Below are 1,153,433 nucleotides of genomic sequence, written 5' to 3'. Positions count from 1 at the left end.
GCCAGTGGCTTTTGGGACCGCCTGATGAAGAAAGCCATTGAAATAAGACTAGAGAATAAGAATTTCAACAAAGGGACGAAGGTCTCACTTTGAGTAAGAACTGGAATTCGATTTTAAACAAGCTGGGATAGCGGAAAACTGATAGGTTGAGGACTAACTATTCAGGAAGGATGGACAACAGGAGCTGAGAATATATACCACCAGACTAGACATCAGATGGTAGAGTTTGTCATCGAAATGTCGGCTAAAATCGACACCTGGACCCAGCCGGAAGCCCATGAGTTTATGCCTCAATGGTTATGTTACATGTTTATTGCCAGGATTCAGACAGGTCAAGTTCTCCTGGTCCAAAGGACAAAGAAGGGGTGGGGTGGGGTGGTGGTCAGTCAACTGATAGAATAGCTTCTGAATTATTACAGTAACAGGTGCAAGTTGGAATTGGTAAATAAGATCAGACAATTGAATATGTTTCAAATGTTGGTGTGTTATGAACTATTTCAATTCATGGACCATTGAGAAAAGGGAGCTGTACTTTTGGAATGGGTTTCACTTGATTCAAGCTGAGACAAGTATTCTGGCAAATTGAGTAGCTGGAGCTATGAATAAGGCATTAAATCAAATGACTCAACAGGTTCTGGTGAGGTGCAAATCAGAAAGTTTAAGAGAAAAAACAGAGCTGGGTAGTAAGTTTAGCAAAGATTACTAGAGCATGCCATGAAGGAATATTGCATATGTAAGAGCACACCTTTAGTTAGAGTCACAACAGGAAACAACGTTACATGAACAATGTAGAGGACTCTCGAGCTGATGGTAAGCAGTGATAGGTGAATTAATGGCACAGGTGAAGATACCTGTAAATGGGAATGCTCTACAGAGATTTGACTATGAAGTGATTAAGATTTAGTTAAATATTCCAGGTAATTTAATGTTTAGAAGAGATAGGCAAAATGGTAAAAGAGACAGGGCAGTCTGAGTATTTAGGAATGCGACAGAGAAACAGCAAGTGGCAGAAAAAATTGGTGGCTGTTGTCTATAGGCTTCAAAAGAATCAAGGTAACAGAGAACATTGAATAAGTCAAGAAATTGAAGGTGCATGCAACAAGGGTAATATGAGAACCTTGGGGTCTTTAATCTTTATGTATACTGGGAAGCTGTATTTGCAGTATTTCATTTAACCACCAAAGAAGTTAATTCATGGCTTGTAGTAATTGCTAACATTTTAAAAACTAATTATTAATTCCAAAATTGTGGGTATCTAAGATTAAAAAAAGTGGATGTATGATTTACCTGTGACTGTCATGAAAAGTTAAATGCCAGATTAAAGGGAAAAGAATAAGGAAAGTGAGATTTGTCATATTAAAAGCAATGAACCAGGGAAAATATCGGAATATAACAAAGGGTAACTAGCCAAATCATTGATAAGGAAAGAGAAATTATAGAGTAGTATATAGTATGAAACAAAAATAAACTATATTAACATTTACAGCAAAAGAGGTCTCTCTGAAGTTTGAGGAGCAACATCTCATATTCCACAAACACGAGGAATTCTGCAGATGCTGGAAATTCAAGCAACACACATCAAAGTTGCTGGTGAACACAGCAGGCCAGGCAGCATCTCTAGGAAGAAGTACAGTCGACGTTTCGGGCCAAGACCCTTCGTCATGAAGAGTCTTGGCCCGAAACGTTGACTGTACCTCTTCCTAGTGATGCTGCCTGGCCTGCTGCGTTCACCAGCAACTTTGATCTCATATTCCATCTGGGTAGCCTCAAACCTGATGTATGAGCATCAACTTCTCTAATGTCCAGCAATTGTCCCCCCCTTTACCCCTTTCTCCTTTTCCATTCCCCATTCTGGATCCCCTCTTACCCCTTCTTTCCTCCTATCACCTCCCTCTGGTTCCCCTCTTCCTTCCCTTTCTCCCATGGCCCACTCTCCTCTGTTATCAAATTCTATCTTCTTCGGCCCTCGACTTTTTCCGCCTCTCACCAACCCCCGCCCCCAGCTATTTACTTCATCCTCCCTCCCCCACCCACCTACCTTCCCCTCTCACCCAGCTTCACCTATCACCTGCCAGCTTGTACTCTTTCCTCCCTACTCACCTTATTCTGGCTTCTTCCCCTTTCCTCTCCAGTTGTGATGACAGGTCTTGCCATGAAACATCAACTCTTTATTCTCCTCCACGGATGCTGCCTGACCTGAAGAGTTCCTCCAGCACTTTGTGTTTTACTCTGGATTTCCAGCATCTGCAAAATCTCTTATGCTTATCTACAGGAAAAGATTAACGAATGTTCATGTTGGTCCTTACAGACTCAGTCCAGAAAAGGCTGCAGTAGAAAAATTAGATGAATGGCCTGTATTTATCTTCACAGCGGGCACAGCAAAGCTCCCAGAAATAGTAGCAACAACAGCTCTAGACTGAAATTGAGAAATCAATGAGACTGAAAGATAATAAATCTGCAGGACCTGACTACAAGCTTTGAAAGAGATGCCTAAGGAGATTTTGAACATATTAATTGCATCTTCCAACATTCTAAAGTAGCTCTACACATTGGAAGGGAGCGAATATAATTTACCATTTAAGCAAGGACAGAGGGAGGTGGGGGAAGGGGAGAAGTCATCACCAAACCATGGTGACTGTTGTCTCCCAATGAGGAAGTTGAGGATCCAGTTGCAGAGGGAGGTGTAATGTATGGATATATTCCTTTTAGAGTAATGACTCCTCTTAGCACTATGTATGGACTGCACAGAGGAGGGCACAGGTTTAAGATGTTTGGAGGTAGGTACAGAGGGGATATCAGGGGTAAGTTTTTTTACGCAGAGAGCGGTGAGTGCGTGGAATGGGCTGCCGGCGATGGTGGTGGAGGCAGATACGATAGGATCTTTTAAGAGACTCCTGGACAGGTATATAGAGCTCAGAAAAGTAGAGGGCTATGGGTAACCCTAGGTAATTTCTCAGATAAGGACATGTCCGGCACAGCTTTGTGGGCCGAAGGGCCTGTATTGTGCTGTAGGTTTTCTATGTTTCTGTGTTTCTAACCTCATCTCCTGTGTGCGTGGTTTTGTTTTAATTGATATGTAGTTGCACAGACAGAGGAAATTGGCAACAAGTACGAACCTGAATGTCAGAGAATATCACCAACTGCACCGACAGTTACCGGACAGTTACGGGATGAAACAGTGAGAGGAAAGAGTTAAATAGTACGGAGAAAGCCATCTTAGATGCTCACAAAGGGATGCATGGGTAACAGTGCACAGTAGAAATATAGAAACATAGAAACATAGAAAACCTACAACACAATACAGGCCCTTCGGCCCACAAAGTTGTGCCGAGCATGTCCCTACCTTAGAAATTACTAGGCTTACCCATAGTCCTCTATTTTTCTAAGCTCCATGTACCTATCCAAAAGTCTCTTAAAAGACCCTATCATATCCACCTCCACCACCATTGCCGGCAGCCCATTCCACGCACTCACCACTCTCTGCGTAAAAAAACTTACCCCTGACATCTTCCCTGTACCTACTCCCCAGCACCTTAAACCTGTGTCCTCTTGTGGCAACCATTTCAGCCCTGGGAAAAAGCCTCTGGCTATCCACACGATCAACGTCTCTCATCATCTTATACACCTCTATCAGGTCACCTCTCATCCAACGAGAAAAGACCAAGTTCACTCAACCTGTTTTCATAAGGCATGCTCTCCAATCCAGGCAACGTCCTTGTAAATCTCTTATGCACCCTTTCTATGGCTTCCACATCCTTCCTGTAGTGAGGCAACCAGAACTGAGCACAGTACTCCAAGTGGGGTCTGACCAGCGTCCTATATAGCTGCAACTTACCTCTCGGCTCTTAAACTCAATCCCACGATTGATGAAGGCCAATGCACTGTATGCCTTCTTAACCACACAGTCAACCTGCGCAGCAGCTTTGAGTGTCCTATGGACTCGGACCCCAAGATCCCTCTGATCCTCCACACTGCCAAGAGTCTTACCATTAATACTATATTCTGCCATCATATTTGACCTACCAAAATGAACCACCTCACACTTATCTGGGTTGAACTCCATCCGCCACTTCTCATCCCAGTTTTGCATCCTATCAATGTTCCGCTGTAACCTCTGACAGCACTCTACACTATCTACAACACCTCTAACCTTTGTGTCATCAGCAATCTTACTAACCCATCCCTCCACTTCCTCATCCAGGTCATTTATAAAAAGAGTAAGGGTTCCAGAATAGATCCCTGAGGCACACCACTGGTCACCAACCTCCATGCAGAATATGACCCGTTTACAACCACTCTTTGCAATGTCCCCTTGGATCCCATGCCTCCTTACTTTCTCAATAAGCCTTGCATGGGGTACTTATCAAATGCCTTGCTGAAATCCATATACACTACACCTACTGCTCTTCCTTCATCAATGTGTTTAGTCAAATCCTCAAAAAATTCAATCTGGCTCGTAAGGCACAACTTGCCCTTGACAAAGCCATGCTGACTATTCCTAATCATATTATACCTCTCCAAATGTTCATAAATCCTGCCTCTCAGGATCTTTTCCATTAACTTACCAACCACTGAAGTAAGACTCATTGGTCTATAATTTCCTGAGCTATCTTTACTCCCTTCCTTGAATAAAGGAACAACATTCGCAACCCTCCAATCCTCTGGAACCTCTCCTGTCCCTATTGATGATTCAAAGATAATCACCGGAGGTTCAGCAATCTCCTCCCTCATCTCCCACAGTAGCCTGGGGTAACATCTCATCTGGTCCCGGCGACTTATCCAACTTGATGCTTTCCAAAAGCTCCAGCACATCCTAAACACAAAATACTCTGCTGATACTGGGGTCAAAGCAACTCTCACAACACGCTAGAGGAACTCAGCAGGGTGGGTAGCATCCGTGGAAATGATCAGTCAACGTTTTGGGCCGGAACCCTTCGTCAGGACTGTAGAGGGAAGGGGCAGAGGCCCTATAAAGAAGGTGGGGGGAGGGTGGGAAGGAGAAGGCTGGTAGGATCCAGGTGAAAAACCAGTAAGAGGAAAGATAAAGGGGTGGGGGAGGGGAACCAGGGAGGGGATAGGCAAGAAAAGTGAAGAAGGAATAGGGGAAAACACAATGGGTAGTAGAAGGAGACGGAACCATGAGGGAGGTGATAGGCAGCCGGGGGAGGGGGCAGAGTGTAATAGGGATAGGGGAAGGGAGGGGGAGGGAATTACCGGAAGTTGGAGAACTCTGTGTTCAAACCAAGGGGCTGGAGACTACCTGAATCGTGCAAAATGCCAAAAATGTTATTGATGTGGAAAATCCTCCCATGGTGCAAATGACAGTTGATTCAAAGTAAAAATTTGCAGAAAGTGTCACGGACGAGGTCACATAGAGAGAGTGTGCAAGTCAGACCAAAAGCACAACCGAAGAGCAAGATCACCTGAGTGAAGAGTTTTGTGCACAAAACTAAGCAAATGCATAAAGTGACTGAATGTGAAACAGAATCAGGCAACACAAAGTCTGACAAGGGTGAGTTGTCATGCCTGGAGCTTCATAGCATTACTGAAGCAGATTACAAAATCATCTGGATCACAATAGTTGTGTCTGGTGTAAAATTGAAAATTAATTTGGATACAGGATCAGCTTTGTCCATAATTCCAGAGGCTGACGACAATAGACTACTTACTAAGGTACCATTAGAGAAAACCTCAGTGATGCTAAAGATTTACACAGGTGAAAAAGTGCCTTCCCAAGTCAAACTGATTGTGAATGTGACATATGGTGGCCAAACACAGCAGTTAGAGCTTTATGTGTTGAAAAGTGGAGGGCAAGCACTTTTCAATCTGCATGGTTGAGAAAAATCCATTAGTAGACTGGCACAGAATCAAAGTTCTCAATGTGCCACCAACAGGCAACTGCAGCCCAAATGGTAACACTAGCCAGAGACTGTCACTGCTGCTTAATGCCAATGAGAAGGTGTCTGAGAAAGGTATTGGTAAATTCAAAGGCATGAAGGCCAGAATTGAAATGGATGAGGCAGCAAAACCAAGAATCCATAAAGCACGTCCAATGCGTTATGCATTATGTCCTAAAGTGGATGCTGAATTTCAGAGCTTGGAGACATCTGAAATTCTCTGCAAGGTGGAATGGAGTGGTTGGGCCTCGCCGGAAGTCCTGGTGATCAAGAAAGAGAAGGTTGCAGCTGCTCACATATGTGGAGATTTCAAAGTTAGCAACAATCTGGTGCTGTGCAGTGTGCATTACGAAGAATACAGTTTTGCGTCTTTAGCAGGCAGGGAGAGGTTTTCAAAGATTAACTTGTCACAAGCAAATGGAGATTGAGGAGTCAAGCAGGAAGTTCCTCACAATCAACACTTACAAGGGACTGTTCCAGTATAATCATCTCGTCTTTGGTGTCACATCAGCTCCAGCAGCTTGGCAAACAGCAATGGACCAAGTGTTCCAAGATATCCCAGGAGCATAATGTTACCTTGTTGACATCATTGTGACAGGCAACAATGATGATGAGCACCTCCAGAACCTTGATAAAGTGCCTACAGGCTGAGTGAATACCGTCTGCATGCAAAGAGTGAGAAATGTGACTTTTCAAGAACTAAATCTCATATTGTGGACATGTCATTGACAAGCATGGCTTACATAAGTCACAAGGGAAGAATGAAGCAGTGCTACAGGCACTCAAACTGGAAAATGTGTCACAACTCAGGTCATATTTGGACCTTGTAAACTACTACCACTGGTTTCTCTCAAACATTGCTACAGTGCTGCATCCATTGAACACGCTGTTACAGACAGGAGCAATGTGAAAGAGCACTCAAGGAAATAAAGACTAATAATATCCGATGGACTGCTCACCCATTATGACTCATCCCTGCCTATCAGAGTGGTGTGTGATATGTTGCCTTATAGCATTGGGGCTGTTTTGTCACACACTATGAAAGATGGATCTGAATGTCTGATTGTGTTTGCTTCAAGATCACTGACGAGCACAGAATGCAACTACGCACAGATCAGTCAAGAGGATCTTAGTCTAGTATAGGGAATAAAGAGGTTCCACCACTGTCTCTACAGAAAAAAAGTTTACGCTAGTGACAGATCACCAGCTCCTTGCGTCCGTTTCCAATCCTAGGAAGGGAATTCCAGTGATGACTGTTACTCCGTTACAATGTTGGCCACTAGGAGCTTACTCTTATGTCATAGAGTTCAAGGGGAGGGTACCAAACAACACAGCAATGCTGGTGTCTTGTCATGTCTTCCACTGTGGGAACTGAAGAAGGGACTTCTTCATACTGTGAACCCAGCAGAAGTGTTCTACACAGACACGAGGAAATCTGCAGATGCTGGAAATTTAAGCAACACACACAAAATGCTGGTGGAACGCAGCAGGCCAGGCAGCATCTATAGGAAGAGGTACAGTCGACGTTTCGGGTGTACTGTACCTCTTCCTATAGATGCTGCCTGGCCTGCGGCGTTCCACCAGCATTTTGTGTGTGTTCTACACAGCACTGGTGGGCCAGTTGCCGGTAACAAATTCCAAAATACAAAGGGAAACAAGGAATAACCGGACATTATCAGAAGTCTGGAATTTAGGAAAATGTTGGGGGATCTCATTTAAACTACCGAATGTTGAAAAGACTTGATAGGGTGGATGTGGAGAGGATGTTTTCCATGGTGGAGGTATCCAGAACAAGAAGGCATAGCCTCAAAATTGAGGGGCAACTTTTAGAACAGAGGTTAGGAGGAATTTTTTTAGCCAGAGGGTAGTGAATCTGCACAGACTGTGGTGAAAGCCACATCCATGGGTATATTTAAGGTGGAAGTTGATCGTTTCCTGATCGGTCAGGGCATCAAAGGATACAGTGAGAAGGCAGGTGTATAGGATCCTGGATCAGCCATGATGGAATGGCGGAGTGGACTCGATTGGCTGAATAGAATAATTCTGCTCCTGTATCTTATGGTCTTATGATCTATGACATCACCATGCAAGGATGGCCAGATCATGATAATCCTATGTTTCCAGAGTTCTCAGTGAGACGAGACCAACTACGTGTGGTGGCTGGGAATAGATAGGCAGGTCAAAGACTTGGACAAGAGTTGTTCGGGGCACCAAAAAGTTCAAGATGCTCACACACAGGCACCGTTGCACCCGTGGAAGAGGCCATCTTCACCATGGCAAAGAGTACATATTGACTTTGCTGGGCCATTCATGGACTCTATGTTTCTGATTGCTGTGGATGCTTTTTCAAAGTGACTAGAGGTTATACCAATGAAGTCAACCACCTCAGCAAAGACTGTCACTGCCCTGATAACTATCTTCACCAGAAACGGCTTACCTGAACAAATTGTGAGTGACAACGGACCACAATACATGTCAGAAGAATTCAGACTGTTCATGAAGAAAACTGGCATCAGACATTTCAAGCCATCTCCTCACTACCTAGCAACCAATGAGTAAGTTGAAAGGTTTATACAAACCTTCAAGAAGTCTGTTAATGCGATGGACAAGGAGGACATTTCTCTACAGCACAAGGTGGAAAATTTCCTTTTTGTGTATTGGAACTCTGTTCATGCGATGACAAATCAAACACCTGCAATACTGTTCATGAGCAAGAATCTGAGATGTTGCCTAGACCTCTGAAACCAAATCTACGAAGAGAAGTACAGAATAAACAGTTCAACCAGTTGCCCAGTGAGTCAACAAGGAGCTTTGAGGTTGGACAGGAAGTCCTAGTGCCTGATGACTGAGAAGACAAATGGACACTCAGTAGGATAGCTGGGCTAATGATGTACATAGTGGATGTTGGAGATCTGACGTGGAGATATCATGAGGACCAGATACTGGATGCTCAACTGAAGAACACACCTGAGTCGACTGTATCCCGAAAGACAGACATATTACAGCCACTAGACTTACCTCTCAATGAATATCATGTCACTGACAGCAATGTGACACAGGAAACTGAGAATATTGTCTTAGACAAGACACCTACCAAACCTGATGCCACTCCAGAGGCCCAGAGGCACTATTCCGAAAGAAATAGAATGCCATCCAAAAGACTGAATCTTTAGTATAGTGAAGTTAGTTGTCTACCATTTTTGTGAAAGCATGTCTACTATAAGCCTACTGACTCTCACAGCTATCTGGACTATTCCTCTTCTCACCCTGTCTCTTGCAAAAACGCCATCCCCTTCTCGCAATTCCTCCGTCTCTGCCGCATCTGCTCTCAGGATGAGGCTTTTCATTCTAGGACGAGGGAGATGTCTTCCTTTTTTAAAGAAAGGGGCTTCCCTTCCTCCACTATCAACTCTGCTCTTAAATGCATCTCCCCCATTTCACGTACATCTGCTCTCACTCCATCCTCCCGCCACCCCACTAGGAATAGGGTTCCCCTGGTCCTCACCTACCACCCCACCAGCCTCCGGGTCCAACATATTATTCTCCGTAACTTCCGCCACCTCCAACGGGATCCCACCACTAAGCACATCTTTCCCTCCCCCCCTCTCTCTGCATTCCACAGGGATCGCTCCCTACACAACTCCCTTGTCCATTCATCCCCCCCATCCCTCCCCACTGATCTCCCTCCTGGCACTTATCCGTGTAAGCGGAACAAGTGCTACACATGCCCTTACACTTCCTCCCTTACCACCATTCAGGGCCCCAAACAGTCCTTCCAGGTGAGGCAACACTTCACCTGTGAGTCGACGGGGGTGATATACTGCGTCCGGTGTTCCCGATGTGGCCTTTTATATATTGGCGAGACCCGACGCAGACTGGGAGACCGCTTTGCTGAACATCTACGCTCTGTCCGCCAGAGAAAGCAGGATCTCCCAGTGGCCACACATTTTAATTCCACATCCCATTCCCATTCTGACATGTCTATCCATGGCCTCCTCTACTGTAAAGATGAAGCCACACTCAGGTTGGAGGAACAACACCTTATATTCCGACTGGGTAGCCTCCAACCTGATGGCATGAACATCGACTTCTCTAACTTCCGCTAGGTCCCACCTCCCCCTCGTACTCCATCTGTTACTTATTTTTATGCACACATTCTTTCTCTCACTCTCCTTTTTCTCCCTCTGTCCCTCTGAATATACCTCTTGCCTATCCTCTGGGTCCCCCGCCCCCCCCCCTGTCTTTCTTCCCGGACCTCCTGTCCCATGATCCTCTCGTATCCCCTTTTGCCAATCACCTGTCCAGCTCTTGGCTCCATCCCTCCCCCTCCTGTCTTCTCCTATCATTTTGGATCTCCCCCTCCCCCTCCTACTTTCAAATCCCTTACTCACTCTTCCTTCAGTTAGTCCTGACGAAGGGTCTCGGCCTGAAACGTCGACTGCACCTCTTCCTACAGATGCTGCCTGGCCTGCTGCATTCACCAGCAACTTTGATGTGTGTTGCTTGAATTTCCAGCATCTGCAGAATTCCTGTTGTTTGTGAAAGCATGTTTATTTGGAATATGGTTTATGAAAGGGAAATTGAATGTTTTGTATATTTACAGTTTATGTTGCAGTAATCTAAAAAGGGAGGAAGTGTTATGTACGGATCTATTTCTTTTAGAGCAATGACTCCCCTCCGCACTACGTATGAACCGCTGGTCTATGCGTGCGCATTAATCTGTTGTCTGCATGCGCATTGCTCTCTCTCTCTCCCTCTCCCTGCAATGTGAATACACCAGTTAAAGTGTGCTTTTATTTTAATTGATATGAAGTTGCACAGACACAACAAGAGGTAGGGAGGAACGTACATCAAATTTGCTGGTGAACGCAGCAGGCCAGGCAGCATCTCTAGGAAGAGGTACAGTCGACGTTTCAGGCCGAGACCCTGCCGAGAGATGCTGCCTGGCCAGCTGCGTTCACCGGCAACTTTGATGTGTGTTGCTTGAATTTCCAGCATCTGCAGAATTCTTGTTGTTTGCGTTTTTAAAGGGGTAGAGAGGCCTAGGTTTAGAAACTAGGTTATTAATACTGAGGGAATGATACCATTTAATGCCCAGCTGTAATCAATAAACAGCGGCTGAATGCATATTTTGCTGTTGTCTAGGTGCTCCGCAGCAGAGTGCAGAGAGATTGTATCACTATAGACATGTAACATGCTGTAAAGTTTCACCGCTAATGTAATGGCTTCTCTGTAATGTTCCACTGCTGAGGTAATGGTTTCTCTGTAGCAGCAATGTTTGGGTTGTGACTAGAGATAACGGGGCACATTAGCCAATGAGTGGAATGTTGTTCTTTCTTGTGTGTCTGGGAGCCAGGAATTCACTATCTTTTGCCGAGGAGAGATGAGGAGAGAAGACTCAAAGTTGGTAGACCTCGGACGGAGTGGACTTGGAGCGAGGGTCCGAAGGTCAGCGATGATCGGAGGAGGTCGATGGTGGACAAACGGCCTTATCAATGAGCTCCAACATTGCACATTGGACAGTTTCATGAGAATGGGCCCTTTTTCTTTTTTTTTGTTTTCTTTACTAACCATATAGTCAAATTAAGAATTATAAAGCTCAATCGTTTAATGGCATATTGTGTACTGTTTGTTATTTCATAGTACTGATTTGTAACAGGGGACACATCGCACAGCATCCACCCAAACGAGATTTCTTCAGTTTGGCCGGGCCGGGGACCTATCATCCCCTATACTAAGCTGCTAGCCGAAGCAAGAGTTACAGCCACATTGTGGTGATAGATGAATTACAGTGGGTCCAGGTTCTTGCTCAAGCAGGAGTTAATTTAAGCCATGACCAACTGCTTAAAGCACGTCATCATTGTAGATGTGAGTACTACCAGTTAATAGTCTTGAGGGCAGGTCACTTTGATCTTCTTGGGCACTGGAGACATAATAATAGGTTTGGGCAGTCAGCAGGAATTTGTGAGGGAAAAATAACTTTCTCAACCTGTTTTTTTGAAGTTGTAACTAGCATAGTTGATGAAGGGAAATACGCTGACACGCTGTATTTAGAATTTCAGAAGGATTTTAATACTGCGGAAGAGATTAGTAAACAATATTAGGGCAATGGAGTTTGGAATTATATACTGGCTTGAGTTGAGGATTGGTTGATAGGCGGAAAACAGAGAGTAGAAATAAACAGGCCCTTCTTAGGTTGGGAGACTATGAAATAAGTGTGCTGTAGGACTTGCTGGTTATGATCTATATATTATATATCACTGGGATGAAGCAATCAAATATAATCCATTCAGATTTGTTGATGATATAAAGCTAGATGATTCTCCGAAGGATGCAGAGCAGCATTAGGGGATATAGATAGGTTAAGTGAATGGACAAAAATATGGCAGAAGGTCTATAATGTGAAGAAATGTGAGATCATCCACTTCAGCAAAACAAAAAGAGTGAAGTATTTTTTTTAAATGGTGAGAGGTTAAAGTTGGCTATATTCACAGGAAACTGTGGAATATTTAGCAGGAATTTCTGGACAGCGAAGTTTCTTTGAGGCATTGCCTCTCTTTCTATGTCACAGTCCAGCAAATTTAGGAGTGATCCGGACTACTGATTGTCCTTATGGTTCTGCTAATAAATATTTCACCGCAGCAAGGATATGAACTAATTGCAAATGGCACTAAGAGTTGCCAAATCATTTTATTCATCTTTAGCAGAAAAGTCTGGGGCTAAACAACACGGAAATGATGACTGTGTATGGGAAGTAAAGGGCCTGTTGTGAGATGGAACAGCTCATTACTGTGCCTTAACAACTTGTCACGTTGATGGCACAGAAAATACCCAAAGGAGATGGAAGGCTGAGCTGAGAAGGTCTGTCTCAGGCTGTGTAGTCCCTGAACCAGATGGTAGTAACAGGTGGCACAGCTCTGATCTTGGCTCTGTGATGGTCTTGGACCCAGTGAGAACATTTTCCAATATCGTTGCCAGGTAACCTAACAACGCTTGCATATATGATTTGTGGCAACTTCGTAGGTATGGGCAATTAGAATGTTCAACCTTTCATCAGTTTAATTCCTGTTTTCAATTCACTAAATTATAACCCTTAATTAGCGTTGTTTGCTAAGAAGAAACTGAATTGTTCAGTAAAGTATTCACCTAAACGCTGCTTGCCATTAGAGCAACTGTGAAAAGATAACTTCATATTGCTCAGTACTCATTCAAAGCAAGATTTGTGGATCCAGGTCTTAAGCTATAGACTTATACTCATAGCACTTGCAAGTGGGAACATGATGTGCCAGGTATCTCCCAGAGCTTTCTATTCAGATGTCATGCATTGGCAATATTGGGTTTGTTAGAATAAAGAATTGCATAATATTCAGCATAAATCTTACAACAATCTTAGTTTCAACCAAAAGTAAAATTGTCAAATAGCTTGCAAGATTTTAGTGAGCATTTTTGCATTATAGAAAGGTGCCTCCTACATTGTTAAAAACACCCAGAAACACAATTCCAGTGTACAGAGTTATGATGGAGCTTGCCAATGACAGTGGAGATGGCAACAGTGTATTATGCTTAATTCGCTTCTCACACGTGCATCTGCCAGCTCAGATAAATGCATTTCAGAGAATAGATGCAGATGGTTAGCCTCTGGACAGAAGTACCCTGCAAAGCAGAGGCAAAGCGAAGACCAGGTGGCAGCTTCCTGGGAGAAACTGCAGAAAGCACAAATACTTCGGAAATTTATATTTCAGATATTTATAAATTGTAATGTGTGTGTTTTCATTAAACTGTAAAAAGTCATCAGCTTGAAATGTTAATTCTGTTTTTCTCTTCCCTCAGCTGCCACTTGACCTGCTGTGCTTTCCCAACAATCTAGTAATTAATTATTAGTTATTTAGAACAACTCCCTCCAATGGATTACATTCATGTTGCAAGTTGCAAAACATGCACTGTGACATTTTCAGCTTATGGGCACTCTGGGGCCAGGCTGTAAAAATAATTTATTAATGGGTCCGTTATACCACAGCCTTGAAATCCTTCTTATACAGGTCCCTCAAATGTTGGGATGTGGGAGCAGAAGTGAAGGGACAGATGATGCATTTTCTTTGCATTGCTCTTAGACTACAGCAGCTTGAGAAGGTGCCCACTGTTCAGCATAACTACAGCTCCTAGAAAGTAAATATAGGAAAACTTATGATTTTTCTGTTTGCAGTTAGTGAGCTATTAAAATATAACTATCTCTCTATATCTTTGACCAGTCTCTTCTCTGAGTATCCAGAATGGCATAGTGCCATGGTGGAGAGTGGGTACTGGTGGCTTGGTCTGGCTGGGATTGCTTTGTTTTAATGAGTGCCTTCGCTAAAGACCTGCTTCCAGATTTTAGACAGATGTGCGCCAGGCATCTGCATGCCTGCTAGAAATCTGGAAGGGAAGTTCTTGCAATTAATAAGTATTCCTGACTGTTCTGGAGATGGTCGGAACAATATTTGTCTGGAGATCATGTTTAGTAGATGTTATGCCCTACCTGATGAGATTACAGATCCCTGAAAGTTGCCTCACAGGTGGTTAGGGTAGTTAAGAAAGCTTATGGGGTGTTAGCTTTCATAAGTCGAGGGATAGAGTTTAAGAGTCGCGATGTAATGATGCAGCTCTATAAAACTCTGGTTAGGCCACACTTGGAGTATTGTGTCCAGTTCTGGTCACCTCACTGTAGGAAGGATGTGGAAGCATTGGAAAGGGTACAGAGGAGATTTACCAGGATGCTGCCTGGTTTAGAAAGTATGCATTATGATCAGAGATTAAGGGAGCTAGGGCTTTACTCTTTGGAGAGAAGGAGGATGAGAGGAGACATGATAGAGGTGTACAAGATAATAAGACGAATAGATAGAGTGGATAGCCAGCGCCTCTTCCACAGGGCACCACTGCTCAATACAAGAGGACATGGCTTTAAGGTAAGGGGTGGGAAATTCAAGGGGGATATTAGAGGAAGGTTGTTTACTCAGAGAGTGGTTGGTGCGTGGAATGCACTGACTGAGTCAGTGGTGGAGGCAGATACACTAGTGAAGTTTAAGAGACTACTAGACAGGTATATGGAGGAATCTAAGGTGGGGGCTTATATGGGAGGCAGGGTTTGAGGGTCGGCACAACATTGTGGGCTGAAGGGCCTGTACTGTGCTGTACTATTCTATGTTCTATGTTCTATTAGTTATTTTATTTCTAATTACCAGATCTGACTGCTCACTTGTAAGTTCATGGCTGTTGTTGATTATTTATCGCATTGTTAAGCATTTGGCTTTCATCATCAGGTTGGCCATTTTATATGGTTTGTACGTTTCATTTAGTGGCTAGCAGTTAGAAGCACTTTGTCAGAAGTCAAAGGGTTTCACTCAATATTTGAATCTACCTTTTGTGAGAATGCCAAGAAGAACTGTCTTTTTACATCAGCTCCTTGTGTAACGTAACATGTTGGTGAATAACAAAATCACCACCAAACTGCAGCTACACCAGGACTGTAGTTATTTATCTGCCTAGCTTCGGAAAACAGGGAAACCCTTGAGTGAGGGCAGAATAGCAAGTATTCTGTGAGATTCACAGAACTCTTGAACCAAAGGGGATAACTTCACTCAACTTCACTTATGCCATCATTGAAATGTTCCCACAACCAATGGACTCACTTTCAAGGAATCTTCATTTCATGTTCTCGATATTTATTGGTTATCTATTTATCATTATTACTTATTTCTTTTTGTATTTGCACACTTTGTTGTCTTCTGCACTCTGTTTGAATGACCAACCTGGGCGGTCTTTCATTGATTTTGTTATTCCGTAGATTTATTGAGTATGCCAACGCGAAAACGAATCTCGGGGCTGCATATAATGACATATTTGTACTTTGATAATAAACATACTTTGAACTTTGAGTCCATTACTATCCTTTATGCTTCCCTCTCACCAATCATCGTGGCTTCTCCCTCTGCTTGTCCAATCCCACTGCTGGTCCGTGCACTGTTTTCCATCTGCTGTTAGTGCCCTCTCTCTGCTGTCACAGTCCCAGCAATGCTGCCTCTGGAGTGAAGCAAAGGCTGGCAGCTGCTGGTGCAGGTGGTGACCCACTTGCTACCCATCCGCAGTCCAGTCTAAGGAACTGTTGACATCAGGCCTAATAAGATAGAGAAAAAGTTTAAAGAACAGCAAAAAAGCTCTCAGAAAAGGAATAAAACATTCACATTAGCAGTTAAATAATCACCAAACACATACTGGCAATTATTTACTTCCAAGTTTGGTTTATTCAACACAATTATTGCTGTAATTGTCTTACTTTTGCTGCTGGGATTCAGAAAGCCTTGCAAACTTATGGACCCATAATGTGTGTGTTGAAATTTCACGCTAGATGGACAATGCATCGGTAACTGGCAGCTTCTCACACACAACCTAATATGCTGAAGGTGGTGAAGTTGAAACAGTTTCTTGATGTAATATCATTTTTCTAGTCTCCTCCACTGAACTCCTATCACATTCTCCAAGCTCTCTCTCTCTTACGCACGCACACACACACACACACACACACACACACACACACACACACGCACACACACACTTCTGAGGTTTAAAATTAAACGCATTGAAACACTGACACATCCTAAAGTCATGAAATGAACTGTGTATGTTCATGTTCTCTAGCACTAACAACTTTGGTTCTTTCTGTGCTGTGATTTAAGTGTTAGTAGCAGGGATAGAAAGCCAGAAATTCAAAAACAGATGGTCATCCACCAAAGCCAATGAATGCATGGAATAAAATGCAACAATGGAAGTAAAATGGGTTCTGTTATTTTCCCAAATAAGCAATATTTTTGGATCTAAATAGTCTACTTAAATTGATTGGACGCTTAGTATTAATATATCCAGTTTAATCATTGGGCAGAGCCATTGTCAAATATTGAAAGTTAATCAGGGGTCTTGTGCAAATTTTGCTTACATAATTGGGATTATGAGAGCGAGGTTTTTATTTGTTTCAATATCAGCCACTAAAATCAAATAGGGCCACTTGCAAAACTTACCCCAAGATCTCTGCTGGGCAACGTGAATTCTAAAGGTGGGACTCAAGCAATGCTTTATCATTTGGCAATGAATTAAATTTAAATAATTATTCCAATTTGATCAACGCGTGTATGGATGGTGCAGCATAAACTTTGGTCCTAAACTGGCCATTGAAAAATCAGATATCTTGCGTATCTATTATTAAAGTTGGGCCTTTCACAATTTATGTGACTGCCAATCAATGAATAACAAAGCTGCCTCCAGAACTATAGAAAATCAGAGCTTTTGAAGAATTCCTTTTCTCTGAGGGCTACTCATGTGATATGTGATAGCCACATCAAGAACACTTCATTAACATAGTCTTTAAATCTGGACTAACAGCTTGTAATGAGGTTTGATTATTCATTACAGATTACGTGACCATCTCAACATTTCAGACTTTAGCCTGCAAACTGGTAAGTAGAGGTATCAATACACCAGATAAAATTAAGAAGCAAACAGGGCTTCGAAGTTAATAGAGTTTTATATATCTGTAAAGGCTAAGACAGAATTTGTGTCATTATCAATTAAAATCTAATGACTTCTCAAAGTAGATTGCAGTAGAGAACATTTTAACAATTAACAAATCAGCATGCCCTTTGCTGTTAAATGTTCAATTTTCAATTAGCATATTGCCCTTCTCCATAGTTGATGTACTCAGGTTAATACACCAAGACTTTATTAACTTGCATTATTGTAGCCAATTTACACTTAACAGTCATTAATACAGTATAACTAAAGAGTAGATTAAAAAATACTGCAATGCACATCAAGCTTTATTTCTTTTGTTATGAATAACTAGCCTATTGGTGGGGGAATTTAACATGTGCAATGTCATCTTACACCTGCAATACTGCTAACCAGAGCCCACAATTCTGACCTGCAGGAGCAATCCTAATAAGTAAGTTTAACCTGTTGGGTAGAGATGAGTAGACCATTAAAAATTGCAGGAAACCTGCTTGTCACTGTTCCATTCTGTTCCACTGTCCAGGTTATGCTCAGTTCAACCTCCCTGATCCTGTGACCCTCAACCAACATCCTCCTGTGGCCAGATGCACCACTTGCATCTCTCTGGTTCTAATAATCTTGAGGACTCCTCTGGCCATTTGGTGAAGCTAGTAGCTACCAGGCATCAGGCAGAGCATCCTGTGATGCTTGCCCCATGCTGTCCTGAAGGCCTTTGACAGATTATTTAACTCCGAAATACATCAATAATTAAAGACACTGAAAAACAGTTCAACTTTATTTAAATAGTACTGTAAAGAAGTACGTAAATATTTCAAATAACTAGAAATAATTTAAAACATGAAGATAAAGAAAGATTAAGAAATATTCAATAGTTCTTAACATTTTGTTCAAGACTGGAGGATCATCCCAAAGATTGGAATACCACTTCTTACACCAACCGTCCTTGTTATACCTGAGCCCGTTGGTGCTGGAGCCCAGCAGTGAAGTGGGAGGCCAGATCCCCTCTGACATCTGAGTGTCAAACAAGGCACAGGGGTTAGAGACACACTGAGGATCTGTTGGGTAGAGGCGTGGTGAGTGTTGTTTTGGCTTTTTGTAAAATAGACAATGCTTTACAACGAAGAAGTTCTTCTCAGAAGAATCAAATATCTAGCTTGCTGCTGAGGGACAGCCTGCTTCCAAGCCAATGATAGTTCCATCCTGTCACCGAACGGAATGGTGCTTTCAATTTTTATCAGCTGGGAAAACACACAGGGCTGCCCTCACACCTCTGCCTTCCTGGCTTCTGCTCCAAGCTACAATTTTGCATGTGCTCATTTTAATGTTCAGTAGTAAGTGACAGCAAGAGCCCAATGACCTGAGAGATGGTGGAGCTTCACAATAATAAAGTACACACTCTCATTCTCTCTAGGAGCTTACTATGTGTTCATAAACATGGTAACTCTTGCCATTTGAAAAGGTCAAGGCATTATCTCCAAAAGATATGGGGTGAAAATAGATTTTTTTTGTCATCCCCAAGATCAGTAACACTAACAAAGAGAGCATTTTGTGCTCCAGAACTTCCTCACAGTGTCATCTTACCAAAGCCTGTTGTTTGCACACTTACCCTCCGTGTGCCATCATTCATCCCTTGTTAGTCTCACGCTTACAGAACTGAAAGATTCAGGAAACTTTGAAATTCTCAGTTTGCACAACAAGTATCAAACAGTGAATCTCATTGTCACTCTTGGATGTAGGAGTATTCAATGCTCATAATTTATCTTATGTTGAATAAAGCACACTTCACTCCTGCGAGATCACTTGATCACCAGAGGACCTGTAGAAGGTCTCTCACTATGACAAGCTAGCAAGCAAGTGGATGAACATGCAGAACACTGTAAACAACATCTTGTTATTGGATTTAAAGTCATTGATGAGTTGTTTTCCCATATAATAATCTCACAGAACTCTGATGCTTTCTTTATCTCAGAACAGATTAAGGAGAGAAAACCTCCTGTCTGATTTTCTCCACATGTCCTAAACAGCTTTCCTTGAAGTGATCAGTGAATGTTGCCACCAAAACAGTACGTTTGTTTATTCAGGCCGAGCTGCTCCATCATGTTATGAATTCTGGAAGCATTGCAATATCTGCATTCCTACTTGTTAACTATTATTGAAAATCAGTAATGTGCATACCAGTAAAAGCCTGATGACACTGTGAAATAGTGGAGTGCATCACATTAATAAAAAATTATATCAGGCAAAACAATTGAGGTTTTAATGATGTCTGTATTCATGGAATCTGGCTTCTATGTGAGTGGAATCATGATTGAACTCATATACTGGTGTTTTCCTCGGAATTCGACATTTCGTTTATACACAGTTTATTGTGGTAAAGTGCTATCAAGGTTTCCTGGGAAAAGCACAACTCTGACAAATTTACACTGACTATTATATTGACACTACAAACTGATTTGCTGATCTCCTGAGGTAGAGCTGCTGTTTTAAACCAGATCATTGGTGAAGATTTATATTGTGGTCTAACAGGTCTAACCTCATTATTGGAAATTTTCAAATGGCTATAATTTGTTTTGAGATTAGGACTACTATGGATTTCTTTCTCAGTGATCAATGCTTTGGGTTGCAATTATCCCTGCTGGTGCAAATACTTAAATCCTCCATTTATTAAAGCTTACAGGGGGCAATATAGAGATAACTGAGAAGACATCTGGTAATTCATGCAAATCAGTAAGAAACCACTATTAATCACATTAATGTAGTTATTACAGTCCTGCTCGTCTTTAGGTACTGGAATTGTTTTATTTTAAAACCTTACACTTCGTGAACTACTAACCTAGAATTCTGCTCTGATCAGCAACAGTTCAAAAATAAATGGGTGTAAGGAACTCCTTTTTCAGCAGAAATACATGCAATCCATTGTTGATCAATCTCCTGGTAAATTTCTCATTTCAATGCAGTGACCAGCTGTTGTTCACATTAGATATGGCCTCTACCGTTCCTGGGCTCCAATCTACCAAGGTAGATCTGACCATTTAAAAAATATTAAACCTATGTGCAAGTAATAAAAATTAATTAGATCTACGACTCTCTGCCACATGTCAAACACCACACTTTCTGTTGAGAAGTTTACAAGACATTACAACAAACAGAACTTCAAAGGAAGCTACCCAGGCAGAGGCCTCAGAAATACTGACACTTTAATTTTCTTAAGCTGCCAGGACAGAATTTTGTAAACTACAATTACCATTTAATATCATTTAATATGAAATCTAAATCAGCAATTTCTATGCTAAAAACTCTAAGCCACATAAGAATTTAACATGATATTGAGCTTTCTAACATAAAAGGAATGTGAGGTCAACTTACAGAAGTGATAATAACAATAAGCCTAAGAACAAAAGGACAAGATCTAAGACAAGGTCATCTGGCTCCTTTTGGCTTTGCTGTCATTTAAGTGATTATAACTGATCACTTATCTCATTAGCATTTTCTGTGCCAACTCTAAAGGACCTGTTTCTATGCCAGAGTGCTCTATGATATGATCCTATGTGTCAATTACCTTAATAATGAAGAATTTATTGACATCTGTCTTATATATAATCAGTAGCTGAGCCTCTATAACCAAGAGATTCCTTGATCTCTGGGAGAAGAAATTCCTTCTTTTCTATATTGAGCAGTCAACCCCTCCAACTGAGTCTGTGACACCTGGGACCCAGATACTTGAATTAGTGGGAAAATCATCTCCACATTCACCGTAAGGAGTTTGGGGACACGAGAGAGTGCAGAAGATAGCAACTGGAGCAATAAAAAGGTCTGCTGGAGGAACACAGCAGCATCTGTGGGACGGAAGAAAATGTTGACATCTCAGGTCAAAACCTAGCAACAGACCTGAACCAGAGTTTCGATCCAGAATGCAACAGTTCCTTTCAACTCACAGATGCTGCTCAAGCGGGGAGTTCTTCCACTAAGTTGTTTGTTGCCCCCAAGAACTTTGTGCATTTTAATGAAATCACTTCAAATTCTTCCAAACTCAAGAAAGTGCACTCTTGGTCTTCTTATTTACTCCTCATATCACAGACCTGCCATTTCAGGTATGCAGTTGGTGAAACTTTTCAGTTCTTTCCCAACTGCAACTATATTTTCTTAGATAGAGAGTCCAGACCTGAATACAATACTTCCAGGTGAATACACCCCAAGACCATATGCAATTGGAACAAGACGCCTCTGCTCTTGTCATAGATTCATAGAAAACACAGTGCAAAATCTGGCCCTTCAGCCAATCTAGTCCATGCCGATCCATTTAAGCAGCCTACTTCCATTGACCTGCACTGGGACTATAGCCCCCATACTCCTACTATCCATGTACTCATCCAAACTTCTCTTAAATGTTGAAATTGAGCTCACATACACCACATGTGCTAGCAGGTCATTCCACACTCTCATGACCCTCTGAGTGAAGAAATTTCCCCTCATATTCCCCTTAAACTTTTCAACTTTCACCCTTAACCCATGACCTCTATTTGTAGTCCCACCCAGCCTTAGTGGAAAAAGCCAGCTTCAACATAATAGTCCAACTTCTGTACTCAGTACTTTGATTTATGAAGGCCAATGTGTCAAAGGCTTCCTTATGACCCTATCTACCTTGAACACCAATCATACCATTATTTTTCAAGTATACTATTACAGGCAATCCCTGCATTATAGAAGGAGGTCTTATTTCTAGAAAACAGTCCATATCCCAATTTTCTCTATCATGAAGCCACATCACCTGCACCTGTGTCAAGAAACAAGAGCTGAAAAAAAGTAAATTTTTTGTTTATTTACTTAATTTTATTCACGTGAGGTCTGTCAGAGAAAATCGCATTTCTTATATCAAATTTCTGGGTAGTGAGTTATAAATTCTGTAAGGCCAAACTTTTATAACAGAAGTATCTGTAATACAGGGATTAATACCTGCATTTACAGATTACAGCATTTTCTTCATTGCGGGTATTAGACAAATTGGTCTCTCTTTCCCTGGTTTCTCACTTCTTCCTTTCTTGAGTAATGGATATATACTTATTACCTTTCAATTTTGGGAACTGAAGCAGATTCTGTGAAATTTGAAGATGCCAGCCAGTGCATCCAGTGTGTCTACAGACAGATTCCAAGGATGGCAGTCCTCAGCCCTGTCAATTTTTCATCATTTGCTCCCATTAATTTCTCCAATTCTAGTTTTGTCACTAGCGCTAATTTCATTGTGCGCCTCATTTACTCTGGTCTTGCAAACTTCCACAATTTCAGGAATATACACTTAAAAGAATTGACTATTGCTCAACAACAGAATAAGAATCAAGTTTAATATCACTGGCCTATGTTGTGAAATTTGTTAACTTTGCTGAGAGATCTGAGAGATTGAGTCACCTGGGACTGTACTCACTGGAATTCAGCAGAATGAGAGGTGATCTTATAGAAACATATAAAATTATGAAATGGATAGGTAAAATAGAGGCAAGAGCGTTGTTTCCACTAGCAGGTGAGACGATGGTGGGAGAAAGAAGGGAGGAGAAGATGGCGGCACGACGCAGCGTGCGCGGCCTCTCCGGTGAAATGATATCATATTTGTAAGTAGGATACTGTGCACAATTTGGATTTGATAGAGACAGACGTGAGAAGCACAGAGGAACATCTGGAGTAACTTCTGGAATGCCTGGTTCGCTGCCGCTGCTACTGTATGATCAAGAATCTCCGGAGGGAAGGCCCCAAATCCTCGGCTTTACTTATCGCTGGCAGCCGGAGCTGGGGTCGAAGCGCTCAGCAGAGATGGTGCTCGGTGCTCGGTGTCGGAGGGCTGGTCGGAGGCTCGAGGTTTTCGGACGGACTGAGAGTCAGACTGTGGTCGGGTGCTTCCAGGGAGCTGCATCGGCAAGTTTGCGGCGCTGGAAGCTCATGGCAGGGAGAGTTTCTTCCCTCTAACGTCTGTGTGAGATGTTGGGACTTTTGAGAGACTTTGAGAATTTTTTTTTACCGTGCCGATGGTCTGTTCTTCTATCAAATTACGGTATTGCTTGCACTGTTGTAACTATATGTTATAATTATGTGGGTTTTGTCAGTTTCTCAGTCTTGGTCTGCCTTGTGTTTCTGTGATATCACACTGGAGGAACATTGTATCATTTCTTAATGCATGCATTACTAAATGACAATAAAAGAGGACTGTGTGTCCTCATAATCTAATCTATAGAACTAGGGGACATACCCTCAAGATCTGGGGGAGTAGATTTAGGTTTAGGATGGAGATGAGGACAAACTGCTTTTCCCAGAGAATGGTGAATCTGGGGAATTCTCTGTCCAATGAAGGGAGTGGAGGCTACCTCAGTAAATAAATTTAAGACAAGGTTGGGTAGAGTTTTGCATAGTAGGGGAATTAACGGTTATGAGGAAAAGGCAGGTTGACAGAGATGAGTCTATGTCCAGATCAGCCATGATCTTATTGAATGGTGGAGCAGGCTCAATGGGCCAGATGGCCTACTCCTGCTCTTATTTCTTACGTCCTTGTGCTGCAGCAGCACAAAGCAAGGCATGATAGTACATGCAGTACCATGCTCCTTGAAGATGTTTTCGATACAACGGAGGCTAGTACCCATGATGGAGCTGACTAATTCTACAACTTTCTGCAACTTACTTCGATCTTGTGCAGTAGCCTTCCAACCCACCGGATGGTGATGCAGCCAGTCAGAATGCTCTAAACAGCACATTTGTAGAAGTTTTCGAGTATTTTGGGTGACAAATCAAATCTCCTCATGCTCTGAATCAAATATAGCTGCTGTCTTGCCTTCTTTATAGCTGCATCAATATGTTGTGACCAGGTTAGGTCCTCAGAGATATTGACATCCAGGAGCTTGAAATTGCTCACTCTCTCTATTTCTGATCCCTCTGTTAAGATTGGTTTGTGTTCCCTCATCTTACCCTTTCTGAGGTCTACAATCAGCTCTTTGGTCTTGTTAACATGAAGTGCAAGGTTGTTGCTATGACATCACTCAAGGAGCTGGTATATCTTGCTCCTGTATGCCTGCTAGTCACCATCTGAAAGTCTGCCAACAATGGTTGCATCATCAGCAAAATTTTAAATGACATTTGAGCGATGCCTAGCCACACAGTCATGGGTGCAGAGACAGTAGAGCAGTAGACTAAGCACACATCCTTGTGGTGCGCCAGTGTTGATTGTCAGTGAGGTGGAGATGTTATTACCAATCTGTAGAGATTGTGGTCTTCCACTTAGGAATTCGAGAATCCAGTTGCAGAAGGAGGTACAGAGACCCAGGTTCTGTAGCTTTTTGATCAGAACTGTAAGAATGATGATATTAAACGCAGAGCTATAGCCAATAAACATTATTACTAATTGCAACACTTGCGTGAATAAGATAATTAATATAACAATGAATATAACAAAGGGTCTCAGGCCTGAAATGTTTACTGGGCAGATGCAACACTTGAAGCTTCACAGTTAGAGATAAAATAAGGAGATTTCAGCATCAAATTCCACAGCCTTTTTCTTTCATATTGCACCACAGTTTTCACAAAAAAAGGCAACGTGAAGCTACATTGCAAATACTGTGTAATTTGCATTAATTTTCCTTGATGATAATCACAATATTACTATGATTAACGATTGCATTTTATTGTATATACTTAACTTAAGATGGCAACTGATATAGGCTTTGTACTTCAAATTATATTTTCAAAAAAAATCTATCTATTGTTTGAGCAAGGTATGACTACGCAACCACGTGGACGTCAGCGAGTTAGACCGGCGGGATGAATTTAAAAGAAGATAGTTTTTTCCTCAGGATTTGATTGAGGCATGACTGCACAAGTGCGTGGACGTCAGCGCGTTAGACCGGCGGGATGAATTTAAAAGAAGACAGTTTTTTCCTCAGGATCTGATCGAGGCATGACTGCACAAGTGCGTGGACGTCAGCGTGTTAGACCGGCAGGAAGGGTTTAAAAAGAAGACAGCTTTACAAAGCAGGCGACAGAGTAGAGGAAGACAGAGTAGGAGGGCTATGGTTCAACGGAGCTTTGGCGATAATGGGCTGAGGCAAGGTAAGCTACTTATGAGGAATAGGAAGAATGTCTGTGAGGCCGGTGTCCTGTACTGGGTGTCAGATGTGGGATGTCCGGGAAATTCCCTGTCTCCCAGATGGCCACATCTGCGCCAGGTGCATCGAGCTGCTGCTTCTTAGGGACCGGGTTAAGGAACTGGAGATGCAGCTCGATGACTTTCGTCTGGTCAGGGAAAGTGAGGAGATGATAGAGAGGAGCTATAGGCAGGTAGTCAGACCGGGGCCTTGGGAGACAGATAAGTGGGTAACAGTCAGGAGAGAGAAGGGCAGGAGTCAGATACTAGAGAATACCCCTATGGCTGGCCCCCTTAACAGTAAGTACTCCTGTTTGAGTACTGTTGGAGGGGACAGCCTACCTGGGGGAAGCAACAGTGGCCGCGTCTCTGACACAGAGTCTGGCCCTGTGGCTCAGAAGGGTAAGGAAAGGAAGAGGATAGCAGCAGTGATAGGGGACTCTGTAGTTATGGGGTCAGACAGGTGTTTCTGTGGATGCAGGAAAGAAACATGGGTGGTAGTTTGCCTCCCAGGTGCCAGGGTCCTGGGTGTTTCTGATTGCGTCCACGATATCCTGAAGTGGGAAGGAGAACAGCCAGGGGTTGTGGTACATATTGGTACCAACGACATAGGTAGGAAATGGGAGTAGGTCCTGAAAACAGACTACAGGGAGTTAGGAAGGAAGTTGAGAATCTTGGGATTACTGCCTGTGCCACGCGACAGTGAGTAAAGGAATAGAGTGAGGTGGAGGATAAATGCGTGGCTGAGGGATTGGAGCAGGGGACAGGGATTCAGATTTCTGGATCATTGGGATCTCTTTTGGGGCAGGAGTGACCTGTATAAAAAGGACGGGTTGCACTTGAATCCGACGGGGCCCAATATCCTGGCAGGGAGGTTTGCTAAGGCTATCGGGGAGAGTTTAAACTAGAATTGCTGGTGGGGGGAGGGTGGGAACTGAACTGAAGAGACGGAGGAAGTGGTGGTTGGCTCACAAATAGGAAAAGCTTGTAGGCAGTGCGAAAGGGAGGACAGGCAAGTGATAAAGAAGGGATGTGCTCAGACTGATGGTTTGAGATGTGTCTATTTTAATGCAAGAAGCATCATGAACAAAGCAGATGAGCTTAGAATGTGGATCAATACGTGGAGCTATGATGTTGTGACCATTACAGAGACTTGGATGGCTCAGGGGCAGGAATGGTTACTTAGAGTGCCAGGCTTTAGATGTTCCAGAAAGGACAGGGAGGGAGGCAAAAGAAGTGGATGCATGGCACTGCTAATCAGAGATAGTGTCACGGCTGCAGAAAAGGAGGAAGTCATGGAGGGATTGTCTACTGAGTCTCTGTGGGTGGAAGTTAGAAACAGGAAGGGGTTTTTTTTATAGACCGTCCAATAGTAACAGGAACATCAAGGAGCAGATAGGGAGACAAATTCTGGAAAGGTGTAATAATAACAGGGTCGTCGTGGTAGAGGATTCTAATTTCCCCAATACAGGTGTCCCCTGCTTTTCGAACGTTCACTTTACGAAACCTCACTGTTACGAAAGACCTACATTAGTTACCTGTTTTCGCTAACAGAAGGTGTTTTCACTGTTACGAAAAAAGGCAGCGCACAAAAAGATCAGCACTCGATAAAAAGCAGCACGCGCCCCGAGCAGCCGCTCTCCCCCAGATTCGGAACGGCATTCTCGCCGGCATTGCTTAAACACGTGCCTGTGAGCAGCCATTAGCAAGATGAGTTCTAAGGTATCGGAAAAGCTTGAAAGAGCTCGTAAGGGTGTTACACTTAGCATAAAACTAGATATAATTAAGCGTTTTGATCATGGTGAATGAAATAAGGACAAAGTGAGTTTGGCTTGTCGAAGTTGACGAAGATGATTTTGAAGAGGTTTTGGCATCCCATGACCAAGAACTGATAGATGGAGAGCTGATGCAATTAGAAGAGGAAAGGATAACAATCAAAACCGAATGCAGTAGCGAACAGACCGAAAGTGAAGTCGTCCAGGTACTGAACGTGAGGCAACTGCGTGAAATTTTCACTGCAATGATAAAGTACGACTTCAATTTTGAAAGGGTACGTCAATTTAGGGCATATTTTCAGGATGGTTTGAGTCCTTACAAAGAACTGTATGATAGAAAAATGCGTGAGGCTAAGCAGTCAAATAAGCCTTCCACATCAGCCACAGCAGACGACAAACCTCGACCTTCGACATCAAGGCAGGCAGACATAGAAGAAAATGACCTGCCTACCCTCATGGAAACAGACAATGAGATGACACCTCAGTGTCCCACCACCACAACCCCCAGGCCGCGGACACATACATTGCCGTGGAGAATGCAGCGGTAGCCGGAACGCACCCAGCACATCTTTAAGAAAAAAGCCAAAATAAACAAGCTAATTAATTAGGTGCCACCCGGCATGTAAATGTCCGCCCAGATCAGACACGATGCAATCGGCAATCGCCTCTGATCTGGGCCGACATTTACATGCCGGGCGGCACCTAATTAATTAGCTTGTTTGTTTCGGCTTTTTTCTTAAAGATGTGCTGAGTGTGTCCCAGCTACTGCTGTACCACTGCATTCTTCATGGATCGGTATCGGTTCACTGCCCGGAGGGTGGGGGCCACTGCACCACCCTAACCTCCGACGACTCAGCCTAACACACCATCATCAGGGTGCTCGGCGCTGTCTTCCCGATTTCCGTAAGTGATACTACACTGTACATACATTATTTCTACTTTATATAGACTGTGTATTTTTACGTGTTATTTGGTATGATTTGGCAGCTTCATAGCTTAAAGGTTACTGGAGAGCGCTTGCACCGTGTTTTTGCCAAAGGTGCTTGCGCTGTGTTTCTGCCGAGAGTGCTTGCGTGAGATTTTCGCTATGGAGAACAATGCAGGCAACTATTGTGGAAAAGTATTTCTGCTTTATATAGGCTGTGGATTCATCGTATCATTCTTGCTTTTACTATATGTTGCTTGTTATTTTAGGTTTTATGTGTTATTTGGCATGATTTGGTAGGTTATTTTTGGGTCTGCGAAAGCTCACAAACTTTTCCCATATAAATTAATGGTAATTGCTTCTTTGCTTTACGACATTCTGGCTTACGAACTGTTTCATAGGAACGCTCTACCTTCGGATGGCAGGGGAAATCTGTATTGATTGGCATCTTCCTAGAGCGAGGGGTTTAGATGGGGTGGAGTTTGTTCGGTGTGTTCAGGAAGGTTTCCTGACACAATATGTAGATAGGCCTACAAGAGGAGAGGCTGTACTTGAACTGGTATTGGGAAATGAACCTGGTCAGGTGTCAGGTCTGTCAGTGGGAGAACATTTTGGAGATAGTGATCACAATTCTATCTCCTTTACCATAGCATTGGAGAGGGATAGGAACAGACAAGTTAGGAAAGCGGTTAATTGGAGTAAGGGGAAATATGAAGCTAGCAGGCAGAAACTTGGAAGCATAATTTGGGAACAGATGTTCTCAGGGAAATGTACGGCAGAAATGTGGCAAACATTCAGGGGATATTTGCGTGGCGTTCTGCATCGGTACATTCCAATGAAACAGGGAAAGGATGGTAGGGTACAGGAACTGTGGTGTACAAAGGCTGTTGAAAATCTAGTCAAGAAGAAAAGAAAAGCTTACAAAAACTGCAAAAAACTAGGCAATGATAGAGATCTAGAAGATTATAAGGATAGCGGGAAGGAGCTTAAGAATGAAATTAGGAGAGCCAGAAGGGGGCATGAGAAGGCCTTAGTGAGCAGGATTAAGGAAAACCCCAAGGCATTCTACAAGTACGTGAAGAGCAAAAGGGTAAGATGTGAGAGAATAGGACCAATCAAGTGTGACAGTGGAAAAATGTGTATGGAACCGGATGAGTTAGCAGAGATACTTTTTAGATTATGAGAACACTCAGTCCTCTTTTATTGTCATTTAGAAATGCATACATGCATTAAGAAATGATACAATGTTCCTCCAGAGTGATATCACAGAAAACAGGACAAACCAAAGACTAACACTGACAGAACCACATAATTATAACATATAGTTACAGCAGTGCAAAACAATACCATAATTTGATAAAGAACAGACCATGGGCATGGTAAAAAGAAGTCTCAAGTCCCGATCAACTTCCGAGTCCCCGATAGCAGGCAGCAAAAGGGAGAAACTTCCTGCCATAAACCTTTAAGGCACCGACAACTGCCGATGCCTTGGAAGCAGCCGACCACAGCCGACACCAAGTCCGTCCATCCGAAAACTTCGAGCCTCCGACTAGCCCCTCCCATACAGCCTCCCGAGCGCCATCCTCTGCCAAGCGCCTTCGACCTAGCCCCAGCCGCCAAAACAAGCAAAGCCGAGGATTCGGGGCCTTCTGCTCTGGAGATTCCGGTTACCACACAGTAGCAGCGGCAGCGAAGCGGGCATTTCAGAAGTTTCTCCACATATTCCCCTGTACTCTCACATCTGTCTCCATCAAATCAGAATTGTGCACGGTCCCCTACTTGACAAATTACAGATATCATTCACCGGAGAGACTGTGTCGCGCCGCCATCTTCTCCTCCTCCTTTACTTCTGTATTCACCACGGAAAAGGATTTTGGCGATTGTAGGGATGACTTACAGCAGACTGTGAAGCTTGAGCAAATAGGCGTTAAGAAAGAAAATGTACTGGAGCTTTTAGAAAGCATCAAGTCGGATAAGTCACTGGGACTGGACGAGATATCCTCCAGGCTACTGTGGGAGGCGAGGGAGGAGATTGCTGATCCTCTGGCAATGATCTTTGCATCACCAACGGGGACTGGTAAAGTTCCAGAGGATTGGAAGGTTGCCGATGTTGTCTCCAAGTTCAAGAAAGGGAGTAGAGATAGTCTAGGAAATTATAGACAAGTGAGTCTTACTTGAGTCTTACTTCAGTGGTTGGTAAGTTGATAGATCCTGTGAGGCAGGATTTATGAACATCTGGAGAGGCATAATATGATTAAGAACAGTCAGCATGGCTTTGTCAAAAGCAGGTCGTGCCTTACGAGCCTGATTGAATTTTTTGAGGATGTGACTTAACACATTGATGAAGGTAGAGCAGTAGGTGGAGTGTATATGGATTTCTGCAAGGCATTTGATAAGGTGCCCCATGCAAGGATTATTGAGAAAGTAAGGGGCATGGGATCCAAGGGGACCTTGCTTTGTAGATTCAGAATTGGCTTGCTCACAGAAGGCAAAGAGTGGTTGTAGATGGGTCATATTCTGCATGGAGGTCAGTGACCGGTGGTGTGCCTCAGGGATCTGGTCTGGAACCCCTTCTGTTCATGATTTTTATAAATGACCTGGATGAGGAAGTGGAGGGACGGGTTATTAAATTTGGTGATAGCACAAAGGTTGGAGGTGCCGTGGATAGTGTGGAGGGCTGTCAGAGGTTACAGCGGGACATCGATAGGATGCAAAACTGGGCTGAGGAGTTGCAGATGGAGTTCAACCCAGGTCAATGTGATGTGGTTCATTTTGGTAGGTCAAATATGATGGCAGAATATAGTATTAATGGTAAGACTCTCGGCAGTGTGGAGGGTCAGAGGGATCTTGGGGTCCGAGTCCATAGGACACTCAAAGTTGCTGTGCAGGTTGACTCTGTGGTTAAGAAGGCATACAGTGCATTGGCCTTTATCAACTGTGGGATTGAGTTTGAGAGCTGAGAGTTAATGTTACAGCTTTGTAGGACCCTGATCAGACCCCACTTGGAGTACTGTGCTCAGTTCTGGTCACCTCACTACAGGAAGGATGTGGAAACTATAGAAAGGATGCAGAGGAGATTTACAAGGATGTTGCCTGGATTGAGGAGCATGTCCTATGAGAATAAATTGAGTGAACTTGGCCTTTTCTCCCTGGAGTGACGGAGGATGAGAGGTGATCTGATAGAGGTGTATAAGATGATGAGAGTCATTGATCATGAGGATAGCCAGAGGCTTTTTCTCAGGGCTGAAATGGCTAACACGAGTTGGTACAGTTTTAAAATGCTTGGAAGTAGGTACAGAGGAGATGTCAGGGGTAAGTTTTTTACGCAGAGAGTAGCGAGTGTATGGAATGGGCTGCCAGCAATGGTGGTGAAGGCGGATACGATAGGGCCTTTTAAGAGGCTCCTGGATAGATACATGGAGCTTAGAAAAATAGAGGGTTATGGGTAACCCTAGGTAATTTCTAAAGTACGTACATGTTTGGCACAGCATCGTGGGCCAAAGGGCCTGTATTGTGCTGTAGGTTTTCTATGTCTTTATGCTTCATTAAAATTAGATTTTCTCCATTTTCTTTTATTTTCTTTTGGTATCTTTCACTTTATCATGCAGCCTGATTAACATTCTTCCGTGTTCTTCACAGCCTTGTCTGTTCCAGTCCGTTTCCCTTGTGGTTCCTTTGGTATATTTTCACAGTTTGTTTTTCACTGATCCTCTGAGTTTGCTTTATGTTTGCAGAGCCTGTTTTTTGAATCCTCCTAAGTCTCCGCCACCCACGCACAGTTTGCTTTTCTGCATGGCAAGTTTCATTCCCCATATTCCAGGATAATACAGAGGAGATGAGAAGCAGCTTCAGTGGAGGAGCCTCTAAACTTGTCTATCCAGCTCAGAAATTATGCCACATATTTATTTCCACAGAAATGAAAGTGATGGTTTAGGAATTGGGATCAGTGTTACGGGTGAAAAGGAAGTATTTCTGTAATGGACAGGCAGCCAGTACAGTTAGACTGATATCCAAAAGGCAGATCGAAAATTTATTCCTATAAGTGTTATTCAAGTTAATGATAAAGCACCACAGGAAATGTAATTCACTACCAAATGCAGTATATTGCTTAGGAAGAGAAATGCAACCACCAGTCTCCTGATCTACAACATTAGTTTAATGTAAAGTTTGTGCATCTTTACACATGTTTAGACATATTATGCATCAACGGCTCTGCAATAGTTGTATTTGAGTACATTTATATTGTAGGTTGGAGGCAAGGAATCAGAAGTGAAATTTCAAAACCAAGAAATTTTGGTCAAATGTTACTACTGATATTTTTTCCACTTGTTAAATGCAATTGCATTTGGGTCCACTTTATGCTTTTTATGACTTTCTTTGATGCCAGAAGGTAAATTCAAGGTGATTTTTTTATGATCTGCCTGCCATGTCTCAGTATAAACACTATTTAGTGGTGAAGTGTCATGTATTGTGCTTTCTCACAGTTGCATTGCTAAAAAAAAAACAGCGATACACAATTTATTTCAGTAACAAAAATGAATGGTGATGTTGGTAATATTGTGTGGAAGGGAGTTGGGGGAGGGCTGAGAAAAATGTCTCTGATTTTAAAATAATACAAATTATGTATAAAGTAAAAAATGGACAGCTACCACAAAGTATCCAAAGGTTGTTTAAAATGAGAGAAAGTCAACATGATTTGAGAGGAACGTGTATATTTCTAAAACAAAGGACAAGAACAAATGTAAAAAAAAATCATTGTATTTCAGTCAGAGAGGTGAATCTATGGAACAGTTGTGGTGAGAATGTAAAAACATGCACCACACTTAACAAGTTTAAAAATTATTTTAAAAAAATTTAATGAACAAATATAAAATACATGATTTGAAATGAATGGGAGTAATGTAAATAAATGATACTTGGAATTGGATTTTGTTTTAAAAGATTATGAAATTTTTTGTTTTGATTTGATGATTGACACCAGATATGTTGTTGTCTAAGTAAGAGAGATTGGTGTAATAAGCTGTAGCTTCAGCCTACACCCTTTCGGTCTGTTTTAAAGAATATCAATGTTTTTTTTTGTTGTAATTTTGTCTAATGAAATCATCGTTGAAAATGGTGCTTTTTGTTATGTTTGTACTGACCGAAATAAATTTCATTCATTCATTCATGTCATCGAATTATTATTGTTCAGGGCTCTGAGTCTGGTGAAGTAGGTATGCAGAAAGATAAATACGTTAAAATATGGGTTTAAAAATGTCAAAAAATTGCAAAAGAAGAAGTAACACAATGACCCAGACTGGTATTTTCCAGTTAGCAGTGAAAGGATGTTGCCTGAAAATGACCTTGAAGAAACCTGAAAAAAAAGAAACAAGAATAAGTGGGCTTGTTTTCTAACATGAGTGGCTGCCTAGGGCGGTCTACAGGGGATCTGTGAGATCTAACATCTCAGATGGCTAGAAGCTGGTCAAATAAACTGAAGAATCCGGACAGACAAAATATCAAGTAAGAAACAATATTTTTAAAAACATATTAAGCATTTGCAAATAAAATTTCAAACGTATAGTATTTTAAAATTAAGTCACAGAGTTATAGAATCATAGAGCACTACAGCACTACAGCAGAGAAACAGGTCCTTTGGCCCATCTAGTCCTGCTGAACTATTACTCTGTCTAATCCCATTGACCTACACCTAGACCATAGCTCTCCATACTCCTCCCATCCATGTACAGATCCATACTTCTCTTAAGTGTTGAAATCGAAAGCAGAAAAATAACATAAGCAAGCTTAAAAAAATCATTTCACTGTTCTGAAATTCATTCAACTGTTAGATGTTGAGCTGGTGCAATGACAGAAAATATTATATTCAGAGAGATTGCTACTATTACACCTCTTTTTCAAGAACACTTAATAGTTTCTGTGTTTCTCACAGCAAAAAATAGTGCAGATAAAGATTTTATGTCAAATCACTGATTTAGAGCTGACTGCAGCTTCAAAGAGTGCAACAGGTTATCACTGACAGTGACTTCTGGTTTTCTGCTTTTACTGCCAGAAGCTGCCGTCAGTCTCGAAGAATAAAGACAATATGTGCTGACAGTTTTGCAGTCATTACATTCACAATCATGGATTTATAGAAAATTTACAGCACAGAATGAAGTTATTCAATCCACTGTGCCCGTGCCAGTAGGAAAAAAATCTATTACACCTGATCCAATATTCCAGCACAGGGTCAGTAGTCTTGCAGGTCATAACTCTTCAAACACACATTCAAATACTTAATGAGGTTTCTATCTCACTAATCCTTTCAGCCTGTGAGTTTGAGAACCCTGCTACCTTACATGTAAAAGCTTATCCTCATTTCCCTTAAATCTTTCAGCCAGTTACTTTAAATCAAAGCTCCCAGTCTTTGACCACTCTGTGAAGGGAAAGAATTTTTCCTAAGTACTCTGTCGGGTCCTCGTCATTTTATGAAACCTATTTATACTCCTCAGTTCCAAGCAAATCTTCCCACACGATAAGCATATTCAGTCATGCCAATGTCCTTGTAAATATGGTGATGTCAGAAGCAGAAAGATGGGTGGCAGAGGCACACATTTAAGAAACTTTTAGGCACATGGATAATAGAAAGCGGAGCACTTTGTAAGAGGGAATGGTTAGATTAATCTTAGAATAAGTTAAAAGGATGCCACAACATAATGGGTCGAAGGGCTTGTATTCTATGTTCCAAATGTACTCTCTCATCTTGAGGTCCTCGGCTGGTCGGGGTGGACTATGGATGTTGGGTCCCAGCTGTCTACGTGATACCAAGCCAGCGCAGTATGATATGGAGAGTTCCCCCTCTCTACACAGCTGATGAATCCAAAGGAACGGCAGAGACTGATATAGTCTGGCACCAGCAGCGTTGGAGGAGTTGCCAGTCAGTGTTCAACTCGACGGTTTTGTGGACTCCAGCTCTGGACTTTTGCTTGGGGTTCACTCATGAAGCCTTCCTCATGAGTGGGTATAGCCACAGGGCAGTGGAGGTTTGAGATCAGAGTTTTCCTTCTCCTAAATGAGTGGCCAACTGCGTCTGACGAGCTCCATCTGCCCAAAGCGACTGAGTTTCAGGTTCCAGGAATTCGCCTTTGCCCCTTCTCCTGTCAGTAGAAATGGTTCTAAGCCACACATGAAGGCCAGGAGCTAGACTTGGTTGTCAGAGGCTATTTGAGATGAACACCATAGGGAGCATCCCCCCACACCCCCCTCCTGTCCCCTGTCTATAACAACCTTAAGGACCCACTCTTTTCTACAGCCACATCTTTCATCTACTGTGGTGACCAGATCTATGCAATGCTCTCATATCACCAGCTCTTAGAAAATGAAGCATTCCTTGGCTGCCTGTGGCAAGATCTAGACAACGTTCACTATTGGCTAGTAAAGGACAAATAACATTCACTGTCCACTCCTACATGTCACTCCATGGACTCCTCTTGTGTCAAGATGAGGCCACCCTCAGGGTGGAGGCTCAACACCTTATACTCTGTCCAGGTACCGTCTATACTTGTTGGCATGAATTTCTCTTTCCGGTAAACAAATTCCATCGACCCCCCCCCCCCCACCCATTCCTCTATTCCCCTTTCTGACCTACTACTTCTTCTCACCTGCCTATTATTTCCCACTGGGTCCCCTCCTCCTTCCCTCTACTATCAAATTCTTTCTTCTCTAGCCTTTGACCTTTCCCACCCACCTGGCGTCACCTATCACCTACCCCTCTCCCTACTTTTTTATTCTGACCTCGTTCCCCTTCTTTCTCAGTCCCGGTGAAGAGTTTCGGCCCAAAATGTTGATTGTTTATTCCTTTCCATGGATGCTGCCTGTTTTGTGTGGGTTGCTTCACTTCTCAAATCCATGACACACTGTAATGTAGTGGTCAGTGCTGCATTCACACAGCTGCAGGGACCCAGGTTCCATTCTGACTGTGGGTGTTGTGTGGGTGGAGTTTTCATGTTCTTTCATGAATGCATGGGCTTCCCCTGTGCACTCCAGTTTCTTCCCACAATCAAAAACTTGGTAGTTGGAAATTAATTTGCTACTGTATTATAACCCCGAGCAGGTACTAGGTATGTGAGCGAAGCAAGGTTACTGGTGAATGAATGGTGGAAAAAGGATTTTGGAAATTGCTCGGAAAGCTGATGACTTGACAGGCCAAAAGGCCTTCTCCTATAATGTAAGTTGACACGAGATTATGAAAAATATGAGACAAGGGTTTGGAAATCTATGATGACATTCTTCTCAAGGGTAGCTTGACATGGCCAATAACTGCTGGTCTTGCCGGTAACACCCACATCCAGAAAGTAAGCAAAAAGAATTCAGCAGCAGCACTAAAACAAATCTTCATCACACAAGTTCTTAAAATCATATTACATGGAAACCTCAGAAAGAAATGAATTGCAAAGTAATATGTACTTTTTGTGTATTTTAAGAATTATGGTAAAGCAGCCTGCAGTTATAGAGAGTTATATAGGTCACGTTGAGACAGGCTGTTTTAACTGAGATGGGATTTTAGGCGAGTGGGACATAGATTGGTACTGTGTGTGTGTGTGTGTGTGTGTGTGTGTGTGTGTGTGTGTGTGTGTGTGTGTGTGTGTGTGTAGCGTTCACTGGTTCAGGATATTCAACAGCCAGGACCTGGCAGATCACCTGAAATCATCTGAGAAAGGACCTGCGTATTCTCATTCAAGGATTCAGGAAAGGATTGCAGAAGTTGAAAGTGATGTCCTGGCCAGGGAGAGCAGATAGTCGCTCTCTCTAGGTCCATAAGATCAAAATTCCCTTACTTTGGGATGCCTCTTTTGCCTGGAAACTCGTTGCAAAGTTGGGTCAGCCTTTAGAGAAGCAAATAAAAGACAACAGTTCCATTCCTGAGTAAAGATATTGGCACAGTAGGAACTCAAGTGATCTAAATTTTTGAGGAAATGCCCACTCAAGACGGGCACCTCACCTACCACCGAATCCAGTAGGTGGTTTTAGGCAAGTGTGTGAAAGGATAAAATGGGGGAACATCCTCAATCCTAGCAGATAACTGGCATGGTTTTTGCTTTCCTCCCTCCTGGCACTTATCTTTGTAAGCGGAACATGTACTACACCTGCCCTTAAGCCTCCTCCCTCACTACCATTCAGGGCCCCAAACAGTCCTTCCAGGTGAGGCGACAGTTCACCGGTGAGTCTGTTGGGGTCATCTACTGTATTGGGTGTTCCTGGTGTGGCCTCCTGCATATCAGTGAGACCCAATGTAGTTTGGGACACTGCTTCACCGAGCACCCTCGCTCTGTCCACCAGAAAAGGCAGGATCTCCCAGTACTCACTCATTTTAGTTCCACTTCCCTTTCCCATTTGGACATGTCAATCCACTGCCTCCTCTACTGTTGTGATGAGGCTACACGCAGGTCGGAGGGGCAACATCTTATATTCCATCAGGGTAGCCTCCAACCTGATGGCATGAACATTGATTTCTCAAACTTCTGGTAATGCACCCCCCACCTCACCATTTCCAATTCCCATTTCTCTCTTTCACCTTATCTCCTTACCTGCCCATCAGCTCCCTCTGGTGCTCCTCCCCCTCTTCTTTCTTCATGGTCTTCTATCCTCTCCTAGCGGATTCCTCCTTCTCCAGCCATGTATCTTTTTCAGCAATGAATTTCCCAGCTTCCTCCTTGGTTGAATTAGACTTCAGCAGTGGGTGTACTCTCCCTGGCCAGGGCACAGTCCTCACTCTCATGGTCTCTTCCTGAAGTTGTGAGCGCATACAGTGACAAACACACACTATGGCTGCTTGGAAGGATTCTGTGACAAGGAGGATGAGAGTTAATATCACTTTAACTTCATGAAGAGAGAGGCCAGGCATGTGAGTATGGCAGAAGTACTTCATACAAAATGTCATATATTTAAGTCATGACACCTGAGCAGTGCAGTGACCAGTATCCTAATTTCTACAGACAATGCATCTGTTAGGTACAGAGCTTGTTTGCCAAACTGTGTTATCAAACTTCAAACTGATAACTGTGTGCCATTTACACATTATAGAATTAAAGAAGGGCTCCTGTTTATGACCAGAAGCTAAACAATGAACATTATTTGGAAGCTTAACTGTACTGTTTGATTGTGACAAGTGGTAGTTGCTGTGTTTCGAAAGATGAGCTTCCTGAAACCATGAGGCCTTCCGGCCCAGGAAGCAAATCTCCATCACATTTGCCTTTACTAGTCAAGACGCAGAGTCTGAGGATTATGGAGTTATGATGAAGGTATACAGAACTCTAGTTAGGTTGCATCTGGAGCGCTGCACTCAGTTCTAGTTGTCCCAATGTAGGAAGCTCACTGAAACTTGGAAGAAGGTGCAGAAGAGGTTTACCAGGATGCTGCCTGGATTAGATGGCATGCACTTTAAGGAGAGATTAGACAAATTTAGGTTGTTTTTTCTGCTGTGTTGGAGGATGAGAGAGGATATAACTGAAATGTATGATATTATGAGTGCCATAGATAGAGTAGACGTTTTCCAGGGTTGAAATATCTAAAACTATAGGGCATGTATTAAAGGTAAGAGGAGTTAAGTTTAAAGAAGATGCAAAGGGTAAGGTTTTTTTTTAATACAGAAATTGGTGGATGCCTGGAATGTTCTGCCAGGGTATGATAGAGACAAATATGATCAAATATGATCGAACAGGGTACTGATTGCGGATGATTAGCCATCATCACAGGTAATGGTGGTGCTGGCTTGAAGGGCTGAATGGCCTACTCCTGCACCTATTGTCTATTGTCTATAAGTGTTTAAGATACTCATAAATGAGGAGTGAATGGAAGATTTGGACATTGTGTAGACAGAATTGATCAGTTTATAGTTAGGCATTTAATTGCTATTTTAATTAGTTTGGCACAACGTTGTGGGGCTAAACTCCAGGTTCCTGTTCTGTGTTTGAATGTGGTGACAGAAGGACTATTCACTGTTTGCCTCCTGCTCCAACGTTCCCAACCTTCTCTGGTTTAAGCCCTCTCTGTGGACTAGTCTTGCAGCTCTGCAGAGAAGTTTCCCAATGTTAGGACAGTGTCCGTTTAAACAGCTAGAAAAACACCTAGCAAAGTGTGTTTCTGGTCTGATGATGCTTGCAGTATGAAATATTTAATGTTTTATTTATGTTGGTATGAATGCAAACAGGTTTTGAGTGAATAATGACTTCATCACCTGATGTTGGAAAAAAATTCAAACATCCTAACATTGATTATGCACCTTGTATATCATCCAGAAATAATCACTGGCACAAATTACTCCAAGTAAAGTTGAATTTTGGGCTATTATTACCAGAAAAAGTAACCGCGATATAGTGGAATGCCGAAGCCATGTGTCTTCTTCAGTAGGTACTGAATACCACCCCTAACTTGATGTTGAACTCAATGGTGGAATTGTGCTTTTTGCTTCAAAGTCTAAGTCATTAATATGATAGTGAACAATATGGCTCTCGCACTGACTCTAGCGGCATCCACTTTCTATCCGCTGCCATTTGGAATATTTACCTTTACCTTTACACCTCATCTTCTGCCTCACAACTAATTTGTTACATTGTTGCATTGACCCTTGACTTCACATTACTTAGTATTATTTACTAACTCTTAGTCTGGTGCCTTTTTAGAAATGTACATGCGATATGGACATCGTGTAAGTAGGAGGGATTAGTTTTTGTTTTATTTTAATATACTTTGAAGCTAGTTCAGTACAACATTGTGGACTGAGGGGCCTGCTCCTCTACTGTGCTGTTCTATGCCCTATGTTTGATGTATATATGATAGCTCTTCCAAGATTTCAGTGATATTTGTCTAGCAAGATTTTCCCATTTGAAATTCCGAGTCAACTATTCATTAATGTACTGTTAGTTTCTGGCCAATTTCTCTTTTTTGCCTTTGAAAGAGGTTCCAGACATCGGATGTTACATTGGCTGGTTTGAAATTCCCTGGGCAAGTTTCCTCTCTCTTCTTAAGCACAGATATAACCTCAGTTATCTCTCAGATGGAGCACATTTCATAAATTAATTTTTATTAAATACGTGAAATGCTTCTACCTCTTTTCTAAATTGTTCTAAAATGAGGAAACATTATCTCTACTCTCAGCTTCTAGTGCCGACCTCCTGTAGGTTCTCCCTGGTAAATACAGATGCAAAGTCATCATTTGATATATTACATACTATTAATTATTTAATGTGCCTGCCATTTCAGTATTGCTGTTTGAGATTTTATCATGTTTTATTTTGTTTATGTGTCTGTACAATAGGCACAGAGAGGACATTTTGTATTATATTAATAAAACAGTTCTTTGAATGGTTTAGGAACAGAATTCGGCAGTAAGGCGAAGAAGCGAAAAAAAAATAGCTCTTTATCTTGGGAACGAGGTAAAATAACAATGGGATAATATAACCTGCTCCGTCTCTCACCAGCATGCAACGTATCGTTTTTGTAGTCTTGCCTTCAGAAAGGATTGACTAGTGTGAACAATGGCAGCACAGGACAATAGGAAGAAAGTTAACTACACCATATTAGATCAATATTAAAGCCAAGATCATTTTACTGCTAATTGAAATAGAGCTTAGGCAATACACTGTAAGAATAAGATTCTAGCGCTTCAGGCACCATCATTTAATTCTGAGTCCTGTGACAGCTGAACGTGCTGCAGTGTGGATAAAAGTCATTTGGTAAAACTGTAGCTGTCATCTTTTCAATGTAATTGCCTCACAGTTTTGCAATTACACGATTTTCAGTTATTGCCCTTTCCCAATGGAAAATAAAAGAAGGCGGCTTTCTTAGGCCTTCAGCTTTTGACACTGGAGGGATATATATTTCAGTAGGGGAAATAAACCGAAACAATTTCTGGTGTGACCACAAACAGGTTTAACATTTAATTAAACAGGACCATCATGCTAATTGAATTGTGTTAAAAAGAACATCCTAAAAGGAGACATGTTTCTTACAAGCTCTGCTAAATGTAAAATCACCTGAATGTTGAATCATGTTAATGACAACAATCTCATAATATTTGCAATTAGTAAATAATATGAATGCAATGAAGTAATTGTCGCTTCTGTTTGAATAGAGAGTCAATTAAAGATTCCAATTAATTGGCGTGCATTCTAAATGAAGTAATTAAACTTCAATTCAACAATAATAAGTGTAGCCTAATATGTTTTACAAATACATTTATCAATGTGAGGGCACTCAACAAAACTGATTTTTGTCAGCCGGAGGAAGCTTTAAAAGTTTGTGTAAATTCTACTCATCTGGACTGGTGTAAGTAACACTGCAGTAATATTCTGGGATGAGGAATTTACTTCAAAAATTATTCAAATTGCGGACTTAATCTAGGCACACATGCATTAGAATAACGAGTTCCCAGTCAAATTTATGAGTTAGAATTGCAGAACAAGAACTCAGAGAGGATTTTGGACAGCTTGAAAAGCATCTCACCCACCAAAAGCTATTTCCCTGGGCTGAAAACGAAGATGTCGATAGCATGGAGACAGCCAGCAAACTGTAAGGGATCACTTGACTCTCTTTTATCTACAGTATTTAAAATGAACTGCTTATGAGAGAACCAGCCAGGACTACAGCTTCCCACTTTATAGAAAGATTAGTGATGTCATCGGGATCTGCTCCTGAAGCTTTCTTTGGGAAGTAGAGTTCACCAAACTCAAATGATTGTGTCAAACCATAGACATATTCAATAGAAAATTAAGACTCTGGGACCCCATTTGCCTTGCTATACACTGCACACATACTCTGCCCAACACCAAATAGCAATACAACTGAAGCAGAATTGAAACAAAGGTTTTTCTGAGATTTGTGTAATCTAGACAAGCAGAACTAAACTAAATGATTCCATTTCTAGCTGTGATTAATACCTGCTGTCAAAGACATTTATTTAATTCTGCCAAAGAGTATTGAGATAGTTAATGGCTATTGTATCAAGCGGAATTCTAAGCCAAGCTAGCCATTCAGATACTGCAGGGTCTGGTCCCTCAATGGGCTCACCACTACATGCAGTGGAGGAATTAGAATCAGATTTAATATCACCAACATATGTCGTGAAATTTGCTGACTTTGTGCCAGCTGTACAATGCAATATATAATAATCGAGAAAAAAACTGTGAATCACAGTGTGTATATATATATATGAAGTAGCTAAATTAAATATGTTGTGCAAACGTAGAAATAACGTGTTCATGGGTTCAATGTCCATTCAGAAATCGGATGGCAGAGGGGAAGAAGCTGTTCCTGAATCACTGAGTGTGTGCCTTCAGGCTTCTGTATCTCCTACCTGATGGTAACAGTGAGAACAGGGCATGACCTGGGCGATGGAGGTTCTTCATGATGGACACTGCCTTTTTGAGACATCGCTCCTTGAAGATGTTCTGGAGGCAGCGGAGGCTAGTGCTCATGATGGAGCTGAGTAAATTTACAATTCTCTGCATCTAACTTCAATCATGTGTAGCAGCCCCCCCATACCAGACAGTGATGCAGCCAGTTAGAATGCTCTCCATGGTACATCTGTAGAAATTTTCAAGTGTTTTTGGTGACATACCAAGTCTTCTCAAACTCCTAATAAAATATAGCCACTGTTGTGCCTCCTTTGTAGCTGCATCGACATGTTGGGTCCGGGAACTTGAAATTGCTCACTCTTTCCACTTCTGATCCCTCGATGACGACTGGTGCGTGTTCTTTCGTCTTGCCCTTTCTGAAGTCCAACATCAGTTCTTTGGTCTTAGTGATGTTGAGTGCGAGGTTGCTGCTGTGACACCACTCAACTAGCTGATATATCTTGATCCTCCACACCCTCTCATCTCCATTTGAAATTCTGCTAACAATGGTTGTATTGTCAGCAACTTTATAGGTGACATTTGTGCTGTGCCTAGCCCCACAGTCATGGGTATAGAGAAAGTAGAACGGTGGCTAAGCACACATTTCTGATGTGCACCAGTATTGATTGTCAACGAGGAGATGTTATTTCCAATCTGCATAGATTGTGGTGTTCCGATTAGGAGGTCCAGGACCCAGGGGCAGAGGGAGGTACAGAGGCCTGGGTTCTGGAGCTTTCCGATCAGAACTGTGGGAATTATTGCAGTCAATGAAAAGCATCCTGACATAGGTCTTGGCATTGTCCAGGTGATCCAAGGTGGTGTGTAGAGCCAATGAGTCACTGTAGATGTTGTTAAAGCACCTCACCCTGCTCTTCTTGGGTACTGGTATAATTATTGCCCTTTTGAAACAGGTGGGAACTTCTGACTGTAGCAAGGAGAGATTGAAAATGTCTTTGAACACTCTGTCAGTTGGTTAGCATAGGTTTTCAGAACTCTACCAGGTACTCCATCGGGACCTGACGCTTTGCAAGGGTTCAACCTCTTGAAAGACAGTCTGGCATTGGCCTCTGGGACAGAGATCATAGGGTGCTGTGGCAATCCACATAGCTGTGAGCTTATTCTCCCTTTTGCTGCATGCATAAGAGGCGTTGAACTCATCTGGGAGTGAAGCATCACAGCCATTCGCGATGTTAGATTTCGCTTTGTAGGAAGTAATGCCCTGCAAACCCTGCCAGAATTGACGTGCATTCGATTTTGCCTCCAATCTTATTCAGAATTGTTCCTAAGCTCTTGAAATAGCCCTCCACAAGTCGTACCTGGGTTTCTTGTACAAACCTGTGTCACCAGACTTGAATGTCACAGATCTATCCCTCAGCAGACTACAAATCTCCTGCCTCGTCCATGGCTTTTGATTGGGTATGTACAGTAAGTTCTCACAGGCACACACTCACTTGTACAAGTTTTAATGAAGTCAGGGACTCATTCAGACTTGAAGATGAATCTCTAAATGCAGACCAGTCCACTGATTCAAAGCATTCCTGTAGGCACTCCTGTGCTTCCCTTGTCCATACCTTCTTGTTCCTCACTACTGGTGCTGCAACCTTCAGTCTTTTCCTATACTCGAGGAGTAGAAGGACAGCCAGGTGATCAGAATTTCCAAAGTGAGGACGTGGGATAGCACGGTAAGCCCTCTTGATGGTGGTGCAGCACTGGTCCAGTGTGTTGTTTCTTCTGGTAATACAAGTGACTTGTTAGTCATAATTATTTCGAGACTTTTTCAAGCTGGCCTGGTTAAAATCCCACATAATGATGGGGAAGGCATCAGGATGTGCTGTTTCATGCCTATTGATTACATTGCTCGGTTCGTCCAGAGTCTGTTTTATACTGGCCTGTGATGGGATGTACCAAGATGTTTGCTGAAATATCCCACGGCAGATAAAATGGACGACACTTGATGGCAAGGTGTTCCGGGTCGGGTGAGCAGGACTGAGACAGAACCGTAACATTTGTGCGCCACAAAGAGTTGTTCATGAAGCAAACTCCACCTCCTCTGCCCTTGAAAGACTCAGCAGTCTTAGTGGTGTATTGTGAACCCATCAATCTGCTTAGCTGCAAACGGAATGGAAAGGGTTAACCAAGAGTCCGTGAGGAAAAAAAACTGGTTCTAATGTCTCTCTGGTACAGTACTCTAGCTCTGAGATCTTCAGCTTTATTTGCCAGAGATAGTATGTTTTCCAGCAAGATGCTCAGAGATTCTCTGAAGAGAGGGTCAAGGTTTATTCATATTGCCCTTTCTTTCCCCCCACCCCCACCATCTCAAAGCCAAGCTAAAATTGCAGTACAATCACCTTTTTAATTAATTTTTATTGCGTCACTAATCATCTGGAGATGTAACTGTTACATGAACTTCACGTTAATTTTTATTCAATCTCAAGTGAATGTTTGTAATTATCTGCTATATTTTAATGTATTTTTATGAAAATTTATCCTACTTTTCAGTTTTAGTTTGTTAGTATTTCTTTAATTATTTAACTTTCTTTTAATGGTTTTTATTTATATATTATTAAAGGTTGTTAGAAGACCTCCCCACTGACCTCGCTCCTTCCCACTTTTTCCATTTTCCATTCCAGTTCTTTTTCCCTTCTCTTTTCCTCACCTGCCCATCACCTCCATCTGGTGCCCTTCCTCAATCCCTTTCTTCCACGGTCCACTGTCCTCTCCTATCAGATTTCTTCTTCTTCAGTTTTTTACCTCTTCCACCTATCATCTTCCATGTTCTTACTTCATCCGCCCCCTCTCCCACCCTCCCACCTTCCCTCTCACCTGGTCTCACTTATCATCTGCCGTCTTGTACTCTTCCTTCTCCCATCCACCTCTTCTTCTGGCTTCTGCCCCCTTCGTTTTCAGTCCCGATGAAGGGTCTTGACCTGAAACACTGACTGTTTATTCCCCTCCATAGATGCTGCCTGGCATGCTGAGTTCCTCCGACATTTTGCGTGTGTTGCTCCAGAAGGCCTTTTGCAGTCTTTATCAACCAGTAATCTACCAAAGGCTGGCAGGACATCTAGTGTACACCTGTTCTCCTCACTGATGCATTTTGGATGTGGAAGACCAACTCCTCTGCCCCTTTACACCTAAAAAATAAGTGTGCGTGGCAGGGTCTGCAGAGGGTGCATGCAGGCAGTGGCCAGTTTCAGGACAATCAAGTTCGTGGAATGCTTATCAAGTATTGAGATACAGAAACATAAATCTGCCTCATCCATGCCCCACTACTGTCTTCTGTCACACTCAATCATCTTCAGCCCTTTGTCTATCCCACCTATCACCTCCTACGTTGTGACATCAATACCACTCCTCTCTGCCCCACCCCCTAACTTGGATCCACCTATCACCTGCCAGCTTTTGCTCCACCCCTCCCCTATCTTTTTAAACCAAGTATCTCCAGTCCTGATGAACGTTTTCGATCCAGAAAGTGAACTGTCCATTTCCCTGCTCAGACACTGGCTGTACAGCTGAGTTCCTCCAACACTTTTTGTGTTTCTGCCTGCCACACAGGAAGCTAGACAGCAAAATCTCAAAGGGCTTTAAAAATTACACCAGCCTGAGCCTTTGACTGGAGCACGTTACACGCCTTAAACCCAGCCTGGTTCAAAAGCCACTCAGAAAATATCAATCGGCCTGATTTATAGCTTAGTTTTCAAATTAAACCTTCGTAGAATATACAATCATGGTAGTGCTTCACATGGCTTAGCCTTTCACATGCAAACTTGCCTGCTCAATATTGCATGTTCCAAGCAAGACTATGCAATTCTTCAAAAAATAATCTCCAATCAGAGGAAGTTTCAATGTGTTCGCTTGATGCTAGAACGCCATTTAAACCCTTCGTGAGTGTGATGTTATTAAGTGTCTTAATATAATAAGTTGTCACATTTTTAAATTTATAAGGACTAATATTGTGTATGAATATATCAGATTCCCCTGTTCACATGCTAGAAATTTAATGCAACACCTCAAGAGATGTCAAATTAATTTTCTACAAACATTCCTTCTATAAGGTGATCCCTTGTAGTCATCTGGAATAACCAATTTATATAATGGGTAACTCTTTTATTCCCCAAACTGTCTAATAAGATTTGCAAGAAATATCCTATCCAAAGCAGTGATGAAAGCAAGTTCTTTCTTTTAATCATATATGCACACTTCCTTTTTATATCACATCTTTACTACCTGCCACTCCAAGCCCAGGAGATCTACAGGGTAATCAAATATCTGCCTGACTCTCATCAAGTTTCTTATCTTTTGATGACAGGTCCTGTTGCTGCATCAATTTCTCTTTAATTATTAGCTAACCAGAGTTTCTTATGAGGACAAATTGAATTTTATTTAAAGAAGTGCAAAGTAGCCATGTTAAACTCAGGGAATCATGCATTTGACTGTTTTCACAAAAGTAAACCCAAGAGCTCTCCAGAATTATATATAGTAAATGAACTAAGTTTTACCACATGACCCACTAACAATTTTTTCAAAGTGAAGTCATAGATCTCATTCCATATTAACTCTGAAAACTGATCATTTAACTGAACCAGCTGTGCAGGTACTTCAGTGTAGTACCAAAGTGCTGCTGTCTTCCAGATCAAAGATTGTTTGGCTCAAGGGATTCATAACTTTGATTTTAGCAATGCATCTTGTTTTGGAGATTGTGCACGATTCATAGAATCAGTGGGAGCCTAAGTTTTGGAAATATCTTAAATATGAATGCCCCTGATTGTTGTCTCACTGTTGTTTTACAGCGGAAAGAAGTACCATGCACCAAAGGGTCATTAGACTTTTATTATTAATTTTGTGATACAATGCAGAGTAGGCACATCCAACCATGCTGCCCTTGCAATCACCAACAAACTGAATAACACTAACCTATCAAGAGACAATTTACAATGACCAATTAGCTTATACGGTACAGTACGTCTATGGCCTGTGGGAGGAAAATGGAGAACCCAGAGAAAACCCACACATTCCATAGGGAGGATGTACAGAGACTCACTGCAGAAGGGCAATGGAATTCAACTCCAAACTCCGGAATGCCCGAGCTGTAGTAGTGTTGAGCTAACCTCTATGATACTGTGGCGCCTTGTGTATGACTATTTTCTACTTTACTCCTTATTCACCCCAACTTTTCATTCTGGCTCCTGCCGATTTTCTTTCCAGCCCTGGTGAAGGGTCTCAGCTTAAATATCAACTGTTTATTCCCCTCCGTAGATGCTGCTTGACCTGCTGAGTTCCTCTAGCATTTTGTTTGTGTTGCTCTCTGTTTCACTTGGTGCTTCTGCCAATTCAACAAACATTTAAACCTAATTACATTTTGTGAAAGCCACTAAAATATTTTGCTGGCTTTCTCAGCTTTACCATTTGATTGTGGAGCCCATCCAACTCTCCAAACTTAGAACATAGAAACATAGAAACATAGAAAACCTACAGCACAATACAGGCCCTTTGGCCCATAGAGTTGTACCGAACATGTCCCTACCTTAGAAATTACTCTATTTTACCAAGCTCCATGTACCTATCTAAAAGTCTCTTAAAAGACCCTATCATATCCACCTCTACCACCGTTGCCGGCAGCCCATTCCACACACTCGCCACTTTCTGTGGAAAAAACTTACCCCTGACATCCCCTCTGCACTTACTCCCCAGCACCTTAAACCTGTGTCCTCTTGTGGCAACCATTTCAGCCCTGGGAAAAAGCTTCTGCCTATCTACACGATCAATGCCTCTCATCACCTTATACACCTCTATCAGGTCACCTCTCATCCTCCGTCGCTCCAAGGAGAAAAGGCCAAGTTCACTCAACCTATTCTCATGAGGCATGTTCCCCAATCCAGGCAACATCCTTGTAAGTCTCCTCTGCACGCTTTCTATGGCTTCCACATCCTTCCTGTAGTGAGGCAACCAGAACTAAGCACAGTACTCCAAGTGGGGTCTGACCAGTGTCCTACATAGCTGCAACATTACCTCTCTGCTCCTAAATTCAATTCCACGATTGATGAAGGCCAATACACTCTATGCCTTCTTAACCACAGAGTCAACCTGCGCAGCTGCTTTGAGTGTCCTGTGGACTTCTCTGAACTTTAAACTTCTCTAAAATTAAATCTTATTTTCTGTCTTTCCCACTCTGCCGGCAGGGTTTGGACTAAAAATGTTAACACTGTTTCTCTTTCCACAGATGCTGCCTGGTCTGCTACGTGTTTACAAATTTTTCTGTTTCTATTTCAGATTTCCAACATCCAATTTTTTAATAAGATTTTAATCAGCAGAACCTGGTTAGCACAATGCTCTACAGTGCCAGCAACCCAGGTTCAATTCCTGCTACTGTCTGTAAGGAGTTTGTACGTTCTCCCCATGACTGCGTGGGTTTCCTCAGGGTGCTCCGGTTTCCTCCCACAGTCCAAAGATGTTCCAGTTGGTAGGTGAATTAGTCATTGTAAATTGTCCCATGATTAGGCTTGGATTAAGCTGTGGGATTGCTGGGCGGTGCGGTCAAAGGGATGGTAGGGCACATTCTGTGCTGTATCTCAATAAATAAAAAGCCTCCTCTTTCTGGAAGCCCTTCCATCAGTTCAAGCATTGTCTTTTGGAAACTCTCTGCACAGAACTGATCCCAAAATACATATGCTTTTAGTGGTATTGAAACAAGATGTGCATTGAAAGTAGTTAAATATGACAATTGTTCCCCTAAACACTGCTGTCAGAACCTATGAATATCAAGCTCCTAAAATCATAAAAAATTAGCACGATGTTACCTTGCCTTCTATGGCTAGCAAGGAAATTGCTCTCAGTTAGTGGCTGCTGGGTCTAAATGTAAATGCAGGTCTGAGCAGTCACTGATTGTTGGAGCCAGGGTATGTCATTGTAGAGCCTCTTCTACTTTACCTCTTGAAGCCACTGGAATCTGCCTTGGGACATGTTACACTGGATCCACAGCTTCATCAAATCTGATTCACTCAGGTGCTTAAGTTGTCCAATTCCTTCAATAAACATCTGAGGATACTTCTGTATTAAACACTCTGAATTACTTACAGTTACTTACTGCATTTCCACTCAGTGGCCACTTTATTAGATACACCTGCACACTTGCTTGTCAATGCAAATATCTAATCAGCCAAGCATGTGGCAGCAACTCAATGCATAAAAGCATGCAGACATGGTCAGGAGGTTCAGTTGTTGTGCAGATAAAGCATCAGAATGAGGATAAATGTAATCCAATTGACTTTGAGCATGGAATGATTGTTGGTGCCAGACAGGGTGGTTTGAGTATCTTAGAAACTGCTGACGTCCTGGGATTTTCACACACAACTCTCTCTCGAATTTACAGAGAATGGTGTGGAAAGAAAAAATAAAATAGACACAGTGTGTAGCAGTTCTGTGGGGGGGGGGGGTAAACACCTTGTTACTGAGAGAGGTCAGTCGAGAATGGCCAGACTGGTTCAAGCTGCCAGGAAGGTGGCAGCAACTCAGATAACCACGGGTTACAACAGTGGTGCAGAAGAGCTTCTCTGAATGCGCAGCACGCCGATCCTTGAAGTGGATGGGCTGGAGCAGCAGAAGACCTCAGACATACAGAAATAAACACAGTGGCCATTTTATTAGGTACTTCCTGAACATGTCCTCCCTGCCACAGAACTACGGTCCTGTTATCCAAAATCTTATATTTATGTTAGCTATGCTGAATCAAGGGTCATACAGACCCCCAACAGAAAGACTGACTTTGCCATAAATTATAATTACAAATCTAAAAGGTACAATTTTGGAAGTTTAAAATCTTTGTTTGTTTTCTTGTTAAAGAGAGATTTAATTGCATCATATCATGTTTCAATATCTACTTTAAGTCTGACTCTAGGTATAACACTTCATCAACAAGCAATAAAGCAGTGGCCTCATTTTCTATTACACTATTGTGTCTGGTTCCTCGTCAATTATTCTGTCTGTCTCTTCAGGAGCATCTGATTCTTTTCCATGATTTTTCTTTGCAAAATGAGTGTTCCTTCTGCACATGTTACATATATTCAAAAGCAGGGCACAATTCTCCCTGGTGGTACACCTGATCCCTCCCACGTTTTCCAACACACTTGTGCCACTGGGTTCTTTAGTCCTAGATTAAAGCTTTTTCCTGCCACTCATAAAGATTTCCTTGAGTTTATCCTTAACTTTAAAATTAACATCTGTCCTTTTTGCCAAATGACAAATCACCTCCATGGGCATGAGTTTCTCAAAGAAACCTTTCTCTCACTCTTGAGACTATAATCCAAACACAGGGCTGCCTCTGAGCATTTCTTCTGGACCAACTTCTAGAACCTCACAACTATTAGTAAGTTTTCATGCCACTGTTCAATCCCGGTCATGTGATCCATCAACATCTTGCCTTCTGTTAAATATACCAAACCAAGGGTATGTCTTTTCTCATGATGACACTGCTCAGAAAATTTCCTCACCTCAAGTACAGTTTTATATCACCCTCTTTGCCTGAGTGCATCCAAGCAGAATAACTTTCATCCATTTTTCTACTTCTGTTCTGATGAGAGGGATTGCTGCCCACATGCTGCATTGCTGAAGTTCTCATTGAAAACCAAGAGTTTAAGTTTGAAAATTGTTTTTTGAATACTCATATCTTTCATATTTTGATTCTTTAAGCTCCTCTGTGAAATATTATCAACCCAATAGCTTGCTTGGCTACTCGATCCTTGTTGCCTTCAGGCTGGAAACCCCTGGCTAACTAGACCACAGGGATAATGCATACCCTGCTGATAATAGAAATGACTGCTGCAAGGAGACCTGCAGGAAGTCTGGCCCACTTCGCCAAGCTTCTGTGAGATGGGTCAGGTTGTAGAAGTGATTTTTTTCTTCGTAATGGTCTGCTGTTAGTGGATTCGACTGTAGTTCCTGGTCGTTCCTTTCTCTGTTACTATTTTGCTATTTTGGGCAAATTTGAAACCAGGCGGCCTGCAGATAATGAATGCTGAGCTGAAATAAATATGAATTCTTTCCATTTTATGTTTCATTTTCTGTGTTTTCACTCATTCTTTCTTGTTGCCATTTGCACGATCTGTTTTTTTCTGCGTGGGGGGTTGATGTTTTCCTTGCCGCTTACACAATTTGTTTTCTGTGCGTGGCGGGTGGTTGTTGATGCTTTCTCCTTGAGGGGGTTCCATTGTTTTCTTTGCTTCTTGGCTGTCTGTGCAGAAGATGAATCTCGGGGTTGTATATTGGATACATACTTTGAGAATAAATGCACTTTGAATCCTTTGAGGTAAATGTTAGGAAGATTTTTGTTTGGGGGGAATGAGTGAGAGAGTGAGGCATTTGTCAATCCGGGTCAACCATGGATACTGCATCCAGGCTGTCTAGATACGCAAGCTTGGGCAGTGTGATATGGAGAGCAAGCTGTTGCCAATGTAGCAAGCTTCCCCCTTTCATGTATCTGATGAAAACCATAAGACCATAAGACATAGGAGCAGATTTAGGCCATTCTGCCCATTGAGTCTGCTCTGATCCCAGATCCCACTCAACCCCATACACCTGCCTTCTCATCTGTCCTTTGATGCCCTGACCGATCAGGAAACGATCAACTTTGGCCTTAAATATATCCATGGATTTGGCCTCCACTGCAGTCTGTAGTAGAGCATTCCACAGATTCACTACTTGCTGGATAAAAATATTTCCTCCTTACCTCCATTCTAAAAGGTCCCCTCAATTTTGAGGCTGTACCCTCTAGTTCTGGATACCCCCATCATAAGAAACATCCTCTCCACATCCACCCTATCTAGTCCTTTCAACATTCAGTAGGCTTCAATGAGATCCACCCTGCATTCGTCTAAATTCCAGTGAGTACAGGCCCAAAGCTGCCAAACACTCCTCATATGTTAACTCCTTCAACCCCAGAATCATCTTCATAAACCTTCTCTGGGCTCTCTCCAATGACAACACATCCTTTCTAAGATATGGTGTCCAAAACTGTTGACAATACTCTAAATGTGGCTGACCAGTGTCTTATAAAGCCTCAGCATTATCTCTGCTTTTATATTCTATTCCCCTTGAAATAAATGCCAACATTGCATTTGCCTTCTTTTCCACTGACTCAACCCGTAAATTAACCTCTGGGAGTCTTACACGAGGACTCCTACTTCCCTCTGCACCTCTGATGTTTGAACCTTCTCCCCATTTAGTCCGCATCATTGTTCCTTTTACTAATATGTATTATCATACATTTCCCAACATTGTCTTCCATCTGCCACTTTTTTGCCCATTCTTCCAAATTGTCTAAGCCCTGCTGCAATGGCATTGCTTCCTCAGCACCCTACCCCTCCACCTATCTTCATATCATCTGCAAACTTTGCCACAAAGCCATCAATTCCATTATCCAAATAATTGACAAACAAATTGAAAAGCAGCAGTCCCAATACTGACACCTGAAGAATACCACTAGTCACCGGCAACCAACCAGAAATTCCTCTAATGCATGCCAGTATCTTTCCTGTAATAACCTAAGATTTTATCTTGTTATGCAGCCTCATGTCTGTCACCTTATAAAACACCTTCTGAAAATCCAAGTAAATGACATCCACTACTTCTCTTTTGTCCACCCTACTTGTTACTTCCTCAAAGAACTGTAACAGATTCGTCAGGCAAGTTTTCCCTTTACAGATACCATGCTGACTTTGACTTATTTTATCATTAAGTCTCCAAGAACCGCAAAACCTCATCCTTAATAATAGACTCCAACACGTTCCCAACCACTGAGGTTAGGCTAACTGGCCTATCATTTTCTTTCTTTTGTCTTCCCCCCTTCTTAAAGAGTGGAGTGACATTTGCAATCTGCCAGTCCTCTGGGACCATGTCATAATCAAGTGAATCTTGAAAAGATCATGACCAATGCATCCGTTATCTCTTCAGCAACCTCTCTCAGGACTCTGGGATGTAGTCCATCTGGCCCAGGTGACTTATCCACCTTAGGTCCTTTGAGTTTGCCAAGCACTTTTTCCTTTGTAATAGCAAGGGCACTCACTTCTGCTCCCTGCTCTCATAGACCACTGGCATACTACTAGTGTCTTCCACAATGAAGACAGATGAAAAATATCCATTAAGTTCATTTGCCATTTCTTCGTCCCCCCCATTGCTACCTCATCACCATCATTTTCCAGTGGTCCAATATCAACTCTCACCTCCCTGTTACTCTTCTTATAACTGAAAAAACTTTTGGTATGCTGCTTTATGTTATTGGCTAATCTGCCCTCATATTTCATCTTTTTCCTTCTTATAGCTTTTTTTAGTTGCCTTTTGTTAGATTTTAAAAGCTTCTCAATCATCCATTTTCCCACTCACTTTTGCTACCTTATGTGCCCTTTCCCTGGCTCTTATGCAGTCCTTAACTTCCCTTGTCAGCCATGGTTGCCTACCCCTGGCATTTGAGAACTTCTTCCTCTGTGGGATGTATCTATCCTGCGCCTTGTGAGCTATTCCCAGAAACTACAGCCATCTCTTCTCCTCTGTCACCCCTGCCAGTATCTTCCTCCAATCCACCTGGGCAAGCTCTCCTCTCATGCTTCTGTAATTCCCTTTATTCCATTGTGATACAGACACATGTAAGTTATGCTTCTCCCTCTCAGATTTCAGTATGAATTTAATCATATTATGATCACTGCCTCCTAAGGATTCCTTTACATTAAACTCCCTAATAGGATCTGGGTTATTATACAACACTCATTCTAAGATAACCTTTCCCTGAGTAGACTCAAGCACAAGCTGCTCTAAAAAGCCACCTCATAGGCATTCAACAAGAGAGGCAAATTCCCTCTCTTGCGATCTGACACCAACCTGATTTTTCCAATCCCCTTGTATATTGAAGTCCCCACTAGAATTGTGCCATTACCCTTAATACACGCCTTTTCCAGCTCCCTTTGCAGTCTCAACCCCACATCCTGGCTACTATTTGGAGGCCTATATATATGATTACCCTTGCAATTTCTTAACTCCACCCACAAAGATTCAACATTCTCTGACCCTGTGTCACCTCTTTCTAAAGATGTAATTCTATCTCTTACCAACAGAGCCACACCACCACCTATGCCTTCCTGCCTGCCCTTTTGATACAAAGTATATCCTTTGATGTTAAGCTCCCAACCATAGCCTTCTTTCAGCCACGACTCAGTGATACCCACAGTGTCATACCGACCATTCCCTAGTTGTGCCTCAAGTTCGTCCACATTATTCCGAATGCTAAGCGCATTTAAATACAGCACCTTCAGTCCTGCATTCTTCGCCCTTTTGAATTTTGCCTCTGTCATAAAATTTAACTCTATGCTCTGTCTGCATTTGTATCCAATCATTGGTTTGTCCTTTCTTACCTTCATGTTACACCCATCATCTACTTGCAAACCTGCTGGCTCATCCTCAGCTCTATCATACTGATCCCATCCCCCTGCCATATTAGTTTAAACCACTCCCAACAGCTCTAATAAACATCCTGCAAGAATATAGGTCATCCTCGGATTCAAGTGCAACCCGTCCCTTTTGTACAGGTCCCACATGCCCCAGAAGAGGCCCCAGTTATCCAGGAATCTGAATCCCTGCCCCATGCTCCAATTCTTCACACACATTTATCTGCCACCTCGTTTTCTTCCTATCCTCACTGTCGCATGGCATGGGCAGCAAACCTGAGATCACTACCCCGAACCCAAAGGAACAGCAGAGACCAAGGCAGTTTGGCACCAGCAGCATCGCAGGAGTTTTCAGTCATCCGTGAACTCAACATAACCTTAGGGCTCCAGCTCTGGATTTTTCCCTCTGGGTTTACTCCCGAAGCCTTCCCCCTGTGTGAGTATAGCCAAAAGACAGTGGAGATTTGATATCAGAGTTTTCCTATTCCGAGATGAGCTGCCAGCCACGGATGACGAGCCCCATCCACTCAAAGCGACTGGTTTTAAGGCACCAATGACCTGCCTTTGCCCTTCTCCTATCAGCAGAACCGGTTCCACCAGGCTTATTAGCTAAGCCACATGTGAAGGCCAGGAGCTATTCTTGGTTGTCAGAGGCTATTTGAGGTGCATGTCATTAGGAGCATTTAATAGGTAGTGGGAGCTTGACCCACTACCACCCCTGGCTATAACAACCTAAGGAACCAGGATGGGAGATTGAAATGTCCTTTACTTCTCCAGGAATAATCATTTTTGAGTGGTTAAATGGAGAAAGCCATTAAGCACTTACAAGTATTTTTTTATCTGCAGAATTGAAAATAACGCGATGATCTCAGTCTATACTTTGCTCACAGACTACAGTGGAAAATTAACTCTTAAATGTTGTCTGAAATAAAGATAGATGACCATGTCCACACCCTTACCTGATTCCTGCATGCAGTCAGCAATACCTACAGTGCTCAGTGACTGCATACGTCAGTGTGGGCCCACTACTGTTGGTACCTGGCACTATTTAAAGTCAATATTCACCCAACCGCGCCAGCTTCCGGGGTTTAGATGCTCTAACTCTATGGAATATGGACAGCTGGCATGGCCTTTTTAAGACAGTCCTGCTAATTGGCAGCCACGTTTTGGTGCCAGGATTTCAATATTTAAGCAGCACCTGAAAGGAGGTTCAATCGTCATCTCTACTTGGATTATCATCTTGCATCTGGTATAGTATTCTGTTCTCGTTTCAGTCTCCCATCATGTCTCAATTCCAGCGTCAGCTATTTCAGCACATGGGTCCAATCATCCTCGCCTAGGTACAGTAAGTCACAGTATGACTGAGTCAAACATGGACCCAGGAGGATATCAGAGTCTCTCGCCCACTGTGGTCAGCCACAACAAGAGGATTCCTAGACAGGGCCTGGAGATACAAGACCTCCAGATGGCCGTGAGCCAACTTTTGTAAAGAGGATACCAGTGTCGCTCAGTTGAGGCTGCTGGTTGCTTTGTGGAGCCAGTACATCTTCCATTCCCGGAGAGTTTCGACGGTGACCTGGGTTCTTGCTGCGGCTTCCTCACTCAAAGCCCATTGGTGCTCAAACTCCAGCTGTTCTGGTTCCCTTCAGAGCACAGAAAGGTAGCCTTCATTATTTCTCTCCTGACTGGGAGAGCCCTGGCCTGGGTCTTTGCATATTGGGAATGAAGGTAGGAGATTTGCTGGGATTTAGAGGAGTTTATGACCACCATGAAGAGGGTGTTCCATTATCTCCCCAGGGCAAGCCGAGCCTCAGACTGCCTGATGAAGATGCGTCAGGGCAGATGGTCAGCGGACGACTACGCTATTGAATTTTGGACTTTGTCCCAAAAGAGTGGCTGGAATGAGGAAGCTTTGGCCCATCTATGTTGCCACAGTTTCTGAGACAAATTAAAGCAGGCCCTCACCTTGGGAGAGCCTGCGGAGGACTTAGAGGTTCCGATTGACCAGTCCATCTGCCTTGATAATCATCTGGCAGAGTGTAAGTGGGACTGCTTCAAGAGGTTGAAGTGGGCTAGCCCAAACCCGGCTTCAACACTTCGTAGTTCCACTCCCTGGTCTCGGACAATGACCCGCCTATCTTCTGCTCAGGACCCTGTCGAGCCCATGCAAACGAGCTGCACAGATTCTCCACTGATGAGAGATCCCAGTGTTGGAATCAAGGTGGCTGCTATCACCACGGGGAAGCAGGTAATCTGTGGCCCGAGTGTTCAAAGCTGCTGCCGATGGGAAAACTGCTAAGACCATCCATCTAGTGAAGGCGGAGATCTCCTGGGGTGAGAACCGAAGAGAGGTGAACGCTTTTATGGACTCTGGGGCAGCTGGTGTTTTCCTGGACTTGGGGATGTCCGTCGACTCAGCATACCACTGCAGGAGTTGAGCCAGTCCATACCGGCAAATATGCTGGATGACCGTCCACTGGGTTCCGGGCAGATCCAGCTGCAGACAATGGTTTTGCAGATATGGATTGAGGATCATGTGGAGGACATTAGTTTATATATCATCGATTCACCTCTCATACTCCTAATCCTCAAGCACCCTTGGTTGTCCCAGCATAACCCTTCTGTGAACCGGAAAGAAGGGACGATCATTTTTTGGTCCAGTCGCTGCAAGAGGGTATGTTATTGGCATGGTGTTCCGACCCCCAGACTCTCCTGAGACCGACAACCAAAGAGATGGAAGACCAGTTTGGTGTAACAAGAAATCTCTTGGAGAACCAACCCTGCCCTCAGACAAGCCGACTTCGGTCAACAGGACTATGCGAGTCGCGATCCTGTCTAGTTTGGGGTGCACTGGAACTAGAGAAAGGGGATCTCTAGTTCATGAGCAAACCAAGGAGGAGCCCAAGCAGTTTGGGACTCTAGCAGTTAACTACTACTACTACTACTTTGACTCAGGCCTAGGGGGCCGGCGTCAGGCACGATGACGGACTCTCCACTTCTCCCTCTCCCTCATCAGTGTGTTCAGTTCATCTACATTAGCCGTGCCACTGTCTTCTAGGAGCGTGTTGACCATAGTCCTGTGAGGGCCCCCAGGGTTCATCCTCCCATGCTTGGGCTCCCATATGATGACTAGGCTGGCAGGTAGCTCGGGGTGGTGTAGACAGTGCCCCGCTAGTTGCAGTCTTCTCACCTCGATTTTAGTAGTGAGCAGTTAAGCCTAGGATATTCAGCCAGTAGGTCCTGACTAAAAGAAAGACTCCTAAATGCCGTCCCTTGGAGCCTAGTCCCAGGGGCGCAAGGGCCATTTGTAATGCCTTGTTGCCGTCATCCGAGGATATGGCCAAGGAATTGGACTCAGATTTGGCCACTGTTTCAACAAAAGTCTAGTGAACTTATGGAGGAGACTCTGTGGTCTGTCGAATCACCCCTGCCACCTAAGGAGCTTCAGGAGTCGTCCTCAAAAAAAGGTTTGGAGTTAATTGCAACCCAAACTGGCCGAAGTCCCTTTTGTCTACAAGAATTTGGAAGAGGTCTCAACTCTTCCACCACACTGACCCTACAACTGTGCAAAAGATCTACTACCCAATACTTGTTCTCCGCTGGGTCAATTGTACACACTCTTAACCCTGGAGGAGTACATAAAAAAAGCCCTTACCATGGGATTCATTTGGTCCTCCACTTCACCAGCCAGTGTAGGTTTCTTCTTCATACAGAAAAACAACAGGAGCCTGTGGCCATGCATAGATTACAGAGAGTTGAATCATATAATGACCAAGAATTGTTCTCCCTTTCCGCTCATGAACACTGCTGCTGAGATGCTCCATAAGGCAAGAGTGTTCACGAAGGTAGACTTGTGGAGTGTGTACAACCTGCTTCACATAAGGACGATGAGTGGAAAACTGCATTCAACATGCCGACGGGGCACTATGAGTACCTGGTCATGCACTTCGGCCTTGAAAATGCTCTAGCATTTTTCCAGGCCTTTAAGCTGGGACATTCTCCACAAGTACGCCTTTGTCTACTTGGATAATAGCCTCATTTTCTCGAAGCCCTTGGAGGAGCACATCACTCACATTCAGGGACATTTTAAAGAGGCTTCTAGACCATGGACTTTGTGTTTCATTTTTGGGTTTTATCATCTCTAATGGCAATCTCAAGATGGACCCTACTAAGGCCCAGGGAGTCAGAGACTGGCCACAACCATCCAATGTGAAACAAGTCCAATGATTCCTTCTACTGGAAGTTTATCAGGAATTTCAGCTCTGCAGTAGCTTCACTAACAGCTCTCACTAAGAAATCTATGGGCCCTCTTGTTTGGACTACTAAAGCAACGGCTGCTCTTGGAGAGCTCAAACAGTAGTTCATGACAGCTCTGATTTTGGTTTCACCCATCCCGGACCTTCCCTTCATCATGGAGGTGGACAACTTGTTATCTCAAAGGACACCTTCGGACAATAAACTGCACCCATGTGCGTTCTTCTCCAGGCGGCTATCCCCGGCGGAGGTGAACTATGACATCGGGAATGGAGAGCTGATCACTGTCAAGTTGGCTTTGGAAGAATGGCATAACTGGCTTGAGGGGGCCAAGAACACTGCTATTGTTTGGACAGAGCACAAGAATCTGGTTTATATTCAGGAGGGCAAGAGACTGAATTCCAGGCAGGCAAGGTGGTCTTTTTCCTTCAACTGCTTTACTTTCATCCTGACCTATCGACCAGGGTCAAAAGAACAGAAACCAGATGCCTTGTTCCACCACGAGGAATTCTGCAGATGCTGGAAATTCAAGCAACACACATCAAAGTTGCTGGTGGACGCAGCAGGCCAGGCAGTATCTCTAGGAAGAGGTACAGTCGGCGTTTCAAGCCGAGACCCTTCGTCAGGACTAACTGAAGGAAGAGCTAGTAAGAGATTAGAAAGTGGGAGGGGGAGGGGGAGATCCAAAATGATAGGAGAAGACAGGAGGGGGAGGAATGGAGCAAAGAGCTGGACAGGTGATTGGAAAAAGAGATATGAGAGGATCATGGGAAAGGAGGCCCAGGGAGAAAGACAAAAGGCGGGGGGGAACCAAGAGGATGGGCATTATCAAAAATTCAACCCACCCTGGACATTCTTCTTGTCCTGCCCACTACCATCAGGCAGAAGGTATAAAAGTTTGAAACCACAGTACATACCTTCAGGTTCAAGGACAGCTTCTACCCCACTCTTATCAGACTAACAAATGTTTCTCAAGATGATAAGATGGACTCTTGACCTCACAATTTATCTCACTGTGACCTTGTACCTTACTGTTTACCTGTAACGCACTCTCTCTGTGCTGTAACACTTTACTCTACACTCCCGATTGTTTTATTACGTACTACCTCATTGCACCACTGGAATGATCTGTACAGATCAGAATTAAATTTATTATCACTGAAATCTTTTGTTTTTCCAGCAGCACTGCAATGCAATAGATAAAAATACTGTAGTTTACCATAAGAAATATGAAAGAATAAATAAGTAGTACAAAAGAAAGCAAAATAGTCGGGTAGTATTAATGGGTTCATGGACCGTTCGGAAATCTGATGGCGGAAGGGAAGAAGCAGTTCCTAAAACATTGATTAGGTGTCTTTAAGCTCCTGGACCACCTTCCTGAGGATAGCAATGAGAAGAGGGCATGTCCTGGGTTGTCGGGATCCTTAAAGATGGATGCTGACTTTTTGAGTCATTGCGTACACCACCACCTCCATGGTGGGGAGGCTAGTGTTCACGATAGGGCTGGCTGAATTTACAACCCTTCCCAGCATTTTCCGATCCTGTGCATTGGCACCTCCACACCAGACAATGATGCAACGAGTTCGAATGCTCTCCACACTATATCTCCCCAAACTTGAAATGAAATATAGCCATTAGCATCCCTTCTTCATAATTGCATCAATATGTTGAGACCAGGATGGATCTTCAGAGCTGTTGACACCCAGGGATTTGAAACTGCTCCCCCATTTCACTGCTGATCCCTTGATGAGGGTGGTGTGTGTTCTCCCAACTTCCCCTTCCTGAAGTCCACAAGCAATGGAATGCAAGGCAATTTCTTCACAAAATAATAAACAAATTTACCAATTTAAATTTTCAGCTGCTCCATTACTACATTGCTCTCAGCATCCTTTAGTCAATTTTTGGGACACTGACGTTACTTTTCAGGTCCCATTATCAACTTCTTTTTGATATTCCCAGGAAGTAGGTACTATGCTAAAACTTCAAAGAAAATCAGTTTGGAATTTAAGTAGCTACTCTTAACAAATAAGCTATTGAACTGACAAGGGAAGGTATTTATTGTAGGACTAGTGGTCAGCCTTCCCACGTGATTTCTTCCTTTTTTCCACTATGCAGAATGTGGGTATCTATAAAATGTGATCTGGAATTGGATCCTAATCATAACTTCCAGAAACTAGAATTTCATTTCCAATTCAATCATGAATTGTATTTCTTAGAATGTGAGGTTTGACAATAATGTGCATTTATAATGCAGACTTAAATTTGCTAATACTAATTATGCAAAATGATATTGGCTGTAAATTTTGGTTTCCTAGTGAAATTCAGTTCCATTGGCTGCCATTGAACACAGTGTTGAAAATGGATTACTAGCATTTAGAACTGAGGATAAATTTCAATGCAAATGACTTGATTAGATTCCAGAAGCTCATACAAATTTATTGTGAAAAGAAATGACATTTCAAATTCCAGTTCACTTTAAGCAAAACATCAGAAGTGAAAAGTAATAAACTGTGATCTTGTGTCATTTTGCTTTTTTTTAAGAAGAGCGAATCAGTGGTTTCAATGTGTTTTACAAACATTATTCTTATTCTTGGTACAGTATCAGTTATTGAAATGGAACCTGTTTGTTGTTAACTGCAAAAGGAAAAGAAGGAAGGAGTGGATTTGCTGTTATAGAGAACTTCTCATCTCTCCAAAATATAAAGAATCACTCTGCTGCCAGAGATGATGTGATACAAAAAGCACAACAGTTGATTTGCATCTGACAAGGTCACTAAAACAGTATTGAAATGCATAGCTATATGATCTATTTGAGTTATATTGGATGATAGGTAAGTATTGTCTAGGAGATTGAAAGTGAACAGCATGACGAGATATTGTCACATTTGCCCATAAGGGAAAATAGGCTCACACCTCCGTAGTGTGGTTTAGAAACCATTTCTTTCTGATTAGGATCTGGGAGTGACATTTAGCAAGCTGTGTTCAAATCCCTTAATCTCATCTGCAGACCAAATATGCAACAGATAGAAGGTGCAGTATAACAAATATACAGATATACAGAAGCGTATCACTGAGAAATCACTAGGATGCCACTACAGGTAATTTTCCTTTCCTTGTGTGCTATCCAGATTATTATTTCCAGTAAAATTAAAAAAAGCATCTTATATAGAATCACTGTAACTTAGTTAAGAGACTAGACACTTTTCAGAAAGTGATGAAGACTATTGAAGGCCACCACATCATTCTGAACTATACTATTGACTTGTGCAGCAACTTTAAGGGTTTAGTGGATTTGGACCCCAAAATCCATCTGTTTCTCCCCACTGCAAGGAATCTTGCCTTTAAGCTTGTACTCTGCCTTCAAGTTCAATCTTCCAATGTGTATCACTTCATACTTCTCTGGATTAAACTTCATCTGCCACTTCTCAGCTCAACTCTGCAACCTCTCAAAGTCCCTTAACGCCACCAACCTTATGTCATCTGCAAACTTACTAACTCATCCTCTTCCTCATCTAAGTCATTTATAACAATCACAAAGAGCAGGGCTCTCAGAACAGATCCCTGTAGAACACCACTAATCAAGTAACTGCAGGCAGAATAAGCTCCATCTATTACCTCCCTTTTGACCCTGTGGACAAGGCAATTCTGAATCCTTGCCGTCAAACTTTCATGGATCCCATGCCTCCTGATTTTCTGAACGAACCTACCATGTGGAACCTTGCTGAATACCTTCGCCACATCCTTCGCTTTACCTTCATCAAATTGTTTGTCACTACCTTGAAGAATTCAGAAAGGTTTATGAGGTATATCCTGCCCCTCACAAATTCATGGTGCCCTTCCCTAAGCATACTATGATTTGCCAAATGCTCATAATTCTTGTCCCTAAGAATTCATTCCAAGAGTTTGTCCACCACTGATATAAGACTCACTGATATTTAATTCTCAGCTGTCTCTTTACTTTCTTCCCATAGTAACTTGGGTATATCCTGAGTGGCCCTGGCGACTTATCCATCCTAGTGAATTACAAAAGTTCCAACCCATCCTCTTTCTGAACTTTGACATGTTCTAGCACATCAACCTCTTCTACAACAAGGTGCCCCTCCCTGGTGAAAACTGAAGCAAACTAGAACATAAGAAATAGGAGCAGGAGTCGGCCATCTGGCCCATCAAGCATGCTCTGCCATTCAATAAGATCATGGCTGATCTGACCATGGACTCATTTCCACCTACCTGCCTTTTCCCCATAACCCTTAATTCCTCTACTATGCAAAAATCTATCCAACCTTATCTTAAATATATTTACTGAGGTAGTCTCCACTGTTTCACTGGGCAGGGAATTCCACAGATTCACCACTCTCTGGGAAAAGCGGTTCCTCCTCATCTCTGTCCTAAATCTACTCCCCCAAATCTTGAGGCTACGTCCCCTAGTTCTAGTCTCACCTACCAGTGGAAACAACTTTCCTGCCTCTATCTTCTCTATCCCTTTCATAATTTTATATGTTTCTATAAGATTTTCTCTCATTCTGCTGAATTCCATAGAGTACAGTCCCAGGCGACTCAATCTGTCCTCGTAGTCTAACACCCTCATCTCTGGAATCAACCTGGTGAATCTCCTCTGCACCGCTTCCAAAGCCAGTATATCTTTCCTCAAGTAAGGAGACTGGAACTGTACACAGGCTCATCAGTACCCTGTACAGTTGCAGCATAACCTCCCTGCTCTTAAATTCAATCCCTCTAGCAATGAAGGCAAACATCCCATTTGCTTTCTTGATAGCCCGCTGCACCAGCAAACCAACCTTCTGTGATTCATGCACAAGCACTCCCAAGTCCCTCTGCACAGCAGCATGCTGCAATTTTTTACTATTTAAATAATAATCTGCTCTTTCATTTTCCCTTCCAAAATAGATGACCTCGCATTTACCAACATTGTACTCCACCTGCCAGGCCCTTGCCCATTCACTTAATCTACCTATATCTCCCTGCAGATTCTCTGTATCTTCTGCACAATTGCTTTTCCATTCAATGTAGTATCATCAGCAAACCTAGATACACTACATTTGGTCCCCTCTTCCAGATTGTTAATGTATATCATGAACAGTTGCAGACCCATCACTGACCCCTGCAGCACATCGCTCACCACTGATTGCCAACCAGCATAACACCCATGTATCTGACTCTCTGCTTTCTATTAGTTAATGACTCCTCTATCCATGCTAATACATCACCCCATCTCTATGCGTCCTTATGTTACGGATAAGTCTTTTATGTACTACCTTATCAAGCACCTTCTGGAAATCCAAGTAAATAATGTCCATCAGTTCCTCTCTATCCACTGCGCTCATTATATCCTCAAAGAACTCCAGTAAGTTTATCAAACAGGACCTGACTTTGCTGAATCCATGCTGCATCTGCCTGATGGATCCATTCCTTTCCAAATGCCTCGCTATTTCTTCTTTAATGATAACTTCAAGCATTTTCCCAACTACAGATGTTAAACTAACTGGCCTAGAGTTACTTGCCTTTTGCCTATATCCTTTTTTGAACAGTGGCATGACATTTGCCATCTTCCAATCCATTGGGACCTGCCCAAAGTCCAGTGAATTTTGGTAAATTATCTCCAAAACCTCTACTATAACTTCTGCCATTTCTTTCTGTACCCTATGATGCATTCTATCAGGAGTTGGGGACTTGTCTATCTTCAGGCCCACAACTACTAACTAAGGACTTCCTTTACCTCCTCCAACTCTAGAAATATACTTCCTCTTTTATTCCTGATTGATTGTACCCTCACTCCAGTCAATATCCTGTTCTTCATCCGTGTTTAGAGCTTTGTGGCTTTCCTCAGTCTCACTGATCAGGGCCTTCTCATAGCCTCTTCAGGCTCTCTTAACTCCATTCATAATCTCCTTCCTGGATACTTTGTAACTCTCAGGAGCCCTGTCTGAGTTTTCTTTCTAAGCTTTAAGTATGCTTTCTTCTTCCTCTTGACTAAATGCTCCACTTGTCAAAAACAGGTTCCTTCACCCTACCGTCCTTTTCCTGCCTCAGTGGGATAAACCTATCCAAAATGCTATACAAGTGCTTCCTAAACAACATCTACTTTTCCTTGAGAACATCTGTCCCCAATTTACGCACTCAAGTTCCTGCCTAATAGCATCATAATTAGACCTCCACCAAATAAATACTTTCCCATATCGTCTGCTCCTATCCTTGTCCAAGTGGTTACTGTCTATGAAAAGTTCATCCACTGGGAAATCTGTCACCAGATCAGAGTAACATAGTAACATATTGATTTACTCAATTGGCCCTGCCCTCTACCTACAGAAATAATCCCCTCTTTTTTTTTGTCCCTGGTAACAGGTTACACTTTTCATCCACTTTATTTGCATTCTTGTAAACATTTTTCTACTATTTTTGATACTTTTACAATAATACATTTCCATCATTTTCATATTTTCTCCAAGCTGTTACACTGTAATAGTATTCCTTAAGAATTTCAAATACAGCAACTTTTGATCATTGAACCAAACTATGCAATTAGTTTGTACCTTGTTCCTCTTTTCAACAAGATTTACTCTACATGTTACATGAGTGGGAGACAAGCTCTCCTTCACTTAAACCTGTTTATAATTTGCAGGCAGGGCTCAAAGTCTTGCCGGTCTCTCATTGTAAATGGCTGAGTGACCATGCAGCATGCCCCAAGGTGCTTCATTAGTGTAAAACCAGCAAGGTATAGATCCTACCTGGGCACTTGGTTGCAAACCTCCTGCAGAAAGCCTTGGCATTATGGGCTGGCTCTGATGACCAGCTGGCTCATGGGTGCATCAAGGGAAATGGAAGAAGCAACGTGAAGGACTGAAATAAAGCTAGCAGTCCATTAGCAGCCCACCTGATCTTCCTCTCCCTTTCACAGATATCAACTGAAAAAATACCAATTTTGGGTAGACTTTGAGACTGCCAAAGACTGAAATGAATTGGAAGTCTATTTGTTTCAGGTTTTTTTTTGTCTCTGATGTCTATCAGAACCAGTAGAACCTGATTTGAATTTTGCCACCCAATAGAGGCAGAAAATTAAAGGTTCTTGGTGAATATCTCATTTATTTATTAAAGGAATCTTTTTTGTTATTCTTGTCGACCCATTATCAACAACAATTGCACACTCCAAAGACATATTAGCAAGCTTGTTGACATTAACATTATGACTCACTAACTGCTTGAAAAGCATTAAAGTAGTTTTATTGTAGTTGCATCATAATGTTCACTCGTTTCTCTTCATTAATACACCACTTTCTCTGGATGTGCATGATAAAAATATTGCAATCATATGACTCAAGAACAAAGTGGGTGTAAATCCTGTTTTATGAAAGAGCGAAGTTTATCTTTTTAAAACACAAATTGGTCACTTCATTCATTCAAGAGGGGGATAACGCTAGAACTTCCCCTATTTTACAATTTGGTTTTCTTTTCTATCATTTTAAATTACGTTTGATCGGTATAATACCACTCATTTTACATTATCATCAATGTTCAGTACAATCTCCAATGAAACTAACTTGTACACCTTTTCTACTTTGTATTTAGCATTTACTTTAATTCACAATTGAGGCCGAAACATTGACTGTACTCTTTTCCATAAATTGTGCATGGCCTGATGAGCTACTCCAGCACTTTGTGTGTGTTGCTCAAGTTGTCTTCTTGTTATTTTCCCCATTTCAAATATTCTACAATTGGAGGCCATGGCTTTAGTTGACAAGAATCAAAGTTCTGGAGGTACCTTCTTCACGATTTCCTTCAGCTGGTTATTGAAAAATCTACCTATTTGAACAAGCTGACATTGCTCTACTCCAATATCTCCAAAACAATGTTGTTTGCTAAGTTTCCGAGAAATGTCTTGAGACATTTTATTATCTCAAAGGTTCTGCATAATCAGAACCAGAATCACTTTTTTTGCCAGTGAAGCATGCCAGAATTGATTGTGGTTCAGTACCAAGCATAAAACATGGGACAACACAATAACAACCAACAATTTACAAGACAAAAGTGCAAACAGCCATGAGTAATCAACAATGAGCAGAACGGTCACGTGCACAAATATCAATAATCAAATTTAAATAAATATGAACAGCCTCAATAATGACCAACAGAACAAGGAAAGCACTAAAGGTCATATAAAGATATTGTTCAGGGATAATTAGGGTATTACATCTGAGTGACTTTTGTTGAAAAGCTGGATAGCTACAGGAAAGGAGCTTTGGAGATGACGTGTAGTCCTGGTGGTGATGGACATGCAGCATCTCCCTGATGGCAGTTTGGTGAATGGGGTGACTGCTAGGGTGGGTGGAGTCAGTAGTAATTTTTTTTTTAGCTCTTTTCTTCACTTTGGTGATGAACAGGTATTCAAATGTTGTTAGCCGACAGCCAAAGATCCTCTCTGCTGAGTGAACCACTCACTGCAACTTGGACTTGGAGAAGGAGGCGGCGGTGGGAAACCAAACAGTGACAGAGGTGGTCGCTGCATTCTCAATGATGGCTGAGTAAAAATTCATCAAGGCACACCCCAAGATGTTAAATTTCTTCAGCTGCCGTAGGAAGAAAAATGCCTGCTGGGCTTTCCTAGTGATGAGCGTAACATGCTTGTTGCACTTCAGTATATTGGTAATGGTAATCCCCAGGAATTTGACTGACTTGAACACAGACACAGTCTGACCATTAATTTTCAAGGGGCGGGGCAAGTAAGGGATTGTCAGCAGAAGTCAATCCTCATTTCCACTCTGTCTTGATAGCCTTAATCTCCAAGTTGTTACAAGCACACCATGGTGCATGACAGTCTACCCCTCTTTGATAGCTGGCCACATCATTATTAGAGATGAGACCATCTATAGTCATGTCTCATTTGTGAACTTCAGCATTTTTAATGGAAGCTTGTACAGATGCTGACTCCTAGTAGCCAGTGTTCTGACTTCAGTGATGAGTATGTGAATGGAAAGATTGCTTTGTATACTGAAATATGAAATCAGGATTATAACAGGAAAAGAAGAGAGGGAGACTGAAGATTGAGGAATTATCATTTAAAAGGATTTACCAGCTATTTGGCTTTTACATTACAGCTTAAATACTTTATACCCTTGACAAGGAGCATCATTTGAACAATGACTTGGGATTACCCGCCAATTACATTGCTTATACTCCAAAAGTTCCCATCAAATAATACACTACAGTGCCCTTTGGAGCTTTTTGCTTGATTTCCCTGGCACAGTGTGCTCTACAAATCCAACTTTATCCATAGGGTCACTGCTGATGAGAGCATACAGATAAATACATCTTCCCATAACTATATGTGCCTACCAATGACATCTGTAATTCCAGGAGTTTTGTGAATTGTGGTTATAAATTATTGTGATCTGCTGTCAAAATGGTCAGTTGATATAAACGCATTATGCTGAGGTTATTGAGAGAGTTTAATACACTAATTGTATGCATAGAGCTGTACAGAATATGTTTGACCATATCAGTATTACATCATGCACAAAATATGATTATGCATTTTTTTACCACTCACAGTGAATTTATAACACCACTGAGCAAACTGGTATTGCTTATGTTAACTAAATGACAGATGACAACATTGTCATATAAGATCAGGAGTACAGGAAATTTTATCATTGAAAAGCAATTCTAATGAAGTGTTGAGAAATTCTATTTATTCATTTACTTATTGAAGTACAGTGTGGAATAGGCCCGTCGAGGCCCGCTGCCCAGCCTCTCCTAATTTAACCCTAGCTTAATCACGGGACATTTTACAATGACCAATTAACCTACTGAGTGATATACCTTTGGACTGTGGGAGGAAACCAGAGCACCAGGGGAAAACCCATGCATTCCACGGGGAGGACTTACAGAGACTCCTTACAGATAACGTTGGAATTGAGCTCCAAACTCCATCGCCCCAAGCTGTAATAGCGTCACGCTAACTGCTACGTTGCCATGGCGCCCACATTCTAATGATGCGATGATGAACTCTAATCGATGTGTGTTCAGTTGGCAATTGGAGGAAGATTTTCATCCATTCTTGTAGGCTGCAACTAATGTTAAATCTGTTCGAGCAGCATGCAGATAAAAGTATTCAGATTTTCTTTGTCAATATATGTGCTTAATTAGTCACTGATCCAGCAGCAGGTGGAAAAATATAGAGAGAACTCTCCTGGCGAGAGTGGAACCCTGTGAATTAATGGAATTGAAAGCAATAGGGATAATTAAATAAAATTGTCAAACATAGATATAAAAATTCCGAAAGTGTTTAAAACGCTCAAAGGTGAATCAGACAACTAATGGGCTAGTTTGCCTGATCTGCTGCTTGCTGGCCATTTTCTAGGTAATTACTGCTCCAAGGAATGCCATTCTTTTGCTTCTCATTATTCCTGCGAAAGTCCCGATGGACTCAGCTTGAGTGGCACGCGCAGCATGATGCCGATGTCATTGAGGCACATTAAAGATCCTGTGACTGGTTTTTTCACAGGCTGATGACATCAGTCTTAAAGGTACACCCCCCAAGGCTATCCAATTGAAGCAACAGCAGCCACAACAAAACGCATAAAGTAAGCAGATAAAATCTCCAAGTTGAGCCAATAATAAATTATTTGGTTTATGTTTAAATACCTTTGAACAGATTTCTAATGAGGAAGAGTGCCAGATATAAAATTATGCGATTCTCAAACATATTACAAGGCAATCAAAGACATAATTTTTGACCATTTAAGAACAAAACAATCCTGCAGATTAATCCCAGCAATTTCTGTTTTTATTTCAGTATTTGCAATATTTTTATTCTAATTTATATATATCCCTGGAAGAAGGTAAATGCAAAAATAACGCTAATGTCCAGACCCAAATAATAAAGATAAGAAGATCCTGAGAGTTGCCAATTTTCTTTTCATCAACTGTCATCTTTCTGACTTTGTTATGATTGCTCATCTACCAGCTTGGTATTTCTCAAAAGTGGGCACATTTGACTATTTTAACATTTATTTATGTTGTTTTTCCATGTCCACAGTTTAGATTATGAGGACACTCAGTCCTTATTTATTGTCATTTAGTAATGCATGCATTAAGAAATGATACAATGTTCCTCCAGAATGATATCACAGAAACACAAGACAAACCAAGACAAAAACTAACAAAAACCACATAGTTATAACATATAGTTAAAAACAGTGCAAAGCAATACCGTAATTTGATAAGAGCAGACCATGGGCACGGTAAAAAAAAGTCTCAAATTCCCGATAGCCCCATCATCTCATGCAGACGGTAGAAGGGAGAAACTCTCCCTGCCATGAACCTCCAGCACCGCAAATTTGCCGATGCAGCATCCTGGAAGCACCCGACCACAGCCGACTCTGAGTCTGTCCGAAAACTTCGAGCCTCCGACCAGTCCTCCAACACCGAGCACCGAGCACCATCTCTGCCGAGCGCTTCGACCCCAGCCCCAGCCACCAAGCAACAGGCAAAGCCGAGGACTCGGGGCCTTGCCCTCCGGAGATTCTGGATTGCACAATAGCAGTGGCGGCGAAACAGGCATTTCAGAAGTTTCACCAGATGTTCCTCCATGCTTCTCACGCTTGTCTCCATCAAATCAGGATTGTGCTCGAATTGGGGTGTTCAAATTAAAATGTGTGGCCACTGGCCAGAGAACACCTATGCTCTGTCCGCCAGAGAAAGCAGGATCTCCCAGTGGCCACACATTTTAATTCCACATCCCATTCCTATTCTGACATGTCTATCCACGGCCTCCTCTACTGTAAAGATGAAGCCACACTCAGGTTGGAGAAACAACACCTTATGTTCCGTCTGGGTAGCCTCCATCCTGATGGCATGAACATCGACTTCTCTAACTTCCGCTAATGCCCCACCTCCCCCTCGTACCCCATCCATTATTTATTTATATACACACATTCTTTCTCTCTCTCTCTCTCTCCTTTTTCTCCCTCTGTCCCTCTGATTATACCCCTTGCCCATCCTCTGGGTTTTCCCCCCTCCCCCCTTTCCTTCTCCCTGGGCCTCCTGTCCCATGATCCTCTCATATCCCCTTTGCCAATCACCTGTCCAGCTCTTGGCTCCATCCCTCTCCCTCCTGTCTTCTCCTATCATTTTGGATCTCCCCCTCCCCCTCCCACTTTCAAATCTCTTACTAACTCTTCCTTCAGTTAGTCCTGACGAAGGGTCTCGGCCCGAAACATCGACTGTACCTCTTCCTAGAGATGCTGCCTAGCCTGCTGCATTCACCAGCAACTTTGATGTGTGTTGTTTATTAAATTCAATTTGGGTTCTTATTGCACTTAAGTAAATAAGTAAATAAAATTAAGTTTCAATTGTTCATGGATAGTGTGCAGGTTGAATTAATAAGACTATATGACCACAAGATATATAAGCGCAATTAGGCCATTTGGCCCATTGGGTCTGCTCTGCCATTTCATCATGGCTGATCCATTTTCTCTCTCAGCCCCAATCTCCTGCCCTGACTAATCAAGAACTTATCAACCTCTGTCTTAAATACTTTATACTTTATTGTCACCAAACAATTGATACTAGTACATACAATCATCACAGCGATATTTGATTCTGTGCTTCTCACTCCCTGGATTACAAATCAATAGCAAATATTAAAAATTTAGATTATAAATCATAAATAGAAAATTGAAAAATGGAAAGTAAGGTAGTGCAAAAAATACCCGAGAGGCAGGTCTGGATATTTGGAGGCTACGGCCGAGATCCGGGTCAGGATCCGTTCAGCAGTCTTATCATAGTTGGAAAGAAGCTGTTCCCAAATCTGTCCGAACGAGTCTTCAAGCTCCTGAACCTTCTCCCGGAGGGAAGAGGAACGAAATGTCTGTTGGCTGGGTGGGTCGTGTCCTTGATAATCTGGCAGCACTGCTCCGACAGCATGCGGTTTAAAGTGAGTCCAAGGATGGAAGATCGGTTTGTGTGATGTGCTGCGCTGTGTTCACGATCTTCTGCAGCTTCTTCTGGTCTTGGACAGGACAACTTCCATACCAGGTTGTGATGCATAGGAGAAGAATGCTTTCTACGGTGCATCTGTAAAAATTAGTGAGGATTTTAGGAGACAGGACAAATTTCTTTAGATTTCTCAGGAACTAAAGGCACTGGTGGGCTTTCTTGGCAGTGGACTCTGCTTGGTTGGACCAAGTCAGGTCATTTGTGATATTGACCCCAAGGAACTGAAAGCTTTTGACCTGTTCCACTTGCACACCACTGATGTAAATTGGGTCATGCGGTCCGCTACCCAAATATACCCAATGACCTGGCCTCCACAGCCACCCGTGGCAATGCATTCCACAGATTCACCAAGGAGTATGAAGAGGTCATTCATGACATTTTCATGGTCAGGCCGCTCATTGTTTAAGGCTTAATTTGTTTGTGGTTCACAAGGTATTAAAGGCAACAAATAGATTAGGAAGGCACTATTTCTGTTGGTTGGGAAGTCTGGAACTAGAGAAATATTGTCTAAAAATTAATGGTGGGTCTAGGGCCTTGGCAGCACTTCAGGAACAACTTCTGCAGACAGAAAACTGTAGACATTTTGAAATTGCTGGTTAGAATCAATGTTACTTTTACATTCAAAATTGATGGATATTTGTTAATTCACAATCTGAAGATATGGAGAAAAGACAATTTGTGTGGAATCAGTTCACAGATTAGTCACAAGCTCATGGTGGAATGCACCTGACAGATTAAAGGTCATGCATTCATTCCGACATTCTTGTGTTCTACGTTATGTGTTCCACGGTGTATTAGCCACAAACATAGAAATAAACAATACCCGTTACAAGGTCATACGTAAGCAGGAAATCAACATTAGTTGGTTATAAAAATGATGTAAATTAGTTGTAGTTTACTGATCTAGATGAATGCAGGAACAGTCACCAGAATCACTCTTAGACCTGTAAATACCAGAGCCAACACAGAAATAACATCCATGTTATTCCTGCTCCTGAGTGCACTGATTCACTGAGATCAGTGTTAGTGGAGATCATGCCTCGGTGCGAGGGCAATGTGATTCCACTGGGATTGCTGAGGTAGAGTAATCCAATCCAGTAAGGGACTGGATTGACCAATGACCAGGGCAGTAGGAAGGTTGCTGGATCAATGATTGGTGTGAGCTGACTCTGAGGCAACCCCCATCTGACCTAAGACACAGGTAAATGTAGATACGCAGCCAATATAACTCAAGGTCTTCAGGAGAGAAATATCAGGCAAGGATGTGCATTTAACACTGATCAGACCTATCATTTCTCATGTCAGTCTCAGGCAGAAATGAGAGAAGTTGATGTGCTGAATGGCCTTTAATCCTAAGTTGGGTGCTACTATGTCATTTCTTTTGAGATTTCAGATTTGACTTTGAAGACGAATGAAACAACATTGCATATCATCAGCTACTGTATGAATGCAGCTATTTTATATTGTTAATGCATGGAATCATAATCACGCAGCATAGAATCACACCCTATCCATGTTGACCATCACAGACCTCACAAAGCAATCCCTGTATCTAACGAAAAAGATATTAATTTTTGACTTAGAAGCATATGATGGAAATATGTACCTTAGAACCATAGAACCATAGAAACTACAGCACAGAAACAGGCCTTTTGGCCCTTCTTGGCTGTGCTGAACCATTTTCTGCCTAGTCCCACTGACCTGCACACGGACCATATCCCTCCATACACCTCCCATCCATGTATCTGTCCAATTTATTCTTAAATGTTAAAAAAGAACCTGCATTTACCATCTCGTCTAGCAGCTCATTCTATACTCCCAGCACTCTCTGTGTGAAGAAGCCCCCCCTAATGTTCCCCTTAAACTTTTCCCCCCTCACCCTTAACCCATGTCCTCTGGTTTTTTTCTCCCCTTGCCTCAGTGGAAAAAGCCTGCTTGCATTCACTCTATCTATACCCATCATAATTTTATATACCTCTATCAAATCTCCCCTCATTCTTCTACGTTCATGAAAGTTGAAAGCAGTCTTCAAAAGCCCATTAAAATATCATATGGAACTTATCCAAGTTATTTCTATAAGAAGATGGCATGAACATAGTTTGATGAATGAGTTATACAATCTTAATGGCACTTGGAATCTTACCACTCATACTTTACCCTTCATCTGGAAAGATTAGTCTTCAGAGAAACAAAAATCTCTCTTAGCTGAGGGCACCCTAGTAAATAAAGCACTCTTGTATGTGATGCATCACAGACTTACTTTGATTGCCTTCACAGGTAGCATCCGTGATATATTACATTCTCTTTCTGCACCTTTTTTATTCTTGAAGTAATTAAAGCAAAGGTTACCAGTACCGAACTGCGCCATGTAATCTTCATTTTTCAGCTAACCTGACTTTGGTATTCAGGCTCAGAAAAGACTCAGTTTATTTCTTCTTCATTCAGCCTGAAATATTTATTATTTGCTCAAACTTTCAATTAAACTCAGAAATCTGAAATTAAGAGCATATCACTTTCCATTCCAAAGTCAAAACAGTCATAAGTCATCTGTCATAACAGCTATTCAGTTAGTCATTGATCGTAGCAGAACTGTTAGCAACTGGGCCCGTTACCCTTCTGATGTGGAATCTCAGGAGACTGATGTCTGTAATGGCCTTTCGGATGAAGAGGTAATGCAAACCAATCACCACAATGATAAATATGCTTCTTCCTCAGGCAGTGTCATAGCTGGAGAGAGAACATGTGAACCAATCCCTAAGCAGGAACTAGACCAATAACAGAGGGCATAAAGTGGACAGAATGCCCTTGAAAGCTATCGCCAGTTAATGATATAAAATTAATTATTGTAGGTGTATGAATCCAAGCTCAAACTAAAATCCAGGAAATCTCAGGAGCACAGATTGTCTCTGTGGAGGGAGAAGCAGACTTAATATTTCAGATTGATGACATTTCAGTGACTACATTCTTCAGCTGAGGGAAAGATATTCTTCCAATTTGTCTTAGACAACACCTCTAAGGGTTTTGTAAACTTCAGTGAGATCAACTCTCAATCTTCTAAAATCTAAAGAGTAGAGGCTTTCTCGTCTCAATCTCTCCTCACATGACAAACTTGATAACCATAGCAACCAGTCTGGTGATTTTTCATGGTACCACCTCCATAACAAGCATTTTTTTTGGGTGAAGATAAAAAGTTGTTTGCAGCTGTCCAGGTGTAACGTCAACAAGGCCCTATATAACTGTTGTAAGATATTTTTATTCCTCTTCTGAAATCCTTTGACAAATCTGGCAACCTTTTGTTCAATATTTTCACTTGATTTGATTTATTACTCTTCCAATTTTTTTTTGAAGTTTTAGATCTGATCAGAAAGTCTTTCCTTTTTTTTGGTCATATCCTCAGAATGGACTGCCCAGTCCCCCTTTTCTTTCCCTTTTATTGTATAGTGTAGTGAGTTTTTTTTTCTTCTTCTTCTTCATTTAAAAATTTAAAGTTTTTTTTTCTCTCTCCATGAATTGATAAGAGGAGAATTAGCTGTCTTCTTGTTTATTGTATACTACAAATTAGCTTAATACTATGTATGATTTTGATAATGTCTATTTCACTTCCTGTTTGTATTGTTATTGATATATATGTTTGTATATATGCTCTTTTAAAATCAATAAAAAGATTAATAAAGAAAGAAGTTTACTTAACCATCAGGTGTATCTGCATGTTTACTTTCCAATGACATTTGTACAAGGACAACCAGAACATCAGCACTTCCCAATCTCTCACTGTTTTTCCATATTTTACCCCATCTGCTGCTTTGTCTCCCACTCACACAGCGTGTAACCTCTTTGTAACCTCATCGCTACTCACATTCCTACTTAGATTCATGTCAAACATAAAAATGTCAAATTTACTCGCCTCAGCCAAGTCACTGATATAGATAGTCAATATTTGGGACTCAAGTATTGATTACTGCAATTTGGCACAATGCTCCCTGCCAACCTGAGAGGAATCCATTTATTCTTATTCTTTATTTTCTACAAGTTTAGCAGCCATCAGTCCATCCTAGATTACTGACTCCAATTCTGTGAACTATGCCATTGTTCAATAATTTCATTTGTGGGATCTCAAAGGCTTTCCAAAAATCCAAATAGATGTTATCCACTGGATTTTTAAGATGCTGAAGATGGTGCCAATAAGTGGCAACTCTTTGTGTGCAGCTCCAATGGGAATGATCAAATATTCACATTTAGGACTACGGCAGCTGAAATCCAGTCACAGCCATGGGTACTTCAGTAAGCCACACCTTTTTAATACATTTTTAAAATATCTATTGATACTCAAAACTAGTGATATCGGTGGATCTCGGATGGCAAATTCAGGTCTCGAGTGCAATTCCTCTTTAACAAAATAGAAGCGGGGATATCGTGCATTTTACAGGTACTATTGAAACATACATACTTTAGACCCCACTCCTGACTATCCAGCTGCTGAATATACAGTCTCTGGAAAATACAATTGGAGATCTCAGAGCAAGATTGCAGCAGTAGAGGGAGATCAGGTATTGCTGTGTACTTTGCTTCACGGAAGCATGGCTTACTTCTGCCATTTCTGCTGCAGCACTGGAGGCCAATGGCTTTACCATTCACTGTAAAGACAGCTGAATCTTTTAAAGACATAGGAGGTGGAGTATGCTTTATAATTAACTCACTGTGATGCACTGATGTGATGATTCTGTCTCAGTCCTGCTCAACTAACCTGGAACACCTAGTGGACAAACGTTGTCCATTTTATCTGCCAAGGGAGTTTTCCACCATCATCCTCATAGCAAAGTACATTCCCTCTCAGGCCAACACTAAGCAGAGCACCATGATCAGCAGTCATGATACAGCACACTCAAATGCCTTTCCTATCATTGCAGGGAATTTCAACCTGGCCAGCTTAAGGAAGTCTCTAAACAACTACTAACAACATATCACCAGTAGAACCAGAAGAGCCAACATACTCGACCACTGTTGCACCACTATCAACTTACTGTGCCATCCCTCACCCACACTTTGGAAAGTCCAGTCACCTGTCTGTACTTCTACTCTTGGCATATAGACAGAAACTAAAGACTGCAGTACCAGTGGTGAGGACCAAAAAGGTATGATTAATGGAGGTGGAAGAACGCTTACAGGACTGCTTTGAGCTGGTGGTCTGGACAATATTGAAAGACTCATCTTTGAATCTTAGTGAATATATCACAGTTGTCACTGACTTCCTCAAGATTATGTGGGTGAATGTGTGCCTTTGAGAACAACCTGGATATATTCAAGCCAAAAACTGTGAATGAACCAGGAGATTTGTAGTCTGCTGAGGGTTAGGTCTAAGGCACTTAAGTTCAGTGATCCAACACTGAAGAAGAAGCCCAGAACGACCTACGGAAAGCTGTTTCATGAGCAAAAACAATTTTTGTTGAAGTTGGAGATGGAATTGGATGCATGTCAAATCTGACAAGGTTTGCAGGCCATTACTTCCTACAAGGCCAAATCTAACATCATGAATGGCTGTGATGCTTCACTTCCAGATGAGCTCAAAGACTTTCATACTGTAGGTTTTTGTAAATGAAATTAAGTGAGGCGTTTTATGTTTAATGAAACATATAACTCATTTTATTAAACTCTGAAACCTACACTTAAAAGCACGTTAAAAATCCTTATGTAACAACGTCATCACGTTTGACCAGCCTGTTAAATCAAAAACCCAACTCAATGTCGGTGGTTGTGAATTATGTACATCTCTCCCCAGTATGTTACTCTACACAGGTTCCTCCCCACCCCACCGACAGAATTCACGAAAACCGGCAATGTGAGCCTGTCTGGAGCTCAGATTAAAGTTATTTCTCCCAATCCAAAACGCAGTACGGGCCATCGTAAGGGGGCCAAAAGGGATGTTGGTGTGCGTCATGACGGACGAAAACAAATGAGGCAGAACGTAAGTCACAGGAACCCAAGAGAGCTGTACAACATGATGGGAGGTAGAAATAGGTGAAAAATAATTGAATTTACAGAGGAGGGTAGAATGCTGTTGAGAGGCTGACCAGCTGGTTGTGGCGTCGGGAATGAAATCACTTGGTACTCGTAACGGCTGCCTGTATACCAGCTCAGCCACAGATGACTGCAGGTTCGCTTTTGCAGCTGTTCTGAGCCCCAGCAGGACCCACGGAGAATGATCATGCCAACACTCATTGGTCAGGGAAGCTCCCAGAGCAGCCTTTAAGGAGCTGTGAATCCACTCGCATAGGCCATTGGACTGCGGGTGATACGCCGTAGTGTGATGTAGCCTAATGCCAAGGTTCTGAGCCATCACAGCCAAGAAGTCTGAAATGAATTGGGGAACCTAATTAGAGGAAACATCAGATGGGCTGCCAAACTGAGCAACCCAAGTGCTGATGAATGCTCGAGCCATGTCTGCAGCCGTCATTGATAGCAGAGGGACAAACTCTGGCCACCTGGTGGTATGGTCCACATGGTAAGAAGATGCATGAAACCATGGGGAGGGGGGTAAGGTGGGGTAAGAAGAGCACAAGGTCCACCTTGGCATAGACAAACCATCGCTCTGGAACTTTAAAAAGTGCCAAAGGTGCCTGAACATGTTAGTTAACTTTTGCCCACTGGCATTCCATACAAGCCCCAGTCCAATCACTCATGTCCTTTCAAAGGCCATGCTTTAGTGCAACCAGTTTCTGTGAGGCCTTCCAACCTGGATGCGAGAGGCCATGTATGGAGTCAAAAACAGTCTGTCTCCAGTTTGGAGGCATGATGGGGTGAGGGTGACCGGTTGAGACATCACACAGGAGAGAAACCCCAACTTCGTCGAAATTAATGTCGACCAACCGCAAGTCCATGACTGCTGTTCAGTAAGCCTGGACCACTGGGTCAGTAATTAGGTTGGTTGCCATGCTGGGATAGTCATGCCCTATGTGTATGGTGTCAACAGCTGGCTGTGACAGGCAGTCAGCCACGGCATTATATTTCCCCTTGATATGTTGTACATCCGTGGTGAACTCGGATACGTAGGCCAGATGGCATTGCTGCTGTGCAGACCAAGGGTCTGATATTTTGGCCATCGTGTGAATGAGGGGGTTTGGTCAACAAATGCTGTGAAATGGGCTTCCCTCTAGAAGAAAATGAAAATGGCAGACAGCCAGGTAGAGACTGAGAAGCTTGCAGTCAAACATGCTGTGCTTCCTTTCGGGGATGGACTACCGGCTGAAGAAGGCGAGCGGCTGTCACATGGCTCCGATCAACTGTTCGTGTACAGCACCCACAACGTAGACTGAGGCATCAGTAGTAATAGCTGGGGAGTGGGTGAGCCAGTTGGGTCGTGTTGGAAAGAGCTCGTTTGGTATCACCAAATGCCCTGGGCATGTCTGATGACCAGTCAAGCACGTGATTAGGCTATTACCTTTAAGCGCTCTGAACAGGAGAGGCATAAGTTCAGCAGATCGCGGAATGAAGTGGTGATAGAAATTTACCATACCTAAAAACTCCTGTAGTTTGTTTGTAGTGCAGAGTAGTGGGAAATCCATAACAGCGGCTACTTTTGATGTAAAGGGCTTCGTGCTTTCTGCAGAGAAGCAATGGCCGAGAGAGTCAATGGCTGACAATCCAAACCGGCATTTAGCAGGGTTAATAATCAACCCATATTGGCTTGTGCGCTTGAAAGGTATGCGGAGATGAGATATGTGTTCAGATTTGGATGCACTGGCGACAAGTATGTCATCCAGTTAAACAAAAAGAAAATCTAGGCCTGAATTAAAATATAGTCCATCAGCCATTGGAGAGTCTGTGCTGCAGTTCCTCGTCCAAACGGCATGTGCAGAAACTCAGAGGTCAAATGGGGTTACCACAGCTGTTTTGGGGAAATCTCCGAGCACAGGGGGATCTGATGGTAGCCCCTAACTAGATTGACTTTGGAAAAATTTAACTTTTCAGCCAAATGAGCTAGAAAGTCTTGGCAGGTCAGGCAACCGGGTAACGATCGGGGATGGTGGCCTTGTTAAGTCATCAGTAATCACCACATGGGCGACAACCACCATTGGACTTAGGGACCATATGAAAGGGTGAAGCCCAGGGGGAGAGATCTCTGCGGAAAACTGGATGGGTGGGGGTAAAGATACGTTTATTACTAGAATCTCTTTGGAGATGGCGGAAGTTACAGAGCATGATGTATTGGATGAGGAAGGTGATGGAGTGGTCAGTAAGGACAAGAGGAACTCTATCACTGTTATCACTGTTATGGTGGTGGGAAGATGGGGTGAGTGCAGATGTTTGGGAAATGACTGAGCTGCAGGTGAGAGCAGCTTCAACAGTGGAGCGAAGGAAGCCCCATTCTTTGAGGAAGAAGGACATCTCTGATGTCCTGGAAAGAAAAGCCGTATCCTGGGAACAGATGTCATGGAGATGAAGGAAGTGAGAAAAGGGAGTAAAATTTTACAGGAGATAGAGTGGGAAGATGTATAGTCAAGATAACTGTGGGAATCAGTAGGTTTATAAAAGATAAGAGTTGTCAGCTTACCTGAAAAATGGTGACCCTATGATCTATGTCTTGGAGGGTGAACTTTTGAAAGCCGTCACACTCTGCTGGTGTACCTGGTAGGGCATTGAAAACCTCTGTCAACCAACTGGCATGAGTGTTCAAGGATACCTTCAATCGCTCACTACTGCAGTCGGAGCTTCTCAAATGCTTGAAAAAGGTGACAATTATATCGGAGCCCAGGAGGAGCACTGTGATGAAGAGCGATGAGAGATTAGATAACAGTACTTCATACATACATACTTCATACTTCATACTACATACTTCAGGCTGCAGTTTATTGATTGCAGTTGAGCATTCAACACAATCATACCCTCAGTACTAATCAATAAGCTCCAAAACCAGGATCCCACAGACAGTGAACATTGGAAATAACATTTCCTCCCATTAGACAGTCAACACTGGCTCAGCTCAAGTATGCCCTTCTCTACTCTCTCTATACCCATGACTGTCCGGCTAAATTTGCTGATGACATAACTGTTGTTGACAGAGTTTTAGATGGTGACGAGGAGATGTACAGGAGCGAGAAAGATCAGCTGGTTGAGTGGTGACCAAGGAATGTAGACTTCAGGAAGAGAAAACAAACACCAGTCCTCATCAAGGTATCAACAGTAGGAAAGGTGAGATGTTTCAAGTTCCTGGGCGTCAGCATCTCTGAAGATCTATCCTGGGCCCAACATATTGATGCAGAGAAAGCACAACGACAGCTATATTTCATTAGGAGTTTGAGGAGACGGTATGTCACTAAAGACTTGCAAATTTCTACGGGTGCATCATGAAACTGTGGAGAGCATTCTAACTGGTTGTATCACCATCTGACACGGAGGAGCCAGTGCCCGGGATCAGAAAGAGCCACAGGAAGTCGTGAACTCAGCCAGCTCCATCATAGGCACCAGCCTCCCCAGCATTGAGGACACCTTCAAAAAAGCAGTGACTCATCAGAATGGCATCCCTCATTAAGGGCCCCCATCACCTAGGGCATGCCCTCACTTCATTGGTACCATCAAGGAGGAGGTACAGGAGCAGCTTCTTCCTCTTTCATCAGATTTCTGAATGGTCAATGAACACATCAACACCACCTCACTATTCAACACAAATGCTGGAAGAACTCGGCAGGTCAGGCAGCATCTATGGAAATGAATAAACAGTCAACCTTTGAGCTTGAGACCCATCTTCAGAACTGAGAAGGCAGGGGGATCACAGCAAAATAAAAAGGTAGGGTGAAGGGAGGACGGTTAGCTGGAAGGTAATACATGAAGCCAGGTGGGTGGGAAAGGTCATGGGCTGGAGATGAAAGAATTTGATAGGAGAGGAGAGTGGACAATAGGAGAAAGGGAAGGAGGAGGCGACACAGGGCAAAGTGATAGGTGGGTGAGAAGAGGTGAAACATCTGATTGAGGAATAGAAATCAAGGTGAGGGAGAATTTTTTTTCGAGATGGAGAAATTGATATTCATGCCATCAGGTTGGAGGCTATCCAGACAGAATATAAGGTGTTGCTCCTCAGTCCTGAGAGTTAGGGACAGGGTTAGGAATCCAATTCCGATTCTTCTTCTAACATGTCGGTCTATGGCCTCCTCGTGTGCCAAGACAAGGCCATGGACCGACATGTTAGAACAGGAATTGTAATCAGAACTAAAATGTTCGGCCACCGGGGAGTTCTGTTTGTGGCAGATGGAGCGGAGATGCTCAACAAAGCGGTCCTCTAATTTACAACGGGTCTCACCAATGTAGAGGAAGTCACATCAGGAGCACCGGACGCATTAACAACCTTGGCAATTTCCCAGGTGAAGTGTTGCCTCATCTGAGAAGGTGAGACATTGAGAAGGCTGGGTGAAGTTAAGACAGCACTAAACGGTGACTCCTTTGCTACCATCTTCGGAAACAACTTTATTTCTATTTTTGATATCTCTTTTTTTTTCCTTTTCAGGGTATGGGGGTTCTTTTGAAGCCCCTGACCTGGACACTCTGACTTTGGATCTTTGTGGGAATGGGAACCCCCACTCAGGGCCTCAAGACAAGCAGATCTTTGGTATCCCAAGGATGCGGCCTGGAAGACGAGTGTGCCCTCATGGTTCCGGGATTTCCTGGCTCTGAGGCTGTGCCAATTCTAGGCCAGTGCTCCTGAATGAAGCATCGCGGGGGAACACAGAACATCAGGAGCAGCAGGTCGGCTGCTGGGGGTTGTGTGTCCAGAGAGCAGCGCCTTTTTGGTGCCAACTCTCCAGGCGCGGAGCTCAGTAAAAGTGATGCAACAGACTTTTAACATCATAAATCAGAGTTGTTTGTTATGTCTCCCCTCTCGCTGTGAAATGGGAACACCTCTTTTTCCCTTATTAGGGAAAGAGAGAGCCTGTGGTATGTCAAATATCGGGTGAACGAGTAGTTTTTGGAGTACTGCAAGTCCGTCTCTTTATTGATGTTTGCTGCATGCTTGAGTGCTTGGTGGAGGGTGCTGATGCTTTTTTTGCTGGTGGAAGTGGGGGAGTCATTGTCTTGTTGCTGCTTGTACGTGGGAGGAGTTTTGGGGTTCTACCGTTTTAACTGTCATTCATTCTTTGGGGCACTCCTCTATTTTCGTGGATGTCAGTGAAGAAAAAGGATTTCAGGATGTATATTGTGTAGATTTCTCTGACATTAGATGCACCTATTAAAACCTGGAAAGACTAATTGAGACCCTGAGTGGAGGTAAGGGAGGAGGTGTATGGGCCGGTGTGGTACTTGGACTACTTGTAGGGATAAGTGAGCGAGTGAAATTACTGGAAGGGATGAAAGGATAAGAGAATCACAGAGGAAGTGATCTCTGCAGAAAGCTGGGTGGGTGGAGGTAAAGATATGTTTATTAGTAGAATCCCTTTGGAGATGGCGGAAGTTACAGAGGTAAGAACAAAAGGAACTCTTGTGGGAAGATGGGGTGAGCTCAGATTTTCAGGAAATGGAGGAGATGCAGGTGAGAGCAGCATCAACAGTGGAGTAAGGGAAACCCCGTTCTTTGAAGAAGAAGGACATCTCTGATGTCTTGGAATGAAAAGCCACATCCTAGAAACGATCTGGTGGAGGTGAACGAACTGAAAGAGGAAATAACATTTTTACAGGAGACAGGGTAGGAAGAGGTATAGCCAAGATGACTGTGAGAATAAAAGATATGGGTTGGCAGCTTGTCTCCAGAGATGGAGACACAGAGGTTGAGAAAGGGGAAGGAGGTGTCAGAGATGGACCAAGTTAATTTAAGGGCAGGGTGGAAGCTTGAGGCAAAGTTGAGAAAATTTATCAACTTAGCATGGGTGCATGAAACAGCACCAACGCAGGCATCGATGTAGCAGAGGAAAAGTTGGGGAGTATTACCAGGGAAGGCTTCAAACATGGACTGTTCTACGTAGCCAGCAAAATGCAGCATTAGCTGGGTCCCATGGCTACCCCTCAAGTTTGGAGAAAGTGGGAGGAGCCAAAGAAAAAGTTGTTGTGGGCCTCACTATATATTTTTGCTCCCTTTTGCACTACTTCATTAATTTAAATTTTAATATCTATCTCTTGTTGTAATTTATAGTTTGTTTTCATTATTATGTATTGCAATGCACTGCTGCCACAAAAAATACATTTCATGACCAATGCCAATGATATAAAACCTGATTCTGATTCTGACTGCATACCTCCTCAAAGAACTCCAGTAGGTTAGTCAAAAATAATTTCATTGGTATGAATCTATATTGATTTTCTCAATCATATTCACTTAGTGTATAATCGTATTCTGAGTGTATTTTTATGGCCTTCTGCTGCTGTAGCCCATCCACTTTCAGGTTTGACGTGTTGTGCATTCAGAGATGCTCTTCTGCACATCGCTGTTGTAACGCAAGGTTACTTGAGTTACTCTCACCTTCCCGCTAGCTTGAACCAGTCTGGCCATCCTCCTCTGACATCTCTCATTAACAAGGCATTTTCAGCAGCAGAACTGCTGCTCACAGAATTTTTTTTTGTTTTTTCACCATTCTCTGTAAACCCTAGAGATTGTTGTGTGTGAAAATTCCAGGAGATCAGCAGTTTCTCAAAACCACCCCATCTGGCACCAGCAATCATTCCATGATGAAAGTCACTCAAATCATATTTCTTTTCCATTCTGATGTTTGGTCTGAACAACTGAACCTCTTGACCATGTCTGCATGCTTTTATGCATTGAGTTGCTGCTGCATGATTGGCTGATTAGGCATTTGTATTAAAGAACAGGAATGCATGGAAGGCAGATACACAATATACTCTTAGCAGGTGTGTTGATCATTATAACTCTTCAGAGAGAACTTGTGCCTCCCTTTTAACAGTGTTTCTTCTTGTAATCACATTGACTTGGTTTCCCTGGGGTCAGGAAACTTGAGAGAATGGATGAAAGATGGGTTTGATTGATAGAGTAGGTAGTGTAATGAGCTCTTCAGGCCTGTGCAGGGAACTGGAGAGCACTGGGCTCTGAGGTTTTTTGGGCACTGAATTGGTTAATTGTTGTCTAACGAAAGTCGATAATTGCTTTGAGTTCCTTGTGTCTTTTCTTGAGCAACTCATTCTTTATAATGCAGTCTCCTGGTGTTTTCTGCTTAAACTTGTGAAGTTTATTTTGATAGATTTAGGGATCCTGTGCTACTTGTATTATTTAAGTGGATGCCTGATTAGTGCTAATAGTAGGGTCCTAGTTTTGAGAATATTACATCTCATGCCAAGCCACTCATGTTCTGGTGGAATTCTTATGAATAAATTCTGGTCACCCTCTTTACATTGGACTATGTCTTTCTTCTGCACGCGAGTTACCGACAATGTCAGCGCACATCGTGGTAGAAGGACCTCACCAAGTAATGGACCCAGTGGAGGTTGAACAGTAGCATTTTGACATTGGTTGGCTTTAGGTGAGAATGTCACCTATCCTCAAATCCACATTTCGAGTTTCTCCAGTCCATGTTCCGAGTCTATGTTCTGAGTCCATGTTCTGAATTTATCACAAGTTCATGTTCCAAACTTTTATAGTCTATGTTCTAAGCTTTTTTTCTGGGTCATAAGGCTTTTTATGGGCTATCAAAATTCTTAAGATTGTCCAGGTTTCCCATGGCTCTTCAGGTTTCCAAGGTTTATTTCAATATTGTCTCTGTCTCTAAGTTCCTTGTCTCTCTTAAGATCCCTAGGTCCTTCTCAAGCTCCTTACATGACTCCTTGCCAATTCATCCATCCCCACTGATCTCCCTCCTGGTATTTATCCTTACAGGTGAAAAAGGGCTACACCTGCCCCTCCACCTCCTCCCTCACTACCATTCAGACCCCCAAACAGTCCTTGCAGGTGAGGCAACACTTCACCTGTGAGTCTGTTTGGGTCATATAATGTATCCAGTGCTCCTGGCGTGGCCTCCTGTATATCAACGAGACCAAACATAGATTGGGAGAGTGCTTCGCTGAGTACTTACACTCCATCTGCCAGAAAAGCAAGCTTTCACTGTGTCCACCCATTTCAATTCTGCTTTCCATTCCCATTCCAATATGTCAATCCATACTCCCCTCTACTGTTGTGATGAGGCCACACTCAGGTTGGAGGAGAAACACCTTATGGGTAGCCACCAAGCTGATGGTATGAACGTCAATTTCTCAAACTTCCGATAATTGCTCCCCCTCCCCACCTTCACCATTCCGCATTCCCTTTTCCCTTTCTCACCTTATCTCCTTACCTGCCCATCGCCTCTCTCTGGTGCTCCTCGCCCTTTTCTTTCTTCCATGGGCTTCTGTCCTCTCTTATCAGATTCCCCCTTCTCCAACCCTTTACCTCTTTCACCAATCAACTTACCAGCTCTTCTCTTCACCTCCTCCCCCTCTGCTGGTTTCACCTATCACCTACTTCCTTGTACTTCTTCCTCCCCTCCCCCCACCTCTGACTTCTGATCTCTTTTCTCCAGTTTGGCTGAAGGGTCTAGGCCCAAAATGTTGACTCTTTTCCATAGACGCTGCCTGGCCTATTGAGTTTCTCCAGCATTTTGTGTGTGTTGCCGTCAATGTTAAACTCTTTTTCCATCTTTCCCTACATCCATGACCTCCCACTTACTTGCGATCATTACCGCACCTTTAGAAGTGAACTTCCCAGTCCAGCCACGTCCACCTCCCCATGTAACATCACAGTCCCTATCCCAATCATTATGAATCATGGTTAATGCCTTTACTGGGGGCTTCCCAGCATCTGAGTGAATGATCACCTTAAAACAAAAGCACACGGAGCTGAAGCTTCCAGAGATATCAGAGGATTTGCAACCAATGATAGGTGCTAGAGCAGTGTGTGTTAACAGTAGCCTACAGACACCAATAACAGGTTTTCAAGGTGCAAGTGCCTGATAGGCTGAAATCAAAGCAGTACACCAGGAAACCAGTCAGCCACCAGCAGCAACTCTGCAGATTAAATAGTGCTCTTACAAAACATGACCTCTTTAATCTGATAACAGATCAAATGTAGACCACAATAATTTACTGGACTTCTGTCTTTATATGTCATTCTAATTCAAAAGCATTTTAACTGGTTTACAACACAGAGCATACAATTTAACCACAAGATTAGCTGCAAACACAAATCCTTTAAAAGGGCTTTATTTCACCTCTCTGATTTTGTTTCTTTCTGTCTCAGAGATTTCATGCAAATGATGTTTTTCAATCCATGAATACCTTTTGGAAGCACTTGTCCTAGCATTTCAGTAAAGTGAACTGGCATCCCAGCATGAACTATTGTGATTATGAAGTCCTGACTCTTTAAACTGAATCTGACTTTTTCTACATTTTTTATCTACACACAAGCTGAAGGAGGCAGGCAGGAAGGGCATTGGTGGGATTACTTGAAAACAATTAGGAGATGAAAAGCCCATTGGGTTGAATACCTCACCATTTGAGATCAACACAGATAGCCAGATTGAACCTGGCCATTTGGTTCTCAATGTACAGATATGTGGTTTTGAAATAGGGTGGTCCATCACAGAACCACAACCAGCAGTCCCAACATTGCTGTCCTTGATGTCACTGTGATGAAGAAGTCAGCGAATTATCTTTGATGTCGTAGAGCACCAACTCCCTGGTAGCAATTTATAGACCTTGCCAAAAATCAGAGCAGCTAGGGAAATATGAATTACTGTGCTTTAGATTCTCCAGGCTACCATTTCCCTTGATATTTGTGAATTGAACTCTATTTTGTACATGACAGGTAATAAAGCAATTTCCACATTTCCTGCGTTCACGAACTTTCTTCATCTCTCTAGACGGGTCAACTGCCAGGATCTAAAAATGTCACTATCATAACTTTGAACAACCTTGTAGAAGTAATTGGTTTGTGTCACTGCCCTTCAATGAATTACCCCATGAATGTGAACGGAATGACTACCACTGCACTCAACACTATATCAATTGTCATTTAGGATAGACCTTAAAATAGCTACTGTATTGGGAGAGATTTTCTTGTTCCTGTGACTTGATGCATTTCTTTGCCTGAATGTAGCAAAATGCATCCATTGTTTTTTTTTTGTTGCTTTTACGGCTCCCAGGAACACAAGGTGACAAAATAAAGATGTTAAGTAATGACATTCTGAAACGAAATAAGATCTAGTTAAATACGTTCCAATACTCTGTTTCAGTTTTACTTTGTACTGCACTTGCTTATTTCTACTTCATTGTATGGTATGGGTGACAAAATCCAGCAAAGTTCGATACCGAAAAATAGCACTATTATGTAGAGGTTAGACACTCAAAGTGCACATGTTATAGAAAGACTGATGCTATTGTTGGTATCCATCATTAAGAACCCTCGCTCTCCAGGACACTCTCCCTTCTTATTCCTACCATCAGGGAGGAGGCACAGGAGCCTGAGGACATACACTCAACATTTTAGTGTCACCTTCCCCTCTGCCATTCAGTTTCTGAACGGATGATAAACCATATAACCATAAAACAATTACAGCACAGAAAAAGGCCACCTCGACCCTTCTAGTCCATGCTGAATGCTTACTCCCACCTAGTCCCACCGACCTGCACTCAGCCCATAACCCTCCATACAGTTCCTGTCCATATACCTATCCAATTTAACTTTAAATGACAATATCGAACCGGCCTCAACCACTTCTACTGCAAGCTCGTTCCACACAGCTACCACTCTCTGAGTAAAGAAGCTCCCCCTCATGAACACTTGAACAATTTCTGCTCTCTTTTGCACTATATTTTCCTTATTGTTAATTGTAGCATTTTTATGCATGTACTTGCTGCTGCCACAGAACAACAAATTTCACAATATGTATCAGTGATATTAAATGTGAATCTGATTGTGATTTGGAATAAGAATGATCTTTTAAAGCAACACACTCAAAAAGCTGGAGAGATTCAGCTGGTATGGCAGCATCTATGCAAATTAATAAACAAATGACGTTTCAAGCCACAACCCTTTTTCAGGATTGGAAAGGAAGGAGGAAGACATCAGAATAAAAAGGTGTGGGGAGGGAAGGGGGATAGTTAGAAGGTGATAGGTGAAGCCAAGTGGGTAGACAAAGTAAAAGGCTGAAGAAAAAGGAAATTATTTTTCATTTGCTTTTACTTTATTGCTTTATAGTTTCAATTTCTTGCTAATGTGATTTTTTCTGCTCTACATTTTAAAACAATGGTAATTAAACATTGCACTAAAAGTTCTGATCTTTGATATAATAAAATATGGTAAGGATCATACTTGTTGGATTAGCTGCAAAACTATGTTATCACATAACATGAATGTGATCAAAATTTGCATTGATGCAAAGCAAGCACAACATGAACACATTAAGCTTCAAACCACGTCATCTGCTGACAACACTGGTAAAACCTGTTGAAATATTCAATGATGTTTGGGTCACAAAAACTTTTTTAAAATAAGGTCTTGAAATGGAAAAGTTTGATGGCATGGAATTAGAAATCTAAAATGTTCCAACAGTACGACAGGACGACATCGTTTATCCTTGTGTGGAATATAATTATTAGTTTTAAGGAAATAAAAAAAATCCTGGAGATCAGAGCCAACAAAGGAACTCTCACCAAACCTGTCCCCTCATAATTAAAGCTAGTTTAGAAATTATGATGAGAAGATAACCATTCACCGGATAACACTCTTTCTAGCCACTGTATTTTCAAAGTCCCAGGAAGGCAAATAAAGAACAAATAATACTGGTACTTTAAGCATTTTTCTGTGAAAGAAAATAACACTGATATTACCAGGGGCAACCAAGCAGATAGAATTCATTATCTAATGCATATCATTGGAAACAAAAGAGAGTAGAACCTTGTTCATTTGTTTGATACTCATGAGAGGAAATACTTGATCCAATTAATTCCTACTTAAATATTCTTACTAATGTTATTAACAAAGCCAGGAAGATATGATAATAACCCAGAATGTAAAATGAAATGTTACATCTACATTTGAAAAACAATATATGTTAGTGAAAATAAGCATCAGCACAGTCACCTTACCCTGTTTACAAGAGGAGCGGAAGAGATACAGGTATGTTTTATTGAATTTAACATTTGATAAATAATAACTGAGACTAGTTAGTTAGTTCCTCTCCACTCCCTGTGGCACATCAAGCAGCAACCTTGCAGTTGCTTTAGCATTAGCCTGTGTTTTTTGTGAGGTTGAGCTGCTAGCTCAACGCTCAACTCAGCATGGGTGGAAAGTATGCAAGGAGCAGACCAGATTTGAAACTGGGACTACTCACCTCAAAGTCCAGTGCAGATCCACTACACTACCAGCTGGCAAATAATTGGAACTATTGATTTGATATTTTCTGCATTGTCATTTTGTATGAAAAGCTGCAGAAGCAGTAAATGTGGCTTTATCGAAGTTCAAAGTAAATTTATTATCGAAGTACATATATATCACTATTTTACTACCTTGAAGTTCACAGGGTAGTGAGATTTCTTGCAAACAATCACAGTAAATACAAAGAAACACAATGAATCATTGAAAAACTGCACATAACAAGACTGACAAATAACCAATGTGTGAAAGACAACAAGCTATACAAATACATAAAAAAGAAAAGAAATAAGTAAGCAATAAATATCCAGAACATGAGATGAAGAGTCCTTGAAAGTGAGTTCATAGGTTGTGCGACCAGTTCAGTGTTGGGGTGAGTGAAGTTGAGTAAAGTTATCCCCTCTGGTTCAAGAGCCTGATGGTTGAGGAGTAATAACTGTTCCTGAACCTGCTATTATGGATCCTGAGCCTCCTGTACCTCATTCCTGATGTTAGCAGCAGGAAGAAAGCGTGGCCTGGAAAATGGAGCTACTTGATGATGTATGTTTCTTTGTGCTCCTTGTAGATGTGCTCGGTGGTGGGGAGTGCTTTACCTGTGATGGACTGGGTCATATCCATTGCTTTCTGTAGGCTTTTCTGGTCAAGGGAATTGGTGTTTCCATACCATGCATGATGCAACCAGTCAGTTGCACATCTATTAAGAGCTGGTCGATGTTTAGATGACAAACTGAATCAATGGTTCAATGGTTCCATTTAATATCAGAGAATGTATACAACATACAACCTGAAATTCTTATTCTCTGCAGACAGAAACAGAAGAAAAACTCCAAGGAATGAACAACAGAGAAAACGCAAGAACCCAAAGCCCCCACCCCCTTCCACACACAATTAGTGGCAAACACCATTAACCCTCCCCCTCCCCTCTCCCCACTTATTCTAGCAAAAAACATCAGCACTCCCACCATCAGGAATGGCAGCAAACTCTCACTCACCATTGAGAGAGAGGGGAGATCACCTTGGTGCAGAGGCCTCCGACAGCCACACTCGCTGTCTCAATGTTCTGGCTGCCTGGGACACTTCAGTTCGTGACACCGGCAAGAAATCAGGTCCACAGGGCCGCACTATGGCCGCATCCTGAAGGCACCCATCTTCCAGGCCAGTCCTAGAGATCTCGAAAGCGCAGCCAATCAGCGAGCTCCATGAACGGAAGCACACCGCTGTGCAGAACCGCAGTTTGCGTGCACCTGTAGATCATGGATTCTGACTTGAAAAAAATCAGAGACATTAGAAAAAGAAGAATTGAAGCTGTTCCACTGACAGGCTGGGCGAAGTCACCCTCTAGCACCATCTTTGGCTCTACCTTGCTGTATCACATAAACTTCTAAGAACGTAGGGGCAATGCCATGCATTCTTTGCTGTGGCACTTACATGCTAGATCGAGGAAAGATCTTCAGAAATGAAACTACTGAAGAATTTAAAGTTGCTGACCCTCTCAGCTCTGATCCCTGAAGAGGACTTGCTAATGGACATACAGTTATCTCCTCCTGTAGTTAACAATCAGCTCCTTGTTCTGGCTGATATTGAGTGAGAGGTGGTTGTTGTGGCACCATTCAGCTAGAGTTTCAGTCTCCCTCCAATATGCTGATTCATCACCACCTTTAATTCAGCCAACGACAGTGGTGTTGGACATGGGAAAGCCAGTGGATGTGATGTATCTGGACTTTCAGAAAGTCTTTGATAAGGTCCCACATAGGAGGTTAGTGGGCAAAATTAGAGCACATGGTATTGGGGGTAGGGTACTGACATGGATAGAAAATTGGTTGGTAGACAGGAAACAAAGAGTAGGGATTAATGGGTCCTTTTCAGAATGGCAGGCAGTGACTAGTGGGGTACTGCAAGGCTCGGTGCTGGGACCACAGCTATTTACATGTACATTAATGATTTAGATGAAGGGATTAAAAGTAACATTAGAAAATTTGCAGATGACAGAAAGCTAAGTGGCAGTGTGAAATGTGAGGAGGATGTTATGAGAATGCAGGGTGACTTGGACAGGATGGGTGAGTGGGCAGATGCATGGCAGATGTGGATAAGTGTGAGGTTACCCACTTTGGTGGAAAGAACAGTAAGGCAGATTACTATCTGAATGGTGTCAAGTTAGGAAAAGGGGAAGTACAATGAGATCTAGGCGTCCTTGTTCATCAGTCACTGAAAGTAAGCATGCAGGTACAGCAGGCAGTGAAGAAAGCTAATGGCATGTTGGCGTTCATAACAAGGGGAATTGAGTAGAAGAGCAAAGAGGTCCTTCTGCAGTTGTACAGAGCCCTGGTGAGACCACACCTGGAGTATTGTGTACAGTTTTGGTCTCCAAATTTGAGGAAGGACATTCTAACTATTGAGGGAGTGCAGTGTAGGTTCACAGGGTTAATTCCTGGGATGGCTGGACTGTCATATGTTGAAAGACTGGAGCGACTGGGCTTGGATACACTGGAATTTAGAAGGATGAGAGGGGATCTGATTGAATCATATAAGATTATTAAGGGATTGGACACGCTAGAGGCAGGAAACATGTTCCCGATGTTGGGGGAGTCCAGAACCAGAGGCCACAGTTTAAGAATAAGGGGTAGACCATTTAGAACAGAGTTGAGGAAAAACTTTTTCACACAGAGGGTTTGGGTTTTGTGGAATGCTTTGCCTCAGAAGGCAGCGGAGGCCAATTCTCTGGATTCTTTCAAGAAAGAGTTAGATAGAGCTCTTAAAGATAGCGGAGTGAAGGGATATGGGGAGAAGGCAGGAAAAGGATACTGATTGTTGATAATCAGCCATGATCACAGTGAATGGTAGTGCTAGCTCGAAGGGCTGAATGGCCTACTCCTGCACCTATTTTCTATTGTCTATTGTGTTATCTGAAAACAGAAGTATGACATTGGAGCTGTGCTTGGCTGTTGGCCATGGAGGTTTTAAAATATGGAACAAAAAGTCAAGCTCAGATAGGTCAGGGACAGTGGAAGCAGAAAAGCCAATTGCCTTTTCTTGCCACAAGGTCAAAGGAATGGAGGCCACAATTTTGTGAAGCTGTGTTGCACCCTCCATCTTGTAAACTGGTTTTTGCTCGGCTTGATCAGTATTTTAAAGTAGACAAAATGATGTTCCAGGTAATATGCTGGACCAGAGATCATTTCCAAGTAAGAAGTTATTTGTGAGGTGTTCTTTGGTTAGATATAATATGCAGGTTTATGAATGGTGGGGTTTGTGTCTGTCATGAGTGATTCAAGCCGGTTACTCGTTTGGTAACTGATTTAAAACAAACAGCTATAAATTACCAGTTGTCACTTGTGGAAGAAGGGCAAAAAATGGATGCTGGCTTGGACCATAGCCAATATGAAGGTGTTAAGGTCAGTCAGATGACACATAGCTAATAACACTGAGAAGCAACTTTTGAACGAGTAAGGAATGAATATAAAAAGCAGATATTTTGAATACAAGATAGTGAAAACTTTGAGGATTCACTATGGCAAGAGAGAACCCCCATGCCAGGGGCTGAGAGAAGGAGGATTGATCGTCTGGCCAATGAGAGGTCCCCTATATCAGCATTGTAAATTGGAAAACGGGTCATAGTGAGTATTGGTGCAGAAGGAACAGTAAAATTCATATTCTAAATTGTTGGCCTGAGGTCAACATAGTTACATCATTCATTATGCAGAGGCAATAAATTGCGAGTTTCATTTAATTAAGAATTACATAGTGAATTTCATAATCAAATTCCATTGACGAATGGTCAACATAGCCCCACAGTTATAAAGATAAAGTGGGTAGAGCAGGAGGCTAAGCACACAGCCTTGTGTTGCACTTGCGCTGATAATGATTGTGATGAAGATATTGTTGCCAATATGAACTGACTGGGGTCTGCAAGTGAGGAAATCGAAGATGTAGTTGCAAAAGGAGGTAAAGAAGCCAAGGTCTTGTAACATATTGATTAGTTTTGAGAGGATTATAGTATTAAAAATGCAGAGCTATAGTCGATGAAGAACATCTAGATATTTGCATCTTCATTGAACAGATGTTCTAGGGTTGAGTGAAGAGCCAATGAAGTGGCAGCTGCTGTTGACCTGTTGTGCTGGTAGGCAAACTGGAGCAAATCCAAGTTGTTCTCCAGGCTGGAGCTGAAATGCTTCCTCACAGAACTCTCAAAGCACTTCATCACACTGTATGTGTGAGTGCTACTGGATGATAATTACTGAGGTAGGTTACCATGTTCTTCTTGGGATCCAGTATTGAAGCCTGCTTAAAGCAGGTGGGTACCTTAGACTGCCTAAATGAGAGGTTAAAGTTATCGGTAAACACACCAGCCAATTGATCAGCACAGGTATTCAGTACTCGCCCAGGCACCCCATCTGAGCCAGATGCTTTCCATGACTTCACCCGCCTTAAGAATGCTCTCAGGAACTAAAATCATAGCACTGTCAGGGGCCATGGAAGTTCACGAAGGCACCTCCATGTTTTGTTGGTCAAATTGAGTATAAGAAAATTGATATGAACAATAATAAATATTTTACCTTGCTAATCATTGACCCAGTTAAACTGTTCAGTGCTGTCATGATGAGGAATGCACAAAATCAGTTTGGGAACCATCCCAGAAAGGACTAACAATGCAAACATAAAAAGAGATTTTTTTGATTTTGACAGGGAAATTCACGATCTTGAAGCTTCGTGAGTTTTCAGTGGTGGTGATTACACATGTCTGACAGGAGGAAAGCTTCTGCTGGCCACAAGGCAATAGGAGCAAATTAGGACAATTGGTCCATCAAATCTGCTCCACCATTTAATCAGATGCACCATCTTCTCCCCTGTAACCATTAACCTCCTTACCAACCAAGAACTTATCAACCACTGCCTTGAATACACCCAAATAATTGGCCTCTGTATTTGTACATAATACGGTGTGGTAGCAGAGGTTGAACTGAGGTCACAGATCCTGTAGCTATGCACAACTACTGCTCCACAGTATTGGTGGACAAATCAATGTCAGGAACCATAGACCTTCTTTAGCTTTACTTGCCTTTACCAGCACCAACAACTAACCACACATACCAACTATAAAAGAACAAGTCGATATGCAGCTGCTCTGAATGTTCTCCATCTGTTGCAGAAAGTGCTTTGCAACCTAGACGTAAGTCTTCCTGCTGCAGTGGGACTGGGAGTTGGATCTTCTATATGAAAGTGTGAAGGGGGCCCATCTCATAAACAATATGGGTAAATATGCTGCTTGACACTGCACGTGTGGAAAGATGGCCATAAATCAACAACACGGGAATTTATACAAATGTCTGGGGCCATGCACTGGAGACAATTAATCTGAGTTCTAACTGGCATGGATATCAACAAATCTAATACTTCTGCCTGAAAGAAGTGATGTAGGCTCGAGCAGAAGACAGCTTGGAGCCTTGAATTAAGCAAGTATTCAAAACAGAGAATCAGAAGGATTAAAAGAAAGCAAAAGGAACAATTTATAACTTGGGCTATTGGGACCAGACAGATTATTATTCAGTTTGCTAAAAATGCCAAGATTGTATTCATCTAACAAACTCTAATGCAAATGTTAGTTAATTATTATAGTATACGAATAACTTATTTTCCAGTCCCCCGATTCTCCTTCAGAAAATACTTCCTACTACCCTTATAATCTGAACACTCAACAAACACAGCTACAGTATTAGACACAGTAGTTTTCAGCAGAAGATATTTGAGGGTACAGTATATTATAATACTGTATTAAAAATACTCTACCCTCCAAAAATATCACTTTTGGACAATATTAAACAGTATCTCCTTCTTATATCAAAAACACATTGATTACCATTTTATTATTTTGATCTACTAAGAAAATTCTGGGATTGCAAGGTTTTGAAACATGTATTTTCCAATGATGTAACAATAGTGAAAAGAAGCTTCAGTTTTTAATGGACTCCTGCTCTTTTCCTGCCATATACTTCCTTTTCAATACTGGTTCATTGGTTGAACTTCCAACCAATATTCCAATTTTTTTTCTTCACTATTCACTCACATTAATAATTCCAAAGTAATTCCAATTCTAAGCCAAAGGTATTATCTCAAATTCCATTTCCACTCTTTCCCCACTCTGTTTGTTTGATTCTTTCCTGGTTACAGTGATGTTTGCTTCTTCCAAAAAGCAATTCCTTAACTGTGCAATGCTCGAAGCTCTCTTCAAATGTCTGATCCACCTCCTCCCCGCCACTACCATTGTCCAATCCATCTATAACTCTATAGTCAGATTCTCTTCCCCACGAGGCCGAGGTGATTTATTTGTCTAAAACTGCCTCACTCATGATATCAAAACCTTACTTCCCCTTGAGACATTTAATTACCCTGTTGACTGAGTCTTCTTCACTTCCACCATGATGATCATCCTTCTCTTGGCTTGTCTGACTACCCTCTCCAAGTTTCTTTTTTTCAAGTGATTTGTAGTTCAATTTTTTTTTTGTAATTCATGTTGTTTCAGTTAACATTTTTTTGGAAAACTGTATAGCTTTTCACTTTCTTGTTTCTCAATGCTGCTGAATCTGAATGCGAAAGGCATTCTGAAACAAATGAATTTCTGACAGCTTTAGCAGCCAGCAAAGACGGAGGAGGGTTGTGCTGGCGGACAATACTCTCAGAAGAACTGGGTGGAAGGACCCACAGCTGATCAGGTGTTTGTCAATGGACTTCAGGAGGCATCAGACATGTAAAATAGGCCCTCAGCGTATTGACTGGGTAAGATCCTGAGAGCACTGATTGTACAGAGACATGTCCAGCAATATTCAGACCATATCTTTCAGAATACATGTAGTAGCGAATGTAGGAGGTGCTGCTGAATATTATAGAATAACTACGTGCAAATATGCACATCTGATACACTTCATGGAAATCTGAAAAACCTTCCTTCCGTAAAAGGTAAATCTTTGAGTCGTTAATGAACTCTGCACTCTGGCATGACACTTATAATTATTAGCAACTAAGGGATTAATAATTAATCATTAACTAGAGTCAGTGTCGTGTAGCATAGAAACAGGCCTTTTGGTCTACCAAGTCTGCACCAGTTATCAAGTACCCATTTGCAATAATCCTACGCTTATTCCACTTTATTCTCCCCATGTTCCTATCAACTCCACCCAGATGCCCACTGAGGTAGTCGAAGGCTGAATGCCTGTGTGTCTACGTCTGTATTTGAGTCTGATTCCGGGTCCACTGGAGGCGGGATGCTGAAGAACACGGATTGTCTTGGGGGTGAGAGGACTGTGTAACTGCATGGGGGGGGGAACAGGGGCTTGTCTTGCTGTTGTTTTATTCCTTGTTGTGTTCTGTTTTGTTGTATTTTGCGTTGTTCTGCAAAGCGTTTTTGGCACTAGAATGTGTGGCGACACTTGTGGGCTGCTCCCAGCACACTGCGTGTGTTGGTTGTGAACACAATGACACTTTTCACTGTATGTTGTACAAGTGATAGTCAACTTGAAACTTGAATCTTGTCTCTACCACTCACCTACACGCTAGTCAGTTAATCTACCATAAGACTATATGACTATAAAACATGGAAGAAAGAGAACTTATAAAAAATTAAAAGGTCCTTGGTGTCCTTTGCTTTCTCGGTTACTATCTGCATTCTTTGTTATTGCTGAGCAAAAACTGATATGTCTCCATAGGCTTTCCTGTTCCAGCCTACCTGGACGCAGTCAATAAAATGTCAGTAATTTAAAATTAGTTTCAACTTTTCTAATTCTAGGGGGGAGAAAAATCACTGAAAATGTTTTGTTTAATTTGCAGTAAATGAGTTTTTAACAACATTCCAAGGCCTTATTACCGTTGTAAATCATGACAACTTTTCACCCTTAAAAATTAGATTTAACATATGCAGTGTTATCCTTTGGCAATGGGAATGGGTTGAGAATCCACTCTGTTTACTCAGTGTGAATACAGAGTAAAGGTTGATCCATGAGTTTTGAACTGAATTCCAAGTGGATATTTCACATGAGTATCAAATCCTTTACGTCAAAGGAGTGTGATGTTCTTATTAACAGGGAGTAGCTGTTGAATACCATACAAAATCCAGCAGGATAAAAAGGTTGTAGATCTTGAAGGTACATTTTTTATTGCATCAAATGGTAGAGATCTCTGAATCAGTGTCAGTAGCATACAGAGTGCTTGATTGAGAAAGTCTCAAACACCTTGTTCCACATTAATGAAGGGCACGATGATTGAGCAGCTGTGGAAGTAGTTTTAAACTGCCATCAATTTCACAAACAATCTTAGCACTTCATCTTTGTACTGTAACAGGGTAGGGATACCAAAGCAGGAAATCTTGCTGAAATATTTTAAGGTCTTGGTGAGACCATAATGATCACACTATTTGCTGTTTTGATCTCTGTGCTTGAAGAAGAATAGGGTAGCTTCGGAGTCAGTATAGTTTCATCAGATTGATCCTGAAGATCAAGGTGTTAGTCTATGATAACAGATTGAATGAGATAGGCATATACCTATTGGGAGCTGAGAAGAATGAATAAGAGGTGATCTGATTGAGGCTTGTAAGTTTCTGATGGACATCAATCTGTTTCCTCCACCAAGTGAATGTAGAACAGGGGGACATACAGTTATTTCAAGGTAAGGGGTTGGACATTTAATACTATAATGAATAGAAATTTCAGTTTGTGGAGCATTGTAAGTCGTTTGTTTTCTTGATCTCAGAGGACTCAGTTATCTCAGCTATTTACCGCATTCAAGACTGAAATTGACAATATTTTCGACACTAGTTAAATGAGATGATGTGGGATTCAGGCAGAAAGTGGATTAGACACAGGATCAATCACAGCCTCATAGGATTGTGAAGAAGGTCAAGAGGTCATAAGACAGAATGCTACTTCTGTTTCTTATGTTCTTAAGTCCATTCCAGTTATTGACTAAAATATAAACAATTGAACAGCTACATTACCAGATAAAATTAACAATAGCCTGGTGACCTACATGGCTGATGGCCAGAAGCTGAACAATCAAGCTATCAGTATTCAAATGAACAAGACAACCAGGCTTCCTGTCAAAGCTCAAGCAAGAATTAAACATACGCAGTAGCTGATCTTTGACTGATGAAGGTAAAATAAAAAGGAATTTAACACTTCAGCAATCCCTTTGATGGAACTTCGGATGGCAAATGCATTTTGCTACATTTTACATATTTAGTGTCAGGTTGTGACATGGAAATGTGCAATTCACATTTGTGTTTCATTCAGACTGGAAATTATGTATTGCTGCGACACCAATTGTAGAATAACAATCTTTTAAAAACTATAGTGGAAAAAATAATAATGTGCATTGGAGCATGCAATGGTTAATGTAAAGGATAGTGACTTGCTAAATTACATTTTCATATATGATAATAAAGAAAGGAATTTTTGCTTTCCTTGAGATTTTCTTCAGCTCTCTCTTTTTGACTTAATCCATCATTTTTCATATGCCAATTGCCTTCTTTACAGAGGAAATTTTAATTAAATATTATTGTGGGCCATTCTGATCAATCAGAATGAAAACCCACTGTGGTCTTAACGAGTATACTAAACTTGTGATTTAATTGCAATATTTAAGACTGCCTGAGGATTTCAAGTGAATGATCTTCAAAACACAGTGGTTCTTACAAAGACTTCCCATGAATTTTGTAACCTCATAGATTAAAAATTAATAAATTTACTCCACAGAAAGAGAACGATGTTTGCAGTAATGTGATCCTAATCTTATTCTCATTACATGCCACTTATTCTGAATCTGCACAGGTTTACATTTGATTCAATAATGCAGTTTTTTTTCAGGCAGGGGACATTCTGTGGCATTAAATAAACCATTTCTCAATGGTTCAACCAGAACAGAAAGCTGTGCTGATTTCAGCAGTTGACCTTAAGGGGAAAGGGTAAGAATTTGGCTTTCTAGAGGGAAACAGTTTTAATACTTTATGGCTTATAGCATACATTCTTCTTCCTATTAAGGATAAATACATCAATGCCATGAAAAACAGCAGAACAATGTTACAAGTTGTCCCACTCTTTTCAACAATTCTTTACAAAATTCCACAATGGGCCACATTGTGTATTTCACTGTTGAATTCCGTAATTAATTGTTGTGAAGAAAATGCACAATTTGTGAGAGATAACCCATTCTTCTCAGAGTCTGGCGATAACAGCATTTTCTAAGGGATAAATTGATCAGTAATTAAACAAGATTCAAGTCGAAATCAGGTTCACAACATCCAACATTTAAATCTCCCATTGTCACAAGCTTTGACAGAATCACATGTAGCTGCTCACATATGGAGGAAATCAACAATTAGAGCCAATGGAAGCTACACAAAAGGCTGCTTATTTCATCCTGAAAGCTGGTGGGAGAAGTCATCTTCTTGCAAAGAAGAGCATTCCACACAAAGTGCTGATAGATCACGCTGTGAAAAGTATGCATTTGCCCTGGGTGCCCCCAGGAAAGCCACGGTATAACCTTGCAAATAGTGCTAGGGATTGAGAAGACTTGAGAGCAACCTTGTGCATCCTTACAGCTCGAAGCTATCTGTATATAATTAAGTCACACAAACGGTAATAAGAATGAAGCAAAGAGAATGAGGCAGTGTATAAAAATAAAGTAAACTAGAACTGCAAACAAAACCAAAAGCATGCAAACTTTTTTTTTTGAGTACAAAGGAATTTAGCTTGAAGCATGCAAGGCAGGGAGCCCTCATTTGTCTTGGTGGAGCTACACCTGCAGACTTGGAATGATATAGATAGCACAGCAAGTAATTTGCTTCTCCAGAGGATCTGCTTAACAGATTCATGAGAAATATGAATGACATTAATCTTTTGAATTGGATGTCCCATATATTATTAATGTAAGAAGTCATTAAAAGATTTCTTATTCAAATCAGGAAGACTTATCTAAGTGGGCAGACTTGTGACAGTTGCATCAATAAGCCTTATTTCCAAATAAAGCTTATTTCCCAACTGTCCTGTAAAATCAGAATGTCAGATTGGGCATTTGCAGACTGAGCCCCGTTAGTTTCATGCAGTATCCATGTTGTCTGTTATCAGAATGGGGCATTCATTAAATCTGTACTATTTATTACAATACTTTTTGTGACCTCAGCTGTACCACTTAATAACTTCAGCAATTTTAGCCTGTTGTGCAATATTGCAAACCAAGGAATTTATTTAAAGAAGATAAAAGATTTTAAAATGAGAGGTGAAACCCAGCTACTAAAACTATGCACTTAATGGAAGATATTACTGATGGAGGGAGTGAGCACTTACAGCAGTCATTGGTGAAAGATTGAATATCCTTCACAATTGAGAGATACTGTGAGCAGTGGGAGAGATTGTGACAAAAGCATTGACTAAGAATATAGAGAAAATAAAGTCAATTTTATTCAACCAATATTGATAAGGCAAGAAGACTATTGCAATGCTTCTCTGACTCAGCCATACCACTCACTAACCTCTGAAATTTTGGCTATTTCCATTCCCTCACTGTTGGGGTGAAAAGCAAAATCACTTGCACCACCCATTCTTCAGGGTAAACAGAAGGACATTTAGTTCAGTTGATCTTACACCTGCAAGTGGGAGAAGGTGTTTCACACATTCATCCTGACTGTACAAAGTACAGCAGTTAAGTACATAACCAGCATCATGGTCTCCTGTTCTACATTCCTCTCAAGTGAACAACATTGGACTGTGCTGTACAGGAGTCCAGGACAACCTCAATCTTTCTTATTCACTGTCAAGGGACACATTCGCACCATACCCCTTATTTTAATTGTGTTCCAACGAACATCCAAAAGTCTCTGAGTTCCTCCTTCCGGGTTTGGAGATAGTTTATACAGTCCTCACTCTTTCTACTCATCATTCTGTTTATTTAGACCCTTTACAACTCAATACTAATGATCTAAAGACCAGTGAAGCACATGCTTTCACTGTCTTTATTCATGACATATTAATCTACTACTTGTGAAAACTCCCCAGTCTTTACTATCCATCCTCTATAATCTTCCTCCACCGCTCTTGGCCGTCTTGCCATTAGTGCACCATGCCTCATTTCCACATCCTGCGTAACTACTGCCCACAACTCACATTTTGTGTACCATCAACTATGCTACCACATCAACCACTTTGCATTTTTACCCTAAGTGCGCCTTTTATAATTTTCTATTGGACATTGGAAGTTTTGAGAGAGGACTTCAATCGGGTCCAGTGCCCGAGTACAAAAGGCAGCAGTGGGTCACTACAGTGAAAAAGAGCTTTGACCAGCAGCCAATTGGCATTTGGGATTGATTAGCAAGAGGAAATTAAAGGAAGGCAGGCACAAGCACAACGGCCATTGTTATAGCTGCTGTCATTGGAGTGGATAGAGTCAGAGTGGTGATCTTAAGGCTTTAGCTCTTTGAGGCTTCAATGAAGAGAGGCTTCAGTCAGAGAAAGCAAAAGAAAAGCAAAGCGCTAGGTTAGGTTTATTTTCTGCTTCCCTTCTTTATATCTGCTCAGCTAGGACGGTCGAGATGATAGGCAGGATAGCAGGATGCTCCTCTTGTGGGATGTGGGAAGCCAGGGAGATCTCCAGTGTCCCTGATGACTACAACTGCAAGAAGTGCATCCAGCTGCAGCTTCTAACAATCCACATTAAGGAGTTGGAACTGGAACTGGATGGACTCTGGATCATTCCGGAGATTGAGGAGGTGATAGATAGGGCATATAGAGAGGTAGTTACATTCAAGGTGCAGGATACAGGAAACTGGGTGGTAGTCAGGAAGGAGAAAGGGGTTATGCCAATGCAGAGTACCCATGTGGTAGAGCCCCTTAACAACAGGTATACCACTTTCGATACTGTCGGGGGGGTGAGTTAATAGGGGAAAATCACAGTGGTTGGGATGCTGGCGCTGAGCCTGTCTCTGTAACTCAGGAGGGAAGTGGGGGGGGGGGAGAAGTGGGACACTGTGGTGATAGGGACTTCGTTAGTTAAGGGGAATGGACACAAAGTTCTGTGGGCTAGAACGCGATGCCCAGAAACATTGCCTCTTGGGTGCCAGGGTACAGGATATCTTAGATCGAGTCCTCAGATTTCTTAAGCGGGAGTGTGCACAGCCAGAGGTTGTGGTCTATGTAGGTACCAAGGGCATGGGCAGGAAAAGTGACGAAGTTCTGCTTAGGGAGATCAGGAAGAGAGGTTCTACATTAAAGGGCAAGACCCCCAGGGTTGTGATCTCAGGACTGCCACACATGCCACCTGCTAGTGAGGCCAGAACGAGGAGGTTATACAGTTTAATTCATGGCTAAGGAGTTGGTGTAGGAGGGAGGGCAATAGATTTTTGGGTCATTGGGTTCTCTTCCATGAAAGATGAGATCTGCACAGAAGGGACGGTTTGCACCTGAACTGGAGTGGGAGTCATATCCTAGCAGGAAGGTTTGTCAATGCTGCACGGTGGGGTTTAAACTAGGGTTGCAGGGGGATGGGAACCAGAGTGCCAGAACAGTTAGTGGTGAGGTTGTGGAGGCAGATTTTGGTAACATCTCAGACAAGGTTAGGAATCAAAAAGTTGAACATGGTGTGACTAGTGTCCTGAGCTGTGTATATTTCAATGCAGTAAGTATCGTAGGTAAGGTAGATGATAGTGCTGAAGATGAGGTAACTGGTTTACAGACATGCAATGTATAGTGAGGACAGGCTGTTGATAGGACAAAATTGAAGTCACCAGGATGCGTTGCAATGCAAAAAGTGAACAAAATCAAAAAGGGTGAATACAGGACTGAAGGTGTTACATTTGGAATAAGGTAGGAATATGTGGAAGATGTGGAATAAGGTAGATGAACTTGCAGCACAGTTGCAGATTAGAAGGTATGATGTTGTAAGTATCACTGAATCATGGCTGAATGAAGATTATAGCTGGGAGCTTAATGTCAAGGATACACATTGTATCAAAAGGACAGGCAGGAAGGCAGAAAGGGCGGCATTGCTCAGTTGGTAAAAAATGATATCAAATCATTAGAAAGAGGTGACATAGGGTCAGAAGGTGTTAAATCATAGTGGACAGAGCTAAGGAACTGCAAAGATAAAAATAACTTCATAGAAGATATATACAGACCCCCAAGCAGTAGTAAGGATGTGGTCTACAAATTTCAGCAGGAGATAGAAAATGCATGCCAAAAGGGCAATGTTACAATAGTTAAGGTAGATTTCAATATGCAGGTAGATTGGGAAAATCAGGTTGGTGCTGGATTCCAGGAAAGGGGGAGTTTCTAGAGTGCCTACAAGATGGCTTTTTAGAGCAGCTCATGGCTGAGTCCATTCGGGGATCAGTTATTCTGGATTGGGTGTTCGACCAATGGATCAGAACTGGTTAGAGAGCTTGAGAAAAAAGAACCCTTAGGGGTAAGTGATCATAATATGATCAAATTCATCCTGAAATTTGAGAAGGAGAAGCTAAAGTCAGATGTATCAGTATGATAGTGGAGTCAAGGGAGTTACAGAGGCATGAGAGAGGATGTAGCCGGAATTGATTGGAAAAGCACACCGGCAGGCATGATGACAGGGCAGCAATGGCAGCGATTTCCGGAAGAAATTCAGCAGGCACAGCACCTTCCGAAGAGGAAGGCGTATTCTAAAGGAAAGATGATATAACAGTGGCTAACAAGATTCTAGTATGGATAAAGTAGTAGTTAATTGGCAGGAGGCAAAGACTGGGAATAAAGGGAACGTTTTTTTGTTGGCTGCCAGTGACTAATGGTATTCCACAAGGTTTGTGTTAGGGCCAATTCTTTGTAAGTTATATATCAATGATTTGGATGATGGAATTGATGGCATTGTTGCAACATCTGCAGATCATATGAAATTAGGTGGAGGGGCTGGTAGTTTTGAAGAGGCTACAGAAGGACTTAGACTGCTTAAGAGAATGGGCAAAGAAATGGCAGATGGAATACAGAGTTGGGAAGTGTATGGTCATGCATTTTATTGGAAGAAATTAAAGGGTTGACTATTTTCTATATGGAGAGAAAATACAAAAAACTGAGGTGCAAAGGGACTAAGGAACTTTTGTGCAGGATTTTAGAAAGGTTAATTTACAGGTTGAGCCTGTGATGAGGAAGTCAAGTGCAATGCCGGCATTCATTTCAAGAGGACTAGAATGTAAAAGCAAGGATGTAATATTGAGCCTTTATAAAGCACTGGTGAGTCCTCAGTTGGTGTATTGTGAGCAGTTTTGATCCCCTTATCTTAGAAGGGATGTGCTGAAACTGAAGAGGGTTCAAAGGAAGTTCACAGAAACGATTCTAGAAATGAATGGCTTGTCATATGAAGAGTGTTTGATGACTCTGGGCCTGTATTCACTAGAATACAGAAGAATGAGGGGTGACCTCATTGAAATCTATTGAATGGTGAAAAGACTTGATAGAGTGGTTGTGGAGAAGATGTTTCCTATGGTGGGAGAGTCAAAGACTGGAGGACACAGCCTCAGAATAGAAGGCTGTCATTTTAGAAAGGAGATGAGGAGGTATTTCTTTAGCCGGAGAGTGATGAATCTGTGGAATTCTTTGCCACAGGCAGCTGAGGAGGTCAAGTCTTTATGTCTATTTAAGGCAGAGGTTGATAGATTCTTGATTGGTTAGAGCATGAAGGGATACGTGTTATGGGGAGACAGCAGGAGGTAGGGCTGAGAAGAAAATGAATTAACCATGATAAAATAGAAAAGCAGACTCAATGGGCAAATGGCCTAATTCTACTCCAGCAGCTTATGGTCTTATATATCTCTGCTGATCACCCCTGCCAGAGGTGTCTGAAGAGACTGTGGTGGCATTGGTCATGATCTTTCAGGAATCATGAATTCTGGAATGTTTCTGGAGGACTGGAAAGTTACAAATGCCACTCTACTCTTTAAGAAGAAGGGGAGACAAAAGAAAGGGAATTAAAGGCCAGTGAGCCTGATTTCAGTGACTGGGAGGATGTTGGAGTACATTATTAAGGACTAGGTTTCAGGGTACTTGGAAGAACATGATAAAGTAGGCCAAAGTTAGCATGGTTTCCTTAAGGAGAAATATTGGTTGACAATTCTGTTGGAATTCTTTGAAGAAGTGTGAGGCAGGATAGATCCAGGACCATCAGTGGAGTCAGTGGATGTTGCTTACTTGGATTTTCAGAAGCTCTTTGACAAGGTCTCACACATGAATCTACTAAACAAAATAAGAGCTCATGGCATTACCAGAAAGATACTAGCATGGATAGAAGATTGGCTGTTTGGCAGGAGGCAAAGAGTGGAAGGGAGTGGAAGGAAAGAGTGTTTGCAAGTAATTAGCTGTGTTCCACAGGGGTCTGTGTTGGGACTGCTTCTTTTCACATTATATGTCAATGATTTGGATGATGGAATTGATCGCTTTGTGGCCAAGTTTGCCGGTGTTATAAAGAAAGGGGGAGGGGCAGGTAATGTTGAGGAAGCAGGGAGTCTGCAGAAAGCTTAGACAAATTAGGAGAATGGGCAAAGAAGTGGCAGATGGAATATAGGGTCGGGAAGTGTATAGTCATGCACTTTGTTAGAAGGATAAAGGTGTAAACTATTTTCTAAACAGGCTGAAAATTCAGAAATCAGAGGTGCAAAGGGACTTGGGAGTCCTTGTGCAAGATTCTCGAAATGTTAGCTTATAGGTTGTGCTGGTAGTGAGGAAGGAAAATGCAATGTTACCATTGACTAGAAAATAAAAGCAAGAATGCAATGCTGAGGAATTATAAGGCAATGATCAGAACACACGAAGTATTGTAAGCCTTTATTTGGGGACTTTATCTAAGAAAAGATGTGCTGGCATTGGAGACGGTCCACAGGAGTTTCTTGAAATTGATTGGGGGAATGAAAGGGTTAATGTATGAGGAGCATTTGATGGCTCTGGGTTTGTACTTGCTGAAGTTTAGAAGAGTGATGGGGATTTGATTGAACCCAACAAATATTGAAAGGCTTAGTTAGAGCTGATGAGTCCTACAGAGGTGAACTTAGGGCCAGAGGGCACAGCCTCAGAAGAGATGTCTCTTTAGACCAGAGATGAGGAAGAATTTCTTTAACCAGGGTGATGAATCTGTGGAATTAATTGCCACAGATGGCTGTAGAGGCCAAGTCATTGGGTATACTTAAAGCGGTATTGATTGGTTCTTGATTAGTAAGGGTGTCAAAGGTTATGGGGCAAAGGCAAGAGAATGGCATTGAGAGGGATAATAAATCAGCCTTGGTGGATTGGCAGAGCAGATTCAATGGAACAATTAGCCTAATTCTGCTTCTATGACTTAAGGTCTTAAGGCTTATATCTAATCTCTTCTCAAAACTAATGTCCTACAATCCAGGCAACGTCCTGTTGAAGCTCACATGCACTTCTTTCAGCAGAATCAAATCCTTCATGAAGCATATGGTGACCACAACTGTACATAATGCGCTTAGCGCAGCCTAACCAGTGTTTTGTAAGGTCGCAACATAATGCCCCAGCTTTTAGATACAGTCCCTCGAACTATGAATGCAAGTTTGTCTTTTGCCTTCTTCACCCGTGTTTCCACTTTTAGGGACCTATGAACTTGAACACCAAAATCTCTATATTCATCAACATTCTTTAGTGCCTACCACTTATTGTACATGTCCTGCTGGAACTTGTCAGGATTATATTTTATCTGCCAATGTTCCATTGTAGTGTGATTAGCCAGCCTTCCTCACTATCCACAACAGCAGCAGTTTTCCTGTCATCTGCCATTTTACTAAACATACCTCCTACATTATATCCAAGTTGTTAATATACAGTATATCACAAACAACAAGGGTCCCAGTAATAATCCTTCTAGTTTACTACTGGTCATAGACATCCCATCAGAAAAGCACACTTCCACCACTGTTCTCTGCCTCCAATTACAAAACTAATTTTGGACTCAATTAACCAGCTCTGCTTGGATTCTGTGTGCCTTAACCTCAGAATAAGAATCAGACTCAGGTTTAATATCACCTGCATATGTTGTGAAATTTGTTAACTTCGCAGAAGCAGTACAATGAACTACATGATAGATATAGAAAAAAATGAATTACATTAAGTACATATATGTATATTAAATAGTTAAGTTAACAATAGTGTGAAAACTGAAATAATTTTAAAAAGTGAGGTTGTGTTCATGGGTTCAATGTCCATTTAGAAAATGGATGGCAGAGGGGAAGAACCTGTTCCTGAATCGCTTAGTGTGTGCCTTCAGGCTTCTGTACCTTCTTCCTGACAGTAACAACGAGAAGAGGGCATGCCCTGGGTGATGTGGGTCCTTAATTATGGATCACTCCTTGAAGATATTTTGGATGCTACGGAACCTTCTGACCTGTCTAGCATGCGGGACCTTGTCAAATGCTTTAGCATGGTCCATGCAGGCAATATCTACCACCCTGCCTTCATCAGTCTCCTTTGTTAATTCCAATCTCTTCCTTAACTCCTGCACAAAGACTATTCTGATCAGCTCCTGCTTTTCAAAGTGTACATAAACATTATCCCCTAGGATTTTCTCCAATACTTCCTCTCGCACTGACATACAGTAAGGCTCCCCAGTCTGGAGTTACCTGTCTTATCTCTGCTGCACTCCTTAAATAAAGAACAGCATTAGCTCTCATCTAGTTGCCTGGCACCTCATCCATGGCAAAAGATGAACCAAAAATGTCCATCAGGTCCCTTGCTATCTACTCATTTGCTTCTCATAGCAACCTGAGATGGATCTGGGGATTCATCAGTGTTTATACATGCAATGAGATCCAAAACATCCTCTATTTTATCACTGATCTCCTCCAAATTATCCAAGTAACCCTCCCTGAACTCGCTACCTTCCACATCCTTCTCTTTGGTGAATACAGATTACAAGTATTCATTTAGGACCTAATCCACACCACTTCAATCCACATATAGATTATCCCTTTGGAGATGCCAGAAATGGCTGGGAGTGAAAATGGAACACATTCACTACTTCAGCAAGTTAGAAACTACTAAGAATTTGAAGGTAACAAGCATTATCTTAAATAATATAATGAAAATGCAGATTTGGAAGATACAATTGTAGAAAGCATTGAATGAAGGTAGTCAATTATCTGCACTGGGTGTCTGCACTGATTTTGTTCATTTACAGTCAACCAAAAGAACCGGGCAGCATACATGGAAAGAATTTCTTTGTCTGTAACTATTAGGAGCTAATACACAGTTTTATAATACTGTAGCAGTGTTGGTAGTGTTCTAATTTGTTCTGTATTTCATTTAAGTACATAATTTGTGAACTATAGATAGACTTTTTATAATACTTTCTAAAATATTTCCATAGAATTTTGGCTAATTAGGTCAGCCACTTAATTGGGCCAAAGCGTACTGGTGCTGATGTGTCCTAATTAACCAGAATCCACTGTATTTTCCTGCAAGTAACAACTAGGGAACTGTACATCCTTCTGGATGGATGGGCTGAATGAACTTAATCATCTATATCTGTCCTGTGATAGCAGAACTGGATATGAGTGTTTGCTCCTAAAATAACTGATTTACAGTCCTGACCTATAAAAGATAATAAATAGCTGCCAGTGAACTGCAACACCATAATTCAATCAAACTGCACTGATAACATTTTATCCATGAGAGAGAGGCTTGTATCATCTCTGAATGTCAGCATAGCCCCTGAGGTTGAGTTTACTTCTGCCTATTATGGTGAAACATATTGTATAAACCGTACTGGAGCATAAATCAATTAGTCCGATCTAATTGATGAATGTCTTAACTTTGCCCCATCCCTCAATGTGCTTTTGTCAAATTCACATAAGACCAACAGTGCAATGAACATAAAAAGTTCTGAGGAAAGTGATAGGTGACAATAATACTCATCAACCACTGGGCTGTAAAATGAAAAATCTCAACCTATTCATCCCTCTCAATATGTGAAGGCCATTGGGAAAAAAAACATCAAAGTGCCTACAACTGGTATGCATAATGCTGCTTACTTTTCAATGCTGCAAGTAAGAAATTCAAATATTTCCTGAGTACATTATAATGATTTGTGGATCACTCTAGAAATGTATTACTAATTGAGTTTGCATCAATGGAAATATTTCTGCACCGGATTGTATATGCAAAGGTGTACTTCCTTACGCAATGCTCTCTTCAAGTGCTTCCCAACAAATTAGGTCATGGTCTTCTGAAGTCCATTTGTTGTAGACATGAAGTACAACCATATATCAGCAGCACTGCTCCTTGAGCAGGTCCTATCCCAACCCAGGACCCGCAATCAGGCAGGTTTCTGAAGCTAGCTCTTTCTCTTTGAGTTGCACATACATGGGTGTGAGCCTCAACCATTATCTGATCTGACTTTTGATCTCCCCACTCTAGCCCTGATGCCCTGATGACACTCTAAGTCCCAGTTTGACCTCTGAATATTGAGCCTCCCCCTCACCACCCTACACCGATTTGATTGCAGTGTCAATGCAGAGGAGATGTGAATAACAGCCACCTGGTAGTGCATGACACCTTGAGCATTGAGCACTGCTGGACCTCTTTACATGTTGACCACTCAGCCAGAAGCAACAAACTTTGGGACAAGAGAGTGATCTTAATCCTGATGTATGTTAATCTTCACCTCAGAAGCTAAATAGCAGGATGCAAAAAAAAAAATCCATTGGTACAGGCATGCTTCCTGATAGCCTTTAACAGAACCATTTAAAAAGTAGCCCATCTGGTACTTATCATATTGGTACATGTGGGAGTTGTCGTATATAGCTGAGCACCACATTTCTTGGACTAGTAAAGAAACAACACTTCAAAAACTATTTCTTTGGCTATAACACATTCTGGGTCATCCTAGAAAAGATATAAAAGGCAGTATCCCTTTTTTCTAAGTATTCGCCCCGTGCCATTACACCAATTTTACATATTTACATGATGCATATTGACAACTGGCATTCTCAAGGGAGAAATGAATAGCACGGACGCAATCTGGCCCTCAGTGATTAGCAGTATGTATTAATGTGCATCCTGCTGTGTACATCCCTTGTACCCAGCAATGGCCTGAGAAATGAATTGTCAGAAGTGAAGCCTAGTTCCTTAGGAAAGTTTGTCCTAGATGTTTGTTGGTGCTGTGATTATTCTTTGTAGTTGCCCTTATGCATTATACAATGTGACTTTAGTGGACTGATATTACAAAGTATGAACAGAACTTTGATATTTAGCTATGGATTGTCAAATGTATCATTTGTGAAAGGAAGCATTAGACTTGAAAGGAATTCTTTAAATTGCATTGAAAGCAATATTTCTTTTTCAAGTAAATCTTTTCAATTGATAAACTGCTTAGTTCCCATCAGAGCTATAATGTATTTGTGAAATGTTAATTCATTGGAGTCTAAACTCTTTCAAGCAGCCACCACTCTCAAAAGTGACACCCATGCTATCGTTCAGAAATAATTAAGAGCGATAATGATGTGAGTTGTGCATTTATTTAATTAGCTACAGGAAGTAATATCCTGCCATTTCACACAGATGCCTTCATCTGAATTGCTAAAATAATTAATTACCTAAATGAAAAATAAGAACAGGAAGAATTAAATCAGTATATCACATGTTCTTTTTGAGGTGACACTGTAAGGCTTTTTTAAAGTGAAGGTAACTGTATGTCCAAAGTGTTAATACAAAGACTAGGATGTTGCTAAAGATCTGTGTTTGAATCTAACTACTCCACTGAAGAATGATCTTAGAAACATATATATAGTTGGCACAATGAGGCGCATATTTATGTCTGAAAGCTGCTACACGCCTGGCTCTGTGTCACACTGCGTGTGTCAGCACAGCCCCGGTGCAGTGTTCTGTGGGGTGCCTGGCTCCAGGCACTTCAGCATTAACCAGCACAGTCCTGAGCTGCCTCAGTATGAGGAGCCAGCTGCACTCACTTTGATAGCTGGTGAGCTCTTGTCATTCAGAGATGAGGGGCAAGGTCAAAACTGACAACCTGATTGGGGCCACTGAATCTTTTGCAAGTATCTTTGATACTCACCAACATTAAGGAATACTCACAACATCTAAAGTGTTTAAAATGTAAATAAATTATTTGTTTTAAATTTTAAAAACTATAAAGGAAATCTGCACACTAAACATCAATCATGATGAATGAAACTTACATCAATAAATACTGAACTACATAACTTTCTCCCTGGGATCCAAGTCTTCCATCTATTTCCATAAGGATTCTAGTGCTTATTGTCAGATTTAACAGCACACAAGCTTGATTTCCGAGTCTGAGAACTGGGAGCTGTGGGAGATTGAGTTGCCTTCTGAATTTTATTGGAGTACCCTGGAACAAAAGGGGGCCAACCACTGCTGGTTGGGTCTTCTCCCATCGCACACAGGAAAATGGAACTTGTACTGAGACCTGGGCAGGTTGCAGCATCAGCAATGACGTTGTTCCATTGTACCAGGCAACACACACAAAATGCTGGAGGAACTCAGCGGGTCAGGCATCACCTATGCAAAAAAGTACAGTCGACAGGGTCTCAGCCGGAAATGTCGACTGCATTTTTTTCCCATTGATGCTGCCTGGCCTGCTGAGTTTCTCCAGCATTTTGTGTGTTTTGCTTCGATTTCCAGCATCTGCAGATTTTCTTTTGTTTTTGATTGGATTTTCCATTGTACCAGGTTGGGATTTAATTTTCCTTCTGTTTTACAACAGGAAGAGAAGACATCAATATCACTAGACAGGTGGAATCTGCTCAGTTACAATTATCTGGACTTATAATGTGACAATACCTATTTATATGGTATTGATATGGGCTTATCTATAAGCTTCAAGACCTAGGTCAGAGAAGATGATTTTCATGAACAGAGAGAAGGCATGATGGCCAAAATTATATTATTAGTGGTGGATCTTTCACCATAACAAAGTCTAAGCAGCAACCATTAAAGAGAACAGTGGAAGCCACCAACAGAAAGGAATTACTTAAATTTACTTTTAATGTGAGATCCTCTTCCTTGATCTACAACCGAACCAAGGATATTGGTAGTACCTCCCGAAACCCGAGTCCCCTCTCAAAATCATGTTTAGTTAATGAAACTAAATTTTAAACTTGCTTTGAATTTAGTAAGCTGAGAAAGCAGAGCAGATCATAGCCCTTCGGTCTAGGTCCAACAGCAGTGTTCAGAATTCAGTGGATCAACTCTGTAGTTGTGGATCCAGAGACCGAAGCATCAGATGCATGTTCTGCAGTCCTGAAATGCTGCTGTGTTGTGATGGATATTCAATATCCAGGGCCACGGTGCTTATTTTTTTTGTCAAGCTCTGCTTTCTAATAAGCAGTTGACACTTGTAGAGATCGGAGAGTTGTTCTTGAGTGAGTTAAACTTCCAAGTGGTTAAGTCGTTCATCTAGTGATTTGAAGGTTGCTAGTTTGAGACTTGGCTGAGGCAGGGTGTGTGTCCTCGAGCAAGGCACTTAACCACACATTGCTCTGTGACGACACCAGTGCCAAGCTGTATGGGTCCTAATGTCCTTCCCTTGGACAACATCAGTGGTGTGGAGAGGGGAGACTTGCAGCATGGGCAACTGCTGGTCTTCCATACAACCTTGCCCAGGCCTGCGCCTTGGAAACCTTCCAAGGTGAAAATCTATGGTCTCATGAGACTAATGGATGCCTAAAAAAAAAATCTTCCAACCAATATTCATTCTTCAGCCTCTTATCATAAACAAGAGCCAGTTTTCGGTTCCTAATGTAAATGGAAAGCAATAATCAGTCTGAAGTTAAAAGGACAGCTTTGCAAGCAAGCAGCACTGTCTCTAGAACACAGACTGGTGACCCACAGCATGAGACTAATGGCCCAAAGATGTTGTGAGGACAATGGAGTTAAGTTAATTGGCCTGCATCAAACCAGACCAACTGTTATTTAGTTCACAGAAGCTTGAAGACCAGATTGAAACTATCACTTAGCACATCAAATAACTGATCTATTAATAGTTGGAAGGCTTAGGTGCTCAGAGAGTTAGCTTCACAGTTTAAATTGTGGGTGGTTGGGAACTCTATCTCCAGAAGCTTTTAGACCATTTGTGTAAAAAGATATCTGAAAAAATATCACATGTGTGTGAATTCACCCAAGTGGCAAAAAAATACCAGTATAAATGTTAGAGAGCAGTCAGACTTGTTTGGAATAATTAAGGGTTTTAAATTTATAAATCTTTTATAAAATAGAAAACCACTGTGCGTTGTAAATGCGTTTTCAGAATTTTATTTGGATTTAAACATGTATCACTAAAAATAAATGAACTGTGTTTAAACTACTTTGTTAGCTGGAAGTACCTCCTCCTTGGTAGTGAGCTGGGTATTGGTAATAGTGAGTATTGGTAGCTAAACTTGCCATGGAGGATTGGTAATAGTGGGTATTGGTAGCTAAACTTGCCATGGAGGATAAACAGGGAAGTGAACCAGCTCTTGAAGAGTAGGTGGTTACAGTATAACCTCCCTTTAATGGGGGTATCCATAGCTATCTGTAGCAGATAGGGCTTAAGATCTTCATCTGAGTTTAGAAGCTCGCAGTCCGCAAACCCAATACCGTGGCAATGTCAGCAGGGCTACTTTTGGCTGAGATATAAGAATTCTGTAATTAGGCTCCTGAACCAGCGGGGATAACTTCACTCATCTCAACTCTGAACTGATTCCTCAATCTACAGACCGACATGCTCACAGTTTTAATTCTTTTCTTTTGTATTTGCAGTATTTGTCTCCTTTTACACATTGGTCATTTGTCAGTCTTCGTTTCAGGATAGTTTTTCATAAACTTAATTGCATTTCTTTGTTTTCCTCTAAATGACTGTAGGAAAATGAATCTCAAGGTAGTATATGGTGATGTATTCATAGTTTGATGATAAATTTATGTTGACTTTGACCTTGACCAAGCCTGGTTTTGCAGGGTGGGCGAATGTATCCATTCACACGGAGCATGGTGTGATGCTCCCACTGCTGAATCATTACCCAGCACACTTCTTTGTTGCAACAACACCTTTCTTCCTTGTAGTACTGGCTCCTCATTGCATCAATTGTGCCATTGTCCTGAATCTATGAAAAAAGTACTTCCTGCCTTTGTGAAACTTCTTTAAATTCTGCTTTTGGAATGTCCCTTCCTGAGCTGAATTTGAGATTCCGATTTATTCTCCTTCATTTATTTTTATCACATGTACATCGAAGCATACAGCAAAATTCATCATCTGCGTTAACAACCTACACAACTTAAGGATGTGCCAGGGAAACCCGCAAGGGTCGCAAAACATTCTGGTGACACGCTCAGCAGAACAACACATGCAAGAACAACAACAACAGCAAAACGAGCCCCCTTCCTGCCTCCCACCCACCCACCCACTCACACACGGAGGCAGGCTTCCAATGCTGGCCTGCTTCAGGGTCTCCAGTCCCCAGTGGACTCACAGACACTGGGCCTCCAGCTTTCCCTGTGGACTTGTAGACTCACAAATATTGAGCCTCTGACCAGTGGTCAAGCTGATGCAGGGCTTCAACCATCAGGACACAACCTGGTTTCACTGACCTTGTTCTTTGCCCTTCAAGCTTCAATTTTCAGTATTGACCCCTGGATTTGCTGATGATAGGATCCTGAACTCTGGTCTCATAAGGATCTCCAACCCTGGGACTCGCCAACCTTGGGGGCCACCAGCCCTCAGTACCCCTGCCTGAACAGACCCCTGATCCTGTGGCCTGCTGACCTTGGGGGTCTCATCAACCTAGGGGATGTGGTCACTAGTCCTTGTCCACAGAGCTTGATGACCTAGGTTATTGACTTTGGGGACTGCTGGTTTTTGTCCACAGTGCTTGTCAAACCAACATCCATCCATAAGTATCAGTGGCCTTCGTCCACAGAGTGCTCCAGCTTGTACTCCAACCTGACCTCTAACTCCTCCTTAGTGCTGTCCTGAAACCCTAACTTGAAACCTAATTCTCTGCGCTGTTCTCACAAACCTATCCCTATGAATCTAAAAACATATAAAAATGTGTTACGCAGCTCCCCATTGAGACTACAGTCAGATGCTACTTAGAGGCGGTTCTGGCATGTATTATATAATGGGTGTGCTGCATTAAAACCATAGATACAAACCACCAACGTTTCTAACTTGAAATTGCATTCTGCCAGGTTAACTTGGAATGAGCGTGATTTAATACTTGGGTCGTACTCACTGGGCACCAAGGGAGCGTAGCAGTTAGAGAGACGCTACTACAGCCTGAGGTTCAACCTCAGCATCCTTTTTAAGGAGTTTGTATGTCCTCCCTGTGGTTTCCTCTGGGAGCTCCGGTTTCTTCCCACAGTCCAAAGAGGCACCAGTTAGTAGGTTAATTGATCATTGTAAGTTGCCCCACAATTAGGCTAGTGCTAAATCAGGTGTGGTTGCTGGCAGTGCTGTTCAAAGGGCCGGAAAGGCCAATTCTGCACTGTCTCTCTAAATAAATAAGTATACACTGAGTTATAGAACTGGCTATAAGGAGGAGTGTATATTGATTTTATATTAGAAATACAGGTGTGTTTATGGGCTAGTTGGGCTCATCAGCTCATATAAGAAAAGGAAAACTTTGATCTCAAACCTTTGCTGTCTTGCAGCAATACTCACTCATGGGGAAGGCTTTGGGAGTAAGCTCTGGGGGAAAAATCGGGAGCTGGAGTACCTAAGACAGTCCTACATTGTGCTAATTGCTAACTGGGATCCCTTGTGATGCTGCTGGTGCCAAAGTGAATCAGTCTGTGCCGTTCCTTTGGTCCATCAGTTGTGTGGGGAGGGGGAGCTTGCTACATGAGCAACAGCTTGCTCTCCATATTGTACTGTCCAGGCTTGCAGATCTAGACAGCCAGGACACAATATCCATGGTTGACCCTGGCCAACGGAGGCTTAACAGTTGTGATTAATACAAAATTGAAAAGATTACCAGAAGTAATCATTGTGGTATGTTGATCACAACCTTTAACAGCAAAAAGGGTTAACAAGCAGCATTAAAGGATACATAAATTGAATCATGGAATATTAAAGCACAGAAACACTGATGGCCCAGCAAACTACACTCTGCTTGAGCATTCAGGAAAGCTCTTCACCTTCAGAGCCTAATCAGTAATCTTATAGATTGGATTACTCACCATTGTAGAACATCAGGATTCAATGGACAGGCAACCTACACTGTCAGATTATCACTCAAACGTTTAGTCAAATTTCACTGACTTGCTTAGTGTCCATACGACTTAACAGTCTTTTAGTGTCTCAACTTTCTTCCACCATCCATTGGGATGATGCTGATTCATAGTCAGAAATTGTGATGCAGAGCAGTATTGTACTGACAGAGGAATTTTTTTAAATTCAGAGTTTTAGATGGATAAATTTAACACACTTTTAATACAGAAGTCCTATTATAATCCTTACAAAGTTACCTTCGCTGACAATAGATTTCTATTAAGATTTCTAAATGAGATGGCAATCTCCCAAGAGGTTTCCATAGCTTTAGAGAATTTCTATTCCAGGTTTTTTTTACAATTTACTCAGTGAATTGTCTGTGCTGCTTTAGCTTCAATCATTTTTGTGTCTCTGCCACTGTTTGCTGTGTGGTTCACACAGCTCAATGCAAATCTTATTCCCATTGCTTTATGCCTTACCCAATTCTGCATGTCATACATTTACTTCTTTCTGCTTAACCCTCTGTTACGTTGCTTTTCATGGCTCCCATCGAGTGATTTCCATATAACCCATTTAGCTCATTGCACAATGCATCCATTTCTATAAGCTCGATGCAATTACTATGTGTTCGTCGTGCTCCTGTATGCCTCGCTCAGTTTGAGATGTGGTACATCCATTTCCCCATGCTTCAATATCTAGGTCTGTTTTGCATGCATCAAGTCCCAGTTTTGTAATCCAGGCCAAGTTCTCAATTTGATACCAGCAGACTACAAGAATTTACCAAGATTTAGTAACTGAATGGAACAATTCCATCTTTGCTATTTAGCTGCTCAAAAAAATGTTAAAGATGCTTTCTTTGATGTATGTGTGTGTGTGTGTGTGTGTGTGTGTGTGTGTGTGTGTGTGTGCGCGCGCGCGCGTGCGCGCACGCCAAGTCTATAAGTTTTCTCTTATTAATCTTTTTTTTTAGTTTAATTGTGGGGACACAATGAATTTATTACCTTATCAAATTCTGCTTGGTTTGCTTCAAAAACTATTTATTATTTAAACACAACCCTGCAATATCTACAAAATTTTATGAAAATGATTAAATGTTCAAACTGTTTCATTGTATTCTATATTGTGAATGCAATTAAGATATTTATGCACAAAATAGCAGCAAGGATTGATGTAAAACAATGGAGGAAACTAGTTAAACACAGTAGGGAACAGAAAGCTGATGCTGATGTGTGTCCTGAGATAGTATAAGGAGAATTCAATAATGTATGGAAAACATTAAAAATATACCTTCTGCCAGGGGTCCCCAACCTTTTTGCACCGCGAACCGGTTTAATATTGACAATATTCTTGTGAACTGGCCAACGGAGGTGGAGTGGGGGAGGGGGGTGTTCAAGTAGGTTTGCCAACTTTCTCACTCCCAAATAAGGGGCAAAAGTAGCAGTCAAATACGGGACACTTGTGTTTACCCCGAGAAAGACTACCATGAACACGAAGCCTTGCGCGGGCACCTGTATGCACATGTGTGACGTGCGCATACATGACGTGCGCGTGTGTGTACGTGCCGATTTTTTTTTCTACAAATCGGCTTTGGCTTAATCTTCCTGATTCTGTTAAGTGAAACTACACTGTACATACATTATTTCTACTTTACATAGGCTGTGTATTTATCATATCATTCCTGCTTTAACTATGTTAGTGTTATTTTACATTTTATGTGTTATTTGGTATGACTTGGTAGGTTATTTTTTTTGGTCCGGGAATGCTCAAAATTTTCCCATAAAAATTAATGGTAATTGCTTCTTCGCTTTACATCATTTTGGCATGAAAGGTTTCATAGGAATGCTCTACCTTAGCAGGAGAAATATGGGACAAGGGCGGTCCTGTATGGGACAAACCAATTTAGCCCCATATATGCAAATGCGAAGGAGTACTGACAAAGGGTCTCGGCCCAAAACGTCGACTGTATCTCTTCCTAGAGATACTGCCTGGCCTGCTGCGTTCACCAGCAACTTTTATGTGTGTTACTTAGCCCAATATACAGGATGTCCTGGCTAATACAGGACAGTTGGCAACCCTATGTTCAAGTTCAACAGTGCGTGACAGGGAATGAGGAAAGGCACAGCTGACTCATATCGTTTCATATTGCCAAATCATATCGTTTCCTCGCAGCCCGGTAGCACATGCTTTGCAGCCCGGTGGTTGGGGACCACTGCCTTATGCTCTCCAAAAGGCTCACTATGCATTATGAATGCTAGTGGAGTCTCCAAAATGCAACAGAATTGTAATTCTGGTGGTTGTAGAGGTTTACCTTGCTGTTGATAGACATAATCTGGAAGGACTCTTAAGCAAGGCTATTAATTATATCTTGAGTTCTGATGTTCTTCCCAGACAATGAGCTGCCTTAAATATATTTTAAGACTGACAGCCCACAACACACAATTATTTTGGGCAATTAAGAGGCAAGGAGTGGCAGAGAGGGGTCATGGCATCTCAATGCTTCCTTTGTCCATTAATTTGCCCCCAAGCCTCACATCAAAATTTCTTGATCAAACTCCATTCAACATTAATGGTATTCTCCTTTCCCAATCTACTCTCCTCCTTTGGGATCCGCTTCCACTCCCACAGGTCTAACAACCTTGAATTTTCATCCAACATCCTTTCCATGTCCCAACTCTAGTCTTGAGTAAACACATCTCAAACTTCTGCAAACTTTTCCCTTCTCACTTGATCTTTCTCACTGTTAATCTCCTTCTACCACCACTAATCAATGTTCCATTGTGTGATAGAACAAGGCCCAGAGGCCATCACTAAAACTAAGCTGTGCTACCCACATTGCTGCTCTTGTCATAAGGGGGACATTGGGAGCAGACCCAAATGCAAGACACAGACACTGAAGTGCTAGGAACAGGACTTGACTAAAGAGCTGGGACAAGAACACAGACTTGGGCTAGGAAACTGGCTAGGCAAGCAGGACCTGGACGAGGAACAAGGAACTTGGAACCTGGACAAGGACTCTGAGCCAGAGACTGGACAGGGACCTGGAACCTGGGTCTTGACTCAGGCTCAGATGCTGGATCTAGGCGAGGATAAGACATGGCTACAGGACTGGACCTAGCTAGGTTACAGGACTGGACAAAGAACTCCTGCACAGGACGAGAACTCAAAGCCGTGGCTTGGACAGGATGAGGCACATGGACAGGAGGAGACATATGGACACGAGCCTTGGACTTGAGAGACAGGAACATAGAACACAGAGCCGGGACCCCTCCTTGGGAACAGGACGTAGGGCCAGGACTCATACACAGAATGCTGAACACAACAAGAAGTTCCCAGGTAGCCGCAAACAGCCAGACCTACCTCGCAAAGGCGTGGACACAGAGACGGTTCCCAACACAAGGTAACAGCAAACAGACAGACCTATCTAGTGAAGACATGGACACAGAAACAGTTCCAAACAACAAAAGTGTTCCTATCTAGACACAGCAAGGCTCCGGTCTTGCTCTAGCAGTAGAACTTGACAGCAAGAATAGGCAAGGCTTCAGGAGGAAAGGGCAGAGAAGGGATTCAGACAGGGGGTTTTGACAGGAACAATCCAGCAGTCAAGCCCTGGTCTCTGGAGTTATTTATGTGTCTGCCCAAATGAGAATCATGTGCCTCAATTAGAGCACCCTACAGAACAATGTAAAACTGGAAAACCTGAAATATGGATTGACGGACCGGACCGTGAACCAGAATGCGGACTTCACGGACCAGAACATGACAATTCTATCATGCAATTTTCTATGCATTAGAATTTCTGAACCACTTCTATTCTAAACACCATGCTTGTACATCATAGACCCCTCATTGCCCTTGAATGTTCTCATCTCCCAACAATGGACAGGGATTCAGGCCCAGCAGTGCCACTAGCTCTAGCAGTGATGCAAATCACATGCCAGTCCTGCTCATTTACTGAAAGACCTGGAAGCAAGAAAGGCAAAGCCCAATTGGCGTTACTCTGTGAGGGACAAATTTCTCTTCCCTTCTATCTTGTCACCCCTGTCCTCTTCCTACCAACTCTGTGTTTGATGATGGCCAAGTGCAGAAGGAGGGACACATAGGCAGAATAAACAGTTCACCGAGTTTTAATAATAAATAAAAAACAATAAATACCAGGCCAGCAGGTCCACTAACTAAAACTCTCAAACTAATATCTAACTGCAGCTCAGAAGCAGTAACTTAATACTAAGCTGACATCTCTCCTTTACAGCATCAATCTTTTTTTCCCAGAACATGGACTAATGTAAGCAGGGAGCATTTTCCCTATGCTTTGGTCAAGACTCAACAAGACTGAAACGAAAGGAAGGGAGTTAAATACCATCACAAACAATCCCTAATTGGCTGGAACAAGAGTGATTATCGATCCCCTTTAGCTGCCTGCCTGTGAGGGCACCCAGACTCTGCAACAGAGGACATGGTTGTGCCACTCCAACTTTTCTTCATCTTCCTTGCCTCCTTTCCGTCTGTTTTCCTCCTTCTCATCTCTTAGTGTTAAACAGCTGTGAGCATTTCAGAAATTATTTATTATCAAAATGTATTAAATGGATCAACAACACAGTTAAGTAATTGCAACTGCGGAGAGTTTATAGTGTGAATTTGTACCCAAAGGTGTCCCATTGTCAAACCAAACACAATTGTTTTGTCAGATTCCTGATACTTGATTGGTTGGGTACATTATTCCTTGAGTTTGCTCACTACATTTTAGCTTTTCCTGTTACCTGAAGTCTGCAATGTTTCTTTGATTATTATTTTCACATCTTCACAGTCATAAGTCTCAGAAAAAAGCATTATACTGAAAACAAGAAAGTGAAATTCACTTCATAGTGACTCAGCTTCCACAAATCCGACTGAAACTGCATCAGGAAAGCTGCATTCTCTTGCATTTCACAGCCCACAAACATTTTGTTTGAGTCTACGTCCAACATGGAATCTAAATTAAAAGTGCTCCTTCCAAATTCCGAGTGGGACTTTTCCCATCAAAAAACATAGACAAGACAATCCCCTTTCTAACATTTAACCCTAGCACACAACAGCTACAGTGATGATAAAAAAGATTCACAAGATCTGGTGGTGAGAGTTATACAGTTATTTCCAGAGACATCGCTTTGAGAAACCCAGATAACTATAAAATACTCCAGTTGTGCATACAGGGATTTTCAGGCATATTTCAATTTCAAATGATTAAACTTTTGTCTTCTTTTTATCATTCATTGTTTGTTGGTTATATTGTAGCTTGAAATAATGCATTAGGTTAAAAGTTGGTCACCTCCAGAAAATATTAACAAATACAATTTAATGTTAGTTTATGCTGTTCTTCAGGTGTTTGCTGATGATATAGGATATATCTTTGATCTTTTTAGTAGCCTCGGAGTGAAAGAGAAAGCCACAAAGGGTTACTAATGTGTTGAACAATGATAGAAGCAATTTGAAATACCCTAGTTGGAATCTCTTTGCTTAAAGAAATCAATTCCTTTTTAGAGAATTATTTATGATACCTGGGTGGTGGGGTGGAGATACATTTCTACCAAAGGAGTTGTAAGGTGCTCCTTTGCTCTCTTAGCTAGCAGGTTACCCTTGCGCAAGTTGTAGCAAATACTTAGCCTTCCGATCAGGGTCACATGAAGCCAAGAGAGCAGGTGGTGGATGGCTGTATGAGTAGCTGTTGGATATCACAATTCCTGGCTTTGCGACCACTGATGCCAAGCAGACAAGCTCTGAAGAGTATTGATAATGCCTGGGGTCAACCATCTGACAGAAACACTGCCCAGAAGACAACAATGGCAAACCACTTTTGTTGAAAATTTTGCCAAGAACAATCATGGTTATGTGACAATGATTGCCTACATCATACAACACATAATGATGATGATGATGATTTAGGATACTATATCATACCACGGCTGTGCTGGATTAGGTGTTGTGCAATGATCTGGAGGTGATAAGAGAGCTTAAGGTTAAGGAACCCTTGGGAACAGTGATCACCATATGATCAAATTCACTTTGAAACTTGAGAAGGAGAGACTCAATTCCAATGTGTTGGTATTTCAGTGGAATAAAGGAAATTACAAAGGCATGAGAGGGGAACTAGCCAAAGTTGACTGGAAAGGGACACTAGCAGGAAGGACAGCAGAGCAGGAATGGCTGGAGTTTCTGTGAAAAATGAGGGAAGTGCAAGACAGATATATTCCAAATAAGAAGAGATTTTCAAAGGGAAGAAGGACACTACAGTGGCTAACAAGTGAAGTCAGAGCCAAAGTAAAAGCAAAAGAGAGGGCATACAAGGAAACCAAAGTTAGTGGGAAGGTAGGGGATTGGGAAGCTTTTACAAACTTGCAGAAGGAAACTAAGAAGGTTATTAGGAAGGAAAAGATGAATTATGAAAGGAAGCTGGCGACTAAGATCAAAGAAGATACTAAACGCTTTTTTAAGTATATAAAGGGTAAAAGACAGTTGAGGGTAGATATAGGATCAATAGAAAATGAAACTGGAGATATTGTAACGAGAGACACAGAGATGGCAGTGGAACTGAATGCATATTTTGCATCAGTCTTCACAGTGGAAGACATCTGCAATATACCGGACATTCAAGAGTATCAGGGAAGTGAAGTATGTGCAGTGCAAATTACCACTGAGAAGGTGCTCAAGAAGCTTAATGGTCTGAGGGTGGATAAATCTCCAGGACCTGATGATTCTAGGAATGAAAGGGTTACTGTATGAGGAACATCTTGCAGCTCTTGGACCGTATTCACTGGAGTTCAGGAGAATGGGGGGGGGGGATCTCATAGAAATATTCCAAGTGTTAAAAGGCCTGAACAGAATAGATATTGCAAAGTTATTTCCCATGGTAGGGGAGTCTAGGACAAGAGGGCATGACTTCAGGATTGAAGGACGTCCATTTAGAACAGAGATACGGAGAAATTACTTTAGTCAGAGGGTGGTAAATCTATGGAACTTGTTGCCACGAGTGGCTGTGGAGGCCAAGTGATTGGGTCCATTTAAGGCAGAGATAGATAGGTTCTTGATTAGCCAGGGTATCAAGGTATGGGGAGAAAGCAGGAGAGTGGGGATGAATGGAGGAATTGGATCCCCCCATGACTCAATGGGCTGAATGGCCTACTTCTGCTTCTATATCTAATGGTCCTATGGTCATAACAACATAGAAATAACATTAATCATAAGGGTTAGCCTACAAAGCTATTAGCTTTTTGTAAAACTTTATTTAGTGTGTCAGTTTCGATATGGAAAGACAATCATTACTTTAGTACCTGGGGAAAAAAACTAAAGAAAGATATTTGTTTCACTGATTTTATGTCTGAATTTGTTGCAGAGCAATAAACACATTCGTAACAACATTATAAACACAAGAAAGTCTGCCAATGCTGTAAATCCATAGCAACACACAGAAAATGTGGGAGGAACTCAGCAGGTCAGGCAGCATCTATGGAAATAAATAGGTAATCAATGTTTCGGGCCGAGACCCTTCTTCAGGACTGTTAACAACATTAACAGCTTTTCTACTGCTTCTTTGAGATGATGATATGTTCCTAGGTTCTTCACAATACTATTATCAAATGACACCTTACTGAACCAAATAAGTAGATACAAGGGTATATGAAAGCTTGTTTAAAATAGTAAATTTTTAAGAGCATTTAGCAGAAGGCAAAAAGTTGGAGTAACTTTATTATTGGGAAGGGAACTCAAGACCTTGGCAACTGAAAACATGCCTGCTAGCCATGTAGGGATTAAATACAATGATAATCAAGAGGATTGTACAGATGGAAGTGATTACAGAGAGAACAAGGGTCAAGGAAATCTGATAATAACAATGAGAATTTTAAAATCAAGGTGTTAGTACTTATTCAGCAAGCACACTGATGAAAGGTGAACTAGATTTATGAATTTGGGACATTCCAGGAAGAATTTTGAATTGTTTCAAATATATCTAGGAGGAAAGAAAAGAGCCCAGGCAAGAGTACTGGAATATGTACAAACCTGCAAAAAATTACAGGCAGAATCAGGTGAACACATTTTTTTTTGTAATTCAAATTTTTATTATTACTTATTCTTATTTTACAAAGCAGCACAGCATATCATAGAGCAGATACAGTATAGCATATTTACACAGCCATCCCATGACAGACATCTGGGTTTTTCCCAGTTTTGCAATATAATTCTTGCAACTGTGATGAGACCCACCTTTAAAATAGTAAATGTGTCATTGTTTGCATTAGGTATCATTGTCCTATCACCCAAGAGACAAAGCCATGGGCCCAAGGGCAGTGTGGAACCCTTATCATAAACACAAGAAATTCTGCAGATGCTGGAAATCCAGAGTGCAATTTCTGGATCTATCTCCTTTAGAGCAATACTACCCCTTAGCACCACACATGGACTGATAACCTACCTATACACATTGATCTGTTGACTAAGTATGTGTATCGATCTCACTCCTTCTCTCTCTCTCTCTGCAATGAGAATACGCCCATTACCCTCATCTCCCATGTACGTGATTTTATTTTAATTGATACATAGTTGCACAGACACAACAAATCGGCGACGAGTATGAACCTGAAAGTCAGTGACTATCAGTAATGGCACCAACAGTTGTAGGATGAAAGAATTCGGAGGAAGAGACAGTGAGAGGAAATAGTCAAACAGTACGGAGAAGAGCATCATGGGTGCGAACAAAAGGAAGCATGAATGGTGGTGGCATCCGTTAGTCTCGTGAGACCATGGATCTGCGCCTGGAAGGTCTTGCTTCAGTCTGTGTTAGAGCAGCGTCTGTTGTGGCTGTAGAGGCCCACACGGGAGTGACAGTCTCTGCTGCAGCGACTGCACTTGAAGGCACTGTCCTCCTGTGTTGTCTTGGTGCTGTTTTCTTCAGTAGCAAGCCTCAGCTTCTCTTCTCCTCTTTTTAGACCTCTGCGTAGTTCCAGCCTCCAGTGAGAGCGATCGCTTGCGATGTCCTCCCACCTCTTGACGTTCATTTGCAGTGACATCATGTCTCTCTTGCAAATGTCTTTGAAACGAAGATGGGGCCGCCCTTGTGCTCTCTTGCCGGAGGCCAGTTCCCCGTACAACAGGTCTCTCGGGATCCTCCCGTCTGACATGCGGTTTACGTGGCCCAGCCAGCGTAGACCGCGTTGTTGGAGCAGTGTGAAGAGGCTGTGTATCTGGGCGCAGGCCAGGACCTCATTGTTGGTGACTCGGTCAGTCCACGTGATATCCAAGATGCGTCTCAGGCTACGAAGGTGGAAGGCGTTGAGACGCCGCTCTTGCCTGTAGTAGAGGCTCCAAGTCTCGCTGCCGTAAAGCAGTGTGCTGAGGACGCAGGCCCTGTAGACTGCAACTTTGGTGTGCGTCGTCAGCTTTCTGTTCTCCCAGACTCTCTTTGTCAGCCTGGCAAATATTGATCTCGGGGTTTAGGGAGAGGCTGTCCGTGATGGTGGAGCCAAGGTATGTAAACTCGTGAACTACCTCCAGCTCGTAGTTGTTGATGGTAATGGCAGGGGGGTGCTCAACGCCTTGGCCCAACACGTTGGTTTTCTTCAGGCTGATGGTCAAGCTGAAGTCCTGGCAGGCTCTTGAGAAGCTGTCCATGAGGCATTGCAGTTGCTCTTCAGAGTGTGTTGCCAGTGCCGCATTGTCTGCAAACAACATGTCCCTGATGAGTACTTCACGAACCTTGGTCTTTGCCCTCAGCCGGGACAGACCGAACAGCCTCCCGTCCGATCTGGTGTGGAGGTAGACACCATCAGCTGATGTTGCAAAGGCGTGCTTCAGCATAACTGCGAAGAAGATGCCAAACAGGGTGGGGGATAGCACTCAGCCCTGCTTCACACCGCTGCAGATGTTGAAGGCCTCCGAAGAAGAGCTGTCGAACTGAACGATGCCCTTCATGTCTGTGTGAAATGACTGAACTATCCTGAGGAGACTCGGGGGACAACCAATCCTGGACAGGATTTTGAACAGGCCGTCTCTGCTCACAAGGTTGAAGGCCTTCGTAAGGTCAATGAAAGCGACATAGAGTGGTTGTTTTTGCTCTCTGCATTTCTTTTGTAGCTGTCAAAGGGAGAAGATCATGTCGATTGTGGAGCATTCCGACCTGAAACCGCACTGAGACTCGGGATATACCCTTTCAGCTATTTTCTGCAGTCTGTTCAGGCCCACACGGGTGAAGACCTTCCCAGTGATGCTCAGCAAGGAGATTCCCCTGTAGCTGTTACAATCACTTCTGTTCCCTTTGTTCTTATGTATGGTGACAATGTTGCAGTCTCTCATGTCTTGTGGCACTGCTCCCTCTGTCCAGCACTGGCACAGTAGTTAACAGTCACAAAATGCTGGAGGAACTCAGCAGGCCAGGCAGCAACTTTGGAAAACAGTACAGTCAATGTTTTGGGCCTGGCCTGCTGAGTTCCTCCAGCATTTTGTGTGTGTTGCTTGGATTTCCAGCATATGCAGATTTTTTCTTGTTCATGAGGAACAGTGCAGAGTGAAAAGCAGACAGCTAGTAAAGTTAAAGTGAAAATAATGTGACAATGGTCGGTAAAGTTGATGAATTTGATAATGCTAATGCTAATGAGGACTGAGAATCATATATCGAGACGGTTGAACTGTACTGTAACACAAACGATGTGGATGAGGTAAAGAAAGCCACTACGCTTCTCAGCTTAATGAGTGTTAAAACATACAGGCTTTTACGGGCAGTAACTCCTGAAAAGCCAGCAAGCAGGACATTGGATGAGATTGTTACTAAATCATTTGAGCCCTAAACTGCTGGTAATAGCTGGGAGATTTAGATTTAACAAAAGAAATGTCAAAGGATGAAAACACTTCTGAATACAGTCGGCCCTCCTTATCCGTGAGGGATTGGTTCCGGGATCCTTCACGGATACCAAAAAACACAGATGCTCAAGTCCCTTATTCACCTGTCTCAATGCAGTGGATCTTGGGACCCAGCGGAACCCCAGACCTTGTTTAATCTGTCTCAGTGTGGTGGACATTAGGACCCGGCGGCGGAGCTCTGATTCCGCAGTGTTTCTGTTCACGAAAATAATCACGATCACGATTGAAAATAAAGTGGAAATAATAAAGCGATCGGAAAGAGGTGAAATGCCATCAGTCATTGGAAAAGCGTTAGGCTACAGTCGATCAACGATCAGAACAATTTTAAAGGATCAAGTGAGAAAGGCCCTGCCCCGATGAAAGCTACAATTATTACTAAGCAACGCAATGGTTTAATTATTGGGTTTTGGGGTTTTGGGTATTTGATCCTCCACATCAATCCGACACGGATGGAGAGCGCTTGGGAGCGATCTGTCACTGGATCAAACTCGGGAACTCCCAAGCCCGGTGCCGAAACATCCGTTTCTTAAGTGTTTTATATGCATAGAAAGGTGAAATATATATTATATACTAAGACAAACGTTTGACTAACTGACGCTAAATAATACTGGATGTACCTTTTCTGACTTACTTAGTAAGAGAACTTCTGTTTTTTTTGTCGATCCCGATCCACAATAACCTAAGAACATCCTCCAGTATACTTTAAATCATCTCTAGGTTACTTATAATACCTAATACAATGTAAATGCCTTGTAAAATAGCTGTATACTGCATTGTTTAGGGAATAATGACATGAAAAAAAAGTTTGAATCACACAACACAGAGTCTAACAGAGGTGAGCTGTCAAGCCTAGAACTTCACAGGATTATTGAAGCAGGGATCACAAAATCATTTGGATGACAATAGGTGTATCTCGTGTAAAACTGAAAATGGAGCTGGATACAGGGTCAGCTTTGTCTATAATTTCAGAGGCTGACTACAACAGATTATTTTTAAAACGGCCATTAGAATCAGAATCAGAATCTGGTTTATTATCACCGGCATGTGTGGTGAAATTTATTAACTTAGCAGCAGCAGTTTAATGCAACACATAATATAGAAGAATGAATGAATGAATAAACAAACAAACAAATAAATTGCAGTATATGTATATTGGAGATGAAAAATCGTGCAAAAAAACAGAAATAATATTTATTGAAAAAGTGAGGTAGTGTTCACAGGTTCATTGTCCATTTTGGAATTGGGTGACAGAGGGGAAGAAACTGTTTCTGAATCGCTGAGTGTGTTCCTTCAGCTTCTGTACCACCTACCTGATGATAACAATGAGAAAACTACTTCCCTAAGTGCTGGAGGTGGGGGGTCCTTAAAAATGGACACTGCCTTTCTGAGACACCGCTACTTGAAGATGTCTTGGGTACTTTGTATGTTAGTACCCAAGATGGAGCCAACTAAATTTACAATCCTCTGCGGCTTCTTTTGGTCCAATGCAGTAGGCCCCTCCATACCAGACAGTGAAGCAGCCCATCAGAATGCTCTCCACGGTGCATCTATAGAAGTTTTTGAGTGTTTTTGTTGACACACCAAATCCCTTCAAAGTCCTAATGAAGTATAGCCACTTATAGCTGCGTCGCTATGTTGGGACCAGGTTAGATCTTGAGATCTTGACACCCAGGAACCTGAAACTGCTCGCACTCTCTATTTTTGATCTCTTTATGAGTTCCTTTGTCTTGAAGTTCACAATCAGCTCTTTTGTCTTATTGATGCTGAGCGCAAGGTTGTTGCTGCGACATCACTTCACTAGTTGGTACATCTCATTCCTCACAATCAACACTCACAAGGGAATGTTCCAGTATAATCGTCTTGTCTTTGGAGTTGCTTCAGTCCCAGGAATCTGGCAACGAGCAATGGACCAAGTGCTCCAAGATATCTCAGGAACATAATGTTACCTTGATGACAACATTGTGACTGGCAGGAATGATGAAGAGCATCTCTAGAACCTTGGTAAAGTACTTATCAGGCTGAGTAAGTATGGTCTGGGTGCAAAGGAAGAGAAATTAGAGTTTTTCAAGAATAAAATCTCATATTGTGGACATGTCATTGACATAAGCCACAAGAGAAGTTTGAAGCAATGCCGTAGGCATCGTAATTGGAAAATATGTCACAACTCAGGTCATACCTGGTCCTTGCAAACTACTACCAGCACTTTCTCCCAAACATTGCGGCAATGCTACACCCATTGAACACACTGTTACAAACAGGAGCAAAGTGGGAATGGTCAGAAAAATATAAAAGAGCATTCAAGGGAACATCAGATGAACTGCTCACCCATTATGACCCATCTCTGCTCATCAGAGTGAGATGCGATGTGTCCTGTTATAGCATTGGAGCCATTTTGTCACACATTCAAAGTCTGTGTCTTTGCTGTTGCTTTGCTCACGCTTGAGTGCTCATTGGCAGGTGCCAATGCTTTTTTTTTTGCCTGTGGGAGGAGGGGGATTGTTGCTTGCTGCCACTTATGCACGGGAGGGGGGAGCTGCGGGGGGGACTTTGGGTTCTAACATTTGACTGTCATTCATTTCTTGGGGCACTCCTCTGTTTTCGTGGATGGTTGCGAAGAAAAAGCATTTCAGTATGTATATTTCTCTGACATTTAGTTGTAGCTTTGAACCTTTGAACATTATGAAAGGTGGATCTTAACACTTGATTGTATTTGCTTCAAGAACATTGATAAGTGCAGATCGACCAAGAGACCAAGAGTTTAGCATGGGGAATAAAGAAGTTCAACCACTACCTCTACGGACAAAAGTTTACTCGAGTGACAGAGCACCAGCCCCTTGTGTCCGTTTTCAATCCTAGGAAGGGAATTTCAGTGATTCTGCTATCCAGTTACAACGTTGGGCACTTTTCCTAGGAGACCACTCTTATGAAATAGAGTTCATGGGTACCACAAAACACAGCACTGCTGACAGCTTGTAACGTCTTCCACTGCTGGCAACTGAGGAAGAAAAGTCTTTATGCTGTGACCCAGTAGAAGTGTTTCGCACAGAATTGGTGGACCATTCTCCGATAACAGATTCTGAAATACAGAGTGAAACAAGGAATAACCTGACATTGTCAAGAGTCTATGAAATCACCATGCAAGGATGGCCAGCTCATGGTGTTCCTCTGTCTCCAGAGTTCTCAGTGAGACGAGACCAAATGTCTATATGTCAAAGAACGCCGATGTGTGGATCTCATGTGTGGTTCCCTCTAAACGTACACCAGAGCGTCAGAGAATTTGCATGAAGGACACCTGGGTACCGTCAAGATGAAAAGTCTCACCAGAGCTAAGTGTGGTGGCTGAGAATAGATAAGGAGATTGAGGACTTAACCAAAAACTGGAATGCAAAAAAAAGTTCAAAATGCGCCCCCACAGGCACTGTTACACCTGTGGGATTGGCTATTCTCACCATGGCAAAAAGTACATATTGACTTTGCTGGGCCATTTATGGACTACAAGTGTCTGATTGTTGTGGATGCTCATTCGAAGTGGCTGGAGGTTATACTGTCACATACCCCGTGACGGGTTAAAGAACCAGCAGAAATGGAAAACACTTTGGAGTCCAGTATTGCTATTAACTAATGGTATTTATTAGGAACTACGCAATGCAGTAATATAAATGCAGATAAATCAAACAGGTAGCAATGAATATATATACATGTGTGGAACTATATGAAAATCAAGCTTCTTCAAGTCTAGGGCTAAACAGATAGTCTGACGATGATGAGTAAAGTTCAGTTCAGTTCGTGGTATTGAGTTGAGTAGTGATGGAGAGAGAGAGGGAGAGATTTGAGTCTTCAGGTGAGCTGACACTGTCGATCTTCCTGTTGTCCTCTGAGATCCTTTGGAAGTCACCAACTGTGACCACAACAAAGGGGACCGTTCTTCTGTGGTGGAATTATCAACCCAGGTGAGGGTTGGACACACAAATAACTCCCCACCGGTCACACCCTGTTCACACTGCGAGAGCCACTGATCAATCCACCTGATCAATTCCTCCAAAACCCACTTTTTCTGTGGGCACAACAAAGCTCATTCAGTGTCCAAAACCATGTGTCTTGGTCTATCATCTGACCTTCTATTTATCTCACCATGCTGAATACCAACTGTCACTCAAACAGCTCCTCCCTTCTCTGTCTGTAAGAATTTCCGAGCAGACAGCATCCTTGTAGAAATGTAAACATACTGTGTGCAGTCTTCGCCTCTCTCTCTCTCTTAAAAAAAGATGTCGGTATTGAATAACTCTCTCTCTCTCTTTTCAAAAGCACAGTTCATAGGGGTAATCAAGCACAGTTCATAGGGGTAATTCGGGACCCTGTCACAATACCAATGTTGTCAACCATATCAGGAAACACTGTTTCCTCATAAGGTGGACAATTTCCTTTTTGTCTATCGGATGAGAAATCAAACACCACATCTCACATAGACCTCCTAAAACCAGATGTATGGTGGGAAGTACAGTATAAAGAGTTCAGCCAGTTGCCAAGTGAATCAGCAAGGAGCTTCGAGGTTGGGATGGAAGTCCTAGTGCGTGATTACCAGGAAGACAAATGGACACCTGGGAGAATAGCTAACAAGAATTGGACCATTGATGTACACAGTGGTTGTTGGAGATCATACATAGAGACATCATGTAGACCAGATACTGGATACTCAGCTGAAGAACGTACCTAAGTTGATTACATCCAACAAGACAGGCACATTACAGCCATCGGATTTACCTCTCCATGATGAGTATGTCACTGACAGCAGCATGACACCTGCAACAGAGAAAGTTGTCTTCAACAAGACACCTACCAAACCTGCTGCCACTCCACAGGCCCAAAGGTGCTATACTGAAACAGAGCACCACCCAAAAGACTGAATCTTTCATATAGTGAAGTTAGTTACAATAACATGTCTATTGTAAAAGCATGTTTATTTGAATATGGTTAAAGGGAAATTGAATGTTTTGCTATATATATAGTTTTATGTTACATTCATCTAAAGAGGGGGAAGTGTAATGTATGAATCTATTTCTTTTAGTGCAATGACTCTCCTTAGCACAATGTATGGACTGATAACTTACCTCTGCACACTGATCTGTTGTCTACGCATTGGCATTCTCTCTCTCTCCCTGCAATGTGTATACACTTGTTAACCTCATCTCCCGCATGCATGCCTTTGTTTTAATTGATATGTAGTTGCACAGACACAACATAAAGCAACAAACACAAAATGCCAGAGGAACTCAGTAGTCAGGCAGCGTCTATGGAAATGAATAACCAGTCAACGTTTCTGGACAAGACCTTTCACCAGGACTGGAAAGGAAGCAGGAAGAAGCCACAATGAAAAAGTGAGGTAGAGGGGAAGGAGTGGGGGGATGGAACAAGAGGGTAGGGGGAGGAGGAAAATGATCAGAAATCGTTATTCAATCCATTAGGGTCTAGGGTACCAAGACAGAATATGAGAGCGGCTTAATTGTGGCAGTAGAAGAGGCCATAGGCTGACATGTCAGAATAGGGATGGGGATTGCAGGGTTTCAGCCTGAAACATTCACTATTTATTCATTTCCATTGATGTTGCCAGGTCTGCAGTGTTCCTGCAGCATTTTGAATGTGTTGTTCTTTAAAATATTCCCTCTTTAAGACTCTAAGATGTTTTCAACAAAATACACCTAAGAACAGTGACTATAAGATCTTAGTGTTACATTTGAAAAAAACTGCAGATGTTTTGAAGCTAATTATATTTAGAATATAAACCTTAACGCAGAAAAGAAAATTGTTTAATTTGGCCAAAAGGTGATGATATACCAAAATATAGAAATATGAAATGTTGAATCCTATTTTGTTACAAGATGCTAGCTATCCAACCTAGACACTAAGTTGTATAAGTTTCTATGTAAAGGAATCAATTTTTATTAGATTGTTGAGGTAATTTCCTTAACAGAAATGAATGTTTACTAGCTGGGAACTAATAAATTACTTGCACACATCAGTCACCTCCATACGAGTATAATGCTTGTATAGAGGTATAGAGAGGTTTCACTGCTATTGTAATGGTCTTTCTGTAGAAGCGCAAACACGAGGAAATCTGCAGATGCTGGAATTTCAAGCAACACACATAAAAGTTGCTGGTGAACGCAGCAGGCCAGGCAGCATCTCTAGGAAGAGGTACAGTCGACGTTTCGGGCCGAGACCCTTCGTCAGGACTAACTAAAAGAAGAGCTAGTAAGAGATTTGAAAGTTGGAGGGGGAGGGGGAGATCTGAAATGATAGGAGAAGACAGGAGGTGGAGGGATGGAGCCAAGAGCTGGACAGGTGATTGGCAAAAGGGACATGAGAGGATCATGGGTCAGGAGGCCTAGGGAGAAAGAAAAGGGGGGAGGGAAGCCCAGAGGGTGGGCAAGGGGTAAAGTCAGAGAGACAGAGGGAGAAAAAGGAGAGAGAGAAAAAGAATGTGTGTATATAAATAAATAACGGATGGGGTACAAGGGGGAGGTAGGGCATTAGCGGAAGTTTGAGAAGTCAATGTTCATGCCATCAGGTTGGAGGCTACCCAGACGGAATATAAGATGTTGTTCCTCCAACCTGAGTGTGGCTTTATCTTTACAGTAGAGGAGGCCGTGGATAGACATATCAGAATGGGAATGGGATGTGGAATTAATATGTGTGGACACTGGGAGATCCTGCTTTCTCTGGCGGACGGAGCGTAGGTGTTCAGCGAAACGATCTCCCAGTCTGCGTCAGGTCTCGCCAATATATAGAAGGCCCGATCGGGAGCACCAGGCGCAGTATATCACTCCAGCCGACTCACAGGTGAAGTGTCGCCTCACTTGGCAGGACTGTCTGGGGCCCTGAGCAGTGTCTGGGTTATGGTTAGAGGTAACAAATGTTTTTAATGTGAACTTGTTCAGAGTAAGATGAAGAGAGAAGATGCTAGAGAGATCCGGTTGTAGGATATGACCTGGTGGGGAGATCATGATTCGATAGAGCCGGGCAGCGAGATTGACAGAGGATCGGTGAATTGAACTCCAACTGGTGCACGTTCGACTGTTTAGTTATAATGGGCCTGTCAAGATTCTCCATCGGAACCACCTTCTACCTCTGGGACAAGAGGTACATATTGACCCAGAGCCTGACCTGGACCCCACACCCAATAAGAGGACTCTTCAGTGTCTCCACTACTGAGAGAATGGCCCTGATTGGAGTTGAGGAACCAGATTCTATACTGGGTCATGTCTCCTCCAGACCGGCCTTAGCGTTACCAGCTGGTTCAACCCGAGAAGTAGCGGAAGATTGTATTGAAGTCACTTCATGATGATTACAGCCATCTGGGGGTTGAAAGGACCTATGGATTGCTCAGAGATCGTTTATACTGGCCCCGAATGAAACCGGAGGTTGAAGAGTACGGCAAGTCGTGTATTCAATGTATAAGGAGGAAAACGCTGCCTACGAGGGCTGCTCCGTTATCCCCCTTGCAGAGTGCGGAGCCACTTGATCTGGTGTGTATGGATTTACTATCAACAGAGCCATCTCAGTCTGAGGGGTTTGGCAGGACCGGAGAATGTCTGCCCTAGACTTATGCAGCCAAGGGAACCAGCGAGGTTTCATAAGGAATACAAAAGCTTCCATATATATATATTCTTAGAGTTGTACACAAATTCATTAACTAGTGATTGTGGAGTGATAGTTAAATGTGAAATGTAACTCCTCTCTGTATGTCTGTGAATATTAGAACTGACATGAAGGTTTGATAGGATTAAAGAATTTGTCCACATGGAATAAAATAATATTTAAAGTATGCAGAATATCATCTTCTCTAAGATACATGGAGAACACTTGTACATCAGAAATGTTAGCTTAATGTACTTTGCCCCCATGTTAACCCTGGATGAATTAAAAGAACAGAAATACTGCTGTGCAATTGGTACACATCTTTAACATGCTGAAACATTGAATTCCACATAGACTGACTCAAAAGCGGTTTGATTTGCATTGGACATGGTACAGTACTTCAGAAGAATAAGGCTATTGTTCAAACTCTCCTGAAAGGGTCACTGCCTGCATAGCACAATGGCCTTGAGCCGTGAGTTTCCAAGTGAGGTCAAGTCAGATAATTGTCCATATTTCAGAAGTCTCAGCATCTGAGCTGTACTGGGGGTTCAGACCTCACTGACAAGCCTGGTTATTTACAGAAAGTGTATTTGAGAGAGCCAAAAATATGATTTAGAAAGTAAGCTTCTGCAATCGAGAATTCTACAAGGATTTTAAATTACAGAGGATTAAATGAGATTAATCATTAATGGAACAGTTGTGAACTTGCTTCACTCAAAGGGTTCTGACATCATTGGCAGAAGCTTGTACAGAAATACAAGTGGAAAAAAATCTTAAGACTGTAAGGTATGTATTCACTCTTAATCTGATGTGACAACGAAATCTGTCTGTAGAAGCCCAGAGGTCACACATGGTCTATTATACAAGGTGTCATTCAATGACAAAGAACACCTTGGTCAGGCTTGGTAAAGGCAGAAGATAATAACCATTATCTTTCATAGCCCTGGGTCACGCCAAAGCACTACACACCCAATGAAATACGTCTGAAGCACAGCTGTGAATACAAGAACCGTGTAGGCAGTGCTTTACTTGACAGCAAGCTCTCCAGATCAATACAGTATGAGGCCCAGGGGATTTGCACCTGGTGGCTGCTACAGTGGTGGACGACTGGGACCTGATATTATGCAGCAGACCCACTTCATTGCAAAATTGCAACTAACTTTCCAGCGGGCAAGTATGTTATAGGAAACCCATAAAGAAAGTGATGTCCATCTGGAAAGATGACTAACAAAGATTAGGTTGCAGCAACACACAGCTCGAATCACATCATCAAGTTCACCGATGACTCGACCGTGGTGGGTCTCATCAACGAGAACGATGAATCAGCATACAGAGAGGAGGTGCAGCGGCTAACAGACTGGTGCAGAGCCAACAACCTGTCTCTGAATGTGAACAAAACAAAAGAGATGGTTGTTGACATCAGGAGAGAACAGAACGACCACCCTCCGCTGAACATCGAAGACTCCTCCGTTGAGATCGTTAAGACCACCAAATTTCTTGGTGTCCACCTGGCAGAGACTCTCACCTGGTCCCTCAACACCAGCTCCATAGCAAAGAAAGCCCAGCAGCGTCTCTACTTTCTGCAAAGGCTGAGAAAAGTCCATCTCCCACCCCTCATCCTCACCACGTTCTACAGAGGTTGTACTGAGAGCATCCTGAGCAGCTGCATCACGGCCTGGTTCGGAAATTGCACCATCTCGGATCGCAAGACCCTGCAGCGGATAGTGAGGTCAGCTGAGAAGATCATCAGGGTCTCTCTTCCCGCCATTACAGACATTTACACCACACGCTGCATCCTCAAAGCAAACAGCATTGTGAAGGACCCCACATACCCCTCACACAAACTCTTCTCCCTCCTGCCATCTGGCAAAAGGTACCGAAGCATTCGGGCTGTCACGACCAGACTGTGCAACAGTTCTTCCCCCAAGCCATCAGACTCCTCAATACTCAGAGTCTAGACTGACATCTACATCATTTATTATTATATTGTAATTTGTCCTCCACTGTGCCTATTGTCTTGTTCATTAATTATTGTACTTCCCTGCACTGTTTTGTGCATTTTATGTAGTCCTGTGCAGGTCTGTAGTCTAGCACAGTTTTTATGTTGTTTTATGTAGTCTGGTGTAGCCTTGTGCTGTCTCACATAGTCTAGTGTAGTTTTGTGTTGTTTCATGTAGCACCAGGGACCTGGAGGAACGTTGTTTCGCTTTTACTGTGTACTGTACCAGCAGCTAATGGTCAAAATGACAATAAACATGACTTGTCTATTACTACTACCAGTTAACAAAGAAACATATCAGTGCTTTCTTTAGGTCTGAGAATCTTCTTAAATCCACAGGCTGCATTTAGCAAAATCCCTGATGCTAATCAGCTTCAATTTATTATAAATAAAATATACTTGAGTGTATATGATATTAATGTTAGTAATTAATACAAATAGGATAAATGGAACAGATTTTTATTCATCTTATTCAAAGTTTGATGACAAATTGAAACAGGAATGTCAAATGAATGAATTATTTAGATCCTTATCCAGCAGTATTGATCTTAATATAAGGCATCATATGCTTTGGAGAATGGACCAATTGAATATACTAATCAGTATTAGAATGAAACATTTACAACATGCTCCTTAACTACAAAAATACTGTTTCTCTCATTATTAGTCAACTGTAACAACATAATGAAAATTGACAAGCTGAGAGAAGAGCATGGAGACCACGAATACCAAGCTTTTGCATCGGAGACTCAATTATTATAAACAGACGTGGTTGTTAAAAGTAACAACATATTTCTGAGAGCCAGAGAGCTCATGTATTTTGTTTACGCAATAACCCTATGGAGGTCACATTCCATTTAGATCAGGATCACCTTAATTGAAAGTGATCTAACCACATTTGTTCAGAGTGCTGACCATATTGTATGCAGGTGGTCAAGCAACATTAAATTACCAGCCCAACATTTCTAATGAGATTCTATTGTTGAAGGAATTGGTAGAACATTCCTAAAAAGCACATAAGCTGCTGACTGATTTAGAAATGAGTGCTTGACTTTGGAATCTATCCTGTGACTGCGCATTAACAGAAACTGCAATTTTAAATTGAAATCATAAATAAAACTTCAAAGTTTAGCAATGTTGTTAAAAACAGTTCAGCATTTTGATGTAAGCAACACAGGGGTAAAAATTGTATTGTCTGCTCTATTCCACTGTCATTATCATGGTTCACTTCAGTTAGATTTTAGTAGGTTGAAACTATTATTTTAATTTGTATTCCATAATACTGTATCACACAGGAGAAATGGGACATATCATGCCGAGGGATGAGACAATGCTTGACTCAGCCTTGTGTCAATCAGTAGGGTTTCTGCTGTGATGCTGTGTTCCTGTGATCTTGCATCTTCTAGGATCTGCAATACAGACAGTATCCACCTGAGTCAGAGCTCTTGTTTTTGTTAAACTGTGATCGAGAATCCCAAGCACCCAGGTTTAGGTGTGGGGAAAGATCTGAGCTATCCCAAGCTTAGTGTCAGCTGAACTGGAGTTAGATTCAACCTATCCCAAGATCTGATATCAAATCTCCTGGACCTAATGTGGGCAATCCCAGGTGGAGCAGACTCGACAGGCCAAATGGCCTAAATCTGCTCCTTTGTCTCATATCTTATGGTGTAGTCCCAAGTGTCCTGAGTTCAAAACAGGCAATCCCAAAGACAGCCATGAGTGCGCTGGGCTCAGACCTAGGCTACTTAAGATATTGTCCAAGGTGTCAGGGAACAGACTCCTGCTATCTGGGATTACTCTGGGTGTCTGGGCTAAGACCTGGGTTATCCCAAGTGTGCCACATCATAAGCTGTACCTGCTTCTGCAATGATCCAAGGCTTGGATTTTAAAGATACCATGTCATTATATGAACTAAAGTAGTGTTCCCAGAACACAGGCCAGTGCGGCTTTCACCTGGAATCATTGGGCTCACATTTTGTATGGACTGCGTTTTTCTGGTCTCTGTTTGAGTGTTATTCTTCATGCTGTTATTAGATGGCTGAGGTATAGAAATGTAATGATGGGTAAGAGAGAAAAACAGCAACGATGTAGCCAACACTTTGTAGTGGTTTATAAGTATTTGAATATCTTTTGGTAGAAGGGAGAGTAAGTTCAATAGATGCCCTCACTGAGTTAAACCCCAGATTACTTACTTAAACCCATCACCCCAGCTGGGGCATAGACCACCCAGAGTCTTGTCCTGGGCCAGACCTTCATGTTATCTTCAGGTGCAGCCTTTCTTATTGGTGTATCCTTCCTTGCCCAGGCAATTAGGTTTTTGGAGCTTCTCTTGGCATTTCTGTAGCATTGGGTTCATGAGGTTACTAGCCTCATGCCCAGCCCTTCTCTGTTCACAGCCAGGTTTGGGACTGTCCATGGTAGATTTTAAACACCAAATTCCAACCTCTTAATAGGTGCTGAGCCTAGGTGCAGGGGTCTCTTTGGCTCCCAAGATCATTCTTGCCAGCATGTCTGCCAGTGAGGATCAGAAGACCTTGGACAGTGCAGGCCTTACTGATCAGCTGGAACAAGACACCCCATCAGTAGGTTTTACCCTAAAAGCTCCCACAGACTGCTCAATAATGTAACTGAAATTAACAAAGCCACAGATCATTGGTAGCTGGCCATGTAGCCAAGATGTTCCAGTAAGCAGAGACAATATCATCTTCAGTTGAGTAACTGAGCAGTTTCAGGGCCAATGTCATAATGCGCTAAAAGCTTCTCGTAATTTTAAGTGGTGCAGATAACTGGTTGACACGTCATGATAACAAAGTACTAAAATACTTCAGATTAGTGTTAGATTTAATTATTCTACATTACAAATTACCTCTATATATATTACACTGGGATATACAGAAGGCTTTGCTTGAATGTTCTGCATTGAAGCATACTCTGAGGATGGGTGTGATTTGGAGTCCTCCAACGTTTTTCTGATCTCTCTGTCACCCCTTTCCTGTTGTAAGCAAGGAGGTCAGTGGCTGGATAAACCGAGCACAGGTTCAGGCATTTGCATTGGCACTTTATCATTTCCAGTCAATAAGCAACTCTTTACTTATTCCACAAGTAGAACCATAAATTGAAACCCTCTAATCTGAGGAAAGACATTCCCGCCATAGAGGGAGTACAAAGAAGGTTCACCAGATTGATTCCTGGGATGGCAGGACTTTCATATGATGAAAGACTGGATTGACTAGGCTTATACTCGCTGGAGTTTAGAAGATTGAGGGGGGGATCTTATTGAAACATATAAAATCCTAAAGGGATTGGACTGGCTAGATGCAGGAAGATTGTTCCCGATGTTGGGGAAGTCCAGAACGAGGGGCCACAGTTTGAGGATAAAGGGGAAGCCTTTTAGGACCGAGATTAGGAAAAACTTCTTCACACAGAGAGTGGTGAATCTGTGGAATTCTCTGCCACAGGAAACAGTTGAGGCCAGTTCATTGGCTATATTTAAGAGGGAGTTAGATATGGCCCTTGTGGCTAAAGGGATCAGGGGGTATGGAGAGAAGGCAGGTACAGGGTTCTGAGTTGGATGATCAGCCATGATCATACTGAATGACAGTTCAGGCTCGAAAGGCCAAATGGCACCTATTTTCTATGTTTCTATGTTTAATTCTTCTATAAATAAACCATTTATTTAGTAGATTGATTTATTTATTTGTCCAAGAAGGACAACTACTATATAATGACACTGCTTAAGGGAGTCTTTTAAAAGCTGTTCGTTTGTAATATCACCAGTTCTGAGGAGAATTTCAGACTCAAAATATCCGTTGTTTTACAGACGCTCCTGTCCAGCTTTTTCCATTCAGGGGTTTCAGCATGAAATTAGTTTTAGTAATGCGCAATAAATATTTCCTTTCAATAATGCTTTATTGATTCTGACTTCACAGCAAACAAGATCTCTATCCTCCTGCAGGATTAGAAGACGGGGCGGGGGGAGAGGGGAGGGGGGCTTAGGTTATAATTTAAAATGATCTACAAGCTCGATTGGAGCAGAAATATAGCATAATCAAATGTGCAGGCTTGCAGGCTGCAAACCCAAAATGCAGAATCAATTTCTTGTAAACTGTTATATCCTAACAAAGCTGACTTGCTGTGAGGTTATTATTTTTCATTGTAAAAGTATTCAATTCCAGTTGGTGTACCTTGGCCATTTAATTCTTTAGAAATTGCAATGTCACTATTACGAATTTTGCATGTGGTAGCAGGTTAATTCTCTTTGCAAGGCAATTATCAGCTTCAGCATAGAATGCGTCCTTGCCTTTCCCCCAAATACAATAATGAATTGTACCTGACCTTTCTGCATGTTAGTGCTCGATTGAATAAAACCCAAGTCTCAATCATTCACCGGATACTGACGGTGTTAGTCCACATTTAGGCCGTGCAGCTGTAGTAACAGCATGATCTGGAATCTTGCCCAGTTCAGGAACTGAAGGATGAACCAAGTTAAATATCCTCTTTAGCAAAGTAACAGTGGGCAATAAGTCTCATCTTTTGCCTTGAACAGCTGTGGAAGTGTTGTCAGTCCTGATTAAAATTTTCAAGCTGAGTTTCTTGTAATTAGGCCATTTCAGAAATATTTTGAAAGATGAAGTTCTTGCCCAACATGAATGATTTGAATAGTCCTCTTCAGACAGGATATTCTTGACATACAGGAAGTGTAGTAATGCTTCACTGGACTAGTTCCTGGGATGACAGGGTTGTTATATGAGGAGAAATTGGGTTATTTCAGCAGATATTCATGGGAGTTTAGAAGAATAAGAGGCAATCTCATTGAAATGTAGAAAATTCTGTTCTGGATGGACACGGTGGATGAGGGGCTGATGTCTAGCTTGAGTGACAGATGTGGGGGGGATAATAATAAGAGCTCATTCTCAGTTCACAGGGTAATACACTAGATATTAGATACGAAGATGAGGTGGTGGTGGGGGGAGGAAGATACATTTATAGAAGCAAAAAGCATCAAGATGTATGGGAAGAGAGAGGGAATATGGAATTGGTCAAGATTGCATTGAATAGCAGAGCAGCCATAGTTAGAATGACTAACTCCTGCTACTATTTTCAATGCTTCCATTCTTCACCTCTTAATCTGTTCACCTGTAGTGCTGTGTTGTGGTGTCAATAGCACGTCGAACCATTTTAGACACCTTGTGCACTCTTTGAAATGTTTGCGCCTATTTTTGATGAAAGTCCTGACCACGAGAATATCATACCAGGCAATTTCCGTCATAAAATTAAATGGAATCCACATTTTTGATTTACTGACAAAAGACAGATCAAATCTAATCTTCACACACAGTTAAGTGAGAAGTAAATCATGCAGAAAGCCTGGATCTGTTGTTTTTATTATTTTCATTTTCATTTATTTCCTTATACTCATCTGTCAGTGCGGCCCTACTGCAGTCAGTCAGTACTGACAGACATGAAAATCTGCATGTGTTGTCCCAATCATGCTACAGGGCCTTATTTTTAGGCTGTTCCTTAACAAACTGTTTAATTTTGGAGGAGGAGAAGATGGCGGCGCGATGGCAGTGCGCGCGGCCTCTCCGGTGATGAATATCTGTTATCTGTCAAGTAGGGGTCCATGCACAATTCTGATTTGATGGAAACAGACGTGAGAGTATGGAGGAACATCTGGAAAACTTCTGAAATGTCCGCTTCGCTGCCGCTGCTACTGTGTGGTAACCGGAATCTCCGGAGCAGAAGGCCCCAAAATCCTCGGCTTTGCTTGTTTCAGCAGCCGGGGCGAGGTTGAAGGCACTCGGGAGGCTGTATCGGAGGGGCTGGTCGGAGGCTTGAAGTTTTCGGATGGACGGACACAGTGTCGGCTGTGGTCGGCTGCTTCCAAGGCATCGGCAAGTTGACAGTGCCTGGAGGTTTATGGCAGGGAGTTTCTCCGTTTTGCCGCCTGATATCGGGGACTCAGAAGTCGATCAACTCGGGGACTTTTGAGATTTTTTTTACCGTGCCCGTGGTTTGTTCTTCATCAAACTATGGTATTGCTTTGCACTGCTGTAACTATATGTTATAATTACATGGTTCTGTCAGTGTTAGTCTTTGGTTTGTCCTGTTTTTTGTGATGTCACTCCGGAGAAACATTGCATCATTTCTTAATGCATGTATGCATTTCTAAATGACAATAAAAGAGGACTGAGTGTTCTCATAATCTAATCTAATAATAAAAAAATTCTCCTCTGCTTTGATTTCTCCCTCCACTTCCTGATACCATCTTTTCGCAATTTATCCTCTCCAGTTTTGATCCACTTTCGCCACAGTTTTCCAGCCTTTCCATTTCAACCTGTCTGGCTGAGGGAATGAGGGAAAACCATGACAGATACTTCTTGAAGCAAAGATGTCCCAATTTAGTGATTTTTATTTTAGTGATGGCCAATTTGGCACTTGGGTGAAACATTTCAAACATTCATTACACCAACAATCAGGGAAATACAATTTCAAACCATCTCAGGTCTTGCCTCAAAACTTTGATTGCACTCTTTTCCATAGATGCTCAACATAGATGCTAATATCCTCCAGCATTTTATGTGTGCTGCTTGGTTTTCCAGCATCTGCAGATTTTCTCTTGTTTGTGTTGGTTACTGGTGCCAAATGGGTGCAGAAGTTCCAGTCACTACATGTACTCTCTTCCTGCTATTCAGAAACATCCTGGTCAAGCTCAAATAGAGATGGAGAATAAGGACAACTATAGGAGAGTAACACACCTGGTTATCGCTGGTGATCAAAGGGAAATTAATATCTTTTTGTGGTTTTCTTTACTGGGCTTTAGAATTGGTGGCTGGAACTAGTTTCTTAAAAATAAACTTGTATTGTGGGCGAAGTTAATTAAAATAATGACGGTCATGTGACTGCTGATCATGAAACTGCCCTTTTTGTAGTGTGGGGTGGTTGGAATCAGAAGCATTTGTTTGGTGGAGGCCCATGCAACAATTGTCAGTAAAGAGGGCATCAAGCTTTATCATCACAATAGCCTCTGAGATCATCTTCAGATCCAGGGTCCACACCATGGAACAGGATGAGACGTGCTCATATTTCTTCTTCCAAGAGGTTCGCAGAGGAAGCTCTGCCATCCACAGTGTTGTGTCTGTGCACAACTACATATCAATTAAGGTGATACATGGGTTTAGTTGGTGTCTTCACATGGCAGTGAGAGCAAGAGAGAGAGTAATGTGTATGCATAGACAACAGATCAATGTGCAGTGCTGAGGTGGCCATTGTTCTAAAAGAAATAGATCTATACATTACACTTCCTCCCCCTTTAGATTAATGCAACATAAAACTGTAAGTGTACAAAACATTCAATTTCCCTTTCATAAATCCACATTCCAAATAAACATGCTTTCAGAATAACAGTCCATAACTAACCTCGCTATACTAAAAGTTCAGTCTTTTGGGTGGCGCTATCTTTCTTTCAGGATAGTGCCTCTGCACCTGTGGTGTAGCATCAGGTTTGTCAGGGGTCTTGTCAACGATAACATTCTCGCCATGTCTCTGGACCTGAGGAGCGGCATCAGGTTTTGTAGATGTCTTGTCTAAGACAACGTTCTCAGTTTCCTATGTCACATTGCTGTCAGCGACATGATCATCACTGAGAGGTAAGTCCAGTGACTGTAATGTGTTTATTCTTGTTGGATGCAATTGATTCAGGTGTGTTCTTCAGTTGAGCATCCTGCATCTGGTCCACATGACATCTCCATGTCTGATCTCCAACATTCCCTGTGAACATCAGTGGTCCACTTCTTGTAGCTATCCTACCAGATGTCCACTTTTCTTCTCGGTAATCATGTGCTAGGACATCGTGTTCAATCTTGAAGCTCCTCGCTGCTTCACTTGGCAACTGGCTGAACTAATTATTCAGAACTGCCCTCCATAGATCTGATTTCCAGAGGTCTATGTGAGATCTCAGATTCCTGTTCATGAACAGAATTGCAGGTGTTTGATTTGTCGTCACATGAACAGCGCTCCGATACATAAAAAGGAAGTTGTCCACCTTGTGTTGTAGAGAAATGTCCTCCTCATCCATTGCTTTAATGGATAATCCTTTCAGTTCACCTATTCATCGCTGAGTGGTGAGGAGCTGACTTGAAATGTCTGATGCCATTTTCCTTCATGAACAGTCAGAATTCTTCTGACGTATATTGTGGTCTGTTGTCACTCACAATTTGTTCAGGTAAGCCAGTTCTGGTGAAGCTAGTCCTCAGAATTTCATTGGTATAACCTGCAGCCACTTTGAATGAGCATCCACAGCAATCAGGAACAAGACGTCCATGAATGGCTCAGCCAAGTCATATGTACTCTTTCCCATTGTGAAGAAGGCCACTCCCACAGGTGTAACGGTGTCTTGGGGGGGGGGGTGCATTTTGAACTTCTTGGCATCCCAAGCAGCTTTTGGCCAAGTCACCAATCTGTTCAGCCATTCCCTTCTCAAACACCTTCTCCTTAGCATTAAACAGCTGTGACGGTCTCTGGTTAGTGCCACCATTTGGGCTGCAGTTGCTTGTTGATGCCACACTGAGAGCTTTGATTGAGTGCCAGTGTAACTGGATTTTTCTCAATTATTCACATCCGAAAAGTGCTGGCCTTTCAGTTTTCAATACATAAAGCTCTAACTGCTTTGTTTGGACTCCATGCATCATATTTACCTTCAGTTTGCCTTTGGGAGACACTTTTTTACCTGTGTAGGTCTTTAGCATCACTGAGATCTTCTCTAATGGTATCTTAGGAAACGGTCTGTTGTAATCAGCCTCTGGAATTATGGACAAAGCTGACACTCTATCCAGCTCCATTTTCACTTTTACACCGGACACATCTATTGTGATCCAAATGATTTTGTGATCTGCTTCAGTTATACTATGCAGTTCTCAGCATGACATTTCACCTTTGTCAGACTCCATGTTGTCTGATTCCGTTTTACATTCGGTAACTTTTTACATTTGTTTAGTATTGTGTTTGAGACTTTTCACTCGATTGTGCCTTTTATCTGCCTTGCACGCTCTCTCTTTGTCTCCTTGCCAATGACACCTTCTGCACACTTTTTTATGAGTGTATTTAAGGTGGAGGTTATTAGATTTTTGATTAGTCGGGGCATGAAGGGATATGGGGAGAAGGCAGGAGATTGGGTCTGAGAGGGAAAATTGATCAGCTATGATGAAATGGCGGAGCAGACTCAATGGGCCAAATGGCCTAATTCTGTTCCCATATCTTATGGTCTTATAGAAATAATGGTCATTTGCATCATGGAAGGATTTGCCACATTGATAACATTTTTGGCTTTTTGCATCATTCAGGGATATGTTGTGCATTTCGCATTCTTACCTCCTTTTCTGTAGTTCTGCTGCATGCTTTTCTGCAGTCTCTAACCATATTGAGGTTAGGTATCTTTCTGATAATCTTTCTGATAATAGTCTCTTTTGAGTGGTTTGACTATGCATGCCACATACAAGCCTGTCCCTTAATGCATCAGAAAGTCCATCTCTAAAGTCACGAACACGAGGAATTCTGCAGATGCTGGAAATTCAAGCAACACACATCAAAGTTGCTGGTGAATGCAGCAGGCCAGGCAGCATCTCTAGGAAGAGGTACAGTCGATGTTTCGGGCCGAGACCCTTCGTCAGGACCCATCTCTAAAGTCACAGTTTACAAGGATGTTGCCTGAATTGGGGAGCCTGCTTTAGGTTGAATGAACTTGGCCTTTTCTCCTTGGAGCAACAGAGGATGAGAGGTGACCTGATAGAGATGTATAAGATAATGAGAGGCATTGATCGTGTGGATAGTCAGAGGCTTTTTCCCAGGGTTGAAATGGCTATCACGGAGGGCACAGTTTTAAGGTGCTTGGAAATAGGTACAGTGGAGATGTCAGGGGTAAGTTTTTTATGCAGAGAGTGGTAAGTGCACGGAATGGGCTGCCGGTGATGGTGGTGGAGGCAGATATGATGGGGTCTTTTAAGAGACTCCTGGATAGGTACATGGAGCTTAGAAAAATAGAGGGCTATGGGTAACCCTAGATAATTTCTGAAGTAAGTACATGTTCAGCACAGCGTTGTGAGCCGAAGGGCCTGTATTGTGCTGTAGTTTTTCTATGTTTCTACTGGGAAAGTTTGCACAGATTTGCAATTTTTTCAGAAATGCTTTCACCTTTTGACTGGCTCCTTTTGTAAAATCTAAATCTCTCAGCTATTGCCAGTGGTTTAGGGCTCAAGTGATTTTGTTAAATTGTAACAATTTCATCAGACATCACCTACTGGTTTTTCAGGGGTTACTAGGTTGCATAAGCGACTGTACATCCTTGTATCCATTAACCTAAGAAGTGAAGGGGATTTCTTTTGCTCGTTCACGTTGTTTGTGTTATAATACAGTTCAACCCTCTCAATATTTGACTCCCTGCCTTCATTAGCACTATCAAATTCGTCAACTTTCCAGAGTGAAGCCATAGCTACGTTATTTTCACTTTAAATTCAGCACATCTTTCACTGTTACTCACGTGTTCTTTAGCGTTTGTGATGGCCTTTTCTATACTGCTTAACTCTCACTGTTTCATCCCGTAATCATGCCGTAACTGCTGGTGCAGTTCGTGATACATTCTGACATTCAAGTTCATACTCGATGCCAATTTGTTGTGTCTGTGCTCAACTACACATATATTAAATAAAAGCAAGCATGCAGAGGATGGCTTTAACTGGTCACGTTGCAGCAAGAGAGGGAAGGGGGAAGGGAAGAGGGGGAGAAGGAATGGGAGAGGGAACAATGAACATGCGTAGGCAACAGCACATGCACAGACAACAGATCAATACGTAGTGCTAAGGGGGGGAGAGGGGTCATTGCTCTAAAAGAAATAGATCCATACATTACGCACAGCTTTAAGGAAGAAGACGGCTCAGTACTTTCCTCACAGAGAGACGTATTGAGGGTCTGTGGGTCCTGCTATGCCAGTCTGTATGACAGAAAGGCCACAGACACCACAACCTCCAGAACTTCCTGACATCTACAAGTAGGTGTTAGATGACAGTGAGCAGGAGAATCTGGAGAAACTGACCCTGGAAGGGCTGACTGGCTCCATCTATTCCTTTGACTCTAATAAAGCTCCCAGAAGCAGCGGCTCGCTGACTGAGTTGTACTCGGCTCTGAATGGGACCAGACCTGCTGAAAGTGTACAATGCTATGCTTCTTGCAGGCAGCATGTCAAATCCCATGAGGAAGAGCACCATTACCCTCATCTACAAGCAGGAGAGGGAAAGGGATGACATTAAGAATTGGAGACCCATTCCCCTCTTGAAAGTAGACTATAAGATCCTGAGACAGGCCATTGCCAACAGGGTCAAGTCTGTTCTAGATCAGCCGATCCATCCAGAGCAAACCTGTGCTATATCTGGCAGGGAGATCTTTGACAGACTCATGCTACTGAGGGACATCATTGCCTATGTGCAGGACAACAGGATGGTCTGCCTGGTCATCTTGGACCAGAAGAAAACCTTTGTTGGGATATAAAACATGTGATAGGTGTACTCTCCAAAATGGGATTTGGAGAAGGAATCAGAAATTGGATTCAACTGCTCTACATGGATGTCTGTCATTCAGTCCGAATCAATGGGTGGGAAAGAGGTAGCTTCCCTATCATGTCTGGAGTCAGGTAGGATTGCCCTCTTTATTCTCTCTTGTTTGTGTGCTGTAAAGAACCTTTGTCTGAAGACATCTAGATGAGGTCAGGTCACTCGTCTGAGTGCTACTGGTACCATGTAACCCAGTACTACCTGTTGCATGGTCGGGTGGTTGGCGACTAAACCGGCTCCCCCACCAGGCTTGCCTGATGAGGAGGGTGGCTAGACACCCTGCAGGATGAAAAACAAGACCTGTCAAAGGGTGGATGAACACTCTCGTAGGGTCAACGGCCATCTAGCAAACACCTGCCATGAAGTGCAGAAAGGACATCCCTTGCATCGAAGCTTGGTCTGGCCATTCACTGAAACAGAACTTCCTCCAGGTCTCTTGGACCCCACCATGCTGCTAGATCTGGGAGGGGATGTCAAGAGGGTGGGTCTGGACCTGTGCAACCTCCTACTCACCTAAAATCCACTCATGCACACGCTGTTCCTTCTGAGGAGTGGGGTACCAACCCACTAACTGACTGAAAGGAACCATCATCATCCTATGGGATGGATGGAGAGAGAGGGAGAGGGAGAGAGGGGGAGAGAGGGGGAGAGAGGGGGAGAGAGGGTGAGAGAGGGTGAGAGAGGGGGAGGGGGAGGAGAGAGGGAGGGGGAGAGGGAGAGAGAGAGGGAGAGGGAAGGGGAGGGAGGGAGGGAGAGAGAGAGATAGAGAAAAAAGAAAGAAAGAAAGAAAGGAAGAAAGAAAGAGAAAGATATGTATATATATACACTGCCAGGGAGTGGAGGGACCTAAGTGAAAACCTTCCTGTAAATGGACAACGTCATCATTTTTCTGCTCAGATGAGGTTGATCAGTATCTAGAACCAGCCTGAGCTGGCATCAGGAACTAGGGTTAACCGCACAAAGAGCAAGGCCATGCTCGTCAGTAACTGGGTCGACCAATCCAGTGTTCCCTTTACCATCGGAGCCGGTTACCTGCAGGTGCTGTGGATCTGGTTCGGAGGGATAGAGGCCTGCAACAGGAATTGGCTGGAGCTGACTGGGGAGGTAAAACAGAAAATAAGACTGTGGGGAGGGTGATCCCTGTCGGTAATTGGGAAGAAACTAGTCACCAGTTCTGAGATGGTCTCAGGGCTGCTGTACTTGTGTAAGTGTGGTCTATCGCCTGCTGCTCCAGCATGGAATTCACTCAAGCTGTCATTTTTTGTGCAGGGATGGGGGATTTGAGGGTCTTTCTGCTTGTTCTGTTTTGTTCACATTTTGTGCAGGATGAAGGATTTGGGGTTGATGTGCCTGCTCAGTTTTGTTCATATCTTTTGTTGTGGGAGGTGGGATTAGGGGGTTGATAATCATGCTGCCTTTCTTTTCAATTTTCTTTCTTGGTTTCATGGCTACCCAGAGAATTGAAGAATTTCAGAGTTGTATACTTTGATAATAAATGAACCTTTGAACCTTCAGGTTCATCTGGGGAGCGGGTAAGACAGGTCACAGTGCACAAGTCCTTGGACAATGGAGGCAAAAAATACCCAATGTTGCCCTCACCCTGATGATCACCTGTGTGTTTGCTATGCGTGGAACCTAAGTATGTGGACACCAAGTACCACTGCATTCTGAGGTCCTGCCTATCCCTGGTGTTGCGAAGGATAGGTCTGGCTCCATTGCCAAGTAATGTCCCAATCAGCCGGACAGTGCCACATTACCTATCCCTTGTGAGAAAATTCTTCCAGACCAGCACCTTTAACTGCAAGACCATCAGGAAGTGATCAGACACTGCAGGAGAAAGACTTGATGGACGCAATGGGGGTGACTTCCCAGTGAGACGGTCCAGATCATCTGGTAGAATGCCTTATCACCAGGCCTCACCAACAGGCACCAAGATCCTGCCTGGCTGGCAATTGATGGGCCCTCCCATTCAGAATTTTCCTACATGTCAGCGCATCACGCTTACAGCCCACTGCCTGTGGGATGACTGTCGTGGGGAAGAGAGAGTAGCTCACCTCTTTGCAGATTGTAGGTTTGCGAGGAAGGTGTGGAGAAAGATGAAAAGGCCTGTGCTGCTTTTCATACAGAGCAACTGTGACAGGGGTTCTCTGATCTACTGGCTGTACATCAGGTACTACTGGCAGATCATTAATTCGGCGAAAGGCGCTCTTTGGTCAGTCTGAAACTTTTTGGTCCACCAGCACATTGAGATGTCTGTGAAAGAATGCTGCCGACTGGCACATTCCAGGCTGCAGGAGTACCTGCTGAGGGATGCACTAATGCTTGGTGCAACCACTGCAAGGGCTCAGTGGGGAAGGACCACAGTATAGGGTCCATCTCCTGCTGGAGTGTGAGGGGCCAACCAGGGGGTGGAAGTCTCTCAATTAATGTAATACTTAATATAAAACCCCAGAGTTCTACATGAGTGGCAGCAGCATTGACCATCTATGGAAAGACATGGAACAGTTTATTCTTGTAATTTTTAAAATTGTGAATAAAGTTTATTTTGTTAAAAATTAGCCTCTGATGTGTGAGTGTCTAATTGCATACCAATCAGACACTTTTCCATTTGACTATCTCATAGGAACCCAGGCAATCTTTGGTAAAAATTTGAAAATTAATTTACAATACTGTTGGGACATAAAATACTCTGGATCATTAGAGAGGCAATTCCATTTCGTGGAATTCACTTCCTTTACTCATTTGAAGGCTCTGTAATAGAAAATAAAAACTGGGGAATTGGGGTTTACATTTAATCCATTGCTTAATTTTAGAAAGTTAAAGTTTGACTGCTGAGATCTATAAATTTTTTGAAGTGTTATTTGCTGTACTTTCTAGACGATTTGTGCAGTCACTGAAGGGCCATCCAGAGATTCTTACATGAACTGCAGGAGGCCTCATTAAAATTGCAAACAAACAGTTGCCTTGAGTTCTCAATAAACTTCCTGATTTTCCACAGGCATTTCCTGTACAGATAGTGATTGAGAGACACCCCCTCCAAAATCATCTTCTATTACATCCATCTGGGGTGAGGATTTATTTCATGTAATTTCTAATATAACTGGAGAGGAATATCTGAAAATCCTTTTTATTATTATCATTTATTTTTCATTTTTAGCTAAAGCACACAGGCTTCACTACGCAGCCTCGGAGGAGCAAAGCTTTTAAGTACATACTAGTGACATGCCTCTCCTTCCAACAATCTTGAGGCAGTCCAGTCAATCTTTGTTAAAGCTAGGACAATGAATTTACAGATCTTTGGGATAAAGTGTGCATCAGGTGAATTGAGAGGGAACTCCTCTTCTCACAAAGTTATTTCCTTACCTCACTTGATAACTTGTGCAAAAAATTGTGAAGACACTGATTTACATTTACACTATAAATTGGAATAGACAGAGTGTGATTTCCAAAGATAGAAAATCCTAGACAAACGCTGCAAATTTCATAAATGAACTATTTTTTCTAGTTCTAGCTTTTACGTATAAAAATTTTAATGCCTTGTATGATCATAATAGTTCAGATGGTGTTCCATGATTCCAGACTCCCACTATTTCTTTTAAATCAAAATGGTTGCCTATTAAAGTTTGGTTCATATCTCTCTGGAAATTCAATGGGAACTTTCCAGAGGGATTCACCCTTGTCATGTTCCATGATTTCTACCTCAGTCATCCTTGGGATGACTTGTTTCTCTCTGCAGTGCTTCTTTTGGAGTACGGAAAAGGAAAAATGGATCAAATTGTTCCAGGACCTTTGATCATTTGGCACAACTGATAAGACATGGTTTTAATATTAGTATCAGAATCAGGTTGGTTATCACCGACATGTGTCATGATGTGTTAACATAGCAGCAATAGCTGTACAATGCAATACATGATAATAGAGAAAGAAAAAGAATAAATAAATCAATTACAGTAAGTATATACATGTATATTAAATAGTTAGATTAAAAATAGTGCAAAACAGAAATAATATATATTAAAAGTTAGGTAGTGTTGTAATCCAATCACAAACATGAGAAAATCTGCAGATGCTAGAAATCCGAGCAACACAAACAAAATGCTGGAGGAACTCAGCAGGCCAGGCTGTGTCTATGGAAAAGAGTACAGTTGATGTTTTGGGGCCTGAAACGTCCACAGATGCTGCCTGGCCTGCTGAGTTCCTGCAGCATTTCGTGTGCGTTGCAGTGAGGTAATGTTCATGGGTTGAATGTCCATGTAGTAATCATGTGGCAGAGGGGAAGAAGCTGTTTTTGAATCACTGAGTGTGTGCCTTCAGGCTCCTGTACCTCCTTCCTGATGGTAAAACAATGAGAAGAAGGCATGTCCTCGGTGATGAGGGTCCATAATAATGAACGCCGCCTTTCTGAGGCACCGCTCCTTGAAGTTGGTCGTGGGGGGGGGGGTTAGAATATGGGCCAATAATAGACACATGTGAGAGAAAATGTTATAATAAAGTAAGTGTGAGATTGGAATGAATCTGGGAGTTGACCTCCCTTCATGTCATGAAGGTACTGTATTTAAGTATGTAAGTTTAGAACAAACTGCTCAGCTACAAAGCCCAAGGACGTTAAGCTCGTGAGACCTTCATATCAAAGGCTGATACCTTCACACAATCATTTTACTGGGTATTGCATGTTTAGCAACTTTGCCATATGGAATCCAGTATAATTATAGAACCAAAGGAAAGTTCAGAAGCAGTCTATTCAGCAAATGTGCTCTTCAAAAGATCTCTCCAATTAGTCCTACACTTCTGTTCCTTCCCTTGTTGCCGTGCCAATCTTTCTGATTGCCTTTTGAAAGTTGCTATTGGTATTTAATGCGATCAATTATGCTTCCATTTATCTGCACTGTATGGAGGAGTATCGTCCTGCATGTCCATCAGCCAGTGCTTCCTGTTTGGCTGCACTTACAAAGAAGCTTCTAGCTGTCTCTGATGGCAACTCGATGAAGAAATGAGTCTGATAACCTGTCTGGTTCAATACATAGGTGGATACTGCACACTATCATCTGCTGTGACGTATCCTGCAGATAATGGAGGTAAGAAGCTGCAACCTGCAGAGACCATAATGGTCAGTACTGCCCTGAATGCATGAGCCCTTTATTGAAGCATTACTGAAGGCTGACTGTGTAATGGAATTATACAGAACCATCCAGGAAAATTATCCTCACAAGCATTCAAAGCAGTACCATCCAGTCTTCTTCATTGAGGAGACAATGTGCTGAGACACACTGCTACTTGTTTCTGAACAATTTCCGGCTCCAGCTAACCCCTTTCCTTTTACTTTGGCCAATCACGAGTCTACTAGTGTAATCCAGTGTCTACTCAACTTTATCAAATAAATTCACCCCTTTCCGGCTTTTTCCCCTTTATATGACATATCTTCTAATGTTTCCATCTCTAGACCCTTCTGAGATTGCACAGTAATTATGAATAATAATGCAAACAAGAGTAGACTAAGATAGTTGAATACTCATGGCACTTGAAACTCAAGTGGGTAGTAAATAAATTCAGCATAAATTAGAATCAAACACTAAACCACTAAAATCAACATATGTTCAAAGGAATCCCTCTGTTACCTTTAGACGAGAATAAATTCCTTTTGTTGACTCCTTTGAGGGAACTACATATTTGATATGAAAATGTACATCCAATTGTTAATATAATATTTGTTTCTAATATTCTAATTAGCTTCATGCAGTGTGATCAAAATATATAGTAATTAAACAAAATAAATTTGTTATCTATTGTACTCCCTGTCAAATTTTAAATATCAAAAATAAGGTTATATAAATTGAAGCATCTTGAACTAAGTGCTCTGGATTGAGAAGCACCAGTTTGATAGGTGCCTATTAGATTTTCTGTTGGATTTTCACTAAGCATGTTTTCTGATAATCCTTGTACTATTTCAGAACGTTTCTCTGAGCTTCCACCGCAACCTATTAATCAAGGCACCAAATTAAACCACCTTTTTTCTTAATGAACACGTTGTGACTAGTGCAGGTAGATGATTAAATACCTGAGCCTACAGAGCAGAGAGGACATTGTGCTGCACAGCTGTTGGTTCTTCCAAGGATTCATCAGGATGCTAAAAATAACACTGAATGGGAAAACAACACTTTCTAAGCAGTTGAACTTGCTAGACCCTGATTTAAATGGCAAATTTATATAAATGACCTTTTTATTAGTATCTTTTGTGGATTATCTTCATCTTTAACAGTGTGTTCCTCTTGGCTGTTCACTTTGTAATTAAACTGGACTAATTTTTATGAGCCAAATAATCAAATTTGCTTTAATCTGATGGCCCATATAACGTGATAATATGTCAAGAAAAACAAGTCTATCTTCCGAATTGCCCTCCAATGCATTTTCAGTGTGTTTTAAAAAATGTTTCTTTTTCTCTTCTCCATCTTGGTTTACGGCAGTTGGCACTCAGCTGACAAGTAATGCTGTAGTTAACTCCACTCCACCAAAAGCTACAGAATTTCACATGGGTCACTTCCATAGTCAAATGTGGAAATTCAACAGTTACTTCACCAAAGCAAAGACCTAAACCCAGCAAAGCAGTCAAACTTTGCCTATTCTGGTTTAAATACTCTTTTAACATAAGTAGTCATTACGGCCAGTTAACCCCTCAGGTACCAAAAAAGCACCCATGACCAGTATAGAATCTTGCCACACACATCAAAGTTGCTGGTGAAAGCAGCAGGCCAGGCAGCACCTCTAGGAAGAGGTACAGTTGACGTTTCAGGCTGAGACCCTTCGTCAGAACTCGGCCTGAAACGTCGACTGTACCTCTTCCTAGAGATGCTGCCTGGCCTGCTGCGTTCACCAGCAACTTTGATGTGTGTTGCTTAAATTTCCAGCATCTGCAGAATTCCTGTTGTTATAGAATCTTGCCAACTACTCTTGTTTCTACAGGGCAGCAAGATTAGCCTTCTCCGTCCAGATTAGAGGTATGCAGTCAATAGGAACTGCAGATGGTGAGCCTAGGAAAGCACTGAACTGAGGATGCTTCTGCTTGTTATGCCACAGTCAGCATAACAAATACATGTTCCATTAGTTGTTTTAATTATAGATACAAGTCGACTCCTCTAGACCTATTTTGTAGATATTCCAACAAAATTGGATCACCTAGCTCACTGAATCACCTGGCAGCTCGAGATCATTTGGCTCACTGGATACAAAGAGTGAGCAACTGACCGACCTCAATTTCTAGTATATGTGATGCACCCCTTCAGTGCATTGAAACTGGATAGAACCCAGAGTAATAACTAAAAAACTGCAGACACAGCAAATCTGAAATAAATGTGAAAAATTCTGCAAAAACTCAGCAGGTTAGATATCATCTGTGGAAAGAGAAACAGTTAACATTTCAGACTAAGTGCCTTTCATCAGGATTTAGGAAGAGAGAATACTGACAAAGGAGCTTAATGGCTACATTATTTCTCCCTATCACTGAAATTCCTCTTGTTTCACTCATGTTCTTCCCTCACCTCCTTTGGTACCTCGAACTGACTGTTCACTTTTCTTCCTCAGTTCTAATGAACGGTCCTTAACCTGAACCATTATTATTTTTTTTCTTTTTCCACAATTGCTTGCTGACCTGCTGAGTCTTTTCGGCATTTTCTGTTTTGATTTAGACTCACACATCATATTCAGTAAAACTGAAATAAAATTCAGTAAACTTGGGAAATTTTCCCTATCATGTCCACTACTATAGACTCCTTCTTGTCTGTGTTCCTTCTGATCATCTTTTGAACTGAATAGCATAGAGATGCAATTCATCATAGCTGTACTGTTAAATATAAAGCAATCAATTAAGATCAGGTTGAAAGATATTTTGTCAAGGTTGGCTTTCTACTAGCCTTTATGGCAGTTTGCTTGCAGGTTCATAGTATTAATGAAGGTTAGAGACATTGTTATTTAAAAGATTTGCATTAGACTGTCTACCTACATTTCAAAATGTTGCAGCAAGTACACAAGATGGAAATACTTACTGTAGTTCAAGATACAATGGATGCTTTTGCACAGGACTACACTGTGTAGGGGGAAGTTTCTTGGGGTGTGGTGGGGTAGGGTAGGTGGTTAGAAATGTTCCTGATTTTCAGCAAAACAAAGCTACAGGTAAATTTTCTTTAGTTAATTTGGAGGTAGTAATACAGTTATTAAAATTTTTGTATCCAATAATTACAATTAGCAATATGGCAGTGGACATTGGTAACTTGTGATTGGTTTGAAGCTTACAGGTGCAGTAACTGCAGGGCTTGTTTGGAGATTACTGCATATCTGAAGAACATACACAATGGATAAAGTGATGAATAAATTTGTACTTGATACCTTAGCGTAGCAGTTAGCATGATGCTATTACAGCACTAGGCATTCCAGAGTTTGGAGTTCACTTCCAGCGCTGTTCTGTAAAGAGTCTCTATAAATCCTCCTGTGGAATGGTGGGTTTCCTCTGAGGGAGTCCTCTGGTTTCTTCCCACAGTGCAAAGATGTACTGGGTATGTTAATTGGTCATTGTAAATTGTCCGTTGATTAGGTTACGGTTAATTGGGTTTGTCGGGAGTCGCTGGGGCAGTGCGTCATAGGGCCGGAAAGACCGGCTCTGTGCTGTATCACTAAATAGAGAAAGAAATAAAAAGTAAAGGCTGGATTTGGCTCTGAGCAACAAATATCATTCATTATACTTAAATTTACCCTGAGTCTTTCTGTCATTTTTGAATCACATATCAACTTTGAATCAGAAAATATAGGCACAACAAATTCAGTTCTACAAAGACAAATAGAGGGAGGGAATGAAAGATGTGATGAAAAGATAAAATAGACAGAAACAGATGGGCTGTTCAATTTGCACATAAATAACAGTGAAGTTGATACCTTGCCATTATTTTCACTGCATATTCAAGACAAATGAAACTGCTGCATTTTGTGTTGTAGGATTCTTTACAATAAATTTCAACATGATTTCATTGGAGGCTACATAATTATTAGATGCTGGATAGTAGCTTAATGCTAAATTAATAAAGATCACAATTTTAAAAATATCTGTAATTAATAAATAAAGATAATTTTGTTATTAAATGTGGCTCACTATATATTTTCGCTCTCCGCTTTTTTGGTATTCCCTGTTTCTTCTCCTTCGCTCCTCCACTGATAGCTGCTGCCTAGCTATAACTTCTTAAAATACATAAAACGAAGGTCAGAATTTAATGGCATTACTATGAAATTGTGCAAAATTACTATGAATTTAATGCTGTTTAATTTGGTGAAATTTTATAAAATGATTATGAAATGGTGCAACTATATTCATTTATGGTTTTAGTCATTGGGGATACATATAGTAAGGAAATATTGTAGGCCTGTGTGTGGAAGAAATAAAGGGGAAATTATGTATATTAAAAATAAAGAGGTTAATGAAACATTACAAGCCGTATTACAATTTATTGTGATCATAAATTATATTCAAGCCTCCATTGAGGATGATTTGGATGTTTTTTTTCAACACCATCAAACTATGTGTCACCACAGTTAGACAGAAAACCTGACGGTGTTGACGTCTGACAATGGTGACAAAATCACATTTTTTACATGACATGCATAAGTTGTATACAGGAGCCATCTCGTTTTCCCTCTGTTGCTAGCTGCCTCTGGCCTCTACTTAAAATGCATAAAGTTATGTCATAATTTAAAATAATTCTTCCTATACAAAAGAGACAGTGTTGACACGTCATGGTTGCGACAGTAGCAACATCAATAAATATGTAAAAATTATTGAAAAAATAGCAAACTTACAGGAGCTTGTTTGACCTTGTTGCATTTAGCAGATGTGGAGGGTGGAAAGGGGGTCCTCAGGAATATTGTTGAACATGTGGTTGCCTGATTTTATTGCTTTTTTTATAAATATCTGATGGTGTTGACTAAAACTTGGGACACATTTTGAGCAACCACAAAATAAGGGAAAATATTGTTGAAAATTCACTGCTTTTAGTTTTAAAGAGGTTTTTCACTCTACTCTTTCATATGGCATATATATAATATATTTTAAATGATTTTTTTCCACACTTTTTTATTAAGTTCAAATGATAATCTCTTGTCTGAGGACAACAGATTTTGTGGGTACTGGGCTATAATTTATAAAATTAAAAACAAACTTATGAAAAAATTTTGCATTTGTGCAAAAGATCCTCAGATTATTTAAAATAAGAAAATGTTATTCATTTTCAATGGAATTGGCACTTTTCTTAGTGGGACATGTTTTCGCCAAAGTCTCAAGAATCAGTGAACCAATAGTTGACTGTTTATTTCTGGCTGCTTATTAAATGTGATTCAGTAAAAATATGTGAAATATTTTTACAATGCAGAATTATAGCTAATACACTCTTGATCATAAATATCCTGAATAACTTAATTTCATAAAATGAATACATTTTCTATGTACGTATTACAAAAATATGTAAAAAGGAAATTCATGAATTTATAAAGAAAAATCCATGATATTTGGTCAATTCTAACTGCTTAGTTACCAATTATGTAGTTTGTAGCATAGACACTCTTGGGTCTTAAAATTAGTCAGCTCCATCTTGGGTACTAGCTTCCGTAGTATCCAAGACATCTTCACGGACCAGTTCCTCAGACAGGTGGCATCCATTATTAAGGACTCCCATCACCCAAGACTCTTATAGAGTGTCTATATAATAGTGTACATATATAGAATTATATAAATATAAAAATCTGTGCGGATTGGTGATAACATGTCCTCCTCATTGAGGCTCAACAAGGGTGTGTGCTTAGCTCACTGCTCTACTCCCTCTATATCTATGACCGTGTGGCTAGGTACAGGTCAAATACCATCTATGAATTTGCTGATGATACTATTGTTAGTAGAATCTCAGACAGAGATGAGAGGGTGTACAGGAGTGAGATGTTAAAGCCAGTTGAGTGGTGTTGCAGCAGCAGCCTTACACTCAGTGATAGTAAGATGAAAGAGCTGACTGTGGGCTTCAGAAAAGGTAAGATGAGGGAACACAAACCAATCCTCAGAGGGATCAGAAGTGGAGAGAGTGAGCAATTTCAAATTCCTGGGTGTCAAAATCTTTTAGGATCTAAGCTGGTCCCAACATATTGATGCAGCTATAAAGAAGGCAAGACAGTGGCTATATATTAGCAATTTGAAGAGATATAGTTTGTCACCTAAAACACTCAAAAACTTTTATAGATGTACCATGGAGAGCATTCTGACAGGTTGTATTACCATCTGGTATTGGGGGGGGGGGGGGCTACTGCACAGGACCGAAAGAAGCTACAGAAAGTTGTAAAATTAGTCAGCTCCATCTTGGGCTAGCTTCCATAGTATCCAAGACATCTTCACGGACCAGTTCCTCAGACAGGCGGCGTCCATTATTAAGGACTCCTATCACCCAAGACATGCCCTCTTCTTATTGTTACTGTCAGAAAGGAGGTACAGAAGCCTGAAGGCACACACTCAGCGATTCAGGAACAGCTTCTTCCCCTCTGTCATACGATTCCTAAATGGACAATGAACCCATGAACACTACCTCACCTTTTAAAATATATTATTTCTGTTTTGCACTATTTTTAATCCAACTATTTCATACACATATATATACCTACTGTAACTGATTTGCTTATTTGTTCTTTCTTTTTGTATTATCATGTATTGTATTATGCTGCTGCAGCTAAGTTAACAAATTTCACAACACATATCAGTGATAATAAACCTGATTCTGATGGAGAAGAAACTAAAGCAGCCAAATGACGCACAGCAAGCTCCCTCCAACGGCAACCTAATCAATTGCCTTTTATATGTTCATTGAAGAAATATATTTCCCAGCAGACTTTGACAGTGACATGACATCTTTTATTTCCTCCTTTAAGTGTAGATGGGGTTTGGCTCACAACAGAATGCTTTTTATTTCCACTTAACTGATACATAGTATCAACAAAGCATTGCACTTTCTTATTTTCTCAGCTTACTAATCAAACAATGTTATTTTAAGAGCCTCTTATCAGCAGCATAACAGGACTATAAGACATAGGAGCAGAATTAGGCCAATTAGTCCATTGAGTCTGCTCCACCAATCAAATTATGGCTGATCCTTTTCTCTCCTCCTCACCCCACTCCCAGCCTTCTCCCCGTAACATTTGATGTCATGTCCAATCAAGAACCTATCAAGCTCTGCCTTAAATACACCCAACGACCTGGCCTCCACAGCTACCTGTGGTAACAAATTTCAGAAATTCACCACCCTCTAGCTAGAGAATTTCCTCCACACCTCTGTTTTAGATGGATACCCCTCTATGCTGAGGCTGTGATCTCTTGGCATAGACTCTCCCACCATGGGAAACATCCTTTCCACATCTATTCTGTCTATGCCTTTCAACATTCAACAGTTTTCAATGAGATTCCCCCCTCATCCTTCTAAATTCCAGCAAGTACAGACCCAGAGCTATCAAATGTTCCTCATATTCCTCATACCCTTTCATTCCTGGAATTATCCTCACCAACCTCCTCTGAACCCTCTCCTGTCACCAGGTTCAGATATGGCCCAAGTGCGGTGTGAGGGACGCTGAAGTGGGTCGGTAGTTCACAAAAGTTTAATGTGAACAGTGCTAGAGGGAAAATAAAACAATACACGTTAGGCCAAAGAGGGCCGTTAACTAAAACTCTCAAATGGGAAATGAAGCCTACATTGCGGTTGAAAATAATATCTTTAATGAGTACCGCTGGTCTTCAGAGTCAGTTGACTCAACAGTCCAATTTCTCAGCAAGGCCGATGCAAACAAAAGCGAGGCATTTCTCTGCTCAGTCCAAGACTTGACAAGCACTACGATGACAAATATGGGGTTAAATACTATCATGATTAAATAATAATTAGCTGATATGTGCAAATTCACAAGCGTAATTGCCATATCTATTGTGCGCCGAATCCGTGATTGTGACATCTCCAAATGCCAGCACATTCTTTCTTAGACAAGAAGACAAAAACTGTTCACAATACTCAAGGTGAGGCCTCACGAGTGTCCTATAAAGACTCAGTATCACATCCCTGCTCTTGTATTCCAGACCTTTAGAAATGAATGCTAACATTGAATTTGCCTTCCTCACCGCCCACTCGAACTGCAGGTTAACCTTTTGGGTGGTCTGCACAAGTCCCCTTGTATCTCATGTTTTTTTGATTTTCTCCCTGTTTAGAAAATAGTCTGTCTGAACAAGAGAAATTCTGCAGATGCTGGAAATCTGAGCAAAACTCACAAAATGCTGAAGGAACTCAGCAGACCAGGCAGCATCTATGGAAAAAAATTCTGTTTTGGGTCGGAACCCTTCGGCAGGACTGGAGAGATAAAGCTGAAGAGTAGGTTTAAGAGGTGGGGGGAGGGGAGAGAGACACACCAGGTGACAGGTGAATCTGGCAGGGGGAGGGATGAAGTAGAGAGCTGGGAAGTTGATTGGTGAAAGAGACAGAAGGCCATGGAAGAAAGAAAAAGGGGAGGGAGCAGAGCACCAGAGGGAGTTGATGGGTGGGCAAGGAGGTAAGGGGAGAGAGGGAAAAGGGGATTGGAAATGGTGAAGGGGACATGGTGGGGGTTATTACCGGAAGTTTGAGAAATTGAGAAAGTTGAGAAAATAGTCTGCATGTTTATCTCTATTACCAAACTGCATGACCATGCATTTTCTAACATTGTATTTCATTTGCCACTCTCTTGCCCATTCTCCAAAATCTGTCCTTCTGCAGCCTACCTGTTCCCACAACACTACCTGCCCCTCCACTAATCTTCGTATCATCTGCAAACTTGGCAACAAAGCCACCTACTCCATCATCTAAATCATTGATATACAGCATCAAAAGAAGTGGTCCCAACGCCGACCCCTGCGGAACACCACTAGTCACTGGCAGCCAATCAGAAAGGATCCTTTTATTCCCACTCACTGCCTCCTACCAATCAGCCAATGCTTTAACCATGCCAGTAGCTTTTCTGTAATACCATGGACTCTTAACTTGGTAAGTAACCTCACGAGTGGCACCTGGTCAAAGGCCTTCGGAAAGTCTAAAATTTCAACATCCATTGCACCCCCTTTATCTATCCTACGTGTAATCTCCTCAAAGAATTCCAACAGGTTCATCAGGCAGGATTTTCCCTTAAGGAAGCCGTTACTGACTTTGTCCTACCGTGTCCTGTGTCCCCAAGTACTCTGTCACCTTATCCTTAATAATTGATTCCAACATCTTCCCAACCACTGAGGTCAGGCTAACTGGTCTATAATTTCCTTTCTGCTGCCTTCCTCCTTTCTTAAAGAGTGGAGTGACATTTGCAATTTTCCAGTCCTCTGGCACCATGCCAGAGTCCAATAATTTTTGAAATATCATTACTAATGCCTCCACAATCTCTATCGCTACCTCTTTCAGAACCCGAGGGTGCATTTCATCCCGTCCAGATGACTTATGTACCCTTATGCTTTTTGAGCATCTTCTCCCTTGTAATCGTAACTACACTCACTTCCCTTCCCTCATACCCTTCAAAACCTGTCACAGTGCTAGTGTCTTCCACAGTGAAGGCTGATGCAAAATACTCATTCAGTTTATCTGCCATCTCCTTGTCTCCTGTTATTATTTTTCCAGCCTCATTTTGTAGCGGTCCTATATCCATTCTCATCTCTCTTTTTTTTACATTCTTGGAAAAGCTTTTACTATCCACTTTGATATTTTTTGCTAGTTTACTTTCATATTTCATCTTTTCCCTCCTAATGATTCTTTTAGTTGCTCTCTGTAGGGTTTTAAAAGCTTCCCAATCCTCTGCCTTCCCATTAATTTTTGCTTTGTTGTATGCCCTCTCTTTTACTTTTACATTAGTTTTGACTTCCCTTGTCAACTATGGTTGTACTATTTTGTCTTTTGAGTATTCCTGCACGTTCCCCATTTTTCCCAGAAACTCATGCCATTACTGCTGTGCTGTCATAATGTCTGGAGCACCCTGTATTAACAAATATTATTTAATGCATCGTACATTTTATTCAAGCAACAGACATCAAAGTTGCTGGTGAACGCAGCAGGCCAGGCAGCATCTCTAGGAAGAGGTACAGTCGACGTTTCAGGCCGAGACGTTTCGTCAGGTTCTCGGCCTGAAACGTCGACTGTACCTCTTCCTAGAGATGCTGCCTGGCCTGCTGCGTTCACCAGCAACATTGATGTGTGTTGCTTGAATTTCCAGCATCTGCAGAATTCCTGTTGTGTACATTTTATTCAGTAACCTATGCTGCAGCAGTAACATTAATGTTAGTGGAAGATTTTACATTCACATTTTGGAAATCCCACCAAGATTTGAGATTTGAAAGGCTATGTAACAGTTCAGTCTTCAAGGCATAAAATAACCTCCAGGCTTCATAATGTCAAAAGATTCTGCTCACAGAGGGTCATTAATGGCTAGCAATATCTTTGTATATTTCTGCGCCTTCCTGAAGGGAAGTCATTAGCATGCTGTTTGGGAATCAGTGTAACATTTGGCTTTCTTGTTTCCCTTATCAACAGAAGTGCCTTATAGAAACAGCAAGCAGTAGCAAGATGATCCTTCACCCCTGTGACTATTGGGATTAAAAAAAAATAAAATGCTTCTCTTTGGCTTTCTAGTCATTTTCAGGTTTTCAAGTTGAACCAGGAGGAAGTCTTATTATTAAATATCTCTCTGAAAGCTTCCTTAATCCAAAAAACTTTCCCAGGATACTCATTAAGCCTAATTAACGCAAATTATATCCATTGATGTTACCAGAATTAAATGTCATACTAAAAATTCAATCTCGTAAATGCTTGTTGACATCCATATTCAAGTTAAATTAAGTCATTTAAAGTCCTATACATTCATGGACTTGCATTCTTCTGCAATGATGCCATGTTACACACAACAATTTTATTTATGTAACACTTACATTTTTTAGCAAGCTGCAAGTTAATATTTTCTGAAACACTCTCAAACCAATTAGTTTTTTTTTCTTGGAGGACATTGGTTTATAATCAATGCTTAGAATAAACAGTCATTGACTCTGTTGAAATTAATTTCAGTTTCAGTACAGTGAATGGATTGCAACAGTGAGCAAGTAATTTTGTATTTTTTATTAGGTAATTCTACTTCAAACACTGTTTTGTAAACTCATTTCTGTGTTAAACTCACAAAGGCAATGCACGCTTATCAAAATGAAAATGGCAAAACCTTGCCTGAAGGTTGTATATTTTTGCATTTTGCATTAGATAACAATTATAGTGGGTAATATAATGAAGAGTTATGTAAAAAAGTTGTGTGCTTTATATTTAACTTCCAAGGTCTTTCATATAGGCATAGTCATTTACAAATGATATTTTAGAGCTGACTGCATCATGGCATGATGATAAATTATTGAAATGAAGTTAAAAGCATTCTTTTTTATTCATGATATTTTGATATGATTCAAAATGTTGCTTTATAATCAGAAGGGTTGCCTTTACATTCAGTACAGTTATTAGCTTCATTGTCAAATTTGTTCTCTGGGTCCATCACCCTCCATGAAAAGTAAATTGGTACACATCAAGAAATTAAATTTCTTAATTTAAATGATAATAGGCAAGTCAAATAGTCTATTCATTCAACTGCTATTGATGCTCCAAAGTTTTTGAATCACGTAGGCCACAACATTAAGAATGCACTAATATAATAATAATATAATGCGCAAAGTTCATTGTTAATGTAACTTCCTCAAAGGTACGGCAGATGGAGGCAGCGAGGGAGTGAAGACGTTGGAAATGTCGAGTGGGCTAAGTGTACTTGGAGAAGGAGATGCGGACAGTAATATGCCAGACTATTCATTCGATTGCAATGTACTGTTATGTACACTGTGTCAGTGAGTGCTGCACACTGAGTAAAACAGAAGCAACACAGGTGTGTAGTTTCTAAAACCTGCCTGGTTCTAAAACCTGTCAGGTTACCTGAACATGGAAATTAATATGTTGAAAAGCTGATAAATTATTGCACAGGACATGACCGAAGATAAAATGTTCCAGATTTGAGAAGTACAGAAACCTGACTGAAACTAGTCCAAAAGGAGCAAAAAGCTGGTGTAAGGCAGTTTCTCAGAATGATTAAAACTCAGTATTGTGTCCTAGAGATTTTGCCTGGGACCATTTCAATTGATTGAACATTAGTACTTTACATATAGTAATTGAAATTCACAGTGTTAGTCATAGTCATACTTTACTAATCCCGGGGGAAATTGGTTTTGCCTCAACAATATTTACCTGTGATGAAGCTATGTTTTGTATTATTTTCAATAAAGTAGCATGTTAGCAATAAATATACTATACATATATAAAATTTGTGTATGTATGGGGCCTCCCAAACTTCTGAATATAATTGTTTACGGTTCCAGTGACTGTGGGTTTAGGCCACAACTGTCATAGGTACAGAGTCACTGAGTAATACAACACAAAAACAGGTCCTTTGATCTAATCACAAATAAGAGAAAATCTCCAGATGCCGGAAATCCAAGCAACACACACACAAAATGCTGGAGGAACTCAGCAGACCAGGCAGCATCTATGGTTTTGGGCCGAGACCCTTCAGCAGGGCTGGAGCAAAAAAGATGAGGAATTCAGAGTTAGAAGGTGGGTGGAGGGGAGGGAGAAACACGAGGTGACAGGTGAAACCAGGAGGGGGAGTGATGAAGTAAAGAGTTGGGAAGTTGATTGGTGAAGGAGATACAGGGCTGGAAAAGGGGGAGTTTAATAAGAGAAGGCACAAGGCCAGGGAAGAAAGAAAAGGGGGGAACAGCACCAGAGGAAGGCAATGGGCAGGCAAGGAGATAAGATGAGAGAGGGAAAAGGGGATGGGGAATGGTGAAAGGTGGGGGGGGGGGGTGGAATTACTGGAAGCTAGAGAAATCTATGTTCATGCCGTCAGGTTGGTGGCAACCCAGACGGAATATAAAGTGTTTTTCCTCCAGCCTAAGCATGGCCTCATCATGACAGTGGAGGAGGCCATGGATGGACGTATCAGAATGGGAAAGGGAAATAGAATTAAAATCGGTGGCCACTGGGAGATCCCACATTTTCTGGTGAACAGAGTGGTCAATGAAGTGGGGTCTCCCAATCTACGTCAGGTCTCACTGGTATACAAGAGGCTATACTGGGAGCACCGGATACAGTAGATATCCCCAGCAGACTCACAGGTGAAGTGTTGCCTCACCTGGAAGGACTGCTTGGGGTCCTGAATGGTAATGAGGGAGGAGGTGTAGGGGCAGGTGTAACACTTGCAAGGATAAGTGCCAGGAGGGAGACCAATGGGGAAGGAAAGATGTGCTTGGCGGCACAGGACTCTGTTAGAGATGGCGGAAGTTTCAGCGCATTATGTGCTGAACGCAGAGGATGGTGGGGTGGTAGGTGAGGACAAGAAGAACCCTATCCCTGGTGGGGTGACTGAAGGCTGGAGTGAGGGCAGGCGTGCAGGAAATGGAAGAGATTTGGTTGAGGGCAGCATTGATGGTGGAGGTAGGGAAGCCCCTTTCTTTGAAGAAGGAGGACATATCCTTCATTCTGGAATGAAAAGCCTCAGCCAGAGATAGAGACAGAAAGATTGAGAAAGAGGAGGGAGATGTTAGAAATGGACCAGGTAAACTTGAGGGTGGGGTGGAAGTTGAAGGCAAAGTTGAGGAAGTTGATAAGCTCAGCATGGTGGCCAAGTTACACACAAGAGGACCAGGTATGATCTCTGGAAAGCCATCTCACATCCGAAGTGGCAATTCTAGACCAAATTTGAATCACTGAAGGTTGCTTGATAGCTCTGGCAGGGCATCTCTCACAAAGTGAAACTAAGCAACATAGGTGGACACAAAGCTTCACTTCCAGATGAGCTCAATGCTTTCTGTGCTTGCTTTGACCATCAAAATGTGAAGGAAACTCTCACAGGACCCGATGACCCGGTGATTTCAGTCTCTAAGGCCGACATGAAGACATCTTTCACGAGGGTGAAAGCATCCAGCCCAGATGGGGTACCTGGCCAAATGCAAACACCTGTGCTGATCAATTGGCTGGAGTGTTTACCAGCATCGTTAACCTCTCACTTCAGCAGTAGGAGATACCCATCTGCTTCAATTATACTGAAGACAGAGAAGAACATGGTATCCTGCCTCAATGACTCTTGTCCAGCAGCACTTAACATCCCAGTAAAATACGCCGTAGTTAGCATGGTTTCCTCAAGGGAAAATCTTCGGAATTCTTTGAAGAAGTAACAAGCAGGATAGACAAAGGAGAAGTGGTTGATGTTATACACTTGGATTTTCAGAAGGCCTCTGACAAGGTGCCACTTATAAGGCTGCTTAACAAGCTACGAGCCCATGGTATTCTAGCATGGATAAAACAATGGCTGATTAGCAGGAGGCAAAGAGTGGGAAAAAGGGAGCCTTTTCTGACTGTCTGCCAGTGACTAGTGGTGCTCTACAGGAGTCTGTGTTGGGGTCAATTCTTTTTACGTTATATGTCACTGACTTGGATGATGGAATTGATGGCTTTGTTGCAAAGTTTGCAAATGATATGAAGATAGGTGGAGGGGCAGGTAGGTTTGAGGAAGTGGAGAGGCTACCGAAGGACTTAGACAGATTAGGAAATGGGCAAAGAGGTGGCATATGGAATACAGTGTCGTGAAGAGTAGGGTCATGCACTTTGGTAGAAGAAATGAAAGAGTTGACTATTTTCTAAGTGGAAAGAAAATACATAATTCTGAGATGCAAAGGAACTTCTGAGTCTTTGTGCAGGATTCCCTAAAGATTAATTTGCAGGTTGAATCTGTGGTGAGGAAGGCAAATACAATGTTAGCATTCATTTCAAGAGGACTAGAATATAAAAGCAAGGATGTAACGTTAAGACTTTATAAAGCACTCGTGAGGACTCTCTTGGAGTATTGTGAGCAGCGTTGGGCCTCTTATCTTAGAAAGAATGTGCTGAAACTGGAGAGGGTTCAAAGGAGGTTCATGAATATGATGCCATGACTGAGTGGCTTGTCATATGAAGAGTATTTGACTGCTCTGGGCCTGTATGCACCAGAATGCAGAAGAATGAGGGGTGACTTAATAGAAACCTATCAAATGGTGAAAGGCCTTGATAAAGTGGACGTGGAGAGGATGTTTCCTATGGTAGGAGATCCTAAGAAGAGAGGTCACAACCTCAGAATAGAGTGTCATCCTTTTAGAACAGATATGAGGAGGACTTTTTTTAGCCAGTGAGTGGTGAATCTGTGGAATTCTTTGCCACAGGCAGCTGTGGAAGCCGTCTTTATGTATAATTAAGGCAGAGATTGATAGACTTTTGATTGGACAGGGTATGAAGGGATACGGGGAGATAGCAGGAGATTGAGGCTGAGAGGAAAATTGGATCAGTCATGATGAAATGGTGAAGCAGGTTCAAAGGTCCAAATGACCGAATTCTGCTCATATTTCTTATGGTCTTACGGTCATTGAAAGGTTGGTGATGAAGCATATCAACTCCTGCCTGAGAGGTAACCTGGATTGCTCCAATTTGTCTACTGGCACAACAAGTCCACAGCAGATGTCATTTCATTGGCTCTTCACTGAACCCTGGAACATCTGGACAGCAAAGCCGCATACATCAGGACGCTCTTTACAGATTACAACTTGGCATTCAACACTAGCAAAGCAGCATCCATCATCAAGGAATTTCACCATCCGGGCATACTATCTTCTTGTTGCTGCCATCAGAAAGAAGATACAGGAGCCTCAGGACCCACACCACCAAGTTCAGGAACAGTTATTACCCCTCAACCATCAGGCTATTGAACAAGAGGGGATAATTTCACTCACCCCAACAAAGTATTAACTTTCAAGGACTCTTCATCTCATGTTCTCAATATTTATTGCTTATTTATTTATCTTTGGTACTTGCACAGTTTGTTGCCGTTTGCACATTGGTGTTTGTCTGTCCTGTTGGGTGCGGTCTTTCATTGATTCTATTGTATTTATTTAATTTACTGTGGATGCCCACAAGAAAATGAATCTCAGGGTTGTACATGCTGTCACTTATGTAATCCTCATAAATCTTCTCCTCACTCTTTCCAGCTTAATTGCATCTTTCCTATGGCAGAGTGACCAAAACCTAACACAATACTCTACGTACAGTCCAAATCTCTTTCGGCTTTTATCCGGTTGTCAACTCAATGTGGTATTTAATCACCTTTTGACTCAGTATATCAGTTGAGTGCCAATTAACATTACATTCTGTTTTCGAACCGCTTCTGTAGTAATTGCTTTAACCTCCTTGGTTCATGAGGGAAAAAAAGCCAATAAAATCTTCAAGCTAATTTAAGGTGCCAATCTTCTGAAATTCAGTATTTTAAAAAAATTTGATTAACAGAGAATTTTACTGCCCTTTAAAATTTAAAGTCATTGATCGATCGTTGTAAATATACAACAAAGTCCGGAACTGAAGACAATTAAAAGACCATCTGCCCTGTCAGATTAAGTTTTGTAGGGAAAATGGGAAAATGTTTTTTCTTCAATCTTCAACAGCATACAGTTAAAATTTAATAATGATTGTACACATATGACTTAGCACAACAATGCAGCTTTCTTATCCGCTACTATCTTGCAGCTCAATATCCTGGTATCTGTTGAAGATAAAGCTGATATGCCAATTATCCTGTTAAGGATGATGAATGTTTTATTCCTTGTAAGCACTTGTTCTTAAAATTACAAGGACACAGGCAGTCACTTGGAAGTTTTGGCATGACTGTATTCAAATGAGCACCTGTTTTGCAGAGGTTCATTTTTAAAAATCTGAAGATCATACTATTATCTTATGTCCTTTATGGTGCATATCACTTCCAACTGCCACTTGTTTACTCTAACAGTTAGCCAGCAAGCACTGAAAGTCTATCCCTGGACATTGTGAGTCATGTGTGTGTTGGTGTTGAGGTGGTACTCATATGTATGTTGGTGGTGTGGGGAGTGTTGGTGTTTGTTTATGTGGTGGGTGTTGCTGGTGTGAAGGGTTTATGTCAGTGGTGTGTATATTGTTTCTTTCATGTCTGCGCATTCACTGCTGTAGGTGTATATTGCATTTTATGTGGCTTGAGGGTTTCAGTTACACTCCCCACCACAACCCACTGCACTCCACTTGGGGTGATGTACAGCTGCACGACCCCTAAGGTTCCACCAGCATTGTGATTTACGTTATTCCGTGAGGCCAAGTGAGCTACCAGCATGACAAGGGCATATCTGGGCCAAAGTTCAGGTTCAAGTATAGCTTATCGTCATCCAGCCGTACAGATGCAAACTGCCAAATGAAACAACCTTCCTCCTGATTTAGGTGCAGAACACTGTACATATTACTCACACAAATAGCATATAAGGTAATATTATCACAGATAAATTAACAAATAATAAGGTGCATATACAATACACGTTAAAAAGTAAAGAGTATAATGCTACTGGTGCTTCATACATGATGAGACCTGGGTGGTGGCAGGGAGATCAGTAGCCTTACCGTCTGGGGGAAGAAACTTTCCCATCCTAATTGTTCTTGTCCGAATGCTGTGCTATCTCCCGCTTGATGGTTGGGGATCAAAGACAGATGGGAGGGATCATTGACAATGCTAACCCAGATATAAAACTGGACTAATGTGTTCTCACCTCTGGTAACAAAGTCAACATGCTGATAAAACTTAGGCAGGACTGTTTTTAAGTTAGCATGGTTGAAGTCACCGGCAACAATAAAGAAAGCATTGAGGTGTGTGATTAAAGTAAGTCTGATACTCATGATCTCCAAATGCCTTTTCACTTTTCCAAATCTTTGATAATCATGGACACTTAGAAATATATGGAGAAATGGAAAAATTGAAACAATTGAAAAATATTTGTAATAATGGAATCTGCACTTGAAAACAAATTAATGAAAATCATTAATATACGAAATTAAGGAAACACCACTTACCTTTGCAATTTTCAATTAAGCTTGGAGAACACAGTCCAAATTAATGGGCCATGCCAAATATACTAGCCATTCGGAATGCCACAGTGGTTAGCGCAATGATATTATAGCTGGGGATGTCCGGGAGTTTGGATTTCAATTCCGAGCCATTCTGTAAGGAGTCTGTGTATGTCCTCCCTGCAGAATGCATGGGTTTCCTCCAGCTGCTCCAGTTTCCTCTCACAGACCTAAGACATACAAGGTAGGTTAACTGATCATTGTAAATTGTCCTGTAATTAGGTTAAGGTTAATTGAGATTGTCGCTCCAAATGTCACTCCACTCTTTAAGAAGGGAGGAAGACAAAAGAAAGGAAACTATAGGCCAGTTAGCCTAACTTCGGTGGTTGGGAAAGTGTTGGAGTCTATTATTAAGCTTGAGGTTTTGGGGTACTTGGAGACTAATGATAAAATAAGTCAAAGTCAGCATGGTTTCTGCCAAGGGAAATCTTGCCTGGCAAATCTGTTAGAATTCTTCAAGGAATTAACAAGCAGGGTGGACAAAGGAAAGGCAGTGGATGTCATTTACATAGATTTTCAGAAGGCATTTGATAAGGTGCCTCACATGAGGCTGCTAAACAAGATAAAATCATATGGTGTTACAGGAAATATACTGGCATGGATAGAGGAATGGCTGACGGGCAGGAGGCAGTGAGTGGGGATAAGGGGCCCTTTTCTGGTTGACTGCCCGTGACTAGTGGTGTTCTTTGCCGGGGGGGGGGGGGGGTCGGTGGTCAGTGTTGGGACTGCTACTTTTTACATTGTCAGTGATTTAGGTAGTGGAATTGATGGCTTTGTGGCAAAATGATACAAAGATAGGTGGAGGGGTAGGTAGTGCTGAAGAAGTAATGCGATTGCAGCAGAATTTAGACAAATTGGAAGAATGGGCAAAAAGGTGGCAGATGGAATACAGTGTTGTGAAATGTATGATGATTTATTTTGGTAAAAGGAACAAAAGTGCAGGACTTCCAGAAGGTTAGTTTGCAGGTTGAGTCCGTGTTAAAGAAGGCAAATGCAATGTTGGCATTCATTTCAAGGGGAATAGAATATATAAACAAGAAGATAATGCTGATGCTTTATAAGACACTAGTCAGACCACATTCGGAGTATTGTCAACAATTTTGGGCCCATTATCTCAGAAATAATGTGTTGTCATTGGAGAGAGCCCAGAGGAGGTTCACAAGGATAATTCAGGGAATGAAGGGACTAACATATGAGGAGCATTTGGCAACTTTGGCTCTGTACTCACTGGAATTTAGAAGAATATGTGGGGATCCCATTGAAACTTACCAAAAGTTGAAAGGACTGGATAAGGTGGATGTGGAAAAGATGTTTCCTGTGCTGGGGGTACTCAGAACTAGAGGGCACAGCCTCAAAATTGAGGGGCAACCTTTTAGAACAGAAGTAAAGGGGAATTTTTTTTAGCCAAAGAGTGGTGAGTCTGTAAAATGCTCTGCCTCAGACAGCGGTGGAAGCCAAGTCCCTGGGTATATCCAAAGTGGAAGTTGATAGATTCTGATTAGTCAGGTCATAAGGGATATGGGGAAATGGAAGATGTATGGGGTTGAATGGGATCCAGGATCAGCCATGATGAGATGACGGAGCGGAGCGGACCTGATGGGCTGAATGGCCTAATTCTGCTCCTATGTCTTACGGTCTTGCCGGTAGGGGTGCGGTGGTGGCATGGTTCAAAGACATGGGATGGCTACTCCGTGATGTATCGCTAAAGTGATTGATTAAAGCTGAAGGGCAAGATACTAGGAGCATCCAGCACCACTCGTCAGTGCATATATCATACTCTTGGACTTATCTGGTGAGGCGAGGGCAGGCAGAGCAAGAGGTCAAGTGGCTGCTTGTATTTGTGGAGTAAGCAAACAACACAGAAATGCTTCCTTGCTGTGTTTAACAACTTCTTTTATAAATAACTACATATCTACAGTAACATTGCACAGAATAAATCATTGACTATAACGTTTTAATAACTAAGGGAAACAATGTGCAAAGTCACCTTAAGATGAGACATACAATAAGATGAGACATACAATAATACTAATCTTCTAAGAAATGAGTGACGTTAAAATGTTTTCATCCCCCATTTGTCAGAAGGGAGGAGATTTGTACCAAACCATAAATCCCTCAAATGAGACCCTGGAGAATGTATCAGATGCATTATAAGCAAATTACAACTCACCTAGAACTGAAACAGTCATCTGTTAGCAGGTCTTCACTCAACACAGAAAGCATATCATCTATAACTTTTAAATTCTACCAAACAACATTCCTTATGTTACAGGATGCTGGACCAGAAATACAACACAAATTGAACATCTATTTAGTCATACAACATTGTTCGTTCTTTTCACTGGTATGTGAATGCTAATACTACAGTAAATCTGCATCCTGGTCATTTATTACATCATTATTTCTCAGACTTACTTTAAAAAGCATTCAAGATTTTATGTTTGTTTAGAGATTTGAAAATGATTTCATAATATTTTCCTCCAGGGAATGAATTATTTTCAAGTTTCCCTAATTAAAACAAAGTATGTACAGTGAAATGATCAGGGTTAACACAAAATACTCTGCAGATGCTGGGGTCAAAGCAACTCTCACAACATGCTGGAGGAACTCAGCAAACGTCGACTGATCTTTTCCATGGATGCTGCCCAACCTGCTGAGTTCCTCCAGCGTGTTGTGAATGATCAGGGTTAATGCAGTACTAAATTTTGTTGTTATCCATGATAGCTAGGAATTTTAAGTAATTCAGTGGGTCTTACTAAACAACAGCACGTATTATGGTGCATATAATTTGACAATGCGTGCGATCTGCTGTGAGTATACCCAGTGCAAGATAGATACAGTAGCCCAAATGAACAGGGAAGCAACTGAAAACAAGTTCCCACATTTGCTGGGAACAGCAAGAAGGAAAGGAGAAGAGTCACTTTGGTGGTCAAACCAATACACACAAAATGCTGGAGGAACGTAGTATGTCAGGAATGATCAATAGAAAGAAATAAACAGTCGATGTTTCGGGCCGAGATCTTTCTTCAGGACTCTTGAAACAAAACCAACTTTGTTCATCAGTTATGTTTTAAACAGGACAACTGCAAAGTGCAGGGCTGAATGGCCTACTCCTGCACCTATTGTCTATTGTCTATTGAGTTGGAGACTGAGATTCAGCCATCCAGTTGTTGGAGTTGGAAGTTGTCAAGAAAGCAAGACATGTATTGGTACAGTCAAGAATTCCTCTCTGAAGGAAGCAGATGTGCAAATTAATAATTTCCCCTTTGTTTCAGGAGTATCACTGACTGAAAGAAGTGGGATTCTCCTCTCTAGAAGTGATGTTACTTTGCTGAAACTGAGATTAAAGGAATAATAATGGCCTTGAAATGGATTAGATTCAGTTATTGCCTTGCAACGCCAACAATGCAGTGGCACTACTTTAGAATGCACCCTGAAATATTTGACTGTTTATTGTGCAAAACTGAAATTAATTCATGTCTAATAGGGTGCAACAATCACAAATTGAAAAGACGATAAAATCTATGTCTCCTGATGTGGATTATAAGATTGGTACTGGATTTTGATTATTACACTATATTCTTTTAAAAATGTTCTTCAAAATTTTATAACAGCAGCAGAAATAGATTTGGTGTCACCTCAAGCCTGTATCACCATACTGTAAGCTTACCGCCAATGCGATCTTCAGTTGACTTTCCTGTTTGCTTCTGTAATACCTATAGATCAAAATTGTGTCCATCTATACCTTGAAAATAAACAAATTTCTATGAATCTCCAAAGGTTCATGGTCATAAAGAAGAGAAGAAATTCCTTACCTTCACCTTACATGGGCAACCTCTTAGTTTGAATCCATGCACACCAGTTCCTCTGTAATATAAAACATCTTGCTATGATAAAGCAGGTGAAGTTTAATCTAGGTAAATGTGAGGTGATATATTTTGTGAATACTAATGAGGCTAGGACACGTAACATGAATGATAAAGTGCTATGGAATAATGAGGGGAAAGGGAACCCTAGTCTACAGGTTCAACAATCCTTGAATGTGGCAGCACAAGTGGATAATGTGGATAAGAATGAATATAGAATGTTGGTCTTCATTAATCGGGGCATTGCTTCGAGGAGCAGGGAGGATAAATGCCAACTTTACAAAAGCATTTGTCAGACATCAGCTGGAGACATGCATACTACAGTTGTGATGGCATTGGAGAGGATGCAAAGGAGATTCACGAGAATATCAGCTGTGATGAAGTACACCAAATATGAAGAGAAATTGGAGAGGGTCTGTCTGTTTTTTTCTGGAGCAGCGGAGACAGGACTGAGGTACATAAAATTGTAAGTAGTATTGATAGGGTCCACTGCAGGAAAGGTTTCCCATATGAAAGCTAGATAAAACTGAAGCATGTTCAATTTGGTAGGATATGGGTAAGAGATTTAAATGGGATCTGAGGGGGATCTTTCTCACCCATAATTACCTGAAATACACAGTCTGAGAGAATAATGCAAGCAGAGTCACTGACAGCTTTAATGCATGTCCATTTGAGCACTTACATTGCCTGGGCATGGAAGGCAATAAGCAAAGTGCTGGAAGATGGGCTTCATACAAGATGCATCCCTATTGATTGGTACTGATGTGAGCAGAATGGCTTGTTTCCATACTATAGCATGAAGTTCCATCTCGTTTCTACATGAGTGTTGTCCAGGATAAGGTGCGGCATCCAGATGAAGGAATTTGAATATAATTGTTGGAAAATGTATTTGTAGACAGATAAAATCATACAAAATTCCATTTTGAGCTTTATAAATTGAGTACAGAAGTAAAGAAATACTGATGAACGTAAAGAAAACATTGATTAGGCATCAGTGTTGGATGCTACTTGAATGTCCCATTCTCAAAGGGACATTAAAATCATTGACTGCGTTCATTATAGGTTTACGAGAGGGATGCCAATGATGGTACCATTTGAGATGAGCATTGATCTAATAAACCTGAGCTAATTTCTTTGCTGGAGAGAAAGTTACGAGCTTCTTGATGATTATGGTAAATAAGAAAATGCCATTTCCTACTATTATAGGAATTATCATTCTATTTTAAATGATCGATCAGAATTGAGAAAAGGGTTAAGAGCATGTTAGCATGTTCGTTACACAGTGCTGTTGAAATGTGGACACTTTCATCATAGGCAATGCTTGTGGCAGCATTTAAGGAATATATTTATAGCGCAGAACAATAGAAGGTCATAGGGAAGGTAAAGAGCAGTCAAATTAATTTTGCATCATTGTTGCCAACAACTCGAGTAAGTATGAAGGGCCAAGTGGTCCGGATGTAGACCATAAATATCATTGATTCCAAATGTGAAATCTATGCATCATTAAATTTAACAGCTGCTCTGAATAAAGTCCTTGAAGTGAAATTTGGCGGCCTTTCAATTAATTCTGTTGCTGAGAGTGAATATGCCTAGACACATGGACACGAACAACATGGTAATTCATGAAATGGTTTTATGAATCCAGGTGTATGACTTGAGCTACTTGTGCTATTCCTGAAGTACACAAGGAACGTGAAATGAAAAAGAAGGATCTCAGTAGGATAGCTGCTTCAAGGAGAGTATTTCATTTTTTTTTACCTTCACTAAGACCTATTTTCTCTTTGTCTGAATGCACATTTATGGCACAAATATATACGTTAAAATGTAATTATTATAGGCTCTTGAGTATACTGTAGGTAGGGATTTCTGATAGCTTTTTGGTGTATTGCTGTTGAAATCAGTGAAACCACTGTAACTCAAAGGACCAGCAAAATTTTAAGATCAGTTTTTGTTTGTTGCCATTAAATTTTCAATACTTTCTCACATAAGTTTCAGTTAGATCAGATTGAAAGCCAGTTCTGCCCATAAAACCCAATTTAAACATAATAGAAAATTTCTGCTAATTACAGCCATTTGAGTGCTTTCAGTGTGCATCTCAAAATTAATTATTTTTAAAGTGTGAGGATCATATAGTCAAAGATTTGTTTTTAATCTATAGTTTAATAATAAAATGAATCACTAAGTATTAATATAAATTGCTTAAAGTGAGTTACCTGTACTTGGAATGTTTGTTAATCATATATTTTTTTTTAATGACTGCACTCTAAAGGGCTCTCCAGCCGTCCTGGTTTTTAGCACAATTTACATTTGGAGATATGCAATGAACCTGATCAGCAATCAGGAGAGAAGAAAAGAACAAGTATGAAATTTAGACCACCTCTACCCAAAGCAAAGGCCTTTTGTGCCAGGCATGGATGTATGATGGCAAAAATCATTGAAACAATAATATTCATAATTGAAGGATGAATACATTGTGTAAATATCCTGTTGCAATCCTGACTTCTGGGCAGTATGGTGAAATGAGGATATTTCCTCCCACCCAGTTCCTGTCTTGCTTTCAAATCTAAGTCATTCATATAGCCTGATGCCAGAATGTTGATTGCTTGTCTGGGGATTTGGTTTGGCTCCCCTTATTGATGCAATTGCTGGTTTGATACCCAATTCAATGAAAGGTACGGTGCCTGTAAGAAGGTATTCACCCCCTTGGAAGTTTTCAGGTTTTATTGTTTTACAACATTGAATCACAGTGGATTTAATTTGGCTTTTTTTTTGGATACTGATCAACAGAAAAAGAATCTTTCATTTCAAAGTGAAAACAGATCTCTACGAAGTGATCTGAATTAATGACAAATATAAAACAAAAAATAATTGATTGCCTAAGTAATCACCCCATTCAAGTCAGTATTTAGTAGATGCACCTTTGACAGCAATTACAGCCTTGAGTCTGTGTGGATAGGTCTTTATCAACTTTGCACATCTGGACACTGCAATATTTCCTCATTCTTCTTTTCAAAACTGCCCAATCTCTGTCAGATTGCATGGGGATCATGAGTGAACAACCTTTTTCAAATCCAGCCACAAATTCTCAATTGGATCGAGGTCTGGACTCTGATGTGGCCACTCTAGGACATTAACTCTGTTGTTTTCAAGCTGTTCCTGTGTAGCATTGGCTTTATGCTTGGAATCAATGTCTTACAGGAAAACAAATCTTGTTCCAAGTTGCAGTTCGCTTGCAGACTGTATTGGGTTTTCCTCCAGGGTTTCCCTGTATTTTGCTGCATTCATTTTACCCTCTACTTTCACAAGCCTTCCAGTGCCTGCTGCAGTGAAGCATCCCCACAGCATGATGCAGCCTCCACCATGCCTCTTAGTAGGGATTGTGTGTTTTTGATAATGTGTGGTTTCTGGCCTACACCAAGCACAGTGTTTAGTCTGATGGACAAAAAACTCAATTTTGGTTTCATCAGACCATAAAAACCCCTTCCATCTGACTTCAGAGTCTCCCACAAGCTTTCTGACTAAGTCTAGCCGAGATTTCATATGAGTTTTTTTTCAACAGTGGGCTTCTCTTTGCCATTCTCCCATAAAGCTGCGACTGGTGAAGCATCCAGGCAACAGTTGTTGTACGTGTAGTCTCTCCCATCTCAGCTACTGAAGCTTGTAACTCCTCCAGAGTGCTCATAGGTCTCTTGGTGGCTTCCCTCAGTCATCCACTTCTTGCACGGTCACTCAGTTTTTAAGGACATCCTGCTTTAGGCAGATTTACAGCTGTGCCATGTTCTTTTCATTTCTTGATAATTGACTTAACTGTACTCCAAGGTATATTAAGTGACTTGGAAATTTTCTTGTATCATCTCCTTTTTGCAGAGTTACTTGGAGTATTCTTTTGTCTTCATGGTGTAGTTTTTGCCAAGATACTGACTCACCAGCAGTTGGGCATTCCAGATACAGGTGTATTTTTACTACAACCAGTTGAGACACTTTGACTGCACATGGTGACCTCCATTTCACTAATTATGTGACTTCTAAAACCAATTGGCTGCACCAGTGATGAATTGGTGTGTCATATTTTAAGGGAGGTGAATATATGCAATCAAACATTGACATGAAAGAGTCTTTTTCTGTTGATCAGTGTCAAAAAAGCCAAATTAAATCCACTGCGATTCAATGTTGTAAAACAATAATACATGAAAACTTCCAAGGGGTGGGGTGAATACTTTTTATAGGCACAGTATTATCACAAATACAAACTAAGCAATATTGCTCTTGATAGAATATCAAGGTGAACATGGAAGGAGGGATGGAGGTAAAGAAGTTGGGCTTTTCTTTGGAAGGTAGTGATCAGAATGAGTTAAGTGCTAAAATGAAACCTGCTGAGTATAAGCTGATTCTCTTCCACCTGCCACATTTAGACCATTCTGGTAAAATAAAAAGCATATGGATTAATGATTGCCAAAATAAACAGTCAATATATTCTGATAATTGATCTTACTGTATCATAAACAAGTGAAGGGATTAAATGTACGTGTTTCAGTGTAAAGCAAACATATAAACTCTTATTAAAATATGGTGGTTCGTGTGAATTTTTGTACGCTTCTGTGATATTTTGTCTGCAGCAATCAAAACACAGATTCCAATGTGCACTGTACATGGAGATTATTTGTCTGTGAACTCAGTTCTGAGAGGTTCAATCATATTGGTGTACACCCCAGGTTCTGAAAGAGGTGGCTGAAGAGATTGTGGAGGCAGTAGTAATGATCTTTCAAGAATCAGTAGATTCTGGAATGGTTCTGAAAGACTGGAAAATTGCAAATGTCATATCATTCTTCAAAAAGGGAGAGAAGCAGAAGAAAGGAAATCATAGGCCAGTTAGTCTGACCTCTAGTTGGGAAGATGTTGGAATCGATTGTTAAGGATGTGGTTTCTGGTACTTGGAGGCACATGATTAAATAGGTCATAGTCAGCATGGTTTCCTCATGGGAAAACCTTGCCTGAAAAATCTGTTGGAATTCTTTGAAGAAATAACAAGCAGGACAGATAAAGGAGAATTGGTGGAGGTTTTGTACTTGGATTTTCAGAAGGCCTTTAATAAGGTGTAACACATGAGGCTGTTTAACAAGCTACGAGCCCGTGGTATTACAGGGAAGATTACAGCATGGATAAAGCAGTGGCTGATTAGCAGGACGCAGAGTGGGAATAAAGGGAGACTTTTCTGGTTGGCTGCTAGTGACTAGTGGTGTTCTACAGGGTCTGTGTTGGGACTGATTCTTTTTATGTTATGTCAATGACTTGGATGACGGAAATGATAGCCTTGTTGCAAAGTTTGCAGATGATACGAAGGTAGGTGGAGGGGCAGGTAGTTTTGAGGAAATGGAGAGGCTATAGCAGGACTTAGACAGAATAAGAGATGGGCAAAGAAGTGGCAAATGGAATACAGTGTTGGGAAGTGTTTGGTCATGCACTTTGACTGAAGAAATGAGGGGCTAGACAGTTTTCTAAATGGAGAGAAAATTCCTTGTGCAGGGTTCCCTAAAGATTAATTTGCAGGTTGCATCAGTGGTGAGGAAGGCAAATGCAAAGTTAGCATACATTTCAAGAGGTCTAGAATATAAAAGCAAGGATGTAATGTTGAGGATTTATAAAGCACTAGTGAGGCCTCACTCAGAGTATTGTGAGCAATTTTGGGCCCCTTATCTTACAAAGGATGTGCTGATACTAGAGAGGGTTTAAAGGAGGTACACTAAATTTCCGGCATTGAAAGGCTTGTCATATGAAGAGTGTTTGATGGCTCTAGTCCTCTACTCACTGGAATTCAGAAAAATAAGGAGTGACCTAATTTAAACTTACCGAATGTTGAAAGACCTCAAGAGAGTGAATGTGGAGAAGATGTTACTATGGTGGGAAAATCTAGGACCAGATGACACAGTCTCAGAATGAAGAGGAATTTCTTTAGCCAGAGAGTGGTGAATCTGTAGGATTTGTTGCCACAGGCAGCTCTGGATGCCAAGTCTTTGCGTATCTTTAAGGCAGCAGTTGATAGATTCTTGACCATTCTTGATTGGTCAGGGCATGAAGGGATACGGGGAGATGGCAGAAGATTGGAGCTGAGAGGGAAAATGAATCAGCCATGATGAAATGGCGGAGCAGACTTGATGGGCCAAATAGCCTAATTCTGCTCCCACAGTATGTCTTATGGCATTATGGTCTTATATTTGTTGTATAATGGCAGTCATTTACTAAATGAGCTTAACTTGATATGCATACAAAATGCCGGAAGAACTTTAACAGCATGAGGGGTCTTGGCCCAAAACATGACTCTAAAGAAGCTGCCTGACCTGCTGAGTTCATCAGAATTTTGTGCATGTTTCCCTTGATTTCGAGCATCTGCAGAATCTCTTGTGTTAACATGATATGCGGAATCATTTAGAAGATCATTTGATGCTCCTTGGCTGATGTGCTTCTGCTGTGAGGTTTACATTTCCACACATATTCAGATTTTTTTATCACAATGTTTGGATCTAAATACCTACCCATAAATTGCTACTTCTCGATGGTAGCATACTCATTTCAGAAAATTTCATTTCAAAGTTCTTATTGCTTTATTATTCTGCAAGAGTGTTTTGAGCACTAAAATTATTAATAATACCTTCCTTATTCTACTTAGGGACAGAAGAGACAATTAACTGTACTCCTTCAAACAATGAACGAACAGGGAACGCCAGCAATAGTACATTCAGAAGGCATAAGGAGTGGTAGTTAAAAGTTTTTTTTCTTTGCTATTCTGCAGTAAAAGTTTAGGATTTATCGACCACTTCACTGTGAGTGGAGAACAACAAACTCTTGTTTCTCAAGAATTACTCAAGGGCCACTGATCATACAAACTTTGCCTTGAGAACAACATATGAGGAACTGGAGCTGTGCAGGAACTACAAGTGATTTCCCTGCCAGGGTCCAAATATCCATCTGCCAAGATGTGCAAGAGATCACAATAATCAATGCCTGAAAGTCAGGGAACAGAGGTCATTTATCCTGCAACTGTCTACTTGTAACTTTTTATCAGTTTTACTAAAAAGTCTTAGCTGATGACTAGAAGGAGAGAACTAAAGAGGTTTGTGATGAGATGATGAAAGGGAGGGTCAGATTGACATAATAGTGATGGTTGCAGCTGAGAGAGGGTGAAGAAACTATAACACACAGGAGTATCCGGCCCATTGAGTCTGCTCCTCCATTCAACCATGGTTAACTTATTATCCCCTCTCAACCCTCTTCTCCTGCGTTCTCTTCCACATGTTATCCAGCCTCCACAGCCATCTATGACAATAAATTCTACAGATTCAGCACCCTCTGGCTAAAGAAATTCCACCCTTATCTCTATTCTAAAGGAATGTCCTTTTATTCCAAAGCTATGCCCTTTGGTCTTAAACTCTCCCACTACTGGAAACATCCTTGCCATATCAATATTTCTAGGCCTTTCAATAATCAGTAGGTTTCAATGAGATCACCCCTCATCCTTCTAAACTGTAGGAATAGAGTCGAAGAGCCATCAAACACTCTTCAACTGTTAACCCTTTCGTCCCCAGGATCATTCCATACACCTCCTTTGGAAATTCCCCAATGCCAGCACATCCATCCTCAGATATGGAGCCTAAAATGGCCCTTAATACTTCAAATGTGGGCTGACCAATGACTTATAAACCCACAACATTGCATCCTTGCTTTTATATTCTAGTCCTCTTAAAATGAATGCTAACAATGTATTTGCCTTCCTCACCACAGACTCAATCTGCATATTAACCTTGAGGGAATCCTGCAATAGGACTGCTATGTGCCATTGCAGCTCTGATTTCTGAATTCTCTCCCAATTTAGAAAGTACTCTAGACCTTTCTTGCTTCCACCAAAATGTATGACTATATACTTCCTTACTCTACAATCCATTTGTCATTTCTTTGCCCATTCTTCCAACCTGTCCGAGTCCTTTTGCAGACTCCCAACTTCCTCAACACCGTCTGCACCTCTACCTATCTCTGTGTGATAGGCAAACCTGAGCACAAAGCCATCAATTCTATAATCCAGATTCTTATAGTATAACCTGAAAAGCAGCAAGTTCAATACCAACCCTTGCAGAACAACATTAGCCACTGGCAGCCAAACGGAGAAGGCCCTCTTTATTCCTACTCCTTGCCTTCTGCCGCTCAGCCAGTCTTCTATCCATGATAATACTTTTCCTGTAATACTATAGGTGGCTCTAATCTTGTTAAGCAGCCTCATGTGCAGTAGAATTGAGAATTGCCTTTTCCCAAGTGAGCTCGGCCACAAGCTAATCTCAAAAGCCATCTTGCAGGTACTGTATAAGTTCCTTCTCATGGGATTCAGTGCCAACTTGATTTTCCCAGTCTACCTGCATATGGAAGACCCTCATGACCACCATAACATTGCCTTCCTTAAACGCCTTTTCTATTTTCTGTGGATGTGTACCCCATATACTGGTTTCTATTTGGAGGCCTGTATATAACACCTATCAGAGTGTTTTTACCATTGCAGTATCATAACTCTATGCCCCGCCCCCAAAATGCACATATTCTGATCCTATGTCATTTCTTGCTAAGTGATAGCATTTTTTATGAACTCAACTTCCTCACCCCCTTCTGCCCACCTGCCTGTCTTTTGTGTAGGATATGTGTGCTTGGATGTTTAGCTCCTATCTGTGATGCCCACAGCACTTAGTGACAGGATCGTAACTATTCCCCTGACTATACAATTACAACTACAGTTCTCTTCTCTCCCCCCTCCTGAATGGTTCTCTGAACACATCCTTCCTACAGCCAGCACTCTCACCTTCACAGGAACCAAGAATCTCAGACACGCTGGACAAGCTTAAGGGCTGAGGATCCTCCAGCACTATCTCTTGGAATCTTCTTCCTTGCCCCCCTCACAGTCACTCCCTCTTGTCCCTGACCAAATTTGAAGCAGGTATTCCAATGGGCCTGATTGCCTCCTGAAACACATTCTCCAGGTAACTCCCGAATGCTTCCCTGACTACAGTAAAGACCAGTGTAGCAGGGTTAAATAGAAAGAGATGAATGCAATTTAAAATTCTTAGAAGAGATAAAAGCACCTCCAAACACTACAAATGTGAGATACAACACAGAGGACACAAAGATTCTTTGAGAATGGAAGAGAGGAATGGTTGGTCAAATTTTGCCAAGTAGCTGAAAGTCTTCATCAGATTTACAAGTGAGCAGAATTATGGTCAACTGAACTCATCCTGTGTCAGGTGAAGGACAATAGAATGGAGTAAGCAATAGATTGATTTGGCTTATGAATCACTTTGAATTAGCCTGGATAGTGACTTAAAGAGAAGGTCAGCTAAACTCTGAACACTATTGGCAATGACCACAGTGCAGACCTAAGATTTCTTTTTTTTTAATTTTATTTTTATTTGGATAAGGAATTCACAAATATCATGTACTTTTTTCCACACACATAACCTTTTCCATTTTTTTATATGTATAAAACTACAATTATTTATACATTCTTAAGTACACATTGAGATGATATAAAAGGAAAATAAACATTTAAGTAGATAATTATGTACTGTGGTAAATCTAACCTATTAGGCTAAGTAATGGAATTAGTTGTTAAGAAAAATGGTAATAATAGTTTCCATATAACCCTTCTGTACCATTTCCACTGGTCCAAAATGTTGTATATAAGCCTATGTATCAACCATTGTAGGTGTTTATATCCTAATTTGTTCATGCTTGCTCCTGCCCGCAGACATAATTATCCAATCCCTATGTACTTATTTACTTAATTTTTTCATTTTTTTATCCCTTTCCCAAATCTTTCCCTTTACTTATGTTAATTCTCTATTTTCCAAAAAAAAACAAACATTTAGACTAGGGGTGCTTACGTTAGCAATATTACTGTGTTGATGAGAAGAGCAGTATAAATCATTAGGAGAGTCATCTAAAGTCTGCTCGCATTGGGGTTATATATTCAATCCATTTATTCCAGATTTGATAAAATTTTTCTTTTTGAGTTCTCAGGGAGTACGTCAACTTTTCCATTTTAAATATTTCCAAGATAATTTCGTACCAATCTTCTAATGTAGGTGGTATTGGATTTAGCCATTTTCTAGTGATTGATTTCTTACTTGCCGCTAAGAGGGCCTGCAGCAACTTTATATCTTCCTTCTGTTCAAGAAACAATACATGCCCCAAATAGAGCGTCTCAAAGTTCAGAGGTATCTGGGACCTAAGTACCTTAACTAATGTTCTATGAATACCTTCCCAAAATAAACTTAATTTAGGGCAATCCCAAAAAATATGAAAATGATTTGCCTCCTTGGAGCCGCACCTTCTCCAACACATCACATTTGTATCTTTATATTTTTCCTGATATGGGGTCTTGAAGTATCTTATAATGTTTTTCCAACAATGATCTCTCCAAGTCAAAGAATTAGTCGAGGACCATTGAAAGCTGCAGATTTTCTCCCAAGCCTCCTCTGAAAGTACCAACCCTGCTTCTTTCCCCCACTTCTCTTTAATATACAGTGTATTTACATTTTTAGAATGGGAGAGTGCATTATATAATCAAGAAACTGATTTACTAGGTATTGGCAGCTCTAAGATTTCAAGCTGAAATTGTCTAGTCATCTACTCAGGTACACCAAAAAATCAGAGGAAAACTTGTAAGACCCTTTCAGCTGATCCAAAATATTCCAGAGCGCATGAAGAAATGTAGAAGCTGCCAAACCAAGTTGCATACTGCAAGCTCCCACAAACTACACTGAGATGACAAGCAGATAATCAGCTCTAGGAAATGTTGACAGAGCCATAAATATTCACCAAGATATCAAGGTTATTTAGCCCAGTCTTCGAAGTTTTGCCATGGGGGACGTTCACCCCTTCAGAGAGTTGGTGGGTTCATTAGGTTAAAGACTCACCTAAGAGGCATCTCTTCAAACAGTTCAGCATTCCTTCTGCACAGGCTGTTGTGGGATTGTGAGTGACAGCCTTGCTATTTAGCCCACAGAATGCTGGTGTGGGGACTTGAGTCTATACCCTTCTGCTTCAGAGGGGTCGGGGTAAAAAGCAGACTCAGGACTAAATTCATTTTAATGAGGTACAAGTCAAGTCAAGTGAAGTTTATTGTCATTTAACTATATGCATATATACTGTCAAACTCTCAGATTAACATTGACTTATATACCAACTCTGTCCTTGAGCACATCAACAAGAGTGTAGATAGAGTGACATCAGAAAAACAAATAAAAGTTTTCCCCAATCAGAAACCAAGGATGAACAGAGAAGTTTGCCTCCTGCTCAAAGCCAGAGATTCTGCCTTCAGCTCTGGAGACCAGGAGGCTGACAGCTCAGCCAGGGCCAACCCAAGGAGGGGAATCTCTCAGGCTAAACACATATACAAACAGAGAACCGAGGAGCATTTCAACTCCTCGGACCCCAAGAGCATGTGTCATGACATACAGGTCATTACAGACTTCAAACCACCTAGTACTGTGCCCCCTTCCAGCTCTGCTTCCCTCCCTGATGAGCTCAATTACCTCTATGTTCGTTTTGACCGAGAGAACAAGAAGGTCACCCTCAAAGCGGATCTCCCACCTGGTGAACTGCCGCTCTCACTTTCCACCTTTGATGTTTGTGCCACCCTGAGCAGGGTGAATGTACAGAAGGTAGCTGGTCTGGATGGAATACCTGGCTGTGTGCTCAGAGTCTGCGTAGGGCAGTTGGTCGGGGTCTTCAGGGACATTTTTAATCTGTCCCTGGCCCAGGCAGTTGTCCCCACATGCTGCAAGATCGCCACCATCGTGCCAGTACCGAAGCATTCCACTGCCACGGGTCTGAATGACTTCTGCCCAGTTGCACTCACCCCCATCATTGCAAAGTGCTTTGAGAGACTGGTTCTATCACATCTGAAATTCTGTCTACCCACTACCCTGGACCCCCATCAATTTGCCTATTGTACCAACAGGTCAACAGAGGACGCCATCTCCACAGCACTTCACTCTGCCCTGACCCACCTGGACAGCCCCAACTCTTATGTCAGAATGCTGTTCATTGACTTTAATTTGGCATTCAACACTGTGATCCCCTCCAAGCTGATTGCCAAACTTCGCCAGCTTGGTATCAGCTCATCCCTCTGCAATTGGACCTTGGACTTTCTGACTGACAGACCCCAATCAGTTAAGTTAGACAACCTCTGCTCCCCCACTCTCACCCTGAACACCGGCATGCCTCAAAGCTGTGTGCTGAGCCCTCTTCCGTACTCCATTTTCACCTATGACTGTGTTCCTGTACATGGTTCTAACTTCATAATCAAGTTCGCAGACGACACCACGGTGGTTGGCCTGACAGAGGGTATGATGAGACAGCCTACAGGGACGAGGTCCAGCACCTGGCCACGTGGTGTGCCGACAACAACCTGGCCCTTAACACCCAGAAGACCAAGGAAATCATTGTGGACTTCAGGCATGCTAGGAGCCACACTCATGTCCCCATCTACATCAACGGAGCTGTAGTGAAGCATGCATCAAGCTTCAAATTCCTTGGTGTCCACACTTCCAAGGATCTCACCTAGTCCCTGAACTCCTCCATCCTGATCAAAAAAGTGCAACGGTGCCTTTATTTCCTGCAGAGCATCAAGAAAACTCACCTCTGTCACAGGATACTGACGGACTTTTACCACTGTACCATTGAGAGCGTACTGACCAACTGCATCTCAGTGTGGTATTGCAGTTGTCCCATATTGGACTGCAAAGCACTCCAACGTGTGGTGAAAACTGCCCAGTAGATTATCGGCACCCAATTGCCCACCATTGAGAACATCTACCATAAACGCTGCCTGGGCAGGGCAAAAAGCATTATCAAGGATGCATCTCACCCTAACCATGGACTTTTTACTCTCCTCCCATCCGGTAGGCGCTACAGGAGCCTCCGCTCCCACACCAGCAGACACAGGAAGAGCTTCTTCCCTGAGGCTGTGACCCTGCTGAACTTCACATCACAGCGCTAAGCAGTATTGCATCCATATTGTACTGTCTCAGTACTTTTATATTTGTGCGCTTACTTTTTATTCACAGTTATTTTGTAAATAACACGATTCTTTGCATTTCTGGTTAGATGCTAACTGCATTTCATTGGCTTTGTATCTATACTTGGCGCAATGACAACAAAGCTGAATCTAATCTAATCTAATCTAAATGAGACGTTTCTCTGAAACAGGGTGTAAAGCACAGAGGTACACATAACTCTCATATAACACAATAACTTAGGAAAGTAAAGGTAAATTCTACAGATGAATTATGCATGAATAAACAAAGTAAAATGCATACATTAAATATTGTAAGGTACAGAATATATTAACCGTGACACTTCGAATGTGATACAGCAGGAAGTTCAGGAGTCTGAGGGAAGAAACTGTTTCCCATCCTGTCCATTCTTGTTTTTATGCATTGGAGTCTCTGCCTGATGCCAGAAAGTCAAAGCAGATGCTGGATAGATGTGTGGAATCCTTGATAATACTAAGGGCTCCGCGTATGCAGTTCTCCTGATAAATGTCCCAGATCGATGTTAGGGAGACCCCTATGATCCTCTCAGTTGTTCCCAGAGTCCTTCGTAGGGACTTCTGGTCTGATGCTTGGCTGCTCCCATGCCAGACGAAGATGCAGTTTGTCAGAACGCTCTCAATGGCGCTCCTACATGATTCATTAGCAATAGCCTCTGCCCTTCACTCTGTCCTGTCCCTCCTGGAAAATAGGGTCTCAAATATCAGGCTGCTGTTTATGGACTTCAGTTTGGTGTTTAACACCATCATACCCCAGAAACTGGTGTTCTTGCTGGGTCTTAATACCTCCCTCTGTAACTGGATCACGGACTTCTTAACAGAAAGGCCACAGTCAGTCCATGTGGGCAGCAACATCTCTTGTCCCATTACACTGAGCATCCTGGTGGGACCTCATCATTTCTGCTGCCTCTTGTAAGGAAAAGAGGTTATTAACAAAGTGAGAAAATTCTGACTTTTCATCCATAAATACAGGCAATAGTGGTTAAGTTTCTAGTGACAGTGCAATGGAAAACTTAATTTCATAGCTAACTGAATGAAATCCTGGGATCATAGATTCGGGCAGAGAAGTACAATACACAACTGGCATTAGCAAGCAGTTCTTAAAGATTAATAGCTTCAGGCAGAACTTGAGGAGGTGAACATCCTGTAATTATTTAAGTGGCAATCAGATAATGAGATGGCAGGTAGCATAGATTTATTTTGCAGAAGTATTAGCTGGCTAGGCCAAAGGACTTCTTTGGGATATCTGTGTTGGTGTGTGTGTGTGTGTGTGTGTGTGTGTGTGTGAGAGAGAGAGAGAGAGAGAGAGAGACACATCTGAGTATTTCAGTCTTTGATGAAATATAATAGCGTGACACTCAAAAACAGGACCAACATCACGCATCAGTAAGTTATCTGGGAAAACTCCATCCAATATGCACTGCAAATCTGCAATTATATATTATTAAGACATTTTATGCCACCTTAAAGTGTGATTGTTCAGCATCCTGTGGCTTTTTTATTAGCATATTTACACAAATGTAACCTTAGAAGTTGCATCTCATTGAATTTCAGGCACTCATTATTTGATATAAGCTTGCTGAAATCTGTCAGTATTCTTGTCACTTGATGCCAAAGGGTTTTGTTCTTCCACAGCTGTCAAATATCTGTAGAGCTGTCTATTTAATAGTAAAATGCCACATCATTATAGTACCATCTTAGTGGCAGCTTTGCAGATCTTGTGTTGGTTATTCTGACACCAATCTTCGCAGTAAAGTACCAGCTGCAGAAGAACAAGTGAGTATCATATTTGGAAAATGTAAAATGTAGCTCATTGACAAGCCGAGCAAATTCATAATATTAATGGAAATATTACTGACAGGGTCATATTAGGGCCTAGACGTTCAATTGTGCCTAACCTCCAGACATTCACCTCACTCTCTCTTCTCCAGGAACAGAAGAAATGATAGGTAATATATGCCATTAGTTGGAATAGGTGCAAAAGTACATTGTTTGCAGTACAAAGCCTCAGAAGTTTCAATGACCTCATCAAAGTTTTCATTATTCACATATTCTCTACTCACACCTCCACCAGCTCCAAAATCATCACCTCTGTTCTACTATGATGATGGTCAGTACTTCACCTTCTTTGGTTCATTTTCATATAATCATAAAATCTGCATCACTGAATCTCATTTCTGCAATGACAATTTAATCGGACAAAAAAAAACAGTTTTTAAAGGTTCATATCCTTTTTTCTGAGGGAAAATTCACAATAAGTCTACACCCAGAACAAGAAAATTTTTCCCCATTTTTTTCACTGGCATGGAGATCAGTTATCGGCCATTTCTAGTTGCCCTTGAGCAGACAGAGAGATAGGGCTGAGGATGGGGCAGTTGGTATACAAGTCGATGCATTGTGTAGTGAGACTGTGAGGAAAGACAGGCAGATAATCGGGCAAAATTGCAGTCAGTGGGATGAGGTGAAGTGTAACATGGGGGCAAAATCAAAAAGGGTGATGAATAGAGGACTGGAAGTGTTATAATTGAATTCACATAATATATAGAATAAGGAGATAATTTTGTGGCACAGTTAGAGATTGGCAGGTATGCATAGCAATCATCACTGAAACGTGGTTGTAAGAAGATCATAAATGGGAGCTCAACATCTAAGGATACACCTCCTATCAAAAGGACAGGTAGGTAGGCAGAGGGTTGAGGTGGCTCTGTTTTGTAAAAAATAGGAAGGGGGGCGTAGGATTGGAAGATGTAGAACCTTATGGGTAGAGATAAGAAACTGCAAGGGTTAAAATAAGACCTGTTGGAAGTTATATACAGGCTTCCAAACAGTAGCTTAGATGTGGGATATAAATTTCAATGGGAAGTAGAAAAGGCATATAATAAGGACAACGTTACAATAGTCATGGGGGATTTCAATATGAAAATATATTGGGGAAAATCACAAGGATCGATTCTGGGACCTCTACTTTTTGTGATTTTTATTAACGACCTGGATGTGGGGTAGAAGGGTGGGTTGGCAAGTTTGCAGACGACACAAAGGTGGTATTGTAGATAGTGTAGAGGATTGTCGAAGATTGCAGAGAGACATTGATAGGATGCAGAAGTGGGCTGAGAAGTGGCAAATGGAGTTCAACCCGGAGAAGTGTGAGGTGGTACACTTTGGAAGGACAAACTCCAAGGCAGAGTACCAAGTAAATGGCAGGATACTTGGTAGTGTGGAGGAGCAGAGGGATTTGGGGGTACATGTCCACAGATCACTGAAAGTTGTCTCACAGGTGGATAGGGTAGTTAAGGAAGCTTATGGGGTGTTAGCTTTCATAAGTCGAGGGATAGAGTTTAAGAGTCGTGATGCAGCTCTATAAAACTCTGGTTAGGCCACACTTGGAGTACTGTGTCTAGTTCTGGTCGCCTCACTATAGGAAGGATGTGGAAGCACTGGAAAGGGTACAGAGGAGATTTACCAGGATGCTGCCTGGTTTAGAGAGTATGCATTATGATCAGGGATTAAGGGAGCTAGGGCTTTACTCTTTGGAGAGAAGGAGGATGAGAGGAGACATGATAGAGGTGTACAAGATAATAAGAGGAATAGATAGAGTGGATAGCCAGCGCCTCTTCCCCAGGGCACCACTGCTCAATACAAGAGGACATGGCTTTAAGGTAAGGGGTGGGAAGTTCAAGGGGGTTATTAGAGGAAGGTTTTTTACTCAGAGAGTAGTTGGTGTGTGGAATGCACTGCCTGAGTCAGTGGTGGAGGCAGATACACTAGTGAAGTTTAAGAGACTACTAGACAGGTATATGGAGGAATTTAAGGTGGGGGGTTATATGGGAGGCAGGGTTTGAAGGTCAGCATAACATTGTGGGCCAAAGGGCCTGTACTGTGCTGTACTATTCTATGTTCTATATGTTCTAAAATCAAGTTGGCTCTGATTCCCAATAGAGGGAATTTGTTAAATGCTTACAAGATGGCTTTTTAGAGCAGCTTATGGTCGAGCCCACTAGAGGAAAGGCAATTCAGGTTTGAGGTGTTGCGTAATGAACCAGACTTGATTTGGGAGCTTAAGGTAAAGGAATCCATAGGAGACAGTGATCATTATATGATTGAATTCACCCTGCATTTTGACATGGAGAAAATAAAGTCAGATGTATCCATATTATAGTCAAGTAAAGGGAATTACAGAGGCATGAGAGAGGAGCTGACCAAAATTGTTGGAAGGGGAGATGACTGGGGACGAAGGCAGAACAGCAGTACCTGGAGTTTCTGAGGGCAATCTGGAAAACACAGGTTAGATACATCCCTAAGGTGAAGCAACTGTGACTGACAAGAGAAGTCAAAGGTAACATAAAAGCAAAAGAAAGGGCATATAATACAGCAAAAGTTAGTGTGAAGTTAGAGGACTGAGAAGCTTTTTTAGAAACAACAGAAAGTAACTAAAAAATCAAAAGGAGAGTAAAGATAAACTAGATAAAAATATCAAAGAAGATACCAAAAGTCTTTTCAAATACGTAAAGATTAAAAGAAAGATGAGTCTGGATATTGGGCCACTGGAAAATGGTGCTGCAGAAATAGTAATGGGAAACAAAGTAATAGCAGACAAACTTCATAAGTATCTTGCATCAGTCTTCACTGTGGAAGACTCCAGCAGTGTGCCAGAAATTCGAGTGTCAGAGGCAGAAGTGGGTGTAGTTACTATCACTAAGGAGAAGCATGCTGAAAGGTCTGAAGGAAGGTAAGTCACCTAGATCAGATGGACTACATCCCATGGTTCTGAAAAAGAGGTGGCTGAAGAGATTATGGAGGCATTAGTCATGATCTTTCAAGAATCACTAGATTCTGGAATGGCATCGGAGGATTGAAAAGTTGCAAATGTCACTCCACTCTTTAATAAGAGAGCGAGGCAGAAGAAAGTAAGTTAGCCTGACTTCAGTGGTTGGGAAATCTTGGAGTCCATTATTTACAATAAGGTTTCAGAGTACTTAGAAAGGTATGATAAGGTAGGCCAAAGTCAGCATGGTTTCCTTAAGGGGAAGTCGTCACGGTCCCGACCATTATTTCTTCATATTTTCCTAATTCCCTTTGATTGAGGCACACCTGATACTCATCGAAACCTGCAGCATAAATATCCCAACTTTGTATCCACTCATCGCCAGATCGTTGTTTTAGCCAGTGTGGTAATTTATGTTCCCGGCAGTTTAGGATGATGTATTCTAAGTTTTACTTCAGTACCAAGGTTTACCTGCGTAACTCTGTCTCTCCTGTCACAATAAGAATTGCCTGCCATTTGCCGTTCAGCTCAGCAACGCTCTGTGTCAAGATAAGAATTCCCAGCCGCCTGTCTTCTGTTTGCCGTTCAGTTCCAGCAATGCCCTGTTTCAAGTTAAGTTTTGCCTGCCCCCTGCTTTTCCGTTCACCCTCCTGTTTGCCGTTCAGCTCCAGCCACGCTCACGCCCTCACCTGCATCCTAACTCTATCTCTGTGCCAGCGTCCTGCATTTGGGTTCGCCCATTCCTTGCAACAGAACGATCTGGCCACCATGGATCCAGCGGACACAAACACCCTTCAACAAGCCCTCAGCAGCCAGGGTACCCTTCTGGGACAGCACGACCAACTCCTCTGGGAGGTCATTGAGGACCTCCGTTCCCTGTCTGCTCACATCACCCAGATCGGTTACCAGGTGGACCTCGTCTCTACTCATATCACTCAACCCACTCCTGGAACCCAGCCTAGCCAGCCAGATTGCTGTAGCGGCAACCCCCCACGTGTCACCAACACCCCTGCTCAGAGAGCCTCACGTACCTGAGCCAGAGCACTGCACTGGAGATTTGGGGAAGTGCCGGGCCTTCCTCCTTCAGTGCTCCTTGGTGTTTGCACAGCAGTCATCCACGTACTCCACGGATAAGTCAAAGATTGCTTATTTCATGGGGTTGTTCCGGGGAAGTGCATTAGTGGTGGGCCACAGCAGTTTGGGATAACCAACCGGATATCTGCTCCTCTTTCGCCACTTTTATTGCGGAAATGAGAAAGATCCTTGACCACCTTGTCCGTGGTAAAAACGCCGCAAGCGTCTACTCACTCTCTGCAAGGGCTCCCGCAGTGTTGCCAAATATTCAGTGGAGTTCTGGATGTTAGTGGCTGACTCGGGCTGGAACGATGAGTCACTCCAGGGGGTTTTTCAGAATGGACTCAGCGACCTGGTGAAGGACAAGTTGGCGGCAAGAGACAACACCGAGAGCCTGGATTCCCTGATCTCCCTGGCCACCAGGTTGGACAATCGCCTCCGAGAACGCCATAGAGAAAGAACTGGTCATCCACCACCTTTGGCCATCCCACGGCACTCATTACCACCTCCCGCCAGAACAAGCCTCTCTCCTCCTCCTGCACCCCGAGTAGCTCCCAGCCCGGCCATTTCCACCGCCCCAGGAGAGGAAACCATGCAACTGGGATGGAACCGCCGTTCTCCCGCGGAACGACTCCGGAGAATGAGAGCGGGTGAGTGTCTATATTGCAACCAGTCCGGTCACTTCCTTGCCACCTGCCCCCTTCGGCCAAAAAAGGAGGCCTCACCTGTAGCAAGGGGGACCCTAGTGAGTCAGACAACATTCCCTTCTGACACCCGACCCCACTCTGTGTTACAACCAACAGTCCTTGCCTCTGCTGGCGCTAGTGGACTCCAGCGCAGAGGGAAACTTCATGGATGAGAACTTAGCCTTCCAAGCCGGAATTTCTCCTGAGCTTTTGTGTTACCCCCTGGGACTCCCAGGCACTGGAAGGTAGACTCCTGGCCCGAGTCATGCCCTGCATGGAACCCCTGCTTCTCCTTCTCTCTGGAAACCATCGGGAGCAGGTATGATTCAATTTAATTTCCTCTCCTCAAGCCCCTATAGTTCTCGGCCACCCTTGGCTAAGCTGTTATCACCCCCACATCGACCGGTCCACCGGGAAGATAGTCAGCTGGAGCCTGTTCTGTCATTCTTCTTGCCTGCAATCAGCCCTTCCCCCATTGGGGGTCACTCCGACTTTGTCCGCCTCTGAGCCCCCTGACTTGTCCACCATTCTGTAGAATATCACGATCTGGGAGAAGTGTTTAGCAAGCAACGGGCCCTTTCTCTGCCTCCACACTACCCTTACGACTGCCCTATTGACCTTCTCCCCGGAGCCTCACTACCCACCAGTTGGCTGTACAACCTGTCCCTACCAGAAAGAGAAGCAATGGAGACGTATGTAAATGGCTCCCTCGCGGCTGGCATTATCTTCCCCTGTAGGCGCTGGTTTCCTCTTTGTGGGGAGAAAGACGGCTCGCTACACGCATGCATCGACTACCGTGGCCTGAACAACATTACCATAAAGAACAGTATCCCCTGCCCCTTATCACCTCAGCATTCGAGCCTCTTCACAGAGCCACAGTTTTCTCTAACTTGGACTTGCAGAATGCCTATCACCTGGTCTGAATAAGGGAGGGAGATGAATGGAAGACAGCTTTTAACACCCCCTTCGGTCATTTTGAATACCTGGTGAATTCCTTTTGACCTGAACAATGCTCCCGCGGTGTTCCAGGCTCTGGTCAACGACGTCCTTAGGGACTTTATTAACCGTTTTGTTTTCGTTTATCTGGACGATACCCTAATCTTCTCCTGTAATCTCCAGGAGCACATCCACCATGTCCGCCAGGTTCTTCGGAGACTTTTGGAGCACAAGCTATTTGTTAAGGCAGAGAAGTGCGAGTTCCATGTCTGTTCCGTCAGTTTCTTGGGGTTCATCATAGAGATCGGGCAGGTGAGGGCGGTGGCAGAGTGACCCACACCCACGACACTTAAACAACTCCAGTGATTTCTGGGGTTCGCCAACTTCTACCGTCGCTTCATTAGGGACAACAGCTGGGTGGTAGCGCCCCTTACTCAGCTCACCTCTCCTGCGACCCCCTTCCACTGGACTCCCGAAGCGGACTCAGCATTCTCAGAGCTGAAGAGGCGTTTCACCTCCGCTCCCATCCTGATCCAACCTGACCCTTCTCACCAGTTCATTGTGGAAGTAGACACCTCCGACTCTGGGGTGGGAGCGGTCCTCTCCCAACGCTCCATCCCAGACCAAAAGCTCCATCCCTGGGCTTTCTCTCGCCGTCTATCCCCGGCCGAACGGAATTACGACATTGGGAATCGGGAGTTGCTGGCCGTCAAACTCGCCTTGGAGGAGTGGAGGGACTGGCTGGAGGGGGCAGAACACCCATTCATCGTTTGGATGGACCATAAGAACCTGGCATACCTCCAGACAGCTAATACCTTAACTCCCGCCAAGCCCGTTGGGCACTTTTTTTTTGGGCGCTTCAATTTCACCCTCACTTACTGTCCTGGTTCCAAGAACGGGAAGCCAGATGCTCTCTCTCATCAGTACGTCTCCGTGGAGGGCCCTTCCAACCCCGAAGCCATCCTTCCACCATCCCGTGTCGTGGCTGCCCTCACCTGGGAGATCAAATCCATAGTCAAAGAGGCCCAACGGACTCAACCTGACCCAGGCAATGGACCCCCAATTGCCTCTTCATGCCTGACTCTGTCCATTCTTCTCCAGTGGGGGCATACTTCCTGGTTCACCTGCCATCCTGGAATCGGTCTAACTCTGTGCCTTTTGAAGTGACATTTCTGGTGGCCCACCATGGATGCTGACACTCATTCCTTCGTCTCTGCCTGTACTGTTTGTGCCCGTGGAAAAGCCTCCCATCGACCACCTGCTGGGTTGCTTTGTCCCCTACCTGTCCCTAGCCACCCTTGGTCCCACATTGCTCTGGATTTCGTCACTGGACTACCCCCCTTCTCATGGTAACACAGCTGTGCTCAGCATGGTGGACCGTTTTTCCAAAGCCATGCACCTCATAGCCCTTCCCAAACTCCCTATAGCCCGTGAAACAGCCGACCTCCTTGTCCAACACATCTTCCGCCTTCATGGAATTCCTTCTGACTTTGTTTCTGACCAGGGCCCCCAGTTCATCTCCCAAGTCTGGAAATCCTTCTGTCACGCCCTTGGAGCTTCAGTAAGTCTGTCTTCCGGTTTCGATCCACAGACGAACGGTCAGACGGAGCGAGCCAATCAGGACTTGGAAGCAGCACTGCACTGCATTTCCGTCAACAACACGTCATCCTGGAGCACCCAACTCACTTGGGTGGAGTATGCCCACAACTCCCTGGTCAGCACCACCACCAGTATGTCTCCTTACGAATGCTGCCTAGGCTATCAACCCCCTCTGTTTCCTGCCCATGAAGACAACGTCACTGTGCCTTCAGTTCAGGCCCATCTCTGCCGACGCCACAAGGTCCGGAAGGATGGACGCTCGGCCCTGCTTGGCTCCGCAGACCGCAACCGGAGTATTGCCGATCACCACCGAATTCCAGCACCTAACTACCAGCCTGGTCAGAAGGTTTGGCTCGCTTCAAGACTGAATCCAAGAAACTCACCCCTCGTTACATCGGACCATTCAAAATCGAGAGCATCATCAACGCCTTGGTGGTCAAACTCAAACTGCCCAGATCCATGCACATTCACCCCACGCTCCACGTCTCTCAGCTGAAACCTGTGTCTGTCAGCCCTTTGTGCCCTCCTGCTGAACCTCCTCCACCCACCCGGATCATTAACGACTACCCAGCTTACACCGTCCGGCGAATACTAGATGTGCGCCACCAAGGCAGGGGTCTCCAGTACCTGGTCGATTGGGAGGGATACGGTCCTGAGGAGCGCACCTGGATTCCGCGCTCCCTCATCTTAGACCCTCCCCTCCGAGATTTTCATTGAGACAATCTGGGCAAGCCTGGTAGTTCGCCCGGACGCTCCCTTTGTGGGGGTGGGGGGTACTGACACGGTCCCGGCTGTTTAATTCCCCATATTCTCCTAATTCCCTTTGACTGCGGCACACCTGATTCTCATTGAAACCTGCAGCATAAATATCCCGGCTTTGCACTTTGCATCCACTCATCGCCAGATTGTTGTTTTAGCCAGTGCGGTAATTCACGTTCCCGGCCATTTAGGATCGTGTATTTTAAGTTTTACTTCAGTACCGAGGTTTACCTGTGTAACTCTGTCTCTCCGTGTCAAGATAAGTATTGCCTGCCATTTTCCGTTCAGCTCAGCAACGCTCCGTGTCAAGCTAAGTGTTGCTCGCTGCCTGCCTTTCCGTTTGCCGTTCAACTCCAGCAACACTCCATGTCAAGATAAGAATTGCCAGCCGCCTGTCTCCTGTTTGCTGTTCAGTTCCAGAAACGCCCTGTTTCAAGTTAAGTTTTGCCTGCCTCCTGCTTTTCCATTCACCCTCCTGATCGCCGTTCAGCTTCAGCCACGCTCATGTCCTCGTCTGCGTTCTAACTCTATCTCCGTGCCAGTGTCCTGCGTTTGGGTTCGCCCGTTCCTTGCAACAGAAGTCTTTCCTGACAAATCTGTTGGAATTCTTTGAGGAAATAACAGGCAGGATACACAAAGGAGAGTCAGTAGATATTGTTCACTTGGATTTTCAGAGGCCTTTGACAAGGTGCTGCACATGAAACTGCTTAACTAGATAAGAGCCCATGATATTAAAGAAAAGATTTGAGCATGGATGGAAGATTGGCTGATTAACAGGAGGCAAAGGGTCAAAATATACGGGGCCTATTCTGGTTGGCTGCTGGTGACGTGGTGTTCTGTAGGGGTCACTATTGGGACTGCTTCTTTTCACATTATATGTCAATGATTTAGATGACAGAATTGATAGCTTTGCAGCCAACTTTGCTGTTGATACAAAGATAGATGGAGAGGCAGGTAGTGCTGAGGAAGCAGGAGTCTGCAAAAGGAGTGGGAGAATGAGCAAAGAACTGGCAGATAGACTATTGAGTAGGAAGAGGTATGGTCCTGCACTTTGGTAGAAGGAATAAAAGGATAGATTATTTTCTAAACAGGGAGAAAATTTGAAAATCTGAGGTGCAAAAGAACTTAGGAGTCCGTGTGCTGGATTACCCAAAGATTAACTTGCAGGTTGAGTCAGTGGTAAGGAAGGCCAAGGCAATGTTAGCATTCAGTTTGACAGGATTAGAAGATAAGAGCAAGGACGTAATGCTAAGGCTTTATAAGGATTGTTCAGACCGCACTTGGAGTATTGTAAGTAGTGTTTGGCCTCTTATCTAAGAAAATATGTACCGGATTGGAGAGGTTCAAAGGAGGTTCATGAGCATGTTTCTGGAAAGGAAAGGGTTAACATAAAAAAGTGTTGGATGTTTCCAGGCCTGAACACACTGGAGTTTGGAAGAATGAGGGGGTTCTCATTGAAACCAATCAAATATTGAAAGGCCTAGAGAGAGTGGATGTGGAGTAGATGTTTCCTGCAGTGGATGAGTCCAGCACCAGAGGACACAGCCTCAGAATAGATGGACATCCACTTAGAACAGAGATGAGAAGGAAATTCTTTCGCCAGGGGGTGGTGAATCTCTGAAATTCATTGCCACGAACAACTGTAGAGACCCAGTCATTTATTTTATTTAAAGCAGATATTGATAGGTTCCTGGTTAGTCAGAGTGTCAAAGCAGGTTGAGAGGGTAGTAAATCAGCCATGATAGAATGGTGGAGCAAACTCAATGGGCCGAATGGCCTAATTCAGCTCCTTTGTCTTATTTAAGTTTCAAACATACTGCCCATCTAGAGTCACATACAGAGCAATCTGGTGGAGCACATTTACTCCCCAAAGTACATCAGCAGAATAATTTTTTTCTGTTAGCGTATTTTTTTTAAATGACGCATTCTTTTCTGAATTGAAATTCCGCAGTCGTTGTGGTAAGATTTGAATCAGGTTCCTGGTTTATTTGTCAACAACATAATTAGTATTTGACCTATGTACCTCACCCCCAGTGGAAGGGAACCAGATAGATGTAAATCATGGCAATACTGGAGGATATGTTGAATGGGGTTTCTTTTGATTATACATTCTTTTATCATTGCACAAACTCTATCATTTCAGGAAGCGTGGGTCAGCATTGTACAACTTATTATGTCACATGATTTGACCGTAGCAAGCATGAAATCCACTGACCCAGGCACTAAAATCGAATAGACACCACAGGGTGGTGCTTCAACAGACATACGTTTGGAGCTGGCAGTGAGTATTGTCCATAACTGGATAGTATGTGAACTGAAGAAATTGGGTGGACACCACAGAATGCTATTCTCTGAATAGGAGAGCACGTGCCCACCTCTAGTTGGGGTTCAGGTTTCACTCAGACTCTTCTCTCTAACATGCTCCGAGCCTGTGGTACCTATCATGCTGGCTATGTCTGTTGATAATTTCCACGGTAGCTAAAGCCAGTGCCTCACACGCAGCATTGATGTACAGGTGGGGCAGTCCAGTGTGACAAGACAATGCTATTCTACATCATCTCCAAAGGCAGGTTCGGATTGAGATAGCTGATGGAGTCGATGTCAGCAGCGTTCTCCCAGGACTGAGCTCAGTGTAAAAGCAAACACAGGAACAGGAGGAACAGACCTGCCTCATCTGCAGCCCAAAACATTCCTCTCTAACGTGCAAACCTACTTGCATACTCCTTCCCTTTCTTACTTCCTTCCACACCCTTTCTAAATGGTAAACTGAAACTGTGCTTCAGAACACATTCACCTTTATCTCTACTATCTTCATCTGCCCACCACCATCACATAATAAAGCTTCTTGTAATGCATTGCCTAAGGCTGAACATCTTTCATTGCAGCAGGAGTTTTCTGACACAACTCCCAGGGGGAGGGAGGAATTGTTGATGTTTCCGGTCAAAACCCTGCATCAACCCTGTTCAAAGACTGTAAAGATCATTGAGCAGTGTATCAGTCCTGACGCAGGGATTTAATCTGAAATGTCAACAACTCCTTTCCCCCGACCCGTCCCTCCATCTGTTGTCTAGGTTTCAGCATCTGCACTCTCCTGTCTTTAGAAATCATTTTAGGGACATTTAAGGAAAAAATGACTGTTTTCTAATTAATGCGGAGGCTGGGCAGCTGAGTGTGAAGAGTGTGCAGCTGTAACTCAAAGAGCTTTGGAGATGAAAACACTTTAAAGCAGCGGGTGCTTTAGCAGCCAAACTCATCCAAATAATTATAAATATGAAAAAATTAAATTCTCAAATTCATCTGATTTCCTTGAGATATTCCCATTCTCAATGCTGATGTCAGCTAATGTTCCTTTAAATATCACTGGCAAATGCAAGAACAGCCCTTTAAGCACAAATTAAGCCATAAGAACATGAAAATTTCCCACAATGTTTTTGCTCCAAGCATTTAATGTGTTTATTAGTGGCTGTAAGTTTGCCAAGGCAATGCTTGTTTATCATTGCACTCATGATTGTTTTACAAGCACAATTTAAAATCACGAGCATGATCTTCCATGGCCATATGTGGTACAGAATGAATGCAATCAAGATTGTTCTTGATAAATGTTACCTCAAGGGTTGAACAGCACAGCTCACAACATAAATAAGATTAATACCCACTCATGAATAGGCTCAATAACCAGCTTCGCTATCTGATGTATTTCCATTTCATTCTCTCTCCTCTCTGCTCACAAATATTATTATTATATCCCTGATCTTGTGAGGTTGTGGCATCAATATTCTACTGAACAGATCACCAAAGAAATGACAAAAAAATCTAAACAAATTAGAATTGATAACAACAGCATTCAGGCAATACTCTGGTTATCTACTGTATGACTAGCCAACAGATAAATACCACGACATTTTATGGCAATAATGTGACTAGCACATAATTAAAATTATAATTTTGTTTTATAATAATGGGTGCATGTATTTCCTTAAAGTGCTGCATTGTCTGGTCCATGCACATGGGAAAATATATGGTTTATATGCAGTACCTTGCTCTGAACAAATAAATAACTAACACAGAGAGCACATCAATTGATAGAAAAAAAGAGAGGGAAATATAAGAGAATAAACTGTTGGCTCTGGAATACTAAAACTAAATCATTAAAGATTGTCTGAAAAACGGGTTTCTTAATTAATGTCCATTCAAAACTAGACAGCAGAACAATCATGATGTTCGTCATTCTGAGTTGTTCTTTTAATTTCTATGACAACATAAGAAGAAAGAAAATGATCAATGAGTCCATTCACATCTATTCAATGTGTAACACTCGAAGTTGAACTTGGTAAGTATGTTTTTCATTGCAGTATGTCAAGAGACCAGAAAATGTTTGGATGGCAGTACAAGTATTTAGAGGTAACTTAAGAGTGAAATACTTATTGTGATCTCTTGCTTATTACTGGAGGAGTCACAAGTGAGAAGGTGTACGAATTAATTGAATTGGACATTTTTGTAAAACATTAACATTTCATTCATTAGTTGTGAATTTATGCTGATATTAATGGCAACAGTCATATTCTGTCTGATATAATGCTGATAAGATTGCATGCTTTCCATCGGAAAGTTTTGCAAAATGTGGGCAATTGCACCGTAATACAAAGTGAAATAGTGGTTGATATCAGCTGGTGCTCTTTTTGGGTTTTATGCTGTGATTACAGCTTGGTGTTGTGAGCTGACAGAGTAAAAGTTGCTTTCACCGGGTACTGTGAATTCAGCATATTGATTGTTCTTGTAAAGCAATCATGATTCTTCAACACTGCAGTCAACTGCATTCTGTAATGCATTTATCTTGTACAATCATTGAAATACAGACCTATCTGCCTCGTCTAGAATTTGGGCACATGTCTGTTATCATAAATATTCCCCATTAACTTTCCCTCAAATACATTTCTTTGATTGTATGAAAACATGACAGAATTAAGTTATTTGGCTTATCGAGTCAGCCATTCAATCGTGGCTGATTTATTATCCCTCTCAACCCCGTTCTCCTGCCTTCTCCCCGTAACCTTTGATGCCCTTTTTAATCAAGAACTTATCAACCTCCACTTTAAATATACCCGATGACTTGGCCTCCACAGCCATCTTGTGCAAAGACTTCCATCAATTCATAGGAATCGGATAAGAAAGAGAAAACCACAAACTTCTCTCAAGGCTAGGGCAAGTATCATCCTACTTGCATTAGACAATGGCATAGCATGGAAAATGACATGTTAGCAGTTTGGTTTTATTCTCTGTCCAATTTTCTCTTGTTCTGAAGTGAAGATCAGCCAAAGAGCTAAGTAGGCTTCTAATATACTGTCACCTATGTTGTACAATATGAATTTCATTACTCCTGGTGTGTCTTATCCACTTTTCTTACCGATACTTCATCAAGGAGATTGAGCACAATATTAAATCTTTGCTTCTGTCTGATAACTTCTTCTATCTTAACATCCATCCATAATAGGGAGTTTGTATCAGGAACCTGGTGTAGGGATGACAAACAACATAGGTTGTCCAGCCTAGCTGTCTAACTAGACCCCAATAGGAAGGTTGTTGACCAAGGAGAGGACACTAACATTGATCTACTTGTCCTTCCAGTAAATTTAGAGGATTATACTGAGCCAGCATAATCAGCATTTTTCCAGAGACTTGTGATGCCTACTGTCAGTCATCCAGGTCTCAGAAGCATATAGAAGGGCAGAGATCAATGCTTTCCAGAAGACCACAAGGTTTATTCAATACTGAGGTCATGATCTTCACATACCTTTTTCCTCAATTGACTAAAGACTGAGCTGGTTCATTACAGGGCAGTGGTGAATTTTGGCTCAGGGTTACAGGAACAGATTGCATTTTCAAGTAGTTGAACTTGTCACGAACCTGGTGTGACAGGGCAAGGTTAAGTGTAAGTCCTTGCACATGCTTCAGTGAAAGTATTGTTGTTGGTTTTCAGCTCCATTTTTGACAATGTGCAAACACAAGCATTGTCTATGTAATACTGTTCAACTACTGATGTACAAGTTCCAAGGCACACCGTAGTAAAGAGCTTCCCCTTAATTCTGAAGACTTGCTACACTTCCATGGAAGGTTTGTTGCACGTGAGATGCAGTGCTCTGGTAAGGAAGATTAAGGGCAATGACAATCTTCACTGAGATTGATTCTTTTGTAGACTTGTTGATTAACACCATGCCATTGTGATAGGAAGCATTAGATGGAGATGAACTTTGGTAGCCGACCAAATTTGAAGAGAGTGATGGAGTCAAAAGTTTTTGGACATTGATGAAGGTAAAAAGGCTGGTGCCACTTTCTGTATTCCTCTTACATTTAACACATGTGAAAGTCGTGTCTGTTTGGTCTCTGGATGGAAAGGTTCTACTCTGTTATTTAGGGAATGGCTCTTTGACCAGGTAAAGGACACTGGTGATGAATTTCCCCAGATGTGGACAGTCAAAGGACCCTCAGTAATTCTCTTAATTGTACTTTCTTGAAGATGGTTGCAATTATAGCATCACTGAGGGTATAGGTATATCTTCCAGATATGGTCAATAAGATTCATTGTTAATTGTACAATATATCATTGCAAAAATTACAGGGAAAGCACTTGGATAATGCAACAGCTTCATCCCAAGGTGCCCAAAATCTCAGAAGCTGGAGTTAAGCCACCATACCTCTTCCCATGGGAGATCCAGAGATGTATGAGTGCCCCAAGTACAGCAGAGACATAGCCCTATAAAAAAAAAACCAGGACACATCCAATTCACCTATTGCCCCATTTATATACTATCAATTATCAACCAGATGATGGAAGGTATTGAAGACAGTACTTACTCACACAGGTCACAGTAAATAACCCACCCAACAACACATGGTTTCAGCTCTGTCATTGTTATTAGACACCTGATGCCATTAAAGATCTGTTCCCCATTTGAATTAGAAAGCAGATTTCAGAGGTGAAACAGCATCAAAGGGAGAAAGCTAAGTATTACCATATGAGTTCCTCGGAAGAATATCCTAGGCCCAAACGTGTTTAGCTGCTTCATCAATGAAATTCCTTGTCATTATAATTTCAGGGGATCTGTCCTGGGACCAATACGTAAGTAACATTACAAAAACAGCACAGCAACATTTCTACTTTCTTAGAAGTTTGCACATATTTAGCAGGTCATCTAAAACTTTGCCAAACTTCTATAGTTGAACAGTAGAGAGTATCCTAACTAGTTCAGTCATGGTCTGGTATGGAAATACCAATGCCCATAAATGGAAAAGCCTACAAAAATAGTGGATACACCCAGTCCATCACGGGAAAAACCCTCTCCACCATTGAACACATCTGCAAGGATTGCTGCCACAAGAAAGCAGCATCCAACATCACCTCCACCCCCCCCCCCCCCCACAGCCCTCCACACCACCACTACCAGCAAACAGGCATGCTCTGTTTTCACTGCTGCCATCAGGAAGGAGTTACAGGATTCTTATGTCCCATACCTTCAACAATCAGGCTGCTGAACCAGTGTGGATAACTTAACTCAACACTGAAGGGAATCCACAGCCTATGGGCTCACTTTAGATTCCACAGTTCATGTACTCAATATTGTTTATTGCTTATATATTTATTATTATTATTTGTATTGGCCCAGTTTATCTTCTTTAGCATATTGGCTCCTTGTCCATCCTTGGGTGGAGTTTTCCATCGATTTTACTGGGTTTCCTTGTATATATTGTGAATTCCCACAACAAAATTAATCTCTCAGGGTAATATATGGTGACATATACGTACTTCAATTTATCTTGAACTTTGAAATTCTTTCCATTCCCAAGAAGGAATCACTGATGAGCACATAGTATTCAATTCCAATCATGTCTCCTCAGATAATGAAGATTCGAACTCTGTATTCAGCTGAATCTTAGACAATATTTAGCGTTGGGCTGATGAACGACATTAGAGCTTCGATGTTGACAAGAAATGCACATCTCTAACAAAGTCAAGCTAACCACTAGCATTAACCACAAAGCATTAACGTTGCCTCACCACCTAGGCTCAATGTGTCTTGTCTACAGGATGCACTGCAATAATGCAGTAGGACTTCTAAGTGAACACTTTTGAGCTAGTGGTTAGAAAAGAGAGATAGCAGATACCTAGGGGATTTCCAACTCAGCTATACCGCTTCCTGAATTGTACATTATTACTGCTCCTTCAAAAAATGTACCAACCTATTCTGAGGGAGCAATCTGCAGCACAACCATTGAGGAGGTTCAAGAAAGTTGCTCATTGCTAACTTCTCAAAAAGATTAGGGAAACATACATTCTGTGAATAAACAAAACTATATCCTAAATGAAGAGAATATGCCTTCAGCACTCTTTGATGTACTTTCAGAAGCAACTGAACCAAATGTCAGATCTGAATCTCATTAAAATAAAAGTTCTTCTGTATTCTATTCAATGTCATTGGTATCTCCCAATCGGTAGCATATGGCAATCAGAAATTTACTGGAGATTTTGACTGACTGTTGAACGACACTAAATAATTGTGATTTATTCAAACAAAAATGCATTATATTAAAATATTCAAGCTGATGACACATGAGACAAAAAAAAAACAAGACAGAGAGCTTAGAAAGGATAAAATTTTAACTTCAGGCAAAATAGAGACATGTTTGAGAAGAAGGATGGTGAAAACAGGACAGAAGGTATTATATTTTTATTGCACACAGTTTACAAGACAAGGTAGATGAGCTCATTGTACAGTTAGAAATTGGCAGGTTTGACATTGCGGACTTCACAGAGTCATGGCCAAAAGACCACAGCAGGGAGCTAAACATCCAAGGATACACATCCTCTCAGAAAGACAGACAGGTGGGCAGAGAGGGTGGGATGGCTCTGTTGGTAAAAAATAAAACCAAATCCTTAGGAAGATGTTGCATCAGATCAGAAGAACTAGAAACCTTGTGGTTACTGCTAAGTTGGAAGTTATATGCAAGTCTCCAAAAAGTACCCAAGGTTTGTGGTGCAAATTACAACTGGAGTTAAAAAAGGCATGTAAGAAATCAATATGCGGGTGGACAGAAAAAAATCTGGATCCCAAGAGAAGGAATTGGTAGAATGACCATGAGATGACTTTTTTATAGCAGTTTTTGGTTGAGGATACAAAAGAAAAGGGAATTCTGGATTTGGTGTTGTACAATGAACCAGATTTAATAAGGGACTTTAAGGTAAAGGAACCGTTAGGAGACAGTGATCATAATATGAGAGGAAGAAAATAAAATTGGATGCATTGGTTTTACAGTTGAGTAAGGATAATTTTAGTGGCATGAGAGGTCCTGAACCAAAACTGATTGGAAGAGGACCCTAACAGGGATGATGGTGCAGCAACAACGGCAGGAGTTTCTAGGACTAAGTTGGAAGACATAGCATAATTTCATTCCTAAGGAGAAAAAGCAGTCTAAAGAAAGAACAAGGCATTCGTGGAAAGCAAAGGAAGTCAAAGACAGCATAAAATCAAAAGACAGGGCATCCAATATTGTAAAACTAACAGGAAGTTAGAGGATTGTGAAGCTTTTAAAAACAATGAAAGTAATTATTTGAGGAAGTAACAAATGGTAAATCAGTGTTTACCACTCTTTTTTAGCCCAACACTCCCCTAAAGCACCTTTATACTCGCCAAAGCCCCTCTTAGGCACAATATACTTCCCTGGACCCCCATGGTGTAAAAACATGTCTATCATATGATAAAGTGAGAAAAATTATTCTGCTTTAAAATTTTATTTGTTTTAAACATAGTTTGCACAGTACCTGTGCACTGTACAATGGCTTCCATATCAATGTGATTCTTGAGCTTGATAGTTTTTAGCAGGAGTTGAAATATCTGCTCAAGTTGTGACAGCAAAAGCCTTGTCCCAAAGTGTAACGACGTCCAAGTGGATGCTGTTTTTTTGTGAGTATGTGGTTCACTGCACTGAAGCCTCTTTCAACAAGGTAGGAGGATGGAAATACAATGGAGAGCAGTTTGGCTCTTCTTCAAAGACCAGAAAAATTCATATGATATTGTAGCCACATACCATAAAAACTAACATTTTTGAAAAACATTTTTGCTTCATCATCATTCTGCATTTCGAGTTCTTCTTACAAGCTCTCTTTCTATTCTTCTACCTTGTAAAGGAATGGGTTAATTACCCAGTCAGGAATTTCCAGTTCATTCGAATCCTTGAATTGATTCTGAAAATCCTCCTTCAGTGACTGCAGGTGTAAGCAGTACTCTTGCAATTTGCCATCTGTGAAAGAGAGCAAGAATTTTCTTCTCCCAATGTTTTGCTTATATATTTCCAATTTTCTGATAAAAGTGGACACTGCACTTTCTGAACTTATTAAATGGATTAAAAATTCTCATCCTGCAGTTTTGATATGTCAACAAATACACTCAAAAACTTCTATAGATGTACTGTGGAGAGTATTCTGACAGGCTGCATCACTGTCTGGTATGGGTGAGGGTGGGGGGCTACTGCGCAGGACTGAAAGAAGCTGCAGAGGGTTGTAAATTTAGTTGGCCCCAACTTGGGTACTAGCTACAAAGTACCAAGGACATCTTCAAGGAGCAGTGTCTCAGAAAGGCAGCTTCTATTATTAAGGATCTCCAGCACCCAGGGTATGTCCTTTTCTAACTGTTACCATCAAGTAGGAGGTACAGAAGCCTAAAGGCACATACTCAGCAATTCAGGAACAGCTTCTTCCTCTCTGCCATCTGATTCCTAGATGGACATTGAACCTGTGAACACTAGTTCACTTTTTTAATATATACTATTTCTGTTTTTTTGCACAATTTTTAATCTATTCAATATATGTATACTGTAATTGATTGATTGATTTGTATTATAATAATAATAATTATTGTTTTTTTCTTCTTCTTCTTCTATATTATGCTGCAAAGTTAACAAATTTCACAATACATACCGGTGATAATAAACCTGATTCTGACTCTGATTCATATTTAGAATGTTCATTTTGTCATACAGATCAGATGGCTATGCCACATCTCCATGTAGAAGTTCAATATTGTTTCTGAAGCTCTTGTCAACTTAGAGCAAAAATTCAATGACAGTGTCAAAAAGATCAAAGAAATGTTTTAAGCTGCAGCCTTTTGACAGCCAACACACATCAGGCGAAGAAGTAAGTTTTCAAATTCTTCATCGTTATCTTGGCACAACTGGCAAAATATATTTTGCTATTTTGTTGATAGTAGATATTACAAGAGTTATACTTGAAATAAGTTGCTGGCTGAGGTTTCTAGCTGTGGGATGTTGATGATGAATTTCACAATGGATTGCAAACCGACTTGGAATTTCTTTTTTCATAAATCCAACTAAACCTGCATGGTGACCTGTCATATATAGTGATCCAACTGTTCCACAAGAAATCATGTTCCTAATCGGAATACTTTTATCATCAATATATATTTGAGCTTCTTGTAGATTGATTATACGTTGATACTTGTTTTTAACTTTTTACAATAGAGAATCTCTTCATAAACTCATCCATTTTTGATCAAATATACATATGCCATTAGCAATGTCTCATTGTCTAGCACAGTTGACTCATCCAGTTGTATCCTAAATTCTGTCTTTTGTAGTTCTGCGCATAATTGATACTCAAAGTCTTCACTCATGTTGTCAATACGCTGAGCTACAGAGTTTTTACTCAGAAGAATTCATTTTAGAATACTGGTATCCATTTTGAGAACAGTGGTGAGCACTTCTGATACAGCAGACATTATTAATCTTTTACCAATTGCATGAAATTTACCACACTTTGCTGTCATTTTGGAAATGTTATAAGAAGCAATGAGACTGCTATCAAGGTCTTTTTTTTAGCTTATTTGGCAAATGACTCGAGGGTGCAAAGCATTTCAGATGCTTCTTTCACCTTCTGGAGCTGAGTAATACCATAAGTAGCCTTTTCAGCGTGTCTTTTAAGGAAGTGTTCCTGCAATCTTGATGGTTTCATGGCTTCATTTGACAGTACTATATTACAAATAAGACACATGGGGCGTCGCTGATCTGACAGGAACAGAATAAAACCATATTTGAGGTATGTAACATTGTATTGATGCACTTTCTGTAGTTCCTGTTTCTTTTCAGAATGAGAATTCAAGGCTTCACCACCTTCAGACTCATAGAGATGACGCTATACCTAACACAAACTGGGAATGCCTATCAGACGTTGACGACAGCAGCAAGCTGACACGGTCAGCCAGGACTTGTGCCTCAAGGTATGGTGCCACTTTCCGCCAACCCCCACAAGAATCTTGAACGTCGCCGATGACTTCTATTTCTCCTAACACCCCCATAGAATACATAACCGCCTGTCTGGAATCACTAGGGTAAATTAAAGAGAGACGGTGTATATAAGTTACTTGGATTTTCAGAAGGTCCTTGACTAGGTGCTGCACTTGGGCTTTTAAACAAGCAGGAGCCCGTGGTATTAAAGGAAAGGTACTAGCACGGACAGAAGATTGACTAACTGGCAGAAGGCAAAGAGTAGGTGTTCTAATGGTGTTCTTCAGGGATTGGTGTTGATTTCGCTACGTTTCAAGTTATATGTAAATTATCTGGATGTTGGCATTGACGGCTTTGTGGCCAAATTTATGATAGAGGGGTAGGTGGTGGGGCAGGTAGTATTAAGGAAGAAGGGGGTCTACAAAAGTTCTTGAACAGATTGTGAGAATGGGCAAAGAATTGGCAAATGGAATACAATGTAGGGAAGTATATGGTCATATACAGTACTATGCTAGAAGAAATAAAGGTTTAAAATATTTTCTCAATAGGGAGCTAACTGAGAAATCAGATATGCAAAGGGACTTGGGGATCCTGGTTCAGGATTCCCTTAAGATTAACTTTCTAGCTGAGTGGGTAGTAAGGAAAGGCCAATGCAATGTTAATAATCTTTTTGCGTGGACTATAAATGAATGCAAGGATATAATGCTGAGGCCTAATATGGCATTTTTCAGACCACATTTGGAGTATTGTGGGCTGTTTTCAGCCCCAGATCTGAGGATGGATGTGCTGGCTTTGGAGAAGGTCCAGTGGGAGTTTACGAGAATGATCTCGGGCTGAGAAAATTAATGTATCAGAAACATTTGATGTCTCTGGGCCTGTGCTCACAGGAATTTGGAAGGATGAGGAGCAATCTCATTAAAACCTACCAAACAAAGTAGTAGATATGCCAAGGATATTTCCAGTGGAGGGAAAGTTTAAAACCTGAAGGCACAGCCTTCAGCAAAAGGCATGGCCTCAATACAAGAACATTACTTTAAACAGAGATGAGGAGGAATTTCTTTAGGCTGAGTGTGGTGAATCTGTGGTATTCATTGCCAATCATGGCTGTGGAAGCCAAGTCAACTGGGTACATTTAAATCAGATGTTGATACTTTCTTGATTAATAAAGATGTCGACATCATGGGGAGAAGGTTAGAAGAATAGGGCTCAGAAGGTAAAATAAATCAGACATGATTGAATGGGGAAGTAGACTCAAAGGGCTGAATGTCCTCTTACTTCATCCATGTCAGAATCCCGGAACTCCACACTGAGCCGCATCATTGGAGTACCTTTACTCCACAGATGGCAGCAATTGAGGAAGAAAGTTCATCACCAGTTGAGAGACACTGGCCATGCTGTCAATGTTAAATCCCAAATACAAATATTCAATCCATAATTATGATATCCATAATGTCATATCTCCAGGATAATCCTTGGAAGGAGATGACCAGAAGTTCATTAGTTGTTATTGCCAATCAGCATCTCATCCTTGTTCTGTATCCCTCCTTTGTAATGATATCCTGTCTTAAAACTATTGTGCTTCGACTCCTAAAATTCTGTAGTGGGTCATTAATGACAGCATGGATCTCATTACAACATGCTGCTTACTTTGATCAGATAATGAGGGTGGGGGCATGGCGACTCTCCAGTGAACCTTCAATAATGACAAGCAGAAGAGTTAATGTTTTATTATAGGAAAACATCAGATACGGTAATAGGACGAAATTAAACAGTTAATTACACTTGGGCATTTTGTGGTCTTTGTTGTATTTAAACACTGATTATATTGCATACTCACGCTTGATGTGCGTGTACTCTGTATTGTAATCAAGTGTGAAGTCTGACATGCGATGCATGAAATTACATCCATGCTATGCACCTTCATTAAACAGACTGGCAAATGGTGATCAACGCTCTCATTAACAATTGGACCCAGCAATTAAATCATTGAAAGTTACAGCACAGAAGAAGGTCCTTGGGGCTATCATGCCCAAGTTCCTATTCCACAGTCTATGGTCTCATACTTACATCTCCTTAAGTGCTCATCTGATTACCTTTTAAATGTGATGAGAGTGTCTACCTCTACCACACCTTCAGGCAGTGAGTTCTAGAGGAAGCACTATCTCAAACTCAGTGTACAACAGTAAAGGAGATGCAATAACTCTGACGGACCGCGTAGACGGTAGCATGTGACTGGAAATTGAACATCGATGTAAGAATATGTGTGAGTAGAATTAAGTAGTTGGGTGCCAAATGGTTCCGAAGAATTGGAAAGCATTTGTTCCTCTGCTGCTGGTGGGAGAAATCAGCAGTTTGTAATATCTGTCCCTTTGACCCTCAACACAGGTGCCCCTCAGGGCTGTGTACTAAGCCCCCTCCTTTACTCTCCGTATACCCATGACTGTGTCGCCACCCACAGCTCCAATCTGCTAATTAAATTTGCTGACGAGACCACACTGATTGGCCTAATCTCAAATAATAATAAGGGAGCCTACAGAGAGGAAGTCATCACCCTCACACAGTTATGTCAAGAAAACAAGCTCTCCCTCAATGTCGCAAAAACAAAGGAGCCGGTTGTAGACTACAGGAGGAATGGAGACTGGCTAACCCCTATTGACATCAGTGGATCTGGAGTTGAGAGGGTGAACAGCTTTAAGTTCAAAGAACATAGAACATAGAATAGTACAGCACAGTACAGGCCCTTCGGCCCACAATGTTGTGCCAACCCTTAAACCCTGCCTCCCATATAAGCCCCCACCTTAGATTCCTCCATATACCTGTATAGTAATCTCTTAAATTTCACTAGTGTATCTGCCTCCACCACTGACTCAGGCAGTGCATTCCAGGCACCAACAACTCTCTGAGTAAAAAACCTTCCTCTAATATCCCCCTTGAACTTCCCACCCCTTACCTTAAAGCCATGTCCTCTTGTATTGAGCAGTGGTGCCCTGAGGAAGAGGCACTGGCTGTCAACTCTATCTATTCCTCTTATTATCTTGTACACCTCTATCATGTCTCCTCTCATCCTCCTTCTCTCCAAAGAGTAAAGCCCTAGCTCCCTTAATCTCTGATCATAATGCATACTCTCTAAACCAGGCAGCATCCTAGTAATTCTCCTCTGTACCCTTTCCAATGCTTCCACATCCTTCCTATAGTGAGGCGACCAGAACTGGACAAAGCACTTCAAGTGTGGCCTAACCAGAGTTTTATAGAGTTGCATCATTACCTCGTGACTCTTAAACTCTATCCCTTGACTTATGAAAGCTAACACCACATAAGCTTTCTTAACTACCCTATCTACCTGTGAAGCAACTTTCAGGGATCTGTGGACACGTACCCCCAGATCCCTCTGCTCCTCCACACTGCCAAGTATCCTGCTATTTACTTTGTACTCTGCCTTGAAGTTTGTCCTTCCAAAGTGTACCACCTCACACTTCTCCAGGTTGAACTCCATCTGCCATTTCTCAGCCCACTTCTGCATCCTATCAATGTCTCTCTGCAATCTTTGACAATCCTCTACACTATCTGCAACACCACCAACCTCTGTGTCATCTGCAAACTTGCCAACCCACCCTTCTACCCCCACATCCAGGTCGTTAATAAAAAATCACAAAAAGCAGAGGTTCCAGAACTGACCCTTGTGGGACACCACTAGTCACAACCATCCAATCCGAATGTACTCCCTCCACCATGACCCTTTGCTTTCTGCAGGCAAGCCAATTCTGAATTCACCTGGCCAAACTTCCCTGGATCCCATGCCGTCTGACTTTCTAAATAAGTCTACTGTGTGGAACCTTGTCAAATGCCTTGCAAAAATCCATGTAGATCACATCCACTGCGCTACCCTCAACTACATGTCTGGTCACCTCCTCAAAGAACTCTATCAGGCTTGTTAGACATGATCTGCCCTTCACAAAGCCATGCTGACTGTCCCTGATCAGACCATGATTCCCTAAATGCCCATAGATCCTATCTCTAAGAATATTTTCCAACAGCTTTCCTACCACAGATGTAAGGTTCACTGGTCTATAATTACCCGGACTATCCCTACTACCTTTTTTGAACAAGGGGACAACACTCGTCTCCCTCCAATCCTCCGGTACCATTCCCGTGGACAACGAGGACATAAAGATCCTAGCCAGAGGCTCAGCAATCTCTTCCCTCGTCTCATGGAGTAGCCTGGGGAATATTCTGTCAGGCCCCGGGGACTTATCCATCCTGATGTATTTTAACAACTCCAACACCACCTCTCCCTTAATATCAACATGTTCCAGAATATCAACCTCACTCATATTGTTGTCACCGTCATCAAGTTCCCTCTCATTGGTGAATACCGAAGAGAAGTATTCATTGAGGGCCTCGCTCACTTCCACAGCCTCCAGGCACATCTTCCCACCTTTATCTCTAATTGGTCCCACCTTCACTCTTGTCATCCTTTTGTTCTTCATATAATTGAAGAATGTCTTGGGGTTTTCCTTTACCCTACTCGCCAAGGCCTTCTCATGCCCCCTTCTTGCTCTCCTCAGCCCCTTCTTAAGCTCCTTTCTTGCTATCCTATATTCCTCAAAAGACCCATCTGATCCTTGCTTCCTAAATCTCATGTATGCTGCCTTCTTCCACCTGACTAAATTTTCCACCTCACTTGTCACTCATTGTTCCTTCACCTTACCATTCCTTATCTTCCTCACCAGGACAAATTTATCCCTAACATCCTGCAAGAGATCCGTAACATCGACCACATGTCCTTAGTACATTTCCCTGTAAAAACATCATCCCAATTCACACCCGAAAGTTCTGGCCTGATAGCCTCATAATTTGCCCTTCCCCAGTTAAAAATTTTCCTGTTCTCTCTGATTCTATCCTTTTCCATGATAATGCTAAAGGCCAGGGAGCAGTGGTCATTGTCCCCCAGATGCTCACCCACTGAAAGATCTGTGACCTGACCTGGTTCGTTACCTAATACTAGATCTAGTATGGCATTCCCTCTAGTCGGCCTGTCAACATACTGTGACAGGAATCCTTCCTGGACACACTTAACATCTCTGCCCTGTCTAAGCCATTGGAACTAATCAGGTGCCAATCAATATTAGGGAAGTTAAAGTTACCCATGATAACAACCCTATTATTTTTGCACCTTTCCAAAATCTGCTTCCCAATCTGCTCCTCAGTATCTCTGCTGCTACCAGGGGGCCTATAGAATACTCCCAGTAGAGTAACTGCTCCCTTCCTGTTCCTGACTTCCACCCATACTGACTCAAAAGAGGATCCAGCTACATTACCCACCCTTTCTGTAGCTGTAAAAGTATCCCTGACCAGTAATACAACCCCTCCTCCCCTCCCCCCCCATCTCTTTTAAAGCACTGAAATCCAGGAATATTGAGAATCCATTCCTGCCCTGGTGCCAGCCAAGTCTCTGTAATGGCCACTACATCATAATTCCATGTATGTATCCAAGCTCTCAGTTCATCACCTTTGTTCCTGATGCTTCTTGCATTGAGGTACACACACTTCAGCCCTTCTACCTTACTGTCTTTACACCATTTATCCTGCTTCTCTTTCCTCAAAGCCTCTCTATATGTTAGATCTGGCTTTACTCCATGCACTTTTTCCACTGCTCTATTGCTCCGGGTCCCATCCCCCTTGCAAGTTAGTTTAAACCCTCCCGAACCATGCTAGCAAACCTACCTGCAAGGATATTGGTCCCCCTCGAGTTCAGGTTCAACTCATCCAATCTGTACAGGTCCCACCTTCCCCAGAAGAGATCCCAAAGATCGAAAAATCTAAAACCCTGCCCCCTGCACCAACTCCTCAGCCACGCATTCATCTGCCATCTCCTCCAATTCTTACCATCTCCGTCACGTAGCACTGGCAGCAATCCTGAGAACACCACCCTTAAGGTCCTGTTCTTCCGCCTTCTGCCTATTTCCCGAAACTCACACTTCAGTACCTCATCCCTCTTCCTGCCTATGTCATTGGTACCAACATGTATCACGACTTCTGGTTGCTTTCCCTCTCGTACCAGGATGTCGTGCACCCGGTCAGAGACATCCTGAACCCTGGCACCCGGGAGGCAACAAACCATGCGGGTTATGTTCTTTTATGTTCTTTTATGTTCTAGGGAATAAAATCCTCACCTATTCAGTCTAACTCTGGTCCTCAAGTCCTTGTAAATTTTCTCTGCACTCTTTCAATCTTATTTACAACTTTCTCTCAGCAGGCAGCCAGAACTGGATACAATACTCCAAATTGGGCCTCACCAATATCTTATGCAATTTCAGCATAACATCCCAACTCCTGAACTCAATAGCAAACAAGAGAAAATTTGCAAATGCTGGAAATCCAAGCAACACATACACAATGCTGAAAGAACTCAGCAGGTCAGGCAGAATCTATGGAAAAGAGCACAGTTGAAATTTCAGGCTGAGACCCTTCAGCAGGACTGGATGAAAGGTCCTGATGAAGGGTCTCGGCCCAAAACTTCAACTGCACTCTTTTCCATAGATGCAGCCTGACCTGCTGAGTTCTCCAGCATTGTGTATGTGTTTCTTGTACTCAGTACATTGATGTGTTCTGTCACACTCCTCAGCATCCTACCGCTCATTACGTAAGACCTTCCCTAGTTGGTCTTTCCAAAATGCATCACTTCACGCTTGTCTGCATTAAATTCCATCTGCTATTTTCCCACCTATTTCACCAGCTGGTCCATATTCAGCTGCAAGCTTTGATAGTCTTCCTCGAAGTTCTCTACACCCCCAGTCTTGGTGTTACCCGCAAATTTGCTGATATGGCTTACCACATTAACATCCGAATCATTGATATAGATGACAAACATCAACGGATACAGCATTGATTCCTGCAGCACACCACCAGTCACAGGCGTCCAGTCAAAGAGGCAGCCATCTATAACCACTCTCTGACTTCTTCCATGAAGCCAATGCTTAATCAAATTTAATACCTCATCTTGAATGCCAAGCAATTAAACCTCCTTGACCAACCTCCCATGCAGGACCTTTTCAAGCGCCTTGCTAAAGTCCATGTAGACAACATCCACTGCCTTGCCTTCCTTAACTTTCTTGGTAACTTCTTTGAAAACCTCTATAAGATTGGTTAGACATGACCTACCATGCACAAAGCCATGCTGACTATTTCTAATCAGTCCCTGTCTATTCAAATACTTATATATCCAGTCCCTTAGAATACCTTCCAATAACTTTCTCACTATTGATGTGAGGCTCACCAGCCTATGATTTCCTGGTTTATTCCTAGAGCCTTTCTTAAACAACAGAGCAACATCAGCTACCCTCCAATCCTCTGGCAGCTCACCTGGCTAAGGATGCTATAAATATTTCTGCTGGGCCAATGTAATTTCTGCACTCGCATCCTACAGGGTTCAAGAGAACACAAGCCCTGGGGACTTATCCACCATAATTTGTCCAAAGACAATGAACACTTCCTCCTCTGTAATTTGTATAGGGTCCATGACCTAACTGCTTCATTGCCTCACATCGGTAGACTCTGTTTCCATCTCCTGGATAAATACAGATGCAAAAATTCCATTTCCGATCTCCCCCAACTCTTTCAGAACCATGCATAGATGACCACTCTGATCTTCCAGAGGACCAATTTTATCTCTTGTTATTCTTTTGCTCTTAATATATCTGTAAAAACCCCTCCTTCGGATCCTCCTTCACCTTGTCTGCTAAAGCAACCTAATGTACTTTTTTAGCCCTCCTGATTTCCTTATTAATAGTTCTCTTACATTTCTTATGCTCTACAAGTACCTCATTTGTTCATCCTGCCTATACCTGCAATACACCTCCTTCATTTTCTTAACCAGGTCCTCAATATCTCTCAAAAATCAAGGTTCCTTAAACCTGCTATCCTTGCCTTTTATTCTGACAGGAACATACAAACTCTATACTCTCAAAATTTTACTTTTGAAGGCCTCCCACTTACCAAGTAGGCCTTTGCCAGAAAACAACCTACCCCAATCCAAGGCAACACACAAAATGCTGGAGGAACTCAGAAGGTCAGGCCAATCAGCATCTGCAGATTTTCTTCTGTTTCTGTCCTAATTCACAGTGACAGATCCTTTCTAATCACATCAAAACTGGCATTTCTTCAATTTAGAATCTCAACCCAAGGACGAGGCATATTCTTTTCCATAATTACCTTGAAACTAATGGCATTAAGATCACTAAATGCAAAATGTTCCCTTATACAAACTTCTATCATCTGCCCTGTCTCTTTCCCTAATAGGAAATCTAATACCCCATTCTCTCTAGTTGGAACTTCTGTATACTGTTTAAGGAAGCTTTCCTGAATACATTTAACAACCTCTTTCCCACCCAGCCCTTTTACAGTATGGTAGTCCCAGTCAACATGTGGAAAGTTAAAATCACCTATTTTCGGAACCTTATGTTTCTTCCAACCGTCTGCGATCTCTCTACAAATTTGCTCCTCTAATTCCCACAAACTGTTGAGATTTCTATAATATAATCCCATTAACATGGCTATGCCTGTCTTATTCCCCAGTTCTACCCATAAAGCCTCAAAAGACAAGTTCTCCAGCCTGCCTTGACTGGAGTATTGCTATGACATTTTCCCTGACTAGTAATGTCACTCCTCTTCCTTTAATCTATTCTACACTATCATGTCTAAAACAATGGAACCCTAAAATATTGAGCTGCCCGTCCTGCCTCTCCTGAATCCAAGTCTCACAAATGCCTACAATGTCATAATTCCACATGCTAATCCATGCCCTAAACCCATCTGCCTTCCCTACAATACTCCTTGCATTGAAATATACGCAGCTCAGAGCAATAGCCCCACTAGGCTTGAAATTTCAATTCCTGACTTTGTATGTTGGCTTAACAACATCTTTCTCCACAACCATTCCACTATCTGTTCTGGCACTCTGGTTCCCATCGTCCTGCAACTTCCCCCTACACCTCCCACCCTTGCAACACTAGCAAACCTTCCCACTACGATATTAGCCCTCCTCCAGTTCAGGTGAAAACAATCCCTTCTGTACAGGTCCCATCTTCCCTGGAAGAGAGCTTATTGACCCAAAAATCTGATCCCTCCCTCCTGCACCAACTTTATAGCTATGTGTTAGACTGTATGATCTTCCTATTTTTGGCCTCACTAGCACGTAACACAGGTAGCAATTCTGAGATCACAACCCTTGAAGACCTGTTCTTTAACTTAGCACCTAACTCCTTCAATTCACTTTGTAGGACCTCATCATCCCTTCTACCAAAGTCATTGGTACCGACATGGATCATGACCTCTGGCTGTTCACCCTCCTGCTTAAGTATGCTGCAACTCGATCTGTGATATCCCAGTCCCTGGGTCCTAGGAGGCAACAGACTCTATGGAAACCTCGTTCTCGTTCACAGAATCTCCTTTCTATTTCCATAACCAGTGAATCCCTTATCACTGCAGCTCGCCTCTTCTTTCCCATTCCCTTCTGAACCACAGAGTCAGACTCAGTGCTCGAGACACAGCAGCTTCTCCCTGGTAGCTCATCCCACATAGGCAGTATACAAAGCGATATGCTTATTATTGAGTGGAACGGTCACAAGAGTAGTCTATACTGGCAGCCTATCTCCTTTCCCCCTGCTGACTGTCACCCAGTTACCTGTTTCCTGCACCTTGGGTACAATTACTTCCCTGTATATCCTGAGTATCAATCCCTCAGCCTTCCGAATGATCTGGAGTTCATTCAATTCCAGCTCCAACGCCTCAACACGGTCTGTTGGAAGATGGAGCAGAATGCATTTCTTGCAAGTGTAGTCACCAGGGACACTGGAGGTCTCCCTGCTTTCCCAAATCCCACAAGAGAAGTAATCCATAAGCATCTGCGCTGCTCTAAATCTGTAATAAGAAATAAGAAATAAAGAAAGAACTTCTCCTCACTAACTTTACTCATTCCATGAGTGAAATGTTCCCACACCTGTGGACTTACTTCCAGGGACTCTTCAACTCATGTTGTTGATATTCATTGATTATTTTTTAATTCATTCATTTATCTAGTATCTGTCAATTTATCTATCAATCTAATGTATGTATGTATCTATTTATTTATTCTCAGCTCAAGCTGGTAAAACCTGAGGTCTGGGCATAGCCAAGTATACTGATTTCTCAATTGCTAGGAACTTTCAGACTATTCTAGTGGCGTTTAGTATTGAGGCTTTCTGAAGATTTACATGGACATTGCTGTGTAGTCCTAATTGTTTAATGCTTTTGTGTAATTTCTTTGGGATGATGCCAGTTGTAGATATTGCTGTCGGGACATGTTCATGTTCCCAAGACTTTCAAATTATTATTATTACTATTATTATTATTATTATTATTATTGCATTTGCACAGTTTGTTGTCTTTTACACACTGGCTATACACCCATTTAGTGCAGTTTTTCATTGATTCTATTATGGCTATTGTATTTATTGAGTATGCCTTCAAGTAAATGGTACTCAGGGTTGTATATGGTATTATATACTTCGATAATAAATTTACTTTGAACTTTGAATTTTGAACTTTAAAGCTCCAATCAGCCAAAGCCTCAACTCCCTACTCCAACACTGGCCTGCTCACACAATGGATGCTCCACTTAAAACCTAACTTTTTTTTTATTGGACCTCACCAAGTGACTAATTGTGCTCAATCTAATGTCTCCTCAGGATGTGGTGTGCAAAATATGATGTCTGAACCCACTCACTTCTTTTAAACTGTCTCTCCCTTTAAGCAATTTATTGTCTCCTTAGGCCTGTGGCATGCAGAGTGTGCAGACTGCCTCTGCTCATTTTTTTAAAAACTCTCTCTCCCTCTTGTGTCATTTTTAACAATGATGATCACAGACATAATGAAGACTAGTCAACCTAAATTCCTCTGTAACATTTACTAAACAGGGTCTTCTGCATGTGTTGCAATAGAAACTGAGGCACCAGCCTCCTGATGCTGTTCAATGGTTGGATATGCAAGTGTGCTAGTGATATTGCCTGCCCTTCTAAAAACAGTAGACTACAAGCTCTGTGTGAAATCTTTACCAAGGTTGGTGCCAACCACTTCTACACTCCTTGCCATCGCAAATGCCTGCCAATCCACCAGCCCTATGGTGGACAAAAATTTGCTTTCCACACCTATGTTCTCATTTGAGCCTTTTCTAGGAACTCACATACAACCCTGTCCTTCCAAAAACTGACACCTAAACTACCTTTTCCCTGCTCTGCCTCCTAGACCTTCCTCCATATTATTGTAAAACCTGCAAATCACAATCTTGAGCCAATGTCTAAGGTACATATGGTACACAAAATGGCGACTGGAAGTGTTCAATCCTCCCTGGCTGGTTGTGTGTGCTCTTCCTCTTCTACCTTGTCATGGTTAATTGCAGTTCCTGGCTATCTGAAAGAGAAAGGCAGACAGGTATAGGTCACAGTGCATGGGTGATGCACTATCAATTACTCCAAAAGACTGGAAGTAGAGTAAAAGCTGAAAGGCTTTTATTAGTAGTAAAATGTGACCTCGACCATGCTGAGTATCTGCCCTGGACTGAGAGGAGGAGCAATGGCACGATCGCCTTTATTCAGGGGTCTGTGGGAAGAGCCACAGGAGCAGTCAGCTGAGGGGCGTGTCCAGACAGGTAACCCAGTTATAACATATATATATATAGTCTACCACAATGGGCACAGTGTGAGTTGTGGGCAGGAAAGAATGTAATAGCTACACTAACAGCAGATTGAAAGAGGCTGTGATTTGAGTGGCAATTGGAGCATAAGAAGAGGGATAGGATTCGAAGATGCTATCATCCCCTATCTTCCAGCTCCACTGATGGCTGTAATAGCCTCAGTGTTAATAAGAAGAGTATAGGAGAGAACACTGTGATTTGAAGTGCATGAATTACGTCTTTCCTCTGTGTTCAAGAAAATGCTTGGAGGTCAGTTTGAAATTGAACATTGTGTTCTCTTCATCCTCGAAGAACTGGTTCTCAAATTTCCAGTTATCTACTGCACTATTACATCACTTCTACACCAATAGGTACATGTTCTAGGGCTTCATTGAAGGACTAAAAAAATTACATAAACACAGCTAGGAATGTATTTCCGCACTGTGGTGTTGTGGTGGCTAGATGGGAGCAGGAGTGGGTGCCACTTGCTGGTTTAATTGTTGCACCCTCTGCTGAAACTCGTACCATTGCAATCTCTATGAAATGAAAATGTGCTGCTTGTGCTCACGGTGGCGATGAAGGGTGTTTCAGGCCTCAGTGACAGTTTGGGACAGGAGAATGGGGAAGGGGAAATTGTTTAATAGAGTGGGTGGAATTGTGAAACAATTCAGCATGTGACCATTTGTGTTGGGGAATCAGAGAAGGGGAGGGGATGGGAATGGACTGCAGATCAGGGGTTCATTAAGACCATTAGACCATAAGACATAGGAACAGAATTAGGCCATTCAGCCCTTCGAGTCTGCTCTGACATTCCATAATGGATGATCCCAGATCCCACTCAACTCCATGCACCTGCCTTCACACCCTGATGCCCTGACTAATCAGGAAACTATCAACTTCCATCTTAAATATACCCACAGACTTGGCCTCCATCACAGTCTGTGGCAGAGCATTGCACAAATTCACTACTCTCTGGCTAAAAAAATTCCTCCTTATCTCTGTTCTTAAAGGTCACCCCTTAATTTTGAGGCTGTTCCCTCTAGTACTGCATACCTCCACCATAGGAAACATTATCTCCAAATCCACCTGATTTAGTCCTTTCAACATTCGGTAGGTTTCTTCCAAATTCCAGGGAGTACAGGCCCAAAGCTGCCAAACATTCTTCGTATGTTAACCACTCCATTCCCAGAATCTTCCTCGTGAACCTCCTCTGGACTCTCTCCAATGACGATACATCCTTTCTGAGATTTGGGTACAAAACTGTTGACAATAATCCAAGTGTGACCTGCCTAGTGTCTTATAAAGCCTCAGCTTTATCTTCTTGCTTTTATATTCTATTCCCCTTGAAATAAATGACACATTGCTTTTTCCATCTTTACCACAGACTCAACCTGTAAATTAACCTACTGGGTCTTGCACGAGGACTCTTACTTCCCTCTGCCCCTCTGATGTTTGAATTTTCTTCTCATTTGGATAGTAGTCCACTGTATTGTTCCTTTTACCAAAGTGCATTATCATACATTTCCCAACACTGTATTCCAGCTGCCACTTTTTTGTCCATTCCTCCAATATGTGTAAGTCCTGCTGTAATTGTTTTACTTCCTCAGCACTACCTAACCCCTCATCTATTTTCATATCAGCCTCAAACTTTGCCGCAAAGCCATCAATTCCATTATCTAAATCCTTGACGAACAGTGTGGAAAGTAGCAGTCCCAATATTGACCCCTGAGGAATACCACTACTCACTGGCAGCCAACCAGAAAAGGCCCCTTTTACTTCCACTCACTGCCTCCTGCCTATCAGCCATTTCTCTATTCATGCCAGTATCTTTCCTGTAATGCCATAGGATCTTATCTTGTTTAGCAGCCTCTGGGAGAATGTGGTCCCAAGTTCTCCTGGAATGCTCCAGATGAAGAACTGCATGGGGGACAAATTCCTCTAGTGCACTTCTGATATAGAAAAACTGTTGATGTCACAAATGTGACACTCAGTAAATGCTCAGTTGAATTTCAAGAATGATCCAGAAATATTTTATCACATAATGCTGAAAATTACACTGTTCAATCTGAACTTATAAGCAAGCTTTTTTCTCTCTCAGTAGCTAGTAATATGCATCAGGTTGGAATAGATTCATGCCATGCAGCATCACACCTATTGCATTTATTGGACTGATTAAATAAAGAATAAAAGAGAGGTGAGAGTAGAACTCAGACCACTGTAAAATGACACTGGACAGGTAGTAGTGAGGGACAAAGGAATTGCGGTGGAACTGAACAAGTATTTTGCATCAGTCTTCACTATGGAAGACTCTAGCAGTATGGAAGTTCGTGAGTGTCAGGGGTCAGAAGTGAATGAAGATGCCATTACTATGGAAAAGGTGCTTGGGAAACTGAAAAGTCTGAAGGTAGATAAATCACCTGGACCGGATTGTCTACACCTCAGGATTCTGAAAGATTGGTTGAAGAGATTGTGGAGACATTAGTAATGATCTTTCTAGAATCAATGCATGCTGGCGTGGTTCTGAAGGAGTGGACAGTTGCAAATTTCACTCCACTCTTCAAGAAGGAAAATTATAGGGCAATTACTCTGCCCTCAGTGACTGGGAGGATGTTTGAGTCGATTGTTAAGGATATGGTTTTGTGGTACTTGGAGTCACATGGCAAAATAGGTAGTCATCAGCATGGTTTCTTTAAGGGAAAATTTTGCCTGACAAATCTGTTGGAATTCTTTGAAGAATCAACAAGCAGAATAGACAAAGGAGAATTGGTGGATGTTGTGTACTTGGATTTACAGAAGGCCTTTGGTAAGGTGCCACACATGAGGCTCCTTAACAAGTGAAGAGCCCATGCTATTACAAAAAAAAAATTAGCATGGATAGAGAATTGGCTGATTGGCAGGATGCAAAGAGTGGGAATAAATAAAATTCCTCTAGTTGGCTGCCAGTGACTAGTCATGTTCCACAGCGGTCTGTGTTGGAACTGTCTCTTGTTACAGTTTATGTCAATAATTTGGATGATGGAATTGATGGCTTTATGGCTAAGTTTGCAGACAATACGAAGATAGATGGAGGGGCAGGTAGTGTTGAGGAAGCAGAGAGGCTGCAGAAGGACTGAAACAGATTAGGAGAATGGGCAAAGAAATTTCGATGGAATACAGTGTCAGCAGGTGTGTACTCATGCTCTTTGGTAAAAGAAATAAAAGAGTAGACTATTTTCTAAATGGAGAGAAAATTCTAATTCCAAGGTGCAAAGAGACTTGGGAGTCCTCGTGCAGAATTCCCTAAAGTTTAATTTGCAGGTTGAATGAGTGGTGAGGAAGGCAAATGCAATGTTAGCATTCATTTCAAGAGGACTAGAATATAAAAGCAAAGATGTAACGTTAAGACTTTATAAGACCTAACCTGGAGTATTGTGAGCTGTTTTGGGCCCCTTATCTAAGAAAGGATGGGCTGACCTCGGAGAGGGTTCAAAGGAGGTTCACAAAAATGATTCTAGGATCGGTGTCTCTGGGTCTGTACTCACGCTAATTCAGAAGAATGAGGGGGGAATCTCATTGAAACCTACTGAATGCTGAAAGGCCTGGATAGAGTGTGCATGAAGAGGAAGGATCCCGCTCCAGGGTGGGAGTCTAAGATTAGAGAACACAGCCTCAAAATAGAGGGACATCCATTTAGAATGGAGATGAGGAGGAATTTCTTGAGCCAGAGTGTGGTGAATCTGTGGAACTCATTACCACATGTGGCCGTGGAGGCCAAGTCATTGGGTGTACTTAAGGTAGAGATTGATAGATTCTTGATTAGTCAGAGCAAGAAGGGTTACAGGCTGAAGGCAGAAGAATAGGGCTGAGAAGGAAATGGATCAGCCGTGATGAAATGGTGGAGCAGACTCAATGGGCCAAGTGGTCGAATTCTGCTTCTGTATCTTGTGGTCTTATGTATTGGATGGAACTCCAGCTCGTAGCCTTATTCTCCTGATTCCAATTACCTACACCATCACACAATTACATACTGCAGCACCAACAAATATCATAATTCCTTTTCCTAATATTTAATACCATTTACTTATTTCTGTGATCTTACACATGTTTGCATCTTTGTGTTTCAACACTCTATATGTAATTTACTTTATTACCTTAGAATTTCAGTAGCAGTGCAAGCTGCTGTTGCTTCTAAAAGAGGTCGAGGGAACACTGATGATGCTTTTGGATAGATAGATGTATTAGGTATCATTAATAAGGCAAGATTTGTATTTGCATAGAACTTTTTGCATCCTTTTCACAACATTCAATTGAAGTTTGGATTATAGAGCATGTTTTATGAGGATAGGTTGAGCAAGCTACAGCTTTTCTCTTTGGAGTGAAGAAGATGAGAGGCAACTTGATAGAGATGTTCAAGATGATTAGAAGGCATAGATCGAGTGAATAATTGGGGGCTTTCTCCCAGGGTAGAAAGGGCTAATATGATGGGGCATGGTTTTAAAGAGATTGGAAGAAACTATAGTGGGGATGTCAGGTAAGTTCTTAACCTAGAAAGTGTTGGGTGCACAGAACACCTTGCCAAGAGTGGCGGTTGTGTCAGATACTTTAGGAATTTAATATTCTTAGATGGGCACATAGATGATAGAAAATTTGCGGGTTATGTAGGAGGGAATGTTTAGGTTGGCCTTAAAGTAGGTTAAAAGGTTGGCACAACATTGTGGGCTAAAGGGTCTGTACTGTGGTGTAGTGATCTATGCTCTATGAAGTTTATCAAATTACTTTGCTGTATAGTCACTGTTGTAACGTAGGAGCTGAGATTTGTTGCTTCTGTGCTGTGTTTCAACAACAACGCTTGAGCTCTCTGAAAGTAATGGCACACTACTAGCATAAGAAGCAACATCCTTGTCATTTTGTGATCTCTGTGCACTATCAAACTGCTGAAGCAAAATGCTGTTATTCACCTGGGTGACGTCACATTGACTGGTGTGTGCCATCTCTACAAAGCTTTATCTTGAAGCCTCTAGTGTCTTGCCAAGTCGCTCGACGGGTTCATCCTACGCCAGATATTGCCTTGGTCAGGGCAAGGTTTCGGCCTAGAAATATTGCAGCACTGGAAAATGGCACAAACTGGGGAATGTGACCTATATGTGCATGCATGGACCAATCAGACACTGGCTGGGAATTTTATTGGAGTCATTGTGTACATAAGACAAGTGACCTTGTTAGATACATGGGTTATGACTAAAGAAAAAATGGCTGGAGTCACTTAGCAATTTAGTACATCACCAGCCGGCTTAATGGTGTTTATTAGGTGCGTCAAAAATCAAACTGACAAAAATTAGCAAATATCGTGAATGGAAAAGAGCTAATATTTACAAAAAGATAGCTACCAGAAAACACAATAACAGTTCCGTGCTTATACTTGGCGGTCCTGAACCCTCAGTCATACTGGGGATTATGAGCCCCATTTGTTAGGCACCAGGGTATACCATCTTTAATTAACCTCAAAGTTAACGTAAGACTACCCATGAATTTCAATATGATGCACCCCTACAATCATATTACAAAATAAACATAGGTATCTACCTTAAATATAGCATACAAACATTTACATATTTCCCTTTGCTAAAGAAATGAAATATTCTGCCATGTATGGCAAGAAAGGCACCATAAACCCAACCTGGGCACATTGGCTCGGTTTAGGACCCATTATGAGAATATACCAGGGGAAGACATTGAAGTGTGAACACTCAGCTGAATGATAAGGGGGTGGGGGTGGGGGTGCGTGTGTGTGTGTGTGTGTGTGTGTGTGTGTGTGTGTGTGTTTACCAAGTACTCTCTCTCACAGAGCTTAAAATTGAGGCAGCCTACTGGTAGATTCTTGGAGCACGAGGACAATCTATATAGATGGTAATGGGAGATACATGAGGGAGGAAGGGGTTGTGGCTGGCCAGAGAGCCTGGAGTCATGAATCTGTAGAGTGATGAAGTTCTACAGGACGGAAGTAGGCCCTTCACCCCATCATGCCCACGCTAAACCTTTTGCCCTATTTACCTGCCATGCCTTGCCAAGAAAAGAAACTTCCTAATATCGATGTTTTCAATGAATATACAGAAAGATTGAGATTCCCTTTAAAGCTTCCACACTGACTAATTCATAAATTCATACTGCCTGTATGTAGCAACTGAAGTAAGTACTGACTATCTTGTCTTTTATAACTGAATTAGTTGATTTATAAATCCCAAGCTAAAAATGAAATTTTAAATCAAGATAGCCCTACTAAATTTCTCATTTATGTGTATAAACAGTACGATTGATCTGGAGCACTGGAATAGTAATCTCATTCTCAGCAACTACCATCTTACAGGTTTCATCTGTTAGTTAAAGTACAGGGGATGCTCCATATCTCCTTAAATAAAATCTATCATCCCAGATTCCTGCTAGCATTAATACATCTGTCAATCATCTCTAACATAAAAGTTCCTTAATATAACCTTACAGCAGAGAAGCTTGTCACTGCTAAAAATTAAATTTAAATGTCACATGGTGAGGGGGTGGTGGTGGTGGTTGCGGGGGATGGATATTTTAACCTAATCTGCTGTGGTGTATGTAAATATATGACAATTAATTTGACATATATACACATGTGCAGAGTTGTTTACAAGTGTAGAATAAGCAAGATGTGCATACTTTCATATTTCTCTTGGAATTCTTGTGATTCATTATATTCCTGGTGATAAATAATGTTAGAACAACTCACATGTATATTTCACCACTAAACAGGTTATAGACAGATTATATGGGTTTTCCCCATGTGTAGCCTAAGGACTGTACATTAATTGACTAATGTAAACTGCCCAAAGCTGGGTGATTGGCAGAAGCAAATGGGAAGTCCACAGGTACGTGAGAGTGAGTAGGTTTTAGGAAAGTGAGATGGTACAACACACACAAAATGCTGGAGGAACTCAGCAGGCCAGGCAGCATCTATGGAAAACAGTACAGTCGACGTATTGGGCCAAGATCCTTCATCAGGACTGGAGAAAAAAATAAGAGATTTTTTTCTCCAGTCCTGATAAGGGGTCTCAGCCCGAAACATTGACTGTACTCTTTTCCATTGAATCTGCCTGACTTGCTGAGTTCCTCCAGCATTTTGTGTGTGTTGCTTGGATTTCCAGCATCTGCAGATTTGCTCTTGTTTGGGATGGGATGGGAGTTGATATAGACTTGATAGACCAAATGGTCTTTGCCGTCCCAAACATGCCTTTGTAGAAAAACATCTGCTACCTCATTTAAATTTTGATTTTATTTTATCTTGACTTCAGTGGATAGTAAAATTGGGTAGATGTAAATTAGGTCCATAAGGGAAGTGGAGTAAAAGAGAGGCATTCCACTCCACTGACTCCTATCACCGCCACACCCTCCCATTGGCTCTCTTTCACCCCTAACACCTCCAATAAACTCACTTAGGTTATTTGGTACATTAGCGTAATTACAATCTTCCCAAAGATAAACATTTTAAGGATTTACTAGGAGTTGAAAGAACATAGAGCAGAAAAAATGATCGAACCAAGGAATAATTTTCATACTACGTGAACACAATCATGATTCAATGATTATTGAGTCTCTAATAAACTTCATTTAAAAATCCTGCTGTATTCTGCCTCACAGATAACAAAAATGACATTTAAATCTAATTACTCAAAAGTTCAGGGACATTATGGAAAAGACATTAAAATGATTTATTAAAAGTTCGTAACTTTCCCTCATTTACTCTCTATGATATCCCCATGGAATGGAAAGCATTTCTAGCCATGGACCACTGCCATTGATGCTCATTTTTTCTGCAAACATGTAGAATTAGTGAAGACATCTGCTTTTTCGCATTTCCTATGAAGAATAATGGAGTATTAACTGTAAAGCTAATGTACGATTGCTTTACTTGTCAGAAACACCATGCTCTGGTCAGAAACATTATTCGTTATGCCAGGAGTCCATGCCAAGGGTCCGACACGGCAAACAGTCAAGCATACAATGGCTTAAAGAAAGGAGATATCATCACTCAAGTACTCACCATTAGTTTTAGATTTATTTTTCCATTTGCTGTTTTCTAATCCCCTGGACAAACTGAACGGACATGTTTATCAATGTTAATATTTAAGAATATTTAAATAGTAATACATAGACACTTACTTTCAACAAGTTGAGTTCATTTAGAACAATAGAACCATAAAGCACTACAGCACAGAAAACAGGCCATTCGGCCCTTCTAGTTTGTGCTGAAACTTTAATCCTCTAGTCCCATTGACCTGCACCCAGTCTATAACCCTCCAGACCTCTCCCATTCATATATCTATCCAATTTATTCTTAAAACTTAAGAGTGAGCCCACATTTACCACATCAGATGACAGCTCATTCCACACTCCCACCAACGAGTGAAGCTCCCCCTAATGTTCCCCCTAATCCTTTCCCCTTTCACCCTAAAGCCATGTCCTCTCATACTTATCTCTCCTAATCTAAGTGGAAAGAGCCTACTCGCATTTACTCATCCAACACTGCCCCGAAATCACAATGCTCCGACAGCTGCCGAAGCTCGGCCACAAAATTGGCCACAGACTGACCTGGCTTCCTGAAATGGCTGTGAAACTTAAACCGTTGGGCTATCACAGAAGGTTTCAGATTGTGGTGGTTCCCCACGAGCTTGACCAGTTCGTCATATGGAATGTCCCCCGGTTTCCGCGGTGTGGCTATGTTCCTTATCAGCTTGTAGGTCTTTGCCCCACACACACTCAGGAGAATAGAGCGCTCAGTAATTCCATTGGCACAGAAAAAGTGTCCCAGCCTTTCCTCGTACTCCGGCCAGTCCTAGTTTCCTTCCACAAATTCACTGATAGTCCTAAACGTAGCCAACTGAACGTGGGGCTCCTTGTCCCATGTTTAATTTTTGAAAACTAGGCAAGAGAAATGCATACAAGTTCGATTTCATCTTTTATTGTCATTCAACCATACATGAATACAGTTAAATGAAACTGCATTCCTCTGGGTCAAGGTGCAAAACACAGTACCAACAGTCATACACAGCACAAGGCACGTATAGCACATAAGATAGCAGTAAACATATAGACACACAAAAAATATAATATAGCCCAAATCCCTGAGTCCATGGATGCTGTCTGCAGGAGTAAGCTGCACCGTAGTCTGCAGACAAAAGGAATCTAGATCATCTTCCACCAAGCAAACACTGGAGTGCTACGCCAATGGGAGGAACCAGCGCCCAATCCAGCATGGATGCCACACCACACTGCCTCTGGTGTCACCTCTCCTGGGTGGCTGCAACAGGTGATGCCACGGCATGAGGCCTAGGTCGTGCTACGTCCAAAGCCACGCAGCTTCGCTGCCATCAGTCTCTCCAATAAATCAATGAACCTGACGTGCAGTATTCCACGTTACCAGTGTCCAACAGGATCTTGCAATCACACGAAAAATGTCCAAGATGATCGCTCACTGTTAGAGTGTACACTGCCTTTGCGCACTGACTCCAACGCCTTTCTGTAGCAGTCAGCAACATGCTCTGCACCAAGTCCAGCTCCTCCAGCTCCCCACGCTCAAGCAACTTGCTGATGGAGTAGACCTGCAGCATTTGAAGTTCTTAATGCCCGGAACAATCTTGTAATCATACAAAAAGTTGTCTAAAAAGACAACAAACCTTTTGTTGGCCATGTAGAAGCCACTGCAACTGAGCATGCCGCCTTCTTACCGGAATAATAATGCTGCTTGTATATAATAAAGTTCGAAGTAAATTATCAAAGTACATATGTGTCACCACATATAGCCTTGAAATTTATTTTCTTGTGGGCATACTCAATAAATCCATGATAGAATAATAACCATAATAGAATCAGAATCAGATTGAATATCACCAGTGTATGTCATGAAATTTGTTGTTTTTGCAATAACAGTACAATGTAATACATAATAAAATAGAAATCATGAATTACATTAAGTATATATATTAAATAGTTAAATTAAATAAGTAGTGTAAAAATAGAAATTAAAGAAGTAGTGAGGCAGTGTTTATGGGTTTAATGTGCATTCAGAAATCGGATGGCAGAGGGCAAGAACCTGCTCCTGAATCATTGAGTGTGTGCCTTCAGGCTTCTATACCTCCTTCCTAATGGTAGCAATGAGAACTGGGCATGTCCTGGTTGTTGTGTGATGGGGGTCCTTAATGATGAAAGAATAATCACACCAACTAGGATTCAACCAGCGTGTAAAAGACAAGAAGCTGCGCAAGTACAAAAAAAAATTAATAATAAAATCTAAGTAAGCAATAAATATCAAGAAGAGTACCTGAAAGTGAGTTCATTGGTTGGTGGAACATCTCAATGATGGGGCAAGTGACGCTGAAGGAAGTTATCCCATTTGGTTCAAGAGCCTGATGGTTGAGGGGTGATAACTGTTCCCGAACTTGGTAATGTGAATCGTGTGGCTCCTGTAACTTCTTCCTGATGGCGGCAGCGAGAAAGGGAGCGTGTCCTGGATGGGGGGTGTCCCGGATAAGGGATGCTGCTTTCCTGTGACAACACTTCATGCAGATGTGCTTAATAGTAGGGAGGGTTTCACCTGTGATGGACTGGGCCATATCCACTACTTTTTGTAGGATCTTCCACTCAAGGTTAAAGTACACATTATCCTGTAGTCAATCAATCTGACAGCATGGACCTATGAGATATATTGTGAAAGAATCAGCAGGAATTGTTATACAATTATCCTGACTTTGATTGCTTCATCCGAAAAAAATGAGAAAGTAGTCAATTTGAGCATGTTCTTCAAATGAATGATGCAGTGATTTAGAATTTTAATCACTATCTGTCACTCAAACAAACTGACTGCTTAGATAAAATCAACATTTGAGATAGTTGTCCTTGAATAAATAGCTGTAAATATTCACTGGATCAAATGTGGGTGACAATATTCACAGAGAAGTAGATTACCAAATAGTGTGACCTTTAAAGTTGATCCATAATGAGTGTTTTGCTATTTTACTATAGCAGTTCAAAAAGAACTAGTGTATTTCTGAGGATAAGTCAGGTTACTTTTCAATGTTGGGACATGTTTATCTCTCTAGAAAAACAGTCATCATAAAATAATACTTACTTAAGCATAACTGCAAGGAATCAGTTGAATGAATTTCATGAACGTCAGTCTTATTCAGGGGGGTGAACTATAGGAGGCATTAAAAATACCCTACCCATGTCTTTGCACAGAGGAGGTTTAAACTATACAAAGTGGTCTGTAGGGTATAGCTTCTACATTTGTGGCAAGAATTTGTTTATGAGAAAAGAAACATTTTATTCCAGTTATAATATTAGGTTTATACAGAGATTCAATTTAATTATTAGAAATGCCCTTTTTGCCTTCGTGCCTTTTCATACCAATTCTGAACTCGTTGACTTAACTCTGCCCATCTGAGATTATATTGTAATGCATTTATGACAGTGAGCCTTTGTTGATCATGAAAATAGATTCAATATCCCCAGAATCAATTTTACATCCAGGTGGGGAAATGAGCTTATGAGTGGCAGGGAAGAAACACAGTCATTTTTTTTTAAATGGACACAGATGAAGTTAAAATTGTAACATTTTCACTTTCAGCTGCGGTTTGATGTTTAATGTCCTTAGCGCTGAACACACTTTACTACTTGCGTGAGTTGATCCGGGGGGAGCTCCAGCGCGGAAATGGACATGCGGCGGTGGCCCGCAGGTCTCGACACAGAGCTGAACTGACTGTGGCCCAGAACATTGGATCCTGGACCGATTTCGCTCGCCTTGCCAGTTTGATGTTTAACTGTGTGTTATTTGGTTGCTTCTCGTTGCGGTGTGATTTGTTCTTTTTATCACACCTTTACTAGTCCTGTTGTGTGGGGGTTTTCTTTCAATGGGCTCAATGGTGTTGCTTTGTTTTGTGGCTGCCTGCAAGAAGACGAATCTCAGAGCAGTATATTGTATACATACTTTGATAATAAATGAACTTTGAACTTTGAATCAACATGGTTTAGTTTCTACTCTGTCTTTCTTTGGCTCCATAGTAATCCATATTTACATTTAAGCCTTTCTGTTATGTTTTGTAACTTCAAGATATTAAATTAATTCAAAGACATGGAGAGTCCAGGAACAGGGTGTAGTTTTGAGTTTACTTTTAAGTGAGGTACACACGTATCAAATGGTCACGTGATGGCGTATGCAAATAATGTATATTTACATATAACCCACAATGAATTATTTAAACAAACATGAAAGCTTAATCAAGCAATATATATAAAAGATTACTCAAACATTATTGAAATGTTAAATGCACAACACCTACTATGAGATCCATAACCAGCTGGCTAATGTAGGGCACTTAGGAATCAGAAACAGGTCTATTATCACTGTCTTACATGATGTGAAATTTGTTGCTTTGCAGCAGTGTGCAATGTGAATCAGTTGTTTTGACATCCCATCATCATTATCAGTAATTAAACTGATAAGAAGCAGAGAAATGACTAAGAGCAAGGAAGTGATGAAACAACCTTCTTTAATTAGATGATTACGCTTTGTAAATTTAAATTGTGTTTGGTGGCTATCAGTCACTATTGGTATTGTTAAGAGATCGCTTCAAAAGAAGTGGCAAATTATTATCTGGCATTTCCCCATCAGTGACCTCACTAGGGAGATTTTATAGGTACAGAAATCATCATATCTAAAACCAAAAAGAAATTGTACTGCTTTAGCAGCCTAAACTTTATGCTTCTTTTTCTAGCTAGGCATTCTGGTTAATTGGGCCATCAGTTAATTGTGGCAGCCATTTATTTGGGGCAACACTTAAAAAACAAAAACTAAATTGAGAAAAAAACCTGAACTTTCTAATTTATTTGGGACACTATGCTACTTAATTGGAGCAGGAGACTGTTGCTGAACAGTTTCTAATTAGCGTCAGTCGTGTGCACTTATTTGCGTGGCTGTTAGACATTACACTGTGCTCAGAGCAATCAAGTTTTAAATAGTGTCAGTAGTGTACATTTGTTTTCAAATGTTGGTGTTTCTTTTCCACTGATAGTTAGCGAGAAATAAGCAGTAAGACAATTCAGAACTGTTTCGCTCACTGCAGTTTCAAGCTTGCAGGCGTGGAGATGCCAGAAAAGGACAGTGGTGAAAGTCAAACTATTTCCCTCCTTCAATAAGTTAGTATGAAGGTACCGACACTCGCCTTGAATGTTAAAGTGAATGTGATGCTTTGGAAGATGCGTTCGTCTAAATCATTATATGAGGCAGTCCATTATCTACATTAAGTGTTCGTGCTGACTTTGTTCATTTGCAGTCAATCAAAAGAACATGGCAGATGATTTTCTCCATCAATAACTATTAGGAGCTAATACACACTTTTATAATACTGTGTTCTGATTTATTCTGTATTTTCTTTAAATACATAAATTGTTATTTAGATAAACAGTACTCTTTTATACCCTTTAACCACGTACTTACGTGAAACTGGCTAAGTGTGGCAGCCACTTAATTGAACCAAAATGTGTCCCAATTAAATTGGATCCACCATAATTTCCAAAAGACATTAATTAGCCATCACTTCACCCTATTCTGAAGCAATTAGTTTGGCAATTGTGTATACCCTTCAACACTTTATGATTTATTTATTTATTTATTTGGCGATTCAAGCCAAGCTGCCCCAGCAACCCCTCCATCCTGATTAATCCTAACCTATGGGACTATTTATAATGACCAATTCACCTACCCAGTACATCTTTAGACCATGGGAGGAAACCGGAGCAGCCGGGGAAACCCACACATTCCATGAGGACTACGTACAGATACTCCTTACAGAAAGGCACCGGAATTGAATGCCAAAATCTGATATGCCCTGAGCTGTAACAGCATTGCGCTAACCACAGTGGCGCCCAGAGAGGCTCCACTGTTGATTTCTCTAGCATCCTATAATCACTCCCCCCTTCTCTTTCCCATCCCCATTTTCCATTATCCCTGTAGCTCCTTTACCCCTTCCCTTTTCCCTCCACTGCCCTCACAACCTGCCCATCTCTTTCACCTTCATCTCTGTGGTTCCCTGCCTCCTTCCCTGTATTCCATGGTTGTTTCTGTCAGATTCTTACTCCTTCAGCCCTTTTCCTCTTCAACCAACGGTCTCCCAACTTCTCTCAGCGTTCCGTTTTTTTTCACCCTCTCCCCTCTCACCGAGATTCACCAACCTTTCACCTGCCAGCTTGTGCTCCTCCACCTCGCCTTAACTTTTAACCTGGCTTGTGTGCTCTTCCTTTCTAGTGCTGTTGAAGGCTTTCTGCCTGGTTTCATGCCCTAGTCTCATTGTTACCGTCAGGAAGGAGGTACAGAAGCTTGAAGCTCCACACACAGTGATTCAGGAGCAGCTTCTTCCCCCCCTGCCATCTGATTTCTAAATGGACATTGAACCCATGAACATCACCTCACTATTTTGTTTTATTTCTGTTTTTACATTACTTATTTTAACTTAACTATTTAAAATACACATATATATACTTACTGTAATTCAGTTTGTTCCCTATATTTATCATGTATTGCACTATACTGCTGCCACAAGGTTAACAACTTTCATGACATATCAAACCTGATTCTGACAAGTTGACTGATCATTTCGCTTCGTAGATGCTGCCTGGCCACTGAGTTCTACCAACATCTTGTGGAAGTTGCAGCACTTTTTCTTCTTTCTGTTTATCTTTGACTTCAGTTCTGTCACTGATTCATGTTTACTGGGCTTCTCTTCTTATAACTTTCAGTAGTCTAACAACCACTTGAGACTGAACCATCACTTTTAGAGCTAGTTATGATTTTATCCCACCTTCTACCGATTCAGTGGAAATTTTAACTGGAGCTCAAATTTGAGGGTGTAGTGGAAGGGAGTGAAACAGGCAGTATATCAATCTGAACTGGGCAGCTTTAAGATTGGGTGATTTTAATTAGCCGGCCTCACCTGTGTGCTGCTGGAAGGTGGGTGGAGAATCCTAAAACAGGAGGAGGACTATTCAGATGAAGAAAGACTGTGGAAAGCTACTGCACAGAGGGACTTGACGGTCTTCGTACAAACACAAAAACTAACATATAAGAACAGTGCATAATCGCAAAATCTAATGCCATGCTGGCTTTTACTTGACAAAGATTACTATTTGGTATAATTAGCAGGAGAGTATTTCTACAATTTTACAAAGCACCAATGAGTCTACATCAAGAGTATAAAGTACAGTTTCTGTCTGCATGTTTAAGAAAAGATGTATTATCACTGGAGGTAGTTCATCAGGATGATCATGGACAAGGTTAAATATTGAACAGTTTAGGCCCATAATCATTAGAGTTTGGAATAATGAGGTACTCTTATTAAATCATGCAAGGTTCTAACAGTTTTGACAACATAAATGCCAGGAGATTGTCTTCTTCATTGGGAGAATCTGGGACCAGAGGGCATTGCCTCTGTATAAGTGGGCACCCATTTAATGTTGAGATGAGGAAAATGTTCTTCTCTCAAAGTGTTTGGAATGTTTTGCCCAAGGCCACAGAAGCTAAATATTTGAATAAATACAAAATTAAGTTTTTCTTCTTGGGCCTTTTGTTCCCAGTGGAGCATAAGTCATTGATGACCTCCTATCTCCATTGTCCAAAGTCGATCGTATGATTGTAGTTGATCAATGTTTCTGTAATCCATCACATCCACTGTACAGAGGATTGGCCTACACAGCTTCACCAGAGCCCTGTTGGCCAGCCTTACCCATTTCCACCTCTCATGACAGGTTGCACTCTGAGAGGCACTATTGAAGTCAACAGATTTCTCATCATTAAAGTATGTTTTGGTGAGAGCGTGGGAATGTAGATGAAGAAATTACAGAATTATTGAATGGTGAAGCAGGCTCAAGGGGCCCAATGGCCAACACCAATTCCTATTTCTTATAGTTCAGTGCACTTATCTCCAAGTCCATTCTTCCTCTTCAGAATCTTAAGGATTCACATGGCCTCACAGAAGGAAATTGGAACATTTGTATTAGGATGCATCTTGGTGCTGGATCTTCTTGAACTGATGAGGGAGGTATTTTAGCAGCCATAGCAGGCCACTGTTTAACTGCTGTCAAAGCTAGACCAGATACTGCTCTAAGTCTAAAGATGGAATATAAGTTTCAACAAGATGTCTTTCCTGTCCACTCAGAAGAATGGGCAGAAATTGCAAGTTTGGTAAGTTGCCAAATCTAATCGTCACTAGTCTTTCACAATTTAGTTTCTACTTTGATTATAAGTTTAAACATGCTTGTTCATAACTATATTTCTCTCCTACTATATAAAAGCTATTATCATGTCAATATTATGACACCGCTGGTTATTCCCAATGATTTCAATGTACTGCATGTAGTGTCGTAACTATCCCCTGCAATCTCTCAATAATTAACCTTTAATAGAAAGTTAGCAAGAGACAAAGTACATCCTGGACAGACGGGAATTTACCTTTTGAGTTCTGATATCAGAGAGAACTGGAACCTTCTAACAAGTCTATCACCTTTGCAATTAAAGACAGGCCCGTTTTATGGGCTACAAGCAGCAGAAGTGCTGATCCAAGTCCCATAAAATAAAATGACCTCACACTCAATCGCAATCTGAATACATCCACCTCTGCAGCAATTCTGGGATTTACTCTACAGGCCAATTGAACTTTTGGTGACCTAAATCTAGCAAATTTCATTCAGCCATCCATTTGGTATCTACGACCCTCTAATTCTTCTTTAAAAGAGGTCTGGGCTCAAAATAGCTGTAGTTAGATATCAACACAGGCGAAGCATAGAGGCCTACTGACCAAAAGGTAAAATCCTTGAAATTTGGGAAATCTTCCAGTAAGATGGCACACACTTGGATGCAACAGCCTCTGTAGAGAAAAGCAAAGCCATTATTGCCTTCTTCAAGGTTGAAAGGTTCATTTATTTTCAAAGTATACAACTCTGAAATTATTTAGTTCTCCGGGTAGCTATGAAACCAAGACAGACAAGAAAGGCAGCACAACCATTAACCCTCAAAACCCACCTCCCTGCAAACAAAAAAGTATTCTTTTACAATCACAAGACACTGCCAGACATTAGGCATTTCCAATACTGCAGGTCTACCTATCAGTGAGTTGCTTGGTAGTGGGGAAGCTAGATTTGGTGCAGATGGTTTTGCTGACTGTTACAGGAAAGTGTCAGAGGCAGTGCACAAAGGCAGTGTGTGGTTTAACTGTAAGCGAATGTCTTGGACATTTTCCTTGTGATCACAAGACCCAGTTGGACATTGGTAAGGTAGAATACTGCAAGTCCGGTTCATTGGTTTATTGGTGAGACCAACAGCGAGAAAGCTGTGTGGTCTCAGTTTTAGTAATGCCTACATACTAGGCATTATGTATGGTTGAATAATGACTAAACTTGAAATCACATATTTGGCTTGGTTCTGAATGGTGAGTCCAAATACTGGTGGTGCAAGGTGCCATTGAAATGTAAGACCATAAGATACAGGAGCAGGAGTAGGCCATTCAGCCCATCGAGTCTGCTCCAGACCAGAAATACATCAGATGTGGCCATGTGAGTAGAGAGATGGGTGTGTGGGGAAAGCAAGGAGGAGATGGCTGTGTGAGGGAAGGGGTGTAGAGATAGACGCCTGATTGGTTTCTGACCTTGTGGACAGAAAAGTTGTGGAGATGGCTGTGGGAGGAAAAGGCTGTAACTTGGTTCTATTAAGGATATGTGGAGAGGTGTGGATGAGGTACAGGGAGTTGGCTGTGAGTGTAGAGAAGTGGAGAAGATGGCTGTTTGGACAAAATGTGAAGGGGATGGTCATGTGGGGGAAGCAAGGGGGAAGGAGAGGTAGAAATGGCTGTGTGAGGGAAGAAGTGCGTGACAAGTTGGAGAGAGAGAATGACAGAATGAGGACTATGTGTGGAAGGTGGCCAAACAGGGCAATATGGGAGAAGGTCTGAAGAGAAAGCTGTGTATGGGGTAGTATTTTGAAGAGGGCCATTGTGTGAAGGGGAGGAAATGGTCATGTGGTTCTGTAGGGGTGGATGCAGTACTTTTGAAGGTTGCAATCTTTTATAGAGAAATTGAGTTCAGTGTTGGGAAGTAAGCAGAGACAGAGTAAAGAGAAGTGGTGGAAACTGGTCGCTTCTAGCTGAAAACCTGCTTATGTGCTTCTCTTTCATTCTGACCTGACCAAACTTAAGCTGCAATGTCTTTTATTTCCTGGCCATACATCTAAGCATTATTTCTCATTTGAACAAATCACTCAACAGGAACAAGATAGTTTCGAGTCAGACTCCTATTTCAAACCAATCCACTTCAACGGTTAAAACTGATTTTTCTCCAATAAAGCCACTTCCCCAGAGATAAGTAATTTCAATTCCTTGGAAGTTTTACAGATATAAAAGGTGACAGGTACCTGCATTTCTCCTAATGAAATTAGATCATTTTCCCTTTCACTAAAAGATTGCAATTCTCTGATCAATATTGAATGCATTGTCATGATTTGACATTGCCAAGGAAATCTGTGAACAAATGTAATCACCCAGGCTCATAAAACAACACCTTAAACGTACTACTCTGCACTTCAGAGCTGCTCACCTCTTGTCAAGTGCAGCTCCACCACCATGTCTGTTCAAACTTGGTTTTGAGTAATTATAAATTTAAAAATTAGACTTACTTCAAAGGAAGGTAATTGACACTTTCTTTACCAGCATTCTTCTCAAGCTTCTCAATGAATGGCTATCTTGTAACACCACTTAGCCCAGTCTTCCTCATGGCTACAGATTACAGCACCATTTCCTCTTGGAGTTTATCTTCTCTTTCGTTCTTCTCATCTGTCTAGCCAACAGAAACCATGAAACAAAATATCTCCAAAAGCTGCCGTTTGGCTTTCTCACTGGGCATTGTATTGAGCAAATAATTGAGATCTGTGATGAAGATCATGCTGACCTCACTGTGGTTCACAACTTTCAAGCCTCCATAAAGCTATCTACACAACTGCATATTAAGTGTACAGTACTAGAATGACAAACACAAGAAAGTCTGCAGATGCAGTAAATCCAAAGCAATACACATAAAATTCTGGAGGAACTCAGCAGACCAGGCAGCATTTATGGAAAAGAAGGATCTATGGATCAGGGAGTCCTGAAGAAGGATCTCAGCCCAAAACATAACCAATCTACTCTTTTCCATAGATGCTGCCTAGCCTGCTGAGTCCCCCCAGCATTTTGTGTGTGTTACTAAATGTACTAATTAGATTTTAAGCATTATTAGTTAATTTGATTTTTTTTATCAGCTCATATCACATTTTTGAAAGAAAAACAAGGAGTCTAACACGCCTTTATCTGTCTCTCTCAGAGATCGCCAAACTAAAACAAGATTGGAGGGAATAAAAACCCATCATTCATCCTTGATTTTAATCTAAATCCTTGACTTAGTGCTGTTATTAAGATAGATTCACAATTTTCCTGCAGATTACTGTTGTCGTTATTGTGAGTGGCACACGAGAAATGTATGTTGGGACTGTACAATATAATTGAGAATTGTTGGTGTAGTGAAGGATTCCGCTCTTCTCACAGCAACATTACTGAACATATTGTGGAGCTGCTTGCCCTTCCTTGCCACTTCAGTGCTGTGCCTTGAGGTACAAATCTCCATTACATCAAAATACTGTTTATACTTGCTGATGGCCCTCACCCCAGTTGGTATGGGTATATTTTGCTTTTAAGGTGGCTGTAGTTTGCAATTCCCTGCAACCATCTGTCAATTTTATAGTCTTCAATAAATGTAATGCCAGTAACAATGACATAAGGCAACAAGGAGGCAGGCCAATTTGACAGCAGGACACTTGCTTGGATAAAGCTGGGTTAGTGAGAACAATGGGCAAAAGATAAATGTGGATGTAAGTTGAAGGAAGATTAGAGAAACAAGTCTAATAAACAATAGAACAGATGGTTGGACAGTATGAAGGCAGGAACAGAATCCGAAGGCAAAATCATGAGGAACACCTCTGAGAAAGATAAATAACAGAGCCAAAATGTAGGATTAGGACAACGCAAAGCCAAAAGAGAAACATAATACCCAAGCGATCCGAGAAGAAAATCTCAATAAAATAAAACGACAGTCATTCACCTCATGTTCTTGACTTGAGTCTTTCTCAGCTTTTCTCCCAAAAAGCTGCCAAGTTCTAATGTAACACAGTTCTACCAAAGCCCATCTCCCTCATTCAGCTGCTGCTGTTGTGAAGTTGCACAGTAAGAGTTGGCAGGCTTCCTAACCTGTAGGTTACTCTTGCTGTGTCTAGTCTCATCTCTTCCACTACTCAAGTCACTGGAATTTCAAGTAATCCTGTAGATTGCTGCTTGATTTAGAAACGATTGCTCATTGACAATTCCATGGTGGAAAGTACACACTACATCCAAAGCACAGCATTCGTGAATATTATTAACTCATATTGATTAGCTTTCTCTATTGCAACTTCTCTCTCTCCTTCTCTTGACAACCCAAAACCCTTTCCATAACAACTTTAAATGATTCTCAAGAAAACTGACTGGTCCAACATTTCTGCAACCTTGTCCTCCCTCCAGCAGTGAAAGAAGAATGGAATCAGGTAATATGGTGGCATTCCGATATCGATGGTTTGGGCGAAGACCCTTCATCAGCACAGGAAAGGAGCAAGCCTGTTCCTCCATGCTTCACAGAAATTTAAATAAGCTCCTCTATTTCCCCATCTAGGCCACTCACTTGTTCAAAGAACCAGGACAAAGCAGGCTTGAGTTCTGATGTCTGATATGGTCAGCCCCATACCAGAAACAGTTCCTTGAATAGGCCTCACATTGGCACAGAAGAAGGGTTTAATTCTTATATAGGCAACCGCACAAACAGTTTTGCAATATTCCAATTTGATTCTGGGTTGAAGGCTGAATTTATATCAATGGGCTCACAAGTTCAAGTTTAATTATCATTCAACCATAAGAAGGAATACAGCAAAATGAAATAGGTTTAAGGGGCTAAGGTGCAAAACACAGAACCAATTGTCATATACAGCACATAACACATATACTGTACATAAGTTATTATAGCAGAAATGCATACAATTTCAAAAATAATAATATAACTCAAGCTCCGGAGTGTCATAGCCTGTAGATTGATGGTGTATGGATGTTGTCCTGGAGCCACATTTCTGCAAGAACAGGCTGCAGCAGCTCCTCATATCATGCAATGCTGATGCAGACGAGCACAATTCAGCTTGTCTCCCACCAAGCATACCCTGGAGGCTAGCACTGATAGGGGGTCAGCATCCAATCCAGCCGCACACAGCCAGCTCTAGCATCTCCTTCCTCAGCAGTCACAGCAGGTGATCCGGAGGTAGCTTGCTCTGTACCACCGCTGAGGCCACAAGGCTCCCCTTCCATTGGTCTCGCTAATGAATCGGACTCACAGTGTTCTACATTACCAATGTTCAACAGGATTTTGCTGACCACAATAAAAGCATCTGTTGAATTGAGTACCACATCCGCACACCAAGACTGACATCTTCCTTGGGTGGTTGAAGCAGGCTGCAGCTTAGTGGATAAGAAGTCCAGCTCCACTGCTATCCAGCAACTCACCAGTGTGGTAGACCTGCAGTACTTCCATGTTCTTGCGTTCATGAGAAAGATGTAAAGGATGAACAATTATGCCTTTGGTTGGATCCGGAGTGGCTGCTGCGTTTGAGTGTGCTACCATCCTACTGGCCACCAACCGATCTTTTTTGTATCTGTCTTTACAGTTAAAATACAAGCAATGCGTTCCAATATCCATCCTAACGTTCCAATTCAAGTACAGGGTCACAGTCTCATATTTTAACCATCGGAGAAACACTTGGTAGAGTTTCCCATGCAGCTATAAATACAGAACACAGTCTGACGTACTCCTCAATGGAAAATAACAAGGTTTTGTTGCTGGAAAGCGGAACTCACCGAGTCACCAGGAGAATCAATATTAAATGAAGGAGCGGTCAGGTTTAAAATTAGTGCTGAGAGAATCAGCTTCTTTCTGAATAGTTTGCTATTTTAATAAGCTCTAAGTTCACTGACTTTGAATACTGATGCAATGTCGTCTTCATTGGTAAGTTTCCATTGACTTCTCTGGGGAAGGCAGAAGAACAACAAAGCAATGATCTTTATTGCTCCCAGTTTATCAGCCTGGTTCAGCATTCCAAAACAAGAGTTGGGCAAGTCTCCATGCCAGGTAGAAACAAGGAGCAGTGTTTCATTTCATGGTGTATTGTCCCATAGAGATCACAATTACAATTGTCAAGATGGCCTGTCTGCAGCTGCCTAGAAACTATAACTTCTTCCTGAATTATAGATTCAGCTCAGGATTTCTTTCTTATGGTTATGAAGCAAGCATTTATTTGTACAAACAACATTGCCTATGCAAAACAAACTGTAAAGCCGCTAGCCTGCGGTGTCTGCTGTCACCCCCACCCCAAGCAGACAGCAGCATGCAATCGTTATCATGAATTATCTTCTGATTTGTTCAGACATGTCAGAAGTGCTCTGCTTCAAGCAAGATGAAATTCTGATGGGTTGTTGCAAATTCATGTTTACATTTTGACAGATAGATTTTAATGGTTTTGACAGTTCATACTTGCCTTCACAGCATGAATATATTTTGGTTTTAAGATTCAAACAATGAATAGGTATTTTTCTGATTACGGCCATAGATACGTAGCAATTACATAACACGTTCATCCACATTTGTCCTCTGTAATACATTAAGCTTTTTATTAACTTTTTAGAAACATAGAAACAAAGAAAACCTACAGCACAATACAGGCCCTTCGGCCCACAATGCTGTGCTGAACATGTACTTACTTTAGAAATTACCATGGGTTACCTATAGCCTTCTAGTTTTCTAAGCTCAATGTACCTATCCAGGAGTCTCTTAAAAGACCCTATCGTATCCGCCTCCACCACCGTCACCAGCAGCTCATTCCACGCACTCACCACTCTCTGTGTAAAAAGCTTACCCCTGACATCTCCTCTGTACCTACTTCCAAGCACTTTAAAACTGTGCCCTCTCGTGTTAGCCATCTCATCCCTGGGAAAAAGCCTCTGACTATCCACATGATCAATGCCTCTCATCATCTTATACACCTCTATCAGGTCACCTGTCATCCTCCGTCGCTACAAGGAGAAAAGGCCAAGTTCGCTCAACCCATTCTTATAAGGCACGCTCCGCAATCCAGGCAACATCCTTGTAACTCTCCTCTGCACCCTTCCTATAGTTTCCACATCCTTCCTATAGTGAGATGACCAGAACTGAGTACAGTACTCCAAGTGGGTTCTGACCAGGGTCCTATATAGCTGTAACATTACCTCTCAGCTCCTAAACTCAATCCCACGGTTGATGAAAGCCAATGCATCATATGTCTTCTTAACCACAGCGTCAACCTACGTAGCAGCTTTGAGTGTCTTATGGACTCGGACCCCAAGATCCCTCTGATCCTCCCCACTGCCAAGAGTCTCACCATTAGTACTATATTCAGCCATCAAATTTAACCTACCAAAATGAACCACTTCACATTTATCTGGGTTGAACTTCATCTGCCACTTCTCAGTCCAGTTTTGCATTCTATCAAGGTCCCGCTGTAACCTCTGACAGCCCTCTACACTATCCACAACATCCCTAACCTTTGTGTCATCAGCAAATTTACTAACCCATCCCTCCACTTCCTCATCCAGGTCATTTATAAAAATCACGAAGAGTAAGGGTCCCAGAACAGATCCCTGAGGCACACCACTGGTCACCGGCCTCCATGCAGAATATGACCCGTCTACAACCACTCTTTGCCTTCTGTGGGCAAGCCAATTCTGGATCCACAAAGCAAGGTCCCCTTGGATCCCATGCCTACTTACTTTCTTAAATGTCTTACTGAAATCCACATACACTACATCTACTGCTCTACCTCATCAACATGTTTAGTCACATCCTCAAAAAATTCAATCAGGCTCATAAGGCACAACCTGCCTTTGACAAAGCTGTGCTGAGTATTCCTAATCATATTATGCCTCTCCAAATGTTCATAAATCCTGCCTCTCAGGATCTTTTCCATCAACTTACGAACCACTGAAGACTCACTGGTCTATAATTTCCTGGACTATCTCTACTCCCTTTCTTGAATAAGGGAACAACATCTGCAACCCTTCAATCCTTCAGAACCTCTCCTGTCCTCATTGATGCAAAGATCATTGCCAGAGGCTCAGCAATCTCCTCCCTTGCCTCCTACAGTAGCCTGGGGTATATCTCATCTGGTCCCAGTGACTTATCCAACTTGATGCTTTCCAAAAGCTCCAGCCCACCCTCTTTCTTAATGTCTATATGCTCAGGCTTTTCAATCGGCTGTAAATCATCCCTACAATCACCAAAATTACATTGTGACAGTAATTATTATAAATGGCATTTTTTTCTTGTTTTCCTGTATTATAGAAAGGCAGTTTCAAAAGCTACGTTGACCAACTGAATTACTCATATACATGGTGTAGTAAGGTGAGCATATGCTGTGTCCTGTTGAAGGTTCTCAGCCCAAAATGTTGACTGTACTCTTTTCCATGGATGCTGCCTGGCCTGCTGAGTTCCTCCAGCATTTTGTGTGTGTTGTTTGGATTTGCAGCCTCTGCAGATTTTCTCTTGTTTGTGATCGAAGCATATATTGTATTGTCATACCATTTTCATACCTGCAATGATACAGAAATTCAAAATATCAAACAGCTTCAAAGTTAAGAATGCAGCGCAGTTAGGAATATTCTTCGCTGGTGCCTTTCAAATGCTACATAATGTAAAATAATGCTAGAAAGTGTGCACTAAAGCCAGAATTTTATGAAATACAGGTAGTTTCTTTGCATTGGAATAATTGCTTGGAATGCATATTACATATCCTTCCAAATGCTATTCGTTACAAATCTTTAGAATAACTGCTGATATTGATTACTTTTGTATCACCTAATATTAACATATTAATAAAGCTTTCAAAGGTTACAAATGTACATTTAATGTCAGAAAAATGTATACAATATACATCCTGAAATACTTTTTCTTTGCAACCACCTACGAAACAGAGGAGTGCCCCAAAGAATAAATGCCAGATAAATGTTCGAACCCCAAAGCCTTCCCCCTCCCGTGTGTAAGCAGTAGCAAGCAACGATAGCCCTTCCCCACCAGCACAAAAAAAGCATCGGCACCCACTACCAAGCACTCAAGCATGCAACCAAGCAACAGCAAAGACAGAGACTTACAGTACCCCAAAGACTACTCATTCACCCAGTAATTTGATATACCACAGGCCCTCTCTATCCCTAATAAGGGAAGAAGAGGTGTCTCTGTTTCATAGAATCAAAATAATGAGTAAACGAAAGTATAACTTCCTTTAAAAATTGAAGAAAATAGCAGAATAGATAGAATATGAGTTAGGAGCAGAAAGAAAATTGCAGATTTAACACTTTCATTCAGTTGATAAAAATATGTGAAGCCTTAGCAGAATGTCAGTAATTTAATGCACTACATTAGAACATCATTTTCTAAGTTATTACCATATCATATATAAGATGAATGAAAATATGATCTACTCATCTTTAAATATTAAATGATACTATCTCATCTCAATTGAAGGCACAGAAGTCAAGTTATCTTTTTCAATGTTTTAAATTTGATAAAAGCAGTTTTCTTCCTTCCTCGTTGTCCATTGTTTAAAGTCACAAGACCATTTCTAACTCTTTTTCTCTTTTAACTCCTCCATAATATGCATCATCAAGCTGTCCAAATGATACAAAATTAATCACTGGGAAATCTTTGTTAGCCTACTTATAGTCAATCCTGGTTGAGCTTCCAACCTCATACCATCGGCATCACAAGTATCATCTACTTCCAATGTCCAGTACATTTCAATATGTACTGCCAATGCTTTAGCTCTGTTCCTGCTGAATTGTTCATTTAATTAACCTCCAGAATAAAACGTTACTCTTCCACTCTCTTTAACTTGTGCTTAGCTGAAGTTGCTGCCCCTATCCTGACTTAAAACTGCCTATTACGCTGCTGGCATTTAGGGCAACAAAGTAAGTCCTCTATCTCTGGTAGTGTTTAGGGCTTCCTTCATCATACCAGTAACTTCCTGTCAGTTTTCACTATTGTGTAGACTAAGGAATACCATCACACTCATATTAGAGGATTCTGCACTGCTGTTCCAGTAACAATTTTATTTTACCAGTCAGGGTTGTTAGCCCTGAGCTGAACCCCCAAACCTGGAGGATCAGTGGACCACTCACAGTCCAACCTCTACCCTTTGACCTATATGACATGCGTGATCCTACCAAGAGCCAAAACATGAATCCCTGTAGGATCCTGAACTAAACCAAGTATTATTGGTTCCCAGATCACCATTTTTCATCTTTATATTCAAGTGTCTGTGGTGTCATCCCTCCTAGCTCTTTTTCCCTAGGACAATGCTTTCTTTCAATTCTCCATTCATCACTCTCTCAGTTCCAGCAATGGTAAACATTCCTTTGTCCTTCCAGTGCTTTGACTGGAATTATTTCTCTAATTCCCTCCAATTCTCCAATTAAAGATTTTCTAAAAATATGCTACTTCTGAACCCTTTAGGCATTTATTCCAGTATTCACTTACTTTGTTGGTATCATTTCTTGTCTGGTGATATACTTAGAGATGTTTTAGAATTTAATACAACAGCATAAATGAAAAATGCTGTTGGTGCCATTGTTATTGTTGTTGAACTCAAAGTGCTTGGGGTAAATGCACCTGTAAATGACCATACACAACATAAAGGAATATGGTATGATTGTCAAAAAGGATTTAGCAAACCCCAGGATATCACTGTGGGAGATCTTCAGAAACATTTCCTTGGTCCAATGATTGCAGTACCTCTATCAATGATCATTCATGAGTTCAACTGTGAAGCTACTTGCTTTTATTTCTGTAATATCAGTTCCATTCTCTCTTCTTCATGAATAAAGTAACCTTGGTAAGTTTATGGCAGGGTTTGGAGATGCTCCATGTTTGAGCTGATAAATGGTGGGCTACATTCACATGATAAATGTCTGGACGAGAAGGCCCAGTTATTCCGTTAGCATTCTTTGACAGCCTGATTGTCAAGTATCACACCAATGATAATGTGGAGAAATAGCTAATGTATGTTAACACAACATGAAAAAGGATGACCTGCCTGAGATATACTGCAAAAGGGGGGACCACTTTTATGCATCAAATTACTTATTTGAGAAAATATTCATTATCTGTCTGAAGGGGTGTTTCGACAACACTCAAGAAACTCAATACCATTCAAGGCAAAGCAGTTTGCCTGATCAGCACTCATCTCACTTAACTTGACAACCACCAAATAACAGCTATTTGACTGTTGTGCCAATCAAGGTTGCTTCAGTAATTAAATTGTTCCCTGCTGCTTCTACCTCTGAGAAGAGCAGGAGCTACATTGTTGAGAGAACTTGATACATCCACGTTCCTCACCAAATTATACACCATTCTGATTTAAATAAATTTGAATCAATACTTATGAAAAAATGAATTTTGCTATAAGCTGATTAAAATATGGAATGGATAATTAATGGAATATTACATGGAAATATATTAATGATGTATTGTAGCAGCAAATGCTAACATTAAAATATTAAAAATTAATTATAATTGAATACTATCCAGTACATGGGTTACATAAAATTATGAATCAATATTTTAAAGGTAAGCTTAAAATGAACGGACATTAATCTGTAAAGATGTTGCATGGTTAACATTTACTAATGAAAACAGCTGCTCAGGGCAAGAATGCGCAACACTTTGGTGAGGACGGCAACAGGTAGGTCTGAAGAACAAATGGGAGCATCCTGGAAGACCAGCTTCAGCAAATAAGAATGTTGATTGACTACATAGCATAAAGTGGATTGGAAAATGTATTTAAAATGTCAAGGAAGAACACAGAGGTAAATTATAACACATCTAAAAACACAGAGGAAAGAGACCAAATACTTGGAGTGGATCATTCCGTAGATCTGATGAATCAATGTTTGATGATTACAGAGAATGATAAAAAATTAACAAGAAAACTAAAAAAAGGAAAATGATTAACAAAGTGAGTGGTGTTTCTGTAGAAAGTACGGCAAGAATAGTGAATAAATGAAAACAAGAAGTTGACAGATATCTAAAAAGAAAAGGACTTAAGAGCCTGTTTAATCATTCAATAGAATCATTGGTGACCCTTTTTCTCATACCATCATATACCCACTCTCTCCCTATGCCTCTCCCCCGATGCCTTTGAGTCCAGAGATCAATTTACTTTCATCTGTAGTATATTCAACGTTTGGACCTCTGCCATCTTCTGTGGCAGAGGATCTGCTTTACTAACCTCTGAGTGAAGAATTTTATCTTATTTCCAGTACTAGAGGTCAAGGTAAGGTGTAAATAAAAAGCTTCTGAAGTTATATAAAATGATGCAGGTGGAGCTGTGGGCTCCCCGTGGGCCTCTGATTGCCATAGCTATTCACTTAACAGGATATTGGAATGAGATGCTACAATGCCTATCCCAGCTGGAATACACGGTCCTCTAATTGTGAAGACTGAGTTCAATTTTGACTTTAAGGAGAGGAGAAGATGGCGGCGCAACACAGCTCGCAGTGGCCACTCCTGTGGTGATGTCTGTTATTTGTCAGGTAGGGTGCCGTGCACAATCCTGATTTGATGGAGACAAACGTGAGAGCATGGAGGAACATCTGGTGAAACTTCTGAAATGCCCGCTTCGCTGCTGCTGCTACTGTGTGATCCAGAATCACCGGAAGGGAAGGCCCCGAGTCCTTGGCTTTGCTTGTTGCTCGGCGGCCGGGGCAGGATCAAAGCGCTCGGCACAGGGTGGTGCTCGGAGAGGCTTTGTCGGAGGGCTGGTCGGAAGCTCGAAGTTTTCGGACAGACTCCGAGTCCACGGCGGTCGGGTGCTTTCAATGGTGCTGCATCAGCAAGCTTGCGGCGCTTGGAGGTTCATAGCAGGGAGAGTTTCTCCCTTCAGCCGCCTGTGTGAGATGATGAGTCTATCGGGACTTTGACACCTTTTTTTTACCGTGCCCATGATCTGCTCTTTATCAAATTATGGTATTGCTTTGCACTGTTGTAACTATATGTTATAATTATGTGGTTTTGTCAGTTTTAGTCTTGGTTTGTCCTGTGTTTCTTGTGACATCATTCTGGAGGAACGATCATTTTTTAATACATGCATTTCTAAATGACAATAAATGAGGACTGAGTGTTCTCATAATCTAATCTAATCTAATCTAAAATAGGTTAAGTGGTGTATTTACTGTACAATGGTGTCCTGGCATAGTTCTGTTCCCATATTAATATAATTCTGCATTACTTGGTTAGTACACCAGGACAGCGTTCATGCCATTCTGGATCCAAACTTCTTGCAACTTAGGGTATTCTTTGCAACAAAGGCAAGGAAGTGTTTCCCTAAATCAGCAGGACATTAGTACAGCCTGAGAAAGTTACACAGTCAAATCCCTCTAAAAAGTGTAGAAATTTGGGACAGAAAACTGTTAAAAAATTTTAAGCAAGAATTCACATCTTATAGGAGTCTGCAGAGCCACGGTATGACATCAAAAACTTTGACAAACTTCTATAAAAGTGTAATGGAGAGTGTATTGACTGTCTTCATTATGGCCTGGTACGGGAACATCAAAGCCTTTGAACAGAAAATCATACAAAAGATAGTGGATTTGGCCCACTACATCATGGGTAAAGGCCTCCCAACCATTGAGCTCTTCTACATGAAACGCTGTTGTAGGAAAGCAGCATCCATCATCAGAGATCCTTACCACCCAGGCCATGCTCTTTTCTCACTTCTACCATCAGGTAGAAGGTACAAGACCATCAAGACTTGCACCACCAGGTTCAAGAACCATTATTACCCCTCGACCATCAGGCTCGTGAACAAATGGGAATAACTAAACTCATTTGCCCATCCGTTGAGATGTTCCCACAACCAATGATTTCACTTTAAGGATTCTTTATCTTGTTATTTCATAAGTTCATTACTTATTGCTGTTTATTTATACAGTACTTGCACTTGCAAGTTTGTTTTCTCCTGTATTCTGGTTGATCTTTTATCAGTCCTGTTATTGTTACTATTCTATAGATTTGCTGAGTATGCTTGCACAAAAATGAATCTCAGGATTCTTTGTGGTGACATATACATATTTATTCTGATAATAAAAAACAATTCTTGAAACTTGAACTTTGCATTAACAGCACAGGGAAGCTAACTGTTGCTAAGTAACAGCTGATGTACAAGTTAAATTTTGTTTGCATAGTCCCTGGGACATTCTAGATACAATTTAGTAATATCATGTATAAAAGACAATAATATGCCTCCAAATTTCACCATGAGCTCCTAACTACAAAGGCTATCAAATTACTATCCTTGGAATCTGTTGACAACTTCTTAATCTGAGTACAGCAAGTCCTAGAAAATGCAGAGGAATTGGCTGATATATGACAAGTACCATTCATTCAAAGATGGCCAAGTAATGAAAATCTCCCAAAAGAGAGAGTCCAGCCAGCTGCCTGCCCTTGACATTTTAAAACATTATTATCATTGAGTACCCCAGCATCAACAACTTGGGGGTGTTTCCTGGGGAGGGGGGGTCACCATTGCCCAGAAGTTCAACTGCGCCAGCCAGAGTGACTACAAATAGGTCCTCCCCGTGTATTATTGGGTTTGTCCTGGGTGCTTCTGATCCCCCCCCACCACCCTGCTCTCCACAGTCCAAAAGTGTACTAGGTAGGTTAACTTGTCATTGTAAGTTGTTCTGTGATTAGATTAGAGGTAATCAGGGTTGTGGGATTGCTGGAGTGGTGTGGCTTGAACAGCCGAAAGGGCCTAATCCACATTGCGTCACTAAATAAATTAATAAATTAATCATAACTAAGAGCAGGTCGGAAGCTGAGAATCTAGTACAAGTGACTCACCTGTAGAGAGCCCTGCCCCACAGAGACGTCACCTAACTATAAGAACTACAGCAGAATACATTGACTTAGTCTTGACTGGCGCAGCTTCAGAAATACTAAAATATTTCAACACCATCCACGACAGTGTAGCACACTGGATCCCCATACACACTGTAAGCATTCATTCCCTGCACCACTGTGGACACAGTATGTGCTACTTACAAGATGCGTTATTTACTTATTGAGATACAGCACGGAATAGGCCCTTCTGGTCTTTGAGCTGCATTGCCCAGCAATCTCTGGATTTAATCCTTTCCTAATCATGTACAATTTACAGTAACCAATTAACCTACCAACTGGTACGCCTGTGGACTGTGGGTGGAAACTGTAGCGCCTGGGGGAAATCCACACAGTCGCGGGGAGAACATACAAACTCCTTACGGGCAGCAGCGGGAATTGAACCCGGGTTACTGATGCTGTAAAGCATTGTGCTAACCATTATGCTACCATGCAACTGCACTAAGCCTAATCCAATTGCACCTCCAAATTTATAGCCTCCAATACTTTATACTTTATTGTCGCCAAACAATTGATACTAGAACGTACAATCATCATAGTGATATTTGATTCTGCACTTCCTGCTCCCTGGATTTCAAATCGATATTAAATATTAAAAATTTAAATTACAAATCATAAATAGAAAATTGAAAAATGGAAAGTAAGGTAGTGCAAAAAAACAGAGATGGAGGTCCGGATATTTAGAGGGTACAGCAATATCAAGAACAGCATGAACATGGGCGCACCAGCACCAGCAGGTCACACTTCAAGTTTCCTACCATCCTGACTTGGAAATTGCTGTTCTATCATTTTTTTCTGGGTGTATGTCCGGAACTTCCCAACCACCAACATATGGGAGTACCTTCACTGGGAGAACTGCTGTGCACATTAAGTCAATCCTGATAAATAAATGAAGAGAATCTCTGTTATCAGCTGCTTTAAGTGTCACTTGTTACATAAATATTTCACACACTCATGTTCCTTTCAGGATGTTCAAAATAAATATTTTTGTAGGGTAGTGGTTGACATGATATCCAATTTTACAGCAAGTTCCCACAACCACAAGTATGATAATAACCAAGTAATCTAGAGATTTTCTAACATTGATCAGGGAATGATTTTTGGCCAGGACACTTCGGACTAATATAAATAAGGCCTAAGTAGGTACTGATTAACTTCTACAAGATATATCATTGGTCCTTAACACAATCTCTGTTTGCTGATTACTGACAGGGACTGAAGCTTTTCAAAATGTTTTGATGTTTTATTGACCCCCAGATGTGCTTCCAATAATATTTCTGCTCCACTCATGGGATCATGCAACCAGCCACTTTTACTACAATGACACTTGCAACTCTGTTATTGCACCTGCTCATCTGCTGTAGGAAACCTCTTCCATGCCTCTGCTTCTTACTGACTTGTCCTTCCAAAAGAAAACCCAATAAATATCCCTTCACTCATCTCCAAATCGAAATCTTTTCCAATAATACTTTATTTATCCATATAACCATGAGTCGCAGGAGCAGAATTAGGCCATTTGGCCCATTGAATGCTCTGCCATTCCACAATGGCGGATTTACAATCTGTCTCAGCCCCATTCTCCAGCCTTCTCCCCGTAACTTTACTTTAGTCAGGGGGTGGTAAATCTGTGGAATTTGTTGCCACGTGCGGCTGTGGAGGCCAAGTCATTGGGTGCACTTAAGGCAAAGGTAAATAAATCCTTGATTAGTCAGGGCATCAAAGGATATGGGGAGAAGGCAGGGGAATGGGGTTGACTGGAAGAATTGGATCAGCCCATGATTGAATTGGGGAGCAGACACGATGGGCCAAATGGCCTACTTCTGTTCCTATATCTTATGGTCTTATGGTGACCTTTGACACCCTGATGAATAAAGAATATACCAACATCCACTTCAAATGTACTTAATAACTTGACTTTCACAGCCACCTGTGGCAATGAATTCCACAGATTCACCACCCTCTGACTAAAAAAATTCCTCCTCATCTCTGTTCTAAATGGACGTCCCTCTATAATGAGGCTGTGCCCTCTGGTTCTAGTCTCCTCCACTATACAAAACACCCTCTCCATATCCACTCTATCTAGGCCTTTCAATATTTGACAGATTTCAGTGATATTGCAGATAAAGGCTTAGCATTACATTCTTTCTCTTATATTCTATTCCTCTTGAAATAAATGCTAAAATTGCATTTACCTTCCTTACCACCAACTCAGCCTGCAAGTTAACCTTTAGGGAACAAGGACTCCTAAGTTCCATTACACCTCTGATTTTTGTATTTTCTCCTCATTTAGAAGATAGTCTACACCTTTGTTGTTTCTACCAAAATGAATACAATTCCCTACACTATATTCCATCTGCCACTTCTTTGTCTATTCTCTTAATCTGTCTAAAACCTTTTGCAGACACTCTGTTTCCTCAACTCTATCTGCCCCTCCATCTATCTTTCTATCACCTGCAAACTAGGCCACAAAGCCATAAATTCTGTGATCTAAATCGTTGATACATGTGTAATGTGAAAAGAAGCGCTCCCATACCAGCCCTACAGAACCCCACTAGTCACCAGCAGCCAACCAGAAAATGCTTCTATCTTTCCCACAATTTGCCTCAAGTCAGTCAGCCGATCTTCTATCCATGAAAGGATCTTTCCTATAATACCATGGGCTCTTATTTATTAAGCAGTCTTATGTGCAGCATCTTGTCAAAGGCCTTCTGAAAATCTAAGTAAATGGCATGCACTGACCCTCCTTTGTCTATCCTGCCTGTTATTTCCTTAAAGAACTCCAACAGATTTGTCAGGCAAGATTTCCCCTTAAGGAAGCTATACTAACTTCAACCTACTTTACCATATGCCTCCAAGTACCCTGAAACCTCATCCTGAATAATGAACTCCAGCATCCTTCCAACCACTGAGGTCAGGCTATCGGTGCTATAATTTCCTTTCTTCTGTTTTCCCCCGCCCCTTAAACAACAGGGTGATATTTACAATTTTCCAGTCCTCCAGAACCATTTCAAAATCTAGTGATTCTTGAAAGATCATTACTGATGCATCCACAATCTCTTCAGCTGCCTCTTTCAGACACTGGGGTGTAGTCCAATTGGTACAGGTGACATCGACCTTCAGACCTTTCAGATTCCTGAGCACCTTCTCCTTAATAAAATCAACTACATTTACTTCCTCACCCTGACATTCTCAAATTTCTGACGTTCTGCTAGTGTCTTCCATGGTGATTACTCTATTTTGCATCAATCTTCACATTCATCTGATAACCTGATCTTGCTAACTAACATGCACCGAAACCTGGTTAAGCTAAGTCTCATTTTAAAAGTCAATATCCTTCTTTTTAAATTCTCTGTATCCTCACCATTCCCATCTCTAGAATCTCCTCCAATCTACAGCCTTTTGAGAAACCTGCATTGTAGATTATAATTGTCTATTCTGTTTAAACCCTAATCTCTGAATTTTCTCTCCATAAAACTTTCTGCCTCGTTACCACTTTAAACCCACTTTTCTGAGCAACAAGTTGTTCTGGCATTTTTTCTGCTGCCTGATCTTGATTCTGCTTTTTTTGAATCATTATACTGGGCACAAGTGCAAATGCTTAATTTGTTATTTTTGGTAAATTTTGGTTTAATATTATGTTCAGTAATGCAAACATTGAATAGCACACATTGTGATAAGAAAATGCAAAATCAAATAGTAATGAGGTATAATTTTTCATGTTTAATTTCTTGCATCTCCGTGTTTAGCACATATTATATAAACAAACAATCAAATCACAACTATGGGGAATAGAGAGCATGTTTAATAAAACATAAATTATAATAAAAGGAAGAATTTGGCTCAGCAAATTGAATTCTTGAAATCGTGACTGCCATCATTTATATTCACCTCATAAATGGAAAAATAAACATACCCTTCCTCTTCACGCAACTTCCAAAAGTAACTGAAAACACAAAAGTGTCTATTTGTCATTTGAAAGTAAATCAATTTTAAACCATTCTTGCTCTATACATCATCCCAACAAGGAAAATCACCAGGGTATTTTTTTCTTCATCCATTGCCTCTGTCTGGTAATCTGTTGCAATGAGTATTTAGAACCTGCCTGATTTTGATTCCACTGAGGGTTTAGCTAAGGTGATGATTTACCCCACCAGCAATGTAGTGAGCAAAGATTTGTCCTCTTGCGTTCTATAGCTTATTGATGTTTTAGCAGTAGACAACCAAAATTGTTGATTCTCAGAGCTGCTTACTTTTTTTTCGTACAAATACAGTTCAGTTCTAATTGCCTAATGAGTACGTAAAGTTATTGATTTCTGAAGAAACTCCATATTGAATTTTGATAACAATGATTTTTGTTTATCTAACCTGTGGAAATATCCGTGACACTTGATTTATCAGCGCATAAGGATTAGGAGCTGGAAAAGATTATCTGTCTCTCCAAACCTGTTCCATCATTTATCACGATCGAGGCTAATCTTCTAGCTCAGTTCCATTTTGCTGAACTATCACCAAATCCCTTGAAAAGCCTTATTCTCTATGAACTTATTTATCTCTGCTTTTTAGTTTGGAAAATTCCAAAGATTCTCAAGCTTCCGAGTGAAGACGTTTCTCCTTGTCTCTGGTCCAAATGGCCTAGATCTCAACCTGGGACTGATTCCTGGCTGTAGACTACTCAGCTTAAGGAAATATTCTCATTGACTCCAGTCTGCTGAGCACCTTGAGAATTTTACAAGTTTCAGTGACATCACCTCTCATTTTTATGATCTCTTTTGAACAGAAGTTCAGCCTACAAATTCTGTCCTCATACACACAGACCCGCCACCTTAGGAATCAATTTAGTGAGTATTTATTGCTGTCCCTTCGTATCAGTTATAATTTTTAATAGGGAATGAGATTTAAAAACTCCATGTACAGAAAACACTAAGTACTGTCTCACCAAGGCACCATAAAACATAGTAAGACTTTTCTTTCTCTTGAACCAGTTTGTCCCATACCCATCCAACAGCAGTAGAATGAGTGGCCTATAGCAGTAGAATGTTCTACAATCCAATACAGCAGGCATTGGTCACCATTTCAATTGTGCTACCTGCCAAATAGATGACATCTCCTTCATAGAGATCAAGACGACACCTGAATTATGCATAATTCCTCTTGTCCATCCTTCTTGGGGCCAGAAGTTGGTTTGAAGTCAGTTTGGATTGCACATGATCTGAGCATGTGTCCTGCATAATGTAAACAGAAGTTAGACCTCTGGTGAATATTGACAAAAAAAAACTTCTGTTACTCAAATGCAGTGCTAGGTGCAGTGGTATTGTACCTGGAGGCTCTTACTATACATCCAGCCCAGTCTGGATTTCTTTCTTTCTTGTCAATTCAAAATAATCAGATGTCTGAGTGCCTCCCAGGACAGACATGCTGCTTCTGTAACAAGTGATACAGAGCTATGCTTTTAAGATGATATCATACGACCCAACGCATGTGTAATCCCACTCGTCAACATTAAGTGTACTGCGCATTTTACATTATTTTCATCAATTTTAATTCTATATTGTAGTTCTGTTGACAGCCTTGATATCACTAGACAACAAAGATTTTGCTTCCTGAATATTTTTGGGTGTATCTTATGGATTCTGGTTTATCATGAAAATCACCCAGAAATTTCCCTATCATGCATATTTTTAAAGCACCTATATTTGTCATTTCAATTCATAATTCAAGTCAATTAAAATGTTGCCCAGAATGTAAACTAAGAAGTTTTCTGTCTAGGCATGCCTGGACTCGCTCAGGCAGTGCAGATGCTGCACGTCAGGACAGGTTTTAAAAAGGCTACAAATTTCCAGGAAGGATTTCGATATTTAAGACAGATGCTCCCTATAATAACTGATGCCAAGATTAAGGAAGGCATTTTTATTGGTCCACAAATCAAACAGGTTATCAATGACAGGCAATTTGAAGAACTTCTAGTAGGACAAGAGAAAATTGCATGGAAGGCAAACAAGGATGTTGTTGAAAATTTTCTTGTTAACTACAGAGCACCAAACTACATGCAGCTGGTTGACAGCATGCTTCAAGCATACAAAACCATGAAGTGCAACATATCTCTAAAGACTCATTTTCTGCATTCCCATTTAGACTTTCTCCCTGCAAATCTTGGCACTATCGATAACAAGCATATGAAAGGTTTCACCAGGACATTGCATGCATGAAGAAACATTATCAGGGTAACTGGAATCCATCAAATTTTCCTGATTATTATTGGACACTTAAGCAAGAAGCCTCAGACACTGAGTACAAATGAAAATCATTAACAAAACATTGTTAGCTCGGTTGATCTATTGCAAAGCATCAGCACCATAATGCAATTAAATGCATTCTAATCAATAAAAGTTAATTTCTTGTTTCTCCATATTCTTACGTGATAAAAGTAGACAGAAATTACATTTGTGTTCAGCTTCAAGCGGTTTATCATAAACCAAACAAAAAATTCTGAGGAAGCAACACTTTCTAAAAAATGTGTTGTCTGGTGTATTCAGATAAATTAAGAAGCTGTCATTAGTCAAAAATAGGCATGTTCTGTTCACTAGCTGTTAAAACATTTGGTGAGTTTGTATTTCCTTGACTTTTGTTGACCAATCCAAAACATAACTTGTTCCCCACTTTTTAAAATGATCTGCTTTTGATATTGGTCAACCTTTTGTTGCTATATCTCAAATGTGTCTTTCAATTTAATGAATTGTAAGTTTGCTAGCACAGGGGAAAGACACGTGAGAACACGTTATCCAGATATATATCCTGATGTATTTTACAGTCAATGTTGCAGAATATCAGCAGCATCATTTCTAGGTGCAATCAGACTGAAGTTTCACAAAGCATAGGTTGTGCCACAACCTGTAGGTCAGTTCTAACTGCGGTGATTAAAATTAGGCCAAAAGTATAGTTGAGCATAAAGTGCAGGCAGTGTGCTCTTACATGTTTGTATTTAATCATAAAATACATACTTTCTGAATGTTATTATACCCTGATCACTTTCTGGGTGAAATTGTGCAAGGAAGTTAGAATTACAACTTTCCTTCAAAATAGACTGATTTTAGCATTTTCTTCACTGTATTATGTATTGAAAGGAAGATCTCGTGAACAATCGTGGGAGGATATTCAGACAAATCTATTACTGGAGTGTCATTCTTTGCAAGCTATGTTAGCGGTATTCACCAAGGTAAGGGTTGTTGCCTTGACATCATGTCACTAGGTTCTCTATCCACTTTCTGTACCAAGCCTCGTAAACACAGAAAATTCTGCTGATGCTGGAAATCCAGAGTGACACACACAAAATGCTGGAGAAATGCAGCAGGTCAGGTAGCATCTATGGAGAGGAATAAAGAGCCAATGTTTTGGGCCAAAGCCCTTCATTAGGTCGTGGTGAAGAGTCTTGGCTCAGAATGTTGGCACTTCATTCCTCTACACAGATGCTGCCTGATGTGCTGAGTTCCTCCAGATATCGTGTGTACTCAGTCTCATTTCTGTTTGAGATTCAACAGACTGTGAATGCTATGGAGATAGAGCAACATTTGGCTCTACATTCATTGATTAAACCCAATGAGATTGCTTGCTGATCTGCCTCTGATTTTGAGATTGCCTGCTGTGCTGCTTGCATGAACTTTATATTGTTATCCCATCTAAATCCTCAGAGGAGTTGTCAAGGAAGAAATGAAAATGAAAACTGTTCAATGGATTTTATATCTTTTTCTCCAACTAATAACATTTTGTGAAAATATCTTCTTCCTTGGCAGTTAGTATAGGAAGCAGGGAGTAAATAAGGTGCTTGAGGAGTATAAGAAGTGCAAGAAAATACTTAAGAAAGAAATCAGGAGGGCTAAAAGACATGAGGTTGCCTTGATAGTCAAAGTGAAGGGTAATCCAAAGAGCTTTTACAGGTATATTAAGAGCAAAAGGATTGTAAGGGATAAAATTGGTCCTCTTGAAGATCAGAGTGGTCGGCTATGTGCGGAACCAAAGGAAATGGGGGAGATCTTAAATAGGTTTTTTGCATCTGTGTTTACTAAGGAAACTGGCATGAAGTCTATGGAATTAAGGGAAACAAGTAGTGAGATCATGGAAACTGTACAGATCGAAAAGGAGGAGGTCCTTGCTGTCTTGAGGAAAATTAAAGTGGATAAATCCCCGGGACCTGACAGGGTGTTCCCTCGGACCTTGAAGGAGACTAGTGTTGAAATTGCAGGGGCCCTGGCAGAAATATTTAAAATGTCGCTGTCTACAGGTGAGGTGCTGGAGGATTGGAGAGTGGCTCATGTTGTTCCATTGTTTAAAAAAGGATCGAAAAGTAATCCGGGAAATTATAGGCCAGTAAATTTAACGTCGGTAGTAGGTAAGTTATTGGAGGGAGTACTAAGAGACAGAATCTACAAGCATTTGGATAGACTGGGACTTATTAGGGAGAGTCAACATGGCTTTGTGCGTGGTATGTCATGTTTTACCAATCTATTGGAGTTTTTTGAGGAGGTTACCAGGAAAGTGGATGAAGGGAAGGCAGTGGATATTGTCTACATGGACTTCAGTAAGGCCTTTGACAAGGTCCCGCATGGGAGGTTAGTTAGGAAAATTCAGTCGCTAGGTATACATGGAGAGGTGGTAAATTGGATTAGACATTGGCTCGATGGAAGAAGCCAGAGAGTGGTGGTAGAGAATTGCTTCTCTGAGTGGAGGCCTGTGACTAGTGGTGTGCCACAGGGATCAGTGCTGGGTCCATTGTTATTTGTCATCTATATCAATGATCTGGATGATAATGTGGTAAATTGGATCAGCAAGTTTGCTGATGATACGAAGATTGGAGGTGTAGTAGACAGTGAGGAAGGTTTTCAGAGCCTGCAGAGGGACTTGGACCAGCTGGAAAAATGGGCTAAAAAATGGCAGATGGAGTTTAAGACTGACAAGTGTGAGGTATTGCACGTTGGAAGGACAAACCAACGTAGAACATACAGGGTTAATGGTAAGGCACTGAGGAGTGCAGTGGAACAGAGGGATCTGGGAATACAGATACAAAATTCCCTAAAAGTAGCGTCACAGGTAGATAGGGTCGTAAAGAGAGCTTTTGGTACATTGGCCTTTATTAATCAAAGTATTGAGTATAAGAGCTGGAATGTTATGATGAGGTTGTATAAGGCATTGGTGAGGCCGAATCTGGAGTATTGTGTTCAGTTTTGGTCAGCAAATTACAGGAAGGATATTAATAAGGTTGAAAGAGTGCAGAGAAGGTTTACAAGGATGTTGCCGGGACTTGAGAAACTCAGTTACAGAGAAAGGTTGAATAGGTTAGGACTTTATTCCCTGGACCGTAGAAGAATGAGGGGAGATTTGATAGAGGTATATAAAATTATGATGGGTATAGATAGAGTGAATGCAAGCAGGCTTTTTCCACTGAGGCAAGGGGAGAAAAAAACCAGAGGACATGGGTTTAGGGTGAGGGGGGAAAAGTTTAAAGGGAACATTACGGGGGGCTTCTTCACACAGAGAGTGGTGGGAGTATGGAATGAGCTGTCAGGCGAGGTGGTAAATGTGGGTTCTTTTTTAACATTTAAAAATAAATTGGACAGATACATGGATGAGAGGTGTATGGAGGGATATGGTCCGTGTGCAGGTCAGTGGGACTAGGCAGAAAATGGTTCGGCACAGCCAAGAAGGGCCAAAAGGCCTGTTTCTGTGCTGTAGTTTCTATGGTTAGTCAGGATCAAGGATGCCTTAGTACCAGTCTGGTATTATGAATTTTTGGTGGCTAAGAAGGCCAATGTACTGTAGGAGCTGTATGCTTTTCCACAGCTGGGGCAGGTAGCAGCTAATGCATACTTAGTCTTTGACGTAGTTCACTCTTTTTTGCTGCTTATGTAAGGCCAGTATGTGCTCCCAATGTTTGCTTTGAAGTTCTCAATACCATCATAAATGTTTCTTTTCCACTTTGAGAAGCAGTGGACCAGAGATTCCCAGGAGTTAGAGGGGATGTTGCATTTCTTCAATTTATCATCGCTGCAGAAACTGACACACTGTAGTGTTTTTCTTCACTCAGCTAGTAAAGTATAATGAATTTAGAATGATTTAGCAGTGCTCTAGAATAAACAAACAGTTCAAATGCTACATTGAAGCCAATACTTTCTCTTGTTCCTGTTTCATTGCATTGTTTATGAGGTGCGAACTAACCTGTTGATTGATGGGTGAGGATGTTATATTGTCCATTGATGGATTGCATTTGTCATTGGCAATTTGATTTACTTTAACTATTTTGATTGCAATGATTTTACTGTCAGGACTTTCTAAATGATTGATTTATTTACTGCAGATATATGTTGATCTATGTTTCTTATGGTACCACTTCTCAAATTGTGAGGGAAGTTTTCTTTATGGAAGCTTGTTTTGTCAGTATTACTTCAGTGATTTAATCGTGTGGTATTAATTTAAATTCTAGATTCTTTTCTTAGCAGGAAAGGATGAAGCTAGTATTTGACAGACATACAGTATCTTATGCATATTATTTCTTTTGATTGCAATTTAGAATATTTTGTGCACTGTTTTCCTTCATCCTCATTAATGAGTAAAAGAAAATGTACTCAAAAGAATGTATTATTAATTAATGTAGGAGGTATGCACTAAAGGTGAAAATACCAAGATTATTCAAATAATATTATCATGCCATGATGCCCTGTGATGCAATGCCCCATGAGAAGCACTTTTGAAGAACAACAATTTCTGTTGTTTTGAAAGATTCAGAAAAAAACTTAAACAAAACCCAAATGACCATAGTAAAGCCAGTGGATCTCCACCACTGACATCACAGATCTCAAACCAACAAACAATTGCCAATATGCACAGAGGGAAAACTAGGAAGAGAAGTGATCTGTAGGGCAATACAGAGTACAAAGTAAGCAACTTGCTGTTCAGATACTGTACCATTTCTAAATCTTATATTGATGGCCGGGTAAGTCATTGAATGTCATCCAATGCCACATCTATAGATGAGGATAAAGTCAAATGGTTCTTAGTCAATTTGAATCTCATTTCCTGGTAGTCAGATAGAAATAAGATGTCCTTGCACCTCCTCAATTCCTTACTAATGACCTCATAACATTAACAAAAAAAAAATTGTCTGCTGCAGATATTTTCTGCCCATCAGTACAAAGAAACAAGGATGTTTTCTGCTTCATAACTCACAGCATATCCTTACTAAAGAGGTGCACCTGACAACAGATACAGCCAAATCTTTGTGTTGTCCAGTTGCCAGGGTAATTCAGGCCATCATCTCACCTACTGTAACTAAATGAGAGACGTAACTAAAAAGAGTCAGTATCTATGTAACAGCATCAAGTAAGCAAAGGCATTCACTCTATGCCTATATGGATACATTAAACATTCCCACATAATATTTCATGGTAAAAATGAACTTCTAAGATGCTATCACGAGCTCAATGGCAGCAGAAGGAACTTTCACAACAAACTCTGGAAAATCCATTTATCTAATCTCCCCATGTCAAAGTAAAATTTTATTGAAGAATCAAGCAAACAAGGTCTTCAATCCCTGTAAACAATGGGACAATGCTTTTGATTGATGTGTTTAATTCCCAGGGCATTCCCACATCACTAGCACACAATGTTAATATACAATCACAAATGAAAATTGCACATTAGTGTCTATGCCATCTCCTGATGATAGACTCATTGACAGATGAATATTTAACACAGTTTATCTGTAATCAATCTGCTAATGAAAGTTATTTGCATATTGCATCAACCTTGTGAAATCACTTCAGCATAGAAGAGAAATAAACAAGAATCATAGATCCAAAATACTGTTTCATATATAAGAGGTACCCAAGCTATTTTCATGAAAAAGGATCTAGTGCTTTCCCACATATATGACAAATCAACTCTTCTCAGGCTTCCAGCCAGGTACAGGTATCGATTTTAACTGAAGTTTCGATGACAAACTCTGCTATTTTCATCAAGGATAATGCCTGGGCATGTCTAGTCCGGTTGTATTTATACCCCATCGTCTGTCCCTCCTGATTGGTTAGTCCTCATCCAATCAGGGTTCTGCTGCCCCACCTTGTTTACAATCGAATTCAAGTTCTTACTTAGAGCAAGACTTTTGGCTTTGTTCAAATTCTTTTCCTCTAGTTTTATTTCAATGGCTTCCTACACCAGGTGGTCCCAACAGCCACTAGCGCAGCACAGTAGTTTTGTGCTGTCGAAGTCAATCCTATGGCCATTGCAAATGCAATGTTCATATATTTTTTATGATATACAATGAAATGCAATTTTGTATTTAGTCACAGTATGTTTCTGAGAGTACTGCTGCAAATCTATGTAAACATTCAATAATACTGTCACTTATATAGCCCTGTCATATTGCACCTGAATTTCCGACATCAAATTGCTTAGACCTGTAGTGCAGAAGAATCTGACCTCAAGTGGGGCCATTTAAGTTTTAGTCATATATGTGCCTTGAAGATATAATCCACCAATGCTCATATCTCTCAGACCCGTCAGTTTATAGTCTCCATAATGTAGGATGTCAAAAAAGTAAGAACGGTGAGGTCAGTTGATAACAATCAAACACTGATTAAACAGGTATACAGAGAAAGATGATTCTGTTATGCAGTAAGGCATTACACAAAAGAACACTGCAATCAATTCATGGCATTGTACATCATTTAACAAATGCAAAGCCAAAACAAAAAGACACACTAAAGCAATTTAATAGAAAACAATGAGGAGCCATGTGACAACAAAAGAGTGAGTTCTTCCTTCTTTCCATCTGAGCAATCACTGTCAAAGGCTATTGCACTAGATCGAAGTAAGTTGCAGAAACTTGTAAAATTAGTCAGCTCCATCTTGGATACTGGCCTCTGAGGGGGCATAGTTTTAAGATGCTTGGAAGTAGGTAGAAGGGAGATGTCAGAGGTAAGTTTTTCACACAGAGAGTGGTGGGTGCGTGGAATGCACTGTCAGTGATGGTGTAGAGGCAGGTGCAATAGGGCCTTTTAAGAGACTCTTAGAATAGGTACATGGAGCTTAGAACAATAGAGGGCTATGCAGTAGGGAAATTCTAGGCAGATTCTAGAGTTGATTACATGGTTGACAGAACATTGTGGGCCAAAGAGCCTGTAATGCGCCGTAGATTTCTATGTTGTATGCTGGTGACCTTAAACCTGATTCTGATTCTGAATGAAGAATACTATTACATAAATATATAATCAAGATCACAATCATAGGCTGTTGAGTCAGATGAGCTTAATGAATGATAAATCTCAGTTCCCACCTTCCTTTATCCCCACCTCTGACCTCTATGGTTCCTGCCATCATATAGACACCAGCTTTAGCCAATTCTTTAGTCTACGTGACATAAAGAAACTGCCAAAAGGATGAGATATAGCAACCACCTTGAATCCTGTTAATATTGTGTATATGGAACTGTAGGCCCATGCTCCAATATCAGCCAAACCCCTCACCAAGCTGCTCAACTCACTGTTACAACATCAGCTTTTACCCAGCCATGTGGAACTTTCCCAGTTATGTCATGTCCACTAACATTCGGGGGACTCTAACCTGCATGGTTAGTGCCAAATTAATCTATCTTAATCGTCAGTAATGTAATAAAATATTGCAGCAAGTCAATTCACCAAATACCTTGGAAAATTAATACCAAACTGTCAACCGCCTCACTAGACCAGAAGATTTGTCAGCCTACACACCTGGACAAAATTCATGGCACCTCCCGAATCTGCAACCACATAGAAGGATGGGAAGCTCATCACATATGGTTTCTGCTCCAAGTTACACATGCTGTCTAGGAAATGAATCACCATAACTGCAATGTTGCTGAGTCAGAGCCCTGGAACTTCATACTTGGCCTCTTTGGAATTGCCCACTTCCCATAATTGAACAAAAACTATAAAATCAAAACAAGTAAAACTCCATTCAATCCTATACTCTCCCATGCCTTATCCCTTCTGAATCTGTCAATTTCCACAAGTGATCGCAAGACTATGCACATTTCAGCAAGAAAACATTGCTAGATTTTGTAATGTAGGCACGAGACTGATATTGAAGGGTTTAAAGTGCATTCTGTTTCTGCACCGGAAGAACACAGCTGACTTAAGGTATCTGTGGCCTTCACAGCACTGGCTGAGATTGATGTTTATCAAGTCTGTGGCTGGGCATTTTCTCAGTGCCCTTTCAGAAATGTTACACATGCTGCAGTTAATTTTCTCAAGAGGCAGCTGACAGACAAATACTTCATGAACCCCTGGAGGCTGGCATCAAGAAATGCTAACTAATATTTTTCTGAAAATGAAGTTAAAGTTATGGCTGAAGTACACTTTTGAACCTAAATTCTCACATGGCCCATTTTCTGGGCTACCATATCAAATAGGTGTGAAAAATACAAGCAGTTTTGTAGAAATTTACTCCTTTTAATTTTTTTTAAAATACAAGGCATCCTGGAGGTTTCTACTCAGAGTAAAGTAATTTGTCATACTTACTTTGCATTCTAAAAACCAAATGTGATGATTGGAACACCCAAATTCAACTCCTCATCTGCCCTGATAACTAAACTACTCAGAAGGTGGCCTACAAAGACTAAGAAGGGTTCAAGTTTGATCCCTGGACTATACTGAGCTAATTTATCTCAATTCATACAATGATAAATGCACCTGAGTGCCAACAAGGATTTCACTCTCCATTCCAGCCCAGAAGTGAGGCTTTGAAGAAGGTAGCTAAATGGACCATTTCCTTGAATTACTGACATAATAACAAGGAAGTATGAATTCAGGTGAAAGAGAATTGAAAGGGAAGGTGAACAAAAAAGCCTTAAGGGCAAAGTGAGGATATGATACTCACTGTCATAATTATTGTTGAGATAACTCTTATAAATTCTTATAGAAGTGAATTAAATACTCTCTTAAGGACAATATTACAGTCTATGGGGATTTAGAATGGGCTTAATGGCAGTCTGGCAGTTAATTTACAGGTCTACTAATTATACAATAAAATCTGGTATTCTCCTCCATCAATGATAAAAACAGGCCACATCACATATTTAGCTGATAATAAAATTCATCTGTGGGCACAAATGGATCTGTTTAATCAGCTCCATTGTACATAGATGTAATTAAGTGAAACCAAGTTGAATAAAAATCTGTATTTTGTTTCATAGACCATAATATTTTAAATTACAGACAGGCAAATTATTTTTGACAGGAAGAGAAGCTGGCTTAAATAGTGTACATATTCACAGTAGCGACTAACAGCATGCAAGCAAGGGTGTATGAAACTCAATCTCACTTAGTCATGGAGGTATATCCCCTGTGATGGTTACGTCCACATCATTCCTGCTTCCAGAATTCACCTTTGTGACAGCAGGTATCATGCAGGTACATTTTCAAATAAAAGCTCACCAGCAATAAAAGTTTGATGAAGGTAGGTCAGGGTCTGTGTCTGGATGGTGGGTAGGAGGTCCAGTGGTCGTCAAAAAGTGAGGTTCTGATGGTGGCCAGGGGGAGATGATATTCTATTGTGTCTGAGAGTTCTGACGGGAATTCAGGGAGAATGGATGAGGTTAGGGATATGCTTCTGGTTCAGAAATCCGGTCAGCTGATGAGATCTGGGAGGTCTGAATCATACATTTGGCCTACTTACCTAAAGAAAGTGAGTTTTGGCCTGTGAGTTTGTCGTCAGTGGTGGGTAAATTGATGGAAGGTATTCTTAGAGATGGTATATATAATTATCTGGATAGACAGGGGCTGATTAGGAACAGTCAACATGGATTTGTGTGTGGAAAGTCATGTTTGACAAATCGTATTGAATTTTTTGAAGAGATTACGAGGAAAGTTGAAGAGGGTAAAGCAGTGGGTATTGTCTATATGGACTTCAGTAAGGCCTTTGACAAGGTTCCACATGGAAAGTTAGTTAGGAAGGTTCAATCGTTAGGTATTAATATTGAAGTAGTAAAATGGATTCAGCAGTGGCTGGATGGGAGACGCCAGAGAGTAGTGGTGGATAACTGTTTGTCAGATTGGAGGCTGGTGACCAGTGGTGTGCCTCAGGGATCTGTACTGGGTCCAATGTTGTTTGTCATATATATTAATGATCTGGATGATGGGGTTTAAATTGGATGAGTAAGTATGCAGATGATACTAAGATAGGCGGAGTTGTGGATAATGAAGTAGGTTTTCAAAGCTTGCAGAGAGATTTATGCCAGTTAGAAGAGTGGGCTGAAAGATGGCAGATGGAGTTTAATGCTGATACATGTAAGGTGCTACATTTTGGTAGGACTAATCAAAATAGGACATACATGGTAAATGGTCGGACATTAAAGAACGCAGTTGAACGGAGGGATCTAGGAATAATGGTGCATAGATCCCTGAAGGTGGAATCTCATGTAGATAGGGTGGTGAAGAAAGGTTTTGGTATGCTGGTCTTTATAAATCAGAACATTGAGTATAGGAGTTGGGATGTAATGTTGAAATTGTACAAGGCATTGGTAATGCCAAATTTGGAGTATTGTGTACAGTTCTGGTCACCGAATTATAGGAAAGATATCAACAAAATTGAGAGAGTACAGAGAAGATTTACTAGAATGTTACCTGGGTTTCATCTCCTAAGTTACAGAGAAAGGTTGAACAAGTTGGGTCTTTATTCTTTGCAGCGTAGAAGGTTGAGGGGGGACTTGATAGAGGCATTTAAAATTATGAGGGGCATAGATAGAGATGACGTGGATAGGCCTTTTCTATTGAGAGTGGGGGAGATTCAAACAAGAGGACATGAGTTGAGAGTTAAAGGGCAAAAGTTTAGGGGTAACATGAGGGGGAACTTCTTTACTCAGAGAGTGGTAGCTGTGTGGAACGAGCTTCCAGCAGAAGTGGTTGAGGCAGGTTTGATGTTGTCATTTAAAGTAAAATTGGATAGGTATATGGACAGGAAAAGAATGGAAAGTTATGGGCTGAGTGCAGGTCGGTGGGACTAGGTGAGAGTAAGAGTTTGGCTTGGACTAGAAGGGCCAAGATGGTCTGTTTCCGTGCTGTAATTGTTGTATGGTTATAGAAAGATGTATGTGTAATAGAAGGAATACAATGTGGATTTACTCGACTGGTTCCAGAGCTGGCAGGATTGTCTAACAAAGTCAGATTGAGTAGAAGGGGACTTTTATTCTGTAAAGTTTAGAAGAATGAGAGGAGATTTTTTTTAAATTTAGAGATACAGCTCTGTAACAGGCCTTCCGTCCCTACAAGTCTGTGCCACTCGTTTATACTCATTTGAACAATTAACCCAATGACCCTTTCATCTATGGGATGGGGGAGGAAACTGAAGCACCCAGAGGAATCCCCTATGATCATGGAGAGAACGTACAAACTCCTTACAGACAGCAGCGGAATGAACCCTGGGTGCTGACACTATTAGCATTACCCTAACTGCTACCCTATCGCACGGCCCCAGATCTCCTTGAAAGGTTCTTAAAGAGCTTAAGAAGATAGGCATAGGGTATATGTTTTCCTTGGCTTATAAGTTCAGGAGATGGTGCTGAAAATTAGAGTAGGTCCTCAACTATGATCAGTGAATGGGAGAACAGGTTTAAAGGGTGGAGTGGCTTACTGCTTCTCCCATTCACATTTATGAGGAGCCCAGGAAGGATCCTACAGCTTCTGATCATAAGCAATAGGTTATAGGCTCTTACCTTCGTGTCTTTTGTTTGCCATTGATTCTCCTGAAGCCTTAGTTACAGAGACTTTTGAGCCTCCTAACTTGACATGTGAGTTCTCAAAAATTCTTTGAACCTACCACCAAAACACCCTACCCATATCATCACAGATTCCTCGAGAAAATATTGGGCAGAAATTTGCCTTTGTGGGCAAATACCTTGTATTTGACCTGTCTGTGTAAAACAAACATTACACTACCACCCAAATATTAATGCTGTAGCTTTTCTGATGAATGGTAAGTAATCACCTTTTTCTAGTACTAAAGGGCAGCTGAACCTTATATTATCAGAAGGTTGACATATCACTTAGGACAGGTAAATTACAGCTGCGATTTTTAAAAAATCCTTTATCTTCTAGCAACTTTTCATTTGTCATTTGAACCCAAGTCACATAATTAGATTTAATTTGCAGAAAACAATACTAACTCTTTCAACATTTCATTTTATACATTCCAATTCTAAGTACTTACTGATTGGCATAAAATACTTTGTTTTCCTTGCATTGAAAAGAAAAATAATTGGGAGCTTTGTTGAGGTTGTCAAGTGGCGTCGACCTTATGTATTTCTACATAAGAGTTAGAAACGCACTTTTGGTCCCAATTAAAAATCATGATTTACTACTTATGACATCTGCATCTATAATTTGTACATTTTTAGATTTATTTCTGTAAAAGTCTTTTTACAGAGGCATATGCTAATGAAGAGATTGATTTTAAGCCTAGGTACTTTACACATTCTTTAGAAATTAGCTTTATACTTGCATAATGTTATTTTTTCACTCCTTTTTCCAGCTTGGTCTATATCTGTGGTCAGTTTTAATACCATCTGAGTCTTTGTTTATTCAAATGATTTTAGTTAAATTCTCATTATTGCATGCCTGGTTAATCTCTAATGACCAGCCACAACCCTGAGTGACTATTTGGTTTTGCCTATCAACTAACAATTATGCACTCATGTCACATACATTAAAATCTGATCTCTGGTGCCGCATCTTATGCTGTAATCTATTGCCCTTGCCAGTATCCAAGAAAACAAAAAGCAAGTTAGCTAAGTACTAGCTTGTCATATCCAAAATCATCTGAATAAACTTCGTTACCTCCCCCCCACAAAATGTGAAATGATCCATTATCCTATTTTTTATGTTTTCAAGGCAAGGAAGAAGAAGGACATTGAACAAGACATACTCCTCCTGAAAATTTCCTTTCTATTAATTTGCAACAGTATTTTACAGACCAGCTCTACAGAATTCATAGCACTCAAAGTGTTTGCTGTGATTGCGCACAGTCTGAGTTCTGCTGAATTGTGAGCTTTTAAAGCTGAATCCATAGGCAGCTGCAGCTGATCTTTGCAAGACACAGACTTGCACCCCACCTAAACTGATGCAGCACTGTCCTTAATTTACTATCGAAGTGGTTTGGGATCATTTGCACCCATTAACATATGCTCATTTACATTCAGAAAAGCTAGCATGAATGTTTCTAAATGCACAGATAGACACAGAAATTCAAAACACTGAAATAAAAAATGCTGACACAATTCTGCTCATAAATACCAAAATGCCAAAGCAGTCACTTAAGAAATTGAAAAAAATATATAATAAATTTAAAGTAATGAGCTGTGATATTAGGCCACATAGCATCAACTCTTTTCAATGCGATGGATACCATTTTTTTCCAATATCCATTTTGCAGTGCAAGCACCTATATTTTGTACGGCTTGTTCTACTCAGGAATTTGGGTGGTGCTTTCATGCATGCATCAAGCTCACAGGAAAGGTAGAAGATAACATCTGCACAGCAAATTGTGCAGCTGAGAAGCAACTAGCGTCTTACGATAACCTTGCAAATACAGCCTTCTCTTTAGAAGGAGGAGGAAATCTGAACTGTAAGCTATTTACAGTGACTTGTTGACATGTTGCTGAGTGGAAGTGAATCGCATTGATTAGAGATGTAGGTACATCTTTGGAGAAAGTATCAGAATAACAGAGACAGCAAGACAGATTCCTCAAACCAGCATGTCCATGGAGCCAGCAAGTGCCAATCAATACTCATCTCCTTTTTCAGCAGCTAGCACATGGCCACTGTCCATGATATTTCAAGTGCTCACCTAATTACTCCTGAAGTGTTGTGAACATTCTTCCTCTGGTAGTATGTTCCAGCTTTCAACCACCCTCCAGGTGAAATACATTCTTGTGCAAATCCCTTCTGAATTTCCTATCTCTTACCTTAAACCTAAGCAGTATGTCATGACCCTAAACTCGGCCACAGGGGACAATTCCTCACTATCTACTCATAACATTGAATAACATGTCTGTGGTATTTGAAAGTGTGATGATAGGATTCAAGATATCCATTGTCAATGAAGAAATTGGTATTTTAGTGAACATCTTCCAGGAGAACGAGGAGGGGGTCCAAAGACTAGTCATATTGGGGAAGTAACCCAGGCCTTCCCACAGCCAAACAGCTAGCTCCAGCTTCATTCTGTCTTCGATAAGAGAAAGTCAGCAGCTTGCAGTAAACTGTGAGATATGAGTGAAACACTCCGGTCCCGTCGGTTGTGTCAGTTTAGGGAATCTCCGGCCCCGCCAAACGTGGGAGATTGAACCGCAAGCCTATCAAAGCCTGTTTGTGTGATTCATTACCCTGTTACAAATAAGTACCACAAAATAACGGACAGTACACTGCATACAATTAGGCGATTTAGCTTTATAATTCTTAATCTGAGTAAAGGGTTCATACAGAAAAATCAAAATAGGAAAAGGGCCCATTTTAATGAAACAGTCAATTGTGCACAAGTTGGAGCTGATAGTTTCCCTTTCACTGATCCTCCTGCAATCTCTTCCGGTCAAGCCCTACGACCTGGTCTCTGGTGTCTTCTCCCTTCATCTCCCAACGAATAAAAAAACCCCAGCTCACCCCGGTGTCGGGCACACATCACGAAAAACACACACCCTTCATTGGACAGCTCACATTCCAAAGCACCCGTTATTTCTAACCATAACCCAAACACTGCTTCTACAGAAAGACCATTACGTTAGCAGTGAAACCTTTCCCAGGGTGTTACATGAGCTTGAAACTAATATTTTGCATTAGGACGTAGTGAGGGATGAGAGGACTGAAAAGTAGGGAATGTTAATAGATTTGTGATAGTGGTGCAGCACATGCAAGGCTAGAGTCATTAGATCATGTAGCATGCAAACAGGCCCTTTGGCTCACCGATTTTGAGTCAATCATCAAGTACCTATTTACATTAATCCTACATCAATCCAAGTTTATTATCCCTACATTTCCTTTGACATCCCACTCCACTAGTTGTACTGCTCATCGACACACTGGGGCAGTTTACATTGGCTCATTAACCCACTGGTTTGTGATCCAGGAAGATGGGATCTGTTGAATACATCGTTCATTCACCTCAACCTTGTGGGACCATTAAACCTTTTGTGGAATTGCAATCATGTTCTGAATGCTTCACTTACAGCATAAGCCCTGAGTATAACCTCCCCTCACTTCAATACATTTAGACTGAGAAGACTATAATGCAGTTTTGTGAGCAGTTTTGGGCCCCTTATCAAAGAAAGTATGCATGGACATTGGACAGGGTTCAAAGGAGGTTCATAAAAATGATTCTGGGATTGAAAGGCTTACAATAAGAGGAGCGTTTGATGGCTTTGGGCCTGTACTCGCTAGATTTTAGAAGAATGAGAGGGGATTGCATTGAAACCTATCGAATGTTTAAAGGCCTAAATAGGGTGGATGTGGAGAAGATTTTTCCGATAGTGGGGGAGTCTAGGACTAGAGGGCACAACCTCAGAAAAGAGGGATGTCCATTTAGAACGGAGATGAAGAGGAATTTCTTTAGCCAGACGAGGGTGAATTGGTGGAATTCATTGCCACAGGTGGCTGTGGAGGTCAGGTCATTCAGTGTATTTAAGGTGGCGGTTGACAGATTCTTGATAAGTCAGGGTGTGAAAGGTTATGGGGAGAAACCAAGAGAATGGGGTTGAGAAGGAAATGGATCAGTCATGATTAAATGGTGGAGCAGAGTCAATGGGCCAAATGGCCTACTTCTGCTCTAGTCTCTTATGGTCCAAGACTGCCTGGCCCTGTGCTGGATATTTTGGAGATAAGATGTTGCAAAAGAGAAAGGGAAGAAGGTAAAAGAAGTGGGGAAGTGACATTGCTACTCAGGGATAGTATTACAGCTGCAGAAAGGGACAACATCATGGAGGGATCACCTACTGACTCAGTGTGTGTGGACGTCAAAGGATGAGAAGACATATGCTACTGAGAATATTGTATAGTGCAAAAGGGACACCAAGGAACAGATTAGTCAGTAGATTTTGGAAAGTTGCAAAAATAACAGGGTTATTATCATGGGTGACTTCAAATTCCCTAATATTGATTGGCACCTCCTTAGTGCAAGAGGTTTCAATGAGGCAGAACGTGTTAGGCATGTCCAGGAAGGACTCCTGACACGTAATGTGGATAGGCCATAAGGAGGAGAGGCCAAACTGGATCTAATACTAGGCAATGAACCTGGACAGGTGACAGATTTCTCAGTGTGTGAGCATTTTGGACACATTAGCCACAACTCTCTATCGTTTAGCACGGCCTTGGACAAGGATGGGAGGACGTGTTTCATGAATGATTGATGCCGTGGCTGATGTTTGAAGTCTGAGAATTGAATTGGAAGTCAAGGCCCTTTGGCCGGAGTCCCAGGTCTGTGAGTCCACTGGGGTAGTCGAAGATCCAGTGTCTGTGTGTCTGCCTTTGAATCTGAAGCTGGTTATGCTGGAGGCTGAAGAGTATGGACGGTATTGAGATTGGAAGACTATGTGCAGGGAGAGGACACCAGGGCTTGTTTTCCTGTTGATGTTTTGCTGTATGTGGTATTCTGTGTTGTTCTGCTAAGTATTGTGGGCATGCTATGTTCATACTGGAGTGTTTGCTGACACTTGCAATATGCCCCCCAACACATCCTTGGCTCTGTTGGTTGTTAATGCAAAAAATGCATTTCACTAAATGTTTTGATGTACACATGATAAATAAATTTGAATCTTGAGATGGTTTGGGACAGTATTTAATTGTGGGAGGGGGAGTTTTGATTGTATTAATTGTGTAATGAACCAGATTTGATCAGGGAGCATAGGGTAAAGGAACCCTTAGGAGAAAAGATCATAATATTATCAAATTCACCCTGCAGTTTGAGGGAGTGATGATAAAGTCGGATGTATCATGATTACAGTGGAGTAAAGGGAATTACAGAGGCATCAGACAGGAGCTGGCCAAAGATGATTAGAAGCGGACATTATCGGAGATGAAGGCAGAACAGCAAAGGCTGGATCTTCTGTGGGCAGCTCGAAAGGCATGACTTAGATATATCCCAAAGATGAAGAAATATTAGGGTGAGGCAACAGTGGCTGACAAGAGAAGTCAATGACAGCATAAAAGCATAAGAGAGGGCATATAATATAGTAAAAATTAGTGTGAAATTAGAGGATTGGGAAGCTTTTAAAAACTAACAGAAGGAAAATTTTAATAAGCCATAAAGAGAGAAAAGATGAAATATGACGGTAAGCGACTATAACAGACAATACTAAAAAAGTGTTTTCAGATATACAGATATAAAGTGTAAAAGAGAGATGAGAGTGGATATTGGACCACTGGAAAATGACACTGGAGGGTTATTAATGAGGGCAAAGAAATGTCAAATGTACTTAAAAAGAATTTTGCATCAGTCTTCTCTATGGAAGACACTAGCAGTATGCCAGAAATTCGAGAGTATCTCTGAGCAGAAGTACGTGGAGTTGCTATTACTAAGGAGAAGGTGATTGGAAATCTTAAAGGGCTGAAGGTTGATAAGTCACCTGGACCAGGTGGACTACACTCCAGAGTCTAAAAAAGGTAGCTGAAGAGATGGCGGAGGCATTAGTCATGATCTTTCAAGAGTCATTAGATTCTGGAATGGTTCCAGAGGACTGGAAATTTGCAAGTATCATTCCTCTCTTTAAGAAGGGATGGAGGCAGAAGAAAGAAAACTATAGACCAGTTAGCCTGAATTCAGTGGTTGGGAAGATGGTGGAGTCCATTATTAAGGTGAGGTTTCAGCGTACTTGAAGATCAAAGTCAGCATGTTTTCCTGAAGAGGAAATCTTGCGCGACAAATATCTTGGAATTACTTAAGGAAAGATAAAAGAGAGTCAGTTGATGTTGTTTACTTAGATTTTCAAAAGAACTTTTGTTATGTTTTGTAGCTTCCAAGCATAAAACTAAATGAAAGAAATACACAGAGCTGGGAGATTATGTGTGTGTACTTTGTTTCATTTTTACTTTTAGTGTGCGCTTATGACATGGTGTCATAATAACACATACAATTCGTGTACTTTTACATCTAACCTGGTAATGAATTATTTAAACAAAGAATGTTTTATCAAACAATATACTTACCATATGACTCAAATATTACTGAAATATTAGACTTCTGTTTCACACAGACGGGATCAGAACTACAGAGCGTCGTGGGAGCTGAATTCTGAAGGAAGGCAGTTTATTTAAAAACTTCGAGTGCAAGAAGGACAAGACTGCGCAGGCGCGTGACGTCAACAGGACGGCGCAGAGAGTTTAAAAAGGCAGGTTGCTGCCAATGGCTCTCTTTTGGATCGGGACTACAGAGCGTCGTGGAAGCTGAATTCTGAAGGAAGGCAGTTTTTTAAAAAACTTCTTCGAGTGCAAGAAGGACGAGACTGCGCAGGTGCGTGACGTTAACAGGACAGCGCAGGGAGTTTAAAAAGGAGACCACCCTATACAGCGGGCAGCTGTCGGAGCGGGCAGCTGAGTGAGTGGGAGGAGAGCGTAGGGCTTTGGCTTCAACGGGCTTCGGCGGTAAACAGGAAGAGGTGAGAGCGAAGCACCAACTCTTTTTTTCCTCCTCCCCCACCCCTTTCGCTAATCGGCCCGGACAGACAGGAACAGCAGGTCTCACACAGCTAACGGTACGAGCTAACGGTTTAAAAAGTTCGTTTGTTTGGCAAGGTAAGTGGGTGAGTAGACTTATTTTTCCCGTTTCATTCCTGTAGAATTAGATGCTTTAGTGCTTTGTTCAGGGTGTCAGATGTGGGAATCCTGGGAGACCTCCAGCCTCCCTGATGGCCACATCTGCGCCAGGTGCACCAAGATGCAGCTCCTCAGAGACGGTGTTAGGGATCTGGAGCTGCAGCTTGATGACCTACTGCTTATCAGGGAAAGTGAAGAGGTGATAGACAGGAGCTACAGGGAGGTAGTCATCCCTAGGCTACAGGGGTCAGAAAACTGGGTCACTGTCAAGAGAGGGAAGGGAAATGCCCGGATAGTGGAGAGCACACCTGTGGCTGTCCCCCTCAGCAACAAATATCTTGTTCTGGATGCTGTTGAAGGGAATGACCTGACAGGGGACGCCCACGGTGACCAGGTCTCTGGCACTGAGCCTGGCGCTGTTGTGCAGGAGAGAAGGAGGGAGAAGAGAATTGCGGTAGTCGTAGGGGATTCCTTAGTCAGGGGAACGGACAGGAGATTCTGTGAGCCTGATAGAGATACCCGCATGGTGTGTTGCCTCCCGGGTGCCAGGGTACGGGATGTCTCGGATCGGGTCCTGAATATTCTGAAGGGGGAGAGTGAGCAGCCAGTTGTCTTGGTACATGTTGGTACCAATGACATAGATAGGACAAAGGAGGAGGTCCTGAAGAGAGATTTACAGGAGTTAGGAAGGAAGCTGAGAAGCAGGACCTCCAGGGTAGTAATCTCGGGATTGCTACCTGTGCCACGTGCTAGCAAGGGCAAGAATAGTAGGATCAGGCAGATGAATGCGTGGCTGAGAGACTGGTGTAGGGGGTAGGGCTTCAGATTCTTGGATAATTGGGATCTCTTCTGGGGGAAGTATGACCTGTTCAAAAAGGACAGGTTACACCTGAACCCGAAGGGGACCAATATTCTGGCGGGAAAGTTTAATAGAGCTGTTAGGGAGGGTTTAAGCTAATTTGGCAGGGGGATGGGAACCAGAATGACAGAGTGGAGGAAGGGGAAAACAGAAATAAATCTAAGATAGTGAGCAGTAAAGATGTCAGGAAAGACAGGCAGGTGATGGGGCAAATTTGCAGCCATTGGGATCAGTTGCAGTGCAATAAAGTTGCAGTGAAATCAAAGCAAAAAGTATCAAATACTGGTCTTAAGGTGTTATACTTAAATGCACGCAGCATAAGGAATAAGGTGGATGATCTTGTCATACAGCTACAGATTGGCAGGTATGATATTGTGGCCATCACTGGGACCTGGCTAAAGGATGCATGTCTCTGGGAGCTAAACGTCCAAGGATACACAGTGTATCAGAAGAATAGGAAGGTAGGCAGAGGGGGAGGTGTGGCTTTATTGGTAAGAAATGATATTAAATCATTAGAAAGAGGTGATATAGGATCGGAAGGTGCAGAATCTTTATGGGTTGAGCTAAGGGGTAAAAGGACGCTGATGGCAGTTATTTATAGGCCTCCAAACAGCTGCAGGGATGTGGACTACAAATTACAACTGGAAATAGAAAAGGCTTGTCAGAAGGGCAGTGTTATGATAATTGTGGGGGATTTTAACATGCGAGTGGATTGGGAAAATCAGGTCGGCACTGGATCTCAAGACAGAGAATTTGTAGAATGTCTGCGAGATGGCTTTTTAGAACAGCTTGTTGTTGAGCCCACTAGGGGATCGGCTGTACTGGATTGGGTATTGTGTAATGAACCAGACGTGATTAGAGAGATTGAGGTGAAGGAACCCTTAGGAGTCAGTGATCATAACATGATTGAGTTCACTTTGAAATTTGAAAAAGAGAAGCCGAAATCTGATGTGTCGGTATTTCAGTGGAGTAAAGGAAATTACAGTGGCATGAGAGAGGAACTGGCTAAAGTTGACTGGAAAGGGACACTGGTGGGAAAGACAGCAGAGCAACAGTGGCTGGAGTTTATGCGAGAAGTGAGGAAGGTGCAAGACAGGTATATTCCAAAAAAGAAGAAATTTTCGAGTGGATAAAGGATGCAACCATGGTTGACAAGAGAAGTCAAAGCCAAAGTTAAAGCAAAGGAGAGGGCATACAAGGAAGCAAAAATTAGTGGGAAGACAGAGGATTGGGAAGTTTTTAAAACCTTACAAGAGGAAACCAAGAAGCTCATTAAAAGGGAAAAGATTAACTATGAAAGGAAGCTAGCAAATAATATCAAAGAGGATACTAAAAGCTTTTTCAAATATATAAAGAGTAAAAGACAGGTGAGAGTAGATATAGGACAGATAGAAAATGATGCTGGAGAAATTGTAATGGGAGATAAGGAGATGGTAGAGGAACTGAATAAGTATTTTGCATCAGTCTTCACTGAGGAAGACATCAGCAGTACACCGGACACTCAAGGGTGGCAGGGAAGAGAAGTGTGCGCAGTCACAATTACGACAGAGAAAGTACTCAGGAAGCTGAATAGTCTAAAGGTAGATAAATCTCCCGGACCAGATGGAATGCACCCACGTGTTCTGAAGGAAGTAGCTGTGGAGATTGCAGAGGCATTAGCGATGATCTTTCAAAAGTGGATAGATTCTGGCATGGTGCCGGAGGACTGGAAGATTGCAAATGTCACTCCGCTATTTAAGAAGGGGGCAAGGAAGCAAAAAGGAAATTATAGACCTGTTAGCTTGACATCGGTGGTTGGGAAGTTGTTGGAGTCGATTGGCAAGGATGAGGTTACAGAGTACCTGGAGGCATATGACAAGATAGGCAGAACTCAGCATGGATTCCTTAAAGGAAAATCCTGCCTGACAAACCTATTACAATTTTTTGAGGAAATTACCTGTAGGCTAGATGAGGGAGATGCAGTGGATGTTGTATATTTGGATTTTCAGAAGGCTTTTGACAAGGTGCCACACATGAGACTACTTAACACGATAAGAGCCCATGGAATTATGGGAAAGTTACATACGTGGATAGAGCATTGGCTGATTGGCAGGAAACAGAGAGTGGGAATAAAGGGATCCTATTCTGGTTGGCTGCCGGTTACCAGTGGTGTTCCACAGGGGTCCGTGTTGGGGCTGCTTCTTTTTACATTGTACATCAACAATTTGGATTATGGAATAGATGGCTTTGTGGCTAAGTTTGCTGACAATACGAAGATAGGTGGAGGGGCCGGTAGTGCTGAGGAAACGGAGAGTCTGCAGGGAGACTTGGATAGATTGGAAGAATGGGCAGAGAAGTGGCAAATGAAGTACAATGTTGGAAAGTGTATGGTTATGCACTTTGGCAGAAGAAATAAACGGGCAGACTATTATTTAAATGGGGAAAGAATTCAAAGTTCGGAGGTGCAACGGGACTTGGGAGTCCTCGTACTGGATACCCTTAAAGTTAACCTCCAGGTTGAGTCGGTAGTGAAGAAGGCGAATGCAATGTTGGCATTCATTTCTAGAGGAATAGAGTATAGGAGCAGGGATGTGATGTTGAGGCTCTATAAGGCGCTGGTGAGACCTCACTTGGAGTACTGTGGGCAGTTTTGGTCTCCTTATTTAAGAAAGGATGTGCTGACGTCTGTGAGGGTACAGAGAAGATTCACTAGAATGATTCCGGGAATGAGAGGGTTAACATATGAGGAACGTTTGTCCGCTCTTGGGTTGTATTCCTTGGAGTTTAGAAGAATGAGGGGAGACCTCGTAGAAACATTTCGAATGTTGAAAGGCATGGACAGAGTGGATGTGGCAAAGTTGTTTCCCATGTTGGGGGAGTCTAGTACGAGAGGGCATGACTTCAGGATTGAAGGGCGCCCATTCAGAACAGAAATGTGAAGAAATTTTTTTAGTCAGAGGGTGGTGAATCTATGGAATTTGTTGCCACGGGCAGCAGTGGAGGACGTCATTGAGTGTTTTTAAGGCAGAGATTGATAGGTGTCTGAGTAGCCAGGGCATCAAAGGTTATGGTGAGTAGGCGCGGGAGTGGGGCTAAATGGGAGAATGGATCAGCTCATGATAAAATGGCAGAGCAGACTCAATGGGCCGAATGGCTGACTTCTGCTCCTTTGTCTTATGGTCTTATGGTCTTATTAAATAAGCAACAACCCCCCCTGCTTAGCTACAGTCTCCAGCTCTCAATATAGACCGCATCTCCTGCTTGGCAAGTGAAATTTGTGGCTGTTTAACCATCTCAAGTTCTGGGGCTCCTCTGTGGTGGTTACAGGAATAGACTCTGGGACTGCAGTAAGTGGATCTGCCAGCTCTGGACAATTTTCTCTCCTTTCTCCAAGATGCTCTTGGCAACTTCTGGATGTGTCGGTATCCAAAAAAAGCATAGCAAGCCGCTCCATCTGCTAATGTATCCCAGGCTAGCCGACAAAGCCTCCAGCCAATGCTATCATTTTGATCATGCCTGGATGATTGGCACGTAGCTCCTCCAATACTTTAGCTCTCAGCTTGGATGGTACAACAACTCTCAATCCTCACATAAGGCAATTTCCATCAGGGGAAAGTTCATCCCTGTGCTGGTAAAACTGGTGGTGATCAGATTTCTGCTGCGCATTTCAGCCATTTTGGATGGCAATGTAGACCTGAGCATTTCCATGATTAGTTGTTCTCCTGAATTTGATCTTGGTAACTGTATCCTCCAAGCAACAAAGCCCATCTGCTGTGGTTAATGGAACACCCTCTGTGGAATGAAAATGGACACTAGTGGTTGTTGACCAGAATTGAAGGTAAACTCTCTCCCATACAGGTACTGGTTGAAATGTTTTACACCCCAAACCAGACTCAAGGCTTCTCTGTCAACCTATGCATAATTTTTCTCGGTAGCGGTAAGGGAACTGATGCAAAGGCTTTGAGGCGTTCACTTCCATCACTCTTAACATGTGACATGACTCCACTTATACCATAAGTAAGACGTCACAGACAAATTCACTGGACGATATGAAGTTTGTGTGAGTGTGAGTACAGTGTCTGATGTCACCATTTCCCTCGCCTTCTGGAAAGCCAGCTCACACTGCTTTGTCCATTGGAATTATGTTCTGATCTATAGTAATGAGTTCAAGGGGTGGAGCTCAGTAGCCAGGTTTGGTAGAAACCTGTTATAGTAATAGACAATTACTAAACAGGACTGCAACTGCAACACATCCTTTGGTCTTAGGACATCCATCCCAGCTTGAATTTTCTCAGCAGAGTTGTGTAATTCTTGTGCATCAATGGTGCAACTGAAGGACCTCACCGAAATGTCAACTGTACTTTTCTCCATAGATGCTGCCTGACCTTTGTGTGTGTTGCTTAAATTTCTGGCATCTGCAGATTTTCTCTTGTTTGTGACCACAGTAAGTAATGGTCTATTTATAGAATTCATACTTGTTTGCGTTGTGCTTTGAACCCATAATCTTCTAATCTTTTTAACATTGTCCTAAGATCTTGAACATGTTCCTTGTCATCCTTACTGGTAACAATGATGCCATCCAGGTAACACTGAGTGCCTGGACAGCCTTGCAGCCAATGGTCTAAAGCTTTCTACCAGAGTGCAAGTGCAGATGTTACTCCCAAAATAAACCTATTATAGTGATAAAGCCCTTTGTCAATGTTTATGGTGAGAAATACTGTGGACTCTTCTTCCATCTCTATCTATAGGTAGGCCTCAGCTGTCCACTTTTCTGAAGTGTTTCCCTCTAGATAGGTTTGTAAAGATATCCTCTATCGTGGGCAGAGGGTATTGATCTACTTTCAGTACTGGGTTGATATTGACTTTAAACCCATCACAGATCCTGATCTTGGCGAGTGGACTCTATAGGCTCCACTCAATCTTTGAAAGAATTCCTTCAGCCTCTCTGCAAGCTAGCTAACTGGCTACATTATCACAGATAGTATAAGGAACTGGACTGACTTAGCAAAACATGGGTGTGGCATTTTTCATTTAACACTATTCTACCCTTGATACGTTTGAGTTTTCCCTGAACACAGCTGTAGCATTATCCAGTACCTTTCTTAATTTGATATCAGTTGACTTGATTACAGGGGATGTGGCATGTAAATGGTTGATGGATCTCCAATCAAGTTGTAGTTGTCTCAGCCACTCATATCCTCACAATGCTGGCCCTCCTGTTTTTACTACATACAAGCCGAATGTGGCTTGTTGGTTGTTGTACTTCACTGCTACAAATGTCAATCCCACGGGAGTTATCTTTTCTCCACTGTAAGTCCTCAGCTGGATATCAGCAGGTTTTATTTCAGTATCTTTGAAATGTCATTCAAACTCATTCTGAGGAATGACAGAAATAGTTGAAACAGTATCCTTTTCCATCTTAATTAATTTGCCGTTCACTTCTGGTGTAAGCCATATTGCTTGTCTATAATTAGTTTTCACAATGTAAGTCTTAAGGCTACCCAATATGTGTCACTCTCATTCTCAAATTTTTCAACAGCATGTAGATTAGTTAGTGCTCTTTTTGAAACTCCATTTTGACTTGTTATCTTTTTCTCTTCCCTGTGCAATCCATTTATTTTTGTTTGCCCAACATGCTCTTTTATCTTTAACCCTGCATTGGTCTGGTGTATGTGAGCCCCTGACACAATGGTAACACAATTTGTTCGACCAGGCAGGATTCTGTTTAGAAGTTCCAATTTTGTTCACGCTTGCCTTCATTCCTGGCTACAACTCAATTGTGTCCCTGTCTGTTGTTTCCATTGATACAACAATTTCAACTGCTCTTTTAAATGTGGGCTGTGCTTCAGTTAGGAGCCAGTTTGAATGTTTTCTTTTAAGATTCCACAAATGAAATAACTTCTCAGTGCATCATTAAGTCCATCACTGAACTGACATTGCTCTGACTATCTCTTCAATTCAGCCATGAAATGGACTCCTTCCTTTTGATTCTGCTCTTGAAATCTAGAGCATTCTGCAATCAACAATAGTTTTGGCTGTAAATGTTTACGCAATGCTTTCACGATATCAGCAAAGCTAATTTTGGCTGGTTTGGTTGGATAAGTCAACCTTCTTAGCAATTTGTATGCTTTCCCATGTAATGCACTCAGCAAAACTGGCACATATTTCATTTGCTTTAAAATACTGCTCAATTCACTCAGTATATAATAACCAGTTATCTCTTGTGCACTGAATGCATCTATCTTTCCAATGTAGCCAACCATTTCTGCTTTTTTTAATTTATGATTATTATCTGGTACTCACTATTTGTAAATCCATAAATTTGTCAATTTTCTGCCTTTTTTAAGCTCGATCATTTTGTTGTGCTTTTTAAAAAACTTAAAAACTCACTGTGCTTCAACAGGCAGGTAATCATCTTGAGTTTGTTTCAAAACTTGCTCGTTGCCACTGCTATGTTTTGTAACACTGAAACATAAAACTAATTTAAAGAAAAATGCAGCCAGGAGATACTGTGTGGCCACCTTAATTTCATTTTTACTCTTAGTGAGGCAGCACTAATGACATGGTGTTTTATGCTGTTCTCATACCTTTACATAAAAATCCATTTATTTAAACAAACAAAGGATGCTTTATCAAACAATATATTTGCAATATGACTCAAATATTACTGAAATATTAAATATACAACACCTTTGAAAAGATCACACACATAAGGATGCTTAACAAGTTGAGAGATAACGGTTTTACAGAGAAGATACTAGCAAGGATAGCAGATTGGCTGACTGGCGTGTGACCAGTGGTATTCTGCAGGGGTCAGTATTGGGACCACTTCTTTTCATATTATAAGCCAATGATTTGGATGACGGAATTGATGTCTTTGTCACCAAGTTTGCAGATAATACAAAGATAGATGGAGGAAGAGGTAGAGCTGAGGAGGCAGGGAGTCTGCAGAAGACATGAGCAGGTTGGGAAAGTGGGCAAAGAAGTAGCAGATAGACATAGTGCAGGAAAGGTCATGCACATAGGTAGAAGGAATAAAGTCATAAATTATTTTCTGAACAGGGAGAAAATTTAAAAATCAAATGTGCAAGGGTACTTGGGAGTCCTTTTGCAGGATTCATTAAAGGTTAACTATCAGTTTGAGTTGGTGGTAAAGAAGGCAAATACAATGTTAACATTCATTTCTGTCAGGCCTGCACAGGCAGGCACCTCCCAGTCTTCACCGAGCTAACAGGAATCAGTTGCCATTTGTTTCCAATTCATCACCTGCAGCCTATTTAAACCCAGCTCTCACCCACAGTCCTTGTTCACTCAACAAACCGGCCGGCCTCAACTAGTTGCTCCTAGCCTTCAGGTACTTAATTGCCTTGTTGTGGTTAGTATTGTTTTCTCTTGTTTTGTGGCCCCTCATGGCTTGTTATTTTTCAGTGTATTATTAAACATATAACTCACTGCTAAATGATTTCTGTTGCCCTTTTTTTGGGTCCAATTTCCTGACAGGATGAGTGAGTACACGATCCAGGAGCAGTAGGAAATCATTGAATGTCCACTCAGTACACTCAACCAGTTCTCCATCTATTTACAGCAATCCCAGGCCAGTTATCTCCGCCCTTGAAGCCTCAGATTCTGGTGTCCAAAAACTTCAACAGTTATCCAACCTGATACCACAACTTCCTGTCCTAGTGAATCTTACACTTCAAGCTACAGCTATTCCTGTATTCAACGGTGTGGGCCATGATTGCCTTTGTAATCTCTCTCTTGACTGGGCAAGCTCTGACCTGGGTGGCTGCTAACTGGGACAATAAAACCGCCACTTGTAATAAATACAGGAGGGGAGGAGGGGAGGAGAAGATGGCGGCGCGACACAGCTTAAGCAGCCACTCCGAAATGATATCGCATTTGTTAAATAGGGGCCGTGCACAATCCTGATTTGATGGAGACAGACGTGAGAAGCACAGAGGAACATCTGGAGAAACTTCTGAAATGCCTGCTTCACTGCCATTGCTACTGTGCGATCGAGAATCTCCAGAGGGGAAGGCCCCAAATCCCCGGCTTTGCCTATTGCCTGTTGCCGGGGCTGGGGTCGAAGCACTTGGCAGAGATGGTGCTCAATGTCGGAGGGCTAGTCAGAGGCTTGAAGTTTTCGGACGGACTCAAGAGTCGGCTGGGGTCGGGTGCTTCCAGGATGCTGCATTGGCAAGTTTGCGGCGCTGGAAGCTCATGGCAGGAAGAGTTTTTTTTCTTCCTTCTACTGTCTGCGTGAGATGATGGGACTTTCGAGAGACTTTGAGACTTTTTTTTTACCGTGCCCATGGTCTGTTCTTCATCAAATTACGATATTGCTTTGCACTGTTGTAACTATATATTATAATTAAGTGTTTTTTGTCAGTTTTTTTAGTCTTGGTTTGTCTTGTGTTTCTGTGATATCATTTTGGAGGAACATTGTATCATTTCTTAATACATGCATTACTAAATGACAATAAACGAGGACTGAGTGTCCTCATAATCTAATCTAATATGAGGATTTTACCACTGAGGTGCGCCAGGTTTTCGAACATCCAGGAAGTGGAAGGGGCAGCATTTCAGATACTTCACCCACATCAAGGCTCACACTTGGTGTTGAATTATACCATGGAATTCAGGACTCTTATGGTGAACTGTAGCTGGAATGCGCAAGTACTGCTGGCCCATTACTATCACGGCCTCTTGGAGTGTTTGAAGATGAGCTGTCCACCCAGGAGATGCAACTAACCTTGAGATCCTCATCACTCTGGCCCTCTGTGTTGACAAGCGTCTGATGGAATGACCCTCCAGATCACTAGCCAGAACCTCAGCTCCATACCCTGAACTATTTCAGGCAGCAGGACCCTATTCATCGATGTCTCCGGAACTCATGCAGTTAGAGGGAGGTCCCATAATCAGCCAAGAATGTGTGTGTGTGTCAGTGGAGAAACAACTTGTGCACTTACTATGGAGCAACCAATTACCAACGCATCAACTGCCCATTGCATCTGGGAAAAGGGCACACCAGGTAGAGATGAGGGGTCTTTTATCTGGTAAGCTCCCCCAGGATCCTTGTTCCAGCACCACTGTCTGACTTGTTCTCTCTGTGCTCCTCCACACCCCGATGGCCTGGCCCATTGTGCACAGGAGACTCTTGTGGATTCCAGCACAGCAGGCAACTTTCTGGACGGGAATAATCTGTGTGTGCATCATGGACTCCCTACTAAGCCTATCGTACATCCTTTCCACATCACGGCCATTGACAGACAGCCCTTGGGGTCTAGTATGGTCAGACTGTGCACATGGCTTGTGGACATGAGCATAGGAGAGCTCTGTGAGTACATTGAAATCTTTCTTATCGTCTCACCTAACACTGCTTTGATTTGGTTACCCCTGGCTCTTCACACACGACCCACCTGCCTGCAACCTCAGCTGACTTCACCTTGTAAATCCGTGGAATTAGAGGAAGCCCTCAACCTGAAACTCCCACAGGAATACCACGACTTAGCTATCACCTTCAGTAAAAGGCAAATCAGCACCTTGCCGCCTCACAGACTACACAACTGCGCAATTGACTTCCTCCCGGGTACCAACCCCCCACAAGGTCATCTGTTCTCCCTCTCCCCTCCTGAGACCCAAGCTATAAATAACTACATCACCGAAGCACTATGGCATGGCTTCATTTGACAATCCCAGTCCCCAGGAGGTGCAGGGTTCTTTTCTGTCTAAAAGAAAAATGAGGGTCTTCATTCCTGTATCAACTACTGTGGACTCAACAAAATCACCATGAAGAACTATTTGATGAATAGCACATTCAGAACACTCCACAGGGCCCAGATCTTCACTAAACTGGATCCATAGAGCGCATACAAACTGATCCGTGTCCATGGGGGGATGAGTGGGAGACGGCATTCATAAGACCCACTTGGTGATGCCTTTTGGCCTTTCCAGCTGTTTTCCAAGCTTTTGTTCATGAGATCCTGTGAGACATGTTACACAGGTTAGCCAACACAAAGTTGAGAAAATCTGCAGATGCTGGAAATCCAAGCAACCCACACAAAATGCTGGAAGAACTCAGAAAGCCAGACAGCATCTATGCAAAAGAGTAAATCATCGACGTTTCAGGCCAAGACCCTCCATCAGGACTGGAAAAAAAGATGAGAAGTTACAGCAGGAAGGTGTGGGGAGGGGAGGAAGAAGTACAAGGTGATAGGTGATCAAAGAGTCGGAGGGCAGAAAAGATCACAGAGCGGGAGCAGTGACAGAGGGTTTGATTGAATTTCCACCGAAGGGAAGATTTGATCTACCTCAACGGCATCCTTATCTTCTTCAGCATTTCCTTGAGAACTGAGAACCAACTGTACTGTACATCAGAAAACTGCCAGTTACACACTTTTCATTTTTGGGATATGTCCTTTCACCCCAAGGAATAACCATGGACCCAGAGAAAGTGCACACTGTCGTTGAGTGGCCCCGACCATTCATCCTCAACTTCTACTGCACTTCTTGGGCTTCTCCAACTTCTACTGCCATTTCATTGGAAACTACAGCCAAATTGCTGCTCCTCCCAGCTTCCTTACTAAATCACCCACTTCATGGATAACCTGATCTGCTGCTGCAGACCACATTTTCAAGGAGCTCAGAGACACCTCACCACCACTCCCATTCTCCATCATTCAAACCCCTCTGGACCTTTCGTGCTGGAGATGGACCATTCTGACATGGGTGCTGAGGACATCCTTTCCCAGCAAGGACTGGGGAGGAAGACACATCCTTGTGCCAACTTCTTGTACAAGTTAAATCTTAGAGAGTGCTGTTATGGAGTAGAACACAGCGAGTTACTTACCATTAAGTGAGCCTGGAAAGAGTGGAGACATTGGCTAATGAGGAACACTAAGCCATTCTTTGATCTGGACTGACCAGAATTTAATATCCATACAGCAGACTCGCCAACTCAACCTATGTCAGGCTTGCTGGCCCTCTTCAAGAGATTCCACTTCACCATCTCCTACCAACCCAGCTCCGCAAACACTCAGGTGGATGCCCTGTCAGGATAGTTAGACCCTGCTGAAACGGAGATCAACCCTCAACCATTATCTCATCCTCTAGGTTCATCACCCCGATCATGTTGGATCTTGAGAACCAAATCCACTGGGCCCTACAGCATGAGCTTGCTCCGGCTGACAAGTGCATGTGTGTGCCTACAGCTATGCACTCTGAGGTACTCCAGAGAGCTCACTCCTCACCCACCTCTGGGCCTCCGGCTGGATGACAGTACCTGGATTTTCCACGACACTGTTTCTCCTGGCTCACCGTGATCGCACATGTACACCAGTTTGTTGGTGCCTGTCCTCAATGTCCAATTCCTCCATCCAGCAGCAATCTGGGCTCCTGCCGCCGCTACCTGTGGTTCCACATCACCATGGATTTCGTCACTGGTTTTCCACCTTCCGGAGAGGCCATGTAATCATGACGGTGGTGGACCTGTTCTCCAAATGGTCCACTTCATTGCCCCCTCAAACTTCCATCAGCCACTGGAGGACCCGGCTCTACAATATGTAGTTTGCCTCCAGGGTTTCCCTCAGGACAATGTGTCAGACCGGGACCCACAATTCATCTACCACTTCTGGTGCGCCCTCCTCTGCACATTAGTAAATTTGTCCTCTGGCTGTCGTCCACGTGGAAGAAGTACCTGCACTGGGCCAAACTGTCCCACAATCTACACACATCCTCTGCCGCAGGTATGTCCCCCTTTGAAGTGCTTTCTTGGCTACCAACCCCTCTTGTTCCCTATGGAGGAGCCAACAATGAAGGTCCCATCCACCTGGAACCTTGTCCACCACTGCTGGAATGCTTGGAAGAGGGCACAGAGAGTCATCCGAGCCAACTGCGGCTATGCCAACAGGCCAACCACCAGCAGCTAGACTACACCTGGGGACCACTTCTGGCAGTCCATCTGGGACCTGTATACTGACTCCCACAACCTCTCACCCGAGTTCACTGGTCCCTTCAAAATGATCAATCCAGTGACTTACAGTCTCCAGCTGCCACCATCCCTCAAGACCACACCTACCTTCCAACATGTCCTGTTTCAGTCCTGTTGTCCATGGACCACTTTTCCCAGCAGAGCCTGCACCTGCAGACCCTAGGTGGTCCAGTGTACATGGTATGCTGGTTCATGGATTCACATTGTAGTGGACAGGGTATGCAGTACCTGATTGAATGGAAGGAGAGTTCGTTAGTGCTGCCCAGTTTCATCTTGGATCCATCACTCATCATTGAGTTCTATTGGATTGCACTGGGCCTTCAGGTGCTGGCCATGGGGAGGGATGGGGCACCCAGTCAGGCCTGCACGGACTGGCACTTCCCAGTCTCCACCCAGCTAACAGGAATCACCTGCCACTCATTTCCAGTTCATCACCTACAGCTCATTTCAACCCAGCTCTCAGTCACAAGCTTTGTTCCCTCATTGAGTCAGCCAGCATCAACCAGGTGTGTTTGGGCTTCAGGTACTATGTTGTCTTGTTGTGTTTAGTTTCTGTTCCCTCTCATTTTGTAGCTCCTTCTGGCTTGTTGTTTTGCAGTTTATTATTAAAGTTATCACTTGCTGCTAAATTGTCTCTGCTGCTCTGCTTTTGGCAATGGTTTTGTGTCCTCATGGGTCATAGGAGTAGTACCAGAAGATTAGAAGATTGCAAATGTTATTCCTTTTCTTTAAAAAGGTAATAAGGTTAATCCTGAAAATTATAGACCAGTGAGTCTTGCATCAGTATTAAAAGGATTCTTTGAAACAGGACTTGTGAGCATTTGGATAAGGTTCCCCTGCAGGAAGCATGGGATCAGAGAAACTTGGTGCAAGGATTTAGAAATGGCTTGCTCACAGAAAGCAGAGGATGGTAGTAGATGGAACATGTTCTGCCGGGAGGTCTGTAATTGGTGATGTTCCATAGGGATCTCTTCTGGAACCACTGCTGTTTCTAATTTTTATAAGTGACAGATGAGAAAGTGGAAGGGTGGGTTAGCAAGTTTGCAAATGACATGACTATTGATGCTGTAGCTGGATTACACAAGATGTAAGGAAATTTGCACGCAGAAGTGGATTTTGGCTTGGCTCATCTACTCTATTCTACCATTTAGTGAGGATCATCTTAGTGAAAAGAAATAAAAATCTTAGGCTGCTGATATCTGGTCAGGGCCACATCCTGCTAGCTCCAGTGTAAATACAGTTCATCTCCCTTGCCTGCTTCCTTTTGTGTAAGGATGCATGCCTTGGTGTTGCTCTCAGATGGCCTAGCCATTTCTCTTTGCTATGTGCAATGTGATGAAAATTCCTGCTGATTTTACTCTGCTCTTTGGATTATTAGATCCTCCAGGTAGCAAGCATCCTAAATGCACTAACTCTAGAGCATCTCCCATTTAATTAGTGGCCGAGTCTCAATCTGGGCACTTACAGTGTGAACAACAACAATGCAGTTCACTTGCTTTGCATCACTGACCGGATTTCACTATCTGAATCCCACTCCCTATTGCCCTCAGCACCAAAGAAAACCTTTTTTCCCTAATCTGTAAGATGCTCCAATCAGATCAGCATTTATTTTCCATACTAATTGCAATATCAACAGTCCATATAATCTACCCCTTGGTTCTGTCCTTTCAGCACAGCATCACCCTGGTGTATTTGCACTACAGGACAAATATATCCATTCTATGGGGTGTTACCCAGAGCTAAAAGTAAAACTCTAAAAATGGTTTATTTTAGAGGGAGCTTCATACAATGTGGCTGAAAACCCACCACTTTATTTTCCAGTTGCTTTGAGATAAAGGCTAACATTCCATTTGTCTTTTAAATTAACATGCCTGCCCTCTCACTAGCTTTTAATTGTTTCCAGATGCAGGAATCTGTTTCTCACCATTTAGGAAATAATTTAATCTGCCTTTCTCAGGTCTGAAGCAGGTGAAACCATGCTCCTCACAATCTCACCTAATCCATTACTGTCCTTTTACAATAAAGCTGAGTGACCCAAATAAACTGAACAAACATTTTCAGTGATAAAAATGGTAAAATGAAGTCCTTAATAAATCAAATCTGTCCTGAATACAGGACATATCGGTACTGATATATGGGGGAGAGAGATTAGTCTGAATGGATTACAAATAAAAAGTCAAGACTGGAAATCCAAAATTCAAGTTTTATACCTGTTCCGTTACATTTTTCTACCCTCCTGACCCAATTGTGAGTCTTCACACACTTAAATTTCATTTGCATTAAGTTATATTTTCCTGAAGGATTAAAGAAAAATTTGTGACTGCAAAATGAAGAATTGTTCAGCTCCACTATTGTGTAGAATCCCAGCACTTGCTCTAAGGGACTCCTCCAAGATGAAATCCTTTGGGTTCCTGGGGATCCTAGGCCCTGTCTTCTGAAAGTGGTAACCAATCTGACTAATTTATATCCATAAAATAGCAACTTCAGCAGTTGATTACTAATTCTCTGCTTAAGCAGCCTTTTAGCAAGCAGTTCATCTTAAGAGCAATAATGATAGAAAAGGTGGAGGGTTTGGCTCCATAGCCAGTGTTTTCTGGATGTTAAATGGGACAAACTGCAAATGAGGATACCATATCTGTCCTGCAACCAACCTCAACGGCAATCAAAAATACAAGCCTCATGACATTTATGATGAATTGGTCACGATGGGTTGGTTTGGCCTCATCCATGGCAGGAGGCCGAAACACTAATTTAAAGGAATAATGGAAGGTTAAACGTTATCCTAAAAGATCTCAAATGACAACATTTCCCATGATAGGCTCATCCAGAAAGTTATGAGGTTCAGGATCCAAGGAAACTTGGCTGCACGATTTGAATTGGCTTGCCCACAGTAGGCAGTGTGTGTTAGTAAATAGATCATATTCTACCTGGAGGTAAGCACTCTGCAGGGATTTGTTCTAGGATCCCTGCTGTTTGTGTTTGTTATAAATGACTTGCAGGAGGTTGGTGGTGCTCTAGATAGTTTAGAAGGTTGTTATAGTTTACAATGGGATATAGACAACCCACAGCACTGGGCAGAGGAGAGACAGAGTTCAATCCAGGGAAGTGTGAAGTGATACCCTTTGTAAGATCAAACTTAACAAGATTAATGGCGAGATTCTAAGCAGAATGGAAGAACATAGTGTTGTTGGGATCCACATCCATAGATCCCTCAAAGTTGCTGGGCAGGATAATAGGGTGTTTAAGGTGTATGGTGTGCTGGCCTTCATTAGTCAAGGGATTGAGTTCAAGCGCCATGAGATAATGTTGTTGTTCTATAAAATTCTGGTTAGAATACACTTAGAACATTGTGGGCATTGCTTAGAATATTGTGCTCGGTTGTGCATGCTGCATTATAGGGAGAGGGTGCAGAGGAGATTTACCAGGATGCTGCCTTGATTAAAGCTAATTTTTTTATGAGCAAAGGGTGAAGGAGGTAGGGCCTTTCTCTCTGGAGCAAAGAAGAATGAGAAGTGACTTGACAGATAGATTAAGAGGCATAGAAGGCATACACAGCCAGCACCTTTTGTCCCAGGATGGTAATGGCCAATACCAAGGTGAATGGAGAGTGTGTGAGGGTGGAGGGGGAACGTCAGAGGTAGGTAGTTTACACAGAGACTGGAGTGTGCTGGGGTGATGGTAGAGCTAATACAACAGGGACATTTAAGGACTCCTAGATAGGTGCATGGGTGTAAGGAAAATGGAGGGTTATGGGTAGGAGGAAGGGGTCAAATTGATTGAAAAGAAGGTTTACATAAGTTGGCACAATACTATGGGCTAAGTGGCCTGTACCCTGCAGAACTCTTCTATGTTTCATGTTTGATGCTCTTTCACCTCGCCCTGCATGCTTTCTGAAAAGTGCACCCACATCTCAGGTGTTTCAATTTCTGAAGTCTGTCCCATCAAGGACCACATCTGATTTTTCTGGAGCAGAATCACAAATGACATTGTGGTCTGGTCAACTGACACCAGCACCATTATTTCCTCACACTGTTCTTCACAATACACATGCTAGGCTTCTAATGAGGCATGGATATCACTTCTGTTCAACTCCTGGTGTTGGTATTTCAGCTGCTGACAGCCAGGTGAAGACGCTGCTTCTCCTTAAGTTCCTACTACTTCCTGCCAGGTTGGACAATGGTGAAAGGGAATGAGAAAGATGCAAGGGGAGGCTCATGTTGAGGTGAGAGGTAAGTGCATGATTATTGTACATTGTGAATAGGTTGCAAATCAGAAGCAATTGTGTAATGACAGTGAGAAAGACAAGAATTATCCAGTCATTCATCACTTTGTTGATGTTGACCTTCGTGCCATTTTATCCCTCTGCACCTTTTCTATCCACGTTCCTGTCCAAATACATTTCCCGGGAAAAGATTCCAATTATCTATTCAATTACTTATTATATTTGAGTATCTTTCAAAGATTCATTATCAAAGTATACAACTCTGAGATTCTTCAATTGTCCGGGTAGCCATGAAACCAAGAAAGAAAATTGGGAAAAAAAGGCAGCATAATTATCAACTCCCAAATCCCACCTCCCTGTTTTTAAAAAAAAAAAAAAAAAACTGAACGGGCATATTGACCCCCAAAATCCCATCTCCCACACAAAAAATGAACAAAACAGATCAGGCATATCAACCTCCAAATCCCTCCCCACTACCCCCACCACCCTGTACTGCACAAACAAAACAGATTAGGCATATTGACCCTCAAATCCCTCCTCCAACACAAAATTGAACAAAACAGAACAGGCATGTAAACCCCAAAATCCTGCTCATCACTTAAAAAACAAAGTGAATCAGGCACATCGACTCCACCCCCCCATTCCCCCCCACACAAAAAAATGAACAAAATGGATCAGGCACATCAACCCCAAAAATCCCCTCCCCCTTACAAAAAAACTGAGAAGATCAGGTGAGAAAACGCAGACTATGAAAACTATAAGACTGAAAAATAGAGACTATAAGCCCAATGTCCAAATCCAAAATGGGAAAACATAATCTGGAAAATACTTCCAGGCCCAAACGCAGCAGCAGACTCGTCCCTCTCTGGATCAAAAGACATGCAGCCGGTGCTCACCCTCTGCACTCGCTTTGATGCTTCAATCTCCTTGTTGCTTTAATCAGCAAACAATGGGAGCTTTAATCGGTGAAATGAAGCCAAACATCAGCTTGCGCCCCATCCTGCAGCCTGCCCATTATGAGGCTTGTGCATGCTGCCTCCCAGAAACCTCTCGGAGACTGCAGAATGCTAGAACACCCAAACGATCTCCAAATTTCTGCACTCGCACTCATGGCTTTAATTGGCATGACCTTTTGTTGACCAAAGGAGCGTTGTATGCAGGCGACATCTTCTAATGTCCCAGCCCACCAGTGGCCATGTTCACAATAAAGTGAGTGAGGTCTCATGATCTGACCTTTACCCTGGTAGTTCACTGCAGGTTCTGATTGTGTGGCATCCTGCCCCTGTAAGAGAGAAGAAATCTGTTAGTGATGTCATATGCAGTATTTAAGTTAGATGCCTGTTATGGCTGTCTAGCTGCCAGACCCAATGAAATATCTGTAATAGGAGAGAAGATGAAGAATATTTTACTTTGAGCTGTCACCTCCCTTCCCCTTAAAGGAATTAGAAAATTCATCTTATTGCCAGTTCTGATACCAAATGTTAGCCTTATTTCTCTAACTGCTAGTTTTGGTTTAATCTTAGATTTCCAGCATCTGCAATGTTTTGGCACTTGGATAATTAGTTGGACCTTCAGTTCTTTATTCCATGTGCATTGGGAGGGCCTATTGACTGCCATGACTTGTAGGGTATTTTCATGAATCCTCAGCACTTTCTCATTGGTGTTCTGAATCCATGTTCCAATAGTAAACAGGGAAGAATCACAAAATTTACAACAGCAGGAGGTCAGTGTATCTAACAGAAAAGATTTGCTGTGTATAAGATGTTTAATATAGATAGATTTCAACACAGAGTTGAAAATGACATAATTATATCAGTAAAACAATAATATGCTTTCAGATTATTGTAATAGAAAGCAAAATCACTAGGATCACAGTTTCACTATTTTAAAAATTCTGCACGTTCTCATGTTAACCTGCTCCGTGACACTATAATCTAGAAACTTACAAATTGGGGCAAAGTAAAATGGTCTTGTATAATGGTTCCCTGAACTTCAAAGAAAGACAATATTGAGCACTCCTAACTAAATTTGACAATTTTCAGGACTAAGAAGCAGCATTGGTGTTTGTTTTGCCATGAAAACATACTTGATTACTAAGAATATTTGAAAAATAATTCCTCTATCATGAAAATCTTCTGTTGTTTACTGAGTTAGATATGGCCCTTGTGGCTACGGGGGTCAGGGGGTATGGAGGGAAGGCTGGGGCGGTGTTCTGAGTTGGATGATCAGCCATGATCATAATAAATGGCCGTGCAGGCTCGAAGGGCCGAATGGCCTACTCCTGCACCTATTTTCTATGTTTCTATGAAATGACACTGAATATAAAGCAAATATCACCTGCTTTAAAGATCGATTGAAACATGACCAAGTGTACTCGCTGAAATTTATCCTTCAACTAAAAGTACAAAAGGTTCAACAATCTGGAAATAAATACCTATCTGTGGATTTGCCACATGCCAATTATCTGACATACTGTTAGTTCTACAATACAATGGTGACTCCATTTTAAAAGAGACTTCTCAGGCTATAGCAACACACACAAAATGCTGGAGGAACTCAGCGAGCTAGGCTGCATCTATGGAAAAGAGAAAACAGTCAACGTTTCGGGCCGCGACCTTCATCAAAACCATCATCATATCGGGTCTGGCTGGATGGTAAAGCATTTAGAATGCTTCTCCTAACATAGAAGTTTCAGAGTAAATTTGTAATCTTGTATTTTAAAATAGCATTTAACAACCTATATCAGTTTTCACACATACGTCACTAAATCCTGCAATAAGCCGCCATAGTACCAGTTAAATTAGCTAACAATATGTGTATTAGAAATTAAAATGGACAATTAATGCTATTTCTTGTGAAACCTATTGAGGACACAAAGGAAGCACATAATACCTAATTTTCCTCACACAATTTAACATTAGCTGTCACAACTGAATTCACTTATAGAGCTTGTTTTTACCCCTTTCATTACCAACAGATGAATAGAATATATATTTCATATTTGTTATATTCAATGAACAAAATCTAAAGAGGTTATAAAGATTAGATTACCTCTGCCAGATATAAATTAAGTTAAACATAAAGTTGTTGGAATTGGATCCAGTGCAAACTTCTGGCAATGAAGTATTAAACTCAGTAAGTTTGACGTAGAAACAGACCACCTTTGAGTTTAAAACTTGAGCATCATTTCAGCTAAGGAATCTTCTTGATGTTTTCCTGTTCTTCTTATGGACTTTGGTATCGAATTAATTTTTGAACTCTTTCATTCTGGTTTTCAACTCAAAGAAGTTTTGTTTCTTCTCAGGTTGTTCTGAGCTTGATGCCTCTTGGTAGATTTGTTGATTTGGTACCTAATGTTGCGAGAAGTGGCTCATGATTAGTTACCAATGTAAAGCTTTGGCCTAGTAAAAGCTGATAAGAGTTTGTTTATTCCAAATACATTTCTACGTGCTTCCTACTCAGTTTGGCATGTTACTCTTGCATCTTGTGAGGGACTAAGAAGTGAAAGCATGGGTTTATTTTACTCTTCATCCATCAGGTAGCTTATCACTGTATCCCCAGCCATCACATTACAATTCCAATTAGTGTACTGTATCATAAGGAAAAAGAAGAACTTTATTTGCTAAACTTTTATTACATTCATCAAATGCAGTTTGTTGTTCCTTTTTCCACATCCATTTCACATCTTTTCAACAAACTTAAAGCACCACTGAATGATCTGCCTGAAATCACTCATATTTCTGCACCCTCCCTGGGACTAACCTTGGTTCTGCTATATTTTGTTCATTGAATATATCAAATATGAGATATATTTTCTATTTGGGATGGAGCTTAATAGAAAATATATTACAGTGACTCCTTCGAGCTCACCTGTGGAAACAGCTTAATTTTTACCTTTAAGGTCTCTGATTTTCCTCTTCAAGATGGATGGGAATCTGTCTGAGACCTTGACCTAGAATTACACTCAGACTTCGGTTATTTGTGGTGGTTGGACCCACACCAGGGGGATCACGACCAGCTGCTTTTTGATATCCCAAGAACATGCCCTCGAAGACGAACGCGCCTTTGTGATCCTGAGGCTTTGCGGCCCTGTGGACGAGCGGACCCTATGCTAGTGCCACTGACTGAAGTGTTGTAGGAGAAAATGGGTCATCGGGAACAGTGGATCGGCTATCGAGAGCTCTGCACTCGGTGAATTGCATGCTCTCTCGCTGGTGTGGGAGAGTTTGTTGCCAATTCTTGAGCTGGACAACTGGGGGGAGGGGGAAAGCGACATGACAGATTTTATCACTGAAAACCAGTGAGTTGTTTTGTTGTCTCCCCTCACGGTGAAGGGGTGACACCTCCCTGTCCTTTTTTTGGGTAGAGAGAGAGATCCTATGGTATGTCAAATTGTCAGGTGAATGATTAGTTTTCATTGCATTGCAGATCATTGTCTTTCTTGGGGGCTTTGCTATTGCTTGCTTGGTGGGTGAGGATACTGATGCTTTTTTATTGCTGAAGTAAGTGGGGGTGGGGAGGGTTGTTTGTTTGCTGCTTGTGTGTGGGGAGGAGGAGTAGGATGCTTTGGGGTTCTAATGATTTTACTGTCACTCATTCTTTGGGGCACTCTTCTGTTTTTGTGGATGTCTGTGAAGAACAAGAATTTCAGGTTGCATATGGTATACATTCTCTGATATTAAATGGAACTGTTGAACTATATTGATGCCTTGATGCATTGTAATTGACCTCATCCATTTCTTTCACCCAGTTACAGGCCATCAGCATCAACCATCAAACCATCATAGTTATTCACTCTGGAGCACATCCAATCTGCTGAATGCTTTCTCCAAAGTTAAAACATTTTTTTCCTTATTTCTTCATATCAACTTACTGTTATATTGATTAAACAAAGCACATGTACAATATGTCACCATATACAGCTCTGAGATTTGTTTTCTTGTGGGCATCATCAGTAAGTCCAAGAGCCATAATGGAATCAATGAAAGATTGCACCCAACATGATGGACAAGCAATCAATGTGCAAAGGGCAACAAACTGCAAATACAAAAATAAATAGATAGATAGATAGATATTGGGAACATGACATGAAGAGTCCTTGAAAGTGAGTCCACTCTTTACAACATTATATTCTTCACCGCCAGGAAAGTCCTGACTGAAGAAATGGTTCTGTCGAATAAGCTTGTGTACAGGTACAGACTTCAGCATGTGTTGATAGTTAACTGCAGCTGACTGCCTCTGTCGACGTTCAATTATGCACAGGTATGAGTGAAGTCCAAATCTTCTTCATCCATCTAATTCTGGTACAAATCTTGCCCTTGTGGATGGTCCTCATCTCTGCCTCAGTTTAGAAGAATAAGAGGTAACCTGAATGAAATATAGGGCTTGACAGGCTGGGTACACTATTGATGTTTGCCCTGAATGGTGACTTTGGAATCTGGAGTCACAAGCTCAAAATAAAGTTCAGAGGTGAGAAGAACTTCAGAAATCATTACCATGAGCTGGCTGAGAATCCCTATTTCCTCAGCTCATCACAGACAGACATCAAAAGATCTTTTGATATTAAGAGAATCAGAGAATTTTGGGTTAAGTCAAGAAAGTGGCATTAGAGAAAAAGGTGAACCATGGATTTACTGAATGTTGGAGGAGGTCTGAGTGATGAATGCCATACTGTTGTTTCCAATTCTTAATGTTATTTCTTAAACAATGAATATTTTGATTAGATTAGATTATGAGGACATGCAGTCCTCTTTTATTGTCATTTAGTAATGCATGCATTAAGAAATTATATAATTTGTTCCTCCAGAATGATATCACAGAAACAGAAGACAAACCAAGACTAAAAAAAAAACTGACAAAAACCACATAATTATAACATATAGTTACAACAGTGCAAGCAATACTGTAATTTGATAGAAGAACAGACCATGGGCACGGTAAAATGACTCAAAGTCTCTCGAAAGTCCCATCATCTCACGCAGACGGTTGAAGGAAGAAAATTCTTCCTGCCATGAGCTTCCAGCGCCACAAACTTGCTGATGCAGCATCCTGGAAGCACCCGACCACAGTCCGACTCTGAGTCCGTCCAAAAACTTTGAGCCTCCAACCAGCTCTCCAACACTGAGTACCAAGCACCATCTCTGCCAAGCACTTCGATCCCAGCCCCAGCAACAGGCATTAGGCAAAGCCGAGGATGTGGGGCCTTCCTCTCTGGAGATTCTCGATCGCACAGTTGCAGCGGCAGCAAAGCAGGCATTTCAGAAGTTTCTCCAGATGTTCCTCTGTGCTTCTCATGGCTATCTCCATTAAATCAGGATTATGCACGACATCCTACTTCACAAATACGATATCAATTCGGAGCAGCCGCGTCCGCTGCGTCGCGCCACCATCTTCTTCTCCTCCTCTTCATTGCCATCAAGTTTTAATTTTCTGTGACTTTAACCTATTAAAATCCACAATGGGCACTTCCAATATCTGAAAATATTAGCAGGATTTAAACTACTGTTAATATCTTTCTTTATGAACTCAATAAATGAAGCAAGAAGAACAGAAGTCTTGTCTGCATAAACTGCAAGGTTGCTGATAATTGACTCTCCATAACAGCTGAGAGAATTTGAGGGCTCTATATGTATTTCAGAGTACTCCTCGTATATGACAGAACATATGTGAAGGCATATGTAGGTAAGTGTGGGAGTTTACCCTTGATCGTTTTCTAGGCCTAAACCGACCATATAATGGCATATGCACAGTGTATTCTGCTTCCAAAATCAATTCCATTGCCTGAAATTTTTGGAAACTGTGTGTGCTGTGGTATGTTTTAGCACACACAGACGCAGACACACAACCACAAGTCATAGGAGCAGAATTAGGCCATTCAGCCCATCAAGTCTGCTCCATCATTGCATCATCTCACCATATCCTTTGATGCCCTGACCAATCAGGAAACTATCAACTTCCGTCTTAAACATACCCATGGACTTGGCTTCCACCACAGTCTGTGGCAGAGCATTCCACAGATTTACTACCCTCTGACTAAAAAAAATTCCTCCTTACCTCTATTCTAAAGTGTCGCCCCTCAATTTTGAGGCTGTGCTCTCTAGTTTTGGTTACCTTCCACCATAGGAAACATCCTCTCCGCATCCACCCTATCTAGTCCTTTCAACATTCGGTAGGTTTCAATGAGATCCCCCTACATTCTTCTAAATTCAAGTGAGTACAGGCCCAAAGCTGCCAAACGCTGCTCATATGTTAACCCTTTCATTCCTGGAATCATGCTATTGAATATAGAAGTTGAGTTCAAAGATGAAGTAATGTTTGTTGTCTAAGCCTAGAGAAATCTAACATTCCATGATTCTTTCTTTTCAAATCTTTATTATTATTATCCAAAATTAACACGAGTACATCGAAGTAAGCAACACTTACAATGTCTCAAGAAAAAAAACATTAATGATTGAAAGATTTTTGGTGATGATAAAAAACAACCCTACTAAGCAAGAAAAAGTTCCGTTCCATTCCATTATTAATAGAAAATTAACACAAGAAATAAATATAGTAAATTATCTACCAGTCATGCTTCCTTTAATGATTCATGGTAAAAAATGGAGATTTAAATTTTTATGCTTTGATGAGACCCTCATTTGGATTGGCTTTTTTTTTTGGCATACATTTATTTCTGAGCTATTTATTTACTAATAATAACCAATCTAGGAAGCTAATTAGGAGGCCACCTAAAACAAATTATTGGGTACAAACTTAATTCCCCAGAATTATCTTCTACTTTTCACTCCTTACATACAAATTAATGACTCAGAAAGAACAACAGCTACATTACATTTACTCTCACTTTGTAAAGGAGTATACAGAAGAATAGGAATTGCAACAGAAATAAACACATTAAAACATTCTGCAGACAGCAGATAATCTTCACGTACTGAGCATTTATGATACTTTCTATATGAAATCTAGAAGAACAGATAAGAGGAAAAATATTGGCTTAACAACAGAAAATAAATGGATCTGGCAGGCAACAGAACAGGAAATAAATTATAGTTCCTTTTTGATGGCCTTCACAGGCTTTTTCCTTTTTGAGGACGTATTAAATTTTTTAATGCCTGGAATGAAATCTAGCATTGTTGAAGTTTAATAAATTGTTTTTGTTACTTCCTTTTTGGAATGATTCAGAATACTCTTCAAAGGTACTTGATCAATCAAGGTTCAGTGATTTTTTTTCACACAAGGATAACATCTGTTAGAAAGGGAATAATGTAAAAATCATATTTTGATATTAATCCAGCTTGAGTAGAACAGTGGAAAAGAACTCCATTTATCAAATAGTAATCTGGGATTCACTGAAACATCAAATTGTTTCCTTGCTCAATGCCTGAAGTACATGCACAATGTATGTCACTTCATCTATAATATTTGCTTTCTTAACAACTATTTTACTACACTTTTGTTTTAACTATTGCCTTAACGCAGTACATTAGAAACCAGAAATACTTCCAACACTTGGACCAAACTGCGTTTAACTAAATTCCTTATCCATTTCTGCTTCTGTTGGAGTTTTTGTCCAAATCATTTTGAAAAATATGTATCTTAAAATTCGAGGCAACACACACAAAATGCTGGAGGAACTCATTCGGCCATGCAGCATCTAGGGATTCTTATTCTGACTACTTCCCCTTCTTTTTCAGTCCTGTTGAAGGGTCTCGGCCCGAAGTGTTCACTGTTTACACTTTTCCATAAATACTGCCTGGCCTGCTGAGTTCCTCCAGCATTTTGTGTGTGTTGCTTTGGATTTCTAGCATCTGTAGATTTTCTTGTGTTTATCTTAAAATGGGAGCTGATTACGTTCCTAATTAATAAATGTGTTCTATACTATGTACAGTTGTCCACTATTGGATTTATTAGTGGAAGTGTGAATTTTTAAATTTTTTTTCAAAACTCTGCTAGTGTTAAAATTACACCTGAAGGCTGAAAAAATACTACAGCATAAATTGAATCTTGAAATACAATCAGAATTATAATCCTTACTCGTTAGCCTCTGCTTGGAGGAGGAGGACAGCTAAGTGATCAGATTTCCTAAAATGTCATCTAGGCATGGAAAGGCAGGCATTCTTAATCCTGGTGTAACAGTGATCGAGTGTGTCGAGAACCCTGGTGCTGCGGGTGATATGCTGATGATGATTGGACAGAGATTTCAAATAAGCCTGATTGAAGTCCTTCCCTATGATTTGAAAGGCGGCAGGGTAGGCTGTTTCTTGTTCACTAGTCATGGTGTTCGATTAATCAAGTGGTTTTTTAACATCTGCCTTTTGGGGGTATGTACGCTGCAGTAAGGATCACAGAGGAGAATTCACTTGGTAAGTAGAACGGTTGGCACTTAATCAGCAGATTTTCCAGGTTGGGGGAACAAGGGACTGACAAGATCACTGAGTCCAAGCACCTCAAAGAGTACATGAAACAGACATATTTCTGTAAGAATGTCTTCACCTGAATGTGTATACCTCATGCAGATTTTCGAATGAGAGAATTGTTCCTCAAATACCAGGAAGGATACTACCTACTAACAAGAGCTTCCCTGCACCGCATCCTTTAACTAATCTCTCAACAATTTTGTACTTCTGGAGACGTAGCTACTAAAGCACACAGGCCTGGGTGTAAATTCTTAGTTGCAGAAGCCAGAAGTTCTTCTAGCTCTTGTCCCACTACTCCCTCTACACATAAACACCTTCAAAAAAAAACACATACTAGTTGAATCAAAGTCAAGTATGGTGGAAATCAAGCAGCAACTAACCTCTAGATTATTTTGATGGATGTCTTTTACAGTACATAAGGTTGCTAAGGGCTTCATCGCAACCTTCCTGCACTTTATGCTTTGAGCAGAGACTTTAATACCTTCCCAGTATGATGCTGAGCATGTTTTGAACCAAGATCGTGTCCCTGTTATTTGTATAGCATAATTGAGCATCATCTCGGCTGGGCACTGCACATCCAAATTTTGTAACCCGGTTATTTAAAAAAGACTATAGATTATCATATAGTTTCCAGGATCCAGGAAGCAAGGTATAGTTTTACATCTATTATTTTGAACTTTTTTTTTAAAGTTCTGGGAACATCACTTTTAAACATAGCATAATTTAAATCATTCTGTTAATTCCTGCTATTTACATTAAGTACTCTTCTAAATCCATCCCACAGATAACCTGGCAAAATGATCTTTGTACAATAAAGTCTAAGTGCACATAGATGCATTAGGAATATTTTTACTTACAAGCCTCTATTTTATAGAAAATAAAATATTTTAAATGAGCCTTATCAAATTACACTGTTTAAAACATAAGATGGTCAATCACAGGAAGTATTCAATTAAAAGAATCATTGGGGTTCTCAGCATCTCTGAGGAACTGAGTGGTAGCAGAAGTTTGCATTTCTGTGATTTGCCAATCTTCACATTACATGTCTAGAACCACTACTTCTGAATTGTTGTTTATCTACATCACTAAATACCATTCAATGAAAGGAAATCACTTTCTAAAGAACCAATATTAAAAAAAATAATTTTATAATATTCACACATTGTAAAAATGACTATAAAGGGCAGTGAAGAACTGTCTCAAAAATTCTTTCAAATATGGACTATTTAGGACCAAATATATCTTTTTTTGTATTTGATACATTATTTGTGTATCCATTACTCTATGTAGCCCTTTGAATTAGCTTTCCTTGTGAAACCCTGGCTTTCTTGGGCTTCTCTGAAAATGGCTCATTATCTCTCGCTGGCCGCCTTCCCTCTCCACACCAACAGACCCACAGTTCTTTGGCTGCTTGAGTCTGGGGAATACACGTCCCGGTCCCCACCAACTCTGTGAGGTTGGGACATCTCTCCCACCCAAACCCAGGATTGGATGGCTCACATTCCAAAGCACCTCTAACCATAGCCCAAACACTGCTTCTACAGAAAGACCCATTACATTAGCAGTGAAACCCTTACCAGGTCAATATAGTTGCCATGTACTGCAGCATAGGAACAAAACTCCACAGTCAACATTTAAATGTGTTTCTCTGCATGAGCTTCTTTGGAAGACATTGCACCACATGTATTAACATGAATAGGATGGGAAACCCACAATCAGATTGTGTGTGAAGTTCTCACTCAAGCATCCAAAAAGATGAACACTCCTCACTGTTCAGAAACTTATGAAGCAATTTTACAACTTACACTTGTTTGCAAGAAGGTTGATAAGTGCAAGAGGTACCACAATGGCCCTGTAGCTCTAGAAGCTTTGGTTCAATTCTGACCTCGGATTCTGTATACTTGGAGCTTACATGTTTAGATCAGCAAATTAGTGAGTGACACCAAGATTGGGAGTGTAGTGAATAGCAAAAAAGACTATCAGAGCTTGCAGGAGGATCTGGATAAACTGGAAAAATGAGCTGCAAAATGGCAGTTGGATTTTAATACAGACAAGTGTGAGGTGTTGCACTTTAGTAGGACCATCCAGGGTAGGTATTACATAGTGAACAATAGGGCACTGAGACTTGGTGTAAAACAAAGGGATCTGAGAATACAGGTCCATAATTCTTTAAAAGTGGCATCAAAGGTAGATAAGGTTGTAAAGAAAGCTTTTGACATTGGCCTTTATAAATCAAAGTATTGAGTACAGAAGATGGGATGTTATGTTGAAGTTGTATAAGACAGTGGTGAGCCCTAATTTGGTGTATTGTGTGTAGTTTTGGTCACCTACCCACAGGAAAGATGTAAGTAAGGTTCAAAGAGTACAGAGAAAATTTACAAGGATGTTACTGGGACTGGGGACCTGAGTTACAAGGAAAGATTCAACTGGTTAGGACCTTAGTCCTTGGAAAGTAGAAGTTTGAGGGTGATTTGATTAAGGTATACAAAATTTTGGGTGGTTTAGTTAGGGTAAAGGCAAGCAGGCTTTTTCCACTGAGGTTGAGTGGGACTACAACTAAAGGTCATGGGTTTAAGGTGAAAGGTGAAATGTTCAAGGGGAGCATGAGGGGAAATTTCTTCACTCAGAGACTTGTGAGAGTGTGGAATGAGCTATCAGGGCAAGTGGTGCATGTGAGCTCGCTTTCAAAGTTTAAGAGAAGTTTGGATAGGTACATGGATGGCAGGGGTATGGAAAGCTCTGATTCTGGTGCAGGTCATTTGGAGTAGGCACTTTAAATGGTTCACCACAGACTAGGTGGTCTGTAGGGCCTGTTCCTGTGCTGTACTTTTCTATGACTCTATGAATGTGTTTCCTCTAGGTGCTTCCATTTTTCCTTCCAGGATCAATTCCACTATCTGTAAGGAGTTTGTATGTTCTCCCCACGACTGTCTGGATTCCTCCACAGGCTCCGGTTCCCTACCATATTCCAAAGACGTACAATTTAATTTGTCACACGAGTGTAATGGTGCAGCATGGGCTCACTGGGCCAGAAGGGCCAGGTACCATGCTGCATCTCTAATTAAAATAAAAAAATAAAGTATCAAAACGTCAATCATATAATGACAAAAGATACTGCGGATGAAATCTTTAGCAACACCCAAAACACTGAAGAAACTCAGCAGGTCAGGCAGCAAGAGAAAAGAAACAGAGTGGGATCAGTTAATGGAAGCTGGCGAATACAATGTTCATACTGCAAGGACGTGGGCTACCCAGGCGGAACGTGAAATGTTGTTTAGTTTGTATTCAGCCTCAAATTGGCAGTGGAGGAGACCAAGGACAGGCACGTCAGTGTGAGAATGAGAAGCAGCATTAAGATGGCTAGCAACCGGGAGAACCAGACAGCCACGGCAAATGTATCGAAGATGTTTGTCAAAGTGCTTGCACAGTTAGCATCTGATGCACACGAGGCTACAATGGGAACACAGGATGCAAGAAACGGTGCCAGGGGAATTTGTATGTGGAAGTCTGCCTCATTTGGGAGGGCAAATGTGGACCCTGGATGATGGTGAGGGAGGAGGTGTGATGGCAGGTGGAGATAAAGGCAAAGGCGTTGAATAAAGACCTGAAAGATTTTTTAAGATTTGTTGTATTTGTCACATGTACATTGAAACATAAAACATACAGTGAAATCCTCTGCATCAAAGACCAACACAGTCCGAACATACAAACATAGAAAGCCTACAGCACAATACAGGCCCTTCGGCCCACAATGCTGTGCCAAACATGTACTTACTTTAGAAATTACCCAGGGTTATCCATAGTCCTCCATTTTTCTAATGTTGTGGAGGCAGCCCACAGGTGTCGCAACACTTCCAGCAACAACATAGAATGCCTGCAACTTCCTGACCCTAACCTATAAATCTTCGGAATGTACGGGGAAACTGGATCACCCGGAAGAAACCCACATGGTCACTGGGAGAATGTGGAAATTCCTTACAGACCGTGAAAGGAACTGAACTCTGATTGTTGATTACTGGCACTGTGAAGTGTTACACTAATCACTGTGCTACTGTCCCTCTGCGCACCATGATTGACATGAGCTGAGACCGCTGTGATTTTGACAATGTGCTGTTCAACTGTACATGCCTGAGGAGCAACAATACTAATTGTCATTACCAGACCATTTGTTCCACATATCAATGGTTTGCTTCTTGTTGACTCACCACTTTGCCTAAAGAGAGCCATCATATTAACACTGACACCATCCAGCAAGACAGAGTTGAAGGGCTGATCTCTGAATTTCCAAAAGAATGTGTATGATTACACTGTAGTGTTGAACTATTTATTGTACACTCTAACACAGGCTGCTTAATCTGCCAAAGCACTGGTACTTTGCATTACTGTTGATCTGCTCAGAAGCACTTAAGTCAACTTGTTTCACCACAAAAGCACATGCAGATATATAGCAACACACATAAAAGTAGCTGGTGAACGCAGCAGGCCAGGTAGCATCTCTAGGAAGAGGTGCAGTCGACATTTCAGGCCGAGACCCTTCGTCAGGACTAACTGAAGGAAGAGTGAGTAAGGGATTTGAAAGTTGGAGGGGGAGATCCAAAATGATAGGAGAAGACAGGAGGGGGAGGGATGGAGCCAAGAGCTGGACAGGTGATAGGCAAAAGGGATATGAGAGGATCATGGGACAGGAGGTCTGGGAAGAAAGACAAGGGCGGGGGGGGACCCAGAGGATGGGCAAGGGGTATATTCAGAGGGACAGAGGGAGAAAAAGGAGAGTGAGAGAAAGAATGTGTGCATAAAAATAAGTAACAGATGGGGTACGAGGGGGAGGTGGGGCATTAGCGAAAGTTAGAGAAGTCGATGTTCATGCTATCAGGTTGGAGGCTACCCAGACGGAATATAAGGTGTTGTTCCTCCAACCTGAGTGTGGCTTCATCTTTACAGTAGAGGAGGCCGTGGATAGACATGTCAGAATGGGAATGGGATGTGGAATTAAAATGTGTGGCCACTGGGAGATCCTGCTATCTCTGGCGGACAGAGCGTAGGTGTTCAGCAAAGCGGTCTCCCAGTCTGCGTCCGGTCTCACCAATATATAAAAGGCCACATCGGGAGCACCAGACGCAGCATATCACCCCAGCCGACTCACAGGTGAAGTGTTGCCTCACTTGGAAGGACTGTTTGGGTCCCTGAATGGTGGTAAGGGAGGAAGTGTAAGGGCATGTGTAGCACTTCTTGTTCCGCTTACACGGATAAGTGCCAGGAGGGAGATCAGTGGGGAGGGATGGGGGGGACGAATGGACAAGGGAGTTGTGTAGGGAGCGATCCCTGTGGAATGCAGAGGGGGGGGGAGGGAAAGATGTGCTTAGTGGTGGGATCCCGTTGGAGGTGGCGGAAGTTTCGGAGAATAATATGTTGGACCCGGAGGCTGGTGGGGTGGTAGGTGAGGACCAGGGGAATCCTATTCCTAGTGGGGTCGCGGGAGGATGGAGTGAGAGCAGATGTACGTGAAATGGGGGAGATGCATTTAAGAGCAGAGTTGATAGTGGAGGAAGGGAAGCCCCTTTCTTTAAAAAAGGAAGACATCTCCCTCATCCTAGAATGAAAAGCCTCATCCTGAGAGCAGATGCGGCAGAGACGGAGGAATTTGCTGAACACCTACGCTCTGTCCGCCAGAGAAAGCAGGATCTCCCAGTGGCCACACATTTTAATTCCACATCCCATTCCCATTCTGACATGTCTATCCACGGCCTCCTCTACTGTAAAGATGAAGCCACACTCAGGTTGGAGGAACAACACCTTATATTCCGTCTGGGTAGCCTCCAACCTGATGGCATGAACATCGACTTCTCTAACTTCAGCTAATGCCCCACCTCCCCCTTGTACCCCATCTGTTACTTATTTTTATACACACATTCTTTCTCTTTTATACACGCTCTCCTTTTTCTCCCTCTGTCCCTCTGAATATACCCCTTGCCCATCCTCTGGGTCCCCCCCCCCCCGCTGTCTTTCTTCCCGGACCTCCTGTCCCATGATCCTCTCATATCCCTTTTGCCAATCAACTGTCCAGTTCTTGGCTCCATCCCTCCCCCTCCTGTCTTCTCACATCATTTTGGATCTCCCCCTCCCCCTCCAACTTTCAAAACCCTTACTCACTCTTCCTTCAGTTAGTCCTGACGAAGGGTCTCGGCCTGAAACGTCGACTGCACCTCTTCCTAGAGATGCTGCCTGGCCTGCTGCATTCACCAGCAACTTTTATGTGTGTTGCTTGAATTTCCAGCATCTGCAGAATTCCTGTTGTTTGCAGATATATAGCTGTAGAATCATAGACTTGCACAGCACAGAAAATGCTACCTCCTACTCCTCAAGCAGTAAGTTTCAGAAGTCAATCACTAAGCGTGTTGAAAAAGAACTGTTTCCTCAAACTTCTTTCAAATTCCTTTCTTTCACCTTAAACCAATACCTCCGCAATCTTAAGAATCAAACCTCCCACATTCTTATTCAAGAATCCTAAACGTAAAACACTTCACCAATGATAATTATTACAATTGGCATTGTTCTGTATCCAGATCTAACATACAGAGAGGCAGAATAAACCTGTAAAGACAGTAAGGTAGAAGGGCTGAAATGTGTGTACCTCAATGCAAGAAGCATCAGGAACAAAGGTGATGAACTGAGAGCTTGGATACATACATGGAATTATGATGTAGTGGCCATTACAGAGACTTGGCTGGCACCAGGGCAGGAATGGATTCTCAATATTCCTGGATTTCAGTGCTTTAAAAGGGATAGAGAGGGCGGAAAAAGGGGAGGAGGGGTAGCATTACTGGCCAGGGATACTATTACAGCTACAGAAAGGGTGGGTAATGTAGCAGGATCCACTTTTGAGTCAGTATGGGTGGAAGTCAGGAACAGGAAGGGAGCAGTTACTCTATTGGGGGTATTCTATAGGCCCCCGGTAGCAGCAGAGATACAGAGGAGCAGATTGGGAGGCAGATTTTGGAAAGGTGCAAAAATAACAGGGTTGTTATCATGGGTGACTTTAACTTCCCTAATATTGATTGGCACCTGATTAGTTCCAAGGGTTTAGATGGGGCAGAGTTTGTTAAGTGTGTCCAGGACGGATTCCTGTCACAGTATGTGGACAGGCCGACCAGGGGGAATGCCATACTAGATCTAGTACTAGGTAATGAACTGGGTCAGGTCACAGATCTCTCAGTGGGTGAGCATCTGGGGGACAGTGACCACCGCTCCCTGGCCTTTATAATTATCATGGAAAAGGATAGAATCAAAGAGGACAGGAAAATTTTTAATTAGGGAAAGGCAAATTATGAGGTTATAAGGCTAGAACTTGCGGGTGTGAATTGGGATGGTGTTTTTGCAGGGAAATGTACTGTGGACATGTGGTCGACGTTTAGAGATCTCTTGCGGGATTTTAGGGATAAATTTGTCCCGGTGAGGAAGATAAAGAATGGTAGGGTGAAGGAACCATGGGTGACAAGTGAGGTGGAAAATCTAGTCAGGTGGAAGAAGGCAGCATACATGAGGTTCAGGAAGCAAGGATCAGATGGGTCTATTGAGGAATATAGGGAAGCAAGAAACAAGCTTAAGAGGGGGCTGAGAAGAGCAAGAAGGGGGCATGAAAAGGCCTTGGCGAGTAGGGTAAAGGAAAACCCCAAGGCATTCTTCAATTATGTGAAGAAAAAAAGGATGACAGGAGTGAAGGTAGGACCGATTAGAGATAAAGGTGGGAAGATGTGCCTGGAGGCTGTGGAAGTGAGCGAGGTCCTCAATGAATACTTCTCTTTGGTATTCACCAATGAGAGGGAACTTGATGATGGTGAGGACAATATGAGTGAGGTTGATGTTCTGGAGCATGTTGATATTAACGGAGAGGAGGTGTTGGTGTTGTTAAAATACATTAGGACAGATAAGTCCCCGGGGCCTGACGGAATATTCCCCAGGTTGCTCCACGAGGCGAGAGAAGAGATTGCTGAGCCTCTGGCTAGGATCTTTATGTCCTCGTTGTCCATGGGAATGGTACCAGAGGATTGGAGGGAGGCAAATGTTGTTCCCTTGTTCAAAAAAGGTAGTAGGGATAGTCCGGGTAATTATAGACCAGTGAGCCTTACGTCTGTGGTGAGAAAGCTGTTGGAAAAGATTCTTAGAGATAGGATCTATAGGCATTTAGAGAATCATGGTCTGATCAGGGACAGCCAGCATGGCTTTGTGAAGGGCAGATCGTGTCTAACAAGCCTGATAGATTTCTTTGACGAGGTGACCAGGCATATAGATGAGGGTAGTGCAGTGGATGTGATCTATATGGATTTTAGTAAGGCATTTGACAAGGTTCCACACAGTAGGCTTATTCAGAAAGTTAGAAGGCATGGGATCCTGGGAAGTTTGGCCAGGTGGATTCAGAATTAGCTTGCCTGCAGAAGGCAGAGGGTGGTGGTGGAGGGAGTACATTCAGACTGGAGGATTGTGACTAGTGGTGTCCCACAAGGATCTGTTCTGGGACCTCTACTTTTCGTGATTTTTATTAATGACCTGGATGTGGGGGTAGAAGGGTGGGTTGGCAAGTTTGCAGACGACACAAAGGTTGGTGGTGTTGTAGATAGTGTAGAAGATTGTCAAAGATTGCAGAGAGACATTGATAGGATGCAGAAGTTGGCTGAGAAGTGGCAGATGGAGTTCAACCCGGAGAAGTGTGAGGTGGTACACTTTGGAAGGACAAACTCCAAGGCAGAGTACAAGGTAAATGGCAGGATACTTGGTAGTGTGGAGGAGCAGAGGGATCTCAGGGTACATGTCCACAGATCCCTGAAAGTTGCCTCACAGGTGGATAGGGTAGTTAAGAAAGCTTATGGGGTGTTAGCTTTCATAAGTCGAGGGATAGAGTTTAAGAGTCGCGATGTAATGATGCAGCTCTATAAAACTCTGGTTAGGCCACACTTGGAGTACTGTGTCCAGTTCTGGTCGCCTCACTATAGGAAAGATGTGGAAGCATTGGAAAGGGTACAGAGGAGATTTACCAGGATGCTGCCTGGTTTAGAAAGTATGCATTATGATCAGAGATTAAGGGAGCTAGGGCTCTACTCTTTGGAGAGAAGGAGGATGAGAGGAGACATGATAGAGGTGTATAAGATAATAAGAGGAATAGATAGAGTGGATAGCCAGCGCCCCTTCCCCAGGGCACCATTGCTCAATACAAGAGGACATGGCTTTAAGGTAAGGGGTGGGAAGTTCAAGGGGGATATTAGAGGAAGGTTTTTTATTCAGAGTGGTTGGTGCGTGGAATGCGCTGCCTGAGTCAGTGGTGGAGGCAGATACACTAGTGAAGTTTAAGAGACTACTAGACAGGTATATGGAGGAATCTAAAGTGGGGGCTTATATGGGAGGCAGGGTTTGAGGGTCGGCACAACATTGTGGACCGAAGGGCCTGTACTGTGCTGTACTATTCTATAAACTATGAAACCTTATTCCATATTGTAAAATAGCTTAGAAAGCCACAAATGGTTCTTCTGATATAGGCTCACCAATATCTTCTGAATTTTTTTGTTTTACCAGTTCAGATGGTACAGTACATATTTTTAAAGAAAGGTATGAATATTTAGACTACCGATAATATTCATCTGGGAGGCAGGGAATTTTTCAAAGTCCAAAACTCCCTGCAGTGTGTGCTAAGGAGCTGAAAGACAGAAGTGTCTGCAAAGAAGTTAGAAAACTACAGCAAATATAATCACCCCTTGTGTGAGCGTGTGGATAGAATAATGTTAACATCTGGAAGCTTCATTAGAAATATGCATACAAACCCAGAGTGGGAAAAGTTGGCACAAAAATATGAAAAGTTTGAAGTAAGTTATTGCCTACAGGAACTGTGCACAGGCATAAAGGGTTCCAAATTTAGTATTGTTACATTTGGAAAGATTTTTAAACCTGAATTATTAAATCATTTTATCTACTTGAGTAATTTCTGATGTGCAATTCCAGGAAGCACTGGCTTAATCAGAGATTCTTACGGAGTTCCAGAAAGAGCCAAGTTGTCAAGTTGGGAGAATTGAATGTTCCTCTAGCTCCAAATGACAATCAAGACCTACTGCCAAGCCTACTTCACTCACCTCCTGATAGTCCGGTCCTTCCCAGACTTATTTATGGGTTTCACATCTTTCAAATTAGATGCTTACTTGGTGATTTGGAAAAAGTAGGTGGATGGATAGCTAGAGCAGTCCAAGACCTACATGAAGAATGGGGGAAGAAGCTGTTCCTAAAGCACTGAGAATGGGTATTCAGGCTCCTGTTCTTTCTTCCAATGGGAGTAATAAGAAGTGGGCATTCAGGCTCCTGTTCTTTCTTCCAATGGGAGTAATAAGAACTGGTGAGGGTCCCGGATGATTGATGGATACCAGCTTCTCAAGACACTGCCCCTTGAAGAAATCCCTGATGATGATGAGGAGGGTTGAGCCCACGATGGATCTGCCTGAGTCTACAACACTCTGTAGCCTCTTTTGATACCAGGCGGTGATGCAGCCAGTCGAAATGCTCACACTGCGCATCTGTAGAAAGTTGCAAGAGTCCTTTGTGACATACCAAATCTCCTCAAATCCCTAACAAAGTAGAGCTGCTGCCGTGCCTTCTTTGTGATTGCAACAATGTGTTGGGCCCAGGACAGATCCTCTGAGATGTTGACGGCCAGGAACCAGAAGCTTCTCACCTTGCCATTGTGAACCCCTTATTTAGGACTGGTGTGTGTTCTCCCACCTTCTCCTTCCTCAGCAGTCAAATTTTGACCAGTTTTTGTTGGTCAAATGAGATCTGTGATACCACTTCTCTATTTCTCAATGCCCAGGCTGTTTGATAAAAGTTGGAGTATGTGTGGCCAACAATGGCTTGGCAATATTTTCATACAGTAAAAGCACAGGGTCAGCTATAATCTACATAGACCGCAGAACATAGAAGAGTAAAGCACAGGAAAAGGGCACTCATCCCACAATATTGTGCCAAACCAGCTAAAAAGCAAATTAGAGAAAACAACTCAGGTTTATGCAGCCTATCATGATAGCACATGTCCTCTAAACCATCCTGGTAAATCTCTTCTTCACCCTCTCCAAGCTTCGACATCCTCCCTGTAGTGGGGCTACAAGAACCGTATGCAATACTTCAGATATGGCCTGACCAGAGTCTTATGAAGTTGCAACATAACCTCCTGATTGTTGAAATCAATGCCTTGACTCATAAAACAAGCATTCCATAAGCCTTCTTAACCACCTTATCGATCTGTGTAGCCACTTTCTAAGAGCTATGGCTTTGGATCTCAAGATCTCTTTGCTCAACAACATTGTTAAGGATCTTGCTCTTAACAGTTTACTGACTCCTTGCATTTGTCCTACCGAGGTGCAGCACCTCACATTTATCTGGGTTAAGCTCCATCTGCCATTTTTCAGCCCATATCTGCAACTGATCTATATTGTGTTGTATTCTTTGTCAGTTTTCTAGACTATCCACAACTCCACCAATCTTGGTATCATCTGCAAATTTACTAACCCACCCATCACCTTTTCATATGAGCTTCTTCTGGCAGCTCATTCCAGGTTCTCAGACTCCTCTGTGTAAATAAGCTACCTCTCAAGTTTCTTGAATCTCTCCCTTCCCTTCTTGTCTCAGTGCCTTCGGCTTTTGGACTTCCTGACCCGAGGGAAAAGACGATGGTCATAGTCATAGTCTTTTCCCTAGGGTGGGGGAGTCCAAAGCTAGTCCACCTTAACATGCCCCTCACGCGTTTATAAACTTCTCTGAGGTCACTCCTTATTCTCTTGCATTCCAGGGCATAAAGATCCAGAGAATCCAACCTTTTCCTGTACCTCAGGCCCTCTAGTCCAGACAGCATTCTCATAAATCTCTTCTGCACCCTCTCCAGCTTGACAATCTCCTTCCTATAACAGGGTGACCATAATTGTACAAGATATTTCAATAATAAACCAATGTACTAATATAGTAGCAGCATATTGTAAAGCTACGACCTAATGATCCAACATTTTTATTCTATGCCATAGCGTTGAAGCCAAGCATGTCATATACCTTTTCCACCACCCGATCTAGCAATGCAGCTGCTCTCAGGGAACCGTGGACTTGAAACCCGAAGTCGCTCTGTTTGTCAATATTCTTAAGCACCTTGCCATTTACTTTATCTCCATTTGACTTCCCAATATGTCTCACCTTGCACTAGGAAGAAGTCTACAAGGCTCTGCCCAAGTTATCTGATCTGCATGTATATTCTGCTGTAGCCTTAGAGAAATATCCGGACTATTGATAACATCACCAACTTTGAGGTCATCTGCAAATTTGCTAAACTAACCTTCTACACTCACAACCACATCATGTATTTCTTACATTACTTTCAATATTTGCCGTAGTTTCCTCAATGGCATTGAATTATTTCCTCTTACTAACATGCATGCATGATCAGTGTATGGAAGAGGAGAAAAATTCTATTTTTTTGGCCTTAACTATCTCTTGTGAGAAATAGAACCACTTCTTTCCAGTATTATGTAAAGCACAGTGTTTACCTTGTTACTAACTTAAAAACGCCAATCTTTATAATTTTGTATTTTGACAACAAACCCGGCACCATTCCCTTCCATTTCAATATTGCAGATTAGTCTAAGCTTATATTCCAGAACTGAATATGTGTTTTACCACACCATTTACAAACCACTTTACTGATATAATCCCTCATTCAATTATTCTGCTGTAACTGTTGCAAGGACTAAACGATCTATGTCTTCAACTTAACATTACTATCCTATCAAAATAATTGAAGGAGGACATTCCCCATTCCCCATGGAATGCCGCTATTTTCCAGCAGCCAAGCAGAAAATCCCCTCTTTATTCCCACTCTTTGCCTTCTGTCAGTCAGCCAATCTTCTCCATCCCAGCATCTTTCCTGTAATACCATGGCCTCTTATCTGGTTTAGCGGCCTCATGTGTGACTCTTTGCCAAAGGCCTTCTGAAAACCCAAGTAGGCAACATCCACTGACTCTCCTTTGTCTATCTTGCCTGTTATTTCCTCAAAGAATTACAGCAGATTGGTTAGGTAAGATTTCCCTTTGATGAAACCATGCCTACTTCGGCCTATTTTCACCATGTGCCTCCAAGTATTCCAAAGCCTCATCCTTAATCACAGACTCTAACATCTTGCCAACCACTGAATAGTTCCATAGTTCCATTTAATATCAGAGAATGTACAATATGCAACCTGAAATTCTTGTTCTTCAGAGACGTCCATGAAAATGAAGAAGTGACAGTAGAAACATTAGAACCCCAGAACCCACAATCCCCCACTCCCATCCACAAGCAGCAGCAAAGCAACAACCCTCCCCTTCCTCCGCCACTTACTTCAGCAAAAAAGCGTCAGCACCCCTACCCTCCAGGCAAGCGATAACGAAGACCCCAAGAAAGGCCAGAATCTGCAGTACACCAAAAATTAATCGTTCACTCGACAATTCAACATACCATAGGCTCTCTCTCCAAATAAAGGGCAGAGAGGTGTCACACAGTGATAGTGGAGACTAACAAGACAGAAAAGAAACACTCACTAGTTTACCATGTTGAAGTCTGCCACGCTGCTTTTTCATCCAAGTGCCCCAATTGGAGAATCAGCAACGAACTCTCCCCTACCAATGAAAGAAAGAGAACAATCCATGTACAGAGCCCTCTACAGCTGATCCACTTTTCCCCATATTCCACTTTCTCCCATGACACTTCAGTTGGCAGCTCCGGCTTAGAATCGGCTCGTCCCCAAGGCCACAAAGCCATGGAAATCCAAAGGTACGATTGTCTTGTAGGCCGCGTCCCTGGGATGTCCAAAAAACAGCTGGTCGATGAGCCCAGGAACTGGGGCCATCACTGCAAAGAACTGAAGTTTGAGCGTAGCTGTAGGTTAGGGTCCATGACGGAACCCCATCCATCATAAAAAGAAAAAAAAAGAGACATTAAAGATAGAAAGTAAGCTGTTTCAGCAGATGAGCTTGAAAAAGTCACTGTCTAGAACTATCAGAGCTCCACCCATGAGGAAGTCAAGATAAGAGGTCAATAATTTCCTGTCTTATGCCTTCTTAAAAAGTGAAGTGAATTTTCCAGACCTCCAGAACCATTTCAGATCCAGTAATTCTTGAAAGATCACTACTGATACCGCCACAATTTCTTCAGCTACCTCTTTCAGAACCCTGGGGTGTAGTCCATCTGGTCCAGGTAAGAATTGGATGGGTAGTTTTCGATCAAAACTGGGTCATAATTCAGGTTTTTTTTGATATCCATTCACAGACGGAAACGTGAGGAATGAGCTGACGTGAGCACTGCAGTCAGCTGATGGTTCTCCATAGAACTACTGATGAACATCATTATGATTTTGCCCACCATAATGAACTCCTTCAGTGCTTGATGTGTTAGAACTGAAGTCAAATTAAAACTTAATGAACAACTTTGTAAGATACACTCTGAAATTTTGTGCAGTTAACAGATGTGAGTTTGAGACATTGAAATGAAGATCTAGGCATTCAATCTGGGTGATGGATATATTCATGAAAGCATGACCTTTGGGATAAATTAGGTTTCTCTCAATTTTATTGAGCTATTTTCTATTCAAAATGCACAGCTGGATTAACAAGCATTCCATGTTATATTGGTGAAGTAGTTTATTAAGTTCCTAAGTTGGTTTAAGGAACTGCTGATACAACTGTGCCATGATTGTCCGCTATTTTCTTCATTACCACTAATGAAATCGTATTCTCTGGAACTGCATACTTCAATCTGTGCAAGTTCCTGTAAATTCATTAGTGGCTCATAAATTATGAGAAATCTTACATTGCTCTCAAACTTTAAAAGATGGGGAATAAAATTCATCTTAAATTGGTCAAAATGTACATACGAATGCATAGAAATTAAAAATTTTGGTATTATGGCAATGTAGTTTGCAATTGAGTTTCAATATGTTGTAACGTGGATGAAAAAAAAAGCCGATGAAAAGTTTATTTGCTGTTCTGTCTGGGTACTAAATGTGGCCATTAAAACTTACTTAATTGAAGACTGTGAACAGATAGCACATAAAAAAGATGCAAGTGATATTTTTTAAAGCATTTTTACAACATAATGAGAACCAACTCTAATTTATCATAAAGATAATTGTTATGGGCCTTGTTGTTTAATTCTAGTACCCTTTGGCTTCCTGTGAGGTATTTTGAATAGGAGGCAACAACTATAAGAACTAAATATGCTATTTACTATAAGGGAATCATTAGAAATGAAGATGGAATTGGTGACATGTTATAAACACAAGATATATCACATGCTCAATACTTTTCATCAATAGTTTTCATTAGAAGCAAAGGATAAATAGCATTCTCTCTGACTGTTCCACAAGGAAATTAAAGGTTTGACAGACTTTGAGCAGATTGTATATAGTCAATAAAAGCTGATCAATTATATTTTGTAGCCCTCACCAACTGAATGAAAAGGCATTAAATATTGTTTTAGTGGTATTAAAGTGCTTTATCAATGTGCAATTTGATTCTCAAACTTTTTGAAACATACTATAAAATTAATATCTTTATATGTGTAACTGAAAATTTGCTGAGAAATGGAAATTTGTTACAAATTGGTTTTTAAATCATAAATAAATTTTCTGATTAAGCATTTTCTGAATTTCCTTTCCAAAAGCAAAACAAATATGAAACCCTTTTGAAATCAAACAAATATAACATTGAGGATTTTCTTGTAACAAGATATATTTTCCACTTTCTACGCACATCACATCTGTGGATTCAAAATTAGCCAGCAATGTTGTTAAGGTTGTCATAGCCGGGGGAAGTAGTGGGGATAAGCTCCCACTGATAAAATGCTCCCAATGGCATGCGTCTCAAATAGCCTCTGACAACCAAGTCCAGCTCCTAGCCTTCACATGTGGCATAACTACTAAGCCCAGTGGAACCATTTCTACTGGCAGAAGAAGGGAAAATGGCAGGATACTGACACCGTAAAACCAGTCGCTTCAGGCAGATGGGACTTGTCAGCTGTGGATGAGAGCTCATCTGGAAGGAGGAAAACTCTGATCTCCAACCACCACTGCCATGTGGCTATGCCCACTCATGGGGAAGGCTTTGGGAGTAAACCCCAAGGAAAAATCTGGAGCTGGAGTTCCTAAACTACTCCTGTGTTGAGTTCAACGCTGACTGGCAACTCCTGCAATGCCGCTGGTGCCAAACCATATCAGTTTCTGCTATTCCTTTGGATTCATCAGCTGCGTGGAAAGGGTGAGCCTGCTACATGAGCAACAGCTTGCTCTCCATACTGTACTGTCCTGACCTGCATATCATGTAGACAGCTGGGACACAACATCTATGGTTGACCACAAGAGAGGGCCTCAGCCAGCAACATTAAGAGAAAATGTAAAACTTCAAGAAAAGAGATCGGCTCCATAATTTTAGCTCTTGCACTTTTTGGAAGTTTTGCAGCTGATCCCCAGTGAAATGACACAGCAGGCATAACAATGTCCAGAAAATCTATTTATTGAGTTGGTGCAAATTGTAAGTACGGTATTATCTAAATTTGAATACAGAGCTAGGTTGTACTGGAGAGGTTGCAGAGGAGATTCATCATTGAGTTGCCTGAAGCAGAGTTTTTCAACTCTGAAGAGTGATTGGATGGCCATGTTTGTATTGCTTAGAGTAGAGAAAGCTAACAGGGACTCCTGTTGAGGGGCATACACAGAACAGATTCTGAAAGCTAACAGGGACTCCTGTTGAGGGGCATACACAGAACAGATTCTGAAAGCTAACAGGGACTCCTGTTGAGGGGCATACACAGAACAGATTCTGAAAGGGCCTGTTACCTTGCTGTTTAGTTTTCTATGACTCTCGTTATGAGGAAAGCATTCTTATTGAGATAGTACAGAGAGAGGTTTCTTCATAAAACATGCAGATTAAGAATGCTAGATTAATCAAATTTGAGTAATAACACGATCATCTACATTGCTGAGGCTTTTCTCCCTTGGTGGCCTCTTTCTCTCAGCTTCAGAATCAATTTCTAATTCCTCTCATCTCTTCCAGTCACATTTCTCTTCTCACTCCCACCATATTTAGCCCTCCATTCATGAGTAATGGCGAAAATCCCAGCATTGAGGTCCTTGACTCTACTTAAGCTCGACATGCCTAACACTAGTCCTCCAATGAAAGTACACTGTGTAAACAGCAGAAAGAAGCAATTCCAAAATTACACCCCTCCCCCATCCCATCATATACACCCTTATGGCAGAGTCTACAAATCTACAAATCCTATATTGGCCTGAACAACCATTTCAGAATCCACAGAAATGGAGTGAAAGCAAAGAACTGCCCAAGAAGAAAAGGTTTATAGGTAATTCATTCTGTACGATTTAGGGTTGATGAAAATTGACTACTTTGCCAATATTTAATGTAGGTCACAATAGAATGGTGGCATCGAAAACAGGGGTCTTATATTAATGTCACAAAATCATAGGTAACACAAATAAAAGGATTTGGTCTTTCAATTTTCTCCAGATGTCAAATTGCATGCTTATAAACTGCAAATCTGAAGTAGCCACAAACTCCTGTCTAAAAACAATGTGGGGAACTATGACCAACATCAAATATTGAATGTGACTGATTAGATGCGCCAATCTCTGAAGAATATTCCGCCTAAAATGCATGTCCTTTAGTCCTGCTTAACATAGCTTGAGAACACACTAGAAAAGGAAGGGTTCTGAAAAATATAATCCTTGGATTAAATATAATCTTTAGGGACATCATCCTTGATAGCATTATAAACAGTTTAGGATTGTGTAGCATTTAGCTGTGTTTTCCTCCTTTATTTTGAAATTTAATTCATATGGTCAACTTCTAGGGATTCAGGTACATTCTGAACACAGTCATATGTGTCTGTTTATTTTGACTGTTAGTGCCCCAAAATATTACATATTATACCCATTGCTTTACTTCGTATATTTTACATTATTTTAAATGTATTTAATTCCAATTTACATTTCCCTTGTTTTACCATTATCAATCCAGGTCAAAGAAGATTTGGGATATCTAGAAATTCTTATTGTCCTCCTGTTCCTCAATGATTCATTCTTAGCCCATCGATTAGAATCCCAGGGCAGGTACTCAGGATGTGCGCGGCACAACTGGCAGGTGTGTTTACAAACATTTTTAATCTCTCCCTCTCCCGGTGTAGAATGCCCTCCTGCCTGAAATCATCCACCATTGTCCCTGTACCGAAAAAGACCAAGGTAACATGCCTGAACAACAGGCATCCTGTCACACTCACCTCAATACTAAGTAAATGCTTTGAGAGGCTGGTCAAGGACTACATCTGCAGCATGCTGCCACCCACACTGGACCCCCTACAATTCACCTACTGACACAACCGATCAACAGACGATGCAATATCCACAGCTCTACACACAATCCTTACACATCTGGAGAAAAAGGATGCTTATGTGAGAATGCTGTTCTTGGACTACAGTTCAGCATTCAACACCATAATTCCCTCCAGGCTCGACAAGAAGCTCAGAGACCTCGGCCTTGACTCTCCCTTGTGCAGCTGGATCCTGGACTTCCTGTCAGATTGCCAGCAGGTGGTAAGAGTGATCTCCTTCACCTCTGCCCCTCTGACCCTCAGCACAGGTGCCCCCCAGGTCTGTGTCCTAACCCCCTTCCTTTACTCTCTGTATACCCGTGACTGTGTCACCACCCACATCTCCAACCTGTTAATTAAATTTGCTGATGATACTACATTGATTGGCCTAATCTCAAATAATAACAAGGCAGCACATAGAGAAGAAGTCATCACCCTTACACATGGAGTCAAGAAAACAACCTCTCCCTCAATGTAGCAAAAACAAAGGAGCTGGTTGTGGACTACAGGAGGAATTGAGACAGGCTAACCCTTATTGACATCAATGGATCTGGGGTTGAGAGGGTGAACAGCTTTAAGTTCCTTGGCATACACATTTCGCATGGTCTGTATATACTGGCTGTGTGGTGAAAAAGGCACAACGCCTCTTTCACCTCAGACAGTTGAAGAAGTTTGGTATGGGCCCCCAAATCCTAAAAACTTTCTATAAGGGTACAATTGAGAGCATCCTGACTGGCTGCATCACTGCCTGGTATGGGAACTGTACTTCCCTCAATCATAGGGCTCTGCAGAGAGTGGTGCAGACACCCCAGCACATCTGTGGATGTGAACTTCCCACTATTCAGGACATTTTCAGAGACAGCTGTGCAAAAAAGGCCTGAAGGATTATTGGGGACCCAAATCACCCCAACCACAAACTGTTCCAGCTGCTACCATCTGGGAAATGGTACTGCAGCATAAAAGCCAGGACCAACAGGCTCCGGGACAGCTTCTTCCACCAGACCATCAGACTGATTAATTCACGCTGATACAATTGTATTGTCTATCCTGTTGTACGTACTACTTATTACAAATTACTATAAATTGCACATTGCCCATTTAGACGGAGACGTATTGTAAAGATTTTTTACTCCTCATGTATATGAAGGATATAAGTAATGAAGTCAATTTAATTCAATTCAAACCACATGTTGGCCCTTGGTAACGTTATCCAAAGCAGTATTGGTTTTCTTATGTTCTCTATTTACTCGCAGCATTCCTGACCAGCCCTTTCTTGACTCCTCCTTCATAACCAAGTTGTCGATGTCCTTAGCCGGCAGCTGGGATTAATGTTAGTTTTCCAAATTGCCTTGATTTGGGAATGGTTACAGTACATTGGAAAATGACAAATTTAATTCCTTTATCCAAAAAAGGGAAACTACAGGCCAGTTAACGACTGCAGATACAAGAAACAGCAGATGCTAAAATCGGGATCGGGACACAAACAGTTGGAGATCTAGGTGGGTCAGGCAACATCTGTAAAGGGAAAAGGGCCGTTGACATGTCAGATCGATACCCTTCATCTGGACTAAAAGATGGAGGGAAGAAATCTGAAGCAGTGACTGTTTCTCTTCCCACACACACTACCTGACCCATTAGTCACAAGTGGCTATGTTTCTCACTGGAAAGAGGTAAGATGAAGTGCTGTACAGGGACTGATGGGGGTGGGGGTGTCTCAACATGTTACGATTTACATGAATGACTTGGATGAAGATGTCAAAGGTATGATTGCTAAATTTGTTGATAACATTGAAGCACACAAAAGAATGTGTCTTACACACAACATCTGTAAATCCAATGTCTTCTATCAACTTGCTGTTGATACAAATCATTGCCCTCAGACATAAAAGTTTAGGAGAATACCCTAGAAATGTATGTCCCCTCCATCTCCTATGTCAGAATCCTATTTATTGCCTATAACTCTGCCTTCAGTACTATAATTCTATACAACCATCTCTAAACTCCTCATATTAGGGATCAGAAGATCCCTCTGAAAATGGATGCTTGACTTCTTAACCAACGGACTACAATTAGTAAGGACTGGCAGCAACACGATTGCCACAAGTGCTCTTCAGGTAAGGCATTCTTAGCCCCTTATTTTACTCACTATACATTTACAACCTCTTTTCTAACTCCATCTACAAATTAGCAGATGCCACCTCTGTAGTAGGACAGATCTCAAACAATGACAAGACAGTTTACAGGAAGGTGACACAGGGCCTAGCTGCATGGTGTCAAGGCAACAACTTTTCCTTCAAAATCAGCAAAACAAAAGAAATGGCCGTTGACTTCAGGAAGAGGGTTAAAGTACACATTCCTATAAATAGCAATGGTGCTGAGGTGGAGATCATTGAGAGTGTCATGTTCCTACGTAGAAACATTACAAATTGTCTCTGCATCTTCAGACCCAAGTACAGGATCACACAGAGACTTGGAAGGGTTAAACAAAAAAATTTGTTAACAAAAAAGATAAAACAAAGCTATAGAACTTACAATGTCTTAGATAACCTGGCCAGAACTTCATTAAGACCATAAGACCATAAGACAAAGGAGCAGAAGCTGGCCATTCGGCCCATCGAGTCTGCTCTGCCATTTTATCATGAGCTGATCCATTCTCCCACTTAGTCCCACTCCCCTGCCTTCTCACCATAACCTTTGATGCCCTGGCTACTCAGATACCTATCAATCTCTGCCTTAAAGACACCCAATGACCTGGCCTCCACTGCTGCCCGTGGCAACAAATTCCATAGATTCACCACCCTCTGACTAAAAAAATTTTTTCGCATTTCTGCTCTGAAAGGGCGCCCTTCAATCCTGAAGTCATGCCCTCTCATACTAGACTCCCCCAACATGGGAAACAACTTTGCCACATCCACTCTGTCCATGCCTTTTAACATTCGAAATGTTTCTACGAGGTCTCCCCTCATTCTTCTAAACTCCAAGGAATACAGTCCAAGAGCGGACAAACGTTCCTCATATGTTAACCCTCTCATTCCCGGAATCATTCTAGTGAATCTTCTCTGTACCCTCACAGACGTCAGCACATCCTTTCTTAAATAAGGAGACCAAAACTGCCCACAGTACTCCAAGTGAGGTCTCACCAGCGCCTTATAGAGCCTCAACATCACATCCCCGCTCCTATACTCTATTCCTCTAGAAATGAATGCCAACATTGCATTCGCCTTCTTCACTACTGACTCAACCTGGAGGTTAACTTTAAGGGAATCCTGTACGAGGACTCCCAAGTCCCGTTGCATCTCAGAACTTTGAATTCTTTCCCCATTTAAATAATAGTCTGCCCGTTTATTTTTTCTGCCAAAGTGCATAACCATACACTTTCCAACATTGTACTTCATTTGCCACTTCTCTGCCCATTCTTCCAATCTATCCAAGTCTCTCTGCAGACTCTCCGTTTCCTCAGCACTACCGGCCCCTCCACCTATCTTCGTATCGTCAGCAAACTTAGCCACAAAGCCCTCTATTCCATAATCCAAATCGTTGATGTACAATGTAAAAAGAAGCAGCCCCAACACTGATCCCTGTGGAACACCACTGGTAACCGGCAGCCAACTAGAATAGGATCCCTTTATTCCCACTCTCTGTTTCCTGCCAATCAGCCAACGCTCTATCCACGTATGTAACTTTCCTGTAATTCCATGGGCTCTTACCTTGTTAAGCAGCCTCATGTGTGGCACCTTGTCAAAGGCCTTCTGAAAATCCAAGTATACAACATCCACTGCATTTCCCTTGTCTAGCCTACTGGTAATTTCCTCCAAAAGTTGTAATAGGTTTGTCAGGCAGGATTTTCCTTTAAGGAATCCATGCTGAGTTCTGCCTATCTTGTCATATGCCTCCAGGTACTCTGTAACCTCATCCTTGACAATCGACTCCAACAACTTCCCAACCACCGATGTCAAGCTAACAGGTCTATAATTTCCTTTTTGCATCCTTGCCCCCTTCTTAAATAGCGGAGTGACATTTGCAATCTTCCGGTCCTCCGGAACCATGCCAGAATCTATCGACTTTTGAAAGATCATCGCTAATGCCTCTGCAATCTCCACAGCTACTTCCTTCAGAACACGAGGGTGCATTCCATCTGGTCCAGGAGATTTATCGACCTTTAGCCTATTCAGCTTCCTGAGTACTTTCTCTGTCGTAATTGTGACTGCGCACACTTCTCTTCCCTGCCACCCCTGAGTGTCCGGTATCCTGCTGTCTTCCTCAGTGAAGACTGATGCAAAATACTTGTTCAGTTCCTCTGCCATGTCCTCACCTCCCATTACAATTTCTCCAGTATCATTTTCTATCGGTCCTATATCTACTCTCACCTGTCTTTTACTCTTTATATACTTGAAAAAGCTTTTAGTATCCTCTTTGATATTACTTGCTAGTTTCCTTTCATAGTTAATCTTTTCTCTCTTAATGACCTTCTTGGTTTCCTTTTGTAAGGTTTGAAAGACTTCCCAATCCTCTGTCTTCCCACTAATTTTTGCTTCCTTGTATGCCCTCTCCTTAGCTTTAACTTTGGCTTTGACTTCTCTTGTCAACCACGGTTGCATCCTTTTTCCACTCGAAAATTTCTTCTTTTTTGGAATATACCTGTCTTGCACATTCTTCATTTCTCGCATAAACTCCAGCCACCGCTGCTCTGCCGTCTTTCCCACCAGTGTCTCTTTCCAGTCAACTTTGGCCAGTTCCTCTCTCATGCCACTGTAGTTTCCTTTATTCCACTGAAACACCAACACATCAGATTTCGGCTTCTCTTTTTCAAATTTCACAGTGAACTCAATCATGTTATGATCACTGTCTCCTACGGGTTCCTTCACCTCAATCTCTCCAATCACCTCCGGTTCATTACACAATACCCAATCCAGTACAGCCGATCCCCTAGTGGGCTCAACAACAAGCTGTTCTAAAAAGCCATCTCGCAGACATTCTACAAATTCTCTCTCTTGAGATCCAGTGCCGACCTGATTTTTCCAATCTACTCGCATGTTAAAATCCCCCACAATTATCATAACACTGCCCTTCTGACAAGCCTTTTCTATTTCCAGTTGTAATTTGTAGTCCACAACCCTGCAGCTGTTTGGAGGCCTATAAATAAGTGCCATCAGGGTCCTTTTACCCCTGCTATTCCTTAGCTCAACCCATAAAGATTCTGCACCTTCCGATCCTATATCACCTCTTTCTAATGATTTAATATCATTTCTTACCAATAAAGCCACGCCTCCCCCTCTGCCTACCTTCCTATCCTTCCGATACACCGTGTATCCTTGGACGTTCAGCTCCCAGAGACATGCATCCTTTAGCCAGGTCTCAGTGATGGCCACAATATCATACCTGCCAATCTGTAGCTGTACAACAAGATAAGGCAAGGATCAGGATGACTGAGACCCCAAGAGGGTTTGTACTGCCTCTCTAAATACATGCCCAGCTGGTAAAACCCCAGACTCATAACAAGCATACAAGTAACCATTGCAATAGGAGATAGAAGTCCAAGGATACTTAATTGGACACCTGTAAAGTCTCCAAAAGTTAATTGGAAGTATCCAATAACAATTGAAACTTAAATATAAACAAGAGAAAACCTAACAATATCACACAAAAAATCTGAAGCCAATTCAGATAATTATATTTAATAAAATGTGGAGAATATGAAAAAAAACTCAACAGCAACAAACTGAACGCCCTCAGAATACTTTACCAATGATTGGTCCTGGTCCAACCACGCAGGCACAATGGCCATGAAAGCTCACCACTGCCTCTTTTTCACCAGAAGGCTAAGGAAATTCAGCTTTTCCCCATTGACCCTCACAATTTTTTACAAATGCACCATAGAAAGCATGTATCCTGTCTGGATTCAGCACTAACTGCAAAAAAAGTGTAGAGAGATGTGGGCACAGCCCAGTCTGTCAGGGAAACCAGCCTCCTCTCGATTGTCTCTGTCTACACTTGGGAAAATGCTGACAGTGTCTTGAGAAAGCAGCTAGTTTAACCAAAGACACCAACCATGCCTGCCATTCTCTCTTCTCCCCTCTTCCAGCAAGCAAAAGATACAAAAGCTTAAAAACACACACCACTAAGCTCAAGGACAGCTTCTATCTCATTGTTAAAATACTCTTGAATGTAACTCTTATACAATAAAAATGAACTCTTGATCTCTCAATCTGTCTCAGAGTGATTCTTGAACCTTTTTGTCTACTTGTGCTGCATTTTCACTGTAAGTCTAAAACTATAACCTGCTTTCTGAAATTGTCTTTCCCTTTGTATTACTTCCATGTACTTATATTTGGAATTGATGTGAATGGATGCAAAAAAAGATTTTTCGCTGTATCTCAGTACATGTGATAATAATAAATCCATTAATATTTGTAAAATTTATTCATTTACAGGATGTTGGCATCACCAACTAAGCCAGCATTTACACCCATCCCTAGGTGCCTTTGAGAAGGTGGTGATGAGCTGCCTTCTTGAACCGCTGCATTCCCTGAGGCGTAGGTACACCCACAGTGTTGATAGGGAGGGAATTCCATGATTTTCATCCAGTGACAATGAAGGAACAGTGATATGTTTCCAAGTCAGGATGCTGAGTGACTTGGAGGGGGATTTCCAAGTGGTGGTGTTCCCAAGTATCTGCTGTTCTCGTCCTTCTAGATGGTAGTGGTCGTGGGTCTGGAAGGTGCTGCCTTAGGAACTTAGGTGTGTTGTTACAGTACATCTTGTAGATAGTACACACTGCTGCAACTGTCCATCGATGATGGAGGGATTGGATGCTTGTGGAAGGGGTACCAGTCAAGTTGTACTGGATGGTGTCAAGCTTCTTGAGTGTTGATGGAGCTGCTCTCATCCAGGTGAGTGGCGAATATTCCATTACACACCTGACCTGAGCCTTGTAGATGGTGGACAGACTTTGGGGAGTCAAGCGGTGAGTTACACGCTGCAGGATTTAGCCTTTGACCTGCTCTGGTAGCCATGGTGTTTATATGGCTAGACCAGTTCAGTCTCCTGTCAAAGGTAACCCTTGGGATGTTGATAGTAGGAGATTCAGTGATGGTGATGCCACTGAATGTCAAGGGATGATAGTTAGAGCCTCCGTTGTTGGAGAATTAATCAAGTAAAATAAGGTCCAGCATCTCAGGAGCTACCTCTCATTGAAAGCAACATTGATGATAAAATTCATCACCTCATTCAATGGAGGAACTCAGCCTTTATTTGATTAATGAAAGGGGTATTTGAGTATAAAGACCTCATATCTAGTACAAATTTGCTGTGACCGCTGTTCTGCTATATCCTTCTAAGGTCTGGACACCTTCAATAGACTTCTTAAGGTGTTTGACAAAGATCACAAAATGCCATCTCCATAAGATCCTCTAAAATTAGTGGAAGGATAAGAGAACCTTCCACCAATTCAGCATCCTTTCCTATATCAACAACCCAAGCATTGGCACTCCAGTTATATACAGTTAGTTATATTGGGAAAACTAGATGATGCTTATGCCAGGCACCAGGATCCCAAAGTTTCATCCTGGATATTCATACAGGTGGATTTAAAAAAAAGTTCAATGTGGTGTTCAACCTGAAGAAATGTATCAATCATGCTGAGTCCTAGGAATTTCAGGCCCATGACTGCTCGAAGTCAAGAAAGAACATTCGGGATAGCATTGAGAATCTTGAGGACGTGCACAGGATGCACTGAGTGACCCTGCATAAGTGGCAGAATGAGCAGATCACCTCACGATATACCCCCCCATCCACTCCATTAGCCACCACCTTCTCATCTGTGGAAGAGTCTCTCATTCCCACATTGGCTTTAATTGTCCTCTAAAAAGGCAGAAAATTAGTAAGTTATCTTCAATTCCAAGAAACTGCATAAGAAAAGGAAAGTATGGGATAGTGATGTTCAACTTTGTTGAGCAAGGCCATTAACCATGGATTTCAAGGCAATAATTATCTTCATTGGTCATTAATAGATACCTGAGCCAGGTTGGAAATTGAAACACAGCGCTTTATCCCAGTCATACTACATCCGACAACCTTTGCTAATTTCTTTGCTTTTAAATTTGAGTTTGATACAGTTCTAATCTCGCCTCTGGTTGTAAGTCAAAACACACTAATTTAGGGCAGTCACAGATTTGAAAAATTAGCTTCAGAAATTCAGCTCTGAGCAATTGTCAAAATGGACCATTAATGACGAATGACAGTCTTGGTAACATTAATTGAAAAAGCAATTAGTCAAAAATCTGTTGGTTATCTCAAGACAGTGTTTTCTAATTTGTGATAAACTTGCTAGAAAGTAATATTCTGGAATGCATAAACATGAGCAGTAGAGCTCCAGGGTCTAAACAGCACTATTAATTAACATAATTAATTCAACATCATAAATTTTTGATAAGTATGGGCAACATTTATAAAAGAAAGAAGTGTGGCTCTGAATTGATAAATTCTCACAATGGAGAAATTGTTGATTAAATACATAATATTATTTTTTGTTCCAAAATATTCTTATGTTTATAATTAACTTACGCATCAAAATGTACATATTTAAGTACTTATTACTAATGATGTATTGTTGTAACTGCATGCAGTTTACCAGATGTGATAAATCTATTCAATTTTATGAAGACAAGGAATAAATCTACATATGCAACAGCTAGTAAATAGTCACACATATTTTCTCCACCAATCCTCTTTCAGATCTTCAAGGTGACCATACCATCCATTACTTCCTGATTCACTCTTCTATTTTCCCTAACAACTTCCCTTCTTATGACACTTTTCCCTTACAACTGTAGGAGATGTTACACTTGTCCTTTTATCCCTTGCCTCCTCACCAATCCCGGACCCAAACAGCCCCTCCAGCTGAAGCAGTGACTCACTTGCAGTTCTTCCAATCTAGTGTTCAGCAGTCAATGTTCACAATATGACCTTCTCTACATCGGAGAAAATAAATACAAATCTCAATTTCTTTCTCTCTCTCTCTCTCTCTCTCTCACTCACTCACTCACTCTCACTACCTATATGCACCCAACAAATGACCTCACTTATAGTTTATTCCTACAGCAACACTGGCCACACCGTACAAGGGATATTTTCTTTCTCCTACTGGGTGCTCCTGTACATAACATCCCCATACAGTCCTGAGCTTCCTGATGGCCATCTCCTTAATTTCCCATCCCACTTCCATTTTGATTATGAACTCTTACTGTCATAAGAAGGCCCACACGGACCTTCTAATAATGTCTAGTGGCATTGTAGCATCCCAGATCAATATTTAATTGTACAATTACATGTAACACTTAATCACAAGATATTCTGCAGTTGATGGAAATCCAGAGGGGAAAAGAAAACACAAGATGCTGGATAAACTCAGCAGGCCAGAAGTTAGAGAAATCAGTATTCATTCTCTCCATCTCCCTCTCCCTTTCCCTCTCCTCCTCCTTCTTCCTTTCCCCCTCACCACCCACCCCATGCAGCTTAATACGTACTTGTGCTTTTTCCCAGTTCTGATGGAATTTCTTTGACTTGAAAAGTTAATTCTGTTTCTTTCTCTACATATGCTGCCCAACTCGCTGAGCATTTCCCAACATTTTGTGTTTTTTAATGAAGTCGTGAAGTTTGTCAAAGTACAAGAATTAGAAATTCTGATCACAGGCACTTACTTGGATTTAGCTTCCCTGAAAACTACGGTATGTCTATGGCAAACTCTCAAGCATTTTTAAAAGTTTAATTAAAAAAAATATGCCTGAAAAACCCCATCTGGGAACTAACTTTCAAGCTGTTGATGAAATCGTCCTTTGGGTTAACTTCTAACCATTTTTGAGGGAATGGGGCAGATCTAATGCATAATCACAGTTAAATATTTCAAAATGCTGAGAATATGACCTTTGTGGTTTGACTTCATTTTAAATTCATCACAAATAAATCCTAGTGGAATACTCAAACGTGTTTCAATGTCACTGAAAAGCTAACGAAGCAAAAGGGGATTGTTTTATATGGATTTTCGGTAAAAGCAGCAGAGAATCAAAAGTATAAACAATGTTAAATGACAGAAGGTTACAAAAACCAGATAAAGCTCCAATTAAGGCATGCTATAGAAAATGTGAGTGCTTTACTATAGACTTGGTGCGCATTGACTAAATTCAATATTACAAGAGTTACTGCAGGTTGCTGCAGATCCAGAGCAATACAATTCAGGCAGCATCTGTAGAAATGAATAACCAGACGTTTTGGGCCGAGGACCTCCATCAGGACTGGAAAGGAAGGCGGAAGATGCCAGAATAAAAAAGGTGGGGGGGGGCGGAGGATTATCTAGTAGGTGACAGGTAAAACCAGGTGGGTGGGAAAGGTGAAGAGCTGGAGTAGAAGGAAACTGAGAGGAGAGTAGACCATAGGCTAAAGGGAAGAAGGAGGTGACAGGCAAGTGAGGAGAAGAGGTAAGCGGCCTGAGTGGAAAATAGAAGACAGAAGGGGGAAGGGAAAAATAGCAAAAGGAGAAATCCACGTTCACGCTATCAGGTTGGAGGCTACCAAGACAGAATAAGAGGTGTTGCTCCTCCAATCTGAGAGTGGCCTCATTGTGGCAAAAGAAGAGGCCATGGACTGACATGCGGGAATGGGAATGGGGATAAGAATTAAAATGGTTGGCCACAGGAAAATTCCACTTTTGGAAGATGGAGTGGAAGTGCTTGACAAAGCAGTCCCCAATTAATATCAGGTTTCACCAATGTAGAGGAGGCCGCATTTGGAGAACTGGATATAATAGATGACCCCCAATGGTTTCAGAGGTGGAGTGTTTCCCCACCTAGAAGGACCGTTTGGGACCTTCAGTGGAGGTAAGGGAGGAGCAGAATGGGCAGGTGTAGCGTTTCTGTCGCTTGCAGAGATGTGTGTCAGGAGGGAGATTAGTGGGGAGGACAAATGGACAAGGGAATCACGGAGGGACCAATCTCTTCAAAAGGCAGAGATTAGGGGGAGGCAAAGATGTGTTTGGTGGTAGGATCCTGTTGAAGATGGTGGAAGCTGAAGAGAATGATGCACTGGATGCAAAGGCTCGTGGAGTGGTAGATGAGGACAAGAGGAACTCTATCCCTGTTAATGGCAATGGGAAAATGGGGTGGGCATGGATGACTGGAAAATGGAGGAACCATAGAAAATACAGCACAGAAACAGGCCTTTTGGCCCTTCTTGGCTGTGCCGAACCATTTTCTGCCTAGTCCCACCGACCTGCACACGGACCATATCCCTCCATACACCTCCCATCCATGTATCTGTCCAATTTATTCTTAAATGTTAAAAAAGAACCCGCATTTACTACCTCGTCTGGCAGCTCATTCCATACTCCCACCACTCTCTGTGTGAAGAAGCCCCCACTAATGTTCCCTTTAAACTTTTCACCCCTCACCCCATATCCTCTGGTTTTTAAATGCAAACAACAGGAATTCTGCAGATGCTGGAAATTCAAGCAACACACATAAAAGTTGCTGGTGAACGCAGCAGGCCAGGCAGCATCTCTAGGAAGAGGTACAGTCGACGTTTCAGGCCGAGACCCTTCGTCAGGACTAACTGAAGGAAGAGTGAGTAAGGGATTTGGAAGTTGGAGGGGGAGGGGGAGATCCAAAATGATAGGAGAAGACAGGAGGGGGAGGGATGGAGCCAAGAGCTGGACAGGTGATAGGCAAAAGGAATACGAGAGGATCATGGGACAGGAGGTCCGGGAAGAAAGACGGGGGGGGGGAATCCAGAGGATGGGCAAGGGGTATATTCAGAGGGACAGAGGGAGAAAAAGGAGAGTGAGAGAAACAATGTGTGCATAAAAATAAGTAACAGATGGGGTACGAGGGGGAGGTGGGGCATTAGCGGAAGTTAGAGAAATTGATGTTCATGCCATCAGGTTGGAGGCTACCCAGATGGAATATAAGGTGTTGTTCCTCCAACCTGAGTGTGGCTTCATCTTTACAGTAGAGGAGGCCGTGGATAGACATGTCAGAATGGGAATGGGATGTGGAATTAAAATGTGTGGCCACTGGGAGATCCTGCTTTCTCTGGCGGACAGAGCGTAGATGTTCAGCAAAGCGGTCTCCCAGTCTGCGTCGGGTCTCACCAATATATAAAAGGCCACATCGGGAGCACTGGACGCAGCATATCACCCCAGCCGACTCACAGGTGAAGTGTTGCCTCACCTGGAAGGACTGTTTGGGGCCCTGAATGGTGGTAAGGGAGGAAGTGTAAGGGCATGTGTAGCACTTGTTCCGCTTACACGGATAAGTGCCAGGAGGGAGATCAGTGGGGAGGGATGGGGGGGGCAAATGGACAAGGGAGTTGCGTAAGGAGCGATCCCTGTGGAATGCAGAGAGAGTGGGGGAGGGAAAGATGTGCTCAGTGGTGGGATCCCACTGGAGGTGGCGGAAGTTACAGAGAATAATATGTTGGACCCGGAGGCTGGTGGGGTGGTAGGTGAGGACCAGGGGAACCCTATTCCTAGTGGGGTGGCGGGAGGATGGAGTGAGAGCAGATGCACGTACATCTCCAGGGAATAAAGTCCTAACCTATTCAACCTTTCTCTGTAACTGAGTTTCTCAAGTCCCGGCAACATCCTTGTAAACCTTCTCTGCACTCTTTCAACCTTATTTATATCCTTCCTGTAATTTAGTGACCAAAACTGAACACAATACTCCAGATTCGGCCTCACCAATGCCTTATACAACCTCATCATAACATCCCAGCTCTTATACTGAATACTTTGATTAATAAAGGCCAGATGGAGAGGAGATGTGACTGAAGGCAGAATCAATGGTGGAGGTAGGGAAACCCCATTCTTTGTTGATGAAGCAGGAGGACACCTCTGATGTCTTTGAAAGGAAAGCCTCATATTGGAAACTGATGTGGCGGAGATGAAGAAACTGAGAAAAGAGAATAGCATTTTTACAGAAGACAGGGTAGGAAGAGATATAGTCAAGGTAGCCATGAGAATTGGTAGTTTTACAAAAGATATTGTTAGACAGTCTCCAGAGATAGAGACAGAGAGCTTGAGAAAGGGGAAATAGTTCAAGGAAGGGGAGAGAGATGTCAGAAGTGGACCAAGTGAATTAAGGGCAGGGTGGATGTTGGAGGTAAATTTGATGGAATTATTGATGAGCTCAGCATGGAGGCCTGAGGCAGCATCAATGCAGTTGTCAATGTAGTGTAGGAAGAGTTGGGGAGCACTACTAGGGAAGGCTTGCAACATGGATTGTCTATGTAGCTAACAGAAATGCAGGCATAGTTGGGGCCTATGAAGGTGCTCATGGCTACTTCTTGAGTTTGGAAAAGTGGGAGGAGCTGAAGAAGAAATTGTCAAGAGTGAGGACCAGACCAGGAATTCCCAACCTGAGGTCCATGAATCCCCCAATTAATGGTAAGGCTCAATGGCATAGAAAAGGTTGGGAACCACTGTACTAGTCAGACGAGGGTGATGGTGGAGGGGAACTGGTTGGGTCTTTTATTGTGAAGGAAATGGAGAGCTTTAAGGCCTACTTGATTGGGCATAGAAGTATTTATGGACTGGACACCAGTGGTGAAAATGAGACAGTTAGGGCCAAGGAATTGAAAGATGATAGGGAGATCACAAGATCATAAGATCGCAAGATCACAGGACAAAGGAGCACGTCAAGTGTCACAGATGTTTTTGGGTCCCTACCATAGAATGGAGTCAAGGTATGCTGACACAAGTTCCATGGGGCAGGAACAGGTAGAGATAATGGGCCTGCCCGGACAATCAGGTTTGTGGATTTTGGATAGCAGATATAAACGGTCAGTGTGGAATAAGGGAACAATGAGTTTGGTGGCAGTGGATAAGAGTTCTCCAGATTTGATGAAGTTAGTGATGTTGTCAGAGATCAATTTTCTGATGGTCTAGAGTGGGGGTCCTTTTCAAGGGGTAAGTAAGAAGAGGCGTCTGAGAGTTGCCGCCTGACCTCAGCAAGGTAGAAAGCAGTCTGCCCCATTACAACAGCGCCCCCTTTTTCTGCGGGTTTGATTGCAAGGTTGGAATTGGTGCATAACGGGTGGAAGCAAGTGTGCACAACAGCATCCCCTTTGCCTGTGAGATTGTGCAACAGCACCCCTTTTTGTTTGAACAACAATTTCTCCTTCTGGTAATTTTTCCCCTTCCCCTTCCCTCTTCTTTCATTCCCCACTCTGGCCTCTTACCTCTCATCCTCACCTGCCTGCCTTGTCCCCCTGGAGCCCCTCCTTCTCCCTCTTCTCCCAAAGGTCCACCCTCCCCTCCTCTCAGATTCCTTCTTCTCTAGCTCTTTACCTTTTCCACTCAACTGGCTTCACCTATCACTTCTAGCTAGTCTTCTTTCCCCTCCCGAAAACCTTTTTATTCTGGCATCTTCCGCCTTCCTTTCCAATCCTAAAGAAAGGTCTCGGCTCGAAACATTGACTGTTTACTCATTTCCATAGATGCTGCCTGACCTGCTGAGTTCCTCCAGTATTTTGTGCATGTTATTATTTAAATATCTAGGTTTCAAAACTGGAGGTGGATCAACTGCCCATGCAACAGCAAAGCACATAGATTATATTTTGTGTTTATACTTGGGCTTAGAGAATGGCTGGTGAAGGCAGAGTGGCCACAAAAATTTGCACAGCAAGGAGAGCTTGGGAGTCTCTATAACACTGCTGCCCTTGGAACCTGTGTAGTGATCTGTGTACGGGCTCAGTAAACCTTGGTAAGCCGATTCTATCCTCAGGATCATCCTGGCATCTGAAGCATTCACTGACGATTCTAATAACTGTGAGATTCTCACTGAATTTGAGTTCTCAGGGAATATCATCCCTGCTGCAGTGTTCTCAGAATTAGTGATTTCTTGATGTTCTTTGTTGATGACTAAGATGGTAAAACTAGTTTTCATGTTCCAAGATGCACAGTTGGTGTGCGAGACTGTAACATAAATAACCCCAGCACTATGAACTGTCTTTAAATGAAAGCACCTTGAACATTAGATTCAAGACAGATTTATATGATTCCATTTTGAAATTTGCAAGCAGTTTGTATGTTGTTGGAATGAAAACTCTTGTGATTGTAAAGATGAAAGAATTGTTCATAGATAGCTTTCTTTCCGTGTGGGTATCATCAAAGGTGGCAAACAGAAACCAACCTCTTTGCAAGTTGGATGTGTGACACAAAACTATGAGGCTTCCACCCAGTGCTCATTCTAGTCAGCTTCAGCCACTGGTCATTGTGCAGGTTCATGGATTTCAGATTACTGCTGCGCTTCTTTCAGAATTAGCCTCGTCTTCATTTTCCTCATCAACAATCAGTAGCATAATGAGATGGTAAAGTATATATTTCCATTTTGCAGGATGTCTCAAAGTCACTAATGAGAGAAGTTAATCAAACTTGCCTTTAGTATGCAACAATCTAAACAAAATCACATACTTCACTAATTTTCTAGAAAACTAGCTTTCTTTTAATCAGTTAATATCCTTCCAGCGGAGTTCTATACAGTATTGATAAAATGCTTGAGTGTGTGACTTTGTGCATCATCATCATTATGTACCGTGTCATATGACGTGGGTGATCATGGCCTGGGTTGTTCTTGGCTAATTTTTCTGTAGAAGCAGTTTGCATTGCCTTCTTCTGGGCAGTGTCTTTACAAGACGGGTGACTCCAGCCATTATCAATACCCTTCAGAGTTTGTCTGCCTGGCATCAATGGTTGCATAACCAGGGCTTGTGATATGTACCAGCTGCTTATACGACCATTCACCATCTGCTCTTTGGTAAAAATGTACCTCCACCCTGCTACCCTCGCACTAGTACACGTTATCATACAAAACAGATTGAAAAGCTTATCTTTGAATTTTCAAAGTAACTACATTAACATTCTTTAATGGTCTCCATAATGAAAAGACTGAGGGAGAAGTAGCATGGGTTTTTGTTACGAGCACTGAAATATTGCAGAAACATAGAAAAAATAGCAATAAATCCTATTAAGACCTTTTTCTGTAGCTCTTCCAACTAACTCTTGGAGAATCAATGGGAAAGCCACCTTGAAACTTTATACATTTTATCCTGTTATAAGTCTGTAAATTAAAATTCACCGGAACTAAATGTGCATTTCATCTTTCATAGTTGGTACTCTCCTGTTACCATACCAACCCGAGGCACAGCCCTTAAGTGAGTAATCGGCGCATTACTTCAATAATTGTCTATGATTTGCATTTTGTTCATCAGCAGCAGAAGAAAATAAGAACAAACAGTAATCATTAGGTAAAGAACTTCTGTAAGCAGGTTGCCATTAGCAATAGATAAAAAATAATTGTGTATATAGCACCAAATATTGACACAGTTGCAGATTATAGCTATGGACCTACAATTTATTGCCTTTTTTTTGGTACTTTACTGTGGTGAAGCGTCATAAGCCGCTCTTGCTGCTGTTGATTTGCTGCCCCTGATGAGGCTACAACTGATCTGATGACATTGTGCTGGTGCTGCTCAGTCAACCATTCCTCTGCTGTCTCCCTCTTCCGTTGTGGTAATTTAGATAAATGCCTTGAGATTTATAATATTTTCTGAATGCTTTTTTCCCAAATATTGATACTTAAAGTACTTAGTAAATCCCATGTCTGTAGTAACCTATGCTGCAGCCAAAGCTGTTCTTTCTACCCCCACGATGAACTGGCAGTCTATTTTTGTTGATTAATTTGCTATTAACTTAACAATCTTGAAAATACTTTACTGCATACATGTCACCCTTTTTAGCAGTGTTAGATTTTATTCTATGCACTAGGGCAGGGGTCCCTAACTTTTTTTGCAATGTGGACCGGTTTAATATTGACAATATTCTTGCAGACCAGCTGACCGGTGGGGCGGGTGGGGGGATGCGGTAGGTTTGCCAACGGACAAGAGTAGCGGTCAAATACATTGTGTTTACCTTGAGAAAGACTACCATGACCATGGAGACTTGTGCGAGCACCTATGTGCACATACGTGACTTGCGCATGCGTGTAGGTGCCCATTTTTTCCAACAAATCGTTTTTGGCAGTTCTGTTCAGTGAAACTACACGGTACATACATTATTTCTACTTTATATAGGCTGTGTATTTATCATATCATTCCTGCTTTTACTATATGTTAGTGTTATTTTAGGTTTTATGTAACACAGCACATGAATATAGTGATAAGTCAATTATAAGTCACTTATAAGTCAATAGCATCATAACATTTTACGTAATGTTTGGATATTAAACACAGAGCACATATTTTCCCTGTATGAACATATCAAATCATTGCAACACACCAATATTGCTGAATCAGTGGGAGCCCTGGGCTTGTTTTCCTGCAACAAGACGGTCCCATCGAGGGTTGAGGGGAGACAGCGATACATGAAGGGGGTTCCTTATGTCCAGTCTATTCCGCAATTTAGTTTTTGTTGCATTCATTGCAGAGATATGTTGGAAACGGAAGCAACATTTTCAGTGCTTTCGTGGCTATCTCAGGATATTGAGCCTTGACTTTGATCCAGAATGCCGGCAGAGATGTTATGTCAAACATACTTATCAGCCCACCGTCATTTGCAAGCTCGAGGAGTTGATCTTCCCGCGCTGACATGGATGACACGTGCGTAATGACCTCGCGTGCGTTCAAGCTCAACAATGGGTGTGACAGGGAATGAGGAAAGGTGCAGCTGACTCATATCGCCAAATCATATCATTTCCTCGTGGCCCGGTAGCACATGCTTTACGGCCCGGTGGTTGGGGACCACTGCACTAGGGTGACAACTGGAATTGGTCACTAAGGCAGCATTGATGTAAAAATTTCAATACTTTCCAATATACCTTTCCCTTCAGACTATTCTTTCTGTATTTCAAAGAATGATAGAAAAGTACAGCACAGAAGCAGCCTCCTTAGCTCATCTAGTCGGTGCTGAGCCATTTAAACTGTCGACTCCCATCGACTTGCACCAGGACCAGAACCCTCCATACCCCAACCATCTATGCACCTATCCAAACTTCTCTTAAACATTGAAATTGAGTTTGCATGCACCACATTATCTGGCAGCTTATTCCACAATCTCACCACCCTTTGAGTGAAGAAGTTTCCTCTGATGGTCCCCTTAACTTCTCACCTTTCACCCTTAATCTGTGAACACTAGTTGTAGTCACACCCAATCTTCATTGCATTTAATTTTGTTTCTTTCTGGTTTGATCATCTCTCTGCACTGCCACCTCATTTTCTCCTTTCCGTACCATGTTTTTTTTTTACACATTTCAATTCTTTCCACTCACTATCTGCTGATTGTGAACAACACATATAAACTGAAGCTCCAGTTTGTAACTGTTCTCAATGAGTCACATTGCTCTAGGCTACCACCATTGTTACTGAAGATAAATTGTATTTGTCTGAGAAAGCAAAGCATGGCCTTCTGTAAGTAAAACTCAGCTGAACATAATACCTGTGACCTGGTTAATGTTGCTTACTTATGTTAGCATGCTTTTGAGGTGGGAATGATGCAACGCACCACAGGTTCAGTTTTTTGAAGTCTGGTGTTGTACATTTCTTCAGCAAGTTGCAAGACTTACTTCTCATGATGCAGCAGTGAATTGAGAAGTTTTCATATAAATACAGTACAGTCATTGCCAGAGTTTGAGGGGATTGAGTTTTACAATTAATCTTGGATATCACACTAATTTTATATGGTGCTTTAAACAAATTAATCATTTCCAAGACACTTTCAAGGAAGCATGAATATAACTTTCCATGAATTTGTGATGCTTCCCATTCTACCAGCTGAAATTGTGACCTGTCCCTGCAGGTTAATGTTCAACATTGCAAGCCATGGAGATTGATATTCCAGTTAAGAAAATGTCCATCTCTGTATTAAAAGAGTGGAAATGGGAATTTCATATACATTGTAAGGCGATAACACTACTAGCAAAAATTGATGGACATTCTTCTTGAAACTGAATATGAATTGCCTTGACTCACAATTTATTTGATATAAATTACAGAATCATCCTTTCATGCTTATGCCACCTTCTCGCAAAGAAGAGGATCATCCTGTTCTTGAACCACCATCCAGTGCCTCCCTGTGGCCTTATTTTCTTGAGGTGGGTATAGAGGGCTTGTTTTACATTCCAGAATAAGGTGGTATTCAGCAGGCGACACAGCCTGAGACAGCACAGTGCAAAGGCCTTGTACCATATCAATCCTGATTGACAGTTGAAGGAGTTGGGGCAGATCTTTATCAACATTAAAAGGTGTTACTGATGGATTTATTTACAGCTCCTTCAATGCTTATGCCTTCTTCTCCCAATGCCCTAAATTCTAGATATCACTTTCTTGTCCGTTCTGTTATTCCACCTTTCCATTCTTGTAGAATATAGCACATAGAAATTTACAGCTCATTACAGGCCCTTCAGCCCACCATGTTGTGCTGACCATCTAACCTGCACTAGAGACTGCCTAGAGTTTCCCCAGCACATAGCCCTGTATTTTTCTAAGCTCCATGTACCTATCTAAGAGGCTTTTAAGAGACCCTATTGTATCCACTTCCACTGCTGCCGGCAGTGCGTTCCACACACCCACCACCACTCTCTGTGTGAAAAACTTACCCCTGACATCCCCTCGGTATCTATTTCCAAGTACCTTAAAACTATTCCCCCTCGTGTTAACCATTTCAGCCCTGGGAAAAAGCCTCTGGCTATCCACATGATCAATGCCCCTCATCATCTTGTAACCTCTATCACGTCACCTCTCATCCTCCATCATTCCAAGGAGCCTATTCTCATAAGGTACACCCTCCAATCTAGGCAACATCTTTGTAAATCTCCTCTGCACTCTCTTTATAGCATCCACATCCTTCCTGTAGTGAGGTGACCAGAACTGAGCACAGTACTCCAAGTGGGGTCTTACCAAGGTCTTATATAGCTGTAACATTACCTCACGGCTCTTGAACTTAATCCCACGGTTAATGAATGCCAACACACCATACACTTTCATAACTATACTGTCAACCTGCACACGAGCTTTGAGTGTCCTATCGACACAGATCCCAAGATCTCTCAGATCCTCCACTCTGCCAAGAGACTTACCATTTATATTATATTCTGTCTTCAAACTGGGCCTACCAAAATGAACCACTTCACACTTATCTGGGTTAAAGTCCATCTGCCTCTTCTCAGCCCAATTTTGCATCCTATAGATGTCCCACTGTAACCTGACAACCCTCCAGACTATTCACAACAACCCCAACCTTTCTGTCATCAGCAAACTTACTAACCCACCCTTTTACTTCTTCATCCAAGTCATTTAGAAAAATATCAAAGAGGAGGGGTCCCAGAACAGATCCCTGCAGAACATCACTGGTCACCAACCTTCATGCAGACTACGAACTACCTACAACCACCCTTTGCCTTCTGTGGGCAAGCTAATTCTGGATCCACAAAGCAAGGTCTCCCTGGATCCCATGCCTCCTTACTTTCTGAAGGAGCCTTGCATGGGGAACCTTATCAAATATTCTTCTTCAGCATACTTTGACCATAACAAATTAGGCCATTTGGTCTATCAAGTCTGTTTCGTCATTTCATCATGGCTGATCCAAATTTCCTGTCAGCCCCAATTTCCTGCCTTCTCCCCGTATCCCTTCATGCCCTGACCAATCAAGAATCTATCAACCTCTGCCTTAAATATACATAAAGAATTGGCCTCTGCAGCTGCCTGTGGCAAAGAAGTCCATGGATTCACCATTATCTAGCTTAGGAAATTCCTCCTCATCTCCATTCCAAAATGATCCCCCTCTATTCTGACACCCTGCCCTTTGGTCTTAAACTGTCCCACCATAGGACAGCGAATGTGATCTTCTCCACATTGACTCTATAAATGTCTTTCACCAACCAATAGGTTTCAATGAGGTCATCCCTTATTCTTATGAATTCTAGTGAATACAAGCAGAGAGCCATCAAACACTCATCATATGACAAGCCATTCAATCCTGGAATCATTTTCATGAACCTACTTTGAACCTTCTCCAGTTTCAGCACATCCTTACTAAGATAAGGGCCACAAAACTGCTCACAATACTCCAAGTGAAGCTTTACCAGTGCTTCATAAAGTTTCAACATTACATCTTTGCTTTTACGAGGAATTCTGCAGATGCTGGAAATTCAAGCAACACACATCAAAGTTGCTGGTGAACGCAGCAGGCCAGGCAGCATCTCTAGGAAGAGGTAAAGTCAATGTTTCAGGCCAAGACCCTTCGTCCCACTTTCAAATCTCTTACTAGCTCTTCCTTCAGTTAGTCCTAACGAAGGGTCTCGGCCTGAAACTTCGACTGTACCTCTTCCTAGAGATGCTGCCTGGCCTGCTGTGTTCACCAGCAACTTTGATGTGTGTTCCTTGCTTTTATATTCTAGTTTCTTGAAATGAATGCTAATGTCACATTTGTCTTCCTCACCACAGACTCAACCTGCAAATTAACCTTTAGGGAATCCTGCACATGGACTCCCAAGATCCTTTGCATGTTCATTTTTTGTATTTTCTGTCCATTTGGAAAATATTCAACCCTTTCATTTCTTCTACGAAAGTGCATGACCAATCACTTCCCAACACTGTATACTATCTGCCATTTCTTTGCCCATTCTCCTAATCAGTCTAAGTCCTTCTGTAGCCTCTCCACTTCCTAAAAACTACCTGCCCTCCACCTATCTTCATATCATCTGCAAACCTTGCAACAAGCCATTAATTCCATCATCCAAATCATTGACATATAATGTAAAAGAATCGATCCCAACGCAGACCCCTGTGGAACACCAGCAGTCACAGGTAGCCACCCAGAAAAGGCTCCCTTTATTCCCACTCTTTGCCTCCTGCCAATTAGCCAATCCCCTATCTATGTAGTATCTTTCCTGCAATAGCATGGACTCATAGTTTGTTAGCATCCACATGTGTGGCACCTTGTCAAAGGCCTTCTGAAAATCCAAGTACACAACATCAACCGATTCTCCTTTGTCTATCTTGCTTGTTATTTTTTCAAAGGATTCCAACAAATATGTCAGGTAAAATTTTCCCTTGAGGAAACCATGCTGACTATGGGCTATTTTATCATGTGCCTCCAAGTACCCTGAGACATCATCCTTAACAATCAACTTCAACATCTTCCCAACCACTGATGTCAGACTAACTGGCCTACTGTTTCTTTTCTTCTGCTTCTGTTCCTTCTTGATGAGTAGAGTGACATTTGCAATTCTCCAGTCTTCCGGACCCATTCAAGAATCTAATGATTCTTGAAAGGCCATTACCAATGCCTCCACAATCTCTTCAACTACCTCTTTCAGAACCCTGGGGTGTACACCATCTGATCCAGGTGACCTAACTACCTTCAGACCTTTCAGTTCCCAAGAATCTTCTGTTTAGTAATGGTAACTTTACACACTTCATGACCCCTGACACCTGGAACTTCCACTATACTGCTAGTGTTTTCCACAGTTTCAAGTGATGCAAAATACTTATTCAGTTCATCTGCCATTTCCTTGTCTCCCGCATTGTTTTCCAGCAGCCAGATATCCACTCTCGCTTTTCTTTTACACTTTATGTATCTGAAGAAACTTTTGGTATTCTCTTTAATATTACCAGCTAGTTTATTTTCATATTCCATCTTTACCTTCTTAATGATTTTTTAGTTGCCTTCTGCTGGTTTTTAAAAGTTTCTCAATCAACTAACCTCCCACTAATTTTTGCTCTGTTATATGCCCTCCCTTCAGCTTTTATGTAGGCTTTGATTTCTTTTGTTAGCCACAGTTGTGTCATGTTGCCTTTAGAATACTTCTTCCACTTTGGGATGTATATATCCTGTGCCTGCCGTGTTGCTTCTAGAAATTCCGGCCATTGCTGCTTTGCCATCATTCCTGCCCGTGTTCTTTTCCAATCAATTCTGGCCAGCTCCTCTCTCATGCCTCTGTAATTCCTTTTACTCCACTTTTATATTGATACAGCTGACTTTAGCTTCTCCTCAAATTTCAGGCTGAATTGGATCATATTATTATCACTTCTCCCCTAAGGGTTCTTTTACCTTAAGCTTTCTAATCAATTCTGGTTCATTGCACAACACCCAATCCAGAATAGCTGATCCCCTGATGGGCTCAACCTCAAGCTGTGCTAAAAAGTCATCTCATAGACACTCTAGAAACTCCCCCAAATCAACTTGACCAAGCTTTTGGTTATGGTGGCCGGAGATCTCCTTATGTGGCTTCCATTTCATTAATTTATTCCAATTCTGTGTGTGCCTGCAAGCTATCTCCATCACCCGAAGACATATATATAATTCAACGGGATTTAAGAACAGTCTGTGCATTTCCCACTTCAGTATTTGTTGATCTTCTCAAGCCCAAGTACTATTGACCACAGCTCATTTTCAATTTGAATGTAGCATGTCTTTGCACCTATCAGAGCCCTTCTTACATGAAATATTAATTCACCATTTGGCATGAAAGCTGCTTTGAGCCTATTTTAGAGGCTTCTGTTTGTTATGTTTTATTTTCAGTCTAGTGCTGTGTTGACCATGCAGTGATCATCTCTTCAATCTGTTGACTATTTTCTCTTGGGTATCCACCCAATCGCTCTCGTCACTTGCCTTATGGGGAATCATCTTCTTGTCCTCAAAGAGTTAAACAGGAAGACAGTACTTTTTTACAGTATAAATTACAGCTGTGGAAAACTACGAGGCAAGAACATGGGACTGGATGTTCTGTGCTTCATCATGAAGTAGCAGCTAATAGTTGAAGAGCAATTTACATTTCACCGGGGACAAGAGGTTGATCAATTTTTGTTGACTAATTTATTGAGCACAAACTGTTTACATCAGAAGATGGCAGTCTTAGGCCTATGTGACAAGGCAAAAATGAGGAAATATTGCACTGTAGGTGGTTAGTCAGCAATACACTACACTGTACAGTCCCAGTACACTGGTACTGGTGTCAGCTACACCAGTAATGCAGTAGAAGGAGCAATTAACTCTCCTACAAATCGAGCAGGTGGTGCCTAACATGGTGGGTGAGTGGATAGTTTGTGAGGTGGTATTCTTATCTATTGCCTTCACTGGGCTTTTGCTTGCAGTCAAAGCATGTCTCAAAGTTATTGATCACACCTTCAATGTCCTTTTTTTATTTTGTCCAATCACAGACCCATGTTCCCAGGAGTCAGTGTAGATGGTGACACCTTCAATCTTTTCCTTTGTCCACTTGGTAATCTGTTTCTATGACAGCTGCTTCAGGAGTTGGACATGTGAGTGACATAAGGGTGTTGGGATGAGGACACTGACGTTGTTTTGCTTGTCCTTCCATGAAATTGAAGGACTTTGTGCAGTCTATGTCAATATCTTTTCAGTGACTGAGGTGTTTGCTGTAGGTGGTGCAAGTATCAGAAGCACACAGGAGAGCAGAAATCGCACAGCCCAATAAACAGCAAGATTTGTACCTGGTTTGCGGTGAAGATCTTTACATATCCTTTTCCTCAATAAATGAAGGTCTGTGCTGGCACATTGAAGGGAGTGCTGAATCTCATCATGAAGGTATGCCTTTGACAAGATGTGCTCCATGTTTTCCTACGTCCTGCCATGAATCTGTATGGTTCGAGGAAGTGCGGTACAGTAGGAAGTTTGGTGGAGAGTTTTTGGGTGTTGCTTCAGTAAATGAGACGGTGACTGAGAGCTGGGCCTCTGAGCAGATACAAACACAATCATCATCAGCATACTGCAGCTCAGCTGCTGAGGTTCAGGCTATCTTGGCTCTGTACTGTAGTCATGGTGCTTATCAGATGTAGAGGCTTGAGAAATGGAAAACACCAAACAATATAACCACCTTTGCACATTTACACACAGGAAATAGATCCATAACAACGGCAAGACTAGGCAGCTCTGTATTTGTAATGAGATCTTTGGGCCTGTGTGGGGCGCCAGAGAGCATTAAGGCTTTTAGAGAACCTGAACTGGTTAATTGTTGTTTTATGACAGTCACTAATCATTGTGAGTTCCCTGTGTTTTTCCCTTTGTAATATTGTCTCCTGGTGCCTTCTATTTAAACTTACTGATAGGCTCAGGAATTCTATGTTACCTGTATTATTTAAGCAGATGCCCCTTTGGCACTCAGTGTCAGGTTCTGCTGTCACAATGTGCGCTGGCAATATCGGAACCCAAAAATGACAGACTCCGATGAGAGTTTATTCATAATAATTTCAAAAGAACATCAGTCACTCGGCCGAGCGACATCATGCAAAGTAATGTTCTCAAAACTAGGACCCTATGATTAACACTAATTGGGCATCCGCTTAAATAATACAAGCAACACGAAATCCCTGAGCCTACCAAATTAAATTTAGCAGGCTTAAACAAAAGGCACAAGAAGACTGCATTACAAAGAGTGAGTCGCTCGAGAAAATCACAAGGTACTCTAAACGACTACTGTCACTAAACATTCAGGTGCTCTTAAAACCTTGGTGACCAATACTCTCTGGCGCCCCACACAGGCTTGAAGAACTCATTACAGTATCAGCTACATTCATTGTTTAACACCTTTGACCAAAAATCAATTAGCTAATGAGTGAATTTTATTTCTCTTTGTGAACTTCCATGTTGAGTTTTCTGAACCAGCATATTACCAAAGAGATAGATACTGATACACACACACAGTACACGTGGCAATGAAGAGGGATGTGAGGAGAAATTGGAAACTTTGGCACGGGGACAGAAGTATCTTTGTTATTTTTTTATATATTTGCTTAGATTTAGTTTACAGTGTAACATCTTGCAGTAACAAAGTTGTTCTTGGCAACATAATTAATGTACCAGACACTCCAACTCCACAATGCATGTTCTGAGACATTGTTTTTAATTAATTGGCTCACTTAAGCAGCAGAGAATTCATGCAACTTTCAGAAGTTGATGTAACTGTGAGATATTTAATTTCTATAGGACTTCTTAAACAGAAAAGATGATTGCACATAAGAGACACAATATTAACAATTAGTGAGGCCAAATTTGGAGTACCATACACAGAATGCTGGAGGAACTCAGCAGGCCAGGCAGCATCTATGGAAAAAAGTACAGTCAACGTTTCAGGCCGAAACCCTTTGGCAGGACTGGAGAAAAAAAAGCTGAGAGTAGATTTGAAATATGGAGGGAGGGGAGAGAGAAACACACCAAAAGATAGGTAAAACTTGGAGGGGGAGGGATGAAGCAAAGTAGATTGGTGAAAGAAACAGAAGGCCATGGAAGAAAGAAGAAGGGGAGGGGAAGAGGAGCACCAGAAGGAGGCGATGAGCGGGCAGGGAGATAACATGAGAGAGGGAAAAGGGGATGGGAAATGGTGAAGGGGGGATGGGGTGGAGGCATTACTGGAAGTTTGAGAAATCGATCTTCATGCCATCGGGTTGGAGGCTACCCAAACAGAATATAAGGTGTTGTTCCTCCAACCTAAGTGTGGTCTTATCCCAACAGTGGAGGAGGACATGGATGGACATATCGGAATGGGAATGGGAAGTGGAATTAAAATGGGTGGCCACTGGGAGATCCGGCTTGTTCTGGCAGATGGAGCATAGATGCTCGGCCAAGTGGTCTCCCAATCTATGTATGGTCTCACCGATATACAAGGGGCCATACCGGGAGCACTGAACAGAGTATATGACCCCAACAAGTGAAGTGTCAACTCACCTGGAAGGACTGTTTAGGGCCCTGAATGGCAGTGAGGGAGGAGGTGTAGGGGTAGGTGAAGCACTTGTTCTGCTTGAAAGGATGTGCCAGAAGAGAGATCAGTGGGGAGGGATGAATGGACAAGGGAGTCGAGTAGGGAGCAAACCCTGCGGAAAGCAGGAAGTCGGGGCAGGGGGAAGGAAAGATGTGTTTTGTGGTGAGGATCCAAGTGGAGATGGCAGAAGTTTTGAAGAATTATGTGCTGGATGCGGTGGCTGATGGGGTGGTAGGTGAGGACAAGAGGAACCCTATCCCTGGTTGGGTGGCAGGAGGATGGGGTAAGAGCAGACGTGCAAGAAATGGAAGAGATGCGGTTGAGGGCAGCATTGATGGTGGAGGAAGGGAAGCTCCTTTCTTTGAAAAAGGAGGACATCTCCTGTCTTCTAGAATAAAAAGCCTCATCCTGAGAGCAGATGTGGCGGAGAAGGAGGCGTTGAGAGGAGAGGATGGCGTTTTTTCAAGTAGCAAGGTGGGATGAGGTATAATACAAGTAGCTGTGAGAGTGGATTGGTTTATAATAGACATCAGTGGATAAGCTGTCTCTGGAGATAGAGACAGTGAGATCAAGAAAGGGAAGGGAAATGTCAGAAATGGACGAGGTGAATTTGAGGGCTGGGTGGAAGTTGGAGGCAAAGTGGATGAAATGGATGAGTTCAGCGTAGGTTCAGGAAGCAGCACCAATGCATTCATCGATGTAGTATAGGAGAAGTGTGGGTGGTTGCCAGTGTAGGCTTGCAACATGGACTGTTCCATGTAGCCAACAAACAGGCAGGCACAGCTGGGACCAATACAGGTGCCCATGGCCACCCTTTTGGAGTAATGTGTTTGTAGTTCTGGTCAATCATCTACAGGAAAGGTATCAATAAGTCAGAAAGAGTACAGAGAAAATTTACATCATGTTGCTGGGACTTGAGGGTCTGGGTTATAGGAAAAGGTTGAATCAGTTAGGACTTTATTCCCAGGAGCATAGGAGAATTAGGGGAAATTTAATGAAGTATGCCAAATTATGAGGGGTAAAGATAGGGTAAATATGAACAGGCTTTTTCCACTGAGGTCATATGATTCTAGAGCTAGAGATTGTAGGCCAAGGGTGAAGAGTGAAATATATAGGTATCTGAGGGGAATCTCTTCACTCAGAGGCTGGTGTTAGTGTGGAAAGACCTGTTAGTGGAAGTGGTGAATGCAGGATCGATTGGATCATTTAAGAGAAGTTTACGTATGTACATGAATGGGTGGGTGGGTGGTGCGGTTTATGCTCCATATACAGGTCGATGGGACGAGACGGAATAACAGTTTGATACAGACTAGATGGGCCAGAAGGCCTGGTGCTGTGCTGTAGTGCTCTATGACTCTCTGAGAAGCCAATTCATAGTTTCCAGTAAAGCACCATAAATTGAATTATCAAAAGAACAAGTTTCTTTATTTGTTTGTGCTGTCCACAGCCCCATACACACAGAGCACTAATGGGCTTGCCAGTGGCTAAACTGCTCTGCATTATTAATTTGGTGCTCAAATCTCATTAATACTGTACATAACTGAAATCTGAATTTAGTGTTATGGGTGTTACACCATAAACATATATTTGAATTCTCAAATTCTGTTCCTTTGAATTTGCGGGGATGTAACTGGGCTCATGATAGCCAGTAGTGAGTCAGAAATCCCTGCTGCAAATCAATGATGTGACCCGGTTACATAGCCAAGTGCTCAACAGGGCACCTTTGCTGTTGGCCTCTATCCTGCCTTCAGTAACATATCCACGGTGCAACAGTTGCCATGGAAACAGAAACTGCAAAAATCAAGACCTTGACTTACAACTGAATTAGTATCTGCTTTACGTACTAGTACTTTTGACCTCAAATGCTCCTAGAACTTATTTCTTGCCCCAATTATATTGCTGCATCACAGCAACATTTCTGACTGTACAAGGAAAGAGCTGCGCGGACAGCGTTGGTCTGCTCCATGGTGACACGGGCCGAAGGATGATACAGAACACTGCTAAAGTTGGAAGAAGGTCGATAGAGGCAGTAGTTTATTTAGGTATGTAACCTGCTAAAGAACAAGCTGGATGAAAGCAACTGTTAGAGATCACACCCAAAAATAATTCTGCCAAGATATCGAAGTCACTTCAGAGAAAAGCAACAATATTTGCACAATTTGTAAGATACCATCACAACAAACTGGATAATGCCAGTAGACAGTATTTTTCCTAACTATAAACTAAGGTCCTCTAAATATCTCCAAGGTCCAATTTGGACACTGTATTGTTTTTTGACATTTTTAATCATGAAGTATTCATAAAAATATGAACTGAATATGGACAATCCTAAATAGTGAAATATGAGAAAATAGTTTACTGTACCTAAAAGAACATTGTTAGGAGTGCAAACAGTATTTGGTTTTCCCAATTTTTCAAGTATCAAGGTTGTTAAAGCAACATAAAACGCCGCTGCCATCAGGCAGAAGGTACGGAGCATTAGGACTCGCACCACCAGGTTTAAGAACAGTTACTACCCCTCAACCATCAGGCTCTTGAATAAAATGGGATAACAACACTCACTTGACCATCATTAAAATGTTCCCACAACCAATGATCTCTCTTTAAAGACTCTTTACCTCATTATCTCATGTTCTCATTATTTATTGATATTTGCATTTGCACAGTTTGTTGTCTTCTGCACTCTGGTTGATCTTTCATTGATCCTGTTATAGTTACTATTCTATAGGTTTGCAGGTGTATACCTGCACGAAAATTAATCTCAGGGTTGTACGTGGTGACATATACGTAGTTACTCTGATAACAAGTATTTTTGAACTTTGAACTTAGTATTAAACAGCACAGGGATGCTAACTATTGCTAAGTAACAGCTGATTATGCCCACAGGAAAATGAATCCCAGGGTTGTATGTGATGACATATATGTACTTCAATGATAAAATTTATTTGAACTTTGAAATATACATGCATTAATGTAACCCTATTAGTAATACATAGTATGAGTTCAGCAACTGATATCATTATTCAAAAGCATGGGAAGTTCTTGAATTCCTTGTTAATGTGCACTATCAAAATAGATAACTGCTTAAGTGATATGTTTTATGGCACAAAATGTCATATTTGATCCAAGATACACAACAAGCTAATGAATTATACATGAAACCTTTTGGGTGGTTTCCAATGGACCAGTAAGGTACTCCATAAATAGAAGTGTTAAGTAAATTGCAAAATCTATACAAATGACTTTTACAAAAATGGTGATTTTACCTTGATTGCAATGCAAGCGTCGATACAGAATAATTGAACATGCCCAAGTAACAATACATTTTCTTCAGTGTCCGGTGTTAGTACTTGAATGGACCTATTCAGGGTACCAAATAACTTGACAAGGAGTGTTCCTGTAGGTAAAATTGGACCACAGGAGATTACAGACCAAATATTGTTTCCCCAGCACTCAATTGTCCCTGAAACATAAAGAAAATTATGAGTTCCAATTTCTCCCTAATTGGTTACACGGTGGCTCAATAATGTGGACACAAACTGCAGCAATGTCATGTAAATGAGAGCAAACAGTCATCAAGATAATTTATCTAGAGCTGTGCTCCCAACAAGAAACCAGAATTACAATCTACACAAGTATCTCGTAAACATTGAACAAATCCCTCTGCTAAAATCACTGTAGTGAACTGACAACAAGATAAGTCGTAAATGTTTCTTTATTTTATTATGTTCATTGAAGAAACACAAGCAATCTGTTTTATGTGACCTTCCCATAAAAATAACCTGCAAGCTCATAAACGTGCCAGTCTAAAATATAAGGGTAGATATTTAGTCATGGCATCGAGTGTTAATTTCTGCATCCTTACAAAAAAGCTTGACACTTGATAGTGTATTTCACGTTTCAGTGAAGCGGCCTTTGTTATTGCTTGCATGAGAAACAAAAGATCAAAGAAAGGACAAGATTAGCCACACTGACTTATGCACTCAATTGAAAAATGAAAAATTTAGCACATTCAGATAAATGGATCAATTTATTGTCAACATGGAGCTGCCAAATAAATCAGTTCAGTGTTTCAAATGCACATTCTTCTGATACAACAGGGCCTTTGGGGAAAGTCTGCAATTTATATCGGTGCATTCTGTTTGAAAGTAGAAGCTCATCATTCTCAATTAAACTTATTAATACACAAATAATAGGAAATGCTAAATTATTCAGTAGTCCATTTTAACACAAAACACTGGCATTCAGTGTGATAAAAGGTTTAATTCTCCCACAAGTATTTAATATATTTGGAATTAATTTACATTTTTAGCTAGTTACAAGACTGGAAGTGGTCAGCACAAACCAGTGCGTGGTACTTCTTGTGCAAGAAGACCAGGCAAAGTTGGCTTTTGTGCCCCACAGGATACCCAAGAGGTAAGACATCCTTCCCGTTGAACTCAAAGTTGGATATAGTGTGTTCCATTCTGAGAGTTCCATTCAGAAAATGCTGATTTAGCTACAGCTCCTGACAAAGGCAACCATAGCATTCCCATTGTTAATTGTGGTTACCTATATAGTTGAATCCAGAGCCACCTAAACATTAGAAGTTTAATTTACCTTCAGTGATATAGTACGCAGCAGTTATACTGTGCAGGGGAAGTGACAACCCTGAATAAGAAAGGTATTGTATCATTCAGTTTATTTGGAAACAATATAACCGCACCTTTCAAGTCTCCCCTTCATTAAATAGCTTTTCCAATGAACTCTGAAATTACCAGAGCTGTTGTTAGTAGATTATAATCCAGTATGGTGCCTTCTTTCCTAAGGAGCTTGTTTTCTCATCCAATTCAGCTTCAATTTTGTGCTTTCAGTTGTTTTTGACAAGACCTGAAAACACAGCAACAGCACTGAAAATCTCAGCAGTCCATCAGCCTCCCCATTGTTCACTCTTGTGTCATTTCTTGTACATGCAGGCTATTTTTCTCTCCTCTGGCTTCTTTCAAAGAATTGTACAAATTTACAGCAATACCACAGTGCTGGAGTTATAAAATCAAAAATGAAAGCATCATAATTTGTCATCAAATATCAGAAATTATTTAAACACAAACAACAGGAATTCTGCAGATGCTAGAAATTCAAGCAACACACATCAAAGTTGCTGGTGAACGCAGCAGGCCAGGCAGCATCTGTAGGAAGAGGTACAGTCGACGTTTCAGGCCAAGACCCTTCGTCAGGACTAACTGAAGGAAGAGTGAGTAAGGGATTTGAAAGTTGGAGGGGGAGGGGGAGATCCAAAATGATAGGAGAAGACAGGAGGGAGAGGGATGGAGCCAAGAGCTGGACAGGTGATAGGCAAAAGGGGATACGAGAGGATCATGGGACAGGAGGTCCGGGAAGAAAGACAAGTGGGGGGGGGACCCAGAGGATGGGCAAGAGGTATATTCAGAGGGACAGAGGGAGAAAAAGGAGAGTGAGAGAAAGAATGTGTGCATAAAAATAAGTAACAGATGGGGTATGAGGGGGAGGTGGGGCCTAGCGGAAGTTAGAGAAGTCGATGTTCATGCCATCAGGTTGGAGGCTACCCAGACGGAATATAAGGTGTTGTTCCTCCAACCTGAGTGTGGCTTCATCTTTACAGTAGAGGAGGCCATGGATAGACATGTCAGAATGGGAATGGGATGTGGAATTAAAATGTGTGGCCACTGGGAGATCCTGCTTTCTCTGGCGGACAGAGCGTAGATGTTCAGCAAAGCGGTCTCCCAGTCTGCATCGGGTCTCGCCAATATATAAAAGGCCACATCGGGAGCACCGGACGCAGCATATCACCCCAGTCGACTCACAGGTGAAGTGTTGCCTCACCTGGAAGGACTGTTTGGGGCCCTGAATGGTGGTAAGGGAGGAAGTGTAAGGGCATGTGTAGCACTTGTTCCGCTTACATGGATAAGTGCCAGGAGGGAGATCAGTGGGGAGGGATGGGGGGGACGAATGGACAAGGGAGTTGTGTAGGGAGCGATCCTTGCGGAATGCAGAGAGAGTGGGGGAGGGAAAGACGTGCTTAGTGGTGGGATCCCGTTGGAGGTGGCGGAAGTTACGGAGAATAATATGTTGGACCCGGAGGCTGGTGGAGTGGTAGGTGAGGACCAGGGGAACCCTATTCCTAGTGGGGTGGCGGGAGGATGAAGTGAGAGCAGATGTACGTGAAATGGGGGAGATGCGTTTAAGAGCAGACTTGATAGTGGAGGAAGGGAAGCCCCTTTCTGTAAAAAATGAAGACATCTCCCTTGTCCTAGAATGAAAAGCCTCATCCTGAGAGCAGATGCGGCGGAGACGGAGGAATTGCGAGAAGGGGATGGCGTTTTTGCAAGAGACAGGGTGAGAAGAGGAATAGTCCAGGTAGCTGTGAGAGTCAGTAGGCTTATAGTAGACATCAGTGGATAAACTGTCTCCAGAGACAGAGATAGAAAGATCTAGAAAGGGGAGGGAAGTGTCGGAAATGGACCAGGTAAACTTGAGGGCAGGGTGAAAGTTGGAGGCAAAGTTAATAAAGTCAACGAGTTCTGCATGCGTGCAGGAAGCAGCGCCAATGCAGTCGTCGATGTGGCGAAGGAAAAGTGGGGGACAGATACCAGAATAGGCACGGAACATAGATTGTTCCACAAACCCAACAAAAAGGCAGGCATAGCTAGGACCCATACAGGTGCCCATAGCTACACCTTTAGTTTGGAGGAAGTGGGAGGAGCCAAAGGAGAAATTATTAAGAGTAAGGACTAATTCCGCTAGACGGAGCAGTAGAGGGGAACCACTACCATCCCATTCCCATTCTGACATGTCTATCCACAGCCTCCTCTACTGTAAAGATGAAGCCACACTCAGGTTGGAGGAACAACACCTTATATTCCGTCTGGGTAGCCTCCAACCTGATGGCATGAACATCGACTTCTCTAACTTCCGCTAGGCCCCACCTCCCCCTCGTACCCCATCTGTTACTTATTTTTATGCACACATTCTTTCTCTCACTCTCCTTTTTCTCCCTCTGTCCCTCTGAATATACCTCTTGCCCATCCTCTGGGTCCCCCCCCCCTTGTCTTTCCTCCCAGACCTCCTGTCTTTTACCGTCAATATTGTGGTCCATATTGCCTGGTTTTCACTCTTTGGTTGCTACAGGTACCCTTGTCTTCTGACTGACTTTGCTCTCTTAAGTCCCAATCCTCCTCCCCCTCCACAACAATCTAGTTTAAACCCTCCCTAGTGATTAAAGCACATTTCCCTACGAAGATATTGGTCGCACTTTGGTTCAAGTGGAACCTGTCCCTTTTGTGTAAGTTGCCTCTAGCATAGAAGAGATTCCAATGATCCAAGAACCTGAATCCCTGTCTCCTACAACAGTCCTTCAGCCATGCATTCATCTGGCCTATCTTTTCATTCCTAGACTCAGTAGCACGTGGATCCGGGGGTAATTTAGAGATCACTATCTTTGATGTTCTGCATTATAATTTCTTACTATCTCCCTCTCCTTGTTCTGCAGGGCCTCATTCCTTGTTCTCCCTATGTTGTTTGTACCAATGGGTACAGCAACCTTGGGCTGTTAACCCTCTCTCTGAGAATTTTCTGCAGCCATTCCAAAACATGCTTGATCTTGGCCCCCAAGAAGAAACGCACCATCCTGGCATTTCTTATGCAGCCACAGAATCTTCGGCCTGTGTCCCTCAGTTTCGAGTCTCCTATCACTATCACCCTGTCTGACTGTATGACTTAAGCCACAGAAAAGGTGCCAGGATTTTGCCTTTTTGGATTACATTGATGTTTATCATGACACCTTGGGACCTGACAGGATATAAAAGTCCACATTCTCTTTTATTTATACATATCTTATACTTATGGGACATATAGATTGTGTTGTTCAGTTGTAGCTTTCATTCATCGATGTGACAACTAAACCAAAAGCAGTTACCTCCAAATCCCCAGGCCCCAGAATTCTACACTGACAAATATAACTGCAAATACATTACCACCTAGATTTCAACAGCTGGATTACCAGGCTTTGAGGAATGTGCACAGCATGGTTTGAATAAATAAATACTGATCAATATATTTAGCAATGTGCTGTGGTGATTACTTTACCATATGAAACTGAATAGGCTTGCCTAACACTGTAAAGAGCAACAAAGAAAACAAAATATTCTACAAGGTGACATAAGAGTTACAAATTAGAACCTGGGAATTTAAGTAGATGTTGCTAATTACAGCATATCCTGTCTCGCCTAATGAGCATTTGATAAAATAAAACCTCTGAAGCGTTTAATTTAGGGAATTAAAGAGATTTTATCGAGTCGTACAGCATGGAAACCATCCCTTTGCTGAACAAGCTAGACCTATTTGCCTGCTTTTGGTCCATAATATACTTCATATTCAATACAAATTTTATTGCTTTTCAGAACCAGAAAACCATTCCCAGACATAAACCTTCCACCATCAGAAGGACAAAGAAAAGATCAAACTAAAGTGTCAAATCAGGCATCTGCTTACCTATTTGTACAAACAACAACTAGAAAAGTCCTGTGAGACCCATACAAAATCACTGCAACTACACAGACATTCAAGTTTCAGCATTTATATACACGCAAAACTGTTACACCATTACATACTCGATTCCACAATGTGTGCATTATTACAGTGAGTTTTACTTATACTGTCCTGCTTGTGCAGGGAAAACTGTCACCAGTTTATTCTCACACACTGGCATTTGGTGGTCTAGGCTGCAAAGGGTTTCTAATTAATCAGTACCCTTTTCACTGGGATCATTATCACCTTAATTCCTGTCTCTGAGAAACATAGTCATGTGTTCACTTTACATGAACCAGAAATGGCAATTTGCTGATTCAATTAAAATTAAATGTTTAATTTTTTAATTTAACTTTTACAGTAAAATTCTCAGGAGGTTGTGTCACATCTTCAATCTGAAGCTTCTCTTCCCACAGATTTGGCCTGATCTGCCGAGCAGTTTCAGTCTCCATTTTAGATTTTTTGCGTTTTATTAAATTTTCTAATTCTGTTTTGAATTTTAGCTGTTATTCAGGTATACATTATGCAGAAGGTCACTTAGTAAGCACCATGGCAATCTATTTGCAGTATTTAATCTGAACTCTCTCTGACACTTCAGATGATTTGCGACTAATCCATCAGCACGTTTACCAACAGGTCGGTAGAGTTTGTCTGCCTGCTGCTTCCCGCTTGTTTCAATACCCACTTCAGTCTCTTCCCCCTTACAGAATTCCTCAAAACTTCATGCCCTCTACGCTCTCCTCAACCGCTACCAGTTACACTGCAAATTTCACAGGAAAAATAAATCAGAAAAACAAAATGGGCAAGTGAAGAACAAAAAAAAGGCACTGTAAAGAGAAAACTCTGAAATGATAAAATTCACAATGAATTATGTGAGGTGAAAGTACAGACTAAATAGCAAATCTATTGGTAAATGCGTCCCAGGGGTTGAAATTGTTACTCAGTCTCTACCCAGCCCAAACTGTTGAGCCATGGAGAACTCACCAGCCTGATCTGACTTTTCTTCTGAGGCTCTATGTATTGAGATCATGGCACCTCATGCCCAGAATGCTCTAGAGGCCCTTGACAGGTCACTGATCTCAAAGTATTTGAAAATGTTTCTGAATATCTCTGATCATCAGAGACATTTACAAAACCTGTTAGAGTGATTTAAATAATTATAAAAAAAAGTATAAAAGGAAGAAAATTAAAATATCTTAAATGCTGCTAAATATATCAAAAAGAAAGAGAACATAAAATGAGTAAGCCAATTACCTTTACTTATCTTCAAGGACCGTGTTAAAATGAAGAGATCATCATTGGGCCAATATTCCTCAAAGAGGAATCCATATCGATGGACTGGTGGCTGGTGGCAGTGCAGAAGCACTAGACTGGAAATCGTTACATAAACTTATTGTGGATTGTCAGTAGTCCTCACGGGGACACCCAGGTAAAACTAAACCCAATCTATCCCAAACACTGAAAACGTTTCATTGTGTCTCCATCGATCGAGGAGAACAATTTTAGTAATGCCACAAGAAAAGCGTATGGAATTGCTGGTTACTGACGTGCGGAGATGTGCCCAGATAGACCTGAGAAACCTAGCAGTTGCAAGTGGAACTGTTAAGTAGCAAGAAGCTGGAGATTACTGTGCAGCTGAGGAGGCCCTGAAATTCCTGACTGCTATTTCTCAGTAGTTTACAGATTCTGCAAAACCTGCCCATTGAACTGATTGCAAGAATAGGGATTCCATAGTTTTATGCAGATTAATAACAGGAAGAGGTCTATATGCTGTAAGTACAAGATAATACAAGGCGGGAGGAGAAGATGGTGGAGCGCCTGCGTGTGCGCAGCCCTCCGGTGAAAAATGATATCGTATCTGTTAAATAGGGGCCGTGGACAATTCTGATTTGATGGAGAATGGATGTGGAAGCACAGAGGAACATCTGGAGAAATTTCTGAAACGCTCGCTCGCTGCTGTCGTTATTGTGTGGTCGGGAATCTTTCGGAGGGTAGGCCTCAAAATCCCCGGCCTTGCCTGCTTTTGGGGACCGAGAAGGAGGTCGGATCATTCGGACAGAGATGGTGCTCAGTACTTGATGTCAGAGAGCTGATCAGAGCTCGAAGTTTTCAGATGACTCAGAGTCGGATTGTGGTCGGCATGGCAGGGAAAGTTCTTCCTTCTCCTCCCGTCTGCGTGAGATGTGGGACATTTGAGAGACTTTGAACTTTACTGTGCTCATGGACTTCTTCATCAAGTTATGGTATTGTTGCACTGTTGTAACTATATGTTATAATTATGTGGTTTTGTCAGTTTTTTCAGTCTTGGTCTGTCCTGTGTTTTGTGATTCACACCGGAGGAAGTATTGTATCATTTCTTAATGCATGCATTACTAAATGACAATAAAAGAGGACTGCGTGTCTTCATAATCTAATTTACACTTTCCTTAATTATTTACTAAAATGTTTTTGTTTTAAAGTTTTAATTTTTTTGGTATGTTTGATTAATTTGAATAGGTTTTAAATGCTCCTAAGTATTAGTTTACATCCAGGAGACTTGGCACTGAGGATCAAAACTGTCTCTTCAAGAAGTTCTTTTCGAAGGATCAACAAAAGCATCAATAAAAGCGTGGGCATGCCAGATAATTGAACAATGTTCATGAGAAAATTCTGGTCCACTTGTTACAAAAATTTATTGCAAAACTCTGATAAATCATATGTTAGGCAGCCATTTTAATGTGTTTTCCACCTTTGAGAACTTTTCGTTTAGAAGAACAATCCTGAGAAATTCAGAGTCAGTGGGGTAAAGGGAAGTGAATACAGTTTTGTTATAAAATGTTGGACTTTCTAGTATAGATAATTCTATCATTTGAATCAAATAAATAGGGAGGATATGAATAACGTTGCCATGTCTAGTACACTTAAAATGTGGAGTTATAACTAGGGCTGCCACTTACACTGTTAAAGGCAAGCACAGATAATGGTTTCAATTTTTATAAACTGTTAATCCTGCAAATTAATATGAGATAAAACACATCTTAAAAACGTCATATTAAAAGTAATTGGTCTGTGTACTGCCGATGATGAACTTTGATCTAGTATGTGACTGCAAGGACTGCAGTGGTGGTACAATGCTCAGGTGGACCATAAAAACATCTCCAACCTAATCTGTTGCTTACCTGCAGTAAGGGTCCTGGGAATGGATGCCCGACAGTTGATGTGCTCCCACCCCTGTCTCCAACTTTTGCTGCCAATAAGAGTTTTGAGATCTCTACAAGTTTTGGAGTAGAGGAAGAGGAGGAAAAAAATATGTAATGAATGGAAGGAGTGGGGGAGAATGGAGTGAAAAGAGAATGGTTGAGAGAGGGGTTCAGGGACAAAAAGGCAGGGAAAAAGAGAGGAAAACTTGAAAATATGATGGAATTGAGAAAGTGAACATGAAAGAGAGGTAATTAGATACTGAGAAGCTACAACGTTCCAGACGCTCCAAGGCTAGAATCCAGGCAAGACTCAGTTTCTTCCATTGAAGCTGGGGGTGACTTCATTGGGCATTCTCTGGTCAATGGCTCAAAGTGTCTTCACAGTTCATTTTCCCAGCATAGGGACCGGTGAAATCCTCTTTCCCACTCTGGATTTTCAGCATTAACCCCACCCCCCCACGTCAAAAACTGATCCTAATTGACACTCATTCTTCATTTCACCTTCAAATGGACTTAGGCTCATTTCAGTCCCACTAAATCCTCAGCAGCAGAGGAGGTAGTGAATGGGAGGTTGTAAAACCTGGATCAAGCTGAACTTTTGGGTTTCTCATTCCTCTTCTCAATCTCCTTACTCTTATCTATAGGGTCCAGACTCCTCAATTCCTGCAATCTTTCACTCGGAATAAGAACTATTATTAAGACCATAAGACCTAAGAGAGAGGAACAGAATTAGGCCATTCGACCCAGTGCGTCTGCTCCACCATTCGATCACGGCTGATTTAACATCCCTCTCAACCCCATTCTCCTGCCTTCTCACCATTACCTGTGATGCCCTGACTAATAAAGCATCTATTAACACTATTAACTCTAAGCTTTGCATTAAGAATGACCATACTTTCCAATAATGAGCTGTATGTCATCACTGCAGGAGCAAAGAAAATCAAGGATTTGCAGAAGTCAAACATGAAGGAACACAGTGATTTGAGGATTGTAGGACAGGAGGATGGGAGGAAATTGCAGATAAGAGGAAGCTCACACAATGCAGGATAATTGATGTTATAGAGACGGAGAGTTTTTCAGTAAAATGTTTAAAAGTATTGTTCTGTTATTGCTTTACAATACGATTAATTGTTTTTATAATGTGCTTAATAACATTTTTATTTAAACATTAGTTAGAGTACTATTTACTTGTCCTATATTGTTGACCAAAGTGAGAGATAAATACCACCTGAAATTTAGCTCTTTTGTTTACTAGTACAAATAGTAATTTGGTGTGTAATGCTGAAGCCAGATACATAATACTGAAGACATGAACCAGGTGTGCAGAGACTTTAATTTATATCTAAGTAACCTCCCTTTGATCTGCTGAAATGGCTAAAAGAAACAGGATATGTCAACTGATGGTAGCTGAGCGTAGCAGTCAATGCAATGCTTTACTGCTCCAGTTGTAAGATTGGGGTCCAGTTCCCACTGGTGTCTGTAAGAAATTTGTGTGTTCTCCCCATGACAGCATGGGTTTCCTCCAGGTATTCAGGTTTCCTCCCATGGAAAGCATATTTCCTATGGTCAGGAGTCTAAGACCAGGAATTCCAGCCTCAGAATAGAGGGTCATCCTTTTAGAACAGAGATAAGGAGGAATTTCCTTAGCCAGAAAGCGGTGGATCTGTGGAATTTGTTGCCACAGGCAGATGTGGAGGCCAAGTCAATTGGAATAGTTAATGCAGAGGTTGATATATTTCTTAATTAGTCAGGGCATGAAGGGAAAAGGGGAGAAGGCAGGATATTGGGGCTGAGAAGGAAAATAGATCAGCCATTATGAAATAGGGAAGCAGGCTCGATGGACCAAGTGACCTAATTCTGCTCTTATATCTTATATTCCAAAGACAAATGGTTAGGGTCAGTAAGTTGTGGCCATGCTATGTTGATGCCAGAAGCATGGCAACACCTGAGGCCTACTCAGCAGAACCTTCACTGATCTGACTTGATGTAACCTGCACACTTCACTGTATGCTTTGATGTACATGTAACAAATAAAGCTAATATCTTTCATCTCTGGTAAAAAAAAGACACACAGAAGTATTATGAATGTGAAGCAGTGAACCAAATTCCATAAGACCATAAGACAAAGGAGCAGAAGTCGGCTATTCGGCCCATGGAGTCTGCTCCGCCATTTTATCATGAGCTGATTCATTCTCCCATTTAGTCCCACTCCCCGCCTTCTCACCATAACCTTTAATGCCCTGGCTACTCAGATACCTATCAATCTCTGTCTTAAATACACCCAATGACTTGGCCTCCACTGCTGCCCGTGGCAACAAATTCCATAGATTCACCACCCTCTGACTAAAAAAATTTCTTCGCATTTCTGTTCTGAATGGGCGCCCTTCAATCCTTAAGTCATGCCCTCTCGTACTAGACTCCTCCATCATGGGAAACAACTTTGCCACATCCACTCTGTCCATACCTTTAAATTCCAAGTCCATCTTCCTATAATTATATCCAACTTTAGTGGGAACACATTTAGAATCTTGCGGACAGTCTAATCTCCACTCCAGAGGAACGTTTCAGATTCCAATCTTACCCAGTCTAGCATTGTGTGAAAGGGCATCCATATGGTCCTGATTTTTCTGAAAAAGTATCCGTATACGAATATGACATTGGCCAGTGAAGAAGCCATGCAATCTGATTTGTGAACAGTCTCAATGTCCAACAGCTTTCTGAGTGAAAATTGTTAAAACATTAATATGCAAAGATGTGTCCTGCTGCTGTACAATGTGGACTGACACCTAGGACTGTTACTTTTCTAATTTATTATCCGCCCATAGAGATGAAGTCACCAGATGAGAATCGGAAGCTAAAATGCCAGGAAATGTTTATATGACTATCATTCTGTTTTACCCTAGCATCGTAATTCATTGTTACTCTTTATATTTTCTTTAACAAATGCAGCATCCTTAAATATACCAGCACCTTCAGAAGAAAAGACTGACTCTATTAAGGTTACTGACATTCAGTAATTATATGCATAATTATAACCTCAGTCTGCCTACGTTGAAAGGGTAAAAAGTTAGCTAGTTGCTGCAATCACATATTTATAACATGAGGCATTAGCCCTTTATTCATTTTTGTATATCACCAATACCAATTAGTAGGAAAGGAGGGTAAGGGATGTAATCTTCGGGTAAACTTAGTGTGTGCAGTACCTTCAGGTAATAAGAAAAAGCATTTTTTTTTGCAAGTGCTGCCAGTCAATACTTTTGCTAAAATGGCATTCCTGAGCCTGTCACCTATGGGAATATATGTTATCAGCACACTTTGATTTCCAATCTCTGTCAGAATATCATTCTGTGCCTAATACACATCTCTAACTTCTGTGTTATTTCCATGATATTCACTCTCTTCCTTCAGATTGACACTTCACTATTGATCGTCTCCTGTTATCTTGATGCCTTTGACTGGGTAGCTTATCTAACGTAGGACAAATTCCAAAATTCACATTCACTAGTTAAATAATGGGTATTAGAATCAACACACATCCCTTGAGATAGATTTCCCTTGAAAATAACGTTCAGCTCAAATGACATCAGAACTTATACAGATACGCTTGATTTTTAAAATTGCAATTGGTATTTACATTCCTAATAATGTTTGAGATCATTTTACCACTGACCTGTTGCCTGTCAAAGTTGTTGAAAAAATTATAGATAAGAAATTGAAGCTACTGAAGGTTAGAGCTTGAATTTGACAGCCCATAGACTAAATTGGAAAGCGTAATATATTAGCTAAGGGAACTTTAGTCTAAATATCTTAGCTGGAGGGTTGAACAATATTGAAAAATTGTCACATCAATTTGTTTTGAGGTGTCAAGGCTTTGAATTTTACTGATGAACAGGGCTAATTAGTAAAGATCTATGTGTGTCAAGAATTATATAGGAACATATCCTTACCTCGGTCAACAATAGGAGTTTGCAAAATGTCACAGTATTGGTCTTTCAATTTAGCTAGCAATTCACTAACCCTAATCAAAAAGCACTTATATCTGTAAACTTAGCTTGAGTTATATGGTCAAAGGGGAGCAAAGGATGTGAATGTATAAGAGAAGTTGTGGCAAAGACTAATGAGAATGGTTCATGGGATGATGGGTTACAGCTACGAGGATAGATTAGAGACGCTGGAACTTTTTCTATTGAAAAGGACAAGGGGAGATTTGATAGAAGCATATAAAAAGTTGAGAGATCAGTGTGAATATTGGAAGGCTGTTCCCAGTGGTGGAATGGTCACCACAAACTAGAGGTCACAGGCTGAAAATAAAAGGGCAGTGAAGTAATAATGACATGTATTCCAGATTCCAAGCTCAACTTGTACTTTTTTATCACTTTCAAGATGGAATTGGATGAATGAAGAATAATATAAGGTAACGCCGCAAGAACCAGGAGGTGCAACTAGTGTCACAGCAGTGTCACAGTTAGCGTGACACAATTACAGCTCGGGGCGATGAAATTCAATTCTATTCTCTCACCCTCACCCTCTCTCTCTTTCAGTCTCACTCTCAATCCATCTACAAAATGTAACCTACTGAGGATGCAAGATTATTCTGAAAAGGTGGAATAGAACATTATATGTCCCTCTTTGGTTGACTCATTTCACAAACTAACTTTATATCCTGAACTTAAAATCAACTTGTAAGGCTTAACCATCTCCCCCCAAGTCTCCTTTGAGAAGCTATCTCTGATCTCTTACCCAACTCTAAGTTTCATGAACACGAGAAAATCTATAGATGTTGGCATTCCAAGCAACACACAAAATGCTGGAGGAACTCAGCAGCCAAGGCAGCATCTACGGAAAAGGGTACTGTCAACATTTCGGGCTGAGACCCTTCACCAGAATCAGGTTTAATACCTCTGGCATGTGTCAATTTGTTGAGTCCAATTTCAAGATTTATAATTGGTTTTCCAAAGATTTTTTGCATTGCAATATACATATACAAATCTTGCACTAAACAGTAGGATTACAAGGATAAAGCTTTTTGTAGAAAACATACATGCCCAGAACCACTTAAGTGAAGAGGACCCAAGTGTGAGGTAAAGCAGGGACAAAAGTAACATCAAGATGAGGAAATACAAATGAAACCTGCTGACATGAAAAGTCAAAATGGCCATTGAGCAAAGAGGAAAACACTTCATAGGCTGGGAGTTTAGGAACAATTTCTGAAAGGCTACATCTATGTGAAAGCAAGAGGATGCAATTTCAGACTATTGCCTATCATATGAACAGCAAGAGGGTGCTGGGTGAAGCAATTCAAAATTCCATCCAATGTACAATTATGGGCTGTGGCAATATGAAAATTGAATTTTTCCAATACTCAGTATTCAGTATTAAGGTATTTGAATATGTTAATTTCCAAGGGATCAAGGTTTGTCTGTTGACTACAGACTTGTCAATGTCCTGTTTCTTAATGCTAGAACTGATTCACATGGGATTAGTACAAGACAGTCCCCATCCTTTCTCTGTTTAGTTACTGCTGTCTCTGCAAATCCAGCAGCTTCTCCTGTGACAGGTGGGAACTCTTTTGATCAGTGTTATGCAATATGTTTGGGTGATGTGGTTACCACAATTGTAAGCTGCAGATTGTGAAAACTGGGAGATCTACTTCTTGAAATATTGCTCTCCCTGAGGTTGAAGAAAAGCTTGTGAATGGTAGGGGTAAGTCCTGATTTTAGTGGTAACTAACTTGCGCAGATTGAAGTAAAGATATTGCTCAGACTCCATCCACTAATAGAGCTGGTAGAATATGGCATTTGGAAACGTTTTCACTGTCCTTGATCTCTAACCTGTGTTGATTAAACATTTTCCCTCAGGCGTCCTGCTTCACAGATTATCCAACTACCTGCTGAGTAGGCACTTGACCAGGCAACCAAAAGGTTTTCAGGACTCCTGTGGTTACTAACTAGTTACCAGCAGGACAGGAGGAGATATTTTATTTTATTTCTCTTGAGTATATTGTTCAAAAAATCTGCCTGTCCACTTTTACATTTGTTTCGCAGTCAATAGTGGAAAATCTTGGAGTTTCGCTTTGTCACAGGGTGTGGGAGACAGTGAGGAAGGTTATCAAAGTTTGCAGCAGGATCTGGGACATCTGGAAAAATAGGCTGAAAACTGGCAGATGGAATTTAAAGCAGATGAATGTGAGACGTTGCACTTTGAGAGGACAAACCATGGTAGGACATACACAGTGAATGGTCGGGCAGTGAGGAGTGCAGGAATCAGGGAGCAGAGATCCATAATTCCTTGAAAGTGGTGTCATAGGTGGATAGGGTCATAAAGAGAGCTTTTGACACATTGCCCTTCATAAATCAAAGTACTGAGTACAGGCATAGGCAAGGTCTGTTTTGGAGTATTATTTGCAGTTCTGGTCACCTAACTATAGGAAAGATATTATAGGATTGAAAAAGTACAGAGAAAATTTACAAAGATGTTTCCAGGGCTTGGGAACTTGACTTATAGGGAAAGATTGAATAGGTTAGAACTTTATTCTCTGGAGTATATTTGATAGAGGTGTTAAATTTACGAGGGGTGTAGATTGGGTAAGTTCAAGTAAGCTTTTTCCACTGACGTTGGGTGAGACTAGAATTAGAGGTCATAGTTTAAGTGTGAAAGATGAAATATTTAAGGAGGACCTGAGGGGGAACTTCTTCACTCAGAGGGAGGTACAAGTGGGGAACGAGCTGCCAGTGGAAGTGGTGGATAATGGTTCAAATGGAGACAGGCTAGCCCCTATTGACATCAATGGATCTGGGGTTGAGAGGGTGAACAGCTTTAAGTTCCTTGGCATAAACATCACCAAGGATCTCATATGGCTGTGTGGTGAAAAAGACACAACAGCGTCTCTTTCACCTCAGACGGTTGAAGAAGCTCAGTTGAAGAAGCTCGGTTGAAGAAGCTTGGTATGGCCCTTCAAATCCTAAGAACTTTCTATAGGAGCACAAATGAGAGCATCCTGACTGGCTGCATCACTGCCTGGTATGGGAACTGTACTTCCCTCATCTCAGGACTCTGCAGAGAGTGGTGCGGACAGCCCAGCGCATCTGTAGATGTGAACGTCCCACTATTCAGGACATTTACAGAGACAGGTGTGTAAAAAGGGCCCGAAGGATCATTGGGAACCCAAGTCACCCCAACCACAAACTGTTCCAGCTGCTACCATCCAGGAAATGGTACCACAGCCTAAAAACCAGGACTAACAGGCTCCAGGACAGCTTCTTCCACCAGACCATCAGACTGCTTAAATCATGCTGACACAACTGTATTTCTATGTTATATTGACTATTCTGTTGTACATACTATTTATTATAAATTACTAAAAATTGCACATTGCACATTTAGACGGAGACGTAATGTAAAGATTTTTACTCCTTGTATATGAAGAACGTAAGTAATAAAGTCAATTCAGTTAAGAGAAGTTTGGATAAGTACACGGATGGGAGGCGTACGTAGCGTAATGGTCCAGGTGTGGGTTGATGGGACTAGGCAGAATAACAATTTGACTAGATAAGCCTAATAGCCTGTTTCTGTGCTGTAGATGACTCTATGATCAGTCAGATAGTAAATGGTCACTAGCAGCCACAATGCATCTTCCCTTTAAGAGCCACATGCTGGTCTTAAATGGTACTGGGTAGCTTTAAGCAGGGCCAGCAAGTGACGATATCAGGCTACTGTTTCTGTGTGAAACCAATCAGCAGTGTCATTGACAAGCTGTGAAAATTTTCTGGGCTATCTTCGTTGGGTTGAATGAACATGGGATAATCATGAGCACAATTCCAGCATTTCTTTTCAGGATACAGCTCTTCTTAGCTCTCTATAATACTGCATTAAGGGATGTTGTCAAGACATGCACGATCCATTTTTCAACCATGAGAGTGTGAGTTGTATCAATATATGCTCCTCCTGAGAAAAAAGGAACATGACGTAGGTACACTAAGTACTGACAAATATAATCACACCGACAATAATCTAACACCATAGTGAGAAAAGCATCTGTTTCCTACCATTTTCCTTAGTCACATCACACCATTAAAGGTAAAATGAAGTGGATGAAATTGAACTAAGACAGGCAATTCAGCGTAAAACATACTGATGAAAGTAGAAAAGAATCAATGTAAAAGAAATTGAACAAGAGAAAAACACAAAGTAATAAACAAAAGAATGTTAATCTGCATGTAAATGCTTGTCCTAGAAGCTGGCTGGTGGAATCTCATCCAAGGTACTGTCAGATATTGCTAATTGTTGGAAAGGTACTGCTACTATCAATCCAAATTAATTAGCTGGTTGTTTACAATTCCCTCTATGTTCTTTATTGACTTGTTTTATGGTGAATTTTTGGAGTTGTCTCACAGTTCTCTTATAATGATCTGCTTTCATCACATTATATATAAGAGATTGGGTTGTGTGTTTGGCACTCTCTATCCATAACATACTGTAACTAGAATGACAAAACATCCCGAGGGAAGTTGTACATAAAATATCTCCTCTCGCCCTGCTGGTAACTAACAAGTCTAAGAATAAAAATGAATGGCAAATTTATTCTGGTCCATTACTTCTCCCAAACATATGCAACCTGCTCCCATGAATATTCCAGAGCACATTCCAAACTTTTAATAAATATTATATTTTAGCAATGTATTTTCCTTCTTCCTCCTTTCTTATAAAACAGATTTAAAAAGGAAGATCAAAGCCATTAAGCAAAGTAACACTTTAGCTAATGATAAGCTGGAAAGACATAGAGAGAGATGGAAAGAGAGAATGAGAAAGAGCAAGTGAGACAGAGTGAGTGAGACAGTGACAGGGGAGAGAGAGGGAGTGAGACAGTGACAGGGGAGAGAGAGGGAGTGAGACAGTGAGAGGGGAGAGAGAGGGAGTGAGAAAGGGAGTGAAAGAGAGAGACAGAGACAGGAAGGTCCGGAGAGTTTAATAGATATGGCATTGTATTAATCAAAGTCAATTCAGAAGTAAATGGAAAATGAAAAGAAGTTAAAATTAAAGGCATTATATCAATAAACAACACATTTGTTATGAAACACTCAGCCTCTTGACACAAATATAGATAATTATGTTTGATGTAATAGCTATTACCAAAATCTTTGTTGCATAGGGTCCAAGACTGGGAATTAAATACGCTAAACTTTACATTTAGAAAGGCTGGGGGTGTGAGAGTGGCCCTAATAAAAATAACATAAGGGTAATCATGTGCAATGAACTACAGTATATCTTCAGATTAACTGGAGTAGTCATCCTCTGAGGAAAAAGATCACATATGATAACCTTGTAGGGAAATCAAGAGAGAAACAAGACAATTGGGAAAAGGCTTCAATGAAGCTGATTATGTTAGAAAGATTTGAAGACTGAAGCTTGGATACATCTAGGCAGTTAGTAAAAGTTTGCGTTGCAACACAGTAGTTGGGCAGAGAGAATAGTGGAGGGACCAGACTCTTCTGATTCTTAGTATATATTTTCATTTTGAGAAATGCAATGTATGTACCAGAAATGGAATGGTACAAGATTCTAATGATAGGGAGGAAGAAAACTATTACTATCACTAGAAATTTAACTGTGTAATGCTACATGTGGTAGATTCATCCCCAGGGTTCTGAAAGAGGTAACTACATTGATTCAAATCTTGGTTGCATCAGTGATTAATTTCCAAAACTGCCTAGTTTCAGGAACAGTACCAGCAGATTGGAAGGTAACAAATGTAACACAGCTAATTACAAATGAAATTAGGGGGAAAAGGGAAAACCATCATTATACTATGATTAAGGAAATGGAAATAATCAGATTAAACAGAACCTGCCTGGTTTTATGAATGTAAAATAATATTTGAAAAGCTTAATAGAAATTTTAGGAAAATATATCATAGTTGCATATTCTATATTATATTCTGGTTATTAAGGGGAAGCTGTAGATATAGCATTGGGTATTTGTCAAGACAGAAGGTTGTTACATAAAATTAGGGCTCTCAGAGTTGGAGAGAAATATGTTACAGGGTAGGGATGACAGAGAATTAAATATTTGGAGGTATAAGGTGGGATAGCACTCTCTATTAAGGATGAGACCACAATATAAGATCTGAGCAGAATGCTGTCCATATGGGTAGAGATTAGGAATAGTAAAGGGAAATAATCACTGGTGGGAGTTGTCAATGTACACAGACAGTAAATCAAGAAATACCTGACACATGTAAGAATGGTACAGCAGTTGTCATGGGGGACATAAACTTGCATATAGATTGGGTGAATCAATTTCATCAAGGCAATCTTGAGGAGGACTTCATAGACTGCCTCTGTCATAGCTTTCTTGAACAGCATGTTAGTGAACCTACAACGGACAATGATTGAATTTTTCATGCAAATTGAGGATGCAATAGTTTGATTCAAAGTTAGTGTATAATGCCTAAACAGAGGAATCTACAACTTGATGACGGAGGAGCTGGCTAGCATAGACAGAGAATGCAGGCTGTGGGGAGGGGGAGGCAAGTTTAGGAACAGCGGAAGACCTTCAAAGAGATTTTTCACAGTGCTCCACAAGAGTATTTTCCAATAAAAAGCAATGTCAATAAGGATGGGGAGAGCCAGCCTTAGATAACTAAAGAAATAAAAGAAGGCATTAATCTAAATGTTGCCACATAGAATGTCATCAAGGGTAATGGGAAACTGGAATGAATAGGTACTGGACCCACAACTGACGATTTGGCAAAAGTGACTGAGTGTAAATTTGCTGATGACACTAAATTGTAGGAAAAGCAAATTGTGCAGAGGATGAAAAGAACTTGCTGAGAGCCATAGATAGGTTAAGTGAGTGGACAAGGGTCTGACAGATGGAGTTCAATGTTGATAAATGTGAGGTCTTTGGAAGGAAAAGTAGTAGATCAGATTATTCTAAATTCAAGAGATTCTGCAGATGCTGGAAACCTTGAACAACACACACACAAAATGGTGGAGGAACCCAGCAAGTCAGGCAGCATCTAAGGATGGGAATAAACAGTCGATGCTTCAGGCTGAAACCCTTCATCAGGATTGGAAAGGAATCCAGAACAAGAAAATGGGAAGGGAAAGGTGTACCAACTGGCAGGTGATAGATAATGAACAGGAGAAAATCTGCAGATGCCGGAAATCCAAGCAACACATACAAAATGGTGGAGGAACTCAGTAGACCAGGCAGCATCTATAGAAAAGAGTAAGCAGTTGATATTTTAGGCTGAGACCCTTCATCAGGACTGGAAAAAAAAGGATGAGAAGTCAGAGTAAGAATGCTGAGGGGACAGAGGGAAGAAGTGCAAGGTGGTAGGTGAAACTGGAAGAGGGAGAGGGATGAAGTAAAGAGCTGGGAAGTTGATTGGTGAAAGAGATAAAGGCCTGAAGAAGAGGGAATCTGATAGGAGAGGGTAGAAGACTATAGAAGAAAGGCAAGGGGGAGGAGCACCAAAGGAGGTGATGGGCTGGTAACAGGAATGGGATATCATGGGCAGTGGGCAATTACCAGAAGTTCAAGAAATCACTGTTCATGCCATCAGATTGGAGGCTATCCAAGTGGAGTATAAGGCATTGCTCCTCCAACCTGAGTGTGGCCTCATCACAGCAGTAGAGGAGGACATGGACTGACATGCAGGGATGGGAATGGGAATAGTAATTTCCCTTCATTGCTGGAGGGATTGAATTGAAAAGCAGGGAGGTTATGCTGCAAATGTGCAGAGTACTGGTGAGGCCACACCTGGAGTACTGTGTGCAGCTCTGGTCTCCTTACTTGAGGAAAGACATAATACTTTGCAGGCAGTGCAGAGGAGGTTCACAACGTTGATTCTGAAAATGATAGATTTGACCTAAGAGGGGAGATGAGTCACCTGGGACTATACTCACTGGAATTCAGAAAAAGGAGAGGAGATCTTATATAAATATATAAATTTATGAAAGTGATAGATAAGATAAAGGTAAGAAAGTAGTTTCTACTGATAAGCGTGAATAGAATGAGGGAACACGGCTTCTGATTCGCAGAAATCGTTTAGGCAGGATATGAGAAGAAACGGCTTTCCCCAGAGCGTAGTGAATTTGTGAGATTCACTGCCAGGGAAGCAGGAGAGGCTACCTCATTAAATATGGTATATTTAAGATACACTTAGATAGTGGCATCCATTAGTCTCGCGAGACCATGGATCTGTGCCTGGAAGGTCTTGCTTCAGTCTGTGTTAGAGCAGCGTCTGTTGTGGTTGTAGAGGCCCACACGGGAGTGACAGTCTCGGCTGCATTGACTACACTTGAAGGCGCTGTCCTCCGGTGTTATCTTGGTGCTGTTTTTCTGACGAGTGCGCTTTTCTTCAGCAGCAAGCCTTAGCTTCTCTTCTCCTCTTTTTAGACTCCTGCGTAGTTCCAGCCTCCAGTGAGAGCGATTGCTTGCGATGTCCTCCCACCTCTCGACGTTCATTTTTCAGTAACTCCATGTCTCTCTTGCAAACGTCTTTGAAATAAAGATGGGGCCGCCCTTGTGCTCTCTTGCCGGAGGCCAGTTCCCCGTACAGCAGGTCTTTCGGGATCCTCCCGTCTGACATGCGGTGTACACTTAGATATATTTTTGCAAAGCAAGAGGATTAAGGGCTATGATGGAAAAGGCAGGAAGGTGGAGTTAAGTCTACAGCCAGATCAGCCATGGTCTTATTGAATGCAACAGCAGGCTTAATGGGTCAGATGGCCAATTCCTGCTATTTCTTATGTACTTACCATGGGTAGAAAATCGATCAAAGGACAGATAACAGTAAGCAGGAAAATAAAACATGTTGCTTTCAGATTGGTAGCCTGTTAATATTAGCTATGCCTCAGGGATTGTTATTAGGATGAATTTTACATGATTTAAATTAGTAAATTGGATAAAATTACATATTGTGGTGTATCAAAAGTTATTGATGATAAAAAATGCAGGTGACAATCTGATTTACAGAGAGGCATACACAGTTTATCTGAGATAGAAAGATGATGCAAGATGTAGTATAATGTGGGGAACTGGGAGGTCACATTTTTTGGTAGATGGTATTTCAATCTTGCACCTGATGCAGAGATTGTCAATAACACCCAAAGCCCAAAAGCTTTGAGGATGGGCGGAGGAAGTTAATTTGTCTAAAGGTGCAATTTGTGGAACAGTTGTAATATATTGGCCTTTTCTGGAAGGAAACTTAGCTGATATTGCACAGCGTTTTAAGAGTATTCTGCTCACTACTGAACATAAAGTAGGACATGCCTGCTTTAGAGCCAGTGCAATATGTCTTTATTAATTCGATTAACACACACAGAATGCTGGAGAAACCCAGCAGGCCAGGCAGCATCTATGAAAAGTGTACAGTCAACGTTTCAGGCCAAAACCCTTCAGCAGGACTGGAGAAAAAAAAAGATGAGTAGATGAGTTTTAAATCTACACATCTTATTTTCTCCAGTCCTGCCGAAGGGTCTCATCCTGAAAAGTCAACTGTACTCTTTTCCGTAGATGCTGCCTGGCCCACTGAGTTTCTCCAGCATTTTGTGTGGGTTGCTTGGATTTCCAGCATCTGCAGATTGTCTCTTGTTTGTCATTAATTTGATTGTTGGAATGAGGTGCGTAGCTCTATGAAGAAAGATTGAGTATGAATGGTGCGTATGTCACAGGGTTTAAAAGTACAGAGATTTTCCAAATTCAGCAAGGTAAAGACAAGGTAGCTATTTTGAAGTTCAGATGTTTCTTCATGAGCTGGGAGCAGAACCTCAAGAGCATCCTCGGCCACACTACCTCGTTGTGCATCTGAACCCTCAATTTCCTCACTTGCAGATGCCAGTCAGTTCAGATCGGCAGCAAATCTCCTCCACAATTACTTATGACTGTGAGACTACCTACAGCTCCAAAACCATGATTAAGTTTGCTGACAACCCCACTGTAGTTGGCTGAATCAAAGGTGGTGACAAATCAGCATATAAAACAGAGATTGAAAATCTGGCTGAAAGGCGCCACAACAACAACCTCTCACTTAACGTCAGCAGAATCAAAGAGCTGCTTATTGACTGCAAGGGGAGGAAGCCAGAGGTCCATGAGCCAGTCCTTATCAGGGGATCAGAGATGGAGAAAGTCAGTAACTTTAAATTCCTCCGTGTTATAACTTCAAGGGTTCTATCCTGGGTCCAACAGGTAAACGCCGTCACAAAGAAAGCAAGGCAGCACCTCTACTTTCTTAGAAGCTTGTGAAGATTGAGCATGTCATGTAAAACATTGACAAACTTCAAAGCATGCACAGTGGAAATTATATTAACTGATTGCATCACGGGCTGATATGGAAACATCAATGCCCTAGAACAAGAAACCTTACAAAAAGTAGTGGACATAATGAGTCCATCACATTCCCCACTACTGAGGGCATCTGCAAGGAGCGCTGTTGCGGAAAAGCAGCATCCATCATCAAGATTACCACTCTACTATCAGGATCCTGAACCAGGGTGGTTAATATCATTCAACCGAACACTGAGCTCCCAACTGATTTCACAACCTATGAACTCACTTTCAAGGACTCTACAAATCCTGTTCTCAATATTATTTATTACCTGTTTATCTATTATTATTATTATTACGTTGTTGTTTTTCTTTTTGTATTTGCAGAATTTGTTGGGTTTTTTTTGCACATTGGTTGTTTGTCCATCTTTGTGTGTAGTTTCTCATTGATTCCATTGTGTTTCTTTAATTTACTGTGAATACCTGCAAAAAAATAAATATCAGGGTGACTATATGGTGAAGATATGGTGACATATGTGTACCTTGATAATAAAGTTACCTTGAACTTTGAATAAAGAGTTGGCAATTCAGGAATGGGCATGAGAAGAAACTTATTCACAGGGAGCACTGTAAACTTTTGGAATTCTCTACATCAAAAGGCTGTAGGTGTTCAGTCTTTGAGAATACTTAATTCTGCCCTTGAATGAGCTTATTCTTTGTTCAACATGACATTGATAGTTTATGAACTTTCAGGCAATGAGAAGAAATGGGGGTCAGAAGGGAGAGAGGACTTGAGGCACAGGGTCAACTCTGATCCTTTTGAGTGGTAGAGGAGGCCCAAAGATTTGTATAGCCGACTCCTGCTCCTTTCTGAGATTGGTAACTTATACTTTTAGTAACTGAATGTGAATAAATTTAAATCAGTGATACATTTATTCAGTGATGGTAAACTCTGGAATGCCATTCAATCGAACAATTAAGCCGATAAAATAATTTAGAAAAAAAGATGGAACTAAATTAGCAAGATTCTAGAAAAAATTACATAATATAATGGTAAATTAATTTTCAGCAGTGCAGGATATTTGTTAGTCATAGGCATCTGATTTTAATACATCCGGTTATCACAGAGACCATTAAAACAAAATGCATCTCCAGCTATCAGGGAGATAGAATCAGAATATGAAGATAACTTGGTAGCAAATTTCCAAGCCCAAAAAGCTAAAAATAAAATCAAGGAGAATCTCCACAATCCTGCAGGTTTTGATGATTTCAGCAAGCTGTAGGATTTGATTCATCACTGACATCAAACTTTCAATCAGGAACATTAGAGAGTATTTCTATGTGACAAAGGCAAAGCTGTGAGATTGTTTTTTTTTAATATCTGGTCAACCTTGATGTTGAACAAAGAATAAGCTCATTCAAGGGCAGAATGATTAGAGTTAGAGCAATAGCCCCAGAGTTAGACAAATTGAAGGCTAAGATAAATGACCTGAAACTTTGTTGCAGGCTCAATAATGTGAAATTTATTGGTATGCCTAAAATCATTAAGGATTTCCCATAGACGTTTGGCTACTGGGCCCTGTGCGAGACAGTGCATGAACACAATTAGATCAGTGGCAGATGTGGTAAAAATCCTAGAAAAGAATTAAAAACTTGATAAACTATGAACACTATAAAAATCAGGAAGCTTTCTGAAGGTATTCCAGAAGTAGTTACCAAGCAATAGAAATCTCAAGCTTAGGAATCAGAGGAAGAATACAGCTTCTATGCAATCCTGCCTTACAGGAATACTTAGTTTGCTTCAAAATAATAGGAAAAAAGTTATTTTGTTTATCAGTACTTAGTTATAAAATCACTACAGTAACCAACATTTGGGAAACAGAAAACAACTGACAATCATCTGGATTTCAAGTCAGATCCATGAATCACTTCAAGCCAATGTTATTAAAAGTGTTGGCTTCTGCTCATTTAGGTATAGATTTGATATCCTTCTACTTGGCTGAAAATGTCCCCACTAAGTTGTAAAAGCACCAAATAGTCAGAAATGTCAAAAAAGAATTGTATCTAGGGTAGATAAATCAGGAGAGACCATGGAGGAGTTAAGATATGGAAGAAAACATCAAACTCGAATGAATCAAGGACAGTGGAAATAGACAAACCAATTATCTTTGTCCTTGCCTTAAGGTCGAAGGAATGGAGGCTGCTATTTTGTGAAGCGGCTCTGCATCCTCCATTTTGTGAATTTGTTTTTTTCTTGTATGATCAGTGTTTTGAAGTAAACAAAATGATGCTCCACGTAATCTGCTGGACGAGAGATCATTTCCAAATAAGAAGTTATTTGTGAGGTGTTCTTTGGTTAGATATAACATGCAGGTTTGTGAATGACTGGGTCTGTGTCTGCCTTGAATGATTCGAGCTGGTTACTGGTTTGGTAACTAACTTAGAACAAAAACCCATAAAGAGCCATAAATTACTAGTTGTCACTTGCGATTGAGGACAGTAAATGGGTGCTGGCTTGGACAGAACCGATAAGAAAGTTTTACACGTCAGTCAGATGACCCATAGCCAATTACACTGAAATGCAACATTTGAACTGCTAAGGAATAAACATAGAAGCAGAGGCTTCAAATGCAAAGAAATGACAGCTTCAGAGATTTACCATTGCAAGGAAGAACTCCCATGCCAGGGGCTGGGGGAAGAAAAGATCCATGAGATCCCCTATTTCAATATTGTAAATTGGAAAAGTGGTCTGAGTGAGTATTGGTGCAGGGGGAAACAGCAGAATTCATGTTCTAAGCTGTTGGCCTGGGGCCAACATAGTTACATCGTTCTTTGTACAGAGACAATAAAGTGCAAGCTTCAATTAATTAAGAGTTGGGTAGTGAGTTCCTAACCAAGTTCCGTTGATGAATGGCAAACAAGGTGACACTTGGAAATGGGGGGGGGGGGTGCGGGTGAACATAGGAGAAGGAATCTGGCCTATTATTTCATCAGATAATGTCTGATCTGATTGTTAGCCTCAACTCCACTGTTCTGCCTGATCACTAAAATGAATTCAATTGAATTGAATTGATTTTATTACATGAGGAGTAAAAATCTTAATATTACATCTCCTTCTAAATGGGCAATGTGCAATTTATAGTAATTTATAATAAACATTATGTACACAGGATAGTCAATATGACATAGAAATACAGTTGCGTCAGCATGAATTAAGCAGACTGATGGCCTGGTGGAAGAAGCTGTCCCGGAGCCTTTTGGTCCTGGTTTTTATGCTGCGGTACCGTTTCCCGGATCTTAGCGGCTGGGACAGTTTATGGTTGGGATGACTTGGGTCTTCAATGATCCTTTGGGCCCTTTTTACACACCTGTCTTTGTAAATGTCCTGAACAGTGGGAAGTTCACAACTCCAGATGCAATGGGCTGTCTGCACCACTCTCTGCAGAGACCTGTGATTAAGGGAGGTACAGTTCCCATACTAGGCAGTGATGCAGCCAGTCAGGATGCTCTCAGTTGTGCCCCTATAGAAAGTACTTAGGATCTGGGGGCCCATGTCAAACTTCTTCAACTGTCTGAGATGAAAGAGGCATCTTTTTCACCAGTATGTACAGATCACGTGAGATCCTCAGTGATGTTTATGCCAAGGAACTTAAAGCTGCTCACCCTCTCAACACCAGATCCATTGGTGTCAATAGCGGGTTGGCCTGTCACCATTTATCCTGCAGTCCAAAACCAGCTCCTTTGTTTTTGCTACATTGAAGGAGAAGTTGTTTTCTTGGCACCACTGTGTCAGGGTGACGACTTCTTCTCTGTAGGTTGCCTCATTAGTATTTGAGATTAGGCCAACCAGTGTAGTGTCGTCAGCAAATTTAATTAGCAGATTGGAGCTGTGGGTGGCAACACAGTCATGGGTATACAGGGAGTAAAGGAGGGGGCTTAGTACCCAGCCTTGAGGGGCACCTGTATTGAGGGTCAGAGTGACAGAGCTGAGAGATTGACAGGAAGTCCAGGATCCAGCTACACAAGGTAGGGTGAAGGCAGAAGTCTCTGAGCTTTTTGTCGAGCCTGAAGGGAATTATGGTGTTGAATGCTGAACTGTAGTCCAAGAACAGCATTCTCACATAGGCAAATTAATGCTTAATTTCCCAGTAGTTCAGAGAAATAATGCAGAGAAAGCCATGTGTTGGGGCATTATAGGAGGAGCTTTTCTGTTTTTGCTTCAGACCATCTGCTCAGTATTGACTGTAGATGAGGTTTGGAAAGGGAAGGGGTGCAACTAACATTTTGGATCCTCATTCACAGAATAAGCATATTAACACCTACTTTAGTAACAATCACAAACATATATCCTTTATCCAAACACTTTACCGAGATGATCAGATTTTTAATGTTTATCATTAGCTTGGATTCCCCATTATTTCAAAGATTGTAGGTGCATGAATCTCAGACATGTGATCGACAATGAGGATAGTAACAGACCTCCAAAATGTCAGATATTGAAATGGATGGACAAGGACAGCTGAAACTTAAGAGACTAAAGTATATAGGTTGGAAGAGACCATATCAAGTAACAGGTACAAGAGCTGTAAGAACAGAGGAACCTGGGGCCATAGACACAAAGATCTTTAAAGGTAGAACATCAGAAAGCCATTACTAAAACACTCGGAATCTCTGGTTTTATTAATACAGTAACTGAATACAAAATCAAGGAAGCTAATTTAGTCCTATGTGAAAAATTAGATTTCATCTAGAGTATTGTGTTTAATTTTGACACATTTAGAGAGTTCCGTTCAAGTCTTAGCAGATATAGTTTATTAGAATGACATTAGGGATAAAAGACTTCATTTATCTGTAGTGACCAGAAAACTGTAATGTTTTTCTTTCAGAGGAGAATGTTAAACAATTTGATAGTGGTATTCAAAATGAATGACTTTCATACAGGTTGCTGTTCATTGCAAGAAGACTCTGTAATCAGAGAACACAAGCTTAAGCAAAAGAACCAATAATGACACAGAAAAATATTTTGCTCCACTGAGAATAGCTGTGAATCGGAATACAGTGAAAAAAGTATGGACCGCAGGGAAAGAGGTGGAGAAAGGGAATGCACAATTCAGAAAGAAGAGGGGAAAAGTAATGAATAACAGGGAAAGAAGAGGAGAGTGAGCCTAATTATCAGCAGTTGCAGAAGGATGGCTGGTAAAGGCTCCTCCTCTGAATAACAAAATGTGTGATCTCAAAAATCTTGTATATTAAAAGCAAGGTCTTCCCACTGTATATATTTCTTACATAAATTGACCTTATATAAATGAGTAGAGAAACAGAATCAGAACCATTTTAATATAAGATCATAAGACATAGGAGCAGAATTAGGCCATTCAGCCCATTGAGTCTGCTCCATTATTCTATCATATCTGATCCTGGATCCCACTCAACTCCATGCACCTGCCTTCTCGCTAAATCCTTTGATGTCCTGACAGATCAGGAAACAGTCAACTTCTGCCTTAAATATACCCACGGACTTGGCCACCACTGCAGTCTATGGCAGATCTTTGTACAAATTCACTACTCTCTGGCTAAAACAGTTCCTCCTTACCCCTGTTCAAAAAGTTCACCCCTCAATTTTGACGCTATTCCCTCTAATTCTGGATACCCCCCACCAGAGGAAACATCCTTTCCACAACCACCATATCTAGTCCTATCAACATTTGGTAGGTTTCAATGAGATCCACCCTGCATTCTTCTAAATTCCAGTTAGTAAAGGCACAAAGCTTTTTGTGAGAATGCTGTAATGGTCTTTTGGAGGTCACCTGATGTGATTTTCCCACCAATGTGAGATCACGTGATGACATGTGCCCCATGACTATATAAGGTCGACTCAGGTGACGCAATAGGTTTTTGAGTTTGTAGATTTCCAGGTAGAACGTGTTGTGCCTCCGTTTCTGTTGTGTGTTTGTTTTTGTGACGTAGTTTCATTTTTAAAACAGAAGGTGTGTTCTCTTACAAGATATTATATTTGAACTGGAAATTTGTGGCTGGAAGTGCCAATTTACTCAATTCTGACAGTTTTGAAGGGAGAGTGAAGAATTCATCGAAGTGAAGGATCGAGAGAAGTCGGCATCGTTTGGCAGTTTAATAAAGGATCGACCTTATTGAGTCTTCGTTGAAGAGAACCTGCATTGAGATAACTCTTGCAATAGCGCAATGAGTTCATGCACAAAGGCTCTCTCTCTCTAAAAGGAATTTAAGGTCAGTCGATTTAAACTGCTTATTTTCGGCATCGGGAATCCTGTGGACTGAACCAGCAGTAAAGGTGCATCGGTGAAGAAATCGTTCTCCAGAGAAGTCTCTCCCAATTGAATGTGTAAAACTGTTGGACTTCTGAAGTTATCGCTTTAAGAACTATATCTGACTGTATCGCTTTAAGAACTGTTTCCGCATTTAACGCTTTAAGAACCAGAGCCCAGTGGAGTTGATGAACGTCTGCGTACCTGTTTAACCTCCGGTTAAAGTTTTCCTTTGTTTTTTTTCCCTTATCGCTTATGTGTTTAATAAATGTTCGGTTGTTTTCATAAAACCTGTCTCGATTAATATTCATTGTTGCCGGTTACGTAACAAATGGCAACACATCCTTTCTGAGATATGAGACCCACAACTGTTGACAATACTCCAAGTGCAGCCTGACTAGTTTCTCAGCAATATCTCCCTGCTTTTGTATTGCATTCGCCTTGAAATAAATGCCTACATTGCATTTGCCTTCTTTACCACAGACACAACCTGTAAGTTAACCTTCTGGGAGTCCTGCACGAGGACTCCTAAGTCCCCCTGCACCTCTGATGTCTGAACCTTCTCCCCACTTAGATAATAGCCTGCATGATTGTTCCTTTTACCAAAATGCATTATCATACATTTCCCAATATTGTATTCCATCTGCCACTTTTTTGCCCATTCTTACAATTTGTCTAAGTCCTGCTGCAATCGCATTACCTACCCCTCCAGCTATCTTCGTATCATCTGCAAACTTTGCCACAAAACCATTAACTCCATTATCCAAATCATTGACAAACAATGGGAAAATTAGCAGACCCAATACTTAGCCCCGAGGAACACCACTAGCCACCAGCAACCAACCAGAAAAGGCCCCTTTTATTCTTACTTGCTGCCTCCTGCCTGTCAGACATTCTTCTATCCATGCCAGTATCTTTCCTGTAATGTTGTAGGATTTTATCCTGTTGAATACCCTCATAAGAGGCACCTTATCAAATGCCTTCTGAATCCAAGTAAATGACATCCACTGCCTCTCCTTTGTCCTTCCTGCTTGTTACTTCCTCAAAGAAAACAAATTTCTCAGGCGAGATTTCCCTTTACAGAAACCATGCTGTCTTTGACTTATTTTATCGTTAGTCTCCAAGTACCTCAAAGCTTCATCCTTAGTAATAGACTCCAACACTTTCCCAACCACTGAGGTTAGGCTAACTGGCCTATACTCTCCTTTCTTTTGCCTTCCTAAAGAGTGGAGTGACATCTGTAATATTCCTATCCTCCAGGAACCATGCCAGAATCAGGCGATTCTTGAAAGATCATGACCAATGCATATCATCGGCATTTATCATGAAATGTGTTGTTTTGTGGCAGCAGTACATTGTAATACATCATCATAAAAAACTATAAATTGCAATAAGAGATACAGTATATATAAAAATTAAATTACGTAAATAGAGTACAAAGAGAGCAAAAAAATAGTGAGATAGTTTTCATGGTTTCATTGTCCATTCAGAATTGTGATGGCGGAGGGGAAAAAACTGCTCCTGAAATGTTCAGTGTGTGTCTTCAGGCTCCTGTACCACCTCCTTTGAATGCAACGATGGGAAGAGGGCATGAGCTGGATGATGGTGTCCTTAATAATGGATACCACCCTCTTCAATTATTGACTTTTAAAGGTGTCCTTGATGCTGAGGAGGCTGAATTTACAACTTCCTGCTGTGTTTTCTGATCCTATGTAGTGGCCCTTCCATACCAGATGGTGATGCTATTTCATGACTGCTGATCATGGTGCTCAGCTCTTCCTGTTCCTGCCTGACATGGCTCTGAGGTGGAAGGTATACCACTACCAGGATGATGGCAGAAAGCTCCCTCAGCAGATAAAAGGGATGATTTTGTCCACAAGATATTCCAGGTCAGGTGAGCAGGATTGAGACAGAACCTTCCACATCTCTGCACCACAATGAGTTAATCATAAAGCATATTCTACCTTCTCTACCTTTAAAAATAGAAACTGTCCTGCCTTTATCGTGAATGGTGAAGCTGTAGTGCTGTGCTGGAAATGACAGAAGTGAGCCATGTTTCCATGAAGCAAAGTACACTGCAGTCCCTGATCTCCCTCTGGTACAGCAATCTTGCTTTGAGGTCTTCAATTTTATTTTCCAGAGACTGTACACTTGCCAGCAGGATAGTTGGGAGTGGGGCTGCTAGACTTGAGTATTGATAGATTTTTTAATTGTCTTAAAAAGATGTTGCTTACTGAAGTACCCATGGATGTGACAGTGGATTTCAGCTGTAGTAATCCTAAGTGGGAATATTTGATGGTTCCCATCAAAGCTGCATGCAAAGAGTCGCCACTTATCAGCATAGCTTCATGCCAGAGGCAGAAAATTGTCTTTGCTGCTAATGCTACACAGGTGCTGTGGTATTGTCCAGCCACGAAAAACACTATCCTGTATTCAATTCCATTATATCATTCACTTCCTTTTAACTACAGGGATGCCTCCTGACAGAGATTTTCTGTTGCCCATTCTCTAATGACCACATGTAGTTTTCAAAGCAGCATCTAAATCCATGAGCCCTGATGAAGTGCGTTGGCTCAAAACATTGACTGTTCCCATCCATAGATGCTGCCTGACCTGCTGAGCTCCTCCAGCACATTGTGTCCATTGCTTTAGATCGATTCCTATATTGTTCTATTTACTGCTTCACTCGCTCTATATGCTCCTTATATTTGTGTGGAAGTCATAGACAAATTTCAAGTAAGTGTTTTGATGTTTCTGTTCCACAATAGGTCTTTATTCTTTGGAGCGTAGAAGGTTGAGGGGGAACTTGATAGAGGTGTTTAAAATTATGAGGGGGATTGATAGAGTTGACGTGGAAAGGCTTTTTCCATTGAGAGTGGGGGAGATTCAAACAAGAGGACATGAGTTGAGAGTTAAGGGGCAAAAGTTTAGACGAAACATGAGGGGGAACTTCTTTACTCACAGAGTGGTAGCTGTGTGGAATGAACTTCCAGCAGAAGTGGTTGAGGCAGGTTCGATGTTGTCGTTTAAAGTTAAATTGGATAGATATACGGACAGGAAAGGAATGGAGGGTTATGGGCTGAGTGCAGGTCGGTGGGACTAGGTGAGAGTAAGAGTTCTGCATGGACTAGAAGGGCCGAGATGGCCTGTTTCCATGCTGTAATTGTTATATGGTTATATGATAGAAAGTGAAAGCAGAATTCAATATTTTTGCCTCATAAATAGAAGTTTTTGATAAAACCTATCATTCTACAGAAAGGTATAAACTGCAATCAAGACTCCGAGCTGCGTCCATAGCTGCAGCGTTGGTGATGTAGAATCTTTCAGTTGTTAAATGAATTAAGCTGATTTATATCTGGTTTTATCTCTGACAGAAAGGTAAAATACCCAATATGTTAAATTAAATAAACACTCCATTCATTTCATTTCCTTTCTTAAGACAGAGACTGCAATCCTTTCTCCTGGTGATAACACCTTCCTCTCAACAAAGAAGTGGTCAAGTAAATGGCATGTCTGTCAGCATCTTATGACAGAGACTCTAGCAACTATTAGTTATGGCTATCGACCAACTAATGAAGCCTCTTTGAGGTATGGGCAATGTGACCCTCCCAAGCAGTAGGCATGACTAAACTAGCTTTGTGCACATGCTGCAAAATCCATATGATCATTACTGATATTGCTTGGTTCAAGAGGTCAAGCATACAGAGTGAGTGATTATGCAGCAGCGAAACAGCAACAAGAAATCCACAGGGTAGGGACAGATCTAGAAAGTGCTTAGTAAACAACAGGCATAATTAGAAGAGGAATAAAGAAAATCTGCCAGGAAACAATCCTGTAATTAAATGGAAGTGAGTGATATAATGGAGTAAAAGGAATGAATTCATCGAGTCCTAATTACACGGTAAGGAAGAAAGCTTTACAATGTGGCTTGTAATTACATAATAGCTTTGCTGCCAAATAGAATTGAAGTTTTAGCAAGTAACCTTTGGAAAATTACAGAGATGATGAGAATTTTTTTTTTAAGTTTGTGAAATGTAGCTTGTTGGAGTGAATCACTGAAAGTTTTATCTTTCTCAACAGTTAATAATCCTCAAAGTTACAGCTGCAATGGGAAGGTGGAGAGTTCAAATTGCCCAGATTACACACCACCTCAGGTGCTAACATCTGACCATTTCTGCTGAGAAATTAGGAAAGGTAGATATGCAAAGCTGACAAGTTCTTTCAGTGTATTCCTAATAGTATCCATAGGACCTGGATGCAGTTTTAACTTGATAACCTGAGCAGGAAACCATATAGGGTTTCTAGTCAAGTGAACACGGTTATGAATCCCACACTGAGATGGTTTCCAATCACAATGACAGGAAATAACCTGAAGTTCCATTTGCACTCTATATTTATTAATCTGATGTTCACTAAATCACATGAGGAGTGAAGTGAGTGCTGCAGTTAGAGGTGAATAGCCCGCAAGAAGAGGCAGTTCACTCAATATTCACCACTTAGGTGGCTTAGAAGGAATGAGATACCAAGAACAGGTTAACCAAGCTAGGTCTGAGGAAAAATGGCCTCAACTCCATGGAAGTAAAAACCACCCAACAATTCTGCTAAACAGAGCATCGATGTATTCTTTGGAGCAGACTACAGTATCGATATGGAGGTACCTGAGGCACCGTCAAGCAACCTGAGTATTTGTATGAGTAGTCGAGAAACACTGGGTGATGGTGGAGGACTGTATCTTGAGAGAAGGGTAATATTGGGAGGCGTGGGTGGTGTGGCTCTACTGAACATGAAGCTTTGCTCAGAGACTGTATCCTATCCTCTCTAGCATGGAGTTGCACAAAGTGATGGAGTCACAAAAGCGGCTTTAATTTCGTTATGAAAATTACAGGCATTTAGCAAGTAGCAGTGGGTTGAGGAAGCTGGAGTTAATGCATGCTATGCCATAACGGGCTACAGAGTGAAGTCATGCAGCATCGCTGACAATAGTACGTCCCTTTCCATTGAGCTTAACACATCCTATATACATTTTAAACAGAAGGGGATTGGAATATCACCACCTACCTTGACAGCCTCCAGTGCATCCGAACTCACAGTCAGCATTCCAATGTAAGCTCAATCTTTTGGGAGTGAACATGCAAAAAACATCTGGACTGGATGATATCCCTGGCCTTGCCCTTGGATCCTGTGCAGATCAGCTGGTGGGTGAACTTGCAGACATTTTTAAGCTCTCCCTGCTTCAATCTCAGATGTCCACCTTTTTTAACAAGACCACTATCATCCTGGTTTCTAAGAAAGCAAGGCAATGTGCTTTAATGACTACTACCCAGTAGCTCTGACATTCGCCATCATGAAGTGTGTCTAGAGGCTGATTGTGGCATTATTAACTCCAGCCTCCCAGACAACCTTACATTTTGCCTACCACAGAATCAGGTCTGCCAGCAGATGCCATCTCCCTGGCTCTCCACTTATCTCTGGAGCATCTGGACAGTAAAGACACCTTCTGTACTTTAGACTATTGCTTATTGACTACAGCTCTACTTTCAACACTATAACTCCAAACAAACTCATCACTAAACTCCGAGACCTGGGAGTCAAGACCTCCTTCCACTGGACCTTGACTTCCTGACCAATAGACCACAATCAATAAGGACAGGCAGCCACGATTATTCTCTACACTAGCGCTCCACAAGGCTGCATTTCCTATTGTACTCCCTACGCACTCCTGACTGTATGACCAGGTTCTCCTGTAACTCCACCTACAACTTCCAGATGCTACCACCATAGTGGAAAATATCGCAGGTAATGATGTGTCAGAGTAGAAGGAAATAGAGCACTTAGTGACAAGGTGTCATCACAACGATCTTCCCCTCAGTGTCGGCAAAACAAAAGATCTGGTCATTCAGGAAGGCAAGCAGCACACATGCTCCTGTTTACACCAACGGTGCTGAGGTTGAGAGCTTCAAATCCCCAGGAGTGATCATCACTGATAGTCTAATGACCAGGGTGAATTGGTGAGTTTTCTTGGCCGTGCAAACACCATGGCCCAGGAGGCTCACCAACTCCTCTGCTTCCTCAGGTGGCTGAAGAAATTTGACATGCCCACTTTGATGCTTACCAATTTTGTTAATGCACCATGGAAAGCATTCTTTCTTTTTGTTATCAATCTTTTTATTGATTTAAAAGGAGCATAAATACAAACAAGAGGAGAATTATGTCAAATATATATATCAATAACAATACAAGCAGAAAGTGAAACAGACATTATCAAAATGATACATAGTGTTAAGCTAGTATTCAGTATATAATAAAAAAAAGAAGACAGCTAATTCTCCTCTCATCAATTCATGGAGAGAAAAAAAACTTTAAATTTTTAAATGAAGAAAAAAAACCACTACACTATACAAAAAAAAAGAAAAGAAAGGGACTGGGCAGTCCATTCTGAGGATACAACCAAAAAAAAAAGACTTTCTGATCAAATCTAAAACTTCAAAAAAAATTGGAACAGTAATAAATCAAATGAAATGAAAATATTGAATAAAAGGTCACCAGATTTGCTCAAATTTGAAAAGCATTCTATCTGGATCCATCACACCTTGGTATCACAACTGTTCTGCACGTGATTGCAAGAAACTGCAAAGAATTGTGGGCCTAGTTCTGCACAGGACAGAAAACAGCCTCCCCACTATGGACTCTATTTATATTTCTCACCGCCTCAGTAAAGCAGTCAGCATAATCAAAGTCCCCACCCACCCCAGACATTCTCTCTCTCCTTTTCTCTCCATTCTCTCCAGAAGACACAAAACCACATACCACCACACTCAAAGACAGCCTCTAGCCCACAGCTATAAGACTATTGAATTGTTTCTTAGTATGAAAAGATGGACTGCTGATCTCACAATCTGTCTTGTTATGACCTTACACCTTGACTACCTGCGCTGCATTTTCTCTGAAGCTGTTACACTTTATTTTGCTATTTTTTTACCCTGTATTACCTCAATTGTATTGAACTGATCTGTATAAACGGCATGCAAGACAAGGTTTTCTCTGTATCTTGGTATATACACAAATAATAAACTAATTCCATTTCCAAAATCTTCTTTGGCTTTTAAATAAGTTATGTTCTATAACACAATCGATAGACTCCCTTTCTTGCCTATTAGAATGTCAGTAAGGTTTTAATGGTCAACAAGTATAATTGACTGAACCAACAGCTTTTCTATTTGTAATTCATTTCTCTTTATGCTGTCAGTAATTTATAAGATTGTGAAAATCTCCAGAAAGAACAAAATGCAGCTTAATGATATCAGAACCATTTAAAACAGCAGCTGTTTACACAGAGCACTGCTTGTTAAAGGTAATTTGACATATCTCAAGCATAAACGAATTAATTTAAAGGTACATCTATTTTTTGAACAGTATATCCACTTATGAAAAGTAAAAATGATAAGTCTGTCCATATCAGTTTTATTTTTGCTTCACTGCAGCAAACCAAAACAGAACCTATCAGAAAAAGAACGTGCAAACAGAACACTTTCCAGTCAGCCCATTCATTGCATTACAGATCCAAGAATTAACTTCTACATTAGAACAAACTTCAACAGAATGACTCTTCTTAGCACTTGGATATATAGTCATTACTACAAAAGCTTTCAGGTCTTAATAAGAATAACATTTTTATAAATTGCAGTTTACTGTTAGTAGTTTTTATTCTAATGTCCTAAAATCTGGTAATCAATGTATGACTGGCGTTTTAAAATTATATTTTCTGAAACCACTTATATTAAAGGACATAAGCCTTTTTGAAATCTCCACCAGCAATAATAAGAATGTTTAATTCTGTAAGATCTCTCTCCAAATTATCTTCTTCATTATAGCAAGCAAAATAATACACATCAAGACAATTAGTAAGCAGCCTAGGGTTGCTTTACCATCTTCTCTTGATCTGCATTCTAATTGTAACATGTCACTTCGGCTAAGAGATTGCCTAGGATGAGAACTAGCCACCAGTCATCATCCAGAGAAGACTGGCAAGGATGACAAACACCATAATTATAACTTAATTCATTTATAAAAATGGATTTATATTTGTTAGAGCTAAATATCATGAATGAAACATTGAATTAGCATGTGATATAACTCATAAACAGAATTTCAGGACCAATTCCCCGAGACTGTAGTTTTGTAATTAATTGACTTCTGTTTTCTCTGAATCTACCTCATCTGCTTCCCTTGTAGCTAATGCCATTGCATTATTGCTGGCAGCAGCAAAGTTTATGTGGCATCTCAGTATTTCTGACACTTTCTCCATCCTCTGAAAAGGAATACTTTACTCTTGCACCCTACTTTTACCGAGCAACCCTGACGAAGACATGCAGCCAAAAAATCTTTATATTCACTGTTTCTTTCCAATTGAATAAAATTACACAATCTCGAGTCTCATGTTTATTTGCCGATTTTAAGTATTCAGCAAGGATGGAGATAAGGACCATCCAAGTCTGCAGGTTTCACTCCATTATTGGCAGAGCTCAGGCCTGCAGGGGTGAATCTGTGGATTGCTGGATCTTATCTCATTTCTCCAAAGGCAGAGGCACACCCCACACCACAACTTGCTGTGAGCAGAGTTGTTCTCAGATATGTGCTAAGAGATGGTCCAAGGAGGAGAGAAGAGAGTAGAGACTAGACTGTCATCTCCACAACCAAAGGCTGGAACTATGTTTGAACGAGTTGATGTGCCTCACCTCCCACTATAGCCTCTCATGCAGGACACGCATATGCCCTACAGCTAACAACCAGAATCTGCTCTTCCAACTGGGAATGGGCACCAGCCGAAAACTGACCCACCTATGTTTTAATTCAGGGGCATGCATGCAGATTTAAAGGAAAAAAAGAACAGACTTCCAGCAATCAGAATACAGCCCAACAGAGGAGACGATGTGTTAATTCTGGGATGTTTAACCCTATATACAAGGTTATTGGGTTGTATAACTTCACTGGAATACATTATGATTTTCTTTTTCATTTGATTTGCCATTGTAACAAGGTGGTCTCAATGTACTAATATTATTAGAATACATTCTCACTTAGTGCAAGCAATATACTTAATTGTGCAGAGATAAGTAGCACAGGTGTAGCAGCTGCTGCCAGCGCTGCATAACCTGTCATGTCTCCTCTGCATGGTTTGGAAATGAGACTCCAGAGGCTGAGAGGAACATCCCTGCAGACTTTCTATTCCTCCTGTTCTTTTTTTTTATTGCTGCTGTTCTATACTGCTATTTCTCATGTCTGTTTATATACTTCTATCATTGGTTGTGTTCTTTGGTTGCAGCATGCAGCATACACCACATCACTCTGGTGTGTTCTCCAGAACTCCTGGACTGATCCAGGCAACAAAATCTTACCTTGAGGAAGCCAACGTCATTTTCTTTTGCCTTTCTTGTTGCCTGTGTGGTTTTCTTGTACCTTCACTCAGCTGCTGTAGTTGATGAACATACTGATGTGAGAAGGATGGAAAGGAGACCGTAGGCCAGAATAAAGCCCAATGGGCAGAGCAAGTCTCTAAGAATATCTGGCCATGTGGACCGGCTCAGAATGGAAGAGTTACCTTCTAACTCTGACTCCTCAACCATTTTTTTCTCCAGTCCTGATGAACTGTCTCGGCCCAAAACATCGACTGTACTCTTTACCATACATGCCCCTGGCCTGCCGAGTTCCTCCAGCATTTTGTGTGTGTTATTTGGATTTCCAGCAACTGCAGATTTTCTCTTGTTTGTGCTTAGAAATGTAGCTTCACCATAATAAGGTGCACAACAACCTGGGCAAATCCCAGTGTCCAAAACTACGCATCTTATTGGAATCAAAGCAGACAAAATTATTTCTTCACTAAGTTTGCTCCTGACTACTTCTGAAACAGCAGTGAGCAGCATATCTGCAGACATAATCGGGATCTTCTGCAGATGCTTGAAAAGATCCCGTGGCAAGGAACCAACTAGTTCAATTTGCTTCTAGTTCTGAGGCTGCTCCTCAATGGCCGTAATCCGCAGACTTCTGCTCCAGTTTGGTGTTCTGTACAAATAATCAAATCGTCGTGTACACACTGGACACCTGCATATACCAGGTTCATTCATAGTCATAGTCATACTTTAATAATCCTGGGGGAAATTGGTTTTCGTTACGGTTGCTCCAAAAATAATAAATAGTAATAGAACCATAAATAGTTAAATAGTAATATGTAAATTATGCTAGTAAATTATGAAGTAAGTCCAGGACCAGCCTATCGGCTCAGGGTGTCTGACCCTCCAAGGGAGGAGTTATAAAGTTTGATGGCCACAGGCAGGAATGACTTCCTATGACGCTCAGTGCTGCATCTCGGTGGAATGACTCTCTGGCTGAATGTACTCCTGTGCCCACCCAGTACATTATGTAGTGGATGGGAGACATTGACCAAGATGGCATGCAACTTAGGCAGCATCCTCTTTTCAGACACCACCGTGAGAGAGTCCAGTTCCACCCCTACAACATCACTAGCCTTATGAATGAGTTTGTTGATTCTGTTGGTGTCTGCCACCCTCAGCCTGCTGCCCCAGCACACAACAGCAAACATGATAGCACTGGCCACCACAGACTCGTAGAGCATCTTCAGCATCGTCCGGCAGATGTTAAAGGACATCAGTCTCCTCAGGAAATAGAGATGGCTCTGGCCCTTCTTGTAGACAGCCTCAGTGTTCTTTGACCAGTCCAGTTTATTGTCAATTCGTATCCCCAGGTATTTGTAATCCTCCACCATATCCACACTGACTGCCTGGATGGAAACAGGGGTCACCGGTACCTTAGCTCTCCTCAGGTCTACCACCAGCTCCTTAGCCTTTTTCACATTAAGCTGCAGATAATTCTGCTCACACATGTGACAAAGTTTCCTACCGTAGCCCTGTACTCAGCCTCACCTCCCTTGCTGATGCATCCAACTATGGCAGAGTCATCCAAAAACTTCTGAAGATGACAAGACTCTTTGCAGTAGTTGTAGTCCAAGGTGTAAATGGTGAAGAGAAAGGGAGACAAGACAGTCCCCTGTGGAGTCCCAGTGCTGCTGGTCACCCTGTCGGACACACAGTGTTGCAAGCACACGTACTGTGGTCTGCCAGTGAGGTAATCAAGAATCCTTGATACTAGGGAAGCATCCACCTGCAACCCTAATTCGCATGAAATATGGAATTCATTAATTTAATGCCCTGTCAGGCAGGGTGTTCCAGATACCAAACACCCTCTGAGTGAAAAATATACTTCCTCAAATTCCCTCGAGATTTCTCGCCTTTTACATACCTGAATCAACTTCTACACCCACCAACTGTGGGTCTCTTCGCCCTCTCCCATTCCCCGCTTGTCGGCATTCTATGTTTCAAGGAAAACAAACTTAGCCTATCTATTCTCTCGTCATAACTGAAATTATATTTTAGTAACTGGGAAAAAAAGGGTAGTACCTTGCATTCTGATGAGAAAAAGTCAGAGAGTCAATAGGAAATCATAGTTATTAGTCTAACATTGGACTCTATAATTAAGAACAGTGTGATTCAACATTAAGCAAATTTTGAGTTATTTAAATGGAGGCCACAAGGGCTTGTGAGGACCAAAAGGACCAATTTGAATTTTTCAGGGAGAATATAAAGGAACAGAGAAGGAAATGTGTACAGGTGCAGTTTATCCTAACTCCAGCTGTCTCGGCTGTGCTGTTGAAACCCTTATTCATACTATTGCTAACTCCAGAATAAACTATATCAGCACATTACTAATGATCTCCCTCCCAAGTTTAAGGTGGTACAAAACTCCGCTGCCCTTGGAATTGGTGTGATTATGCTTTATATGATTTTCTCAGATGCTACTTATCAAGCTCCTCATAAAATTATCGAATTGAAAGAAAAATATTGACTTGGTAAAGAAATTGTTTAGGCAATCATGAGTATATCATTGAATAGAAGGACATTTTACACAGCTATGATTCACTGTGTTTATGAGTAACTTAGAGAAAACAGGTCTGTTTATAGCTTACTAAGTTGTGGTATGCAATTCTGTGGATCATTTGAGCAATTTGCATTAGCATCCATCACAACTTTGGTATATTGCTAACCACTAGAAATGAAGATGCTGAAAATCTGACTAACTGCTTAATTTGAAGGCATGTGCCCACCTAAAGCCAGATTAAATATTATTTCAAGATTTGAGTTTCAGAGTGGGTATGAAAAGTGTGTGGTGGAAGTTTAAAATCGGTTGCTAGCAATAAACTAAAAGTGTGAGGAAAAATGACAAACATCCAACCCCCAAATCAGGTATGCTCATCCATAAAGTGAGAATAAGACAGATTGTGTTATTTAGCAACTTCCCCAAATGGGAGAACTATATCTTGCCTTTTAGCAGACAGCAGCCATGATGCACCATCCGTGTCATTAGTTGGGTACAATCTCTGTAGGTTTGGGAACAGTGTCACCCAGGAAGCACGTGTTGTTGCATTTAATCCTCTGCACCCCAGATTACTCCTGTGTCAAATGCTGCCGAATGCCGGGAGCTGCCAGTGATTTAGTATTTACTGCCCCCTTTGGCAAGATGTGATTGGATGTGGTGCAGTGCACACTGAGCTGCTGTCTTGGGGTGGAAACCGAATACGTCATAGGCAAAGTCCACCTCCCAGCCATTCGACTGTCTGTTTTGTGAAAGAAAGCAGCAAAGTAAGGTCTTCCTATGTATGCTTAAGAAGTAACTAGGTACACCGATCTTTGTTGAATTCAGCAGCACTGCTCATTAAATACACTCAGTGGCCACTTTATTAGCAGAACATATAAACCTGAATAGATATGTACATTAACAATCAGCCGATCATGTGGCAGCAACTCAATGCATTAAGCATAGTCAAGAGGTTCAGTTGTTGTACAGACCAAACATTAGAATGGGAAAGAAATGTGATCTAAATGCCTGACCATGGAATGATTGTTGGTGCCAGATGGGGTGGTTTGAGTACCTCAGTGTTGATTACCTGGAATTTTCATGCACAACAGTGTCTTGAGTTTACCGAGAATATTGCAAGAAACAAATAAAATCTGTCCAGTGAGCTGTAATTCTGAGGGAGGAAATGCCTTGATAATGACAGAGGTCAGAGGAGATTGGCCAGACTGGTTCAAGTAGACAGGAAGGTGACAGTAATTCAGATAACCTTGTGTTACAACAGTGGTGTGCAGAAGAGCATCTCTGGATGCACACCATGTTGAACCTTGTAGTGGATGGACTACAGCAGCAGAAGATTGTGAACATACAATCTTCAGTGGCCATTTTACCAGGTACAGGAAATACCTAAGTTTACAACAAAACAGGCACAGTACTAACTATCAGAAAACCTTGAGATTCTCCAAACCTATGAGTGCATTTGGAACCATCAAAGAATTTCTTGAGGAGGAAATAAAACGTGTCTAAAATATCCATCTCAAGTAGACACTGAAACAAAAAGGCTGATGAAAATAGAACTGAAGCAATAAAATAAGCAAAACAAAATTACTCATTTCCAATCAGCCATGCAAAACTGATACCTTTACGAAGTTAGAAGTGCTACACATATTCCCCCTAAATGTGCAAGACATTTCATTAAACTGAGGTGAATTTGTATAAGTTATGAAATTTTAATGTGAGTTTGAAGCAACTAAAAATTTGAAAATTTGCATTGCTTGTTTACTTTGCTGACTGTGGAAACTGTATTTATTTCCATACAATTATGCAGTTTAGAAAAGGTCAATGTAAAATGCCATGATTTTGAATGCCAGAGCAGGCTTGAGGGGCCATAGCAGTTAGTGTAATGCTCTAACAGCACCAGAGACCTGGGTTCAATTCCACAGCTATCTGTAATGAGTTTGAACATTCTTCCCTTGAATTAATGGGTTTCCTCAGTTGCTCTGGTTTCCTCTCACATTCCAAAACTTACAGGTTAGTTGTTCAGATATAGACAAACATACTAATTCTGATCAATACTCTTAAGCCAAACATGGATCAGATTAAGCAACAGAGACACAACGCTGGAGGAACTCAGGAGGCAAACTTATCTTGTTTGTGAATGGATCAGATTAAAATTATTTAATGTCTTTATTCTTCAGAACTAGAAATCGAAAGATTTTAGAATTAAGGGAATTGCAAGATATGCAGGAAAAGGGTCCGAGGAGAATGATTCACCATAAACAGAGGAGCAGGAGTGAGCCTTGGCTGTTTCTACTTCCTGTGCTCACATGTAGGGTTTGGCCAAGTTCACAGCTTAATTCTCAAGATGAGCCCATCTCTGGTTACTGTTGCGTGGTTTTTCTGAAAGCAGGAACATAAAGAACAATCTTCCCCTCTACCCACCATACCTTTCTACACCATTGCAGGAGGAACTTAGCAGGTCAGGTCAGGTAGCATCGATGGGGGGGAATAAACAGTCAACGTTTCAGGCTGAGGCCCTTCATCAGGACGGGAGGGGAACAGGGAAGAAGCCTGGATAAGAAGGTGGAAGGAATATATAATTTATTTTTGAGCATATCGATTTGTTGATTTTCAGTATAAAATTCTATAATCTGGTATATGGTGGTTGTTTAAAAAAAAAATATGTTGAAAATCAGAAATAAAAAACAGAAAATCACTGAGGTGTTCAGGTCAGGCAGCATCTGTGGAGACAGAAACAAATTTGACACTTCATACTGATAGCCTTTCATCAAAATGCAGTATGTGGATTCTGACTATTCCCCATTCTCATTTACCTTTCACACCTTATCACCTCCCTCTGGTGCTCCTCTACCTTTTCTTTTTTCCTTTTGTCCTCTCTATCAGATTCCCTTTTATCCAGCCATGTACCTCTTTCATCAATCAACTTCCCAGCTCTGTACTTTACCCTTCCCCCACCTCCCCCCCCCAGCTCCCTGTTTCACCTATCACCTTGTGCTTCTTCCTCCCCTCCCCCTACCTTCTAACTCTGACTCCTCATCTATTTTTCTCTCTAGTCCTGATGAAGGATCTTGGCCCGAAACATTGACTCTACTCTTTTGCATAGATGCTGCATGGCCTGCTGAGTTTCGCCAGCATTTTGTGTGATTTCAAGACTCCAACAAGTTAGGTACTATGGAGAATTTGAAGACAATCATCTTGAATGTTACAATGAAAGTGACGATTTGGAGGATGCAGCCATTTGTGTAAAGGCAGACTTTTATCTGCACTAAATGTCTGTGTTGATTTTGTTAATTGACAGTCAAGCAAAAGAACAGCTGCATCATCTGGATGCATTCTTCCATCGGTAATGATTAAAAACTAATACAGTGTTGTAATACTATATTGGTAGTGTTCTAATTTGTTCTGTATCTCATTTAAACACATCATTTGTTATCACTTAAAGGGCAGTTTGACTTATTTTATACCTTTTAAACTATTCCCACAAAACTACGGCTAATTGGGGCAGCTGCTTAATTGGCCCAAAATGTATTGGTCTCGATTTGTCCCAATTAACTGGAATACACTGTAGTTTGTTTATTTTCTTATTTCACTGTGGACAAACAGATGGAATAATTTTAGTAGCATATGAAAGGTATCATCTCAGTTTGGCTGAATCCTGTGCCAGGCTGAGGATTAGATGGGAAAACAGAGAGGAATGACAAAAAGGGAAAATACAGAAACACAACTGAAGTACAGCAGAAAGTTTCATTGCAATTATTTAGATTCTTGGTGTGATCTCAACTGGCCACTGTAAATAGTTTTAGTTTCCTTATGTCTCAGGATGCTTTTTTCCATTACATAGTTGATCATCATCTGGGCTCATTGCAGCCTATGGGACTCAATGTTGAATTCAACAGATAACCAATTTCTTTTTTATGGACATCTCAGTTTCAAGTTATTCCTTTGTTTTCTTCCTGTCTCTTGTTCTCTTATTCCGTTCTTGTCTCAAGTACCAGTCTCTAACTACTGATTTAAAAGTAAAGATTACCTTTACAGCTTTAGTCTGCTCTTTTCATTCTCTCTCTCTCTCTCTCCCCCCCCCCTCCCACCCCCCACTTAAAACAAGTTTGGCTTTTTCACATTTCAGTTCTTGTGAAGGGTCCGTGACACGAAACCTTGACTCTGCTTCTTTCCTGTGGGATGTTGTCCACTCTGCAGAGTGCCTGCTTCTGTAAATGGAAATCAAATTTGGCTATAGTCAGACTTCACCAAAGGATTCCTTTTAAAATGGTAGTTTGCATACAGCAAGATAGGAGCTTACATCAAAACTCCACACTGGTGCAATTTTCTATTGGACACAGAGTGTCCTCCCAAATGTAACTGTCTCCAGCTGCAATTGTGCATTAAGCAATTGATGGAAGTCTGATGACAAGGGGAGAGCACATTGCCAAAGCTAATATGTTTTGTAGCCATGCTATTTCAACCAGCAGTTTTAATGTATTTCTAATATATCTCTTTGTGAAAAAATAGACTAATTATATATTTCAGCTCACAATATATTACGCATATCCATACTAAGTAAGCACCTATTCCTTTTTCAAATACTGTATCTCTTGTACTCAAACTTAGCTGAATGAAATCAAATGTATAAAGTTCAAAGTTCAAAATGCATTTATTATCAAAGTATGTATACATTATACAACCTTGAGATTCGTCTGTTAACAGGCAGGCACGAAACAAGGTCACTCAGAAAAAGAACCCATATATAAAACAAGAAGACTGTCTAACCTTTAATGTGCAGAGAATAAAAACCACATCATGCCCATAAAAAAAGAACAAGATAACCCATAAAAAAGACTGTTGAACACCCAATGTAGAATGAAAATAAAATCATACGAACAGTCACTGCAGGTGTTTCTGAACTGAAACCCACAAAAGAGTCCCTCGCCTTGGTTCTGCCACATCGAATTGCTTCCAAGTCCAAAGGGAAGTTATAGACTACTAAGCGTGATGATCGCTTGCCAGAAGAAAGTGTGATTAACAAATTACTTAATTGCCTTCATTGTTTCGGTGGTCACCAGTGCCATCTTAAATAAGTCAGGACAAGGGTTTCCAAACCTCTCTGCCTACTCCTAATCTTCACTTTTACAAACACTCGTATCTTTAACATTGCTTCCCCACCACTCCCATGAAGAGGATGGCAACTGCCTCCGAGTCCAGGTGGTAAACACTTGATCAAGGCTTTCACAGTATCTGGGTGCCTACCTTTGAGGCTATTTTACCAGGAAAGACAATGATATACAACTAAATGAACTCAGAGATTCATATGTTTAAAATCACACTTATAGTTGGTGAAATACTTTGCCAGTGCACTGAACGAATTTAAGATGTTGTACAGCTCCTTAACTCACACCACCAAGCACCCACACAACTTATCCCTTTCCATCATATCCTTCATCACAGAGCCACAATGGTTCACTGCACTACCACTTTCTGATTCCAAACATATTCTCTTTGTCCTTTGCTCATTTCACTTTGCACTCCTAACAGAATTTTCTCCTCACTGAACCCAGCAGAACAGTTCCTCTTGAGACCTTTTCCTTATTTCTCATTCCGGACGTTTGACTTTCCATTCACCACTTTCGTATTGTGATTCCACTGTGCTTTATGCATCAGCTCTCAGCAAATGCAGTGCATGCACAACTCCTCCTGGCTTCACATGTGATTTCAATAGCCAGTCACCCTTGATCCTTCCACAGGACAAAGCACCATATAGAATAAAGGCTGAGAGGGATGAGAAATTGACATTGCTGTTGTCAATCAATGAAGCATGAAACCCTAGAGGTTAGTGGCCAGAAAAAGGCAAGGACATTGAGGAAGGTGAAGCTGGAAACATATCTGATCCTGGTAAACTATTACTTGTAACCCTTCATTCACCTCAGCGGCCTGGCTGTTTTGATCTGTATCGCTAATAATCAGCAATCAAAGTTGAGCCAATTGGTATCAAGTTAATCCCGCACATTTTTCTTTTTCATTTAGATTCCTCTGTTATAGGAAGTCAGGTACAGTTGATCTATCAAGCTCAGAGAGCAGAATCCACAGGGGGTACACAGAAGGCACAAAGAATCTGAAGGCATTCAAACACCCAGCACAAGTGACATCATGGGTATCTGTGACTGGAATAGTCCAGCAGAAAGAGAGAAAGGCGATTTCCTGATTTTGCTAGCCATGACAGGGATGTACCCCTTAAAGTTGTAACTATAAAAAAGGTGAAGCTGTACCAGAGCTGTGTTCTGTCCACATTCTTGTACGGGTCAGAATACCGGCACTTGACAGAGTGATCTTGCCAAGCTGTCGTCATTTCACACCACGAGCCTCCGGAAGATCCTCCATATTTACTGGCCAAGAAAGATCTCTAGCCACGCACTGCATCTTCGGTGTCACCAAGAGGACATCATCATGGAAATAGCTTTGGCATATGACGAGAAGAGAGGCCAACTCTACAATCAAAACAGCACTTTGTTGGACCTCTGAAGGGTGGAGGAAAGGTGGGAGACCAAAGACAACTTGGTGGCATAGCTTAGAGGGAGAAATGAGGGCCCCGAACCACAGCTGGGGCTCAGTAGAGAAAATACCCAAATTCAGAGATAGATGACCATCACTGTTGCCCTAAATGACAACAGCGTAATGGGCAGTAAGTATAAAGAGCACCAGTGACCCAAAGCAGCTTTGTACCAGGTAATCAGAAATCCAGTGAAGGGTTGGACCATTTTGTAGGGAAACATGGAGATTACCTTCACCCCAGGCAACACGGTGTATTGTAGCCTTGAAAACTGACAAAGTCCTAATTTCAGAGCAAGAGCATTGCCAAGTTGATTATAAGGTATATATTATCTTCTTGGCCTCATGCAAACTTATGTTTTTTTACATTGGAATAATTATTCTTCCAAACGTTATGCATCACAAATGCTTGAAATGTTATGAAAGTCAGAGCAATTATTTTTAATAGCTATTTTAACTTTGAGTAACACGCTGTTAGAAGCACCTCAGAAAGTGTTGCCATATTTCCTCAGATTAGATGACTCAGGCAATGGCCCAAAACAAGCTTGCAGCTAATTTAGGTGTTTAAATTAATTTTCACCCTAACAGTGCTCTGGGGGATATAGCACGTGCAGAGCCTGCTTTAGCTAGCAATACAGCTAGCTGAGAAATCCAAAACCATGTAGCTCTTTAGACAAACCGAGGGTGCATACCCCTCCGGGCCCAGCAGAAATATTATTCTGCTAGCACACCCCAACAGGCGGCTGCTCAGGCCTTGCACAAAGGGAATCCCTGTCTCTGCTGATTTAACTTGAGGCAAAAGATTAGGTCAAAAGTTTCTGATATCCTGAATCCATCACAGCAGCATTGTATTTCAGTGATCAACAATTCCCATCAAGCTTAGCAGTCAAACTTCTGTTGGAAGCACTAAGCACAAGGGATGCTGGAAATCTTGAGCAACACACACAAAATGGTGGAAGGGGCACCATGGATGCGTGCTATTACAGCCTGGGGTGTTCTGGAGCTCAGAGTTCGATTCCGGTGCCCGTCTGTAAGGGGCTTCTACATTCTTCTTGTGAACTGTGTGGGTTTTCTCCCAGAGCTCCAGTTTCCTCCCACAGTCCGAAGATTTACCAGATAGTAGTTCATTGTAATTTCTGCTTTGATTAGGCTAGTGTTAAATCACTGGGTTGTCGAGCTGAAAGGGCCCGTTCTGCCTGGCATCTCCCAATAAATAAACAAACTCAGCAAGTCAGGCAGCATCAACTGAGGGGAATAAACCGTCAACATTTCGGACTCAGATCTTCCATCAGGACTTCATTAGTTCGAATGACAGATCTTGGCCCAAAATGTCAACTGTTTCTTTCCCTCAATTGATGCTGCCTGACTTGCTGAATTCTTCCAGCATTTTCCGTCTTTGACTGTGCCTCCCACCAAACATTTAAGCAATGCAAGAACTGGCTTAGAAGCTTAAATAATGGATTTATTGTCCTGTTCAATATGACACTTTGCCATACATACAGGGAATTCATACCTAAATTCCAACAATTATTTTAAGTGCTGTGTTACTGCTTGCACTAATGGAAATGATACAATTGATCACTCCCTCTTACTCCCTTGTATTGTTAAAACAATGTATTTTACATAATTTTGTGTGGCACGTAAAAGTGGTGTCAGTGTTGAGTTTGATAGAAGGAACATGTCACAGCAGGAGGCTGAGCTAAGAGATGACAAGAATTTCCACATTATGTTATGTTATCTGTGAGGTAGGCTTGAACGTCCTTACAACACTGCAATATTGTTTCAGCCCTGCGGCATAAATTCTAGCAACTTATTGTAGTTTTGAGACACAGGAAGTCGATGTTCCGTACACTTATCCATCGCAGTCCCGGTCTGAAGCAGCTGAGGCAGATACCTGCATGAGGGCTCCACAAAAATAATTACAGCTCACACATGGGCTCCCCCCTTCTTCAGATCTGCTGGCTAGTGTGAACAACAAAGTTTGATTCTATATTCGTCATGGGATCCAATCTGTACATTAAAAGCTGCCCACGCAGGCTGGCAACAGGCCCAAAGGAGGCCTGTGGACACCATTGTGACAGTGAGAGAAGGAGAATAAGCAACCTCCTGAGCTGTCAGGGTGCTATTGCCCTATTTCCTACAGGGTGGAAGACATATTCTTCTTTCTCTGCAGGAGTTAATATATGTATTTTTGACTGTTAGCAAAGCATAAACATCATTAATGTTAACTTGGAAATCCAGCCTATAACCTTGACCAGTTTTGGTGCAGGATTAGTAATTTTCCACTTCATTTAATATCTGCAGTAACTTGGGTCATCATAATTACCTGCTACATTGTATGATCAGGCCACTATTTACCTCCTCACCCAATCTGGAAGTGATCAATTCAGAACTATCACTATCATTTTAACCAATTTACACTCCATCCCTCTTAAATAACAAGTGAAAAATCAACAGAAATAAACTTATTTGGTGAAAATTATACTGTAGTTGCCCCATTCTGAAAATTGTTATTTAATTTTGGTATACTGTCACATAGCTTGTCTAAAACATTAATATACATTCTCCACAGCCAACTGTTCTTAAGTAGTTGCAATTAAGATTCTGTTTCCAATGGCTACACCCAGATAACAGATAATTCAAATCATTTTTATGGCTGGGGAAAAAAAATCATTTTGCTACTGTTTCCATGGTAATAGATCAGGCTATTGTATTCTTTAAAGGAAATGTTTTGGCAGGAATTTTCCTGATAAAATAGACAAACTTAATTTCGTAATGAATACCTAAAGGACCTGTCCAAAGTAGAACCGTAGATCTCTTGTCCATTTACAGCATATTCTGCTGCATTAGCTTTGTTCATTACTCTGAAAAGCAGAAATAAAATGCAGACACTAGAAATATGAAATAAACATTAAATATTAATGGCAGATAAACCACCAGAAAATTTAAATCTGTCTTCCCATCCTTAGTTGCTACTTGAACTGAATTTTCTGCCTATATTCCATACTCATTGCACTGTCGTGGCCATTCGTTTTAAGAGTAATTATGAACTTGCTGCTTTCTTAGTCATGTCAGCACCTGTGGCATAGATTCCACTGAACATGCATTCCCTGGAATTGGCATTAAACAGTGGTATTCAGAGCACCTCAATGGGTGTACTCTGAACACACTGTGGACAGTTCTGTTCTGTTCCTGCAAGCTGGTGCCAGGTGACCAATGTCATAAAAATATAACAGTGGGCTGCTTTGACTGGGTGGAGATAAGCACCGTGGTTTCTCTATCATCACGAAAATACTTCCTGTCTTTCAAAATCATAAGACCATAAGAAATAGGAGCAAAATTAGGCCATTGGCCCATCGAGTCTGCTCTGCCATTCAATCATGGCTGATCCTTTTTTTCCCTCCTTCTCAACCCCAGTTCCCGGCCTTCTCCCCGTAACCTTTGAAGCCGTGTCCAATGTCTGCCTTAAATACACGCAACAACCTGGCCTCCACAGCAGCATGTGGCAACAAATTCCACAAATTCACCACCCTTTAGCTAAAGAAAATTAACCTTTGTGAGTTTACCACCTCTCTGAATCCTTTCCTGGTGCTTGCCACCAAGGCCACATGCACGATCTGGCCCCGATGCAGAGGACATGGTTGATGAAGTCATTATTCCCACTTTAACTTTGCTCAATAGACTCATTTATGAATATGAGTAGAACCCCTTCATGCTTCTCAATGCTGTTTCCATAGAAACCTCAGTTCTCATTGTCTTCTCAAAAATAAAGACACACGTTTTAAAGAGCTGGCCTGAATCACTTAAACCATGCAATAATCAGTTTCTCAAATTTGTCCAAGAATATGCTGAAACTACCCTGTGTAAATCCCTCAGACTGATGATGCATTCTCCAGAGGCTCATCCAGTACCAGGCTCTGAGTGTTACAAAAACTCTGAAATACTTAGGGTCATGTTGTGTTGAAAGTCTTTTTAGATTTCAACAGGTGGAATATTTTTTGCACTCAGATTGCTAACAGGTTTTCTAGTTTCAGAGCTGATGTATAGCAAAAAAATAGCACTCTTTCTCACATGGATCGCTGTGTTTTGTTCTTTAACATTGTACAATGTTACTATACCTGAAGAACATGTCCAAACATCTTAGGGCCAGGAGAAATAAGAGCAGAATTAGACCATTTGGCCCATTGAGTCTGCTCTGCCATTCCATCATGCTGATTTATTATCCTTCTCACTCCCATTCTCCTGCTTTCTTCCCATAACCTTTAATGCCCAGTCTAATCAAGAACCTATCAACCTCCTCTTTAAATACACCCAATGACTTGGCCTCCACAGCTGTCTGTGGCAATGGATTCCTCCTCATCTCTGTTCTAAATGGATGCCTGTCTATTCTGAGGCTGTGCCCTCTGGTTCTAACTTCCTTCATGATAGGAAACATCCTCTCCATGTCCACTCAATCAAGGTCTTTCAATGAGATCCCCCCAATTTGCTTCAATGAGATCCACCCCCCCCGCCCATTTTCTAAACTCCAACAATTACAATTACAGGCCCAGAGCCATCAAACATTCCTCATACATTAACCCTTTCATTCCTGGAAACATTCTTGTGAATCTCCTTTGGACTCCCTCCAATGCTAGCATATCTTTTCTTAGATAAGGGGCTCAGCACTGCTCAAAATATTGCATGTGTGGTCTGACCAATGCCTTATAGAGCCTCAACACTACATGCTTGTTTTTATATTCTAGGGTTCTAAAAATGAATGACAAAACTTCATTTGTCTTCCTTATCACTGACTCAACCTGCAAATTAACCTTTAGGGAATCCTGCATAAGGACTCTCAAGTCCCTTTGCACCTTGAATTTTCAAACTTTCTCCCTGTTCAGAAAATAGTCCATGCCTTTATCACTCCTACCAAAGTGCATGACCATACACTTCCTTACACTATATTCCTTCTGCCACATCCTTGTCCATTCTCTCAATCTCTCTAAGTCCTTCTGTAGCCTTCCTGTGTCCTCATCACTACCTGCCCCTCCACCCATCAATTTCATCATCCAAAACATTGACATGTATGTGAAAAGGAGTGGTCCCAACACCTGCCCCCGTGGTATACTACTATCCACTGACAGCCGATCTGAAATGGCCCCCTCTATTCTCAGTCGTTTCCTCAGCCAATCTTCTATCCATGCTTCTATCTTTCCTGTAAAACCATAGGCTGTTACCTTGTTAAGCAGCCTCATGCCCAGCAGCTTGTCAAAGACCTTCTGAAAATCCAGGTAAATAACATCCACTGACTCGCCTTTGTCTATCCTGCTTGTTATTTCCTCAAATAATGGGAGGAGAAGATGGCAGCATGACGCAGTGCGTGCAGCTCTCCGGTGAAATGATATTGTATCTGTAAGTAGGACGCCGTGCACAATTCTGATTTGATGAAGACAGACGTGAGAAGCAGTGGAACATCTGGAGAAATATTTTTTTTCTGAAATGTCCGGTTCGCTGCCGTTGCTACTGTGCGATCGAGAATCTCCGGAGGGAAGGCCCCAAAATCCCAGGCTTTGCCTGCCGCTGGCAACCGAGGCTGAGGTCGAAGCGTTCAGATAGAGATGGTGCTCGGTACTCAGTCTCGGAGGGCTGATCAGAGCTCGAAGTTTTCGGACAACTCAGAGTCGGACTGTGGTCGGGCATGGCAGAGAGAGTTTTCTTCCTTCTCCCGTCTGCATGAGATGTGGGACTTTTGAGAGACTTTGAACTTTTTTACTGTGCCATGGCCTGTTCTTCATCAAGTTATGGTATTGTTGCACTGTTGTAACTATATGTTATAATTATGTGGTTTTTGTTAGTTTTTCAGTCTTGGTCTGTCCTGTGTTTCTGTGATATCACACTGGAGGAATATTGTATCATTTCTTAATGCATGCATTACTAAATGACAATAAAAGAGGACTATGTGTCCTCATAATCTAATCTAATCTAAATAATTCATACAAATTCCCCTTAAGGAAACAATGCTGACTTTGGCCTTTGTGCCCTCAAGTACTCTGAGACCTTATCCTTACTAATGGACTGAGGTCAGGCTAACTGGCCTATAATTTCCTTTTTTTCTCTCTCCCTGCCTTCTTAAAGAGCAGAGTGATATTTGGAATTTTCAGTCCTCCGGAACCATTACAGAATCTAGTAATTCTCAAAAGATCATTACTAATGCCTCCACAATCTCTTCAGCTACATCTTTCAGAACCCTGTGGTGTAATCCATCTGATCCGGGTGAATAATTTACCTCCAGACCTTTCAGCTTCCAAGTCCCTTGCCCTTAGTAATAGCAACTACACTTACTTCTGCCTCCCCCACCACCCCCCGACACTCTTGAATTACTGGCATATCTCTAGTGTCTTCCATAGTGAAGACTGACACAAAAAAAATTATTAAATTCATCTACCATTTCTTTGTCCTCAATTATTAACTCTCCAACATAGCATAATTTTTCAATGGTCCAATATCCACTTTCACCTCTCACCTTTATATATCTGAAAAAATTTTTGGCATCCTCTTTTATATTATTGGCTTGTTTACCTACATGTTTCATCTTTTCTCCCCTTATGAGCTATTTAGTTGCCTTCTATTGGCTTCTAAAAGCTTCCTAATCCTCTAACTTCCCATTTGTTTTTATATATTATATGCTGTCTCTTTTGCATTTATGTTGTTTTGATTTGCCTTTTCAGCCACGGCTATATCATCCTCCCTTTACAATACATCTTCCTCTTTTTGATAAATCTATCCTGCACCTTCCAAATTGCCCCCAGAAACTCAACTCCAGCCATCACCATTCTGTCATCATCTCTACTAATGCCCCCTTCCAATCAACGTCAGCTAGCTCCTCTCTCAAGCCTCTATAATTCGCTTTACTCCATGGTAGTACTGATACATCTGACTTTAGCTTCTCCCTTTAAAACTGCAGGGTGAATCTTATCAGGTTCTGATCACTGCCTCCTGAGGGTTTCTTTACCTTAAGCTTCATAATCAATTATGGTTCATTACACAACACCCAATCCAGAATTGCCTTTCCCCTTGCGGGCTCAACAACAAGCTGCTCTAAAAAGCCATCTTGTTGGCCTCCTGGTTTTTGGCCCGAAACGTCGACTGTATTCTTTGCCTAGATGCTGCCTGGCCTGCTGAGTTCCTCCAGCATTTTGTGTGTGTTGCACAAATTCCCTCTCTTGAGATCCATCACCAACCTAATTTTTCCAAACTACTTGCACTTTGAAAACCCCCATGACTTTTGTAACATTGCCCTTTACATATGACTTTTCTATCTCCCACTGTAATTCGTATGCCACATCCTGGCTACTGTTCAGAGGACTGTATAGTACTCCCAACAGGGGTATTTTTCACCCTTGCAGTTTCTTAACTCTACACACAAGGATTCTACAATTCACAAACCGATGTTACCTCTTTCTAAAGATTTGATTTTATTTTTTACCGACAGAACCACTTCACACCCTCGCTTACCTGCCTGTCGTTCTGATGCAATGTGCAACTTTGGATGTTAAGATCCCAACTATGATCTTCTTTCAGCCACAACTCAGTGATGCCCACAACATCATACCTGCCAATCTCTATGCAACAATATCGTCTTCCTATTCCATATATTGTATTCCGTAGCATCTCTCATACTTTGTAAATAGTAAATATATCCCTCTAAATTTATCCATTTTTGATCTTTCTGCTATTACACCATGAGCTCCTTTTCAATGCGCCCTAATCTAACTTCAGTTTCAGCGATTACCTTCTGTTTCACCATGTTTTTGCAAATTTGCAAACTTTCATTTTGCAGCCTGAAGCTTCCATATCCAATGTTTGTTGCCAGTTTGCTTCTCCTGAACTCTGTGTATCACTGTCACAAACTCATCTAGAAATGGAGCATTAAGTAAACACAACTTCCGTTGAAGAACATGATCTTCAACTTAAGCTGCAAACACAGCACAATAATGTTTCAAGAAATAAACACCTGGTTTCTTAAGATAGCATGAACCCACTGAGCCTAAGATAGCAGTATCAGCATCCATACATATGGCATATTCTGCTTTTATAATGAAGTAAATAGCTTTAGCAAGGAATGCCAAGAAACTACTCCCCGGGTTTGTGAATATTATGCTTCCTCAAGTTCATTAACCTCACATGCGTTCAATGTCAGTGATCACAGCTTCAAATATTATATCTGACTAACCACATTGCTAGCCTATGTCACTGTTCAGTTCCCCATCTCCATTACATACCCAGTGATAAACATTAACAGGGAGTACATCAGTGAGTATATTTCAAATGCAATATTCCCACTAACTGCAACTCCAGTCTTAGACATTTCACTCCTCCTACACTATAGCACAACATACTCCAACTCTCTACTCAACTATCAATAATCAATCAAGCCTCATACCTAATACCGATAGAATTTTTTGGCATAGCATGGGTGTGAACTCGTACCCACAACTCACAGTTGTAAGAGTGACAGCCATTGAAACTTGTCACTACAGAAGTTAACATTGCATATCTCTTGCAGGAGAAAGTGGCACAATACCAGGGGCAACAGGAGCTCATTGTTAAGCAATCAGTCTGACTGTAAATCCTTTTGACAATGGAGGAGAGGATGCACACTATCAATGGAGAAGCTTTTGTTTCATGAGGAGTCTGAAACAGTGACAATATCCTCCTAATTCTCCTCTTCATTTCACACTTTGCTTGCGCACTGTATAATATATGCTGATTTATGTAAGCATGCATTTATGTATTTGTACTTCTCTCTCTCTCTCTCTGATCTTCTTCCCTTTCCTTTACAGATTCTCAAGAATTTCACCCATGCTATGTTGAGGTTTGAAAGCAATGAATGTAAGAACAAGAAGCTAGTGATGGAATAGGAACACCATCTCCACTTTGACAATCACCTGCCAGATACTGCTACTCTGTTCAATTTGGAAGATGGTTTCAAACTGTTAATAGCAGGCAATTAGACATGTGAAACGAGTGGGCTTTAACCACGGTAAGCTCAGTGGGAAGTGGAAATGTCTCCTTGATGGAGGGTGAGTTCACACATGTCACGCAATAGGATCATTGTTAAGACTGGCACCCAAACGCGCCAGCCTCTGGGGTTTGTACGCTCTAATGCTCCAGAATATGGACAGCTGGCACAGCCCCTTTAAAGATTCAGTCCCGTCCCACAAATTGGCGGCCACGTTTTGGCGCCAAGGTTTTAATATTTAAAGAGCAATGTTACTGAGGTTCAGTGCTCAGTCGTCAGCCTAACTTTGGATTTTCATATAGCACCTAGTTCAGAACTCTGCCTTCGTTTCAATCCCAGTGGTCTCCCTCCTAATACTTCACCCCGAAAGCATGACAAGGACTTAGAAGGATTGGGAGAATGGGCTAAGAAGTACAGATAGAATATATTGTAGTGAAGTGTATGTTCATGTGCTTTGTTTGAAGGAATAAAGGAGTAGACTATTTTCTAAAATGGGGAGAAAATTGAAAAATCAGAGTGCAAAGGGACTCAGGAATTCTCATGCAGGATTGCCTAAAGGTTAACTTTCAGGTTGAGTTGGTGGAAAGAAACGCAAATGCAAAGTTAACATTAATTTCGAGAGGACTAGAACATAAAAGCAAAAAATGTAACGCTAAGGCTTGATAAGGCACTGGTCAGAATAGAGGGAGGTCAATTTAGAATAAAGGCAAAGTGTAATTTCTTTAGCCAGAAGGTGGTGAATCTGTGGAAGTCATTGCCACAGACAGCTGTGGAGGCCAAGTCACTGGATATACTTAAAGCAAAGTTTGATGATCTCTTGATTAGCCAGGGCTTCAAAGGTTATGGGGAGAAGACAGGAGAATGGATTTGAGAGGGATAATAAATCAGCCATGGTGGAATACCAGAGCAGACTCAATGGGCCAAATGACCTAATTCTTCTCCTATGTTTTATGCTCTAAGTGCTATAGCTGCCCCTACCCCTCCTCTCTCACCACCATTCTGGGCCCCAAATAGTCCTTCTGGGTGAGGTGACACTTCACTGTGAGTCTGTTAGGATCATATGTTGTATCCCGTGCTCCCTGTGTGGCCTCCTCTACATCAATTATGCCTGACGCAGACTGGGCGATCACTTCGTCGAGCAGCTTTGCTCTGTCAGCTGCGAAAGGCAAGATCTTCTGGTGGACAACTATTTCAATTTGACTTCCCATTCCCATTCCAACATGTCTGTCCATGGCCTCCTCTACCATCATGATGAGGCCACAATCAGCTTGGAAGAACAGCACCTCATATTCTGCCTGGGTAGTCTCCAACCTGGTGGCACGATCTTCTGGTAATTTCTCCATCCCTCCCCCTTTTCTTTTATTCCATTTCCCATTCCAGTTCCCTCTCAGCCCTTCTCTTCTCCTCAAATGCTTCTCTTCACCTGGCCATCGCCTCCCTCTGGTGCCCCTCCTCCTTTCCCTTCTTCCACTGTCAACTGTTCTCTGCTATTAGATTCTTTCTTCAGTCCCTTACCTCTTTCTCCTATCTCCTGCCAGCTTCTTACTTCAGCAACCTCCCCCTCACCTATTTTCACCTATCACCTACCAGCTTATACTCCTCCCCCCCACACTTATTCTGCCCCATTCCTTTCCAGTGCTGATGAAGGCTTTCAGCCTTTGATATCGCTGTTTATTCCCCTCCATAGATGCTGACTGACTTGTTGAGTTCCTCAAGCATTTTGGGCTTGTTGCTTGAGATTTCTAGCATCTGCAGAATCTCTTGTGTTTACAAAGTTTTATTTAGATAACTGTATTTTTATCTAGAGATACAGCATAATAATAGGCCGTTCCGATCCAATGAGCACGTGCCACCTAATTACGCCCACATGACCAAATAAGCTACTTGCCCGTATGCCTTTGGAATCTGGGAGGAAACTGGAGAACCCGGAGGAAACCTATGTAGTCACGGGAAGAACAACAAACTCAGAATTGAACCGGGGTCAACCAATTCTAACCAATATTCTAACCGATACCGTGCCGTACCACCCTGCATCAGAAGTATTGTTTGTTAAACCACTGCATCTACCAAAAGACTTGTCGAGTCTTAGCAAATTGAACAGAAATCAATCAGTAACTAACCTGCAAGCTGTCGACCAAACTTTTACATAGGGAGGCTGTTTTTCCAGCAGGATGCATGTTCAGCTATATCCAATTAAGAGAGGAAATTAGCTCAAGTCCCAAGTTCACCGTACATGTACTAGTTACAAACAAGTGTGTAAATGAGTTGACGCCACCTGTAGCCCCCTCTGCAACTTGTCACTGGATGTAGCAATACATGCACCAATGCATTCACTAGTATAATATCCACAGCAATGCAGTAAATACAATGTTGGAAAAAAAAGATGGCATCAGTAGCACTTAAAATATGGGGCTATTGATCTGAAGTCTGTAGTTGTGAGATTGTGCTAAGACATAGCTTAATGGAATAAACCATAGATTGTCATAACTGGTTAAAAAAGTTAGACCATAAGACCATAAGACAAAGGAGCAGAATTTGGCCATTCGGCCCATCGAGTCTGCTTCGCCATTTTATCATGAGCTGATCCATTCTCCGATTTAGTCCCACTCCCCGCCTTCTCACCATAACCTTTGATGCCCTGGCTACTCAGATACCTATCAATCTCTGCCTTAAATACACCCAATGACTTGGCCTCCACTGTTGCCCGTGGCAACAAATTCCATAGATTCACCACCCTCTGACTAAAAAAATTTCTTCGCATTTCTGTTCTGAATGGGCGCCCTTCAATCCTTAAGTCATGCCCTCTCGTACTAGACTCCCCCATCATGGGAAACAACTTTGCCACATCCACTCTGTCCATACCTTTCAATAATCGAAATGTTTCTATAAGGTCTCCCCTCATTCTTCTAAACTCCAAGGAATACAGTCCAAGAGCGGACAAACATTCCTCATATGTTAACCCTCTCATTCCTGGAATCATTCTAGTGAATCTTCGCTGTACCCTCTCCAACGTCAGCACATCCTTTCTTAAATAAGGAGACCAAAACTGCCCACAGTACTCCAAGGGAGGTCTCACCAGTGCCTTATAGATCCTCAACATCACATCCCTGCTCCTATACTCTATTCCTCTAGAAATGAATGCCAACATTGCATTCGCCTTCTTCACTACCAACTCAACCTGGAGGTTAACCTTAAGGGTATCCTGTACGAGGACTCCCAAGTCCCGTTGCATCTCAGAACTTTGAATTCTTTCCCCATTTAAATAATAATCTGCCCGTTTATTTCTTCTGCCAAAGTGCATAACCATACACTTTCCAACATTGTATTTCATTTGCTACTTCTTTGTCCATTCTTCCAATCTATCCAAGTCTCTCTGCAGACTCTCCGTTTCCTCAGCACTACCGGCCCCTCCACCTATCTTCGTATCGTCAGCAAACTTAGCCACAAAGCCATCTATTCCATAATCTAAATCATTGATGTACAATGTAAAAAGAAGCGGCCCCAACACAGACCCCTGTGGAACACCACTGGTAACCGGCAGCCAACCAGAATAGGATCCTTTTATTCCCACTCTCTGTTTCCTGCCAATCAGCCAACACTCTATCCATGTATGTAACTTTCCCATAATTCCATGGGCTCTCACCTTGTTAAGTAGCCTCATGTGTGGCACCTTGTCAAAGGCCTTCTGAAAATCCAAATATACAACATCCACTGCATCTCCTTTGTCTAGCCTACTGGTAATTTCCTCCAAAAATTGTAATAGGTTTGTCAGGCAGGATTTTCCTTTAAGGAATCCATGCTGAGTTCTGCCTATCTTGTCATATGCCTCCAGGTACTCTGTAACCTCATCCTTGCCAATCGACTCCAACAACTTCCCAACCACCGATGTCAAGCTAACAGGTCTATAATTTCCTTTTTGCTTCCTTGCCCCCTTCTTAAATAGCAGAGTGACATTTGCAATCTTCCAGTCCTCCAGAACCATGCCAGAATCTATCGACTTTTGAAAGATCATCGCTAATGCCTCCGCAATCTCCACAGCTACCTCCTTCAGAACACGAGGGTGCATTCCATCTGGTCCGGGAGATTTATCTACCTTTAGACTATTCAGCTTCCTGAATACTTTCTCTGTTGTAATTGTGACTGCGCACACTTCTCTTCCCTGCCACCCTTGAGTGTCCGGTATCCTGCTGTCTTCCTCAGAGAAGACTGAAGCAAAATATTCATTCAGTTCTTCTGCCATCTCCTTATCTCCCATTACAATTTCTCCAGCATCATTTTCTTTCAGTCCTATATCTAATCTCACCTGTCTTTTACTCTTTTAAGTTATTGGTTATTGTGCAGATTAATAGTTGGGGTGCTTAAAAGAGAATATTCAGGACCAGTGTACTGCTTTAAGAAAAATGATCATGGTTAACTTAAAAATATAAAACTACAGGAACAAAGAAACAGCAAGCTGTAGTGTGGATGTGCAACAATGACTCAATGAAAGAGAACAAAAAGATAATAATTAAAAATCTGAAAAGGATGTTGAGATTAACACAAAACATTTTTGATTTATTGCAAAAAAGGTAGTTAAGAACGAGATTGCTACTTAAAAAAGTAGTGCCAATATCTTAAAAGAAAATAATGAAATGTCAGGTCTACTGAATAATTACTTTGTGTCCATCTGAAGACTGAAGGAGAAGGTTATTATAGCTGACTTCCTGAGGAAATTAATAATGAATTAAGGACAGTAAGTCATTGATCTTACCATAAGCACGGAAAAAAAGATTGTGCTTAATAATGGAATGAGAAACTGACAGATTCAAAAGGTGATATGACTAAAATTATGTAGTTTTCCTAAAATGAAGATATTTCAATGGTCCTAAATTCTGGCATTGCCCCTTCATGGTTGGAACATCACAAATGTAACTCCAATAGTTAAGAAAGGCAAGAGAGGAAATAAATAGACCTCACAGGGAACTGTCTGATGTAGGGAGGTTGTAGAAATCTACAAACGAGGATGTGGTGACCATTTGGTGAAATCTGAATGACTATTAATTTGGATTTGTGAATGTACATCATGTCTAATAATTCAATTTAATTCCAGAGAGGACAACTGAGAAGATAGAAGAATACCTATAGGAGTAGATAGTATGAAATTCTAGAAGGTATTCATTAAATTTCTTCATATGAAGCTCTTGATCAAAGTAAACTCTATCCCTCTGTCAACTCAAACTTCATACAAGCTGTTGATTGGAGGTGCAGCAGTTCTCAATGACCCTGGCCATCATGCCATCGTGGAATGACCTGACAATGCTGACCTGACAATGCTGTCCAGCCCTGGGGGTTCAGCCTAACTTGGTAAGGATGCACCAAAGGGCTATGAGACTGACAGTATCACCTGCCTTCGTCGGGTCCTCAAAGAGGATGTAGAGACTCTGGTTCTGTTCTTGACACTTCTCCTAGATCTGTCTGACAGCAAAGATCATGTCCACTGTCCCTCTGTTAGATCTGAAACCACATTGGCTCTCTGAGACAATGTCATCAAGGAGGAGAGGGGTAATCCTGTTCAGTATGATACAGGCCATGATCTTCCTGGGTATGCTCAGGAGAGATAAGCCTCTGTGGTTTTCACAGGATGCCCTGTCCCCCTTGTTCTTGTACAGGTGGATGACGTTTGCATCCCTAAAGTCCTGTGGTACACAGACTTTCTCCCAGAGCTGCTGCATGAACACTGTCAGCCTCTGAAGAAGGGTTTTGTCACCCTCCTTGAAGACTTACAGTGGGATCCCATCCAGGCCAGGGCCCTTGCCTGACTGCAGCCGGTTCACTGCCTTCTTAGCATCTACCAATGTGGGGGGCTCATTAAGAGCCTCCAAGACTGGGCACAGGGGCATGTCTTCTATAGCCTGTTCTTCTACCTGGGATGGCCTGTTCAGCAGCTGGTTGAAATGGTTTGCCCAGCATCGGCCTTTGTCTTTGAGTAGCGCTCAATCCAAGGAGCGGACTGGTGCCGTGATGTTGGAGGAAGGTCCGTACACTGCCTTTAGGTCATCAAAAAACTTCTTTGTGTTGTTCTAGTCAGGCATAGTGCTAAAGCTCTGCCACTTTAGCCTCCCGCCACTGCAGCTCAGCCTGGACCTTACTACTGAGGTGCTTCAAGTGGTTGGAGGTTGACTGCTTGTCACTGAGCCAGCTTGCAAAGGCTTCCTGCTTCCACTTGAGAAAGGTGACAATATCAGAGTTGTTCTCATTGAAACAATCCTGATGCTTCCTCTTGGGTGCCCGAGAACGGCACTTGCAGTGCTTGTCGGGGTGTCTCTGAAGACAGCCCATGCTAGTTTCTGGGTTTGTTTCCTCAGGCAGTTGCTCAACTTGTTCCTCCAATTTTCTGATCAGCTCTTCTTTGATGCTGGGGTCAGCATGCCATTAAATGTTCAGTGAGCTGTTGAATGTTCAGCTTCCACTTAGTGTCAGTCTGCTGGCGACCGTGCGCCCTGGCAGTCTGAGATGACAGCTTGTTTCTCAGCAGGACGCGGTCAGCCCAGCAGTCTGCACCCCTCATCGCTCTGGTGATGATCACATCCCTGATGTCCCGACGCCTTGTAAGCATGAAATCAATTAGGTGCAAGTTCTTGGAGCGTGGGTGCATCCAGGTTGCTTTGTGGATGTCTGGAAGCTGAAAGAGGGTGTTGGTGATCGATAGCCCATTTTCTGCACAGAAGGAGAGTAGTAGCTGCCCATTTGAATTCTCTTTTCCAATGACTTACTTGCCAATGGCTTCCGGCCAAGACTGATGGTCACTGCCTACTCAGAAATTAAAGTCACCAAGTAGCTGTATCTTGTCGTCTTTGGGGACAGAGCATAGTAGCTGGCCGAGTTCTTGGTAGAACATAGTTCCTTCTGTTCAGGGGTGTAGGTCAAGGTGGGAGCATAGACACTGATCAGAGACAGGTGAGTCTTGGCTTCCAGAGACAGCCTCGTTACCATGAGGCGGTTGTTGATGCCTCTGGGGAGGGACACCAGGTTCCTGATGATTGTGGTCTGGGATAGTAAAGCCAATTCCTGCTTCTCTAGCCTCATCCCTCCCCTTGCACTCCAGAGAAACATGTAGCCAGCCCCTACTTCTGTGATTTTACCAGTCTCAGCCAGGCGTGCCTCACTGAGCTTAGCAATGTCGACCTTGTACTTCTGAAGCACGTGTCCTACGAGTGCAGTTCACCTCTCTGGTCTGTTACTCGTATTGTCCATGAGTGTCCTGATGTTCCGGGCTGCGGCACAGATTTTGGTCAGCTTTCTTGTGGTCCTTCTTTCTTTTTAGGTTTTTGAGGCAGTTCGACCACAAAATAGGTGTCCTGCCAGCTCTGGTATGCTGACAGGATAGGGTGAGGCAAGCTTTCTTTAGGTCACCCTTTCTGTGAGGAGGAAGCAGTGCGATCCCCGAAGAGGGCTGCTCTGTTACCAAGGTGGCTGCTGAACACTGCCCTTGCCTCGTGAGAAGGCAGCGAGCATCCTGCCTTGGCCGCCTGAGTGCAGGTCAGTGACTAGTGGTTCCCAGCACCATCTTATGCCTGCCATCGTTGCCACTCACCCATCGTTCCAGGTCTTGAGTTGGTTGTGGAGACTGGCGTCACCAAGTCCAGGGCAGAAGATGTATGAAGACCATGAATTGCCCAAGTGTCACGATCCCTCTCTCGGTCCAGATGCTGATGTCAAAAGGGATGCCAGACATAAACGCTTTGACGATGGCTGAACTGCAGGAGCTGCCAATATGAAGTAGAACCAACATCAGACTGCCTTAGGGGCTCCGACTCCAGATTCCTTCCTTGTGGTTTACTCCCGAAGCCTTTCCCATGAGTGGGTATAGCCACAAGGCAGTGGAGGTTTTAAGTCAGAGTTTTCCTTCTCTTAAGTGTGCTGCCTTCCCAGACTAATGAACCCCACCTGCCCAAAGCAACTGGATCTAAGGTGCCAGTGACTCACCTTCACCCCTTCTCCTGTCAGAGTAAACAGTTCCACCATGTGATGGCCAGGAGTTGGACTTGGTTATCAGAGGCCAACATGACACGTACGCCATTGGGAGAACCTTAAAGGTAGTGGGAGCTTATCACCCTTATGACAACCATTTGGAACGAACGAGATCCACACATCAGGGTTCACTGGCATACAGACAGCTGGTCTCAGCTCACTGACAACTCTGGAAACATAGGATCACCATGAGCTGGCCATCCTTGCACGGTGATGTCATTGACTTTTCACTATGTCAGGTCATTTCATTCCTTGTTTCTCTTTGTATTTCCAAATTTAATACTGGCAACCGGTCCACCAATGCTGTGTGAAACACTTCAGCTGGGTCACTGAATGAAGACCTTCCTTCCTCAGTTGCCAACAGTGAAAGACATGATAAGCCATCAGCATTGCTGTGTTGTTTGATACCCTTGAACTCTATGTCGTAAGAGTGGACTCCTAGGAAAAGTGCCCAACATTGCAACTGGGTATCATACATCACTGGGATTACCTTCCTGGGACTGAAACTAGACACAGGGGTTCATGGTCTGTCACTAGAGTAAACTTTTGTCCATAGAGGTAATGCTGGAACTTCTTTATTCCCCATACTAGACTAAAGGCCTCTCAGTCAATCTGTACGTAGTTGCTTTCTGTGCTCATCAGTGATCTCGAAGCAAATGCAATCAGACATTCAGATCCATCTTTTATAGTGTGTGACAAAAAGGGCACCAATGCCATAAGGGGATGCGTCGCAAGCCCGTCTGATGGGCACGGATGGGTCATAATGGGTGAACAGTTCATCGGATGTTATTAGTCTCTTTGTTTCATTGAATGCTCTTTCACATCTTTCTGACCAATCCCACTTTGCTCCTGTCTGCAACAGTGTGTTTAATGGATGCAGCACTGTCACAAAATTTGGGAGAAACCGATGGTAGTAGTTTACCGGGCCCAAGTATAACCTGAATTATGACACAATTTCCAGTTTGGATGCCTATAGCACTGCTTCAGTCTTCTCTTGTGACCTATATAAGCCCTGCTTGTCAAAGTCATGTACACAATATGAGATTACATTTTTGAAAAATTCACAATTCTCTTTCTTTGTGTGCACACCACACTCACTCAGCCTGGTAAGCACTTCACCAAGGTTCTGGAGGTGCTCTTCATCATTTTTGCTAGACACAATGATGTAATCAAGGTAACACTGGGATATCTTGGAGCATTTGGTCCATTGCCCTTTGCCAAAGACAAGATGATTATTCTGGAACAGTCCCTTGTGAGTGCTGATTGTGAGGAACTTCCTGCTTGACTCCCTAATCTCCATTTGCAGATAGGTTTGTGACAAATCAATCTTTGTAAACCCCTCCCCACCTGCCAAAGATGCAAAGATATCTTCTATATATGGCAGAGGATACTGCACAGTACACAGCATGGGATTGATGTTCACTTTGAAGTCCCCACTTATGCGAACAGCTCCAGCCCTCCCTTTCTTGATCACCAGGACAGTAGGCATGGCCAATCACTCCACGTGACCCTTGAGAGAACAACAAACACCTCCAAGCTCTGAAGTTCTGCATCCACTTTAGGATGCAGTGTGTAAAGCACTGGACGCACTTTATGGAATCTTGGTGTTGCTGCTTCATCCTGGTCAATTCTAGCCTTCATGCCTTTGAGTTTACCAACATCTTTCTCAAAAACCTTCTCATTAGCATTAAGCAGCTGTGACAGACTCTGGTTAGTGCTACCATTTGGGCTGCAGTTGCCTGTTGATGACATATTGAGAGCTTTAACTGTGTGCCAGTCTAGTTGAATTTTTCTCAACTATTCACATCCAAAATGTGCTGGCCCTCCACTTTTCAATACATAAAGCTCTAACTGCTGTGTTTGGCTTCCGTATAACACATTCGCTCTTAGTTTGGCTTTGGGAGACACTTTTTCACCTGTGTAGGTCTTTACCATCACCAAGGTCTTTCCTAATGGTCACTTAGAAAACAGTCTACTGTAGTCAGCCTCTGAAATTACAGACAAAGCTGACCCTATATCTAGCTCCATTTTGAGATTTACACCACACACATCTGTTGTGAGCCATGTGATTTTGCAATTCGCTTCAGTAATGCGACGCAGTTCTATGCATGACAGCTCACCTTTGTCAGGCTCTGTGTTGTCTAATTCAGTTTCACGTTCAGTCACTTTATGCATTTGTTTAGTTTCATGTTCGAAACTTTTCCCTCTGTGTGGTTTTTCCCGTTGACTATATTTTTGTTAGCCTTGCACACTCTTTCTATGTGGCCTTGTCTGTGAAAGTTCCTACAAACATTTTCTTTGAACCAACAGTCAAGAGAGGATATGCCACATCGGTAATATTTTTGTCGTTTTGCTCCATTCAGGGATATTTTGAGCATTTCACATTCTAAACTATTTTTCTATAGTTCTGACACATCTTGTTCTGCTGTCTCTGTTGATATTGCAATGGTCAATGCCCATTCTAATATTAGGTCTCTTTATGACAGTAGGCTTTTTTGGGTGTTTTGACAGTGCATGCCACATACAAGCCTATCCCTCAATGCATCGGAAAGTCCATCTCCAATGTTACAGTATTGGGAAAGTTTGTATAATTCTGCAATGTATTCATAAAAGCTTTCATCTTTTGACTAGTTCTTTTTGTGAAATCTAAATTACTCATCTATTACTAGTGGTTATGGGCATCAGTGATTTTGTAAAATTTCAACTATTTCATCGAATGTCTTGCTTGCTGGCTTTCCAGGAGTTACTAAGTTGTGTAAGAGTCTGTAAGTTTTAGCACCCATTAAGCTAAGAAGTGTGGAGACTTTCTGTTCCTCCTCCATCTCATTAGCGTTACAATATACAGTTCAACCCTCTCAGTATATGATTCACTGTCTTCATTAGCACTATTAAATTTGTCAACTTTCTCAACTAAGGCCATTGTCATATTACTTTTCACTTTAGCTTCGCTCAACGTATGTCTCTCACTGTGCACTGTGCTCTGTCACTCGCACATCCCTGTGCTAGCATCCGTGACTGCCTTCTCTGTACTGGTTCACCCTTTCCTCTCACTGTCTCTCTCCCTTTCTCCGAGTTCTGTCATCTCATAACTATCAGTGCAGCTGGTGATATTCACTGACATTCAGGTTCATGCTCACCTGGGCAACTACATATCAAATTAAAAAAGGCATGCACTTGGAGGTGAAGTAAATGTGTTTATTCACTTTGTAGAGAGAACAACAAATCAATGTGCATGGGTAAGTTATCAGTCAATAATTAATACTAAGGGGAATCATTGCACTGAAATAAACAGATCCGTGCACTACAGAAAGAAATAACTGATAAATAAACAAACAAACAATAAATATCAAGAACATGAGATGAGGAGTCCTTGAAAGTGAGTCCAGAGGTTGTGGGAACATTTCAGTGATGGGGCAAGTGAAGTTAAGTGAAGTTATCCCCTTTGGTTTGACAGCCTAATAGTTGAGGGGTAATAATTGTCCCTGAATCTAGTTATGAGAGTCCTGTGGCTCCTGTACCTTCTACCTGATGGCAACAGTGAGAAGAGAGCATGACCTGTGTGGTAAGGCTCCATGATGATGAATGCTGCTTTCTTGTGACAACACTCCGTGTAGATGTGCTCAGTGACGGGGAGGGTTTTAGCTGTACTGAACTGAGCCTTATCCACTACCCCTTGTAAGATCTTCCATTCAAGGGCATTAGTGTTTCCATACCAGGCTGTGATGTAGCCAGTTAATACATTCTCCACCACACATCTATAGAAGTCTGTCAAAGTTTTTGATCTCATGCCAAATCTTCGCAAACTCCTAAGGAAGTAGAAGTGCTGCCATGCTTTCTTCCTTGGTGTTATCGTTCCTCTGAAATGATAACACCAAGGAATTTAAAGTTGCTGACCCTCTCCACCACTGATGAGTAGTGGCTCATGAAGTTAATAATCAGCTCCTTGGTCTTGCTGACATTGAGTGAAAGGTTGTTGTTGTGGCACCACTCAACCAGATTTTCAATCTCCCTCCCATATGCTGATTTATCACCACCTTTGATTTGACCAATGACAGTGATATCATCAACAAACTTAAGTATAGCATTGGAGCTGTGCTTAGTCTCACAGTCATAAGTGTAAAGCCAGTTGACCAAGGGGCTAAGTGTACAGCCTTATGGCACACCTGACCTGATGGAGATTGTGGAGGAGATGTTGTTGCCAATCTAAACTGACTGGGGTCTGCAAATGAGGAAATCGAGGATCCAATTGCACGTGGAGATATTGAGGCTAAGGTCTTGAAGTCTATTGATTAGCTTCGAGGGAATGATAGTGTTTAATGCCAAGCTGTAGCTGATAAAGAGCATCCTGATGTAAGCCTCTTGGCTGTCCAGATGTTCCAGAGTTGAGTGAGGAGTCAAGGAAATGGCACCTGCAATGGACTTTTTGTGCCAGTATGCAAATTAAAGTGGATATAATCCAAGTCACTTCTCAGGCAGAAGCTGAAATGTTTCATTGCAAAACCTCTCTTAACCCTTCATCACTGTGGATGTAAGTGCTACTGGACAATAGTCATTGAGACACGTAAGTGAAGCTGGCTCAAAGCAGGTGGGTACCTCAGACTGCCAAAGTGAGAGGTTAAATATCTGAGTAGCACTCCGGCCAGTGGATCAGCACAGATCTTTAGTACTTGGCCAGGCACCCCATCTGGGCCAGATGCTTTCCATGAGCTCCCGAACGATGCTCGCAGATCAGCCTCAAAGACTAAACTCACAGGGTCATTGAGGGCTGTGGGAGTTCGTGATGTTTCCTCCATGTTTTATCCTCAGAAAATAAGTTTTAATAAAAGTGTCCATTTTTTGCAGTAACCTGGCAGAAAATTACTGAAAATACTGAGAAAAAATAAAGCTGGCCCATTGTAGTTTCATTCTATAGTTTCTCAATAAAATAAATGATTTTAGTTGAAAATCATTCAAAGTACACATTCATGTAAAAATATACAATAAGAAATCCCATAATTTCAACTTAAAGGCAGTGAATTTTCAAAATTTTGAACTGATAGTGCAAAAAGTTTCTTGCTTCAATTTTGATTTAGGTGGATTAGACTTTCAACCAGCATGAAATTCATAGAGATCTTGAGTTCAGGTGATTTTCAGAATGGCTCAATTACAATTTAGAATCCCTGAACCTTTTGCAATAGTTCAATTAACTCCACCTAGATAGTGCTGGAAGCTGGCTTCAAAACTAGTGGAAAAGAATACATCCTCCAGCATGTTTAGGAGTTTGGAATTTATGGAATCTCTCAATTTTTTTTATATGCCATATCCTAAAGAGTACAAGCCTCCACTCAAGGATCCTGCCCACTCATGTTTACATGGGCTGAACCCAGAGCTGGGCAAACAGCTCTGGGCAGCAAATAGGCCATGGGTGATGCAGTATGAAAGCCCTGCTACTGATAGACCCAGACTTATTTCCTTACTGCAGAGAAGGAGGTTATTCAGCCCATCAATACTGTGCCAGCTCATGGTGCAATCCTATTAATCGCATCAGCCATTCTTGTTTCTTCCCACATTTCCATCAATTCTCCACAGATCCTACAGACCAGGGCCAATTTACAGTGGCCATCTAACTTGCCAACCTGCAACCTGTTGGGAGGTGGGAGGAAACTGTAGCACATCGGGGAAACTCACGTGTTCTCAGGGAGAACAGAAAACTCGACACCAGAGGCAACTGCAGTCTACTAAATATGATGCTGGAAAGGCAGCAAAGAACAAGTTGACATTTTTCCATAGTGCAGGACAGTGTTCACAGATTGCTTTCTGCAACACTGTCATGACCTTCTGAGTGAAGAAATTTCTCCTCATCTTCACCTTAAACATTTCACTCTTCACCCTTAACCCATGACCTCTAGTTGTAGTCCCACTGAACCTCAGTGGAAAAAGCCTGTTTGCATTTATCCTATCTATACCCCTCATAATGTTATATACCTTTATCAAATCTGCCTTCAATCTTCTGCATTCCATGGAATAAAGTCTTAACCTATTCAGTTTTTCCTTATAACTCAGGTCCTACAGTCCCAGCAACATCCATGTAAATTTTCACTGTACTCTTTCAACCTTATTTGCATCTCTCCTGTAGGTGGGTGACCAAAACTGCACACAATACTCTAAATTAGATCTCACCAACATCTTATACAATTTCAACATAACCTCGCATCTCCCATACTCAGCACTTTGATTTATGAAGGCCATTGTGCCAAACACTATCCTTACAACCCTATCTGCATGTGCCACCACTTTAAATGAATTATGGATGAACTATGAACAGTGCCTTACTTTGACTGTGTAACACCTACCCTGGTTGGTCCTACCAAAGTGCAACACCTCACACTTGTCTGCATTAAAATCCATCTGCCATTTTTCAGCTCATTTTTTCAGCTTGTCCGAATACCTCAGCAAGCTCTGATAGTCTTCCTTGCTGTCTACTACACCCCCATTCTTGGTGTCATCTGCAAATTTGCTGATTCAGTTAACCACATTATCATCCAGATCATTGATATAGATGACAAATAACAAAGGACCCAGCACTGATCTCTTGTGGCACACTACTAGTCACAGGCTTCCAGTCAGACAGGCAACCATCTACTACCACTCTCTGGCTTCTCCCAAAAAGCCAAAGTCTAATCCAATTTTACTCCCTCATCTGGAATGCCGAGTGACTGAACATTCCTGACAATCCTTCCATGCAGGGCCTTGTTAAATGCTTTCCCTGGTAACGTCACTGGAAAACTCGTTAAGATTGGTTAGACATGACCTACCACAAAAACCCCATATTAACTATACCTAATCAGTCCCTGCCTATCCAAATACTCACATATATGGTCCCTTAGAATACCTTCCAATAACCTTCCCACCCCTGATGTCAGGCTCACCATCCTATAATTTCCTGGTTTCTTTTTACAGCATTTCTTAAACTGTGGAGCAACGTTAGCTATCTTCCATTCTCAGGGATCTCACCTGTCACTAAGGGTGATGCAAATGTCTCTGCTAGGGCCCCCGCAATTTCTGCACCTGCCTCCAACAGGGCCCTAGGGAAAACCTTATCAGGCCCTGGGGATATCTCGGCCTTAATTAGCTTCAAGGCAACAAACACCTCCTCCTCTGAAATCTGTACAGAACCCATAACCTCCCTGCTGCTTTGCTTCATTTCTATAGAATTTGCGTTCATCTCCCTAGTAAATACAAATGCAAAATATCCATTTAAGATCTCACCCATCTCTTTTGGCTCCACTCATGGATTATCTCTGATCTTCCAGAGGACCAATTTTGTCCTTTTCAATCATTTTTCTCTTAGCATACCTGCAGAATGCCTTAGGATTCTCCTTCATCCTGTCTGCTAGGGCAACCTAATGCTTTATTTTAGACTTTCAGATTCCATCTTAAGTGTTCCCTTGCATTTTTTATACCCCATAAGTAGTCTATTTGTTCCCACCAGCCTGTACTCACTATGCATCTCCTTTCTTGTTCTTCACCAGAGCCTCAATATGTCTTGAAAACCAAGGTTCCCTAAACCTGTTACCTTTACCTTTGATTCTGACAAGCACATACAAGCTTTGTACTCTCAAAATTTCACTTTTGAGGGCCTCCCACTTACCAAGTACACCTTTGACAGAAAACAATCTGTCCCAATCCACACTTGCCAGATCCTTTCTGACACCATCAAAATTGGCCTTCCTCCAGTTTAGAATTTCAACCTGCAGACTCTGTCACTGGAACTTCTACGTACTGATTAAGAGACTTTTGACAAACTCGATTCCATCTAGTCCTTTAATAATATGTCAGTCCCAGTCAATGTATGGATAGTTAAAATCCCCTACAATAAAACCCTTATTTTTCTTGCAACAGTCTGCAATCTCTCTAGAAATTTGTTCCTCTAAATTCAATGGACCGTTGGGTTGTCTATAATTTATTCTATTAATGTGAAATAAGGAATACTTTTCTTATTCCTCAGTTCCACCCATAAAGCCTCACTAGATGAGTTCTCCAGACTGTCCTGATTGAGCACTACTGTGACATTTCCCCTGACTATTAACTCCACTTTCCCCTTTTTTCCTCCCACTCTGTCATGTTTAAAACAATGGAGCCCCAGAATATTGAGCTGTCAGTCCTGCTCCTCCTGCAACCAAGTCTCACTAAAGGCTACAGTAGCATAATTCCATGTGCTGATCCATGCCCTGAGCTCAGCTGCCTTTCATACATCAAAGTATACGTAACTCAGAACGTTAGTCACTCAATGCTCATCCTTTTGATTTCTGACTTTGTCTGAGGACTTAACACCATATGTCTCCACTGTCTGTTCTGGCACAAACACAAAATAATCTGCAGATGCTGGGGTCAAAGCAACACTCACAACATGCTGGAGGAGCTCAGCAGGTCAGGCAGCATCTGAGGAAACGATGAGTCAATGTTTCGGGCCGGAAACCTTCATCCTGATGAAGGGTTCCGGCCCGAAACGTCGACTCATCGTTTCCACAGATGCTGCCCGATCTGTTCTGGCACTCTGGTTCCCATCTTCTTGCAACTCTATTTTAACCCCCACCACCACCATGCAGCACTAACAAACATTCCTGCTAAGCTGTTAGTCTCTCTCCAGTTCAGGTGCAAACTGTCTCTTCTGTACAGGTCCCACCTTCCCTGAAAGATAGCCCAATAATCCAAAAATCTGACGTCCTCCCTCCTACACCAACTCTTTAGCCACTTGTTAAACTATACGATCTTCCTATTTCTGGCCTGACTAGTACATGGCATGGGTAGCTATCCTGAGAACACAAACCCGGAGGTTCAGTCCTTTAGCTTAGCACCTAATTCCCTGAATGTATTTTGCAGATCTTCGTCACTCATCCTACTCATGTCATTGTACCTCCATGAACCACAACCTCACCATCCCACTTAAGAATGCTGAGGGTTCGGTCCGAGATGTCCCATATCCTGGCACCCAGGAGGCAACATACCATTCAGGAATCTCGTTCTTGTCCACAGAACTTCTTTTTCTTTGTTCCCATATCTAACCAATCCCCAATCACCACAGCTCCTCTCTTCTTCACCCTTCCCTTCCTGAGTCACAAAGCCAGACTCAATGCCAGAGACCTGACTGCTGTGACTTTACTCTGCTAGGTCATTCCCCCCCCAACAGAATCCAAATTGGCATACCTGTTGTTCAGGGGGATAGCCACAGTGGTACTTTGCACTGGTTGTTTAACCTTTTCCCCTTCCTGACTCTCTCCCAGTCTCCTGTGTCTTGCACCTTGGGTGTAACTACCTTTCTATATGTCCTGTGTATCACCCCCTCTGTCTCCTGAACTATCTGGAGTTCATTCAGTTCCAGCTCCAACTGCTTAATAGGAAGTGTTCCTTTTTAGATGTGGATGCACTTCTTGCAGACAACACACATACAAGTTGCTGGTGGATCCCCCCTCCCCCTCCAACTTTCAAATCCCTTACTCACTCTTCCTTCAGTTAGTCCTGATGAAGGGTCTCGGCCTGAAACGTCGACTGTACCTCTTCCTAGAGATGCTGCCTGGCCTGCTGTGTTCACCAGCAACTTGTATGTGTGTTGCTTGAATTTCCAGCATCTGCAGAATTCCTGTTGTTTGCACTTCTTGCAGATGTTGTTTTCAGGGACACTGGGGGTCTCCCTGCCTTCCCACGTCCCACAAGAGGAGCATTCAACTATCCTGTCCAGCAAGAATGTTGATGAGCAAAACATCCTTCTCTTGGAAAAATTGCTCAACAAACTGAAATGTTGACTCCCCTTTGAATCTGTTTCTTGTTCCCTTGCAAATAACTCACAAACCATGATTTCATCTTTTATGAAGTGAACATAACCAAGAATCAAAGTTGAGTCCAACAACTGCAGAGCAAGTTTTATTGTAATATTGCACAATATGCCTTCCACATTCTCAGACATTTCATCCACAGAGTCAAATCACATTAATTATTTGGTCTGGTAATTCATACTAAACCTACCTTACTGCTAACAGAATCGGTTCTTCTCCAATTATTTGAGGCTTTCCAGATTTACCAATTAAATATTGTATAATCCACACAAACCTACACTGTTTTGCTGTGAAGAGCTGGCAAACATGTTTTGAAGTATTTTTTCTGCTTCTAAAAGTTTTCATGAAGTGACTGAATACATGTCAAGTTTTTGTTTATCAGAGTGTATCCTCTTCCAATGTTCAAAGAGCCTGGATGGCTTCATTGTCGCATTTGAAAAAAAATTGTTTTCACACAACAGACAAATTGGCTGCTGTCGCTTGCTTGCTGCTGGTATAAATCCGTACTTCAGATACTCCACACTATACTGTCTACACTTCTTTTTTCATTTGGTTTGCTTCTGCCATTTTTGTTATGGATTAGCAACCATGGTCAATTGCCTATTGTTTTGGTCCAATCTCAAGCGCTGCAATCGATAAAGGGGAAAGCTATAACATCATCATAGCTCAAGTAAAACCTGACTCCGTGCCTGCTGAAGGTACATAAAGTGGAGCAGTGATATCTCGGTTGGTCTGTGGGCTTGAGAAATGCAGTTATGACCATTCAAAAGGACAGATTCTGAACTTTACCCCATTGAACACCATACCCTAATTCACAGGAATTGCATCACTGCGTGATTGGAGTGTGATATGCCAAATAAATAAGTGAACCTTTGAAATACAGAAGTGTCACATTGCTTTTCAACAACTATAATGCACTTCAAGCAAAGGCTAAGAGAGCAGTGGGTTAGCAAGGGATGAGGTGATTATATGAATATTGTAATCAATTATGAGGCACTGAGGATCAAATGTTTATAATAAGTCATTCGTTTCTTAAATTAAGCCTGTAATCCCTCAGCTGCGCCCTTGTTACCAAGCACCCTTCCCACTGCTCACATCACTATCACCCCCTTAGGAACTCCCACAGCCGCCTGGTGGGGGTGGGGGTAGAGCCACTGCTCTGCATGGACAACGTTAGATCAGGATACAAAATGGGTCTCTGGAGCTATGAGGCAGCAGCTCTGTGCCAGACTCAATAGAATGCAATGCAAGAAGCATCAAATGCCTGGAGCAGTTTTAACAGATTTTAAGTGCCTCTGATGTGAAAAGTAAAATTAAAGCTATTAAAATTGAGTTAAAACATTAAAATGTTATAAAATATAATAAAATCTGTTAAAAGATATGCAGTATATCATTGCAAATATTAACTAAGTAAAATATGTATATTTTTTAATTACCTTATCTATTTGCAGGCTGACACTCCTCAGTGGAATGATTGGGTCTCTGATCTTATGCTGGGTCTGACCACTGGAATGGAGAAGTAATTTCTCAGGTTAAAGCTAGAGAACCTTGGAACCCCCTGCAATTTGCCTATAACCACAATAGGTCTACAGCAGACACGATCTCAATGGCTCTCCACGCAGTCTTGGATCATCTGGACAACTCAAATACCTATGTCAGGATGGTGTTTATTGACTGTGTTCAGTATTTAGCAACATCATTCCTATGCTCCTGATTGAAAGGCTACAGAACCTAGGCCTCTGTATCTCCCTCAGCAAATGGATCCTCAGTTTCCTAACCAGAAGACCACAATCTGTTTGCGGATTGGAAATGACATCTCCATCTCGCTGACAATTGACACGTGCTCCACAGGGATGTGTGCTTAGCCCACTGCTCCACTCTCTCTACACCCATGACTGTGTGGCTAGGCATAGCTGAAACAGTATCTATAAACTCACTGATGATACAACCATTGTTAGAGGAACTTCAGATGGTGACGAGAGGGCGTACAGAAACAAGATCTACCACGTGGTTGAGTGGTGTCACAGTAACAACCTTATTTACACCCAATGTCAGCAACACCAAACAGATGATTGTGGACTTCAAGAAGTGTAAGTCAAGGGAACACAAACCAATCCTTAGAGAGGGATCAGAAGTGGAGAGAGTGAGCAATTTCAGGTTCCTGGGCAAGTGGAGAGAGTGAGCAGTTTCGATATCTCTGAGGACCTAACCTGGATGCAACATACTGATGCAGCTATAAAGAAGGTAAGACAGCAATTGTATTTCATTAGAAACTTGAGGAGATTTGGTTTGTCAACTAAAATATTCAAAAACCTCTACAAACGTACCATGGAGAGCATTCTGAATGGCTGCATCACCGTCTGGTATTGGGGGGTAGGGTCCGGGGGGGGCTTACTGCTCAAGATCGAAATAAGTTGCAGAAACTTGTAAAATTAGTTAGCTCCATCACAGGTACTAGCCTCCATAGTATCCAAGGCATCTTCAAGGAGCAGTGCCTTAGGAAGGCGGCGTCCATCATTAAGAATCCCCACCACCCAGGACATGCCCTCTCCTTATTGCACCAGCAGGACGGAGGTACAGAAGCCTGAAGGCACACACTCAGCGATTCAGGAACAGCTTCTTCCCCTCTGTCATCGGATTTCTGAACCAACATTGAACCCATGAACACTACCTCACTACTTTGTTATTTCTGTCATCTTGCACTGCTGATTTTAACTTAACTATTTAATAGACATATACGTATGTACTTAATGTAAATCAGTTTTTTCCTCTATACTTATTTATCATGTATTTCATTGCACTGCTGCCGTTAAGTTAACAAGTTACATGACATATGCTGGTGATATTAAATCTGATTCTGATTCTGAAGCACTAAGCTCTATCACTGGGCTCAGTGTGGTGGCCTGCGACAAGTCATAGATTCCTGGCAAGATTCTCAGTGAGTCCCGGAATTACGGCAGGACCACATCAAATCTGCAACCACTTTCTATGGAAATTAACCTTCATGAAACTCACTTGTATTTGGTGCAAAGTAACAACAATTTGGATAAGAAATTATGTCAGATTTGAGCCTAGCCTCACTTTTTGGGCTGCATCACTAGGTTTGAGCATATCTGATTACTTCATTCTTCAGTTTTTTTTTTCTCTCTCCCGTGTCGCTGCCCTAAATTGTAAATTTCAGAGGAGGGAGGATTATGTGACAGTGCACATCTCTTTAAATCCAGGGCACACTGAGTAGTAGCTCTCCTATCTTTCCTGTTTCCTTACAATATAAAGAAACCCATCAATCCATTGAAAATATGCCAGAATTTAGAGCATTCTCATCAGTTCAATCTTCCACTTCACTTCCCTATAAGTAATCTCTCTCACATGCCCATCATCTCTGCACCCTACTCCTCACCTCACTTCTCCTTCTACCCACCAACACTCAGTAGCTAATTACCCCAGTGAGACATCTTTAGGGATGAGATAAGCATAGCCGGAGGGAACACCATACAGACGCAAAGTTAACATCCTTATTCCCCGATCAAGATCAAACTCGGGTCACTGAAACTGTGTGGTGGTAGCAAAAAATCTGTACAAGCTTGCTGGCCAACCACCTAGCACCTTCAAGGTTATTATAACCTATTTAACTAACAGTGCTAGGCCAGAGACCTCATTCATTTCACCAGGGACTGTCAGTCTGCAGAAAGGAGAAGGTGAGCTGTTATTCTTAATTATTATAATTTCATTAATATTTGTAATGATTTGTAAATTTTTTGATGTGCTTTTAATGATGGTTTAATATATCAGTCCTTAGGAACTAATGGATTCAGTTCAAGTCTACTAAAGGTAATTACAGACATTTGAGCGCGGCACTTATTTTCTTACCCAAGCATGAAGGTATGTGCACGGCCAACAGTAAGCAGAAAATCAGCAAATACAGTGCACGTAAAAAGATTAATGAATAAATAATAAGCTGCTATTCTGAGTTCAATGAATTAATTTGAAAGTGTATATCAGGTATGTCAAATTAATTATTTTATTGTTAAATGTATATTATTATTGGTGAGCTGTTATCAGTGGAAGTGGAAAGTACTTTTGGTAAGAGAGGAGGATGGTTATGATGATCAGTGGAAGGGAGCAAAATATGTTTACACACTGAAACTGCCATCATAACAGGAATGGTTTTTATGGTGATTAGTCCTCTTTTATTGGAATATCTACTGAGGGGTAAGACTAAGAAGGCAGCTGGTGTACGGCCTGCTAATGTGCTTTTTACCAGTGCAACCAAGCGCTTATGAGATTGCAGGCTTTTTATCAATATAATGGTGGCAGCAGATGTATTCAGATAAGCTATTTAGTAATAATTGAATGTGATTATCACCCAGGGAATGTTCTAGCTTTATTTGGAAGGCCTAACAGTCATTGACAATTCATTCAACAGTGAAAACGTATTTAATAAGCTCCACCCTCATACTTGTGCTGGAATTTTATACTCAGCAGTTAGAATTTCTCTGAAGAAATTTCTGTTATTGGGGCAACTTAAGTTTGTTTACTCACTTGGAGTTAAGCTCTTTGTATACATTGAGCACAGTGCCCTGTGTTTAATATTTCAGTAATATTAGAGTAATGTTGGAAATACATTGAGAGATGAAGCATTCTTTGCCTGGAGAACTCGTCCAGTGAGTCCGTAAGAGTAGAACGGAGGAATAAGAAAGGTATGGACACGTTAATGAGACTATATTATACCCCTCTCAACAGTCTGTGGGATTTAGAGGAACAAATTTGTAAAGAGATCACAGACTGTTGCAAGAAACATAACATTGTGATAGGGAAGGTGATTTTAACTTTCCATGTATTGATCAGGACTCCCATACAGTAAAAGGACGAGATGTGATGGAGTTTATCAAATGTGTTCAGGAAAGTTTCCTTAATCAGTGCATAGAAGTCCAAATGAGAGAGTGTGCAATACTTGATCTCCTATTAGGGAATGAGACAGGACAGGTGACAGAAGTTTGTGTAGGGGAACACTTGGCATCTAGTGATCGTAATGCCTCTAGATTCAAAGTAAATATGGAAGAGGATAGGTCTGGTCCACGGGTTGAGATTCTAAATCGGAGAAAGGCCAAGTTTTATGGTATCAGAAAGGTTCTGGCTTATGGATTGGTACAGGCTGTTTTCTGACAAATGTGTACTTGGTATGTGGGAGACCTTCAGAAGTGCAATTTTGAGGGTAAAAAGTTTGTATGTGCCTGTCAGAATAAAAGGCAGGGGTAACAGGTTTAGGGAGCCTTAGTGTTCAAGAGATAAGAAAAAAAGGCCCTTAGATAGGAAAAAAGGGAGATGCATAGCAGGTATAGACGGGTAGGATCAAATGAGTCACTGGAGGAGTATAAGAAATGCAATAGAACACTTAAGAAAGAAATCAGGAGGGCTAAAAGACATGAAGTTGCCTTAGCAGACAAGGTGAAAGAGAATCCTAAGGACTTCCACAAATATATGAAGGGCAAAAGGATTGCAAGGAACAAAATTGGTCCTCCATAGGATCAGAACGGTAATCTATGTGTGGAACCAAAATAGATGGAGAGATGTTAAATGATTTTTTTTTCATCTGTACTTACTAGAGAGATAGACACAGAGTCTGTAGAAGTGAGGCAAAACAGCAGTGAGATTATGGACCCTATACAGATTACAGAGGAGAGAATAAACCAAGAAATCATAAGCCAGTGAACTTGACATCAGTAGTAGCAAAGTTATTGGAAGGTATTCTAAGAGACCAGATATATGGTTATTTGGATCGACAGGGACTGATTAGGGATAGTCAACACGGCTTTGTGCATGGTAGGTCATGCCTAACCAATCTTATAGAGATTTTTGAGGAAGTTACCAGAAAAGTTGATGACAACAAGGCAGTAGGTGTTGTCTAAATGGACTTCAGCAAGGCATTTAACAAGATCCCACATGGGAGGTTGGTCAAGAAGGTTCAGTTGCTTGGCATTTACAATGAGGCAGTAAATTGGATTAGACATTGGCTTTGCAGGAGGAGATAGAGAGTGGTTGTAGATGGTTGCCTCTCTGACTGGAGGCCTGTGACTAGTGGAGTACCTATCACAGGGATCATTGCTGGGTCCATTGTTGTTTGCCATCTATATCAATGATCGGGATGATAATGTGGTAAATTGGATCAGCAAATTTGCATAATGCACCAAGAGGAGGAGAAAATGGCGGCGTGACGGCAGCACACGTGGCCTCTCCGGTGATGAATATCTGTTATGTGTCAAGTAGGGGACCGTGCACAATTCTGATTTGATGGAGACAGACGTGAGAGTACGAAGGAACATCTGGAAAACTTCTGAAATGCCCGCTTCATTACCGCTGCTACTGTGTGGTAACCGGAATCTCCGGAGCAGAAGGCCTTGAAATCCTCGGCTTTGCGTGTTTCAGCAGCTGGGGCGAGGTCGAAGGCGCTCGGCAGAGGATGGCGCTCGGGAGGCTGTATCGGAGGGGCCGGTCGGAGGCTCGAAGTTTTCGGACGGACGGACAGACTCAGTGTTGGCTGTGGTCGGCCGCTTCCAAAGCATCAGCAAGTTGACGGTGTCTGGAGGTTTATGGCAGGGAGTTTCTCTCTTTTGCCGCCTGCTTTCAGGGACTCGGGAGTCGATCGACTCGGGGATTTTTGAGACTTTATTTACTGTGCCCATGGTTTGTTCTTCATCAAGTTATGGTATTGCTTTGCACTGCTGTAACTATATGTTATAATTTTGTGGTTCTGTCAGTGTTAGTCTTTGGTTTGTCCTGTTCTCTGTGATATCACTCCGGAGAAACATTGTATCATTTCTTAATGCATGTATGCATTTCTAAATGACAATAAAAGAGGACTGAGTGTTCTCATAATCTAATCTAAAAAGACTGGGGGTGCAGTGGACAGCAAGGAAGATGATCAAAGCTTGCAACGGGATTTGGATCAGCTCGAATAATGGGCTGAAAAATAGCAGATGGAATTTAATGCAGACAAGTACAAGGTGTTGCACTTAGGGAGGACCAACCAGAATAGTTCTTATACAGTGAGTGGTAGGGCACAGAGGAGTGCAGTAGAACAAAGGGATCTGGGAATATAGGTCCATAATTCATTGAAAGTGGTAGATAGAGTCATAAAGAAAGCTTTTAGCACATTGGCCTTCATAGATCAAAGTATTGAGTACAGGAGTTGGAAAGTTATGTTGAAGTTGTGTAAGATGTTGGTGAGGCGTAACAGGGAGTGTCATGTGCAGTTGTGGTCAACTACCTACAGGAAAAAAGTAAATAAGTTTGAAAGAGTACAGAGAAAATTTACAAGGATGTTGCTGACACTATAAGGAAAGATTGGCGAGGCAAGAAATTTATTCTCTAGTACGTAGAAGATTGAGGGGAGATTCGACAGAGGTATACAAAATTATGACGGGTATAGATAGGATAAATGCAAGCAGGCTTTTTCCACTGAGGTTGGGTGAGATTCCAACTAGTAGTCATGGGTTAAGTGTGAAAGGCGAAATATATAAGATGAGCATGAGGGGGACTAAGTAGTTTAAATGGTTCAGCATGGACTAGGTGGGTCAAAGGGCCTGTTTCTGTGCTGCGGTTTTCTATGACTCTGAGTACGTGAATGGCATACAAAATATAACAAACAGTTCTGTATTACATTTAAAAAGAAAGAAAACAAGTCTTCAGGAACAATTTTAACTGTAACAGACCTACAGTTAAAATCAGCTGGCAAGATTTACTTGCTGAGTTCCAAATGGACTGGCACCAGTTCTGTTTTTATCCTGCTCTTCTGAGTTTTTGAGGGAGACTTAATATTGTTTCAGATTGGATTCCTCCCCTGATAATGGAGTCAGTCTTTAACCTTTCCCCAACATTTATCACACCAATCACTCAACACTCTGTTCCTGCTTGCCAATCACAGGCCACTTCACACTGGTTAGTATAGGAAATCCAACTGCCTGTTCACTTTAATTCAGGATCAAAAATGTGACATAACTTCTGATCTTTTATCATTATTATTAGTAATATGTTGCTATCCTATTGAAAGTGGCTCTAGTTTAACATTAAACCGGCCCATATTAAATACATTTTCTCTGTGCAAATTTCCCCTTCTTTGGTTGTACAATGCATACAATTGCTTGAACCAACCATTTCACAACATGTTTGTGAAGTTAATCAACTGACTGCCCAAATAGTGTTCACCATTCGCAACTACTTATTGTTGACAGAACCAAATAGTTAGCAAATTGTTAGAAGTAACTGCTAAATCCAACACCAGCATGCCGAACACAGCCCCTTCCCAAGCTCTGCCATAGGAAGAAATTAACAGATGGACAGTGGAAAAGATTTATGGCTGCAATCAAAACCTTTTTAAAGAAATGTGACATCCTGGGAATATCTAGCCCATGTCTGCTCAAAGTAGAGAACAAACATTCGGGGTGGTTTTCAAAACCTCGAGGCCATGCATTTGGAGCATACAGACATCCCATGAAAGTGAAGCAAGGAGGAGAAAATCTCACAAACTATCCATCTGTCAATCCCATCACTTACCCCATCTGTGAAATAATTTGCATTTCATGCATGATCTCACTAGCCACTTAGAATCTACAAAGCTGTTGAACCATTTAAGAAAAAGAAGAATGAGGTAAATCACAGTTGTAGAGAAAATCTTTGGCACAATTTCAAGAACAGCAGGAACCTTGCTAACAGTTTAACTTCTGTCTTTTGTGAGGAAAGACGTGAAGCTTTTTTTTATTACTTTAAGCCTATTTCCACAATTCGATAAAAAAAATCACTAATTCCTTACATGAACCACAACAATATCCTTACAGGTGAGTAAATATCAGAAAGGACCCAATTCTCCTTTTGAATCATATGGTTAAATAACTATTTCTGAAGTTTACTTTTCTGAAAAATCAGTTGTTGCAACATATTAATGGGAAATAAATTGGACTTTATTTGAATATAAAGAGAGCACTATCCGACTTAGATTAGTACAATATAATTTTTTACACCAATTATATATTACACCGCAAAAAATAAATAGATTAAATTCAAATCTATCTGGTAAATGTTTTCGGTGTAATCAAGAAATTGGTACTTTTTTACATTCTACTTGGTCTTGTTTTAAAATTCAACCCTTTTGGATAAATTGAAGAATCTTATTGGAACAAATTACTGGAACTCAACTTCCACATAACCCTGTATTATTTCTATTAGGTGATATTGAAGGGATAAAACCGAAACTTAAATTGAATAAATATCAGAAAGAATTTATAAAAATTGCATTGGCAGTAGCTAAGAAGACTATAGCAGTTACTTGGAAATCTGATTCGTATTTAAGGATGGATCGTTGGAATAATGAAATGGCTAGTTCTATTCCACTCGAAAAAATTACTTATAATTTAAGAGACAAATATGTAACATTTTTGAATATTTGGCGCCCTTATTTACAAAAGATAGGATGGCATATTTAAGTGCTCCAATAAAGACTTTGGTCACTTGGGGAAAGTAACGAATAATTATACCAAATTTATTTTGAATCTCATGGAGCATGTGGAAACCTTCCAATATCCAGGCGGCTCTTTTCTTCCTTTCTTTCTTTCTTTTTAGGTAGGACCATATATGGGGGGGGGGGGGGGAGGGTTAAAGGGAGGGGGGAGGGTAGATTCTATTTTTTCATGTATTCCTTTTGAAAATTCAATAAAAATTATATTACAAAAAAAAGAGAGCACTATGAATATAATGTGGGTTCAGTCTCAAATATGAATAAGATTATAGCCTATTCTGTAAATAAGGTATTTAACTTTAGCAGAATCTGCAATAATGCTATAATACTCGTTTTAGATTTGCTGAATTATTTCAGATACCATTATTGAATTACTTATCATGAACAGTGTATGTGTAAGAATGGGCTTTGGAGAGAGCTGCCTATTATCTTGAGGGTTATGCTGCTTGACCCTAGAAAAGTGCATTAAAGCTGTGCATGACACAATCAATAGCTACCTAATTTTCAGAAACAACTACAAACCACCCAGCAATTGTACAGCATACAGATGAAGCAGAATAGATATGATTTGAATAAATATCAGATGTCATCTGAAACACTATTTGTTATTCAATACCCAATGTATAACATTTATATAACCATATAATTGGGCTCTCCTATGTTTACTTTGTACTACTTCTGCCTATCAATAAAGTTTCTCTAAGAATGGCTTGTGAGCTTCTTGCAGATTCTTGTGCAAAGTGGTCCTGGCGCACCTATGTTCTCAGGTGTACTTTCTGTCTTGCTCATTTTGCATTAAAATGGACCTTGCTTTTCTTTATTGTAATTGTGTTGTTTCTTGTAAAAAAGTGCTTAATTTATATTTAATGTATCTTTTTCTGATGAATGTTGATTATCTGACGCTGTGTGACGAAGATGCTGCTACAAAAAAATCTTCCATTGTACTGGTGCATGCATGAACTTCTGCATATCAATGAACTTGACTGACTTTGACAGGCCCACTAACATATTAATTTATAGACACCCGATTTCCCCCGCCCCCATTAGGACATCTTAACAATGTGCAGTATCCCCAACAAAATTGGCTGAACATATGGTAAAAAAAAATGAGGGAAGTGTAAGACAGATATATTCCAAATAAGAAGAAATTTTCAAATAAACGGAGGACACTACTGTGGCTAACAAATGAAGTCAGAGCCAAAGTAAAAGCAAGAGAGAGGGCATTCAAGGAAGCCAAATCTAATGGGAAGATAGGGGATTGAGAAGATTTTAAAAACTTACAGAAGGAAACTGAAAAGGTCATTAGGAAGAAAAAGATGAATTATAAAAGGAAGCTGGCGACTAATATCAAAGAAGATACTAAAAGCTTTTTTTAAGTATACAAAGGGTAAAAGAGCTGAGCGTAAATATAGGACCAATACAAAATCACGCTGGAGATATTGTAATGAGAGACGCAGAGATGACAAAGGAACTGAATGCACATTTTGCATCAGTCTTCACAGTGGAAGACATCTGCAGTATACCGGACGTTCAAGAGTGTCAGGGAAGTGAAGTAGATGCAGTGAAAATTACTACTGAGAAGATGCTCAGGAAGCTTAATGGTATGAGGGTAGATAAATCTCCTGGACCTGATGGAATGCACCCTTGAGTTCTGAAGGAGGTAGCTGGAGAGATTGTGGAGGCATTAACAATGATCTTTCAAGAATCGATAGATTCAGGCATTGTACCGGATGACTGGAAAATTGCAAATGTTAAGAAGGGTGGGAGGCAGCAGCAAGGAAACTATAGACCTGTTAGCCTGACATCAGTAGTTGCGAAGTTGATGGAATCAATTGTTAGGGATGAGATTACAGAGTACCTGGAGGCACGTGGCAAGATAGGCCAAAGCCAGCATGGTTTCCTGAGAAGAAAATCCTGCCTGACTAACCTACTGCAATTTTTTGAGAAAATTACAAGCAAGGTAAACAAAGGAGACGCAGTAGATGTGGTGAACTTGGATTTTCAGAAGGCCTTTGACAAGGTGCCACACATGAGGCTGCTTAGCAAGATAAGAGCCCATCGAATTACAGGGGAGTTACTAGCATGGATGGAGTATTGGGTGATCGGCAGAAAACAGAGAGTGGGAATAAAGGGATCCTAGTCCGGCAGGCTGCCGGTTACCAGTGGAGTTCCACAGGGGTCAGTTTTGGGACCGCTGCTTTTTATGATGTATGTCAATGATTTGGACTATGGGATTAATGAATTTGTGGCTAAATTTGCCAATGATACAAAGATAGGTGGAGGAGCAGGAAGTGTTGAGGAAACAGAGAGCCTGCAGAGAGATTTGGATAGTTAAGGGGAATAAGCAAAGAAATGGCAAATGAAATACAATGTTGGAAAGTGTATGGTCATGCATTTTGGTGGAAGAAATAAACAGGCAGACTATTATTTAGATGGGGAAAGAGTTCAAAATGCAGAGATGCAAAGGGACTTGGGAATCCTTGTGCGGGATACCCTAAAGGTTAACCTCCAGGTTGAGTCAGTGGTGAAGAAAGCAAATGCAATGTTGACATTCATTTCTAGAGGTATAGAATATAAGAGCAGGGATGTGATGTTGAGGCTCTATAAGACATTCGTGAGACCACACTTGGAGTATCGTGTGCAATTTTGGGCTCCTTATTTTGGACTTTCCCTATGTACCAAGAGCAATTTTCAATGGCCAATTAATCTATCAACTAGCAGCTATTGAAGATGCGTTGGTCACAAAAAGAATGTGCAAAAGCCATACAAACAGCATCAAAAGTCAAGACTGAACCTGAGCCAATCTATTGGCTGTGGCATTATGCTATTAAAAAGGCAACTATGTCCCTATAATTATAGTTCACTCCTGTTCAAAGGACTGAAACTCCAAAAACCTTTCCTTTAAACACCAATTTTCCTTTCCTAATACTGCAAATCACTAGCAGCCTGACAGCAGATTTCCAGTGGTTACAGCAAAGTCATGACTCTCCCCTGTCCTACGGATACACAACATAATCCTCCCTCCCAAGTACATTTGGTTCCTAATCTTCACTTATAGTTGGTGCAGCTAATACACCATTTTGCAGTCTCAGCATTCAAACAGATAATGAAACTTAAATACAGAGGAAAGGTAACATGCTCATTTATAGCTTTCATTGAAAATAGAACTAAATCATGAAATTGAATCCCCAAGGCACTAATAACAATTCCAGAATATAATTTAATATAAATGGAAATAGACTTATTCAGAAACTGCCATAAAAGCTTCTAATTTTGTAAAATGCCATACACAGACTTACTCTGAACCAAACTATGAAATGCCCACAAAAAAGATAAGGATTCATATGAAAAATCAAAATATTTTTCAGCAAAACTAAGATTTATGTTCCACCAGTGAACTCTTTTTTTCCAGCGATCAGGCCTGTTGGGAAATGCTCTCAGTCCTTGAGATTATTACTATCAAATATAAATATGTTCTCTGGTCTTAGACTCCCGCACCATAGGGAATGTCCTCTCCACATCCACTCTATCGAGGCCTTTCAACATTCGAAACCTATCAAATGCTGAAAGGGCTCGATAGAGTGGTTGTTGACAGTATGTTTCCTATGGTGGGGGAGTTCAGGAGCAGAGGAGACCACCTCAGAATAGAGGGGAGTCCTTGTAGAATGGGGAAGAGGAGGAATTTCTTTCGCCAGAGAGTGGTGAATCTGGAATTCATTGCCACAGGCTGCTGTGAAGGCCAAGTCATTGGGTATATTTAAGACAGAGGTTGATAGATTCTTGAACTAGTCAGGGCATGAAGAGACTTGAGAAGAAGGGTGGAGACTGGGGCTGAGAGGGAAAATAGATCAACCATGATGAAATGGGCCAAATGGCCTAATTCTGCTCCTATCTTATGGTCTTATTTAAATATTCACTTTAAAATAGAAAATTGTTTCAACAAGTCTCACTTTAATGCAATTAAATGAAAGTATTTTGAGCCATGGAGAGAAATATTAGAAGGGGTACCCAACAGCTTGGGCAGAGAGGCAGGGTTTTTAGAGGAGATGGAAGGCATGAGCTGGAAAGTCAGAGAGTTCATGGGGGAAAAATGCAGAATATTGAGCCTCTGCAATATAAAGATAGCCTCATGTATGGCCTGAATCAAAGCAGAAACTCAATATCGGCCCTTTGTATCAACCATGCATTATAGCCTGTGTTCTACTTTAAAACTTTGACTGCATGGACTTTTTTCTAAATTTATGCAGCTGCTGCCATATTATTAGTTGAGTGGATGAATTTCTACAAGCACAGTTCACAGGTAAATTGGGCTCGAGGATGTTACAGCAATAAATTGAGCCAATTCCAAGGGAATATTTAAACATAGGATAGGAATTTAAATTACAAATATAACACTGGGAACTGCAAGGTATTTTAGCTCATAGAGGATGATGGGATGGAGATTGAATGGGAATTATAAAGGATAGGATAATAGCAGCAAAATTGTGAATGCTATATTTTGATTTTTGAAAGGTGTAAAGTGGGAAAATAACCAGACAAGCATTGAAATCTACAAATCTGGAATTAATGATGGACAATGTTACAGAGGTGGAATCAGATGCCTTTTTTTGGTGGGGAGGGTATGGAGCTGGAAGCTAGTTTCAGGGTTAATTATTGAGGTGGTAATTAGTCTGGGTAGTCTCAGTTATTGGGGGAGCTCGCACTGATAACAGGGCAGAGTTTTCCTGCTGTATATATCCAGCAGAAGCTCATCCAGGACTGGAATACTCCCAGGCAGCAATGGAGCAGAGCGGGGACAGGAGAGGTAGGGTAGATTGACATGAACCTACATGTGGAAATTGCCTACAGATTCCCTGAAAACATCAGCAGTATATCTATCAGAAAGAAGTTGGTGGACTAGTGAGGGGAGGTCATGAAAAGCCAGATCTGAAGCCACCTCCAACAATTATCATAAAAATAGAATGAGTACCTAAAGATGCTGTTGGTATAAATAGATTAAATAAGGGCAGTGATGTTGGATCATAACAGCAATTTGAAGTTAATCATGGACGTAAAAGGTTACATACAAGTTGACGAAAATGAGGAGGGTGACGTGCCCTGATTGCTTCACAGAGGGTGTAAATTGCAACTTTGTTTAGAGCTGTTTTAATAATGTGGTAGTGGGACACAATTATTTATATCTCTGCAGTATGAAAGGCATTCGTGAACTGCAATTCTTTGTGAATGGGAAAATGGCTCATGTTGTGAAAGGTAATTTTCACAATCCATTTTAAGAAGGACTTTTAAAAATCTATCCAAAAATAGCTAATAGATTATGCGTTAGAATAATTAGTGATAAATCCATTGGCATAAAATTAACAACACTTCAACTCGCGTCATTGACTGTAAAGCATTTTGAGATCTTAAGTTTATGAGAGGCTCTATATAAAAGCAAGTTTTTTTTCCAATTCTTAACTGCTAATTGGATTTAAAGATTAAAATTTTAACTATTTCAAATTTGTATTAAAGGAAGTCATCTGGAAAAGCCAGTTAATTCCTCTCTAGAAGCTTATGGAAGCTGGATGGATGACTTGTGAAATATCTAAAAGTTGGTTAGGGGTAATTCTAGCATCATTATAAGGCATGAAGAACAATGAAGAAGGGAGAGTGATTTTTTTTAAGTATGCATTGATCATCACAAATCCACCAATTCTAAGTTATATTATTTATTTCACATACCTTGCATTAACTGTATAATTTTAGAATAATTTCTAAATATACCTCTCATTCCTACACCCATTTTTGCCCTCCGTCACAGGTTAACGTCATTCAAATTTTGATTTTAACCCAAGTTTTTAAGCTCTGTATTATTGATCTGCTGCAGCTTATTACCTATCATTAATACTTTACTGAGACCTTATGAATATTGAAAGGAGAGGAAATCTATAAGATTTGCTATTCAGTTTTAATGTAGTTAAACTATGCAATACATAGGAAATAAGGAAATGTCATTGGTCACATCTTCGGCATAACCTGGTCTTTTACTTAGGGCCAAATATGATTTATCACACAAGGAAGATAAGATCTAATACACCAAGAATATTTTACCCGTGTGTTCTGCCTTGCAGTTTCTGAATAAAGCAATGCCTACCTTCTTTCTTTCAAAGATGTACATTCATGATTTTACAAACATTGGCAATTAAACAGGGCGATCTTTGAAGATTTTTTTTTCGGGAAGATCATCTAAGTTTTTTTGCAACATTGGACTTTGCCTGATTAAATCCTTGCAGAGAAAGATTGGTCAGGCTGGACTTGTTTTCCCTGGAGCAAGTGAGGTCAAGAGGTGACCTGATAGAGACATATAAGGTTATAAGAGACATAGATGGGGTGGACAATCAGAAACTTCTCACCATGTCATGGATATCAGAAAGAAGAGGATATATACTTAAGGCGAGAGTAGGAAGATCTCAAGAGGAATTCAAGAGGATTTGAGGGGAAAGTTTCTTCATAGAGAGTGGTTGATAAACGGAGGGCTGACAGTGGAGGAGCTGTGGTCAGATGTTGAGATTACATTTAAGAGTCATTAAGGACATGGATCTTTTGTGAGCAAATAAGATTAGTGTAAATGGTAAAAAGGGTCAGCATAGATGTGCTAGGCTGAGTGGCTTGTTTCTGTTTTGTACAACTTTACTACTAAGAAACTACTAGTATGGAGGGGTCATTGCACAGGATCGGGTAAACTCAGCTTGCTCCATCATAGATACTAGCCTCCCCAGCATTGAGACACCTTCAAAAGGCGATGCCTCAAAAAGGCAGCATCCATCATTAACGACGACCATCACCCAGGACATGACCTCTTCTCATTGCCATCATGAAAGAAGAGGTACCGGAGCCAGAAGACACACATTCAATGTTCCAAGAACAGCTTCTTCCCCTCAGTCATCAGATTACTGAATGGACAATGAACTCATATTTCATGGTTTTTCTTCTCTTTTTGTTTTGCTCTTTTTGAACTACTTATTTAATTTAACATTTTTATATATATATATCTTATTGTAGTTCTTAATATACTGCTGCTGCAAAACAACAAATTTCACAACATATGTCAGTGATATTAAACCTGATTCTGAAACAGTAAAAATGATTTGGAGTTTTACACATACTATGGAACATGAGTGTTTTCAAACATCATTCCTCAACAGACTTTGCCACCTCCTTGTGGACTGCCAACTAGTTAAGTTTAGTCTGACTTGCTTCTCCTAAATAATGACATTCTGGTTAGCTTAGAAAATGAACACTTCTCTAAATAATAGAATCACAAAGAGGAGAAAATCTGCAGATGCTCGAAATCCGAGCAACACACACACAATATTGGAGGAACTCAGCAGGCCAGGCAGCATCTAGGTAAACAGTACAGTCGAAGTTTCGAGCCAAAACAGTCCTTCCAGGTGAGGTGACACTTTACCTGTGAGCCTATTGGGGTCACTTACTGTGTTCAGTGCTCTTGGTGTGGCGCCCTGTCTATCGGTGAGACCCAACATAGATTGGCAGACTGCTTCGCCGAGCACCTACACTCCGTCTGCCAGAAAAAGCTGGATCTCCCAGTGGCCACCCATTTTAATTCCACTTCCCATTCCCATTCTGATATGTCCATCCATAGCCTCCTTCACTGTCATGATAAGACCACACTTAGATTGGAGGAACAACACCTTATATTCCGTTTGGATAGCCTTCAACCCAATAGCATGAACATAGATTTCTCAAACATCCAGCATTGCCCCCCAACTCCCCCCCCTCACTATTTCTCATCCCCTTTCTCTCTCTCGCCTTATCTTCTTGCCTGCCCATCATCTCCCTCTGGTGCTCCTCTCACCTTTCTGTTCTTCCATGGCCTTCTGTCTCTTTTAGCAATTTACTTCTCAGCTCTTTACTTCACCCCGCCCCCTTCAAGTTTCACCTATCTCCTTGTGTTTCTCTCTCACCTCCCCCACCTTTTAATTCTACTTCTCAGTTATTTTTTCTTCAGCCCTGCCAAAGAGTTTTGACCCAAAACGTCAAGTTTACCTTTTTCCTAGATTCAACTTGGCCTGCAGAGTTCCTCCAGCATTTTGTATGTTGCTCTAAATAATAGAACGTTCTTTTCTTTAACATAGATGCTCACTTTAAGTTAGACACGTTACTATGATTGGATTCATTTCTGAGGAGAACAAATACTTTGATTAGAGTTTTAGATATTGGAGAAGCAAGATCTGTCACTCTCTGACTCCATTTGATTTGATTTGGTTTGATTTTTAATCAGCCTTATTGATTGACTAAGACGTTTGAGTAAATTAAACCAATTTATCAGCAGCTAAAGATTTCCAGGAGTAAAATTAAGTTTCTTTTATGAAGCTTAAAAGAAATTACACTGGCTGCACATTATTACTTTAATAAAATATGGTTTCCACAGATGGGCAGCTATCTGTATAGAGGTCTTCAATTCTACCTGGAGCTTGCAGGACAAATGCCATTCATTTAACTCCAAAGCAGAATTTCTTTAGTGAAAATATAAAAAGTTACTCTGAGAGGATACTACAGAATCACTCACAGAATAATTTGGTATATTGAAACATCCCAGATTTGGTGGGTGGTTATTAATTGATGGATGATATAATTGATTAACATTGCAGAATATGGAATATAACTCTGACATAGAACTTATTTTCTTCAGCATACAAGTCCGTAGAAGTACTGTGGGGAAAAGAAAGTTTTCCAATTATCACATACTCTACTTTGCCATGATTTACTAGCTTTTTGTTCCTCCTCCTGAAAAACAACCATATCTTAGTAGTAAAATTTTCACAACCTCATTTAAGATAGGGCAATTATATGTATCCTTGACATATCACAAACAAGAGAATATCTGCAGACGTTGCAGATCCAAGCAACACACACACAAAATGCTGGAGGAACTCAGCAGACCAGGCAGCATCTATGGAAAAGAGTACAGTTGACGTTTCGGGTCGAGACCCTTCAGCAGGACTGGAAAAAATAAAGTCCTGCTGAAGGGTCTTGGCTCAAAATGTAGGCTGTACTCTTTTCCATAAGTGTTGCCTGGCCTGCTGAATTTCTCCAAAATTTTGTGTGTGCTGTGTGTGTTATCCTTGATATATACTATTTTTATTTCTCAGACCACACAATTTCTTATCCAGAATTAAATTGTCATCGTTCAATGATCTGATATAATTAATGAGCTCGAGAAGAGCTTTGGGCTGGGCAGCTAATTCTGTGCTCAGAGCAGGTCGCTGGGCAGCATGATCTAGGTTCAGGGCCTTTCGTAGCAGCGATTCCTGGGTCCTAGTGTGAGGTACAACGCATTTAGACAATTTAAACATTGAACCAGGTTGGAGGCAAGAGCCGATTTTGCTTGCTCTCTGCGATCTTCACTCCTCTCTCCAAACGCTGGAGCCTTTCGCTGTTGAATCAATTCAAACGCCGGCCCAGATATTCTGACAAGACATGGTATTGGTTGGAATGAGAGCCAATCTGGCTCGTTCTCCGCAGTGGTCAACTCCATGGTGCTGAGACTATGAAAACTGCCCAGGCTGCTCAGTTTCATGCCTTCTAATATGATGAACTGATAAGTGAGGCTTTGGCCAATTCTAGGCTGCTGGGTTTGGATCAGAGGACTCAAATTTTGGTGCAGAATGCTGTTGTTGTTCGCTTCAATTCTTAGCATGATTTAAAAATAATTTTTTCTTTCTCAGTGTTGGTCTTTTATTTTTAGTTTCCTTTTTTTTGCTTCATTTGGATTCTTTCAGGTTTCTTGCAAATCTCAAGGTTGTATAATTTATACATTCTTTGATAATAAATGAATCTTGACTCTTGCTTGATCCTTAGCCTGGAAGGGGTATTAATTTTCTGTAGCGTCTTATCTACAGATTGGAATTCACCTCACATTTGTCATCCCTTACAAGGTCTACAATTTTGTAATTCAGTGTTGGCAAGGACCCAAGTCTTTTGCAAAATACTTAGAAAGCTTCAATGACCATCAAACTGGTAATCCCTTTCTTCCTATAAAAGAGGCTAAAATTCAGTGCAAGACATGTCATGACTGCACAGAAATTTGCTCTCGCACTCTATAACATAGGGAACATGCCAGGCTATCAGGAGCTGGATGTGTGCAGATTGTTTGATAGTGGAAATGAAACTGGCCTACAATACTGTAGAACAAGCACAGGCTCACTATACTTCCCTTGGCCCTTATCCACTGAAGTAAAGATTGATCGTAACTCTCAGCCTGCAACTCTGCAGCACAGGGAAGTAACTTGGATGTGCAGACATTGCAAGTGGTGGTAAGGATCAGCAGGGTAGCGCAAACTCATTTTTGGATAGAGAGCTGACATGGCCCATGATGTGAAGTTGCTTGAAGCTGCTTTCTGTGAAACCTTTGCAGCCCGATAAATGTGACACTGAGGAGAGGACCTTTCCGTGGAACCTGAAGGTGACTGACTGACAGGTAGAGCATGAACAATGAGAATTGAAAATGTCTATCAGCTCTTTTGGAATTTTACAACAGGAAGACTGATATGGTATAAATGATGGCAGAAAATATTGAATGACAACTACTTTGATATACTATAATATAAACAGGAAAATTTTAAAGCTAGTTATTAAACCATAATTCCCTTATGAAGGACAATATCTTACACAGCATACTACATAAACAGTTGAGGCCAGTTCATTGGCTATATTTAAGAGGGAGTTAGATATGGCCCTTGTGGCTAAAGGGATCAGGGGGTATGGGGCGAAGGCTGGTACAGGGTTCTGAGTTGGATGATCAGCCATCGTCATACTGAATGGCGGTGCAGGCTCGAAGGGCCGAATGGCCTACTCCTGCACCTATTTTCTATGTTTCTATAATGTCTAAGTACTAAGTTCAGTATTTCATAAATGAAGACGAAAGCAACTAATTTTTTTCCAGTAACAAGATCAGAGACCTATCATGGTTAACCCTATATCGAGAGACATGGGAAATTCTGCAGATACCGGAAGCGATGGCGTGGTAGCATAGTGTGTAATGTTTTACCGCATCATTGAACAGAATATTGGGGTTCAATTCTCTCCACTGTCCGCAAGGAGTTTGTATATTCTTTCCATGACTATGTGCGTTTCCTCTGGTTAGTAAATTGTGGCATGCTATGTTGACACCGGAAGTTTGGCGATACTCGTAGGTTGCCTCCAGCATATTTGTAGACTGTGATCGTCATTGATGCAAATGACTTATTGTGGGCACGTGGCCAAGTGGTTAAGGCATTGGACTAGCGACCTGAAGGTCGTGAGTTCAAACCCCAGCTGAGGGAACGTGTTGTGTCCTTGAGCAAGGCACTTAATCACACATTACTCTGTGACGACACTGGTGCCAAGCTGTATGGGTCCTAATGCCCTTCCCTTGGACAACATCAGTATCGTGGAGAGGGGAGACTTACAGCATGGGCAACTGCTGGTCTTCCATACAACCTTGCCCAGGCCTGCGCCCTGGAGAGTGAAGAGTTTCCAGACGCAGATCCATGGTCTTGCAAGGCTAACAGATGCCTTTACTTATTTCACCATATGTTCTGTTGTTTGATGCACATGTGGCAAATAAAGCTAATCTTAATATTAATCACTTTCTTAAGCAACACAAATGAAGTGCTGGAGGAACTCAGCAGGTCAGGCATTTATAGAGGGAGATAAACAATCAGCATTTCTGAACAAGATATTTCATCAGAACTGGAGAGGAAGGGAACAGAAGTCAGAATAAGAAAGTTGGTGGGGTGGGGTTCTCCAAATTCTGGTAACTACATACCTCTATTCCCACTTTCTTTTTTTCCTGTATTTGTTTTTTCCTCCATTCTGGTGGCTATTTCATCACTTCTCTTCTTGTTCTCACCCTTATGACCTACCCATCACCTCCCTCCCATTTATTCCATGATCCCCTGTCCTCTCCAATCAAATCCCTTCTTCTTCAGCCTTTTACCCCTCCACCTATCATTTCTCAGCTTTTCACATCACCCCCTCACGTGGTCTCTCCTATCACCTTCCAGCCTGTACTCTTCCCCTCCTGCCCCCTTTCTTTCCAGTCCTGATGAAGGGTCTCAACCTGAACATCGACTGTTTTATTTCCCTCAGATGCTGTCTGACCTGCTGAGTTCCTCCAGCATTTTGTGTTAATACTAAAATGCTGTATTGACTGTCCTCATTTTAATTGTGCAGTATAACCTGACTAAAACATATCTTAAAAGAAAATCATGACTGATTTTGTGCATTTACAATTGAATACAGGGTAAAATTGATTAATACAGATCACAGTAAAGGCAGATTACATCAGATGTATAATGAGTTCTCCTTTTTTAAGATTATCTGCTCGAGATCACTGATAACACTGATGCCTTTCTTCGCCTGGAGTGATATGCATTAAGTGAGGAAGGATAGCATTTGTTCTTTAAAGGTTGTTGTCCGCCTTTAAGGGAGGCAGTTTCTTATCTGGCTAAACAGATGTGCCCTCAAACCCATTCACTTCCTGAAATACTCAATATGTTGTTTGAAAGTTAAAATACCATTGATTCAAGGCAGGAGAACTCATTCTTTCACCGGTCCTAATCATGCTCAAACATTTCAGATCCCAGATGCATCCACCTGTGCAGATTCTGTTCCATTAACTTTAATGGATTGGAAAATGCAGGAGGTGAGAATGTTTTATACAACGATCTTAAAAACAATCTAAGGGAAATTGGCCCGTGTTTTGTTTTGTTTGGTATATCATTCTCAGCAGTTATTTTGGGGTCCTTCATTTATTCACATGGCCTATCTAATCTAATCTAACTAACCTAATCTTACTAAGTCAAATTTTACAAACACTGAGGAAGTTATATATAATTATGCCATTGGTACCTTTAATTCTGACATTATTGTGCCAACTCATTTTTTTTCTAATTTTCTCATGTCTCTGGAAACACAAGAGGGATAATTCCTGTGTTCTCAGCAGGGTTCTGCACTGACTGAGACTGAATATTGAAGTTATAGCAACAGACAATAACTGATTCACACTTCAAAGGCAACTTTATACTGTGAGTATGGTATCACAGATTTTTCCAAAACATTTTCGATATTTGGCAAGAATGCAATGCTGTGGCTTTATAAAGCATTGGCCCAACACCATTTGGGGTATTAGGAGTAGTTTGGGCTCCACACCCAAGAAGGGATATGCTAGCATATTAGAGGTCCAGTGGATGGTTAGAAGAAATGTTCCTGGGAATGAAAGGGTTGACATATGAAGAGTGTTTGATGGCTCTGACCTGCATTCACTGGAGTTCAGAAAAATGATGGGGGGGATCTCATTGAAACCTGTCAAATATTGAAAGGCCTAGATAGAGTGAAAGTGAAAAGGATGTTTCCATTAGCAGGAGAGTCAAGCACCAGAGAACACAGCCTCCAAATAGAAGGATGTTGCTTTAGAACTGAGACGAGGAGCAATTTCTTTAGCCAGAAGGTAGTGAAACTGTGAAATTCATTGTCAGAGACAACTAGGAGGCCAAGTCATTGGGCATATTTAAAGTGGGGAGTGATAGTTTCTGGATTAGTAAGGGTTATGGGGAGAAGGCAGGAGAGTGGAGTTGAGAGGGAAAATAAATCAGACATGAGTAGAGCTGACTTGGTGGATCAACTGGACTAATTTTGCTTCTATGTGTTATGGAAACTCTGATACAAGAAAATAATTATTTTTTTTTGCCCCAAAAGGACAGGATCTGCCATCATGTTTTGTAGATATCTAACCTGTCCAAACTTCTTAAGTCACCTTTAAATCTCTTGCTTCTAATCCTAAAACTATGCCCTCTGTTTTTAGCCTTCCCCGGAGGAAAAATATGTCCTTTCACCCTATCTTTGCCCCGCAGAGTCTTATATACCTCTAGCAGGTCATTCCTCAAATCTCCTGCATTATGGGGAATTCTTTAACACCTTATCCACATCAGTTGCTGCTTTCAGGGGATTTATAGACTTGAGATCCACTTGTATCTTACTACAAGTACCAAGATCCCTCTATACGGTTATGCTTTTTGGAGACCAGCCATTCACTGAATATATTGCTCTTGCACGTGGCCTGCAAAAATATTTCTTGAAAAATGAACCTCAGATAATTCCATGATAGGAAAGCAAAATCAGAGGAACACAACTAATCTAAAGATTGTAAGGCAGGATTAATCAATGATAGTCCATGTGGCTTTGTTAGGGGAAATCTTAGGACCAATGTGATTGAAACTTTTCAAAGAGTACTGATGAGGCGGTACAGTTGATAGAGCTGACTAAATAGACTTCAGTAAAAGGGTCACATGAGAAACTGGTCCAAAAGTTTAAAGCCCATGGGATTTGTGGTAAGTTGGTAAATTAGATCTAATATTGTTTGCTAATAGGAGATACAGGTTGATGGTTGCACATTGATTTTGTGATAGGAAGACTGTACCTACATGTTAACAATGGGGATTATTCCTGGAACCCTTATTATTTGCTAGATGCTTTTACAATATGGACATAAATATAGGATTGGCGATGACATGAATATTGGAGGTATTTATCTATAGTGAGGTGGATAGTCATAGGCTGAAAAGGACATTGAACAGTATGTAAATGGCCAGGACAATAGCAGTTGTATTTAATCCCTGCAAGTATGAAGTAATGCACTTTGGGGGTAGGGGGGAATTGAAAAAAAAAAGGTAGGGCCCTATTGAGTACTGAGGAGCAGAGAGAAACTTAGTGTACAAGTCCATAGATCCCAGAAGGAAGCAGCATTGTAGATAAGGTGGTGAAGTACACATACAGGATACTTACCCTCACTATCTAGGGCAGAGAATGTATGAAAAGGGCAGCTATGGTACAAGGGTACAAAATATTTATTAGTCCACAGATGGAATACTCAAAAGTTCTGCCTACCACACAATGGGAAGAACATAATTGCACTGGAGAAGTTGCAGAAGATATTCACCAAGATGTTGGCTAAAATAGAATATTTCAGTTATGAAGAAAGAATGAATAGGCTGGGATGTTTTTCTTGAAATGTAGGCAGCTGAGGGGGTGGGGAGAGAAAGAGTCATTCTGATAAAGGTAGACAAAACTATGGGTGTTGTGCATAAGATAGACAGTGAAGATGTCCAAAACCTAGATGCTGTAGGTTTAGTATAAAGAATCAGATGTACAGAAGGGTCAGAAGAAGAACTTTTCCCCGTAGTGAATGACTGGAGTCTGGAATACAGTGCCTAAATGGGTACTGGAAGCTAGTCTTATCACCACAAATTTCCATGTCTCCCTTTGTATATCAGTTCATCTCAAGGGAAAGAACATAATCTTTAGCAACTGTGGAATGCTATTACCTTCACACTCCGAATCTGTATATGTGACAGGATGCTGGAGCAGGGATCCAAACACACACCCAGTACAGTACACACCGTGATATTAATTGAGTAACAAATCCCGAGGTGCAAACAAAGTCAGCGTCAAAGTTCAGGCAGAGATCAGCACATCCAGAGAAACCCAAAAACCAGAATCGGGAAACAGGCAGAGTACAGATATGAATGCTGGAAAGGCTCAGGAGAATTCACTAGCACAATCTGACAACAAACAGGTGAAAACACAGGACTGCAATAAACAGAGGCAGATGATAGGTGGAGCACAATGAGACACAGGTGGCAGCAAGACAGGTAATAATGAGAAGCAGATGAGAGACAGAGTACTCAGTAATACAGGGGCCGGAGTAGAGCAGGAGCGGGGACAGGAGCACATGGCAATACAAAATCACAGACTGACAGCTAGGGGGAAACACACAAAAAGACAGAGTTCAGCTGGAGGTACTGACACCATGTTACAAATGTTCATCAGAAGGTCTCAAATTGAAGAAGAAGTAGACTACAGTATATGATTCTCCACGCTGGTCCTGCATTTGTTCACTTTCTCAGCCAGTACTGTATTACTTGATTCCCTCAAGCGTTTAAATATTGAATAAGTGGAATATTGCTTGATGACTGAACATCCACAGCCCTTCAGGGTAGAAAACATGTTAGATTTATAACACACCGAGTAAAGAAAATTCTTTTCATGTCAGGACTAAGTGGTCGACCCCTTATCTTAAGAACTTTATCTTTATTTACACACTATAGCTAGATGAAATAGCTTTGCGCCCACTATGCTGTCAAACTCATTTAGAATTGTCTATATTTCAGTTAGATTACCTACCATCCTTTTAAACTCTGGAGAGTACAGGGCAAATTTATAGATTCTCTTTTGATTCATCGCAGGAATCAATTGAATGAACCTACATTACACTGACTCGAGAGAAGTAGATCCTTTCTTGCTTTAGATGTTGTCTCAAAAAAGCCCTGTACAAATTGTTGTCTTTCCTGTAGTGACCGGTACACTGTGTGGAATTCACATTGCACAGAAGTCACCTGATAACCAGCAGTCACATACAAAAACAACAAGGTCTTCTGCTTCCTGAAAAGAAAGTGCTATACTGTGATTCTTAACTGTTCCCTGTGTATTTAAATACTATTCATCATGGTGGTGTGCATATTTATCTCTCCTGTGCAAAAGAGACACGTACCGGAAGACCATAGACCAGATGTACAGGACAGCTACAAATACCTGGGGATCCTGCAGGTGCTTGGAAACCACAATGAGGACACAAGGAAGGCTGCAGCATCCAAGTACTTCCAAAGAGTGAGACAGCTCCTAAAAAGCCAGCTGAATGGGAAGATGATCAGAGCCATCAACACGTTCGCCCTACTGGTCATCAGATACCCAGCTGCGATAGTGTGCTGGCCAAGAAATGAACTGGAGGCCACTTGACATCAAGACCTAGAAACTATTAACAATACACGGAGGATTCCATCCAAAGTCCAATATCAAGGCACTAAAGTATTTGGGCTCTCACAACCAGACTATGTAACAGTTTCTTCCCCCAAGTCATCAGACTCATCAAAACCCAGAGCCTGGACTGACACCAACCTACTGCCCTCTACTGTGCCTATTGTCTTGTTTATTATTTATTGTAATACCTGCACTGTTTTGTGCACTTTATGCAGTCCTGGGTAGGTCTGTAGTCTAGTGTAGTTTTGTGTTGCTTTACATAGTTCAGTGTAGTTTTTGTATTGTTCACGTAGCACCACGGTCCTGAAAAACGACCCATTTTTACTGTGTACTGTACCAGCAGCTATGGTCGAAATGACAATAAAAAGTTACTTGACTTGACTTGACTTGACTTGAAGAGACCGTACACCTGCCAAAATAAAAGAGGACGGTAACTTAGAAGTGTCAAGGCCACAGTCCTGGAAGAAATGTGAAATATCTTTGAGCACATCGGGAAGACCTGCTAGGAGAATATCTCAGAGAGCAGACAGGGGATATGGAAATGGAAATGGGTGAAGCAGGGCCAGAGGACCAGAGGCAGGACAAGCCACTGCATGAGATGCACCATCACCAGATATCAGTGGTAGCTGACATAAGAAAGCCTGACCAATGGCAGGGCTGAGGGACAGCAAAGAGGTGCTGCTCATGGCTGCCCAAGAACAGGTGCTGAGCACAAGAGCGATAGAAGCTGGGGGGTGGGGGGGGGGTGCTATCACACCAGGCGGATGATAATGCCGAAGATGAGGTAACTGGTTTACGAACACAGGCAATGTGTAGTGAGGAAAACCTGTTAATAGGCCAAAATTGCAGTCAACAGGATGAGTTGCAATGTAAAAGCTAGACAAGATCAAAAAGGGTGAATACAGGACTCAAGGTGTTGTATCTGAATGCATGTAGTATACGGAATAAGGTAGATGAACTTGCAGCACAGTTGCAGAATGACAGGTACGATGCTGCAGGTATTACTGAATCTTAGCTAAAAGGTTATAGCTAGAAGCTTAATGTCCAAGGATACACATTGTAGCGAAAGGATGGGTAGGAAGGCAGAGGGGGCAATGTTGTTCTGTTGATAAAAAATGAAATCAAATCATTGGTGACATAGGGTCGGAAGGTGTTGAATCATTGTGGATCAAGCTAAGGAACTGCAAGGGTAAAATGTACCTGATGGGAGTTGCATGCAGACCCTCAAACAGTAGTAAGGATGTGGCCTACAAATTACAGTGGGGATAGAAAATACATGCCAAAAGGGAAATGTTACAATAGTCATGGGGGACTTCAATATGAAGGTAGACTCGGAAAATCAGGTTGGAGCTGGATTACAGGAGGGGGACTTTCTAAAGTGTCTACAGGATGACTTTTTAGAACAACTTGTGGTTGAGCCCACTAAGGGATTGATTGCTTGATTGGGTGTTGTGCAATAACCAGAATTAATTAGAGATCTTAAGATAAAAGAAATCTTAGGGGCAAGTGATCATAATATGATCAAATTCACCCTGAAATTTAAGAAGGAGAAGCTAAAGTCAGATATATCAATATTACAGTGGAATAAAGGGGAAAACAGAGCCATGAGAAGGGAGTTGGCCACAATTGATTGGAAAAGAACACTGGCAGGGATGACGACAGGGCACCAATGGCTGGAATTTCTGGAAGCCATTTGGAATGCACAGGATATATACATCCCAAAGAGGAAGAAATATTCCAAAGGAAAGATGACAGAACTGTCAACACCAAAGTAAAAGGCAGAGAGAGTGCATATAATACAGCAAAAATTAGTGGGAAGTCAGAGGATTGGGAAGCTTTTAAAAAACAACAGAAGGCAACTAAACAACTCATGAAGCTGGAATATGAAAGCATACTAGTCAATAATATAAAAGAGGATACCAGAAGTTTCTTAAGATACATAAAGTGTAAAAGAGAGGTGAGAGTGGATATCAGACTGTTGGAAAATGATGCTGGAGAGGTACTAATGGGGGACAATGAAATAGCAGGTGAACTAAAATATTTTGCATCAATCTTCACTGTTGAAGACACTAGTAGCATGGTGGAAGTTCCAGGTGTCAAGGGGCACGAAGTGTGTGAAGTTACCATAACTGGACAGAAGGTTCTTGGGAAACAGAAAGATCTGAAGATGGATAAGTCACCTGGCCCAGATGGTGCTGGCCCAGGGTTCTGAAAAAGATGCCTGAAGAGATCATGGAGGCATTAGTAATGATCTTTCAAGAATCACTAGAATCAAGAATGGTTCCAGAACACTGAAAAATTGCAAATGTCACTGCACTCTTCAAGAAGAAAGAGAGGCAGAAGAAAGGAAACTATAGGCCAGTTAGTCTGACCTCAGTGGTTGGGAAGATGTTGGAGTTGATTATTAAGGATCAGGCTTCAGGGTACTTGCAGGCACATGAGGAAATAAGCCATAGTCAGCATGGTTTCCTCAGAGGAAAATCTTGCCTTACAAACCTTTAAAGAAACAACAAGCAGGATAGACAAAGGTGAATCGGTTGATGTTGTGTACCTGGATTTTCAGAAAGCCTTTGACAAGATGCTAAACATGAGGCTGCTTAACAAGCTACAAGCCCATGATATTACAGGAAAGATTCTAGCATGGATAAAGCAGTGGTTGATTGGTAGGAGGCAAAGAGTGGGAATAAAGGGAGCCTTTTCTAACTGGCTGGCAGTGCCTACTGGTGCTTCACAGGGATCTGTGGTGGGACTGATTCTTTTTACATTATATGTCAATGATTTGGATGATGGAATTGATAGCTTTGTTGCAAAGTTTGCAGACAATATGAAGAAAGGTGGAGGGGCAGGTAGTTTCAAGGAAGTAGAGAGGCTACAGAAGGACTTGGGCATTAGGAGAATGGGCAAAGAAATGACAGATGGAATACAATCTTTGTAAGTGTAAGTCATGCACTTTGGTAGAAGAAATGAAAGGGTTGACTATCTTCTAAATGGAGAACAAATACAAAGAACTGAGATGCAAGTGGACTTGGGAGTCCTTGTGCAGGATTCCCTAAAGGTTAATTTGCAGTTTGAGTCTGTGGTGAATAAGGCGCATGAAATGTTAGCATTAATTTCAAGAGGATTAGAAAATAAAAGCAAGGATGTAATGTTGAACCTTTATAAAGCACTGGTGAGGCCTCATTTGGAGTATTATGAGCAGTTTTGGGCGCCTTATCTTAGAAAGGATGTATTAAAATTGGAAAGGGTTCAAAGGAGGTTCATGAAAATAATACCAAGTTGCATAGTTTGTCATATGAAGAGCATTTGATGGCTCTGGGACCTGTATTCACTAGAATTTAGTGGCATGAGGGGTGACCTCATTGAAACCTATCGAATAGTGAAAGGCCTTGATAGAGTGGATGTGGAGAGGATGTTTCCTGTGGTAGGAGAGTTCAAGACCAGAGGACACAGCCTCAGAATAGAGGGCGTCCTTTTAGATCAGAGATGAGGAGGAATTTCTATAGCAAGAGAGTGGTGCACCTATGGAATCCTTTGCCACAGGCAGCTGTGGAGGTCATGTCTTCATGAATATTTACGATAGAGGTTAATAGATTCTTGATTGGTCTGGGCAAGAAGGGATATGGGGGGAAGACAGGAGACTGGAGCTGAGAGGGAAATCAGATCAGCCATGAAGAAAAGGCAGGGCAGACTCGATGGACCAAATGGTCTGATTCTGCTCCTATATCTGATGGTCTCATGGACACATGCCAATGATGTTAAACCTGATTCTGACTCTGATTCTAATTTTGAAATCATCACAAAGAGAATCAGTTATTAGAAACCATGCTCTCCACAACTCAAATGTGCTTTAAAATGCTTCAGAGTCTTGAAAGATGTTGTCAAAAGATGGAAAAAATCAATTGGAGCATGAATAAACCTACCAGAAACTGGTGAAACACATTCAGGAGAAGATGACAGATTTTCTGAGTATTTCTCCAAGTGTGATATCATCATCACTACAAAGACTTGTGCACTTGGACTTCAGTGGGCACTAATAAGGATGAAATGTCTTGGGACAACATCAATAATGGAATGCCACAGGTGACATTAAAATTGAGAGCTCGTGGCACTCCACAAGGTTCATCCCATTGTGTGTGAAAGTTCAACACTATCAACCACTTTAATTGTGCCGTCCGCCCGGTGAAACAAACTACATTTAATTACATTTAATTCTATCATCAACGAATCGGTGATATGCACTGAAAACAGCCTATCACAGAGGAATGCTGAATCTATAAGACAAGGGCTAACTGAAAACAGTACAGTTGGGTGGTTAACCTGCCTCGGACAGAAAAACAGATTTACCACTCTGCAAAACAACAGTGAAAAATATGAGATCCTTGACAGTTAGAAACCAAGAATGATGAAGACTGCTGTGATAAGAAAATGAAAGCAGTGGTTTAGCAGAGCCCTATCCACTGGGCTTGATATGCTCCTTAATGTGTCTACAGTATGTGTTATGTTCTCTCTCATTACTAGGCCCTTGAAAGACTAGATTCTAGTTAACCAGATTCTGAAGTATTTGATGAGACCAATAGGAGATCTGCCGATTTTGTTGTGTAGGGCAGGAGCTGCTTGGTGGTAGGGCGAATGGGTCATTTGAGACATGGTGAATTTCTTCAGGTTAAGCTGGACTTCAGTTTGCTCCCAGTACTTGGGCTTGAGATTCTCATGGATCTTCTCCATCTTGAAAAATCATGAGCCAAAGCTTCCCATGAGCAGGTGAGAATATTGTTTTCCTTCCAGCGCATCTTTAAGTCTGCCTGGTGATCTTTTATTAAAGCTTGGGACAGCAACTCACAATGATTGCCTAGGTGACTCCTCCAAAATTGTTTAGAGGGATCATAGAAATCCATCACTTCCATTTTCCTGACAAGTTGCTCACTGTTGTGACTCTAGACATATCACTCTTGTTTCCTCACTAATGTACTGCATTGAAAAATAATGAATTTCTCTACCCAGCACCACTGTAGGAAAATCCATTGGCTCAAAGGTCAAAGGTCATAATGGCCTAAAGAAAAGATCTAGCGCGATTAACACTGAATAACCAGGATTAACTAAATATTAACCAGAATAAAAGGATATATGACCATCAGACATAGGAGCAGAAATAGACCATTCAGCCCACCGATTCTACTCTGCCATTTGATCATGGCTGATCCAATTCTTTCTGAACCCCATTCTTCTTCCTTCTCTCTGACTAATCAAGAGCCCATTAACCTCTGACTTAAACACACCCAATGACACTCTGGCTGATGAAATTCCTCCTGATCTTCATTCTAAAAGGATATCCCTCTATTCTCAGGCTGTGCCCTCTAGTCCTAGACTTAACCGCGATAGGAAGCTTTTTCTCCACATCCACTCTATCCAGTGTTGCATACCTCGTGGGTATCTTGTGACTGTCTTATGACCATGATGTAATTGAGTATCTTGTGAGCATGACGTAATGGTCTTGTGATGGTGGGGTGATGTATTTTTCCCGCCAGTGTGAGGTCACGTGATGACATGTTCCCTACAGGTATACAACGGGAAACCCCTGATGTCACGCAGTTTAGTTCGTTGTTTAGTTCGTCAGTTACTTCTATGCTGCGTATTCGTCTCATGACGCAGTTTCATTTTAAAATGGTGTTTTACTTTCTATTGTAATGTAAAATCATTGTGCTGGCAGTTTCACCAATCACCGCCGGTTTTTGTTTGGTGTATCTTCGATTTACCTTTACAGTCTAGTATTACAGAACAAAGACCTTACCAAAGTACGAGAATCCAAAGGATCGAGTAAAATTGATGTCATTCGGTGCTTTCATAAAGGATCGACCTTATTGATTCTTCGTTCAGGAATAGTGACTTGCATCTGAGATAACACCTGTAAGATCAGGAAGGTTTGTGCGGTGTTCATTCACCAGAAAAAGGTCAGTTTCGTTAAGCCGTTTTATTTCCTTCGTCGTGAATCCTTTGGACTGGATCAGCAGTAACGTCACGTCTTCGAAGAAATCAATTTTCAGAGAAGTCTCTCCTTACTGACTGTATAAATCACTTGGACTTTAAAATTGTGTTTGAATTTATCACTTTAAGACTGTGTTCGAATTTACTACTATAAGAACTGTACCAGAGTTGTCGTATAGCTGTAAACTTCCGGTTAAGTTAGTCATTTGAATACTTTTCGCTATCGTTGAGCAGAGTTTAATAAATGTTTACGTTTGTTTATAAAACTTGACTCAATTCTATATTCATTGCTGCTGATGGCGTAACACTAAGCCTTTCAACATTTGACATATTTCAATGAAACCTCCTCGTTCTTTTAAGTTCCAGCAAGTGCAAGCCCAGAGTCGTTAAACACTCCTCATACAATAAACCTTTCATTCTTGTGAACCTACTCTGAACCCTCGCCAATGTCAGCACGTCCTTTCTTAAATAAGGGGCCCAAAACTGCTCACTATACTCCAAAAGGAGCCTCACTAGTGCTTTATAAAGTCTCAATGTTTTATCCTTGTTTTTATATTCTAGTCCTCTTGAAATCAGAATCAGGTTTATTATCACCAGCGTTTGTTGTGAAATTTGTTAATTTAGCAGCAGCAGTTTAATGCAATATATAATATAGAAGAAGAAAAACAATGAACGCTAACATTGCATTTGCCTTCCTCACCATTAGGAAATCCTACATGGGGACTCTCAAGTACCTTTGCACCTCAGATTTTTGAATTTTGTCCCCATTTACAAAATAGTCTACACTTTTATTTCTTCTCCCAAAGTGCATCACCATATACTTCCTGCCACTGTATTCCATCTGCCACTTCTTTGCCCTTTCTCCTAATCTGTCTTTCTGCAGACTCCCTGCTTCCTCAAAACTACCTGCCTCTCCACCTATCTTCATATCGTCCCCAACTTGGCCACAAAGCCATCAATTCCATCACCCAAATCATCATCATAAAAGGACGCAGTCCCAACACCAACCCTTGTGGAACACCACTAATCACCAGCAGCCAAGCATAAAAAGCTCCCTTAATACCTACTCTTTGCCTCCTGCCAATGAGCCAATCCTCTATCCATGCTAGTATCTTTTCTGTAATACCATAGGTCTTATCTTGTTAAGTAGTTTTGTGTGCAGCACCTTTCAAAGGTCTTCTGAAAATCTAAGTCAAGAACATCCACTAACTCGCCTTCATCTATCCTGCTTGTTATTCCATTAAAGAACTCCAACAGATTTGTCAGGCAAGATTTCCCATTAAGGAAAGCATGCTGACTTTAGCCTATTTTATCATGATCCTCCAAGTGCCCCAAATCCTCATCCTTAGTAATGGATTCCAACATCTTCCCAAGCACTGAAGTCAGGCTAACTGGCCTATAATTTCCTTTCTTCTGCCTCCTTCCCTTCTTGATGAGTGGCATGGCACCTTTCCTCAGAAACCTTTCCAGAAATGAGTGACTTTTGAAAGATGCCCCCACAACCTCTTCATCTACCTCTTTCATGAAGATGATCTATCTATCTTCAGACCTTTCAGTTTGCCAAGCACTTTCTCCCTGGTAATAGCAACTGCACTCACTTCTGCCCCCTGACACTCTGTAACTTCTGGCACACCGCTAGCTTCTTCCACAGTGAAGACTGATGCAAAATACGTATTCAGTTCATCCGCCATTTATCTTTCGCACATTGCAAACTCTCCAGCGTCATTTTCCAGTGGTACGATATCTACTCTCGCCTCACTTTTACTCTTTATATATCTGAAAAATCCTCTTTGATATTATTGGCTAGCTTATCTTCATACTTCATTTTTTCCCTCCTTATGGCTTTCTTAGTTGCCTTCTGCTGTTTTTTAAAAGCTTCCCAATCGTCTAACTTCTCTCTACTTTTTGCCCTCTCTTTTGTTCTTATGCTGTCTTTGACTTCCCTTGTTAACAGCAGTTGCACCTTCCTCCCTTCACAATACGTCAAAATCTTTGGGATGCATCTGTCCTGCGCCTTCCAAATTGCTCCCAGAAATTCCAGCCATTGTTGTTTTGTCGTCTTCTCTTCCAATCAATTTTGGCCAGCTCCTCTCTCATGCCTCTGTAATCCCCTTTGCTCCACTGTACTACTGATACATCTGAATTTACTTTCTTCCTCTCAAATTGCAGGGTGAATTCTTCTATATGATGATCACTGCCTACTCAGGATTTCTTTACCTTATGCTCCCTAATCAAATGTGGTTTACTTGGCAGTTTAGCCATTGTTTTGTGTGAAGACTGTCTTCAGAGCACTTAATCAAAGCACACCATCCTTGACAGATCTACTTTATAGTATTAACGTACCCTTAGAGTGAGTATAAGTGCTATATTTGCTCACTGCTACTATCTCTGACTAATATGGAAGGTTGCTTGGGCCATCAGAAACCATTGTGCCCTGAGCCAATTCATGTAGCAGTTGCATAAGTACAGTAGAAACAGTAATAAATGGGGTGTCCCTGGCAAATTCCTCTCTTGTCATCTCTATGCTTGATCAGTTGTTGGTTTATCACTAAATGGCTGAGATCTAACTCACCATAGTTCATAGGATCTTCCTGATTATTTAGCTTGGTGTCACATAGCGACATCTTTGCAGAGATTATTTTTCCATAAATACGAATTGATATAGAATTATTCAACTCGTAGCACATGGCATCTTTTTATCTTACATAGTTTGGTGTCATGTAGCAGTGCCAATGCAGATTATTTTTCCCAAAAAATGATTGGTATTAGAATTAAAATTCATTTTCTTTAAGTTTCTGATTATAAGAAAGATTTCCATGATACAATGCATTCAACAATACACCTACTGTAAAATATGTTGACTTTTAGAGTTTTGGTGAGGAAAATTAGCAAAAGAAGATACAATTGTTTTATGACATCAGATATTACACAATACCAAGAAACGTCTGTTAGTTCTTTCCTTTACCAAGTTAACTGACAGTAACTCACATTTGTTGTTGATGAAGCAAATGCAAGACAAAGCTTCCTAAAGATTAACACATATGTAGATAATTGGAATGCCGTCAGAGTTCTGCAAGATGTGAAGCAACAAACATAATAATAAATTTACACTTTTCTGCTCCAGTAGGCTCAGGATGCATTCCATCAAATAAATTAAAGGCTGAGTATGTTCTTTATTGCTATGCTTCAGTAAAATCTGTTGATAAAATCTATTACAGGGTTAGTTACAAAAAGACAAATATTCCATTGAAATGCTGATATTACTTCAAAGAAAGAAGTCAAATTTATTACCTTTGAACAAAACGTCAACAAAAATTGCAACTGGATTTATCATTCTGACCTATATTGACAACTCACAAGCTTAGTATAAAGTACATCCGCTGTTTCACATTACCTGGCACTTAACAGGAATATAATTAAACAACCTGACAAAAAGGAAAATAATGAAAAGCTTGGTCAGAGGCCAAGTTTTATGAAGCATCTAAATTATGGGGAAATAGAGAACTAGACAATCTCCAAGGCTAGAAAGGGACATGAAGAACAAAGAGATATGGGATCAAGGGGCTGACGGAGGTCTAGTTTGGTTGTGTTACTCTGATGGGTGGCTGTAGGAGGTAAAGAGAAACTGAAAAGTTTCCACTGAAAAAGGAGGCGAGGTAAGTTAGCTGTGAGGAAGAGAAACAGGAAACATGTCTGTGAGGCCGGTGCTCTGTACTAGGTGTCAGATGTGGGACGTCCAGGAGACTTCCAGCCTCCCAGATGGCCACATCTGTGCCAGGTGCATCGAGCTGCAGCTCCTTAGGGACCGGGTTAGGGAACTGGAGATGCAGCTCGATGATCTTCATCTGGTCATGGGAAGTGAGGAGGTGACAGAGAGGAGGTACAAGCAAGTAGTCACACCGGGGCCTCGGGAGACAGATAAGTGGGTAACAGTCAGGAGAGGGAAGGGCAGGAGTCAGATACTAGAGAGTACCCCTGTGGCTGTCCCCCTTAACAATAAGTATTCCTGTTTGAGTACTGTTGGGGGGGGTGGGGGGAACGGCCTACTTGGGGGAAGCAACAGTGGCCACGCCTCTAGCACAGACTCTGGCCCTGTGGCTCAGAAGGGTAGGGAAAGGAAGAAGGCAGCAGTAATAGAGGACTGTATAATTAGGGGGTCAGACAGGTGATTCTGTGAACGTAGGAAAGAAACACAGATGGCAGTTTGCCTCCCAGGTGCCAGGGTCCGGGACCCTGATCATGTCCACGATGTCCTGAAGTGGGAAGGTGAACAGCCAGAGGTTGTGGTACATATTGGTACCAAAGACATAGGGAGTTAGGAAGGAAGTTGAGAAGCAGGACCCCAAAGGTAGTAATCTCGGGATTACTGCCTGTGCCATGCGACAGTGAGTACAGGAATAGAATGAAGTGGAGGATAAATGTGTGGCTGAGGGATTGGAGCAGGGGACAGGGATTCAGATTTCTGGATCATTGGGACCTCTTTTGGGGCAGGCGTGACTTGTACAAAAAGGACAGGTTGCACTTAAATCCGAGGGGGACCAATATCCTGGCCGGGAGGTTGCTAAGGCTATTGGGGAAAGTTTATACTAGAATTACTGGGGGGTAAGAACCAAACTGAAGAGATGGAGGAGGGGGCGGTTGGCTCACCAACCAGACTTGGGTGGCTCAGGGGCAGGAATGGTTACTTAGAGTGCAAGACTTTAGATGTTTTAGAAAGGACAGGGAGGGAGTCAAAAGAGGTGGGGGTGTGGCACTGCTGATCAGAGATAGTGTCACAGCTGCAGAAAAGGAGGAAGTCATGGAGAGATTGTCTACAGAGTCTCTGTGGGTGGAAGTTAGAAACAGGAAGGGGGTCAATAACTGTACTGGGTATTTCTTAAAGACCATTCAATAGTAACAGGGACATGGAGGAGCAGATAGGGTGACAGATTCTGTAAAGGTGTAATAATAACAGGAGTGTCATGGTGGGAGATTTTAATTTCCCAAATATTGATTGGCATCTCCCTAGAACAAGGGGTTTAGATGGGGTGGAGTTTGTTAGGTGTGTTCAGGAAGGTTTCCTGACACAATATGTAATAAGCCTACAAAAGGAGAGCCTGTACTTCATCTGATACTGGGAAATGAACCTGATCAGGTGTCAGGTCTCTCAGTCAGAGAGCATTTTGGAGATAGTGATCACAATTCTATCTCCTTTACCATAGCATTGGAGAGGGATAGGAACAGACAAGTTAGGAAAGCATAGAACATAGAATAGTACAGCACAGTACAGGCCCTTCGGCCCACAATGTTGTGCCAACCCTCAAACCCTGCCTCCCATATAAGCCCCCACAAGTTGATGGAAAGCGTTGGAGTAAGGAGGAATATGAAGCTATCAGGCAGGAACTTGGAAGCATAAATTGGGAACACATGTTCTCAGTGAAATGAACAGCAAAAGTGTGGCAAATGTTTAGGGGATACATGCGTGGCGTTCAGCATAGGTATGGTCCAATGAGACAAGGAAAGGATGGTAGGGTACAGGAATCATGATGTACAAAGTTTGTTGAAAATCTAGTTAAGAAGGAAAGAAAAGCTTATGCAAGGTTCAAAAAACTGGGTAATAATATAGATCTAGAAGATTATAAGGCTTGCAGAAAGGAGCTTAAGAATGAGATTTGGAGAGCCAGAAGAGGCCATGAGAAAGCCTTGGTGAGCAGGATTAAAGAAAGCCGCAAGGCCCAAGGCTTTCTACAAGTATGTGAAGAGCAAGCGAATAAATCGGGGGAGAATAGGACCAATCAAGTGTGACAGTGGAAAAGTGTGTATGGAACCAGAGGAGATGGCTAAGGTATTGAATGAATATTTTGTTTCAGTATTCACTATGGGAAAGGACCTTGAGGATTGTAGGGATGACTTACAGTGGATTGAAAAGCTTGAGCATATAGACATTAAGAAAGAGGATGTGCTGGAGCTTTTGGAAAGTATCAAGTTGGATAAGTCTCCGGGACTGGATGAGATGTACCCCAGGCTACTGTGGGAAGTGAGGGAGGAGATTGCTGAGCCTCTAGCAATGGGGATGGGGGAGGTTCTGGAGGACTGGAGGGTTGCAGATCTTGTTCCCTTATTCAAGAAAGGAAGTAGGGATAGCCCAGGAAATTATAGACCAGTGAGTGTTACTTCAGTGGTTGGTAGGTTGATGGAAAAGATCCTGAGAGGCAGGATTTATGAACATTTGGAGATGCATAATATGATTAGGAATAGTCAGCATGGCTTTGTCAAAGGCAGGTCGTGCCTCATGAGCCTGATTGAATTTTTTGAGGATGTGACTAAACATGTTGATGAAGGTAGAGCAGTAGATGTAGTGTATATGGATTTCAGCAAGGCATTTGATAAGGTATCCTGTACAAGGCTTACTGAGAAAGTAAGAAGGCATAGGATTCAAGGGGACCTTGCTTTGTGGATTCAGAACTGGCTTGCCCACAGAAGGCAAAGAGTAGTTGCAGGCAGGTTATATTCTGCATGGAGGTCAGTGACCAGTGGTGTGCCTCAGGGACCACTTCTCTTCATGATTTTTATAAATGACCTGGATGAGGAAGTGGAGGGATCGGTTAGTAAATTTGCTGATGACACAAAGGTTGTGGGTGTTGTGGATGGTGTGGAGGGCTGTGTGAGGTTACAGTGGGACATCGATAGGACACAAAACTGGACTGAGAAGTGGCAGATGGAGTTCAACCCAGATAAGTGTGAGGTGGTTCATTTTGGTAGGTCAAATATGATGGCAAAATATAGTATTAATGGTCAGACTCTTGGCAGTGTGGAGGATTAGAGGGATCTTGGGGTCCATAGGACACACAAAGCTGCTGCGCCGGTTGACTGTGGTTAAGAAGGCATACAGTGTATTGGCCTTCATCAACTGTGGGATTGAGATTAGGAGCCAAGAGTTAATGTCACTGCTATATAGGACCCTGGTCAGACACCACTTGGAGTACTGTGCTCAGTTCTGGCCACCTCACGACAGGAAGAATGTGAAAACTATAGAAAAAGTGCAGAGGAGATTTACAAGGATGTTGCCTGGATTGGGGAGCGTGCCTTATGAGAATAGGTTGAGTGAACTTGGCCTTCTCCCCTTGGAGCGAGGGAGGATGAGGGGTGACTTGTTAGAGGTGTAAAAGATGATGAGAGGCATTGATCATGTGGATAGTAGGAGGCTTTTCCCCAGGGCTATCATGAGAGGACACAGTTTTAAGGTGCTTAGAAGTAGGTACAGAGGAGACGTCAGGGGTAAGTTTTTTTACGCAGAGTGTGGCGAGTGCGTGGAATGGACTGCCGGTGATGGTGGTGGAGGCGGATACGATAGGGTCTTTTAAGGGACTCATGGATAGGTACATGGAGCTTAGAAAAATACAGGGCTATGGGTAACCCTAGGTAATTTCTAAAATAAGTACATGTTCAGCACAGCATTGTGGGCCGAAGAGCCTGTATTGTGCTGCAGTTTTTCTATATTTCTGTGTTTCTATGAAAACTAGAAAGCATATTTCAAAATTGAAGTATTACTGAAGTGGGGGCCAGTGTGTAATGGCAAATACAACTGTAAGCTTGAATTGAACTTAGAGCAAGAGAAAATATTGGAAGCAGAAGTTAAAAGTAATCAGCAGAAGTTAATGAAGGAAATATGATGAGAGAATGGCCAAGAGACCAGTGAAATATTCCAGTATTGCTGAAGGAACATCATGGAGAAGCATTTTAGCTGCAGGTAATTATAAACAGCACTGCCATATAAAATACTGGAAGATATACTTAATGGTGCAAAAACTTAATAATTAGCAGTGGATACTTAATGGTGTTGACTATATTACCTCTATATAGGATGTTAACTGATGTGTCAAATGAAGACGCTCTAAACCAAAATTTAGTGCAACTTAATGTTTGAGTTACTTAAGTGCGTACAGTATATGTATCGCGCACTTCCAGCAACTTTACATTTGATTTACCGTTCCAATTTATCACTTCTTATATTAAATCACAAGTCTCACAACTTGGACTTATCCATGCCAAATGAATTAGACAGATTCACTGAAATAAGTTTATATTCTTTTCTGAGCTCTGAATTCAGGGCTCTACTTCTTGTGACAGTTTTTCCCAGGTTGTGCTCCCAATGTTTTGGACAGCTCTTCTTTTATATAATTTTTTCACCAATCTTCCTTTGGCTTTTCTTGCTCTTATCCCAGGCTGGGACACTTACAATTTGGAAGTCAATCCTTCCTAGCTGTCTATCATCCAAGGATTGGATAACAAAATACAACTTCTTTCAGCTAAGTTCTTACTGGATGACCTTCCTTCACTGTGCTGCTTTATTCTGTGGTTCCCAGCATCCCTCTCTCTCCCACTCTAGCTAGCAGAGTCCCTTCCAGTATCTTATTGAATACTTCATAATCATGTCTTCAACTATTTTACAGCTACTTAAAAATTCAGTTCTGAAATTTTAATTTTGCATGCTTTAGATTTTGTCATGATGGTTTAGTAACTGGGTGCCATGCTAGCTTAGTGTTCCAGAAAGCTTGGGGCATTCCAGAGTTTGGATTTCAATTCTGATGCCGTTCTGTAAGAAGTCTCTCTATTTCCTCCATGTGGAATGCAGACGTTTCCTACAGACCCTCCAGTTTCCTCCCACAGTCCAAAGACGTAACAGGTAGGTCATTTGGGCTTTGCAAATTGTCCTATGATTATGTTAGGGGTAGTTGTGGGCGGGTGGCCAAGTAGTTAAGGCATTCGATTAGTGATCTGGAGGTCGTGAGTTTGAGCCCCAGCCGAGGCAGCGTGTTGTGTCCTTGAGCAAGGCACTTAATCACATAATGCTCTGCGACGACACTGGTGCCAAGCTGTCTGGGTCCTAATGCCCTTCCCTTGGACAACATCGGTGGCGTGGAGAGGGGAGACTTGCAGCATGGGCAACCGCCGGTCTTCCATACAACCTTGCCCAGGCCTGCACCCTGGAGAGTGAAGACTTTCCAGGCGCAGATCCATGGTCTCGCAAGTCTAACGGATGCCTTAATAATGTTAGGGGTAATCGGGTTTGTCGGGGGTTGCTGGGGTGGTGTGGCTCGAAGGGCTGGAAGGCTGGAACACTGTATTGCTAAATAAGCAAACAAACAAATAAATAAATAAAAAGAAAAATAAATATATGGAATGATTACCACGATTATTTTGGCATGGTCGCAGCAGGGTCTGTCAAATTCCTCCTGTTGTTAGAAGCTTTACCAGAGGGCAGATTTTGAAATGGGAATCCTAAACCTAAGTTAAGAAAGTGTTGTGTAAAGCAGTCAATACACATCGAACGGTTTCAGAATTAGGCGAAGTACATGGGCTAGAATTGATGGGCCTGTTCCAAAGACTGAAAAAAAATGATGCTGTATATGGAAGCAGAGCGAGGTAGTCCTCATCTTCCGGTAGTTTAACACTTACCTCCTCTCATGACTACTACATAAATTAGCAACTCACAAGAATTTTTAAAGGTCTGTTCATTTCTTTAAATCGATATCTCTCCTGTTATCCGTGAACAACACAAAAGAGTTGTCTACTACTATTCACTGCTGACAAAATTACTAATTCTCAAAAATTACGTTTAAATCGAACATTCACCTACTGCATGGTTTCATGGTCTAATATATAGCTGGCACACATTATTGTTAAATCTACTGTCTCCATTCATGTAATTTCCTTACAAATAATGCTTTCAACAAGTCAATATCATTTCATTACTATCAGTGGAGCGTCTCCCGAAACTTTAAACAGCCTAAGAGACAGGGCTTAGACAGGAAAACAATTTGTCTGAAAGTGCAAGCATTTAAGCTATTGATCTTCAGATGTTGATGTAATGCAGTTTAATGCAGTAGTTCAGCACTGATAAAATCAATGAGTTTCTGCAGACCTTTGGGAAGGTCTTTACAGTGGTTTTTGCACTGTTGATAAACTTCTCTCAAAGACATTGTTGGATTGCCATTCAAAATCGTCAGATTAGAAAACATGAAGGTTTTCAGTCTAAAATGAATGAAGTCACTTTTGATCTATATCAGCTCAGCCACCATTGTCTACAGACATGCTTCATGTTCCAAGGAGAGGCATTTTGCTTATCATGACATTTTTCGTGGAGGAACTAACTGTCTGCCTATCAATCATGGAGAATATTATTCTAGCCAGTGGAAGAAATTGTGTTCAGGAGTCTGGATTTAGCAAAATCCTTCTGGAAGTTCAGCATGCTGCAATATGGTTCAGAGATTGAAGGTGACAAGTTAGGGTGGCACATGGCAGGGTGGTCTACGTTGTGGAGGTATAAGTAAAAATTCGTATACTGTATTCAGTCCTGTTCAGCCCAAAACATCAACTGTTACTTTATTTCCATAGACTCTGCCTGACTTGCTGAGTTCCCCCAGCATTTTGTGTCTGCAGTAACTCATGTTATTCTGTCTGGCCTCAGGGCCTCTCCAGCTCTTTATTCAGAACCAATAGACCCTGCTAGGGTTTCTCTTTCCCCTGCCCTCTAGTATTTCAATTAATGTGAACTATTGCAGCACTTTCATGCGCTCAACTGTTGCTGAAGTCTTGACGAAGGGTTCCAGAAACCCTCCTGCTTAGCTACAGAGGGTTACTTCACAGTTCCAGCAACAAGAAATATAAAAAGGTCAGCATCTTTTAAAATAGCACGTTATTTTAATGTTTACTCCCTACCAGTTGGTTGCATTAGAAAAGGCATTAATTGAAGCACCAGCCAGCAATATGGCATCCAGCCACTTTAATCAGCACTGGTCAGCATCGCGAATAGAAATCAGATGCTTAACGAACCTCTGATCAGCTATTCCCGGGACTGACGTTAACTCTTACTGACAAATTATATTTTGTGGTAAATGCAAGGTAAATCAGCCTATTGCAGCTATCTTTTAGGCACTGAAGTAATCAATAAAAATTAATCCTCAAATGTCTATGAAATTGAGATTGCAGGTTCTTAATTTTACCACAAGTGAAATTGCTCAGTCTTTTTGATTTTTACCTTTAATGGATGGACTGCTTGAAATATTCTGCAAGTCAATGATTATAACACTTGCTTATAGCAGATTCATTCTGTTAAACATCATGAAGCTGACTGCATGCTTCACGGAATTCACAGGCTTTCGAATTAGGAACCTAGTTTCAAAGAACGACTGTATGACCACCCAGCTTGCATCAAAGAAGTTCCTCCTGTCTCTGTTGTGTAAAGAGTTCCAGGGGCTCCATGATACCTATTTGGGAGGGTATTAAAGTACATTGTTGCTCTTGTGCAATTGGGTGTTAGAAGCTACTTGATAGGGAGATGTGTGAATTGTTGAAGTATGTGGTGCTCGTGCTCAAAGGACAGTATCACAGCACGCCTGCAAAGAGGCAGTGGCAGAGACATTGGCAGCAATGTTGGCAATGAACTTTAATTGAAAGTGTCTTTACTGCAGATGGCACCATCCCTGCTGTCTGCTGACAGGGCTTGTGAATTCAATTCTGCACATGCATTGCCAGATATATGCACCTCCACAGTTCTGATTATCAAGTAAATAACTGCTTTATCAGAGTAAATACAGAAATATTATGAGGCTACCTAAATAACATCACCAGAAACTTGATTTTAGTAAAGGTATTGGAAAGCATCAGGCCTTTCCGGCATCAATTCAGAAACCAAACTAGAAAATTGGAAACACACATCGAAGTTGCTGGTGAACGCAGCAGGCCAGGCAGCATCTCTAGGAAGAGGTACAGTCGACGTTTCGAGCCGAGACTCTTCGTCAGGACTAACTGAAGGAACAGCTAGTAAGAGATTTGAAAGTGGGAGGGGGAGGGGGAGATCCAAAATGATAGCATAAAACAGGAGGGGGAGGGATGGAGCCAAGAGCTGGACAGCTGATTAGCGAAAAGGGGTATGAGAGGATCATGGGATGGGATAGCTAGGGAGAAAGAAAGGGGGAGGGGGGAAGCCTGGAGGATGGGCAAGGAGTATAGTGAGAGGGACAGAAGGAAAAAAAGGAGAGAGAGAGAAAGAATGTGTATATATAAATAAATAACGGATGGGGTACAAGGGGGAGGTGGGATATTAGCAGAAGTTAGAGAAGTCAATGTTCATGCCATCAGGTTGGAGGCTACACAGATGGAATATAAGGTGTTGCTCCTCCAACCTGAGTGTGGCTTCATCTTTACAGTAGAGGAGGCCGTGGATAGACATATCAGAATGGGAATGGGACGTGGAATTAAAATGTGTGGCCACTGGGAGATCCTGCTTTCTCTGGCAGACGGAGTGTAGGTGTTCAGCAAAACGATCTCCCAGAAAATTGGAAAGGATATTTAGTAGATGGTTGCTTGGGGGATGGTGGAATGCTGCTGAAATATATGTGAGCGTGATCTCAACAACCACCTACTCACCCACCCTGTCAGACTTCTCTTCTCACATCTGTAGAAAAGCCTGTGGGTTGTACATTGGCCTTATAAGAACTTGCAAAACCAAAAGAAATATGACATCCTTAATCCAGAAGGAGTTTCAATGAAATGTGTGTGTGTGTGTGTGTGTGTGTGTGTGCACATGCAACTTGTCATCACCTCACTACCCCCCTCCCTCACTTCACTGAATAAGGATCCGTCCAAGATTCCCTGCTTTCCTCCAATACCTCCGATGCTGTTCAGATGCAGATCCCCATTTTTAATAGTTCTTATGTTAGGGATATTCAGAGGCCGTGTGCCGCCTCCACAATGCCCCTTAATGGGCTTTGAGAAAAGCCAGGTCTGATAGTGGAATATGGGGTTCTGTGTGCGATGTTAAACACTTTCAAATATTTCTGACATCTAAAGAGATTTTAGTTGGCCACACAACAGAAGGGGCATGGATGCACTGGAGAGGACGTAGAAGAGATTTATCAAGATGTTGCCTTGAATGGAACATTCCAGTTTTGAGGGGAGATTAGATAGGCTGTTTTTTCCTATAGAGCGGGGAAGGCAGAGAGAGAAGCTGACAGAGCTAAACAAAATTATGACAGGCATAAGTAGGGTGGATATTGAGATACTTTGCTCTATATGCTATAGAGCATAGAAGATAGAACAGTACAGTACAGCACAGTACAGGCACAATGTTGTGCTGACCTTTTAATCTACTCCAAGATTTATCTAACAATTCCCTCCCACATAGCCCTCCATTTTGTTTCATCCATATTCCTGCCCAAGAATCTCTTAAAAGTCCCCAATGAATCTGCCTCTACCACCACCCCATGCATTCCATGCACTCACCACCCTCTGAGTATAAAACCTAACTGGGACTTCCATTCACCTTAAAAGTATGTTCTCACATATTAGTCATTGCTACCCGGGGAAAAGGCACTGGCTATTCACTCTATCTATGTCTCTCATTATCTTATACACATAACCTTATACTTATAATTTTATCCAAAAGGAAAACCCAAGCTTGCCAACCTATCCTCATAAGACATGCTCTCCAATCCTGGCAGCATCCTGGTAAATCTACTCCACAGCCTCTCTAAAGCTTCTACATCCTTCTTCAAATAAGTTTACCAGAACTGAACACAATACTCCAAGAGTGGTCAGATCAGAGGTTTATAGAGCTACAAAATTAACTTGAGGTTCTTTAAGAGGAGGGAGGAGAAGATGGCGGGGCAATGCAGCGCGCGCGGCCATCCGAATGATATCGTATGTGTTAACTAGGGGCCGTGCACAATCCTGATTTGATGGAGACAGCTGTGAGAAGCACAGAGGAACACCTGGAGAAACTTCAGAAATGCCTACTTCGCTGCCGCTGCTACCCTGCGATCGAGAATCTCCAAATCCTCGGCTTTGCCTATTGCCTATTGCCAGGGCAGGGGTCAAAGCAGTCAGCAGAGATGGTGCTTGGTGCTCGGTATCGGAGAGCTCGTCGGAGGCTTGGAATTTTCAGACAGACTCGGAGTCGGACCGTGATCAGATGCTTCCAGGATGCTGCATCGGCACGTTTGCGGCGCTGGAGGTTCACCGTCTGCGTGAGATGATGGGACTTTTGAGAGACTTTGAGACTTTTTACCACGCTTATGGTCTGTTCTTTATCAAATTACGGTATTGCTTTGCACTGTTGTAACTATATGTTATAATTATGTGGTTTTTGTCAGTTTTTCAGTCGGTTTGTCATGTGTTTCTGCGATATAAGTCTGGAGAAACATTGTATCATTTCTTAATGCATGCACTACTAAATGACAATAAAAGAGGACTGCGTGTCCTCATAATCTAATCTAATCTAACTCAATCTCCCCGACTAATGAAGGCCAACACACCATCCATCTTCTTAAGGGCCTCATCAACTTGCACAGCACCATTGAGAGATGTATGGTCTTGCTTCCCAAGATCCCCCTATTCCTTTACACTGCTAGGAGTTCTACCTTTAACCCTGTACTCTTCCATCAAGTTTGACCTTCACACTTGATGGAACAGTACAAGGTATATCGCTTCACACTTTTCTGGATTGAGCTCCATCTGCCACTTCTCAGTCCAGCTCTGCATCCTATTAATGTCCCATTGTAACCTACAACAACCTTCTACACTATCCACAACACCATGAACTTTCATATCATCTGCAAACTTACAAACGCTTCCTCATCTAAGTCATTTATACAAATCACAAAGAGCAGCGGTCCTGGAACAGAACCCTATTAGTCCTGGATGTCCAGACAGAATATAGTCCATTACTACCACCCTCTGCCCTCTATGAGCAAACCAATTCCAAGTCTGTGCAACCAAGTTTCCCTGGATCACGTCTCCTGACTTGCTGAATGAGCCCACCATGGGGGGACTTGTGGAACGCCCACTAAAATCCATATATGCCACATTAACTGCTCTAGCTTCCTCAGTTTGTTTTGTCACTTCTTCAAAAAAGTCAATCACACTCGTGAGGTATGACCTGCCCCGCACAAATAGCACTTTCTTGTCTCACTTCCCATAATTAGCTGGCGAATATCCCATCTGGACCCAGGGATTTATCTATTCTACTGTTCTACAAAGGTCCCAACAGGGTCTCTTTCTTAACCTCGACATGTTCCAGTACAGTGGACTCTTCTATGCTGAATTCACATTCGTTATGGTCCCTCTCCCTGGGGAAAACTGAAGCAAAGCATTCATTGAGGACCTCTCTTACCTCCTGCAACTCCAGATCCATGTTTCCTCTTTTATCCCTGATCAGACCTACCCTTACTCGTCATCTCTCTGTTCTTCACATATGTGTAGAATGCCCTAATGTTTAAAATTTTCCCTAATTCTACTTACCAAGCCTTCTTGTGTCCCTTTCTAACTCACTTAAATCCCTTCTTAAGTTCTTTTCTGGCTATCTTATAAACCTCAAGAGTCCTGACCGATCCTTGTTTCCTAAAACTTAAGTAAGCTTCCTTCTTTCTCTTGACTAAATGCTCCACTTATCTTGTCAATCCTAGTTCCTTCTCCTACCATCACCTGCTCTTCAGAACCTCATTCCTTTTCCTAGCTACCAATACGTGCCATGGCCTCTGACTGCTTTCCCTGCACCTTAAGAATGCTGTTGTCTCGATCTCGGACATCCCTGATCCTGGCACCTAGGGAGGTGACATACCATTGGGGGTCTCTTGCATGTCCACTGAATCAGCATAATTTTAAGGTGAGGAGCGAGACGTTTATTTTCTCCTGGAGGGTGATTACAATATGGAAGCACTGCCAGACTGTGGTGAAGGCAAGCAGACTAACAACGTTCAAAGACATCTTGAATGAGCACTTGAATCATTAAACCATAGAGGCCATGAGCCAAGTGCTGGTTACTGTCCTGCTCTCCCTGTGCAGGCAATTCCATGGGAATACATAAGGGCCAGCCATTGCAAATGGAAGAGGCAGCTACAACCAAAAATCAATACAGTCAATATCTCCTCTGTGGCTCGATGTCAAATTTTGTTTGATAACACCTTTGTTAAACCACGTTGACATGTTTTATTATGCTAAACATATTTATGTAATGCAAGAAAGGGAAACGTTGGGGAAAGGAGATGGTAGCATCTGTCAACACTGTATATAGTGTTGAGTATGGGAATTACTGGTTTGTACTGGTTATTTATAATACTGTACATAAACACTACAAATACATTTGGTTTAATGGACAGTGGACCATATGCCGTTGCTACTTGTAAATCAGCTGATTAGAGAACTGATGAGATAGTTAGCTCCTTTTTTCAAATTAGAAATAGCAGTAATCTCCTGTGTCATTTTTTCTAAGAGACTAATTAAGGATAGCCTTTTAACCATATCTGAACACACACTTCACAAATAGTGCTGAAGGTATCATTTTCTCAGGGAGCAACCTTACTTTTTCTTTCACTAGACTTTCAAAATCAGCCTTTGCATGAACATGTACTCCAAATGAACTGTCTGAAAATTGCAACCTGGCAGAAAATGTATAGAAAATTATGTATTTTACCATACTTTGGTCCCACGTGGTTAAAAAAAAACTCAAGAGTGAGTTTACAAAGTTTTGAGCCATCGGGAAATAAGTGGTCGCTTCTTAAATATGAAGCAGTCCTTAGTTAGCCATTCATCTGCAAAGCTGGCCACTGGCAGGAAGTTGAAATAAATCTAAAGAAAAAAATCTGTGAAGGATGGGGATCTGAAATGAAATCAGAAAATGGTGAAAATATTCAGCATGTCAGGCAGCAGCTGTGGAGGGGTGAGAAGAGAATACTTCAGACTGATGATTTTTCTGCAGAACTCAGCTGAAATGTTAAGTTTCCTCCCCCGTTGCTGCTGCTTCATTTGCAGATTATGAACTTCATTGCAGGTTTAACTCAGGAAGGCATCTTATTGTCTTTCACTCAATGTAACAGGCAATCTCTCATCTGAACTCTTTGCGCTTAAAGCCTACTCAACAAGGTTTTGGTTCACGCAGGAACCCAGTTATATAAATAACATGCAATATGTATAAATATAAACCTCTGGGCATGACACATTGGTGCAGTGTAAACTAATGGCGCAACAGCTGAGTAGCACAGCTGGGACCAGAATGGGAAAATGCTGTTATGTTTCACTCCAGAAGGAGACCCTGTGATGTGCATTGCAAATGGCAGTTCCTGATCTCACAAGATGTTCTTGCCAGATGACGGATCTCTACACAAAACACAATGTCTGCTTTCATGCTGAAGCAACAGTTAAAAAGGAGTGTAGTAAGAGTTAATGATAATGAGGATTCATTCCTCCCTCTAAGTTTTTCACTTAATAGCAAAGCATTTTAACCAGTTCACTCATCTACCGAAGTTGGCGTAATAACATAGCTAGTCGAACTGCTGTGCTACAGTGGTGACCAGGGTCGCATCCTTGCCTTGTATGCAGTCAGTGAGGAGACAGTGTGTTCTCCGTGCAAATGTATGAACTTTCTCTAGGTACTTTGGTTTCCTTTCCTATCCTAAAGGTGCATGGGTTGGTAGGTTAATTGGCAACTGTAAGTTGCCCGTGGAGTGGAAGTGAGGGGTAGAACCTGAGGGGAATCTGGGGAGAATAAGTTGCAGGAGAGTTAGTGGGGGAATGGTCTTGCTCTAAGAATGGCCTTGTCCTTGATGGAAAGATTAAGGGGTGAATAAGCCAATAAGAATGAAATTTAATTCACAAGCATCATACTGATTCAGCCATTCTTACAAAGGTGCCTTTTACAGGACTTGACTATTTCTCATATCCGTGAGGTTTTCTGACCCAGTCAGTTGTTCACTTGCCTGAACTCTGCCTCTTGCTCCCAGGAATGCAACCCATCTCTGGCCTATCCTCTGAATGACCTGAAATGCCCACACAATGTGATGCAGTTTTGACCCTTGTGTGGTACTGCTCTCCTCTTCCTCTGTACAGATCTTCAAGGATGTGAAGAAGGTCATCAGTTAGCGACACGTTACACAAAGGCAGACGAGTGCCCTCTGAATTTGTAGCATCTTTTGTATCTGGAATATAAAAAGAAGGGCAAAGTGAGCAATCAATTGAAGACATATCCAAGGTACCAAGCTCCCTGTGCAGAGTGTTCATTACTTATCCTAACAAGGACCACCACATGCAGAAGTAGTGTCTGCTTTCTTGCTTTCTACTATTATGTGTGAGCTGATCTGCCAATAAGTAAGATCTATTGTCTGTGATAATGGGCTGTTTTGAAGATAAATATTTCAGTCTCTGCCTAATGAAAGACTTTAGAGACTTAAAGTGGTGAGAATATTTTGAGTTATAGTTCTCAATGGCAGCAAGAGGAGGCAAGACATGGGGTATGCTGTAATTTGGCTAAGGAAAGAAATGTATTGGGGAAATGAATATTGTGGGGCTATGCAAAAAAATATTCAGTATGCAATGAATGCTTAGGCACTTCCTCCACTATTCTCAAGTAGTCTGGCTGATAGATGGAAATTTCCTTTCATCAGTTAATTGTGAAAAACAACATGTTGAACGCAACATCAACAAACAGCAATCATTCAGATTCTCACGCACTGCAATCCTCAATTTCAATTCCCTGCAACCACCTTCTCTAAGAAGTGCAAGCTGAATAAAATGCAAATTACTGGTCAAGGAGCCCATTTTGAGCTGTTTCTTGCATCCTGGTGAATGGGAGTAATTACACCTTGTGTCTGATGGCCAGTCTGTGAGTAGCTAATTTGTCAAGTCAATCTGCTATGTATTACAAACATAGCACACAGTCTCATAACTTATTATTTATTACCTATGTATGTACAAGACTTGGGGGAGGGCTCCATTGGGATATTCTGGTGCCTACATGATCTTTGCAAGGTTTCCCCTCTGTGCTTTCTCCAAGGAAATCGGATAAATCCATCTGCGATGAAGTCCAGAAACTCTATGGGGGAACCAGTCATGCAGCTGGGTCAGTAAATAATTGTTTGAGGGGTGGGATGAGTGTGAGAGGTAGGTAAAGGGAAATCTGGGCTACAGTCCGTGGAGACGAACCCAGGCACCCGAATGATGATTAGTGGCATTCAAGCACAGTTTGCAATCTTGGTGCAAGGAAGGACTGCAAATATGAGTTTCAGCTAATGTTACAGTGGTAGCTAATCCACTGAGCTTGACCCACCTTTTTGTCTACATCAGTATGTCAGATGTACAGAGAACTTGGAAAGTGAGTCATAGTCTTCACGACCCATGCAGTAAGTTGTCAATATTCCATTGCATCTTACGTATTTGAAACCGAAATAGATAGTGCAAAGAAACATGACAGTACACAATCCAATATTTAGGCACAAGACTGAGTGGAGGACATCTTCAGTTGCACACTTTTTCAGTCACACTGTTTACCACAGACTGCACAGAAATATCAGATTGAAACAAAAAAAAACAATTGCTGCCATTACTTCCTGTCTCCAAATTCACCACAGGTGGATAAATGAAATAAAGTTAAGGGGAACAAAAAGTACTTTGTGGATAGTTGCAACAGGATTCAAGCAAAGTTTTACAAAGAGAACTGCGATTAATGGCCAAATGTGCTATGCCAGAAAATATTTCTGTGAAAGGGTATTGTTTGAAAGTTTAATTATTGCATCCAGTTTTTAAACCTCTGGCTTTCTTGAGGAACAAGTTAGGCAAACTTGGCAAATGCCCATTAAAAAAAGACAAATTATACCAAGCAACTCTCTCTCTAATTTTTTATATAGCTGTGCGGGCCAACCATTGCTCTGACCAGGAAAACTTTACATGGCCTGAAAACTGTGCAGCACTTTAGTAAAACATTATATAAAAGAAAATACCAGCTGCGCGGCAATAAGGGTCTATGTGAGTGGGAGCATTTCAGCTACTGTGTGGTCACGCACCCGAGGGAACGGTGGTATCAATTGATGTGTCTATATAATCTTCTGACACTTCTGCAGTTGTAACATTTATTCATCCATCATCATGCATGTACAGCAATTGTTTATTTTCTAGGAAGGAAACAGTTCTTGAAAACTGTAAACATTTGTGCATGTTTTACAGGTGTGTGTGTGTGTGTGTGTGTGTGTGTGTGTATGTGTGTGTATGCATACAAATAGGCCATGAATTTGAGAATTAAAACTAAATGAAAATATTCTGGAATAAATTGTACTAGCCACAGTGATAACCATGAACCCATCTGGATTATTAATGTAGCCCAGGGAGGCAACTCTGCTACCTGTGTTTGAACTTTTAAATGTCCCATGAAGTGAATTGGCAGGACTTTGTTCAAGGCTAGAGTTAGGCAGAAAGTGCAGGCCTAGCCAATGCTGTGATGTCAGTCTGAGAGGATGGCCGTGAGCACAATGGTGGAATAAGCTTTGGAAAGATACGAGATAATTTATTTGGTTTACGAAATGGAAAACCATTGTATTTTTTTAATAGTGAGAGATTGACCATTGTTAGTGTTCAAGTGGATCTAAATATGCTTTACAAAAGTAATTAAAAATCAATATGTAGGTGGAACAAGCAATTATTATGTTAGCTTTAGCAGGAGTATTCAAATATAGAGTAATGAAGTCTTTCTGTAGTAATATGTGGCTTTGGTGAGACAGTATCTGGAGTACTGTGTAGTGTTGATCCTACCAAAGGAAGAATATTCTTGGCATAGAGTTCATGGAATGAAGATTTGCTAGACAGTGTTGAAACATGACAGGTTTAACATCCAAGAACCCATTGAACAGATTGTACCTGTATTAGATAATGGGAAGAGACCTCGCTGACTCTTCAGCAGTTTTACAATCTCATAGAACCTGGCAACCTGATTTCCACCCAATTTCCCCCACCCCACCCCACCCCACACCAGAATCAGAGATATCCATCTCAGATTAAGATTAGGCAGTCTATGATTACAACAAGGAAAATGTTCTTAATTTTTATCCCAGAAGCCAGTGGAAGCTTGATCGTTGAGTTAACTGAAAGCAATGATTGATAGATTTCTAGAAATTAAGGAATTTGAGGGATGTGGAGATGGTGCCGTTTTCCAACACTGAGGTAAATGATCTTAATGGATGACAGTGCACTTGTGAAGGAGTGGATTGCTCATTCCTGCTCCTGTTGCTTATGTCTATAGCCTGCGAAAAGACAGAATAATTTCCATTTTCTACTGACACAATGGAATTAGGCCAAATTTCTGCAGACAAAAAGGAAGTAACTGACTCACTCAAAAAATTCTGCAGTTCATGACAGGAACTTTAATAATTTGATTTAAGTAGTCTTTTTTCCCAGTCCTGATGAGGGGTCCTGGCCCAAAATGTCAACTGTTTAAGCCTGATTTATACTTCTGCGTTAACTTGACGCCGTAACCTATGCAAGTGACTTACGCGTGTTGCGAGCATTTATACTTGTGTGTTGGTGTGTCTGTGCTGCTCTGCAATTCGCGTACGTCATGCATGTGCACTCACCTGCCCGCGCAAGGCTTCATGGTCAAGGTTGTCTTTCTTGGGGTAAATAAGACGCAAGCGTCTTTTTTCGTAAAAGTGAAATGTGTCCTCCATAATTTCGGAGGTCTGTAGAGCTGTATGGAAAGCATTGCAGCCACAGTTTCTCTCCTGCCCTTCAGTCGCCCAATGGGAAGCTATTGCTGCGTAGGATGAAATGCGATGCTACCAAGTGGACCAATCACAGCTGTTACGTTCTACTTTGCCACAACACGCGGTTACATTTTGGGCGAGGTGCACATCGCAGCAACGCAGGTTCTCACATAGGGTTCCGCATCGGCTTTGCGTAGGGTTTGCGGCGACACAGTACTTATGGCAACACGTTGATGCAGAAGTATAAATCAGGTTTTACTCCTTTTCATAAATGCTGCTTGCTCTGCTGAGTTCCTCCTGCATGTTGTGTGTGTTCATTTCAGTGTTCCTCTAGTTCCTTCAGTTTTTACACTGAATCTGAAGACCTCTGGCGTTCCTTAGCATGGCTGTACCATCTTTTATTCAAAAGACCAGAAAACACATTTCCACACATTTTATCATTTTGAGTGGACTGTAAATTTAAAACCTTTTCTGTAGATACACCTTGTTGCAAAATGTTTCTTTTTGTGTCGACAGTTATTTTTAATGTAAAATGCATATACTTTTGTGCAAATAGATTAGAATCAGGGCATTTTACAGAAAGCTGGCTGTTCATATCCAACTCGAGAGCACAAATGGGGAGGTGGCTGAACTTTAGTCAGGAAGTCGAACAGATTTCTTTCCTGTTCGCTGTCAACTACTGCATGTATTTTAAGTTCGTGGATGCTAAAATAGTCTCTGACAAGAGTAAAGCTTGGGGAGAGAGTCAGGCAAAACAATTTTTTAAAAAATCTAACGGCCCTTCTATCCACTCGAAAGAGATGAAAGAAATTGCAATTAGTGCCAGTGAGGGATCCATACCCATCAAAATGTTAGCCAGTTACATGTTGACAGATGTGCCCATGAGTATTACACCTTCTACAGCTTCTGACGCCCAGATATCTGACAGCTGGCATCTCCGGGGATTACGAAAACATATCCACTACTGCCTCCACAAAGTCCTCAATTCATTTGCAGAAAAGCAAATAAGTAGCAGTATTTTCCATCAGGTAAGCATCCCTGTATTGAAGCCCTAATCATAATAAGCCGGCAGCAATGGGCAGTCCACAACATTTACATGCCTAAAATCAATTCCCAAAAGGGATGCCCTGTTCTTAACTCTGGGACAGGTGGACAAAGGAAAAAAATAAATCAAGAATGATCTAACAGCTTCCTTAAAGGAATGCAATGTCCTCTCCCCTCTGAGCCCTGTTTCTGATTATTCAGGTTGAGGAAGGAACATCTAGGAAGTTCTTGAGAACTTCAAGGCCCTGCATTGGGAGCACTATGAGGCCATGGTTAAGCAGAGATAACCAGACCGCCGGATTACTTCAGAAACTTACTATGAACCAACCCTGTCTTCCACTAGCTGCTCCATCTATGGAAGAGTTTGTTTTCCACATATTTGCCATTTCAGAATCTATAAAAATAGTAGAACTACGTCATCCTCGATTCACAAGGGATGGCATGAGAAAAAGATATATCTTAGTGTTATATAGTGACGGACCTACGTCCACCAGTGATGTATCTTATTGTTATACTGTGACAGACCATTTCCCCCAGTACAATATCACAGTGTGAAACTGTCATAGAGTTGTACCCAACAGATTGGTATCTGGGTCATCCAGTGACGGACTCTTATGTCCACGAGTATTGTATCCTGGGGTGTATAATGACTTAACTCTGCCTCTAGTACTCAGATTCAAATCAGAATCAGGTTTAATATCACTGGCATATGTTGTGAAATATGTTGTTACCAGGTGCAGTAAATCGTAAAACATCATTTTAAAAAACTATAATTACAATTTTAAAAAATATATATAACATTAAATTTAAAAAGTAGAGCAAAAAGAGAGCAAATAAAAAAGAAAGAAAAGTGATATTGTGTGCATGGGTTCACTTTCCATTCAGAAATCTGCTGGCGGTGAGATACGGAGGGCAGTGTTTAGGATGATGGTGCCGAACGGCAACTCCTCTGCTTGCATCTTCGGAAGCAGCTCTATTTCTATCTTTAATATCTTATTTTTCTCTTTTCAAGGTTCTTTGGAAGTCCCTGACCAGGAGTTACATGCTGACTTCGGTTCTTTGCAGAAATGGGACCCGCTCTCAGGGCCTCATGACCAGCCACTTTTCGATATGCCACGGATGCGGCCTGGAAGACTAGGGTGCCTTCAGGGTGCCGGATCTTCGTGTCTCTGGAGGCGGGTGGATTCAAGACCTATGCCACCGCCTGATGTGTCATGGGAGTACACGGACGATCGAAAGCAGCGAGCTGGCTGCTGGCTGTGTGCCCTGGGACCCGAGTTCTTTGGGCACAGAGCTCGGAAAAAGCAACACAACAGAGTATTAACACCATAAATCGGCAAGATTTTTTGTTATGTCTCCCCTCTCGCTGTGAAACAGGGACACCTCTTTTTCCCTTTATTAGGGAGAGAGAGAGCCTGTAGTATGTCAGATTACCGGGTGAATGAGTAGTCTTTGGGATACTGCAAGTCTGTGTCTTTAATGATGCTTTGCTCCACGCTTGACTGCTCAGTGGTGGGCGCCGATGATTTTTGCTGGTGGGGGGGTCATTGCTTTACTGTTGCTTATGCGTGGGTGGGGGGTTGGGGGGGCTTTGGGGTTCGAACTGTCATTCATTCTTTGGGGCACTCCTCTGTTTTCATGGAGGTTTGCGAAAAAAAAGAATTTCAGGATGTATGTCATATACATTTCTCTGGTGTTAAATATACCTATTAAACACATTGAAACCTATTGAAACCCAGTACCATAATGGAGCTAGCTGAGTTTGCAAATTTCTGATCCTGCGCAGTGACCTCTCTATACCAGACCGTGATGCAGCCAGTAGAATGCTCTCCACGGGATATCTGCAGAAGTTTGCAGGAATCTTCAGTGACATACCAAGTCTCCTCAAAATCCTAATCGCTGTCATGCCTTCTTTGTAATTGCATCAATATGTTGGGCCCAGAAAAGATCTCCAAAGATGTTGACACCCAGGAACTTGAAACTCCTCACCCTTTCACTGCTGATCCCTCGATAATGATTGGTGTACGTTCCCTCAGCTTCACCTTCCTGAAGTCCACAATCTATTCCCTGGTCTTACTGACGTTGAGTGTAAGGTTATTGTTTCGATACCCCTCAACCAGCTGATCACTCCTGTATACCCTCTCATCACCATTTGAAATTCTGCTAACAACAGTTGTCTCATCAGCAAATTTATAGATGGTACTTGAGCTGTGCCTAGCCACACCATTGCAGGTGTAGAGAGGGTAGAGCAGTGAGCAAAGCACACAATCATAAGGTGGCTGGTGCTGATTGTCAGTGAGGTGGAGATGTTATTTCTGATCTGCTCTGACTGTGGTCTCCCAATGATGAAGTCACGAATCCGGTTGTAGAGGGAGATACAGAGGTCGAGGCTTTGGAACTTGTTGATTAGTATTGAGGGCATGATGGTACTAAACATTGAGCTTTAATCAATAACCGGCAGCTTGAGTAAGTATTGCTATTGTCTAGATGACCCAAGGCTGAGTGGAGAGCCAGTGAGATTACATCCACTCTAGATCTATTGTGGCGATAGGCAAGTTGCAATAGTCCAGGTCCTTGCTAAGGCAGGAGTTGATTCTGGCCATGACCAACTTCACAAAGCACTTCATTACAGTAGATGTGAGTGTAGATGACAGTTGTTGAGGAAGCTCATCCAGACCTTCTTGGGCACTGTCCCTTGTTTCACCCTTCTGAAGCAGGTGCGAATCTCCAACTGCAGCAGTGAGAGACTGAAATTGTCCTTGAACACTCCTGCTATTTGCTTGGCACAGGTTTTCAGTGCCCTACCAAGTACACCAGCAGGGCCTGACACCCTGTGAGGGTACACCCTCGTGAAAGGTGTTTTGACGTGGGCTTCCAAGACAGAAATTACAGGGTCACCAGATGCTGCAGGGGTTCACACAGGTGTAGTATTATTCTCTCTTTCAAAGTCGCATAAAAGGCATTGAGCTCAGCTGGAAGTGAAGCATCACAGCCATTCATGATGTCAGGTTTTGCTTTGTAGGGCGCAATGGCCTGCAAACCCTGCCAGGGTTGAAGTGCATCCAATTCCATCTCTAATTTCAATCAGAATTGGGAGTTTTTTGCTCTTAAAATAGCCTTCTGTGGGTCATATCTGGACTTCTTGTATTGTTCTGGATCAACTGCTTTGAATGTCATAGATTGAGCCCTCAGCAGTCTACGAACCTTCTGTTTCATCCATAGCTTTTGATTTGGCTATGTTCTCGAAGGCACACACTCAACCACACAGGTCTTGATGAAGTTGGTGACAACTGAGTCGTATTCATTCAGGCCAAAGAACGAAACCCTTAGTACCATCCAATCCACCAAACCAAAGCAGTCCCATAAGTAAGGGAAGCAGTCTCCTTTGACCCTACCTTCCTGATCCTCACCAGTGGTGCTGCAGTCTTTAGTCTCTGCCTAAATGCCAGGAGTAGAAGTACAGCCAGGTGGTCAGACTTTCCAAAATGTGGGTGTGCGATGGCACATAAGCATTCTGACAGTGGTATGACAGTGGTCAAGTGTGTTGGCTCCTTTGGTTCCACAGGTAATATTTTGGTGTAGTTGTTCAAAGTCTTCTTGAAGCTGGCCTGATGTTGAGCAGTTTGGTGCCCGCTGATTATGGAGCTTAGCTCCTTTCGTGCCTACCTGACATTGGCCTGAGGCGGAATGTGCACGACTACCAGGATGATGAGGGGAAACTCCCTCTGCAGATAAAATGGATGATATTTGACCGCTAGATGTTCCAGGTCAGGTGAGAAGGAATGAGACAGAAGCATTGTATATGTGCACCATGATGAGTTAATCATGAGGCATACTCCTCCTCCTCTACCTTTAAAAGACTCAGCTCACCTGTCTTTGCAGAGAATGATGAAGCCATCGGGTTGCAACGCTGCATTCGAAATGGTGGGTGTGACCCATGAAGCAAAGTAAACAGCAGTCCCTGATGTCCATCTAGTACTGTACTCTTGCTCTTAAGTCTTCAGTTTTATTTTCCAGAGGCTGTACATTTGCCAGCTGGATTGTCGGGAGTGGGGACCTAAGGCCTCTGCAATTTAATCTTATCTGCAGTCCAGAGCACCTTCCCCACTTCCGTTTTCCTAAAAGGGAACTGCACTCACGACCTGAGTCTGCAGTTCAGGATCCGTCGATTTTGGGTATTGATAGATTTTTTTAGCATCTTAAAACAATGCTGCTTACTGCAGTACCCATGGCTGTGACTGTGGATTTCAGCCACAGTAGTCCTAAATGGGAATATTTGATCATTCCCATCGGAGCTGCACACAGAGTCAGTCACCACGTTTCAGCGACCTGTTACTGTGGTGAACATGTGTCATCAACACTGTAGCCTCGGATTATACCATAAGAAACCTACAATACCAATTTTGTACATTAGTATTATATAGTGTCAGACACTACCCAAAGGTACACTGTTCCAGTATACTGCCTTGACAGGCCTGTGCCAGTCCTGGTGTTGGATGGTCATTCTGATGCGACATTACTGCATCCCAGCAATAGGACTGTGCTGTGTAAAACATATCTAGGCTATAAAGTGTCAGAGATCTGTGCGCACCATCACCGTATGATATTTTATACTAGTTTTAACAGTGATAGGCTTGTGTCTCAAGATTATAGCATCAGATACACTTGTACAGTACACCGTGATCTAGAATTAAATGTGGTTGTCACCATGGTCCTGTGACTTCAGGGACAGGCACTAGGATCATAGTTCTGTTGGTGCTTGGATCCCATGAACCTTTACCAGATAATATCATGGTACTGGTCTGAGACTTCCCTGGATCTGAGCTTTCAGCCCGACTAGTAGGCAAGGAAGGAACCCAGAGGAGAAAGAAGTGTGCTTCTCAGGGCTGCTGGTGTGGTACATGCGGGGAGAGTTTGTGCACCAAGACTTTATACATTGTCTCTTGGGTCCCAAAAATCTATACTTAGAACGCAAACAGTACATGAATGAATCACAGTAAAATTAGCAAAGGTATTTTAATTTCATTTCTTGATCAAAGGGCACGTGTGTATAATTGCCTTTAGGTTTTCAAACTTTAATTTTCAGACTCAGTGACTTTGAAAAGAAAAATGGCGGTGCTGTTCTTAGGACCCATTCCTTTCAAGTATTTCAGCAAGTGCTACTGAGACGTACAGCTAAGAACTGGGTAGCAAAATTACCAATAATATTCGTGAAATTCCTGGCATAACGTGCCTCTTGCACGTTGTTGGGAAATCCAAGACTATATCCTGTGAATGGAAAGAAGCCCAAGTTTTGGAGAGTGGAAGTGTGAAATAAGTGTGGAATGAAATACAACCATATTATTTGGATGATACAGGTAGCAACGTAAGTATGATAGGTTGAAATATTCACTTCTTTAGTTCCATAGAGCTAGGAGACAAAAGTTTTTTAAAGAGGTTTCCTTTCTTGGAAACTGTCCCATGGTTTATTTCCTTTACTAGAATCCATTAAGGTGCAAATTGTACATTACTTTTTGATGTAAGTAGAGTCAATAGAGCGAATAGACTTTTGTGCCTCCAGTGCGTGGATTTTCATGTGTATATACTGTATATTGCTCAAGCTAGTTCAACATTTACATTCCTTTCCTTTTACTGCAATTGATAATGGATGTGAAATAATATTTTCGCTCTACAATATTAGTAAATTAAGTTTACTTTACCTTCAGTGGGTTAGTAACCTGTCAGCCTTTTGCTGTTCACTGCCAGTCAATGTCACAAAATTTATTCTGTCATACAAAACTTGCTTGTGCCCTTTCATGAGGTGATTCTGCCAGTCAGATCTGTCAACCTAAATGCAAATAGATGGAAAGCATCCCGACTGTCTGGTGATTTATTGCATATATCAGGCAGAATAAAGAGAATGAGTGAGCATTTTATTTACAGTGTTTCATCAAATGCTAGGTCCTGACTAAAGTCCAAAGTAAGTCTATTTTCAAAATATGTATATTGCATGTTACCACATACGGTGGATTCCATTTATTTGGGACACATCAAGACCAGTACATCTTGGCCCAATTAAGTGGCTGGTCCAATTAAGCGGCTGCCCCAATTAGTCAGCTTTTCGTGGAAATATTTAAAAAGGTATAAAATAGACATACTACCATTTAACTGAGTAACAAATTATATATTTAAATGAAATACAGAACAAATTAGAACAGTACCAAAACTACTACTGTACAAAATAACTGTGTATTAGTTCCTTATAGTTATTGACAGGATTTAATGCAGTGTATGCTGCTGTATCCTTTTCATTGACTGTAAATGAACAAAATCAGCAGATAATTTACTGCCTTCATAAAATACTTCTGATGATTGCATCCTCCAAATTTTCGTCTTCATTGTAACATTCAAGATATTTGTTGATATATTTAAATTTTTTGTAGTCCTCAATTTGTTGAAGTAGTGAAATCTTTTCATTTTCTCTCTTGACGTTTCTGGTGCCTCTAAGCCTGAATGCTTGAAACCACAGTGAGCAAAACGGTTCTGAATGGTCCTGCTGCTTATTACTCACCAACTATCAGTGACAAAAATCATTGTCTTCTGAACACAGACACATGCAAGTGATGCTATTCAAAAACTGATTGCTAGTTTGAAACTGTTTGGCAGCAGTCTCCTGGCCCAGTTAAGTGGCACAGTATTCCAAATAAACAAAGAGAATCCTGGCTATTTTCTTTATTTGTTCTTGCTCCTTAAGAGTTGCCCCAAACAAATGGCTGCCTGATTAACTGATGGCCCAATTAATAATCCATGGTACTACATTTTGATGCACTTTCTTACAGGCGTTTGCAGGGAGAAAAAGAAATACAAGAATTTCATGAAAAACTATAAAGAGTGAAAGCCTGATAAACAACCCAAGTGCAAAAGAAGACAAATTATGCAAATAAAAAATACTGAGAATAAGAGTTGTAAAGAGTCTTTGAAAGTGAGCCTGTAGGTTGTAGAACCAATTCAGAGTAGAGTGATAGATGTAATCCACATGGGTTTTAGGAGCCCGAAGACAGTAGGGTAATAACCATTCCTGAACCTGGTACTCTGGGACCTAAGGCTTCTGTCCCTTCTGTTCAATGCTAGTGGCATCAGGAGAGCTTAGTCTGGATGGAGGGGGTCTTTGATGATAGATGCTGCTTTCTTGTGGTAGTGCTTTTGCCTGTGATGGACTGGGTTATATCCACCATTTTCTGCAGCCTTTTCCATTCCTGGGCATTGATGTATTTATACCAGGCTCTGGTGCAATCAGCAAGGATACTCTTCACTGTGTATCCCTTGAAGTTTGTCAAAGTGTTTGGTGACAGACCAAATCTACACAAACTTCTAAGAAAGTTAAGGTGCTCTGTGCCTTCTTTGTGAGGACACTTACGTGTTCGTCCCAGGACAGATCCTCTGATATGTTAACACCAAGGAATTTAAAGCTACTGACCCTCTCCGCCTCTGATCTCCTAATGAGGACTGGCACATGGATCCCCAGCTTCTTTGTCCAGTGTTCAATAATCAGCTCTTGGGCTTGCTGACATTAAGTGAGAGGTTGTGGTTGTGGCACCGCTCAGCCGAATTTTCATTTTCCCTGATATATGCCAACTCATTGCCACTTTGACTCAGCCTACAACAGAGTTGTCATCAGCAAACTTAAATAGGGCATTGGAGCTGTAGCCACACAGTCATAAGTATAATGTGAGTAGAACAGGAGGTTAAGCACACAGCCCAGTGTGTGCTCGTGCTGATAGTGAAGGTGGAGGATATCTTGTTGCTCATCCATACTAACTGGAGCCTGACTGAGGAGATCTGGGATCCAGTACCATGGAGGTACCGAGTCCTAGGTCTTGGAGCTTAGTGATGAGTTTCCAGAGGAAGATAGTGCTGAACACAGAGCTGTAATCAATAATGAGCATCTTGATGTATGCATCTTCACTGCTCAGGTGTTCCAGAGCTGAGTGAAAAGCCAATGAAATGGCAAACACAAAATAATCTGCAGATGCTGGGGTCAAAGCAACACTCACAACACGCTGGAGGAACTCAGCAGGTCGGGCAGCATCCATGGAAAAGATCAGTCAACGATTCGGGCCGGAACCCTTCGTCAAGACTGAAGAGGGAAGGGGCAGAGGCCCTATAAAGAAGGTGGGGGGAGGGTGGGAAGGAGAAGGCTGGTAGGTTCCAGATGAAAAACCAGTAAGGGGAAAGACAAAAGGGTGGGGGAGGGGAAGCAGGAAGGTGATAGGCAGGAAAGGTGAAGAAGGAATAGGGGAAAACACAATGGGTAGTAGAAGGAGGTGGAACGATGAGGGAGGTGGTAGGCAGCTGGGGGAGGGGGCTGAGTGAAATAGGGATAGGGGAAGGGAAGGGGAGGGAATTACCGGAAGTTGGAGAATTCTATGTTCATACCAAGGGGCTGGAGACTACCTAGACGGTATATGAGGTGTTGCTCCTGACCTGAGTTTAGCCTCATCATGGCAGTAGAGGAGGCCATGTATGGACATATCTGAATGGGAATGGGAAGCAGAGTTGGTGGGTGACTACTGGGAGATCCTGTCTGTTGTGGCAGGCAAATTGGAGTGAATCCAGGTCTCTCCTCTGGCGAGAGCTGGTTGCACATCCTTATTTAAAAATCTTGTCATTATCCACTCAACAGAAATCTGTGTTTTGTCAGGAAAGCATGAACCAGATAACAAGTCATTTAGCCATCAAGTCTTGAGCTGTGCTGCAGTTGCAATCTTGGAATATATCAAAAAAATTACCTTGCTTCAAGATAATTATTGTTGAAAGTTCATTCCCATTACACTGAAACAATTAAATAGGTCAAAATATTTTTTAAAACGTCACTGAGAAGGCCTGGAGAATGCAGCAATAGAATCACTGAGTCAGGCAATCTCATCGGTTCTCAGTTTACATAATGTTGAATCTACATCAAGTATTTAAATTATAATCTTTGACCCAAAGAGGGTAATTATAACCCAAGTAGGGAACTATTGGGATCAGAGCTACTACTTCCTTTGCACCCCCAACCTGATTATGTTATCCACTGAAGTCAAGGTTAGAAAAAGATTCATAAATATTTAACAGCATCAATCCACTACTTTAGCCTAATCTTCTTGATTGGTCGTGAAATTGAAATAGCTTGTAAATTTCCTTTTGCTTTGAAGTCGTCACGAGCAATTATGCTTGAGATCCTACGGGAACTTCAAAATATGCATTTGTTTAAATGATAAGTGTACACATGAATTAATTACATAACAATGGACAAGAATCACCGAAGTACAGTTTTATCATAAATGCCTATTTTTTTGGGTTGCTAGGCTGGTAAATATTTTCTCCCAACTTTTGGTCATCTTCTTGAATTCTTGGAGTTTGTCATGCTGTAATTCCTGTTACAAAATACATGTATGTTTCATTAATACATGGGATGATGTCATCATTGCATCATGTACAAAACCTAGGATCTCATTGTATAAGCAACATACACAAAATGCTGGAGGAGCTCAGCAGGCCGGACAGCATCTACGGAAAAGAGCAAAGAGTCGACATTTCAGGCCGAGACCCTTCATCAGGACTGCTCTTTTCTGTAGATGCTGCCTGGCCTGCTAATTTCCTCCTGCACTTTGTGTGTGTGTGTCACTTTGGATTTCCAGCATCTGCAGATTTTCTCTTGTTTGTACTTTTGCCATTCCATTTCCAAGTCCCATCAATTGTCAGTAATTTGTATTTAAGATCCGAATGAGTAATTACAAAATATATCAACATGTCTAGTCCTAAACTTGCTTCTTACTGAGTGCTGTGTTTGCTTCACCTGTCTTTCTGCCAAGGTACTACAGGTACAGTATGTTCAAATTTATTGCCATGGGCGTACATAGACAGGGTATAAATACCATGAAAGTTAGTTTTTTGCAGCAACTCAGTACATTTCAAACATGTCAAACACAAGTTAAGAGGAATTATGGTGATTTACCTGCATTATTTTTTGTCATGTCTGGAATTATTTGATGTATTAAAAACGTAAATGAGACCCATCTCTGTAGGCTATCCCATTTCAGCAGACCCACCCAAAATGTTATGGAGTCAAGCTTCTACTTAACACTTTCTATGATCCTCTTTCAGGTGATGTTTCTTCTCACAATTAACATGTTAAAAAAAAGTTTTAAAAATGGGGGAAATGAGCCTGGTTGGCCTGATTCATTTAGCTGGTCCCTTTCTCCACATTATAGTGTATTTCCTTGTTAATGCAGTATGGGCCAGGTATCAGCCCTGGCATCTCCCTTGTCTGGATGCTTCAGGGAGACTCCAGGCGATGTAATTCCCCAGAGCAGAATATTTCTTTTCTAACAGTGCTTACTACATCGTGGGAGAGCTACTGAGAAGAATAGTGGGTTTGGCTGTGGATTAAGACAGTGATCTACACAATACCTTCTATCTCCCAAGACAACGATTCAATTGTGTTCTGCAGACAGATAGTGAAAGCAATGTAAATAATTCATCTTATGTGTACACAGAAATCTTCCCAGCTCTCAAAATGTGTATAATAATGTAGAATAACCAGGAAACAGGCACTGAAGAATAAATAGGAATCATACGACTGCAGTACATGGAAGCTCCTGAAGACTCTGACATGACATCGTAAGTCAATCATTCACATGCATGCTTCTGAGTTGAGGCATACAACCCACTTCCAAGAAATGGCTTTGTCTAATCATGATCGTAAGATTAATATGTTGAGGATAGTCACTTAGCTCAATCTATGTCTTCCATACAAGAAAACCTAGAGCTGTTTGCTCATTCTTTTTAATGATCATTCTTCATGGCATCGATGTCCGTCACTTAGTCCAATTGCTTATTTGTATGTGGCTTCATTACACAAAAATATACCAGCTTAAACAAGAATTTAGTTTTTCCTCCGTGTCTTTGCAGTAGAATGCTACTTGTGATATCCATAAATGGCAGATTAAACTGCAGAGCAACAAAGTATATGACCTTCAGCTTTTAGGGTCCACTATTTAATATATCAGATGTAGAAAATTCCTCCTCTTCCCTTAGTGAGTTAGTGCTGAGGACGGAGTTGGGGCAACTGAAATGGAGCTTGTGTGCAGTAAATCAATATGGCAGTACTTGCATGTCTTTTTCCTCATTCGCACCCAGACCTGGCCATTTACTGGTGGCTGTGAAAGTCCTGAAGTGTTTGGGAGGACTGCTGGCTGCCAAGTGTTGTGCATTTAATATTCCAGTAATATTTGAGTGATATTGTACTATATTACTTGATTGAGTATTCTTTGTTTGCTTACATATTCAATATGGGTTATATGTAAGAAGTACATTAACGGCACACGTCATTACACCACCACGACATATTGACGTGTGTCACTAAAAAGTAAAAATGAAACTAAATGTTCATGTTATCCCTAGCTCCATGCTTTTCTTTCAATTAGTTTTATGCTTTGGAGATATAAAACATAACAGTGGCGACAAGATTTAAAACAAACCTGAGACTACGGTCTTGTTGAAGCACAGCAAGACGTTCGATTTAAAACAAAACACGGTGCTTTTTTTCACACAAGGAGAGAAATGGTCAAGTTACAAAAAAAGTGCAGCACGTGGATTCTTCAGGAAAGGGATGAGACGGTCAAGTTAAAAAAAAGGCAGAATTCAGACTAAGCTCATGGGTTCATAAATTAAATGAAATGAAATATCTTTATTGTCATTGTATAAAACAATTTGTCATGCACTAATACAGCGAAAATGAGTTTGCAACTCTCATACTCAATGCTATAAAACAACAAATAAAAATAAATAAACAATAAATAAAATCAAGTAACCAGCCAGTACAAGCAATGCCCAGCAGTACAAAAGCACAACTCAGATGCATGACAGCCACAAAACCAGTATTAAAGTAGCAATATAACAATTTATGGACGATGCTTAATCGATTAGTTCAGAGCAATTGTAGCTCTGGGGAAAAAGCTATTTTTCAGTCTGGAAGTGCGGGCATAGAAAATCTTATAACGTCTGCCAGATGGAAGAAGTTCAAATAGATGATTGCATGAGTGTGTATTGTCCTTACAGATGCTTGTAGGTTTCCTTAGGCAGCAAGAGCTTAAGGTGTCCTCCAGGGCTGGGAGCTGTGTCTTCTGTGCACTAGAGATGACCCACTGAAGTGATTTCCTATCAGCTGCTGTACAACTGAGATACCACACGGAGATGCAGTATGTTAAGATGCTCTCTATGGTGCACAGGTAAAAGGTCACCAGCATCTGTTCTGGTAGACCAGCTTTCTTCAGAGTCTTGAGGAAAAACAAATGTTGCTGTGCTTTCTTAACTATTGTTGTGGTGTTAGTGGACCATGTAAGGTCTTCTGAGATATGTATTCCCAGAAACCTGAAACTGGACATTCTCTCCACTATGTCTCTGTTGATGTAGACTGGAGCGTACTCGTCATCCCGTGACTTTCCAAAATTGATAATTAGCTCCTTAGTCTTTGCTGTATTAAGAGACAGGTTGTTCTCTGAGCACCAGCTCACTAAGTTCTGTACCTACGCTCTGTACACTGATTTGTCTCTGTTGGAGATCAACCCAATCACTGTTGTGTCATCTGCGAATTTGACGATGGTATTGGTGTTAAATGCAGGTACACAGTTGTAAGTGAAGGGGGAGTAGAGTATGGGACTCAATACACAACCTTGTGGTGTTCCAGTGTTCAGGATAGCAGCGGAGGACAGGTGAGGACCCAGTCTCACTGCCTGTGAACGCTCTGACAAGAAATTCAGGACCCAGTTGCAGAGTGATGAGCTGAAGCCTAGCTGGTGGAGTTTGGAGATGAGCTTGCTGGGGATGACAGTATTAAAAGCAGAGCTATAATCAACAAACAACATCCTCACATATGTGCCCTTCCCCTCCAGGTGTGTCAGGACAGTGTGAAGAGCTAATGAGATGGCATCCTCTGTGGACCTGTTTGCTTTGTAGGCAAACTGGTGTGAGTCCAGTGTAGCAGGGACAGGACCAATCTCTCAAAGCACTTCATTATTGTTGCTGTGAGGGCAACTGGACGAAAGTCATTCAAATTGTTGATGTTTGTTAAACAGTGAGTACCGGGTGATAATAATAATTATTTTTTAAAAAAGCAGAAATAGCTGGCTACATCACAAAGCCAGACACTTTCAATTGCACAAAAGATAACTGGTTGGTGTATGCTGAATGAATTGAATAGTATTTTGAAGCAAATGAAATAGCTTCAGTGTCAGTGCCACTGAGTGCAATTGGTGGAAGAGCATACAGTTCACTTGTAAATTTGGCTGCTCCAACCAAACCAGCCAAATGAGCTTCACGGATAGTGTGAATGTAATGCTGGAACATTTAGAACAAAAACGATTGTTGATGGCAGAACGTTTTAGGTTTCATAAGCAGAATTAAAAGGACAGGGATTCCATTTCACCTTACATAGCTAAGTTGAAGAGATTGTCCAAGGATTTCCAGTTCAGAGAGAGGCTTAGGATCATTTAGTTTGTGAAGTCCTACAAGAAAGCATTCAATAAGAGTTTCTAACTGAAGCAAACACATTCTGTACTTCCATATTTTTCTTTCAATTAGTTTTATGTTTTGGAGTTTAAAAACATACCACCAAGTTGGGCAATTACAGTTGTGACAGCAGTGAAGTGCTGAGTGGAGGTGTTGGGCCAGGGGATAGCATGGACTCCCAGTGGGGCAATTATGTTTAAACTTTCCTTCACTGATCTTGCTTCACAATCTGGTTGCCAGGCGGCAAATCCATAATTGCCACCTTGGCCCTATAAGTTATAACTTGGGTATCCCATAAAAAAATTCTGAAGAGTACTGATAATGACTGGAATCACTGATCTTGTAAAGACACTGCTCAGAAGAAGGCAATGGCAAACCACTTCTGTAGAAAATTTTACCAAGAACAATTATGGTCATGGAAAGAGAAAAAAAACAAGAACAACAGCAGGAAGGGGATCGTATTAGAACTTCTCAGATTAAAGACAGATGGAAATCCTTGATCACCCGCGTTGCACGACACAGCACATCATGATGATGATGGGTCCCATATGGCTTGTGAGGATTTAATGTGTTTATTTAACGTGTGATTGTGAATATCTTCTAAGAAAAAGACAAGTCTTTAACTACAAAGAGGTCTCCCTGCTGTCTGTCACATGGAAAGTTGTAGCCAGGGTTCCCTTAAACTGCCCCTCCCACTGACTGCATTGCTACTACCTGAACTAACTGCTAATTCCATCCATTCAGAGGTACAGTAGACATGATGTACATTGAGTCATACAGCAGATAAACAGTTCCTTTGCGTACCATATCCATATTATCTAGCACCTGTCTATACTGATCCACTTTACCAGCAATTGGTCTGCAGCCTTCAATGCTTTTCCTTTGTGATCTTTGGCTTTAGGCCAATTTTAACCTGCCCAGTTGGTAGGTGGGGCAGATGCATAGGGGGGTTTGATATCAGCCATAGATTATCCCATTCAACTATGGCTCCATCAAATGATATAACTTAAACACAAAGGTTGGAGTAAAACATGTCTTCAATACCACACATTGTTTGAGAGCTTGGTAGCATACTTGTTCAGGAAACTGAGGAGAGCATATTGACTGAAAAAGCTTTTGAGGAAGCTCTGAAAGGATTTTTTACACTCCAGAGACGTAATAGTATGTTACAGGTCTCACAAGGTAATCTCCTTTGTTTTGGTCCTTTCTGTCACTTTCCTGCTTCAGATCCACATTGCATTTTTTAGTACACAAGTTTACCTGGGGTCTTTCCCAGGTTCAGTGGTATCTAGTCCCTGTCTCCATTCACACTCACCTCCCCTCCAAATCATAATCAACAGGCCTTGAAATAATTCCCACAATGGTTTTGATGGAGGCTCCAACAACGTAATGGGGAATGCTCTGCTCTTACAGAACTGCTGGCTACGTTTGAGTATCCCTCACAGATCAGGCCCTAAGCTAATGGCATCCATGTGTTAATAAGATAACAAATCCAAAATGCTGCAGAAACTGAGACAATAGACAAGAATGTGATGATAATCACATCCCTGGTGTTGCCTAATGAGCCTTATTTTCAAGACACAAATCACAGAAAATATTTGCTGATAATTTCAGCTTGTTTTTACAGTCTACTTTGCTAGATATGATAACTCTTTAATTTCTCTTGATTTTCTTCATTGTGTTCCTTTCATAAAAGGACATTAAAGGTTAAAATTATACATGCAAGTGATCTATCTAGTATCAGATGGATCAAATTCTAAATAATCAAGGCTATTTCAACATAAAATTTAGCACAGTTCTGGTCGATTTTCTGTCCACCAAGACAGGAACCATATAATTATAACTAATCATCAGATGCTGCTACGAGGAATTCAAGGATGGTTGATAATTTCTGTCTCTCAAGAGTTTTGATAAGATATTGATATATTTAAATCGCATTCCTATTCTTCATATTGTGCAATGGAAAGTGAGTGGGCAGGGAATTGACGTACATCATACTAAGTATTCTTCTGTACTTTAACAGTCCTGAAAATCCAGTATTTGGAATACCAAACATATATTTAAGGCAGAGATTGATAGGTATCTGAGTAGCCAGGGCATCAAAGGTTATGGTGAGAAGGCGGGGGAGTGGGACTAAATGAGAGAATGGATCAGCTCATGATAAAATGGCAGAGCAGACTCGATGGGCCTGAATGGCCAACTTCTGCACCTTTGTCTTATGGTCTTTAAAAAAGGCTAAGGCACTTTGGAGAATATTTCACACAAAATATATCGCTGTCACAAGACCTCGCTTGAAACGGCCTGCTACTCGCACATCCCCCAAAAAATTCCTTTTGTACCTCTGAAGTCCGTTTGATTATGAGGCCTCTTTGCCATATCCCTCCTGCAAAATAGTCCTTGAGCAGTAGATTGGACCCTGGGTACAGATTGTGAGGCCTCACTGTGGGCTATATTGATGGTCTATCAATAGCTCATGCTATAAGTGACCTTCTCAACCATTTGTAACCTTCTGTCATGATCAGAGGCATGTGAAAGCATTTGTCATAGATTCAAGTAATGTTAAAATTTAAAATAATGAATTTATTTTAACACTAGTTCAATGTTCATATTCAATTAAAAAATAGCAAAACAAGCCACATTCCTTCACCGATCATTTCCATCCAAACCTGTGACAGGTACAAAGCCAACTGAAAATGTAGTGTTCATTCAGCTGCTCAGTTCAACGTGACTGATCACTACCCCGACTTAGCCTTCAAAATAATGAAATGGCAAGTATACAGTAAGTCATTCATCTTCCCCCTCCTCCATACCTCCTCTGCCACACATTTCGGTCATGTCTGATCATGTAGGCTGGCTTTTACATTGCTCCTAAACCATCTCTGATCATGAGGAAAAAACAATTTAAAAATTAAGATGCTTTGAAACAAAAAATTAGAAATAATTTTTTTAATTTGATGAACTTGCTAAGTGTTGAAAAAATGTTTATTGAAATTAAGAAAAAGCAACTTAATTAAATCCGGCTTTTAAGTGAAAGCTGATGACACAAAGAGTGCAGCAGTAGCTGGGGCCAGATGCAAAGTATACCCAGCCACTTGACTCAGGAAGTGAAGGAATTCCCATGAGTTCATTGGTCAATTCAGAGCACAGCATGAATCGTCGTGGCTATCCCTCGAGGTCGAGGACGATGGTCTTCGTTCTATTGATCAAGTGGCCCACAGAGCGAAGACGCCTGTGCGTGTATTTATTTAACATGTACTTGATGTTGCACTCCAAGAAGCACACGATACTTCACAAATCAAGTAACTGATTCCAATGGCATGGAAACCACGACGATTGGAGCTGATGGATTTGTTGCAGCCTTCATTCGCCTTTACAGCTGTTGAGTTCGAAGTAACTTCGTCCGCCTGTTCCACTGTTGAGGTCTTGGTTGGATTGTTCTTTGTCAGGGACTTCACCCTCGACCTTAACGCCATGGGTGACCCTATCAGGAGCATAGCTCCAGACGGCATCACTCTCAGAATCACAGGACCACACAAGCTTCTCCACCACGACAAGGTGACAATCCACGGTGAAGACAGCATGAATACAGGTGCACATAAATAATGCCTGCAAGTTTTTCCTCTGCAGTGTGCAGGTGCTGAAGACTTCATGGCAATGTGCTGTCGTGCATATTTCAGTTTACCAGCGTTACTAATTCCATATGGATCTTGTGGAAAACAAGATGGGTAGTATGCCTGGATGCAGTGGCCATTCTGGTTCCAACGGTGAAATTTGTCTCGTTTGTCTTTTCTACGACCAAAAACACTGCTGAATATTAAAAACAACAGGATTACCTCGGCAGCGAGCTGAATACCAAAGGTGCTGTGCAGTCACGTACCAACGCAAGGAATGGGCTCTCCCTCCATGCTGCAGTCTACTACAGCTACTCAGGGAAGTGATGCGCTTGAATGCAGAAGCGCGGTAAGCATGCCGGTATTAAAGTGAGACTTAAAAAGAATCCCTGAAGGCCCACGATCCTGTCATTTCTGCTCACAAACATCAGGTCACCAGAAAATAAACTGGATTGCCTGTATCTGTGTCTAAATTAGCAGGAGATGAGGGAATGCTGCACACTGGTCCTGACTGAAAAGTAGCTTCAAGACACTGCTCCAGGCTCAGCCATCTAGCCAGAAGGCCTAATCTCCTCTGGGTGGACGGAAATGCTGCAACCTCTGGCAAGACCCGTGGAGGAGGTCTGTGTGTCTACATCAAAAAGAACAAGTGTGTGAATGCCCCAGTAGTAATGGCCCACTGCTCTCCACAGGTCCAGTTTTTTATGGTGAAGTGTAAGCCTTTCTACTTACCGAGGGAGTTTACTGCTGCTGTGATTATTGCTGTTACATTTCCTCCCGGTGCTGGTGCTGGGGAAGCACTGCAGGATCTCTACAGTTCAATCTGCAACATCAAAGCCACTCACACCGATGGTGTCTTCATTGTTGTTGGTGACTTCAGTCATGCCAACTTAAAAACAGCCTGCCAAACTTCTACTAGCATATCAAGTTCGCAACTCGAGGAGAGAATGCGTTAGACCTGGTTTATACCAATGTTCACGGAGCCCACAATGTAATCCCCTACCCTCACTTTGGACACTCAGACCACATATCCATTTTGTTAATCTCTGTGTACAGACCACTGGATAAATCAAGCCAGTTCACAGAGAGATCACGACCTGGCCAGAAGCTGCCACCTCAGAACTGCAGAACTGCATTGAAAGCATGGACTGGAGTATATTCAGGAAGGCGGCACCAACGATGATCACGTCAACACTGATAAACATTAGAGATCGGTGACTGGCTACATGGGAAAGTGCATTGAGGACGTTACCGTGATTATACACTACACTGTCAGGGCAGCCTAGAAACCATGGCTGATCGCAGAGGTTCATGCACTGCTTCGGGATCGGGATTGGGACACTGCCTTCAAATCGGAGACAAGATGACTCTGAGGTCAGTACGAGCCACACTCTCCAGTGCCACCAGGAAGGCAAAGCATGAGGCCGCACAGAATTCAACACACACCCTTGTGACACTAGGAACGCACAGTACATGTCGCAAGGTATACAAAACTAATCACAAGTCCATTCCGCACGTCAATGACAGTGGCGCCACCCTCCCTGGTGAGCTGAGTGCTTTCTACACACAACTTGATCAATTGAAAGATGTGACATTGAGGGAAGCTCCTCTCTTCCTGAGGAACAGACACCCTGTCTGGCTGCAGCCAAGGAGAGGAGGACCCCAGCCAGGGAAAACACACACAGAGCTGCAGGGCTGGACAACCTACTCGGCCAGGTGCTGAGGGACTGTGTGGTCCAGCTAACAGATGTCTTTACAGATGTCTTTAATATCTCTCTGAAACAGCCCACTGTCCCTGCAGGCTTCAAAACAGTCACCATCATTCTAGTGCCCAAGAGAGTGACAGTAACTGGTCTAAATGATTGCTGCCCAGTGGCACTGATCTCAACAATCATGAAGCGCTTTGAGTGGTGGTGATGAATCATATAAAATCCTATCTTTCAGCTACATTGGACACTTTCCATTTTGCCTACTTTCCAGTCCACTGACGATGCCATAGCCTCGGCCCTCCACTCCGTCCTGTCCTGCCTAGAAAACGATGCATTGTGCACTAGGTTGTTCATCCACTTCAGCTCGGCGTTTGACACGATCATCCCTCAGAGGCTGATGGGTAAACCGTCCTCATTGGGACTCAAAAACCCTCTCTGTAACTGGTCCTTGGACTTCTGAATGGAAAGACTCACAACTGCACTGTCAGATTCAGCTCGGGCTGCATCATCAAATTTACTGATTGTTATTGGCTGCATCGGCAACAATGACAAGTCAGCATACAGAGAGGAAGCAGGCATGCCAAATGGTATTAGAACAACAACCTCAGCCTCAGAATGGACAAGACAAATGAGATGATTGTGGATTTCAGAAAGGCCCAGGTCGCCCACTCTCCATTGCATATCAATCGCTCTGCGTGGAGAGTGCGAAGAGCACGAAGTTCCTTGGTACGTACATAACGGATGATCTAACCTGGATCCACACACTTCCTCAATAGTCAAGAAGGCACAGCAACACCTACATTTCTGAAGAGTCTGAGACGTGCAAGGCCCCCCCCCCCCCCCCCCCGCAACTCCCATTCCAACAACTTTTTATAGGAGCACCATTGAGTGTCCTGTCTGGCTGCATCATTGTGTGGTACAGAAGCTGCAAGGTGTTGGACTGCAAGACCCCACACAGGACAGTAAAAACCACCAAGAAGATTATCGGGATCTCTCTCCCCATTATTTGTGACACTTACGGGGACCGTTGCAGACAAAGGGCCCAAAACATTGTTGAGAAGCCTTACCACCCACCCCTACAATCCCGTTGACCAACTACAGTCAGGAAGGAGGTACAGAAACACCAGGATTGCCAGACGGGGGGTAACAGCTGTTTCCCTCAAGCTGTGAATACTCCGCCATCACCGAGGTCTCATCACTAGGACAGGAAGCTGATCACTGTCCACCTACCCTGCACTTTGCAACATGCATCTTGAATTATATTTTATTAACTTATTTAGATTTTGATTTATTGCTGTGTGGATGCACTGTGGTCCGGAGGAATGTCATTTCGTTTGGTTGTATATATGGACAGTCTGATGACAATAAATGTGAACTTGAACTTAAACTTGAAACGGTGGCACATTCCAGTCCATTAGTTCTGCCCACACATATTAAGGATTAGAATATTGGAATTTTCCCATTAAATTTGTGAAGTCGGAGAAGGCTAGAAACTGGAGAAGAGAAAGATTTTGGAGCTGGGACTGTTTGAAATTACTAAGATAGGAAGGAGCAAGTCCACTGAGGGATCTGAAGACAAAGGTAACAGTTTTAAAGTCAATGTGTTCCTTTACTGAGAACTGATGTAGGTTAGCAAGTGCAAGAGATTAGAAGAAGCATTTCTGAAGTAGCAAAATATTTGGAATAATTGTTGTAACTATAGCCCATATTGCATTCAATACAATTAGTATCATTTTGTAACCTTTGAGCAGGTAATAATTCTGTAAATCACTACTTTGCTGAAACTCTGTCATTCAGATTTGTAATTGCCATCACCACTACGGATACTAGATTGTTATGCCCGTTGCAAAGTTATATCAGTTTGCCATTAAAGTACAGGTGTCCCCCGCTTTTCGAACGTTCACTTTACGAACCCTCGCTGTTACGAAAGACCTGCATTAGTTACCTGTTTTCTCTAACAGAAGGTGTTTTCACTGTTATGAAAAAAGGCAGCTTGCGATAAAAAGCAGCACGCACCCTGAGCAGCCAAGCTCCTCTCCCGGATTCGGAACTGCATTCTAGCCGGCATTGCTTAAACACGTGCCTGTGAGCAGCTGTTAGCAAGATGAGTTCTAAGGTATCGGAAAAGCCTAAAAGAGCTCATAAGGGTGTTACACTTAGCATAAAACTAGACATAATTAAGCGTTTCGTTCGTGGTGAACGAAGTAAGGACAAAGTGAGTTTGGCTTGTGGAAGTTGACGAAGGTGATATTGAAGAGGTTTTGGCATCCCATGACCAAGAACTGATAGATGAAGAGCTGATGCAATTGGAAGAGGAAAAGGATAACAATCGAAACTGAATGCAGTAGCGAACGAACCGAAAGTGAAGTCATCCAGGAACTGAACATGAAGCAACTGCATGAGATATTTGCTGCAATGATTGCAGAAAAGTACCACTTTAATTTTGAAAGGGTACGTAGGTTTAGGGCATATTTGCAGGATGGTTTGAGTGCTTACAAAGAACTGTATGATAGAAAAATGCGTGAGGCTAAGCAGTCAAGCATAATGTACTGTCGTTTTTCAAGCCTTCCACATCAGCCACAGCAGATGACGAACCTCGACCTTTGCCATCGAGGCAGGCAGACATAGAAAAAGATGACCTCCCTGCCCTGATGGAAACAGACAACAAAGAGATGACACCCCAGTGTCCCACCATCCCAACCCTCGGGCCGCGGACCGACACATTGCCGCAGAGAATGCAGCGGTAGCCGGGACGCACCCAACACATCTTTAAGAAAAAAGCCGAAATAAACAAGCTAACTAATTAGGTGCCACCCGGCACATAAATGTCAGCCCAAATCAGAGGCGATTGCTGATTGCATTGCTCTGATCTGGGCCGACATTTACGTGCCGGGCGGCACCTAATTAATTAGCTTGTTTATTTCGGCTTTTTTTCTTAAAGATGTGCTTGACGGTATCGTTCCCCGGCCTGGAGGTTGGGGACCACTGCACCACCCCAACCTCCGACAATTCAGCCTAACACACCATCATCAGTGTGCTCGGCCCTGTCTTCCCGATTCCGGTAAGTGATACTACACTGTACATACATTATTTCTACTTTATATAGACTGTGTACTTTTTATGTGTTATTTGGTATGATTTGGCAGCTTAATAGCTTAAAGGTTACTGGAGAGAGTGTTTCTGCCAAGAGCGCTTGCGTGAGATTTTCGCTACGGAGAACAGTGCAACAGTGATTATGGAAAAGTATTTCTACTTTATATAGGCTGTGTATTTATCATATCATTCCTGCTTTTACTATATCATACTGTTATTTAAGGTTTTATGTGTTATTTGGCATGATTTGGTAGGTTATTTTTTGGGTCTGTTAACGTTCACAAATTCTGCCCATATAAATAAATGGTAATTGCTTCTTCACTTTACGACATTCCGGCTTACAAACAGTTTCATAGGAACGCTGTACCTTCGGATGGCGGAGGAAACCTGTACTTCTTTGCTTCTGCTTAATTTAGTAATGCATCCTTTGTAGTTCTGCTATTGAAATAATTAACCCAATGCTTAAGCAAAATTGAAACAAACAGAAGCAAATAAGAAAAATGAAAAGCAAATAAGAACAAACATTGTTGCTGACTGTCTACTTGCTAATCGGACTATGGAGTAGGACTTCCAGTTTTATTTGTAGGAACCTGGCAACGACCCTGTGTTTTGCATACAAAATGCAGTTAGACCCTACCTGGCAAGAGGATGAGCGCTTGTTTGGTTTGCTACAGCATTATTTACTTGTATGAAAAGTGACTGAATCAATACAGCTAATAGAGATTGTGATCTTTCTATTGAGAAATGCATGATCAAGAGCTCCCTGAGAGAATTCAGGAGGAAGAAGAAGAAGAAAGCCCTTAACTCCGATTGGAGTCATCGGGACGTCGTCATGACGGCGTCTTTTTTAGCAGGCTCTCTTATTTTTATGAGGCCGAGTTGCTAGCTTGATGCTCAACCCAGCACGGATGGAAAGCGTGCAAGGGAGCAGGCTGGATTCAAACTCGGGAGCCTTCGCTCCGAAGTCTGGCGCTGATGCCACTACGCCACCAGTTGGCCAAATGCAGGAGGAGTATGCTAAAAATTGTAGGATTTGAGTACACTCCCTTTACACAATTTGGCTGATATCTCCAAGGCAATGCTTCTAAAAGCAATATAGCCAGTTGCAATGGTAGCGTGGTAGATTTTCTCTCCTTAGAAGAAGAGATTAATAAAAAAAGATTTATAATTTGTGTTTAAGGCTGTGCTAAATTGTTTTAAATCTGCTACCTGACCCAGTCAGCACTGAGTCCTTATAGCAAGATTTAGAGCTAAACTCTTGTGGTGGCTGGCACTCCTACATATGGTTGTTGCTGTTGACTGAAGTCAAATTTCTTCCCCACTGTCATTGTAATCTAGGGTCAAGATTGGATCATAAGGTAATAAGATATAGGAGCAGAATTAGGCCATTTGGCCCATCATTTCATCATGGCTGATCTTTTTTCTCTCTCAGCCCCAATATCCTGCCTCCTCCCCATGTCCCTTCATGCCATGACTAATCAAGAATCTATTAAGCTCTGCCTTAAGTATACCCACTGACTTGGCCTCCTCGCTGCCTGTGGCAACAAATCATGCAAACAAAAAATAATGTTCAGTCTAGTTGAATATCAAAATCACAAAACTTAATGTTGCACTATTGTTTCAGCTATGAGAAATTATAATTCTTAATATCATAATTTATTTCTGAACAAGGCCCACATTGTAGCTATAGCAATAGGTGCATAGTGATTTTAAGTTATTTTTGGGACTGGTAAGTCAAAGGTTCTGATTTCAAATCCCATCAAAGTTGTGAACTTGAAGCCAATGACTATGACAACTTGTTTGTCCAGCATTGTGGGTGACAATTGCATTGCGAGTGGAGTCCAGGCCACCACTCCTGACTTGAAGGTCAATGATGTGGATGGACATGGGACAAATGACATCTGCGTCTAGGGCTCTGCTCTGTTGTCGAAGACTAGGAACGTGGACATGTGATGATGGACATCCAAGGATGTTGGGCTGGCAAGCGCTGTGGACGAGCATCAGTGAAGACTAGGGCTGATGGCCTACTGGGTCAGGTAGTCCCTCCAGGACAGTGGGTCCTGGGATTAGATGTCCTTGCGAGCAGGTAGCATGACAGCTAGTGATCACCTAGGTATGTGAGTTGGCGAGACCGGAGTTCAAGGCCTGGAGTTAGGGGTCCCATCATTGGCTAGCCCTGGGGTCAATGTCAAAGGTCGAAGCCCTGGGTCTATGAGTCTGAAGTCCAATGGGGAAGTCAGAGGCTGGTGTCCTGTCCTGGACTGAAGGACAGTCTGCCTAGGTGCGTTAAGGAGGAAAGGTACTTGTTGTTTTGTTGCTTGTTGGGTTCTGTGTGGTTCTGCTGAACATCGTCAGCATTCTACTGGAGTGAATCAACACTTGCAGGCTGCCCCCAGCAAATCCTTAGGTTGTCAGTGCAAATGGCGCATTTCATAATATTACATGCAATAAAGAAATGAATCTGAATCTGAAGTAACTGATTAACTAACATTCTTCAGAGAAGGGCAGCAGGACCAGACTCCAGTTACCCTGTATTTTTGAGACAGGAAAGCTGCATTTGCATTTCCTTGAATAATCACCATTCAAAACATGGCAACAGATGAAGGCCGTTACTGATGTTGCTCATGTACAATGAACAGATTTTAAAAGATAACTAAGACCCAGGTGATGGCTGGTGTTTGCTTTACCACAACAAAATCAACTGTTTTCAGTCTGAAATGATGATTTGGATGGTATATTCTTTGTACTATCTATTCTTTCTGATATTGAACTACCTTTGAATTAACTTGCTGAAGGACAGCTGCCTCTTGCCATATGTAGCAATCCTTTATTTGTGATTTTTAATGTGCAGGAGCAACAGCATATAACCTTCATGTGGCAATGTCCAGATTAGGCATCTGAATCACTTTGAAGGACCATTCACTTGACAAGTTTTCTTTTAACTGAAATTAATGATTTTAATGTGAAGACTTAATAGCTTCATTTCAGTTCAAATTGCTGCAAATAACAATAAGCCAATGACAGTTTCTTTATTTAAAATGCAGGGATTTTTAATGCGTCTGAGAACATAAGTCAAAGACTTTTTATAGTCCTAGTATTTTGACGTGAGCAATGTCATACATTGCTTTTAAAATATTCAGCATTTTAAAAATTATGCATTTCATTTCAAAGTGAATTTGAATTTATAATTTATTATTTCTACATATTTGCAAGTATAAACTGGGGGAGAATAGGTGAAATTCTCCAGTGTCTGGGAAACTTCCTATCATCAAATGAAAACATATTTTCTGTATGTAATTTTTCTCTCTCAAGCCCCATATACAAATTGTGTGGCATTCAACAATCTGTAGTAAAAAACTATTTATATCTTTATAACCAATTGTTAGTTGTAAAGTTTTGCAAGCAAATCACTCAACTTTAATCTGTACGTTTTCATAGTGTGATAACATTTTTCATAGGTAGATTTTATTTATCTTTCTCGATGAATATAACATCACCAGCCCTTCCTCTACACCACAACCACACACAGTTTCCATTATTTATAAACAACGTCATCACATCTATTATTCAACAAAAAAAAACTAAATTCCTAATCAGACCAGGAAGAAAGAATTCACAGCTGCTTGTGATTATTTGCTCTTATATATTTTAAAATGAAGACAATCTGAGGTTGTTGGAAGCCAATCTAAGTTTGGAGTCTGCAAAACAGTGAAGTTCAGAGAAATCTGTATTCTAGTACATGAACCACAGAAAGTTAATAGGTAGGTCCAACATGCAGTTAAGAAGGCAAATGCCAGTTAGGAATTTATTGTCAAAGGGTTGGAATAGGGAGTTTTTTTTACATTTGTGTGGAGTATTGATGGATTCCTCATACCTTGAAAAAGGACATGACAGCATTGGATGCAGTACAAACAAAATTCATTAGGCTAATTCTGAAGGTGAGGTTTTTCTATCAAGAGGCGAGAAAGCTTGGGTCTATTCTTCCAAGTTTAAAACAGTGAGGGATTTTAGAAGCTATTAAGGGGGCTTGGCAGATGTTTTCACTCGTGGGAGAGTCACCTACAAGAGGATGGTTGTTAAATAAGGAGCAGGTTATTTCAAACAGGTGAATGATGAAGGAATTGGGAGTTATGGGGAACTGACACAGAAGAGCATTGCCACAGGAAAGCAGCATCCATCATCAGGGAACCCCATCACCCAGCTCATGCTCTCTTCTCACTGCTACCATCAGGAAGAAGGTACAGTAGCCTCAGGACTCACACCACCAGATTCAGTAACAGCTATTAGCCCTCAACCATCAGGCTCTTGAACCAAAAGGGGTAACTTCACTCAGCATCACTTGTTCCATCTCTGAAATGTTCTCACAACCTATGGACTCACTTTCAAGGGCTGTTCTTCTCATGTTCTCAGTTTGATTCAATATGGACTCAACTTGGTTCAGAATGCTGTTGTTGTTGCTTGCTTCCATTGTTTGTATTTTTTTTATTTCTCTTTCTCTGTGGGCTCTAGGGTTGATCTTATTTTTTTTAATTGTGTTCTTTTGGGTTCCTTGCTTTGCGACTGCCTCTTAGCAAACAAATCTCAAGGTTGTATTATTTATACATCCGTTGATAATAAATGCACTTTGAATCTTTGAATGTTCTCAATTGCTTATTTATTTATCATTATTATTTCTTTCTTTTTGTATTTGCGCAGTTTGTTGTCTTTTGCAGACTGGTTGAGCACTCAGATGGTGCAGTTTCCCTTTGATTCCATTCTGGTTATTATTCTATACTGGATTTATTGAGTATGCCCACAAGAAAATGAATCTCAGATTTGTAGATGGTGTAGATATGTACTTCGATAATAAATTTACTTTGAACTTTGAAGAGAAGTTAAGGCCATCATAGATCAGCCATGATGAGCTAAGTAACAATTTCTACCACATGTAATGTCCATCTCCACCAAGAAAATCCATTACCATTACCAAGTCTCTCACCATGAAGGAAGAGGGAGTGATCATTGACCAGAAACTCATCTGGACCAGTCAGGTCAGAGGCTGGGTGATGATTCACCTCCTGACACTCATCTGCAAGCACAAGTCAGGAACGATATAATACTCATCAGCTGGCTGGATGAGTTCAGCACCATCAATTCTCAAAAGCTCAACATAATCCAATTGAAGCAGCCCACATGATCTGCTCTGCCACCAGTGCAGTTACTCATCTGTCATGCTTTGACAGCGTCTTTTAAACCAATGACCAAGGACAAGGGTTGTAGATGCATTGGAACACTCCAACCTGCCAGTTAACTTCCAAGTGGCATACCATCCTGACCTCTCGTATCGCCTTTACCCATATTTGCCCAAGGATATTAAAATCAGCAAATACAGTTACAGTCATTCTTCCAAAATATTGCTGAACTTCATCCCTTCTACCTTATCTCAGGCCTTTAAAAGCTTGTGATGCACAACATGAATTGAAATTCTTTCTATTTCTTAAGCCTACCATTCTGGACTATTTATTAACGCAATTACCTTTGACGTTCTTGCCGTTGAGTGTGTTGTGTTCCAGGTAGCCAGACAATTCTTTGGTTCATTCTCTCCAGAGTGTTCAGGTCTCTTTTAAACAAAAACAATGCATAAAAGATTTCCGATACCCAAACTGAGAGATTGCACACATAGAAAATAAGATCAACCTACTGGAGTTCTTGGGAAAAGATTAGGGGGTAATATCAAAGAAATCAGTAAGATTGCAGAAGGATATTTTTTTTTATTTTTTATTTAGAGATACAGCATGGTAGCAGGTCCTTCTAATCCAATGAGTCCATGCAGCCTAATTACTCCCACATGTCCAATTAACCTACGAACCTGTACATCTTTGGAATGTGGGAGGAAATCAAAGCACTGAAAGGAAACCCATGCCATCACGGGGAGAACATACAAACTCCCTACAAACAGCAATGTCATTGAACCCAAACTGCTGGCGCTGTTATAGTGTTAACTTAACCATTATGCTACCATGACACTCAAGAGATGTTCACTCTGTGCATAAGATGAGAACATAGGGTCAAAAATGTAGTGAGTGATAAATTCAATAGGAAACTCAGGGGAATCCTCCCTTTCCCGAAACTAGTGAGAAAGTGAAATCACAATCACAAGACATTTTGGAGGAGATTTAAGGGGGAAATACCCAGATTGTGTCCATTGTTTGAAAGCTACAACCCACAACAAAAATTTAACCATTTCCCTTGATAACTTTAACTTTGCTTAGTGCAATTGCATGTGATATCCTTACATTTTTCCATTGAAAGGATCGAATTGTTTTCTCTATTTAAGTTTCATCAGACAAAATATGTCTTGTACTCTTTGGAAGTAGTCTACTAGGTAATATGATCCTGCCAGACCAGAAATTAAGTTTGATCTGATCAAGAATCCAACTTGCATTGAAAGCTGTATATTAAGGTTTTATGCCACAAGTTTATTGAAGAAGTATTCTTTAAGAGTAAATATGAACCAGTTTCCAAATAATCAACATAACTTCATTTTTAATTGTACTAATTGAACATTTTTTGAAACACTTATTTTACAGACAACCATCCTGAAGAATCCAGAGTTGGGCTATATACTTAAGTCTTAATGCATTAACAGTTACCATTCTTCTTTCAGCTGTTTTCTGGTGTGGGGGTCTGATTTATTTACAAAAGATCTCTGGCTCCACTAGAGGGAGGGGCCCCCAAATGTGGTGAAAAAAATAGCAATCATTAGTAATTTGAAGAAACAATTTGTACTAGGACCAGGTATGAGCTTTAGTTTGCAGTCATTTGACTGCAAAGTCGGGTTAGATCTGAAATTAAAATGAGAATGCTGAAATACCCATTCAGCAATGTGTGTCAATATTTCTCAGTCCGAAACAAAACCAGAGAATGTTTCAAACATTCAGCAGGCTAGGCAATATCTACAGAAAGAGAAACTTATTATGTTTCCGGTCAAAGAAGCATTTTGTATTTCTGTTTCAGATTTCTCGTATATGCAGTTTTTTTTTGTTTCCCTGATCTGTTCTGATGAAAGGTCAGTGACTTGACACGTTAACAGTTTCTCCTGCAGAAGTTGCCTGCCAGTGTACATCCAGCTGTTCAGCTTTCCAACATCCACAATATTTTGATTTGTAAATTATTTTTTAAACTTCCTTGGGAACTGAATGCAATTGTTGAATTTGATCTTGTTGAATTTGTTGAATTTGATCTTGTTGAATTTGTGATTAGTTTTGTCACAATTATAATAATTTTAATTGAGATCACTAAATTACAATGAATACTACAATATTATTAGTTGTTATTTTAAGCTAAATCACTTTAATATCTAAATGTTTTTGAAAAGGTTCATTTCAATAAGATGATCCTTAATGGCAATTAGAAACCACTAGATAGTCAATTAGGTTCCTGTGTTTCACTCAACCACAGGCTAATGAGCAGAGGAAATTTTATGGAATGTCTAATCTCTTGGAAGATTAAACTTTCTAAATTCAGCTGAGAATGTAGGGAATCTAGGGTAAATACATACAGAGAGACAGGATTTACATCTGACTGAATATTCACCATCTGTCTGGGAAAATATATTGCCAATAAATTACATTCTAACAATAAAAAAAATCCTCCTGGAAATGATTGCTCAGTAAATGTTAAATAACAGATCAATTGAAAAGAAATATGGTATACCACAAATAATTAAATCATATTTCTTAATGCTATTGGCTAATACGTTAGATTTTGAGCTCAAAACCTGACTTGATTAAAATATTACCTCCAACAAATCTTTTTTATTACCATAGAGTTGGAAATAAGGAACTAAATCATCTGCCTCCTACAGAGATATGGAACAACTTACTTCACACCAGGACAAACTGAATCATTTACTACACAGTTTTCCAAATAAGAGTTAAACATTTTTTCTTATAAATAAAGAGATGGCCCTCTAATGCTTTGATGTCTTTGTTGCACATTAAGATGAAAGATACTTATAAATACCAAACTGCAGGTGGATAAGAGCTTTGGATCTGTTGAAAAAGTACTTTCTTTTACAAGCAGCATCTTGTTTATATCAGGCAACATGCTCTGAGTTTCAGTTAAGTCTATTCTTTAAATTTCGCATTAGGGTGGATTCAAATTTCAACCTTCAAAGTAATTTATTATTAAAATACATGCATATGTGCAACAAAAAACCAGAAACTGTGCAAATACAAAAAGAAAGAGAAAAGAACAATAAATAAACAAACAATAAATATTGAGAACATGAGATGAATGATCCTTGAAAGTGAGTCCATAGGTTGTGGGAACAGTTCAGTGACGGAGTGAAGTTGAGTGAAATTATGTCCTGTGGTTCAAGAGCCTGATGGCTGAGGGGGATTAATTTCTGTAAATCAAAACCCATGACACTGGGCAGAGTTGATGGGGGGGGGGGGGGGGGGTGTGGTTGGTAACTACACAGGCTTGCTCTTGTGTGTGGCCCTGCAAACATTGTACACTTCACACAGCAAAGTCCAGTCTGGAAATCTGCACAATTCCTTTCAAATAAATAGGCAAAATCAGAACTATAATGAGCGAAAGTCATTTGCTATAGAGATATAGCCCAATTATAGCTGGAACATGGCATCATTCAGTCAATGTTGTAAAACAATATAACATGACAACTTCCCGTGGGGTAGTGACGTGGGGGAGCGAAAACTTTTTATAGCACTGTAGAATCTGCTAGATTCAGCTCACCGACAATGTTTCACTGTGATCAATGCACCCTCGTTGATGAGGTTATCTGTAGACACCCTCAGTGTCATTGCTGCAACGGAAAAAGAGTGCATTGTAGCACAGGTTACCATTGAAACCAATTCCTGTTTAATCAGTTCAGGGTATCAGAGAAAACCCCATGTTCTCCTCTTTCCACAACACTAAACACTTTGCAGGTGAAATGGAAGGACTGAACAGTGGAGAGGGCTGACGGTGATGATGTTGCTAAGGCAACACATTGGGTTCGAGGAATACATGCCACATGGATAGGTCCATGACACTAGTTGGTTGGCACAGGAGATCTGATGTGGGGCTTATCGAAGGAAGGGATTCTTGCATCGATACTGCCCTGGTTGAGGATGACATGATGGAAAGTAAGATGTCTAGTGTTCCACCAGACTCACCTCGCAACCTGCAGGCAGGGACAAGGATCATGATGAAGTCTTTCTGCGCGTTCCCCGAGAAGACCATAGGAGCAGAATTAAGCCACTTAGCCCATCAAGTCTGCTCCGCCATTTCATCATGGCTGATCCATTTTTCCTCTCAGCTCCAATCTCCTGTATTCTCCCTGTATCCCTTCATGCTCTGACTAATCAAAAATCTATCAACCTCTGCCTTAAATATACCTATAGATTTGGCCCCCACAGCTGCCTGTGGCAACGAATTCTACAGATTCACCACTCTCTTGCTAAAGAAATTCCTCCTCATCTCTGTTCTAAAAGGATGCCCCTCTATTCTGAGTGTGTGTCCTCTGGTCTTAGACTGTCCCACCAAATGAAACCTCTCCACATCCACTCTATCAAGATCTTTCACCAATCAATAGGTTTCAATGAGGTCACCCCTCATTCTTCTGAATTCTAGGGAATACAGGACCAGAGCCATCAAACGCTCTTCATATGACAAGCTGTTCAATTCTGGAATCATTTTTGTGAACCTCCTTTGAACTCTCTCCAGCTTCAGCACATCCTTTCTAAGATTAGAGGCCCAAAGCTGTTCACAACACTTTAAACGAGGCCTCACCAGTGCTTTATAAAATCTCAACATTACATCCTTGCTTTTATCTTCTAGTCCTCTTGAAATGAATGCTAACCTCGCATTTGCCTTCCTCATCACAGACTCAACCTGCAAATTAACCTTCAGGGAATCCTGCACAAGGACTCCAAAGTTCCTTACTGCCTCTGTTTTTTGTATTTTCTCTCCATTTAGAAAATAAGCACTCTTTCATTTCTTCTACCAAAGTACATGACCATACACTTCCCAACACTGTATTTCATCTGCCACCTCCTAATCTCCCTAGTCCCTCCTTAGCCTACTTCCTCAAAAACTACCTTCCCCTCTACCTATCTTCATATCAGCTGCAAACTTTGCAAAAAAGCCATCAATCCAAATCATTGACATATAATGGAAAAAGAACTGGTTCCAACACAGACCCCTGTGGAACACCACTAGTCTCAGGCAGCCAACCAGAAAAGGTTCCCCTTATTTCCCAACCTTTGCCTCCTGATAGTCAGCCACTGCTTTGTCCATGCTAGAATCTTCCCTGTAATACCACAGGCTCATAGCTCGTGAATCAGCCTTATGTATGGCACAACAACAGCCGATTCTCCTTTGTCTATCCTGTTTGTTATTTCTTCAAAGAATTCCAACAGGTTTGTCAGGCAAGATTTTCCTTTGAAGAAACTATGCTGACTATGGCCTATTTTATCATGTGCCTCCAAGTACCCTGAAACCACATCCTTAACAATCAACTCCAACATCTTCCCAACCACTGATGTCAGACTAATTGGTTTATAATGTCCTTTCTTCTGCCTCTCTCCCTTCTTAAAGAGTGGAGAGACATTTGCAATTTTCCAGTCTTCAGAAACCATTCCATACTCTACTGATTCTTGAAGGATTATTACTAATGCCTCCACAATCTCTTCGACCACCTCTTTCTAGGGTGTATACCATATGGTTCAGGGAACTTAGCTACCTTCAGACCTTTCAGTTTTTCAAGAACCTTCACCATAGTAATGAGAATTTCACACACTTCATGACCCCTCCGACACCTGGAACTTCCACCATACTGCTACTGTCTTCCACAGAAGATTGTGTGAGAACCTTGTTCATCAGTTGTGCCTTGTTGTGTGCTTTGCACAATGCATTGGAATTTGGGGTTGTAGGAGTAATTTCTCATTGCTGAATTGCTATTTTTTTACAAACCTGATAACCCCCTTAAGTTGTCTCCATGCCCACTGAATGCCTGTCTGATAATGTTGCTGTTATTTGCATTGTATTCAGTTCCAGTTCGCATACCACTCAAACACTGATGATGGCCATGTCATCCTAGGAGCAACTGTTGTTGGGACAACCAGGTTTTCATTTATCTTTTTCATGGACAACTAACCTCCACCTACTAACCTCCACTCTTGTGCTGACGGCAAGTACTTATTTCCCCCACGTAAACTGATCTCCTTCTCCACTAACCCAGACCCTAACAGCCACCACCCACTAATTTTGCTCCTGACAATGTTGGTCAGCAGATTCTCACCATCATCTCAAGCCCAGTACTGGTTCTGTGCTCTGTGACTCCATGGACCTTAACTACTCTATTGATCTGCTGATTTCCTGTGTGTTCTCAATAACCAAGCTGACTAGACCACTCCTCTGTTCCTGCACATGGCTCAAGTTGTCCAATGTGTAGCATTTCCACACTGCCTGAGTTTACAGTGCGGGGCCCATGACTGAAATGGTCCATGAAATGGTGAACCATGTGCCAAACTTATGGCACAGTCACAGGTGCATGGGAATGTGCGTAGCAATATTTTCATTCCCACAAAAAATGAGAAAATTCTATGGACCGAATATAGGTCTGTAACAAACAAGTCAACGTTCTTAATACATACATTTAATTTTGTGGTACACATATTACTGTTCTGTTGATTTAAATTGTTGTAAATATTAAGACAAAGTGTGCCTATTCCAGATGGGTATCTCTGCATGAGGAAGGCATTTTATGGGTTTTAAAATATAACTCTGTTCTATACTTCTCTGTTTTTAAATCCTTGCTTTGTGTTTACAAGGGTAGTTCTGGAAGTTATGCAGATGGTAAACATAAAACTTACTAAATTGAGCATATCTGAGCTTTCTTCAGACTGTGCAGCCAAAACAGTTACTGAGTGCCAATTTTTTAGTATCTCAGGCATCAACCCAGTCCAGCCCTTCACATTTGGCTGAAAATTGAAAAAATCTGGGTTTAAGTATCAGATTATCAATTCACAATAAAGGATTAATAATCTTCCAATCATTCATTCCCATAATCATGAACAGGAGTTGTTATGATCCCAAATAAATTCTACCTTAACACACCCAAACTTCTGGAGTAACTCAGCAGGCCAGGCAGCATCTATGGAAAAAAGTACAGTCAACATTTCCGGCCTAAACCCTTTGGCAGGACTGGAGAAAAAACTGCTGAGGAGTAGATTTGAAAGGTGGGGGAGAGGAAAGAGAAAAGCCAGGGGATAGGTGAAACTTAGAGGGGGAGTGATGAAGCAAAGAGCTAGGAAGTTGATTGGTGAAAGAGGCAGAAGACATGGAAGAAAGAAAAAGTGGGGGTGGGGGTGGGGAGGAGTACCAGAGGGAGGCAATGGGCGGGCAAGAAGATAACATATAACATGAGAGAGGGACAAGGCGATGGGGGGTGCAGAGGCATTAGTGGAAGTTTGAAATGTCAACTGTACTTTTTTTCCATAGATGCTGCCTGGCCTGCTGAGTTCCTCCAGCATTTTGTGTGTGTTGCTTGGATTTCCAGCAACTGCAGATTTCTCTTGTTTGTAAATTCTACCTTATTTTACTTACAATGATCGCTAGTTGGTCTTTGGAGAATAGGCATTTCCTTCTAGACAAACAGCCTTATTGAACTGTTACTATCGCCCAATGTCTATTATCAATCAATCTTCAACTTTCCCAAAGCTGCATGTTAGCTTTATGCATTCTTCTTGCCCCATTTAGATTTAATGAAAAATAAGCCACATTTCTATTTTGTGTGTCACTTCTTTCACATTCACTTGATAAAGTGACAGTTTGGAAATGTGTCAGAGACTATTAAACTTTTAATTGGTTTAGTACTGTCACCAGTATGAAAATAGAGTGGAAAAACTCGGTGGTGATGTGCCATCGAGGCAAATCATGGCATGCACAAGCACGTCAAGGCACTAAAAAGAAAACAATGCAGAATATAGAGTTACAGCTACAGAGCATGTAAGCAAATAAAATTCAAGGGCTAAGACAAGACAGAACTGAAGATCGAGAATTTATTTTTAGTGTATGCGAGGTCTGTTCAAGAGTTTGATAGGAAGGTAGATGATATTTGAAAAATGTGATGGAATGAGCATTTGATTGCTCAGGACAGTGCTACGAGGTTTCCAATTTACAGACCATTTACACTTGTTAGCATTTGAAGTGAAATCAGTATTCCAGACCTCTTTCTCTTGCAGTGACTGGTTTTTACAATGGTTAGGAGAAATGGCAGTGAAGATGAAGAGAGAAGGAAACATTATGAAATGTTTCCAGCATTTTTAAGAAATAAGCATCTTGAAAGAGTTTTGTATTTTTGAAAGGCATTACAAAGAAAGGAATCCCTTGGAGGCAAATAAATTGTTAATACATTTTTGTAGATTTTCTGTACTTGTATGAGCTGAGATTTCTACTTCAGAAAATATAGATATCACTTTCCAAACATGTAATATGGATGATTTGGTTTTCCTGCTTGTTAAACATAAATTCAATTTGCACAAAGCTGCAGTCCAGAAGTGTCAACTTCATGGTGGTTAACATGGCCAAAAGTAGATTTTATGCCACTTTGGGCTCTCTAAACAGCTAAACAAAGCCCAGCACATTGTTGATTGAACCTATTTCTTAATTACAAAGTATGCATGAATCAATTTTGCTCAAAGTAAATAACCCTGGTGATTGTTTTATCAATAGGAAAGGGTTTTAGAGTGTGGGTGCATTGGGATGAATTTCCCAATGCTCATTGCCATATTTCCAGGAAGGACACCTACAAACTAAACACCTTGATGAAGGCAGAGCAGTAGATGTAGTGTATATGGATTTCAGCAAGTCATTTGATAATTACCCCATGCAAGGCTTATTGAGAAAGTAAGGAGGCATGGGATCCAAGGAAACCTTGCTTTGTGGATCCAGAATTGGCTTGCCCACAGAAGGCAAAGAGTGGTTGTAGACGGGTCATATTCTGCATGAAAGTTGGTGACCAGTGGTGTGCCTCAAGGATCTGTTCTAGGACCTTTTCTCTTCATGATTTTTATAAATGACCTGGATGAGGAAGTGGAGGATGGGTTAGTAAATTTGCTGATGACACAAAGGTCGGGAGCATTGTGGATAGTGTGGAGGGCTGTCAGAGGTTACAGCGGGACAGCAATAGGATGCAAAACTGGGCTGAGAAGTGGCAGATAGAGTTCAACCCAGATAAGTGTGAAGTGGTTCGTTTTGGTAGGTTAAATTTGATGGCAGAATATAGTAGTAATGGTGAGACTCTTGGCAGTGTGGAGGATCAGAGGGATCTTGGTGTCACAATGGGGGGGGGGTGCTGGGAGCGGACCCAAATGCAAGACACAGACACTGAAGTACCAGGAACAGGACTTGACTAGAGTAGGGACATGACATGACAGGATACAGACAAGGAGCAGGGACAAGAATGCTGAGTTGGGCTTGGACCCCAAGCCAGAAACTGGAAAAGGACGTAGATCCTGGGTCTTGCCTCTGGCTCGGGTCCCAGAACCAGGCGAGCACATGACATGACTGAAGGCTGGGGTCTTGGCCTTGAGGCCTCAGGCTGGGGTCTTGGCTCTTGGAATGCAGAGGCTGATAACGGAGGCTGCAGCTCGGAGACAGACTGGGAACTGTACATCAACATAGAGCCGGGACTTATCCTTCAAAAAGCCAGGACTCATCTTTAACACGACAGCAATGTGAGACGGGACAGTACATAGACATAGAGCCAGGACTTATACTTAGACAAGCCGGGACTCAACTTCTTCTCCACACCAAGGTGGGACAGGACCATCCGTCAGGTAACAGCAGAACGGCCAGATTTACCCAACAGAGACAAAGACAAGACAGACAGGTCCCCCCCGCCAACAGGACAACAGCAGAACAGCCTGACTTACCCCACAGAGGCAAGGACAAGACAAGACAAACACCGACGAACAACAGACAGTTCCATCTCTGCATCAGGGTTGCACCGAATCGCAGTTCAGCCAGCATCCTCAGCTGCCTATGGAAACTGCCGGATCCCTACCTAGCTCAGAGTGGCTGGCAGTCACTCAGCTGGCCCGGGAAACAGCCGAATCCATACCGCAAAGACAGCTCCGACTACTGACAGCCAAACTCCATGAGGGGATGGTTCCCCAATCGCAGCCTAAAGATGGCAAGTGACCACTCCAGCCTCCCACCAGCAGGTTGCTCCCAGGGGATCTTGACAAGGCAAACCAGCAGCCCACATTCAACCCCAAGGCTACTTATATTCCAAGCCCCAAGATGGGAATCAGGTGCCTATGATTAACTCAAACAAAACAAGATACAGACAGACAGACCCAGAGCCCTGAGTCCACAGACTGGACTGTGAACCAGAATGTGGACTTCATGGACTGGACCATGACACTTGGGGCCCGAGTCTATAAGACACGCAAAGCTGCTACATAGGTTGACATGGTGGTTAAGAAGACATATGGTGCATTGGCTTTCATCAATCGTGGGATTGAGTTTAGGAGCTGAGAGGTAATGTTGCAGCTATATAGGATCCTGGTCAGAACCCACCTGGAGTATTGTGCTCAATTTTAGTCACCTCGCTACAGGAAGGATGCGTAAACTATAGAAAGGGTGCAGAGGAGATTTACAAGGATGTTGCCTGGATTGGGCAGCATGCTTTACGAGAATAGGCTGAGTGAATTTGGCCTTTTCTCCTTGGAGCGAAGGAGGATGAGAGGTGACCTGATAGAGGTGTATAAGATGATGAGAGGCATTGATCGTGTGGATAGTCAGAGGCTTTTTCCCAGGGCTGAAGTGGTTAACACGAGAGGGCACAGTTTTAAGGTGCTTGGAAGTAGGCACAGAGGGGATGTCAGGGGTAAGTTTTTTTGTGCAGAGAGTGGTGAGTGCGTGGAATGGGCTGCAGGCGACAGTGGTGGAGGCAGATACGATAGGGTCTTTTAAGAGGTTCCTGGATAGGTACATGGAGCTTAGAGAAATAGAGGGCTATGGGTAACCCCAGGTAATTTCTAAAGTAAGTACATGTTCGGCACAGCATTGTGGGCCAAAGGGCCAGTACTGTGGTGTAGGTTTTCTATGTTTCTATGTTTCTATGACACAAGAATCATCCATCATAATCCTCAGGGGGTCCATTATGCTGGCTGTTTTTGGGAGCCAACACTACACAGGGGAATGAACCCTGGGGTTCACTGACTCCTAACAATAACTGTTCTACCTCAGCTGCTGCTATAAAAGCTATACACTTATAAGAATCATCACCGAACAAGTCACGGGTCTTCTAAAAATAAGATACCACTGCTTGCATTAGTCAGGAGAACACCTAGCAGATGAGGAGATTTCATTGTCGAGTGTTGCACACTGCAGAGCCGGGTCAGCAGATGACAGCAGCCAGTGCCAGGGAGGGAATGAATGCAGACCCAGATACTGAGGGGTATGAGGCCTCGGCTAAAGAGCACTAGGAGAAGGAGTGTGAGGAAAGTTGGCATGGGAAATAACAGCAGATTGTTGAAGTAGTATTTCTGGTTAAATTAACTAGTACTTATTTTAAAAATAATTCAATTTAAGTTAAATATGAATGAAGTATTATATGTGAACAAATATTAGAATTGTGCTCAGTTCATCTGCCCAGGATCAACCTGGTTACAACAAGATGGGGCCATTCCCACTGGACCTGCTGAAGCTTGAACCATCCAATGAAGAGCGGTGAGGTCTCAGTGGTGGGCTGGCCTTAGGACGTGTATCACTGACCCTCACAGAAATCCCCTGACTGCCTTTAATAAGAGTGAAGAGTGAGGCAAGAGACTAGCCTCTTGCCTAAGTGATTTTAAATGTCTCTGAATAATATGGTGTATATAATTATTTAATTGGTTAATGCAAAAAATATATTTATAATTAAAATACTTAGTAACATGTTATAATAGCAATAAATACAAAAATAAACTAAAATATCTGGGGGAAGTAGAAGCTGAACTTACTTCTTTCCTCTGAATCTCTAGGTAAAGATTCCTCACCACGTAAAGTCAGAAGGGAAGTATGGATTCTCTAACAGAGTGGGGAGTCACACCATTCTCTGGCACACAGGCTCCTGAAAGACCATTCAGCTTTGACTCCTAACGGGTGTGTAAACCTATGGAAAATCACCACAAGAGCTGACTGCCAGCCATAGCCAACAGGGTTTGGCCTGCTAAAGTCAAAATAAGTTTTTTTAAAAATCTGAACTTTCTTCGTCAAACTCATCTAATCTGTAGGCTGAGAATGTCCATTTAAATGAATGACAACTTTGACTGAAAGAAGAATCCAGCAGGACAGTGGAGTAAGAGATGCTCCAACAATTCTGCCCAATAGACTTGATGCCCTCCCATAGGCTTGACGTTGGGATGTGAGGGAACCAACATCTAGCCCTCAGTGTCTTGCACCCTAAAACTTGGTTACACCAAGCCCCATCAAGGCCTAGACAGAGTGTATATGGAAAGGATGATTCCCATGGTGGGAGAGACTAGGACAATAGGGCACAGCCTCAGGATAAAGGGGAGCCCATTCAATACAAAGATGCAGAGAAATTTCTTTAGCCAAAGGGTGGTGGATTTGTGGAACTTGTTGCCACGTGCAGCTGTGGAGGCCAGGTTGTTGGGTGTATTTACAGCAGAGATTGAAAGGTTCTTGATTGGACACGGCATCAAAGGTTACGAGGAGAAGACTGGGAACTGGGGTTGAGGAGGAGAAAAAAAGGATCAGCCATGATTGAATGGCGGAGCAGACTCAATGGGCCAGATGGCCTAATTCTGCTCCTATGTCTTATGGTCTTATGACCTAAAACACCTCCAAACATCAGTTCAAACAGAAAGCAAACCAGGGTTGTGTGTGTGTCTGCTATCCACACAAAGACGGAAGTAGATAAGATAGATGGAAGTGACTGCCCTATTTTTTGGATGTATTTAGGGTAGACTGAGAAAGTGAACATCTTTCATCAGGTACTAGTTAATGAACTACTTTAATGTAGGAACAGCCAAAAGGCAAACATATGGGATTTAACACATGATGAGCTGAAAACCTTTGAATAAGATTAATTCTTACAAAATTAGAAAAAAAACATAGGAAGTCATTCTGTCTTTTCTCTATGCCCTGCCATGCAATTATATCAAGGCAGAATATTCCCTTATTAGGCAGCTTTGAACTTTTCCATTAACTATGCTTCAGGAGAGTGTTCTTGATTACTTCTTACTTTTATTAGATGCACTGCAAACCAACGTGATTCAAAAACATTTGAGTTCTACCTTTTTTTATGCCGTTCTCTTGGAGGAAATAAACTCTCACTACCTGTCCTATGAAATGTTAAAAATATCTTATTCAAGTAGGTGTCTGCTAAATCTTTTGTACTCTTTGACTGCATGAAGAACCTATAGAACCTGACCTTACTGCATCATCCTTTTAGACCAATATCTAATATTCTCCCTGAGCTTCATTGCCAGAACAGAAATGAAAACTCTACAGGGCAGCATGGTAGCGTGGTGGTCAGTACGACACGTTACAGTACAGGCAACCCAGGCTTAGTTTGCGCTGCCGCCTGTAAGGAGTTTGTATGCTCTCCCCGTGACAACGTGGGCTTCCTCCCACAGGCTAAAGACCTACTTCTTGGTAGGTTAATATGTGTCTGTAAACTGTCCCGTGATTAGACTAGGATTAAATCAGGAGACCACTGGGTGGTGTGGCTCAAAGGGCCAGAAGGGAATATCCCACGCTGTATCTCAATAAAATTAAATTAAATATATAATCTAACCCGAGGTTTTTTTTTTGCATATTTGGTGGTCTTTCTTTCACAAATGTTATTGCCTCCAATCTGGTCTAGCAGGTTTGCTATTTCTCAACTGCATGCTGCTCTTCCAATGGTAACTCTTAAAAATATAATGTTGGGTTCCACAAATTTTACACTCCTCTTCCAGCCCTTCCCCCACAATCTATATTTGACCTTATTTTAATTTTTCCTCTGTCATGTTACATTAGTCATGTTACTTGCAAGAGGAGCAGCAATTTACATTAACTATGTACCTGGACAATTAAAACCATTATTACCCAGCTCTATCCAGACACCTTTCTCAGTCACCAAATCCAACCCTCTCCTTAGTAATTAGATGTAGTTAAACTAGATCCATTTTCATGCTTAGCACCTACATGAGATAAAATTCCAATTTGCTGTTCATCGCCATTAGGTCTACTTGCTTCCATTTCAGTGACGTAGCCCTGCCCTGGCTCATCTGCTTCTAGAACCTTCACTTCAAGGTTCAAAAGTTCAAAGTTCAAAGTACATTTATTATCAAAGTATGCAGACATTATACAACCTTGAAACTCATCCTCTTACAGGCAGCCACAAAACAAGAAACCCAAGAGAACCCATTTTTAAAAAAGTCAACCAACACCCAATGCAGAGAGAGAGAGAGAAAAATCGTGAATTGTGCAAACAATAAAAGCAAGCAACAGCACTCAGAACAGAAGTGAGCCCATGGACAGGAAGCCCAGAGCAGCCAGAGTAGGCCACAGACTCAGCCTCGGTCCACCTCAGCTTCTGTTATCTCCAGTCCTGACTGGGCTTGTATCTAGCACACACCCAACACCCCTCCCCCCACCCATACTCTCAAATCCATCTCGTTCACACCGTCTTACACTCATGTCCAGTCCAGTAACATACCAATTTCCATCACCAGGTTCTTACAAACTTCATAATCTCTTTACTCCTCTAACACTGGCTTCCTCTGCATTCCCAATTTTCATTGCTCCAATACAAGTGACTGCCTCCTGCCCATGCAAACTGCAGTTTCCCCTGTTAATCTGTTAATATCCTTAGTTTAAAAAAAAAGTGTTCCTCAAAGCCTGGCTTTTGTCCAGTTTATGGGCTCCTCCTGTACCTTGGAGTCAGTGTTATTGGATAACACACTGGAGGTTTCATTCTGTTGGGCTGTTAAAAATTCAAGTTGTTGCTGTCGTATACGTACTGCCACCTTTGGCTAGTTACGTATAGTTTTTAACCTGTTCATAGATATTTATTAACTCCTGGAATCTCCCTACTCCTTTACTTTCCCTGGCATCCTGTCATCCAAAAATACTCTGGTCTACCTTTCCTTAGATTTAAAAGAGAACAGTAGTACCGCACCATCCAGTGGTGACTGAATCGGATTTGCAGTACATTTTTCCTCCTTTTCAAAATTTCAATTCCATTTCGGTGAACAGAAACAAACTTTGGTAAGAAGGCCCATTACATATCTACTGCTTACGGTGAGCTCAACCGAAGTTTAAGCATAAAACCTAAATATTTTCCCACAGTGAACCGTAAAGGCCACAATTTTACCCATTCATTTAAGTCAAAGGATAACTAATTAAATTACTTCTGGTCTAATCTAGAATGCTAACTGAACTGGGTATTGTCAGCTAAACTGGGGTTATGGCTCTTCTTTCATCTAAAATATGTCAAGCGTTAGTTAAAATCTCTAAAGGAGGTCACAATTCAGATCCTATCAACTGAAGTGTACACTCATTGGTTTATGTGTCTTCATTAATTTCTTACTCACATCAATAGGTTACCACCAGTTGTTGGAACTGACATTTTTGTTTGCAGTCATTTATGTGAAATTCATTGAATATTTTAGAGATCACTTTAAGTAACATGCATAGATGTTGTCTTAAGCAACTCCATTAATTGCTCTCTCAAAATTCCAAAGCTTTGTTACACATGATGTGCCCTTTACCAAATGGTACAGGCTCTCTGTGATAAGTTCATGTTTGTTCAATTAGTTACTTGTCACTCTGTTGCAGTTACCAGAAAGTACTGGCTTATAGCAATACATCGCAGAAAATGATATGTTGAGATAACACACACCCATAATGAGTTCAAATTTACAAATGAAAAGGCATATTATATTTCGTCCTGCTTGTAAATCAAACCAAACAATATGCAACTATCTCTATGTAACGTTCCGTTATATTGGCTCGTGCATGTCTAGGGGAAATCCCGCCCAGCACCTGCTTCAACACTCCCCTCAGGGTCAGTCGCCGCCCGAATCAATCACAAACATCAATCAGCAGCCAGCACACCCAGTAAATTTTAACAAATACACTTTATAGATATTACTAATTCTATGACATTAATATGCATTTGATACAGAGAGGAAAGTAATGGAAAAAAAAGGCACCAATACTTATCAAAGTCCAAGTTCTTCGCGCGCTACCATTGGAGCTCAATTCGACCTCAGACGACCACCCGAATTCCATCGACTCACGGCTCAGGACCACCCTGAGTGATCGACCGGAGCCTCTCCGCACGTCCACCGTCCTCCTCGTCTCTCCTCCAACTCCCTGCCAAAACCCAGTCCACAGTCATATCATACAGCATGGCATCCGAAAACAAAACGATACATAACCACCCATTGGCTAATAGAACCTTGTTATCTCATTTTAAAGTAAAACAAACTTTTAGCGCAAACTCTCTGCAGCGTTAAAACACAACAAAGCCGCATTCCCCAGATTAACATAACAAAATCACCATTTTAAATGTAACAAAAGAAAGACCCCGTACACTCTCCCCCCACCTCAAAAAGTCATGCCCTCATGACGTTAACAGAGTTCACCAGTACTCCTTGTAAAACACAAAACCCAACCCAGGTGCATAACACAGTGACATAACTTTGCAGGGCAGTAGAGATCACACCCTGCTCTCCCGGCGCTATATAAGTGAGTCTTTCTGGGGATGCCTACTCCTCTGAGGCCTCTGTACTTCCTCTGCTGACTCTCCCTGTTCAGACACCCCAGTTGACCCCTCGAGCCTATCTGTCGGACCTTCCCCTTCACCGGGATCCCTCTGCCCCTGTGAGACCTCTGGCTCGGGTTCTGCCTCCACCCTCTCCTCCCGCAATCCCGGCTGGAATACAGGCGGCTCTGCAACACCCTCCCTCGGTTCCCCTGACTCAGTGATGGAAGGGCCAGGAGTCTCTTCTCCCAGTACTGGGGAATCAGCGAATGGAAACAGGTACCACACGTCCGAATCGTCATCTTCCGATGACGTATCCCTTCTCGAGGTGGGGACCGGCCCTGTTTTCTTCGCAGCGGGCTCTTCCCGCGCCCCACGCCCCGCGTTCTCGCAAAGTCCTCGTAATAGGAGTAAACTCCCATTCGGGCTCTGGGTCCATCTTCACCTCTCAACCCAGAGGCAACAGGTGGTTCCGATGGAGTACCTTGACAGGCCCCTTCCCGTCCTCGGGTTTCACCCGGTAAACCGGGAGATTCGGCATCTGACTCTCCACCACATATGGGGTGGCTGCCCAACGGTCCGCCAACTTGTGCTTACCCTGTAGTCCTAAATTCCGGATAAGGACTCGGTCTCCCGGCAATAGCTGGACGAACTTTACCTTCTGATCATACCTCCTTTTATTCCGCTGGTTCTGCTTGGTGGCTGCCGCCTCAGCCAACTCGTACGCCCTTTTCAACTCTCTCCTCATATCGGATACGTACTTCAGACATGGCTTCGAAGGTATTTCCCCCGCTTCAGTCCCAAAACACAGATCAATGGGCAACCTCGCTTCCCGTCCGAACATCAGATAGTAGGGCGAGTACCCCGTAGCATCATTGCGAGTACAATTGTAACAATGAACCAAATGGGCAATGTGCTGACTCCACTTACTCTTCTGTCCAATCTCCAAGGTGCCGAGCATGTCCAGCAGGGTCCGGTTAAACCTCTCGGGTTGAGGATCACCCTGCGGGTGATAGGGGGTGGTTCTGGACTTTTCAACCCCAAGCATATCCAGCAATTCATGTATAAGCCTGCTCCCGAAGTCCCGTCCCTGATCACTGTGGATCCGCCGGGGAAGGCCATAATGAACAAAGTACTTCTCCCATAACACCTTCGCCACTGTAGTCGCTTTCTGATCCTTAGTAGGAAAAGCCTGCGCATATCTAGTGTAGTGATCCGTGAGGACCAAGACATTCGCGGTATTGCTGGTGTCTGGCTCAATAGACAGGAAATCGATACACACCAGGTCCATGGGTCCCGCACTCTGCAAGTGGGATAACGGAGCCGCCTGCGCAGGCAAGGTCTTCCTCCTGATGCAACGGCTACAGGTCTTACAGTATTCTTCCACCTCCCCCCTCATCCGGGGCCAGTAAAACCGGTCCTTGACTAATCCATAGGTCTTCTCTACCCCTAAGTGCCCGGAATCATCATGTAGAGCCTGGAGCACAGCCTTTCGATACTTCTCAGGCATGACCAGCTGCCAGCGCCGGGGGTGGTCCGGAGGCAACGTGACTCAGTACAGGACGTGGTTCTTCAGCTTCAACCGGGGCCACTCCTTCAGTAGTAGAGGAACGGAGGCATGTTTCGCCTTCTCCACCTGCCCCATATCACCCTGGCTAACCGCGTACCAGATAGTGCCAATGCTTGGGTGATCACGCTGAGCCGCCTCTACTTCCTGGGGACTCAACTCCGGCAGCTGCCTGTTCCTCAGAGCAGTCACATTACAGTAAACAGTGGGCAGCGCGTCACCGTCAGCCCCCAGTTGATCTACTGCCCGATCCGTTCCCATCTGTGCTCCTACTTCCCCGTCACTCCCAACTTGACACATGGCCTTTACTCCCGGGGCAGGGACACTCTTCCACTCCTCGGCCCTGCCCGACTCGTCGTGCGCCCAACGAGACAGGGCATCTGCATCGATGTTCCGACTCCCCGGGCAGTACTTCAGGCTGAACTCATAGGCAGACAAGGCTGCTAACCACCGGTTGCCCAGTAGCGTCCAGCTTTGCCAAAGTCAGGATATAAGTGACGGGGTTGTTATCAGTTCTCACCTCAAACTGGGCCCTGTATAGGTAGTCACTCAACTTGTCCACCACCGCCCATTTCAACGCCAAGGACTCCAGCTTGTGAGTGGGATAGTTTCTCTCAGGTGGCGACAAGCTCTGACTGACAAATGCCACCGGCCTCAAGCCGTTTCCCTGTTCCTGGTACAGAACAGCCCCCAGACCGTCGTGACTGGCATCAGTGTGTAAAACATACGGCTTCCGGGGATCAGCAAAAGCCAACACTGGGGCCTGCGTCAGCGCCCTTTTTAGAGATTGGAACGCCTCCTCACATTGAGCATCCCACCTCAATCCAAAAGGCTCCCCCGGGTTCAAGTATCCTCCTACCTCCGACCTCGGTCTCCCTTCCTCCTCCCCACAGGTGGATAACCACACAACAGCTGATTCAATGGATGACTCATTTTCGCATATCCTTTCACGAACCGCCGGTAATATCCACAAAACCCCAAAAACGAGCGTAAGGCACTCACCTTCTGAGGTCTCGGCCAGGTGGTGACTGCGGCTATATTACCCGGATCGGTGGCCACTCCATTTCGCGAGATTATGTGCCTGACATAGCTGACCGACGTCTTACAGAACTGGCATTTATCCAGGGAAAGTTTTAACCCTTCCTCCTTCAGCCGACTCAGCACCTTCAGCAGCAGCTCCTCATGTTCCTCCAACGTAGATCCAAACACTATCAGGTCATCCAGGTACACCAATATCTCCAGCAGGTTCATGTCCCCTACTGTCCGCTCCATGAGCCGCTGGAAGGTGGCTGGGGCCCCCCGAGATACCTTGGGGCATTCGTTCGAACTGGAAAAACCCCAGGGGGCAGATAAAGGCTGTCTTCTCCTTATCAGTCTCGCTCATCGGAATCTGGTAATACCCACTCCGCAAATCCAATACACTGAACCACTGTGCACCACTCAGACAGGCCAAGGCATCTTCCACCCTCGGGACTGTATATTGGTCGGGAACAGTGCGGCGGTTCAGGGTCCTATAGTCCACGCACATGCGTACCTTCCCATTTTTCTTCCTTGCCACCACTATGGGGGACGCATAGGGGCTTCGGGACTCCGCAATAATCCCTGCGTCTTTCAACTGCCGCACATCTTCCACATCTGCTGGGGCCAACCACCGCGACCTCTCCCTAAACGGGGTGTCATTTGTCACCCGAATAGTGTGCCGAGTGCTCTTGGAACATCCTACATCAAACTCGCCCTGAGAAAAGACATCCCCTAACTTCAGCATCTTCTCCACCAGCCTGCTCTTATACGCCGGCGGTACAGGGGAGTTTTCAAAATTAAAGGCCTCCTCGGTCAGCTGCCCCCCGTTTCCCAATAGTTCTCCTCCAGTGGGCTTCACGGGGGCGCTGGACATCACTGTCACCGGGAACAAGTGCGCGAGGGGCATCCCACGCTTAAAGGTGATCTCCCTCTCCGTTATGTTCCTTACCATCACCCCCATCCGCCGTGCCTGTACAGCTGAGGGCCTCTGCAATTCAGGTCTCACCAGCGCCCCAGCCGGGAACCAGGACTCCCTTTCCAGGTCGTCGGGGGCATCTACTAGCAGGGCCTCTCCCGGCAGTAATCCGGGGAACCTGGGGGTCCCCATCACTAATGCTGCCTCCCCTGGCCGTATCAGCTTAGGCCTCGCCTGAGTGCACCACACCGTCCCTCGTTTGCACTCAGGATCCAGCCCCTGGGGGTCACCCACTCCTTCGTACACCGCTTGGAACACGGGGTGGACCGAGAGGGTCTCCAGAAAGTTCTCCCCCCTCTTCTTCTTACAGGCTCCCAAGAGCCGCCGCACCAGAGGGGAGTTAGTCCCCACCAACAGGGCAGCACCACCGGTCTCCACTGGGTCCGGACAAACCAACACCAGCGTCTCAAAGGCTTCCGATACTCCCACCTCTCCCTCTGAAAATTCCAATCTCACTGACAAGTATCCATCGTACGGGTAATCGCCATCACTTATGCCCCAAATCTCCAATGCGTTAAACGGAGTTACTGCCAAATGCTTCAGATATTTGTTGTAGAACGACCTGTACAGTAAGGTAACCTGCGACCCGGTGTCAAGGATGGCTTTCGCAAAGATTCCCTCTATCCGTAGGGACACGCTGGATCAGGGTCCCACCAGTCCATCAGGAATTTGGGCTTGTACTTTCTGGGGTTCCATAGCGGTTTTCTGGGAACGTGTTCCTCCGGAGACTCCAGTCCGTTCCCTCACTGAGCCTCTCCTAAGTTTCCTGACACCTCTCCCTTCTTGGTGGCCCGGGGGCCCTCCCCCCTCGGCGCATCTCGTCTCTCACAATCCTTCCACAAGTGGCCAGCTTCCCCACAGCGGTAGCACGCCCCCGGCCACTCACATTCCCGGCGGAAATGCCCCTCTCTCCCACAGTTATAGCACCCACTACTCGCCGCCTCTCTCCTCCCGATACGGGCCCCCAGGGACCCCTTGGATTTCTCTGGTCTCACCCCGGCTACCACCTCCTGAACCGCTGAAGACCGTGCCTGAGGGTCTGAGCGCCCTGGTCGGCCCAAAGCACACTCCTCGGCCCGTACCTCTCGGATCAGCTGTCCGAATGATGGAGGGGAGCTCTGCTTAAATGACTGCTGTACACTCCAAGCCACCCTGTCATCCTCCCGGGAACCGCTACATATCTGGCTCATCCTTAACTCCGCCACTTCGTCCTCCCTCACTATCCCTCGTCGCAGCAACCCCGTAAGCTTTCCTTCCAGCCTGAAAGCATAGTCTGAGAGCTTTTCCCCTCTTCTCTGCCCCATCCGTTGAAACTCCGCTAAATGCCGCCAGGGATCTCCTGACAGTCCAAACACTTCCTCCAAAGCGTCCAAACACTCCGATAGGGAAGCCAAGGGGCGTGCCGCTCTCAGATCGCGGACCACCCGGGCCGCCCCATCCCTTAAGCTTTCCACCAATCGCTGTCTCTTTTCCTCATCCGAAACTGGCCACACCTCTAACAATTGGGATGTATCTTCAACCCAGGTATCATAGTCATCCTCCCCTTCCGGGGTGGGCTTGGCCCCCGAGAAAATTCTCAGCTTCGGGCGGGGCCCCTCAACCCTTTTCGCCAGGGAGGTAATGGCAGCCGTTAACTCGGCAGTCTCCTCAAGCCCATGGGGGCGGGGCCTGGCCAAACCTTCCCACTCCGGCACCTCTTCACTTTTGTCCTCCGGGAGGGTGTGGAGACCCCACGGCCCCGCCTCCCCCTGGACGTGGACTGTCGCTGGTAATTCTAAAGTCATGACGTCGGCACTCGTCCGCACCAACATCCAGCTAGCCTCCAGTTCTTTCCCACCCCTTCTAGCTACAAGTTCTACCTGCCCGATACGTTTAATCAAACTCAACCCTCGCACCAGTACCTCTGCCGAAATGCGATAATCGACCCCACTTACCACACACGCATGATTCACCGGTACCTCCTCCATTTCACACCACCTTACAATCTTATCTCGATCCATCTTCACACCACTTACCGCAACAACAAGTACAACTTTCCCGAAAAAGTCCAAATCCAGGACGGTAGCCCCCACTTGTAACGTTCCGTTATACTGGCTCGTGTATGTCTAGGGGAAATCCCGCCCAGCACCTGCTTCAACACTCCCCTCAGGGTCAGTCGCCGCCCGAATCAATCACAAACATCAATCAGCAGCCAGCACACCCAGTAAATTTTAACACATACACTTTATAGATATTACTAATTCTATGACATTAATATGCATTTGATAGAGAGGAAAGTAATGGAAAAAAAAGGTGCCAACACTTATCAAAGTCCAAGTTCTTCGCGCGCTACCGTTGGAGCTCAATTCGACGTCAGACGACCACCCGAATTCCGTCGACCCACGGCTCGGGACCACCCTGAGTGATCGACCGGAGCCTCTCCGCACGTCCGCCATCCTCCTCGTCTCCTCCGACTCCCCGCCAAAACCCAGTCCACAGTCATATCATACAGCATGGCATCCGAAAACAAAACGATACATAACCACCCATTGGCTAATAGAACCTTGTTATCTCATTTTAAAGTAAAACAAACTTTTAGCGCAAACTCTCTGCAGCGTTAAAACACAACAAAGTCGCATTCCCCAGATTAACATAACAAAATCGCCATTTTAAATGTAACAAAAGAAAGACCCCGTACATCTATAATGGTGTATCATGAAAAGAACTGTTTACATGTGCATTGTGTTTAAAGGTTTTTTGTCATTTTGCTAGCTCACCCTGTACCTCCTTGGGTGGCAGGGTGGAGACACGTCTCTACCAAAGGAGGTGTAAGGCGTTCCTTCCCTCCGCTACCCTGCAGGTCACCTTGGGCAAAGTGTAGCACCTGCTTAGCCCCCGGATCAGGGTCACATGAAGCCATGGGAGCAGGTGGTGGATGGTCCTATGAACAGCTGATGCATATCACAAGTCCTGGTTACGCGACCACTGACACCAGGCAGACAAACTCTTAAGAGTATTGATAATGGCTGGGGTCACCCATCTTGTAAAGACACTGCCCAGAAGAAGGCAATGGCAAACCACTTCTGGAGAAAAATTTGCAAGGAACAATCATGGTCATAGGACCTTGATTGTCTGCGTCATATGACATGGCACATAATGATGAAGATGAGCAGTCTTCGGCCAACTTTCTTATAATTAATTGATTACTTCCAGTGTGTGCACAGATCAAAATCAATTGACATTTGTTTCTGTTTATAAATTAAAAACAAGTAATTAATTATTTGTAAATGTTAATTGATCATGAATAAATTAGATAGCATCAATAGACTAAATAGCTGCTCTAATTAAATGTCAAGGTTGGAATTTTTAAGAATTGAAATTGGTCAGCCATTGGTTAGACTTAATTTCAATAATTAATGACAGCAAAAAGGAACAACTTGACAATGAATGTGTCTACATTTATTCCATTGTACTTACTGTGTTTAAGTATATAATTATGCCAGGCAGCATTGAATTTTAAATATTAGGCTCTTTAAATTTAAATTATATTGCTTAGTTTATAAGTAAATGGTAGGCTTGTCTCAAGGGTAGGGGGTAGTGGAAAAGAACTAACCACCTTCACAATAAGGTGACAAACTGATTGTTGGTTTGTATAAAATGGAGCTCTGATGATATTGCTGATTGTTGAACTTCCCTTAAAGAATAATTAATTCTTGATATTATGGTTTAACTTAAAAATGGTATGAATTGGTACTTCCATTCTGTTAACATTGATTGTAGATCAGAAGCAAAGGATTTCACCTGCACTATGACAATTATGACCTTTTTCATTAAGATTCACAAATGAAGCTGATTACTGAATTTTTGGAGCATTCGTTATACATGGTTGAATCATTGAAGCTGGATTGAATAGAGCACGTATGAGTGCATCTGAGAAGCTGCACTTCTGTGTTATTTAAATCACCACCCAAAAGAAAAATGGGGAATGGCATTATTCAAATCTATTTGAGGGCTGTGTGACTGTATTTCCTGACCCTACATCATTGTTCATTTGGCTGTGAATGATAATTAATTATGACAGCTGATTTTTACATTTGTGACATGTTGGATATATCTATACAGTTACAGTGCAGACAGCTATGGAGCCTGTATTGTATTCACAAAGCTAGGCATTGTCATATACCTTTTGTTGTCAAATACCTGGGAAATATATTGCTATTGATATTATCAGCCAGATACATAGATCCATGCAGAATTCTATTTGAGTCCTCCTAGCTGGCAAGTCCTTCATTATTTGTTCTCTTTCATTTAAAAAGAATCAGACACTGGCATGATCTAATTTTATTTACGAGAATAAAGAATATAGATACGCAGATGTACCTGCTTGGACAGATGTTAACAGGCTCAATGGAACATAATAGAAATGCAGTAAAATTTCAAGTGAAGGGTCTGATAGTTAATTTACTCGACTAATTCTAGAAACTAAGATTATCAATACAAAGCTATGAACTTGGAATATCAAGCTAAGTAATTAAATATATCAGGAATTTAAAAGAAAGGCCAGAATCCATAATGGTGACTGTGAATCTGCAGGTTGTTATATTAAAAAGTCCCAACTGGTTCACTAATGTCTGTCAGGAAAGCAATCTGTTCACCTTATCTGGTCTGTCCAGACCCAGAACTATATGGCTGAATCATAACTCCACTGTGAAATAGGCAAGGGAACTACTCAGTTAAGAGTGCATTAAAATACTGACCTTACTGTTGATGTGCACATCCCATGAATGGAAGAAAAAGCAATGAGTTTTTTTTTCCCCTTAGGATAAGGAAATGGTGCTAGATAAGGTCTATATGTAAGTATAGCCTAAAACGCTTGAAATGAAGGGAAGTGACTGAGGATCTGTCAAATCTTTAGCCAAATGCGTGATCTTAGTTTACTTATACTTACTGGACATGGAACCAAGGCTTACTGATTATTCAAACTGAAATAAAGAGTAGAAAAATGTCATTAACTTTATGAAATGAAACTGAGAAATAACATTGGAGCTCATTCCAGTTAAATATTTGCACAGTTCTGCTATTAGCACAAATGGTAACCGATAACTAAATGATAAAATATCAAAACTGAAAGAGTTATGAGGAGGGGCATAGTTTGTTACTGCGCAGTTGTTTTGCGAATGCTTCTCTTTAATTCCAATGTCGTTTTAAGCCCAGAGTCTGTGGCCACCTCAACGTATCTCTGAACACTAAAACCGCTACCCAGTTGGGAAAGTTTATTGTACTGTGTGCAAATTCTTAATTTCATGAACATTCTTGAGGAAATAAATCAAAGTATCTGAATTCTAAATTTGGCATTATTCATGCACAGTTTTCAATAGAGGGAAATAAGAGAACTATCATAGCAGAGAATAGGTTCCCGCATAGCAATAATAGACTTCAGATCAGTCCTTTAAATCAACTGAGCTAGTTAAGGATGCTGTCCATTTTCCTTCAGATGGACTTACTGATTTACTGTTCATGTCCAACTTGCAATAATCACTTTAAAAATCTGCATAGCATATACTTTACCTCAGTAACCAGATCCTTCTTGTGTAATTGAGTTAGATCCGTCTTATGCCCATTTTTATAACCCATATTATTCCCATAACGATGCCAAAGGCAATGATGTATAGAGGTGAATGGGCAGCTGGCGGGGTTTATTTAATTACAGCACAGCCAAGAACTTCTGATCCCATCAAATCATGAGACCAAGACTTGATAACTTCATCAGTCATTTCAAATACTAAACTATGTTGCAGACTTTAACTCTCTTGAAGCTATTATCAAGCTTGTATAATAAACTTGTATGAAAATTCAACTGACACGGTTGCTTATTATTCTCATACAATAGTGTCACAAGATCTAGTGATTAACATAAATCAGTGATGCATTTAAAGATATTCTGATAAAGATATTGAAGAGAAGTGATCCTTTAATATTGTTCACTTCGCCTACTTATTTTAAATATCAAGGAACTGGGTTAGTTGATCATACTATGCAATTCTATTGCACTAAAATAATTTATATGACATTTTACAACTATACTTGAAGCTTACTAAAGCCTTCAGATGATGCTCAATTCGCTCAATTCCTCCGTTTCCACCACATCTGCTCTCAGGATGAGGCTTTTCATTCTGGAACAAAGGTGATGTCCTCCTTTTTCAAAGAAAGGGGTTTCCCTTCCTCTACTATCAACACTGCCCTCAACCGCATCTCTTCCATTTCACGCACGTCTGCTCTTACTCCATCTTCCCACCACCCTACCAGGGATAGGGTTCCTCTTGTCTTCACCTACCACCCCACCAGCCTCCACATCCAGCACATAATTCTCCGAGACTTCACCAATCTCCAAAAGGATCCCACTACCAAGCACATCTTTCCCTCCCCATCCCCCACTTCCTGCTTTCCGCAGCGATCTGTTCTCCTTTGTCCATTTGTCCTACCCCACTGATCCACCTCCTGGCACTTATCCTTGCGAGCAGAACAAGTGTTACACCTGCCCCTTACACCTCCTCCCTCACTACCATTCAGGGCCCTAAACAGACCTTCCAGGTGAGGTGACACTTCACCTGCGAGTCTGCTGGGGTCATATACGGCATCTGGTGCTCCCAGTGTGACCCCTGTATATCAGTGAGACCGGAGGTAGATTGGGAGACTGCTTTACTGATCACTTACGCTCCATCCTCCTGAAAAAGTGGGATCTCCCAGTGGCCACCCATTTTAATACCACTTACCATTCCCATTCCATTATGTCCATCCATGACGTGATGAAGCCACACTTAGGTTGGAGGAGCAACACCTTACAATTCTGTTTGGGTGGCCTCCAACCTGATGGCATGAACATCGAATTCACGAACTTCCAGTAATGCCTCCCACACACTTCGTCCTTCAACACTTCCCATCCCCTTTTCCCTCTCTCACCTTATTTCCTTGCGCACCCATCACCTCCCTCTGGTTCTCCTTTTCTTTATTCCATGGCCTTCTGTCTCTTTCTCTCATCAACTTCCCAGCTCTTTACTTCATTCCTCCCCCTCCCAGCTTCACCTATCACTTTGTGCTTCTCTCTCCCCTCCCCCACCTTTTAAATATACTCATCTTTTCTCTCCAGTCCTGCCAAAGGTTTTCGGCCCAAAACATCGACCGTATACTTTTTCATAGATGCTGCCTGGTCTGCTGAGTTCCTCCAGCATTTTGTGTGTGTTGTTGAGGTGATGCTCAGTCCAACTACAGAGATGCAGGAAAAAAGAGAGGGTTGAACCCTGTGGGTAAATTAATTGAGCTTAGAAATTGTGTGGCATAGAAAAAATATAATCCATTCAAGCTGTTTCATATTGATGAATTTCACCTCTGTGAAGGTGATCATTCATTTCTGGAAAAGTTACTACTCCCTTTTGCAATCATGTTAGTGGATATCTGCCTGGGTCCCATCTCTTGTGAAGAGCTGACTAATAATCACTGACATTCAATTGTTTATCAAAGCTTAAACTAAATACTGCAGATGCTAAAACTAAGCTAAAAACAGAAAATGATGGAAACAGTGAAAAACCCATGGAAGGAGAAATAGAAAGAATGATTCAGCAGGAAATGTGCCCTCAGCCTTTCTGTACCTTTGTAAGATCTGTGAACTGGACTGCCCTGGAAGGCCATTGTTTCAGTCAATACATGGCCCTTGGAACTTGCTTCCTATTGCCTTTAGCTTATCCATGTTCAGTCTCTTCCAACAACTGTGACTTATTAAAATTCTTGTGAAAAGACATGAACCCAAAATTTTAAGGCTGCTTCTTTCGTCACAGATGCTGCTTGATCAGCTGAGCACTTGTAGCTCTTTCTATTTTATCTCCTGATCACTGTCATCTGTCTAAGGATTGTTCACATAAGCAGTTTCGTGTGCCGTGAAGCAGCCTCCCTGTTACTAGTTGAATGTATGTTTCTGTTTTGAGAGTGTGTTAGTCATTATCTCCTAGAATCTTCTCAAACACTACATGTGGCTTTCTTTGTATCTTAATCAAAAAACTGCAGATACAAGAAGATCTGAAATGGTAACTCTGTTTCTCTTTCCACAGACATGGAAACAGGCCCTTTGGTTCAACTTCTTCATGCTGACTGTGTTGCCCCTGCAAACAAACTCTCCAAACCTATCTTTTCCATGTACTTATTAGATATTTGTTAAATGTTGATAATGTCTCCACTTAAACCACTATTTCTGGCAACCTATTCCCAATCCACAACACCCTTTTTGTGAAGAAGCTGCCCCTGATGTACCTTTTAAATATCTCTTTTCTGATCTTATGCTTTCGTGTGTTTACACGCTCTCCTTGGGAAGAAAACTGCTTTCACCCTGTCTTTGACCCTCATGATCTTACCTCTATCACAGGGGCTTCCCAACCTGGAGTGCACAGATCCCATGCTTAACGGTAACACTTCGTGGCATAAAAATGGTTGGCAACCCCTGTTCTATCAGGTCACCACCCTATCTCCTACATTCTGGGAAATAAAGTCCTGGTCTACGCAACCTCTCCTTATGATTCAGGTCTCCAAACCCAGGCAACAACCTGGTAAATCTTTTCTATCAACACACATCAAAGTTGCTGGTGAACGCAGCAGGCCAGGCAGCATCTGTAGGAAGCATCAGTCTCACTGATGCTGCCTGGCCTGCTGCGTTCACCAGCGATGCTGCCTGGCCTGCTGCGTTCACCATTAACTTTGATGTGTGTTGCTTGAATTTCCAGTATCTGCAGAATTCCTGTTGTTTGCGTTTAAAATCTTTTCTATACTCTTTCAAGTTTAGTACCATTTATCCTATTGGAGGGAGACCAAAACTGTACACTGTGCACTAAGTGTGGCCCTACCAGCAACTTATATAATCAATATAACTTCCCGATTCCTGTACTCAGTGCCCTGACTGATGAAGGCAGGGATGCCAAAAGTCTTCTTCATCACCTGATCTACCTGTGACGCTGCTTTTAGTAAACTATGTAGTTCCACTTCTATGTCCCTCTGTTCCATAAAACTCCCCAGAGCACAACCATTCATTGTGCGTTGTACCTTAGTTTGATCTCCCTAAATGCAATACCTCACATTTATTTAGATTGAAAGCCATTTGTCAATTCTCTACCCTCATACCAAAATGATCAAGATCTCCGTGTTTTTCATAACCTACACTATCTATTTTAATACCATCCACAAACTTACTAACTATGCCTTGTACAAACGTACATTCACACCCAAATTGTTGTTCATAATTTATATAAATGAAGATCCCAGCACCCACCCCTGTGGCACACCACTGGACGCAGACCTCCAGTCTGAGAAACAACCTGTGACTGTCATCCCCTGCCTCCTGCTACTGAGCCAATGATGAATCCAATCTGCTATCTCCCTCTGGATCCCATGCAATCTAACCTTCCAGGCTAGCCTGGCAAACGGAACCTTGTCAAAGGCCTTGCTAAAGCCCATATAGACAACATCCACTACCCCACCTCATTTCACCTCTTGGTTACCTCCTCAAAAAACATCAAGAGTTTTATCAGACACAACTTCATACACACAAAGCCACACTGATTGCCCCAAATAGGGCTCTATTTCTCCCAATAATGGTAGATCTTGTCCCTCAGAATCTCCTCTCACAATTTACCCACTGCTGAAGTCAGGCTCACCGTCCTGTAGGTTCTTGGATTGTTTTTGCTACCCTTTGCGATAGTGCCACATTATCCACCCTCCAGTCCTCTGGAACGTCACTTGTGGCAAGGCTGAAGCAAAAATCTCTGCAAAGGACTCTGTAGTTTCTTTGAAGAGCATTTCCAGTCTCTTCTGTTTACATTGGATAGATCCTTGACAGTCCTTAGTCAGATTTTCCCCATTTACTGGTCAGTGATCATTGTCAATAAAAAAAATCTCCTAGCTAATCTGGCAACCTGGGCAAAAGATTAGCAATGTCACCTGTTGTACAGCTCAGTTCAACCAAAGGTCTTCATTTGTGTGTTAAAGCACAGACACAACCAACATTCTACTTGTTTAGGATGACAAAAGACTTAGTTTTATTAATAGGTTTATCACTAACTTTAATTAAACTAAGTTAAAGAAACGTGTTTAAAGACCACCTACATTATTCAGTATGACACCAGAGGTAATATAAGCTCAGGGCTTTGTCACTGATTTGCAGGATTCACAGAGGATACAGAGGTCTTTCTTGCTGACCACTCTCACCTTAGGTGTTTAAAGAACAAAGATTTGTTGGCAGAATCTCAGATGGTGACGAGGAGATAGACACAAGAGAGATAGATTGGTTGGTTCAGTAGTGTCACAAACTTGCAATCAATGCCAGCAAGACCAAGGAATTGATTGTAGGCTTCAGGAATGCAAAGTTGGGAAGTGCAGTCACTGAGGGTTCAGTGTTGGATAGGGTGAGGAGCTTCAAGTTATTGGTCATCAACAAATTTAATAACATATGTCAGTGATAATAAACCTGACTCTGATTCAAATTCTGAAATATTTATATTTAATTTTTCATAAGACTTCTGACTTAATCAACGTGCAGGCTGATACCAAGCCCTTCTCAAATCCATTGTTTCACTCTGGAGGCAAACAATGCAGATACGATTCTGCCTGATGAACGCTGAACTTCAGGCACTGTGAGATTTGTTTCCTTAACGTGTAACCTACTTGAAGTGCAGTGCTACATTAATACACCAATTACTTTTGGCATGTCAGCCATGGAGCCAATCAAGGCTCAAGACAAAAAGTCAAAGCAGCAATTCCAGGAAGTGCTGCACTGTTAGAAATGTCTTTTTTTTTTGAAGGCATGATAACCCAAGGTCCTGATTACTTACCAGGATGTACAGATCTAGCAGCATCACATCGATCAACAGAAGAGGATGTCTCAATGCTCTGAGATTTATGTAATTGGACTGTACTTTATATGGGCCTCCTTCAGTTTTCAGTGTTTTCTTTCTTGTGGCTGATTGGATTGGCAGGTAGGTGACCCGTAAGTTCGTTGCATGTTGATGGGGGTGGGGGAGTCAGGGGGTTTTTGATGCTACAGTTGTTGATCTTTTTTGTGAGTGAAGAGGTTGATCGCTGGTTTTTTTCTGTGGGGGAGGAAGTTGGGAATTGTTATTGTTGCTGTGTTTTATTGTGTGAGAGAGGGGGGTCGAGGATTGTCACTGTTGCTGCGTTTTTTCTGCAGGGGAGGGTCAGGGAATGTTATTGTTGTGGTGATTTTTTTCGGCGGGGAGGGGTCAAGGATTGTACTGTTGCTGTTTTTCTGCAGAGCAGGGGTCAGGGGTTGTATTGTCGCTGTTCTTTTCTGCAAGGAGGGGGTGGGGTCTGTTATTGCTGTTGTCTTTTTTCTGCAGGGAGGGGTTGGGGGAATTCTGGGGTCTGCGAGTTTTGTTTCTTTCAATTTTCATGGGTATTTATTTCATGGCTGTCTGGAGAAGACAAATATCGGAGTTATATTGCACATGCACACTTTGACAATAAAATGAACTTTAAACCTTGTCTTTTTGCTACTCTAAAAAATCTTTAGATCAGATCAATAATGGCAAAACTGATTATCCAATAAGCATATTCATATTGTGACTTGTGGCTTGTGAATGGTGCTGCAATACTGCGAGTCGTTCTTTATGTTTTAAAGAAATCCAGAGATTTAGTTGATAAGCTCACTGTTTCTTTATTAATACTGCATTGCTCAGGCCAGTTGATTGTTCTGTCTTGTGTTGTGTGTAACCCCCTGGGAAAGGTTTCACTGCTAACGTGATGGTCTTTCTGTAGAAGCAGTGTTTGGGTTATAGTTAGAGATAACGGGTGCTTTGGAGTGTGAGCCGTCCAATGAGGGGAGTGTGTTTTCGTGCTGTGTGCCTGACACCGAGCTGATCTGGGCCTTTTGTCTGGTGGGAGATGGAGAGAGAAGACGCTGGAAAGCAAAGATTATAGGAGTGGACTTGGAGCGGGGCTGGGAGTCAACAAAACCCGGGGAATTCAATGGAAGGGACGGCGAAGGGGAAACCATGAGCTCCAACTTGTGCACATTGGACTGTTTCATTAAAATGGGCCCTTTCCTTTTTGCTTTGTCTTTACTAACCCTTTACTCAAATTAAGAATTATAAAGGTAAATCGTTTAATTGTATATGATGTACTGTCTGTTATTTCGGGGTACTGATGTGTAACAGGGTAACAAGTCACGCAGCGTCCACACAAACAGGGGTTCTCGGGTGAGCTCACACCTCAATCTCACACGTTGGGTGGGGCGAGAGATTGTCTTCCCTAGACTTGCGCAGTGGACAGAACCGGAGGGTTACATGTGCAAACTCACTGGTTAAGCAATGGCAGTAACTGAATTCCACCTGGGGTTTCAGGAGTGGAGTGCAGACCTCTGATAGTTTCCCAGTGCTTATTCCAGGGAATTCACCCACTGAATAAGTTTACTTGATTAGACAGGATTGTTTGTGGGGGAGCAACAAAGGTATATTTTGTTGAGAAATAAAATTACCGGAGGGTAATGGATGCATCAGTCGCTCACTATGGAAATTAAGATAATATTATCTTGAAAAAGATTTCAATTTTACTCAAAATAGTGGGAACCAGAAGACGAGCAGAGTTATATGAAATGGCTATGACTATTTTTTTAAAGTTAAAGATAGATCACAGTGGTATATTAGCTCAGAAAGCCGCAGTCTCTGCTGCAGTGACTGGGTTCAAATTGACCTTGGGTGCTGTCTGCATGGATTTTGCTGTATCCCTACATCGATGTGGATTTCCTTTAGGTCCCCTGTATCCTCTCACTTCCCAAACATCAGCGGATTGGAAGTTTATTGGCCAATTTAAATAGCATTCCCCTACCTCGCTTCATGGGCTGAAGAACTTGCTTCCGTGCTGTTTCTCTCTATGGCTCAAAATCAGTATAAAATGTAAGATAGAATACTATTTTAGTTTCAACGTTTAAAAAGCGTGGCAAGAAGGAAGTAGTCGAGGTAAGTGGAATTGCATTATTTAAAAGACAAATGGATAGGATGAGATTTAAAGGGATATGGACCAAATACAGACATGCATGACGAGCTCAGGCAAACACCTGGTGGGCAAAGATGGGCTGGGATAATCTGCAAGTTTCTGTGATAAATAACTGTATTTCTAATTACAGGGTTCTTTGAGAACAGAAGCAAATTAAGTTATAAAGGGGTATAAAGAAATGAAGGTAGCATTAAAAACATTTTGCCATCATCTTCACCACAGAGGACAAAATAAATGTAACAGATGTAGATGGGGAGTCATCAGTCTGAAGAGCAATTTGTGGTAGTTGATATCGCTATCAAGAAATTACTGGAGAAATTAAGGGACTAATATTAGACAAATCCCCTGACTTTTTAACCAGCATGCCAGGGTTATAAGGCAGGTGGCCACAGACATATACACTACTGTGCAAAATTCTTATACTCATATATATAGCTAGGGTGCCTAAGACTTTTGCACAGCACTGTACTCGTCAACATGAAGCAGAGAGCGAGTTTGTAAATCTGGTGGGAGAAAAGGGTGCTGGGAATGGCGAGGGTGGAGGGGTGTCGGAGAGGTGGCAGAGAAGGGCTGCCAGACGTGGGGTGGGGGGTGGTGGCATGGGTGCAGACACACCCAGCCCTAAGACACCAGGCCAGATCATTTGATTCCAAACAATTGGTTTATTGATCATTACAGAATGTCTCTCTGGTGCTTCCCGCTCCCTCCACTCTCCCTTCTCCTTCTCCAGCCATGATTTCTCTCTCTCTCTGCCCACTTCTTTCTCTCAGCCCACAATAGGGACGCATGTCAGAATCAGTTTTTTTTTGCGGCAGCAGTGCAGACCAATACGTAGAATTGCTACAATACTGTGCAGAAGTCTTTGGCACCCTAGCTGTAATAGAATCATTTTTGATGATCTTTCAGAATTGCTCAGGCTATCACAGTGGGAGGAGCAGATGTAACACTGTAGTCCTAAGAGAGTGACAGAAAGAACAAACTGTAAAGCAGGTACACGAGGCTGAATCTGGAGCGAGAAAACAAACTACTGGAGGAACGCAGTGGCTCAGGCAGCATCTCAGGGGTGAAAGCAATGTCAAACAAAAAGGGAGGTTAGCCAGTATAGAGGGGAGGGTGTGGGTGGGGAATGGGAGGGTGTTGAGTCAGAGACTGGTAGGTAGATCTAGGTGGAATGAGTGATGATTGATGGATGAAGCTTGGAGGTGAATGGTTGGAGTTGGGAGACAAACAGTGCCTTTTTTTATTTGTTTTTGACTATCATCCATTAGCACTTACATCCGACATGATGATGTGCTTTGAGAAATTGGTTATGAAGCATATCAACTCTTGCCTGAGGAGATAACAGGATCCACTCCAATTTATCTACCGTCACAACAGGTTAACGGCAGATGCCACTTTTTGGCCCTACACTTCTCTATTGCACCAGGACAATGAAGATGCATATATCAGGGTGCTCTTCATTGTCCAAAGCTCAGCATTCAACACCATTATCCACTCAACTCATCATTAAGCTGCAAGATCTAGACCTTGGTACCTCCCTGTGGGCCTGGATCTTTGATTTCCTCACACGTAGACCTCCATCAGTACAGATTGCCAACAACATCTCCTCTACAATCACCATCAGCACATGTGTGCTTCCTGACCAACCTCTTGAAAGTATATATCACTTTATACTTTTGATTGCATGGCCAAGAGCAGCTTCTATGCGGTAGTTAAGTTGGCTGATGACTCCACTGGTGTTGGCTGAATCAAAGATGATGATGAATCAGCATATAGGAGGGAGATTGGAAATTGTTAACAACAACCTCTCACTCAATGTCGCCGAAACCATAGAACTGATATTCAAAGAGAGGACGAAGAAGCTGGAGTTCCATCAGATGGCCCACATTAGGGGAACAGAGGTGGAGAGGGTCAGTAGCTTTAAATTCCTTGGTATTGACATCAGAGGATCTGTTCTGTGACCAGCACCAAAGTGTCATCACAAAGAAGGCATGACACTATCTCAACTTCCTTAGTTTTTGACAAAAATTTGACAAACTTCAACAAACTTCTATAATACAGGGGAGAGTATCCAAGGTACAAAAGTACAATGTACATTTATTATCAAAATACATATGCCACCATGTACAACCCAGGGATTCATTTTATTGTGGGTATTCACAGTAATTCAGATTGCATTGTCGGCAGGATAGAAATGGTTAGTGCTTATGGGGGAAATTCGGAAGGCACAGGAAAGATACATCCCAAAGATGAAGTACTGTATTCTAAAGGGAACCATGTCTGACAAGGTAAGTCAAAGGCAGCATAAAAACAAAAGAGAGAGCAAAATATATATCAAAGTTTAGTGGGAATGTAGAGGATTGAACAGCTTTTAAAAGTCAACAGAAGGCAACTAAAAGAAAGCCATAAAGAGACAAAAGATGAAATATGAAAGTAAGCTAGTCAATAACATAAAAGAGGATACAGTACTAGAAGTTTCTTCAGATGTATAAAGAGTAATGGGCAGTTTTCCAGGGAAGGTGGGACCTGTTCCGGCGGGACGGTTTACATCTTAACTGGAGGGGGACAAATATTCTTGCAGGTAGGTTTACTAGAGAAGCTTCAGTGGATTTAAACTAGATACAAGAGGGGAGGGGAACCAGAGTGTAGGAACAGATGTAGGGGAGAAGGAAGGAAAAGAAAATAGTAAAGTTGTTTGCCCCGTTAGTGATAAACAGAGAGTAAGAGGTGGAAAATCTCTTAAATGCATTTATTTTAATGCTAGGAGCATTATAAGAAAGGTGGATGAGCTTAAAGCATGGATTGATACCTGGAAGTATGATGTCGTAGCTATTAGTGAAACATGGTTACAGGAGGGGTGTGATTGGCAACTAAATATTCCTGGATTTAATTGCTTCAGGTGTGATAGATTAGATTAGATTAGGTTAGATGATGAGGACATGCAGTCCTCTTTTATTGTCATTTAGTAATGCATGCATTAGGAAATGATACAATGTTCCTCCAGTATGATATCACAGAAAAACAAGACAAACCAAGACTAAAAAAACTGACAAAAACCACATAATTATAACATATAGTTACAACAGTGCAAAGCAATACCATAATTTGATAAAGAACAGACCATGGGCATGGTAAAAAAAAAAGTTTCAAAGTCTCCCGAAAGTCCCATCATCCCACGCAGACAGTAGAAGGGAGAAACTCTCCCTGCCATGAACCTCCAGCGCCGCAAACTTGCCAATGCAGCACACTGGAAGCACCCGACCACAGCTGACTCTTGAGTCCATCCGAAAACTTCGAACCACCGACCAGCCCTCCGACACCAACCACCGAGCACCATCTCTGCCGAGCGATTCAACCCCGGCCCCGGCAACAGGCAATAGGCAAAGCCGAGGATTTGGAGCCTTCCCCTCCAGACATTCTCGATCGCACAGTAGCAGCGGCAACGAAGCAGGCATTTCAGAAGTTTCTCCAGATGTTCCTCCATGCTTCTCACATCTGTCTCCATCAAATCAGGATTGTGCATGGCCCCTACTTAACAAATACGATATCATTCAGAGCGGCCGCGCAAGCTGCATTGCGCCACCATCTTCTCCTCCCCTCCCCTAGAATCGGAGGGACGAGACGGGGAGGTGTTGCATTGCTTGTCAGAGAAAATATTACAGCAGTGCTCTGGCAGGATAGATTAGAGGGCTCATCTAGGGAGGCTATTTGGGTAGAATTGAGGAATGGGAAAGGTGTAGTAACACTTATGGGGTGTATTATAGACAACCGGTGAATGCAGTAGAACAGAGGGATCCAGGAGTAATGGTGCATAGTTCCCTGAAGGTGGAATCTCATGTGGATAGGGTGGTGAAGAAAGCTTTTGGTATGCTGGCCTTTATAAATCAGAGCATTGAGTATATGAGTTGGGATGTAATGTTGAAATTGTACAAGGCATTGGTAAGGCCAAATTTGGAGTATTGTGTACAGTTTTGGTCACCAAATTATAGGAAAAATGTCAACAAAATAGAGAGAGTACAGAGAAGATTTACTAGAATGTTACCTGGGTTTCATCACCTAAGTTACAGAGAAAGGTTGAACAAGTTGGGTCTGTATTCTTTGGAGCATAGAAGGTTGAGGGGGGACTTGATAGAGGTATTTAAAATTATGAGGGGGATAGATAAAGTTGACGTGGATAGGCTTTTTCCATTGAGGGTGGGGAAGATTCAAACAAGAGGACATGAGTTGAGAGTTAAAGGGCAAAAGTTTAGGGATAACATGAGCGGGAACTTCTTTACTCAGAAAGTGGTAGCTGTGTGGAACAAGCTTCCAGCAGAAGTGGTTGAGGCAGGTTCGATGTTGTCATTTAAAGTTAAATTGGATAGCTATATGGACAGGAAAGGAATGGAGGGTTATGGGCTGAGTGCAGGTCGGTGGGACTAGGTGAGAGTAAGAGTTCAGCACGGAATAGAAGGGCCAAGATGGCCTGTTTCCATGCTGTAATTGTTATATGGCTATAATAGAGAGACAAGAGTGATATTGGACCGCTGGAAAATGGTGATAGAGAGGTAGTAATAGCGGACAAAGAAATGGCAGCGGAACTTATTTTGTGTCATTGTGGAAGACACCAGCAGAATGCCAGAATTGTGGAAATGTCAGGAGTAGAAGTGAATGTCATTGCTATTACTAAGGGGAATGCGCTTGGGAAAATAAAAAGCCTGAAGGTAGATAAGTCACCTGGACCAGATGGACTACACTCCAGGTTTCTGAAAGAGGTAGCTGAAGAGATTGTGGAGGCATTAGGAATTATCTGTCAAGAATCACTAGATTCTGGAATGATTCCTGTGGACTGGAAATTTGCTCATGTCACTCTACTCTTTAAGAAGAGACCGAGACAGAAGAAATGAAATTATAGGCCAGTTAGCCTGTTCTATGTGGTTGGAAAGATGTTGGAGGCTATTATTAAGGATAAGGTTTCAGGCTACTTGGAGGCACTTGATAAATAGGCCAAAGTCAGCATGGGTTTCTAAAGGAGAAATCTTGCCTAACAAATCTGTTGGAATTCTTTGACAAAATAACAGGAAAGATAGACAAAGGAGAGTTGGTGGATGTTGCTTATTTGGATTTTCAGAAAGCCTTTGACAAGGTGCTGCACATGAGGCTGCTTAACGAGATCAGAGTCCGTGGTATTACAGGAAAGGTAGAAGCTTGGATATAAAATTGGCTGACTGGAAGGAGGCAAAGAGTGGGAATAAAAAGGGGTCTTTTGTGGATGCCTGCCAGTGACTAATGGTGTGCCGCTGGAGTCGACGTTGGAACTGTTTCTTTTCACGTAGTACGTCAATGATTTGGATCACGGGATTGATGGCTTTGTGGCCAAGTTCATGGATGACACGAAGCTATGTGGAGGGGCAGGTAGTGTTGAGGAAGCAGGGTGTCTGCAGAAGGATTTAGATAGATTGGAGAATGGGCAAAGAAGTAGCAAATGGAATATAATGTAGGGAAGCGTACGGTCATGCACTTTGGCACAAGGAAAAAAAGCATGGACTATTTTCTAAATGGGAAGAAAATTCAAAAATCAGAGGTGCAGAGGGACTTGGGAGCCATTGAGCAGGATTCCCTAAAGGTTAACTTGCAGGTAAGGAAGGCAAGTGCAATGTTAGCATTCGTTTCAAGAGGACTAGAACAAGAAGCAAGGATGTAATGCTGGTGCTTTATAAGGCATTGATCAGATCACACTTGGAATATTTTGAGCCATTTTGGGCCCCTTATTGAAGAAAAGATGTGCTGGTATGGAGCGCGCCCAGAGGAATTTCAAGAGGATGATCCCAAGGAATGAGCGGGTTAACATATGAGAAGCTTTTGATAGCTATGGGCCTGCACTTGCTGGCGTTTAGAGGAATGAGGGGGGATCTCACTGTAATCTATCGAATATTGAAAAGTCCAGATAAAGTGGATGTGGAGAGGAGGGTGAGTCTAAGGCTAAAGGGCACAGCCTCAGAATAAAGGGATATCCATTTGGAGCAGAGATGAGGGAAAATATCTCTGCAAAACTCATTCTCATAGATGGTAGTGCAGGCGAGTTCATTGGGTGTGTTTAAGACAGAGACTGATAGATTCTTGATTAATCAGGGTGTCAAAGGTTATGGGGAGAAGGCAGGAGAATGGATTTGGGAAGGATAATAAATCAGCCATGATGGAATAGTGGAAGAGACTCGATGGTCTGAATGCTCTAATTCTGCTCCTGTGACTTAGGGTCTAGATACAGGAAACACAACTGAATCAATGAAAGACCACTCCCAACAGGACAGACAAACAATCAATGTACAAAAGGTAACAAACTGTACAAATACAAAAAGAAAAAAATGAAATAATAATAGTAATAATATTATAAAAAATACCCACCACTGGAAAAGTACTTGCCTTCATCCATACCTATTTAATGCATATCGACAATTTTCTTCAAAGTATCTAAAATATTTAATGTATGCACTTCAGTTTGCTTATTTATGTGTGATCCATCAGTAGATTTCATCCTTACTTTCATAAGTTATTATGTGTTAAGTGTGTTATGTACACTGCAGTGCTTTACATCCTGGTCTGGAGAAATGTTGTCATGTTTGGCGTTTTACATGTATATAGTTAAATGGCAATAAACTTGACTTGAATTGAAAAGTGCCAGAATTTTTGACAGAAGGTAAAACATTTCTCCTGCCTAGAGGGGAAATCACAAATGATCCATCAAAATATGACCAATGACTTGTTTATAAACTATATATAAAATTGTAACATCATGCATCTCGCAACTAATCACCACTCACTTACATAACCACTATATACTTACAGAAGAGCAGAAATTATGCCGTAAGGTGATGAAAGGATGTAAGGAACAAGTGATAACAGATTCAGTAATTCCAAATCAAGCTTGGCGGAAAAGCAGAAATCTTTCATGCTATATTGACTACCAAAAGCATTGGATTCTGTCTCACACTCATGAAGTTCTTAATATACATATAAACAACACAATTACTTGTGAAATTCCAACATCTGATGAAGCACTGGTGTACTATAATCACCCTGTCTATCAACAACCAAAAAAGAACAACCACCATTATTAAAATAAACCAAGGCATTTTCCAGCGCGACTGTCTAGCTTTAAACCCACTTTCTAATGTATTGAATCAGAGGAAACTTGGATATCAAATCAGAAACAATGAAATGAATTATACCTTGAAGTACCTTCTATACATGGATAACTTGAAATAATATGCTCCTTCATCAGTAAAGCTAAAGCAATTAATTCAAATAGTAGAACTGCTTTGAAGAGATACAAAGGTGAACTTGGACTAGATAAATGCAGAACTTTAAACATAATGAAGGGTGCAAGAGAGCTAATAGAATACAAAACAGAGCAGCAGGATACAATACAACTGATGAATGAACATATAACATGTAACTATCTGGGACATCAACAAACAAAGAAAATAGATCATAGTGTGATAAAGAGAGAATTGCTGAGAGAACTTACTTCAAGACTTAAGAAAATCTGCCAAACAGAGTTCAACAGTAAAAAGATAACAAAGGCAATAAACACTTTTGCAATACTGACATTAATGTATTATTTTGGCATAATACCTTAGTCCGAAAGTTGATCTGGAAAATTTACAAAGAAATATAAGAACTGAAATGGCAAATTTCAGAAAACACTATGTACACTGGAATATGCTTACCTGGGACATAAGGAGGAAGACGATAACTGACATTAAAAATTTACACAACAGTCAGATAAAGCTTTTAAGGATATAATTTTATCAATGAAAACAGGACTCAGCACTCCATGTGAACATATGGAATTCCAATAAGAAGTACACATCAGTAAACATATATGAGAACACAATCCAGAAACATGAAGAAATTATCACTATTGAAGAAAAAGTTAACCAAAGGAAGAGCATGACCCTCCATGGAAGACATCCCCAGGAGCTCAGCAGACGGGATGTCGACATGGAAGTATCCAATTCCTGGCTCAGAGTTGGAGCCCCCTTCCCAGAAACAGAAGGCTTCCTTGTAACAGTACAGGACCAGGTGGTTAACACAAAAAATATTGAAAATATATAATAAAAGACCAACAAATTTGAGATGATGAATGCAGAAAATGCCAAGAGAAACCAGAAACAATCCAAAGCATTACAGAATCCTGCAGCAGTTTAACTCAATCTAATTACTTGCAGAGTCATAATCAAGTGACAAACATCACGCACCAAAACCTTGCTTTAAAATACTAACTCATAAAAGAAATCATATCTTACTATAAATACAAGCTTGATCCAGCTTTAGAGTCAGATTCCAACAAATTATATTGTGACTGAACCGTTATTACAGATAGGTCAATCCACAACAACCATCCAGGTATAATATTACAGGATAAACAAGCAAGAACAACTTACTTAATAGGTATAGCATTCCAAACACACATAACATACAGAAATCAATAAGTGAAAACCACCAGAAATATGCTAAATTAAAAGTGGAACTTGAAAGAATATGGAACATGAACAAGGTGTACATTATCCTGATCCATTATCCTGATATCTACAACTGGTATCATTGCAAAGGCACATCACAATAGCATTGAACAATTAGGGCTACGCAGCAATATCCATGTAAGTCTTCAGAAAGCCAGAATACTAAGCACCCCTAGAATCCTCTGAAAGTTCCTAGTAATTGAGAATCAGTGTGATTGGCTATGCCCGTACCACAGGCTTTACCAGCTTGAGCTGCGGGAAAAAAATTAAAATTAATAATAATAAATAAAAAGTAAATATTAAGAACAGGAGATGAGGAATCATTTAAAGTGAGTCCATAGATTGTGGAAAAAGTTCAGTGACAGGGTGAGTGAAGTTGAGTGAAGTTAACCCCTCTAGTTCAGGAGCCTGATGGTTGAGGGGTAATAACTCTAGTGGTATAGGTCCTGAAGCTCCCGAATCTTCTTCTTGATGGCAACAGTAAGAAGGGAACATAGCCTGCAATATTAGGGGTCCTTGATGATGGATGATGCTTTCCTACGGCAGCACTCTTTGTAGATGAGCTCAATGGTGGGGAGGACTTTACCGTGATGGACTGGTCTGTATCCATTACTTTTTGTAGGCTTTTCTGTTCAAGGGCATTGATGTTTTGATACCAGTCCATGACATCACCAGTCAATGTACTCTCCAGCACACCTCTATAGAAGTTTGTCAAAGTTTTAGATCACTTGGTGAACCTTCGCAAACCTTTACACAAGTGGAGGCACGGTCATGCTTTCTTCTTAATGACACTTATGTGCTGGACCCAGGAGAGATCCTCTGAAATAGCAGTTGCATCATAGACTGGTAGGGAAACACCAGTGCCCTGTAAGTTTCCTGTAAATGCCTACAAGAAAATGTATCTCGAGGAAGAATGCGGTAACACATATGTGCTTTAAGAATAAATTTACTTTGAACATTGAACTTTGAAAATTCTTGGTTGACTTAAGAACAAATTTATATACATTGGTCAGAGTGTAGGGTGATCTAAAGGAGAGTTGATTTATGGTTATGGGCATGGTTATGACTTTTTGACTAACACAGGGGAAAGTGGGGCCTCCACTGCATCCACTTCCTGTGTTCTTATGTAACTAATTGTTTAATTAATCATTTTTATAGCTTAAAATACTGTTTGCCTCAGTCTTTTTTGGAAGTTTCTGAATAAATATTCAAAGAGAATATTTATCAAGTGTTTAAATTTTCTTTTGGTGTTACATGAATCAAGTTTGCTAGCCTTTTCATGTTATGGAATTGAATTGCTTTAACCCTCTGCAACCACCCATGGCTTTTCATCAAGGATCAAGTTGATACAAGTCAACAATGGAGAGTGATCTATGACAGGAAAAAGTGTGCTCACTCTAAGAGTTAGCAGGGAGTGCAGGAAGCTCACCACTGCTAGGATGTGCTGGTCCTAGTGGGAGAGGTGATTTTATTTACAATGATCAAAGAGCCTAAGTAAAATAAGATCGTTGTGCTTCTTGTCTGATCACAAAAAAAGACTCTCGCATTCTATTTTTTGACTGCTGTAATAGTATAATTTGAGAAAATTTGTGTCTGCCAGGATGTTAAAGGAGAGGTGTGATAATTGATAGCTAAAATGCTAATGTGTCTTTTCTGTTGTCAGGTGTTGGCTGCACTGCAATTTATTTCCAACATTTCCTTAGAAAAATATATAATTATGCAAAAACATTTTTGTATATGAAGCTAGCACCGGGAACTTAGAGCTATGTTCCTGAAATTAATGCCTGCTTCTGATTTTCAAGCTGGTCTCTTGAAATGATAGCTGGATTGTGAGTTGTTTGTCCAATATCTCTAACCTAAATTCTTGTATGTTTCTATCACCACTGAAGGATAACAGGTGTAAGGAACTTATGGCTTTCATTACACATGCTTATTCCAGTTCATAGAACAATCTGTATTCTAAAACTGCAAAATGTACTTAGGTCCCACAGGAATTCTAAATTAAGAGCGCTCTGTTATGGAACAAACCACAGGCAGTGTAATTATTATTGAAATGTTGAAGGATTCTATTCTGGAGGTATGCAATAGAAAAGGCAGATCTGCCTGCCACAGTTAACATAAATCTAGTAACTTTATTGTGTAACTTCCAGGTCAAATCCAAAGTGATTTCAATATCAAGACTCCCAGGCGCACTAACTGTCAGTCTGTCTCCCTCCTCCGGAGCTGATTACACTAAGTTTGACAAGGACATGGATACAGATTTTCCAGCATGAACATAGAACTGGAGGCTTTGCTGGCAGACATTCAACAATATTTAGTCAAATGAAAATTCGAAAGAAGCTCAGCTTGAAATTATAAAACCAAATACTAAATGTTTACTTTAACACAGACTAATAAGAGAAATTGATATTCTTTCTAGTTAAAATAAATATTCTAAAAGTTATATTGATGAGATAATGATATTTTAGAGACTGATTGAGATTTACTTCTAGCCTTCTTTGTGCCAATGGAATGCTGTCGGGGCCATCAAGTGCAGATTATTATTTTACTTTGTATATTAACCTCAGCTTTGCATCGTGCAAAGTTTACAAATATATTCCTATTCACATATAGATATCCTGAGAATGTGAGTTGGGGGCAAATCATAGCTGCTTGCATCAAAGAAGATTTTCTTAATAGCATTCAACCAAGTTATTCACATTCATATTACCTTACTTTGATGTCACCCCTTATTCCCTTGTTATTATTATTTTCATTATTTAAACAAAAACCTGCTGAGTATGTATTATGACTGCCTATGCTGTACCTGCACAATATCCAGAGCAAGATCATAGACCCTTTATAGCAGAGGTAATTCGTTCCTCCTTCCATGTTTGTAGCAGTTATTTGTAGTATGATTAAATCAGTCCCATTCGCTCCCACATTGTTTTCTTTCATTTCTCCAGTACACTTTGAAGGCCATAATTGAGTCTACAAACACCAAACCTCAGGCTTTCCTGCTCATAAATATAGATCATAGAATATAGAACACTACAGCTCAGAAACAGGCCCTGCGGTCCACAATGTTGTGCCGAACCAATTAAACTACTAATTAAATGGTTAACTAATCTCTTCTGCCTACACAATGTCCATATCTTACCACTTTACTCACATTCATGTGAGCATCTAAATTTCTCTTAGAAGTCCCTAATGTAAATTATCTGTCTCTACCACCACCTCGGGCAGTGCATTCCAGACACCCACAACTACCTGTGTAAAAACTTTCCCCTCACACCTCCTTTGAATTTACCCTCTCTCATCTTAAATACATGCACATTTCAACCCTGGGATAAAGATACCGTCTGTTTAGTCCACCTATGCTGCTCATAATTATTTATGCATAAAAATAGTTTTTCCTCATGTAAACCCAGATGTGTGACTTGTAGTCTGCACCCTACCAGCCAATGGAAATTCTCTATTTATGGTTTATTATTTGTTCATGATCTTGTACACTTTCATCAAATCTTCTTCTAACCTTTTCTGCTGTAAGGCAAGCAAACCCAGATTCTCTACTCTACCCTCGTAACGGAAATCCTACCTCCTAGCAGCTTTGTGAGTAAATCCGTTCTGTTCCCTCTCTAGGAATTTCAGTTCCTTCCTGTAGACTGGGATTTTGTCAATTTGATCAACACAATGAAAGATAAAATCAGGGAATGAAACATTCAGTGTATTAGTTAATGAGATGAAAAGGTGATTAGTTAAGATGAAGATAAGTCGATTGAATAACCATTGATGAAAAGTGTTATTTATAAGACCACTTCTGGGTAAGGAAAGTTACTTTATGTCCTTCTCCTGCCTTTTACCTCTGAGAAATACGTGGAGCCACGTCAGGGGAATATGGTCACCTCCAAGCTCGCCTTTAATTCATTTACCATTTGAGGTGGACACATACAAATGCTCTTTCATTGTTACTACAACTAATATTCTGCACTTCCCTATCATCATGGGAGCAACAACACCACAAGAATTGGAATAGTTCAAGGAGAGGGCTCATCACAGTCCCCTCAAGGTAACTGATGATGAAAAATAACTCATCTCTTTCAGCAGTTCTTGTATCCTAAAGACAAAAATATAAATAAATGCATCACAGGGGTCACAAAAACAGTTTGTGATAATTGCTGAATATGAGTAGAGTTCAGGAATTTTTTAAATCTGTAGAATGTTTTCTGATGCCTGATAATTCTACATTATCTTTTAATGATGTGTATATCAAGAGGAAAATTCATAGATGTATCACCATAAGATCATAAGACATAGGAGCAGAATTAGGCCACTCGGCCCATCTAGTTTGCTCCGTCATTCGGTCATGCCTGATTTATCATCCCCCTCAACCCCATTCTTCTACCTTCTCCCCATAACCTTTGACTCCCTCACTACCCAAGAACCTATCAACCTACGCTTTAAATATACTTACTGACTTGGCCTCCACAGCCATCCATGACAATGAATTTCTCAGGTTCACCTCTCTCTGACTCAAGAAATTGTTTCTCATCTCTGTTCTAAATGGATGTCTCTCTATTCAGTGGCTGTGCCCTCTGGTTCTAGACTCCCTCACTAAAGAAATATCCTCCCCACTCAACTCTGTCTAGACATTTCAGTACTCTATAGGTTTCAATGACATCCCCCCTCCTTCTTCTAAACCTTAGCAAGTACAGGCCCAGAACCTTCAAACCCTCCTTGTATGTAAACCCTTTCATTCCCAGGATCTTTCTCGTGAATCTCCACTGGACCCTCTCCAACGCCAGCAAATCTTTATTAGATAGGGGCTCAAAACTGCTCACAATACTCCAAGTGTGGTCTGACCAGTGCCTTATAAAACCTCAGCATCACATCCTTGTTCTTATATTCTAGTCCCCTCGACATCGCATTTCACTTTCTTACCACTGACTCAACCTACAAGTTAACCTTTAGGGAATCCTGCACAAGGACTCACAAGTCCCTTTGCATCTCTGAATTTTGGATTTTCTCCCCATTTAGAAAATAGTCTACACCTTTATTCCTTCTATCGAAAGTACATGACCAAGCATGTCCTTACTCTAAATTCTACTTCTTTACCCATTCTCCCAATCTATGCAAGTACCTCTGCAGACTCTCTCCTTCCAGAACACTATTTGGCCCTCCACCTATCCTTTATTTGTCGTCAACCTGGCCACAAAGTCATCAATCCCTTCATCCAAATCGTTGATTTATAATGAGAAAAGAAGCAGTCCCGATACTAGCCCCTGTGGAACACCATTTGTCACTGGCAGCCAACTCGTTCTGACGGTTTGCCTCCTGCCGATCAGCCAATTTTCTATTTTTCCTGTAATATCATGGGCTCTTATCCTGTTAACCAGCCTCATATGCAACACTTTGTCAACAGCTTTCTACAATTCCAAGTAAAGAACATCCACTGACTCTCCTTTGTCTATCTTATCTGTTATTCCCTCAAAGAATTCCAGCAGATTTATCAGGAAAGCTTTCCCCTTAAGGAAACCATGTTGACTTTTGTCTGCTTCATCATGTGTCTCCAAGTACCTGAAGCCTCATCATTAATGATAGACCCCAACAACTACCCAACCACTGAAGTCAGGCTAACTGGCCTACAATTTCCTTTCATCTGCCTCCCTCCCTTCTTAAAGAGTGGAGTGACATTTACAATTTTCCTGTCCTCTGGAATCTATTGAATCTTGAAAGATCATTACTAATGCCTCCACCATCTCTCCATCTACTGCCTTCAGAACTCTGGGGTGTAGTTTATCTGGTCCAGGTGACATATCTACCTTCGGATCTTTCAGCTTCCCCAGCACTTTGCCCTTAGTAATAGCAATTACACTCACCTGCCCCTGCCATTCTCAAATTCCTGTGTACTGGTAGTGTTTTCCACAGTGAAGACTGATGCGAAATATTTACTAAGTTCGTTCCGCTAATTCTTTGTCAAAATGAAATTAAAGAATATGTGGAATAAAAGGCAGCAGACATCACAATACTGTATTTTACCCTGCCTAAAAATTATCATTGGACATCCCTTTTTTCACACTTCTGAATACAGACTTGGGCCTTGATGACATGACTTAAGTTTGGGAGCAAAGTACTAACGCCAATGAACTTCATTATTAGATGTTAATTTAATAATTTGCATATAGTTAATAGTGCATGTGCTTACAATGCCTATTGTATTTCTGTAAAGAAAATACTGCTTTGCTCCACAGATAAAAGAGTTATCTGCCTGTTAGGAATATTCAATTGCTACTTATAAGTTTTTTATAAAAAGTATGTTTTGACAAATGAAAAATGGAATACTGATGACTAATAATTAGCATTAATAAAATAATATTTAAAAATATGGAGAGGGATATCTATGTAAATTCTGCAGCTCTCCTAAGTCTTATTTCTCCCCGCTTGAGGTAATGTGGTAGAAAGATTCTACGTGAGGAGTGCCACACTGTCAACTTAACACACCAATCATTTGTAATAATTATGACTGGAAGTATGACAAGTTCTGTTGCGCGTAACAGTACAGCTTAACAGGGCACTGGGAGAGTACTATTATGCAAGGCAATGACTGAGTGGCATTTTAATGTGTCCATTATCTGTGTTAGATCTGCAAAAGTTGGCCCTCTGTAGGTAACTGAAAATGTGCTTTAGCAACGGGTGCAAACTGAGATTACCATGGGGTCTCTCAGCTGCGAATTGTGGTACAGATTGGGGCAGTTTTGCCTTGACTGGCAGATGACTGAAGATGCAGTGCTGACAGATAGGGATCAGGTTTGTAAGGGTCTCATTAATAAGGAACAAATTAATTGTCTCACACATCTCGAGACTATCATCAAAGCAATGTCGCAGCAATGACTACAGTCAAAAGATGATGTGCTGCACACCCAGAAACCTTCATGCTTTGGATGACCACACTATGCCTTAGGAGAGCTGTACAACCACACTACGATTCATTGACAAATGCTATAGAGGATCAGGGTTTCAGGCAAGACTCTATCACATGGCACTTCTAAAGCATTATTCAATGTACTCAGCTTCTAGTCCAATGCCTGTACAGCTTCCCTTCCCCACTCATCATTGTCAACATCATCATCATTATGTACCATGTTGTATGATGTGGGTGATCATTGTCTTTGACCATGATTGCTCTTGGCTAATCTTTTTACGGCAGTGATTCGCCGTTGCCTTCTTCTAGGCAGAGCCTTTACAAGACGGGTGACCCCAGACCATAATCAATACTCTTCAGAGATTGTCTGCTTGGTGCCATTGGTCGCATAACCAGGATTTGTGATGTTCACCAGCTGCTCATACGACCATCCATCCTGCTCCCATGGCTTCACGTGACCCTGATCGGGGGGGGTGGGGGTGGGGGGAGGGGAGGCTAAGCAGGTGCTACACTTTGCCCAAGGGCGACCCGCAGGTTAGCAGAGGGAAGGAACGCCTTGCACCTCCTATGACAGAGACGTATCTCCAAATTGCCGGCCATCTATTTGCTAATGGGTGAGGTAAAATGTTTCACTGCATTGTGTATTTTCTTAAATAATTATTCTATCTAAAATGTTGTTGTTTATCTAACAAATGAATTCAATGAAATCGTCTTGCTGCGTGAGACTTGCAGCCTTATATGTTGAGATTAGCTTTGGACTGTCCAAATTTATGTCTGGACCAACTGAAAAGATTTGAATTATTAAGTCCTAAATGAGTCACTTCTCCCACTGAGAAGCAACAAAAAGAGAATGGCGTCTTTATCACACATCATACCCTATGCTTTTGAAGTCCTGGTATCTAGGCCTGGCAATCAGACATGTCTGGACAGCAGAGAATGGGAAAATAACATAACAGCTGCTAAAAATTACAATGGACAAAAACTGGCATTATCACTGCAAACTTTGATAATGCAAAGATAAAAGATAATCCTCAGAGTGGTATCAGCTGTCAGTCATAAAAGATTTATTCAAAGTAAAGAACCCATGCCAGAGCTGATACAAAGGCACATGGAGAAAATGAACCGGTGACAGAGACGTAGCGGTGATATTAGTGCCCAATCAATTAAGACATAAAGGAAGAAATAAAATATATTTGTATTTATGTAATGCTTTGCATATCCACAAGTGCACTGCATATCAATGGGTTTAGTTGTTGAGGTGTGGCTACTTTTATAATGTGGCTGACTTAAACAAAGAAAGATCACTCAAACAGCAAATAAAAGAATGAATATTATGTTTGGCTATCTCAATTAAGGGAGAAATGTAAATTACTGGAAAAAGCCCGACTCTTCTTTTACTCCCCAGCAAAAGAATGATTTCTGTTTCTGAAACCAATCTGGAAGATGGAAGCAAGAGAGGATGATTCTCACCACAGATTAAATTTGGAAAAGGGTTACTGTTGCCACTTGAAGAAGAGGGGAGGAGAAAAGGCAAAGGGACTGGTGTTTGTAGCCATTACTAGGAAGCAGCTGAGTGGCTTGGTGCTGTTTGAAAAAGATACTTCACTTTAAAATCCATTGTTTACCCCTTCATTTCAGCGATAATTACGGTATTTGAAATGATTTCATCTATCAGTGTAGCAGCAAACAAGAATAATTAGTATATAAATTGTTTTCCATTCCTCCAACTAATGTAAGGGGATTAAGAATAGATATAAATATGAACATCTTACATGATTAGTAAATGATGTTGGTAAGTTTGAACAATTGCACGCTGTAGGTTCATATGTCAGAGAGGATGTAAGATAATATCTCTAATTGGAACCGAGAAAACAGATACTGATTAAAATGTCACCTGCACAATAACTCCTGTGACACTGCTGCATTCTTTAGTAGGGCATTGAACAGATGGCTTAGATTAAATTCTTAAATTTTAGCACTGTGGCAAAAGATCTTTACTTATGAGAATACTAGTCGGTGCACATAACTCTCTATATAATCACAACAGGCAAATGAGGCTTTGAGTTAAAATGTTTTCCATGTAGTGGGACATCTCATAGTGAACCTGATCAACTGGGGTCTGAATTCACTGAATAAAGTTCGAATCAGATGGGGTTCCCAAAGTTCCATTAAAATTGATTAATATACACTGAAATTAAAGTCTCCCACATATCAAAACAATCAAGTAGTATTATTGATTTTCAGTACTCATTGATTAGAACATGGTTAATGAGATCTCTTGGTAACTGAATTTAAGAAACTTCAAACTAAGAATTTGTTTGAAATAATTACTGCTACAGAATTTACAGACCAATTGGGAGGTTTTGTAGACAGCTAATTTATAGAATTTAGACTATATTTTAGACTTTATTTATCAAGTACAGATCAATTGGCTGATGTTATCCTTAATTAAAATTGAGTTTAAATTAATTTCAATCAAGTGTTGTCTAGCATCAGCATTAAAAGTAAACTCGTTCAAATGACTGCTGATTTAATGTGACCAGAACAGATAGCCCAAAATTCTGAGGACATCATGACAGATGCCCAAAAAGAGCAAAAGTTGGTCAAGTACTTTCCTTCCTAGAGCAAGGGCAGTTGGAGCACAGAGACTACTTCTATTAGTTGAACATATGGAAGTATAAAAACTCACAAAAAGAACTGGTTCTACACACTTATATTTAAAATTATGCAAATTTTTGTATTAAACACTTTTTTTTATCATTCTTTCCAATTCTACTACACTTCCATTGCATTAATAAGTGAATTGCCACAAGTTATACAGAATCTCCAGAGCAACACATCCATTTTTTCTCCTCTTTTCTCCTCATAAACTTCTCTCCTCATGAGGATATTTAGTTTCTAATCAAAAGTGCATTGGAACATCACATAGGGGGTTATCCAGTGAGGGCATATGGTTGGGACTTAGAGAAAGAAGGTGAGAGTCATGTTGTGGGCTGTGTAATAGACTCTTCACAGCGGGAATCTGAGGTGTGTTGATCATAGTTGTAAGAATAACAGAGTTGTATTCGTGGGAGATTTCATTTCCCTCACTATTGACTGGATGGGGTGGAATTTGTGAAATCTGGCTAAGAGAATTTCCTGAGTCATTATATAGAGGGCCCTGCTCATGAGAGTGCAAAACTGGAACTCTTCTTCGGGCAAGTAACTAACATGGTGGTTAGGGAACACTTTGGCTCTAGTGAGCATAATTCTATTAGTTTTGACAAAATGATGGAAAAGGATAGAATAGGTGCTTAGGTTAGGGTCCTAAACTGGAGCAGAGGTTGATTGAGTGGGCCTGTTTGATGGGAAAGGAACAAATGACAAGTAGGAGGGTTTTAAGGGTGTGATATCAAGTGACCAGGAGATACAGGTACCTGTAGGGCAAAACCTGCAAGTTTAGGGAACCTTAGCTGATTAGAGATATGGAGGGTCCGGTCAAGAAAATGAAGGAAGCGTATACCGAGTTTATTTATTTCTATGAAGAGATATAACACAGTTCCAGGCCCTTCAAGTCCAATGGGCCTGCACCGTCCAATTAGACCCATGTGATCATTTAACCTTATCTGGAACGTGGGAGGAAACAGAAGCACCTGGCGACAGGGAGAATGTAGAGGCTCCTCACAGCCAGCAGCTGGATCTTTAAGTAGACGATCACTGGTGCTGTAATAGCGTTATGCTATCAGCCATGCTACCATACCAAGTTTAGGAAGTTGAGAATGAGAAAATCCTTTGATGACGATGAAAAGATAAGGAATACTTTTACAAGGGATAGCAGGAGGGCAAAAAGAGGGTGTGAGATAGTTAGACCATAAGACAAAGGAGCAGGATTTGGATAGTTGGCCCATCAAGTCTGCTCTGCAATTTAATCATGTCTGATTCATTTTCTCTCTTGACGCCATTCTTCTGCCTTCTCCCCTTAAGAATTAAGTACCTATCAATCTCTGCTCTAAATACTTGGCCTTCACAGCCATCTGTTGTATTCCACAGGTTGACCCTCTTCAGGCTACAGAAATTCCTCCTCATTTCTGTTCTAGAGGGATGCCTTTTTATTCTAAGGTTCTACTGTCTGCTCCTAGATGCTACCACTATTGAAACCATCCTCTGCACAGCTACTCTATTTAGGCCTTTCAATATTTAATACGTTGCAATGAGATTCCCATAATTCTTCTGAGCTCCAGCAAGTACAGGCCCAGAGACATCAAACGCTCTCCTTACATTAGCCTTTTCTTTCCTGGGATCATTCTCGTAAACCTCCTTTGGACCCTCTCCAATGCCAGCACACTCATTCTTAGATATGTGGCCCTGGCAAATCAAGATGACACCAGTAAACCATGGCAATGTTCCCTGGGCTGCTTACAAAATATTTAAATATAGCTCTTTGAATTACTCTTTCTTCAATCTGCAGTGTGTAATTCCCTTGGAAGCAACATACTCTTAAAACAACGTAATAAACTACAGATTTCACAGTCTTCTGAAGTACTCTGCAGACTTAACTCACCATCAAGCAGGTACAGCACCTTTAAGTAGACAAGGTTCATCACCAAGGGAGAAGCGAGTCAGGAGTTGGGGAGTCCAAGTGATCAAATGCAAAGGGATGAGGCCACATCCAGCCAGCATCTTGTTAGCAAATGTGCAAATGCTGAAGAACAAGATTGAGGATCTGAGGGAAAGATTGCCATATTGAAGGGAAATGAGAGATTGTTGTGTTCTTTGTTTTATCGAAACATGGCTTACTCCCAGCATGCCTGATTCAGTGATCAGAACCGAAGGCTTCTCGATACATAGGATTGACCGATCTTCTGATTTGGAAAAGGCAAAAGGTGAGTTATGTGTTTCATGATAAACTCTCTGTGGCGCTCCATGTGGTGGTTTTGTCATACTCATGTTTCCCTGACCTGGAACACCTAATAATCAAGTGCTGACTATTCTTTTTACTAAGAGGGTTCTCCTCAAAGATGCTGACTGCAGTGTACATACCGTCATTGGCTGGCTGTAACCAGGCACTTGAGATACCACATGTTGCCATCACCAAACAAGAAACAGTACACCCCAACACATTTCAAATCATAGTTGAGGACCAACCAGGTTTGGTTAAAGAAATCTCTGCACAATTACCATCAGCATATAACCTGCAGCACCAGAGGTCCCAATGCACTATACCTCTGCTCTACTATGATAAGGAATGGCTACCATTCCATGACCAGACTGCATTTTGGGAAATCTGATCACTTGGCTGTCCTTCTGCTACCTGCAGAGGCTAAGGAGCAAGGTTCCAAAGCTAAGGACCACAGGAGGTAGAGGAGCAGCTACAGGATGTTGCCAAAACTAGACATTTTCCCACTGACATTTGCATGCCGTTTAAACGAATCCAATAAACGATGAAGAGGTATCAACTGTAAAGATGTCTCATGCATGTAAACATATCGACTGCTACAGACAAGTGAATCTGACATGGCTCAATATCCATGTAGTACATAAAAACACATATAAACCCAGAAATAATTTACTTTCAGAAGTTGTGAAAACTCCCTATGTGCTTCCAGCAGTTTCAGCTTTCAAGAGAGTTGCTCAACTTCTGTGTGTGACTTGCTCTTTCTTGTTTTAGCAAAAGTAGATAACGGGTTCAAACTATTTTTAAATTAATACACCAATATGATGGAATGTAAAGAAGCATCCAGGAATTTCAGCTGGATTGCTCCCTAACCCTTCATTTGTAAAATATAACTGTGCAATACCCAGGAGTTGTTCCAGTTGCTCAGCCATCAATAGTGCTGAACTCATAATCGATAAGAAAATGTGCTCAAAATTCTTTATGCTCTTTTCTTCTCCATTTAAAGTAAATACTTCTTCCCATTTTAGATAAGAATATTCTTACTTCCCAATGCACTTATCAGTTTATTTATTACTGGTCAGCATGAGGATTTTCGTATCCTGAGAAATCTTTTCTTACATAGGTTGAAGGTCTATTAATCTACCATAATAATATTGGGGATGCTAATTTGCTGAGAATGTTGAGCTTAATTTTTTTATAGGAAAAGTGCAGTGACTTAACCTAGGAGTTTAATAACAAAATAAAATTGTGATAGTGAATTTTTAATGCAGTAAGTAATTTGGTTTCTTCATTATTATTCCTTTAGAGTCACAGGTATAAAGAGCACCTAAACCATGACATTTCACAGAAGTAACAAAAAGCTTCATTATTTGTAATGGAATTTATCTGGATCTAAGTGGGTATTAAGACCGTAAGACCATAAGGTATAGAAGCAGAATTAGACCATTTGGCCCATCGATTCTGCTCCGCCATTTCATCATGGCTGATCCATTTTCCCGCTTAGCCCCAATCTTCTGCCATCCCCCATATCCCTTCATGCCCTGACCAATAAAGAATATATCAATCTCTGCCTTAAATATAGAGCAAGACTTGGCCTCCACAGCTGTCTATAGCAACAGATTCCACAGATTCACCACTCTCAGGCTAAAGAAATTCCTTTCATCTCTGTTCTAAAAGGACACCTCTCTATTTTGAGGCTGTGTCCTCTGGTCTGAGACAGCTCCACCACAGGAAACATCCTTTCCACATCCACTCTATCTAAAGACTTTCACCATTTGATAAGTTTCAGTTGAGTCATCCCTCATTCTTGTATATTCCAATGAGTACAGGCCCAGAGTCATCAAACGCTCTTCATATAACAAGCCATTCAATCCTGGAATAATTTTCATGAACGTCCTTTGAACCCTCTTTAATGTCAGCACATCCTTTCTAAGATAAGGGGCCCAAAACTGCTCACAATACTCCAAGCGAGGCCTCACCAGTGCTTCATAAAATCTCAACATTACATCTTTGCTTTTATTTTCTAGTCCTCTTGAAATGAATCACATTTTCTTTCCTCATCACAGACTCAACCTGCAAATTAACCTTTAGGGAATCCTACACAAGGTCCCTCAAATCTCTTTGTGCCTCAAATTTTTGTACTTTCTCTCTGTTTCGAAATTAGGCAACCCTTTCATTTCTTCTACCAAAGTGCATGACCATGCACTTCCTGACACTGTATTCCGGCTGCCACTTCTTTGCCCATTCTCCTAATCTGTTTAAATCCTTCTGTAGCTTCTCTACTTCCTCAAAGCTACCTGCCCCTTCACCAATCTTCATATCATCTGCAAACTTTGCAACAAAGCCATCAACTCCATTATCCAAATCATTGACAAATAATGTAAAAAAGAATTGATCCCAATGCGGGCCCCTGTGGAACACCACTAGTAGCCGGTAGCCAACCAGAAAAAGTTCCCCTTATTCCCACTCTTTGCCTCCTGTCAATCAAACACTGCTTTATCCATGCTAGAATCTTTTCCGTAATACCATGGGCTTGTAGCTTATTAAGCAGTCTCATGTTTGGCATCTTGTCAAAGGCCTTCTGAAAATCCAAGTACACAACATCAACCAATTCTCCTTTGTCTATCTTGCTTGTTATTTCTCCAAAGAATTCCAATAGAGTTGTCAGACACAACTTTCCCTTGAGGAAACCATGCTGACTATGACCTATTTTATCATATGCCTCCAAGTACTCTGAGATCTCATCCTTAATAATCAACTCCAATATCTTCCCAACCACTGGGGGTCAGACTAACTGACCTGTAACTTCCTTTCTTCTGCCTCTCTCCCTTCTTAATGAGTGGAGTGACATTTGCAATTTTCCATTCTTCTGGACTCATTCCAGGAACTAGTGATTCTTGAAAGATCATTACTAATGCTTCCACAATCTCTTCAACCACCTCTTTCAGAACACTGGGCTGTACACCATCTGGTCCAGGTGACTTATCTATCTTCAGACCTTTCAGTTTCCCAAGAACCTTCTCTATAGTTATGGTGACTTCACAGATTTTATGACCCCTGACACCTGGAACTTCCACCATACAGCCAGTGTCTTCTGCAGTGAAGACTGATGCAAAATTCTTATTCAGTTCATCTGTCACTTCCTTGTCCCCCATTACTACCTTTTCAGCACCACCATTTTCCAGCGGTCCAATATCCACTCTTGCCTCTCTTTTATACTTTATGTATATAAAGGAACTTTTGGTATTCTCTTTAATATTATTGGCCAAATTAAGTTTAATCTCAGGCTTTGCCTTTTTAATGACTTTTTAAATTGCCTTCTTTGGGTATTTAAAAGCTTCCCAATCCCCTAATTTCACACTAATTTTTGATCTATTATATGCCCTCTCTTTGGCTTTTATGTTGGCTTGACTTCCTTTCCTAGCCATGGTTGTATCATCTTGCCTTTAGAATACTTCTCATCTTTGGGATGTATATATCCTGTTCCATCCAAAATACTTCCAGAAATTCCAGCCACTGCTGCTCTTTCGACATCCCAGCCAGTGCTCTTTTCCAATCAACTCAAGCCAACTCCTATCTCGTGCCTCTACGATTTCCTTTGCTCCACTGTAATACTGATACATCTGACCTTAGCTTCTCCTTCTCAAATTTCAGGGTGAATTTGATCATATTATGATCACTCTCCCCTAAGGATTCCTTTACTTTAAGCTCTCTAATCAATTCCAGTTCATTGCACAACACTCAATCAAGAATAGCTGATCAACAAGCTGCTCTAAAAAGGCATTTTAGAAAATACCCCCTCTTGCAATCCCGCACCAACCTGATTTTCCCAATCTACCTGTATATTGAAATCCCCCATGACTATTGTAACATTGCCCTTTTGGCATGAATTTTCTATCTCCCATTGTAACTTGCAGACCATATCCTTATTACTGTTTGGGGGTCTGTATATAACTCCCATCATGGTCTTTTTACTCTTACAGCTCATTAGCTCTATCCACAATGATTATTCTGATCCTTTGTCACCTCCTTCTAATGATTTAATTTATTTTTTTACGAACAGAACCAAGCCACCCCCTCTGCCTGCCTGGCTGTCCTCTCGATACAATGTGTATCCTTGGACACTAAGCTCCCCAGCAATAATCTTCTTTCAGCCATGATTCAGTGATGCCTGCAACATCATACTTGCCAATCTGTAAATGTGCTATAATTCAAAAATAATATCTTAAGTCCAGTATTCGTCTTTTTCAATTCTGTCTGCCTTTTACATTGCAACTCATCCTGCTGACTGCAGTTTTGCCCCATCATAAGCCGCTCCTTGTTGGGTGTCTGACTACACATTACCTTCAATTGTAAACCAAATACCTTATCTTTAGCACTATCACTCCGGTTCCCATCCCCCTGACAAATTAGTTGAAACCCACCCGAACAACTCTAGCCAACCATTTGTACAGGTCATACCTTCCCCAGAAGAGATCCGAATGATCTATAAATCTGAACCCCTGACCCCTGCACCAGTTCCTCAGCCACACATTCACCTGCCAAATCTTCCCATTCTTACCCTCACTGGCCCGTGGCACAGGCAGCAATCCAGGGATTACTACCCTGCAGGTCCTGATCTAGTTCCCTAAAATCTCTCTTCAGGACCTCCTCACTTTGTTTACCTATGTCATTGGTGCCAATATGCACCAAGTCATATTCTGGCTGCTCACCCTCGCCCTTGAGAATGCCATGGACCCGATCCAAGACATCCCTGATCCTTGAACCTGGGAAGCAACGTACCATCTGGGTATCTCTATTGCGACCACAGAACCTCATCTCTGCTGCTCCGGCTAAGGAATCTCCATTCAACGCTGCAGTCCTCTCACCTCTCTGCTCTTCAGAGCCAAAGTACCAGACTCAGTGCCAGAGACCTGGTCACTGTGGCTCCACCTTGGTAGGTTGTTACCCTCAATAGTATCTAAATTGTTATACTTATTATTGAGAGGAACAGCCACAGGTGTACTCTGCACTGGCTGTGCACTCCCCCTCTTTTCCCGACAGTCACACAGTTACCTGGTTCCTGCAAGCTAGGGATGACCACCTCCCGTAGCTCCTGTATATCATCTCCTGTACATCATCTCCTTACTCTTCTGCACGAGTCGAAGGTCATCGAGCTGCAGCTCCAGTTCCTTAATATGTTCTCTCAGGAGATGCAGCTCAGTGCACCTACTGCAGATGTGGTTATCTGGGAGAATGGAGGCTCCCAAACTTCCCACATCCCACACACAGTACAAAACACTGTCCCCAGAGACAACCTCACTATGATATACACTAACAGATAAAAAATGAATAAATAAGAACGGAGAGAGAAGAACTTACAAAACAATCTACTCCAACCCAAGCCTGATGAGCCAAAGCCGCTCTAAAGATTGACACACGCAAAAGAATGGTCACTCCGTGTGTACTTGAATTACTCTCATTGGACCTTTCTAATGAATCCCTCCTGCTGATTGGTCACTCCTCAACTCAGAAAAGCTGCCACGAAACCCTGCCTTCAAAATCGCTGCCCTGATTAAAAAGTAGCTCTTTTCATGCGCCCCTGGGGTGGATTGTCCAACTCCAATGAAGACCCTGATGTGGACGTTACTGGGCCATGATACAAAATCACTAACATCCACGTAATGCTAGCTTTTACACAAATACATAGTGTAATGTAAATAATAAAATGATATATGTAATAGATGGAGACTACATATAATAAAACCTGGCTAGTAAACCTGTTAACTCAAATGCCATGCCCAAGAGTGACACAAGACAAATGAGTACCAGCTATTCTGTGGCCAGCACAGTACACCATGCTGTCATACATCTGATCCTTACAGTTAAATGTAAACCTGTCCTTGATGGTACAGTTTACACAGCTTCATCCAAGCCCATTCTGAGTGAACAATGACACACACAGATTTAATAAATATCATATTGGGATGAATTAACAATTTTGATCCTTTATATCTTAAAAATCGAACAATTGAGTGTTTTGCTGTACCAGCGGATGAATATGTAATTTACCAAACAGTAGGAAATCAAATTTCACTTTTAAAGTGTCCTTGCATGAAGCCAACCAGTCATTAAAATCTGTTACGTTTGAGCGCAAACACAGTACTGTATTAGTTCCTTAGATCCTATACCAGCACCACTCTGGTGTGGCAGGTGCATTTACTGATATTTTTAGTCTCTCCCTCTCCCAGTGTAGAGTGCCTTCTTGCTTCAAATGATCCAGCATTGTCCCTGTACCAAAAAAGACCAAGGTAACATGCCTGAACAACTGGTTTCCTTTTGCACTCACCTCAATAATAAGCCAATGCTTTGAGAGGCTGGTCAAGGATTACATCTGCAGCTTGCTACTACCCAAACTAGACCCCCTACAATTCACCTACCAACACAAACCGATCGACAGACAGTGCAATAGCCACTGCTCTACATACCATCCTTACACATCTGGAGAAGAAGGATGCTTATGTGAGAATGCTGTTCTTGGACTACAGTTCAGCATTCAACACCATAGTTCCATCCAGGCTTGACAAGAAGCTCAGAGACCTCGGCCTTGACCCTGACTTTTGCATCTGAATCCTGGACTTCTTGTCAGATCACCAGCAGGTGGTAACAGTGGACTACCTTACCTCCAACCCTCTGCCTCTCAATACAGGAGCCCCTCAGGGCTGCGTACTGAGTCCCCTCCTTTACCCCCTGTATACCCATGACTGTATCGCCACCCACAGCTCTAATATACTAATTAAATTTGTCGACGACATCACATTGATTGGTCTTATCTCAAACAATAACGAGGTGGCCTACAGAGAAGAAGTCATCTCTCTGACACAGTGGTGTCAAGAAAACAACCTCTCCCTCAACGTAGCAAAAACAAAAGAGCTGTTTGTGGATTACGGGAGGAATGGAGATGGGCTAACCCTTATTTACATAAATGGATCTGGGGTTGAGAGGGTAAACGGCTTTATGTTCCTCAGCATCCACATCACTGAGGACCTCACATGGTCTGTACACACAAGCTGTGTGGTGAAAAAGGCACAATAGTTGAGGAAACAACAGGAATTCTGCAGATGCTGGAAATTCAAGCAACACACATCAAAGTTGCTGGTGAACGCAGCAGGCCAGGCAGCATCTCTAGGAAGAGGTACGGTCGACGTTTCAGGCCGAGACCCTTCGTCAGGACGTTTGGTATGGGAAGTTGAGGAAGTTTGGTATGGGCCCCCAAACCCTAAGAACTTTCTACAGGGGCACAACTGAGAGCATCCTGACTGGCTGCATCACTGCCTGGTATGGGAACTGTACCTCCCTTAATTGCAGGACTCTGCAGAGAGTGGTGCGGACAGCCCTGCGCATCTGTAGTTGTGAACTTTCCATGATTCAGGACATTTGCAAGACAGGTGTGTAAAAAGGATCCATAGGATCATTGGAGACCCAATTCATCCCAACCACAATCTATTCCAGCTGCTACCATCCAGGAAGCAGGACCAATAGGCTCCAGGACAGCTTCTTCCACCAGCCCATCAGACTGATGAACTCATGCTGATGTGAGTGTATTCTATATTACATTAACTGTTCTATATTATAAATTACTATGATTGCACATGGCACATTTAGATGGAGATGCAACATAAATATTTTTACTCCTCATGTATGTGAAGGATGTAAGAAATAAAGTCAATTCAATACTAGGTTCAGGAACAGTTACTATCATCAAGCTCCTGAACCAGCACAGGAAAATGCACTGACCTCACCACTGAACTGATCACTGAACACAATCTATGGATTCACTTTCAAGGACTCTACAACTCAAGTTCTCAGAATTTTAATTAATTAATGAATTAATTAATGGGTCTTTTTATTTATTTTTTTATTTGCACAGTTTGTCTTTTGTGCATTGGTTGCTTGTAAGTGTCTACGTGTAGTTTTTCATTGATTCTATTGTATTTCTTTGTTCTACTGTGAAAATTCCTGCAAGAAAATGAATCTCGGGATATTCATTTTGACATATACGTACTTTGATTATAAAATTACTTTGACCTTTATTCTCACGGTTGTCTTGTATTCTAGAATAATATCATTCTGAAAGGGTTAATTTGCAAAGCTATAGATAAGTCTGCTATTCTTTAAAGCTAAAAGCTTTTACGGTGCCTGATCCAGGAAATGTCACAGCTTGTCCATCCCGACACTCATCCCCATGGACCCCAGGGTCTCCCTGCTTGGCTGTCCCATGAGTTGAGGGGCCCTAGAATGGCAGCTAGATATTAGGTGGTGGAATTTAATGGCTTGCTTGTTACCATCCCAATGACCTTCTGAAAGGAATTCAATCTGATGTTAAGTAGAACCATTAACATTAATAAACATAAAGGGTATGAACCAAACTATTTATCTGCACCTACACTTTTATTTCAGATTGTTAGCCCCATTCAAGCCAATAATGCACTGTATAAGCCAGTCCAAACTAGTGTAAAGCTGACGGGTCAGATATGAAATTACCTAGCCTCTCTGCTTAGCACAGCGGCATCTGACACCCAGCATGATTGGTATTTCTGCATTACAATTCACAGCCACAGAAATAATGAGCTGGATGGTCTATGAGGATTACTGACGAAGTTTTCTTCCAAACTGCCAGCAAAAGGAGAATAGTTGAGTCAAAATTATACAAAGCTGTAAGGCAAATAAGAAAATATTGTCACTGGCCAGTGGGTTTGTAACAAAATGTACAAATTGAAGCTTAACAGAAAAGGAATGGAGAAGTGAAACTAAATTTTTCATCCAAGTTGTAGATCAATACTTGGATAACAGGCACTTTGGTGGAAGTACGGGGTAAAGACAATCGATAGTTCTTTCAGAGATGGGCAAAGGATGATAGAGTGTTCAACTGTTTCTTGTGCAGAAATACGTCTTGAAAACTGTCAAGGAATTGTTGCAGGATTTTATGTTCCATATTATGTGTTGGTGTGAAAAAAAATTCAGTAGTCGGCTCCATCTATACTTATTTCTTCAAATATAAAAATTAAATCATAACCCAGATTTTTCTTAGAAATTTGCATCTTCCCACATAAAAATAAATATCACTTTTTAAAATGTGTTTAAACAATTTTAAACTTCAAAAAATATATTTAAAAGCCACTTCATTTCCACAGAGCTAAACAATAATCCAACCAAGAATGATAACAATTCCAGATACAGGGTTATGCAGATGGATTTAGATTATTATTAATGAGTCCTTTTAGCCCTGTCTGATAAAAACATCAGAATGGTAGCACCCCAGATAATACAGTAAATGATAGGTATGCAAAGTACAGCAGGCTCCTGAATTAAACATCAGTCTAATAGAAAAAGGCTTGCAAAAAAAAATTAACTAGTACCTGATGAAAGCCTCTGCAATCATAAGATGGCAACAGCTGGTGTGCACACATTGTGACAGTAATTATCATACACTTCATACATTACAGGATAAAAATTCCTCTTCAAACTAAGCATTATTGCAAATCTATAAAACTGTTTCAGTGGTCTGAGAATTTTCAATTTAACTTCATAATCTCATCTATTCAGGTGCCTAGTTCATGATCATCATTGGTGAAATTGTGAAATTTATTCTGCTGGAATCAAGTTGATATTCTTCCTTGCAAAATTAGGTAGTTCTGCATTCAAGAACAGTAACAATATGTAATTTGTAAAGTAAACAAAATTTAATGAGCTAGGTGTCAGTTAAAAACTGGAATAAGAATACAAGAACTTGAAAAATAGAAACAGCAAGAACTCAAACCTGCTCTTTAGTGGCTAATATGATCATGTTCTTGCTCTTGTTTCCACCCTCCTCTTCCCCATGGTCCTCCATTCCCAGAAAGGCCAAAATCTGTCTACTTCAGTTTTAAACATATCCAGTAAATTAACTGTCAAATATTAATATTGCTTTGAAAATTAGCATTGCACACCAATATGATGACTTGTATTTAGCTTAAAGAATTGAAGCTGAACATAGATATTACCAAAAGAGAAAATTAAAGTACCTATTAAAGGTCGACATGTTGAAAGTGTTGACAGCATAGATATATTTTATTTAGCCAAATGCTATTGGTTTCTAATAGACAAGTTTACAGAGATTGTTTATCTATAAAGCTTCTTCACACTTTTTTTGAACTAGTTCCTCTCTTTCTTTATTCTTATATTTAATTGTTTAGCTAACTTCCCCTCAAATGATGTTGTGTCAGTTATTTATTACTTGTGCTGGTGAATTCCGTATTTTAATCTCTGTCTTCAGCATTTTCCATAGGTTTTAATGGTGATCTAATGCATACCTAATGGGCATGGCTCCTGGTTCTGGTGACCCTATACTTTTCCAATATTTATCAAATCTACAAAGATCTTCGTCAAGCCACTTTGGGTGGTTATAATCTCTCTTGTACCAACTTCGTGTGTTTTCATAAATGAACTTGCACCACTTCTCATTGTCTTTATGTACATGTGTCAGCAGATTCCTTTGAATTGTATGATCTTGTTATTCTCCTTACAAATTTTGTCACCTCCTATGTAAGTGGTGAACCATGCAGTTCCAAGCAATTTGTCTTACTGATTCACAATGCCCGACTTTTGCCAGACTGGGCCACGACTCTTAGCCTCATCGCACACTTTTTGTTTTCTGTATGCCCTAGTATCTACTAGCTGGTATCCTATGAAAGACAATTAGGAAATCCAATTCTTTGCATCTACTACATCACCCTTGCTCAATCATTTTATTCTTCATGAATCTGAAGGCTGATCATGCAAGGGCCTTCATGTTGAAATCTGTGATGATTTACACCTTCAGTTTTAGATGCGTCACCGTAACATCTTTGAGTAAGGATTCCATTATCTTTTCTTCCAGTTTCGTGAATTCGTTTGGCCCACTGGACCTTTTCCTGCCTCCCTACTTTTCAATATAAAATCACATTAACTGTCTGGCTGCTCTGTCATTATTTATTTTCCTAGAGCTTTTAATATTAATAATGTTCCCTCTAGTATCGCTTTTTCAACATGCATAGAATACGTTAGATATATAATTTCACTAAAATATTGCTAGAACGGTCTAATCCACGGCAAGTTATTTTCCAATGCCCCAGTTTATAAGTATCAACTGTGTTTGACCCCAATCGTCTCCCCATTCTCTCTGTGCTTTCTTTCAGTTTTACTATTCTATCTTACTTTGTGTTTTCGCTTCTCCTTTTCCCATCACATTGCAGCCCATGTCTTTAGCTGAATTTATACCCTACTTCCTTCTGTCTTTCCTTCTCTAAGGTCCTCCTCAAAATCCACCTCTTGGATTCAGCTTTTGGTCTCCCCTCCTAACACTTGTTCCTTTGGCTTACCATGTCTAATGACACCTCTGTAAAACATTTTGGCATTATAAGCTTATACATTATATAAAGACAAGTTTTTGTAATAAATATAATAAACTACTGTTCAACTTAAAGGTATAAAGCAACACATACAAAATGCTGAAGAAACTCAGCAGGTCAGGCAGCATCTGTGCAAATGAATGAGCAGTTGACGCTTCAGGCCAAGACCGCGGGACTGGAAAGGAAGCGGAAAGATGACAGAATAAAAAGATAGCGGGGAGGGAGGAGGATAGCTCGAAGATGAAAAATGAAGCCAGGAGGGTAGTAAAAGTAAAGGTCTGGAGAAGAGAGAATCTGCTAGGAGAGTGGACCATAGGAGAAAGAGAAGGGGGCGGGGGCGCTGATAGACAGGTGAGAAGAGGTAAGAGGCCAGAGGTAAGAGTGGGGAAAAGAAGAAGAGTGGAGGGGGAGGGAATTCTTTTTAATTATAGGATGAATTGACATTGATATTATCAGGTTGGAGGCTAACCAGATGGAATAAAGGTATAAACTCCAAATGGCTTAAACTGCTTTGATTTTGTCGAGTAGTAAAAATCCTAAACACAAGCAGCAGCAAATTTTTCAATTTGCAGGTTATGAAAATGCTCATTTAAGTATGAAATGTTTTAAGACCATATCAGTGGATAAATATCATGCTCTACCTTTACTGTGTTTTCAATCTCAATCTTCAAACTCCACATGAATAACTCATCTCAACAAAATTAATGAATTTGATTAACCTTTCACTTTCTGTTATAACAGATGGTTTGGTTGGTAATCATACACAACGTTTCTAAATAACACACTCCATTATGGAAAAATAGTGTTATAAATTTTTCAGAGCATTTTCTCCCTCATCAACCAAAGTGACAGCATCCTTTTGGTTAGTCAAGTACTGGAAATCTGTTATCCCCTTTGTAAACTGCAAAATGAATCAGGTGCACTAGTATTTCATAGGCCCGAGTGAAAATGGAGATTAGTTTATGAGGAAAGCCCGTGTGACTGTATCTCATGAGTAAACGAACTATTAGACTTTACTTATTACCCTACTACATTGCTGACTGGTAGATTCCACTCACACTACTCAACTTGTAAATCTTTGTTACTCACTTGGTGTGTGCTTCATAACTATTAAAATCAATCACTATCTTCAATCAGAATGCTTAATAATTCTAAGAAGTATTTTAGTACAATTATCTCATGTAATTTGGACAAACTCCTTTACCTCTGTAATTTCAGGAAGCTAACATAAATTTTCACAGATCAGTAAAATATGAAAGGGAAGCGTTGTTCATTTCAATACAAGAAACACAGAAAATATTCCCTCCACTCAAAGAAGTGGCTTTCAGATCCTACTTCGGAGTAAATTTTGAAGTTTATTAGACTTAATCTTTGCCATTATTCTCACAAATCTTTCAGTAGATCTGCATTTTTCGGCATTGTACTACCCATTTTAGATATTTTAGACCATAAGACCTTAAGACATGGGAGCAGAATTAGGCCATTCAACCCATTGAGTCTGCTCCACCATTTCATCATCACTAATACATTTCTGTCTCAGTCCCAATTTCCTGCCTTCTCCCCATTTCCCTTGAGGGTACCTACCTTTTCTACTTCTTGCTCTTCTAACTATTCTTAGGTAATGATTTTTTTAATGGATATGGAATATTGACTTTTTGTGATACTGGAAATCAAGACATATGTTTGTGTTGATGGTTAGATCCTGCATGGGACATAGCACTGGCTTGTGTGCACAATTCTAACTGTCGCAATATAGCTGTCTCACTTTTGGCTTGTGGTATATCTTTATCTGAAAAGGAATTTATTTGATATAGAAGGAGCTCAGAAAAAGCTGTTTCCAGGGATGCATGGAAGATTTTTCCACTGACTGTGTTTCAGAATAAGGGAAAAACTGAGATAAAGAGCAATTTGTTCACTGAAATAGTAATCAACTTTTGCAGTAGTCTATGTATTGGTGAAGATTCAGTCATTGCGTTCATTCATAGATCAACAGACTTCTTGACCTTATGAGAATCAAGGGATATATTCATAGTCATAGTCATACTTTATTGATCCCGGGGGAAATTGGTTTTCGTTACAGTTGCACCATAAACAATTAAATGGTAATAAAACCATAAATAGTTATATAGTGTTACATACCCCGTAACTGGGTTGCCAAACCAGCAGAAATGGATCACTCAGTTGGAGTCTGGATTACTAGAACTAAGAAAGTTTTATTAAAGAAACAAGCAACACAGTACTCTAATCAAAAAAGGATAATAAATGCAACAGTTCAGCAATGATAAACACACATGTACACAGAATTAAGATAACAAGATTAATCAAGCTCTATCGTCGTCTAGGGGTAAATGACCAGTTTCAAAGTGACACAAAGTCCAGTTCAATTTAGTTCAGTTCGCAGTAATCGTTGCCATGGCGATGGACAGTGGGGGGGGGAGGAGAGAGAGCAAAACGAATGAATATTCAACACAGCTTCCACACATAGACCTTCGCAGTCAGCTTTCAGGCGAGCCCTTTGTGATGTCATCTGAGGTCACCGACCGTGACCCCTCCGTTTCCAGATACGACCGTTTCTCTGCGCTGAACCTGGCACCCAGGCAAGGGTGGACACACACCAGGTTCCCGCCGATCGTGCCTTTCCACCCTGAGCGTCTAAGGCTGATCTCGCGATCAGCCGTCCAAGAGCTTCCCACCGACTTGTGAGAGGCGCACCGCTTCCAGGGTCTCGTTACCTCGGGTGTCGTGTGTGTCCTGCCGTAGCGAACGTGTCCCTTTTTATCCCCCTGCTGGGGTATCGCCTGTCCATCACTTCAAACAGTTCAGGGTTCAAAGGGGGACCCGCTCCCGACAGCTCTCCTTCCCCCTTCATTACACATCTCCAAATACTGCTCCATTGTTTTCCTTATCTCTCTCTCTCTCCTGAAGACAGGTGGCAGACCAACTGCTGATCACACAGGACAGATAACATCTTATCTACGTGTGTTCTCGTCACAATAGTAATATGTAAATTGTTCCAGGAAATAAGTCCAGGACCAGCCTATTGGCTCAGGGTGTCTGACCCTCCAAGGGAGGAGTTGTAAAGTTTGATGGCCACGGGCAGGAATGACTTCCTATGACGCTCTGTGCTGCATCTCCGTGGAATGACTCGGTGGATGTGGGAATAGTGTTGAAAAAGGAAGTGTTGCCTATCGATATCCACTGAGAAGAGCACCAATATGTCACTATGGTATGAAAGATGCAACAGGTTATTCAGACAAACATGGTGACAGAGACGGGGAAATGGCCAGGGAAAGGAGGCACTAAGGTCAGTGACCCCCAGGTCAGCGAATCCCAGAGTCGGAGGTCCATGCAAGTTCAGAAGTCGAGGCCAGAGTTCAGGTCAGCAAGGTCTGAAGATGGGGCGTAGCGCTCCCCTGGTTGGTAAGTCCTAGGTCAGAGGTCCTAAACCGCATGCCCACAATGGCTGGTAACACCCCCACCCCAGGTCAATGAGTCCTGTGACAAAGGTCTATGCTAGTCCGGAAGCAGAGGAGCAAAGACTGGAGGCCCAGAGGCGGCCTGTCCTGGGGTTGGATGTGTGTGAGTGGGTGGGGGATGTGGGAAAGGGTCCTATTTTGCTGTTTATATTTTGTTTTGTTGCTGTTGTTGAGGGAATGCTATGTTGGCACCAGCATACACTTAGGTCAAGGATCAAGGATCATCTTTATTCGCCATAAACATTGACACGTATTAGGACGTTGCTGTGCCGTGTTGGTACTTCTTGCAAAACTCAACAATTATACAGAATATGGAATTATATAAAGTTGGAAGTACAGATATGAAATAAAATGTGCAGAAATACATAAACACCAACATGTATTTACAATGTAAACAGCATTATAAAATGTGGTTTAAAGTGTTTACAATACAGTGACCGAGATAATAAATGGAGAGGATGGGGGTTCTAACTAGAATGGTTGATTAGGTTAACATTTGGGGGGAGAAAGCTTCTAAGGTGGTGGGAAATCTTTGTTTTCATAGCTCTATATTGCTTTCCAGAAGGCAGCTTTTGACAAGGGCAGTTTCCTAGGTGGGTAGAATCTGCAAAGATTTATCCCACCCAATTCTTTGTCCTGGACATATCCAAGTCCTGCAGTGAAGGTAGACTACAGCCAATGATCTTTACTGCTGTCCTGACAGTTCACTTTAATTTCTGTGCACCAAAACAGAAGTAATGGCTGATGTGAAGATGCTTTCTATGATGGCTGCGTAGAATTGTACCATGATGTTCTGGAGAAGGTGGTGTGTTGGTTGTTAGTGCAAACAACACATATCACTGTATGTTTCTACGTACGCGTGATAAATCTGAATTTAAAAACTGTTAATAAATAAATAAAATTAATAACTAACAGCCAGAAGCAAAATTGTTTTGCCAAGGTCAAAGCAGGAATAGCAATGAAATACACAGGCAAATAGCCAAAATAATTATTGCAAGCAAAAATACAATTAGTCATCGATATAAAGGTGATTTACATAAGGGCCTCAGGTCAGACATTCAGTATGTACAAATGGACATATGCAAATAAGTTACTTTAATACTTTCTGTATATTTGCACCCTGTCATCATCCAAATGGAAAGAAAGAATTACATAAAATCTGCGTGAATGCTGCATCTTGCTTTTATTTTCCGAATCTTTAAAGTTTAATGATACTTGAAACCAGCTCATCTCAGCTCATTTAAACACTTCTCTCAGCTAAAGGTCTGCACCGTGCAAATGTACTGCAGGGACATGAGTGTAAAATCAATGCAAAGTTACTCCCGGAATTTTAACAACTGTGCCTCAAGTTGCATAAATATTGGTGAATATGTTAAATTTTGGAGTCAAAGAGGAAACAAACACTATGTTCCATTCTTTTCTTCAGGACATCGTTATTTACATGAGCCTCCAGTTGCAAATGCCTTTCATTAAACTTCTCCTTCTGTTAATTAAAATACCTGGGATATTGGAAAATAAAATCAACTGTGATGGGGTCCTGAATTACCCTTATGAACTGTGCTGGATTACCCCTTATGAACTGTGCTTTTGAAAAGAGAGAGAGAAAGAAAGAGAGAGGTGAAGACTAACTTTTGGACTGTCACTTTAAGGCACGAGGAGGAATTTTTGGATTTCTGCTGAGTTGGAGAGGGGAAGCATCGAGCAGCTCGTAAGTCGCTATGGTGACTAAGGGCGGCATTATTTGATGGACAATCGATGTTATAGTTTCTCAGGAGTATATTTATACTTCCCAAGGAAATTGTCTGCTTGTACATTTCTTACACAGACAGAGGTGGGAGGAGTTATTTGAATGACAGTTAGTACTCATATGGTGAGATAAATAGGAGGTCAGATGATAGACCTCAGGCATATGTTTTTGGACACTGAATGAACTTCGTTGTGCCCACAGAAAAAGTGGGTTTTCGGAGGATTGATCAGGCGGATCGATCAGTGGCTCTTGCAGTGAGAGAAAGGAGTGACCGGTGGGGAGTTGTCCATGTGTCCAACCTTTGCCTGGGTTGATAGCTCCACCACAGAAGAACGATCCCCTTTGTTGTGGTCACAGTCAGTGACTTTTAAAGGATTTTGGAGGACAACGGGAAGACTGACAGCGTCAGCTCATCTCAAGACTCAAATCTCTCCCTCTCTCTCTCTCCATCACTACTCAACTCAACACCACGAACTGAACTGAACTTTACTCATTGTCTTAAGACTATCTATTTACCCCTAGGCTTGAAGAAGCTTGGTTTTCATATATTTCCACACTTATTGATATACTTACTTATATATAATCATTGCTAACCTGTAATATCTGCATTTATATTACTGTATTGCATAGTTACCAATAAATATATTAGTTAATAGCAATACTGGACTCCAAAGTGTTTTCCATTTCTGCTGGTTCTTTAACCCGTCACGGGGTATGTGACACAACCAAAAATAGGTTGGTGCACAGTCAGAGACAATCCTAGGTTGAACTTGCAATTGTCGGCAAAGTGATAGAAGATGCCTCTGACAATGCTAACAAGCAGCATTTATCCATAACCTGCTCATTAATATGTAGTTTGTATTTTTTCTTTCTTTGGTTTATATGTCCCAGGATACAGATCATTATACTGTGCACTAAGGCACAACAATGTAAATCAGTAACAATGCAGACTAAAGTGTAAAAGTAAATTTACCTGATTGCACTCCTAACTATAACTTTATTTGAAGCTTGGAAAATCTCTGTGAATTCCAGAGGGAGATCAGACATTTAACAATGTATGGCATCAAAAAGCTTTATCAAACAGGAGCAGTATCTCACAAGGAAGATCATTATTCTCGTTGGAGAGTCAATCATCTCAGACCCCCAAGACTTTTTCCAGATGAATTCCTCAGGACATAACTAATTTCAACAATCATCTTCCTCCATGAAACAGAATAGGATTATTACTGATGTCCCTAAGCGTCAATTACACTCATAACTCCATGCCTGAATGGAGTAAAACCTGGAGTCCTTCAGGTTAACTAACTCTCTATTCTCACTTTTGTTCCCCCTCTGTCCACACCTCAGAGAGTTCCGTGCCCGCCGTGATGCTGAACTCTTCTTCCGTCGCCTACGTCTCCGAGCCTGCTTCTTTGACAAGGATTCCCCTCCCCCTATTGATGACCCCTTCTCCTGTCTTCGACCCTCCTCCTCCTCCTCCTGGACACTCTGCCTGGGCCTTCTACCTGCACTCGATCTTTTCATCTCCAACTGTTGCCGAGACATCAACCGTCTCAACTTCACCACTCCTCTCTCCTGTTCCAACCTCACTCCCTCTGAACACACTGCCCTCCACTCTCTCCGCACTAATCCCAACCTCACCATCAAACCCGCTGACAAGCGTGGTGCCGTAGTAGTCTGGCGGACTAACCTTTACCTTACTGAGGCCAAATGGCAGCTCTCTGACACCTCCTCTTACTTACCCCTGGAACAGGACCCCAAAACAAAAATCAAACCATTGTCTCCCGTACTATCACCGCCCTTATCAACTCTGGAGACCTTCCACCCTCAGCCGCTAAACTCATAATTCCCACACCCCGTACCGCTCGCTTTTGCCTCCTCCCCAAGATCCACAAGCCTGAATGTCCCGGTAGACCCATAGTTTCTGCCTGCTCCTGTCCCACCGAACTTGTATCTGCCTACCTGGACTCCATTTTGTCACCCATAGATCAGTCCCTCCCCATCTACATCCGGGATACATCCCATGCCCTCCACCTCTTCAATAACTTCCAGTTCCCCGGTCCTGACCGCTTCATTATCACTATGGATGTCCAATCCTTATACACCTCCATTCCCCATCAAGAAGGCCTCAAAGCCCTCCACTACTTTCTGGACAATAGACCTCACCAGTTCCCCACCACCACTAACCCCCTCCGGTTGGCGGAACTGGTACTCACACTTAATAACTTCTCTTTTGGCTCTTCCCACTTTCTTCAGACTAAGGGTGTAGCTATGGGAACTTGCATGGGCCCTAGCTATGCCTGCCTCTTCATTGGTTATGTGGAACAGTCTGTGCTCCAAACCTATTCTGGTACTGCTCCCCAACTCTTCCTTCGGTACATTGACGACTACATTGGTGCTGCTTCCTGCACCCATGCTGAGCTCGTCAATTTCATCGACTTTACTTCAAACTTCCACCCACCCCTCAAATTCACTTGGTCTATCTCAGACACTTCTCTCCCCTTTCTCGATCTCTCAGTCTCCATCTCTGGAGACAGACTGTCCAGTGACATCTTCTACAAGCCAACTGACTCTCATAACTACCTCGACTATACCTTTTCCCACTCCGCCACATGCAAAAATGCCATTCCCTATTTCCAGTTCCTCCGTCTCCGCCACATCTGCTCCCAGGATGAGGCTTTCCGTTCCAGGACATCTCAAATGTCCTCTTTCTTTAAGGATCGTGGTTTCCCTTCTACCATCATCAATGATACCCTCACCTGCAACTCCTCCATTTCCCGCACTTCAGCCCTCACCCAATCCTCCCTCAACCACAACAGGGACAGAGTTCCCCTTGTCCTTACCTACCACCCCACCAGCCTCCGGATCCAGCACATTATCCTCCGCAACTTCTGCCACCTTCAACAGGACCCCATCACTAAGCACATCCTTCCCTCTCCACTCCTCTCCGCTTTCCGCAGGGATCGGTCCCTCCGCAACTCCCTGATCCACGCGTCCCTCCCCACGGATCTCCCACCCGGCAGTTATCCCTGTAAGCGTAAGTGCTACATCTGTCCCTACACCTCCTCTCTTGCAACCATTCAGGGCCCCAAACAGTCCTTCCTGGTGAGGCAACACTTCACTTGTGAGTCTTTTGGGGTCATCTATTGCATCCAGTGCTCCCAATACAGCCTCCTCTACATCAGTGAAACCTGACGCAGATTGGGGAACCACTTCGTCGAGCACTTCCGCTCCATCCGCCACAACAGACAGGATCTCCCGGTAGCCACCCACTTCAGCTCTGCTTCCCATTCCCATTCAGATATGTCCATACATGGCCTCCTCTACTGCCGTGATGAGGCTAAACTCAGGTTGGAGGAGCAACACCTCATATACCATCCAGTTAGTCTCCAGCCCCTTGGTATGAACATAGAATTCTCCAACTTCCAGTAATTCCCTCCTCCTCCCTTCTCCTATCTCTATTTCACTCTGCCCCCTCCCCCATCTGCCTATCACCTCCCTCATGGTTCTGCCTCCTTCTACTACCCATTGTGTTTTCCCCTATTCCTTCTTCACCCTTCCTGCCTATCACCTCCCTGCTTCCCCTCCCCCACCCCTTTATCTTTCCCCTTACTGGTTTTTCACCTGGAACCTACCAACCTTCTCCTTCCCACCCTCTTTATAGGGCGTCTGCCCCTTCCCTCTTCAGTCCTGACGAAGGGTTCCGGCCCGAAACGTTGACTGATCTTTTCCATGGATGCTGCCCAACCTGCTGATTTCCTCCAGAGTGTTGTGAGTGTTGCTTTGTGCTTTGACCCCAGCATCTGCAGAGTATTTTGTGTTTATAACTCTCTATGGCCTTTCACCATTTACAATGCATGTCCAGAATGGGATGGTATAGATTGCACTTGTCTACAACTCCAAAATCTCTCTAGTATTTAATCTATTCAACATGTGAGGATGCTGGAACTGAAATAAGAACTGGAGATAGTCAACAGGTTAGGCAGAACAAGGGTGACTCGAGTTTCTAGTTGCTTGTTGCCTGACTGTGGTCAAGATACCCCACCCTACACAGACCTTCTGCAAGAGGTATCACATACTGTTCCAATGAAATCTAGTTATGCTTGAGGAACAGCACCTCATCTTTCATCTTGGCATATTGCAGTCTTTATTGAATTCATCAGTTTTGTGAAGGCATTCTTTCCAAATATGTCTGAACTGGCCTGTTGTGAGACATGGTTACTACACCAGTAACATCAACTCAGTTTTAAACCCTTCTACTGAGCTGCAGAGTACTTCCTAAATTCTCGTTTATTTCAGACTTTAAGCAGCTGCTATGCTCTGCAGCTCACAAATTCCAGCACTTTTGTTTCATCTCCCTCTATTTACAGATGAGTTGTGACTAACCAACATTGGCAGTCCTCTATCAGCCAGCATGGAGGGCATTTGTAACATTTGAAATATCTTGCCCCACCCTACCACAGGCCCAACTTTCACATTTCCCTTGTCTGTAACATTTATTGCCACTGTTCTCTCACATGTCTAGTTTGGATGAAATGTTAATTCTGTTCCTCTCTCCACAAATGCTGCCTGACCTGCTGAATATTTGCAGCATCTCCTGTTTTTCAATTCCAGCATCTGCTCTTTTGCTTTCTGAACACCTACTGCCATCCCAGGTAATAGAAACATAGAAAATAGGTGCAGGAGTAGGCCATTTGGTAGCTGAAATGCAAGCTATTTGATTAGAACCTAATTCCCATGTTGGAATTCACTACCACCACCGTGACGATTGACGGACATTGACTGCCTTAAGGGCTTCCAAGAAATGCACTGCTCCTTTTTCAAAAACACCTCCCAAACTCGAGATCTTCACCTTCTACCAAAAGATAAGGATATTATAGAGTCATCACCAGTAGGTCACATGCTAACCTGTATTTACATACTAGACCTTTCTGCTGAACAGCACTGGGGAATATCTTCATCCCACAGACTGCAGGCATGGGCCAGAAAAGGTTTCATCTAAGTGGCTGGTTGAAAGAATGAAAGGTGAGCTGTAAGAAGACAGCAGGGACCAACTGTAAAAAGAAGTGCCACAAGCAATTCAGTTCAAAGATAATGCATTTGAGGAGGGCAACAAGGAACGGACAATAAATGGTAAGAAACTATTCAGTTTTGAAGATGATGAGGTTTTGGAATGCATGTCTACAGATCTGTCAAGGTAGCAGGACATTCAAAGAAGATAGTTGAGAAGAGAAATGGGATAGCAACCTTTATTAGCCAAAGCATTTATAAAGATTAAATTGTTTATGGTAGAACTGTATAAAGCACTAGCTAAGCTCCATTTCTAACATTGTATAACACTTTCATGTCATCACATTAGAAGATGAATACAACAGCATTAGATGCAGAGGAGAATCATGAGAGTGTTGTTAGAATGGAAAGTTTTATTAGGGAATGTTGGCTAAATGGGGGTGATTTGCTTGGAATGGGAAAAGCAGAGGGGAGATTAAATTAAGGCATATAATTTTGAGAGGCCTAGATAGTGTGAAGAGGATAAAACAGGCCCTTCAGCCCATCTAGTCCATGCCAAAACAATTTAAACTGCCTACTCTCATTGACTGGCACCAGGACCATAACCTTCCATCCCCCTACCTTCCACGTACCTATCCAAACTTTGTTTAAACATTGAAGTTGAGCTCGCATACACCACTTGCGCTGGCAGCTCATTCCGCACTCCCACAATCCTCTGAAAAATGTTTCTCCTCATGTTCCCCTGAAATGTTTCGCCTTTCATCCTTAACCTACAACCTCTGGTTGTAGTCTCACCCAAACTTAGTGGAAAATGCCTGCTTGCCTTTACCCTGCCTATACCCCTCATAATCCTGAACACCTCTATCAAATCTCCTCTCAATCTTCTACATTCTAAGGAATAAAATCCAAACCTATACAATCTTTCCTTATAGCTCAGGTCCTCCAGCCCCAGCAACATCCATGTAAATTTTGAATGTACTCTTTCAACCTTCTTTACATCTTTCCTTTAGGTTGGTGACCATAAATCCATGCAATACTCCAAATTAGGCCTCACCAACACCTTACACAACTGCAACATACCACCTCCTGTACTAATACTTTAATTTATGAAGGCCAATGTGACAAAGGCATTATTTATGACTCTATCTACTTGTAACACCACTTTCAACGACTAATAGACCTGTATTTCCAGATCCTTTTGTTCTACCGCACTCCTCAGTGCCCTACTGTTCACTGTGTAAGACCTACGCTGGTTGGTCCAACTGAAGTGCAACACCCCACACTTGTCTATATTATTTTCCATCTGCCATTTTTCAGCCCATTTTTCCAGCAGACTGAACCGCTCTGCAAGCCATGATAGCCTTCCTCACTGTCCATTATACCCCCAGTCTTGTGTCATCTGCAAATTTGATGATCCAGTTATCCGCATTATCATCCAGGTCATTGATATAGGTGACAAACAATAACGTACCCAGCACCAATCCCTGCAGCACTCCACTAGTCACAGGCCTCCTGATACAATATATGAACAAGCACATTTCAGTAGAGCTGATCATTTTAATCTAACAGTAAAGGCTGCAGCAGGTTACAAAATTTGTTCTTTACAGCAATGAAAACATGTATACTTACTCTGCTGTTAGATTCATTATCACTTGTAAGGTTGTAACTGTCCAGCTCCAATGACTTGTGTGTAGCGCATCTAATTGAGATACAGACGCAAACGAGTGAATCTACGGCACTGTATGGCCACGAGCTGGGCTAGTCACCACAGCAAAAAATAACCTTTGAAATACCGTGTGGCATCTTCCTTTTTCTTGAGCAGTTGACAGAATCATTTAAAATAAATCTACCAACCAGACCCCCATACATCATAATTCATACTAATTACTCTTTTTAAAATAAACACTCTAGAATTATTTCTGAGCAACCATTAACCAGCTGGTTAGAGCAGTTCATTAGTGAGTCACTTGAGACTTGTAGTGTGTGAGGGTACTATCATCAATTTAAATTTTTTTTTCATTGCCTTCCCTTGGATGTTTCCTCCACACAGCAGTACTTTAAAAATGACAGTATGACTATGATGCTTTAATTGGTGCCTATATGCTAATGATTGGTGAGGTGTAGTCCCTGGTTTTGGTTGTGAAAAAGCACACCTCTCACATTCCTAACGATGCAGGAAAATGTTTGCTCTCTTGTCGGTGAACCAGCCCTCCCTTCCCCTCTCCAGCCTCCTACACTGTTAGTTTTCTTTTTTGTTTTTCACTTAGTGATATATAATATGCTCTGTTTGAAGCTGACTTATTTGCACCCATGACTGTATAAAGCTTCCTATAAGCTATTCCTGCTTCTGACAGCATTGCTGTTAAATTCATGAGTGTTTACGCCAGCTCATGTGATACTAAAATGTGAGACAGACCATTCCTGAGATCTTGGTTCCTCAATAAGGAAACATTTGCATTACTTGTTAAATAACAGCAGAGGTTCTGATATAAACCCTTCCTGTCTGCACGTGCTAACATTACATTGGAAATTACTTTATAATTAATTGATGGTTCCTCCTTGTCAAAACATCGAGGAACCTTCACAAACACCCACAGGTCCCAATGATCCTGTAATTTCAGTCTCTGAGACTGATGTGAGAGCATCTTTCAGGAGGGTGTACCCAGGGGAAGTATCCAGCGCGGATGGGGTACCTGCTGAGTACTAAAGACCTGTGCCGACCAGCTGGCTGGAGTGTTCACTTCGGCAGTCTGAGGTACCCAACTGCTTTAAGCAGGCTTCAATTATACCAGTGCCTCAAAAGAATGTTTTAATCTGCCTCAATCACTATCATCCACAGTGATGAAGTGTTTTGAAAGGTTGGTGTTGAAATATATCAACTCCTGCCTGAGAAGCGACTTGGATCCGCTTTAATTTGCCTTACCAGCACAACAGGTCCACAGCTGATTCCATTTAATTGGCTCTTCACTCAACCCTGAAACACCTGCACAGTAAAGATGCCTACATCAAGATGCTCTTTATCAACTACAGCTTGTCATTCAGTACTATCATCCTCTCTAAACTAACCAATAGGCTTCAAAGCCTTGGCCTCAATGCCTCCTTGTGCAATTTTATCCTCGATTTCCTCACTGACAGACGTGAGTCAGTTCAGATTGGCATCAACATCTAACTCCACAACCTCCATCAGCACAGGTGCACCACAAGGCTGTGTGCTTAGCCCCTGCTCAACTTGCTTTACACTCATGACTGTGTGGCTAAGTACAACTCCAATGCCTTATTTAAGTTTGCCAATGACACCACTGTCATAGGCTGAATGAAAGGTGGTGATGAATCAGCATATAGGAGGGAGATTGAAAATCTGGTTGAGTAGTGCCACAACAACAACCTCTTACTTAATTTCTGCAAGACCAGGGAGCTGGTTATTGACTTCAGGGGCAGGAAGCCGGAGGTCTAGGAGCTAGGTCTCATTGGGGAAATCAGTGGTGGACAGCTTCAGCAACTTTAAGTTCCTCAATGTTATCATTTCAGAAGACCCGGGCCCAGCATATATGTGAGTGCAATTACAAAGAAACCATGGCAACCCCTCTGCTTCCTCAGGAGTTTGCGAAGACTGGACATCACATCTAAAACTATGACAAACTTCTCTTCTATGGACCTGTGGTGGAGAACATATTGACAGGCTGATTCGCAGCCTGGTATGGAAACACCAATGCCCTTGAATGGAAAATCTTACAAGAAGTAGTGGGTACAGCCCAGTCTATCATGGGTAAAGCCTCCCCACCATTGAGCACATGTACACAAAATGTTGTCACAGGAAGGCAGCATCAATCATCAGGGACCCTTACCATTCTGGTCATACTCTCTTATGCTCCCACCAGGAAGAAGGTACAGGAACCTTGGGACTCACTTCACCAGGTTCAGGAACAGTTATTACCCTCAACCCTCAGGCTCCTGAACCAGAGGAGACAACTTCACTTTCCCACAACCTTAGGACTCACTTTCAAGGACTCTTCATTTCATGTTCTTGATATTTACTGCTTATTTCTTTATTATTATTATTATTATTATTATTATATCTGCTTTTAGATTCTTTTAGTATTTGCACATTTTGTTGTCTTTTGCCCACTGGTTATCCGTCCTGTTAGTGTGGTCTTTCATTGATTCTATTATGGTTATTGAGTATGCCCACAAGAAAATGAATCTCAGCATTGTATATGGTAACGTATATGTACTTTGATAATACATTTATTTTGAGCTTTGAACGTTAATTTAACCGAATTTGAATTTATTCCCCTGAATCCACCCACAAAGGCTGACGCAATGTATTCCAGATTAATCCTTTCCTATACAATTACTTCTTAGTCATCTTTCAGGCTGAAAATCTCGTGGGTTAGAAATCCCTTTGCCTTAAATAGATGCGTTGTGTGGGTAGCCCATTTCTGTTTATCCTGGTGCCTGATATTCAGTCATAATTTTTAAGGACAAACAACAAAGTTGAGAATGCATAGTACATTGCTTTCTCCATTTGTACACTGTCAGGTGTCTGCTAGTAAACCATGACTGGTACCAATGAAACTGCCCTGTTCTAATTAGTTTAAATCAGCTTTTAAAGGGTGCATGCTCATTAGAGCATGGAGCTACTGGAAATAATTTTGAATATTTCAGTTGAGCCTCAGGAATGGATCTGAACAAGAAGAGGTGTGTACTTGGATCCAAGGACTCAGGGACAGTGCAGAAATATCTGGAATCCATTAATTCAAAACCTCAGTCATGTGTTTGAGATGAGTATTCTGAACCATAAAATAGATCAAGAAATTGTGGTAGAGCAGCACTCATGTCTAGGTCATGGCTACAGCACACATGCTCTACCCTCCACCCGCTCCTCACCCTTGTGAATCACTTGCATGCACTGATGCTGTCATCTCAGGATGACACAGAGATAGTCACTTTTCATTTCATCTCATAAGGTTTCCAGCAGTAGGAGGTAGTCTCACCTGAACAGGCAGTCCAGTCCCACAGCCAACGAAGCAGTAATTCCAGACATTTTGTCACAGAGCAATGAAGCCATTACCCCCCTCCCCCTTTATCATCTCCAAGCAGGGTTATACTGGCAGTATAATACCAGCAAATTGATTGACCCCTTTTTATTCCAGAGCTCTAGCAATAAGATTGAATTTGAGGAGTTTTCTAAGACATTCCTACAGTGTAAGATAGTCTCCTTGACCATTAATGCAATCTTCCCTTTCTCATCCTTCCTTATCATCCCTAAGCCTCTATATCAATCTGATGTTGAGTAATCAATGTACTATGAAGGAAGGAAAAGCAAGTAGATAACTTTGTAGGCTATAGAGAGGAGCTGAATCACCACAGAATGGAAAATCTCCCACTTCAGAAAAATCATTGATTCCTTATGGGATCTGCCTATGAGGTATGTGTCAATAGACAAAGTGCTTGCAGAAAATGAATTTCTGGTCAGGTTCTAATTCTGCCTCAATATTCTGATCTTTGCCACTGGCCTTCTGGGTCTTTTCTGTATTTGAATGTTTTACTTTTTATCTGGCAGCCAAAATGAGTACAATTCTCAAGGCACAGTCAGATCATTGCACTTCATGTTTGATATTTTTCTTTCTCTAACTTATGCCGTTGGTTTGGCCATGCAATGAAACGTTTTGTTTTCGGACAAATTACTTCCACTTGGGTTTTAAAACCCAGACTAGGGGACTTCTGGGCACAGTCTAAGTATTGAGCCATTCCTTTCAGAGTGTTATAAGAAACAAGTCCACTAGGACAGGGATTCTCAACCTTTTTTATGCCATGGACCAATACCATTAAGCAAGGGGCCTGAGGACCTCAGGTTGGGAACCTCTACACTAGAGGAAGGTAGAACCTTGGAATTTAGCTCTACAAAGTGCAATTGGCGCTGAGTCCATTTTTAATCTTAGAACGGAACTGGAAAGGTCTTTGATAACCCACATTATGAAGAGATATGGGGAGAAGGCAGGTATAGCCAGTTGAGTTGTTAATCACATGGAAGGATAGAAATGCTTGGTGATATACTGCCTTTCCTCCGTTTTCTGATTGTGTGCCTGCTTTTGGCTGGATGATGTACAGTGCCTTGAAAAAATATTCAGCCCTCGTCACTGTTTTCACATCTTATTGTCTCATTTTCTAAATTTAAAATACTGTATACTGAAGTAGGATTTTTGAGCTAATCTAACAAAACATTGTGCATTATGTCTAATCAAAAGAAAAATTCCAAAGCCTGTCAACATATTACTAAAACATAAAAACCAAAATTGTGAGGCTGATAAAGTATTCATCTCCTTTTTAATTACTACACCAACTTTCCTCAGCTGCAATATACTGTTTTACATTACCAACCTGTCCAATTTTTTGATGTTGAAAATTGGAGGATCTCCTGTTTTCAATGAATTCATAAGAATAAATTCATTCTCATTCTCTCTCTCCCTCCCTCCCTCCCCCCCTCCCCCCTCAGGTCCAACAAAATGTTATTTTCAACAGACGAAACTAAAATGAAGTCAAAAGAGCATTCAAGACATGTCAGGGAGATGGGAAATGACAATAGAGAAGCACAAATCTGGAAAAGGATATGAGACCATCTCAAAGTCACTGTACATACCTTGGAGCTCAGTGCAGCCTATTGTAAAAAGTAGAAAAATGATGAAACTACTGCCACACTGCCAAAGTCAGGCAGCCCCTCTAAACTTGAGAAAAATAGCACTTGTAAGAGCAGTCACTTTGAGCTGCAGAAGTCAGCGGCTGCAACTGGAGATGAAGTTCTTTGCTCCACAATCTTTAAAGTCTTGTACAAAATGGTTATTTATGCAAGAGTGTCAATGAAGAAGCCCTGGCTAAAAAAAACATTTCCTTTCCTGTAAAGTCTTTGCAAAGCATCATTTATGAGGTACTGTAAAGATGTGGAAGAAGGTCTTGTAGTTGGATGAGATTAAAGTGGAACGCTTTGGCCTCAACACTATGCCATATATGTGGTGTAAATCTAATACTGCATGTCAGCCATGGTGGAGGTAGCATCATGCTATGAGGGCGCTTTTCAACAGTAAGGATTGGAAAATTGGAAATCTGGTCAATATTAAGATGAATGTTGCTAAATACAGAGAAATCCAGGATAAAAACCTACCAGCCTGTGCCAGAAAACTTAAAGTTGGTGGTGGCAGGGTGGGGGAGGGGTGGGGGTGGTGAGTTTGTCTTTTAGCAGGACAACGACCCAAAGCACACTGCCAGAGCAACCATAGAGTGGCTTCAGATGAGGAAAACTGATGTCCTTGAGTGGACCAGTCAGAGTCATGACCTTAACCCAACTGAGCGTCTCTGGCAAGACCTCAAGATTGCTGTCCACCGCCGCTCCCCAACTAACCTGGCCGAGCTCCTGCAATTTTGCAAGGCTGAATAGGCAAATCTTGCTCCATCACATTATGCAAAGCTGATAGAGACTTATCCAAAAAGACTACTGGCTGTAATAGCTGCAAGAGGTGGTTCAACCAAGTACTGAGCAAAGGGGGACGAATACTTTTGATCTGCTAAAATTTCAGCTTTTGAATTTCAGTTTTTTCATGCTTTACAATTTTCCCTGTTTTTGGGCTCTTCTGTGAAAAAGGAACATGTGATTCACAAATGAAAATTCTCAGTTAAATTGATCAAGATCCACGGTTGTAACATTCATTTATGTGAACAGAAGGATGGGGGCTAAATAGTTCTTCTAGCAAGCTTTGCTTTGTTTTGCAAACAAAACAAATTCAATACCCATTTCTCTAATAACTAATTCTTCACATGCTAATAACTTGCATTTTGATCTTGTCAGTCTTACTTTTGAGCAGCGGTGTGAGTTTTGAAAGGAAAGTTATGCTGTCCAGCTGAAGATTAGCTCTGGCAAAGCCCAAGCTAACCAGCACTGAATGATGAGTGAAGATAGCCTGAACATGTCTTGTTGATACTTTAGACAATGTTAAGGAAAATACAGTTGTGGAGTTAAATTAAATGCATTGCAATACATGGGGAATTAAGAGCAATAGTTTGAAAATTCATTCAAGAGAGCAAGAACAGCTTCTAATGTTCAAACAAGTGACTTCTTAGAATGTGATCAGTGACTTCTAATTATCAACTCTTCAACTTCATCCTTGTTTTTTTCCTAATTCATACATTGCATCATCCTTTCTTTGCAGTATTCTCCTCCAGAGTACCCTCCTCTACTCATTTCTATAATTCTGAATCCTTAATTCTTATTTTAAACACTCCATCAGTGGCATGTTTTTAGTTACCAAAGCAGCAGTTCCTGAATGCCCTTCCCCTTCTCTCTCCCCACCCCACCCTCCTTTATCCTATCTTTTCAATTAAGCATTTGGCCATTTACTCTATTTCTCACTGTGTCTTAGAGAAACTTTTTGTTTATATGAAGCACTGAGGGAATTTGTATATCATTATAAGTGATTGTTGTTATTAAGGTGATGGAGGTAGAACACCCTAAGCTGCTAAATGCAGTGTGATGTAAGTACTCCCATAGTACTCTTATGTGGAAAGTTTCAGGATTTTGACTAATGGAAGACGTATCCCCAAGTCTGTACACTTAATGATAATGATGTGTCCATGTGTTTGCTCCTGTTCACTTCAAGTTACTTAAAAATATCAAAGTTAAAATTATTATTCTTGTATTTAAATCCATCCAAAGATCATCCCTTCCTCTTTCAAGACCCATGCCATGCCACAGCAAATGTTGGTCTTTAGGATTTCCTTACTTCTCTCTGTCCTGGCATTTGCTTTCACTGTTTTGCTCTACAGATTGGAAATCCTTCCTCAAATGTTATCTCCACATCTCCAAGTTGATCCACATCTTCAAAATGTCAATTACACTGTACTAATCTTGCTTGTGGACATTCTTAATAACTCTTTCAGCTGCATAGGATAACTTTCTGCATTAAAACCACTATATAGATGTGTTGTTTTTATTGTTTTGTAAACTTGCTGAAATTCAGACACCTCAGTTCCTGTCTAAAGAAACAACACATTTACATCTCACTACATATCATTAACAGAAGTTCGAAGAACATGCTTCAAACTTCACAGGTTGGTGTGCATTTTGAGTACTACAAGTATTAAAAAATGAAATTAACTGTCAATGGACAGCTCGCCTTGCAGTAAGAGATTAATCAGAGTCTGAGCCATTTATCTACAATACCTTGTGAGTGAAGGGGACGCAATATCAATTTCACTCTCCTTCAGGTTAAGGTGAAATACATTATCCATCCCCTGAGAATGATCTGGTTGTTTTTTTCTACAATATGATCAGAAAATACACTGGAGATGTGTATATGCAATGAATCAATAAGTCTCTGTCCTTGGAGAAATTCTATGAACATTTGATCTTGAGTCAAGGATGTGCTGAATCTCCAATTTGTGTTACAGATGGGCCTTGTGGGACAATTGAAGAAATAAAAACTGGTCCATAAGCATGCTCTGAAGCAACTGTCTCATCTTAGGAAGACAAAACAATTTAAACTATATGTTTTGAGATTAAAGTGTAATTGCTATGGGAATAGGGTCAATTTATCTGGACTATTTCAAACCAGTACTTTGAGATTATTATTAACCTGAGCTGTTCACATGACCCTAACCAACATCATAATTCAAATTGAATTTACTGAAAAACGTTTATTTTTGGAAATAGGGCATCTAACCGTGATCATTTTGGAATCATTTTTGTTTCGTTTAGGTAACATAAAAGCCCTGAACATAATTGTAGGTAATGCCATGGCTAATTTCAGAGTGCTCACACAAGTTATTTCTTAACCTATATCACTAAATTAGATTGCCTGGGAATTTGTCTCATTGACGTTAGGATTTTTCCACCTATTTTCACGATCATATTTCTTGTTGTATTCCCTAACACTTCAACAACTGTAATTGTTTTGAGTTTATTAAAAGAGCTATATAAGTGCAAGTTCTTTCTGTTCTTTTGCCCTTTGTGAAGTACTATAATTCAGGCCAGAATGTTATTTTGTTTTCACCACTGCGTTTATACTTTAAAGCAAAACTGAGCCAGTTTCAAATATTAGAGGGCGGATGTGGAAGCCTTAGAGAAGGTACAGAGGAAGTTTACCAGGATGCTCCCTGGATTAGAGAGTATGTTTTATGAGGACAGGTTGAGTGAACTAGGGCTTTTCTCTTTGGAGTGAAGGAGGATGTGAGGTGACTTGACAGAGGTGTACAAGGTTATAAGGAGGCAAAGATAGAGTAGACAGCCAGAGACATTCTCCTAGGCCAATATGAATATATGAGGGGGCATAATTTTATTAAGGTGACTGAAGGAAAGTATAGGGGAGATGCCAGAGGTCAATTTTTTTTTACAGAATGTGGTAGATGTGTCACCGATGGTGGTGGAGGCAGATGCATTAGGCATTAGGGACATTTAATTGACTTTTAGACAGGCACATGGATGAAAGATAAATGGAGTGCTATGCGGGGGGGGGGGGGGGGAGAGGATTAGATTGATCTTAGAGTAGGTTAAAAGATCAGCACAATATTGTTAGCCAAAGGGCTTGTACTGTGCTGTACTGGTCTATGTTCATTCTGTTTAGCAAATCTTAGTAGTGTCTCTCAAACTGCAGAATGCAAAGTCACAATTGCAAATGTGATCAAACATAAAATCATTAAAGATCTTTACCTTGGATGGATCCTCGATTTAATACTACATTCAGTTTAGAGCAATAAGTAAGTTCTGTAGCGGTTGCATTACCCTGACCAGCATGACAAGGCATAAACTATTTTAAGGGCTGATTGCATGTTTATGGCTTAAATTCCCATGAGTGAGTAAGGTCATAGAGCAATAGAATTGAGCTGTTTAAAATGATAAATGGATACAATATTCTTTGGAGAAATGCAGAAAAAGTACATCATATGAGCTCAACCAGCTAGGACTAAACATTTTTTCCAGAGTGTACAGTGGTAGACGTCTTGAAAACACAGATCAAAAGGTTGTGGTCAATGTCAATTGAAAACTTCAAGATTGATATTGATTGATTGTGTGTCAAATAAAGATAGCAAGAAGTGAAAACTGATGGTCAGTTAGAATGGTCAACACTTCAGAGTGCGATAGGTTGCTTCACTTAGAATAGACTAGTTGGTTTCTATTTTAAATAATCACGAGCATTTATTATAATTGTGGTGTACATAGTTATTTGTGGCTAAACATGAGTTTACCATTTTTGAAGGATGTAGAACAAATAATGAAATTAAACTGAACAGAAGTACATTATGTTGTATAGATTAGCTTGATGAAATATTTATTTATAAATCATAAAATGCTGAAAGCCTCAGGAGGTCAGGAACTATAAGTGGACAGATCAACATATTCTGGCCAAGACCCTTCACTGGAAAAGTGAGAACATGGGCGTAATTTAAGTTACAGAAATGGAAAAAGCAAAGAGAACAGAGGAAATGTTTGTGATATGATGCAAACCAATGTTGTCAAGGTAACAATGACTATAAAAAAAACTGCATTTGGAGACGGAAGAAAAACACAAAATACATTGGATAAGGAAGGTACAGGCAAGCCACTGAAAGAAAGAAATAAAGGGAGTACCAGAAATTTTTAAAACTTCAGTATCAAGTCCAATAGTTGTAAGGTATTTCAATGGAAGATTAAGTGCTGTTGCTCAAGCTTACTTTCGAAATGAAGACAGAGAGGTCAGTGTAGGAGTGGGATAGAGAAGTAAAATTACATGGCACTAGAATCTTATGGATGCTTTATGGACTGAACAAACTTGGTTTGCAAAGTAGTTACCCAATCTGTGTTTGGTTTCTCTAATATAGAGGAGACAATCTTGAGAATAATGGATGTAATATATACTAAATCAGAAGTTGTCGTGAATTTGTACTTAATCTGTAAGGGATGTTAGGATTGGTGGATGGTGGGAAGAGGGAATCGGGGAGATGCTATATCTCTGGTTACAGAGGAAAGTGCTGAGAGAGAGGTGAGTAGCTGATGCAGCTGCAAGATAAGACCATTGACGGAACATTTCCTTTAGGATGCTGAAAGGAAAGGTGTGTCTCGTGTTGGTATCCTGGTGGTGATATAGCAAATTATCGAGGATTATCTATTTTATGTGGAGGTTGGTGGGATTGAGTAAGAAAAGAGGGAACCCTATCCTCAATCTGATTGGGAGGGGAGTGGGAATGAGGAGAAGTAGTTAAAAATCCGGTAAGAGATGGAGAAATTTGGAGCATGGAATGGAGACTTTCAGGATGCAGAGTGGGGGACGTACTAGGTAGCTGTGGGAATCAGTGGAATATTAATGGATGGATATCGGTAGCTGAGGTAGGGTTACAGATGTCAAGGAACAGATGGGTATAATCAGACCTAGACATCTAAACTTGAGAGCAGGATATAAACTTGCATTAAAGTTAATGAATATTTTGAATTTTGTACAATTGCAGGAAGCAGCACCACTTCAGTCATCAATGCAACAGAAAGAAAACTGATAGACAGATCTTGAAATAAAACTGCAGCATATAATCAACAAAAAACATATGAATGTCTTAGGTCCATACAAATTTCCATAACTGTGTATTTGAATACAGCCATTTTCTCCAGTCAGTTTCGGTAAGGGTTTAGCTAGACCTCTATCCAAGGAAAAAATAAGACCATCAGACTATTGAGGTGTTGTGGGATTTGATGTCTGTTGTGAAGATGAGTCATTTGGTACCAGGGATCTGGAAACTATCAAAATGCTGGAGGGTATCAGAAGCAACAGGGATATCAGTGGACAAGTGGAGAAAGTGTAGGATCAAAGTAGGAAGAATTAAGTTCTTTGGTCTAAGAACAGGCTGAAAAAAAAAGGGTCTGGAGGAATAGTCCCAGTAGAAGCATATAGTGCAGCTCTGGGTTATGCAATGGAGGACGGATTTCCCAAGGAATTGAAGTCAAAGAACAGCTGAAAAGTGATGGTCAGATGGTTGGTGGCTGGATCATGATCTAGTGAGAAGCATAGAGCTGAAAGCTGACACTGGATGTCCACTAGGTAGCAGTTAATCCTTATTTGCAGGTTTGAGATCCAAGTCAGGGTTGGTCCTTGATGAATGGAACACCGAGGAAAAATTTCAGTCAATCAATTTTGCATGCTAGTTTGTAATGAATGTGTCTACCATAGGTAGGAGGCTGGAATGAAGGATCTAGCTGGATCAGAAATGCTGGAGAGAGGAGAAATGGTGCACAATCTGGGGTGTGGTACAGTCTGTTAGGGTGACCCTGAGATACCAGTTTATCCTCATTGCCCTCAGTCTCATATATTGCCCAAAATGCTTCCCCATCATCGTCAGCATGGGCCTTGTGCTGAGCCCACTGCTGTACACTCTGATCATGCATGACTATCTGGTCCATCAACTGAATAGTCACATTGTCAAGTTCACTGATGAAATAACAGTAGTGAGAACGATTTACAGAGAGGAGGTAGAAGAGCCTGAGGTCTGGTGCCAGGCATATAACTTCTTCTTCAATATCAACAAGGCAAAGGAGAAAGTTATTGACTTCAGGAGAACTCACACCATTCACATCCCTGTTTACTTTGGTGGCACAGAAGTAGAAATTGCAAGCAGTTTCAAACTCCTGGGAGTGCATATCTCACACAACTTCTCATGGTCCTAGGACACATTCTACACAATCAGGAAAGCTTACCAATGCCTCTAATTTTTGTGGAGGCTGAAGAGAGCTGGACTATGCACATCTATACTCACATCCTTCTACAGATGCGCAGCAGACAGCATCCTAATGTGATGCATCACTGCATGGTACGGAAACTGCATGGCAGCAAACAGGAAGGCTCTACAGTAAATTGTCAAAACTGCCCAAAATATCACTGGCACCAGCCTACCTGCCATCAAAGGGATTCAGTATTTGCAGAAAGTTGGTGGAAAAGGGCCAGAAACATCATGAAGGAACCCACCTACTCTGCTCATTTACTGTTTGTCCCTCTCCCATTAGGGAGGAGGCTATTTTACATTCATGCCAGGAACACTGGACTCAAAAACAGTTACTTTCCCCAAGCAGTAAGGCTGATCAGTACCTCCACCCACTAACTCTATCCATTCACAGCCCTCCCCCATGAACACTATTTTATCCTTTTTATGTCAGAGTTCCTGGGTTTAGTGTCATTTTATGAATTAACAATCAATGTATATAAGCTATCGTTTGTATTTCTATTTTTTTTATTATTACTGTGTTTTTTATCGTGTTTTTTTGGTGCAGCATCAGATCCAGAGTAACGTTTTGTTCTCCTTTATACTTGCGTACCAGAAATCACATTAAACAATCTTGAATTCTTGAATGAACTGGACGACCCAATGGGTTACTACGTTAACAGACAAACAGAGATTGGTGGAGTTGTGAACAGTTAAGGTTACCAAATGAGACAGCAGGATATAGATCAGTTACAGACATGGGCAGAGAATGGCAGATGCAGTTTAATCCAAGAAAGTGAAAAATGAAATTTATGGTGGAGGTATGCAGCTGATGTCAGGACCCTTACAGCATTGATGTACAGAGAAATGTTGGTGTCCAAGTCCATTGTTTCCTGAAAATGGCATGCGTGGTAAAGATGACATTTGACATGCTTGCCTTCATTGTTTCAGGCTTGGAGTATAAGTGTAAGGAAGATGTGTTGCAGTTATATAAAACTTTGGTTAGGCCATGCTTGGATATTGTGTGCAATTCTTGTAACCTCATTACAAGTAGGACATAGATACTTTGGAAAGGGCACAGAAGAGGATTACCAGAATGTTTATTCTGGAGCTTGTGAATCTGTGAGGAGATGTGACAGAAATTTATAAGATTACTGTGTTGGCTAGAAGAAACTACAGTCTACAATTAGATGAATCAAGGACAGGGGAAGCAAACAAACCGATTGTCTTTGTTCCCCCCCCCCCACCCCCCACCCCCCACCACCCCTCATTTTGTGGACTCTGAGCTGATTCATACTCTGGAATAATCTAATCAGAGCAATTGAATACGGACACAAGGAGCTTCAGGTAATGACCTGCTAAAACTGAGGCCATTTTCAGACAAGTAACTATTTGTTATGTAAACAGTGTGGACTCTGAATTGATCCTAGCTCTGGGATATCTAATCACAACAATTGAACGTGGACACAAGGAGATTCGGGTAATGAGCTGCTAAACCTGAGACCATTCTCAGAGAAGTAGCTACTTACTAGGTAAAGTGCCAATCCTACCATAGAAGCGATCCATAATCTCATTAGATTATGTCTGGGACACCTCATTTAACTAGTCTGGATCAATCAGAGTTGAAAAACACAAATACATGAGGCTGGGTTGGGCAAAACCATGAAACAATGTTGGTTGCAGCCCGAGACTAGAACCAGTAAGAAGGTGAGCCAGGTAGGTAAGGTGACCTTGAGTCAATGGGATGGAGATCGACCAGTTCAACGGATAAAGAAAAATATTATAGTCAGGAGCTCCAAACACACAGGGATGATAACTTTCCAGCAACCAGAGACCAACCGTTGTGGATAAGGAGGACCCCACAGACACGTAGAGATCAAAACTATGAGCAATGCCTGGTCATCGCTGATTCCTTTCCTGGGTAATACCTTATCTCTTCATTGACTGTTCATGGAGGATCAGGGATTCTAGTGGGGTGCACACAGGTGGTTGGCTTGTGAATCCTCGTTGAGAAAGTACAAGTTACTTATTGGTACATACAGATTCTCTGTGCCTCACTGATCATTATTACAAGGGGTGATTCTTGTAACAACAGGGTAGACAGTCAGAACCTCTTTCCTGGGATAGGAATGTCAAGTAATAGAGGACATACATTTAAGGTGAAAGGTTGAAAGTTTAAAGGAAATTTGTGGGAAAGGTTTTGGGCTGCCAAAGAGGTAGAAGCAGCTCTAATAGTAGCTGTTAAAATAGACACATCAATGTGCAGGGAATGGAGGAATAGCAATCGTGCAGAAGCAGAAGAGATTTAGTTTAATTTGGCACTGTGTTTGGTGCAGACATCATAGGCCAAATAGACTGTTCCACGAACAACAGGAAATCTACAGATGCTGAAAATACAAGCAAAACACAATGCTGGAGGAACTCAGCATGCCAGCCAGTAACTACAGAAAGGAGTAAACAGTCGATGTTTTGGGTTTACTCTTTTCCATAGATGCTGCCTATCCTGCTGTGGCTTATTCCAGTTTTGTACTGTTCTATATTCTGTGTTAAAACAATTTCAGGTAAGCCCGTTTCCACCTGCAACTCCCGCCCCCCCCCCCCACCTCCTTCACTCCATAGATTTCCTGTAGCATTCTGTTTCAGTTTTTCTCATTTTCCATTTCTGTTTCCAAATGTGTTTTTTTTAGTAAGGTGATTGTTATCTTGACAGCTTTGGTTTGCACCCTATCATAGCCATTCCCTTTGTTCTTGCCACTTCTCTGCAAAAATGGATTCCTGTCACAGTATGTGGACAGGCCGACCAGGGGAATGCCATACTAGATCTAGTACTAGGTAATGAACTGGGTCAGGTCACAGATCTCTCAGTGGGTGAGCATCTGGGGGACAGTGACCACCGCTCCCTGGCCTTTAGCATTATCATGGAAAAGGATAGAATCAGAGAGGACAGGAAAATTTTTAATTGGGGAAAGGCAAATTATGAGGCTATAAGGCTAAAACTTGCGAGTGTGAATTGGGATGATGTTTTTGCAGGGAAATGTACTATGGACATGTGGTCGATGTTTAGAGATCTCTTGCGGGATGTAAGGGATAAATTTGTCCCGGTGAGGAAGATAAAGAATGGTAGGGTGAAGGAACCATGGGTGACAAGTGAGGTGGAAAATCTAGTCAGGTGGAAGAAGGCAGTATACATGAGGTTTAGGAAGCAAGGATCAGATGGGTCTTTTGAGGAATATAGGGAAGCAAGAAAGGAGCTTAAGAAGGGGCTGAGAAGAGCAATAAGGGGGCATGAGAAGGCCTTGGCGAGTAGGGTAAAGGAAAACCCCAAGGCATTCTTCAATTATGTGAAGAAAAAAAGGATGACAGGAATGAAGGTAGGACCGATTAGAGATAAAGGTGGGAAGATGTGCCTGGAGGCTGTGGAAGTGAGCGAGGTCCTCAATGAATACTTCTCTTCGGTATTCACCAATGAGAGGGAACTTGATGATGGTGAGGACAATATGAGTGAGATTGATGTTCTGGAGCATGTTGATATTAAGAGAGAGGAGGTGTTGGAGTTGTTAAAATACATTAGGACAGATAAGTCCCCGGGGCCTGACGGAATATTCCCCAGGCTGCTCCACGAGGCGAGAGAAGAGATTGCTGAGCCTCTGGCTAGGATCTTTATGTCCTCGTTGTCCACGGGAATGGTACCGGAGGATTGGAGGGAGGCGAATGTTGTTCCCTTGTTCAAAAAAGGTAGTAGGGATAGTGCGGGTAATTATAGACCAGTGAGCCTTACGTCTGTGGTGGGAAAGCTGTTGGAAAAGATTCTTAGAGATAGGATCTATAGGCATTTAGAGAATCATGGTCTGATCAGGGACAGTCAGCATGGCTTTGTGAAGGGCAGATCGTGTCTAACAAGCCTGATAGAGTTCTTTGAGGAGGTGACCAGGCATATAGATGAGGGTAGTGCAGTGGATGTGATCTATATGGATTTTAGTAAGGCATTTGACAAGGTTCCACATGGTAGGCTTATTCAGAAAGTTAGAAGGCATGGGATCCTGGGAAGTTTGGCCAGGTGGATTCAGAATTGGCTTGCCTGCAGAAGGCAGAAGGTGGTGGTGGAGGGAGTACATTCAGATTGGAGGATTGTGACTAGCGGTGTCCCACAAGGATCTGTTCTGGGACCTCTACTTTTCGTGATTTTTATTAATGACCTGGATGTGGGGGTAGAAGGGTAGGTTGGCAACTTTGCATACGACACAAAGGTTGGTGGTGTTGTAGATAGTGTAGAGAATTGTGAAAGATTGCAGGGAGACATTGATAGGATGCAGAAGTGGGCTGAGAAGAGCAGATGGAGTTCAACCCGGAGAAGTGTGAGGTGGTACACTTTGGAAGGACAAACTCCAAGGCAGAGTACAAAGTAAATGGCAGGATACTTGGTAGTGGAGGAGCAGAGGGATCTCGGGGTACATGTCCACAGATCCCTGAAAGTTGCCTCACAGGTGGATAGGGTAGTTAAGAAAGCTTATGGGGTGTTAGCTTTCTTAAGTCTAGGGATAGAGTTTAAGAGTTGTGATGTAATGATGCAGCTCTATAAAACTCTGGTTAGGCCACACTTGGAGTACTGTGTCCAGTTCTGGTCACCTCACTATAGGAAGGATGTGGAAGCATTGGAAAGGGTACAGGGGAGATTTACCAGGATGCTGCCTGGTTTAGAAAGTATGCATTATGATCAGAGATTAAGGGAGCTAGGGCTTTACTCTTTGAAGAGAAGGAGGATGAGAGGAGACATGATAGAGGTGTACAAGATAATAAGAGGAATAGATAGAGTGAATAGCCAGCGCCTCTTCCCCAGGGCACCACTGCACAATACAAGAGGATATGGCTTTAAGGTAAGGGGTGGGAAGTTCAAGGGGGATATTAGAGGAAGGTATTTTACTCAGAGAGTGGTTGGTGTGTGGAATGCACTGCCTGAGTCAGTGGTGGAGGCAGATACACTAGTGAAGTTTAAGAGACTACTAGACAGGTATATGGAGGAATCTAAGGTGGGGGCTTATATGGGAGGCAGGGTTTGAGGATCGGCACAACATTGTGGGCCAAAGGGCCTGTACTGTGCTGTACTATTCTATGTTTTTTTTTATAAACATTTGGTTTCTCACTTTTCCAGTTCCAATGAAAGAAGACACTAGACTGAAAGCTTAACCCCACTACCCACCACCCCTCACCTCCTCAGGCGCCATGATCTGCAAGTTTTTTGCTCCAGTTAATTTATTGTGTATACTTCTATACAATTAGAGATATTTGTGGCAAATTGCAATTTGCTCAAAGGAAACAAAAGCAAAATATTGTACAATTCAATCATATATGTTCACATTTTTATTTTTTCAACAGATTTATGCATATCATGTGAATTTCATTGGCACATTGGTTTTTATAATCTGTGCATAAAAATAAAGGAATTTCTGTTTTCATGAACTGGAACCCCAACACTGGACCACTGAATTATCAAAAGGAATGCCAATTATTTTGAAAGTACTTTGATAAAAATATAAAAATAACTGTAACAGCACAAATGAAGAACTGATAAAGATAATTTCTCTAGGAATTTCTTGATTCAGAGCACTTTAGAATTAACAATGCTTTTTTAACAATTCTGAAATAAAAGTAGACTTCATATTTTATTCAGTATCAAGTCATAGAGAATGCCTTGTTTGTGCTCATCTTTTTTCGCATTTCTACTCACTTCTATCATGCCATTTAAAAGAAATTGTAATTTGCCTTTGAGGTAGCATTTTAATTGCCAATCATACATCTCTCATTTTAGAAAGGACCATAATTATGGCTCAATTCTAGTTCTGCTCTCACAGTATTGCTTTTTCTGCCTTTACAGTTATCCTTCCCTGAGCTGATAAGCACACTTTAGGTTTACACACAATTCGTTCAACACCAGATGCTCTTCTCCGGTGAAGCCGAACTGCAGTTGTTGCATGTTCTTCTCATCTTCAGTGAGCAACTAAAGCGAGACATAGTATAAGTGGTATTCAAGTAACATTGCAGAGTATACAATCCGATAGTTTGGCCAACAAACCAATTCCTTACAGTACTTTATCTATCCCATAACCTTCCAAAAAAATACTCAACCTATTATTTTGATAGTATATATTTGTGTGGTTGATGGAGAAAAAAAGTTCACACAGCCATCCTAGACTCATTTGAATACAATTACTATTTGCTTTGCCTTTCTCTTAACGATTTGGTACTCCATCCATAACTATTTTTAATTTGAAATATGATAGCAACAATTTTTTTAAAAAGCACTTTGAGTACCACATAACTTCTGTGGTTCAACTGCTACACGTTGAGTAGCCACCACATTGAAAGAATTAATTGAAATAATCACAAGAGATGTTACAGATGCCGGAAATCTACAGCAACACACACATTATATGCAGAAGGCACTCAGCAGGTTAAGCAGCATCAACAGAGGGGAATAAACAGTCGACATTTCAGGCCAAGACCTTTCATCAGCCTAAACCACTGATTGCTTATTCCCCTGTATTGAATCTGCCCTGACTTGATGAATTCCTCCAACATTTTGTGTGTATTTGAAGTACGGTTCTACCAATGGCTTGTCACAAACGCTTCTTAAGGGTATTAATTTTTAAAATGGGATTTGTTTTGGAATACCTTTTTTTGTGTTAATATGGCTGAAATAGTATCTTTGTTTGGCACATGCACAGACCCCATGGAACACCATTGTGTAATCATCTCACATGTACACTTTTAAATTGTTGGACAATGAGTCCCAATAATCCTGAATGCTATTTCCTTTCCTGTTGTTAAAATGACTGCCAGCTTAAACTGCAGGGATCAAAGGGATATTCATTCCTGTCTGCATTAAATACCATCTTAATAAGTGTTGAAATTATCTGCTGAAGCATTTAGCAGATGGGAAGAGGAAAGTTTGTTTTAAGCCTTGAATAAAAATAGAAATAAGTTGTGTTTATACAACCTAAAATATAGAAAAGATGAAATCAACAAACTTACTCATGATAAACAAAATTACTGTTTAAAGATTAAACTAAATACAGTAAAACCTGACAGCTTCCAAACAGTTTTACATGTTATTCACATTTAGAAGCAGATCAGGATTTTTTTTTGGATTGAAAAATAATACTTTATGAATCTCTTTGGTAAAATTAACCTTTAGAGTTATCATGAAGTAAACATTAAAATTGATCATTTTGAGTTCTTTGAGATAAAATTCTGTATTTTAAGGTCATAATTTTCTAAGCTGTTGAGAAACTGAAAATGTCCATTTATTTTCTTTGAGGTAAGACACAAATCAAAAAATAGTAAAATCTACTTCAAGTGTACAAGTTGACAAAAACATCATTAACATATTTAATGTATGATCTGTTTAATTAACAGAATATTGGGATGTACTGTAAAACATAGAATTTCCTCGTGGTTACTCAGTGATAACTTGGCTTTACGCATACTATCCACAAAAAAATTAACCTTCCTCCAAAGCTCTAGACCCTGGGAAGTGCGGATCAATATTTATATCATATTACCTTTCAATGTGGGAGGACATCAATGGGAAAATTCACTATTGTCTCCGTGGCACAAGCTCAGCCTTTGGTTGTCTGAGGAGAGATGGCTGTAAATCAAGATTTCAAACTAGGTAGTGAGTGATAAATTTAACTGACAACAGTAGTCCCCATCCTCTTAAACTTCAAAGATAACTATTTACAAAAGACGTGTCAAAGAGACATCACCAACATAATTAACATGTTCTTTTGGGCTAACACCTACAGCACTGAAGCTCCAATGAAACTCAGCCATCTCAGCCACGTGACCTGCGCACCAGGCATCTTACAGCAAGCTTTGTTACTACAAAAGACTGGCATAACAGAGAAAATGTTTAAAGGATTCTTCTCAAAATCTGATTGGAAAAATATGTAGCATCCTTGCTAGCCTTTGGGAATATCTATCCTGTGTCTGATCAGCATGGAGAAGGAGCATCTGACATGGCGCTGAGAAATCCATCAAAAATGGAAGAGAGCACACCACTTTACACACCGTCCCCATTTTTACACAAAGCTTTAGCAGCCACTTCAAAACTTATAATGGTAGAGTGGGTGCAAATCATCATTCACCTCTGAGGAAGTGTCTAGGAAGAAGGTAGTACTAACCCAGTGAAAATATTAAATACCCACACCGTCAAAAAGGCAAAGTTACTTTAATCTTGTTCCGTGAACATCATTCTCCAAAGATTACCCTTGTCATGGGCAATAGTGTACCTGATTAGTGTACTACCAGTATTTGTTGTCCTCTTTATGTCAATGTTTTTAAATGTGGGGTAATCAGCAGGCAGCTAAGAGAAACAGGTTTGAGCTCAGACATTTCAGGTTATTTGTGTATGGGGTGGCAGAGGAAGAGGTGATAGTTATTCTCTGGATTTAAGGTGGGTTTAGGCCAAAGGTTCACAAGTGAAAGATCACTGCTGTTATAACCTCATAACCTAAAAACGTCTAGGCGCTAAAGAAATAACAATTGTCACAGAAGAAATCTGGGCACAATTTCAGTGCTATCTAGGTGGTTCCTACATGTGTACTGGATCTTCCATCTACTTCCCCTGCATCATGAGATCTGTCACCCGTACTGGCTGAGTTCAGCAATAGTCTTTGCGGTATATACAGTCAGTGCAGTCAGTGCTTGCAAAATGAAACAGATAAAGATTATAAACATGTTTCCATCTATTTGGATGTCAAGAAGAGCAGCTCCTTCAAGCATGAATTAACTCAATCTGCCGCAGTAAATAATAGGGTCCGGCCCATAATTTAAAGATTCTAATCTTTTACAGATATGCTGAAAAGTGGGCACAGGAATTTCCATGCCCTAATCTTAACATAATATCAATGACATCAAATATTTTCTAAATGCTTAACTGGATAAAAAGGATTTGGTGCTATTGGGATTTATTGGAATAAATTTTCATTGACATTTCTTCATAAATTTAGTTCTGGCTCAAAAACCAGGTATATTGTTCAAGGTTGACAAAAATACAACTCAAACAGTAGCAAAAATCAAATAAACCTGTTCTGTGTGATAGAGTACATTGTAGAAGTATTTCTTAGCTTTAGAAATTTCATGTGTGTGAAATGTGCAATGTAATGAAAAGTTACAAAGCACTTTCACGATTAGAACAACAGCTTGTTGATTGCGCTGGAATCTTGCTTCAATCAGCCATCTGCTTCATCGACACATTCATCATCCTGAGACATCAGAGGTCTGCGTCTCTCAGGCAGTTGTGCTTGTAACTTCATCCAACGATTTGGAGGCCAGATGATGTGTGAAGCACGGGCATGAACCAGTCCAAGAGAAACCTGTAAAAGAGAAAACGTAAAACCCAAAGTAGTCACAGTAACATTACCTTGCTCTAGTAGTCCTGTTTGGGCTGCAATTGTGGCTTTTGCTTTAAAGGGCTCCTAGAATTTCACCCTACTGATTAGACGATAAGACATAGGAGCAGAATTAGGCCATTTGGCGCATCGATTCTGCTCTACCGTTTAATCATGGCTGATGCTTTTTTCCCCTCCTCAGCCTCACTCCCCAGCCTTTTCCCCATAACCTTTGATGCCGTGTCCAATCAAGAACCTATCAAGCTCTGCCTTAAATACACCCAACGACCTGGCCTGCAGACTGCCTGTGGTAATAAATTCCACAAATTTGCCACCCTTTGGCTAAAGAAATTTATCCGCATCTCTGTTTTAAATGGTCATCCCTCTATCCTGAGGCTGTGTCCTCTTGTCCTAGACTCCTCCAACATGGGAAACATTCTTTCCACATCTACTCAGTCTAGGCCCTTCAACATCGAAAGGCTTCAATGAGATCCCCCCCTCATCCTTCTAAATTCTAGCAAGTACAAACACAGAGCTATCAAACATTCCTCATATGGTAACCCTTTCATTCCCAGAATCATCCTTGTGACCCTCCTTTGAACCCTCTCCAATGCCAGCACATCTCTTTTGAGATAAGGAGCCTAAAACTGTTCACCATACTCAAGGTGAGGACTCACAAGTGCCTAATAAAGCTTCAGTATCACATCCCTGCTCTTGTCTGCTAGATCTCTTGATGAATGCTAACATTGCATTTGCCTTTCTCACCACCGATTCTACCTGCAATAACCTCTATGATGTTCTGCACAAGGACTCCCAAGTCCCTCTGCATCTCAGATTGTTGGATTTTCTCTCTATTTAGAAAATAGTCTGCACATTTATTTCTACTACAAACGTGTATTACCGTACATTTTCTAACATTGTATTTCAATTGCCACTTTCTTGCCAGTTCTCCTAATCTGTCTAAGTCCTTCTGCAGCCTACCTGTTTCCTCAACACTATCTTCCTCTCCACCAATCTTCGTATCATCTGCCAAATTGGCAACAAAGCCATCTAGTCCATCATCTAAATCACTGATACACAGCATAAAAAGAAGCAGGCCCAACAGCAACCCCTACAGAACACCAGTAGTCACTGGCAGAGAACCAGACAAGAATCCTTTTATTCCCACTTGCTGCCTCCTACCAATCAGCCAATGCTCTAACCATGCCAAGAATTTTCCTGTAATGCCATGGGCTTTTAACTTGGTAAGCAGATTCATGTGTGGCACCTTCTCAAAAGCCTTCTGAAAGTCCAAATATATAACTTCCACTGCATCCCCTTTATGTATCCTACGTCTAGTCTCCTCAAAGAATTCCTATAGGTTTGTCAGGCAAGATTTTCCCTTAAGGAAACCATTCTGACTTTGTCCTATCTTATAGACAATAGACAACAGACAATAGGTGCAGGAGTAGGCCATTCAACCCTTTGATCCAGCACCGCCATTCACTGTGATCATGGCTGATCATCCACAATCATTATCCATTTCCTGCCTTATCCTCATAACCTTTGATTCCGCTCTCTTCAAGAGCTCGATCCGTCTCTTTCTTGAAAGCATCCAGAGACTTGGCCTCCACAGCCTTCTGGGGCAGAGCATTCCATATATCCACCACTCTCTGGGTGAAAAAGTTTTTCCTCAACATCCGTTCTAAATGGCCTACCCCTTATTCTTAAACTGTGGCCTCTGGTTCTGGACTCACCCATCAGCGGGAACATGCTTCCTGCATCCAGCGTGTCCAATCCCTTAATAATCTTATATGTTTCAATAAAATCCCCTCTCAGCCTTCTAAATTCCAGAGTATACAAGCCCAATTGCTCCAATCTTTCAACATATGACAGTCCCGCCATCCCGGGAGTTAACCTTGTGAACCTATGCTGCACTCCCTCAATAGCAAGAATGTCCTTCCTCAAATTTGGAGACCAAAACTGCACATAGTACTCCAGGTGTGGTCTCACCAGGGCCCTGTACAGCTGCAGAAGGACCTCTTTGCTCTTATACTCAATTCCCCTTGTTATGAAGGCTAGCATGCCATTAGCTTTCTTCACTGCCTGCTGTACTTGCATGCTTGCTTTCAGAGACTGATGTACAAGAACACCTAGATCTTGTTGTGCTTCCCCTTTTCCTAACTTGACTCCACTTAGATAATAATCTGCCTTCCCGTTCTTACCACCAAAGTGGATAACCTCACATTTATCCACATTAAACTGCATCTGCTATGCATCTGCCCACTCACCCAACCTGCCCAAGTCATCCTGCATTCTCATAACATCCTCCTCACATTTCACACTGCCACCCAGCTTTGTGTCATCGGCAAATTTGCTAATGTTACTTTTAATTCCCTCATCTAAATCATTAGCATATGTTGTAAACAGCTGCGGTCCCAGCACTGAACCCTGCGGTACCCCACTGGTCACCGCCTGCCATTCCGAACGGGACCTGTTAATCGCTACTCTTTGTTTTCTGTTAGCCAGCCAATTTTCAATCCACGTCAGTACTCTGCCCCCAATACCATGTGCCCTAATTTTGCCCACTAATCTCCTATGTGGGACTTTATCAAAGGCTTTCTGAAAGCCCAGGTACACTACATCCACTGGCTCTCCCTTGTCCATTTTCATAGTTTTGATTCTCAAAAAATTCCAGAAGATTAGTCAAGCACGATTTCCCCTTCGTAAATCCGTGCTGACTCGGATCAATCCTGTTACTGCTATCCAGATGTGCCGTAATTTCATCTTTTATAATTGACTCCAGCATCTTTTCCACCACCGACGTCAGGCTAACTGGTCTATAATTCCCTGTTTTCTCTGTTCCTCCCTTCTTGAATAGAGGGACAACATTAGCCACCCTCCAGTCCACAGGAACTGATCCTGAATCTATAGAACATTGGAAAATGATTACCAATGCGTCCACGATTTCTAAAGCCACCTACTTAAGTACCCTGGGATGCAGGCCATCAGGTCCCAGGGACTTATCAGCCTTCAGACCCAACAGCCTATCCAACACCATTTCCTGCCTAATATAAATTTCCTTTAATTCATCCATTACCCTAGGTCCTTTGGCCACTATTACATCTGGGAGATTGTTTGTGTCTTCCCTAGTGAAGACAGATCCAAAGTACCTGTTCAACTCGTCTGCCATTTCCTTGTTCCCCATAATAAATTCACCCGCTTCTGTCTTCAAGGGCCCAATTTAGGTCTTAACTATTTTTTTCCTTTTCACATACCTAAAGAAGCTTTTACTATCCTCCTTTATATTCTTGGCTAGTTTACCTTCGTACCTCATTTTTTCTCCGCGTATTGCCTTTTTAGTTACCTTCTGTTGCTCTTTAAAAGTTTCCCAATCCTCTGGCTTCCCGCTCATCTTTGCTATGTTATACTTCTTCTCTTTTATTTTTATACTGTCCATTACTTCCCTTGTCAGCCACGGCCTCCCCTTACTCCCCTTAGGATCTTTCTTCTTCTTTGGAATGAACTGATCCTGCACCTTCCGCATTATTCCCAGAAACACTTGCCATTGCTGTTCCACTGTCATCCCTGCTAGGGTATTGTTCCATTGAACTTTGGCCAGCTCCTCCCTCATAGCACCATAGTTCCCTTTGTTCAACTGTAATACTGACACTTCCGAGTTTCCCTTCTCCCTCTCAAATTGTAGATTAAAACTTATCATATTATGGTCACTACCTCCTAATGGCTCCTTTACCTCGAGGTCCCTGATCAAATCCGGTTCAATGCACAACACTAAATCTAGAATTGCGTTCTCTCTGGTAGGCTCCAGTACAAGCTGTTCTAAGAATCCATCTCGGAGGGACTCCACAAACTCCCTTTCTTGGGGTCCAGTAACAACCTGATTCCTCCAGTCCCAACCTGATTCCTCCAGTCTACCTGCATGTTGAAGTCCCCCATAACAACTGTAGCATTACCTTTGCGACATGCCAATTTTAACTCTTGATTCAACTTACACCCTACATCCAGACTACTGTTTGGGGGCCTGTAGATAACTCCCATTAGGGTCTTTCTACCCTTAGAATTTCTCAGTTCTATCCATACTGACTCTACATCTCCTGATTCTATGTCCCCCCCTCGCAAGGGACTGAATATCATTTCTCACCAATCTTGTCCTGTGTTACAAAGTACTCCAGAACCTCATCCTTCAGAACTGACTTCAATATCCTCCCAACCACTAAGGTCAGGCTAACAGGTCTATATTTTTCTTTCTGCTGCCTTCCTCCTTTTTTCTTAAGGAGTGGAGTGACATTTGCAATTCTCCAGCCCTCTGGCATCATGCAAGAGTCCAATAATTTTTGAAATATCATTACTGATCCCTCCACTATCTCTACCGCCACGTCTTTCAGAAGCCTAGGGTGCAGTTAATTTCCTCTGGGTGACCTTTGTACCCTTAGATCTTTCAGCTTTTTGAGCACCTTCTCCCTTATAATAGTAACTGCACTCACTTGTCTTCCCTCACCCTTCAGCATCTGACACACTGCTGGTGTCTTCCACAGTGAAGACTGATGCAAAATACTCATTTAGTTCATCTGCCATCTTCTTGTCACCTGTTATCATTTCCCTGGCCTCTGTATGCACTCATCTCTCTTTTATTTTTAACGTACTTGAAAAAGCTTTTACTATCCACTTTGATATTGTTTGCTTGTCTGCTTTCATATTTCATCTTTTCCCTCCTAATGATTACTCTCTGTAGGGTTTTAAAATCTTCCCAATCCTCTATCTTCCCACTAACTTTTGCTTTGTTGCATGCCCTCTCTTTTGCTTTTACATCAGCTTTGACTTCCCTTGTCAGCCACGGTTGTACTATTTTGCCATTTGAGTATTTCTTTGTTTTTGGAATATATCTGTCCTGGACCTTCTTCATTTTTCCTAGAAACTCACACCATTGCTGCTCTGCTGTCATCCCTACCAGCATTTCTTTCCAATTTACTTTGACCATCTCCTCTCTCATACCACTATAATTTACTTTACTCCACTGAAATACTGCTACGTCAGACTTTACTTTCACCCTATCAAACCATGTTGAACTCAATTATATTGTGATCACTGTCCCTAAAGGGTTCTTTTACCTTAAGCTCCCTAATCACCTCTGGTTCATTACCTAAAACTGAATCCAGTATAGCTGATCCCTAGTAGGCTCAACGACAAGCTGCTCTAAAAAGCCATCTCGTAGGCATTCAACAAACTCACTCTCTTGAGATCTCGATTTTCCCAATTGACCTGGATGTTGAAATCTCCCATGACTATTACAACATTGCCCTTTTGACACGCCTTTTCTATTTCCTGTTGTAATCTGTGGTCTACATCCCAGCTACAGTTAAGAGGCCAGTATACAACTGCCATCAGGGTCCTTTTACCCTTGTAATTTCTTAACTCAACCCAGAAGGATTCAACATTTATTTTAAAATAATTTTCCACGAGCTAGTTAATAAATTATTAAATTGGCAAATAATTAAATTGTGTACAGTAATTCATATGATAGTTAACATAAAGATACATTCATTTTTTTTAGAACATATTAATTTCGTTGCATGCAAAAAGTCCAACTTCAATTATAGAATTTCTTAATGGCCTCCAAACATACATGGTGCAAACTTCCAATGAATAATCCATTTTAAAAAGTATGGCCATCGTTGTGGATTGTTTCAAGTGCAATGTTAGTAAAAGTTTAATGGCTGCAAAGATTTGGCATGAATTGCTCATAAGTTGCTCTTAAAATCTTACAACTGCTAATTCTAATTGCCAGTTTCTGCATAAGAAGAAGCCGTAAAATCAAGCCTCAAATCAGAGCTCTTTTGTTTCCTTTTTTCAGTTTCCCATGTTGCAGACACAGGTAGCCTGCACCCCAGCCAACACCACTGATGTTTAAGTAGCTTCTACAAGCTGTAATCATATTGTGGCACTCCAGGGCATGATCAACATTCCTAGGCCTCAGCATTCCTAGTGGCCAGTGCTACTTATTGTTCTTGTGTTAAAACGTGTTTGTAGGATTATGGTGGGATGTTCCAGTTCATTTATTGTTGCATATTAGCTTGTGTGTTTGTGGGTCACCCTGAGGCAACTAGGTGTGTAATAATCATCTCCCCCGTCCGTATGTGGCTAAGTGGGTTCTCTCCCCAGGTCTTAACACCCGGTCTGTTTTTGTGTTTTCACAATCACATGAGGTTTGAAAGAGAGGTTAAAGAAGCCACCTTTGTCAAACTGGAAAACCTACTCCTGAACAGAGGGGGTGCGGTACGACACTACCTATCAGCTATTTACAGGACAGCTCTAACATCTCTACCCTGGTGTCACCACATGAGTTCACACCTCTAATCATGCAAAGATAAGAATAATGACCCTCTCATTACCTCTACAATTCTTAATGACCCTCATGTGATTGCTATACCTTTAAACAATTCACAGTTTATAAACTGGAAAACTACCCACCATGGATCAGAACTGAAGAAACTTTTTGGATGAGTGGCAAAACGTCTTCTAGACAACACAGCGTCTGGTTATATTGCTTGATATATGCCACTTCTTTTCCCCTTCACCCAATTTATCTAAGTCCTTCTGCAGACTCCCTGCTTCTTGAACAATACCTGCTCCTACAGCTACCTTCCCACTGTCTGCAAACCTGGGCATAAAGGCATGCAAATCATTGACATATAATGTGAGAAGAAGTGGTCACAACCATGAACCCCGCTGAACACGACTAGTCACTGGCAGCCAACCAGAAAAAGCCCCTTTATCCCCACGCTTTGCTTCCTGCCAGTCAGCCAATCTTCTATCCATACTAGTATCTTTCCTGTAATACCATGGGCCTTTGCTAAGCAGCTTCATTTGTGGCATCTTGTCAAAGGCCTTCTGAAAATCCAAGTAAACAACATTCACAGGCTCATCTTTGTCTATCCTACCCAGTACTGCCTCAGAGAGTTCTAACAGATTTGTCATGCAAGATTTCCCCTTAAGGAAATCATGCTGACTTTGGCCTATTTTATCATGTGCCTCCATGTTCTCCGAAACTTCACCCTCCAACATCTTCCCAACCACTAAAGTCAGGCTAACTGGCCCATAATTCACTAGAATTCAGAAGAATGAGGGGTGACCTCATTGAAGCTGCTGAATGATGAAAGGCCATGATAGAGTGGATGTGGAGAGAATGTTTCTTTTGATGAGAGAGTCTAAGACCAGAGGACACAGCCTCAGAATAGAGTGGCATCCTTTTAGAACAGGGATAAGGAGGAATTTCTTTAGCCAGAGAGTGGTGAATCTGTGGAATTCTTCACCACAGGCAGCTGTGGAGGCCAAGCCTTTGTGTATATTTAAGGCAGAGGTTGATTGCTCAGGGCATGAAGGGATAGGGGGGAGAAGGGGGGAGAAGGCATGAGACTGGGGCCGGGAGGAAGATTGGATCAACCATGATGAAATGGCAGAGCAGACTCAATGGGCCAAATGGCCTAATTCTGCTTCTATATCTTAGTGTCTTATGATTTTCTTTCTTCTATCTCTGTCCCTTCTAAAAGAATGGAATGACATTTGCAATTTTCCAGTCCTCTGGAACCATTCCAGACTCTAGTAATTCTTGAAATGTCATTACTACTACCTTTACAATCTCTTCAGCTACCTCTTTTAGAATCTTGAGGTGTTGTTTATCTGGTCCAGGTGACTTATCTACCTTCAGACCATTCAGCTTCCAAAGCACCTTCTCCTTAGTAAGAGTAACTACACTCACTTCTGCCCCTGACACTCTTGAATTTCTGGCATACTGCTAGTGTCTTCCATAGTTAAGACAGATTTATTAAGTTTGTCGGCCATTTCTTTCTCCCCCATTACTATATCTTCATTGCCAATATCCGATGGTTCAATATCCAACCTCACTTCTCTTTTACTCCATAAATATTTTGGTATCCTCTTCTATATTCTTGGCTAGCTTTCCTTCTTATATCATCTTTTTTCTCCTTATGGGTTTTTGAATTGCATTTTTTTTCCAAATCTTCCCATTCCTCTAACTTTCCACTATTTTCTTCTTTGCTATATGCCCCCCTTTTCCTGTTATGATGTTGTCTTTGACTTCCCTTGTCAGCCACGGTGCCTCAGCCTCCCTTTTTAAATACTTCATCTTTGGGATGAATCTATCCTACGCCTTCCAAATTGCCCCCAGAAACTCCTGCCATTCCTGTTCTGCAGACACCCCGATAGTGTCTGCTTTGAATCAACTTTGATCAGTTTCTCTCTCATGCCTCAGTAATTTCCTTTACTCCACTGGAATACTGATGCATCTCCCTCTCAAACTGCTGGGTAAATTCTATCATTTTATGATCACTGTCTCTTAAGGGTTCCTTTACCTTATGCTTCCTAATCAAATTTGGTTCATTACACAACAACCAATACAGAATTGCCTTTCCCAAGCTGCTCTAAAAGCCATCTCACAGGCATTCGACAAATTCCTTCTCTTATGATACAGTACCAACCTGATTTTCTCAGTCCACCTGCATATTGAAATCCCCCATCACTATTGTAACATTGCCCTTTTTACATCTCCCATTGTTGTAATTCCACACCTTTGGAGGACTGCATATAACTCCCATCAAGGTCTTTTTACCTTTGCAGTTCCTCAACTCTATCCATAAGGATCCTACATCTTTTGATCCTATGTCACCTCTTTGTAAGTATTTGGTTTCATTTTTACCAACAGAGCTACCCTACGCCCTCTGCCTATCTGCCTATCCTTTCGATACAATGTATATCCTCGGATGTTAGGCTCCCAAATATGATCTCCTTTCAGCCACGCCTCAGTGATGCCCACAATGTCGTACCTACCAATCTTTAACTGCCTAATCATCTACTTTATTCCATATACTGCATCAAATCAAATATAATACCTTCAGTCCTGTATTCATTACTCCTTTCAATTTTGCCCTGATGTTACACTTTAATTCATCCCACTGACTGCAATTTTGCCCTACCACCTGCTTGTCCTTCCTGACAGCCTCATACACACTGCATCTACTGGTATAACCATCCTTTTTGTACAGGTCATATCTTCCTCAGAAGACACCTCGATCCAGAAACTTGAAACCCTGCCCCTTGCACCAATTTCTCAGCCACACTCATCTGCTACGTCATCCTATTCTTACCCTCACTGGTGCGTGACACAAGCAGCAATACTAAGGTTACTACCTTGGAGCTCCTGCTTTTCAGCTTTCCACCGAACTCTCCATATTCTCTCTTCAGGACCTCCTCCATTTTCCTACCTATATCGTTGGCACTAATATGTACCACGACTCTGGCTGTTCACCCTCCTCCTTTTAGAATGCTGTGGATTCGATCCAAAACATCCCTGACCCTGGAACCTGGGAGGCAAAATACCATCTAGGTTTCTCTTTCACATCCACAGAAGCTTCTATCTACTCCTTTAACCATGGAATCCCTTAACACTGCTGCACTTCTCTTCTCCCCCGCTTCCTTTCAGACCCAGTTGCTGCAGCTTCCCCCAGACCTGTCACCCTGCCCCTTCAACAGTATTCAAAGTGGGATATTTATTATTGAAGAGTACAGTCACAGGGGTACTTGCACAGGCTGTTTATTCTTTTTCCTTCTCCTGACAGTCAGCAAGGTGCCTGTCTCCTGTAGCTTAGGAGTGACTACCTCCCTTCACCTCCTATCTATCTCCTCCTCATTCTCCCATACAATCCAAAGGTCATCGAGCAGCAGCTCCAGTCTCTCAACATCGCCTCTAAGGAGCTGCAGCTCGATGCACTTCATGGAGATGTAGTTATTGGGGAGACTTGAAGTCTCCCACAGTTCCCACATCTCACAGAAGGAACATACCACTAACTCTGGACCAATTCTCTGTGGATTAGCTACGTACTGATAGACAAAGGAATAGAAAACAAAGTACTAGAAACTTATTTAGAATCTCCACCTGTGCTGGCTTAAGTCTGTTGTTGCCGAAACCTGGTGAGGCAAAGCTTCCTAATCTAACACTGGCCCGCTCCACTTAACCTCCCTTCTTTTTAATGGCTCAAATAAAACATACTCCCAATGAGACTCGTGCTTTTCAGATGGCTCTTGCTTGTAACAATTTCTCTCTCTCTCTCACACTTGCTACTTCATATTATGACTCACATGTAATGAGATTTGTTCTTTTCAAATGGCTCCTGCCTTGCAATGATGTCTTTGATTCTGTTTTTAGTATCTAGTCAAAATTTACCCCAAACATGCATTCAATCTCACAGTGGCATGTGCTTTCATTTTCTGGAGTGTGTTGCCATATGAAGAAAATATTTGTTGCATAGATTTTGTCCTTTAGAAATTAGATTACAGTTGCCCAATGCTATTATTATTTGTCTTACCTAAAGGAGAACTTTCACCAGAAATCTAGTAGGACATAGACCTAGTGGGATGTGGTGATTTTTTTTTTTTGCTTGCATGTTTTAACTGAGTTAGCAAAGATGGCGCAGTTATTAGGTTTTAAATCTCTTCAACATTTTTGGTTATTTTACACAATTTGCTGTTCTAGTTATTCAGTAACAAATATTTTCAGAAAGAATGCACTTTGGCAATCACCTCAAATCCACATATTTTAAGAATTTATAAATATCAATTTAAATACTGTTTTTGTATTTAGTTTATTACTTGACTATATGTACTGTTAATATAGTTAAACAGTCAATTTCTAACCTACCAGAATCAATGTTAAAATTCCAATTATTATGCAGCTGCAATTTTCCCAATTAGTGATTTCTATTTGAAATGGTTACTTTATTGAAGCAATTAAAAACTGATATTCAATGTGCCTGGAGCTAATTTATCACAGTCATTATTGTTCAGATTGGTCCTGCTAGTGGGAAGTCCTAACATGGCAGAGCCTGATACTAATCAGACTAAGCAGAAACACTAAAAAATAATCATCTACTAAAGATATTACATAGAAAGTAAGATCTATGTATTAATCTGCAATTATATTGCAGGCATACATCTAAGTTCTGGAAAGTATGATGCACAACCACCACATCCATACAATTAGCTTAGCCTCAAAGGAACTTACTGATTCATGTTTGGACATAAGTGCTTGATTAGGCTGACGACAGAAAATAAATCTGTACACAGTATTTTAAAAGTTCCCAAGTAATTTTATAGACGATGTGAATCCCAGCCTATCAGACTTTTCATCCTTATTTGAATTACCCCCGGAATATTACATTGAATCTATGTTGAAACATTTAAAGAGCTTAACATTGACAAATAACTGCAAGATTCAACTTTGAATGATGTTCACATATTGGTTATAAAATCTCATTTCTTTGTGCAGTTTATTATATTGTGTAAGAAATTTTGATGAGATTATTGTTTTACAATAACTCCTGGGTATACTTTATTCCTCCTGGAACCAATGAAATACCTGATCTGAAACAACAAAAACAGAACACATTATGCTTCCTACTTTCATTCTCCCATCCAGTTTATTGTTGAAAATCTAATATGAATGTATATCCCACTAAGAACAATTGATTGCCAGAGATTCAGTTGATTTTATTGCTGAGTTTTGGGTCAGCAATTTGGCTTCAACGCTTTAAGACCAGGCTTCAAACTGAAACAGAGCTGAAATACTTAGTAGGGGAAGGAACAGAAATCCAGCCAATCATCTTGGTTTCATTTCATGATCACTTCGTACCACAGTAATAATTGTGTGTGCTAAAGTTCCTGCATCTCTGTAGTTCACACCACACTGGATGATTATGTAAAAAACATTGTACCTGTAGTGCTCTGAAGAGCAAGAGATAGAGAAATCTAGTTATTCCACTCAGATCATCATTTTGCAAAATAAACTAAAGTCCACAAACATGACAGCTGCTAAATTCTGCCTCAAGGATATCTGTAATTAGTCATGTTCCCAATTACACTTATAATCTGATGTCATTTTAGATTAATGACAATTCAGATTACCTTTTGTGGTGTAAACATATTAATGCAAAGGAGATTAGTCCTGCACTACTCCAACATGCAGCATGACATTGAAGTGACTTTCAAAAATATCCTTTCAGCAAAATTTATACAGGAAAATGCAAAGAACACGAATTAGCTTTCCTATCTTGGGCAAACTTCTGGAATATGGATTGGATTATAATGTAATCAAAACAAAAATGGCATTTCACAGTTTAACCAAAGAATACTGAAAATTAAGATTACTCTTTATGGTTTCTTATGTATTAGCACTTCTAAGACATTCATCCAACATTAAAGGTAAAAAGCATGTGATTTCTCCAGATGTTTTGCCAAAGGAATTTCCAATATTACAAAGGAAATGCTAACGTTACTCTTCTTTTAATATATAAAAACAGCCTACACAGAAGTTGGGTTTTACAATTTAGTTTTGTGTGGCTACCAAATATTTCGTATTAGATGCTTTGCTAATATATTTTAATACTGTGTAAATAATAGTTTTACTCCAACCTGCCTGTTGGTATTGATGCTCACAAGCTGCAAAATGGTGGGCAGACGGAAACCGATGTTCTTGTACTTACTCCTTAAACTCAAAGGTTGGAGTGAAATAGGAGCAGAATTAGGCAATAGAGGGCCAGGCTCCAGTAAGGATGATGTGGCACCAAAAGAATATGTTCCTCAAGATGACAATGACGAAGAGCAGGTTTCCCAAAAAGCAGCAATAGATTCAAAGAGAGTAGAACCTGGAAGAGCCAGAGGGGTGGAAGCAGTGTCTTGGGGGCAGTGGTGGGGTTTGGAGTTGCTGCAATGGTAGCGAGGGGTGTGGGTCCTAGAAGTAGCAGTGTGGGACAGTGTTCAGGAGGCAGAATTAGGTCAGATGCTTAACAGTAATGAGGTAAATCTGGAGAGGGCGGAACAAAAGAGTATGAAGAGACTGGTTGGGATTTAAAAGTTGCAAGGAGGAAGGGAGATCAACATATCATATTGTTAAAAGAATAGTAAAGACACATGCAGAGGATGACAATTGGCCAGTACTTTTGTAACTTTGTTTCCATGGGATTCAGCATTTGGATCTTGAATGTATTAATTCTTTAGACTAAAATACAGGAGGCATGATAAAGGAATTTACTGATAATACAACAATTGCTTGTGCAATTTAAAGGCAAGAGGAAGGCTTTTGACTCCAGTCAAACTAAAAATAGTCTGGTTGACTAGGCAGAAAAAGTGGTAAATGGAATTTAATACCATGAAGTGTGAGATTATACTTTCAGGAAGTGCAACAGATTGAATGAGAGGAATATTGTGAAAGGTGGGAGGCTTCAGAGAGACCTTGCAGAAAAAATCTCTAGAACCTGAAAGACAGCACAATAGGCATTTACAGCAGTTAGAAACTCAAACAAAACACTTCCTTTCAACCCTTAAAATGGTTCTATTGGAATTACATACAATATAATTTGTTTGACAACCATCGGTACAGCATTCAGTTCTGTTACTGCATTACAAGAAGGATATGATTGCAGTGAATGGGAGTAGAGAAGATTTACAAAATTATTAAATGCCATGACAAAAGTAAATTTCCTTTGAAGGCGGGGTGAAAACACAGTAAAGAATTATTTTATGAATGTGGAATCAGGTAACAACACTGCCACTCAGGTGGACAATCAATGCTGAGGTATAATGTTAAAGAAATTGCAGAGGAATTGAGAAATGTGTGAAGGGATTAAAAAAAACAATGGTCTGAGTCCCGGAAGGTAAGTACTGGTAAAATGATCATCAGTCTGGAAGGTGAAAAAGTGTTTGGGATTGAAAAGGAATAGTAATTTGCAATGATAGAAGGTTCATGGGTTTTCCTTGGGGATTGATGGCAATTTTGTGAAGCAAAAGTCTTAATCTGGGGAAGAAACCATGCAAAATGTTATCTGGCATGAAAAGGAAGTGGGGTTGCCAGCAACTTGTTAAGATGCTAAGTGCAAGGATCCCCATGAATAGATTAAGCAATACAGGGTACAAAGTGTGGCTCCAGGGCTAGAGAGGAAATATATGGGCAAGGAAAAGTGGTGGAGGTTGTTTTGTGGTAGACACTATCAAATAAATAATTAGCCCCCATTTTATATCCACGAGATCTTCAGATACTGTTGGGGGTAAGGGCATGGAGACTGATGGATATGAAGCAAAATTATTTTCATATTCTGGGAAATCTGCAAATGCAGGCAAATTACCATGCATTTATCGTTCACTTTGTTGCTGAAATGCCATACACTTTTTCATTGCTCATTATATTAATGTTTAATTGAAATATAATTAATGAAAAATTAGCCTGGTACTAATCTTAACAGTTTCAATTTCATCTGTTTAATTTTAACTCTGGAAATTTGATCGTAATGCAAAATAGATTTCAACACACATGATCAATGAGACAGCATAAATTAATACAGTGGAGTAATAGTTTCTTGCAAATTGAATTTCTAGAATGTTCTATAATATGAATTTTTATATGGTTAATTGGTTGAGACCTAACATCTTACATTTGCATTTCTAAAATTGCATTATGCTGCTGAATAGATGCAATATAGATACTCTAATTCAACTGAGTCAAAAATTACAAAATGGCACATTTCATATTTACTGTATACTTTTCACTTTTTCATTTGTGTTATTTACAAGAAAACAAAAAATACATCTTTTCTAATTCCAACAAAACATTCTCACCTAAACAGCTGCTCATGATGGTCTAGTTCAACAGATTCTGGACACTAGGATCATATTTTACCTGTGCCAGCAACCAACCAAATTTGACTGGAAGGGAGAGTTGGGACAGTGATCAATGATAGGGACTTTAAAACCAAAGCAAATGTGATCCTTGTTGCACTTCAAGAGGGAAAGCAAGCTGGTGTGAGACCCTGTAATGTTTTCAACTCCTTAACCCAAGAGCACAGACTTCAATTACTTCCTACTCGATCATTGTGAAGGGTGAGAATAGTTCACTGACATAGGAAATTTACCCAGTTGTATTCTCTTACCCCAATGCCCTTACCTAGCAAAAATCAATTTAAGTGTCAATTTACACAAACAACCACAGCCTTTCAGATTATGCCCCCTTGCTCTGCATAATTCAACCAAAGTAATTGCAAATGCATTTGCTATTAAATGGATCATCTTTATCACATTAGACTCTTTAGTTGCTTCTCAATCAGCATTGTCCAGGTTTAGTGATACAGGTTTGTTTCTTTCTCACTTTCTTTGCCTTAATTATCTTCTCCAGTCAAAGCAAACACCATAATGACATACAGGTCCTATAACGCAATTAATTTCTAGGCAAGCACTCTTTGAATTCTGCTTCATGGGTTTTGAAAGCACAAGTATACTAGTCTTTACTGGAGGATGGGTGGAGAGTATGATTTCTATCATTTGAAAAAAAAGCATCTCGGAATATCAGGAGGCTTCTGCTGAGTTTTGGTTGGCATTTTGTTTTTCTTTGTGTGGAAACAGGCTTACAATTTTTAAACCTTTTCTGGAAGAGCCACTCAATTGCTCTGATGAATTCTAAAGGGACAAAGTCCATTTAAATGCTGATTGATGCCACTGGCTGTCTGTGTGTAAAGATGCTAGTAACACCAGAGTGAACAGACATCACCCACAAACAAAGGAAGAGAAACAAAATTAACTTTTCAATCTGTTTTTTAAATATGTCCAAAAACACAACAAAATGCAACAGAATTTCTTTGTGTGACCTTAAAAGATATGGAGTATGTTTATAGGAATGTCTGGATAATGACCCTGACATATGATCCCAAAATTAGTAACAAACCCATTGCTGGCTGCATAATGAACATTACAGGCTTGATATGCCTTATGAAGGGAACATGGTCCAAAACTTGCTACAACCTGTTAGGTAAAAATTCAAAGCTCATCTTAATTGTTTATATGAAATCTGCGCAGACTGATAAAATAATGGTAATGAGGCTGATGAATCACCTTTCTTAGAGACCAACTTTAGAAGTTACATTCCAAGATATGACAAACTACTATAAGTTCACAAATTTAAAAACGGCATTTCAGAATCTGGCTCTTTGTCCAAATGTAATAAATGACAAGAAGTTTTTGTGCTGATACTGTAGAAAGTTAGCACTTCTCCATTTCTATCTCAACCATGTTTTTTTTTAAAGCTATGACAAATTTTAATTACAACTGTTCGGGCACCAAAAATCAACTGGTATGTATGTTCCATTGCTTTGCTTTTATTTGTGGGAGACTTTCAATTTATTTTTCAAGAAGTTTTTCTATATCTCTGTTCTTTTTAATCCATTTGTTCCTACTCTGCATTTCACTTTGTGAGATTAAATTGACATCAAATTTGTTGCTCTACTTTGTTTCAGGTTGAGCATTGACCATAAACTATATGACACAGATTTAAAGTTTTATTTATTTCTTGCTATCTGAAATCTTTGAAATTGAAACATCAGTCTGCTGATATTGTTATGAAAGGCAATTAGTTGTTTTTCGGGGTTTTTTTGGTGTTTTTTTTTCTCGGCCTGGTTGCCATATCAGTGTAATCTTTCACTTTGTTCTCAAAATGCTGGCTCTATTCTGAATTATTGATGACCCCAATTTGTTCAGTATCAGCAATCTATACAAAAGGGCACAAGATCACAGTAATTATACATCTGTTAGGATCTTTCCAGTAAAGATTAATACATAATGTTCGGGGCTAGAAGGCCACAATGATCCTTACTTACTTTAACTCAACTTCATTAAAGCTTTAAGACTAACTAGGTTAGCAAGGACCAGTGATTGAATTTGGCATATTTTTTTCTGCATGAATCGGTAACACACAGACACACACACATATACCATTTGTTTCCAGTTAATTGGGCCATTGGTTAATCGGGGAAGCCACTTATTGCAACAACTCTTAAAGAACAAACACTAATCGAGAAAATAACCAGGATTTCCTTTGTTTATTTGGGAAAATATGCTGTTTCACTGGGGCAAGAGACTGTCGCTGAACAGCTTCCATCTAGTGTCACTTGCATGCACTTGTGTGGCTGTTGGACAAAAACAGCGTGCTTCAACCGAACATTTTTTTAAATAGCATCAGTTGCATCTGTTTGTGTTCAAAAAGCAGTGATTTCTGTCACTGAAAGTTGGCGAAAAATAAGCAGTAAAACAATTCAGAACTGTTTTGCTCACCACAGTTTCAAGCATTTAGGGTTGGAAATGTCAAAAATGCCGGAGTGAAAATAAAATGATTCAACACTTCAACATATACAGATACAGCATGGAATAGGCTATTCCATTCCTTTGAGCTGTAGCACCCCAGCAAACCCAGATTTACCCCAGTCTGATCATGGGACAATTTAAAACGACCAATTAATCTACTAACTGGTATGCTTTTGGACCATGGGAGGAAAACGGAGCACCAGAAGAAAACCCACGCATTCCATGGGGAGGACGTACAGTCTCCTTACAGCAGGCGTCAGAACTGAACTCTGATGCCCTGAACTGTAATAGCATCGCGCTAACCACTATGCTACTGTGACGTATTTACTGTATGTACATGTATGTGTCTATATATGTATATATACACACACATACAGAGAGAGAGAGAGAGAGAGAGAGAGAGAGAGACAGACAGACAGACAGACAGACAGTCACACACAGAGAAAATGTATGGGTACCACTAGCTTTTGAATACAGGTCCACAATCCAAAATCCTTGGGGCCAGTTGCATTTCGGAACTCAGAATTTTTTGGATTTCAGATTCCCCCCCCCCCCCCCACCGATACCGAAAAACACGTATACTCAAGTCCCTTATTTAACCTGTCTCAGTGCGGTGGACTTTAGGACCCAGCAGCGCACCAAACCTAAGCACATCCTCCCGTTACTTTAAATCATCTCTAGATTACTTATAATACCTAATACAATGTAAGTGCTATGTAAATAATTGTTATACTGTATTGTTTAGGGAATAATGACAAGAAGAAATTTTATTTCCAACAAAAACATTCAATAAAACATAAAAATATACAGCTTCAAACGAACCGAATCAAACACATGGTAAATGACCTATTGGAATAAATGCAGAACACTACTGTCACTATAAAACTTCAGTAACTTCTCTTTCTGTTTATTTAAATCATATACAGTGGTAGTTCTGACACTATTTTCTTCAGTAAGACGCTGCACAGACACACCACGATCAAGCTTCTGCAATAACTCCACCTTCTGTGTTATTGATAATGATATCATTCTCTTTTTCTCATTGTTACCTTTAGGGGTATCTGCAGCTCTTTTTGACATTTTCACAGTGAAATTAAACACTAAGTCAACAGTGAACACAAAATATCAGCAAACAGCAAATGCACGTGTAACCAGTACAAGCGCTGAGCCACAACTGACGTCTGTCTGGTGGCCTCTGCTAGTGCTGCCACGTCACACCTGAGTGACGTCAGCTGTCGGCAAAAAAAACTTCGGTTTTCGGAGCTTTTTGGATTTCAGAATTTCGGATAAAGGAATGTGCACTTGTACAAGGTTAACGTGCCAGTGTTTCTGTGCAAAAGATGCCTCTACCTTTCCACATCCAGCTCTATAAGTTCCCCTCCCTTACTCCCTTAAGGTACCCTTGATTCATCTCAATGCATCCATACTTTTCACCTCAACTATTACACACAGTAGCAAGTTGCATAAGCTAATCTCCTTTTACAGTCTATATATAATGTATAATATAGAAACATAGAAAATAGGTGCAGGAGTAGGCCATTCAGCCCTTCGAGCCTGCACCACTATTCAGTATGATCATCGCTGATCATCCAACTCAGAACCCTGTACCAGCCTTCCCTCCATACCCCCTGATCCCTTTAGCCACAAGGGCTATATCTAACTCCCTCGCATAAAGATGCCAAAATGATTGTTGTGATGCATCCAGTGTGGTAGTGTAGTGGGTAGTGGTTGTTGCTCTCACTTTCAGCTCCCACCACTGGCTAGCAGTCTTGTGAAAAGGAGAGCTGAATGTGTAAGTCTCTCCCTGCCAGTAAATAGCTTCTCCAACAACAAGCCTCGTAGTGCCTCCTCGCTGGCGACAAGTGGCAACTGAACTCCTTTCGGACTCAGGTTGAACTACAGAGGACGGGGAGGAGGTCTGGCCCCTGCACATGTAGCATGCAAGCCCACTGGTGTGTGGACATGCCCTGGCACTCGTGAACCTGATCCCCAGCTATGGGTAAATAGCCCCACTGCCTTGTGGGCAGCCTTGGGAGAGACGAAGGCTACGGGAGTAAACCCAGCAGTCTCTGGAGTGGAGACCCTAAATCTGCTGGATGTCATAGAAACATAGAAAACCTACAGCACAATACAGGCCCTTTGGCCCATGATGCTGTGCCAAACATGTACTTACTTTAGAAATTACCTAGGATTACCCATAGTCCTCTATTTTTCAAAGCTCCATGTACCTATCCAGGAGTCTCTTAAAAGACCCTATTCTATCTGCCTCCACCACCATCGCTGGCAGCCAATTTCACGCACTGACCACCCTCTGCTTAAAAAAACTTGCCCCTGACATCCCCTCTGTACCTACTTCCAAGCACCTTAAAACTGTGCCCTCTCATGTTAGCCATTTCAGCCCTGGGAAAAAAGCCTCTGACTATCCACACGATCAATGCCTCTCATCATCTTAAGCACCTCTATCAGGTCACCTCTCATCCTCCATCGCTCCAAGGAGAAACGGCCAAGTTCACTCAACCTATTCTCATAGGGCATGCTCCCCAATCAAGGAAACATCCTTGTAAATCTCCTCTGCACCCTTTCTATGGTTTCCACATCCTTCCTGTAGTGAGGTGAACAGAACTGAGCACAGTACTCCAAGTGGGGTCTGACCAGGGTCCTATAAAGCTGTAACATTACCTCTCGGCTCTTAAACTCAATCCAACGGTTGATGAAGGCCAATGCACCGTATGCCTTCTTAACCACACAGTTAACCTGAACAGCAGCTTTGAGTGTCCTATGGACTTGGACCCCAAGATCCCTTTGATCCTCCACACTGCCAAGACTCTTACCATTAATACTATATTCTGCCATCATATTTGACCTACCAAAATGAACCATCTCACACTTATCTGGGTTGAACTCCATCTGCCACTTCTCAGCCCAGCTTCGCATCCTATCAAAGTGCTGCTGTAACCTCTGACAGCCCTCCACACTATCCACAACACCCCCAACCTTTATGTCATTGAACATCCTTCCGGCAGCTCCTGCAGCCAAGCTGGTGCCAAACGTATTGCTTCATAAGCTTTTCTTTGGACTACACTGGTGAGGCTGAGAGGGGGATCTTGATGAGTGGGCATCTCAGGATCTCCATACCTTCCGCCCAGGCTTGTGATAATGATGATCATCACCCACTGTCCTCCAAGACAGAGAGATGCCAGCTATAATGTATAAAATATCTTTATAAATGTTCTTCCTTTGCTCTTTTCCATTATCTATAGTGTTGTGGAGTTTTCAGACATTAACAAAACTTAAAAAAAATGAAGATCAGGGAATGAGAAAAAATAGTTTTACTCTCCCAAAAATATTCATCCACCTTCCCTTCAAACATGCCATAGAAGAAGCACAATATATAATATAAATCACTTTCAGAAAAGTGTAACTGGTTAACTTTTTCTATCATTTGAAAATTGTACACACCTACTTGTTATTGAAAACAAATAAAGAAAATAACAAGGTTTAACCTATTCCTTTAATGAAAGTAATATTCTTATCTTTGATTATGCTTTTCCTGTCAATGGACCAGCAGTCCAGAAGAGAACTGTTACCAAGGTGCTAGCATGCTTTTGACCTGCATCTGGGCACTGTAGCACAGAAGTTAGGAATACAGTCCTGTTCCACTGCTGGACTCAGCAACATGACATCGGGTGAATAACGCAACGTGAAGTGAGGGGTGATTTTACTTTGTAGCTGACTCCTGAGCTCCATGCCAGCACTGGATGGCTTATGTGATGCAGCCTATTATTTGAATATTGTCATCGGTTTCAATTCATTTCTATGAAATAGAACCATCTTATCAAAAAATGCAACACACATAAAAGTTGCTGGTGAACGCAGCAGGGCAGGCAGCATCTCTAGGAAGAGGTACAGTACAGACCTTTCGACTGTACCTCTAGTAAGAAATTTGAAAGTGGGAGGGGGAGATCCGAAATTTCCCCCTCCCCCGCCACTTTCAAATCTCTTACTAGCTCTTCTTTCAGTTAGTCCTGACGAAGGGTCTCTGCCCAAAACATCGACTGTACCTCTTCCTAGAGATGCTGCCTGGCCTGCTGCATTCACCAGCAACTTTGATGTGTTGCTTGAAATTCCAGCATCTGCAGATTTCCTCTTGCTTGCGTTATCAAAAAATGTATCATTTTAAAATATATTTATTTATTTATTTCAATGATAATTATAAATCTTTGATTATCAGATATAAATATAAACTGGTGAATATGCCTTTGACAGCACAAGCTGAGTCTGGAAAATAATCTATCACTTGAAGTCCGGTCTGTGGCCCCTCCACTTTGAGGGATAGGTGCGGCTGTGGTCTGGAGTCCATTAGGAATAAGGTTGGTGCAGCTGCACGGATTATGTAGAAGGGAGGCAGAGTCTGGGTTGAGCACAGTTTCATCCATTATTTTTAATGCTAAGTTTGCACAATGCATTTTCTCAGAATCAAAATCAGGTTTATGATCATTAGCATGTGCCATGAAATCTGTTCACTTAGCAGCAGCAGTTCAATGCAATACATAATATAGAAGAAAAAAAAACTAAAAACAATAATAAATAAATTACAGTATACATATAATAGATAAAAAATCATGCAAAAAACAGGAATGATATATATTTAAAAAGTGAGGTAGTGTCCAAGGGTACAATGACCATCTAGGAATCGGATGGCAGAGGGGAAGAAGCTGTTCCTGAATCGCTGAGTGTGTGCCTTCAGGCTTCTGTACCTCCTACCTGATGGTAACAGTGAGAAAAGGGAATGCCCTGGGTGCTGGGCGTCCTGACTAATGGACACCACTTTCTGAGACACCACTTCTTGAAGATGTCCTGGGGACTTTGTAGGCTAATACCCAAGATGGAGCCGACTAAATTTACAACCCTCTGCAGCTTCTTTCGGTCCTGTGCAGTAGGCCCCTCCCAATATCAGATAGTGATGCAGCCTGTCAAAATGCTCTCCACGGTACATCTATAGAGGTTTTTAAGTGTATTTGTTGACATGCCAAATTTCTTCAAACTCCGAATGAAGTGTAGCTGCTGTCTTGCCTTCTTTATAACTGCATCGATATGTTGGGACCAGGTTAGATCTTGACACCCAGGAACTTGAAACTGCTCACTCTCTCCGCTTCTGATCCCTCTATGAGGATTGGTACGTGTTCCTTCATCTTACCCTTCCTGAAGTCCACAATCAGCTCTTTTGTCTTACTGACGTTGAGTGCCAGGTTGTCGCTGCGGCACCACTCCACTAGTTGGCATATCTCGCTCCTGTACGCCCTCTTGTCACCACCTGAGATTCTACCAACAATGGTTGTATTGTCACCAAATTTGCTGATAGATGGTATTTGAACTATGCTTTGCCAAACAGTCATGGGTATACATGGAGTAGAGCAGTGGGCTAAGCACACACCCCTGAGGAGCACCAGTGTTGATCGTCAGTGAGGAGGAGATGATATCACCAATCCGCACAGATTGTGGTCTTCCGGTTAGGAAGTCGAGGATCCAATTGCAGGGGGAGGTACATAGGCCAAGGTTCTGTAACTTCTCAATCAGAATTGTGGGAATGATGGTAATAAATGCTGAACTATAGTTGATGATCAGCATCCTGGCATAGGTGTTTGTGTTGTCCAGGTGGTCTGAAGCCGTGTGAGGAGCCATTGAGATTGCGTCTGCCATTGACCTATTGTGGTGATAGGCAAATTGCAATGGTTCTATTGAATAAGATATGAGTGGTCAAAGCCTATATGTGAAGACTTTTTCAAAACATCATAAGGTCCATAGAAAAATTATAATCACACTCATGCTCAATACTAATCAACTAGGAAGAAATTTGACAAGTGGAATTTAATCCAGAGAAATTGTAAGTAATGCATTCAAGAAGGTGCAAAACACCAACAATAAATGGGAGGCTATTGAATGTTGTGCTGGAACTGAGTGCTTTTGGAGTATGGGTCTGCACATCTCTAAAGATGGCAGGACAGGTGAATAACATGTCCAAAAGCCATATGGTATTTTGTCCTTTATTATCAGAAGCAAAAAATGAGAGAGTATAGAGATTATGCTAGTATGGTGTGCAATCCAGATTAGTCCGTGGCTTGAATATTCTCTTCATTCAGTTGGCTCTGTTGGGGCAGGGTACAGAGCTTGCATGCCAACACCAAACCCTTGAAATAGCATCTTTATTCTGCACTCTGTTATGGTAAAAATTACCAGATAAATCGAGGCAAAGATTCAAAGGTGTACTCAAAGTCTCTCTAATTTTGGGCCATAGGTGCTCAAAGTAGAGATGGAACATTTAGGACGTATAGGGAATGCCAGGCCCATGGATTAGGAGTAAATGAAAACCCTGCATAAAACGCAGAAGGAAACACCAAATTACAAATTACCCATCCCGTCAGGCACCTCCTGTCATATACATGCAAGAGCCTGTAGCTCCCACATTATCCTTATTAGTTACCTCAGAACCCAACAAACCAGAGGGGAAGTTGTTCAACTTTATCCCAAGGAACTGCCTAATATGAAGGTTTGCATATACTTCTAGTCACATTACAAGAGAGACGTGATTGCACTGCAGAGAGTGCAGATGTTACCAGAACTTCACAATTTCAGCTATAATAAATGATTAGATAAGCCGGGGTTGTTTGCTTTGAAATGGGGTGGTTGAACAGAGACTTAATTGACCAGTATAAAATTATGGAGGACCTTGACAGAGTAAATAGGAGTGACCTAAACCAGATTTTATAGCCTTTAAGTTAATGGTATGGTGGAGAGATGAGGGCGAGCTTTTTCACAGACATTGTAGGAAGACTAATTCACTGCCTGAAATGATGGTAGGAGTATAACCTCTTTTCACATTTTAAGTAGCACTTGGATGCTGAACTGCAGAATCTCAGAACCGCTGTGACCTCAGTGTGTAGACTAAGTGCTGGAAAGTGAGATTTTCAGGCATTGGTACAATGGGTTGACCGTTTCTTGAAATTTCTCTGACTCTATGGTGGCCTAGATCAATTGGCCATGGCCTCTTTGGTGGTTCTCTTTTTCATTGTTGGCAAAAGATAAGCACATTTTGTCCTGCTACATTTGGGGGAGGGGAACTATCATTTAGTGTGATAAATCTGACTAATCATTGCTCCATCTGCCTGCTCTCAATCAGCAGCAATATAATCAAAGAAATTGACAACAGTGCTATTTGGCTGAATGGAGTGAGACTTCCAATAATCTGCTCATTGATATTCAGATTGGTTCCTGCCAAGTCTATTATGTTGCAAATATCACTAAAACCTTTATCCAACTGGCACAAGGGCTGAATTCTGGAACTGAAGATGGAGTGGCCAATTCAAGGCAGCATCTGGCTACACATGGCACTAAGAATCTTCAATATAGCCAGAATCAAAGGGAAGGTTGGTGGTGGGGGGGGGGGGGGTGCGGGGAACTGGCTGCTGTCATATGTAGCACAAAAAAATGGTTGTGGTTTTTAGAACTCAACCATCCAACTCCAGGAACACGTTTTTAAATCCAACTCCAGGTCTAGCTGAGTACAACATCCTAAGTTTATTCATTTCCTCTGCTTTGTCAATGATATAACCAATTCCACTGGTTCCCAGTGAAGTAATTCAATCATGATTTCGGAGTTCATTTCATTTGTAATCCCATGAGAATGAAATCGTGTCCACACATAACAAGGCCTTACCAACATCCAAGCTTGGACTGATAAGTGGCAGGAAACATTTTTGAAACACTTCCAGCAGGAAAACATCCACCTCTTTCAAGAGTTCAAGATGCTGGAAATCTTGAGAAATACACTTAAAGTGATGGAAGAACAGAATCTTCAGGAGGGAAATAAACAGTTGAAATTTTGGGTCAGGACCTTTCATCAAGACAAGAAAGGAGGCAGAAGCCAGAATAAGAGTGGAGAGGAGGAGTACATTGGCAGGTGATAGTATGGGTGAAGGTGGGTGGATGGGTGTAAGGCATGAGGAAATAGAAGGTGACAGGTGGAAGAGGTAAAGGGTTGAAGGAGGGGGAAGCTGATGGGTAAGTTATGGGGGGGGGAGAAGAGGAGGGGTGAGAGGGCCACTGCATGGTGGGGAAACAAAAAAGGAGGATGGGAGACAGGTTACTGTAAGTTAAAGACATCGATGTTCATACCATTTCAAACAGAATAAGGTGTTGCTCCTCCAACCTGTATTTGGCCTCATTGTGGCAGTAGAGGAGGCCATAAACCAGGGGTTCTGAACCTTTTTTTATCCCATAGTCCCTAGGTTGGGAACCCCTGCCATAGGCAGACATGTCAGAATTGAAATGGGTGCCCACCAGGAGATGCTGGGTGGTGCTGTAGACAGAGTGAAGGAGCTCAGTGAAGCAGTACCCCAATCTGTGTAAGATCAACAGTTCTCAGCAGAATGGTCATCAGGGGTTACAATGGTTTGTTGTATCTTATCATCACGCAAGGAATGTCCTGTCACTAACAATATGTCGAGCAGATAGAGAGAAGGAGTAAAGGTGAAAGAGAAAGGATGACATGACCTAAACAGCCCCTTTATGCCTTTCCAGGGATGAACATAAGTTCAAAGTTAATTTATAGTATTGATAGCAAATATCAACAAATACTATCCTGAGATTCATTTTCTTGCAGACGTTCACAGTGGAACAAAGAAATAAAATAGAATCAATGAAAGACTTTACATAAAGACTGAACCAATGTGAAAAAGAAGACAATCTGTTCAAATATCTGGCAATAAATAAATAAAATAATGCTGAGAAAATGAGTTTCAGAGTCCTTGAAACTGAGGCCATAAGCTGCGTTCAGTCATCAGTTCAGTGTTGTTGTGAGTAAAGTTGTCCATGCTGGTTCAGGAGCCTGATAGTTGGAGGGTAACTGTTCTTGAACCTGGTGGTATGGGACCTAAGGCTCCTATACTTCTTTCCTGATGGCAGCAGTGAGAAGAGACCATGGCCTGGATGGTGGGGTCGTTGATTATGGATACTGCTTTCTTATATCAGCACTCTTTGTAGATGTGCTCAATGGTGAGGAGAACTTTTTCTATGATGAAGTGGGCAGCATGCAGTACTTTTTGCAGCCTTGCCATTCTTAGGCACTGTGTTCCCATACCAGACCATAATGCAACCAGGTTTTAGATGACATGCTGAATCTGAGCAAACTTCTAAGAAAGTAAAGGCGCTGCTGTGCTTTCTTTAAAATAGCCCACAAATGCTGGTCCAGGACAGATCCTCTGATATAACACCCAGGATTTTAAAGTTACTGACCCTCTCCACCTGTGATACCCGAATGAGCACTGGCTCATTGACCCACGTCAACAAGTTTCAATTGGCTATTTATCCACACTTTACCTTCTCCTTTGACCCACTTGGTCAAACATAATAATAAAAGTCACTATTCCCCACATATTCTGAACCAAATTTATCAAAATGATCAAAAAGACTGTTTTAATAACAATTGGAATAACAATGTTGGAATAACAATTTATCAGCTTGCACTCTTGATACCAGATGGACGAGGAATATCATACATGGAACGTTTGATGGCTTTGGGTCTATACTCACTGGAACTTAGAAGAATGAGGGGGGATCTCATTGAAACCTTTCGAATGTTGAAAGGACTAGACAGAGTAGATGTGGAAAGGATGTTTCCCATGGTGGGATGTCTAGGACAAGAGGGCAGAGCTCAGGATAGAAGGGTGTCCATTCTTTAACCAGAGGGTGGTGAATTTGTGGAATTTGTTGCCACGTGCAGCTGTGGAGGCCAGGTCATTGGGTGTACTTAAGACAGAAATTGATAGGTCCTTGATTGGACATGGCATCAAAGATTATGGGGAGGAGGCTGAGAAATGGAGTTGAAGAGGAGAAAAAAAAAGGATCAGCCAAGATTGAATGCCGGAGCAGACTCGATGGGCCAAATGGCCTAATTCTGCTCTCGTGTCTTATGGTCTTTTGGTCTTGACAAAAGCTCCTTTACATTGATTTGAGCAATATCACTTCAGCTGCAACTAATAAAAGCATTCTTACATACTTTTAACTCAAGATTATACAGAACAGATATTTTTTCCCAAAACTGTCGGCAATTAAAGTGCAGGAATGATTTAATGCAAGTCCATGTTACAATCTTCATTGCTGCTCTACAACTGTAAAGAGAAGCATTAAAGATATAGAAGCTTAAGGAAAGCAGGAGACAATTATAGAAATATTTGTGCAGCCCAAAATTAATGACAATAAAATTGCATTTAAATTGGTTGCTACCATAACTCTGGCACAACATTTCAAAACTGTAGCCTGTAGGCAGAGGTGGCTTGTCAAGTTAGGTAATGACCATAAAACCATAAAACATATTATATAAGAATTAGGCCATTTGGCTCATTGACTCTGCTCTGCCATTACACCATAGCAGATCCAATTTTCCTCTCAGCCTCAATCTCCTGCCTCTGCCTGTATCCCTTCATGCCTTGACCATTCAAGAATCTATCAACTTCTACTTTAAATATGCATAAAGACTTGACCTCCACAACTGCCTGTGGCAAAGAATTCCACAGATTCACCGCTCTCACAAAAGAAATTCCTCCTCATCTCCATTCTAAAATGACACCGCTCTATTCTAAGGCTGTGTAGACCCTCCCACCACAGCAAACATCCTCTCCACATCCACTCTGTCAAGGTCTTTCACCATTCGATAGGTTTCAATGAGATCACCCCTCATTTTCTTAATTCTAGTAAGTACAAGCCCAGAACCGTCAAACGCTATTCATATGACAACTCTGGAATCATTTTTGTGAACTTGCTTTGATCCCTCTCCAGTTTCAGCTCTAAGATAAAGGGCCCATGATACTCTACTTATGATACTCCAAGTAAGGCCTCACCAGTGTTTCACAAAGTCTCAACATTACTTCCTTGCTTTTATATTCTAGTCCTCTTGAAATGAATGCTAACATTGCACTTGCCTTCCTCACCACAGATTCAAACTGCAAATTAACCTGCACAAGGACTCCCAAGTCCCTTTGAACCTCAGTTTTTTAGTATTTTCTGTCCATTTAGAAAAAAGTCAACCCTTTGATTTCTTCTACCATTGTACATGAGAATACACTACCCAACACTGTATTCTATATGCCACTTCTTCACCTATTCTCTTAATCTATCTAAGTCCTTCTGCAGCCTCTCTACTTCCTCAAAACTACCTGCTCCTCCACCAATCTTCATATCATTTGCAAACTTTACAACAAAGCCATCAATTACAACATCCTAATCATTGATATATAACCTAAAAAGAATCAATCCCAACATAGACCCGTGTGGAACACCACTAGTCACCGGCAGTCATCCAGCAAAGGATCCCTTTATTCCCACTCTTTGCTCCTTGACAATCAGCCATTGGTTTATCTTTCCTGTAATATCATGAGCTTGTAGCTTGTTAAGCAGCCTCATATGTGGCATTTTGTCAAAGGCTTTCTGAAAATCCAAGTACACAACATCAACCAATTCTCCTCTCTCTATCCTGCTTGTTATTTCTTCAAAAAATTCCAATAGATTTGTCAGGCAAGACTTTTTCTTGAGGAAAGCATGCTGACTACGGCCTATTTTATCATGTTTCTCCAAGTACCCTGAGACCTCATCCTTAATAGTTGACTCCAACATCTTTCCAATCACTGAGGCCAGACTAACTGACCCGTAGCTTCCTTTCTTCTACCTCTCACCTTTCTTGAAGAGTGTGCGACATTTGCAATCCTCCCATCTTCCGCAACCATTACAGAATATAGTGGTTCTTGAAAGATCATTCCTAATGCCTCCACGAGCACTTCAGCTCTCTCTTTTAGAACCCTGGAGTGTACATCATCTGATCCAGGTGACTTAACTACTTTCAGACCTTTCAGTTTCCCAAGAACCTTCTCTCTAATAATGGTACTTTACACACTTCATGACCCCTGACACCTGGAACTTCTACCATACTGCTGGTGTCTTACACAGTGAAGACTGGTGCAAAATAGTTAATTAGTTCATCTGCCATTTCCTTGTCCCTCTTTACTACCTCTCCAGCATTGTTTCCCAGTGGTCCAATATCCACTATTGCCTCTCTTTTACACTTCATGTACCTGAAAAAAACTTTTGGTATACTGTTGAATATCATTGGGAAGCTTACTTTTATATTCCTTCTTTTCCTTCTTAATTGACTTCTTTTAGCTACATTCTATTGGTTTTTAAAAGCGACCCAATCCTCTAACTTCCCACTAATTTTTGCTGTACTATATGCCCTCTCTTTGGCTTTTATGTTGGCTTTGACTTCTCTGGTTAGCCATGGTTGTGTCATCTTGCCTGTAGAATACTTATTCCTGTTTGGGATGTATATATCCTGTGCCTTCCAAATTGCTTCCAGAAATTCCAGCCATTGCTGTTGTCATCCCTGCCAGTGTTCTTTTCCAGTCAATTCTTGCCAACTCCTCTCTCAAGTCTTTGTAATTCCCTTTACTCCACTGAAATACTGATACATCTGACTTTAGCTTCTCCTTCTCAAGTTTCAGGGTAAATTCGATCATGTTATGATCACTTGCCCTAAAGGATTCTTTTACCTTAAGCTCTCTAATCAATTCTGGTTCATTGCATAACACCCAATCCAGAATAGCTGATCCTCTAGTGGGCTCAACCATGAGCTGCTCTTAAAAAGCCATCTCATAGGCATTCTAGAAATACCCCTCTTGAAATCCAGCACCAATCTGATGTTCCGAATCTACCTGCATATTGAAATCTCCAGCTGTAGGCCACATCCTTACTACTGTTTGGAGGTCTGTATACAACTCACCTCAGTATTGTTTTACATACAGTTCCTTAGCTCTATCCACAATGTTTCAACACCTTCCGACCGTATGTCATCTCTTTCTAATGATTTAATTGTTTTTTACCAACAGACCAACGGCACCTTATCTGCTTTCCTGCCTATCCTTTCGAAACAATGTGTATCCTCAGACATTAAGGTCCCAGCTGTGATCTTCTTTCAGCCATGCTTCAGTAATACCTACAACATCATATCTGTCAATGTGCAACAGTGCTACCTTATTCATCTACCTTATTCCATATACTGTGTGCATTCAAATATAACACCTTCGGTCCTACACACTTTTCAATTTTGACTTCCTTTTACATTGCGACTCATCCTGTTGACTGAAATTTTGCCCTATCAACACCCTCTCCTCAATAGGCATTGCCCATGTTTGTAAACCAGATCCCGCATCTTCAGCACTATTATCCACCTTTCATTCGATACTCCTTGAATTGAAATATAAGCAGCTCAGGACACTGGTCTCACCATGCTCAATTTTTTGATTCCTACCTCTGTCTGAGGCCTTACCAACATCTGCCTCCACAACCTCTTCACTAACTGTTCTGGTACTCTGGTTCCCATCCTCCTGAAACTCTAGTTTAAACTCCACCATGCAACATTAACAAATCTTCCCGCTAGGATATTTGTCCCCCTCCATTTCAGATGCAAACTGTCCCTTCTGTACAGGTCTCACCTTCCCTGGAAGAAGGGCCAATGATCCAAAAATCTTATGCCCTTCCTCCTAAAACCAATTCCTTAGCTACATATTAAACTGTATTATCTTCCTAGCTCTGGCTTCACTAGCATGTGGCACCGGTAGCAATCCTGAGATCACAACCCTGGAGCTCCTGTCCTTAAACTTAGCACCTAACACACTGAACTCCCTATACAGAACCTAATCACTCGTCCTTCCCACGTTACTGGTACCTACATGGTCCACAACCTCTGGCTGTTCACTCTCCCACTAAAGAATATTGAAGACTCGATCCGAGATGGCCCAGGCCCTGGCACCCAGGAGGCAACATACCATCTGGGAATCTCATTCTCCCCCAGAGAACTTCTTGGTCGTTCCTCTAACTAATGAATCCCTTATCAACACTGCAGCTGCATCTGGATGCACTTCTCCCAGTTGTAGTCGTCAGAGACACTGGAGGTCTCCCTGCCTTTGCACATCCTCCAAGAGCAGCATTCCACTATCTTGATTGGCATCTGTACTGTCAGATCAGATATAAAGAAGGAAAGGTGGAAAAAAAAACTTAACCAAGTGTTTTTCTTTTTTTTTGCTTTCTCTGACTGAAGCCTCAAGATCACATTGGTGAGTAAGGAACTGGTATTCCTGATGACAGCAGCTTGAGCCCCAGTTACTCTGGGAAGAGTTGGGTAATTGAGCCAGGCTTCACAAACAGGTTGTGGAATTCAGCAAGGTGGACCTCCAGACGAATGAGAGAGGGAGGGGACGAGCTCTTCAACAGAGGGATGACATCTTAAGGTAAGCATCTTGAAAAGAACAAGGTCAAGAAAGGAAACAGTTTTGCAAATTACATAACTGTTGAATTTTTCTCCCCCTGCCATGTGTCCCCTCTTTGACCTTGTTTACTTCTTACAGTGAATAGATTTAATAGATTGGGCATGTGGGTAGGGACCACTACTGCAATAAAGATTGCTTACATACCTGTCACTAAAGGTTATTAGTTATATTGCCACAAGCGTGATGGTGAAATGCACTTTCCCTTTACCTTTGAGGTACAGCTTAAAAGCAATTCATACTGTTAGTTAAAAACAAAATGGTCACACTCTACCAGACTCACATTTATATATCTTTCAGAATCTCAGGAGATCCTGAAGAGCTGCGCTGTGTTTTATAAAATAACATGAAAATTCAGTGAAGCAAATCAGCCTGAGCTCCCATAAATGATGAACTGGACAAATCATCTTTTTAGGTATTAGCTGAAATCTAGGTGTTGGCCATAGCTGCTGGAAGAAGCACAGCGTTACTTCATCTAAAGCCATGGAATTCTGTTCACTCATTCAACAGATCAGACCACACCCTGAAGTTATGTTGCAGTTGGAAGACACTGGAACACAACCTTAATGGAATTACCACATGTTCAAGAATCTGGAGTGGAAATTAAACCAAGAGCAGACAACTGATACACAGACATCAGCAATGTCTTAACGAAATAACCTTAGAATCACAGAGCACATTATTCACAGCATTAAAGCCACTACTATCAATTAAGTATAAACTGGCACTGAACACCAGCAGTACTGAAAGATGGCAATAGACACTCACACAGAAATGGAAATTTCAGCCTCGTTAAGATAATGGTCACAACATGTTACTAAAGACGAAGATAAACTTTATCTGTCACATGTATATCGAGAGAAACATACAGTGAAAAGCGCTGTTTGTGTCAAATCAGATCAGGGAGGATTGGGCTGGGCAGCTCTCAGATGTTGCCACACTTCCAGCGCCATGATAGTATGCCCACAACTCACCAACCCTAACTGTACATCTTTGAAATGTGAAAGGAAATCCATGCGGTCCAGTAGAGAACTTACAAACTCCTTACAGACAGTGGCAGGAATCGAGCTCCTATTGGTGATAGCTAGTACTGTAAGGCTATGTGCGAACTGCTACACTGCCATGCCACCCTGGAGTGCTTTGAGCACTTAACATGAGCCCTATGTATTAAAAATTGAAAATAATGTTTCTTAGATTGAAGTCTTTGATCTTAATTAGCATAATGATTATCACAAAACATTAAAATGACATATTTGCCACCAGTAGGGATACATAATCATCCATTTGAATAAATGCTTTTGATTTAACAGATTCTATAAAACACATTATTTGATGCAATACCGATTAATAAACAGCTCCCTGCTTTTTACCAGTCTTTGAATACTTTTGATACAATTTGAAATTTACTGTAAAGTTCTGCTTGATTTAATACCTAAGATTGCCTAATTCATTCTGTAACTCAAATTGGATTCTAATTGACAGCAAACGCTGGCAAAGGGAATGGTTAACATAAGAGCAGTAACATTTGCTGCTCAAGGAATGAACTGCAAATATGGTCAATGTAAACCCTCACAGCAATTTCAAAATTAGCTTTACATTTATGCATAATTGTGTGGTGAATGACAGAGTCTGGTCAACCATTGCACACAATAGAGCCTTGGGTGAAAATTATCACACTGCATTAGCAAATTACCCAATCTGACACATTAAGGTAATTTAAAACATCAGTAATATCTGCAGGGGGTAAATTGTCCTTGAAACAAGAATGAAGAAATGTAGAATGTATCATCCATCTTCTGGGTCTGACAGTATTAATCTGCATGACAATCAAACTGGAGCCTCTGAATTTAAAGCATCTCACACTGCATTGTAATTCAGTTGTCCATCCAAAATGGTGTTAATTAAAAAAATAAAAGTAAATAAATAGTTGGGATCTGTAAATTTATATTGCATAACTAGAAAAATAAACTGATATTTTAACCTTGTACTTCTTTTGTAACAATAAATACTAGTTTATATTAAAAAAACCTAGTCACTTCAGAGCATAGGACAGTGCAGCACAATGACAGGTCCTTCGGCCCATAAAGTCTGTGCTGACCAGGATGCTAATTTAAACTACACATTTCCCTGCGTGTGATCTGTATCTCTCAGTTCTTTCCTGATCATGCCTATCTAAATGCCTCTTAAAAGTTGCTACCACATCTGTTTCAACACTTCTCTTGACAACAGGCATCTACCACACTGTGTAAAAAAAAATTACTATGTAAATCAACATTAAACTTTCTGCAGTGAGGCAACCGAAGCTGCACACAACACTCCAGATGTGGCCTAAATAAAGTTTTGGACAACTGCAATGTCTGACTTTTATACTCTACACCATAACCAACGAAGGTAAGCATGCCAAACACTTCACCCCATTTACTTATGTTGCCAGCTTTCAGAAAGCTGTGTACTTGAATCGTAAAATCTGTACTTTCCTCTTACATTTGATCTCCCAAAGTGCAACACCTCATAGTTGTCCGGATTAAACTCCAGCAGCCATTTCTCTGCCACCATTATCAACTGGTCTATATTCTGCTGATTTCTTCGGCTCCCTTCCTCACTACTCAGAGTTCCTTCAATTATTGTGGAATTCCTCCATCACCACCCTTGGTCTTCTGTGGCCAGGACAATTTTGAATCCAATCTACCAGATCTCACCTGGTCCCCAGTACCTTAATCTACCAGATCAGCTTACCATAATGGACTTTGTCATAAGCTTTAGTCGAGTCCACACGGACAACATCCACTGCCATACCCTTATCTTTGTCACTGCCTCAACAAACTCAATCAAGTCTGTTAAGATATGACCTACCTACACAAAGCCATGCTGATTATGTCTTCTAAATCTATGCTTTTCTAGATGAAAGTAAACCCTTTCGAGGTGAGTAGGCTTATATTTTCTGGTTTGCTTCTATTGTCTTTCTTAAACAAAGAAATAGGTATTCTCCAGGCTTGTCCGTGGCTAAAGAGAATACACTGATCTCTGTCAAGGCTCCAGAAACCTCATGCTTACCTCTCTGAATAACCTGGGATAGATTCCATTAGCACGTATAAAAATGCTGAAGGAATTTAGCAGGTCAGGCAGCATCTATCAAGGGAAATGATAACAGCTGATGTTACAGGCCATGACCCTTCATCAGGACTCTTGAAGAACGTTAAGATGGATAAGCCCTCATCAGGCCCTGCGGACTTAACCATTTCAATGTTCTTCAAAAGCACATTGAAGAACCTCTCTGTTGATATCAATATGCCATGGAATATCAGCAAATATCTTCCTGATGTCATTAGCTTCCACATCCTTCCTCTTGGTGAATACAGATGTGAAGTCTATTTCCTGTGTTCTAAGAATAGTTTCCCTCCCATGCCCTTGAGTGGTCTAGCCCGTTCCCTGGTTAACATTCTTGTTTTTAGTGAATGTATAAAATGCCTTGGGGTATCCTTTCATCTTATTCACCAAGTTATTTCTGCAAAGTTGACCTGATAATCCTTTCCATTTTAAAGGCAACGGAGTAAAAACATCAGGGTTCTTTCTAGGTCAAGAAGGCAGCAAATTGACCTTAATCTGGACCCAAAATAAGATCTCAGGCCTCATTTCAATTGCCTCAGCCCCACTGTTGCTTGCCTAAATGATGATCCAAGTTCCAAAGATGTCACCATAAGGTATCTTTACTTAAGTACTTAAGTATCCTACGTATCCAGTTGGCTGGGTAGGATGGAGGGAAGGCTGTTTGCAGCCTGGTGTGATTATCAGAAGTGGCTTTGAGCTGGAGGAGCTCTGCACTTCACATGGTTTCAGTTATTACATGCATAAAGCACCTAAAACATAGAGATTTTTTGACCTGCAATTCAAGCGTTTATTGCGCATCCCCAATTGGCACTGAACCAAGGAGGTAGTTATGACTCAACATCATTGGTGGACCTGGAATCTCTTAAAGGCCAGAAGCCCTCCCCCTTTGAAGTACAGTACCTTATTGATTGATCTTTTTTTACAACAATCCAATGATTTACAAAGGCCAACGTTAATCACAGATTAATTTAACTACTTTCATTTAAGTTCCCCATCTGCCATGATGGAATTTGAAATCAAGGCTCAGGATTGACAAACTAAAACTCTATTGGATTTGTAATTTAATCACTGCACATCACTTATTGGATCCTTTCAGGCACTTAGCAGGGAAGAGTTGCTGATTTCCCAAACTGAGCATATTGTCAAATTAATCCACAAATATATTATTATACTGAAACCAAACTGGTAATTTCTTCAAAAATAATCACACATACAACATGTGTAGCATCCACACCATCTGTAGTTAATTCAAAAGAATAAAGTGGCATTTATCAAGTTGTAGTACTCCTTTGATTAATCTGATGGCAATTAGAAATGGAATGTAAAATGAATATCTTGATGTTTTTTCCACCAGAAATGATACTATTTACAAAGGTGGCTTCCACAAGAACATCAAAGGAACAACCCATAGAGCATAAATAGGCTTTCAAGCCTCCTCTGCCTGAAGTGAATCACCGCTGATCTGCACCTTAAGTCCTCTAGCAGTATTTTTCTTAGCTCCAAATCCCTTGATATGCTTATTTAACCAAATATCAGTTACATAAAGTTGAACGTTACTGGGAGAATCAGAATCAAGTTTATTATCACTGACATATGTAGTGATGTTTGTTGTTTTGCAGCAGTACAGTACAATACATAAACATTACTATAAATTATAAAAGTAAATGAATCTCAGGATTGTATATAGTGACCTATGTGTACTTTGATAATAAATTTACTTTGAAATTTGAATAGCAGAAAAAGGATGAAAATGAGGTAATGTTCATGAACTGTTGAGAAATCTGATGGTGAAGTGGAAGAAGTTGTTCCTTGAGTGTGGGTCTTTGGGTTGCTGTACCTCCGGCATGATGGTAGTAATGAGAAGAGGGCATGTCCTGGATGGTGAATGCTCTTAGTGATACTTTCTTGAGGCACCACCTCGTCAAAGGTTCAAATGTTTACTTATTATCAAAGTATACAACTTTGAAATTCTTCTTCTCCAGACAGCCACAAAATTAAGAAAGAACAGCTATGATGGCTTGAAGATGTCTTTGACGGCAGGGGGAGGCATGCCCTCACAAAACCTGGCACTCAATACCAACAAGACCAAAGATTCGATTATGGACTTCAGGAAATGGAAATGGGGAGAACACATACCAGTCCACACTGAGGTGTTAGCTGTGGAAAGGTTGAGCTGCTTCAAGTTACTGGGCATTATGTTACTGAGGATCTATCCTGGGATCACATTGATGCAATCATGAGAAAGGCATGTCAGTGGTTCTACTATATTAGGAGTTTGAAGAGATTTGGTACAGTATCACCAAATTTCTATACATACAGTATGAACAGTAGAGACCATTCTGATTGATTGCATTATTGCATCCAATGCACAGAATCCAATATTATCCAGCAATTCATAATTCAAATACATCAGTACAGGCACTGAAAATCAAAATTAAAAACAGAAAATTCTGGGAATACCCAGCAAGTCAAGCAGTAACTGTGAAAAGAAATCCAGAATTTATGTTTTAGGTTAGTGATCTCTTGAAATCATACTTTAAGAAGGGTTGAGGCTTGAAACATTGACTGTTTATTTATTTCCAAAGATGTTACCTGACCTGCTGGTTCCCCCAGCACTTTGTGTGCGATACTTTGAAGGCTGATTTATACTTGTGCGTCAACTCGACGCCGTAACCTATGCAAGTGGCCTTTGCGCAGTGTGAGTATCTATACTTGTGCGTTGGTGTGTCTGCGTTGCTCTGCAATTCGGGCACATCGCACATGCGCACAAAACCTGCCCGCACAAGGCTTCATGATCATGGTAGTCTTTCTCGGGGTAAACAATTTTAAAGCCAGCGTCTTTTTTCGTAAAAGCGAAATGTGTCCTCCATAATTTTGGAGGTCTGTAAAGCTTTATGGAAAGCATTGCAGCCAGAGTTCCTTCCCTGCCCTTCAGTCAGCCAATGGGAAACTATTGCAGCGTAGGAGGAAATGCGATGCTACCAAGCGGACCAATCACAGTTGTTGCGGTCTGCATTGCTGCGACACGTGGTTACATTTTGGGAGAGGTGCGCGTCAGGCTATGGTGTAGGGATCCGCATAGGCACTGCATAGGGTTCACGGCTACGCCGTACCTACGGCATCGAGTTGACGCAGAAGTATAAATCAGCCTTCGGTCTGCTTCCTTCATTACAGATGCTGCCTGGCTCAGTGAATGTTCCCAGCAGTCTTTTTTAAAAACAGATAGTTATAAAGATATTTAGCACTATGATATTTTCATATAGTGTTGTGAAGAATGTACTATCTCAGAACCTGTATAGAAATGAAATAATGGCAATGATCTGTTGAGGAATCATAGAAGCGAAGGTCCATGGCAAAATGTGCCTCATGCTTTACTGCTGCTGTATGAAAACTGTTTTAAAAAATGATATATTCCTTTGTACAGTTCACCAATTTAGACAGAACAGATGACAGGCTTTGAAGTAATTGAAGAGCGCAGCTGTCAGTATGGTTAGAAGGCTCTTCAGAGTACTGCAGTTCCCATTTAATTAGTTTAAGTTACTAACAGAAGCAGGAGGCCCAAATGAAAGAATTTGTTTACACTATTATGCAATTAAATTGTCAATTATCAACATGGCTTTCAGTGCATTTCAAAGCTCCAAAACCATAAATATGTCAAAATTGGAACAGATGCGCTATATTTTCTCATAAAACGGAATAATAAATCAAGGCTTCATGTACTGAAATGTATTGTCTTTTGTTTTTTTTTTGGAAGAAAGTAGATGTGAAGCAAAGATAGCATCTCAGCACTGGCCTTTCACTTTTTGTTAAAAGAGGCTAAAATGGGTAATTCAGCTCCTGAAAAACTATTCATCAGACTCAGGAGAACAAGCAGATTATAAGTTTTGTGGTGGACTGCTCTTTCAAATTTTAGACTAAAAATTACTTGGCACTTGACACTTGAATATGCTCTTTTTGACCTAAAATTTACAACTGTTACACAAGGAAACATGGAAATAAAATATGGGTTTCTAAAGCAGAATGAAATACAATTTCAGTGACTATAATATATCTATCCAAGCCCAGCTGGAGCTGTAAACAAGTGATAAAGTATGCTTTCAATACATGGCAATGCGTAACTCTGCAAGAGAATGTATTCTATTTCCATAAAGATTTTAATTTTTTTCCTAACACATTTAACCCTCCACAGGGCAAATATTTGTTGAAGCTTTTCAAATGATATTTACTTATTTTATTGTTTTTTTTCTCTTTCCCTGCACATTGGGTGTTTGTCGGTCCTTTTTTACGGGTTCTTTTGGGTTTCTTGTTTTGTGGCTGCCTGTAAGGAGACAAATCTCAAGGTTGTATAGTGTATATATACTTTGATAATAATGTACTTTGAACTTTGAACGTAGGATCAGATTTTAGTAAGAAATGGCATCGTTCTGTATCAAACTGCTGGCACTTGGCCCTATAAGTTTTTGGAAGGCCTGAATCCTAAGCCACACAGGAATTTACCCAAATCTGTCGTGACACAATGGTGGAGTGTAAACTTGGTTTAGTTCCCTAACGGTTCTGTCAGGGAACCTAACTGTTGAATCTGTGTCAGGTTATCCTAATACAGGAACTGCGATTACATTCATTTCAGTAGAGAGGGATGGATGCAAAGGACAAAATTAAGTATATTTTTAAAATAATTGAATGCAATTGCTTCAACAAGGAAATCTGCAGATGCTGGAATTTCAAGCAACACACTTAAAAATTGCTGGTGAACGCAGCAGGCCAGGCAGCATCTACAGTCGATGTTTCGGGCCGAGACCCTTCGCCGTCGTCCTGACGAAGGGTCTCGGCCTGAAACATCGACTGTACCTCTTCCTATAGATGCTGCCTGGCCTGCTGCATTCACCAGCAATTTTTATGTGTGTTGAATGCAATTGCTTATTAACTTTACCTGCATTTTAATTTATTTTTAGTCATTATTTTTTAATTTAGTTCATTCACTTATAGTTGTTTTTGCATGGATCTATCAGGGACACTAATATACATTTTGTGTCCTTGACAGATTTAATAAATGCTGTAGGTAGCCTGCTGTCAGTTTCTTCAGCGCTTAAATGGAAGGAGTTTGTTTTGACTGTCTGTTTGTCAATATTGCAACATTGCAATAAACATGGCCCTTTGAAACCTAAGACCTTGTCATTTATACTTTATACTTTATTGTTGCCGAACAATTGGTACTAGAACGTACAATCATCACAGCAGTATTTGATTCTGTGCTTCACACTCCCTGGATTACAAATATTAAATATTATAAATATTAAAAAGTTAAAATTAGTAAATATTAAAAATTTAAATACAAATCATAAATAGAAAATAGAAAAATGGGAAGTAAGGTAGTGCAAAAAAAACCAAGAGGCAGGTCTGGGTATTTGGAGGGTACAGTCCAGATCCGAGTCAGAATCTGTTCAGCAGTCTTATCACAGTTGGAAAGAAGCTGTTCCCAAATCTCGCCGTACGAGTCTTCAAGCTCCTGAACCTTCCCCCAGAGGGAAGAGGGACAAAAAGTCTGTTGGCTGGGTGGGTCGTGTCCTTGATTATCCTGGCAGCACTGCTCCGACAGCCTGCATTGTAAAGTGAGTCCACGGACGGAAGATTGGTTTGTGTGATGTGCTGTGCTGTGTTCACAATCTTCTGCAGCTTCTTTCGGTCTTGGACAGGACAACTTCCATACCAGGTTGTGATGCACCCTAGAAGAATGCTTTCTACAGTGCATCTATAAAAATTAGTGAGGGTTTTAGGGGACAGGCCAAATTTCTTTAGTTATCTCAGGAAGTAAAGGCACTGGTGGGCCTTCTTGGCAGTGAACTCTGCTTGGTTGGACCAAGTCAGGTCACTTGTGATATTGACCCCGAGGAACTTAAAGCTTTTGACCTGTTCCACTTGCGTACCACCGATGTAAATTGGGTCGTGTGGTCCGCTACTCACTCTGAAGTCAACAACCAATTCCTTCGTCTTGCTGACGTTGAGGGATAGGTTATTGGCTTCGCACCATGCCATGAGGTTCTTAATTTCCTCTCTGTACTCAAACTCATCATTACCCAAGATACAGCCTACAATTGTTGTCATCAGCAAACTTATATATTGAGTTTGATGGAAACTTGGCTACACAATCGTGGGTGTACAGTGAGTACAGCAGGGCGCTGAGTACACAGCCATGTGGGGCACCGGTGCTCAGAGTGATTGTAGAGGAGAGCTTGTCCCCTATTTTTACAGCCTGGGTCCTGACTGTGAGGAAGTTGAAGATCCAGCTGCAGATCTGAGTGCTAAGGCCCAGGCTCTGCTTAGGAATCAGTTTATTTAGAATGATGGTATTAAAGGCAGAGCTGTAGTCAATGAAAAGGAGCCTTACGTATGCGTCTTTATTCTCTAGGTGTTCTAAGGAGGAATGTAGGGCCAGAGAGATGGCATCTGCCGTTGACTTGTTGCTCCAGTAGACGAATTGCAAAGCATCGAGGTTGACCGGTAGGCTGTGGTTGATGTGTGCCATAACCAATCTCTCGAAGCACTTCACAGGAATTGATGTCAGAGCCACAGGTTGACAGTCATTCAGGCATGCCACCTTGCTCTTCTTCGGCACTGGGATTATCGTTGCCTTCTTAAAACACGAAGGGATCTTAGACTGAAGCAAGGAGCAGTTGAAGATGTCAGCAAACACTCCAGCTAGCTCACTTGCACAGGCCCGGAGAACCGTCCCAGGACACCATCCGGGCCCGTTGCCTTCCTTAGATTTATCTTCAGGAAGGCCCTTCTAATGTCCTCCTCAGTGACGATGAATCTCGATGCCACCAGGTCCAGTTCATTGGGAGGGAGCGGAATGCTCCTCTTCTGTTCGAATCTTGCATAGAATACGTTAAGTTCGTCAGGAAGAGAAGCGCCACAGTTATTGATATTTCCAGCCTTTTCTTTGCGCCCAGTGATCTCAGTAGACCCTGCCATAGTCTACAGGCATCCCTTTGGTTAGCCTGGGCTTCCAACTTGGCTCGATATTGCCTCTTGGTGCCCTTAATGGCTTTCCAGAGTTCATGCCTGGATTCCATGTATCCCTGGACCTAAAAGCCGCAGCTCTAGCCTTTCACATCAAAGTTGCTGGTGAACGCAGCAGGCCAGGCAGTATCTCTAGGAAGAGGTACAGTTGACGTTTCAGGCCGAGACCCTTCGTCAGGACTAACTGAAGGAAAAGTTAGTAAGAGATTTGAAAGTGGGAGGGGGAGGGGGAGATCCAAAATTATAGGAGAAGCCAGGAGGGGGAGGGATGGAGCCAAGAGCTGGACAGGTGATTGGCAAAGGGGATATGAGAGGATCATGGGACGGGAGGCCCAGGGAGAAAGACAAAGGGGGGCGGGGAACCCAGAGGATGGGCAAGGGGTATAGTCAGAGGGAGAAAAAGGAGAGTGAGAGAAAGAATGTGTGTATAAAAATAAATAACGGATGGGGTACGAGGGGAGGTGGGGCATTAGCGGAAGTTAGAGAAGTCAATGTTCATGCCATCAGGTTGGAGGCTACCCAGACGGAATATAAGGTGTTGTTCCTCCAACCTGAGTGTGGCTTCATCTTTACAGTAGAGGAGGCCGTGGATAGACATGTCAGAATGGGAATGGGATGTGGAATCAAAATGTGTGGCCACTGGGAGATCCTGCTTTCTCTGGCGGACAGAGCGTAGGTGTTCAGCAAAGCGGTCTCCCAGTCTGCGTCGGGTCTCGCCAATATATAGAAGGCCACATCGGGAGCACCGGACGCAGTATATCACCCCAGCCGACTCACAGGTAAAGTGTTGCCTCACCTGGAAGGACTGTCTTGGGCCCTGAATGGTGATTAAGGGAGGAAGTGTAAGGGCATGTGTAGCATTTGTTCCACTTACAAGGATAAGTGGCAGGAGGGAAATTAGTGGGGAGGGATGGGGGGGACGAATGGACAAGGGAGTAGCGAAGGGAGCGATCCCTGTGGAAAGCAGGAGGGGCGGAGGGAAAGATGTGCTTAGTGGTGGGATCCCGTTGGAGGTGGCGGTAGTTACGGAGAATAATATGTTGGACCCGGAGGCTGGCGGGGTGGTAGGTGAGGACAAGGGGAATCCTATTCTTAGTGGGGTGGCGGGAGGATGGAGTGAAAGCAGATGTACGTGAAATGGGGGAGCTGCGTTTGAGAGCAGAGTTGATGGTGGAAGAAGGGAAGCCCCTTTCTTTAAAAAAGGAGGACATCGCCCTCATCCTGGAATGAAAAGCCTCATCCTGAGAGCAGATGCGGCGGAGACGGAGGAATTGCGAGAAGGGGATGGCATTTTTGCAAGAGACAGGGTGAGAAGAGGAATAGTCCAGATAGCTATGAGAGTCAGTAGGCTTATAGTAGACATCGGTGGATAAGCTGTCTCCAGAGATACAGACAGAAAGATCTAGAAAGGGGAGGGAGGTGTCGGAAATGGACCAGATAAACTTGAGGGCAGGGTGAAAGTTGGAGGCAGAGTTAATAAAGTGCTACACATGCCCTTACACTTCCTCCCTTACCACCATTCAGGGCCCCAGACAGTCCTTCCAGGTGAGGTGACACTTCACCTGTGAGTCGGTTGGGGTGATATACTGCATCCGGTGCTCCCGATGTGGCCTTCTATATATTGGCGAGACCCGACGCAGACTGGGAGACCGCTTTGCTGAACACCTGCGCTCTGTCCGCCAGAGAAAGCAGGATCTCCCAGTGGCCACACATTTTAATTCCACGTCCCATTCCCATTCTGACATGTCTATCCACGGCCTCCTCTACTGTAAAGATGAAGCCACACTCAGGTTGGAGGAACAACACCTTATATTCCATCTGGGTAGCCTCCAACCTGATGGAATGAACATTGACTTCTCTAACTTCCGCTAATGTCCCACCTCCCCCTCGTACCCCATCCGTTATTTATTTTTATACACACGTTCTTTCTCTCACTCTCCTTTTTCTCCCTCTGTCCCTCTGACTATACCCCTTTCCCATCCTCTGGTTTCCCCCCACTTCTCTTTCTCCCTGGGCCTCCTGTCCCATGATCCTCTCATATCCCCTTTGCCAATCACCTGTCCAGCTCTTGGCTCCATCCATCCCCCTCCTGTCTTCTCCTATCATTTTGGATCTCCCCCTCCCCCTCCCACTTTCAAATCTCTTACTCACTCTTCCTTCAGTTAGTCCTGACGAAGGATCTCGGCCTGAAATGTCGACTGTACCTCTTACTAGAGACGCTGCCTGGCCTGCTGCGTTCACCAGCAACTTTGATGTGTGTTGCTTGAATTTCCAGCATCTGCAGAATTCCTGTTGTTTGCGTTTTTAAAAGCTCTTGCCTTTAAAAAGGACTGGACCTCATAATTCATTCAAGGTTTCCGGTTAGGGAATACCTGGATCGTCTTGCGAGACACACAGTCCTCCGTGCATTTCCAAATAAAGTCCGTGACAGCTGAGGCATACTCATTGAGGTTAGCTGCCGAGTCCTTGAATACTAACCAGTCCACCGATTCAAAGCAGTCACGGAGGACCTCATCCGTTTCCTCCGTCCAAAGCGACACTACTTTTGACACCGTGACCTCCCGCTTCAGTTTCTGTTTGTAAGCCGGGAGGAGGAGTATGGACTGATGGTCCGATTTTCCGAAGTGAGGTCGTGGGATGCAACGGTAGGCATCTTTGACTGCTGTATAGCAGTGGTCAGGTATATTCAGGCCTCTAGTGAGACAGGAGACATGTTGGTATAACTTTGGCAGCACCTTTCTGAGGTTGGCCTGGTTAAAGTCCCCGGCTGTAATGAGCAAAGCCTCCGGATACCTGGTCTCAAGTTCACTGATCTTGGCATACAGTATGTTCAGAGCACACTCCACGTCTGCCTGGGGGGGAATATAGACCGCGGTCAGTATGACTGAGGTGAATTCCCGTGGCAGATAGTAGGGACGACACTTCACCGACAGGTGTTTCAGCTCCGGGCTGCAGGAGCTTGTCAGTGCCACTGTGTCCGAGCACCACACAGTGTTGATCAGTAGGCAGACACCACCTCCCCTCGTCTTGCCCGAAGATGCCGTGCGGTCCATCCGATGGATCGAAAATCCCTCCGGTTGGATGGCACAGTCGGGGGTGGCAGGGGAGAGCCAGGTCTCGGTGAAACAGAATACAGAGCAGTTCTGCATCTCCCTGCAGTAGGTGAGTCTCCCTTTAAGATCATCCACCTTGTTCTTTATGGCTTGCACATTAGCTAGTAGGATGGTGGACATAGGGACCCCGAAGCCCCTCAGCTTCAATCTGACCAGCAGCCCGGCTCTTTTCCCACGCTTCCTCGGTAAATAGTGCATCTTTCCAGGTCTCCATCGATGCAGTGTGTTGTTGACAGCTCTTTGATGTTGGTGGACGCGTCCTGCAGGAATCGATTGCCCGATCGAGTCGTCCTGCGCTCCGGGTCAGGCCGAGTAACAGGGGAGGCTCCACTGCCACTTGCAGCTGCCGGGGGCCCGGGCTGTCGATTGGGTCAGGCCCCGAAGCTGACACTTAATCCCGGATGGCCAAGCTCCTTCCTTAAGCCAAGTCACGGTTGCCGAGGCCTCCGCTCAAGTCGAGCCTTGGGCTTGATTTCCAAGGTCGGCGGCATAGGCCTCACTTCCGGCAACTGTGGATGGCCACCAACGGGGCTTTACGGTGGTCGCGCCGGGGAAGCGTCTGGGGCACCTTGAGGTCTCCACCGTCACTTCTGTGTGGTCCTCTGCTCCGGAGAGGTGCTGGTCAGAATGGGCTGTGTCTCCAAGTGCTCCAGTATGGTAGCAGACCGTGGGTCTCCGGGAACATGGTGCACCTCGTTGGTCGGGTCCAAGTGCAGTCTGGAGTTTAAGAAGCAGTTCTGGCGTGGTGGTCTCAAGCTCGGTCAGTAGCTTCGCCAGGGTGTTGCTTATCTTTATCTTGCTAAGTCAGAGGTAAATCGTAGGTTTCGGATCAGCCTGCTGGATCATACAGTGGGAATTATAAATAGGGGTGTTTGAACTTATTTGATTGGTCAACTATGAATGCAAGTGGCCTATCACTGTCTGCAATTTCTGGCTGTACCACTGTTTTAAACTACAAGAAATTACTGAAAAGTTGAATTGAATTGAATTGAATTGACTATTTCTTACATCCTTCACATACATGAGGAGTAAAAATCTTTACGTTATATCTCTGTCTAAATGTGCAACGTATAATCATAGTAATTTATAATAAATAGAACAGTCAATGTAATATAGAGTACACTCAAATCAACGTGAGTTCATCAGCCTGATGGCTTGGTGGAAGGAGCTGTCCTGGAGCCTGTTGGTCCTGGCTTTTATGCTGCGGTACCGTTTCCCGGATGGTAGCAGCTGGAATAGATTGTGGTTGGGGTGACTTGGGTTCCCAATGCCCTTTCATACACCTGTCCTTGTAAATGTCCTGAATCATGGGAAGTTCACAACTACAGATGCGCTGGGCTGTCCGCACCACTCTCTGCAGAGTCCTGCAATTAACGGAGGTACAGTTCCCATACCAGGCAGTGATGCAGCCAGTCAGGATGCTCTCAATTGTGCCCCTGTAGAAAGTTCTTAGGATTTGGGCGCCCATACCAAACTTCCTCAACCATCTGATGTGAAAGAGGTGCTGTTGTACCTTTTTCACCACACAGCTGGTGTGTACAGACCATGTGAGGTCCTCGGTGACATGGATGCTGAGGAACAAAAAGCTGTTTACTCTCTCAAAAGTTGCAGAACATGAGTGATTTTTAAACATGCCTAGTTCTATAGCAAGACAACATGCCTATTCCTAAACAGTTTCCTTCAGAAATTTTGTCCAGAATAACTCATTGATGGTTCAGAACATACATAAGAAGCATAAACATATATACAGGTGTCCCCCTCTTTTCGAACGTTTGCTTTACAAAACCTCACTGTTACAAAAAACCTATATTAGTACCCTGTTTTTGCTTTCAGGTGTTTTCACTGTTACGAAAAAAAAGCAGCGCGCGATAACCGCCATTGCTTAAACACATGCCTGTGAGCAGTTGTTTGCAAGATGATTTCTATAGTATCGGAAAAGCCTAAAAGAGCTCGTAAGGGTGTTACACTTAGCGTAAAACTAGACATAATTAAGCGTTTCGGTCGTGGTGAACGAAGTAAGGACAAAGTGAGTTTGGCTTGTGGAAGCTGACGAAGATGATCTTGAAGAGGTTTTGGCATCCCATGACCAAGATCTGATAGATGAAGAGCTGAAGCAATTGGAAGAAAAAAGGATAACAATCGAAACCGAATGCAGTAGCGAACTGAACGTGAAGCACCTGCGTGAGATTTTCGCTGCAATGATAAAGTACGAGTTTAATTTTGAAAGAGTACATGGGTTTAGGGGATATTTGCAAGATGGTTTGAGTCCTTACAAAGGATTGTGTGATAGAAAAATGCGCGAGGCTCAGCAGTCAAGCAAGCCTTCCACATCAGCCACAGCAGACAACGAACCTCGACTTTTGACATCGAGGCGGGCAGAGATAGAAGATGAACTGCCTGCCCTAATGGAAACAGACGATGACGAGATGACACCCCAGTGTCCCACCACCCCAACCCCCAGGCCACGGACAGATACTGATTCGCGGGGAATGCAGCGGTAGCCGGGCGGCACACAGCACATCTTCAAGAAAAAAGCCGAAACAAACATGCTAATTAATTAGGTGCCACCCGACATGTAATTATCGGCCCAGATCAGTGCCGATTTCCGATTGTGTTGTCTCTGATCTGGGCCGGCAATTACGTGTCGGGCGGCACCTAATTAATTAGCATGTTTGTTTCGGCTTTTTTCTTAAAGATGTGCTGTGTGCAGCCCGGCTACCGCTGCACCCCTGCATGCTTCGCAGATCGGTATCGGTTGGTGGCCCGGAGCGTGGGGGCCACTGCACCACCCCAACCTGCGACGACTCAGCCTAACACACCATCATCAGTGTGCTCGGTGCTGTCCCGATTCCGGTAAGTGATACTACACTGTACATACATTATTTCTACTTTATATAGGCTGTGTATTTTTATGTGTTATTCGGTATGATTTGGCAGCTTCATAGCTTAAAGTCTACTGGAGAGCACCTGCGCTGTGTTTTTGCCAACAGCGCTTGCGTGAGGTTTTCTGCCGACGGCACTTGCGTGAGAATTTCACTACGGAGAAAAGTGCAGCCAATGATTGTGGAAAAGTATTTCTACTTTATATAGGCTGTGTATTTATCATATCATTCCTGCTTTTACTGTATGTAACTGTTATTTTAGGTTTTATGTGTTATTTGGTATGATTTGGTAGGTTATTTTTGGGTCTGCGAATGCTCACAAAATCTTCCCATATAAATAAATGGTAATTGCTTCTTCGCTTTATGACATTTCGGCTTACGAACCGTTTCATAGGAACGCTCTACCTTCGGATGGCGGGGGAAACCTGTAGTATAACATAGGGGATTCCACTGTTTATGAAATGGGCACTTCCAAAGTTGTTGGTCTCTATCTCAGCAAAAGATTAAAAGTTGGTAAAATTTTAGTTCTGAATAGCTAATCCAATTTCTACAAACATGAGAAAATCTGATGAAGGGGCTCAGCCCGAAATGTTGACTGTTTACTCTTTTCCAAACTAACCTGCTGAATTCCTCCAGCATTTTGTGTGTTGCTCATCCAATTTCTATCCTAGTTCCCCGAGTTGTGCCTATTTCTATTAACTAATTCATATTTTCAAATAACTCACAGTTTGCCAAAGGGTGGTTGGGAGGAGCATAAAATGATTATTGAATTATTTCCAGGTAAACTTCTAATTCATTGCTTTCCATTTGACCAGTGTATTATAGTTAAGCACTGCAGCTGCTTCTGTGGACAAATCTTTGATCACTTAACTTGCAAATATCATTGAGTTTTATTCACTGAACAAGATACATCTTTTAGAAGTGTTCCTTGAATGCAATGTACAATATTCTAATCAGCAAATCTGAGTTATTATGGAGCAAAATGGAATTTGATTAAAATAAATTCACTTTAAGGAGAACAGAATGGTGAGATCAAGAGGGACGCTTATCAGGGAGAGATGCAGCAGGATGAGGATAGTTTATGGAGTTGAATTTAAGACTCCCCTCACCTAGCAGAATGAGTGAACACTAACTGATGAACCACTAGAAGCTCAACGTCAGTGATACAGATAACAAACTTAGAAGTATGGATACCCTTTGAAAATTGCCTAATGAAAATTGGTAGTTCTCAGATCTCTCCAAGCCAGCAATTTAAAATCAAGGTCTTCAGGCACGTGATGTTGATTAGCCAGACCAGAGTTGATTGCATGACAAACTTTATTTGTGTATTCCAGTGTCATCTGAAATTGGTGACAACTTTGCCCTTGAACTCAGCAGACAGCTGTACGAACAGCCCGAAAAAGCAGACACCAGAATAGTATAAAGCTGTTAAACAGTCTCTACAAATGTCAGATATACCATTGATGGCAGGATTTATTATATGAAGTATTTGCATGACACTGGTCCTTTTGCTTGTAATGTTGAAGGGAAATAGTCATAATTGATTAGAATCAATGGAAGGAACAGAAATAACAATCGCATATAAATATCCTTACTTTTTATTTCCTTTACCATATAATTAGTAAGATTTAATTACAAAGAGGCCCTAAGGCACTTAGTTATTTATTACAACCTATGGCTTGGATCTTTCCTTTTCCTATGACAGTGGAAATAGTGGAAAGACCAGGGTAAGTGAAACTTTACTGTCGGCTGCCTGCTTGATTTCATGCTCCCAGCTTTACCAAGGAAACGTCGCTTTCCCCACTCCTGTGATACACTGTACTATGAAATGGGTGGCAATGCACAAAGGGCATTGTCATGGGTTAGTCGGGTCACATCTGGAGGGTAGGGAGCCCATTTGTCAGATGAATACTCCAGACCAATTTAAGTGTTATCCAAACAACTTACACCGCCCTTCAACTTTCTTTTAGCAACTGCAGCATGTCTTGGCAACAGTGATCCTGTTTTTCATGGTGGGAAGCATATTGTAATCTTGACCAGTCATCTAATGATCCTCAACCCAGTGAAAGGGTCAAGGTCACAGCAAGATTGGAACAGTGACAAAAATCCAGCAATCCTCCTAGGATATGTTGAAGAGATGCAAGTTCACAAGGTATCTGGTAAAACAAGCAATGTGTTTACTCTTCTATATCTACTGATGAGACCCAAAGCCAGGAAGACAGAGGAAAGCTGGAACTTGAGATAAACCTTTATTCAGTAAATCCACACAACTAGAAAAATCTCAAACTCAACTGTACATCCCAAAGCATGATTATTTAAATGGTTTACCCTAAAACATTTGAGATGTTGATAGGAATAATGACCAATAAGTGAAACTCAGCCTGGGATTGGTTGTCAGCTGACCAATAGGCAATGGCTGTTTCAGCTCACCATAACAGGATGGCTGCTTACAAATGATTCTCACTGACTGGATATGTATCATCCACTGACTAAATTCAGCATTGTATGTCAGCCTTTTTAAAAGACTAGCATTAAAATTTAGCTGCTTTAAGTATTATATTTTGTCATCTACAAATTGAAAACATTATATTTTATTAAGGTAATTGCAAGTTAATTATTTTCATATTACTTTGCAAGTAGTATAATAGCAATAGGTACTGTTATATTTCTCAAAGGAGACTAACATTTGTAAAGGTCATAAGTCAAACTATAAATCAAAGTTATGGTTTTCTCTGTTCCTATTTTGTGGTTCTGACATGAAAAGAATACAAATTTAAACACCAGGACTATTTATATCATAAATTCTATTCTTTTGTCTGCTGACTTTCTGTTGCAGTGTCAGTACTTCTCCCTATCATTTGTCCTGCTCCCCTGTCTCCCGCATTCTAATCTTTATCACTAGATTGCATATGATTTTTGAAAGCAGCTGAAGAGACACATCTAAGTCCATCTGATGTTCCTCATGAGCGTAATTTCAGTGACCTGTAATTTTGAAGGAACGTCACAAGAGAATAAAATAAGATCAATCAGGAATCAGTGAGCATCTTCAATGTATGGTCAAAAATCAGCCTTGGAGAGGCAATCCCATAGCCTTCTCCACTTCTCCCTCTTTCCTACAACACATTTGAATTTTGACTTTTCCTATTTCTAATGAAAGTTCATTTGAAGTGCTGATTTTGTTTCTCTATCCACTGATCCTGAAATAACCTTCTCAGAATTCTATTATACCACTCTATGTGTCCCTTTTCTACTCCTCTTGATCTCAGATGGGTAGAAAACATTCCATTCAACTACTAAGGGAATTATCCTCAGTACACTGACATCAACAGAATTAAAATAAAATGCCATGCTGCGCATTATGCAAGTTCAATATGTGCTACTTTGGCTGGTGGATATCAAATTATGAACAAGTACTCACACTTCAAAAGTGTTTCACCAAAGTGCTCTGAGATGCATTCAAGTACCAAATAATTGATAATCTTTCTCAAAGTCTAAATAAAAACTGCAATGTAAACAAGGGACAGAAACTTTCTGAATTATATGTCACAGTAACTGCAAAAGCAAACACCATGACAATTTTCACTAATGTCCAGTAATTGATAGCACTAGAAAATAACGGCAATGCTGGGATTTACTGTCAAAATCATCACTGAAACCAGGCAAGGATCATTACCCAAGATCCGATTGAAATCGAATTTGCTACAATTTTCATTACAATTCACAGGAACCAAGTTTCAGAGTTGGAGTGAAAATTCAGGCTCAATAAATCTGCTGTTATTGGATTATAACACACTGACAGTATGGTGGTTCTAATAAACTGATATCTAAACTATATACAGAAATAATACATTCAAAATATAAACATGCAAATGATGGAATAACAACACTCACTAAAATACCAGAGAAAAATATTTAAAAGTATGCTTAAATGTAAATCCACATTTTTGGTGGGGGTATGGTACACGTCTCACTGTTAATTCATTGTCAGTGTATCTTCTGTTGACCTCTGAATGCACCAGATGTGCTTTGTTCAATTTTCAACATGTCTTTGGGGTGAAGAGCAAAAATGTTGACCTCCAGTCTTGCTGACTGTTACATCTATGAGAAGTGCATCTGGGTGCAGCTCCTTACAGGCCGGGTTACAGTATCGAGCTGGAGCTGGATGAACTTTGGCTCATTTGCAAGCTTCAGGGAGATAGTCATCCCTGAGTTGCAGGAGGCAGGTAGCTAGGTGATTGTCTGAAGAGGGAAATTGAACAGGCAGATAAGTGCAGAGCACCCCAGTGATTGTTCCCCCTCAATAATAAGTATACTACTTTGAATACAGTTGTTGGGGAGGGGAACCTACCAGGGGAAAGCTGCAGTGACCAGGTCTCCGGATTTGTGGCTCAGAGGGAAGGAGGAAGGAGAGCGGTGGTGAAAGGAGTTTCGTTAGGCAAATGAAATACAATGTTGGAAAGTGTATGGTCATGCACTTTGGTGGAAGAAATAAACGGGCAGACTATTATTTAGATGGGGAGAGAATTCAAAATGCAGAGATGCAAAGGGACTTGGGAGTCCTTGTGCAGGATACCCTAAAAGGTTAACTTCCAGGTTGAGTCTGTGGTGAAGAAGGTGAATGCAATGTTGGCATTCATTCCTAGAGGTATAGAATATAAGAGCAGGGATGTGATGTTGAGGCTCTATAAGGCACTCTTGAGACAACACTTGGAGTATCGTGTGCAGTTTTGGGTTCCTTATTTTAGAAAGGATATACTGACATTGGGGAGGGTTCAGAGAAGATTCACGAGAATGATTCCAGGAATGAAAGGGCTACTGTATGAGGAACGTCTGGCAGCTCTTGGGCTGTATTCCCTGGAGTTCAGGAAAATGACGGGGGATCTCATAGAAACATTCCGAATGTTAGAAGGCCTGAACAGATTAGATATGGCAAAGTTATTTCCCATGGTATGGGAGTCTAGGACAAGAGGGCATGACTTCAGGATTGAAGGACTTACATTTAGAAAAGTTAGGAGAATCTTAGACAGGTACATGGAGCTTAGAAAAATAGAGGATAATGCAGTACGGAATTTCTAGGCAGTATCTAAAGAAAGTTACATGGTCGGCACAACATTGTGGGCCGAAGGGTCTGTATGGGGTATAGATTTCTATGATTCTATGATTCCATGTAATTACTTTAGTCAGGGTGTGGTAAATCTGTGGAATTTGTTGCTAGGAGTGGCTGTGGAGGCCAGTTCATTGGGTGCATTTAAGGCAGAGATAGTTAGGTTCTTGATTAGCCAGGGCATCAAAGGCTATGGGAAGGAGGCAGGGGAGTCAGGATAACTGGAAGAATTGGATTAGACCATGATTGAATTGTGGAGCAGACTCAAAGGGCTGAATAGCCTACTTCTGTTCCTATATTTTATGATCTTATTAGGGGCAAAGACAGCAGATTTTGCAGATGTGAAAGTTGGTATGTTGTCTCCCAGATGCCAGGGTCAAGGACATATCAATTTGAGTTCACAGCATTCTTAAGGGGGTGGGGGTGAGTATGTAGAAATCATATTGGCAGCAATTACACAGATATGAAAAGGGATGAGATCCTAAGGAGTTAACATAGGGATCTAGGTGGGAAGTTAAAAAGCAGGATGGGGCATTTGGTAGAAAAGTAGATGGAGCAGTTAGAGAGACTGTGAGATAAGCAATAGATAGGGCAAAACTGCACTCAATTAGATAGTTTGAAATATGTCTATTTGAATGCAAGAAGTATCAGGAACAAGGGTGATGAATTTAGATATGGGTCAGTACATGAAATTATGACGTTGTGACCATTACGTAGACATGGCTGTCACAACAACAGGAATACTTGATGGATGTTCCAGGGTTTACTGTAGATGTTTCAAAAAGGAATAGAGGTAGGTAAAAGAGGTGAGGGTGTGGCATTGTCCCTTATCAGGGATAGTAGCACAGCTGCAGAAAGGGAGAGGGTTGTCATGGGGGGAGGGGGGATAAGATCATCTACTAGGTCAGTATGGGTGGAAGTTAAAAGAAGGGAGCAATCACACTATTGGGAGTATCCTATAGAACTCCCAATAGCAACAGGGGCACTGAGGAGCAGATCAGCAGGCAGATTTTGTGAAGATGCAAAAATAACAAGGTTGTTGTCATGGGTGACAACACTTTCCTAATATTGACTGGCACCATCTCAGTGCAAAAGGTTAGATGAGGCAGAATTTGTTAAGTGTGTCCAGGAAGGATTTCTGATGCTATACGTGCAAGCCGACTGAGGGAGAGGCCATACCAGATCTATACTGATCAATGAACCTGGTCACGACATGTCTCAGTGGGTGAGTATTTCGGAGACATTGACAACTCCCTGACCTTTAACATAGCCTTAGACATGGAGCAGAGCAAAAGATATGTGAAAGTATTTAATTGGGAGAGAGTTTCTCCCATTGAGGCAGTGAGTGGATTGGAGGATGAAGGAAACATGGCTGACAAGAGATGTGGAATACCTAATCAAGAGGAAGAAAGCACATTCAAAGTTAAGGGAACAAGGATCATACAGGCTTTGAGAGTTACAAGGTAACTAGTAAGGAGTTTAATAATGGAGTTAGCAGAGCTAGAGGGGGCATGAGACCTCGGTGAGTAGGATTAAGGAAAACCCCAAGGCATTTTACACATACATGAAGAACAGGAGGATGACCAGATTGACCAATCAGGAAACATGTGCCTGGAGTCAAACGGGGTAGGGGAAGTTCTTAATGAATACTTTGCTTCAGTATTCACCAGTGAGAGGGACATCGATGAATAAAACTCAGGTTAGACCACACTTGGAGTATTGTGGTCACCTCATTATAGGAATAATGTGGAAGCTTTAAAGAAAGTGAATAATAATTAACCAAGATGCTGCCTGGAATGGAAAGCATGTCTTACGAGCTAGGACGTTTTTCTTTGGAACGACCGGAGAATGAGAGGTGACTTGATGGAGGTGTATGAGGTGATAAGAGGCAATGGCCTTAATACCTCCTTGTGCAATTGGAATTTCGATTTCCTCATTTGCAGACTCTGGTCAGTTTAGATAGGCAACAACATCTCCACCAGCACAGGAGCACCACAAGGCTGTGTGCTTAGCCCTGGCTCTACTCACTTTACACTTATGACAGTGTGACCAAGTACAGCTCCAATGCCTTACTTAAGTTTGTTGATGACACCAGAGTTGTAGGCAGAATCAAAGGTGATAATGAATCAGCATATAGGAGAGAGACTGAAAATCTGGCTGAGTGGTGCCATAATAATAACCTCTTCCTCAACATCAGCAAGACCAAGGAGCTGATTATTGACTTCAGGAGGAGGTTACCAGAGGTCCATGAGACAGTCCTCACTGGGGGATCAGCGGCAGAGAGAGTCAGCAGCTTTAAAATCCTCAGTGTTATCATTTCAGAGGGCCTATCTTAGGCCCTGCATGCAAGTGCAATTAAAAAGAAAGCACGGCAGTGCCTCTACTTCCTTAGACATTTTTGAAGATTTGTCAAAGAGTATATTAACCGGCTGCATCACAGCCTGGTATGGAAACACTAGTGGTCTTGAATGGCAAATGCTACAAAAAGTAGTGGATATGGCACAGTCCATCACAGGTAAAGCCCTCCCTAGGACTGAGCACAACTACACAGAGTGTTGCCACAGGAAAACAGCATCCAACAGGGAACCCAGCACCCAGACCATGCTCTCTTCTCACTGCTGCCATCAGGTAGAAGGCACAGGAGCCTCAGGACTCCCATTACGAGGTTCAGAAACAGTTATTATCCCTCAGCTAACAGGCTCCTAAACCAGAGGGGATAACTTCACTCTGCTTTACTTGCCCCATCACCAGACTGTTCCCACAACCTACGGGCTCACTTTCAAGGACTCTTTATCTCATGTTCTCGATATTTATTCATTATTTACATTTTTATTTGTATCATTTTTATTATTTACTTTTTTCCTTTCTTTTTGTATTTGCACAATTTGTTGCCTTTTGGACCCTGGTTGCCCATCTTGTTAGTGTGGTCTTTCATTGATTCTTTTGTGGTTATTAGATTTATTGAGTATGCCTGCAAGCAAATGAATCTCAGGGTTGTACATGATGACATACATGCACTTCAATAATAAATTTACTTTGAACTGTGATATCCAGTAAACTTGTGTAAACAGTACTGTAATACTGAGCAGATAATTTTGGCTCCCTTTGGATCCCATGGGATTTTTTCAGAATAGTGATTTGGAAAATAATTGTTTTACTACAAGTTCTTCGAAATGTATCAAAGTACCAAGTAATTGCTAATGTTCCATTTTTCTTTCTCAAAATCTAAATAAAGATAGTATCCTAAACAAGGGCTAAAAATTGCTGAACTGTATGCCACAGTAACTGGAAAAAACACCATGACTATTGTCACTAGTATCCAGTAACTGATGGCATTAGTAAATAACAGAAAATTTCCAGCCTATGAAAGGTAGATGGGGCCTTATTTTAACATCTGATGCACACCTCAGTGTTGCATTGAAGACACAGCTCGATTATGTGCTCAAGTCTCTTAAGGTGGGACTGGAATTCAACACCTCCTGATTCAGAGGTAAGGGAGCTTTTAACAAATTTGCTAAGGGTAATAGAGACAAATTAATCCTTTTCCCCAAGTTGCTTTCCACTTCCGTTGCCTCTGCAAACTGGTTGAAGAAGAGGAAGCCAAGCAGGTTCAAATTTACACTGCATTCAATCAATTCTATAAAACCTGAACTGCAAATCTATAATGTAAGTCACATTTGGCTGGTTCTTAAACATTTAAATAGATTCTTATTTTATTTTTAGAGATCTCCAAAGAATATTTTCAGAATTAACATAGTTCGCAGGCATGTGTTTTAGATATTATCACAGCTACATTACCCAAAGCTATATTCTCCAAGCTACATAACTGTAATATTTATAACTTTTAAAATTTGAAGATATAATCTAGAAATTAACAATTTATAGCAACACACACAAAATGCTAAAGGAACTCGGTGGATCAGTCAGCATCTATGGAGAGGAATAAACTGTCAATATTTTGGGCCAAGACCTTTCACCAGCATCTGCAGAATCTCTTGTGTTTATGATTAACAATTTATGGTTTAGATTTAATTAATCTAATTCATAAATGAATCACCACAAAATAATTACACTCACCCAAGTTTTATAAATAAAACTATCAGTTCTTTTATCATAAAGTATAAGGAATATTTTAATTAATTTTATTTACAAATTTAAATTAACTATAGCAAAAGGAATCAATAGTTGCAACAGAGTATTATACATTACCAATTAGCTTTTTTTTGGTATTAGGCTTGCGAGATCACATCTCAATCTAATTTTGATATGCACATGGATGAAGTTCAAATAAATGATTGACATTTTGTACTCTAGCCTTTTAAATTAGGATTGATAGTCATAATAGTTATGAGTAAAGACTTTTTCTTGGATGATAGACTTTTTCTCAGTCTTTTTTTTAATATTCTGTGTTTTTTGTTTTTTCTGTGTGGGGGGAGGGGATTTGGGGGTTGATGTGCCTGTTCCATTTTTTGTTCATTTTTTGTGTGGGGAGATGGGATTTGGGAATTGATAATCATGCTGCCATTCTTTTCTTTCTTGGTTTCGTGGCTATCTGGAGAAGAAGAATTTCAGAGTTGTATACTTTGACAATAAATGAATCTTTGAACCTTTGGACAGATGTTAAAAGAATAATGTAAGCAGTGGTTCTTTCTCTTTTCTAATATATTTTGCTCTGGTGCACAAAGAAGTCAGCAACTATACATATTGACATGTTTAATCACTGTACTAAGAAATTCTTGGTCTACTATCAATACATAAATGGCAAGAGATATAAACTGAGTTAGTGTAGTTTCATTGAAGACTTATATATGATGTTATCCATTGTGGATCCTTCTGCATGTGATTTTGCTCTTAACACTGTTGTCAGCTACTGGCAGTACACAGATCCCGGAAGGAGTACACAAAGTGTCACAAAATAAGAGAATCATCTGCCCTTCTAAACAAACTGAGAGGGGGATTGTAAATCTTATAACTTTGGGCAAATGGTGTTTCAGCATCACTAGTAAAGAATATTGAAAATACAGATAGCCAGTCGAGCACTTCTGAGGAAAAATGTGTATCTTCAGTGTAGTCCTTCAGGGGAATGATACATTCACTATCAATCACTGACCTGTGTTCTTATGTCTCATAGACATTAACCTGCACTACCTTTCCAGTATCACTATTTCTTTTCAGGTTCTGAGTATACACAAATTCCATCATCGCTTTGGATGATGCTGATGTAAAAAAAATGGTGCAGCTGTGGAAAAATTAAAAGGAATTGCAAATACTGATTTGCATTTTCTTCGTTACCCTCTCCCCAGCATCCATGCTGTGAAATCACAAATCTCTGCCAAGGTATTAGGCAAGGAAACTAGAGAGGATTTTGTTTACTTTGTTGTGCTATGAGAACTACTTCTCTGGCTACCGTGGTGCAAAGTCTATTTGACAACACTTCAACAGAATGTTATCCACAATTCACTGTTCCATCTTTGCTGCAGCATATGAAATTCATGTAGATCGTGACATCACACTTGTCACAGCACCATCAGGATTTAAATGTTATGTTCATAACGAAGAAATGTATTATTGGGTGTAACTGTCACTGCTGAAAAAATCTGTTAAAGAGCCAAAACACAATGAGGCATGTTGTGAGTTTAAAGCCAATTAAGTAAATTGTGCTGATTGAACAATTTTATAGTTGTTATGCTTCTCACTGCTTAAAGCATTTTTAATATGTATATACAAGTAGATTGATCTCTCGTTTAGTGCCACTACTTTATGTCCATCACACTGTAAATTACGAAAACAATCTACCTGAAGTTAGCCTCATGTCATATATACAGATACACTATATTAAGTGCAGAAATTCCAATGGACAAGATCTATGAGGAAAAGCAGCCAGTCCCTATGTAAATTGGAAATTTCATAGCAGTTGTTTTTTTTTTGATTGGTCTTGATCAGACTTCACACTAAATTTTGCCCAAAAGTAAAGGATAAAGTGAGGAGATTATTCTGTCAGTCGTGGAGTAATAAAGGTGCGTAGTGCTCGACTTGAAAGGCAGAGTGATCTGACTATTTTAGAAAGGAGCTGATAGGTACTTAACATTGAGAAACTTGCAGATTATGCTTCTCAAGGTGACAATGTGAAATACTCTTTCTCAAATTGAAGATAGGAAGAACAGGCCATATGGCCATCTATAAAATTCAATGATTCCATTCCAATTGTTCTGTTCAATACTCATAATGATAATATTTTCTTAATTCTATTTATATAACTTCCCTAGAACCTTTTGATAAATATGAAGCACACTCAGATTCTTCCCATGTACCACTGCATTTTATCTTGAGTATATATATTCCCATTAGAGTCTGCCAGTTAGTCAGAAACTCAATCTTTTGAAAATATTGAATTAAGCTCTCTGAAGGTTATTACCCATTATAAGGGTTATCCTGTTCCCTATACCAATCTCAACTATGGACTTGTGGCTGACCTGCTCCGAGCCTTTATAGCACAGCTTTGGAATCAGCTACTAAACTTGGCCTTCATTTCCCTCCCTACATGTGAGAAATTACTTTGTTTTCATGATTTAACTCTTCTCATCTGTGGTTCAGTCGATTCAGACTGAGATGGTAGTTTGTTGGGACTTGCGCACAGAAGGTTGATGTCTTTTATTCAGTGACATCATACAATGAGGAAGTTACAGAGTTACAGTATAACTTTACAAATAATGTGTGTGGTTTTAGACAACTTTTGGAAGTTGGTGTAATTCAACTGCCAAAGCTACTTTTGTAACAGAAATCTGTTCAGCTTCCTTAGTAACAGTATATGACTTGAGCTGAATTTTTATTCAATGTAAACTCTAACAAATTGTAGTTATTTTCACGAGGTTAAAAATCACACTTCTGGATAAATTTTGCAAGCTGCATGACTGCTGACATCTTTTGCGGAAGTTTTACATTGGAAAAACATGTAGTGAGTATGAAAATCTGATGGAAAAATGAGGAGACAGATTTTCCAAGGAGGCATAATTTCACTCTGGTTAACGCAATTTTCAACAAAATAATACTTCTTTCTGGAGGTGTGTAAACAAATCTCTTAATACATATATAAGGAGAGGTTGGACAAACTGTCTGTTTTCTCTGGAGCAGCTGAGGATGAGGGGAGACCTGATAGAGGTTTACAAGGTTATGAGAGGCTAGATAAGAGTAGATAGACAGTATCTTTCTCCCCATCATTGAAATGTATGATACAGAGGGATGTATTTAAGTGAAAGGAGGTAATTTCAAAGGAGATGTGAGAGGCTAGGTTTTTTTTTACACAAAGAGTGGTGGGTGCCCAGAATGCGTTGCCTGGGGTGGTGGTAGAGGCCAATATATTAGGTGCTCTTAAGAGACATTTAGATAGACAGATGAATATGAGGGAAATAGAAGGATATGGACATTGTGTAGGGCATTGGGATTAGTTTAGTTGACCATTTGATTATTAATTTATTTGGTTTGGCACAAAATTGTGGGCCAAAGGGCCTGTTCATGTCCTGAATTGTGTTATGTTCTCAACATACAAGTTGAATGCATTGATCATTCAAGTATGATACCTCATTGAATAAGATTGTGACTAATCTGATTTGCCCAGTAACCTTTCATCCCCTTGCTTGTGATGAATCTATTCACCTCTGCTATTAAAAATATACAAGATTCAGCATCCATTGTTCTCTGAGGAAGAGAATTCTAAAGATTTATGACTGTTGAAGTGAGTGGGAAGAAAATCACTTCATCTCTGCCTTTAATGGGCAACCCCTTATTTTTACCATTCACCTCCTAGTTCTAGAATTTCCCAAAAGAAGTCAAATTCTCTCCATTTTCAACAGGCCAAAACTCCTGAAGCTGTTTCACTTATGAATCAAGTTGTCTCTCACTCTTCTAAACTCAGGCAGAAACAAACTTTGCCTGTCCATTAGTTCCTCACAAGACAATCTGACTATTCCAGATGTTTCAAGTAAATCTTGTCTGAACTTTTACAAATGCATTTACATCCTTGCATAAACATTGAATCACAGTAGATTTAATTTGGCTTTTTTGACACTGATCAACAGAAAAAGACTCATTATCTCAGAGTGAAAACAGATATCCACAAAGTGATTTATATTAATTACAAATATAAAACACAAAATAATTGCTTGCATAAGTATTCACCCCCCACTTTAATATGACACACCAAATCATCATTAGTGCAGCCAATTGGCTTTATAAGTTACACAATTAGTTAAGTGGAGATCTGTTTTTGGAGATCTGTGTGCAGTGAAGGTGTTTCAATTGATTGTAGTAGAAAATACACCTGTATCTGGAAGATCCAACTGCTGGTGAGTCAGTATCCTAGCAAAAACAACACAATGAAGACAAACAAACACTCCAAGCAATTCCATCAAAAAGTTATTGAAAAACACAAGTCAGGAGATGGATACAAGAAAATTTCCAAGTCACTAAATATCCCTTGGAGTACAGTTAAGTCAGTCATCAAGAAATGTAAAGAATATGGCACAGCTGTAAACCTGCCTAGAGCAAGCCATCCTCAAAAACTGAGTGACTGTATAAGAAGGGAACTCGTGAGGGAGGCCACCAAGGGACCTATGACAACTCTGGAGGAGTTACAAGCTTCAGAGGTTAAGATGGGAGAGACAGCACATACAATAACTGTTGCTCGGGTGCAGATTTATGAGAGACTGGCCAAGAGAAAGCCACTATTGAAAAAAACTCCTATGAAATTTCGGCTAGAGTTTGCCAGAAGGCATGTGGGAGACTCTGAAGTCAGCTGGAAGAAGGTTCTATGGTCTGATTAAATCAAAATTGAGCTTTTTGGCCATCATGGTAGTGGCTGCATCATGCTGTAGGGATGCTACACTGCAGTAGGCCCTGGAAGGCTTATGAAGGTAGAGGGTAAAATGAATGCAGCAAAGTACAGGGAAATCCTGGAGGAAAACCTGATGCAGTCTGCAGGAGAATTGAAACTTAGGAGAAGATTTGTTTTCCAGCAAGACAATGATCCCAAGCATAAAGCCAAAGCTACAAAGGAATCACTTAAAAGCAACCAAGTTAATGCGCTGGAGTGGCCAAGTCAGAGTTCAGATCTCAATCCAACTGAGAATTTGTGGCTGAACTTGAAAAGAGCTGTTCATTCACGATATCCATACAATCTGACAGAGGTTGAGTAGTTTTGTAAAGAAGAGTGGGGAAAAATTGCAGTGTCCAGATGTGCAAAGCTGATAGAGAGCTATCCCCACAGACTGAAGACTGTAATTGCTGCCAAAGGTGCATCTACTAAATACTGACTTGAAGGAGTTGAATAATTATGCAATCAATTGTTTTGCGTTTTATATTTGTAATTAATTTAATCACTTCGTAGAGATCTGTTTTAACTTTGACATTGAGTCTTTTTCTGTTGTCAGTGTCAAAAAAAACAAATTAAATCCACTGTCATTTAATGTTGTAAAACAATAAAACATGAAAACTTCCAAGGGTGAGGAATATTCATTATAGGAAATCAATACAGTACACAGGATGTGTGGTTTCAGCAACATCCAACATAAGCATAATCTTCCTGCTTTTGTAATTAATTTGCCTCATAATAAACAATGACATTCTGCTATCTCTCCAAATTATTTACCATACTTGTAACAAGTCCTTTGCAAAACCTGCATTAGAAAATACAGATCCCTTTGCATCTCAGAGTTCTGCAATTTCCCACCAGAGGAACGAAGAAAAATAATAGAATTCAGCCACTTGGCGTTACGAACCTACTCTGCCGTTCAAAACGATTTTGTCCTTTAACTCAGTCTACATTTCTGTTCCTCTCTCGATATCTACTGATACCTCCATTGGATCCTTATAATTATATTTACCTTAATTAAATCCCCTTGCAGCCTAAAATAACAACAGACTATCTAATCTTCCCTCAGAGCTAAAATTAACCAGTCCTGGCAACATCCTTTATAAACTCTTATGTAGTGGAATCACATCTTTTTTGTAATGTGGTGACCAGAACTGTATGTGATATTCAAGCTGCAAAAGTGTTAACTACAGCTCCAGTATTTACCTCCCTGCTGTTATATTCTACAGCTCAGTTAATAAAGGAAAACATTTTTCTAACTACTGACTAACTACTACTACTACTAACTACTTTCTAACTACTGACCTGCCTTGTTCTCTTTAAGCAATTGTGAAGACAAAGAACAAAGACACTGTTCCCACATACCTCTCCATGTAGTACTTTCCCTTGTAATTAGTACATAAATCAGTACGGCCCGGGATCAGCCCCTTTAGCCTATGGTGTCTCAAAAAGGCTCCAAAGGTTCATTCATTATCAAAGTATACAGTTTCTGAAATTCTTCTCCAGATAGCCATGAAACCAAGAAAGAAAAGAATGGCAGCACAATCACCAACCCCCAAAATCTTTCCTCTCCGTACAAAAAAACGAACAAAAATGGAACAGGTACATCAACCCCCAAATCCTCTGCACACAAAAAAGTGAGAAAGATCGTGCAAAAAACACAGAATGTATAAAAATTATAAGACTGTAAAATAAAGTTTATAGTCCAAGTCCATATCCAAAACGCAGAATACTGAGGTAACATTCTTCAGGCACAGCGGTAGGCCTTTCCCTCTCCATAGCGGAATGATCCCGCCAGTTATCCAAAGGCAGTCTTTCCTCTCCACAGTAGAGTGAAAAATCAGTCTTCCCTCTCCGTAACAGAGCAATCTCACCAGCGATCAAAAGGCAGGCAGCTGGCGCTCACCTTCTGCATTTGTCTCAATGTTTCAAACTCCCTTGTCATTTTAATCGGCGAAAAGTTGGTGAAATAAGTTTGAATATCGGCTCACAGCCTTCTTGCCACAAGATTCGTGCACGCTGTCTCTACCTCCCAGAATCGCCTTGGAGAGTGTAGAGCTCTGGAACGCCAAAATAATCTTCAATCTGCAAATCACAGGCTCTAACAGTTCCAGAATCTCATTCAAGATGAAAAACAAACGTAAAAGACATAAAAGAAACAAAATATGTGGTTTTGTGATCTATCCAGATGTCAACCAAAGGAGTGTTGAATGCACGCGCCATCTTGACCCTCTGAACTGAACACAATGCCAAATTCAACAAAATCTTAATTTTGATAGATTCATGCATCTATCTAAAATCCTCCTGAACACCACTATTATATCTGTTTCCACCTTGACCCAGGCAGCCCGTCCAGACTTCTACCACTCCCTGTGTCTAACCACTCCTTGTCTTGTTGTACCTTCCTGAATGCATTTCCTTATATATTTCCAACTAAATACCTTTTTGTAATGTTTTTGCACAACTGACCACTCTAGCAACATCTTTCAGCAGTGTAAAACTTCCTACTTCATCTTAAATAAATACCATATCATCCACATTCCTACCTGTCATAGTCCTACTTTTACATCTAAATTATTAATAAATACAACGGCAACCATCTGGAACCCTGATGGAAACAGCTGTACAGTCACAGAAACCACCCTTCAACAACTCCCCTTTGGTGCAAGCCACTTAACTAATTTTGGAATCAATCAATCTGCCACTCTCCTTTGGATCACAGGAACTTTCACATTTTTGACCAACTTGGATTATGAGACTTTTAAAGCAAGCTACATAGACTACATTAAATGCATTGCCCTCATTAACATTAACTCTAACAAAAGTTCAGTCAAGTTAGTAAGACATAACTTTTTCTCAATATTTCAGTGTTGACTGTCCTTCATAATTCTGATCTAAATAAAATCTTCCTTTGTAATTGATTCCAATTCTATTCTCAGCAAAGTTAACCTCTAATTAGTCATAGTCATAGTCATACTTTATTGATCCTGGGGGAAATTGGTTTTCGTTACAGTTGCACCATAAATAATAAATAGTATTAGAACCATAAATAGTTAAATAGTAATATGAAAATTATGCCAGTAAATCATGAAATAAGTCCAGGACCAGCCTATCGGCTCAGAGTGTCTGACCCTCCAAGGGAGGAGTTGTAAAGTTTGATGGCCACAGGCAGGAATGACTTCCTATGATGCTCTGTGCTGCATCTCGGAGGAATGAGTCTCTGGCTGAATGTACTCCTGTGCCCACCCAGTACATTATGTAGTGGATGGGAGACATTGACCAAGATGGCATGCAACTTAGACAGCATCCTCTTTTCAGACACCACCATGAGAGAGTCCAGTTCCATCCCCACAACATCACTGGCCTTACGAATGAGTTTGTTGATTCTGTTGGTGTCTGCTCCCCTCAGCCTGCTGCCCCAGCACACAACAGCAAACATGATTGCACTGGCCACCACAGACTCGTAGAACATCCAGCAGATGTTAAAGGGCCTCAGTCTCCTCAGGAAATAGGAAATTACTATGTTTATTGCTTCCTTTTTAAACTTCTACAATGATAACAGTTATCCAGTCCTTTAGCATTATTCCTGTAGCCAAGATAACTGAAAAAATGACCATCAGAGACTGCAGCTGCCTCACATTTTTATTTCAACACATTGTGTTGTACTTCAGCCAGTCATGGTGGTTTATCAAACTTTTAAAAATGGTAACCTTTATAATACTTCCTCCATTACAGAGTTTATCCCTTCCTGTATAGAATACGGAACAGTACACCAGTGGACAGGCCATTTAGCCCATGATGTTGTATACTAAATTCCCTCCTGTGTATCATCTATATCCCTCCATTCCCTTCATATTCATGTGTCCATTTAAAAGAAACTCCATTAAATTGCCTGATTTCACTACTCGCTCTGCTAACTTATTCTACACAAACTAACCTGTCCAAAAACCTTGCCCCTCGTATTGCCTTTAAACTTTTCTCTCGAACCTTAGAAGTACTTTGTATGTCTCTGGTGTTTGATATTTCTACCCTGGGGAACAGATTCTGACTGTCAACCCTATCAATGCCTTTCATATTTAAAAAAAAACCTCTATCATGTCTCTCTCAGCCTCCAAAGCTCTACGGAGGACAACTGAAGTTTGTCCAGCTTACCCTCATAGCTCATACCCTATAAATCCAAGCAACATCCTGGTGACCTGCTTCTGCATCTTTTCCACATCCTTCCTATAATGGAGCAACCAGAAATACACACAATACTCCAGAAGTCTGACTAAATATTTATATAGTTGCAAAATGGTTTCCTCATTCTTATACTTAACACCCCTATGAATACGAATGAAGGCAAACTTTCCACGTCTTCTTTACCACTTGTAAACCACATTCAGTAAACTACGGATTTGGACCCCAAGATTACTTTGCACCTCAAAGCTTTTAACGGGTATCCCATTAACTGTGTATTTCCCCATTTTATTTGGCCTTCCAAAATGCAATATCTCACTTTAGTCAGATTAAATTCCATCTGCCACTTCAATACCCATATCTGTAACTGATCTTTATCCCACTGTCTTCTTTGATAGTCCTTTACACTGTCCATAACTCCAGTAATCTTTATGTCATACTCAAACTTGTTAATCCATCTATTACATATAAATAATTGAAATACATCACAAACAGCAGAAGTCCCAGTACAAATCCTTGTGGAGCACCACTACTCATGAACTTCCACCCCTAGTCTCTCTCTTCTATGGGCAAGTCAGACTTGCAATTTACTCTGGATCAACCTACCATAGATGACATTGTCAAATGCCTTTCTAAAATCCATATGGATAATGTCCATTGCTTTACCCTCACTAAGCATCTTTGTCATGTCCTTAGCTCCAAGAGGACCAGACTTTAGCATGGTTTGGAGGCTTGCACGCCCAATGACCCAGAGAGCAATGCTGTCTGGAGTCAGGGTCTTATGTTTTGGCTCTTGGTAGGGTCACCCATGCCAAACAGGCCAAAATGTAAAGGCCAGACTAGGGGTGGTCCACTGGACCTCCAGACCTCCAGGTTTAGGGGTTCAGCTCAGGGCTGACAACCCTGACAGGTAAAAACAAAATTGTTACGGAAGCAGCAATGAAGAATCTTTCTTCATCTGATTGCGACAGTATTCCTGAGTCTCCACCGAGGACTTGCATGACTGACAGTAGTGAAAACTGAGAGGGAACTACTGATCTGATGCCCCAAACACCACCAGAGATGGAGGACCTTCATTGCTGCTCTAAATGCAGCTGCATAATAGGCAGTCAGTAAGCAACTAAGTCACCTTCTCAAAAGAAACTCAACCTTAAGTTTGTAAGACATGATCTACACTGCACACAGTCTTGCCGACTGTCCTTAAGCAGGCCATGCCCTTCAAAAGGTACATAAATCCTATCTCTCAGTATCCTCTCCAGTTGTCCAGTATCCTCTTTTCCATTGTTGTGAAGCTCACTGTCCTATAATTACCTGGATTATCCCTATAAATGCCTTTCTTATGGAACCACGGAACCTTGCCTGATGCTAGTGAGGACACAAGGGTCCTTGTTGAAAGTTTCTTGATGGTTTCTTTCAATATTCTGGAATATATGCCATCAGGCTCAGGGGACATCCACTTTAATGCTTTTCTGAGGACCCAGCATTACCTCCTCCTTAATCTCAAAATATTCCAAGCACAAATTCCCTCCTTAATCCTTGAATGGACCTCTTTATCCTCTACTTAGTTATCCTCTTCTTCTCAAAATAATTATGAAATGCCGTGGGATTCCTCTTGATCCTGCCTGCCAAAGGACTTTTCATAGCCCCTCTCAGCCTTCCTAAGCACCTACACTTTCCTGCTGTCTTTATACTTCAATAGGGCCCAGTCTGGCTTTAGCTTCCTAAACATTAGATATGCTTCCTTTATCTTCTTGACTGAATTTAGACCAGTGATTCCCAACAGAGGCAGTTATGTATCCTAAGGGGGCATTAGGGGAGTTAGAATTTGTCAGGGGGCATTCAACATTCTTAGGGTGAACAGTAAATGGCACCCTAACTTGAGGTGCGAGACCTGACCCACCATGAGCAGAGCAGACACTTCCCAAAAAAAAGGACGAGGCGCTGAAACACAGGGAGAACCATAGCTCTTAAGGAGGTAAGCACTCACCGTCACAATGCATCTGAAACTCAATAATCTCATCTGACCTTACCAACCAAACAGACATTATTGAGGATACACTAATTAGCAACCAGGGTGCCCAACAGTTTCCCTTGACTCACAGCACGGAATGAGTTCATGCAATTTAACAGTTGCTCAGTCAAGTACACACTCTCAACTTTCTCTACAGTTCTACAGAAATATATTGTACTATGATACAGCACTGACCAGAACCAAACAGTGCAATAGAACCAATCAGTGAACCTGCCGACACCCAGGATTCCTCTTGAGGTGCTTAAAGTGACTTTGGCTTCATATGTGCGGTCAAGAACCATCTTTGGGGATAATGTGACCTTGTGTGTTTGGTCAATCACATTAACTGGAATAGTATAAAGGTAGCTTGTCGAACACTAGCTCTATCTCGTAAAAAATTCAGATTCCAGTCTGAATCCTTATCAACGTAATTTTCACTGCTGTGGTCATCTGCTTTGATTTTTTTGACACTATGGTTGAATTTTTGCTTAAAGTCGACAAGAGCTCGGGAAACAAGATTGACCTTCTACATGGAGATGTGGCACACCTAGCTGATCTGTATGATAAAATAAAGATTCTAAATATGAAACTGCAGAGTGAGAATTTCAATTTAATCCAGGCAAAAAGTGCAGTGTTCCCTTTTATCAGAAAATTGGAAATATATAAGTAAACATCGGGAGAAGAATGTTCTCATTGCATTGAAAGTATGGCATTCTCTTTCATAGGTGGTGATTTGCAAGAGTACTGCTTACACCTGCAGTCACTAAAGAAGGATTTTCAGAATCGATTCAAGGATTTGAACGATCTTGAAAATTCCAGACTAGGTAATTAACGCATTTCTTTGCAAGGTGGAAGAACAGGAAGAGTGCTTGCAAGAAGAAATTATTGAAATTCAGAGTGATGAAGAAGCAAAAGTGTTTTTCAAAAATGTCAGCTTTCGTGATATGTCGCTACACTGTCATACAAAGTTTCCTGATCTTTGAAGAAGAGCCAAACTGCTCTTCATTTCATTTCCATCCTTCTACCTTGTTGAAAAAGGTTTCAGTGAAGGGAACCATATACTCACAAAAAATGAAACCACTTTTTGTTATGCGTGGGGTCTTAAGGCTTTTGCTGTCACAACTTGAACTAGATATTTCAACTCTTACTAAAAACCATCAAGCTCAAGGATCACATTGATATCAAAGCTGTTGTACAGTGCACAGGTACTACGTAAGCTAGGTTTAAAGACAAATAAAAATTTAAAGCAGAATAATTTTTCTCATGTTAGCATATGGTAGACATGTTTTTACACTGTTGGGGCACCAGAAATTATATTGTGCTTAAGAGGGGCGTTGGCAAGAATGAAGGTGCTCTGGGGGGCATTGGCAAGTATGAAAATGCTTTAGGGGGTCACTGGGCTAAAAAAGGTTGAGAATCACTGATTCAGCCTTCTCAGGTCATCTAAGGCTCACTTACAATCAATTTGCCCTTGTTCCAGAACATGTTGATTCTGAACCCTGATATGGAGGTTATTAAACAATGCCCACATGTCATATATGGACTTATCCGACAGCAGTTACATTAACTACATTATTGATTTCACTTCCTCTCGTGAAGCTACTTGTGAAATATTCCTGAAGAACTCTAACTGTGTCTTCTGCGTCCATACACTGGATAACTCTTCTTATTCCTAACAAATTTTACCCTCTACTTAGATTTTCACTTTAACTATAAAACATCAATGGACTTTGACTTTATTTGTCATTGTTGTTTTCATATTCTTCCTTGGCTATCTTAACCTAATGTGTAACTTCATCCCAACATTTAAATTACCCCTTACTCTGCTGTTCAAATCATAAATGACCCTGTAACTTCATTCCCCCTGATCTCCATATCGCTTGACTCAGTTCATTTTCAAACATTCATTGATCTCAAATTTAAATGTGACTCTGAAGTGGAGAATTCCATGGATTTTCAAAACTGCAATTTTTTTTGAAAACGTAGACCTTTGTAGAATGAAAAATCTGTCAGTTTAAGGTTAGAAATGATTAACTGACTGACCTCCTAGGATCAAATGCAGTTTCCAAAAAAGAGTTCCAAATTTCTGCAGATTCCTTTGATATAAAGTACTCCAGATATGGTCTTACAAACCAAAGCAACTGCAGGAAGACACCCAATTCTCCATTCCCTCTGAATAGAGACAAACACATTATTTGTCTCACTAATCTCTTGCTATAGCTGCCTCTTGCCTACTTTCTTTGAATACTAATATACCAAGAGCAAATGAAAATTGACGAGTGTTTTTACCTTATGACGAATATTCAGTCCTTATGTTCATCTGATTAAAATAGAAAAACACATCTTCCATCTGATACCTTTTTGGCAATTTTTTTAGTATGGTTATATTTAGTTATAGACTATTCAGAATTTACTTTTCTATGAGATTATATAATCGGCAAACCTGGATACATTATACTCCGTTATTCTATTGATCATTGCTATAGACAGTAAAAAGTTGAACCCCCACACCATTAAAAGTCTGCCAGGCTGCAACTGACCTGTTTTAATACATACTATCTACAGGTTCTCATTAATCAACCCTGCTCTTCACATACCCATATACTGTTTATCATGCATGAGTTCACTTTTACAAGTTCGCTCTCCAAAACTATATTATGATAATTTATTTGCTCAGCACAAGCAAAATGATTGATTTTAGCATTCTCACAGCAACAGATAGTACACAAATCTAACTGTAGTTCCCCCTTTTCTCTCATTATTAAATGGTTAGATATAACCTCAATTGGTATATCAGACATCAAATGATGTTGGATGGAGACTGACATTACTGGCTTCCTATTTTTAGGATGTACTAAAGGAAAAATAAAAGAATTAGAAACAGGATTATGTGTACCATTCAACAGAATAATGGCTGATCTTTTATCCATTTTTTGTTACTCATTCATCTGTTGATTCACTTAGTACCTAAGAATCAAACAATCTTTGCATGGCGGCTAAGCCTTCATAACCACCTAAGATAGAGAATTCCAAAGATTCTCCTTCCCCTGAGTGAAGAACCAACTTCTCATCTCTGTACTGAATGCCACTCTTTATTTTGAAGCTGAATCATTGAAACTTTAGCCAGGGAAAATTCATCTTCTTGAAGGTAGATTTTAAAATGGTTGCTTAATTTTTCTACAATATCTTTCCCAATATAATTTCTCCTGTGTCAAGTGTAAGAGTCCCATATTAATTTTTGCTGATCTTTTCCTTTATACACATCAGCATGAGACACTTGAAAAGTGCACTTACAATTCCCACAGAAAACAGGAGGCTTGTTGATTTTTCAATCTTTCTAAGTGAAAATGAAAAAGAAATGAAAACCGATGACTCCCTCTAGTTATGATACAGTACAATTCCCATGTGATATTGTCAGATTATCTGTTATCTTTTATCTCCTTATGAGAATCAGTAAAAATTTCCTGTCATGGCAGATTAGCCACAAAAGTGTTATTGAACGCTGCAGATGAAATAATTCCCACCGCTCTCCTCCCATGGCTCACTATGCATTTTGCCATGAAGTTTCAGTACAAAGTGGGTACCAGTGTTCAGGTTCCATCTACTGAGGAACTCCCTGCAGAGTCTAAATAGAAGGAAAACACCTTCTACAAGGTAATGCTCTCGTATTAACATAAAATTTCATTGTATATGAGGAAATACACCCAGAGGCTACTTTATTAAGTCCCTCCTATATCAAATAAAGTGGTTACTGAGTATATGTCTGTGGTCTTCTGCTCCCATCCAATGGGAGCAGAATCCCCATCCAATTCAAGGCTTGACATGTTATGCATGCTTTTATGCATTGAGTACCTACCAAATGATTGGTTGATTATATATTTGCATTAATGAGCCGGTGCACAGTTGTAGCTAATAAAGTGGCCACTGAGTGTAAATTCATACTGCAGGCATTCTCTCCAAATGTATGCAATTTACACAAACAGATCATGAGTAAATTGAAGGCAAAGTACTGCTTCGAATCTATCCACCTGGCACTCAGACCTTCCTAGCTCCCTTGTTCTTTCTGCGCGTGAATCAAACAACATCATTTGATGGTTTGTTTTTCCATAGACAAATGTCATGTTATCCATTTGCTGGTGAATCCTTTCTTTTTGGGTGAATGGATTTTTTTATCGTGGCTGGGAAAACAGAAATACTGCAATGTGCCTTGGAAAGACTTTGGAATAATAACTTTACCAATATTCACATGAATGTTGTTCCAATTTAAAAATTGCTCTAAACATAAACCAGGAAATCAGAGGTCAGTGACTCTAACATCAGTTGTGGGAAAGTCATTGGAAGGTATTCTAATGGACTGGATATATAAGTATTTGGATAAACATGGACTGATCCAGGATAGCCAACATGGCTTCGTGTGTGGTAGGTCATGTATAACCATACTTATAGAGTTCAAAGGTTCAAAGGGTTCATTTGTTAATAAAGTGTACAACTCTGAAATTCTTCTCCAGATAGCTATGAAACTAAGAAAGAAAAAGAACAGCAGCACAATCATTAACCCCCAAATCCCAAACCCTCCCCCCACACAAAAAATTGAACAAAAATGGATTAGGTACATTGGCTGATAAAGCTACCAGGAAAGCGCATGAAGGCAAGACAATGGATGCTGTCTACATGGACTTTAGCAAGACATTTGATAAGGTCCCAATTGGGAGGTTGGACAAGAAGGTTCAATTGCTCGACATTTAAGATGAGGTAGTAAATTGGATAAGATATTGTGGGAGAAGCCAGAGAGTGGTAGTAGATGGCTGTCTCTCTGACTGGAGGCCTGTGACTAGTGGTGTGCTGAAGGGCTTGGTGCTGGGTCCATTGTTGTTTGTCAACTATATCAATGATTTGGATGATAATGTGGTTAACTGGACCAGCAAATTTGTGACTGGCACTAAGATTGGGGGTATAATGGACAGCAATGAAGCTATCATGGCTTGCAGAGGGATCTGGGATGAGCTGGAAGAATGGGCCGAGAAATGGCAGATGGAATTTAATGCAGACATGTGTGAGGTGTTGCACTTTGGTAGGACCAACCAGGGTAGGTCTTACACAGAAACAATAGGGCACTGAAGAGTGTGGTAGAACAAAAGGATCTGGGAATACAAGTCCATAATTCATTGAAAGTGGCATCACAGGCAATAAAGGAAGCTTTTGGCACTTTGGCCGTTGTAAATCAATATATTGAGTACAAGAGAGGGGATGTCATGACTAAGTTGTATAAGACATTAGTGAGGCCTAATTTGGAGTATTGTGTGTAGTTCTAGTCAGCCACATATAGGAAAGATATAAATAAGATTGAAAGAGTACAGAGAAAATTAACAAGTAAGTTGCCATATCTGAAGGACCTAAATTATAAGGAAAGATTGAATATGTTAAGAATTTATTCCTTAGAACATAGAAGATTGAGAGAAGATTTGATAGAGGTTTACAAAATTATGAAGGGTATACAGTAGCATGCAAAAGTTTGGGCACCCCAGTCAAAATTTCTGTTACCATGAATAGTTAAGATGAACTGATCTCCAAATGTCATAAAGTTAAAGATGAAACATTCTTTTCAACATTTTAAGCAAGATTAGTGTATTATTTTTGTTTTGTACAATTTTAGAGTAAAAAAAAGGAAAGGAGCACCATGCAAAAGTTTGGGCACCCCAAGAGATTTGAGCTCTCAGATAACTTTTACCAAGGTCTCAGACCTTAATTAGCTTGTTCGGGCTATGGCTTGTTCACAGTCATCATTAGGAAAGGCCAAGTGATGCTAATTTCAAAGCTTTATAAATGCCCTGACTTCTCAAACCTTATCCCAACAATCAGCAGCCATGGGCTCCTCTAAGCAGCTGCCTAGCACTCTGAAAATTAAAATAAATGATGCCCACAAAGCAGGAGAAGGCTATAAGAAGATAGCAAAGCATTTTCAGGTAGCCACTTCCTCAGTTCGTAATGTAATTAAGAAACGGCAGTTAACAGGAACGGTGGAGATCAAGTTGAGGTCTGGAAGACCAAGGGAACTGCTTGTAGGATTGCTAGAAAGGCAAATCAAAACCCCCGTCTGACTGCAAAAGACCTTCAGGAAGACCTAGCAGACTCTGGATTGGGGGTGCACTGTTCTACTGTGCAGCAACACCTGCACAAATATGATCTTCATGGAAGAGTCATCAGAAGAAAACCTTTCCTGCATCCTCACCACAAAATTCAGCGTCAGAAGTTTGCAAAGGAACAACTAAACAAGCCTGATGCATTTTGGAAAAAAGTCCTGTGGACTGCTGAAGTTAAAATTAGTTAAAACTTTTCGGCTGCAATGAGCAAAGGTATGTTTGGAGAAAAAAAAGGTGCAGAATTTCATGAAAAGAACACCTCTCCAACTGTTAAGCACGGGGGTGGATCAATCATGCTTTGGGCTTGTGTTGCAGCCAGTGGTACGGGGAACATTTCACTGGTAGCGGGAAGAATGAATTCAATTAGATACCAGCAAATTCTGGAAGGAAACATCACACCATCTGTAAAAAAGCTGAAGATGAAAAGAGGACGGCTTCTACAATAGGATAATGATCCTAAACACACCTCAAAATCCACAATGGACTACCTCAAAAGGCGCAAGCTGAAGGTTTTGCCATGGCCCTCACAGTCCCCCGACCTAAACATCATCGAGAATCTGTGGATAGACCTCAAAAGAGCACTGCATGCAAGACGGCCCAAGAATCTCACAGAACTAGAAGCCTTTTTGCAAGGAAGAATGGGTGAAAATCCCCCAAACAAGAATTGAAAGACTCTTAGCTGGCTACAAAAAGCGTTTACAAGCTATGATACTTGCCAAAGGGGATGTTACTAAGTACTGACCATGCAGGGTGCCCAAACTTTTGCTTCGGGCCTTTTTCCTTTTTTGTTATTTTGAAACTGTAAAAGATGGAAATAAAAACATCATCTTGCTTGAAATATTAAAGAAATGTGTCATCTTTAACTTTATGCCTTTTGGAAATAAGATCATCTTTTACTCGCTTAGCTATTCACAGTAACAGAAATTTTGACCGGGGTGCCCAATCTTTTGCATGCCACTGTAGATACGGTGGATGCTAGCAGGCTTTTTCCACTGAGGTTAGTTGGGACTACATCCAGAGGTCATGGATTAAGGGTTGAGAGGTGAAAAGTTTAAGGGGAACAAAGGTCATGAGAGTGCGGAATGAGCTGCCAGCACAACTGGTGCATGTGAGCTTGATTTCAGTTTTTAAATGACATTTGGAAAGATACATGGACAACAGAGGTATGGAGAGCTGTGGTCCTGTGCAGGTTGATGGAAGTGGGCAGTTTAAGTGCTTTCGGCATTGACTAGATGGGTCAAAGGGCCTCCTTCTGTGCTGTGCTTCTCTATAAGAGTATAGGAGTTCTGGTATTATTATAGATTAGAGACAGGCTATACTGTAACTAACAAATTCCCACTTCATCAGGTGGATGCTGGTGTTGGAACTGCAGTTACTCCCTAGGACCTTTGTTCATCCAAGATGTTAAGGAAATGTTTTTTATAATCAAGTTGAATGAATTGAACAGCTGAACAATGTGATAGCTGATATATCAAAAGGAGGCCAAGGTGAACCAGTTACTAGCACACCCAGGTGTGGATAGTTGTAAACATTTCAACCTTGTCTTTTGCATTCATGTACTGGGGTATCACAGAGCCTCCTCTTTCCTGTATTCATTTAACTCTCCACCTGGACAATAAGAGTTTTAACTGGATATGGTAAGACTGCAAATCTGATGAACGGTGTCAGCCCGAAACATCTATGGTTTATGCCTTTCCATAAGTATTTCTTCACCTGCTGAGATTTGAACTGATACCATGGCTGTTGGATTGTCTTGCTCTGTCTAAAACTTTGTTTAGCATATCATGTAGATTTAGCAGAGGCATTTAATTTTAAGGTGCTGCTTCTAACACAGTACAGCCGTAATATTTTTGATGATAGTCATAAACTTGGCTCTCATGATTATGAGCCTTTGTTGACCACATCTTATGACTTTTTTTTAAGGAAAAGTCAGTTTTGTACAAATAGATTAGAAAGAAAGAGAAGAAGAGTGATGTAGCTAAGCTTTGATTGTTTTAACCTTACTATGATGGCATTGAATTTTCAAATGGAAATGAAATAAAGGTATTGATAAAAACCTTGGTGTGATAGAATAATGCTGCTGCTGATTAGTTACTGTGCTACTTGAATGTACAGTTTTAGGATCTAATTCTGAATTTCTATCCTCTGTGAAGATCCCTCCAGATATCTGCATGTTTACATTCCCTGTGCAGGCAAAATTTTCAAACAACTATCCCTTGGCAAACACGTACTACTGAAGCAGGGTCCTTGTGAGGACAAGTACAATTCTTACGCTTTCAGTTATTCTAATGTTTACATTTTTAGTATGCACTGCGATTAGTTATTTTCTCTTTTAAGCGAGTAATTAATAAAACAATTGGAACATACAGTAAAATTGTTTCTGAAAACAATCGAGCAATATATTACTCATACTCTGGGCATCTCAGAGGATCTATCCTGGGTTCAACACATTGATTTAATAATGAAGAAGGCATGCCAGTAGATCTACTTTATTCGGAGTTTGAGGAGATTTGAGGAGATTTGATATGTTATCAAAGAATCAAACAAATATCTACAGGTGGATGGTGCAGACTGGTTGCAACACTGCCTGGTATGGACCCTCCAGTGTACAGAGTTGCAAGAGACTGTAGTGGGTTATAGACTCCACCAGTTCTAACATGGTCGCACCATCAAGGACATCTTCAAGATGCAATGCCACAAGAAGGTGACATCCATCACCAAGGACTCTCACCATCCAGACATTCCCTCTTCTTGTTACTACAATCAGAGAGGAGCCTAAAGACCTACACTCAGCAACTTAGGACAGCTTCTGCCAGCAGATTTCTGAAAAGTCTGTGAACCCATGAACACTACCTTAGTACACACACACAAAATGCTGGAGGATCTCAGCAGGCCAGGCAGTATCTATGGAAAAGAGTAACATCTACAGTGATTGGAACACTACCTTGTTATTCCTTTTTTAGATTATATATTTATTTTTTTCTAATTTATTGATTTTTATGTCTTTGTACTACACTGCAGCCGCTAAGCAACAGATTTTCTGTCATATGTCAGTGATAATAATTCTGATTCTGATTCTAACAAGGCAAAACAAGTCAATCATGCCCTTACAACAGGAATTCTGCAGATGCTGGAAATTCAAGCAACACACATCAAAGTTGCTGGTGAACGCAGCAGGCCAGGCAGCATCTCTAGGAAGAGGTGCAGTCGACATTTCAGGTCGAGACCCTTCGTCAGGACTAACTGAAGGAAGAGTGAGTAAGGGATTTGAAAGTTGGAGGGGGAGGGGGAGATCCAAAATGATAGGAGAAGAGAGGAGGGGAAGGGATGGAGCCAAGAGCTGGACAGGTGATGGGCTAAAGGGGATACGAGAGGATCATGGGACAGGAGGTCCGGGAAGAAAGACAAAGGGGTGGGGACCCAGAGGATGGGCAAGGGGTATATTCAGAGGGACAGAGGGAGAAAAAGGAGAGTGAGAGAAAGAATGTGTGTATAAAAATAAGTAACAGATGGGGTACGAGGGGGAGGTGGGGCGTTAGCGGAAGTTAGAGAAGTCGATGTTCATGCCATCAGCTTGGAGGCTACCCAGACGGAATATAAGGTGTTGTTGGCTTCATCTTTACAGTAGAGGAGGCCGTGAATAGACATGTCAGAATGGGAATAGGATGTGGAATTAAAATGTGTGGCCACTGGGAGATCCTGCTTTCTCTGGCGGACAAAGCGTAGGTGTGCAGCAAAGCGGTCTCCCAGTCTGCCCTTATTGTACATCAGAAATATTAGCAACCAAACAGCATTCACATAAGAAACACAAAATTTAGTTTAAATTTGAGCATGCATTGCTTCTGCTGATAGTTCAATTGAATTTTATTTTATTTGGACAAAACTCTCAAATAAGTGAATTATGCATTTAAGTTAATTGGTGCTTAACTAAATGAGGAAGGAGATGCACATTAGCATTCTGCTATATTGATGTTAGATTTTCTAATGGAGGTACTATAAGATCTTTAAGCCATTAAATATGAAATATCAATAAAAACATTAACATTTTATTGCATTTACTTTCATTTACCCTTACTTAACTTTTAACCTTTACTTAATGTCAGTACATTCGCCTCTTTTAACCACCCTCTCTGAATGCCTTGGCAGTCTTCATCTGATAACCAACAGTAATGCTTCAGCTGACTGCTGACAGAGTTCAGGCTGGATTAAAGATTAGATTAGCTTTATTTATCACACGGACATCGAAACATACAGTGAAATGTGTTACTTGTGTCGAGAACATGTGGGGGGCAAGGGTCGCTATCATCGTGTGCCCACAACTCATTAACCCTAACCCATACATCTTTGGAATGTGGGAGGAAACCAAGGCAGCCAAAGGAAACCCAGATGGCCGTGGGAAGAATGTACAAACTCCTTACGTACAGTGGCGGAAATTGAACCTCAATCTTACAGCAGGCGCTGTAAAACGTTATGCTAACCACTATGCTACCATACCATACTGGATTCTACTGGCAATACTATGATTTCTATGGGATGATAGAGATTTACACTTTCTCAATAGAAGATATGGTGCTAGCCCTTGTTTTAAAGAACAGTTTTAAATTATAATTTGTGCAGAGTGGCATAAAAGAATTGTATCATTTTCAGTCCTGATCAGTAGTAATCACCTTTCATTCCACCCATTACATATGATTTTCCTCTGTAGAACCTCGGAACAGTATGCTGCTTTGCTAGTTTTCTGCTATATCACAAATCGTATGCTCACAGGGTTACTGGCAAATTTATTTTACATGAGCCATCTGGCTATTCCCAAGAAATCAAGTCCTTTGGTACTTCTCTCTGCAAATGGAAAGAAATCCACACCTCTATTCTCCTCGAAAATAGAATGTCACTCAATCAATGCTTGTGGGATTTATTCCTTCTGAATTTATATATTATAGTAAAGATTAGTTAAACAGAAGAAAGTAAGTGGAGCATTTCTGCTGAAAACCCCTGTTCTTGGGAAAAACACACGAGGCAACCAGAATGAGTTCAGAAATGCTCCAGTAGAACAAAGGAAATGCAAATCAGTGAGTACCGACAATTTTTAAACTTTCTTTTATTGCAAACTTCATATAATCCTGCATAATATTTCCTTCTAATCCCTGTCAAAATGTATTTTGATGTGTCTCAGCTTTGAATATTGTTTCATGAGATTATTTTATGAAATCCGTTCGTTTACCTAATGGCACAAGAAAAGATTTCCCAAGGAATCCAAATATAAAGAAAGGGTTCAGTGCACTCTGAAGGAGCAAATCAAAAATTAAGCTGTTACTAATACAAACATTAGGCTGCTGCTGTGGGAATTCTGTCAGTTACACTCAGCAAAAGGAATTAGGAGTTCTGATGAATAGTCCAAAAACTCACTTTTATGACAGATGACATAAAGTCTATGCCACAAAATTTGCTAATCTTTCTCCATTTGTTAGCTTTGTACAACTCTCACACACTGATAGGTTTACCACAAGACCCATAAGCCTTGACATAAGGCACGGGAATGTACTTTTCCATGTGAACTCTTACCTTGATCCTGGTCCCAGCAATGATAAGCTTCATTTAACAGGCAAGTTTAAGTAAGTTTTTATTGATTTGAATAATATTTAACTTTTCAAAAATAAATAAAAAACTTTCTTAAATTTATTTTTAAAATGAAACTCAGTGACCTGATTTAACTCAATGGGGATGCAATTGAAGCTATGGCTAGTACAATGCTAAGGAGCCAGATTCAAAGTTATCTAGCGTATTGCCTCAGCGACTTGTGTTTAAGGTAATTTATCCCAGAACCTCTTTACTGCACTGTCCTAGGCCTAGCCACCCAGCTATCTTTAGCTGTTCCATCAAAAACTTCCATCATAATCTCAGAAGCAGAGATATTCAATGATGACTGCACAATGCTTAATCTGTTACCCTGACATACCCAGAAAACAACATACATGTCAGAATGCTGGCTCTCAGATTTCAGTTCGGCATTCAACACTATTATCACACAGATCCTGGTGAACAAACTCCTCCTCTTCAGTCTAAATACACCACTGTACAACAGGATGATGCATTTCCAAAAGAACAGATTTCAGATGGTCAGGATGCACAACTGTTTCTCCCTCCCCATCATTCACAACACAGGCACTCCTCCAGTGCATCAACATCAACAAGACGAAGGAGATGGTTATCGACTTCAGGAGAACTCATACCACTCACCCCTCCCCTCCTTTACATTAGTGGCACAGCAGTGGAAACTACAAGCAGTTTCAAACTCATGGAAGTGCACATCTCACACAACCTTTCATGGTCCCAGAACACATCCTATACAGTTAGGAAAGCTCACCAACACCTCTATTTGCTGAAGACAGCTGGACTTCGCACATCCATACTCACATCATTTTACAGATGCACTGCAGAGAGCATCCTAACAAGTTGGGATCACTGCCTTGTAAGGAAACTACACTGCAACACACAAGAAGGCTCTACAATGGGTAGTCAAAACTGCCTAATAAATCACTGCCGCCAGCCTCCATGCCATCAAGGATACATCTACTGAAAGATGCCATTCAGGCTTTGGGTGATCAGTAACAAGCACCATTTGTGCCTTAAGGTAGCAGACAATGAGTACCTCTAAATAGTGCAAGTCTAATGTCATATGTCAAAAAATTGGAGCGACTGGGCTTGTATACTCTGAAATTTAGAAGGCTGAGAGGGGATTTAAGGCCACAGTTTAAGAATTAGGGGTAGGCCGTTTAGAACGGAGTTGAGGAAAAACTTTTTCACCCAGAGAGTGGTGGATATATGGAATGCTCTGCCCCAAGAGGCTGTGGAGGCCAAGTCTCCGGACGCTTTCAAGAAAGAGATTGATAGAGCTCTTAAAGATAGCAGAATCAAAGGTTATGGGGATAAGGCAGGAACTGGATACTGATTGTGGATGATCAGCCATGATCACAGTGAATGGCGGTGCTGGCTCGAAGGGCCGAATGGCCTACTCCTGCACCTATTGTTTATTGTCTAATCATCTATCTCTGACATTCAAGTCACACTCAATATCAAGTCATAAGCAATCTACATCCTTGAGATAACCACTAACCAGTAAAATGGACCAACAACATAAATATTGTGGTGATAAGAAACAGGGAATCTTGCAGTGAGTTGCTTACACCTGATAACTCAAACTTATACCATTTTCTGTAAGTTACAGTCTACTGTTATACACACACACACGCAGCAAGTCTTCACTCAGGGCGTCAACAGAGGTGAGGGTGAGCAGCTTCAAGTTCCTGGATGTGAATACCTCAGAGGATCTAATCTGGGCCCAACATAATGATGCAATCACAAAGAAGGCATGCCAGCAGTTCTACTTCATTAAGAGTTTAAGGAGATTTGGATATGCCACCAAAGACCCTTGCAAATTTCAACTGATGTAGGGAGGAGAGCATTCTGAATGGGTGCATCACAGTCTGCTATGGAGCTTCCAATGCACAGAACTGCATGGGGTTGCAGAAGGTTGTAAGCTCAGTCATCTCCATCAGGGCATGGAGAATCCTTCCTACCATGAAGGAAGTGTGTTTTCATTAAGGTTACCCACCCTAAACAAATGAACGTGACTGCGTTTGAGGCATCAGGTATAGTCGACATAAAGCTGAAGGTCCAAATGTGAAGTATTTCTGGCCCCTCAGCTTAGGACATTATGGAGCCACAAGAGAGATCTCCAGTCTTGTGCATTGCTCCAGACTGGAGATCTGGAGCAATGCACAAAATGCTGGAGGAACTCAGTGGGTCAGACAACACCTACGGAGAGAAATTGACTAACAACGATTTTGGTTGGGACCCATCTTCATGATGGGCACTATGAAACATTGCAAATTTGCTGGAGGAGGGTGTGGAGGAGGATAAATTACTTGTTGAGTCTTCTGGTGCATTCTGTACTTCTGTGCTGCTGATTTCCAGATTGCATTGATGTCCTCAAAGCAGTTTTTCTACAGGATTGCTGATTGAAGAGAAACACAATCTGGCCCACCAAATAAAAACTGAGATTTCAGTATCTGTCTAAAACTTTAGTTGAGGTTTCACTGCTTCCCCACCCCCGTCTACTTCATAGCGAAAGTAAATGCAGTTAGTTCAAATCTGAAGTCTTGTTGAGGATAGTTAATTAATGCTCAACTAAATTATATAGTTGGACAAAATGTAACAGGAAGAACTGCATAAGAAAAGCTCAAAGCACAAATACAAAGCATTCATAGTATAACAAAATAGTAGAAACTATAGGTTCTGACCATGAAGCACTCATGTTTAGTTAGTGAAAAATTATATAATGATATGTTGAAATATGTGCCAAAATTTCTCACTTTCCTCTGCATCTTCCTTTCATAATAAAGCTCTAAATACCTACAAAAGAAGCCAGAACTTTTGGACTTTTGCATTATCTTTTGAAGTTCCTGTACGAAGATTTCTAGATGGCAAATTAAGCTATTCAAACTATGAAAGCTAGGAGCCTTTCACTGGAGACTTAAATGACTCTAATAATGAATAAACAGAAACATCAATTTGCAAGAGCAGCTGTTGAGAAATATTGGTAAATGTTCAATATTCTTAGTACCAAATCAAAGAGAAAAGAGGAGCTCATTCAAAAAAAGGTTTCATTGTAATTTATGTAATTTTCAAATTTCTACTGTTGTGAAGTCTTAAGAATGAATATCTCCGAGATTTGTACTCCAGCAGTGGGTGAAGAGGTAGAGGAAGGGTACAATTGTTAGCACTAGGTTGATTGCTTGTGAGATATTTTCCCCAATTTCCATTGTATTGACTTCGAGGAGTATGATACAAAATGCCATCCATGACTGCCCCTGTACTTCTGATCTGCCTATCTTTCATCACTACTGAAATTGCAACCTCCCCACCATGCACGCAATATTCATTTTAGGAAAACTACTTTGGATTATAAAAAAATAAATTGTGAAAGGAATTACTGATGGAAAATGCAATCCCACATGTAAAATTTTGTACAACTTTTGCTTCAAAGTATTTGCAGCACAGAAAAATAAATATTTGAATTAACCACTGCCTCCAGCAGCCTATTTCACCTTCTAACCATTCTTTATTCAAGGAAGCTTCTTTGGAATTTCCAATTGGATTTTATTGTATTTTTCTAGTTACAGAAACATTTCTTGTTCATGTTGGGAAACATTTTCACAATATCTGTCCTATTAAATCCTTTCATAAACTTAGACATCTATCAGTCTTCTCCTTTGTCGAGAAAAGACGCAGACTGTACCTACTGTCTTTCTAATAATACAAACTCAGTTCTGGCATCATTCCAGCAAATCTTATTTGTATCTTCTCTCAGGTCTCTATATCATGTTCAGGCTTATTCAAGGAAACAGTATTACATAACAAGCACTGATGGCAGCAAACGAAAAAAAATCTAATACCACGCACAAACAAATAGCAATTAAAATGTCCCCCAGGCATTTGCCTGCATCTGTTAATTTTTTTGGAGAGAAGTTGATCCTGTTGCAAGATTTCAAAATTAGTTTTTCACTCTATGTGAACATTATTAACAAGGACTGCACTTATTGCCCTTTCTCAATTGCCCTCCTGTGGCCATAAACAGTCAACCACAGTGGTGATCTGAAGTCATACATGGTTCAGAATGAGTAACATTGGTAGATCTTCTTCCCTTATTAATGAGCCAAATGGGTAAAATGAAAGATAACTTACAACAGCTTACCCAATCTCCCCAACTCCAGTTTATGCAACATCAATCAACAGATAGAATATGCCAGGTCCACAATCCTCAAATTACAAATCTGTTTACAATGCTGCTTACATCAGTTCCAGAAATTAAATTTGAAATTCTTCCAAAAATAGTTGCTGAAGTCTCTGTAATGCTTAGAGAAGTTTGAATTAGGAATCAATTTTTGAACATTGTCAATGATTTGGTCCAGTCGTCCTTGAAGCAGTTACATTTCATCTTGCACTAAATAGCTAGCATCTATTGCCTAACTAATATTCTGTGGTTTGATGAGGCCTTCCAGTCTAGAACATCTGAAACTGCTTCCCTTTTTCAGGAAACAAGGCTTCCCTTCAGCTGTGGTAGGAGCCCTCTCTCATATTTCCTCCATTTCTTAGATTTCTGCTCTCACTCCATCTCCATCCAAACAGAACAGAGATCGAGTTTCCCTGGTCCTCACCTTTCACCCTATGAGCCTCTGCACCCAGTGCATCATGCTTCATGATTTCTGCCAGCTGCAATGAGTTCCCACCACCTGTCAAAACTCCACAAAAACCACTGCCTCCATAACCTCCTCGTCCACTCATCCATCGTCTTCCACCTCCTTGGCACATTTTTACACAACTGCTGGAGTACAATTGTCCTTATACTTCCTTCCTTACTACAATCCAGAGACCTAAACAGCCCTTCCAAGTGAGGCTGACACTTAGGTGCACCTCCATTCTCATTGTCTACTGCCTTTGGTGCTCCCAACATAGCCTCTCTACAACAGCAAGCAAAGAGTAGATAATCAGTTTGCAGAGTACCCTTCTCTGGTCCTCCCACTTCTGTTACACTTCCTGTAGACCTTCCAGACCACAGTGCACATTTTCCCCCCTCCTCTTGGTTCCAACCACCTACTACCCACACGTTTTAACTATTTAATACCTTTCTCGCTTAATGGCTCCCCATATCACTTTACTTATTTAGCATTGGTAGCCTTTGTGTTCTGGCTTATCACTGTCCTGTCTCCACTTCTACCTTCCCACTTGTCTCCATGTGTCCTTTTTCTTCTTTGCTTGTTTACACCCATCATTCAACTGGTCTGTCTTTCAACTCAACCCTTCCACTTTGCCAATGATCTGTCTGTTAGCCTTTACCCTTCCTCAGTCCACCAATCACCTACTGGCCCCTGTCTCATCCCTCCCCTTCTACTCCTTATACTGGCCATTTTCCCTTTCCAACTCAGTCCTGATACAGCCTCTGAAACCAAAACATTGGCAATTCCTCTCCCTCTTGCCCCCAACCACCCATACACCCCTCTCCACCAATGCTGCTCCAGCTGCTGAGATTCTTCCAGCAGATTTTTTTGTGGCTATAGAACTTAATTCATTGCTAGCATGCAAATTGTCACTTCATTGGGTTTAAATGCAAACACTCAAGGCAGAAATTGAAACACCATTGATGGTATTGTACAATACAATAAAAATGTCACAATTTTATTCACATGATAGCTCCCGGACAGCACTAAAATGCAAAGAACGGCTATTATTTATGCAAGATCCACTTCAAATGCTGGCACGCTATGTTAACTTTTGATCTGCTGGAAATAACAAGAAAGTGGGAAAATAACTAATAACTTTCTGCTTGACACAGTAGGGGCCAGATGGATTAATATCTCCTCTGAAGTCACCGTGCGACTCATATAGCTAAACTGAATCATTAAACATCACATAATATACTTGAAAATAATACCTGAAGACATATATCAAATCTATGATATGCTGATGTTTGGTTTGTCATCTAGTTACTGTCAATTCCTTTTAGAGAATACCACGTTTACAGCTTTCAATTCTATTGTATTCTCAATGGAATATTAGACCATTTTCAGTAATAGTCGTGGAACAATAATAGAAAGAAGCTAGAGGGGATGTGGTTTGCTGGGAAATGTTTTTCATCATGCAGCATTCAGCCACCCAAGGAATAAGTACGTTAACTTGATAGTTCAAGAATTCTCAGATCATTTCAAAGGCAACTTCATACTTGGACAGCGAACATTAACATAAACAAAATTGTGAACATACCACAGACTTTGCCCTGTTTATTTTTGTTGGTTCGTGGTATGTACTGAATACTATAACATTTTTTATTCCAATCAAACATTAGTTTTAAAAAACGGTTATTGTGGTCACATTAATTATAGGAGTTTAATGTTTTCAGCCATCCCTTAATTTACGAAAATGTAAAAAGCCATCACTTCTCTAAATTGATCAGAATATCACTATTGAAATCAAAGATTAGATTCTATCGTTAGGTACTACAGCACATTTAAAAACCAGAAGGTGCTGCTAAACTTTGATTAGGCATATTTTATTCTAATAGTTATGAAAACTAGATTCTGGAAGTTTGACATCCATACTAGTGAATCTCTCTCTTAATCCTAAAGCGAATCAAATTGTTACTTGATCAAGCTTATGCAATTGTTGACAAGTCTTCAATGCAGTCTTGTAAAACCACCCAAGGCTTAGCAAATTAGTTAAAAAAAAACCTTAGAAAATTCAATAAAATTGGTGTTGCCAGATGTTCAGGAGGATAATTTATTGAGAACTAGCACCAACAAAGCTGAAGAACAGGCAACGAATGAAACTTTATCACAGCCAGGATCAAACTATGAGACTCAGGATTCATGCATGTTTGATTATTCCAAAAGAACAAAAGAGATAGATTTGAAATATCAAAGCATCATTCACAGGTTAAATTTCTGTGCAGTGAAATCTGTGCTTCTATAAATCCAAATTTACTCTCCATGTGAAGCTTTAATCTTAGCATTTTTGTTAGGTAATTTTTACTGTGCAGAAAAGACCCATTGGTCTAAAATTAATCATCAGACATGAGGCTCAAGCAGAACTACTATTATTTCTGCACTGGGACAAAGTTCAGGACTTCTACATGAGTGTGGATATCTTTAACTACTTGGAAATTTTCTGACAGATGGTTTTGCAGAAATAAGTGACAGTGACCCCTACTTTGGATGTCATGTTGACTTCTCTGTAGATTAGATGGTCCCATTATATTGTTGCTGTGGACGGCATAAAGACTCTTTTTGCTTCGGGGCAGTCAGATGCAGATCCAGCTAGCAGCCTAGTTTTAGCCACATAGAAGCAGTTTGACAGTCTAGTGACCAGAGATATGCCGCTGGGAAACAACTCAATGTTGCTGTTGAATGATGAGATGGCTTCTTGAACAGATTGCCCCTCACACTGAATAACCATTGTAGCTCTCCAGATCCAAGGGGATGCTGCCTATGAGCAACTTGGTGACCTGCAGGAACAGAGAGAAGCTGCACATCAGGAGATCATAAGCAGAGAGATGCCAATTATGAGTAGAACCTTCTGCCAGGAGCAGAGATAGGACATGTCCCTTTAGTAGGAGTGGTGTAATCTGTGCAGATCCAAGGGAAAATGAGCAACCTTCCAACAACCTGACTGTGACCAGCAGGGATCACAGCAAAGTGGCTCTACAACTTTGCTTTACTGAGTGATTTCCATTATGATGAGAGTATCAGAGACAGGAGCTTTAGTAAAGTGGTCATGCTGAAGTACAATCAGCAAGTAGTTAGGTGACCACTCGGCCAGCTGAAGAGGATAAGCAGGGAGTGCAAGATGTCCCTCCGGTCATATATGTCAGTAGTAAGTATTTTACCTCGAGGGATGGGGGGGCTTTCAGAGGCAAGCAGCCACTGCCAAGTCTAGTACACAAATGGCTCTGATACACTTTGGGGAAGGCGGAGTCAAAGAGAGCTGCAAATGACAGGACACTCAATAATTAAAAGGACAGAAAAGAGATTCTGTGGCAGTGAAGAAGACTTCACAATGGTACAATAAAAAGGTCTCCAAGTGTTTGTAGAACATTCTCAAGTCACACCTGTACCACTGGTATCCTGGAATACTGAGTTGCCAGTCCTGCCCTTTACTCAGCCATGTTTGTGTTAGGGCTATAACATTACAATCCTCAGAGCCAATCTATGCTCTGAGTTCACCTGCCTTACCTGTTAGACTTCGAGCTCAGAAATAAATACTATAACTATGTCCCTGGCTATCCTGATTGCTAGAGTCACAGAAAAGTACAGCAGAGAAATACACCCTTTGGCCCATCTTGCCCCTGCCAAATAATTTAAACTGCACCAGGACCATAGCCCTCCACAGCCTTCCCATCCATGTACCTCTCCAAACTTCTCTTAACTGTTGAAATTGAGCTTGCATGCACCACTTGCATTGGCAGTTCATTCCACACTCTCACGACACTCTGAGTGAAGAAGTTCCCCCTCATATTCCCCTTAAACTATTCACCTTTCACTCTTAACTCATGACCTCTGGTTGCAGTCCCACCCAACCTCAGTGGAAAAAGCCTGCTTGCATTTACCCTATCCATACCCCTCATAATTTTGTATATTTCTAACAAATCTTCTCTTAGTCTTCCATGTTCCAAGGAATAAACTCCTAACCTATTCAATCTTTCCTTATAACTCAGGTCCTCCAGACCCTGCAAGATCCTTGTAAAATTTCTCTGTACTCTTTCAACCTTATTTACATCTTTCCTGTAGGTAGATGACCAAACCTGTACACAATACTCCAAATTAGGCTACATCAATATCTTACAAAACTTCAATATAAGTTCTCAGTATTTTGATTTATTAAGGCCAATGTGCCAAAAGCAGCTAGATAGGGTTGTTTCTTCACAACCCTATCTAGCAGGAATGCCACTTTGAATGAATTATGGACCTGTTCTCCCAGATCTCTTTGTTTTACCACATTCCTCAGTGCCCTACTGTTCACTGTGTAAGACATTCCCTGGTTGGTCCTACTGAAGTGCAACACCTCACACTTGTCTACTCTAAATTTCATCTGCCTTTTTCAGCCCACTTTTACACCGAGTCCAGATCCCACTGCAAGCCATGATACGTTTCCTTGCTGCCACTATACCAGCAATCTTGGTGTCATCTGTAAATTTGTCAATCTAGTTAACCACATTATCATCCAACAACAATAGGCCCAGCATTGATCCCTGTGGCACTTCACCAGTCAGACAGAAAACCATTTACTATCACTCTCTGGCTTCTCCCATAAAGCCAAGGTTTAATCCAATTTAGAACCAAAACTAGAATTGGTCTCACTGGCTAATGCTTTATTCTATGACCTGCTCCTGTTCAGCGTCCCACCATTCACCACTCACCACCCCTAACCAATATCTGTGGCTTTAAACAAAATAGAGGCAACGTGATGTATCTCCAGTTGTTCTTAGGCTGTTCTACAAAGATCACAGGTTTTACCTTTGAGGTCCAATTTATGTAAATGTAGAAATGGACATTGTATGAATAGTGACATCATTATATGCATATCTGATGCCAGAAAAGTGGATTTAATACATAAATAAAGCACAGAGGTATCTTGTCAAGGTTTGTAATATAAGTGATTTCACCAGGAAAGAATTGATGGCGTTACCTTCAGTGAGTTTATTTTTGCACAATCTGTGGATAAGAAAACATGCAAACTCAATCAAGTTCTGAGGCTATTGTTCCTACACAAGAACTAATCTCTCTGAGATACAAAGGAATTGCTGCCATTGCTGGATTAATTGATAAGCTCAGTGGAGCGCAGTGGGGAAATGTCAGGATGTTTAGAACACATATGCACAAGGAAATCCTGTGCTTTGCACCAATGCGAAGAAACATTGTCAATTTCACTTAAATAAGCAGAATTTGCCACAAGCATCATAGCGGTTAGCACAACGCTATTACAGCTTGCGCCATTCCAAAGTTCGGAGTTCAATTCCAGCGCCATCTGTAAGGAGTCCGTATGTCCTCCATGTGGAATGAGTGTGATTTCCCCAGGTGCTCCAGTTTCCTCCCACAGTCTAAAGAATTACCGGGTAAGTTAATTGATCATTGTAAATTGTTTCCTGACTAGGTTAGGATTAATCAGGTTTGTTGGGGGTTGCTGGGGCAGCATGGCTTGAAGGGCCAGAAGGGTCTTTTCTGTGCTACATGACTAAATAAAACAAAATAAATTCTCCCATAAGATGTGGTTAATGTCTGTGTGCATGCAGAATTAAATACACTTCATCTTAGAGTCTTCTGTTGGGATATGTATCTACTTATATCAGGTTCTTTTATACCAAAAACTGTGGCTCATATAAGATTTAGCTTTTTTCAGTGAAGATAGGTTTCCTCAAAGAATCAACACACTCACTAAATAGAAACAAATTCAATTTGCATTTCTCTGAAGGAGAAACAGTTTTGTGGTGCATAACAGAATACAGTCAGTCCGAGTTGGCAGCAACATCTCAAGCTCCAGCTCCAGCACACTGAGCACTGGTGCCCCCTCGGGCTGTGAGCTCGGCCTACTGTTTTTCACACTGCTGACTCGCGACAACACTGCCAGATTCAGCTCAAACCGCATATCAAGTTTGATGATGATAGAAGTGGCTGGCCTCATCAGCAACAATGAGTCAGCATACAGAGAGGAGGTACAGAGGTTTGTTAAGTTGTTTGAGAACAACAACCTGAGTCTCAATGTGGACAAGACAAAAGAGATGATTGTGGACTTCAGGAAAGTACAGGTCAATTGCTTTCCATTGCATAGCGATGGCTCTGCTGTGGAAAGGCTGAAGAGTACAGCATTTCCTTGGTGTGCACATAATGGAAGATTTAGCCTGGACCCACACCATCACCTCATTAGTCAAGAAGGCACAGCAGTGCTGAGACTTTCTGAGATGATTGAGGTGTGCAAGCAAGGCTCTCCACAACTTTCCACAGGAGCACCATCGAGAGTATCTTGGCTGGCTGAATCATTGTGTAGTACGGAAGCTGCAAGGCATCAGACTGCAAGTTCCTACAGAGGTAGTAAAAACTTCTAAGAGGATCATTGGGGTCTCCTTCGCTCTCCCCGCCCCTCCCCCATTTGTGATATTTACTGGGAGTGTTGTATATGAAGGGCCAAAAGCTTTGTTGAGGATCCCTACCACCCATCCCAAAATCTCTTTGGCCCACTACCCTCAGGAAGGAGGTGTGGAAGCATCAGGACTAGGACTGCAAGACTAGGTAACAGCTTGTTCCTTCAATCTGTGAGACTGAGGGAATGAATACTCGACCATTACCAAGGTCTTGTCACTAGGACTTTTTACTGTACTGTTTACCTGTGTAGCACATTACATGCCTTATGAATTATATTTTATTAACTGTGATAATATTTTGCTTTATGTGCTGTATGTGATATATGTTCTGTGGGTGCACTGTGGTCCGGAGGAACGTTGTTTCGTTTGGTTTTATGTATATACAGTCATATGACAATAAACTGGAACTTCAACTTGAACTTGATACTCGTTCACAGTGGATTATTTAATTGAAGTACTAATTTACGATTTTTCAAATGTAATCTTCATGAAAATATAGCTAGACTTTGAAAAAATTATATCCTCAATTTGATCTAATTCCAGATCTCTGCTATCTAGCTAATCTCAGGTAGGCTTGTTATCCACTGGAGACTGCATCCTAGCTTTGAGCCAATGTATTCGAGAAAAGACAAAGGAGAGGAGCCATCAAGTAAAAGAAAGAAGGTTTATGGTGGAAATTATTGTCAATACCATCAAAGTTTTCATTCTAAATTAAGCATCAATGATAACAAAGAGGATTAAAACATCAAAACAAGGACATAACACTGAGTCTTTATAAATGTCAAACCACATTTGGAGTAATGTAAGCAGTTTTGAGCCCCATATCTAAGAGAGGATGTGCTGGCACTGGAGAGGATCCAGAGGAATTTCACCTAATGATTCCAGAAATGAAAGAGTTAATGTATCTGGAGTGTTTGATGGCTCTGTGCCTATACTCATTGGAGTTCAGAAGAATGAAGGGGGATCTCATTGAAACCTACTGTATATTAAAAGCATAGATGGAGTGGACATGGAGAGGATGTTTCCAGTAGTGGGAAAGTCTATGACCAGAGGGCACAGCCTCAGAATAACAAGGACACTCTTTTAGAACAGAGATGAGGAGGAATTTATTTTACCAGAGCGTGGTGAATTTGTAGAATTCATTGCTAGATGGCTGTGGAAGCTAAATCACTGGGTATATTTGAAGTGGATGTTGACAGGTTCTTGATTAGTAAGGGTATCAAAGGTTACAGACAGAATGCAGGAGAATGTGGTTGAAAGGGAAAATAAAGCAGCTATGATCAAATGGTGGAGCAGACTTGATAGGCTGATGGCCAAGTTCTGCTTGTATGTCTTATGGTCTTACAGAAAATATCAGTTACTTATTTATACAAAGTGTTCTTTGATTTAAAAGAAAAATATTTAAAAGTGACTTCAAGAGGCACCTTGATAGAGACCTACTTACTGTATTAATTCCAACAGCTTTTAGTCCTCAGAACAATAATACAGATGTCACTTTAAATGATATTAGGCATATCATCTATCATTATAAAATGATGTATAAAACACTGCACCAAAATATTAACTTTTCCTTTTCAGTCTGCAACACAGAACACTTAAGGTATGCACAATAACAGAACAATACTGTTGCTAATAAGTGACTATTGTATTGTTGGTGTTAGTTTTGTTTTGTAGGTAAGCTCATTCCATCACCTACTGAACTCTGAGATGAGTGTTTGCACTCAGGGTTGGCCCTAGATGGAAATCTGTTAGAATAAAAATACTGCAGAGTAGCAACTGGAAAACACTGGCAAATTTCTGCCAAAATCAATTCTATCTTGGTAAAATATTTAAGCTTTGGCAGTACATAACCACATCTTGATAAATATGGCTTATCATGGTGATCAAAATTGAATAATATGGTGAACCACTTCATCTACTGGCACTTGATTAATTTTTTTTAAGAAAGGCAATTAGAAATTTTACTAAAGGAAGAAATCCATGATTCACCCAACCATAAAACTAAAATAGACCAATACCAAAATACCATAAGATTTTCATCTGTGTGTGCTTCATAGCAACCTATCTGAATCAGGAGGCAGTTGGCTTATGTTTTCTTGAATTTTCAGGATTTTTCCAGTTTCCTTTTATTGATATTAGTTTGATAATAATTTCTGTTCCAAGAAAGAATCGTAGAGCCATAGAACAGTACAGCAGAGAAATCTGCCTAGATCCATCGAACTACACCAGGACCATAGCCTTCCAAACCCCTCCCATCCATGTACCTATCCACATCCACTACTTCACTGGCAGCTCATTCCACACCATCACCACCCTCTGAATGAAGAGGCTCCACCTTTTACTCTTAACCCATGACCTCTAGTTGTAGTCACACCCAACAGCAGTGGAAAAAGCTTGCTTGCATTTACCCTGTTTATACCCCTCATAATTTTGTATACAAAATAATAAAAAAGATTTCCATACAGGATATATTGAAAACCAGTTAATCACATGGAGGTAGTTATTCATTATTATACTTTTGTTTTCTAAGGCAGATCATAGTAAATGATCACAATTCATTTACTAACAGTCTGTGAGTGTTTGACTGCAGGTAGCAACAAAACTGTACCCCACCAAGATCTGTAACCTCATAGTCCTGACTCTATCATAACCATCAAATCAAAAAGCCAACCTTTGTTCACTCTAGATCACAGCACCATGTGTACCACAAAATAGAGTGTCAACATGGATAATCTATAACACAGGACTATATGCGTGCATAGCAGCAGAAGCAGCATTCTATATCCAGAGATAAGAAAGTCCACAGCAAATGGATCAATTCAATGCTCTGCAGTCCCACTGAGAGCTAAACACCAAAAGGAAGGAGAAAGAATCCATGAATATTCTCATAACCAATGACACAAATGTAAAAACAGATTTGATGCAGCTTAATGACCTTTGGCTTGTTAGGGAAAGTGAAGCAATGATAGACAGGAGCTATAGGTAGGTAGTCACCCCGAGGTTACAGGGGACAGATAAATGGGCGACTGTCAGGAGAGGGAAGGGAAAATGTCAGATAGTGGAGAGCACCTCTGTGGCCGTCCCCCTCAACAATAAGTACTCCATTTTGAGTACTGTTGGGGGGGCGGGGCGAAGTACCTGGGGGAAGCAACAGCTGTGCTTCTGGCACTGAGTCTGGCCCTGTGGCTCAGATAGGTAGGGAAAGAAAGAAGGCAGCAGTAATGGGGGATTCTATAGTTAGGGGGGTCAGACAGGCAATTGTGTGGACAACCAAAGGAAACACGGATGGTTGTTTGCCTCCCAGGTTCCAGGGTCTGAGATGTTTCCGGACGTGTCCACAATATCCTGAAAGGGGAAGATGAGCATCCAGAAGTCATAGTACTTATCGGCACTAATGACATAGGAAGAAAAAGAGAGGAGGACCTGAAAAGAAAATAGAAGAAGCTAAGAAGCAGGACCTCAAAGATAGTAACATCAGGATTGCTGTCTGTGCTGCACGACACTGAGGAGAGGAATGAGGTGAATAGAATAAGGTTTTATCGATAAATATGTGGCTGAAGAATTGGAGTAGGGGGCAGGGATTCAGATTTCCATATAATTGGAACGTCTTCTGGGACAGGTGGGACCTGTACAAAAGGTATGCGTTGCATTTGAATTCGAGGAGGACCAATATTAGAAACATAGAAAACCTACAGTACAATACAGGCCCTTCGGCCCACAAAGCAGTGCCGAACATGCCCTTACCTTAGAAATTACCTAGGGTTACACATAGCCCTCTATTTTTCTGAGCTCCATGTACCTGTCCAGGAGTCTCTTAAAAGACCCTATCATATCCGCCTCCACCACCGTCACCCCATTCCATGCACTCACCACTCTCTTTGTGAAAAACATACCCCTGATGTCTCCTCTGTACCTATATTCTTGTGGGCTGATTTACTAAAGCTGTTGGAAGTGGTCTAAACTAATATGGCAGGGGGATGGGAACTAGTATGATAGAGCTGAAGATGAGCCAGAAGGTTTACAAGTAGATGATGGGTGCAACATGAAGGTAAGGAAGGACAAGCCAATGATTGGTTACAAATGCAGAGACAGCAAAGAGTTAAGATGTATCACAGGGGCAAAATTCAAAAGGATGAAGAACACAGGACTGAAGGTGCTGATTTAAATGTGCATTGGGAATAAGGTGGACGAACTCATGGCACAGCTACAGACTGTTCAGTAAACTGAGTCGTGAGCATCACTGAGTTGTGGCTGAAAGAAGGCCATAGTTGTTGATATACTTTGTATCTAAAGGACAGACAGGAAGGCATAGGCAGTGGTGTGGCTCAGATCCAGCCCACCGCCTATGCCCTCCTGTCTGTCCTTTCAATACAAGTTAGTTTGCATTTGTACCCAATCATTGGCTTGTCCTTCCTTACGTTTTTGTTATACCCATCAAGAGGTGGAATTACATCTTTAGAAAGGGGTGACATAGGGTCAGAGAATGTCGAATCTTTGTGGGTGGAGTTAAGAAATTGCAAGGGTAAAAAAATCATCATGGGAATCATATGTAGGTCTCCAAATGGTAGCCAAGTTGGGGGCTGAGATTGCAAAAAGAGCTGGTAAAGGCACATAAAGAGGTTAATGACACAATTGTAATGGAGGACTTCAACATGTAAAGGGATTGGGAAAATCAGGTTGGTGTCAGATCGCTTTTTAGAGGAGCTTATGTATGAGCCTACTTGAGGAAAGGCCATCTTAGAATTGGGTGTTGTGTAATAACCTAGATGTTATTAGTGAGCTTAATGTAAAGGAATCCTTAGGAAGCAGTGATCATAATATGATTGAATTCATATTGCAATTTGAGAGGAAGAAGCATAACTCACATGTGTCTGTATCAGAAAAGAATAAAGGGAATTACAGAGGCATGAGAGAGGAACTTATCCAGTTGGATTGGAGGAGGATACTGGCAGGGATGATGGCAGAGCAGAGATAGCTGAAATTTCTGGAAATAGTTCACAAGGCATAGGATAGATACAAGTCCCACAGAAGGAGAAGTTCTTAAATGGCAAGGCTAGGCAACTGTGGCTGACAAGGGAAGCTAAGGACTGCATAAAAGCCACGTAAGGTAGCAAAACTGAGTGGGAAGATGGATGATTGGGAAGCTTTTAAAATGCAGCAAAAGGCAACTAAAAAGCTATAAGAAGGGAAAAGATGAAATATGAGGGCAGACAAGTCAATAATATAAAGCAGGACACTAGAACTTTTCTCAGTTATATAAAGAGTAAAAGGGAGGTGAAAGTTGATATTGGACCACTGGAAAATGATGCTGATGAGGTAGTAATGGGGACGAAGAAATGGCAGATGAACTTAATGGCAGACTTCACTGTGGAAGACACTAGCAGTGTGCCAGAGGTCCGTGAATGTCATGGAGTAGCAGTGAGTGCCATTGCTACTACAATGGAAAAAGCACTAAGTAAATTCACAGGTCTTCAGGTGGATATCAGCTGGGTCAGATGGACTACATCCCAGAGTCCTGAGAGAGGTCGCTGAAGAGATAACGGATGCATTGGTCATGATCTTTCAAGAATCACTTGATTCTGGCATGGCTCCAGAGGTCTGGAAGATTGCAAATGCCACTCCATTCTTTAAGAAAGGAGGAAGGCAAAAGAAAGGAAGTTATAGGCCAGTTAGCCTAACCTTAGTGGTTGGAAAAGGCTTGGAGTCTATTATTAAGGATGAGGTTTCGGGGTATTTGGAGACTAACGATAAAATAAATCAAAGTCACCATGGTTTCTGTAAAGAGAAAACTTGCCTGACAACTATGTTAGCTTTTCGAGGAAATAACAAGCAGGGTGGACAAAGGAGAGGCAATGGATGTCAACTACTTGGATTTTCAGAAGGTTGTTAATAAGGTGCCACACGAAGCTGGTTAACAAGATAAAATTCTATGGCATTACAGGAAAGATATTGGCATGGATAGAGGAATGGCTGACAGGCAGGAAAAGTGAGTGGGAATAAATGGGGCATTTTCTGGTTGGCTGCCAGTGACTAGTGATGTTCCTCAGGTGTCAGTATTGGGATCGTTACTTTTCACATTGCTTGTCAATAATTTGGATAATAGAATTGATGGCTTTTTGGCAACGTTTGCAGCAGATACGAAGATAGGTAGAAGGGGAAATATTGCTGAGGTAGCAATGCGATTGCAGCAGGACTTAGACAAATTGCAAGAATGGGCAAAAAAGTGGCAGATGGAATAGTGTTGGGAAATGTATGACAATATATTTTGGTAAAAGGAACAACAGGGCAAACTATTATCCAAATGGGAAGAAAGTTTAAACATTAGAGGTGCAGAGGGAGTTAGGAGTCCCTGTGGAAAACTCACAGAAGGTTAATTTACAGCTTGAGTCTGTGGTAAAGAAGGCAAATGCAATGATGGCATCTATATGAAAGGGAATAGAATAGAAAAGCAAGGAGATAATGCTGAGCCTTTATAAGGCACTAGTCAGGCCGCACTTGGAGTGTTCTCAACTTGGGCCACATATCTCAGAAAGGATATATTGTCATTGGAGAGAGTCCAGAGAAGGTTCACAAGGATGATTCCAAGAATGAAGGAATGAAGGGGTTAGCATATGAAGAGCATTTGGCAGCTTTAGGCCTGGACTCACTGGAACTTAGAAGAATATGGGGGGTGGGGCTGGAATCTCATTGAAACCTACTGAATGTTGAAAGGTCTAGATAGGGTGAATGTGGAGAGCATGATTCCTCTGGTGGAATATCCAGAACTAGAGGGCACAGCCTCAAAATTGAGAAGCAACCCCTCAGAACAGAGGTAAGGAGGATTTTATTTTAGTTAGAGTAGTGAACCTGTGGAATGCTCTGCCACAGACTGCAGTGAAGGCCAAGTCCATGTGTATAATTGAGGTGGAAGTTGATCATTTCCTGATCAATCAGGGCATCAAAGGATAATGTGAGAAGGCAAGTGTTTGGGGTTGAGTTGGATCCGGGATCAGCCATGATGAAATGGTGGAGCAAACACGATTGGCTGAATGGCCTAATTCTGCTCCTCTGTCTTATGGTCTGAATTTCATGCGATTGAAACTATGAAATACATAAAATACATTTGAGGACATGATAACATTTGGGCCATGGTAATGCAAACTTCCACTCCAGAATTAGTTGATAAATATTTGAGTTCAATGAATTTGGATATTAGGCAATAACAGGGTAACTATAGTGCAGAGAACTTATACAAGTCAGCTACAATATATTGCAAAATGTATCCTTGTACATTTCCTTTTATAGTTCCTGTACGTACTAGAATGTTATTTGTCATCAAGAACTATTCTTAGAGAATATTCCATCTAACATTTGGGAATACTTGGACCATACCATTAGGCTCGACAGTATTCTGCAGATTTCGTTAATTGTATCTCCAATACCTACAATTCTTTGTCCTGTTTATAAGTTTGCTAACTTTAGCTACTGCAAATTTTCTCAAAGCTCATTCATCTTCATCAAAACACGATGGAATCAAGACTAGTCTGTTCTTGATTATTTTGTTCCTGATATGGACGAATGTTGACATTCCTATTCAAGTGCAGAAGTGCATTTCTAATTCTAGAATTGTGCAAATCTGCATTTTTCCAACTAAGTTTCCCAAATCATAAAATGATGCCATTGTTAAATCTCTATTCCAGAACACAGAGTTGTTACAGCACTGGAGAAGGCCATTCATCTTTCGGTAGAGTGGACTGATCAGTTTCATTCATTTCTCTCATTTCACTTTCTCCAGACGAATTTCTCTGAAGTTTTTGGACAATTCCCTCTTGAAAGCCTTGTTTAGTTCTGTTCTCATCACCTCCACAGATAGTGAACTCCAGACCACAATTACCCTTTATGTAAGCAGAGTCTTTTCCTTACATACTTCTTGCACTGCTTGCCATTTATGTTAATTTTATTTATCCATAGCACTGAATCATCCACCAGTAGGAACAGCTTCCCCCTGCTTACCCAATTTGAACCAGTGTTGGTAACATGCATTTCCCTAATAGTATTTCCCTAATCAATTCATCAATAAACATTACATTTACGATTTTAATAAACAGAATTCCATAAATTCAAAATATGCTGCCTAGCAATGATAAAATTGATGACAAGTTACATATTGTAATGTATTATTCTTCACAAGTCTTTTCTCAAGGCTACTGTTTTACGTGTGTGGGCATGAGAACAGTATTTCCTTCTTGAGACAAATTATCATATAAGCAAATAAAAATTAATACATTTTCATATCAGATGAATAAAAATAGCTTCTATTAAAATAAAGTGCAACACCAATAAATTGTCTGAATTATAATTTTTATAACATTGTACATAAACACAATATCATTTTTAACATCTCACAAGCCACTCAGAAAAGTAATATAAATAACTTGGTTTCCTTTCAAGTACACAACTGAAGAGTCTGGAGTTAATTCTCCAGAGTATTATCATGAATGCAAAAGCTAATGATAATATAACTACACATTGACTACCTGTGACACACAATTAATTACTGAATTAATGCACCACTGAAAAGCCACCGTATTGTTATTCCATGTGTCTTGCATTCCAGGAGGTGTTCATCTCCTACCTACTATTGTGTTGGGCACGTGGCCAAGTGGTTAAGGCACTTGTCTAGTGATCTGAAAGTCGCTAGTTCGAGCCTCAGCTGTGGCAGCATGTTTGTGTCCTTGAGCAAGGCACTTAATCACACATTGCTCTAGTGTCTGTGCGAGGAGTGACACCCCACATAGACTTCCAATCTGCGCCTTGTAAGGCATGAAAATACCTGACGCAGGCCTCTCATGGTCTGAGTCGACGTTTCCTTACTAATGTAGAAATTAATTTCAGACATTTTTAAGACTGAGGCTTCCCGACTACAAGCTGAATATTGATGCAGTAATCACCATAGCCATTTTCTTCAGCTAAAAACTATCAAAACCAAATAGTTCTCATCTGAAAATTAAGTGTGAATACGTTAGTCTATTTCCATCAATTCAGCGGAGATGTCATTGTATTTTTTATGAATTTGAAATCTGTTTTTAATAAGACTAACTCATGTTTGGTATATAGATTTGTAAATTTATAAATGCATTCACGATGTAAAACAATGTCTAAACAATGTCTGAATATAGTAACTATTTCATACTTGACTGAAAGTAATTTTGAAGATAAAAAATGCATTTGATACTTCACAAATGGATACTCATTCACATAATTTTTGCAGGAACAAAGCAGCCACAAAGTTCAGTTGCACATAATTGACACTACATACACATCTTTGTTCAGCTAGCAGCTGTGATTTAATTGTGTCCAGGAACAGAGAGGCTATCGGATGTTGATCAATACGACAGCGACTCTGGGTATGTGGCCTATTAGGGAGATTGGCAGGTTATAACAAAGAGATAGGAAGAACAAAGGAACAGTAATGGCACCTGAACCCTGAACTTTGTAAAGTAAATAGTTATCATTAGGGGTTACTATTCTTGGAGGTGAGCTGTTGGAACCTGTCATATAATGCACTGCATTGAGGCAAAAAAGGAGAAATAATGATTAAAGTGTATAAATTAGAGTTTGGGAATTCAAATATTTTTTAATGGACATAACATAAATTGGAAACTTAGAGGCTGGTAAAAATGGCACCAGTGATCATTGCCTATGTTCTGTGTGGGCTGCAGAAAATTGTTCCAAAATTCCTCTTAAATAGACCTCTTTTGATTTACTCTCACTGCAGTCTGCAGCATGTAACCTCCTTCTAAGCAATGAACTTTTAAATCAGCTCAACGACCTTCATACCTCACGATCAACTGAAGGACCTGGCAGACCAGACAGACACTGGACCTTTAAGAGGTCGGAGGTTCATTGCCACGGCCGAAAGTGAGGGAGTGGGAGGCAGGGTGTGAGACTCCAAGCCAGGCTGGAACGCTGAAAGACGAGGCCTCCTCTACCCAGAAACTTGCTGGCAAATGAGCAGTTGCTGCAGAATTAAAACTGAGGACCCGAGGACAAAGCTGCTCTATCAGAGGGAACTGGGAGTCTGCTCTATGGTATGCTTCATTGAAGTGTGGTTTTTTCTGGGAGTTCATCGTGACAGATTAGGAAACCTTACTAAATGGGCTGGAAGTGAATAAGCAAAGGATAATATTTATGGAATTTATAGAATAGACAACAGACAATAGGTGCAGGAGTAGGCCATTCGGCCCTTCGAGCCAGCACCGCCATTCACTGTGATCATGGCTGATCATCCACTATCAGTATCCAGTTCCTGCCTTATCGTCATAACCTTTGATTCCACTATCTTTAAGAGCTCTATCCATCTCTTTTTTGAAAGCATCCAGAGACTTGGCCTCCACAGCCTTCTGGGACAGAGCATTCCATATATCCACCACTCTCTTGGTGAAAAAGTTTTTCCTCAACTCCGTTCTAAATGGCCTACCCCTAATTCTTAAATGTATATATGAGTTACAACAATTCCAGGTTTTTAGAGAAAGGATATAAGTATTGGTACAGAAACAGTGCTAAGGAAATTATTGAGCCTAGAGATTTATAAATTTCCAAGAGGCCTGGAATCATTGGCTGCAATGGTGGTCATCTCACAAAATTCTTTTGTCTTTGGAGCAGCTCCTGCAGAATGGAGGGTGGAAAATGTTCCCCGGCAATTTCAAACTCTAAGCCTAAGATCAATAGTGGCAAAAATATTATAACCTATTATAAAGTACGTAATAACAAAATATTGCAAAGCATTAGAGTGATTGGACGAAGGCAGCATGGAAAGGAACATCATGCTTTGCAGATGCACAAGAACATTGTGAGGGTCAAACCAGCAGAACAGACAAGAGAGAACCATTGGATGTGATGGATTTGGCTTTACATAATGCTTCTGATGTGATTCCACATAACAAATTAGTGAATACAATTAAATAACACGCATTTGGGAGTAATGTAATGACCTGGTTAACAGACTGGAATGGAGAGCTAAAATACACAAGTCATTTTTCAGGTGGAGTATCATAGGGACCAGTGCATGGGTCCCAGTTATTCACAATATGTATAAATGAATTCATCAATAAATGTAACAGCTCCAGGCAGTCAGAGGCTGAAGTAGAATGCGAAAGATGAGGCCCCAGTATGAATTAGAAAAAGTTGAATGAGTGGGCAATTGTGTAGCAGATGCATTTTAATGTGGATAAATGTTGAAGTTACTCAATGTACTGTAGTTTTAAAAACAGAAAGTTGGTTGTTATTTTTGGGTTGGGAAAAAGGAACATGTGAAGACTCTTAGTGTCCCTTCACACCAATCACCCAAAGCAAGTGCTTTGCTACAGTAACCAGATTGGAAGGTAAGTAGTATCTTCACTTTGAACTTAAGTGGGTTTGAGTTAGAGAAGCAAGGATGTCTTGCTGCAATTGTACATTTCTTTGTTGAGACTCCATCTGAAATTTTGTGTGCAGTTTTGGCCTATTAATCTAAAGAATTACTAGCCTGAGGGTGGTCGGGCTGATGTACAAAGAGAGATTGAGTCAGTTTGGCCCATGTTCACAGGAGAGTATATAATTTGAATTAGATCAAACAGATAGAATAGAGGGAGGATGTTCTTGGTGGCTTCAGGGTATGTGGCTCACCATTTATAACTGAGATCGGAAGATATTTCTTCATCCGGGGGTGATGAATGTACTGGACTCTCGACCACAGAAGGCAATGGAAAGTTGAAAGTAAATTTACTATCAAAGTACTATCAAAGTACATACAATCCTGAGATTCATTTTCTTGCAGGAATACTCAATAAATCCATATTAGAATAATAACCATAATAGAATCAATGAAAGACTGCACCAACTTGGGCATTCAATCAGTGTGCAAAAGACAACAAACTGTCTGAATATAAAAGAAAGAAATAATAATAATAAATAAATATCAAGAACACAAGATGATGTGTCTGTAAGTTGTGGGAACATTTCAATGATGAGACAAGTGAAATAGAACAAAGTTATCCCCTTCTGTTCAAGAGCTGATGGTTGAGGGGTAATAACTGTTCATGAACCTGGTGACTTGAGTCCTGAGGCTTCTGTACCTTCTTCCTGATGGCAGCAGTGAGAAGACAGTATGTCCTGGACGGTAGGGGTCCCTGATGATGAATGCTGCTTTCCAGTGACAACGCTTAGTGTAGATATGCTCAATGGTGGGGAGATCTTTACCTGAGATGGACTGGGCCATATCCATGACTTTTTGTAGCATTTTCCATTCAAGAGAAGTGGTGTTTCCATGCCAGGCTGTGATGCAGCCAGTTAATATACTCTCCACTACACATCCATATAAGTTTGTCAAAGTTTCAGATGTCATGCTGAATCTTTGTAAACTCCCAAGCAAGTAGAGGTGCTGCCATGCTTTCTTCGTAATTGCATTTATGTGCTGGGCCCAAAACAGGTCTTCCAAAATAATAACACTGAGGAAGTTAAAGTTGCTGACCCTGTCCACCTCTGATGAGGACTGGCTCATGGACCTCTGGTTTCCTCCTCCTGAAGTCAATATTCAGCTTCTTGGTTTTTGCTGATATTGAGTACCAGTCAGTCAGATTTTCAATCTCCCTCCTATATGATGATTTGTCACCACCTTTAATTTGCCCTACGGCAGTGGTGTTGTCAGCAACCTTGAATATGGCTTTGGAGCTATGCCTAACCACACAGTTATAAGAATCAAGCAAATAGAGCAGGGGGCTAAGCACATAGCCAATCCATACTGACTTTGGGTCTGCAAGTGAGGATGTCAAAGATCCAAATGCATAAGGAGTTATTGAGGCCAAGGTCTTGAAGCTTATTGATTAGTTTTGAGGGGATAAAGGTATTCAATGCTGAGATGTAGTCAATAAAGAGCACCCTGATGTGTGCATCTTTGCATACATCATCAAATATATCTGAGTCATCAAATACATTCTCAAAGGAATCAGAATCAGGTTTATTATCACCAGCATGTGACGTGAAGTTTGTTAACTTAGCAGCAGTAGCAGTTCAATGCAATATATAATCTGGCAGAGAGAGAAAAATAAAACATAATAATAAATAAACAAGTAAATCAATAAATGTGCAAAAACAGAAATACTATATATAAAAAAAAGCTTCAAAGTCCATTCAGGAATCGGATGGCAGAGGGGAAGAAGCTGTTCCTGAATTGCTGAGTATGTGGCTTGAGGCTTCTGTATCTCCTACCTAATGGTAACAGTGAGAAAAGGGCATGCCCTGGGTGCTGGAAGTCTTTAACAATGGACGCTGCCTTTCTGAGACACCGTTCCCTAAAGATGTCCTGGGTACTTTGGAGCTGACTAGATTTACAACCTTCTGCAGTTTTTTTCGGTCCTGTGCAGTAGCCCCTCCATACCAGACAGTGATGCAGCCTGTCAGAATGCTCTCCATGATACAACTATAGAAGATTGAACTTGGAGATGATCAAAGGGACAGGGCCTGGACCAAGAGTGAGGAATGAGCTGATGTTTGGACGATTTAAACACCAGGCCAGATTGAAAAGATCGGGGTGGGGGTGGGGTGGGGAGGGCGAGGAACAGGCCAGTGTTCAGCTCGCTGCTCTGCAAGCTTTACTCACCTCTGCGCTGAACTAACTCTGTGGCTGTGGCCTGCAACCCACGGGCTCCTAGACTGGCCACAGCAATGAACTGGCTTCATGACTGTGGACTCACTTTCGTGAACTCTGCGGATCGATTCATGTTCTGTGTTTTTTTGATTACTTTTCATTGTTTGCATGATTTTTTTTTGGATATTGGGTATTTAACAATCTTTGCTGTGTGTGTTGTTTTTTAATAGGTTCTATTGGTTTTCTTTGCTTTATAGTTGCCGGTTAGAAGGCGAATCTCAAAGTTGTATATAGTATACATACTTAGATAAGAAATGTACTTTGAACTTTGACCTCATTACCTCTAAATTTTATACTATATAGATCTTGACGAAGGGTCTCGGCCCGAAATGTTGACTGTACCTCTTCCTAGAGATGCTGCCTGGCCTGCTGCATTCACCAGCAACCTTGATATGTGTTGCTTGAATTTCCAGCATCTGCATATTTCCTCGTGTTTGCGACAATATAGATCTTTATCACTTTAAATAATTTATGGAATTCCCACTATTCTTTGCACAATTTATTCCAATGAGAACATATGGAGTTATGGATCACAAGTCTTATTATTCATTATTTTCCTTTCTGCAGTGTTTCTTCACTTTCTCAGGTAGCCTCAATGATAGTGACAAAGCTGAAAGTTGGTAGGTATGATTGACATTTGCATTTTTCAAAACAGATCTTCCTCGGTTGGTAAGCTATGACTAACGGGAACATAAGACACTGCATATGCTGGAATCTGGAGCAAAAAAAAAACAAACTGGTAGAGGAACTCAGATGGTTGAACAGCATTTATGGGGGGAAAGGAACTATCGGTGATTTGGGTTGAGATCCTGCACCAGAACCTTACATGTTGCCACAGACAATGGCTTCTCCTCACCAAACACTTCCTACTGATTCTCACTGCCAGATTCACTCCCTCCACCCTGACATTCCAAACCCCCCCTTTCCCTGCACCCTCACTCTCCTCCTCTTCTCTCTACCCTGCCCTTTCTGCATATCTCTCTCCATCCCTACCTTACCTGCACACTCCTCCCCCCCCCGCTCCTTTTCCTCCAGGCCATTCAAACGTTTGATCTTATATCATTGCTTTACAGATGAATTAAAACTTAAAACATTTACAATTAATTTTGACTGCTCAACAGCTTGACTTTTATCCTAACTAATTTATATGTAATCCAAGTGATAAATTTAATAAACTAGTTTTAGTTGAATATATGTAAACATAATTCAAGCATCACATACATGACCACCTTCCCTGCTATCATTTCTTGACTGATTGCTCTCTGAATTTACATACTAGGATCTACATACTTTGAGTACATCAAACTGGCAAGAAAACTTGATATTTTCATTTCTTTTTGTGGAATAGGTATATCTGGTAACATCAGCAATACTCTATATATTGTAAAATTAACTTTAAGTTGAATATAATCAGCAGAAACGAAAGCATGAAACAAAATATGCTTACTTAACATAATTACTCTTTGCCCTTCAAGCTGACTGATAAGCCCATTTCCAGAAAATTCCATGTAAAATTAACAATTTATTATATTGTCTCATTTGAGGAATCTTTTAAATTGAGTAGTTCTATTTTGTCATGCTGGCTTCAATGTGATCTGCTCTAGATTAAGTGACACTAATTGCTACCACTACCAATTAAAATTAAAAAGCTGCCAAGAACACATTGTGCAAAAACTCTTACGCTTGTCATCAGCCAAGCTTGCATTTGTAACATTGGTAATTAAACAAATATAGATGGAATATCATTAACACAATAGGTATCCAACTTCTTTCATGGTCTTAAAAGTAAATATGATTATCTTATTGATTGAAAGATGCAAATCTTGTAAATAATAATAAATAGAGTATAATCTAATTTGAACACAATGTAAGAATTATATCATCTTAAGATCTGCCTCTCAACTAGAAGTTAAAACATCCTACATCTTTTTTTCTGAAGGGTGACATTTCTCAAAGATTTTGTTCTATATATAATGGCTCAGGAAATGTTTTTATTTAGCCTGATATCATTGGAATTCTATGGAAGTAACTGAACATGCATCGAGCTCTCCTGTGAGAATGATCAGCACAGATGTAATAGTTCTTCTCTGTTGCCCGTACTATCCATTATTTAAAACGCTCAGTAAGAAATGTCAATGAGAGCCCCGTCAGGGCTTAATGTCTGTCCATTTCACTTCACTACTTCATCACTGAGTTCTCTATATCCCTCTTTACTTGACAGAGGAACTTCTGGGATTTCCTGTGAGTCTTGGTTTCAGTTTAAATAAAATCAAGCATTCCATTCAGACCTGCACAGAGATTTCAATAATCTTTATTTGGCGACTGGAGAAATGAATGAAGGTAATTCAAATTTCTGGTACAAAAAATGTGAAAATGATTACAAGAGAACTCATGAGAACCTAATGTAAATAATTATTAAAGATTTTCAGATAGAACAAATATTACACACTGACTGGATTCAGCCAATGTCACTCTATGAACTTACAGCAAACCATTTACAAGTTGCCTAAAGTTTAGTAAGAGCTCAAACTTGAACCTTGAGAGAAGACTTTGATCTCAATGTCAATGCATGAACTATATTGTAAGCCAAAAATATTTAATGTAAAATTTAATTGTGAAAGCAGATCCCATCTGTGTGGTAGGGGATTGTTATTCTGCTTATTTTGAAGACCATCAAAGGACCAGAGGTGATAGAGCCAGGGGACAGTTGGTAGGTTCATCTGGTCTGTCTGGAAATACTAAATCTGTTGAGAAGATGAAGGGTGATAGCTGTGCAGGATTTAAGAAGCTAGTAGATAAGAGAAAGATAGGATATAAATGTGGTTTTGTGGAGAGTGTGGGGGAAATTAAAAAATAAAGTGAATAAAAAATGATTTAGGGTTTGGATGCATGTGGTAATAGACAGGAATAGTGGTTAACACCACAGAATATGAAGCAAGCAGTTCTGGTTGTGGGATGGATGTAGAATTTAATGCTCAGATTAGGGTGGAGCTGAACACTGAGGTTGTGTACCATCAATTCACATTGACCTTGCAACAACAGAATGGAATTAATTAGAATGAAGCTTCTCGCAAAGAGTTCCGGCAATAAAAACGTTCAGTAGGTCAAGGAGGCACAGGTGCAGACAAGGTGGGAGGCCGGTGTTTTTAATCTGGAGACAAGATGGGAGACTAGTGTTTTTAATCTGTGACTCCATCTAGTGAGATATGAAATGTTAACCTGACATTTCTTCATCCACAGTCCTGATATAACGTGCTTTATAAAAGTTTTTAAAAGTTGCAACCTACTATTGTCTGACAAACTGACTTCGGTTTTGCAAATATTGGTATGTTGGGAAATTGTACCTCATTTAGAACAATCCCTGTCAGGAAGTGCTGTGATAGTTATGCAATTAAATTATAGGCATGAATGTCGGAACAAATCCTGTGTTCATGGACTCCACGACATTCAGGAGAAGGAGCTGGGAAGTAGCCCAGCAGATACTAGCAATCACTGTGAGCATGGAAGGCAAATCAGTTAGATGAGGTGTGACAGCTGCATTACGGCAAGAAGGAGTGAAACTGCAATACCATAGTGAAATTAAACTTGAGGCACTCAAATAATGATATACAGTACAAGTGATGTTTATATTCTCTGTCAGACTTGAGCATGATTTGGCCTTAAACATAATGTCAAATTAGCTTTAACAGAATGAACTTTGACAAGTATATGTACATTATCTGTGGTCTTGATGCAATGTTACTAGAACACCAGTTGTTTGATGTTGCCACTATTACAAATGAAAGCTTGAAAATTGTACTTCATTCCTTTATTTGTTGGACTACACCGCCGTGGCATTTAGTGCTATCATTGTGTAAGTCCATGCAAAAATCCTGAAATTGGCCAGAGAGATGTATGAATCAACATTTGCTTGGTATGAAACTTGTGTTGTGTTGCACAGCTCTCTAACATACACCTGTTGTCACTTCATAGCTCAACAATAATAGAAGAGCATCAGCCCACAAAGACACAACCTTCACAGTAGTCAGTAACTAACAATACATACAATAACTACCATGATCAGCAGGGAGGATGCTAGGGAGATGAAGAAAGCACAGTGATTCACTCAAAGGGACTCTGTCGTCCTGCTACTGTAGGTAACAAACAGGAGAGATATCCTGCATACTGCGGGGAAACGGAGTGTATGAGGTAACGAGACACACTAGGGCACTGAGTGAAAGTATCTGGCAAGAGGCGTCAGTGAGGAATGGTTGAATATGGTGACATATACTGTATGTACTTTGATAACAAATTTACTTTGAACTTTGAACTATAGAGTAATCCTTCTAAATAATTTCTGATCTTACCACGTATCAAGGTGAGTTCTAGATCAACACTAATAACATTCTTTCATGCTTACACTTGTGTGTGCAGCCAAGAGTCTTACCATTAATACTATATTCTGCCATCATATTTGACCTACCAAAATGAACCACTTCACACTTACCTGGGTTGAACTCCATCTGCCACTTCTCAGCCCACTTTTGCATCTTATCAATGTCCTGCTGTAACCTCTGACAGCCCTCCACACTATCCACAACACCTCCAACCTTTGTGTCATTAGCAAACTTAATAACCCATCCTTCCACTTCCTCATCCAGGTCATTTATAAAAATCACGAAGAGTAAGGGTCCCAGAACAGATCCCTGAGGCACACCACTGGTCACTGACCTCCATGCAGAATATGACTCGTCTACAACCACTCTTTGCCTTCTGTGGCTAAGCCAGTTCTGGATCCACAAAGCAATGTCCCCTTTGCTCCCATGCCTCCTTACTTTCTCAATAAGCTTTGCATGCGGGTACCTTATCAAATGCCTTGCTGAAATCCATATACACTACGTCTACTGCTCTTCCTTCATCAATGTGTTTAGTCATATCCTCAAAAAATTCAATCAGGCTCGTAAGGCACGACCTGCCCTTGACAAAGCCACGCTGACTATTCTTAATCATATTATACCCCTCCAAATGTTCATAAATCCTGCCTCTCAGGATTTTTTCCATCACCTTACCAACCACTGAAGTAAGACTCATTGGTCTATAATTTCCTGGGCTATCTCAACTCCCTTTCTTGAATAAAGGAACAACATCCGCAACCCTCCAATCCTCCGGAACCTCTCCCGTCCCTAATGATGATTCAAAGATCATTGCCAGAGGCTCAGCAATCTCCTCCCTCGCCTCCCACAGTAGCCTGGGGTACATCTCATCTGGTCCTGGCGACGTATCCAACTTGATGCTTTCCAAAAGCTCCAGCACATCCTCTTTCTTAATATCTACATGATCAAGCTTTTCAGTCTGCTGCAAGTCAGCACTACAATCACCAAGATCCTTTTCTATAGTGAATACTGAAGTAAAGTATTCATTAAGAACCTCTGCTATTTCCTCTGGTTCCATACACACTTTTCACTGTCACACTTGATAGGTCCTACTCTTTCACATCTTATCCTCTTGCTCTTTACTTGTAGAATGCCTTGGGGTTTTCCTTAATCCTGCCCGCCAAGGCCTTCTCATGGCCCCTTCTGGCTCTCCTAATTTCCTTTTCAAGCTCCTTCCTGTTAGCTTTATAATCTTCTAGATTACCTAGCTCTCTGAACCTTTCATAAGCTTTTCTTTTCTTCTTGACTAGATTTATTACAGCCTTTGTACACCACGGTTCCTGTACCCTACTATAATTTCCCTGTCTCATTGAAACATACCTATGCAGAACTCCACACAAATATCCCCTGAACATTTGCCACATTTCTTCCGTACTTTTCCCTGAGAGCATCTGTCCCAAATTTAAGCTTCCAATTTCCTGACTGATAGCCTCATAATTCCCCTTACTCCAATTAAATGCTTTTCTAACTTGTCTGTTTCTATCTCTCTCCAATGCTATTGTAAAGGAGGTAGAATTATGATCAATATCTCCAAAATGCTCTCCCACTGAGAGATCTGACACCTGACCAGGTTCATTTCCCAATACGAAACCAAGTACAGTCTCTCCTCTTGTAGGCTTATCTACAAGCTGTGTCAAGAAACCTTCCTGAACACACCTAACAAACTCCACCCCATCTAAACCCCTTGCTCTAGGGAGATGTCAATCAATATTTGGGAAATTAAAACCTCCCATCACGAAAACTCTGTTATTATTACGTACTCCAGGATCTGTTTCCCTATCTGCTCCTCGATATCCCTGTTACTATTGGGTGGACTATAAAAAACACCCAGTAAAGTTACTGACCCCTTCCTGTTCCTAACCTCCACCCACAGAGGTGTCTACCCACAGCAGACAATCCCTCCATGATGTCCACCTTTTCTGCAGCCGTGACACTCTCTTTGATCAACAGTACCATGCCCCACCTCTTTTACCTCCCTCCCTGTCCTTTCTGAAACAACTAAAACCCGGCACTTGAAGTAACCATTCCTGTCCTTGAGCCATCCAAGTCTCTGTAATGGCACCACATCATAGCTCCAAGTACTGATCCTTGCTCTAAGCTCACCCACTTTGTTCACAATACTCCCTGCGTTAAAATAGACACATCTCAAACCGCCCATCTGAGCGCATCCCTTCTCTATCACCTGCCTATCCTCCCTCACACACTGTCTCCAAGCTTTCACTATTTGTGAGCCAACCGCCTCTTCCCTAGTCTCTTCAGTTCGGTTCCCACCCCCCAACGATTCTAGTTTAAACTCTCCCCAGTAGCTTTAGCAAACTTCCCCGCCAGGATATTGGTCCCCCTGGGATTCAAGTGCAACCCGTCCTTCTTGTACAGGTGACACCTGCCCCAAAAGAGGTCCTAATGATCCAGAAATCTGAATCCCTATCCCCTGTATCCCTCAGCCACGCATTTATCCTCTACCTCATTCTATTCCTATTCCCACTGTCACGTGGCACAGGCAGTAATCCCAAGATTACTCCCTTTGCAGTCCTGCTTCTCAACTTCCTTCCTAACTCCCTGTATTCTTTTTTCAGGACACCTTCCCTTTTCCTACCTATGTCATTGGTATCAATATGTACCACGGCCTCTGGCTGTTCTCCCTCCCACTGCAGGATATCTTGGACGCGATCTGAAACATCCCAGACCCTGGCACCTGGGAGGCAAACTAACATCCAAGTTTTATTTGCTGTGTCCACAGAATCACCTGTCTGACCCCCTAACTATAGAGTCCCCTATCACTACTGCCTTCCTCTTCCTTTCCCTACCCTTCTGAGCCACAGGGCTGGACTCTGTGCCAGAGGCATGGCCACTGTTGCCTCCCCCAGGTAGGCTGTTTCCCCCCGCCCCCCCGCCCCAGCAACAGTACTCAAGGAGTACAGCCACAGGGGTACTCTCTAATACCTGACTCTTCCCCTTCCCTCTCCTGAATGTTACCCACTTGTCTGTCTCTCGTGGCCCCGGTGTGACCACCTGCCTATAACTCCTTTCTATCACCTCCTCGCTCTCCCTGACCAGACGAAGGTCATTGAGCTGCATCTCCAGTTCCCTAACGCGGTCCCTTAGGAGCTGCAGCTCGACACACCGGGTGCAGATATGGTCATCCGGGAGGCTGGGAGACTCCAGGACCTCCCACATCTGACACCGAGCACAGAAAACCGGCCTCACACACATACTACTTCCTTTCTGCAATTAACACAGGTAAACCTACCTCGCCTCGTTACCGCCTAAGCCCGTTGAGCCAAAGCCCTATCACTCTGCTACCTCTCACTCCACTACCTGCTCCGAACACTTAAAATGAGTTTAAATGCAGGCAGAGGTTTGAATGAGTATAGCTTTAGGCAAGATAGAAGATGAGAGGGCAGCCAGGAGAATGTTGGAATAGTCAAGTCTTCTGGCAACAAAGGCATGATTAAGCATTTTGGCAGCATTTGATCTAACTAACAGATGGAGCCATCTGATGCCATAGAAGTGCAAACTAATAACAATTTTAGTAAGGAGTAGCTGTGCAGATAAAAACCCATCTTTGTGCTAGACAACAACAAGACTGAATAGTCCAGCTCAACACCTGACTTATCACAAAGCTGACATGCAAAAAGAAACCTTTGCATGTGACTTCCTGGTAGTTGTTTTTACCAGTACAATATTGCATATGACTCTGTATATGGTAAGTATTAAAGTTATAATTTTCCTTTAACTATCCAGCACATGTTAGTGATAGGAAACAACCCAACATACCACGTATATCTAATTGGAAGAATCATAAATCCAAGTCTGGAGGAAAAAGTAGACACTTTAATGATAATTTCCCAAAACCTGTTTGGAGAATTAAATACAATCTAAGGACTAAAATGTGGCAAATCTCTTACAAACAAACTTGAAGTAGGAAAGCCAGAAAAATATAAGTGAATTAGGACACTTCTGTGAGTATTCAAGAATCCATGTTGTATAAAATTAATGATAAATTGCTAGACAACAGCTTTTACTAATATTTAGCACATATTTTTTAAAAGGCAGGTTATGCTTTCCTGATTATTCTGTTGAGAAAATCACAGAATCGTGCTGATCCTCGAGTCTTGAATAATTCTTTGATAAATATAAACTGCAAGAAATTTGCAGATCAATGTGTTTTTCTCCAGTGTAAGTTTCCTAATACTCAATATGTTTATGTAATTATTAGTGTTTTAGGAATTAAGCATTACTAGTGGAGTACCCTTACTTGTTTGATGATTTCTGTAATATCTTTTCACACTTCACAGAAACACATTAAAGAGTCAAATGAAAATACACTACATAATTTCATCATAATTCCATGCCCATTAAAACACACTGAGTTTGAAGTATGTATGCATTATCTGAGAAAATAAATTGAATTTGCAAAATTACTTCTTGTTGCTTAATAACTTTGATATTTGCATGTACCATACCAGACAAAGAGAAGGGGAAAAGAAGATAGACTTACAGGTCCAAAAACATTACTGTCAAAGCTATGGCCATAATGATCTCCTTCAATCCACAAGTGCCCACTGGGAATTTTGATGTATCTGTTCCTGTATCCCATAGTTCTATAAAATATAATGAATAAAATGACTACAGTGAATTCAGTGACTACATATTTTTAAAGCACAATAACAGGATGTTTGTAGTTCAGATCAGGAAAACGTATCAGTGTTCTGTTAAAAAATTATTGCTCAATCACTAAATCATTTCAGACATCAAAAAGTAATAAAAATCAAATTTGCTTGATTTAATTAAACCACATCTATTATGCATCCATTTGTTAACATCTCCTCTACAAATTTGTGTCACACTGATAAGTTTATAAAAATGAAGGCAAACTCAAAGAACTTAACAAGACTAAAACAATTAAACATAGCACATGTACCAGATTTTCTTTAACAGAGGTATTCATTCACAATAATAAAAGAAACAAAAGCAAGGGCTTAGACTAGCAGTATCATGCCTGTGTGCTGATGAAGACAGATACTCCCACAGCATTTAAGTAGTATATGGATGGACACTTGAATCACTAAGACATAGAAAGATATGGACCAAGTGCTGGTAAATGAGACTAATATGAGATACAGGTACCTGATGATTGGCTTGGATATTGTGGTCCTTAGGGAATATTTCTTTGTTGTGTGATTCTATGACTTTAAAATTCTGACCTCACTCAGTGCTTTCTTGACAGCAATTAGATTTTGCAGTTTTAGAGAAAAGCAGATCAATTTTCACATCAGAATACTAATTGGTGCAGCAGAACATTATTATACATTTGCTGATAAAATACATTTCATGTTTTTATAAAATTGCTTTGGAATTCATCTTGTGTTCATTTCAGTTATAGAACACTGATTTTGCATTTTATGAACTGAATGATCAGCCTGAATCTTGTTCTTAGTTAAGCATTTCTCAGCTGTAAAGTATTATTCGTCTAAATGAATTTGTGCTTATAATGATTCAACACATGCCTGATTTTTTATCCCCTCAGACACGAGTTAATCAATTTAAATGAGTTTAATTAGTAAACTAAACATTACGTTATTATTTTGATGACATCACTACCCATTGAAGATGATGGGCAAATGAATGCTGCATACATCTGCCCCTTTGAGAATCATGTTGATGTTCAGATAACAAGACAAATGACCACTTATCAACTGGAATTAATGTTTTTTTAAATGATGCTCAGGAGCCAAAGCCTATCAAAGGTTCCGAGAGTACTGAGAATCATCCAACCTGTCCTAGAAGATGGAGATCATTTCATCCAGTCCAATTTACTCATCAAATCAGCTCTTATTCGGTTGAAAAATCACTATAGATTCCGTGTAACAGAAACCAGTAATATGACGATTGATTACATCTAAGCAACTGGGTCACTATGGTAGTGCAACGCTATTACAGCTCAGGACATCAGAATTTCGACACTGTCTGTAAGAAGTTTGTAGAGCCTTCCTGAGGGCATGTGGCTTTCCTCCAGGTGCTCTAGTTTCCTCCCATATTCCAAAACCATAATGGTTAGTAATTTAATTCGTCATTGTAAATTGTCCTGTGTTAGGCAAAATAGGTGGGCGGCTGGGCAGTGTGGCTTGTTGGGCCTGTTCCGAACTGTTATCTCTAAATAAATAAACAAACAAACAAACAAATCAATATATAAATTGAATTATTGCTTTTATTTTAGATGGGGGTGGATAATCTAACAGAGCAACTAGCATTTCAGATGCGAATTTAAGATCCCAGCTGATTCATCTTTCTTCTTCATTCCAGCAATCCCATTGGATTGAGGATGTTTTGTTTCCATCCCAGTTTGTGGGACAGTTTTCTGTGGTGACATACAAGAACAATGCATGAATCCCAGATGGGGCAGCTGGTGCTCAATGGGCCAGGCAGGTGGATGGTTTGTGATGAGTGCTCCTTCTGTTGTTTACACAGAGCTCGATAATGTACCAGGTTCACCATACTTGCCAAAATACTTCTTTCCGCTCTGAGCATTCAAAGGCCAGGAATTTCTGAGAGTCGATGGGAATGCTGCATTCTTTTCAAAGGAGATTTTGAAAACAGCCTTAACTCTTTTGCCTACCTGGCAATCTTTTCTCATGACAGATATCAGAATAGAGCTCCTCGTGTTAGGAATGAAATTAATCCAGCCTATTCAACAAAGCCAGACAAGTTTAATTAGGGCCTAAATACTGTAGGTTTTCTTAAGCCATAGCAAAAGGCACCTGAATTTTTGTGGTGTATTAGTTTCACCAATACATAGAAATAAATTCTATTAAAATTTGGTTAGTAGGATCAGGAAAATATAATTAGTTATCTTACTATAACTGTAAAATCTGAGTTTAAAGTCGATAACCAACATCAAAAACAAGTTCCTTGGTGATAACAACCTAATGAAAAACTCCCAGCAAAACCCTAATTCTCTTCATTGTTGTGTTTATGCAGATTAAACTGAATTTTATAGCAACTAACACACTCAAAATGCTGGAAGAACTCAGCAGGCCAGGCAGCATCTATGGAAAAGAGTACAATCGAAATTTCGGGCCGAGACCCTTCATCTAGTATTTTGTGTGTGTTGCTTGGATTTCCAGATCTGCAGATTTTCTCTTGTTTATAGCAATTATCCTGCTGGTATCTGCATAAATTCTCCCCAGAGATGTGTAGGTTAGTGTATGTAAATACAATGTATGTATTCTCGGGGAAATAAACACTTATATAACCATATAACCATTTAGCAATTACAGCACGGAAACAGGCCATCTCGGTCCTTCTAGTCCATGCCGAACTCTTACTCTCACCTAGTCCCACCAACCTGCACTCAGCTCATAACCCTCCATTCCTTTCCTGTACATATAGCTGTCCAGTTTAACTTTAAACAATAACATCGAACCTGCCTCAACCACTTCTGCTGGAAGCTCGTTCCACACAGCTACCACTCTCTGGGTAAAGAAGTTCCCCTTCATGTTACCCCGAAACTTTTGCCCTTTAACTCTCAACTCATGTCCTCTTGTTTGAATCTCCCCCACTCTCAATGGAAAAAGCCTATCCACGTCAACTCTATCTATCATAATCTTAAATACTTCTATTAAGTCCCCCCTCAACCTTCTACGTTCCAAAGAATAGAGACCCAACTTGTTCAACCTTTCTCTGTAACTTCACCCGAAGATCTTATGAAAAGGTTTTCATCTTACTATTCATGGGAAAATCAATGCAGAATGTGAAGCTTTTAGCCATTCAGATGCTGTATGCCCAACACCAGACTGTTGAGGTGGATGAGATAGTAGTCTTAAAAAGTCGTAGCATAGAATTTCACTCATGTATTTCAGAACATTGATTCTAAGGTCTAAATGATAGAACAGGTCTTTAATCCAAAACCAAATCATTGTAATTAGGGTAATGACAGTGAAGCAAATACTTTTGCCCTTAGTATACCATCAGTAATTCCTGATGATCTGTTTAAGAGAATTCTAAAAAACTTTTGGAATATAGCTCATGGTTAACTACCCTCTTCAGACTCATTGAGGCTGACAATTCGTGTCTCTTAAAGAAATCCGGTCAAAGGTGAGCTCATGGTTGAACTTGAATCCATGCATTCTCAATTCACCTAATGACCATTCAACTTTATTTTCTTAACATGCTTACATTACTCTGCTCGAATAGTATATTTATCAATTCTCATTTAACTCAAATCATATGGATTGACTGCCTTTCTATCAGGAAAAGGATGTGAGAAAAGTACAGCATTGAAGATCCACAAAATAGCAACATCAAATTACTTCTTTTAAATATATGAACATTAGTACTAACCTGTTAAACCCAACTTCATGAACAATGATGAAATAGATGCCTGACTAGAGGATTTCAAGAAGTGATAAAAAGCACAGCTTTCATTTTCTGAGGTATCTTTGCTGAAGGCGTGAAAAGTCTGCGCACAAATATCAGGCAGATAATTTTTAAAATGATAAATGATTCAGAGTATCAAAGTGACCATATAATGTGCCTAAGGGCCATTTACTAGCAATGTACCATAGCAAGCAGCATGCATCAAGCAAAATCCAATCCCCATGCTCGTCTTCAATTTAAAACATAAATTCATGAAAGAAAAATGGTCCTCATTTTTATCTCTTTCCATATATGTGATGTGGACATTACTTGCAAGACCAGCATTTATTGCCTCTCTGTAATTGTCCTTCAGAAAGTGGTTAAAGCAGGATATTATCGTATCTAGGGAGAACTGAACTTTTGGCTGAATGTAATGGTTCTAATAGGTTCTGTTTTATTCAACAGCCTGTATTATGGAGCTGATAAATCCATCTTGCCAGTATGGTTATCACTGGATATTCAGCAGATTCATCCAGTCAACAAATGGAGTTGGTGCATACCAGCTGACCCCTATACTGCTACTAGAATGGAACCATGGGAGTAATTACTCTGACCATGGAGACCTAGAATCGCACACTCTGTGAAAATAGAGGCTATGGAATTATCATTGATTTGAAGGAGACTTGGTTTGAAGAGAAGTGAAGTATTTTGAGAACATATGACAGTTTCCAAGAAGTGGCATGATTGAAGTTAGGGTTGGATTCTCTCTTCTAAACTCTGTTGCTGGTAAACACGGAGCTCTTGTGGCCATTACTTCTTGAGAATACCGCTGCATCCCCTGTACTCCTCCAGGAGTTCACTTGGCCCCAGCTGCCTGCACCTGATCCACACCTCCTATTTCCTGGCCAAGGACTTAATACCACCTGCCATTCACGGTTCAGTATTCCTGTCAGCCTTATTCTTCACTTTAACAGAAACATGTAGACTTCAAGCACTCCTTATATTACTTTTAAAAGGCCCACTTGCAAGAGGTCCAAATCTCACTTTTAAATGTCTCCAACTTGCCGGATGTCCCTTTGCACCTCCAATCAATTTCCTGTCTAGTACCATCAAAATTCACCATGCCCCAATTTAGACATTAAATCTCTGGACCAGTCCTGTCCATAGCAATCCTCCGAAGTAGCACTTGAAAAAGCATCTCACTTGAACAGGTACCACCTGCCCTGGAAGGGAGCCCAATACATGCACCTGAAGCCTATTTTCTTATTTCTTCCTGCTTGTACCATCTTCCTATTTTTTTGTTTCACAATCATGTAGCACAGGGAATAATCCCAAGACTGCAATTCTACATGCCCTGTTTCTTTTAAAATGTCTGCCTAACTCCTTTAATTCTCTTTGTAGGACCTCATCTCTCTTATGTCATTAATACTAATTTAGAGGACAGACCCTGGCCACTCACACAGCCTTTTAAGAAGTTCTGCGCCACCCAGAGATATCATTTGCCCTGGCATCAGGGAGGCAACGTACCATCCTGGAGTCTTGTTCACTGCAACAGAAACATCCATCTGTGCCACTGGTGAAAGTCTCCTACCACTATTGCTGGCCATGTGTTTGGCTTACCTTGCTTTACAACAGAGCCGGTCATGGCTCCACTGATCTGGCTGCTGCTGTCATTTTCTCCTGAGATACCATCCTCCTGCCCCTGATAGTAATGGAAGCCGAGGCACCAGCCAGCAGTCATTGCATGATGACTGGGTCCAAAGGTGCTTAAATGGAATTGGTCACTATTTCCACAATGGAAAGGGTAAGCTCCACACATTGCCCATTTGGAGTAGGATTGCCTTCTGATATTCCAGCACCCTTGGGTAACTAAACACTTTCCTGATAGGTATTCTACAAATATCAGTTTTAGTCCACAGATCTTTTCTGTAGAACATTTCCATTAGTAATCATATTTCTGTATGCTGATTTTGTAATGATGTTTGAAAGTAAAAAGATTTATAAAAATTAAGTATGTATCATCAATTTAAAATCTGAAAGTGGCAGATCAGCACCATTTTCTCAAGGGCAATTACCTTTGGAGTTGTGAAGGCCACATCCTATTTAAATTAAAAAGAATCTACACATGCTATTACTGTGTTATGTAGATTGTTATTGAAGCAACAAGAAATTATACAAGTAGTATATACAAGTGCAATTAATGTTTTGCAGATTTATAATAATTTTGGACTCACAGAGAATAAGTGTAAAATATTCATATTAAATTTAATTTAAAATGTGCCTTAGTTAGAAATGAAACAATTAAGAAAATGCAGAGAAATGGAAGAGGTAACGGAAAGGAAGATATGTAATAATGTGAAAGGCTGATGGGTTAAGTGACAAAGAGGTAACAGAGCAGTATGGAATAACAGTAAAGAGATTAAGTAATAGCAACAATTAGATTTGGAGAAGATGTAGAGAGGAAATGAATTGAATTGAATTGACATTATTTCTTACATCCTTCACATACATGAGTAAAAATCTTTATGTTCCATCTCCATCTAAATGAGCAATGTGCAATCATAGTAATTTATAATAAATAGAACAGTCAATGTAACAGAAATACACACAAATCAGCGTGAGTTAATCAGTCTGATGGCCTGGTTGAAGAAGCTGTCCCAGAGCCTGTTGGTCCTGGCTTTTATGTTGCGGTACCATTTCCCGGATGGTAGCAGCTGGAATAGATTGTGGTTGGGGTGACTCGGGTCCCCAATGATCCGTCAGGCCCTTTTTTCACACCTGTCCTTGTAACTGTCCTGAATCATGGAAAGTTCACAACTACAGACGCACTGGGCTGTCCGCACCACTCTCTGCAAAATCCTGCAATTAAGGGAGGTACAGTTCCCATATCAAGCAGTGATGCAGCCAGTCAAAATGCCCTCTATTGTGCCCCTGTAGAAAGTTCTTAGGATTTGGGGGAATGCTGTGAAATACAAAGAATGCAATTGTGTCTGTTGAGGTATAAGTATTTATTATGTTTACCCAAGAATTTTAGTATTAATAAAAATCAACCTCAGCAGTTTCTTCAACAATTTAAACCTTTAAAGACAGAAATAAACACACAATGTATGGAGTATATCTTCTACATGTTTTGCTGAAATGCCCTGGAACTTAACTCACACTGGAAGGCAGAGCAGTAATAGGTTTCCACAGACAAATACACGACACATTAGAGAATTTTCCCTGAGCCAGCATTTTCATTGGCAGAGGAACTGGTTGCAATTTCCAAAACAGAGAAAAAAATTGTGGACTTTTAATACCATATCTAAAGAATAATAAGGCAAGGAGAAACTGCAGAAAGAATTGAAAGAGTTTGCAGTGATAAGGCCAATGCAACAATAATTGCAAACATATAAGAAATGTGAAGATTGAGAAAAAGAGGTAAATGAGCACAAGTGTAAGGAAGCTGAAATATTGTAAGCTGAAAGCAAAATTTCACATGATTGCTTGTTAACACAGCATATGGTGTGGGGTACTGGGGCATCTGCTGGATTTCACATTTAGCAAATATAATTGGTAAACTGGAAATGGCTGAACAGTGAAGTGGGCGTACTCGTCATCCCTTGAGCATTAAACATCACCTGGAAGATTGCAGAAAGGAAAGTCTGGTCCAGAGAAACACCCATGTGACCTGTTCTTTTCCCTTCCACTCAAATTAATGGAAAGAAAACCTGATAGGTTCTATTCCCATCGTGCATTCCTTGCTACAAACTTTATTTTCTTTGCTCTGCTCTGGCAATGTACAGCTCCCAGGTGATAAGTACAAAACCTCCCACTGGGTTTCTTCTGCAGTTTGTTATTTATTAAGATGTGATGTTATAAGAAAGGTCAAAGACAAAAATAATATAGGTCTAAAAGTCCTTGGAAGAGCACAAATGAAGATTGCGAAAAGAGATCCATTAAAAATAAAATGGAAAGAATTTATAGAAATTAACACTCACCAAGAAAAAAAGCATTAAATTTTAAAGGCTTGGTAAAGTGAAATTTGAGATACAATTCGAACATGTGTTTCCCAAATGCCGAATTAATTTCAGTAATAAACATCAAGAACTCTGTATGCCAAACAATTAACACCACAAAAATCTTTGTTCACAGCTATATCTGTTCTTGTTTTCTATCATCTATTATATGCCAGCAGAGTTGTGGGCTCTGCATGATGCAGATGTTTTGGAACATTGAATTAATAATAGGCTCTGTACTGAACTTAATATACTGTTACTGTACAAAATATACCACAGACACAAGTCCAGAGCTAATGTCATAAGTGGATAATAAGCAAAAGAGAGAGCACATTATATAGCAACATTTAGTGGGAGGTTAGAGGATTGGAAATCTTTTAAAAACCAACAAAAGGCAATCAAAAGCAACAAAGAGAGAAAAGATGAACTATGAAGGAAAACTAGCCAATAATATAAAAGAGGATACTGAATATTTTTTAGGTATATAAACAGTAAAAAAGAGGCAAGAATGGATATCGGACCACTGGAAAATAATGTTGGAGAGATAGTAATTGGGGACAAAAAATAGTGGACAAAATTACTATCTATTTTGTGCACCAACAGTGTGCCGGAAGTTCAAGAGTGTTGTGGGCAAAAGTGAGGGTAGTTGCTATTACTAAGGAGAAGGTGCTTGGGAAGCTGAAAGCTCTAAAGGTAAGTCACTGGACCAGATGGGCAACAATCCAGGGTTTTGAAAAAGGTAGCTGAAGAGATTGTGGAAGCATTAGTAGTGGAGGCATTCAAGAACCTCTAGATTCTGGAATGGTTCCAGTGGACTGGAAAATTACAAATGTCACTCCACTCTTTAAGGGTGGGTGGGAAGTAGAAAAAAGAATAGCCAGTTAGCCCAACTTCAGTAGTTGGGAAGTTGTTGGAGTCCATTAGTAAAGACGAGTATTTGGGGTACTTCAAGACATGTGGTAAAATAGGCCAAAGACAGCATGGTTTCCTTAAGGGGGAATCTTGGCCGACAAATATGTTGGAATTCTTTGAGGAAACGACAGGCAGGATAGACAAAGGAGAGTCAGGGGATATGGTTTACTTGGATTTTCAGAAGGCTTTTGACAAGGTGCCACAGATGAGGCTGGTAAACAAGATAAGAGCCCATGGTACTACAGGAAAGATACAAGCACGGATTGAAGATTAACTAACTGGCAAAAGAGAAAGAGTGGGAATAAAGGGGGCCTTCTCTGGTTGGCTACCAGTGACTAATGGTGCTCCACAGTGTTGTAACTGCTTCTTTTCACATTATATATCAATGATTTGGATGGCAGAATTGATTACTTTGTGGCTAAGTTTGTAAAAGATATGAAGATAGTGTTGAGGAAGCGGGGAGTCTGCAGAAGGAATTAGACAGATTAGGGGAACGGACAAAGAAGTGGCAGATGGAATATAGTGTTGGGAAATGTATGGTCAGATACTTTGATACAAGGAATAAAGGCATAGGCTATTTTCTAAACAGAGAGAACATTCTGAAATCAGATGTGCAAAGGGACTTAGGTGTCCTTGTGGAAGATTCCCTAAAGGTTAACTTGCAAGTTAAATTAGTGGTAAAGAAGACAAATGCAATGTTAGCATTCATTTCAAGAGCACTAGAATACAAAAGCAAGGATGCAATGTTGAGGCTTTATAAGGCATTGGTCAGGCTGCACTTGGAGTTCCGTGACTAGTTTGCACCCTTTATCTAAGAAAAGATGTGCTGCCATTGGAGAGTGTCCAGAGAAGGCTCATGAAAGTGTTTTGAGGAATGAAAGGATTAATGTATAAGGAATGTTTGATGGCTCTGGGCCTGGATTTGCTGGAGTATAGAAGAATGAGGGGAATCTCATTGAAACCTATTAAATGTGGAAAGGCCTAGTGGATGTAGAGAGGATGTTTCCTATAGTGGGAAAGCACAGGAGCCTCAGAATAGAAGGATGTCCCTTTAGAACAGAGAAGAGGATGAACTTCATTAGTCAGTGGGCGGAATCGTTTGGAATCCATTGTGACAGACGGCCGTGGAGAATAAGTCATTGGTATACTTAAAGCGGAGGTTGATATGTTCTTAATTAGTAGGGTTGCCAAAGGTTACAGAGAGACAGTAGGAGAAAGAGTAGAGAGGGATAATAAATCAGCCATGATCGAATGGTGGAACAGACTCAATGGGCCAAATGGCCTAATCCTGGACCTTTATCCTTTGGATGGTTCAAAAGCAAGAAGAGCCTTTCGGGACTTTCTATGACACTTGAGATCATGGGGACAGTTGCTTATGCAGCTTAAGCACCAGATTTAAGAAGTGAGCTTGGCTTGTCGGGGCTTTTTGTGGAACTTGAGAATGCTCGAGTTATTAGGCAAGGGCCGATAAAAGTAAGTTATGGAGCCATCGTGAGAGTGGGCAGCAGGAGCTTTGGTTTAAGAGGTTTCAGTGAGATGAGGTGGAGGCTAAGGTAAATTCCTTCCTTTGTTCCTTACAATGTGGTTCTCCCTGACACTGGAGAAACCTAATGCAAATCCAGTGATCACTTCTGGTCTCGTTACAGCCTACTAGATGCAACATCAGATTATCCAACTTCAGGTAATTTTCTGTATCTTGTTGTTTGTATCTGGACTGACCTTATGTGCTTGCCATTCATTGTGATGGATATTCCCCGAGGGTTTACTGCTAAACTCAGCTTTTTAGACGACAGCAGAAACCGTGCATGGATCAAGAAATTTGTTGTTCACTATGTTAAATTCCCTTTTAGCACAGCAGCAGAAACTGTGCAAGGATCAAGGACTTCATTGTTCACTACGTTAAATTTCATTTTAGCATAGCACCAGAAATCCCCCAATTGTTGTCCAATAATTCCAACTTCTAACCAGTATTCTTTGTTCACCTTCTTGACTTAATCAAGAGAGAGTCCATGTTGACTTAGTTCTATGGACAGAGCATGGCCAGTGTCGCCTTAATTCTCCCCTTCACAAGCCGCCATATTCAACAATTCATCCTCACAATTATTGTTACCTTAAAAAAAAATGACACCACCAGAAACCTCTTTTTCTTCCATCCTGTTTCACTTTGTAACTCCCTGGTCCATTCTTTTATTTCTACAGGTCATTTCCATATCCATAACACCTACCCATTCAACTACAGGAGATTTAGCACCCATCAGTCTACCTCTTTCCTTTCCAGTAGCTGGGTATTCAACCATTACTCAAATGTGGTCTCCATAATGTCAGAAAAACCCAATGCAGATTAAGTGAGCACATTACAGAGCACCTGCAGTTAAATCCACAGGGACGACTTCTATCTTCCTGTTGCTTCCCGATTTAATTCTCCATTTTGCTCTCACTTTGATCCTCTGCATTGTTATAGCAAGCTTGAGAAACAAAACCTTAGCTTCCATTTGGTCTTTTTGCACCATTTCACAGTTAATAATAACATTTATCAACTTCAGTTAACTTGTCTTCGGTTGTATCAGAACTGGCCAGTTCTACCGCAGGTCATACATCTGCAATGTTGCCCTCGTCCTCTCAGAGATATTCCCTTTGTTCTATTCAACCACCCCCAAAAGCTATTTTCTCTTTTTTCAGTTCGGATTTTTACATTAAATCTGATTCTCTTTCCAGAGATGCTACTTGATTAACTGGGTGTTTCCACCTCCTTCTGTGGTTATGAGCATCGGCAGCTTTCTTATTTTCATAGAAAATGTAGACATTGCTGTAATATATGAAGGTGAAGTTCCAAGCAACTATATTAATGGTTCTTAGTTCTTACTATATTAACGATAAATAAGTTTTTGCTGAAGTCCCACTGCTACCTATTCATGATTATCTAAATATAGCCCTAGATCTGATCTCTCACACGTGGAAACATCTACGCAATCAAACCATACTCTAATTTAAAGATTTTTAATATAGTTATTTTTCAATATTTCCTTTCAGGAATCTGTGTTCTAATGATTGTTAAAGGAAAGTTTAATACAAGTACAAAATAATCTCCACTTTTCAAGTAATGCAAAACAATTGCCTTTGATTTGTGAAATTGTTGTTGAAGAAAGAAAAAAAAGCTGAACCCAGGATGAGATTTAGATTCAGAAACTTAAGAAAAATTTGCCAGTAATGAAACTGGAAGGGGCACTGGAACTGGAAGAAATTAAAAGTTGGAAAAATATTCATAGGAGCAAAATGAAGATAAAATGTAATGACAAGTATGATATGTTGCATGTAAAATGGAAAAATAGTCACATATGTATTCCAGGAAGATTAGTGAAGTAATGAAGAGTGAGGGAGATGAAAGGATATTTCAGAAGTTTTACACTAATATGTGCAACAATACACTTGTCAAATCATCAAAAGGTTGGATAGAAACCAAAGTAGAATGCAATCATTAAATGTTATCTGGACGGGGCAGCATCACGGAATCATGGCTGAAAGAAGATTATAGCTGGGAGCTTAATGTCCAAGGATACATATTATATCAAAAGGACAAGCAGGAAGGCAGAGGGGGAGGCGATGCTCTATTGGTAAAAGATTAAGTCAAATCATGAAAAAGGGGTGACATAGGGTCCACAGGTATTGAATCATTGTGGATAGAGCTAAGGAACTGCAACGGTAAAAAGAACTTGATGGGAGATGCACACAGACCGCCAAACAGTAGTAAGCATGTGGTCTACAAATTACATGCCAAAAGGGCAATGTTACAATAGTCATGAGGAATTTCAATATGCAGGTAAATTGGAAAATCAGGTTGGTGCTAGATTCCAGGGGAATTTCTAGGATGCCTATGAGATGGCTTTTTAGAGCAGCTTGTGGTTAAGCCCACAAGGGGATCAGCTATTCTGGATTCAGTGTTGATGCAACGAACCAGAATTAATTAGAGATCTTAAGGTAAACGAACTCATAGGGCATTAGGGTGCTCATAATACGATTGAATTCACCCTAAATTTGAGAAGAAGCAGCTAACATCAGATATATCAGTATTACAGTGGAGTAAAGAAAGTTACAGAGGCATGAGAGAGCAGTTGGCCAGAATTAATTGGAAAAGAACACTGGCAGGGATGACAGTAGAGCAGCAATGGCTGGAATTTCTAGAAGCAATTCGGAGGGCACAGGATATATACATACCAAAGAGGAAGAAGTATTCTATATGTAAGATGACACAACCATGGCTAACAAAGGAAGTCAAAGCCAACATAAAAGCCAAAGAGAGGGTATATAATTGAGCAAAAATTAGTGGGAAGTTAGGGGATTCGGAAGCTTTTAAAAACCAACAGAAGACAACTAAAAAAGTCATTAAGAAGGTAAAAATAGAATTCCAAAGCAAGCTAGCCAATAATATTAAAGAGGATACCAAAAATTTCTTCAGATACATAACGTGTAAAAGAGAGGCAAGACTGGATATCGAACTGCCGGAAAACAATGTTGGAGAGTAATGGGAAACAACAAAATGGTGGATGAACTGAATAAGTATTTTGCTTCCGTCTTCACTGTGGAAGGCACTAGCAGTAAGAAGGAAGTTTCAGGTGTCAGGGGTCATAAGGTGTGTGAAGTTACCATAACTACAGAGAAGGTTCTTGGGAAACTGAAAGATCTGAAGATAGGTAAGTCATCTGGAACAGATGGTGTACGCCCCAGGGTTCTGAAAAAGATGGCTGAAGAGATCATGAAGGCATTAGTAATGATCTTGCAAGAATCACTAGATTCTATAATAGTTCCTGGAGACTGAAAAATTGCAAATGCTACTCCACTCTTCAAGAAGGGAGAGATGCGGAAGAAAGGAAATTATAGGTCAGTTAGTCTGACCTCAGTGGTTGGAAAGATGTTGGAGTCAATCATTAAGGATGAGGTCTCAGGGTACTTGGAGGCACATGATAAAATAGGCCGTAGTCAACATGGTTGTCTCAAGGGGAAATCTTGCCTGACAAATCTGTTGCAATTTTTTGAAGAAATAACAAGCAGGATAGACAAAGGAGAATCGGATGATGTTGTATACTTGGAGTTTCCGAAGGCCTTTGACAAGGTGCCACACACAAGGTTGCTTAAGAAGCTAGAGCCATGGTATTACAGGAAAGATTCTAGCATGCATAAAACAGTGGTTGTTTAGCAGGCGTCAAAGAGTGGGAATAAAGGGAACATTTTTAGTTGGCTCCCAGCGACCAGTGGTGTTCCACAGGAGTCTGTGTTGGGATCGATTCTTTTTATATTATATGTCAATGATTTGGATATTCTGAATTGGTGACTTTATTGCAAAGTTTGCAGATGATAGGAAGATAGGTGGAGGAGCAGGTAGTTTTGAGGAAGTAGAGAGGCTACCGAAGATTGGGAGAATGAGCAAAGAAATGCAGATGGAGTGTCAGGAAGTGTATGGCCATGCACTTTGACAGAAAAAATGAAAGGGTTGACTTTTTCTAAATAGGCAGAAGATACAAAAAATGGAGGTGCATAGGGACGTGGGAGTGCTTGTACAGGATTCCTTAAAGGTTAATTGAGTCTGTGGTGAGAAAGGCAAATGCAATGTTAGCATTCATTTCAAGAAGATTAGAATATAAAAGCAAGGATTTATTGTTGAGACTTTATAAAGCAATGTGAGGCCTCAGTTGGAGTATTGTGAGCAGTTTTGGGCCCCTTATCTTCGACATTCCCTCCCTATCTTAGAAAGAAGGTGCTGAAACTGGAAAGGCCTCAAAGAAGGTTCACAAAAATGATTCCAGGATTGAATGTCTTGTCATATGAAGAGTAATTGATGGCTCTGGGTCTGTATTCACCAGAATACAGAAGAATGAGGGGTGACTTTATTGAAATTTCTCAAATGGTAGAAGGCCTTGATAGAGTGGATGTAATGGGAGAGTTTAAGACCAGAAGACACAACTTCAGAATAGAAGGGTGTCATTTTAGAACGGAATTTCTTTAATCAGAGAGTGGTGAATCTGTGGAATTCTTTGCCACAGGCAGTTGTGGAGGCCAAGTCTTTATGTATATTTAAAACAAGAAGTTGATAGATTCTTGATTGGTCAGGGCATGTAGGGATACGAGGAGAAAGCAGGAGATTGGGGCTGAGAGGAAAATTGGATCAGCCATGATGAAATGGAAGAGCAGACTCAGTGGGCAAATGGCCTAATTCTGCTCCTATATTTTATCATCTTATACCATAGTTAGATCTGATCAATAAAAATAAGAACTACATTTTAGGTCCAGCTACATGAAAGTCACAGAGGTAATCAGGATTATAAAAGCACAAGGTTTAAGAATACACTGGAGAAATATTTAAGGTGCCATTTTATTATTACACTTTTACTTCTTTGTATGGACAAGACTACAATGAGCTCTGAAGCTGAAACAGCTGGCAAAATACAGCACCATCTTTAGAGACATGTGATATACAATTCTGATGACCAATCATGACTGCAATATTACTGTGCACTGCAAACTATTTGTAGCAGTGTATATCATGCACTCAAGCTAGGTGACATTATCCTTATCCAGTCTGACACATCACACTGCATAAATAATGTAAAGGAAAGAGTAAAAATAATTCTCCCAACCAGCCCTAGCCAGATCCTTTGGTACGTATTACCTCTTAAATCCTGCATGATTTAGAAGAATCCTTAATTATTGATACTGAGGAGTATTTGTTGTGGCCTGTGTGGTTGAAAAGTTGAATTGTAAACACTGAAGAGACTCGAGCTCTTGGCCAAAGACACATTTCCAAATATTTTTATTAATCATATTTTCCCACTGGGCTCCTAGTATAACTAGAAACAGAAGAGGGGGCAAAAACCAGAGAAAGTCTAAGTAATTGGAAGAGGTGGGTTGCAAGGCAGCACAGCAAGCAGAGCTGTCCTGGGAGCCAAGTATCCACAGGCTAAAGAGAGCAGTTAGGTTTTAATAAAAATCAAAGATGAATTGCCTGTGTTAGGCTAGAAAAATGTGTCTGCTCTAGGAGTGGGTGATGAAGCATGTTCTTTGGAAAAATATTACCTAATTTCAAAGCAGCACTGTACATCATATGCATAAGTGATGTTAGAATTCAGTTGGATCCACAAGGGTGATTCTTAGTTTGAAGCACTGGTTCAAATATCTGCTGATACAATCAGCCCTATGACTTTCAGACATGGGGTATATAGTGAAAAGTGTAACATGTCCATATTTCTCAGCCTTTTTAAATAAAAATAACATGCATTGCCATTTTCATTTAATAGCAAGTACATGGACTGATGTCATACAAGATCTACTGAAGTATAATTCCTGTCTAGCTTGCCAATTGTAGTTCAATTAAAGGTTATGGTCACTTTCATTTTGACTTTCAAATATATAATACAGTAAGCTTCTCCTAACCATAGTTTATGATGTGCCATTAAGAACAGTGTGGAGACCCTCTTTCATGATGCAAATGTAACCTATAGTCACAATGAGCAAAAGGCTGTCAAACGCAATGCAGTGAAAGATGAAAAGATTAAATCAAATGTGCCCTTTCTCTGAAGTCTTACACATCAAAGCTAACCTTCTATCAGTTTTCAAGTACCTTGTCAGCATGAAAGGCCAGCCAGTTACATTTCTAAGTCCCACTGCAGTAAGAGAGTTATATAATTTGTAAAGCAACATTTATTGTAAAGCATTAAAGTATGTGTAGAATCACTGCAACCCTTCCTAAATCTCATCCCGTATTTTAGACTTGTTCTCCCTATTCAGAGCTTTATCTTTCTACAGTTTTGATAAAACAAACTGCATTGCATTTTGCAATTTAGTAAGCAGTAAAGATGCCCTTGGGCACATTTACAATCCAAAAGTAAATAGGGCAATCAGTTGAAGAGCTTACTTATTCAGATGATTTAAAATGTAGATTCTTGAAATAATTTCAAACTTCTCAAAAACTAAATTGAAGAGCTAAGCGCATATTACATTTTGGCCAATTACATAGTAAAAACTTAATCCCTTCCACACTGCTGAGGTTTCAGGAACTTTGCAATTTCCTACTTGTTCCATATACTTACAAGAGAAAGAAGAGGAAAAGAAAGAGATGAATTGAAAGAGAGCACTGGAAAAAATACAAAGCAAGAAGATGAGGAGTAAGAACTTGCCAGAGGTATGCATGAGTTATGAAAGAGAGGGAGAATATCAAAACGTTGCAGCTTATCAAAGGAGATATCAGGACAAAAATAGAAAACAAACTAATACTATTCAAGGAGTTATCAAATTTCTTGTGGCCCAGTTTCATGAAAGAGTATGGTAGTGAACACGGCTTGGCAGAATATTACGTATTTTACAACCTGGAAATCATGTAGTTTCAGCACACGCAAGCAAAAGTAGAACAGGTAAAGGAAAATGGAGAGAAGATGGAGAAGGAGGAGGAGGAGAACAAGGTCAATGCCCCAGTTATCCATGTTGTCAGGAAGAGAATTTTAAATTAGCTTATGGTAACTTGCTATCACCCAGAGAATGAAGCAAAGAGAATTTGCAAGCAGTAAAATCTAGACAAAATTCAGGATTGAGCTGATAAGTGGCTGGTAACATTCACCTCACAGCATCATCAGCTCTAAGAAGAGAATGCTCCATTGCTTTTGCCTGACATTCAATGGTTTTACCAGTTCTGAATCCCTCATCAACTACATCCTAAGGTCACAACTCACTAGAAATTGGACCAGCCACATAATTACTGAAAGTGCAAACCAGAGTTTGGAAATTCTGTAACAGAACAGCTGACTCCTCAGGGCAAGAACACCATTGGTATTGCAGATTTGGTGCAAAGTAGAAATCTCAGCACTTAATAACTGGCAGCGCTGCCGAAACAAGCAAGAAACTTGACATCATAAAAAGGAGCTTATTTCATTATCACTACACATAATATTCTGAATACTACTTTCATTTTTGACTACTGCATGATGAGGTGGCTATAGCTGACCTAAGCCTCTTCAACAAACACATGATATTTGTCACCTGTAAGGACAAGAGCAGCAGGTGTATGGGAACAATCATGTACAGGTTTGCCTTCAAGATAAGTTCTTTTTTATGATTATTTATGTGTCATCTGGTATCAACTGGCAATGTGTGAAAGATATGAGTTGTAGGCATGAGGTTTGGTGTTGAGGTAAGAAAGTGAGAGGTGCCAGGGCATAGATTATGTTTCATGATTCACAGAGATGAAAGATGGGGTGTAATGCATGGAGCCATACATAAGTTAGTGGTACTATCATTGGAAAATGCGACTTTGCACCTTCATCAATATCACTGAAGCTTCCCACAACATCAAGTCCACGTTTGTAGGTTTCACTCTTGGTATTTACATTATTTGCTATCTCCATGGCTTCATGACTCTATCAGGACACCCATGAGTTAAGGACCTCTCTCTTTTCCACCATGACATCTAGAGTATGTCTGAAAGATGAGTTAGCTGTACCCAACAGTGCTGGCTTTCCCCATGTCTTGTGGACCAATCTTCACCACTGTACAATGAAGAACACTGCCCCTTTAAGAAGCTCAGTCGGCACCATCTAACTTCACCTGGCCCCAGCTGTTCGGAAAGTAAGAAGGGAAAGATTCACAAATTGGCATGGTTCCATAAATTATGCACCATTCACATGAATAGCACACTCATCAAAACATAATGTAAAGTACCTACTAATACACAAAGGTAAGAGCACATGCTTTGAAGCAAGTTGAAATGATCCGGACTCCAATGAATTTTGAACTGTTTTCAGATGATACTGAATTGAAATGAAGTAACACTTTCTAGAGGATGAAAGGAAAAGCACAAAAAACATACACATTTAACAATGTATTTTCTTCCCATTGAAATATTAGTATTACTTTAGTTCAGTCAATTCCAGAAAGAATAGTCTCTTGAAGCATCCAACATTTAGTCTTGCAGAAAAGAATAAGTACTCTGTAAGTGCAGAATATAAAGGTTCAGAATCAAAGAAACATTATGGCCCAGAAGGAAGCCATTCAGCCCATTATTTCATGACTTCAATTATAACCTCCTCTATCTCACTGCAAATAAATCTTCATGTTCTGTGATAAATGTCTGCCATTTGGCATAGTGTTACAATTACATTATAATTATGCCATCATTTTGGAGTAACTACCTGAAATTGAGGCTCTGGAAATGATCTCCAGTACTCCAAATATCTAAACAAAACCAGAAACATTTGACATAAAATGTATAAAATACTTAAGGAGGAGGCTCTAAAAATCGTGGACGCATTGGTAATCATTTTCCAATGTTCTATAGATTCAGGATCAGTTCCTGCGGAGTGGAGGGTAGCTAATGTTATCCCACTTTTTAAGAAAGGAGGGAGAGAGAAAACAGGTAACTATCGACCAGTTAGTCTGACATCAGTGGTGGGGAAGATGCTGGAGTCAATTATAAAAGATGAAATAGCGGCATATTTGGATAGCAGTAGCAGGATAGGTCCGAGTCAGCATAGATTTACGAAGGGGAAATCATGCTTGACTAATCTTCTGGAATTTTTTGAGGATGTAACTGTGAAAATGGACATGGGAAAGCCAGTGGATGTAGTGTACCTGGGCTTTCAGAAAGCCTTTGATAAGGTCCCACATAGGAGGTTAGTGGGCAAAATTAGAGCACATGTTATTGGGGGTAGGGTACTGACATGGATAGAAAATTGGTAACAAAGAAAACAAAGAGTAGGGATTAATGGGTCCTTTTCAGAATGGCAGGCAGTGACTAGTGGGGTACCGCAAGGCTCGGTGCTGGGACCGTAGCTATTTACAATATACATTAATGATTTAGATGAAGGGATTAAAAGTAACATTAATGAATTTGCAGATGACACAAAGATGGGTGACAGTGTGAAATGTGAGGAGGATGTTATGAGGATGCAGGGTGACTTGGACAGGTTGGGTGAGTGGGCAGATGCATGGCAGGTGCAGTTTAATGTGGATAAATGTGAGGTTATCCACTTTGGTGACAAGAACAGGAAGGCAGATTACTATCTGAATGGTGTCAAGTTAGGAAAAGGGGAAGTACAACGAGATCTGGGTGTCCTTGTTCATCAGTCACTGAAAGTAAGCACACAGGTACAGCAGGCAGTGAAGAAAGCTAATGGCATGTTGGCCTTCATAACAAGGGGAGTTGAGTATCGGAGCAAAGAGGTCCTTCTGCAGTTGTACAAGGCCCTGGTGAGACTGTGCAGTTTTGGTCTCCAAATTTGAGGAAGGACATTCTTACTATGGAGGGAGTGCAGCGTAGTTTCACTGGGTTAATTCCGGGGATGGCAGGAATGTCATCTGTTGAAAGATTGGAGCGACTGGGCTTGTATACACTGGAATTCAGAAGGCTGAGAGGGGATCTGATTGAAACATATAAGATTATTAAGGGATTGGACACGCTAGAGGCAGGAAAAATGTTCCCGATGTTGGGGGAGTCCAGAACCAGAGGCCACAGTTTAAGAATAAGGAGTAGATCATTTAGAACGGAATTGAGGAAAAACTTTTTCACACAGAGGGTTGTGGATCTGTGGAATGCTCTGCCTCAGAAGGCAGTGGAGGCCAATTCTCTGGATTCTTTTAAGAAAGAGTTAGTTAGAGCTCCTAAAGATAGCGGAGTCAAAGGATATGGGGGAAAGGCAGGAACAGGGTACTGATTGTGGATGATCAGCCATGATCACAGTGAATGGCGGTGCTGGCTCGAAGGGCCTTATGGTCTACTCCTGCACCTATTGTCTATTGTATAGCTCGGAAAGACTACAGAATTTCTTTGGAAGCCAGTTTATAAATCACAAGGAAACAGTATAAAGCTACACTCAAGAACTTATCAAAAACAAAATTCCTCACATCAGAATTGATAGGCTTTACCACTGTTACAACAAAGAATCTAAGATTTTTAAGTTTTCAATTCTAAACTATAAGAATATTCACTATTTTCTGAAAAGATAATCATTGGATGTTATGAGTGATGATTCTTTGTGCTTTCAAAGCTCATATGTATGATATATCTTTAGGTACTTTCCTTTACATTTTGCTGAGTGTACAATTCAGTACGATAAAGATGGTGCATCTAGTACAGGAGGCTGCAAGTTTAGAAAGAAGAATGGAGAAATGATCAGGTGCCCAAAGCAGTGGACCATGAAGATAAAGAGTATTTGGTAAGACCATTGGTTCAGTGGCCAGAGGCAGCCATACTGCAGTTCAATAAGGCAGTGATCTAATTATAAACACAAGAGATTCTCCACATCGGTTACACCCGACGCAGCTTAGGGGACTGTTTTGTCAAGCACCTTTGCTCTGTCTGCCACAAATGGCAAGATCTCCTGGTGGCTACCCTTTAAAATTTAACTTTAAATCCGTCATAGCCGCCTCGACTCCCATGATGAATCCAAACTCATGTTGGAGGAAGAACACCTCATATCTTGTCTGGGTAGTGTCGAACCTGATGACCTAAGCACCAATTTCTCTAACTTCTGGTACTTCTGGTAATTTCTCCCCTACACCTCCCCCCCCCCGCTCCTTCTCCCTTTTTCTGGTAACCCTCTCACTCCTTCTCTTCTCCTCACATACCCATAAATTCCCTCTGGTTCCACTCTCCTTTCCCTCTCCTCCACGGTCCACTGTCTTCCTCCATTAGATTCCTTCTTCTTTAGCCCTTTACCTCTTCCACATATCACCTTCCAGCTTCCTACTTTATTCCCCCTCTCCCACCCAAACAGCTTCTCCCTCACCTGCTCTCATCTTTCACCTGCCAGCCTGTACTCCTTTCCCTCCCTTCAGTTTCTTATTCTGACTTCTGCCCCTTTCCTTTCCAGTCCTGATGCAGGGTCTTGGCTCAAAACATCAACTGTTTATTCCCCTCCATAGATGCTGCCTGACTTGGTAAGTTCTTCTACCAGTTTGTGGTGATATAGTTAGCCACATTGAGAAAACGAATTCACCACAGCTGGACTACCTGAGGAATGTTTGTACTATGAGCGAGGTTGAGGATACATGACTGGAACAGTTCATGTGATTTGAAAATAAAGTAATGATATATCATAGTGGTAAACACACTGACAGTACTTGTTGAGGCAAGAAATATATAATCTGAATAAAGTTACTTGGCTAAAGGATGCTTGTCATGTCCTGTAAATCATAAAGTCAAAATTTAGTAAGATTGATCCTGAAAGCCTAAAATGCAGTGAGTTTCATGAACCTAATTACCAATATTACTGGTCATCTCTGTGGCTGAAGTACACAGATGTTTCCAACAAGTGGATAGTTGCAAGGCTATGGGACCAGACAGCATCCCAGGGCGAGTACTCAGGATATGCGCAGCGTAACTGGCAGGCGTGTTCACAGACATTTTTAATTTCTCCCTCTCTCAGTGTAGAGTGCTCTCCTGCTTCACATTATCCACCATTGTCCCCCGTACCAAAAAAACCAAGGTAACATGCCTGAATGACTGGCGTCCTGTTGCACTCACCTCAATAACAAGCAAATGCTTTGAGAGGCAGGTCAAGGATTACATCTGCAGCTTGCTACCACCCAAAATGGACCCCTACAATTTGCCTACCGACACAACTGATCAACAGGCGACACAATAGTCACTGCTCTACATATTGTCTTTACACATCCTAGAGAAGAAGGATGCTTCTGTGAGAATGCTGTTCTTGGACTACAGTTCAGCATTCAACACCATAATTCCATCCAGGCTTGACAGGAAGCTCAGAGACCTCAGTCTTGACCCTGCCTTGTACAGCTGGATCCTGGACTTCTTGTCAGATCGCCGGCAGGTGGTAAGAGTGGGCTCCCTCACCTTTACCCCTCTTGACTCTCAACACAGAAGCCCGTCAGGGCTGTGTACTAAGTCCCCTCCTTTACTCTCTGTATACCCATGACTGTGTCGCCACCCACAGCTCAATTCTGCTAATTAAATTTGCTGATGACACTACATTGGTTGGCCTAATCTCAAACAATAATGAGGTGGTTTACAGGGAAGAAGTCATCTCTCTGACACAGTGTCAAGAAAACAACCTCATTGCTCATCATCAAAAAAACAAAGGAGCTGGTTTTGAATTACAGGAGAAATGGAGACAGGCTAACCCCTATTTACATCAATGGATCTGGGGTTAAGGGTAAACAGCTTTTACCCTTCCACATCCACATCACAGGACCTCAGATGGTCTGTACACACTAGCTGCTGGTAAAAAAGGCACAGCAGCACCTCTTTCACCTCAGACAGTTGAGGAAGCTTGGTATGGGCCCCCAAGTCCTAAGAACTTTCTACAGGGGCACAATTGAGAGCATCCTGACTGGATGCATCACTGCTTGGTTTGGAACTGTACCTCCCTTAATCGCAGGATTTTGCAGAGAGTGGTGCGGCCAGCCCAGCACATCTGTAGTTGTGAATTTCCCATGATTCAGGACATTTACAAAGACAGATGTGGAAAAAGGGCCCCTAGGATCATTGGGGACCTGAGTCTCCCCAACCACAATCTATTCCAGCTGCTACCATCCAGGAAACAGTACCACAGCATAAAAGTCAGAACCAACAGGTCCGGGACAACTTCTTCCACCAGGCCATCAGACTGATTAACTCACACTGTATTTCTATGTTACATTGACTGTTCTATTTATTATATATTGCAGTTAGACAGAGACGTAACATAACGATTTTTACTCCTCACGTATGTGAAGGATGTAAGAAATAAAGTCAATTCAATTCAATTCAAAATAATGCTGCATTGCAACTCAGATCTGACAGAACTCGAGTTTATTTTGGGCAGTTACTGCAATTTTTTTTAACATTCTTGATTTATAAGTTTTTATTGGAATATTAGCATAAAACTGTAATTTAGAAATTGCAAAGGTGTCCTCTTAAAGTTTCCAGACACATGCATAGAAAGAAAGCACTCTAGTCTGTTCCATCCAACTAGTGTTCAAACAAGAGAAAATCTACAGATGTTGGAAATCCAGGAAACACACACAAAATGCTGGGGGAACTCTGCAGGCCAGGAAACATCTATAGAAAAGGGTAAATAGTTGACATTTCGGGCTGAGACCCTTCATCGGGACTGGAAAAAAAGATGAGGAGTTAGAATTAGGAGGCGATGGGGGGGGAGGAAGAAGGACAAGGTGGTAGGTAGCAGGTGAAACTGAGAGGGGGAGGAGTGAAGTAAGAATTTGGGAAGTTGATGGGTGGAAGAGATAAAGGGCTGGAGAAGGGGGATCCAATAGGAGAGGGTAGAAGACCATGGAAGAAAAGGAAAGATGACCCATCCTGATCATACTTATGAATTGTAGACTTAGCAAAATATAAAGGAAAGTACCCACAAGATGTATAAGTGGTAAGAAGATAAGTTGAGAGAGGATAAGGGGAATGGGGGAATGGTGGGGGAGGGGCAATTACCGGATTTTGAAGAAATCGATGTTCATGCCATCAGGTTCAATGCTACCCAGACAGAATATAAGTTGTTCTGTGTGTGTTACTTCCCAATAGCTATTTCCCTTAAACACTTTTTTCACCCAAAAGCCACAAATATCATACAGATGTTAATCAAAGGAAATCAATCATATAGGATTGTTAATTATCAGATTGACATATATGATCATGATATCATTAAGTTTATAAGTCAATTGTGAGAAAAGAAATTGCAGAAATACATTTCCTGTCTTCAGTTTTTGTCTAATTGTAATGGTAGATACTGACCAATTAGCTACTTCTTTTAATCAAATTGTAAACGACACAACCACTATGACATTGTCGGTTAACCATCAAGAACATATTGTTCAATGATCATTCTTGCTACAACTGAGATTTCTACTTTATTTTTAGTCGAGTTTCTGATGAGATTTCATAATCAGCATTGTCACTGCAATGAGAAAAAAATGTTTGATTAATAATAACAATAGAGTAAATTACAAAGCTTCAACATTGCTAAGTGATCTATTCTAATCACACGAGACTGCTATCCTATTATAATGGTCTGTTTAGTAACAGTAACAAAAGAATGCAACATAATTGATTATTACAGTTGTCCATTAACTCTTTCATTCATTATCCAAACTTAACCACTTTAACATCTCTTGGATCTCATATCTATTCTATACATATGTTGAGTCACTGTAACACTGAATTACTGTAACATTTGCGTATAAATATTTTCACAGCAAATTATGGCCCATTATTACCTTCTGTAATTCATATCTGATTTTCTGATATCACATTCTAAACTTTCTTCTCTATTATTAAAAATTTATTGCTTTCAAAATCTCTCCAATTTTTTGAACTTATTCTAAAAACATTTTATTCACAGAAGTTTAAGAATTTTTAAGCGTATTTAACATACGGTTGTTCATCATATGTAAAGTATTCAGCCCCCCACAAATATTTTCACATTTTACAGTCTCATTTTCTAAATTTAAGATATATTGAAGTAGAATTTTTTGAGCTAGTAAACATTGTGCATCATGCCAAATCAAAATAAATATTCCAGACCCTGTCAACAATTTACTAAAAATTAAAAATAAAAATTGTAAGGCTGAACCGTATTCATCTCCTTTTTTAATTATGACACTAATGTTCCTCAGGTGCAATATATTACTTTACCAACTCATCCAATTTGTTGATGTAGAAAATTGAAAGATCACCTGCATAAATACCACCCCCCCCCCCCGCCCCTTCTCTGTAAGGTCCAACCGTCTGGTAGATTTTCAACAGACCAAACCAAACTGAAGACAAGAGGCAGTCAGGGAAATGATATACAGAAGCACAAATCTGGGAAAGAGTACAAGGCCATCTCAGAGGCACTGAACATACTTCAAAGCTCAGTGTAGCCCATCGTTAAAAAGCTGAAAAAATATAAAACCACAGCCGCACTGCCTAGGTCAGGCCACCCCTCTAACTTTTGTCAACAGAGAAGAATGCCACTTCTAAGAGAGACTACTGTGACAACAGCAGTCACTCTGACTGAGCTGCAGAAGTCAGTGGCTGCAACTGGAGATGAAGTTCATGGCTCCACAATCTCCAAGACCTTGCACAAAAAAGGGTATTTATGGAAGAGTGACAAGGAAGAACCCCTGGCTTAAAAAAAAGCATATCCTTGCCTGTACAGACTTTGCACTGGGTCATTTAGAAGATACTGTAAAGATGTAAGTTACTTGTGAAGAATAGGAATAGGAAGTATGCCTGTGAGGCTGATGTTCTGTACTGTGTGTCAGGTGTGGGAAATCTGGGAGATTCCCTACCTCCCGGACGGCTACTTCTGCGCCAGGTGGGTCAAGGTACAGCTCCTTAGGGACTGTGTTAAGGAACTGAAGCTGCAGCTCAACGACCTTCATCTGGTCAGGAAAAGTGAGGAGGTGATAGAGAGGAGCTATAGACATGTAGTCACACCGGGGCCTTAGGAAACAGATAAGTGGGTAACAGTCAGGAGAGAGAAGGCCAAGAGTCAGATACTAGAGAGTACCCACCTAACAATAAGTACTCCTGTTTGAGTACTTTTTTGGGGGGGGGGGGAACCTATCTGGGGGAAGCAACAGTGGTCGTGCCTCTGGCACGGAGTCTGGCCCTGTGGCTCAGAAGGGAAGGGAAAGGAAAAGGATGACAGCAATGATAGGAGACTCTATAGTCAGGGGGTCGGACAGGCAATTCTGTGAACGCAGGAAAGAAACATGGATGGTTGTTTGCCTCCCAGGTGCCAGGGTACGGGATGTTTCTGATCGCGTCCATGACATCCTGAAGTAGGAAGGTGAACTGCCAGAGGTTGTGGTACATATTGGTACCAATGATATAGGTAGGAAAAGGGAGGAGGTCCTGAAAACAGACTACAGGGAGTTAGGAAGGAAGTTAAGAAGTAGGACCTCAAAGATAGTAATCTCCGGATTACCGCCTGTGCCATGCGACAGTGAGTGTAGGAATAGGGTGAGGTGGAAGATAAATGTGTGGCTGAGGGATTGGAACAGGGGGCAAGGATTCAAATTTCTGGACCATTTCTGGATCTGGATCAAATTTCTGGATCTTTTGGGGCAGGCGTGACCTGTACAAAAAGGACAGGTTGTACTTGAATCCGAGGGGGACCAATATCCTGGTGGGGAGGTTTGCCAAAGCTATTGGGGAGAGCTTAAACTAGAATTGCCGGGGGGTGGGAAAGGAACTGAAGAGATGGAGGAAGGGGCTGTTGGCTCACAAATAGAGAAAGTTTGGAGACAGTGTGAGAGGGAGAATAGGCAGGTGATAGACAAGGGATGCACACAGACTGATGGTTTGAAATATGTCTATTTTAATGCAAGAAACATCATAAACAAAGCAGATGAGTTTAGAGCATGGATCAGTACTTGTTTATGATATTGTGGCCATTACATAGACTTGCATGGCTCAAGAGTAGGAATGGTTACTTAGAGTGCCAGGCTTTAGATGTTTCAGAAGGAACAGGGAGGGAGGCAAAAGAGGTGGGGCGTGGCACTGTTGATCAGAGACAGTGTCATGGCTGCAGAAAAGGAGGAAGTCATGGAGGGATTATCTACTGAGTCTCTGTGGGTGGAAGTTAGGAACAGGAAGGGGTCAATAGCTCTACTGGGTGTTTTTTATAGACCTCCTAATAGTGACAGGGACAGCAAAGAGCTGATAGTGAGACAGATTCTGGAAAGATATAATAATAGGGTCATCATGGTGGGAGATTTTAATTTCTCAAATATTGAATGGCAGCTCCCTAGAGCAAGGGGCTTAGATGGGATGGAGTTTGTTAGCTGCATTCAGGAAGGTTTCCTGACACAAAAAGCAGATAAGCCTACAAGAGGAGAGGCTGTACTTGATCTGATATTGGGAAATGAACTGGACAGGTGTCAGGTCTTTCAGTGGAAGAGCATTTTGTAGATAGTGATCACAAGTCTATCTCTTTTACCATAGCATTGGAGAGGGATAGGAACAGACAAGTTAGGAAAGTGTTTAATTGGAGTAAGGGGAAATATGAAGCTATCAGGCAGGAACTTGGAAGCATAAATTGGGAACAGATGTTCTCAGGGAAATGTACGGCAGAAATGTGGCAAATGTTCAGTGGATATTTGTGTGACATTCTGCATTGGTACACTCCATAAATAAAGGCATCCGTTAGTCTTGCGAGACCATGGATCTGCGCCTGGAAAGTCTTCACTCTCCAGAGTGCAGGCCTGGGAAAGGTTGTATGGAAGACCAGCAGTTGCCCATGCTGCAAGTCTCCCCTCTCCATGACACCAATGTTGTACAAGGGAAGGGCATTAGGACCCATACAGCTTGGCACCAGTGTCGTCACAGAGCAATGTGTGATTAAGTGCCTTGCTCAAGGACACAACACGTTCCCTCAGCTGGGGCTCGAACTCACGACCTTCAGGTGACTAGTCCAATGCCTTAACCACTTGGCCACGTGCCCACACATTACGTTCCAATGAGACAGGAAAAGGATGGCAGGGTACAGGAACCGTGGTGTACAAAGGCTGTTAAAAATTTAGTCAAGAAGAAAAGTTTACGAAAGGGTCAAAAAACTAGGTAATGATAGAAAATTATAGGGCTAGCAGGAAGGAGTTTAAGAATAAAATTAGGAGAGCCAGAAGGGGCCATGAGAAGGCCTCGGTGACCAGGATTAAGGAAAACCCCCAAGGCATTCTACAAGTATGAGAAGAGCAAGAGGATAAGATGTGAGCGAATAGGACCAATCAAGTGCGACAGTGGAAAAGTATGTATGGAACCGAAGGAGATAGCAGAGGTACTTAATGAATATTTTGCTTCAGTATTCACTATGGAAAAGGACCTTGGGATGATTTTCAGTGGATTGAAAAGCTTGAGCATATAGACATTAAGAAAGAGGATGTGCTGGAGCTTTTGGAAAGCATCAAGTTGGATAAGTCACTGGGACCAGATGAGATATACCCCAGGCTACTGTAGGAGGCAAGGGAGGAGATTGCTGAGCCTCTGGCAATGATCTTTGCATCAATGAGGACAGGACAGATTCCGGAGGATTGCAGGGTTGCAGATGTTGCTCCCTTATTCAAGAAAGGGAGTAGAGATAGCTCAGGAAACTATAGACCAGTGAGTCTTACTTCAGTGGTTGGTAAGTTGATGGAACAGATCCTGAGAGGCAGGATTTATGAACATCTGGAGAGGTATAATATGATTTAAAATAGTCAGCATGGCTTTGTCAAAGGCAGGTCGTACTTACGAGCCTGAGTGAATTTTTTTGAGTATGTGACTATACACGCTGTTGAAGGTAGAGCAGTAGATGCAGTGTATGTGGATTTCAGCAAGACATTTGATAAGGTACCCCATACAAGACTTATTGAGAAAGTAAGGTGGCACGGAATCCAAGGGGACATTGCTTTACGGAATCAGAATTGGCTTACCCACAGAAGGCAAAGAGTGGTTGTAGATGGGTCATATTCTGTATGGAGGTTGGTGACCAGTGGTGTGCCTCAGGGATCTGTTCTGGGACCCCTTCTCTTCATGATTATTATAAATGACCTTGATCTGGAAGTGGAAGTATTGGTTAATAAATGTGCTGATTGCACAAAGGTTGGGGATGTTGTGGATACTGTGGAGGGCTGTCAGAGGTTACAGCGGATCATGGATAGGATGCAAAACTGGGCTGAGAAGTGGCAGATGGCGTTCAACCCAGATAAATCTGAGGTGGTTCATTTTGGTAGGTCAACTATGATGGCAGAATATAGTTTTAACAGTAAGACTCTTGGCAGTGTGGAGGATCAGAGGGATCTTGGGATCCGAGTCCATAGGACTCTCAAAGCTGCTGCGCAGGTTGAGTGTGTGGTTAAGAAGGCATATAATGGATTGGCCTTCATCAAACGTGGGATTGAGTTTAAGAGCTGAGAGGTACTGTTAAAGATATATAGGACCCTGGTCTGACCCCACTTGGAGTACTGTGCTCAGTTCTGGTCACCTCACTACAGGAAAGATGTGGAAACTATAGAAAGTGTGCAGAGAAGATTTACAAGGATGTTGCCTGGACTGGGGAGCATGCCCTATGAGAATAGGTTGAGTGAACTTGGACTTTTCTCCTTGGAGCGACCGAGGATGAAAGGTGACCTGATAGAGGTGTATAAGATGATAAGAGGCATTGATTGTGTGGATGGTCAGAGGCTTTTCCCCAGGGCTGAAATGGCTAACACGAGAGGGCACAGTTTTAAGGTGCTTAGAAGTAGGTACAGAGGAGATGTCAGGGACAAGTTTTTTAAGCAGAGGATGGTGAGTGCATGGGACGGGCTGCCGGTGACGGTGGTGGAGGCAGATACGATAGGGTCTTTTAAGAGACTCCTGGATAGGTAAATGGAGCTTTGAGAAATAGGGGGCTACAGGTAACCCTAGGTAAATTCTAAAATAAGTACATGTTTGGCACGGCATCATGAGCCAAAGGGCCTGTATTGTACTGTAGGTTTTCTATGTTTCTATGTGGAAGAAGCTCTTGTGGTCAGATGAGACTAAAGTGAAACTTTTTACCTTCAACATTAAGCAGTACATGTGGTGTAAATCTAATACTGTGCATCAGCCAGGTAATACTATCTCTACTATAAAGTATGGTGAAGATAGCAAAATGTTGGGGGGTTGCTTTTTATCAGCAAGGACCGGAAATCTTTGGAATTGATGGAAAATTGAATTCTGCTAAATACAGAGAGCTCCTGAATAAAAACCTACTAGCCTCTGCTAGAAAGCTTACATTGGGGGAGGAAGTTTACCTTTCAGCAGGACAACGACCCAGGTCACACTGTCAGAGAAATCATGAAATGGCTTCAAATTAAGAAACTTGATATCCTTGAGTGACCCAGTTAAGAGTCCTGACTTCAACCCAATCGAACATCTTTGACAAGACCTCAAGATTACTGCCCATCGCTACTCCCCAACTAACCTAGCACAGCCTGTATAAATTTTCAAGAAGGAATGGGCAAATCTTGCTCCATCATATTGTACAAAGCTAATAGAGATATCAAAAAAGACTACTGGCTGTAATAGCTGTGAGAGATGATTGAGCTTAGTACTGAGCAAAGGGGGATGAATACTTCTGTACTTCTGACATTTTAGTTTTTGAATTTTTATGTTTCATGCTTTACAATTTTCCTCGGTGTTTGGCCTCTACTGTGAAAAAGGAGCATATTATTCAGAAATACAAATTCTCAATTAAATTACTCAACATCCCTGGTTGTAATATTCCTTTATGTGAACGAAGGGTTGAGGGGCTGAATACTTTTACAAGGCAGTGTAGTAGATTACTTCACAATGTGCTGTAGGTTTATTGACAGAGAAAATTCAAGAATTTTCTGAAGCAATTTCGCTTCTTACTGCTGTCATTCTACTTGGGTCTTACAAGTCTCCAAGCACAAGCTAGTGTCTATCAAAGAGAGAACAAGATCTGTCTAACACAGTAACATTTAACTTTATAGCTTTTAGCTGCCCTTATCTTTCTAGCTGGGGAAGATTGTGGGTTTGGAAGGTGCTCTCTAAGAGACTTGGTGAGTTGTTACAGTGAATTCTGCAGGTGGTACTATGATGAATTTTACTAATGTGTGTTGCTGGTGGAGTGAGTGAATGGTTGTGGATGGGGCAACTAACAAGAAGGCCGCTATGTCCTATATGGTGTCAATTTTCTTGAGTATAGTTGAAGCTGCACTCTTCTGGATTAGTGGAGAGTATTTTAGCACACTCCTGGCTTGACCATTTTCTTGCTCGATCTCCATAGCCCTTAAATGTCTCACTGATTAAAAATCTATTTCATCTTTAAATATACCCAAGACACTTTCCCTACAGCTATCTGTGGTTAAGAATTCAGAATATTCACAACTTTCCGAGCATATAAATTATTCATTTCAGTTTTAACTGGATAGCCCCATACGCTTCTATTTTTTTTTACTGTGATTCAACACGGTAACAGGGCCTTCACTCTGAGACCTTGCCTTCTGGTCCCAGCCTTTTCCATAAAATAAAAATGCTCTCTTAGAATGTAGAGTGAACTGTTGGTTAAAGATGAGAATGTCTTCTTTGATAGAGGAATATATTTCAACAATAAATGGAAGCAACACTACAGCCAAAAATGGGAAAATAGAAAATAATATGCATAGTGCTATCTCAGACTTGTGATTCACTGTTTTAAGGTCTAATGAATATAATATTCACACTTCTTTTCCTCTGCTCACCCTGAGGGCACAACCATTGTGTTGACTGCCAGATGAACCAGTGGCCACAGAACTACTTTATCACCAGGATTCCTAATCCTGCTCTGTAACATTAACTGACTTTCAATTCTGTATAAGCATATCTACAGCTGAAATCCTCATCCAAGTTATTACATCAATTCTCAATACTTCTATTGTTCTTCTAGCCAGCTATTCACCTTCCTTTTGACTACATAAATATAGTTTGCTGTCTCCACCATAACTCTCAACAAACTAGGGAACGTGAGGTAAAAGTCAGCTTTGCAAATTATTTTTAAGGGAAGAAACAAATATAGGAAGTCACAGAGGTTAGGAAGAGAAATTTATGGCCTCTGGGCAGTTGAAAATTCTGCCCTCACTGGGAAGTACACAGAGGGAAGGATACCTAAAAGATAAAGTCAAATGAGCAAGCAGAGCTTATAATGCAAATACACAAAATGAAATGGTAAATGGAGATAAAGTTGCAAACATGACCAAAGATGGGAATTACATATTCCAGAATAGATAAAAATGAGGAGAGGTAGACTAAATGGGTAAGAAGCTTAGCACCAAGAAAAAGGATAGGATGAGGAGGGAAAAGGTCTTACCTCAAAATAAAATCCATATGTAGAATTAGTTTATGTAAAGCTGAGAAAAACTGGGGCAGAAAAGACTGGTCCAAAGGAGCATTAATAGTATAGGGCAATGTATAATTCAAAAATTGGAGGCATGTGTGAAAATAATCATGGGGACATTAATCTGCATATGAACTCAGCAAATTAAATTTGCAGTAATAAAGTAGAGGTCAAGTTCATGGAATATATAGGATTTTTTTGTGATTAATATGTTTAGGAAGCAATGAGAGTAACAACTATTTTTAAATCTGATACTTCCTTTGGGGAAGAGCTACCATATGATCGAAGACTGAAAATAGTTTAGTTCAATTTGAAACTATGGTCTTAACTTTCTGTAAGTTAAACCACAAAGTTTCAGACATGATTTTGCTATGGTGGATTAAGAAGCTACATTAACCAATAAATAACATGTAACTAACTAATGTGTTATTTAAAAACTTTAAGTCACAAAGCTGTAACAGAAGCCAATAGTCCAATCTTAGCCAAAAAGTTGATGATAGTTATTAGATCAAAGAAATAGGCTTATAATGTTACCAGAGAATATAGCAAGCCAACAGATTGGAAAATTCTCAAAATTCAGTAAATTCAGACCAAGGTGTTAATAATGAAATTAGAATAAAATCAGACTGTAAAAACCTCTATAAATATGGCAAAAGGAAAAATATTGGATAATGTGGGTAACTCATGATCTTACACATGGAATAATTTGTATAATTCTGTTTCTCCTACTGAAGGAAGGTTAGAGGCTGCAGAACATAGGTTCGCCAGATTGATTTTTGCAACAGGGAGATTTCCCTATGAGGGAACTGAGCTTAAAATTTAAAGAATAAAAGGTAATCTCAATGAAACATATACTCAGTGGCCACTTTATTAGATACACCTGTATACATATTCAGTTAGGTAAATATCTAACCAGCCAGATATGTGGCAGCAACTCAATGGATAAAAGCATGCAGACATGGCCAAGAGGTTCAGTTCTTGTTCAGACCAAACATCAGAATGGGAAGAATTAAGCAGCATTCTTAATAGCTGTGACAGGGATGATGTTTTAATTCAGCTAGCATATCCAAATGCAATATAAGGAATTGACTATTAAGGACTAAGATAAGAAGGAATTGCTTACCAGAAGTTAGTGATTTTTCAGAATTCTCAATTTGAGGAGATATTGAAAGTTCTGTCATGAAATTAATATGCTTTTGGATATTAAGGAACTACGGGAAATGGGGTTCATAGAAGAAAGTGACAGTGAGACAAGTGCTCAACCATGACTTTACTGAATGGATAAGTAGGTGCAAGGATCAACTGGCATACTCCTGCTTCTATTGCTCATTTTCTGTTCTTAAACTGGTTGCTGCAAAGGATGAAGACCAGGCTTTAATTTTTAATGCATGAGGGAAATCTACATTTATGTCCTTAGCTTGATAAGCACTATAGAGTATTGTTAGCGCTGACTAGTATTCACCATCCAATAACTGATTTGAGATTGTAATTAAATCCTTTGGGGGTCACCCTGCAGTTGAGTGAAGGCAATATGCTTAAAACATACAGGTCATTTACACGTTTTACTACAGCTGCAAAATCAATCAATTCATCTGTGTACAATATTATGTACTCATCGACTGACTGTTTAGTTTCACAGCTAAGGGCAACTTTAATTGGGTTGACAGTTAAAAGTCCTGCTGAAGGATTTCGGCCCGAAAAGTCGATTGTACTTTTTTCCATAGATGCTGCCTGGCCTGCTGAGTTCCTCCAGCATTTTGTGGGTGATGTTTGGATTTCCAGTATCTGCAAATTTTCTCGTTTGACAGTTATATGTATTCAATTCTCCTCAGGCTGGCTCAAACTGGACATCACAATCTACAAGTGGATCGAGTAAATTCAAAGCTCATCACTAAAGAAAACAAAATGTTCTGATGAAATTCGCTGATGAGTTTCTCAAAATAAGGATCTGCAGTAACACTATGTCTAATAAGTCTGAATAACAAAAACCTAAAAGAACAGGCTGATGACCAATCATCACCTCCACAATCTAGACCATTTTTGTATTGCAACCTCAGCTGTCTCCACACAATTCTATTAACTGTTCTACAGTTTCCCTATAACAAAGCTTAGCCCTAACCCTAACCCTCCCACCACCACAAAGTCCCGTGAACACCTCCAAGCCCTCAGCACACCCCCATAAACCCTAGCCCTCTCCCCACCCTGCAGCCAGGTTCACCCCACATCACCAGCACCACGCCACCCCACAAACATCCCGAACCTCAGCATTCACCATAACCATAACTTCCAATGGACCGCGCACCCCAACTAAACCAGACAGTACCCTGAAGCACCTTCAATTACTCCAAAAGATTGAGGTTTGGTAAAATACTGAAAGGCTTTTATTCGCTGTACAATACGACCTCCACAGTGAGTGTCTGCCCCCGGACTGAGGGGGAGGGGCAAGGCGAACACCTTTATACAGGACTCTGTGGGAGGAGCCACAGGGGCAGTCAGCAGAGGGGTGTGTCCAGACAGGTAACCGAGTTACAACATATATACATGGTTTACCACATTCACCCCTCCTTTTTTTTTTAAAAAAAAAGAGTCCCGTGAGGTGAAGTGACTGACAATATTTACAAGAAGTATATTTACAGGTTAAGTCTATCAGGCGGTGGAGTCTGTCGCTGTGACCTACGTAGCACCGGCGGTGATTGCACCGGCGATGGCGGTTGTGCTGGCTCCGGCCTGACTTCAGGTGCCAGCACGTTAGGCGTCGGTAATCCCTCATGCATGTGCATCGCGCCCGGTATGGGAGTGTCGTGTGGTGTCTGTATAGGGTTTGGGGTGCACGGTGTCTCGTAGGTACATACATTGGTGGGTACAGGGTCAATAGTCACCACGGAGTGTTCAGGGTAGGGGTCCGGAGTTCTTGCGGGCGCCAGGTCACGGATGGAGACTGTGTCCTCCCGCCCATCAGGTAAAACCACGTAGGCATACTGGGGGTTCGCATGAAGTAAGTGAACCCTCTCGACTATCGGGGAGTATTTATTGCTCCTCGCATGTTTCCGGAGCAGCACTGGCCCCGGGGACGTCAGCCAAGATGGTAGGGTGGTTCCAGTGGTCGATTTTCTGGGAAAAGAAAAGGGCCGCTCATGAGGGGTGGCATTGGTGGTTGTGCATAACAGGGAGCGGATGGAGTGGAGTGCCTCGGGAAGGACCTCCTGCCAGCGGGAGACCGGCAGTCCCTTTGACCTGAGGGCTAAGAGTGTGGCTTTCCACACTGTGCCATTCTCCTTCTCTACCTGTCCATTCCCCCAGGAATTATAGCTCGTGGTCCTACTGGTTGCAATTCCCCTAGCCAGTAGATATTGGCGCAGCTCGTCACTCATAAACGAGGACCCTCTGTCACTGTGGATATAGCATGGGTATCCGAACAGAGTGAAGAGCTTGCGCAGGGCTTTTATAACTGACGTGGTAGTGGTGTCGGGGCAGGGGAAGGCAAAGGGGAACCGCGAGTACTCGTCAATTACGTTAAGGAAGTACACATTGCGGTCGGTGGAGGGAAGGGGGCCCTTAAAGTCAACACTCAGTCGCTCAAAGGGGTGGGTGGCCTTGATGAGTGGTGCCTTTTCAGGTCTGTAGAAGTGCGGTTTTCACTCTGCGCAGACTTGGCAGTCCCTGGTCATCATCCTGATCTCCTCAAGGGAGTAAGGCAGGTTCCGGGCTTTCACGAAGTGGAAAAGCCGGGTGACTCCCGGGTGGCAAAGGTCTATATGTAGGGCGTATAGCCGGTCGATCTGCGCGCTGGCACATGTTCCCCGGGATAGGGCATCGGAGGGCTCGTTGAGCTTCCCAGGCCTGCACATGATGTCATAGTTGTAGGTGGAGAGTTTGATTCTCCACTGCAGAATTTTATCATTTTTGATTTTGCTCCGCTGCCGATTATTAAACATGGATGCGACTGAGCGCTGGTCAGTTAGCAGGGTGAACCTTTTGCTGGCAAGATAGTGCCTCCAGTGCCTTATAGCTTCCACTATGGCCTGGGCCTCTTTCTCTACCGCAGAGTGCCGAATTTCAGGGCCTTGAAGGGTACGGGAGAAGAACGCCACTGGTCTTCCTGCCTGGTTGAGGGTGGCAGCCAGCGCAAAGTCGGAGGCGTCACTCTCTACTTGGAAGGGAATGGCCTCATCCACCGCATGCATTGCTGCTTTGGCAATGTCCCCTTTTATGCGGTTGAAGGCCGTGTGGGCGTAACATGAAAAGAAGCCCATGCACCTTTTGAGGGCTCTGAGGGTATTGGGAAGAGGGAGTTCCAACAAGGGGCGCATACGGTCGGGGTCAGGGCCAATGACTCCATTCTCCACGACACACCCAAGGATAGCAAGTCGGGTGGTCCCAAATACACACTTGTTCTTGTTATGGGTGAGGTTGAGAGATTTGGCCGTTTGGAGAAATTTTTGGAGGTTGTTATCGTGAACCTGCTGGTCGTGACCGCAGATGGTGATGTTATCCAGATATGGGAACGTGGCCTTCAGTTGGCACTGGTCCACCATCCGGTCCATTGCCCTCTGGAAGACAGATACACCATTCGTGACACCAAAGGGGACGCGCAGGAATTGATAAAGTCTGCCGTCCGCCTCAAAGGCAGTGTAAGGGCGGTCCTCCCGGCGGATGGGGAGCTGATGGTAAGCGGATTTTAGGGCTATGGTCGGGTACACCTTGTACTGTGCTATCTGATTGAACATATCCGCGATGCGGGGTAGAGGGTACGCGTCGAGCTGCGTGAACCTGTTGATGGTCTGGCTATAGTCCACGACCATCCTATTCTTCTCCCCATTCCGAACAACCACCACCTGTGCCCTCCAAGGACTTGTGCTTGCCTCAGTGACCCCCTCCCTGAGCAGCCGCTGCACCTCCGACTTAATGAAAGCTCTGTCCCCCGCGCTGTACCTCCTGCTTTTAGTTGCCACAGGTTTACAGTCGGGGGTCAGGTTGGCGAACAGCCGTGGGGGAGGGATCCTGAGGGTGGAGAGGCCGCAAGTGGTGTCAGTAGTGTGGCAGTTGGCATGATGTTGGGTGGGATACGCGGGTCGGTGTGTGTGTGTGTGGTCAGTAGCGGGGTACATGACATACCTCTACAAAACAGGGGATTTATGACAGTAATTGGCAGGAGGGGCCCATCATACTTCATTGTCACGCTTTTCAGGTGGCTCTGGAAGTCCAACCCCAACAGCACAGGGGCACACAGTTGAGGCAAGACCAGTAACGTAAAGTCAAGTCTCGATATTTTGTGCCCTGCACCACTAGTGTTGCTACACAACCCCCCCGGATGTCTGTTGTATGCGACCTGGAGGCCATGGTGACCCTCCGACTTACCGGCCGTATCATGAGTCCACAATGCTGCACCGTGGCTGGGTGGATAAAACTCTCCGTGCTGCCTGTGTCAAACAGGCAGCTTGTCCTGTGCCCCTCCACCAGGATGTCCATCATTGACCTTGCGAGCTGGTGGGGAGCGCTTTGGTCGAGGGTCACGGAAGCCAGGGTGGGGTCGCTGTCTTGGTCCGGCGTGGTGGGGTGCCCCGTTAGCACCCGTTGGTCGTAGGCGGTGGGAGGTGGCGCCGACCAAGATGGCCGCCCCCATGTCTCGCACGTGGTGGCAGCGTGCAGGGAAGATGGCGGCCCCCATGTCTCGCACGTGGTGGCAGTGTGCAGGGAAGATGGCAACCCCCACGTCCCGCACGCGGCGCTGCTCGATTCCGCTCGCGGTTTTGACTTACAGACCTTGGCAAAGTGGCTCTTCTTTCCGCAGCTGGAGCAGGTAGCTTGTCAGGCCGGGCAGCGTTTCTGGGGGTGCTTCTCCAGTCCGCAGAAGTAGCACTTCGCGGACTCACGACTGGCGGCAGCCGAGGTCGATTCGCCGGAAGGTTGCGGGGTCTGCAGCACCCACGAGGCCATCGGGGGATCGCATGCCTGGAGAGCCTCGGAGTTATGCAGAGCGGCCTCCAACGTATCAGCCAGCTCCATCGATGAATTTAGGGTAAGATCGGCTTTTTCCAGCAGCCGCTGGCACACGTACAGTGACCTGGTCCCCGTGACGAAGGCGTCTCTCACTAGGAGTTCTGCATGCTGCGCCGCCGTCAGCTCCTGGCAATTGCAGGCTCGCACGAGCGTCCGTAGGGCCTGGACGAACTCAGCACTCGATTCCCCGGGGCGTTGTTGCCGCGTTGCTAAACGGTGCCGAGCATAGACGCTGTTTATCGGCCGCAGGTATTGTCTTTTGAGTGCGTTCATCGCGCCGTCGTAGTTCGGCTGGTCTCTGATCAGCGAATAGATCCGTGGACTGACCCTGGAGAGTAGAACTCTACGCTTCGCTACGGGTCGGTCACTTTAATCTCCTCTAGATATGCTTTGAAGCAGGCCAGCCAGAGTTCGAAAGCGTTTCCAGCTTCAGGTGTTTGCGGATTGAGGTCTAATTTTTCTGGTCTCAGGGCCTGTTCCATGTTTTAAAATGTACAGCGAATAAAATTGAAGCACCTTCAATTACTCCAAAAGACTGAGTTTTGGTAAAATACTGAAAGGCTTTTATTCGCTGTACAATACGACCTCCACAGTGAGTGTCTGCCCCCGGACTGAGGGGGAGGGGCAAGGCGAACACCTTTATACAGGACTCTGTGGGAGGAGCCACAGGGGCAGTCAGCAGAGGGGTGTGTCCAGACAGGTAACCGAGTTACAACATATATACATGGTTTACCAGACACCCCAAATAACCCAAACCACACCACACAAAAGGGCTTATACAACAGTCTTTTACCCTACTCCTAAACCTAACATCTCCAACCCTGCTACACACCCTCATAAACCCAAGCCCTTACCCCATCAAGGGGCCAAATTCACCCAATATCACCAGCAGTTAGGCTCCTATTTCAGCCCTCCCCCCTACTGCAGGGGACAACCCCAACCAATGCAATGCCATTTGCCACCCCACTCCACCTCCCTTCACCATGAATCCTCACCCCTCATTACCTAACTCTACCCCCGAGCATGCCCCTCCCCACAACACCCCTCAATTAGCTACCGCACAACCCCCAGATCACAACACACAGTCCCTATAAAATAGACCCCAAATCCAAAACACTATCTATAGGCAATAACTCTACTATTGTAACTTAAACTCCAGAATGGAGGTTAAAGAGGAGGAAGATTCCAGTAAAGGAAAGTTGGGGACCGAGATGATGATGACGTGGGCCAAAAACAAAGTGGCAGGGTAAAGTGATACTGCATCTCCAGTACGAGATCCGCAAACACTAGAGGGATATTTTGCCCACTGCCCGCAACTTTAACAGGATCTGGAACAGTCAGGGTCTGGAATTTCAAGTTCTTTTGTCCTGGAGAATGACCCAGATCATCAGGCCATTATTAATATGGGTACATACCTGAATATGGGGATTACCTTTGATATCATTATCCTGTACTGACATTGTAGCTGGTTTAAGATCAGTCAACTTAGAACATCTTGTGAGAACTGTCGTACTCTGGGAAGGCTTAACTAATATGTAGACCCTCCCCAAATATTGTTCACATGAAGTAAAGTGAATTGAACACTATTTCAATCACCTCAAAATTATAATAACCCAAGTTGACACAAAATACACGTTCAATGTTCCAATTCACAAATCTGGCCAGCTTAGGGTGTTTCCTTTCTTTACTGCCTCACTGACACTTCTCCTTGTGCTGCATTCTGCATGTGGCAAATGGAAAGACTTCTTGACAACCTGGAAATTATGAAATTATTCATTCCATGGATTTTATCTAAAGTCAATTTTCCCCAGAGAAATTATATGGAAATTATATAGATATTTATAAATGATATGATGAAGTTGTTAGGCAATCTAATTTAAAAAGATATTGAATTTTGGAGCACATACCCCAGAGTAATTATTCTAGTATTATTTCTCTCTAATTAATATTTTAGGACCTAATTTCTAAATTGATACATGAAGTTGATCAGTCCTAGACATACTGAAAATTTCAGGCCAAAATCCATATAATACAATAGAATCTGTCAGCAAAATATCACAATAAATAATATGATAGTCAATGTAGAAATCTGTGTTTAATATCATTCTCTGAATATTCCAAATTACAATAGTTACAGATATCAGAAATCTTTGAACTAGTATAAAAAAAACTAAATATTTAAAATATCTCATTAAAAGCACACACATTTCAATATTTTGATTAAGACTCAGTTAACATTACTACTTGAGCACATTGTAGAAATTTGATATTTCCGGCCCTACATTTACCACTGTTAAATGTCAGCAGTGTTAACTTGAAGGAGATAGAGATATAGAGAGATATAGATAGAGAGATAGATAGAGAGATAGATAGAGAGATAGATAGAGAGATAGAGAGAGATAGAGAGAGATAGAGAGAGATAGATATATATATATTAATAAACTTAAATGCTGAGATATTTTGTCCTGGAGATGTGCAAATACATAAAGACTAAGAACAAGATATACTGCAAAGTGGTTTCACAGCTAATACTTACTTCACTACGTGTAAGCTTGTGGCTTTAATCAAGGTCATTTTTATTGAAGTAGGAATTACAAGGGATTTCATTGAATACATGGCACACAGATAGGTCAGTCAGTTTGACCCAACCTCTTCTCTAAATTCTTCAGTGTAATTCAGTCTTTCTTCTCCCTCCCATACTCACCCAGCTTCCCTTCTTGTATTTGCTTTAACTAATGCCTATGGTGCCAAGTTCCACACTCTCAACACACTTTGAATGAATTAGTTTGTTCTGAATTTCCTGTCACATGTTGAAGTGGTTAATTTATAATTATAGCCTCTAGACATGCACTTCCAACCAGCACAAACATTTTTTCTTCATTTATTCTATCAAAACACTTAATCATTTTAAGACTTCTGTTATATGACCTTCAACCCTGTATCACAAGATAATATAGTCTATCCATACTTTTCTAACATGCATCCCCCTAGTATTTCTCCGTAAACCTTCTTTGTACTTTCTCCAGGACATTTGATGTACTCTATCCACAGTTCACTATCTTCAAAATTGCCTAGTTTTCATTTGTTTTCCTCCAGAAATACAGATGTGTGGTTGGAATTTTTAAAGAAATATAAAAAATTATATATGTTTTATATATAAAAGAGAAAGTATAGAAGAGAAAGAAAATAATAAATAAAATAATAATAATGATAAATAAATAAGTAAATCAATTACAATATAGGTATATTGAATAGATTAAATCATATACAGAAATACTGTGTATTAAAAAAAGTGAGGTAGTGTCCAAGGGTTCAATGTCCATTTAGGAATCAGATGACAGAGGGCAAGAAGCTGTTCCTGAATCACTGCGTGTGTGCCTTCAGGCTTCTGTACCTCCTACCTGATGGTAACAGTGAGAAAAGGGCATGCCCTGGGAGCTGGAGGTCCTTAATAATGGACGCTGCCTTTCTGAAACACCGCTCCCTGAAGATGGAGCTGAATAGATTTACAACCCTCTGCAGCTTGTTTCAGTCCTGTGCAATAGCGCCCCCCCGCCATACCAGACAGTGATGCTGCCAGTCAGAATGCTCTACACGGTACATCTATAGAAGTTTTTGAGAGTATTTGTTGACATGCCAAATCTCTTCAAACTTCTAATGAAGTGTAGCCACTGTCTTGCCTTCTTTATAACTACATCGATATGTTGGGACCAGATGAGATCCTCAGAGATCTTGACACACAGGAACTTGAAACTGCTCACTCTCCCTACTTCTGATCTCTCTGGGGATTGGTATGTGTTCCTTCATTTTACCCTTCCTGAAATCCACAATCAGCTCCTTCGTCTTACTGATGTTGAGTGCCAGGTTGTTGCTGTGGCACCACTCCAGTAGTTGGCATATCTCACTCCTGTACGCTCTCTTGTCACCACCTGAGATTTCACCAACAAAGTTTGTATCATCAGCAAATTTATAGATGGTATTTGAGCTATATCTAGCCACACAGTCATGTGTATATAGAGAGTAGAGCAATGGGCTAAGCACATACACCTGAGGTGCGCCTGAGTTGATCATCAGCAAAAAGGATATGTTATCACCAATCTGCACAGATTGTGGTCTTCCGGTTAGGAAGTTGAGGATCCAATTGCAGAGGAGGTACAGAGGCCCAGATTCTGCAACTTCTCAGTCAGGATTGTGGGAATGATGGTATTAAATGCTGAGCTATAATCGGTGAACAGCATCCTGACATAGCTGTTTTGTTTGTCCAGGTGGTCTAAAGCTGTGTGAAGGGCCATTGAGATTGCATCTGCCATTGATCTATTGTGGCGATAGGAAAATTGCACTGGGTCCAAGTCCTTGCTGAGGCAGGAGTTCAGTCTAGTCATAACCAACCTCTCAAAGCATTTCATCACTGTAGATGTAAGTGCTGCCGGGTGATATTCAAAAAGGCAGCTCACATTAATCTTCTTAGGCACTGGTATAATTGTTGCCTTTTTGAAGCAAGTGGGAACTTCTACCTGTAGCAGTGAGAGGCTGAAAATGTCCTTGAATACTCCCGCTAGTTGGTTGGCACATGTTTTCAGAGCCTTACCAGGTACTCCATCTGGACCTTCCATCCCTTGCAAGGACTCACTCTCTTTAAAGACAGCCCAACATCAGCCTGAGACAGAGATCACAGGGTCATCAGGTGCAGTAGGGATCTTCACAGCTGTAGTTGTGTTCTCCCTTTCAAAGAGGGAATAGAAGGCATTGAGTTCATCTGGTAGTGAAGCATTGCTGTCATTCATGCTATTGGGTTTCGCTTTATAGGAAGTAATGTCTGGCAAGCCCCGCCAGAGTTGCCGTGCATCCGATGTCACCGCCAATCTCATTCAAAATTGTCTCTTCACCCTTGAAATAGCCCTCCGCAAATCATATCTAGTTTTCTTGTACAGGCCTGGGTCACCAGACTTGAATGCCACAGATCTAGCCTTCAGCAGATGACGTACTTCCTGGTTCATCCACAGCTTTTGGTTTGGGAATGGACAGTAAGTCTTTGTAGGGACACACTCATCCACACAGGTTTTGATGAAGTCAGTAACAACTGCAGCACACTCATCCAGGTTCGAAGATGAATCCTTGAATACAGTCCAGTCCACTGATTCAAAGCAGTCCTGTAGGTGCTCCTGTGCTTTCCTTGTCCATACCTTCTCGGTCCTCACTACTGGTGCTGTAGTCTTTAGTCTCTGCCTATACTCAGGAAGTAGAAGTATAGCCAGTCATTAAACTTCCTGAAGTGAGGGCGTGGAATAGCACAGTAGGCATTCTTGATGTTGGTGTAGCAATGGTCTAGTGTGTTGTTTCCTCTAGTATTGTAAATGATCTGTTGATGGTAATTGCTTAGTGATTTTTTTCAGACTGGCCTGATTAAAATCTCCAAAAACGATGGTGAAGACTTTAGGATGCACTGTTTCATGCATATTGATCCCATTGTTCAGATCATCTAAAGCCTGATTGATATTGGCCTGAGGTGGAATGTATACCGCTACCAAAATGACCCCGGAGAACTCTCGTGGTAGGTAAAAAGGACGGCACTTAACTACTAGATATTCCAGGTATAATGAAAAAAATAACTTTGCATGTTTCTTGTTCTTCCAGCTGGTCCAGTCATCAATGCAGATAATTTCTTTACAATAGTAAATTGAGATAGTACAATAGAAAGTAATAACAGAATGCAGCAGCAGGCATTACAGATTACTGAGAAGGTGCAGTGCAGGCAGACAGTAAAGTGTAAGGCCATAATAGGGTTGGTTGTGAGGTTAACATTCCATTGTATTTTACAAGGGACCATAAAGACATGGGACCACCATTAGGCCATTTGCTCTATTGAATCCTCTGCACAATTCTATCATGGCTGATTTATTATCCCTCTCAACCCCATTCACCTGTCTTCATAGCATAACTTTTACATCCTTACTAATGTCACGTATCCCATGACAGGTTAAGGAACCAGCAGAGATAGAAAACACTTTGGAGTCCAGTATTGCTATTAACTAATAATATTTATTAGTAACTACGCAATACAGTAATATAAATGTAGATAAATCAACCAGGTTAGCAATGATTATATATAAATAGGTATATCATTAAGTGTGGAAATATATGAAAACCCAAGCTTCTTTAAGTCTAGGGGTAAATAGATACAATGATGATGAGTAAAGTTCAGTTCAGTTCGTGGTATTGAGTTGAGTAGTGATTGAGAGAGAGAGAGGGGGAGAGATTTCAGTCTTCAGGTGAGCTGACACCGTCGATCTTCCCATTGTCCTCCGAAATCCGTTGAAAGTCACCGACTGTGACTATAACAAAAGGGACCGTTTTTCTGTGGTGGATCTATCAACCCAGGCAAGGGTGGACACATGGACAACTCCCCACCGGTCAATCCCTTTTCTCACTGCAAGAGCCACTGATCGATCCACTTGATCAATCCTCCAAAAACCCACTTTTTCTACGGGCACAACAAAGCTCATTCAGTGTCCAAAAACATGTGGCCGAGGTCTATCATCTGACCTCCTATTTATCTCACCATACTGAGTATCAACTGTCTCTCAAATAACTCCTCCTTCCCTCCTCTGTGTAAGAAATGTACAAGGAGGCAAATGTTCCTGGAAGTATAAACACGCTGCCGAAAAATCATAACATCGATTGTCCATCAAATAACGCTGCCCTCAGTCACCATAGCGACTTACGAGCTGCTCGGTGCTCTCTCTCTCTAACTCAGCAGAAATCCAAAAGTTATTCTTGTGCCTTAAAGTGACAGTCCAAAAGTTAGTCTTTGTCTCTCTCTCTCTCTTTCTTTCTCTCTCTCTTTTCAAAACAAGACATCGGTGTTAAATAACTCTCCCTCTCTTTTCAAAAGCACAGTTCATAGGGGTAATCGAGCACAGTTTATAGAGGTAATTCAGGATCCCGTCACACTCCCTTCCTTCAGACGAAGGCAAAAATTTTTTTTAGTCTAAATATAAATTATAGAGTTTGAAACAATACATGTATGATCATCAGATGACAGAGCAAAAATGTGTACAATTTCCAACTTAACATCCGAACAAATAATCAGCTATAATATTGTCAATACCTTTCACATGCTTGATTTTTAAGTCACATTCTTGCAATATCAGACTACAATTTAACAACCTTCTATTCTTGTCCTTCATTTTAGTTAGAAGCACAAACGGATTATGATCCTTGTAAACCACAAGTGGTCTCTGGGCAGAGAGATCTTGAGGTCTCTGAACATAGACCTCTAAATATTGAAAAGCCAGAATAAGTGCTAACAATTCCTTTTCAACAGTTGAATAATTTTTCTGGTGCACATTAAATTTCTTTGAGAAATAAGCTACCGGGTATTCAATGTCATTCACTCCCCTCTGTAACAGTACTGCTCCAGCAGTTTCGTCACTAGTGTCTGTTGCTATAGAAAATGGCTTTGAAAAAGCAGGTGCTTTGAGCACAGGATGATAACACAGGATGGTTTTCAGATGTTCAAATGCCCCCTGGCAAAGATCGTTCCATACAAATCTTTCACTCTTCCCCATAAGTTTTGTTGGGGGGGGGGGAACAGCGATGTCAGCAAAGTTCTTACAAAGCTTACAATAGTACCCAACCATTCCTAAAACTCTTCTCAAAGATTTCTTGCTGGTCGGAACAGGAACCTCAGCAATAGCTTGGACCTTGGCCTGTACGGGAGCCAGTTGGCCCTGGCCTACTACATAGCCAAGATAAATAACAGCAGCATAATCAAACTCATTTTTAGTGAGGTTCACTGTAAGATTGGCCTTGGAAAGTCTGTCAAACAGTTTTGCTACCGCTGCAATATGCTCTTTCCATGTGTCATTCCAGACCACTAAATCATCAATATAAGCCCGTGTTTTCTAAACCTCTAATCACCGGATTGATCATTCTTTGAAATATCCCTGGAGCATTTTTCATCTCGAGGGGTAAAACATTATACTTATACAGTCTAGATGGTGTCCCAAATGCTGATATCTCTTTAGAACTCTCTGTTAAAGGAACACCCCAGTATCCTTTTAACAGGTCAATCTTTGTAAGGTATTTAGCCTTCCCCACTTTATCAATACAGTCATCCATTCTCTTTCCTTGTTCTTTCTTGTTTCCAATTTCTTGTTCAACCATTTTACTTTTCTCAAAGTTCACTCTGTACAGATGCTGTTTTATGGGCTGTGCTGAATTTATAATGACATGATGCACAATTTCAGAATGTCAGAATATAAATCTTCATGTTTGCCAATTAGTTCTGTCACTTGCTTTTGCAGTGCAGGGTCCAACTGATGGACCTTATCAGTAATACTTTTCAAAATATTGAGTACATTCCACCTCAGGCCAATGTCAGGCAGACACTGGAGAAGCTCAGCTCCGAAATCAGCAAGCGCGAAAAAGCACATCCTGATGCTTTCCCTCTCATTGCAGAAAATTTCAACCAACCCAGCTTGAAGAAGTCTCTGAGCAACTACCACCAACATATCACCTGTGGAGCCAGAAGAGCTAATACACTTTACCATTGTTACACCACCATCAAGAACATTTACCGTGTAATCCGAAATGCCATTTTGGAAAGTACGATCACCTACTTCCAGCATATGGGCAGAGACTAAAGACGGCAGCACCAGTGGCGAAGACCAAGAAAGTATGATCAAGGGTGGTGGAGGAGCATCTACAGGACTGCTTTGAGACAGTGAACTGGACAATATTCAGGGATTCATCTTCAAATCTGAACAAATTCACCACAGTTGTCACCGACTTCATGAAGACATGCATGCATAAGTATGTGCCTTCAAGAACATACCAGACATATCCAAACCAATAGCCATGGATGAAACAGCAGACCTGTAGTCTGCTGAGGACTAGATCTGTGGTATTCAAGACCGGTGATCCAGCACTATACAAGAAGTCCAGGTACAACATACAGGAAACTAGTTTAAGAGCAAAAAACAATTCTGATGGAGGTGACAGATGGGATTGGATACACATCAGCTCTGGCAGGGATAGCAGGCCATTACTTCCCACAAAGCGAAGCCTAACATCATGAATGGCAGTGATGCTTCACTCCTAGATGAGCTCAATGTCTTTTATGCACACTTTGAAAAGGAGAGTAGAACTATACCTGTGCGAACTCAGGGAGCATTTGGTGACTCTGTCTCGGAGGCAAACATCAGACATCTGACATCAAACATCTTTTAAGATGATGAATCCTCATGAAATGTCAGGCACTGATGGTGTACCTGATAGGGCTTTGAAAAACTGTGCCAATCAATTGGCAGAAGTGTTCAAGAACATCTTCAGTCTCTCACTGCTATAGTCAGAGGTTCCCACCTGTTTCTAAAGGGTGACAATCATACCAGTGCCCAAGGAGAGCAGGATGAGCTACCTCAATGACTGTCATCCAGTGGCACTCACATCTACTATATTCAAACTGATTGCATCACCATTTGCCACTGCACAGGACTGGAAAAAGCTGCAGAAAGTTGTGAACTCAGCCAACTGGAAGGTGATAGGTGACGCCTGGTGGGTGGGGAATAGAAGAGGGGAGGGGGAGGAAAGTGTTTTTAACTGAAAGTAGAAATTAATATTCATGCCATCAGGTTGGAGGCTACCTAGAAGGAATATAAGGTGTTGTCCCTTCACCTTGAGGTTGGCCTCAACACTGCACAACAGGAGATCAAGGACCAACCTGTTGGAACAGGAATGGGAATCGGAATTAAAATGTTTGGCCAACAGGAAGTTCGGCTTTTAGCAGATGAAGCAGAGGTGCTCAATGAAGCGGACCCCCAATTTACAATGGATCTCACCAATGTAGAGGGGGCTGCATCAGGAGCACCAGACACAAGGGACAACCCCAGCAGATTCGCAGGTGAAGTGTTACCTCACCTGGAATAACTGTTTGGGGGCCCTGAATTGAGGTGAGGGAGGAAGTGAATCGGCAAGTGCAGGTAACACTTTGGCCAGGAGTGAGATTAGCTGGAAGGAAGAATGAAGAAGTGGATGATAGAGGGAGCGATTCCTCTGGAAAGTGGAGAGATAGAGAAAGGTAAAGATACGTTTGGTTGTAGGATCCCTTTGGAGATGGTGGAAGTTGCAGAGAATAATGTAACAGATGTAGATACTCATGGGGTGGTAGGTAAGGACAAAAGGAACTCCTACCACTGTTAAAGCAGCAGAAAGATGGGGAGATTTCTGGGGAATGGAGGAGATGCCAGTGGGGGCAGCATTAATGAAGGAGGTCAGGAAATCATGGTCCTTGAAGGAGGAAGACATCTCTGCTGTCCTGGAGAGGAAAGCCGCATCCTGGGAACAGATGCAGTGGAGATGAAGGAATTGAGAAAAGGGAATAGTCTCTTTACAGGAAGCAGGGTGGGAAGAGGTATAATCAAGGTATTTAATCTTAGATTGCTACTAAAGTAATGAAATTAAGGTACGGTTCCCTCCAACTGACATGATCTGAAAGAGAACAAGATGAGTCTTTTCATTGACACTGACTAATTTTCCAATTTAGTGAGTCTTAAATGGAGCAGAAATAAAATGTCCTGCAGTAGAACATATAATGGAACACTGAGGTGAGAGGAGTTCATATTAAAAAGTACTGGCAGTCTGGTTTTGCCTCTATCTGGGATAAAACAATGAAAATTAATAATAAGGAACCGAAGAAGGTAAGAGAGACTGGTCACTGAGCTTCAAATCTGTAGAAGAAAATTTGACAGGTAATTGATCCACTAGCATCAACCCTCCTACATTAGCAGAATCTTGGACCAGTTGCAGTTCAGTTCCAGCAATTTGCATCTACTACCTTATCAAGTTTAAGTTCAAGTTGAAGTTTAGTTGTCATTCAAGCATACACATGTGTAATGGGTAAAATAAACAGAATTCCTCTGGGGCAAAAGTACGAAACACTGTACATACAGTCACACACAGAGTCTACAAGATTCAAGATTCATTTATTATCAAAGAATGTATAAATGATACAACCTTGAGATTTGCTTGCTCACAGGTAGCCACAAAGTAAAAAAACCCAAGAGGAAGGGAAAAAATACAAGTCAAGCAAATTGACAGCATTCCAAACCAAAAACGAGTCCTCAAATCCGAAGCCTAGAGCATCCCGGAATTAGCTCAAAGCCTCACTTATCAGTTATTCATATTATCAGGCATGGAGCACAGCAGCTGAGGCAATCTTCATAGCCTCAGTGCCATGGAGATCACCACCATGGAAAAAGAGCAAAATTGACTCCTGCTTACAATGGCACATACAGTCATAAAATAATATTATCACAAGTCCTTGAGTGGCATGGCCTGAAGATTGTTGATGCATGGGATGTTGCCTGGAGCCATGTTTCTGCAAGAACACACATGCAGCAGTTCCTCATCTCCAACAGCCACAAATGAAGGCAATCCAGCTAGTCTCACAGGAGGCAAGCACTAGAGAGCAGCACCAAAGGGAGAGCTGGCCTGTGGGTCCTACCCTCAAACCAGGATGGATTCCAACCAGCAGGCCTCTGTTCTCTCACACACCGCCTCCAGCACCCCTTCTGGTTTGCGATAATAGGTGATGCCACAGCATAAGGGCCTGGTCCACGCAGCTATAGAGGCTATGCAGCTCCCCTGTCATCCGTCTCACCAGTGAACTGGTCTTGCGTATTTTGCATTACCAAGATCTATCAGGATCTAATGATCACAATAAAATGATTATTTCAAACATTTGCACCTTTTGATGGACCCAAAGATGCTGTCGCAACCAAGCATGCTACCATCTTCCCGGGAAAAATAGGGGAATGGAGGTAAGTCAGTTGGCTGTGCTGTGAGGTCAGGGAGACATGGATGTCTGTATAAGTTTCTATGGTTCCTGTAAAGGTACAGGAAAAGAGTAATTGTATTTTTTTTCCTCATTTTCCTTCACTAATACCTATTGAACTATAATTTTAGCTTAGAAAGTTAAATAGACCTCCAAAACAGATAGGAAATGTACTTATACAGTAATTTTTAGACATTCTATGGGTTCTGGGTTTAAGAATAAGATCTCAATTTGTTGGCTCTTATTTTAGGAATAGTAGAATATCAGTACGTTATGCCCTTTAGTATCTCCTAATATAAATTAATTGTGGATAGTTGTTCAATTTTTTGAAGCTTGATGAAAACACCGGAAACTAAGTCTTAATTTTAAAATGATAGGATATCCCACTTATACATTCAACCTGCTGACATTACGTATTTAGTCCCAATGTATTGTCATAAGCTGAAAGGTATGGGTTTTCATTGAAAATGCTGGTTGTCTAGGAGCCCCATTACATGAGAATGAATGAGATTGGAAAGAACACAGGGGTCATAGATTGTTTTTCTCATGAAAAGTTAAATGAATGGAAATAAGCATCTTCCTAACACTGAAGAGGGGAAAATTAAAGTTGGGCATCAAGGGGTGCTGGTTAAACTGAAGCCAATGGGAAACAGGGTGAAAATGCATAGTAGTTGGACTCGTACATGTCACAACAGAAAATGGCAGTCATGGCTGGAGGACAATCATCTCGGTCATAAGTAATCCCTGTAGCGGTTACTCAGGTTAGTGTCCTAGGCCCCACTATTGTCAGCTGCTTCATCAGTGACCTTCCTTCACTGTAAGGTCAGAAGTGATGATTGCACAATGATCAGTACCAATTCAGACTCCTCAGAAAATCAACCAGTCCATATCCAAATGTAACAAGGCTTGCACCGTATCCAAACCTGGGCCGATAGGCGGTAAGTAAACTGGTGCTGGGGAATGATATTCAACAAGAGAAAATCCAATTATTATTGCTCTTGCTATTCAATGGGAGTATCATCACTGAGTCCACTCACTATCAATATCGTCAGAGGCTAGGAATTGTGTAATAAGTAACTCACCTCGTAACTCCCCAAAGCCTGTCCACCATCTACAAAGCTCATCAAATGGAATACTCTCCACTTGCCCGAATGACTGCAGTTTCAGTAACACTCAAGAAGCTTAACACCATACAGGATATAGCAGCCTGCTTCATAGGTACCCTATCCATAACCACTCACTCACTCCACCACCGGAACACATCTTCAGTTTGTACCATCTGCTGGATTCACCACAGCAATTCACCAAGGCTCTTTAGACAACTTTCAAACCCCCAACCTCCTCCAACTGGAAGGACATCAGTAATTAAAGCTAGAGTATACCACCACCTGGGGGTTACCACATAGCACACTGACAAAGAAATACTTCATGGTTGTTATTTCAAAATCCTGAAACCCTCTTCCTAGTAGCAATGTGGGTTTACCCACAATTCAAGGACTACGGGAGTTCAAGAAAGCACCTTCTTAAGAGAAATTAGGGAAAGACAACTAAATGCTGATTCAGACTCTGCACCCCCAGCATTCTTTGAATAAATAAAAAAGTTACCAAGTACAGCTAAACCTGAGACATCCTATACAGCAGAGTCATAGGGTTGTGCAGCATGAAAACGGGCCATTTGGCTCAATTTGTCCATATCAACATGAGCTAGTCCTATTTTCCTGCATTTTGCCCTTATCCCACAAAACCTTTCCTGTCCATGTAGAGGTCCTCCCCAACTGACAAGTGCCCAAATATGTAAAGCCTGCACAAACAAATGGTTACTGTGTGGTTGCAGCCATTTTCTACCACCTGGGAACTCAGTTCCCAGCAATATTGGCAAATTGAAAACTGTTTGGTTCACAAGAACAAAACCCTGAATTAACCTTAGAATGGATCTGTACCTATCAAAACTTCTCCTAAACATTGTAATTGTACCTCCATCTGGCAGCTTGTTCCATATACCTACCACCTAGTGAAAAACCTCTTCCTCAGCTCCCCTTTAAATCTGTGTCCTCTCATCTTAAATCTATGCCCAACTCCAAGAAAAAGATTGTGAACATACACATCATCTTAGCCCCTCATAAGATTAGATACCCCTGTGAGCTTGCCCCTCAGCTTCCTTTTCTCCAGAGAAAAAGCCCAGACTATCCAGTCTCTCCTTATAACACAAGCTCTCCAGTTCGGTATATCCTTGTGAATCTTATTTGCAGCCTTTCTAGCTTAATGGCATGCTTATTGTACCTAGGCAACCAGAAATGAACACAATAATCCAAGTGTGATCTCATCTATATCTTGTTCAATTGTTCTATGACATTCAAATTCTTGTATTCAGCGGCCTGACTGATGAAGACAACTTCTTCACCCACCCTGCCAACCTGTCTCAACACTCTCAGGGAACTATGTATTTGTAACCCCTAGCTCTCTCTGTTCTACATCACTCTTCAGGGCCTTGCCATTTATTGTGAAAGTCCTGCCCTGGTTTAACTTCCCAAATGCAACACTGCACTTTCCAAGTTAAATTCCATCTGAAATTCCTTGGCCCATTTTCCCAATGAGCTAGATCCAACTGTAATCTTAGATAACATCTTCACTGCCACTATACCATAAATTTTGAGGTCAGCTACAAACTTACTAACTATGCCACCTATATTATCATCCAAATCATTAATATAGATTATAAGCAACAGTGAATCCAGCATCAAAGCCAGTAGCACATTGTTGGTCACAAGCTAAAAGTCTGAAAAACAACATTCCACTAGCATCCACTGATGCCTGACAGCAAACCAATTTTGTATCCAATTGGCTCACTGTAGATCCATGAGAACTAATCTTCCAAACCAGCCGAACAAGTGGGATCGTGTCAAAGGCCCTGTTAAAGTCCACATAGGCAACGACTATCACTCTGCCCTTGGCCATTCTCCCAGTCACCCTTAAAAAAAACTCAATCAAATTCATGACAAATGATTTCCATCATGCAAAGCCATGTTGACTATCCCTAAACAGCCATTGCCTCTCCAAATACAGGTATATCCTATATCAAAGGTCAAAGGTAACATTTCAGTATATCCCAGTAACATTCCCACCACTAACTTGTCCTTTGGTCTATTGAGACTCTGGTCAGAAAAAGGGAGGTATATGTCAGGCGTATGTCAAAGAGGCAGCTGAGAATCCCTTGATGATAATATTATATCAATGCACAAAGGGATATTATGAAAATGCACAATGTTTCGCAACATTTTATTTCCTGTTTCAGCATCTCAGTAGTGTAGCGATTAGCGTGACGCTATTATAGCTCGGGGCGTTCTCAAGTTCAGAGTTCAATTCCAGCACCATCTGTAAGGAGTCTGTATGTCCTCCCCATGGAGGTTTTCCTCAGGTCATCCAATTTTTTCCATAATCCAAAATATGTATTGCGTAGATGAATTGGTCATTATAAAGGTTAATAGGGTTTGTCAGGGGTTGAAGGGACAATGTGGGTTGAAGGGGCAATGTGGGTTGAAGGGCAAGAGGGCCTACTCTGTGTTGTATTACTAAACAAAATAAATGTTTTGTAGTTCTTTGTAATACTTTATATCACATAATGTGGAATCCTTCATATTATGTTAGTTATGATATTTATCATCTGTATATATACTGTTCATACAGATCAATTCATTAGACAGAGGATAGAGGTAGAACATGGTAAAATAATAACAAGTCTACAAGTAACTCTCTTTAGACACTTAATGTGTTTGGCATATACTTCTTCCAATTTTTTTCTCTATTTCCCTTAAATTTTATGAAACCTTACAAAAATGCTTGCTTCTGCATACTGTAATTCTTATAAAGCATGGTGTACCTAATATATAATTTACAGATACTGGCTTGCTTTTGCTAATGACCAGATTTTCTGTTATTATTTCAAAAACCTGAGTCATCAGCCACCCTTTTTATCCCCCAAAAAAGAGCTGCCATCTTTGAATCTGTTTATTCTAGGTGAGCAGATCCAATCATAATGTACTCATCCTATCAGAAATGCTACAGAACTTTACATCAATAGTTTAAAGATGGGTCATCAAGACAGGTCAGCTCCTAAATAATACACTCTTCAATAGTTCATTTTGCATTTTAATAATATAAAACAAAACAAGAAAATGTAGCACAAGATCTATATATGAAATGTTTATCAATTCTATTTCAAAACAATGTTACTTTATAGATGAATCTAATGTACTCCAACCTAACCTGAGAAGAGCCAACATAAGAATAAACGAATAATGATAAAAGTAACTCATTTTCAGTCCATCTCTCATTTAAATCTCATAATCACTAGGGTGATCAATTTCAAAACTCTATTAGTTCTGCTACAGCCAGCCATTTGGACTTTCATTTCAAGATCACCTTGCAATGCAAAATTGCAGAGCCACACTACTTTAATGTAAGGTTTATGATAAATGTCACTTTGCGAGCATATTTACCTAGCAAGCAAAACCAACTATTAAATAGGCAGGCAATATATTATCACTGCCAAGGGGAGAACCTGCTCTTTGGAATTTTAGTAGCAGTAAATCAGAGCAGAATTCAGCGATAAGAACATGGAAAACAATTCTTTCTTTGTTAGGAAAGTAGCACAGTAATAGCACCTTCTCAATGTGTCACCATGACAATCACAAGAATTCAGAATGAACATTCTGCTGTGCTTTTGTACATGATTAACTGTCATATGTAAGTGAAATCCAAAGAATCTAGTCATTACAGCGCAAAAAAAAAACTTACTTGATAATATCTCCTTCAAGGGCAATCACTCGTTTGATTATTTTCTGTTCTGGGTTTTTGGGCGACCTGAAATAAAAAGGACAAGGTTACACAATCTGTTATGCCCTCTACCATGTCACTGATTTAAGGGAACTCACCGAAATTTTAAAACAGTAATAAAGACCATTAAAGCCATATGGGAGCTGCTGTGCTCCTTGCCATGGCATATCAATCACAGTTAAGTTCCATTGTAAAGTTATATCTTACAATAATCTACCTCCATCATCTAAAAGTAACACATAACATTTTTGAGTAGATATGAAGCTTTGGAAATAACTTCCAAGTACTGTGATAAACTAAATTAAGAAAATGTTTGAAGGTGGGACACGTGGAGAATCTCAGATTTTCTTTCAAAGATAAGCATTTCCATATTTTAAAGCATTTAAGATCCTGTGAGCCATGAACTAATGCATATAGATATTCAATTAATTTTTAAAAATTGTCACAAAATTCAACATTTCAACAAGAAATCATTGCAGTGGAACATAAAGAGTATAAATTGGAGAAATTGTTCTTGAAGTAATCCTACCAACACGATCCAGTAATCCATAATATCTCAATAATAGCTCAGTGGCTACATACATGAAAAACAAATATTGGACAATAAGGCATAGAATTCCTTATTATAGGTTGTGTAGACGTATAATTTTTAATTATAAAAGAAAAAAACTCAGCTGGAAAGCAAATTTAAATTTTAATCCATTTGCTCAAGATTCTCTTTCAGTTTTACCTAGAAAGAGCATTCAAAAGTTAGGTATGTAAATGTGCTTTTGTTGTTCATATGTGCAGCACAATCTTAGTTTCTATAAGAATTCCTCAGAATAGGCTGTTTAAACTTAATCCAGTTATTTAATTTGCTTCTTGATATTTTAATTGGACTTTAATCTATCATCTTAAGTCATGCAGGTTAGCCTGGCATTGGTTGTTTTGATTTAAATTTCTCATGATGAAGTTTCTACAAGCACAAGCCGATAATATTCCTGGGGACTAGGCAAACAAGAGTAACTTTCCATCCCTTTAATGAATCAAACTGAAGAATTGTAAGGTTGACATCTGAAGTCACATTCCAGCATTAACCAGCAAATTCAGCAGATGGTGGTATGAGGAGGATGAAAAGGGCATGATACGAAAACTTGGAGTAAAAGAACTGAAGTTCAACGTTCCAAGTAAATGTATTATTAAAGTACATATACGAGGAGTGATTGATAAGTTCGTGGCCTAAGGTAGAAGGAGTCAATTTTAGAAAACCAAGCATACTTATTTTTCAACATAGTCCCCTCCTACATTAACACACTTAGTCCAGCGGTCATGGAGCATACGGATCTTGGATCTCCAGAAAGTGTCCACGGCAGGGGTGATTGATAAGTTTGTGACCTAAGGTAGAAGGAGATGAGTTTTTAACTTCAAACTTTCTACATAATCACTGAAAGCGTTAAACTGCATGTACATGTAACGGCAGCTGTATAACTCATCTCCTTCTACCTTAGGCCACGAACTTATCAATCACCCCTGCTGTGGACATTTTCTGGAGGTCCAAGATCCGTATGCTCCACAACCACTGGACTAAGTGTGTAAATGTAGGAGGGGACTATGTTGAAAAATAAATGTGCTAGGTTTTCTAAAATTGACTCCTTCTACCTTAGGCCACGAACTTATTAGTGTAATCACCCCTCGTATGTCACCATATACAATCTTGAGATTCATTTTCTTGTGGGTATACTCAATGAAATCCACGATAGAATAATAACCATAAAAGAATCAATGAAAGACCGCACCAACTTGGACTAGAGGTATATTTTGCTGAATACATAGATGATTTCTAATTGAACTGTTTCCAACACAGACTGCTATTGGAGTTCCTGCTGTATAAATGTGAAATGTGACTTTCTTTAGTTTGTTTATACTTATGAAAATGAAGTTGGCAACATCGTATAATTTACACTACCTTTAATGTGCATGTCAACACTAACCATATGATCAGTGAACTGTCAAATCAGTAAGATGTAACATATTACATCACCCAACATGATATAGTACACACAATGCACAACTGAATAAAACAGGAACAGTAAAGCCTAATGTTGAATGATACTCTAAAATGACCAGGATAGGGGGAACAGTCTCTCTTCATAATTAATATAATTAAAAGCATTCCTTCATATCAGTAAATTGACAACACATAATTAAGCATATAAATGCTGAAGACAGAAAAAGAACCAAAGGAGAGGAAAGATAAGGAAAATGTACTTATCTAGACCAAGGCTGGAAAAGATATCACAAGTTTTTCTACAATATTACTTCATTTTTAAACAAGGTAAGATTATGTTTGATGTGGAAGAACACTGCAAGTAGTGGAGTTGCTGCCTTGTCCTTCCTGGCGGCTTTGCTTGCAGTTGGCTACATGTTGTTAAATGGCTGAGGTTAGTGGTACAAATGTTGTAAAATGCCATGTGATGATCCATTCATTGACCTTGAGCATTCGTTAGTGGTCACTGAACTTCTTTAGTACTGCAGCCTGGTCACAAGGCTGGATGACTCACAGAGATCTCTATACCAGCTTTGGAAAATTTTAAACACAAGCCGGTTCTGCAGCTGCTGGAAATACAGAGACACAAAATGCTGGAGAAACTATGTAGGTCAGGCAGCATCTGTGGAAATGAATAATCAGTCGACCTTTTAAAATACAGGTTGACCTTCACTAATCCGACTACCTGTAATCCAGTTCCTTTGATAATCCGGCACTGATTATGCTTAATGTGATCCTTCTGTAATTCGGCATTTTCATTAATACGGCACTCCTCAGGTCCCCATGGTGCCGGATTAGTGAAGGTTAGCTATTGCTTAATGCAGTGGTCCCCAACCACCAGGCCGCAAAGCATGTGCTACAGGGCCGCGAGGAAATGATATGATTTGGCGATATGAAACAATGTGAGTCAGCTGCACCTTTCCTCATTCCCTGTCACACACTGTTGAACTTGAAATAACCTACCAAATCATATCAAATAATACATAAAACCTAAAATAACACTAACATATAGTAAAAGCAGGAATGATATGATAAATACACAGCCTATATAAAGTAGAAATAATGTATGTACAGTGTAGTTTCACTTAACAGAATCTGGAAGATAAGCCAAAACTGATTTGTATAAAGAAATCGGCACATCACGCATGCACACACAGGTGCCCGCGCAAGGCTTCATGGTCATGGTAGTCTTTCTCAAGGTAAACACAAGTGTCTCGCATTTGACTGCTACTTTTGTCCCTTATTTGGGAGTGAGAAAGTTGGCAACCCTACTTGAACACCCCCCCCCCCATCAGCCGGTCTGCAAGAATATTGTCAATATTAAACTGGTCCGTGATGCAAAAAACGTTGGGGACCCCTGGCTTAATGTAATCCTTCTGTAATTTGGCATTTTCAATAATCGGGCACTCCTCAGATCCCAATGGTGCTGGATTAGTGAAGGTCAAACTGTACTTCTCCCCACTCTGTCTCCTGTAAACATGGTATTCCCTTTTCTCAGTCCTTCTCTGCTGCATCTGTTCCAAGGATGAGGCTTTCCTTTCCAGGATATCAGCGATATCCTCTTTCTTCAAAGAACGGGGTTTCCTTTCCTCCATCATTGACGCTGCCCTCACTCACATCTCCTCTATTACCTGGACATACATATTTCTCCATCTTCCCACTGCCAGGGATAGAGTTCCTCTTGTCCTTACCTACTATTCCATAAACCTTTACATTCAACACATCATAATCCATGATTCCACCATCTTCAACAGGATTCTACCACTGCACACATCTTTATCCTTCTGCACTTTCGGCAGGGATAGCTCCCTCCATGATTCCCTTTCCCATTTATCCCTCCCCACTAATTTCCCTCCGGACACATACCCCTGCAAGCGACCAAAATGCTACACCTGCCCATTTACCTCCATTCAGCGCCCCAAACAGTCCTTCCAGGTGAGGCAATACTTCTCTTGTGAATCTGTTGGGACCAGCTACTATATCTGGTGCTCCCAATGTGGCCTCTGCATTGGTGAAGCACAACGTAAATTGGGGGACCGCTTTCTTGAGCACCTCTGCTCTATCCGCTAAGTGCAGAATTTCCCTGCTGGCCGACCACTTTAATTCCCCTCCTGAGTTGTCAGTCAATTGTCTCCTTTCTTGCCGTGACAAAGCCATTCTTAGGTGAAGGAGCAACACCTCATATTCTGTCTGGGTAACCTCCAACTTGATGGTATGAATATCGATTTTACCTTCTAGTAAAAACAGTTTTCTTCTTCCCCTTTCTTGTATTCCCTGCTCTGGTCTCTTACCTCTTCTCCTCACATGCCTATCTCCTCCCCTTGGTGCCCTTCCTTCTTCCCTTCTCCCATGGGCCATTCTCCTCTCCTATCAGATTCCTTCCTCTCCAGCCCTTTACCTTTCCTACTCACCTGGTTTCACCTATTACCTGCCAGCTGTTCTTTTTCCCCTCCCCCCACCATTTTACTCTGGCATCTTCCCCCTTTCTTTTTCAGTCCTGAAGAACGTTCTCAGCTTAAAATGTCAACTGTTTACTCTTTTCCATATACGCTGCCTAACCGACTGAGTTCCTCCAGCGTTTTGTGTCTGTTGCTTCAGAAAATACTTAGTTCTCCATTATCCAATTAGGTCTCGCCTTTGTTCTGAGATCTCCAGGGCAGCACTTCCTCCTCTTCACATGTTCTCATGTAGCACCATTACTTTCCTGGTCGGAATGACTGTTGCCACCCTTCCATTATGTGCTTTAGCCACAATTCACGCTCCTTTTAGGAGAGGTGTGCAGTTCATTCACATTCTTGGCCCTTTACTGAATTAAGCAAATTTCCAGCAATGCATTAATAATGGTAACAGTGATAATTGTGTAATCTTGCCAACTGCATCAAAGGCAACAAACTCTTCATGCATCACAATCCATGTACTTAGATTCAGGGATTGGCCAGGTTAATTACAGATTTCAGAATAATAGATCAGTGTATGCTTGTGACAGTTTATTATATTAATGGTATCTGTACACATTTGATTACATCATCAATTGATGTTTGATTTTAGCAATTTCTACAATTTATTTATTATTTAAATAATCATTTATGGAATTTAAGGTCAAATAAGTTGATAACCTTAGGTAGGGCTGCCAACTTGTACACAGACACCCTGTGCAGAGCTGAGAGAGGAAATGATTTTGTTGAGGAAATTATTTTTTGCCTGACTGGAAGATTTAGCTTGTTTAAGCTTTATATCTGACATAATAATCTTGTCATTTTGAAGCAGTCATTGGAAACACAAAAACAGTGAATCATATTTTCAGAGTTGGCAAAACCATTTTCTTCTATTTTTGATTCTTGCTTTCTTGTGATTCACATTCTTTTTCTCCTTATTATTTATTCTGCATAGGTAACCAAAGATACAAAAGAACTCAGGCATAACAAAGCAATTTTTTTTCGCAAAGTAGTTAAGATTTGGAAAAAGTGGGTGGGGTGGAATAGAAATTTTCAAGGAATATCGATTGTATACTCTGAGGAAAAATTTGAATGACAATGAGGTAAAAGCAAGCGATGAAGACAAAGTGAACCACTCTTATAAAGATTTGGCACGTGCATAATGGGATGAATAGCCTCCTTCTTTGTTATTAGACTTCGTGATTCACAGCTCTAGCTTAGTTCCATGTTAATTAAAATTTAATTGGAAAGAAAGAATGGAATTCTTTATTCTGGAAGCAATAAAATACACAAAATGTGATGTTTTACTTTAATCTTTCTCAAATTAATACCTAGTCTTCCACTAAATTTTCAAAAATGATTTTAAAGCAGTATATACTCAAGGCTTGCCAGGTTCAATACTTCACAGATTCGATACAGCTTCTTACATTAAATATGGCATATTAAATTCTTTTGTTGTCCTCTTCTGCCAATTATCAAATTGCTTTGTACATTTTACGAGAATTGAAGGGAGGAAGATAGTAGATGGTAAAGTCTCATACAATGAACAACAATTTTCAATAAGTATCACTGCATTAAATATAAACAATAAGTCATGTAAATTGAGTTAGACTCTAATAATTGAGAAATAACACAACTGGACATACAGTATCCATACTGGAAATGACAGTGAAGAATAGCCAAGTAAAAACTTTTCACAGCATAGATTGTTTTGGATTTCTTTGCATGTTAGGCAAAACATAGAATTCCAAGGTTAGCTAGTGGTCAGATGCCATTGCACCTGACTTCCCACTTCACAGCCAAAGGTAATGGTAGAGTGTCTACGTTGTATGGTGAGGAAATGGATACAACTGGAATCTGTTAATTCAACTGTTAAGTCATGGCTGGCTGGCTCACAATTATTTGAATGAGTTCATCAATTCTATCGAAAATAAAAAAACACAGGTAAATATCTGGGTTACTCATTTTAATGTTAAATTACTTCAGTCTGTTTTAAAAATCATTGCATTCATTCACTTTAATTTATATAGGTCTCCCTGATGTCACACTTGGTAAAATAGTGTCCTGATGTCATCTCTTCACTTCATGTTTAGATTAAAATTTCAATAAGGTATTTTGCTAAGATGGTCTGGTGTCATGGCCTGCTACTGACATGAAGCCCACTTCAAGGAGTCATGTGTGTCCAGAACACCAGCTGAGTCAGTGTTCTGAATCTTGAAATACCAGGGAAAGACAGGTAGACTGGATCTAATATGATTTCATCCTCAGAGATATGGTTAATAGAAAATAGCAAAATTAAATTTTGTTCAGAATATTTAAAAACATCATAATTATGCCACTTTAAAATACATTTCATTGCTTTCATTTTTGAGACTTTTGTTTAAAGGTGATTTAATATCTAATATGGAACATCAGTTATATGTAATTTCAAGAAATGTTCCACAATATTATGAAAGATTAATAGTTTAATCCTTTAAATGGCTAGGAATAATTACTTAATTTAATATATTACCTGATTTGGTCACTTTAAGTACCAGAATAATTAACCCCACAGATTGCTTAATACTGTAAATTACAATAATTATAATGACATTCAATAGATTTGGCTGATTTTAAGAATATTACAGCCTAATACAAAGTAATGCATTTTATTACATTTCTTGATTTATAAAATTCCAATCAAAACAAAAAATCACTATGCTTGATATTTTTTGAATAGAAACAGTTTCAATTTGCTTACGTAACATTAATATCTCTAATCGATCCTGATTTATTGCCAATCTGTACTTGGTCTTGAGAAAGTAAAGCTGACTTGACTTTTTAAACTGCTGGAGCCCAGCGATAAGGCTCTTCATAGAGTGCCCAAGATTTGGCACAGTGGCAATGAAAGATCAGCAACATACTTCCAAGTCAGGATGGTTCTGACTTATTGGGGAATATGCAGCTGGATGTGCTATAGCTCATCCTACTAGTTGGTAGAATTTGCAATTGGACACATTATTTGGTGAAGAAACCACTGGCAAATCAGAATGCATCAATAATAGAAAGAGAATTGTTTTAATGGGGTGGCTATTGATTTAGCTACTTTGTTCTGGCATTAAGTTTTTTCCAAGATTGTTAATGCTGCACTCAATCATTTTACGTATTCCCTCTCTCTCTCTCAGTATCCTTATAATTAGAAAATGTATCTGAAGAGACAGGAATTAGTTATTTTCCTCAGAATACCCAGCCTTTGATCTACTCTTCTTACCACTGGACTTGTGCCTAGTCCAGCTTCATTTCCAGTCAATAATGACTAAAGTAATGGTGGTGGAGTGGATTTAGAAATATTAATGCCATTGAATCCCAAGTGAAGGTGGTTGCATTCTCCCTTACTGGAGATAAACTTGCACAGTACCTGTGCTGCATTACATTAACTTACCCTTATTGACTTAATGTGATATCATCCAGGGTTTGGATTCTTGAACTACAGGGACAGGACCATGAGAAGTTGTGAATAGAATGCAGCATAGTTCTATCATCTTAAATATCTGCACATCTGAGACAGACTTCAGTTTGTAAAATGCTGTCTCGATGTCACATACCATCAATATCTCTAGTTTACCTTTGGACCAAAATTTTAATCATATCCATCACTAACGTGTCTTGGTGGTGAGCTGAAACAGTTCAGCTTAACAAAATTGTTGGTAACATTTTCAATGCTCTTATAATGACTGAGAGCATGCTAATGGGGCAGATTAGATTTTCCTTGTTTTAGTAGATAGGACATCCTAGAGTTCTGTTGTATTGAAACAGCTTGGCTAGAGTGTAGTTAATTCTGAAACACATCAAATAACACAGTAAAGATGCTGTCAAAGACCATAGCCTTTGCTGTATCGATTCTCTAGCCAACTTTTGAAATCATACTGAGTGAATCAAACTGAATGAAAGTTAGCTTCCGTGATGTTTGGGAAATGGGGAAGAGACTGACAAGGGTAATTTACATGGCACTTCTTGTGAGGATTGTTACCCCATCTTTCTTACCCTTTATTGCATCTGGGGAGGGTTTAATGAAGTCTCTTTCTACTGTTATCATTCTTAATGTTCACCATCATTCACAGCTATGTATGAAAGAACTGCAAATCTTATATCTAATCTACTATGGCGAATGATAGATTCTGTATACAGTATTTTCTAACCTTTCTTTACTTTGTAAGTCAGTCAAATGGTTTATCTGACCACCTGTACAGGAAGAAGGTGGTCAGTCCTTCTGGTCGTTTCAAATCCCATTTACTCTTTCAAACTGAGTTCTGAAAAATTTCATGCCAAATTTTCCAGGCCATCGCTGAACCATAAATCTTAAATGGAAACCATGCCAACATGAGACTAAATTTTCCCATGAAAATTGCATTTTTACATATCTTTTATTGACTGGAATTGTTAAATCATTTGGACTAAAAACTAGTCTAGTCACAGAAATGAACTGAGGAGGTTCAAAGATATTCATTCATCCATTCATTGGTAATGCATAAATCTCTCTTAAGCAGGACATAAGTTTTGTGTCTAGCTGTGGTTGGTACCATTGGTTCCTGCTTTAGTTAAATTTATGGCCTTAAATTGTCTTATACAAAGAGCACATAACTGGAGGAAACTTCAGTGAAACAGCCATCCACAAAAAAGTGATTTGACAGTGCCACACACAACACACACAAAATGGTGGAAGAACTCAAGCAACACACATCAAAGTTGCTGGTGAATGCAGCAGGCCAGGTGGCATCTCTAGGAAGAGGTGCAGTCGACGTTTCAGGCCGAGACCCTTCGTCAGGACTAACTGAAGGAAGAGTGAGTAAGGGATTTGAAAGTTGGAGGGGGAGGGGGAGATCCAAAATGATAGGAGAAGACAGGAGGGGGAGGGATGGAGCCAAGAGCTGGACAGGTGATAGGCAAAAGGGATACGAGAGGATCATGGGACAGGAGGTCCGTGAAGAAAGACAAGGTGGGGGGGGGTGGAACCTAGAGGATGGACTCAGCAGGTCAGGCAGCATCTGTGGAAATGAATAAACAGTCAATGTTTCAACCCAAGATCCTTCATCAGGACTGGCCATATCTATTTTAGGTTGTAAAAGAATGGCAATCAGAAATAAAATGTTGCTTATATATAGATGTACAGTACAGGTTTCCCCCGTCATCTGAAGGTAGAGCGTTCCTATGAAACGGTTCGTAAGCCGAAATGTCGTAAAGCAAAGAAGCAATTACCATTTATTTATATGGGAAAATTTTGTGAGCGTTCGCAGACCCAAAAATAACCTACCAAATCATGCCAAATAACACATAAAACCTAAAGTAACAGTAACATATAGTAAAAGCAGGAATGATATGATAAATACACAGCCTATATAAAGTAGAAATACTTTTCCACAATTATTGCCAGCACAGATCTCCGTAGCAAAAATCTCAGGCAAGCGCCGTCGGCAGAAAATCTCACGCAAGCGCTGTTGGCAAAAACACAGAGCAAGCGCTGTCCAGTAACCTTTAAACTATGAAGCTGCCAAATCATACCAAGTAACACGTAAAATACACAGCTGATATAAAGTAGAAATAATGTATGTACAGTGTAGTATCACTTACCAGAATTGGGAAAACAGCGCTGAGCACACTGATCATAGTGTGTTAGACTGAGTCGTCACAGGTGGGTGGTGCAGTGGCCCCCACCCTCTGGGCCGCTGACCTGATATATTGCCGCAAAGCACGCAGGGGTCCAGCGGTAGCCAGGACGCACCCAGCACACCTTTCAGCAAAAAGCCGAAATAAACATGTTAATTAATTACTTGCTGCCCGACATGTAATTTTCGGCCCAGATCAGTGCCGATTGCATCGCCTCCGATCTGGGCCGACAATTACGTGTGGAGCGGGACCTAATTAATTAGCATGTTTATTTTGGCTTTTTCTTAAAGATGTGCTGTGTGCCTCCCAGCTACTGCTGCATTCTCCGCGAATCGGTACAGTATCTGTCCACTGCCTGGGTGTTGGGGTGGTAGGACACTGGGGTGTCATTTCATCATCTATTTCCATCAGAGCAGGCAGCTCATCTTCTCCTATGACTGCCCGCCTCGATGTCGAAGGTCGAGGTTCGTCGTCTGCTGTGGCTGACGTGGAAGGCTTGTTTGACTGCTGAGCCTCGCACATTTTTCTATAATACAGTTCTTTGTAAGGACTCAAAGAATCTTGCAAATATCCCCTAAACCTACGTACCCTTTCAAAATTAAAGTCGTACTTTATCATTACTCATTCAGTTTCAATTGTTATCCGTTCCTCTTCCAATTGCATCAGCTCTTCATCTATCAGTTCTTGGTCATGAGATGCCAAAACCTCTTCAACATCATTTTCGTCAGCTTCCACTTTGTCCTTACTTCGTTCACCACGATCAAAATGCTTAATTATGTCTAGTTTTACACTAAGTGTAACGCCCTTACGAGCTTTTTTAGGCTCTTCTGACACCATAGAACTCATCTTGCAAATGACTGCTCACAGGCTCATGTTAAAGCAATGCTGGCGAGAATGCCGTTCCGAATCCGGGGAGAGCGGCTGCTCTTTATCGCGCACTGATTTTTTTCGGGCGCTGAATTTTTTATCGTGCGCTGAATTTTTTTCGTAACAGTGAAAAAACCTCCTGAAAGCGAAAACAGGGTACTAATGTAGGTCTTTCGTAACAGTGAGGTTTCGTAAAGCGAACGTTCGAAAAGCAGGGGACACCTGTACCATGTTTCTGGAGAAAGTGATTAACATTACAGACAATCTGGGGCACTGTCTGGTTCAGCTTACATATTAACTAAAAGTCTGGCTCTTTTGATTTTATGATATCGTAAAATCAAGGGGGAGGAGAAGATGGCGGTGCGACGCAGCGCGCGCAGCCCTTCCAAACGAATATCGATTACGTGTTAACTAGGGGGCCGTGCACAATCCGGATTTGATGGAGACAGCCGTGAGAAGCACCGAGGAACACCTGGAGTAACTTCTGAAATGCCTGCTTCGCTGCCACTGCTACTGTGCGATCGAGAATCTCTGGAGATTCCTCGGCTTTGCCTATTGCCGGGGCTGGGGTCGGAACACTCGGCAGAGATGGTGCTTGGTGCTCGGTGTCGGAGAGCTGGTCAGAGGCTCGGAGTTTTCGGATGGACTCAGGGTCGGACTGTGGTTGGATGCTTCCAGGGTGCTGCATCAGCAAGTTGGCAGCGCTGGAGGTTTACCGTCTGCGTGAGATGATGGGACTTTCGAGAGACTTTGAGACTTTTACTATGCCATGGTCTGTTCTTATCAAATTACGGTATTGCTTTGCACTGTTGTAACTATATGTTATAATTATGTGGTTTTTGTTAGCTTTTAAGTCAGTTTGTCATGTGTTTCCAGGATATCATTCAGGAAAAACATTGTATCATTTCTTAATGCATGCATTACTAAATGAAAACAAAAGAGGACTGCGGGTCTTCAGAATCAATATTTATTTCAGTTTTCAACAGCTATCCTAGGAAAAAGTAAAATCATGCTTTTTGCACAGCAGAAACTGAATTTTTACAATATAAATTTAATATAATGCATCAGGACTTGTATTGAATGATAACAAAATACATCAGCTATTAATGCATCGGAAAGCTGCTCTAAGACAAACACCTAATGCTGCAATCTGTAATCCCATGTATTTTCTCTGGTTCTTAAGGTAAAGACTTATATTACTTTTTACTAAGTGTCGATGATTTCACTGCAATGACTTCGCATCAGAAATTAATACTTGCCAAAATATTTGGAAGGTGCACTAGAACACAAAGTTCAAAGTAAAATTAATTATCAGAGTACATATATATCACCACATACCACCCTGAAATTTTTTTCGGTCAGCATACTTAGCAAATCTACAGAACAGTAACTGTTGACAGGATCTGTAAACTGTAAACGTCAGGAACTGTGAACAGTAAACAAACTGTGTAAAGACAGATAATAAATAAATAACAATAAATAACTAGCATGAAATAACAAGATAAAAGAGTCCTTAAATGAGTATAGTTATCCCCTTTTGTTCAAGAACCTGATAGTTGTGGGTATTAGCTGTTCTTTAACCTGATGCTGCGAGTCCTGAGGCACCTGATGGCAGTAGCGAGAAAAGAACATGGCCTGGGTGGTGAGGATCTTTGATAATGGATGCTGCTTTTCAATGGCAACATTTCATGTACATGTGTTCAATGGTTGGGAGGGTTTTACACATAATGTACTGGGTTGAATCCATTAACCTTTGTTGGAACTTCTGCACAAAGGCATGCGTGTTCCCATACCAGACCATAATGCAGCCAGTCACTGCACTTTCCACCACACATCTATAGGAGTTTGCCAAGGTTTTTGAAAACATGCCAATTCTCCGCAGACTCCTGAAGGAGTAGAGGCACTGTCGTGCTTTCTTCACAATTATACTTTCATGATTTCTTTACCAGAGTTTATGGTTCGATCTATTCTCAAAATAGTAAACTCTTTCAGTCGTATCACTGCATCCAGTGTATCCGCATTTTACCAAGTTTCAGTGCAACAAACAACTGAGAGCTGCCTCATCTGCCTCTGATACAGCAGCCTTGCCCTGAGATTGTGAATCTTATTTTTTAGCGACTGCGTATTCGCCAAAAAGATATTAGGCCTCATCATGAGAATAGAAGAGCTGAAGGCAAGTGGGTGTTCAACGCCTTCACCAGAAGGTCCCAAAAGCCAGTGGAGCAGCACAGTAGTTTTGTGCTGCCGAAGTCAATCCTATGACGTCAATCCTGAAGAAATACTGGATTTATACCAACCACAAACCCATAAGAAAATTCAAATCACAGATTATGTGGGTCAAAGATGACCTGGGACTCAGAACAGCTGGTGTTTACAAAATTCCCTGTGAATACAGAGCAGCGTTATCTGCCAGACAGGATGCACAGTGGAAACACATATCAAGGAGCGCAGGGGGTGTATCCATTTGGATTACCCAGAAAAATCAGGTAGCAGAATATTGCATTTGTAATGGCCATAGGATTGACTTCAACGGCACAAAAACACTGTGCCACGCCAATGGCTTTCAGGACTGCTCAAAGAAGGAAGTCATTGAAATAAAACTAGAGGAAAACTATTTTAACAAAGACAAAGGTCTCACTCTAAGTAAGAACTGGAATTTGATTGAAAACTAGGTGGGGCAGCGGAAACCTGATTGATAAAGACTAACAAATCAGGACAGACAGACATCTGGGGTACCACCAGATTAGACATGCCCAGGCATCAACTCTGATGAAGATGGCAGAGTCTGTCAATTAAACTTTGGTTAAAATCGATACCTAAGTCGAGTATCTAAGTCACTTATTGATATATTGACAGCTTTTATCTCCCCCGGAACACTAAGGTGAAATTAGTACCTGTTAGCGTGCAATACACATAGTGGGCTCACATTCTAATCTGGTTTTCACTGTCTGTCTGTCTAGGTACCATATCCGAGGCGGACTTTGGTGACCATGGTTTTCCATATAGATCTATCTTAACCATGGTTGTACTAGGGATAAAATACAAGAAGTAGCTTCCCCTTGTTTGCTTCCGATGCAGTGTCCTTACAAGACGGGTGACCCTGACCATTGTCCTATTAAAAGGATCTACTGCTCAGCTTCTGAGAAGCAGGAACCATCGATTGTGTTACTCACAACTTGCCTTCTGCTTCATCCACCACCTGCATTCCATGGCTTCACTATAACCCAGGTAGGGAGGCTAACAGGTGCTATACCTTGCCTATGGGTGACCTGGAGGTAGCTGTGGTTAATGGTAACCTCATTATCCAAAGCAAATGCTCCACAGCTGGATGTAGTTTATCCTCATACCCAGGAGAAGCTTTTCACTAGGTTTCGAAAAAAGATTCTATAAGCCTAGGTTGAAATAGTTTTCTATCATGATTTCATCTTTACAAAAGGCCAAGGTGGATTTATACCATATCAGAAAGTGAATGACACACGAGTTCGAGCATTGGGGTGTTATAAATTCTGCATTGAAAATTAGTCCTTCTGCACCCAAAGTGGTTTCTGTCAATCAGTAAAGCAAACAAAATAGTCTATGCTTTGAAAGCAATCATTCCCAACCCACTTTGGTTCACAGCCTGAGTCACTGCCTATTCAAGATGCCAGCTTGTTACTCAGCTGTCACTGCTACTCAAAAACTGCAAGGGTGTATATAACTTGTATCCAAGTGTAACTCACCCACATCTTCTTCCTATCTCAAAGGAGAATTGCCAGCCCTCTAATTACATTTGTCCTCCCACTGGCATGGTCAAGGTGGTGAGCAAGATAGGAAAATTACAAGCATGAGCTGCTTTTGACAGTATAAAAATGGAGATCTGCAAATTAAAACTTCAGCAAAGAGTCAAATGATTAATTTTTTTTCCCAATTAGGACAAATATAATTAAGAAGAATACTTCGTAGCAGGAGACTAAGAATACAAGGGAAATAAATAAGATCATGATGAAAGTGCATCAATGGTGTAAAATACGGTACTTCCCAACTGCCCTGGTAAAGCTGAGTACTTATAAATTATATAATTCCATGCAATATTAAGGTTCATTAAACTGAAAGCCCTATATATTATGAAACAAACAAATTTTAGAATACTCAAGCATAAAATCGAATTTCAGCTTATTTAGAATGATCTTAAATCAGGTAGTCTATAAACTAAGCTTAACTGTTGTTCATTTTTCTTTCATTTTAAAGCTAAATGCATCAATTAATGTAGATAGATCAATGCTAGAGACGATGAGGTAATTGTAATAAAAGTTCACATAATTTTCCAGTCAAAGTAGTGCATTATTTAAAACATTAATTGCATAAAATAAGTGCATGGAAATTTTTGAAGAACAGATTTCTGCTTCAAAAAGATGATCACCACAATCCAAATCAACGAGCTTTAGCAGAGCTACACAATGATCAAAAGGTTTATCATCTGCGATAAGGCTATCCAAAGTTGAAAGCTACATCTGCATGAAGTGCATCAAGCTACAGCTTCTTATAGACTGTGTTAAGGAACTGGAAATGTAACTCGATGACCTTTGGCTCATAAGGGAGGATAAGGAGGTGATAGATGGAGGTAACAGGGAGGTAGTCATCCCTAAGTTGTAGGGGGCAAGTACCTGGGTGACAGTCAGATGAGGGATAGAGAATAGGCAGCCAGTGCAGAATACCGATGTGACCGTTCCCCTCAATAATAAGCATAACACTTTGGATAGGTGGGTGGGGGGGGGGCGAGGGACGGTGAGCTACTGGAGGAAGCCGCAGTGATCAAGTCTCTGGCATTGAGTCTGGCTCTGTGGCTCAGAAAGGTAGTGAGGAAGAACAGGAGTGTAGCATTAATAGAGGAGTCCATAGTTAGAGAAGCAGACAGGAGATTCTGTGGATGTGACAAAGATATTTTGCCTCCCAAGTGCCAGGGTCAGGGATGCCTTAGATCGAATCCACAGCATTCTAAATAGGGAGAAAGAGCAGGATAAAGATAAAAAGCTTAAAGGCATGACCACCAAGGTAGTAATCTCTGGATTGTTGCCCGAGTCATGTGCCAGTGAAGGTAAGAATAGGATAAATTGGATGATGAATGTGTGGGCGAGAAATTGGAGTAGGAGCAGGGTTTCAGATTTCTAGATCATTGGGATCTCTTCTGGGGAAGGTAAGATTTGTACAAAAAGGTTACACCTGAACTTAGGGGGGACCAATATCCTTGGGGGAAGGTTTGCTAGAGCTGTTGGAGAGGGTATAAACTAATCTGCCAGGGGGATGGGAACTACATTGATAGGGATAAGGATGGAGCAGTTGGTATATGAGTAGATGCAATTTGTCATGTGACTGTAAGGAAGGACCAGGCAGATGGCAGGGAAAAATTGCAGTCAGTGGGATGATTTTCAGTGAAAAATAAAAATGAATTGCATAGGGTCTGAATACAGGAACTGTTTGAAAGTATGCAATACACAGAATAACGTAGATAATCTTGTAGCGCAGGGGTCCCCAACCTTTTCTGCAACACGGACTGGTTTATTATTGACAATATTCTTGCAGACCGGCCGATCCGGGGGTGGGGTGGTGGTGTAGGGTTGCCAACGCACAAGAGTAGCAGTCAAATACGTTGTGTTTACCCCGAGAAAGACTACAATGACCATGAAGCCTTGCGCGGGCACCCATGCACACTCATGTACGTGACAATTTTTTCCTACAAATCATTTTTGGCGATTCTGTTCGGGGGGGAGGGTGTTAATCACGAGTGGAATATAGGTGATAAGTGACTAATACACTCAATTTCGTTTCTAAAAGGGTTTATCTAACGAATTTAATATTAAACACACAGCGCATATTTTCCTCGCATGAATATAGTGATAAGTCTATTATCAGGGGAGCTTGAAGTAAGTGTTGAACGAACTTCCAGTAGAAGTGGTAGAGGCAGGTTCGATATTATCACTTAAAGAAAAATTGGATAGGGATATGGACAGGAAAGGAATGGAGGGTTATGGGCTGAGTGCAGGTCGGTGGGACTATGTGAGAGTAGCTTTCGGCACGGACTAGAAGGGCCGAGATGGCCTGTTTCCGTGCTGTAATTGTTATATGGTATTTTAAGTCACTTATAAGTCAATAGCATCATAACATTTTAAGTAACGCTTGGATATTAAACACACAGTGCATATTTTCCCCATATGAACATGCAAAATTATTGCAACACACCAATATCGCTGAATCAGCAGGAGCCGTGGGCTTGTTTCCCTGCAACAACACGGTCCTATCGAGGGGTGATGGGAGACAGCGATACTCGAAGGGGGTTCCTTATGTCCAGTCTATTCCGCAATTTAGTTTTCCTTGCATTCATTGCAGAAAATCCCGCTTCGTAGAGATATGTTGGAAATGGAAGCACCGTTTTCAGTGCTTTCATGGCTATCTCAGGATATTTAGCCTTGACTTTGATCCAGAATCCCGGCAGAGATGTTATGTCAAACATACTTTTCAGCCTGTCGTCATTTGCAAGCTCAAGGAGTTGATCTCCTTACCACACTGACATGGATGATGCGCGGGTCATGACCTCGCGTGCATTCAAGCTCAACAGTGGCCGTGACAGGGAATGAGGAAAGGTGCAGCTGACTCATATCACCAAACCATATCGTTTCCTTGTGGCCCAGTAGCACATGCTTTGCGGCCCAGTACCTGTCCGCGGCCTGGTGGTTGGGGACCGCTGTTGTAGCGCATTTACAGACTGGCAGGTACTGAGTTGTAGCTCAACATTCAAGAGAGCTTAACATTCAAGGATACACATTGTATTGAAAGAACAAGCAGATAGGCGGAGAAGGTGGGGTGGCTCTGTTTGTAAAATTTGAAATCAACTTCTTAGAAGGAGGTGACATTTGAATCCTTGTGGGTGGAGTAAGAAACTGCAACAGGAGTTATGTACAGACCACCAAACAGTAGCCAGGATGTGGGATACAAATTACAGCAAGAGGTAGACAAGGCATGTATAAAGGGCAATGTTATGATAGTGATCATGGATTTCAATATGGAGATGGACAGGGAAAACCTGGATCATAACAGGAATTTGTAGAATGCCTACAAGATGGCTTTCTAGAGCAGCTTGTAGTGGAACCCACTAGGGAAAGACAATCCTGGATTAGGTGCTGTGAAAAGAAACAGATTTTGATTAAGGAGCTCTTAAAGGATTAAGGTAAAGGAATCCTTAAGAGGCAGTGATCATAATATGATGGAGTTTGCCATACAGTTTGAGAGGGAGAAGGTAAAGTTAGACGAATTAGTATTCCTGAGGAGTACAGTGAATTTCAGAGGCATGAGAGATCAATTGGGCAAAGCTGATTGGAAGGGGAAGCTAGCAGGGATGAAAGGAGAACAGCAATGGCTGGAGTTTCTAGGGGCAATTTGGGAGACACAGGATAGATACATCCCAAAGATGAAGACATATTCCAAAGGGAAGATGAGGCAACTGTGGCTGACAAAGGAAGTCAAAGACAGTAAAAAGGAAAAGAGAGAGCAGATAATATAGCAAAAATTAGCGGGAAGTTAGAGGATCGGGAAGCTTTTAAAAACCACCAGAAAGCAACTAAAAGAAAGAAAAGATGAATATAAAGGTAAGTTAGCCAATAAAACAAAAAAAGAATACTAAAAGATTTTTCAGATATATTTAGAGTAAAAAAGAAGCAAGAGTGGGTATCAGATCACTGGGAAATGATGCTGGGGAGGTGGTAATGGGGATAATAAATGTACGATGAACTTGTTAAGTATTTTGCATCAGTCTTCACTGTGGAGGACACAAGCAGTATGCCACAAATTCGAGTATGTCAAGAGGAAGAAGTGGGTGTAGTTGCTCTTTTATAAGTAGAAAGTGCTTGGGAAGCTGAAAGGTCATCTGGACCAAATGGACTACACCCCAAGATTCTGAAAGAGGTAGCCGAAGAGATTGTGGAGGCATTAGTAATGATCTTTCAAGAATCTACTCTTTAAGAAGGGATGGAAGCAGAAGAAAGGAAGTTACAGGCCGATTAACTGTACTTCAGTGGTTGGGAAGATGTTGGAGTCCATTATTGAGGATGAGGTTTTGCGGTATTTGGAGGCACTTGATTAAAAAAAAGGCTGAAGTTAGTATGGTTTCCTTGAGGGGCAGTCAGAAGGCATTTGACAAGGTGCCTCACATAAGTCTACTTAGCAAGATAAGAGTCCATGGTATTACAGGGAAATATGCTAGTATGGATAGAAGATGGGCTGGCTGGCAGGAGGCAAATATACTTGTATGGATAGAAGATGGGCTGGCTGGCAGGAGGCAAACAGTGGGAATAAAGGGGCCTTTTCTGGCTGGCTGCCAGTGAGTAGTGGCATTCCGCAGGGGTCGGTATTGGGACCATTTCTTTTCACATTTTATCAATAATTTGGCCAGGTTTGTGGACCATAGGAAGGGAGGTGGAGGGGCAGGTAGTGTTGAGGAAGCAGGGACTCTGTACAATATCTTAGACAGAGTTCGAGATTTGGGCAAGGAACAGGCAGATGGAATATAATGTATGGAAGTGTAAGGTCATGCACTTTGATAGAAGGAATAAAGCTACAAACTATTTTCTAAGCCATGACAAAATACAAAATCTGAGGTGCAAAGGGATTTGAGAATCCTCGTACAGAATTCCCCAGCGGTTAATTTGCAGGTTGGGTTGGTGTTAAGGAAGGCAAATGTAATGACAGCAATTATTTAAAGAAGAAAATGTAAGAGCAAGGATCTCTTACTGAAGCTTTATAAGACCATAAGACATAGGAGCAGAATTAGGCCATTTAGCCCGTTAAGTCTGCTCTGCCATTTCATCATGGCTTCAATCACATGCACCTGCCCTTTCACCATATCCCTTGATGCCCTGACCAATCAGGAAACTATCAACTTCGGCTTTGAATAGGTCCACAGACTTAGCTTCCACTGCAGTCAGCGTCAGAGCATTCCACAGATTCACCACTCTTCAGCTTAAAAAAAAAATCCTCCTTACTTCTGTTCTAAAAGGTTGCCCCTCAATTTTGAGGCTGTGCCCTCTAGTTCTGGATACCCCCACCAGATGAAACATCCTCTCCACATCCACCCTATCTAGTCCTTTCAACATTTGGTTTGTTTCAATGAGGTCCCCACACATTTATCTAAATTCTAGTGAGTACAGGCCCAAAACTGCCAAATACTCCTCATAGGTTAACCCCTTCATTCCTGGAATTATCCTTGTGAACCTTCTCTGGATTCTCTCCAATGACAGTACATCCTTTCTGAGATCAGGGGCCCAAAACTGTTGACAATTCTCCAAATGTGCCTGACTAGTGTCTTATAAAGCTTCAGCATTAACTCCTTGTTTTTCCTTTCTATTCCCCTTGAAATAAATGTCAACATTGCATTTGCCTTCTTTACCACAAACTCAACCTATAAATTAAACTTCTGGGAATCTTGCAGGAGGACTCCCAATTCCCTTTGCAACCCCTTACATTGAAATTTCTCCCACCACCCCCTTAGATAATAGTCTGCACTGTTGTTCCTTTTATCAAAATGCATTATCATACATTTCCCAACACTGTATTCCATCTGCCACTTTTTTTGCCCATTCTTCCAAATTGTCTATGCCCTGCTGCAATCGCATTGCTTCCTCAGCACTACGTACGCCTCCACCTATCTTTGTATCATTCCAAACTTTGCCACAAAGCCATCAATTTCACTATCAAATCATTGACAAACGATGTGAAAAGTAGTCTCAATACTGATCACTGAGGAACATCAACAGTCGCTCGCAGCCAAGCAGAAAGGGCCCCCTTTATTCCCACTCACTGCCTCCTGCCTGTCAAGCATTCCTTTATCCATGCCAGTATCTTACCTGCAACACCATAGGATTTTACCTTGCTAAGCAGCCTCATGTGAGGTACCTTATCATATGAAGCCTTCAGAAAATCTAAGTAAATGATATCCACTGCCTCTCCTTTGTCTACTCTGCTTGTTACTGCCTCGAAGAATTCTAACAGATTTGTCAGGCAAGATTTCCCTTCAGAAAAACCATGCTGAATTTGACTTATTTTGTCATTAGTCTCCAAGTATCCCGAAACCTCGTCTTTGTAATAGACTCCAACACATTCCCAACCACTGAGGTCAGGCCAACTGGTCTATAATTTCCTCTCTTTTGTCTTCCTTCATTTTAAAGAGTGGAGTGACACTTGCAGTTTCCCAGTCCTCCGGGACCATGCCAGAATCAAATGACTCTTGAAAGATCATGACCAATGCATCCATTATTTCTTCATCAACCTCTTTCTGGACTCTGGGACGTAGTCCATCTGGTCCAGGTGACTTATCCACCTTAAGACCTTTCAAATTGCCTAGCACTTTTTCCTTTGTAATAGCAATGGCACTCACTTCTGCTCTCTGACACTCATGGATCCCTGGCACACAGCTAATTTCTTCCATAGTAAAGACTGAAGCAAAGAACTTATTAAGTTCATCTGCCATTTCTTTGTCTCCCATTGATGCTAATCTCACCAGCAACATTTTCCAACTCTCACTTCCCTTTTACTCTTTATATAACTAAAAATTCTTTTAGTATCCTGCTTTATATTATTAGCTAGCTTGCCCTCTTGTATTTTGTTGGATTTAGAAAGCTTCACATAAGCTTTAAAAAGTTATTTTGTTGGATTTTATAAGCTTTTATAATCATTAGTCAGAGCATATGGAATATTATGAGCAGCTTTGGGCTTCTTATCTAAGAAACGGCATACTGGCATTGGACAGCATTCAGAGGAGGTTCACGAGAATTATTCCAGCAGTAAAAGGGTTAATGTGTGAGGTGGTTTTGATGGCCCTAGGTCTGTACTCACTGGAGTTTACAAGAATGAGAGGAGATCTCATTGAAACCTATTGAATACTGACAGGCCTAGATAGAGTTGATCTGGGGAGGATGTCTGCTATAGTGGGTGAGTCTAGGACTAGAGGGCATAGCCTCAGAATAGAGGGATGTTGATTTAGAACAGAGAAGAGGAGAAATGTCTTGAGCAAGAGGGCAGTGAGTCTGTAAAATTCATTACCACAGATAGTTGTGGAGGCCAAGTCTTTGAATATATTTAAAACAAGAGATTGATATGTTCCTGATTGGTCCAGGTATCAGAGGTTATGGGGATAAGACAGGTGAATGGAATTGAGAATGGGTTAATAAATCAGCCATGATGGAATGGCAGAGCAAACACGATGGGTTGAATGGCCTAAGTATGCTCCTATGTCTTCTGCTCTTATGATCCAAATAATCCCAGAGTACTTTTGACAACATATAAGAATGAACCAATGCAATGTTTATGGCTTTTTGTTTAAACTGCAAATCAATATATCTCAAAAACATGACCAGCCTGCACACTGTGGACCACAATAACAAACAACTTTCATTTCCTTTTATATAACTTTAAACAGTTTCAAGCCTAGTTTGCAAATACTCATAAATGATTTCCCCTCTATATACACTGAATTCTGCGTACCATTCATTGTAAAAAGGACCATGTAAAAGAAACAGAAGAATGTGGAAATTATACTTAGTTCATTTAATAATTTTCTGTTGTTTAAGAAAATGGATCTTCACCAGTAGTATTCTCTTCATCAAGATTAGAATCCATATAGATTCCTTCTGCCTAGTAACCTATGGCTACCTTTTTGCATTTCAGCACAGGAAGACCCACATGACATCAACTCCTTTTCTTCAACATCCATTGATGAAGTTGACCACCTTAATTTTCTATTTATTTTCGTTGTATTAACAGACCATACAGGAGGGTTCAAATTGATTGGTTCTTCTCCTGCTTGTACAATGCAAGATTCAGCATATCAGGCCTGCATTTTAATTTCAGAGTGCCTAATGAACGATTTTTGGCCTTGTGGGTCACTGACACTATGTACCATAGAAAAAGGTTTCTGCCTCTCCAGCATTCTCTCAAAAACACACATCTTGCCAGACATTTTATGCTTCCCAATCATGATCAACTAAAGTTCTATCAGATAAAATAACTGTTGGCATTATACAGAAGTTTTTTATAACTTCAGTAAACACTAAGATGCATTTCAGCCAAGAGAGTACTGATCAAGTGAAGTCACTGTTGCAGCACAAGGATAGTGATAATGAACATGTAAACTGCAAAACTAGAAACATAAATCCATTACAGATCCATGGTTTACAACACAGTAAATGAGATTTTCTATAATTGGATGTACATTTTGGCACACTGTACAATTCCATCTCTTGCCTGCCTATAGCAGGGTAAATATTCTTTTGCTGTACTGATTCTTTTCACAGCAGAATTAGGGCAAGTTTGTGACATAGACAAAGGAAGATAATCCCAGGTTCATGGTCTTGCAGGTACTACCTCTTCAAGGATATTTTTAAATAGGATTATGTATTCTATCCCCGCTCCCTTTCTGCGGGGAGTGCCAGACCTTTACCACTTCGGAGTGCAAATGGTGCTCCTTGATGCACTTCTAATCCTTTATCTCTACGTGGTTTTTGACCTTTTGCTAAGGAAAACAGTTGCTCCTATTTATTTACCTAGGCCTCACATAACTTCATATGACAATGTTAAATTTATAATTATATCCCCTGAATTCATTTATGATATTAGCTTATCTATACTCACCAGTGCCTATTGTTATCTGTTACAAGTTTCCTAAATTACATGCCAATACTTTTAATTCTTATACCTCAATATGTTATCGGTAATCGTACATTGGTTGGTACATGCCAAGAAGCTAAACAATTGTTTTCAATATGGTAGACTCACAAACCTGTTCAATAGGATTGTAACTCCAAAATAACATTTACAACTTTTCATAATTTGAAGTTACATCAGCTGCTTTCGAGTTCTCTTGCATTATGCCAATATCCAGTGAGCTGAGCAAAATTTCGAAGTGCATTCTCATCTTCTTTCATTTTAATGCACTCCGATGGATTTTACTTGGGGTTGGCACTTTATTAACCTCTTAGCATTCCAGTTTAATGTCCAATTAATAATTTTTCATTAATATCTTCATAAACTCTGATCCTTGTTCCACTGTATGTTGGGAGTAACAGTATGTTGGGAATGGAACTTGCAGAGGAAACGAACTGCTGAAAAAAAATCACTGCAAAACTCTGCCTCCTTCTTTAAAGGTACTTATTTGTTATTTAACATTATTGATTCAAACATGCATTTTTCTTTCTTTCGTATAAGTTGCAACCTACTTAACCAATCATTTACTCTTTCATTTAAAAATGTAATTTTAGCTATTTAATTTGCTATATTGAAAAATCATTACAGGCACATCACTATCCCCTTGTGTCGCATCCAAATCACTTTCCTACTGACTCTTGATATTATTGATCTTCAATAATTTGGTAAATTATATTTCATTATTTCTTTCTGTGCTCAGAATTTAGCAACTTCAAAGCAGTCAGGACCATTAAGTGGCCTGCTGAACTATGGCAACCAAAATGATAGAAATTTTGTTTTCCAAATTCAAGTAAAAATATTTGAGCTGTGTAAGGCTTATAATGGTAAATCACTTCTGGAGTTACTAATAGGTCAGCTGAAAAGCATCTGTGATTCCTGGCTAAAATGAAATGCTGCTTTCCAGCAATTATGTAGTTCAAATGGTGACAATGATCTAAATGATTTAATCTTATTTCAAACCACAGACTGCGCTCGATTATCTAGGCATGGGAGGAAAAAATGACAGTAGCTGATGAACAGATCTTCAATACATGTCCTCTTCATGAATGGGGGCTCGGTATTTCTCTCGATTTGCTCAAGCCATTTTCTAACTCCGCTTTTTCCACATTTTGCCCTACAAATAATCTTATTTTATGGAATATGTAGGCAAACTGTATACTATGGGCAAAAAAGGTTTCACAAAAATATTCAAAAAGGCAACATCCATCGCTAACCCAGGATATTTTGTCAGTGCTATCCTCAAGGAGGTGGTCCAGGAGGCTGAAGACACACGTTAAAAACAGCTTCTTCCCCTCCACCATCAGATTTCTGAATGGACAAAGAACCCATGTACACAAACTCAATATTATTTTTGCTCCCTTTTTGCACTACTTAATTTTTAAATCTATTTCTTTTTGTAATTTAGTTTCTTTATTATCATGTATTGTAATGTATTGCTGCCACAAAACAACAAATTTCATGACATATGCCAGTGATATTAAACCTGGTTCCGAATAATTACATTTTATTTTATTATTGTGAAGTTTTTCTGCAGTTTTTAAATACACAATTAGAAATTGTTTACTGGCTTTATCTGTAAGCTTCTGCTGTATTAATCAATGCACTATTTACTTGCCTACTGTTTTATAACTATTGGCCTAGATCTTTCAAATAAAATGTGATAGACATACATTTCCTTAGTCTCACCTTTCAGCATTCCTTCATTGTTGCTCTGCTTCACTATCACTTCTCCACAAACATGCTCTCCCCTTCTCATGAATCGTTCCCATGTAACAGCAGGAAGTGCAATTCTTCCCATTTTAAACCTTCCCTCCCCACAATCCAGGGACACAAACACAGCAGTTCATGAATATCCCATCCAAATCAGTGTATTATATTTGATACTCATGATGTAGAATCCTGTACATTGGGAAAAAACAAAAATACATTGGGTGACTGCTTTGGAGAACATCTACATTCAGTCCATAAGGGCAACACTGAGTTTCTTGTTGCCTATAACTTGAACTCTCCATTGCACTTTCAATCAAATGTCTTACTTCTCTGGACGGTTACAATAAAACCCAACCAATGTAACAACATGAAACAACCAGCTTTTCCAATTTGTCTTAGAACTAACCACTTATTTATTATTCCCACTGACTTGCTGAGTATTTCCAGCTTCCTCTATCTTTTATCCTTCCAGTTAGAGCCCCACAATTCTGTGCTAAATAGTCAGCTTTTACATGTGTAATAGGATGGAAACACGGGAACTCAAGTTCCAGAACTTCTGACAGCACCCTCTCAACTATAAGTAAATAGTATTTTCTTCTGCGTCTTTGATTTGTGAAAGGTATCTGCTTTCTATGTGGGGCAATCTTCATAAAGTAATTTCTTCTAGTTCCATTGGCTCTATAGTGCAACTTCTATGTATATATGTGACAGCTTACATATTTGCTTAGGAGGGCATTTAAATGGATGGCATCTTGGCACAGCAGCTCTGGTGACCAGGCTTTGATCTTGACCTTGAGTGGAGTTTGCACACTTCCCCTGTGATCATGTGGTTTTCTTCATTTGCCTCCCAAATCCCAAAGATATACTGGCAGGTCAATTGGTTTCTGTATAACGTCCTTAATAAGACCATAAGATATAGAAGCAGAATTAGGCCTTTGGGCCATTGAGTTTGATCTGCCATTTCATCATGGCTGATCCAATTTTTCTCTCAGCCCCAGTCTCTTGTTTTCTCCCCAAATCCCTTCATGCCCTGACCAATCAAGAACCTATTAACTTCTGCCTTAAATATACATAAAGACTTGGCCTGCATAGCTGCCCGTGGCAAAGAATTCCACAAATTCGCCACTCTCTGGCTAAAGAAATTCCTCCTCATCTCTGTTCTAAAAGAATGCCCCTCTGGTCTTAGAATACAGGGGTGTCCTTTTATGTAGGAGTGGGCTAAGAGAATATCAGGGGGAGCAGATAGGCAAGTGTGAAAACAGATTATAGAAAAGTCAATGGAGTAATGACTCAAAGGTATGATCTAAGAGCTGTTATACATTTAATGGCCTCCACGTCATAAGGAATATATGAAAATACAAAGCGTCATTATAAACAAAATTAAAGGATTCTCCCTACCTCTGACTGAGCAACTGGTAATGGTCAACTGCTTGATTGCAAGGTGGGCTATAATGTTTTCTCAATGCACCTAATGCATTCTCTTGGGTATATTTGAAGGATTTAAGGCCTGATACAGCTTTCTCCATGACACTGAGGTACAGCACATCTTTCCCAATAAAGAGTGAGAGTGCTGGCATGGGCAAGGCTTAAACTGCAGGTTTTCAGCAGTTTACAACATTGCAAACACTAATCTTAGACACAGGGGTTTCAATGACTGATGCTGAAGAGGGGAGCAACACAAAAGGCATTGTGGGAGGCCCAATATCCATGTCCCAAGAAAATACACATAATTTTACAGCTAGATTAATTCTTCTTTCCATAGTATGACATGCTGAGTTCAAGCAACAAAATATGAACTGGGTACTCAGAGCTTCCTGCCATTCATTTTTGACTTCTGAAAAAGCATTCATTTTCTTTAGGAACAAAAATGTCTAGTTTCATATGCATGAATAATGTGCGATAGCTCACCTAAGTGCTCTTTATCATTTTATGAACCTTTTAACACTCAGATTGTTAGACTGCAAATGTATCAGAGTTAAGTAAATTATGACCTCATCTGATAACCACATGGGCAGGTTTTCAGTAAGAGACCTAGGATAGGGATCAGGAACAGCAATCATGCCTAATTTACCATCTTTAACCTATAATTAATTAGGATAGTCAAATCTAGACTGCTTACTGTTAACTTTACTGAAAGCCTCCTATTTAATACAGATTAGATATTAAACTTACAATTCTCTGCTCTCTGCACCCTAGCTTTTCAGAAGGTTAACTCAGAGCTGCTGTGGAGGGCTATAAATATTATCTTGTCTTGCTCTATGAATTTTATTATTTCCTTTACCAATCTTAGTGACCTATTTACCAGCCTCACCTTTAATAAAATTATACATTTTTAAAAAAGATTGTACATTTAGTTTCAGACAAAAGTGGCATCTGTATTTTGCCAGTGAAAACCAAGAACAAATTGATTCTACTGAAATTAAACCAATGTTTCCAAGATCTCTGTCAATTAAACAACGCAAAGTCCCCACAATTTAAAATTGCACTATTTAAGAATACTTCTATTCAATCTTCGGACTTATTTTCGGCCAGGACATCGGACTCCATCAGCACAGCAGAAATATTCAGCTGGAGAAAGGAATGTCACGAACGCTACTTGCAGACATGTTGTATAACGTAATGCAGTTTAAAAAACATTTTAAGGTCAAAATAAAACTCACAGTTATGCGAACTAAAATGCAAAAGAATGCCCTAATCAAATCATTTAAAATGTTGCGTCAACTATTAAATGTGATGTTACAACTTTTTGAGAAGTGGCCAATCAGAGATCCGAAGTGTGAGAAGATGAAGCTCACACAGGTTCGCCAATTGAGTACATAAGGCATCCACTCGTGGCAGTTTGGTGTTTCAAACAGCAGCCAGTCAGTGACTGGAATTGATTGGCAAGAACAAATTAAAATGAGACAGAGGCAAGTGGAGCAGCCATTGTTGGGAGCGGCCATTGTTGGAGGGTACAGTGTTAGAATGGGGATTTGAGGCTTTAGCTCTTCAAGACTTCAGCAAGGAGAGGTTTGAGTGAGGGGAAGTGAAAAGCTGCAGGTAGATTTCCCCCCCGTTTATTTATTGTTTTTATTTCTTTATATTTGCTCAGTTAGAATGGTAGTGATGCCAGGCAAGATAGTGGAATACTCCTCTTGCAGAATGTGTCCAGTGTCCCTTAGGAGAAGTGCAGTTGCAGTTTCTAATACTTCATGTTAAGGAGTTGGAGCTGGAACTGGATGTACTCCGGATCATTCGGCAGGTTGACGGGTGATAGATAGGAAGTGTAGTTACACTCAAGGTGAAGGACACAGGAAAATGAGCATTGAGTCTGGCTCTGTGACTCAGAAGGGAAGAAGCAGAGAGGAGAGAAGAGGCAAACTGTGGTGATAGGGAACTTCGATTTTCAAGAGATATTGAGGTTCTGGTTAAGAAAAAAGGGGCATAGCTGGTAGGAACAAATGAAGTACTTATGGAGTATTAGAAATGCAAGAGAACACTTAAAAAGGAAATCAGGAGGGATATAAGAAGGCATGAGGTTGCCCTAGCAGAAAAGGTGAAGGAGAATTCTAAAGGATTCTACAGATATGCTCAGAGCAAAAGGATTGCAAGGGACAAAATTGATGCTCTAGAAGATCAGAAAGGTAAGCCATGCACGGAGTCAAAAGAAACAGGGAAGATCTTAAAAGGATTTTTTTTTGCATCTGTATTTATTCAGGAGATGGGCATAGAGACTATACAAGTGAGGCAAAGTAGCATTGACTTCATGGACTCTATACAGATTATAGAGGAGGAGGCGTTTCCTGCCTTGAGGCAAATTAGTCTGGATAAATCCCTAGGACCTGACAAGGTGTTTCCTCGGAGCCTGCGAGAAGCAAGTGTAGAAATTGCTGGATCCTAGCATTGATATTTAAATCACCATTCACAATATATGAAGTACTGGAGGTAGGATAACTAATGTTGTTCTACTGTTTAAGAAAGGATCTAAAAATAAATCAGGAAATTACAGGCCAGTGAGCTTGACATCAGAAGTGGGAAAGTTACTGGAAGCTATTCTGAGGGACTGGATATATGAGTATTTGGGTAGACATGGACTGATTGAGGACAGTCGGCATGGCTTTACGATTGGTAGGTCATTTCAAAAACAATCTTATAGAGTTTTGCAAAGAAGGTATCGGGAAAGTTGATGACAGTAATGTAGTGGATGTTGTCTACATGGATTTAAGCAAGGCATTTGATGAGGTTCCACATGGGAGGATGGACAAGAAGGCATTCAAGACAAGGTAGTAAATTGGATTAGACATTAGCTTTACGGGAGAAGCCAGAGAATCGTAATAGATGGTTGCCTCTCTGACTGGAAGACTCTGACTAGAGGAGTGCCACAGGGATCAGTGCTGGGTCCGTTGTTTGTCAATTATGATCTAGATGATAATGTGGCTAACTGGATCAGCAAATTTGCAGATGACACCAAGATTGAGGGTGTACTAGACAGCAAGGAAGAGTATCAGAGCTTGCAGTGGGATCTGGACTAGCTGGAAAAATGGCAGATGGAATTTAATGCAGACAAGTCTAAGGTTTTACACTTCGGTAGGACAAACCAGAATAGGTCTTAGATAGTGAATAGTAGGTCACTGAGAAGTGCAGGTCCACAAAGCGTTCTGAGAATACAGGTCCATAATTCATTGAAAGTGGTGTCATGGTAAATAGGGTCATAATTCAAAGTATTGAGTACAGGAGATGGGATGTTTGGTTGAACTTGTGTAGGACATTGGTGAAACCTAATTTGAAGTATTGTGTGCAGTCTTGGTCACCTACCTACAGGAAAGAGTTAAGTATGGTAGAAAAGATTGAGAGAAAATTTACAAGGATGTTGCTGAGACTGAAGGACCTAAGTTATAAGGAAAGATTGAATTGGTTAGGACTTCATTCCTTGGAACATTAAATATAGAGAGGAGATTTGTTAGAGGTGTACAAAATTATGAGGGGTATAGATAGGGTAAATGCAAGCTAGCTTTTTCACTGAGGTTAGGTGGGACTACAACTAGAGGTCATGCGCTAAGAGTGGAAGGTAAAAAGTTTAAGGGGAAAAAGAGGGAAACCTTCACTCAGAGGATTGTGAGAACGTAGAATGAGTTGGAATGATAGTGGTGCATGTGAGCTTGATTTCAACACTTAAGAGAGTTTGGACAGGTACATGGATGGTAGGGGTATGGAGGGTTATGGTCCCAGTGCAAGTCAATGGGAGAAGACAGTTTAAATGGTTTGGCATGGACTAGACTGGCAAAAGGGCCTGCTTCTGTGCTGTATTTCTCTATGAATCTATGGCTATCACAACATAAGTTATGATCCTGTATAAAACACTTCCAGTGCCTAAAGTTAAAGTTGGGATGATAAATTACTGTAACTATTAAATCAATACCCAATGGATCCAGATACAGTAAATAATTTGGAACCAATATAAAAACAAATCTTGATTAAATTAAATGTTTCCATTCGTTCACCAGCCTTTCAAGAAAGATAAAGTGCAAAATCTGTTCGATAGTTGGCATTGTATGCAACCAGAAACACAACTAAGAATTATGAGAGGCATCAAAGAAATAGAGAGAATGGTAAATGCCAAACATAAATGCTGTCTTATCTCCTGAGTGCTTCCTGCATTTACTCTTTCTGATTTTTTGCTTCCACAAAATGACAGCATTCGTTATAGCATTTTGTAAGTGGCAGCACACCAACAGTTATGCAAAATCCTTGGCTTTGTGTTTCGAATGAGAATCACTGGTTTCTTACATATGCTCTGCATTTCAATAAATGTACATATATTTGCATTTAAACATTCTGTGCAAAATGGCATATTACATCAGATCAGGCTGAATGGAAGATACAAAAACAGAATAGTGGAATGCTCAGCAGATCAGGCAGCATCTGCGGAAAAATACAGCTGATAATTCAGCTTGATGGCCTTTACAAGGAGGAAGAATATAAAGGTGCAAAGGAGAATTCATCAGATCTCCAGCAGACTTTAAACAAATCTGAGAAAGTTGAAAAAGTAGAGAGAAAGAAAGCTTCAAAGAGAAAAAAACATATCAATATTTCAGGTGGAGAATACTTGTTAAATACTGATTAAGGCTTTATTTAAAGTTTATATCTCTTTTCAGTTCCTTAAAGTTGTTATAGCTGAGGGTGAAGGGTACAGAGAAGCTCCCACTACCTATTAAATGGTCCCAATAGCCTGCATCTCAAATAGTCTCTGACAACCAAGTCTACCTTCTGGTCTTCACGGGTGCCTTAGCCACTAAACCCAGCGGAACCATATCTACTGAAAGGTGACAGGGCAAACGCAGGTTACTGGTGCCTTAATCCCAGTCGTTCTGGGCAGGTGGGGCTGGTCAGCCGTGGTTGGCAGCTCACCTAGAAGGAAAACTCTGATTTCAAATCTCTGCTGCCTTGTGGCTATACACACTTATCTGGAAGGCTTTGGGAGTAAATCCCGATGGAAAATCTGGAGCTAGAGTTCCAAAGGCCACCCTACATTAAGTTCAACGCTGACTGGGAACTCCTGCAACACCACTGGTGCCAAACTCTATTGGTCTCTGCCGTTCCTTTGCATTCATTAGCTGCATGAAGAGGGGAAGATTTCTACATGGGTAACAGCTTGTTCTCTATGTTATACTGCCCTGGCTTGTATACTGGCTTGCTTATCACGTAGACAGCTCAGACACAACAACATTGGTTGATCCCGAACAACAGAGGCATTCAATATGTCTTTCCAAAACCAACTGTTTTTTGCACTTCATTTGTCCTGTTTTCATCTCCAAAGAATAATGCAGGCACTTGATGTTCTTGAATGACACAGGAAAATAACCATGAATCACTGAACTAATTCTTCCAATAGTGTAAGAAAAATCAGTGAAAAGTTCTAAAATTAAATATTTACATTTTCTTTTTAAAGAAACAGTGAAAGAATTTCAAACCAAACTTCATTATACTCTCACAGTAATTTTTTAAGTAGGTTCTATTTTCAGCTCTGCTGTGAATAAGTAGCTTTTATAAACACCTAAAAAATCCCCAGCAAAATACCCTTTACCAAAATTATTAATAAACCTCTTCTCTTCCTATATACAAGTCTGTTTTCCCAGTAATTGGCAGAACCTGGCATTACACTCTGATTGAAGGCATGAGAAGTGATGGTTGTCATAGACAGGGGCAATAGAAGTAGGGATAAAATCTTGCTACCTATTAAATGCTCCCAAGGATATGTCTTAAGTAGCCTCTGACAACTATGCCCTGCTCCTGGCCTTCACGTGTGGCAAAGCTACTAAGCCAGGCGAAGATGTTTCTACTGACAGAAGAATGGGCAAAAGTGAGTTACTGGCATCTTAAAACCAATCACTTCAGGTAGATAGGGCTCATCAGGGGTGGTTGGCAGCTCATCTAGGAGACAGAAACTCTGATCTCAAACCTTTGCTACCTTGCAGCTATACCCACTCATTAGCAAGGCTTTGGGAGTAATCCCTGAGGAAAAATCCGGAGCTGGAGCCCTTATGTTGAGTTCAAACCTGACAATTCCTGCGATGCTGCTGGTGCCAAACTATGTCGGTCTCTGTTGTTCCTTTGGATTAATCAGCTGCATGGAAAAGGGAAGCCTGCTGCATGGGCAACAGCTTGCTCTCAAGATCGGACTGAACTGGCTTGTGTATTGACTAATGATGATAGCTAGGATGCAGCATCCATGGTCAACCCCAACTAACAGAATGCCTCAGAATTGATGTTACATCCTTGTACCCAAAAAAATCATTCATTCAATTATGCTTCTCTAAAGTAGCAACTTACAACTGAATTTGACTCATAATTGTAAAATGGTTCTGAATAACCAGTAACAATATTTAATTAATACAGTAGTAATGATGGTATCAAAGCATGAGATGTTGGCGGCTCATAACAAAGTTTTGGAGGATCACCAGGACATTTTTTCTCCCTGAACTGGCTTATTTCTTTTCTATTTATATTTTTCCTGGACTATGGATGAGTTAGAAATTTAGATTAGATTAGATTAGATTAGATTATAGATTATGAGGACACTCAGTCCTCGTTTATTGTCATTTAGAAATGCATGCATTAAAAATGATACAATGTTCCTCCAGATACAAGGTAGAATGAAAATACAATGGTTGTTAAACAAATACACCATGGCTGTCAAATGAAAACATCATAGTTGTCATGGACTTTATAAAAACAACTGTAGACAAGTGTAACCCCACAAAGTCATTAGAATCTTCCAGAACCTGAAGCCCTGGATGAACCATGATATCCACAATCTATGGAGGGCCAGATCAATGGCATTCTGGTCTGACGACCAAGTAAAATACAAGAGGTCCAGGTATGATCTCTGGAAAACCATCTCAGGTGTGAAGTGGCAATTCCAGACCAAACTTGAATCACAGAAGGATGCTCAACAGTTGTAGCAGAGCTTGAATGCTATCACCTCTTATAAAGTGAAACCAAACAACATAGGTGACAACAAGGCTTTGCTCCCAGATAAGTTGTGACCATCAAAACATAGAGCAACCTTCACAAACTCCCACAGCCCCTCATGACCCTGTGATTTCAGTCCCTGAGGCTGACATGAGAGCATCTTCAGAAGGGTGAACCCATGGAAACATCCGCCCCAGACCTAGCCAGGTACTAAAGACCTCTGTTATGTTCACCGATATCTTTAACTTCTCACTTCGCTAGACTGAGGTACCCACCTGCTTCAAACAGGCTTCAATTAAACCAGTGTTTAAAAAGAACATAGTAAACTACCTCAAATATGTTATGAACAGAGCAAGCACAAAAAGAGAAATAATGTATGAGATCATGAAAAGGCAAAGTAACTTCATTGGACATGTGATTAGGAAAGAGGAGTTAGAATGCACAGTAATTATGGTAAAGATTGAAAGGAAGAAAGCAAGAGGAAGGCAAAGACAAATGTTGATGGAGACAGCAGCCAGAGAACTGGAAATGAATACCAATGAATTGAATCTGCTTGACCCGGAACAGGAGTGTGTGGGCCATTGCAGTCAAAGCTCAAACTGGGCATGGCACCTGATGATGATGATGAAACTACCTCAGTGACTATCGTCCAGTAGCTCTTACATCTACTGTGATGAAGTGCTTTGGGATGCCGATGATGAAATGTTTCAACTTCTGCCTGAGCAGAGACTTGGATCCATTCCAATTTGCCTACTGTCACAACAGGTCAATAGCAGGTGCCATTTCATTGGGTATTCCCTCAACCCTGAAACATCCGGACAGCTAAGATGCATTCATCAGGATGCTCCTCATTGACTACAGCCTGGCAATCAATACTATCATCCCCTCAAAACCAATCAATATGCTCCAAGGCCTTGGCCTCAATACCTCCTTGTACAACTGGATCCTTGATTTTCTCACTTGCAGACCCCAGTCAGTTTGGATTGGCAACAACATCTCAATCAGCACAGGTGCACCACAAGGCTGTGTGCTTAGGCCCTTGCTCTACTCACTTTATACTTAAAACTGTGATGCTAAGCTCAGACCCAGTATCATGTTTAAGTTTGCTGATGACACCACTGATGACAAATCAAAGGTGGTGATGAATCAGCACATAGGATGGAGATTGAAAATCTGGCTGAGTGTTGTCATAACAACAAACCCTCACTCAATGTCAGCAAGACCAAGGAGCTGATTACTGACTTCAAAAGGAGGAAACCGGAGGTCCATGTCCCAGACCTCATTGGGGGATCACTGGTGGAGAGGGTCATCAACTTTAAATACCTCTGTGTTATCATTCCAGAGGATCTGTCCAGAATGTAGGTGCCATTATGAAGAAAACACAGCAGCACTTCCACCTTCTTAGAGGTTTGCAAAAATTCAGCACATTATCAACACCTTTGACAAACTTTTATAGATGTGCGGTGAAGAGCATATTGACTGGTTGCATCACAGCCTGGTATGGAAACACCAATGCCCTTGAGTGGAAGACCCACAAAAGTTAGTAGATAAGGCCCAGTCCATCATGGGTAAAGCCCTCCCCACCACTGATCATATCGACATGGAAGACTGTCACGTGAAAGTAACATCCATCAAGGACCCCCACCATCCAGGCCATGCTCACTTCTCACTGCTGTCATCAGGAAGGTGGTACAGGAGCCTTAGAATCAACACCACCAGGTTCAGGAACAGTTGTTGTCCCTCAGTCATCAGGCTCTTGAATCAAAGGGATTAACTTCACTTGGCCCATCACTTAACTGTTCCCACAACCCATGGACTCACTTTCAAGGACTCTTCATCTAATGTTCTTGATATATATTACTTATTATTTATTTTCAATAAATCTTGCGTTTGCGCAGTTCATTGTCTTTTGAACATTGGTTGTTTGTCCATCCTGTTGGGGGCATTCTTTCATTGATTTTATTGTGTTTTTAATATTTACTGTATATACCTGCAAGAAATATAAATCTCAAGGTTTTACATGGTGACATACATGTACTTTGATAGTAAACTTACTTCGAACCTTGAGCAATACAGTTGCTATCAAGTTGAGGTCCATAGTGATACAGTAGTATCAGATAGACTGGATTCCACCTGTCTTTATTGTTCTTTGATACAGTTTTTAAGAATAGGTTAAGTCGGTGAGCTTCAGGGAAAAGGGAGTAACAGTCATGGGAACAGAGAGGTAAATGGAATGAGGGGTTCTCATGTAGAGAACAAGCAACATTATGAAACTGGTTCCATTTTGTTGATTCAGCCTAATTCATTGTTACAATAGTCAAAAATTCTTGGATTAAAGTAAATTTATTTTCTAAGTACGTGTACGTCACTACATACAACACTGAGATTAATTTTTTGGTGGCATACTCAATAAATCTACCATGGAATAATAATAATAATAATAATAACAACAACAATAATACAACCAAGAAAGAGTACACAAATTTGGGCGTTCAACCAGAATGCAAAAGACAACAAACTGTGCAAAATCAAAAAGAAAGAAATAATAATTAAAAAAAGAAATAAATTGAATGAAGAACATATTCAAAAAAGAACATGAGATGAAGAGTCCTTGAAAGTGAGTCCATTAGTGGTGGGAACATTTCAATGAGGGAGACAAGTGAAGTTGAGTAAACTTTGGTTCAAGAGCCTGATGGCTGAGGGATAACAACTGTTCCTGAACTTGCTGGTGTAAATCCGGAGGCTCCTGTACCTTTTGCCTGATGGCAGCAGCCAGAATACGAGGGGTGAAGTTCGTGGCCTAAGGTAGAAGGAGTCAATTTTAGAAAACCTAGCACATTTATTTTTCAACATAATCCCCTCCTACATTTACACACTTAGTCCAGCAGTCATGGAGCATTCGGATCTTGGACCTCCAGAAGATGTCCACAGCAGGGGTGATTGATAAGTTCGTGGCTAAAGCAGAAGGAGATGAGTTATACAGCTCTCATTACATGCACATGCAGTTCAACTCTGAGTGATTATGCAGAAAGTTTGAAGTTAATAACTCATCTCCTTCTACCCTAGGCCACGAACTTATCAATCACCCCTGATGAGTTATTAACTTCAAATTTTCTGCATAATCACTCAAAGAGTTGAACTGTATGTGCATATAACAAGAGCTGTATAACTCATCTCCTTCTACCTTAGGCCACAAACTTATCAATCACCCCAGCTGTGGACACTTTCTGGAGGTCCAAGATCTGTATACTCCACGACTGCTGGATTAAGTGTGTAAATGTAGGAGGGGACTATGTTGAAAAATAAATGCACTAGGTTTTCTAAAATTGACTCCTTCTACCTTAGGCCACGAACTAATTAATCACCCCTCATAGACCATGCCCTGGGTAGTGGAGGTCTCTGATAATGGATGCTACTTTCATATGACAAAGCTTCATGTATATGTGCTCAGTGGTGGGGAGGCCTTTACCAATGTTCCCTCTAATTTTTAGTAGTCAGTGTGTGCAAAAATCTTATATTGTGCGAATTATTTTCCTGTGACAAAAGTATGTGCGCACTGAATGCACACATGGCACATTTTATGTAGGCTTACAAAATATTTGACATAAAACTGCACAGAATAGCAACAAAATAACATACACATTTAAGTCACTCAGTTATTTTTTCTCTCTCCTGTCTGTGGCATTTACCCATTCTTTGTAAACTCTATCTAGACTAATAGAATTTCCATCCAATTGATAGCTTTTGATTCTCATTAACATATCCAAATGACATTCACCTGAACCGTTTCTCAGCTTGTTTTTGAGTTGATTCATTAGGCTAAAACCTCGCTCACAGTCCACACTAGATGCAAGAAAGGTTTCCCCAATGTCCATCAACTGTGCAAGGTTGCAAAACTGTTCATTTTGAAGCACAAATGCCACCATTTGAGTAAAGTTTGAAATCAGTTTGGATTTAATTTTTTCTTGCATGGAAAATTTGAAATCATTAAATTGTCTAACTATTACAGTATTTTCAGCTAGAAAATCATGATATTTTAGGCATAAGGCATTAACTTGGTCATCGCCAAATGTGAAGTCACAATCTGCAATTGCGGAAAAATCAAAAGCTGACCATTCTTGTACCTCATCTTCAGGAAACCTTTCTTCTAAACGAACACAAAGACTATTTCTAAAAGTCAACAGAGAACTTGTATCTACTGTGACGTTTTCTTCACGTTGTTGGCTTAGCAAAACTTTAACTTTGTCACTCCACGAAACATTGTCTCCCAGATACTGCTTTCTTATCTTGTTAATTTTGCCTCGTGCAAAATGAAGGGAATCAATTGGTGTCAGGCCACTCTTTTACAGAATCTTGCACAGTGCAGCCAGTTTATCAAAGACATCACTTAAAACCTGTAAAGCTACTTTGTATGTGATGTTTATCAATTTCTTGTGACAGTATTTAGCCACAGGGGTCATTTGACTGATCTTTTTCAATAAAAATTTAGTAAGCTATCTACAAGATTTGAAGCAGATCTTTGTAAACTTTACGATATGAACACTGTCCGCCAAAGATGGCTGCTGCCGTGATGCAGCTGTACAAACCGGAACAGGAAAAGTGAGGTGACGTAAATTAGTGACGTGCATTGTGGTATTTGAAAAACTGACTAACTAGTTAACAGAGACATTTAGCTAAAAGATTATTTTCAATAAGTATAATTATTAATTACTACATTATTTTAGGTAACTAACCTTTGGTGCGCACATACATTTCCTTTGTGCACTGGTTGAAAAATGTGTGTGCGCGTGCACGTGCACAGCTGAGAGGGAACATAGGCCTTTATCCATGATCAACTGGGCTGTATTCACAACTGATTTTCCTTTCAAGGACACTGGTGTTTCCATACCAGGTTGTAATACAGCCAGTCAATATACTTTCCACACATACTGTATCTATAGAAGTCTGGCAAAGTTTTAGATATCATGCTGAATATTCACAAACTCCTAAGGAAGTAGAGGCACTGCTGTGCTTTCTTCATAATTGTGCTTACATGCTGGGCCCAGGGCCTTACAACATAGGAGCAGAATAAGGCCATTCAGCCTATTGAGTCTGCTTTGCCATTCCATCATGGCTGAACCCGGATCCCACTCAACCCCATACACCTGCCTTCTTGCCAAATCCTTTGCTATCCTGACCGATCAGGAAACTATCAACTTCTGCTTTAAATATACCCACAGACTTGGCCTCCCCCGCAGTCTGTGGCAGAGCATCCACAGATTCACCACTCTTTGGCTAAAAAACTTCTTCCTCCTTACTTCTGTTCGAAAAGGTTGCCCCTCAATCTTACGGCTACGCCCTCTAGCTTTGGATACTACCACCATAGGATACCTCCTCTCCACATCCACCCTATCCAGTCCTTTCAACATTTGGTAAATTTCATTGAGATCCCACCCAGCATTCTTCTAAATTCCAGTGAGTACAGGCCCAAAGCTGCCAAACACTCCTCATATGTTTACCTCTTACTCCCAAATCATCCTTGTGAACCTCCAATGACAACACATCCTTTCTGAGATATGGGGCCCAAAACTGTTGACAATATTCCAAGTCCGGCCTGGTTAGTGTCTTACAAAGGCACAGCATTATCTCCTTGCTTTTCTATTCTATTTGCCTTGAAATAAATGCCAACATTGCATTTGCCTTCTTTACCACAGACTCAACCTGTAAATTAACCTCCTGGGAGTCTTGCACAAGGACTCCCAATTCCCTCTGCACCTCTGAAGTTTGAACCTTCTCCCCATTTAGATAATAGTCTGCACTATTGTTCCTTTTACCAAAATGTGTTATCATATATTTCCCAACATTGTATTCCATCTGCCACTTTTATGCCCATTCTTTCAATTTGTCTATGTCCTGCTGCAATCGTATTGCTTCCTCAGCACGACCTACCCCTCCACTATTTTTGTATCACCTGCAAACTTTATCACAAAGCCATCAATTCCATCATCTAAATCATTGACAAACAATGCAAAAAAAATACTGACCCCTGAGGAACACCACTAGTCACTGGCAGCCAACCAGAAAAGGCCCCCTTATTCCCACTCACCGCCTCCTACCTGTCAGCCATTCCTCTATCCATGCCAGTATCCTTCCTGTAAAGCCATAGAATTTTATCTTGTTAAGCAGCCTCACTTGTGGCACCTTATCAAATACCTTTTGAAAATCCAAGTAAATGACACCCACTGCCTCTCCTTTGTCCACCCTGCTGATTAGTTCCTTGAAGAACTCTAACATATTTGTCAGGCAAGATTTCCCTTTACAGAAACCATGCTGACTTTGACTCATTTTGTCAATAGTCTCCAAGTACCCCAAAACCTCATCCTTAATATATCCAACACTCTTCCAACCACTAAGGTTAGGCTAACTGGTCTATAATTTCCTTTCCTTTGCCTTCCTCTCTTCTTTAAGAGTGGAGTGACATTGCAATCTTCCAATCCTTCGGGACCATGCCAAAATCAATTGATGCTTGAAAGATCATGACCAATGCATCTGTTATCTCTTCAACAACCTCCTTCTGGACTCTGGGATGTAGTCCATCTGGTCCAGGTGACTTATCCACCTTAAGACTTTTCAATTCACCTGGCACTTTTCATTTCTAATAGCAATGGTATTCACTCCTGCTCCCTGACACTCACAGACCTCTGGCATACTGCTAGTATCTTCCACAGTAAAGACCGATGCAAAGTATTTATTAAGTTCATCTGCCATTTGTTTGTGCCCCCTTACTACCACAGCAGCATCATTTTCCAATGGTCTAATATCACCTCTCTTTTACTCTTTATATAACTGAACTAACTTTTAGTATCCTGCTTTATATTATTGCCTAGTTTGTCCTTGTATTTCATTTTTACCATTCTTATGGCTTTTTAGTTGCCTTTTGCTGGATTTTAAAAACTTCCCAATCATCCAGCTTCCCGCTCAGTTTTGCTACTTTTTTTGCCCTTTCCTTGCCTTTTATGCAGTCTCTAACTTCCGTTGTCAGCCATGGTTGCCTACCCCTGCCATTTGAGAACAACTTCTGTGGGACATATATCTGTCCTGTGCTTTGTGAACTATTCCCAGAAACTTCTTCCATCTCTGCTCTGCTGTCATCCCCACTCATATCCTCCTCCAATCCACCTAGGCAGGCTCCTCTCTCATGCCTCTGTAATTCCCTTTATTCCATTGTAATACTGATACATGTAAGTTATGCTTCTCCCTCTCAAATTGCAGTATGAATTCAATTAAATTATGATCATTACTTCCTCAGAGTTCCTTTACATTAAGCTCCCTGACAAAAATCCAGGTTATTGCATAACACCCAATTTAAGACAGCCCTTCCCCGATTAGGCACAAGCACAAGCTGCTCTAAAAAACCCATCTCATAGGCATTCAACAAATATTCTCACCAACCTGATTTTCCCATTCCCTTTCATATTGAAAGTCTCCCATGACAATTGTGACATTACCCTTATTACATGCCTTTTCCAGGTCCCCTTATAATATCAACCTCACATATTGGCTACTACTTGGAGGCCTATATTTGATTTCCGTAATGATTTTTTTTAACCTTTTAGTTTTTTAACTCCACCCACAAAGAATCAACGTTCTCTGAACCTGCGTCACCTCTTTCTAAAGGAGTAATTCCATCTCTTACCAACAGAGCCACACCATTGACAATGTCCTCCTGCCAGTCCTTTTAAAAAAAAAACACGTATATCCTTTCATGTTCAGCTCCCAACTGTGGCCTTCTTTCAGCCACGACTCAGTGATGCCCACAATATCATACCAACCAATCTTTAGTTGTGCCATGAGTTCACCCACCATATTCCGAATGCTACGCACATTTAAATACAGGTCTTCCAGAATGGTAATACCAAGGAAGTTAAATAGGAAAAATTAGTTGGAAGTTCAAGGATTGGGAAGCTTTTAAAAACCAATAGAAGGCAACTAAAAAAGTCATTAAGAAGGTAAAGATGGAATACAAAAGTAAGTTAGCCAATAACATGAAGGAAGATACTAAAAGTTTCTTCAGATACATAAAAGTGTAAAAGAGAGGCAAGAGTGGATATCAGACCACTGGAAAACGATGCTGAAGAGGTAGTAAACGGGACAAATGATAGCGTATAAACTGAATACGTCTTTTGTATCAGTCTTCACTGTGTAAGACACTAGTAGTTTGGTGGAAGTTCCAGGATTCAGGGGTCATGAAGTGAGTGAAATTACCATTACTGGAGAGAAGGTTTTTTGGAAGCTGAAAGGTCTGAAGCTAGATAAATCACCTGGACCAGATAGTGTACACTGCAGGGTTCTGAAAAAGTTGGCTGAAGAGTTTGTGGAGACATTAGTAATGATCTTTCAAGAATCCCTAGATTCTGTAACAGTTCTGGAAGACTGGAATATTGCAAATGTCACTTCACTCTTCAAGAAGGCAGAGACGCAGAATAAAAGAAATTATGGGTCAGTTAATCTGACCTCAGTGGTTGGGAAGATGTTGGAGCCAATTATTAAGAATAAGGTCTCAGGGTATTTGGAAGCACATGATAAAATAGACAGTAGTCATCATTGTTTCTTCAAGGAAAAATCCTGCCTGACAAATCTGTTGAAATTTTTTGAAGAAATAACAAGTAGGATAGAAAAAGGTGAGCTGGTTTATGTCATGTACTTGGATTTTCAGAAGGTCTTTGAAAAGGTGCACTCATGAGGCTGCTTAACAAGCTACGAACCCATGGTATTAGGGGAAAGATTCTGGCATGGATAAAGCAGAGGCTGATTAGCAAGAGGCAAAGAAAGGGAATAAAGGGAGCCTTTTCTTGTTGGCTGCCAGTGACTAGTGGTGTTCCACAGGGGTCTGAGTTGGGAACAATTCTTTTTATGTTATATGCAAATGATTTGGATGATGGTATTGATGGTTTTGTGACAAAGTTTGCAGACAATATGAAGACAAGTGGAGGAAAAGGTAGTTTTGATGAACTAGAGAGGCCACAAAAGGACTTAGACAGATTAGGAGAATGGAGTACAGTGTCAGGAAGTGTATGTTCTTGCATTTGGTAGAAAAAATGAAAGGGTTTACTATTTTCTAAATGGAATGAAAATACAAAAAATCTGAGGCCAGAGTGACTAAGAGTTCTTGTGCAGGATTCCTTAATGGTTAATTTGCAGGTTGAGTCGGTGGCGAGGAAGGCAAATATGATGTTAGCATTCATTTAAAAAGGACTAGAATATAAAAGTAAGGATGTAAAGCTGAGACTTTATAAAGTACTGGTAAGACGTCACATGGAGTATTGTAAGCAGTTTACCATCCCTTATCTTAGAAAGGATGTGCTGAAATTGGTAAGGGTTCAAAAGAGGTTCACAAAAAGGATGGCTTGTCATATGAAAAGTGTTTGAAGGCTCTGGTTCAGTATTCACTGGAATTCAGAGGGATGAGGGGTGACCTCATTGAAGACTATTGAATGATTGAGTGGATGTGAAGAGGATGGTGAAGAGGAGAGTCAGACCAGAGGACATAGCCTCAGAATAGAAGGGTGCCCTTTTAGAACAGAGTTGTGGAGGAACTTCTTCAGCCAGAGATTGGTGAATCTGTGGAATTCTTTGTCGCTGGCAAGTTTTTATGTATACTTAAGGCAGAAGGTAGAAGATTGGGGCTCAGAAGAAAATTGGATCAGCCATGATGAAATGGTGGAGCAGACTTGATGGGCCAAAAGGCCCAATTCTGCTCCAGTACCTTCTGCTCTATGGTCTAAAGTTGCTGACACTCTGCACCTGTGATCTGCCAAAGCGGACTGGCGTATGAACCTCTGATTTCCTCCTCCTGAAGTCAATAATCAGCTCCATGGTCTTGCTGACATTCTGTATGATGTTATTATGACACCAGCAGCCAGATTTTCAATCTTTCTCAGAGATGCTGATTGATCACCAAGTAACAATTATCACATTTTACTCTGTTTAAATCAGCAGCTCTCAACATGGACCACTTTGGTAATGGTAGGGGTCCATGGCATAAAGAAGGTTGGGAAACCCCTGGGTTAAAAACCACCCAGTGATTAAGATATATATCTTTCTGCGGCAGTTGTTTTGCCTACTGTGTGAATATGATGCAGTCTCACTGGCCAACTGCAAAATCTGCTATTACTATCATAAGCAGATGGCATAGAAAAATAGATCTGCAGAAATTAAAATGTAGAGGGAGCTCTCCAACAGATGAATTGCATCTTCAGAGTGAAGTGGGGAGACATTAGTTTGATTACTAGAACAAACTATGGACTATTTCATACTGTCATTGACAGAAAAATGGTAAATGTTCTCATTTTATGCTAAGGGTTTATATATTCTCATTTGCACTGGAAGGAATGAAACCTATCCCCATTAAAGCACAGCTCTCCAAAAGTGACCTAAAGTGCTATAACATTCCTCATTTTCTAATCAAGCAACTTCTTTTCATCAGTACATTGCAGTCAACCTTCCTATCTTAAATATCCAGATGACCCTTAAAATGTACTTACACCTTAGGGAGGTCAAAGAGAGTGATTGGAGTGATTCAATGATTGCATTATTAGCATGGTATATTTCTTTTCATATTTCTTGAGTTAACTCAATTGACTTTGTATTAAAATTATTCAAAAACTTCTCATTTTATTTGTGAATATTTAACACACCATATAGTAATGCAAAGTGGCAGTTATAACGAGCAGCTTTATAGTTACCAAATCTGTGACCCAACTTTGTTCTCATCTATAAATCATGGCTTCTTTGCGGACACCAGCTTTTCCTGGGCTATGAAATTTTAATCATTTATTGGGATATCTGCATGCTTTCTGAATTAGTCAGCATCTAAAAGAAGCCTCAGGGCCATTCAAATTATCAGTCATCAATTCTTTATTTAACACTTGGCCAGTTCACTACTTTAACAAGAGGCTCAATCAGCGATCTAGATTGGGAAAAGCATTTATTATTAAATACAGTAATTCACCATTGGGAGATACTCTATTTAACCGAACAGCACTGACAGATCTCTTAGCTTTGTGAAGAAACATTGAGAAATGAGAGTTCCTAATATCAAATTCGGGTAAATATTTAAAAAGTGATTATTCTGGTAACAAGTTAGTGCAATGTGAGGATGCTGGTCTTTTAGATCTGAATTGACACAAGCAGAGATGTGAGAGCCCATCACTATTCAGAAATATTTAAAATATCTATAATTCATTGAAAAGATTACAATGCATTGCTGCACCAGCAGGCTGCTTTTCTCATAAATTCAATGTGAAGTTAATTATTAGGTTATAACGATCAGGTTAATGCTGAATACCATTGATACAATGTTGATTAAAGAACAAAGCACATCCAAACATTTATAGATTTTACATAGAATGCTCTTGAGTTTGGTATCCTATAAAAATTGTAATTGTATTTATACTAACAGTCCCGATGAAGGGTCCCAGCCCAAAATGTCAGTTGCTTATTCCTTTCTATGGAAACTGCCCAACCTACTGAGTTCCTCCAGTATTTTGTATGTGTTACATTGCAAAGTGGATTCTAGTCAATTGAGTCAATGGTTAATAGAGCAGCCACTTACTTGGGACAATTCTGAAAGAACAAAAAAAATTAATTAAGAAAACAGCCGCAATTCCTTAATTTATTTGGGACACTCTGCTGCTTTATTGGGACAGAAGACTGTTGCAAAACAATTTCTCACTAGCATCAGTCACATGCATGTGTGGCTGTTAGACACTACAGCATGGTTACAGCAAACTTTTTAAAATAGCATCATTTGCATGTGTTTGTGTTCAAAATGCAGTGACTTTTGTCACTCTTAGTTGGAGAGAAATAAGCAGTAACACAATTCAAAACTGTTTTGTTCATTGTGGTTTCAAGCATTCAGGCTTGGAGGTGACAGAAACAGGAGTGAGAATGAAACAATTTCACTACTTCAACAAGGTATCGACAATCATCTTAAATGTTACAATAAAAATGAAGATTTGTGGGATGCAATCATCAGAATCATTGTACGGAGGCAGTCCATTATGAGCACTAGGTGTCTGCTCTAATTTTGTTCATTTACAATCAATCAAAAGAACTCAGCAGTGTACACCAGATGAATTCTTCTGTCAATTACTATTAGGAACTAGAACACAGTTTTATGGTACTGTAGGAACATCGGTAGTGTTCTAACTTGTTCTGCACTTCACTTATATATATAATTTGTTACTCGCTTAAACAGTAGTTTGTCTCTTTCATGCCTTTTTAACTATCCCTATGAAACTTCAGCTATTTGGGCATCCGCTTAATTGGCCCAAAATTAGTAGTAGTAGTAGTAGTAATCATACTTTATTGATCCCAGGGGAAATTGCCCCCAACATTTGGTCCTAATGTGTCCAAATTAACTGGAATCCACTGTACTTATAATCATTTATTGCATCTAATCTATGCATAGCTCACTCACCATCATGAATGAAAATGAAATAAATGCATATGCTAGATATCCGAAAATATCTTACTCAAAACAGATTGATTAAATGGATCATGCATTCAGACTGAGTATCATTCAGAAAAAGCAATTGTATCAACTGCTGGCTAACGGCAGTTATCCACTGACCCATGCACTGAACAAATTACTGGTACACTGATCGAGATCAACTGGACTTTAAAGCTGTTGAACTGATTGGCTTCAGCTCCCTGGAACGAAAGAAGGAACCATATTGGAGTCTTGCCTTGAATCATAATCACAGCCCCAGGCAATAATACATATATATGAATTTTGGATTTTCCTGCTCAATCAATGAAGGAGAAAATACTCATCAAAAGTCATTCTTGGAAGTACAAATTGAAAATTATCAAAAATGCTTGGGGCCAGAAGTGTTTTGGATTTGGGATTTTTTCAGATTTTGGAATATATGAATGAGATAGCTTGAGATCACCATTATTTCTGACTCTAAATTAATGTAAGCAGTCTTTGTCTCATACTTGCTCATCACACATATGCACTTAACAGTAAAAATTATTATATACCATTAATATAATGAAAATATAATGTATGCAGGGTAACAAAACCAGGATCAGGAGAATACCTGAATCAGCTGTTGAACAACAACAAATAACGGCAGGTTTTCAGTCTCAACCTACAATGCCGTGTTTTGATTAAAAGGTTACAGCACACTGTATTTGTACTTAGGTTTTTTTAAAGGTTTTATGTAAGTTATAAAAACAATCAGCAACAAAGACATGTTCTGGTGTTACATTTCTGGTAATTCAGGGGAGAAGATTTAGGACGGAGATGAGGAGAAACTGTTTTTCCCAGAGAGTGGTGAATCTGTGGAATTCTCTGCCCAGGGAAGCAGTTGAGGGTTCTTCACTAAATATATTTAAGATACGGTTAGACAGATTTTTACATAGTAGGGGAATTAAGGGTTATGGGGAAAAGGCAGGTAGATGGAGCTGAGTTTACGGACAGATCAGCCATGATCTTATTGAATGGCGGGGCAGGCTCGATGGGCCGGATGACCTACTCCTGCTCCTATTTTTTATGTTCTGTGATCAGCAGATGCTTTAAAATTATAATGCCATACCTTTTCTTAAACTTCTGCAACCAGCCTGCTGACTATTCACCATTACCTTCAATTTTCTGTTTGTCGTGATAGATATTTGCTTGTTTCATAGTTAGCATACCATTAAGTGACATATGTTCACTCCAAAACTGACAACCAAGACCTGCATTTTTCACTTAATGCAGTGTTTTTTAATTTTTTATTAACTTCTGTTCATTCCATATCTGAGGTCACTTCTCAGAACTGTCTGTGGTACACAGAGATCTCTGAATTTGCTAGGAAAACTTCCCAGCACCTTGGAGAACTTTCCATTTGTGACATCATGTCAGCGCTCAAAAAAAAATAGTGTTTCAGATTTTGGATAAAGAGTACTTAATCTGTACCAGCTAGAACAATGGTAACACAGATGAGGCAGCCACAGACCAGTAATTTTGGCATCGCATCAAGAAAGGAAGCAATACCTTGCAAAACTTGTAACAATGTAACCTGATGAGCAGAATGTTCTTAAATATGAACAAAATGATATGAGATTTACATAGGCTGAATGGTATGGAATTGTTCTTTCCTTTTGGTGTATAATCCTACTACCTTTGATCGATTTATGTATATGTACACAGATCTCATTTCTTTTGTCAAGAAAACAATTCTAATTTAATGATAAAAACATCCCAATAAACTCTGAGTAATTTATGTCGATTTCATGGTTGACTATTCCAAGTATTTCAAAATAGTCTGAAGACCATCTATATCAGATAAATAATTAAGAGACTGTAAACTCATTCAAATTCTGATAGCAAGGCATGTGAGATTTCTGTTCACTAAGCAACACAATTACTTGAGAGAAAATATTAAGTATTTGTACCTCCATTACTGAGGAGAGCATCGTTTCGATCTTTACAATAATTCACATTTTTGTTTTGTGAGAGAAGGTCATTAGGCCACTTACACATGATGCTGCAATGAAATAATTCTTCCTACTGTATTGAAGAGTGCTCAAGCTTTCATGTACAGATAGACATTACAAAGCTAAATACCACATTTACACTTAAACATGGTGGGATTATATTGTCACTTTAAATAAGCTTGAACAAATTATTCTGAGTTACGCGAAAGTTTTGAGTCAAATAACTGGGTAACATAAAAGCCAGTACAAGCACTCTGGATAGTATTGGCATGATTAATTATTGTTACAATAATGAGGGCTTTCACACATGATTTTTTGCAGTCGAGAGCACAATACTTTTGAACACAGTTTATAAGTCGCCGCAAAAGCCCAGAACCCAAAACTCAGTATTCTCTCCTCCGTGAATCCAATTTCCATAACAGGGAAACAACTTAGTTGTTAATTTCTGTACTTACACGATTACACATCTATACTGTAAATGAAATTACTGTTCTGGATATATTTTTAAAGATTAGTTCTATTTTGTTTGAGACCTAAAATATTGAAATATTTCCATTGAATTTCATCAGAACTGCAGTACAAATAGATAATAAAAAATACTGTTGATTTCATGACATTACAATGAGGGAGTTTGATTGCTTTTGCTGAGTTCAGAATCAAAATCAGAATAAAGTTTATTATCACTGGCATGTGTTGTGAAATTTGTTAACTTAGCAGCAGCAGTTCAATGCAATACAGAATATAGAAAAATAAATAAATAAATCAATAACAGTATATGTATATTGAATAGATTAAAAATCATGCAAAAACAGAAATAATATGTATTAAAAAAGTGAGGTAGTGTTCAAGGGTTCAATGTCCATTTAGGAATCGGATGGCAGAGGGGAAGAAGCTGTTCCTGAATTGCTGAGTGTGTGCCTTCAGGCTTCTGTACCTCCTCCCTGATGGTAAGAGTGAGAAAGGGGCATGTCCTGGGTGCTGGAGGTCCTTAATAATGGACACTGCCCTTCCGAGACACCACTCTTTGAAGGTGTCCTGAGAACTTTATAAGCTAGTACCTAAGATGGAGCTGACTAAATTTACAACCCTCTGCAACTTCCTCCGGTCCTGTGCAGTAGCCCCCCCCACCACCACCACTCCCATACTAGACAGTGATGCAACCTGTCAGAATGCTCTCCACAGTACATCTATAGAAGTTTTTGAATGTATTTGTTGACATGCCTAATTTCTTCAAACTCCTAATAAAGTATAGCCACTGTCTTGCCTTCTTTATAACTACATCGATATGTTGGGACCAGGTTAGATCCTCAGAGATCTTGACACCCAGGAACTTGAGACCGCTCAAACTCTCTCCACTTCTGATCCCCCTATGAGGATTGGTACATGTTCCTTCATCTTACACTTCCTGAAGTCCACAATCAGCTCTGTCTTACTGATGTTGAGTGCCAGGCTGTTGATACGATACCACTCCAGTAGTTGGCATATCTCACTCCTGTATGCCCTCTCGTCACTGTGACAAGAATACACATAGATTACGATGTAGCTGTCCTGTACTGGCACCAGTGGAATCAGCAGTTGGTCTGCCACCTGTCTTCAGGAGAGAGAGAGATAAGGAAAACAATGGAGCAGCACTTGGAGATGTTAATGAAGGGGAAGGAGAGCTGTCAAGATCGGCTCTGCCTTTGAACCCTGAACTGTTTGAAGTGATGGACAGGCGATACCCCAGCAAGGGGATAAAAAGGGACAGGTTCGCTAAGGCAGGACACACGACACCCGAGGTAACAAGACCCTGGAAGCGGTGCGTCTCTCACAAGTCGGTGGGAAGTACCGGGCCATAGACGCACAGGGTGGAAAGGCACGATCGGTGGGAACCTGATGTGTGTCCACCCTTGCCTGGGTGCCAGGTTCACCGCAGGGAAACGATCGTATCTGGAAACGGAGGGGTCACGGTCAGTGACCTCAGATGACATCACAAAGGACTCGCCCGAAAGCTGACTGCGAAGGTCTGTGTGGAAGTCTTGAATATTCATTCGTTTTGCTCTCTCTCTCCTTCCCCCCACTGTCCATCGCCACGGCAGCTACTACTGCGAACTGAACTAAATTGAACTGAACTTTGCGTCACTTTGAAACTGGTCATTTACCCCTAGACAACGATAGAGCTTGATTGATCCTGTTATCTTAATTCTGTGTACATGTACGTTTATCATTGCTGAACTGTTGCATTCATTGTCCTTTTGATTAGAGTACTGTGTTGCTTGTTTCTTTAATAAAACTTTCTTAGTTCTAGTAATCCAGACTCCAACTGAGTGATCCATTTCTGCTGTCCTGAAGTCCTCAATCAGCTCTGTCTTACTGATGTTGAGTGCCAGGCTGTTGATACGATACCACCCCAGTAGTTGGCATATCTCGCTCCTGTATGCCCTCTCGTCACCATCTGAGATTCTATCATCAATGGTTGTATCACCAGCAAATTTATAGATGGTATTTGAGCTATATCTAGCCACACAGTCATGGGTATGGAGAGAGTAGAGCAGTGGGCTAAGCACATACTCCTGAGGTGCACCGGTGTTGACCATCAGCAAGGAGGAGATGTTATCACCAATCTGCACAGATTGTGGTATTCTGGTTAGGAAGCTGAGGATCCAATTACAGAGGCCCAGTTTCTGCAACTTCTCAATCAGGATTGTGGGAATGATGGTATTAAATTCTAGCTATAGTCAATGAAGAGCATCCTGACAGTGTTGTCCAGGTGTCCTAAAGCTGTGTGAAGAGCCATTGAGGTTGCATCTGCCGTTGACCTATTGTGGCTATAGGCAAATTGCAATGGATCCAGGTCCTTGCTGAGGCAGGAGTTCAATCTAATCATGACCAACCTCTCAAAGCATTTCCATTGTAGATGTGAGTGCTACTGGGCGATAGTCATTAAGGCAGCTCACAGTGTTCTTATTAGGCATTGCTATTATTGTTACCTTTTTTTTACGATATAAATTTTATTGAATTCTTTTACAAATTTTTCCCCAAACCCTTGAGTCAGTGTTGAAATTATGTAAATCATAGTTGACAAAACATAAAATTATCCATAAAATTAAAAAACATGGCAGAAATAAATATCAATATAATAACCATGTGTGTCTATTTAGACCTCTAATAACATAAAAGACTGCCATTCAGCGATATGCTTCACCACACATTCACCACTATTTCCCCCCCCCCCCCAGAAACCTAAATATTTGCCCCATTTTGTGTACAGATGTCCAACCTATCAAACTGTTTGTAAGACATGCGTTCAAAAGCTGCCACTTTGGCTATTTCTATGACCCACTCCTGAAATGATGCTCCCCCCAAGTTCCTCCAACCTCTAAGTACAATTTGTCTTCCTACCACTATACTTGTCCGGATCCAATTTTGAGAGTGCTTATCCCCAAGTAACCCAAGTGTGTCTCCCAAGACAAAAAGTCTGGGGCAGAAAGGGAGTTAAATACCCAAAACTTCACCAATATACTTATGTATCATAATCCAAAATTCTTGAATTCTGGGACAGGACCAGAGGGCATGTACTAAGTCCCCTTTATCCGCCTCACAGAGCCAGCATTCAGGGGTGTTTTTTTAACCCTAATCTATGTAACCTTGCTGGAGTCTAATAGAAACGGTGTAGGATCTTAAACTGAATAAGGCACATCCTCAAGTCTCTTGCCATTGTTTTGACATTTTTGCAAATTTTGTCCCACACCTTTGTCTCAAAAGTCACACTCAGGTCTTTTTCCCATGCTCTTTTAAGACCCAACAGAAATTTGTCCCCGGAGATTTGTGTTAAAGCTGAATAATAAGTTGAGGCTTTGTGACCTTTACCATATGCAGCCAGTACAGTAGATAGTATTGTAGCAACTTGTGGAGGTTGCTGTGTAGAACCAAAAGTCCTATGTAGCAAATGACGCAGTTAAGGATATCTCCAAAATTGTGACCTAGAGATACTGTACTGTTGGGTTAATTGATTAAAAGATTTTAACTGTCACCATTATAAAAGTCTCCCAATTTAATTATACCTTTCCCTTGCCATTTCCTCCAGAAGAAAGGGGACTTATCAATACACAGCTTTGGATTCATCCAGATACCCGAGGCTTTATTGAAATATGGATTAAATTTAAATAATCTGGCTAGTTTATTCCAAAACAAATGCATATGCGACATAATTGGGTGAGACCTTGCCTCAGGAGGTAACTTGATAGACAAACATTGTAATGGAGGGATGAGAGGAAGAGCAGAACACTCAATACGATACCAAGGAGGCGCTCTCTCTGGAGGGAGAGACCAATGTGCTGAATGTTTAAGAGTAAAGGCATAGTAATAGTATATTAACTTCAGCAAACCTAAGCCCCCCCTTTCAACTGGCAATTGTAATTTGTTAAAGTTTAAGCATGGGCGTTTACCATTCCAAATAAAAGCCTTAATTATTTTATCAAATTGCTTAAAATATGTTAATGGGATTTGAACTGGTAACGACTGGAACAGATAATTAACCTTTGGAATGCTATTCAGCTTCAAGGCATTTACTTTACCTGACATTGACAAATACAATGATGACCATCTGTCTACATCACATAAAATTCTCTGCAATAATGGATCAAAATTTACCTTTACTAAATCCTTCAGTTGAGGGGGAAAATTAATACCTAAATATTGTATACTCTTCTTTGGTCCGTGAAATTGGCCTGGGTAAAAAGCAGATGCAGGGCAATATGCAGTCAACAGTAGTGCTTCCAATTTTGTCCAATTAACCTTATAACCTGAGAATCTGGAGTAAGACTTTAAAATGTTAAAAAGACATGGCATCGGTCTACTAGGGTCTGACACAAATAATAAAATACCATCCACATAAAGCATTAGGTTATGAACCTGTCCTCCCACAGATATCCCTATAAAGTTCTCATTCTCTCTGATAGCTGCTGCCAGGGGCTCCAAAGCTAGACAGAACAACATTGGGGAAAGGGGGAACCCTGTCGGGTACCCCTTTTAAGAGAGAAGTAGAGTGAAGTGTAACCACTAGCTTGAACCGCTGTTTCAGGGTTATTATATAACAGTCTAATCCATTTTAAAAAGATGGGTCCAAATCCAAAAAATTGAAGAACCTTAAACAGATAGCCCAATTCCACTCAATCAAATGCTTTTTCAGCATCGAGTGAGGTAGCTGCTATAGGTGACTGATTATACCAACTACATGATATTCACAAGACGCCTTATGTTATCAGATGAGCTGCGGCCCCTGATAAATCCCATCTGATCACTATGTATCAACCGTGTTATTACTGTGTCTAAACGCTTTGCAAGGACCTTTGATAAAATTTTCACATCTATTGGGATTAGGGAAATTGGTCTATAATCAGACAGTTCTTTACTTTCTTTCAGAATCAATGTAATTAGCGCTTGGGATAAAGTAGGGGATAATTTACCCCGCTCTATAGACTCATTGTACATATTCAGTAGTAGTGGAGCTAGCTCCTCCGCATAGCATTTTAAAAATTCCACTGTAAATCCATCTGGGCCAGGAGCTTTCCCAGTAACTCATCAGGGGTGATTGATAAGTTTGTGGCCTAAGGTAGAAGGAGATGAGTTATTAACTTCAAACTTTCTGCATAATCACCCAGAGTTGAACTGCATGTGCATGTAATGAGAGCTGTATAACTCATTTCCTTCTACCTTAGGCCACAAACTTATCAATCACCCCTGCTGTGGACACTTCCTGGAGGTCCAAGATCCGTATGCTCCATGATCGCTGGACTAGGTGTGTAAATGTAGGAGGGGACTATGTTGAAAAATAAATGTGGTAGGTTTTCTAAAATTGACTCCTTCTACCTTAAGCCACAAACCTATCAATCATCCCTTGTAAAACTCTTGGAATGCATCATTAATATCTTTAGGGTTCATCAAAGTATCACCTGTTGCTGATCTAATAGCTGGGATGATAGATATTGATTCTCTCTGTTTTATACACCTTGCCAGAAGCTTGCCAGCTTTCTCCCCCGATTCAAATTGCCTTTGTCTTGCCCTGAAAAGCCAAAGTTCTACTTTCTGGGATAATATTAGATTGCATTGATATTTCAGCCACGTTAGTTCTCTCAAACCTTTGAATGACATCCGCTGCTTCAATTTTGTCTCAATCTCTTTGACTTTATTTTCTAAGTTTGTAATTTTCTGATTATTGTTTTTTTATATAAGCATATTGAATAGTATATCCCCTCAAAACTGCCTTCAGGGTTTCCCAGTTAGTCTCTGCCGAGGAGGCCGTAGGTGTATTTATCTCTAAATACGCCTTGATTTGTTGTCTCATAGCTTGCCTAGATATTGAATTTTGTAACAAGGATGAATTAAATCTCTATCTATGTGACTGCATTCTCTTATACTGAGGTATTGTCTCTTGACAAACCCAAGCATGATCTGATATTACTGTATAATATTACCAATTGCACATTGAGACACAAACTGAATAAGTGACTTAGATATAAGGAAGAAATCAATCCTTGTGTATATTTTATGAACTGCAGAAAAAAAAGTGTAATCCCCCCCAATGGGATTCATAAGGCGCCAAACATCCACAAGCCCGAGGGCTTTACACATTTTTTTGCACCATCACAGTGAGTTTTGAAGTTCTATATGACAACATCTTACTACGGTCAATGATTGGATCCATTACCAAATTAAAATCTCCCCCAAGTATGATATCATAAACTCCAATAGAAAGTAACTTTCCTTTAAGATCAACAAAAAATCCTGCATCTTCTATATTAGGTGCATATGTGTTTGCTAAAATATGTTGCTTCTGTACTTCTGCAAAAATAATAAGAATTCTCCCTGCTTCATCTTTGATCTGTTTCTCACAGCTAAACGGCAGCCGCCTATTGGTAAGTGTTATAACGCCCCTGCTTTTAATTGATCCTGCACTGTAAAAAACATGATCTGTAAAAACCCCCCAGTAGCTTTACTGATTCCTCTGCTGATAAATGTGTTTCCTGTAGAAATACCACATCCCATTTTTGTCTCTTAAGCTGATTCATTACTTTTCTCCTTTTTATAGGATTCCCCAGACCGTTAACATTCCATGTGGTGAAACATATTTTATCTGAATTAAGAGAAGTCATAGTTAGGGCAAACAAACACATACACTACAATATTTTGACACTGACTCATAAACCCCCGTTTAAATTGAAAAGTAACAAAATGGCACGGAAAACTCTCCCGTGCGCAACAGTGGCCACAGAACACAGCCAAACGTCCCTTCCACAAAGGATTATAGTCCATGAAACGCCCAGACCAATTTTATCTGCTCAGAAACAACACCAGTGCAATTTCACAGTCAACATAGCACACTTAACGGTATGTCAGCCCTAGTGAGATTAGGGTAGCTTCAGTACAGTACAATCCGGCAAGATTTAAAAGAATAACAAACATAACCCGACTCACATCTTGCTCAATTTAATTAGCGTATCTCAATAAATTTTCTTGCTTTACGTGGGCACTCAAAAAACTTGAAACCATCCTTAGTCTCTATTCTTAGCTTGGCTAGGGTAAAGCAGCACAAAGCTCGTATTCCACCCCCGAAGCACCTTCTTACATTCTTTAAACTTTCCTAGTTTTACTTGCGTGGGTCTGGAGAAGTCCAGGAAGATCACAACATGATTGTTGTCCCAGGAAAACTTGCCCTTGACCCTCGCCGCTTGCAGCACAAAATCTTGATCCTTTGACTTGAGGAACCTTGCGAGGATAGACCGAGGCCTATCTCTGGTACTGGGTCTAGGGCCCAGCGCTCTGTGTGTGCGTTCTATTTCAAGCTTTTCCTCCCGATCACCGACAAGCTCTGAGACTAGTTTATCCATGAACACAATGATATCCTGCCCCTCTTTTCCCTCCGGAATGCTGATGAATCGCAGATTGTTGCGCCAATTACGGTTCTCCATGTCCTCCAGTTTATCTGTTAGCTGGTCAATATCCACTTTGGTAGCCAATGGGTTGACATTTTGTTCCCTATCCGCCGCTTCTAGATAGCCAACCCGCTTCTCGACATCTGCAAGCCTGGTTATCAGCGATGACAGCTTTGACTCCACTAACTATATAGATTGGCGTATATCTTCAAGGTTTTCCAGGTCGTCCGAGATTTTTTTCAAAGCCTCATATATGTCAGCCAAGTCATGACTCGCCTCATGTTGGTCTCCCTCAGATGATGGTCCTCTGCCATTTTGATCAGAGGCCGTCTGCCCGGAGCACTGTGACCTCAAATGCCTCTTAATATCTCCGAAAGCCTTCGTTTTAAGTTATTTTGGCATCTTACATGGACAGTGAAAGCTAATTTTTAAAGGATAATTATATACCACCAGCGCGGAGCACTGTTCTAAGCAGCCAGCTCTGTCATTGCGTCACGTGAGTCCATTTTGAAGTTACCTTTTTGCAGCAAGTGGGAACTTCCGCCCATAGCAGTGAGAGGTTGAAAATGTCCTTGAATACTCCCACCAGTTGGTTGGCACAGGTTTTCAGATCCTTACCAGGTACTTCACTGAGTTCTTCTGCCTTGCCAGGGTTCACCCTCTTTAAAGACAGCCTAACATCGGCCTTTGGGACAGAGATCACAGGGTCATCAGGTGCAGCAGGGATCTTCACAGCTGCAGTTATATTCTCCCCTTCAAAGCTGGCATAGAAGGCGTTGAGTTCATCTGATAGTGAAGCATTGCTGCCATTCATGCTATTGGGTTTCGCTTTGTAGGAAGTAATGTCTTGCAAACCCTTTCAGGGTTGTCGTACATCCGATGTCGCCTCCAACCACTTTCAAAATAGTCCCTTCGCCCTTGAAAAAGTCTCTGCAAATCCTACCTGGGTTTCTGGTACAGACCTGGATCACCAGACTCAAATTCCACATTCTAGTGTTCTCATATTCTACTGTTTATAGTGTTCAATATCGCAAGATTAATTCCACAATTATTCAAAGTTATGAAGTCCTCATCCAAATGAGTACAATCATAATTTTTAAATGGTAGTTATATAAACTTGTTTCTATGAACAAAATATTGCATAACACTGTTGTAGTGATGGCACTGTCTATTAACATTTGTACTTTCTCTACGACTTCCTTAATGGACACAATCTTAAACAATTTTGTTTCAATGAAAAATAGATACCATTAACTGGAAAACTCACAACACGCTGGAGGAACTCAGCAGGTCGGGCAGCATCCGTGGAAATGAATAGTCAATGTTTCAGGCAGGAACCCTTCATCAGGACTGAAGAGGGAAGGGGCAGAGGCCCCATAAAGAAGGTAGAGGTAGGATGGGAAGGAGAAGGCTGGTAGGTTCCAGGTGAAAAACCAGGAACGGGCAGAGCTGCTCCAGCCTATGGTCAGGCCACACTTAGATCCCCTCCAGTTCGCCTACCAGCCCCGACTAGGAGTTGAGGATGCCATCGTCTTCCTGCTGAACCGTGTCTACGCCTACCTGGACAAGCCAGAAGGTCATGTTTTTTGACTTCTCCAGTGCATTCAACACCATCCGCCCTCCTCTGCTGGGGTAGAAGCTGACAGCAATGCAGGTGGATGCTTTCCTGGTGTCATGGATTCTTGATTACCTGACTGGCAGACCACAGTATGTGTGCTTGCAACACTGTGTGTCCGACAGAGTGATCAGCAGCACTGGGGCTCCACAGGGGACTGTCTTGTCTCCCTTTCTCTTCACCATTTACACCTCGGACTTCAACTACTGCACAGAGTCTTGTCATCTTCAGAAGTTTTCTGATGACTCCGCCATAGTTGGATGCATCAGCAAGGGAGATGAGGCTGAGTACCAGGCTACGGTAGGAAACTTTGTCACATGGTGTGAGCAGAATTATCTGCAGCTTAATATGAAAAAGACTAAGGAGCTGGTGGTAGACCTGAGGAGAGCTAAGGTACCGGTGACCCCTGTTTCCATCCAGGGGGTCAGTGTGGACATGGTGGAGGACTACAAATACCTGGGGATATGAATTGACAATAAACTGGACTGGTCAAAGAACACTGAGGCTGTCTACAAGAATGGCCAGAGCCGTCTCTATTTCCTGAGGAGACTGAGGTCCTTTAACATCTGCCGGATGATGCTGAGGATGTTCTACGAGTCTGTGGTGGCCAGTGCTATCATGTTTGCTGTTGTGTGCTGGGGCAGCAGGCTGAGGGTGGCAGACACCAACAGAATCAACGAACTCATTCATAAGGCCAGTGGTGTTGTGGGGATGGAACTGGACTCTCTCACGGTGGTGTCTGAAAAGAGGATGCTGTCCAAGTTGCATGTCATCTTGGTCAATGTCTCCCACCCACTACATAATGTACCGGGTGGGCACAGGAGTACATTCAGCCAGAGACTCATTCCACCGAGATGCAGCACAGAGCGTCATAGGAAGTCATTCCTGCCTGTGGCCATCAAACTTTACAACTCCTCCCTTGGAGGGTCAGACATCCTGAGCCAATTGGCTGGTCCTGGACTTACTTCATAATTTACTGGCATAATTTACGTAATACTTTTTAACTATTTATGGTTCTACTACTATTTATTATTTATGGAGCAACTGTAACGAAAACCAATTTCCCCCAGGATTAATAAAGTATGACTATGACTATGACTAGATACGGGTGGGGGAGGGGAAGCAGGGAGCGGATAGGCAGGAAATGTGAAGGAGGAATAGGGGAAAACACAATGGGTAGTAGATTGAGGCGGAACCATGAGTGAGGTGATAGGCAGCTGGGGGAGGGGGCAGAGTGAAATAGGGATAGGGGAAGGGAGGGGGAGGGAATTACTGGAAGTTGGAGAATTCTACCCCCTTTTGGAGAATTTTAGGAATAAACAGCATGGCTTCAATTTATTTATTAGTTTGTGTGATATCAGGAAGCCCCAATACACTGTGCAATCCCTGCTCTGTGTTGGCCATGTTGAAGAAATGCGAGATAGTCTTTTGGTGGAAGAATGTGAAAAAGGCACAAAGAAAGATGACCTACTCTCTGAGAATTCAAAAGGAAAAATTTTATCAAATTTGGAATAAATGGATTGAATTTATAACCCCAGAGCGAGCAGACTTTAGATGACTCTCCTAATGGTTTATACTGTTTGTCTCACCAACATAGTAATAGTGTTAACGTAAGCACCCTTGGCTCAAATATTTACTGTTCTTTCTTTTGGAAAATGTGGAATTAACACAAGTAAAGAAAAGATCTGAGGAAATTTTGGATGAGAAAGAAATGGACCAGAAGAGATACATGGAAAGTAGTATTCAACTACTATTATTAATATTTTTATAACTATTATCATTTAGTTTAATAGAGTGGTATTACAATTGCACATAAACATCTATTTGAGTGCCTAATTATTTTCTATATTATCTCAATGTGCACTTGTGAATGTACAAATTAATATAGATTTACTCACATAAAAAATGGAAAAGGTTATATATGTAAAAAAAAGTTTGTATTACTTGTGAATACCTTATCCAAATAAAAATAGAATTAAAAAAAAGAAAAAGGCACAAAGAAAATGGGATGATGAGAGCTGCCACAATGCAAACAATTACTTTATCTCTGAATATGGGCATGTTGTTCATGCAAAAGTACACCAGAAGTTCAAAAATATGCCAGAGGTTGAATTAGATGCTGGTGCTGGGACAGGGCTTCAGGTTCATGGATCATTGGGATCTCTTCTGGGGGAAGCATGACCTGTACAAAATTAACAGGTTGCACCTGAACCCGAGGGGGACCAATAATCTCATGGGCAGGTTTGTTAGGGCTGTTGGGGAGGGTTCAAACTAATTTGGCAGGTGGATGGGAACTGGAGTGAAGAGATTCAGGATAGGATGGATGGTAAAAAAGCAAAGACAGCATGCAGTCAGACTGTCAGGAATCGGACAAAATTGCAGCCAGCAGAGTGAGTATCAGAGCATTAGGGATGCAGAATCAAAAATGGTAGTAAATACAGTACTCAAAGTGTTATATCTCAATGCAGAGTATAAGAAATAAGGTGGATCTTGTTGCACTATTACAGATTGTCAGGTATGATATTGTGACCGTTGAAGGATGGTTGTAGTTGGGAGCTGAATGTCTGCGGTTACACATTGTATCAGAGGGATAGGAAAGAGGCAGAGGGGGTGGCATAGTTCTGCTGATAAAGAATAGCATCAAATCATTAGCAAGATGTGACATATGATCAGAAGATGTTGTATTCTTGTGGGAAGAGTTAAGAAACTGCAAGGGTTAAAAGACCCTGATAGCAGTTACGTATATACAGGCCTCCAAACTAGTTGGGATGTGGACTACAGTTTACAATGGGAAATAGAAAACAACATGTCAAAGGGCAATGTTATGATAGTCATGGGAGATTTTAACATGTTGGTAGATTGGGAAAATCAGATTGGTAATGGATCTTAAGAGAGTGAATTTGTTGAATGCCTATGAGATGGCTTTTTAGAACAGTGTGTTGTTGAGCCTACTAGGTGATCAGCTATATACTGGACTGGGTGTTAAGGAATGAACCAGAGGTGATTAGGGAGCTGAAGGTAAAGAAACACTTAGGAGAGAATGATCACAATATAATAGCATTCAATTTTAAATTTGATAGGTGGAAAGTAAAGTCTGACATAGCAGTATTCAGTGGAGTAATAGAAATTACAGTGGTATGACAGAGGAGTTGACCAAAGTAAATTGGAAGGAGATGCTAGCAGGGATGTCAGCAGAGCAGCAATGGAGAGAGTTTCTGGGAAAAATGAGGAAACTGTTCAACAAGATAAAATCCTATGGCATTACAGGAAAGATACTGGCATGGATAGAGGAATGGCTGACAGCCAGGAGGCAGCAAGTGGGAATAAACTGGGGTTTTTCTGGTTGGCTGCCAGTGACTAGCGATGTTCCTTAGGGGTCAGTATTGGGACCATCACTTTTCACATTGTTTGTCAATGATTTAGATGATGGAATTGAAGGCTTTGTGGCAAAGTTTGCAATGATACAAAGATAGGTGGAGGGGTAGGTAATGCTGAGGAAGCAATGCGATTGCAGCATAACTTAAGAATGGGCAAAAAAGTGGATGACGGAATACAATATTGGGAAATGTAAGATAATGCATTTTAGTAAAAAGAACAATACTGCAGACTATTATCTAAATGGGGAGAAGGTTCAAACATCAGAGGTGCAGAGGGAGATCAGGGTCCTTGTGTGAGACTCCCAGATTTAATTAACAGATTGAGTCTGTGGTAAAGACAGCATATGCAATGATGACATTTATTTCAAGGGGAATAGAATAGAAAAACAAAGAGATAATGCAGAGGCTTTATAAGACACTAGTCAGACTGCACTTGGTGTATTGTCAACAGTTTTGGACCCCATATCTCAGAAAGGATGTGTAGGATCACTTCATTGTATCCTGGATAATGGAGTACCTGACTGGCAGGCCACTGTATGTGTTGCTTCAGGTTGTGTGTCAGAAATGGCTATAAGCAGCACTGGGGCCGCAAAGTAGACTATATTGGCTCCCTTCCTGGTTATCCTGAATACCTTGGATTTTAGATACAACACTGAGTCATGTCATCTGCAGAAATTCTCTGATGACTCAAAAGTAGTTGGGTGTATAAAGGGAGGATGGGAGGATGAATGCAGGGTCCTGGTAGAGGATTTTGCCAAATGGTGTAAGCTGAATCATCTGGAGCTCAACATTACTAAGACGAAGGAGATGGTGATGGACTTTAGGAAGATAAAGCCTGCATTGCTCTCTGTTACTATTGATGATGAGGACATGGATGTGGTGAGGACCTACAGGTACCTGGGTATGCACCTGGATGACAGACTTGAGTGGAGCACCAACACAAAGGCTGTGTACAAGAAGGGCCAGTGTCGCCTCTACTTCCTGAGGAGACTGAGGTGCTTTGGAGTATGCAGGCCCTTCTCTCACAAGTTCTAGCAGTCTGTTGTTGCTAGTACAATCTTCTATGCAGTGATGTGCTGGGGCAATGGCATCAACATGGATAATGCCAACATAATCAATAAGCTGATTAGAAAGTCTGACTCTGTCATAGAAGTCAAACTGGACACTATGGAAGCTGTGATAGAACAAGGGACCCTACTGAAAATCCTGGTAATTCTGGACAATGTTTCTCACCCTCTGCATTCCATCTTGGCTACAGAGAAGCACTCTTAGCAATAGGCTAAGACAACTGTGCTGCTCCACAGAGTGCTATATGAGGTCATTCTTACCCTCGGCCTTTAGGCTCTATAATGAGTCAACCTATAGCCAGGGAAGTGATGACCTGTAGACTGCTTAGGTAATGTATTTTTTTATTCTTTCTTACTTCTCTTCTAATATTTGTATATTTGTATATCTGTGCACTTGTAATGCTACTGTGATGCTGGAATTTCCTTTGGGATCAATAAAGTATCCATCTATGTTTACTCTTCAGGCTTCTAAATTTATGCACATTTGTCAAAGTAAATTAGACCATAAGACATAGGAGCAGAATTAGGCCTATTGGCCCATGGTATCTGCTCCAGCATTCCATCATGATCTTATTATCCCTCTCAAACCCATTCTCCTGCCTTCTCCTCGTAACCTTTGATGCCCTTACTATCAATCTCCACTTTAAATATTCCAAAAGTTTTGCCCTTCATAGCTATCTGTGGCAATAAATTCCATAGATTCACCCCCTTCTGGCTAAAGAAATTCTTCCTCATCCCTGTTCTAAAGAAGCATCCTTTAGAGGCTGGGCCTATAGGAAAACATCTTCTCCACGTCCACCCTGTCTGGGCCTTCCAATATTCAATAAGTTTCAATGAGATTCCCCCTCATTTTTCTAAACTCCAGCAAGTACAGTGTGTATCCACTGAATACAGGCAGTTTGCTAGTCATTAGATGATTCAGCCCACTGCAAATCAATCATCTAAAGGATCTATTTTTTGAAATTTCAAACATCTTTATGTATTGAGGAAGATGACTCATTACTTTCCAGACAACAGTTTCAAGCACCATTGATTACAAAGAACAGACACTTTACCCAATTGATAACTAGAACTCAGCACTTTATAAGGCTAGATAGTGTGTACTAGAAAATCCTACAGTATAATATTGTACATGAGATCCATGCTAGTTTTAATGAGCCCATGGTGAAAGTTAGAAATGTGGGTTGTGACCAAAGAAAAAATGGCTGGAGTTGCTCAGCACTTAAGTGCAAGGGTGTTTACTAGGTGTGGCAAAACTCAAATTTACAATAATGAATAAAAATAGTGAAAAGAAAAATGCCAATATTTACAAAGTGATATCTATAAGAAATCACAATAGCTCTGTGCCTATTCTTGTCCAGAGTGAACTCCTGGCAATGCCTATCTCTCTCTCTCACACTGAGGGCAATGAGCTCCATTTATTTGGCACCAGGACATATCACCTTTAATTACTATCAAAGTTAACTTAAGACTACACATGAATTAGAATTTGGTGCACCCTACAATACAGTTGCAATCATATTATAAAATAAGCAGAAGTATCTACCTTAAATACAGTATACTGTCAGTACCTCCAGTTGAATTTTGTCTTTTTGTGTGTTTTCCCCCACAGACCGTCAGTCTGTGGTTTTGTGTTACCATGTACTCGTTTGTTTTCATGCCCCACGTGCTCCTGCTCTACTCCAGCCCCTGTATTACTGAGTACTCTGTCTCTCACCTGTTTCTCATTATTACCTGTTTTGCTGCCACTTCTGTTTCATTGTGCTCCACCTATCATCTGCCTCTCTGTTTATTGCTGTGTATTTTAGTCCTGTGTTTTCACCTGTTTGTTGCCAGATCATGTCAGTAAATTTTCCTGAGCCTTTCCAGCATTCATATCTGTACTCTGTCTGTCTGAATATCGACTCTGCCTGTTTCCCGATTCTGGTTTTTGGATTTCTCTGGATGTGCTGATCTCTGCCTGAACCTTGACGCTGACTTTGTTTGCACCTCGGGATTTGTTACTCAATTAATATCACTGTGCACAGTACTGGGTCTGCGATTGGATCCCTGCTTCAGCGCCCTGACATATATAAACATATACATATCCCCATTACTAAACAAATGGAATATTCCACTGTATTTGGTGGGAAGGGCACCATAAATCCAACCCAAACACATCAGCTCGGTTTAGGATTCAGCGAATGCTATGGGAAATAACAGCTGGAAAGAGCAGAACGCTCAACGCAATGGCACTCTTACAATTAACTACAAATAAAGAATGAAATTAAACTAAACTTTGGTGAGACTTAGAATGTATGTAGCAATGTGGAGGGAAAACAGTGGGTTAATTATGAGAATATACCAGGGAAGACATTGATGTGTGATCATTCATCTCAATGACAGCACAGTGACAAGGCAATGTTTGTGCACATGTGTAAGGAGTGTATTCACTGAGTGCTCTCCATCACAGTGAATATTTATTTAACATGCATAAAGTGGAATTAAGTGGATTGGGTAAATGGTGCAATTCTTGTCGCTTCAGCAAAGTTGTACAGGAAAGGTATGAACAATTTCAAATTCAAGACTATAATTACAAACTTGCATGCTTAATGGTGAAATCATAACCACTGTCAGGATATGACATAAGCCTAGATAACATGTTGACCAGTGGTCACAAACAGGTCAGATATCAGGAAGTGACATTTCTCACTAAGCAGAAAGATGTCAGGCCAGTGATACAAGCACTCAACATAAAATTGTTGTTATCTGCTTTGCTTTGCTTTGCTCTGCCCAGTAGAAAGGATGGCACTGATAGCCTCAGAGACCTCCTTAATACAAGAGTGGTCAGTAAACTGAAAAATGTCACCTGCTGTCGACTGAAGGCACCCGTTCCTTGACAGGTCTTGAACAGTGTGATGCATGCCCATGTTCAAAGCAATGTGTCACAGCTTGGCGACAGCCCACTTGGGAAGTAAATGCATCAAATGATTTGATGCTCCTATGTAGTAAAAATTCCCACTGATAACTATGGTTTTGATCTACTTCATAATGTTCACCCTCATTCAAGATTATCCTGTTGCCTTGTCAACTTTGCTACTCTTCTTTGCCTTACAGCTCCAAAGGAAGCCCAAACAAACCACCTGCCATTGCAGCAACATTGTGAAGACTGAAGCAGTCCGTTACAAACAATAAAATTATTACTAGAGATAAGAAATCAGTTGTAGAAAACAGAAGATAAACAAACAGCCTGACGAAGGGTCTCTGCCTGAAAATTCGACAGTTGATTCTTTTCCATAGATGCTGCCTGGCCTGCTTGAGTTCCTTCAGCATTTTGAATTCCAGCATCTGCAGATTTTCTCATGTCTTAGAAGACAAAAAAGTTCAAAAACAGAAGCTGAAAACCAAATGTAACGTCTAACATGATTGCAGTCCAGCACTTCCAACAACAGGCTCTATTAGTTTATTCTGCATTGGTGTTACAGCACTGAAAGCATAGAGCAATCCACTTTCTAGATTTAAACACACATCGAGTTGTAGCAAAATAGAACATAAGACATAGAAGCTTGAGAGGACCATTTGGCTCTTCACATTCACTCCACCACTCAGTATACTTATGGATGATCTGTAACCTCATTATTCCCTTAATATTTATTATCTATCCATATGTGCACAAGATTAAAATAAATTATCACCTTATAATTTAAATACATGAAGTGCACTTTTCTTCAGGTCATTGCATTTCTCCTGTTGGAAGTTTATTCATTTTTTGTAGAGTATTATTAACTTGTTAGTGAGAAGTGGCAGCAATAAAATTGGAAAAAGACATTGTGAGAAAACATTTTAATCTTAAATTTTCTTTTGCAATTGGATATAGCAAGAATGTAAATGGTAATTCTAAAATCCTTTACAATTTTAATAACAGCAGTACAGCAGCTCAGTAAAAGGAAGCCACGATATGTTCGTGAAGATTTTTATTTTTAATCAAGTCCAGAACATCAAGTGGTTCAAATGTCACTAACTATAAGAGAAAAGGTCAAATAGTTTATCACCCTCAATTGAACCCTGAGGCATACTTTTACTTAGAAATCTCTAATTCTCTCTTATTCTATTTCTCTGCGTAAGTGGGAATCAGTGTGGTTTTATTCAATCTTCCATTTTTATTCATACCATCAGTATTAAAAGCAAATCCTAAATAATTAAACATATAATAGAAAGCTAAATAAATATGACAATAGACTGGGTAAATTCTATTTTACTTGAAACTAAATTTTGTAAAACACCTTTGACAGGTAGCATAACTTCTTCAGTGAGCTGCATTTACCAAGGGGCTTGATCATGCTTGGCTGGATGTCTGCCAAGAATCACTGCCTATCGTCCACTCGCTCCTGCACTTATCAACATCTGGGTGAACAGTCTACCCTTAAGTCCAGCAATACTCCTAAAATGGCAATGGATCTTGGATGGGACCGTGGGGTATGGTACTAACACCTATTGATTACAGACAAAATTGAGAGATGGGCTTTTGAAAAGCTGTCATTGATAACAATAGATCAAACATATTAAAAACAATTAAAATTGAGGTAATTAATGACATTTAAAATCTAAGATATGATAAAAATAAACTAAAATACCTAAAGCTCTAAATTATCCTCTACTTTCAATTACAATCACCATTGTTATCAATGAGGTCTCAGTTCCTGCAACCGATCTCATATAGCACTAGATCTAAGAGGCATTCCCCAAAATTTTGATTCTCCAAATCTGCTGCAAAAGCCAGCCAAACTCAGTGTGACTCAAGATGCTTTTTTAAAATATCCTCTTTCTAATCTATTGTGAAAAGGCTTTTTCCAAACAACTATCATTTCTACAGTACCGTATCTTTAACACAGTAACAATGTCTAAAGCAGGAGCACAGCCAAACAAAATAAAATGATACTGAGACACAGAAGTAAACATTAGAAAAAACCTACACAGCTAATTGAAAAGGGAACGAGAGAGGTATTGGGTTTCAGAAAGGAATTTCAAGAATGGAGGTCCTTGTTAACTGAAAATACAGCTCCCAAAAGTGAAATGTTCTGGTCGCCTCACTACAGGAAGGATGTGGAAGTCATAGAAATGGTGCAGAGGAAATTTACAAGGATGTTGCCTAGATTGGGGAGCATGCCTTGTGAAAACAGGTTGAGTGAACTCGGCCTTTTCTCCTTGGAGTGACAGAGGATGAGAGGTGACCTGATAGGGGTGTATAAGATGATGAGAGGCATTGATCGTGTGGATAGTCAGAGGCTTTTTCTCAGAGCTGAAATGGTTGCCACAAGAGGACACAGGTTTAAGGTGCTGGGGAGTAGGTACAGAGGAGATGTCAGGGGTAAGTTTTTTACTCAGAGAGTGGTGAGTGCGTGGAATGGGCTGCCGGCAATGGTGGTGGAGGCAGATACGATAGGGTCTTTTAAAAGACTTTTGGATAGGTACATGGAGCTTAGAAAAATAGAGGGCTATGGGTAAGCCTAGTAATTTCTAAGGTAGAGACCTGTTTGCCACAACTTTGTGGGCCAAAGGGCCTGTACTATGCTATAGGTTTTCTATGTTTCTATTGTCACGTACCCTGTGATGGGTAGAACCAGCAGAAATGGAAAGCACTTTGGAGTCCAGTATTGCTATTATCTAATGGTAGTTATTAGTAACTATGCAATACAGTAATATAAATGCAGATAAATCAAACAGGTTAGCAATGGTTATATATATAGTGTGGGAATATATGAAAACCAAGCTTCTTCAAGTCTAGGGATAAATAAATCTTACGATGATGAGTAAAGTTCAGTTCAGTTCGTGGTATTAAATTGAGTAGTGATGGAGAGAGAGGGGGAGAGATTTGAGTCTTCAGCTGTGCTGATGCCGTTGATCTTCCCGTTGCCCTCCAAAATCCTTTAGAAGTCACCGACTGTGACCACAACAAAGGGGACCATTCTTCTGTGATAGAATTATCAACCCAGGCAAGGGTTGGACATATGAATAACTCCCCACCCTTTTCACACTGCGAGAGCCACTGATCTATCCTCCTGATTGATCCTCCAAAACCCACTTTTTCTGTGGGCACTACAAAGCTCATTCAGTGTCTAAAACCATGTGTCTGTAGATCTAACAGCTGACTTTCTATTTATCTCACCGTGCTGAATACCAACTGTCCATCAAGCAGCTCCTCCCTTCTCTCTCTGTAAGAACTTGGAAGCTGCTAGTGTCCTCGCAAAAGTGTAAACATGCTGCCCAAAAACCATAACACCATCTCAAAGCAGTCTTCACCTCTCTCTCTCTTTCCTTCTCTCTCTTTTAACAAGGTGTCTGTGTTGGACATCTCTCTCTCTCCCCTTCCAAAAGCACAGTTCATAGGGGTAATCCAGGACCCCATCACACTATGTTTCAAACCGATGATGAGCAAAAGGCCAGGACTTCAGAGGCACAGGTATTTCAGAGAGTTATAAGTTTGGAAAGAATTGTTGAGATGGACACAGATGAAGAGATTGGAAGACACAGTTGAAAATTTTTAAAAAAGTGGGCAAGATTGGAGCTGGCCTTAATGCCAAAGTGAAAATTGATGATCACTGTGTTCATGGATATGAAATCAAATAGTTCAGGTCAAGATTCTCTGTAACTTCATCCAGTTTTAGACAGTTTGCAGAGACAGAAGGGAAGTGGTGGCTAGTCACAAACAAGAGAAAATCAACAGATGCTGGAAATCCAAACAGCACTCACAAAATGCTGGAGGAACTCAGCAGGCTAGGCAACACCTACGGAAAAGAGTATATTCCATATTTCAGGCCGAGATCTTTCATCAGCTCTGGAGAAAAAAAGATGAGGAGTCAAAGTTAGAAGGTGGGGGGAGAGGAAGAAGAAACACAAGGTGATAAGTGATACCAGGAGGGGAGAGGGATGAAGTAAAGAGCTGGGAAGTTCATTGGTGAAAGAGGGAGAAGGGGGAATCTGTTAGGAGGAGACAGAAGGCCATGGAAGAAAGAAAAGGGGGAGGAGCACCAGAGGGAGGTGATGGCAGGTAAGGAGATATAGTGAGAGAGGGAAAAGGGAATGGGGATGGTGAAGGGGGGGGGGAGGTGGTATTACCAGAAGTGCAAGAAATCGATGTTCATGCCATTAGGTTGGAGGCTACCCAGGTGGAATATAAGGTGTTGCTCCTCCAACCTGATTGCTATAGGGGCTCAGACAGACGATTCTGTGGACACAGGAAAGAAATGGCCTGGATGAGGAAGTGGAGGGATGGTTTAGTAAATTTGCTGATGCCATAAAGGTTTGAGGTGTTATGGATAGTGTGGAGGGCTGTCAGAGGTTACAACGGGACATTGATAGGATGCAAACTGCTGAGAAGTGGCAGATGGAGTTCAACCCAGATAAGTGTGAGGTGGTTCATTTTGGTAAGTCAAATATGATGGCAGAATATAGTACTAATGATAAGATTCTTGGCAGTGTGGAGGAGCAAAGGGATCTTTGGGTCCATGTCCATAGGACACTCAAAGCTGCTGTGCAGGTTGACTCTGTGGTTAAGAAGGCATATGGTGCATTGGTGTTCATCAACCGTGGGATTGAGTTCAAGAGCAGAGAGGTAATGTTACAGCTGTATCGGACACTGGTCAGATGCCACTTGGAGTACTATGCTCAGTTCTGGTCACCTCACTACAGGATGGATGTGGAAACTACAGAGAGGGTGCGGAGGAGATTTACAAGGATGTTGCCTGGATTGGGGAGCATGCCTTACGAGAATAGGTTGAGTGAACTTGGCCTTTTCTCCTTGGAATGACGGAGGATGAGAGGTGACCTGATAGAGGTGTATAAGCTGATGAGAGGCATTGATCGTGTGGCTAGTCAGAGGCTTTTTCCCAGGGCTGAAATGGCTAACACGGGAGGGCACAGTTTTAAGGTGCTTGGAAGTAGGTATAGAGGGCATGTCAGGGGTAAGCTTTTTACACAGAGAGTGGTGAGTGCGTGGAATGGGCTACTGGCGACTGTGGTGGAGGCGGATACTATAGAGTCTTTTAAGCGGCTCCTGGTTAGGGACATGGAGCTTAAGAGAAATAGAGGGCTATGGGTAACCCTAGGTATTTTCTAAAGTAAGTACATGTTCGGCACTGTATTGTGGGCCAAAGGGCCTGTATTGTGCTGTAGGTTTTCTATGTTTCTATGTAGAGGAGGCCAAGAACTGACATGTCAGAATGGAAATGGGAAATGGAATTAAAATGTGTGGCCACTGGGAGATCCCACTTTTCCTGGTAGACGGAGTGTAGGTGCTTGGCAAAGCAGTCTCCCAATCTACATCGAGTCTCACCGATATACAGGAGGCCACACTGAGAGCACTAGATCCAGTAGATGGCCCCAACAGACTCACCTGGAAGGACTGTTTGGGGCCCTGAATGGCAGCGAGGGAGGAGGTGTAGGGGCAGGTGTAGCACTTGTTCTGCTTGCAAAGATAAGCACCGGGAGGGAGGTCAGTGGACATATGGACAAGGGAGTCACTCAGGGAGTGATCGCTGTGGAAAGCAGAAATTGGGAGAGTGGGAAAGATGTGCTTGGTGGTGGGATCCCATTGGAGATGGTAGAGGTTACAGAGAATTATGTGCTGAATGCAGAGGATGGTGTGGTGGTAGGTGAGGTCAAGAGGAACCCTATCCCTGGTGGGGTGGCAGGAGGATGGAGTGAGGGTAGATGTGTGCGAAATGGAAGAGATGCGGTTGAGGACAGCATTGATGTTGGAGGAAGAGGAGCCCCTTTCTTTGAAGAAGAAGGACATCTCCTTCATTCTGGAATGAAAAACCTCATCCTGAGAGCAGATGTGGCAGAGACAGAGAAAATGCAGTGGCTGGTTAATGCAATTTATGTTACTGACTGAAGTAAAGGTTTTGGTCATTTCAATTCTTAATTGGAGAAGTTTATAGTCATCCAATATTAGTTGTCATACAATAGATTTAAAGAGGAAAAATTTACATTTTCAAAAACAAATGCCTAACAATTGTTAATGTCGCTATAGGGCTTACACTGTCTCAGTCCATATTTGGCAGAGAAACTGAACGAACTTGGCAGTAAAGTTGAAGTGCAAGATTGATTAAACTTTCTCTCCATTGTATTTTGTATATTCAATGTGCCTGAAATAACCCAGATATATGTAATATAGGAACACATAACTTAATCTGACAATATGCACAGAAGCCTATTGTTTCCAACTGGTTTAACAACTTAGTAACATTGTTTAATAGGCCATTCAGAAATTGAGAATGTGTGCTGGCTTTTGAGACAACTATCTAGTCAGTCCTCTTCACAAGTTTTCCCCCAAAGTATTGCATTTTACCTTAAAATATTTATCCAGCAAAATTAAACCAGCATCTGCCTCACTTTCAGGCACAGCATTCCAAATTATTACTGCTCATTGAGTTAAACAGTTTATTCCTCTGTTCGCCTGGATTTCCATTAATCACTTTAAATCAGAATTCTATGGTCCTATAGCCATATCTACTTAAGGCACAGAACATTTGCCCCATCAAGTCTATGCTGATCCACAGTGCAATCCTACTCCCCCAGTGATATTCCCCAAACCTACTCCATCAATTTCCTCTAGATTCATCCATCGCTTGCTCTTGAGGCATTCGAAGCAGCCAAATAACTTATTCAGATTTGTTCTCTGATAAAGGATTATAATTTGGTGCACCTGCATCAAATCTCCTCTCAACCTACCCAACTGCAAGGATAAAAACCTTAAGTCTCTTTACCTTTTCTTGTGATTGAAATTCCTCATTCCTGAAACCATTCTCTCTGGCCTTCAAATCCTTTCAAAAGTGCAGGAACCAAAACTGAGCATAGTATGCTAATTGTAGCCTAACCAGTGTTTCATATAGGTTCACAACAACCTTGTTCTTTGTCACTTTCCTCTTTTAGTCGGCTGTTTTCTGTACTTGTTTTTATCTTTAACATATCAAAGAGGTTATTCATCCCACCAGGCACATGCCAGCTCCCAGTGGATCTCTGTTCTTAGTCTTCTCATTTCCCTGGTGCCTACCACTTATTCTCTCTTTCATATTCCTATAAACTCCCCATTGATTGTGTCTGTCACCAACATTCACTAAAGTATATTTACTATAGCTAATTAGCCTACCTTATATGCTAAAGAAGGAAACCACAGCACCTGCAGGAAACCCAGTTACTGGGAACATGTGTAATCTTTACACATATAGCACCTAAGCTCGTGATCTTGGCTGAATATCTAGAGCTGCAAGACAGCACCAACTGAGCTACAAAGTGCACACATATAAAGCATTATATCAGAATGGTCTTCAGGGTACTTTCTAAAACATTTACAAAATCATAATGGCTTGCTTAAGAGAAAAATGTACTCGCAAAGCTTCTTTCAACTTACCAAGCACCTCAGAAGCAGCAGACAAAAGTGAAATGAAAGCTAACAACAAGGGCTTCAGGAAGTACATTGTTAGACATACATGCACATTCCATTTGGCAATGCATTCTTCTTTCTATTCTGCAGCAATTCAATATTAAGGCAAAATAAAATATGCTTCCAAGATGGTTCATTGTTAAAAGCAACTGAAGGATAGAATAGCTTTTGTGAGATAATGCCCACATGGTTCTCTACTTGTGAGGCTACATTCATTGACCTGTTGCACACTGATGCTCTTTACAGCTTTTTTGGCAGGTCACCAATTTAATGTCACTTTCCATCTTCCTATTCAGTAAACACATTATTCCAGGAGACTTTGAATCATACTACTTGTTCAAAGGTTGCAGTCTGAAGTAACAATTTGAAAAATGAATCAGCAAGCCCTGAGAAGTGCAGTTCCTGGGTCCTCCATTATTCAATGGGGTTAATGGCAAATGAATAAAAAATGTACAAACACTCAGATGCACCAATATAAAGCTAGAATTCAAGGTGGCATTAATAATACTTGTAAGTACTGTTTGCTACAAAAGAATCAAATTTTGCTGAAAGAATGCAAAAATAGCAGCAAAATTCAGAAGTTCCAACAATGTTGAAAAGACTCAAGATTTTTTTTCTTTACTGTCAGTAAAAGCTTTCAAATAAATGCACACATTATATTCTGCTAGAAATAATTTTTGATCCATTTAACTAGATCCGCGCAGAACCCTCCCCATCATGAAGGGAGATCTTCAACAGGTGGTGCCTGAAGAAGGTGGCATCCGTCAGTAAGAACCCTCACCACCCAGGACATGGAGGCGCAAGGGAAAGTGTAGAAGTTAGAAATCTGAAACGACATATACAAAATACAGCAGGAACTCAGTGGGTCAGGCAGCATCTATGGAGTGAAATAAATAGTCAATGTTTCTGGCCGAGGCCCTTCATCAAGACTAGAAAGAAAGAGGAATGGAGCCAGAACAGGGAGGAACACGAGCTGGCAAATGATAGGTAAATGCAGGTGAGGGGGAGCTAGTATTGTGGGGTAGGGGGAAAAGGGAAACAATGCGAGAAGCGAGGAGGTGTAAGGATGGCAAAGAGCTGAAGAAAGAATCTGATAGTAGACAATAGTGGAATAAAGAGAAGGAGATGGGAAACTGGAGGGAGGGTGGTGAAAGTGACAGGTAGGTCATATAAATAGGGGAGGAGATAGTTAACAGACAACAGAGATAATTGAAAAAGTGGGGGGGTGGGAACAAAGGAGAGTGGTTACTGAAAATTAGAGAAATCGATGTTCATACCATCAGGTTAGAGACTACCAAAATGGAATATGGGGTGTTGATCTCCTAATCTGTGTCTGGCTTCAAAGTGGCAGGGGAGGATGCCATGGACAGATGGACAGGTATATCAATGTGGGAATAGGAAGTGAAATGAAAATAGTTGGCCACTGGGAGATCCTGGCCATGGTGGCAGATGGAGTGAAGGTGCCCGATGAAGAGATTTCCCAGTTTGCATTGTCTCACTGATGTAGAGGAGACCAAACCAAAAGCACTACATACAATAAACAGCAACAATGGATTTGCATGTGAAGCACTGCCTCACCTGGAAGGACAGTTCAGAGCCCTGAATAATGGTGAGGGGCGAGATGCAGGTAAAGGTGTAATACTCAGTATAGTTGCAGGGATTAAGTGCCTGGAGGGTGAATGGTGGAGAAGGACGAGCAGACAAGGCATAAGAGCCTTGCCTTTTCCTCATTATAACCATTGGGGAGGAGTTACAGGAGCCTAAAAATGTACACTCAATGTTTTAGGAACATTTTCTTCCCCTCTTCTATCAGATTTCTGAATGGCCCATGAACCCATTCATCCACTTTTGTACAATTTAAAGTCATTTTTATTTCTTGAACTGTACTGCTGCCACTGAACAACAAATTTCATGACATACGTCAGTGATAACAAACCCGGTTCTGATTCTGATTAAAATTTTAAATGACAGATCAGAGAAGTAAATGCAAATTGTGTAGGAAAAATAAGGCCACAGCACGTTATGCCAAAATATCTTACCATAGCTTTTCTAAATATTAGATTACCATGCTGATTAGATTACTCTATGGAATCATCTGAATCCAGCTCTGATGGTGTATTGTGCACCTGCTTATCTCCCTCTAGCAGCTGTTTCCCATCCTCATACTCCCTTCCCCCCACTTTACTCCATCTGTTGCTTTTTTATTTTACTTCATTTGCCTCTATCATTCACCTGCTACAGGCTTCAAACTCTACCTTCACTGATCTCCCCTACCTGGTACTACCTGCCTGTCATCTTACACTCCCTCCCCCCCTCATTTGCTAATTGCCTTGGTATCCTTTCGTACCACTCCCCTTCTCCTCTCTATGCTGGCCATCTTACCTCTCCGCTCTCAGTCCTGATACAGGATTTTGACCCAAAATGTCAACAATCCCTTTCCTCCCACTGATGCAGCATGACCCACTGAGTTCCTCCAGCAGATTGTGTGTTGCTCCAGATTAGAGCATCTGCAGTTCCTTGGATTTACTCTGTGGAACTGCCTCATTGTGATGATAAAGCAAATGCTTTCAAGCAAAATTAAAATTGCTTTCAACATGTAGATCCTCAAAAACTGAGCAACTTTGGTTATATAGGTTAGGTGAATGTTTAATCAATATGTGGAATATTAAGGTCAGATTGCCTCCATTCTATGTGATCCCAACACAGAGACTAACGTTTTTGCAGCCCTGTGTGTTGAATTGAATTGGAGACTACACCACTGTAGCTATCCAGCAAGGCCTTATGTTTACCATTGGATTCTGTACTGAGTACAGCGGTTGAGCAGAAGGTTAGACATGAAAGCATCTGACCAGCAGTGTGTATCTACTTTCTACTGCATTAGCACAGATGCCAGAGTGATTTGGCCTGTGTGTGTTTTACAAAACACGGCCCAGGAAAAGAATATCTATTCACATAAGGAAGATCTGTTCTGAAATACCAGTATAAGATGAGTTTGTTTTGGCCCATTCTTTAGATAGTTAGCCATGCAACTATCTCAGTAATTCAACATTTTTATAAATGTTAGTTAGCTCTGGTCACACTGGTATATTCATCTAAATCAGGACTTAGAGAAACTTATTCTATTCCTAGAACTTACTTTTCAATCTCAGTGATGAGAAAAATGACAATAGCATGAAACAGTTAATTCAGAAAAAAAAGCTCCAACCAAAGTCAGCTTCTGTAATTTTCCATATCAATAATATTTCATTATCTTAATCAGCTATTGCAATCTTTCTTCTTGCATGACATGGCACTGATGTAATACTGTTTAGAAGAAAATGAAGCTTCTTTTTGATGGGTAAATTATGTGATATTGATTAGACTTTGGTAATTTGGCGCACTGAGATGGACTACTACAGTAAAAACCTTATACCCATACACAGTGTAAGTAGTGGAATCACAAGGATCAGTGTTTGAGGTTTAGCATGCACTAGATAGCTTGTGTTAATTTATATCTTTTTTTTAAGTTTGTAACTTCCTCTCAAGCAAGGGAGCTACACTTTCAGGCTATGGCATATATTGCTCATGTATTTGGCTCCAGGGAATCATGCATCAGAGAGAAGTATATGACTACGGGTGGAGTTGTTGATTACCTACATCAAGATCCTTTGAGGTGCAAGGACCATCTAAATATTAATTGCACGCAAAGGAAGCCAACAAATCAACTTTGGGCCCTCTCAGTTCCAAAGCAATACATTTCAAGACAACCTAAACCCTGAAGAAAGGAAACTAAGTCATAGCAGTATGAGACTGTAACCCTGAACATACACTACACAACATATGTATAATGTATATTGATGCTATATATTCAAAATCTCTCACTTCCCAATATAGCAAAATAAACACCACTTCAGATTTTTAAAACATATTGTTGTCCCATACATCTCCTGAGAGTGAAGATTTTCTTTGTTTGTACGCATCAGATATCATGAAACAACTAAACAAATACTATATTTTCATTTGGCCCACTACTTGCAATCATAAGCAGAATCAAAACTGCTACAATTAATGAAAATTGTTCATGCAGTTGAATTTTAGTTAACTTATATAACTAGTCATATTACTCAACAAAATATGACAGTAATTAAAAGATAATTCCCAGTTTTTCCCAACGGCTATGCACTTTAATTCACTAAATAGGTAAAACCAGAAAGATCATCTCAGATTCTGAAACAGAGCATTTGGGAAATATACAACAGAAACAGTATGTACACATAAAGAGAAAAGGAAAATAGACACACTTCAAGTCAAACTCTTTCTCAAAACTTAAAATTTAAAGATGAACAACTGGAGCTACAATAAACAAACACAGAACGTGCTGATGAAAGATGGGAGTTAATGGATCAAGCCACTAGTGGATTGTTAGATGACATGTGAAATAACATGTCTTTGAGACAACTAAACAGATAATAAGAAGTATTTTCTGTTTGCTTTTCTTTTTAAAAAATAATTAGTGTTTAGTCTGTTAATTTTCTCTCTGTGTTTGCGGGTGTAGTTACATATCTTGCAACAAAGTTTAACAAGTTACTGCAAGAATGGTAAGTAGAAGTTTTCATCAATTAACTGCGTTCTGTAGAGTTATGCTAAAGGTACAAAAGAACAACACGTGAAAGAGCAGGATATCGGTTAACTTCTGAAATTCCACATCAAACTGTAGAAATTCTATATCAAGTTCACATTGTAATTTTATCAACTCTAAATATCATTATTACAGACATAAAATATTTGCCAACATGGCAGCTTTGTTACAGAAATTGTAGGGTAAATTAGACAATTACTATCATAGTATCCTCAGCCGCGAGTAAACAGTCGATGAACAAGAATACAAGCTAATATGTTTTGGGAGGAACCATAAGTAAGGGTATAAACACTTCATGGAAAGGCACTGAAGCATGTTTGTAGATGAAGAAATATGCTAGTAGGCATGCAATTATTACTCAGCTACTGGGAGCCTGTTAAAAATCTACCCCCTCAAAACCATCATTGACCGGATGCCTTTCCTTATATTGTCTTTCATAGATCAGGCTCAGCTTGACCACCAAGAAAAGAGATGTGTTTATTAATGTGGAATCTTGATTAAAATTTTGCAAATATATCATGACAATCACATACTGATTCTAGCCCACAGCTGTCAACACACATTATGCTGCAAGAGATCAACTCTGTCTCAGATGAGTCAGATTGAACTAAACAAGTCATTGTTAAACTGATTTTTGCAATTGGCAGAGAGAGTAGAGGCAGAAAAGGGTGGGGTGGTGAGACATCGGAGCATTTCCTATATTGAATTGATTACCTTAAAGAAGTGTAAAATAATGTGCTTCATAAGAGTCCTTGTAAAGATATACATTGCTGGCAGAAGGTCTATAGCAACCCTCATTTGGCAGAATCTCACAGACCTGTGTCTTCTTCCAAGACAAGGGCAGCAGGTGTACAGGGACATTATCACTTTCATTTTCCTTCACATCTCCTACCATATAGACATGGAAATATAAGCAACACACATCAAAGTTGCTGGTGAACGCAGCAGGCCAGTCAGCATCTCTAGGAAGAGGTACAGTCGACGTTTCAGGCCGAGAACCTTCGTCAGGACTAACTGAAGGAAGAGTTAGTAAGAGATTTGAAAGTGGGAGGGGGAGGGGGAGATCCAAAATGATAGGATCCTATCATCTCAAAGAATGACACAAGATAATCAAACAAATTACGATATCAGGTTATGTCAGAAGTTAGTGGAGCAAGTAAAAATAAAAGCAAATATCTTTATACTTAACATATTTGATCAAGAATTAATGAAAACTGTACTATTTTGCTGCAGAAATTGGTTAAGATCTGGTTTACTCATCACTTTTTTTTCTGTAAACCTTTAACAATCAATCAAATCCTTCAGTGATGTCACTATTTTGAGCCCTCGAACAGGACTGCCATTATTAATAATATGTAAGCTGACATGTATTAAAAGGATAAGTCAATAGACATAAAACATTGTGTATAACTTAATTCAGGTCCTTCTTGTGAATACTGCTTATGCTGTATGCTGGTGATGTTGCTGAAGTATGCTTGTGCATATGACAATCAACTCAGCTTCAGATTTGACAGAAAATTAGTTCCACAGGCATCACTGGCAAGGCCAGCATTTATAGTCCAGCTTTTATTGCCATGGAGTTAATCTCATTGGTGGGTTTCGGGAAATATACAAGCTAGGCAAGTAAGAAAAAACATTAGGGAGCCATTTTGGTATCCATACCTGCAAAGAACCAAATACAGTGGATTCTAGTTAATTGAGTCATTGGTTAATTGGGTCAGCTGCATATTTGGAACAACTCTTAAAGAACAAAAATTAATCAAGAAAGTAGTTGAGATTCCCTTTGTTTATTTAGGACACTGTGACACTTAATTGGGGCAGGAGACTGTTGCTGAACAGTTTCTAATTAGCACCAGACACGTGCACTTGAGTGGGCATTAGACAGAACACTGTGCTTAGAACAAACAGTTTTTAAATAGCTCAATTGTGTATGTTTGTGTTAAAAAAGAAGTTAATTTTGTCACTGATAGTTGGTGAGAAATAAGCAGTAAGACAATTCAGAACCGTTTTGCTCACTGCAGTTTCAAGTATTCAGGCTTGGAGATGCCAGAAACAACAAGGAGTGAGAATGCACAGAGTTCGAAGGTATCAACAATCATCTTGAATGTTACAATGAAAATGAAGATTTGGAGGATGCAATTGTTAAAAATTGTATGAAGACAGTCCATTATTTGCACTAGGTGTCTGCACTGATTTTATTCATTTACAGTCTATCAAAAGACCGTGACAGTGTACACTGGATGAATTCCTCTCATGATAATTATTAGAAACAAATGCAGTTTTATATTACGTAGTAGTATTGATAGCATCCTACTTCTGCATTTCATTTAAATACACAAATACATAATTAGCTGAACGGTAGTTTGTCTTTCTTTATACCTATTACCGTTAACAATTTCCATGAAACTTTGGCTAATATGGGCAACCACTATTTGGGCCAAAATATACAGGTCCCGTTATGTCCCAATTGACCTGAATCAACTGTACTGATCACTTCAGATGAGTGGTGGATAAGATCATATTATTTGATCAATTATCAATACTGCACTATAAACAAGATGAGTAAGTTGCTGATCTTGATCACAGTTCAATGTTTTGATAGTTTAAAATAATCCAAGTATGTTTGTTTCCTATATGGCAAGCAGGATATCTATCAGCAGGAAAGCAACTGTGAAGATCTTGAACAAAATAGACCTAAGATGAGCCATCTAGCCCAAAGCAGGAAATAAAGAGTTAGAAATTTAAATAACATTTAAATGTTTCAAACAAAATGAAAACTGGGAAATACAAACAAATTATGACAAAAAAGATGCAAGCAGAAGTTAAACCAATATTTTAATGTACCTGTACGTTTCAGTTTCCTAAGAGGAATTAAATTCTATATATTAAATCATTTCATCAAACCCAAATAAATTAAATTATTATCATTATATTATACCATTAAAATTCACCCAATCTTTGATGTACCATTACTGAATTTCCAACCGTAGAATTATACAGGTAGGTGAGACTTACTAATGATCTCCAGTGCAATCATTTGCCAAGGACTGCAACAGCACACCCTGTGGACAGGCAGGAGGTTTCTCTCAGCATCATCCCTGGATTTTTGCGTATTGCAAAAGCTGAATGTTACTATCGGATTTGCCCTGAAAGAACCATGAGTGCCGATGCTAACCTTGTTATTATTATTGCAGAAAAATCTGTGTAATTAACGCAAAGTACTGGTTCATTTGCACCTGACGTGTTATGCTGAATGCATTCTGCATTCGTCTTAACTTAAAAAATACGAGCACATCTTGCTTTCTCTAGTCATTTGCACTTTATACCAATGCCAATCAACCATCCTAGGGAAAGGCTGAGTTCATACCATGAATATGGATTAGCAGATTTCACTCACACCAAGTGGCATCAGCAAACCCAATATGAAGGTATATTCAAATCTATGATTTTATAAATGATAGGAGAAAGTATAAGAGAGCTAATGATTACAGGAATCAGCTCATTTTGCTGTTAGACTACCAGACTGTTGCCAGATTTACATCAAAGACAGTAGAGCTAATGTCAAGTAACTGGCATAAAAACACAGACCATGTAAGTTGGATTCCCGTTCTAATGTCTTTGAGAATGGGTTGATGTTTTTAATAAAGAAACCAACTGAGTAATACAAAAAAGCTCTCATGTATAATAATTACCCTGTTACTAGTTAAATGAAGTTTTAGCTGCTGTTTTTAAATCCTTCTTTACTGCCATTGGAACTTTGTTTCTTTATAACAACATAATGGCTCATTCATTCACAGTCTGCATTTGAAATTTACCTGGAAACTTGTCTCATTCAGTACCAAATTTCTGAAAGACAATCTATAGTATCAAGACAACTTCGATGAGAATAAATTCCACAATCACTGAACAAAGGATCATGATGTATGATTACACAATGTCTATAGATTGCAAGGCAGGCAATAAGTCAATATCACATATTAGCTTGTAATCAATAGTGCGAGTGCTAGCTTGTGTTAAGGACAGTCTACCCTATCTAAAGACGGCAATGCAGCAGTGGTGTCTTGTGTTTAGAACAATGACTGTGGCCTTCGAAAAGTGAATCCCACTAGTCAAGCAGTGAGAAATGAGAAACCAGAAAGCCAGTGACCTTTTCCCAGGGCAGAAATGGCTAACACAACGGGGCATAATTAGAAGGTGATTGGAGGAAAGTATGGGGAGGGGTATCTCAGAGGTAAATTCTTTACACAGATGGTGGTGGGTGCATGGAACATCCTGCCAGGGGAGATGGTAGACACAGATACATATGGGCATTTAAGAAACTTAGATAGGCACATTCTTGATAGAAAAATGGAGGGCTATGAAGGAGGGAAGGGTTAGATTGATTTTAGGGTAGGCACAACATCATGGGTCGAGAGGCTGTACTGTGCTGTGCTGTGCTGTTCTATATTGTTTAAGATGCAATGGCAACTTTGGTAAAGGAAGTGCAAAGTAGAGATAGCTGGAAATTTCAGGGTAACCAGAAGCCATGCAGACAATTGCTCACAAACCGCTGAAGCAGATGAACTTTCACCTCAACAATAAACTCAAGCCTTGAAGACCTGAATGCCAAACTGTCAATGACACATATGATTGATTAAGTCAGTGAATGCCTCTTCAAATATCATATTCTAGGAAGCGCATCACTAATTAGACAGTACTCAGCTGGCTCATCTGTCAAAAATCACCAACAAACAGGACTCAAACTGACAGTCAAAAAGGATTAAAGAAAGTTCTAAAAAATACTTCGGTCAGGCAACATCCATGCAAGGACAGAGAGAGTTAATACATCAGAAAAATAAGCTTACACCAGAACTGGAGTCAAAAAAAGAGATGAACAGGTTTTAAGAAGCAGAGAAAAGGGGAAATGGCAGGAGAGGACAAAAGGAATGTCTGTGAGAGGGCGGAAGGAAAGGGAGATTAAATGACAAAACAGGATCATGGTACAATCAAAAAATTTTTGTAACAAGGTAAGTAAAGTTTTAAACATTTTCTATTTATGTTTAAATAGGAGGAGCAGAATTAGTGTCTGATGTTAGTAAATGAAACATTGTGGATCCAAGAAACCTGAAACTGCAATTTTAAAAAAGCTGGAAGTTCTCTACAATTGTTCAAAATGAAGGGTTGTGATGGGTCTTCCCAGATGATGTACTATTCTTTGAATATATATTAAGCTTTATTACAAAATGTAGGATACTGAGCATGAGTGCAGGCCAGAGACTTAAACAGGTCAGGAACACATTTCCACACCAAACACAGATGTTCCACAAAACAGTCACTTCAGAAACCTTGTTGGCCTCGGCATCAAAGATGCACTCAGCAAACTGACATGCTACTACATGAAACTGATTCAACTTGTCACCTACAGAATCCTGGTCCTGCATAATTCTGCTCCATAACTCAAAATGCACTTGGTCTCCCCGTTTTAGAGGAGACCACATCATTAGCAACAAATACAGTATATAGCTGCTTCACCCAGAAAGGAACTCATTAGTAGAAACCTGGAGGAGATTTTATTAGAAAGTGAGAGTCGCCATTACCTATAGGGCATGTTCTTGTGGGAAGGAGAGTAGGTATTGGTAGAAATAAATGGATGTATCAAAATATATAGGTTTTCTATGTTCTTTCTATGTTTCTTTGAAATGCTGGAAAACAAGGGGAGATGATGTATAGTGTTAGCACAGCCCAGAAGGTGTCAAAGAGGGTGGAGAATAAAATAATGAATGTGAAGGCTTTTGAAGTAGAAGGTAAGGACATGAGGAACCCCACCTTGGCACTAGAAAGATAAAAGAACAAACCTGGGAAATGGAAGGGACAAGGTTGAAGGCCTGTCACATATGGTGAAGGAGAATCCTCAACTAGAAGAAGAAAACTGCAATGGAAGATGGTACCTTCAGAACAGATATGTTAGAAATTGAAAAATAGGGATGATAAAATGGAATATTTGGAGGAACCATTATTAGAGGTAATATTTTCAAGATAGCTGTGGATTTGTGCATTATAATGAATGTGTTTTGCTAGTAGATCCTGATGTGGAAATGGAGAAAAAAGGAAGGAAAAGGAAGAATTGAACATGTGGAAGAGAGATTGCTGAAATTTTCGATTTCAGATAAAGGGCAGGAAGGGTCACTAACACAGAAAAATAGCTGAAAGAAGACAGGGAGTGTGCAATCTATTGCTCCATTGTCGAGCTCTCTTTTTACCTCAAAGTCCCTCAATACACTATACCTATTCGAATACATGCTTGGATTTCCTGGAATCCTACTGTGAGACATTCATTGAAGTCTCAATTCATATACCAATGTAGATATGATAAAAATCACTGAAAGTATTTGTTTCTGTGAGAAAAGTAAACTATGCACTTTCATCCTTCTCAACCTCTTCCCAATTAACAGCATAGTTTGTCATATCATTCTCCTCCAGTGCCTCTTGCTTAGACTGCACTTTTCTGGTTACATTCTTTTCATTTTTCCATGTTATGACCAACAGCTTCTGATGGTTTCTAGTTCAAATGCAGCCCCTCATCAAATCAATGGTCATGCACTTTGGTAGAAGGAATGAAGGTGTAAACCATTCTCTAAAAGGAGAGCAAACTTGGAAATCAGAGGTGCAAAGGGACTTGGGAATCTTTGTGCAGGATTCCCAAAAGGTTAATTTGCAGGTTGAGTTGATGATAAAGAAAGGAAATACAATGTCAGTATTCATTTCAATGGAAGATATTGTCATCAGTTTTCATTCGCACACTGTCAGCTATATACTTTAGATTGATTTGCTTTATTTGTCATATGTACATACATCAAAGCATACGCTGTTTGCATCGATAACCAACGCAGATCAAGGGTGTGCTGAAGGCAATCTGCAAGTGTCACCATGATTCTGGCACCAACATAGCATGCCTATAACTTACTCACAAGTCTTTGGAATGTGGGAGTAATCCCGAACAACTGGAGGAAACACATGCAGTCACAGGGAGTAAACAGAAGCTCCTTACAGACAGTAACATAAATTGAATCCAGATCCTACAACTGGTCCCACCCTCCCCCCACAATCTTTGTAGGGCCTCTGCCCCTTCCCTCTTCAGTCCTGACGAAGGGTTCCCGCCCGAAACGTTGACTGATCGTTTCCATGGATGTTGCCCGACCTGCTGAGTTCCTCCAGCGTGTTGTGAGTGTTGCTTTGACCCCAGCATCTGCAGAGTGTTTTGAGGTAAAGTATTATGCTAACCATTATGCAATCTTGGGATCATAATTAATTCCAATATGAATTTTGAACTTTAAACCGTTGGCTTTGCTAAGATGGCCAATCCATGCCTCTCTAGCTGTCCTTGTTTTTCCTTCAGCTCATCTGAAACATAACTGCCAATTTCCCAACTCACACCAAATTTCACTCAGGATTACTGTGATCTCAGTGATTACAGTTAGTTCCTGATTAAGAATTGGCATCTCTGTTTCCAAATCTTGTCTCTGTACATTTCACAGTCCACGATCCCTTGAGACAACACTAAATCAATTTTGCTCTCTTGATCATTCCTGCATTTAATTGCTCCATCATTCAGCTGCGAAGGCCACAGGCTCTGTAACTGCCTCCCCAAATCTCACAGCTTCTCTCTTTCATCTGTTAAAACATCTCTCTGACCAAGCTTTTGATTCATTATCTCTATGTCTGATCTCTATGTTAAAAGGTGTTGCATAAATGCATTTCATTCTTCTTGATGTCATTAAAGAGTTGTGCTCATAGCTGGGTTGTCAAGCATGTACTTTTGTTAGCACAGATATCTCAGAGAAACTCGCTCATGGACACATAAGGGAGAGGTAACCTCTTCCTTGTCTTCACAGTTTTTCAAGCTCAGAGTTTCTGTTAAAACAACTGGATTGGTAGGTTACTGTAAAAGTCCCTTCATGTGTAGGTGAGCAGTATAATCATTGCTGGGGGTGTGGATATTGAGAATGAGAGAATAAAAGGGGATGTGTGCAAGATTAGCGTAAATTGGTGCTTGGTGGTTGGCATGAACTCAGTGGACTAAAGGGCCACATTTATGTGCTGTGTATTTGTGACTCTACTTATTCCCCAGATACAATACACTACACCACATATGGAATGCCTACTATTTTGTCTTATTGTGGGAGCAACAGATTTTTGCAGTAGTTTAGATGTCAGCATAACTTCCCTACGCAGCTACCATTCTACTCCCTGTAGATTTTTGCAACTTGAAACAACTATATAAAGCATCAAACACTAGTAGAATTGTAACAATAGCCGAAGAAAATCAATCAGCAACTAGCCTATAATAATGGATCATTCCTTTAAGCATTGCTGGTGGGGGTGCACCTTCCTGCTACTGAACACATGTTAAGCCATGTGATGCTAAGGCACAGCAATGACTGGTGCGTTGAGCTCCAAAATGCCAGCTTTGTCATCACCTCAGCTTTGCATTTGTTTTTCTCACTTTATAACCTGTTTGTTCTGTGTACCTCCACACATGCTAAGGCCCACGCCAAGATGATGTCCATCACAAATTATTTTACAGAAGTGCATGTGTGCAAAAGATATCATTTTGCAGCCAATCAAACTGACCAAAAGTGGGCACTACAAACCTAATTTCTGCTGTGTGTCACAGTTAAATATGGGAATTTTAGCCTTTTCACATTCTTTAAATAATTCTTGTCATACTCTATTACAGTTGCTCTAGGTGTTGTAAACAACTAATCTTTATGAAGAAGTAATTTTCCCTACCATTGCTTCTCACATTTTAGAGACAGAAGGGAATCTAATATATATTTTATATAAGATTTAAAATTGACAGTGACCATTGAGGCAGATACAAATCATCTCCTAACTGAGACCAACCATAACAATTTGTTCCTAATATCGATAAACTGGCAGCAGTGGTGACACTTATTTGAAGAATGACAAGATGAAGGCATCAACCAAATCACAATACAGTCTGGTAGTTTTGTCAGAACCAGAAACAAAGGCTAGGTGTGGAGGTGGAGGCTGGAGGTAAGGATCTTACTCTGTGCAAATTTTCCCCGTTAAACCCATATTATCACAATCAGATTAAACTGTATTTTGTAACAGTGCAGATTTAAATAACCTTGCCTTGTATGAGCAGCTCAGTTCCCCCCCAACTTCCCCCACATCTCTACAAAGACAACTGGAATTCTCAAATTGAAAAGTGCGCGGTGAAAGAGTAACAAAGACATCAGGGGTTCCAATTGCTCAAACTCCAGCTGATTCTACCCGGTTTATACCACCTCACTGCTTCACTCTCACTAACATTTACAGTGGTCTGTCTTTTACGTCGAGGTGTGATCTTTATTTCAATTCATATCACACACTTCTACAGCATTGTGATTCCAAAATTTCTTGCTGAGAATTAATTTTTCATCACCGGCAGAGGTGTTTGAGCTGTATAATTCCAAACTAGAGTTTATGAATTTGGATTAATAAAAAATATTAAACAAATGCTCTTGTATATAGCTTTGTAACTCGAAATGTCTGTTAAAATCGCAATCCTGGTGCAACAAGGTGCTAGATGCTTAAACTATGAACAAATTAATGTCGTAAGAAATACGAATATAATTTTGTCTTTAAGCTAAGCAACAGACTGGAAGTACAATGTGCCGGGGTTTAAGCACCTGTCTATAGTGGATTGAAGGTGGTGAAGAATCGTTTCAGTTACTGGCGTGCTGTCCTCTGAGATGAATTACATCAAAATAAACAGTTTTAAGGAAAGCCTTATAGCATTTTCAGAGTTTGAACTTAGTTACTTTCATTGATTAACATCAAAAGCGCCCAAGTGTTGTGCTAAATGCTGACAGCAGTGATGTTATCAGGACGTGTCGCTGTTGTATTCCTGAATGTGAACAGAGCAGCTAGCAAAGATACAAAGGAAAACCTAAACACTTGCTCCTTTTATCCGGTCTTCAGCAGCTCTGCCACGTGATAGACAAGTTATTTCATCCAACCAGACTCGAGCAGTTGCAAAGGATACACCTTGGCTCAAGGAAATCATTGGCTCCTCTCTGGGGAGTGGAGGGTGTTCAGTTATTAATGACCGCTGAGCAGGCAGTGCGATGTCAATGTGACAACTGATAGTGTGAAGCATGCACCACTAAGGACTCGGGAATCGAGGGGAAATATAAAGGAGCTTAGCAGTATTTTCATACACTGGATTGTCAGTCTCGATTAGACAGCAGATTGCAAACAACGCAAACAGATGCTTATTGTTAGAACACAGCTCAAATATTGCTGCTTATCGGAGAGCAGAATGCACGTTTATGGAAACCAATAGTATTTAAAACAAACCCTCGATCACAAGCTCAAAAGAAAACTAGCAAACTGAAATAGATGTATGGGGATACTAAGGTAAGCAGATTTTTTTTTGTAACTTTGATGCTTCGTGCCGATTTCTGTTTTGCCTTATTCCTCATATTCTCAATGCTAAAACATGCGTACAGCGAATGTGTGTACGTATATTAAACTCTGCTCTTCTGGATCCCCCTCCCAATCAAAAGTGTTATGACAATTTGGAATGTGTAAAGTTCTGAGACTTTATTTGCAATGGTATGAAAAAACAATTTCTCTCACTCAAATAACAAAATGCAACACTGAAATTAAAATTAAGAAAACATAGTCAATGTACGGATGGTGCCAAAGATAACTGGGGCTTTCATATAGCTAAACATGACAGTGTAAAGAAAGCTGTAGCACGAATACCCAGCTGTCTGATTTTACTAGAAATCAATATGGACAGGCAGCATTTTTACAATGATAGACTGGGGTTAAAGCCTCTGATCTTGTCCTTGGAATCAACAAAACCCATCAGGGCACTGAAGCAAAATTAGCTTAATACAAAAACCTTTTTAACATTTTATTTGACTTCATAATCAGTTTGATACTGATCATCTTTAAAACTTAAAAAAAATAGGTCAGTTTTAAAATCTGATTACAAACACATTTAGCAGAGGGGTATGATAAGTGTGAATAACACTGCATACACCAACCACTTGTGACTTCCACTGATAATGAAAAAAGATCAAAATAGGGAAGATTTTAAATAGCTTTTCATAGCATATGTCATTTTTCTTGTGTGCATTTTGTCAAGAGACATTATGATGCATTGCAATGTACAGAAGTGTTTGTTTTCTCATAAATAAATATTGGTGATAAAGATACATCAGGACTTAAGTGGTAAGAAGCTGGGGTTTGACATGCAACCTCTCATCCCTATTCTGCTATTCAACACCATGACTGATCTACCTCAGCATCACTTTCCTGCACACTCCTTATGTCTATCCATTCCCTTAACACCTAAAAGTATCCATAATATGCTGCAGTATCGTTCTTTCCCACAACTAAATAAATAAAAGAAAGAACATTGTTTGAGTAGGTCTATAATCACGAAAAGGACATTGCCTTTCTGCAGTTAGTTCTAATTAGATTGCATTGGATCAGCTTTTCTCCTAAATTTGTAGCCCCTTAGTGCTGCAGGGAAATCTCGACAGGGAAATTATATAAAGTACAAATCAACATTTTATACATCATTACAGTTGCTGGAAAGGATGCAAAGCAATGTTAGTTGTCTTTTTACATTAATGAACCACAGCCACTCCTATGTTCCATGAGATTATCAACAGGGCTTCACTTTCGTTCAAAACATTTTGTTTAATGTTTAAATGCTTATAGAATGCAAACAAGCAGGACAGCACTGATGCTTCCGTAATTGTTATTGACTGTATACATGTGAACAGTAGGAGTAGTATACACATGGCAGTAAGTTATTGCCTTTTGTCATTATGCTGTAACAACTGAAAGGCAGCTCTTCTGCTGACAGCTGAGAAATGATTATGTAGAAATACTTCAATGGGAAACTGCTTTCCAACTGTACACTACCTACGGTCTTCCAAAATGTCATAATCACAGCAAAATATGAAATTCTTTAACCAAATTTAATTCCTCAGACAAAAAGGCTGTAGATTATGAAGCTAAATTGGTAGTAATACTTGAAAACCATTGTAGCTGTACTAAAGAAAGTAAAGAGAAGGCAAAACATTAGCAACATTCAGTAAAGAAGCAAAAAACAACTGAAATTTAACCTATCCTTGTAAGGCATAATTCATCAATAAAAAAAAACTAGTGTTTTAAGAGACATAAATTTCACAATATTTAATTATATCTTTGCTTTCTCAAGCCTCAAGCCCAGAATCAGTAATTCTAGCTCAATTTGTGGTGTTTACAGCAATTTGAAATTAAGTTATTGTGGTTTAATCACTCAATGTGGTATTAACATTATTTCACTGAGGTTACATGGACTTCCAATATAGTCATCTGTACCATGCACATAATGTAAGGGAATTAGTTTCTAGAATGTATCATCATATTCAGTTAAATCCTTTTAATTTAAAATAAATTCAATGAGTACCCACTTTAACTACATCTGCTTAATCAGAACTCTTCCAAAATTAACAGCAAAGGATAAATGCTGTAAAACTACCTTCTCCTCTGTGTGCTCTTTTTGAAATACTAGTGGAAACTGCTAGGAATAAAAGAACTATCCATATCCTAGCAGCTCCTTCTTAACTAATGATAAGTATAACTGTAAAATGTTATGGCTCCCCAACCAGATTTGAAACTAACAATCTAACACAATAGTATCCCTGCACACAGAAAACTAAAAAGGATACACAATTAGCATAACAGGTTATTAAACTCTATCTATATGATTAAACTCAGCAAGTTCATGATAACAAGCTCCCACAACAAAAATGGTGAGCAGAGTGCATTCCTGTTTACATTTCACAAGCACCATTTGAAGTGAAAACAGGGTTAATTTGCACAAGTGGGCACTTGGTAAAATGTAGCAATGTCAGATCTAACAGAGACAACTATTTGAGTTTGATATATGAAAGTAAATGTGAATTAATGATGAATGATTAGGCAAGGGAATTTTTGCACAAATTACGTGCGAAAAATATGACATTACAAAATGAAGCCTGGCTGTCAAAAGAATAAAAAAATCCAAATTTGAAGGAAAAGTGTCACACTTAATGAAAAGACAAACACTCTCATTACAGACACCAGCCTGCAATAGTGATGGAAATTAGTGGAATGAAACAAGTTTTTCCAAACAAAGGTCATGCCATTCCCAAGAGGCTGAATAAGATGAGTCACTTTGGGTTAACTTGAGCATATCCTTATAAACCACACAAAGCCATAAATTACTCTGTTTGTTCAAATTTACACTGTTTCACAAGTAAAGGCAAGTAAGTATTCCTAGGATAATTAGCATTTCAGTATTCTATGTGTTGTAGTGTCTTCTTATCATATGTAGACAATGGAAAACATTCATTTTGACAGTGTTTAGAAATGAATTAATTAAAAACACCAGCAATTAACAATTACTTGTATTTGTTTCCAAGACAACATTCTTATACATTATGTAGTGAAATTGCCATAAATAAACCTACTCCCAACAACAGGAACAAGACCAAATACACTTTTCTAGCTGTGTCAACTTCACGTTTTATAACAGTGAGAACAGAGGCCATCAAGCTCGCACATCATATAGTGCACAAGGCTGGTGTCAATCATGAAAGTTGAGCAAGAGCCAGAGAAGCTGTAAAGAAAGAAACAAGGAAAGAGAGAAATAAAAAGTATAAAGATGATGAATGAAGAGAAACTTAAATAATAAGGCAGAGGGTGAATTAAACTTGAAAATGACACAGAAACGAAAGGGGGAAAATAAACTTGGAAACCAAAGATGTTAAAGGTTAAAAGGTGCAAGATAATTTTAATATATCAAAATATTCTCCCTAACATATTGATGGTGGAAACTATTTTCATTTGCTTTCTTGGTATTTTTTTATTCTATAAATCCAAAGGAAAACAGAGAGACAAGCAAATGAAAAGACATGCAAGGGGAAAAGAAGCCGATGTTAAAACTGCAAATGCTATTGATTTGATACAAAAACTGGAAACATTGGAGTAATTCTCACATGGTACCTTAGGACTGATTGTTCTACAGTTCTGAGATGTGTCAGTCTGAGTAGTTCAGATGCTTTTGAAAATAGTGCTGAAAGTGCTTGATGGGGCAAACATTTAGATGGGCTACTTTAGGGTAGTGCAACGTTCTGACATTTATCAAAGCTTCTGTTTGTTTTACATGAATGGAATAGGAAATCAATACCATCTTAAAGTGTTCAAGGACCAGGATTCCCAAGATCCCCAGGAACGTTGGATTTTTTTTTCAAGAGGCATTTAGTCTTTTTCTCTGCCCATATGGCAATTTCTTTCTGTGACCAAGCTTAGAATAGAGCATGCTTTGGTATGCAGATAACTTGCTTTGCTTAATGGAGCTGACTTGTGTAACTAAGGCATCAGTGTTGGTGATATAGGCTTGAGGCAGGATGTTGGCTCTGTTCATCCTTCCAATGAAACTGGAGGACTTTGCAGAGAAAACATTGGAGTACAAAATAAGTGTAACATCCAAAAGCTTGATATCAATGCACTGTTTTCATCAGTTTGCTCAAAGATTCAATTTCTGTCCTTTCTATGCAATTACAGTCTTCATACCTGATTCATTAAGCTTTATGCTAACTGAATAGTAAAGCTGATGGTTTCTATAATTAACACGATTTTCTCACCAATTACCTGTATTATACCTAATAATAATTGGCTCACTGTTCCTTTGCTTCTCTTAAAATTTTCTACCCAAGGAACTAATGCAGAAAAAGAAATTTGTATTCTGTCATATCACTATTACAAAGTTCTGGATGTATAGCACTAGGCACTTAACATTTATTGCACATATGTATATTGTTTGTATGTTGCTGCTCCAATGTTGTTACCAAAGTAGCCATGTAAATGAAATAGTATTTGGTGTTGGTAGAAGGATATTGCATCACATAAGAACATAAGAAATAGGAGCAAGAGTAGGCCATCTGGCCCATCGAGCCTGTCACGGCCCAGTCCATGGATTCCGTATTTCGGCTATTCCTTTTTTCCCTTGTTCCACTGGACACCCTAATTGAGGCACCTGATTCTCATTTTGGGCTGGCAACATAAATAGTTCTGGAGTCCAGTGATTCCTTGCTGGAACGTCCTCGTCAGTAACCTTGTCAGAATCCCCGTCAAGTTAACCTACTGGAGAGAGACTGGAGCTACTGTTTGTATTTCATGGACTGCTTCGAGGGCTTGCCGCTACTTGGAGCCTTTTCGTGTCAAGATAAAGAACAGTCTATCGTTTTGTGGTTTTGTCTCTCCATGTTCTCTCATCCGCTGGGTAGGTCCGGCCATTTGCCGCTACCCTGAGGGGGGAACGGTCTCAGTGTTTTGTGCCTAAGAAGAGTCCCAGCTCTATGTCCTGTGTCCAAGGAGGAGCCCCAGCTCAGTGCTCTGTGTCCTGTGTCTAAGTCAAGTCTGAGCCTAGTCCAAGTCAAGAGTCAAGTTCAGAGTCCAAGTCGAGAGCCAAGTTCCAAGTCCAAGTCGAGAGTCTAGTCCGAGTCAAGTCCAAGTCAAGTCCAAGCCAGATCTGAATCAAGTCCAAGCCAGGTCTGAGTCAAGTCCAAGTCAGGTCCTAGCCTAGTCCGAGTCAGGTCCTAGCCTAGTCCAGGTCAAGTCCTAGCCAAGTCCGGGTCAAGTCCTAGCCAAGTCTGAGTCAAGTCCAAGCCAAGTCCGAATCAAGTCCAAGACAACTCCAAGTCCGAGTCCAAGCCAAGAGCCAAGTCTAGACACTGGTGCCGAGTCCCTGCCAAGACCCGAGTTCCGAGTCATGACTTGAGTACCCTGTCAAGTTCAAGTCCCAAGTCCCAAGTCGAAGTCCAGGTTTTCTGGTTTGTCACTCTACTTTTACCTTCATGTTATCATTTTGTCCTCACTCCTTGGCTTCCCTAGCATTCTTAATGAACATAGTCCAGTTCCTAGTACTTCAATGTCTGTGTTTTGCATTTGGGTATGCTTCCACCGCCCCCTTATGACAGAGCCTGCCCCGCCAGTCAATAAGATCAAGGAACTTGAAGGCAAAATAGAATCTCAGTAATCTATGTACAACGTTTTGGTGGAAAATTTGATGTGTGCTGGAAATCAGAAAGCCAGAAAGGTGATTACTGGAGATGCTTGACAGGTCAGTAAAGTGAGGAAAGTAGTAAGCAATGTTTTAAATGTAGAAATATGCCTTAATAATGCAAAGAACATGGCTTTTTAAGATTAAGGTGTATGGGAAACCAAAAGGATGATGATGGCAGTTTTGAAGGTAGAGAAACAAAAGTTCCATTCAATTCCAAATGCAAGTTGTTGAAGCCCGTGGAAGCGTTTTCTCCTTTGTCATACCTTGCATCACTTGCATAGAATAAATGCAAGTTCCAAAGACAATGGGAAAGCAGTTAAAGCAGGCTCTTTGTGAAACTATGCTGAGTCCTTTTTAAAAAAGAAGTGATGGTATGAGTATCACCAAATACTTGACAAAGAACAAAACGTGCTAAAGGGGGAAAAAAATGAAGAACATGTCAACTAGGAAAATTATAGAAAACTTGTTAAGAACTAATAACTCATATAAGGGGCATCCAAGTCAAAACCTGTTAGTTAGTTGCTCAGGAAGAACAACAACAATTTGCATGTATGAAATACTTTCAACAGAATAAAAGCTCCCAGGATACTTCACAAGAACAGTAAGAGGCAACTTTTCCAAACAAGCTATTTTTGTCAAATAAGTTTTCCACTGTGGAGAATAACTTTTGTTATGAATTTGCTTGTTTCATGGAAATAGGTAAATGCCAAAATATTTTTTGTTTGAATATTTTCCCACCAGTTGCAAAATACCATGATTCAGTCAGTATCTTCCTTCTAGAACAAATATACAGAAACTATCAATTCTTTGTAAAATTTTCTGCCACCAGTGTAATCTTGATTTTATAAATTGCTTGCAAAGCAGTTTTTATGATTTACAAATTAACAGTGCACATTGACATTTTTGGGGTCTCGTGCTGAGTTGAATGGTTGGATGAAGTAAGTCTGAGCAATTTATTTCTATAAGCACAGTGATTCCACTTCTCTGAAAGAGCAGTACTGAAATTCCTAAGGGAAATGAGCAGTGACAGTTAGAAATCCTTGCTTATCTGCACAGAATCAGTGGTTTCTAAATTTATAAGACAAGTGCTTAGTAACTGCCTGAGTGATGCTTCTATATGTTTCATAATCACACCTGAATTTCAGTTCTAGATCAATGTAGTTAATAGGTCAGTTACTGTTAATGAGTAATTGCTAGGATATTGGTTTGTTTTAGGTTTGCAATAATTATTATGAGCTTAATCATAGAATATAGAACAGTACAACACAGTACAGATCCTTCGGCCCACAATGTTGCACTCATCTATATAAACCTACTACACGTTCAAGCTAACCCTTCCCTCCCGTATAGCCTATATCTCCCCTAAACCCTTCTCTAATCACCTTGAATGAATGTCCTCAGATATTGCCCATTGCTGTCGTGGGGAAAAGGTGCTTGCTTGTCCACTATCTTTGTGTCTCATAATCTTAAACACATCCATCAAAACACCTCATCCTCCTTTAGTCCAAAGAGAAAACCCAAGCTTACTCAACCTTTCCTCATAAGACCTGTTCTTTAATTGATGCAAAATCCTTATAAACCTCCTCTGCACCCCCTCCAAAACCTAAACATCCTTCCTATAACGAGTTGACCAGAAATGAGCACAACATTCCAAGAGTGGCCTAACCAGAGTTTTATGGAGTTTGCAACATTACCTCGTGGACCTTGTACTCAAACCCTGACTCATGAATACACACCAAAAACCTTCTTAACCACTCTAAAAATTTTATGGCAGCTATGAGGGCTGTGTTGTCTTGGACCCTAAAATCCCTCTGTTCTTCCTCACTGCCAAGAATCCTGCCATTAACCTTGTACTCCACCTACAAGTCCATGGATAACTTCGCTCATTGTAACACTGAACTGATTCCACAACCTAAGGACTCACTTTCAAGGACTCTACAACTCATGTTCTCAATATTATCTATATATTTATTATTATTATTTGTTATTTATGTATTTGCATACTTTGTCTTATGCATTGGTTATTTGTCCATTTTTGTTTGTGTGTAGTTTTTCATTGATTTCATTGTATTCTTTTGCATCCACTGTGAATCCTGCAAGAGTAATATATAGTGACATATGACAGGTGATTGATAAGTTTGTGGCCTAAGGTAGGAGTCAATTGTGGCCTAAGGTAGAAGGAGATGAGTTATACAGCTCTCGTTACATGCACGTGCAGTTCAAATGCTTTGAGTACTTATGCAGAAAGTTTGAAGTTAATAACTCATCTTCTACCTTAGGCCACGAACTTATCAATCAACCCTGCTGTGGGCACTTTCTGGAGGTCCAAGATCCGAATGCTCCGTGACCACTGGACTAAGGGTGTAAATGTAGGAGGGGATTATGTTGAAAAATAAATGTGCTAGGTTTTCTAAAATTGACTGTTTCTACCTTAGGCCATGAACTAATCAATCACCCCTCGTATATGTACTTTGATAATAAATTTAATTTGAACTTCGCACTTTTTTGGATTGAACTCGGCATCTTCCAAGTCTCTGCCCAGCTCTACATTCTGTTTTATCCTGTTGTAAGCTATAATAACCTTCCTCGCCATCCATAACTCCATCAACTACCATGTCATCTGCAAACTTACTAACCTATCCTTCCAATTCCTTATCTAGGTAATTTATTAAAATCTTAAAAAGCAATGGTTCCAGAACAGATCCCTGTGGAACACCACTGGTTACCAATCACTAATTATGCTTAATTTGACCCACAACACCTTGTCTCCTCCATATCTGTTCTAACCTGGCAAATGCATGATCTCAATGGTACCAGGTCTCCTAATCTTGAAGGCAATATGTTGTAACTCAGCTTCAGCCAGCACACTGTTACAGGTCCATTCCCACAGCAGTCTGACTGCCCTTAATATTAAGCAGTGCTTAAGGCAGAGCCAGGTTAATTGATAAATTTAATTTGACTTCAGAAAGGCTTTAAATGTTCTTGATCAAGACAAAAATATATGAACATTTAGGTGTTATGAAACACAATAAAAAAATCACAGACTTATACAAAATCTTTAGAGAAACATTACAAGACTAATAAGTAATTAAAGAACATTAAAATAAAGGAGACTTAAGTAGGGACTGAATTTGTAATTCTTTTCACTTTAGTCTCTCGGTTGACCTGTGTTGACCAAATAGTTGGCCTGTTATTAGTCGCCACATAGATTACAGCATTGGGTGAAGAGAGAGATGTGATCATATCTGGCACTTTGCTCATATGGCAAGGTTGCATGACCCTTGAATCGACTTATCAGTGGGTAGTTGAATACTGGAGCTTTCCATTCCAATTATAAGCCACAACCAATTTCGTCTAACCCAACAATTCATACATATAGAAACCCTTACCTGGTGTGACATTACTATGATATGAAAACCTCTCACCAAATAATCTATTCTGTTTTCCAGTAGTTAAACTTTCATTAGAAAACTTTATCTAAACTATATATAGTGAGAGATTCTATAACCTATTTTAAAGATTTTTATGTTTCATTAGAAATACAACGCATATGCAATAAATCGCATATAATTGTGAAACCTCCAGTATTGAGGCACTCCATTGGTCGGGGTCAACCATGGATGTTGTGATCCAGCTATGTACGTAATATGCAAGCCAGGGTAGTATGATGTTGAGAGCAAGCTGTTGCCCATGTAGTAGGCTCCGGTACTTCACATAGCTGATGATTCCAAAGGAACGGCAGAGACCAATACAGTTTGGCACCAGTGGTGTTGCAGGAGTTGCCAGTCAGCGTTGAACTTAGTGCCTTAGAGACTCCAGCTCCTGACTTTTCCCCTCATGGTTTACTCCTGAAACCTTCCATATGTAAGACAGCAGAGGTTTGAGATCAGTTTTCCTTCCCCTATTTGAGCTGCCGACTATCCATGACTGCAAAACCCCATCTACACAAAGCAACTGGTTTTAAGGCATCAATAACCCACCTTTGTTCCTTCTTCTGTCAGTAGAAATGGGTCCACTGGACTTAGTAGCTAAGTCATACATGAAGGCCAGAAGCTGGGCTTGGTTATCAGAAGCTATTTGAGACACACGCCATTGGAAGCACTTAATAGGTAGTGGGAGCTTATTCCCACTACTACCCAAGGCTATAAAAACCTTAAGAACCAATATTTAGTATATATATTACATTTATTTTTAGACAAACAGTGTATTCAAGATATAATTTGATGAATTTTCATCTTGATAAACCCAGATTTTATGACCTCATTGCACCAAATGCGGTTAATTGTGTTCGCACCATGATCACAGCATCATTCTAACAGTAGGAAATAATGTTCTGCATCATCATTTTAACAACTGTTACAATCCATTGTCCCACTTAACAAGTAAGGTTGACACCTAACTAGAAATATGACATTTATAGACTTTGAGATATGTTGCTTTGAAATTTCTTGAGTCATGGAATGTAATACCATTTTTTCAGTAGTTAAAGCAAAATAAAAGCTTTATTAATCAAATCTTGCAATGATTTCTCAAAAGTCCACAAAAAAAAAACAGGAGCAGAAGGTCACATCATCTCTTGAACCTGCTCTGCCTTTCAATGAAGTCACAGTCAACTTTTGCTTAGCCTCAGCACCATTTTCTTGCCTCTTCATATAAACCCCCAAACCTACCAGGATCCAAAAACCTTGCCCATCTCCATGAATATATTCAGCCTTCATGGCTGTCTAAGAGTAGAGAAATGTAAAGATTAGTTCTCTTTACCGAAGAAATTCTTCCTCACTTCTATCATAAATGGGCTTGTTTCATTCTGAAACTATGCATGTCACTCAACATGTACTCTGTCAATCCTTCAAAGAATCACGGAAGCACAAGAGGTTGCAGATGCTAAAATATGGAGCAACACACAAGAAGCTAATGGAACTCAATGGTTCAGACAGGCATAGAATGAAATAAACAGTCAACAGGATTGGTTGAGACCCTTCATTTGGACTGAGGCAAGTCCAGATAAAGGACCTCAAACTGAAATGATGGCTGTGCACTTCCCTCCATAGATGTTGCCTGACCCATTAATTTCATTTCAGCTTTTTGTGTTGTCCCAAAAAAAATCATGTATGCTTCAATAAGATCATCTCTCATTCTTTTAAACACTAGTGTGTATAGGCCTAACCTCAACCATCCCTTGAACCCCTTCTCTGAACTACCTCAAACAAGTATATACCCTCTCAGCATCATAATTCAAAAGTTCAACGTAAATTTATATTCAAAGTACATATCTGTCATCATACACAACCCTGAGATTCATTTTCTTATGGGCATATTCAAATCCACAATGGAATAATAACCATATTAGGATCAATGAAAGACTACACCAACTTGGGCATTCAACCATGTGTAAAAGAAAACAAACTGTGCAAATACAAAAATAAAGAAATAATAATAATCAATAAGTAAGCAATACATATCAAGAACATGAGATGAAGTCTTTGAAACTGAGTCCATAGGTTGTGGGAACATTTCAATGATGGTGCAAGTGAAGATGAGTGTAGTTATCCCCTTTGGTTCAAGAGCCTGATGGTTGAGGGGTAATAACTGTTCCTGAACCTGGTGATGTGAATCCTGAAGCTCCTATACCTTCTTCCTGATAGCAGCAGCAAGAATAGAGCATGACCTAGGTGGTGGGGGTCCTTGATGATGATCATGACTCCATCTTCAGTCTGAATTATTAACATTATTTCTCTTTCCACAGATGCTGCTAGACCTGCTGAACACATCCAGCATTTTCTATTTGTTATTTCAGGTTTCCAGCATCTGCATTTTTTTTAATGCTCATATACTGTTGGAACTGATAGAACTGCATTGGTGTAATAATTCAACAACTTATTAGTTTTAGTGCACTGATTTAACAAAATGACCAAACAATTGGCCATAATCATTACAGTTCAATGTATGTAAATATGGTTACAGTTACTGTTTATTACTGAAAGGAACCTGTTTATCTCTTATCCACTTTGCATCTTTTAACTGTACTCATTTTCTTTGCACTCATGATATCTTATGTGAAGTTTTCTTTTATTCATACTGTGGTCAGAAGAACATTTACTTTTTAATTTAACCCTTCTGGTTGATCAAATAATCTTCCTGGAAAGAAAAAGTCCTCTATATGCTATGGCAGTCCAATGTATTCATAGTTTCAAGCTAAGTCAGAACTACCAAAACCACCCAGGAAGCTAAATAAGTATTGTTCTCTCCACTTGAAACAGTAGGAAAAATTCTTGTAGGAAAGTTGAGAAAGAAACAGTAGGAAAGGATTGTTGCATTTACTAGTGTTCAAGTAACAGACTATAATTTGGCAAATTATCATACCCTTGAAAATATCCTTCAAACAAATTTACTTTTTTCCATAAAGCTAGATCGTTCATTCACAGTGTTTTACACTGGGGACATCAAATTGGATCTCTGAATCACAACAGAGAAAACTCCTAATTTTCAACATAATGCCCAGTTGAAGAATGAAGAGGCAGATATTTAAAACATATGAAAATCTGTAGATGCTGGAAATCCAAAGCAACACACACAAAATGCTGGAGGAACTCAGCAGGCCAGGCAGCAACTGTGAAAAGGAGTAAATAGTCTCTATTTTAGGGGGGTCTCAGCCTAAAATGTTGGCTTTTTACTCTTTTCCATAGATGCCACCTGGCCTGCTGAATTCCTCCAACATTTTGTGTGTGTTACATTGGGCAGGTATTTGATATTTTGCAATAAGGGTATGATATTTTGTAAGTCATTTCACACACTTTCAAGTGGCTGAAACAACAGCTGTTATGGCTAAAATTAATAATATTTGTACATAGTTTGATTTTGCAGGATATGATTAAATTTATTTTGTTCGTCAGTTTGGAAGAAAAAAATACGTTCTTTTATTCACCTGTGGTTTGATCATATTTGCTATGTTGCCCATTCTTCTAAACTATTGTAACAATTACTAATGTTATACAAGTTTATTTCACCACAGAAACAGAGCTTTAAATTGAAAGGTCTTGTGTGCATCATACAAAAAAAAACATTTTTCCTTCAGTCACCAAGAGGCAAGATGTAGAGGTTATTTTTTCTTGATTGACGACTCTAGTACAAAAGAAGTGTGCATGACAACCAGAGGTTGGTTGTTTGGGAAGGAGATGAAGAAATCTTCACACAGACAATGTTGAACCCTTGGGTTTCTCTACCCAGGTGAACTGATTGATTGTAAACTCAGTTTGACAGATTTCTTGACATTAAAGGAATCGAGGGATGTGTGATAATATTGGGAAATGGTGCTGATCAGCTATACAGAGCAAGATCAAAGGGCCAGAAGGTTTACTCCTGCTCTTCTTTCTTATGTTCTAATTACATTTTGAATTGGATTGATGAATCAATGTCAGTATGTCATCTGCACTACACCTTCAATTAAAACAAAAATAGTTCAACTATGAAACACAGTGAATAGTAGTATAAACACTAATTTTGAAGACTCCAAAGGTTAAGGATAATTTCCTATTTTGTAGAGTTCTGTGATTTTAGTAGGACTTAAGTTCAGAATAGTAATTTAAGGTAATATAGGATGTCATTTTTTTTCTTCAAAATGCCTTGTGAAACGTGACTAGAAAAAGAAGACCCATCAAGTAGGATGCTGCAAGGAAATAATAGCCTTAACCAAATAGATGATAGAAGGAAAATGTGGCATAATCCAAAATGGAATTGTGAGCAACATTGATTGATAAGCTATCACTCAGAGTTGATGTTGTGCTTTCAATAGCAAACTGGCCATGTTTTCACTATTTAATGTTTATAAAATTATATATATGATATATTCAAAAATTTGCAGCCTTCAATTAGAAAGTATTTTGTAGAATAAAGTTGCAATTATAAAAAGTGGAACACTAAAAGTTAATGTAAGATTTGGTAGTACTCTCTGTCGCTGGACTAACAAACTCTGATGTCAAATAATAAAATCCTGAGTCCCAAAAAAAGTATTATTTTATGAATTCTTCATGCCAACTTGATGGACTGGTGAAAACACTTCTCCAGAGGGTAAAAAAAAATCAGAAAGTCAACATTCTTTATTATCACACACCTCCTAGTGATATAAATGGGCAGCACTAGAAGACTCAAATTGGGTTGAAATGGAGAACACTTGGGAGGTAGAAAATAACAAAAGACAAAAATGAAAATCAATGCCAAATTACTAAAGATTATATGTATTCTAAAGGTCAATACCAATACATTCAAAGTTGCAATTTTCCATTTAGTTTTAGCATTTTATAGTTTTACCTTTCATGGCTATATACATTTTCAAGTAATTGACTGAATATTCAGATGAACAAAATTATCTAAACTGTCCATACAAATGACTGAACAAATTATTCAAATGGAGTGATATTACAAAACAAAGATGTACAAAGAGATCTGTAAATTCTAGAGCATAACATACAAAGAGTTAGCATGCAGGTACAGCAGCTAATTAGGAACACTAATAGAAAGTTGACTTTTGCTGCAGAATGTGTGTGAAATGTAAATAGAGGAAACTACGCTCACAGTCTTGGTCTCCATTTTTAAGGGCGACCGTACTTGCATAGGAGGCACTGCAGAGAAGATTCATTGATTCATGGGATGTTGTATTAAGAAAGCCTCTGTAGACTAGACCCATGCTCATTGGAGTGTGGAAAAATAAGAAAAAAATCTTTTTGAAACATACAGGAAGGTTGATTGGGTGAATGCCTAGAAGATGGGGAGGGGAAGTGGGGTTGCGATAGTCAGTAGAATTTAGGGGGCAAAGACTCCAAATAGAGAGATTAATCTCCCAAACTGTTAAGATTCTTTGGCATTCTCTACTGAGTGGTGGAGTCATTGAATATATTCAAATTGGGAACTGACAGACATTTAAACTACAAGGGAGTTGAATATAGGGTAAAGACAGGAAAACAATGTTCGGGTTAAAATTAGATTTGCCTCAATTTTTTTTAAATGGATGAGCTGGTTTGTGTGTAGGGGGGAGGATGGGTATAATTTGCTGATACCCATTGGTTTTTTTTATGTTCTTACCTTTCTTATGTCACATGAATTCAATGTTGTAAATTCTGAAGATTTACTTACTGTATTTAATACTAAAAACTGGGAATGAAATTTGTGGCAATTATTCTTTACCTGCATCATCAACACTGCAAATATTTAGCATGATGTCCATGAGCTAGTCTTTGAATCATCATACAGATTCTCATTCTACTGGTCAGAAGACTTCTCAGCACTGATAGCAGTGAGGAAACTTCCAACAATAATGTGTGAGGAAACTCGGAACTATTGGGTCAATAATGAATGAATTATTTATTTCCAGGATTAGTATGGCCCCTAAATACTGAGCAAAAACAACAAAGTAAAAATGAATGACGTGCATACTAATTTCTAACTGAATGTTTGAAATAAAAACAAAACTGCAGAAACACTCAGCAGGTCAGAAAATGTTTGTGGAAATAGAACCAGAATTAATGTTTCAGATCATAACTCTTCATTAGAGCTGGGAGAGACAGAAAAAAAAGTTTGTCTTTTCCTCTCCACAGTTGCTGCCTGGCTTGCTATGTTACTCCAAAATTTTGTTTTATTTCAGATAGCAGCAGAGATACAGAGGAGCAGATTGGGAGGCAGATTTTGGAAAGGTGCAAAAATAACGGGGTTGTTAGCATGGGTGACTTTAACTTCCCTAATATTGATTGGCACCTGATTAGTTCCAAGGGTTCAGATGGGGCAGAGTTTGTTAAGTGTCTCCAGGACGGATTCCTGTCACAATATGTGGACAGGCCGACTAGGGGTAATGCCATACTAGATCTAGTACTAGATAATGAACTGGGTCAGGTCACAGATCTCTCAGTGGGTGAGCATCTGAGGGACAGTGACCTCCGCTCCCTGGCCTTTAGCATTATCATGGAAAAGGATAGAATCAGAGAGGATAGGAAAATTATTAATTGGGGAAGGGCAAATTACGAGGCTATAAGGCTAGAACTTGCGGGTGTGAATTGGGATGATGTTTTTGCAGGGAAATGTGCTATGGACATGTGGTTGATGTTCAGAGATCTCTTGCAGGATGTTAGGGATAAATTTGTCCCGGTGAGGAAGATAAAGGATGGTAGGGTGAAGGAACCATGGGTGACAAGTGATGTGGAAAATCTAGTCAGGTGGAAGAAGGCAGGTTTAGGAAGCAAGGATCAGATGGGTCTATTGAGGAATATAGGGAAGTAAGAAAGGAGCTTAAGAAGGGGCTGAGAAGAGCAGGAAGGGGGCATGAGAAGGCCTTGGCAAGTAGGGTAAAACCTCAAGGTATTCTTCAATTATGTGAAGAAAAAGATGACAGGAGTGAAGGTAGGACCGATTAGAGATAAAGGTGGGAAGATGTGCCTGGAGGCTGTGGAAGTGAGCGAGGTCCTCAATGACTACTTCTCTTGTATTCACCAATGAGAGGGAACTTGATGATGGTGAGGACAATATGAGTGAGGTTGATGTTCTGGAGCATGTTGATATTAAGGGAGAGGAGGTGTTGGAGTTGTTAAAATACATTAGGACAGATAAGTCCCCGGGGCCTGACGGAATATTCCCCAGGCTGCTCCACGAGGTGAGGGAAGAGATTGCTGAGCCTCTGGCTAGGATCTTTATGTCCTCGTTGTCCACGGTAATGGTACTGGAGGATTGGAGGGAGGCGAATGTTGTCCCCTTGTTCAAAAAAGGTAGTAGGGATAGTCCGGGTAATTATAGACCAGTGAGCCATACCTCTGTGGTGGGAAAGCTGTTGGAAAAGATCCTTAGAGATAGGATCTCTGGGCATTTAGAGAATCATGGTCTGATCAGAGACAGTCAGCATGGCTTTGTGAAGGGCAGATCGTGTCTAACAAGCCTGATGGAGTTCTTTGAGGAGGTGACCAGGCATATAGATGAGGGTAGTGCAGTGGATATGATCTATATGGATTTTAGTAAGGCACTTGACAAGGTTCCACATGGTAGGCTTATTCAGAAAGTCAGAAGGCATGGGATCCAGGGAAGTTTGGCCAGGTGGATTCAGAATTGGCTTGCCTGCAGAAGGCAGAGGGTCATGGTGGAGGGAGTACATTCAGATTGGAGGATTGTGACTAGTGGCGTCCCACAAGGATCTGTTCTGGAACCTCTACTTTTCGTGATTTTTATTAATGACCTGGATGTGGGGGTAGAAGGGTGGGTTGGCAAGTTTGCAGATGACACAAAGGTTGGTGGTGTTGTAGATAGTGTAGAGAATTGTCAAAGATTGCAGAGAGACATTGATAGGATGCAGAAGTGGGCTGAGAAGTGGCAGATGGAGTTCAACCCGGAGAAGTGTGAGGTGGTACACTTTGGAAGGACAAACTCCAAGGCAAAGTAAATGGCAGGATACTTGGTAGTGTGGAGGAGCAGAGAGATCTGGGGGTACATGTCCACAGATCCCTGAAAGTTGCCTCACAGGTGGATAGGGTAGTTAAGAAAGCTTATGGGGTGTTAGCTTTCGTAAGTCGAGGGATAGAGTTTAAGAGTCGTGATGTAATAACATAGCTCTATAAAACTCCAGTTAGGCCACACTTGGACTACTGTGTCCAGTTCTGGTCGCCTCACTATAGGAAGGATGTGGAAGCATTGGAAAGGGTACAGAGGAGATTTACCAGGATGCTGCCTGGTTTAGAGAGTATGCATTATGATCAGAGATTAAGGGAGCTAGGGCTTTACTCTTTGGAGAGAAGGAGGATGAGAGGAGACATGATAGAGCTGTACAAGATAATAAGAGGAATAGATAGAGTGGATAGTCAGCGCTTCTTCCCCAGGGCACCACTGCTCAATACAAGAGGACATGGCTTTAAGGTAAGGGGTGGGAAGTTCAAGGGGGATATTAGAGGAAGCTTTTTTACTCAGAGAGTGGTTGGTGCGTGGAATGCACTGCCTGAGTCGGTGATGGAGGCAGATACACTAGTGAAGTTTAAGAGACTACTAGACAGGTATATGGAGGAATTTAAGGTGGGGGCTTATATGGGAGGCAGGGTCTGAGTGTCAGCACAACATTGTGGGCTGAAGGGCCTGTACTGTGCAGTACTATTCTATGTTCTATCTCCAGCATCTGCAATTTTTCATCTCAAAAAGGTGAACATTTTTGAGCACAATGCTACATGATGTGCAAAGTACTAATTCCAAGTTTGGATTATAGAATATTTGTACATTCATATTGAAATAGTTAATTGTAAAGCTGGAACAAGAGAAAATCTGACAATGCTGGAAATCAGGCAATACACACAAAATACTGGTCTGCTGAATTGTAAAACTGAACTCACTAACAGGTGTAACTGTAACTTAACTTTAATTATTACTTTGAGTATAATATCTATAGTTTCAATTTAAAATTGTCAAGATGCAGAGCTTGCAACATCAAAGATAAAATCATGTTTAATGATATTCCTTAGCACTCCCAAGAACTGAAGGTCAATTTATTATTTGTCCTTCAATAAATTGTTAATGACCCTAAAGCAACAGATGTGTCAGAAAAGATGTCCACTGCAATAATTTTCCTCACTCTTACTCTTCCTTTCACTAATATAGCAGATGATTTTCTGCAGATAACATTGTCCTATCTTGATTACAAAAAATTCTATGGTTTACAATTCCCCATAAATACTAAGAGTATAATCCGAAAACTAAAATGAGGAATTACTGAACAGTTGTATTCTATTTGCAGTTTCTCCTTTTACATTCTAATAAAGCAATGTAAGCACTTTTACAAAACACAAGAGAAATTTTAAATAAAATTATATTAATTGCCTTCCAAAGAGGTAACCAGTGCTTCAGGTGTTTGGGAAATGAAGCACGGTAGCCCACTGTGTTCAAATGAGAGTTGCTTTCAACATGATGCAGAAAATCTAAATGGGAAATCACTAAAAATAGAAGATCATAAACTGATGCAAGAGTCTTGTATCTATAATATGTGAGAAAGAAATGAATTTGAAGAACAAAGGATACAGTACTTAAAAGTAGATGTGTGGCTTTTTTGATCCTTCATTTTCATTCATAATTCTCTTAGAGGTACACGTTCAAAAAAGAGAATGTCTGCTTTGAGTCCAAAGACAGGTAGTAGCATCGATCTGCCAGGCTGTAGCTCTTTGGAATGAAATTTCAATGACAACACTTGCCAATGTGCAAATAATGCCCTAGGTCAAGCTAGCTGTTCAAGTTACAAACTTGCCCGCATGCAAATAACTTTATTTGTAAAATGACCTCTGATCGTCATGGAGAACATTTCCTGTGAATTTCAAAAAACATTGACTACACGTGCTGTCCAGCCAGAGCATTAATTCTAGCAGGTCTGTACCATAATAGAATATCCCATAGTTGCGCAATAGTATCTACATTGTATTCTGTTGAGTACAAAGAGAAACCTAAGATTGATTGAGTTGGATTAAACTTGTACTTTACTTGGTCCTTGTTGCAGATCTCAAGTCCAAATTGAGAATGAGAGGCTCTTTCTAGTTGATTGTGTGAGATTCTGAACAAAAATTAATGGTGCTTCATGTTGAGACTTGAAAGGTTCTTACTATATTCCTTGCTCCACCAAACAAAATCAAAAATTCGTCCAGTGCAAGTCAACACAGGCCTTCGGAATAATAACAAAGTTCAATATTAGCTTCAGTATCTAAAGGCAATTCAACTCCCCACACAGAAAAAACGACATTTTCAAGCATTATTTGAACAGATTTGCTAATTGTCATTTGAATTTTAAACAACAGAGGACATAGAAGCCATTACTGTTGCACCCATGGTTCTAGCAGTCAATAGGTCATGCCTTTTTTTTTGCTTAGCACAGGGGATCAGGTAAACTTGAAAACAAGGGCAAAAATGCAGTATTTGGAATCAGAATCAGGTTATCACCACCGGCATGTGACATGAAATTTGTTAACTTAGCAGCAGCAGTTCAATGCAATACATAATATAGAAGAAAAATGATTATAATAAATAAATAAATCTTATTCAGTATACTTTATACAGTATACATATATTGAATAGATTAAAAATTGTGCAAAAAACAGAAATGCAATATATTTTTTTAAAAGTGAGGTATTGTCCAAGGGTTTAATGTCCACCTAGAAATTGGGTGGGAGAGGGGAAGAAGCTGTTCCTGATCTGCTGAGAGTATGCCTAGAAGCTTCTGTACCTCCTACCTAATGGTAGCAGTGAGAAAAGGGCATGCTCTGGGTGCTGGAGGTCCTTAATAATGGACACCACTTTCTGAGACACCGGTCCTTGAAGATGTCCTGGGTACTTTGCAGGCTAGTACCCAAGATGGAGCTGACTAAATTTACAACCTTCTGCAGCTTCTATTGGTCCTGTGCAGTAGCCCCCACATACCAGAGAGTGATGCAGACTGTCAGAATGCTCCCCCCAGTACAGCTATGGAAGTTTTTGAGTGTATTTGTTGACATACCAAATCTCTTCAAACCCCTAATAAAGTGTAGCCGTTGTCTTGCCTTCTTTATAACTGCATTGATATGTTGGGACCAGGTTAGATCCTCAGAGATCTTGACACCCAGGAACTTTAAACTGCTCACTCGTTCCACTTCTGATCCCTCTATGAGGATTGGTATGTGTTCCTTCATCTTACCCTTCCGGAAGTCCACAATCAGCTCTTTCGTCTTACTGACATTGAGTGCCAAGTTGTTGCTGCGGCACCACTCCGGTAGTTAGCATATCTCACTCCTGTACGTCCCCTCGTCACCTGAGATTCTACCAACAATGGTTGTATGGTCAGCAAATTTATTAATGGTATTTGAACTATGCCTAGCCACACAGGCATGGGTATATAGAGAGTAGAGCAGTGGGCTAAGCACACACCCCTGAGGTGCGCCAGTGTTGATAGTCAGCGAGGAGACATTCTGTCAGAACAGTTACAGTATAACATCTGACAGAAATGGTTACTTACAAAATTTGTTAATTCCTGCTGGAAGGAAGGTCTACTTATCAGTCTGTAAAACATATGATTCGAAACAACACACACAAAATGCTGTAGGAACCCGTCAGATCAGGCAGCATCTTGAGGGGTCTTGTCCTGAAACATTGTATGTTTATTCCCCTCCATAGATGCTGCCTGACCTGCTGAGTTCTTTCCTCCAGTAATTTGTGTGTGTTGCTCTGATATTCCAGCATCTGCACAATCTTGTCTTTATGATTCCAAAGGAGCTAATCTATTGGTGCAAGCTTTCTCATCCCACTTAAGACTTGTGATTTTGTTGATACAGCCCAATCATTAGATTCAAGAATGAAAGCTGATGTGAATACAAACTTAGTAATTTATTTTGGTTCTTTTGCCATATCTGTTTGCAAAGGCTAACAGACATTTTTCAGTTATAATGGTCAATTTGGTCAACTGATTTAAGTGACAAACACATGAATTGCAAAATGTCCAATTTTGCCAGTAGGCCCCACCACCCTGCAATTACCTTCTCAAACTCAGCTATTGTGTGCTGCAAGTTGGTACAGGTTCCTGAACCACTGTTAGATCCCACATGGTAAAATAGATGAGCAGCCAAGAAATCATTGGCAGTACTTCTGCAGTCAGTACAGAATTTGTGTTTTTGTGAAAGAAACCCAGTGACATCTAAGGCAAGGATTGTGAATACAATTCATTGTGTGATTAGTTGCTGGCACAGATTTGCAAGGACACAGGACAGTGTGCAAATAGTTGAAACAAGGATATGTGCCAAGTTTTGTACAGATAGAACTTTAAGGTGGAAAATGAGAGACTGCAATGGAGTGTATTAAAATAACATAATCTATAGGTTACAAATAATTGCACAGATTTAGAATTTTGTTGGGGTTGTATTTCTTTGTTATTTTACAGCTCTATAGACTTACTGATGGAAAACAGGATTAAATTGGGAACTCTTTCTGACCTCTAATGCAGAAAAATCAGTGTATTAAGTGTAAATTTTTAAATATTTATTAAAAATGAGTGGAATACAGGAATATGATAGCAAGGGTAGAAGGTGGACAAATGTAATCTTGCTACGATTGACGGAATCTGTCATGGTGAAGGACTTGATGAAAGTGGTCTCAATTTTCTTGATATATATTTTGCCTTTAGCTATTCAGTTTATTAGTACTGATTTTTGATAACAAACTGTAGTTTGAAACTTAGTTATAATCTGGTTACTTATGCACTTATTTGTTAAGTACTGCACGATATAAAGCTATGAACTAGAATTAGCATTAAAAGGTATAGTGAAGAGATGCGATGCCATGGGGTTCAATCAGAAGATAAGAAGCTAAGGGAAGAACTGCTCTTCAGTTTGTATCACCCTAGGAGAAAGAGATAAGAGAAGTCAAAGTCCATTGCCCTTAAGAAAGGGAAGCTACTAATACATTACATATATGCAAATTCACTGGAATTTAGTAAAATTTAAATCTAGTTTAGCAACATATTTATGGTCCATGGAACATATGTGCACTTAGTATCTTATGTTTGTTAAACTTGCTTTGGTGTGCCCTTTAAATGATAACTCAGTTCAGTTTATTGCTTAAGAAGAAGGTGTTATAGTTATTGTAATAATAAGTTGAGGACATCCAAGAGACTGCAGATGCTGGAATATGCAGCAACATATTAAAAACTGCAGAAACTCAGCAGGACAGGCAGCATTGATAAAGGGAAATGGACATTTGAATCAGAATCAGGTTTAATATCACTGGCATATTTGTGAAATTTGCTGTTTTGCAGCAGAAATATATTGCAGTATATAATGAAAACTATATATTATTTTATATATAAAAATAAAAATAAATTTTAGTTTTCATTATATAAAGTAGTGCAAAAAGAGGGCAAAAGTGAGGTAGTGTACATGGATTCATCGTCCATTAAGAAATCTGATGTCACAGGAGAAGTTGCTGTTACTAAAATGTTCAGTATGTGACTTCAGACTCCTGTACATCTTCCTTGATGGCAGCAGTGAGAAGAGGGCATGTCCTGGGTGATGAGGAGCCTTAATGATGGCTGCCACTTTTTGAGGCATTGCCTTTTGATGTTTCAGGTTGAGACCCTTCATCTAGAGATAGAGAGGGGAAGCAGGAAGAAAACGTTGGAGGTAAGTGATGGAGAAAAAGATGTAGATGATAGATGTTATCAGGTGAGAGGGTGATAACCAGATGTGGGAATCATGCCAGATGCTGGGAGGTGAGAGACAGAAATGACAAAGGAATGACGATGATTGGAATCTGATAGGAGAGGAAGGTGGAGTATAGAATAGAGAGAGAAATGTGGAGAGAACAGAGGGAGTGGTGGGGGAAGGGAACCAGTGGGACGAGTGTGTCGGAGATGGGCAGATGGAGAGGAAGGAGGAGAGAAAAGAAATGGGAGCTAGGTAGATCAGGAGATCAGATGCATCATGCTGTTGCAAACAGATTTAAAGAATATAGTAGTATATGAATATATAGTTTTATTTTTAGCACGATTTCTGATAGTGGCATTCAGAAATTAGAAATTAAAACATGCAAAGGAATTGCTGTTATAAAGAAGATTGAATGATTTGCCACAGCTAAAATAGTGTATGAAACTGTTTTCTAAGATTTGGTAACGTTGAAGCAAATGTTTGTCATTTCTCACAGTGATCCTCCATGATTCTCACATTGAATTAGTAATTAATTGCTTTTTGCAAGATATAAAATTCAGTGTGGGTGTTATTAAAGGTACCACAGGTCTGGAAAGCCACTGGCATATAGAAGGTAGAATTTCTTCCCTAGTTTGGGACAGTTGAGTATTATACTAGCATACAGCACTTATGTATTATATTGACCACTATTACAATGCAATTTCTAAAAGTAGAGAAGATAATTTAAACTTTGAGCACCAATTGTTCTGTTTATGTGACAGAAATGCAAGGTTATCTCCATGTTAAACACCTTCAGCTGTGAGTCAGTTCCAAATTAAAATAAAGTCAAGCAGGAAAGTACAAAGTTTAAAGTAAATTTATTATCAAAGTATGTGGATATTACCACATACTACTGTGAGGTTCATTTTACTAAAGACATTTACAAGGGGAAAAGAAATGCATTATAATTTAACAAAAAAATTACACATGGATAGACAAGGACTGACAAACACCAATGCAAAAAAGAAGACAATTGTGCAAATGAAAACAATACTGAGAAAATGAATTGTCAAGAGACCTTGGAAGTGAGTCTGTAGGTCATGGAATCAATTCAGAGTAGTGGTGAATGAAGTTATCCACATCGGTTTAGAAGCCTGATGGTTGTAGGTTAAAAACTGTTCCTGAACCTGGTGGCATGAGTCATATGGCTTACATAGAAACATAGAAAAACCTACAGCACTATACAGGCCCTTCGGCCCACAAAGTTGTGCCGAATATGTCACCACCTTAGAAATTACTAGGGTTACCCATAGCCCTCTATTTTTCTAAGCTACATGTACCTATCCAAAAGTCTCTTAAAAAACGCTGTCGTATCTGCCTCCACCATTGTTGCCGGCAGGCTGTTCCACGCACTCACCACTCTCTGCATAAAAAATTTACCCCTGACATCTCCTCTGTACCTACTCCCAAGCACCTTAAACCTGTGCCCTCTTGTGGCAGCCATTTCAGCCCTGGGAAAAAGCCTCTGACTATCCACACGATCAATGCCTCTCATCATCTTATACACCTCTATCAGGTCACCTCTCCTCCTCCGTCGCTCCAAAGAGAAAAGGCCAAGTTCACTCAACCTGTTTACATGAGGCATGCTCCCCAATTCAGGCAACATCCTTGTAAATCTCCTCTGCACTCTTGCTATGGTTTCCACATCCTTCCTGTAGTGAGGCAACCAGAACTGAGCACAGTACTCCAAGTGGGGTCTGACCAGGGTCCTGTATAGCGCCTGTACTTCCCGCCCGATGGTGGTAATGAGAAAAGGGCATGGGCTCTAGAAAAGTAGAATAGTAATTGAAAAAGAAAGTACCTAAATAGTTAAAAGTTGTGGAGACCAAGGCAAAGCGCTACATGTACCTGGTTTCTAATCTACTAGCAGATACCTTCCAAACCCACAATAGAAACCTCATTTGCCCCAGCTAATTTTACAGATGGCTAGCTGAATGTGAGATTACAAAAATATTATTTTTTTCCTTCCATGCTTTAGTGAATACATGAATAATGCCTGCATTCTGAAGCCAACCTATTTAAAATTGTAACAAAAACACGGCGTTTTAGCTTTTATTTGTTTATAATATGCCAAAATTATGCTTTCAAATCACATTTAATAGTACTACGTGGCTACCTGTATCATGGAAAACCCACAAAATTCAGCTCAGTCATGAAATTCAGACCGCAATGACAAATTGACATATTGTCCTAATCATTTGACACTAAGCACCTGTAAAAGAAAATATTCAGTTACTGTTTAATCTAATATTTACTTTATAATAGTGTGGATTTTAGGATTTGTGTTTTGTAACACAAAAATTCATATGATTTTATTTATTAATGTTTTAATTAATTTTGGTACAAAATAGACTAAGTCATGTTTTAAAACTAACATGGTTAAGAAATAGCAACACACATAAAAATCCTGATGAACGCAGCAGCACTTTTTATGTGTGTTGCTTGAAATTCCAGCATCTGCAGATTTCCTCGTGTTTGCATGGTTAAGAAATATACATCTTTCATCAATCAGTACAGAAATAGGCATCAAGTAAAGATGATTCAGTTTTGGTTGCTTGTCATTTATTGTACCAAATGTCTCCATGCAACATAAGGTAAAATTATTTTTAATGTCAATAATTATCATATGACCAGTTAAAATTTGTTTCAAGATTATATATTAAAAGGAAAACTACAAGTCATTAATTTTTTTTAGCATCTGGAATCACTGAAAGTGATTAATGTGTTAACTGGACTATATTGCACATTTCAGAATTGCCAATCAAGGATGGATCTCTTGGCATTCTTCTTTCTGTAACATGTTAGAAAAACTAATGGTGCTATGTGAAATACATTGTCAGGAATCAAGATTGGTTTCATTTATTCTTGGGATATCAGAAGCAAACTGTCATTTTTTGCATAAGCTTAACTGCCCTTAGAATGGAATGTTGGGCACAGAGTACAGTGCAGTTCTTCCACAATGATGTAAGTTCCAGTATTTTGAATCAGCAATGAAGCAGCTCAGCGACCCTGGTACAACACAACTAAAGGAAAAGTGTGTCATGATTTGGTGAGTAACTGCTGGTTGAAAACATTACCAAATTGTCCTTTTATTAATATGCTGCATTTTGGGAGTACACAGACAGGGCTGTTGTGTCCTGTTTTATATGGTCTTACTGTATCTTCCATATATTTTAAGAGTTAGGTTAAACTATGGTTGCACAAAAGTAGGGTGAAGAATTGGCTGTGAATGTAAAGAAACAAATGGACTTTGGAATGATTGTCCAGAAATATTTAAAAAGATAGGACAGAGCAATGAAGTGATCAAAAGAAGGCAGATTGGGTCTATTCCTGTTAGTCAAAGAGATAAGAGCAGTGAGATTGTGCTAGAAGTGTGAACAATGTATACAGTATTCAGAAATTTACAAGGATGATGCTAAAACTGGAAACTTCAACTGCAAGGCAAAGTTGAATAAGTTAGGGTTCTTTTTATTGAAACAGGAAAGTGAGAGGAAAATAAATAGAAGTATATGTGACAGGTCTAGGTAAAGTATATGGGAAGAGTGAAAACACACAGGGCATAGATTTAAAGCAATTTATAAAAGGATTAGAAGAGATATGAGGTAAATGGATTTCACCCAAAGGATGAAAATGGTCTGGAATTCACTGCCTAAGAGGGTAAAAGTGGCAAGAACTCTTATTATGTTTTAAACAGTCCTTGGGCCTGTACCTGATGAACTGTGATGTGCTGGATTATGGACCTACTGGTGGAAGGTGAAATTCATTTGGATGCCTCTTTCTGCCCAGCAGTGACATAATATCCAAATGGCCACTTCTAATGCTGCAAGCTTCCCTTGATTACATTGCTTAGTCCATAACATCCTTCTTCTGAAGTCCTATGTTGCATTTCCCTCAGATTTGTCTAGTGTGTTTCCTGGGACATCCTTTGACACAAAAATCCAGAGCAAGTATTTTGACTTGATTGCTGGCAAAAGTGAGGAAAAAAACCAGTCTAAATGCTAGACCTGGTTCCTACTGGCAAAATCTCTTTGGTAATAAATCATTTCCTTAAGAATTGAATTAGTAATAAAAATTACATTAGAAACCTTACTATGTCTGGGCGGTGGTGTACTGAATTCCAATATTCTTCTCACTATCTGGTTACCACCTTTTCTTCGACATTGAAATACTTCTTGTTAATGGGCAAAAATTTTGCAATCTTTTTAACTACTTACAATATCTTTGTAACTCATACAACTACTGCAAGATTAAAAGGTAGCAATTGGTTTTGAGACAAAAATCACAACACTGAACTGTTTGCATAGTCTCAAATAAGCCTTTAATAGAACAAAGAACAGTACAGCACAGTACAGGCCCTCTAGCCCAGGCTGTTGTTCAATTTGTCATTTCCTGTACCCAAGTATAAAGGAGAATGTAATAACTTGTTATTCTTGAACTGATGCAGCACCGAAAAACACAATAATAATAAAACAATAAATATAAATACATGAGATAGTTTATATACATAATAGACACTAGGCACAGAAGTGTCTCTACATAAGTTGACTCTGACAGGAGATAGTAAAGTGTTGGTGGTTGGGGGCATAGAGGAGTGGGTTAATGAGTGGAAGTGTTGATCTGCCTTACTGCTTGGGGAAAGTAATGTTTTTGAGTCTGGTGGTCCTGGTGTGGAAGCTACATAGCCTCTTTCCTGATGGGAGTGGGATAGAGAGTCCATGAGCAGGGTGTGTGAAATCCTTCATGATGCTACTGGCCCTTTTCCAGCACCTGATGGTAGGTAGACTAATGCTGGTGATGTGTTGGGCAGTTTTGACTCCCCATTGTGGAGCCCTCCTGTCTGCCACAGTGCAGTTTCCCTACTGTGAAGTGATGCAGCATGTCGGGGTGCTCTCTACTGCACATCTGTAGAACAACATGAGTATAGCAGAGGCTTTGGTGAGTGTGCCTGACTGTGAAGGATGTGTTCTGGGACCATGAGAGATGGTGTGATATGTGCAGTCCTAGCAGTTTGAAACTTCTTGCAATTTCCATAGCCCTGTTGCTGAAGAAAAGGTCAGGAGATGGTGCAAGTTCTCCTGAAGTTGATAACCATCTCCTCTGCCTTGTTGACACAGAGGGCAAGGTTATTTGCTTAGCCTCAATCTCTTCCACCTCCTCTCTGTAGGCTGTCTCATTGTTATTGGTGATGAGCCTCACCACTATCATGTCATTGGTGAACTTAACAATAAGATTATTAATGTGTTTGGCCATGCAGTCACATGTGAGCAGAGTGTACAGCAGTGGGTTCAGCGCACAGCCGTGGGGTCAGCCATGATGAGGATGATGGGGGGGGGGGAGAAGTGGTGGTAGATCTTGACAATCTGAGGTCTCTGATCTTTTAATCTACTCCATGAACAACCTGTCCTTTCCATCCTACATAGCTCATAACTTTTCATTTTGCTTTCATCCACGTGCTAAGTAAGAGTCATAACCGATTTCATGACCACTCTTTGCAATGTATTTCAAGCATTTACCACTGTCTGTGTGAAAAACCTACCTCTGACATCTCCCTAATCCTTCCTTCACTCACCTTAAAAGGATATCCTCTGGTATTAGTCATTACGACCCTGGGAATAAGGCTATCTAATCAATCTGTGCCTATTGTAATCTTTCATCCTCCTTCACTCCAAAAACAGAATGCCCAAGAGCACTCAATCTTTACTCATAAGATGTGTTCTCTAATCCAGACAGCATCCTGGTAAATCTCCTCTGCATCCTCTCTAAAGCTTCCACATCCTTCCTACAATGAGGCAACTAGAACCAAATATAATACCCCAAGTATACTCCAACCAGAGTTCTATAGACCTGCAACATTACCCCACGGCCCTGAACTCAATCCCCTGACTTTTGAAGGCCAACACACCATACCATCATATAAGATGACTTTGAGGGATCTAAGAATTTGGACCCCAAGTTCCTTATGTTCCTCCATACTAAGAAACTTGCCATTAACATTGTACTCTTGTCTTCAGGTTTGACCTTACCAAGTGAATCTATGCCTCATGACTTATTGAATGAGCCTTCCATGGGGAGCCTTGTCAAAAACCTTACTAAAATCCATATGCATCACATCCACTGCTCTGCCATCATCAATTTGTTTTGTATAGATGTACTAAGTAATGTTGCAGCTACTGTATAAATTAATAAGATCATATGACATGAGCAGAATTATGTAATTTAGTCATCATGTCCTTTCTGCCATTTTATCATGACTGATTTATTATCCCTCTCAAACCCATTCCCCTGCCTCCTCCCTGTAGCCATGGGCACCCTTAATAATAAAGAGCATATCAACCTCCACATTAAATATACCCATGACTTGGCCTCCCTAACTGTCTGTGTCCACCTTCTAGCAAATGAAACTCCATATCTCTGTTCTAAAATGATGTCCCAGACTCTCCCAATAGTGGAAACTGATAGGCATCAAATGCATCTTCCATCAACCTTCTCAACTCGAGTGAGTACAGGCCCAGAGCCATCAAACATTCCTTATATGTTAACTCTTTCATCTTCCATATCATTCTTGTACACTTCCTCTGGACCCTCTCCAAAATGGTTCACAATACTCTAATAAAGACTTATAAAGACTTGGAGTTACATCCTTGCTTTTATATGCTAGACCTCTTGAAATAAATGCTGACATTGTAATTGTTTTTCTTACCACCAACTCAACCTGAAAGTTAACCTTTTTGGAATCCCACACAGGGACGCTCAAGTCCCTTTGCACCTCTGATCTCTGAATTTTCTCCCCATTTAGAAAATAGTTTACACTTTTATTCTTCTACTGAAGTGCATGGGCATACACTTCCCTACACTATATTCCATTTATGACTACTTTGCATTCTACCAACTTGTCCAAGTCCTTCTGAAAACACTCTGCTTCCTCAACACTACCTGCTCCTCCACCTATCTCTGTATCGTCTGCAAATTGGCTACAAAGCCATCTGTTTCATCATCCAGATCATTAACAAATAAAGAAAAGGTCATGGATCCAAAACTGATCATTACGACCATAGTGGAAAACCACGAGCCACAGGCAGCTAACCAGAAAAACCTATCTTTACTCCCACTGTTTGCCTTCTGCCAGCATTTTCTATCCATGCTCCACACACAAAATGCTGGAGGAACTCAGCAGGCCGGGCAGCATCTATGGAGAAGAGTACAGTCGGTGTTCAGTCCGAGACCTTTCATCAGGACTGGGAAAAAAAAAGATTCAGAGTTAGAGTTGTGGGGAGGGGAGGGAGAAACAAGGTGATAGGTGAAACTGGAAAGGGGGAGAGAGGGATGAAATAAAGAACTTGTAAGTTGATTGATTAAAGAGATACAAGGCTGAAGAAGGGAGAATCTGATAAGAGAGGACAGAAGGCCATGGAAGGAAGAAAAGGAGGAGGAGCACCAGAGGGGGGTGATGGGCAGGAAGGAGATAAGGTGAGAGAGAGAGAAATGGGAATGAGGAATGGTGAAAGAAGGGGTGAGCATTACCAGAAATTTGAGATACTGATGTTCATGCCATCAGGTTGGAGGCTACCCAAACAGAATATAAGGCGTTGCTCCTCCAACCTGAGTGTGGCCTCCTCGCGACAGTAGAGGAGGCCATGGACTGACATGTCAGAATGGGAATGGAAAATGGAATATCAATGGATGGCCAATGGGAGATCCTGCTTTTTCTGGTGGACAGAGCGTAGAGGTACAGTGAAGCAGTCTCCCAGTCTACGTCAGGTCTCACCGATATACAAGAGGCCACATCAGGAACACTGGATATTGTAGGTGACCCCAACAGACTCCCAGGTGAAGTGTCGCCTCACCTGGAAGAACTGTGTGGGGCCCTAAATGGTAGTGATGGAGGAGGTGTAGGGGCAGGCGTAACACTTGTTTTGCTTGCAAGGGTAAGTGCCCGGAGAGAGATCAGTGGGGAGGGATGAATGGACAAGGGAGTAACGAAGGGAGTGATCCCTATGGAAAGCAGAATGTGGGGTGGAGGGAGAGATGCCATTGTTGATGGTGGAAGTCACTTTCTCCAGCCCTGATGAGGGATCTCAGCCCAGCCAGTTGAGTTCTTCCAGCATTTTGTGTGAGTTGCTTGGGTTTCCAGCATCTGCAGATTTTCTCTCATTTCTATCCATGCTAGTACCTTTTCTCTAATATTGTCAAAGGCCTTCTGAAAATCCAAGTAAGCAACATCCACTGGCTCTCTTTTGTCTATCCTGCTGGTTATTTCCTCAAAGAATTCCATCAGATCAGTCTGGTAAAATGTCTCTTCCTATTTTATCATGTGCCTCCAAGTACCCTGAAACAACATTCTTAATAAAGTACTCTAACAGCTTGAAAACTAATGAAGTCAACTAATTGGCCTGTAATTTCATGTCTTTTCCCTGTCCTTCCTTTTTTTCCCATGACTCTTTAAAGTTTCAGGCATGCTGCTGATGTCTTCAGATTCTTCTGTTGATTTTTTAAAGCTTCCCAATCAGTTTACAGTATATTCAACTGTATTAACAATACATCCAATTTTAGTTTTTTCCTCTCAAACAGTGGGTGAATTATATTATGATCTCTGCCTCTTGGGTTCCTTTTCCTTAAGCTCCCTAATCAAATCTGGTTCACTGCACAACACCAAATCTAGAGGTTCATTTTCTTGTCTCTAACAAGTCTTATCATAGGCATTCTACAAATCCCTTCTCTTGGGATCCATTGTCAACTTGATTTTTCCATTCTACCTGCATATTGATTGCCCCCACGATCTCTATAACATTGTCTTTCTTACATTCCTTTTTGATCTTCAGTTGTAGTTTGAAACCCACAACACTCACTTTATACTTATGATTATGTGGCTAAATACAGCTCCAAAGACATTCTTGTTTGCTGACAACACCACTGTTGTTAGCCAAATCAAAGGTGGTGACGAATCAGCAAATAGGGGGGAGATTGAAATGGCTGAATGGTGCCACAACAACACCCACTCACTCAACATCAGAAAAACAAAGAGGTGATTATTGACTCAGGAAGAAGAAACTGGAAGTCCATGAGCCAGTCCTCATTAAGAGATTGAAGATGGGGAGGGTCCGTAACTTTAAATTCCTTGACATCACAAAGAAGGCACGACAATGTCTTAGAAGTTTGTGCAGATTTGGCTTGCCATCTAAAACTTTGACAAACTTCTGTAGATCTACAGTAAAGAGTATCTTAATTGGTTGCAACACTGCCTGGTATGGAAGCACCACTGCCCATGAACAGAAAAACCTACAAGAAAGTGGCAAACACACCACAGTCTATTCCAGCTTATCTAGAAAGCGCCCCCCCCCCCCCGCAACCATTAAACACATCTAACAAGGAGTAGTGCACAAGAAAGCAATATTCATCATTAAGGAACCCTACAATCCAGGCCATGCTCTTTTCTTCCTGCTGCCATTGGGAAGGAAGTACAGGAGCCTTATGTCCCACACCACCAGATTCAGGAACAGTTGTTATCCTTCAAACCTGAACCAGCGTGAATAATTTCACTCACCTCAACTCTGAATTGATTCTACAACCTATGGACTCACTTTCAAAGACTTCACAATTCATGCTCTCAGTATTACTTATTTATTTGTTTACTTGCACTTGGTTGTTTGTCAGTCTTTGTGTGTAGTTTTAATTCTATTATATTTCTCTGTTCTACTGTGAATGCCTGCAAGAAGATGAATCTCAAGGTAATACAAGGTGACATACATGTACTTTGATAATAGATTTACTTTGAATATTCTGGCTACCATTCGGAGGATTATACTTAATTCTCGTGAGGGTCTTTTTACTCTTGCAGTTTCTTAACTCAACCCACAAGGATTTTACATCTTTTTATCCTGTGTCACTTCTTGCTAAGGATTTGATTTCAATTTTTTTAAACTAAGAGCCATCCCACCCCCTGTGCCCAGCTGCCTATCTTTTCGATATGATGTGTATCCTGGGATGTTTGGGTCTCAGCTGTGATCTTTGTTCAGCCATGATTCTGTTTCTGTTAAATCATTTTGAACCATTTGAGTGCATAATCAGAAATGAGACTTTCATCGAAATAAACACACCAGATGAAGTCAGACTACATAACTCATGAGTTGAATGCCAAGTGTAATATCTAAATAACCTAACACTAGTTAGATAAAATTGCCACAGGTCACCTTGTGTCATGTCATACATTTAAAAAGTAAATGCTTGTGTATTTTTTAAGGAAATAGAATTTCACTTAAGTTCATTATGAGGTTTTAAATTTACATTCCCAAGCCTCATACTGGCACAAATAGATACAAGAAAGTGAGTTAGTCTTCCTAAGAGTTAGATACTTAAGAAAGTTTACAGGAGCAGCCAATACCACTGAAACCAACCCAATGTTGCACAATTGAACTACCAGCCCTTACTTAATAGAAGCACAATTATCTAATGTTCCAGCTTCCTATTACTGAATAAGTTTCAATCTTCATTGATTTATGTATTATTTATAGCAAATAACTAGATTCTGTTTTTCACATTAGCACAATTTTAAAGAACTTATTAAACAATGAATTACTGTTGGAAAAGATATTATGGGGGGGGGGGAGAGGAAATGCAGCAGCCAATTTGCACATAATCTGATCCCTCTGTCTAATCAGCAATGTAACTGCCTAACCTTTACTGCAGTTGAGGGCTGGAGGAAACCTAGAAACAGGTTATTGAAAAACTAAGGTTAAATAGCCAGGAAGCTGAAGATGTTGTGAATTTTCTTCAAATAATTGTTGCAAATAACATTGCAAGCAAATATCACCTTTTATATCAATGCAAAAGTCTCAGTGAGACAATCGCTACTTCTGTTTAACTTGCTCTTTGTTATGTTGGAACTAAACTGTGGATTGTGTGTGATGTAGAACAGAGGTTGGCAATGTGAAAAATACATAATCTGCAGTTTTCTAAATATGCAGAAAGATCAAAAACCTCTATGCTTAATCCTACTAAAATCTGATTTTTAAACATAGAACAGGGTAGCCTACATCCGAGTTCCATAAAAATATCATCATGGAACAATTGTGAAGCAGTGCAGCTTCAACTAGCATGAACTGCAGTAAGTCATATCCATTGCAAAACTAAAGCCCAAACCAATTTGATCCCATTTTAATCATGTCAAAAATGTGTTATGCAAACCAACTGCCCATGTCCTGGAGGAATCTTTATGGTGTACAATAAAAAAAAGAATTATTAAGTATAAATTCTGTTTTTCTTCAGAATTAATTTCAAGAGCCATTTGTTTTTCACAGTCTGCAGTTTTGCACTCCATTCACCAATAGCAGATCAGCAGTTCAAATCACATATCAATCATTCTAACAGTTTAATTTGACAATACAGGCATTACTACACACAACATGTCCATTTTGATAATGCATAAAGATCTTTAGAGAGGAAGCCCTGAATCTAGCTGTTACTAATGATAGAGGACAGTTATCCAATAGTGCCAGCCATTGCTCCCATACTTCAAAGAAAACTTGATTTTCTTTTACATTTCACAAAATACATTTTTGTTAGGAGTCTATGAAGTAGTTTTCCTTCAGAATTATTTTGTGTGATAATTGCTTATGTCATAATAAATCAGAATAGATTTCCCTAGCGAGGAAATTATTAACTGAGTAGCATATGCCTTCTCTTCTGTCGATGAAATACAAGTGGTTATTCTGGTTCTATTAGAATGAAAGTAGACTGAGCCACTGTTGACAGCAATAAAACACAATGAACAGTGGCTCTTCTAGCAGGTTTATTTTTAAGTCATTTTTAGCTTAAATAATATAAAAAAGCATTTTAAAATACACTAAACAGTAGGAGAGCCATAAAGAAGCAGCTGATTCTTATTAGCCATGCTATGATTTCTCTTTATTGCAAGCCCACAGAGTTACATTGACTGCAAAATTTCTTGCTGATAATCTAGAGCAAAGGCGCTGGGATTGTGGACAATCAATGTCACTAGCCCATCATTCACAATTACCCATTCCATTTTTGGTTCAATGCACTAAAGTTGTTCTTTTGAATGTTACAACAAAAGGCATTCCTGCAGCTTCAGATTTCCTTCCCTCTGGCAATAACACCTCATAACAAATAAATCAATGCAAACAGCAGATCCAATTGCATTTTAAAATTAACCCTGAAGAAATATTTAGTAATAATATGCATCTTTGCTAATCCTTTAAGTAATTTCTGGATTTAATTTAAAATAGAAAAATAATTTCACAGGTTAGATGCAATGCTGTGTTATATACCAACAAGAGGACAATGACATTGATTTTTTTCTCTGTCAAATTACACCCAAATCAATAGATTGGCTACTGTTATAAAAATATAATTTCTCCATCAAGTTCCCATGTATAAATTCATTTCTGAAAGCAATAGACAAAATTTCTTAAGTGCAAAACATTGTCAAATTGCATTGCAGAAGGCCAGCATGGTGTTACATCTTTCTTTTCCTTTTGTAGATGGGTTTACAAGGCTATAGAAGTGATATTGTTAAAATGGCTGCAAAGGGAAAGATGTGAAGTAGTTCTTTATTGTGCTTTAAAAAAGCTATTGTGGGCAACAAGTGCGCTTTGAAAATAGTTACAGTTGATAAAATGGTGCAGTGAAGTGCCCTGTTTGCTCTATAAGCAACGGGTCTAATGTAACTGCTGCATTTTTTTTTCATCATCAGCTCTCTAACTGTTGATGTGGAAACAGAAAGTGCCAAGGCACAAGACACTTTGTGTCTCTCCCTTCCTGCTTGTCTTGCTTTGCTTCTCTGTTGCTTTGGTGACAAGCAACAATGTTCAGCTTATCATAACTGAGAAGGATTTTCCATCAGGAAACAATGTCCTCTTTCCATATCAATTGATGCATGAAATATGCAGACTGACTGGATGTGAAACAACCCTAATTATGAGAAACCAATCATCTTCTACCGCTGCGATACCATTGTTATCTGTCCAGAGTTGCATTATGCATTACAATTAAAAGTAGATATTAAGTACTAAGAAATATTCTGAGACTGGTGTTCTGAAATTCTAAAACTATTGTTGCATTACATATGTTTTGATATATGAAACAAATTATGTGATCTACACATTTACCTCAATCACTGCTAATCAGTTTTGAACTAGGGTTAAAAGGAGGAACAAGCAATATATTATTCATTCTATAAACAAACAGCTAGGTGGGTCATTAAAGAATATTTACATCTGGCAGTTAGCAATAATCCTGTCATACTAGGTTTTATGAAGATTTTTCTGTGGAAAACAATAATAGACTACAGTATACCATCGAATAGCAAAATGGGCAGAAATGTGGCAGATAATTATAGAAATGTGATATGCTATGGCAGAAAGAATTAAGGAGAGACAGTAGAGGCTAATGGTGCAGAAGAACCTGAGTGTATCTACATACATTGTTGAAAAGTGATAAGACTTGTAGAAAGAATAATTAGCAAACCATAAGGGATCCTGCCATTCATAAATTGAGGCATAAAAGTAGAAAAACAGAAAAGTTATGTGAAAATGCATTAAACACCATGAAGGTAGTATTTTATCCACTTTAGTCACCTAACTTAAGGAAGGAAATGAAGATCCTTGAAAGAATGCAGAAAAGATTTACCAGAACAGCTCCAGTGTTGAGGGATTCATTTGTAAGGTTAGACGGGAGAAGTTCTTTCAGTAAAGAAGGTTGGAGAGATTTGATGAAGATGTATGAGGTGATACTGATTTAGATTTTAGATTATGAGAACACTCAGTCCTCATTTATTGTCATTTAGAAATGCATACATGCATTAAGAAATGATACAGTGTTTCTCCGGGGTGATATCACAGAACGCTAGACAGACCAAAGACTAACAATGACAGAACCACATAATTATAACATATAGTTACAGCAGTGCAAGGCAATACCATAATTTGATAAAGAACAGACCACAGGCACAGTAAAAAAAAAGTCTTAAAGTCCCAAGTCGATCGACTCCGGAGTCCCCAATAGCAGGCGGCAAAAAGGAGAAACTCCCTGCCATAAACCTCCAGACACCGTCAACTTGCCAATACCTTAGAAGCAGCCGACCACAGCCGACACCGAGTCCATCCGCCCGAAAACTCCAAGCTTCCGAGCAGCCTCTCCGATACAGCCTCCTGAGCGCCATCCTCTGCCGAGCCCCTTCGACCTCTCCCCGGCCGCTGAAACACGCAAAGCCAAGGATCTTGGGGCCTTGAGCTCCGGAGATTCCGGTTACCACACGGCAGCAGCGGCAGCAAAGCAGTCATTTCAGAAGTTTTCCAGATGTTCCGCTGTGCTCTCACGTCCGTCTCCATCAAATCAGAATTGTGCACGGTCCACTACTTAACAGATAACAGATATTCATCACCGAAGTGGCTGCGTGCGCTATCGTCGTGCCGCCATCTTCTCCCCCTCTGAGTTAAAAAAGGGGGAAATTGTTACTATTAGTGAGAACTCTCAGACAGGAATCACAGGTTAAGAAACCTGGAAAAATGTTACAAGGGGGATAGGAGGTAAAATGTTTCCATTCATAAGTAGTTATGATCTTAAACACAATGTTTATAAAGGTGATAGAAACTGAATCAATCATAAGGTATAAGACCAAGAGGAAAAAAAGCAAAGGGATGGAACTGAATGAATTACTCTACCATGAGTCAACATAAACTTGAAAAGCTGATTGTCTTTTTCCTTTGCCATCATTCTGCAAGTTTACCCCAACCTAAAGGTGTCCTCTTTTGATTTCAATGAGCTTACAATTAGTAAGTTGCGGAACAATGCAGATTTAATCACCCATTGCAGGATATTTGACTTCTGAGATTTATATAAATCACCCCAAGTGACTAATTCTGTAAGACAGCCAGATGTGTTAAACAAGACACTTTTAAGCGGAAGGGATAGATATACACATAGCCTAGTGTTAAACTGTTGTGTAATGTTCTGGCCTTTTAAAAATGTCATAATAATCCTGATTCTTCACTACTCATGATTTTACGGCTTGAACTAAATTAACCAGATTACCAGTAGAGCTAGGACTTGATGCTTCAATCCCTATGGTAAATTGGCACTCTTGATGTTGATAGTGGGTTTATAGTGGTGACAAGAAGGGAGGGTAGGTCATCAGGTGGGCACCCTCCTTCATTGACGTTTCGTTGATAAGCCCACAACGTCTCCAGAGGGCTCAACGGTGCTACCTGGCATCCCAGATACACCCCCCTCAGTTCCATACCCTCCTGTCTTCATCTTGCAGCCCAGTTGTTGTCTTTCCTTTTAATCCAAATCCAATTGCTGCTTTCTTCTGCTGCATTTGACAAGGACTTGATTGCTTGTTGGAGGGAGTAACCCCTCACCCCCATCTGCTTCCATAGAGAATAGAACCTGAGACATTATACATTCTTGTTGATGATTAGTTTAATGATTAGCAAAGTTTAGAAGACATATATGCTTAATTCCTACAATGAGACTGTTTAAACCATGTACCATCCCAAATCCTCCTGGAAATGCAATTATCCTGTATGTTTCATTATTATATACACTTTAGATTAGAAAAGATACATATTTTAATGTAAAATCAATAGCTGATTCTTATTAATTTCTAACTTTGATACAAAAGTTTTGGTTTATTAGTAATGACAAGTGTACTGAGATACGTAAAAAGCTTTTACTTGCTTGTCATCTAGACAGATACATCCATACCCAAGCACATCAAGGTTGTAGAAAAGTAAACAGAATGCAGAATATAATATTACAGTTACAGAGAAAGATCAGTACAGGTGGGCAAATACGTTGCAAAGGCCTGATGAAATAGATAGGGAGATTAAGATTCCATCTTTCAGTATGTGAGCAGTCCATTCAAGAGTGACCATAGTGGGACAGAAAGTGTTCTTGAGGCTGGTGGTGCTTGTAATCAAGCTTTTGTATCCTCCTCCTAACCAGGAGAGGGGAGAAGGGAAAACAACCGGGGCAGGAAGGGTTCTTGATTATATTGGCTGCTTTCCTTGGCAGTGGGAAGTGTAGACAGTCAGTGGAGCCACAGGCTGGGTACTGTGATGGTAGGGGCTGCAGTCTTGCAGCCTTAGCAAAAACAAATACCAGTGCAGCAGAATTAAAATAATGCCTTACCACATTGATGCATTTTGGAAACAACAATAAACGTTGTACCTACTGGCAGCAAAAGAACAGTGTTTGTTGCTACTTTTACTTCTACCTAAACATTGGGTGGCAAGTGTAGCTCCTTAGAATATACACAGACAACTATTGCTTTGTAAGGGAAGAAAGAAAATGGCAGTAATGATCCTGTTACTGGTAAAGGGGGGTGGGTGGATTTTCAACATGCCTTCATAAAATGGTCCTGTTAAGATATCCTGAATCTAAGTTAAATGCAAGCAACCATTGTTTACATCCTACTTCAGAGTTAAGAGCTACTGAATGAGACCTCATTACAAGGAATAAAACTTTCATTTTCATATGGAGTTCTCACTAATGTATTTTTTATTTTACATTTCTACTATGGATGCATTGTTTGCTACACTTCCACTTTTAAGCAGAAATCCAACAATAATTAATTGAACACATCACACTTATAGCTCTGAGATTGGTTAACAGCAACAGTGTACTTCTGTGGTATACCAAATATTAACTGCTCAATGCTTTCTATTTACCTTTTGTCTCAAGAGGGAAATTTCTGCTGTTGCACAGACTATTAAACTGAATATTCCTGCAAGGAATGTATGTAAAGCAAGGACAGAAAGCAAGAATATCAGTTGAAGACTGGAATTTTTTTCCTCCACCATGTTTTATTCGCTGGATGCTTGCCAAACTGATGAGCTATTGATCATCACAAAAAGAATACAATCTTTCAGTTTACCAGTTTTCATAGCTTCTGTATAATTTACCTTTCCTGAAATAGGAAATGCTTTCTGTATGTCCAGAATGTTGCCATGGTTACACTGTTGGCTGCTTAGAGCTGATACCTTCTTACATGCCAGCCATTGCAGTCAGCATTTCAACTTGTGTATCAGCTTGTCAGCATTTCACAAGGAAACTCTTTTTAATCTGGGATTGAAGGCATCAAAGAATCAGATTAGTTGCACGCAGACCAGGAGATTGTCATAATTAATAAGGTTGGCTGTTTATTTTAAATAAGCAGCTGGTTCTAACTAAATTGTAGTTAGTTAAAGCAGCAGTGATTTTTATTATCACATTTAAAGGTCTGAAGAAGCAAAAAAAAGCTTTAAAAGTCATTGATCAGCATTTAGGAGGAAAGGAAAATTAATGTTTTATTATGACTCCTATTCTGAATTCAGTTGTAAAGTTCAAATTCATTTATGTCAACCATTATTTTTTAGTGGTATCTCTCCTGAACAGATGTGAAAATATCTTGTTTATATATCATAATCAGAACATCCTCAGTCTACTATCCTAACCTATCCACTCCATCTGCCTTCAATTTGTTTTGGGCCAATGTGATAGAAAGGTAATTTTAACAAACAGAATTCAGTGATAGCTTACTTATAGTCCAGTTAAAGTTTAGAATCCAGTTTCTTTCTTTTGAATCAATAACTATTTAGTTCAGTGTGCCATTTTGTGCCAATTTAGAATTATGATTTATTACTTAAAAACTACAGTTATGGATTGTTCAAAATCTGCTAAAATGTTGCTCTAAATATGCCAGAATCAAAATTCGCAGGGGCTGAAGCTAAGGTGGAAGGTTGTAGATGCTTCAGGAAAAAATTCTCCAATACTTCTTTTGACAGTAACCCTAATGCTTTCAGCAAGCACTTTTCTCTTCAGCAAACATTCCACTGCTACAAGTCACACCTTTATGTACAATAGATTTAATCTTTAGCAAAGAGTTGAACAGCAACATTTAAACTATCATTCATTCACATCCTACAGAGGTTAGAGTCGAATTCCCTCTTCACGTATCATGATTCCTATTCATGTTTGTTTTTCACCAGTCCTTTTTATGTTTTTGCTCTACTTTTGCCATTTTACTGAGATTACACATCCATTAATTCTGGCAATATGGCCCATACTCCACTGGACAAATATTTACGATTAATAGTCCGACATTACAAAGTTTCTCACTAATAACGTGTTTAAAGGAGAATGAAGACATAAACCTTTAGACTTTTAGTCTTGTCATCCAGAGACAAATTGTCTGAATCTGATCTGTGGCATAAGAAATAAGATATTTTTTAAAAAGTCATGAGACCCCTGAAGGTACTCCTCCATTCGATAAAAACAGTATTCCTGTATTTGGTAGAGTATGGTAATTCCTATTAATTGACAAACTTTCTGGGCTAGCATTTTTTCTAGAAAACAGGGATCAGACGCAAGAATAGTTATGTATATCCTGGAATATTCCCTCCATCTCAGGCAAAACAATTTTAGACCTTTCGCAGACGGCAAGTAACCAATTACTTTACTAACACCTATGTTGAGAAGTGCCACATGACATATGGTGAAGAAAGGTTTACAAGGTCAGTTATTTAGAATGTACAGCCAAAGATTGTGACTCTTCTTGTATGTTTGGAATGGGTGGGGAAGGAAGTGTTAATACCTTGTATATGACATCCAGCTATCTTGACCAATCCATTAAAATAATCCACATTAATATAACTGAGCTGCATAAGGTGCAAGTACAGTACAAGTTTTGCTTTTTATTTACATTTCCCATGTCAAACTTTAGCTCTGTGCTGTTAATCATGATAATGTGATAGGTTTGAAATTACTGAAGCTAATTCAAAATTTATTTATTTACATCTTTTAAGGACTCTGACTTTTCATCTCATTTTCTTGATATTTATTGCTTATTTATTGATTATTATTATTTTCTTTTTTGTGTATGCACAGTTTATTGGCTTTCACACACTGGTTGGAGCACCAAGATGGTGCAGTCTTTCAAGTTGATTCTTTTCAGTTATTATTCTATTGTGGATTTATTGAGTATGCCTGCAAGAAAACGAATCTCAGGGCAGTACATGGTGACATATATGTACTTTGCTAATAAAGTTACTTTGAACTTTTGATAAAAACCACAGGCAAGACTTTGTTGAACAAAATCAGCCCCATAACTATATTCTTGTATTGCCTGAATTTTTTTAGATTAAAATAAAATTATGAGTACCTATGTTTGCATTTTTCACAGTAAACATTATGGGAAGTGGTTCCTGTTTATTTAAAAATAAAAATCCATGGGCAATATGAAGTTGACTTTAACCAGCAGCCAGCTTTTAAAACTGCAGTAAGACCTGGAAATCCAAGCATACCCTGTAATGTACTAACGGAGACAAAGGGCTAAATCTGCTGGGCTATGCTCTTGAGGACCAACAGCAGGTTCCAATCGCCCTATTACAAGGGCCCAAGAATCCTTTTGATTTCAATGGGGAATGTAGGAAAAAAATTTGATGGTAAAGAAATCACTTAGAGTAAATACTTAGTTTTATTTTAGTTTTAATTATTTATCCATGTGTTGGCACGTGGCCAAATGGTTAAGGCATTGGTCTAGTGATCTGAAGGTCGCTAGTTCGAGCCTCAGCTGAGGCAGCGTGTTGTATCCTTGAGCAAGGCACTTAACCACACATTGCTCTGCGATGACACCAGTGCCAAGCTCTATCGGCCCTAATGCCCTTCCCTTGGACAACATCAATGGCGCGGGCGTGGAGAGGGGAGTCTTGCAGCATGGGCAACTGCTGGTCTTCTACACAACCTTGCCCAGGCCTGCGCCCTGGAAACTTTCCAAGGCGCAAATCCACGGTCTCGCTAGACTAACGGATGCCTATATATTTATCCATCTTCAGTTAATCTAAATTTTTGATTTTTTTCAGCATTTTACAAAATAATTGGCTTTAATATCAACAGATTTTCAAATGCATCTGATGTCGGATATTTAAGAACTATCAACATCAATTGCAACTTTCACAGTTGCCAAGCATTCCACAACTTTTTAATTGACAGGGTTATTTTAGGAATGAGACTCCAACTGTGGCCCTGACATAAACAGGCCTCCTATATCAGGCCAGGGTATGTGAAGCAGGTATAGACAGCCTACTGGCTTTAATCCTGGCCAGTATCATTCGGCTCAACATGTTTAATGTAATTGCAGATTCTGCAACAGGAAGGATGGTTGTGAATAAATAACTAAACAGGATAAAGACAATAATGGAGATAGTGTGGCATTATCGTATTAATAATATCCATGAGAGAATTTGATATATATATTAAATAAATTTCTATAACTCAAAGTTCAAAGTAAGTTTATTATCAAAGAACATACACTGAATGGAACCATCTGCTACTCTCAGATTCATTTTCTTGCCAGCATTTATAGAAATACAATATAATTTTACTAAAACTATATACATATGCCAACAGACTGACAAACAACTAATGTCCAAAAGGCAAACTTGTGCAAATAAAAAAAACAACAGAATATAAGTTGTAAAGAGTCCTTGTAAATTAATCCATAGATCAAAGAATCAGTTCGAAGTATCATAACTGAAGTTATTGATACTGGTTCGCGAGCCCGATGGCTGTAAGGTAAGAACTGCTCCTGAACCTGGTGGTGTGGGACCTGAGGCTACTGTCCCTCCTGCCCAATGTATAGGTCTTCTTCAGTCTGGTACATTTCAATTTGAAGTTTAAGGTAAGAACTGAAAATTAATCCTAGGAAAGATGTTTGTTTAAAAAAAACATTGTCCCTAAGTTTTTAATCACCAGGTCCTTGACCAAATTGCTTTTGTTAATAATGAATGGTTGTCACTTCCACATTATGAAGGAGCAAACACTCTAGATGTCATAACTAAAAGTAATAACTCTAATTACTATGTCACAATGCTAATGGACAGTGCAATTCTATCTTGCTGCATGTTATTTTTCAACATAAGTCTTATTTTAGAAGTGTAAAGTTTTCATTGGTCATGCTACCCTAATATTTTAAAATCTTGTACAAGGTTATTTTCTGTTTACTTTGCTGAAGGGCTCAGAAATAGAGCACCTACTATTCTCAATTCTTACTACCTTAACACAGTGAAAAACAAAGTTGGAGTACAATGTTGTAAGTTTTTATATTTAACAATTGTAGCTGCTTGGTAAATGTACAATGCTAGAACAGAAAGGGCAGCTGTGAGTAGGGAGAGAGCTAATTGTTTGAAGATCAGGTGTGATAGAACATGTACAAAAGATCATTTCCTTGGGTACGATCCTACTTATGTTCTTGCTGCTGAAGATTTTCAACTTATTTGTATATTCATTTGTGGCATGTTTAACCATTCTTTTGTCATTTAATTTTAGTACACACCCAAAGGCATGCCATTTTATTTTGTATTGCTTTGATTATTTCGAATATTATCAATTTTCTTTTTATCCTCTCTCTGTACAGTTTTAATTAGGCTCATCTTTGATGATGAAATCGCAATCTGACTGTACTACTGCAGCAGGATATTGTTAACACCATATGTACATTCTTAAAGAAAGCTAATTTTAGTTTTTGCTGCCTCAATACTGTACTTTGTGAAGTTTCAGACTTCTTTGATAGACTAAATTAGCCCAAATACACATTTTGACCTTATTGTTATTTGTCTAGACATCTGTAGATTATAAACTGATGTATTGCATATCAAATTCCAATGGCAGAAATTGAAATACCAATTTATTTATACAATTACTAGCACTGTGAAATATTACTGCAGGTTGCCTATTTGTTGCATAGCAACCACAAGGTGCTAACAATGTGAATTGATAACTGGTGATATTCTCGATGGCTGTTCAACATATGAAAGAAGATACCCTCTATGGGCGAGAATGTAGTTATATGTGGTCAAAATATTAATTACTGGACTTTAAAAAATTCATTTTTGGCTCTGGACATAGCTAGTCAGAATTTTTTGTCCTTCAATAGGTGTTGAGCCATGAGCCACTTTCTGCTGTCTTTCTGGTGAAGATTACCCATAATGCTTTAGGAGAGAGAGAGAGAGGGGGGAGGGGGGAGAGGTGGGAGAGGGGGTGAGGGGGTGGTTGAGAGACAAGGGGGAGGGGAGAGAGGGACAAGGGGGAAGAGTGAAGGGGGAGGGAAGGGGCAGAGAGAGAGACGGGAAGGGGAGAGAGAGAGAAGGGTGGAGAGAAAGAGAAGGGGGGAGAGAAAGAGAAGGGAAAGAGAGATCGAGAGATCCATAATTTAGACCCAGGGATGATGGAGGGCCAAGCTTCATGTTCCAAGTGAGAATGTGTGCATTTGGAGGAGAACATGCATATCCTCATATACTGGTTGCCCGTATCTAACATGGTGACAGAGTTTGTGGCCTTTGTTGGTATTGTCAGAGAATCCTGGGCAAGGAAAAGCAGTGTGGTTTTGGTAGTGGAGGGAAAAAGTGTTTAAATTGTTTGATGGGATGCCAATGAACTAGGCTGCTTTGTCCTGGATGGTGCTAAAATTTGTTGCTACTCATACAAAGAGATGGTTTTCCATCTGCTAACTTGTGTTAATGTAGATAGTAAAAAGATCTATTGGTACAGGGAAGAGAGTCATTCACCAAGCCTTTGACCTGCAGCCATACACATGGCATTTAAGTGGTTGGTCTAGTTTAGCTTTTGAGCAAGAGTAGCTTTTCAGGATATGGTTGGTGGGAGACGCAGTGGTGGTAATGCCATTGAATTCCAAGGGTAGGCCAAAAGAAGATTTTCTGTGGGAGATTATTGCCTAGTTCTTATGGCCAAAATGTCAAAATATTGTGTAGGTCTTGCTGCATAGATGGGCAGCTTCATTTGCTGAGGAGTTGTGAATAGAAATTAATATTATGCAATTATCAGTGAATATCCCCTCTTCTGACCTTGTCATGGAAGGAAGATCATTGATGAAGAAGCAGATGTTTGTACTTGAACCAGTAGCCCAATGAACTCCTGCACTGATGTCTTGAGGCTAGGATGACTGATTTACAACAATTATAACCTTGAGCAAGGTACAATTCCAAACACTACATTTTCACCTTGATGCCTACTGAAATGAGTTTTACGATGGCATTAAAATGCTACCACAACTCTTCCTCATTCCTTATTCAACAAGAATTCCTTATTCCCCTGGCTGCACAATAATAGTAAAATAAAAGCAGTCTGTGGTAGCGTACATTCTTTTTATGCTGCTGGTCCACAATACCTTATGGAGGCCCAATACTGACTTTCCACATCTTTTCTGAGTTTAATCCATCTAGCACATTTGTTGTGCCACATAACATAATAGAGGGTATTCCTAGTGTGAAGAACAGACTAGTTCAAGGATGTATGGTGATCACAGCTACCAATGTTCTCATGTATAGATGCACCTGCCACATGTAAATTGGTGAAGACAACATCAGGTACAAATCAAAAGAAGTTTCAAGTTGGCAACAAAAATTAAAAGACGATAGTAATCTCAGTAAATTACAATGATATAATTTCATTTCACTAAATCATCTTTGCCTGGGCAACAATGAGTTACTCTATTGACTAGAAATTATTCCCTCAAATCTGCAGTGAGAGAAAAAAAATGGCAGCCTAACCTGGTGTAGAGCAATTTCACATAATTTATGGATGTCTTTAAGCCAATGGAAAATCTATCTTCTCATTGTTGATGGGATTTTTGCTCTCCTTATCACTTTACTTCTGGTTAAAACTTTCCTAAATGACAACAGTAGTACAAGCAGTAAAATTTATCTCATTACGCTCAGTTTCAAATTATATTTACCCATTACTCCTGTCATCATTGATTTCCATAAATGTCTAGTTCTTCAAACAAATTACTTCAATATCTTTATTCTCAGTCTCAAATTCTGGCGCTAGCTCACATTTCTCTACCTCCACAATTGCTTCCAAAACTTTGGTCCTCCACTTTTAGTCCTCATTTCACTTTTAATAACCAACTATTCAGTGACTCTGCTTTACTTCTCTGAAACTATTTCCTTAAAAAACTCTGCTTCAAAATATTCCTCAAGATGGTTTTGACAACCTCACTCAGAAATTCATGGCTTAACATCAATTTCTCTACAAAGTGCCTCAAGAATATTGAATACTCCTTCAGTTAAGTTATAACATACGGCCAGAAGAAGACAATAGATTCAAAAGTAATAATGTTCAAGAGAAGATTAAATATTGTTTTCTTCACAAACCAGTACATTTGTTAACAGATTCTCAGGTAAAACAACTACCGCAGAATTCTTTTGATGACCAGCCCTTCCTATCTCTGTCTTTTTATGTTACAGCATTAAATAACTGGTTCCTTTACAAAGAGACAACTCATTACACATTATCAGTGATAGTCAAAAAGCAGGTGGAGTCCTGTACTTTTAAAAAATTGCAACTTTGCAATGTCTTCACTAAAATAAATTTGCTCAAGGTTCTGATCAAAATGTTATCAGACCAGTTGTGATACTTGGCCAAATAATGCAATGATACAACAAGTGAAAATGAGAAGTGCCTTAAAGATAAGAGAGCTGAACAGAGAAATTGTTGGGGATAACATTCCACACCATTGGGCCACAGCACAATTGTAAGAAAGTGGGCAACAAGTCAGACTAGATCTGGAAGACCCTGCAAAATTCCCTTAATGTTGAGTAGGTAGTGTAGGGATAAACAATGACCAAGCATTTCTTTTGAAATATTCAGTCAAGGGATGTGGGCTTTGCAGGCTGAGCCAGCAAATTTAATTGCCCTTCCCTAGTTTCCATTGCGGTGGTGGTGATGAGTTGCCTTCTTGAACTGCTGCAGTCCTTAGGTGTAAACACAAGGAATTATGCAGGTGCTGGAAATTCAAGCAACACACATCAAAGTTGTTGGTGAACGCAGCAGGCCAGGCAGCATCTCTAGGAAGAGGTACAGTCCACGTTTTGGGCCCAGAACCTTCATCAGGACTAACTGAAGGAAGAGCTAGTAAGAGATTTGAAAGTGGGAGGGGGAGGGGGAGATCCAAAATGATAGGAGAAGACAGGAGGGGGAGGGATGGAGCCAAGAGCTGGACAGTTGATTGGCAAAAGGGATATGAGAGGATCATGGGACAGGAGGCCCAGGGAGAAGAAAAAAGGGGAAGGGGGGAAAAACCCAGAGGATGGGCAAAGGGTATAGTGAGAGGGACAGGCCTCCTGTCCCATGATCCTCTCATATCCCTTTTGCCAATCAACTGTCCAGCTCGTGGCTCCATCCCTCCCCCTCCCACTTTCAAATCTGTTACTAGCTCTTCCTTCAGTTAGTCCTGACGAAGGGTCTCAGCCCAAAACGTCGACTGTACCTCTTCCTAGAGATGCTGCCTGGCCTGCTGCGTTCACCAGCAACTTTGATGTGTGGTCCTTAGGTGTAAGTATGTTCACAATGGTGTTAGGGATTGAAGGAATGGTGATAAGTTTCCAAGTCAGGATGGTGTGTGGCCTGGAAGACAACTTTCAGGTGGTGGTGGTTCCCATGCTTTTGCTGCCTTTGATCTTCCAGCTAATAGAGATTGTTTCGAAGGGACATTCGAAGGAGACTTAGCAAGGGACAGTACTGTAGTAATCTTGCAAATGGTACAAAAAATGCTTCTGTGAATTAGTAGAGGAGTGAAAGGAAGGGGTGCCTTTACTTGGGCTGTTATGGCCTGTTTGATGTTTTTTGCACTACTTATTTATTTTGATATATTCTTCTCATTGTAATTTATAGTTGTTATTACTATCTACAGTATTGCAATATACTACCGCTGCTGTGAAACAACAAATTTCATGATGTATGCTGGTGATAGTACACCTGGTTCTGAGCTTAGAGTGCAAATATGAAAATGGTAATTTTATACCAGAAGCAAATTACAGACAGTGAGGACAATGATCTGAGGGATAATGTGAGGCTGCTAAATAAGATAAGAGCTTATGGTATTATAGGAAAGATACTAGCATGGATAGAAGATTAGCTGGAGGCAAAGAGTAGGAATAAATGGGGCCTTTTCTGGGTGACTGCCAGTGACTAGTTGTGTTCCACAGGGATTGTTATTGGATCACTTCTTTTCACGTTATATGTGACAAAGATTTGGATGACAAAATTGATGGCTTTGTGGCCAAGATGATACACAAGATAGGTAGAGGGGCAGGTAGTGTTGAGGAAGCAGCGAGTCTGCAGTAGGACTTAAACAGATCAGAAGAATGAGCAAAGAAGTGTCAGATGGAATATAGTGTAGAGAAGTGTACTGTCATGCACTTTGGTAAAAAGTAAAAGGGGGAGAAAATTCAGAAATTAGAGTTACGAAGGAAATCCTTGTGTAGGATTTCTTAAAGGTTACTTGAAGTTGGTGGTAAGGAAAGCAAATGCGATGTTAGCATTCATGTCAAGAGGACTAGAATATAAAAGCAAGGATTTAATGCTGAGGCTTTATAAGGCATTGGTCAGATCATGCTTGGTATACTGTGACCAGTTTTAGGTCCCTTATCTAAAATAGGATGTAGCATTGGAGAGAGTCCAGAGGAGGTTTGCAAGGATTATACTGGGAATGAAAGGATTAACATGAGGAACATTTGATGGCTCCATGTTCTTCATTAGAAAGGGTTATGGGTGAAAGGCAGGAGAATGGGGTTGAAAGGGATAATAAATCAGCCATGATGGAATGGCGGAACAGACTCAATGGGCCAAATAGCCTACTTTTGCTCCTATGGCTTAAGGTCTTATGGTCTAATATGAATTGGGTTCTGGGCACCACAACTTTTGAATGAGCTCAATTAAAACCACAAAGGTTCATTTTTAAACAACAGCTCAGGTTCCATTGTTAGTTGGTATGGAAAACTTAAAAATAGGTTTATAGAGCTTCATTACCAGATATTTATAAGGAAAAAATTCCAAATCGTTCCACTCAAATTATATTTAGCTGAGAACCATTTAAAACAATATCTCACTGAGCTGTTTAATATATAGATAGCAAATGTTCTGTGGCACAGTTAAAGGGAAATTGGGTGGTTGTAGTATAAAGGGCCAGAACCATAAAAGGGGATCACTTCCCCTTACCACTCCGCTTGTAAACCAATGAAGTGGAGAATTTTCCTGATATGGAATGCATCTGATTTTCACTTGAACAGCGTATGAATCATTTAAGAGAGTTAGATTGCCCATTATTTAATTAAAAACACCAAAAATGACATGAGTTTCATGTATGTTTCTTGCTAATTCCACCAACACATTGTTCATGTCTATTATCCCGTTAAAACAGTTGTTTCATTTGCAACTCTGACAAAGAGTTCACCACTTGATTGTTAATGCTTTGTCTCTTTATAAAATGAAACTCAGATGTGAATTTTCATTCTGTGTTCTATAAGATGTTGTGCACTTAAGAGCCAAATTTCTATATTTTGTTAACATTTCATGACAGCATAAACTCTGTCTGGTCAAATGTCAGTAGCTCAGAGAAACAAAAGAAGTCCCTTGCCAAATGTTTGATATATAATTATGTACAGTATAGACAGCCTGTCTAGAACATGATCCTACACTATTTAGGGAGAGTATTATTTTGGATGGAATGGCCCTGTGTAATAGTATCATTGATTTATTTTATGATCCAGAATTCTGCTGAAGTTGAAACAATATGCATTCCAAAATAAAAAGTTAGGAACCTGTCACTATAACAAACCCAGAAATAAAATACTAAAAAACTGAATACACACTACATTTTTCTATCACAAGTTAACACATAATTTCAAACAATTGAGAGTCTGTGAGTGTTTTGAAATGCTAATTGAGATGCAGTTAATCCTGGCACAAACTGGATTTATTTTAGATTAGTATTTTACAACTCCGGTTCTTTCCAAAACTTACAGTGTAAATAGGTATTCGGGCATTATCGTAATGAACCTTGTGCTTTTGTACATGACTATACGTCACCTGATGGAAAAAAATGTTTTTTTTTGTAGGCAATTCCGCTCATTATAAAGGATATTCAAGAAAAGTGGACAGATAACAGGAAAATAAATGATGTGCATAATCTCCCAAAAGTCTGCAGGGTTTCGTCCTAGTTCATCAAATACTCATCACAAAAGGTCAAACAGCATTCATATGCCCAATGTGCGTGGCATTTTTGGACAAGGTAATTGAAACAACGGGGAACCGGCCGCTCACCTGGAATACATGGGATTGCAGGTGTTGAGTACTTGGTAATAGATGATCTGGTGATTGAGCTTAACAGCAGTAATTACAAGAACTTTAAAAGAATTATTACTGTGTAGAGGGAACCAATCCAAGATGAAGGATGCATCATTCAATGCTTATTTTTTTCTAGGGTTAATAGTAACTGCAATAATGCAAACTGTAGGGAGAAATATGGACTGTCCAATGTTATGCATTTGTGAAATCAGACCATGGTTCACACCAAGATCCACTTATATGGAAGCTCCTACAACAGACTGCAATGATTTAAATCTGGCAGTACTGCCACAAGTATTACCAGCTGAGACACAGGTCTTGTTGCTGCAAAGTAATAATATTTCAAAAATTAAGAACAAAATAGACTACTTGACCAACCTGACAGAGATAGACTTATCCCAAAACAACTTTTTAGCTATCCGTGACGTTAACCTAGGAAAGATGCTTCGGCTACTCTCTCTGCACTTAGAAGAAAATAAGCTCCATGAGTTGCCTAACAACGGCTTGCTTGGACTCAACAATCTACAGGAACTTTATGTTAATCATAATCAGATTTCCAGCATTTCATCAGGAGCATTTACAGGGCTTGATAATCTCCTCCGACTCCATCTGAATTCTAATCAGCTGTCCACGATTGAAAGCAAGTGGTTTGAGGCTATTCCAAGCTTGGAGATTCTAACAATCGGAGAAAACCCTATTTCTCAAATTCAAGACCTGAGCTTCAAACCCCTCAACAATCTGCGGAGTCTGATGTTAGCTGGAATGGAACTCTCGGAATTGGGGGAAGATACTTTGATTGGCCTGAACAACTTGGAAAGCATTTCTTTTTATGACAACAGACTTATCAGAGTTCCCAATGAAGCTCTTCAAAAAGTCCCTAATCTCAAATTTTTGGATTTGAATAAAAACCCTATTCAGAGAATACAACAAGGCGATTTCAGAAATATGTTGCACTTGAAAGAGTTGGGCATTAATAACATGGCAGAATTGGTTTCTATCGACTGCCTTGCTCTTGATAATTTGCCTGAACTAACAAAAATTGAAGCTACAAACAATCCAAAACTTTCATATATTCATCCAAATGCATTTTACAAAGCACCCCAGCTTGAAACGTTAATGCTAAACAGTAATGCACTAAGTGCCCTCTACAAGGATATAGTGGAATCTTTGCCCAAATTGCAGGAAGTCAGCATCCACAGTAATCCAATCAGATGTGATTGCGTCATTCGTTGGATTAACATGAATAAAACACGTATTCGATTTATGGAGCCACAGTCTTTACTTTGTTTTGACCCACCAGAGTTCAAAGGTCAGCATGTTCGAGAAATTCCTTTCAGAGAAATGACAGATATGTGCCTTCCATTAATAGCTGCGGAATGTTTACCTTCTGAAGTAAATTTGAACAGCGGAAGCTCCACAACCCTACACTGTCGAGCTACAGGGCAGCCAGAGCCTGAAATTTACTGGATCACACCTTCCGGTAATAAGCTTCTTCCTAACACTGCAACTGATAAATACAATGTATACCTTGAAGGAACACTGGCAGTTTTTAACATAAGCCACAAGGAAGCAGGTTTATATACTTGTGTCGCGCATAATCTGGTTGGAGCAGACTTGAGATCGGTTATCGTAACAGTAAATGGATCATTTCCACCATCCATAAATGAGACAATGAATATTGGAATAAAAGAAGTTGCAGCACATTCTATTGTGGTGACCTGGAAGGCTGTTTCAAACAGTATGTCATCTAATATTAAGTGGTCTGCCAAAATGGATTTTGATAATCCCAAAGTTACTTACACAGCCAGAGTTCCAACAGATACACAAATATATAACTTAACACATTTGAATCCATCAACTGAGTATGAGGTATGTATTCATATAATTAACATTAAACAACAAACGGAAAAGAAATGCCTCAATGTCACAACAAAAGGAATAGTTTTAGCAGTAAACTCAAGCAGCAGAAGTACAAGCTCAACATTTATGGCTGCCCTTGGTGCCATCTTTGGCGCCATTAGCATGGCACGTCTCTATTTCTGTGTGACTTGGAAGAAGTACAATTTTGGGCACAGTCATTTAGAAAAGTACGTACAGAATAAAGCAACATTTCCCTTGAACAAATTTTATCCTCCACTTATAAATCTTTGGGACAAAAATAAAACAAAGGATGGACCACTGGAACTTAAAGGCACTGTAATAGATGTATCAGCAAACTGTTCATAATTTTTTTTGTAAAACAAATGTAAAATAAAAAGCCAGTTGTAACTGGACTGCTTTTAAATGTTGGATACAAAAGAACACAAAAAGCACAGATCCTGTTCACAGTGCTAACGTACAGGGAGTGGGAGAAACATGGTCTCCTACTCAGTGCATTTTTAATATGATGAACAGACATGCACCAACACTAATAAGGTGGATTGGTGAGGGTCTAGCTCCTTAAAGAATGGCAAGGGAAAGAAACACTCACCACCCAGTATGAGTTGTAACAACCCAACATTTACTCTGTTAATGTGAAACTGCTCACTTCAGTCAAGAAGATACCATACAATGGTACACTGATGCTTGGCCAAGGTTAAAAGCATTTTTTCTGTATTTAATTATGTAATGTGTAGCAGTAGTGGACTGTACTAGTGGTTTCTGAGCAATACCTCCTTTTCCATTTAACTCAATACTTTAGTTGGCAGGTGTTTAGAAGCTGGGCAGTTAAAAATAGAATGTCACTTGTGGTGTTGCTGAATGGATACAATCCGTTAGACTAGATCTCTCAACTAGTAAAATAAATGTGAAATTGACTTTTTTGGAAGTAAGATGAACATTTTTGAATAAACTCACAATTATGTCTGGTTGACTTTTAAAGTGTTCAAAATATTGCTTTTCTGATCTGGAGGTGTGTTACAAGCTACAAAAACTTACTTAAAACAAACATAAAAGAGCTAAAAATGGATTTCAGTTTCATCTAATTGGTGCATTGCCCTGAACTAATAGTCAACTTCAGGCTTTTTCTATTATTATTAAGGTGAGATGAAGCATTCGATTTTTTTTCATTAACTGAAGTTCAACCATATTTCAAACCCATTTCAATTTCAATCACCTCACTGTACACTAGCTCAAACAGCAGAATACTCAAGCATCTGTTAACCAGCTCTTTACAAAAGCACAAATATTTCCCACATTTCATTTTTAGGAGCTCATATTCAATTTTTTAGAAATAATTTAAGTTCAAATTTATAGTCATTCAACCAAACACATATATACTGGCAAACAAGACAACATTCCCCTAGACCAAGGTGCACAGAACAGTACATATAACTCACACACATAACACATCAAGTAATATTACCACAAATAAATTAACAAGTCATGAGGTGCATATACAATACAAGTTAAAAAGTAAATGGTATAATGCCACCAATGCTTCATATGTGATGAGACCTGGATGGTGGCAGACAGTTCAGTAGTCCTCTACCCAGGTTATATTTTCAGAGAACTATTACATTTTCAGAGACATGATGACTTTAAAATATAAGTTTTTATCTTTCAAGGAACAATAATTCTAAAAAATCTGTATTTGTAAAATGCTAATATGTTTTCCACAACCGCTCCAAAAATAAAATTTGCAGAATTGATAAATCACAAAATTGATAAATTACCATTGCTTACAACTCGACATGAGAATTTATCAGGCAGACTTGCTCATACGTCACTACAGGTTTCAGCACCTTGGTCAAAGCATTCAGAGTTAAGCGATTTGTCAAAGGTATGAGATTTAAAATATAACCTATCACAACACAGGCACTGAACAGGTCAGCAGGAACTTGTTCGCATATCTCTTGCCTTCCCTTCTCCTTCTGACTTGTTTTTAATGGCAAAAGTTCAAAAGGTACAAGAAATACGTGGTTGGATGCATCATTTCTATGAATAAAACAAAAGGCACCAAATCTAAGGCAATCATAGCAAGCTAATAAATATCACAAAAAATTGTACCACTTCAATAGAAATGAAACAAACAATGCTCATTCAACTTATTTGGCTTCTTACATGCCTAGAGATACAATTTACTACCTTATGCTGCAAAGCTTTGCAAATCAAAAAACTCGTCATTTCACAAATGAACAATAAAAGCAAGTAAAACTCAGAATCAAATACATCTGCTGTCCATATTTTCCTTAAGTTTCTCTCTTCTAGTTTTAACACTTCTTGCAGTACAACTCCCTATCAGTGGCCTTCTCACCTATTAACTGAATCATAATCTCCCTATTTTTGTATTCAATTCCCCTAATAAATTAATGCATTTTGTTAGCCTTCCTAATCACTTGCTGTATCTGCATATTGCTTTGTAAACCACACAGAGACTCAGAACTCTCCAACTCATTTAACCTTATAAAATCCTTTTCTAGCTCCCTTGCACCATCTTCGCGATTTATTTTCCGACCTACCTCTGAGTCAACAGGAAATTTAACAATAATTAATTTGGTACTTTCATCCATGTCATTTATATAAATTGAGAATCCAGCACTGGTCCTCAAGACATACATATTGCTACAACCAAAAAAGGCGCATTTATGACTGTTTTCTGATTTTTGCTGGTCAGCCAAATTTCTGTTCATTCCAATACATTATCTCCTACACCAAAAACTTTCAATCTCTATAATAACCTTTGATGTGACACGAGATCGAACACCTTTTGGAAATCTTAGTATATTCAATGGTCCCTTTATTTGCAGCGTTTACCAATTATTATAAGCAAAAGATAGATGGCATTTCAGTTATGTGCCTACCCCACACAGATCTCAGCATTTTTTGTGAAAATATTTGTAGCAGCTCACAAACACTATTAAGCTGCATGATACAAGTCTCAATGTGTATCCATCCCTATAGTATGCAACAACATGTATTAGAGTGGACAAGAAAGTAGAAAAAGAATTACAGATCGTTAGAGATAACAAAAAGAACAAAGAGTAAATGGAAATACATAATGTAAATAAAGATAGAGACAGTAAAAACCAAGGACTAAAATGAAAATGCAGCGAGGCAGACATAAATAGTAAGGTGCTAGCAGAAAATACCTGGTAAACACTAGAAAGTTTGCAGGTGCTGGAAATCCAAAGCAACACACACAAAATGCTGGAGGAACTCAGCAAGTCAGACAGCATCTACGGAAATGAATAAACAGTCGACGTTTCAGGCTGAGATCTTCTTCAGGATTGACAAGGAAGGGGGAAGATGCCAGAATAAAAACATGAGGGAGAAGCAGGCTAGCTAGAATGTGATAGGTGAAGCCAGATGGATTGGAAAGATAAAGGGCTGAAGAAGAAGGAATCTGACAGGAGAGGAGAGTGGACCATAGGAGAAAGGGAAGGAGGAAGGAACCTAGGGGGAGGTGATTGGCAGATGAGAAAAGGTAAGAGGCTAGAGTGGAGAATCAAAGAAGAGGAAGGAGGAGAGAATAATCTTTACCGGTTTAGAAATTGGTATTCATACCATCAGATTGGAGTCTACCCAGAAAGAATATAAGGTGTTGCTCCTCCGCCCTGTGGGTAGTCTCATCTTGGTACAAGAGGAGGCCTTGGACCGCTGTGTCGGAACAGGGCATGTCAAAACGGGATGGAATTGCATTTTATTTTTGACACAGTTCAAAAGGTACAAGAAGCACACTAGTTCATTACAAAAGAGTTTATTTAAAACAGCAGCATACCTAATGTTAATAAAATGGCATCACTTCAACGGCACCAAACTCATTCCAGGCAGCATATGCGGTCACTTAATAGGTTGACAAATATGAAACTATATTCTGCAAGAGCCAACAACAAATAGAGGAATAAAAAGGTAGGGACAAAAATGTCCTCAAATAAAATGAAAAATAATTTAGATATCGCAGTTTTGTTATGTTAGTTAATTAGGATTAGGCCCTCAGTCCCTTAAATCTATTCCACCATTTAATAAGATCACTGCTGATTTAACAGTAACCTCTGCTCTGCATTCTCATCTGCCTGTGGTAATTTTTTACCTCAGTATCTTTCACAATTTAGCTAAAATATTTCAAATCTCTGCATTCACTGCTCTTTGAGGAAGGGGCTAGCAGGGTGACACAGCCCGAGTAGATACTGCATGAAGTTAAGTATCGTCCCTATGGGTTGCAGCCAGGTGTTCTGGTTATATGCCATATTCCACATACACGTTGGGTAAATGGTTACTGTAAATTAACTCAGTGCATATGAGTGACAAAAGAATCAAGAATGGGAGTTAATTGGCATGAAAAAAGAATAAGTTGGAGTGAAGTGAGGAGGAGAAGGAGACATGGGATTGCTCTTTTAGAGCAGGCATAAAGTTTATCTGCACCTTTCTGTACATTGATAAAGTAAGAGTTCCAAAGACTCATGACATTCTGAACAAAAACTTGCACCTCATCTCTGACCAATTTTATTAAATAATAACCCTTGGCTCTTGCTTATTCCACAATCGGAAGCATCTTCTCCACATCTAATCTGTCAAGACCCACTTCAGCAGTCCTCTCTCTCGCTTCTAAAATCCAGTGAAGATTAGAATTCCCTCATACGACAATTTTCTATCCATGCCAATATGTTAACCTCTGATACAATACCTGACACATTCCAAAATCAAAGCTACTAATAGTGTTCAGTGGATTTAGAATCAGGTTTATTATGACTGTTCTGTATGTTGCTTTGTGGCAGCTATACAGTGCAAAGACATAGAATTCCTACATTACAAAATAAATAAATAGTTCAAAAAAGGAATAATTAAATGGTGTTCCTGAGTTCATTCACTTTTGATAAATCTGACAACAAAGGGGAAGATGTTGTTCCTGAATCATAGAGTGTGGGTCTTCAGGCTCCTACACCTCCTCCCTGAGGATCGAAAGAGATGCGGAGGGTTATAGATTCAGCCAGCTCCATCACCAGCACAACCCTCCCCATGATTGAGGATATCTGGAAAACGTGGTGACTCAGGAAAGTGGCGTCCATCATTAAGGATCCCCACCATCCGGCACATACTCTGCCCTCAGTATTACCGTTGGGTTAGTCCAGAATCTCCACTTTGCCCATGAGATGGCTTTCCGGAGATCATACCTGGAAGTCTTGTAGCTTTCTTGCTCTCCAGACTTGAACGCCTCTATTTGGCCCTCAGCAGCTTCTGGATTTCATGGTTCTTTCAGGGTTTCTGATTGGAGAAGATCTTGAATGATTTTGAGGAGACACTCTCATCTACAACTGTTTTAACAAAGTCTGTCACAACCCTGGTGTAGTCATTCAGATCCTCAAATGAGTGCTTGAACTCAGCCTTGTTCAATGACAAAACAATCCTGTAGGCGTTCCTTTGCTTCCCACGACTACATCTCAATCTCTGGAGCCTTGCTTTTTAGGCTCTGCCTATATGCAGGTAGTAGGAGTACAGCCAAATGCTCTGACTTGCCGAAATACGGTTTAGGAAAGGAATGATAGTAATTCCTTATCATAGTTCAGCAGTGGTATTCTACTGCAGTACTACAGAGACAACCCATACCAGCACTGAAAATCAGGATTCCTTGAAGATAGACTGGGAGCCCTAGCGGCAGTGACAGCATAGAGTCAGAAGTCCCAGATCATTGCTGGTGTTTTACATTACACCCATACACATAATATAGTTAATTGGGACAGCTCAGGATCATCTTGGCCCAATTAAGCAGCTGCCCCAATTAGCCAAAGTTTCATGGAAATAATTAAGAAGGTATAAAAAAGACAGACTGCCACTTAACTGAGTTAACAAGATATATAATTAAATGAAATACAGAATAAATTAGAACATTACCAAAACTATAGTGCCTATAAAAAGCATTTATAAAAGCCTATAAAACTCCCCCTTGGAAGTTTTCATGTTTTATTGTTTTACAAAATCGAATTACAGTGGATTTAATTTGTCTTTTATTGACACTGATCAACAGAAAAAGACACTTTGTGTCAAAGTGAAAACAGGCCACTACAAAGTGAGCTAAAGTAATAACAAATATAAAACACAAAATAATTGATTACACAAGTGTTCACCCCCTTCAGATCAGTATTTAGTAGATGCAACTTTGGCAGCAATTACAGGCTTGAGCCTGCATGAATAGGTCTCTATCAGCTTTGCACATCTGGACAATGCAATTTTTCCCTATTCTTCTTTACAAAACTGCTCAAGCGCTGTTAGATTCCATGAGGAGCGTGAGGGAAGAGCTCTTTTCCAAGTCCAGCCACAAATTCTCAATTCGATTGAGGTCTGGACTTGGCCACTCCAGCATATTAACCTTGTTGTTTTTAAGCCATTCCTATGTAGCTTTGACTTTATGCTTGGGGTTATTGCCTTGCTGGAAAAACAAATCCTCTCCCAAGCCAACTTCTCTTGCAGACTGTATCAGGTTTTCCTTCAGGATTTCCCTATATTTCGCTGCACTCATTTTACCCTCTACCTTCACAAGCCTTCAAGGGCCTGCTGCACTGAAACATCCCTAGAGCATGATGCAGTCACCATCATGCATCACGGTAGGGATGGTTTGTTTTTGATAATGTGTACTATAATGCCAAACATAGTGTATAGTCTGATGGCCAAAAAGCTCAATTTTGGTTTCATCAGATCATAAAACCTTCTTCTAGCTGACTTCAGAGTCTCCCACATGCCTCCTGGCAAACTCTAGCTGAGATTTTATTTGAGTTTTTTTTTCAAAAGTGGCTTTCTCTTTGCCACTCTCTCATAAAGTTGCGACTGGAGAAGCAACCAGGCAACAGTTGTTGCATGTGCAGTCTCACAGCTCAGCGACTGAAGCTTGCAACTCCTCCACAGTTGTCACAGGTCACTTGGTAGCCTCCCTCACTAGACTCCTTTTTGCATGGTCACTCAGTTTTTGAGGATGGCCGTTTCTAGGCAGATTTACAGCTGTGCCATTTTCTTTCCATTTCTTGATGGTTGACTTTACCCCAAGGGATATTCAGTGACTTGGAAATTTTCTCGTATTCATCTCCTAATTTGTGTTTTTCAATAATCTTTTCGCAGAGTTGGTTGGAGTGTTATTTTGTCTTCATGGTGTAGTTTTCCCCAGCATACTGACTAGCTGTATTTTTACTACAGCGAGTTGAAATACAGGTCTCCAAAAACAGATCTCCATTTAATTAATTATGTGACTTATAAAACCAATTGGCTGCACCAGCGATGATTTGGTCTGTCATTTTAAAGGAAGGAATTACTCTTGCTCGTAACCATCACCTCTTTATATTGGCTACCTACCCTCAACTCCTTCAGTCCAGATGAAGGGTTTTGTCCTGAAATGCTGACTGCCCATTTCCTTCTCCAGATGCTAATTGACACGAGGTTCTTCCAGCAGCTCATTTTTGCTACACGTTTCTCTAGAATGGTTCCTGTGTCATTAAGACTGTTGTCCAAAGAGAATTTAGATCAACATGCATTCACCAAAGTTTAAATGAATGGGAGGAGATCCCACTGAAACAGAAAAAAAAAATCATTGATAGTTAGCATGCACGGTAAGGTGTTTCCCTTGGCTGGAGATGGAGTGGTCTAGAATCAGGGGTCGCAGACTCTGAACAGTGATAATTTAAGAAATTTCTTCACCCAGGTGCTGGTGGCCCTGTGAAATTCTGAACCATCCAGACTGCAGAGGGCAAATCAGTGAATATATTTAAGATAAATTACTATTCCCAAAAGGCATCAAGGGTGTGGATAGAGAGCAGAGATATGGCATCTATGATTCAAATTCCCATTCTTAACTATACCAACACGATGTAAAATTAATAAATGAAAAGTTGTAGAGGATCAATCATGAATTTACTGATTTGTCTATCAATTCTGTTGACTGTTATGCTTCGTCAGTTTAAGGACAATTTCAGTTGGCCATAAGTGCCAAGATTGGCACTGATGTCCCAACTCCTATATGGACAGGTATTGGAGATCTGAACAGTCCTCTCTGCAGATAATCTGTGTTAAACTCCTGAAATATTTCTAAGCAGAAGTTGTTGATTTGCTCCCTGGAGTGGGTAATTTCAATGTCACCTTATACAGTGAGAGTGCATGCACACTTTGTATTTAGCTAACAGATGGGCAGAGTTGATTCATTTCTGTGCACTTCAGACACAGAGCGAACTAAAGTTAAAATGCAAAAATATACCATAGCCTAAAATTAGAAATCGTCCATTACAGTTGAACTTTCAAAAAGGTGAACTGGAGGAGAATTTGAAGATACACAAAGCTGGTGCAGTTCAATGCTGCCATACAAGTATGCATCAATGATTCCTATTTCCAGCAGAATGTAGACATTTGGTGGTTCCCTCAGAAAGTCAGGTATATAATAGACTGTTAGGTCTGATCAGTGTTTAGTTACCTTTGCCCATTCAATTTTTTTTGCATTAATTTAAGATTTCTTCAGCACACAACCTCCTCTCCCTCAGGCCAGCACCTGATGAATATTTTAACAACACCTAGAGAATGAATAAATGGAATGTTGTGTACATAAGTTTGACATTTTGCCTCAAAATCCCTGTTGATCTCTGACAGCACAACATTGTAGCATTGTCCATACTTCCAGTAACTTCATGATGAATATAGCTTGCATGCTTATTTCCCTCATATAAGTAATTGCCCAGGGAAAGCAAGTAATTGGGAGGGGCAGGGAAACTGAAAGGCAAGGGAAAAAAGTCAAAAGAATAACGTTATGGATATAAACCAATTAAAAATGCTAACAGTTAAGCAAGCTACTAATCTGATCTATATTTGGTTTCAATCCCCTCCCCCAAAAATAAAAGTCCCATTAACACTAGAAAGGATAAATTTTTCATTAGAATTTAAAATCCACCAGGACTCCAGTAGATTAATAACAGTTAGTTTACCATTGCAGTGAACCTACTTTTATAAAACGGAGCTTCCTATCATAACCCATGCAGTTGGATTCTTTACAAATTGCCATTTGGCCAAAGAGGCTATATTATTAAATAACACCTTTTGTCTGAGTACACATTCATCATAGCAATGAACACCAGTGCACTAGAAATGCAGCAACTGTTAGCCACCGGCTAGTTTTGCCATTGAATGAGATCACTGACACCCAACGCTGCTCATTTCCTTCAATATCTTTATTTAATAGAATTTTACCAGTCTTGAAGCTTCTCCTTTACTTACAGTATATTTCTAATGTACTTTCAACAGCAAAAAAAGTACAGAATGAAATAACCACCTATTCCAAATAAAATTAAATCAATACAAAGAAACCTGCAAAATAAAAAAAACATAAAAAACATTCTGAAACAATGAAAGATTTTACAGAAAGGAACTTTCCATAAATCAAAAACTGGGTTACACTATTCCATCTGCGCTACAGATTGGCCAACATCTTGAGAAAGAAGCAAGGGTATTAGTGTTTCAGGTCACTGGTTTCTTTTAAGAATGGCATCGTCAGTTAAAGAGACATTGCCTGAGTCTCCTGTCTGGCAGTGTGTTTTATGTGAAACATTCATATATTGCAGAAGCTTTCCCCTGAGTGAACTCTCTGAAAAATTCATTCCAGACTTTGATTCTTGAAATTATGCCCAACTTTCATGATTCTGAGCAACACACAATCCCTTCTGAACTCTTCCCACCTCTTCCAACCAGTGATTTGCAAAGCTCCTTTCCAACAAACTGCAGCCAAACCCTGACCAGTCACTCTCGTCACAATGAACTGCTGTCTGATACTGAGCATCAAATCACGATTGCCTCCATAACCTAATCTCAACTCTTGAATTTTTGATTGTACTGGACTCCCAATACTTTCGGTAATAATCTAAGTATTTTGTTAAAATATATATGGATGGGCTAGGCAGTGTAATTTTCTTATACATGAGATGTTGGCTTATGGGAAAATTACTGTAAAATTTGATGGTAATACATTGAATGAAACATTTTAACTGGACTAAGTTAAAAATTCTCCCTTTACATAAAAATTCAGTAGACTTCTCCAAAGTTAATTTATTTCTTGCATCTATAAACAGATGAAAATTAATCTTTAGAAAGTGCTTATATTGTTGCATATCTATGTGATTTTATGATACAGCTTTCACAATAAAATTTATAATAATCTACATAATACTTAATTCCAGAATTTATAGATTTATTTTAAGAATAAGAACAAGCTCATCAGCAGACCTCAAGTACACCAATGGAAAGTCGCAAGATAAAAAGATCCTTTTTGCTATGTTTTCTGTTGCCTATACAGGCTGAATGTTCCTCAAAAAGAGAGAAACACAAACTATGACTTCATAAATATATTAATGTTTAAGTTATTCTCAAGATCAATTTTATAAAACAAAATGAATGTCTATGAATCATTTCTCATAAAATAATATTTTTAGCTGTTCAAAGAACACACACATTCAGTGGCTGTGATAAAATCTACACTTGCTCTTTTCCTGCTCACTAGAACTATACTTCCTATCAGTTAGCAACTTCCTGAATGAACCTGGTGCAGTCCTGCACAGCTCAGGACCTTCCTCCAGAAATAAAGGCCATCATGTGGTGGGACTGAAACGTGCCATCCATAGAAACGTTTACACATGCTGCCAAGCCACATCTACAGGTTTCATCAGATGTGAAAACTATCAGATAAATTCAATTATTTGCACATGACATTAATGAGACATTCAAAATCCATTAATAGCTAATCTGACTGTGGTAACATTATTAGAATTAAAGCCTATAGGGTTATTTCATACATTTACATCTAATTGCAAGTCATTGAATATAGAATCATAGAAATCAATTGCAAAGAAATAAATGATTCAGTTCCCACTTACCAGTTTTGATCTACAACCTTGAAGCTTATGATAGTGTACATTCAAGCCATTTTATATATAATGACATCCCACCTTTTTTTCAGGTAATGATTTCTCAACCCTACTACTATCTGGGTGGAAAACAATTCAGACAAATTACTTTGATTACGTGCTCCTTGATTGCTGTTGAAGATAATTCCTTCCTCTCTACATCCTCCAATGCTCTGGATGTAATTTCATGCACCATTTGGTTCTTCCCTTACTATCACCTGTTCTGAAGAAAATAATCCAAATTTGCAAAATCTACTCAGAACTAAAATCCTCCAGTCCTAGTAACATCCTCATTAACCTTCTTTACCCATCCTAGCAGCTCTATATCTCAGCAATTGTGCAGTGACTAGGCCGTAAACCCCAGTCTGGGATGGCATAAGTAATGGTTTATGCAACTGAAAATCAATAAGCTGCAAATGCAAGAAATTGGAAATAAGAACAGAAAATGCTGGAAAAATTCTGCAGATGAGGCGGTAACTGCAGAAAAATGAACTGAGTTAATGTTTCAGGCTGAATGCCCCTCATCAGAACAGGGAAAATAAGTTCATTTTTAATCGCAGAGAGTATGAGAGAAGCTTTTTTTCTCGCTGTAAAATTACCTATCTATAATATTAACTCACCTTTTTCTGTCTGCTGGGTACTTTCAATATTCATCTTTGGTTTCAGGCTTTGCTAACTACCTGGAGTTGCATTTTACATGTTCCTTTATCTGTTTTCATCTTCCTTTTGCTCACTACTAACTCATTATCAATTATCCAAACTGCTCTATAACACTGGCAACCTTAGTTCATCTTATCAGGTAGTCTTTTGAAACTATCCATCCTCTCCACCCTCTCTGAAAATTAAAATTAACCTGTTATTCCCACCACCCCACCCACTGTCTCAGTTCTGATAAAGGGTTTTCAATCTGAAATGGCAATTCAAATCTCTTTCTGCACACGCTGCTTGGCTTATTGAGCTTACAATTAAAACTATTTTGTTTTCACTGATAATTTACTCTGTTTTAAGAAGATTTCCTTGCTAATATAGAATGGAAAATTTAATAAAGAATACTTTCCATTTAACCATCTGTGCCACTTTATTTATCTACTAAATAATTGTAGAGGAGTGTGGTATGTGTAACGCTCAGTTATATTGGCTCGTATATGTCTAGGGGAAATCCCACCCAGCACCTGCCTCAACGCTTCCCACAGAGTCGGTTGCTGCACCACGGCCGCCCGAATCAATCCCAAACATCAATCATCAGCCAGCACACCCAGTACGTTTTACCAAGTACACTTTATAGATATTACTAAGTCTATGAAATTAATATAAATTCGATACAGAAAAGGAAGCAATGGAAAAAAAAGGTGTCAGACTTATCGAAGTCCAAGTTCTTCGCGCGCAACCGTTGGAGTTCAATCAAATCCAGACGACCACCCGAATCCCGTCGACTCACGGCTTGGGACCACCCAAAGTGATCGACCGGAGCCTTTCCGCACGTCCGCCGTCCTCTCCGTCTCTCCTCCGACTCCCCGCCAAAAACCTCGTTCCCACTCATATGAGACAGCATTATCATCCGAAAAAAAACGATACATGAACACCCATTGGCTAATAGCACCCTGCTATCTGTATTAACCCAAGCAAATGTCTAGCTAGAGACTTTCTCAGCATTTAACATAACAAAGAAGCATTCCCAAGTATAACATAACAAAGAAGCCATTTTAAATTTAACATACAAAAACGGAAAGACCCTGTACACATGTATTGCAAAGCCCCTCCACTTGCAGTATCCTGGCATTTTTCTTGCTTGCCTTTTGCTCATTCTATATATAGTACCTTTCAAATGTACTGCAAATTTTCTGAATTGGTTATGAAAGGTAACTCTACTTTTTGCAATGAAGTTCAGTGACAGCTAAAGGTTTTTTATCTCCTTAGATACATCAGCCATACATCATACATTATGTTATGTCTAATAAGAGATATTACTTGCCTATCAGAGGGTAATATTTAAGGTGTGCAATACCATGAAGCTAAATAAATTATACTAGAGTTTACCGGTCTACACAAATGTACACCCTAACTTTCTGCCCTCTGATTTTATCTATATTGATCGCAATTTAAAAATATTAATGAGGAAATACGTTCAAACAACACAAGGACATGCACTAATGGGAAAATGGTCTTAACCATCAGAATAGACCATGTTAATATGAGAAATCCTGAACTACTTCTTGAAGTTTGTGACTTGTTTGAAAACCAAAGCCTTTTAGTTTTGATAAATGATTGGTAGCTATAACTCATAGCTACCAATCATTTCTCAAGATATTAAGACCGCTGTGGCATCAATCTTCCAAACCACAGGTAATCCTGTAGTGTTATCTTTGAGATTTAACTGCTCTAAAACATTATTGATAATGGCCAGCAATTGTGTATCCAAAAGCTGATAAGGCAAATTAAAGAAAGTTAACATGGAGCAATTTGAGATGAGAAAATAGATTGAGTATATGATAATCACTAAACAAAGCAGATTGATCCATTCTCTAGGGTAGGGATTGGCCTGGTAAGGCAGAACTTCCAGTCTCAATTTTGAAAGGTGAAATGATTGTCTTGATATGTTCTTATTGAATCATAGAGGGAAACCGTTGCTTCATTTTTCATTTTCTACTTAGGCTAAGTTTTAAAGTTGCATTTACAATCTAAATACTCTAATAATGCCACTGCTGGAAATAACAACATACATTTATCTGTTGTTTGTGCATTTGAATCAAATAATTGCTGTCTTTTTGTACACTCAGTGGTCACTTTATTAGGTACACCTCAACATATCTTCATAAGGCAAATATCTATTTAGCCAATCATGTGGCAGTAACTCAATGCGTAAAAGCATGCAGACATGGTCGAGAGGCTCAGTTATTGTTCAAGCTAAACATTAGAATAAGGAAAAAATGTGATCTGAGTAACTTTGACTGTGGAATGATTGTTGATGTCAGATGAAGTGACTTGAGTATCTCAGAAACTGCTGATCTCCTGGGATTTTCACATACAACAGTCTCCAGAGTTTACACAAAATGGTATGTAAAATAGAAAAAAAACAACCAGTGAGCGATAATTCTATGGGTGAAAATGCCTTGTTACTGAGAGGGGTCAGAAGAGAATGGCCAGACTAGTTCAATCTGACAGGAAGGCAACATTAAATCAACCAAGCGTTACCACAGTGATGTGGAGAAGAGCATCTCCGAATGCACAACATCCCGTCCTTGAAGTGGATGGGCTACAGCACCAGAAAACCACAAACATACAGTCCGTGGCCACTTGATGATGTATGGGAGGTAGCTAATAAAGTGGCCACTAAGTGTATATACAAGATTCATAACCTCAACTAAAAGTCCAAGTCAGAACTCTGCTAACTTCTGCTGGAGTCTCGGGTTGGAGCCCCTGGATATGATCCAATATTTATCAGCATGATTCCAGTCAGTGGGTACCGCTATTACTATTAGTGCAACACTATTACATAAAACTAATCTTTAGCCGAGAAAACAGACTCTGAACATCTTCTCTATTTATACCTCTCATAATTGTATTTACTTCTATTCCTCTCAATCTCTGAATTTTCAGAGATAACAATCCAAGCTTGTTCAATGCCTCCTCAATGAAAAAATTAAATATAGCTTTTGAAATATTTTTGGTTAAGCCTATCTCAGTTGATAGCCACAAAAATTACCTGCTATTGAGTTGAGCACATAGGCCTTGGACGTTAAACTGAAAATGTGCTCTACATCATTCCCTGCCAATTCACTAGAACATAGCTGTAAGTATTACCACAAATCGGCATAGATCAGTGGAGAAATACAACAATATATTTCTAATTGGGTTTTATGCACATTCAAGCACATCAATGACAGGATTTTAGTGTTAACATATTTATGGCATTAAAAAGCATTAAAGAAACTGAAGATACACAGCACTTGAGTGAGAATCAATTTCTTGAAAAGCTTTAAAATAATAATTATGTTAATCTAAAATCTGAATCAACATTAAGTCCTTCTACCAATACCAGAAGAAGCATTTTTGTAGGATACCTACATTTTGGGTGTCAGTTTGGAAGTTTTAGTGGCAGGATGTAAAATATCTTGGAATCCAGTATTATTAACTTCGTGCTAATGCCAAAATAACTTTTAAGGCACTGATACACTGGAAATAGCATATGCCCTGACTACAATCTTTTAATGTTCATACAAGATTAGCGCTGAGACCTTTGTTGTTGATGTTATATACTGATGACATTTATGTGAATGTATAAGGTTTGATTAGCAATTCTATGGATGAAACAAAAATGGGTGCTGTTGCAGATAAAACATGTTTAAAGCGACAGTACAATCTAGATCAGATAATAAGGTTGGGCAGAGCATTGTCAGATATAATTTTTCAGAAGTCAGATAGGGTAGGCCATATAAAAGTTTCAAAACAGGATGATAGGATGGTGGAGAAGGAATATGATTTCTCAATTTTCAAAGCACCATGTTCTACCACTAAGTACTTTCCACAATATCTGGAAACGATCCCTAATTTTTTACTACTCAAACCCTTCACTCTCTTTTCTACAACTGGATCCTTGACTTCCAAACTGGAAGACCACAATTTGTGCTGATTGGTAATAACATTTCCACCTCGCTGACAATCAACAATGGTGCACCTGTGGATGTCTGTTTAGCCCACTGTGCTACTCTATCTTCACCATGACTGTGTAGCTAGGCACAATGCAAATGCCAACTCTAAATTTGCTGATGATACCAACCATGTTGGCAGAATCTCATATATTGATGAGAGGGCGTACAGGAGTGAGATATACCAGTAAGTTGAGTGGTTCGTAGCAACAACCTTGTACTTAAAGTTAATAAGACCAAAGAGCTGATTGTGGACTTTAGAAAGGGTAAGACAATCCTCACAGAAGGATCAGAAGTGGAGAGAGGGAGCAATTTCAACTTCTTAGGTGTTAACATCTCTGAGACTTAACCTGGTCCCAACAGATTGATGCAGCTATAATAAAAGGCAAGACTGCAGCTATTTTTCATTAGGAGTTAGAGGAGATTTGTTTGTCACCTATAACACTTTAAAATTTATACCGATGTACCATGGAGGTCATTCTGACTGGCTGTATCACCATCTGGTATGAGGGTGCGACTGCACAGGATCAAAGCAAGCTGCAAAAGTTGTAAAAGTATTCAGCTCCATCATGGGTACTAGCCTCCATAGTATCTAAGACATCTTCGTGGAGTGGTGCCTCAGAAAGGTTGCATCCATCATTAAGAACCGCTATCACCCAGGACATGTCCTCTTCGCATTGTTAACATCAGGAAGGAGGTACAGAGCCTGAAGGCACATACCTAGCAATTCAGGAACAGCTTCTTCCCTTCTGCCATCCAATTTCTAAAAGGACATTGAATCCATGAACACTAACTTTCTACTTTTTTTAAATTTCTGTTTTAGCACTACTTATTTTAACTATTTAATATACATATATATTTACTGTAATTCAGTTTTTTCTATATTTATCACTGTACTGTACTGCTGCCACAAAGTTAACAAATTTCATGACATACGCTGGTGATATTAAACCTAATTTTGATTCTGATTCTTTCCTACACCTAATGAGCGCAATATTTCTTAAACAACCAGTGACACACCTACTGACAATTCTCTTAAGATCTATTCCTACTTAACAGAAGTTGCGCTGCAATTCTCACAAGGTGTGAAAAAAAGTTTTATCTGAGATATATAACATCATTACACCTCCTGTACCACAGTTATCAATATTTTGTCTTAAAGAGTGTTTGCATATTTTCGATATCCATTTGACTCTTTTATATGTAAAAGTTCCAATTTTGAAAAATGTCTAATCTTTTTTACTTGGTTACCTGATATGTAAATACAATAATTCTGATCTGAATGATAAATAGCAAGTCTGACAAATGCATACTAATTACTATTTGCACAAGGTGTGCTTCTTTCTGTTTCTAAATGAATGCTACTTTAAACACTTCATTGGAACTGCCAAAAAACTGATGACTGCCACAAAGGAAGGTGAATATTATCTATTTATTTTGGATTCATTGGTTACTGGAATATGGATAGCATGAGTTGTAAGAAGTTGAAGTAGTTATTGTGGTTTAATGATTTATTCCTTTGAGTCAGCTTATCGTATGCAGGATGAGTACTCAAGCATACAATATCCCGAATGCTTATTCCACACAAGATAAGCATGTAAAAAAGCACAGCAACAAAAAAATGTTCATTTTTATTATGTATGTTTAGCCTTCTACAATCACGGCAGTGTCCTTTCCAGTCTTAGGTTCAGACTCTATTTGTCGCATGATACACACCAAATTTTGTGAATCCCAGTGGATCTGAATAAATGTTTATCATTTTCCACATTCAATTTATTTGAAATGTCGTGGATTGACATTTTCATGAACTAAACACTTACATAATGCAAGCAGGAGGAGTGTGCAAAAAAAATTGGAGAAAGATGGATATGTATACATCATCAAATATGCACATTTTATAAGACACTACAGGAAAGATGTCTAATTACAGAGAATAAATAAACGTCCTGATGCCTGGTAATTTTTAAATAGAGGTAAGTTTTGTGTTGCATTATATTAGATTTTCATCTGTAGCACTGACATAATTCCTCTATCAGAACGCTGTTGAAGTTCAGAGGTACAAATTATGAGAAAACGTTGCATAATTTGTCTTCTACTCCACTGAACATCGATAGCTGATCCATGATCTAATTGGGATACAAAACCATAAGACCATAAGACATAGGAGCAGAATTGGGCCATCTGGCCCATTGAGTCTGCTCCACCATTCAATCATGGCTGATCCTTTTGTTCTATCTCCTCCTCAACCCCAGTTCCCGGCCTCCTCTCTGTAACTTTTGATGCTATGTCCAATCAAGAACCTATCAATCTCTGCTTTAAATTCACCCAACGACCTGGCCTCCAAAACTGCATGTGGCAACAAATTCCACAAGTTCACCACTCTTTGGCTAAAGAAATTTCTCCGCATCTCTGTTTTGAAAGGGTGCCCCTCTATCCCGAGGCTGTGCCCTCTTGTCCTAGACCTTCCCACTATGGGAAACATCCTTTTCACATCTACTGTCTTGGCCTTTCAACACTCGAAAGGTTTCAATGAGATTCCCCCTCATCCTTCTGAATTCCAGCGAGTACAGACCCAGAGCCATCAAACGTTCCTCGTATGATAACCCTTTCAATCCTGGAATCACCCTTGTGAACCTCCTCCAATGCCAGCACATCTTTTCTAAGATGAGGGGCCCAAAATTGTTCACAATACTCAAGGCGAGGCCTCAGCAGTGCCTTATAAAGCTTTATCATCACATCCTTGCTCTTGTGTTCTAGATCTCTTGAAATGAATGCTAACATGGCACTTGCTTTCCTCACCACCGACTCAACCTGCAAGTTAACCTTCAGGGTGTTCCGCACAAGGGCTCCCAAGTCTCTCTGCTTCTTAGATTCCTGGATTTTCTCCCTGTTTAGAAAATAGTCTGCACATTTATTTCTACTACAAAGTACATGACCATGCATTTTCCAACATTGTATTTCATTTACCACTTTCTTGCCCATTCTCCTAATCCGTCTAAGTCTTTCTGCATTTTACCTGTTTCCTCAACACTACCTGCCCCTCTACCAATCTTCATATCATCTGCAAACTTGGCAACAAAACTATCTATTCCATCATCTAAATCCTTTATCTACAACATAAAAAGAAGTGGTCCCAACATTGACCTCTGTGGAATACCACTGATTACTGGCAGCCAACCAGAAAAGGATGCTTTTATTCCCACTCACTGCCTCCTACCAATTAGCCAATGCTCTAACCATGTTAGTAATTTTCCTGTAATACCATGGGCTCTTAACTTGGTAAGCAGCCTCATCTGTGGCACCTTGACAAAGGCCCTCTGAAAATCCAAATATACAATATCCACTGCATCCCCTTTATCTATCCTATTTGTAATCTCCTCAAAGAATTCCAACAGGCTCATCAGGTAGGATTTTCCCCGAAGGAAACCATGTTGACTTTGTATTATCTTGTCCTGTGTCACCAAGTACTCCATCATCTCATCCTTAACAATTGACTCTAATATCTTCCCAACCACTGAGGTCAGGCTAACTGGTCTATAATTTCCTTTCTGCTGCCTTCCTCCTTTCTTAAAGAGTGAAGTAACATTTGCAATTTTCCAGTCCTCTGGCATCATGCCAGAGGGCAATGATTTTTGAAAGATCATTTCTAATGACACCACAATCTCTAACGCTACCTTTTTCAGAACCCTGGGGTGCAGCTCCTCTGGTCCGAGTGACTTATGTACCTTTAGGTTTTTCAGCTTTTTCAGAACCTTCTCTCTTGTAATAGTAACTGCACCCACTTCTTTTCCTTAACACACTACAACATCAGACATACTGCTAGCGTCTTCCACAGTGAAGACTGACACAAAATACACATTTAGCTCATCAGCCATCTCTCAGTTCCTTGATAGTATTTCTCTTGCCTCATTTTCTAGCAACCCTATGTCCAGTCTCATTTCTCTTTCATTTTCAACATACTTGAAAAAAATTTTTCCTATCCACTTTGATATTATTTGTTAGCTTGCTTTCATATTTCATCTTTTCCCTTCTAATGATTTGTTTAGTTGCTCTCTGTAGGTTTTTAAAAACTTCACAATCTTCTATCTTACCACTAATTTTTGCTTTGTTGTGTACCCTTTCTTTTGCTTTTACAATAGCTTTGACTTCCCTTGTCAGCCATGGTTGTACTATTTATCATTTGAGTATTTCTTCAGTTTTTGGAATATATTTGTCCTGCACCTTCCTCATTTTTCCCAAATGTACACCATTGCTGCTCTGCTGACATCCCTGCCAGCAGCCCCTTCTGATTTACTTTGGCCAACTCCTCTATCATATCACTGTAATGCTGCTACATCAGACTTTACTTTCTCCCTATCAAATTTCAAGTTGAACACAATCATATTGTGATCACTGGTTCCTAAGGGTTTTTTTTTACCTTAAGCTTCCTAATTGCCTCCAGTTCATTAGATAACACCCAATCCAGTATAGCTGATCCCCCAGTAGGCTCAATGACAAACTGCTCTAAAAGCTATCTCTTAGGCATTCAACAAACTCACTGTCTTGAGATCCATTACCAACCTGATTTTCCCAATTGACCTGCATGTTAAAATCTCCCATGACTACCATAACATTCCCCTTTTGACTCACCTTTTTTAAATTTCCTTTTGTAACCTGTGGTCCACCTCCCAGCCACTGTTGGGAGGCCTGAAAATATCTGCCATCAACGTCCTTTTACCCTTGCTGTTTCTTAACCCATAAGGATTCAACATCTTCTGATCCTATATCACATCTTACTACTGATGTGATGCCATTCTTTACCAGTAGAGCCACATCACCTCCTCTGCCTACCTTCCTATCCTTCCAATATAACATGTCACCTTGGACATTCAGCTCCCAATATATAAACTGATGAAAGGATTTGATAGGGGGCTTACAGAGAAAATATTTCCATTACTTGGAGTAGCAATAAAATATGATTCAGGAAGGGAATTAGGAAGCAAAGTTTTGCTTGAGTGATAAAAACTAATAATTTTCTTCTTCAAAATGCTGTAGATAATTTTTCCATTTCAGATCTCCAGGCTTCTGTTATTTAAGATACAAAACAAAGGAAGGCGATGGACATACTCCTGTTGACCTCAGTGGTGCTGGGGCAAATAGGATTGAAGGCTTCAAGTTTCTAGGAATGAGTATCACCAATAGCCTTTCTGGTTCAACCATGGCCATGAAAGCTGACCAGCACCTCCACTGCCTCAGGAGGCTAGAGAAATTGGCCATGTCTCCTTTGACCCTCACCAACTTTTATCGATGCACCACAGAAAGCATCCTGTTTGGATGCATCGCAACTTGATATGGCCAAGACTGCAAGAAAGTACAGAGAATTGTAGACACAGCTCAGCACATCACAGGAACCACCCTCGCCTCCATGGACTTTGTCGACACTTCCCAGGGCCTTCATAAAGCAGCCAGCATAATCAAAGACCCCAGTCACCGCATTAGGCAGAAGATACAAAATTATGAAAGCACATACTACCAGGTTCAAGGTCAGTTTCTATCCCTCTGTTATAAGGTTTCTACATGTACTCCCGGTAACCACATGGGTCTCCGCCAGGTACTCCAATTTCCTCTCACAGTCCAAAGACACATCGGTTAGTACATTAATTGGTCATTGTAAATTGTGATCAGGCTAGGGTAAAATCGGGGGGGGGGGGGATGATGGGTGGTGCAGCTTGAAGGGCTGGAAGGGCTTATTCTACTCCCAATAAATAAAAATAAGACTATTGAATGTTTACAACAGGAATTCTGCAGATGCTGGAAATTCAAGCAACACACATAAAAGTTGCTGGTGAACGCAGCAGGCCAGGCAGCATGTCTCGGCCTGAAACGTCGACTGCACCTCTTCCTAGAGATGCTGCCTGGCCTGCTGCATTCACCAGCAACTTTTATGTGTTTTGACTATTGAATGTTTTCCTAGATTGATAAAAATAGACCATTGACCTCACCATCTTGTTATTGCCTTACACCTTATTGTCTTCCTGAACTGCACTTTCACTCTAACTGTTAACACTTTACCTGCAGTCTGTTATTGTTTTATCTTATACTACCTCAATGTACTGTTATAATGAATTGATCTGTATGTCAGGTACGCAAAATAAATTTTTCACTGTATCCCAGCACATGTGACAACAGTAAACCAATTTACCAGCTAGTCATGATGTAATTGTGAGGCGAATGATATTTCTAAACTGAAAAGACAAGAAACAAGTCTTACTAGATTCACTCAAATACAGTTCCTCTTATTAATTAAGCATCAAGGAATATCATATATTAAAAATACACAATACATTTATAACTATTGCTTCAGCAACACAAACCCCTGTATAAATATTCAGCAAAGCATCTTAAATTTTAGTTTAAACACAAAATACTCTGCAGATGCTGGGGTCAAAGCAACACGCACAACACGCAGGAACTCAGCAGTTCGGGCAGCATCTGTGGAAACGAACAGTCAACGTTTCGGGCTGAGACCCTTCGTCAGGATTGAAAAGGGAGTGGGCAGGGCTCCTATAAAGGTGGTGGGGGGAGGGTGGGAAGGAGAAGGCTGGTAGGTGCCAGGTGAAAAACCAAAAAGGGGAAAGATCAAGGGGTGGGGGAGGGGACCGGCAGGAAAGGACAATGGGTAGTAGAAGGAGGCTGAACCATGAGGGAGGTGATAGGCAGCTGAGGAGGGGGCAGAGTGAAACTGGGATGGGGGAAGGGAGGGGGAGGAAATTACCAGAAGTTGGAGAATTCAATGTTGATACCAAGGGACTGGAGACTACCCAGACGGTATATGAGTTGTTGCTCCTCCAACCTGAGTTTGGCCTCATCATGGCAGTACAGAAGGCCATGTATGGACATAGCTGAACGGGAATGTGAAGCAGAGTTGAAGTGGGTGGCAACCGGGAGATTTCAGTCTCCTAGCCAACTGCAGGTTACTTCATCAAAAGTAAAGTCCACCATGCTATATTCAAAATGATTGAATTTCACAATAAATCAAGACCATGAACCAAAGTAATTTGAACCAAGTCTTGAACCTAATGTCCAATAAAGTACAGAATGTGCCAGTTCTGTACATGAAGGCTATAAATACAGTCTACAACTTGCTTTGAGATTATTATAGAAGATGAATGGTAGGAACATTGAATAAATAATCCATAAAGAAATAGTACAAGTTCCGATAATGATTAATAACAAGTATCAAGCTATATTCATCACATTCAAAGGTTACAATTTCCAAGAATTGGCCCTCATTTCTCATTGAAGGAAACATTGAATCTGAACACAGTTTATAATAATGAATATATAAACTAGAAACATTTACATATCTAATTAAAATCACTATCCCAGTAGTATCCATCCCCTTCTTATTACAGTATTGCAGACAAGTCCGCTGACTGAGATTCTGTCAGTGTAAAATTTGCATGTTCCCCCTGTGACTGTGTGATACTTCTCTGGGTACTCCAATTTCCTCCCACATAACCAAAGACCTGCAGGTTGGTGGGTTAATTTGCCACTAGAAGTTGCCCCTAGCATGCCAGGGTATGGTAGGACCTGGGGGAGATGTGGGGAATATAAAAATGGGAGTGATTTAGGATTTGTGTAAGCAGGTGGTTGATGGCTGTTGACAAATCATTGGGCTGAAGGGCCAGTAACTCGCTTAAGATTACATAAGAGGTGACCAACAAGTAAAATGGCCTATGACTTTTGTTGAATAAATCCTGAGATTAATGAATGTTGCTTAGTTTAAATTTAAGGAAATTATTTTTAAACAATACTGTGTCTCTTTGTAAAGGTGAAAAACAGATCACATCAGGCAATTTTGCATTTGAAGTCAAACTTAGCAAAAGTATTAAGTAATTAACATATCATCATGAACTAAGAATGAGAAAACCATTGCATCTCTTATTTTCATGTTCACAGTACATAATATGAAGTATTAATCCTTTTATCTACTTAAAGTATGGTAAAAAGAAAATTGAGTGAAGCTCAGACTCCAACACCATACAAAATATAATGTTGCAAGTTTACTGCTTACAGGTAAGAAGGAGGAATATTCAAACTTAAGAAATGCTATATAGTCTGGTCAGTTTCTATATGAAAAACCATATTTTATTAATATTTAAGTGCTTGAAATTCATAATTCAAGCCCTGAAAATTTTCAGTGGGGTAAATAAAAATTCCATTTGGCTCATGCAGCCAATTTGAAAATTCCTGAGAAGTATCAATCATGTTGAAAAACAAAGAACAAGATTAGTTTTAAAGGAGTAACGTAAGTTCATATACAGACCAATATTAAAATATTCATGTGCAAGTGGAAAGCAAAAAACATATGTTATTTACAAAATTAGTTTAATTCTTACTCAGCCATCATTATTTTTTGTCTATTTGAAGTTAGATCATTGATCTTCTACTGCAATTCTACATTCTTTATTTAATAATATTGTTTAATACTTTAATCTTAAAACCATGTCTGTGCTGATGTTAGATGTTCTACTGCTTTCAGAGAACAATAATATTTCAAGGTATCAAGGGAGCCAAGAAATATGAACTTAATGCAGGAAAGTAGGACTGAGTGAAGAATCAGCCAGCGGGAAAAAATTGGGGGACCACTGGTAAAGCACCTTTGCACTGTCCGATGCAAAAGAATTCCTGGTGGCTACCCATTTCAATTCAACTTCCCATTACCATTCTGACATGTCTGTTCATGATCTCCTCTACTGTCAAAAGGCCAAGCTTCCTCAGTCCTTTACCTCTTCCACTTATCACATCCCATCTTCTTATTTAATTCCCTTTTCTCACCCACCCATCTTCCTGCTCACCTGGTCTCACCTATCAACTGTTAGCTTGAACTCATTTCTATCTTTCCACCTTCTTATTCTGGCTTCTGCCACCTTCCTTTTCAGTCCTGATGAAGGCTCTTGGCCCAAAACAGTATAAGTTTATTCCCCTTGATGGATGCTACCTAACTTACTGAATTCCTCCAGGAGTCTGTGTGTGTTGCTCAAGATTTCCAGCTTCTGCAGATTCCTTTGTGAAAGATCAGCCATGATCGTATTTATATCAGAGCAGTATAAGGGACTAAGTGGCCTATTCCCATTTCTATCTCTTACATTCTTATGTTCTCCTAAAGACTGTAATGGCTGTAATAGAAAACAGGATAAATCTAATTCTATAAAATAATAATTACCAAAAAAAAATCGTAATTTTGAGGCAATGGAGGACATGGAGAGATGTGCTTCAAAATGACAGTGATTAAGTTTGCAAATACTGAAATAATCTACAAATAACAGCAGTCCTAATTTTGCTGTAAGCAGCAGCTGAGTAGCTATAGTTATTGATCATGAATTCAATAACACATACAACTGACCAAATAGTTAAAGTTCAATGTACATTTACTATCAATAAATTGCAGTGGTCATAGTCCCAAAAAAACGTATACAGCCTTAGGATTCATCTTCTTGCCGGCAGCCACAAAACAAACAGAATAGAATTCATGAAAAACCCCACATCACAAAGACAGCTGTACATCCAATGTGTAAAAAAGGAAGAACAAATCATGCAAACAATAAAAAAACACAAATAAGCAATCTACAGAACATGAACCACAGAGTAAGTCCACAGCCACAGCTACAAGGGCAGGTTCAGTGCTGAGGTGAGTGCTAATGGCTGCAGGCCACAGCTGCAGAGTCAGTTCAGTGCAGATGTGAATAAAGCTTCCCAGAGTAGTGACCTGAACACCGGTTAGTCCTCAGCCTCAACGCCTTAAACCTTTATGAACTGCTTGGCGAAAATCTGGCAAACCTTGTATCCTTATCTGCTCTTAGGCTCGGGAGCCACTGATTCAGTCTGGCCCCAAGTCCACTCCAGCAATGGCTGTCGTGGTCATATCTACATTCTTGAGAGGCCAGTTCACCGAATATTTCAGGATACTACAAAAACACCAGGTCATACAGACAGTTCAAAAGTACACCTCCCAGTGGAAAATTACAGGCTGTGGATTGCAGTGGTCATAGTCCCAAAAAAGTGTATAGTATTGAGTAGAATTGTTAGTAGCTTTGTTTGCTGCCCTGCAAAGCATTGCTGTGTCTCACCAGCACCTTCTTCACAAGAAAGCAATCAGTAGACATCAGTAAACATTGCCACTCTTCTACTCTTAAGTTTTAATTCTACTATAGTGATGTCTGTTTGCAAGTAAGGAAGCAAGGGCAGGCTTCAACCAATTAAACAATGGAACTTACACTGAGACACTGAGTTTGCCCAAGATAAAAGAAATAAACAGGAACTATAAAATATCTCTATTCATTTTACAAATGCAAAATAATAACTAGGACCTATGTATTGCAATAAATATAACATAGAAAAACAGAAAAGCTTAAAAAAACATTTTGCAAAAATCTGGAAAAATAATTTTGTTCTGATTGGGATTTCAAACTTACAAATTTAATGTTCAGGTGCTTCTCAGTAGTATGTATTAGCTGCTACAGTATTAAAATAAATAAGTTACACCTGACTCTACAAGTTCTAATTTTCCATCTGTTTTTAGAGCAAGGACAGTGGGGAATTAGTCCAAGCTCACACCACAACCTTGATTTCTGCACAGTTTCCATCTGTGAAAGTTGCAACAGAACACCCTATGGAGAAGAAGTGCAACATTGACAGGAGCTTCTATGTATTTAACTCTATGTGGATACCAGAAGTTGCTGACAATTTTATTTAATCTTGCCTCTATTGATGCAAACAGACAGCACCTAAAAAATAAAAATCACACTTTGTGGAGAGAGATGGAAATTGATCTCTGGAGAGGAGTATTTAATAGACTATTATTTTACAGCAGAATTTGTAAGCCATCTGTGAGCCTTAAAGAGAAAAGATGCAACTTATTAGAAACAGCATAGATTGGAAATATACTTGCCATGTGGTACTTAAATCAAAGTAATAAACAGTAAAATGATTCTGGCAATGCATGTGCTATAAATACATTAAATTTATATTATTTTGATTGAATTTGCAATCACGTTTTAACAAATAAATAATTATTAACCTATGATCATCACACATTTATTCATTTTGCCTTTCCTGCAGGTTAGAGAATTAACGAGAGAACTCTTGTCAGTGCTTAAGTAGAGATCTCTGCAGTAAGCCAAACCAGACAAAATAAAACCTTAGATGCTGGAAAACTGAAATTGGGATACACAAAATGCAAGTAAACAACATTCACAGAAAAGTGCTAGAATGAAAACTCTTTACCTAGTGGGTCCATTTAAAAATGCGATTGACAATGCACTTATGTATAAAGAATGCCTTTCTGCATTTCTCAACAGCTTGGCTTACCCAATTTTTTTCAAGTCATCCTGATCAAATAAGAACATGCATTTAGTCTCTTGATCTGTAATAAGTTCATGGCTCAATAGTGATCAAACATCTTATACCCATATTCCTTTAATACAGATAGTTAACAAAAATCTATCAAACTCAGATTTAAAATTAACAATTAACCCAGTTTGAATTGAATCTGCAGAAGAACGCTTTAAAGCAATCTTGGGAAGCTTTTAAAAACTTGCAGAATGAAAGTAAGAAGGTCATTAGGAAGGAGAAGATGGATTATGAAAGGAAGCTGACGACTAATAGCAAAGAAGATATTAAAAGCTTTTTTAAGTATATAAAGGGTAAAAGAGAGATGAGGGTAGATATAGGGCCAATAAAAAATAACGTAGAGATATTGTAATGAGATACGCAGAGATGGCAGAGGAACTGAATGCATATTTTGCATCAGTCTTCACAGTGGAAGACATCTGCAGTATACCAAACATTCAAGAATGTCAGTGAAGTGAAATATATGCAGTGAAAATTATGACTGAGAAGGTGCTCAGGAAGCTTAGTGGTCTGAGGGTGGATAAATCTCCTGGATCTGATGGAATGCACGGTCGGGTTCTGAAGGAAGTAGCTGGAGAGATTGCAGAGGCATTAACAATGATCGTTCAAGAATCGATAGATTCTGGCATTGTGCCCAATGACTGGAAAATTGCAAATGTTACTCCGCTATTTAAGAAGGGTGGGAGGCAGCAGAAAGGAAACTATAGACTTATTAGGCTGACATCAGTGGTTGGAAAGTTGTTGGAATCAATATTTAGGGATGAGATTATAGAGTACCTGGAGGCACATGACAAGATAAGCCAAAGACAGCATGGTTTCCTGAAAGGAAAATCCTGTCTGACTAAGCTATTGCAATTTTTTGAGGAAATTACAAGCAGGGTAGACAAAGGACATGCAGTGGATGTGGTGTACTTGGATTTTCATAAGGCCTTTGACAAGGTGCCACACAGGAGACTGATTAGAAAAATAAGAGCCCATGGAATTACAGGGAAGTTACTAGCATGAGTGGAGCATTGGTTGATCAGCAGAAAGCAGAGGGTAGGAATAAAAGGATCCTAGTCTGGCTAGCTGCCGGTTACCAATGTAGTTCCACAGGGGTTAGTGTTGGGACCGCTGCTTGTTATGATGTATGTCAATGATTTGGACTATGGGATTAATGGATTTGTGGCTAAATTTGCCAATGACACAAAGATAGGTTGAGGAGCGGGTAGTGTTGAGGAAACAGAGAGCCTGCAGAGAGACTTAGATAGTTTAGGGGAATGGGCAAAGAAGTGGCAAATGAAATACAATGTTGGAAAGTGTATGGTCATGCACTATGGTGGAAGAAATAAATGGATAGACTATTATTTAGATGGAGAGAGAATTCAAAGTGAGAGAGATGCAAAGGGACTTGGGAGCCCTTGTGCAGGATACCCTAAAGATTAACCTCCAGGTTGAGTTGGTGGTGAAGGCAAATGCAATGTTTGCATCCATTTCCAGGAACGTGATGTTGAGGCTCTATAAGGCACTCGTGAGACTTATTGTGTGCAGTTTTGGGCTCCTTATTTTAGAAAGGATATACTGACATTGGAGAGGGTTCAGAGAAGATCCACAAGAATAATTCCAGGAATGAAGGGGTTACCATATGAGGAGCGTCTGGCAGCTCTTGGGCTGTTATCCCTGGAGTTCAGGAGAATGAGGGGGGGATCTCATGGAAACATTCCAAATGTTAAAAGGCCTGAACAGATTAGATATGGCAAAGTTATTTCCCATTGTAGGGGAGTCTAGGACAAGAGGGCACGACTTCAGGATAGAAGGACGTCCATTTAGAACAGAGGTGCGGAGAAATTACTTTAGTCAGAGGGTGGTAAATCTGTGGAATTTATTGCCACAAGTGGCTGTGGAGGCCAAGTCAATGGGTGCATTTAAGGCAGGGATAGATAGGTTCTTGATTAGCCAGGATATCAAAGGGTATGGGGAGAAGGCAGGGGAGTTGGGATGACTGGAAGTATTGGAACAACCATGATTGAATGGCAGACCAGACTCAATGGGCCAAAAGGCCTACTTCTGCTCCTATATCTTATGGTCTTTAAATTTTTATCACTTTATGTGCGTAAGGTGTGTCCAAAATTCATTCCTGAAAGGCATGGCTTTTCAGGAGCGAAATTTTAAACAATAACCTTCAACCCTGCATTCCCAAAGTAGTGGAATGATTTGTCATTATCAGTTCCCATAATATCTTTAAAATCAAATCAAACATTTTCTTCTCAGGACTACAACCTGTGCTTATAGAAACCTTTCAAGCAATTTTGAGTTCAGTGGCCATTCTGCCAAACTTAAGCTGCATTCTCTCCATGACCAGTAATACTTTCTATGTTAACCAGAAAAATGCTTTCTACTCCAGGACTATCAAGGACTCTTGTTGATTGCAGCTTAAGTTGCATCCTTAGTGGACCTATCTGATTGCTTCAATACAAGTTCATGACAATTAATGAACTAGAACAACTCTCTTTGGATGTCCACTACTTCTAGTTTTTCACCATTACTTAGATAATAAATTTACTTTGAACTTTTGAGTGTACTTATTCAATACTAGACAGACCATAATCAATACCCTCGGCTCTTTCACATCATTATATACTTTAAATCTTTCCAAAACACAACAAACTATATGCTGATATAATATAGTTTAACCCATTATTTATGATATAACTCTGTTTCAGGCTAAGGTCATCTCATGCACTTTTCTAATATATACAACAAACTGATGAATATCCATTAAAGCAGTCAGCATCTATGGACAGAGAAAAGGCATTAATAGGTCAGAAAAATGATCTTCCATCAGAGCAGAGTTCTTTTTTGCTTTTAATGGACTTCTCTATTATACTTTAAGCAATTCTGTCATATTTCAAGCTTTGCCAAAATATAAACATATGTTCATAAATTTTCATGAGGCTGCATTTTAATATTTGCTTGGGAAACACGGGTTTGTTGATTCTGGTGATGAGAGCTATCAAACTCTTATCAGTTCTGCTCAATAGACGGTTGTTTTGTTTCATACCAGCTCTGTCATTTTCTTCTCAATATGCACTCCATGCACACTGTTCCCATGAAGGAATGCAGTTTACGCTTAAGTCTTGGTTAATGGCCAGCACATTCAGAATACTTGTTAAAATGCAAATAGTCACTTTGACAGGAGCTATTTGCCTTGCATCCCAGCTCTTTAATTACATGTTAAGTACCATTAACATTTTCTCATCACCTGCTTATGTCATTGTGTATTTTTCCAAAGCTACCATTAATTTTTCACACTGATTCGTTTCTCTACTAAGATCAGTTATCTGCCCAAACATCACAATAAACTGAGTCGCAAGGTGCATTGTAATATACAATTTTCCCGATTTAGTTCAGAATGGATTTTGAATAAACTGAAAGAATACTGTGAATTTAGATTCAGTTTATGAAGTACCAACTCCCAGTTTATTGCCCTCACAGTGCGTTACCTACAAAGCTATGCACGGAGTTAAACTCCTTCTCAAAAATCACCAGAGCCAGAAGCTTTCTTCTGGGTTTTTAATGAGAAAACTTTATGAAAAGATATTGCTGTTTCAAGGGCAAATAAAGAGTAGATGGAGATGGACATTGTTCTACCATGTTTGCTCCAAGTTGAAATTCAAATGAACCTGCACAGGAAAGGATGCAAAAAAAAAACTTACAAACAGAAAGTGATGGCTGTACAAAGCAAAATGCATATGAAATGAACATGCCTCTCAAGGCAGAACACCCAGAAAGGCACAAGCTGTTATTTGAGAAGTGTCTGGTAAAGCATCTTGGAATATTTGATGATGTTAAAGTCCATAAATAATTCATTGTTTAGGACAAATTGGTTACAATGTTAAATGAAGCAATCATTTCATACATGTACTCTCGCCTAGGGTTGAGGTAGTAGGAAGTCACCCAGTATTTCCCAATGATGGTACACTTTGGTTATTTGTTATTATTATGTGCATAACATTCGCAGGGTAATATACATTTTAAACCCTTACTTGCCTTACCTATTAATTCCAAACAGTAGGATCAGATTGAGAAGGCAAATAAAAAATAAATAAAAATAGGGAACAAGAAAATAGAAACTTTGAACAATTATTTTGTATCTGTCGCCAGATCAGAAGACACAGAAGCATCTCAATACAGCAGAAAGACAGGGAGCAAAAATGAGGGAGGAATATAAAACAATCAATTCTCATTGGAGAAACAGTGCCAGGCAAACTAATGGGACTATAAGCTGCCAAGAAACCTAACACTGATGGACACCATCCTAGATTTTTCAAAATAGCAGCAGTATTCATCCAATCAATGTATTGGATGAAATCTTCCAGAACATTTTTTATAAAAAAAATGCAAGTTTTTAATCACTACAAATATCTACAAAAATCAGGAATCTTGTAACTGAAGAAGCCTAATATGCATCTACAGTAAATGCAAGAATCTAGTATGAAGGGTACAGGAGGCCAGCATTTAAAAGACGGTTCAGTCAGTTTTGATGAAAAGTCATCAACCTGAATACTAACTTTTTGTAAAATATATATTCTTGAAAGAGAAAAAAATTGTTCAACAAATTTATTCACTGTAAAGTTCCAGAATCAAGCAGGGTGAATAAAGGTGACTTATTAAGTATATGGGAGTGGGAATTCAGAAAATATATCTAGTTTAGATTAGATTACTTTATTGCAATGGACACTAGGGTGCAATGAAATTCCTTGTTTACATGGAGCTCATAACGTAAACATTATACAGTGGATTCTAGTTAACTAGGACACATCGGGACTTGTACATTTTGGCACAATTAAGCAGTTGTGTCAATTAGCTGAAGTTTCATGGAAATAGTTAAAACGGTATAAAAAAAAGACAAACTACCATTTAATTGAGTAACAAATTAAGTACCTAAATAAAATACAGAACAAATTAAAACACTATCAATACTGCCACAGTACTACAAAACTGTGTATTAGTTTGTAATAATTATTGACAGAGGAATTCATTCAATGCACATTGCCATGTTCTTCTGATTGACTGTAAATGAACAAAATCAGCACAGACAACTAGTGCAGATAATGGAGTGATTCAAACAATGTTTAATGACTGTATCTTCCAAAGCTTCATTTTCATTGTAACATACAAGATGATTCATAGTTCCAGTCTTGAAGTCGTGAAATCATTTCATTTTCACTGCCGACTATTTCTGGCATCTCCAAGCCTGAATGCTTGAAACTACAGTGAGCGAAAAAACCATTGAAAACCATAGAAACTACAGCACAGAAACAGGCCTTTTGGCCCTTCTTGGCTGTGCCGAACCATTTTCTGCCTAGTCCCACTGACCCGCACACGGACCATTTCCCTCCATACACCTCCCATCCATGTATCTGTCCAATTTATTCTTAAAAAAGAACCCGCATTTACCACCACGTCTGGCAGCTCATTCCATACTCCCACCACTCTCTGTGTGAAGAAGCCCCCCCTAATGTTCCCTTTAAACTTTTCCCCCCTCACCCTTAACCCATGTCCTCTGGTTTTTTTCTCCCCTTGCCTCAGTGGAAAAAGCCTGGAAGTGGAAAAAACAGTTCTGAATTGTCTTACTGTCTATTTCTTGCCAACTATCAGTGGAAAAAATAGTGCTTTTTGGACACAAAAGCACAACTGACACTACTTAAAGACTTAGACCTAAGCATGGTGTAGTGTCTAACAGCCACACAAAGACACACGATTGACGCTAATTAGAAACTGTTCAGCAACAATCCCCTACATCAATTAAGCTGCATAGTACCCAAATAAACAAAGGGAATCTCAGCTATTTACTTGATTCACTTTTGTTCTTTAGTTGTCCCAATAGGTGACTGCACCGATAAACCGGTAGACCACTTAACCGGAATCCACTGTATATGGTAAAATTAAACACTAACAATAGATACTCAATGAGTGCAAAGCAGAAAAATGGTACAAAGATTGTCATGCAATCTGAAGTAGTGAAAAAACATGCTTAAGTGACAGTAATGGAACAATTGAGAGATGTAGAATTAAGAATATGAGAATGTGGTGGTGTAAAGGAGTTGACAGGTTCAGAAATCTGATAGTAGCAGGGAAGTACAGCGATGAAATGCTTCTGGTGCAAATCCACACCATCATTATCTACTTTTGGAAAAATAATGATAGATCAAAGACCTCAGAAATGCTCTTCAAGAAAGGAAACAAGTCTGACTGATAAGTACATAGAGATCTGCCACAGGGAAAATCATAACCAGGTTCTTCTTCATACACATGCTCTCTGGGGCCAAAGAACTGTTCCCTGAACTACAATGCAGATGCCGTCCATCTAGAGACTCAGAGGACATGACATAGTGTGACAACTCCAAGGAAACATTGTGGGCCGAAGGGCCTGTACTGTGCTGTACTATTCTATAAATAAAAAAGAAAAAATGCAGAGAACAGCACCAGCTACTGTACATGGCATTTTGCAATTTACTAAAGCCTTTGACTCTATCAGCTGGGAGGAACTGTGGAACATACTCAATTTCAACAGAAATTGTCTACCCCCATGATAGCATGCAAGCCATGATATTAAACAAAGAGTCTATTACAGAACAACTAATTGTGAATATTGGCAGCAAACATGTCTTCATCTTTATCCTGGCATAGGTCCATAGCACTGTGGCAATACCATCTATTGTTTTGCAGATGATTTGTGCTGTGTTTTGGGAACAGAACACACCTGAGAAACTTTTCATGTCAGATAAATGCTAGTATTTTCACAGTTACTACAAGCGTTAGAGATCAAGATTGCACCTCACCTCAAACACCTTAAGGGAGGGGAACTAATGTTCAGATTTAATGGGAGACGATCTAACCAATGTTGAGGCAACTCCAGCACCAAGGACACCTGAACCTCTGATAGATAAGTTGCAGCATGAAAATGACCCTTTAGAAAGAGTGAACCCTCACAAGACAGCAGGTCCCAATGGAGTACCTGGTAAGGATCTGAAAACTTGTGTCAACTAACTGGCGAGAGTATTCAAGGACATTTTCAACCTCTCACTGATATAGTTGGAAGTTCCCAACTACTTCAAAAAGGCAAAAATTATACTTAATATAAGATCAGTAGTATGAGCTGCCTCAATAACCTATTATCCAGTGATGAAATGCTTTGAGAGGTTGGTATGGCTAGAATAAACTGCTGCCTCAGCAAGGACCTGGACCCAATGCAATTTGCCTATTGCCATAATAGGTCTATGGCAGACACAATCTCAAGGGCTCTTTACACGAAGCACACAGACAATACAAACACCTAAGTCAGGGTGCTGCTTATTGACTACAATTCAGTGTTTCACACCATCATTCCCACAATCCTGATCAATAAGTTACAGAACCTGGGCTTCAGTACTTCCCTCTGCAATTGGATCTTTAACTTCATAACCTGAAGACCACAATCTGTGAGGATTGGTGATAATATCTCTCCCTTGCTGATGATCAACAATGTTGTACCTCAGAGGTGTGTGCTTAGCCCACTGCTCTACTCCCTCTACATCCATGACAGTGGGGCTAGGTATAAGCTCAAATACCATCTATAAATTTGCTGCTGATACAACCATTGTTGGTAGAATCTCAGATGGAGATGAGTGTGTACAGGAGTGAGATATACCAGCTAGTTGAGAGGCGTCAAGACCTCTGAGGATTTAATCTGGTCCCAACATATTGATGCAGCTATAAAGAAGGCTAGACAGCAGCTATATTTCATTAGGAGATTGAAGAGATTCGGTTTGTCACCCAAAACACTCAAAAACTTCTACAGATGTACAGTGGAGAGTATTCTGACAGGCTGCATCACTGTCTGCTATGGGGGGATGGAAGGCTACTGCACAGGACTTAAAGAAGCTAGAGAAAATTGCAAAATTAGTCAGCTCCATCTTGCGTACAAACCTCCATAGTATTTAAGACACCTTCAAGGAGCGGTGCCTCAGGAAGTTGACATCCTTTATTAAGGACCCCCATCACCCATTGCATGCCCTCTTCTCATTGTTACTGTCAGGAAGGAGGTACAGAGACTGAAGGCACACACTCAATGATTCAGGAATAACATCTTCCCCTCTGCCATATGATTTCTGAATGGACATTGAACCCATGAACAGTACCTCACTTTTTTCTTTTTTTAAAATACATATTATTTCTGTTTTGCACTATTTTTAATCTATTCAATTTACATATATATACTTACCGTAATTGATTTACTTGTTTTCTTTCTATATTATCATGTATTGCATTCTACTGCTGCTGCTAAGTTAACCAATTACACGACAGATGCCGGTGATAATATACCTGATTCTTTTGTTTACATTAACTTGGAGGCTGAGCTGAAAGACATTATTGACTCAGTCACAAAAGCATACAAGAGGATGGCCAATGCTCAACCTTCACAATATCAAGACTCTCTATCTACCTGCTTCCAAAGCACCACATTCCCCTATTATAATAAAGGTCCCCAAAGAGACCACACATCACCTTCCATATCTTGAAACTACCTCTCGTCAAAGGTTGACATCAGAGACAGAATTAACCACTTCCATCCAGTCTAGCAGCCAAAGTGATGTGAAGTATCTCATCAGGTTTAGGATGATATTCTGCCACCCAAGAAGAGGTGTTGGAAACCAGGGAATAAAGGGGTACAGTAAAGGAAGCTCATGCAATTGACACCTGGTCAGTCTCAATTGGGAACATAGCTGAGACAATTTTATAGCTCTGCTTGTATATACATCCCACACTGAGGTATCCAGTAGACAGGACAAGCAGATGGCTGTGTTTGGCACCTGAGTTCCTGTGAAAAGGGTCGTTTGACAGAATACAAATTTCAAATAAACATTTGTTAATTTAGAAACCAAATGCATAAAATTGTAGGATGGTACCATCAGCAAATTGAAGAAGTTCAGGAAACACATGTTCATATGGATAAGGATGGGAATTTAGGATATTTTAAGGCAATAAATGTTTGGGAGGTAGGGAAAGAAATGGATAAGATAGCTGCCATATGACATGAGCAGCAGCAGTGACCCTGGAGACCAACCACTGAAGAAGACAACCCTGAGAAGTTCTCGCAAAGATCAAACACTGGACATCTTCATCAAGAGTGAATAATATATGGATTCATGTAGAGGATATTGGAAGTTGTGAATGTAAACTAAAGCAGGGGTCCCCAACCACCAAAGCATGCAAAGCATGCGCTACCGGGCCGCGAGGGAACGATATGAGTCAGCTGCATCCTTCCTCATTCTCTGTCACGCCCACTGTTGAGCTTGAACGCATGCAAGGTCATTACCCGCGCGTCATCCATGTCAGTGCAGGAAGGAGATCAGCTTGCAAATGATGGCGGGTTGAAAAGTATGTTTGACATAATACCTCTACCGGATCAAAGTCAAGGCTAAATATCCTGAGATAGCCACGAGAACACTGAAAACGTTGCTTCCATTTCCAACTTATCTCTGCAATGAATGCAACGAAAACTAAATTGCAGAATAGACCGGACATAAGGAACCCCCTTCCAGTATCGCTGTCTCCCATCACCCCTCGTTAGGACCGTCTTGTTGCAGGGAACAAGTATTCAGCTCAGGGCTCCCAACGATTCAGCGATATTGGTGTGTTGCAATGATTTTATATGTTCACACGGGGAAAATATGTGCTGTGTGTTTAATATCCAAACGTTACTTAAAATGTTATGATGCTATTGACTTATAAGTGACTTAACAATTACAGCACGGAAACAGGCCACCTCTGCCTTTCTAGTCCGTGCCAAAAGTTTACTGTCACCTAGTCCCACCAACCTGCACTCAGCCCATAACCCTCCATTCCTTTCCTGTCCATATACCTATCCATTTTTTTCTTTAAATGATAATATCGAACCTGCCTGTACCACTTCTACTGGAAGTTCATTCAACACTGACTTCAAGCTCCCCTGTCCTCCCCTGATAATTGGCTTATCACTGTATTCATGCGAGGAAAATATGCGCTGTGTGTTTAATATTTAATTCGTTGAGAATCCCTTTAGACACGAAATTGAGTGTATTAGCCACTTATCACCTATATTCCGGTCGTGATTAACAACCCCACCCCGCCTCCCCCGAACAGAATCGCCAAAAACCATTTGTAGAAAACAATCGGCACGTACAAGCATGCGCAAGTCGCGCATACGCGCTGGTGCCCACGCAAGGCTTCGTGGGCATTGTAGTTTTTCTCGGGGTAATCCCAACGTATTTGACTGCTACTCTTGTCCGTTGGCAACCCTTCCCCCCACCCCCCCCACCCCGGGTCGGCCAGTCCACAAGAACATTGTCAATGTTAAACCGGTCCGCAGTGCAATAAAGGTTGGGGACCCCTGAACTAAAGAACTGCATAAGTAAACTGAAAGAATTGTGGAACTATAGAGTTAGTAAGTATTGCTTGACATTATGTAGTGAATCTCTAAACTGTTTGAATCAATCATGATTAATCAAGAAGTACAGTTGTTAAGTAAGGCATTGTCTGGTATGGCTTTTAATTGGCAAAAGCAACCCTTGGTTGATTATGAAAAAGAGTGTTTGAAGATCAAGGCCTCAAACCTTGTATAAAACTCATGGTCTACCTGATAGCAGTGATCCCACTAATATTTTTCCAGAAGATAGACTACCTACAACAGGCATCTTAAGGCACAGTACAAATTCTTCAAATTCACAGGATGATAAGTGAGCTAATGACAGAAACCTCTCCCAGGTTAACAGTCCCAGCACTGAATCCCTAGTTACTCTCAATCAGCTATGCTGAGCAACCTACTTCATTTAACTCCTAAACGCTCATTCTTTTTTGAGCTCATTCATGTTTGGAGATTATGAGTTGTACTGAAAAAAACAACTTGAAGATAAGCTTCCTTGAAGAAAAGCTACATCCTCACTTGCTTAAACTGGAGCCAGAGCACTGAGAATCTTGAGGTCATACAGAGAGCACACAGAAGTCCTGTTGAAACAGTGAAATGAGTACAGCACCTCATAAAAACTCATCCACCTGCACTGTCAGCTATGGTGACATTGTGCCTCAATAGCCACCTCAGGACACACATAAGACCAGAATGGAAGCAAGTCATCCTTGATCCTGAGGCACTACTACATAAGAAAGATGATGTCTATCCTTTTAGCAGCTAACTGAAAAAATATGATGCAAGTGTTTTTATTAATACTTATTAATATGCAAAAATACCAGAAATATGTATTGTCACCATGGTCTGCTCATCCAATCAGATTATTCATTTCAGGCAAGTGGAAAAAAAGGATACAAGAGCCTACAGGTTCTGAAACTTGAAGCAAAAACAATCTGCTCGAAGAACTCAGTGGACTGAGAAGCATCCGTTAGGGGAGAAGGATTGTCGACATTTTGGGTTGAAACCCTGCAACAAGCAGCCCATACTGGAAAAGCAGCTGCATCAACAGTTCTGATAAAGTCAAAATGCTTCTCACAATACTTATGCATTTGGTTTAAGCGATGTTGGCAAGTGCTCACTTTTAGTTAAGCTGGTGACTTCTTTGCACAACACTGTAGTGCTATGATATTCCTGATGTCAAATTAACTCAATACTCAGTGTAGTTAGACCTCCTGGAGCCTCCAATTTTCTGTGAAATAAATCACTCTGCTTAGTACTATACATTTCAACGTTCTTACCATCTGGAGTCCCAAATGTGTGGAAATAGCTGGCATGCTGTTCGTAATACAACAAAGGCAAAGCACAAGAGAAGAAAAAACGTGCCAACTGGATACAGAAAGCTGTTATCTCCATTCCTGTATTATAGCATTTCCTAGCTGCAGGAAGTCTTCCTGCTGTGAGGGTAAATCTTCAAAAATCTGGCTAATTCATAAAGGTAATTACTCATAACACACAGTTCTGTTAATCTTGGTTCATTAATTTTTAGAAACTCTATCCCTCTAGCAGAGTACATTAAGCTGTTTCTCAACACACACCTGCAACAAAACTAAAACTTGATTTATATTCTCATTTCCCAAACTAAGTACTGCACAATTAACTCATTGAAGAATATTTGTTGTGCATTTAATTGATAGAACAAAATACAGTTTTGCTTGGTATTATTTCTGGACTTAGAGAAATGGAAAAACTAACAGTCTTCCTCGACTCAAAATTACTGTATTGTTTCACCTTGCGATCATAAACCATTGTCAAATTTCATGCACAGTAGGGGGATTTGTTGAAATGGAGATAATTCTGAAGGTTTCCAATTTCAATGTAAGTGTAGTCACTCATATACAACAGGGAAGGAAATTGAACATTTGAAAACTGATTTATTATATCAGTTCAACATTGAGACTTTATGTGTCAGCTGAAAGCAACATACAGCTCAGAAGATACCATTAAGGCTTCTTAAATTGTTGACTTGTGGTTTTAATTGCTTCGTAAATGGAACTGTGATCACTTATATTGGAATCTTGGGAGCAATCTTGCGAATGGTGACAAGCTGTCTTATATGAGGTTTATTTAATGCAATATTTATTGGATGAGTGTTACTGGGTCGAAAACTGCACATTTTTTATGTACATAAACATGTTTTAACGTTTTGACTGAAATGACACAACTGAGGCTTACTTTCCTACTTAATAAGTGTGCACATACATATTCATATAATGATAGCCATCTCCCATTATCCTATTCTCTTCAGGACAACAGCAATGGAAGCAAAAGGACATACAGATGGCCAGGCCATGAGCAACATCAATCCAATGCATGCAGCACAGAACAGGTTGCAAAAAAAAATGCACAGCTAAACTTACAAAAGAAAATTCAGCAACTCTGCGGAATAGCAGAACATTCAGCTTCATTAACTGAAATAACACTGCTCTCTTGAAATTCATTTGGGTTAAAACTAGAGTTTGGAGTGAGATATCTCATTTGTTAGCAATGAGCTTAACCAATATATGTGGTGAACTGCAATAGGAATCTGTCTCAAACCTGACCTTTTCTTCCAATATTTTTATTAACTTATATATAAGAATACAGAGTACAGGAAGAAAAGATATATGTCAATATATTAAACTAAATCGCATATAAAGACTCCTTACCCTATATTCGTACAAATCAATTAGTTCATAACATTGAAAAATAATAATTTTTTAATATAAAAAAATCTAATCCACTACCAAGACCGAAGCTGATTAATAGACAAAAAAAGAAAAAAGATTGCTAGTTATCACCTGTGCTTTAACAGCAAATCAGAGGTTTTGAAAATGATTCAGAAAGGGTCCCCATAATGTTTGAAAGTCTTGATCAGATTCAAAGATTGACATTGAATTTTCTCTAAATTTAAAGATGATATCACATCACGTAACCATTGGGCAAACCTGACCTTCAACAGGTTGTTGATCACAAATATCTCGGGTGCCTTCATCTGAACCACTAGAGTGCTTTATCTCTCCTGCTGATATGAAGTCCACTATGATAGTGGATAATGCCTATGGACAACAGTGAAGGAAACCATCTGACTTGGCCAGGCAGGAGAAACAGTACTTGGGTACTCCAATAGTCTGTCAATTGAGAGTTCCAATTGGCACATGGATCTAGTTGCATCTGGGAAGTGCAGGCATCTGCGATGAGTCATTACAAACTGTATCTGCTTTTAAAATGGAGGATTGCTGAAAGTTAACAAAATCATGACAACTACTAGAAAAGTTGGCAAAGACTTCCATAATGATGATCATTGACAAATATACATTAATAAGCTAAAGACTTCATTTCTCAAAAACAATGAGATCATTAGTAGGAGCTTGCCTAGTAATTTGTGTACTGTCAGTGATTCCTTCAAGAATTCATAATCTGCACACACAATCTGCTACTCCTGTTTGGCCACAAGGATAGTGATAAAACAAAGGCCTGTCAAAAACATAGCACCAATGATCTGGTTAATGCAAGAGTGAGCTGCAAATTGACTGATAATGTGGATGTCCCTAGTTACAGAGTGCAAGAAAACAGCAGCAAAGTTCATGGCAATGAGCAATGGCTGAGAAATGCAGATTTGTAATGCTCAGCCTATTTATCAAACTGTGAAGACAGTGACGTCTGCAACCTCTCTGTCTCTATAATGCTTTTCTAACTGGAGCACTATGTTAACTTCTGACCTGGTGCTTAGTTTCCACTATCCAGAATTACAATAAGGTTTCCTGTAACTGACATATGTTGTGATTTTTTTTTGTTTTGCCACAGCAGGATATAAACATTACCATGTTGCCAAAAAAATTGCAGAGTTCAAGGGTTCATAAACCTTCCAGTAATTTGATGGCAGAGGGGAAGAAGCTGTTCATAAAATATTGAGTATGGGCCTTCAAGCTCTTGTATCTCCTCCTTGATGGTAATAACAATAAGATATTGAAGATGCCCTCAATGGTAGGGGAGATTGTGCCTATGATGGAGCTGGCTAAGTCTACAACCCTCCACATTGGAATCTCCATACTAGTTGGTGATGCAACTGCCAGAATGCTCCCCACGGTACACATGTAGAAATGTGCAAAAGAGTCTTTTTAGAAAGAAATAAAACATTGATTGGCCACTTAGGAAGTTCAGCCATTGTCAAAACTGGGAAAGTGAAGATATCCATCATGTGTTCACAGAAATATAATTGGCTGATGAATCCATCTTTATGTAGTTCTAAAACAGGCTGCTCCATATGATCTGTAAGCAGATATAGGATATCATGTTGGGAGTACTGACATTCACACTCTCTGGACCCTAATCACTTCATTGGATCTTCAGTTCAGTATTCACTGGGTTCTAGTCTGTTCCTGGCAGCTGTGCAGATAAGGAAACACAACAGTTGGGCTTCCAGTGGAAACTGCAATTTATTTTGTTTTCTTATCCCACTCTCTCTCAAATTATATTGCAAAATGGGATATTAGTAGTTGAAAATCATCTAGTGCTTTAACTGAGAATTATGCAACTTTTGATGTAAGAATCAATTTATATCAGATTTATGTATTCAAATTTCAATTCAGAATCCTCCAATTAACTATACTTACATGCTGTTGGAGAAAAAGAATGTCAAGTGTAGTGACTGAATGCACCTTTACATAGCTTAAATGTGCTGTTTCAAACGAGTTAAGAGGAGATTTAAGACATCACAGTAATAGTACTGAGTGAAAACATCCCAATATGTGACAGACTAATCTAATTTGTATGGTGTCAATTGAAATTTGCTTTTTATTTTAAGTATCATCACAATACAAGTCATAGGACAATGACTTACAAAACCATTGTTCTGAAAATCAATACACTTAAAGATATATGATAATTAAAATATTATCTTTCAGCAAGCTAGAGCAAAATGGAGAGATTTTAATTAATCTACTTATTTTTAATTAATGAGCAATGCAACTAATAGAAAGTATTGTGAGAGGGCATTTTAATATTTAATTCCATTTCTATAATTTCCAGTTAGTGATATTTTAGCCATAAGACACATGGTTCTGATCATGGAAACTTCAATCAATTAATTCAAAAATTCAATAAAGCTCTAGTTACAAGGATCATGACCATTTTTGAAATTCATGATTATACATATTTTAAACCCTACAGAAATGACTAATTACATATATTTGATGCATACCAGAATTTCCTTTTAATGCATTCTGATTTTAAAAGTTTTTAAATTAAGTTCTGGAAATTAAAATAAAAAATGTGAAATGATGTAAACATCCAATCATGAATCAAGAAGCTATGGACAAATGTTTCAGGGCAATGATGTTTTTCTTTGAAAGTGCAAATTCTCTCTCTCAATCCTTTCATTTTGTGCTTACAAAAGTGGACCCATGAAAATGAAACTACTCCATGTCAAAACAGTAGAAATGCAGAAGGTTGGCAAAGCTCTTTTTAGTGAATGAGTCTGAATTAGAAATGGAATGAGCTTCTCCTCATGCATTTCTTTATCTCTCCTTTAGCCAGTTAAACACCATACTGTCAGATTGAGTAGTTTAGCCTGCAACACAACAGTTAGACAGCATTTAGATGCAAAAGAAAATTTAAAGATCTGCAGATGCTGAAAATGTTCAATACATTAGGCAGCATCTGTAAAAGGGGAAACATAACTAATGTCTCAAAGACTCTTGATCAGAACTGAACGCAGCAATCTGCTGAGCGTTTTCCACATTTTTGTTTAAATTTGGTCTTTAGATGCAGACCATAATTCAGCACATGCTCTAAGTTTGCATTTCAACACTGAAGAATTGCCAGAAATACAGCTTTTCAATGTAGATATTACTGAGCGTGAGTGATATTACTGCCACCATGATATCCTATATTTGCTTACAGATCATATGGAATAGTCTGTTTTCAAACTATATAAAGATGGATTCAGCAACCAGTTATAGTTCAGTATTGAAAAAATTCTAAATGAACATATTATAGTAAAGGTTAGATTTTTTAATCCTTCTGCCAAGAAAGCATTATTCATCAATAATATTTTTTTATAATGATTGCCAGTAAGATTGGTCAGCAAGCTGGAAGGCAACAGCTGGAATGGGATCTGACAGGCACCTATAGAGACAGCAAACTGTCATTTTCTTCTCTGCTAAACTGAACAATGCTGTCCTGGGAAGCAATTATCTAATAGTTTTACACTGAGGCTACAAACACCGGTGTTGCATTACTTCAGTTGTGCCAAAATACTGAGATTCAAATCACCCTTTAGGAAATGAATACTCTAAGTCTACACTTAAAAACAGGAAGTTGACACTCCACAATGTTTGTTGAATTGTGCAATCAATGGATTTATAGTGAAGCCTAAGCTTCAATATACAGCATTGTAAATCTCTAATAATCATTTTCTCTCACACAATTTATGCAGTTTCCCTTCTGAAGCTACCTCCCTTATTACCTTACATTTTCACATACTACTCTTTTGCAATGCATTTGTTTCTCTCATGGTCCACAACTAATATTTAGCACTATAAAACAGCACCTTGTTTTATATAAACATCATTTCCTATAATATATAACAATAGTTTATGTTCAGGAAATCTCATTTTCATTATGGGAATAACACACCCAAATCTCTCTTCATTGCATAACATCACAATAATATCAGAATGAAGATAACTTTGACCCATAGCATAAAATGAGTCAAAGCCAAAACTGTTAACAGAAAATGACATATTAAAGCAACACTAAAGGCACATCAGATGCATAGTTGACACTGCTATTGTGGTTTATTTGCCGACTATTACCATGACAATGTGAACACCCTGACAAGAGGGTGGGTGAATAAAAGAATGTGAATACCCTAACAAGAGTGTATTAACAAATTAATTTTAACACAGAGTATGAAAAGGCCAACTTTACTTTATATGCTTTCTAACTGCTCTAACTCTAACTGCTCGCGTTCTATTTCTATATCCCCTGAAAGCTGAAAGAACTTGCATTCATACAGCACCTTTTTGTGACTTCATGACATATTGCTTTTCATAAGGGCTTTTAGTGTAACTAGGAAGTTAGTATCAATTTTAAACTTGGAATTACAACTCTTCAAACGATCAGTCATTTAGTATGATTAATGGCAAACTGGCCGTTCCAAGAAAAATATATAAAATCTTTATGGTTACAATTCTTTATAGCAGTGGTTCCCAACATGCAGTGTGTGATCAACAGAGGGAGAGGGTGGTATCAAAAATAATTCAGGATTTGAAAGGCTTCAATAATATTGAGGTAGTTTAATTAGAAAGTTCACAGAAAAAAGCAGAAGTTAATTAAGAATCAGGTGCATTAGCTGCCATAAGTATCCAACTCCTTAAAATCAGTGGCCCATTATGGAATTGGGCATTTACAGGGGTATGGAAAAGGGATAACTTCTACCAAATGGAAATGAAAACATGATACTTAGCTCTAGGAGACTATTTGGCCCCTCAAGCCTGCTCTGCCATTCATTAAGATCCCTCTTGTTCTGTCATGGCTTCATTTCCCTACAATATCCTCATATTCCCCGATACCCATCATATCCAGCAAACCATCAATTCTTGTATTGAGCAAAATGAACTTCTGCAGCTCTATTAGGTAAAGAATTGCAAAGTTTCACCACCATCTGAATGAAGAATGTTCTCCTTATCTCATCCCAAATAGTCTACACCTTATTCTGAGACTGTGACCTCTGATTCTACATTTGCCAAGTTGAACCCTATAACAATTTCGTAAGTTTCAAAGGAATCACCTCTTATAAGTCTCTTCTCATACAGTAAAACTGTCATCCAAGCAAAAAGAAGTTCAATACTTTCTGACTCTAACTGCAAATTCTACATTTGGAAACATCACTCATTGTGTTTAAGTAGTGTCAATATGCATGGCAATTTCTGTAGGCTTAGAAAACTGCTAATTTATAACACAATGAACAAACAACATACCATATTTATAGAATAATATTGATCCACTAGGCTTATAGATAACAAAATCAAAGCATATTTATTTTGATGGCAAGTAACCCACTAAGTAAAAAAAGAAATCCCAATAATATGAAAGAGTTAGATGTATTAACAAGGTACAATTTGAGTGTACGGGACCTAAATTAATGCCATTAGTGGTAAAAAGCTATAATAATGTTGCTGCAGTAACTCAGTCGTAAATAAGTTGTAACCTATTTCCAATTTGCACATGAATATCACTCCACAAAATCTGAATACTCATTGGATTAGCGTTCCCGCATTGACTGGTGTGGGGAAAATTGAACGGTCCAGACAGAAAGTAGTCCAAATAATGTGCAAATCTGGTACACAGCAGAAGATCAACCTTGGGAACTTCACATGGTCCTAGATACATCTTTCATTTATTAAGTGTTGAACGGAATTCAAATACAAACCTCTGATCAGAGAGAGGATCCAATGTTTTTCAAAGCAGCAAGGAAGATGGATGCAAAGTGGACATAAGGGGACAAAGTGAATATTTTTTAAAAATCGCAAAGGAGATAGAAATTATTGGCAAGGTGACTCACAGGGAGGATGTAATAAGTGGATCACTGAGAAAGATAATGGGGAACCAGCAAGAGTCCGGCTTCTAGAATACAGTTAAACATTTGGTTTAATTTGTAATATAATGAATATTTGAATTCTAACAAAGTTTTGTCATCAGAGCCACTTATGACCTCCTACTCACATCCCAGAACCTGAACCAGTGGTGGGGAGAAGACCCCGCTTGCTCTCTTTGTCAAGCACCCGGATCACTAAGACACATTTTAACAGGATGCAGCACGAGCCTCACCCAGGGGCGGTACACTTGGCGGCATAACCAAGTTCTCAGGCAGCTGGCATCAATCTTGGAACAGAGGCGAATCATCACAAATACTCTCCCACAAACATCGGCAGGAAATGTCCACATTACACGATTTGTACCAGCAGGCCAACCTCCAGAGCACCATTTAACATCAAAAGATGTAAGCATTCTGCAGGTTGCTTGGGATTGGAAAATGGATGTGGACCTGGAAAAAAAGCCTGTGTTTCCCCCAGACATTGCAGCTACAACACTCCGGCCAGACATGGTCCTGTGGTCCACAACAGCCAAGCTGGCACATGTTGTGGAATTGACAGTACCATGGGAAGATGGTGTCGAAGAAGCTTTTGAGAGGAAAAAGACCAAGTACTCTGAACTGGCAACTGAAGCTGCCCAGAATGGCTGGAAGACCAAGATTTTCCCTGTAGAAGTGGGATGCAGGGGATTCGTTACTACATCTACGACTGGTCTACTGAAGAAGATGGAGGCGAGGGGTCACTCCCTCCAACAAGCAATCAAGTCCTTGTCAAATGCAGCAGAAGAAAGCAGCAATTGGATTTGGATTAAAAGGAAAGACAACAACTGGGCTGCAAGATGAAGACAGGAGGGTATGGAACTGAGGGAAGTGTACCTGGGATGCCAGGTAGCACCGTTGAGCCCTCTGGAGATGTTGTGGGCGTATCAACGAAACGTCAAAGAAGGAGGGTGCCCACCTGATGACCCCGATGATGTACATACCCTCCCTCCTTGTCACCACTCCAAACCCACTGCCAACATCGAGAGTGCCAACTTACCATAGGGATTGAAACATCAAGTCCTAGTAGCTCTACTACTAATCATTTCTTAGCAAACCATCGCATTGATGTAGTTCGTAAATATTGAAATTATCAGTACACATGGTAATACATAATTCTAGTTAGAACAATGCATTTTGTGACCATTTCAATTTGTCAAGGCACTTGTGACCTGCTAGAATAACTCTATTAAAACAAACTTTTCTTTTAGTTTAGCCAGACCAGATCTGTAAAGGCATGAAAATTGATCAGATTATGTCTCCTAGAGATTTGTAACAGTCGAGTCAAGTCAAGTCGCTTTTTATTGTCATTCCGACCATAACTGCTGGTACAGTACACAGTAAAAATGAGACAACGTTTTTCAGGACCATGGTGCTACATGAACAATACAAAAACTACACTGAACTAGGTAAAACAACACAAAACTACACTAGACTACAGACCTACCCAGGACTGCGTAAAGTACACAAAACAGTGCAGGCATTATAATAAATAATAAACAAGACAATATGCACAGTTGAGGGCAGTAGGTTGGCGTCCGTCCAGGCTCTGGGTATTGAGGAGTCTGATGGCTTGGGGAAAGAAACTGTTACATAGTCTGGTCGTGAGAGCCCAAATACTTCGGTGCCTTTTGCCAGATGGCAGGAGGGAGAAGAGTTTGTATGAAGGGTGTGTGGGGTACTTCATAATGCTGTTTGCTTTACGGATGCAGCATGTGATGTAAATGTCTGTAATGGCGGGAAGAGAGACCCCGATGATCTTCTCAGCTGACCTCACTATCCGCTGCAGGGTCTTGCAATCCGAGATGGTGCAATTTCCGAACCAGGCAGTGATGAAACTGCTCAGGATGCTCTCAATACAACCTCTGTAGAATGTGGTGCGGATGGGAGGGTGGGAGAGGGACTTTTCTCAGCCTTCGCAGAAAGTAGAGATGCTGCTGGGCTTCCTTTGCTATGGAGTGGTGTTGAGGGACTAGCTGAGATTCTCTGCCAGGTGAACACCAAGAAATTTGGTGCTGTTAACGATTTCTACGGAGGAGTCTTCGATGTTCAGCGGAGAGTGGTCGTTCCGTGTCCTCCTGAAGTCAACAACCATCTCTTTTGTTTTGTTCACATTCAGAGACAGATAGTTGGCTCTGCACCAGTCCGTTAGCCGCTGCACCTCCCCTCTGTATGCTGACTCATCGTTCTTGCTGATGAGACCCACCACGGTCGGGTCATTGGCGAATTTGGTGATGTGGTTTGAGCTGTGTGTTGAAGTACAGTCATGGGTCAGCAGAATGAACTGCAGTGGACTGAGCACACAGCCCTGGGGGGGACCCCATGCTCATGTGATGGCTTGGAGATGCTGCTTCCAATCCGGACTGACTGGGGTCTTCCAGTCAGGAAGTCTAAGATCCAGTTGCAGAGGGAGGTGTTCAGGCCCAGCTTTCCAATCAGTTTCTGAGGAATGATTGTGTTGAATGTGGAACTGAAGTCTATGAACAGCATCCAAAAGTAAGTGTCTTTTTTGTCCAGGTGGAGGGTGATGGCAATGGTGTCGTCTGTTGAACGGTTGGGACGGTACGTGAACTGCAGGGGGTCCAGTGACAACAGGGTGGTATACAGAGATGAAATGCTACCAGAGATATAGGAAGCTGTAATTTCTTTACCTCTCCATCCACCAGTCAGGTTGGTCCTGAAATTACACATTTCCTACAGTATAGTTATATTTTTAAGAATCCTGATTGGGATTTATGTACTTATTCTTTTTATAAAGCACATTCATGATTTCTCAGGTTAATCCATAGATTCATTCAAGACACTATCTTATGTTAAGCAATGATTCCCAAACTGACTGAATATAGAATTTATTTGCAAAAATGGCATGTGCTAATACCTAAGACTTCAGTCAATTCAGTACTAAAATACGCCTCTAATTTTTAATAGCATTGTGTTCTTCATACTTAGCCTAAGGAAAACTGAATCCTGTTGCTTAGTTCCTCTTACCTACATTCTGCATTGCACACCCACAGCAATAAAAAAGGCAGTGATCTAATTAAAGGTTTCACCTCAATTCAAATAACATTATCACAATTCAACCAAACATTATCACAAATCAGAGTCTAGTATTAGTAGAGTTATGCTGCACAGTCTATTGAGTGATCAAACTGGAAAGGGAATGTTACTGTGATAAGATTGACACAAAGGTCGGGGGGTGTTGTGGATAGTGTGGAGGGCTGTCAGAGGTTACAGCTGGACAACAATAGGATGCAAAACTGGGCTGAGAAGTGGCAAATGGAGTTCAACCCAGATAAGTGTGAGTTGGTTCAATTTGGTAGGTCAAATATAATGGCAGAATATAGTATTAATGGTAAGACTCTTGGCAGTGTGGAAGATCAGAGGGATCTTGGGGTCCGAGTCCATAGGTTGACTGTGTGGTTAAGAAGGCATACAGTGCACTTGGCCTTCATCAACCATGGGATTGAGTTCAAGAGCTGAGATGTAATGTTACAGCTATATAGGGCCCTGTTCAGACCCCACTTGGAGTACTGTGCTCAGTTCTGGTCACCTCACTAAAAGAAGAATGTGGAAACTATAGAAAGGGTGCAGAGGAGATTTACAAGGATGTTGTCTGGATTGAGGAACATTGCCTTATGAGAATAGGTTGAGAGAACTTGGATGAGAGGTGACCTGATCGAGGTGTATAAGATGATGAGAAGCATTGATTGTGTGGATAGTCAGAGGCTTTTTCCCAGTGCTGAAATGGGTAACACAAGAGGGCACAGTTTTAAGGTGCTTGGAAGTAGGTATAGAGATGTCAGGGGTAAGTTTTTTTTATGCAGAGAGTGGTGGGTGTGTAGAATGGGCTGCTCGCGACGGTGGTGGAGGCGGATACAATAGGGTCTTTTAAGAGACTCTTCGATAGGTACATGGAGGTTATAAAAATAGAGGCTATGGGTAACCTTAGGTAATTTCTAAAGTACATGTTTGACACAGCATTGTGGGCCAAAGGGCAAAAAGTCCAGCAAGATGAGACAAGAAGCAAGACTATTTTGTAACCATTGTAATTAGGTCTGTATAGTTAGCTGCATTTAATGAAATGTGACAAGAATGGATGTGTCTGGCTGTAACACAAATTAGGGTCTGCAAATATAATTTCCAAGGACAATCCATTTCAGTGAAGTGAGATCCTTTGGGATGTTGCTGCTGCTAGTGCAACTATCCTCAAAAATAAAGAAAATGTAAGCAAATTATTTGTGGAGAGGTTAAATGAAATGAGCTTCCTGATGGATGTCAACTTTTTATAACTGACTATGAAATGTCAAATATGAATAAATGTTTTGCTTCACAACATGTTCCCATATTTGGATAATAAAATTATCAGATACATATACCTAGACAAGGCTGTAGTGATCTCCACAAGCATTTGCAGCAAACCCTATCTTAATTCAAGTCAGTCTGATTTGAAATGTATACACATCATTTTCTGGAAAATTTACAAGAGGGAAATTGTTTGCCACATAACAGTTGGAAATGTTTCCCAGATTACTCCTGTCTTTATACACAAGATCCATGGCCTTGCAGATAAAGATTCTTCAAGTATAAATTTAAGTACTTTTTAAACCCGATGGAAGGTCTTGCTTCTTCTACTCTTTCAGATAATGACTTCTAAATGCCAATCACTCTCTGGTGGGGGGGGGGGATGTTTCCTCATTTCTCCTTTCATCCTTCTACTATTTAATTTAAATCTATGCTTTTCTGCTTTTTAAACTTTCTGCTCAGAGAAACAGACCCTTCCTATTAGTCTGCCTAAACATCCCATAGTTTTTATACACCTCAATTAAGTTACCACTCTTATCTCTGCTCCAAAAACAAGACCAGCTTTTCAGTCTTTACTCACTGTTAAAGTTTCCTTTACTAGCAAAATCTTCAGTAATCTACTCTGCACTCTCCCAATGCAAACACATGCAATGGGGGTTACTAAAACCGCATGCTGTACACAAGATTAGATTTAAATATTCTCTAGTATAACCTCCCTGGATCTGTATTGTATGACACATTCATTATCAAGACATTATGTGTTACTTTTCAACCATATAATTGCTCTATATCACTAAAATTTTATAGTTTACATTATAAGATTCCCCCTGTTCAGCCATATCTTTCAGTGCACTCCGATGTTTGTGCATTCCCTTGTCTTGGTGCACCCTGCCAAATAGATTGCGAAATCCATACAATCCTTTTGCCATTTTTCCACCCAGCCAACCAGATACATGTTACTTTAGTTTAAGGATTTCTTTTGGTTGTCAACCACATATGAGTTTAAGTGCCAAAAATAGCAAGGGCCCAAGGACCACAATCCCTGTAAAATGGTGCAAGGATTGTTCTGTGTATGAGAGCTTTTTAAGTCTATCAGTAAGAGTGACTTGGTAGTACCACTACTAGCTGAGCTGGCTTATTATTGAAGAAATCAGATTCCAGGTTGGACCTGCAACAGCGGTGAGAGGTCCAAAACGAAGGAAAAGACAACTGGTCCACTTACTTACAGTCACAAGTACATGAGTAATGATAATGTTGCTCAGACAATTGTGCTTGGACATCCATAAACTACTACAAGTCATCAGGAGACTCAAAGTTTTATTCCATCACCACCTGCTGCAAAAACATCACAGGCCACACGTATGTCCGGGCAATATTCTGCTTCCAGTGCTGAAAACTTCAGCTTCAGGATGAGTCAGACCTTTTGCCAAGCAGTTCCACTACAGTTACTAGATCAACTGGGATCTGGATGGCTGTATAAAATTGCATTTATACTTTTACATTCTGTCCATAAAAATAACAAATCCAAACTGATTAATTTACCATCCTTCTGAAGTGATGGAATACTGTATGGCATTAGCAGTGTTATCAAATGGCACTCAGTTACCAATAAACTGATCACTCTAGCAGATTTAGGGTTCTGCCAAGACCATCTAGTTCCAGACTTTATCACAGTCTAGGCACAGATAAAAAAGCTGAATTCCAGATATGAGCAGGGCAGCAATTGACCTAATGAAGCATCACAGAGCTATAATAAAATTTAACTCACAGTAATCAACATAAAAGACTCTCCAGTTAGTGTAGTGATATATAGCATAAAGAGAGATGGTTATGAGGATATTATCAGGGCAATCTCCTCTTCCCAAACAGCTTCAGTTGCTTCAAGGATGATCTTTTTATTCCTTATAAGATCAGCAAGAGGGGTGCTCATTAATAATTATACAACATTCAGTTACATTTACTTCTCAGATAATGAAGCATGCTGATCTTGCCATAGCAAAACCTGGATAACATTCAGGCTCAGCCTGATAGAAAGTAACAAGCTTTCACTTCATATAGTTGGCAGGTAATGATGGTCTTCAAAAAGACAGTTTGTCTGAGCTTCATCCCTTGACATTCAACAGCATTACCTTCACCTTAATGAACTGAAATCATCCTTTGGCCTCATTGATAACCAGAAATGTAACTGGATCAGTTACATAACAATTGAGGACACTGGAGGCTTAGTGTACAGTACAAAGTGGCTCACCTTTAAATTCCTCAAGCAGAGCTCTTCTTCCAAAACAGGTAATGCTTTTGAACTTGACAGATATATGATGCCTAAAGCTAGTGAGACTACAAAGGTCTGTAATTGAATGCCAAAAATATATTACCCCGGGGACTTCGGAGATGTTACATTAGAAATGAACAAATGATTCTGTCATTGTATCCATTACTCAAAACAGCATTAGATTCAAACTTAGAAACACAGTGTACTCGTCACACCAGAGTATAATTCACAGTACCTTTCTGAAATATGTGATATAAACCATACATTCTAATGAATAATCACAAATTACACTCTCAAACAGGCAACTGTTTGGCATGAATTTCCTTTAATCTCAAGTTTCTGCAAATCAAGTTAAAGCATGTTTATATACATCCTGCAGGTGCCAATATAACAATGTAACAAGATTCCAGTAAAATATCATGAATCCAGATGCAATTAAAATAAATCATAAAATCTGCAGGAAACATTCAAGCAATTCAGGTAGAATTTACCAATGGAAAAAATGTCCTATGGATTAATTCTGTTAAAGTGTATATATATACTTTATATATATATATATATATATATATATATGGAATCAAGTAAGAATATGTTCTCAAGTTCATATTATGCATGCAATGTTCTGGTTCCTAGAACAGCATATTGGAATGAAAGTTCATTTAAGGCTCAAGTCAAAAGAGAGGGGAGGAAAGCCAATAGATTAATTCAAGTGATAAATATCACAATGAACCTGGAAACAACTGAATACCAACCTTAGAGATGCGCAAGTACAAAGCATAATTCAATAGCAAGAAAAAGACTCACAGCTTTGAAGTTATTTGATCAAAATGTGAAAACCAATATAAACACAAATTTCAGTAAATCTGTATTAGTGACTGCCAACATAAATATGCTTCCTAATCATCTCATTTTAAATGTCAGCTCCTGAAAGAATGAATATGCAAGTAGCCTGCCCACAGATATCTTTTACAAAAGTCATGGAATCCTGCCCAAGCAATGTCCAAAACAATTTTAAATCTATTTTGGTTCTAACCTTCCTTCAGCCTATAACTCCAGGGTGCAATCTTACCTTTAAATTTCGTTCTACTTTCACACTGCATCTTCCTCAGGCTTGTATTTGAAGGTTTTGATTACATACACTAACTCAGCCTTAGATTGGTTTTATCGATAGCTATTCTCAATGGCATTTAATTTGCTTACACTGCTAGGTACTTTGAAACTCATTCTTAGATATTTCAAAGCTAGAGAATGTATGTCGCTGAATTGTTCTTCCTGTGTGCAATGATTTGTACCTGCCTGTATTGCTTCATTTTGCAGTCTATCTTTTTTTCTGCCTTCACAAATCAACCACCCCCGCCTCCTGCAGTTTTTTCATACTTTATTTAAAAAAACTTACTGAAATAGCATCTTAATGATGATTAAAAATTAACAATATAGCCTACTGTCACATACTCTTATTGCTTTACATTCAAGAACTGCAAATAATTCCATGGGGCTTTTATGTTATTATAAAGCAAAATTTAAGCTTACTTGGCACTTTTAAAATGTTCAAATTCAGAATACTGGAGTTGTTGGCAGATTGAATGAAAATATTTTGAGTACATTACATTCATAGATGTGAAACACAGTAGGATGCAAAAAAACCTGGCAATAAATTTTGTACAAAATGTCCCACATATTACAGTGTGATAATGACCAGCTGCTTCTTGGTCAGAATATCACAGAGATCACCCTTGTTTATTATCACAATTGTCCTAATGGATCTATTACACAGCCCGAAAGGGGAGGGGAGCTTGAATTCAATCTACTATCTTATCCAAAAGACAATACCTCAGTGGACAGTGCCCTTCTCACAGAGCCAGTCTCCTCAGTGCTGTAAGCAATGACACTTTAAAAGTTTTATGATCATTTCTGGAAAGGCTTGAACCGCAAATACATATAACATGCTACCACACAAGTCAAAAATTTAAACTGTAAAATTATTTAAATTGTAATTATTCTGGTCTTGCAAATAAGCTCCAGGCAATGCACAGATCTTCAGCTTTGTGCAGCAGCAGAGTACAAACTTATTCCTGTCACTTTGGAAAATCTGCATGTGATACATCAAAGTGGAGAGAAACAGCATGAAGGCAAGTATACAATAACTTACATTTTTAACTGTTTAAAAGTTGTAATTGATTTTTAATTGTTTTCATTTCCCTAAATTTTTAAATGATTGAATTGATTTGTAACAATTATTAATTACTTCTGTATGTCAGGAATATAACAGAAGCATTCCAAATTCGCTGAGAATGAACAAATCCTTGGGATATGGCTATGCTGGTTTTCAGAATTTCTCTTCTGTCACACAGTGGGTGAAACGTTCCATGGCCAGCTCATGTGACAGAATTATTTCTCAAAAGACCTTGCCATTTTGGATCAGGTGGCACCATCTGACAGGTGAACATTTGTGGATCATTAAAAAGTACATACCTCAATGGAAAGCATATAAGGTGATTCAAATTTTGACCCAGTTAGCTATTTGCAGTTCTGCTTATAATTCATAGTCCAATGTAACAAATGTACAAAGAATAGGAAGTGGCTGTGGAGAAACAGGTGTGTGTGGGAGAAGGTGAGCATGGATGGAAAGAAAATTACTGTAAAGAAAACAAAGTGACCCTAAGACTTTCAATTAAATCTGGTAAATCTACTACATAATTGACATCTGTCAAATGTGATTCATTAAACTGTTGTACCATTTATTCCTCCAAAACAACTAACAGATCTAATATAATTTACACAAATGATTAAAACAAAGAGAAAATGACAAACTAATGCTGATTAAAGTAGTTTTTCTGTAATCTTAAAGTTTTATATTATTAAATAGTCCAACTAATTGGGGTCAAAAGCTTTTCACTAGAATTTAAACAGTGTGCTATTAAACGAATTACAAGTAGCCACAGCTGTGAAGATGAATGAATATTCTTAGTAAATAGACCAGAAAAATGCTTTAGATTTCACTTTAGGGAAGGTAGTGCCAATATTGACCAATACATTAATCATCCCTGACTGACCAAAGCCTGAGGCTATAGTGATATCCACCCCTGCTGATAGGAGGTAGCCATGTATTGTTCTTCAGTTTGTCAGAACGAATTTAAAATCAATGTAGAAACTCAAAAATGTGGCATAAGAACAACACTTTGTTGCCTTTCTTTAATTCATATTTTAACTATATTAATGATACTACTGGACATACATTCATTGATTTATAATTCATATAGGACAGAAATAGCCTTCAGTTCACCACATCATACCAACTATCAACTCCCAATTGATTCTGATCCCATCTACTGATAGCCTTCTATACCTTGGCAATTCAAGTGCTTGTTCACATAGTTCTTAAACGTTGTGAAAGTTTCTGCCCTCATCACTCTTTCAGGTAATGCATTCCAAACTCCAATAACCTTCTGGGTGAAGAAGTTTTAACTTACGTAACATGCTGTAAGGTTTCACTGGTAATGTAATGGTTTCTCTGTAGCAGCAATGTTTGGGTTATGACTAGATAATGGGGTTTGGAATGCTGTTGTTCTTGTGAGCTGGAAGAGAGATTTTCGCAGTTTTTCGCCAGGGAGAGATGAGGAGAGAAGACACAAATGGAGAGATTTGGCAGACCACCGAACGGGGTGGACTCGGAGCGAGGGTCTGAAGGGCGGCGACGGAGGAGGTGGATGGTGGACGATCGGCTTATCAGTGAGCTCCAACATTGTGCAACAGACTGTTTAATAAGATTGGGTTCTTTTTTTTCTTTGTTTTGTTTCTTTACTAACCATAGAGTCAAAATAAGAATTATAAAGCTTATCATTTAATTGCATATTGTGTACTGTTTGTTATTTCGGGGTACTGATTTGTAACAGGGGGACACATCATGCAGCATCCACCCAAACAAGATTCCTTAATTTTGGCCGGGCCGGAGGCTATCATCCCCTATATTAAGCCGCTAGCCAAAGCAAGAGTTACAATTGTGGGGGCTACATTCGGGATTGATTCCATTGGATGTTGTGAGATTACCCTGAGCAATGAACCAGTGGGGCAGATATCTGTACTCCGGATGAATTGTTAATTCCACTGTTAAGTACTGTTGAAGTTGTGATTGTGGGTGGAGGTTTGATATAATGGCTGGCACAGCTCTCATTTTAACACAGACCAGTGCTGAGGTAGCGGTGATTTCAAAGGCAAGGTTCTCTCATTTCTGAGGAGTGAGGGGAAAGAGTGGTTGGATTTGGAATGTCTACTTAGTCCACGTCCCCTGGTGAAGAGTGAGAATTCTGAGTTAGTATCCGTCCTTACTTCTCTGGTGAATAAATGGAAAAATCAGATTTGAAGTCCCAGCTATCGCAGGCTCCACCTATTCTCTGGAATAACGCCCATCCCTAAAGGGGAGGAGGAGTGTGAGACCTGGGCAAAGCGGACCTCTCAGTTGTTAGATGAGTCACAGTGCTCTGATGATGAAAGGCAACAGAGATTGGTTGAAAATTTGAATAGGTGGGCCGCTGACGTTGAGAGCTGTCAGGTTGAAATCTTCCGTAGTGACAGTTGTCAATTATCTGCAAGCACTGGGCAATGCTTTTGGCCTGACTAGAAGCCCAATGGAGCTCACGGTGGGGTTTCAGAACATGCGTCAGGAGAAGGGGGATAAGCTTTCTGCTTTTATTTTTCAGCTAGAGAGGTAGCTAAATTGCTTGCAGCGCAGAGGGGTCATTCAGGCGGCTGAAGTGGATCAGTTAAGAATGGACCAGAGAGCCAGGGAAGCCAGTCTCATGACCTGACTGCTTGGGGTCTCCGATAGTCTTGTAAGACGCGCCCCCCTCCATCTTTTGTTGAGCTGATCAGAGAGGTACGGGAAGAGGAGAACACAGTGGAGGCACGGGAGGACCCCGTCAGCAGGGTACAGTCCTCGGTAGTAGTTCCCTGCAGTGATCTGACCACAGATGGCCTACCCCAGGGAGCGGTAGAGGAGATTGTGACAGAGTTGAGAATGGAGATATGTCGGCTGTTATCAGCGGGTGTGACCCCCCCCCCCATATGATGGAGCTGATGGGAGGGAGGGCGGATTCCCCAAGGGGACGAACAATGCGAAGGGCTGCTGGCAGCAGGTGTCACGCCAGAAGGAGAGTGAGCCCCTGGGTACCTCAGTAAGAAGAGTCATTGGAAAAACCTAGAGGAGACCTAGTGAGGGAATGGCCTGGTGTCTCTGGGGGAACACATTCCCAGCAATGTACCAAGGAACCCCCAAAAGCAAAAGGCCCAATTCCTGAAGGCTTAGTGGGTCCATGCTCCGGTGTGTCGCCATGAATAGAGGATGCTTATGCTAAAGCCATACTTGACACTGGGTCGCAGGTCATGTTGTTGTACGATTCGTTTTACAACTGGTATCTTAAGTATTTACCATTGGCACCATTCAGAGCGCTGGAGATCTGAGGGCTTAGTGCTAGTGATTATCCATACGACAGTTATTTGTCAGTGAAGTTGGAGTTCTTGGAGGCTGATGTGGGAGTGTCTGAGGTCCTTGATACACTGGTGCTGGTTTGTCTGGACTCTGTTGAGAAGGGCAGCGTTTCAATTCTGGTGGGGACCAACACCCCTCGTGAAGAGGCTCATGGGGGCCTGCAAGGAGAAGGCTGGCGAGGGCTTTCAGGGAACATTGTCCGTGCACCCGGGGTTTCGAGCTGCTTTTGAGGAACTGCGTGGCAGCATTGGGCCGGATACCGAATTTAAACGAGGGACTGGGTGGTCCACCCAGTCGAAGCCGATGGTGCTATGGCCTGGGGAAGTAGTGAGAGTGGTAGGGACCCCCAAATTTCCCAGAGTGCCTGAGGGCGCCCTCTTAGTGGACGCCCCGGAAGACCATGGGGGGAGTCGGGATTTCCTGCTGGGGTATTGGTGAGGCCCGAATTGCAGAAGCCCTCGGTTGTACAGGAATGCAGGATGGCAGTGATCGTCAGGAACACTATGAATAGGGAGGTCACCTTCAAGCGTGGGATGCCCCTGGCGCATTTGTTCCCTGTGATGGTAATGTCTAGTGCCCCTGTGAGACATGGAGAGAAACTATTGGAAAAGGGGGGAAAGTTGATCGCTGAGTCATTCAACTTCGGGGACTCCCCGGTTCCTGCGGGTTGGAAGAGGAGGCTGGTAGAGAAGATGCTGAAGCTGGAAGGTGTCTTTTCCACTGACGAGTTTGATGTTGGTTGTTCCAAGAGCACGCATCACACTATCTGGGTGGCTGAGGATACCCCGTTCAGAGAAAGGTCACAGCAACTGGCCCCTGCAGAGGTGGAGGATGTTTGGCAGCATTTGTGTAAGTTGAAGGAAGCTGGGATAATCACTGAGTCCCGAAGCCCCTATGCATCCCCAATAGCAGTGACCGAAAGAAGAATGGGAAGGTATGGATGTATGTGGACTATAAGACTCTGAACAGGCGCACCATCCCTGACCAGTATACTGTCCTGAGGATTGAAGACGCGCTGGCCTGCCTGAGTGGTATGAAGTGGTTCAGTGTGCTGGACTTGAGTAGATATTATCAGATCCCCATGAATGGGGCCGACAAAGAGAAAACAGCATTTATATGGCCCCTGGGATTTTTCCAGTTCAAAAGGATGCCCCAGGGCACCTCAGGAGCCTCCTGCAACCTTCCATCAGGTCATGGAGAAGGTGGTGGGGGATATGAACCTGCTTGAGGTATTGGTATATCTGGATGACCTCATAGTACTTGGAAGAACATGAAGTGGGGCTGCTGAAGGTGTTGGGCTGCCTGAAAGCTGAAGGGTTAAAACTTTCCCTGGACAAGTGCCAGTTCTGCCAAACATCTGTTAGCTATGTTGGGCACATAATTTCATGGGATGGGGTAGCTACAAGACCCAGCTAAGATCGAGGCAGTTACCACTTGGCCAAGACTCCAGACTGTGAGCACTCGGTACTTGTTCCTCGGGTTCTGTGGTTACTATCAAGGTGTGTGAAAGACAACCTGAAAGTGAGTCACCCTTTGAATCATCTTCTGTGCAGTTACCCTCCCTTGGGGAAGAAAGGGAGGGGGAAAAAACGGACAGGACGGCAGACAGTATCTTAACCCATCGGAGCCCTTTGGACCGAGGTGGGATGCAGAATGTGAGGAGGCCTTTCAGTCACTGAAGGAGCTGCTGACCCAGGCGTTGGTGCTGGCTTTTGCCGACCCCTGATTACCGTACGTACTGCACATAGACGCCAGCCAAGAGGGTTTAGGGGGCGTCCTGTATCAGGATCAGGGCTCCAGTTGAGGCCCATTGTGTTCATCAGCCGGAGTCTGTTGCCCTCCGAGGAAAAACTTACTATGCACAAGTTGGAATTTCTGGCGTTGAAATGGGCGATGGTGAATAAGCTGAGTGACTACCTCTACAGGGCCAAGTTTGAAGTGAGGATGGACAACAACCCCCTAACTTATATCCTGACCTCGGCGAAACTGGATGCCATAGGCCATCGGTGTTTGGCAGTGTTGTCTGCCTATGAGTTCAGCCTGAAGTACCGGCCGGGAAGCAGGAACGTTGACGCTGATGCTTTGTCCCGACGGGCATATGAGGGACTGGTCAGGGACGAGGAGTGAGAGAGTGTTCCTGTCCTGGGGGTGAAGGCCCTGTGTCAGTTTGTCATCATGGTGAAGGCAGGGGAAAAGGAGGGGCAGGAGCGAGCAGTGGATCAATTGGGGGCTTCTGATGATGCCATCCCCCAAATTTATTGTAACCTGACTGCTCTGAAGACAAATCTGCTGCTGGAATTGAGGTCTGGGGACGTGGCTGCCGCTCATCGAGATGATCCGGGCATTGGTACCATTTGGGCGGTGGTCTAAAAGGGAGACATGGCTCAGGCGGAGAGGACAAAACATGCGTCGGTGCCTCCATTACTACGAGAATGGCCTCAGCTGGAGCTGAAGAACCAGACTTATACCAGGTCACGTCACCCCCAGATCGACCTCGGCGTTGCCAGCTGGTTCCGCACAAGAAGTATCGGAGGATGGCGTTGAAATCACTTCATGAAGATTCTGGACATTTGGGGGTGGAAAAGACCTATGTATTGCTCAGAGACTGGTTTTACTGGCCCTGAATGAAGTCGGAGGTCGAAGAATACTGCAAGTCATGCATTCGACACATACGGCAGAAGACACTGCCTACGTGGGCAGCTCCCTGTCCCACCTGCAGAGTGTGGGGCCTCTGGAGCTGGTGTGTATGGATTTCCTGTCAATAGAACCCGATGCCAGCAACACGGCGAATGTCTTAGTCACCAAGGACCAGAGGGCATCTACGGTGGCAAAGGTGTTATGGGAGAAGTATTTAATTTATTATGGCCTTCCCAGGTGGATACATAGTGATCAGGGACGGGATTTCAAGAGCAGACTCATCTGTGAGTTACTGGGCATGCTTGGAGTCGAGAAGTCGAGGACTACGCCCTATCACCCACAGGGTGATCCCCAGCCAGAGAGGTTTAATCAGACCTTGCTAGACATGCTCGGGATCCTGGAGATCAGCAAGAAGAGCAGGTGGAGTCAACATATTGGGCATCTGGTTCACAGTTATAATTGTACACAAAATTAAGTTACTGGGTACTTGCCATATTATCTGATGTTTGGGCGCGATGCAAGGTTGCCCACTGACCTTTGTTTTGGGACTAACGAGGGTGACTTACCACTGAAGACTTATCTGAAGTACGTGTCTGACATGAGAAGAGAGTTGAAAGGGGCTTATGAATTAGCTGGGGTCGCAGCTGCCCAGCAGAATCAAGGGAATAAGAGAAGGTATGATCAAAAGGTGAGGTTCTCCTAACTCATGCCGGGAGACAGAGTCCTCATAAGGAATTTAGGGCTATCTGGAAAGCATAGGCTGGCTGACCGTTGGGCGGCTATGTCCTATGTAGTGGAGAGTTAGATGCCAAATTACCAGATTTCTGGGTGAAACCAGAGGATGGGAATGGGCCTGTCAAGGTTCTCCATTGGAATCACCTGTTGCCCCTCCGTCAAGAGGTACAGGTAGACCTAGAGCCGGACTTGGAGCCTACACCCAGTAAGAGGACTCTTTGGAAACGCGGGGGTAACTACCGGGCCCCCAACAGGCGAGGTTAGGCCGGCCCCCACCCCTAAGAGAGATACTGATTCAGAGAATGAGGAGCTGGATGTGTGGTATATGCTGCCTTTTGCTAACTCCCCAGTGACTGATGAAGTGACTCCCGGCCCTTCTCCCATTGAGACAGGTGAAGTGGGGGTGGGGTGCTATCTGTGGGCAGCCTGGGTTGCAGCAGGACTCTGCAGGGGAGGGAGCGGGGTTTGATCAGGGGACAGAGGGCTCCGAGTTGCAGGTGGGCACGAGTGATAGATCGGGAGAGGCCTCGAAAGGTAGACCGGAAGTATCCCCTGTAGTGTTGGAACCTGAAGAGTTAGATGATGGGGTGCGGTGGTCTCAGAGAATTAGGAGACTACTGGATAGGTTGGCCTACGTAGCACCAGGGGAACCGTGTAACACCTACTGTGTTGGGAAGCTATGTCACTGCCTTTTACACCTGAATTGGGCTTTGTGTTTTGCAGGAAGGGTTGGCGAGTTATCTCAACGTCATGAGGACATGACTAAAGTTGGTGGGGGAAGAGTGTAACATGCTGTAAGGTTTCACCGATAATGTAACGGTTTCTCTGCAGCAGCAATGTTTGGGTTATGACTAGAGATAACGGGGTTTGGAATACTGTTATTCTTTCTTGTGAGCTAGAAGAGAGACTTTTGCGGTCTTTTGCCGGGGAGAGATGAGGAGAGAAGATGCGAATGGAGAGAGTTGGTAGACCACCGGACGGAGTGGACTTGAAGCGAGGGTCTGAAGGGCAGCGACGATCAGAGGAGGTGGATGGTGGACAATCGGCTTATCAGTGAGCTCCAACATTGCGCAACAGACTGTTTAATAAGATTGGCCCTTTTTTTTCTTTCTTTACTGACCATATAGTCAAAGTAAGAATTATAAAGCTTAACCGTTTAATCGCATATTGTGTACTGCTTGTTATTTTGGGGTACTGATTTGTAACAGGGGACACATTGCGCAGCATCCACCCAAACGAGATTCCTTAACTTTGGCCGGGCTGGGGGCTATCACCCCTATATTAAGCCGCTAACCAAAGCTAGAGTTACACTTAGAACCCCTCTAAACTTATTATTCCTTTCCCCAAGTCTAAATCCTCTAGCTTTAGGCTTCTCTGCTATGTGGAATATCTCAACTATCTAGCCTACTCACGCTCTCATGATTTTGTACACTTCTGTCAGATCCTTACCTCAGCTTCCTCTGCTCTAAGGAAAACAAACCCAGCCAGTTAATGTGTGTGATTCAAGTAAGTGTTATTTTCTTTTTCAGCAGCTATACTGTCTGGAGGAATTATATGTTAAATTGACTCCTGAAGGAAGAATGAAAGGTGCTACAATTTAATACATTGTATTTGATAATCTTCTCAAGTGGAATGTCAATTTTGTAGTAGGTTTATCTGTTTTAATCATAAGCCTTAGGGTCACTTCTGATTTCTTTTTCAGAGTCTTTCTTTCCACAATTTTTTATTCTGCAGTATGAGCAGAAACCTCTTCCAGGCAATGGCCCTGAACTTTCTGGCAAGACGTTCTCGTTTTCAGCTACCATATTTATAGAAGTCAACTACTGCAGCTGCAAATGTTTTAAAATTCTGGTTAGCTACTGCTGATGCAATATAATTAAAATTTACATTTCATGATTTGAAATTTGGAGGAGATTTCAATGTACTAGGCTATAACACACTAGCTACATTAAGCTCACAATATTAACAAATGAAGTCTACTGGGATTTGTCCTTATTTCTACCTTCAGGGCCAGCCAAGTATCTGTTTACACATACCAAGTAGTAACCAAAAGTAAAAAAAAAATAAGAATGCACTTTTAAAATGAAAGAACATACTAAATACAAGGTATGTTTTCTCAGCTCTGACCGAGACTTAATCATCATAGGAAGCTAAGGACTAAGCTGCATATTTCCAGAGGGATGATATACTAGTGATAAGATCCTAATGTGAGGAATATTCTGTGAGTTAATACATCAGCATAAACGTCTCTAATTTTTGTCTTTCTTTATATATTTTGATAAAAGCTGCAATCTAATAGCTTGGCTAATAGTTCAAGTTCAAAACAGACAAAGTTAGAATTGAGTTTATTGTCAAATGCACAGGTACATGCACAAGCACAGATGCATTGATAATAAACATGCAACAGTGTCACAGGTACATACCATCACATAAGCAACATTCACAAGAAAAACATAAATTAATCATAAATTACACAAAATTTTACAAGAATGAACAAAATTAGAAAAAAAGCCTCTTTTAAACCAGACTCCCTGCAAACTCTCTACCTCCTCAGCACCTCCTGCCCCTTCAGCTATCGTTGTATTATCTGCAAATTTGGCCACAAGGCTACAAGGTCACAAAACCATCAATTCCATCATCCAGATCATTAATTTATAAATGAAAAGCAGTGGACCCAACACTGACTCCCTCAGGAATACTAACAGTAACTGGAAGCCAACCAGAAATCTTGAAACATCACTAAGAAAAAACCCCATAATCTCTTCAGCTACCTCTTTCATAACCCTGAGGCTTAATCCATCTGGTCCAGGTGATTTATCTGGTGCAGGAGAGTTCAGTAACCTCTCCTGCAATCTCCTTCCATTTCATTTTATGCAAGTTTTGCCAAGCCCTGGTTATGCTATTCGCCTGGAACCTGGTCTGAGCATGGTTCAGGTGGCGCCCATCTCATGAGAACAATTCCCTCCTTCCCCAATTCTGGTGCCAATGTCCCACAAATTCAGCCCCACTTCTCCCATACCAATCTTTGAGCCACACACTTAGCACTCTCATTTTAATAAAACCGTGCCAATTTTCACATGACTCAGGTAACACTGTAGAGATCCTTAACTTTTTAGATCTGCATTTTAATTTAATCCCCAAACACTCAAATTCCCTCAGAACTGCTTTCCTTGTTCTTCCTATGTTAGAAACCGTAGAAGCCATAGAAAAACTACAGCACAGAAACAGGCCTTTTGGCTCTTCTTGGCTGTGCCGAACCATTTTCTGCCTAGTCCCACTGACCTGCACATGGACCATATCCCTCCATACACCTCCCATCCATGTATCTGTCCAATTTATTCTTAAATGTTAAAAAAGAACCCGCATTTACCACCTCGTCTGGCAGCTCATTCCATACTCCCACCACTCTCTGTGTGAAGAAGCCCCCCCAATGTTCCCTTTAAACTTTTCCCCCCCTCACCCTTAACCCATGTCCTCTGGTTTTTTTCTCCCCTTGCCTCAGTGGAAAAAGCCTGCTTGCATTCACTCTGGCTATACCCATCATAATTTGATATACCTCTATCAAATCTCCCCCCAGTCTTCTACGCTCCAGGGAATAAAGTCCTAACCTATTCAACCTTTCTCTGTAACTGAGTTTCTCAAGTCCCGGCAACATCCTTGTAAACCTTCTCTGCACTCTTTCAACCTTATTAATATCCTTCCTGTAATTTGGTGACCAGAACTGAACACGATACTCCAGATTTGGCCTCACCAATGCCCTATACAACCTCATCATAACATTCCAGCTCTTATACTCAATACTTTGATTAATAAAGGCCAATGTACCAAAAGCTCTCTGTATGACCCTATCTACCTGTACACCACTTTTAGGGAATTTTTTATCTGTATTCCCAGATCCCTCTGTTCTACTGCACTCCTCAGTGCCTTACCATTTACCCTGTATGTTCTGCCCTAGTTTGTCCTTCCAAAGTGCAATTCCTCACACTTGTCTGTATTAAACTCCATCTGCCATTTTTCAGCCCATTTTTCCAGCTGGTCCAAGTCTCTCTGCAGGCTCTGAGAACCTTCCTCACTGTCTACTACACCTCCAATCTTTGTATCATCAGCAAATTTGTTGATCCAATTTACCACATTATCATCCTGATCATTGATATAGTTGACAAATAACAATGGACCCAGCACTGATCCCCGTGGCACACCACTAGTCACAGGCCTCCACTCTGAGAAACAATTCTCTACTACCACTCTTTGGCTTCTTTCATTGAGCCAATGTCTAAATCCAATTTACCACCTTTCCACGTATACCTAGCGACTGAATTTTCCTAACTAACCTCCCATGCGGGACCTTGTCAAAGGCCTTACTGAAGTCCACGTAGACAACATCCACTGCCTTCCCTTCATCCACTTTCCTGGTAACCTCCTCGAAAAACTCCAATAGATTGGTCAAACGTGACCTAACACGCACAAAGCCCTAATAAGTCCCTGTCTCTCCAAGTGCTTGTAGATTCTGTCTCTTAGTACTCCCTCCAATAACTTACCCACTACCGACGTCAAACTTACCGGCCTATAATTTCCCGGATTACTTTTCGATACTTTTTTAAACAACGGAACAACATGTTATTAGATAGATAGATAAATAGATAGATAGATATACTTTATTAATCCCAAGGGAAATTTGGTTTCGTTACAGCCGCACCAACCAAGAACAGAGCGTAAATATAGCAATACAAAAAACTCCCAACAATCAAACAACAAAATGCAAACTATGCCAGATGGAAAATAAGTCCAGGACCAGTCTATTGGCTCAGGGTGTATGACCCTCCATGGGAGGAGCTGCACGTTCGATGGCCACAGGCAGGAACGACCTCCCGTGCTGCCAAGTGTTGTATCATGTGGAATGTGGCCGAAGTCCAACAGTAAAAAGTTCAATATCCAGCCTGCAAATACGTTCCTCGATCGTAATATGCCCCGGATTGCATCATCTGTTGTTAACCAGATCAGTAAACACCCAACTCCTTTACGCTTACCGCTCTCAATGCACTTCCGGTCAGCCGGAACGGTATTACCCACCGAACTCCTCTTCTCCATAAGTCTCTGTTGTCTCGACCCAGTCCTCTTTCCCTGACTTTGTGATCCCCCTCTGCATCCTCTGTGTGTTTTCCTCCGGATTTCAGCAGGGGTGTCCGCAGCTCTGCTCACTAAACCAGCCGGCATTAGCTGGTCCGTGGAATACATAATGCGACCTTGCTTCTGTCCCGCGTGTCGGGATGTAACCATTTCCAGTGCTAAAAAAAACCCAAATAAAACTCTCTCTACCAGCATGTTAGAGAGGGTGCAGCTTCAACATGTTACCGTGAGGAAAAAAAATTCAAAAAATAACGTAAGTTAAAAAGTAAGAATAGATCGGAACGGCTGTACCAGGCTGCATGCACGACCGACGCACGCACACAAAAGGTATCATATGGACCACAACAACTGGATCTTATCCTTCCCACTTCAAATTCCCACGCAGGTCAGATGAGATGTCATGAACTCAGGCCTCAGGCAGACTCTCAACCCTTGCAACTCAGAGCATTGTGTATATTCCATTGACTATACTACCACAAATTGCACTACATTTCTCTTCTCTCTGCTCTTTTGAAAGGCTCCCAAAAGCACAATACCACAGTTCCAATGCTCATCCTTCCTACAGCCCCCACTCTCATCCTCAAAGGAAGCAACAATCTCAGATATTTGAGCAAGCTCAAGGCATTTTAGTACAAAGTGATCATCATGTTGTGAGACTGTAGTGATTAGGGCTTTACCAGTTGGTAAAAGTTTGCTAGTTGGTTGAAGTCATGTTCAAATATAACTATTTTCAAATGTTTTTCTAAATGAAGTTTGCAAATTAAGTATTTTCTATCAGCTGCTATTTATGAATCAAGGTGTTGCAGACTCCACAGGACTCTATCCTACTCTATTTGGTATAGTAATTACAGATCAAAATGGTGGATTTTAATGTAGCCCCCAATTGTGCACATCACCTCAATCCTGAGATTTTCCAAGCTGAACTCCATCCTCATAACAGTATGCCAACAATGGTATGCAAGGCTGTGATTTCTCTGGCAGCTGCCAAAAATGTCATTAATGAACTAGAGACTCCTGGCATGACTCCTTCCAACACTGCTGGCTGTGTTGACTGATGGCAGAAATGAGAGTTAGTAGTAAGCTAATTTATGTAAATATGAAGTATTTTGCTCATGGTTGAAGATAACCATCTTACTGCACTGACAACCATAAAGCAGTATGAGGAGGGCATGAATGTTGTAAGTGTATTTTCTTGCTGCTTTTGCAAAGCTGTAGTGTGAGAGGCATCAACATGATGTAAAGCTTGTTCTCGGCATGTGTCTTATTTCCAAACAAATAGATTCTGAAGCAGACACATCTGGCAACAAAGTGCAATACACCATGTTGCTTTGGTGGATAGGGTGCCAATAATGCTGCTCCTTGGTCTGAAGATCAAACAACTGAATGTCCCATTATACCTGGAAATTAACCAAGAATGCAGTCTACCAATAGACAGCCAAATGAAAGACAAACACCAGAAAGAATGTTGAAGGACTTAGTTCATCCATCCTAACTACAACAGGTAACATATTGGCAGCAAGGAGCATAAATTTAAAAAACTGAATTCTCTATTTTAGGTGAAACACCTTGACAAATACCCCATCTTCTGATATGGTGCTCTTAAATTCTGACGATGAATAAAAATATGTACAGATGATATTCAGACTGCTTAAGGAACCACATGGACTAATATCAAATGGTACTAATACCAAAAGTAGTAGGAAGAATATTGACAGGCAAATTCACAGGTATTTTACAGAGGTGTGCAAAAGTCCTTCGGTATTGACAACAGGATGCTTCAGCATCCAAATGTAGATGGCATAGCAAGTATACAAAGGTAATAGAGCGGCTGGAGTTTTTAGAACATATTTAGGAGTTCAATATGTTTCATTATGCTCTTGATCTATATGTTTCTGGCTCAACAAGAAAAGGGTGGTACTGGAATTGACCAGGGCTAAGTAGCACAGGAAGTAATGAAGGAACATCTAGAAAATAGCTATAATGAAATCGTAATGTTTAACAAGGTATGAAAAGATAGGAATCAAGGAAGCAGGAGCAAGGCTAGGTCATATACCACCTCAAGCTTGCCCTACCATTCAATATGATCTTTGCTAATATGCCTTGGTCCTATGTTCTCCAATTTTTCAAAAATATATTGAAGCCCTCATTTAATACCTACTATAATCTAGCCTCTACAACTCTCCAGGACACAAAATTCCAGAGATTTACCATTTTGTGTGAGAAATTCTTAAGCACCATTTTTTAAATGACCCCTGACATTCCCCCAAACCCACCCCTCCCAATCTTCTCACCATAGCTTCTTGTTCAAGACTTTTTTAAAACATCATATCTATCTGTCATGTCCCCTCAAAAGTCACATACATTTCAACAGGACAATCTTACATTTTACTAAACTTTCAGGAATATGTATCTATAACTTTTCATATTTGATTTACCCTATTTTTCCAGAAATTAACCAAGCGAGTCTCTTCAGTGCCAGTATTACCAACTTAGAGGAGTACACGGCATCAGTGACTAGCTACATCAGCGAGTGCATCGATGATGTCACTGTGGCCAAGATCATCACTACACACGCTAACCAGAAGCCATGGATGACATCTTTAACATCTCCCTGAGCAGCGCAACCGGTCCCACTTGGTGGTGGGAAAGTTCTGGAACAATAATTAAGGACAGAATCAGAATTAACTTGGCTAGCTAATTAAAGGAAGCTGGCCTGAATTTGTAGAAGGTTAATCATGTTATCTAAATTGATAATTTTACCACAAAGTAATGGAAGACTAATGAGGGAAATGCAGTCTAAATGGACTTTCAGAAGGCACTCAATCAGCTTGTCATCAAGATTGAAAGCCATGAAGTAAATGGGAATGTAGTAGGGACTTTAGTTAGATTGAGAAAGCTAAGTGAAAAGTGCCAATAGGTGGAAGGTGAAATTTTATGCTGAAAAATGTGAAGCACTACATTTCGGATAGTAGAATGAGAAGATGCAAAACAAAACAGGATATTTCTAAAAGGAATACAGAGCCAATTGACAAACGGGCAAAACTATGGGATTCTGGGCTTAATAAAGAGAAGCACAGAACACAAGAACAAGGAAGTCACATGGAAACAATAAAATGTTGGGCACAATTAAAGGATTGTAGGAAACATACTTTAAGAAAGATTTGAAGGCTTTGGAGCGTGTATAGAAGGGATTTAATGAAATGGTTCTAGTAATGAATGACTATATTTGTGAGGATAGAATAAAAATACTGGGGTTATTCTCCTTGAAACAGAGGATGGCAAGAGGAGACTAGATATATTTAAAATGAATGGGAAAAACATAGAAAGGTACAGAATGCTCGGATTGGCATAAGGGTCAAGAACAAGGGATATAAAATGAGGGCAACTAACAAAGGAACCAGAACTGATACAATAAATCATTTTTATAGCACTATGGAATGCACTGACAATGGTGGAAGTCAGATTCTCCAGCTAAATATGGCTGCACTTGTGCTCAAGATAATTGTAACACCCTGGGAAAGGTTTTACTGCTAACATAATGGTCTTTCTGTAGAAGCACTGCTAATGTAATGCTTTTTTGTAGCAGCAGTGTTTGGGTTATGGCTAGAGATAACGGGGGCTTTGGAATGTGCACTGTCCAATGAAGGAACTGTTTTTTTCTTGTGTGCCTGTGACCGAGGTGATCTGGGTCTTTTGTTTCGTGCAAGATGAAGAGATAAGATGCCAGAAAGGAGAGGTTGTAGACAGCTGGACAGAGTGGACTTGGAGTGGGGCCAGAAGTCAATGAAGCCCAGGAAAATCGATGGAGGACCAATGGAAGGGAAACTGTGAGCTCCAACTTGTGCATATTAGACTGTTTCATTAAAATCGGCTCTTCTTGTTTTGTTTTCTTTACTAACCCTTTTGTCAAATTAAGAATTATAATGCTAAATCGTTTAATTGCATATAGTGTACTGTCTGTTATCTTGTGGTATTGATTTGTAACAGGGTAAAACATCACGTAGCATCCACACAAACAGGAGGTTTTGCACCTCAATCTCATACGTTTGGTGGGTCAGAGATTGTCTTCCCTAGACTTACGCGGCCGACAGAACCTGAGGGTTACATAACCTTTAAATGTTGTACAACACAATCTATTTTTTCAATATTTATTGATCAGAACATATTAAATATTTCTGCTGTATTATGAAATCATTGCTCACAGATTTCCACAAAACCAAAATCATTAAAACAATACATTTAATTTGAAGCTGTGCTATACCACAAAGAGCTGGTTTCAGAATAAATCAATACTTCTCTGAATAAAGCTTCTTATTATTAATTTCATCAGGAAGACACATTTACAGTGGTATGCAAAAGTTTGGGCACCCCTGGTCAAAATTTCAGTTACCGTGAATAGTTAAGATGAACTGATCTCCAAAAGTCATAAAGTTAAAGATGAAGCATTCTTTTCAACATCTTAAGCAAGATTAGTGTATTATTTTTGTTTTGTACAATTTTAGAGTGAAAAAAAGGAAAGGAGCACCATGCAAAAGTTTGGGCACCCCAAGAGATTTGAGCTCTCAGATAACTTTTACCAAGGTCTCAGACCTTAATTAGCTTGTTAGGGCTATGGCTTGTTCACAGTCATCATTAGGAAAGGCCAAGTGATGCAAATTTCAAAGCTTTATAAATACCCTGACTCCTCAAACCTTGTCCCAACAATCAGCAGCCATGGGCTCCTCTAAGCAGCTGCCTAGCACTCTGATAATTAAAATAAATGATGCCCACAAAGCAGGAGAAGGTTATAAGAAGATAGCAAAGCGTTTTCAGGTAGCCGTTTCCTCAGTTTGTAATGTAATTAAGAAATGGCAGTTAACAGGAACGGTGGAGGTCAAGTTGAGGTCTGCAAGACCAAGGAAACTTTCCGAGAGAACTGCTTGTAGGATTGCTAGAAAGGCAAATCAAAACCCCTGTTTGACTGCAAAAGAACTTCAAGAAGATTTACAGACTCTGGAGTGGTGGTGCACTGTTCCACTATGTAGCAACACCTGCACAAATCTGACCTTCATGGAAGAGTCATCAGAAGAAAACATTTCCTGCATCCTCACCACAAAATTCAGCATCAGAAGTTTGCAAAGGAACATCTAAACAAGCCTGATGCATTTTGTAAACAAGTCCTGTGGACTGATGAATTTAAAATAGAATTTTTTGGCCGCAATGAGCAAAGGTATGTTTGGAGAAAAAACCGTGCAGAATTTCATGAAAAGAACACCTCTCCAACTGTTAAGTACGGCGGTGGATCAATCATGCTTTGGGCTTGTGTTGCAGCCAGTGGTACGAGGAACATTTCACTGGTAGAGGGAAGAATGAATTCAATTAAATACCAGCAAATTCTGGAAGCAAACATCACACCGTCTGTAAAAAAGCTGAAGACAAAAAGAGGATGGCTTCTACAACAGGATAATGATCTTAAACACACCTCAAAATCCACAATGGACTACCTCAAGAGGCGCAAGCTGAAGGTTTTGCCATGGCCCTCACAGTCCCCTGACCTAAACATCATCAAAAATCATTGGATAGACCTCAAGAATCTCACAGAACTAGAAGCCTTTTGCAAGGAAGAATGGGCGAAAGTCCCCCAAACAAGAATTGAAAGACTCTTAGCTGGCTACAGAAAGCGTTTACAAGCTGTGATACTTGCCAAACGGGGTGTTACTAAGTACTGACCATGCAGAGTGCCCAAACTTTTGCTTCGGGCCCTTTTCCTTTTTTGTTATTTTGAAACTGTAAAAGATGGAAATAAAAAAGTAATCTTGCTTAAAATATTAAAGAAATTGGTCATCTTTAACTTTATGCCTTTTGGAAATCAGGTCATCTTTTACTCGCTTAGCTATTCACAGTTACAGAAATTTTGACCGGGGTGCCCAAACTTTTACATGCCACTGTACGCAATTGCCAAATCTTGTATGCCAAAGGTATCCCAGAAACTAAATACTATTCTGTTATTCAATGTACTTCAACATTATTTTGCCCATTTTATATGTCATGCATAATAATAAAAAGAAACATTTCTCAAATTATACAAATTATGTAAATATTATTCAGTTATTATACAGAGAGTAAGCTCATGCATCATAGAATCTGGCTATTCAGGCTCTTCCATTCCATAAACTGTACCAGTTCATGTATCAACATACTATAAACCCTGAACTGAAAAGTAGTGCTCTACAGAATGTAAAAATTACTGGAATAAAAGTCTCATTACATATGACTGACTAAACAAAGTCTATCATTTACCAGAGTCAATGTATATACAGCACCATTTTTCAAAAGATCCCATGCAGACACCTATTAATTTTACTAAAGACAGAATGAGTCCAAACAAGAATAATGCTGAGTCATGAAGTTCATTAATTTAAATATTGCATTAATATCTCTGTCCAGGATGCTTTCTGATTCAATCACCTTTTTTTGATATGGGCAATGCCAGCAGGACCAGAATGTATGTCTATCAGTTATTGCTCGAGATTATTGTGATGAGCAACGTTTTCAAACCATTGTGGTCGTTCTGGTACAATTACTCCCACAGTGATTTTGAGTAGGGTTCTAAGATTTTGACATGGTACTGATGAAGGATTGAACATATTTTTCCATGTCTGGATGGTTAAGAGATTTGAGAGAGCTCTATAGGTGGGTGATGTTCCCATACAGCTGCCCTTGTCCTTTTTGGTAGCAGAGATTGGAGATTTGGAGGGTGCTGTCATAGTAGCATTTCCTGGATGGGGAACTGGTGGTGAAGGAATTAATGTTTACAGTAGTGAGTAGCCTGCCAGACAAGTTGCCTTGTCCTAAATGATGTCAGGATTCTAAGTGTTGTTAAAGCTACAACTTACCCTGGCAAATGTAGACTTGTGCTTTGTAGCTGGCAGAATAGTTTTGGGATGCCAGGAGGGCAATAAGTGAATCACTTGCCGTGGAATACCTAGTCTGTGATCTGCCTTTACAGCCTAACTGTATGAGACTTGCCTAGTTCAGTTTCTGGTCAAAGGTGACCTCCAGGACATTGTCTGTAAAGGCCTCAGCTATGGTGATACTATTGAATATCAAAGGTAGTAGTTAGTGGCAGATGACCATTGTCTGAGACTTTGCATTAGCAGAATTACTTGCAACCTTTCGACCTATGAATTAAACTTGTCTAGATATTGCTACATGCTGGCATAGGCTGTTTCATTTGGTTATGAATGGAACTGAATGTTGTCCATTTCTCAGTGAACATCCCCAAATCTGATCTAGAAAGGAAACTGATGAAATACCTGAAGATGTTTAAGTGTAGGACATTGTCCTGACGAAGTCTAGCATGATGACCAGGAACTGGGATAACTAACCGCCAACAACTACAACCATCTTCCTTTGTCTAGGATACAAATCCAACAAGTGGTATGATTCGCTTCATGTCTGTGACTTCAGTTATGTAAAATCTTAATAAGTGCAAGGTGGTGTTTGTTTTTTTGAAAGGGGGAGGAGAACAAGGGGAGGGTTTGCACTGTAAACATCCTATTTAGTATTGATGAAAAGAACCCTGAGATAAGAACTTATGGAATTCAGTTCTTTGGTCTATGTTTTATCCAAGACTAGAAGGTGAGCTAGATCAAGCTCCAACTGGAGACAGGAGAACAATTGTAACTTGTTAGCATTGTCAGTGAATTTGCTGATGACTTAAAAGTAGCCAGATTAGGTGGTAACAAGCCAGAGATATTACTCCTGCTTTTTGTGGACAGAACATACTTGGACAGCATTGTTATAACTGTAGTAGAACAACTGGACTCAGGGTTAAAATAAAATATAATATTTTACACTTGGAACTGAAGTCAAAACTGCAACATGAGTATGTGTGCCATTTACAACTTCATAGCTCTTTGGACATTCCAGGGTGTAATGCTTTGTAGAGAAAATGAGTGTCCACCCTACACACACTAGGATTAGATACTTGATATGCTATTTTGTGAAGCAGACTGAAAGATAAAGGTTGGCCTTAAAATTAAATCGCTAGGACACTAAAGTGCTCTACTACAGATGGTCCAGAAACTGCAATCTTAGTTAAATGTTTCACTTTCACAAATGGCACTTGAATTTTCAAAATTACCTGTTAACCTTTAATTAACAAATATTCTTCACAAAGGTCTTGAACCTGGGCAAGTGGGGTTGTCCTGAGCAGCTGAGGCTTAACATAGATAATCCAATGAAGGATTATATGGCAGGGAAGGGTTAGATTGATCTTGGAGTAGATTAAAATGTTGGCATAACATCATGGGCTGAAGGGCCTGCACCGTGCTGTTCTGTTCTGTCACCCATTGCCTCAACACAAGAATGGCACATCTTGATTGATTTGAGTACAGAACAAACAATTGCATTAGTACTGACTAATATTAAATTGTTTCAGATTTGGGAGTGGAAGAGTTAACATAATGAAACTCAGAAAGGTGGAGTAGAAGTCAGGAACAATACAGGGAGTTAAGCAAATGAAATGTCATGTTAGATCAAAATCCCCTTCAGTGGTTTTACAATCAAGTATGGCTGCTCATAAGGGTGTGCTTTCTAATCTAAAAATTGTATCTTTGGGTAGTCATTTCATTAAATTACCTTTTTATATATCATGATCACTGCACATTGCCCCATGTGGGCACAGAAACTGTAATTATTATATTATGGATCACAGAAAATTAAAGTTTTTATCTGGATTATGAACAGTAGGCAGATGGCCTACAAAAAATATTACACCAGTAAAAACAGTACAGCAGAATTATAAAGTACTGTTTCAGAGTGACATCAGATAAGTAGTCAATTAACAGATGCTTGGGATAATATTTGCTGTCCCTCATGCAGTGAACCCTGAGCATGTATGAAAATGGCAAATGAGGATTCCCAAAAAAATCCCAGCTGCAAATATTGGTTTTGTCTTAAAAGTAACAGCAGTGCTGTATACTGTAGACAATTCTATTTCCTCTTACCAACTCATTGCAGCAACTAGGCTTTATGTAACTGTCACATCCCCAGAATCCACAGCCAGCTGAATAATTTTCTTTATAGTGATTGAGCATTCAATTATAACATGCAATAAAAAGCCTCCTCAGAGTCAATGAATCTAACACTGTCAACTCAATTTTAAAAGACAAGACGGACTGAAAATTCAATTTTGCGTGATCAGCCACATCAGTCAATATACAGATATGTTCAACTAAATTTCTAAAATTTCAGAATACCTGCAAAGATGGGTATGCACTGCTTACTCAGGGATAGAAAGTGCTTATCAAAAATGGAAGGCACTCCAGAAAACCATTTCTTTCTTTGTTTGTTTTGTTTGATCTTTCTGTTTCCTAGCTTCAGCATTCTTTTCTGTAACCCTTTTGCTCATCTGATATCTTGCCACGTCACTTAATTCACAATATACCTCCTTTTTTTTTGTTTTAGTGACTCAGCAAGACAAAATATCCTAATTGGTAATATGAGCAACCATCTACTGACAATCAATGCTATCAACAACAAACTGTCATACTTCATTGCAACACTTTTGGGAAAAAATTGTCATATTCGCTCAAGTCATTCTATACACATGTGTAATTTGAGAGATTTTTGAGGATGTAATGAATGCTATGATGTATTCTGTACATTTTGCTGTTCTTTCACCCCTCCTGTTCTCACTTTATACAAATGACTGTACCTCCACAGATAAATCTATGAAAATCCTGAAGTTCATGGATGACATTACTGTAGTTGGTCTCAATGTCTTAAAATGATGTGTCCTTCATCAAAGATAGGTAGACCATCTTGCAGCATATGCTTGTAACAACTTGGAGCTCACTGCTACCAAGACAGTGGAAATGATGATCGCCCCCTGCCTCTTGGAAATTAATAGTCAGGCTGCGCCTGTGGTCGAGTCATTCAGATTCCTTAGGACTACCATTACCAATACATTGAAGTGGGACAAGCATGTTATACTCATCACCAGGAAAGCCAGCGGAGATTGTTCTTCCTACACCAGCTTAGGAAACTTAACATCTCAGGTTATATCTTGATGATTTTTTACTAGGCCAAAATTGAGAGAGTTGTGACCACCTCTGTCACCATTTAGTTTCCCATGACCTCATCCCTCTCCAAGTTAAGGCTGCAGCAAACGCATACACATATTCAGGAAAGCTGAAGAGTGTACAGCAATGTTTCCCAAATTATTTTAGCCCAGTACCCCCACCCCCCCACCGAAAACACTTCATACTTGCCAACATTCTTCTTAGGAACAATATACTTTCTGGTGTCCCAACAGTGTAGAAACCATATGCCAACTTGAGAACAATGATTCTGCTTTAAATTTTTATTTATCTTTAAACCTAGCTTACATAGCACTTGAGCATGGTACGTCAGCTTCAATATCAATGTGATCCTAGAACTTAATGGTTTTTAGCAAGAGTTGAAATACCTGGTCCAAGTTGTGACAGCAAAAGCCGTTAAGTCCCCAAGCGTAACAATCTCCAAGCTGCTTCTGTTTTTTGTGAGTATGTGGTTCATTATACTGAAGCCTCCTTCAACAAGGTAGGAAGATGGAAATGCAATGAAGAGTAGTTGGCACTTCTCCAAAGATCATGAAATTTCGTATAACAGTGTAGCCAATTACCACAAAGGCCAACATTTTTGAAAAGCATTTTTGCTTTTTCATCATTCTGAATTTCAATAATTTCTTCTCTCAAGCTCTCTTCCTGTTCTGCCACCTTACAAAGGAATGGGTTAATTACCCGGTCCGGAATTACCAGATTGTTCAAATTCTTGAATTAAATCTGAAAATCCTTCTTCAGTGACAGCAGGTGTAAGCAGTACTCTTGCAAATCACCATCTGTGAAAGAAAGTGCCATACTTTCCATGCAGGGAAACTGTAAGAACATTCTTCTCCCAATGTTTTGCTTATATATTTACAATTTTCAAATAAAAGTGGACACTGCACTGTTTGCCTGGATTAAATTGAAACTCTCACCCTGCAGTTTCATATTTAGAATGTTAATTTTGTCATAAAGAGCTGCTAGGCATGCCACATCTCCACAAATCTTGTTTCCCAAGCTCTTGACAACTTTGAGCAAAAGTTCAACCAGTGTCAAAAAGATCAAAGAAACGTTTTAAGCAGCAGCCTTTTGACAGCCAATGCACTTCAATGTGAAGAAACAAGTGTTCAAACTCTTCATCATTATCTTGGCATAACTGGTGAAATATTTAATGTCTGAGCTTTAATTTTGCAGATAACAGATATTACAAGAGCCATGCTTGAAAAAAAAAGTCACTAGCTGAAGTTATGACAGCGAGATATTGATGATGAATTACATGATGGATTGCAAATGGACTTGGAATTTCTTTTTTCATAAATGCCACTAAACCTACATGGCGACTTGACATATACGGTGCTCATCTGTTGCACCAAAAATCATGTTTCTAATCAGAATATTTTTATCCTTAATATACATTTTGAGTTTATCATAGATTTATTCTCCATTGATATTTGTTTTTAACTTTTTACGAAAGAGAATTTCTTCATTAACTTTTCCAGTTTTGATAAACCGTACATTTGCCATTAGCAATGCCTCCTTGTCTCACACAGTAGGCTTATCCAGTTGTATTCCAAATTCTGTTTTTTGTAGCTTTGTGCATAGTTGATACTCAATGTCTTCACTCATTTTGTCAATATGCTGAGCTACAGACATTACTCAGAGGAATTTATTTTAAAATACTGGTATCCATTTTGAGAACAATGGTGAGCACTTCTGATACAGCAGGCATTATTAATCTTTCACCAATTGTATAAGATTTTCCACACTTTGCTATCATTTTAGAAATGTTATAAGAAGCAATGAGACCACTATCAAGGTCAGTTTTAGCTTTCTTGGCAAATAACTTGACTGTGCAATGCTTTTCAAATGCTTCTTTCACCTTCTGAAACTGAGCAATAGCTTAAGTAGCCTTTTCAGGTCATCTTTTACTGAAGAGTTCCTGCAATCTTGATGGTTTCACTGATTCATTAGACTGTACAGTATTACAAAATATTAAGACACATGGGGCATCGCTGATCTGATGGGATTAGAATTCAAGGCTTTGCTGCCTTTAGATTCACAGATCATGCTGTACGTATTTATCCAACATTATTGGAGCTACAAATAAAAATAAAAAATTAACAAAAACTGGGAATGCTTATCAGATGTTGACAATGGCTGCGAGTTGACATGGATGGAACAATGGTAGTGGGATGCAAAGGAACAGCAAGGCGATGATGAAGACAATCGCAACAATGAAAATTACATTGACAAGGATTCAAATTGGAATCTGAATGTCAGGTTAGAGCTGGAGCTCGGCAAGCTACCTTTATACTATCTCAGCAGGATTGACCAATCACATAAGGTTTCATAATCCCCAACGATGGTTCTTGTCCACACATATAAAGCCAAGGTCACTTTAAACACCTCCAGAGGAATCATCAATGTCGGCAGGTTCACTGAATGGCTCTATTTCACCGTTTGGTTCCGCCAGTATACTGACATTACGCGACCTATTTTCCGTGGAGCTGTAAAGAAAGTTGAGATGGTATACTTGACTTACCAACTGTTAAACTGTATGAACTCGTTATGTGCCGCAAGTCAAGGGGAACTGTTGGGCACACTGGATGCTAATTTATGCATCCTCAATAATGACTGCTTGATTGGTAAAGTCAGAAGAGATTGCCGAGTTTCAGACATGTTGTGATGACGAGTGCTCACAACCTGCAGAGCTATCGTTCTTCTTGTGTTCCAGTGCCTCATCTTTTTTTTGGAAATACCTATTCTACTATGGGTCAGTCAGGTCTCCTGCCTCAAGTTAGGGTGTCATTTACCGCCCTCCAAGAATCTTGAATGCCCCCGACAACTACTATTTCCCCTAATGCCTCTTTAGGACACATGACACCCCCTTGAGCAAGTGGTACCACCCCCATTGGGAATCACTAAAGTAGAACAGAAGTATCGGTAGATGTGCATCCACTCGACACATAACGAGGACAGCTAGAAAGGGTAGATGTGAAACAAATGGCAATATCGCCTTTGTTGGCTGAGATATTGTGCATGACAGTACTTTATACTTTACTGTCGCCAAATTGACACTAGAGCATACAATCATCACATCGATATTTGATTCTGCTCTTCGTGCTCCCTGGAGTACAAATCGATAGTAAATATTAAAAAATTAAATTATAAATCATAAATAGAAAATAGAAAAGCGAAAGTAAGGTAGTGCAAAAAAACCCAGAGGCAGGTCCGGATATTTGGAGAGTATTGCCCAGATCGGGATCAGGATCCATTCAGCAGTCTTATCACAGTTGGAAAGAAGCTGTTCCCAAATCTGGCTGTACAAGTCTTCAAGCTCCTGAGCCTTCTCCCAGAGGGAAGAGGGACGAAAAGTGTATTGGCTGGGTGGGTCGTGTCCTTGATTATCCTGGCAGCACTGCTCCGACAGCGTGCGGTGTGAAGAGAGTCCCAGGATGGAAGGTTGGTTTGTGTGATGTGCTGTGCTGTGTTCACAATCTTCTGCAGCTTCTTCCAGTCTTGGACAGGACAACTTCCATACCAGGTTGTGATGCGCCCCAGAAGAATGCTTTCTACGGTGCATCTATAAAAATTAGTGAAAGTTTTAAGGGACAGGCCAAATTTCCTTAGCTTCCTCAGGAAGTAAAGGCCCTGGTAGGCCTTTAAGGAGTAAGGAGGGTGTGGTGGAACTGCACTTTACACAATAGTACTCAGTATAATGCCAGTCACCATATTACACGATGAACACAAGGAGTGACAGAAACAGAACTGTGTTCACTTTTATTGATGAACAGAATGAACATGTGAACAATGGAAGTCAAAACCAAGAGATGGAATGTGGGCTGAATACCTCACATGGTTATTGTGGGCTCAATGACCAAAAGCTGGGAAGTGTGACTTAGGAGGACTAGTTCTTTGCTTAGTCAGAATAGATGTAAGGATTGAATGTTGTCATTTGTACTACAAATCTTCTAATATTTTGTGAGACAAATTCACCCTATTTTGTGGACACTCTGTCTTTACTTTATCTGTTTCTTTATGGAATTCAGCAGTATCGTTTTCCACAGTCAAGATACAATTGCACTGTGTTACATTAAATAACCAGATTTGTTTCCAAAAGCTTGGATAATTGTCCAGATACTTGGACTTGAACCCTATATGACAGATGAAGATTGAACATTCAAGATCTGGTTCCTCATGGTGGTGTAATATGCCCAACTATCTTCTGCTGCTTCAGTAATGACCTTACAAGTTCCAAATAAGTGGGTACACTGATTAACCAGTAGCCCAATTAATGGGAATCCACTGTATTTTTAGGGAGTTGGTAATGGGGTTGCATTAAATTCCCTGAATCTTGCCTTTAACTGTGTTGAAAAGGCCACTGCTTGGCTTAAAGGTGGGTGAATTTAAGAGTGTGGTTCCCAGCAGTAAGCATGTTGCTCACAGTGGGACAGATATTGCAATAACTAACATAAATTTCAACATCTAATGCAGTAGTGAATTTGAATTTTTAAAAATATTATAGAGGTAAGTACAGTATATATAAGCCACCAGTATTTTATGGCTTATTATTCCAGGAAACAGCTTGTTTGCATAGACTGTTCCTAATTCTTTTACCAACTCCACATGAAATGATACCAGAAAAGTACATTTCAAGAATGTGTGCCAATCACCCAGCATACCTGATTATTACTTGCATGAGGACAAGCCATTAAAAAAGCTAAGTATCTGTAAACAATTGCAGGCCAGTATGGGCTCAGATGAACTAAATAGGGCAGCTTACAAATGTGATGTGGGTAAAAATGATATGAAGGAAAGTTTAGGTGTGTTATTTGACAGCCTTTACAGATTGATTAATGAAGAGGTCCAATATATAACAAACGATTAGATTTCTGAGACAAAGATGCACAAAGATCTCCTTTTCTTTCAATTGATCTCAGCTGAAGTGAAATTGGAGGAATTCCTTGAATTAGAAATTCAGTAAAATGAAATATTCCTGTTTATTGCTAGACCTGCAGAGGGTGAGTGCTGAATCAGGCAAGGCTATGACCCCGTGAATACCTAAGTTAGTAATTTAGGCTTATACAGTACTTGAATGTTGCTGATTTGACATGGTCCTAGAGACTACATACCATCATGTATTGCAGCGCTCTTTAGTAGTCAGCTACTTTACCAGAGAAGCAAGTGACGAAGAGGGTGGTTACAAATTACTTTGCAATAAGTGCATCTTAAAAGCTTTGATAGATCAAACAAACAAACATAATCAAATAAAAAAAGCAGGAAAGATTTTAATTACAAGGAAACAAGTGTGTGTGCAATCATAATTAATAATGGTTCTACAACTCCTGGCACTGCAAAGAGAGTGTATCCATACTGCTTATCCCTTTGAACAAGTGGCTCAGATGAGTGCACACAATATCCACAGAGGGTAACTCAACCAACAGAAACTTAAAGTCTGAGTATCAGTCCAAACTATCTGAAGTTTAAAATCTACATAAAATAACCCGCAAAGCCTTAAGACAGATTATTCAAAACATGCTACAAGTGTTTGAGAGAAGCTAAGTGCACCACAAAATGTTGGCTTTATATTGTTGTATTATATAATGTTTCAAAATTCAAGAGTGAATAGAAAGAACATTTGTGAAAATGTAATTTAGATGAATATGATTTTAAGTTTAAAAACCTAAATCTAATGTGCTGTCATTTAAAGAATCGTGATCCCACAAAATAAGTTTATAATTAAAAAAACAAATAACTTTAATCAATTGTTGATAATTTTTCAAAAAGCCTGCTGTGAACTGCTAATCAACAATGTTCAGCAAATGAACTCTGGAGACTTCTGAGTTGCTTTAAAAATGCAACGCATCAACAAATAAAATTCATATAGCATCTTCAATATGGTAAATAATTTTAAAAATCTTTCAAAGTAGTGCTTTCAGTTAAATTTTACAGGAAGCACATGCAGAAATACAAGATATCAATGCTCTTAAGGGCCTAACATTAGCAAATAGAATTCAACTGAGATAAATGTGAGGGATTGATATTAGTGATTGTAAAAAAAAATTAACAAGGGAATGAACAATGAATATGGGATACTGAGATCAAAACAAAAATCTGACACCTCGAGGCGGCTCAAGGTGCGGACAGAAAGTCTTAGGAGTATGTTTTGTAGATCCCTGAAGTTAGTAAGGCAAGTTAACAAGGTACCTACAAAGACGTCTCTATGGACGAAGAATGAAATATAACAGCCCATGACTCTTTCCTAATGTGCTGTGTAAAGGTCTGGCATTACACTCCAGAACGGATGTGATAACATGAGGCTGGGTGCCAGGGAGGTATTCTGTCTCAGCTGTAGAATTATAGTTACGAGGAGGAATTGGCCAAGCTGGAGCTATTTTCTTTAGGAGAAAGAGAAGGCTGAAGAAAGATTTGATCAAGTTGCATAAAACTAGGGGAGGCCAAGACAAGGTGAACGTAATGCTGGTATTTTCCCTATGATAGTGGCTAATCAAGTAGCACAGGTACACAGCAGGATTACAAAAGAGTGGAGGAAATACTTTTTCAATTAGTGGTGATGTAGACAATGGTAAGGGGGAGGGTGGTAAGCAGAAAACATCATCACATATTAAATATTTTTGACGGACACTTGAAATGTTGCAATCTATAGACTATGGTCTGAGGGATGTAAAGTGGGAGTAGCCTAAATAGTTCTACTATGAACAGCATGAGCACAATGATCTGAAAAGCCTTCTTTCAAGCCATAAATTTCCAATATCAAAAAGGTAAATACTTTGATAGTTATTATGGGGATTTGTTCCAAGTTTTGGAGTACAATATGAAACAGTAACAACATTAATCAGGAAATTAACTTTGAGATTTTTTTGACACAACATCACACCAAAGCAATAAAATTCTATTCATACTGGCTTTACCACATTGGGTATTGCTATGAGGAAATACATATGTGGGCCTCCCAAACAGCATGAAGAAAATGACTATGCAATTAAATTTCATTTCATTATGTTTCCCATAGTCAGAATGGGCACATGGATCACTTCACATGAAATAAATAAATAATAAATCTGAATACACAAAGCTATTATTTTTCATGTGATAGTGTTGGGCAGCTCTTAAGGAACCAAGATGATATAAACTTACAATTCCAGTGTGCTCATTTAACCTTCCATCCTTGTGAAGGGAGACATAAATGAATTTAAAAGACAATAATGTTGAGGAAGAAGACTTGATTACAAGAGTATATAGCTTTCATCAATAGCTGACAGTAGCATATAGTAAATGGATACAATTGCCAAGAGATCTCAGTTTGGCAGTTTCTGAACAATGAAATTTCTGTGACATTAAGAATGAACATTCCTTACAGGTACAGCTGGCTGCAAAAAGCATGTAGAAATTCTAAATAATGATAATATCACCATAAATCAACTGCCCAACTTTGTATTAACTAATATTCTGAAATAAAAAGGGCCTTTCAAGTTTGTACATGGAATTGTTGATAAAGCTGATCTTTGTTATTACAGTAGGATGCAGATGCTTGCTGTTTAGGGTATAAAGGTAATGAAAAGGGTGCAACGGTGCAGTATTCATACTGTTAATTAGATAGCATCTGTTCCTTAGTTTCAGCGGCAGGTCTATTAATAAATCTCACCTGAGTAAAACTCAATCACCACGGAAAGTGTGAGAAAATATGTTATGTTTCATCAGATACAGTATTTGTGAGATTTATTAATTTGTTTTTCATAGAACACTGGGTTAACAACAAAGTACAGGTCCTATTACTCAAATAGACTTACTTCATCATGAAGTATACACATTAGTAATGAATCTTAGACCTTTCATCCTCAGAAACCTGCCCTGAAAAGTATCAGTCAGTATTTTCATTCCAGGATTCATTCCAAGTTTTGAGCACATAATCTTGGTTTGACATTTAATTGCAATACAGTTGTATTCTCACAGGTATAGTATATCAGAGAAAATATTAAAGTAGGACCAGATTCATTTATTTATATGGGCATTAAGAGTAGTATTTAAAAAAAAAACACCAGAGGCCTCTGCTAGTTTCCTGAGAAAATTTAGGGTTCAATTAAATGATCATCAACCTGGAAATTCAACTCATTTTCTCTCTTCATTGATGTTGCTTGTTCTATTGAGTATTTTCTGCATTCTGTTTTGTTTAATAGTTCTGACATCTGCAGTGTTTTGAATTCAGATAAACAGTCATTATTTTTTTTTGTTGTGACAAGGACCTTAGAGTGTGCAAATTAGCTGCCATGTTTCCTGATAAAATAGTGCTTGTTTTATCTTTTTTTATTTATCCCTCAGGATCAAGGATGACTTCCTTACATAATATACTGCAGTACTTAGAAAAATTCACGTTACATTTCAAACAACATATTTATGTAACTTCTTCCACGTATTCAACGCAATCAATAGCACTTCACAGGGCACTTCATTTCAACTTACTTTTCAAAGATATGCTTATACTATTGATCCAGTAATCCAGAGTAAATGATCAAGAGGCTATGCTCAAATCTTATCAAGAAAACTTACATACTTAACATTCATTTAACTAAAGAAATCTGAAATAAGAAAGCAACTATCAGTCACGGTGCCAATGAAACTACTAGATTGCTGCATTATCACATCTGCTTCACTTATGACCCACAGGGAAAGAAATCTTACACTGTTACAATAACTAAAGACTGTACAATATCTCAGCTTTATTGCTGTAAACTGGTCTTCAAATAACAATACCATCAAGCTATTCTGTCTCGGCTGCAGAATTATAGTTATGAGGAGAAATTATACCACTAATATCAATCCCTCACATTTATCTCAGTTGAAATACAAGCATCAACCTGCAATGTGCAAAAGTTTCCAAGTATGTCTGTCCACTAAAAGCTGGACAAGTTCAATTCAGTGAAGTGATGGAGCTATCAGGTGATTTTTTTTTGTCACCATTTGGGTCTTGTCAGGACAATATGGCATCGAACTTCAGGACAAGTTTTGTTGCAAACACAGATAAAAGAAGTCAGAGGTCAAGTGAGAATGGTTGCCATTGAAATCAAAACTACCCTTGACAAATGTAGATTTGTATAAAGTATCCTAGTAAAATTATCATTCAGAAATTTCACTTCTGATTAGAGTCAAATCGATACCAAGGAATATGGATTTTGTGTCAAAGGACAATCATCTCAGCCTTGGAAAATCACTGCAGAGTTCCTGAGTACAACATGCCAGGCATACTTAATCTGAGTTCAGCATCAGATGCCAAATTTCCAAGTTAGGAATGGTGATGGGAGAATTACTACGATGAAGAAACTTAATAACTAGGCACATAAAGCATGATGGCCACAATTCAAAGACCGAGTATTTTGCAACAATTGACTCAATTCTCAACACACATTTCTACCATCCACAAAAGTAAGGAATCCAACTGAATTTTCTATTCTGCACAATTCAGTATGGCCCCAATTAAGGAGGAAGCCATTGTTATCCTTATGGACAAATAGAAACAGGCAACAATGCAACATCTTCATTTTATGTATGTAACAGAATATGGCTAACTTGTGCATGACCTGATCAAACAAACTAAAATAAGCAAACATCCAGTCATTTTGCTTGAGAATTAGTGATGCCATAGACATTGATACTAAGCCACCCTTCCTTAAATATTTCTTTAGGATCCTTTAAATAAATTTGTTTTCTATAGTAATAGATTATTTTTTCTTCCATTAGCTAAGGGCAATAAATGCTGGCCTCACAACCTGATCCGTACAATTAATATTTAAAAACACTAAGTATTGGGCCTAGGTATTGATCTATATTGTTATTTAAATGCAAGTGAGAGTGTAAACATAGTTATCTTCTGAATCTGAGGCATGAGCAATCTCAATGAGCCAAGCATTTAAAGGAGATATTATCAAACATTTTTATTTATCAACTGACAGGCATTTACCAGTTCTCTTTTATGCATCACTTTTGTTAATTATTGATCAAAGACCAGTAATTACACAGATTTATTTGGTCCTTTTTTTTTGCAAGACTGGCACCATATTCACTTGTTTTCTATGAGTTTTATCATCCAGGCTCATAATGGACCATCTTGTCATCGCTGTCAACTTTCTTTAGATTTCAGCTTCGTCTCTATCCTACATCCACCCTGAACTTAATTGTTTTTTGGTCCTTTAGCCTGTCAGTAACTTTTATTTTTGTGATACTGAAATAATCACTTGGACAATCCCTTAAGATAAGTTGTGTAATTTAAATGTCTTATCCTGTAAACACCTATAGGAAGTAATTATACATTTTCTACCCTAAAGAACTCTTTTTTTTCTTGGTACTGCTCAGTATCATTCAGCTGTTGCATTTTGCATCTATAGACGGATTAATTTCTAATTCCCACTTTGCTCCTCTGACTATCTTAAAAAGTTCGCTCTGGAAAGTCTAAGGGATACATAAATGAAAAATTAAAAGTAAATTGCTGTAACAGTCAAAATCCTATGGTGTATTTGATTCAACAGCAATAGAGAATACAATATATTGCAGGGCAGAATTCAATGGCCACAGGTCTCACAAAAGGCAGAATGAGAAGCCCATAAGTGTATCTCCTCTATGATGGACAACCAAACAATTTCACACCTAATGGATGTGCACAGCATAATACCTACATGTTTCAGAGTAGTTGGCAAATGGATAACCACAGAAACAAAACACAGTGAGTGACAACTTTTGACGAACAGAACATCAACTCCAGCCTTGAGAGATTTGCCTTCTAGAAAAAAAAAGTTTCATTAAGTGAAGATCTGGAAATTGAAAAGACATTTCCCTTTAGTTTAAATGTAAGAACACTGACACTGACTGCATTTCAGAGCTCAATGTTCAGGCTACTTACTAAGTGGAAGATATACAAACTAGAAGATTCTTGACAGGATAAGCACATTCTCTAGTAGAAACGGGGTTATTCCACTGGATCATGAATCTTTGGAATTCTCCTTCTCAAATTGCAGTGGAAGACAAATCAGCTTTGAGGAAGATTCTTGACATGCAAGAGGTTGAAAAATGGCAGCAAATAGGTGGGAATAATGAGATTGCAATAAAAAGTGATCTTATTGAGTGGTCTTCTCATGTTCCTAATGCGGTCTCTCCCCAAACTATGATGCTGGTTTACATTTAAAAAAATACATGTACTTGCTCATTTCAAATTCTCTCCAATATAACTTCCCTGCCCTCCATAACACATGAAGTGTTTCCAGGGATAATATTCCAGGCAATTTTATCCATCTCCATTTGCGCCATCAATGCCAATGTAAGACTGATGTCGAACAAAGCACACCCTTTTCATTTCTATCAATCACATCCAGCTTAGTATTAAAAGTTATAGATTTCATGATTTCTTAGATGGCTTGCAATCTTCAACACTGCTGGAATATTTTGAAGTTATGGGTGAAATTTCTGTACAATTTGCTATTGAATAAAAACTGTTATAAATCAAAGACATACTATGCATTGGTATCTGCACGTTATAATTAATGTGCAAATATACTGTATTGATTATAAACATAATTCCAGTTTTAAAAAAGACACCGAAACAAGGATTTATTGCGGCATTTTGGCAACACTCAGCAGTTTACAACCTTAAGCTCAATAAGGTTGTCCTTGTTGTTTTAGAATATAGAGTAGTACTTAGAGTGTATGGCTTTGCTTAATCAGGGTTGTTTCATTGTTACATTTTCTCAACTTTTATTATTTCATTTGCAGTGGCAAGCAAACAACAGAATATTTGAACAATGTGCCTACTGGTTTTCCAGTTAACTAGGGAACCAGCTAGAAGTGTTTGTAGTCAGCTTATTAAATCTCCAAGGCAGCATGACTTTTAACCCAAGGTTTAGGAAGAAACAACCACATGAATGTACTGGATGTCATCTTTCAATATATAATAGATTGCTAAACTGCTAATAGAGACTGGAAAGGAACAAATGCAACCACAATATTTAAGAAATGTTTGAGAATGAAAACGGGGAAAAAGTACACCCGTTAACGTAGCAGTAGGAGTAAAACCATCACCTATCACCCATCAGCCTCCCCCATCAAGGACCCCCATCATTCAGGACATGCCCTCCTCTCAAGGTGGTGGTACAGGAGCCTGAAGACAAACAGACATACACTCAATGTTTTAGGAACAGCTTCTTTCCCTCTGCCATCTGAACAGACAATGAACCTGTGAAAACTACCTCAGTATTTTCCCCCTGGCTTTTTGCACTACTCATTTAAAATTTAATTTACTTTTTTATATATACAGCACTTGTTGTAATTTATAGTTATTATTTTGTAATGCAATGCATTGCTGCCACAAAACAACAAATTTCATGACATATGCCAATGATATTAAACCTGATCCTGAATGCTGAAATCCATTACCAAGGGTGTAATAATACAACACTTAGAAATTAATAATAATCAGTTAGGCAAAGTCTGCAAGGATTTATGGGGGGAATCATGCATGGTGAATCTACTGAAATGTCTCAAAGTTATAACTTGCAGAATAAAAAAGGGGGAAACCAGTGGTACTGTGTATTTGGACACTCACAAGGTCTTTAATAAGATGCCACATAAAGATATGAAATAATTTTGGAACACACAGCATTGAATGATGCCAGGAATTATGAATTTAAGAGAATCAAACGAGACAGTAATGAAAGGGGTTTAAATAGAATGAACGAAGAAAAGTCATAAAATTAGGGAGTCAATGATGGGATATGAATATTCAACTACAACTGAGAAAAGAATAAATGAAATAGGAAATAATTACATAAATGATTGTTATATCATTAAATCCATTGCTAGAGTGTGAATTGTAACTGTCAAAGGGAAAAAAAGTCTGGATTAGATTTGAACTAGCAGAAAACCTTGGTAGAGAATGAGGCATTGAAATCAACTTTGGATTGATTTGGTCAGCAACTGAAAGACTTACTTTGTGTTGTAAGGTGTAATTTGAACTCATCATCATCCTAAGGCATAAACAGACAGGTTGGTACAGCCTTGTTCAAAAATATGATATATTATTTTTCTAATAGGATAGCCTTTAACATAATAACATTAAACTGTAAACACAAGAGATTTTGCAGATGCTGGAAATCCTCAGCAATGTACACAAACGCAGGAGTGCTGAGTTCCTCCAGCATTTTATGATAATGTTAACTGATTCCTTTCCTAGATATTCAGCTAATAAAAGCAAAATCTTAAAGCTAAACCATACGAGTTTAAAGAGATTTTGGACTTGCTTTATGTTCTCTGATCAACCGGTTGAGTCAGTATCAAGACTACTACAAAATTTGGAGTGAACGCTGGGCTGTGCAAGGAAAATAGGAAACAACCCCTGCAGATGATGGGGTTTGACCCAAAATATCAAACTGTCCACTTTCCTTCATAAATACTGCCTGAGCCGCTAAGTTCCTCCAGCAGTACTTTTTTTTGCAATCGAACAACTGTCTTGGAGGATATGGTTTTATAATTTTGATTTTAACAAAAATATTTATAGTTTGAGGTTTTTGAAATTAAGATCATTTGCATGCACTTTCATTAACCAAATATTAGTTGCATTAATACAAACACAAAATGTAGGAAATAATCAGCAATTCAGCCAACATCTATGCTAATATAAATAGTTCAAGTTAATAAGCTCTCGTTACAAATATTCTACTGTGTTCCAATTTTCATTAACTACTTAAACTTATGCAAAGAAAAATAATTTTCAATAGTTTATAGTTAAATTAATACATTAATAATTTATATTTCAATTACCAAATTAATAACGCATTTTTTCATCTTTTATTTACAATGCTGATAATTTACAATAAATATTAGTTCCATCACTTTTCACTATTTTTCTGTAAGCCCCAGCTTGTTCTGAATGTTGCCTGATGGAGCAATACAAACGTGTTCAAAAGCCTTTGAATTTATAGGAGTGTAGCTCCTCAGCACCTCTGAGTAAAAAAGGGCTTCTTCTAATTCCAAAATATCCCTGGTGTTAAGATTCAGATTGAAAGTAAATCTTGTTCACAGAACCGTATTTGCAAGAAAGAAAGAAATGTTAATTGAGTTTTAAATACAATGACAATAGAAAAAGTCCAATAGTTTCATCTTCAAACTAAAACACCACAGCAAGCATTCATATGCTCAAAACTGCTGCATAATGAAAGTATACAGTGATTTATGGAATTATGTATCAGATACCACATGTGAATAAACCAATAAAGGTAATTTGTCATCGGATTTTGTTTTGGGAAAAGGGAAAAAAATTAAAAACACATGGCTCAGTTTCTGATAATACTCCCTTGGTATTTTGCACATAATATTGCTGCTTTTAATCATTGAGACTATATTTGGCTCAAGTAGGAAAGGCACAATAACCCATTAATTCTGAAATAATGCAATACCTCTATGGCTTATCATTCATCATAATAAATAATTAACAGAATCTCTATACATAAGACAAAAGCAGGTTTGGAAACCTGTACAACTCTTAATTAATAAGTATTCAGGTCAAACAGATTTCCTTAGAAAATGGATTACCCTTCCCTAGCAGCAATTTGGCTTGGATTTTACAATCAGCTTGAGGAAATGGATGCTGCCTATGATTTCAGAAAAATGAGATCAAGCAGACGCTGCACTAATATCTGAGACAGATTACTCAATCATAACCGTTTCTAAATTGACAGCAGTGTTTCATATACAGTTGAGTGACAACACCTGAACAGTATTTCATGGACTGTGGAAAATTCCCAGTTTTGGAAATTGACTATACAAGTAAAAACTCATGACTTTTTTTTTACTTTTTAAGCCCTAACGTCATCCCAGAGCAAAGATATCTAAAGCAGAGGTTTAGGGTAAGACTAAGGTGTTTAAAAGGGATTTGAAGGTTGTTGCTACCTGGAACACACCGCATAAATAGGTGACTTGGCAGGTACTCACACAGCATTTTAGTAGTATCCAAATAAGCACTTCAGTTACTATTGCATTAAAGGCTACAGTCTCTCTCATGTTGTTGAATGAGGCTAGAATTTCATGGCTGGCATAGACAAAGAAGGCCAAGGGGCCTAGTTCTGTGCTTTATGATTCGTTCTCCGATAAAAGATCAAAAGATCTAAAATGTAATTGCCCTTTTTCTGACGGTGTTGGCTAATATGCTGGTTATCTCCAGCTGTTGTTTTATTTAATCTTCAAATTTTCAATTTCTCCAATGCTTTACTTTTCATTTTGCTATTCTACATAATTAATAATTAATCAGAATGTTGAATAGAGCCTAGCAGTGCAATATTACAGCTTAACTAATAAAACAAGAGATCACAGGGTTCAAAGCTAGAAGTGGCATCACAAGTAGATAAAGTGGTAAAGAAATCATATGACATATGCATGCCTTCGTAGGTTGGGGCACAGAACATAACATTTGGGAGGTTATATTGCAACTTTACACTGATAAGATCACACTTAGATTACTATGTGCATTCTAGTCACTGCACGATACGAAGGACGTGATGTCATAGAGGAGATTCACCAGGATGTTGATGGATTGGAGGAATTTGAGGGAGAGACTGGATCGGCTGTGCTTATTTTCTCTGGGGTGAAGGAGGCTGAGAGGGCACTTAATGATGATATATAAAATTTCAGAGGCATGAATAAAGATTCAGAATCCTTCATCCCATGGTAGAGATTATCTAAAACAAGGGCATAAGATGAAGGTGAAAGGAAGGGATTTAAGGGGTGAGTTTTTTTCTCACTGAGTGATTGACATCGTGCTGCCAGAGAAGATGGGAGAATGCATTTACAATAATAATGTTTGTGGGGCATTTAAACAGGCACTTGAATAGGCAACACAGAGAAGGATATGGATCTAATTCAGGCAAATGGGATTAGAATAGATGGGCAAAACTGTCTGTATAGATGTCACAGACTGTATGGGAACACTGTGAATCTAACTAAAAATTTAATTAAATGAAGGGATGTTGAAGTCTTTTCTCCAAATTATTTTTCTACCAGGCATGTTTAAAACAAACTACTTTGGAAGGGTTGATAATATAATCTTGTTGTTTCAAGTTCAATCTCTTTCAAAATAACATCCTGGAAATGCTCATAAAGGACTAAATAAATAAAATTGATTTATTTTTCCAGGGCAGAAAGTGAATCAGAGTTTGGATAGGAAACTGCTAATTATTGATTACGGTCCATGAGCCTTCAAACACAATAAAAGTTTTACAACTTAGTTAAAGATTCTATACAAGATGGGGAAAAAAACATCTCTAATAAGAAAATGTTATGACACAATACATGACAGTCTGGGCAGTAAAGATTATTTCTTCCATCAACTGCCACAAGAGTTCTCATCTTGTTTCAATGAAATGTGTGATACAAATTTGATAAATTGTCTGTGTACTTGTAGGTTACCTATAAAATACTTCTTAAAATTGGGGCTGCATTACCCATTTTTCCTTCATTTCATAAATCATGTAGCCTGGTATGATTCTGTGGCTCTTACAGACATTAAACAGTAGACAACAGTTTATATTATGACGCAGACTCACAGTAATTTTAAACTAAATAAAATTCAAAAATGTTTATTGCTTATTAATCATGTCACATTGGCTCTTTATATTATTAGAAATGAAATTACAGAAAAGATACACTTACTCATTGTGCAGACAAGGCTTAATCAACAAGTACACTTTGAGACAGTCTTGTCGACTCAAGATATTTCAATGATACCCCCATCCTGAATTATCACAGTTGCAATTTAGCTACTCGGTCTGAGCAGAAAACTTAACTTTGAGTAGCTAAGGTTGGAAGAGAATCAGACATTAAGATAACACAATGTGCAAATAATAAAAACAAGAGGGAAAGTTGAAAAAGGATATTCAAAATTCAAAGACATGAGTGATATTCTGTTCTGCTTGTTATGAACTGGAATATGGCTCACTATCTATCCAGTCTCAGTAGTGTCAGTCACACTCTTGAACAGCCCATACATCTGCTTTACGCTGGAGTTGACGCATGAAACATCAAACGTAGAACAGTACAGCACATGAACTGACTTGAATGAGGTGAATACTTATGCAATCAATTATTTTGTGTTTTACATTTGTAATTAATTTAGATCACTTTGAAGAGATCTGTTTTCACTTTGACACGAAAGAGACTTTTTCTGCTGATCAGTGTCAAAAAAAAGCTATCCACTGTGATTCAATGCTGTAAAACAATAAAACATGAAAACTTCCAGGTGGGTTTAATAGTTTTTCTAGACACTGTCGTCATCATGGTGGCTATCCCTCGAGGTCGAGGATGATTGACTTCTTTCTGTTGATCTACTTATGGGCTCTCAAGTGGCTTATCTTGGCTTTGAAAGTTCTTACGCAGTCAGGACAGGTAGTTCCAGATGGCAGATCGGGCTTTGGTTGTTGCTGCCTCTCTTTCCATTTTCTTCTAATTCTGCACATCTGTTGGCTTCGAAAGTTGCTGTTCTTTCTCGGATGATGGCTTTCCAGAGTTTCCTGTCCTTGGCACTGGTTTTCCAATTGTTGATGTCGATGTTACATTTCTTCATGTTGGCTTTAAAGACGTCTTTGAATCTTTTCTGTTGTCTGCTTCTTTAAGCTGGGAGTAGAAGATTTGTTTCGACAGACGTTCCTCTCTCATCTGAACAACATGACTGCTCCATCTTAGTTGGTTCTTGATGACGTAGGTTTCAATGCTTGTTGTTTTTGCTTCACTTAGCACGCTGACTTTGGTTCTATGTCATGTTGAAAGCACCAAAAATTCACGATGATGATCCATTAAATATGAAGGTCATTGGGACAAAGATGGGGATCAGAGAACATGCATATTAAAGGAGAAGACACAATTAAGGAAAAAATGACAGAAGTAGTGCACCAGAAACTTTCACCACCAGAACAGATATGAAAGAGAAACGTGCAGAATAGAATAGTCAGTCTTTCCAGAAAGCAGGTACAAAGGAAATGAAGTGTTAACAGTTGGACGAGTCTGACAGTTTGCAATAGATATTGATCACTAATTTATCCCTGGGATGAAGATGTTGCGATAGAAAAAAGAAGAGTCAGAAATGGAAACTATGAAAATGAGAAAACTGTGGAAATTGGCAAAGGTAAGATATCTTCCATTTTTCTTTGAGACCAGGAAACAATACCAACAGAGTCATCAATGTACTGGAAAAAAGCAAGAGAGGGGGCTGAATAAGTCTGAAAGAAGGATTGTTCCATGAGTCTCTCAAAATGATGGACACAGCTTGAACCTATACATATTACTGAAAACTTGCTCATCAATTAGAGCAGCGGTCCCCAACCACTGAGCCGCGGACTGGTACCGGGCCGTGAGGAAGCGATATAATTTGGTCAGCTGCACCTTTCCTCATTCCCTGTCACGGCCACTGATCAGCCATTATGCATGTGAGGTCATGACCCGCGCGTCAACCATGTCAGGGCGGGAAGGCGATCAACTCCTTGAGCTTGCAAATGACGACGGGCTGAAAAGTATGTTTGACATAACATCTCTGTCGGCATTTTGGATCAAAGTCAAAGCTAAATATCCTGAGATAGCCACGAAAGCACTGAAAACGTTGCTTCCATTTCCAACATTTTTCTGCGAAGCGGAGTTTTCTGCAATGAATGCAACGAAAACTAAACTGCGCTGTCTCCCATCACCCCTCGATAGAACGGTGTTCTTGCAGGGAAACAAGCCCAGGGCTCCCACTGATTCAGCGATACTGGTGTGTTACAATGATTTTATATGTTCATACGGGGAAAATATTTGCTGTGCGTTTAATATTCAAATATTACTTAAAATGTTATGATGTTATTGACTTATAAGTAACCTATATAACCATATAACAATTACAGTACGGAAACAGGCCATCTCTCCCTTGCTAGTCTGTGCCGAACGCTACTCTCACCTAGTCCCATCAACCTGCACTCAGCCCATAACCCTCCATTCCTTTCCTGTCCATATACCTATCCAATTTTTCGTTAAATGATAATATCGAACCTGCTTCTGCCACTTCTACTGGAAGTTCGTTCAACACTTCAAGCTCCCCTGATAATTGACTTATCATTATATCCATGCGAGGAAAATATGCGCTCTGTGTTTAATATTAAATTCGTTAGATAAACCTTTTTAGAAACAAAATTGAGTGTATTACCCACTTATCACCTATATTCCGGTAGTGATTAACACCCACCCCCACGAACAGAATCGCCAAAAAGAATTTGCTCGGGGGGAACGGCAGGTCACGACGCGTATGCGCATTGGTGCCAGCGCAAGGCTTCATGGTCATTGTAGTCTTTTGGGTAAACAACGCATTTGACTGCTACTCTGCTACTCTTGTTCGTTGGCAACCCTATCCCCCGCTCCCCGCCCCCGGTCGGCCAGTCCGCAAGAATATTGTCAATATTAAACCGGTCCGCAGTGCAAAAAAGGTTGGGGACCCCTGAATTAGAGGAAGTGAGTGGACTTAAAGAAAAAGATTTGCAATGTGGAATTAATTCAGTTGTGAAGGGGTAATTGGTGGAGGGTTAGATCTCTTCAAGGAAGTAGTAAAGGCCATCAAGCCATTACAGTTTGGGATAGATGTGTAGGGGGATTGGATAGTCTATATGATGAAAATGAAGTGATTGGGATTGGAAATTTGGAAGCTGTCAAACTATTGAGGGATCACAGATGTAAAGAGTGAACAAGGGGAAAAATTGATTGTGGTGGAAAGAAATAACTTCGTATAACAACATAGTATAAAAGGGTGAGTCAACCAGCAGAGTCCTGATACAAACCTCAGCAAGGAGGTAGAGATGTGTGTTCAGTGGGTGGTCATAGTCCAAAGGGACGTATGAGGAAATTTCAGTTTCTCCATGGTGCAGGTTAGCTCATCAAACATCAGCACTGCCTTTTTCAGCGGGTCCTCAGTGAGAAGAGCCATGCAAGCTAAGACAAGGATAGATTAGGGTGGCAGTAAAAAGCTGAGAACAGTCAATGAGAAGTTGTGATGAACAGATTTAAATATAGTAAGAAGTCCGGGTGGATCAAGAATTATAAAGATGGGAGAAAATTTCCATTCTCTGGGTTGAAATCTCTTGACAAAAGAAATGGGGATGGAAAAAAGGTGAAAAAAGAGCTCAAAATACTGCACATATTAGAATTCAGGATTTGTTGAAGTTTGTGATATTTGATGCCCAAATAGAAGGATAAAAGTATTTTCTTGAAGCATCAGATCCAAAAGAGGATGTTGTGGAACTGTGGTGAAGTTAGGATTAAATGAAAAGAGGACAAGGATAGGAAGCTTGAGGGCTGAGAGGGATTTGGAAACAGTAAAAAGCAGCAAATATTTGGCATTGATGAAAAAATACACTAGGAGCAGACAAGCAATACAAAAGATCTTTTCCATTCCTGATACTCTTATGAAATCTGGACTCGATCACAGTACATTACACATTTTACTGCAAGTAGGCCAAGCAAACGAGCATATTGTTTCATCCACAGGAGGGGATCTGTTGCCATTAACATACAACTTTGAGTCTATTCTGTTACTCATGGGCTACCTAACTAAAGCTTTATCTGAGTCTCATCTCCTTTCCCTTTTTAATACTTGTTCTCATCTTTAAAAGCTTCTCCCTGTGAGTTATAAGTGATAAGAGAATCAGTCATTGCAGATGCACTATACATGGCTTTTGATTCACTTCTAACACTGTTAATAAATTGGCTGATATTTGATCTCTGGTAGGAATCACTTGACCCCTTCATTACTAATTGAATTTCTGGCACTGCAAGTCAGCACAGGTTCTGCTGATTAACCAATAGGTAGAAGGCAGTTTTGCTCAAATCATACTGTAAAAATCACTTCTACGGGATAATGCCTTGGGAATTGGGACAATGTAGAGTTTCAATATATACTAATCTTTCCAAATCTTCTAAACTGCTAATGTTCTTGTCATGACTGAATTTAATTATGACTTGAACCAATTCAATTGCATCTAAACAAAGTTTTGGCAACTTGTTTTGTAAATGATTTTGGTATTGAGAGTATATTGTTAATCATTTTTATAATTGCGAAAGGAACGATGACAATTTTAGGCTCCACAGGAAATAAAACGAGAGAATTTAGGTCATAATATTGAAACCACAGAATAATATCATTTTAGCAAAGATGCAAATTGTTTTTTTTAGGTTTCTTCAGAAAGCATCATTCTAAAGTTGGGACATTCATTTTAATGCAAAAATTACTCATAAAATATTGAAAATTAAATCTTTTGCAATCCCTAGCTTACTGCAAATGCTAAAGTGAATAGATACCTTCAAGGACTGTAAATGGTACTTCACTTTCCAAAGCAAAATACTGTTCTTTAAAGGTTATGGCTGCAGATTTTAAAGAGATATATGGAAGAAAAGTGCTCATTCAGATTCTCTCAGTAATAGCCTTTAAAAGCAGATGACATGTAAATCTGAACTGGTAAATGCAGAGGGACTGGCAGGAGTAGATTTGGGCAATATTACTGAATCGGCTGTTGAAACACTTACCTTTGCTTCTGTTACATTTAGATTTACTTGTTCCAATCCTATGCTGCCCATTTTCTCACTTTAAACTTCTTTTCAGCCTACCACAATTCATTCTTTCTTGTGTTTGCTAACATACGATGGCACCCAATTATGCAGTCTCCTGGAATCATGGCACAGAAGGAGGCCAATGAGCCCACTGAGATATTGTTGATCCATTTAATCCACTATTTCCCTATAGTTCTGCAAATTATTCTTGCTCAAGTGACTTTTCACGACTGTTTCAATCACATTTCCAGCTCATAATTACTCTCTACATAGAAAAGTTTTTTCCTACACACACACACACACACACACACACACACAGTATCTTTTGTCCAAATGTCTTAATCTATGTCCCTGTTCCTTGAGCTATTCATTAATGGGGAAATTTTCTCTTATGCATCTTATCTAAAATACTTAAGCTCTTGGAGACTTCAGTTAAATATCTTCTTAAGTTGTTTTGCTCCAAGGAAACAATCGTAGCTTTTTGATTTAACCTAATAACTGAAATCCCTTGTTAATTATTCTAATAAATTTCCTGAATCTCAGGCATATACTGTACTTAACATCCTTTTTAAAGTGTGGTGGCTACTAAGTGATACAATATTCTACAGATGCCAAACAAATGTCTTATACAGGTTCAACATAATTTCACAGCTGTTGTACTCTACACTCAGTATACATGAATTATAAACCTCTCCTCTTCCACAATCTGTTAGATACTTGGTTGACATGTTGTAAGAAGTTTCTAATTCAAATACCACTGTGCATCCACTCAGACTTCCTTTTCAAAATAATTTATTTCAAAAATAATGACATGTATTCCACAAGGATCTACTATCAATGTAAGATCAAGCAATTGAGCTGAAATAAGGTGCTTTCTGGGAGAAACTCTTTAACTAAAATTTTCAGCATCATTTTAGATATGTGGGGGTCATGTTTAATCCTCACATAAACAGGTTAACATTAATGGGACAAAATATACTTAAATAATACTACAATGTTGATCATCCTAAATTCAAACGAAAATCAGCTTCAATTTTTCTCAGTTCTGCAGATATGTATTTTCTATTCTGAAAAAAGATTAGCTATACTCTTATTTGATCGATTAATGCAGGGCTAAAATTGAGTTTTGAGCCAATGCCCCCTTTTTCCTGGAAAAGTGTCATACATTAATTATCTAGTCTTGAAACAGTTTCTTAAAAAAAGAACATCAGGTACAAATGATCATGTTAGAAATGCAACTGTTAAGATGCTTTGTTGTTGAACTGATTTCGGAGGACGTGAAATTTTACATGCAATTAATATGTAAAGTGCCACATACCTATATTAGATTTTGTATTTATTGACTTAATTGCGTGAGTTAGTTTTACAACAATTTTGCAGATGCCTAGCAAATGAGAGAACAATCTTAATCTGAATCTGGTTTTCCTTTCGAAAAAAAGAAAAATTGCAACATGCAAGATTCAAAGATGGCTCCCAATTTAAAAATGGAATGGATACATAAGGAAACTAAGCTCCAGCACTGTTGGCGATTAGTAGTAGACATAAAATCTAATTTAATGCGTGAAACATACTGCATCCACTATTGTTAGGGTTAGCACATAGGGTTTCTCTTGTCCTCACCTACCACCCCACCAGCTCCACGTCCAGCACATAATTCCAACTGGATCCCACCACCAAGCACACCCCCCCCCCCAACGCAACTCTCTTGTCCATTCGTCCCTCCCCACTGATCTCTCTCCTGGCACATCTTGCAAGCGGAACAAGTGCTACACCTGCCCCTACACCTCCTCCCTCACTACCATTCAGAGCTCCAAACTCCACTTTCAAGTGAGGCAATACTTCACCTGTGGGTCTGTTGTGGTCATATATTGTGTCCAGTGCTCACGGCGTGGCCTACTGTATACTGATGAGATCTGACATAGATTAGAAGACCACTTCACCAAGCACCTACGCTCCATCTGCCAGAAAAAGCAATATCTCTCAGTGGCCACCCATTTCAATTCCACTTCCCATTCCCATTCTGATATGTCTATCCGTGACCTCCTCCACTGTCGTGATGAGGCCACATTCAGGTTGGAGGAACAACACCTTATATTCCATCTGGGTAGCCTCCAACCTGGTGGCATGAACATCAATTTCTCAAGCTTCTGCACCCCACCCCCCCACCTTACTTCCTTGCCTGCCCATCGCCTCCCTCTGGTGCTCTTCTCCCCCCTCCCTTTCTTTCTTTCACGCCTTCTGTCCTCTCCTATCAGACACTCCTTCTCCAGCCCTGTATCTCTTTCACTAGTCAAATTCCCAGCTTTTTACTTCATCCTCCCCCTCCCAGTTTCACCAATCACCTTGTGTCTCTCCCTTCCCTTTAACTAAAAGGACAGCTTCGCGGCATTCAGTGTCATTCCAGCAGCCCAATCAGCAGCAGCAGCAGTGCAGACAGCAATAAATAAAAGTACAAAAGGGACAAACGGAGCGGCCATTGTTGGGTGTCAGCCAGTGGTGAGAGTGGGAGTGTCAGGCTTTGGCTCAAATGAGGCTTCAGCTCAGAAGAGGTATTGGCCCTGGGTAAGCTGTCTGGGTAAATTTCTGTTAAGTTTCCCTTTATTCTTTGAGTCGTTGAAATGGCCATTGTGTGTTCTTCATGCCAGATGTTGGAGCCCTGGGAGATCAAGAGTCTCCCAGGGAACTATATCTGCATGAAGTGCATCCGGCTGCAACTCCTTGAAGACGTTGAATAGACAGTTAGTGCAGCACATTCATGTGGTCATTCCCCTCAATAACAAGTACACCATTTTGGATAGTGTTGTGGGGCACAACATTCCAGGGGAGTGCCACGAGACAAGGTTACTGGCACTGATCATGGGTCCATGGTGCAGAAGGGAAAGAGGGAGAAGAGGGGAGTGGTAGTGATAGGGGACTCAACAGTCAGAGGAAAAGACAGAAAATTCTGTGGACATGAATGGGACCACTCGGGTGGTGTGTTGCCACCCAGAAGCCAGGGTCAGAGACGTCTCGGATGACATCCACAGCGTTTTGGAGGAGGGGGAAGAGCAGCCAGGTGACTTGGTACATGTTGGTACCAATCACATAGGGAGGTCCTGAAGGGAGAATTTAGAGAGCTTGGCAGAAAGCTGAGAAGCAGTACCCTCCAGAGTAGTAATTTCTGGATTGCTACCTATGCCATGTGTCAATGAGGGTAGAAACAGGATGATGTGGCAGATAAATGTGTGACTGAGAAGCTGGTGCAGGGGGCAGGGCTTCCGGTTCTTGGACCATTGGGATCTCTTCTGGGGGAGTTGTGATCTGTACAGAAGTGAAGGATTGCGCCTGAACCTAAGGGGGACCAATATTCTCGCGGGCAGGTTTGTTAGAGCTGTTGGAGAGGACTTAAACTAATGTGGCTGAAGGATGGAAACAGCTGTGAAGGGATTCAGGATATTTTTAAAGCAAATGGAACAGCCAGTGAAAAACAAATTGCAGTTTTGCTAAGTGCATTGGGTCAAAAAGCAAACAGTCATAGAAGTGAACCTGCTTCAACCAAGCCAGCCAAAATTAGCTTTGCTGATATCGTGAGGAACATTTAGAATGAAAACCATTATTGATTGCAGAACACTTTAGGTTTCATAAGTGGAATCAAAAGGAAGGGAAGTCTATTTCAGCAATTGAAGAGATTCTCTGAGCATTGCCATTTCAATGATGGGCTTAATGATGCACTGAGAGATGATTTGTGGAATCTTCCAAGAAAATATTCAAAAACAGCTCCTAACTGAAGCACAACTTACATTTAAAAGAGCAGTTAAAAGATCCGTATCACTGGAAACAGCACAGAGAGACACAATTGAGTTGGTTAGGAATTAAAGTATGAACAAAATTGTAAGTATTTAAATAGAACCAGCCTGGCCAAACAAATGATGTTACCATTGTGACAAGGGCTCACATAAACCATAGCAATGCAGGTTTAAGAGTGAAACTTGCAGAAAATGCAACAAAAGTAGGACACATACAAAGAGCATGCTAGCAGACCAAAGTAAATGGACTGCACAGGGAAGAGAAAAAGATAAAAAAAAAAGTTGAGTTACAATTTCAGAAAGAGCACTCGTCTGTATGCTATTGATGAAAAATCTGATGATGATCAGAGCAATGCAGGACTAGGTAGCCTTGAGATTCACAACTGTGAAAACCCATAAGAAGACAAGCGATATGGTTTACACCAGAAGTGAATGTCAAATTAATTAAAATGAAATTGGACACTGGCTCTGCTGTTTCAATCAATAGAGTGAACTGAAAGCAAAAGATACTGGATGATGCCACAGCAGTGTTCAAAGATGGCACTGGAAAACTCAAACATATCACGGGTAAATGGTGTTAAGTGAAAATGCCGCACCGAAGTTTTACAAAGCCCATCCAGTTCCTTATACCAACCATGATAATATAGGCAATAAACTAAATCACATGAAGGCTCAAGGGATTCTTTCCAAGTTTGAGTAGAGCCCATGGGCAATGCCAGTGGTTCCAGTAGCAAAGAAGAATGGACCTAACAGAATCTATGATGATTTTAATGTCAACATCAACTCAGTACTGAAACTCTCCCAGGATAGGGGTTATCTTCGCAGATCTTTCTGGAGGTAAACATTACAGCATATTGGACTTAGCTGAGGACTATCTGCAGATGGAGATGGAAGAAGAGTCCAAAGTTTTCTCACCTCCATCACTCACAAAGGGCTTTATTGCTATAATAGGCTTATTTCTGAAGTACCATCTGTAGCTGCACTCTGCAGAAAGGCTGTCCAGGCACATAGTGGTAACAAAGATGACAAGAAGCATCTCCAAAATCTCAAGACAATGTTAAAAAGATGAGATTATGGGCTTAGAGCACATGCAGCAAGTGTGAAATCTTTAAACCAAGCATCACTTAATGTGTTCACACTATTGTTGCACAAGATTTTTATATGAGAAAATTCAAACAGTGGTGGATATCCCAAGGCCAAAGGGCTTGTCACAGCTGTGGTCCTTTTCAGAATTTGTCAATTAGTACAACGGGTTCCTGCCAAACCTGGCTACTGTGTTCCACCTCTTGAACACATTACTACAGATTGGGAAGAAATGGCAATGGACAAAGCAGTGTGAGGTGGCTTTCCAAAAGGTAAAGGAAATGGTGACATCAGACACCACACTCACATGTTATGATCCACATCGTCCAGTGATACTTCTTATGCACTATTCGGAATGGGAACATGCCCAAAAGAAAGCTCTCCAGAGATGCTAGAACCACTTCCTGCAATCCCACATTCAACTCCTACAACCATAATGGAGGAGGCCCCAGAACACGAGATTGTTTCACTGCCACAAGACTCACGTGCCAAACTGAGTGATCTCCACTCCTCCCCCACCTTGTCAGGAAAGAAATTGTTCCATAAGGGTAAGAAATCCTCCACAGTTATTAAATCTTTATGACTCAATGGGATATTAAATTGATAATCAGAATCAGGTTTATTATCATTGGCATGTTGTGAAATTTGTTAACCACAGCAGTTCAATGCGTACATAATATAGAAGGAAAAAAAAGTAAAAATAGATAAATTACAGTATATGTATATTGAATAGATTAAAAATTGTGCAAAAACAGAAATAATATATTTTTAAAAAGTGAGGTAGTCTTCATGGGTTCAATGTCCATTTAAGAATCGGATGGCAGAGGGGAGGAAGCAGTTCCAGAATTGCTGAGTGTGTGCCTTCAGGCTTCTGTACCTCCTACCTTATGGTAACAATGAGAAAAGGGCATGTCCTGGGTGCTGGGGGGTCCTTAATACTGGACTCTGCCTTTCTAAGACTCCGCTCCTTGAAGATGTCCTGGTTACTTTGTAGGCTAGTACCCAAGATGGAGCCGACTAAATTTACGACTCTCTGCAGCTTCTTTCGGTCCTGTGCAATAGCCCCCCCATACCAGAGAGTGATGAGGCCTGTCAGAATGCTCTCCATGGTACATCTATAGAAGTTTCTGAGTGTTTTTGCTGACATACCAAATCTCTTCAAACTCCTAATAAAGTATAGTTGCTGTCTTGCCTTCTTTACAGCTGCATTGATATGTTGGGACCAGGTTAGGTCCTCACAGATCTTGACACCCAGGAACTTGAAACTACTCACTCTCTTCACTTCTGATCTCTCTAAGGATTGGTATGTGTTCCTTCGTCTTACCCCTCCTGATGTCCACAATCCGCTCTTTCGTCTTACTGACATTGAGTGCACGGTTTTTGCTGCGACACCACTCCACTAGTTGGTATATCTCGCTCCTGTATGCCCTCCCGTCTCCATGTGAGATTCTACCAACAATGGTTGTATCAGCAGCAAATTTATAGATGGTATTTGAGCTATGCCTAGCCACACAGTCATGGGCATAGAGAGACTAGAGCAGTGGGCTAAGCACACACCCCGAGGTGCACCAGTGTTGAATGTCAGCAAGGAGGAGATATTATCACCAATCTGCACAGATTGAAGTCTTCTGGTTAGGAAGTCGAAGATCCAATTGCAAAGGAAGGGACAGAGGCCCAGGTTCTTACTGTACTCGCAGAGTTTAGGAGAATGAGGGGAGGTCTCTTTGAAACCTATTGAATAGAGTGGACATGGGAAGATGTTTTCTTATGGTTAGAGAGTCTTGGACGAGAGGGAACAGCCTCCAAATAGAAGGACGCTCCTTTAGAACAGGGATGAGGAGGAATTTCTTTAGCCAGAAGGGGGCAAATCTGTGGAATTTATCACCACAGACAACTATGAAGGGCAAAGGCTTGGGAATACTTAAAGTGGAGATTGATAGTAAGGGCATCAAAGGTTATGAGGAGAAGGCAGGAGAATGGGCTTGAGAGGGATAATAAAATCATGATGGAATGCTGGAGCAGACACCATGGGCCAATAGGCCTAATTCTGCTCCTATGTCTTATGGTCTAATTACCTCGACAAATGTGCATAAATTTAGAAGTCGAAAGAGTAAACATAGATAGATAGATACTTTATTGATCCCAAAGGAAATTACAGTGTCACAGAGCATTGCAAGTGCAAAGATATAAAAATATACAAATATTAGAAGAGAAATATACAGATATTAGCAGAGAAAAAAAAAGTTACCTAAGCAGTCTAACAGGTCATCAGTTCCCCAGCTATAGGTTGACTCATTATAGAGCCTAATGGCCGAGGGTAAGAATGACCTCCTATAGCGCTCTTTGGAGTAGTGCAGTTGTCTTAGCTTATTACTAAAAGTGCTCCCCCCTTTAGCCAAGGTGGCATGCAGAGAGTGAGAAATATTGTCCAGAATTACCAGGATTTTCCAAAGTGTCCTTTGTTCTATCACAGCTTCTATAATGTCCAGTTTGACTCCTATAACAGAGCCAGACTTTCTAATCAGTTTATTGACCTTGTTGGCATCACCCGTGTTGATGCCACTGCCCCAGCACACCACTGTATAGAAGATTGTACTGGCAACAGCAGACTGGTAGAAGATGTGAGTGAGAGGCCTGCATACTCCAAAGGACCTCAATCTTGTCAGGAAGTAGAGGCGACTCTGGCCCTTCTTGTACGCAGCCTTTGTGTTGGTGCTCCACTCAAGTCCGTCATCCAGCTAGGTACTTGCTGGTCCTGACTATATCCACGTCCTCACCATCAATAGTAACAGGGAATAATGCAGGCCGAGGCTTCCTAAGGTGCATCACCATCTCCTTTGTCTTACTAATGTTGAGCTGCAGATGATTCAGCTTACACTATTTGACAAAGTCCTCCACCAAGACCCTGTACTTGACCTCCTGTCCTCCCTTTATACACCCAACTGTTTTTGAGTCATCAGAGAATTTCTGCAGATGAGATGGCTCAGTATTGTATGTAAAGTCCGAGGTATACAGGATAAACAGGAAGGGAGCCAATACAGTCCACTGTCAGGCCCCAGTGCTACTTACAGCCATTTCTGACACACAGTTCTGAAGTCGTACATACTGCGGTCCGCCATTCAGGAAGTCCATTAACCAGGATACAATGGAAGTGACAATGTGCATTGAACGGAGCTCTTCCCCCTGTAATGAGGGTTGTATGGTATTGCAAGCACTTGAAACATCAAAAAACTTGATCCTTTCAGTGCTGCTCTGCTTTTCCAAATGGGAGTAGGCTTTGTGCTCCTGGTTGGCAAACTGCAGGTGATTGAGGGCTGATCTGACCAGGGGATGGAGGTGAGCCAGAACCAGTCTCTCTGGTGTCTTCATGATGTTTGAGGTCAGGGCCACTGGTAGGTAGTTATTCAAGACTTTCGGTTGGCCCTTCTTAGGTACTGGGACCACACATTATATTTTCCACACAGCCGAGACGCTTTCCAGGCGAAGACTGCTTGAAGATGTGTTGGAGAACTCCACACGGCTGCTCAGCACACTCCTTCAGGAGCATGAGGTTCATACCATCCGGTCCCAAAGCTCTGCTGTGTCTGAGTTTCCCTAGAGCCCTTCTCACCTGCTCAGTAGTGAAGGTGAGTCTATGATAACTGGGGATTCGGTGGAATGTGGGCGTCAGGGTGTGAAGATTGGGAAGATAGCTGTTGGTATCTGGAGGTATGAATGGTAGGTGCAGGGCAAGGAGGGGATATAGACAGTGGTAGCCTGTGTTGTTCATCCACGTGTGGAAGTGGAGGAAGAGGAGGCACTGGTGCTGAGGGAGCACTGGGTGCCTCGGCACTTGGACTGGTGTGCTGAGGGGGGTGTAAACATGTGAATCTTCATAATGGAAATCAATGTTTTAGAGGCTGATTGGTCTGCGTGTTTCCTACATTACTTTAAAAAAATACATTATCCTCACATTGTTCAATACTCATTAGCATCATATTTCAGTTAAACACATATGCACATACACATTTGTGTACACATAATTTCCAGGTCAATTAAAACGTGGTTGAATTAGTTGAAAGGAGTGGGCATTGTTGGTGCTCTTTAATATTAAAAAACAGAACGAAAAGAACTATTAAATAATTATCCAGACTCCATGAGCTTCATTTTAATGCAAAGTCCTCCAGGGTTGATAGAAAGGTCCTCTGTCTGCCCCATCAGTGTGGGATGCCCTTCAGTCATGTCCTCATATGTTATGGGGTGTAGTAAATGTTGCTTCACCGGTCATCTGCCAAGTTTGGTGTGGGTTACATGCAGGATGTGGACATCACAAGTATTTCTGGCATCTATTGTCTATCCCAAATAACTCCTGAACTGAAGGAGCAGGTAAACGTCAACCACAATGCTCTTGGCTTAGCAACACATTGAGGTAAGGGTGGCAGATTTGCTTCCATGAAGAACATTACCAATACTTGTTATTTGTCTTTGTATCTCAGATCTAATTAATCACTTGAATTTTAATTACCCAGCTGCCACAGTGGGTCCCAACCATGTCACTGGGTCAGTGCTCCAGCTTCTACATTCAGGTCTGTCGACAACTACATACAGTGACCTATCCTTCCAAGCTCACTCTTTCAGGTAGTAGTTTGATGTTCTATCTACCATCAGGTGGCCATTCCATAAGACCATAAGACATTGGAGCAGAACTAGGCCATTTGGCCCATCGAGTATGCTACACCATTCAATCATGCCCGATCCCTTTTCTCACCCCCTCCTCAGCCCACTCCCCGGCCTTCTCCCCATAACCTTTGATTCTGTAGCCAATCAAAAACCTATTAATCTCCACTTTTAAAATGATGTGAACTACTTTGTCTCAAAAAAGGTGCTTAATGTTCCTGTCTTTAATATGTAATTCCATAGAACTATTCTCTTATACCCAAAGTTTAGAACTCAAAAATATAATTGTAACTATTAAAAGAGTATTTAATCACCTGACATCTTTATACTTACAGGGAATTAAAACACAATGTACTTTGCATTTATGAGATTCTTCACAAGGTTAGGACAAAGGGCTTACTTCCACACTGTATGATTCTATGACTTCTAAAGGTTCTACCATCAGGTCTCCTCTGGATGTCTGCTTTTACTGAAAAACAGTCACATCTGCAGCTGCAGTGTCTGTGTAGCACATTCAAAATCACAACAGTCATAATATAATTAAAATGTTTTCTGTTTTTATTATATTTTAACTGCAATGCAAAGACGCAATATCATACTCATGATATTCTGATTTAAGTTATTTCTGACAAGATCTGCAAACAACTCTGTACAATTCTGGCACATCTTCTGGTAGAATACAATTAGGCAAACACAAGTAAGAAGTTGCATTTAATGTTAAGGCAGAGAGCCTTTTGATGAACAAGTTCCTTTACATCTTAGTGCTAGTACAGCCATAGAATCCAGTCCCTTGGATAAGAAGTAATATGTTAAAAGTGGGATATAACTGGTCAGTTAGAGGAGGACTGCAGATAACAAAGGCAGTGTGGTAATTTTAAAGAAGACAAGTTGAGGTAAGGGCAGCAATATATGAAGTTACAGAGGTAAAATTAATGTATCTCGTTAATACCTTACCCCTAGTACACAGTGAAATGAGAATTTTGCAATTGTTGAAGACTATATCCTAAGGTAACTGCGGATTATTTTCTACATACCACTGTCCAAGTATAATTCCTATGAAGTGCTGAACAACAGGTAGAAGTGACCAAAAAAAAAAATCAAAAGATTTGAGGGATCTTAAAGATTACAACACTGTTCTAGCAATGTCCCAGCTGACACTACAGAAAGTAGACTGTAGATTATGCTGTATTTATAGTAAATGTTGTGACAAGGATAACTATGATGTATTCTGGTATGGATTTCATGCTTTCTTATTTTTTCTCAACTATGCCAGCATTCTGCCTTCACAGTGGACTATGACACTATGAAGATTGCAACTTCGACACCATATTTACATTTTATTTGAATTGCTTTTATTTTACTGAATCTTATTAGATAAATTTAAAAAATACATAGAAACAAGAATAAATGTGGGCTGCAAGTTAATCTTATAGTTTGCAAGATATCCACAATTTACTCATGTTTTGCTTTTAATTAATCAGTTCATGCAAAGTGTTATTCTTCTGGTTCAAATGAAAATGTAATATTTTAAAATGTTGAGTTTTCATCTTTCAGTGCAGTACTATTTATTACTTTCCAATACAAGCAAAGTATGAAAGGCAGTTGAAAAGGGAGAAGCAACAAACGATACTGTTCTGATGATATCAGATAATATTGGAAGGGGTAAACAATGGGTATAATAACACAATAGTGCAGATTTTACTTGGAAATGCCAATGCTTCTGAAAAGGACTGCCAAATTGTGGCTGTCTCCTATACAAGGAGATGAATGAAGAACTAAAAGTTTAAGAACCAAAATTTGAAATAACTCATATATTATTTAGAACTGATGGTGGCCACAGTGTTTAGAGTTGGCACCAGAGTTAAAATATTAGCTCATAAAATTCAGTAAATATTACAAAATACTAACAAATATAAATTCTTGGATTAATTTGTGCAGGTGTGAAGATCCTACTCATAATGGATGTCGTATTTCTTTCTAACCCTCAGGATCATCCATCACTACATATTATTATACAAGTGGTGCTTTACACACCTTAGGAGAGAGAAATGTTTTCTTACAAATTTGCCTTTTGAATGTATTGTATAAAGTGTCACTTAATACCTGTAATTAAATAATATTTTACTGAAGGTAATTACTAACTCAGCATGTTTCTGAGCAAAGAGAATATTAGACACAGAATTATAAAGTTATGAATGTCAAGCAGTAAATAGTTCAGGTGCACACAATATATCAAAACAGTAACTAATTATGTATGTTACCTTTAATTGTAATAGTATGTTGGTATCAATAAAATTAAGTTATGTTAGACTATCCTCTCACTTAGGGACTTGATAACAAAATCATTTTTTTTGCTTTAATTTTTGTCACATGGTGTGAGCAGAATTATCTGCAGCTTAATGTGAAAAAGACAAAGGAGCTGGTGGTAGACCTGAGGAGAGCTAAGGTACCGGTGACCCCTGTTTCCATCCAGGGGGTCAGTGTGGACATGGTGAAGGATTACAAATACCAGGGGGGACTGGTCAAAGAACACTGAGGCTGTCTACAAGAAGGGTCAGAGCCATCTCTATTTCCTGAGGAGACTGAGGTCCTTTAACATCTGCCGGGCGATGCTGAGGATGTTCTACGAGTCTGTGGTGGCCAGTATTATCATGTTTGCTGTTGTGTGCTGGGGCAGCAGGCTGAGGGTGGCAGACACCAACAGAATCAACAAACTCATTCGTAAGGCCAGTGATGTTGTGGGGATGGAACTGGACTCTCTCACGGTGGTGTCTGAAAAGAGGATGCTGTCCAAGTTGCATGCCATCTTGGTCAATGTCTCCCACCCACTACATAATGTACTGGGTGGGCACAGGAGTACATTCAGCCAGAGACTCATTCCACCGGGATGCAGCACAGAGCGTCATAGGAAGTCATTCCTGCCTGTGGCCATCAAACTTTACAACTCCTCCCTTGGAGGGTCAGACACCCTGAGCCAATAGGATGGTCCTGGACTTATTTCATAATTTACTGGCATAATTTACATATTACTACTTAACTATTATGGTTCTATTACTATTTATTATTTATGGTGCAACTGTAACAAAAACCAATTTCCCTCGGGATCAATTAAGTATGACTAATTGAAACAATCGTATTAATTGCAAATAAAACAAAGTTACCCAAGGTAAGTGATAAATCTATTCCTTGATGAGATTATGTTAACCTTTCAAAGTTTGTCAAGACAACAAAACATGGGAAAATTGTTTGGAGTAAAAGGCAACATGCATTCCAGCAGAATTTTCAAAGAATCTAGCACAATTCTTTAGGCCTATGAACAAAACCAATTCCTCGAATAATTACAGTTCATGATTCACATAATGTACCAGGTGCATTTATGCAATTTGACAATACAAGTACCAAATCATATCAGCTGGCATCACCAATTGCCTACTCTGTACGCAATAAATCAAGCTGTGCCCACAATACATTACCAGAAACTGATCAATTCAGGATTCTTATGTGGGCCAAAAGAAAAGATGCTAAATACAAATTTCTCAAACACTATCTAAATACAATAATATCAGACATCCCACCCTGCAAAAACTCATTGCAGGGACGTAGCACCACCATTTCAGAGAGTTAGCGCCCCGGGGGGGGGGGGGGGGTGTTAAACGGCACCGGAATAAAGGTGAAAAGTCAACTATAAGTCACATGTAAGTGGTTAATACACTCAATTTCGTTTCTGAAGGGGTTTATCTAACGAATTTAAACTAAACACACAGCGCATATTTTCCTCACATGAACATAGTGATAAGTCAATTACAATAGTGGTCCCAAAACTCCAGGCTGCAAAGAATGCAGCGGTGGCCGGAACACACCCAGCACATCTTTAAGAAAAAACTGAAATTAACAAGCTAATTGATTAGGTGCTGCCCGGCACATAAATATCAGCCCAGATCAGAGACGATGCAATCGGCAATCCCCTCTGATCTGGGCTGACATTTACATGCCGGACGGCACCTAATCAATTAGCCTGTTTATTTCGGCTTTTTTCTTAAAGATGTGCTGGGTGTGTTTCGGCCACCGCTGTACTGCTGCATTCTTCGTGGTCCAGAGCTTGGGGACCACTGAATTACAAGTCACTTATAAGTCAATAGCATCATAACATTTTAAGTAACGTTTGGATATTAAACACACAGTGCATATTTTCCTCGTATGAACGTATAAAATCATTGCAACACACCAATATTGCTGAATCAGTGGGAGCCCTGGGCTTGTTTTCCTGCAACAACATGGTCCTATTGAGGGGTGATGGGAGACAGCAATACTCGAAGGGGGTTCCTTATGTCCAGTCTATTCTGCAATTTAGTTTTCGTCACATTCATTGCAGAAAACTCGGCTTCGCAGAAATATGTTGGAAATGGAAGCAACGTTTTCAGTGCTTTCATGGCTATCTCAGGATATTCAGCCTTGACTTTGATCCAGAATGCTGGCAGAGATGTTATGTCAAACATACTTTTCAGCCCGCCGTCATTTGCAAGCTCGAGGAGTTGATCTTCTTCCCACGCTGACATGGATGATTCACCGGGGACATTCACAAATGGGTCACGGACCCATTCCTTTGCACGTCTTGGGTCACTGATGACCTCGCATGCATTAAAATTCAACAGTGCGTGACAGGGAATGAGGAAAGGTGCAGCTGACTCATATCGCCAAATCATGTTGTTTTCTCGCGGCCCGGTGGTTGGGGACCACTCTTAGCATGAAGAGAGACCAATCAGGATGCTCGCTGTCCCTCTCCAAAAAATCTATTTCCGGGCGTCAGGAAGCCACTATCGATATGCGGGAGACTCCTGGAACTTCCGGCAGAGGTGGGATGTCTGTAATATTATCAGGAGCAATATCTAGACAAGCAATTTTGCATTCCAAGGCTTTGTATTCCTCCAACTTTCATACACTTATGTGGATATCAGATATATTAGAAAGGTTTGCATAACTATTCAATTCAAACCAGAACTAATTGCAGATCTCTCAACAAAACCATAAACTTCACAGTGGCATTCTCTGGTGCACTTCCAATTTTCTGCTTAATAATTTTGTTTTAGAAAAACTGTTATTAATGTGACATTATATGTCCGCTTTAGAGAATGGTAAATACCAGACATCCCACCTTGCAAAAACTCATTTTGGGGAGATAGCACCATCAATTTGTGGGAGACTCCCAGAACTTCCGGGACGGGTGGGATGTCTGCAATGGAGTAGCTCCTTAGCAGCTAGCCAGCTAGTTCAAATAATGTTAACTATGCTAATGAATGAATGACACCTGTTAAACTCACCTCAACATGTCTTTCACAGTCTTTACCCATCATGGGCAATAGAAAAGTCACTGTTGCAAACAGTGCAGCGAGCAACACTGTCATTATTTTTGACCCCTATTAGGCAGGGGTACACTTTAGGGTAGTCTGGGGTGATGTACGTTTTATATTTTTTTTTTGGAACACTCTGCCATGGCGCCCGCTCCCTCACTCTCTCTCTCTCTCTCTCTCTCTCTCTCTCTCTCTCTTTCTCTCTCCTGCTCTTGTGGTGGCTCTCTCTCTCTCCCACTCTCATGGTCGCTCTCACACTCGCTCTCTCATGCTCTCTTGCTTGCTGGTTCTCAAAAAAATTGATTTCCGGGACATTGTATATAATTTGTGGGCATCAGGGAGCCACTATTAATATGTGGAAGACTCCCAGAACTTCCAGGAGAGGTGGGGTGTCTGAAATACGCTTGCAAGCAATATTTTTAAAAATTGTGTCATGTATGTACTGTATGGGAAATATATGTTCAAGAGTAACATGGGTGTCATTGTTAGTGCTTGTGATACGTATCAAATATTTGCAATGAAAATATATTGCGGATGACACAGAATGGTAGAGTTGTTCAAAAGTCCAAATTAAATTTACTATCAAAGTCCATATATGTTACCATATACTACCCTGAGATGCATTTTCTTGCAGGCATTACACAATAGATACAAAGAAACACAACAGAATTAATGAAAAACTACAAAGACATCAATGTGCAAAAGAAGACAAACTACAAGTACAACAAAAATATTGAAAATGTGAGTTGTAGAGTCCATAGGTTAAGAAATTAGTTTACTGTTGAGGTGAATGAAGTTATCCACACTGATTCAAGAGCCAGGTGGTTGAAGAATAATAACTATTTCTGAACCTGGTAGTGTGGGAGCTCAGGCTCCTGCACCTCCTTCCCAATGGTAGCAGTGAGAAGACGGTGGGAGTTCTTAATCTTGGATGCTGCTCTCTTGTGGCAGCACTCCTTGTAAATGTTCTCAATGGTGAGTTCAGCATTATGGACAGTGTAAAAGACTGTCAAAGAATACAATGGGATGTAGATCAGTTACAAATATGGGCAAATAATAGCTGTTGGAGTTTAGTCCTGATAAGTATGATGCGTTGCATTTTGTGAGCTCAAATGGATAGGGAGAATATACAGTTGATGGCAGTCCTCTTGATAATACTGCGATACAGGAGGATCTTGGAATCCAGGTCCATAATTTGCTGAAAGTAGCTATGCAATTGGATAAAGCGGTAAAGAAGGTGCATGGAATACTTGCCTTCATTGGTAAGGATGTTGAGTACAAGAGTAAGGATGTCATGCTGCAGCTAGATAAAACCATAGGTAGACCACACTTCGAGTATTTGTGTGCAGTTTTGGTCTTCCCATTATATGAAGAATATGGAAATTGTGGAAAAGGTGCAGAATTTTACCAGGATGATGCTTGGATTAAAGAGTATGAACTATAAGGACAAGGTTGGACAAATGGGGGTTGTTCTCCTCAGAGTGTCAGAGGCTGTGGGAACCTGATAGAGGTGTTATAAATTATGAGAGGCAAGGGTAGGGTAGACGGTTAAAATCTGTTCCCCAGGTTTGGAATACCAAACACCAGAGGATGCACATTTTAGGTTAGAAGGGAGAAGTTCAAAAGTAACTTGATAGGCAAGATTCTTTTCTACACAAAGAGTGGTAGGTGTCTGAAATAGATTACCGGGGTAGTAGTAGAATTAGGCAATTTGGTGGAATTTAAGTGGCTTTTAGATAGGCACATGAAATTGAAGGGAATGGAGGAATGCAAATGATATATAGGGGAACAACATTTAATATTAGGTGGCATCAAGATTAGCACAACATCATGGGCTAAATGACCTGTCCGGTGCCGTACAGCTCACTGGATTCAAATATAATTGTGATTATTAACTCAAGTATTTTGTTGCCATTTCCAAATGCATTGCATAGATTTAGTCATAGAGTCATTGGGTTAATATCAGATGGAAATGGTCCTTTCAGCCCAATTCTTTCATAACGACCTGAGTGCCCACCATGCTATTCCCATTTGTTTGCATTTAACTCCATACCTCTCTAATACCCTCCTCTCCATGTGTCAAGTGACTTCTGGTACTTGCATGGGATTAAACTTGTCAAAAACTTTTATATTTTCTGGATTCCTCAAAATTTTTCAAATGATCGATGCTGTCATCAGGTAGAAGGTACAAGAGCCTCAGGATTCACACCACCAGGGTCAAGAACTATTACTAACCCTCAACCATCAATTTCTTGAACCAAAGGGGATAATTACACTAATTTAAGGACTCTTTTATGTTGTTATTTTATGCTCATCATTTATTGCTAGTTATTTATTATCTGCATTTGCAGTTTGTTTACAGTTTACAATTCTTGATGTTTACAATTTACAGATGATGTTTATAGTTACTGTTCTATAGACTTGCTAAGTATGCCTGCAAAAAAAAACCTTCAGGTTGTATGTCGTGACACGTATGTACTCTGTTAATAAATTTTACTTTGAATGTTGAACTTAAATTAAAACCTGGACCAATATCATCTGCTTCATCTATCTCAACAGTTCTTGATGCACTGTTGATGTTTTAATGTATGCATTTATATTTGAGGGAGTGGGAGTTAAATTTTATAAAGGGGTGGGGGAGGGGAAGTCGGGAGGTGATAGGCAGGAAAGGTGAAGAAAGAATAGGGAAAACACAATGGGCGGAACCATGAGGGAGGTGATTAGCAGCTGGGGGAGGGGGCAGAGTGACATCGGGGTAGAGGAAGGGAGGGGGAGGGAATTACTGGAAGTTGGAGAATTCTATGTTCATACCAAGGGGCTGGAGACTACCTAGACGGTATATGAGGTGTTGCTCCTCCAACCTGAGTTTAGCCTCATCATGGCAGTACAGGAGGCCACGAGTATCACTATATAAAGCAACACTTGAAACCTAGATTTGCCAATATACTGATGCCTTACAGAGCACTTCAGCATCGCTCTCCTAGCCATCCGATCCAAACACTCACAAGTACTCACCTGTGCTTCAAAAATTATATTTTTTGTGCTGGATCCTGCTATGCTGAGAACCTAGTGTGAATTTCTATCATCCCCACAAATGCATTAGAAATCTGGCACTAATCCCTCCCTTCCCCACTGTGTCAGAAGCTTTTCGTGAGCCCCTACCATCAATTACTGCTCACTAAGCATTGAATCGTTCATGATTCAGTGCACAGGGCTGCCAATGAGAGCTGGCTTTGGGCAGGTCATAGTGAGCAGTGTGGATGCTCAGCACTGAGATATCAGGTTCACTACTCTCCCAGCACAGATCACATGGTCTCCATTACTGCCACCTGGTGGTTGTAATGGCAACTGTAGTCTCATTCTGCAGAAACTCTTGAGTTCATGATTTGCTGCTCCACTGCAAAGTCTTTCCGAGAGAAGCCTACCCCTAAAGAAGTTTAAATCTTTGACGTGACCCTCTCTCACTGCTCCCCCTCTGTGATCTCTGTTGCCCTCTGACTCTTTGACCTTTCCTAACCACCTGGCTTCACCTATCTCCTTCCAGCTAGTCGTCTTTCCCCTCCCCCTACCTTTTTCATTCTGGTGTCTTCCTCCTTCCTCTCCAGTGCTGAAGAAGGGTCTCAGCCCAAAATGTTGACTGTTTATTCATTTGCATTGATGCTGCCTGACCAGCTGAGTTCCTCCAACATCATGGTGTGGGTTGTTCTGGATTTCCAAATTCTTTCTTTTTAAATCTTTTTACTGAATAAGTATACAAAGAGTAAACCATAAAGGCACTAATACACTGTTAGAAATTACAGGAGATATTAATACAGAAGAAAAAATTGATTCAAACAGTGCAATTAAAACATAAAATAACATGGTAAAATAATAGTATACTAATTTTCATATATATATATATATATATCAATAGAGAAAAGGGAAAAAAAACCCACCATGCAACTAAATTAAAAGCAAAGCAAAGCAAAGCAAAGGGCTAACTTGGAAACAGGTAGAGTTAAAGAACTTAAAATCACGTCCTCAAACCCGACCTCCATTAAGAACAGTTAAAAAAAAGGCAAGAAGGGAATATAAAGATGGAACAGAAGAGAAAAAAAATTACATTAAATGAAAATATTGAATAAAAGATCTCCAGGTCTGTTCAAATTTAAGTGAGGAATCATAAAGATTACTTCTAATTTTCTCCAAATTTAAGCATAATATTGTCTGGGAAAACCAAAAAAAAGGTAGTTGGAGCATTAGGCTCTTTCCAGTGTTGTAAGATACATCTTTTCGCCATTAAAGTAAGAAATGCAATCATTCTACGGGCTGAAGGGGAAAGATTACTGGAAATTTTAGGTAATCCAAAGATAGCAGTAATAGGATGAGGAGAAATATCTATATTCAATACCTTTGAGATAATATTAAAAATGTCTCTCCAAAAAGTTTCCAGAGTAGGACAAGACCAAAACATATGAGTTAAAGAGGCTATAAAGAGGTTAAAGATAGATGCCCCGGACATCTATCACAAAAAGGATTAATATGAGAATAGAAATGAGCTAATTTATCTTTGGACATATGTGCTCTATGAACAACTTTAAATTGAATTAGGGAATGTTTAGCACAGATAGAGGAAGTATTGACTAATTGTAAAATCTGCCCCCAGTCATCCACGGAAATAATAGAACCCAATTCTTGTTACCAATCTGACCTAATCTTATCAAATGGAGCTTTCCTAAGTTTCATAATAATATTATAAATAATAGCTGTTACACCTTTCTGACATGGATTAAGGTTAATTATAGTATCTAAAATATATGTAGGAGATAGCGTCAGAAAGGAAGAGAGTATAGTACCTAGGAAATTTCTAACTTGGAGATATCTAAAAAAATGTATTCTTGGTAAATTATATTTATTAGATAATTGTTCAAAAGACATAAGGGAACCATCTAAAAATAAATCCAAAAACCGTGAAATACCCTTAGTCTTCCAAATTTGAAACGCACGATCCGTGAAAGAGGGAGGAAAAAATATGTTACCTAAAATAGGGATCGCTAGCCCAAATTGGTTGAGATCAAAAAATTTTCTGAATTGAAACCAAATACGCAAGGTATACTTAACTATCAGGTTAGAGACCAGTTTAAGCCGTTTCAAATCAAAAGGAAGAGAGGAACCTAAAATAGAGCCAAGTGCATAGTCCTGAGCAGATTGTAATTCCAATACTACCCATTTAGGAATGGATAGTGTATCTTGCTCAAGTAACCAAAATTTCATATGTCAAATATTAATTGCCCAATAATAGAATCTAAAGTTAGGTAATGCTAGACCTCCATCTCTCTTGGCTTTCTGTAAATGTATTTTACCCAATCTCGGGTTTTTATTTTGCCAAATAAATGAAGAAATTTTAGAGTCAACTTTATCAAAAAAAGATTTTGGAACAAAAATCAGTAATGCCTGAAATATATATAAAAATTTTGGCAGAATAAACATCTTAACTGTATTAATATGACCAATCAAAGTTAAATATAATGGAAACCATTTAGATGAAAGTTGAGTAATATGATCAATTAAGGGTAAAAAATTAGTCTTAAATAAATCTTTGTATTTACAAGTAATCTTAATCCCAAGATATGAGAAATAATTATTAATCAATTTAAACAGAAAGTTATGATACAAGGGAAGTTGTTTATTAATCGGAAAAAGTTCACTCTTACTAAGGTTTAATTTATAACCTGAAAAAAGACTAAATTGTGCTAATAAATCTAAAGCAGCAGGGATAGATTTTTGAGGATTAGAAATATATAAAAGTAAGTCATCAGCATAGAGTGATATCTTATGGGACTTTAGGCCCCGAGTTATCCCAATAATATTTGGAGATTCTCGAATGGCAATTGCAAGAGGTTCTAATGCAATATCAAATAATAAAGAACTAAGAGGACAACCTTGTCGAGTACCTCGAAAAAGAGGGAAAAAAGGTGAGCTTAAAGAGTTAGTACGGACCGAGGCCATAGGAGAATGATATAACAGTTTAATCCAGGATATAAATTTCGAGCTAAAATTAAACTTTTCAAGCACCTTAAATAAGTAAGGCCATTCTACTCTATCAAAAGCTTTTTCAGCATCTAAAGAGATAACACACTCAGGAACATTTTGTGAGGGGGTATGAACAATATCTAACAGTGTGCGAATGTTATAGAAAGAGTAACGACCTTTAATAAAACCCATTTGGTCTTCCGAAATAATAAAAGGGAGTACTTTTTCTAATCTGTTTGCTAATAATTTAGAAAAAATTTTAGAATCAACATTTAATAAAGATATTGGTCTATAAGATGCACATTGAGCAGGATCTTTATCCTTCTTTAATATTAGAGAGACTGACGCTCTATAAAAGGATTCGGGAAGTTTACCAAGTTTTAATGAAGCCTCCAAAACCCTACAGAACCAAGGAATTAATGAAGGTGCAAAAAACTTATAAAATTCCATGGTAAATCCATCAGGACCAGGAGCTTTCCCCAGGTTCATAGAGGAAATAACATTCTTAAGGATTTCCAAATTCTGCAGAACCCCTTGTGTTTATTATTCCTCATTGTCTTCCTACATTTTTACTTTATTTTATTTAGTTAGACAGACAGCATGGAACAGCCCTTCTGGCCCAATGAGCTGCACCGCCCAGCAACCTGCCTATTTAATCCTAGCCAATTTACAATGACCAACTAACCTACAAACCGGTATGTCACTGGACTGTGGGAAGAAACTGGAGCACCCAGAGGAAACTCATGTTCTCGTAGGAAGGACACAGAAACCTCTTACAGAAGGCACCAGAAGTGAACTCCGAGCTCTGGAATAGCGTCATGCTAACTGCTGTGCTACCATGGTGCTTCAACTCATAGAGGGATGGAGGCTGAGGTGGTTCTTATAACTGGTGTAGAAGACTAAGCTCTGGGTAATTTACCAACACGTAGGACAAGTGCTGCTGGACCCCACTAGAAACTTGCTGTACACTATGTCAGCCAGGGTGCAGTAGTGAAACCCCTAGTCTCTCTGCTGAGTAAGTGTACCACTTACTCTGGCTTTCCAACACAAGCCCCCAAAGGAAGTCACTGCATATTCAGCTGAGGTAATTTATTATGGAGGTGTGCCACACTCCCAAAGCAGTGTGCAATGACAGGGAAGGCAGGGCTTCCCTTGAGGCTTCTGCTGCAGCAGCAAGGGCAAGATTTTGTGCCCGATTCCTGGCACAGCACCACTGTCAGTAACGCATCTCTCTCAATGACCCCACTGTACCTCTGATTCTGTTAGCACTCTTAATGCTTGAGAATGCCAAGCACTGATGTAAATATGCATTCAGCATTTTGAGTTTAACATAAGGGACAGCAAGGCAGCATAGTGGCTTGCATAATGCTTTACAGCACCAGCAATCACTGTTCAATTCCTGCTGCAGTCTTTAGGGAGTTTGTACATTCTCCACGTGACAATGTGGGTTTCCACTGGGTGCTCCGGTTTTCCTCATATTCCAAAGATGTACAGGTGAGGTTTAGCAAGTCGTGGGCATGCTGTGTTGGTGGCAGAGCATGATGACTCTTAAGTGCTGAGCTGAGAGCATCCTCAAACTCTGTTGGATGTTGACACAAATGAAGCATGTCACTGCATGTATCGATAAACATGTGACAAATAAAGTAAATCTCTGCCCTACCCAAGTAGCCTAATTAAAAAAGATTTTTTAACTATACCATAATTGGAAGGATAATGTCCATTTTAAAGCTTATTTTATTTTGCTTCAGGGATCAACCTATTTAAAATGTAAGGATTCTTCCAGTGTCTTGAATCAGGTTACTGAATCAACTGAGTTATGCAAAATGTAACAGCCATAATCACTATATGCCTTCAGCAGCCCATGCAACTCAGTCAATGCAGTCTCAAAATGCTGACTCATTCATGATTCTTCCATTTGTCAGATTTCAATTTAAACTGTTCGACAGGGGTGATTTACTGAGAAGCCCTGTTAAACAGAGCAGCCAAAAATAGGATGACATTGGCAAGTCCATTTTAATCAAAGATGACAAGCACATTTTTGTTGCTATGCCAAAACTCTCTACTTGCAATGTTAAAAAATATGCTGAATACCTATTACCATGTAATGTGGTAGCTTTCAAAAACAATTGGTAAATTTACCAGATTAACTGAAGTAGATTGCACCAATGTAGCTCTTTAAGCAGAAATTTTCAAATGGATCTAAGGTACACATATTTTAATGTTTTCATACAATCCCCCTGGGACAGAGATAAAGAGTTTATTAGATTAGATTAGATTCAACTTTATTGTCATTGTGCCGAGTACAGATACAAAGCCAATGAAATGCAGTTAGTATCTGACCAGAAATGCAAACAATAGTGTTATTTACAAAAAAAACTGCGAATAAAAAGTAAGTGCTACAGCACACAAATATAAAAGTACTGAGACAGTACAATATGGGTGCAATACTGCTTAGCGCTGTGATGTGAGGTTCAGCAGGGTCACAGCCTCAGGGAAGAAGCTCTTCCTGTGCCTGCTGCTGTGGGAGCAGAGGCTCCTGTAGTGCCTACCGGATGGGAGGAGAGTAAAAAGACTATGGTTAGGGTGAGATGCATCCTTGATAAGGATTTTCGCCTTGCCCAGGCAGTGTTTATGGTAGATGTTCTCAATGGTGGCCGATAATCTGCTGGACAGTTTTCACCATACGCTGGAATGCTTTGCGGTCTGATACAGGACAATTGCCATAATACACTGAGATGCAGTTGGTTAGTATGCTCTCAATGGTACAGTGGTAAAAGCCCATCAGTATCCTGGGACAGAGGTGAGTTTTCTTGATGTTTCGCAGGAAATAAAGGCGCTGTTGCACATTTTTTATAAGGCAATATAGAGGAATTTTAAAGAAATCATGTGATTACTTTCAAAAAATTCAAGCTTTATGAACCCAATTGCATTAATGTTTCATTAATGACATTATCCTGAATTTGCTAGTATCAACATTACATATTATCAAATTGAGATGAAGCTGGTGTATTCTAAATCTGATAGATTAGGTTAGATGATTTAGAGTCAACAAAACTGTGCAGCAGAGTTTCTCATCTTCTTGCCATGAATTATTTAAGATTTTGATAGGTTTTCTTACGTTTTAATGCTGCATCAGGTACATACACCAATTTTATTATTACTTAGTCCTGACATTTTCATCTAGTACAGGATTCCCCTGCCATCCGAAGGTAGAGCGTTCCTATGAAATGGTTCGTAAGCCAGAATATCGTAAGGCGAAGAAGCAATTACCATTTATTTATATAGGAAAAATTTGTGAGCGTTCGCAGACCCAAAAAATAACCTACCAAATCATGCCAAATAACACATAAAAACTAAAATAACAGTAACATATAGTAAAAGCAGGAATGATATGATAAATACACAGCCTATATAAAGTAGAAGTACTTTTCTACAATCATTGCCGCACTGTTCTCCGTAGCAAAAATCTCACGCAAGTGCTCTTGGCAGAAACTCGGTGCAAGCGCTCTCGGCAGAAACACTCTCTCCAGTAACCTTAAAGCTATGAAGCTGCAAAATCATACCAAATATCACATAAAAATACACAGCCTATATAAAGTAGAAATAATGTATGTACAGTGTAGAATCACTTACCGGAATGAGGAAGACAGCGCTGAGCATGATGGTGTGTTAGGCTGAGTCGTCGGAGGTTGGGGTGGTGCAGTGGTCCCCAACCTCCAGGCCACTGACCGATACCGATCCACGAAGAATGCAGCAGTGGCCGGGACGGACCCAACACATCTTTAAGAAAAAAGCCAAAATAAACAAGTTAATTGATTAGGTGCTGCCCACAATCGCCTCTGATCTGGGCCGTCATTTACGTGCCGGGCAGCACCCAATTGATTAGCTTATTTCGGCTTTTCTTTCTTAAAGATGTGCTGGGTGCATCCTGGCTACCGCTGCATTCTCCGCGGCAATGTATCGGTCGGCGGCCTGGAGGTTGGGGTGGTGGGACACTGGGGTGTCATCTCATCGTCGTCTGTTTCCATCAGGGCAGGCAGGTCATCTCCTTCTATATCTGCCTGCCTCAATGGCGAAGGTTGAGGTTCATTGTCTGCTGTGGCTGATGTGGAAGGCTTGCTTGACTGCTTAGCCCCGTGCATTTTTCTATCATACAGTTCTTCATAAGCACTCAAACCGTCCTGCAAATATGCCCTAAACCGATGTACCCTTTCAAAATTAAAGTCATACTTTTCTGCAATCATTGCAGCGAAAATCTCACGCAGTTGCTTCATGTTCAGTTCCTGGACAACTTCACCTTTGGTCCGTTCGCTACTACATTCGGTTTCGATTGTTATCCTTTCCTCTTCCAATTGCATCAGCTCTTCATCTATCAGTTCTTGGTGATGGGATGCCAAAACCTCTTCAACATCATCTTCGTCAACTTCCACAAGCCAAACTCACTTTGTCCTTACTTCGTTCACCACAATCGAAACGATTAGTTATGTCTAGTTTTATGCTGTGTAACACCCTTACGAGCTCTTTTAGGCTTTTCCGATACCTTAGAACTCATCTTGCAAAGGGATGCTCAAAATAAATCGACATAAAGCACAGATGCTCACAGGCATATGTTTAAGCAATGCCAGCTAGAATGCAGTTCCAGGGGAGGAGCTTGGCTGCTCAGGGCGCGCGCTGCTTTTTTCATGCGCTGTCTTTTTTCATAACAGTGAAAACACCTTCTGTTAGCGAAAACAGGTAACTAATGTAGGTCATTCGTAACAGCAAGGTTTCGTAAAGCGAACGTTCGAAAAGCGGGGGACACCTGTATACTCAAATACACTTCTAAAAATTCAATCAAATCACCTTCCAAATACTAAGCATGCATGACCAAACACATCAAGAATCTAATCACTAATTGCAGTGAAGGTGCTTATCATTAATTTCTCTCAATTGCCAAAATTAACATGGCTGTTATATGCTGCCAGTAATATCATAACACTAATATCCATTCCTTTTTCATATTCTACTTCCAATTATAAACACATTTCTGGATTTAATGGATGTTGGCAATACTTTGCGTGGTGAACTAATAAAGAAATTAAACCATGGAATATCACCAAATTCAGTTACAAACAATCAATAATGTTCTTTTGTTGCTGATGTTGTTCTTGCATGTCATCACGTGAACAGCTATCTAGAACACAAAACCAAAAGGAAAACACAACAGCATGGATTTTCTTGGAAATTTGTATTATGATAGTCATACATCAAAATCACAGGGTAAATGCCCCAGGGAATTAAGGAGAAAATCACTACAACCATAATTTTGTAATTTCTTGAAATATTTGCTTTGTATCGTTCAGTAAAATGGATGATTAGCTACCTATTATACCCCAATTCATATTAAGATTTAGTCTGAACTTTGAAATCAAATGACATGAAATGGTACTGCCATTTAAATCATTGCAAGATGGCACCCAGTGGAGTGAATGGGTAGGTATGGCAGTTGACGAATTTACAGGATTCACGCAATAGATACTGAAGGTGTCATATTAATATACATATTTATTTATATTTCCTTCACTGATAAATATTATAACAGAGCAAAAAACTAAATAATTATTTAAACACATGTGAAATTATAAATACAAGCTATTCTGGAGTTGCTGGAAATCCAGAGTTACACACACAAAATGCTGGAGGAACTCAGCAGGTCTGGCAGCATCTATAGAAATGAATAAAGTCAATGTTTCAGGCCAATACTTCAGGATTGGAAAGGAAGGAGGAGGATGCCAAAATAAAAAGGTGGGGGGAGGGGAAGGAGAATTACTAGAAGGTGATAGGTGAAGCCAGGTGGGTGGGAAAGCTGAAGGACTGGAGAAGAAGGAATCTGATAGGAGAGGAGAATAAACCATGGCAGAAAGGGAAGAAGAAGGGGCATCAGGAGGAGGTGATAGGCAGGTGAGGAGAAGTAGTAAGAGGCTAGAGTGGGGAATAGCAGAAAAGAGAGGAGGGATTTTTTTTTAACCAGAAAAAGAAATCAGTGTTTATGCCATCCAGTTGGAGGCTACCTTGACAGAATATGAGGTGGTGTTCCCCAACTCTGCGGTAAAAGAGGTCACAGACTCTCTGGTTGGAGCAGTAATGGGGACAGGATTTAAAATGGTTGGCCATCAGGAAATTCCAATTTTTGCATAAGAAACAGAGGTGCTTGACACGCTGTGCCCAAATTTACTCGAAATTACTTGAGGTGGTTATTTTTGGTACTACTTCTAAAATAGCCATACTTTTGTTTAAGTCTGCAATTCCAAATCACTGACGTTACCAACACAGTCAAAGCTACAAACAAAAACAGATACAGGACAGATTAGGCTGCTAGCCCCTCACACCTCCTCTGCCATTTAATATAACCATGGCTAATCTGAATGTAACTTCAAGTTTTCATTCTCATCTCTATCTAGTTACAGTACCTTTCAACTCACTAAAGGGTCTATCCATCTCTGCCTTAAAGACATTCATGTATTAGTCAAGTTTGTCATTGCTGAGGGGTTTTCAACAGATGAAGCATTTTTTTTACAAAAAGGCAGCATATTTCAGTTTATAATTCACAAACTTCATTACTTTTTTATATCTCTATCAGTTCACATGTACCTGTACAATGCACCAATACAATTAGATCACAGATTAATTTCCAGCCCTGTAGCTCACCTGTGGAAATTTTCCAAAGCTAATATTTCTTCCTCATGAAGAAGGACTAAAAGTGGGCAGGTGCTGTATTTACAATCTATTCAACAACATACACAAAGTCAAAAAAACTTTCCTTTGATTTATATTGAATGGCTGAATGATTACAATCCATGTTATGTTTTAATCATTGCTTCTTTACATTGGTCATGAATCATTAATGTCATGTCACAGTAGTAACAATTATTTGTTAAATGGTTTCAAATTTTGTCCCACTAAAATGACTTTACTTGTTTTATATTAGCTCCATCAACATGTAAACCTAAATTCAACATGATATATCAACTCTATGTACATCTTTACTTTTTACTGTACTCTTCGCAGCTTTAATCCTAGCACAGGTTTTGGTGGCACTTGAAAATATATCAAACTGCTTTCAAAGTTTATATATAAAGATTATGAAAAGCCTTTGTAAAAATTATGTTTCATATTGAAAACTATGATGAGTCTAGAATTGATCTCTGTTGGACTCTAGTAGGAATACATTTCCAGGTCAAACCACATCTGATTATTATAACTTTCTAAGTACAAAATTGAAGGTAATTTCAAAGTTTGGGGCAGTGCTATAGTGTATCGGTTAGTGTAACAATATTACAGTGCAGCAACCCAGGTTCAATTCCGTCACTGTCTGTAAGAAGTTTGTACGTTCTCCCCTTGACTGCATAGGTTTCTTCCGGGTGCTCCAGTTTTCTAACACATTTCAAAGATGTACGGATTAGTAGGTTAATTGGTCAATACGGGGGTAATTCAGCGGCACGGGCTCATTTGAATTCAATATAACTATCCATAAGATTATGAAATATGAAAAAGGAGTACTGATTGTCCATTGTTCCTCTTTTCTAAGGTGCAAAACATACAGATTTGGAGCCCTGTCAATTTTGACATCTCTTTGTCAATTAAAGCTGCATTATCATCTTTTTTCAAGTCAATCATGAATTCTCTGAACACCATTCATTCAGGAAAAGTTTAAGAGTTTAGATCATCCAACAAACTTTTTAAAAATTGTTTTAGTTCCCTTCCTTTTCACCTTTTCATTATCAGTTATCCCCATAATCATCACTGGATAAAGCTAGAAATTTTTGACTAATTGTACAAATGTAGCCATATGTGGGCTACCTTAATGATTATCGCCCGGTAGCACTCACATTGACAGTGATTAAATGCTCTGAGAGGTTGGTTATGACTAGACTGAACTCCTGCCTCAGCAAGGACCTGGACCCATTGCAATTTGCCTATCGCCACAATAGGCCAATGGCAGACACAATCTGAATGGCTCTCCACACGGCTTTAGACCACCTGGACAACACAAACACCTACGTCAGGATGCTGTTCATCGACTAAAGCTCAGCATTTAATACCATCATTCCCACAATCCTGATTGAGAAGTTGCAGAATCTGGGCCTATGTACCTCCCTCTGCAATTGGATCCTCGACTTCCGAACCGGAAGACTACAATCTGCATGGATTGGTGATAACATATCCTCCTTGCTGACGATCAACACTGGCACACCTCAGGGGTGTGTGCTTAGCCCACTGCTCTACTCTCTATATACCCATGACTGTGTCACTAGGCATAGCTCAAATATCATCTATAAATTTGCTGACGATACAACCATTGTTGGTAGAAACTCAGGTGGTGACGAGAGGGCGTATGTGAGTGAGATATGCCAACTAGTGGAGTGGGGCCACAGCAACAAGCTGGCACTCAATGTCAGTATGACAAAAGAGCTGATTGTGGACTTCAGGAAGGGTAAGACAAAGGAACACATACCAATCCTCATAGAGGGATCAGAAGTGGAGAGAATGAGTAGCCTCAATTTCCTGAGTGTCAAGATCTCTGAGGATCTAACCTGGTCCCAACATATCGATATAGTTATAAAGAAGCCAAGACAGTGGCTATAGTTCATTAGGAGTTTGAGACAGTAGGCATGTCAACAAATACACTCAAAAACGTCTATAGTTGTACCATGGAGAGCATTCTGATAGCTGCATCGCTGTCTGGTATGAAGGGACCACTGCACAAGACCAAAAGAAGCTGCAGAAAGTTGTAAATCTAGTCAGCTTCATCTTCGCTTATCTCAAGTTAACTATTTCAAAAGTTAATGCTGTGAATTTTACAGGTTTAGCTAAAGAAAAATCAGGTAATAGCATTAAAAATGTGACACAACAACATTTACTTCCTTGTTTGATCCTAGAACGAACAAACCTCTTTGGGGCTGAATTGCCCATTTGTTTCAGGTGGAATGTAGTATGTAAATCGAAACTCCGTGATGGTAATATGCAAAACTTGAACAGCTAATTTTGTAAACAATGGAGCTAAACATGCCCTAATCATGCTCCACCCACTGTGTGATACAGCCAATGAAATATTAGATTTTAAATTGCTTTTTGCAGGGGTAGTCAAAGCACTTGTGTTCCTCTTCTTCAATAACAACATGACTTGCTGTTCTCCAACTGCTAGCCTGTTTCTCAAACCTAGCTGTTGTCAACCTATGATTTTCCTAGCGCAGAACCAACAAACCACAATGGTGCAACTGTTTGACAAATGCAACTCATTGTCAGACACAGCTAAGGGTTGCAAGTAGTTCCACAGAATCTAATGTTATGATAAAAAAAAACAATCATTGTGAATGAAATTTTGGAGCAAAGCAATGTGAGATAAATAACAGTTTACTGGCAAGAAAAGATTAATAAGATAAACTAAGTGTCCAAAAGCTATGCTTATCTTTTTCTTGGTGAGTAGAAGATTCTGTTAATCATTTAATGCTCAGGTATGTACAGGTACTTAACCAGCGTCTCCTCTTACTGCAGCATCAGTATTATTCAATAACCAATCAAAAAGATTGATCAACAGCTGATAAAAATTATCCCTCAGTTAATACCAACCTCAGGGCATGATCAACAAAAGACCAACAACAGACTTTTGCATATAGGCATAATACATCTGAACTGCAAGCAGTTTCAAACTCCTAGGAGTGCACATCTCGCAAACAATCGCATGGTCCCAGAACACTCCTCCATAGTCAAGAAAGCTCATCCACACTTCTAATTTCTGGGGAGACTGATGTCTATGCACATCAATACTCGTAACCTCCCACAGTTGTGAAGTTGAGAACATCCTAGCATGCTGCATCACTGTCTGGTATGGAAACTACATTGTGGTGGGCAGGAGAACTCTACAAAGGGTAGTTTAAAACTACCCAATGCATTACCTGCACCAGCCAGAAAAAGGCCAGCAATATCATGAAGAATCCCACCCATGCTACTTATGGACTGTTTGTCCCACTCTCATCAGGGAAGAGGCTACAGAGCATCCGCATCAGAACCACTTGTCACAAAAACAGTTACTTCACCTAAGCTGATCAATAGCTGCATTTATTAACCAAACCCACTATCTCCCCATGCACTGCCACTTCACATCTCATACCTGCACTGACACAATCATTGTCCTGTTTTCATATGCCCTGCTGCTACCTGGAAGAGTTCCCCTTGCCTAGAGTCAGTTTATCCCTTTATCACTTCCTGTCAGAATCATCCTATGTGCAGACACTTCTGCACCTAATATCACTTAATGTACATATAATCCAAGCTAATTTTATATATATACAGCCACACTCAAACAGTTAATTGTACATTACATCTTAAAATGGTTGCTTTTATATGTATACTTATTTTGGGTTTTCTTGTATTCTTTATGCTTTTTTTGTGATGCATTGGATCTGAAGCAACAATTGTATCATTCTCCTTTACACTCCTGTACTGAAGAATGACAATAAACAATTTTATCTTGAAATTAATATTCCCTCTTGATGTTTAGTTAATGGTTAAGTAACAAAGCCACTGCTGAAGTTAATGAATTTGCATTAAATCTTTATTCCAAGATTTATATAGTCTTCAAGTGCAGCATAAGAGAATCCCGCAATGGCTAAGATGCTATGCTTTAGCCAATGAGGTCCTTACAAAATCCAATTGTTTTATTTGATAAAGAATTAAATTCTATTGTCCAACATTATTCACTCATTGAACAAATAATGAAAAACAATGTGATCATTTATTTCAGTGCTTTGTGATAAGCTTCATTCTGTCCCTATTTACCTAATAAGCAGCTGTGATTTGTGAAATGTAATTCACTGCATGGAAGCCAATCATCGGTGGTAGAATCTCACAGGAAGGAGCATTAGAGCTACTTAAGGTAAACACAAGGTCCCATGCATGAATAGAAAAGGCTCATGAATCAGTTGGTTACCTTTGTGCTTTTTACATACATGGAATATTTGTCAGGCTGTGGTAGATTTGCATTCCATGTTGTTAAGTGCAGACTTAACTTGCTGCCACAACTACAGTACTTTGTAATTCTTCAGTCTGATGCAACAATAATGTGATAGGTCATGAGTGCATAAGTTGAAGAAATCATTTCAAATAAAGACAACAAGTGTATACAACATCTAGAATAATAATTATTAGTTCATAAGTTCAAAGGCAAAAAGAAAATGGGCATTCAATGCCATCAATTCATAAAAATAAATAATATGCAGATTAGGAATGTTATCTGCACCCATTGATGGAAGTACTATTTATAAATTATATCCTGAAGCTGTTATTAATGTGACTAAATACTGCATGCAACTGAATGAACTGAATATTGTTAAACAGGTAGGATGTCTGGAGAAATGGTTTTCTGCGCAGATTGTTAACATTGTTAAATGTCATAGGAAGTATGTTTGTTCTCAGTTACATCGTGCATCTCATGGTGCTGGAGGATGAATGTTGAATGTATGTATGTTACAATACTTCCAGTCATCTAACAGTTGACTATGATGGACTGAATGTCACTTGGCACAGCTAAGAGGGTTATACTCTGCAGGCCTGGTTTAACTACTGATCTGAAGATTAGGTGACAAGTGCTCTGAAATTTCACTGCAGAACACAGAAATAGTTCTTTATATGTTCTTTTAAATCACATCTTTTTTAAAATTTTATTCATGTTTAAAATACTTACATAGAAACATAGAAAAGTTACAGCACAATACAAGCCCTTCGGCCCACAAAGTTGTACCGAACATGTCCCTACCTTGGAAATTACTAGGGTTACCCATAGCCCTCTATTTTTCTAAGCTCCATGTACCTATCCAAAAGTCTCTTAAAAGACTATTGCATCTGCCTCCACCACCGTTGCTGGCAGCCCATTCCACGCACTCACCACTCTCTGAGTGAAAAACTTACCCTTGACATCTCCTCTGTACCTACTCCCCAGCACCTTAAACCTGTTTCCTCTTGTGGCGACCATTTCAGCCTTGGGAAAAGCCTCTGATTATCCACACGATCAATGCCTCTCATTGAGGCATTTGTAACTATGTAACTTCTGTAACTAAATTGTGTTTCTGCAAAACAGTTATGACTAATGGGCAAAGCTATAATACATTACAACGGTGAGATATTGTTAAACCAAAATCAGCTAGGTAGTAAAGTGGCAAGATATCAAAAAAAATTTGATTCTGTTATGACACTAACTAACATAAAATCGCACTTGGAATACCAGTTTGAATAAATTTTAAAGTATTTTTAAGTTGTGCTATATATATCCAAATTCAACAAGAATATTTAAAATTAAAAAAAATAAATGCTGGGAACACTCAAAGTATCTATCTCATTTTAGATTTCCAAAATATGAATTTTTTTGCTGACTACAAAGGGAGCACATTAGCATGTTCACCTGAATAGAGGAATACTCTAATGAGATAATAATCACACAGATATCAACAATATCTTAGGTTACAATTTTCTGTAATAAAGAGAATAAGCACCGTACACAATAACATCAGAAAGAAATGTGTAAACACTACTTATACAATTTACCAATTTAAATTCAAATGCTAGTACTCACTGCATATTATGTTGAAAAAGTGAGTGTACTACAAAAAAAATCACTGACTACATATATGTAGTTCAAGATACATGTTCATAGTGTAGTCAGATTAATTACCTCCAAAATGCATAATGCATGAAGGGCACTTTGAAAGCAGACACATTTTCTTCACATATTGCTATGTTATAATTACTCTGAATGTCAGTTAATTGGAATGTGTGTGATGGAGATGATCAATTACAGAGGGCATTTTCTTCAGCACCAATTGATTCCCAATGCCTTTAAATCAGTACCAATGGGTTTTGCTTAATGGAAGCAAACTGATGAACAGAATAATTCGGCTTCTGCCTGGCTATCCCCGTAACAGGTGCCAGTTAAATTTGGTACTAAAATTCTAATAAAATTGCTAGTACTTGTCCAGCAACCAATTAAAAAGCATAATTAACATATTATCAGCATTAAATTACAGATCAGCATCACTAATTCATGTAAATGTATTTGTGGAATTAGAAAAAGGCAGCAGTCGTTGGCATTTACACATCAGATTTATTCTCTTAGGAAGCTTGCTTCTGAGCAAAGACATAGAATGTGCCTCATGACCTCCTGCATTAAAAATATTCATCAAATTAGAACTCATCAATGATTGTAAAACTAAGTCATCCACATCAGGGTAAAATAACCACTGATGCTCTTAAAAGTGCTAATTCATGCTGATTCAAACTATGTCTAATTGCACATTGAGAAAAGTTTATTTCCCTCGGTTACAATTTATGATTTTTTGCAGAACTGCTTCCCAACTCATTCTTTAGCAAGTTTTCATTATAAAAGTAATTTCCTCTACAATCTGAATCTGTAATTTTTCACAATTCAAATTTACCAAAACATGAGCAATTATCTGATTTTTAGTAATTTGTTGATTAAACTTAAGTAGTGTCACACTCTATTAAATTTGTTTGAAACACTGAGAGATGAAACTGTGGTTAATTTACAATTAAACAAAATTATGAAATGTAGAAGTCTGAACAAAACATAACACTAAACATTCAATGACAAACTATGAAGGGTGTGGTATATTTTATAAAAATTACTTCAGAGTTTATTTTGTTTAGAATGATTGTCAGGGTAAAGTAAAAAAAATATATTAGTTTCCTGTTCTTTTAGAAAGGTATTGTCACCTGTTATAAATAGTGCAACAAAGCCTGCTCTCCAAACACACAGAAAAATCTAAAATATCTTTTACTTACTGATTGCAATAGCAGCAGGAGTTCCTCAGAACACCATGTTTGGAATGTTGCTGATTATTGAAGTGTATTCATTTCTACATGCATCACTTCTGAAAATGAAGCAGAATAGCTGCAAGACCTGACAACATTCATGTTTGAGTTGAGAAATGAGTGACAATTATGATCCTAAAAGGAATAGAGAGATGCAGCAGTGTAAGGGAATGATAAGCACGTTTCAAAAATTCAGATCAATGAAGGAGAAGGAACACTCTGAAGTTGCTTATTAGAGTATAATAAGTGATAAAGAAAAAGAAACATAGAATATATATAAAACACTGTCTAAAATATCGTGTAAAATAATTGATAAAAGAACAAGTCCCACACTCTTCTAGTTAGTGATGCAAAGGATTAATAAAACAGATGATATAATAATTAATACAGTACTAAGTCTCACACCCTCCTGCTTGTCGAGGACTCCAATATATGATGACTACCCTGGAGACACTTAGATATCCTTGGCAACAGTCATTGGACTTCTGTCTTGGTCTTAAGACAGAAGTCCAATGAGCTTGCTCACTACTCAAATTAATCAAGAAATCCTACACTTCTTTTCTAATCTATGCATACCAGTCACTTACAATTCTAAAATTAATTATTTCTTAATAAATGTATAGGGAGGTTTCTACACCCCCACTGAACAAGTCTCACTTGGTTCCAAAAATCTCATCAGTCAACACTGTACATTGCCAACTGAAATGTTCACCCTTGAAAAAGAAACCATTATCACATTACCTTAATGGCTTATATCTGTATACTCCAATGCCTCATGAATGAATCAAGACCTTGTGCTGTATGTATGATTCTAACTAACAGGTTTGCTCATTATGTACAGTAAATGGATAACTCCATTCCAAGTAAAAAGATCTGTTTTTAACCCTCTCTTTACAAGCAGGTAGTGCTGCTGCCTCACAGCTCAATTGCCTAACTTCAATTGCTGGATGACAAATCGCTTTGTTACTACAAATTGAGGTGCATTTAATATTTCAGTAATATTGTAAACATATTGCTTAAGCATTCTTTGTTTACATAATCATGAGTTATATGTAAAAAGCACATAAATGGCACATGTCATATGTGATCGCCTCACTAAAGTAAAATGAAGTAGATACGTTTATCCCTGGCTCTCATGATTTTCTTTTGATTAGTATTTGCAGTTACAAAACATAACAAAAATAATCTCTACCAAAGGAGCATGGAGAAGAATCATCAGGAGGTTGTTGAGCAAGCGTGCAAGAGAAAGTTTTGTTGGGAAATAAGAGGACAATGGAACTGATGGGATTATTCTATGTGCTGACATGAACACAAAAGCCAAAATGCCATTATAAAATTTGAAATTATATGAAGTTTAATATTTTTAACATTCAATTGCATGACTATTTGCAAATACATTATCAATAATATTCTATGAGTAACACTGACCAGAGATGTACCTGAACCAGCCACATAAACATTGAAGCTTCAAGGCCCGATCAAAAGCTAAGAAATCTCTGGTGAGTCACTGAGACACGAACTGAGAATGTGATACTTGCTTGGATGAGTGCAGCTCCAGCAACACTCAAGAAGCTTGATGCCATTCAGGACAAAATAGCCACTTCAAATGCTCCATCTTATTCATCCACTGTTTGCACAAACAGTTCTAGTTAAAGGCCACGTTTTCAGATGCAGTTAGGAATGTGAAATGCATATTGGCTTTGCCAGTGATGATCATATCCTCTGGAAAAAGTTCCAACATGGTTTTACCTGGTCTATCTGGTTACTTATAGATCAGAAGAGACTAAAATAGCCAACATAAATTTAATAAATCTCGATAGAATATTTGTACACTTACTAGAACAAGATAATACATTAAGCACAAAACAAACTTGTCTGTGGAAATATATCAAACTTCATGTGTCTTTTAACTGATAAAAAATACTTTCAGAAATAAATATTGTCTGATTTTTAATTAAAATAGAAATGTAATTCAATCTTAACAACACTGTGATTACCCTCCAAATTGAAGTGCAATTGAATTCATTAAACTTTCAGATGAAATGCTTCCAAGGTCACCTTATATATAACCAAAACGACTCCTGCATAGAAAATGCAATTCTTACATGTCAATGTAGCATTACAAACCTACTTATATTATCTTTATAAAAATATAACTTAATTAAAATCAACATCTACGTGATTTACACGACCCTGCCTTAGCTTGAGGAAAAGCATGACATCTTGTTCAATTTCAGTCAGAATTGACTATTATGGACTATTTTGAAATAATGGAAACTCTCCTTAGTTTTTAATTATTAATCTAAAACATCTAACAATCTAACTAGCTCTCCACTCAGCCACAGGGGAAGGATCAACAGCTTCACATCGTAAAAAAAAACTCTGACACGAATTAAATAAAACACCCATAAATTATCTTGTGGTAAATTAGATTACACTAATAACATCTAGAGATAATGGATTGCTGTGTTAAAAAAGGCAGAAAAAGAATTGAAAGCATACCCTACATTTGATTTTTATGACACCACTGATTCAGGGAAGATTGGACTTCTATTCCATTTCAAATGCTCCTATGAATGACATGTACTTTTTATGTCAATATGTACATTTTTGACAGTGCAAAATGAGGGGAGGATTAAAGTAGAGCAAGATTCCAGGTACAGATTCCAACACTGGTACCCTTTGTTTATCACCCTGGGCAGCTACCTCTGCTTCCACTTCCACTCTCCCTTCCCCCACTGTGCTTCATCTACCAAATGTTTTGTCGGCCTCCAGCAATTATCCACCTGCCTCTACTGCCCATTGCCACGTTGCTACCCAACTTAATATTCCTGTCTTCCTTCACCCTCCCCCCTCCATAATTGGTCCTCCTATCAGCTCTGATTGGTGTCCAAATGGTAGAAAGAAAGGTTCAAAGGTTCATTTATTAACAAAGTATACAACTCTGAAATTCTCCTTCTCCAGATAGCCACGAAACCAAGCTAGAAAAGAAAGACAGCACAATCATCAACCCCCAAATCCCCCCCTCCCCACACAAAAAAATGAACAGGCACATCAACCCCCAAATCTCTCTCCCCCACACAAAGAAAATGAGAAAGATTGGGTGAACAACACAGAATATAATTACGGCCTTCATGGTTTTCTCCCTCTAGCCCTATTTTACATAATCATCTTTTCCTACCTTCTATGCGGGATTCAACATTTTATGATTGGTATAGAACGGGTATTAGCTGCTTTGAAGATCTTTTCATAGATAATTGTTTTGCAACTTTTCAACAACTGTCTGTAAAGTTTAACCTACCTAATACTCATTTCTTTAGATATCTTCAAATTAGACATTTCATTAACCCTTTAATATCAAACTTTCCTGAGATGCCTGAGAAAAACGTTCAGGACCTGTTTCTTTATATCAATCCATTGGGTAAAGGTTTAATATCTGCTATTCGGGATAAATTAGTGATTTTGCCCCTTTCGATAAAATTAGAACTGCCTGGGAACATGATTTAAATGTCTCCTTATCTGATGCGGTTTGGGATACAATTCTTAAATCAGTTAACTCAACCTCTACATGTGCTCACCACTGCCTTTTGCAGTTTAAGGTTGTACATGGGGTTCATATGTCTAAAATTAAATTATTGCTGTTTTACCCTGACATTAGTCCTGTTTGTGATAAGTGTAAAGGGGGTGACGCTTCCCTTATCCGTATGTACTGGGCCTGTCCTAGTCTAGAGAAATTCTGGAGAGAAGTTTTTCAAAAAAAATCTCATATTCTTAATTGCAATTTAGAACTTAACCCTCTGACTGCTCTTCTTGGCACCTTGGGTGAAGTAGACATGCACTTAAGTCTGAGTAAACGTCAAACATTATCTTTTGCCTCTCTCTTGGCTACACGGTTAGTTCTTCATAGGTGGAAAGATGCTGTCCCACCTACTCACGCTCAATGGCTTAGTGATATTATGTCCTGTTTAGACCTTGAAAAGATTCATAATTCACTTCTCAGACATAAAGTTTCATAAGGTGTGGGGACCTTTTCTTGAATACTTCCATAACTTCTCTTTAGGTTAAGTTTAACCTTTTTTTGTACTACAATCCCTTTCAGCTTTTTTTTCCCGTAAGTTTTACGGTTTTTTGTTGTGAACTACATTATAGTTTTGGTCGTTGGCATTATGTTTTCTTTTTTCTTATATATATTTACAGCTCTGTGGGGTCGAATGCTCCCATTAATTTTTTTCTTTTACACACAGAAATGATTGGCCTGGGGTTTTTTTTTTAAGTGGGAGGCTGGCGTGTATACTAATCTTACATGATTTTATTTTGGGTGCTTTTTCTTTATTGTTATGAATTATATATTGGACATATTTGCTTTGCACTGTGTAAATCTCCATTTTATTGATGGGTTTTTCTTTCTGTAGCTATATTGTAGAAACACATAAAAAACATTAAAAAATACAAGACTGTAAAATAGTCCATACTCCAAGTCCATATCCATATCCCAGACACAGAAAACCTGGCTAATATTCTTCTATCATAGTGTCAGGCCAGGCCACACAAGCTTCCCTCTCTGGCAGCAGAGCGATCCCATCAGTGGTCAAAAGGGAGTCCCCCCTCCCTGGTGGCTGTGTATTTTTATGTGTTATTTGGTATGATTTCGTAGGTTATTTTTCGGGTCTGGGAACATGCAGAAATTTTTCCAATATAAATGAAAGACATTTTTGCGAAAGTGGTATTTAAAGGTAGTCATGGGCGGTTTGATCAGTTTCTGAGGCGACGGCAGCTTCATAGAGAAGATTATTAGATTATGAGGACGTGCAGTCCTCTTTTATTGTCATTTAATAATACATGCATTAAGAAATGATACAATGTTTCTCCAGAATGATATCACAGAAAACACATGACAAACCGACTGAAAAACTGACAAAAAACACATAATTATAACATATAGTTACAACAGTACAAAGCAATACCGTAATTTGATAAAGAACAGACCATGGGCATGGTAAAAAAGTCTCAAAGTCTCTCGAAAGTCCCATCATCTCATGCAGATGGTGAACCTCCAGCGCCGCAAACTTGCTGATGCAGCATCCTGGAAGCACCCGACCACAGCCGACTCTTGAGTCCATTCGAAAATTCCAAGCCTCCGACCAGCTCTCTGACCACTGAGCACCGAGCACCAGCTCTGCCAAGCACTTCGACTCCCACCCCGGCAACAGGCAAGAGGCGAAGCCGAGGATTTGGGGCCTTTCCCCCGGAGATTCTTGATCGTACAGTAGCAGCGGCAGCAAAGCGGGCATTTCAGAAGTTTCTCCAGGTGTCCCTCCGTGCTTCTCATGGCTGTCTCCATCAAATCAGGATTGTGCACTGCCCCCTAGTTAACACAAATGATATCATTCGGAACGTCCGCACGCGCTGCGTCGCGTCACTATCTTCTCCTCCCTCCTCCTTAAAGGTTACTGGAGAGAGTGCTTCCACTGAGAGCGCTTGCGTGAGGTTTTCGCTACGCTTGACAGTGCTGCAATGATTGCAGAGAAGTATTTCTACTTTATATAGGCAGTGTATTTATCATATCATTCCTGCTTTTACTATGTGTTCGTGTTACTTTCAGTTTTATGTGCCACTTGGTATGATTTGGTAGGTTATTTTTTTGGGTCTGGGAACACTCAAAAATTAGTGGTAATTGCTTCTTCGCTTTACACCATTTCGGCTTACGAACGGTTTCATGGGAACGCTTTACCTTTGGATAGCGGGGGAACCTATATATTGTTTGATTAAACATTCTTTGTTTGTTTACATAATTCATTGTGGGTTAAATGTATGAAGTACATGAATGGCATACATTATTACACCACCATGTCATATGTAAGGGCCTCACTAAAGAAAAGGAAAGTAAAACTATGCAAACCCATTTCCCAGCTCCCATGTTTTTCTTTTGATTACTTTCTGGAGTTACAAAACGTCACGGTAATGATGAGGAGCATTTAAAACAAATGCAAGATAATTACCCCCTGTTTTAGTGCAACACGTTTTTCTTCAGAAGGGGAGAGACATGCGAGTTAAAAAAGGGACAAAATGGACGATATTCTCGTGTTGAAAGAGCTAACTGGATGATGTATACTGAACAAATTGAGCAGTATCTTGAAGCAAATGAAAAAGCCAATGAAAAACGAGTGCTATTGTTGCTGAGTGCAATAGGTAGAAAAGCATATAGTTTCCTCAGAAGTTTAAAAAGCTTCAGCCAAACCTGCCAAAATAAACTGAGCAGATATTGTGAACGAAATGCATGAATATCTAGAACAAAAAAAACATTATTGATTGCAGAGTGCTTTAGGCTTCATAAGCAGAATCAAAGGGAAGTGGAGTCCATTGTAGCTTATGTGGCTGCATCGACAAAATTGTCCGAACATTGTCAATTCAGTGATGGGCTTAATGATGCATTGTTTAGTTTGTGGAATCTTACAAGAAAGGATTCAAAAACATCTCCTAACTGAAGCACAACTCATGTTTAGGAGAACAACTGAAATCGCTAAATCAATGGAAACAGCAGCCAAAGACACAATTGTGTTGCTCACTTTTACTCCTGACCAAGTAAACAAAATTGCAACATCTAAATCAGAAAGCTGCCTGGTCAAGCAATTTGTGTTACTTTAGTGGCACGGGCTCCGATACACTAAACCAATATAGGTTTAAAGGTGAAACTTGCAGAAAATGCAACAAAGTAGGACACATATAAACAGCATGTTAGGCAGACAAAAATAAATGGACTGCAGAGAAGAGAAGAAGATAAACAGTCAAGTTGTAATTTCAAAAAGAGCAATAATCTGCATGCTCTTGATGAAAAATCTGATAATGTTGAGTGTGATGCAGGACTGAGCAGCCTTGAGATTTACAATTGTGAAAACTAACAGGAGACATAAGCAATATGGCTTACACCAGAAGTGAAAAGCAAATTAATTAAAATGAAATTGGATACTGGCTCAGCTGTTTCAATCATTCCACAAAATGAGTTTGAATGGCATTTCAAAGATACTGAATTTAAGCCTGCAGATATTCAACTAAGAACTTAGAAGATAACACCTGTGAAAATAATATTTTTAACAGTGAAATACAACAACCAACAAGCTACATTTGGCGTGTATGTGATAAAAACAAGAGGGCCAGCACTATGGGGGCCATGAGTGGCTGAGACAATTAAAATTTGATAAGAGTTCTATCCACTATTTGCATGCCACCTCCCCTGAAACAGTCAACTGAAAGCAAAAGGTAATGGATGACGCCACAGCAGTGTTCAAAGATGGCATTGGAAAGCTCAAATATACCAAGGGTAAAATAGTGTTAAATGAAAATGCCACACCCAAGTTTTGCAAAGCCTGTCCAGGGATAAAGTAGCCAGTGAGCTGGATCGCATGGAGGCTGAAAGAATTCTTTCCAAGGATGAGTGAAGTCCATGGGCAACACCAGTGGTCCCAGCAGTCAACAAAGATGGGTCAGCCTGGATCCGTGTTGATTTTAAGGTGACCATCAACCGAATACGGAAAGCAGATTAATACTCTCTGCCCAGGATAGAGGATACCTTTGCACACCTTTCTGGAGGGAAACACTTCAGCAAAGGAAGTGGACTTACCTGAAGCCTACCTACAGATGGAGATGGAAGATGAAAGTGTTTCTCACCATAAGCATTCACAAAGGGCTTATTACTGTATCTTAGAGTAGCATCTGCACCTACACTCTGGCAGAAAGCTATGGAGCAGGTGCTGCAAGGCTGCCCAAGCACTCAGTGTTACCTCGATGATATCATTGCTACTGATGAGGATGACAAGGAACATCACCAAAATCTCATCACAGTGTTAAAAAATATGAGCAGATTCTGGGCTTAGAGCACAATGCAGCAAGTGTGAATTCTTTATACCAAACATAATACCACTGGCACACAAGATTTACACAAGAGTGATGAGAAAATTCAAGCAGTGGTGGATACCTCAATGCCAAAGGATGTGTCACAGTTCAGGTCTTTTTTAGGATTTGAAATTACTTTAACAGGTTCCTGCCAAACTTGGCAACTGTGCTCTACCCCTTGAACTCAGTATAGTTGAGAAGAAATGGCAATGAACGAAGCAGTGTGAGGTGGTTTTACAAAACGCAAGGGAAATGGTGACATCAGACATTGTATTCACACATTATAGTTCACATCGTCAAATGAAGCTTGCTTGTGACACCGCACCTTACGGTATAGGTATAGTCATGTCACATGCTATGAATGATGGAAGTGAATGCCCCAGAGCCTTTGCATCACATTCCATTGCTACTACAGAGAAAAATTATGCACAGGTTGACAGAGAGACCTTGAGTCTGGTTTGGGATGTAAAACTTTTCATCCAGTACCTGTATGAGAGACAGTTTACCCTCATTACTGATAGTCAGCCACTGATGTCCATTTTCAATCCACAAAATGGTGTTCTACTAACAGCAGCAGCATGAATGTGGAGATAGATTCTGTTTCTTGGAGGACACAAGTACAAAATCAAAATCAAGTGGACAAATAATCATAGAAATGGTGATGCTTTGCCCCATTCACTGTCAGAAAAAGAAATAACTGAAAAATTTACAAAAGAGAACACTCTTCTCTTGACATATTCTCCTTGTTGCAAATCAAAAAGTCTCCCTATTATGGCAGAGATGATCTAAAGGGAAATCAGACAAGACCCCACACTGTCAGAGGTCTACATAGCAACCCAAACTGGCTGGAATATGCAGCAGAAATTCCAATTCACCTATTTTTACCAGCTCCAGATTGAACTTGCCCTTGACAGGGATTACCTTATGTGGGGATTGAGAGTTGTTGTACCATCCAAGCTGAGAGTTAAAGCATAGGAGGAGCTACAATGCAGCTCCATCTAGGTATAGTCAAAGTATTGGCTTGAAAATTTTGCCTGGTGTCAACAGATTGAGCAGCTTGCTATGCATTGTTCAGGAACCCGACATGTCTAGAAGATGCCAAGAGCAGCGCCTCTCCATCCCTGGGAATGGCCTGCATTGCCCTGGCAGAGGATTCATGTTGATTTTTCCAGACCATTCATGGGCACAAATTTCTTGATAGTAGAGGAAGCAGCTACAAAGTGGCTAGAAGTGTTCCTAATAGCCTCCACTACCCATGAACACCGTTGATGTGTCAAGGTTTATGAGCCAGTCCTCATTGGAGGATCAGAGATGGAGAGGGTCAGTAACTTTAAATTCCTTGGTGTTATCATTTTGGAAGACCAATCCTGGGCCCAGCATGTAAGTGCAATTACGAAGAATGCACAGCAGCACCTTCACTTGCTTAGGAGTTGTGAAGGTTCAGCACAACAGCTAAAACTTTGACAATCTTACATACAGTCATAGAAAAACACAGCACATAAACAGGCCATTCAGTCTATCTAGTCCATACCAAACTATTTAAACTGCATTGTCCCAACAACCTGCAGCAGATCCCCCTCATGTTCCCCTTGAACATTTCACGTTTCACCCTTAGCCCATGACCTCTAGTTGTAGTCTCACCCAACCTCACTGGAAAAAGCCTGCTTGTATTTACCCTATAATAGCCCTCATAATCTTGAGTACACTTTTTCACAAATGTGTCGTGAAGAGTATATTGACCAGCTGCATCACAGCCTGGTAATGGAAACACCAATGCTCTTGAACAGGAAAAACCTGCAATAAGTAGTGGACACAAGTAAAGCCCTCCTCTCCATTGAACACATCCACACAAAGTGTTATCACAGGAAAGCAGCATGCATCATCAGAGACCCCCACCACCAAGGTCATGCTCTCTTCTCACTGCTGCCATCAGGAAGAAGTAGAGAAACCTTAGGCCTCACAGCACCAGGTTCAGGAACAGTTATTATCCCTCAACTATCAGCCTCTTGAACCAAAGGGGTTAACTTCACTTGCTCCATCATTGAATTGTTCCCATAATCAATGGGATCACTTTTAATGATTCTTCATCTCATGTTCTCAATATTTACTGCTTATTTATTTTTTATTTTTTTCTTTCTGAATTGCACAGTTGTCTTTTGCACCCTGGTTGAGCACTCCAGTTGGTGCGGTCTTTCACTGAATCACAGAAACCTAGAGCCTATTACTGACACTTCGGCCCACAATGTTGTGCCAACCATGTAACCTACTCTACAAATTGCCTAGAATTTCCCTACTGAATTTCCCTCTATTTTTCTAAGCTCCATGTACTTATCCAAGAGTCACTTAAAAGACCCTTTTGTATCCGCCTCTACCAATGTCATTGGTAGTGCATTCCACACCCCCCCCAATTTTGGGTAAAAAAAACTTATCCCCATTGTACCAACTTACAAGTGCCTTAAAACTATGCCCCTTTGTATTAGCCATTTCAGCCCTAAGAAAAAGCCACTGGCTAGCCACATGATGAATACCTCTCATCATCTTATACACCTCTACCTGGTCACCTCTCATCCTCTGTCTTTCATCGATTCTATTATGGTTATTATATTATGGATATATTGAGTATGCCCACAAGAAAATGAATCTCAAGGTTTTATCTGGTGATAATCTTTGTAGCCTCTTCTCAAGGATTACTGCTCCAGAACACTTAGCCAACGACAATGAACCACAGTTTGATTGCAGAAAAGTGTCAGTCTTTCTGGAAAATGAATGAAATAAGACATATTACATCTGCACCTTACCACCCAGCTACAAATGACTTGGTGGAAAGGTTTGTCCAGAGTCCAGAGTCTAAAGTCTAAAGAATGCAACCAGAACAACCAGATTGCAACCAGAACACACTACACTGAACCAGAAGCTCGCCATTTTCCTCCTTGCATACCACAATGCAGCACACTTCACAGCCAACAACTCAACCAATCTCAAAAGGTCAAATTGCTGAGACAAAGAAGTTTGATGTTTCACTCCTGGACAAGCAGTCTAGGAGATGGACTACAGAGGCAATCAAACATAGGCACTTGGAAAGATTAAGGACACAACTGGACCACTCCCCTACACAGTGGAGAATGTGTCTGATGTCATCTGGAGATGACACATTGATCAGTATCAATTGTTAGAAAAGAAAAGGGTCCAGAGCTTTCAGAATCACTTCCTACAGTCTCAGAGACAACCCCTACAATCACCACGGAGGAGGCCCCAAAACCTCAGATTGGTTCACAGCCACTAGACTCACCTGTCAAGCAGAGTAAACAGTCCCTTGACAGAAAAGACATTATGCTACAAGAGTAAGAAATCCTCCACAGTGATTAAATATTTAGGCATGATTGAGACAATTTAAAATTTACTATGCTGTGGATCTCTATATAGTATATTTTGTATATAACAGATGACTAGAGAGCAATACATTACACATATACGAGATTTCTGCAATTGCAAGATTGATAATATACACTGCAACTTATATTCCTTGTGTGCCAATTTGTCCACTGAAAATTTGTTCCAAGATTTTCTACTTTTATCATATTATAATTGCTCCCCAAACATCTTACACCATCTTTGATAGTTAAAAATATTCTAATTGTTCTGCTTGGGCCATGGTCTCATTTTTCACTGAATAATTTCAGTTGCCAAAACACACAATTTCTATTCAACTGCTTAAACAGAAAACCCAAAGACTATAAGACCATATGACATAGGAGCAAAATTAGGCCATTTGGCCCATCAAGTTTGATCTGTCTTTCAGTCATGGCTAATATATTATTCCCCTCAACTCCATTCTCCTCGCAACCTTTGATGCCCTTACTAATGAAGAACCTATCAACCTCCTCTTGGCCACCACAAGCATCTGCAGCCATTAATTCCACAGATTCACTATCCTCTGGCTAAAGAAATTCCTCCTCATCTCTATCCTAAAGGGATAAACCCAACATTTTAGCCTCCACAGCAGTCTGTGGCAATAAATTCCACAGATTCACCACAAAAACATCTTAGCTGAAAGCCTACACATAAATTTACAGACCCCATTCCATCCAATCCATGCTTCTCACAGCCTTTCAGCCTTTTTGCACCTCATCACATTCATTTTCTTTCATTTCAATTTGCTCAAGTCTGTTGAAACTTATGGAAGAAAGCCACTCACCTCATTCTGTCTGTACCAGTTCTTCTCAAGAGTAAAATCAATCCTTCTCACCCAGTTGTAAACTTCCTTTCTCATGAGAAACAATTATGTCAGTAATGCTGATTTTTTAATTTCAAAATATACTTTATTCAAAAATAAATATATACAATAAACCATTCAATAACTTTCCATACGTTTCCATTATAGTCTGTACATATCCGTATTTATGGCCACCCACATGGCACTCCAGTTGTTCACCTTACCACATCATTGTTAAGGGGTATACTCCCCACCACCCGACCCCTCCCACTCCAGCGGGTGAAGAAACCTATACCGTGGTCCTTCCCCACTGGGCCCTTGCAGTGGCTGCACCGAGTTTCAGTGCGTCCCTCAGCACGTACTCCTGCAGCCGAGAATGCGCCAGTCAGCAGCATTCTCCCACGGACATCTCCATGTGCTGGTAGATCATCAAGTTTCGGGCCGACCAAAGAGCGTCTTTCACCGAGTTGATGATCTGCCAGCAGCACCGGATGTTGGGCTCCGTGTGCGTCCCCGGGAACAGCCCATAGAGCAGAAAGTCCCCTGTTACGCAGCTGCTGGGGATGAAACGTGACACCAGCCCGTCCATCCTCCTCCACACCCTCTTTGCGAACTGACAGTGTGCAAGGAGGTGGGTCACAGACTCTTCCTCACTGCAGTCCTCCCGTGGGCAGTGGGGTGCGGAGACAACGTTCCGGGCGTACAGGATGGCTCTGACTGGGAGGGCCCCTCTCACTGCCAGCCAGGCGAGGTCTTGGTGCCTGTTGGTGAGGTCTGGCGATGAGGCATTTTGCCAGATGAACTGGATGGTCTGCTTAGGGAACCACCCCACTGTGTCCATCACGTCCTTCTCCTGCAGTGCCTGCAGGACATTATGTGCCGACCACTGCCTGATGGCCCTCAGTAATGCTGATGGTTATATCCAAACCAGTAAGTAATTTATGCCATAAGTTATGTTTGCTTGGGTAAACGATTACGCACTTTAAGACTACACCAATGGATTGCAAGAAGTAAAAAATTTCTTTACTCAACTCCCAACAAAAACGTTTTAGTTGGAAGTACAGCAATACTGCACCCAATTCAGTAAGTCTGTGACCAATGGTGCATCTGAGCAAAATTTTCGGTGGAATGTTCATTCGCATTAGTAACCTGGAAAGATGCACTATTTACTGAGGAAGCATGGGAAAAGAGCTGGGCTGCTGGTCAGACTGAAGCTGAGGGGCTTCAGGGTCCCTATGCCCACCATCCTACTAGCTAATGTGCAAGTCATAGAGAACAAGGTGGATGATCTTAAAGGGAGACTCACCTACTGCAGGGAGATGCAGAACTGCTGTGTATTCTGTTTCACCGAGACCTGGCTCTCCCCTGCCACCCCCGACTGTGCCATCCAACCGGAAGGATTTTCGATCCATCAGATGGACCGCATGGCGTCTTCGGGCAAGACGAGGGGAGGTGGTGTCTGCCTACTGATCAACACTGTGTGGTGCTCGGACACAGTGGCACTGACAAGCTCCTGCAGCCCGGAGCTGAAACACCCGTCAGCGAAGTGTCGTCCCTACTATCTGCCACGGGAATTCACCTCAGTCATACTGACCGCGGTCTATATTCCCCCCCAGGCGGACGTGGAGTGTGCTCTGAACATACTGTATGCCAAGATCAGTGAACTTGAGACCAGGTATCCGGAGGCTTTGCTCATTACAGCCAGGGACTTTAACCAGGCCAACCTCAGAAAGGTGCTGCCAAAGTTATACCAACATATCTCCTGTCCCACTAGAGGCCTGAATATACTTGACCACTGCTATACAGCAGTCAAAGATGCCTACCGTTCCATCCCACGACCTCACTTCGGAAAATCGGACCATCAGTCCGTACTCCTCCTCCTAGCTTACAAACAGAAACTGAAGCGGGAGGTCACGGTGTCAAAAGTAGTGTCGCGTTGGACGGAGGAAACGGATGAGGTCCTCCATGATCGCTTTGAATCGGTGGGCTGGTTAGTATTCAAGGACTCGGCAGCTAACCTCGATGAGTATGCCTCAGCTGTCACGGACTTTATTTGGAAATGCACGGAGGAATGTGTGTCTCGCAAGACGATCCGGGTATTCCCTAACCGGAAACCTTGGATGAATTATGAGGTCAAGTCCCTTTTAAAGGCTAGAGCTTTTAAAAACGCAACAACAGGAATTCTGCAGATGCTGGAAATTCAAGCAACACACATCAAAGTTGCTGGTTAACACAGCAAGCCAGGCAGCATCTCTGGGAGGAGGTACAGTCGACGTTTCAGGCCGAGACCCTTCGTCAAGACTAACTGAAGGAAAAGTTAGTAAGAGATTTGAAAGTGGGAGGGGGAGGGGGAGATCCAAAATGATAGGAAAAGACAGGAGGGGGAGGGATGGAGCCAACAGCTGGACAGGTGATTGGCAAAGGGGATATGAGAGGATCATGGGACAGGAGGCCCGGGGAGAAAGACAAGGGGGGGGGGACCCAGAGGATGGGCCAGGGGTATAGTCAGAGGGACAGAGGGAGAAAAAGGAGAGTGAGAGAAAGAATGTGTGTATAAAAATAAATAACGGATGGGGTACGAGGGGGAGGTGGGGCATTAGCGGAAGTTAGAGAAGTTAATGTTCATGCCATCAGGTTGGAGGCTACCCAGACGGAATATAAGGTGTTGTTCCTCCAACCTGACTGTGGCTTCATCTTTACAGTAGAGGAGGCCGTGGATAGACATGTCAGAATGGGAATGGGAATGGGATGAGGAATTAAAATGTGTGGCCACTGGGAGATCCTGCTTTCTCTGGCGGACAGAGCGTAGGTGTTCAGCAAAGTGGTCTCCCAGTCTGCGTCGAAGGCCACATCGGGAGCACCGGACACAGTATATCACCCCAGCCGACTCACAGGTGAAGCGTCGCCTCACCTGGAAGGACTGTCTGGGGCCCTGAATGGTGGTAAGGGAGGAAGTGTAAGGGCATGTGTAGCACTTTATTAACTTTGCCTCCAACTTTCACCCTGCCCTCAAGTTTACCTGGTCCATTTCCGACACCTCCCTCCCCTTTCTAGATCTTTCTGTCTCTATCTCTGGAGACAGCTTATCCACTGATGCCTACTATAAGCCTACTGACTCTCACAGCTATGTGGACTATTCCTCTTCTCACCCTGTCTCTTGCAAAAATGCCATCCCCTTCTCGCAATTCCTCCGTCTCCACTGCATCTGCTCTCAGGATAGGGCTTTTCATTTCAGGACGAGGGAGATGTCCTCCTTTTTTAAAGAAAGTGGCTTCCCTTCTTCCACCATCAACTCTGCTCTCAAACGCATCTCCCCCATTTCACGCACATCTGCTCTCACTCCATCCTCCCACCACCCCACTAGGAATAGGGTTCCCCTGGTCCTCACCTACCACCCCACCAGCCTCCGGGTCCAACATATTATTCCCCGTAACTACCGCCACCTCCAACGGGATCCCACCACTAAGCACATCTTTCCCTCCCCCCCCCCAGCTTTCCGCAGGGATCGTTCCCTTCGCGACTCCCTTGTCCATTCGTCCCCCCCCCTCACTCCCCACTGATCCCCCTCCTGGCACTTATCCTTGTAAGCGGAACAAGTGCTACACATGCCCTTACACTTCCTCCCTTACCACCATTCAGAGCCCCAGACAGTCCTTCCAGGTGAGGCAACACTTCACCTGTGAGTCGGCTGGGGTGATATACTGCGTCCGGTGCTCCCGATGTGGCCTTCGACACAGACTGGGAGACCACTTTGTTGAACACCTATGCTCTGTCCGCCAGAGAAAGCAGGATCTCCCAGTGGCCACACATTTTAATTCCACATCCCATTCCCATTCTGACATGTCTATCCATGTCCTCCTCTACTGTAAAGATGAAGCCACACTCAGGTTGGAGGAACAACACCTTATATTCCATCTGGGTAGCCTCCAACCTGATGGCATGAACATTGAATTCTCAAACTTCCGCTAATGCCCCACCTCCCCCTCGTACCCCATCCATTATTTATTTATATACACACATTCTTTCTTTCTCTCTCTCTTTTTTCTCCCTCTGTCCATACCCCTTGCCCATCCTCTGGGTTTTTCCCCCCTCCCCCTTTTCCTTCTCCCTGGGCCTCCTGTCCCATGATCCTCTCATATCCCTTTTGCCAATCACCTGTCCAGCTCTTGGCTCCATCCCTCCTCCTCCTGTCTTCTCCTATCATTTTGGATCTCCCCCTCCCCCTCCCACTTTCAAATCTCTTACTAACTTTTCCTTCAGTTAGTCCTGACGAAGGGTCTCGGCCTGAAATGTCAACTGTACCTCTTCCTAGAGATGCTGCCTGGCCTGCTGCATTCACCAGCAACTTTGATGTGAAAGGCTAGAGCTGCGGCTTTTAGGTCCGGGGATACCAGTCGCTACACGGAATCCAGGTGTGAACTCTGGAAAGCCATTAAGGGTACCAAGAGGCAATATCGAGCCAAGTTGGAAGCCCAGGCTAAGCAGAGGGATGCTGATAGACTATGGCAGGGTCTAAATGAGATCACTGGGCGCAAAGAAAAGGCTGGGAATATCAATAACTGTGGTGCTTCTCTTCCTGATGAACTTAACGTATTCTACACAAGACTCGAACAGAAGAGGAGCATTCCGCTCCCTCCCAATGAACCGGACCTGGTGGCGTCGAGATTCATCGTCACCGAGGAGGACGTTAGAAGGGCCTTCCTGAAGATAAATCTAAGGAAGGTGACGGGCCCAGATGGTGTCCCGGGACGGGTTATCCGGGCCTGTGCAAGCGAGCTAACTGGAGTGTTTGCAGACATCTTCAACTGCTCTTTGCTTCAGTCTAAGATCCCCTCGTGTTTTAAGAAGATATCCCAGTGCCAAAGAAGAGCAAGGTGGCATGCCTGAATGACTATCGACCTGTGGCTCTGACATCAATTGCTATGAAGTGCTTCGAGAGATTGGTTATGGCACATATCAACCACAGCCTACCAGTCAACCTCAACGCTTTGCAACTCGCCTACCGGAGCAACAGGTCAACAGCAGATGCCATCTCTCTGGTCCTACATTCCTCCTTAGAACACCTGGGGAAAAAGATGCATATGTAAGGCTCCTTTTCATTGACTACAGCTCTGCCTTTAATACCATCATTCCAAATAAACTGATTCCTAAGCTCCGGAACCTGGGCCTTAGCACTCAGATCTGCAGCTGGATCTTCAACTTCCTCACGGACAGGACCCAGGCTGTAAAAATAGGGGACAAGCTCTCCTCTACAATCACTCTGAGCACCGATGCCCCAAAAGGCTGTGTACTCAGCACCCTGCTGTACTCACTGTACACCCATGATTGTGTAGCAAAGTTTCCATCAAACTCAATATATAAATTTGCTGATGACACCACAATTGTAGGCCGTATCTCGGGTAATGATGAGTTTGAGTACAGAGAGGAAATTAAGAACCTGGTGGCATGCTGCAAAGACAATAACTTATCCCTCAATGTCAGGAAGACGATGGAATTCGTTGTTGACTTCAGAAGGAGTAGCGGACCACACAACTCCATTTACATTGGTGGTGCACAAGTGGAACAGGTCAAAAGCTTCAAGTTCCTCGGGGTCAATATCACAAATGACCTGACTTGGTCCAACCAAGCAGAGTCCACTGCCAAGAAGGCCCACCAGCGCCTTTACTTCCTGAGAAAGCAAAAGAAATTTGGCCTGTCCCCCTAAAACACTCACTAATTTTTATAGATGCACCGTAGAAAGCATTCTTCTAGGGTGCATCACAACCTGGTATGGAAGTTGTCCTGTCCAAGACCGGAAGAAGCTGCAGAAGATCGTGAACACAACCCAGCACATCACACAAACCAATCTTCCGTCCGTGGACTCACTTTACACCCCACGCTGTCGGAGCAGTGCTGCCAGGATAATCAAGGACATGACCCACCCAGCCAACACACTTTTCTTCCCTCTTTCCTCCGGGAGAAGGCTCAGGAGCTTGAAAACTCGCAAGGCCAGATTTGGGAACAGCTCCTTTCCAACTGTGATAAGACTACTGAAAGGATCCTGACCCGGATCTGGGCCGTACCCTCCAAATATCCGGACCTGCCTCTCGTTTTTTTTGCACTACCTTACTTTCCCTTTTCTATTTATGATTTATAATTTAAATTTTTAATACTTACTTTCGATTTGTACTCCAGGGAGTGGAAAGTGCAGAATCAAATATCGCTGTGATGATTATACGTTCTAGTATCAATTGTTTGGCGACAATAAAGTATAAAGTAATAAAGTATAAAGTACCCCTTTTCCAGTGTATAGATATCTGCAATTGATGACAACAGCACATGAATTTGACTTAAAAATTTGGAAAATAAAATTTGCTCATAAAATAATCAGTTTTTACGAATCTAGTTTCTCTGGAAACTGGGCTATTTATAGGGCCAACATTCAAACCCCACTCTCTATCCTCACTAAGATCTGTGAACGCCAGCAATCTCATATCACAATCTCACATGTCTGCCTGAACTACTTTGCAAAACTCAAAGTCATAACCCTCTCAGTAACCCACACAAAATGCTGGAGGAACTCAGCAGGTCAGGCAGCATCTATGGAGAAGAGTGAACAGTCAATGTTTCGAGCTAAGACTCTTCATCAGGACTGGAAAAAGAAGATGAGAAGTTAGAGTAAGAAGGTGGGGGTGGGAGAGGAAGAAGTACAAGGTGGCAGGTGATAGGTAAAACTGGGAGGGGGCAGGGGTGAGTAAAGAGCTGGGGAGTTGATAGGTGAAAGAGATAAGGGACTGGAGAAGGGGAAACTGATAGGACAGGGCAGAAGACCATGGAAGCAAGGGAAAGCAGCGGAGCACCAGAGGGAGGTGATGGGCAGGTAAGAAGAAAAAGTGACAGAGGGAAACAAGAATGGGATCACCACAGTTATTGATATTCCCAGCCTTTTCTTTGCACCCAGTGATCTTATTTAGACCCTGCCATAGTCTATCAGCATCCCTCTGGTTAGCCTGGGCTTCCAACTTGGCTCGATATTGCCCTTGGTGCCCTTAATGGGAAATGATGAAAATGTTGAAGATGGCGAAACCAGGCAATGGATCTGAGCAACTTCTTACTTTTTGCTTCAATGCCACCGAAGGCCCAGTTACTCTTGCCAGTGAGTATGCTTGCATGCTGTGCACTACAACTGAGGCAAAGGATGAGTTTTAGCAGAACCTTGCGGCTACCACAATGAATACTCCCAACAAGGAATATAATGTTCTCCTGGGTGACTTCAATGCCAGAGTGGGTGCAGATCATGACTCATGGCCCTCCTGCCTTGGTCACTTTGGACTTGGCAAGATGAACAAGAGTAGACAGTGATTGCTGGAGTTCTGCACCTATCATAGTTTATTATCACCAACTCATACGTCCAGACCAAGTTTGAAGCCAGCAAGATGCGTCATCCAGACTTATTGGAGCAGTTTGTCAAGTCCTTGGAGAAAGGACTAAGCACCCAGCAATCTGGAAATTCTGTCACAGAGAAATGGAAACTTCTGCTTAATACCATGTACAGCACAGCCTTACCTCCCTTTGCAAAGAAGATCTCAATTTGTTCGAAGCCCAATCCAATGAGATGACCCCCGCCACTGAAGCCAAATATGTTGCCCTAGCTGAGAATAAGCATTCACCAATAGAGAGGAACATACAGATCCTCAAGGTTGCTAGAAGTAAAGTTCAACAGAGTGCCAAATGTGGCAGCGGTGACTACTGGATGCAGTTCAGTGAGGTCATCCAGACTGCAGCACTGGCTAGCAGTATGAGGGGTATATACGATAGCATCAAGAAAACCCTTGGTTCTTCTCAGATAAAGATGGCTACCCTTAAATCTATTGGTGGGGAAGTAATCACAGAGAAGAGCAAACAGATGGAAAGATGGGTAGAGCATTATTCTGACCTCTACTCCAGAGTGAACTCTGTCACAACCTCAGCCTTAGATGCCATTAACAACCTCAGACTTAGATGCTATTGAATGCCTTCTGACAATAGAAGAACTGGATGCAGAGCTGACCCTAGAGGAGCTCAGCAAGGCCATCAGCAGCTTGGCCTAAGGGAAGGCACCAGGCAATGATGGGATTCTCACAGACCTGATCAAGCACTGCATGACTAGTCTACCGCACTGTCTAAAGTCCCTGTCTGTGCTGGCAGGAAGGAGCTGTACCACAGGATATCAGGGATGCCAAGATCATTACCCTCTACAAAAACAAAGGTGACGGAAGTGACTGAAACAACTGCACAGGCACTTCCTTTTTGAATGTTGTTGGCAAAGTCTTTGCCCAAGTCTTCTTGGTACGCCTACAGAAGTTGGCAGAACGAGTCTATCCGTAGTCACAGAGTGGATTCCATGTTTCCACAGAAACTGCTGAGAATACTGTTTGCTGGCTACTCAATTTATTTCCTGTTGATTCCAAAGCAGAATTATGAAATTATTTTGAATGTTAGAAATAAAATTGATACTTGTGTCATGTAACAAATGGGTGGAAGTGAAGAATGTAACATTTCAAACAAATGACATTGGTTTGTTCTATTACATTTTGCCCTACAAGCATTACAGATTCTACTGGCTCACCTGGAAATAAATTAGGCTTTGAATACAAATGTATATAAATATATTATTTAAAAATAAGGTTATCCTTTACTAAATCAGAATGTGACAATCTGTATAAAGGCAAGGCAGTGCCCAGCTCATATATTGCAGGTTTGTTAATAAAACTGAAATTTTCACAGACTGGTTCAGGCAACCAAAGCTCACTATTACTAAAACAAAAAATAAACCATATTTCATTTTTTTGTTCATTCTACTTGTCAACTTGGCTCTCAATGCAGAATTATAAGGTTGTAGGTTCTAGCCCTACAGAGAGATATGCACAAATCGCCTGATACGACAGGTTGATTAAACTAACAAACTACCACAAGTAGTAGCTAGATCAAACAGCTTAGAAGTATTTAAAGGAAGGGAAGATAAAAGAAATAAAAAGATGAGTTACTTGAACAGAGGTGGAAGGCGGCTAAAAATATGCATCAACAACTGCACGGTTTATTTCTATGCTGTAAATTCTGTATCATTTCATGTCATGTGCAGAGATGTTACTTTTTCCCAGTGAAACATACCATCGAGGTGTCAAACATCTATCTGAGTAGATATAAATCAAATAGTGATTTTTTTAAGGAAAGGGAGAGAACTTATTCAGTGTCTTGACTGCAAATTGTTCTCTCAAGCAAAAATTGATCAACTTACTTCCTGAATAAGTTTTCCCTTGAGTGTACATATAAAATATTTTTAAAAAACAGTGGTATAATCTACTCATAAATTATGATGTGTAAAAATTAATAGGCTAAGTGTTTCATAACCTTCCTGAACACACCTAACAAACTCCACCCCACTTAAACCCCTTGCTCTCTAGGGAGATGCCAATCAATATTTGGGAAATTAAAATCTCTCACCATGACAATCCTGTTATTATTACAACTTTCCAGATCTATCTCCCTATCTGCTCTCCGATGTCCCTGTTACTGTTGGGTTGTCTATAAAAAACACCCAGTAGAGGTATTGACCCCTTCCTGTTTCTAACTTCCACCCACAGAGACTCGGTAGACAATCCTTCCATGACTTCCTCCTTTTCTGCAGCCATGCCACGCCCCCACCTCTTTCTCCTCCCTCCCTGTCTTTTCTGAAACATCTAAAGCCTGACACTCGAAGTAACGATTCCTTTCTCTGAGCCATCCAAGTCTCTGTAATAGCCACAGCATCATAGCTCCAAGTGCTGATCCACACGCTAAGCTCATCTGCTTTGTTCATGATGCTTCATGCATTAAAATAGGCACACCTCAAACCATCGGTCTGAGCATATCCCTTCTCTATCACCTGCCTATCCTCCCTTTCGCACTGTCTCCAAGCTTTCACTATTTGTGAGCCAACCACTCCTTCCTCCATCTCTTCAGCTTGGTTCCCACCCCCCAGTAATTCTAGTTTAAGCTCTCCCCAATAGCCTTGGCAAACCTCCCTGCCCCAATGATCCAGAGATCTGAATCCCTGCCCCCTGCTCCAATCCCTCAACCATGCATTTATCCTCCACCTCACTCTATTCCTATACTCACTGTCACGTGGCACAAGCAGTACCATAGAACCATAGAAACTACAGCACAGAAACAGGCCTTTTGGCCCTTCTTGGCTGTGCTGAACCAAGTAATCCCAAGATTACTACCTTTGAGGTCCTGCTTCTCAACTTCCTTCCTAACTCCCTGTAGTCTGTTTTCAGAACCTCCTCCCTTTCCTACCTATGTCATTGGTACCAATTTGTACCACGACCTCTGGCTGTTCACCTTCCCACTTCAAAATATTGTGGATGCGATCAGTAACATCCCAGACCCTGGCACCTGGGAGGCAAAGTACCATCCATGTTTCTTTCCTGCATCCACAGAATCGCCTGTTTGACCCTCTAACTATAGAATCCCCTATTGCTGCTGCCTTCTTCCTTTCTCTACCCTTCTGAGCCAGTGGACCAGACTCTGTGCTAGAGGCGTGGCCACTGTTGCTTTCCCCAGGCAGGCCGTTTCCCCCCCCCCCCAAACAGTACTCAAACAGAAGTACTTATTGATAAGGGGGACAGCCACAGGGGTACTCTCTAGTATCTGACTCTTGCCCTTCCCTCTCCTGACTGTTACACACTTATCTGTCTCCTGAGGCCACGGTGTGACTACTTGTCTATAGCTCCTCTCTATCACCTCCTCACCCTCCCTAACCAGATGAAGGTCATCAAGCTACAGCTCCAGTTCCTTAACACGGTCCCTAAGGAGCTGCAGTTTGACGTATCTGGTGCAGATAGCCACAGCCTTTTTCCTCGGGCTGAAATGGCTAACACGAGGGGGCATAGCTTTAAGGTGCTTGGATGTAGGTACAAGGGGGTTGTTAGAGGTAAGTTTTCCACACAGAGAGTGGGGGGTACATGGAATGCACTGCCAGCGAAGGTGGTAGAGGCAGATGCAATAGGGTCTTTTAAGAGACTCTTAGGTAGATACATGGAGCTTAGAAAAATAGAGGGCTATGCTGTAGGGAAATTCTAAGAGTAGGCAGTTTCTAGAGTAGGTTACATGGTCAGCACAACATTGTGGGCCAAATGGCCTGTAATGTACCGTAGATTTCTATATTTCTATGTTTCTTGAGGTTAACAACATGCAGCCACATTGTGACAGTAGTGCAGAGAATCTAAAGTGGGTGATGAAATGCTAGTCAAATGTGTTGCTCTGTCTTTCCTCCATGTTATTGGTGCTGTGGAGAGTATTAACTAAAGTGGAAAGGCTTTGGTGCGTCAGGAAGTTACTCACTGCAAGATTACAGCCTCAACTTAATGAACGTTATTTATCTGTTTGGCAATATTTCATCTAGCTGGTCAATGTTTACCCCCAGGATATCAATGGTAGATGACTTAACAAAGATAATGCAACTGAAAGTCAAAGTTTAAACACAACTTATTAGATATCATCATTTGCAGGTACATTTCTGTTCAAATGTTATTTGCCAGTTGCCTCTATGTTCTTCATGTTGTGCTGCATGCAAACATACACAGTTTCAATTGTTGAAAAGTTGCAAGTAGAACTGAACAGAGTATGAACAAAGTAACTTAATTAATTTTGACCATCAATCTACATGCACCAGATGCATCTGTCACACTAGCATAGGTAGAACACAGACCCTGTGGAAAAAGAGTCCATCTTCACACCAAGGATTTTGAGCTGTATGGAATTATAGACACACTAAATGAGACAGATTCAGAACAAATCTCACAACTCAAAAGTGGATAACAAAAAGGTGCTGTAGAACATCAGCAGCCACAGAAAACAAGATTACACAATCTACCTCATGAGCTGGTATGTCCCTCACTCAATATTAGCTTAATGAGTAGTTCAGGAGAACATGCCAATGGCAGCAGATGACATAAGTAACAATGATGAAGTGCCAGCTGAGTAATTCTAGAATAAGGGAAAACAAGCCATCAAGATGTAGCAACATCTGTAGTCTAAGATCCCTACCATCAGGGCATACAGCTTCTCACGGCTACCATCGGCAGGTACAGAAAACTATTGTCCTATACCACCAGGATTAACAACAGATTCTTCAACCATCCAGTTTTGAACCAACTAGTAAAACCCTACTCACTACCTCAGTAGAGTAACATTATGATCACTTTGTACTAAGTGGTCCTTGTTGGTTTTTTTTGTTCTAATTTTATAATTACATATTTCTTGTACAATTCTGGAAAACTTATATTTAATGTTTTCTTGTAAATGTTGTGACTCCAATGCTATGTGCCTGTGATCCTGCTGCAAGTAAGCTTTTTTTAATTACACCCATGCATATGCTTGTGCATATGAGAACTCGACTTTCAACTTAGCTAAGTAAGTTATTATTTGCTTATTATTCCAAATCATACGGCTCTTAAATATACCCCTTTGTCCTAGCGGCATCAAGATTTCAAAAATTGATTAATTTATTGTAAAACTTGATATTGATCATATCAGGCTACTGTGTATTGATTACAGCTCAGCATTCAACACCATCATACCCACAGTTCTAATAAACGAGCTCTAAAACCTGGGCAAACAACAGGAATTCTGCAGATGCTGGAAATTCAAGCAACACACATCAAAGCTGCTGGTGAACGCAGCAGGCCAGGCAGCATCTCTAGGAAGAGGTGCAGTCGACGTTTCAGGCCGAGACCCTTCGATGCAACTTTGATGTGTGTTTCTAAAACCTGGGTCTCTGTATCTCCCTTTGCAACTCAATCCTTGATTTCCTCATCAGGAAACCACAATTTATGCAGATCAGAAATAACATCGCCTCACTGACAATCAACAATGGCACACTCCAAGAATACATGCTTAGCCCACTGCTCAACTCTCTCTGCACCCATGACTATGTGCCTAGACACAGCTCAAATGCCTTCCATAAATTTGCAGAGGACACAACCATTGTTTGCAAAATTACCGATGATGATGATGAGGAAGCATACAGCAGTGAGTTAGATTAGCTAATTGAGTAGTTTTGCAACAACAACCTTGCAGTGAACATTAGTAAGCACAAGGAATTGATTGTGGGATGGCTTCAGGAAGGAAAAGTCAAAAGAACACACACACCAGTATTCATTGAGGGATTAGCAGTGGAAAGGGCGAGCAGCTTCAAGTTCCTGGGTGTCAACATCTTTGAAGATTTATCCTGGGTCAAGCACATTGATGCAATTATAAAGAAGGCATGAGAGTGGCTATATTCATTAGGATTTTGAGGAGACTTGGCATATCACCAAAGACTCTCACAAATTTCTACAGATATACCATGGAGAGCATTTTAACTGGTTGCATCACCATTTGGTATGGAGGGGCTACTGCACAGAACTGTATAAAAGTTGCAGAAAGTTGTAAACTCACCCAGCTCCATCAGAGGCACTAGCCTCCCTAGCACCAAGGACATCTTCAAAAGATGATGACTCAAAGAGTGGCATTCATCATTAAAGACCCCCATCACCCAGGACATGCCCTCTTCTCATTGGTACCATTGAGGAGGAGATACAGGAGCATGAAGACATACACTCAATGTCTTAGGAACAGCTTCTTCACCTCCACCATCAAATTTCTGAATGGAAAACGAACCCATGCATACTAAGTCATTATTTTTTTCTTTTTTGCTCTCTTTTTGCTCCACTTATTAAGCTTAATTTTTAATATATATTTGTTATTGTAATGTATAGTTTTTGTAATTATGTATTGCAATGTACTATTGCCGCAAAACAACAAATTTCATGAAATATGCCAATGATATCAAACCTGATTCTATTCATGAAGAGAAAATATAACTTTCATCCCAAGCGTTACAATGCCAAATGAGGACTGCATTATGGTTAAGAGAAAATTAAAAAGGTGTTGCCCATCAAAGTAGCTAATGTCAAATCAGCAAATGGACACCGAATGAAATAATTTACCCTGAAAAGCAATTAAGGCAATTCTTTGCACAATTTATATTCAAAAGTTTGAAAGTTCATTTAATCTGAGGTAACATACGTACTTCTGGACATTTTAATGTTCTTTGTTCAATTTTTGGCATGGTGTGTGCTAGCGCCTATCTTCCAGTATAAAAGTTCTCCAAATGGCATCAACAACAGTGAGACAAGCATGATTTTAACTTCATCAATCTGAAAAAAAGATTGTAGTTCCTGTTTACTTGCAGAACATCCAGCTCTAAGCAACTTGGCTTTATATTATTTAAAATATCAACACATCCTGAAAACCTTGCCTGTGATCTCATGCAATCCCAAATTCAGCACCTCACGTATCCCTAAAGCACTTTCCTGACTGAAGGCAGATTCACATTCATTCTTAGTTTCCTGGAACATAGTACAGTACAGTACAGGCCCCTCAGCCCATGATATTGTAGTGACCTATTAATCTACTCCAAGATAAATCTAATAGTTCCTTCCCCCATAGCTCTCCATTTTTCTTTCATCATTTTATTCATGGAGTCAACATTAGTTCAACAGATGCTGCTGCTGATCTGTACTTCATCTTAGGGTTTGCTGCTTTAGGAAGGTCATCCACACCCAATGACAGAAGATTTTAATTGTTCTTACTTCAGCCCACAGGTGCAGCAAGAGTGAACATTGGTATTTGCCAGGTGCAGCGTGAGCCATCAATAACCTCCGGTCTCCATCGTCCTCTGAAGTTGATGGTATAGTTGGAGATCATCAATGTTTCTGTAATCCATTATATCCACTGTACAGGGGATTGGCCGATACAACTTCAGCAGAGCCTTGTTGGCCGGCCTTACCCATTTCCACCTCTCACGAAGGGAACACAAGGTCAACCCAATTAACTCAACAACAATTGTCAAGGAAGTAGCAAATTTCATTATTAAGGAAATAGTAAGGAAAAGGACAACATTCAGACAGTCAATATGGTTTATATGAAGGAACTCCTTTATACTCCTTTGAGAATGAAATTAACAGGATTGATAAAGGAGGAACTAATAGGTTCTGTAGGAACATACAAATTTCCCAGCTCTTTACTTCATCCTCTCCCCCTTTCAACTACCACTTCTTCCCCCACTCTCACCCCACCTTCTTACTCTGACTTCTCTCTTTCCAATCTCGATTAAGGGCCTCAGCCCGAAACGTCCACTGTTTACTCTTTTCCATAGATGTTGCCTAGCCTACTGAGTTCCTCCAGCAGTTTGTATGTGTTGTCTTGTGGTTGTAATAGATTCTATATTTTGATTTTCATAAAACATTCTCTAACCTGCCATATAAAGCCTAGTGGTGCTAAGAGTGACAGATCAGTACAAACAGAGAATTGATTAACGGTTAATGTTATAAAAATAGACGAGTCAATTAGTTGGGTGTCTCTGGACTCATCTCTGAACAACGTACATTAATGACTAAGGTGAAGGGACAAAGTAGAAGTTATTCAGTTTTTCTCATGATACACAGACACGTGAGAAAGGAAGCCACAAGGAGGTTATAAAGGCTGGCAGAGGGATCTATTCAGGCTTATTGACTGGGCAAAAAGATAGCAAATATAGTATAATGTGAGGACTTGGGTACCTAGATGGAAAGACAGAGTATGAATTAAATGATGTAATAATTGCATTATTGACATTTTAAGAAATATTGGTGTCCTTGTTCAAGAAACACAGAAAGGTGGCTTGCAGCTATATCAGCAAGTAATTAAGAATCAAAAAGAATGCTCACCTCCACCTTATGAGCAAAAAGTAAGCTAAGGACTTAAACCTTCTGGAGTTTATAAGAATGACAGGTGATGACATTGAAACAGAAAATTTTATGGGGTGTCTGCCCGGGAGGAGAGACAAGAATCAGACCATCTAAGAATAAGAACTAGACACTTAAAGAATGAGAAGAGGATCCTAAGTCATTAAGTACGTTCAAGGCTGACACAGATTTTTTTGCACCACAAATGAATCAAAGGTTATAGGGAAATCAAACAGAAAAATAAAATTGACATCAAGGATCAATCAGCCCTGAACCTTGAGTAGCAGAGTAAACTCATAGGGTGGTGGCAAGGCTGACACCTGGTTTTTATTTTCTACATTTCCTGTGTTAACTAAGGAGTATTTAAATTTAATCAAGGTTCCAACTGTAGTCCCAGTACAAACCTCCTATCTACAGAGCAATACATCAAAACCTATTTTATAACCCCACTTAGATACCAGCGAGAAACTAGAAATTCAAAAATCTGTATAACTAGATTCCTTCCCAAGTACTCTAGGGTAATACATAACCAAATTTTGCATGCAAAACTGAAAGTTATTAGATCTGGCTCACTTGCAATCTTTCACCAAACCTGTTTCAAATCAAGTAGGCACACTGTCAAAATAATGAATAGTTCTGCAGCATTCCCGTAAATTTAAAATCTCCTGCAGTAGTTCTTCAGTTTTAACCTTAAATCATGATGGTATCATGTCTTTGTGCTATCTTAACAACAACAACTTGTTCAAATATACCTTTAATAAAGCAAAGTGTCCTGAAGCACTTCCAAAGAATATTGTGCCAAACTATGCTTGATTACATCAAAAAAAAACATTAGTGTGGACTTAGTTGGACCAATAGGTTTTAAGATATATCTTTGAGAGAGAAAAAAAATAAAGAGGTAAAGGTATAGAGAAGTTTAAGGAAGGAATTCTGATGTTTCGGGGTTTGGCAGCTAAAGATAATACCATTAAAGATGGTGTAGTCTGCTGCAGTTGCTCAGTATATTAATGGACAGAATAAGCTCATCTATCTCACAGTGATTTGATATTATTGAGGAAACTGAAAAGCAAGTTAAAATTTTTTTACATAGGGTCATTGCTTAACTGGGACATAATGTAATTCAACAAATAGGTGAATGGGACAAGGCAGGCTAGAATGCGTGCTGCACATCATGCCACTGTTTCTAAAAGGATGTGGGTAAAACGTGGATAACTATAGACCAGTTAGCTATAGTCAGTTATAGTAAAATTTAAAAAGATTGGGAAAGGGATTTACAGACTTCATTATCTGATGAGTCCTGGAGGGCTATTTTCAAAATGGTTAATTCTTCATCATTATGTGCTTGTTATTCCCTCCTACAATTTAAAATGGTACATAGGACTCATATGTCTAAAGACAAGTTCTCTCATTTTTTTGCAGATATATCTCCTTATTCTGACCGATGTAATAATAGAGAGGCTTCATTAATTCATATGTTTTGGTCATGTTCGAGCCTTGAAAAATATTGGAAAGATGTACTCCAAACTTTTTCCGTACTTTTTAAAGTTAATTTTAAGCCTAATCCTTTGACTGCCTTATTTGGTATTGTTGAGGAAAGAGCTATAACTTTGGAGCCTTCTCATTTGCGGGTACTGGCTTTTACTTCTCTTCTGGCTAGCAGGGTGATCTTGCTTAAATGGAAGGAGGTTGCCCCCCCCCCCAAACACATGCTCAATGGTTATGCAATGTTATGTCATGTTTAAATTTAGAGAAGATTCGTTGTTCTATTTCTGATTCTAATCAAGATTTTCAAACGCTATGAGGACCCTTTCTGACCTATTTTGAAAATCTTTGAATTGTTATTAAAATATAGATCTGGGCTATTATTATAAACATGATATGGTAAAGTACTCTTTTTTTCCCTTTTGTTTTTTTACCAACCAGCTTTATCTTGGTAGTGGGTGTAGATTTTTTTTAATAATATAATCGACCATATTATTGTATTTCATAATTCAATTTATTTTATTTGATTGATTATAAATATGGGATACCGTGATTGTATCAGTGTGATTTATACTCTCGACAACAGGGTGACCTGTTGGGGCACCCTTTGAGAGAAGGGTAGTGCAGTCTGATGTGACCAGAATGAACATTAAATTTTCCTGAATGCCATTGCTATCTCTTTGATTTGGAAATTAAAGAGGAAAAACTCAGCTTATTAAAGAAGAAAGACGCATAGCAAGACAAATATGTGACCAGAATGAACATTAAGTATCCCTGAAGTAAATTTGAAGGAATCTGGCTTGCTGGGTCGGGTCTGGACTGGAATTAAATGTCCGATGTAATGATGGATTTGGCCTTGAATAATCACAGAAGGATTCCATCGATTCCTAGTTGGAATGACTTCTTTGGCACCAAAGGATGTCATTTGGAAGAGGCAATTGTATTGTCTGATGTTTTTCCTGAACTCGTTTGCAATAGGTTCATCATTGCTGTACAAATTGAGGAGTTCATTAGGTAGAGGCTGCAAATTGCCTATCCTGACCTGACCCTTCATACAGCAGAAATGTGCGGTTTCTCCAGTGAATAGGAAGGCACGACAGTGAGGGCATACTGTGGTCATCAAACCAACATCAGCAGAAATGTGACGGCATGCAAGTCGTGCATTTTGCCTTGCTCTTTTCTCTGTCGAGGTATTGTCGTCGAAAGCGGCCACTGTCGTTTTCAGCAACTCTCGCAATAATTACTCTGTGCCGCATATTCTCGAGCTGATTTTTCGTTTTCTCCTCTGTCTTTTCCTCTCTCCTCCTTCTCTGCCTGTTTTTGTCATTCTGGAGACATGCAGCCCTTTCATCCTTCATCTCTTCTACCATTTGTTCTTTCTCTCTGATCCTGAAGTCGTGCGGCCCTGGCCTGATCGGATTCTTGTTCTCTCCTCCGTCTGTGCCTATTGTTGTCATTTTGGAGACGTGCATGCCTGTCCTCCTCTGTCTCGTCTTCTCTCATCATTTTTGTCCTGACTCTTTCATCCTGGAGTCGTGCAGCCCTGGCCTCATCTGATTGTTGTTCTCTCCCTCACCTTGCCGCTTCCCGACGACGTTTGGCGTCATCTCTTGACCATAATGCCCCCCTTCTCTTTCCATGCGGCATAATTAGGCTATCCATATATTTTCACTCTAATGCTTGATAGAAGATAGGAAGCAGCAACACCAAAGCCTCTAAGCTGTCGAGGCTGGCCGCGCGCATGCGTCGGGCTGTGGCATCCCAATTTCCATGATGGCCGATCGGGTCTCGGGTGAAAGGCAGCCTGTTGATTTTTGGTGAATGAGCAATTTTATACGAATATATAACCCTGAACTTTGCCTGCATTCTGTAAGTTAGCGCATTTAATTCGATTTAGCCAAAAAAAGTGCCACTCTAATGCACCGTTTGTGCTAATTGGAGGTCACAGACAGACAGAGCATGAGAGTTTTAGTAGTATATAGATAGATAGTGCATTTTGTGCTACCTTAATTTGATTTTTAATAAGTATCCTTATGAATTCTGTACGTGTGTGTATGAAATTTAATAAAAACATTGGAAAAAGAAAAAGAAAGAAAGTTATAGCCAGTTAGCAAGTGAAATGTCCGAGACAATCTCCCACGGTTAAATTGCACCAACTTCGATGCTTCCAAGTAGCGGGCAGCAGCACAGTCTTCAACCTGGTCAGCTCCTCCGTACCCAAACTGGATCCTCCAACGTTCCATCGGGCTTCTTCAACATCCCACTTGTCTTCTTTCTCGATATCCTGACCAGCTCCTTTAACACCTTGGCTGGCTTCTTCTCCAACATCCGGGCCGTACCCATCTATACTATACTATACTTATCTACACCAATTCCATTTTCCAGTACTTGCACTGTAGCCCTGTATACCTATTCAGGTGCTTGTCCAACAACTTAAATGTTATGAGAGTTTCTGCCTAAATCAGCTCCCTGGTGCTTTCCAGTTTCCAGGCATTCTCCGGGTGAAAAAAATCTTCCTTAGAACCCTCCTAAACCTCTTATCCCTTACTGTAAATGCACATCCTCCACTTCCAGATAGATCTGCTTTGGGAAAAGATTCATACTATGCACCTAATTTCTACCGCTTATAATTTTGTTTCTGTTAAGCAAATCCCCCTTCAGATTCCACCTATACATTCCTTCTATCCTAGAAAACATCCTGGTGGATTTCTCTGCATTCTCATATCCCTCCTTTAATTTGGACACAATATTCCAGTAAACCAGCTTTGGAGTGCTGGTTATATTCTGAGTCCCTTGCGTGTATATTCTGTGCCATGGCTATTGAAAGCAAATATTCCATATATCCTCTTAACCAGCTTAACTACAGGTGCTACCATCTCCAGGGATGCCTCAGCTCTTCAGTACTCCCCAAAATCTTATCATTTCACATTTTTCAGGACTAAATACCATCCATCATTGCTCTGGCTATTTTATCAATATCATTCTATACCCTTCACAGTCAACACTACCTATTTTAGTCTCATCTATGAATTTACTAATTATAGTTTCTACATTCTCATCCAAATCATCACTAAATATAACAAACAGTAAAAATCCCACTACCTATCCTTATGCTACACAACTGGTTACAGACTTTCAAATATTAGATTATTAGATTATGAGGACACTCAGTCCTCATTTATTGTCATTTAGAAATGCATGCATTAGGAAATGATACAATATTCCTCCAGAGTGATATCACACAAAAACAGGACAAACCAAAGACTAACACTGACAAAAGCACATAATTATAACATATAGTTACAGCAGTGCAAAACAATACCATAATTTGATAAAGAACAGACCATGGGCACGGTAAAAAATGAGTCTCAAGTCCCAATTGACTCCTACAGTCCCCGATAGCAGGCGGCAAAAAGGGAGAAACTCCCCTGCCATAAACTTCCAGGCTCTGACAACTGACAATGCATTGGAAGCACCTGACCACAGCAGACTGAATCCATCCGAAAATTTCGAGCCTCAGACCAGCCCCTCCGATACAGCCTCCTGAGCGCCATCCTCTGCCGAGCGCCTTCAACCTCGTCCCAGCCGCCAAAACAAGCAAAGCTGAGGACTCAGAGGCCTATTCCTCCGGAGATTCCGGACCACACAGTAGCAGCGGCAGCAAAGTGGGCATTTCAGAAGTTTCTCCAGATGTTCCTCCACGCTCTCATGTCCGTCTCCATCAAATCAGGATTGTGCACGGCACCCTACTTGACAAATACAGATATCATTCTGAAGCCGTCGCACCGCCATCTTCTCCTCCTCCTCCGAATATGGATAATCACCAAACAAAGCTTGATAAATAATCTCTGCCTATCCAACTGCAGCTTAATCATGTTCATCAAAACGTTAGCGTGGATTTGTTGCTCATTGTGCTCCTGCCCATTTGTGCTTGGAAATGAGGGTCAGGTTGATTTTGTTCACTCCCCTGCAAATGTTCATTCCTTTTTCCGTGGTGCTAAGACTGTGAACTGATACAGCTCGTGTGCATTTATGCCCTACTGGTTTGATGAACTGGGGAGTGAGGCTTAGTTTGAGCCTACTCCAGCTGCTCCTGAATCAGATATGGAACTCAGTCTGACTCAGGGATGTTGTTGGCTTGCTTCTATTGAATGTGTAATGCGGTGTAATATTTCACTGCTAATGTAATGTCCTCTCTGTAAGTTTTCACTGCTAAGGTAATGGCTTCTCTGTAGCAGCAATGTTTGAGTTATGACTAGAGATAATGGGGCTTTGGAACGTAGGCTAGCCAATGAGCAGAATATTGTTCTTTCTTGTGGGTCTGGGAGCAGGGATTTCACGGTCTTTTGCCAGGGAGAGATGAGGAGAGAAGACGTAAATGGAGAGAGTTGGTAGACTGCCGGACGGCATGGAGGAGGAACAAGGGTCCAAAGGTCGGCTACACTCAGAGGAGGTTGACGGGGAACAAATGACCAGAACTGTGAGCTCCAACATTGCACATTAGACTGTTTCATGAGAATGGGCCCCTTTCTTTTTTTTGTTTCTTTACTAACCATATAGTCAAATTCAGAATTATAAAGCTAAATTGTTTAATCGCATATTGTGTACTGTTTATTATTTCATGGTACTGAGTTGTAACAGGGGACACATCACGCAGCATCCTGTTTTTTAAGAAACCCAAACAGGATTTCTTAAGTTTGGCTGGGCTGAGGGCTGCCTTCCCTGAGATTAAGCTGCTAGATGAACCAAGAGTTACAATTGTGGGGGTATTGTTCGGGATTGATTTCGTTGGATGCTGTGTGATTACTCAGAGCATTGAACCAGTGGGCTTGATATTCGTACTCCAGATTAATTGTTAATTGTCCTGTTAAGTACTGTTAAAGTTGCAATTGTGGGCGGAGGTTTGATAAAATGGCAGGTGCAGCTCTCATTTTAATGCAGACCAGCACTGACATAGTGGTAGCTGGGGGTGGAGATTTCAAAGACAGGGTTCTATCTTTCTGAGGAGTGAGGGGAAGGACTGGTCTGACTTGGAATGCTTAATTAGTCCACGTCCCCCAGTGAAGACTGAGAATTCTGAGTTAGTATCTGCCCTTACCTTTCTGGCAAATAAATGATAAAATGCCCAGGTTCAAAGTCCCTGCTATGGTAGGCTTCACCTATTCTCTGGAATAACGCCCACCCCTAAAGGGGAAGAGGAGTACGAGGCTTGGGTACAGCAGACCTCTCAGTTGTTAGATGAGTGGCAGTGCTCTGATGACATAATGCGACAGAGATTGGTTGAAAGTTTAAGTGGGCGGGCTACTGACATTGTGAGAGCCGTCAGGTTGTAGTATCCCGTAGCGACAGCTGTCAATTAGATGCAAGCACTGGACAATGCTTTTGGCCTGACAGGAAGCCCAATGTAACTCATGATGGGGTTTCAGAACATGCGTCAGGAGAAGGGGGAGAAGCTTTCTGCTTATATTTTTTGGCTAGAGAGGCAGCTAAATTGCTTGCAGCATAGAGAAGTCATTCAGGCAGCTGAGGTGGATCAGTTAAGAGTGGACAAGATAGCCAGGGGCGCCCAATCCCAGGACCTGATTGCTTGGAATCTCCGACAGTCTCATAAGACACCCTCCATCTTTTGTGGAGCTGATCAGGGAGGTACAAGAAGGGGAGAATGCGTCAGAGGCACAGGAGGCCTCCATCAGCTGGGTGCAGTCCTCGGTAGTAGTCCCCTGCGGCAAAGTGACCGCAGATAGCCTGCCCCAGGGAGTGGTAGAGGAGATTGTGGTAGAGTTGAGAATGGAGATGTTTCGGTTGTTATCAGTGGGTGTGAGTCCCTCATATGATGGAGCTGATGGAGGGGGCGGATGCCCTAAAGCAGGGGTCCCCAAACTTTTTTGCTCTGTGGACTGGTTTATTATTGACAATATTCTTGCGGACCGCGGTGTAGGGTTGCCAATGGACTAGAGTAGCTGTCAAATACGTTGCGTTTACCCCAAGAAAGACTACCATGACCATGAAGCCTTGCATGGGCACCAGTGCGCATGCGTGTACTTGCCGATTTTTTGCTACAAATCATTTTTGGCGATTCTGTTCCGGGGGGGGGGGGGGGCGGGGTGTTAATCACGACCGAAATATAGGTGATAAGTGGCTAATACACTCAATTTCATTTCTAAAAGCGTTTATCTAATGAATTTAATATTAAAACACACAGCGCATATTTTCCTTGCATGAATATAGTGATAAGTCAATTATAAGTCACTTATAGGTCAATAGCATCATAATATTTTAAGTAACGTTTGGATATTAAACACAGAGCACATATTTTCCCCGTATGAACATATAAAATCATTGCAACACACCAATATCGCTGAATCAGTGGGAGCCGTGGGCTTGTTTCCCTGCAACAACACGGTCCTACTGAGGGGTGGTGGGAGACAGCGATACTCGAAAGGGGTTCCTTATGTCCAGTCTATTCTGCAGTTTAGTTTTCGTTGTATTCATTGCAGAGGTATGTTGAAAATGGAAGCAAAGTTTTCAGTGCTTTCGAGGCTATCGCAGGATATTTAGCCTTGACTTTGATCCAGAATGCCGGCAGAGATATTATATCAAACATACTTTTCAGCCTGTCGTCATTTGCAAGCTCGAGGAGTTGAGCTCCTTCCCGCACTGACATAATGACATCGCATGCGTTCAAGCTCAACAGTGGGCGTGACAGGGAATGAGGAAGGATGCAGCTGACTCATATCGTTTCCTCGCGGCCCAGTAGCACATGCTTTGCGGCCTGGTATCGGTCCGCGGCCCGGTGGTTGGGGCCGCTGCCCTAAAGGAACAAACAGTGCAGAGGGCTGCTGGCAGCTGGTGCCATCACAGTGAAGGCAGAGGAAAAGAAGGGGCAGGATCGAGCGGTGGATCAATTGGCTGGTTCTGATGATACCATTCCCTAAGTTCACTGTAACCTGACTGCTCCTAAGACAAATCAGCTGCCAGAATTGAGTTCTGGGGAAGTGGCAACTGCTCAGTGAGACGACCCCGGCATCTGTATCATTTGGTCAACGATCAAAAACGGAGACATGGCTCAGGCACACAAACACACTCGGTGGCCCCATTACTGAGAGAATGGCCTCGGATGGAGTTGCAGAACCAGATCCTATACCAGGTCACGTCACCCCTCAGACCGACCTGTCGGAGAAGGATCGGAGGATTGTGTTGAAGTCATCTCATGACGATTCTGGACATTTGGGGGTCAGAAAGACCTATGGATTGCTCAGAGACCAGTTTTACTGGCCCCGAATGAAGTTGGAGGACGAAGAATATTGCAAGTCATGCATTCAATGCATACAGCGGAAGACGCTGCCTAGGCAGGCAGTTCCCTTGTCCCATTTGCAGAGTGCAGGGCCCCTAGACCTGGTGTGTATGGACTTCCTGTCAATAGAACCCAAATGGCAAATGTCTTAGTCATCACCACCACTACACCAGATATGCACGGGCTTTTCCTACCAAGGACCAGAGGGCATCCACGGTGGCCAAAGTGTTATGGGAGAAGTATTTCATTTATTATGGTTTTCCCAGGGACGGGATTTCGAGAGCAGACTCATCCATGAGTTACTGGGCATGCTTGGAGTCAAGAAGTTGAGGACCACACCCTATCATCCACAGGGTGATCCCCAACCCGAGAGGTTTAATCGGAACTTGGTTGACCTGCTCGGGACCTTGCAGATCAGCAAGAAGAGCAGATGGAGTCAACATATTGGACATCCGGCCCACAGTTACAACTGTACCCGAAATGAAGCTATCGGGTACTCACCGTATTATCTAATGTTTGGGCGCAAGGCGAGGTTGCCTATTGACCTTTGTTTTGGGACTGATGAGGGCGACTTACCACCGAAGACTTGTCAGAAGTATATGTCTGACATGAGAAGAGAGCCGAAAAGGGCTTATGAATTAGCTGGGGTCGCGGCTGCAAAGCAGAATCAAGGAAATAAGAGGAGATATGATCAAAAGGTGAGATTCTCCCAACTCCAGCTGGGAGACCGGGTCCTCATGAGGAATTTGGAGCTACCTGGGAAACATAAGTTGGTGGACCGCTGGGTGCCTAAGCGCTACGTTGTAGAGAGCCAAATGCCAAACCTACCAGTTTTCCGGGTGAAACCATGGGAATGGGCCTGTCAAGATTTTCCAATGGAACCACCTGCTGCCCCTGGGACAACAGGTGCAGGTAGACCCAGAGCCCGACACCTGGTAAGAGGACTCTGCAGAAACGCGGGGTGACTGCAGGGCCCATAGCAGGGGAGGTTAGGCCGGCCCCCACCCCTGAGAGGGATACTGATTTGGAGGATGAGGACCTGGATGGTGGTATATGCTGCCTTTTGCTAACTCCCCATTGGTTGAGGAAGAGACTTCCAGCCCTTCTCCCGCTGAATCAGGTGAAGTGGGGGGGGGGAGGTGGAGGCTATCTGTGGACAGCCTGGGTTGCAGTGGGAGCCCGCAAGGGATGAAGTAGGGCTTGGCCACGGGACAGAGGGGTCTGAGTTGCAGTTGGGCATGAGTGATAGGTTGGGGGAGGCCTCAGCAGGTAGACCGGAAGTATCCCCAGTAGTGTCTGAACCTGAAGAGTTAGGTGAGGTGGTACGGAGGTCTCAGAGAATTAGGAGACCACCAGATAGGCTGGCTTATGCAGCACCAGGGGAAGAGAGTGTGACCCCTACCGTTTTGGGGAGCTATGACACTGCATTTTACACCTGGATTGGACTTTGTGTTTTGTAGGAAGGGTTAGCGAATTATCTCAATGTCATGAGGACATGACTAAATTCGATGGGGAAGAGAGTGTAACACGCTATAAGGTTACACTGCGAATGTAATGACCTCTCTGTAATGTTTCACTGCTAAGGTAATTGTTTCTCTGTAGCAGCAATGTTTGGGTTATGACTAGAGATAACAGGGGCTTTGGAATGTAGGCTAGCCAATAAGTGGGATGTTGTTCTTTCTTGTGGGTCTGGGAGCAGGGATTTCGTTGTCTTTTGCCAGGGAGAGATGAGGAGAGAAAATGTGAATGGAGAGAGTTGGCAGACCGCCGGAGTGGCATAGGAGCGAGGGTCCGAGGGTCAGCTACGCTCAGAGGAGGTTGACAGGGAATAAGTGACTGGAACCGTGAACTCCAACGTTGCGCATTAGACTGTTTCATGAGAATAAGCCCTTTCCTTTTTTTTTGTTCCTTAACTAACCATATAGTCAAATTAAGAATTATAAAGCTAAATCATTTAATTGCATATCATGTACTGTTTGTTATTTTGTGGTACTGAGTTGCAACATGGACACATCCACCCAAACAAGATTTCTTAAATTTGGCCAGGCCGAGGGCTGCCTTCCCCTAGATTAAGCCACTAGCTGAACCGTGAGTTACAATTGTATGTGTGTTGCTTTTGTCTCTCTCATTCTCTGCACAGTGGTTTTTGGCCTTTTTTTAAATTGGGTTACTCGGTTTTCTTGCTTTGTGGCTGCCAGCAGGCAAACTTCAAAGTGTAAAATCTATTCATCCTTTGATATTAACTGTGCTTTGAATCTCTGGGCTCAGACAAAACAACAGAATTGTCATCAGTTTGATTCAGTTTCAAGCAGCTGTCAAAGAGGGAAGTACTGTTGATGGTAAGGAAGCAATGTTGTTATGGAGATTGATGAAAATGGCTTTAACCTGCCTACTCAAACTGATTACACTCTAAATTTTGATTTGAAGGATGTTAATTCAAGATTTGAGCACTCTGGAGTGCTGTATTGTTAGAAGTACCGCCAGTTTGATAAAATCCTAAACCAAGACTGGTTCCTTAAGGTTGTCATTGCCAGAGGAGGTAGTGAAGATGACCTCCCACTACCTATTAAATGCTCCCAATAACATACATCTCAAATAACCTCTGACAATCAGTCCATCCTTCAGATGAAACTTAGCTACTAAGCCCGGTAGAACTATTTCTACTGACAGGAGAAGAGCCAAAGGTGGGTTACTGGCACCTTAAAACTAGTTGTTTTGGGCAGATGGGACTTGTCAGCCATGGTTGTCAGCTCTTTTCAGAAAAGGAAAACTCTGAATCTAAACCTCCACTGTCTTGCTGCAATACCCATTCATGGGAAAGCTTTTGGGAATAAACCCCAAGGAAAAATCTGGAGCTCGAGTCCTTAAGGCCATCCAAGGTTGAGCTCAGTGCTGACTGGCAACTCCTGCAATGCTGCTGGTGCCAAACTCCGCCAGTCCTTTGGATACGTCAGGTGCATGGAGAAGGGGAGCCTGCTGCATGGGCAACAGCTTGCTCTCTGAATCACTTGCAGGGAAGACGGCAGAGCAGCAATAGCTGGAATTTCTGGAAGTAATTTGGAAGGCACAGGATATAGACATCTCAAAGAGGAAGAAGTATTCTAAAGGGAAGATGACACAGCCATGGCTAACAAGAGAAGTCAAAGCCGACATAAAAGCTAAAGAGAGGGCATATAATAGAGAAAAAAAATTAGAGGGAAGTTAGAAGATTGGGAAGCTTTTAAAAATCAACAGAAAGCAACTAAAAAGTCATTAAGGTAAAGATGGAATAGGAAAGTAAGCTAGACAGTAATATTAAAGAGGATACCAAAAGTTTATTCAGATACATAAAGTATAAAGGAGAGGCAAGAGTGGATATGCTGGAGAGATAGTAAAGGGGAACAATGAAATAATGGAAGAACTGAGTAAGTATTTTGTGTCAGTCTTCACTGTGGAAGACATTAGCAGGTGTCAGGGGTCATGAAGTGTGTGAAGTTACCATAAATAGAGAGAAGGTTCTTGGGAAACTGAAAGGTCTAAAGGAAGATAAGTCACCTGGACCAGATGGTGTACACGCCAGGGTTCTGAAAGAGGTGGCTAAAGAGATCATGGAGGCATACGAGGTGATCTTTTAAGAATCAGTAGATTCTGGAATGGTTCTAGAAGACTGAAAAATTGCAAATGTCACTCCACTCTTCAAGTAGGGAGAGATGCAGAAGAAAGGAAACTATAGGCCAGTTAGTCTGACCTCAGTGGTTGGGAAGATGTTAGAGTCGATTATTAAAGTCTCAACGTACTTGGAGGCATATGATAAAATAGGCCATAGCCAGCATAGTTTCCCCAAGGGAATATCTTGCTTGACAAATCTGTTAGAATTCTTTGAAGAAATAATAAGCAGGATAGACAAAAGAGGATCAGTTAAGGTTAATGTTATGTACTTGGATTTTCAGAAGACCTTTGACAAGATGCCACACGTGAGATTGCTTAACAAGCTATGAGCCCATAGTATTACAGGTAAGATTCTAGCATGGACAAAGCAGTGGCTTATTGGTAGGAGGCAAAGAGTGGGAATAAAGGGAGCCGTTTCTGTTTGGCTGCCGGTGACTAGTGGTGTTCCACAGGGGTCTGTGTTGGGACCGATCCTTTTTACATTATATATCAATGATTTGGATTATAGAATTGATGGCTTTGTTGCAAAGCTTGCAGATGATATGAGATAGGTGGAGGGCAAGGTAATTTTGAGGAAGTAGAGGGGCTACAGAAGGACTTAGACAGATTAGGAGAATGGGCAAAGAAATGGCAGATGGAATATAGTGTTGTGAACTGTATGGTCATGCACTTTGGTCGAAGAAATAAAAAGATAACTATTTTCTAAATGGAGAGAAAATCCAAAAGCCTGAGGTGCAAGGGGACTTGGGAATACTCGTGCAGGATTCCCTAAAGGTTAATTTGCAGGTTTAGTCTGTGTTGAAGAAGTCAAATGTAATGCTAGCATTCTTTTCAAGAGGACTAGAGTATAAAAGCAAGGATGTAATGTTGAAACTTTATAAGGCACTGGTGAGGCCAAACCTGGAGTATTGTGATCAGTTTTGTGCCCTTATCTTAAAAATGATTTGCTGAAACTGGACGGAGTTCACAAATATGAAGAGCTTTTGATGGCTCTGGAGCTGTATTCACAAGAATTCAGAAGAATGATGGGTGACCTCATTGAAACCTATTGAATGTTGAATGGCCTCAATAGAGTGGATGTGGATAGGATGTTTCCTGTGGTGGGAGAGTCTAAGACCAGAGGACACAACCTCAGAATGGAGGGGCATCCTTTTAGAACAGAGATGAAGAGAAATTTCTTTAGCCAGAGAGTGGTGTATATGTGGAATTCTTTACCACAGGCAGCTGTGGACCAAGTTTTTAAGTATATTTAAGTCAGAGGTTGATAGATTCTTTAGTCAGGACATGAAAGGATATGGGGGAGAAGATATATATCTTCTCCTGTATCTTATGGCTATACTGCCCTGGCTTGCATACTGGTTTGCATTTCATTTAAACAGCTACGACACGATATCCACAGTTGACCCAAACTAATGTACGGCCTCATAAACCAAGACCTTCCATTCCCTTATGTAGAGAAAATAGACCTCTCTGCAAGGGTGATAATTCCTGGACCTTGGTAGATAATTACCTTCAACAGATGATAAAGATTATTTGATCCTTATTTGGAAATGCACGGAGGACTGTGTGTCTCACAAGACGATCCAGGTATTCCCTAACTGGAAACCTTGGATGAATGAGGTCAAGTCCCTTTTAAAGGCTAGAGCTGGGGTTTTTAGGTCCGGGGATACCAGTCGCTACACGGAATCCAGGCGTGCACTCCGGAAAGCCATTAAGGGCACCAAGATGCAATATCGAGCCAAGTTGGAAGCCCAGGCTAACCAAAGGGATGCCAGTAGACTATGGCAGGGTCTAAATGAGATCACTGGGTGCAAAGAAAAGGCTGGAATATCAATAACTGTGGCGCTTCTCTTCCCGACGAACTTAACGTATTCTAAGCAAGATTCGAACAGAAGAGGGTCTCGCTTCCTCCCGATGAACCGGACCTGGTGGCATCGAGATTCATCGTCACTGAGGAGGATGTCAGAAGGGCCTTCCTGAAGATAAATCCAAGGAAGGGGACGGGCCCAGATGGCATCCCAGGTCGGGCTCTCCGGGCCTGTGCAAGCGAGCTAGCTGGAGTGTTTGTTGACATCTTCAACTGCTCCTTGCTTCAGTCTAAGATCCCCTCGTGTTTTAAGAAGGCAACGATAATCTCGGTGCTGAAGAAGAGCAAAGTGGCATGCCTGAATGACTATTGACCTGTGGCTCTGACATCAATTGCTATGAAGTGCTTTGAGAGATTGGTTATGGCACACATCAACCACAGCCTACCGGTCAACCTCGACGCTTTGCAATTCGCCTACCGGAGCAACAGGTCAACAGCACATGCCATCTCTCTGGCCCTACATTCCTCCTTAGAACACCTGGAGAATAAAGACGCATACGTAAGGCTCCTTTTCATTGACTACAGCTCTGCCTTTAATACCATCGTTCCAAATAAACTGATTCCTAAGCTCCAGAACCTGGGCCTTAGCACTCAGATCTGCAGCTGGATCTTCAGCTTCCTCACAGACAGGACCCAGGCTGTAAAAACAGGGGACAAGCTCTCTTCCACAATCACTCTGAGCACTGGTGCCCCACAAGGCTGTGTACTCAGCCCCCTGCTGTACACCCACGATTGTGTAGCCAAGTTTCCATCAAACTCAATATACAAGTTTGCTGATGACACCACAATTGTAGGCCGTATCTCGGATAATGATGAGTTTGAGTACAGAGAGGAAATTAAAAACCTGGTGGCATGGTGCAAAGACGATAACCTATCGCTCAACGTCAGCAAGATGAAGGAATTGGTTGTTGACTTCAGAAGGAGTAGCGGACCGCACGACCCAATTTACATTGGTGGTGCGCAAGTGGAACTGGTCAAAAGCTTTAAGTCCCTCGGGGTCAATATCACAAGTGACCTGATTTGGTCCAATCAAGCAGAGTTCACTGCCAAGAAGGCCCACCAGCGCCTTTACTTCCTGAGAAAACTAAAGAAATTTGGCCTGTCCCCTAAAACCCTCACTCATTTTTATAGATGCACCGTAGAAAGCATTCTTCTAGGGTGCATCACAACCTGGTATGGAAGTTGTCCTGTCCAAGACTGAAAGAAGCTGCAGAAGATCATGAACACGGGGCAGCACATCACACCACACAAACCAATCTTCCGTCCGTGGACTCACTTTACACCGCACGCTGTCGGAGCAGTGCTACCAGGATAATCAAGGACACGACCCACCCAGCCAACACACTTTTCGTCCCTCTTTCCTCCGGGAGAAGGCTCAGGAGTTTGGAGACTCATACGGCCAGATTTGGGAACAGCTTCTTTCCAACTGTGATAAGACTGCTGAACGGATCCTGACCCGGATCTGGGCCGTACCTTCCAAATATCCGGACCTGCCTCTCGGTTTTTTTGCACTACCTTATTTCCCATTTTCCTATTTTCTATTTATGATTTATAATTTAAATTTTTAATATTTACTAATTTTAACTATTTTTAATATGTAATATTTGTAATCCAGGGAGTGGGAGGTGCAGAATCAAATATCGCTGTGATGATTGCACGCTCTAGTATCAATTGTTCGGCGACAATAAAGCATAAAGTATCATTATCACAGGGCTATTTCTGAGAACTTGTATGCAAAACCTTGACATCCACCCCACCCTTCCCCCACCCCATGCAATGGCAACAGTACTTCAAAATTTATTCTGGCTATAAAATCCCCAGGAAGTCCTTTGGCATTAAAGACAAAGTATACAAAAAAAAGTTCTACTGCTAATGGTTAGTCCATCTTTAACAACATTCCTGTTTTCTAGGAGTGCTAGTCCCAGAACAGCTAGTCATCACAAGTGACCTGAGCAGTCACACTGCCTACAAAAGCTACAAATGCAGATTTCCATATACAATCCCGTCAAGGAAGCTCTGCAGTCAGAAATGATATGCAGCTTATAAATACACTAGCAGATTTGCAGCAGTTACTCAAAATATTAATAGACCAGTCATTCCAGAGGAGCTTATGCAATAAAGGGCTTGTACTGTATCACCTTTCACTGAATAGCATTTTATTAAAATCTTGCAGAACAATTGTCTTAAATTTAATGTATTATTTTATTTCACATTACTCTGCCTTTTTACAAAGCAGAACAAAGTTAGAGTTTTCAATAATTCAGTCAAATTCACCTGATACTAAAACATGTCAGATAATTAAAAGAAATAATTGAGTGCTAATTGCAGTTTTAATCACATTGTTAAGCAACAGAAAGCATTTTGTCTTTGAATTAAATAGACCAATGAAAATCACTTTACTTTCTTCAATGGTCCCACAAAGAAATGGCAAGGTATCAGATAAATGGTCTCCAGGGACTTGCAACAGGCGAAGTGGCCTGAAACAACATGCCTGAAAGGCCTCCAGGGAAAAGTGGCAAGCCAGATTTGGCCTTCAGAGCCCTGTAAAATTTCTCTTTGAAAATCATTATTCTCTTCAATCACAAATGATTTGTTAGTTTGCAGGTTGTGAGTGGAAGGGTCCATGTCAAACTAGCTATGGGGGAAGCAGATGGGAATTTGCAACAAAATACCAGTGAGCAATTATTTGACAATGTGGCAGATGAGCCAAAATGAAACTGGCAGTGAAATATGACAAACCGTAGTATCCTTGCAAGTAAGTCTCCACAAAACAACTTTTATACATTTTTTCCAGGTATACAATTAACTCTCTAATTTGTGACTGTGTTGATTATGAATAATTCACAGATCTAGAAATTATGTACTTGCAATACCAAAGCATAACAACCAAGAAAGCTACAGAACCAAGAGAAAACAAAGGAACCAGATGTTGTGTATTTGCAACCTATCTTAGTAATTATTTAGATAGTGCATATATCATGATTTGATGTTTCATGCTCTGAATGTGTCTTCATTTCTCATTCTCGCTTCCATCTCACTCACATCACGTGTTGTTCTGTCCCAGAGTGATGACATCATCACCATACTTGACAAGTGTCAAACTACATTAACTGACCTTTCCATTTCAACACATAACATCCCTTCTTTCCTGAGAAATGAATTTTAATATTTTAGAACACATTCAACTCACAAATTTAACCATTTCAATTCAACACATATTCTCTGATATGTATGACCATTACCAACACATTTTTTCTTTCAACTTCATGATAACTCTGGAACTGAAAACTTCAGTTTCAATTTACAACAGTTTTCATTGTTTCAAACCCCACAACATAGCTTTACTTCAATGCAAAATCATTAAACTTCAGAATTTATTTTCCGACCTGTTCAGGTATCTCTAATGGTTATTCTTTGCTTTCAAAATCTGGTAATGGCTTTTGCTTACTGCAAACGCGAGCTTTTTCATAACTGACCAACATATTGTCCTCCTGTCCCGGTATCTCATTGTCAATCCTTGAATTTCCTCCTGCTTGTCAAAAGTCTCTCTTGTGTTGAGCTTTCTACATGTGTCATGTTTCTTGCATACTGCACTCCAGTTGGAGATTCAACTACCACTTGAATTCCTGTTTTTCTCACCACCCCATGTAGTGTTGTGTTGAATGGTGTGGTGAATTTGTCCACTTTTTCTCGCTGGATAAGCTCAGTGTCCCCAACTTTTACAGTACTCTCTTCTGCTCATCTGTGATAATCTGCACACAGCTTGCACTTTCCTTTTCATTCTGCGTCCCGTGCTCATACTTCCAATTCTGTAGCATGCGCCTCTTTGATGTCTGGTAACCTCCTCCTCACTCTGTAGTTGTAGAGAAGTTCAACAGGACTTTTCCCTGTAGTAACAAGTTCCACACATCTGTGCACAGTCACATCCTTTCTCAGTTCATGTTTCTAGTCAAGTCCTTCCGCTTAAACAATCCTAATCCTTTCCATCAGTGATGCATTTGGGCATTTCACTTCACCATTTGCCTGAGCTTACTTTGGCTTTGTTTTCAGGTGTTCAATTCCATTACGCTCACAATATTCCTTGAACTGATCAGATCTGAATTGAGGTTCATAATCTTATTTGATAGACGTGTGCAGTCTATGTCTACTAAAAATGTTCTCCAGACTGTCAATAACTCTCTGCAGTTGTAGACATCAAAAAGTCATATTCATAAAATCAGCTGTAGTAATCAATTACTACTAGAATGGAATGGTTTGCTGATAATGGTCCAAACTAATCAATAGCTACCTCCTGCCATGGACCAACCGGTAACAGTATCAGTATTAATGGCTCTGGAGGGTCAGGTCTAGATACAGTTTTGAGTTGAATTGACTTTACTTCTTACATCCTTCACACAGATGAGGAGTAAAAATATTTATTTTACATCTCTGTCTAAAGTGCAATGTGCAATCATAGCAATTTATAATAATTTATGATAATAGAATAGTCAATGTAATATACTCAAATCAGCATGAGTTCATCAGTCTGATGGCCTGGTGGAAGGAGCTGTCCCGGAGCCTGTTGGTTCTGGCTTTAATGCTGCGGTACCGTTTCCCGGATGGTAGCAGCTAGAATAGATTGTGGTTGGGGTGACTCGGGCCTCCAATGGTCCTACTGGCCCTTTTCACACTCCTATCCTTGTAAATGTCCTGAATCATGGAAAGTTCGCAACTACAGATGCGCTGGGCTGTCCACACCATTCTCTGCAGAGCCCTGTGATTAAGGGAGGTACAGTTCCCATACCAGGCAGTGATGCAGCCAGTCAGGATGCTCTCAATTATGCCCCTGTAGAAAGATTCTTGGGATTTGGGGGCCCATACCAAACTTCCTCAAATGTCTGAGGTGAAAGAGGTGCTGTTGTCCCTTTTTCACCACACAGCTGGTGTGTACAGACCACGTGAGGTCCTCGGTGATGTGGATGTTGAAGAACTTAAAGCTGCTTACCCTCTCAACCCGCGATCTATTGATATCAACAGGGGTTAGCACATCTCATTCCTCCTGTAATCCACAACCAGCTCTTTTGTTTTCGCAGCATTGAGGGAGAGGTTGTTTTCTTAACACCACTGTGTCAGAGATATGACTTCTTCCCTGTAGGCCACTTTGTTATTGTTTGAGATAAGGCCAATCAATGTAGTGTCGTCGGCAAATTTAATTAGCATATTAGAACTGTGGGTGGTGATACATTCATGGGTGTACAGGGAGTAAAGGACAAGACTCAGTATGCAGCCCTGAGGAGCTCCTATATTGAGAGTCAGAGGTTTGGAGGTGAGGGAGCCCACTCTTGCAACCTGCTGGCGATCTGACAGAAAGTCCAGGATCCAGCTGCACAAGGCAAGGTCAAGGTCGAGGTCTCTGAGCTTCTTATTGAGTCTGGATGGAACTATGGCGTTACATGCTGAACTGCAGTCCAACAACAGCATTCTCACATAAGCATCCTTCTTCTCCAGATGTGTAAGGATGGTATTTAGAGCAGTGGCTATTGCGTCATCTCTCGATCAGTTGTATCGGTAGGCAAAGACATCAGTGGCAGGTTTTGCAGTATTTCGCAGCTGCTTTATCCATACCAGTCCACCAAACCTTGGTTCCGAGATGCTGTTTTGTACCAACGACTCCCAAGTGTCTTTCATGAGCTGGGGCAAATGCCTGTGCATGCAAGTCTTTAGGTAACACAATCTGCGTCCCTCTGAGGATAAGATGACCCACTACACACAGTTCATTTGCATTGGGTGCATATGCCTTACAGTTCTCAGTTTCTATTCATGATGGCATTATGCATTTCCTGCAGCTCTGGATCTGTGGCTGACGCTCTCTCCACCTCTCATTTTGTCAGGGTTTTAGGTATAGCACTCACAGCTATGAACCTGACATATTCCTCAGAATCATGCTTGTGTTTCTCTTTTTGAGCATTCTCTCCCAGTAGCCTCAACAGTGGATTGCAATGTTCTGTTTTCCTGGAATGTGTATGACTCTCTAGTCATATGGTTGCAATCTCAAAATCCACCGCTCTATGCGTGCGCATGGTTTAGATCTTGGGCTGTAAATCATCTCCAAAGGTTTGTGATCTGTGATCAGGTCAAATTTTCTCCCCCTACAATTAAGGACGGAGTCTTTCACAGGGCCATACTAGCGCTAATGCTTCTTGCTCTGTTTGTGAGTATTTTCACTCACAGTCTGTGAGACTACAGCTCACAGAGCAGACAGGTACCATTTCTTCATTTTGTTTTTGTATGAGTGCTGCCCCTAGTCCAATTGGGCTGGCATCTGCTATTACTTCAGTTGGCACATCTTCATCAAAATACATCAATGTACTCGGTCTTGCTAGCTCCTCTTTTAGGGCTTTGAACGCTTGTTTCTGTTCTTTTCCAAACTTGAACTAGGTGTCCTTCCTGGTCAATCATCTCAATGGTTCTGACAAAGTTGCAAACAGTGGTAGGATTCTGCTGCTGTAGCCAACAAGACTGAGGAAACTCCTCACTTCTGTGGTGTTTTGTGGTTCACGAGCCTACATTACTGCTTGCACTCTCTCCTCAGTTGGTCAGATGCCTTTCTGAGACAAGAGAATTCCCACAAAAACTAGTCTGTCCATGTTGACCTGACATTTCTCCCGGTTTGGTGTCAGCCCACACTCTGAGTCTCTTTAAGACAGCATGCAGTCTCTCATTATGCAGTTGTTGGTTAGGCGCATGTACAACCAACATCAACTGAGATGTTCTCAACTCCTTCAATTCCAGCTAGTGCATTTGCTGTCTCATGCTGGTACTGCTCACTGGCTGATGACACTCCAAATATCAGTCTTTTGTACCTAAACACCCCATTATGCACAGCAAATATGGTTATCTCTCTAGATTCAGTAATTAGTTCTAGCTGGTGATTGGCCCATCTCAAGTCTAGTTTACTAAATACCACAGCTCTGTTCACAGCTGTCTAGTCTGTTCTGTTTCCAATACTTCTTTCACATTCAAACACCCCCTCAACCTCCAGTGATGTGCCAGATGAATATGGGTACAGCTTTCTCTTCTGCAAAGGAATATATGAACGGCACTTTATCTTCTCGGACTTAAGTTTTTCCCACACATTTTCATCCAGTATATTGCTTCTAGCTCCTGAATCTACTAGCATGCACAGATTTACATCCCCTACACAAAAAGTATTTTTTTCAGATGACTGTCTCGTTAACAACAAATGCAAATTCCTTCTCTTTATCCTCAACATTGTCAACTTTTTGTATCTTTAATCGTTTTGTCAGGCACATTTTTGCAAAGTGGTCCTTTCCGGTGCACTTTCTGCACATCCGTCCATGAGCTGGGCACTTCGGGTCTCTAGCCAGGTGACCTGTGTTTCCAGATCTGTAGCATTTCCCTTCACTTGTATTAGTTGACTTCCTTTTTCCCCTCTGTCTTTTTGCCATGTGTTGTGTTCTCATGATGTGAAACACGGCATTTAGTCTCCGGAGTGACATGGCTGATAAGTGTTCCTCTACTTTTTCATATTGCGCTGCTATTTCCAGTCTGTGGAAAAGTGCTAGGCCCTGCATATTCTCCAATAGTTTTCTCCGCACATAGACTGAATTACATTTTCCACAGCATGGCATCCCTGATTTGGTTGTCTGTGACAATTCGAAAATCACAGTCTTTTGCTGCCCGCCGAAGGCAAGTGGAGAATTACTGAACCGTCTCACTTTGTTTTTGGGCAAACTGATGGAAATGCTGCCAGGCAAACATAGTGTTGACCTGGGGAACAAAGTAAGCATTTAGCAGATCTACTGCTACCGCGTCTTCTGTGACTTGTCCCATGGTCAGGTTGACAATATATCACACATCTGATCCTGCAAGGTGCAAAAGTAGTACTCTCCTTCTTTGTTTTGTATTATCTGTTGCGTTTCATCCATTGTCCTTTACTGTTAGCATAAAGTTCAAATGAGTTGAGCCACTTTGTCCATCTCAGATCTAGCGTAGCTAGCTCCGTAAAACATTGGAAGTGTTGGATCCCGGATTTCTCCATTCGCATCAACTAACATTAAACTTACTTTCAAAGTCCATATCCTCATTGCCACTCTTGTGTATTTGCAACCTATCCTAGTACTTAATTAGATAGTGCATATATTATGACTTGATGTTTCATGCTCCGAACTTAGCTTTCGTTCTCATTCTCACTTTCATGCTCTCTCACATCACGTGTTGTTCTATCCCAGACTGGTGACATGACCACCGTAGTTGACGAGCTTATCATTTCAACACATGACACCAGAGATCAGCAGTCTTATCCAATTAAAATTTGTTTTGCAAAATTATAAATGTGAGCATGTCCATTCTGCAGGTGTTTGACTGATTTGTGCAGTGTGTGTGTTTCAAGACACAGAATTAGCAGAACAACATTCTGATAACAAATAAGTATGCAAACGAAAATCAATAGCAAGGGACAAGAAATCATTATCCACCTTATTAAATGACACTTGCTATGGAATGGGTCATACGTTGTATTAAGATTAGTTTCTAACTAGTAATCAAGAATATCAGAACATGTAAATACTACTGTAGTCACAATTAATGACTTAAAACAAAACGATTAACAAAACTTCATGTTGTCTAAAACTGTTTGAAATAATATGTGCAGGAAACATTGCACATAACATATTGAGTTTTGGCATTATAAAGTTAACAGCATGGAAGCACCTTTCGGCTCAACCTGTCCACGGCAACAAGATGCCTGTCTGAACTAGTCCCATCTGATTGCATTTGGCCTACATCCTTCTATTGGCACCCTTTCTCATTACTGAACAGTGATAATGCAGATGTTTCCATGCTATTGATCTTTAAGGTGTGTGGAAGGATTCAACAAAACTTTCACAAATCTACATACAATTACATTAAATCTACTACGAATATGCTACGAACACAGAGCAGTTTGATTTACTTTAATGCACACCATATAGTTTTATCATTGGTAAAACAATGGTGTTGAAATAGAAGTATTGAGATAATAGGATACATTTTTGTTAACAATGATGAATATTGAACAACAATAAATTCATGTGTGTAAATTTAAATGTCTTTGATATTTATGATGTCAGCATCTTAATACAACCATTTACTCATTAATCTGTGAACATTTTCCCCACAGGCAGTTAATCAATTTAACTGCCTCTTTTAACTAAAGCTACTGAGAACATATGAAAGAAACTTAAATTATTTCCCTGATTCAATAGCTGCATTTAAAACCACTCTTGAAAATAGTTAAAATAAATTTTCTGCTTCCTGCTATAATTTTTCACATTTTATTACTTTGTTTATCAAGCAACTTTCTGGTTCACTGCATTCATCAACAATCTTGACTTTCTATTCACTCATGTGAATGAAAATTGCTTTTAAGCCAAAGCAGTTGACCCAGATCACTATTCCCAAGAGATGGTTCTGAATATAAACTAAATTCCTAACAATAGTTTCCAAGGCAAAAAGGAGTGATGAGAGAGAGAGTGAGAGTGAGAGTGAGAGTGAGAGTGAGAGAGAGAGAGAGAGAGAGAGAGAGAGAGAGAGAGAGAGAGAGAGAGAGAGAGAGAATCAATATAGAGAAGATAAAAGAAGGTTCAACCATAAGGAATTGATTAAAAATTTGATTCCCAGTTATGAAACTTATAACTTACATTGAAGCATAGAGGCAACTAAGATCAAATAATGCAGATGCTGAAAATCTGAAATAAAAACAGGGAATATTTGAGCTTCTCAGCAGGTCAAATAGCCTTGGTGAAAGAGGCACAGAGTTAACTCTTCAGGTCAATGACCATTGATTTTCTGTTTGCTGACTGAAGAAGCAGATTAATTTATTTTATGAAAATCCTGTAATTTCTATCACAGACAATATAAAAAGAGTATCAATGTATACCACACAACACGTGAACACGGTGCTATCAATGACAAGGTCATACTGAATGATACATCAGAGCAGATCTCATCATTTTTTGATTACAACTTTGCTGAAACTACTGTTTAAAATGTCACACTGAAGCCACGCAAGAATAATGATTACCAACCATTGATGCATTTTAGCACTATGCTTAAAAATCCAACCTGCTACATGGTTCTAGACAACAATTTCCAAAACTTACTTGTCAATCTCAATGCTATGTAATATTATATGTAATCTTCTTATGATTAGAGTCACGGGAACAAAGCTGGAAACAAGCCCTTTAGTCTGTCAAATTTGCACCACCCAGCAACCACCTTTCACACTAATCACATATTAATCAGTATTTAATTTTTATCCCAACATTGTCATCAATTTAACCCCTCATTACCACCCACCATATTCTACCACTTATCTACTCAGCAGGGGCAAGTTATAATCATCAATTAACTTCGCAACTCACATTTTCCAGGAATGTAGGAGGAAACTGATGAATCCGGAGTAAATCCACATGGTAGCAGGAAGTACCTCCAAACTTCACACATCCAGCACTGGAGATCAGGATTGAACTGAGGTCTCCGGGACTGTAAGGCAGAAGTTCTACAAGCTGAACCATTGTGCTTCCTAATTCTCAAGGGAGAGTCACTATTAGACACTTTTCACTGTAAACTTCTAAATATATCTCTTTTCAATTACTCTCACTGCAATCTGAAGCATGCAATTTCCCTTTAAGCAATGTTCTTTTAAATCAACTTTATGAACTACAGATTTCATGATCTTCTGAGGGACTCAGCAAACTTAACCCTCAAGCAAACAGGTACAGCACATATAAGCAGATGAAGGTTCACCACCATGGCGGTAAGTGAAGTGGATTGGGGGGGGGGGGCGGAATACTCCAAGCCAAGCTGAAATGCAGAGGGATGAGGCCTCCTCTACCTAGCATCTCATTAGCTAATGTGCAGTTGCTGGAGAACAAAATTGAAGACCTGAGGGCAAGATTATAATATTGAAGGGAAATGAGAAATTGTGGTGTTCTGTGTTTTACTAATACATGGCTTATTCACAGTATACCAGATACAGCAATACAGCTTCCCGATACACAGGATTTACCAAACTGCTGATTTGAAAAAAAGCAAAAGATGGAGCTGTGTGCTTCATGATAATCTCTCTGTGGTGCTCCAATGTGACAGTTTTGACAAGCTCTTATTTCTCCAACCTTGAATACCTAATGATCAAATGCCGACCATTCTATTTACCAAGACGGTTCTCCTTCATGATTGGGACTGCAGTTTAAATACCACCATCAGTCGACTGTAATCAGGCACTTCAGATACTGCATGGTGCCATCACCAAACAAGAAACAGTTCACGCTGATGCATTTCAAATCCTAGTCGGGGATTTCAATCAGGCTTCTTTAAATAAATCTCAGCCCAATAATTAACAGCATATAACCTGTAGCACCAAAGGTCCCAACAGACTAGACACTATGATACTAAGATAAGGAATACAGGTGTCCCCCGCTTTTTGAACATTCGCTTTACGAAACCTCGCTGTTATGAAAGACCTACATTAGTTACCTGTTTTCACCAACAGAAGGTGTTTTCACTGTTACGAAAAAAGTAGCGCGTGATAAAAGGCAGAGCACGCCCCGAGCAGCCAAGCTCCTCCTCTGGAACTGCATTCTAACCGGCATTGCTTAAACACGTGAGTGTGAGCAGCCGTTAGCAAGATGAGTTCTAAGGTATCGGAAAAGCCTAAAAGAGCTCGTAAGGGTTACACTTAGCATAAAACTAGACATAATTAAGCATTTCGATCGTGGTGAACGAAGAAAGGACAAAGTGAGTTTGGCTTGTGGACATGAGGAAATCTGCAGATGCTGGAATTTCAAGCAACACACATAAAAGTTGCTGGTGAATGCAGCAGGCCAGGCAGCATCTCTAGGAAGAGGTACAGTCAACGTTTCGGGCCGAAACCCTTCCTCAGGACTAACTGAAAGAAGAGCTAGCAAGAGATTTGAAAGTGGGAGGGGGAGATCCAAAATGATAGGAGAGGACAGGAGGGGGAGGGATGGAGCCAGGAGCTGGACAGTTGATTGGCAAAAGGGATATGAGAGGATCATGGGATAGGAGGCCTAGGGAGAAAGAAAAGGGGGAGTGGGGAAGCCCAGAGGATGGGCAAGTGGTATAGTGAGAGGGACAGAGGGAGAAAAAGGAGAGAGAGAAAAAGAAAGTGTGTATATAAATAAATAACGGATGGGGTATGAGGGGGAGGTGGGGCATTAGCGGAAGTTTGAGAAGTCAATGTTCATGCCATCAGGTTGGAGGCTACCCAGACGGAATATAAGGTGTTGTTCCTCCAACCTGAGTGTGGCTTCATCTTTACGGTAGAGGAGGCTGTGGATAGACATATCAGAATGGGAATGGGATGTGGAATTAAAATGTGTGGCTACTGGGAGATCCTGTTTTCTCTGGCAGACAGGGCGTAGGTGTTCAGCAAAACGATCTCCCAGTCTGCGTCGGGTCTCGCCAATATATAGGAGGCCACATCGGGAGCACCGGACGCAGTATATCACCCCAGCTGACTCACAGGTGAAGTGTCGACTCACCTGGAAGGACTGTCTGGGGCTCTAAATGGTAGTGAGGGAGGAAGTGTAAGGACATGTGTAGCACTTGTTCCGCTTACAAGTGCCAGGAGGGAGATCGGTGGGGAGGGATGGGGGGGACAAATGGACAGCGTAGGGACCGATCCCTGTGGAAAGCCGGGGGGGGGGGGGGGGAGGGAAAGATGTGCTTAGTGGTGGGATCCCGCTGGAGGTGGCAGAAGTTACAGAGAATTATATGTTGGGCCTGGAGGCATGGTACGTGAGGACAAGGGGAACTCCTATTCCTAGTGGGGTGGTGGGAGGATGGAGTGAGAGTAGGTGTGCGTGAAATGGGGGAGATGCGTTTGAGAGCAGAGTTGATGGTGAAGGAAGGGAAGCCCCTTTCTTTAAAAAAGGAGGACATCACTGATGTCTACTATAAGCCTACTGACTCTCACAGCTATCTGGACTATTCCTCTTCTCACCCTGTCTCTTGCAAGAATGCCACCCCTTCTCACAATTCCTCCATCTCTGCCGCATCTGTTCTCAGGATGAGGCTTTTCATTCCAGGACGAAAGAATGAGCAAGGACAACAAAGAGGTGGTTGCAGGAGACAGAGCAGTGGTTACAGGATTGCTTCGAGTAAGTAGACTGGGCCATGTTCAAGGACTCATACATGGACCTGAATGCATACACGACAGTTGTCACAGAACATACAAAACAATCATTCAGAGTCTTCCCCAATCCAGAAGCCCTGGATGACCCATGTGATCTGCAGTCTGCTGAGAGCCTGATTACAGGCATTCAAGCCTGTCAACTAAGAAAGTTACAAGAGGTCCAGGTACGATCTCTGGAAGGCCATCTCATGGGTGAAGTGGCAATTCTGGACTAATCTTAGAACATAGAAGAATACAGCGCAGGAACAGGCCATTTGGCCCACAATGTTGTTCCAAACCAGCTAAAAAGCAAATCAAAAACACCCAAACACTAATCCCTCCTACCTACACCATGTCCATATCCAGCCATCTTCCTTACATCCATCTGCCATTCCAAACGTCTCTTAAAAGCCTCTAATGTATTTGCCTCTACAACCACACCAGGCAGCACTTTCCAGGCACCCATGACTCTCTGAGTAAAAAACTTACCCTCACATCCCCCTTGAATCTACCCCTTCTCACCTACTCCCTCTAAACTTGAATCAATAAATGAAACTCAACAGCTGAGGCTGCTTGAATGCTATCACCTCTTAGAAAGTGAAATCAAGCAACATAGGTAACAATAGGGCTTCACTTCCAAATGAGCTCAATGCCTTCAATGCTCATTTTGACAGTCAGAGAACGGAGGAACCATCACAAACTCCCACAGCCCCCAATGATCTGGTGATTTAAATCTCTGAGGCCAATGTGAGAGCATCCTTCAAGAAGGTGAACCCACGGAAAGCATCCATTCCAGGTGTGGTACCTGGCCGAGTACTAAAGGCCTGTGCTGATCAACTGGCTGGAGTGTTCACTAAGATCTTTAACCTCTTACTTTGGCAGACTAAGGTACCCAGCTGCTTCAAGCAGGCTTCATTTATATCGATGCCTCAAAAGAACATGGTAACTGTCTCAATGACTATCATCCAGTAGCACTTACATCAACAATGATGATGTGTTTTGAGCGGTTGATTATTAAACATCAGCTCCTGCCTGAGAAGCTCCAATGTGCCCATTATCACAACAGGTCAACAGGAGGTGCCATTTCATTGGCTCTTCACTCAACCCTGAAACATCTAGACAGCAAAGGTGCATACATCAGTATGCACTTTATTGACTATAGGGTATTCAATACTATCATCCCCTAAAACATAATCAATCAGCTTCAAGACCTCGGCCTCAATACCTCATTCTGCAATTGCATCCTCAATTTCCTCACTTGCAGATCCCAGTCAGTTCAGATTAGCAACCACATCTCCTCCACCATCTCCATCAGCACAGGTGCACCACAAGGCCGTCTTCTTAGCCTCCTGCTCCACTCGCTTTATACTTATGACTGTGTGGCAAGTACACGCCATATTTAAGTTTGCTGATTACACCACCGAATAGGCCAAATCAAAGGTGTTGACAAATGAGCATTTAGGAGAGATTGAAATTTGGCTGAGTGTTGCCACAGCAACCTCTTACTCAATGTCAGCAAGACCAAGAAGCTGATTGCTGAACTCAAGAGAAGGACACCAGAGATCTATGAGCCACTCCTCATCGGGTTATCAGAGGTGGAGAGGGTCAGGAGCCAAAAGTTCCTCTGTATTGTTATTTCAGAGGACTTGTTCTGGGCCCAACATATAAGTGCAATTACAAAGAAAGCATGGCAATACTTCTACTTCCTTAGGAGTTTGCATAGATTCAGCATGATATCTAAAACTCTGACAAACTTCTATACAGTAGATACGTGGTGGAGAGTATATTGACTGGCTGCATCACAGCTTGGTTTGGAAACACCAATGCTCTTGAATGGAAAATCCTACAAAAAGTGGTGGATACAGCCCAGTCTACCAGAGGTAAAGCCTACCCTGCCATCTACACGGAGCACTGTTGCAGGAAAGCAACATCCATTATCAGGGATCCCCCACCATCCAGGTCACGCTTTCTTCTCACTACTGCCATCAGGAAAGTGGTACAAGAGCCTCGAGACTTACACCACCAGGTACAGGAACAGTTCTTACTCCTCAGCCATCAGACTCCTGATCCAGTGGGGATTGCTTCACCCACTCCGTCACTGAACTGTTCCCGCAACTACAGACTCATTTTCAAGAACTCTTTGTCTCATTTTCTCGATATTTATTGTTTATTTACTATTATTTCTTTTTGTATGTCTACCATTTTTTGTCTTTTGCATACTGGTTGTTCACCCTGTGGTGCAGTATTTCATTAATTATATTATGGTTATTGGATTTATTGAGTATGCCTGTAAGGGTTTTATGTGTATGGTGACTCATATATACTTTGATCATAAATTTACTTTGAACTTTGAAACGTAATTACCATATGGATAAAGTCTGCTGCAGAATAGTAATTGCCAAAGCTTTAAGCAGCTGTCTTCCATGTAAAAATCATCGAAAAACTGTGGGAAATACAGACTTATAAACCATATCCTTAACACCTTCAAAGATGTATTCTTTAGATGAAAGATAGAAAATGATTTAATGATCTAAGTACATCAGATAAACTGATCAATTTATTAGTTTCCTTTGGTTCAGCTTCTGGTTTAAGCCTGGTCAAGTGTACAACTTCACATCACTTCTCACAACTTGAGGCAGCGTCGAACATTAATTGTCAATATTCTTCTTCATTCCTCATTCCTCCCCATTATCCATTCATTAGTATTTGCCCAGTGCTTATGTAACGTGGCTCACTTAACACATGTTAAGACACCAAGTCCATCAGGCGTATATCTCAAGTTGACCTGGCTTCTATTCAACACCTTTGACATTTCTTGTAAAAGTTAGACCTAAGATTTTCAAGATAATTTGCAAAAAGGATTAATTTCTTAATACATTGTATCTCATAAACGTAAGAAATTTCCCTTGAAATTTCAGTAAGCTTCAAAAGTACAGACAGGAGAAGAAGGGTGAATCGCTGACAGTGACTTCAGAATTTTAAAATTCATATAGCAAACTAACTGATCAAATGAGAATTTTAATTTAGTTTGTGCAATTATTCCTACAATTGAATTACATTTTTGAACAAACAGACAACAGTTAATGCTGCTAACCCCATCCTGCACTCTAATGTTGCCTATATGGAATGTGAGTGTGTTTTCCCACTCTCACATTCCCTGCTTTCCCATTCCCCAGGTGCTCCAGTTTGCTTCAACATACAAAAGACATGCAGGCTGTCGCGTCAATTGGTTACTGTAAGTTTCCCTAATGTAGAATCAATGGGAGATGGTTGGCAGGTGGGAGAGAATATTTCACAAGGAAATGAAAGAAGTTTAAACATCAGAACACTTCAACATATCTGCAGCTGTTGTCCAAGTTTCTCTGGCCAACATCTGGAAAACCGTAATGTATGGATGCAGCTTTTGTTTCGGTTGTCAACCACAACATTGTGAACCACAATGATCTGATGGAGTAACAACAGCTCCTGCTCAGGGCAAAGATCAACAAGAGATTGGTGTATAGATAGAAGAGAATAAAAGTAAACCTTGATCATTGTGGATGAGGAGAGCTGTAAGGGAAGAAGAAAGATGAACTTGTGGAAGTCATAGTTGGAAGACATGCTTACACTGTTGGCCCAAGGCTCCAGAGATCAGAATCAGACTCAGGTTTATTATTACAATGTATGTCATGAAATGTGTTGTTTTGTAGCAGCAATACAATGCAAGACATAAAAAAATTACTATAACTTACAATAAAAATAAATAAATAATGCGAAAGACGAATAGTGAGGTAGTATTCATGGACCATTCAGAAATCTTACACCTCACACTGGGAACATTCAGAACAATGATTCATGACAAATGAAATCCTGCAATTCTCTCCTTCACCTGTTTGTATTAACTTGGTTTTCAACATCTCTTCAACCCACTTCATTTTTACCCATTATGTCCCATCATTTTGGAAAAAAACTGATTGGAAATAATGGATAAAAATCTTGCTAATTATTCTTAATAATGAGCAAATGTGAAAGTGAAGTTAACCATTAAACTTAACTTGGCACAATGAAGAAAAGGAAAATAAACAAGATCCTCTCCCCGTAATGCAATGCCTCAGATGTGTATTAAAGGTTGATATATACACCTGTTTTAATCTCTCGGAAGGATGCCTTAATTCTGCACTGGTTTTCTAAAAGAACTAACTAATTTTGACAGCTGGATTTCACTAACATGTTGTGTGCCAAGCTCTTAAAAAAAACATTCTTCTAAGGCAGTCTCTCACAATTTAAAACGACTTGTATTCTGGGTTTGTGCCTAATGAGGTCAATGTGGAAACCTCATATTTTTGGCCAAGGCCAGTTGTCTAAAAGGTGGTGAATTCTTTCCATTAAAAATATACTGCAGTTCCCAATACCATGCTAAATATTACATCTCACCTTCAAGCTGTCCTGGGCCAGAGACTCCTAAGAGTTGCATCTTTTCGAGGAACCTTTTAAATTTTTTCCCTCTATTCACCACTAATTTCTTCCCATGATGGAGTTTGCAACAAAGTGCCTGTTTCAGCAGTGCTGCATGAAACAAGTGAACAGGCTGCTTGAGAGAGCAACTAATAAAAATGAGGCTGGAGAGATAGACGGCACATCTTCTTCACGTGCTGTACCCTTCTATGTTCTATGACTAAAGAAATATAACATAAGGAAACCAAAAAGTATTCACCAAAGGAGCATTTTTAAATTCTTAAATTGGCATGTGGCAACGTGTCAGAATAAAAAGGCCACAATTTATTGAGCAAATTGCTCATTTTAGTTTCTGACAAAAGTGGATTAGTAGCATCACATAAACTCAGATGGAAAACTGTTCTCACCATGTGTGCCAAGCATCACCCAGAAAGGCAAATATACTCAGAAAATGATACCCAATGTTATTATTGATTAAACTCAGGTTGATGGCATATCTTAGCATTATAATTTTTTTGGAAACTACAAAAAATTGAGAGGGGAGGGGAGGAAATTTATCCTTCCCCCTCCCTTCTTCCCCACTCTGCCCTTTTACTTCTCACCTGCTTATCACTTCCCTTGGGTTCCCCCCTCCTTCCTTTTCTCCTTTCCTTTCTCCTTTCCTATCAGATTCCTTCTTCTCCAGGCCTTTACCTTTCTCACCTGCCTGGCTTCACCTACCAGCTTCTAGCTAGCCTCCTTCCCCACCTGACACGTTTTTATTCTGATGCTTTCTCCTTTCCCTTCCAGTCCTGAAGAAGGGACTCGGCCTAAAATGCCAATTGTTTCATTTCCATAGATGCTACCTGACCCGTTGAGTTCCTCCAGCATTTTATGTGTGTTGCTTTGGATTTCCAACAACTGCAGACTTTCTTGTGTTAGCAATGGTATGAGATAACATTAAAGACCTAATGACTCAAATGAATCACTTGCAATACTTTCTGTTAAAAGATAAAAATATGAAGGCATATTGGCTCTAACTTCTGGATTCTGGAAAATATCTGTGGCTTTTTATAGACATTTCTCACCAGCCAAGGATCATTTCAACTGAAGATACTAACTTTTCAGCTATTGTAATTTATTTCAATATCAATGAATGTGTTTGATTTCCAACTGTTGCATTGTCTGTCTATGCCAGCGGTCCCCAACCACCAGGCCGCGGACCGGTACCGGGCCGCAAAGCGTGCGCTACCGGGCCGCGAGGAAGCGATATGATTTGGTGATAGGAGTCAGCTGCACCTTTCCTCATACCCTGTCACGCCCACTGTTGAGCCATTACGCATGTGAGGTCATTACCTGCGCGTCATCCATTTCAGCGCGGGAAGGAGATCAACTCCTCGAGCTTGCAAATGACGGCGGGCTTGAAAGTATGTTTGACATAACATCTCTGCCGGCATTCCGGATCAAAGTCAAGGCTAAAAATCCTGAGATAGCCACGAAAGCTCTGAAAACGTTGCTTCCATTTCCAACATATCTCTACAATGAATGCAACGAGAACTAAATTGCAGAATAGACTGGACACAAGGAACCCGCTTCGAGTATCGCTGTCTCCCATCACCCCTCGATAGGACCGTGTTGTTGCAGGGAAACAAGTCCACGGCTCCTGCTGATTCAGCGATACTGGTGTGTTGCAATGATTTTATACGTTCATACGGGGAAAATATGCGCTGCGTGTTTAATATCCAAACGTTACTTAAAATGTTATGATGCTGTTGACTTATATAACCATATAACAATTACAGCATAGAAATAGGCCATCTCTCCCCCTTCTAGTCCATGCCGAACGCTACTCTCACCTAGTCCCACCGACCTGCACTCAGCCCAAAACCCTCCATTCCTTTCCTGTCCAAATAGCTATCCAATTTTTCTTTAAATGATAATATCGAACCTGCCTCTACCACTTCTATTGGAAGTTCGTTCAACACTTACTTCAAGCTCCCCTGATAATTGACTTTGATAAGGAAAATATGCGCTGTGTGTTTAATATTAAATTCATTAGATAAACCCATTTAGAAAGGAAATTGAGTGTATTAGCCACTTATCACCGATATTCCGGTCGTGATTAACACCACCCCCCCGAACAGAATCCCCAAAAATGATTTGTAGAAAAAAATCGTACACGCATGCGCAAGTCACGCATGCGCGCTGGTGCCCGCGCAAGGCCTCATGGTCATAGTAGTCTTTTCGGGGTAAACCCAGCGTATTTGACTGCTACTCTTGTCCGTTGGCAACCCTACCACCACCACCCCCGGTCAGCCGGTCCGCAAGAATATTGTCAACATGAAACCGGTCCGCAGTGTGATAAAGGTTGGGGACCCCTGGTCTATGCAACACTGTTGAGGAACTATTTCCATAGTTAACAACTTCAAAGATCTGCAGCAGGTATCCTTCTAATCCCAAAACTGACTGCCCCAAGCTAAAAATCAGTTCTTGAGAAAAGAAACAGCATGAAGAAAATAAGCTGAATTTTAGGAAACCATCTGCTGTAATAAAGTAATCATATTTTATTGAATTGGCAAAGTGCAATCATTTGAAAGTATGCCATTAATGCAGTTCTACTAACTGGTTGATTCAATTTGCTTAGTTTATTGAATGCCAGAAAGCCTTTGTTATCATTAGAAGAAACTCAAATTTAATAACTATACTCTTACCAGATGACAACTTTATAGTATCAGGTTTGGGTGCTAATTCAGTAATACATGAGAAAATGAAAAGGGTTTAAGGTGTTTAAGACTTATGAAAAATATTTTGCAGCCAAGGGCAATTGCTGATATATGGATAGTTGGAATTTAAATAATTACCTAAATGGAAATACTGTCTTATGAGTCTCAATGACTAAGAATAATTTTCCCTCTTGTCACTACTCAATTATAGCATATATATATATACACATATATATACACCAGATCTCTATGGGCAACTCTGTATTAGCCAATGAGTTTGAACAATTGAAATTAAACAGTGAAGTTTTGTGTAAAGAGCCTCCAAATCCTGCATTTCAGGGAACTACCTTCCTCTGAATGGGAGACTATGCTATAGTCTCTCAGAAATTTTATTTCTTCTTTTATTTGATGGTTTCATTTACATGCTTCAAATTGGATCACTTATAGTCACATAGCAACCAAACCCAACTACTGTCACTTACAAACCATTCAATATAACATCCCACATTTGACACTTTGTGACATAGTCATTGACAATCAGCACAGATGCACCTCAAGGAAGTATACTTCGTCCATTGGTCTACTCTCTCTACATTCATGACTGTGTTTAGCCAGAGAATGCCAGAGAACACCACTATTATTGGTAAAGTATCAGATGGTGAGATAGTTCACAACAACAATCTCACTCAACATCTGCAAGACCAAGGACTTCAGTACGGACTTCAGAAAAGGGAAGACAGGAGAACACACACCAGTTATCATTGAGAGGTCAGTGGTGGAAAGGGTGAGTAGTTTTAAGGTCCTGGATGTCAAAATCTTGGAGGAGCTGTCGTGAGCCCAACATATTAATGCAATCATAAAGCAAGCACAACTACAGCTCCATTTCATTAGGAGTTTGATATATGGTATGCCACCAAACACTCTTGCAAATTTCTATAGATGTACACAAGAGAGCATTCTGACTGGTTATATCACAGCCTGGTATGGAGTATCCAATGCACAGGATCACAAAAAGCTGTGGATGGTTGTAGACTCACCTAGCTCCATCAAGAGAACAACCTTCCATCAAGGATATTTTCAAGAGGCAGTGTCTCCAGAAGGAGGCTTCCATAATCAAGGACCCTAACCATCTAAGACATTCCCTCTTCTTGTTACCAGTGGGGAGAAGGTACAGGAGCTTGAAGACACATAGTCAATAACTTAAGAGCCAGTTTTTCTCCTCCAACATCAGATTTCTGAACAACCCATAATCCTATGAATACTACTGTATGTTTTGCATATTTATTTTGTAGTTTATAATAATTTTGTAATTTTAGATCTTTGCATTGTATGGGGGCCACTAAACACCACTTCACTATAAGTCAGTGATAACAAACCTATTTTTATTCTGTTGTTTTGAGTCAATTACACAGATTGTTTTGAACATATTTTACAAAATCTGTGGCTACATTGAGCATATCTGCATTCCAGGTAGTGACCTATGTAACTGCTAAGCTCAATTTCTTCGTAATTTACTGAGCTAGAAGCATGATATGAGTTAATTTCTGTGAGAAGTGTACAGAAAATAGATATTTTACCAGATAAAAATGTGCTAGCAATTCATCCTTTTCAAAAACTAAATCCCATTCCAACAATCAATTTTTTAAAAAATGACTCAGAAAATTGTTAGCAATTAAGTCAGTAAGTAGAAAATATAATTCCTTGGGTCCAGGAGAATACTTTATATTTTGTTCTTGCCCAGAAGGAAAGCATACAATGTAACAGCTAAATCTGACTTCTGTTAACAGCTGTTAGTATATTCCATTCTACATAAAACTTGAATAACGGTTTATCTGTGCACAATTCATATTAATCATAGAACGAATATTTTTATTGAGAGGATCAAGGATTAGATTGCTTCACTATTATTCTGAAGTGACCTCCAGGCAGCACACTGTTAATTTTGCCAGTTAATTGCAAAAATACAACACTTGTGATTCAAATTTCTAATATTACTATTACAACTGGCTCAGTGCAAAATTGATGCAAGCTATGCTATTTCCACCAGTTGCCACTAAATATGATGAAAACTTCAGGTAAGTGTAATCAGGTCTAGTGAATTTAAAATGAAGACAAAACAACTTTCTCTGGCAGTTTTGTGTGTTTAGCCTCACCATCAGAATCAAATAGCATTGGAGATTTTAATATTTTAAAATGCTGTGTTATATTTATTCTTTGTTTTCTTTTCTTCTCCTCTTCAATCCAAAATCTTTATTTTGTTTTTTAACACTTGATTGTGACTCATGATTTCAGTTGAGTATTCTTCAATTTGGCACGTACATTACATATTCCTTGAATGACTTACCTAGTGAAAACACGTCACAGTTCAGAAGCTAATAAAAATTTTGTAACAACTTAAAGAATGGCAAACGTCACTTCTTTGCAACTATTGATACAATCTGAACCTATACTCCTTTTGAATAATAGCATTGACAAATTACAAGATTAATTCTAACCACCAAGAACTCACATTATGAGAAAAACCCCAAGTAATCTGGGTTTGTTTTGTTCTGAGAACACGGCTTGCATAGTTCCACAAATGAAGTTTATTTGTTTACGAATAGTTTATCAAATTGATAAAGGCAAATTGTTTCTACAGTGAAATGTTCAAAAGCCAGAAGACAGAACATAAGGTACATAAAGCTTTTTTGTCTCAAAAAGGCAGCAGAACAAATACTGAAGAAGCCTTTTAAAGGATGTGTCATGGTTGAATAGAAGAGATAAAGAGCAATTCTTCAAAAGAGAAATATTGAAAGGTCTTGTGAGATACTGGGAAGACAAAGTTCAATTATGAAATTAAACGGTGTTGAATTGTACTGAATGTATTTTTCACTTGCTTTTTTTAAACTTGATAAATTTACAGAACTATTAAAATCTGTGCTCTTCCACAATTCACATCTGTGGATCTGAATTAATACACCATGGTTATCACAAATTTTAGTAAAACAGTTGTGGACGTGTGTGTCCCCACAAAATCATTCAGAATCTTCCCCAACCAGAAGCCTTGGATGAACCATGCGATCCGCAATCTGCTAAGGGCCAGATCAGAGGCATTCAAGTCCGGTGACCAAGAATGTTACAGAAGGTCCAGGTACGATCTCCAGAAAGTCATCTCACGTGCTAAGTGGCAATTCCGGACTAAACTTCAATCAACAAAGGATGCTTAGCATCTGTAGCAAGGCTTGAACGCTATCGCCTCTTAGAAAGTTAAAATCAAGCAACATAGATGACAACACAGCTTCGTTTCTAGAGAAGGTCAATGCTTTCTATGCTCCCTCTGATGTCAAAACATGGAGGAACAATCACAAACTCCCAAGCTCCAATGATCCTGTGATTTCAGTCTCTGAGGCAGACATGCAAGCAGCGTTCAGGGGGGTGAGCCTACAAAAAGCATCGTGTCCAAACAAGATACCTTGTCAAGCACTAAAGACCTTTGCTGAACAACTGGCAGCAGTATTCATTGATATCTTTAACATCTCACTTCAGCAGTCTGAGGTACCCACCTGCTTCAAGCAGACCTCACTTATATTGGTACCTCAGAAAAATGTTGTAACCTGTCTCAGTGACTATTGTCCAGTAGCACTTATATCCACAATGATGAAGTGTTTTGAGAGGTTGGTGATGAAACATATTAACTCCTGCCTGAGAAGCAACTTGAATCCACTCCATTTTGCTGATCAACAGGTCCACAGCAGAGGACATCTTATTGGGTCCTCATCCAACCCTGGAATACCTGAACAGCAAAGAGGCATATATCAGGATGCTCCTCATCAACTACAGCTCAGCATTCAATACAATCATCCCCTCAAAACTAATCAATAAGCTTCAAGACCTGGGCCTCAGTGCCTCCATGTGCAATAGAATCCTCAATTTCCTCACTTGCAGACCCCAGTCAGTTTGGATTGGCAACAACATCTCCTCCACAATCTCCATCAGCACAAGTGCCCCACAAGGCTGTATGTTTAGACCCTGCTCTATTCACTTTACACCTATGTCTGTGTGGCTGAGCAAATTTGCTAATGACACCACTGTCATAGGCCAAATCAGAGGTGGTTAGCATATAGAAGGGGGACTGAAAATCTGGCTGAGTGGTACCACAATAACAACTGCTCATGGTCAGCGAAACAAAGAAGCTGATTATTAACTTCAAGAGGAAATCAGAAGTCCATGAGCCACTTCACACTGGGGGATCAGAGGTGGAGAGGTTCAGCAACTATAAATTCCTCAGTGTCATCATCTTGGAGGACCTGTCCTGGGCCCAACACATAAGTGGAATTATGAAGAAAGCACAGCAGCACCCCTACTTCCTTAGGAGATTGTGAAGATTTGGCATGACATCTCAAACTTTGACAAACTTCTAGAAAGGTGTGGTGGAAAGCATATTGACTAGCTGCAACACATTGGAAACACCAATGCCCTTGAAAAGAAAATCCAACAAAAAGTAGTGGACACAGCCCAGTCCATAATGGGTGAAGCCCACCCCACCTTTGAGCACATCTATATGTAGCATTGTCGCAGTAAGACAGTATCCAGCATTAAGAACCTCTACCACCTAGGTCATGCTCTGTTCTTGCTGCTGCTAACAGGAAGAAGGTACAGGAGCCACAGGACTCAGACCATCGGAGTGAGGAACAATTATTAACCCACAGCAATCAGGCTCTTGGACAAACTTCACTCAGCTTCACATGCCCAATCTCTTAAATGTTCCCACAACCTATGCACTCACTTTCAAGGACTCTTCATCTCATGTTCTTGATATTTATTGCTTATTTATTATTATTTCTTCCTTTTTTGTAGTTACAGTTTGTTGTCTTTGCCACACTTGTTGATCACCAAGTTGGTGTGGTCTTTCACTGATTCTATTATGGATTTATTGAGTATGCCGTCGAGTAAATGAAGCTCAGGGTTGCATATGGTGACATATACCGATTTTGATTAAAAATACACTTGGAACTTTTTATATATTTTGAACAAAGTTTAAATAAGTTTCTTGATAACTTAAATTATAATACTTGGTTAATGAAATATACTGTAAACAGATTTATTTAAATACGCATTTTGACAATACTAGCTACAACAAATATGTATGAGTTCTACGCCCTTCTATTCTGTACTCTATGTTTTGAGCTCCAGAGCTTCTGAAATCACCAGGAAAGCATGAAGAAATGGACAGATGGTCTCTTGCTTATGAATGGAGATAAATATCAGAGGACTAGTCATCCAGGGTCTGCCTCCACAACTCACAGAGCTGAAGAGTAATAAAGCATGGAAACAGCCCTTCAGCTCAGCTCATCCATGTCTAACTAAGATATTCATCCAAGATAATCCCACTTGTACATGCTTGGTTCATATCACTACAAAACTTTCCTATCCATACACCTGTCCACATAACCTTTAGCTATTGATTTTGTACCCACCCAACTTCTAGCAGCGTATTCCATACACTCATATCCTCTAGTTTTTTACTCCCTTTCCCCGGGAAAACAGCATGATATTATACACTCCTATAAGGTCACCCCTTCATCTCCTACACTCCACAAAATAAGGTGTTACCCTGCTTAACCTTTTCCTATAACTCAGTTCTGTCAACATTTTCATAAATCTTCTTTGCACTCGTTGTAGCTTAATAACATATTTCATTAATAGTGCAAACAAAACTAGAAAGAAACCATAGAAAGACTACAGCACAGAAACAGGCCTTTTGGCCCTTCTTGGCTGTGCCAAACCATTTTCTGCCTAGTCCCACTGACCTGCACATGGACCATATCTCTCCATACACCTCCCATCCATGTATCTGTCCAATTTATTCTTAAATGTTAAAAGAGAACCCGCATTTACCACCTCGTCTGGCAGCTCATCCCATACTCCCATCACTCTCTGTGTGAAGAAGCCCCTACTAATGTTCCCTTAACCCATGTCCCCCTCACCCTTAACCCATGTCCTCTGGTTTTTTTCTCCCCTTGCCTCAGTGGAAAAATCATAATTTTATATACCTCTATCAAATCTCCCCTCATTCTTCTACGCTCCAGGGAATAAAGTCCTAACCTATTCAACCTTTCTCTGTAACTGAGCTTCTCAAGTCCCGGCAACATCCTTGTAAACCTTCTCTGCACTCTTTCAACCTTATTTATATCCTTCTTGTAATTTGGTGACCAAAACTGAACACAATACTCCAGATTCGGCCTCACCAATGCCTTATACAACCTCATTACAACATTCCAGCTCGTATACTCAATACTTTGATTAATAAAGGCCAATGTACCAAAAGCTCTCTTTACGACCCTATCTACCTGCGACGCCACTTTTAGGGAATTTTGTACCTGTATTCCCAGATCCCTCTGTTCTACTGCACTCCTCAGTGCCTTACCATTAACCCTGTATGTTCTACCTTGGTTTGTCCTTCCAACGTGCAATACCTCACACTTGCCTGTATTAAACTCCACCTGCCATTTTTCAGCCCATTTTTCCAGCTGGTCCAAGTCCCTCTGCAGGCTCTGAAAACCTTCCTCACTGTCTACTACACCTCCAATCTTTGTATCATTAGCAAATTTGCTGATCCAATTTACCACATTATCATCCAGATCATTGATATAGATGACAAATAACAATGGACCCAGCACTGATCCCTGTGGCACACCACCAGTCACAGGCCTCCACTCGGAGAAGCAATTCTCTACTACCACGCTTTGGAGTCTTCCATTGAGCCAATGTCTAATCCAATTTACCACCTCTCCACGTATACATACCGACTGAATTTTCCTAACTAACCTCTCATGCGGGACCTTGTCAAAGGCCTTATTGAAGTCCATGTAGACAATATCCACTGCCTTCTCTTCATCCACTTTCCTGGTAACCTCCTCGAAAAACTCCAATAGATTGGTCAAACATGACCTACCATGCACAAAGCCATGTTGACTCTCCCTAATAAGACCCTGTCTATCCAAATGCTTGTAGATTCTGTCTCTTAGTACTCCCTCCAATAACTTACCTACTACCGACGTTAAACTTACCGGCCTATAATTTTCCGGATTACTTTTCGATCCTTTTTTAAACAACGGAACAACATCAGCCACTCTCCAATCCTCCGGCACCTCACCTGTAGACAGCGACATTTTAAGTATTTCTGCCAGGGCCCCTGCAATTTCAACACTAGTCTCCTTCAAGGTCCAAGGGGACACCCTGTCAGGTCCCGGGGATTTATCCACTTTAATTTTCCTCAAGACAGCAAGCACCTCCTCCTTTTCAATCTGTACAGTTTCCATGATCTCACTACTCGTTTCCCTTAATTCCATAGACTTCATGCCAGTTTCCTCAGTAAATACAGACACAAAAAACCTATTTAAGATCTCCCCCATTTCCTTTGGTTCCGCACATAGCCGACCACTCTGATCTTCAAGAGGACCAATTTTATCCCTTACAATCCTTTTGCTCTTAATATACCTGTAAAAGCTCTTTGGATTATCCTTCACTTTGACTGCCAAGGCAACCTCATGTCTTCTTTTAGCCCTCCTGATTTCTTTCTTAAGTATTTTCTTGCACTTCTTATACTCCTCAAGCACCTTATTTACTCCCTGTTTCCTATACATGTCATACAACTCCCTCTCTTCTTTATCAGAGTTGCAATATCCCTTGAGAACCAAGGTTCCTTATTCCTATTCAATTTGCCTTTAATCCTGACAGGAACATACAAACTCTGCACTCTCAAAATTTCTCCTTTGAAGGCTTCCCACCTACCGATCACATCTTTGCCAGAGAACAACCTGTCCCAATCCACGCTTTTTAGATCCTTTCTCATTTCTTCAAATTTGGCCTTCTTCCAGTTCAGAACCTCAACCCTAGGACCAGATCTATCCTTGTCCATGATCAAGTTGAAACTAATGGTGTTATGATCACTGGAACCAAAGTGCTCCCCTACACAGACTTCCGTCACTTGTCCTAACTCGTTTCCTAACAGGAGATCCAATATTGCATCCCCTCTGGTTGGTCCCTCTACATATTGATTTAGAAAACTTTCCTGAACACATTTTACAAACTCTAAATCATCTAGACCCCTAACAGTATGGGAGTCCCAATCAATATATGTAAAATTAAAATCCCCTACCACCACAACTTTATGTTTCCTGCAGTTGCCTGCTACCTCTCTGCAGATTTGCTCTTCCAAGTCTTGTTGACTATTGGGTGGTCTGTAATACAATCCCACTAATGTGGCCATACCTTTCCTGTTTCTCAGCTCCACTCATAAGGACTCAGTAGACAAGCCCTCTCAACTGTCCTGCCTGAGCACTGCTGTAATATTTTCCCTAACAAGCAATGGTACTCCCCCACCTTTCATTCCTCTGCCTTGATAGAACTGTATAGAATACTCCATGTATAGCCTTGCCAAAGTCTTGTACAACTGCAACAAAACATCTCAACTTCTATTTTCAATGCCATGACTGTTGAAGGCCAGCGCATCAAACGCCTTCTTCACCACACACACTGACGTGACTTTCAGGGAATTATGTACGAAGTCCCTCTGTTCCACAATACTCCCAGGGCTACAAAGAGTGCAGGGAAATGACATAAGATAAGAAATTTTAACAAAAGTAAAGTAGGGCAGCAATGTGCTCAATACACAATGACTGTCATAGCATAGATGTGTTTTTAAATGAATATATTCAATAAGCATAGTTGCTGGTATATGATGTTACAAGTCACAAGTCAGAAATCACAGTGGGAGAATGTCTCAATAGGCAACGTTAAGATTGAATACACATTCAGGACTGAGTTTTTAGCTTCTACCAAATACTGATTTCTTACGCAACTTGCTTATAGTTTATATGGAAAATTGGCAGAACTTTAAAAGTTTATTCTGAAACATCAATAAGAGTTATAGGATTTTATATAATTGCAATAAAATGTTAACAGAATAGCTATAAACCAGTAGGTCTGTTGACAACAACATCTTAACAGGTTAGGTTGAAACAGAAAAAAAAAACTCTACAAATTTCGTACTGCATCCAAACATCTGAAGTCCAATTCTATTCTTCAATCAATGTAATACAGATTTCACAGATCTGCCATGCCAGAAAATAAAAAGGGGTTCCAACCTACTTGTTGAAAGGGAAAGCTATTGAGAATTTATTGCAGTATTCATAATATTATGATAGAAATTAAGAATACGTTATTGGCATGAACCCCAGAAGGAAGTCTACCCCAAGCAGAGCACACTAGTGATACAATCACAGGGTATCCTGAAGTAGCTCCATTGTAAATATTAGCAAATATGGTGTCAAATGAACAAAGAGAATTTCAGAGTCACTCAAATATTTGGACTGCAAATTCTCCAGCCTAAAGTACAGTACTGTAAAACTGGATGGAATCAGGACAGTTGTAGTTCAATCTGAAGATACAATACTGCTATTCAAAAATGGAAACTAATCTGATATATTCTCTCACAGAAATACCTAAGGGATACAGTCGAGCTATTCTGGGTTAGACATCCTTTCCTCCCTTATAGAATGGCTGCTGTTTCTCCATAAAAGCTCCAAGCATGCACTACAACTTCTGAGTAGAGAAAATTATGTCAATACTATCAATTTGTCAATAACACTGACATAAAGATAATTGATTCTAAATACAGTTTTCTAAAGAAAAGTAAAAAAGTTACAGGTTGTTTTCATTGCAAGCAAGACTACACCCTAGAGGGAATATTACCAACTACATGTTGTTAGGCCTACTTCAAAAACTTTTGTTTTTATTTGCTGTCCTCCAGTGCTAATATATAACATAATTATGCATATTGAATGAGAGCTCATAATTTCCTAAATAATATCTCCTGCCTCCTGTCCCATACCCCCATACAACTTCCTAAATTTATCCAAGAGGAATGTGTGGGCCTGCTATTTCTTCGAAAAATATGAAAACTCAAAAGGGTTGTACTTATCCAAATATGGAGTGATGACACAAGGTACAAAAAGATCAGTAAAATTTGAATCAACACAGGCAGATATGATGAGCAAAATGAATAGATATTAATAACAATTCTTTCTTTCTCTACCTTCTACACAGATAACAGAGGAAAGGATTAAAACTGTCACTCATCTGCAAATGTCGGAAGGAGTATTAAACTAGAAGTGATTGAATAAATTCTCAGAGGTTGACATTTGGGTGAAAATTGTTCAAAAAGGCAAAATATATCAAGCTAAATCATAGAACAAGAAAATAAGTTCATGTGCGAAATATAAATTGATTAAATTTGGGAATGTATCAAGAGACATTTTAATATACTGTACATGATGTTACATCAAAGATCTAAAAATGTTATTATGGAATCATTGAACAATAGGGCAAAATGTTCAGATAGAAGAAACTCATACATGTTGCTCTTATGTTCAAAGTTCAAAGTAAATTTATAATCGAAGTACATTCATGTCACCATACAATCAAGAGATTCATCTTCTTGCAGGCAATCACAGTAAATACTAGAAACAAAATAGAATCAATGAAATACCACACCCTACAGGACAGATGATGTGTTAAAAAAAAATGGAAATACAAAAAGAGAAAAATAATAATAATAAATAAAAGAGCAATAAATATTGACAACATGAGATAAAGAGTCCTTGAAGGCGTCCATAGGTTGTGGAAACAGCTCAGTAATAGGGTAAGTGAAGTTGAGTGAAGTTATCCACTCTGGCTCAAGAGCCTGATGGTTGAGGGATAATAATTGTTCCTATATTTGGTGGTGCAGGCCCTGAGGCTCCTGTACCTTCTTCCTGATAGCAGCATGAGAAGACAGGATGGAGTGGATGGTAGAGGTCTTTAATGATAGATGCTGCTTTCCTGCAACAGTGCTTAGTATAGATGTGCTCAGTGGTGGGGAGGGCTCTACCAGTGATGGACTGGGCCGTTTCCACTACTTTTTGTAGGATCTTCCATACCAGCCATGATTCAACTAGTCATTATACTTTCCCCCACACATCTATAAAAGTTTGTCAATGTTTCAGTTGACAGATCTACGCAAACTTCTAAGAAAGCTGTTGGCGTACCTTCTTTATCATGGCTGGACCCAGGACAGGTGCTCTGAAATGATAATATTGAGGAATTTAAAGTTGCTGACCCTCTCCACTTCTGATCCCCTGATGAGGATTGGCTCATGGACCTCTGGTTTCCTCCTCCTGAAGCCAATAATCATCTCCTTGAGCTTGCTGACATTGAGTGAGTAGTGGTTGCTGTGGCACCACCCAGGTAAATTTAAATTTTCTTACTCAGGAAGAGAAGATGGCGGCGCGATGCAGCTCGCAGCGACCACTCCGGTGGTGATGTCTGTTATTTGTCAAGTAGGGTGCCATGCAAAATCCTGATTTGATAGAGACGGACGTGAAAACATGGAGGAACATCTGGAGAAACTTCTGAAATGCCTGCTTCACTGCTGCTGCTACCGTGTGGTCCGGAATCTCCAGAGAAGGCTTTGCTTGTTGCTCGGCGGCCGGGGCGGGGTTGAAGTGCTCGGCAGAGGATGGTGCTCGGAGAGGCTGTATCGGATGGGCTGGTCAGAGGCTCGAAGTTTTCGGACGGACTCAGAGTCGGCTGTGGTCGGGTGCTTCCAATGCATCGGCAAGCTGGCAGTGCTTGGAGGTTCATGGCAGGGAGAGTTTCTCCCTTCTGCCGCCTGCGTTAGATGATGAGTCGATCGGGACTTTGAGAATTTTTTTTTACCGTGCCTATGGTCTGCTCTTTATCAAATTATGGTATTGCTTTGCATTGTTGTAATTGTATGTTAAAATTATGTGGTTCTGTCAGTTTTAGTCTTGGTTTGTCCTTTTTTTTGTGATATCATTCTGGAGGAACATTGTATCATTTTTTAATGCATGCATTTCTAAATGACAATAAATGAGGACTGAGTCTCCTCATAATTTAATACTCCTTCATCTAGTCTTGTACAACCTTACAAAGTTCATCTAGTTCAGATTTGAAAGCAATCATTGCTTATCAAATGCTTTGTGGCTGCTAGATAAATAGGTAGTTGTTATACAGCATACAGAGATCCAATTGAAATCATGTATAGCAAAATCAAGTAAAAAAAACTTTAATTTACATTTACACAAACTTCTTTTCCCAGTTTCTTATCGTCATACTCTGTCCCAGTTAAGTCAACAAATCGGCTGACTTTATTGTGAACCGCAATGGATTCACCAAGCACTGCTAACACAGAAGTACAGTGACCACCTTGCATGCTGCACTTTCAAAACTCCCTCAGTGACTCAGAGAGGGAGCGGGTACTAGGACACCACAAGTGTCCTAGTAAATCTTTCTCCTATCATAATAATATTAAGCATTCAATGAATATAACTTTTGTTCAAAAAAACCTGCATCAGAAAATATCTCATCAAAAAGCATATTTTAAACTACAACAACAAGTTTTTATTTTACTTCCTTAAAACTATATTATTTAATCAGCTATACAGTGCCATCCTGTGGATAATTAAAGACTTACATTTTCACATGAGAATTCACATTACTACAAATACAAATGTTCTTCTTACCCAAAAATGGAGGAAATTTACCCTGAATTAGATTCACTACATAGAAATATAAATCGATATAATCATCTCCAAATGGAGTACATCATCTGAGAAGAAAATTAAATTTAGTATAAAGATGATAAAAGAAACACACCTTTTCTCTAAATTGAAGTTTTAAAGAGATTTAATTCTTTTCACATCGCCACTTTATATGAGAAGGCGTCACTATACATCATGAAAATTTAACTTCGGAAATTAACAGTTATGTCAATAATGCAAGGATGACAGATTCAGTCAGAAGAATATTTTCCCACCATGTTATAGGTGTATTGTAGGTTCCCACCATGTTATAGGTGTATTGTAGGTTTTACAATATTTGTATTTCAGAAGACAGACCCATTGAAAAGAAATGCAATCAAATTCAATTCAGTAAGAGCCCTTTCCCACAATTATGTCCTGTCGCTCACCATTCTCTTCCACTAAGAATATGACCCACATCATGAGGTTCCAACTTTAAGTCACACCTTTCACAATTTAAAACACAACTTACTCTTCCCTCTCAGCATTCTTGATGGAAAATTGCCTCCACAACAGTTAAGCTCAATATTCCATCTCCACCAATACCCACACACTTTTTCATGGCACCTTTCCATCCATCCACAGGTGTAACACCTGCCCTTTCCTGTCTGTTATCCAGGGACTTTAAAACTCCTTCCAGGTGAAGCAACAATTAATTTGTCATCTTCCAATATAATAACATGATCTCTACACTGGAGAAGCAGAATGCAGATTTACAGAATACTTCTAGTCTGTTCACAGGGATGACTATGTGCCACTGTCCACTCTCCTCCAACATCTCCATCCCTGGCCTCCTACACCAATCCAACAAAGTTTAACATGGGCTGGAGGAACTGCACATCTTTTGACCTGAAAAACTGCAGACTTCAGTTTTTTTTTGGGATGGTTTTTCAGATATATAATATCCCACCCTCCCTCCCTCTCCCTCATCCTCACACAGCCATCGCCACCACCATTACTTGCATCACAAGGGGCCATCCCCTCCTCACTGCTTTTTATTCCTTGCTGCTTCCAACTCCCCCACTTTTTTGGCAACTTAAATCTAGTTTTATTTCTAACTCTTCCCCAGTTCTGACACAGGGTCATCAAGCTGAAATGTTAATTCTGTTGCTTGACCTGTTGAGGACTTCGAAGATTTTTTCATTATATTTCAAAATAACCCTTTTCAAAATGACACAAAAATTGAAACATTTTGTATGATTATCATGCAAAATCCCCTTCTTGATTTCAGAGGATTAGGAAAAAAGGGCATAACTAGGGAGAGGGTAGGACTACTCAATGATAAAGGGGAGAGAATATTTGTTTGGACACAGAGGATGTGGGCAAGGTCCCTAAATAAGTACTTTATATCAGTATTTACCCAGGAGGAGTAGTAGGGAGATCCATTCCGAGAGTAGTAATAATCTAGGACATTTCAAGGTAAAGGAAGACGTAGTGCTGAGTCTCTTAAAGAGCATTAAGGTCGATACATCCCCAGGGTCTTATGGGCTATACCCTAGGTTACTGTGAGAGACAACAGGAGAGACTGTTGGGGCCTTGACCAACAAATTTGAGTCCTCTCTAGCCACAGGCAAGGTCCCAGAGGACTGGTGAGGAGCTAATGTTGCTCCATTATTCAAGAAAGGAACCAGGTATTATCCTGGAAACTATTGACTAGTGAGAATAACGTCAGTGGTAGAGAAGTTACTGGAGAGAATTCTTTGGGATAGGATTTATGAGCATTTGGAAAACCATGGCCTAATTAGGAAAAGCCAGTGTGGCTTTGTGTGAGGCAAGTCTTCTCTTCCTAACTTGAGTGAGTTTTTTGATGACTTGATGAGGGTGATGTATGAAGGTAGAACTGTGATTGTTTACATGGATTTTAGTAAGACATTTGACAATGTCCCTCTTGGGAGGCTCATCCAAAAGATCAAGATGCAAGGAATCAATGGTGTATTGGCTGTTTGGACTCAGAAATGGCTTACCCATAGAAGACAGAGGGTGGGGCCAAAAGGATTTATTTTAGCTGGGGGCCTATGATTAGTGGTGTTCTGCAGGGATCTGTACTGGAATCTCTGCTGTTTGTGTTGTATATAAATGACCAGGATGAAAAAGTAGATGGGTGGGCTAGTAAGTTTGCAGATGATACAAAGGTTGGTGGTGCTGTAGATAGCATAGATGACTGGCAAATAATTCAGCAGAACACAGATCAGTTGCAAATATTGGTGGAGAAATGACAGATTAAGTTTAACCCAGTCAAATGTGAAGAGCTGCACCTTGATAGATCAAATGTAAAGAGACAGTACACTGTCAACAGCAAGACCCTTATCAGTGTTGATGAGCAGAAGGATCTTGGGGTCCAAGTTCACAGCTCCCTGAAAGTGGCCACACAGGTTGATAGGGTGATTAAAAAGGCATATGGCATGCTTGCCTTTATTGCTCAAGGCAGAGAGTTCAAAAGTCAGGAAGCTATATTACAGCTTTACAAAACTCCAGTTAGGCTGCATCTGGAGTATAGTATACAGTTCCAGTCACCCCGTTATAGGAAGGATGTCGAAACTTTGGACAGGCTACAGAAGAGGTTTCCTCGGATGCTGACTAGGATTAGAATACAAGTGCTATAATGAGAGACTGGACAAACTTGGATTGTTTTCTCTGGAGTGGCGGAGGCTGAGGGGAGATCTGACAGAGGTTCATAAGTTTATGAAAGTTATAGATAGAGTAGACAGACAGCATCATTTTCTCCCCCAGGCTTGAAAGCTCTAATACCAGAGAGCATTCATTTAAAGTGAGAGGAGGTAATTTTAAAGGAACTATGAGGGGCAACTTTTTTTTAAAACATACCGTGTTAGCTGCCTGGACTGTGCTGCCTGGAGTGGTGGCAGAGGCAGATAAATTAGGGACTTTAAAGAAATGTTTAGACAGGCACATTAATGTGAGGAAAATGGAAGGATATGGATATTGTGTAGGCATAAGAGATTATGCCCTTTGATTATTTGATTACTTGGCCATTTGATAACTAACTTATTTGGTTTGTTACAACATTGTGAGCCAAAAAGCCTGTTTCTGTGTTGTACTGTTCCATGTTCTGATTCTTAGATGCGCTTGCCACTATATTAACTTCGTTTCACTCTGAAAGTAGATACATATTGTTTTGCTTTGATGCATTAAGCACTGCTTTATTTGGCACAATTTTGACTTCCAAGATGCAATGGACCAAAACTTGCTGAGAAATCTATTGTCAGATACCTCAAACTTGCTGTGTGTGTTCCACCAGCAATTTTGCAGTTGTTCTCTGCCACTGGTGTCCAGCAATGGAGAATCTCCCAGCAATTATGATATAGAATCTATTCCTGCCAACTTTCAGGATCCATGAGTTCATTAATTTGAAAGGAGACTTGGAAGCAAGAATAGCAGTTAGCTTAATTCTGTGCTGATTGAACATTTTAATTAAAGTGATTATATTTGGCGTTTGTGACTACTTTTATGTATATTTGATTTTTAGGATTTTTTTGCGCTACTTATTTAACTTTTTTATATATACTGATACACACACACTCTCTCTCTCTCTCTCTCTCTCACTGCAATTCAGTTTTTTTCTATATTATCATGTATTGCATTGTACTGCTGCCGCAAAGTTAACAAATTTCACGACACATGCTGGTAATATTAAACTTGATTCTGATTCAAAGACATCCAAATACTAGGGTCATTCACAGCACAGCGAGCAACAGCTTTGACAGACAGAAAAGCAAGCTCAACTGTCAAATATTTTCTCAGCTGTGAACTTGAATGTGAATATGTGAATTTTGTCCAACCACCTTTTGTGATTGTCAACTCAGGCCCCAGAACCAAGCAGTGCCTTACCAAATGAAATGTGGATACTCTCAGCCAGATGGTCATCCTCATGGATACAGACAAAACAATACAGCACAGCTGCATATCTTAATGCTAAAGTGAATCAAGTTTTGGGTTTTCTCATTTCATGGGCCTCATACCTTTACTCTTAGCTACAACTTTCATACATGGTGTGTCCAATACAGCAGATAATATAAAAACATAACATTTAGTAAAATTAAATCTAAATATATTTATGGTTATCTTTTCCTGATTAGGAGCAATTAAAGATGATGTGTTATTATGGAGGTAAACAACTAAGATGTTTTCAAACACAATTTTCGATCCAAAGAGTTTCTGCAGAAAGTGAACTATAAATATTGTACCTCTTTGCACCCACTTGCAAATAGTTTGAGTACTTTTTTGAAAACCAAACATGTTTCTGATTGCCTGGTTGCAATTTTCACTGGAATCAAAGACTTAAATACACAATTATTAACCAGTGTGGCTAATGTCAAATTAACCTGGTGAATTTGATACAATTGTTGTTGATGGAAATCCCCAATATTTAAGACAACTTCTAAACATGTAAGGACATTTAGTTTTCTAAAAGATAAATCAAGTTCTTGAATCATATCACCATACACGAATAATGTTCTACAAATAATCAAGTAATGAGTCTGAGGCAATAATCTGCACCGCTGGCAATCCCAAAGAAAAACAAAATGCCAGAAGATCTGACACAGTTGTGGTAGTATAAACAGAATTATCATTTCAAGCCAATAATCGAATCACCAGAATTGGATTTTACCACATTTAGTAATATTGGTTAAGATCGAAATGATGGCTAGATGGCTCAAAACAATTTGCTTTCTCTAACTGAAGTCTTGGCTCTTCAACATTGATCACATTGAGGTTCAAACGCATATTTTGAATGTAGGCAAAAAAAAAAAAATTCAACCAAGTCAATAAGGTACATGATAGCTGCTTTAGACATATAAATGTCAGAACAACTTGCATTAGCAGTTTGCAACAGAAGTCTGGTCAGCCATGAAGAACAGAGCAACTTTTATTGATTTTATAATTACAAGTAATACTTCAATGTGGAGGGCTAATCTTGTTGTTGCTGAATATATCTGACACACACAGAATTTAATTTAAAAACGTAAAACTCAATTGTTTACATAATGCCCTTCAAAAATGCAACACCACAAAAGAAAATAAAATTAATTTGTACACTTTCATAATTGTTTTGTTCTCAAGGAAAATCTACTAAAAAAGCTAAAAACTACTGTTGCACAGGTAAACATAGACTTGTGTTTGTGTAATCTATCATTTTCCTAACAGTAAGATATTTTCTAGTGAGGCACAAAAAGCAGTACGCTAAACAAAAACTAATCACAAAATAAAAAAAGACTAAATGGTTCTGTCTCTTTCAAAATCATCATCTAGTTAGGAAAACATGTATAACTAGATGTGTTACTCACACAAGAGATATGATGTCGCCCCGCTGTACTTCATAGTTCCTCACACTCCATCGGTTTAAAAGCACTATGTCACAGGTAGTTCCTCCAGGAGGATTTAATGATGGCTGAGAAATAAGAAATAAAAAGTATCAAAGTTTGAAGTATAACCCATGTGAATATAATTGTTTTGTAACAAAACAATTAATGAATATGAAATAAGATGGGAAATATACTAATTTTATTCCTTAAGGAATCACCTTTGGAAAAATCTTTGTCTATGGACTTTTTGTAAATTGTATTTATTTTTGTCTGCAAGAAAATGAATCTTAAGGTATAATATGATAACATATACATACTTCGATAATAAATTTACTTTGAACTTACTCTGGTTACATAAGGAAAGTGACTATGCTTAGTACCATGAAGCATTTGCAATATCCTGGGCACCTGAAAAGTACGATATACATTTCATTTTTTTCTTTGATTTGCAGACTTCAAGCTATAACCACACCAAAACAACTCTAATTGATAAAACATAGCATTTTAAATAATTTATGTAATTTGCATCATGAAAAATTGTATTCTTGAACAAAAATAATTAGATGTGCCTTTCAGAGATCCCACTTTCAAGGAAATTGCAGTGGATTTATACTAAGCTTTATTGCTATCAATCTATGTAAAATGACAGTATATACAATTAGACTGTTAAAATTAAATATAACTGAAGTAAACATAAAATAAGATTTTATTAAAAATGAACAAAGCAAATATACAAAATTACTTGCTCAAAATAATATGTTTAGAAGGTAACAGAAGAGGCAAAGAAGTGGGTAGGTTTTAAAAGTGATTTTTATTCTAACAAGGATCAAGGCAATCCTGCATCAAGGTCTCTGAATTGAAGGAATAGGTTCGGGTATATTGGAGGCTATCTAGGTAGGTTACGATATTCCAATCTCCTTCTTTTCAAGCTGTGTACTGAATACATCAAGTTCCTCAGGAAGAGATAAACTGCTGTTGGCAATGCTGCCTGATTTTGTTTTGTAGCCCGTTATAGCTTGCGACTCCCACCATAACTGACAGCTACTCTGGGACTCAGTTTTAGACCGGCATTGTCTCTTGGCATCTCTGATAGTTTATGAAGGCAACTCAATTTGAGTGCTGCAGTCCTAGACTTCAGTAGGAATTGAATCGCCCGGTTCATCAATGGTTTCTACTTTGGGAGCACCTGGGTTGGCTTCTTTGATGCACAGTCTTCAACACTCTTGCTGCTGATAAAAGACCATGATGGTGGTGACATGCTCATCCAGGCTGACAGCTGAGTCTTTGAATGTGTCAAAAAGCAGTCACATAGAAGCTCATCTATTTCCTCAGACCCACATGTTTGTCATTCTGTACTGGAACTTCCCGTTTCAGTTCCAGGGAGAAGTAGCACAGTGTGGACAGGTTTGGATCACCTCCTTAATGACCACACAGCTATGATCAAGAGTGTTTGGGCCCCTAGTGGGATAAGAGATGTGTGGGAAGTAGAGTAAATAGACATGAGTAGAACAGGTTCAACCAACATGTTCATTGCAGCAGCAGCAAAACCAGAAAGATGAAACTTCCACCTTAGGAGCTACCTGAGCATGAAATTGGATACTAATGTGTGTAAAAAAAATAAAGATACATTTAGGGAATTAAATTACACATCAGAATCCAAGACCACACCAGGATTGGCAGGAAAAGCATCAACAATTCATCTGTCCATGTGATTGTGTGTTAACTAAACAGAAAAGTTCTTGGTGATTGAATTATTTCTCCCATACACTATTTCTTTTAAGATGAAGTATACATCAAAGTTTATTGGCATAAAGTCTTTGAGCAAATAACTTTAGCATTCCTGCTACTCAAATTGCACGCGTTTACTATTCAACATCCACTTTACAAAGGCAGGTGATCAGGAGAGAGATAAAATTATCTTATAAGTTTAATTTCTAATCAAAGTATCCATTAGAATGTAAAGCTATTAAACTGCAGAATAACACTTATTATTTAACCTTTATGAAATTACACTCCAGAAATTTACCTTTAAAAGTAGTGCAACTGACTCTATGAATATTTGTATTATGTTAGTCAATAAGTTTAAAGCTAAAACAAATACAATATTGGAAATAAAAAATTCCCGTCATGATCAAAAATTCATTCCTTATTAACTGATTGTGCCTGAAGCCTTCCTTACTTAAGCAATGACTTTTTAGTGCATTTGATTTTGTACATATAATTCTGCTTTCAAGTCAGAGAACAATTGAGCACATTTGATATATAAAAGTTGATGGATACTTAGAAATATCTAGCTTAATATTTTGGAGATTAATTATCTATCCTTTGTATAATTCAATGTATAGATTTGATTGACTGCAGGTCCCTAAATTGTAAAACTAGCAATTTTATCTATGACTTTTGACTAGTGTATTTTAAATATATATATTTTGTTCTAACACATTAAATGTTTCATCCGTCATTCTTTCCTAAGTAAATAGTTTTCATGGGGATATTTAATATCCTTGCAGTTCTTTGCAAGTCATTGTGGATTATATTCAAAATAGTCAAAATTATGCAATATACATAAGGATAATAACTGCATTCAAACTATTTTACAATCTGCCGGCAATTGTCCCTCAGGTAAAAAGCAAGTGATTATGATTTTTCACTTGATGCAAGATATTGAAACATCTCACAGTTGGGGATAAAATTAAGAATTCCTGGTCAGTTATTACATGTCAGCAAATATTGTCGAACCCTTTCTAAAATTAAAGCTATTCATACAACAATTGCATTGACAAGTTGAAAAACAGTTTAGTACACTTTTCACGTATTTAAGTAAAAAATTATGGTCTTTCTCAACAAAATACTGCATGGTCAATAAAATATTACAAAAATAAAATGCAATGGATGTTCAAACCTATGAGGAATAAGATGTCAAGTAAAATCTTTTTGTAAAATTTTCTTGTGATACATGTAAACAAAGTCACATCCACTGTGTTTATGCCAGCAAGTCAGATAAAGCAGCTTAACTGTAAGTAATTTTTCAAAACAATCAAGGGAAGACAGAGCAAAGAGATAGCATTGTGTCCTACCTGATCTCGAGCTGATTATATATCCCTTCCAAAATAATAATGCCTTCTTCCACTTTTAATATTTTCCATTTCCACTATATCTCACCCCATTCCAACCCCACCACCTCTGCTTTTCTGCTACTGAAACTTTCAATGCCTTTAGCTTACATCTATTCTTGAATATACCAGGAATAAATAAAAAAAGAAATAAAAGACAAGTGCTGAAAATTTGAAAAAATAACAGAAAATGCAAGAAACATAGCACGTCAGGGAGCATCTGTGAAAGTAGAAACAGAATTAATGCTTTAAACTCAAATGCCCTTTACAAATAGAGGGGGAAAAAGCAAGTTATAAAGTCTTGCTAATTGTGGGCAATAGCTATACTGAACAGTGAATGGAATTAAACATTGTGTAATCATCAGCAGCCATCTCCACCTTTGGCCTTATGATTCAAAGTAGGTAATTGATGAACTGGCTGAAGATGATTAGGCCCAGGGCACCACACTGAGAAATTTCTGCAGCAATTCCACAGAACTTGAGATGACTGACCTCCAACATCTACTCATCTTCCTTTGCCTTATGTACAACTTCAACTACAGGAGCATTTACCACTTATGTCCATTGACTTCAGTTTCACCTGAAGCTCTTTGTTGCCTTAATGTCATGAGACGTCATATTCACCTCACCTCTGGAATCTTTGTTTAATGTTGAGTCCTCGTGAAAATCAAACCAGACATCAGTTAGCAGGTTAGCAATAAAATGATAAAAAGTGTAATTAATTAAGTGCCGCTTGAATGCATTGTTAAAGATGCATTCCATCATTTTCCTGAAAATTGAGTGCAGACAGATTGAGAGGTTGGAACTGTCCTGCTTCTTGTGAACAGAACATATTGACTGATTTTCCACATTCTTGAATAGATGGCAGTATTATCAAATGATAGACTGGCTAAAGGAGCAATTAATTCTGGAACAACACTGGTGCTATAATTAAAATGTTAGGGCCAACTTCACCAACTATAAATTCCATTTCTAGATCAGTATGGGTGGTCATGAGATTTTATTCTTTCTTTGTTTCAATATGAAGGTTACAATAGCATTGAGTGGATGCTAGGCCGTATAAAGGGAGCATGTTCAGAGACAACCACTTTGGTGACCCTCTCCGGTGACATTAATGATCCTTGACTGAAACAGAATGTAATGTATTTCACTATTAAATCAAGCAGGAGCCAATATGGTTGAGATTTCATTTACCGAAAGACGTACTATTTTCTTCTATGTCATAGTAGGAAGTGTATTGAATTTGTATTAACAGCCAAGACAGCATGGCCTCCCCACTAATCTCCCTCCTGGCACTTATACCTAAAAGTAGCCGAAGTGCTACACCTGCCCATAACAGCTCCTCCCTCACCTCCATTCAGGGCCCCAGGTAGACCTTCCGGATGAGGCAACTTCTGAATCAGCTGGGGACACCCTTGTGTCTGCTGTTCCCAATGCGGCATACTCTACATTGGTGAGACCCATCGCAAACTGGGGACTGCTTCATCGAGCATCTCCGTACCTTCTGCCACAAGTGGGATTTCCCAGTGAAATTTATTAACAGAGTTAGCTTCTAAAAAAAACCCACATTGGGCAATCCTCATGATTAATGTAATATAACCAAAATGTAAGATTTCTTATATTAACTGCCCAATAATAAAATCTAAAGTTTGGTAAGGCTAATCCTCCATTCGTTTTATCTTTCTGAAGATGAATTTTATTTAATCTAAAATGCTTATTCTTCCACATATAAGAAGATATAATAGAGTCAAGAGAATCAAAGAAAGATTTAAGAATAAAAACAGGCAATGCCTGAAAAAGATATATAAATTTAGGTAATATATTCATTTTAATAGAGTTATTTCGGCCAATCAGCGATAATGAAAGAGGTGACCAATTTGAAAGTATCCTTTTTACGTGATTCAATAGGGTAAGAAAATTTTCTTTAAATAGACGCTTATAGTTTTTAGTAATTGTTACACCTAAGTAGGTAAATTGGTTTCTTTCAATTTTAAAAGGAAGGTTAGAATTTGTTGGTATCAAATTATTCAAAGGAAAAAGTTCACTTTTATGTAAGGTTTAACTTATTCTTTTTAAAGATAAGTGAAATGGAAGCCTCATAAAAACATTGAGGGAGTCTGCCAGACTTGAATGAATCCAAAAAAACTAAACATAAATGAGGTATAAGCAGTGAGGAAAAGAGCTTGTAAAACTCTCCAGAAAATCTATCTGGACCCGGTGCTTTCCTCAAGTGTAATGAGCGCACAGCCTCAACAATTTCCTCAAAAGAAATAGGTTGTTCCAACAAGGTTAGTTAGGCAGGTTCAATCATTAGGAATTAATATTGAAGTAGTAAAATGGATTCAGCAGTGGCTGGATGGAAGACGCCAGAGAGTAGTGGTGGATAACTGTTCGTCAGATTGGAGGCTGGTGACTAGTAGTGTGCCTCAGGGATCTGTACTGGGTTCAGTGTTGTTTGTCATATACATTAATGATCTGGATGATGGGATGGTAAATTGGATTAGTAAGTATGCAGATGATACTAAGATAGGTGGAGTTGAGGATAATGAAGTAGGTTTTCAAAGCTTGCAGAGAGATTTAGGCCAGTTAGAAGAGTGGGCTGAAAGTTGGCAGATGGAGTTTAATGCTGATAAATGTGAGGTGCTACATTTTGGTTGGACTAATCAAAATAGGACATACATGGTAAATGGTAGGGCATTGAAGAATGCAGTAGAACAGAGGGATCTAGGAATAATGGTGCATAGTTCCCTAAAGGTGGAATCTCATGTGGATAGGGTGGTGAAGAAAGCTTTTGGTATGCTGGCCTTTATAAATCAGAGCATTGAGAATAGGAGTTGGGATGTAATGTTAAAATTGTACAAGGCATTGGTGAGGGCAAATTTGGAGTATTGTGTACAGTTCTGGTCACCGAATTATAGGAAAGATGTCAACAAAATAGAGAGAGTACAGAGAAGATTTACTAGAATGTTACCTGGGTTTCATCAACTAAGTTACAGAGAAAGGTTGAACAAGTTGCTATTCTTTAGAGCATAGAAGGTTGAGGGGGGACTTGATAGAGGTATTTAAAATTATGAGGAGGATAGATAGAGTTGACATGGATAGGCTTTTTCCATTGAGAGTGGGGGAGATTCAAACAAGAGGACATGAGTTGAGAGTTAAAGGGCAAAAGTTCAGGGGTAACATGAGGGGGAACTTCTTTACTCAGAGAGTGGTAGCTGTGTCGTATGAGCTTCCAGCAGAAGTGGCTGAGGCAGGTTCGATGTTGTCGTTTAAAGTTAAATTGGACAGCTATATGGACAGGAAAGGAACGGAGCGTTATGGGCTGAGTGCAGGTCGGTGGGAGTAGGCGAGAGTAAGAGTTCAGCACAGACTAGAAGGGCCGAGACGGCCTGTTTCTGTGCTGTAATTGTTATATGGTTATATGACATACAGCATAAGAAGTACTGGTCCCAACACCAACCCCTGCAAAACACCACTGGTCACTGGCAGCCAACCAGAAAAGGATTAAAATATTACATGGTTGGCACAACATTGTGGGCTGAAGGACCTGTAAGGGGGTGTAGATTTTCAATGTTTCCTTGAACCTTTTATTCCAACTCACTGCCTCCTACCAATCAGCAATGCTCTAACCATGCCAATAACTTTCCAGTAATAGCATCGGTTCTTAACTTGGTAAACAGCTGTATTTGTCGCACCTCGTCAAAGGCCTTCCAAAAGTCCAAATATACAATATCTATTGAATCCCTTTTATCCATCCTATGTGTAATCTCCTCAAAGAATTCCGACAAGTTTGTCAGGCAAGATTTTACCTTAAGAAAACCATGCTGACTGTATCCTCTCTTGTCCTGTGTCACCAAGTACTCCATAACCTCATCCTTAAAAACTGACTCCAACATCTTCCCAACCACTGAGGTCAGGCGAACTGGTCTATAGTTTCTTTCCTGCTGCCTTTCTCCTTTCTTAAAGTGAGGAGTGACATTTGCAATTTTTCAGTCCTCTGGCACTATGCCAGAGTCCAATGAATCTCAACCACTACCTCTTTCAGAACCCTAGGGTGGAGTTCATCTGATCCTGGTGACTTTTGTACCTTTAGGTCTTCTGCTTTTTGAGCACTTTCTTCCTTGTATCATGCAATTTATATAATACTAATAAAAATATTGAAAGAGTAACTGCACTCACTTATCTCCCCTCACACCCTTCAATATCTGGCAAACTGCTAGTGTCTTCCACACTGAAAACTGATACAAAAAAGATTCTGCCCTCTTCTATCAGTTTCTCCCTTCTCCAGTCTTTTACCTCTTTCACCAATCATACCCTCCCCTTCTCCTGGTTTCACCTATCACTTACCATCTTGTACTTCTTCCTCCCCACTCCTCCACCTTCTTACTCTGACTTCTTCCCTTTCTTTCCAGACCTGATGAAGGGTCTCAGCATAAAACATTGACTACTCTTTTTGGTAGACGCTGCCTGGCCTTCTGACATCCTCCAGCCTTTTGTGTGTGTTGCTTTGGATTTCCAGCATCTGCAGATTTTCTCGAGTTTGTGATCGGAATTAAAAGTTTTTTGTTTGTTAAGAAGAATGATTAGTGATCTCATTACAAAATACCAAATTCTAATGGGATTAACAAAATAGATGCAGGGATAATGTTTATTCTGACTAAAGTGTTCAGAATCAGTAGTTACAGTCTCAAAATAACAAATTTGTCCTTCAAACCTGCTTGGGAAGAAATTTCTTCACTGCAGGGATAGTGAATCTTTGGAATTAAGAGAACCACAGAGGTTCTATTGCCGAGAATGTTCAAGACATTGACTTTTCCTTTTAAATATTTATGGTGAAAGGTTAGTGCAGAAATTATAAAACACCAACCATTATATTATTGAAGAGCAAAGCAGGCATAAGAGGCCAAATGGACTTCTCCAGTTAAGTTTGAAGACAGCCTGCTTTCTTTTTGTCCACCTGATCAGAGATTTGTTGTTAGAATATATAATCTTGACTGTAGAGGAGGCCGTGGATAGATATTTCAGAATGGGAATGGGATGTGGAATTAAAATGGGTGGCCACTGGGAGATCCTTCTCTGGCGGACAGAGCGTAGGTGTTTAGCGAAACAGTCTCCCACTCTGCATCGGATCTCGCCAACATATAGAAGGCCACATCGGGAGCATCGGACGCAGTATATCACCCCAGCCGACTCACAGGTGAAGTGTCACCTCACCTGGAAGGACTGTCTGGGGCCCTGAATGGTGGTGAGGGAGGAAGTGTAAGGGCACGTGTAGCACTTGTTCCGCTTACAAGGATAAGAGCCGGGAGGGAGATCAGTGGGAAGGGATGGGGGGTACGAATGGACAAGGGAGTAGCTTGGTAGCGTAGGGGGCGATTCCTGCGGAAAGCAGAAAGAGGGGGGAGTGAAAGATGTACCCCATGATGCTCTCCCTAATCCAGAAAGCAGGATCTCCCAGTGGCCACCCATTTTATTTCCACATCCAATTCCCATTCTGATATGTCAAATCATGGCCTCCTCTACTGTCAAGATGAAGCCACACTCAGGCTGGAGGAACAACACCTTATATTCCGTCTGGGTGCCTCCAACCTGATGGCATGAACATTGATTCCTCTAACTTCCGATAGTACCCCTCCTCCCCTTCTTACTCCATCCCTTATTTATTTTTATGTACCCCCCCTTTATTTTCTTCTCTCTCTGTCCCTCTCACAATCATTCCTTGCCTGCTTTCCATCTTCCTCTGGGCTCCCCTCCCCCTTTCTTTCTCTCTAGGCCTCCTGTCCCATGATCCTCTCCCTTCTCGAGCCTTGTATCCCTTTTGCCAATCAAGTTTCAAGTTCTTAGCTTCTTCCCTCCCCTTCCTGTCTTCTCCTATCATTTTGGATCTCCCCCGCCCCCTCCCACTTTCAAATCTCTTACTATCTCGTCTTTCAGTTAATCCTGACGAAGGGTCTCGGCCCCAAAACGTTGACTGTACTTCTTCCTATAGATGCTGCCTGACCTGCTGCGTTCCACCGGCATTTTGTGTGTGATGGGATTTTTGCAGGGAGCAAACTTAGTGCCAAAGATAGAACTGTCAGCAATTTGTTCTGGGGGATCCATACTAGTTAAAAGGACAGTAAGAATGCTATCTGTTAGGAAAGTACACCAGAGCAGCTACAGGAGTGATAAAATATGCCACAATATCATATCAAGCCTATAGAAAATATCAAGTGGATGGAGTACATACAGAATATTAATGGAACATTAAATACTTATTCATTTATACACATACCAAACCTTTTTGTCATTTCCACAATTTCAATTATAACTAACAGCCACAACAGAGATTTTATTCCTCTTGGTTCCTCTATTAAAATGACTAAAACACAAAATATTCCTATGTGCTTCATGGCTAGATCTGGCAGATACAATGCTGGCAAGCAGTTGCATAATTGCTATTAGGTAGAATGAGCTGAATCACACTTTTCTGTGTGTACTGTGCAGCAAATGAATTAATATAGGCATCCATTAGTCTCATGAGACCATGGATTTGCACCTTGGAAGGTTTCCAGGGCACAGGCCTGGGCAAGGTTGTATGGAAGACCAGCAGTTGCCCATGCTGCAAGTCTCCCCTCTCCACGCCACTGATGTTGTCCAAGGGAAAGGCATTAGGACCCAGACAGCTTGGCACCAGTGTCGTCGCAGAGCAACGTGCGGTTAAGTGCCTTGCTCAAGGACACACAAACACTGCTCAGCCAAGGCTCGAACTAGCTCACTAGACGAACGCCTTAACCACTTGGCCACGCACCAACAAAAATGAATTAATAACCAGTAATTATTCAAAGAAAAGTCTCAATTTCATTGGCTTGTAACTGTTTCCTGATTCTTGATGCATGAAAAACTTTGTGTACTGTACCTGCATTGAAGCACCCTCCACTCTTGCAACGGAGGCAACACGATCCAGAAATGTCACAGTAACTGGAACAGCAACGAAGAAACCACTAACAAAGGCCTTCAGGTACCGCTTGCCAAAATTAGTTCCACGTCCCATTATCTGAAAAGACAAAAAGTTATAATGTGAGTTTCAATATATTTGCAAGCATTGTCAGTTTTATTAAAGAACAAATGCAACAACCTGCATTTGAACAAGCAGCTAAATATCAATGCAATGCAAGGAAGTGCAAAGGCAAGTGAAGGTATCATATAGTAAAACAAAAACATCACAATATGAAATAATTTACTGTCAATCAGTAGATCACATCAGTGAACAAGAGCAATTCTGACTGGAATGGAACCTTTACTTCAATATTCCATCCTCACAACACCCCACCACACCCACCCCCCCCCCCGCCACCATTCATGCTGCCTACAATTTTCTTCCTAAAATTACAAAAACTCACTCTAAACAATACTCTCACTGTAATATTAAATTCCCCACATTCCCTGCTGCCTCATTTCCATCTAAATCTGGAACATGATCCTTGCTTGTGCTGAAATTTAAAAACATATTATACAGTAAATAAACTTTCAGAGTCACCAGTAGAACACACAGGACTGAAAATTATTTACTTCTTAATGGGCATTCAAGGCTATGCTCAAAATTGACCCCCTCTCCCATTATCTCGCTCTTCATTAAGTTACAGTCCCATTTCTTCTATGTCCCTTTATTACTGTCAATTGTCTGCCAAATGTTTTCCAAACATAATCATGAAATCTATAGGCAAAGCATTTCATTCATCCGAAAATCAGACATTTCAGAGCGCAATCAATAAATTGGTCTCCTCAGGCTTGTTAAAACAACCACTATCCTTATTTATCCTAAGCCGTTATTTTTCTTCAAACTTTTTCGATGTTTTATTTTCAAATATTTATGTTAACATTTAAATCACTTTTATGCTTCTATTTCACATCTGCTTGGAAGGAATGATTGTTCTAGATCCCTCAGTGCGAAAGCCTCCAGGCTAGTAGAAAACATAAATCACTCAATTACTGACAAGCCCCAGGATTCCATTCTCTTACGCTGGCTTACCTTTTTTGATAAACCTTACACATCACATCACAAAACTGACCCCCCCATCTCCACCCAGGATACTGAACAACAGGTATTTAGTTTCAACCAGAAGAGTTTTGCCCATGTTTGTACACAAGAAAATTTCTGAAGTGTAGAACTCATAATTTCACCCAAAAGTTGGTCGGAATTTAGAAGAAAATATTCAATGTTTTGCAACTCAGATTGGAAGCATCCAGAAGTTTCATCACATGACCTCACACTTTCAACCATACTAACCAAACAGCTTTGTTTTATATTTATTTGTATTCACTTAGAGTTTATAACTGAATCTAAATTTTAAAAGATGCCAACTGTAAAATTTCTTGAACCAATGCTCTTGTTTACCCACTTCTCCTTGAATGTGCATTGCAAGTACACATTTGAGCATAATTGAGTATTTAAATGCTTTCTGCAGTTCATAATATGGTTGCATGTATTCCTTAAAGTTTCATAACATGACCTCCTACACCTATTTCCTCTACATCTCAAATAGTTCGATTTGATGAGAACAAATAAAAAAGGTATTTTTAAAAAAGGTTTGAACATTGCTGGGCTGAAAGCTCATTCCAGCACGGTTTCTGGCCCATGGCCTGAATCTTAACTATTTTGTTTGAGTTGTGAATAACCCCACGCTGCTTAGGTAGCCACAATGTGCTCACAACATAACAGTATTTTGCTTAAAAAAATGAAAGGATCATATTCTCAATTGCTTTAATTGGAAGCAGAATCAAAATGTAAATGTGGCACTGAAATTAAGGAAGCCTTACACTTACATCACAACTTTCTAGCTGTCAGGACATCTCAGAAGTACTTTGAAAGCAATAAGGTACTTCTAAAATGCAGCCACTACTGCAAAGTAAGAAAACGGAAGGAACTTTATACAAAGGATAGCCCTACAAATAGCAATGTGGTAACGGCATTTTAAGAACAGTTTCTTCCTCTCCGCGATCAGATTTCAGAACGATCCATGAATACTATCTCCTTATTCATATTTTTGCATTATTTTTGTAACATAGTGACCTTTATGTCTCTTCGCCTTGTCCACAACCTTGAAAATTCTGTGACCATCATCATTGAAGGATAATAAAGTAATAGAGAGAACTAGACATTACAGATAATTGGACTTTAATACAATTCATTATGACCCATTAAAGCAAACTCTAGACTGCATAAACTGTTCATAGGTTGGGAATGTTAAATAGTAACAGTGAACATTAGAAAATATTTAGAGTACCACCACTGTGTGATGACTATAATGTTGGCATTAATATTTCAACTTCAAGATATGACTGACTAGCAGACTCTAGGAACACACTGCTAAAAATCAAGCTGATGGTTCACACAAAAGCATTTATGAAATGAAATGTACAAATTAAGTTCTAAACCATGAGATTTACTAAAGGTGTAAACTGATGTATACGGTGACATTATTGATAACAGATTAGAGTTATGATTGCACAATGGGGTTTCAATGCATGTATGCAAACCTTTCCAGATTCTCACTATCAATTATCCACTTGATTGGTATTATTTGTACAGTGTGTACAGTGGAAAAAAACTTGGGCACAAGTGAATTGCAGGCTTTTTTTAAATACACAACAGTATTAGGTATTTTCATCTGTGATTACAGCTGAATTAGCCATTTTTGTTTTAGCTCAGTGAAGAGGATGTCTGCCCAATTATCATTGCTTAGCATGATTCGGTAGTTTCAGTTATCAAAAACAGTATCATTCCACAAATGCATCAACTTGGCTTTCAATAATAAATTGCTAATAAGAAAAATAACATTCACATTTACAAGTTCCTCTATTCCAGTCCGTGTTTTATTGCTGTTTCTCCACCCCCCCATCCACAAGATACTTCAATCACAATATTCAATATCCACAAATAAATGGCCAATGGCCTACCAACAATATAATTTTAGCAGCAATATTCTTGAAGTAAATTTGATGGTTAACCTTAGAAACAACAAAGTAATCTCCAAAACACACTACTACAATCTCATGGAGGTAACTTGAACTCCTAAGCATGTCCCAAACAACGGAATTCCAGGCAACACACACAAAATGCTGGAAGAACTCAGCAGGCCATGCAGCATCTATGAAAAAAAGTATGGTCAACGTTTTGGGCCAAAACCCTTCAGTAGGACTGGAGAAACCTATTCCTCAATTTTTCTTCTCCAGTCATGCTGAAGGGTTTGGTCCGAAATGTCGACTACCTTTTTCCCCCACAGATGTTGCCTGGCCTGCTGAGCTCCTCCAGCCGTTTGTGGGTGTCACTCCTCAGCATTTCCAGCACTTTCTGGTTTTGTTGTACATTCCCATTATCTGCAGTTTTTCCTTGGACTCTCATCTTACAAGTTTTCCATGCTGATGAAAATAATGAAGCCGGACTTCTCTGCAGTTCCATTCAATTATTGGAAAATCAAACTGACCTTCCTCAAAACACATTTGCACATCCAACACCAGATTCCAAACAGTTCCAAATTCTGAGATTAGAAGAAATTAACAAGTGGACAGAGAAGAACATTCAAGTACATGCTCAAAGCCTCCTTGAAGAATTCCATTTCTATTGACACTCCAGAATCTCCGGCTCAGAGGAACATTTAAGCATGAACCTCAAAGTCATGTATTGGAAGCCCTGTGTGAGCAGAGCAGCCCACCAACTACCTACAGGCCCATCAGCACCAAGTCTGCAGATCCAACACTGGCCTCACCTATCATCTGAAAACTCACAAAATCAGAGTGGAAATAAGGTTCAATCCTAAGGGACCATCAGAGATTATTCAAACCATTTTGGAAATCACTTCATGCACTATCATAAAGAAGATCAATGCACTATCATTGCTTGTCAGTAAAATGGGTTTTATTATTGATTTGTTTCTCCATTGCATTGATAGCAGAAACAGATTCCTATCTAGCATCTTAAATAAACTAAATTTTAAAAGAAAACTGACTGGATATTGTGCTTAAAAATATTGAATATTAGTATTTTTACTTGTCTTTAATTCAACACCATAACATTCACTGAACTAATCTAGTTTAATGCAATTAATGTGATTATTATAATTGCAATAATGGTATAGGATTAAGAGAAAAAATAGTTGATGGCTGGGTGAACAATGGAGTGGGATCATAAAAGTACAAAGACACAACTGAATGATTTGGGGCGGGGGCAGGAAGAGAAGGGCACCAGAGTTGTTGACTGGCACAGAAGTGGACCTGGAAGAGAGTCATGGCAGTGTATGGCAGCACGGAGCAAGGTTTGGAGGGGTACTTAATGGAGGGAGACAAATGGATCAGAAGATGAGGGCTACAGAATCCGAGGGGTGCCAGGGAATTGTAGAGTAGGTGATACAGGTAAGTGAGTTAGCTTTACGAGGCAGAGTCGGGGTAGAATTAGAGGCAGGGGAAACAGGATATGATATGGCCACAAAGTGCTGGGGAGATTGGTACTGGGAAACAGATCCAGAGGGCATAGAGCAAATAGACTTCTTTGAGGCGGGGTGAGGGGGGTGGTGGTCAAAGAGACCAGTGGGGCAGAGGTTGGTGTGGTCAAAGAGTCCAGTGGGGCAGGGGCGGGGGTCAGAGTCCAGTGGATGGGGGAGGGGAGTGGGACTGTGGAGCGGGGAGGCGAGGTTAGGGGAAGAAGTGTAGGTGGTGAGCCGAGCACAGACAGCAGCTGGATTTGTGGGTCAGAGAATGAGCTAAGAGGCGGAGTGGCCGAGTTAAGGAAGGATTGTCTGGGGAATGAGGCGGCTTTGGGGCACTGAAGCGGCCGTCCCGGTGTCTGCTCTCCCGCACTACCCCGGGCGGCGGCGGGCAAGGGAACCGGCGTCAGGGCCGGGCCCACGTTCCGCCATCAACACACATGGCAAAACTAAAAGTTAAAGCGAGCGTCTGTTGGCACCAGCGCCCCAGCCCCGTCCTTTACCGTTTAACCGATGCGACCCTATTCTCTCACTGACCCACGCGCCTTCAAACAGCCCAACAACCCAGCCCGTGCAGCACCCCGAATCGTCACTTCCTCCCTCCCTCCCGTGCACTCACCCCGCGGGGCCGCGCCTCTCCCGTGCCCGCGCCGCTGGGACGCGCGTTCACCCCGATATGACATTTCACCTCGTCTCATTTTATGAAATGGTCTGGCTTTGCATATTAAAAGGAAAATCTACTCTACAGTATAACCTCTAGAGATCCTGCAGATGCTGGAAATCTTGAGCAAAACACGCACAAAATGCTGGGAGATCTCAGCAAGTCAGGCAGCATCAATAGAGGAGAAAAAATAGTCGGAAGTTTGACCCGTGTGCGCTGCAGAAGAGGGAAGTACACAATCTGCAAACACTAGAAAGTGAAGGGAAGATGCACTTTAAAAATATAAATAGTTTTGGGACAGCCAATCCTCCTGGAGTGCTGGAATACGTTTACTAGAGTGTTTATTGGTTACCAGAGGCCAAGACGCTAGGAAATCCAAATTACCATGTCATGAGATATGTAGACTGCATTTACTTGAGTTGTGCAGGTAATGACACGTTGTTCTTGATTTTTGCAGCAATTGTTTTCTGGTAGGTTTTGGAACAGTTAGCTGATTGCTACCTGTGTGAAGGCTTTCTGGTCCAAATGGAAGAAGCATGCAAATTAGAAATCCCTATTAATTGGTAATCGGGTTTGAGGATTTAATCTTGAAATGTCCATTTCACTCAAGGGGAGGTGAACCTTGGAAATTCTCCAACTTGAAAGCAGTGAAGATTCTTTTGTGTATTCATTTAAAAACAACACAGACTGATCACTTTCTGAAACTACAGAAATCAAGAGATGTGCGAATATTGCCAGAAAATGGAACTGAGAAGAGCAGAGAAGGCTGAAAGGGCTGGATGGCTTGGCTTCTTATCGATAGGTTGTCCATTGGGGATTATATTTTGTCCGGGTACTAATTTAGAAAATTATGTCCTAAAAATACAAAAAAAATCCTTACTGCCACATATACATTATAATAGACATAAAATGGATAATTTTAAAATTGTCAACTATAAATAATTTTGAAATTTTTTTGTGGGATTTGATTCAAAATTATGTTCATCTGCTGCTTAATTTCATAAATTTAGTTGAAAACTAAACAGCCTTGTGTTTGGGGGCAAAATGCATTTTATCCATTGTTTTGGATTTCTGATGTCTTTTAGAAGCCTAAAAATAATTTAGTAGTGACTATAGAACAATAAATTACCCAAGTATTTTAATATTTGTGAACATATTTTTCAATTGCTTTGAACAGCTGTGTTTGATTAAGCTTAAAATCTTCCTTGCTCAAGTAGTTTTTTTTATTAAGTCAGATTGGCTAAATTGATGGATTTGTTAATAGATATTTATTTTATATTTATCAATAACAATAGATAGATCTATTAGAGTTAGACTGGCTTCGAAGACAATAGATGCTCTGCAAGTAACCATATTTTACTTTCTTGGATTTTGAGACAGTAATAATCCAAAAATGTTACAGAACATCATACAACCAACACACATCAAAGTTGCTGGTGAACGCAGCAGGCCAGGCAGCATCTCTAGGAAGAGGTACAGTCGACGTTTCAGGCCGAGACCCTTCGTGATGCTGCCTGGCCTGCTGCGTTCACCAGCAACTTTGATGTGTGTTGCTTGAATTGCCAGCATCTGCAGAATTCCTCTTGTTTACAGAACATTATACTTCAGTTTCTCCCCCAGTTTTCAAAACATGCTTATGGTGATAATTCCATTTTGTACTGCAAATCAACACTCAGCTAAACTTACACTCCTATATACACATCAAATTAAAGCAGAAGAACCAAAGTGTTTGTCTTACAACATCCTGCATTGCACCAGTGCTCGCCTTACTGAGTCCAACATGACAATGCAGATTTTAGGTGAATTCACAACTTGCAGGGTGAGTAAAGACTGAATAGATGCTTTCAAAATATTAAGTTTATTTAACTTTTTTACATGTTTATATATTTTAATTATTTACAAATTGTGTTTAATTAAAAACATTAAGTATGTTTTATTTTTAAAATACCAAGTACCTTCCAATGTAGCTGTCACAGGTATTTAATTTAAATGAAGTTTTAACAGCCAATGAAAGATATAGGAGGTGTGGCTTCACAAGCTGCCAAGATCTTTGTGGGGGCTCAAACTTGTTCTATAGACAGGACTAACTGAAAGAAGAGATAGGAAGAGATTTGAAAGTGGGAGGGGGAGAGGCAGATCTGAAAATGATCTCCCCCTCCCACTTTCAAATCTCTTACTATCTCTTCTTTAAATTAGTCCTGACAAAGGGTCTCGGCCCGAAACGTCGACTGTACCTCTTCCTATAGATGCTGCCTGGCCTGCTGCGTTCACCAGCAACTTTTATCTGTGTTGCTTGAATTTCCAGCATCTGCAAATTTCCTCATGTTTGCGTTAGAAAAGAGATGCCTCGTTTGTTCTTGGGAAGGATCTGACAAGGTGATCACAAACACATTAAAGTCTGCAGATGCTGGAAATCCAAAGCAACACACACAAAATGCTGGAGGAACTCAGCAGGTCAGGTCATATTTAAAGTCATGAAGGACATGTACAGAGAAACAGTTGCCAGTGGGTAAAGAATCAGGGGATTATAAATGAAGGTTGTTGACAAAAGAACCAAAATTGACCAAAAAAAAATTACAGAATAAACAGTAGTGTGTGGAATTCCCTGCCAGGGGTAATAACTGATGTGGATTCAATTAGAGCATTGGATCTGAGGAGAGGAACTAGATGGATAGATAAGTAAATACTTTGTTGATCCCAACAGAAATTACAATGTCACCCTAGCATTGCAAGTGCGCAGGCATACAAATATTACAAGTAAGAAAGAATAAAAATTAAGTTACCTCAAACAGTCTAACGGGGGGGATGGGTCATCACATCCCTGCCTAAAGGTTGATTCATTATAGAGCCTAATGGCCGAGGGTAAGAATGACCTTGTATAGCGCTCTTTGGAGCAGCACAGTTGTCTTAGTCTACAAACTTTGTATTACTAAAAGTGCTCCTCTGTTCAGCCAGGATGGCATACAGAGGGTAAGAAACATTGTCCAGAATTGCCAGGATTTTCCATAACATCCTTTGTTCTACCACAGCCTCCAGCGTGTCCAGTTTGACTCCGATAACAGAGCCAACCTTTCTAGTCAGTTTATTGAGCCTAGCAGGGTACAAAGAGAAGTTGAGAACGGTGAATTGCTCTGACACAGTGGGCTCAGTAGGTGTAAAAATATATTTTCATGCTGTAATCATTGTATAATTTGGTATAATATCTCTGTTCAACTCAAAACAAGTAGTTTGGAGAGACAGAGGGCAGGAATAGCTCAAGAATTGAGCTGGAACTAAAGATAACCTCAGTCTTAGAAACATAGAAAATAGGTGCAGGAGTAGGCCATTCGGCCCTTCGAGCCTGCACCACCATTCAGTATGATCATGGCTGATCATCCAACTCAGAACCCTGTACCTGCCTTCTCTCCATACCCCCTGATCCCTTTAGCCACAAGGGCCATATCGAACTCCCTCTTAAATATAGCCAAGGAACTGGCCTCAACTGTTTCCTGTGGCAGAGAATTCCACAGATTCACCACTCTCTGTGTGAAGAAGTTTTTCCTCATCTCGGTCCTAAAAGGCTTCCCCTTTATCCTCAAACTGTGACCCCTCATTCTGGACTTCCCCAACATCGGGAACAATCTTCCTGCATCTAGTCTGTCCAATCTTTTAAGGATTTTATATGTTTCAATAAGATCCCCCCTCAATCTTCTAAATTCCAGCGAGTATAAGCCTAGTCGATCCAGTCTTTCACCATATGAAAGTCCTGCCATCCCAGGAATCAATCTGGTGAACCTTCTTTGTACTCCCTCTATGGCAAGAATGTCTTTTCTCAGATTAGGGGACCAAAACTGCACACAATACTCCAGGTGTGGTCTTACCAAGGCCTTGTACAACCGCAGTAGTACCCCCCTGCTCCTGTACTTGAATCCTCTTGCTATGAATGCCAGCATACCATTCGCCTTTTTCACCGCCTGCTGTACCTGTATGCCCACTTTCAATGACTGGTGTAGAATGACACCCAGGTCTCATTGCACCTCCCCTTTTCCTAATCGGCCACCATTCAGATAATACAGTAATCTGTTTTCCTGTTTTTGCCACCAAAGTGGATAACCTCATATTTATCCACATTAAATTGCATCTGCCATGAATTTGCCCACTCACCTAAGCTATCCAAGTCACCCTGCATCCTCTTAGCATCCTCCTCACAGCTAACACTGCCGCCCAGCTTCGTGTCATCCGCAAACTTGGAGATGCTGCATTTAATTCCCTCATCTAAGTCATTAATATATATTGTAAACAACTGGGGTCCCAGCACTGAGCCTTGCGGTACTGCACTAGTCACTGCCTGCCATTCTGAAAAGGTCCCGTTTATTCCCACTCTTTGCTTCCCGTCTGCCAACCAATTCTCTATCCACATCAAGACCATACCCCCAATACCGTGTGCTTTAAGTTTGCACACTAATCTCCTGTGTGGGACCTTGTCAAAAGCCTTTTGAAAATCCAACTATACCACATCCACTGTTTCTCCCCTATCCACTCTACTAGTTACATCCTCAAAACATTCTATGAGATTCGTCAGACATGATTTTCCTTTCACAAATCCATGCTGACTTTGTCCGATGATTTCATTGCTTTCCAAATGTGCTGTTATCACATCTTTGATAACTGACTCTAGCATTTTCCCCACCACCGACGTTAGGCTAACCGGTCTATAATTCCCCGGTTTCTCTCTCCCTCCTTTTTTAAAAAGCGGGGTTACATTAGTCACTCTCCAATCCTCAGGAACTAGTCCAGAATCTAAAGAGTTCTGAAAAATTATCACTAATGCATCCACTATTTCTTGGGCTACTTCCTTAAGCAATCTGGGATGCAGACCATCTGGCCCTTGGGATTTATCTGCCTTTAATCCTTTCAATTTACCTAACACCACTTCCCTACTAACATGTATTTCCCTCAGTTCCTCCATCTCACTAGACCCTCGGTCCCCCACTATTTCTGGAAGATTATTTATGTCCTCCTTAGTGAAGACAGAACCAAAGTAGTTATTCAGTTGGTCTGCCATGTCCTTGTTCCCCATGAGGGCATGACTTAAGGATTGAAGGGCGCCCTTTCAGAACAGAAATACGAAGAAATTTTTTTAGTCAGAGGGTGGTAAATCTATGGAATTTGTTGCCATGGGCAGCAGTGGAGGCCAAGTCATTGGGTGTATTTAAGGCAGAGATTGATAGGTATCTGAGTAGCCAGGGCATCAAAGGTTATGGTGAGAAGGCGGGGGAGTGGGACTAAATAGGAGAATGGATTAGCTCATGATAAAATGGCGGAGCAGACTCAATGGGCCAAATGGCCTACTTCTGTTCCTTTGTCTTATGGTCTTATGATCAATTCACCTGTTTCTGACTGTAAGGGACCTACATTTGTCTTAACCAATCTTTTTCTTTTCATATATCTATAAAAGCTTTTACAGTCTTTTCAATTTATTTTCAGCAAATTATGAGTGACCAGAAACAGGATGGTGTTCACCAACAATTGGAGAAGTATAACAGCACTGGAAATTAGCAACCATGATAGAGATCTGGAATTGTGTATCATTGGCACGTATTGCAAATTGACTCCATAATTATAATTAATATTGCCAAGAGAGAGTATGTGGATGAAGATGTAAGCACCTAGAGCTACAAAAATAGAATAAAATGGAATGGGAAGAGAAACTAATCGTAAAAGTATTTTGGATAATGATCAAACAAGTTGCTGTGGAACAAAGTCTGACTATCCACATTGAGTTGACTATAAGAGAGAGGGGTTAGATTTCTGTTTAAAGAAGTACTTTGTTCCTGATCTGTTCCCAGTTATCTTAGAATAAACTTTGAACAGCACGATTATATTTGGTCAAGGGATCATTTCAACCCCATTTCAAGGAATGGATCATTTTAGAGGGTCCCTTCTAACCCACACCCATGGCTCTTCACATGCTCTCGATCTCCTCAACAGCTTTCAATTCCCTGACCGCCTCATTTTCATCATGGATGTCCAGTCCCGAAACACTTCTATTCCCCATCAAGGTGGCCTCAAAGCTCTCCAGTTCTTTCTGAATAAAAAAACCTAACCACTTTCCCTCCATTGCCACCCCCTCCATCTGGCAGAACTGGTCCTCACCCACAACAATTTCTGCTTCAATTCCTCCCACAATCTCCAAATTCAAGGGGTAACCACGGGTACCCACATGGGTCCCAGCTTTGTCTGCCTTTTCATTGGCTACATAGAACAGTCCATGTTCTTAGCCTTGCCTGGTAACGCTCCCCTACTCATCCTCCATTACATGGATGACTGCATTGGTGCTGCTCCATGCACCCATGCTGAGCTCGCCAATTTCGTC

General features: G+C 40.8%; 2 protein-coding genes and 1 long non-coding RNA gene across 6 annotated transcripts; 2 read left to right on the top strand and 1 right to left on the bottom strand.

Moving 5' to 3' along the window:
- The first annotated feature begins 432,229 nt into the window (after positions 1–432,229).
- On the top strand, positions 432,230–485,369 carry LOC140203336 (uncharacterized). Its single transcript, XR_011887343.1, has 3 exons — positions 432,230–432,693; positions 432,788–432,826; positions 484,902–485,369. It is a non-coding gene; the product is annotated as an uncharacterized lncRNA (long non-coding RNA).
- A 92,790-nt stretch (positions 485,370–578,159) lies between these two features.
- immp2l (inner mitochondrial membrane peptidase subunit 2) lies at positions 578,160–1,147,077 on the bottom strand. Of its 3 annotated transcripts, XM_072267627.1 has the most exons (7): positions 1,146,921–1,147,008; positions 1,141,854–1,141,991; positions 1,131,825–1,131,928; positions 777,658–777,723; positions 722,445–722,547; positions 587,730–587,799; positions 578,160–579,088 (listed from the first exon to the last, which is right to left on the bottom strand). In XM_072267627.1, exons 2-6 carry the CDS (start codon positions 1,141,986–1,141,988, stop codon positions 587,749–587,751), a joined length of 459 nt encoding a protein of 152 aa, XP_072123728.1. In that variant the 5' UTR covers positions 1,141,989–1,141,991; positions 1,146,921–1,147,008; the 3' UTR covers positions 578,160–579,088; positions 587,730–587,748. The 3 variants fall into 3 exon arrangements, with proteins under 3 accessions (XP_072123728.1, XP_072123727.1, XP_072123725.1); XM_072267626.1 differs by lacking the exons at positions 578,160–579,088; positions 587,730–587,799; positions 1,146,921–1,147,008 and adding exons at positions 608,019–609,181; positions 1,147,037–1,147,077; XM_072267624.1 differs by lacking the exons at positions 578,160–579,088; positions 587,730–587,799 and adding an exon at positions 608,019–609,181.
- lrrn3a (leucine rich repeat neuronal 3a) lies at positions 865,341–918,732 on the top strand. Of its 2 annotated transcripts, XM_072267623.1 has the most exons (3): positions 865,341–865,437; positions 888,220–888,273; positions 916,251–918,732. In XM_072267623.1, the coding sequence occupies exon 3, from the start codon at positions 916,579–916,581 to the stop codon at positions 918,703–918,705; it is 2,127 nt and encodes a 708-aa protein (XP_072123724.1). In that variant the 5' UTR covers positions 865,341–865,437; positions 888,220–888,273; positions 916,251–916,578; the 3' UTR covers positions 918,706–918,732. The 2 variants fall into 2 exon arrangements, with proteins under 2 accessions (XP_072123724.1, XP_072123723.1); XM_072267622.1 differs by lacking the exon at positions 888,220–888,273.
- Positions 1,147,078–1,153,433: the final 6,356 nt, after the last annotated feature.

This window comes from Mobula birostris, chromosome 9 (genome assembly GCF_030028105.1).
Source record: "Mobula birostris isolate sMobBir1 chromosome 9, sMobBir1.hap1, whole genome shotgun sequence".
Taxonomy (NCBI): Eukaryota; Metazoa; Chordata; class Chondrichthyes; order Myliobatiformes; family Myliobatidae; genus Mobula; species Mobula birostris.
Note: the sequence above shows the minus strand (reverse complement) of the source record. Positions and strands in the feature narration are given on the sequence as shown.

Coding starts and splice junctions, on each gene's coding strand:
- immp2l (XM_072267626.1), bottom strand. CDS start 1,141,988: ATGGGACGTGGAACTAATTTTGGCAAGCGGTACCTGAAGGCCTTTGTT. Junction 1,131,929..1,141,853: donor TGGAGGGTGCTTCAATGCAG/GTACAGTACACA, acceptor CTTATTTCTCAG/CCATCATTAAATCCTCCTGG. Junction 777,724..1,131,824: donor GGCGACATCATATCTCTTGT/GTGAGTAACACA, acceptor TTTTTATTTCAG/GTCGCCCAAAAACCCAGAAC.
- lrrn3a (XM_072267622.1), top strand. CDS start 916,579: ATGAAGGATGCATCATTCAATGCTTATTTTTTTCTAGGGTTAATAGTA.